Raw genomic sequence first — 967,549 nt, 5'->3', positions numbered from 1 at the left:
ACATCTGGAAATAAAATGATTCTCAGATCAATATTTTGGCCTCTTTCTCAGCTATATCATCTGGAAAAACAAACCTTGCTTCTGTCTAAGGAGCTATGCACTGAGTCACCACAGCTATGCACTGTCCAGTGCAAAATCTATCACTTGGTTTTACAGTCTGCAAAGTATCTAACAATTCCCACAGTGAAGGCTGGCAGCATCGGGATGCTTCTTATCTCAGGAGAAACAAAGGAAGGAAGAACCTTTTTCTCTGAAGACAGTTAATCAGTATTGATCACAGGGACTTTATGCAAAGATGGTCGGGCAGGGAGGGAGAACAAAGGTTAGGCAGCACTTTCACATCCTGCCTGAAAACAGACAGAAACGGGTAGATTTTTCCCCTCCATTTCTCTCCGGGCCAACTGGAGTTTGATATCACACTGTTCCACTTGGTGCCATTAGGAGGAATGGCAGGAGAGGGTCTGTCAGCAGGCAGCAGCTCTGTCTGCTGCTCTGTTTGGGCTTTGGGCATCAGCCCCAGTGTGCTTTAATGCTCAACACGTCCGCAGGACCAAGCTCACCATTCAAGCCGAGGGGGTAAACCCCAAATGCTGGGATGGTATTTAATTTCCACTGAAGCCTTCACAATGAAGTCTTAAATCCTCCAGCCAGGAAGACCCTGTCCTTAGGCAATACTTTAACAACACTGGCAGTCTTCATGCAGTTTAAATCCTATCCTCTCAGAGTATCTCACAGACAGTTTTGTTTAACAGTGCATCTAAGACCTAAAAAAATATCCCATATTCCTTTATTGCTGTGGCAACAAGCAAGAGCAAAAGGATAAATGCTTTGCTGAAGGCTGTACACCAAGTCCTCACCAGCAGAGAATCAATCATCACCTCTCACTCAGCTTTGTAACCAAATCTCCTGCCTCAACACAGCAAAGGTAGGAAGACCATCTCACTTCAGTGAGAGCGAAGTCGCCACCATGTCATCCCTTTTCCTCCTTTCCAAGCCAGCAGTGCTGGCTTGCTTGCTTGCTGGATCATGTGATAAGCCTGCTCTACATCATCTCAGGACATGAAAAAGATGATTAGTTCAGTGCTCAGTTACCTGAGGTTGCTATGCTGGCCATACAGACTGACAGCATCCCCATCTCCTGCTGTCAGTGGCACAGATCTCTTCATCATAGCCTCTATAAAATACACACAATAGCCTAATAAAACACAAGCATAGCTGTAAGTAGACACAAAGGACCATATCTGCAAAACTGAGCAATCTTGATTTGTACCAATAAAAACCACAGGACGCTGCATTTACAGGGAAAGGCACAGGCATATTTCACAGCACTGAATGGGAAGGGACGCCTGCAGATGTATGTAGCTGTCTGCATGTGACCTCCCCAATATGCTGGAGCAATCACCTGTCTGTAAGGCACATGCATCTTTTGATATGAGATTAAAAAATACCCCCTGTGTCTCTACCTACATTCTGTTTTTTCTCCCTGCTCTCACCATAATGCCTTATAAGAAGTCCTCATAAATCCCCACCTTTCTGCTGCCTTCTTTCCTCCCACCACTCTTTTTATAACCAGGCTTGCAGGTCTTTATTATCCTTTGTGGCATTTCCAACACCAGTTTCTGTACAGTGACCTCAGACTTTGCTATTTTTAAGTAAGTGTAGATGTGATTATCACTTAACCTGCTGATCCTGAGCCATATTTTGACCAACTTGTGCTATGCCACTGGGACAAACCTCCCCCACACTTGGTGCCTACAGCTCCTACACAGCCTTTAAGGTCTCAGACACCTTGACTTTTAACAACACAGTAACAGTGGCCTTAGGTCTGCAGGTGTGGTAATGTCACTTTTGTGATGCCTTCTTTCTACTCATCTCTGGCCAGAAATACAGATATGTTCTTTCATATATCTTTTAACATTAATCTGTGCTTGCTTTCAAATGAAAAAAGTGAAAATAAACATGTTTTTCAATCTCATTATTGAAAAAGTTTTGGTAAGGGTAATTATCTATATCTCCATAGAAATGCAGCCAACTACAGAATAGGAATCTATTTAGTATTTTCTCAGCTTGGCTTTGTATTTCATTTAGCAGGGCATTTTCAAACCTCAAACAGTTGTAAACAACACAAGCAGGCTGATAAAAGTGCCGCAGACCCACAGTACCCCAGGCAGTAAGTGGGAGTGGGCGTGTCAGTCACTGCTTCAGAGTATTCCCAAGGGGTGTAGGACTCAGTATGATGGCTATCACCTCTTTAATCTGCATATTGCAGACTCAGGGTAAACGTTGCCAGGGAGGCTGTGGATGCAATCCTGCTTTGCCAATAGCTGAGTGAAGGAAGGTATTAACCACCTCTGCCCTGCTCCAGGATTTCGATGGGGTCCCTGACCAGAGACATCTGTGCCCTGTGTTTGTGAAGCAGGTCGGGACATGGGTCCATCATGGTTCAGTCATTACCTCCCTGCACTGTCGGGTCACCTGGATGTATGGATTTTATTTGCCTCATATTTCTGTCACATTAGTCAGAGCACATTGTGTTTATGCTGGGTTTGGCTCTCCATCAGCTCCTGGAGGCAATGCACCATCCTGCAAAAAAAAAAGCCTGTCTGCCACCCTTGGAGAAAGCTTTTGAAGAAGGCTGAGCTGGCAGCACCGACAGGCAGCAGCTCAGGGCTCTGCACTATGGCACTGACGGTGTTTGGCCCAGCACCAGCTGTCCTAAAACCAGAAGAGCCACCTGATGAAGCTGCGGCAGGAGGACTCTGCTGCACCACCTTTAGAGAGAAACAGGCAGAGGGATGTCCAGAGTTGGCCAGCCTTGGCAAACTTCCCACCAGGCAGGGTCTGGGGCATGCAGCCTCACTATTTTAGATTTTATTCCCCCCTCTATGTGCACGTGTGTGCATGTGGGTAAAGGCAGAAGAGGCACAGCAACAGCAGGGAGGAAGGCAGGATGGTGTTCAGTCCTTACACGAATCCTCATCCACCAGTGTTTGGAAGTGGCATCCATTGACATAAAGTTTAAAGCAAGTTTTTACACAGCATACTGCATCTGCAGTGGTGGGTGGCTGAGATGCAGGCTGAGGGAATGAAGGCTGAGGAAAACAAGGATATCCTCTGGTCTCTAGTACAGATGCTGAGGAATGTGTGCCATAAACCAAATCCAGATGGGCTGAATGATGAGTAAATGCTATCTTTCCCTCTTATCTCTCCAGCTTTGTGTTTCACCATCACGCTAAGTGGCCCCTGTCCTTGCAAGTAGCCTAATCATTACTTTCTCCAAAGGGTTTAGGCGTTATTCAGAAACAGAAAGGTGACTCCTCACATGAGATTGAGTTACAGGTCTGTCTTTCTCTCTCACACACACACAGACACACACACACACAAACACACAGAGTCCCTGGCTGCCAGCACTGCTAGCACGGGGTGACCCCCTGGAACTGCCTAGGGCTGGGTGCACCCCAGAGTCACTCGGGCCACCAACACCCCACCAGAAACTGTGTGTGCCCACTTCCCCTGCAGGTAAAAAGCTGCCATTGACAAGCATGATAATGGCTTGAAATTGAATTGTTTTCCACTCAGAACTATGGCTTTGTGGATTTTACTTTTTTTATGTAAAAGTATGTGTCATTTTGAAATGCTATAAAAGTGTAATGCTTTCATGTAGAAATGTTAGACATCTCCACTACATGCATTCAAAAGCAGTTTCATGTCAAAGCCAAGCAGGCTGTGCAGAGAACCATTAAGTGCCACCATTTCATGTGCGGATGGTTTAGTCAAGAGCAAGAAATTGGAGCTGTCAGTAGGGATGAGCTGCTGGCACCCAGCAGAACCACGGCCACAGCTGTGGTGTGGTGGGGGGAGGAGAGGAGTCTTTGTCACCCGCTTATCTCTGCTAATTGAGTCCCCATGATGAATGCAGAATGAGAAAAAAAAGAGAGAAAAAAGAGAGATCTTTGAATCAGGACAGCACCTTGGCTCCCAGAGCATAGTAGGTAGAAATGTTTCAGTGTAGCTGATACCTGTGAAACCTTTCGAAGCTGTGAACAAGATGCTAAATAGATTTAATAGCACCACTCCCTCAGGATGCAATAATTTATCTGCTTACAGGTTTTATCACTCTCATATGGCACTGCTGAGAGGCCAGTCGCTCCTGTGACAGCACTGTTGCCCTGCCAAGGGCCCAACATGCCCCCAGGCAAAGGGGAGTCCCTTCCTCACACTTTCCTGCATGGACCCTCCACTAGCTGACCTTGTGTCTGCCCAGACAAGCCCACTAAGCCCCAGACGGTGCTCCTGCCGGTGTCTGGATTCAGGGCTTTGGCACTGGAAGTCCCCAGTGGCCACAACACCTGTGTATGTGGCCCTCTTGTCCTATGGGCAGAGGAATCTACAATCTTCCCATCAGCAACAGCTCCATAGCAGCTAGAGCATCCATGTATAGATGTATGGAGCTGCCAGAAATCCATGCCTCTGTAGTCATGCATGTAGTCATGCAGCCACAATTCTGCTTGGGTATATTTCACTCTATGGCGGGACAAGACAAATACATACCCAGTTAATTATCAGCAACATCTTCCAGCTGCTTTATTAACTTACCTACATCCTCTCTCTCACATGCATGCACACACACACACATGTGCATATATACTCCATGTTCTTTCCAGAAGAGGGGAGAAAATAGGCCAGGCAACATGAATAATGAAAATGATGGCACTCCCTGGGGCCATATTCTCATACAGCTGTGATCCTTGCGGCTCCATTATGAACATATCACCTTCTGAAATCAGACATTTTGAAACTCTTTGTAACTGAACTGCAGATTTACGTTTAAATCAAATGCCACTGCTCTCTCAGTTGTGAAACTAGTGTAGTGTCATTAGGCTGGACTTTCATTCCCCAACTGGGGAATCCCTGTGTCTCCTACTGGGCAGATTGCTGATTCTGCTGCACTCTCCTGACAGTCTCCTCTCGCTATCCTGTCGCCCAGAAATTCGCTCTGCTGAGAAAAGGACACCAAAGGGAACAGGAGGCAGACATGCCACATGGCCCCTACTCGAGATGAACAAAAGTTCAGCTGAAGAAATATTTTATAAAGCTTCTCCTTCTTTTTCTTATTTCCAGTTGGCTGGCGTGGCAGCAGGGTTGCTCTGAGGTCAAGATGGAGAGATCAAAGGCAGACACTCTGGTCTGCAGCGCCTGGGTCTTTGGGATGCTGCCAGGAACAGGGCAGGCCCTTGGGAAAGCTCCCGTGGGAGAACAAGGGTGTGCTGGCCTTCCCCCCTCCTCTTAGATGCTGTACCAAATGGGTTGTCCCTTTCCACCCCTTGGCTGCAGTGAGAAGGGAGGAGGTAAAGGGATGTCACATGGGAATTTCACGTTTTTCCCGTGGTAGAGAATTACCCTTGCTCATTTGCATGATAAAGAGTGAGATTTCATTTCTTTAATGCGGTAGGCAGTACTTGCAGCTGCTGGGAGGGACACTTCTCTGAGCTGGGCCACCTTCATCCTGGGCATTGCTGCAGTGAACACTGTGATGGCTGTGAAAGCTGCATGCCAAGAGCAGGAGCAGCAATGCATCACTGCATAAGCTAACAAACGTGGATGTGTCACTTTGGGAATGAACTGCATCCAGCCTGGAGAGACCAGACTCCTCATCATGCTGCCAGTGATGCTCTTAAGAGGGGAGTGATTATGGGTCTGATGTCTCAGCCGTGACACAGCTATGAGTGAGCTAAAATCACATGTTAAATCAATTTAAGTAGATCAATGTTAACTTGTGTGAGCACATGCACAGGACTCCTCCATATACTGACACATTTCCAATTGGAGTGCTTTGCCAGCACAGGAATGTTTTAAATCCTTGGCAGCATCACCACCAAAGCTGCTTAAGCTTTGAACGTTTTCTTAAATCATGCAGGACATCATGGGCAAAACAACCAGCCCTTCCCCAAGATGAAGAAACTACCCCAGTAAATATGATGATCTGGCAGTGTGGCTTGTCTGTGTGAGATGCTTCTGCTGACACAGGGATGTTGATGTGGGTTCACAGCTCCTCACACCCCTTGGGTGCCTCAGCCATCATCCCCCATGTCTGCAGGGCAGATGTAGCTTTCACAGGGCCAGATCTGACTGAAAGTGAATGCTGGGGATGAGGCTGCTCCTTTATCAGTTTTAGGAGCAAAGCACGTGGTAAGAGGGTTGGGGCAGTGGCAGCTCCCTTCACCTTCTCTTGCGCTAGTAAATCCCGATCTGGCCACTGTGTCTGCACTGTCAGAGGAGGTCAGTGCCAGGGACAGAGTCTGCAGGTGTGGAGGAGTGCTTGGTTAGCACAGCCACCGTCACCAGCACATCACTGTGGGCATGCTTACATCTGCAAGAAAGCTTGTATGAAAAGAGGTATCTTAGTAAAAGGGAAATCACACTCCAAGACTCACTAACCAAAGCAGTTATATTGGTAGGGAGCCCATGTGAAATCACATGAGAGTGACTTATTTCAGTTCAGCTTAAACCAACATCTACCTGAGTCTGTCCAAATCAAGCAGGTCTGGTTCAAAGGAGGGATCACAACAATTTTGCACTGGCTTAGTTAAGTAGTTTTGGGTCAAACTGACAATTGAATCAGTGCAAGATGTAAGGTAGGCATGAGAACATTATAACCATAAACATGTAAGAAACAGAACTAAATATTTTATCTTGTCAACATGGGTCATATAACAATTACCAGAGCTGAAAAGAAACATTTAACTGCAAACAGCATTTTAATTTAAAAAATCATGTAGGTCTGAAGAGGAGATTATACAATGAAAGTGCTTATTTTTCTCCGGTAACCTTTGTTAGTCTAATGAAATTGTACTTTGTCCCTTCAACCTACAGTTTCCTTAAACTCTTAAAACCATCATGGCTATAACATAACTACTACACAGCAAACAAGAGCATAACAATGTATGTGGAATAACAGTACAAGAGTTAATATTTATCTGAGCAAGCTAATAAAAGCAAATTGACTCATAGACAGATACTTATGATATGGAAAGACAGGGCTGAAAGATACCTGCAAAATCATGTGATAATCCTCCTCATATACCTCAGTGTTGCCTGGAACTAGCTGCAGAAACACTCATGTCCCCTTCTGCCCCTATAGTTGCCCCTCTGTTCACGTTTTCTGAAGATGGTGTTTTTTTAGTTTATTTTTTGTGAACCACAGGTGATTATATTCAAGTTTGTGCAAAAGGTAACTCTCTAAGACCAAGATGTAAGACCTAACATTTCCAGCTTCACAAGATGGTCATGTTTGCCTGGAATGCCAGTTTGATCTCACGTAATTCCTATTTCAGATATCTTCAAACACTTTCCTTGATTTGGTTAAACTATAGACACATGTAATGCTTTTCTGCATTTCTGGATTGCAGCAGAACATTCCTGAGTAGACAAGGTGCCAGATTAAAGACTCTTTTAAATAACTTTATATTATTGCACTATTAAAAGTGAATTAATCTGACAGTTTAATTGCTATTTCATAATACTCTGTGTTTACATTTTGTATTTTGCCTAGATTCTGTGAACAGACATCAGGTTAATTTTTAATTGTAGCTGAACTTTTTGCAGTCCCTGCCAATTCTGGCTCTCTTGCCCCTGTACAGTATTTCTCTGTGAGCATTTGCAAGCACAACAAAGCTTGTTGAAACCTAAACAAATAGAATTAAAAGTAAACAAAACAGAACAAAAAAAAAGGACAGAAATAAACTTTCAGGTTCTTTTTTAAATCATACTGACATTAAATTTTATTTGGTACTCCCTTACCACGTTTGTTTACACAAGACAGAAAAATTAGTAAAAAAGTCTGCAGAAACTAATGGCCACTCAAGAAAAATTACACAGAACCATACTTATTCTGTGCATTCATGGTTTAATTTTTCACTTTGGCTTCTGTAACAATTGGGTCAGAGCTTATGAAAGGTTTTTTCTCTGAAAAATGGATGGCATTATAAAATCAGAGCTCTTAGAGGCACTAACCAAATCCTTGCACTGAAGACTAACTGCATCTGTAGTAACCCCACATTATCTCATGTCTCTACTGTCTCCAGAGATCCTACCCCACAACACTGGAAATACTTTAAAAAAATTATGAAGTTTATAAAGGAAGAATAGATACGAAGCGCCTGAAAATTTCAGAGGATTAAGACTGCTTTTGCAGAGACCCTCCTGAACAATGTCTTTTATTCATATTACATATCTGTAGCAGAGCATTACCATTTGCTGGAATTCTTCTTGGCTGCATATTTTTATCTAATGAAATGCTCCAAAGTATTTCCTCCCTGGATAGATACCACAGAATGTTACACTGGGACATCACACTGTAACTGAGGATGTACCATGCAAAACAGGGTACTTAGCTGTTTGTTTTTTTACCATTTACTCATATCTTGCATCAGGTTTCAATAACCAACAACTAAATTATTAATCTGCTTCATATGATGCACTTCATTAAGTGCAGAGCCATGGATACTCCTACTGAGTCTAGACATGCTGGAAAAATAGTGCAAACTGAGAAAGTATTTGCTGAATCCACCCTGCTTTCTATCTCATACAACCCAGTGACTGAAGAGTTAAGGGATACAAACCTAAACATTCATGTTAACCCATTAGCTTCTCTCACCTGTGCAACTCCTCTAGCTATGCTGCAGTTGTTACTCAGAAGAGCAGGGACATGACTAATAGTAAAGCATCTTGGAAGATTTCCTTTCAAACAGAAAATTTTGTGGTAGAAAAAAAAAAACAACACCAACTTTATTTTTTGTTTTGAAAATCTCTGACTAAACCCATTTGTTTCTGGTCAGGGATAGACAAATGTCTCCCACCCAGGATACCTGGAAAACTAGCAAGAGAGACATTGTAGAACAATGTTGGGACCTGGAACATGATGGCATTGAAAGTAAAACCAGCAAAGAGAAAATAAGATTTGCTTCACAATTTGAGGTGACCTTGTGTACTGCATTAGCAACACCATGTTCTCTCAGTTTGGATAAGAAAATTATGTGTGATTCACGAAGAAACATTTTGAGCATAGTTGTGCTCGTTCATCTCTGTATTTATGGATCTGGCAGCTCTTCCACTGCAAACACCAATGCTGAGGATCAAATCTCTGCTGTGAAATGCTCCTGAAGAATGAAACATCACCAGAAAGCACCACAGGCAGGGCTTGAGGGTAGTACTTTTTCTCACTTTCCTAAAACTAAGTTAGCTCTGCTTTTTGTAAGGTTATGCAGAGTTCACTAGAAAAAGAAAAAATAGCAAATTAGGGTACTCAAAAATATCTCAATGATTTTTAGTTGCTATGATCAAAGTTAATTTAAGGTATTTTTAATAATGAGTTGCTTCATGACACAGACTAGCATCTCTTGTAAAAGGGATCTGAAGTGGTTTTATTGAGGCTGAGGCTCAGACTGGCCGTCATACATTTGCATGGGAAAGGAGTCCATGAAGCATAAATATACTGGATGAAGAGTAGCAATATCTCTGGAATATTCCAATTAAGACCAGCTGCCATTGGTTACCTAGTGAGAAATGTTAGAGTCCCCTTCCATGACCATTTGTCCTGGCAGCAAAATCAGTGAAACCACTCCAACCATCCTTCTCTGGACACCATTCCTCTCCCCTGCTCCAGTCCACAACCCCTCTTTGGTACTGGCCAGGGGAATTCCAGGCTTTTTCCTTATGCAGGTGGTCTCAGGGATCCAGTTCACATCACAGTCATGACAGGAAGCTGAGGGGAGCAATAAAACACCATGTGGGGTGCAAGAAGAGACTAGGGGAAGGAGGACAGTGGAAGTTGTGAACAAGAGTGATGGTGCTGCCTTGAAGTACAGCCCCAGAGCAGAAAACCTTTCTTCTCCCTTTCTCTAAAGCACTCTGCAGAGTCTGGGGCAGACCACTGGCCTCCCACAGAAGTGGATGGGGTGCTGTGCAACTTCCAGGCTCCACTGCAGAGTGTGGAGAGGTTATTTTAGGAAACTGAAATGTTTCCATCTCTGAAGGTCTTTGAGAAGCAGGCGGATGACCAGCAGTCGAGAATAGCTCACAGTTGATCCTCCCTTGGGCCAGAGAGGCAAAGTTGATGATTTTATATTAATTTTTCCACTCCTATGATTCCATGGTGGAAGCAGGGCCATGGTTCAAAGGGCACCATAGTTAACTCACATCTCATCACCAATGCTTTATGCAGTTAGCCATCGTATGCATTTTTGTGTCAGTGATTTGCATTTGCTCTTTCATGCAGTATCATCCTACACCTACAAAGTTATCAAATAACTAATCTTCTCTTTCATAATCAAAAAATCTGTTCTTTCAAAAGCTAGGAGCACTGGTTCCCCCCTATAAAAATACCCAGAACTAAAAAACTATGTTTCCAAGCCTTACAAAGACAGTGCAAGAGAATTAACACATTCATATGAGAATAATGTACTGAAAGTGCCATGGATGCTGTATGTACTTCTGTCCTGGAGAATGAGAGCATGAGAGAAGGGAATCCTTTTGCCAGCACTACCCTACCTGCAGGGAATTTCTGCCTCTGCACCACCATCCATCCCTGGAAAAAATATTATTTTTGCTCATGGATGGGAAGCCCACAGCATCTATATAAAGGCAATTAACTACTGCAGCATTTCTGACCCCCAGAGGGGAAGAGACCTCTTGCCTGTGCCTTTTGGGGAATCTGCAGAAATATGGCTCTGGTCAGCTTTACATTGCCTTTGAAACTGATGTACACACCCTGTTTGATTGAAGGGGATCAGATAATCACAGGGAAAACCCCTTGGGACAGAGGAGTAATCTATCTGTTTGATATTGCAGTGTGGATGTTCAGACAGAAAAGATATTACCAATCATCGAGCTTACACCCCTGTTTCACATTACTTTTGGAGTATGGCAGGTAGTCATTTGGGCCAATGATCAATGGACTTGAAATTAAACTCAATGTAGTTAATGTTCAATGTAGTTTAATCAGACATAGCGGTCACTGAAGTAGAGATTAAAATGAAAAAACATAGTGTTAAATGAAGAGTGGTTAAAACCTAGAAAATGTTATCAGTTTTTCCACTACTAGGTTTATTTCTTGACACCACAAAAACACAAAAACACAAATTGGGGTAGTTTCCAAATATATTTATTGTTTCTGGAAATCAGATTTAAAATATAAAGTAAGGGAGATAAAAAATAAAAGCAACACTTTATCCCTCAAGAAATGTGTCAGCCACTACACAACGGAAGCAGATCATACCCGATGAAGTAGAAAGCAATTTCATAAACCTTCATCAAGAGATCTTTTCCCCTGTAGTCATCTGGTATTGAACAGTATCAATGTCACACCATCGACCTGAAGAGCATTTAGTCTGATCCAGCCAGACAGTGCTTCTGCTCTCATCACTCCTGACCCCACAGCCACAAGCTGACAGAAGGGTTGGCTTTAACCTGTAATTTTCGTCACACTGGTTGATCCCTGTCTATAGCTCCTTGGGTAGCACACAGCCACACAGAGGCCCACAGGCATCATTTAAATGCAGGGCTCAGCCCCTGTAGCATGGTGAGGGGCCCAGCTTGACACTGAAAAATGTACAAAAAGAAAAAAAATATGAGAAGCACAGCTTATCGTCTCTGACTTTCTGGTGTGTCCAGCACTTCTGACTTGAAAAGAGTAATTATAAGTCTTAATAATAACGTGTTTCATTATAGGTTGGGCAACTTCAGCACTGAGAAGAGACTGCTAATGAATAGAGGTACTATATTCCCAGCCTCCAACTAGAGGGATGACTTGGACCTGTGCTGGTGTGGGTGGAGAGGGGACCATCCTGGGCAACATGGACAGCTCTGCCCAGACAGAGAATGGACTTGAGGAGAACCACTGCTCCACTGGTGGGCTTCCATGCCATGTGTGCACCCATTTGTGAAGAGCTTGTGCTGAGAAATTCCTGCCAGGCACAGACCATGTCTCTAATGCAGCTGAGAGTCCTCTGGGAATGCCCTAGTCTCACACTCAGCTTTTCTGGGAACAGATTCAGGTCACTACTGATTGCTTTTGAGAGTAAACTTTGGTAAGGTCCACTGGAGTTTTGGTATCATGTAGTCCATGTTAATTGCTCATACTCTTAATGTAGCAGTTTGCAGGTTGTTGGATAGAGTGGCCAAAGGCATTTACTAAGCTTCTGCATGATGCCACTTAAATCTGAGGACATGTCTGAAAATGAGGAGAATTATACCAAAGAACTGCTTTTAAGTTTTACCAGAGGGTTCATATTTTGCTGGACTTTTTTTTTAGTGCTACCATGATGCCACTATTTTTTAATGCTACGTTTGGTTTTTTTTAATAATACCAGGATGATACTCAAACCTGTACTGACAATTGCAGCAGTGATTTTACAACTTTTAATTCAATGAGAAACAAGCTACAGGGTACCACTCATGCTGGTGCCAGATCTGGCTTTCCTCAGAAGGTGCTGCCCCACCTGGACCACGCAGCACTTCTCTGCAGAAGAAGTATTTCTCTGAGACATCTCTGGTTCCCAAGTCATTGCCTCTGCAGCATCAGATCAAAGTTATTTATGAACCACTCAAAGGACAAAGCCCCCTTTTGCCTCCCAGTCTCAGCTTTCACCAGCACCCACTCCCCCATGGGGCCGGAGGAACACAGCTGATGCTCCTCTCCATGGCCTAACAGACATGTGCCTGTTTTTGAGTCTATGTGTTTTGAGAGACTTTGACTCCTTTTAGGAAAAACCAACCCTGTATGTTCCAAATTGTCTTGGTGGTTCCTGGAAGGACATCTTGAAGTTGTTAATTGTGTTTTTTGAAGACCTATCACCTTTAAGGAGTATTTTCAGCTTGTTTAGTCTTGCAGCCAGAGCCAGGCCAGATAAAGAGGGACTCATTTCCGTCAGCATTATCTCCATCCCTCCCCACCACCACACATGGGCAGGCACTGAGAGAGGGGTCAGCCCACCAACCCAGCAAAGGGCTACAGGCACCCTGATGAGGCAATAACTCCCGATTTTGTCCAAAAAGTGTTTATTGATATGATATCAGCTTAGGTTACAACACTTTGCATATATTTTTCAACGAAACACTATATTTTTGAAAAAAGTTGCTTCCTTTCCCCTCATTCCTTTATCCTCCTTGCTCTCTCTGGGTCTCACTGATTTTCATTGACTCCTCCTACCTGCCCCTTTCTTTGTCTGTCTTTAGACTCCATTACCATCATCCCTGTGTCTCTTTTGATTTCTGCCACTCCTGACATCTTTGCCTCTCTTTCCTTCTTGCTTAATCTTTATGTTCTCCTTAATTTCCCCTTCCTTCCCTCTTGTGAGATGCACAAAGATTGGTTTCCAGCTGAGCAAGGCATCCCACACAAGGAAAATAAACTGGGGAAATATTTCTCTTGAATTATTCTGAGTGGCTCATCTCACTGCTGTAAACTATCACTGAGGCAGAGAAAAAAAAGGGGTGCAAGTTCAGTCTGTGACATGTAAAATGACATATGGGAAGCCAAGTGGCCAAATGGAAAACTCTGGTTAACACTGATCTTCAGCAATTTGTGGTCACCTGCTGACTACTACAGTCTCCTTCCTTTTCTGGTACTGAAACATCTCCAAACGTTTTCCTCAGCAAACCCTCTTACTTGGCCAGTCTGCTCTAAAGACTTTATAAAATTGTCTCCCTTTTGTTTTCACATCACGTTTTCTCAGCCCTGTGTTCTTTAGTTCTGTACTGAAAAAAGTCTAGCATTCTGGCATCCAATTACTGTTTCTGGTGGAGCTAGACATTTTTGTAAACATGGCTGAACAATGAATGTTGTTCTTTGTTCAGGCTCCTTTATGACCTCTGGCAAGCTGCTCATTCAGTGTGCCTTGGTCTCATCACATCAGGACTTCCAGATTTTCTTACTTTTCATTTGAGGGAACTGAAGTTGTAAAAGACAGGGGGGCAATACAGTATTATTATTTTTATCCTTTGCCTGCCCCTGTGTTTTTCCCGCTGCCTAGCTTCGATGCAGCTGTTGAGCACTTAAGAAAAACATGTCTCCCACTGAGCAAGTTCCCTACAAATGTGAATTGAGCTTCAGGCAAGAGGAAATGTGAGTCCTGAGGTCATTCCTGAAAACAAGCTCTTGCCTAGCTGCACATAATTCTGCTGTTGTGTTTTAAGGTTGATTTAGAAAAAAGTAGTATGTATTTCCCACAAAGAGCATAAAAAGAAACAAATACTGGTGATCATGAGATGATCATAGGATACTTCAAATCTCACTGTTTTTCTGGTATTTTCAGTCATGCTTTTTGAGTCTGCAGCTCAGATCCAAGCAGAGAGGGGGAGGATGTGGATTACAGAGAGAAGACGACCCGCTGGTGCTGACCAGAGTTAATATTGGGAGGCCCCTGTGCACTCTACACTGATGACTGGAGAAGACTGAACTTTTCCTTCCACTTAAAGATGCTGGAGCTACACCCCCTTGTTCACCGGGGAGTAGTATTTCTGTCAGATATGAAAGCAGCTTCTAATCTGCTCTGACCTTGGCAAGAAATTCAAGTCCAAATGTAGTAACATAGAAGCTGACAGGTCAGCCTGAAGAATTTGAAGTGGGGGAGGCTTCCTTGCCTTCTTTCTTTCTGTCTTTCTCTCCTTCTTCCACTTGAAATCTTATCAAGGATCACTTCAAGTGCAATGGCAGCCTGACCAGCCCTAGAAATTACACCAGTTGGGTCATTGTCCCTCTCTGTTACAATGGAGGTGCAGAATGTGTTTACTGGCTGGACTGACTATGTGCAATTTTTATTATAAATTCATAAAGGCAGAGGCCCATCAAGAAAAGCATTTTACATTTTACTGTGTAAAAATTGAAAAAGTTGATCTAAATTTTACATCTGTTCGTGGTGCCTTATTGAAAAACTCCTGTCTCCACACCAGAGGCTCTCTACTTTTTGTTTTCCAAGACACAGACCCACACAGAGGATGGAGATAGTTCTCATTTGTTCTAACTGCTGCTGAAGGTTTCTGTCTATTAGGTGTTAGTGACTTCTTCTGCAATGATTAAGACAAAACCAGGACTATAGAAATGACCTATGCTTGCTCTATTTTTTGCATCCTTCCTGTATCTGTAATCTTTTTCTATGTGCCTTGACAACAAAGGGGCTAAAAATGCTTTGAGCTCGAGTCTCAGTTAGGGAATTATTTAAAAGTTTGAAAGATGATGGTTATCTTTCTGGCTATCTTCTGGTTATTTTTCTGGGAGTGAGCTTATTTTTGATCACACTGGAAGAAAATTAAAATCTCCTGGTTAAAATTATGGGTGCTGCTTTGTTCTTTGTCAGTCAAGTGATCAGACTAGAATTTCTATGGATTGCTCACAACAAAAATTATAAATTATGAATAACCAAGAGGTATTTACTGTTTGTGTCACTGAAGAAACTGGCCTTTTGAGCCCCAGCAGACCCCCACTATATTCCACGTATCAGCCAGAACAAAAGCACTTTCCCTGCATGTGAAAATTTACAATCCCATTACAAAGCAGTGGAAACAGCAGATCTTGTGGCTTCAGTTCAGGGGCTGCAGTCCAGAAAATGAAGGCGGCATTGCCCACCAGGAGACCACCCAATGGCTCTGCACCCCTGAGCATGGGGGGCTCACCAGTGAAACCTCTCTGCTAAGAGGGACACTGAACCACTCTACACCTGGATGCCCTGCCAGCCTGGCCTGACAGACACCATGAAGGTGAGAGGGTCAGAGAAGAGGTGAAACCTGATGGGACTGCAATACATAGGGACAGGCCCATGGAGGGAAATAAGGGAATAATGTTGCTGAGTAAGGAGTAATCATAGATTAGCCACACTGTGACCTACCTGCTGTACCATTTTCTGCAGATGACAAGTCAAAGGTATGATTTAATGAAGATTCTGAAGGACATTGCCTCCAGGCATCAGGAGCAACACAGGGCATAGCACAGATGCTCCTGTTTGAAAATCTCAAAAGCAAATGAAGGAGCTGGGTGGCCATGACCATTGTCAGTACTGTAAGATAGGTTATAAATATGATGGGGTTAGATGGGAAAGCCAAAGGAAATCATGGTTGATGGAGATCCAGAGGTAAGCTGCAAAGAGACAGGTCATGAGGTAATAGGCTAGGAAAATTGTTCTGGGTGGGCACTAGCAGTGCTTGCTCAGGCCAGAGGAAGAATGTGACTAAGTACTCAGATACAGTCTCGGTGGTCTGCATTTCTTTTTAAACATTTTGCCATTTCCTACCTGCAGCTACAAAGGTTTCCCAGGTTGACTGATCCTGCTTGGGGTGGAAGGAAGGAGGAAGGATTTCATGGCTTATGTAGTTTCCACACTACAAATGTCTCCTGACTCAGCCAGGAGCCACAAAACACAACGAGAAATAGCCAGAGGGGCAGGTAGTCTGGAGAGTGCACAGAACAGCTTCACATCCTGATTCCCATTGATGGGACAGGGCTCCTGAGGCAAATGGGTCTGTGAGGTGGGCGGAGCTGGGTGCCTTTTGGGGTGGCTGTGGGTGTCTCCCCTTGGGGAGGTACAGCCTGCTTGTGTCACCAAGCCTTTGGGAGAGGAGATGGGGATATGCAGGCTTAGCAGAGACTGAAGGGGCAACTGGCAAAGGGTGGGCATCTCAGGATGACAGCCAAGCTTGTGAAGGATGAGGATCCATCAGCAGCAGCGACTGGAAGCATATTGCTGCTGGTGACAGAGGGAAGGTGTTTTCTTTACCCACTGATTTGCACATAGGGAGCAGCCACTGGCAGCAGGCGAGTGGGAACAAGAACTCACTTGGACAAAGCCCTAAGAACCCTCATTAAAGGCTGAAGCTCACCCTATTTTGAGCAAAAGATTGGACTAGATGACCTCCGGAGGACCCCTCCAATCTAAATTATTCTGTAAGTCGACTCCAGATTCCAATTTAGTTTTCAGGGTGGTGTTTTAGCACCTGCTGCCTCTGAACCCTGCCATTCTTGATAACATCAGCAGTGCCAAGGCATTTCTAAACACTCACTGCACTCAGTCCCAAGCCACAGGGGTTTCCTTCTGAAGACAAAAGAGCCTCGCTCACCTGATGCTGGAACAATGGAGCAATGGCATGTAGGAGGACCTTCTGTGCCTCTTTATCTCTCTCCTCTGGGCATTCCTCTCTTGATGAGGAATTTCCTCAGAGCACTGCCTGAAAGGCTTCTTGGGTGAGATGCATTTATCTGTGCAGCAGATAAAACAGGCAGTGGAGGTCACATTCTTCCATTTTTGCCACTGTGATTAAGCTTGCCTGTAAACTGGTGTCCCCTTGCACCTGCACACCACATTATTTATTCTCCTATTACACTGCACGACTACCATACTGATAACATCAAACTAAAATACAGGCTGTATCTTTCCCCTCCTTAGATGGAAAGTGGACCACTTGGCATTATAGGGGAATGATGAAGTCCTTTGAGCTTATTCCTTCTCTGAAAACTCACATAGCAAACTTCCCCCACCCCTTCTTTATAAAGCCAAATTTTACTTTTTTCCCTCAATTCAGAAAAAAATTTCATCCACTGTCACCTTTAAGCTTGAACGCCAAAAAACTGCCTCCTGGAAACACCAATATTTTGATGCAGACAGATCAGAACCTGTTCAATAACCAGAGCTCTTGCAGATTTGAGGCAGCACCATTTGGGCTGTGCTCAGGCCATGCTGTGAATCTTTTCAGCCAAACTCCCAATGGGATGGACCTTTGCAGTCTCTCACCCCTGTGAAGAACTGCCCATGGGCAGGTGACAACAGTTAGACTCCTGAAGCTTAACGTTATCTGTCCAACACCTCCTGGGAAGAACAGGGCAAGTGAAGAACTGGTGAGGAGAGAAACCGCAGGGAAACTACAGAGAAATCACAGGCTGGGTAATAGAGAGAGTAGTAGAGAGGTAGTAGAGACAGGCTGGTACTAGAAAAACGACAGGCTGCGTCTCTCTCTCCTGAAATAGCTCCAGGATGTCCAACAATGGTCTCTGAGTGCTGCAGTAATGTGCAGTTACAGGCTGAATGACACACTTGCTATACAAATACATGGCTTTTACTGAAAGAACCATCAAATTCAAGGTTGAAAGTAAATTTCTGCTACTAACATTATTTTTAAATTGCACAGATGTATGTCTTTATCCATGAATAGGTATTTTCTGATACAGATCACATCTGTGATGTGAACACATTAGATGTTCTGCTCATTTTATCTATCAGTGTGACTCTTCCAGGATATGTGAGCTCCTGGGAAGAAAAGAAACAGTCTTCTACCAGCTAAATTTGCAAAATTTGTTCCCTTTTCATTATTTCTTATTATGGCATTATCAATGCTGCTTGCAAGAAAACTATTTTTACACAGCTATTTTTGTAATTTTCTTTCTTTTATACTCATCAGTATTTTGTTAGGCTGATACCTATTAGCTCCTTAGGAATATCCATGTATTTCTAACAGCATCCTAGAATTTCCTATCACAACTGGGAAGGGAGAGGGGGGAAAAGCAGACGATTGCAGTAAATACAGCTAAGGTGAAGTCAGAGCACTCTATTCTCTATGCAGATCTAAGGTATGTTCTTGAGAGCTTCCCATTTTGAGAACACTTACACGATATGTTTCCACTTAGTTTTATGCCAAAAATATCCCAACGTGGCTCCACTGCTGATAAAGGAAGTAAGAGCCTTCATGTAAACAGGGCTCCAGGCAGCTGCCAGTGCTCCCAGCCACTGTCTCACACAAACCTGTGAACAGCCAGCCTGGAACTGATATGGAGGAGCCCCTGGCACGCAGGCTGGGCAGGCAGCCCCGCTCCCCATCATGGATGCTGGGGACTAGCCCTCCTATCCCCACCTTGCCGCTGACTCCCCATCCATCCCACTGCTCCTCCAGAGCAGACAGAGCAGCCAACAGCAGCAAAGCTTGTGGCCACTTTGCAGGGGCCAACAGAGTCAGGGCTGCAAGGACTGGATGGGGAAAATCATGAATGGTGCAGAAGACAGCAGGAAAATATTTCATCAACACAGGCTCACAGGCTGAGACACGTGGTTCATCTCTTCTGCACAAAAGCATCACCAGCGGTTTCATCAATCACAAATGCTTTTTGGAAAAGGAGCAATTTTAAAACTAAGTAAATTAAGCCCTGTCCACAGATGCTGCATTATAAAGACCATTATGAAAGTTACCCAGGTTTCAGGGGAGTTTTAAAACAGTCATGTGCTAGCTGCAATGCTGAAAGATTGTCCTGCTATTTGGAAGGTCTGTGCTTGGACCTCTTAGTAGGAATTCCCTCAAAGATGTTTCACTGGAAATAGTTCTAGATAACATGCTACTAGAGCTTTAATTATTATCTTTCTTGATTCCTTGGTTTCATCCTAAGAAGTGTGCATGCATACTTTTACCAATAGCTTGAATATTCTTGCCTCAGCACCAACACTTGGTGACTTTGGAAGAGGACCAGCTGAAGCATATGTGGCTCCACTTCACTGGAAAGGCTGTCAAGAGAAACAGACTTAGTGCCTGAACAGCACTTCGATACAGCAAGAGGCAGTTGCAGCGTTCAAGGTAAAGGTCTGGGCAATAACCACCCCAGCACACAGGCACAAGATAGGGAAACACAGGCTGACAAATGTCAGAGTCAGACCTGTCATTCATCGTGATTCCTTCTGTACAGGCAGAGTACAAACCATCAAGAATGGGAAAATGGGAACTGACTGCCCTCTGGACAAGACTGGAGATGTTGAATAACTCTTTTAAAGTTTCTATGGTAGATGTACTGCAGGAAAGAAAACAAAAGCAAATAAATAAATGCAAGAGGAAAGGATACAGAAGCTGTGCCCATATCAGGGATTTTACTGGGATGGGACAACAGCACATAGCTGTCTGCATCATAAGTTTGCAGAAATGTGATGGTTCTGAGTGGGAAGAAGTTATGAGTGTACACACAAGCCATCCTGTGCTGCTCGACCTTATCACCAGAAAGCCATCCCCAGCACATTTTATTTCACTGAATAGATGCAGCCAAAGACTTCCTGCCAAACGAAAGTAATTTGTGTTCAGAAAATGGCTGGTGAATGTCTCTCTTAGCTGCAGTGCTTGCAGCATCTTTGCTCTGAACTGGTGCTGCCGGGCACAAGAAAAAGGACTGAAGAGCAACTTTAGATGGGAGGAAGGAGGCATTCCTCTAGCTGCTTGTAAAGAAAGCATTTTGTGGGCAGTGAAAAGACAAATGATGTGGCACAGACCTTGAATTATGTCACATTTCCCTTCTTGAGAAACTCCCTGGCAAAATCCTGATCTTCCTGTGGCACACATGGTTCCCAACGTCTCTGTGTGCCACTGAGCCTCACGGCTGGCCCTCCCCTCTCCAAAGCCCAGGAATCTTCTCTGTCTGTGCCCAGGGTCCACAACTGAAGGGGAACCCAAGACAGCCCTGCAGCAGTCAGGCTGGCCTCTGTTCTCAGCTGCGCCTGCAAAGGAGAAGCTGACGGCAGGGAGAAAGGCAGATTTGGTGGGGAATGGAGGTCCCCACCATTGGTCCTGGCCCCTTCTCCACCAGAGACATGGGTGTCAAAGGATGACAGCCAGCAAAGGCTGGGAACAGGCTCCTTGCTCCCCTGTTGTGGGTGCTGGCCGATGGGCAATCCAGAAGCACTGGGTGGCTTTGGGGTAGTCCTACTACAGGGACTCAGGCACTACTTAAAGTTCAGACCTGTGTCTCCTCTCTCATCTGAAAATGAGGAAGACTAAGCAGAAAGGGGGAGGTGTTGATCCCAACTGTGTGATCGACAACACCAGTTTTGTCCAGCTGATCACAAACAATTTCAGTAGGTTTTTGTGTTAGCTATGGGCCTTTTCATTCACTGACTTGATATGTGTTGGGTTTTAGGGAAAAAACTGACTAGCACGTGGAGATCAGGCCATTTGTAGAATGGAATTTTAAGAGAATGGGTTGGTTTGTTTTTTTTCTGAATGAAACAGTGCTTCGGTGGGGGAGGACTGGTTTAAATGTTCTAAAGGAAATTGTGTATATACTAAAAATTCTTCAGACCATTCCTGATTTTAAACTCCATAGAGGATAGGTACATGCATATGTTTAGGGAAAAAATTACACCTATGGTGAAGAACAGTTAATGGATCCATTTGCTATCCATTTGGCACATTCTGGTTAGCGTATTTTAATGTGTGTGCTATTTCACTGGTGATGCCTTTGAAAGCACCAGGTAACGACATGCCTACATACACGCTGGTCCTGCTTTTGTGGCATGGGGAAGATGCTTTGTTTATTCTGGGCTAGGAGAGAAACCATCCTGTTCTTGGCTTTGCTTGCTTATGCCACGATCTGGCATGAATTAATAACATTAACAACCTGTCCTGCATGACAATAAATAAAATAAAAAGCGGCTTGATTTTTTTTTTTTTCAAAGTTGCCTAAGACATGGGACCTTACATTTCTGCTGAAAGCTGGACGTCCTTCCCTGCGAGAGGCCCAGCACGGCGAGGTGCGGAGCGCGGCGCTGAGGGCTGATGGCCGCGGGCCGAGCGCCCGGGGCAGGAGGCGGCAGGAGCCCCGGGGGGCGAGGGGCAGCACTGCCGGGCGCGGTGCGCGGCCCCGGGGCAGCAGTCCCCCGAGGGTCCCGGCCCCGGGAGAGCGGGGAAGGCTCCGAAGCGCTGAGTCAGCGCCGATGCGGGCGGCGGGCCGGGGGCCGGGCGGCTCCCCCGCCTCGGCGGTGCCCGGGAGGGGCGGGGAGAGGCGGCGGCGGCGGGCAGGGCGCTGCCCCCCCTGGCCGCTCCTTATCAGCCCGGTTTGATGCTGCAAGGCGTGTCCGGGGATCTGCTCATGTGATGGAGCAAGAGGCAGGCGGGCGGGGGGACCAGGGGAGGAGGTGATTTTCCTCGCTGCTCTCGCTCGCGCTTTTTTTTTCCCCCCTCCCTCCCTTTTTTTTTTTTCTTTTTTTTTTCTTTTTTTTTTTTTTTTCTTATTTCCCCCCTCTCGCGCCCTAAAGGAGTTTGCGGAGAGCCGGGCTCCTTCATTCCCGGCCGTGCCGCCGCCGCCGCCCACCGCCAGCCCCCGCCCGCGGCTCCGTACGGCCGCGGGGCAGCGCCATGGGCGCCGGCAGCTCCGCCGAGCCGCCCGCCCCGCAGGACGGGGCCGGGGCCGCCGCCGAGCCCCCCAGCACGCCCCCGGAGCCGCTGCCGGCAGAAGACGCGGCGGAGCCCCAGCCACCGCCGGAGCCCGCCAAGGTAAGGCAAGGGCGGCGGGGAGGCGGGTGGACGCGGGGCGGCGGCTCCCGCCGCACCCCCGGCCCCGGGAAACTTTCCCGCCGCGGCTACGGGCACCTGCCGCAGCCTCGGGCACCCCCGGGCCGGGCGCGGAGCCGGGGCGCGGCGGGGCCGGGACTGCGCCACGGCCGGCGCCGCAGTCATAAAACTCCCGCCGGCGGCAGCAGCGGCGGGGCGGGGGGCGAGGGCGGCCGCGGGGGCGCCGCCGCTTTTGTGTGCGGCCGGGGCCGGGGCGAGAGGAGCCGCACCCAGCCGCGGCGAGGTCTGCGCCAAGGAACCTCCTGACTGCGGTCCTGAGGCCGGATCGCCGCGGCTCTCCGCAGCCCCCCCATCCATCCTCTCCCCTCCCGAGGGAGCAGGTGGGAGGCGCGGCGGGGCGCGGCCGGCTCGGCGGTGCCTTGGGCTGGGCGCCAGCCGCGCTGCTCCCCCTTCCCGGCAAGGCACCCCGGGCTCGGGCTCACCTGAGCCGTGCCGCGGGGAAGGGGCGGCGGTGTGGGCGGCCGGGGCCGGAGCCGTGGCTGTGGTGCGGCCCGCTGTGGTACCGCATAGGGGGCAAGGGGGAGGGACTCCCGAACTCCGGCCCGTGGGGAGCCAAGGAGCTCTAGGTATGTGTGATTTGAAATAAAGGCGCTGAAGAATTGAAAGACATTCTTTTAAAACGGTCTGGTGTTTAAAAATAGATTATGAATGAAGCCATTTATCCCTCTGGAATAGGCGCGTTTGGGGGATTTTGGGACTGAAAGGGAGGTTATGTGCATCTGTGTGTTTACATAGCGTGGCTTTGGGGTAGGCGTGAGTTTGCGAGGGAAGAAATAATGCCACGTTCTACCGAGATCCCCTTCTTTGGGCTCCTAAGAGTTTGGGTGCTCAGAGCAGGGAGACTCCGAAGTTTCTGTGACTGGTGCGTGGGTGTGTTAGAGCTTGAGAACTGGTTATGACTTTGTTTCTTTGACCTTGTGGTTCAGATTTAACTTTCAAGTTGAGTTTCCCATAGTTCCTGGCTGCCACTAGACCTCCTTGTGCGTGTTTTGACAGATTTGAAAACCACATTGCGAATGAACTTGAAATTAACTAAGATTTATTTTATTTTCTTTTTAACCAAATAAGCGTTGGGGATTGGTGTTGGTTAACAAAATATTTAGCAGTTGTATTGGGCAATTTTGGAATTCAAATGCTGACATTTAGAAATGAGGGAGTTTATATCGGCCAAGCATTTGGCGATTGTGGTTGTTTAAAAATTAAGATAATGGGACTTTGAAGAAGGGACGTAATATTCATAGCCATGTTTATCTAGTTGTGGGAACTAAGACCCTCTAAAAAAAGAGAATACCATTAATACTGTTCTCAAGGACAGATTATTATTATTAATGCTGTGGTTTATGTCTTCTAAGCTTTAGGAAAAATGTTTTCTAATAGATTTTTGCCTTGTTATTCAAGTAGAACTGTTTAAAGTTGGGAAGTTCTATTATGATCTTGCTGCTATAAGAAGTTGTATTATTGCTGTTCTTCTAAAGCAGCTGGTTTTGCCTTCCATTACATTATATTAAAAAAAGTGTTAATAAAGTTTAGTCATACCTGTTTTGTATCTAATTTAGTCTGTCTTACTAAAGTAAAACAACTTTATGCAGATTTGTGCCACGGTTTTTCATCATTATTCCTTCCAGCTCTTTGAATTTGAAAAATCCTGCAATGCCCCTGGAGAAATCTGTCAGATAGCTAATTTGTTTGTGGAAGATAAAATGGGAATGTTTTGGAGGGTGGTCTCCTTTCTTGCATTTTCCAAATTAAAATGCTTATTATAACCCTTTTAGAAGAAAAACTTTGGAAACTGACTAGTGGAATCCAGCTTGAGTGAGCCTTGGCAAGGCATTTACAAATAAACTGTCTAAGCAACTAGTCTTATACAGGCTATAAAGTCTCAGAGAAGTTGTGCTTTCTTTCGTGATGTGAAATCCTTGAAATACTTAATTTCTTTCATGACATAGTTGTATTTTTTACAAGATGAAAACCTCTTTGCCTTTTCTTCTAGAAAGGAGCAAATTTATGGTCTGTAAGCTGTCCCGTTACTTACATGTGACACTTTGGCCAGATACCAAGTTTTGAGTGTCCTGGTTACTGAAAGGGAGGGTGTATGTTTTGGTGTTGCTCACTTCTACGGTCTAGAGACCCTGGAAAGCACTTGTTCTACAGAGTAAGGGATATTCAGGGGCCTTTGGGAGCTGCCTTGCATACACTGCACGTTAAATGTGGGCTCATGGGGTGAGTACCTCAGCTTTGACCCCATCTTCTCAAAAGTTCGCGGTGAATTACACGTAAAGCAGCTCCAGAGTTTCCAGCCTACTACAACACTAGCACTCGGAATGGGTGGATTTCTTTACTGCAGCAGACAAGACTTAAACTCTGGTGGTGGAGGAGCTGCTCCTTATCTTGCATAGTCACCCCACGGTGGGAAGGCATCTCTGCAGGGGTGTGTGACAGATCCTGGTGGTACTAATCCATTCAGCTGCCTGAACTGAATAAATCAGATCTGGGAATTTGACACCCAAGGTCCTGTTGAAACCAAGGGAGAGGGTAAGGTTCCACAGAAGGCTGATTTTTGTGATGGAATTACCTCCTTGCTGTTTGAGCAGCAATGTTCTTCCCCACCTCATTTTCTTCCTCCCCTGTTCTTCTCCCTGTCTTGCCTCAGATGATGCAGTCTCACTTGGCTGTGTCATGTCCTAACCTTGCCTTTCTGTAAGCAGGTTAAACTCACTAACCCTTCAAGAAACAGTGGAATTTATTCTTGCTGGACCATTTTCCTGATCTGCTTGTGAGTTCATTTGACTCCTACGTTGTGAAGGTGAGGCCAAGGGCCAGGATGAGGCAAGTATCTGCAGCAGGGCAGGAGTGAAGTGAAGCAACTTTTCCTGTTGGTGGAAGTGAGTTGGTGAAAACTCACTGAAACCTCATGGGCAGACCATCCTGAGCAGCACAGAGGCCTAAGAAGGATTTGTCAGATCTCAGTAGTGCTAGAAGTGGAAATAAGATCTCTTTGGTCTTGAAGACCAGACAAACATTGGGTGTCCTGAACTGACAACAACCTTTGAGATATCCTATGAGGTGGTTCTTGTGCTGCTGCTATCTCCCCAGAGCACCACCTGCAGCTTCTCCTTTATTGCATCTGGCGCTGTGCAAGCTTGTTCAAGGAGCTAAGCCCCTGGAAAAGTGTTCCAGTTCTTTGGCAAGGTCATTCTCTGCTGACTGAGCAAGATGTGTTGGCTTCTGGGACTCAGCAGAAGCTGCAGGTACAGAGGAACAGGCAGGACCGTGCGACTGGAACTGGACAGGAAGCTGGATGACACTTCTGTTGGTGGCAGCATGTGGCTGGATTGGTGTGGGCATCTCCATCTTGTGAGCACCCTCTGTGTTTGTAGCAGTGATGTGGCTCTCGCCTGATTTCCAAATTTGTGCTAAACATTGGAGATCTGGAAAAAAATGCCAGCGAAGTGCCCTCCATGGGATGGAAGGTGACCTTTGAGCCATGTGGGCAACGCCAGGATAGCTGCATCATCCTACCAACATTGCAGCTAACGTCATGACAGTCTCACACGTGCTACTTGATTTAGAGGTTCAAGGTTTCATTTTGTGACCCTGCTGAAAGTGGCAAGCTGTGCTGGAACAGCAACTTGAAACAGTGTAGGGAAACTTCCAGAGAGAGAATTTGGAAAATACGGGCATGCTAATAAGCTATTCTTGCACCAAAATCTAGATTTGTCAGAGATAATATTTTAATGATGGCTTGAAAATGGTGTTGTAGTGAATTCCTGGCTTGCTGGCATGCAAGGGCCCCCACTTGAGCAGTGAGTCATGCAAACTCAGTGTTTTCAGGATAATTCCCATTTCTGAGTAGTAACTTGATTATGCTACCTGTGTTGTAATGAGAGCAAGTGTGTGCTAGACAGTAAATATTTGGGACTGGCTCTTCTAAAGAGGTTACCAGCTGAGATGTCAGAGTGTCTTATTGTCCGAGTGCCTGACAAATAACAGCTGGGGCAGACTTGCATCTGCTGTTTAAACAACTGCGTTCTGGTGAGGAAGCTGAGTCAGCCTGAAAATGCTAAGTTAGCGATGGTAAAACTAAGCTTATTCAAGGAAAGTCCCTAGACTGTCTCTAGGAGCCCCAGTTTGAGACATTTGGGCTGAGGCTGCAGGGTTCCCCAGTTCAACACGGTTAGACACTGCTCTTTCAACTGGGGAGGAAGAGACTGGTACAATTTAGTTGTAAGGTTTGGAGGGTTGACCATGCCTGTGGAGTGGCTGGGGTGAAACCATAAAAATGTGTATTTGGAAAAAATGCACAATGGAAATTGGTGTCATAGCGGCACCAAAAGCATGAAATAACCCCCTAATCATATAGGAGATAAGAGGGAGGTGGTAGAGGGAGTGGCAGGGCACTTTGAAAGCCGAGGCAATTAGCTTGTGTTTGATGTGGTGGAGGCTAAAGAGATGCAAAGAGGAGCGCCGGGTCTTTGAAAGTCCTCCAGGTTGGAAATGCAAGCCTGGATGTAATTACTGAGAGGAGAGGAACGTGCTTTGTGCTCAGCCCTTGTTCTGACTGGTCCTTAGAGCCTGGATGAGCTGTACCTGTGTGGTGCTTCCATGAGGTGGTGTCTGAAAGAGCTGAAAGGTGTGAGACCTGGAAGGAGCTCAGGTTGGATCAGCCTTCAGGTGGGACCAGAATAACAGACTGGGGGTAGTGCTTCTTTCACAGGTTGCAAAAAGAGATAAGAGATTATTTGTGTACAGAAACTGTTTTGTTTTATCCATTTGGAATTTGAGGGTAGTCATCCATAAGGAGGTGTCACTGCGAAGTCAGACTGAGATTTGCGAGGGAAGAGAGTTAGATGAGGAGATGAAAGGTGCCAAGAAAGTTCTTGGCTTTGTCTGCAGGAGACAGAAATAAGGCACTGAAATTAAATGCACTGTTATGTGCCTTACAGAGGAAGGGCATTGTGTTTTCTTCACCTGGCTCTTGCAGTGTCCCACAAACCTCTAACGTTTAGCTAATGCAAAACAAGACAGACTGCTGTGAACAAAGAGTTGGAATGAGCTAATATTTTTTCTTTTTCCAAATGTTGGTGTTTGAAGTTCTTTTTAATGAAGCAGCATGTGTTAAGAGCAGACCCTCCTGAGCATGCCAACAGTCTTTCCCAGAGTTTCAAAATCAGACTTAAGGAAAAATATTGGAGACCATTGTGTTAGTTTGCTCAGTTGTTCAGACAGCTGGATCTGGCTATTTTAGTAATCTAATGTAGAATCGGTGTAGCAGGATTAACAGAATGAGGCAAAATTAACTCTGGTACGTTTGGGCCTGGTGTGAGGAATCCCTGGAATGATTTGGGTCTGGTACAAGGAATGTTGGGAATGATGGTGATTGCTGGTGGGGGAAGAGGCTGGGTGGTGTGAACCCCTTAGGAACAGTGCCTGAAGGAAGCATCCACTAGTGTACAGTGAGATCAGAGACCTACTGTTCATCCACATCTCATGCAATTTGTCATGTTAATTTATCCATTTTCAGTTTTGTGTGGGTTTAATGGGGTCTAACAGTTGGACCCACTGCTGTATGCAAGATGGAGCAGAAGCTGCTCTTGGTTAGAGCGATGTGGGCAACAAGCCCTGTGCATTTTAGTCTCATTAGCTGTGTCTGCCCTTTGCTTCCATCTTTATGGTGAATGTGAGGCAAATACAAAACATGTACATCATGTATAGTAGTGGCGTGACAGAAACTGGAGTGTCGCTTTGCTAATGGCCCTTTGTTTTGGGAATGAAGAAACTAAAGGCTCAGTGAACTGGATAACCAGTTCTCCGTGGTTTCTCCCATGTTTATGAGACAACACATTCATAAATTAATAATGAAAGGAGTGTGATGAATATGTGCCACAAAAAACCTGATAAATGTTGATAAACCTGCCAACTGTAATGTCTCATTACTTGTAGATAAATGCATAAAGGTGAATAAAGAGATTCCTAATAGTGTTAATTTTTGTCTTTTTTAATTTTGTTTTCACCAATCTTTCTAAACACTGACGTTATTTGTCTAAGCTTTACAACTATTCCCAATGGAATTAAGAACAGTTCTCACCAAATTAGATATAATTGGACTAAACTGCAGTTTAGATCCCTTCAGAGAAATGAAGCAGTTAATGTGAAGGAAAACTGAAATTAGTTTCTTTTGAGGACTAATGCAGTGGGACAGACTGCACTGACCCTCATAAAAAGCCTGAGCAACTTTTTTTAGAACACAAAACTTTTTTTTCTTTTTTAAACTAATGATGCTATTATGTCTCCTTTCACATTACAACCTCCCCAAAGATTTCTTCTCCTTTGCACATTTTAATTTGGAAAAATGCTATTGTTTTATTCGTTTTGATTATTCAGTTATTTAAAGCAGAACACTTGATTTGAAAATAAAAATTTGCCTTCCCAAGGCCAAGAATCACATAAAACTCTTTCCCAAGAGACTGGGGTAAAAAGGTAGGATTATACTGCAGGTCTGATCAGATTTGAAAGTACTGAGATTTCCATGTATTTACATTTTTACTCAGTTGTGACTGATGGGTCCTGCTTCCAAAACTGAATTTATATACAGAGTGAACAGGGATTATAATTATATTAGCTGGTTGTAAAAACTGCTTATAGTCTAACATTTAGTAATGTTTTACATTTAATTCTGTTTTTCATACTGGAAGTTATCTCAGATTTAACAGATCTGAAGTGTTATCTGCTTGATACAGTGATTTCTGAATTTTAGTCTGAAATCACAAATCTTTTGGGTTATATAAAGTCCCTGTTTTCCTGAATGCATCACAACTGTAGAATAAATTCAGAGCGGGGGAAGTAGTAAGAGCTACCATTGTTAATATTTTATCATAACAGTCTGTGCTCATTTTAAAAAGGAGACAAACTGCACTGCATTGAGGTACCAAATACCTTTGTCCCCTGGTTCCTTGCAGAGTCCACTGGTGCTTGTTAGGCAAATGGTTGACGGTGTCTTTACATGTGTGTCTGTACATGGGACTAGCTTTAAAATGGTGTGCTGCCTGGGGGAGGTTTGGGAAGAAAGGCAAAGAAATTTTTGAATAACGTGAGGAGCGCTAAGTTATTCAGTGCTGTTGCCTTTCTTGTGACTTCAAAGATTTGTTGACGCTAATTCTGAGGGTGTCATCTTGAAATAAGTCATCCATGGCTTTTTTGGTTTTTTTCAGATAGCCAAGTGCCCTGAGAGCCAGTCAAGTTAAGGTTGTTCTTGTGCATGCAGGACTAGCAGTTGTGTTTCAAGAATGAATCAGTAAAATTTACTATTAAAAAATTTTGTACTGAAGAATCTTCAAGCCGTTGCAGGATTAGGTTGTTGCTTTCTGTGTTTGATTCACTTGCTTGTCTTTAATCAGTTACTGCTATACAGTTAATGCTGTGTGCAACTGCAGAGGAGCTTCCCAGGCTTTACGTGCCTTTGTTCGGTGGCGTGGTGTCTTTATCCCTCCTGAGTTCCTGTGTTTTAGATTTATGGCAAGGATGATGTGAGAAGCAGGAATGTAATCTGAGTGTTGAGCCATTCCGTATTTCTTCTATTTAATATCTGGTCTCAGCATGTGAAAACGCTGAAGCCAAATTATTCCATCTGTGGTATTGGCAGTGGAGCAGAATGGGATCCTTTTTCGTGGGGTGGATTATGTGGCTGTGAAAGGCAGCTTTGAGGAGTGCAACAACGCCGGGTGGAAACAATTTGGCTTAATTAAGGGCTTCTGAACTGAAAATTGGGAACCTGAATGCACACACTTCGTTGCCTGTGGAAGTGGGGTACGGCGCTTCTTCCAGATCTCACCCAGCGTGTGAAAAGGGTCGGATGATTAACAGGAAAGCCCTTTTCCTGGCACTCTGTCTGTTGATTTGATATTCTGTTGCAGAAGGCTAATTACTAACAAAAATAAATAAATGGATTTCCCCGTTCAGAAGGTTTACGTAGGGGGGTTTGGAAGAGAATAATCAGGAATGTGGCATCTTCCTGATCCCAGTTTGGTGCTCCAGGCATGTGGATGTTAGATCCCATCTTTCAGTGCAATGTATCTGTGGTACCTTTGCTTAATTAACAGGGCTTCAATGGCAGTATTTTGGGAGTACAGATGAGTCATAAGACAATGATACATAATTAAGGTTTGCTGTTCCACCAGAGGAACTTCAAACCTTTGCTTCAGGAATAATGGTTAATTAGTTGAAATGGCTTCTGTTAGAGGGTAATAGAAATGGTTGGAGAGCTAGTTCATTAAATAAAGGGTAATCAATAAACGAAAGGGTAATTAAGTATCTCTTAATGACCACAACACATTACATACTTTTAAAATAAAAATATGCTTGTGAAAGTATATTTCTTCTTATAGGGCAAGCCAGTAAAAATTCTGAAAAGAATTTAAATGTGTCAAATGTGGAAGCTGAAAAGCAGATTTTTCTCTTTGCACATATTAGCAAATCTTAAAAAAATATTCCAAATGCTATAGGGCAGAGTCCCAAAGAATTGCAAAGCCCTTTCCTCCTACAAGAAAAGACGAATAGTTTCCACCTAATAATGGAGGTCCAAAAATTCTAGTTTTAATTTCAGTTTCACTGCATTTCCTCATGGGAGATACATATGTATTCTGCTTTCTGTCCTGAATAGTTCAGTTTCTTTGTAGTTGTATTGTTGATAAGGTAAGCACATCAGTAGAGGAGCAACACCAAAGTCTGTATTGTAGAGAGGATTCATTCATATATCAGTGCAGTTGTGCCAGACATTTTGAATGAAGAATTCCTTTCCATCAGCTAGATTCACCTTATTCTGGGGTTTTCCTTCGTGGAAGAAACCAATTTCTACACAAGGTTATAGGTCATTGTCTATAATACCTGCTTCTTCCACATATTTCATACAGGAGAGCAGAAAGATGAATAGTCCCAGATTATTTGGTTTGGGTTTTTTTCCCCTCACAGAAGTACTTTGATTTAATAAAGTTAAAATTGCTTGCATGTATTTGTTCAAAATGAGAATGAGAGAGTAATATTCTATGGGGGCTGGGGGTGAATCTGGCCTGATTCTGATGTTTTCTTTTTCTTTCCTTCTCTCTTTGTCTTTCCCTATTACCATCCTTCAATCAATACTTGACCATGCAGGTTTTAAATGCAAGTTTACCAGTACCTGATGTTAGTGAAGACAATTTGAAGCATGATGCCTCACCACAAGAGCCACTGCAGCTGGGAGCTGTTACAGCATCTAGGGAGCTGGATGGGCAGCAGTCAGAGGTGGCTTCACCCCTCCAAGAACTGCCCAGAGAGCAAACAGAGTCTGCTGGAACAAGCAGTAAGTAAAAAATTGTGTTCAATGCACGTATCATAAAGGCCTGCATGTTGAAAGGGATGAGAAGTAGAAATGGGGCTCAACTAGCTGTCTGCTACTGAAGAGGTACTACTCAAGTGATCTGTTGCTGCTCAAGTGCTTCTAGGGCATTGTTTTGTGGGAGATGTTTTGTCTGTAGGAGAGTTCAGATGACAAATGGCTCGTGGGCTGAAGCTGCAGTGTCAGTGGTAGAGATGCCCACCTGCTCCCCCTTGGGGCAGTTCTCAGCCCTCAATGCCTCTGCTTGTCTGCTGCCCATCTCCTGACCCTCCATCCACCTGTAGGAACAGCTCAGTCTCCACTTCTCATGTTAGGAGTTCCTACTGCATAGGCCTGTCCCTTCCTTCATAAGGCAGAAATCCTTTTATGTTAATTCATTAGTGATGTTAATGACAAATGATTTTGAACTCATAGGAAGGGGCAGGCTGCTAATTTGTTAGTTTTACCTTGTTCCTTTTCCTACTGCTTTTAATGAGATGTGCATTTTGACCACAAAACCTCTCTCATCCTAGGCATCCCTGTCTGTTCTGTCTTGGGAATATCTCCCTTGCCTTGCTGCACGGTCAGGAACATGTTGTTCTTTCTTCTGTGTGATCTGGCAGCCCACCTTTCCTGCTCTCATCAGGCTCTTCTTGCTTCCCTCTGTTCCTGCTCACAGGTGTGCATTGAGAGATCTGCTTTGGCAATCCTGCTGCCTTCTGACTTTTTTGGCAGGATGGCAAGAGGGAGAGATTGTTCTCAGTCAAAGCAGGCATCTAATGCTGGTGTTGGAGAGCAGGGAAGGGACAGGGACACGGTAGATGAGGCACTGTCTTCTGTGTCAGCCTGTAGAGCAGCTTAAGGCATGTGTATAACCCTTGGTGTGCTCTAGGGTTTGAATCCTTGTAGAAGCAATTCTTTGTCACATCTCTAAATTAATTGCCATAATGCTGTCATCCCAAAAGAAGGCTCCCATATTTTATCCTGAGCTTTTGTGCCTTTTTTTTTTTCAATCATATCACTAGATCTTTTGACACTATAAAAATGGGATGCAACATGTTGTAGCTTTCATGAAACTCTGCTTCTCTAAAATTTTACTTAAGTGGACAGGGATGGGAGGAGGATACTCACTAAACAGAGTCATAAAGGAAGAGAAAAGACCCTGATATTTGGGAGTAGTGTCAGCATATTTTATGTTGGTATTCAGTTCTGGATCAAGTAACAGAAAAGGTGTTTAAAAGCACATGAGTTCCAAGTTAATAGTCAAAGATTATAATTATTTTTGAATAATCCTAGGTTGTAGTTTCAGTTATACAGGAGTCACATCCCTAGGATATGTAATGAAGAGGTGAGAAGCTCCCTCTGAGTCCAGGTAATTACATGTGACCAGTTGCATGGCATGATGTGAACTATACATAGCATTAGAAACTGGGATGTCAGTAGATGGTCTGAAAAGCCTTGGCTTTGTGTTGGGAATCATCTCTTGTGTGGTTGTGTGATGTTCCTACTGTAATCAGGACTTTTGTCACTGTTGTCAGTGGAGCCAAGTCTACATGGTAGCATTATTTAAGTGAAAGGGAAAACAGTTCTGTGTGTTTGCTCTTGAAGAAAACCATCCCTTTATGGAGGTGATGCATCATGTACTTGCTGGTAACAGTAGTTGAAAATGACATCATCTTTAGAGACAAATAAAACTTGCCCAGTCAAGCACTGAAAAGAGTTCTTCAGGTAAAGGCTACATTCACATGTTTGTAACTGTGCCCAGTCTTCTGCACTTTAGAGAGTCTGGTCCACCTCCTCAGTCTTTTGGCAGATAAATAAAGGTGGAGAAGAGGTATCTCTTAGACACTCCATGCAGAGAAATCTTTCCACATAGAAAAATGTTTCATTTTAGTGCTGTACTTGATGTTCTCCACTCATTCTTTATTTCACCCTGCTTACAAGCCTGTAAACTTAGAAGTAAAGCATTGTGACACCAAACACTGAAATAAGTGTTTGGCTGCAATAAAGGAGTGTTTGTGATTAAAGTTTTTTGGCGTTGGTTGGTTCTCATCATTATTTGAATATTGCATTTTGAAGACCATTTGAGAGATGACCTAGACTCATTTAAGTTGCCCCTATAAGATTAAATTAACCAGAAATCCTGGTAAATTGGCTGGGAAGTTGGTTCTGACAGTCAGAGAAGTGAAGGCTCAAGTATCATCGGAACTTCGGTGATATTTAACATAACCAATTCTAATCAAAATATAAGTATTGTTGCTATAATAAGAGGACACCTGTGTTAGATACTGAGCCTTTACATTTTATCATAGTGCATCCCTTTTTACTGTCAGTAGGAGCATTACATTAATATACAAGTATCCTGAGTAACGTTTATGAAACTCTTGACAGCAGAATTTGAGGTAATTTATAAGTAATTAGATTGTAGAGAATTCCAATTAAATAAAACCTCCAAACCAATGAAAGCAAAACAAAAAAGCCCAAACCAGCCCCACAATAACCGGCAAAGGAGCAAATTATTTCACCGTGGAGAAACAGAAGTGTTTTGTATGGTTTTGTTTATAAGGGGTAAAATCCTTGGGGCTTTCAACCAGCATTCATTGAGGTTGGCTCTGGATGCTTTGTGGGAAGCTGCATGGGGAAGGCATTACAACGGCGGGAACTGAAGCCTGCTTCGAAAGGCGCCTCTTCCCGTCGGGCAGGGGGAGATGAAGGCTGGAAGCGGCAGCTCCAGGGCGGACACTCGGCGGCACCGCGCTGGTGCCGGCCGGCGGTGGGGAGAGGCGGGCGGGGGCGGTCCCGGGCGGGGCCAGGGGCTGTCCGACAGTGGGGAGCGGCCGTGGGGCGCGGGGAGAGGCAGCCCTCCGGCAGGCACATTTCCATCCGGCAGCCTCTGCTCTCCTCTCCGTGCAGCCAGCCGGTGCCGGGGCGCTGGAAGCGCGGCTGCCGCCCGGCCGCCTCTCTCTCGCTGCCGCCGGCTGGGGCTGCCCCGCGCCTCTGGGAAGAGCCTCGGAGCGGGAGAGGGGTTCGTGGTGTCGGTGTGGCTTGAGCCATGCTGGGGACGGTGACGATGGCGGGTAAGGCGGTGTGGCATTGCCGGGCTGCCGGCACACGCGGGTTTCCTCTCTCAGCATCCCGGGGCTGGGGCGGTGCGCCTCTGCCGGAGAGCCTCCGGGGCCCGCAGCCCGCAGTGTTAGACTCTGGATTTCCTGGCGGGGCGTTAGGAATTAAAAGGTCTGGCTTAAGTATTTTTATCTCAGTGGGAACCGCTTCCAAGCGATGGTTGCTGAAACTTCAGGAAGTTTCATATCACCTCAATCGGACGTTCGGTGTGGTACCTGTGATGCGAGGCTTTATGAATGTGGAGGTGCTAACTGGGTGTTCTTCTGCAGGACGGGGCTATGACCTGGTGTCTGAAATTGAGGAACAGAAGGAAAAGCACTGATGATGCTATTTTACATTAATCAAGCAGTAAGGCAGTAAAATACCTTAAGAGCTAAACTTGGTGAAATTGGGAGAAATGTGGAAGTTAGCATCGTTTATATGTTGTAAAAATATTTGCACGAGAGAAATGAAGCTGTTACTCTATCACTGTTTTATCTGAACGCAGCAAAATTCAGAGGGGATTAGCACTGATTACATACGTGTATTGGGGATAGTGAGATCCCAGCCTGCGGTACCAAAAACTCGATGCTGTGTGCGCTGGCTGAACTCCGCACATCTTGCTTAAAGAATTAACGCACAAGTCACTGAAGCTGAGAGCTAATAGCGTAATCTGACTGGGCTTTCTGTAAAGATAGTAAGTTTTGGAGGAGCAAAGAATTGAAAGGAAAAAAACATTATCATGCACTGCTGAGTTTGCACAAACTTACGTCTTTCTTTTGGAGACGAAGTGGCATTATGAAGTTTAAATAAACAAACCCCCTTTTTTCCATAGAGATAGCTAATTTGCATCGGAATTTCTCTCAGATTGATGATGTACGTCTCTAGCTATCTAGGAAATCTGTATTTCATTGTACTAATGATTACTCTCTTGTATATTGTTTGCTAGAGCCAGTGAATGAATTCAACAAATAGGGGGAGCTTATTCATGCAAAATACTTTAACTTTACAATACGTATGGACAACAAAGCCTGTAGAAGCGCGGCTCCATTTGGAGCTGGCCCTGGGGAGGACTGTACGTGATTTGAATCAGTGAGTAGTGGAGGAGATATCCTACTGCTGTTTACAATAGGGTTTTCATTAAACTCGATGTTTAATGAGCTTATCACATGCTGAGTCTTTTTCCTCAAGGGTTCTCTATTTTTTTTATTTCCTTTTATTGTTAGCAATTAAAGGTTAAACTGTTTTTCAAAAGCCATCTCTTTATAGGGTTGCACAGTTTGATAGTTTGAGGTTTTCCTTATTTAATAATTCCTGTGGAAGAACCTTGGATTTTCACTGCAGCACAGCTGCTTCTATAGTTCATTTTGCAAGAAGTGCATTTAGCTTATAGTATGCGTTGCCGTTTCTTGGAAGGAACAGAGTACCTCTGCTTATTGGTATGCAGGAGTGTATTAAGCTGTCATGTGTCTAATTAGTGCAGATGCAGCTTCATTTTCTTTGTGGTGAGTTTGTGATGTTTACATTAGTCTTTATGTGGTTGTTTTGATAAAGAAAAATTTCAATCTGCTTTTCATTGTTCCTTTTGATTAATCATTAGGGGTTCTCAAAAATGTCCCAGCATTTACTGACCTGTATTGCTTGGTCTGCCCTTGTTGCTAATGGAGCAATGAATTTTATTCCCCTCAAATACCCAAATGCTAGGGTTGCATTTATCTTACGCTTGGTGAATACATTTTATTTTAAGGAGCAGAACTGAGTCACTGAATGCGAGATGTGGACAGCATGTCTAGCCATGAAATTTCATAAATATTTGTAGCATGCTGATTTGGTTCCCAAACAGAACAGCTGGGCTGGTCTGAGAGGAGTTTATTGTTGTGAGTGTATTTAAAGAAGAATTTTTAACTACAGCAACTATATCCAAGCCATAGCTAATGACCCCTCTGGTTTTAAAAGTCTTCTGTTTGTTTTAAAAGAAGAAATATACTATTATCTGATTTTTAGTGCTGTTTCTTGAAACATCAAAATGAAAAAAGAAATATCTTAATCTTGACTAAATGAAATATATAACTTTTCCTGCTGGAATTTGGGAAGCTGGGCTCAGAGTTGGAATTTGAGAAGCTCTGGGTTGGAGCAGACAAGTACAGCTAAATCAAACTCTTCTAAAAATAAAGATTTTTGAGGAATGTTACAGCATCACAGCGGAAATGATTGTGCATTTGGGTTGCTTTTTTCGTTTGTTTTTTTCAGTTACTTTTCTGTGATGTTTTCTGGGGATGCTGCTTTTGCTTTCTAAAGGAGTTCTAAGCCATGAAAAATAATAGGTATATCGCAGCATTTTCCTTTTTTCCATTTTTACAATGAACACAAAAGTGTGTGAGATTTTTAAACTTAACTCTTCAGTTGCCTCCCAAGTACCAGAGAACTGAAGACTAAATGGTACTTGTTTCAAAAGCTTTGAAATAATGACATGGTTGAAAAGCTCATGAATTGCATGGATGCACAGTGAAATTTAGCATGCAAAAATCTCCGTAAATCCTCCCTCATTATTTAATTTTTCTGAAAGAACTTGCTCCCTGCAATGAACATTGCAAGTTAGTCTGTAGAAATAATTGAGTGAATAGAAAGGAGAAGGAAGTAATATGTGCTTTCTGTGGAAGAGCTGTTTGTACATTGACATGGAAATAAATATGGTACATAGTAGGGAAAGGAAGGAAGAATTTGTGAAAAGATATTGTTACGAAGCAGGAATGTCACAGTTGTAGTTAAAAAATTTAAATTGTTAGAAGGATAACACATAATCATATTTCTGTGTTATTTTGTTATTGCAAAGTGAGTAGTGTGTTTGATTTGTTGAACCCAACCTTCTGAAATTTGTGATTAAAATAATCAGAATTAGTGGTATAATGCCCAGTTCATACACTCTGCAATGGAAACCTAGGAGCACAGATTGGTTGTTTTTTTTTTCCTTTTTTAAAACACTAAAGTGCTCAATTTGACCTATAATTCCAAACAGCTACTTTTTTCTAAATAAATCTGTGCAGGGTAGGTTTTTCATAGATACTGTAATTTCAAGCTGTGTTTTGGTTTTTAATTACTCACCTATATCAGTTTTTATTCTTTCTTTACATTGTAGTTAAATGTTTCTAATAATAATTAGAAGAATTTTGCAGCTAAAAGAAAACTACATTTGAAAAATCCAAGCTTGATTCAGATTTTTTTTTAAACTGCCTTCTGTTGGTGTCATATGAGTTTTAGCGTGGTAGCTGGTGGCTTGTTTGTTTGTTTAACAAGTTGTATTCATAGCAGCAAATCTGTACACAACAGAGGTAAATGATTGTAAAATAGTCCTTCAGCCTCATGGCTGCAGTGTTTGCTTTTGCTCATGCAGACCTAGTGAGAGCATTGTGTATGTGAGCAAAAGCACGGTTTGGCCCTAAACACTGAATAAATGAAAACAGCACAAAGTCCTCTGGAGCCTTTCAGTGGCCAGAGGAGTTTGCGAGGTGGGCGCTGGGTGTGTGTCACATCCATCTGAGAGATTGAGAATGTAGGGAATTCATGGAAAAAATCCAGCGCCGTGCTGCAAATCCTTAGGGGGAAAAGTCAACCAACTCCAGATGTTGACATGGTTGACTGCGAGCACATGAAGTGCTGTGGATTTAACTCTTGCAGTCAGAGTGCTTTTTTTTAACTCTTTGGCAGCTACCAGGGGAGAAACACATTCTCACTTCTGGAGAGAGATGAGATGTTGGGAGTGGTTAAGTTGTGCTGCCAGCAGTGTCTCTCAGTCTACTAAAAGAGAAGTGTTATTTATTCATTTTGTTTTTAATGGGATGAGACAGGAATCCAGCCATTCTGAAAATTCTAATTCTCCAACATCTGATCAGCATGCTTCTGATAAAATAGAAATAAATTCTAATAATGGACTAAGTACCCATTAAATTGTGAAATCAAGTACCTTTGAGTCTGTAAGACTCTCAGTTTAGAAAATTTCTTTCAGAATACAACAGAACACTTGAAGTTATTAAAACACAAGCAACACCTTGATTCAATTAAAAATGTTTGAAAGGTTAACTGGTATGTAAGCAGTTAAAATAGAATTTCAGTGTTGGTCCTTAGCCACAGTGGATTAAACCAGCAAACTGTATCAATTTTATGATATCACCCCGATCTTTATCGCCTCGTCTGGGTATATTTTTGTTGTATTCTATTCCTTGTCTAGGATATAGCTGGTAAAGTACAGCCCTGCTCAGGAGAGACCTAAGGAAATGTTACTCATATCAGTATTTTACTATATTTGATCTATTTTGTTTTGTTTTCTGGTAGTTGTTTTGGTGAGCCTGTCTGGTGTTTCTTAAAGGTGCTTTCAAAATCATTAATTCAGGAAGTTCTGGTTTTCTTGCCAGAATACCTGTGGTAGTGACATGCTGCAGAGCTCTGACCAGCAATGCCTTGTGTAAGTAACTTCAAAACCTGTCCAAGTGGAGCTACTTATCAGAATTGCACTGACAGTGTTTGGACACTGGAGTGTCATTAACAAAAACATCAATATGGAATCCAACTGCTAAAAACAAGGTTTGGATGTACAACTGACTTCTTGGCTCTTGTGTTTCTGTTGTCCCCAGTGAACATAAAGATGCTCTTTGGGGTATATGTTGTGAAAGTACAACTTGGATATACGTGGCACTGGAGCATTGTCACACAACAGTGGCAGCCTCCTGGCAACATGCAGGCAGATTTCCTGAGTGGCATCTCTCTCCTCAAATGCTGAGGAAGGGCATCAGAAATCCAGTTTTGAAGAATTTTCCAGTGTCTTAAAATGTTAAAGAAGGAGACAAAGTAGAGACTGGGTGCAACAGCAGCAGGTCACTTAACGGTGGGCACTGGAATGTTCCAACAGTGAGGATGAAATACCTTCTGGACAGGTTAACTCCTTTTATAGAATTGAGGAGGTAGCACTTGGACTAGGTGTGTAAGTACCCTAAGTGCACCATGAGGGAGTGATGGAAATGTGATGTGTGTAGCATAGTTGCAGCTTTTCAAACTGGTATTAATAAGTGCATGTTCAGTCAGTCAGTATTTCTTTTAGTTTTTCCTTCCACACTGTGTTTAGTGAAGTATTGCAAGGTAACGTGTTTGCTGGATGGACTCACAAGGAAGACCTAATTACTGTCAGTCTGATTCAACAATTTGGAAAGCTTATCACTGCCTCTAAACTCTGTGTTCTCTATTTTTCAGATTGCATTTGCTATCTTCATTCATACCCATACGTGCAGATTTTGTAATAGTCACAGCTCTTTTCACCTCAAGGCATTTTAGAGACATAGTCTTTATCTTTGGGTGTTACAAACACAACAGTTTATAAACAGAATAAGCAAAACCCCTTTGAATGCTTAAATACAAAGAGATGCCTTTATATACTAGTTTTACATCTTATCTCTCTTTGGAAATTGAATGCCTCGTTTATTCATATTCTATGTCATTCCTCTCTTACAGTAATCCCATTTATCTGTAATATATGAAACTCTTCTTAAACACTGGATTTACACTAAACACCACATTTAGGAATTTTTTTTAAAAGTCAGCTTTTTACAATTTTTTTGAAACCTCAGGATTTTCAAAAATGAAGGGGCATGCATTCCCAGGGAGTGTTTGCAAGAGGAAAGGTGAGCCCACAGCACTGCTCACCAGTCCCAGGTGCCTTCTGACTTCTCCTGTCTTCCTGCACTTCTGGTCCTTCCCATAGACCTATTCCCCACTGGCTCTCAGCCCCATGGTACAGTCTACCTTTATGTAAGTCATGTCAGATGGAGATTCTCACATGTCTGAGGGTAAGCACCTTGTAATGCAGGGCTGGGACAAACAGGAAGGCTCTACAGACCTTGTTTCCACCAGAAATGCTAAGAGGCTTGGCTCATGAGCAAATTTTTATTCAGTGTTAAATGATCAGCATTTAGCTTCATAGCTGGATAAGTCAGAAGAATCACTTTAGTGTAAACAAGCTGAAGAATATATCAAAGTACCTGTTACTAAATAATTGTAAAATATGTGATGTTTTGAAGATAGTCTTTGAAGAAGTGCCACTAACTTTGTGAATTCCTGTTAACCCTTTGACAGTTTGCTGTTAAATTACATAATTTTATGAAAATGACAAGGTTTTTATTTCCAGACCTAGGAATAAATGAACACAGATGCAAAAGTGGTTCCTTGACTTTAGTCTTGTATAGTCTCAACATACAACTAAATAAACAAAATGTAATGTTTGATTGATAAGAGTTTTTTTGCTTGTGGAGTGTTCTGGTGTTTGAAAGAGGTATATTCCCAACAGAGTAAGAATCCTGGCTTCTTCAGGAAAATGGCTATTTCTTCTTACCCTTCCCACTCACAAATGGGTCAGTTCAGACAACTCTGGCCTGAAATGTTCAGGGAGTTAGCAGAAGTCAGGCTTTTAATTGAATTAGGAGTTAACAATTGAAGTAAATAATATTAAACTGTTAGATAATGGAAAAACCAGACAGCTCTGCTTATGTTGACTGAGGAACAACAACCAGTAGGCTGCTGATAGTGAAACATAATTTGCCCTCTACATAGCAATTAGAAGCCAGTATCCTTGCAGATTTTGCTTTGTTTATGATGTAGCTAGTTCCAGCCTTCCCTAGACAGCACTGTCTGTGTGCTTCTGAGGAAGCAGGCCTTCCTAAAGGGGGACTCAGGCAAGAGGCTGTGAGGGACCCCTGGGGATCAGGTGTTCCAGCAAAGCAGGGCCAGCTTCAGAGACAACTAAAAGGTAGTTCAGATAAAAACCAAATCACTTCAGGGAATTTAATGATCACATACTTTTTAAATCTGTCTCCTTCTGCCCCTGGACATTGAAGTAGCACACATCCAGCTTAAAAGAAAAGGGACCATGCCTTCTCCTAGGGTGTTGCTGTTCAACACTGAATATTTTTAAAGAATTTTATTGTTACATCTTGGCACTCCAACAGTATTGGTCAGAGAGAAGAGTATGTTCCTTGACAGCCTTGCACTTTCACCTGTTGCACAAAATCAAGGGTCAAGAACAAACTGAAATCCTGGCAGCATCCAAGCCTAAGAATTTTTTGGTGTCTTAAATATGCCATAGATTTAATTTATAATGCCTGTCTGTAGCTCATGGCCAGAGGGAGCAGTAATACATAAATGGTCCCAACAAGACTTGAGAGGGTGCTTGCCAGTGACTTGAAGGAAAAACTCAAACAGTCCTCAAAAGAAGAGATAATGCAAACAGACACGTGAGCAGTAGAGGATTTTACTTTCTTGCATAGTAACAACCTCAGTTAATTTTAAGTAATGTGGAATTGCTGTAGATGGTGATATAATGTGTGGGAGAATTCCAAAGATTCTTGATCTTCAAAGTGATGTATTGTTATGTAACTGTTTTGTAGGGGTTACAGATTTTCAGAAAAACAGGTGATTTCCCATGGTGTTTCCACATCTTACTATTCTTTTGGGACAGAGCTGTAAGATAAACTTTCTTTTCTTGTCATCATTTTAGGTCAACAGGCTTTGAGTGGTTTTGTTCATTCTGTTTGCAGGTTTTTTTGTTCACTGGGTTTTTTGTTTGCTTTTCCTTTTTCCTCAGATGTGTCTGTCTGCATGGAAATGTTTATTGAGCTTTGCTTCAGGAATAATTGAGTATATTATTCTGTATAGTCTGTGATAGAAACATTTTTTTCTTACTTTACTTTTGCCTTAAAGTAAAAAAAAACCCAAACAAACAAATGACACAAAAAGAACTGCAAAATCAGGGAATAGAGTTAGAGAATATAAGCTTGAAAGGTGCATTTGCAAATAAACTTTGGAAGGAATTGTACAATGATACAAAGAAGGAAAATAATTATAGTAATGATAGAACAAAAACTAGTTTTTAAAAATGTCCTAGTAGCATATAGAAAGGACACACAGATATTAATAGAACAAGTATGTTTATGAAAATTGGTAAAAATGAAAAGATTACGTAAAGATATATTATAGCATTAAATGGAGAAGGAAATTAACTGGGGTTTCATTGTTGTTTAAACAGTTGGAGAAACAGAACATTCCAGTGTAACTTTGAAGGAAGACACTGAAACTGTGGAGACAAATCCATCTGACTCAAGCACCAAGGACGGTGTAGCTGCTGAGAAAGAGGATGCTCATTCAATTAAGCAGTTACCGGCTTTGGAAGAAGTTGCAGAAGACCAGGTGTCAGAGCCACAGTCTTATGATCTGGGTTTTAAAAAGGTTTTTAAATTTGTTGGGTTCAGATTCACAGTGAAGAAAGAAAAGACGGGAAAATCGGAACCAGTTCAGCTGCTCACTGTAAAAAAGGAAACGCAGGTCCCTGAAGGAGCTGATGATCAAAAAGAAGTTGTCTCAGAAGAAGCAACAGTGCCTGAGGATGTACTCTCTGCAGAAGACACCACCAAAGACACACCAAAAAATGAAAAAACAGAAGATGAATCTCCTAAAGTACCAGAAACAAATGAGATTTGTTCTCAGCCAGCTGCCTTAGCCACTGAAACTGCATCACCACTAAGAAAACTTTTTACTCAAGGATGGACTGGATTTAGAAAAAAGAAGAGTTTTAGGAAGCCTAAAGAAGATGAACAACAGTCTCCTGTGAAAGAAGAGGAGCAAGAAAAAGAGGGGACAGCATTAACAACTGAAACCAGTGAAAAGGAGGAGAAACCTGAATCTGAGAAGCAAGATGCAGAGAGGAATGTGACAGCAGTAACTATTGAAGCGCATGAGAAGGAGCAAACTGGAGGTGAAACACAGGAGTCAGAAAGGACTGTGGCAGCCATAGGAGTAGAAGGAAGTGAAAAGGAAGAGGTAGTCAAGCATGATGAACAGGGACAAAAAGAGGACCTGGCAGCAGCAGCTGTAAAGGAAAGTGCAGAGGGAAAAAAAGATGAAGATGATCAAGGAAGGAAACTGGTGGAAGTCTCAGAAGATACTGGTAAAGAGGAAGAAAAAACTGAAGGAGAGAAAGAAGGTGAGGTGACAGAGAAACCACTAGAAACAAAGTCAGTGATACCTCTTGTCACTGACAGTGTGAATGGAGAATTGAAAACATCCTCAGAAGTCCTACCTGTGGGAGAAAAACTGGAGTCAACGGAGAAGAGTGAAATAGATGACAGAACTAAAATAGCCTCTGAAGAGACATTTGAAACAGGATCTCTGGCAATGGAAGTTTCTAGTGAACAGCTTAAAAAATCTGAAGGAATAGAAGGAAATAAACCTGCTCCACTTGGGAAAGAGACATCAGATGAAAAAACAGAGGAAGCAGAATTGAAAATGTTGCCCACAGCTGAAGATGTTGCACAAGGAGAAGCTCTGGATAGAACCACAGAGGAGAAAGAAAGCAAACAACATGAAACAAAGTCAACTCTGAGTGCTCCTGGATCGAAGTCGTTTTCTACTTCTGAACATTCAGTTGACACAGAGGATCAACAGTCAGTCAAACCCACTGATGAAGTTCTACAGGGAAAACCTTGCACAGATATGACTGATACTGTCAAACCAGATGAAACAACCACAGAAATAACTTCTGAAGAGGCAGCTGGAAAGAGTCTTCCGGAAGGTATCACAAATGAAGCAGAACTCTTGTCTTCTCAAGAAAAGACTAAACTACAAGGCAGCCCTTTAAAGAAACTCTTTACAGGTAATGGATTGAAAAAACTGTCTGGAAAGAAGCAAAAAGGCAAAAGAGAAGAATCTAAGTTAGGGGAACAGGGTGAACCAATTCAGCACCTACCAGATTCCCCAGATAGCCCAGAGGAACAAAAGGGGGAGAGTTCTGCTTCTTCTCCTGAGGAGATGAATGAAATTCCCTCTTTAGAAAAATCTGCAGATGGAATGCAGGTCACTGAAAATGAAGATGCTACAGTTCCAGATGTGGAGCGAAAAAGAGAAACTGTTACACCTTGGGCATCGTTTAAAAAGATGGTGACTCCCAAGAAACGTGTCAGAAGGCCTTCTGAAAGTGATAAAGAAGAAGAAATTGATAAGACAAAGACTGTTGCAGTATCTGCAACTGAAAACGTTGTTGATGAAAATCAGGGAGAAATAAAAGAAAATGGGATCGACCAGAAACTAGAGAAAATTACAGAAGAGCCCAAAAGAAAGGTTGACACCTCTGTGTCATGGGAAACTTTTATATGTGTAGGTTCTTCAAAGAAAAGAGCCAGGAAGTCATCATCATCTGATGAAGAAAGCCAAAAAGTAGAAGAGTCTGGACAAAGCAAAGAAACAGCAACAGATGCAGTTCTTACTAGCTCTCAGGAGAGTGATCAAGGACAAGGGAATTCTTCCCCAGAACAAGCTGGAAGCCCATCCGAAAGTGAAGGTATTTCAACATGGGAATCATTTAAAAGGTTAGTTACTCCAAGAAGGAGATCCAAAACCAGAATGGAAGAGAAAAGTGAAGACTCTGTTGTGGGATCTAGCCTGGAGCATTCAACATCGGATGGTGAGCCTGGAAAAGATGAATCCTGGGTTCCATTTAGAAAACTGATGCCTGGGCGTAGGAAGAAAAAGTCAGATGGAAAGCCAGAACCAGCTCATCTTAAGCAAGCCAAAGATGACATGGCAGAAACAGCTGAAGAAGATTCTGATATTCCAGCTGTTGTTCCTTTATCTGAATATGAAGCTGCAGAACAGGAGAAATTGGAAGCCCAACGAGCAAAAGATGCTGAAGCGATGAGAGAACAAACCTCAGAGGAAGAGAGAGCAGAGAAGTTAGAGGAGACCCTAAGAATTGAGCAAGGATCCGAAGGACTGGTACATGCAGTTGCTGTTACTGTTGTTGAAGGGGAAAGGGCAGTGACCAGCATGGAGGAAAGGTCACCATCGTGGATATCTGCTGCTCTGACAGAGTGCATTGAGCAGGCAAGAGAAGAGGAAGAGCAAGAAACTCAGAAAAAGGCTGAGCCAGGTGTTACTGTGGAGGATGCAGTGGTAGCTGCTAAGACAGTGCCAGAGACTACAAAGGATGTAAGTGATGACACCGCAGCAAGTGAGCTGGAGCTAACCTCAGAGGCAGTGACTGCTCTGGAGACAGCAGAAGCTTCCTGTGCTGAAGAAACAATGGAAGTGTCTCTTGCCGAGGAGACAACTGAGATGGTTTCTGCTGTTTCACAGCTGTTAGAAACCCCAGATACAACAGAGGAAGCTACACCTGTTCAAGAAGTAGAGGCCACTGAACAAAATTTGAAAGAATTGGACAAACAGACGCAAAAAGTTCTTCACGAAGTTGCCGAAAGAGTAAAGTCAGATGTAGCACAGCTGGTTAGTGAAAGAGCTGTGACAGAAACTACAGTTACAACACTACAGGGTCTTGAGTCAGAAGTGAAGAGTGATGCTAAAGATGGGACTGCTGTAGGCCAGGAAACAGTTTTGCTTGAACAGTCCTTGGAAAAAGAACACAAAGAGGATGGCCTTCAGCCCCAGCAAAGTGCAGGGACTATTCAGGGCCAAAACAGAGTTGAAGAGAGTGTTTCACCTGAAGGTTCAAAGACAAGTGAAATACCTTCTGCAGTGGAAGAAAGCACGGAAGGACATGAAAATGTAGAGTTATTGAGAAGTGAAAGCCAGTGTCAGGCATGTGAAGAAGCAGTTGTAGAAGACCATAAAGAAAGAAATGAAGTGCAGAGGACAATAGAGGAACCTTTATCACATGACATAGAGGCTCACAGCATCAAAGCTGTCACTCCCAAGGAAGAGCTGTTTGTGAAGCAGGAGCCTTCAGAAAAAGAGAAACTGCCCGTGACAGAGATGACACTGGATGAGACAAGAGATGAATGTGCTTCAGAAATAAAACCTGCAGTAAGTATTGCATGTAACACAAAGGTTGATCGGTCAAAGGAAGAATCAAAAGTAATTGTTAGATACCATACCTAGTGTAGAACCAGGTTGTGGGTATATTGCTGTCAAGGACCTTCCTTGTGCAGCCCGAGACAACTGAAGTTCACTTCCAGTGAGAGACACACACGTCTAGAAGCAGCAGGCACTGAAGCTTGTGTGCAGGGTGGGGTGGATGCAATGCCTACGGAAATGAAGTGGGAGGTGGTGTGCATGGATCCAGAGATAGGGAAATGTCTGCCATTAGGGCTCCAGCACTGCACAAAAGTGATTGAAGATACTCTATGAATGCCTGAGATACAGATGTGATCCATGTGACACCATACACAGTGGACAGATCTTCAGTTGTAGGCAGAAGTAGAGATGTAGCTGAGGTACCTCTGCAAAGGGACTACATGAAAGAACACCACTATCTCCAGCTTTAAATGCTGCAGTTACTGTGGCTGGCACATTACTACCTCCTTCCCTACCTCCTCATCTTCCTGGCTTAGGTGTTGTTTCAAGTGCTGCCAGCTGTCCCTTCCTTTATTTAGTTTTTAGGTTGCTCTTTGTTTAATGAGCTACATGTCTTCTGAAATAACACAGGCTGGGATCTAGGTGAGCCACTAATGCTCATGTCATCATCTTGTGCTCTTCCCATAACTCTTGTCCTTTTGGATATTTTTCACCTAAAACATGGTTGGTCACTCCCTGCTTGTATCCTTTTTCACAGATCTGTTGCAATTCTCCACAGGTTCAGGACAAGACAGAGGATGAAACATCATCCTTGGGGCTTACAGCTGAAGAGCCTGTGCAGCTTGAAGGAGAGGGCAGAACCCCTGCTGTAGGACTAGAGTGTACAAAAGGTGGTGTCACTGAGGTCCCTGTTAAAACTGAAATACAAGATGGAATTCCTGACTCAGAAGAGGGAGTTTGTACTAAAGGAGTTCCTAGCAGGACACCTGCCCTGAGAGAGGAAGAGGAAGATGGTGCTGTGCTCAATGGAGTAAAAAGCACAGAAGTCACTGTTCCTGAGGTGCCACCACAGAGCAAGACGAAAACCTCTGCCCTTCCTTCCAAAACAGTTGGCTCAGAAGCAGCTGCGGATGCTGAGCAGAGTGTGAGTGATGAGTCTGACAGGGACATTGCAGCAAAAGATTCTGTGCCCATCCCAGAGCCACAATGCAGAGACAACACAACTGAAACCTCCTCCAAGACTGATGAAACCAAAGTGGAAGGTGCTGTGCTCAAATCTGAAACACGGCTGGAGAGCACTTCAACTGTTGCTGAGGCTCCCACGCGGATTGAAGCAGACGGGGCATCTAATTTAGCATCAGCATGCCCAGAGGTTGTTGAAAATGGAAGTGCTTTTATCACTGATGTAAGTCCTAAGAAATGTGAAGCGCCCAGCAGCTTGGCTGGAGAAGAGACTGTGGGAAAAGAGCAAGAACTTGCAGAAACCTTGAACTGTCAAGGCTTCCAGAAAGAAGATAACAAAAATGATCAATTGACGGAAGGAGCCAAAGAAGTATTTGAATATGGAGAACGGGAAGCTGTGAGACATGATGAATGTTCAACTGCTGTCCAGCAAGAGGAAGGCTCTGACTCAGCCTTCCCACAGGCTGAAAGCTTGGAGGCTCTGAAAACACCTGTGGCTCTAGCAGCTGCAGCAGTTGGAGAGCATGTCGTGGCAGAAACTGTGACACCCGCAGGCACGACAGCCAAAACTGGCCAGCTCTTGGCAACCACACCAGAGCAAATGGCTTCTGAAGGGGTCCCAGTTTCTCCTATTGACTGTTCAGGCTGTGGGACTGCAGAGCTTGGTAGCATGGAGGCACCCAAGCCTGGAGTATCTTGTGCTTCTGTGAATGGAATATCGGAGGAGCAAGAGATGGCCCAGAGCACAGGGCAAACCGAACACAATGGTATTCCATCCAGTCACAGTCTGTCACCCAGCCACCCGGAATTTCAGAACCATGTTGTTCAGTCTGTGGTTATAGAGTCGCAGAGTACAAAAATTGTATTGAATGCCATCCAGTCAGCTGTTCACAAACTTGCAGAAACAGAAGAGTCACCTGCCTTTGAGTCAGAGCAGAGCATTAAGTCCATAGGGAAAAGCCCATCCGATACAATTGTACCTGAACTTCTGGGAAGTATGCAGGTAGATCAACAGCTTATAGTAAAAGAGGAAGAGATACAAAGTAAAGAACAAGACCTCAAGCAACCAGGAATACTGAAAACTGCTATCTTAACTGAGTCTGTAGAAATTCATGCAGTTGTGGAAAAAACAAAGGACACGCCTTTAACTTCTCAGATGCTGAAAGATGGACAAAGTCAGAATTCTTTAACAGTTGTGACAAGCCCTGAAGACATTTCAAGGGGAAGTGTGAGACTTCAGGAATCAACACTAGAACAAAGTACTTCAGAAGATTCAACCAAAGACGCCCTAGACATACATGCACCAAAATTAAGGGAAAAAGAGGTTGGGTACATTATGGAAATCTCAGATCAACATACAGGACAACAAACGCGCAGAGAAAGTGGAGAACAACCATATCACCCACCAGTGGAAGATGGGAAAACGCAAATGTGGGAGGATGATAGTTGCCAAGAAGGAACATCTTGTGATAGACAAAGTCAGAACTCAGTAGCTCTGACGCCTTGAGTGTAAGTAGCATTTTTATCCAGTAATTTATTTGTTTTTCTAAGGTAGTTCTGAGGATTTCTCTAATATGTTCTCTCTAATATGGTGTGGTGGCTTGTTTTTAATTACTTTCCTGAAGGGCTGCCCTCACTTCAGTGGCCTTGGACTTGGCCTGTATTTTGGTGTGATACTCAGAGGTAGAAAATGTACTTTCCAGTTTTCCTAGGTAGGAACTCACATGACACATTTAATGTAAGGGATTTAATATGCAAACACACTGACAAAGCTCCTTCTAAAATCGTAAAGGATGTGAGTATTACCTTCCATGGTAAACCTGGAGTGCCTCACGTACAAAGCTCTTTGCACTTCAGAGGAATTTGAATCATAAATTATAAGTATAATCTCTCCCTAGGATAAATACTGCACTTGCTTCACTAAGTCATAAGACCTTTATCTCTGGGAACTGCTTGGGAAAATAAGATATTCTTGAGAAAGTAAGCTGTCATTACTGAAGCTTTTTTACCATCTTTCTTTCAGATGTGCTAAGCATCCATGTGGCATTTGGAGAGATGCCAGTCCTAGAGAACAACTGACAATCCTGCCACAGAACCAGGAGCTTTATTCACTACTCTTTATTCTTGGATGTTAACATCTGTTCTTTTGAAGACCTCGCCTTGCCATTTTGTTAAAAAAACAATGCCTTTAATATTGGCTGTATCCATGCCTGTGTTCCATTTGAAGGTCATTTGTCTCTGCCCAAAATAATCCATTAAGACTGGAGATGCACCACTGAGTGACTGGGCAGACCACTAGAATTTTTGCCACAGTTATTACTGTCCCCTCATTTAATGTGTGTCCTGTCTGCCCAATCCCCTTGAATCCCTTCACTTATCCCTGAATCCTCCTCCCTTCTTTCTGCAGTCTCCCTTACCCCTCACATCTTTCCTAGCTGCCTTGATCTCACCTGTGAGTGGCTGTAGATGCTGCTCAGCTTGTGTGTGAGGGGGAAGAGGAGGGCTGACTGATGAGAACACATGAGACTTCTGGATATGTCTGTCAAACAGCAGGAACTGGATCATGCACAAATCGTTGAGCGCAGTGCTCAAGTTTGCTGCCTTTCAGTCCCATTCAGGTATCTCTGTCCATCTTTCAGTTGTATTTGTGCAGGCCTGATTTAGTCAGAAATTATTCCTACAGTGTAGCTTGAAAGGAGATGGAAAATACCCTTCCTCTGTTGTTCCAGATTTCAGGTCTCAGGACTGGACTGTAATGTATTGAATATTTATATGTATGTCTTAAACCCAGTTCTGATTTTAATGTAGATCAATGATACTTCTGTACTGTTTAGGCATTCCCTTAAATGAATATTGTAGAGTAGCCTGGAGAGGAAATTGATACTATTGGAGCAGAAACATGTAGTTTCCTATTTATTGTTCCAGGCTTTTCCCACTATAAAATCTCTCAAAAAAATGGCTTTCTTGCTTTGAATATTTATATGTATATCCTAAACCCAGTTCTGATTTTAATGTAGAACTATGATATTTCTAAAGACAAAAGGAGAGCCCTGACCTGACCCACTATTCACTTCTACTTGCAGCCCTCCCTGGTTTCAGAGAACCCTCCAGACACCATTTCACTGTCACCTTGTTTTTGTACCACAACCTTTGTATCACACCTCTCTCATTCCAAGCTCTGCTAATTTCTGGTCATTGCTCCATCCAACCCAAAGCCTTTTCCTGCCCTATATTGTCTGACATCTTCCCTGCATACACCCTTCCTCCTTTCCTAACCCCTGCCTTAAATTTTTTTCCACCACACCATTTTCTGAAATTCTCCCCACTGCTGACAATTCTGTCTTTTCTGAGGCAGGAGTAGGAAAGAGGTTAAGGACTCGGTGATGAGTTCTGCCTTAAATTGCAAAAAGCTGATGAGATCTTTGGGGTACCGATGTCTTAAAAACCTTCATGTAAGGTGGATTGGACTGACAACAGCTGAGAGCAGAATGAGCAGGGTGATAAAAAGATGCTTATAAGCCCCAAGACTGAGAGTCCTGGGATGTCTGTCCCCAACAGGAATTGGTCCTCTCCTTTGTTGTTTACATTAAAATCAAACAAGGGGTACAAGTCAGTACTTTCAGCTCTGATTTCTAAAGTGAAGGTTACAGATCGCACATTGTGAAAACAATGCCCATCAAGTTGAACAATAACTCACTCTCATACCTGTATAGTAATTTATTTTAAAATCAACTTTAGCGTACAAATGCTCTTGTTACGGCAGGTGCTGGCCTCTCCTCGAGGCTGCACGTCCAGCAAGCAATGTGACTGATTGCACTGGTGTGATTGCACCATCTGGTGCTGCCCTGCGTGGAAGCATCAAAAGATTTTTCCTTACCTCAGAGCGAATTATATAAATATTTAAAGCCAAACAATGTGGTTTCGAACAATCCAGTCTATCTTTGTCCATCGTTAGCGGCAGCTTTCCCCCTTAGCTTTGGGCAATTCCAAAAACCTCTTGATTTCCACACGTTTAGATTGGCTTGCAAGGTAATGATGCTCTTAACACCTCACAAGTGCAAACTTGGCTGAATTTGTACAAATTGTATACCTATGTACCTTAAGCCATATTGCAATAACTGCAGCAGGTAAAATAACAAAAGCATGACCTGTGTAATCCTGATTCTTACGTTTGTAGCTCCAAAGCTGTTAATAATATGTAAAGTTACTTCTTGTCTGAACCTCATTTAAATAAAGCTAGCTTTACCACAATGTAAATTGTCTGTTGGTAGTAATTGGGCAGGCAAGGGCTTTTAACTTGCCTGTTTTCTCCATTTATCCAGGGCCTAGGTAAGCAATGCAACAAACCTAACTATAAAACAAATACAAAAGCTTCTTTTTATAACTGACAGCTAAAAAAACCTGCTGCACCCGAAACCACACTAATGGTGCAGGGAGCATGTCTCCACAAAAAGATACTGCTTTGTTCCAGTGTATTGCATTGGCCTCTGAAACTCTCCTTCGAGACTGTGACTTCTGGCTTGTGCTTAAAAGCTTGAAGCTTTCTCTAATCCAATGTATTGGGTTACCAAATTTGATTTTGTGTTTTTAAGGTAGATTTTCATTGATTAAATAAAATGCAACTACAAATTTGTTCTAATCTGTGTATGTGGTGGGTTTTTTTTCAGCTTGCTTAGTGTAAATTATTTTCTGATGGTTGCTTCATCTTCAGGGAGTTAGATTTGCTCCTGAGAATTCATTTGTTGTTGACTGACGTTCAGCTTTCTATGTGAATTAAAGAAGCTAGTTACAGAATTAAACTATGATTTGGCTCTGAGTTTCAGTAAAATATGCATATTTTGGAAGAAGTAATAATAAGGTACTTCAGAAGACTGAAATACCTATATTAAATTCAAGATAGATAACAGTATTCGGTGAGCCTGAATGAAAAAACAGTAAATCATATGCCTTGCTGGTGTGACTAAAGTATAGAAAATTCCAACAAAGCAGCATCAATGTCTACAAAACCTTTGGTACAGATTAGTAGATTAAGGGTCTTAGGCCCATAACTGATAATCTAGGCTCCCCTGCTTTTTTTTAGCAAGGGTCTACTCATGGCACCAAAAATCTGGGTGTGATAGTTATTTATGTTAGCAGACCCTGGCCTTGAGACACGAAATTTTTCCAGCTGTTTGTGAGGATGATTAGCAGCATTTGTATCTCAAGATAGATTCACTGAACTAGTTTTTAATACTTGGTACCTTCCTGTCCTCAGCTAAAATGCTAAAGCCAGTATCTGCAAATAGTTAGCTGTAGTGGTTGCAGCAAGTGCAGGGATAGTGGAACACTGCAGGATGCCTGTCCCTCTTGCTTTGGCATTATCAGGAGGCTCACACTGCAGGGGACTGTGCTTGCTCTTCACCTCTGGCATCTGGAGGTACAAAGGGAACAAGAATGTTGCCAGACATTGTGCTCAAGGTGTGCACAGCCTGTGCTGGCCCTTTTGCAAGGGTTATGCATTTGTATTGGTTAGTGAAATCCCTAAACAGCCATCTAACTAGGGATTGGAGTCCAAGCCTCTTGTGTCCCGAGGAGGTTTGTCTGCTGTTTTCTCTTGTAGGGCTGTTTTACTGGCAATAGCTCAAGTATCCTGCCTGTTAGCTCAAGCTATGGAAGTGGATCTGGCTTTCCCATGCAATCCAGAGCATATGGGAGGCAGCTGTGCTCATTGAGGAACCTGACAGCTTGGATACAGCAAGTGCTCTGGGCTGGGCAGGAGGCTTGCCAAAAGCAGAGAGGATTCCTGGGATGTTCATGTCTGGATGCTGAACACTGGATATTTGTCACTCACAGCTGCCACATGGGAAGGGAGCAGGCCTGAGGAGGCTGACAGCCTTGCAAGGAAGGAAGTGGCTTGGAATGAGGAGCAATGTGGGGCAGAAGGCCAGTGGAATTAGTAGCCTAGGCTTTGGAGTCCTAATTTGTGGGGGGGATGAATGATATGATAAAGGAGAGTGACAGCTCTGTGAACATTTTGAGATGCTCCTAACAAGATGGAAACTTCACCACAATTCTGACACCTGATGTAGAGCTGACATATCTAGTTGGGCACCACATTTAGTCTTCACAAAAGTAAGAATTAGAGATAGATGTCTAATAATGTCATGTGTCTGTTCTGCTTCAACATCCTCTTGAAAAAATACTCTCAACTCCTTAAAACAGGAAGAGCAATTTAGAGAGCATCTCCTATTCCCCCTTGAAAATTACATCCACTTTCAGAGCTTGAAAAGGCTATGTATAATCATAGAATGATTTGGGTTGGATGGGATCTAAAAGGCCTTCTGCTTCCAACAGCCCTGCCATGGGCAGGGCAGGGAGTGATGATACGTTGGAATGAGGGAAGCAGAAGTGTGATATGCCACTGGGCAGCTGTGCCCTGGGCATGGCCTCTGTGTCAGCTTGACCCTGTCCTCATCATCTGTTCTACAGATATGTCTCTGCCCCTCCTACACAGGCACCAGACTAGGAAGGGTAACCAACACAGTGCCTTTTTCCTAAGCAGCTAGACAAGAGGGAATTGTGGAAAACTGTAAAGCATTTGCAAGCCAGTTGCTGTCCTGGAAAGCAGACATCCCAGGAAGCCTTCATGAAGCAGCCTGGGAGCAATCCCTGCCTTCTCCCCAGTGCAACTGTTCCCCTGGGGGGACTTCTGTGCCCCCTCAGCCTTGCAGTAGCATGGCCTCCTCTCCCCTGCCTGAGCTGTCTCTGCTTTGTAGGCAGGTTCCTTGTGAACTTAGAAATTAATTTCTGTGAGATTTTCAGCAGACAGTCCCAGAGGCAGCATGACCGTCAGTGGTGCCTGTCATTTCCCGTAAAAGCAGCTGTGTGATGCAGAAATCCTGACACACAACTGCCTGTCTCCCTTTCACCATTCCAGGGTAGCCATGAGGGTAACAAAAACACAGAGAGAGGTAATGTTCAGCCAGTATTTGAGGGTAGTGCATGCCCAGGGCCAAAAAGGAGTAAAGTTTTCAAGACTGGCTCCCTAATGCAGAAGAGGCTGGGGAATTAATTACAGCTCCAAGGAAAGTCTGCTTGGTGAAGATGGTGCAAGGGGGAAACATTATTTATTCAGAGGAAGCCTTAGCCCAGTTACATTTGGCTTTTTAATCTCCCAGTGAAAAAATTATGTTTTCACTATCATTTCATGAGCATGATTAAGAATTACAAGGACAAATTTGACCTGTCCATTATTCTGGAGCTGACATGAACCCTTCTAAACTAGAATCTTTGCTGAATAATCTTGAAAATAGCATTATTTTCTTTGGTATAAGTCTCCCTGCTGGGAAAAAGCTTTTATTGGATTTTTGCATAATCTGTCTTGATCCTGCAATTGGATTCCAGCTCATAGATCCTCTCTCCTCCCCACAGCAGAGCCAGTTAATGCCTTGCAGATGCAGGGGAGGAACCTGCATCAGTATGAATGATGTGGCAAAGGCTGGGCATATTGCTTACAGTTCCTCATACAAAAGCATATTTAATTAAAAAAACCCAAACAGACAAACCCCTTGAGCCATTATTGGCATCAATCAGTAGAAGCAGGCTCATATTAATCATGGCACTATATTGACTTTGTTGAAATTACTATTTTGTTTTCTTTCACTCATATCCAACAGTCACTCATGAGGAGTACAGATACAATACTTTCTGTAAACATTCCTAGATGTGTCTCAAGGCTCTGGATGTTCCTGTTATTAGTTATTTATTTTCCCAATACAAGAGGCATCACATTTTGTTTGCACTTTCCCATTGAGAGCTTGGATCACTTGGGTAGCATCAAACCTCACAGTCTAAGCAGTAGAGATGATTTTGCTTAAAATTTCTCAAAATCCTATTTTTAGTTTTGATTAATGTACAGGAGCACAGTGTGGATATGCTATGGCAACGCAACCTGCTATACTTCTATATTATACCCTAGAAACCAGGAACCTTGGTGTATCACTGAAAAAATAATACTTGAATTATGAATTGTAAACTATGAAAGGTATTGATTAATTGTCCAATTGAGAGGCAAAGTAAAATTAGCAGGAATGTGGCCATGGGTGGCACTGACAACAAGCAGGAAAGTAGAGGAGCACAGCTGGAGGACTGCAGGAGCAGAGACTAAGACGCATCAAATTATGTAAGATTGCTGCTACTGGGAACAGAATGTTGGCATTAGGAAAAAGTCAGAGGCTCCACAAGCTGCAAAACCAGAAAAAAAGATTTAAGTGAGTTGAAAAACAATGAGTGCCTTTATTGAACATGAATTTGTGACCTCTTTGCAGGAATGCAAATAATATGGCCGCTGTGGCTTCTCAAGGATGAAGTCCCCTTTAAAGAATATGTTCATGCATACACATGAACATTTGAAGTAAGTGTCTTCACTTTAAAGATAGGCTCATAGCTTGAAAATAACACTTAGCAATGAACCAGTGTGAAGCTAGTGCTTTCCTTTCTGCAGGAGGAAAGATAGGTAAGAGTGTTTTTAAAAATTTGCTAAAACCAAGAAACATTAAAGTGTATGGTTGACTAATAATGATTATCTTTGAAGTGTAAAGCTCAATTTTCCTGCTCATTACCTATTTTCTTAAGTAAGAGAAAGGGAGACACCAAAACCCTCTACCTGGCTTCTACTCTAAATATAGCACACAGACCAAAGTTTAGAAGGTTACGTTTGAATTTTAAATGAGCTAGACTGAAATATTAATGATTCCTTGGCTTAGAAGAACCTAAAATAGACTGTCAAGTGAGCAGTGCTGAGATTAGACTGTTAATATTCCAGGGAAAAATCTACAGCTCTTTCTAACTCTGTTGTGATCTCAAAATGTAGCCAAACAATAAGAACATAGTGTCCCTAAAGTGTGAAGATACTCTGGTTTTTAAGCAGAGAGGAGGGAGACTACACAGGGGGAGTAGCACAGCTGATGCTCAGAGAATCAATATTTTTCAGCCCTTCCTAAGTCAGCACTCTGGGCTGGAGGAGCAGCTGGACATTTGTGCACTTGATGTGTACAGTGTGGGTGCATACGTGCAGCATTCCTCTGGCAGGACATGCTCAGGCTCTGTCCCCTCTCCGGACCTGGGGACAGGCAACTTCAGCAGCTGCACTGAAGCTCAAACAATTGTTTCTCCTTGGCCTTGCACTTCCCTGGCGCAGCTGGAACATGGTGTGCAGGGAAATGCCGGTGTTTCCGCCGCGCTGAAATTTCTCTGCCACCTGCTTATCAGCTCATGGCTCTCTCCTGGCAGTGTGGGGGACACAAAACATCCTCTCGAGGCGTAATTCCCCGTGTAGCTGCCCCTGCCAGCCTCGGGACTTGGTGCCTTTGAGTGCTCTGCAGCTCACCATGCAGAGGGCTCTGCTCTCTGGGACAAGCCTGCTGCGGGACAGGGCTGCAGAGTCCCTTCTGCCCCTTGCTCTGGCTCTCCAGGGTGTGGGGATGCTGCTAGGGGATGCTCTTTGGGATGAGCAGCGGCTGCCCCTGCGGCGGGCCCGGCTGGCTGCACTGGTGTGGCTGCACTGGTGTGACTGCATCATCTAGCGCTGTCCCTGCACAGCCGCTGCAGGCTCAGCCGGAAGGAGGCTCATCTGGGCTTTCTCACAAAAAGAAACCAAAAGGAAAAATCGACCCAGGCTGCAGCTTAAATGTGCGTAGAACCACGTCCTGCTTCATAACACCCCTCCATAAGCTGGAGAAATGTGGCAAAGGCAGTAATTTCTAGCTGTTGTCTTCCCAATTAGCTGAAATTCCATCCGGCTCCGGCACCTGTTAAAGAGGAAAATTAGCAGAGGTTAAGTGGTAGTGCCTTCCAGGAGGTCCTGCAGCCTGCGTTTGCAGATACACCCAGTACAGACCACAAATGGTAAAAACCAGCTGAGAACCTCAGCTAAAATAAAGGTAATGGCAAAGAGCCAGCCTGTCTCTGTGTGAAAAGGAGAAAAAAAAAGGGGAAATAGAGAAGCACCACTGAGCATAAGTGGTTATGGAAAATGTACTTAGACAAAGGCAAACTCTGAGTCAGTTAAATGTATGGACATCAGTTTTACATCAATTAGCTGAGTTTCTCTCTTCATGATAATTCTCTGGGATCCATACCCAGGGATGATGGTGACACAGTACAATATTAAAACAAGCAATGACTAAGGCAGAGGGATTTAGGGATGTGGTCTCTTAGGCACCCACATAGCAAGCAGCAACTAACAGCAGATTATGGAGGCCTGACAGCTGCTGCCAAACCACTCACTACATCTGCTCCCTTTATAGCTGATACAGTCAGTCCTCTTAATGATGGATGGCAACTATCGACATGAAAGAAATGTTTTTCATGACCCCAGCACCAGGGGCAGATCAGATGAGGTTTGCTTTCATCTGGCAGGCGCTTCACTGTACATTTACTTGTCTAGTCCAAAGCTTAAACCATAGTCCTACAATGCATGTAGCTCACGCTGCATTGCCTGAAGAGCTGGAAATGTCAGAATTTCCACAAGAGGTCACTGTGAGGCAGCGCATGAGTGATGGAGGAGGAGGCTGCTTTGCAAAACCTGTAAAGTCTGTGGACCCCTGTAACAGCACAGCCACAGTCAGCTGGGGTAGAGATACCAAGGGCTCAGTCACATGTTCATCTTTTGCAAAGTCAGATGCACAGGTGGGAGAAAAACAGGTGCTACAAGACATCCAAAGGTTATCTCTGTCCCAGAATAAGAAATTAGTTATGTGCTGTGTTAGGAACTTTAGGATCTTGGAGAGTACATATTCCAGAATGAAGTATAATAATCTGACTACTCCATAATTTACTACAGAAAAATGCAATCTGGGAATGGAATCCACAGGCCCTTAGAGATGTTAAAGAAAACCATAAATGTGTTTCAGTCACTGGAACTCATCTGCCGTATGTGGCCCCTCTCATTACACATCCAGGCAGGAGAGAAGGCATATTGCTGGGGACTAGAGCAATAGTGACTGCCTGGATCCATGCAATATCAAGCCACTTTGGGTTTCAAACAGAATGTAAGAATGCAGTCACATGTAACAATAAGACTACTATTAAATAATTATGAAAAGAAAAATGATATTGAATAGGAAACCAGAGAATATGACTTTACAGGAAGGTCATGAAGCTGGGCAGTGGAGTCATCATGAAGGCAAATGCACTTCCACTGTAACAAAGCTTTTTGAAAAGCAAAGAGCATGAGTGTTTATTTCCATGGTAAGTATGGAGTGCCTCACTCCCAAAGCTTTTTACACTTCAGTGAAATCTGCATCAGAAAAGATGGTAGGTGTAGCCTCTTCCTAGACCATTTTCTGCCCTTGCCTAATTGAGACCCTTTTATCTCCATCTCTAAGAAAATAATTGGGGATTGGGGAAATAAGATGATCTTGAGAGAGTAAGTGGACATTAATAAAACTTACGTAATTCTCTTCTTTCTGTCAGATATGCTGAGCATTCATGTACCATTTGGAGAGATGCCAGTCTTAGAGAACAACTGGCAAGGCTGTGGCAGAGCTAGGAGCTTTATCCATGAAGCTTAATTCAGGGGTACTAACAGTTGCTCTTTGAAGACCTTACCTTTTTGTCATGGTCATTAAAAAGCAATGCCTTTAATGCTCAGTGTAGCTACACGTGTGCTCCATGCAAAGGTCTGCACTGCAGAGCCAAGATCATGGAAGGTATTTCAACCCACTCTTCCCATGGAGAACAGCAAGGATTCCTCTGCCTCCTCCCATTTCCTATCATGAGACAGGGACAGAAACACAGGCATGTCCTGGACATGCTCTCAGGTGAAAGGGAAAACTGAAGCTGAAATTAGGAAAGACTGAGAGAGAAGGGGAGAAAACCACATTCTGTTTAGTGCTGCAGTGCTTGAAATACTTGTTTGGTATCATTCCAGCTGAACAGGCAGTGTCCTGTGCCTGCACTCTCCACCAGTTGTTACACCGACTTTCTACAGCCTCCCTCTTCCTTCAGCAGCTCTTTTGCAGCCCCATTCTGGTGAGAAAACCCACTCTGTTTCTGTCCCAAACCTAACCCTAATCCTTGTCCTGGTTTTGGCTGGGATAGAGTTAATTGCCTTCCTAGCAGCTGGTACAGTGCCATGTGTTCGTACTCAGTGTGAGAATAATGTTGATAACACACTGATGTTTTGGTTGCTGCTGCGTAGTGCTTACCCCAAGTCAAGGACATTTCAGTTTCCCTTGCTCTGCTGGGGAGGAAGGAGCATGAGAAGCAGTGGGGGAGCACAGCCAGGACATGACCTGGTCTGAGAGTGCTGGGGTTGTGGCCTTCTTGACAGGTCCAGCGTGGCTGCTGCAGTGTGTCACTTTGCCACCAAAGGCCCTGTCAGAGGCTGTGCCATTCCTGGACCTACCCACTGCTTCAGCAGATGCTTGACTTCCCTGGAGTCTCCTTTGGGTTTGTGAGAGTTGGAGCACCTTGCCTGGGTAATCTTAACACATTTCTTACTGCAGGATGATACCAAGAAATACACCTTCTTGGTCCCATCAGACACTGAAGAAGAGCTCTGCCACTCAGCTGGTAGGTTTTAAACACAGACTGAAGAACTGCTCTTCTCTATAGCACTTTGCAAGCTGGCACTTCTGCAAAACTGCCTGCTTTACTTCAGGCAGAGAAATTCAGCTCTGTCCAGCAGACCTCTTGAAGCCTGGAGTGTTACTACTTTGCAAACCCTGGTTATGCTCAGTGGTGGAGACATCAGTGCTAAGTGCCACTGTCATTGTATCTCTATTTCCCAGTTCTCAGAGCCATGTTTAATCGCATTCCTTGACAGCAACAGGAAATAGATGTGCTCATTTCTCATGTAAGAGTCACCACGGAGGTGTGGCACTGCAAGGGAGTACTGCTACTGGCAGCTACATGACAGAGCAAATAAATCCTCTTGGCAGCAGCAGCTGCACTTTTTTCCACTCACCATGCAAAACCTCAGCTCCTGTGAGCACTCTGGAGGAGCCCACCAGCACGGCCAGATGTAGAGTAAACCATCACCTCACACTCCCCTGCAGTAGTATCAGAAGCAGGGAAGTGTTTTGTATGATGTTGCAACACTAGATGTCTTTCTTGTGGGTCTACCAAGGATACAGGAATTGATGACTTAATTTCTGTAGGGTCAGCTTCTTTTTAGAGCACAAAGCAACTCCTTTAGAAGAAGGAGGATCTATCTATGATGGGGGAAGGGCAGAAAAAGCATCAATACAACCATCATTTCCAAATTCTTAGTATGCTCTTTTTTTTAAGACACAGATGTAAATCATGCTAGGGGATTTCTGACCCTCGAGCTAAGGAGAACTGAAGGTAGTCCTCCCATTACCTGGGGCAAGCGTACTGCATTTGGTAGCAGCTTCGCTTGCTGGCAGGGGCATGGGGAAAGCACCAGCCCTTAGAGGAGAACCCCTCAGAGTGCTGCTGCCCCTGTGCTGGCAGAGCAGAAGCCATGTGTTCTCAATTCCATCTGTGACAGACATTGAGAGGCAGAAGCTCCTGCTTCCACTCTTGCTCTAAGATAGGGACATGGTCTCACTGTGTAGATTCATAGAATTGTTCAGCTTGAAATTGTTGTCATTGCAAGCTGCCCAAGTGTCATACCCACTTTGCAAAGTTATTACAGAAACCTCTGCAACATCAACATCCTCTATAAATGTAAAAAGTCTGAGTGTTACTTCTGTGCCTTATATGTTTCTACTGTTCTAAGAGGAAACAGTAAATAGAATGTAAAAAAATCCCAAAGCAAAACAAAAAAACCCAAACCCCACCCCAAAACAGGAAAGGTGGTGTCCTTAATAGGCATGATCACAGCTTCACAGTTTAGGTGGCTGCTTCCTGAGTAAGTGCTCAGTTCTTTCAGACTCTCCCCATTTAGTTTGAGCTGCTGTTTCACCACATGCTAGCTTTCCACTCTGTATGGCACAGCTCTGCACACAGATGAAGGCTGATCCATATTTCAGCTGATTCCTTCTGCTGATTTGTGCTTTTGTTTCACTTGCAGTAGATAGAACTCAGAAAAAACTGGTGACATGGTGGCCCTTTGCTCTGAGACATTTCCTATATGACAGAAGAGTGATGCACAGCAACACAAACTCTTCAAGTCATGCCTGTGGTATGGGGTTTTTTTTAATGAATATCATACTATAGTTTTATTAAGAAGGGCATGAAAAATTTGAACTTTAATGAACTCAGTGAACAAGGATGAAATTTCTACAAAGGTTCTTTTTCAGTTCTTGTACACAAATCAGGACTTGTCCTGGGACTCTTTCTGTTACCAGTATTGCAACGATGCCTGAAAATTAGATTAAATTTTTAGAATTCTGCATAAGAATGCAATAATTTCAAAGAATAAGGTTATTATTATTGAACAATTATGACTCTATCTTCTGTGTATATGTCTGTCTGTGGAGAACTGTGTGCCAGCAACTGGAGTGGTGCTGATTGAGTTGTTGGAAGCAACCCATTAGGAAATTGAAAAATCAGACTAGCTTGTCAAAAGGGGATTGAACTCTGGTCTATTTTTTACGTAATAAACTCATTAAATAAAACTTGATTGATAGAGTACATTGCTCTGTGAATTTGAGAGACCCAAATAAACAATGGCAATACATACAATAATTCACTGCTGAAACTGGAATTGCACAATACAGTAGCAACAAAATAGGAAATGCTCTAACCGTGTGGCTGAGAGATTAAGGACAGAAGGACACAATGGATTGATCAGGAAGCTCCCTTAGAAAGTGTATGAGCTGCTTCAAAATAAGTCCTGAGGCAATCAGCAGGTTGGATACAGGCTGTGGATCTGTGCTGAGGCATGCTGGATTGCTGGGTACCTCCTCCATGCTCCACAGAGCAGTACAGTAAGTGAACATTTGTGTCAATTTTCATTTCGTGGCTCTGCTTCTCTGCTCCCTGAGCAGATTTCCAAAGGTTCCAGGAAGGCTTCAGTTTTGGCCAAGGCAATAGGCATGGACTGAATATGAGGAAGTCCTGCTGGCAGCTCCTTTGGCACAAGGGCTAAAACACTGGCATTGCAAGGCATGAGCAGAGTCACTGACAGCTGCTCCAAGGCCATGCTGAGCTCTTCATCTTGGCACACGTGACCTTTTCAAAAGCACGGATGCACCATCACAGCAGCAAGGCTGTACTGCAGAGGAAATGTGTTCCGTGGTTTTGGCTACACTTCATCCAAATATGGCAGGCTTGATGGAAGCCCATATTTAAGGACAGTGAATTATCTTATTTCTAGAGATGACCACAGATCATTTGGCAAATACACATTTACAAAGGGTGATGCAAAGGACTTCTTGCTTCTTTCTGTTTTGTTCTACGTTTCGTATGAGTGGGATATCCAGTGGCAACGGGCATTTTTACAAACAAAAACAAATGAACAAAACGAGCTGTAGAAATGGAAACACTCTGTCTCAGGTAGAGTAACAGCTGGGCTATTTAAACAGCCAGTCTCCATCACCACTGGTAGTCTGTCACCTAGATTTCATTAACCAAAGTGTGCTGCTGTAATTAACAGTGTAACATCTACAGTGTTGAAGTAGGAATGTTAATTGGTTTTAAATTTTTTTTCTTTAAGTAACCAGATTACTCCTAATCATTCATAGCTATAAAGTATCTTAAAACGTCTGTGACTTTTGGGAAGCAGTAAGTAAGAGACTCAGTGACAAATTCCAAAATGAACGTCCCTTATTTGTGTTTACTTTTTAAGATTAAAAGGTGGGGAAACACAATCAAGGAAAATTACTTTAACTTGGTTAAGAATGAATCAATTTGATCTTTAACTGCTTGAGCTGAAGATATCTAAAGAACTATATTACTCTCCAAAAAGACAAAATACCCAAAAGAAGGTAATCCTGACATTAAGTAGATTGGGTAAAAAACACTGAAAGAGATTGTGGTGCCACCAGGCACCATAGCACCTGCTTGTGTCTAACCAAGTCTCCTTTAATTAATGTAAATGATGTTGCAATGTCAAATAAGTTATTTAAAGTAAACAGAATGAATTTTTTTTTTTCTCTTGTAACTGGCAACTTTTTGTGATTGAAGCTGCTATTTTATGGGATTTGGATCTGAAGAGACAGACAGGTTTTCTAAACATCAAGACAGCAGCTGAAGGCCCTCCAGTGCAAACAGGAGCACAATTTTACATATTCAAAGTTTGTAACATGAGCATCTTCTGACAAATTCTCCTACAGCAGAAGCAGAATGATTATGAGACCAGTGATTAAGAAGATACTTGATACAAAAATATTGATTGCAATGGACTGCAAACTTCACTTTCACAAGTGATAATCCTCCGTTGGTGCAGACAGATATATAGGTATTTGGTACTTTTGAAGTCAAGGCAGAGATGTCAAGGAAATTAACTTTGAACATATTCCTTTGGAAAAACATGGGACTGAAGTCCCTGCCCACAGCCTTGAATGATGGCACATTTTCACCAATTTCTCAGCAGTTCCTGCCAAGCTGTCTGCTTTCATTTGGTAGAAAATTCGTAACTTCAGCAGGTGAGCAGACTGAATGATCAGTGAGCAACTCAGTCACAAATCTCCAAGTCAAACACTGAAAATTAAACCCTGAAGTTATCTCGAACTGTAATAATGATTCAGAGGGTTTAAATAAAAAAGGTTGAACAAAATTGCAATTGTGCTGTAATTTCCCAAATTCTTGATGCAGCTGTTAATAACCAGAATATTCTGTTTCTAATTTGTTGTAGAGGAACAAAACTGCTCAAACAGTTGAAAGGCAATGACTTAAACATCACTGTGGAGCATCAGACAATAAAGGGTACGTAAAACAAACCATTATGATAGCTCAACACATATTAAAAGTCTCTTTATTGTGATTTTTTTTTTCTCTTTACCCGACAGTGTTATTTCATAAGAATAAATATTAACAGGTGAAAAGTATCTCTGCTGAGCCTGCAATTTCACGCTCCTTGTAGCGGCAGTACTGTCATAACCAACTCCTTCCACAGCTGCTCGTTCCCTGCCCTACCCTGCTCCTTCTCGCTGGGCAGCAACCCAGTCTGCAAGGCCACACTGCCCTCCAGAGGAGCTACCTGCCCAAGTGGGAGTCACCACTTCCCATCTTCTACATCCTGGATGTTGCCAGCAGCAACACTGGCTTCAGTAAGCCTTTTCCCAGCTCATCTCCGTGCTTGCGCAATCTGTGAGTTGTTCAAAACCTTCTGCAGAGCTAAAATAAGGAACAGATTTGACAGAAAAATAGCATTTTTTAAGACTGGTTGTTTTTCACTTGAGTCCGTTCAACAGGTAACTGAGCAAACATCATGATGTCCTAACTGTGGAGAAGCAGAGGTGAGAGCAGGAATAATGTCACACAATAAATGGTGTAGCCACATCTCCCCTGACACAACCAGCTGAGCTGGGGAGTTGAGCTGAACTGTTGTACTTTGTCCTGCAGCAGAGCTGGAGCTCTGCAATTAAAGAAACCCCAACATCTAAATGAGCAATGGGCAACAGCTGAGGCAGTAGCACCTTCAGCACCTTCAGCCACTTTGGAGATGAACTTGTGACTATCCCCTAAACCACGGATACCTCAAAAGCCAACATTACCCTGAATTAGGAAAGATTTATTTTTTTGTTTTCCTACTCTGCGAGCATTTTGCACTATAAAAGATGAAATAAAAAACACATCTAAGGAAATTATAATGGTAGATGAAGATCCTAAAGAAGTTTTCAAATGGGCAACACTAAAATAATTCTGTAAGATGTTATTTTTTTACCTCAAAAGGTAAATAACAATAAATACTTCTATACTTTGAAGTGAGGTCAATTGATTTTAAATCTATTACTCTAATACAAGAGATAATAAAATCAATACCACTTAAAATAATTGTCACATTATAATAAACTGGAAAAAAAAATCTGGTATGTAGTGACTTTTTGTGCTAAATCCAACTTAAGTTTTAGTAATCTCATTGTTCACCTGTGTGACAGAGGTTTTAGTCTGATAAACAGAATATATCACTTGGCTTTTAAACTGATTCAGCAAGAGCTCGTTCAAGAGGACCGAACACCAACAACCTTTCACCTTCAACTCAATAAATCATATCCCATTTAATTCAGTTTTTATTCAATGAAATGATGTATAAAAACTTACAAATCTGAGAACTTAACTATACACAAAAAGATGATATTCAGTTTAAACGTATACACAGAGAAGAGCTGTGGTTTGTGACTTGCCCTCTCCCACCCCTCCCCCCAAACACACACTGTCTCCATTTATGATGGGGCACTTTTTCTGTCCACTTACGCCTTCTGTTGGCCCAGTAATTGCTCAGTGGGCTTCACTGCTGCTGTCAGTTTAGGTTTTTAGGCTACCAGCAAAAAATCTGGGCATCTATATAAAATAATAAAAATCAACAACTTGATTTTTAACACAAAGATGCAGTACTACCATCAGCAGTAACTAAAACTACAGAATTCACCCTTTCAGTTTTTGCAGGCTTTGTCTTGACTTTCAAAATAACACGACTCTCATAAAGCAGAATTTCCCAGCCAGCACTACAGATTCATTTTAAAACAACCATGATCCCCTGTGCTAGAACACCGCTTCTTCTCCCTCATGCCATTAGACCAAATGAAATCACGGACATTCCTTGCCTGAGTAAGGGAATAAAGCTTTTCTCTCTCCTTTCATCCAAAATGACTCAAACCTATATATAGCTAGCAACACACACATGTGCTGCACTAATGATGGTGCAGTGCTCACCAGTATGCCACTTCTCTAGTTTCCTTGGTAGCCTGGGTGACAGCACTTACCTATTGGCTTCTCTTCAACAGGTCAATAAAAATGCACACAGCTCAGGACGTTTCAAATTTGGTTAATAGTAACCTGTAAAATGACTAGTTTTGTCAACAACTAAAAGACATTCCAGGCTGAATCTGAGAGTAGACGGCCAGTTACTTAAAAAAGATGTGTGCATTTATTTACCTGTACCAAATATACACACAAACACTTTATATATATATAAATCTTTATACATATACAGTATTTATATATATATATATAAAGATTGCCATCACATTACTATTACAGCTACTTAAGTCAAAATTTGACTAAGTAACGACTTGGCTTGACTCTTAAACAGATACCCAAAGGCATACTTGAAGGAAAACATACAGCTAAAAGAAAACCAACACCCTCAGCTCTTTTTAACTCAATGAACAGAGACTTCTGCATTCCTTGAGGAAAGTTCTGAGGGCTTAGGTTATAATCTTAATTTACTTGCATGTGGACTTGTAAAGCGCACGGTGTTTGATTTGCCGGATCTCAAAATGCCTTCTACCAGGGAAACTAAAATACATATATCCTTTGCTTACCAAACTGATACTCTGTTTCTTGTTACACTCATCATTGTATCTAAATACACTTTTAAGCAATCTAAATTTTGTTTAAAATCTATTAAATTTGGAATAACTAATACTATCAACATAGTTAGCTGGATTGTTTTTTCACATGTTCCTTTGTATTAAAATCAATTTTGTTGTGGTTTGATGCAAGAGCTTTTTGTTTGTTTTGGTGGGAGAGGCAAAGTCCAATTTCCTAATGTGCCAGTACAGTTCTGGTTGCTGAAGACAAAGGGTGGGAAGGAGGTTGCTGGAAAACATGGCAGGGGTAAGTGAGGTAAGAGGTAGGGGGAGGAAAAAATTGATTTAATAAAAAATGAGTAAAGAAACTTTAAAAAATTGATATAGGTTTCACATTCAGTCTAACAACACTGCTTCCTGCTCCTTTTTGATGGAGGCTAATACTGCGTTATCAGTCTCTGTGGCTTCTGTGTCCCCACCACCTAACAGAATGGAGCGATCTTCTTCTAGTGTAAAGACAGAGTTTTGATTTTGGCACGAATGTTTGACTACTTCATTGGGAGTTGAAAAAGTTTTGTCACACAAGTTACATTTGTAGGGCTTGTTGGTCTGTACTAACATGTTGTCCATTTGACTGCCTTCCTCAAAAGTACAGAGCTCCAGAGTCTGTTTATCCACCATCGTGTATGTGTCCATGCTCTGGTTTAGGCACACGTGTCTGGCAGCCTGGTTAGCCCTACAAAAGCTTTTGTCACAAGTGCTGCACTTGAAGGGCTTGCCTGTGTGTATGTACATGTGCTCCCTCCAGTGGCTTTTCTGGATAAATTTGCGACCACAGATGGAACATTCGTATTTCCGTCTCTTTACCTCCCTCTCTTGATCTGCCTGCTCCAGGTTGTCAATGTCTGCGATATCGGAGGGGGGAGGTGTCTCTGACTGCTGCTGCCCATCAATTATTGGGGAGTCTGAGATCTGCTGCAGCTCGCTGTCACTAATCATCCCTGCTTCAGGCACTTCCATGGCATCTTTATCAGCTGTGTTGTTACAGAGAGACAAAGAAATATTACTTTCTCCTTGCTGGCTAGAAGTGAAAGGAACTCCCGTGTGGATCTGCAGGTGCTCCCTCAAACTGCTGCGCAAATTGAACCGGCGACCGCAGAGGTGACAGGCATAGTATTTTGGGAAGCTTCCGTTCCTTTTCATAATGCTTGGCTTGACATGTGCTATTGTGAGAGAGGCAGGCTGTTCATCTGAAGAAGATGCTTCCATGTTGGCCTCTTCTCCCGAAGGTGAATTATTACCGGCAGCAGATACCAGTTCTGGAGACAGGGAAGATGGCAATGGGTCAGAAGCAGACATATTTGTCCGGGTCACTTGCGGCAGATTTGCACCCAACTGCGAGAGCTGTGAGCCCTCAGAGCCCTGCTCCTGGTTCATCCGTGATGTCTGCGGCCGTGGGTCTCGCCCAAGTTTGTCAGGCGCTGACGGAACCTTAGTGGGATGTCTTATCTGGTGATCTGCAATCTGAATGCCATATAATGAAGATGCTAATGGAAAGACTTGATCCGGGTGAGAAAAAGTTCCCTGACTTGCAAGGCTGGCCTCTTGAATTAGTGGATATGCATGCAGAAACTTTATTCCCTGCTCTAGTCGAACTGGGTCAATGAGTTGTGGTGCCATCTTCCCAGTGTACATTAAATGCAAGAGATAACTGAAGATATCTGGCTGTATGTCGGTCGCTTTCAAACGGACACATTCACTGAAAGGTGAAAAAAAATTATGAATAAGACATAAAGAACATTATTTTTTTCCATGTCTAGGTTATTCAAGCCTTGATAAAAATAGGAATAAATTCAAAAGACAGAATCTGTAATAAATATTAAGAGAAATGCTTTACTGTAAAAGAGCTAATTTTAGGCGCCACTAGAAAGATAATTTTTTTCCTCAGTGAAGTAACTGGCTTGAAAGAAAAGTTGTCCCATTGCAAACTACACCATTCTACACTGCTGTTATATTGTAGATACATTGTCACATATTAATTTATTTTGTAAATTGCAAAGACATTTTCCCTCTTTTCTTGGTTGGATTCAAACCCATCTGTAGCTAAAGTAAAACCTGCTAGCATGGGACTCTAAATTCACAGTCCATTAAACTCTTCTCAGTATTTAGCCCTGAAATCACCTAAAATTCATCTGGCACTTGCCTGCTGGGCTTCTATGTCCTACTAGGGTTTACAGCTACAGTTCTGCAAATGTGTGGTATTGAATTGTCCCAAGTGCATTCCAATCCAGAAACCATGCAGGACAGGGTGTGAATCCCCCTGGGGATCTGATGCAACAGGTGTAATCAGTGGAGCCCAGGTTCCTCACACAGCAGAACAGCAGCTTCTTTCCTTGGGTAGGGAGGGAGAAACAGCAGCACCAGTGGACTGCCTGGTCAGCCTAGCAGTGCCTTGGCTAGAGCACTCAAAGGGAGATGCTTTGGCTGTGATGCCTCTTCAGCCTAACAGGACTGAAACCAACACCATCCTCAGTGTGCACCAGCCTTTACAATGCCCTGGACTGAGACAGCTACCACTGCTCTGTGCAGGCAAACTGTATCTCTGTATCTCTGTGCAGAAAGCAAGGCAAACTTCACAGAAGAAAGACAACAGGGAACATCTTGGTTAAGTCAGTTACCTAACAGCAGAGGAACTTCTAATTATTTCTCAGAAGTATCTGTAGCTCCTCTATTTTAAAAAAACCAACATAAATAAAACACAGAAATCCAGAAATGGACATGACAGCATGCTGTGGTCTGAATGCTCTAACTACAGTAGGCTACCAAGCTGAGGACGAAATTAGAGCCAGTTCTTCCATTTCTTGAGGTGCGCACTTCCCAAGCTCTCTGTGACTGCTTCTGAATTCAGATATATGACTCAAAAGTAAACTTTGCAATGCTGTCTTCCAAAGATGACTGTGTGCTCTCGATGGAGCATCAAAACTGCTACATCTGCCTGCAGTCCTGTTTCAGAAGTGCAAATGCACTTCTGTCCTAGCAGTTCAATTTTGGCTAAGAACTCTTGGCAAAAGAGTTAAGAGTGTGACTCACTTAACATAAACTTTTTGAGTTAGTTCAAGTATTTTGGAAAAAGACCAAAAACATCTTTAAAATGGTCCAACACTTTGGTTATCTTTTCAATGTCCTCAATGTAAGGCTGTGGTACAAAAAATAAAAACCAAACACCACAGAAAGAAAAGTAACACAAACCCCCTTATTTTCCACCATTATGTAGTATTTTATTATTTAATTAACCTTGATAAACTGCAAAGAAATGAAACACATACATCTCTTTTGTAAGTTTATTTCTCAAAAACTCCTAGCAAATACTTATTGAGTTGTATGCAACATTACACAAATGTCAAGAACAGTGTCAAGACAGAGTAGAAGATAGAGAGTGGGAGAAGAAAAGTGCAGGAGAGAAGACAGGATCCTTTAGGTATTCAATTGTAGAAATTCTATGGTTTTTGCCTTTTTAAGGATAAAGAACTTATGCTAAATTATAAAATTAGTGTAAATGAATCACAGTTCAACTTTAACACGTTTTAAAGTGAGGTTCTAGTTTGCAGATAAGACTGGATTCCATACTCCTTATGTCATAGCAAGAAGCAAAAAGAACATTTTTATGTTTCAAAATGTTGCTAGACTTCCTTAGCTTAGTTAACTGAACATTTAAACGGTGAACCTTTTTACAGTTACCTGGTTTGATGAACAAACAACATCTTGAAGTAGTTGGAGAAAGAAGCGAGGACAGATTTGTGTGCCTTGAAGTAGACATCCCCAATGGCAACTGTGCAGTCACACAGGAAACCGAACTCTCTCTGAGCATTTAGCTGCTGCAGCAGAATAAGTCCATGGTTGGCCAAATCCATTTTTTTACACTCTGAAAAGCAAATGACTTTCATGTAAAACTTAACAGTAGATGCACAGATGCAACAGTAGCTGTCTCTTAAACAGATATTTTCTCCAATACCCAGATGCCATACTTTAGTAACACGTCTTAATCCCAAGTTACTGTATAAAAGATACCTTACACACAGGCAAGGATCTCCCTTTCATGATAGGCAAGGCAATTCACAAAGGTGCCAGTGATTTGCCAAGGCTCAAAGAGCAAAGGAGAGCCAGGACTGAAAAGGCATGGTGTGGGTACTTCAATACAGAAATAGATATAGCTAAGAAAGAGGAAGAGATGTTAATAAGTAGTAAAAACACCTATAGCCAATGGGAAGAAGAAAGTATTTTGGTTGCCACTCGTCTGTTCAAGTAGGAAAACTGAATTTCCCTTCAGATGTCAGTCACCCTCACCTATGTTGGTGGGAGAGACAGAACCCAATAAAAGATGAGTTAGATACTTTAAACTTGGATTTTTCAGTGTCTCTTTATATCTTTTACCTAAAAGTTATGTGTCCATCCAGCTGAACCCAAGCAACATTAAAAAAACTGATGGTTATAACCATATAATTATTTCAGATGGTTATGCCCTCTCCTGGGAAATACCAGATACATACCTGAATATTCCCAGGGTCAAACAGTGAATTCATTCTAGATATTGGCAAGCCCTCTGGACTGTCAGTACAGGAGGGACCAATTTTTTCACCTAATAACTACTGATCGATTTATTGAGATCAGCCACAACAGCATTTTTTAAGAAGTCTGTGTGCCTCAGGCCTGCACAGCAAATCAAGAAACTCAAAGGGTGAGAGGTGCAGTTCCATCCATAGCTGCCCATCGGCACCAGGTAGGATAAGGAATGGTGAAATGTGGCACTGACCTGAGCCACTCCAGGCCAGGGCTTCCACACCCCCTCACCCTCCTAAGCACCTCTTTGTACCAGCTGCTGGAGGCTGCCCACAATGAACTACCTAAGACCTAGAAACTTTTCCTCAAGGATTCAAGAGCAGCTGTGGAAGCAAAAATTAATAACTTTGGGGGAAAAAACAGCAAGGAAAACACATTAGGATAGTTACTCATGGTTGGATGGATGAATATAGTGCTAGTAAGAATGAGTGGATACAAACTTAACCAAGGCAAACAGAGCTTTGGGCAAAAAAAGTGAAAGTATGAAGTAATGTAGATCTGTACATAAAAATGTAAAACAGCAGGAGAAGCCAACAAAATTCCTGGCCATGCTATGCCCAGAACAAAGCAGAAACAGAACAGAAAAGAAAGAGAGGGTGAAACTTGAAGTGGACCAAAAGGTTTATAAAAAGTTTTGGGTGTTTTCCCCTCCAAACTCATCAGGAAGTTATTGAAATTTTAAGTCAGGTTCAAGCAGCTTTTTTTCTTCTACACAGTAAGAGCACAGCTTTTTGGGAAAGAGAACAGAAGTGTATTCCACATACACCAGTATGTTTAGTCATTGAAGAAACAAGTATTTCTACTTTCCGGACAGTGAAAAATTCCCTGATATTTAAAGCAATAACCAGGCTGACCAAATGCATACCTTTGCATTCACATGAGATCAAAACTCATTGGAGACAGGGGTGTAAAGACAAAGAAAGAAATACAGTATAAGATACAGATGATTATTTTCCTACAGCTAATAAGTGAAAAAGAAGTCAGGTTTCAGCTCTCTTTAGGTGCATATTCTCCCCCCTAAACTAATGTTTGGATAACTAAGTTTGTACACACAATATGCTAAAATTCTCTCCCTCTCTCCACAAGAGGGAATACTCGCTGTCAGCAGGAACAAAAATCCTGCTTGGTGTTATTTAATCCTGCAAGATGCCCCATGCGAGCAATGTTACAGAAAACACACTAGGGTTTTTTTTTTTTTTTTACCTTTAATTTAGATTATTAATGTGTTCTACATTTTTTAATTCAGTCTGGTTTGCACTTGGACAATCAAACTTGCCAAGTAGAGCAGACCACCAATGTGAGGGCAATCCAAGCCAGACAGGCATTCTTTCTAGCTATTAGCATCCTAAGTTTGTTTAGTTTGGAGCTTCACTCTTACCCAAACAGCAGGCCCTTCGTCAGAGACCTGAACTGGTCTCTTTAACAAATGATACACGTGCACAACATTGTGTTTTGCATGTATCTGGATGATATTTAAATGGTCTAACTAAAAGCACTAGAGGAGTTACAGTCTGAGGAAATCACAGGGCATATCAAAAGAGCAAGGAAAGCACTTTGTACATTATAGGTATGCGTGTGCTCAGGAATTTTACCCGTAGCTAAATAAATTGGTGATTAGCACCGGCAAGGCCGTATTTCAGTGCTGACCGATTCAACAAGTGTGTGAAGTACTTGTTGAGCCCTGAAACCCCATGGGGACACTCCTTCCCAAGCCCGGCCCCGCTCTGCCACGGCTTTGGAAATTACCTAATCTGTTCAAGGCTGGGTGAGAAGCCACGCGGGGGCGAGCCCGTTCGGGAAGGGTGTTCACTTCGGAGACCTCGCGGGGAAAAGGGCTAGGCACAAGCCCGGGATAGCACCGGGGAAGCGCCGGTACCGCACCGCGGGAGCGCCCGAGCCACGGGCAGCCAACCGGGCTGGCAGGGAAGAGCTCGGGCACGGCGTTCCTCGCTCTGCCCTCGCACTCCGGGCACCGAGCCTCGAGAGCACCGAGCCCGCGGCGCTGCTCCCGCTCCGACGGCAGAGGGCACCGGCCCGGCCCCGGCCGCAGGCAGACGCGCCACACCTCCCGGAGCGGCGGCAGCCGCCCGCTCGGCCTTCGCCCTCACCCCGGGCGGCGGGCGGGGATCCACGATGAGACCAGGCCCGGCCCGGCCCGGCCCGGCCCGGCCCCGCCCGCCGCGACGGGACCGGACGGCGCGCGCCCCTTCCCGGCCTCCCGCCCCCCCGCGGGCGCGCGCCGCCGGGGCGCTCCCGCCTTGTCCGGCCGGGGGCGTGTCCGGCCGCGCGCCGTCTCCATGCCCGGAGCACGCTCGGCCCCAGTGCGGGAGCGGACGGCGCCCTCCCATTGGCCGCCGGGGCGGAAGGCCGGGCGGCCGCGCGCCGCTCTCACTGGCTGCGCCCCGCCCCTCCCTCCTCCCCTGGCCCCGCCCGCCGCCCCCCCTCGCGCACGCCACGCGCGCACGGACGGGACGGAGACGGCGCGCGAGACGCAGCGCGAGCGGAGCCGCCAGGGCGCGCGAGACGGGAAGAGCTGCCGCCGCCGCCGCCGCCAGGGCCGGCCCATCCCAACTCGCCGGGGGGAGGGACGGGGGACAGGCGGGGCCGCCCCGCCCCGCGCCGGATCCCGCTGCTGCTGCTGCCGCCGCCGCCACCGCCGCCGGAGGGGGCGGGAGGGAGGGAGCACGGGCCTCAACCGGCCGAGTCGAGCCCAGCGCCGGGCGGTACCGGCCCCCCCGCTCTCTCCCTCCCTCTCCGCGACCCACCCACTCCCCTCCGGACCGGCCCGGCCCGGCCCTCCCCTCGGCGCGCGCCCATTCCCCCCCCCCCCCGTACCGTGTCCCGGATGGAGCCGCCCGGCCCGGCCCGGCTCGGCCCGGCGGGATTCACCGGGCAATTCCACCTCCCGCACCGCGCCCCCTCGGCCCGCCCTGACCCGGCCCGGCCCGGGGCGCCCCTCGCACACAATGCAGAGGTAGGGCCGAACAGGCCCCGCCGCGCCCCCACCGCCGCCGCCGCCTCAGCCCGGGCCGCGGCCGGCGCGTCGGGGCCGGGCGCACGTGCGGGCGGCGGGGCCGTGCTGCCCCGCGGGCGGGCGCGGCGCGGCCGGTGCTCGCTCACCTGGGGGGCGTGGGGGCCGCCGGGTGGCGCCGCGCGGGGGCCGCCGCCGTCTCCGCGCCCGGCAGCAGCAACAACGGAGTCAGCGCGGCGGCGGCGGCGGCTTTTCCTGTCCGGTTACGTTCGGGTCACATGACCGGGAGCGGAGCACAGAGGCTGCGGCGAGGAGCCCCCGCCGTGGGGGAGGGGAGGCGGCGAGCGCTGTGGCGGCAGCGGCAGCGGGAGACACCCAGCCCCCGCCCCTCCCTGCGCGCCCGCCCCACCGCCGGCACCGGCAACGGGAGCGGCCTTCCCGCCCTCCGGGCACCCCCGGGCCAAAGCCGCTGCTCCCGTCCCAGCGAGGCGTGCTGCCCCTTTAAAACTCCCGGGCGGCGGGGGCCGCTGTGGCCCCCTGCACCCCCCTCCGCCTCCAGCGCTGCGGGATAACGGGGATCGTGGCGGCGTGCGGGGCCGGGATGGGATGGGATGGGATGGGATGGGATGGGATGGGATGGGATGGGATGGGATGGGATGGGATGGGATGGGGCGGTGCTGCTCCCGCCGCCGCCTTCCCGGCGCCCGTCCGGCCTCGCCGCGGCGGCAGAGGCTGCTCGGTGCCGCCGCCGGGGGGCACCGGGTGGCTCCCGCCGGGCGGTGCTTGGCGGCGGGCGTGGGATGGAGGGAGGGATGGCTGCCGCGGGCTGCTGCCCTCGCGCTCGCTGCCGGGGAGGAGTGGCGGGCGCAGGTGCGTCCCTGCGCTTCCCGCGGAGTCGCCGGGGATGTGGGGGACGGGGACGGGCCGGCGGCGGCGGGACGCGGTGTCCCGGGCCTGTCGGGCAGAGCTCTCAGAGCCGGTGCCTCCTCGGCGTCACCCTGGCTGCTCTCCAGGTGTCATTTATAGCAAGTCTCGGTTCGGTGCGCCGGGAAGGGGCGGCGCGGGACCGGTCTCCGAAGCTGCCCCGGGCACGCCGTGGCTGAGCTGTCAGATGGGAGGTTACAAGTTCAGTTGTCAATAAGAGTGATTCAGAGTAAAATGTGGAAAGATTGGGTCTGCTTGCGGTCTGTTCAGCTGGACGCAGGTTATTTGAAGTGGATATTCTTAACTTGCCTTTCTAAGGGATGATGTAGCTGTTGTGTGTAAAAATCACATCTGCGACTTCCCACAGTGGCAGATTTGGTTGTGGTGAAGTGCAGAGAGAAAGTAGCTGTAGCAAAGCCTCGTTTTTCCAAATCCGAGGCATGCTGTAGGATAATCCACGGATGCATGTAAAACTGCATAAAGAAATGCTCCAAGAGACACTGTGATACATGGAAAAATTATTGGTCTTGCAGAAGTTATTAAGTCAGAACTCTTAGTGTGGAGCAGGGATGCCATCTTGTACAAGAGGCTGGGAAGCCCTTGGATGTGATTTCTCCAAACGAGGAGTCAGTCCAGGGACAGACCAGATACGTCTGCTAAGTGGAGCACTGGCATTGACAGAATTGTTTTCAGAGAGAAACTTTGTTGTTGTTGGAGACCTTGTGGGAAGATGTTTGGCCAGCAAACAGTTAAAGGGGGTTCCTTTGCACATCCTGCCCTGGAGACCTGCTCCTACTGTCCTCCAGTGTGCTTTTTGTTCGTGGGGTACAGCATATGCTACAATGCCAACTGTCTCAGTTAAGTCCAGATGATTATTACCTTTTTTAAGGTACTTATTTAAGGAAGTATTTAGGGGGCTAGCTGTACCTGGGATGTTGTTTCCACAGTAATTAAATAAGATATACTAGGAAGAAAAAGGCTCAGACTTTGAATTTTGCATCTTGACAGCACGTGTGCTGATGGGGAGGAGGATCTTGTATCTTGTCTGGTTTGTAGATCCACAGATTATTACAGCCATCCCAGGCTATTGTTATTTTTACAGAATCTAAACTGATAAATGATTAGACCAGTTTTATGTGACTCTGACTAAGCCATGTCCCACTGAAATTAATGGATGTCTTGATAGGCACGGCTTGAGTCTGTTTGTATCAAATAGCTCATGAATATTCATTTATTTACCCAATATTTGCTCTTTACTTGGAAAGTGCAGTTTTTTAAGACCAGTGAAGTCTTAAAAAAAATCCCAACAAAGCAACCCCAAGCCCCAAGAACTTTTAATTTTAATGGCGCTGAAAGCTGACTGTCTGTCTGCTGCTGTTGCAGTGCTTTGAATAAAGCAGCTGAACAGAACTTCAAGACCCGCCTTGAATAGCTGAGATGTTAAAAACATGTCCCTTGTAGTTCAGCACAACTCTCTGAGTTCTGCTATGTGAGCATGTGGCAGAAAGTTTATAGAGTGTATTTAACCAGTCTACTTGGCAATTTTTTCCCCTGAATGGTTTCCCTTGCATTTCAGTTTTGCAAACTAAATACAAAGAAAAGAGAGTAGATGGGCATTTGAACTCAAGCTGCTTAGTGTTTGATGATTTGTCTTGTTCTCATGGAAGATATTGAAAAAGTGATAAAATTTTTAATTTAATTGACTGGGCTACTTAGGAAAACCAGTGTGTTTCTGGCAGATATCTGGCAGGATTTGTGGCCTCTTTTTCTTTTATGCTGCACTTGCTTACTTGCATGTTGGCATTCTTGTGGGATTCTCCTCTGTACTGTCTCTGAAACTGGAGAAAAAATAACTTAGCCATGGTTTATTTTTATTATTAATGGCTCATAATTCAGCTTTAAATTACCTTTACATGGACTACAACACTTGAATCCAGCAATTATGCAGTTTCTAATTCTGTTGGATTCAAGGCCTGTTGGAATCTGTAGAAAGATGGCTGTGTGGAGTGTAATGCCACCAAACTTCGCACCTTCAGTACTGACTGACACCTGAGACATGTCGCAGGGGGTGATAAGCAGTTCACCTAGTGCATTTGGGACAACCAACTTACGATGTGAATCTAAAATTTTACTTCTATCTCTTCTTTTGCATTTTGGGGTTGTTTGTTTTTAGGTTACAATCCATGCACCTGAAATTGTAATAAAAATTTATCCATATGTCATTTAGTGGAATTACTATGCTTTTAGTTTTTATGTGATAGTTTTTCATCCTGAGTTTCTAGAGGTACTTGATTAGGATTTCTTTCCCAGTTTTATGACTTTTTGAAAGGACTGTTCAGACTGATTCAGGTAGTGCTACATACCTGAGCACATTCTTAGTTAGGTGTGATGCTGTTGATGACAGGATCTGTCCCTAGGTTTTGGATTTTACTTTGGTCTGCATGTACTTGGATTAGAGGCAGCATTTTGTCTGATAAGATCATATTTTACATTGTAAATGAGCATACTGCTGATGATTTAAGTGTTAATAGGATGACAGAAGTGTCTGGTAATCTGATTAAAATATCACTTGAGCAGTGGAAGGAACTTGATTCCAGTCTCAGGTCCTGTAAGTGTGTCTTTTTGGATGAGTTCAGTTGAAATCTGGGCTGGAATAGCAGATTTTTTTTTACTGCTGTAGTCAAAACCTTAACAGTTCTAGTGTTTTAATCAGGCTCAAAATGCTAAGATTTTTAGTGAGTTTTCAAATTTCTCAGCGTATTTGAAAAATAAGAGAGCAGAGTCCCTGTTCTGAAGGGCTCTTTGCTCTGCTCCTGGCAACACTGCTGACCCACTCCCAGAGGACTTTCTGTGGAAGCCACGGAGATCTGGGAGTTGCATGTCCTAGGCAATGCATGGGAACTCTTCCCTGAAGGTGTGGGGCACTGCTTTCACATGTGTACAACTGTAGTAAAACATGAGTTTATGTCAATGCTGTAAATCTGTTTTATTAGCACAGCTGCCATTTCTAACACTCCTGCTTTTGATTCATACTGGCGAGAAGGCTTGGTGGCAAGTGTGACAGCTGCAGTAGCTTCTTGCTAGAACATTGTACCTCTGAGTCTCCAAGCTTTTCATCCAGGACTCTGTCCTCCCTCTGTTAGAATTGTTCGCACAGTCGGTCCAAGCCTTACCTGTCCTTCATACAGCATTGTAGGAATGTAAAAGTGATCCTGGGAAAGCTCCTGATGTGAGGGTCCAGCAGCAGTTGTGGAATGGCTCTTTTTCTTGCCTTGGCTTCTGTGCCTTTCCTTGCCTTGCTGGGAGTATGTTCATGATAGGTGAGTAGTCATCCCCAAGGAGATCTGAGCTTTCATATTTTTTTGCCAGTAGGTCTGGTGGTCCTGGAGGTGAAGGAGATCCATGGTGTGTGAGCCACCTTTTGTATAGGCCCTATGCGGTGAAAATATGAAGAAATGGATCTTTGCTGTTCTGTAGGTTGAGCTGTTTTTTCTGGTATCAGGATATTAGGAAGTGTTCTTACACCTAGTGAACAAAACTAGTTGAGTAACTGCAATATAGACCAGGGCAAGTAATAATTAAAACCATCCTTTTGTCAGTACAATGTAAGTCATTTAAGGAAATGGTTTAACTGTGTATATAGTTTTTATTGTTAGGAGACTCATCTCCATCAGGAATTTTTAGTGTAACTGAACTAACACAGCTCCTTCAGTTTAGATGAACCGTCTATTTTCTGCCTTTGGCTTAGTCTGAAATTAGCCTTTTACATGGGCCCTGCCCACTTTTAACCGGTAAAGTTCAAAAATGACGATGTCCTCTTGGCTGGAGTGACATTTTTAGTGGAGCTTGACTATAAAGTTACAGCAATATATGTACTTGTATGTGTTGTTTTCCTTAGAAAAAAAGGATTCAAACTGCAGCGGTTCCCAAGTACATTTTTAATGCCCATGCAGGTGAGGTATTCCATAGAGGAAGCAGCTCTGTGACAGAGCTCCAGGGAGGTGTGTGTATGCATCCAGCAAGCAGAGCTGATGCGAACAGCACAGCTGAGAGCAGAGATTGACTCTACCCACCAGTGCTGTCACCTCAGAAAAACGGGACTGGAATTGAGTCACAACTCACAGCATTCCTTGCTTGTTTTACAAATCGCTATTCTTGTGACAACTCCTCAGCAGATCTGCCAAGGAAAATAATGTGTAAGTTGTCCTTTACCTCATCTGACAGAAAAGGCACGGATAGAAGCAGTTTGCACAATTGGGATCCTTATAAAGAATGGTCTAACAAGACTCCATATGAACAGAATTTTGCCATTGTCTCTATTTTGCTAAAAAAGTTTAAAATTTCAGAGTTCTGGATATTTCAGGATTTCTCTCTGGTTTCCCTTGTTTATTTTGTATTTATTGCTGTTGCATTTTTTTTCCCCTCAAATGACCCTTACTGGTTAGACACATTTTGATGAAGACTCAAACTGTGCAAACTGTACTGAAAAGGGTTGTTTCCAGTTACACCATGAAGGCATGTGGTGGATGAGGCAGGCCAAAGACGGGTGTGTTCTCACAGCTAAGGCAGTTTTGTGTTGCTTCTGGAGCTCGAGTCTCATCCTGCCTCTGCAATAAAACTTCCTCCTGGTCAGGCCCTGTGTACATGTGCACAACCCCCAGGGGATCTCTGGCTTGAAGCAGAAACAGGGACTGCAGGCAGGGAGAGTTTCCCATGTGCTGTATGGTCACAGAGGGCCTCTGCTCCTTGGTATATTGCGCTGGGAAAGCTCAAGTCAGGTTCTCAACTGAGAACTGAACTTCCCAGCTTGGTTCTCTACATGTAATGCAGCAGGAGGATTCTCACAGAGATTATAGTTAGCTGCTAAAACAAAACCCCCTCGTGCTTGGATGCAGCTGCCAGTTGAGTACACGGTGAAAAAACAAGATACAAAGTTTTAAAGGTCTGTTAAGGCTTAACTGAAGCTTTTGGGTTTTTTAAACTGTGACTAGACACTCAGTGGAGTTAAGTGGGGTTGGGGGCTTGGCAGGAAGCAGAGTATGACTTTATGGCTGTGATTTTATGTGCCAAGATAGACTGACTTACAGTTTCAAAAGTAACTGCACTTCTCTTGTTTTGAGGTGGTGTTAACTCTTACAGTCCTAAGTCAGAATGCTTCAGATAATCAAGCCTAGACACTTAATGCTTATAAAGAGCATTTAGGAGTCCTCAAAGGACTTTGTTAAAACTTTTCCTAGTGATGCAGTTGGTCACCATATTTACATTTTAGCAATTTAGTCCAAATACTGAAACATTAAATGTGAGATGAATGGGAACTAATGTTCTTGAGCATAAGTATTACACTCAGAAGTAGGGAGGGAGAAGCCTGAAAAATATTTGCTGGAAAAATTAGAATTAAAATGTAACCTAATTCTCTGTTACTGGAATTAAGTGTTGCTTGGTAAGTTTTTCTGCTGCATAGAAGAGGTAATGTTCTGTTTCTTAACAACGCTACGTAAGTCAGGCTACTGATGCAGAGCAGTTCTCAGTGACAAGTCTTTGTCATCGAGCTGTTCTGACTGCATCACTTCCGTGAGCAGAGCCTGACCATTCAGACCGCAGCAGTTTGGAGAAGCAGTACTTGAGCTATTCCAGAACCAGGACCTCCAGCTATAATCTGATTCCAATGGAGAAAGCCTACTCTTAAGAGCAGCAGCTGCTTCTTCAGAGGCACCCATGGCACTGTATCATAATTTATGGCAAAAGGATGGGTTTGCAGGCAGATGTTTTTCCTAGCTGTGCCTGACTTTATTCTTTTCTCCATTATGTCTGTTTGATGTACTCAACAGGAGTTCAGTATTACACTCAGAAATAATGCTCTCAGGTGAAGAGAACAGTAAGCTTCTGCAAATGTAGTTGCAGTTTCAGCCAGAATGTAGTCATCATGGCTTGTTAATGATGCTCCAGGAGCTTGTAGTCATCATGGCTTGTTAATGATGCTCCAGGAGCTTTTAACAGAATCTTTTAAGTTATGTTCTTTATTCAGTACGCTGGACTAAAGTGACTTTCAAACAGATGATAAAATAGCAGCTGTTTAGCAACTTTTCAATGTATTCTGAAAATACATTTAGAAAAAGAAGTTGCTGGGGAAAAAATCAGTTCATCCTCCCATGAGTAACATTCTGTGGACCAGGAATAGATCAAAAACAAAAAAGAAGAACCTTTTACCTTAGAGGATAACTTACCCTATGTTAATTCACTCCTTGCAACTTGTACTGAAAAAAGTCAGAGAGCATGGTAAGGTGGACAGAGAAATTCTGTGCATCTTCAGTTTATCATTTGCTACAGGTCCCTGTGACCTCAGAGGTCATTCCCCTTTCATATGAATATTAAATGTAAAAAAATAACGTAAATAGTACTACATCTCAATAAATGTGTTCCCATACAAGTATGTAAACACCACTTTCTTATGGGGTGGAACATAACATTAAATATACCTGCCACTTATATTAAAATCGTGCCAAGAGAACAAATAGCAGTGCCATTTCCAAGCTTGGGACAGTGTTGCAGCTGTCCAAGAATGGGGTGGTGAAACTGAGGGAAAACATCATCAACCAGAAATAGACAAAGTAGCAAAATATTCAGCATCTTTTTAACTGTCAGGGGAGAAGGCAATAGAGTCCTTCAACAAGTACAGTCAGCATAGATAGGATTCATCCATAGGTTAAGACCTCTCTAACTTTACTAGTGCAGTGGTTGGGAATAATGTTCACAGACTGATTTTTCATTTTTTTTTATTTGAGTAGAAGATTTAGAGATTTGTCAAGGGACACAGTTTCATGATTCTCTAGACACAGTTGAAGAGAATCTCCCAGGCCTTGAGGTCTCTACTGTTTTGTGAGTTTTCTTCTTCCTGAGTTTCTTCTGTGATCAGAAAACTACCCTTGCAAGTTCAAACAGAACCTGTGGAACAGCAAACACATTGATATGAATTTTAATTTTATTTAAAAATCCTTAAACCAGTTTACACTATAGATCAGATAATCTGAAAAGTAACTGTAGCTGCAACTTGAAAGTTGCAAAGAATGAATACTAATCCCCATGTACACATTAATAAAATCTTAATTCTCAAAATATGAAGTATAGAAATTGCACTTCTTACAGTTCTTAATACTGGAAAGAAGCTCCACCAACCTCTATGGTGATAAGTATTACTATCATCCACTCAAGGCGCAGAGCGTGCTTTTCATTCAGATGATTTCGCATGAGGTCTGTCAGCTCCATGCAGTGCTGCAGCTTTTCATTCATTACCTGCAAACAATTACAAACATAGCAAATCTGGACTCCAGAAATAGAATCAGATCCCTATTGATCAGAATCAATAGTGAAATGCACTTCACAGAACCAGAAGGGGGTTAAGACCTCTGCAAAACAGAACAGGAAATTCTGTAAGGCAACATGCACAAGCAACAGAATCTTCAGTATAAATGAGCCTGTTATTTCAGTAAGTTCCCAAAAATAATACAGATTTAGATATGTGTTTACAGGTATTGAAGTGCTTCTGGGCGATACCTACTCATGAAAACAGGCACAAGCAAAAAAAAAAGATGCAGCTTTCTGGAATGCCTCAAAATTAAATATTTATGATTGCTGTACCACCAGGAGAGGTAGTTTTTGTGCTTCTTATTCTGGTTCAGCAGTAAACATGTCACCCTTCAAGAACTGATGTGAAAGATGAGGTCAGTAAGAAGAATCTCTCAGTTCTTCTGACTATTTAAAGCCTTTAGTGGCTCAGGAAATAAGCAATCCATTCATGTGAGGCAGGTTAACCTAACCCGGGTTAAAGGTGCGACTGGGCTAAGAACACATGGAAAAGGCGAGAGTTCATAAGATTTTGTTATTTATTCAGTTTCTGCAATTAAAGCACATTTACAGAGCAATCTGTGACCCTGCTGAACCAAGGGTAACTACTCTGAGTGTGGAAAATTCTCACAACAGTAAGACACTCACCTTAACTCTGCGATTAATGTTGAGAAACTGGCAAGTCTTGTCATAGAGCTCTTCCAGTTTTTCTCTATCCCAGTAGAAGTCAGGTGTTATCAGCAGGTCTGAGCTCAGATTTATACGGTGCCTAAAAAGAATGGGTACTACTGTAGTTCAGGCTTCCTCTTGGTGAATATAGGAGCAAATATAGACATGGCAGTTAAATAAGAAAATTTTCCTGTGATTCTACACTAAGTATGAAAAAAATCTCCTTTCACAGTAAAAATACCATTGGAGTGATTATTTAAAATTGGTCACATCTGAAACTTTTCTGGGAATACTCTGCTGTGGAACTGTTTTGAGCGTAAATGACTTTTGCCTTACGGCAACACTGCCTCCTCAACCTGTCGCCTTCCTTAATTTTCAACACCTGCAGAGAGGTCCCTGACTATTCTGGCAGCTCACTGAAGCAGTACACAAAATAACAATACAGAACTCGTAAATATGACTTATATTGCACACTGCATGTGTGAGCACAGCACACCCCTCAGAATCAGCCCATGGTCTAAACATTAAAAAGGTTCAAAGCCATAATCTGCCTTCAATGCATTGCTAACATAAACCTTTGGATACTTGGAACATCATTGTTGATTACTGACCAGTCCTTCAGGTAAGGATCTAAACCCCAACGTTTGAAATAGGAATTGACTTTTTAATTTTTCCTTGGGAGATTTTGTTGTTTCTTTTTTTCCCCCCCTTTTTTAGAGTGTGTAATGGTCTGTTATTGTCAATGGCCAAATTTCACTTGAGGGAGCTAAAAAAATGAAATCAAATAATTTAGCAGTAGTTTCTACATAAGTCAAGGGAAGAACAGAACTCACAGATTTTTACCAATTCTAGGCTGTAGTTAACAGTTCTACCTACCCATCTTTCCCCTGGTATCCTTCACATGCTGTAGTATCTACTGTAATTAGTTAAGATACATGTGTTGTTAGACTCGGGAAAAGGATGTGGAATTTGGTCATTTATGATACACTGCCTCCCTAATGCCTGTAGTTGAAATGCCAATGTGAATGGTGAGCCAGTGGGTCCCCTGACTACATTGATGTAAATAGCACACAGACTCCAGTCAAAAGAAGCCTGAAGGAATTCTGCCACCCCGTCTCACCCTGCTCTATTTAGTGTGTATTCTGCTCTTTTTATCATGCATGACATATTCATTAAGTTCTGTGTAATATAACGTCTTGGATGTAACCAAAAAAGATACCTTAGTGCGAAGAGTTCTCCGATTTTCTGCATCACATCTGCATGAGAGAGTTTTATCTTCCTTCGTGACTTAAGAATCTGAAAAGAAGTTCTTCACTACTTGATCAAGTAATATGTACTAGTAGTTAACAAGTCAAGAGTCTTAAAGCCTGAAGTAGTTAAAATCTAAATGCATTCTGTACTTACTAACAGTTTTGTTTGCTTGGTGCCTTGCTTCTTTTAGCTTTCTAAGAACATCATCATGCAACTGGTTCATCCAGTTTTTTTCAATAAATCAGTGAGTACGTCATTAGTATCTATAGAAAATACTGGGGCATCTTCTAAAAATAACTTCCCGGACAAGAGATAATTTCTTTTTCCTTCCTACTATTTTGATTTTAAAGTCAGGACAGCATTCTTTTACCTTGGCACTACTTAGCCTTTTTATAGACTTTCTCCTTACAACAATCAATGTATTACCATTTACTTCCTTCATATACAAGTAATAAACCCAATGTTTTCTCTTTTGAACCCTATGAATCTCATTTTTATACGTGACATCGTATGGGCTTAGTACTGTAATTAAGTCTCATGAAAAACTTTAAAATTCACTCAAACCCTTCATTATATTCAAGTCAAAGCACATTATTTTCAGCTCAAGTTACCACACACTGTGTTTAGCCAAGTTTTTAAATACTGCTTGTTCCACTGCACATACGTTTCACCAGTGGCAGGTGACATTACAATGTTACATTACAATGTACAACCCCACTGCCAACCCTCTAAAGGCTGATGATTTCTTGTCCGACCACTTTGCAGGTGTTCTGAGCTTCTCTACATTGACGGATTTACCATCAAATGTGTTGAACATTCAATTACTTTTTCCCTATCCTTAGCTGCATCTGGACAGATCTTTCACAAAACACAGGAGAAAAGGAGGGGAGAGTTACAAGCAAGACCTCACCTCAGGAATTGATTGGATGGATTCCACAAAGTTATCCAGTAATGATTCCCAAATAGCCAGCTTTACTGCAACACAGAAATGACATAGCAGAAACCTTGAGAGATACAAATGCTTTCAAGTAATTGTAACTTTAAATCTGCCAACAGGCTGCTTCAGGACATGTTGATGTTTACAGACATTATTTGCAGCAAGTTACAGTTCATATTATACAATCACTGTTCATGTATCAATGGACAAATCTGGGCTGGGCACGAACACAGCTCTGCACACAGAACCTTCACCTTGAGTGCAGCTTTTTTCTCCAAATGATCACTTCAGATCCGGGAGAGTTTTTGCTTCAGCTCAGAAGTTGTGTGTTCAAGTGCCCTATTGTACGTGTGAGCCCTCTGCAAATTACATTCCAAGGAGGCTGCAGATAATGAGCTATGATGGTGTCAGGCTGACTTCACATGGTACTTCAAGAGCCTCCACTGCATCTCTAGTGTCCTGCACAGCTCTCGTTCTCCATTTCTGCAGTATTGATGCTCCATGCTGCAACCATAGAGAGTTAGCTTGCATAGACACACCACCTGTTCCTATTGAAAGCTAAATTCAAACTTGAGCAATCTCCCATTTTGTTATTAGGTGAGCGTTCTGTTACTGAAGATAGTAACTTCTCTTCTATGGAAGCCAGAGTTCAGCACTGGCATTGGCAACACAAATTCCACTAGTCTTAGCTTGAACCTGGAAAGGGGTTTCTACAAGACAATAATGTAATTCAGGCCTTGTTCTTTAGTCCACAGATTCCCAGACAAGAGTGAAGTTGCAACAGATCAAAAATTCACCCTATTCAAACAGAAAAAATTAATCAGGGAAGATTTGATTGTTAAAATGAACTCTTTTGCGGTAGTAATCAATGCTATCATCTGGTCAGGACACTGACAGTAAACCAAATGCTGAGCATTTTGCACACTCATCTTTTGAATACAGAGGTCTAATTCAAGTCACTGACTTAAATTACTTTAAATTCAGCCCCTGAAAAAAAAAAGCCAGTAAGCATTTCATCTCTCACCCATTATTTGACAGAGGTTGGTTTCTGCTGGGTCATAAATCTGACTAAGGACTACACTTGCATCCTTTATATTTACTGAACATTATCTCCTGGGAATAAATCCCTTGCTCCCTCTTAGGTGACACTACTCTTCTATACAGTGGCTTTATGAATAGGAAAACTATAGAGAACAATATGCTTTTTTCTGAACAGCTCTTCCTTAAGCAGTCAGGAGCCATTTAGTTACACTGTACTCCTTGATCAAATAGTGTAGCACTTCAAAAACGTGCATTCTGTTTCTCTCCAGTGTAAAGGTGCACTTCCCCAAAATACTAATGGAATTCTGGAATTTACCCTAAAGGCAGTAGAGGTAGACAGACGAGACTTCCCTTAAAGGCCTTTTCAAGGACAGCCTTACTGCTGCTAGTTCCTAACTCCCACGTCCTACATCGTTCAAGGTCTGAAGCAGCAGACAGGTGTTATTTACTCAAGCAGCAGGATGACTGCTGAGCCTGACTTCTCAGTGCCTCCCACTGTCTGCTACCATGGCTAATAAGCCTGGAAAACATTATCAGTGACTCTGGTCCACAGATGTGCTACTGATACACCTCCCCAGCTGGGAATAGCTGCTCTATATCCCTTCTTTAGCTGGAATGTAGCTTTTTCTGTCAGAGGAAATGATGTCAGTATGAATTACCCAAGATTACTGAGAAGTTTCTAATACTAAACTCTACACTCATTGTTATCTTAGGATAATTCTCAAGGGTGGGGAACAGGATGCTCAGTAGAATGTGTATCTTTTGCAAAGCATATTTGTTAATGTGCTTTGTTCAGCTTTAAAATTATTTACATTGAATAAGGCAATTCCAATTTACAGAAAACATGGTAAATGCATTCAAAACAAATCCTCTCATTGAAGCACAATCACCCTTTACACAGTTTGTCTAAACCAGACACCAAGTCTTCCCCAGCCTGTCACAGTACAAGTCCCACTTATAATGACATTTCATAAAATCTGGAGCATAGACTGGCAGTACGAACAATATTAACTTACCAGAAAGACAAAGAGCATTTGAAAAGGCAAATTTCTGCAGAACAACTTCATCACTATCCAGCTCAGAATTTAACAAGATTTCTCCCTTATGGAGCTTTGACTGACCTCTGTTAAGACAAGATTAAAACATCTACATTGACTAAACCACCAGCATAGGAACATTTAAAGAATTATCAACAATGCAAGAAAGGCTGGTTGTTTATTTAGATAAGGCATGCCCTATCTGCACAGGTATCATTCCCATCCTTGCATTTTACTCATGTTCAACCTGACAATAATCACAACCAATCACTGAAAATTAGTTCCTCAGTCTAACACTAATATGACCAAATTTTCTAGGTGTAAATGCAAGTGCAGAAAACTGTGATGGTAACTACAGCATTACTGCATACACACAGATAATTCAGTGTAAGCAGGATACTGGCCTCTCTCCTGCTCTCTAGCTCCTCTGTTATCTTTCTGTTTTCATTTTCCACTGTCACTCTTATCAACCTTACTCCCCTCCCCACCACAATGATGTTACTTTCCCTAAAACCTCTACTGCACAAGGGGCAAGGAACAAAGAAAAGAGGACAAAAGACTCGTTCAATTTTTCACGTCAATCTCATTATGAAACATGCATAAGCACAATGGAGTATGTCAAGAATCACAAACTACACAACTGAATACTACCCACAGTTTTCAAATGCTCAGAAAAAACCAAACACCTGTCTCATAATCAGGTTACCTTAAATAAGCTCAACCTCATTAGTTCAGTATTAAGAGTGGCCTGTCTAGGGCTTGTTTTTTTGGTGCTGTCGGAAAATTACAGGTAATTTATACGACCATTTTCATTGTGAAATATTTCTGTAGAAATGATTTTCTTTCCATGATGAAAAAACATTATTTAACAATGAAAGGTAACTTGCCAGTTTTATCATTACACAATATTCAAGTTATAGCTTTCCTAGGAAATGAAGTATGTGCAGAATTACATCTTTGTATATGAACCTAAAGGACATACACAGAAAGCTTATAGAGAGCATCCTCTTTAAAATCAGACTTGTCTCAATGCTTAGCTTAGTTTTTCTGCTGTGAGGTACATACTTTCTGTTTGTGATTGCTGAAGAACACAGACAGTTGTGTGGGCAGGGAGCTTCTTATTTACAAGAGCTATTGTATAAGCAAATCACAAAGGCCACTACCTGCAAGTTTAGCAGGACAGTAACATTTGTCAACTTAGATTTACTGTTTTCTTTCTTTATTTTACTCATTTGGAAATAAAGTAAGGACAAGTATATTTTTACTAGCTGCTTTTGCTTGAATTTGGTTTAGATATCTATTAGCTTTTATATACAGAATGCCTGAAGATACTTACTCTCCTATCCTATAGTTCAGCTCTTCATTCTCCCAATGGACCAATGCAACTTCGTATGGTTGAATTTCGTGCTGCTCTAGGACTCGCATGATGTTCTTCATCTAAGAAGAAGACAATTGCAGCAACAGTTACCATGTAGTAAATTATCCCTTTGCAAAGAACTTGTATAGAGCAGGCTGATGAATGCAACCTTCATGCTGAAGTTATTTACATAACAATGAAGAGGTGTGCTAAATAATGAAGTTATTATTAACATGGTTTACTTCTGAAACTACTTGTGGCTTCAGAAGAATTTGTGGCTATGAACAACTACAAGGAATCTGGGAAGACTGAAATGTCACTTAATATCTGCACACATGAAACAGGGTAAGGATTAACCACAGCAGCAGTAAGGACAACGTGGATGTATTCAGTATTATAACAATGAGCTGTACATGATTTTGGCAGATGTCTGAGTGTGAGAAAGAATCTTTAGGATAAGTACATCAGGTGGTTGTTTCTGATAAAATTACTAGTTTGGTGCTAAATCAGTAGTTTTGTTTCTGATTGTTGCTGAAATCAGTAGTCTTGTTTCAGCTACCAGAGGTCAGTTATATTGGAAAAATCCTTTACCACTACAAAAATCTGGAAAAGTTGTTTCAGCTGCCACATTCATCCCTGTAAATAGTTAAATGTGCAGAAGTAATCTCACTGCTCTTTTATTCGCCAGCATGCTCAAATCTGATGCAGGAAGGAAGAGCCCTTTTCTCTCACAAAGCTTTCTCCTCTGACACCTGACTTAGGATCTCTTATCCTTGTTCCTTTATATGCATACAGCTACAAGGCTCCCCCATAAAAATCATCTGCAATTAGAACAAATTCTGTACCAAAAAAAGCACTCACCTACAAGTTTTTTAAAAGGCATTTAGCTACACAGCAGCCAATAAAAAAACAAACCACAAAACCACAACACACTTTTGATGCCTAAATTCTTTAAAGAGGTCAATCTTCTACTTAGTCATACTTAAAAAGCACTCTTTTTAAAATAAAAGATCATAGTTAATCTTTTAGCACAAAACTGTACACTATAAATTTTTCACAGAGCATATTCTCCAGGTTAAGTACTCCAAAAAAATCTGTTGGATCACCTTCAAGAGGGATTTTCTTTGTAGTGCTAGCTTTCTTAATTGCTTTCAAGAATTTTGGTGATACTGTATCTATGTAACAAAGTAACATTTTTCACTGAAAAAAACCCCTCAACTGTACAGCTGGAACTGCTCCTTTCATCATCCTGAATTCAATATTAGCATGACTAATATTGAATTCGTATAACTCAAGTCTTGTGATAAAAAAGGGCATGAAAACTTAGGAAGTGACTGCCCTAAGGCCAGTCACCTCAGCCAACCAGCATTGTCCAGCGACAGTTCAGCAATGCAAACCCCGCCCTGCTTCTAGGCCCAGCCTAATTTTATGGAAGGGATTGGTTGTGACACAGTAAAATTAATTAGAAGAGATGTTCTGGAGTCACTAGCTGCAAACTCGTGCTATTATGGGCACTTACGTCACACAATTTCCTTTTAAAAACCTCAAAGGTGGTTTTTCATTTTGCCATTGCTATTTTGGTAGGGAAGCTGCTGTACAACCTTCCTACTCAGGTATTTGAAACTGGTATTTTGTATTTTAAATTTGTTTTTGTGATCAGTCTGTATTTGTTACTTTTCCTATTAAGTGTCTGTTAATTTAAAATAGTTGTTTTTCTCCTACAGGTCACTCTCAAGTACTTTTGTCCATTCACAGTGGTACTCCACATTCTGTTTCACTGAATTACTTTCATTTTCTGTTCTAAAGACCAGTTTGGGGCTTTTCTCCTTTCATTTCAGTTCATTAAAGCATGTGCATAAAAATACTTCCTCTATCTGAGCAAGCCATTTGGCAGTTAAAGCTTTGACTATGATTTCCGTAAGCAGAGAGAGGCAGTTTTCCTCCTCCTTTATAAATAAAGCTAGCAAGGGACCAACTGTGGTTACTAGTATTGACCAGGAAAACAGGGTATCAAATTTTCAAAGGTGCTTTAGCGTGTACAACAAAAGGACAGTTTTCAGAGTACTCCAGTGGCTGACGTGTCCAACTCAAAGATCATCAAGAGTTAAGACAGCTGGTCTTCAGTAATACTTGTGAATCAGTAGTGCAGTTACAGCCATAGCATCCTAAGTGTGCTCCAGGCAAGGTTTGAAGCGAGAGCTAGTATGTTTTTGTAGGACACCTGTTACACTGACCCACCAAATCAGATAGGAAATCAGGAATGTTTCAGTTCTGAGACAGAAAAAGTGAACTTGAATCCAAAAAATGTTCATGTCTGGAAACAACTTGTGTTTTCATTTACCCTAATGAAAATCCTCCAGTGAACTTCTATGCATCTCAGTATCAAATATTTAATACACCATTTAATTTCCCATACTCTGCCTACAGAGAAGGTCAATACTTTTTGTATCTAGGATCCATTTAACACAGTAATAAAAACACATTAAAAATATCAAATAACTATAAATATATGCATTAAAATAGATATGCCTCTGAGATACCCTTGGTCAGCAAAGATCACCAAAATACTGCATGTCAGCAACACATTTAATAATTATACCAACCAATAAAAAACTTCAAGAAAATTGTTGGCTGGTAAAAACACATAACAGTATTAAAGAGTTACTTATAATTTTTTTTTCTCTTTCAAAGTTATACAAACATAACTCTTTAATAGTTTTGACTTTAAATGGAATAAAATGGAATGATCCTTTTCTTCTAACACATCTTCTGTTATATTAGTGCTTTTCAAACAACCACTCACAGCTTGATTTTTCTGATCTACTTTTTCAGGATGTAGAGCTGCAAGAATTTTCTTTTTGTCAGTCTCACTAGATTAAGATTTCAGATTTTTGTCTTAAGTAGATGAGTTTCAAAGGTGACATATCAACAGCCCACACACTTGAGGGCAGTAGCAGGCAAGAACCTGCACTCATTAGAAGAATCAATCAGGTTTTTTTCCTTCATGGAAAGATCAATCTCCCAAACAAACCTCTAACATGCTGAGCTTTGTGAGACTGACAAAAACACCTGCTTATGCAGTTTTAACTAACAGTTTTGCTTTACTTACACTTTTCTCTTCCACATTCCAAAATACAACAGCCCCTTCCCTGTGAATTCAAGGAAAAACTGAGGTGTAATCAGACTGTTTTAAATGTATTTTAATGGAATACTCAAATTGTACAGTGACAATTTTTGTCATTGTGATTCAAGAAACATAAAACTATCTTCACAGAAATTACATCCTAGTTGCTTTTTAACCACACTTCAATGAAAAACCATGAGAAGGTAGTTTTCAACCATTTACATAATTCAGATTTTTTTTTCTAAATCATTCTGACTGGACAGTTATTCCTTGAGTTTCATGAGATAATATGATAAAATAATCTAGCAAGCTGCACCACTTCCTCCACACCATTACTATTAATCACATAATGTTTTGAGCATGATTTATAACTTACCTGAAGAAAAAAATCATGCCAGGATCATCTTCTTTTGCAGATTTCTCAGTACTGACCACCAAAACATTTGCAGCATCTGGTTTGAAATAAATGACAAAAATGGAACAATTAGTCAAATTTCTAAACATGACAGCTGGATAGCTGTAACCATATAATTCAACCGTTGCATACAAACACATCAGCCAGGCCCACATTCTATTTTTCTGACAGAAATGCTTGCCAGGAATCAACTACAATATCAAACTACACTGCTTCTCTGAACTGTCACATGCTAGACAAACTAAGCCTCTACTGGGAACTTTACTGGAATCTTCAGTTAATGAAATGTAGCAGCTTTGAAGAACAAAAGACTTAAGAGAAAACTGATGCAGACATAGTAAATAACCAGGAACAGAATAGAGAAGTGGACATGCAGTGTGAGAGAACTATGGAAGTTGCAGAGAAATTATCATTCAAATCTGCCTGCCTGGAGAGCTTTCTCTTTTCTATACACTAAGGGACTAATCTGCACTCAAATTGTGCTGACTTTGCTTTGCCAGTCAGAAACTTGAAAGAGTGTACCCCCAAGACAGGAGAACCTACACCTGCATTTCCCTGCACATCAGAAGTGTGCTTTTTAAACAAATCCTCCACCCACCCTCCTTTACCACACTTCTGATGTGCCCTGCAAAACAGTACAGAACATGTGGGGGTTTTGCGTTAAATTAAACTTAAAAAGAAGCTCAGAAAATGCACCTGTGGTACTCCAACCACTAATGGGGCATTTGTTGCAAAGGATTAGACCACAGCTAGTCCAAGTAGCATGCCCCCAAACTTACAAAATGTGTCTGCTGCATTCTCAAAACAGGGGTTTGATTTTTCTTCTACAAGTCTGCTCCACTGTGCCACTCACTAATACTGATAAAATTTGAGAGGTCCTGATTGGTTTCAAACCAGCATGACTCATTTTGTTGCAGCACCAGTGGAAGCTAGACCAGAAAAGCCCCCTATTTATATTATATAGTGAGACTTCACAAAGATTTTGCAGGCCTAACAGCTAAGCCTTAAAAATTTCAATGCCTTTGCAGGAAAATCACAGGTCAAGTGACAGGGTATCAAATTCTGCCTGTGTACAAATTCTATCTTCTGCTTTACTGCTCAAGCCATAGAGGCCAGGTAGACTGAGGCAGCAGAGAGAGATTACCAAGTATCAGATACACTTTTGCTAATATCTGAACTGGGACCACACAGCTGGTCTGAATGAGCCCTTAGACTTCTTCCACTTGCTATTCCAGTTCAAAAACACATAATTGGATGAATAACAAGTTTTAGAGCAAGTTTTAGGTGTGAAGTTTGAGTTCATATGGAAGTAACATTTGTCTCCATTTTCTCATTTGCTTTTTCAAATACCAGCCGTATCTTTATTTATCCACTCCAACTGAAACATACACAACTGAAGAGAATTTGGTCTACTTTAAGTGGAAGTGCAGGATCTGCCTCTAAAATGTTTTTAAAGGGGTCAAAACCAAGAGTAATGCTTCAGAAAAACACTACAAAGTAACAAATCCACACAATAACTGCTGATTTAGATTTCTATGTGCTAGTATTTTTAAAAAATATTTTCCAAGATTCAGTGTTTGGCTTGGTAACTAACCACTGCTGCATGCACATGCCAACCATCACAACACTTCAGATCTGCTGGCACAATGCAGTGTCCTTTCATCATTACTTCCTTCAAACCTTTGATAAACAGTACTCATTATGAGTCAAAAACACCATGAAGAAATAAAAGGAACTGGCAAAACCGACACTCCCAGGGTAAAATACCATCAACAGCAACTTTTAATTCATGGTCATGATGGGGGTTGTATAAAGTTTCTATTCCAAAGCTGTGAAACCTGGGTTAGTTTTAACATAAAAAAATTACAAAGGAACATGAAGCCTATATTCTAATGGGTACTGTCTTTCAAGTTCCTCTTACTGAAAAAGACAACCATTAATACATCTTGTGTTTGCAAGAGACCCACTGGAGTATTATTGCACTTAGATTATTATTTGAGAGGCAGACAGGTTTTTGATAAGCCCTACTGAAATGCCCATGAACTGCCTGTCCTTCTCCTAGCTTCATGTAATCTGCTCTTTCAAAGAAAGAAGAAAAGGCACTCTACTACTGACATATGAAAATCACAGCTGTTCCAGGGCATAAGGTTCCTTAAGCTATAAAAAGATCCATTTGTTTTTCTTTTGTAGTATACTGCAGCTATTTCCAAGCCGTACTTTCCCAAGTCTTCAGAGATACTTTATATGGAAACCAGAATCAATTATTTTGCTGAAGCCTACCTAAGTGACGCATTTAACAATTGCTAGGATATACTTGGCCCAATAAAGAAGTACCAACAGCATTCTCTTTACTAGAACTAAGCATTTATATATGTATCTTTTTCATTTCACTTAGTCAACAAGATTCTCTCTTGCATGCCTTCCTCTCCAACCCTGTGATTTACATTAATAGAAATGCAGATACAGAAAGAAGATGCAACACTTCAAATTACAAAACTGTTCTGACAGCCAAAGTACTGCACTACCTCACTACTAAAAGATTATTAAAACATTCAGAATTTTCTCAGTTAGTGAATGTCTACAGAAATTCTCTGTATCAGTCAATTTCCAAAGTTATTTCTCACGCATGCACATAATTTTTCTATACTTCTAGTGTAATTGTAATGTTGGGAAAATTATCGGAGGGCAAGAGCAAGAGCTACTCATATTGCTATTCTGAAAGGTTTTGTTGTGGGGATTTTTAGGCAAATAGAATCTTTAAGCAAAGCAGTAATTTTACAGGCAGTATGATATATTGCAGGATATTATCAGAATAAGAACGCATAAAGTTATAAAAATTATATCCCTCACCCATACTTTATTTCCCAAGATATAACATTGCATTTAATATGTTTCAAAAATCTACCTCTAGGCAAACTTGTTATTTCAACATATCCATGTGAAGTCAGGTCATGACACAGATTACCAAGATGATATTCATCTGCTGTTGCAAAGGCTGTGCACTGCATCAGATTCTGTGCCAAAGGAATAAAGATTTGAGTTAGGGCAAGGCTGAAGCAAGATGCTAATAAGACAACTGTTTGCTTCAAATTTATTAAGATAGTGACAATTTTCATTTAGGCACTGTTCTGTGGTATCATTGCCATGCTGTCCACCTGGTGTACATATATTAACGAGATTACTTGCTCCTTGTTAAGTGGGAAAGCAAATCACATACTGAGAACAAACCGAGCTACATAAGTTAAGTCACACCAAAAAATTCTGTGATAGAGCCACAAAGAGAACCCTTTTTCCCCGAATGGCAATCAAATCCTTGAACGGTAGAGCTGCACTTGCTGCTGCTCTCCCATCCCACGGCTTATGACATACTCAGCTGACCACTGAAACCAGAGGCAAAACACCCTGACAGCAGTTTTAACATCCGTGTTTTAAAGAGAAATGGAGTTTGACTACCCCAGTCTGTTTATCAAGCAGAAGCTCCAACCACAAAATATCATGTACTCCCATGCCCCAAGCTACTCCTAGGGTTGAGCCACTGCAGCACAGAAAGTCCTTCTGGGTCAGCTGCAGGTGCTGCACATCTACAGCATCCCACCCCTGCCCTGAGCTGCATCCTGCACTAACAACGTGGTCTCCACTGACACCACACCAACAGCACATGACAGCCAGTTTGTCCCATTATCCCATAATCTTAAATAACTAAAATGCCATATTCAAAGAAATAACTGGAAAAATTATTTTACTTGGAAGGAGACTTGAGATTTTCTAATCAAACAAGTCACAACTAACTGATTTGCAAATTCTACCACTCATTTAAAGTGTATTTCTTTGTTCTGATACCATGTATGACCTACAGTAATGTTTTCCACTACAATGTAGTGGAAAATATCCAGAAAGTAATGTTTCACTGTGGATCAGTCACTTCCCAGATTTTTGTAACTAATACAAATGGGGATGTAACTAACAACAAATGAACAAATTAACTGTACTCATCTGCAGGCATTTAGACCCACAATACACTTCAACCTAAAATCCAAGTTACATTCTTGCAGCACTCATACGCTGTCAAACAAGGCTTAAGGAGGAGTTCTGCTCCCTGCGGGAGGGGCTGTCACCAGTCATCAGAATCACTACCTCACATTTGAACTTTTCTTTTTTTAATGTCAACATTCTCCTATCACATCCAAAGCTTTGCTTACACATCATATTAATTCAGCAACCCCTAGCAGAAAATAAGCTTTAGAAGTAATTATAATATTCAGAGAGCAATTTTGTAGGCATATTCCCACAACTGTGCTAGAAGGCTGAATTAACAGTACAACAGAACTGTGTTTTCAGTTCCCTTGAAGCATCAAGTTTCATTATCACCATTTCAACTACATAAATCCATTCTCAATCTCTTAAATTGCCAGTGCAAATTATACATCTGAATCTGAAGCTTGTTCCAAAAAGCTCTGTTTGTTGTAAGTACACATGCTCTGCCATCTCTTCTCTCAAGAGTTAAGGGAGCAAACTCTCATCTTCTAGGTAGTATATAATCTGAAAATCTCAATCCTGCTCTGAGCTTCCCACAGTTTATTACTTGGGCTATTCTTAATTTCAAGGCAAAAGGACAACAGGATGAACTTTCTGTCTTACAGCTGCAATTTTAGTTTCAATGGCTACATTCTCATTTAGTTACAACCAGAAGTGTTCCACTAAGCTATATGCTTGAAAAATAGCATTTTGGATATGAACTACTTTCAGGTTTTGGGGTTTTTTTGTTACAATGTATTGTTTCACTTACATATTTATGAAAATTTTGTTTGATAGAGAGCATTTGGCTTGGGTATAATTTGAGATTAAGAAACCTAAAACACATGTCCATAGGTGCTCTGAATGTCCTAAATTCCCATGACTGTTGGTGGAGATACAGCCAAAAAATCTACTCTTATCAATGACACTGCTAATCCTAAAACAGACGTGTTAAATGGCTGATCAACCTTAATGTCATGTTTTCTGCTACATCACTTTCACCTGCAAACTTCAAAACACCCAGAATACAGAACTGTACTGGTGCTAGAAAAGAACTCGAGCTACTCACCACCCTCCTCCTTTCTGCCTACAGCATTATTCAGATTCTATTCAGAGCACCACACAGGACGGCTGCTCCTAAGGACAGGTAAGTACCTTGACAACTCATTTTCTGTATTATTATGCCCCCAACATCTGTGCAGGCTCATGGAATCATAACTGTCCTTAGTCCTTCCCTTCCACTTTCAGCATACAAAAATTTTTAAGAAAGAAAACCTGTAGAATAAACTTTAGTCCTCATATCACCACAGGAATCAGTCTTTATCTAAAGTGTAGTAAATACTACATCTTTGCCTGAATTTCAAGCTATTTCTATGCTAGATGGCTACAGCACTAAAATTAGCTCAGAGGCTTTTCCTGCCAGCAGAGCATACAAGGTTAACTAAGTACTGGTACCACTCACTGATGGACTGACTAAACCACTTAACTGCTTTCAAATAACTCCTCCATCTACCCTGAAAAACTGGTTGTACAACAATTTATCACTGCTGGTGCTCAGCACTCTGTCTGTAAAAACACATGAAGACCAGTGCTGGGGAGGTTGGGAAAGACCTCATTCACCACGTGCTGTGTAAAAGAAAGATGTCAGCTGTCAGGCCCGCCCAGACAGAAAACACCACAGATCCTCACGGTTCTCTAACTGAGAGCTTCAGGGGTGGGTATAAAACTCCTGTCTCCAGAGGCAGAAGACGTCCCTAAGCAATGGCCCTGGCATTAGGGCCTGCAATACTAGAGGGTTTCTGGTTCCTTCAAATATGCAGAGAAGGCAAGATCAGCTTTTTTTGTGACACCAGGATACAGAAAAATGATGGCATGCTGATAAAAAACCCTTTCAAATGTTCTCCATTTATGCTGCTTCTAATAATCTCGTAGAAATCAGCTACATCTGTAAGTGACTTCTCCATACTACACAGATATAAGCACAGCTAAAAAAATGCTGACTCCACAATATTGTCAGCCTGCAGTCAAGGTGACATCTTGTCTGCACCTCTGCAGATTGGAATACATCTCTGAAAAAAACCACATGTGATTTACTAAAAAACAGCAAAGGTTTCTGTTAGGTCTGAGTTTATGTAATTTCTGGCCCAGCATTTTGCCCTGCAAAAGATTTCTCAGGAAGTATATTATTATTTCAGTGTATCAGGCAGTATTTTCTCCATTTCTTCACAATGGAAAAAAGTAAAAATAGCACTACGTATTACTTGCACATACATATGAAAATTCCAGACAAAGAAACTGTTTGCATTCTATGCTGTCATTTAAAAGCCTTGAGAATGTTGTCACTTCACTCAAAACCAAAAATAATCAACGTCTGAATGTAATGTCATAGCATGACTAAAAAACTGGAAACATTACATGGTGTTTCAGGACTAATATTCCTCACTTTTCCAAAGCAATGTGCAAGTATGAGTGGGAACTAAATTGTCTATAACTGACTCTTTAAGTCACTAAGGCATTTTATACACTAAGGCATACCCCTGCACATCACACAAAATACTAATCAGGAGCTTAGATATGAGAAGGCAAGCACTAAAACATTTCTCTGCTCACATCCAGTAGTTCATGTAACAGACACATTTTACAACATGGAAGCTATTTCTGAAGGCACAATGCTTGTTTTAGTCTCATCTATCATACTAGTTCATTGAAAACACCCCTGGACTCAGCTGTTTTAGCCTGATGAGAACAGTAACACATCTGACACCAGGATTCACCATGGAAACCCCATATTCAAGTATTCTTAAGGCCTGGCTTGGCTAAGAGCTATCTTAAGGAGATATGGCTACAGATATGCACTGCTCTTCCTCATCGTATCTCACAGTATCAAAAAATGTGTTATTGCATCTCCTCTGCAGACCTAGTAGTCTGACAATCAAGGTGCTATTTCTATACATAGAATGATTTTTCAAAGGTAACATAAGCTACACTTGCACACACATTTCCTATCTGAAACTTAATCTGAATATGAACTTTATACTATTTACTTTCACTTTTATTTCTGCTTGAATGAAGCATTAAAATCGGGTAGATTCGGAGGAGCAAGGAAACATAGTTAAATTATTCTGAAAGCTAGTGTTAGCTAGTGTTATTGTCTCTTGATAGTAAATGTGATTTGAGAGCACTGGTCAAAACTATTTTTAATGCATTTCACCTTTCCACTTTTTTAATAACCACTCATCTTCACTTTTGTTAACACATTGCAGGTAAACTTCTATTTTACCTTCAAAATATCAGACACGCTAATTTCCATCAGGCTTGCTTCTATTTGCAAAGCTCCAACACTAGTGTAAATAATGACGTCCTTCTCACCAAAGAAGTATGCTAATTTCATTAAAATGTTCATCTAAACGCAAATCTGACTGCAAATTAAATTTATGCACTCCCTTAATGTCACATAGGCTGTAAATGTTACACTTTACCTGCATGTCTGAGAGGGGCAAGTTTGTCCTGGACGGCTGCTTGGTCCTCGGTGCCTTTGGCGGCCTCTTAACCGGCTGGTTATTGGTTTTGGGGATAATTTTACCAGCTGAGACAACTGCATAAAATCTTGATGAAGTGTTCCTTAGCTTTCTGATCCACTCTGTATTGAGCCTGTAGTTTTCCATCACTGTTGCACCCAAACGTCTCCAGGATGAGAAAAAACCCTCTCCACTCTGATAATAAACATTTCTTCCCAAAGTGGATAAAAATCCTTGGAGAAATCGACAATTCTTCACTTGTGCACATTGACTTGTTAACCAAGGGAACGCAGTTATCAGAGAATACAAATTCCAAGACTTTGCTGTTCTGTGAGCTGTTCTTCCAACTGCATTATCCAGCTTTAATGGTAGACATCCAGTTTTGTTAAAGCTTTGGCATTGGCATATTGTTGTTAAAGTTTGGAAAGATCTCATCTGAAGGTGCAAAAGTTTCAGTCTCATTTCTTCCCTCTGAGCTGTATTTAAAACAAACAAAATCATACATCAACATTTTGGAAAGAAATAATACTATTTCTCTCTTATCTAAAAGGTGACCCATACTAGTTTTACATGTGTTAATACTACTAAGCACATGACATTGATAGGAATAAACAGATTATGGAGACACTCCAAAATCAACACGCATTATTGAGCTGTGTGCTTGCAACAATTGCTGAAAAAATATAACTGATGTGTCAATATGCAAACAGGCATCTTTTCCTTCCACTGCTCATTCTGTGCAGCAGCCTGCACTTTCAGTAACCCCACTGTTTGTGAGCAAGCAAGCACACACCTGAAAGAGGACATCAGACATTGTTAATCACTGTGATATACAACAAAAATAACAATTAGATTTCTAGGTGGTTGTATGGGAATGTCACCTACAGAACACACACACTGCTCAGCATCAGCTCCAACTGCTGTGCCATGAACAGCCAAACCCAGATCCAGCCCCAGCCATCTGTCCTGACTACAGTGGGAACGGAGCTGAGTTACAGCCTCGCTCCAGCCAGTACATCCTGGTGCAGCAGGGACCACCAGACCTGCCTGTAGACTCACCCGTGCAGCTGGAAACACAACAGTGTCCTACTCTGGTACTTCAGAGTAAGAGAAACCCTACTATATTTACATTATGTTGTGTGAACTAATCAAACAAACTCAAAAATATTCAGACAGTAGGCCCAATCCCTCAGTGGGTGTGTTTCAATTGCTTAAAAAACCCAGTAACAAGTCCCTGCCCTCATCTGTTTTTTTAAATCAAGAACATTTCCCTTATGACACAAAATCCATCCTTAGCAAGTTATAAACAAAAAGTCATTAAGCTGCATAGTTCAAAAGTCTGCCCATTTCAGAACATTTTTCAAAAACTAAAGGAGGATCTCCAATACCACAAATACATATAAGAGTTCAAATCAGCATTTCACTGAAAGAGCAAATCATGGTGTGTGCTGTGGAACAAGCCCTCTATCCTGACGAGCATACTTAGATGAACTGATATTGGACATTCCATATTTACATGCTCTTCACTCGTACATTTTTGCCCAATTTAAAGGCCTGTTATTGGCATACTTACTGGGATAAACTAACTACTATTTTAATTTTAAACCTGTTCTGTATTTAAAAACTGACCCTGTGCAGGATAAGGCATATTTACCTTTTTAAACGCCTGTTACCTCTGGATAAAAAAAGAGCTGACAGACACTCAGCAAATGCAGCCCAGGTGGTGGAGAGCCAGGGCAAGGTGAGAAGTCTCCAGCAGCATGGGGTAGGTGGTGGAAAGAGACTCAAAATGGTTTTGTTGGCTTTCCTAGCCAACAAAACCTCATCCTAAATCACTAATGCGAGGAATGATTCTTCAACTGTGCAGGCTTACAGCAAGTTAAAAGGAAAGAGAGATCATGTAGACCGAATTCCACCGAGAGGCCTGAGCGTCAGACCTGTGGCACCAGAGGCACCTAGCTAGAATGAGCGGAACACAGCAATCCAAGAAAAGAGGGGGCAGAAGGGCGAGCACAAAAGGGCAGGAGGCGCCACCTCCGAGCAGCAGGCACAGAACTGGGATTAATTTTCCAACGTCCCTTCAGCACACGGCACACTTTAGCCACGCCTGCTGCATTCCCGGCTGGGAGGCCCGGCTTGCTGCGGCACAGACATCGACACGTACGGATGGGGCGGACTCGCTCCGCCGGCGGGCGGACCGGACCGGCACAGACAGGCCCGTCGGCTCTGCCCGGCCCACGCCGTCCGGATGCCCCCAGCCTGCCCCCGGGGCTCGCCAGCAGCCGGTGCCGGAACACTCCGCCCCTTCCCTGCCCCCACACTGCCGTCCTTTGCTCCAAGGCAAACAGCGGCCGCACCGCCCACGGCAGCGCCCCTGCGGCAAGCGGGCCGGGGGAGCCAGGGGATCGCGGGCGCCGCTCCTATTGGCTGCGTGCCGGGGGGGCGGGCACAGCGGGGAGACAAGCGGCCAATCAGGAGGTGAAGCCGCCCCGCCCGCGCGGGCAGAGAAGCAGCCGGCACCGCCCCGCCCCGCGCGGCTCGCGGGCGCCCCCGGCGGGCGCGGACGGCAGTGCCGGCAGCTCGCGGGGGCACCCAGCCCCCCCACCCCCGGCCCGCAGCGCGGCCTCCACCGCCGCTGCGTCACCCCCGCGCAGCGGCACCTCAACGCGGGGATGGCGGGGGCCCCGCAACGAGCGGCCCCGCTCCGGCCGCCACAGCGGCATCAGGGGGCGGGGGGAGGCGCGGGGCTGCGGATCACCCCTCACACCCGCGGGCAGGGCTCGTGCTCGCCCCGGAACTGCGCCCTCCTCGCGAAGAATGTCGCGGGGCCCTGCCGCGAGCGGCACGCTCCGAGCTCGCGGGAAGGGCGGGCGAAGCCGCCTCGGCTCGCCCACACCCCTCCCGCGGGCGCTGCGGCAGGCCCCGCCGCCCCGGGATTGTCCCGGGAGGGGCTGCGCGCCCCTCCCCATCCCCAGCGCGGGCTCCGCCGCAGCTCCGGCCGGGGCGCGGGGCCGCCAAGGGCACCCGCAGCGCCGCCGGCCCGGCCCGGCCCTCCTTCCCCTCCCTTCCCCCGCCCCGCGCGCGCGCCCGTCGCCGCCGCCGCGGCGGGAGGGGCGAGGCGGTTCCCGCCGCCGCCGCGCGCCAGCACTGACCTGGGGGAGGGGGCGCGCCGCTCTCCGCCGCGCGAGCCGCGGCCCCGCCCACCGCCCGCCGGGCCCCGCCAGGGCGCGCGGGCCGACACGCCCCGCCCGTCCGTCGCCGCGCGGCGGGGCGCGGCCCGCGCGCCAATAACGTCCGGCTGCCGCTCGGCGCCGCTTCCGGGAGGGGGCAGGGGAGGGCGGAGCGCCGGCTCGCGGGGGGCGGAGCAAGATGGCGGCGGTCCCGGCGGTCCCGGTGTCCCTGTCGGGCAGGTTTAAGGGGTCCGTCACGGCCCGGCGCGCTCGTCACCGGCAGCGAAACGGGGGGCGGGAGGGAGCTGAGGGACCGTCCGGCGCCCCGCCGCCGGGGAGCGGCTGTCTTCGGGCGCCGGGCGGGGCCGGGGGCGGCTCTCGTCCCGGAGGGGCGGGCGGGGACAGCAGCGCCGGCGTCGCGCGGGCCGCGGCACCCCTAGGCGGCGCTGTGGGCGCGGCGCTGCCGCCGCCTCAGTCCCCGGTGCGAGCGGGCCTGGGGCATGCCGGCCCGGTGCCTCCTGCGCCTCCTGTGCTCGGCTCGGGGGCTCCCACCCACCGCGCAGTAATCTCACAATAAAGACCGTCCTCCAGGCCGGGTTTGCGCTCTCTGTGGTGCTGGTCGCGTTCTGCTTGCTGTCCTCGTACATAAACAGCGTGTGGAGAACATGTAAATCAAGTCCATAATGGAGAGTGTGTTTCTTGTTGATATGAGATACGCGATAAGCTTTAAGCAGATATCTTTGCTGTTTGTTTTACATTTCCCTGGTTTTGCATCTGTGTATCTGAGCAACAGAGGTCGCGTTTTAGCCTGGAATAAACTGCAATTTTTCCTGTTTTGCCAGGGCCAATCATTTAGCTTTTTCGTCCTTAAAAAGACTGCTGTTTATAATTTTCTTCGAAAGTAGTCACAAGAACCTGACCGGTTTGCAATTATTTTACTTTTATTTTGGTTTTGTTCTGGTTTTTTTTTGTTTTGTTTTTGTTTTTTTGTTGCAGTCCACTGGTTTAAAGGCACATAAAGCTACTTTTAATACTGTTGTGTTATAACCCCAGCTGGCAGTAAAGCACTACAGAGCTCAGCGGGGTGGGAAGAAGTGAATGGGAAGGGTAAAAGTGAGAAAAATTGTGGGTTGAGATAAAAGCAGTTTAATAATTGGAATGAGAATAAATTGTAATTAAAAGAACGACAGATAGAACCCATGAAAAACAAGTAAAGCAAGTGAAAACTACTGCTCACCACCAACTGACTGATGCCAGGACAGTGGCTTCCTGGCTGACTTTTCCTCTTGGTTTCCATTGCTGAGCATGACACCATATGGTCTGGAATAGCCTTTGGGTCATTTAGGGTCAGCTGTCCTGGCTGTGTCCCCTCCCAATGCCTTATGCACCCTCAGCCTCCTCGCTGGTGGGGTGGGGTGAGGCAGAAAAGACCTTGGCTCTGTGCAAGCCCTGCTTAGCAATAAGGAAAACATCCCTGTGTTATCAACACCATTTACAGCACAAATCCAAACCACCACCCCACACCAGCTACTGTGAAGAAAATTAACTCTACCCCAGCCCAAAATGGCACAAAGACCTTGCATTTGTTATTAAAAATTGAAGTTATTTCATAATTTGCTGACAATAATAAAATATTGATCCTCTCTCTTTAGATCCTTTGCATATTTTACAGTTAAGGACAGACTGCCCCAGATCCTCACAAAAGTTATTGATACTCTGCATCGACATAAAAATGAATTTTTTGAAGAACATGGTGAGGTAAGAGTAAGGGCTCTTTTCCCTGATGTTTATTCTCCCCTAGCCCTTGTGACCACTTCTCTGCCTTGTTTCTGCTGGTGTCTTATACAATCATTATTTGCTTGTCTCAATCCTTTGGTCTGATTTTTTTAAAAAATAATTTACTTCTAGTACCTATTTTCGATGAGTTCTGTAACGCACCTTTCTGTCTAACCTTTTCCTGATCTCTCACTTCTGCAACTGTATCACTTGGGTTTTTGTGTTGATGCAGTATTTGATGGTAACACCTGAACATGACTGTGTTTCAACACTCTCTTTGCCTCTAATAAGCAAAAAATCCAATATCTGAAAAGAAAGGCCATAAGAAATTCTTTTTAGGATGTTGCATCTAAATTCAGCTTTATTCACCAAAATGTACTTTGTTGAGTCAAGCTCTGATTTGTTGAGGGCTCTCATTTGGTGATTAAAATATCGCACATTTCCATGAACAGTTGATCTGTGTCTCTACAGGAATAAATGTTCAGAGGAACTTTTGTTCTCCACTTATTTCAGAAGGGCATTGAAGCAGAGAAGAGAGCTATATCTTTCCTCTCCAAACTGCGGAATGAACTGCAAACAGACAAGCCAGTGACGCCTTTGGAAGATGAGCTCCCTGATGCTGCGCTGTGGAACCAATACCTGGACTACCAACGAAATTTACCAGATGGAAATGGAGAACCAAGTTGGTTTCAGTCCCCTTGGCTGTATGTAGAGTGTTACATGTATCGAAGGATCCATGCAGCAATAGCACAGAAGTAAGTATTTACTAGCTTGGTATATATTACTTTGCAAAACATTGCTCTTTCTCATTTTTATTTCGGGAAAAAGAAAGATAGCTGAGGAGTAAGATAAAGGAAAATCTTAAGCTTTTACCATATTCCTTTTGCACCTTGGATTTAAAATTAATAGCTTTACTTCTTTTATTTAGCAGAATTTGAAGCTTATTAATTTTTTTATGCTTCAGTTTTGGTGAATTGGTCTACATGAAAACTCTTAAGCTTGACTGTATATTTGACCTTGCAGACTAATGTGGATTGAGATACGAAAATCATATAGCACTTATAGAAGGTTTGTTGGTCTACAATTTTCTCTTAAGCCTAAAACACAAAATATGAGAGCCACAAATCTGTTGGGAATGCTAACTGGTTTTGCTGCTTGAAATCTGAAGTTACCATTTGAGAACTGTCTCTTACAGCAGTAGACTCATCTTAAGCAGCCCCTGTTCATTCTGCACCAGCTTCTTAGTTACAGCAGTGCTTGCAGACCATGTGTTGCATTGAACTTTGGAGCTGATACTGATTAAAAATAACTGAGCAAGAAAAGCTTGTGCTGGTACTGTGGAAATGTGCCAGTACAACATCATGGGGTAGGAATGGACAGTTTAAGATCCTGTTGCTGCCAAAAACATTTGAAAGCTCCATGAGTACCAGATTTACCCTTGGTATTGCAGAGATGCAAACATGGTAACGGGACTCAATTTCTACTGGTATGTTGTGAAATTTGAACTCTCTTACCAAAAGCTTCAAACAGGATGTGAATCTGCTGGATTGCACTTTAAAAGCTGAACAGATACTTTTCATTAGTAAGCTTTAAGTTTCTTGATGTCCATTATTTAGTTGCTCTTAAGCATATGCTTAGATGGAAGTTCAAGCATTTGTCAAAAGGGCTTTGTGCAAATATATTTCATAACAGATTAGTCTATAATTTTTATCCATTACAGCATTCTCCTTTGTCATGGTAATTTTCCAAAATCCTAGTAAAGACTTTCATAGGAATAACTTCCTATCACTGTAAGAGAATTTGGTATGGGAAGTACACTCCAGCACACACAAACGTTTAAAATTGAGCCGGCAGTTCTTGACCTTACTTCACTTGTATGTTACAGTTTTAATTCTTTAGTCTGAAGATTGGAATTCAGAATGCTCACTATATGGACAATTCCCAGAACTGTTGTGACTGAACAATTGTTCACTTTGAGAATATATTGCTAGAAATACAAAGATGTCTTGCATAGTGTCTGTTTCAGCAAGATGTAATGTAAGGCTGTTACTGAGATGTGTGAAAGTCTAGTATCACAAATTAGAAGTGGAAAATCTAACTTGTGCCTACAGTCCGAAAAAGCTGACCTTTGAGCTTCATTTGCATGCGCTGTCATGAAGAATGTGGGAAGTATGTCAACCTATTTGTTCTCCTCCTCTTTTTAGCCCGCCTATTGACAACTTCGACGTATTTAAGGAAGGAAAGGCTCAAAATTTCTTTGAATCCCAAGAGGCTGTTATTACCTTATGCACTTACTTTCAGGAACTTCTTAAGAACATCAAGGATCTAGATGAAGAGCAACTACGGGATGAACTTTTTAAGCTATTGCAGGTAAACTGGTACTGCTTTACGCAAGAATTAAAAATATCTCTCCTATGAAACAAACAAAAATCTGAGGTTACAAAGACTCTGAATTTCATATGGCAATTAAAATGTAGATATTTTGTTTGTAAAAATGTGCTGGAATCCCAATAGCCATACTGTATTGCTGCTATTCTGAAAATAATTATGTTTTGGTTACTTGTATAAATGTGACATTTTCATTAACTGCTGCTCTTCATTGTGTATATGAAACCCCAGCAATTCTTCCTTCAAAACCAGTATCTCTCAAGCATTTTAAATCAAGTCCAGACCACCGTTTTTATATTTACCTATAATTTCTTAAAACAGTTAATTTTAATTGACACTTTTAATGTTTTTAGACTTCTTTGGAGAAAAAAGACTTCTTTGGAAGTCAGTCTGGGCCAGAAGTGGTTTAAAAAGCTTTATAACAGCATTATTCTTGGAATATAGTGGCTCTGGGTAGAAACCCCGAAGTATCATAGGATTATAAATAAGTCCATTAGCTGGCAACAGTGCGCACCAAGTATTTGATGAATTTTTACAAAGGGCTTATTAGCGAGTACTTAAAATACATATACTTAAAATACTTATTTGTCTACATGTAATAAAAAAATAAGCGTGCTTTTATTATTTCTTTTTCCGCGTTATCACTGATATATTTTGGAATTGCAGTATGGACAATATTTGTGTTTTGTGTTCAGTGTATTTATGTTGATCTAAGTTTTCCATCTTTGTCACTTCTGATGCCTGTGTAAATACAGAGCATTGTTTGGTTTCTTCCACAATATCTTTTCTATATTAAGATATCTGTACAAGAAGTTGGGTTCTGTTAAAGCATGGAAGAATATGTGGAGTTAGAACTTGATCACCTAAACCAAACCCAAGGAAACAAAATCTTTAGTGTATGTAAAGTTTATCATGCAACTACAGTGAGACTTAGCAAATGGTTTATTTTTCTTTTTAATTTTTATTTTTTCCTTCTAGGTGTCATTATGGGGCAATAAGTGTGACCTTTCCTTCTCAGCTGGTGAAGACAGCTCTCAGAAATCTAGTCCCTTGCAATCTCTGGAAAACCTGCTACCTTGCATCTTAGTGAATGATATGGAAAAGGTTTGGTCACTACTTGTAAATGGCAAAAAAAATAGAACAGAAAGAAGTAATATTAGAGTTGACATAATCCTAGATAATGCTGGATTTGAACTTGTAACTGATCTTGTGTTGGCTGATTTCTTGTTATCATCAAAGCTAGCTGATGAAGTCTATTTTCATGGAAAAAGTATTCCATGGTATGTATCAGATACCACAAAACATGACTTTAACTGGACTATTAAACAACTGGGGTCAGCTAATCATATGTGGATGTCTAGATGTGGGATAAACTGGGAGGGGTATTTGAAAAAGGGAATTTGGGTTTTCTGTGACCACATGTTTTGGACTTTACCACATGACTTTTCCAGTATGAGTGAAGTTGCTCCTGACTTGTATGCTGAGCTACAGAAGTCAAATTTGCTTCTTTTCAAAGGTGATCTAAACTATAGAAAATTGACAGGAGATAGAAAATGGGAATATAGTTTCCCATTTCATCAAGCCTTGAATAAGTTTCACCCTGCACCTCTCTGCAGTTTGAGAACACTGAAATCTGACACTCAGGTTGGCCTAAAACCTGGACAAGGTGAGCAACTTCAGGCTTCTGAACCTGCATGGATGATAAATGGAAAATATGGGATAGTTCAGTTTGATGCTGGTCTCTAGTTCAATGATCCCTAATTTTCTGGAAGGGAGATTTAGTCTGAGTTTAATTCCTTTCTCTGTTCCATGCTTGGCTTCAGTAAAGGTTCTTTTTTGTTTGCACTTTTTTGTCCTATGTGATTTGTTGTTTTTGACCATGGAAGACTTTAATGTTATGCAAAAATTTATAAGCTGTCTTTGTGTACATAAATCAATCTGCATTTCAATATATTTTGTTTTCCTAATGTCCAATGTCAGCAGATATTTAAAAAGAATATTTAGTTGTTCATAATATTTTTTCCTCATCAGTGGGTATGAGTTTAATGAGTCAAAGCTTAACAAGTGAAAAATTTGCTTCAGAAACAATTTCCCCAGCCCCACATTAGCATTAATTTACTTATTTCAGAATAATTTGTGCTCCACATGTCATTTCATGCATTGCCTGAAAGTTAGTATTTTAGAGAATTCAGAAATTAATTCCAGACAGATTCTTTTGATGTTTTGAGTGTAGTTTGCTTTACATTAAGTGGTAAGTTATTGGGTGACAGCTTGTAAACATTCATGTAGAATTGAAAATTGAATTTCAATTTTAAAGTACAAGTGAATGTTGGTAGCCAGTTTGCCTGTGAAAGAAGATGTCCCATCTGGTAGCAAGATTAGTTGCAGAAAGTACGATCTTATTTTAAGAATATTGAAGATATATAAGAACTTCTACCAAAAAGAAGCACACAAAAAAGCTTCCCCAAACAAAAAATTATTGAACCCAAATAGTTACATTAACTGGATTTTAGATTTAATGCAGACTTTGCAAGTGGCCTGTCAGCGGTGTATGTATGAGGTTCAAGCACTGCTGCCTCCTTCTGTTGTGGTAATTGTCTTTATTATTCAAATGTATTTGTTTGGGGGGTTTTGTTTGTTTGATTGTTTTTTAAGAAGGATGCCTTAATTTTCAGGAAGGAAATAGAACCCCAGGTGCACTGAGAAGTGCAGGCTAGAGAAGCATTTGCCATACAGGTTCCTGTTAACTGGAGTTGTTAGGTGCCCATTTCTGTTCTACCCTGGTCTCAAAAGCTGCTGCTCATTATGTTCATCCAATAAAGATCTATCCATTAGATAAATATGTTCTGAATGCTGTTGACTTTGATTATTTGTGTTTGTGATGTTCTACTTAAATGTGAAAGAGTGTTTTAAGTATTCAAAAACAAAGATGCAAGGAATTTCATGAGGCAATGGGGTATTGTTGGTAGGGTTCTAATTTTGAGACCTGGGTTTACTGCTCTCATCTCCTGTGTATCTTTGGCTTAGTACTCCTACAGGGTGAATTCATGCTCATCCTTAAGCACCTGATTGAACTGCAGAAATTAGAAATGCAGTCAAGAAAGTTGAAGGTCAAACTGCTGAAGGTTTCTCTGACTGGAGAGAGCTCAGCAGGACTCCAGCTTTAGCGCTTTGATCAAATACATAAACAACATGGTGAATCTGTGCTGGACCCTCAGTGCCTCATATTTGAAAATGCTGTTAACTTGTTTTAAATGCACTTTGAAGCAACAACTTTGGGTCAAGAACAGAGGGATGGAAGTTGAGGAATATGTGGAATGAAAATACCATACCTTTTTCAGAGAGACAAAATGAATAGGGGGAAAAATCTGCTTTGCCTGTGCTCAGATTGTTTATAAGATGCTGACTTAATTTGCTGGAGAGGTCAAAAAGTGTTTAATGGGCAAGAAGAGAAAGTCACTATTGAGGCCACCCTTGACAAATAGATTTACCTCTGACACAATCCTTACACATGCTGAGAAACTTGGTTTTGTTTTTCACTGGTTGCTGATGTGTCCCTGTGCCCAGGTTGCTTTCAAGCTGCTACTTCTGGGAACTCACAATGCAGATCAGTGAAAATTAGTATTATGAACTTATGATAAATAGAATCCTACAAAATACAAAATCACTTAGGAGCTGCAGCAGCATTTGCTCGGTGTTACTGAACTTCAAAGAGTACTGCACAACATTTAATTCTTAGCTTAGCATGTGAATGCTAATGTAAGACATGATGTCATGCTGAAAAAAATAGTTCTATTCTCCAACTGATTAAAAGTGCACTTTTCATCTTTTACCCCTCACAAAGAGATGTTTATGTGTCAATGCACAGTGTGACTGGCTGTGTAAGGAATGCACAGCTCTAACTTCCCAATACTTCTATGGTTGTAATTGCAAAGTGCTATCTCTAGGCAGAACTGCATGCGCAGCATTCTTTTATGTTTGTTGGTTGGCTATATCTTTGTAAAATTTTGATTGATTGTATGAAAAAAGAAAACACTAATGTTGCTGTAATGCCTGTGTCACAGTCTCCCATGAAACAAAAACGTTGTGAAGACAGATATTCCAATGAGGGGCTGTGCTCTGCTGATGGGTTTGCTACAGTTTACTTAAAAACACTTTTGTAGCTTTTCGTTGTTAATTACATTTGTCATACAGCTCTGTGAAATGGCACCATGAGCCTATTGCATTTAGGTGGAATTTATTGTTAAAACAACATGAAGCATGCATTAGAACAACAGCATGTGCTGTAATATAGCATTTTTTTCACTTGAGTATTCAAAAAAGTTCTGTCCATGCATCTAAGTTACAGCTGATTGCCCAAAATGCTTCTACAGTATAGCTCAGGAGCTACTGATTTGTACATCCAAATTTTTGAGATTTTCATTTCATATGCCATTTGAATATTTATGGCAAAAACCAAAGGCATTTTCAGTAATTCTGAGGACCACAACAAAACAAGTTTTTTACTTTTTATTTTTGTCATCTACCTTTTGAACAACTGTGTTTGTAAGTCAGTTTTTGATGGTGATGACTTTCATTATTGATGAAATAGGAGGAAAATGATGTCACAGGCACAGTGAAAGCCAGTACACACATCTGTCTGAATACTTGATAAGTTATGTAAGTAATCTACAATAATTTCTTGTGTATATAATGTTTCTTAGGATAAATTGGTAAATGTGGAAAATAAGTTGATTGTATGACTACAAACTTGTAAGAATATTGAAACAAATGATATAATTTTGTGCAAGACAGACATTGTTGTACTATTTCAGAGGTTGGGGAAGCCAACTTAAAATAATTCAGGTCTTAGTTACTGAAATTTTTTTCTCTGAAATGGATTTTATACATATGCTTGTAAAGGATATTTATTCAATGAGGTTTTGAAAGATACTGATGCAAGAGGTAGGTATCATAAAATGGTCTTCTATAACAAGACAGGGCAATAATAAGGAATTTTCTAACTTTTAGTGTACTTGTATTCCTGATAAAATTTCAAACCCTTAAAAATTATTGAGAATCTCTTAAAATGTATCTGGTAATTACTTAACTAAGGATGGTGCAGCTGATGGTGTCATTTTCAGGATCACTTCCAGAACTGTTAGGTGCTCCATGTGTTCTCAGCAAATTGGAAATATTTTGGCGTTACTTTTGCTGTAACTAAAATATTAACAAGACACTTTGGTTTACACACCTTGCTGATGATAAACCCTAACAGTTGTTGTTGAAATAGTTTCTTTAAAGTTCACAGTGTATTTGCATTCATAGTTAACTATTTAACAACTTGTTCCATGTGCTGTCAGACAGCACAGGAAAAAAGTTCCCTCTGTTGCATGAAAGTTACTCTATGAAATGGTTTTAATCTAAAAAGAAACCCTTAATTGTGTCTAAAATAAAAATTCTGAAATGGAGTCTTGTACAAAATTGTTGGTTTTTTTTTTTACTGAAGTTTGTTTACTTACCAGCTTTCTGTTTACCCAAAATTACAGAACAAAAGCTTGTAATTATTTTTATTTAAAGCAAAAATATAAGTTGAAATTCACCTAACACTTATCTCAGGATTTTAAAATAAAACTGTGAAAATGTGCTGGTTAAAATGGTAATTTTCTTTCTTTCCCACATGCCAGTGGCAGAACACATGTGAGGAAAAACAGGTCCTATACAATGGACTGTTTATGTTGTTTGGTTCTGGTTTGGGTTTGTTTTTTTTTTTCTCTAAAAAGGGTTTTGAAAACTTCTGTACATTTTTATTCTTGCTGATATACTTCTATTTCTAACAGCCCTGGAAATAAAAAGTCTACTTACATATATTTTTACATGAATTAAGAATTAATTTATAGATTAATCCACATTCTGGCTCAGCTTTGCAGTTGTGAATTCTGCAGATGTTTTGTGAGAATGGTTTGTGGAGGTTCGGCTCTTCTGGCCTTTTTTCTAAAATACTAGAAAAGAAATATTAAATGTCCTATTATGATAATTTGCAGTGAATAAACATATTCAGTACTTGTGTGCTGCTTTTGTTGTATCTATTTTCAGTAAGTTATATAATCATAGTCTTTCAAACTCCCTGTGAAGAAAAATTTTCATCCTCGTAGAAATTTATTTTTCCTGGGATTCCATTTCTTCCAAGTCTAATGAAGTAAAAGATTAAAAGCTGAGGTAAGATATATCAAGGTGTATATATTACGGGCTTTTTTGTTTGCTTTCTTAGTGTTAACTAATTGATTAGTCTCACACTACCATGGTAAGGCTGATGCTTTCCAAGCACTAATTGATGAAAGGCCTGATGATAGTTGCATTTGGAAGACCTTTCAGCTGTTATCTCCCACTCCCAAGAAAGTACCCTTAATTTTCTTGGATCAGGAAATGCACTGAGCTCTGGTCCTAGATGGTATATACACACATAGTTAGTTTTAGTCTAGGATCTGTGTAAAAGCCAGAACAATTCTGGAAAAAGGGTTAGGATCCAGGAGTGCTCCCTCAAGCTAGCTGAAGTGTCATCCCCCTACTTTCCCTCTGTCCAGTGACTCTTGTGTTATCTGTGCAGTGGTCCTATTTCTACTAAAGGAGTATGTGTACCCCTGGGCTAAGGTTAAGGAATTAGAAGACAGGTAAATTCCTACAGAGAATGGCCTACAACTTGTAGGGAAGGCTCCAATATCTTTATGTGAACAAGGAACATCCCCATTTTTCCATAGTCAGCCATATTCTTGTTTTCAGGTAATCCTGAATTAGAGCTACACTTGAATGCCTTTGTCATGTATTGGATATGCAGCCTTGACTACATCCATGGTGTTAGATTGGCCCTTAGGAGTTTTGCTGCTATTTTAGAGGATTGTGATGGAAGCATTAGCAGGAGCTAGTTGCCAAGTGCAAATCTGGGAGTTTTCATACGTATGTGGAAACCTAAGTTCCACATACAGAGAATTTGCAAAATAGCTGCATGAGTTGAGTTTAGACTTTCAAGGACTTTGTATCTGGTATCAAGTTCCTCAAATGGAAAATGACCTAATACATCATCATCAGATTTCACTTACACAGATTCCCACTTCTTTCCCAAGCCTGATTAGTTCCCCCATGTGTGTATTACATTTTCACCATCTGCTTTGTCCAGGGTGGAAGTCCAGGGCTGTAAGACCAGATTATCTCCTTCAGAAGATTGCTGACCCCATGACATGTGCATCATCACATGACTTTTGGCTTTGAAATTATTTTTACACATCCATTCTCATTTAGACACCTGCAGAATATCTACTGGTACAATTTTGAGTGTACTGGGTACTGGAATTTGGATTTCATAGCACAGATCAATTTTATTGTCTTTTCTTAATGCTGAGCACTTTCATGGAAGGGAAAGTTTGCAGTAATTTTTTTTTATTATTTTTTGTTTCAAAAATTAATGTGGCCTTATTTGGTACATACATTGAAGTGATTTACATCATTCTTTGCTCTGAAAGGCTGAGAACATCCTTTCCATGTATTTTATGAAACACAACATGAAGAATTTGATTAATGAAAATTAGAAATTATTTCTAATGAAAAATCCTAAATTAACTCTTCCTAAATTGTTATTTCCTGTCCCTGTTAAGGAAAAAGAAACATGAAATTCTTTGGAGAACTCTACTTTTAAATACTGGCAAACAAGGATAAAGCATTTTAAAATGTGAGTGCCCTGTAATAAGATAGTTTTTTCTCAGTCAAATGGCTTGAAAAGTGGGTATTTCACCCCCTCAAATTGCTCCTCAAAGTGAAAACTGTTCTTTTTCAGGGTGTGACATGACATTTATACTTTTCTGCATACTTTCTTTTTTCCTTGTCTCCTTTGTTGTTACTCTTGCTACAGTTCATCAGATTCAAGTGTGGTTTTAGGCAAATAACTTCACAGATCTGCGGATAGATACAGCTGTATAAGCCTTCTCTCCCCGTCACCAAGGGTGTAGAAGCAGCTGAAGTGCAAATCCTGAACCAGCCGTGGCACTGCAGGACTAGCGATGGGGAAGTGTGCTCGAGCACATGCTTAGGAAAGTCAGAACAAAGTTTCGCAATCATTTAATTATGCATCTGCACGCCGCTCCACTAGTAGATCAGATCAGGCTGTAGTCAAATGCTGGACAAATCCAGGATGATATTTTTGTTCAAATTTGCAGTGGATAGTAAAACGTGCCAGATTTACGCTGGGTTTATGTAAGACCACCAGTGCAGATGTAACCCGTCAAAAATACTTTACAGATTTAAGTTGCACAGCGAGGTCACCCTAGAGCAACATTTTGCCCCATGCAGTGGTAGGAGCTTTGTCCCTTCTCTGCACCCCCATCCGCTCTGTCAGGACTGCAGAATTTTGTTCCAGAAGTGACCTACCGGGTTTCACTCCTCTGCTGCAGCACCAGCATTTGCATGCAGTAAGAGCAATAGTTTTTGTGCCTCTGTGCCATCCTGTGTAGCTGTGAGCTCACCCTTTGTCGGTGAGGATGAACTGGAAGGATGCCACCAAGGAGCTGTGTGATTGTGTCTCTCCCCTGACACTCAAGGACACAGAGACCGGTGGCTCCTGCACTGCGGCTGCCTGTGTTGCATGGCCCCAGCCCTGTGCGGGGTCTCCAGTTCCCCTGACCTGTTCCCAGTGCTCCTTCCTCACATCCAGTGGTTTTTCCTCTTTTCCTTTCTGAGTTCAGTGGCAGATCCCAGCTGAGGGATGGCATTGTATACCTCTGTGCTTTTAGCGATGCAGCATTTTAACTGGGGTGATGATCCACGCTGGCAACACCTCTGCTGGTTGTCTTTTGTGCCCTCGGCAACAGCAGTGAAATGGCATCGGGCACACAGGGACAAAGACCAAAAAAAAAAAAAAAAAAAAAAAGTAACATAAGTCAGCATTCCTGAGAAAGGTGAGGTACATTTTGACTTGTGAGTACAGAAAAGGTGCACGATGGCACTGTCCCCAGAGGCTGATTAAACAGCTCACAGGGTATTCAGAGAAAATGATGTGCAGCCCAAATACATCCACAGGTCTAACCTTTTACTGCAGCCTTCAGTCCCTCTCTTCCCATGTTTATCCACTTTATCTGGATGAAAGGTGAGGAGGAAGAGGAGGAGGTGCTCTTTCAGCTGGAGGCAGCTTAGCAGTCACCAAGGAAGGGTTCTCTCTCCGGGCTGCGGGGTGCTCCTTTGGCAGGTTTGGGGGGGAAGAAAAGCCTGTCTGGGTAACAGAGCTCCTGCTCAAGTGCTATCTGCTCCGCTCGCCTCTTGATTTTTTTTTTTTTTTTTTTTTGGAGGAAAAATACGAGCAAATTTTCTCAGGCAATGTTTATTTGAAGTGAAAACAACCAAACCAACAACCCCCTGCGTCGCTTTTGATCATCCCCCTGCGAAGGCCGTTCGCTTGCAGCCACCGAGCACTGTCCCCTTCCCCGCCCAGGGCCCCTGCGCTGTCCCCGCTCGCCCTTGCCGGACGCGTTGCCAGGGGCGCGGCTGCGGCCAGAGCGGCTGCAGGGCTGGCGGGCAGCGGCGCGGCGGAACCGCGGTAACCGGGCACGGGGCAAGGCGGAAAGGGCCCAGGGGCTTGGTTTGGGTAGGGCTTGGGGTTTTTTGGCAGTTGCCCCATTAGGGGATAAACCCCTGACTTTGGAAAAAAATGCCCCTTCCTTCCCTCCCCTCGCTTTATCCATAGTTTCTGTCGGTGTTGCTCTAGAGGCTGACTCAGGCTGGCTGTAACCCCCTTGCAAGTCATCTTTGCAACACTCAACTTAATCTCGCCTTTAAACAGCCCCCCCCCGGAAAAAACCCAACCCAAAAAACAAAGCCTCCAAAACAACAAACAAAATAAAAACCAACCCAACAAAAAACTGAAAGAAACAGAAACTCCCAACCCCAAAGCAGAGCTCCTGCAGGTGCAGAGCTGCCCCCGGTGGTCCTGCGTGGTGCAGTTGAAGCCCCATGAACTTCAGCTGATTATTATAGCTTATCTGTACAAGTTCAAGGCCAAAAAGATTTTTCTTACTAAGTGCTGCAGAAGGGAGTAGCTTTTGCGGAGCAGGAATTTGTAGTTATCTAAGAAATTCTTCTTTGCATCTCTTCTTCCTTTGAAACTGGTTTGCTGGCTTTGATGTGAATTTAAGGGAGACACTTGAGGATATTGCTTAGAAGGATCAAACCGTTGTACTGAAGTTATATTAGGAAGCTTGTAGCAGTTATGTGTTCCAAAGGATAAACACTTTATTTGTGTGTGGACAATTAATTATGTCCTGAATAGCTGACAATCAATTTTGTAATGAAGCTTTATTGTTCCGAGACAAAAAAGCCCCAGAATTGTGGTAGTCTGCAGTGGTAAAAACAACAGCCATTATAATAAATACAACTGTCATGACCCAATTACAAAATTTTTGTTAGCACTGCTTAGTGACAGAGTTGACAGCAACCTGCTCCACATTCTAACCAACCTGCAGTCAACTACTTTGTGACTGTTGATTTTGGGGCTCAAAAACATGCTAGGAATTATATATTTATAAAATGTGAGTTACAACTGGTAAATCAAAGCACAGCACTGATCAGTCTTTAATTGTGTATGTACCAACACACTAGAGTGTTTCTGAAATATTTGCATTTTGTTGACTGCAGTAAAGTATAGTATGCATTGTAGGAAAATCGGCACTGCGTGAGGGTATGATTTTAAATCTACCATTTAAGTTGTTACAGAAGTTATTTATCTCTATTCAGCACTGATACAATAAAAGCAGTAGAACAAGTTTGTACAAATCCCTGCATAAGCACTGAATTTTTTCTTAGCAATTACCCTTTTTATTGTTTTGGAAATAAACAAAGCAGCTCCTTGTTAATCATTTTGGAAAAGCTGTGAGAGAAAGTGTCAGGGGAGCTCCAAATTCCTTAATTTGTCCATACAAACAAAAGATGAAGCAAACCAGAAAGCATATTAAGTAATATTTAGAGTAGGTGATGTGTCTCTCTAATTGCCTTGAGATGACTGCTGTCTTTCATCACATTAAATGCATTTATTACATTTAGATGTGAAGTCACCTCATCCTAACAGAAAAACAAAAGATGAAAATGCTTTAACTGCTGCTTGTAGTAGTTGCAGCGGGTAAGACTGAAATTTTGATTGTAATGAAGCTTTCATTTGGACTCATTAATCAAGCTTGAAATTGGCCTCTTCAGCAGATGAATACCAGGAGTGATTTTTATCTTTTCAGTAATACCTTTCAATGATAACTGCAAAGGGAGGAGGGTAGAACTGAGCAGTACCCTTCTAAAAGGAATTTAGAAAATCTCTTTCGTAATTTATTTGAGCTTCTGGGAACACTTAATTTAGTTCTACATGTTTCTGGAACATTTTTGATGCAGAAAACCTCCACAGGAATATAAAAATAACCAAAAACATACTGCAAGCAATGAGTTGGGCCTAGTTACAAGGAGGAATCAGCAAGGGCAAACAGGACTTTACTGAGTGGGAAGTAATCAAGAGTATTTGGGTATTTCTGGCACTTTTTAATGTTCATGAGCAAGTGACAGAACTGAAATGGTTGTGAAATATTACTTGCAAATTTTTATTTATGTTAATATATCATTATCAATATATTTTGGGATCCCTGACAGTCAAATGGAGTAAAGTATTATCTACAAAGAAGACCAAACTCTACAAACAAAATGGTTAATTTGTGAATCCTTTTTTCCCCTCCTCCCAGAGTGATTCCAGCTGGGGTGTTGGCCTCTTCCAAGTGACTAGTGACAGGGCAACAGGACACAGTCTTAAGTGGATCCAAGGGAAGTTTAGGTTGGACATTAGGAGGAATTTCTCTACAGAAAGGGTGGTTAGACATTGAAATGGGCTGCCCAGGGAGGTGGTGGAGTCACTGTCCCTGGAGGTGTTCAAGGAAAGACTGGACGTGGCACCCAGTGCCCTGGTCTAGGTGGTGTTCAGTCACAGGTTGGACTCAATGTTCTCAGAAATCTTTTCCAACATCATTGACTCTGTGATTAATTTTAGTCTGTTTTTGTATGTGTTAACAAAATCTGAGTAACTGTGGAATTGTGTCTGAACCTTCTCATGCTCATGGTTGTGTGTAGCTGTTGTGGCTTTTCTGAGGTGATGTGCATGCTGGCTGCCTGACTAACTGCTGCTACCAAGAAAAGTCTACAGTAGCCAAGTGTGGAAATTTTTCAACTACCCATTCTTTCCAGTATTTCATGTTGGATGTCATCTACTTTCTGGTTGCAGGAAATAATAATAATAATAAATAATAATAATAATAATAAAATAATAATGAACTCTGCTGCTGCATTGTGTCTTCAGAAGTTAGAACAACTTTATGCACATATGCACTCATGAATATTCATTTGTCTTAAGAAAAAACATTGCAGATTTGGGATATCTCATTTTGTCTGTTTTCAGCATGTGAACAGTTATGACACTGGAATTTATAGAACTCATTGAATAGCCCACCAAGTCCAACCAGTGTACAAAGTCCTGTATAAACATGCAGTTAAAAAGGGCCCACTGACTACCTTAACATGTGAGGGGGAAAAAAGGATGGATTTCATTTAAGATAGATCCTGTGTTACCACTTAGATCTTTTTTCCTTTTAAAATATATCAGTGTAGGAGAGATGCAGGACAAAAGGAGAGTTGAAATAAAAACCTTGAGCACCCAGAAAGCAGTGACAAAGGAAGCAATCACTGCATGAAGGCTGACTGTGTAGCTGAACTGGTGAATGTAACCTGGACAAGTCAATGTGAGGGTGTCTATTTTGGTTTGCTGTGTGTTTGAATACTGTGGAGGCCATTTGTAGGCTACCAGAGAAACTTTCCCATGGTGTTCTGCTTTTATTTCCAATTTTGCTGATGGTAACTGATGATGTAGTTTAGTACAGCACATCTGTGAAAAAATGATGTCATGCCATCACATTACAAATCTCTTTAATTTTCGACCTTTCTTCCCTCTTCCTCCCATTTGTTCTGTAGAAGCAAAGGAAGAATGAAGTCAGCAAAGGTTCGTGACTCATCATTTTTGGTATGTCAACCCCAATGTGTTTAGGTACTTTGGGAATGGGAAGAAGAAATCCCTGCTCTGAGTATGGTTTACAGCTTTGCATTGACAAATCACTCAGGGTAGTGATGGGTGCTTAAATGCTTACTGGGGGCTTTCTGTTTCAATAAAGATTTTTTAAAAATGTATGTTTTGGGAAAGGGGTCTTGGCTGTGTGCAGGCAATGGCAGTAGTAGCAGCATTTGCCAGCACTGAAATAAGAATCACAGCAGGAAATCTTTTTGGCAGAAAAAGCTGCCAAAAGCAAGATGGGAGTAAGTGACTGGAATGATTAGCTTATTTCAAAGTACATGGATAGGTGTAAAACTACTGAATGTTGTTGTAGTTTTGTCGTTTCTGAATCAAATGAAGTTTGCCAACTAAACACTGGATTCCAGGGAGATAAAGGTAGTTATTTGGTAAAAAAAATCAAAACAAAAATGGTCAACAATAACAACAATGACCATATATTGTTGATCTTCTAAAGAACATCTATTACTAATAAAACTGAAGTCCAAGTAGATATTGCTCTTAAGTATTGTAAGTATAGGCTTAGCTTTTGTTTAGCATGTGAAGTTAGATGAAAGCTCCATTTTCTTGCAGGTAAGTGGAAAGAGATAAAAAAAATAATAATGTGGATAGGAGTAACACCCAAAACCTAGGTTATTGGAGCTGATCGAATGTTAATATATTAAGACTTCTTCCATCTACTGTCTCTTATTCTTTTAACATGTCATTAGATCTATTTTCCTAAAAAAAATGCATATTAAATGGTATGGATTCCACATTACTCATGAAGCATTACAAATCTGAATTTTTCCAGAGATGGAAAAGTGCCACACCTGCATTACAAATTTTACCCCTATAATAGGGTCATGCTAAGGTGATTGTGTTGTCTGACTAAAGATCAGACTTGTGACTGACTGATGGCAAACCATAGAAGCATAGAAAACTCTTAATATTAAATCATGCACATTCCTTGCTAAAAGAATGATGATAATACCAACTTTCCTAGCGTGGTACTACCACATGTGATTAATTTTTTATTTACTAAGGCACTAGAGGATGCAGAGATCTGCCCCAGTAAATCTCACTAAGATTGTAGGTCAGTGAAACAGGAATTCCCTTTGACTTTTGCACCTGGCTTCATTTAAAATTATTTTAAATTCTTCTGGATGTATAGCTGCATCTTTGAAGAGATCATCATTTAAAAACCTAATTTGTGTGAAAAACACAGATTTTGGAAGTTTCAGCTGTAAAGATGTTACATTGGTTATTGCTGCTGAATGGGGGCTTCTTTCTTCACCTATGCTCTGAAATGTATTTATTTCATCCGTTTTGAGATGTATTCCTTCTTTCTCTAAAGTCATAACTCATGTTTGTTTAGGGAAGAAAAGGAAAAACCTATATTTATACAGTACTGCAAATATAATAACATACATAAACAACATACACAGTATTACTGTTTGCAATCTCCCTCCATCGTTTTTGAGCCCTGGTGTATTACAAAATGAGAAAAATGCCCTCTAGATTAAAGAATTTAATGTGGTTGTGCATGTAAAACAGGTGGAGGGAAGCAAAAGTAAGACAAAAGTAGTGAGGAGATGGCACATGCTTTCCCTTACTCCCTCAGAACAGTGATAAAGTGTTGAGAAAATTAACAGCCCTTTTATCTCCAAGATTATGTGCTGTGTTCTGTGTGGCCATGAGTTTTCTGCATGTGTCAGTCTGGCTTGATGAAAGTGGCAACTCCTTTGTGAAACAGCACAGCTGAGTGTCTTTGAAGGACATGAATGCAATTAAACTTGATGGGTTTAATCTAGTGTCAACTAGCACAGGGAAGGAAGATTAAAGTATAGAGCTGCCAATATTATAGCAACTAATCCAAGGTAATTTATCTTCTGCTACAGTCTAAACGAGTAGTTTTTCCTTATTCCTCAGGGATTTCTCTATGTGTTTCATGGTAAAGGCCTATTTTACTAGATGTTCACATATTTGGAAAGATCTTTGGGTTTTTTTTTTTTTTTTGCTATTTATGATAGGTAGAGGCTGAACTTGTAATTTATCTCAGCCTAGAAACTGATGCTGATGTAGAAAAGCATGAAGAGAAGATATCTCTGTCTCCATTGGAATACCTTTTTCCACTAGCATTCATTAGCTGGGGGTATTTTGCTTTTTGTAATGCATACCCAAATGTATGAGGACTGCAGTTTTGTTTCAGTCCTGTGTGAGAGCTGATGGAATACAAATCTCATGTCTGGTTCTTTGCCATATGGGCTAGTTATGCTGGGAGTTAGTTAAACTTAGTTCTGTTCTGGAGAGGTTACATCTCATCGTTTTATAGTTACTATTGATTGGGAAAAAAAAAAAGTTCTCTCCAATGAAACTCTGTCAAGACTTCAGGTCTGAATTTTCTTCTTGGAAGACTTAAGTAATAAATGCCAAGAAATCCAATGTATTCCTGCTCTACTGTAGAAGAGCAGAACAGCACAAAAAGGAGAAAGCCTACTGTAGAATCTAAAGGGCACAGCTAAAAGGGTTGTGTAAGTGGTGTGAAGGGGACTGTACTAGAAAGACAGAGGCAGTGCTTGCCATGGAATCAGGACTTGAAAAAGAATGAAAGGAAGTCAGTAAGGTGATTGCTGCGGATGAGAAAGCATCACTCAGAAAGCTGAAGTTTTGTCCGAGTGATGGAGCTCAAAAGGACCTTTAACATTAGGACAGGTTAGAAATAAAAGAGCAAATGGCAAGCCAAAAACCGACTTGGAGGACCAGGTACAAGTGTCTGAGTAGGCATGGGCACTTCAACCTGGTGGAGGTGAAATATGCTAGAAATCTGCAAAATCCTTTGTGTCACAGAGAAGATTGATAGCCATTGCTTTTTTTCTTCTGAAATAAAAATGAGCAGATGTGCAGCATAACCAAAGTCTAAAAACCAAAGTGATTCTTTGCATAAGAGACACATGAGGACTCCCTTTGATTAAAGTTTATATGGGCTGAAAGAGTGACTAGATAAGTTTGTAGAAAAGGGACCTTTTGAATGTTACTAAATACATAGAAACTGCTGGAAATAGCCAGAGCTGAAAACAGTGGGAAGTCATAGGATTTTTGAGGGGGAATATCTTACTTTAGCACTGGTGTTGGTGGCTGAACTTGCAGATAAAAGTGGTGACTTGTAGAAAAGTGACTGTTTAACCTAAATTTCAGTAAGTGTGTTTTACTCTGGGAATAACATACTTGGACTAATGCCCTTGAGCAGCTTAATCAAACAAAAAAAGCTCTGAAGCAAAAACGTTCAAGAAATGCAATGTCTAATGGTTTTGTTTTCATGCTGCCTTCACAGGAATCTCATGATCACGTTCTTTTGGATATTCCTGTCAGTAGAGAGCAGATGAATCACTATCGAGCTGCAGCTGAAACTGCTCAAAGTGAACTTGCAGCACTTTCAGTGAAGTATGACTGTGCCCAGTCAGAGGTACATTTAAAAATAATTTCAAATCCTTCTCCAAACCTGAGGATTCTTTGTGATCACTTTATGTAGAGAATAGAAAGCTTGCAGAAAGTCCAAAACTTGCTTTTGCTACAGAACTTTTGGGGTTTTGCTTTTTATAATATACCTGTTTTTAGAATTTCTGTGTGATTATTACTTTGCTTCCTTCTGTGATCAAGAACTGATTATAAGTTTATATTTGAAAGATTAGAAGCAGTCTAGCTGTTTATCCCCATCTAAGTGCAATCCTTTTATATTAAACCTGAAAATTAGTATTTCTAAATTGTGGTTGTGTAGAAGTTCTGATAGATATCCTCCTGTTGTTGCTGGTGAGTTAAGATCTAGCTGCCCCTCTTTACTAATTTCTACTCTTTATTCAAGTTACAGCTCCCCAAATTTGCTTTGCTTTCATCACCAGTGAAATTGTTTTTGTGCTAATGAGGTTGATTGTAGCCAGAGAGGCTGAAGAACACATATACATACTTTTCTACTTTTCCTGCTGTGTAGTTGGTGCTTCTCAGGAGAGGATTTATTACAGTATGGTTTTTAGAGCTTCAGTATATCCACAAGTAATTTTTTTTAACATATAACTGACTAAGTGTGATTTAATCAAAGTCAGCAATGTAGGCTGACTGAAAACATGGTCAGATTTAAAGTGGAGTAAAATTTGCCTTTGGAAGACATGAGATGCTTGCATTTACTTTCATACAGAACTACAGGCATGTCTATTGGCTAGAGTTTAATTTGATCAGTTGATCCCAAAATTACTGCAGGGTTCCCCCTACATTTAACGTTTATGCAGAATTAGTGCTTTAAATTTCAATTTTAAAAAGTCATAGAGAATTTCATGTTCTCATACAAAGAATTTATTACTGGAAATGTTGAATGGCTTTACTGCCAGAATGTCTGACTGATTTATAAGTTCTTAAGACTGTGCTTGCAAAAGCATAGTCAAGAAAGCAGCTGTTCATGCTCTTGTTAATAAAGACCTTCATGACCCAGCTGAGGTCAGAGCCTTGTTCTGCTGAGTGCTCTGTAAAACTCATGATATGGGATTATTCTTGCTTTTTCTGCTATTGGAACTGACCACAAAGACAATGGACAGAGGAAAAAATACCGGATGGGGAGTTGAACCACAGAGAAATTTTAAGGTTGTGAACACTCTAAGATACCATAGCTTGGTCCAGCTGCCAAGCAAAGCAATGCTATTGTTGTTTCAGCCACTCATTTCCTTCCCCACACTGCCCCACCCCTCGTGCCAGCCCAGATGTATGTGTAGTTTTTATGGTGCACTGTTGTGTCGATGCAACTGAAAAATAATTCCTTTTGAGCCGTTTTTTAGCCAGATCAGTTTCCCAGTCTTACTTCACATCCTAACCATATAAATGCTTCTTCTAGCACAAAGAGAAGGGTGGAGTATGGAAATGAAGCCCATGAACTCAGGCGAAAGCCAAGCTGCTTTTCTCAAAGTCAGTGCTGCTTTATGTCAGCTCCACAGTTTCTGATAAACCAGTGCTTGCACATGAAGCATAAGCTTACCAAAGGCTGTGCTGCTGCTGCAAGAGTGATCCTCCTACCTGCCTTCTCAGCGTTAGCCTTTGCTCTGGGATGTGGCCAGCTGCACTTCCTCTTTCTCCTCTGCAAGAGAAGAAGTGCACCCTTTTCTATCAGTTGTTGTTTCAGTTGTTTGTGGGGGAGTCAGACAAACACAGAGCTGGTGTGAGGGAGAGGACAGGTGTGTGTGGCTGGAAAGAGGAGAAGAAGGACCTCTTTTTCCCAAGACAATTGCTGTTCTGTTGGCTCTGAGTATTTCTCTGAGTATCTTTGGTTTGGTCATACTGAAGGGCTCCAACAGAGAAGTGAATTCCCTATTATCCTGGATTGCAGTTTAATGTCTTTAATATTTTTGCCTTAAAATATTTACCACAATTTAAAAGTTCTATCACTCATCATAAAGAGCAGTTAATTTGGTTTCATTATTTGCCTGTTAATTTTATGTAATAGGACAGAAATCCTTCAGGTTGCATCTTGCTGCTTTTGATTGGAATTGTCAGGAAAGCTGAAGCATGCCTTAACACTTCTTGTGACAAAAAAAAGTCCACTTTAAATTATTTGTTCCTAAAAACAAAAGAATCATATGAAAATTTCCTTTGCCTTGTGAGTCTCCCTCAAGTGCAGTCTCCTAGAGAAGCCACTAGCAGGAATAGTTCAATGGAAAATGGTACTTTAACAAAAAGAGAGAGGAAAAACTACTGAATTCCATGAACTCTTGGAAAGCTTTAGCATTATCCTTGTAAGAGGTCTTTAGCATTTGAGGGTGATTTTCTTCCTCCTACCCTTCCTTAAAAGGCTCTCTTGCTGTTTCTGTGCAAATCCAGCTACATTTAATTGGATTATCATACTCAAAAATAACTATTTGTGTAAGATGAGAAGAGGGTGCCTACCACACAATGAACCAAAATTTTATTTGCCTCTGAATATGCGTCAAAAAGTCAAAAGTCTCCACATTCCTACAATGGGATACCTTGCTGTTACAACTCCCTGCAGCTATATAGATTATCTGTGGAATTGTGCACCAGAACTGGAAGCAGGCAGGCAGCTGGCAAAAAAGAGGGAATGGTGATATTAATCCCTTTATGTAATGCAGATACATAAGAGATGTGAGTTAAGGCTGTGCAGCAGAACTTAAGTTAGACTTTTGCTAACTTCTGAATTAGTAAATAAACTTATCTTCCTGTAAGATATTATCTTGAAAAGTTGTATTGTGTTACCCTACAGTAGCTTTTGTTTTTGCAAACCTCTTGCTTTCTCCTAGTCATATGAAAGTAAAATTGTGTCCCTCTACTAAGTCTTGTAGTGATAGACGTGTATTTCTTATCACATTACTAATTTTGTAGTACAGTCATATTATTTCAGCCTGGGCAAACTATTCTTCATTAATTTTCTCCTTTTCTGTCTATAGCTTCTTAAACTCAAGTCCAGCATGATCTCTAAAGAAGCGTCTTTTCAAGAGCTGAAGGCTGAAGCTGAAAGCTATAAGGAAAACAATGCCAGACAAATGTCTCGCCTCCTGTCTTTGCAAACACAAATCCAGGAGATGGAGGAAGAGCTGTGTGTGCTTGCCATGTCCAAAAACCAGGCTGAGCTGACAGCTCAGGAGGCGGAGAAGGAAAATTGGGAGCTGAAGGAGGAGCTTAATGAGAAAAATGACAAACTTAAGTAAGACTCATGTGAGATAGGAAACAATATATGTTTGGGAGGACAGAATGGTGCAGTTGTCAATACAGAAAAATATGTGGGTGGATAGACTTTATTGCAGTTTTGAATTGTTACAGTGCCTTACAAAACTGTTGTGCCTGAGTGTGTGGAAGGTGCTGAAATTTGAATTTTGGTTTGAGTTGTTAGTTCATAAATGGAGGTTTGAGTGTTTTGGACTTTGAAGGTGAAATGCATTAAACTTACAAGATAGCATCCTTTAACTGCACTGTTCTTAGCATAGTGTATCAGAGCACTGATCTGTTAGTTCTACATAATTGCTCATGTTTCGGGTCTGTAGGATGGAGACTCATGGCAAAGTTGATTGGTATGAAAATATTCTGAACTCTAAAATTCCAAAATCAGTGTCAGTCAAATTAATGGACACCTTGTAGACTTTTATAATGGATTTTTCTGCCCATTATCAGGCTAATATTTGTGACTCTATCAATACTGTCAAGTTAAGAGCAAGGTGAGTGTTTACCAGATGCATGTATTTCCCAAATCAGAATTTCACACAGCTCTGCCAGACTTTGTGCATTAAAAGTGAATAATTAAGTCATTTTAAAACTTAGAGAAAACCATTGCAGTGCACTTATAACCATCTGATTTGCCAAAAGCCCTGCCTGGAGAGTGCAGTCTGACATGATGGCTATTAAGAGTCTTTAAAATGCTATTTCTGGTAGGGAAAAAAATAAAGCAAAAGAAAAAAAGGGAAGAAAAATTTCCTATCCTGTTTGCTTGCCTAACTCACTGGGAGAAAAATGCTGGAATATTGTGTTTCATACTCACCTGTCATTATAGTGACACAATAAATTTTATGGGCATAAAGCTCTGCTGTCACTCCCAGATCAGTCCTGTCTGCTCTCTTTGGCCCACAACACTTGTGTAATCAGTTCTGTTTGTGTTGATGCATGGTGATCAGCACCAGGGGTCTGCTCCAAGGCAGAAATGAGCAAAATAAAAAGCTTAATGTCCGCCTCTACCAATCCCAGATCTGTGCACGTGGAGTGTGCCATTGGACTTCTGGCAAAAGGGAAGGGATAAAGGGATAGTGAGTCTGCTCATTTGGAAGGAACAAACATGTTGTATTGGTCATATATGTGCAGTGTTTGCTTTCAAAGCTTGGTAATGCTAGTCCTAATTAGGTGTTAAAAAAACAGTTTTAACTGAAAACCACTAATGAGGGGGAAGAGCAAGCCAGCACACATGAAGTGCATATTTACATTCTATACCTTGGGGATATAGTAAGAAATGTTTGGTGAATTCGGTGATTGGCTTCCAGGATGTGCACCTCTGCTGTTGAAAATGGTGCTTTTCTACTCAACAGGTCTATTGCCATGGTATTTTTAGAGTGTGAACTGTCAAAAGCTTTTTCTTCTTTTTTTCCCTTCCCTTCTCTTTGCTCATTAGTTCTGAAGAGCTAGCAAAACTGTGAAAAAGCTGTATGCTACTTTTTTGTACCTGACTGCCTATTTTCTTGGTGCTCACACCTTTATGGCCTTCTGCAGGTAATTAGATTATTCGTAAAGTTATCAAGTGAGTGCTTTGTACTTCAGATTTTTTATTTTTAGAAGCAGACATGGTTTTGTGTATGGATACACCTCAATTTTTTAGAGCCACAGAAGAGTTGTGGGGTTGGTGGTCAACCTTATGCAATATTCTGACATATAGGCATGCATCTATGGCATGTCTGAGCTTAATACCTTTTCATGTCTGACATATCCCTCCTCAGAACAGCAGTATAGCAGCCATCTCATTTAGTTTTGCTGGGGCTACAGAGGAAAGGAAGGTGCCCAGAGGTGAGTAAGCTGTGAGGCACTAGTGTTCTGAGTAACAGTGTCTGCTGTAGCAGGCAGAGCTCTTTTGGCTCTTGGTGTGTGCTGTGCAGTGCTATGTGGAACTATCCCCTTAATGTCCAGAGCAGTAATGAACGTTTTCCATTCCTGTCTGTTATTCTGTCACTCTCCTTCACTTTGCAGCATTTACAGCAGCTGCACTGAACTCCCTCCTAAGGCTATGTAAAAAATCTTTTCATGGACTGTTTTGCTTACTGATTTATAACCATTCAATGTACTGTGTTTGCACTCACTGTGCATTTCCTATTGGAGTCTCGTGCTGCTCTTTAGTTATGGAATGATGGTCTGTTTGATTGCCAGCCTAGAGAGGAAGAAATCAGTAATGGAAACAAATGAGTCCAGAAATGACTACTGTGCCCATCTTGAAAACTGAGAATAGTGCTACCTTCTGATAAGCAAATGAGTTTCAATAAAATATTTTCTCTAGACAGCTGTTTGGTTACATCTCAGGTCTTGATTTGGTCTAGAGTAAAGAACTTGCTCTAGAAAGAACCTGTTTTTCAACTGGAAGCACAATAGTTTGTTTTGCAAATCTACCACTACCTATCTACCATGTCTCACGCTCCACCACTAAGGACCTCTCTCTTGGGTGTCCCTGAGAGATATTGGAGTTGATATTTGGATTGCACTAGTGGTCATTTTGAACTCTGGCTGGCTGCTTCTGCTAATTTGTTTCTTTGTAGTTTTTCATAAGTGACATGTGTTTCAGCATCCTGAGCAAGACTTTTTTCTGTGTTTGCTACTGAAGCAGACTGTGGTGGCTTTTGTTTGCTGGACTCATCTTTGTCCCTGGCAAAGAAAGGGGTGTAACCACATTTATACTAATGAGTTAAATTCACTGCTTCTTTATTTGGCTGGTTGTTCTTACTGAGCATTTACAAACTGACACCTGCTGTTAAGGCTGAGAACATGTTTCATGTGGGATATATATCCACATGACAGGCACCTGTTGAGATTGATGAAATTGCTGGCAAAAAGCTCCCTTTCCTTCACATCTCTGTGGTAGCCCCTAGATACTGTCTTTTTAAATCCACACCTATCATGGCTAGTGCCTCAGAGTACTGTCTAGCAAAGTAGTGTCTCCCATCTCTGCTTCTGTTGGTAAACTTCCCTTCACTGGTACTCTGCATGTTCATTACATTTATTTACATTTCCATTAGTCCAGAAAGGCTTCTCTTTCATTCGAGTTTGTTAATCCGCATTGTCAGCTTCTTTAGAGAGGGGATGTGAAGTGCTTCTAGCATGTTTTTGCTTAAAGTTGATCACTCTCTTCCCCCTGTACTTTTTCTAAGCTTTTGCTTGCACTTTGCACTTCTAGTATCTTGAGGGCACTATTTATTCATGTCATTTGGCTCTTGTGTGTTATTTAAATTTTGTGCTGAGAACGAGATTGGGATCAAAGAAGGTTTTTTTAAGTGTTAGTCAAAAGCAAAGATGAAGATGTGTTTACACGTAAGGCAACAGCAAAAATTGTATGTATTACACAACAGACGTAGAGAATTAAATGTAACTTTTAAAATTCATTTGGTGGTATGAAGAAGCTAGCAGTAGTCTTGGGGGATAATGTATTTTGCCTAGAATTCATTTTCAGGGAACATTCATCCTGATGTGTATATTTTTTTCTGCCTGATTAGTAAATACTTGAATGAGTGTGAAGAAAACAGGACTCAAGCTTCTAAAATCAGCAAGAAGTATGAAGAGCTCCTTACACAGCTTTCTGGATTCTTGGACGTAGACATCAGAGAAAAAGAGAAACCACAGGAACATTTAACATCAAAGGTGATTGTATAGGCAAATGTTTCTCTACAGCAATTTAACAGAAAAATATTTGGTTGTCACAGAAGTAAAGCAAGTGATGGAAATCTTTGTATTTAATAATGGTTTGCAGACAGTGCTATCATTAAAAGACAGATTTTTTTTCATATTGGGCTAATTTTCAAAGGTGCTGAACACGAATAGACCTCAGTGAACTCAGTCTGCTCTTATCTGCCTAAATATTTTATCAGCCTGTAGTTCCCACATACAGCCCTGATTAGACTCATGGTTGAAAGCTTTCCTCAAAACATTGACATGAGGGTCAACAGGTGATGTGTAAACTGTAGCACCAGATTTCAACCCTTATCTTAACACTTATCTTAACCCTTATCTTAACCCTTTATTAACTACAAACATCTGAAATGGCATGCCCCAAAACAACCCTAACAGTGTCCTGTAATGAAATGCTGTAAATAACTTTGTGGTGTCTCTGAGACTTAATAATAAAACTTGATTATTTCTCTTCAAAATACTTCTGAAGTTCCATAAACTAAGCTTCCATTTAGGAAAGGAAAATTATTTGTGTATTCTTTTAACCTCTATCAGTGCTGCTATAAGACATTTAATTCTAATTTTATGCATTTCACTCGTCTTTTGTCTACTCTTTTTTATCCCTGTTTTTCTTCACTTTGGGGCACAATAGCTATTTGGGGAAATTCTGTTTCATTATGTTCATGTCATTGTAAGAGTACAGTCTTAATAAATCAAGATTATCTAGGTACGTATCACAGTGTACTCCCTCGTGGTATTATATAATATTGCAATAGATGCTCTAACAAAATTTGGCTAGTTGTCAAGCAAAAGGCACTCTTGCATGCCTTAATAATTAATGAGTTAATAATTAGAGCTTTAAAAAACATATCTTGATGTCTTTTAACAATGTAGTAATAAATCTAGTTGGGAAATCTAATTTTTGCTGAAAACTGTGCCTTAGGAAAACTTAGCAACTAGTTTTTTTGGGGTCTTGGCACATCTATTTAGCTTCCTTTCCACATTATGGTTTTAATTAAGACAGAATTGATCTGGTTTAGTCTTAACAAATGTCTGGCCAGTAGGAATCAGGGTACATTTTTTGCTCACTCTTTGAAGTGCCCACTTTCATCTATTCCACTTACTGGAAACAGCATAATGTACCAAAACAGCCCTTGAATCCTCCTGGAAAGGACTCCTTTTTCCAAGGTGTTGGCTGCCCATAATGGCAGCACACCAGGTATTTGGCCCTGCCCTTGAATGTGCTTACGAAATATCTGTTACTAATTCAAATCTCCCGTGCTTAAAAAGTTTCAAGTATGAATTGCAGCTTTCTCATTGCAATGAAGGGCACACATCCTAAAAAGCCAGGCTGAAATGGTCTGCTTTTCATGTGGAGTAGCTGCATCTGTTTTCTGACCTGCTTCAAGTCAAGCATGGATGTGCAGCAGCAGTAGCTCTCCACCTGTTTAATACATCAAAAAGTCTGTGTGGGAGTAAATGTGAATCTCATTGTGCTAAAGGGGGGGTTTATAGTGAGAATATGATTCTATGATTTTAATTGTATTTCTGCTCTTCCTATAAAAAAATAGTACAGTGCAATTAGAAACACCATGTCTTCATTGCCATGGTTAGGAGCAGGTGTAACTGCGATGAATATATTTAATTGTTAAGAGCTTTTAAAAGGCTGCTAATATTTGAATTATTTCTCAAGGTCTCTGAAATATGTGAAGAAAATCTGACGCTAAAAGACCAGGTTGCTGCTCTTCAAGAAGCTGTGAATGTCCATGAGATGGAGGCTAAAGCTAATAGAGAAACTATCATGAGATTGGTTTCCGAAGTGAGCAAGGAGCAGAAAAAGGCAACAGGATATTATCAAGACATAGAAAAACTTAGTAAGGTACATAATTGCGTGGCTTGTCTTCTTGTCTAGTTTTAAAATGTTTTATTGAAATTTCAAATTAATTTTCAATAGGAATTGCATGAGAAAAAATGATTCTGAAAAAATTATGTTGATTAGGGTCTTCCCTAAAAATGACTTTTTCTAAGGTTATTTTCAACTTTTTGAAAGTGAGACATGGAGATTAAACAATAACTTTAAAAAATATATATATCTGAGGTATATTTGATGTTCTTTAGTGCTGTTTGCAAATTTCTATTTTTGCTTTCTTCTTAGTGTTGTAGCCTGCACAAACATGTCAGTAAATAAATGTGTATATTATTAATGAGTGTATCTGAGGCACAAGCATGCAGTGGTGAAAAATGTGTTTTTAAATAATATTTATTTGATACTGCAAGTTCTCTGACAATTTTTCTATTCAGTTTTTCAAAAATTCTAATGAGAAATTGGAAGGAATCAGTTGGACACTTGTTCTTTCTTTTTCTCTTAAGGAAGTGGAAGATAAAGTGTCTTGGCTTCCATACCCCCTAGATTATCTTTTCACTGCACTATAAATTAGTATTTCATAACCATTGGCTCATACCCAAAAAGTTGTAAGCAGTAGGATGGCTCCTGCAGGGAAGCACTGTTTCGCTGTTGGGAAGCTGTAGAGGAGAGCTGTGCAGGAAGGAAGGATGGTCAGATGAGAAATGTAAGTTAAGTTGTAAGTCAAGTATTCACGAAATGCACCTAGCTATGATTTGTGAAGGAAAAGGATGTGATTTAAGGACTGAATTGCTCCAGGAGAACTTTCCATTAAGAGCTCATATATTTCAAAGGATAGGTGAACAAAGTGCATTTCTGTAGCAATTTTCCTTATTGCTTTGCACTTTGACTGAAGTCTGTGGAAAGGAAGCAGTTTGGTAAAATCCCAATGAAGATTTCCTGCAGGTGAAACTGTGTAGTTAAAGCTGATGGCCAGAACCTGAGAAGATAAGAGGAGAAGCTTAGACTGTCAAATATGTAGCTGAGTTCTGTGTGATTCAGTTTGTAGGAATTTTAAACATAAAGGCAACCTTGTGCAAGTGAGTTTTCAAATGCAATACAGCATTTTCTCCACCCCTGGCATTCCTCCTTTCCTGAAGAAGAGACACCCACCATACACTTTAAAGGATATAGTGTTCTGATTTGGTTGTAAGCAAAATACTTAGGGGATGAGAAATAACTGGCAGTGTGCTCTGGAGAAGAAAGAATTTGTGGAGAAGATAAATGTAAGTACTACAAGGGTCATAAATTTCACTTACTGCTGAAAATAGTTCTTAGCAAGCTGTCTACAATTTTCTAAGACTCAATGGAACTGCGAGAGAACCTGCACCAAAAACTTAAACACGTCCTTTTTGAGAACATTTTGTTTTCATGCTTCACTTCAAATAGATGTGTGTGAGGAAGAGCAGAGTGTCATTTACTCACTAAGTAAGCCAGAATCAGGAGATGTTTTAAGCCAAGATCAAGGCTCCATTTGTGACTTGTTTTTCAAGTTTGCTCTGACTGCCTAAACATTTACCAAGTTGAGCTGGTTTTCTGAAAAATATTTTCCTACCATTATTGTACAGATGCCAAATACATAATTTATTTAATCAATTTCGCAGAAATGTCTGTCTAAATTATTAGCATTGCCTTTCAAGAGCATGGCCTTTGAAAATCCCCGTCTGCATAGAGGGTGCAGATTCCTCCAGTGGTGTTTCAGTTTAGCTACTTACATTTGCAGACACTGACTAAATCTGTTGAGAAGGTTTTGTGTCCACAACAGTGCATTAAGAAGTTCAGTATTGAAAAAGAAAGTAAAACCAAAGAAAATCTGTAAGTTCTCACACGTCAGGTGTGATGTATGGGATCCCCTGTTCCCTTGATGGGTATCTTCCTTGGTCACAGAAAGGGCACCAGTGGCATAAATTCAGTTTGGGTTTGTCATGTGCTTCATGCTGCACAGTTTAAGCACATGAACAGAGTTGCATGTGTTGTGACATGTTCCCCTGTCAAGGTGAGAAGCTGCAATCCATACTGTTCCTGTGCCAGAAGATTCATACTTGGCTGTGTGTTTCTGGGCTGTTTTCTGAACTTCATTAATGGAATTGCCTGTAGCTGAATTTACCCAGCAAAAGCTGAGTACAAGTGACTCTTGCCAGCATGTGCCTACAGCTCTCAGGGCCAAACATTTTGGCCATCCATCTTCAGTGTTGCAGACCGAGATGGCAGCCCTTTCCCCCCAAATTTGTCTTAAAATTCTTCCTATGTGTATAGAGACCATCACACTGTTCTGACACTCATCTCCAGCAAGATTTGGCCACAGCACTGTTCCCTGCCACCCCTCTGAGCAATTGCCTGTTTTAATTGCAGGTAATTCTCCACTCCTGCTCTTTAGGATTTCTGTGAACTCCTTCTCTTGACCAGGTGCTTTTTTTTATGTCCCAGGAGGAGGTAGCTGTCTGTATTCCAAAACTTTTAATGAATAAAATAGAAGCCATTTATTTATTTTTTTAAGTTTGATATATTCAACATATTCTTTAGCATGTTTGATAGTTGAGTATTTATTGCAGTTAGCTGGGCTTCATTCAAGGAGCATTAGAGAGTGAAACATAATTTTATCTGTTCCCCTCTCAGTCTCACTGTATAACAATATTGAGCAGCAAAGAATAAAACCTGATACATTCTTGAAACTAATATAAGTAAAAAAAGCAATTCAAGAAGCTGTTTTTTTGTAATCTATTAATTTTATTTATTTATTAATATATTGTATTTATTTCTTAATTTCTCATGTTTTTGAAAGAATATTGCAAGATTTTTCCTCTGGAGATCTGTAAATATTGTGCATACCTTTACTATGGCTGCATTGGATATCAAATTCGCATTTGATGAAAATTAGCTTTTAAATGCTGGCCAGATTTCTAGACTGAGAATCAGAATACCCATCATTTATTTCTTTCTGTATGTCTAGAGAGTGATTATTGATTATGATAATCATAATTAGAGAATTATAACATTCTTTGAGAGTGTCTGCAGGTCCTTTAAAATGGCTTATTTGCTCTAACCAAGTTTCTTTCTAGTATTTAATGAATTTCTCTATGATATTTATCTAAAGTGTAGAAGAGGGTGTATATATTTTTCCACATTAATTCAAATACAACGTTGCCATTGATGAACCACAAGAACTAGTAAACTGTCTTGTACTGTTTCACATTTTTGCTGATGATTTGCTGGAAATATTTGTGATTTCCCTCTGAAGTGGTATTTAAAACATTTGTTTTGCAAAGATGTGCACCATGAAAAATCTTTAGAGAACATACCTGAAATGTGGTCAAGCAATTTTAATTAACACAAATATATCTGCAAGTACTGCTGATGCAAAATTAACCAAGAAAATACTCTTCAGTATTCAACATTTACTTATATTGCTAAGTCAATGAATAAAATTGATCCAACTAGTTTCTAATCAATATAAATTTATTAAAATTAATCAATTGTATGAAAAAGAGTTAATTAAAATGTAAAAAAATTATTTAAGGAGATTGATTGAACTTGAGAAGCATGGCTACATTTTTAATATACCCAAATACTTAGACTGTAGGAGAGACAGCCAAATGATTTTAGGTTTTTCTTGTCCCAACAGATAAACATAGGAATGAATTTCTCAGAACCTGGATTTTTTTTTCTTTTTAGTTTATAAGATGTCGTTAAGAAAATAATTAGAGACAGTTTTCATCAGGCATCACAGATATTTCAGATTAAATCATTAGAGAGGACAGGAGAGAAGAGCAAACTAGTTTACAATCCTTATGGTATAACAGTATTAACTGGAGGTGCAGCTGGTGTAAGAATTTATCTAGAAGACACCTGCAGTCTCTTCAATACCTTCCTATTATTTTTAATGTAATGTGAGTTCTTTTTTGTGTATGTATGTGTAGTTGACTTTAGTGTATTGGGACCATGCTGCTGACTGGGGTGTCAGTATTAACAGAATCATGGAATTATTTAAGTTGGAAAAGATCTTTAAAATCATGGAGTCCAGCTGTTAACCCAGCACTGCCAAGTCCACCACTAAACCATGTCCCTAAGTACCATATCTACATGTCTTTCAGATACCTCTAGGAATGGCGACCCCACCACTTCCCTGGGCAGCCTGTTCTGGTGCTTTACACCCTTTTGATGAAGAATTTTTTCCTGATATCCAATGTAAACCTCCCCTGACACAATTCAAGGCCATTTCCTCTTGTCCTATTGTTTCTTAATTAGGAGAAGAAACAAACCCCACCTGTCTCCAACCTCCTTTCAGGCAGTTGTAGAGAGTGATAAGGTCTCCCTTGAGCCTCCACTTCTCCAGATTAAACAACCCCAGGCCTTTCAGATGCTCCTTATAAGACTTGTGCTCCAGACCTTTCCCAGCTGTGTTGCCCTTCTCTGAACATGCTCCAGCACCTCAATGTCCTTCCTGAACTGAGTGGCCCAGAACTGAGCACAGGACTCAAGGTGAGACCTCACCAGTGCTGAGTACAGGGGACAATCACTGCCCTGGTCCTGCTGGCCACTCTATTGCTGATCCAGGCCATTGGCCTTCTTGCCCACCTGGGCACAGCTGGCTCATGTTCAGCCGTGGTCAACCAGCACCCCCAGGTCCTTTTCTGCCAGGCAGCTTCTCAGCCACTGTTTGGTGGCTTGCACTTCCTTATTTTGTACCTTGATCTTTTGAATAAACTGTTTGTTTTCAGATGTTCACAATTTAACAAGATGGTGATTAAGTAAGCTCTCTGGTATTGGCAAACCATTTTAGCACTGCCTTTCTGAAAGGAAAAATATGCACTGCTGAAAACTGTAATTGAAATAAATGACTCTTTATTCTTTGCTGTAATTACTATAATGTAGTTCTGAGCACAGGTGGGAATTCTCTATTAATAGGCCTTGTCTAGAATAAAAAAGAGAAATTGGCAAGGAATCAGGCCAACTTTTGTTGCTAAAACAGTTCTAAAATTACTTCAGAAAGGTGTAATGACAAATAATTTCCTAAATGACAGGGGTTGTTTTGATTTGTGTTTTTTCGTCTTTGCCTTTTTGCAGCAATTAAAAATTTTAGTATTTTTAGTATCGAATTATTATATTTTATTTTCTAAAGGTGCCCTGCAAACTCAAAGGAGTTTTGTCCATCCTCCCTGCTGATCTACAGAAATGCTCCCAGATTTACTGCTTGATTGGCAGATATTCCATTAATACAAATGACATACTGTGCTCCACAGCAAGCACACATAGACCCTGAGAGACTCTTGAGTAATCACCATATTCATAACTGTTCCAGGAACAATTCTTTAACTCCAGTGTGCACAATCTTAACTCAGATCAGTCCACTTACTGAGCCTCTATTTACCACTGAGACCTCCAGAGGAATCCAATCCCTCTCTGTAAAATATTCCATCCTCTGTAATAACTTTGTGTCTTGGGTGAAGTATTATTCTTTCCTTTTGTGTCATGTGTGAATATCCTTTCCATTTGTTCTTAAAATTCAGAAAATGCCCTGAGAAATGAAGATTTAGTCTTTACTATACTTCTAGTTGCTTTTGCTACAAATATTTTTCTTGTATATGTACGTGTAAGCACTCTTAATGTTGGTATTTTGGGCAAAGGAAAGATACAAGCTTTTATTTATTTATGTTTATACCATTATATTTCTTTATTTTTTCTCTCATAATTTGTTTTGGTGTCATGGGTCAGGATACACAATTCTCTCTGCTCTACCCTGTTGGTTCAATACTTATATTCAACTGATATAGATAAATATGTGTTGGCTATATTTTATCCTGTTCCAGCCAAGCCTTGATTTGTTTGGTCCCTCACTTCCCATTTCTGTGAATAAATTATCATTCAGAGAGAGTGTGTCTATTGTTTTAGTAATCTCTGAATTGTCAGGCAGTTGGAGTTGGTAATCACTGCAGGTCCCTTCCAGCTGAAATATCCTATCCTATCCTATCCTATCCTATCCTATCCTATCCTATCCTATCCTATCCTATCCTATCCTATCCTATCCTATCCTTTCCCCTCTCAGTTATAGTACTTTGGCTTTATTTGTGTTACATCTTGTTCACTGCTTATTTTTCAGGTCATATTATCTGGATAGAAAAGTAATATTTCAATAGTTTTACAAAAAAACAATTTGGTGTGTTCACCTGCAAATTTTATTCACGCATTCTTTTTGTAAGACACTATAAGAGGTTAGTCTTTAGTGTGATTACAGCAGACTTCAGGTTTTCACCAATTTCAGTGGCAATTCTCCTATGAAACTCCGATGTTGAGCAAATATGAGGAATATAGGTCCTAGTTTCTCTGTCTGCAGTACCTGCTCCTGAGTTATTCCTTAATTTGTGTGTGGAGGAGAGGGTTTATAACTGATTAAAACAATCTGGTTTAATTTTTCATGCACTTTAGGATCTTGACAGTGCTGTAACAAAGAGACACAATTTAGAGATGGAGATCAGAAACCTCCAAGAGAAACTGACTGTTAACCAGAAAGCTTTGGACACCTCGAAGCAGGAACTGCACAATCTGAAGAAATCTTCCAGGGAGTTAGATGGAAGCTTGAAGAGCAGCAAAGAAGAGGCCAGGACTGCTCAGAGCTCTTTAGAGGCTTTTAAAGAAGAAATTGCTACCCTGCTCAGTTGTGGATCTGCAATAATTAAACCTTCTGAGAAGGCCATTTTGGAGAGGATCCGAGAAATACATTGCAAAGAGGAGAGTAAAGAAATAGTAAGTCAGCAACTACTGCAATTGTCCAATGTATGTATTTATTCTCTTTGGATCCTGTTTCATTTTATTCATCTGGTACAGTGTTGGTTCTTTCTGCTTAGGATTTAAAATTACAGAAACCTTTAATTTTGCTGTCTATTGATTTAAGGTAATAGCTGAAAAGCATCTATGTTTTACTAAATAGGAAGAGTTTAGAAATTAAATTAATAATAGATGCTGTAAAGAAGAAAAGACTGGGAATGGTCTTTCAGTTACAACATTGAAATTTGGTTTCTGTGCCAGGAGGCATCAAAGGTGGCTGTTTGGTTGCTATGATTTAGTGAAACATGAACAAGTATGGATTTGCTGCTGCAATGGTGACTTAAAGAACTGACTTCTTTCTCAAAGCAGATATAATTGATGAGTTGCCACTCTTGATGAGTTGCAACTTCTTTCCCTCCAAGCCTCAAAACCTGCACCTAAAAATAAAGATGTGTTTTTACACTTACAGCTAACCATTGTTCATCATCCAGGAGAAGGTAATAGGAAGGCTCTGGCTTGAGGCATTTGGGCTGGTAGTGTTTGCAAAAGTGTGTTTGAATGTATGGATAGAGAAGGGAGAGCTCAGAAGGAAGGTGAGTCAGAATGCAGTCTGACAAATGTCAGTATCCTCACACTGAAGTTTCTCGCTTGCTTACATGGGCATTTATTGATTTGGTTAGTGAGGACTATTATAAAATTAAAAGTCACACACTAAATCAAAAGCTGCTTTCAGTGAGACACTGAAAACTAGCGTTGGTGTCCTTGCCTGATTTTAAAATTCCAGCATCTCCTGCGGATGTGATAGTTTTTAATGATAGCAAGTCATTTTGTATTCTGTCCAAGGCTGGAAATAGTTCTTGAAAATATCCTATGCATTTTGATGGAGTAAGAAAAAACTAAAACAAAAAAGCCTGGGCACACTGTTGGCTCAGTTTCAGCCAGCTAATGACCAGCTCCCCCATGTCCTTTTCCATCGTGTAGCTTCCCAGCCACTCTGCCCAGCCTGTAGCAATGTTGTCACCCAAGGGGCAGGACCTGGCACTTTGCCTTGTTGAACTTCATGCCACTGGCATCAGCCCATTGATCCAGCCTGCCCAGCTCCCTCTGCAGAGCCTTCCTGCCCTCCAGCAGATCCATACTCTGACCCAACTTGGTGTCATATGTAAAATGGTCTTAGTTTGAAATTATCCAGTAGCTACATTAAAACAAAAAGCAGGAAGTGGGTTTTAATTTTGCAGGCTGCCTGATCAAGCTGCAAAAGTCATAGGAATGAGAAGTTGTGCAGGGCAGGAGTGCAGGACCAAAAATGCAGCCTTTGTAAGATGATGGATCTGGCACAGGTGGGTAACAAGGGTACAACCTTGTTTTAGGAAATGCCTTTGTTGTGTGTTGCTCCTAAGCCAAGGATGAAAGCTACACCAGGATGCCCTAGGATGATAAAATGCTAGCTTGGTGGTTTTGTGCTCTCAGCTTCTGTGGCATGGTCCTTCCCTTTCTTGTGCCCATGGGCCATTTGAAGTCCCTAAAACCCCCTTGCAGCCACTCTGCAGCCTGATAAAGGGGCTCTGGGTTCTCTTGTTCTGGAGGAGCAAGTTACTGAAGCTTTTTCCTGCTCAGTGATACAAGAAGCAGAAAAGCAGATAATGTGTGTGTAGGTTCTTGTAGATTTGTTATTGTTCAGTGTTGTCTATCATATGAGCAGCAGTAATTTCTCTGTGTTTTTTAGGCAAGCTGGGCGCAAACTGTTGCTTCTATTTAATTGCAGTTTGAGTTGGACACATTTCAGTGCCATTAAAATTAATGAGAGCTCTGTGTACTTACTGTTCATTTTAGTAACAGGAACCAACCAGGTGCTTAAAGTGAAGAGGCTGCTTGGAGATAAGTGTCTGAACACTGAGTTACAAATGCAATGTAATTAATTATGTAATCAAATAATTATATGACAGTAAGAGGAAGACAGAGGGAAACAAGCAACTTCATGTATAGATCTGCCTTTCAGTATTTAGCAATAGTGTAACCAGATACTTTCAAACATTTAATTTATAAATAGTTTACCACTTAAAATCCATTACATTATATGTAGGTACTGTAAAGTTAACAGTGAAGAACTATACATTTTTTCAAAGTTATTAAATTGCTTGTTCTGAGATTTTATCCTTTTATCCTTGGGCTGTGTCTTGATCACAGAAATTACTATTTTTTTTTGTAAACAAAATCTTTTAGTTGAACACTGCTTAATAGTTAACAATTGGAAACACTTCTCTGAGACTTAGTTATCTGTATTTACATTCTCCCCTACATGCTGCATATATTTTCTAAATAACTTATATGCTTTTTCTAATCAGCTCCTCAACAGAATAGTGATTTTACTGGCTTATTTTAAAGAATGATAGCTGACTGCCAGGTCTGGTTGTGCCCATATCTTTAGAAATTTTGTGTCTAAATTAATTTGTATTGATATTTTAAAAGATAGCAATACCTTTTAGTCATTTGACTTATCTTACATATGGTATCTTCTGTTCACTTTTAGGTGTCTCATGTCACCACTTCTGACATTTTTTCTTTGTGGTTACAGCAGGTTTTTCTTTTTGTCTTCTAAAAGCACGTATTTTAAAGATAAATATTTTACCCTATTTTTAATAATTTGTTGATACATATTTTATATTTTTCTAGCATCTCCACACCCACCTAATCCCATATATTTCATTGGTTTGCTTGTTCCCTAGGTGGTATCTCAGCTTGAAACCCAATTAGCTAAATTGACTGAAGCTTTGGAAAATCAGACCAGATTGTACCATGACGCTCTGGAGAGGAGCAGGAAAGCTGAAAAATGTTCTGAGAATTTCCACAATCAATTGAAGCAGTTGGAAGAGGAATTACTAACTGTGAACCTGATGCAAGATGGTTTGAAGCTTGAGAAACAAAAAGTAGTTACACACATTATTTACTTTTGAATAGAAGTCACTAAAGGCAGAGACACAGCTCATTGTATTGCTTTGGTTACCTGGAGCACTGCGAGTAATGCAAAATAGAAAAGTCAGACTTTGACCAGCAGTTGCAGCTGCAAAATGTAGCTAAGCTTTTGAGTTCCAAGTCCATTAATGTGAAACAAAACAAAACAAACAAACAAACAAAGGCAACCCCTCCAAAATTAACAACATTCCAAAACCAGCATAAAAGAAGTCCCTGTAAATACATCAGAAGTCCTTCAATGATTCTCTGATCTCAAAACTTTCTCTTGTCTCTACATCTTTCTCTAAAATATCATCTACTCTGCAATCTCTCAAGAGCTTGCAGTCTTTGATTCTTTTATATTCTTAGATAATCATGGCTACTAGGATTTTTTTGTTAATTTTATGAATGAACACACTGTTAGCCTATAACTCACTCACGTACCAAAGACTCTGAAAAATGACATAGTACCTGGAAAGCCAAACACTACAGCTAAGAAAAGCAAAGTTGTAGCATGTTGTGAGGCCAGGATTAATGCCTAGAAAATTTGATTAGCAAAGAATCAACAATTGTGTGCTATTATTTTATTATTTTTCTACATCTTAGTATCTGAAATTTCTGGAGCAACTTAATGAGAAGATGAAGCTGGATAGCCTAGCAGCAGAGGTTGGATTTGATATGACTATGGATGCAATTCTGGCCCGGGTGGAGCAGTTAGTGAAACTGGAAGGTGATGCGGTGGTGGAAAACAAGACGGTGGCATACAGCCTCAGAAGGAAGGTAAGCAAAAAAGGCTTGCCATTCAAAGATAAACATATGGCTATAACTGTGTAGTGGCTTGCTAGAGGCAGCAGACTGTGTATGTGCAAGGAATTTCAAAGATGTCCATTACATAAAAAGTAAATAGTGAATGTTTGCAAACTGTGCAAAAAGACTGCATATTGAAATAACTAAACCCACCAGTGAGTTGAACACAATACTGCTTTTCACAGCTTCTTAAGAACAAACTATGAAGTTATGGATGTTTGTATCTGTGTATGTGTCTACTTTTTAACACACATTTATAGTTCTGTAAACAACTGCCATTAAGATTTAAATCTGAAAGGATCTGCTGGGGAGGGAGGCACATTACACAAACTTTTCTAGAAACCAGTAGGGTGTTGGTTGTACTTCACCAAGAATTTGAGTGTTTCCAACATTCAGTGTTCCCACAGGAACAAGTCTGCTCAAATTTAGTCAAACAATATTCTGTCATCCTGTTACGACATAGGGAAATCTTTTGTGTTTAGGCTTGTCACAATGGTGTAGAGCTGGGAACTGGGTCTGTTTAAAGCTTAAAACAATAGAGAAGCACAATGAATTGGTAATACAAGGATTATCAAGTTAGGGTATATATGTTGAAAACTTCTTCACAGAGTTTTCAAGAGAGGAAAAGGAGTTCACATTATATATGTAATATGAGGATTAAATTTTCAATTATATAGTACCACTATATATCATATGTATTTTTTCAAATTTCCTTGTGCTTGGAAATCAAGTTGAAGGCTCAGAAAGAAAAACTTGAAAGTAAAGAGCTGCACATGAACCTTCTGCGGCAGAAAATAACCCAGCTGGAAGAAGAGAAGCAAGTAAGGACTGCCTTAGCTGTGGAAAGGGATGAGGCCAACAGTGCTGTCAGAAAGTTACATAAGATGATAGAGAGGCTACAGAAGCAGCTTGATCTGGCAAAGGAAACAAATACTGATCTCAAAGCCAAGCTATCTGAAACCAATGAACTTAAGGTGAGTTAAAAGATTACATTTGTGCTTCTATCTGTTTCTCTATTCCAGTTGGATACAGATGGACTTCATTTAAAATAAATGTGTTCATGGAGAACTACTCAAATCTAGGTGGAGAAAGCAAATATAATATTACACTGTTTTGTGTATTTTACAACTTGTCTTGGTATACTAATTAGCACCCGCAAAAAGCAATGTAAATTTTCAGGTCAGTGTAAGAAAAATACAATATATGCAACTCCTTCTTTCCTGTTGATATGGCTGTCATCTTGTATTTTCCCATGCATTGCTCACAGAAGGTCTATTCTGGTAGGTATAGGAGGGAATACAGCAGACAAGATGCTAAATTTTAATTGTTTCTATTTCATTACATTGCAGTAGTAATACTTTACCTGCTTTAACTCAGGTGAATACAAGTAATTTGGAGCCATTGATGGCTTGCCACCACTAGGAGGAAGGAAGATTGATTTTGTGTGACTTTGTGTCTTGTGGCTGATGGAGTGAAATAGACAAGTATGTGTGTGTTCCCACTGAACCATTTTTGCCAGTAAAACATTTGGCAACTCTTTTTCATACTATTTTTCCAAGGGCTGGGATAGAGTGAATGCACACTGTGGATTTTCTTTTTGGTCCAGAAACCTCTTTTTTCCAAAATCTGTAAAGAATTAACTGTCTTTGAAAGAAAAACCTTTTTTGTTAGTTGTGTTGAAATAGGCCAGACTCCTTTAACAACTTTTCAGTTCACATGTACATGTGATGATTTAATCAAGAACTCAAAAGAAGCCACACTAAAGTGCTTATTCATGATCACTCATGATATTTTTATTATTTGTTCAAGTTAGATGAAAAAGTATGAAAAATTTAACACTTCCTTATTTTATTGCAGATCAAAACTTTGGAGCAGAACAAAACAATAGAGGAACTCAGTAAGTCTCAAGGCAAATTGGAAAGAATGAAAGAAAAAGCTGAGAAACAACTTAGATCTGCCAAATCAGAACTTGTTTTAAAGGAGCGTAAAGCTACTGAGGATAAAGAAAAAACCAAAAATATGTTAGATGCAGTTACCAGTGAGATGAAGGTGCTTAAAACAACCCTTGCAGAACTAGCAAAAAGAGAGAGACAGGTAGGTGTATAGGTATTTGACAAGTGCTAGGTGCTCCTTAGAGTGTAGGAAAATGGTATAGGTGGAGCAGCTATCCAGCTGTGCTTAAAACTGTTCAAAACATTATCAAAGTAGGAAATTTTAGCTCACACTTATGAGCAAGAGTAACAACTGTGATTGCAAAGCTATTCTGCAAATTAAGTTTTGCAAGAGAATAATAAATTCAGGCATTATTTCCTTTGTTTATCACAAAGTATTGCATCACCTTTTAGAGAAGTACTAAAATGCTGTGAAATCTCAGTATCTCTTTTGAGGTATGTATTTTTCAAAATATCTTGGGTATATAACTTACCAAATTCTCATCTGTTTCCTTTTGTTTCTCACACATCCATCTCTTGCGGCTTTTCCTTGCCAGTTGTTAGAGATTCAACAAGACTAAGTGATAGGATGTAAGGAAGAAGCCTCAGGGTGTGCTGAGCCGGGGTTTAGATTGGATATTGGGCAAAATATATTCACTGAAAGGGTAGTAAAGCATTGGAAAAAGTTGTCCAAGGGAGTGGTTTAGTCACCAGTCCTAAAGGTATTTGAAAGACACCTAGACAGGGTTTAGTGATGGACTTGGCAATGCAGCTTAAGTGTTGGACTTGATAATCTTAAAGATCTTTTCCAACCTGAATGATTTAATGACTCTGTATTACTGTGTATAGGCCATAAATTCAAACAATCTTGGAAAGCACAAGAAAAAACCCAACCCCCCCCAAAAAACCCCAGCCCCAGAATTAATATTGAATGTAAGTATTTTGGATCAATATGTGACATAAAACTTAAACAAAGTTTGGATCAGAAAAAATTTTGTGGTAACTCGGAGGATATAAGTAGTTTGTGGGAGACATATTAGTGAATGTGTTTCATTCTAATTTCAAAACCTTGTGAAGGATATCTGTTACTGCCCTGAATGTTGTGTATTTTAGCAATGTGTTGAAATAATTGTTGAAAGCAAATGGGATGTTTCTTTAAAGTAAAAAAAATTGTAATTTAAAATTTATTTCAGCTGCTTAGAACTTTATTAGATTTTCCAGCTAAAAAATTTATGCTATGTGTTAGCATAACAATGACTCTGGATGAAATTTAAGAATTCTATTTCAGAAAATTAGTCTAGAAAAAGATTTTTTTTTTTTACATGGAGAGAAGGCCAACAACCTGGGGATCTTTTTTTCCCCTGGAAATCTTTAGCACTGTTTTGTTTTATTAAAAAGGTTAGAAATTTGGCAGGAAAATTTAATTTCTTCATACATCTCATGAGGAAACAAAGCATCCGGCACAGAGAAGAAGATATTAATTACATGCGAGAAATTATTCCATGGAGTCATACATTGAGTATTTTGCTAAAAGCACACAAATGTTGAATTTTTACTGTGTGAATCCAAGGCGTTTCAAACTACTTAAATATTGTTGCAATATTCTTTGGACTGTTTTTTTTTTTTTTTTTTTTTTGTTTTCTTTCTGTTGGAATAAGACCCCTTCTACTTTCTTGTAGTTACAGTGTGAAAATAAAATGTAGTGTCTACTTTTTACTTCTCCAAACCCCTGTCCCCAATATCTTGGGTTAATGCTCTAAATTGCATTAATTTCCTGGTTTTTTTCACTTCTGATAATTTTACTTACTGAATTGAAGGTGCAAAGAAAATTTAGCAGGAGTGCTGCTGTCTGTAGCATACATTTGTGTCTGAGTCTTTTTAGTGATATTTATCCTTTATTATTTCTCTCTTTCATCCAAAGACTGGATCTTTGCAGAGAGCTGCCTTGATCTTTTAAAGTAAAGTCTGTATGGAAACAAATTCCAGCTTTGCTGCCTCCTTATCCTGTCTGCAATCCAGATGTTGTAAAAAAATCTTTAGCTTCTGCTAAATAGCGCTTGCCTAGCACACTGCCTGAGCCCGACATCAGTGACTTGCTGAACTAGTGTGGAAGATAATATATGGAAACTTTGGGGTAACTTTTTGGCATAACATTGTTTCAGTGTTTGATCTGAGACATTACACTGCCTTGGTAATACAGATAGCTGGGATGGAATTCTCAAATCACAGAATCATGGAATGGGTTGGGTTGGAAGGGACCTTAAAAATGAAATAGTTCCAACACACCTGCCATGGGTAGGGACACCTTCCACTAGACCAGATTGATCAAAACCCCATTCAGCCTGGCCTTTCACACTTCCAGGGATGGGGCATTCACAACTTCCCTGGGCAAACCTGTTCCAGTGTCTCACCACCCTCCCATAAAGAATTTATTCCTAACATCTGATCTAAATCTCTCCTCTTTTAGTTTAAAACCCTTCCCCCTTTTTCTGTCACTATATGCCTGTGTAAAATGTCACCCTCCCCCCCCCCTTTTTTTTTTTTTTTTTTTTTTTAATAAGCCCCCTTTAATTTCTGAAAGGCTGTTCAAATATCTCCCTGGAGCCTTCTCTTCTCCAGGCTGAACAATCCCAACTCTCTCAGAAGAGACATTCTTCATCCTTCTGATCATCTTTGTAGCCCTCCTTGGGAGCTGTTCTAACAGGTCCATGTCTGTCTTGTGCTGAGGACTCCAGACCTCAGCCCTATTCTGTATTGTTTTTCATACTTGTGTTTCTGAACGGATGGCAGCTCCTCAGGGTTTGAAAGAAACTGTCTTTGGCAAAGTCTTGGAACTGAGACCTGGTTTTCAGGAAGCTTCAAACCCCTTTCCTCACAGATTCTAACTGCTTTAGAATTCTGTGCAGTGATCTTGGGGTTGGAGACATTTCAGGACTGTGTTTATCTCCTCCTTACCCTCAGCGCTTGGCATAATTAGTGGAGTGAGGATGCTGCCACACCAGAACATGAGTCCAGTTTCCTGATGGTTTTGATGATTTTGTGGCATTTTGAGTCTCTTTCATGCTTGGGAATGGGGATCTTGGCATTCAAATAGATAGCAAGAACAGCATGTTTCCTCAAATAGTAACATTTTTCTCTTTTGTGTGTTGATGATAAGGAGTATTAAGGCATTCATCATTTTGGTTGTGTAATTTATTGTCTGTGTAAGAGGCCTTGAAGTTTGACTGATAATGATCCATATTGTGAGTTGAGAAGAATGAATCAGCAGTGGTGACAACTAGTGGTGGATGTCTGTCCATTTGGAACTGCAGGGAGAAAGCCGGTGTCTTTAATTACTTAACCAAATACCATTCCTGTGACATTTTCAGCAGCTATGCACAGAAGAAAAACAAGCATTTTCCCTAAGCTGCATCTTGAATTTGGGCTATATCCTGATTGAAATCAAAGTCAGACCTCAGGATGTGCCAAACTTCCACCTTTCTTCTAACTTCCTCCTTTCAGTTGTGTTTTTCTCAAAAAAGTGCAGCGTGGAGGGGAGCAGTGGCAGACAGTGCTCAAGGATGAGCACCTTAGCCAGTGCTCTAGGATGTGCCCACCAGAGCTTCCAGTTGTTGTCATCTGGATCCAGTAAAACTGTGTTTTCCTCACTTTTTGCAGTTGAGTCAGCAGGGAAGACATGCCTGTGAAAGACACTAAAGAAATACTTGAAAACTGTTTTGTATTTGAGATACTTGACATCTCAGCTGTTTGTGTTTTGTGATTTGATGTGTGTTCCAAAGGGCTGTTTGTGTCCTCTTCTGCTCTCTGTATTGAGCAACAGCAGAAATGCCTGTATTTAGCACTGACAGTACAAGTGCTTGTGTTTGTGTGTATGCATATGTGTTTTCCCTGACACGTCCTTTGCTTCCTATCTAATTTAGTCCTTTCTGTTGGCTCCTGCAGCTGGCGGATTTCCGGGAGGTGGTCTCGCGGATGCTGGGCCTCGACATTGCCAGCCTGGCTCTTCCTGACTACGAAATCATCACCCGCCTGGACGGGCTGATCCACTCTCATCAGCACCATTTCTTCCCCTGTGTCTGCCTCAGAGATGTGGCAAGGACACCAGAGGAGCAGCAAAGAAACCATCCAGCTTCTTCACTGAAAGGAGATGGAACAAAGTAAAATTTTCTGTTTGCTTCCTTGCCTGCTAGACATCCACACAAAACAGATACTAATTTCTGTTCCCTGCTCTACAGACACCAACTAGGGCTGATTTTTAGAACTTCAATAGAGAGAGTGAATGGAACGGGTAGAGTAAAACCAGCAGCCTGGAGATGGCAAACAGAAAATCCCTGGGCAGCTTAATACTTCAGTTATGAAAATGATAGGCAACACATCAACAACACCCTCAAGTTTCACTGCAGAGGCATTGAAATCATGAGCCACCCAAGGCCAGTTCACAGTTTTGAGAAGTTACTCAATGTCCACTTCAGTGGCACTCCTTGTGCTTCACCTCTGGGTGACGGGTGAAATGGACTAGAGGTTGTCCTGCTGCTGTTCTTGCCACATGGGACCACTCTGCATTTTTACACATAAGGGCTTTAGATTCAAGACAGTTATCTGCAAGCTAGAGGATCATCTCAGTTTTGGAACAAGAGATTTTTATTTCTTTTGTTGGTGTCTTTGGTCTGCTTGAATGACAAAACAAAAAATTTCGGTTTTGCAGCAAAGGCTTTCTCACAGGGTCCTATTATGTGCCTCATGTAGATATATTTGGTAAATCTGGGGGTTGGCCTTGGTTGTGATGCCTTGAAAATTGTGCTTCTAGCTGCTGTATTACTTGGGCAGTTAATACACCGGCCAAACAAGTGGCAATTCTTCTGAATTAATGAAAAATTATTTTCAAATTCCTGTTCACTACAGAAAATAGTTGAACTACTACAGTGTTTATTTTCAGAGAGATGATGATGAGGTGTACAAAACTGCTTTCTGAGTGTTGTTAAACTTCGTGATTTTTTTAAAAAGAAATATGGACAGTAAGTCTGTTTTAATAGCACATTTGGAGTTGATTCTGTGGTTTTAGTTTTCTCTTCCCATTATATGTTTTGTATGGATATGTAGAACAGTAAAGAAGACTTACCTATTTATGTCTGACCATTTGTGGGCTTTCTACAGTATCTCAGCAAATGATGACCCACTCACTAAAACTGAACACACTATTTTAAGAAAAATGACACATTTTCAAGTAAGAGTGGTAATTTTGGTATCTGGTTAGGGACTAAAAGCATGCTTTTATTTCATTTGCTTGCGAAGAATCGTTTCTCAGTGACTTCCTGTAAAATAAAAAAATAAACACTCAAGCTTTTGCAAAACCAGTCATTTGAGAGATAGAGATAAATCTTGTGTAAATTCTTATGCTCTTGTGGCCACCTGGATTAAAATAAATTTAATTTCTTGTTTTATAATGTAATTTTGTTTTGGGGGGAATGACTTCAAACTGAAAGAGGGCAGGTTTAGATTAGATATTAGGAAAAAATTCTTTTTTGTGGGGGTAGTGAGGCGCAGGTTGCACCAAGAAGTTGTGGATGCTCCAATCCCTGCAAGTGCTCAAGGCCAGGCTGGATGAAATGTAGTTTTTAGGCATGATATGTTGATTGGGAATTTAGAGGGTGGAAGAGGATGCAATAATTTTCTAATTCTTTGTGAGATAATACAAGTAGTATAACTTTGTGTTTTGTTGGTTTTATAGGCACTTCTGCTTGATTTATTACTAAAGAACAATACCATTTTCTTCATCCACATTAATAAATATCATTCAAAACATGATTTACCTTATTTTGAAAGTAAATTGTATTACAAATTTAGGTCCACTCAGCCCAGATAATACATTTGTAACATTAAGACGTAGTCTCTGAGAGTGACAATTATAAAGTAAGTTTGCATTGTGAAATGATTTCCAGACTTGAAGTGTCCTGTCAGGCTTATTAGTCCTGTGCCCTGCCACCCTGTGACCAGCCCTGGCACCAGCAGTGAAGCTCCAGCCCCACAGAAGCCACCAGCAAAGTTCTCTAAATTATTTCCAAGGAGGCAGATTTTCACATGAAGGTCACAGCAATGCTTGATTACTGGCTTGCATGTTAAAACAGAAGAAAGAATAAAGGTTTTCTAATGACTTTTTTTTAGCACCGCAGATCTGTATTTTCTGAAGCATTGATGCTCACTATGTTCATAAAGGAATATGAACTATTATCTGACTATTAATATTCCCCATATTTGCTTTACTGGAAGAATACTGACATATTTCTTCATTTAGCCGAAGCAAATATATAAATAAAGAAGAAATTATTTGATGTGAACAAAGTTCAGGTGACTTTTGACCTATATAATTTAAGTAACCCCCGAACAAACTGACTTTCAATTTTTAAGGCTTGTTTCGTACAGCATTGAAGTTAGTCTTTTTTTTGGAAGAACAATTAGACGAGGCTTATGAATGTTTTCAATATTTGTTTCAAATATTTTCTTCTTTTTTAAACCAAGACACATTCAACACAAGACAGGTGTTGCAAGAGTGTATTAAGGTTGTGTCAGCAGACACTCCTCTTCCCGTAGATTATTTTTACTAGGTTTGTTTGTATGAATAAAAAGTGTGTGATTAAGAGTTTTCTTTCTGTTCGTAATTACTCTTTTGTAATGGTAAAGGATTCTTGATTTATCGGCAGAATGCATACTAAAATAGAAGTAATATATGTTAACTCACAAAGCAGTACAGCTACAGAACTAAATTTTTTTCTCCAAGTAACACCTGAACCAACTCCAATGGAGACAACTTTACTACGAAGTACTAAGGTAAAACTCAACAAATTAAAATGTTGCAATTGTAGACACTGAAGTGAAATAATTTACATGCTATAAACATTGTAATAATAAAATCACAGAAGAAATAATGAAATTAATGTTACAATGTTATGAGTGTAATAAAGCACATGAATTTGAATTTTTTCTATGCATCATATTATTGATAATACACTATTTGCAAAACAGCAGAACCATCCATCAGAATATTAATGTAGTAGAACCATGATTCCTCAAAGAAATCAAGTGCAAAAGTATTCAAATTCTTTGCTGAATTAGAATTAAGGCACATAAAGACAGATCCCATTAAATTACTCTCTGACTTCTGTTGCTCTCTGGTTTATTATTGCTGAATAAAGCAGTTTGATTGCTTTTTCACATTTTCTGTGGATGTGTGCATCATCCACATTTTCCTAGGGATTATTGGAGTTACTGGATTATTTTGCACACTATGATGGTGCAGGAGAGGGGAAACATGAATGACCCAAGTCATAATAGATTTTATTTTAAAAAAAGGCAGATGAGGAATCAGGTACATTTTGAGAGAAAAAGTAATGTCTTCTCCCAAATTTTTAATGTGAAATTGAAGTATTTTCTAAGACTACAATTGCTGACAGTTTCTCTTGACCATCTTAAAGAAAAAGGCCAAGGAATGAAGCAAAATGAAGTGGAATTCTCTGTGAAATTAGAGAAAAGGGGTTTCTGATGTCACTGAAGCATACAAAACAAAATTAGTTAACTATGTGGAAAATAAAAAAATGATAGCTTGCCAGAATAGGAATTGGAAAGAATGTTCAAAGTAATCCTTTTCAAATGGAAGGTTTCAATTTTTTTTTTTTGGTCAAAACAAGTAAGAATCCTCTATGGCTTTTATTTTTTTTTTTTTGGAAAGAGGATGAGTTTATTAAATTGCACTCATAATTAGTGAGGAATAACTGAGTCAGAAAAGAAAAATCTACAAAACATAACAATGTGATTGAACAAAATTGTTTACTTTTCTGTTAGTTTTTAAGTCAGCTAATGAGCCCTGAGATGATGAGTACTTATTTTCAGCAGGGAACAAATAAAACTGTTGAGATTTGTTATTTCGTTTTTTTCCCTGTGACAACTTACACTTTGGATGAGTAGGAGAAACAAGACAAAGAAGACTGTGGTGTGAGCAAGTGGGCTCCAAACAGGTCCCAGGCAGAGAAACCAAGTGCCAGATGGCTTCTGGTAATGCTGGAGATGGCACTGGAGGGCACGAAATCTCACCAGTCCAGAAGCTGGATAGGTTTTGGCCCCAGGTTTTGTGCACTTTTTATTATTTTTCTTATAAATTGGTGTTTATATTAAATTATTTGGATTTTTTTTTCAAGGAATGTTAGTATGTTGAGTGGGGAGGATGAATGCTTGGTTATAAACAAAACATTTAATTTTCTATTAACACTATTTTTAAATAGACCAATAAATGCAATTTAATTTGGGAAAAAAAAAAAAAAAAAGAGCCTTGCCCACAAAGCTCTGGGAGCTCTGATTACAAAACAAACATGGGCTGGTACCCATGGAATGCTGGAAGACCTTCCCCAGGGCTGCTCTGAAGGCAGCAACATGCCAGCAGAGCTGACTCAGCCCTTTCCCCTCCTGGTCATGTTTTCTTACTGTGAGGAAGTGCACAGCCACAGCAGCTCTGGGGGCTGTGGCAGAGCATTTGGGAGAGCCTTAAAAATGGGAACACAAATCTGGGCACAACAAAGAGGCACCTCTGGTCCCAACAGTGAGTGTCTGCAGCCTGCAAACTGCTTTGACTGATGGCTTGGGCTCAAGCTGGCATGAAGTAAGGAGCACTAAGAGTATTTCTAGCACTGAGACTATTTCACTGAGTATTTCAAAGCATTTCTTCTGTGTATCCTTCCTACTGCAGTGACAATGTAAAAATATGCAGTGTAAATTATGAAGTAGCAGTATGAATTGATATGGTCAGCCACTCTGGCTGACCTCTTGCACTTAGAGAAGGTCAGAGACTCATGGTTAAACCAACAGGCATCCCAAAGGACTAGTGGAAAAACACTACTGGTAACAACTTTCTGACCTTTATCTGAAGACTTTTTTTCTTAGTCTCTACATGCTGCATTAGATTTGTTGTCATTCACAATATCTTTCTCACCTTGACCTTTCACAGATCACTTGCCTGCAGCAAACTCTCTGTGGTCAGCCCTGTTCTTCATCCAGAAAGGTTTCACGTCCATGCCTTGCAAGGAGCCCCAGTGTCAGCTGAGTTGTGGAGGTTGGTGGAGAAGTCTGTCCACACTTGCTCTACTGCCACAGCCTCCTCCTGCCCTTTGCCTCTTGCTCGCACCTTTGCAGCTCTGTGTGGCACCAGCACGATACAGTGACCATCTGCAGTGACTTTTGGATGCTTCCTACCCCTTTTAGGTAGTTTTCTGGAGCCGCTGGGTTGGGGGCAGTCAGCGAGCACTTGCGTGGGAGGGAGAAAGAGCCGAAAGGCTTTGGTCAGCCTCAAGGATCCTACAAAGCAGCGAGGCTGTGTCAGGCGTATGGCCACAAGGGGACAGAGATGTACTGCGGGATCTGCAGGGGAGGCTCAGCTGCAAGAGGGAGAAACAGCACGGGGGTAAAATGATGGCAGCAGACAAACCAGGTCAGGTGCAGATTCTTGTGAAGCAGACTGCAACGATTTTTATAGCAGAAGTGCTATGCCCATCGGTGTAGATGGATGGAATCCTGCAGATTATGGAGTAAAAGTCCCTTAGAGCTTTCTTTAGAGATCAGTCTACATCAGGCTGTGCAGAAAAGTGCTAGGCTAATGCTGAGATTATCACAGTAATACTGATGTTTAATACTTTTTATAATGTTTGGTATTAGAGACATTTAGAATAATACTTCTGTGGTGTCACTCCAGCATGTGACACCACTACATAGTCCTGGCTGCCTTTGAGAATATGGATTGGGAACAGTGGAACAGAGGACAGCAAACAGGGCTGGGGCTTGTCCAGCAGAGTGGAGTACCGAGTGTGGCTCATATAACATGTGGTGATCTGAATCTCAATGTGTATTGATGACATTTAGCAGCCTGAGGGTTTGTGGAAGGAGGTGGGATCAGAGAGTTTCTGAGATACTTCTCACAAAGTCATGGAGCTAAAATGGATTGATTCAAGTCGCTAAAAATACGCCTGAAGACATTTTCCTGTATTTACTATTAGTAACTATTCATCTCAACAGTTCAAGGCAGGAGGCCATGGAGAGTGTAGGAATCAAAAAGAATAAATATTTGAAAAAGCAACCAGTAAACAGACAGGGATTTAGACTAATGACCTAAACAGAAAATAATGTCATGGGTTCAGAGCTGCACAGACTAATCCTCTGGTGATAAATCTTAGCTGCAAAGCTTTATAAAGTTCTCCAGACTTGTGGGTGAACTTCAGGATAGAAACAAGAGGAACTAGTTGCCCTTGGATATCTGCCTGTGATATAGAGGGAAAAAAGGAAGCTGTAACAGGAGGAAAGACTGGCTAAGTGCCTGAGGACTGCTGCCCAGCTGGTTTTCGAATCAAGGTAGGTAACCTTCTTTTCAGTCTCATGAAGCTCTGCAAATGACAATGTCTGCACCAGCAAGTGACAGAGATCCCAAATCCCCCCTATTAGGATAACAGTTTTTCACAACAGCTCTTTTATTCTTAAGTAGCGCATGTTCAAATACTTCATAGTTCTTTATGGTGACTTCCTGGCCCAGTCAAAGAAGAGGTTGTATTTCTCAAAAAATGTTCTTTCTGTGGTTTTCCTAAGAAATTCTTGACTGGACTGGTTTGGAAGTTCAGTTTTTACATGTGTCTGTAGCAGTAGTATCATTGCCTGTAATGCAATGTGATGCTTTGCTTTTATTTACAAGGGGAGTGAAGTCTTCCATGCCAGATGGCAGAATTTATTTATTTTAAAATTCAAGCCAAAATGATTCAGTCCTTCCTAAGAACAAGACTAATGGAAAACCTATAATTTGCCTATATCCATAAACAAAATGTGGCAATTTGGAGCAATTCAGGCCAGAGTGAAAACTTAGTTTCTTTGTAAGAAGCATTTCTGGCTTGCTCTGGACCAGAGCAAAGGTTGACACACCTTGCTGCTCGCAGTGCTCTTTTCATTAGAAACAAACAGGAGTGGAAGGAGTGGTCCATCCCCAAGCCACAAGGAAAAGGGACAGACTCAGGAGGGAGCTAGTTATGGCAGGTTTCACAGGGAAGGGAAGAGAAAGGAAGTTTAATGGGAGAGATACAGTAAAGGTGGGCTGTAAGATAAAAAAAGAAAAGGTAGAAGTGTGAGTAGCTGAGTAGGGATTTGGGAACAAGTGTTTGGGAGAGTTGAAGATTGGGAAGCGAGCAGCAAATAGTGGTGAGAATGGGAGCACTTCAGAAATTCCTGGTCACAGAGCAGGATGAAGGACAGGGGGAAGCCAAGGGCAAGAGACTGAGGTTGAGACTGCTGCATGCAGTAATGGGAAACCCAGGAGCAGTATGAGAGAGCAGCATTTGCATCTCCAGATGAAGCAGGAAGAGTGGGAGGAAGCAAAGTAACATAGGATGGAATCAACTGTACAAAATATTCCCCACATTTCACGCCAGCAGGAGGTGGGAAATGCAGTCTGTGAAATTCTTCTGCTGTGTTTTTGTCTATGCATTCTGCATATGGGAAGGGTTTTAATATCTGATTTTTGGAGGCACAGAGAACCCAGAATGACTCTTAAAAATAAGCTGGAGTTATGAAGGTGAATATTCTCTGACAGGTAGGGACAGAAGTTCGAAAGAGAGGTACAACCAAAATTAAACTAGCATGCTGCCTCTTCTGGGAGACTTCAGTAATACTGTCAAAATGCGGGGGAAAAGAAGTATGAAGAAACAGTTGGTTTGAAAATGGTCTAAAAGCAAGGGAGAAAAATAAGTTTTTGAACTGTAGGAATCCTAAGATTGAAATAATTCTATTTTTCTCACCTAGAACTTTTCATCTTCTTGATTACTGTAATGGCAAATGCTGCTTGATTTTGAGAAAGTGAGAAGTAAATGGGAAATCACTCCCATTTCTCACTACCACCATCAGGAGTCTCTCACCCATTAATCCTCAGAAGATGGATAAGCTAAAAGTTCACCTTAGGGTAGCAGCGTGCTGTGGTCTGGCTCTCCCCCAGCAAGGCTTCTGGTCCATGCCTGCCCTCCACTGCTTGGCCCTTGGAGGGGAGGAGCCTCCCCAGGAACTAAAACACTGGTGAATCTATTTGGGAAGCTGCAAAAAGTTCAGAAGGTGGCCTTTTCTATGGAAAACAGTACCAATGGATAAAAGTCCCTCTTCCCGCTGGTAGGAAAGTTCCTGACCCTTCCAAGTTCCAGAGGTAGGAGAAGGTGTGGAGAAGGAACAGTGCAAAGATGTCACTCTGGGCTTGTGGCTGGTGTCCTAGTTAATTTGCCTGGATAGATAAAATTAATTTGGCTAGATGAAACACTTCACCAAGGGGTCTCAATTTTTACATTGTGAGACCCACAAGACTGGAGGAACTGCAGGTTTGGACAGCAGCTGAGACTCCTGTGCCTCCTCCAAGTGGTAGAACAATTTGGTTTAGAGTTTCTAAATAAAAAGGGATTTAAAAAGTTAATTCTATGTTTTTTCAATGAAAGATAATTATAGTTATACCAGTACAAGGACTTTACTTAAAAAAACAAACTAGTAAATGCAGTAAATTAGTTTTATTAGTTTTATTTATTCCAGCTTCTTACTGGAAGAAAAGAAAAAGCTGATGATTACCACAAATCCTTAACAGCATCAAAGGTGTAGTTCTGCCAATATGCAATTACTGTTTGCACCACTGTTTTGAAAAGGAAAATTTTATGAATATCTAGTACTGTGTTGTTCCATTTTACAAATCCCAGTGCTGTAGCAACTAGACACATCTCCTTTGTCATCTCAAATCCTGCAAGATTGCTATGGTTTATGCTATGCTATGACTTACTAGCACTTGCATAAATCACATTCTGCAAAATCCTGTGAACATCAAAATAATTTTAAATTTTAGAATTTGTAAGAAATTTTTTAAAAATACATTAGCCTTTGTCTCTTTCATAGCTGAACACCCAAAATACATTTTCAGAAAAACATGTAATTTTTTATAATAGAAGAAGGTTCCTTTCTGTTCTATGGTCCAAAGCTTTAGTCCCAGAAAGGTTAAGCACTAATGTTTTTACTCTGATTAAAAGGAAGATAACTACAGTTGCTCATCCACCTTTAGAAAATCCTTTAAAATTCTCAGAGATGAAGCACAGGAGTGTAATGATTTTATATTTGGTTACATAAATGACTCCCTAAAATTTGTTGAATTTTTTCTTTGGAAAAAAATGGAAATATCATTCTACGTTATTTCCTTTTAGTTTTGCATAAAACGAACTGTAATGGTATTTATTTCTTAGATGGACTGTAAATTTCACATCCCCAAAATGACAATCTGTTAATGTTAAAGAATCCTTGAATAAGCTGTCTTGAGAAGTCTTATAGACAATTTTGGCCTCATTCTTTCAGTGGCAAATAGAGCAACCTTGCAGAATAAATTCCTCAACATATTACACTTTGAATAAATATTTCACAAATGAGACAATGCTCGCCTTAGTGTTGTAGTCAGGAGTTAACTCTCCTTTGGCTTTACCACTCTGCTGTTTCTTAGCTGAGCACAGGTTAGTGACCTTGTTATTCAGTGTTAAACAGAAAAAGCTTTCTCATGATAACATTCACATTCTTTAATGTGAGTGGAACACATGATAAACATGGGTTCATATTGTATCACATGAATGAAAAATTGCAGTTGTGGTGCAATTGCCCAAACTTCTGACATTCCTTCTTGTGTTTTCGGAAACTGGAATTTTCCCTCTGGAGAAGCATAAAGGTTTTCAGGAGACTCAGGTGTGACAATAATTTTTTTCATTTTTTGAGAGCCTGTTGTGAAGAGCAATTCTCTGACCAATGAATATCATGGTAATGCTGTCAAATTCTTAGTGCCTGTCCTGTAAATCTTAAATGCAGTTTTAGCACCCCTGCCCATATGCAAATTAAATTAGCTTTGTAAAGGAAAGTATCAGAATACAAAAATACTGTGGTGTGTTGAACAGAAAACACACAGTGTTGTCCACCTAATAATAGTAATTTTGATGATGATAACAAAATAATAATAATGCTGAATTATTTCTAATAAACACATTTCTTTGCAAATGTTTTACCAATAAATTATTAATAGCTAAAAATATAAATAGACTACATTAAATGCCACAAAATAAAAAAATTAGTAATTACATATTATTTATTAATTATTATTAATAAGCCCATACTCCATCATAGTACTTTCTGTGGTAAGATCTCAAAGTGCTTGACAAAGGGCTTCTGACCTCTTGCTACTAGCTTTGCGTACAGAGAAACTACAATGAAGTGAAGTAACTTGCTGAAAAATGCAACAAAGTGCAAGGCAGAAGGATCACTGTATCCTCTCATACTGTCCTGGCGCCAAGCAGCACATCTGTGCTGCAGCTGGACCTGATATGATACTTCCCTGCTTTTCCTGGGCTCATTTCTCAGCTGCATTTCCTAACAAAATAGGGATCTTCCTGTAGTACACTGAACCCTCCAATTTAACAGTTGCTGATGGAACTATGCTTCACTGAAACGAGATAAAAACACATGAAAAGCAGTTCAGCTCTGTTGCAGTTTGAATGCCATCACTTAAACTCCAGTCTGTTTGACAGACTATATAGAAAGGGGGTTGGAATCATGCAGGAATCCCATTTAGCAATTTTAAGACTGCTTTCACACTCCCTTGTGTGAGTGTCTGAGTATCATTGTCACAAATATTTCTAAATAATCACAAATATAGGGTGCTTTTTGACATCAGTAGGCTCAGAGAAATTAGAAGTAAAACCAGGAAGTGACAGCAAAGAGAAAACTCCCCTCTGTAGGATGGTCCTATCTGGAGCTACCTGTTATAACTCACATCAGAGGACTTCGAATTTATAGCTGAGTAGTCAAAATATTAAAATCCCAGATCTTCTAATTACCACAGAATATATTTGGTTTTGCCTCTCCTGGAAGCTCACCATGACTTTACAGATGGTCTTCTTGGTTTTAGTTCCACATGAAAAAACAACAGGAGCTCTAAAAGAAATTGCAAAACTGTCAGCTTCAATTTGAAGGACAGGATACCTCTTTCACACCAAAATATGCCTATAAAAAAGGGGAAGAGTTGTAAAAGCCCCAAAATATCAGCCATCAGAAGCCAAGTGGATAGTGATTCCTCTAATAAGTGCTGTGGAATGGTGGATGGCTGGTCTGAGGGATCAGATTGCTGGTGGCACAAAGCTGTGCAATGAAGGAATGGGACCAAACTGCAAACTGGTAAAGAGCTTCTTGTGTAGAATAAAGTGGTGCTGGTGGCAGAATAATCACCCAAATTACTGAGGTCTCCATGTGGGTATATGTAATGTACATTCCATGTAATGTATATTCCTTATACGCATGCAGACACATGATGGTCTTTGCTCTCTAGTATGTGGCAATTCCTAGTCATGAGTCTGTGGTGTGTGTTCATCAAATAAGGTAAGGTGATGTTTGCCATGTTGAACTCATTTATAGGCAGTTCACATGTAAGGTCAATTACATGGTGCTTTATTAGTCTTGAAATCCAGATAAAATGCTTGCTTGGAACAAATGATGTTTTTTCAGTGTATTGTGGTGCCTTGTAGTGCTTCATCTCCCCCACTGAGGGCAATTTATTTAGTAAGGATCAGCTCCTGTTTTTCTGCAGGTAGAGCAATGGTAACAGCTTGCAAAAAGATTGATAAAGAGCTCAGGGGTAGGTCAGTAACACACAGGCAGAAAAGGAGGGGCTTATTTGCTGAAATAAGGTAAATAAGGTTGTTAGGTTGGGAAAATCTGTCATAAACTCTTGGCAGTAGTTGTGATCAAGATTTGACAGGACAGTGGCACAATCACATGTGCACAGACCTGGATAGAATCTGATCACTCCTGTCACAAAAAAGGAACTGGGATCAATGGATTTCAGGGTTTTTTTTTTCATTCAGAAGTACATAATTACGTATCAGAGATCTGTCCAAGGTTGGTAATATTTTCAACTATATAAATAGCTACAGCAGTATTTTGCTACACGGTTTCTATCCTCAGCTTTGCAGTTAAAAACTATAACTTAGTATTTTATTTATAGTTGTTTTAAAGCCTTTTCCATAACAGACTAACACTGCAGCTTTTTAAAGAGCAACAAAAAAGGCTGACAGATTAAAAATTAAGGAAATTATATTCTATCAGTAAGTTAAATACTTTGGCTACTGTGGAATTTCTTATTAAACTGCTTCTAAGCATCCTTTCATCTGCTCAGAAGCCTAGGTAGTCCAAATTAAATGGAATTAAAAAATGCCTTAAATTTTCAAGAACAGTTTGTTTAACACATTACATTATATGTGTACTTGTATGTTTTAGTCTCTTACTAAATACTAGCAGGAAACTAATGTGTACTTTCTGGGAAGAGCTATTGTGAAGCAGGGAAAGATGTTACTAAAGTAAGAAATAATGAAGAAAGATGAATGCCAGTGCATAATACAATTTAGGAGCTGGCTTTGTAGGAAGAAGCCTGAGAACTCTTACTTGATATGTTTTCAGAGATGATGCACACATTTGTGGCAATTTGCAACTCAAAAGCCCCAGCTAACAGGTAAAAGTCAGCATGATGCTATTATTTGGGAATCAGGCAGAAACTGTCAGTGGCAGAATGCAAATTCAGAAAAACTGATGGGAAAATATTAACTGTATAAACATGGAACAGCCACAGAATCAGGAGGCAAAATGCCACCAGTGCTGTTGCAGTCACGCAGAGAGACTTGGAGGCTGTTGCTGAAACTCTCGTGTCAGTACTCCCAAGGATGCTCTGCCAGGGCTTGAGAAGGTTGACAAACTGATTCAATCAGTTGGTCACTATCACAGAAGTAAAGAATCAACATATTTCACATTACATATCAAGTAGCTGCCTCTTCCAATGTAATTTGGTTTAGGTCATCTGTCAGATGCAAAGAAGCAAGTCCAGCATCATTAGCCAGCAGCTTCTGCCCACTCAGTGCAAGTACCTCTGGAAAGCAGCATCCTGAAGAGGTGAACACATTCAATCCCAAGAGGATCAGAATTTGTCCTGTTAAGGCCAGGTGAGTTTAACCTGTTAAAAACATTATTTTGTGTTATGGATCAATATGGGCATCAAAAAGAGTCCCGTTGTGGAATCTTGTTCCTTATGCTAAGAAAACATGGCCATTTATAAGAATAGCCCAGTTGTTAGTGGGGTAGAAATTTTCTTTGTATACCCTGTAAGCTTTCGTCCCTGTTGGAAGCAACTCATAGAACTGGGTTCTATTTATAGCTTTAGTACCAATTTTCTGAACACAGCTATTGATTTAAATTTTCTTTCATTTCAATGCTAGTGATTTAGCTAAATAGCAAGATAAAGAGACTTGAGCCAAATAACAACAACACAACAACAAAAGAGTATAGAAGTGAAATAGGGCTTGATATTCTATTAACCAATAAACATTTTTATTCTGGGACCAAGAAATACACATTTGCCTTTAACAGAATGACCGACCAAATTGCTGTCAGTCAGCCAATCTGATAAAGGTCAACTACTGAAAACCCAGTCTGTCAGTACACAAACTAAGTGACCTGGGCAGTCAGAAGTTCATTTGTTTTTTTGAAAGAAAAGTACACTATTTTCATAGCTGCATCTGTTCTGCATCAATTACAAATCCTTTAATGAAATTTTATGGTGGAAATAATACTATCAACTTTCTTAATTATACTCCTTGTTCACTGGGGCTTCTTTGGGTATCTTGACAGCAGAAGCTTGGTTTAAATAAAGTCATATGTTTTAAGTCCTTTAAAATGTGGTTTACTTTTAGTTTAATCAAACAACCCTTCCCAACAGTTAAACTGGCTGAATAAAACTGGCACGGGTGGAAAAGAGGAACAGGAACACTGTTCCTAAGATAGACAATTATTTTGTGTAGAGAATTACATTTTAAATTGTAGAATAAAACTTTAACTGTTGTTTACCTATTTTCAAACTACCTAACTATGAAAAGACTTTTAGCAGGCTTAGCTCTCTAGAGAGTGCTGACCTGGCACACCTGGCTGTGGGACCTGGCAGTGGAGCAGACTGATGCTCTCTCTCTCATGGCTGATGCTTGCCAAAGGAAAGGGCCAGGGCTGGGCACCACAGGCAGGGAACACTTGTAGAGTAACTTTTTTACACAAAGAGGTTTGCACAGGAAAAGTTTATCAGTCACTACAAAGAAATTCCCTTATGTTCTTGGTTAGGAGTTGACTTATTTATTGCAGTCTTGCTTATATCCCTTCTAAGAAAAGAATAAAAAAGATGTCATCCTCTAAATGTGGTTGCCTGCGAGACCATCGGCTGTACACATGTTTAACTTTGGAGTCAGATTGAATACTTGCATCACCACACTGATTTAAATCTCTCCCTGCCATGTCTGCCGGCAGGGAGTATTTTGAGTGTTGCAGTATTCCTTATACCGGGGAACAAACAGCATTTCAAGGTGTAGGTAGCTTTTGGTCTTGTAGAATTTTCAGGAACTCACATCTCCCAGTAAAACTATAATGCAAATTAGATGTTCCACCTTAATAGGTAAATTATGTACTTATTTTTTAACATCCTTTTTTCTTTTCTAAAGTACCAGACATGTACAATTTTTATTTGAAAGAGGGAAGCTGCTCCCCCTGCTAAGCTGCAGGTGTCTCAGCCACTTAGCTCTTTTGTCCTCTCACTTGCTCAGTTCTGGCGTCTTTTATCTGCAGTCGCTTCTTTTATAAGAATGATGTTTTTTACATCTATGTTCTCCCTTTCAAACAAAAGGAATCTTAAAGGAATTAAGATTTACTCTGACTTGAATGTAGGATATAATAATTTCTTAATAGAGATGGGAATAGCCTGTTACAGAATAAATTACCTAAATGCTGTGTGAAGGCACTGCACAGAAATCCTCAGTAATCATGCCGAATATATCTGCTTGCGTGATTCCACTAAATAAAAGAATACTGAAAATGGCTTCTAATTCTTCTGTTGATCAAATGGTGCCAGTTTCAGAAGCTTGAAAATACAAATTTATTGTTTGTTAAATCCTGATTTTACCCTTGTGTTATTGTCTACTTCTGTTTCCTTATTAAACTGGAGATGAGCAGAAGCATTTCTGGTTTATGTGCTTGTTTGAGCAGAATCATCACTAATGTCAACATTACTGTAAAGAAGAAGCTGGCACCTGTGGGCAGCCATACAAGCAAGATGGTATTTTTCCCCAGTTTACACAGTGCCACTGTGCTGTGAGTGCACAGAGAAGTACATAAACACAAATGAGCAGTACCTGTGCGGTTTGCGTGGCACTGAGACGTGTGTGTGTGTGAAGCTACAGCCTTATCTAAGGAGATTCTGGGTTCTCTACAGTGGTTTGAAATGAATCAAGGTGGCCATATTATGGAGCCTGAAGCCTGGAGTTTTAGCTATCCCATCAATCTCTTTCTTTCAATGTCCCTGGAGGATGTTTGTCTGGCAGTTTGCCCTACCTGGCTTCCCACTGTCTGACAGACCTTTGGGGGTTTGTGCCATCACTCTTCCTTTCTCTCCCATCTTTGTCCTTAGTGTCACCAGAGGGATATGGGGACAGAAGCTGAAGGTTGGCACCCTGGCTCCTGTCCCATGAGGACTCACCCCAAGTGGCTGTGTGGGAGAGGCTTGTTCACCATGGTCCATCTAGAAGTTGGTTCCTGAGACTAATGAATCTTTCCAATTGCAAGTGTATCTCTCTCACCAATCACAGAGGTTCAGGAACACATGGCTTCTCCAAAAAATTCTGAAGTGAGAAAATTAAACCATCAACTGCGTAGAAACTCCTAATGATGCAATTTTTAGCCTGATTCCTGATTTTCTTCTGAGCAAGAATGCTAAGAGGGATGATGGCTGCTGCACTGAACTACAGATTTTCAATTATAATATTGGAGTCATGGGCTGAGTCTAAACAGTTTTCAAGAAAGGGTTAAAAAAGGAGGAAGGTACACTTTCCCTTTTCTTCCTCATCCCCTTTTGAACTCACTTTGCATTGGGCAAATATCAGATACTACCATTATGAGAAGGAATAGCTATTTCTTGCTCTTTGTTTTTCACAGAACTAAATCTAATTTTTTTTTTTTTTAATAAGGAGGAACAAATCAGAGTTAGGATTAAACATATGAATTTAAAAACTTTGTGAAAGGGTCATGAATTAGGTCATTTGGCCCAACAGTAATGTCTCAATAACAGAAAAGCTTATCGACATGTAAGTGCAATAGAAATGTTTGTATTAAATCTATAAAAATAGTAATTGTAAAGCTATTTTTGCTGCACATTAAAGCATACCTTCTCCATAGCAGTTTTTCATTGAAACTGTGGAAAATGTAATACATCCACTTTTATGAATTGATTTGATGGTTCTCATTTGTAAAATCTACATCTGTTGCTCAAGAGGAACAAAACGAAACTAGCAGACAACAGAGAAGCCAGAAGAAAATTAGATTTTAAAAGTCTATCTGAATCTCATTTACACTTTGTTATGCAGGTGTCAAAATCTATTTCTTAACCAGTATATTTTAAAATCAGACTGTGCACCTTTAAATTGCTTAAATAAGATTAGTGCTACTTTTCTGCTTCACAGACCTCATCTTTCTTAGAAGCAAACTTAAATTGCTTCAGGAAACAGGAGGCAGAAATGGGAACACCATGTGACAGTGGGGAAGGGCCCCGCTGGCCGAGCAGAGCTCATCCTTTCCAGGGTCACTTTGCAGAAACCCCATATTTCTTAGTGTTGGGATGAAAACGAGCGACAATAATATATGTGTTTCCAGGGGGGAAAGTAATTTTCCTAAACTGTCTCAGTGCACCTCTGAAGGCCACTTTATGTTCACTTCCAATATATGGTTATCTCTCAATTATATTTTTGTTTAACTCAAATTGCTAAAATAACCCCTTGTTTGAAACTGTTTCTACATATAAAGATTTATAGTGCTGGGAATAAAAATCATCATCTGGATTTCATTAAGATTTTCCTGGCAAGTAATTAATGCTGAAAGCATGTTTTGATCAAGCATCTCCAATAGCAGCAATAGTAAGTGAGTGAAAAGCAGCTAGCATTACTGAAATAGGTCTACAGGGTCTCTGAAAGTTTTTGCTAGTTTTTCCAGCCCTCAGCAAATGGTGGTGCTAGTACCTTATTTTTCATTCCCTGTGTTTCCTCATTTCATGGTCATATCAGCCTCTTGGTGACTGCCAATGAGCGGATCTCATCATAGCTGAAAATTCAGGAACATGTGCAAAGAAGCCACCCAAATGGACAAGAAATTTGAATATTCTCTCTCCTGACTCTTTGCTTTAGAATGAGAAGACTGCAGGTATGAATCTGTCAAAGTAGGTAATTAATTATTTTTTGTTTGTTTCTGTTTTGATTTATATCTGTTGTGACTTAATTGCATGTCTATATTTATATGTACAGGAAGTCAATGTAGGTTTTTCTGTGTTATACCTGTTGTGCATTTTTGTGTTCTAGACTATGAGAGCAGGACTCTGTCTCAGCCTGCTTTTGGGAGAATTGGCTTTTGGAGCAATAATCAGTAAGATGTGGGGTGCCCTTTTCCCAAAGCAGCAATGACAGCTTATCTACTGTACTCCAAGCAAAATACATAGTGTACAGCTCCCTGTGAAGTTCCATGTTGCAGAAATGCAGAAATACCCATTGGCACCAAAACAGTCTTTTACACTGTGCACTGGGCTGGGGAGGTACCTATGAAATAACCTTACCCGTAGTAATATATAATAACTGTTGTCTAGGTTCAGTGTGATAATTGATTATACCAGGAACTGTCAGCTACAGGTGTGCATTTGGAGAAATTTCCAGAAAGTACTGATGACTTAGAACAGATAGTATAGCAGCAAGTGTACAACTCCTGTTAATTTCACCCACTGAAAACTGCGAGCTGGAAAAGCCGTTATGAGTTGTTTTGAGAGGTCCGTGTTTTATCATCAGCTTGAAATTGTGCTTCTGGCTGTTAGTCACTGGGCTGCCAAAATTCAAGTGGCTTGAAGTGTGAGAGCTACTGGACCTGCAGGGCAATAACGGGAAGGAGGTTATTTTATGGCTGATCTCCCTGCATGTGTAGTGTGTTTCCCTATGATAAGGTGGCTGTATCAGCCCCACCTATTAAAGTTGTGTGACACTTCCCATTACAGACTTTGTTTTCAGATGATTATAATGTAGTCAAACTATAACTGTCTGAGTTGAAATCTGACTTCTCCTTGTGCTGGCGTGCTGAAGTGCTTCATGCAGGAATTAATCAAAATTAGTTCCCCAGGTTTGGGGCTTTTTTTAATAAGGCTAGAGAAATTGTTTTGCACAGTGAAGATAATTTCCTCTTTGTGGAACTCTAAATGTAGTTGTGTGATCTTTGATCTGCAGGTCATCATTTCAGGATCTCATTAGTGGGAGGAGAGTCAGTGTAGGCTCTGTATTAATGTAGAAATTGTGGACCCTAATGGATTTTTTTCCCATATACTGTGTGGGCTGCCAAAGGTATTTTCAAGTCCTGTTTGGCTCTCATCCCTTGCCTGAGTGCATCTGTGTTTTCTGAGTGGAGACTTGACACTTGGAAGAGAAGTGGCTATTGGCTAAAGGACAGCTTTTATCTCAGTGAAATCAGACCAAATCTGGCAAAGCTGTAAGCTGCTTAAAGAACACGTAATTCCAATATGCTCATGCTTGCTGGATGTTTTCAGCCTTATTCCCTATAGTTTATCTCTGTGTGCCCAGGCTGGGACAGTTCAGCCCGAGCAGATGTCTCCTGTAACTGAAGTTCTCAAACTGCTGCTGGCTGGCCCTGGACATCACTATGAACATCAGGGGCTCTTTCTCTTCATTGCCAATGCTTTATAAAATTATAACATAAAATTATAAAATTTAGAAGGATGACAGAGAAGACCTTGGTCCAGGGACCAAAGCAAGAGACTAGGATGAGGGATCTGGCTGTAAAACACAACAAAACACAGGGACTGGGGGCTTATGGGGCAGTGAAAACAGTGTTTGGTTTACTCTGCTGGGTAAAAACAACCAGGATTTGGTGGTCTGGATCAGTTTGACAAAGATATTAGGGTAATGCATGAGGAAGGGAGTTAAGGCATAGACAGCCAGAGGCTATTTTACCAGCCTTGAACAGAAGAAATGGGGCTGGTGGGCCATTTAGCCTAAACAGGTATTTCCTGCAGGAGGGACTGGAATAGTGAAAAAAATGTTTCACTGTGGTGTCTATGAGAAGATGAACTTCAATCAGAAAGGTAAGCAGCAAGCATTAAAATTGGCTCAGAAGGACAAACTGGGAAGACTTATGTGTGGGGAAGCACCAGCCTAAGAAAGGAGAGGATAAGAGAAGGGACAGAAGATGGTTTTGTATACAAAACCAAAAGAACTGTATACAACACCTATTCTTAGTGCACTTGCAATTCTGCAGTGCCAAAAACTCAGAATGAGTGGATTCCAGAGATAAAATATCCCATGCAATCTCAATTTTGGCCTTGCTTATTTGCATCCGGAAAATGTTTTTTTCTGCCTAACTTATGCTCATAATAGGGGGATTGAACAGTCTGTGAAAGTTCATGTCACAGTTATTTTAACAGCAAAGGATTTTAATAAATATATTACACTAGCTGGTACAAGGCCCCACTGAGCTAATTATGATGTCATATTTTAGAAAAATTATGAAAGAAATAATTTTTAAACCTGAGCTATTCTGTTGGAACCAAGAAGACAATGAAATTTATGTTAAAATGTATGCAGCAAAGTGGCAATGGAAATGTACAGGTGGAATCAGTAAGGTAATTAGGCCTAGCTTTGATATTCCTTTACTTCGAATGCCCAAGTTTGCAACTCTGTTCTAATGTTCTTCTAATTTTTGTTGGGGAGGAAATTACTCAGTTTTCTCCACAAGACAGTCCAACAATGTTATAATATTCATGCAGAGTGGATGATACTGGATCAGGACCCAAGAACGAAACCAGGGGTCACTTAACTGCCCCTGTAGACACTACCTGAAAGTGTGTAAAGGCTGTGCATAACTTCCACGTAAATTTGAATTACTGCCATGAAGTCTGATGAATATTTTTTCACCACAATATCAGTATTCAATTAAAATTGTGCACATTAAAATATAGTGCTTTCCCTCCCCATCACAATATTGGCAGGTGTGCATTCAGCTTTATTTTACTTCTTGAATCTGCTTGGAAGAATGAAGAGTTTTGTGTATCTAACCTTCTGTAAGTTTGCTTCTGTTTGAAGATTTTGCCTGCTTACTGAGCAGCAAATGGGCTCCCTGACAGAACAAACCTCTCACGTATTCCAGTATTCTTTACCAGATGCTGACAGCTTGTGCCCTGAGAACGTGAGCACCTGAATTAGATACCTGTTCAGAATGGTCTCTGGCTGTCTGCTCAATGGAAAGGATTTAATTTGTGGTTTAGGACCCACCTCTTTCACTAATTACATAGGAAACTAAAATGAGAGGTGCATATCTGGAATAAAGTTACATAGTCAAATTAAAGTTCAGCAGTGTGATGTCTTTTGGTTTTCTTCTGTTACTTCCCAGCAAGTCAGTCTTGTTCACGCTCACCATGGCAGAGCTGTCATGGGAAGCCCTTAATGATGAGCCTTCCTTTCATCAGATCCAACAGAGTGCTCATACTCTTCTGCTTGCAAAATCAGAGCAAAGTCTGTCACAAGCAGATGGAAGGTGTGTGATTTTATAAGTTACAAAGTGGATGGTTGTAATTTTGGAGAATAAGTTCAAGCCTGAGTTCCCATTAGGTCATGTCAATTGTAATGGTAAGTAAAGAGAGACAACAACCCAAAAATATGTTTTAATTGGAACAAGGTTGTGATTATGCATAATAACAAATTCTTTTTGCTCTGTGCTGATAGCCCCTTGGTGCACTTAGCAAGTTGGAAATTTTGAATTCAGAATAAGAGCTTCAATTCTGTTATTTCCCTACTTTGTATGCCTTAAACAGATTATCAGCAAGAAGTGAAAAGGCAAGATTTGACTTTTCCCGACAAAGTAACATACAAATGAAACCATATGACTACAAACAATAGCTCTTGTGTCCCATTCTGCTATTTGCAGGTCCATATATTGCTCCTTTGGCTAGCTACCAGAACTCATAAAATGCTTTTAGGCAGCTGTGTCCCATTAAAGCCACATGTTACATTACATCAATAAGGAACCATAGAAGTGCAGAGCTGACAGGGGTTTTAGAAGACCATTTTTTTATTCTCATAGACTGGGAAAGGATCAAGCATGCCACCCTGGAAGATATTAAAAGCCCTCAGAGGAGGAGATTCCAGATCTCTTTAGGCTATTTTGGCATTTCCCTTCTCTGACTGTTAGACAGGTCTTTGTAATGTCCAGCCTTAGTTTTTTCTCTTTTTTTTTTTGTGGTGGACATTATAAGCTGTTGATTACTGTCCTTTTATAGTACTTTATTACTTATTTTAAGCTCACTGTCATATCTGTTCCCAGCCTCCACTTCAGAGAAAAGAAACCCAATTAGCACAGCCTTTTTTTATCTTTTCATCACCTTTTATGTTTAAATCCTCTAATACTATTACAAGTCTTGGGGTTCTGATTTGTTTAAATTTTTCTTGGAAATGGGTGAATATTTCTTCATCTAAGGGTCCATCAGTGACCAATATAGCAATCTATGGCTTCTGTGGATACATGGGGTGCATTTGCTGCTTAGCCAAATTTTCTTTGACTGGTGTTTGTGCATTTGATTTGATTATATTCTATAATAACTCTATAATGTAAAATTAATATAAAACATAGAAATTAATATCTGCCCCTTATCTGTGGTCTAAAGAAAAGGACACATGGGTCTGAGTATTAAAAGAATCATCTTTTGTTTACAGTATTTTTGTTAAAAATGAATTAAGCAACTGCAAAAAGGACTTTTGCTAGCAGTGTCCCTTAAGTCACAAATTTCTGAGTTTTGTTCATATACTGAGATTAAATGGGGAACAATTAAAAAGGTTAAGGCACATCACTCTAAAAATAGATGAATTATGGGGTCTTTGATAGAAATCATTGAAGTTATGCATGATGTTGACTGTTTATCGTTTCTTTCAGTACATGAAAGCTGAGAGAAGCCAGGTTCAAAACAAACAGAAGATGGCTTTGGGTTTTTTTTAATGCAGCAGTCATGCAGCAAGTTAATGCTGAAGCATGTTATGGCCAATTTACATGTGTGATAGTTTACACATGTTCAAGGACACGTGGATAAACTTGTGGAAAATATTATGTACATGGTTAATAAATTGATAAACCAGGGTCAGTAAATGGACAAACCAGATCCATTTAGTGAAATACTCTGACGGTGAATAGCTGGAGCATAGTACAGTACTCAGAAATATCATATGTACTTGTTCCTTGAGCATCTGCTTCTGCTCAGCTCTGAAGATGTGACACTAGAAGAGCTGTCTAGTCTGTGCACCTGTCTGCACCACAGGACCAGTTCCAAGGCTGCCCTGCTACCAGAAAACAAGGCACTTTCCTAAGAGCATTGCTTCTTCACCAGAGTTTGAAAATAATTTTTTTTTTCACCTGAGAGGAAAAATACTACCTCTCCACCCCTACATATAATTTCATCAGGCTCTCTTTAACCCTTCTTTGAGGTATACACAGGTGAATGTATTTGGGCAAATTATAATGGCATAGAATAAAATCAGATATGTAAAATATCATTATGATTTAGCAGAACAGGAAAGAAAATGGACCCTCCTTCAGTGATTGTGCTTTAAGAAGTAACAGAAGGTATACACTAAAAATTAAGAGAAACTGATTTCTATTCTGTGCAAGCTTTCTTCAAACAAAGAACAGCATTTCAGAGCTAGGTGTATCTGTGATATACATATCATACAGGTAGGTTCTAATTTGTTCTTCCACATTTTTTGTGCAAAATATGGATACAATGACAAAGGAAGGGAAGGGGGGAAGAAGGGAAGGCAAATAAAAGAAGATACTGCTTGAATAAAAAAGTTTTGAAAGATTGAAAATGGAAAAGAGATATTAATAAATGTTTCCTTCTTCACCAGCTAAGATCCTTTATAATCTGACAAACGGCTATATCTTTGTGTATAAATCACTTGTTGAATAGTCAAACAATATTAAGGTAAACTTTAAATGAAGACTGGAAGTTGAAACAAGCTTCTAAAAAAATCTCACAGAAAACAAACCTTTTACCTAACAAATCATGTCTGGACGGTGCACCAATGGAAGACATCAAGTCTGCAGTAAGGTCAGTGGCACGCAGCATTACCAAAAAGAGACATCTGTGTTTCAGACCTTGGAAAACAGATAGCACTTAAAAGCATTTGTCTGCACTCCTTAAGCTCTTTCATGGGTATGGAGGAGTTGCATACAAACATTCTTTAAAAAAATACAGACAAAGTAATTTTTGTGTCAGTGAAAACTCAAAGAAGGCAGTAAATCATTCAGAAGAGCAGTCTTGTTTTTCTGTCTAGCATAAAGGACTTTGGGCCTGCCATGCAGCTCAAGTTAGAATGTTTGGACAGAATTTGTGGAAAAGAGTTTATTTTTAAATTCAGGACAAAAGGCAGATCTCAGGATGGCTATTCCCTGGCAATCAGATAAGAAGAAGATTGTTCATCATTATATGGAGGTTGTGGAAGCTTTCAAATTTAGAACTTGAGATACTAGAAATAGCAAAGTTGCTCTTCAGACTTCAGTTCAAGTTCTGTTTTAATCCTGCCTGTCCAGAATCCGTTGGCTAAGGAGTACTGTAGTGCTTTTCTGAACAAAACAAAAAGGAAACAGATGAAAATGTACTTCAGATGAAATATTTTCCATAAATTTGATTGTTTTAAAGTGTTTTGTTGGTGTTTTTTTTTTTTTTGTCTTCCACTGGAGAATTTTCCTTGTCAATGTCTTTATTACAAAAACGGTTCCCCCAAATTTGTGTAACATCTCCATGTCCCAAAGCCCTTAAGAGAATACTGCCCCATTGCAGAAGTCTGCAATGTAACACACCATTTTTTCAGTTTGTTGCTACGTGTTTCAAAAGATCAAATCCTTCCCCCAAAAACCTCACAGCTCATGTGTGGAGCAGTGCTTGAGCTGTAGAGACAGCAGCTCAGGCCATGCGGTGAAAGCATATCTTTACTATGTATCTCTTGGTTTAGCACTTCCTGGGCTAGCTAATTTCTGAAAAGTGTCCCAGTAGCGTGGATTTGCAGCTGATCCAAAGGATTTACTCTCCACAGGGTATTCCCCTTATACCTCAGTGGCAAGTCCCTCCCTCCTTCCATCCATCCATGTGCCAGGGCAAATTGTACCCTTTGCAGCATGCAGACAGTGCTGTCAGGCACATGCTGCCCCCTCTAGAGTTAGTATGGGATCCTGTCCTGGATTTTGCACCTTTTCCTTTTTTCTCTTCTTCTCCTATTGTCTTCTACTGGGAACATTGACAGAGTTCATGGTGAGTCAGTGGTAACCATGGACGAGCTGGGCTGAATCATGTCTAAATTAAAGGCAAATGGAAGGTGACTGGAGAATTAAAGATACTTTTTCCAGCAAGGGGTTAGTGTGTCAAGGGGTTAGAGCATGGCTCATGGGGTCCTAGGAGGAACATCACTATGCAGTGGGAAAACTGCAGGGTACAATTTGCTTATGTCCATTAACTCAGGGCATAAAGAGTTTTTTTTTAAAATAAGGTTGGAAGGGCATTAATGCAATAACTAAACAAGCATGCTGTCTTTTCTGTCTTGTGGATATTAAGCAAGACATGTGTTAAAATGTACCTTATTATATTAATATTGAATTCTCTGTTCTTTGCAAATGTTAAATGGTCATAGCAATGTAACTATAGATAACTTCACTGAATTTGGCAATGTTGCTATCCAGGCCAGCTGGAATTAATTTTTAAGTTATGATTTTTGTAAAAAATCTGGTGCTGTTCTTACTGTCTCATGGTAATTCACTTCTTTCACTAATTTGATAATTGTTTTTTTGGAAAGGGCCATGGATTTTTGGCGAGCTTTTTCTTCTATAATTTAATACTCTTTGATTCACATAAACATATTGCTAGCCAGTAAATAATTTTTACAGGAAGATTACCAGAAATACCCTCTTGCCTTTTTTCTTCTTTTTTTAGATTTTTTTTAAGAAGTAATTTATTTCTTTTTATCCTTTCTTCCAGTATCTCCCTAAATACTAATAAATTTTTAAAAAGATTGGCAGCTCTTCTCTACAAGATAATGCTCTGAATTTGCTGTGGCTTTCATTGTCTGCACTTATGTACAGATGTACAATTCCTCTTACCTCCTGCTTTCCAGCAGGCTTTTCTTTCTAATTGCACAACCAGAGAATGAAAGCATCTGTAGTGTTGTGGAGAAAAAGTGGTCGTGTGCTCTTGGGCAAGCCACGATCCAGTGCGAGCTTTAGGATGGATCAATGCACCCAATATCTGCAGTTTTAGCTGCCAAGCTGGTAGAGGGTCACTATCCCAGGGGCTGGAGCTAAAAGTCCAGAAGCACATGTAGTAAATTCATGCTGTTCAGATGGGTGAGCTGGAGAGCAAACTTGGCTGTGATAGCAGACTCTTCAATACCAGCTGCTCAAGTGTGGCTGGTGACAGAAGTTATGCAGGGTGGCTTGAATATTTGCAGTCACTATTTTATGGGAAAAAGCCCCGTCTTAATCCACAGCTGACCTACATTCCTAGGTACTTTGCACTGGCCTTCAGTAATAATATCTGAGAAGTGATCCAAATCAATGTTTAATGACCGATCTTTAAATCCTCTACAAATGTTGTCCTCTGACATTTTAGTTCCCCACCTCTGTTTAGTAGCTGTGATTAGGTCACTGCAAAGTGGCCAGATCACTGTGGAAATTTTATGAGAAGTGCCAAGAAGTACCAAGTGTCTTTTGGAACTGCTCTGCTACTAGATTAGCAAGCCAAGGATTGCTTTGGCTGCCTCAAATAGTGCCCTGGGGTATAATCTATCAAGCTTTTATCTCTCATAGGTGTTGTTTAATGATATCCTCAATGAATAATGGATTTGAAAATTCTTTGTTGTTACCAGTTATGCAAGCACAGCATTCTGCTTTTTCTCTAAGCTGTTCTTCTCTTCCTAATTATCAATTTTATCATCTCCAATTACGTTTGGAAAGCAAGCAAAAGTAAATGTTCTTAAACCTGGCAATAATCTGTAGAGTTTCCCCTGAGATCTTAACTTCTTTTTGTGCTTCTCTGCACTTTCCTGTTCATGCAATTAATTCTTTCCTAGTTGTTACTATTTTCTAGTTCTCCTGGGAAGAGTGGAAGGAAAAGGAGGAGCACAGAACAAGCACCAATTTTTTTTTTTCTATTTCAGCTCATTCCCCTTTCCGCTTAGTCTAAAATCCTGTTGCATTTCTCACAGATGTTCAGCCATTAGCTTAAGTAAACAAAATTCTTTTCATCGCTTTCATTCCTCTTCCTTTTCCTCTTCCTTGTCCCTGTGTCACTCTTACTATTTTTTTGACACAGCGGAGAAAACCCTTATCCCTCCTCTTGCTCAGGCCTGGGTTTCAGCTTTGCTTTGGACATATTTGCTGTGTGCAGTCCAGTGCTGAATCACTAATTAAAATTAAGCTCTTTAGCTAAAACCAAAATTAATAAAAAATAATTAAGTAAATTTAAGTTAATCTCTATGCTTATCCAAGCTCTTTGACTAGACAGTATTGCACACATACTAAATTTTCAAGCAGCTCCTGCAGGAGGAAATCTTTGTTCCTAGTGAAATCCAGAAAAGCTCTCTACTACAGTGCTTTGGGATCAATTTTGTAATGCCCTCTACTCTGGGATGTTAGCCCAAATGTGACAGCAAGCAAGTGCAGAATCACTGTCTGATTAGAAGACAAAACTTCTGGTTTTGGGCATCAGAGGTTCAAGAGGTCTGGACTGTCTGTCTTGCCATTGAGTCCAATCATTAACCCAGCATTGCCAAGTCCACCACTAAACCTCTTCCCTAAGGGACAGATTTAGGTGTTTTTAAAATACCTCCAGGGATGGTGACTCACTGCTTGCCTGGACAGCTTGTTCCAATGCTTCTTTAGTGAAGAAATTTTTCCTAATAGCCAGTCTAAACCTTCCCTGATGCAACTCGAGACAATTTCCTCTTGTCCTGTTGCTTGTTACTTGGGAGAGCAGACCGACCATGTACCTGGCTATCATCTCCTCTCAGGTAGGTGTGAGGTCTCACCTGAGACTCTTTTTCTCCAAGTTAAACAACCCCAGCTCTCTCAGCTGCTCCTCGTAAGACTTGAGTTCCACACCCTTCACCAGCTCCAATACCTTTCTCTGGACTCTCTCCAGCACCTCAATGTCTTCCTGGAAGTGAGATGCCCAGAAATGGACATGGTATTGAGGTGTGGATGTGAAGAGCAGGTGTGGAGGAACAGGAAGGAAGATAGGGCTTCTGGCAGTGTCAGACATGGAGAGTATGCCTTATGATCAGTTACCTCAGGCTTTTATTGCGATTTACACAGTATGGGAACTTCGTTAATTAAAAAGAAGGCAAAGTCATGATTACATTATGTTCCTCTTCTCTTAAAGATAAGGTTCCATTCTCCATAAATGCAGTGATCAGTTAGAAAATTTTGCCCAAAAGGTAAAAAGAAGATACCCTCCCCCTGCTAAAAATCCCCAAAACCAAACCCACCAGAAACTCTAGGCCATAACTTTTCTGAAACAAGACAGGAATTTTGGATATATATCATGTGGAATGACAATTCTGGGAGACAAACACCCAAAGATGGGGAACATGAAAGACTGAGGATTTTGTTTTAAGGTAAGAAATATTCTTGAAGGAAGTGAAAACAGGGCATAAGGGCAGAATTATATCACCTAGCAGTGCTTGCTGAGGTGCACACATCTTGCTCTTCATTTAGCTTTTTGGCCTGTCTGACATATGAAATATGGTAATACTGGAGAAAGAGCCCATTACTATTACACTAATTAAGATTCAAAAGACAGTATTTCTGAATTCTGTGTGAGTTAGGTCATACGACTGGGAAGCTTACTGATAGGTGGAGCAACATTTTGTCTAGATAAATGAGTCAGAACCTCTGAGATTATGTCCCAGTAACTGCAGCCTGCCTGAACTCTGACTTTAACATGTAAGGTCACAAAAGGGCTCACTTAACAGCTCCATTTTCTCTCTTTTTTTTTTTTCCCCCCTCAGATTTCTTGTGAGGTTAAGTTTTAGGCTTTTCCTATCTTTAAGTCAGAATTTAGCCATAGATTTCAGTGCAGACTTGCAAGTGAATCCCGCTGCTGGTTTTGCAAAGGCAGGGCAACCACTGCAGCTGCTACAGCCATTGACACAGGAGGGAATATCTGAATGGACCAAGGCTATTGCTGGAGGAAGATCTTGCAGTTTGTCAGGCACACCTGGCTCTTTTGAAAGCAAGGGTGGCTATTTAGGACTCTGCATCAGCCTCTCACTTTGCTTTGTCCTTTCTTTTCCTCTCTCTCACTGAATTTCTGCCTACACCCTGTCCCTTGCAGAGCTCACTTGCCCGTGTTTCTGAGAAGCCTTCAGGCAATTTTGTGCAGGGTTAATGGTGAAAAACAGGTAACTGAATCTCAGGAAGATTTATGTGAAAGGGCAGTTTTACGGTTGAAGTGAAGTGCCATCAAAGGATTCACTGCCTCTGAAAAATTCCTGTAGAAGTATGTCAGGGTTGCTGTTGATTGAGTAAATTTGCCTGAGTTGTATTTCATTGGATCAGTTTATCCCTCAGCAGCCTGCTGGGAATGGCTGCATGCATAGAAATGCATAACAAACTCAGAGCAAGGTGGCTATTATGTTCATATAGTGTGACTTAACTTGTAAGTATTTAATAATCTTAATAAACCTTTCCCCCCCTTCAATTCACCTTTATTTCAGACAGAGAAGTACAAACAAAGAACAAGGATTTTTTTATTTTCCATCAGCAGTGACTTCTTAGGGTACAGGATTCAAGGAATCTTCTTTGCTTGCATGTTAAAGAAGCATTAATTTCTTCATGCCATTTAAAGAGTGCCAGTCTCACAAATTTAGAAATCAGTTTGCATGTCCTTGTAAATTTGTCAGTATGATCCTTTTTATTTATTGGAAATCTCAAAATAATTGTTCTTTGATATTTTTAGGGAATCTGAAAACAAGAAAGTTGTAATATTTTTTGTCTTTTTTTTTTAAAGGAGTTACATTAAAATTTAAAAGTAGTTAATTTTCTTATATTCTCTTTTATAAATAGAGATGTGTCAGATTTTTTCCTCCATTTTGAATAAAAAAGGGGTTTAAATATGTATTTCAATATAGAGTGCTTTTAAGGATAAATTTGCTCATAGTTTCTGCCAAAGGAGGATTGAGAACAGGACAGAAAATCCTTGTTTTATTTATCTTTCTGTTTTCTCTGTTAGTTTTAGGCTTTTTGTAGATTTTTCTTGAGAGTGTGTTTACTGAAAATACAGCATGTTAAGCTAGAGCTAAGAGGGGAGTGCTAGTGTTCCCGAGCCTTGAATAACCTCTCCCAAAAACATACATATACTTTTTGTGGTTTATGGAAGCTGCATCTGGCCCAGGAAGCCTCTTCCATAGATGGAAATAGCTGGAGATGGCTAAGTGTGGGAGAATTGCCATGGACTCCTACCTGCTCCTCCAAGACATCTGTTTGTAGATGGTGCTGGAGAGTTGCTGCTGGGCAATTGTGTGACCCAGCATGGCCTGCCCTACCTCCTGCCTGATGGCCTGGATTGCCCTGGATTTGGAGCACAGGGTTTGCTCTCCAGCACTGCTTCCACAGGGGACTCGAGGGTGAGAGCTGCCACCATGGCACATCCCTGCTGCCTAGCTGGAAAGCTGCTTTTCTGGGAACTGTGCATTAAGGTGTGACTGTGCAAGGCTCAGTTGTTGGTAATTAATTTTGTCCAGTCTTCAAAGGGGAACTGAATCGCTACAGTAGCTTCAGTCTATCAGGAGGAAGGATGTGACAGAAGCATCTCATGGCACATTTGACTGCCCATACACTGTCCAAATCCAATCATTGCAAATAGGGTTTGACCCAAGCAACAAGAGCATAGCTTTAGGAGTTTGGTCTGCAGCCTTCAGCTGGCTATAGAGAAACTTGAACTCTTGTGTTTTACTTTTTCTCACCTGTATTCGTTTGCCTGTGCTGGCAAACAAACGTGATGCAGATTAAACTAGCATACTGTGTTGTATAAAGTTTCACAGATGTGAATATTTGCTGGTTCCTGGCTACCTATGTGCATTTGTTTCCTCATCCTACTTAGAAGTGCCGTCAGCTCTGTTTCTGGGTTATAGGGTGTATTTCCTATTTTTCCTCCCAGAAGTCACAGGAATCTCTGTATTCAGGGGTAGGGTGGAGTTTGGTTGTTTTGCTTGGCAAATCACAGATTAACCTGTGTGCTGCACACATGGATGCAAGGGTGCATCACAGCTCATCCCCTCTGTTGGAAGAGGACATCAGCAACAGGAGAGGTAACAGAAATTTGTCAGCTGGTAAAATTCCGATTCAGTGAATACGAACAAAATTTTGGAAGCAGAACAGTGAGCTGTCCTTTTTCACAGTTTTCCCAGTTCCTCCATTGAAAACTCAGGCACAACATTTTTTTTCCCATTAATTCTCTTACTGTTCCCTATCTACAGACCCTTTCTTCTCCTTTAACACCTGACTTCAGTACCATAAAAGTAATAGGTCTGAAAAGGATGTGGATCTGAAGTGGGAGAGGTAGTACATGCCTCATGCCAACGGAAGGAGGCAGAGGTTGCTATGGAACTCAGCCTCCCCAGGAGCAGAGAAAGTGCCCAGGAGTGTCGCTGTTGAGCAGCTAGCAGAGTAATGAATGCATCGGTTCTCAGTGGCAAGAAGGAATGACCTTTATTGTTTTGATTTTATCACATTTATAAAGTTCTCAAAAGTCACCCAGATTGGTCAGTCAGAAGCCTTCCCCCAGGCCTGATTGGCCAGGCCTGCACTGTCTAAGTTTTGGGACACTGTTCCAAAACATCCAAACTTTATCTTTATTTACAAAAACACAAGAAAACTTTCCATGGGAAAAACTGTGCTAACCACACAGGAGGGTGAGGTATGAGTCCTGCTGGTTTTCCTGGCTGCTGCACCCATCCTGCCCTGGGTCTAAGGACAGAAGTGCTGCCCCCACTACCAGTAATGCTGAGAGGAAATAAGAGTTTGGGAGCTCCACTACAACCCATAAGCAGGTAAATAAATGTTTAGAAGGGCTTGTACTTCTGTGAAAATCAAAGTAATTAGATCCATTTTTTTTTCTGCTATGTGCTTGAAGCTGTACTCTTTGTTGGTGTATTTATTTTCGTCAGATTATATTGGAACCTCGAGCTATTGTTCATTTTAAACAGATTCTGCCCTCTAAATATTGATCCTGTAGACACTAAGTTAAATAATGACAACAGTATTAGAAATTCCTTTTGACCTAACTGTTGACATTAATGACTAGTGTCAGTTTCCTTTCCCTATATATGCAATTTGAGTCAAATGAGTTTTCCTACCAATGTGCTACTGTATTTCTGGAGTAATTTGAGTTTATTTTCTAAATCTACAACATGAGCAGCTTCTGCAAGGATTCTCTTTCTGCGCATTGTTCCAGGTTAATGTTTTTGGAATAGTGTGCATATACTATTAAATGCCTGATTCACATTCACATTGCCCTTAGAGTTAGCTGGCTAGTACACTTAGAGGGGGCTGAAATTCATGTCAAAAAAGCCCACAGTCAATCTCAAAATATATTTATAAAATTCATCCCACCTCCATCAATTTTTTTTTTCAGTTAAAACGTTATAATGAAAAAAGCATTATGAAACGTCACTAACTTTCTGGGGTTGTTATATTAATTATTAATATTTTTGATATTTTGTTCAAAGATCAGCTTCCATTTTGAGATTTCTTGAATAGGCCCATAATAATTGGAGGTATTGAATCAGCTGAGACCTCAACTTATTATGAGTCTGTCACTTATAACAACAACTTATGTTTTTGGCAGGAGCTCAACAGTGCAGGTTTGAGTTTCATGACTTCAGACAGTTCCTAATATTAGAAAGATAGACACATACAAAGATAGCAGAGGAGTCAATGAAGGTGGATCATCTTGATCTACAATTTTAAACTGATCTCTTTTCCTGCAATCACATGCAGGTTTTTAATCAACACATTCTCTAACTTTTTAAATCCGTTTTAGAAAGGGAGGAATTCCCTGTTAAATCACAAATTCTGTGAATATTAACAAAACCCTAACTTTGTTCTCTAATATGTATTTCCAGAGTAACAATTTGCTTGCTCAGCTTTGTAGACTTTCTTTCCTGTGTCCCTTCCATGGATTGTATGTTTATACCTGCATGAAAACAAGATCTATTTAATCTGTTCCTAATAGTGTACTCAGATTCTGATGTATTAAAAAAATCACAAGTGTCTAGTGACTAACTGAGCAGGTCTCAGGGATTTGTCCATAGTGGTACCGTGATTTCTAGATTTGCTAAATCAAATAGGACTCTGTTTCCTGGGTCATCACTTTAGTTAGGAAAAGTTTTGAATTAAAACTGGTTTGAATTAAAGTTTTGGCGCTTTAAGGAAAAAGAAATACTCTCTCACTGGACACTTCAGCAGTAAAACCCAGGTGATGTGAATCATGCTGATTCATTGTCTTCAGATACCTCTACTCAAACAAACACATATTTCTGATTTTCTGTTGGGCACTAAGGATCTTGGTGTTGGGTGGCAGAAAATGCACTTGAAGAGTTCCTGGGTACTCTTGAGTACTGGGTACTCTTGAGGTTCTTACAAAGAGTGCTGGGAGGAAAAGGAAATCTCCCTGCTGACTTGAATGTGCTTTGTCTCTCTTAATGCTCAGCAGCTGTAACAAGGAAATTAATTTGTTTAACCTTTTGATTTAAACCATTTCTAATAATATGTTTCTAAGACTTAGTATGTGCATATAAATCCTGACCTTTCTTGAACAGATGGTGATAATGATGGCAATGAGAATGCTATTGAATGGCATATGGGAAATATGAAGCCTAAGTAATATATCTGATTGCTGGTGATCACGAAAGAACCTCAGTTTATCACAAGGATATCTTTTTGGAATAAATCTGTTTTAAATTTTCCACAAAAGTTTCAATGTTCTTGACCCTTACCAGACACACAGAAATGTAGTTGTTTCATGCATACTCTTTTGATATTTTTCTGAACATACATTTTTAGTCCTGCAATTCCAATCGTACAGGCTCTAAATTAATTAATGATATTAAGTGACAGAACAAAAGTAAGGGCCTTTCTTATTAAACAGATTGTATTTACCTAAGTTATTACAGCAAAATATTTGGTCAAATTGCATTGCATCAAAATAACCCAAAGTTAGTCTCAGTTACATTTAAAACATTTTATATACCTATTTTTACTTTGAACAGAAAAATAACCTGGTAGCATTCCTTAAAAAAAAAAAAAAAACCCAGTGAAAAAAGAAATTTATATCTCTAGTCTTTGCAACAATTTGGTAGAATAGATTGCAGTTGTGACATGCTGATGCCTGACACAGCAGGCAGTGGATAATAGTGTATAACCTGACATTTCCCTTTTTTTTTAATATTTCCCTCAGCAGAAATAGGGACTGCACAAAACTCTCTTGTCTACAGACAATGCTAACTGAAAGGTGGTAGCAGAGCTTCTGTTTTCTATGTGTGAAGTAACAGTATAGATGTAAACAGACTGAGAAACCTCTTATTTCCATTCTCTCCTTAAAGCACACTATTAGTCTATAAGTGTTTGCATTTCTATTAGGGATTGTTTTATCTGCTAAGGAGAAAAAGTCTTCAGTAGAAGCAGTAATTCCTAGGGTAGGAGGGTTATGTTTTATTATTACATTAGAACATACAGAATTTTTTTTCCCTGGTTGTAAGGGGATATGATCTTTTTGTTTTATATCCCTACTATATATAAGGTCACTAAAGGAGTTTAAATACCTTGCATGAGGATGGAGTTTTCCAGGAGAAGTTTTTGTGAGAAACATATGTATGCTAGTGTTTAGATGAAGTGTGCCACCACACACTAGTAAATTTTCAAGGATATGTGTGGTAAATTTAAATAAATTGAGGGGACCATCTGTGACAGAGGATTATCTTTAGGCTCTTAAGGGCCAATTCTAGCACTGGGATTACTACACTTTGTTCAAATGGCTGTGGATTACAGTTATACACAGGAGGAGTTAAGACAGTAATATTATTTTTTCCTGTTTGCATGTTAAGACTAAAATGTATAGTGAAGTTTTGCTCTAAACTGATGGCAGAAGGAGGGATGAACATATTATTAGTCCATTTCTGTTTATTTATACTAAAAATTCCCACTAACTTTATGGCAAACTGTCCCTTTAGAACATATGGAAACTCAGTGATAGCAGTTGGAATTAAATTTTGGGGGGGTGGTGAAGAAAATTATTTTAAGGTTGTATTAGTAGTGTGAATAAAAAGGGCTCCAAATACTGAGTTTATCCATGGATGTGGAATAACGTGCTGGCCCTGATATTTTTCTTGTTAAGTATTCTATTAATATATGAAGAGACTATCTCAGAAAATTGGTTCAATCTAGTCCTACTCTGAGATATAAGTGAGCCCACAGCTTGAAAATATTGACTTGGTTTCTTCTGGCTCGAGAATTAAGCTACCTACCAAGAAGGTAAAATAGAGATACATGTTTCTAACAATTTAAATTGATTAAACTGCTCTGCACACTACTTTTAATAGTGTTCTTTAACTATCTATGAATTGATTTTTTAGGATATTATTATATACTACCAGGGCAAGTCAACCTATGAGTGTTTGTCCCAAATATACTTTCAGTAGAAACTTTATAAACTAATACATATATTTTGGACAGTATTTGAAGAAATAAATGGAGTGTTGAAATGCAGTATTTGTCAATTGCTCATTTGATGAATACCTACAGAAGCAGTTCTCTACTGAGTGCAAAGTCCTGCCTCTGGGTCACAACAACCCCCTGCAATGCTACAGGCTGGGGACAGAGGGTCTGGGAAGCTGCCTGGCAGAAAAGGACCTGGGGCTGCTGGTCAACAGTTGCTGGACATGAGCCAGCTGTGCCCAGGTGGCCAAGAATGCCAACGGCATCCTGGCCTGGATCAGCAATAGAGTGGCCAGCAGGACCAGGGCAGTGATTGTCCCTCTGTACTCAGCACTGGTGAGGCCACACTTCATCAACTCCTGTGATGAGTTTTGGGCCCCTCACTACAAGAACGTGTGGTACACTGCAGCGTGTCCAGAGAAGGGCAACGGAGTTGGTAAAGGGTTTGGAGCACAAGTCTTGTGGCTGAGGAAGCTGGAGAGTTTCATCTGGAGAAAGAGAGGCTGAAGTGGAACATTAATGCTCTGCACAGTTACCTGAAAAGAGGTTGTAGCCAGGTGGCAGTCTGTCTGTTCTACCAAGTAACAAATGAAAAAATGAGAGGAAATGGCCTCCAGTTGTGCCAGGGGAGGTTCAAGTTGTATATTAGGATAATTTTTTTCACCAAAAGAGTTGCCATCTATTGGGACAGGCTGCTCAAGGAAGTGGCTGAGTCCCCATTCCTGGAGTATTCAAAAAACTTGCAGATGTAGTCCTTAGGGACATGGTTTTAGCGGTGGACTTGGCAGTGCTGGGTAACAGTTGGCCTTGATGACTGTAGAGGTATTTTCCCCTGTAAATGATTTGATGATTCCATATATATCAGTGTTAAGAACACTGGGGGAAGCAGACATGGAATAACAACGATGCCCTGGTTCCAGCTGTGTAAAGAGATATTTTACTCTTTTGCAAGTATTCTTCGCTCTGCATTAAGCTCCAGGATACATTTACACTCTTTCTGATTTTATCCAAGGCTTTGTACTCTGTCTGGTAGATGATGTACACCCTCCTTGCTATGCTTTCGTCCCACATGGATGCATAGCTTTCCCTAAATTGGCATTCCTCTAGACATTTATTTCACTGTCTTTGTCTTGAGTTTTTTCCCCTATATGATTACATTTCCAGCCCACTCACTAACCTGTGGTGGAATACTGTAGCATAGCCCCCTCTCTGTGTGTTATGCAGCTTTCATTGTTCCCGAATAATAAATAAAATAGGGGAAAGTATAACACAAAGCAAATGAAATAAGATATGTGTTTGACCAGAGAGGGGTTCCTGAGATGATCTGCAATATGTTTGGGATGTACAGTGAAAATACCCTGACAAAAATGCTAGTCATTTCTCGGAAATAGGGCAAAGCATGTCATTGTTACATTTAAAATTGATCCAAGGGATGATTTTTCATGCAGGTTTCTGAAATCAATGAACAAGAGGTAGCTGAAGCCAATTTTCTGTAGTAATTTTAAGAGCTATGACAGAATCTACTGTTTTGCGTATTTTGTGTACTTAGAGCAGTGCCCAGCTTTGTCTCTCACCATGATCAATGGCAGGCTTCCATCCACTTCAGCTCTGCCACATTACCTACAAAAGGGCACAATTTCAATGATGCAAAGCTTCTCCTAAAACCACTGTGATAGAAGTCATGTACCTGGTAGAATACTTGGAAGCATGTACATGGCAATATGTACTATGCTTTTCAAAAGCATTTCTTTTTCCAGAAAAATATCTTGCCAAATAGTTCAGAATTTGTTTTTGAAAGATTTTCTTTATATTTAAATAAACCCATGGCAACAGCTCTGGTGTATACTTCTATACTACTACTACTCCTTTGATTCAATGTTCATGTTTCCTTTCACACCTGTTAATAAGAACAGGGAAGATACAAGGAGACTTTTAATGCTACCATGTTTATGTGGACTTCTACCTCACTTTGTGAAAACTCAGTTTAAGTATTGGGATATCCTGCAGTATAAAACAGGTTTTTTTTTTTTTTTTGTATCAAGTTATCTGTCTTGATTGAAGATATTCTCTAATGATGTATATATTTTGATACATGTGTACATTTCTTTCTGGGAAATTTAATCTGAGATTTTATTATTAAGAAAAATTCTCTTTGTATGTTTGGGGTTTTTTTAATGAAAAGAGAATAATTTGGTTTCTTAACTTTTGTTCATATTATTTTCTTTCTTTTTCCATGCAGAGTAAGGAAAATGTAGGATTTTGAATTTCATTCTCTACTCCTCTGTTTATCCAGGAGGTCTTGTGAGCCATTTGCATTGAAAGGGTGGGATTTTCAATATTTTTGCCTTTTGACTGCAAGGTGAGGGTGATTGCATTTAAGGATTAGAACAAGAAATTGTTTCTTGTCCTTGTGCTGTTAAGATATGCAGCAGATTTCTCTTTTCTTTGATCACAGTTTCTCTACTGCTGTTTGCATTTTTCAGCAAACCCACTTTCTGCAATAACTGTCCTGAGAGTCACGAGAAACAAGGAAATGCTTGACATTTTATAGAATGTAAAATTGTAACAATCTAATTTCCAATGACTAGGAAACGGTGAAAAATGTGGCTGTTACAGAAGGTAACTTGTATTTTCTGTAATCCCAAGAACAATATTTTGCTGGAATTTATTTCCTACAAGCTTTACAAAACTGGAAGAGCTAATTTTCTAACAGGGATAACTGAACAGCAGCCTTAAAATCAGAGTATATTTTGTTGTTGGAGAGAACTTGCATTTGGTCACTGACTCATTTGTTCAGCTTTTGACTCAGACTCTTTGCGTCGTTGTTTATGTCTTTATGGTTAGATTATTAGATTTATAGATTCATGGCGATGTTTTACAAGCATATAGGTCTGCAACCGTATTTTTTCTTCGGGAAAGAACCGAAAGTAATCTTTGAAATATGTTTACAGCTCACCCAATTATCTTAAGAGCATGTGCTTTTAAAAAAATTGCTTCCTCTCTACAAAAAGAAACCTGCTAGAAACCTTAGCCTGAAGATGAAAATGGTTCCGACGGTGGGAGGCTTTTTTTAAACATCAATAGATTTATTTTAAAATTTGATAGATCTTATTTTCTTTTAAGGTCTGGTGATTTACTAGTACAGTTAACAGGTTTAGTTACGTGCAGACAGAGGCTGAGATTTATGAACATTTCCCATGTATTGAAAGCGTAGCCCATGCCGGATTGCTAAGTTCAAGGCATTACCCATTTTTCAGCACAGCCCAGGTTCCCATCTAAATTTACCACCTTCTGCTCCTCAGGGCTTGTTATCGTGCCCACGATACGTCTTCCCTCGTAAATGTGTTTCTGGTTCAGCTTCCTTGCTCCCGAGACTTTTCTATTTTGGTTCTCGCTGTCATGTGATATCCCTGGCCAGTGAGAGCCCTGCAGAGGGAATGGCAACAGCCTGCTGGGAGCAATGTAAGTCAGAAAAAACCCTTGGTTTTTGCAGTTTCTGTCCCTCACACTCAGTTTTAAATGCTGCTTTTACCCTGAGCCTTTGCTGGGCACACCATCTTATACCTATGGAAATGCTTAGAAGTTGGGTATTTTGGTTTGGATTTATTTTTTACTCTTTTAAATGTTACTTTTCTTACTATGTTTCTTTTTTCCTGTGTCCTGAAGTGTCATTTAGAAGCCTAAAAAAGCAACAGAAAGCAAGCCAAAGGCATTGCAAAAGTTGCCTAAAGTATGTTTTAAGGTAAATATGTCAGGAGCAACAGTACTTTGTTTAATCTGCGCTATAGATGGTGCCATAAATCCTGGGCTGCAGTTGACAAAGAACGATGTGACCCCCTTGTCCCATCCCCCAGCCCCTTAGTAAAAATCCTTCATTTGGGTAGCAGGACAGTAGTAAATAAAATTATCTGAAATCACATGCTGGTGCTTTTATCAATTGGCTGAGACATAATGGGGAAAGGACTTATTTGAATTAAAGGGAAGTCATGCACCCAAGGCAGTGTATCATTTTTCTGGTATGAATGAAGTGAAATACTGTATTTTGATCTCAGCTGATGCTGAGCAATACTTATAGCATATGATATTGAAATCATGTATTTAGCAGGATTTATCATCAGGGTGCTTCCTGGTACAAAATAAATGTCTAATCTTTTTTTTAACACAGGCTCTGAACTCGGTAAAATTTACCTGGTAATTACTGAGTAATGGTTTTGTCTAACTATGTTTTCTTTTTCTTGGATAAATATGATTTAAAAAAAAATAATTCTCCCCCATAGTTAGATATATACATATGTTTTACTTACTTTCTGTTTTTTGTGTTTTGGCTTTTGTTTTGATTTCATTTGTTTTTCTTTTTTTTTTTCTTTCTTCCAAATTACATGTGCTTTCTTTGGAGTTTACTTTTAAGTTTTGGAGTTAGTGCTTAAGTATTGCTAAGCTTATTTTAAACTTGGGTCCTTAAGTGATATGCCCTGATATCATATAAAAGTTTGTGAACAAGTGTTTGGAAAAATGTGTAATGAAGTAAGTGGGAATCTTTCTATTTCCCTTCATGGCCTATAGCTTGGACCTCATATCACACCACTTGGAGGTGCAGAGGCCATTACTGCACATTGCTTGATTTTCTCTGTGTTTCTTATATATACCCTAATGACCAGGTATTAAATGAAGCAGTGTTGGAAGTCTTTGTTCACTTTCTCTCTTCCCCAAATTAATTTTGAGCAGACAAATTTCGCTTAATGCTTGCCCTGAAGTAGAAAGAGCACATTATAGGTTTTCAGATCAGCTCTTCTCATCATCATAGGTGCTGGGAAAAAAAAAAATCAAATTCTGTGTTGGTTGAATTGTTGCAGTGTTGGGAGTGCAACAGCATCTATGTGTAAATATCTGACTCAGAAACTGAAAACTATTAGAAAAATAGTCATTGTGCAAACTAGATGAAATTTAGGAGCCAGTCTTACAGACCTTTTGTTTAAAGGTTTGTGTTGCTGGTTTTGATGATAAAGTGAAGCAAGTGCAGGACTAAAGATTGTTTATACTGCTTTAAAAACGTTTGTTCATTAGATTATAAACCAAGTTCTAACCCAGTGTTGCTTGTTTGCGTTCACTTCACGACTTTGCATGGCACCAATGTAAAAATAACGGGAATTTTGAGATTGCACTCAGAGCTGGATTCCCTGTTGCTTCCTACAACATAATGCTTGGGCCTGTGAACACAACTCTCCAGCCTAAGAATTGTGCCAGTCTTGAGGTAACCAGAGAAATTTCAATAGGTAAAATATAATTAGTTAAATTAGAAGATCTGTGCTATCATTTTTCTTTTTCTTTTTTCCCCCTCTACTGATTTATTTACTTAACTTCATTTGTGCTCATCGGTTGTCTTTGATCCTGAAAAGGAACATAAAAACATACTAAAAAAAAATAATAAAGGGTGGTGGTGGACAGTAAAAAGCTTGGCTATGAGGACAGTCAAACAGTTGCAAAGGTTTCCTAGAGAGGTTGTGGAACCTCCATTGTTGGAGATATTCCCAAATGGACCCCACCCTGACCTCGAGGAACCTGCTGAGGGTTGAGCAGGGGGTGAAGAGGATCCTGAGGTCCTTCCGAGCTACAGTGATCCCGTTAGTCTCCGAATCCCCTCTGCTCTTTGGAGCTGTAGACAGCACTGCTGCCTTGGAGAGACATCAGAAGTCACGTGTAGACTTTAATCTTAGACTGTCACTCATGTTTTAGACCTTGTCATGTTGCTGCCCCAGCTGAGTCATCAATCATTCATTTGGAGCAATGGCCATGTTTGTCTTGGTGGCATTGCCCAATACACCTCGCCTGAAATGTCACTGCCCAGCCAGGGATGGCACACTGAGGGCAGCTACTCTGAGTTACTTCTGGCAGCAGTCTCTAATCCCACATCTTTTGTCTGCTGTCTCCTTAGGCACACCACAGTGTGGCAGAGTGGTAGGAGGAGACACTGATGAAAAGAGACTGAAAAATTTAAAATTAATAGGAGTACTGTGGGAAAAGTGTAAGTAGAAAGTAAAGGGACAGAGCCAACATAGACTGAGTTCTTACACTCATCTTGCTACTCTACTTGAATCTCACTGTGGAATCTCCAGAAGCTGAGGGAGGGATGTGGGAGATTGCACAGGCTGTGCAAGGGTTTGTAGAAGGAGGGGAGGAACAAGCAGATCTCAGGGGAGTCTTTGGAGACAAAGAAAATCATTAAGCCCCAATCTCATATGCTGTCTGCAGAGTTGTGCTCTAGAGGCCTGATGAAGAATGGTGCAAGGGGACATGAGATCATTTGGTAGGAAATGAAAGTACAAAAGTAGAGAAAAGAGAAAACAAAAGTTTAATTTTTTAATGTACATAAAATGCACATGAAATATGTAGAGAGGTCAAGTAATACTTTTCAAATTAACATATAGGTATAATTTGAAATAAAAATGGCAAAAACTAATAGCTTGACTTGTGTTTCAGAAAGATTGTTTTAAATCTCTTTCTTCCGTAATGCTGTAGGTGATGATTTTGCTGAAAGACTATTTATCTTGATGAGATTTGGAACACTTGTCCTGAAAGCGATTGCCAGCATAAATCCAAACAGGTGTGACTGTGAATAAATTCAGTCTGGAGCTGGAAAATTAGATGGGCTCAGCCTTCTAGCAGAGGGGTAGGTTAGGACATGTCACTGTTTATAGCAGGCTCAGGGAGTTAGCTACAGGAGGGGAAGGTTGGGTACCAAGGATTGCACTCAATGACTCAGATGTCTATTTCCATTTCTGGCTAAATAGTGTAATTGGAATTTAGACACAGAAATTTTTTTCCTGAAGAAGAAACATTTAAAAAATCTGGCCATTTATTCTCGTAACAAATTATTTTATTTTTCTTCCTTTTTGGAGAGTAGTGCTATAGATGAATGTGAAATAAATTTGTGCAATGCTTCCTTGCAGATGGATATGAGCAAAGACTCCCCTTTCTTAATTTTAGGATAAACCCTCCCACATTCCAAGGAGATAGTAGCAGCTCAGTCTGACAGCATTCAGTGGATGCTTACAAATTAATAGGAAAAGATAAAACCGTAGGAAAAGATTTTCTAAAATTACTTGATATTGATCAATTTGCTAGATCTACAAGATATACTTCTTGGAGGGGCAGTATTTGTGTATTTTCAGATTTCTTTGATCTGTAAAAAGCCCTTTTCTATATTGGATGCTAAAAGTAATTTTATTTATAATTTCACTGACCTATAATTTGGGTTGTCTCTATTTGTTTTTTCTTTTTAAAAAATTTCTGTTGTTACATTTGCTTACTGCAGACAAAAGAATAGAATCTTGTCATTTAAGTATGTTCTAAAAACTAAATCATAAAACTTGGTTAGTTTTTTAAAGTAGAAATAACATTTGACTTTGAAAATATCTTTTTGGTGGCATTTTTTCTATATTTTTATTAAATGTGCAAAAAAATTGTTGTAGTACAAAGTCCTACAGGTACTAAAAATACCATTTGTCTTGTGTTTGATTATTTAGGAAAATGGTATAGTTAAAGGATAATAATCTGCAGTGAAACAAGGCTGGAATAATGTGCTTCTGTTTCAGACATTTTGTTTTTTAAAGAGTCCAATTGCAATTCTATATAGAGGTAATAATTCTGTATCTGTTCAGTTCCAAATAGCTTTCATTGACAATTGTTATGGCTTTCAATAGCACAGTAATTACAGGTTAGATCTGCCAAGATGCCTTGGGTATTATCATTACTGTTGATTCAATCTTTGTATCATCTGTGGCAGCTAAACGTAAACACCATAAAGCCAAAATTGGTCAGATATGAATTTTGGCAATTTTGTCAAGTCACTTTGTTTGAAATCCAAACCAACAGGAAACTAAAATCTTCTTTGCATTTTCATCTTTGCAACTTGTTGGGTAACTTCAGTGTAACTCACTGTACTTTTGCCTTCTACTTTCTTCAAGTGGAGATAAACTGGTTGTGTCTTCACAAATAAGGTCATTGAGATTTTGTTTAGCAGTTATACAGTAGGAAGAATTTCATTGCTCATTTTATGGGCTTCATCAGTTTTGAAGTAATTGACTTGAATGGTATTTGTGGGCTCACACTGCAATATGGCCCTAAATCAACAACCTGCTTATTCATTCCAAAATACCATTAATCTCAGACTGTGCTGAGGCCAGTCATCAAATACATCCACAACTGTTGCCAAGTTGTGTTTCCACTGTCCCAAGAAATCATTCAATTTCTGCTTGTATTATCTTCCTCTGGCTTTGTCTGAAGGGCATTTTCTGTACAGGCATTGATACCCTGCTTGGACACATTTGGATGTAAAAGCAACCCTGAACTCTTAATTGCATGTGCTCATTAGGAAGACAGGCACATTTCAAAAGAGAAAGAAATGACAATGTTTTTGTCCCAGCCAGACTGATTGTTGTGCTTTGTCAATCTGAACTTTCCCTAATTTAAACTGGGCATATTTCTTGCGGATTTGTTTCTTGTTGGATATGTTGCTATATCCAGCTAACGTCCTGCACCAAACAGGACAAGGTGTCTGCATCTGCTGGTGCACCAGTGCCATGACCACGATTGTAGCGGGCACAACGCTCGTTGTAACTTCTTGTCAGGCTGAACAAGACACTGGACCATGTGTCACACTTTATTTTGCAGTCGCCTTAACTCTGGCAACCAGATCCCTGCTTAGACTCACAAGATGTGGGCTAACAAGCCCTGAAATTCTAACAGTACGCCTTCTCAAAGATGATGGCTAAGAAACTCTTAGTTTTGTGCAGTTCAGTAAGTTCTCAATTCCCACAACAAATTCTTAAAGGTGGTGGCTGACAAGCCACAACACATAACCTAAGGTGCTGGTTAGCAAGTCACAACACCACTCCTCAAAGGTGTTGACTAACAAGCCACACCACCTTTGCAAAAGCTTCCTGCTCCCACAACAAACTTCAGCACTGAGTAGAATATTGCAGGCAAAGCAGGGGAGGAGAGGGATAAAGACAGAACAGGGAGAGAACAAAGAATATCAGCAGTCCTTAGCTCCTGCATTGATCCCCTGCGTGGATAGTCTGGATAAACAGTAAGTGAAAGAGAGAGAGAGAAAAAAGAATGAGGGGCCCTGATCCCCTTCCGTTTATAGTTAAACTGGTGCAAGCTGTTAGTGTAAAATAGATTTTTCGCAGTGTTTTGTTTGCTTGTGCACAGCCAGCCCCTTGAGCCCTCCGCCAGGAAGTGAGTAGAGGGGGCTGAGTGCCCCTGTCAAGGTGAGCAGGAAGCTGGCTCAGTGCTCTGCCAGATCCTCTCCTCTGATCACATCTTTCCTGTCTCAACAGTGTCATGTTTGAGACAAAACATGCTAACGCCTGGCCCTCCACTCCCAGACACACAAGAGCTTGCTCATGCATATGCATGCACAGGCTTTAAAGCAGGATGGCTTCAAAGGCACCTCTTGAATGAAATTTTGTCATTACATGCATCATGGAAGTTCATAATTATTTCCTTAATACCTCATTTTTTATTGGGTAGTCTTTCTCTTAACAAAGTGCTTGCTGTTGCTCCCTGGCACAGTTTTGTATGCAAAGTGCTCATTTCAAACAGTGGGAAAGAAAATTTAGAGAAAAAGGGAGGTTGACACAGGTAACAGAAGATTACTTTAATTATTCTTTCTGGACTTCTGACAAAAAATTGTCTTAAATATTGATTTGTTTTCTTCCTTTATTTCTTTTCTCTTGAAACCTAACAGCATAAAAGATGTACTTGTAGAAATGCCTCAAAAATAAAGCAGAGAATGTTAGAGAAGTTTAGACTCAAGAAACTTAATGAACTAGATGTCAAGTCAATTATGATATTTTTTCTTTTTAAAGAAATAACTAGACCCAAGCAACTAACCATTTTCCCCTCATGGATTAAACTGAGGCAAGTAAGACAAACTGTTCAGCAAATTTGATCCGTGGTAACTTAAAGGATTGAAAACTAGACAAAACATTGTACAACTCATTATGTTCAAGGTAAAATTTTTGTTCTTGGAAAATGTATATGTTTTTAATTGAACCCACATCAGCTACTTTGATGTTACCAACCCTTCAACCCAACCTGCTGCCACTGTAAAACCATGAGTTCCAGTAAAAACTCACTCAGGTTAGATCCTCCCACTTGGATATCTGTATTGGGGTGGGACTGTGCCTATTGAGTGCTGCTCTTCTGGCTTGGCCTTCCTGGTGTGTTTCCATCCATGTGAATGTGTGGCAAAGTTGTGATGAGACAGTGAGGTCTGGTGTCCTGGTTGGCATACAGGCCAGGCATATGGCCTGGGGCTGCCTGAAGAACCAGTTCTTGTGTCCTCGTGAAGAGTCAGTCTGTGTTTGGCACACTTTTGGAGCAGAGTTTTCAGTTGAGTTTACCCCAAATGTAATTTGGTTTCTGCACACCCCAGCTGCTCTATAATCTAAGCCAATGAAGGGAATCACTTTCAAACCTCACTACTTCTGTGAACAAAACCAGTAGCACAGACACAGATTATTTTTATTAATGAATTTCCTGCCCTGTTCTTTCTAAGTAAAACATCACTAATTTGTCTCAGCACTGGATCTCCGCTGACAAGACAAATAATGTCTTGCAAAAGACTGGACCTTCAGGCTTTAAAGCTATCTCTGCTCTTATAGAAACATAATCAAAGGCAAAACCAGATATTTTGGATATAAGTGGAACATCCTTTCTCTTAAGAAAACCCTTTCAAACTAAATCTGTGTCTAGTGATTGAAGTCTAGTGTGTGTGGCTCCAAGACTTCTTGCACACAGAGGAGCAGAAACATTCTGCACTTAAACAGAAACCTTTTTCTGCATAGGTAATACACTGTGACTCGCTTCTGCATGGACACAACTCATAGTGCATCTGATTTATGCTGGTAAGTTTTTGCTGTAGTCTCATTTGTTGAATCCAGCCTAAGTTGGATGGCTAACCCAGTACTGACTGAGCTGTCATAGCAACCAGATCGTGTAATTTGTTCACGGTGCTTATCCACATTTATCTTAAAGCCCAGTTAGGCTGTTTTCCCTCTCATGGACAGGCTGATCTAGAGCTTCACTGTTCTGTCAGCCGAGAAGCTTGTAATTTCCATAGTAAATTTATTTGCAGTGCCAGGTTTCTTTCTTTCTTTCTTTGTCCTAAATACCTTTTAAGTATTGATGTTTATGCCTAATGTATTTAAAGGGAGTAATCAGCTTTCCTATGATCTTTGGTGTTTTTTAGTCTAAATGAGTTGAATTTTTAGTCATCATTTGTTTAATACACTCCTTAACCTTCAGAACTTTATTGGATACCAGCTGCCATTCCATCCCATACTTTATATTGTGAAATCCTTTTCCAGCTCATTGCAGTTGGCCCTCTTACTACCCTAACATGAAAAAAAACTCTTGCAAGTTATTTGTCAAACCTTTTTGGCTTGGCTTATTGCATTTTTACATTCAGTCTGCCAGAGTTTTATTTTGTCATTTATTGTCCTCATTAAGACAGCAGCATCAGGGTTTTTTTTTTTTAAAGAGCTGCTTCAAATAATGTCTTACGTTGGTAGTTAGCTGGTTTTGTCTTCCTTATGTTTGATCTGCATTACTCAATATATTCTGTGTACTACCTACAAATATTTTGCCCTTTGATTTGTCTTCTTGGAAGTTCCTTTATTGCAACTTCTTAATTTCCTATTTTTCCAATCAAGCAGTGTTTTACTGGATTTTTATTCTTTGCTTTCTCCTGCAAAAATGCTTAATTTAAGGGCTTTATGACTGCTATTAAAAACTGGCTCTTTGGTAGCAAAATTCTGAATTATGAGGCCCTGTCAAATTAGCATTTGCTTATCTTGTGCGTTATGTGTTTATCTGCTCTCTGAAGCACTTAATAGTGTCTAAAGGTTTTGTTTTGCAATCATGCACAACTTTGATATTTACTTGATTGCATGGGACTGTTTTCTGTCTGCTGACATAGTTTGTCTCATCTCTGGCAAATACATATTTGCCAAATATATATTCTGTATTGGCAGTCACCAGCTATAGCATAGTTGGAGAAATCAGAAATAGTAAAAGTGTAGTGGATGTTCCCTTCCATGTTCTGCTCAGGGCAGATATGTCTGAATTCTCTAGCTTTTTAAGAGCACCATCAGTGAATCTTTCTTCTTTCCCTACCTCCCCCCTTACCCCCAACCCCCAAATAGTGTCATGCAGCTGAATATCTTCTACTAGTAAGGATGCTTTCTGACAGCTACATTTTGTTTCCTACTGTTCATTATAAATGTCTAAAGTTGTGCTGTATTGTGCATCTCCCGTGCTATTATCTTTTTAGTATGTTATTTTCTGAAATATGCCAGCTAAATATGTCCTAGTGACTTTATCAATTGCTGGCAGGTTACTAGACTAGCCAAGATGTTTTATTTTATGATACTTCTAATCTGACAATGTCTTTCTCACTGATGTGATGACCAAGTGACCAAATTTAATATGTTGAGGTGGGGATTCTGCACATCTGAAGAAAATGTAGTCAAAATAAACTCACCACCTTCTTGCACTTGCAAGAAGAAGAAGCTGGAAAAGTCTCAGCAGAGGTGGGAAGCTCTGAGTGGCAGTGCTGCTTAGGTTTCTCACATCATTGTGTCCTGCAACATTCATCATGTTATTCTCCTATTGTCTCTACTCTTGGCATCTGGATACTGTGAGGCTTCATGAGGCAGACAGTGGGAAACATCTCTTTGCTGCAGTTTGCATTACAGATAATTCCCACAGAAGAATCACAGTCCTGTTTTCAGAGCTTGAGTGACTGCAGAGACTGCTTTGACCATCCTTGCTGTCTTGTTTTGTAGCACAACCTATAGAAGCTCTCCAAATATTTTCGAAATATTGCTGGTTGGGCAAAGCAACTCTGCTTCATTACTTGAGACCAGTCTGATACCAGCACTGCATAGGATTCCAATGGGTAATTATTTTTGCTGGTAAAAAGTGCTGTTTATTTCTAGTCTTTATGTGTGCATTCCCAGTAGGTGGTGTGTCTGTGATAAAGAGACAAATGTGACTCTCCTTGCTATCCTGTTTCTCCCTACTGAGCTATATTACATGAGGATTTTCAAACTCTTTGGGCACAGGGTAACATTGACAGCTCCTGTTTGGCTGTCTGCTAGTACTGAAAATGTTAATGAGTCACTTCTCTTCAGGACAGAAGAGTATGTCTAGCAAATGGCTTGTTTCACATGCCTTCCCCTCCCCACCCCCCATGCACACTTTTATATTTAGCTGTAATGGAAATTCTGTTGTTTTCCTGAAGGAAGGTTATAAAACATTCCATGTTGTATCTCTTGATTAAAAGCAGTATTTTTGTATTTAAAATTCCAAGTACTGTATTTTTCTGCACATCTGGTTCGTAATGTTATTATTCTTGCATTTATGACTCTGAGAAAAATACAAACAAAACCTGTGAGTTTTAATAGAGAATGCTTGGTTGTTGATTTTTCTCCATCATTTTTCTTCATCATTGCATTTTTTTAAAGTCTAGGAAACAGTTTTCTTTCATTTTATTATAAGCCAATTTGTTTTGTTTCATACTTTTACCAAATTGTTGGAATGTTATATCACATGCCTTACAGTAAGCAAAGTATACACAATGCTATTGCCCTTATCAGCAAAAAATGTTGAATAAAGATTTATTTGGTGAATTTAAGTATACTTATATATAATATACTTATATAATACTATTGGTTGATATTATTGCATTAGTCTCTAATTCTAAATCAAAACCTTGATTTTCTGAACCAGAACAGACTTACTGAATGCTGCTGTGTTTTCTTTGCATTGCTGTTAGTGAGAATACCATTTTCATTTTAAGAATTGTCAAATGTCAATATTAGGATTTCTTTTGTTTCCTAAATATTTTAGAAAACAGCCTTCCTTGCCTGAACTGCTGCCTTATTTTTGTGTCCCATTGTTTTAGTTATTAATTATTATTTAAATTAGTTATTAATTTTCTAGAATCCCTGAAATGCTGCCTTTATATCTGATTTCACTCTATGAATATATTCTCTGCATGTATTAATCTTGCCATTGTCATTTGAGAATCTAAAATTTTTTTATCCTAAGCTATTACTAAATTAATGGTTTTCCTCTTGTTCATCTTTTAAACCAAAGGTGAACCAAATTTTAATTTTCCTTTCTGGTTTTTGAACAATTTATTTTAATCCTTGGTTTTTTCATACCTGTGAAACTATTCCCTTGAATGAATAGTTCAAATAGAAATGAGAAATGGCTTGTGTGTGTCTGTGTACATATACACACACACATATATATATATGTATATATATATATATGATTTGGTATTGATGCATTTACAACTTCTTTCAGTCTAATTGTTATCAGTTTCATCTCTGTGATTGTACAATTTTTGTTAAATCACTATCTCTTTTTCTTTTGTCAAATGATATGTAATTTCCCCAAGTTGGATTCAGCAATTTTTGATTTGAGAAATTACTGTGTAAGTTTTTTAGGGTATCCAAAGATTCTTTAACATTGAAAATTCAGAAAAAAAATGCCCTATGACAAGGATGGCTCACACTCTGTATTTAGTTTTGTTCTAGTCTTCTGTTGAACTCTTTTATTCTTTCTTTGGCTATTATTGTTCTTTGATCTGTTACTTTTCTCTCCTTGACTGTAAATTCCCATCTTTCAATATATATCACTAACTTTATTTGTAGCGTGCTTCATATATATAACATACTTGACATTAAGAACATAAGAGCTTTTCTGGATCTATGCCCTAGTTTCTGCTGCTTTCCTTTTTTTTATGACCACTTTTGTCTTGTGTTTTGCTTTCTTATCACTCGTTCTTTGTTTTATATTATTTCCTTACCTTGTCTACACATCCCACATCTCTCATGCAATTTTCTTTCTTGGCTTCTCTTTCTCCCAGTCCTCCTTTTTCAGTCTTTTACATCTCTACTCACAGTTTAAAGGCTCTAAAGAATGATTTACATTATCAAGGTTACTGTTCTTGACATTGTGTTCATTTATAGTGTCATATTAGACTTAAAACAGACTACCTTGAGAAAGTATCTGTCTACTGAACGTATATGTACCACAGGAATCATTAGGAATAAAGTTGTTAACACCCTTTTTTTGCCCCCTTGTTTTTATTTCTCCTAAAACTTCTGGATTATGGTACTGGAATTAAGGAAATTGTGGATAAAGTGATTAGTAATATTTTTGCTGCCTGTTTGCTTTACCTTCAAGGAACTGCTGGTACTGCTGTCTTAGAAAGAGCAGTCAGTGGGGACATGAAGAAATACTACGAATGAAATGAAGAGCTAATACAAACTGCTTTCACTGTTCTGCGTTGTTGGAGTTCACAGATGTTTGCAAAATCATTGACACTCATGAACTTTAAACTGTGAACCTTACCCTGTCTGGCAAATGAGAACACTGACATTACTTCCTACTTGATGAAAACTTACTTTGCTTTTATTCCTTCCATCTTTTCAATTTCTTCCTTCCTCCCACCCTCATAACAGAATTGTTCTGTTCATACTAAAATGACTGTTAAATTGAAATAGCAAAATAATTCACCCCTAAGTCTCCTTCTAACTTTGAAGCACATTAACCTGTTCTGGATGTACATGGTTGATGATTTCAGCAATTTTCTTCACTATTGCTTGGCAACCAGAATGGGAAAGTTGATTTTCCATTCTGTTGATGGGATGTCTTTGAATGAACAACTTTGTTGTCTTAGTTGATCGAGATGTGTCAGCCTGAGGTAAAGAAAGCTCCCGGTCTGTGTTGCTTTGGTTTTGATCGGTGGGCCAGTTCATAAGGGGATGTGAAGTCTAAAGAAGACACTCTCCATCTTGGTGAAGGATTTCTTGGTCTGCTGGCAAGCCTGTCCTTTCTGCAGAATGTTAACATAGCAAATGCTTACAAAGAATACTTGAAGTAATGTTGTTTGTCTGTGGAGCCTTCTTTGTCCTAGAAGCAGAGGGAAATGAAGGAAGAATTCACCACTGCCTGCGCTGTACTGCTCCCAGGACTGGCTTGGCTCAGGCTGGAGGGCAAACTGAGCTGTGCTGCTGCAAGATGTAATCCACAGGCTGAAACATCATTAGTTGTGTGTTTCCACACTTTCCCTTCAACATAAGGTTGCAGTTACCATTCAATGCCTAGTTCAGAAAGAAACTCTTTAGTCCCTTTGCTGATGGACTTTCTACTGGCTGACAGTTACCACTTTTTTTTCTCTTGCTTATTTCCTTTTTGTTGTTATCTGTTTTATTTTTTGCTATCTTCTTTTCTTCAGCCCTTACCTTCCTCACTGTCCCTCCATGTCCCCTGTACCTTCTCAGGTGGTGACAGTTCTGTCTGTCCTGTGTGGTAGCTCCCTGCATGTGTGCTGCTCCCTGATTCCTTCATGGATAGCCCTTGACCCTCTTGCTGACAGGGTCTGCTGAAGGCAGAGATATTTGGGAGCTCTCCCTAGATCCTGCAGCTACCAGCTCAGTCACATCCACAACTCTTGTGAGTGGCAGGAAGGTTTGCACATGTTGTCTTGAAGAGGGAGAAGCATAGCCAGAACAGTGACATCTTCAGATGTTGAACAAGTCTCTGACTATTTTCTCAGTGTTGAATGGTTTAGGAAACTTTGATTAATTTCATGATTCAAAGATGGTTTTCGTTGCAAAAGTGTTTTCAGAAAGTACAAAAGTCAAAAGCATAATTCAGATAAATTTGACAACTTTCAATTTCTGCAGCTTATTCTCACTTCAAAGTAAGTCAAACTGCCACAAAATCTGTGAGGAAGAAGTGAATCACACAGCTGCGGTTTTTGCAATTACCTTTGAAGGAACTTGATTTTTTTTTTCCCTTTGGAGAGCAGTTGCTTCTTTTGAGTCTGAAAAAATACCATGGAAAACTTAGGCTCCATTCTTTAGCGAATATACAAATTTGTGTGTGTATATACACTATATACGCACACATGCATATATCTGTGTGTGTACAAATACACACATATTTAAATATTCTCCTCTGTAATGACAATGCCATTAGCACAAACTAATGTCATAGATTAAGAAGTTAATTTTGGAGAGATGCTGCTTGGGTCTGTCATAGTTTGGGAATCATACTCCCCTGTTTAGTGTTCCTACTGAAACTCTCTAAATCACATGCTGCTTACTTGCTTCCCTCTCACCCTTCCCTGTGGCAGGCTGCAGATGAGAACTGGGGATACAAAAAGTAAAGATCATGGGCTGAGAGAAGAGCAATTTACTGGAAATAACAATGAGATAAGAAAATAAGCAGTTACAGGAGAAATACTAATGACAGAGGGTACAAGAAATGAATGATTCACGTGGAAACCCCTTGACAATTCACTGCTCCCTCTGCCGTGCTGTGTTGATCCAGGAAGGGAGCTCTTCCCCTGTCCCTGGGAAGTGATGTGAGGTGATATAGAATAACTCTGGGTCCTAGCCATGTCACCTCCTGGCTACCTCAAGAATTAACCATGTCCTGGCTGGAACCAGAACAGGCTTTTACGCTCCTGCTGTCTCCTAAAAAACTTTCCTTTCAGACCTAAAACTATATTTTGCTTTTGCTCTGAAAGTATTGCTATACTCAAATTACCTTGTTTCTCAAATTGGCATTAAGTGTAAATTTCTGTGTGTTTTATTTAGGTTATTAAAGAGTTGTCCTGTCACCTTTCAATAGATTTTTTCCTGTAAAAGCATATTAGTTAGGAAAACAATAAAGACACACTTAAGGGCACATGTAAGTCTTTTTAGATTATTCTTGTATTGGTAGGGAAGAGGGTGTCATTTTTACCTGGATGCATCAAAAAAATTTCCATAATAGCTTGTTTCTTGTAAAGATAGCTGGAGTCCAAATGTTGTTGAATATAAAGACCTGAAGTATTTATAAAATCTGTCAAAAGAGACACATGCTTTCTTTATATATTTGTTACTTCTAAGTGAGCCCGCCAAAACTGAAAAATTGTAAATAACAAGAATTAAACCAAGCCTTAAGTTGTAAGAGAGCTCCAGGAGAACATCTGGCTTAGTCTCAGCCAAAGACAATCTGTCTTATAAATGGTGGTGTTTTATTAATTTGTGTGTATGAATAATAATTTCATAATAAAAATATTCTTGAGATAGCAGGTGAAAACATATTAAGGTCAGAAGCTTGCAAAAAAGATGCAAATATTTAAGAAGGGGATAATTAGCCATTGGAAAAGATGTGATTCTCTAGGTAACTTTAAAGGAAGAGATTTCCTATTAGAAAATCCACTCAGACACACCAGTCATTGTGCTAGGTTATAGTTTATGAAAGTGAGCAGTGTTTAGGAAGAAGATAAATTGTCTGCCTGAAGGACAGGACTAGGATTCATTTTCTGGATCTTTTTCACATCCTCAGGTTGTGCATAGCTCTTGCTCTTTACTACTCTCAACCCATTGTCCCCTCACTCTAATTCTGACTCTGCTGATAATTGTGGGATTCCCAGGAGCCTTTCTCATAGTGATTTCTTACTTAGACAGGGGTAGTATCAGATGACAGTGATATGACATTAATTAATGTATATTGATGTATTTCTTGAAATTTTCATTCTGGTATTGCTATGTGAAGCCTTCTTGTAAGAGTATTACTGGGCACATCTGTTCTATTAATAGACACATCCTTGAATCTTTTAATATTATGTCTTCAGTTTATTGTCAGCTTTAAAAGACTATCTACCTTTTAAAAGGATTTCCAGTTCTTTGCAAAACAGCTTCTGTATCAATCTTCTCAGATGAAAGCACGTTGTGAATTTTTTTATCTCCAGATATTTTTGCTTGTTTTATTTTTCTTTTCTTTTCACTTCTCTTCTCCTGCGTGCTTGTTTGGGTACCCTTAGCAACATCGTTTGCTAATGGAAAAAAGCACAATGCTTTCTGTAGTGTCACTGTGATTGAATCAGAAACAGAATTTTCTTGCCAAAGCTTTTAGGTTTTTAGTTTCACTGTCCCTCTTATTACATTTAATAGTGTGCATCAGGGAGATTTACAGATTTCTAATCTTTTTTTTCCGATGCTGATATTTCAACCATACCTAGAATTAAGTGGAATAGTCAGCTATGTGTAGTAGGATCTCTGTCTCTGGATTGTATGAAGAAAGTATTCCCCTTTATATTTTGTATAATTGCATATTATGGACTGCAATCTTCAGAGAAATCCCTTTGCAGAGCTCCTGTGATAATTCATTGTGCTCTCAATATGCTGCTGAGGAATTCTCTGCAAGAGTTACAGTCTCAATTTTTGCACCAACTCCCTTAATTCTGGAGGCCAGGGGGTGCTATAGGTATGTGCATTATAATCTATGTAGGTTTAGTAGTCAATATGAAGCCTGTTGTATTTTTAAAAAAAATTCTTGCAGTTCTGAATTCTGAGTGTTCCATTCTTTAAAGAATTATTTCAGTGGCATCTGTACATGTGCCTGCCTAGATTTCTAGTATAATTTGTATGTATATGCACCTTGTCTGAGTGAGGATATGGAAAAACAGGCTCAGGTCTGGAAGTTTGGCCCGGGGAGATAATGTGCCTTATACTAATAATATGATTTGTTAGGAGAAAGAACTTTCAGCATGGAAGGAAATGGTGGAGAAATAGTTTATTTCCCAGATAAAGTCCACATTTAAAACTATGTGTAAATAATTTTTATATATACCCTTAAGTGTGTTTTGATGTTATTTTCACAGTTGGAAGATTTTGAAAGAACAGTTTTCTTAATCAAGTCTTTACTATTTGAATATTTAAATATTAGGCAAGGTGAAATTATTTGAACTATGTATTCTCAGAAGCAGTTTAGTTAGTAAAACACCTGTTAGTCCTTCCCTCCTGCCGTAACCATTCAGATGGATAAGCAGCTAGGAAGTGTGTCAGCCAAATAAGTTTTTCATAAACTAATAACATAGTGAACACAAATGTTCATGTAGCCGGAGTGAAAAGGACGCATCAGTAAGTTCACATAGAGCATGTCATATCTGGTTTTGTTGGTGTGCTAGATTCTCTGATGAACTAATTAATGATTAGCAAATGATTTGTTGGTGGTGAGACCTAAGCCAAGATTTTTTTTCCAAAACCCCATTTCCCCAGAAGTGGTTATTTGAGATTACAGAAATTAAATTCTGGTCTTCTAGGTTTTAAGCACCTTTTTATCATGATTTTCAGTTTCCTTTTCTAATATGCCACATTATTTTACCGACTGTTGAAATGCAATGCAACTGATTTGAAAAGGTGGCCATAAAATAGTAATTTCTTTATTTACTACTGCTAATAGTGCAGGATTAAATCTGTATATCATTGCTGTCTTCAAGGCAGCTTACAAATATGTTCTGCAGACATGTATAATGTGTGCTAGCTTTGTGTGTATACAGTTGTGCATGTCCATATGTATTTATACAGAAGTCTTGCAATTTTTTTTTTCTTCCCCAGGGCACCTTGTTAGACGTGTATGTGTTTTGTGTGCATTTGAAAATAATTTCAAACAATTTCAGGCAGGAAGGAGTTTGGAGCTGACTTTGTATTTAAAAAATAATAAAAATAAAAATTATTTGCTAATAAGAATATCCTTTCATATACTAAAATGAATTTACCTGTTTAAAAAAGAGTGGACTACAGCCAAAAAAGCTATGGGCATGGTTTATGAATGTTGACATTGCATGAAAATAAGTAAGGCAGTGATTTCACTTTATGAAGTGTCTATTAGCAATGTTGACTTTAGACATTCCTGCTATCCTGCTGGTGATTCTCAGAGTTACTGTCACTCCTTCTGTAGAGCACACTCACTGTCTGTTGAACTGTACTGTAATCTAGAGCAGGGAACAGAGCTCAAAAAAACCTTAACTGTGAGAGCTGTGTGTATGTGTGCATTTTAATCTTGGATCAGAAAACCATGGATCTTGCCAACAGGACTTCTGGTCCCGCTGAAGTAGTGGCTTAGGTTTAGGAGGAACTACCAGCAAATGGAAGGTCAAGAAGCCTGCAAGAAGAAAATGAGCATCATGAAAAGGAAATATATTTTCAAAATTCCTCCTTTTTTTCTCCCATTGAAGACCTTGTGCCTGAGAGTATTATCAAAATGCTTCCTGAACTCTGTCAGGTCTGTCAGGTTGGTTCTGTGACCACTTCCCTGGGGAGCTGTTCCAGTGCCCAGCCACCCTCTGGGTAAAAAACCTTTTCCTGATATCCAACCTAAACCTCCCCTGACACAACCTGAGGCCATTCCCTCTGGTCCTGTCACTGGGCACCACAGAGAAGAGATCAGTGCCTGCCCCTCCTCTTCCCCTCATGAGGAAGTTGTAACTGCAACTGCAACTGCCTGCCTCTTCCCTCAGTCTCCCCTAGACCGAACAGACCAAGTGACCTCAGCCAGCTTCTCCTCCAGGCCTTTCACCAGCCAGAGCAGCTTTCAGGGTTGACTGGGAGTTGATCAATCTCACAATCATGGTCCTCCAGCTCAGGGCACTGAGACCTGCCTTGGTCCATCATCAGTGTTGAAGACAGAGGCAGAGAATGCATGAAACACCTCTGCCTTGTCCGTGTCCCTGTTTGTGAGGTGACCATGCTCATCCTGTAACAGGCCATGCTATTTTTATACTGCCTGTTGCCATTAATACATTTGAAAACACTCTTTATATTGATCCTCACAGCTCTGTTCAGTTGAGCTTTGGCTGCATGAATTTCCTCCCTAAGGTGGAAAGCAGCATCTCTGCATTCTTCCCATGTCACCTGACCTTGCTTCCACTGGGCATACAATGGCTTCTATTTTTGCCTTATTTCCAGGAGAAGATTCCTGTTGAGCCAAGCTGATCTTCTGCCCTCACTTGGCTGCTGCTGTGCCCTTAGGAGGTAATATTTGAAAAGTGACCAGAACTGATGGACCCTACTACCCTCAAAAAACCTTTTCCCCAAGTCTTCACCCCACCAGGTTTCACTCACACCACTGATGTCAAATCTTTGGGACTGGACAAAGCCTCAGCTCCTCTTGTTTATTCCTCATGCTGCCTCCATCAGTGTAGAAACATTTCAGGTGTGGTGCATTGTAGCCAGCACCTTGTGAAGCACATTAAGGAATCACATCAGTGCTCATTTCCTCAAGTTTTGGCATGACTTAAAGGTGCAGTACTTCTGTAAGTAGAGTTCTAGACAGATGACTTTAGTAATGATAGAAAAAAATGTTTATTGAAGTATTTTGACTTGGAACCATTACCTAAGATTAGGGAGATTTTTCTCTGTTGATCTGTATAGAAATTATTTGTGTCTGACTTTGATGGTCATGTTGGTGTAAAAGAAGTTTCTACTGGCCAAACTCTGACTTGTGATGTTTGTGCCTGACCTTTTTCCCTGAAGGCAATCAGTATTAATGTAACTGTTTTTAGTCTGACAGACATTCAAAATGATATTTTTTTTGAAGGATCAGCTTCAAGTCACCATCAGCTTATCTGTTTTCTACTGTTATTTGTTACCATGTGTATCTGAACACAGTATATTATAGATGCAGTCTTTTCCTGGAGAACTGAATTTCATCACCTGGCTATGTCAGTGGTTTGAAGGCTTATTGTTTTTTTCTTAATTGTTTGATTCAGGAAGAGAAGTGGAAACTAGACAGAGCAGTTTGAAATGAGTTCTTGGTGACCATAAGCTTTTTCAACTGCAAGTCAAGAGGAAGTTCTGAAAACATTTTAAAAATAATTCTGTGTTTTTTGTGGTTATTCTATAAACTTTCCATGCCTTCCTTTTCCCTCTTTACATTTATTTTTAGAGTGCTGTTTTGTATGAGAATAAGGAAAGGTTTTTTTTGTTGTTTTTTGGTCATCCAGTTTGCTACTTAACGGCAGATATCACAACACTCCTTAGTGTGTCAATGTCTATTGGCACATGTTCAGCATGTTGCCAAGGAAACAATGTGTTTTCTCCAGTGACATTAAAGCATTACTTCGGCAGTGAGACTGTATTTTAGTAAAACAAAGGCAAAGTATGTATAGATATTTGATTCCTTGCTGCTAATGGGAAAAATGCTTTTAATTACTTTTTCAGTAATGGGTTAATCAGATAAACGCTGAACATCAAAGCAAAAATATGAAGACTGCAAAATTACAAGAACTGCTATTTGATTCTGAGTTCAGCTTTACTGTTAATGCAGAGTATAGGGTGAATTTATAATGATATTATTGCATGATATTTCTTATAAAATCTCATTTTCTAGCACAAAATGCAAGAGGCATAACTGATGAACACCTATTCCATATTTTGTCACCATTGCATAATGTATGGTAAAGTCTTTATTTTAAATACTGCTATTAAAAATAGCAGTATTTAAGTCTTTTTTTGTGGTTTAATATAAGACACCATTTCAAAATCACTGAGGATAAGAGAGTAATAGTATTTCTATTGTAGAGATCATGGATGGGATAAAAATTAGATTAGTAGACTTTAGAGCCTTTTGAGACCTTATTTTTCTCAGCACTTAGCATTATAAAGCACTTTAATTATTCATATAAATAACCCTGAGGTTTAAGCGTCAACTTCACCTCTGATTTACACAGGAAGTTAAAACTTAGAGTTGAGTGTATTTAAAGTAGGATGATGAAATAATTTGAGAGATACTACTCTTGAAATTCCAAGGCTGATATTTTTGTCATCTGTCAAGTTGTAAATATTTTGATTACATACTGGCAAAGACAGTATCTGTTATTTGTAAAGAAAAATGATGAGTGGTTAACTACAGTCTGTCTACAGTTATATGCTAAGCTTTAGACCACATTTTGAAGTAAGGAGGAATTAAAAACTAGATGATAAAAAAAAATAAGTTAAAATAAAACACTGTTCTACCAACGGTTGATTGTGCACAGAAATCTGTGCTAATAGATTTTCTAGACTAAGAAAACGCAATTGGTTTGATCAACATTGGCTGAAGCATTTGGAGGAAAATCACAGAAAAAGTATTAACCAAATTGAAGATTAAAATCCCTAAAGCATAAGGTCTGTAGTAACTGAACTGTACCGTTTGCTAAACTGTAAGACTGAATTGTAATCGCATAAACTGAAAGGCAATGAACTTAGGAAGAAGTATTGCCAATTGTCCCTATGAAATGAGATCTCCCTGCCTGAAGTAGTTGTTAATTGGATGGTTATGAATGGATACCATTAAGGCAATAAATAAATAAATAAATAAAGCTGTAATGGAGTCAATATGCTCAGGTGTTTCAGTGAATATTTCAGAGTACAAAATAGGTATGGATATACTGCAGTTGGTCCAGCAAAGGGCCACAGAGATGATTCAAGGACTGGGGCATCTAAGTGGCAGAAGGAACTGTGTTTGTTCAGCCTGGAGTGATGTCTGAGGAGTTCTCATCAATGTGAATCAGTACCCAACAGGAGGCAGCTGTATACACATACAGAGGTAAAGAAGGTGGAGACAGATCCTTCTCAGTGGTGCCCAAGGACAGGAGGTGATGGACACAAACTGAAACACAAGAAATTCTACATAAACATAGGAAAAACTTTTTTTTTCAGTAAGGGAGGGGGGGTCAAGCACTGGAACAGGCTGCCCACAGAGGTTGTGGAGTCTCCATCTATGGAGATATTAAAAATCTTGCTCAGCACAGTCCTAAGCAACATGCTCTGGCTGACCCTGCTTGAGCAGGGGGGGTTGGACTAATGAATCTTCCAAGGTCTCTTCCCCTGAGTGACTCTCGTATCCTGGGATGTAGAGAAATAGCTAATAAATTATATAAGGTTCTGCATTATATTTTATGTAATTTTTGCTCAGGTCACCCGTGTGCTAGAAGATTGGTTTGAACTAGAAGATGAGCAAAAAAATTTATAAACTGTAATTTGAAAGGAAGAAATCTGGAAGAGAGATATGACAGAATACTCTGAATCAAGGACTGTAATCTTCAGGTAATAGATAGTGCTATTTAAGCTAAAAGGCAGTGCGAGTAACCAAGCTGAAAGTTGATATGAATATAGAGGTTCTTAAAATACATGGAATGAGATTCAAGAATAATTTTCCTCTTAGATTGAAAGATTTTAGCTGGTGACAAATATCTAATTTGACCAAAATGAAGTAAAATTTCACAGAGAAGCTGAAGATCCTTCTGACATATAGCTCAAACTCCACTGTTTTGAATTCTGCTTGAGAATACAGAAGTATTCAAATTGGTCAGTAAAAGGGCAATAGATGTACTTTTCTCAGTGTTGTCCTTGGGAACATTACAGATTATCCATGGAAAAATTTATCCTGTGTACAGCACAGCAAATCACTGCAATAAATTTTAGCCCAAACTGTTGTAAGAAGCTGAAAATATGAAAAGAGCTGTTGCACAACCTTAATTACTGGCAGTGTTGCGAGACTTTCTATAATGCAGTTCTATAACATTTCTTAAATCAAATAATAACATTTTATTAGATCCACATGCCTAAATGTATGAAGTGGTAAGAATTGCAGTATGCAGCAGGATAGAACTATTTCATGTGTATTGCTACTGTTCAGGGCAGTTGAGGTTTATTAGAAGGACTTTTGGTTAGCAAAACATTTGTGCTTGACAGGATTTGCATAAACAGATATGAATTTAGAATGATTTTCTGCACATGATAATATTTGCCTGTTAACATTCCAAGACAATGTGCTGAATCTAGGGTCAGTTCTGGTGCACTCTAACCAAGAGCTGTTGAAAAGAAAAAGGCACTTTTATGCTCTTTCACCTTTCTTGTTTTGTACTGGGACTGTGCAGCCTTTGGACAGACCTTGGTGATTTGCACATTATGAACAGCACAGCCTAATTAGGGCACCCAGCAGTAATTGGGAGCCTGTGTGATAAGACACATTGAATATGTGAAAGATGTGTTGGGGCTTCTTCTTTCTACACGTGTGCTGGAACCTCTGCTCCTGAGAAAGCTCCAAGACAGATAAGAATGTACTTTCCCTTCCTTTTAGCCCAACTATGTTGCTAGCAGGGAGAAAGGTAAGAACCATGAGAGAAGGAAAAGCAAATGCATATGGTCCATCTAATACTCTCCCTGCCTTCAGTTAATTTAGGCATTTAAGGAGCCATGTGGGGCTTTTGAGTATTTAGTGAACTTTAGTGGATTGATCTTCTAAGTTTTCTCTGTGTCCCTTAGAATCCCAGTGAACTTAGAGCATCTGGAAAATACTTAAGCAATGAGCTCTCTGTCATATGAAAAATTATCTCTGGTTGTTTTGAACCTGGCTCTTAGTGCTTCATTTCATGCCCTGTGGTTCTTGTACTTGTAAGAAGTCAAAACCCACCCATTTTCTCCTTGTCATGCATGATGTGGCTGAGCTCTGTCATACTCCCTCAAATCTGCCTCTTTTTAAGAGTGCAGTCCCAGTTTACATTATTATTCATCCCTCATACAAAGGAGACATTCTGCATATTTTCCAGACCTTTGCCCATCCTTGGTTATCCTAAACCTTTTGTGTCCTTCCATATACTGCTTAGGAGGAAGGGGCCAAACCTGAAACTGGTTTTCCAGATATAGAAAAAACATGGACTTATGGCAGAATTCTTTGTTGGCCATTTGCCAATCATAATGTATGAAGTTAGATTTGAGAGTCTACCACTCATTATTAGAACTTAATTACTTCATTCTGGAGTTTTTTTAGCTATCCTGTGTAGAGATAATCTGATTCTGGCAATTTTTTTGTATCCACTTTGTCAAATCTTTCTACAGCCTGTTTTATACTCAGCTACATTTCAGACGGATGTTTTCCTGAGCTGCTTACAAAGCAGGTTCTTGTTTCCTTAAAAAGCTGTCTAGTTATTCCATGTACTTCTGTAAGGTACTGCTCTTCTTGCTCTACTTTCTGTTTTTTGTGCTCTGATCTTCAGATTGCCCTTGGCAGGATTCTGCTCTGGTTGTGTCTCAAGAACAATGTAGTGTTAGTTGTGCTTTAGTTGTTTATTAATGACTTTTTTCACCTGCCTTGTGGTGTGATTGCACCTAATCTCCCACAGCTCATCAGACTTTCTGTTTTCTTCCTTTACATGCAAATTCAGCCTTTGGAACCTTTTCTTCTTACATATAATCTACTCCCTTTCCTTCCTGGCTTCCCACTGTGCTTTCTGAAGCCTTTCCCTAAGTAGCTCTGTTCCTGTGACGATGTCCTCAAGAAGCCTCTTCTAAGGATTTAATTATCTCACCTCTTCCTGTGTTTTTTTTTTTTTTTTTTTTAACATGGTGCTTTGTTTTTATGTCCTCTTGGGTCTGAGGGCATTGTGGTGGTTATTTAGAGTTTCCAGCGTTTGCAGATGTTGTCTGTAGGCATGTAATGGTTGCTGTTCTACATGGGCTGTTTCACTATGCAAGATTTTTGAGCTAAGTCATGCACTGCGTCTTTTATTGAGGACTATTTAACTATTTGCTCCATGAAGCAATAATTAATAGTGTCATTTATTTGGTCATTGTATTATAGCCTGATACATTTTCTGTACCTACACAGAGAATGCCAAAAGCTGACATTATTGTCATATTTTCTGCATGTGTTGCCGCATGTCCCTAAACACAACAGAAACTATGTCAACCATTCCAACTAGTGGACTCCCATTCATCCTCTTTGCATAGGCTTGGTATTTCAAGCCCTTTAGAGTCTACACTATTTATTGAGGTACTTAGTTCATCTATTTGTTTTCATTCACTTCCCTTTAATCTACAAAAGTACTCTATCTGCTTCTGAAAGAAGTTGCTTGCTTTACTTTTTCCTGTGTATTTTGTATGCTAACATCAGGGGTGACTCACTCCTTTCTGATATGCTCAGGGTGTCTGTACCTTAATTTAGGGCTAGATATGGCAATGCTGTCATTTTAGTTCTTATGCCGTCCACTATTCATGTGGAAGCATGTGTATCAAATTTTTTGTTCTCTTGGCATTCTGTTTAAAGTCCCAGCTTGTTTTCTTGTTGCCTATTTGACAGCTCCCATCCTCTGATACCACTTGCACTGAATTTTCTCTTCATCATCTGTAACAGAGATGTAACCTCACATGGTGTGCTATCTTTCCCACATTGGTATTTTCTTACCTTTTTTTTTTGTTTGTTTTGTCTAAAAGCTTACTCATAATCTTCTTTCTTAGTTTTAAGCACCAGTTCATTGGTTCCTGCTTTCTTCAGCTGATGGTTCCTTTATTTTGATGAAGCAGTCTCAATTTCTAGTTATTCTGAACTTTGGTTCTTTCTTTCTGCCATATTCTGAAGTAGGTGTAAATCTTGGTACTCCACTTTTCATTCTGATTCATGGCAGAATACTGTGAGCATTCAGAGAATGTCACCATTGAAATCCTGGTCCTCTACTGGTTTCATGGAAACCTATATTTTTCTCTGTCTCAATTCAGCTATTCCTTAGGATCATGCATTACCTGCATAAAAATATACATGAGTGTTTCCTAACCACCTTCTATCTCAGAAATTCTGCTCTGAATTTCCATGGATCCCTGACTTAGGAGGGATGCTAGAATTAAAAAAACCACAACAAAACAGCCTCTTCTCTTCTCTTCTCTTCTCTTCTCTTCTCTTCTCTTCTCTTCTCTTCTCTTCTCTTCTCTTTCTTCTCTTCTCTTCTCTTCTCTTCTCTTCTCTTCTCTTCTCTTCTCCTCTCTTCTCTTCTCCTCTCCTCTCCTCTCCTCTCCTCTCCTCCTCCCTCCCTCCTCTCTCTTTCTCTCCTCTCCTCCCTCCTCTCCCTCTCCTCTCCTCTCCTCTCCTCTCCTCTCCTCTCCTCTCCCTCTCCCTCTCCTCTCCTCTCCTCTCCCTCTCCTCTCCTCTCCTCTCCTCTCCTCTCCTCTCCTCTCCTCTCTCCTCTCTCTCTCCCTCTCCTCTCCTCTCCTCTCCTCTCCTCTCTCCCCATGATTCTCTAATATGCACAGACAGCAACTGTCCAGTCACGTTTTAGTATCTTGCAGGAGAGTGATAGGAGGCTTTTCAGCATGGTTCTTGTCATTCTGGAGTGGTCTTTTTTTTTTTCCTGCACATATACTGCTAGAAACCTGTTGGTAGTAAAACCATCCTATTGCTGCATAAATATCTGAGATTTTACCACAGTTCACAGAGGATTATGACAATTTGGGAAAAAGAAGAAGCTGGCAAAGGGCCTGATGAATAAAATGAAAGTTTGCTACTTAGGCAGATGAGGTCAGAAAAACCTACAGAAGGAAAACAGAATTATATCACATAAACCTAACTTGATTCCTATTTAACTTTCCTCAGTTATTTGACAAATCTTAATCCAGTTAAAAGCTAGAAGTAAAAATACAACCATTTCTTTCTTTTAATAACCTTTAGTAACCAAATAGTGATAATAATCAGGTTTCTTCCCAGTATTACCAGTATCTTAATGCTTCAATACCTCCTGATACATAGCAACTGTCTTCTTTTTTTCATGACTCTTACGTGAAAATAATCTGCCCAAGCTTCTATCTGAATTCTAGGTAGTTGTACAACTAGATATTCTGCATTGACAGATGAAAAAATGGATATATTTTAAACTTCATTTCCACTGCTCTTACTCATGCAAATAACACGTGCATTCCTGATGTAATGGTAGTATGCAGGATTCCTTCATTAATGGAAGGAATCCATGTGGGTCCCTCTTGTAAGAATCTGTGGGATAATGGAGTTTGCTGTGTGCTGCTGAGTGCCCTGAAGAGTTATCTGTGGGAAGGGTATCTCTGGTCTGACATTTTTCTCAATCCATTTTCTCTTGTTTGTTTCCAGTTATGGGATGTAGATTTTCCAGGGACAAAGTATAACCCTTGTACTGACTCTTATCTCTTGCTTCCTTCCACCCTTTTTATTGTGGGTGAGGAACATACTGCTTGGGAAAAACTAAATAGGTAGTGTTATCAGACACAGGAAGAAAAATTTAGGACAGAAAGTATGTGAGAGAGGAGTAAAATATGGCTGGATCAGCACAAATGTCCAAAAATCATGGTAGTGAATATAACATAAAAACTTATTTAGATAACCACAAAAGGAGAAGTAGATGTGGATTTTGTAGGAGCTTTTTTTGGGGGCTAGATCAGCCCTTTCAGTTGTAAAGTGTTTGTGCTCCTGTCCCATGGCATGGCCATGGCTGAGCAGACCCCAGTTTGGATCTTTGTGTGTCCTGTTAAGCTGTACAAAGGGAACTCTTACAACAGGTTGCCATTTTGCTTTTCTGGGCTCGAGGGCTCATCTAGCTGTGCATTGTTATGCCCTGGTTTCATTTCTTTTAACACTTGCCCTTGTTTAATTTTAATCACAGTGTTCAGCACTGTTTGCAGACACGAAGCCGCTATGTCTTGTGTCCCCTTGAATGTGCGAATGTCATTCTGACCGTGGGTCGCTTTAGGCTGCATGTCACCTGTGGCTGTGGAAATGAGTTACTGCAAGCATGGCCAGGTCTAGCTGGGCCCTCAGAAGCTGTGTCTGTATTGCGCGATACTCTTGCTTTTGGGGCGTTGTTTCTGCCCCTTATGTTTGCCCACAAATTTCAAAAAGACTTTTCAGGTCCTGGTAATAACCACTTGAAACTAGTTTTCGGCTTTTAGAGGTTTCCAGAAGAATTACTTAGCACTTGCTTTAGAGATGATTCCCTTTGGAAATGTGAACATGTCAGGAGAGACTCTTCCTGTGCTCTGAGGAGAACAGTGTTCACAAGGGTATATCTGTAAGGCTGAATTCTATGGATGATGCAGAGACATTATGGCATGATTCCCTCCAGTCTGAGATTTTTTACTATATCAAAACCCAAAACCAGATGGTTTTGATATAGTAGTTAAAAATAAATCATATAGGCTTGCTCATTCTTGCTTGGGTACTTGGCTTTTTTAGAAAAAGCTTTCTTCCTACGTGTTTTCATCAATGGATGTGGAACATTTCTAAAAACCTATTCTCACATAGATGAGATGCAGTATGCTTATAACTTGCTGTCATCTAATGCATGAGATCAGAGTGATTTTATTTCATCTCTGAAACAGAAGTTAGGTAGTATATAAGGCTTAGCAGTTTGGTTAGAATGAACTTCAGGAACAAAAGAAAGGCCTTACTGGGTCAGATCACATGTGTATGCAGCACAAAGTCCTGTCTCCAGCAGTGGTAAAAGGGGATGCATATTTAAATATGTAAGAATATAATCAATTTATTATTATATTTCCAAAGAATACACCTTCTCTATCCAGCAGTTTGCAGCCTAGTTAGCATCAGTATCTCTTTTCCAATGTATTATTAACAGTGTGAATAAGGGGTGGCCTGAAAGACAAATAAGGAATGAAAAGCTGAATGCCAAGTTTTAGTGACTGGTAGTCAAGAAAGATGGCAGAACTGTCCAATTTTGTAATGAAGGAAAAAATTCAGTACATGGTGCTGGCCAAAATATAGTTCAGGGGAGACAAGGTGCACTGTCAGACTAGGCCTCTCTCTGTATAGGCTTCATAGGAGTGTTCTTTAAATAATCTGAAATGCAAGAGCTTTTCAAATAAGAATAATGGTATTGTTGTGGGAAGGGTGGTATATGCAGACATCTGTGAGTGGAGTTCATAGTTTGTATTTTTTCTTCTGCGTTAATGACTCTGCTCGTGAACTGCGAGAATGAAGGTGACATTTCAGAGGAGGGGAGTTCCAGGCTCTCCCATGGCTATTCCTACCTGAAAGACTTTGTAGGAGGCCAGTTAGGCTAGTACACTTGTGCCAGGTATCTTTTCTCTTAGGAGCTATGGATGTCTACCCTATGTTTCTCCAACCCATAAAGTTGACATTTCTGCTAACAGCTGTCAGCCACTACTGTGCTCCAGAATTCTGAGGTTTATTTCCATTAAAGAGGCAATTACAAAATTGTGTTCACTGGTAAAAGACACTCTGTAGGTGATATTATACATGAGGTTGATTCAGCATTGTCATTGGGCAGAAGTACCTTCCAAAACCCACTGAGAGTGTTGAATGAGAAAAAAGCTTGGGCATCAGCCATTTTCAGAACAATGGTCATGTAGTGCAGAAAAGGTAAAGCTTTTTAATTTCATTGCTCACTCAACAGTTCTAAATCTGTAAAAATTCATGCTCTTTATGCCTTTTTTATTCCAGATTCTTGGCACACATCCAAATACATTGGCTGACTACCCACCTCTAGGAAGTCTATGTTTCTATGCTTTCTCTGTATTTGTTTTCTCTTCTGTAAGCACTGGGAAAAGACATGTAGTATAATGTGTTCTCTAAAGTTTTTTTACTTCAAATCTGCTGTCACTTCAGACCAATATTCTTAAGAGGTAAAAATTTGTTTATTCTCTGTGTAGGAGGTTCCTTTTGGAAACCAGACTTGTGGTTAATAAGTGATTATCTTTCACTTAGTCCATCCCTGCCCTGTCCAAAAGAATGCTAACATCCATTGTTGTTTGAATATAGAGCTGGTAGAGCCACAGCACTTTGATAGCTAAGTCCTGAAATGATTTTTCAAATTTCGTAACATTTTTTGTCTTTATATTGATTTTAAAATACCTCTTTATGACACTCAAATTTCCTGCAATACACTGTGATAATATTCTAAAACTAAATAGTCTAAGACAGCTTTTCTGGTGGTGAAATCAAAGGTAAGTACAGGTAATTTACATTTACCTATTCCTGATTTGGACAGTTGCCCATTTTCCTATACGAAATAGCTCAGCATATTGCCCTTTGTAAAATTTATAACCCTACTCCTCCAGGGCATAGCACTTTCTGCTTCATTGCTTTCCTGCAGTGGATCACCCAGAGAACATTCTACTGCGTTGTATTTTCTACAAATTTGGATACACAAAGAATCTAACTGAAAGAGTTGTTGTCTTCAGTCATTTAGTTAAAAATTTGAATTGGTGATATTCCCCACTTAATTCCCCCTCACCGTAGAAAAATTACCTTTTTCTGATATGGCTGAAATAACGATAATAAATATGGGATTTTATCACAGAACAACTGTTACACAGTTATTGTGAATGCATAATTAAATGTGTCTGAGGGTTTTTTTAACAGTTTGGTTTTGGGGATTTGTTTTTTCCCCCACAGAATCTATCTGAATTATGATTTATATTCAGTGAGTTCCAGTTTTTATCTGCTATTATACAAATGCCTCCCCTTTACAATTTTTCTAAAGTGTTCCTTTTGTAATTCAAATGGATTTCTTTTCTAACCAATATTGCTAGCTCCAGACTTGTTTCCTAGTTTTCATTTTTAAGGTCTTCAAATGTTCTAATTTATGTTTGAAGCCAAACTACTAATGTCTTCAATGGGATTAAAATGAATCATCTTAAAGCAATGTGCTGTTTCACATATGCTTTCCATTGTCAGCACTGCATTTTTTTGCTAGTCATAATGCTCTGTCATAAATGCTAGTTGCATGGGCATTGTAGCAGTGATGCACTATTTTGTCTGCTGAAAACATTAATTCTGGGCAAATTTGTGCATATTTCAGTTAATTCTCTCCTAGTCATTGAGGTGTTGTTGTGACAAGACTACTTTAGGATTTTCTTTAAGGTAAAAACCAGCAAACTTATCAGAACTTTATTGAGTTAAGCCAGGAAAGTATGACAATGAATGTGCCTACTTACAGTGGCACATAAGCACGTAGAGGCAAACTTATTTGTAAAGAAGTTTTTTCAACCCAATCAGAAATGCTGGTTTTATCCCTTTTCCTGTAGAATTTAGTTTGCCTGCAAGAAACTTTTCATTCATCTAGGTGTTTTGGAGTAGCAGCAGTATTGCTCCTTGTAAATATGTTCTGGACTTTACAATGATACATCTGCTTCAAAGTAAATAAACCCTTAGGTTGCTCTTATATTATCTTTGTGAACCATACCTATGAACTAATCAAAAATTAGTCCTCACTAGAGTGGGTGTTTGCATCCATACCACAGTGCTGGGACTCATCCCCCATGTGGCACTGAGGCACAATTCTTAACATGTTTCACGTCCTGGATAGGGAGAGGGTTGTACCTCTGTATCTGAGTGATAAGATTTACATTTTAGTGCCTGGATGCAGCTGAACAAGATGCCAGTCCTTCTGGGTTCAGGGGAATAGAAGTACCCTGGAAGGGGAAAACTAAACTGAGTACAAATTCATACTATCTAAAGGGATCCCTACAGCAAATGAGGCTGACAGCTGTGCTTGTGTTTCCTGGGAAGCTCAGCTGAATTTGCAGTCCTTGCCCCAAGCTGGTTGGATCACTCCAGCAGTGATCCCAGCATTGATATTAGAAATTTAGCAAGACAGTGAGTCAGGAAAGAAGGACCTTGAATGTGAATCACAGAATGAGCCAAGCAAACATTTTATTTGCATGTGTATAATAATCTTATGCAATGTCTCAGAAAACAATGGTTCTGGAAAGAGCATTGAGGGAACCAAGCAATCTTCATCTGCCTGTGCAATATTGTGACAAGAAGGGCTAATGTAATCCTCAGATGTTGAAACAGGGAACAGTATGAAGGATTGAGAAGAACGCTTGAAGCATATGAGATCAGAAAATACTGTTTGGTTTGTCTACAATTTTAGAAGAATGTTGAAAAGTTGAAAAACAGAAACAAAAATTACTGGAAATCTGGGAAGTCTAAGAGAGTGCAGGATCTCTGTTTAATCAAAGTTTCAAACTGTGATAACAACTTTAAAGAATTTTCACATGCATAGAAATTTTGCTGAACTGTGTTTGTAGTTGTTGCACAACAGCACCACAACTTTGTTTTCCTGCATCTTCTCTTGTATTAGTCACATACCCATCTTTACAGGACATGATTTGCTCTTGTGGCTATGAATATTCCAACCAATCTCCCAACAGAGTAAGGGAGGAAGAGAGAACAGATGGGATTTAAATAGTACAGCCAGGTTTTAATTAGCACCTGAGTTACCACAATGCTACTAAATTCTAAAAAACTAGAAATGGATTTGATCTTGCAATAGGTATATTCTGATGATGAAATACTATGTTCAGGTTAAGTTTTTTAAACATTTGATTTAGTTTTCAAAATAGTATTCCTGCTGGAATCACTAGACCCACTAGGGAAGGCAAGCATTTAACACTTTGGATGCTGACTCACCTAATCCAACTAGCATTGTAGAAAATGTTATCTGAAATGGTTTCAGAGCCATTGAACTGCATGATGGCTGCCAATGTGGCTGAAAGCTGTGGTAACAGACTGATGTCAATGATTTGTGTATTTTTTAAATATATTTAGAAAAGTGAATTATGATTAAAAATCTAAAGTTGTACCTGGAATATAGGTAAAAGATATTTTGTAACAATTTTCAAACAATAAACTGTCATTTTGAACTAAGCCTTTTTTTCCTCTTGTGCATTCAGAAGAATGAATATTGAATATGGTAGTTTTCCCGGGGCTCTTTTAGTGTTCTCGGAGGATGCCTGTATGGAAAATGACTGCTGTTGCTAAATAGCTAGAAGAAGAACATAACACAATTGGAAAATATGTCTAAGGGTAAATATTTTTTTCATTTTTTTTATTAAACCACTTAGAGTGGCTCTCAGACTATTTTGCCTAACCCTACCCCCTCTCCGTGTATTTTCATAGGGTTCAGCTACAGATTCTCCAGTGAAATGATGGGACAGATGCTTAGACTATAGTGCAGAAGTACCTTTTTCCATGCTTTCATTTCTGTTCAACAGGAAGCTTTCCCATTGATATTGACACCCTCTGAGCAGCAAACGCATTGCACAGTTGGCTGGCAGGATTATCAGTTGAATAATTTCTAGTTTTCAGAGGTTGCCTTATGTCAGTTTCCAATTTCTTAGAGTTTTGACCTTGCAAAAGGATGTTCTGTGTAGTTGTAGCCTTTGAGTCATATGCTTGGTTGATGGCCGGTATTTATTGAGAAAACACACTTAGATCAGGAAACTGGAAAATGTTTTCTAGGTTTCATCCTGCTCTATTACTAAAATGGTATGTGTTGGACAAACCCTACATCATCCCTGTGTTGTATAAGAAAAAATATTAATGACATTTTATGTTTATAACTGTTCTGAGAGCACTGCCTTGTGCTAGTGTATAAATCGTACTGTGAGACTGAGAGGGTGAGGTGCTGTGCACTTACAGGATGTAAATGAGATTGGGACACAGGGGAGTGAAAAATGTTGGGTCTGTCAGTCAGAGAAGGGTCATGGATAAAAGTTTTTTTACTAATTGCTGCAGCCTTCTTTAGTGAGATAAGTAAACAAACTAGGGGCAATCTAGCCATTGTTTTTCATGGCATTACAGTACCAGAGTACTTTTGCAACTGCAGGTACATATATAAAACTAAGCTAGGCTGAGTGATGTGCAGATAAACTTGAGAATTCATTTGTTTTTATCACTCACCAAAATATTCAAGTTATCTTGGTAGTTTAGGCATAAAAATAACCATTATTGGAAAATTTGGCAGGAAGCTAATCATTAATGAGGATAAATATTTTGGTGAGAAATAGTTTCTCTTTTTCAGTTGGAAACCCATTGTTTATGTAAAAGTAACACTTTTACTCCACTACCCAGAAGGTAAGAGAACACTTCAAATGTTTCAGACTGTCTCTTTCACAGGCAGAAACTTTGCCTTAATGCTGGCAAGGGATGACTTGGTACATCGCCCCAGTAGGTTTCTGAGCCTGCTGCTCTCTCTTGGTGCTGTGGACCATCCTAGCATGTACACTTTGCATGAAGCTGTTTGGGCTTAAGTAGACCTCCAGAGAAATCATCAGTCTTCCTGTACTGTTTGGCTCACTGAAACCAAGATAGTTGTGCATTTCAGTCTTCATCTAAAACTTATTTTGTGAGTTTCATTTGAAAGCTTTGAATAAATCTCACATAGTTCTGAGAGCAGGACCAAAATTCAAGTTTTCATTTTCCCCAGTGACATTTCCCACCACCAGGCTGCAGTCTTGCTTATATACATACTTCAATCACCTAGAAATAAAGTAAGTAACTAACTTCTGTTAAGCTTTCTTTCAGTGTGTTCCTGTGTCTGATGTGTTTAGAGCTCTCCTTCCAAATTGTCCACAGAGAATTTTAATGCTGTTTTGCATCTTCTATGTATCCCAGCCTGCCTGAGTCAGGAAAGTGGGAACTCAGCTGCTAAAGGAGAATGGCTTCAGTGCAGTACCAAAGGAGAAAAAACAATAATTTTGCAGATAAAGCAGGGAGATATTCAGTGACTTCAGGCTCCTCTGGGGGTCTTCAGAGTTGGTTTGATGTGTCTTTTTGGATTCCAGTTTTGGATCTAATAAAGAGAATGGATGGGGACTGAATACTAAGTTGTTATTTCAAAAGGAGAATGACGCCTAGACCATGCAGTGAAACGTCAAGGAACAAAGTTCAGAACAAGGAAAAGGAAATAATTTCCTGCATAGTAGGCATCTGTGAGAGTCTGACGAAAGCTGTTATGGATAAAAACAGTTTGTACAGGTTGAAGGGAGAATGAAAACAACTTGGAAGATAGTTCCATTGAGGATTGTTGAATAGACAACTGGATTAGGCTCAACATATCCTGTGAGCAGAAAATAGAAGCTGGGAGAATATATAGGGGAAATATCACAGATACTTGTCCTGTTCTTCCATTCCCTGAACATCCATTTGTAGCTGTCATTGCTGAAGAAAGTGTTACAGGGCTGTGGGGATACTGGGTCTGCCCCAATGCGGCTATCAGATACTTCCCTTCTCCTCCAGTTCACTTCCAGTCTGTTCTGTTCCTATCTAGTTGTGCTCTAAGACCCATTAAGACAGCTTTATTGAGTAAAGGTTTCAAATATAGGCATCAGGTTTCAACCAGTGAGTGATTTGCTTTTCCACAAAGCACTAGCTTTGTGTATCAGCTATTCTCATGCCTTAATATAGTGCATTGAATCATGTAAAGTCAGTAGATCTGAGCCTCCTTGGTGTCTCCAAAGCTGTGCTTTTGTTCAAGTTGGAAAACTGGCAGAGTGATTAAATTTTCTTGTAGTTTGCTTTGGATATCATGTCTTTCAGTCAGTTATAGATGATCAGTAAGTCTCCAATTAAATATGACTTGGAGTGAGTAATTGAATGCAAATCATTGACAATAGCTTTGAAAAGGAAAATTATTGCTTTTATTCTGCCTTTGATTTATAAAATTAAAGTACCACAGAAAATAACTCCATGTCAAATTTCAGTTTTAACATTATCAGAATTTGCTATTTTTTAAAATAAAATGCATTGATATTGCAGGAAGAAAACAATTTCTGTTTGGAAAGCTAATAATAGATGCATCTATTTCAGAAGGAAAGCATTTTTTAAAATACTTTAGTGCTACTAAATGTATAACTCTTAAAAAGGTGGATAGGTGTTGCTATCACTTCATCTTTAGAAAATCTGTCTTTAATTTATATGAGGTAGAAGTGAAATGCAAATAATGGATTTGAAATTTATTTGGAATTCTGTACGGGAAATGGCAATAAAACATAAAAGGAAGACCTTAATGACAAATGAAAACACAGTCAACATTGCCTTTGTAGTTTCTGAACACAGCAGGCCATGCCTCACCTGTACAAGTATGAATATGAAAGATATGTAGTAAAAGATGAAGCGAAGCCTTTTATCCTGCTGGTAGAGAGATTCTCGTGGTGAATGAACTTCTGTAATAAGTAACACTCTTATCTCTGTTTATAGTTAAGCTATACTGGCAAATTATTTTGACTCATCTTTTGCTGTTTGTTTTATGAGTATAAAAACGGCACAAGTAGAAAAATGTAGAGCTTTTATCCCCTGAAACAAACCTTTCAGACTTATGCACACACATGTATGTATAGATATGCTGCTGATAACACACATGCAGACACACATGCAGTGTACCTATGCATACATGTATAAACACACATGTTATAGGCGTGTTATATCTGTGCTGATCAATGCAAGCACAATGGCCTGGGAGATGGAGCTGCAACTTGCTCATGCATGGCTGCTTCAAAGGTCACAGTGGTCATGTGTGCCACCCTTGTGTAGTGTCTTGGGTGTCCTAGAGTGACCTAAAAGAGGTGAAATGGCTACATTTAGGCTGCTGAGCTGAGTTCAAAAGGACTTTTGTTAAGTATTATGTATAACAGATTTGTAATGGTTTTAATTGTATGGCATTTGTGTGTGTGTGTCTGAAGGACTTTCTGTACTCCCAAAAGCAAGGACTGCTAACTTGACCTAGGTACAATTTGGAAGTTTTTGCAAGAATATCTGGAGGTAAATAAAACATAGTTTTTACAGATTGGCTTAACTGTTACTCTAAGACATGTTGATGATTGCATTTGTGCAGGCCGGCTCTCCTCACTTACTTGTTCAGACTTCTCATTGGTAAGAGACTGATGTAGCAAAGCCAAAAGATTCAGATGTCTCTCTGTGACAATTTAACCTGATCCAGAATTGAAGAAAATATAAATTTTGTTTGTAAATATTTAGATACGGAAAATTTAAGTCTATTGAACAATATTTTCATGTGTTCAAAGTACTCTAGATGTGTTACACATACAAAAATATTACGTTGTCTTGTGACTCTTTGTTCACATCTAATAATTCTGACCTCTGGTATTCCTTAAAATGCAGGTTATTCAATTGATTAATTTTTCTGTTGGCATAATATGTAGTAACCTAATGACAGGCTATAAATGGAGCAAGATCTGTGTATGTGGATAGAATTAGGAAAGGAATTCATGTTGAATTCAAAGATGCTGGAAAGCAAATGAGATGATGCAGTGACAGTCATTACCAGCCACTTTGCTGCAGATATGCATATTTCTGTTTATTTGGAGAGATGATGACCTTGGCAGGGTTTTCAAGCCTTCAGATTCTGGGAGACGGTCAGACCTCAGTTTTTGTGAAAATTGGTGTTCCATTTCTGTCTGGAAGGAAGTAACCTCTTCTTCTGAAGGGTGGTTTCTGTGATGTTAGAGGTGCTTCCGTCTCTTTGATATGAGATTATAGTATCTAAATTGTTACACTGGGGTTGTTCACAGTGATCTCCTTTGATTGCTTCTTTATGGGTTATGTTTTTAAACAATCTGAGCCTGTGAAACTTGACTTGAGAAAATGCTTCAAGTTTGTAGTGTTAGTTTCAGTCAGGAAGGATGTATTAATGGAGCTGCTTTGGCTTAGGAGAAAGGAAGATGGTGATATGAATCTATTAAGTAACTTCTCTAAAATATGAAGTAAATGGCTCTACTGCTTGTGTCTCAGGTCTTATGTAGGCCAGACAATTTTTCTTGTGAACAGTATTGCAAGATCAGCGTATCTGGGTTCTTTTAGAAAGGCTGAAAAAAATATTATGTTTGAAGGCTTTGTCCAAAATCAGTATTTTTATAGAGTGCTAACTGAGCTTCAGACCCTGGTTTATTTATTACAATGTTTGCAGCTGTAAATTTTTTTAAGCAATGAACTCCATGTTGATGTTTTTTAACTTATTTAGGTAGAAATAAATAAAATACTGCAAGATGAGGTAGTTCTTGCCTTTAAATATTTTCTTGAAATGTGATGGCTTTTGATAGAGAGCCTGGATATTGCCAAACATGACTGTGAATTTGCTGTATCTATTAAAGGAAGGGAGCATGAAGTGCAAGTGAATACATTTTGTTGCTGCTCTGTAAAATGAACAAACATATCTAGAATGTGTTTAAAATGCTAAGGTTATTCTGTTTTCCATCATGAACTTTCATCCATGAGAGTGAAAGGTGTTAGTCATAGATAGAAGTGTTATGGCATATCCCTCATGGTAACTGACAATGTCTGGGAGATTAAAATAAATGACAATTTAATCCTTCAAAGCGGAAGCCGTGCACCTGGCAAAATAAAAAAACATTCAAATTTGCTGGAGTTTGGGCATTGCTGCTACAGTGTCTTTTATGGTGGTTTGTTTTTTTGTCTTGAACTCATGGAATGTAAGTAATCAGTGAGAGATCCTTGTCAAAAATTGTCTGCTAATTCTGTCAGTGAGGCTGTGTAAGAACACTTGCTCCTGTGTTTCCTCAGAATCAATATTTCAGAGCAGAAATAGGGTAAAGTAATACTACCTTGCTGTGGATTTCCCCCCCACTTTTAACAAGAAGATCCATATTATTTTAGCATGGCATTGCGGAAAATTGATTTAAGGATAGTCCTATTCATTTTAGAGGGATTATTTATTCATTGATTTAAGTGAGGATATAGTCATGCTCATCATGCAAGTTTGCCAGTTACTTTTTAAGTATTGACAAATTCCACTCAGTTTTGTCAAGGGTGGTTTTATGCAGTTTGGATGCCCCAGCTAAAATAAGTAGCCATCTGCATTTATCATACATATGCGTTGTCACCTAGCAGGTGTAGATTTTTAATAGTGCTTTTATTTTTTGCATGAAAGTATGTTTTAAGTTATTTGATAATGAACAATGAACAGCAAGTTAAGAATACTTTATAGGGAAGAGTGGGTTGAAATGCCAGGGAAAATAGGCTGTGTCTGAAGCAATTAAACAAGAATTTCTACTGGTAAAACTATATGCTGAAAGTTTTTGGACCGTGGGTTCCACACAGTGAAGTTGGAGATATCTTTAAAAGTCATCAGAATTCAACATGTATTGTGGACTGATAAGCAGCCATTTTTATGCATTGCCCATAATGCAACCTCACAGCCAGTGCAGTCTTTAAACACACACAGCATTGACACTTGACTTGAAACTGCTGCCGTATTGTTAAGCACAGTCAAATTACACAATAGGAATTAATTTAACTCCTGTTTCAAATTTAAAACTGATAAAACTGAGAAGCCAAGTGACTTATATCTGTCAAGCTCAAGAGAAACACCTCTCCAATATTTGTCCTCACTTCCTTTTTTCAATAAATATATTTCACAACCCTACACAGACATTCAGTCTCTCAAAAATGAGTCACTGAAATATTTGTAAGACACAAAGTAAAATTTTATCCCAACTAGAACTGTGAATATTGAAGGATAAAATTTGGAATGAAAATAATAACTTTTACATCTGCTTCCAAATGTTTTATTGAGCTATAGTAAGTGTAATAAGAAAATATATCCCAATGCTTTTTAATATCTGCAAACTGAAATGTGGGGACTTTAGTGGGTAGTCATGGGTGCTAGGCATGTGCTTTCTGTGTGGTGCAGATTGTACAGGCTGAAGTTTGTATTACAGCAATGGAATTCTTCTGGTTAATGAGCAGCGCCCAGATGATGGTGAACAGCAAGGACAAGCATTTTTTTTCTTCAGTAGCAGATGCAGGCTTTCAGTGATAGTATGTATAATAATAGGTATTCTTATAATTTGATCTACTCATATTCCATCTTTCTCTGAAAAAAGAAATATAGGCATAGAGGGATTGCTGCTATATTAGGGCAAAGTGCTGAACTGTTAACCCTAGTATTTTGTCTCCAGTAGCCTTTTAAATCCTATGTGAAAATACCCTTAACTAAAGAAAAAGTCTTAATATTACGGATGAACAGTTTTTGTCACAGGTATTGAAATTAACTGTATATTTATTTCACTTAGAAAAAAAGAATATTATGTATTCTAGGTAAATATTTCCCTTCTAGTAAAAAAAAACCAGGACTCAGTGTTATTATGAAATTGAGTCACAATTTTAGTAGTATTTATTTATTGGCTAATTACAAACATACAGAAGTTCCTTCTAAGTAGTTCACCCTACACTAGCTTTTTTGCATAGAAATGTGGGAAGAAGTGAACTGAACCATCTCATAAAAACCTGTGAAAACTAAAATACTACTTGATCTTAAGCAGGGACTGTTTTTTCTTTTGCAAACCATGAATCTTTAGATAAAACAAAATTATTTTTTAAGGACAGTGTAGTATATTACAGAATATAGAAAATAAATAAACTGTGTAATAGTTATATGTAACCCATGGTTTATTTGATTCAGTTTCGTCATGGCCAGTGTGAATGTGTGTTGAACACACATCCCTTTGAGAGTTGGCATCCTTTCTGTTTTGGCTCATCAAGTGCCCTGTTAAATTAACCTAAGGGCTTGCTGCTGCTGAGCAAGGTGGTCTCCGTCTTCATTCTGCCCATGTGCTCCTGCAGTTTCTCCTAATCTGGCTCAAGAGTTGCACCAGCATGATACTTTCCTTTTAAAAACATCCCAAACTTTTTGCTAATGTCAGTCTCCAGACTGGAAGCATGAAAAAGGGAGAAATGTGAAGGCAGGAGGAAGGACATGACCACTTTTGTCAACAGTTTACTGCTACATCACTTGAGTTGAACTGCAAAACTATACTTTATAAAACCTTGAGATGCATGAAAGATTGACTTTACAGGCTGGCTTTCAGGAAGGTGAATTCCCTGAACACTGAAGCAGGCATGTGTTTCCTCTGTGCCTTCCAAATGCTCCCTTGACCATTTCAGGTCAGAAGTTCCCAAAAGCTCACTGTGTATACTCAAGTCATGCTGAAACTGCTGGAGTTAGGCAGCAGCTTCAGCAGTGTGCATTGCTCTTGAATTTTGTCATCCAACAAGCAGGTTACAAACCAGTCTTTTACATCAAACCTAAAGGCCAGAAGCTTTAACTATAAACATAAATCAAATACACCAAAGATTATTCCTGGGCAGCTGGACCAATTGTCCTGGAATAGCTTGCATCTGTGCTAATAGTTTCCACAAAGCAGTGGATGAATGCAAACTAAATAGTAGTGATGGTTCTGTACTTTTTTAATGCCCCAAGCTCAGGAATAGTTTGGAGTAGTGCTGTTTGGCACATGCCAAACTTACCTCGTGAAATATTACAACAGTTTGTAGTACAATTGCAGAGAGTCTGCAGGTATGTCCCTTTTCCACTAGATTAAAAACAACCTTGGGCTTTACTGACCTGTAGCTTACTAAAGGCAATACTTTCCTGAGGAAGATGCTTTCAGCATCTTCATTGTCACCTCTTCATTTCTCAGCCGCCTCTGATGAGGGTGGCTGACACTGGTCTCTGCATGCTCACCTCCTTGTAGGGGCTCCAGCCTTCCTGGTGCCATCCACGTTGATTCTGTAATGTGTCACCAGTCCCTATATCTCTAATGATGCCAGGACTTTTTGTACTCAAAGAAGAAGGATTAATAGAGTCTACACTACTGAACATTTCTATTTCTTATTGAGGGGCCTTTCTATGCATACCTATGCTATTTGAAGAAGTGTGGTAGAAAGAATTGCGCAGCATCACTGCCTGAATTAGTTCTTGGTAATTAGTAACTTGGTGTAGAACACAGTGTGACTGGATTGGCAATATGCTGCCTGTGAGACAAGGGTTGATCATCTGGAGCATGGGCACTGTACTAGCACCAGCATTTCTTCATATTTCAGTGCTGAGTCACATAAAGATGGCTTGGGAGTCTATGTATCAGCTGCCTCTGCATAGTGCAGATCTGCCCTCCCTCTCTGTCGTGTTGCATGAGTGGTGCACTGCTGAGGTTTGGATTGTGGCAAGAGCTCATTTAGGAATTATTAGGAATAATCCTATCTCTTAGTTGTGCAATGAGAAGTTTAATTTATTGTTATTTCTCCAGGGAAAAAAATAGTTAAAAAATTTGAATTAATTTACCAGAGGTGTAAGAAGTCTGTGGACAGCAGTGCTTGCAGCTTTTAAAGGTTTTGCAACTGTAACCTCAATTCCCTGGAAAAACAGCAACTAGTTAATATTAACTCTGATTTTCCTATAGTTTGACATCAAATCAAAAATCAATATTCCTGGATTTGACATTTCTAATGCCAGAGATTGCTGTTCATTCTTTCTGTTTTTTTAATTCATTAATAATAATAACTTCTGTGGCTTGCAGACCATTTTGCTAAATGAGTGTGTGGAGCTGTCTATTTCACTCACCCCTTATGGATAGGGAACCTGCTGACCTGATGGACTTCTGAACTTATAGAAGAGCCTGTATTGCAAAAGAGCTTTTTCATTAAATTACTGATGGCTTTGTTTCAGAAAACCTCCATCTTGTTGCACAAAACAATGAAAATGGTGGAAGAACAAATAAAGATAGGGGAATGCTGAAATAATAAATAACTTTGACCTTTTTTTTTCCGTCTGTTGGCATCCAGTTACTTTCTTTGATCTTCCCTGCCTTAAACAAGCTAGTATCTGCCAAGAGAGTGCAACTGTTACTGAATCACTAAGGTCCTATTTTTTCCGCTCGACAGATGACAACGCATTTTTTGTCTTTCTACAGAAGCATAGACTTTGAAAGCTTTCTCCAACAACAAGCCTAGGCTTATTACTATACTAGTTTTTTTTTGTTGTTGTTGTTTGGTTGGTTTGGGGTTTTTTTGGTTTGGATTTCTGTTTGTTTGTTTGGGGTTTTTTGGTTTTTTGTTTTTTTGTTTTTGTGTGTGGGTTTAATTTCCCATTACTTTGTGATGGTGCACTGCTGATGATTGTGTCACTGTTTTCTGTGAGGTGCTGGTTAGACGACACTGAAGTTGTGTGATTTTGCCTTTGCTCGTGATTGTTCTGGCAAGAACTGAATGCTTCAACAGCTGTAGCATATATTGATGCTTCAGTTACATTATGGTTGGCTTGTGAGTGTCCTTTGTGATTGCTCCCTTTGTAGCTCCCTGATTTTTTTGAACAATTGCTGTTAGTGCTAATTCATTAGTTCTGTATAGGATTCTTGTATTTGCAAATGTTGAATTGTTTGATAGCTTGATCAAAAGACTTTAGAGTTTAGAAAACCTCAGTTTTATTAAACAGTGCAACTTCAAAACAGAAGCAGGAGATACATTATCAGGTCTATTTGAATTTTGTGGAGAAATGGAGACACTTGTTCTTTAAGGGTGCTGCATTCAGTCACTGATGTATTTACATCTGGGCTATTAAGTAAACATTCTTTGTTCTAAGTATACCTTGTACTTAGCACAACGAGAACCTGATTTCTGATGGTGATCTTAGGTGCTCCTGAGTACAAATAACAATCATTATAGAACTGAATGTTTCGCATTGGTTTTTGGTTCAGATTCCATTGACCATGCTTGTAGGCTCGTTAAATCTGTTTTAAAAATTCTTCTCTGGAGTAAGGGGGATATATCACAGAACCAGAACTGTATAAAGCTTGCGAGTTATTCCCAAAGAATGAGATATAACCTCTACTAATTTTGAACTTCTGTGATGGCTGGAGATGATGTGTGTGTGAGGATCAGACTTAGGCCCTGATCCAGGAAAGCACTTAAACTCATAACTTAGCTCGTCATGATCGGTTCCCCTGAAGTCAACAACTGATTCAAATTATCATGGAAGATATACAGCGCAGCCTTATTTAGTCCTATATATTTAATAGAATCCCTATCAATTTTTCAAAAGAAAAAAGGTAAACCTATCAGAATATGACTTTTAAGGATTCATTTCAAGATCTTTCTGGTCCTGAAGGTCTTCACTATGACTATTATGGAGGAAGTAACTAATTAGCTCCAAAATGCATCTTTTAATATAGGTGGCACATTTCTGCTACTTAAATGGAATCATATCTTCTGAGGGAACCTCTTACTGAGATGTCTTTTGTAGAAGATCTAAATTTTTGTTAGAATTAAGGAATATTTTCTTAATTGATGATAGAAAATTTTGAGAAGTACACCAGAGCAAACAACACATCTCCAGGCTACAGAGCTTATTGAATTAACTCACAGCATTTTCCCCTACAACATCTACCATGCTTTTCTCTCTAGAATATTGAATTTGCTGTTTTGCTTGGGCTCTGCACAGGACAATAGCAGCCAGTACCTTCCCTGCTAGACATTGTCGCTGTTGAGCCGCTAGCAGAGAGAAGAATCCAGTTCTCAGTGGCAAGAAGGAAAAGACCTTTATTGTTTTGATTTCATCATATATATAGAGTTTTCAAAAGTCACCCAGATTGGTCAGTCAGAAACCTCCCCCTAGGCCTGATTGGCCAGGTCTGCACCGTCCAGATCTTGGGACACTGTTTTTAATAACATCCAAACCTTATCTTTATTTATAAAACACAAAAGGATTTCTCATGGGAAAGACCTGTGCTAGCCACAAGACATGATAATTTTTAATGGACACTTGCTGTCTGGCTGTGTTTTTCTAGCAAACGGTCAAGATGGATGACCAGTGGCAGCAATGAACCACTCAGATGTGGCTGTAGCTGTGTCTGGTCTGATGACAAACCAGCTCTTGACATCAAGGAGAGAATACTGATGTATAGCAACACCAATAAGTTCAACAACTGATACCTGTTATGGACTTTTCCTCTTGGACTTTAGATTTGTGAGAATAGGCCCAAAGGTAAACTGAGATGCCTTCCTTGTGTGGCACTGGCAGCAGTCCAGTGGGTCTGTGATAATCTCTAAGTAGATAGGGAGAACCTAAGGCATGCAGGAGGACTTGATATGCTGACTGCAGATTATCCACAGGTACATGTAGCCATGTGTGCAATAGCAGAGAAGATTGATTGGCAGCGATTAGGAGAGTTACTAAAGCAAATCCATTAATCTGAAGATGCCCAGAAAATTAGGGACTTTTGGTACCAGTATCTGGTAGATAAAAATGGGATGATGAAAGCAGAAATACTTTTCCAAGTAATTTGACTTTCCAAGTAATTCTTGACTTCAGGGTCACCATAAATGTAACTGCTTGAGGTGACAGGGTTAGCCTCATCACAAGGACCTTTCAGAGGATCAGCTTCTAGGGAGGAAATATGAATGTGTAAATTTTAAAACCAAATTTATAATATTTGAATACCATTACTGAAGAGAAACGAGTAAAGAAGCTAAGTCATGTCATAAGATTGATTTTACACCTTTTTCTGTATTTGGGGTTAGGCTCTGCCTTCTAAGTACTTGGACACTCTGGTTACTTTTCTGTACATGTACTTTCATCATATGTATCTATGAAAAAACTCTGACACAGGGAACTAAGCCCATGGAATGACACTTCAGAATGAGATAGCAATCTCCATCAAAAAAGGCAGCTGGCTTTGTTTTGTGGAAGCTACAAAAGATGGTCGATCATTTATTGCCACAGTCTTAGTCAATGTTCAAACATAGGTGTGCCATTGACTACTTAGAACAGGTGGGCCCATTATTGAGGCAATGGGCAGCAAAGATACTTTAAATAAGGACTGGAGTAGTTTAAAGAAATGCTGAGAAGGTACAGTGAGGCTCATAGAATTTTTTCTTCTTAACTCATGAAATGTATAAGACCTAGAAATTGGGCATCTGTGTAAAATGGGGAAATAGACTATCATTCACCAAAGTAATGAATCTCTTCTGAGTATTTTGTTGCAGATCTGTGTATTAGATGCATAAAATCATAGAATAATTTGGAAGGGGTATCAAGATGTCATCTTTTCCAAACCCCTGCTCAAAGAAAGCTTGAATCAGGCTACTCAGAGACTTGTCCAATTGAGTCTTGAAGTTGAGTCTCATCCTCAAAGGAATTCCAGCATCTCTGGACAGCCCATTCCAGCAGTTAATAATTTCTAACGTAAAAAATCATACCTAATATCAAACCAGAATTTCCCATAGTCCATCTTGTGTCCCATTGCCTCTTGGACTGTTGCTGTGCACCTCCAAGAATTGTTTGTCTCTGTGTCACCGAGATTTTTGTGCTTACAAGCTGAGAAGGCCCTGCTACCTGAGTCTGTCCTTATATATCCAGATCAGACTGGGGGACTGCAAGGATGTTATGAGGTTACGCGGGAAGAAAATTGGAAGGGCCAAAGCCCGAGTAGAATTTAATTTGTCTGCTGCCATAAATGACAGTAAAAGATGTTTCTATAAATATGTCAGCTGCATTCAGCTGGCAGCTGGTCACAAATGCTGTTCCTCAGGGCTCAGTGTTGGTGCCAATCCTGTTCAACATCTTTATTCATGATCTGCACAAGTTGAGTGCCCCCTCAGTCAGTTTGCAAATGACACCAGGCTGGTTGTAGGGTTGATCTGCTTCAGGACAGGAAAGCTCAGCAGGGGGATCTGTCCTGGCTTTCACTCCTTGAATCTCATAAACAAAACTTGAGAGCTTTGTTTATGAGATTCACCACATAAATGGATTAAGCAGGTGTCTCATTTCTGGCTGTGTTTAGGAGCCCCAGCATGGGAATATTTGATAATTTTGAAGATCCCTCCCCCTTAAGCCAATTGCAATACATACAAAAAGTCATTTTCTTGCTAGACTAACGCTAGTGATCATGGTGGTCAGCTACTCAATTAAATTTTTCTCTGATATAAAAAGAACAAATGGTTATAAACATGGGAGACCAAACTACCATTTTGCATTTTGGAGCTCATTCTAGTTTTTACACGAAGTTAGATCTATGAGAAATATTCTTTTAGGACGTTGTGTTTTTTATTAAACAGGGAATGTTACTTAATCTTAAATCAAGGTATCATTTCTTTTCTACCAGTGAATGTCTTTGTTTACAAGTGGTTAACATTTTGTGTAGGAAAGTAGAGAACCATTTTTCTGTCTTTCTGCATCCATGAAAACATCTACTCACTCTCTGAAACATCAGTATTTGCTAATATCTTCTGAGCTTGTCCAGAGTACTCAGGTATTTTGGCCCATTTTACATATGTAGTAAGTCATTTATTCTGTATGAGTCAGGAGGAATTATTTAGTTTTATCCTCTCCAATCTTTTAGGTACAAAAAAACCTCAAAAAATGCACAAGCTAGTTATATTACAGGATGTCTTCTACTCCTTTAGAAGAGGGTATGTTTTAGCATGTTGTTCTCTAATGCTGAATTGAAAAGGGAGATTGGTGTCCCATTTTGGTTACAGGAAATTCAGTCTGTACATCTGGAGACTGAAATTCAGTCTTATAACTGACACAATAAGCTGCACTTAATCCCAGACTATTACTCTGCCCCAGAAGAGTAATGAAAGGGGAAAACATTCTGTATCTATACTAGTTTAGGCTCTAGCATGTCATTCATTCTTCTGGGAAGTTTTGTGCCCAGTTGAGTCAGGATGAAGATCTGAAAGAGGGGAGAGCAGGCTCAGTCAGGAAAGAGCTTTTAGAAATCATAACTCTTAAAAACTTGCAATTTTTTCAATGGTAGAAAAATTGGCCAAATGTGGATGAAGTTTCAGAGGAATAGCAATAGGCAGTTCTGTGACACACAGTTTCAGCTCCCTGCCAGATTCAGAGCTCCTGCTCCAAACTCCTTATTTGCTGCAGAAAAAGGGTTTCTTGTTTCAAAAAAGGGTTCCTAGAAACCTCCAAGGAGGGAAAAGCAAATAATTTCCTTCCAATTGGCTCAGATACTTCCAAATTATTATCACTGAGCTCATCAATGACATGCAAAATGTCCAGCTGAATGGCTAAAATCTTATAGTGTCATAAATAGATATAAACAATTTCTTTGATATTTAAAGTGTCAGAATACTTTACCAAAAAGATGTGCTGGCATCCCAGCCCAATTTTTCTTGTGTTTACAAAGATAATTTCAAAGTATGTAATAGGTCCTTCATAAAAAGTACAGGTAAAATTGAAGGCATATTTAAATGTGATAAATTAATAACCATATATGTGGAATAATTATATTCCACGGTTCCCCATTTGTAATAAGAACTATTTTGACCAATTTTTTTCAAAGTTTCTACTTACATTTGACATGTGAAAGCAGAAGCTACCCTTTTAACAGGAAAACCAACCTAAACCAAAAATTTAGGGTTAGAAATCTTAGGTCTAGCTGTTGGTGCCATGGCTAGTTCTAGTGAGTTATTTGGGAGTATGGGGAAAAAGATGTATACATCTTCATATCAACTTATAAAACTTTAAGTGTTCAAAACTTCCAATAACAGCATGAAGCTCTTATCTCTCCTTAGAGCCTAAGGAGTTTTTAAGCATGCCTCATTTGCTTAGTGGTATCAAGAGCTTTAATTTTTTTGTATTTTTTTCCCCCCAGAGAAGATTTATAAAGCAGTGGGGTAGATGGTGCTGTTCTCCAGCTGTCTATCTTGAGGAGTTTCCTCGCTGGACTAAACACAACATAATTTCTCTGTAATGTTACTGTGGAATCTTGGAAAAACATAATGTTCCTCCTGTTATGTGCAATAGATTCTTCTTTAATTGCAGCAGCTAAAAAAAGCTTCTATCTTTATAGCTGTGGAACCAAAGCGACAAAGTTTATGGTCTTTCACTGTCAGCAGGTTTATGGAAAATTTATAGTGGGTGTTCTAAGTTCTGAGTTCACCATTTTTTGTTGCAATACTTACTAAAACTAGTGCTGAAAAATGCCTGTTTAGAATAGAGTTTTGCTGTCTTTAAATTTTCATATAATTTTACTAGCCTTTCTGCATATTTATATATTTATTTAATTTATACACATATATGCATGTATATACTTTGAGTATATACTTTTGTGTACTATACTTTGTAGAGTATTTTATAGTATTTTTTGTTTCATCTCCTTTTCCCTCAAACTTATGTTTTATCTTGTCCAAAATGCAAAATATGTTCAGGCTGTTCCCTCCTTTTTTTTTTTTTTTTTTTTTTTTTTTAATAAACCCTAAGAACTGAACTTATTTTGTTACTATTCTCTGACTGGCTTTCAGGATTTATAGTCAATAGAGAATTATTGATGTTAATGGCACTGAAAATCCCCAAACTTCCTTCGAGTTATTTAGATAAGTTTAAATAATATTTTCTATATTTTTAATTATTTAATTTCTTTTTTCTGTTTCTGAGATCACTTCACCCGGTTCCACAATATTTGCCATCAGTGGAAGAAGGCTACTTTTGGGGTTTTTTTAAACTGTGTTCTAGTTGTGAAATGTTGGACCCATGGTCCAGTTGAGCCAAACTGCAGTATGCAGAGTAGCTAACTTAACCTGATCACGGTGGTTGATTGCCAACAAATTAAAAAAAAAAAAATTAGAGGCAATCTGTTCATCAATTAATCAAAATAAGCAGAATTTGCCTTTAGAAACATACCAAAATGTTTTTCAGCCATAAATGATGTTCGTTTAACCACAGAGAAACAGAAATGTGATTTCATTTTAATGTTGCTACATTTGCTATTTTATTAGTGTAATTTAGAGTAAATTCCCCACTCTGGAAAATCTGAGTTGAGCACTGGAATTCTGGCCTAACTAGAAAAGGAAAACAGAAAGGCTGATATTTTAAAAAGGGGAACACAGGATTTAATCAGTTACTTTCATTTATCTAATCTGTTAATTTCTGATTTTCATGAGAAGTGCAGTGCCTGAGTATTCATTGTTTCATCCCAGCTAACTCTCACTAAAAATCCCTGTGTGTGAAGATGCAGCTTCTGCCTTGACTTTCCTTGCTTGCCTGTCTGTAGTGCTCCTCAGTCACAGTGGACCAGTACCTCCTACTTCAGTATTCATTAAATGCTGTTTTCTTTCCTTGCTGTGTATGTATGCATAAATCTGGATGGATCAAAGCCAAATTTTATTTGTATATTCCCAAACTTCAGAAATATAGCAAAACCCCCAATCTATACCTGATATCAAGCTAGCAAATGTTCAGATTTTGTAGAACCACTTTATTTTTATGTATCTATGATCAACATCTTTCTGCTGTAGTATGTGCTCAACAACTCCAAAACAATATTAGACCTTCATTAAGGTAAGAGAAATACATAGAGCAGCTTGACTGCAGCTGAATACACAATAGTTGAGGAATTACTAGATCTAAGAAGGTAGATTTCCCACTTTTGAACACATCTGTCTAGCACTGGAAATGTAGGTGCTGCAGCCAATTCATGTTTTTATTTACTCTCTCTTGTTACTACATGTGATGTAAAACAAAAACCCAGAGTGAATTAGGCAAGCCCTTCTGCATGAGATCTGCATAGTTTAAAAGGCATACATGACGTTGCATTTAGAATAACCAAATATTTGCATAAACTTTTTGTTAAAGAGCAGTAAATATTATTGCTATATCCTGTGCCCATTCCTATATTGTAGTATTTCCCAATTCCAGAGCGTGTATAATTTGACATATAATAGATCAGGTTAAACTGAGTGGTGAAGTAAGTCCTGACCTTTAGGCACAAATACCAGGTTTTAGGAACCTAGATCTCATTTTTCTGAGAGGCAAGCCCACAGGTGGATGCACCTAATGCCATCTCTAAAGCAGGGTGAGGTAGCAGTGTTAGCGCAGAGCAAGCAGCACAGTGTTTACTATGTAGGACTTGAAAGAAAAAAACCCTCTGGTAACTTTTTGCATTTCAAAGTTTCTTTATATCTAAAAATCCCATTTATAGTAAGCAGAATCAGAACCTGATTTTTTTTTTTTCTTTCAGTATATAAAAATAAAAAATTCAACTTCTTCATGGGATTTGGCTTGACATGCCCCCTGCCTCACCCTTGCCCTTTCTTGCTCTTTTGCTTTGCTTCCACAGGAAAAGCAAGTCAGACATTACAGGATGCTTCTGCAGAGGTTCTCAGCCAGTCCCTAGGATCTTGCTTGTGGCACTCACACTTTTTTCACTCAAGATGTGTACCAGGCTGTGTGCTGCATGGATACTGCAGCTGTCTGTTGCTGAGTCCTTTCAGTGGGAGGACTGTGGCTTGTGGAGAGCTGCTCATAAGGTTCCTAGTTTGAATAGTACAGAAGTGATTGTGGTTCAGGTTAACCCTACAGTGTGTTTAATGCTGTTTGCATATGATGGAAATTTTAAATATTTGACACCCTGGAAACACACCACCTCCCAAAAATAATTAATGAGGTTTTTAAAAATCGCATGTAAGGTGCAAAGGACACACTCAGAAGTCAACTCTCTGTTCACTCACTTTTGTTTTCCATCTTCTGCATAGCTATTACATTGGAGCATTTCATTTCATTTCATGTCAATATAGTATTTTTAACATAGCATACATGTTGGATAATGCTTTAGGTAAAGATCCAAAGTCCATTTTGTAGCACACTATAGAAGTGGACACATTTTATGGCAAGCAGATTCACATTAATCCTCAGATTATGCAGTTTAATAAGAGATAATGCTTTTTCTATGTATTTCAAAGCATAAAATGAAATGTGTAAGAGTGACTGCCATTCATTTCAGCCTGTGCAGCCCTGCAGCTGGGCTGCAGAGACCTGTGCTTGCTTGCTGCTCTGTGAGTCTCTGCAGATGCACAGTCGCCCACTCTAAGAGAGCATGCACACACTTTTTTTTCTTTCACACTGTCTGGCATACTTTCAGAATAACTCTTCGAAGACTTTCTGAACTGCTGGGTATGGTCGTCTGATTATTATTTTTTTAACTGGGAACATGTTTAGTCCGGTGTTATTTAAACAAGCTTATCTCTTTGATCAAAGTCTACAATCTGAAATTTGAACAGAGCAGGGAGGGTGGCTGGGTCGGTGAGGAAGTATATCAAGTACATAGTTATGTGTGTGCTGATGTCTCAGCTCTGTGCCTGTGGAGGTACAAACATGTATTTGCTGCACAATATTCTTGCAAAGATAAAAAACTTCAGCTATTTTAGTAGAAGTTCTGAAAGCACAGTATTATTTCTAAAATAAAACTGGTTTTAGTAAACTTTTCTTGACACTTCTAGTGACCTGCACATTCAGTTTTTCAGTTTCTTGGGTTTTTTGAAGGCTGAGCCAAATAACTGTGGAGTTGTTTAAGTACAGCATAGGCTTTGCTAGTATTCAAAGCACATGAACTGGAGCCCATATATTAATGCATTTAGGGTTGACATTAGCCTATTTCATTGACTGAACCACAGACCACAGCAATAAAGCTGGAGAGCTTGAAACAGTTTCTGGAGGTTTTCATTTAGCTTGTTAAGGAGAACTGGTTTGTGCGAAGTTGAAATTATATGGAACGAGATTGCAAGAAGCAGCATGCATGCCACACCTTTTCATTATGTTCTCTCTTTTCCTTTTTTTTTTCTTTCTAAATATAACTCTGAGAGGCATTTCAGTTTTTTTTAAAGCCGATCCCATTTGATTATTTTAGATTACGTGATTTTCTAGTCTGATTTCAAAATTCAAGTTTGCTAAGCTTTTGTTCGAAAGACTAGGAAAAAGAATTTCCTATATCCAATTTATGTATCATGCAATCAAATGGCCATCTCCTAACTGTGGTAAAATCTGAATTATGTTTATTTCATCATTTTACAGCATATAAGGAGGCAGGCATAATTTTCTAGGCTAGTCTAAAGCTTTTCCTTGCTTTTTAGTGTTATCATTGTGCTCTAATAACTGCAAGTTGCTGTTGCTGATGAAAATATGTTATAAATCTCCTCTTCTGCATAGGTATCATGCACCCATTAATTTTGTTAGCTGGCTTTATTGACTGAGGCTTGATCCACACACACAGAGACACACAGACACACACAGCCGCGCGCTTGCTCACACACATTCTGCTTTGCCCTATCTCAGTCACAGCACAGTCCTACCCAGGGTCAGTGCAATGTACACATTACATATTTCTAGCAAACACCAAAATGAATCAAACAGGAGGAGAGATAAGCACAGATAGATTGGAGCCTGCTGAGGAAATAAAAGGCAGTAATATGACTGACCACTGGACTAGTCTTCCTGGTTGGATTTAAGTGTTCTTTCCCGTTAGTTGCTGTAAAGCACTGTACCCTGAAGTGAAAAATTAAACGATTGGTAGGAATGAAGTAACATTTAGATGGCCAATTCTTTGGTATAACTCCAAAACTAATTGTTTCTGAAGTGATGTTTAAACCAACGTCGGCACAAGGCAAGGGTTCCTGGCTTGCAGCCAGCACCTTGTAATGCATATTAGTGCAGATGAGGAGTTCCTAAAAGTTAGAGAGAGGGAGAGGGAGGGAAGAAGAGAGAGAGAGAATGTGCATTTTCAGTGCTCACTCTGCGTTTGTTTGTATCCTCCTCCTTGCCGAGATTAGAGGAATACCTGTGTAGTGCTGCTTTATTATGATTTCTGCTGAGCCTCAGAATAGGTTCTGGTATTTTTTTTAGGTGGACTGCCAGCTGCCGATCTCGCTGTTGACAGTAAAAGCAGATATGTTCCTTGCTCACTGCCATTAGTGCTGACCATGACCCTTCACACCAAAACCTCTGGAGTTACCCTGCTACACCAGATTCAAGGCACTGAACTGGAGACACTGAGCAGACCTCAGCTGAAGATTCCCCTGGAAAGATCGCTCAGCGACATGTACGTGGAGACCAACAAGACAGGAGTTTTTAACTACCCAGAAGGAGCCACCTATGATTTTGGTACTGCGGCTCCAGTGTACAGCTCTACTACGCTCAGTTATGCCCCTACTTCTGAATCTTTTGGGTCCAGCAGCCTGGCAGGATTTCACTCGCTGAACAGTGTCCCACCAAGCCCGGTGGTGTTCTTGCAAACGGCACCCCAGCTCTCGCCCTTCATCCATCATCACAGCCAACAGGTACCCTATTACCTTGAAAATGATCAGGGAAGCTTTGGGATGAGGGAAGCTGCTCCTCCAGCCTTCTACAGGTAAATAATACAGAAATTTTTCTTTCTTATTTAAGCTGATGATCTGGGAAAATTAGAATGTGGAAATCTGTTATGCTTTAATATTTGCTTTTTGTGTAAAGGAGCATGTGATTTAATTAAATCATCGATGAATATCTAGACCGTAAGAAATAGCATAGAATAAAACAAAACTATAATTCACAGCCTACTGTGACTGTAAGCTGTAAATTTTGAAAACGGTACCTACATGAAAAACAAATCAGATAATAAGTATAAATATTTCCGGGGAAAATACTAGATCGTAATTGAGTAAAGAATGGCAAATGACCTCTGTGTTGTAATGTATTATAATACTGTCTGAAGTATATTAAAAAGACTTCCACCATCACACATTTTTCAGTGTGAGTGGTTGCTTGTTCAGCTCTTAGTTGGTAGTAAGATTATTTTTCTCCTCTGTCTTCTTTTGCAGTGTGAGAAGTGGCTTATATAGGAAGTTGTTCAGAAACACTATATCCTTCCTAATCAAAGTGTTAGCGTTGACTCAGTGACAGTATTTCAGTCAGTAACCACTTTCCTGAACTATCCAAAGAGCTGTGTACATATTAACATGCATTTTTCATTGGAGGGTGATATATATTAACTGTAAATCTGTTGCCCTGTTTTTCAAAAGATAACATCGTTCAGTGGGTTTTTTTGTATTTTTGTCCCTCAATAGGAGGTTGGGGTTTTTTTTTTGGTTTTTTGGGGTTTTTTTTTGGTTTTTTTTGTCTGGAATAGAAAGATAAAGGTGTCATTGAAAGATGGAAATAAATTTCCTTGGTTTTAATATTTATTGTCAATTGGGAAAAAAAATTATATATTTTCTTGAAATTGATAAGAATTATGGCTTCTGAAAAAATATCATCATACATACCTATGCCCACGCTGTTAATGTTTCGTGCAGTGTTTATAGCATAGTTTTGCATCAGCTTATTGCACTGGGCTTCAGTGAATCAAAGTGAACAGTTAGATGTAATTGTTTTTTTCTGAATGCTGTTGTTCTCTATTGATTTTAGAGGTATGTGTGAATTTGTTAGAAATGTAACAACTTGGAAAAAAATAAAAGCAAGTAAATTTTTCCATGTTGAGGGCCAGACTCTGCTAGATTTATTTGCACCATATAACATGTTGCTGTGAACACCAACATATGTTCTTAAGTCTAACTCAGCCCTACTAAGAATCTGGTAATAAAATCTAGTCCCAGAAAACCAAATAATTTGCACTTTTTTGCAAATGATTAGTCAGTTTAGGGGAGCAGATAGAATGAAGACTAGTGAAATGATAGGTAATGGTTATGTTAAACTGTCCAACACAGTGATCTGTAAACTGAATTGATTCAAACAAAATCCATTTTAGTGCAAACAAATACAATACCTCTTGGAAGAAAGAGTACATGCCAGAGCATAGGGATCTTGAATGATTACCAGTGATTTGAGAGTTAAACTGCACTTTGTGCTAGATTAAAAGGCTTTTTTTACATGAATGTCCAGTGCAAACCTATGATGAAAAGTGTGTAAGCAACCTTATGTATGTAAACAGTGGAGTAGTGAGTTCATGAAGTTGAAATACACAGGCAGAAAATGTTCCATAGTGAGGTATTGTACTGCAGGAGGATTCAAATCTAAGAATCACCTGGACATAGAAGTTGCTATGGAAATAGTGTTCTTTTAATTTTTAAGCAGTGAATTGAGGTGAGACCCTTCAAAGTAAGATCGAGGTACATTTTTAGTTTAACTACTGGAGCAAACGTGTAAACCAGTCCTGTATTCCCCTTTTCCTGACATTTCTGATCAAGGTTGAATGTCACACTTGGAGATGTGTATTAACCATATGCAATTGCTGAGGCTTAATGCAGCAGTAATTAGGTGAATTTATGACCTTGGATATGCCAGAAGGTTTATCTGCATACAGTGTTATACAAATGATTTAATGGCCCCTTCCAGCCATAACTCTGTGAAACGCATCTTACATGGTAACAAGAAATGTGTTTCAAAGTGCTTGCTGTGATAATTTTTTGTTCACAGGCATGGTATTGTTGGAATTAAACTGATAAAAACTTTGGTTTTTTGCTTTTCATTTTTGTGAGGTTGTATTTACAAAGTTATCACCCTCACAACATTAAATATTAGGTCTTTCTTCTTGTGTTTTGGCACGAGCCCAATTACCAGTAGTCTGTCAAAAATAATTTGAATAGGTGTTCACTGCCTGGGAAATATTTAACTGTCTATCCATTTGCTTTAGCAACAAGTTATTTTAAAAACTTACAATTTGCTTTCTTTATTTATTTGTCTAGTGTCATTGGTTTCAATTGGGTTATGGGAGAAAAGAGAGCACAGGGCAGTGGAATCTGGCAATGAATAAATTGATGCTGGAGATTGAAAGATGTCTAACTAGTGAGATGTCAAAATAGTGTGTTTCTGGAACAACCTACCAGTAGGAGTGGCAAAGGCAAAAAATCTTAAACCAGAAACCCTGAAAAAAGTTATAATGAATCATGATCACTTTATGACATGTCTGCCTGCTTCTATAAAAAGTTATGTAACCTAAGACCTGGTAAGATTCCTCTGCAATTCTCATTTACCTTTCTGTGGAACTGAATTGTGCTGTTTGGCTTTTAGGGCAGAAATATTTGCATTGTATTACCCTGTTCTATTCTGATTTTGACATACAAGTGCTGCATTCAGTATCTACAACAACAAATAAACATTATAGGTTGGAGCCGAAATGATAGTCCCTTTGATAGTTGATAAAATGTTAAAAATCTTCAATCACAAAACAAAAAAAAAAACTGTATGTGATAAGGAAAACTTTTAATGCCTTTTTGTTTCATTAATAAGTGTTCAAAATCATATTGCCTATGGACAGATATGTATTAATATGTGTATAACTACATGTGCACTAATTCTGAAGTTATATTTTCTCTTTCAAATAGCGACTCTTTTCCAAAAGACTTAGTGTCTTCTTGCGAGATAATGGCAGGCTTCTGTATATAGATGAAGAACATAAAGATACATGGAAAGAATTATTTTTTAAAGAGTGCAATAAATATATCAATCTCTCTTCTGGAGTCTCTAAATCATGAGGCATCAGAATTTGAGAAGCAGAAAAAAGGGGGTTAATTAACTCAAATTATGCTATCTATTCCTAGACCCCTTTTATGTATGACCTTGTGGCTGTTTTTATAGGTAGTCAAACTAAAATATCTTTTCCTTATCTGACAATGTCAATATCACTATTAAAAAAAAAAAAAGAGATAATTTTTAGTAGTGGTGTTTTTTATCATGAAATGCTGACTAGTGATTGATAATTATTACAGGAAATCAAGCATTTACTACTATCACAGTAAATTAACAAAAATATATATTTTGTTCTTAACTACTGAATTTGAGTTCTGGTAATTTCTGGTTATTTCTACTTGCTTTTTGGCAAGTTTTGATCCACTCTGAGAAAAATCAGGACTTTCAGTGACTAATTTACCTAAGTAAATTCCTACAAGCAACAGCAGAATATCCTTTTTGCTCTGCCAGTGTATGAAATTCCTGTGTCATCTTACTGAGTTTGCATACCTCAGATCTGAAGTAAAATCATGCATATATTTAAGGCTCTTTGTAGCCTGTCTTTAGTGCTGGTTCCAAATTCAGACAAAAAAAAAAAAAAAGGACTGCACCTTCCAGCTCCTTGGCTAGAAAGTTGTGTGTCAGTCTGTAGTGATTGACAGAGGCTGGGCAAATAAGTGTACAAAGAGAACAACAGATTAATTTGCACCCTCACTTTTAGTAGCTAGTTTGTATCTTCTAATGCTTCAAGCTCTCTGTTTAGATTAAAATAATAAAATATTTGTTTAGGACTAGCCATAAGTATGATACTGCAATTGACTCTGCTGTTCTAATCAATATGATCACAACTTTAATTTTAATGCTTGCTAAAATTGAGAAAGGTTACAAATGTAGATTGATCCCTCTTCTGTTGTAATTCATAAATCCATCAGTCCAAAAAATAGTTATGTAACCATATATATAAACTTTGTTAACCTTGTCTGATTCATTATGGATTTTTCAAACTGTTCATATTGAGTTCTAAACAAAGAAGATTTTCTCCAAATTTTAAAATTAAAAGTGCTCAAATGAATGCTAAGTTCAAAGGTAATTTTTCTTTTCTTATTTTTTTAATATGGCATGAAGTATTTCATAACATGGAGTATGATGTAATGTAATGTTTTACTTTGCTTTTTTTGTTTATTTTTCTCTAAAACGTCAATCTGCTCAGAGGTCCTCTCTTGAACAGTTCAAGTGTTCAGGCAATTTCTTGTACACTTGGAGTGTTCCTGTTTTCAGGGCTTGTGCTGATATCTCTGTCAATTTTACAGCAATAGATGCCTGTAGTAAAAGACACAGGAAAACATGGCATCATCTCGTGGATAGTTTCTTATCTCATGGAAATGTTGTACAGATAAGCCCATTAAGTGTTCTGAGATGTTCACACATGAAAATTATGAGGGACTTGTACAAACCAACTCTGGTGTTTCTACAGCCCTTCTTGGAGTATGTGCCGATATGTGGATGCTGCACCAAGTATGCTTGCACCATAAAGCTACTGTTGTTGAGAAGCACATGGAATCTGTGCCTCCTTGTGCCCCTGAATAAGGGCAGGCAGGGGTGGAAAGGAAGAGCTGCTGTGCTTCCCCATTACCCTCTTTCTGCCAAGGCAGGGAGATGGATCTCATTTAATCTCTCTTATTGAAGAAAAATTTCTTCACTTCTCCAGCAGTTACACTTTTTGCATGAGCCACAGATCTAGGAAGTCCTCCATATATTAAATCCTTCCCAAGCAGACTTGAAATTTGTGTCTAAACCCATGGTTGTTCAGACAGAACATGTGAATGGGGTTCATCTGATTAAATGTAGACACCTAGGTCTGTATTCATTTTTCCATTCCTTAGGCATCTGGTGCCATTTGAGAGGCCAGAAGGTCAGATGGGTCTAGCAGATGTGACACTGGATCTACTGTGTAGCTATACCTTTTTGGAGCAGGAGGTGTGTGCTACTGAGGGTCACCACCTGGAGCACCTCAAAAGGCATTGACAGCAGCATCAAACCTGCAAATGAACTCCCTTTTTACTGTGAGACACAAAGAGGCACTGTGAACACACATTGTCTTGTTCTAAGGTACCTGATTAAAATAGGCCAAGTGCATCAGGCTCAAAAAAAAGCAAGTTTATCTTCCTATATCGTAAAAGATGGCTACATTCTATTACAGATAGCTACTGAATGAGCATGGGTACACAGTGATATCCAAAGTTATGTGAAGTTAATCCCATCCATACATCTCCTGTAAAGAACCAAAACAGCCATACTCTGCGGTATCCCTTCACATAGACATTGCAGTATGTCCCTTGGGAGGGAGACAGGGAATTGACTCTGTGTGGCTGGCCTTGATCACTCTTGCTCTGAGACTATTGAAACAACAAACACTGCTGGCCATATCTGCTCTGATATGGAAAGCATTAGTTGCTGGCATCAGTTTCTTCAGCAATTGCAAAGTGAACATCAGATGCCAGCATGTTTTATTAAACCAGTAAGATAGGCTGGCCAGATCTAAGGCCTAGCTCCAAAAAAACACAGGAGAAGAGTCCTGCAAGTGAAGTGCATCCACATTTTCTAACAAATTGAGATTTTGGTAATTTTTATAATTTGATGTTATTGACAATGAAACACTGAAACTAGTCATGGGCTCCCTGGTTTATCTGCAGGGAGTTTTCTGTTATCTATTCAGGCATCAGAACAGAGATTAGAGCAGAGATGCTGTCCTTCAACATTCTCATTTGAAGTGCTCTTTTCACTGCATTCATTGCAAGCACTGTTGGTAAAATCTGCTGTACAGTCACATCTGAGGCTGAGTGGCCTTTCCGGTGACTTACAAAAGGTTATAATTTACCACAGCTCATTAGGAACCCTGATCAATGTGACACTGGGCAAGGCAAGGCATTTCTGCTTTTCTGCCAAGCTCAGATTCCAGTTGCTGGGAGGCTTCTTACTTCATCTCACTCAAGATATTCTTGTGCAAGACTATGAATGCGTGAGTGATACCTGTTAGAGACAAGATCATAAATCTGCAGGATAACCTTTTCCCTTGATAAGATATTGATAGCAACATTGGATTCAGGGTGAACTGGGTGTTGTATTTTAACCCCTTACTAGAGAAAGGGAATATGGTCCTCAGAAGACAGAGAGCTTAAATATGACTGTGCTAAACATAAATCCTATTTGATACATGTGCATAACAATTGCAGTGGTCTTCCAACCACTGCAGTCTTAACTAATAACACAACAGCCAGCACCTATATAAATAAGAAACGAGAAAAGGTGGCTCACTGCATGGAAACCATTGGTAAAAGTGAAAAATAGTAGTAAGGGTTGAAAGCTGGAAGCAACTAAGAGGACTTCTTAAAGGAGCAGTTGGTGACTAACAGTGAACAGCTGTGCATGTAACCACCTCACATGCAGTTTACAACTATTTAAAGGGGTAACTCCCCTCGAGTTAGACAACTGATTGCATAGGAAAAAGCTGTATGCTTCCATTGAAGATTTTTCCAGTTTCTCAGCAATCTGCAGTGCAAATGTCCAGTACAAATTCAATTGCTCCTTCCAGTCTTTTCTCCCTCTTTTATTACTTGTTATCATGCAGAAACACTGCTTTGATCACTGTACCCTAAATCAGTAGGATTTGGGCTGCTAAAATATGGTTATGCAAAACTTTCCAAGATACTACAATGGGGACATCAAAGCTAGGCAGAGGGAAGGGAAATTTACTGCAACACAGGAAAAGTCTCAGCACATGATAAATAAAAATCAGTAGGAAGATGCTGTGCAGAAAGCAGCAGCTGTAGAAGAAAATGTGACATAAAATTTAGGCCCCATATCTTAAATCTCAAGGCTGGGTAACTCATAATAGCTTTCCAAAGAGCCTTTGCTGTGCTTTTGCATATAATTCTGCTAAAATTGTAATATGTAATACTTACTGTTTTTTTTTTTTTTTTCTATTTGCCTTCTACTTTTATTGTCTTTTTTCCTTTTAAATGTAATTCAGGCTTGTGAGACAAGATCTATTAATTAAAAAATCAGTGAAAGATCATACAATCATAGAACAGTTTGGGTTGAAAGGGAACACTAGTTCCAACTCACCTGGCATGGGCAGGAACACCTTTCACTAGACCAGATTGCTCAGAGCTCCATCCAACCTGGCCTTGAACACTTCCAGGAATGGGGCATCCACAGCTTCTTTGGGCAACTGTTCCAGTGCCTCACCACCCTCATAGTGAAGAATTTCTAATATCCAATCAAAACCAGCCCACTTTCAGTTTAAGGTCACTCCCTCTTGTCCTATCACTACATGCCCTTGTACAAAGTCCCTTTCTGGCTTCCTTGTAGGTCCCCTTTATGTACAGGAAAGTGGCTGTAAGGTCTCTTCTCCAGCCCAAACTCTCTCAGCCTGTCTATAGGAGGGGTTCTCCATTCCTCTGATCATCCTTGTTGTCCTCCTCTGGACCTTCTTGACAAAGTGGCCTGGAGCAGACCTCCACTATAATGTCACCTGTCCCTGCCCTCCCTTTAATCCTGACCTATAAATTCTCAGTTGGCTCCACATCCATCCCCAGGCAGAGCTCCATGCTTTCCAGCTCTTTGTTGGCACATTCTGGTGTTTAGGAACTAATTCTTTTTCCTTCTTTAAGTTGATCTGTAAACAGATGGAAGTTTGGAAGGTGTTAACTCTAGAAATTGTAATTTAATTTTGCCATTGAGGACAAGTACTATAAAATCTGATCTATGGCAAAAATAAAATGTCACATAGTACCCTGTCATCTCTGTTTTCAGTTTATAAAGCCAGTAAACATTCTTAAAACATTCCTTTTGCTGAACCATCTTGATCAACATTATCTAGTTCTTAATAACTTGTATCAGTTGGTATCTTAGAGAAATTAATTCAAATAAATGTTCCCTGGTTTCGTCATTAGTTGCAACATTAACTTGACAGTGAGATCCCTTGTATCACAGAACCCTTGTCTTCAGAAAACTGTAGTGGTGGCAAAAAATACTCTGAGAGTGTACAGATAATCTAGTCACTTTTGGGGAACTTTTTGTCAAAGGACAGCTTTGTCTGTTTGCTTCCATTCTGCAGTAAAATGATACTTCACCTTCAGCCGTACTGATTAACATAAGCAAGGAAGAATATGTATGTTGCCAACACATGAGCCACTGCAGCAGATTTATTACCTTGCAATACCTTTTTGTGGTTTGGATTATTTAGAATTTATGGGTTGAAAAGTATGTTAGCTTTTCCATGCCATGCTATGAGAAATATAATCCTAATTTTAATCCACAGGGATATAAATTAGAGATAAAGCATGCAAATCCTGGAAGTGGTGAGAGTATTCTAATTATGTTCATGGAGAAAGGCATTGCGATAGAAACACATATAAAATAATGTAACTGAATGTTCAATGGCAACAATATCACAACCAGCTGAAATGTAAGAATATCCGCAAGGTGTATGGCATTTTAAGGAGTCAAATATTTCTAAAGCAGGTTGCATTTCAGTAAGTTGTTACTATTTTTCTTCTTGATTCAAGCCTTAAAAAAAGCCAAAGCGTAAAGAAATCCAGTTCTACAGAGAAATTTTTAAACATCCTGGAATAAAACTCAACTTTATTTATAGGCAGTTCTAGTAACACTGCTTATTATTGAGTCTGACTAGGTTCCTCTCCTTTTTGCTTACTTACATTGTCTAGCTTTGGCTTATATTTTTCATGTTAGATTATTGTCTCAGCTACCTGAGACAACATTTTTTTAAAGACATATTGACAAAAATGGCTCAACATTTTACATATCATGAAGGAAAAAGAAAATTTTGCAATACTCATGGAAAAAAACCCCTAACTTTTTCATTGGCCATCCTAGACATCATTGTATTATGGGTATACATACTTGGTAGCGGGGGAATGCTGTCAAATCAGCGTTATTCTTATTTAATTTTTCCCCAGAAGTGTTACTCAAATTTAAGCTACAAACCCTTCAAACACCTCACTATTCACAGCAGGACTTTGTTTGCATTTGATAGCTGAATTATATGAAATTTAACTACCATGCATGCTCTATCCTTTGTCAGTGATTTTATATTGACCTGATTGCAAGAGCATCCTTCTCCGACAAAATGTGTGAAGTGGCTTCATTGCACAGCTGCATGACATTTCAAAAGGATTTTCTCTGCAAATATTACTGTAGGCAGAGGCAATTTACTGAGAGATGAGAATCACAGAGTAATGTAAGTTTGAAAGGATGAGTAAGTTTGAAGATTATCTGGTCAACATCTTGCTCAAAGCAAGGCTCAATTCGAAGATAGATGAGGTTTCTCAGGCCCTTATCCAATTGTGTTTTGTGGATACCCAGGAATGGAGGCTCCACATCCACCCAGGGCAATTTATTACAGTGCTGAACCCCTCTTAGTGTGAAAAAGCTTTTCCAAATATATAATCAGAATATTCTTTACCCAAAGACGTGTCAGATGTCTCTCACCCTTTCATGGTGTGCTCCAAGAGGAGTCTGGCTCTGTTTCCTTTAAAGTCTTCCATTATATTGTTGAAGACAGCAATAAATCCTGCCTTAATCTTCTCTTTGGAAAACTGAACAAGTTCAGTTCTCTCAGCATCTCCTCATACCCATTTGTTCCCCCTGCATCTTAGTGGCTGTCCCTGGACTTGCTCCAGTTTGTCAAAGGCTGGCTTCAGCTTGGAAGCCCCAAACTGGAAGTAGTTTTGCAACTGCCAAGGAGAGGAGAACCATCTCTGCTCTCAGCCTCCTGTAGATGTTCATATTGGTACAGCCTAGCCCCTGCTGTATGTTTTACAGGGGGTTATTATATTCCAGGTGCATTGCTCTGCATCTTCCAGTGCCGAAGTTCATGAGATCCCTGCTGAGCCATTTCTTCAGCCTGCTTGGGTCCACCTTACTGGGAGCTTTGCTCTGCAGCATATCCACCACTCTGCATGCTCTCTGTGCCCCTGCTTGGTATCTGTCATTAACTTGCTGGGGTGCAGTTTCTCTCTTCATCTCTATTGTTAGTGAAATATTCACCACACTATTGATTGCCCATGAATACTACTGCAAGCTTGCCAAACTTCAACTGCTGATAAAAATCTGTTGAGACCAGCTGTCCAGTCATTTTCCATCCACCTTGTAGTTCATCTGTGCAGCCCATGTCATACTTCACTGGGATTGAGAAAAATGGTCTGTTGTGCCTTTAGTGCCTCTCTTCTTCTGTGTTTAGCAAAAGTCACATCAGCAAAAAGCAATAAAAAACTGAACTTGCAGTATGGGAAGATGGGCTGAAGAGAAAATAAAGGTGGTCTCAATGAAGAACAGAGTGGGGCCAGTGAAGAAATCTGATGGGTCTGGTGAGGTAGAAACTTTGAATCTCTGGTGAGATGCTGTAACAGGCTGTAGTGAGCTGTGAGACAGAACATGGAGGAAGAGGGAATGCTCTAGCAGTAGAAAATAGATGATGTATATTTTCCTGGAATAGTTTGGGATGAACTGCAAAAATAAGATGGAGAACCTCCAAAAGTCTGAACTGGAGATAAATAGTGGAATTTAAAAGTTCTCAGGCAATGTGACTTGGTCTGGGGATGGACTATAATCACAGCTGAAACAGAGCAAGTGCGTGTTAGCAAAGCATGGAGAAATAAAAAGGCTCACAGGGAGAAACAGGGAGTATGGAGCTGACCCCATGTAGAACAATCTTCCTCCCAATAGATATGTGCAATTCTTGCATTTTTTTTACTGTCTATTATAGATTTACCCAGAAAGCTATGGATTAGCCCTGTTTTTGGTTTGATCAAAAACCCAAGTGGCTGAAGTTGGTGCTGTAAACATAAGCATCCATCATTCCTGCAACAACTGCCACTCACAAAGCCCTATTGAATTTTGATTATTTAAATTCCTTAAAGCCTTGGTATTTCTCATGTGCATAGAGAAAATAAAATAAAGTTACCTCAGTAAGATCACAACAGTAGCCTTCCTCAAGCTGAAACATGCCAGAACCAAATTTGTGTGCAGAGATCTCTCCCTGCCTAACGTCCTAACATGTGAAATGAAGTCACTGCTGTTTTACCATACAGGACCCCTGTGATTAAACATTTACAAAAAGTGCCCATCTGTAATAATGAACTTAAAGTCACATGTGAAAAATCGACAGGACTGTTTCCAGAGCAGGCTTGAATAAGGAAGAAGACATGAGGCTACATTTGGGTAAGGATGAAAAGAACTAAAATATTGAGTAGGTGCTCAGTCAGTGAGTATGGGTTTGGAAACTAGCAGTGGTGTTACTAAATACAGTATCTGAAATGGAACAAAAATTGTTTACAGGCTTGCTAAACACACATACCCAGCATATTTCTCAGAAAGAATAGAACATCAATATATTTCCACTTCAGTCCTTATATGGAATTGTATGTTCAGCTACCTTGTATTTATTTATTCTATAGGTAGATAAGGGATGACTGCACAGAATCAAGGAGTTAATTTGCTTTTGACAAGAACTCTCGTGTAAGACCTTCAGTTCATGGTATTCTTTAAAGGGATACATTTTTGGTACAAAAACCAGTACATAAGCAAATATTAAATGCTGTCTGTACTGTCCCCTCCCCCCCTCCCTTTTTTTTTTTCAAAACCATTTAATAATATTACTTCGGCCAAAGACTGCCTTTTCAAGAAGAACTAAAATGTCATTGTATGGCCAGCACCAGCTTTTTAATAGTTTTTTAAATGGCAACTTTAGGTATTAATAGCTTCAATCTGTTTTCATGTATGACCCATTTTCTGACTCATAAATGCCTTGTTTCCTCTCTCTCTAATTCACTTTATTGTCAACAAATGTGGATCTGCCTGGAAATGACAAGCAATCTGAGAGCTGCATTGCCTAAGAGACTGGCCCCATTCTGCACAGTCCTTCCAGGTTGTTCCAGAACTAAAAACCAGAGGAGAAGAACAATATTATTAGTCTTGTTTATTACATGGGAGCTATGGTAAGAAATAAGTGAGAACAGGTCTCCAAGACCACAATTTTATGAATTCTGATGAGAGCCATGTTAATGTAATGTAGCAGCCTAAAATGGTTGAAGTCTGAAGGTGTTCTTTGATAGGGTCAATTTGCTACCAGATTACTTGGGGAAGTTCTTGTCCCAGAGAAATTCCTCGGTTATGTGTCTGCCAACTACTTGATCTTTTTCTGAAGACATCAGGGCACAAATTTTTTTTTAAAAGGACAAGATTTCTGGCCTGTGGACAGTCCTGAATCCCAGATTCTAAGCCAGAGTTTTCATTGCAACATTCTCTCTCTAAGTGTGAGAGATCCTAAAGGCTGTTTTTGTGAGAACTGAGACTCCTTGAAAAGTGTCCTGCCAGACATAAGTTAGTCCAACAAAAATAGGCTAAGTAGAAATAAAAAAAGAAACATGTATCTAATGGAAATGTAGTAAAGTATTTCAGTGCTTAATAACTCTGAAATCACTAGCTTTATTGTAAACCTCAGTCATCCTGGCATAGTCAGGGAATGGAATGGATGTTTCATTTACTGCATACAATGAATCATTACTTCAGAATCACTACAGAAATGGTTAGAACTGGTATTTCTGCAACTGGGAAATGATTGGTGCATGCTGTCCAGCTGTGTAGTTTAGTTTTGTTTTTTTGTCTGCGTTAGGCTCTACACTAAAATTGTCGTGATGAAAAATTAATTGAAAAGCTACTTTTGTTCTTTGGATTTGCATTTTGTCATTCAGAATTTTCAAGCTATTGTCGTTTTCTATTTAATCCTTGGATGTTCTGAAGATGTGAGGTGCTCTTTCTACCATTAGACATGTGCACAGCTGCTCTGTAAAAGGAACAATATATACAAGAGGTAGTAAAAAATTAATTTGTCCTTGCAATCAGAGGTCCTGAGATAGGTTTGAAATTCAGTACTGATTCAGATACTTAGATAATATTAATCCTCATCTTGTTATCTGAGTTCTAATACTGAATGGAATTATGACTCCACTAATTACTATTAAATATGATTTTGCATAGATATAATCTATAAGCCCATTTCAAGTGTATTTTTTACCAAATGAATTTGTGATGATGAGAGCATTCATAACAAAAAGGTTAAACTACTGTGATTCATTATTTTAGCAAGGCTACCTTGTCGTTACAGAGTATTTTTGAGGGGAATTGATGAATTTTAAAGCAGAAGTAAATACTGTGTTAGGAATCTTGCTGCTAAACTTGAAATTGCCATTTTAAATTTTTTGCTTTTTATTTCAAAATAATTACAATTGCTTAAGGTCTTAGGAAAAAGCTCGAGACAGTTCAATTTCTTGTCTCTGAATATGATCTTTTGCCTTTTGCATTTGCACACATATATCAAAGGCTTTAGGTGAACTCTGTCTAACAAGTTCAGAAAAATATCTGCTGCCTCTCTAGACAAAAAAGAATCCAAATAATTTATTAGAAGGTGCTTTGAATATGAATCCAATTTAATAAACCAAAACCTACTTGCATGTTTTGGTTAATTCATGCATTAAAAAAGTTCAACTAAGCAACCTTTCCCAGCCTGCTGCTGTGTGCACATTTGCACCGTCGTTCCATTCTTGTGGGATGTGTGCTCCAGAGTGTGCAGCTGGAAGGGACCTGAGCTCTTGGGTAGGAATGCAGAGGGTTCTCCAGCAAGGTTATCAGGGCTATCAGCAAGTGAAAACAGGAATCAAGAATATATCTCATTTGGCAATTCCCACTAGGATTTGTGGAGTGGTGCTGAGGCTGGAGAATGAAGAAACAGTTAAGACATCTTCATTCAGAATCTCTGCACTGTTGACTTATCTTTCCATTTTAGGTATTATACTTTTAACATGACCTGATTGAAGATGGTTTTGGATTCTGGATTTGGCAATAGACAGGTGTTGGTTAGAATTATTTAACTTTGTGATCTGTAAATCCACATAAATATGTATGTAAAATTAAATGACTACGGTGCTGGATGGAACTAATGAAGAATGACAGTACGATTTTCAAACTTACTGATGTTTCAAAATATTTTTATTAATTAGAACAAAATTAAAAGCAAACCAGAAGTAAATCAAAGAACAGAGGCTTATGGGCAATAATTGAAAGATCTTCCTGTTTGTCTTATAGAACACTCTTGATATCACAGAATCACAGAATGATCGAGGTTGGAAGAGACCTTCAAGATCATCTAGTCCATCCATCAACCCCCAGCACCATGATAATCACCCCAACACCATATCCCCAAGTGCCACATCCAGATGCTTCTTGATCACTTGAGACAGTGGCTCCACCACCTCCTTGAGCAACTTATTCCAATGCCTAACCACTTTTTCAGTTATATATATTTTTTTAATGTCTTATTGGAACCTCCCCTGAAACAATTTAAGGTCACTTCTGCTTATCCTTTCACTTGAGACATGCAGGAGAGACTGACCTCGACTTCAACCCCCTTTCAGGTAGCTGTAGAGAGGCTTCTTAGACTAAATAACCCCAGTTTCCTCAGCTGATCCTCATGAGACTTATGCCCTTCCCTGGACTTGCTCCAGCACCTCAGTGTCATTTTTGAAGTGAGTGGCACAGAACCAGACACAGGATTAGAGTTGCACCTAATCCTCACCAGTGCTGAGGACAGGGGAATGACCACTGCCCTGTTCCTGCTGGCCAGACTATCCCTGATACAGGCCAGGTTGCCATTGGCCTCCTTGGGCACACGCTGGCTCATTACAGTAGCTGTCAACCAGCACCCCCAAGTCCCTGCCTGCTGAGCAGCTCTCAGGCCTCTCTGCCCCAAGCCTGCAGCGATGCATGGGGCTATTGTGACCCAAGTGCAGGACCCAGCACTTCATCTTATACAGATGTATTTTTGACTATACATATACATATACATTGGCTATTTGAAAATCACGCATTAATTTTCGTCATATTTATACCGCAGTAAGCCTAGATGAGAGCCTGGTGTTTTCTTCCAGCTTGATGCTCATTCAAGTCATTTTCTGGAAGACTAAGGTCTGAAACATTGTGTTGGAAGCTCTTCAGACTATTTAGGTGTGAGGAAATGCAGAATTTGTTAAGTGGCTTTGGTCTTGGTTGTCACAGCTCCTGGCTCCATGTCTAGTGCCATGAGGGGCTGTGGGGCTGTGATCAGATCCTGTTGGTGTTCCCAGATCAGAGGTGAAGAGGGATGTGCTGCTGTTAGCTGTCAGCTTCAGCTCCACTGAGCTGCTGCTTTCCTGTCCAGGCCTGGAATGCACCATGGCAGGTTAATAGGTTTGCTCTATTAAGTCCAGTGCAACATCCACTTCCAACATTCAGCTGTGTGCAACAATGAATATTTTGACTAGAAATGAGTAAATAGATAGTTTTTCTGCAGTAGTTAGCCATTAAAGAGTATTATGCAAAAAACAGAAGTTCAAACCCGGGTGGATTTCTTCCCCTTCATTTATAAGAGGCATGCATAGCTCCAAAATGAATATTCAGCAGGAGTCCCTGCTGTCTGGTAGACTAGTGTTAAGTGTCTACCAAATGAACAGGTGATATATTTTTAAACACCATGATGGAAGTGTGGCTGTTGTGTCCATAATACTGTACATGTAATTCTGCATTAATTTGTCTGGCTAATAGTCTTTTTCCTTCCTTTGTAATTTAAAGGGCAGGGAGCAATTACTGTCTACCAACAATAAAAAGTGAGAAGAATAATGAGGTGTTATACTGTGTCACCTCTGAAGAACTGAAACTTATTCTCTATTGCTGTGAGGAATAAGAAATGCCACAAATAGATGATATGGATTTGCCAAAATGAAATACAACTCTTTAATGTATTGAAAAAAAAAAATCACCAACACAAGAGGCAAGTGCATGTATGTCTCACAGACCTAATTTCTCACACATTGTTGCATAAGTTACCCCAAAAATATAGCAACAAGCAGTGTTGCAAAGATATATTATGTGCAATTGGCTACATGAATGTAGCCAATTTCCTACCTTTCAGAAGCCACATTTTCTTTGCTTTCTCTTGATTGCATAGTCAGCATATGCAAATCAATTTGTGGAAATTATTTGAATAAATAACTACTTTGGGATAATTTAGAGAATTTGGGTATGTAAAACTTTCTGTTTACTACTTGGTTAGTATTGATGACTGGAATACCTGCACAGGAAGAAATATTTGCATTCTACAAACAGGAAAGAGAAGGTAGAGAGGAATGAGGAAAAGAACAGGGTCCAGTTTTTCAATCTGCTTTTTCAATACTTCATTCTGTTGTAATGTAACCATTAGTCTGATCACTTGAAAGCTGCCACTAAAGGAGGTTTTTTTCCCCTGTCACATTTCTGGTCACAATTCTTGAGCCTGGGTTAGTAAACCAGAGTGGCCACAGAGTTGGGATCCTTCCTACTTCACTCCACATTTTCCTGCCTCCTCCCCTTTCTCAAGTCTTGTGACTGCATGTTGAACAGCATTAATTTGCTATTCTGGGCTTAAACATCTATGTGCAGAAATGAAAGGAGAGCTAGACTGCCTGTCTGGCAGAAGTTTACAATTTCCACACTTTGAACATAAAGAAAAATTACAACCTTTGTAGCCTGTAACACTAAATTTTCAGAGGTGATGTTCAAGAGTTCCTTAGAGAGATGCTGAATGTTTATGGCTGTCCTTGTTTAAAAGAAGAGCTGTAGAGTCTAAGAAATTAAAATAATTTTGAAAATCAGTTAGGTGGGGTGTCTCGAATTGTAGCCTTTATATAACAAACTGTTCAGATTCTATTTCTTACATGGTTCTGAACTCCCCATCTCTGGAGATGGTGAAGACCAGGCTGGAAAGGGCTCTGAGCAGCTTTGCTAGTGGAAGGTGTCCCTTTCTATGGATGGAGGGTTGCAAATAGATGATTTTTGAGTTCCCTTCCAACCCAAACCATTCTATGATTGTATGATATTTCTAGCATATGTAATTTTCAGTTTCTGAAGAACCTTTATGACATATGTAATTGATAATTTTATGCCACTGTGTGTTGACAGGTTCTGGCCTTAAAAAGCTAGGACACACCTAAGAACTAGACTACATGGTATTGACAGACTCCACTACTGTGTGTCAAACTCTAGCTTGCTTGTCTTGTGGTTTCCTGCTCATTATTTTTCACAGAATTATTTGGTGTGCAAAGTTGAATTCATACTTTTCCAGTGGACAAGTATAAGTTAAATACCTCAGCTGGATCACTATTTCCTCACAAACTACCCTGCTTTGGTGAGGTATCTTATTTCTGTGCATCCATCTTGCCTCCACTTCGACTGAAAGGACAAACTAAAGCATGCTGCTGTAAGGTCTGCATTTCCCCTACTGGGGTCCAGGCTGTCCAAGACTGAAACTTTGCATAATGTCAATAATTTTTATTAACAGAGGAAGAGACATAAATATATACATACATACATACATACATACATACATCGTATATATATACATACATACATACATATATATAAATATATAAAAAGAAGCTGTGGAGCACAGGCATTCTCTTACCCTGACAGCCTTTAAGTACTGTGACCATTTTTGCAGCCCATCCCTGCAGGTAAAATGCAGTCCTTGTATGCAGTGACTGGAGAGCATGATGTATTTTCGGACTGACTGTTTCTTTGCTGTCTGTCATGCTGTTTTCACCTGTCCTTTGATTTGCCATGGGCTTTTTTCCCATCGGTTACCCTTGTTATACTGTCAGGCATATGACTATCAAGTAATATTCGAGTTTTTGGGAGGCATATTCCTTGTATGTGTACTAGTAGAATCATAGAATAATAGAGTATCCTGGGTTGGAAGTAGCCCACGAGGATCATTGAACTCCCAGCCCTGCACAAGACAACCCCAAGAGTCACACCATGTGCCTGAGAGCATTGTCCAAATCCTTCTTGAACTCTGTCAGGCTTGGTGATGTGACCACTGCCCTGGGGAGCCTGTTCCAGTGCTAAGCCATCCTCTGGGTCAAGAATCTTTTATTAAAAGAGTCTTTTCCCAAAATCCAGACTAAACCTCCCCTGACACAACTTGAGGCCATTGCCTCGGGTCCTGTCACTGGTCACTACAGAGAAGAGATCAGTGTCTGCCCCTCCTCTTCCCCTCACAAAGAAGCTGTAACTGCAGTGGGGTCTCCCCTCCATCTCCTCCAGGATGAGCAGACTAAATGACCTCAGCCACTCCTCATATGGCTTCCCCTCCAGGCCTTTCACCATCTTGGTCACCCTCCTTTGGACACTCTCTAAGAGCCTAATGTCTTTCTTACATTGTGGCACCCAAACTGCCCCCAGCACTGGAGGTGAGGCTGCCCCAGAGCAGAGCAGAGCAGAGCAGAGCAGAGCAGGACAATCTCCTCCCTTGCCCAGCTGGCCATGCTGTGCCTGATGCCCCCCAAGACACAGTTGGCTCTCCTGGCTGCCAGAGCACTGCTGACTCATGATCAACTTGCCATCCACCAGGACCCCCAGGTCCCTTTCCATGGCACTGCTCTCCAGCCTCTCATTCCCCAGACTGTACCTTCCGCCAGGGTTGCCCCATCCAGGTGCAGAATCTGGAATTTTCCCTTGTTGATATTCTTATGGTTGGCGATTGCCCAGCCCTCCATTTTTTTAGGGCTCTCTGAAGGAGCCCTGCAGCACCCTGCTGGTGACAGGTGACCAGTTTGATGGCTCCCCATTCACTGTAACCCTTTGTGCTTGACCCGTGAGTCAGTTGCTCACCCATCACATGATGTGTTTATCCAGCCATTAGCTGGACATTGTTTCTGGAAGGATCCTGTGAGAGGCAGTATCTAAAGCTTTACTAAAATCAAACTACTCAACTGGCTTCCCTTGATCAGCTAGGTGGTTTGCCTTATCATAAAAGGAGATTAAGTTTCACAAGTGGGACTCTGTCCTCTCATGAAGCCATGCTGTCTGTGGCTGATGACTGTGTTCTCCAGGGTTTTTTCAATAACTCCCAGAATAAACTTCCCCACAATTTTACGTATTTATTAGTTTAGTTTGATGAAATTGGCTTAATTTCAAATGGAGCTGTGTGTTTAGGAACTGCTTTTTCTTTCACTGGGCCCTAAACTGTGCACTGTTAGTCCAAGGGACTGCAGAGCTTCTATTCCTAGAGATTACTGTTTTGGGACAAAACCAAGGAGCTGCAGATAAACATTTTCTGGGGCAAGTACTCAGGCATTTTTACAAGCAGGTGTCAGATTTTCCCAAGTGCCTCATTCCTTCTCTGCTGCCCATTGTGTTTTTGAGTTTGGCACCTCTACCTAGTCTTTCCTTTGTGTATTCTTGCAAGCAGCTGGCACAGATTTGCTTGTAGATGGCCTGGTGGTAATCTGTTTGAGAAAATGTTTCTGTCTCTTCTCTAGCTGGTTCAAGAGGTCTGCATGCACTTTGATGAACTTCAAAGCACTACTTTAAGTAGTCTTTTATTTCACCAAGGTTTATTTTCCTGTGGCCTAGAGCCCTCAGATTTCTTTGTTGTGACCACACGGGGCTGTATCAGTGTTTTGTTTCAAAAGTTCATTTTGAAATGCAGCATTTTGAAATTCAATTACATTTGAATACTTCATTCTAAAGAAATGTAATTTGAAATGTTAGATTTGTTTAGGTTGGAATTTTTGAAACAATGGTATCTAAATTATAATGTTGCATTCTGCAATCAGTGTTCCTAATTAACTTTTTCTGGGGGGTGCAATGTAAATGAGGACATTTAAATATTTCAAGTATTTTTCATTAAAAATGTCTTGTTTAATGTTAGCCATTGAAAAATTTTCCAAGGAATTTAATGAACCTTTGGATAAGCGGTTAAACTTAATGTGTGCATCTGAAATATTTGGAAAGAGGCCTTGCACAAGAATAAAAGGATCACATGAGCACTTAGAAGTCCTATAAAGGCACAGTAAAGAAAGATTTATGACTGATTCGTGTGTTTTTGCTGGCATTTACCTTTGAAATAGTTTGGAGGTAAGTGTAAGAATCTGACAGCACTTCCTGAAAATCCTTTTTCCAATCTATTGAGTTCACTTACCCTTTTCCTTTCAGATGGTTGGATTGTGCTAGTTTATCTGAACATTAAAAAAAAAAAAAGGTAGTCTAGTGTCTGGGTAATTTTGAAAAAAGTTTACTAGGAATGGTGAAATCTGGAGAAAAGACTTCTTGTGGGTGTGTTATGAAAGGATAAACTTCAGCCTTTTCACAAAAGCCGTATTGTAATTCTAAGACTCATTAGAAATTCAGGGGTACAATTTTCAGCTGAATCTTTGAGGGTTAGAATAACTTTAATGTATGCAAGGCTGAATAGGAATTTCTAAAAGCGTGAAAGCTGCACAGGATGTTCATGAGATTGTTAGCTGAAGCTGCCCTCTTGGTTTATTCATGCTTCCAGCGTTTCAAGTATTTTATTCTTCAGATTGTTTACACTTAAGTGAGATATCCTAAGTCCACGGTTCCAGGGTGGTTGCCTGCTGAGCACTCCACTTTGGCACAGTTGTGGGCACAGCTGATTGCCACATTCAGGCTCCTGTTGCTCCTGTCCCCAGAGCCACAGAGCCACACATCAGTTTGGTATTGATGCCAGGAAATCATATATTATGTGGTGCCCAGGGACATTTTGTCAGCAGCTTTTTCATTGAATTTGGCATGCTTTTAGACAGCAGAATGAGGTTCCTCAGATTACATGACTCTTCATGCAGCAGAGTCTCTGGGACAGAGAGATGGTGTCAGGGACAGATAGTGCCCAGGCGAAACTGCACTTGGAAGGAGGTAGAAGTGGGCAGGGCAGAAAAACCCTAAACAATTTGTCTGGTCATTATTTCATATCCTGGGGGGTTGGATCAAAATATTTTTTCCACTGGTGTTTTTCCTTAAAGAGTAGAGAGATCCTCCAACAAGCAGGGATTCAAAAGATACGCAAACCCAATAATGTGCAGAGATTTTACTCCAAAGATGAGACACTACCATAAATTTGTAAATAAAATAAGAAGTTATCTGCCTGTTGTTATTGGCAGCTGAGATCTGCAAATGGGTCACTTGAAATGTGAGTATGTAAGAGAACATTTTTCTAGTGCTGCTTACCACAATAGAATCTGAAACATTAAATGTTTCTCAAATTCTAAGGATCAGTGCAGTATCCAGTCTTTGGGAAAGAGAAAACTAATGAACAAGTACAATAACTGGAGAATCACTAAATAGAGAAAATGACATCAGAAAAAAAATAGTCTAAGTGGAAGAGAAGATCATAAGTGAAATACAAGTCAACAGAATAATCTTTTGCAGAAAAGGCAAGTTTTATTTTGTGAACAGAAAAACACATAAACAGGCCAATATGCTATTTTAAGAGAGAGGCAAAGCCTCTTTCAGATTGCTATGCTTACAAAGGAACAAGGAAAGTCCTTATGAGAGCAGCAGAATTAGAAAGGAGACTGAAAGAAAGTATGGAGGCAGAGGGGAGCCATAGCAGGAAAGGGAAGGGAAAATGTATACCAAGAGAGCAGCATCTGAGTTGTTCTCCAGGCTAACTGGAAATGCTCAATTTCCTGCAGAGGACTTGGGCTGGCTGTGAGGTAGTGAAGCAGCAAATAATTCACACAGAGGTTTAATTATTGGAAATGTTGTAAGGGCAAGTTAAAACAAGTTCCTGTGGGGCAGGTGTAGATACAGAGTCTGCTGAGTGATGCTCTGCCTATGCCTTACTGAATGCTCCTATATAGGGGGTGCAGACCATAAGATTTCTGTGGGTCTGTTGATGTTACTTACATCACATTGAGACTGCAGGGCAGTTTGACTGCTGGTAGAGATCCCAGCAATTTCTTCTCCTGCTTAACATGGCAGAACAGTACCTATGGATGTGTTTTTTATTCTTTTTGCTAATTATATTTTTGTTGTATACATGCTTTTTTGTTTGTAAATGTATATTGCATGAAAAGAGAAGTTTTGGTGTTTGAATATATTTCTGTCCAATCTTTTAAAAATCAGTATTTCTGCAAAATGGAAATTTCACTGTAAATATTTTTCCTTCAAAATTGAAGGAGAGAAATTTTATCATCTGTATTTTTCTTTGCAGAAACTAGATTTCTGTGCTCATTTAAGTAGTCTTCAAAATATTAGTTGGAGAATAATATTTTCTCTCATTTCAGAAGTGAAATTCTGGCACAAATTAATATGGCATTTATTACATGGGCTTGCATGGCATTTCTCATTTGGTAGCCAGGCAGAGTCAAGCCAGGCACCAGAGGAAGGAAGGAAGTTTGTCCTTTCTAGACAAGCAGATGGGGTTGGAAGGAAAAGCCCAAAGGTGAAGGTGTAAGAATGGAACAAGTGGGGCTGGATGGGCCAAATGAGAGCAGTAGACAAAGAATATCTGCGGGAGGACAGAGCAGGGGCTTCCAGTGGCAGCAGCCTGTGTGTGTTTAAGAGCTTTTATGTCTCCTAAAATGGAGTAGAAAAAAAGACTTATAGAGTCACTACTTACAAGTTAGTGGGTGTTACTTATATCCTTCCTCTGCTGTTGAATGAGCGTGATCTTCATCCTGTGCTGCACTGGGATCCAGGCGAAGGGTCCATCAACACGGCCCAGCTCTGCTGGCTGTGACTCAGTGAGGCAGAAAGGTCACATTTTTGTTTCTTTAGATGTCCTCTCTAGAAGGTGAGAAGCTACATGCCAAAAAGCTATTATTTGAAAACTTGTAATTTTATTAAGACCAAGGTACGGTGACCTGTGCAAATCTTATTTGGTCCATTCGTGATTATTATTATTATTATAATTATTTCCATATTTCTAGGGTAATCATAAGTAGGGTGCTGTCCTAATATATGAAAAGGCTCATCCATGGAATGTGTCATACTAATATAGTGAATTACGTCACTATAAATTCTCTACTCATTTTCCAAAGGCTGGTAACTAAAAAAGGAAAGAGGTAAAAATTATTATGGGGAAACATAATTGATTTCTGGTCTGAAGAACTAAATTCTCTTTCTAATTCTGCCACAAATGCTTCTGTAAAGTTCAGAAATCATTTCAGTCAAACTCTTCGCAAGCATTCTTGTGCTGTATTGTAATTTTCTTTGTGCAGAATGGAAGTCCTACAGTCTGATTCATGTAAGTGTTGAACATTTGCTCTTGCAATTGCAGACAAGAAAAGTAGCACTCTGAACATTCAAAGTGCTATTTAATGGTGAGTACTTAAAAACTCAGGTTGCCCCTAAATCAGTATATAGTTTTGACCTTAATCTCTCTCAGTGTCATTTTTTGTCCTTTCAACTCAGAAGAGTATTGGAAAAATACATTCATTAAGGCCTGTCAGCTGCTAAATTGCTATAGTGGCATGGAAATACTGGGAGGAAATTAATTCTGAATTTGGACAATGTGCTGATAGTACGGCACCAGACACTGAACAGTCAGAGAGAAAAAAAAGCCCTCACAGACAGAGCAGCTGCTCATTTAATAAATTCTTTTTTGTTTGGTGCACTGATGAGCTGTTGCCCTCTGAAAAGTATGGTCATATAATTAAAGATAACATACCTATGCACAAGACATATTAATGAGGGTTTCAGTAGCATTTGCAAGATGCAGTTCAACCACGCTGTGTTTAAAACTTTAATCTTTTTTTAAGGTATAATTATGTAAAGAATATCTGTGGGTGTTTCTGCATTCACCTTATGTGCAGAAAGAAATTATTAAAATTATCTGCATAAGGAAAAAAACCCAAAAGCTGTTGCTTCGAAACTATTTCAAATTTGGGTTATTCCACGAAGTACAGCTACACCACCAGTCTTTACTTAAGAATAATGAAAATGACCCTGCAAGTCAGTTGTAGTTTAGATTCCAATAGAACTGAGAAACAGAATGAAAGAGAATAAATTTCTCAGTATTTATTAAAAAGATTTTTTGGTATAAATTTGAATTTCAGACCCGTAGAACTAATAAATAGATTGAGGTCTTTCCTCCATAGAGCCCACCCCTCACTCCCCTGCCATTCCCAAGAAAAACTTCTGCATTTTTCAGAAAGTTGGGCAAATTTCTATGTTGTCAAGGGAATCTGCTGCACAATTATCAGCTCACATATATAAACCATGGAAAAGTGATCCAAGGAGTAGAAATATGGGAGAGGGAAGTATTGAAATCATCTGGATTCAGATATTAGACATATACACAAGTCTGGGCTCCTTTCCCTTCCCATCCATAGAACCTCCAGGAAAAGTGGCTGGAGATGTTGTGGACCACTCAGTGACAGTGCATAAACACATCTCTCTAGACTTTAATGAAATCTGCAAATAATTGTGGCAGATCTGAGAATAAAATTGAATTTGTCAAAAATGAAGCTTTAATGGACTGAAAGAATGTGCAAATTTATACTGGCATTACTAGATAGTTTTAGAGGACATCCTTCTGCACGCATGGAGTGGTTTAATTTTGGCATATCCAAATGTGGCATTTCAATCACTCATTTTAAAATTAACCAGAGTTAAGAATGAAGGAAGATTATAAAACTAATGCCAAAGGAAATGTTTAATTTCATGTCAAATAAGAAGTTTTGATGACCTAAGAAGATAAGCTTTTGTTTTCATGTTGCCAGAGGTTGTCCTCAACACTACTGTTTCTTGGTCAACGAGATATTTTGCATAAGTTTTTAAATTTAACTTACCAGATTAAAATGTCTTTTATTTTAGTTCTAAAGAAAAAATTTCAGTGTCTTCTGACTAAAAGACTTCTGATACATTTTCTGATACATTGTGAAATCCTGTCAGCATTTAAAGACTATTTTATTATTCAACTTTCATATAACTTTATTTTCATTTATTTTCCTTTCTTTTCACTTCTGTCAGTTATATTTTTTTCTTTTTACTATGCTAAGGACAGTCAGTTTTCAGTTGGTTTCCTTGTCATTTTTCTTAGTTGGCCTTCATATATATCTTCTGTTATTTTCAAAGTAATTCTTCATATTGCCTCTCCTCCTTCTTTATGTCAATATTTCTTCTAAATCAGCTTGGGGTTTTTGGTGCAAGTAGTCCTGTTGAGGTGTCCCTGCTCTCACACTGAAGGAGAAGACAAGATATGAGCCAAAGCCATGAAATGAGAATAAATGACCAGAGGAGCATTTCTTCACCAGGATGGTCTCCTTCTGTCTTGTCTAGGTGTCAAAGGAGCTGCTGTGCAGCTCTGCTCTGGTAGCTTTCCTGCTTACACTCAGTATTTCCCTTGACAGGAAGACTTGTGAAGGCACAGGTAGCTGTCAGGGCTGTGGGAAAGGGAAGAGAAGGAGGTAGCCATGCATTCCATTTAGAGATATGAATTAGAGGCAGCTCTTTCTAATCCTATAGCTTCGTTTCACCCAGGAGTGTCAAACTTCCACTGCTATGTTTATCCCATACAGAAACTGTTGGTGAACTTAAATGTCAAGTTTAGTGAGGCAGGCACTAAGCTGGAAAGGACATCATCATTATCGAAGGGAAATGCTTATTACTCTTGGTTTTGATGCCACACCCAGAGACTTTAACTTTCTGATCATCATGGAATAAACAGGATAGAGTGGCAAGAAAGCCCTGCAAGTATATTAGTTACCTAAACAGGGCCAGAGCAAAGTTCAGCATGATGGCTCTCCCTGCTGAACATCTTCACCCTCCCAGACGCGGTTTGGCCAGGTTGAGTGGCATTTGCCCAGGGCGTGGGTCAGGCAGGAGCTATGCAAGGGTTCTGTGGGTACATAGACAAAACCATCCTGTTTTGGGGGGGAAGGGGATTTAGCCACTGTGTGAGTTGCATGGGCTCAGAGCCATGGATCAGGAATCACTGACAATCAGGTTGCAGGGTGAGCCTTAGCAGATCCTCATCACCAGCGGAGTATCAGCCAAGGAGTGACGCCATCTGCTGCTCCAGTTGCTGGAACCCACCCTCCTTGCTGTAGCCCATCTTGTGCCAACACTGACTTGGCATGTGGTCACCTCCCAAAGTTCCATCTAGCCTAAAATATCCTGTGATTCTGTCCATTTGAGATACAACTTCATGTAAGGCTTTCTCTCTGTCATCAAGTTGTACTTCACTTAATTACAACCCTAGACATTTTGGGATATTTTTTTAAGCCAACACTTTCATTTGGATGGCATATGTTTTTTTTTCAGATTCATTTGAGCTACTTTTTGAGAGTGTAGTTTTGAGGTCATTAATGTACTTGGTGATTTTCTGTTGATTTATATACTTGGTCAGTCCTATTGCAATACTTCTGCTTGAGATGTCTTGTGTTATCAAGCACTTAGTTCTGTTCAAATAATATTTCATAAATATTTTGCCCCACACAGAAGTTCACTTTCTAACAGCAGATTGATTTCATATTGAATGGTAGAATGGTGTTGTAATAAGTGCAATGTGTGGAAAAGCATTTGTGCTAGACCTTGACTACTTTTGAAATGACCATTAGTTTTGAAGCACCTTACACTGGGAACTTCCATCCATTCTGGCAAAAAAGATTCAACAGCTGCAGATTAAATTTTCTTGTGTGAAAATAAATTCAGAAAACTAGAATTTCTCAAGGTGCCTTCTTTAATTACTTAAATAACTTTTTCCTTAAGACCTCCTACCATGAAATCCCTTTATTTCAGGGAAAGCTGGGATTGTGAATAAATTGGGGCTTACCTCACTGTTATGTGGATTGTGTACTTTGGGCTATCCTAGATTCATCCTGTCTGCCAGTCAGATTATCTTGACCTAAAAAACTAAATTTACATTATAAAAGTGTAATCTCATGTACACATTCTTTTTACTTTGCAGTCACCATAGGGTTAATAATCTCTTTCTGATTCAGAGCTGCAGGTCATAAGTGAATGTCTTGTTTCCTTACACACATTGAAGTGTGAAACATGAAAGTGAGTGTGGGAGACAATCTGTTCTGCTCTGTAGGTTCCAAACAGTTTCCATTTTATATCTGTTATGTTATTGCACTTGGAAATGAGCAGTAAATTCTGGGGTTTTTTCAGCTTTCTAATCTGTTTTGTTTTGGTGCAGGCCTCAGAGAGTGGGCTTTATATGGGGTTTTCTTTTAGGTCTGTGGGGTTTTTTTGTAAACATAGTTGGCAAGATCTTTTGGTCTTTTAATTTTTTTTGTTGTTGTTATTGTTTGCATAGGTTGCAAAGGGAATTGTGGAAAAGGTTCTGCTCTTGTATTTTGGGAATGATGGTCTTGCTAAAGTTATTAAGCCGGGTTAGGCTGTTGTGCGATGTTCTCCAGAAGAGCAACCCTTGAAACCTCAGAGAAAACTGGATGACAAGTGTGCTGTTTTGTTTTTTTTGTCAGGACACAGCGTCAGTGGTCTGTGATGTGTGCTAACTAGCAGCTAGTTTCTGTGTGAAATCTGATATGTCATTTTGACTTAGCAATCTCTGTTATGGGGATCCTCTTTTCACAAAAAAAGTTTTTCTCCTCACCTCTTCTAATAATTACTTGGCTTAATTTACTGCCAGCTTTTATTTCCACTATATAAATGGAAGGATGTTATTTCTGGGGAATATGGAGCTAGGGGTATTTTAGTGTGCTTCCCACTGTGGTTCACCAAAGCATGAGCATGATGACTCTGCAGGGCCAGTTTGCAAAACTTTGCTCAAGTGGTGGTGGAGTGGCACTGATTGTGAGGGTGGGAAGCAGAAAGGTCATCCTTAGATTCCTTTTGCTTTGTGAAAGTCTGTGTTAACAGATTTGTAGCGCTCTCCCAATGTCACAAGTTTGTGCAGGAAGGCGATGGAGACCTGAGTCACATTTGACACACTGGGGACATTGCAGGCAGGTGTGAGCAGCAGCACTGCTTCCCTGTGATCCCTGTGAGCACAGAGCCCGGGAGTGCCTGCAGGGAACAGGTTCTGCCTGCAGCCTCCCGCAAGGACCCTCATTTTGTGACTGAGGATGGACAGAATCTGTGGGACTGACTCCAAAAAAGCATGGCAAAATATGTCTTTACTGTGTTTTCCTTCTTAGTGTTTTCACGCAGCTTATTTTCTCTGGAGTGTACATATTTACTGAAATTTTTAATCTATTCTACATTCAAAAAAGCTTTTTTTTTTTTCTATTTTTCAGGTAATTTTTCAGTAATTTTTTATTATTCTCAAATATAACTTTAATAAAAATATATTTGTGAACCTAGGCTAGATCTGAACAGAGATGCATATTCTGAAAAGATGAAAATTGAATTTATCTGACTGATAAATCAGTGGTGACTAATACTTTTTGGTTTTACTTATTAAAATATTTTCTTTCATATCTGATTGGGAAGCTAGGATTGCTTTAGTAAGTGTGCATGTTTCTGATGTTGGAAAACTGCTACACACCTGCAAAAACATATAACTGTTCTGAAACTGAAATTTTTTTCTTGTAGTGTTTTTAGAAGTGTTTTTAAAGAGCAATTACTTAATATTTAACTTCATAAAGTTGTAATTTCTTTGTACTTATTGACATGAAAATAATTCTGGGAACCTTATCTTGTATAACATGCATATTTGTATCAGTTTTGAAAAAAAAGGATCAAATATTGTGAATATCTATCAAGTCATCATGTATGCCTAACAAATTAGTCCCTTGCTGTTAAAATTATGTCTACAGGTATTAGATTGCCTGCTGGTTTACCTCAAATATTTAAAACATTATTGTAGTTATAGGTACCTAAGAGTATGTGTTTTAAAGAAGCCACATCGTGGTTTAAAGTTATACTGACAGAGGTGATAAAGCTGCCGACAGAGGAGAGTGGGGTGGAGAAGATAAAAAGCAACAGCTTTGATCAGTGCTCAGTAGAAAAGGTCAATTAAATGAGGCACTGGGATAAAGCAAATTCAAAGGAAGGTTCAGGACCTGGAAAAGAAATAAAAAAAAAAGTTAGCTAGGTTTGTTGGGCTGGAAAAGGTGTGTGTTGGATCCATAATGATTAATTAATGATATTGTATTAATTTTTGTACATTTTTTGTTTTCCATTTTTTACATTTTAGCATCTAGAATATGAAAGGATGCTTTTCCCTGCCTAGTTTTACAGAATTATGTTGTCAATTGTGACATTCTCCAATTTTCCTGTCTCACTGAAAAAACGGAGTTGTGTCATGTCAGCACTTCACATTACAATTCTTCACTTCTGCTCAAGTCCCAAGGGAAAAAAAATGTTATTTAAGTAAATGTTCAAAATTAGCTGATGTATAAGTTTCGGCAAAGAACACTGGGTTTAAAAATGCAGTTTTCCTGAATGATGCCATCTTTCTCTAATAACTGATATATTTTCATTGGAAAGCTTTTAATTAATATCATATTTGGGGACAGAAATTATATATATATAAAGCCTCGAGGGGATGGCCAAGAGCACATATGAGAGTGTCCAGGTGCCTTTGGCTGGTAGAAAGATTTTGGATGTTGAGAAGTACTGCAGCAGGAGATGTGAGGGAACTTTGACTAAACGAGATAGTTGAGCATACCTAAAGAAATCAGACAGCTGCTGGGGAGTACAGGTTTGGAGCAGGAAAGTGTGGTTGGTGCCAGATGTCTCAGTTCATCAAAACACAGCAAGTTTTTTGTGCTCAATAAGGGAATGAGGCAAAATTAGGTACGTAGGAAGAAATCTGAGAGAGAGTCTCCTAGGCTCAAAACCAGGATATGTTTGCTTGAGAAAATGTTGAGACTCTGGGGAGATAAAAGCCACCTGTTTACTAATCAGCAATTAAAGCATGCATGTAAGTTGATAATTACAATAAACAGTAGGATTCTTCATGCTTTAGCTTGTCTGGTGCTGTCACACCCGATGCTATTTGTCTCCTGGACGATTTTCAGTGCAGACTCTTGCTGGAAAGCATGTTTTGCAAGAACTGTTTGCCTTCCAGGGGCAATCCCAGAGTACACTGGAGGTTCCCTTGGCAATTTCACATCCTCTCAGCTTTTTTGAATATTGTATACCATGCCTGCAGCAGCTACCCACAATAACCTCTTACCAGGTCCACTGGATGTGAATTCTTTGCCATTTACAGATAGATCTGTTTGGTTTTCATTCAGCAGCATCCTGCACATGTGGGTCATGTGCATGTCTAGTATACGTACAGTAACATTTGTCCGTCACTGGAACAACAGTTATTCGGCAACAATTTTCAATACTCTTTCATTTTTTTTTGTTGCACTAAAACTGCTTCTTAATTTTTATGAAAATGCATTTAGGCACTGTTTTATGCAGTATTAGATCTTGACAAGTGAAGGGAAGCTTGCATCTGTAATTGGGCAATAACGCTTGAAAATAGCTTGGTTAATAATTTAGGTGTATATAACATAATAATTTAGTTAATAATTAAACTGATTCAGGTTCAATCATAGAGTGATATTTGACTCAGATTCTCAAGCTAGCTGCTGATAGTGCAGTTATGCTGAAACCTTTGGATGGGAACAGGTAAACAAAATAGTGCTGGTTTGCTTGGTATTCTTTTGTAATGTTGAAAAATTGACTAATTTATCAAACAACTTTTAATTTTTCAAGGTACAATGCCCAATAACTTCAAGTTTATTTATGAGAAATTCCCTTCTATCTTACTAATTCTGCAACTTTCCAACAGGAGAGAGGGCAGTAGGTAATTTTTTTCTTGTCTATTGGTTGTTTCCAAACAAACAAAACTTCTCACTTACAACCTGAAGCACTGGACGGAAGCTTAACCTCCCTGAAAGAACTATGCTTGTTTTTTTTGTTTTCTCTTTCGCTATGCACAGACCAAGCTCTGATAACAGGCGCCACAGCATGCGGGAGAGGATGTCCAGTACCAGCGAGAAGGGGAGCCTGTCCATGGAGTCCTCCAAGGAAACTCGGTACTGTGCTGTCTGCAACGACTACGCCTCCGGATACCACTATGGGGTCTGGTCCTGCGAGGGCTGCAAAGCCTTCTTCAAAAGGAGTATTCAAGGTAATGAACCGTTCAAGTGAGTCACCTTTGCTCTTTACTCTTGAGGAAATTGGAGATATGTCAGATTTCAGCCTGAGTCGGGGACAATGACATTTACTGCATTTTCATTAGCAGTTGTTGTGCTCTCCCATGTAGGTTTAGCTCTGTACTTGGTGAATGCTGCTGGCAGGTATATAGTATGTTGGTGTTTAGCCCAACATTAATGAGGGAAAGGAAAGCCTTTCTATGTTGTCCTTGCTTTAGGTCCATCTGACCATGGTGGCAGTGAGAAATCTAATTAAAAAATCAATATTGTATCAAGATGACCACTCTTCCAGGCTATTAATCTCTCTCCTGTTATCAAAGGCGTTTCTTTTGAGAATTCCCTGTGAGATGATTAATTCCTGCTGATTGATATATTAATCTTAATTTAGTGCTCCATTAGCCAGATGGTTCAGTCCAAATCTCAGCTTCTTAAAGATGTAAGATGTCCTTTGAGAGCCAATGTTGAAAAGGAATATTTCCTTGATAAACTATCGCTTGTGTCTGCCAGCAAAGCAAGGCTTTGAAATATACACAGAATGGTTTAGTTGTCAGTCTTGTCAGGGTTAAAAAGGCTAGTGGAGTAAAGGACACCTAACAAAAACACTGTAATTACTGTGACAGAGATAATTATTTAAATGCCTGTCACTTTGTGGAATGGATCTTTTTTTTTTTTTTTTTGCTTTGTTCAACATCTCTTAAACTGAGTAAGAAGTAATTATAATTCTACTGAAAATACAGGTACTGTTCAGTATGTAAATTTTAGTAAAGAAAATAAAACATTTCTTCCTTTTAAACGGAAAACTTGTAAAGTTCTGTGCTTTATTTAGTTGTCTATAGTTTTTAAAATCTCCTATAGTTTTTAAAATCTCCAGGTGATGTAGAGGCACAAAAATTTCTGCTGCTTCTTTTATGAAGTAAACCTAGTGTGGAACAGTTTTACCTCATATCACAAGGTGTGATTATTGCCTGTTTTGTTGCATGACTAGCACTGAGGTGAGTTAAATAAGACTTCCAGCATTCAGCTCAGAATTTTCCCTGCCTTGAAGAAAAAAAGTGAAAGACTGGCTGAAGGGTAGACATTGATGGAATTATTTGAATGTCAATGATTAGTAGATAGTTACTCATATTTCTCTTTGTCCAGACACACTAAAATGATTTCTAAAAGAGTGAATGATTAAAACCAGAGGTCAATAATAAGCAACACTAAAGGGAGAAAGGGTGAAATGCTTTTTTCTTCACATCAGAGTGATTTACTTTAACTTGCGATGTCAGGAGAACAGCTCCCTTATTGTGTTTTTTTGTTATTTTTCCTTTTCTGTTCCCCTGACCAAATCAGAATTGTTGTTAGACTTCTGAAATTATGTTTTTGTGCTTGAACTAAACTAAGTCACAACAAAGTGGAAATTGAAATAGCCTTAAACAAAAGTAAGAGTTACCAAGTAATTGTACAGCACAGATCTTCAGATTTTGGCCATTGTGGAAGAAGGAATGAATTTGTTTCATTGAGCTTGTGCTATCAGCACTTGGTGGTTTTGCCCTGCTCTCCACATGGACAAATGTTGTGGTCCACCACAATGGATCTGTTATCTATTTGTGCTACACTAAAGGCTAGTGAGTAAATTTGCTTCTTGCTACATTTATATACTTAAGAGAATTTTTAAGCAGGACAGCTCTTAAAGCTTAAGTTTCTAGGATCCCATCAAAAGTCTTTCATGATCTCTAAGTCGTGTTTGCTCTAATTTAAGCTCCTTGCTTCTTGCCCTATCCCTTGCGGGCACGAAGAACACTTATTACAACAACCTTTTACATAGTTGAAGACTGTTATCATATCTTTTCCTCAGTCTTCTCTTTTTTAGACTAAACAAACCAAGCTCTTTCAGTAGAACATGCTTTCTAGACTTCTGAACCCATTTGTTAACTGCTCTGTACTTTTTCCAGTTGATCCACCTCTTTTGTAAGTCATCACAAAAAATTATATCCACAAATATGAAGAAAATAATCAAGAATGTGAGTACCTGTGAGAGAATTGTGATCATTTGATCACAGAGGGTAAGAGAAGTCTTCTGAACTTTTAAGGTCATAGGTATCCAGTCATGATGAACTAAGATAATTTTTGAATTTTCTACTGGATTTGGAAGAGATCTCTATTTCAGCAATTACATGTTCTCAATTGAACATATGTCCAACTTATGAAAATGAAAGCAGTTTTTAGGTTGAGAAGAGATGCAAAAACATACATTTACCTTGCAGATGATAATAATTTAAAATATGTTGTGATGAGATAGCTAGGAATGAATGCTATTTATGTGCAGATGTATTTGTGGAGGAATATGTGGACTAAATATTATTGTATATATTTTTTATTTATTATGTGTACTACATGGTATATATGCTCTGACTTCCTAAAAAAAGGGGAAAAATTGCTGTGAACCATATGATTAAACACTGTTGAGGTTCATGGAACTTTTTTGTATGAACAAAAATACACTAAAATGCTTTCTGCCGAGATTTTTGTTGTTACAGCAAAGATAACTGTGCTAATTTGTTCTTCGCTAACCTGTATTTCTCAACATGCGAATAGATGCAGAGATGATCATATCTATACTTCTCATTAGAGATTTCATAGGAGAATTGCTGTAGTGAATCTTGATGTGCCTGTTACACTGCAGTCAAACATTCCGTATCGTTCCTAATAGAACCACAGGAAAAAGCGAGGACAGACATGAACAAGCTGTATGTGGTACTCAATTACCACTGTTATTCTCAGTGATATCTGATGTATCTGTATTTTACCTGCATAAGTATACACTGAAATTTTGTGAAAACTCATATCTGCATTGGAACTTACCCAAGGTGACAATAGATAACTTCATTTTTATCCAGGGGGCAGCTGGAATTTTTCTGGTAATATTTTGTGAATTTTAAATGCTAAGGTGTTTTTCTTTGTTGTCAAGTAATTAAAGCTTAAAAGGTCACCTTAATTAGCAACAGTCTCAATATGTGCAACTTTTCAGTTTCGTTTAAACAACAGATGGTTCGTGGAAAACCTCAACTGCCTCCTGAAACTGACTGTGTCAGTCTATTTATGTCCTAAAAGGGATTTGGGAGACTGTTTTGAGAAATCTCAGTGCAGACTGATATTAATGTACAATCTTTCATGAGAGAGAAAAGTAACATGTCAGCAAGAATACCATGCTGTTTGGTGATAGGAGAGTGCTTTACTCTTCACCCAGCATGTGTAGTCTTCAGGAGTGTACTTGGTCAAGTGTCTTGATTCCAGAAGCATAACAAACAGTCACATCACTCTGTACTTCTTTACTAAAATATTTACGGATTTTGAGAACAAGAAGGGCCATTAGATCAACAATTCTCTTCTTCTCTCAATGTAAACTTCATATACTATCCATCTACAAAGTCCAGTAACTTGATGGAGGTAAATATTTTTGAAGATGGCCAGACATGATTTATGGGCTCAAGAGTTTTCTTACAATGATGGCTTATTCTAATGGTTTTTCCTCCCATATGCTAAAAATTTATCTTTCTAATGTGTTACTTTGGCTTTTACATCACTTCCATGGATCAGTCTTAGTAACTACTGTCTTTCTCCTGTGGGAAGTCCTTATAAATTAAGTCATCAAGTCAATCAAATCAGCTTGATATCTTAAATGAACTAAAAGGTTTCAGTCTCCTGCTGTATATCTTTCTACCTTCTGAGTCCTTTATCTTTGCACCTCTTTGTCATTCCCCCACACCCATAACAGCCTCTCTAAAATTTGTATGTCAGAATTGGATGATGTATTTCAACATAAGCCTTACAAATGCCATTTACAAATTAAAAATTCCCTTGTGACTCACACATTCTTTCCCCCTTCTAATTCCCTTGTTTTTTGGATAGCCACCAAACCTTACGAGACAGGAAGGAATTACTCATACTGCCTCTGACAAGCACCCAGCAAATGCCTGCATATGGGTGTCTGCAAACCCCCAGAGGGTGCACAAGGGATTCTGAACAAACCAGGGTCAAATCCTTACATTGGAGGGTATTTGATCCCAGAATTGCTAGAATAGTTTAGAAACCCCCAATTCTATTTCCCCTTCTGATGTTTTTCAGGTGCATCTTCTGTGCTTTTGTTCACAGCCTTTGTTCATATCTGGGATATTTCACATATAGTCAGATAAAAATTACTCCATGATGGGAGGCACTACCAGAACAGGCTGGTTTCTGAAAGTGAATGAATAGCTGAGGAATTCCAGAGGCCTGCCTTTAATGTCTTGATGACAGAGATATAATGGTCTCCAAAGTGCAGGAGTTCTTGAAGCTGGGAAGTATTTTGCTTGTGTGGCTTGAATGTGGATTTTAATTACCAGTTATGCCTTCTGACCATCAAGTAGGAGAGTTTTGGCAGTAGACTTTGAGTGTTATCAATTGTTTTAACTTCACAGTGATAGAGCTGTACTTTGTTGAAAGTATGTAATGCTGAGAGGGGTGGTAATGTATACATATTTTTATCTTGGAGAGAATTTTACTGGTAAAACATGCTAGTGAGTGAGTGTTTAGGTAATGGTGTAGCAATTGCAATATTGTCACTTTGGGAGGTTACTGAGATCTTCCCTTTAATTTTCCACTCTTGTCTTTTGTTTTTATGGTATTTTTGTAATCTGTTTTATAACAGCTCAGATCCTGAAGCCAAGAAGGCAGAAACTCCCTAATGGGACTGCTTGTACACTGGTACTGTGAGCTGTCAGCCAAGCTACAGCACATGAACCTAAGTGAGAATAGCAGAGGTAATCACAGCCAATCAACAGGGAGCTGCAGATGGGCATCTGGTCTCAGGGTGCAAAACACATGGTTCCATTTGGAGACCTAGATGACTGTTGGAAGTTTGAAGGGTAGAAAATGTGGATTTGGAAAGTCCACCAGGGTTTAGCCACCATAAAACTGCTGTAACTGCTGGTGGTCAGCCAGGTTCTTCTGAAACTTCTTTTGATTTATTTTTGTGCATTTAGTAGTTTTTCTCCAGTGTCCCTTGAGAAATACATTCTCTGATAGCATTTTTTGCTCTGATTGCATGCTCTAACATGCATTTTTAATTTCAGCTGTCTAATTGATGGTGATCTTGTTTCAGAACTTTGAGTACTATTGAAAGTCAAGAGTCAATACCTCTTTTTTCCTAGCAAGGCAATTTCGAATGTGGTAATTTTCTGGCCAGTTTTAAGTGCTGCTTTCAGCATGGATGTGATAGTGGCTTAAGATGTTTGTATCCAGGATACTTCCTTATTTTTCACAGCCCAAGCAAATCACAGGTCTGTAGTGGACCTTGAGCTCTAGTCTATCTTTCTGTCCTGTGACAGGATCAACTGTTGCCAATTCATTGTATATGTTTATTGAACTGCTTTTTAAAGCCTGTAGCTTGATCCAGTATTTTATTCTTATCTTTGAAGGCTACTAGGAAATTTGAATCTTCCTGCCTGCAGGTTAAGCTTGTCACTTATTTTCCTGCCAATGATGCCACCAAAAAAAAAAAAAAAAAAAAAATTGTTCTCTTTTTTTTTTGCAACAACGTTTACAGCATGGAAGATTCCTATTGCACTTGAAAAAAATTCTTCTGTTTTACCTAACCTGAAGAAGCATGATTTATTCTACATTTTCTCATAGGGTTTGTTTTCTAGACTTCTCATGTTCCAGTTGCTCTGCTTTGGAGTTTCTCCACTTTTTACTGTTTTTTTCTTTTTCCTTGAATCATGATTTCCTACTATATGGTGTTTTACAAGTACTGAACAGAGCAATAGAATTACCTTAAAAGCCCATCCAGAGGTATTTGTCTACATCCATCACAGTGTAATATTTGCCTTATTTGCAAAAACATGATACTGTTTACTCATAATCAAGGCATGATGCAGAATAAACTCAATCACACTTTTCTGGACAAGAAACCATTTCTTTTCCTTATTGTTTTGTGCAAATGATTGCTCCTATTTTAATGCAGAGATTTCTACCTGCCCTTACTTTGGTGCATTTGTTTTCCAATGTACTAACTCCAGTTTGCCAGGGTAATTTGGAATTCTTATTCTGTATTCTCTTGCCATTTATTTCAGTCTGGCTAGCACAGTACTCTGCCCTTTCCTCTCATTTTCTAACACATATAAATGTCATCTACAAATGAATAACACTTAATAAAAGAAAAACTCCAGATTATTACCCATTAGTGAGGAAAACACTGCATAGAACTGGATTCAAGACAGACACTATGGAGCCTCATTCAATATCAGCTTCCATTGTAACAGTGAACTCTGACAGTTCTTCCTGAGACTGATTTTCTGAAATCATCTGAACGACATTTTCCTAGCTAACATGATATGTCACTCTAGGAAATATCAAACACCTTTCTGAAGCTGGGCAACACACATTACCAGAGATTAAAGAACACTGACTGTTATCTGATTTTATAAATGGTCACTTGTTCTTCCTCTGCCAAATCCAAAGCTCTTCCCACTTCCTAGACAGAATTCCTAGCTTTTAGAAGCTAGGAATGTAATCTCAATGTATCCTGTATTATCACCTTTAATGTTGTTTTATTTCCTCTGCAATATCTCTGTTGTGCCATATCAAGCAACAACAGCAAAAAATTAGAGTATTACGTGTTGCAAGTGTTTAATGAATATTTAATCTGAAAGCTCACATTATCCTTAGCTCAGAGCCTGTTATCCTTAGCCTGAGCCTGTCGGCAATTCAAAATACTCACATGGGGAAAAATAGCACTTTACATTTGAAAATTACAAGAGACTGTGTATTTTTTGTCCTGCAGGAAAGTGCTTAACTTGGTTTTAGGGAGTGTGACAGATAACACAGCTATTCCCACTCTAAAATGTGGCTGGAGATATTCAGGACAAGAGACTAAGATACCTTGGTTGATCCTTCTGATTAGAAAATGAATGACTTTTGTATAGAGCATGGATGATGTTAGGGTGTGAGGGAAAAAACCAAGGATCACAGATACATATAGGTAAATTAAAGAAGAATATAACTGGGTTTTACTATGCAGAAGAAAGCAGTACATAGGCAGAAAATAGGCCCTTTTTTTGGTCAAAATACTGGTGTCAAAGAGTAGTATAATAATTTAGTAAGCCAGCTGTTGCCTGTACTGGAGTTTCAGTTTCACAGACTTCAGTGCAGAAAATTCAGTGTGCTTAGAATGGCCATGTTCAGTGCATGCTCTGTGTGCTGAGAATCTTTATCTCTGCCCTCCTCCTGCCAGTAAAATAAAAATACCAACAATTCCCTTCCGAGGGCACAGCGAGGATAACTACATTTCAGGTCCTTGAAAAATGTATGATAGCAGGAACCATTCAGGTGCTGAAGATCCAAACCTGATGTCATACATGGAATAAAAATAGAAAGTTAAATTAATTTTTTGTTGATAACAATTGATAGTATTTTGAGTGCACAAGAGCAATTTGCAATATTTTTAGCTTCTTAGCCTCTTTATAATAGTTGTGGGAGTTTTCTTTAGTAGAATTCTTCCCCTCCGCATTTCAGTTCAAATAAACTGGGAAGCTAAAAATACAAGAGTTTCATTCAAAGTCTATGGGAATAAGATGGCCATGACTTGCTTATAGCACTCTCTGAAATGCTTTTTGTCTCTGGAGAGATCATATTGAGATGATTGTGAGTAATACATTGTGGGAGTTTTTCCCTTTAACACAGCTGTTGTTTTAATCTTGTGCCAAGGATTTAAAACAATTGTGATTTATCAGCTAGGGAAACAGAAACTTGATGTCATACTCCCTGCCAGATTTTGTGAGATTGGATCAGTATTTTTGTCTATTTTTATGTGTCATGAGGAAAAAATATACTTTCTATTTTGTTACCTTGTCTAAAATTAGAAAAATTGGATTGCGGTAGAAGTAGACTTTGCACATGGTATAATCCTGCAATAGTAGATGAAACACCAAATTAAATTTTAAGATAAGGCAAATAATAAAAACTTCAAAATTATTTGCTTGAATAGAACAGATAATTTTATATTCATAGATTTATAATGTTAAATAGTGGGTTTTTTTATGTATCACCCTTTCTTAATATATAAGTTCATGCATTATTATAATGGTGAGATGGCAGCAGATTTGGTGTCCTCATGCAATGCTCATTCTCCTTTCTGCATTTTTCCTGTTAGTATCTGGAAAGCTTTAAGAAAAGCTTGGTATCATAATCATTTGGCTGGAATTAACTGCTCTTGTGAAGAGTTACAGTTATGTGTAAGTGAAGACAAGCAGACTCCACTAGAAGGCAAACACAGTCTAGGAGCTCTGTGGCACAGCTGAAGGGCATAATAGTATATAAATTTTAGCCTTTCCTCCTTTCTCATTTTTCAGTGGTTCTTTGATTAATGTGTGTCAGTGCTCTCAGGCTCATGGGGTGATTCTTGGGACTGTCCTGAGCAGGGCCAGGAGTTGGACTTGATGACCTTTATTGGTCCCTTCTAACTCAAGATATCTCACAGTCTTTTCTTCTGAGGTATGCAGAAAAAGAGGACTTCCTCACTGAATACAAGTGAAGTATGTTTTACAGCCTTCAAGACTCTTTTCCTAACTATTGCAGGTACTAAAGTTTTGCTCGTTTAAAACCAGAAAGAAGATTTATCTTCTCAGCAGTGCTGGGTAGTTGCTAAGAGAAGCCAAATTCCAAATCCAAAGACCTTGTCTGAGGGTAATTAAGTTGTGAATTTGAGTATCTGTGCTTAGAAAGGATTTAAACGTAACCTTCTGTTCTTCTGTAAGCCTGTTAGGAAAAAGTGTGATTTTAAAACCAATCAGTGCAGTTTTGTTGGGGCACTTTAACTTAAAATTGGTGTTACTTTTTATTTTATACCCAAAATTTGTTTTTACTGGTTTAGCCTAAGTAACGTTGAAGTGCTTTTCTTTTTTTTTCTTTTACTCTTTCTTCTTCTTTTTTTTTTTTTTTTTATTTTTATTGTTTTTGCTTTTAATGTAAACTTTCAAATTGCTGTTGAGGCAATTCTTTCCAAGTTTTTGCTTTTTATCTCCAGTCTTGTTTGGCACCTTAAGGTATGGATAAATTCTACAGTTTAGCCTTCCTTTCCTCCTAGCTGACATGTATGAAAATTTTTCTGATTTCACTGTCACATCACAGAAGGATCTGGTGCTCCCAGAGGTAATGGCAAATCTGATAGCTGCCTTATTCATGTAGATAAAGAATAGTTAAAGAAATATGTGACATGAGGATTGAAAACAAAAGAATAATTACAGGAAAAGCACATAGTAGTAAAAGGATCATAAGTTTTACTTGCTCTGTTCAAAATGCATGATGAGTCAATTAAACTACATCAGTTTAGGCATCCTCATCCTCTTCCCCTCCACTCTTGGTCGTTATCATGCAGAGCATCACATCTACAGTTAGTGCCATGAGTAAAGGGTTGGATTTTTGCACCCCCTTCTGAAAAGACCTTAGCATATAATGAAGTGCTATAAAAATACTTAATTTTTTAAAAATACTTAATGTTTTAAAATGTACAATTCATGAGATGTCATGAGAAAAACAGACCACTCCTCCCCAAGCTCCTCCAATCGCTCCCTTAAACTCTTCCATGGGAACTCATGACAGTGCAAGTTATACATGTGGGGAATTAAAACTAGGGGATCCACCCTGTTAAATTCACTGCCCTTAATTTTGTGCAAGTTGTGATAATTTATTTTCAAAGAGCCTCAATAAGATCACAGAGCCCAAGTGACGTATGCTTCCCTCTACAAGTATCAATAACTACTGAAGATATTTCTTCCTCTTGGTATTGCTGTGAACCCAGCTCTCAAGTGGCCCAATAACCCTCTCTTCTAGCATGTGTTATGCTTTGTATAACATGAAAATAAAGGGCAGGGCAGCTGAGCACATGTTGATTTGTCCTATTTTCACCCTGATGATTCCCACCAGTGAGAAATCCCTTCAGGTACATTAGATTGATCATAATCAACTTTGCCAAGAGATGAGCTTTAAGCATTAGATAAAAGGTAGAATAGCTAAGACAATTCACCTACATCAGGGTTATTTAGTTCTGTGCTATTTCACTTTGAAGTAGAACTTGGTTTTGCATGTTACCTATTCCTTAATTGTGTTTTTCTGCCTTTTTCTCTTCTGTGCCCCCCCAAGCTAGACTGCCTTACTCTGTGTCTGTTCCTTGCAAAGGAAGCTTCTTTTTTCACTTCCAGCAGCTAAATACTTGAAATCAGATCTCACTGCGGAGAAGCAGGAAAGGTTCCTGCCTTCCTTCTTCCTTTTGTTTCTTTCTTCTTTCCTGATAATTTGATAACAGTTTTTACTGTATACTCAATTTATCAAGTATTTTCTTCTGGTTGCTTACATATTTTCCCATTTCTTGAAGCCATGTTTGTCAAACTCAACAAAAAATTATGAGAAATATTAAATGCATTATCTTCTTCCTAGATTGGCAGGAAATGTGAAAGGCTAATCAGTGATGTTACTATGACACTCATAAGATGAAAAAGTATGCCACTCACACACAGATCTTTCTTTTTTTTTTTAAGGTAGATTTTACAGTCTTTATTCTCTGAAGTCAATCAAGCACTATGAATGAATAGTGTACTGTCTAAGGTGCAGATCATGTGCATGAAAACAGACTAATTATGCTAACTTTTAAATGGTAAATTCATGATGAAATTCTTCAAATGGAAAAAATATTATAGTATGAATGTAGGAACTGTAGCTCTATTACAAATAGGATAATTTTATACTATTCTGCAAGCCAAATGTTTCTTTCCGAACACTTGTCGTTTGCATAAGGAAATGCAGATTCAGAGCTAAGGACAAGGTTATCACTCACATAAGCATAGGAAAAAAAGGATGGCTGCTCTGATGATACTGATTCCACTAAATTTTTGGTTTTTTGCTTGCAGTCACTTCTGTCACTTTTTTTTTCTTTTGAGCTTTGAACTTCATGAGCATCACCCAATTCAGCAAAGGTGGTAAGCATGTTTTCAGCTTTGACCGAAGTGGGAACATTTACCTGCTTATTTTAGAGAGATATAAATGGTGTCCTGAATTACTTGCTGATTTCAAAATCTGCACTCATTCACTACATGAATTTACCTTTTAACTTCCCCAGGAAGAAAATTAGCTATTCTTTCAAAGTCTTTGTTTGTTTTTATAAAGAGTAATTTAAGTTTTCCATCTTTATCTCATACTATTTCCAAGGTTGGCTAATGGAACAAGGCAGGTGATTGAGGTCAGGGGCTATAATCTTTTGCTGCTGTTTTGTGTGACCCAATAAAGTGCATTTTCTTAAAAACATGGATTTCTTTTTCTGCTCTCTTCCCCTGTAGATATTGCATATATAGTTGAGGCTGTTTTCTTTCTGACTTGATTTTTTCCCCTTACATGTGAAAGGTTTTGAATCAGATATAGAACAGTCTGTATCCTTCCAGAGGAACTGAAAATTAAAGCACTCTCTCATGCTGGGTTGAGGTGGTGTTTCTGTTGTACCTTTTTACCACAGTGCTGGAGCAAAGTATGTGGATAGCGATTTTTCCAGTATTATGTTTTTCTCTCTAGTAGACCTAAAAGATTATAATTCTGTCTATTTGAGACAGTGCATAGTCAGCTGTCCCTCTGTTACAAATTTAGAGTTTGGCTACTTATTTTGATGAGATCCCAGTTATGTGGCATTAGAGAGCAGATGTTCCTGGTGTAATCTGATAGTATTTTTTACTCTATTTTCTAATTTGTAGTCAAGGATAGATGATTTGATGAGACCAAGGCCTCTGTCAAACCTCCACCCTACTTTACCTCAAGCTGATCCCTTGACCTCAAAGAAAGAACAAACAGTTCTGCAACAATGTTTTTTTTTTTTTGCACGTGTGTGCTGTACCTTAGTTGTGTTCAGATGAATACAGAGCACCAACGAGATAATTTTGAAGATACTTTTTCATCCTTGCTAACCTTTGTCTATGGTTGCAAAATAATTTTATAGCAGATTAAAGCACACATATTTTAAGAGCAAATTGGAATAGAGGCTTTTTGGCAGTAACAAATTATGGTATGCTAAAAATACTTGTTATGAGAATTGAGATGTAGAGAGTAATAAATGAGGAAGAGAAGCTCTGAAGGAAAAGATACCAGTTAACAAGCTTTGTTTCAGCATGTGGTGATTTTAGAATTTGTCATGTCAAAAGGTTTTTACACTTATCAGTAGACATGCAGTTGGAATCAGCCACTGATTTATCTTTGAGGTACAATTAATCATTTGAGGATTGTTGCTTCTGTTTTATATTGTTTGTTTCTTAACTGCCCCAGACTGCGATAGATAGAATCTTTTGTGCATAGACATTTTTAATTTTGTAAACCTCATTTTGTGCAGTCTATTGGTTAAACATCAGCGCAAGCACGCAAAACCAGATGGCATTGTATTTCTCAGCCTAAGAGCAAGGAAGTCAAGGCACTTGTTCATATTAATCTATCCTCTTCTGTGGCTGCTTAATTGTTCACTATTTTAATTAGTCTGCAGAAGTTTTAATTCAAAGAACTTGTGAATAAATGTGTGGCACAGAGATGTTAGTTTCAAAATCTGCATCAACGCCTTTGTGAGAGGTTATGATGGTAACCCTACTTTTTTCCCCACATGTTAGATCACGTACTAAACAATGAAACACAAGGGACCATTGTAATAATTTTTGCTATGTCTGTGTATAACTGTGTCCCTTCTTTCTCTCTGGTTTTGCAGGGCACAATGACTACATGTGTCCTGCTACTAACCAGTGCACCATCGACAAGAACAGGAGGAAGAGTTGCCAGGCCTGCCGACTGAGAAAATGCTACGAAGTGGGAATGATGAAAGGTGGTATGTACACAGCCATCCACAAATCTTTAGCATTGTAGTCTGCCTTCCTGCCTTTTAACTTCATTGGGCAGCTGATGTGGTTTCTTAACTAAAGGAGGAAGCAACGAGTTTTATTGAGCTGAAGTGTATTAAATTAAAATTATTTTATTAAATAAAAAATGAAAGACTCCCCAGTATCATGTTATCTTGTCCAAACTTGCATCAAAAATAATAAGAACATTGACTTCAATAGAATTAGAATTCCTCTGTTATTGTTTTAAACTCAGTAATTTTTGGTCTCTCTTTGTAGGCTTCAGATGCTGATGAATGAAATTTAACCCAAGATTTTGCAGCATCTTGCAGCTCAGTGTGAAGAGCATTGGTAGTCTCAAATTAGTCCATATTTCTTAGATAAACTTGTGGATATGTAATTCTTGTTCTTTGAATCCTGGAAGAGAAAGTAAATTCCTGTGTTTCAGTACTGTATGTATATTTTAGATGTGAATTATTTTTTTAACTCAAAAATATTAAAGGCTCACTCATTTTATAATAATTGAGATAAATGCCTCTTTCCTGGAACATATGTAATAATGATGTCTTCTTGTAGCATGCTACAAATTTCAGATAGGTTTTATTAATGAAGAGTAATAAGTAGCTGTATTGAAATCTATATCCATAGGAAAATCTTAGTAAACTAGTAAGTGCTCAGAGGAGAAGGGATTAGAAGGTATTAAGTCTTTTGTGTGCAAACAGTTAGTTAAATTACAGACTGGTTCTCCCTTTCTTTGGCACACCTAAGACTTACTTATGCCACAAAAATTCTGGAACAAGAGCTAAGAGCAGCTCATCACATTTGTCCTTTCCACAACAAAAGATCATTTATAAGTCCAGCCAAGGTAGGCCAAGTCTGGTAATCTTAGGAGAAAAAGGGAAAGAGTAAGGGAAAACTGTTCAGTTGTTGCTGTGCTTTGAGGTTGGATCTGCACTTTTCTCAGCTCAAGGGCTGGGAAAGAGCTGAGACTGATTTTTTTAATCTCCATTTTCAGGTGCAAGCAGGAGGATGATGTAAAATCTCCTTTTACTTCTAGAACTTAAGACAATAGTTGATTTTTTTTAATGAGATTTTGTTTATTGATCCAGATTTTTTTTGTTGTTTCTGTCTGAACATCCTGGTTTATATGGCTAAAACTCTTCAAAGTGTATGTAATTAGTATCACAGCTATGATCCAGAAAAGTTAGAGCTTCAAGTAAGGCAACCTAAAATCTCATACATGAGTGTGTCATGCCGATTTAGTTTTGACTTTTGTACATGTGGCAGATCATAGCTAGAATTTATAATTATGTTTTATGTTGACAGCATTACATTTTTCATTCGACACATTTACATCCAATCACACTTACATATTTTTAATTAATAATCCACTATACCAGTTTTATGTTTTTCATATCTCTTCTTTAAGATGCAGGTTCTAATGGGGTTTTTTGACTAATCTCTATGTAACTGTTTTACACAAAAATTGTAAAGATTTCTCAACTAGCATTTCTTAGATTGAAGTAGTCCAAAAGAAATACTGCAATTCTGCCCAAATTTTCTTTCAAATATAGATGTTCTCTAATATTTATTTCATACAGTGTTTCTTACCTGAGAAAAGTCCTCTGGATTTCATCCTTTCCTTTTACAATGCTGTAAGACTTCTATAATCCCTGTAGGAACTGGCAGTTCAAAAACAGTGTTAGGTTGTTTTAGTTGTTGTATTTGAGTTTTTTAAGAAACTAAAATCACAGTTTATAAACAAAGAGACCAGAATCAGCATAAACTGTATCTGCTCTTGTAGTACCACTAATAATGCATGAAGTCCATCACTGGTTCATAGGCAAGATTTTTAAAATATTTATTTTATGAAGTACTGGAAAAAAATATTGAGATCCCTCATGTGCAAGTAATAAATCTATCATGCTGGCAGATGACTTCAGGGAAAGTAAAGTTAATGTAGATGAAGTAAAACAGTCAAAGTCCTTCTGGAGTCATTACTGGTCCCCTATTGTCCATATAGATGTGGGGGAAAGAAAGCCCTTTCTTCTAAAGCTAAACCTTTATAATTGTCACATTTCTCTCAGATGAAGATAAAGGTTAAGTGAATATTCTTCTTACGCCATCTGTTTAACTTTTAAGGGATAATTTTTAAATGTTTTAATTTTTTTTTCATTTTTTCTGAGGAAAGCCACAAAGATTTTCTCTTTCAATAGACAGAATAGAACCTTTCTTCAACACTCTTAAATTGTGGTTAGCTCAAGGTTCACATTGTTCTCTAATAATTCACAGTTCTTGTGATTGAATCTTTTAGCTTTAAAAATCTCGTCATGTTCATGTTGAAGGACTTGCCTTTTTGTAAGGTATTAATTCTGTCATACACTTGAATATTTCTTTGTGTCTTATCTCCCTTCTATCTCTAGCTCCACAATTTGGTTATCATGATATAACTTCCAGATATAGTGGAAAACACATTTAATCTTTCTTTTCCCTAAATGTAATCTCATTTTTCCTTCTGCATGAAATTAGCTGAGGCTTCTTAATAAATTGTAAACGTTTCCAACTAGTGACTTTTAGCTGCTTTTTAACTGATACAAGTAATAACTGATATTAATTATTGAGTTTCCGTAAATATTGGGGAAGGTAGATAAAGTATTGATTAAATGTCTCTGGTTAATTCTAAGCATAGGATATAGAATATGGTTGCTGAGGTTTTCCTCACAGAAGGTCACTTAATCCAGCATGAAAAAGCTCGTATATATTATTTTTAGTGGAGTGGACACAACTGAAACATATTTTCAGGGCCTCATGTAGAAAAAATTGCAAGCTACAAGTGGCCCTTGAAATGTGTGGTAGGAACATTTACTTATGAGTTCCTCTTGAGAGTTTCTGTGGAAATTTTATTGATTTTTTTTTTCTTCCCTCTTCTTGTGTCTTTTAAAAACTTCTTTCAGTACAGAATGGTTATTTTCTTTCTCTCCTCTTGTGTTTGCAAGTGTTTTCTTCTGCATCTGTTACTGTGCTGCTTCAAAAAAACAATTAGACTGCGAGAATCTCTGCTGATGCAGTTGGCATCTGAGACTTAATTTACAGCCTCAGTCATTTGACAGTTATATTTTGTCCAAATGCTTCATATTCTTTTCCTGAATAAACCCAAAGGACCTTAAAATTATATGTTATTATTTAGTCTGTGCTCCCCTGTTTGTCTGTGAGGATAAAGTGGGCACATCGAATCAGATCCTTTTCAGGTCCCTCTTACCTCTGTTCTGTAGCAGGGGAGAGTAGCCTTGTTTCTGTTTGTAATCTACTGATGGCTTCTTGAAGGTTGTTTCTGTTCTGGTTTGGAGAAGTATACTCCAAGTGACTTTCCATGATGGAGGGTCCCAGCTTCCAAATGGAGTTGTTACAGCAGTTGAACCCTGAAGCCCCAGCCACGTGTATGGTGCAGGTGATCTCTGCTCCAATACAGACCTAGCTTTCCATTTCTCCATTGTTTAAAAAGCTTTCTGGTGACTTGGCTCCAAAGAATCTAATTTTATGAAATCAAAAGCACCTTACTTTATTGTTTTGTTATTAATTAAGTATTTTTATATGTGGTAAATGAATGGGGGTTTCTAGTTTTTAGCATGCTACATTCTTCCCCTTCTTTCAATAAGACAGATTTATCATTAAGTGCTGTGTGGGATCAGAGAAACAGGGTTCTAGCGGAATTTGTGGCTATGGCAAAAAATTGCCAAAATGTTAAATGCCAGACACTTAATGAAAAATCCATTATTTGCCTGGTAGTACGTGTTTAACCACCCTGATACCCACATAACTCTTTCAATTGTTGAATGCTGATGGCTTCCTAACCTCAAGTCGTAGGAAATGTGGCCATCAAGGATTTGAGTGCTCATGTTCTAGATCCAGATGGTGACTGTGTATATGGCATGGGGTATTTACTGTCTTTGAACTGTCTGAAATCTCAGATTGTAGAGACAAGATTGAGTGTTGTTTCTTGTGATAATGAAATTACAGTGTTACAGAGCATTTGAAGCCTCCATCCTTTAGTGTTGCCCTCACAAAGTGTCTGAGAATGCTTCAGAGATTACTGCAGTGCAGCCCAGGGAGGGAAATTCTGTGCTGGCCATAACAGGGTGCTAAAAACACATCCCATTTGACTGTAGAAATTTTAATTAACTCCAAGAGACTGGAGTCTTTAGGCTTCAGTTTTTCTCTTGCATTCTCTTGAAATAATTATCCACCTGTAATCCAGTCTGGTTCAACGTGACAGTCTTGCTGAAGTTTAAGATAAATTTTTACAGGGAAGAGAAAAAATTATTTGGCAACTTTTCCATCCTCTCAAAGAAGGATGGAAATTTTTGTCTTTAAATGGAGAGAGTTAGGCATCCTTTCTGAATTCTATATTTATTCATGCAAAAAGGCTAGAGAGTTATTAAAATCATTCTCAAAAGTAGAAGTAAATTGATGTCTGATGCAACCACTGGAAGGGATCAAGGCCTTCTAGTTCTTCATGTGATTATCTTTTAATTAAATATTATATTAAAAAGAGAAATTACTGAATGAAGGAAAATGGATTGTGGATGTGAAATGATTCTAGTTTGTTCGAGGGGAATCTCAATGATACTTATTAGACATACTGTTCTGTACTCAGCCAAATAACTGTGTAAGTGGGGCCTGATAAATGTATGAGGAAATGTTCTTTTTGAAGTTGCAATGGATGGGCTGAAAGCATAGACTCATCCAACATTTGAAGCAAAGTTTTGTGAATTTACAGCAGCCTTCTGGGGAAAAAAGGTGGAAATGAAATCAGATTTTTTAGTGAGATGTTTCTTTCTCTTTGCACACATGCAAAGTGGATCACTGCCATTGAATTGTCTCAAAATATAATATTCCTGTGTTCTGCCCCCAAAGTTAGAGAGAGAGACCCTTGTTGTGAACACTTTTGCCAAAAATGCTTTTTCTTCCTATTCCACTTTGTAAAATTTTCTGTGCTAGAAGGAACTCCAGGAGGCCTTTTGTTGAGCCACATGCTCAAAGCAATTTCAACACTGAATTTATACATGTTTGTTTGAGACCTTTTACAGTCAGGTGAAAATGGAACAAATTGTCTTAAGCTTATTTATATGCTCTAACTGGATCTGTAAGAAAAAATTAATATAGCAGAATCTTTAATGTTTAACTCTTGAACACTTGTTTAAGATTGTAAAGCTGATTATAGTTGTATGTTTGTTTACATTTGCTTTTTGGCTTTTTCATACTTTTTCCATTACTCAAGTAATTCCTAGAGCTCAACAGGGACTTTTTACAAGGTAATTTAGTGGTAGGACAAGGGGTAATAGCTTCAAACTGGAAGAGGGTATGTTTAGATTAGATATTAGGAAGAAATTCTTTACTGTGAAGGTGTTGGTGAGACACTGGAACAGGTTGCTCAGAGATGTTTCTCCATCCCTGGGAGTGTTCAAGGCCAGCTTGGATGGGACTCTGAATAACCTGGTCTAATGGAAGGTGTCTTTGTCCTAGATGATCTTTAAGATCCTCTCCAACCCAAACCATTCAATGATTCTGTGATTGTATGATTCTGGTTCTTCTCTTGGTTAGATATTTACAGTTCAGTTGTAGCACTCAGTCCTGGTATCAGGCCAAACAAATTCAATACCCAACAAATTTAACTAATTTTTCTAATGTAGCAACTGAAATTTCTTGCTGTCTTTGAGATTTCTACCAATGGCCTGGTTGTCCTAAAACAAATGGCTTTCCCAAATCATGGTTCATGTAAAGGTAGAGAATGTTCCTGTAAAGGCTTTTTGTGATCCCTGGAATGTCTATAGACTCCTTGTTAAATATTGTCTAGAAATGGGGCAGTTGCCATACTTACTGTAAACAAAACTTGCTATGATGTTTCAGGAGCATCAGCACTGAAAGGGATTAATTTGAATGATGGATTAGTTGAACTTCTCTTGTTTCACTTCTACATGTCCTCAGATGCTCTTTAAAACATGTGCTATGACTGCCAAACACTGAATACAAAAATACAGATTAGAAGGAATCATGCCTTGCACCTTCATCTTTAATTAATAGATCTTTGGTTCTCAAACTGTGCATTATGAATAGTCATAAGAGATCCCAAATGACATTTGCCTGCTTGTTAACAGCTATTTTTTTGTCACCAGGTCTTTAAGATCAGTTTTATGATCTGCATTTTAGTTGGTAGGAGCTCTGGGGCACTGAGATATGTGGTGTGACTTGGTCACTGAGCAAACAGGTGGCACAGGCAGGACTTGAACCAGAATATCTGAATCTAAACCCCACTGTGACTTCTCTCTCCCTCTGTCCCCAGTAGAACGTAGCCCTCATTGTAGATGAGATTTTTCCAGTCTGGGAAAGGATAAGAGATATTTTTTGAAAAAAAACCACTCACATAAATAGACATACAGCTTTCATCCACTCAGGAATAGAAAATATTGTAACATCCAGGTGCACAGACTGAAGACAAAACTGTTATTTATTTATAGTACTGAGTGTCTAGATATCCTTGTCAGAAACCAGGCTATTAAGTACTGTCACTTGGGGCAGGTCTGTTTGAGATTAGACATTAAATTCTGATTAATCTTTTTAGGAGATTTCAGGCAATGTTTCTCATCTAAAGTAATTGTCAACCCACCTGGGTTTTCAGCACAATTTACACTTCTGTTTCATTTTCTGAAAGACAAATGGAAATGAAAATAAGGGGCTGATTGTCAGAATCATATTCAAAAGAAGTATTTATTAGGCTATAAAATTTGAATTTGGAAAGTGGTGTTACTTTTCTGTGACCGAATAATATATTTATGTAGAGAGAATCAAGCAGAAAAGTTCTCAAAATCTCAAAGGTTTTTAAAACCACCTTGGAAGGACCATCATGCTGAGATACATTACAGTATTAGAACCTACATTGCAGTCATAGCTTCAGCAATCTGCATCTGTTATAAACTTATCAAGAATGAAATTATTGGCTTCTACTTACATACAGCAGCTACAGTGACTTCATGTTTTACAGGGAGCTGTAGGATTCTGTTCTATTTCCAGTGAAGCATTATAAAGCTATTGAATTCAGCAGAGGTGTGCCTAATGAGACCTACTTGTAAAGTGAAGTTGCCATAAGAGGTCATTAGGAGACAGCTGCCTTGCTTGAATCCACCCTTTGCACTCCCAAGACAGTTGTGCTTAGACACTCAGGTTTGTGTCCATAAGGGAAATGTTGGTTTGTCTACACTGATTTACTTTTGCAGTCCCTTATTTTGCTAATGGCAGCAATGACACCAAAGTCAGCCTGGACTGAGCCCCAGAGGTTTTCTCTGACAGTTTAGTAAATCCTTCCCACATTTGAAGAAAAGCTTTTGAATTTCCGGCCTCTTTAACCCTGACTTCAATTTCAGAAAAGTGGGTTTCTGGATAGGAAAATTTGGCTTATTCTTTTGCAAGCACTGATGCAAAGGATTTGTGTGGCATTATCCCTTAAATACTCTGATCATCAACTGGGCAGATGACTCTTCTGCCTCTCTGACAGATAACTTCTTATTTATAATACCTTTTACTTACCACATACAATCAGTTTTTTATTGTCAAACAGGGTTTGTTTTACGAAACACTAGAGATTCTTTCTCTCTAAAACAGTAGAGAGTCTTTCTCTCTGGCAATTTTCAACAGAATTCTGATGAGGTGTGTTGGTCTTGAAGAGAAACAACATTGTTTGGAAGAGAAGGTGTTTCCAACAACATTTGAAACACTCTTTTGACAAACTGACAAAATTATAGGCTGTTAATGCGACAAGGCTGTGCATGTATATAGAAGTGTCAAATGTCTCTCATCTGGGGCTTGCTGACAAGGAGCAGAACTGTGGACAATGAGCCTCGGGTGCAAAGGTTGTTCCAGACTGGGAAGTTAGCTGGTAAACCATTTACCCATCACCGTTTCCAAACTCAGTCACAGATCCATCTTTTTGTTGTCCTCTTAAATTAAAAAACAAAAAAGAAAGAAACAAAAACCCAACAAACCAAAAGCCAAAAAACCCCAAAAACCAAACCAAACCCCACCCTCCCTAAAAAAAACCAAAAAAAGCCCAAAAAAAACCAAACCAAACAACCCAAAACCGACCAAACAACAAAAAAAAAGTCTTTTCTTCCTGTCATGATTTCCTCTCCCCTCAAGTGTAGCTACAAATTGTTGATTGAACAAATTTCTAATAAGAAAGAAATTGAAGAATGCTATATAAAGCAGCTCACAGGGAATATATTTAACAGGAATAGAATTTCAGACTACACACTTATCTTCAAATCTAAAATGCATTATTCTGTAGTTCACACACAGCCAAGCAAATTTGATTCTATTTGGACTCCTCTTTTTCTTCCTCTAAAGATTCTTGAATATTTTATATGATATATAAAGGTGAAGCTTTGTTAGTAGCAGTGGGTCGGAAAAACTGGCTATTGTATGGCTGAGATTCAATGCTCATTCAACGCATTCTTAAGTCAGGATTTTTTGTTTTAACAATCTGGAATTTATTTTTTGTTTTGTTTTAATGATGTGGACAAAGACTAGTGAAGTATTTAATATTGCTAACATTTGCCTCACAATCATAGACTCATAGAACCTTCAGCTGCAAAGGACCTTGAAGATCATCTGGTTCCAACTCCCCTGCCATGGGAGTGTCATATGAAATATTATTGTTCATATACAATTTTATTGCTGATCAGGTTCTAATGATTTGAATATATAACTACTTAGTAGTTTTGAAACCTGTTTCCATGTCTAAAAGCCTGACTAAATTTACATATGAAGCTTTATAAAACTACCTTTGAAAATCTTGGCTCTTGCAGCTTTAAAACTCAAGTGGAAATTGTTTCAGAGCACTTTCAAGATACGTAGTACTTCAATTTTTGGTAGAATATTGTTTTTCATAACGCATGACAATTCAGGTCCTTTTATTGGCTGAACTGTCAAATCAAAATTTATGCATTAATATATTTTAAAAACCCTTAGAGGATCATTGCACTTTTGGCAATGAAACTGTAGCTTGATAGAGTTGCCTGTTTTGGAATTAGTGGCTGTGCATCACCATTATCTCTTTTTAACAGAGATAAAATTTGATTAAGTTGAAGGAGATTTGGGCACACTTGCATATTTCAGAGAGATACTCACTCCTGTTTAGTCCAAGAAATGAATACGTATATTGCTTGTCTATCTAGGGGTTAGGTAAAGAGTTAATAGTAAGTTCTGTAAATCTCTGATGACTGTGATATTTATACAGATCAAAGACCTTTCTGTCTGTGATCATAAATGCTGCTGATGTGATGCAGAAGGAATGTATACTCCTACTGACTTTTTTCAGATTTAGTCTCTACAAAATCCAGTAGTAAAATTGCCGCAGTTGGTTGGTTGGCTGATTTTTTAAAAATCTCCTAATAAAAAGGCAAGAAAAAAATTTTGTGTGGGACATTTCCTCCACACTGGTTATGTTCAGTTTTGCTCAGTGCTCCCCTTTTTTGTTCTAAGGTGAAAAAAAGCCAGTGGTAAACTTTCAGATGAATTAAAAATGAAACTGTTTTTCTTACTTAACGCCTGGTTTATTTGTTAGCAACTAAATATGCTTACATTTGCCACCTTTCCTCTGTAATGTGAAATCCTCATCACACCTTTGTTTTACTTAACAAGGCAGGCCTACACTAAGTAAAAAGAAAAACCAAAGAAACTCTCATCTTTCAGTAGTCTGTGTGATGGAAGCTTAAAGATGCAGTTGCCCTACTTATATTTATTAACCTTTAATTGATTCTGTTCTCCATCTCATTTGGCCTACAGCTTTTTAGCTATACCACCTTCTAATTCATTCACTCTCAGCTTTTTTTCTGCATGGTGGGAAAGAGAGCCTCTTGTCTGTCCTGAACCTTGCATGGGGTATTTTCTTTCAAGACCTTTTTGTATTTAAAGAGAAGCTTTAGTATTTTGTACCTTATTCATCATCTTGCTGCTCCTGGTTTTGTAGTCTTGTATCTGGCTTGCAGGCCAAGCAGACATAGTCAATTTAGCTATTTCTTACACAAGTTGTTTCACATTTAAAGTAATCTGTTTTTCTCTTGTCCTTTTTTCATTTATTTTCTATTTCTTTTTAATTTGGGAAAAACAGAACTGCATACAGTGTTCACTGTAGTGTGCCTCATGATAATAAACTGTGATTTATGAAGTTGTTCTGTCCTCCCTTCCTTTCCTAGTAATTTCTAGCCTTCTATTTACTTTCTGAACTTATCTGATGTTTTTATAGTATTTTTCTAACCCCAAGTTCTTGTTTATGAATTATGTCAGCCCATCTATTTATGAGTATGTTGAACACCTTAGACCCCAAGGATACTTTCTCTTTGAAAGAAAATTGCTAGATGAGCAGCTGTAAAATTTGGAATATGAGAAAATTAACAAATGGTTTCGTTTCCTTGTGGTCCCGTTCACGTGATTATATCTACATGTTTCATGGGGCAATTCTAATTCAAAAACATTACATTGATACAAAGAATAAAACAAAAATATCTGTTACAGATAGAACTTGCCTGCTATTGAGAATTGCAAGGAAGAAAGTTACCAATGAGAATATCTCTATGATGACATTTTGCCAGAGTAAATATTGTGTTTTTTCTGAATAGGAAGACTCTCCCCCCATCTTCTTCATAGAAACTCTTTGGTAGTAGGAAAGATTGGTATTGCTGAATGAAAAATGGAAACAGCAAAGCACTTCAGAGTTTTGGCTTAGAAATAGTTTAGGGAATGGGAAAATGTAGATAGGTTAAGTAATAGGAGTGATGAAAGATTTATTGAACTCCCTTTATCTGAATAGATTAATGGAATAGAATCACAAAGCCTACTAGATTTTGAATGAATTAGGCATAAACTATTTAATCCTCAAATACTAATTCAGTTATAATCTAACTATAGTTGAAGAAAGAGGAAAAGAGATCTAAAGATTCTCCCTGTTTCTTTGAGGCTGGGAAAGGATACATGCTGATGTGATCCAATATTTAAGTGAAGGCATGTTGCATGTGAGGTGAAAAGGCTGCTAACAAAAATTGGGATTCTAAAGGTTTAAAATTTTGTGGTGTGAAGAGAGCTGAGCAAAGGTTGTGTTTCCCTTTCCCAACCTTTAGAAAGACCTGTACTGATTTATGTAAATGGTTTTGTTTTATTTTGTTTCAATTTTAAATGTTTTCTCTATCCCTTGAATGGTTTGCATCTTTCTTCTCTTTTGATGCTTTCTTTTGCTTTTCAAACTGGGACAAGTGCTGCTTTTTCAATATTGCATGAGAACCCCAGAATAAGCCACGTCACAAGCTGCCTTCTCCTCATATCTCAATTCCTTGTGTGCTTTACTTATTACTTGGTTGTCCTCCCTTGCCTCCACTTGATGATGGATTTAAGTTTTTGACTCAATCCCAAAATGCCTGTAACTCCTCCACTTAGAGCCAGACTTAACCTTCCCTTTATGGCTGGAGTCCACGTGGGCTTTATCATTATGTTTTTCTTGTAACCTTTCCACAAAGGGAGATTTTGTTCCACTGTAAAGGTCTTATGTTGTTTGAATTGGTATGGCTGACTTGATAATATCCCAAGGTTCAGGGTCATACAGTGCAAAGCACATTGCAGAAATGTGCAGTAATGACAATGAGGGTTTCTGTTGTGGCTATTTCAGTCTTTTGACAGTAGGTCTCCCACATCAGATTCTGAGGTTGCAATTATCTCTCCTTTTCTTACTTATGTTTATCTACTTACATGGCATTCTTTATTGCTGTATAAGCTCATCTTATAATGGGAAATTTCTTGAGTGGTTTTTATGTAATTATGAAGATCACAGGTTCAGCAATAGGGTGATGTTTAATTAAAATAATTGGTAACCTTAAGCAAAACTATCTAGATAGTTTTTGAGAGCTACTTCTCTGATCTATCTGACCCACCAACATCATTAATTTATAATTGATCATTTATAGAATAATGGTCTGCTAGAGGTTAGGACGTACTTAGAAGTTTTGGGCTGTAAAGAAATATTTATTTATTCCCAATAAGCAACTTCCTTTCATGGAGCTAGGGCAGCCTAGACAGTGTTCCTAGTCTAGAGTCCTGTGTGAGCCCAACTAATCTGAATTTTCGGAAGGTGTGCACTATCCCTGACACTACACTTTTAAAAAAATTTTTTCTCTCCAACTGCTGATGTAAGATTCCCTTTATGGGACGAAGTCTTCAGAAAATAAATCAAGAGTCAATGCTGCATGGGTCTATCAAAAGCATCTGCTGTTGACTGAAGCCAAGTGCACATAATACTTAAGTTCCAGGAAAGGAATTAATTATATTCCTGTGTGTCTCTAGGAATCCGGAAAGACCGCAGAGGTGGGCGAGTGATGAAACAGAAACGCCAGAGAGAGGAGCAGGATTCCAGGAACGGGGAGGCTTCTTCAACAGAGCTGCGAGCTCCCACCCTTTGGACAAGTCCACTGGTGGTTAAACACAACAAGAAGAACAGCCCAGCCCTGTCCCTGACGGCAGAACAGATGGTCAGTGCCTTGCTGGAAGCTGAGCCACCCCTAGTTTATTCTGAATATGACCCAAACAGACCTTTCAACGAAGCCTCTATGATGACCCTGTTGACCAACCTTGCAGACAGAGAATTAGTGCACATGATCAACTGGGCAAAGAGAGTTCCAGGTAAGGAAAAAAAGCCCTAGTCAGCTATAAAACCTGCAGATCACAAACAAACAAAAAAAACATGTATTGATTTTCTGACTACCTATTCTTATTTAATTCAAATTTTTCATTTAAGTATAAATACAATAACAAAATTTATAACATTAAACAAATTTTATGTTATATTGGTTGATAAAATACTATAGTGCCATGTAAGTGACTTTTGAAGAAAGATTTATTCAAGCAAAGGTGTTTTCCCCACACTGTCGAGTGTTGGACAGCTTTTGGTTGCAATTCCTTTTTATTTTTCCCAGACAAAACTCAGCTAAAAAGAGATTATTAAACTCAAATTTAGTCAATCTGATTTAATCAAATAATGTTAACTATTTTGATCCCTTTTGAAAAGGGTTACTCTCATATGTGCAATGTAAGCTGTAAATTCAGCATCACTAGCAACCCCATAAGTATTGATATGATTTATTTAATTGCCGGGGTTTTTTTGACAAATAATTACAAATTTTTCATGGATTTTGAGTCTAAAAAACAGTCCCATAACAGTGGGTTTTGACTGATTTTTTTTCATTCTAGAACTAGATGTTTTTGCCTTTATCATTTTGGTGCACCATGTTTTCCTCTTTTCCAAAAAAGGAATGACAGTATTGTGGGAAATATGTAACATTTTTGGTTGACTATATGTTACATATCCATTCATGTGGTTCAATTAATCAGTATTAATGAAATGAGAGACTAGTTTTGTACGAAAATTCATCACCTTTCAAAATTCCAGTCTACACAAATAGTCTTTGTAAGTTAAGATTTCAAAATTTAAAAGACATTTATTGCATGTGTTGTAGTTTTAGCTTGGTAAAAATACTGGCATACATGGTAATTTATACTTCATATTTCACTGGGATTCTGATCCTTTAAGATTCTACTGTAACCATTTAGTTAATTAAAATTATGTAGCTGCTTTAGGAAGGGATGCTAGAGACGACTGACATAGCTTACACTCACATAATGCATTACCTCAAAAGAATTACACCCAGGTTATGCCATTTGTCTGTTTTCTTTCATTTAAACTTGGCAAGACTCTTCCTGGTAAATCAATAACTGTGTCTTTTCCAGTCCTTAAGGGTTCCCTTTCAACCACTTTTCACATGTCACTTTGTGGGCTCCAGCTATGATCAATGAGAACCTGTGTGTGTTTCATTTCTCATTGTATCTCATAAGAAATCACAAGAGAATTTTATTCTTGACAAAGTCACAGTGGTTGAGGCCTGATCTACAGTCTGTTCAAGTCAAGGGCACGTTCTGCTGTTAATTTAGGTATGTTTTGTATCATCTGTGAGTTTGCTTAGTATCCTTTCCAGTCCTGTGTCTGAGTCATTTATGAAGATGTTGAAGAGCACAGGGCAGAGGACAGAGCCCTGCAGAATCCCACTAGTGACAGTCACCAGCCTGATGTCACCCCATTCACTACAACCCCCTGTGCCCAACCTGTAAGCCAGGTGCTCACACATTGCATGATGTTATGAAGTAATTTAAGGAATTCCTTTGTACAACCCCTGAACACACATATACACTTAAGCATATCCTCCAACCCCAAAACTTACTTGGTTAGTGAAACCTGAATATAGTTTTGGAAGAACACCTTCATATATTTATTTTTGCATGCTGATCAATGAAATGAACTTTTAGTGATAAAAGTAGTTACTCATCTTAGAACCAAAGTATGAAAACAGCTTTGTGCTGGATATTTTGTCCAGAAGGATACAGTGAGAGAGTATCAAAAGCTTTACTGAAAACCAAAAAGAACACGATTTTTGAGGAAGGAAGACATTGATATCAACAGAGCAGAAAAACAATGAGGATACATCATACAAAAAAAGTGTAAGGACTTTCAGGAACATTTTTTGAGTTTATTTTTCTGTGTGGGCTTTAAAGAATAGTTTTTGGTCAGCCAGTCTTTCTGATGAATTGTTGGGTATGGAAGAAGAAATGGCTAATTAGATGTACTGGATAAAAGTGAAACTATTCTACAAAATGGAGTAATAAAATGTAATTTGTGACGGACTGTGTAGAACAATTTAGGCAGAGATATGTTATAAAGACATGCTGAAGACAATCTTCAAAATTAGATTATTATCTTTGCAGATATGCCCTGACTGGGAAGGTGAGAACTGTCCTCAATCTTTATTGCAGCTAATTCAGCATTAGTTCACACTTGCTTGAGCTAGCTCTGCAAACTTGATGGTGATAAATTTCTGGGGAAAAGACAACTTGTGGCAGCTTCTTATGCATAACCTTAAAAAATATCTTTGACACTTAATTATAACATGATTTTTACCTGAGGTCAGAACCAAGTTCCCCTATGACAATGCGATTCATAATATGTCAAGAACATATTGTTTTAATTTTTCTTTGGAACCTTGGCCACTAGTACAAGAGGTTTAGCCAGATTAAATGAACAAAAATATTGTACAGTATCCTATGACATAAGCTAAAAATTCAGGATGCCTTAGTCTTTACATGGCCTAACAGGGATTTAGGCTGCAGCCCTCCCAGGTGGCCTCTGTAAGGCACTGATGGTACCTTTTGATTACTCCAGCCAGCTGCAATAGCTGGCAGCTGCACATGAGTGGGTGCAAACAGATTGTGGTGGGCTAGAGTTTACATGTAAATTGAGCCTTTTACCTTTTAACTGGGACAAATCACTAAAACTCACATGTAGGCAAGGCATCAGTGTAGATGAATGTTCCTTTCTGAATCACGTACACCCAATGGGTATGCCTTCCTATGTTCGAGACTTACATAACATCCTGGGGATGTAGTACCTCCTTCAGAATGAGGTTTTATAGTTTATTGAATCTTCATCGTGGTCTTTGATAAAATGAGCAAAATCATTACTTTGCTTTTCTACAGAAATGCTGTTATGTCAAAGGAATTAATGTATTTCATTATTCACTGACTGTGTGTATAGTTTGATGTCATATATGGAGTACTGTATTTTCTAAATGAAGCTGGCATTTTCAGTGTAATCATCAATCCATGTTTGGTGCAGGATCACTTGAGATGCTAAGAGACATTATGAGCTTATGGAGTGAGTTCATGGTAAAGAGTGTAGCTTTAAGAAAATTTTGTTTCAAGGGAGAAATCCTTGGCAGTGCTGCCACAATTTTGTATAACTATTTACTACAAGTACAGTAGCTGTACAACTTAATAGCCCTAAAATGGTACTCTGGGCATACAGGCTTTGAAGTTTTGAGATGATTCACAGTGCTGTACTTATTTTATGGCTTCATGAACCGAGGAGATAAACATTTTGGCACTGGGTTTTTTGTTTTTTCTTTCTTTATTTCAAAGCCACAGAGGCTGCTATTTTCTTAAGATATTGTTTTCCTATTTGACCTTCTAAACTGCTGTGTTTGCTAAATTAGGAACAGTGTGTAAAGAGGCCAACAGCCATAATTTTACTCTTCACTTTGGTGGCACCAAACCCTGAAAAAAAAATCAGTCAACTTGCAGTGGAAGGAAAGATGTCTTAGATGAGTGGTATGTGTTTATAACCCTTTAAGTGTAGGAAAGGCTACAGAGCTTCTAAGTGTAGTGATCCTCCTTCCAATAATTTAAACTTAAAAAAATAGGAATGGCTTCCAATTCCTGTAATAATTTTTGATAACCCTTTCAAAATACATGTTATATTCTCTTCTCCTTTGCCTAACAGGCTTGTTGTGGAGATTTCTAAAATGTTATTTAAAACCCCATCCCTTTGCTTATCTCTTTAATCTGTTGATGTGATACTTTCTGCTCCACTGCTTAGATGAAAAACAGAGGAAACAAATCTGTAAGCAAAAAGAAATGAAAATAGGCATCTGCATCTTACTTTATGGCTGCTTTTTGCTAATTTAATTTCTGAAGAGTTTCAATTAATTATCATGAATGTAAGAGATAAGTATCAAATCTTACAGCAGAATAAAGTAAACACACCATTTGAATTTAAACATCAAGACTGAGACACATCATTCAATAGAATGATTATGAAGGGCAGCAGAATTAAAGTCATTAAATATGAAATTAAAGCTTTCCATCCCTGTGTTTTCTTAGCCTGGGAAGCATCTTCAGTTTTTTGTGTTTATATTTGTAAAACCAAAAAAGCACCACTTTCCGTCTTCCTCCTCCTCCAGCTTCTGGGTGCTGTATGAGAAAACCCCTCTCTTACAAGTACCTTTTTTTATTTTTTCTAGAATTGTCTTGTAGTTCTTTTAGAAAAAGGATGAGGTATATTTCCTCCTGTACAGAACTTCGAATGAGAGAAAAGGATGAAACAAATTGACACAATGGTTTGCTGTTGAGAGACAGGGCAGAGGTGCTGCTCCATCAGCACAGGGAGATGTCATATGCACCAGGAGCTGGTGTCAGATGGGGAAAATCCAAAGCTGAGAAGGAGCAATTCAGCAAAAATTCTTGTAAAGGAACATAAACTTTAGTTACAGGTATCAATGCGAATAAAAATACAGGCAGTGGTTTCACTAGCTGAAGACTGGAAGAAAATTATAGCAGGAAAAAAAGGTATCAAGGTCTGAATTATAACTCAGATATTGGAAATGTAAGAGGTACCCTAATGGAATGGTTTTCAAGCTCTAGGGAGTCCCTAGAGTTAGGGATAGAGAAGGGGAGAGAAGTGCATCAGGACAAGTTGATCAGCAACAAGGAGACTCCAACTGTGAGAACAAGCAAAGAACACATGCAAGAGGACCAGAGAAAAAAGATGTTGTAAATCAGCCAGATGAGCCAACAGTAAATTCAACAGCTCAGTACTCAGCTTCTCACTTATTGCTAGAGCTCCTGCTGAAGACCAGTAATTTGTTCAGGGGCTCTTCCAAGTGGAAGGGTCTGGTTGGTGCCTACTCCCATTACCACAGGAAGAGCCTTGGGATGTGATTTACTCACTGTTATTTCCCATTTCATCTTCCAAGCCATAGTGTTTGAGCTTTATGTCCTACTCTTTCCCCAGGAGTTCCCTGGCAGTAGGAATGAAAAGAATGTGCTCAGACTGCATCATTGTATTTGCATAAAATTTCAATCAAGGGAAACAGAATTAGGAAAGGAAAATTAGTTAGAGAACCACTTAGAATAAGTCTTTAGAAAACCATTCAGAGTATTTCTTTAGAGAACCTTTGAGTGAGCTCAGAAAAATGTCCTTGAGAGTTTTCTAATACTTGTCTTGCAATATTTGATATTTTTTTGTTCGTTTTTACCAAGTTTTTTGCAAACTCCTAAAGCTAGTTCTGTAGCTTTCCAGATTTTATTTCATTGTCCAGGAGAAGAGAGATTCTGAAGAATATGTCAGCTGCTGATTCTGCTATGCAAATACATAGTACAAAAAAATCTATTAGGATTGCTACTCCACATATTATAGAATCATAGTTCCTTTTGTACACAGTGGTTTTAAAATCAAGACACACAGGGCTATTACAAGGCTGACCCTATTCAGGCCTTTTCAGAGTAAGAAATATTTGAATTTCAAAGTTTTGAATTATGGGGCTCCCCAAGAACCTGTCTCAAAAAATATCTTTAATAACCAAAATTTACATAACTATGAGTAATCTTGTTTACCTGTTTGACATACATTGACGGATGAAAAATGACACCAAACAGGTAAGAAGAAGCTAACATTCCTTTAACAAGAACTACTTATATATTGGAGTTAATTGGGCATTCAATAGCATACAAGTTTATTTGATAATAAGTGTTTAAAGATTAAATGCTATTTGTCTTGGCAAATGAAAGGGCAAAAACGAGCATCCACAATAATAATCTTTATCTTTTTTAGCCAAAACTTTAGGAAATTAAATATTTAAACTGCAATATTTTATTTCTAAAAGATATGATCCTTTTATAAAAAACATTTCCTGCTATTTTTCTTTAGCTGATAAATAATTTACACTCTTGGATGAACATATATGTCTTAGAGTCCTCAGCTATGCTGAACCCTGGAGCTTTCCAAGAAACGCTTGTTAATTTCTGCTCTAAGTAAACAGTAAGTAATGATCCCTCCTGATTTATTTATTTCTGAAAATAATTTACAAAGAGAATATGCGATTGTTGGAAAGCACTGATGCGATATGTATGTGCATGTGCACATATCCATTGTTTCTTGTTCACATAAGTCACACAAATTGGCCCTTTTAGCTTGATGTTTAATAACTTCAGCCTAATTCTTTTAGGTTCTCTCTAGTACTACATCTCTGAGCACAATCAGCTGTGATTCCAGTTTAGAGGTTATTTTAATATAATTTGTATTAGTTTTCTGTTCAAGTGAGTCACTCACTAAAATCTCATGTTAGATATATAGGAGTTTTTAAGTTGCATAGAAATAATTAGGAAAGATTTATTACAGGCAACTTCTGGATGGGCTCTTACCCTGTCTGTGTTGCTGCAGTGGTGCTTTATACGACACATCTGTTACACAGCTCATTTGTTTTCTGTGATTATCTCTCCGGGAAATGAACTATGTGTGTAAAGAGTATGTTGTTTTGTCTGTGCGCTAGTTATGGGCTGCTGTGAATTTAAACTAGTGAAAACAAGTTAAAGAATATCCCACAGGGGAATGGGAGATGGGAAATCTGCAATTGCCTTGCTCCTCCAAGAGTTTGTTCTCAGCTAAGAGTGTCCATAAGGAGCTATTGCCTGCTCTTTCTTATCTAAGATTCTATTCCTTGTAAGAAATGTCGCAGTTTGCCACAGTCCTGAGCAGGGAGTTAGAGATGAAGTATTTATCACTGTGCTTAGACTCTGGTCTAGACCTAAAGCTTCTTAAGCCTCTTGAGGAGTCCTGGAAACAGAAGGGAGGAATGAATATCTTGACTTTGATTCAGTGTCTGGCTCCCTTTGCCCAGCAGAGAGGGGCACTGCTCAGGCTGTCAGAGGTACTCAGTGATTCTCCTGGGTATCTGGTATTCCTTGTGAGAGATTGATCTCAGAAAAAGAAAACGCATATCATCAGAATTTTCAGTGATTTTTGTCTCTGCAGCTTGAGATTTTTGGCTTGGAACCAAATCCAGTGGGAAGTCTGAAGACCCAGACTCAAGGTTAATATACAGAGGAGAAGAAAAGTACTATTCAAAATCTTGCTTACAGGCTCAGTATGCTGCGTTCCCTGTGAAATTGCATTCTGGAGTGTTTAAGTTGATTTGGAAAACCAAAATTCAAGAAATCTAATTTTACTTTGATTCACAAAGATAGGGAAAGTGGTAGAGTAGGGCTAATTAAAATGTTCCTAGAGAATATTACCTCTTATCAATAGTCTAATGAAGCATCTTCTGCAACAGCTGCTGTCCCTCAGAAAACATGGCTGCAAATAGAGAAGTGGCTATACAGGCTGCTGTCATGAGAACCAGGTGTCTACTAAAACCCTGAACAGTCTCTGACTGGGTGTGTTCATTGTATTAAAAACAAGAATAGATCTAAAAGAGATGAATAGAGCTAAAATTGCAATATTGCCATATAATACAAACTATTATATTAGTATTGCGTGTCTGACCTATTTCAGAAATTTCCTTTGATTGCTACAAAGGTCGTATTTCTGATGAGTATCACACACATTTGTAGGATGTTCTCTGTGAGATTGTAATTTCACAAGTATTTATTCCAGTTCCAGTGCTGGCTAGAATGGTTCCTACCTACCTTTCTGCTTCTCCTTGTGTTGGGGTGGCTGTGCAAGTACAGGGATTTATCTGGGCTAAAAATGAATCTTTTGGGTGTGTTTTGGGTTGATAATAACTTGTGTGAGTTCCCCAATCCAGTTCATGGAAAAATAGTTGAGGCAACTGAAATGTGGGGTGACATTATACCAGGAATGAATAGGCAAATATTAATGTGACGGTGTTAGAAAGAAATATTCATGTATCTGGGCTGCCAATAGTAACATACAACTAAATCAAGCTTTTTTCTAATTTAATTTATCCTTATTTCTACTTCTGCAGAGAGGTCTTTTCCAGTCTCTCCTGTACACAGGGCAAGAATCTTGTTCCTGGCACCATTTATAGTCCTGTTTGCTTAAGTAGATGTTTAGGTCCTACTTTGCATGTTCCTGCTTAATCTGTAGCATATTATGTAATGTTCTGCCATAGTTGTGAGGGGTTGGAGACTCAAAGGTAGGAGGTAGCACCCCCTAACTCAAGATGCATCTTGTTCATAGAGGGTCTTTAGTTGGCTTCCATCCCTGGGGTACAAGATGCTTTACTTCCCAGGAGGCAAAGACTGTCTGATTGGTTGCCAATTCTAATGCATATTTTTTGAAAGTTCTTCTGTCTTTCTCTTCCAGGAAGGCAGTAAATTCTTCTGGAGGTTCTTTGGGCCAAGTTTGCATTGTACAGCTAGTAAATAGTGACCTGAAATGACAGAAGCATGTGGCAGCCTTTTGGCATCAGCAGTTGACTCTCAGTCTTCTGCAGGGTGGGATTTTGCAATGTCTGTGGAAGAGGAAAGCTCTAGTATACTTTATTTGGTGATGGTGGGATTAAACACTGGTATTAATTGGTTAACATCTGACACATTTTAAAACCAGTTACATAGAGATGTTCTCAGCTAACACAGAAGAGCTGCCTATGAAAATCCAGCACATTTATCAACTTGTGACTTCATTTTTTTCCCCACTTAGTATTCATATAAACACAGTTATGGAGGATCATTGACTCTAGCATGAATACCAAATGCACTTTTTCCCACCAGGTAAACATGTAGTGTTATGTTCCTTTATACTTTTGGGAAGAATGCTGCATTACCACAGGGAAGCTCTGACTGTGCCAATACCTCCTTATGTCAGTTATGTATAATAACTCTCTTAAAAAGTGCCACAGTGAATCCATTCCTAAAGTAGTGTCTCAGGATTTTATCTGCTGCATGGGAAAGATATGAAGCACACTAAATATCCCTGTTGTGAAACAGCCCCCCACCTCCCAGTTTGAAAATTCTTAGCCTACAGTATAAATATGAATTAAATCTGCTGTTTTTTTAAATGCTCATTGTGCTCCTGTTTTATGCCTTACCACTACGCCTCACTTAAAAAAGTGGCTTATATTTTTCAGAATTTTTACATGCTACTGTAAGTTTTTTAATTTTTTTTTGTTCTGTTTTTGGGGGGGGGTTATGTGTGGCTTTTTGTTGATTTTATGTTTTCTTTTGGTTTGGTTGGTTTTTTGGGCTGTTTCAGTTTGGTTTTGTTTTTCTTTAACAGGACACATCTAATCAAGTGTTCAAACAGACACATTTGAACATTGGAATGAGACAGTGCCAGGCAACACAAATACATTTCATTTACTGCCTTATTTCAGCAGACAGTGCAATCAGAGTGCTCTTTTCTTTAGACTCCAGATGAGGCTTTTTGTACCTTATTTGTCCGTAATAGAGCTTCTGAGAGGTTTTGGTAAAAATCCATCACTGCAGTCTGATGAATCCAGATCTGCTTTTCTTCAGCTGACAGGGAATAACTGTTACCAGCTTTCCATGAGTTATTTTATTTACAAATAATGTGGAGTAACTTGTAAGTGCTGATTTTATGTAGGTGGAAGACTGAAATTATTCACTAATGGGATGTCAGAAGAGTTCAGTACAATCTTGATGAGCTGTTTTCCCCCTTCTTAATAAGTTGCTAGCCTCATGGACCCTCAGAATCTCTTGGCTTCTGAGTCTCTGAGCAGCTTCCTAATACTTTATGTTTAATTGGGGTAGGACTATATTTAAATGTGTTTGTAGATGCTTTATTTTACACTCAGAATTACCTTTGTGTGTGTAAGACAATAGTATTAAGATTTTTTGCTCTTTTTTCTTGAATTTCCAAGTTCATCCCTCTTCCTCAGTTTAAGCATGAAAATGCTTAAACGTTATGTTGATTCCAGACTTAGCGCAAAGAGTTAGGAGGTGACTCACTTCTCTGAGTATGTCTGAAATTCCTGTTTTATTTGTTCTGATTAAGTTAAATTATTTTCTGTCATCTTCATATTTTGCTGCCTCATTGCTTTCTTGGCCTGTCAGATCATTATTAATAATATTTAGGATAATGAAAGTTAGAAAGTGCTGTGTCATGTTGAGAAGTTTTCACCACATTGTTGCTTCATATTTTCTGTCTTTTGTTCAATTCTTTATAAGTTTGTCTTTTACCATCAAAGTGCAGCATCAGTTCCCTGTGACCTATTTTGGTTGTGTCTATATGAAGCTACTGCATGATTTCATCTCATCCTGGTTACTCTCCTGGTGATAGCAGAGTAGCCATGGGAGAATATAAACATATGTGAGCTGAAGAGGTATATAACAAGAACCCATAACCTTCTGGATATCATCAAAAGTGGGCAACATAATTTGGGTCACAATCAGGTGATATTTGCTGTCTCAGGGCTCCTACAGCAAACACAGTTCTGCTTCTGAGGATGGGAGCTTCAGCCTGAAAAAGTCTTATGGATATGATCCAAACTGTGCTTTGAGAATCAGCATAGTGATGTTATTCATAAAATAATCTCCTATACTATGCCTGAACTGTGTGAAGTGGCTCTATTTCTTGATTCAAGCCAAAGTTTTATTCTCATCCATAATGAGTCTGTCAAATTTGCATTTTATATGCTGGTGAAAGAAAAAAGAAAAACAAAATAAACCAAAATGTCTCTGAAATAAGAAAGACAAAAATTACCACTTTTTTTACAAGTTGGAAAAAATATGAAATTATAATTCCAGGGAAATCTTTCTGAATTTAAAGTTACATCTTTTTCTTCTAATCTTTAATTTCTGCTGTTGTACTTTTTAGGAGATATTGTGGTGATTTTTATTTTTTTAATTTAGTGGGATTCCATGCAATTTTCCAGTCCTGTCAAAGGATGACAAATAGAGTTTATAGGTCTGGTCATTTTGGATGAGCTTGTACATTGTTCCAAAGCTTTACCAGATGTCTCTATCAGAGTTGTGTAAATAATTAGTTTCTTTGTTTTGTGGCAGATACAAACAGTAAAAAATAAACATTCTCGCTTAATACAAAATGAAATTTTTGAAACTTTCTGCTAGATATTAACCTTTTTGGATGAAAGGAAATTTTTTTCAATATGAAAGAATAGACTTCAATAAATATCAAGTATTTCAGGCACCTGTTTAAAATAAGAATAAAAGACAATTTGGGAAAAAACAGTCTTACATTTCCTAGAAGTTTAGGTACCTTTTTCAGTGCTGACCAGGAAAAAGTGCCTGGTAGAATGCTGAAAACTAAGATGAGGTGGCTGAGTTTCCAGATAGAAACCAGCCTCTCTTTATTTTCATTCTGTGAAATCTGACATGTTACCCAGAGTGTCTTAAGCTTCTCAGCCTGTCACTTTCTAATGTAAAATGCTCTGTCAGAGTGCTTCCAACCAGCTCTAGCCTCAGCATGTGTCTGAGCAGGCAGTACGGGAGCTTGAGTCAAGGTCACTCTCCTCCAAGTGCAACACCTGTGTGTTGTGTGCACACCTGAGCCTGCTCCATGAAATGTGTGACAGTTTCCTGAGGGTGCCTCGGGATTTTTACCCATTGAAGGAGAGTGCAAGAAAAGAGGCTTAAGACAGTGATGTGTTTTGTGTAAAAATGCTGCTTGGTAACTTACTAGGTCTCCCTGGACAACAAAACTAATACGAATTGCCAGCTGCATTCCAGTGTCTTGCTTTCCCTGTAAAGTATTCCTTTGCTCTGTCTTATGATGACACTCCCACACAGCTGCTAAAGTAGCCTTCTTGTTGTAGTGGTTGAAGGAAATTGCTGCAATTAATTTTGCTGTCTTTCTTCTCTTTGATGTATCTTTAAAATTTCTTGGATGATTTTTCAGAGATTGGGTTCTGCTCAAAACCAGTCATGTAGGGGTGAGAGGAATAGGAGGAAAAAGGAACATTTGAGCCTCATTTATATGTGCTTGTTTCTGTTTTGGTGTAGGCACCAGGCAGTGCAATGAATGCTAAAGTACATATATAAATATATATAGCTTCTGTTACTCACACACAAATGCAATAGACAGAAATAATACTTCTTCAAAAGTGAACAAGACGAACGAATAAAATGGATGCAGGTGCATTAGTCAGGCTAGTTTTACATCCTAGTGACTATAAAGAATGACCAGGCCATGAACTCTGAACTTATGCCTTATTTCTTGGGTACAGCACATTATGTTCTGAGCAATTTCTATTTGTAGTCTTGAAGCAGTATTAATCTTCTAGTTCACTAAAAACTTGACAGTTTTCCCCTCTTTTACTTGGGTTGCAAAATAATCCTCTTTTCTGCTAATTCCAGATGCTGCTGCAATGAATGCTAATTGGTTTAGTGGTGAGCACAGTAGTGGGAGAGACTGTGGAGGAAAAGCTTAGTGCCTTGTTCACTGGATTTTATGAATGAAGAAGCAGAGAGCATAGCCCTCCCAGTTTCATCATGTAAAAGTTTTTGCAGTCAAAGAAAGTGTTAAATTGAAATAGTGACTTCTAAAAAACTTCTAAAGCTTCCAGATATGGGTGGAGATATAGACTAAATTGGTGAAACTTTAATTCTCAAGTAATTAAACAGAATTATTTGAAATAAAAGTATAAATCCATTATTTGAAATAAACCCAGAATTATTTGAAATAAAAGTATAAATAAAAGTATAAAAGGATTTTAGGGACATCAGAAAGAAGAGGGTTAATCCTTAATTTCAACTTAAATAACTAATTTTAGTTTAGAAGAGAGGCTGAAGCTGGCCATTGATTGTGTTCTCTTGCAAATCTTACTCTATCTCTTTTTTAGAATGTTCTTGATTGTGTTATGATGACCTTTAAGTCTTTCATATAGTTCTTATAATTAAAGGAACAAAAAGGATAAAAAATGGAACAATGCAGATATATTTACACCCTAACATTTGTGGAGGAATTGAGGTGCAGAGCAGTAGAGATGAGCTCCCTGTGGTACAGTAGGTGTCCAGGCTCCCTTTAACCCAGTTTTGCTCACTTGCCATCCCTATCCTGTCCCTGCTACGACCATTAGAGACATATCTGGATTGCCTTCATCCACCCTGAGGTTTTCCAGAGCCTCTTCCTCGAGCAGGATCTGTCTGCTGGTGCTGCAGGGAAGGCCAGGCATGTGATGCTGCCCAAGCCAGCCCCAGGCAGAGCTCCATGTGAATGAACCAACCGCTCTGGCTTGCTGCTCTCACTGACACTGTGAGGGCATTGACCCATCCAAAGTGCCTTTGCCAGGTACAGGGCTCATAAAATTAGTAACAGGATGCAGTAAAAGCACATAGGTACACTCTGCAAAAGAGGAAAACAACTGGGAAGTCTTTGATCTTTGGTTTTAAAATTCTCCTCTACTAATTGTGTATTGAAACAACCACTTGAAACCTTGCAGGGGCATGCTGGGGTCATTTAAAAAGCTCTGAAAGAGTCTACCTCAGTCTGCCTCCTTTTGCCCCCTCCTGTGATTATATGTTTGCTTTAAAACTGTGATTGCTTAAAGAGATTGCTCAAAGAGTGATTGCTTAATGAGACCTTTTGCCTCGAATGATTTTTTTTGACAGCCACAAAACCATCACTTACATTTGGTTTAGGTTATGATTGGAGCAAAGCCTGGTGCTTTAGTAAGCAGGTCAAAAAAATGCTGAAAACCTCATACTGTCTTGGATGCAACTGAGCAGACAGAAAAAAATCCAAGTTGTTCTGGATGTGACCTCAAGTCTTAGGGCAGATTTACACAAAGTGTAAACTATCCGAGGTGGTTGGTGCTCCCAACTCCCTGACAGTTGCTTTCATGCTCTTCCTTCTTGACAGGTTATTTCATCAATTGTCTGAGCACTTAAACCAGCAGAAGAGACCAGCAGTGTGGCAGCCCTAGTTGGTGGGAAAGGGGAGGAGGGGAAAGAATGAAGTCAGGAGGACAGTTTGTATTTATGAGTCTGTCTTTTGAGTTCGTAAAAGTCAGTTAAGAATGCATAACCAGCCCCAGAAATTACTTTAGCTGCATCTGCTTTTGATGGAAAACATTTTGCATAGCTGTGACCTCTTAAAAAAATGACAAATCCCAAAAAAACCCTCCAAACTACTTGCAACTGGCCTGGGTACTGGTATAAGTTCAATATAATGTAATTAGCTGTTGCAGAGATAATAAATAAAAGATGTATTACTGCATACCATCTATTTTAGTCCGCAGCTAATAAATTTTGTGTAGTATCTTTCTTCACCTGTCCAGGGAAAAATTCAGATGAAAACCTTCAAAGAAAAGCTTTCACATGCAGCTGATGGGCTGTCCCTACACTCAAAATCACATGGACCAGCTGCTGTTGTTCCATTCTCAATAAGCAGACAGTGTTCTGTGGCTTTTATTCACAAGGCTGAACTTCCTGAGGAATGGCACAGCTCTCAGTGGTAAAAGAACCATAAAGTGGCATCTTACTGTTGTCAAAGTGTTCCTTCAGATATCTGGATTACAGTCCAGGAAGGAATTATCATTCACATGCTTTAAATAGCTGTTACATAGTGCTGTAAGAATTGTCCATGTAATAATGAACATCACTTTTTATTGATTAGTTGAAGAGCTAGTTTTCTATGCGGACAATATATGTACATCTCCCTTCTTGCTTTATGATACAAGTGTGATAAACTTTCACTTACCAACTTTTACTTACAATACTTCTACAAAAGTTGTTGTTATAATTACTATTAGCAAGATTTGTTCTTATTTTAATAATTTTTAAAACTGCTTGTTAAAAGGATGAGGAAAAATTGGACCTAAGATTTGTTTTGTACAGGTAGTTACCTTGCCTGGGTTAGTAAGACAAATTGCAGTTAATGCTTGTGTACTTCCCTGCATTCAGGTTTTCTGCTCACATTCTAAACTGTTTTCCACCCAAATCTAACTTCGTAAAGCTTTTTTTCCTTTTTCTCTATGAGAAAATTTCAGTTGCTTCTGTTTTTTTTACCTGTACTGATTTGCAAGAAACAGAACTTTCACTTGGGGTGAAGGAGTCTTCAGCTCAAAGATTTTTGTGGTTGAAAAGATGACAGAGTGTGCTGAGACACTTCTGTCCTAATCCTGCCTCCTCCTGGATGAGGCACTTAACCTCTCCGTGTTCTATCTATAAAATACATTTAATAATACTAATGGTTTTACTGCCCTTTGAAAATGTAAAGTGCTATGTGAGTGCCAATTACTTTTATTATGTTCCCTGATGGAAGGCCTCAGCGTATTTGTGTTAAATGGTACTGCTAATGCACTGTCTGGAATAATCTTTGGTTAACAAAGTAAAACCATTGCAAAAAAACCCCAAGTGTTTAAGTCAAGGCTGACACAGTGACTCGTGCAAGAAAGTCAGGGCTTGCAGCACAAGTCCTCACTGGGTAAGCTTGTGTCCTGGCACAGCCAAGGGCTGGAGCCACAGCACTACCAGCTTGTCCTCTCTCCAATCTGTGTCCATGCCTGGGAGAGCACAGTAAGGAGGAAGCTGAGCTTAGGGCACACAGCCTTACCATCCACCAGCACAGGACAGATCTTCAGGCAATCAATAAATCCTACAGAATAATTTGCTTGTGCTGCTGTTCAGAGAGAACTTGCTGTCCCTAAAATTCACAGGAGCACTTCACAGCTAAGGGCTGCCTCCCACACTGTGTTCCTGCAGACCCCAGGCAGTGCATGGTCCAACTCCCTAGCAGCATTGCCAGCCACAATGATGTTGTGCTCGAGAACCCTCATGTTTCTCTCAGGCAAGGCATCCATATTTCATAAAAATGTGGCAAGGGTTTGTCAGGAGAAGAGAATATACATCTGAGCAGTGGCAATTTTCTGCCACTACCTCTGAAGTGTTTCCGTGGCCCTAAATACAAATCATACCTTGTGCAAAGTATTGCTTTGAGTAGATAAACTTTTACTTGCCTAACTTATTTACAAGCTTGCTCTGACATAGGAAACTTGAAATAGCACCTTGTAATAGGACTGTATTTAATGTATGTGGTATAGTCAGGGTACATTTGGTCATAATTTAGCCTGGTTTGTACCTGAGGAGGGAAGGAGAGATTCCTGTACTGAACAAGCAATTGGCCACTTGGGCCATGAATGGACTCAGGAACTTTTTAAACTCCTCATCCTGAAAAGATACAGACTGGACAGGTCTGAAAAAGTATGTACTTTTTGTTCAGGCAGAAAACACTGAATGAATGAAGTCACAATAACTGCACATATTCCTGGAAAGGAGCTGATACAGTTCCCATTTGCCTGAGAAATGCATTTCAGCATCATCATGGTTCAGCTTTTAAGTGGAAGAAGAACAGACCAGCTCCTAGTAAAGGGATCTGAAGTACAAGAGACAAATGTGACATCCCTGCAGCATCCTGCTCTGGGGACAGTGTCAGGTAGCGAGTTTGGCTGGGATGGTCTGCCTGCCAGGTTTCCTAAGGCAGCTTTCCTAAGGCCAGCTCAGGGAAGATGGAAACCTCCACTAGAGGTGAAGAGCAAATGCTTGCTTGATCTTGACTTTCAGTATGAATACAGACTGTGAAAGCAGAACCTCATCATCCTTCTGACTTTTAGGGTTTTCCCCAAAACCCCAAACGTTCCTAACCCGTATCAAGTTTGTGTCTATAAATTACAATTGTTATTTTTCAGAAAGAAGTTTAAAACCATTAGAGCTGAAAATGGCAAAATGTGAAGTATAATTTTAAAAATGAATTAACAGTAATTAAGAGCAGATGCTGTTCTCTCTGATCTCAAAATTAATTTCTGACAGACTGTTTACCCTCAGACGAGACAGAGTGTAAGTTTGGATTGGTGCTGTGCTATATTATAATTATGCAGGCAGCAAAACCAGAGAATTGTGAAAGAGCAGACAAAGTAGTTAGAGTCTCTTACGACTGTGCCACTTGCTTTGTGTTTGCCTTTCAAATTTCCTCCCAGGAGCTCAGTAAATTGTAGTTAATTTTTTTTCTGACCGCACTTACAGAAACAAAAGCAATGCCATTTTAATGAAAAATGGAATAACAAGGCTACTCTTCTAGCAAAATATTTGGATTGAAAATGTTGAGGTTTAGAGGTCTTTGATCTTCAGTCTTCAAAATAAGTCTTGATTTAAAACACTGGTGTTGTGTAAACAATTAAACCAATATGTCCATGTCATACTGTAAATGCCCTTAGGAGGCAGAACTTAATAAAAGTGTCTTATAATTTTGGTCTGAAGATCTGTGGAAAGAATTAGAAATAAGCATTATAGAAGTAGCTGTGTGAATACTGAGGCTCAGGGAAAACAGTGTTTGAGGTTCCCTGATTCACTTGGCCTTGGAATCTGTTTTGCTCTGCTGTTGTTGTGTACTGACAAGGCTATAGTCAAGGTGTGGGTTTTAGCCACCTCTTAACTGAGAGGTTTCAGGGCTCAGCCTTAAAGGTTGAAGAGGCTGAGTGATCCCTGCTATTTCAGAACAGAATGTCATCTTATGTGCTAGCTAAATGCAAAGATGTGGTCTCACCACTCTGTTTAAAGTGGGGAGGTTGGGTACCAAGCTTGTGGCATTAAAACAGGCACTTGATCAAACAGAGGTGACTGAGGTATTGGTCCTTCAGTGTGCTTTAGGTTAGGAGGAACAGATGTTTTTCCTTTCTATTGCTGTTTTTTTGAGAACAGAACTTGCCATAGGAATTGTTTTGCTGTTTGCCTTTCATCTACTTAGATGTTTTTCTCTATACAAACCTCTCCTTACGTTGCTGTTTTATTGGATGGTTGCTAGCAATTAGGTTGCAGCACCCACCACTACTTTCCTGCTGTCTTTGCCAACCTAATTAGCATTCTGTTCTAAATGTGGTCTATTACATGACTGTTGCATGACTGAGATACTGTATTGAATTGTAAACAACAGCCTTTTTTTCTGGTTGTTGCCACTTCTCAAAACACTGTATTAAGATAGAAAAAACAGTGGTCTGCCTGTACAAATTTAAGACCCCAAAGATAAAAATGTCCTGATTTCCCACAACTTTTTGGTATAGTTTAACATCCACTTTTTTTGCTATAGAAGATATTATAAAAATTTCTGCTGCTATTAAGTTAAAGACATAGCAGACAAGCTGGAAGGACATTTAAGACTTTTTTTTTCAACAGAATCATAGTTTTGCTGGGAAAAAAGGGTGTGAATAAAAGCAATCAAAATTATGGATGTTATTAAGTTGAATAATGTGATGAAGATACAGGCTGACTGAAAAACTGAAGTCCTAGTCACACTGTGTCTAAAAGAATATAGTTTAACTGGAAAATGTTCCAAGAAGTACCACATTGTTGTACAAAGGTGAACAGGATAACTTTCATCTAAGGAGTGACTGAATATACTAAAAATGTTTGGAGAAGAGAAGTCAGATGATGACCTAGGGAATGACAGAATCTTCCAATAAAATAATTAGATGTATCAAGTGAAAGTCAGAGAGAAATGTGGTTTTTTTCGGAACAGCGGGAGATCGTTATTTTACCTAGTGTTACCCGAGAGTGTGAAACTTCTTACTGGAGAGTACTGCTTCAGAGTACATAAAATATATCTGAAGCACATTAAATGCCTAAGTTGGTTCAGAAAGCAGCTGGAAAAACTTGGAGTGAAAAATATTAAGGGACTTTAAGCACAAATAGAGTTTTCAACTCTGCAAGTCCGAGCTGCACACCTCTGGAGCATGAGGAAACTTCCTGTAGAAGAATATGTTCCTCCTGCTGTATGTTTTGCCATAAACATCTGATATCAATTGCTGTTGTAAATGAGATGCTTTGTTAGATGGACCTTTGCTATTGCTTATAAAACTGTTTATTGCTTTTACTTTACTTTCCTTCAAAGCATCTGGAGACAAAGTCATTCTTTATGACACAATGTTTATTTTCTTGCAAAAATTGGCTGACGTTCATATTTTAGGTACCCATCATGATAATTAAGAGATACAGTGTAAACATATAAACTGGATTAGAATTGGATCAAATGTAAAAAGAAAGGTTTCTCTATCATTTGTTTTCACCTTTACATAACTGACTTTGAGCAGTCTGGACACCCTGTAGTTGTGTCTTATGAGTATTAGTAGAAACTGCAGAATTATGATAATGATCTGCAAATGTTAGTAAGTACCCAGTGGAGGACTCACTGTTGAAGGATTGAATCTGCAATGACACTGCATATTGGGTCTCAGAGAATGGTAATTGCTGTAGAAATTTTCTTATAAAACAGGCAGCTGCTTACTTGGTCGAAAGTCACTAAGGCAAATAGTGAATTTATTAGTTTCAAAATGATTGGTAAAATTTGGCACACACACACACACACATGCATATATACATATATAAAAATATGTGTATATATATATATATATATATACACACACATGTGTTGGTAGTGGTTATTTAGAGAACTGGAGGCTTCACAATGTATGTTATAGTAGCAATAAAAGAAAATCATCTGAGCTTTATGTTGTTTGTTCCTTACTGCAATTAAACAACTTAGTGCATAAACCACTTTTCTCAAGGGTGGATGCTTTACCAAATACTATTTCCAGTAGTCCTTGTGTTGTCCAAAATCCCAGATTACAGAGAGATTTGCTCATTTGTTTTGAAAATAGTTACTGCCTTCATTTTTTTTTTTAGGATGGTGGGATCATACAGTTTTGGATTCCCAAATCTAATGTCTTGCTTGTCAACATAGGGCTTGTAACAACTTTTGCTCCATGGACCCACTCCTGCTTTGGGGTGTCTTATTGTCTGAGAGATTTGTGTCATATTGTCACTGATGCAGCACATACTGCTGCTTTATATTAGAAAGGAAAATCAGTTTAGTTTGAACATTACAGTTTTGTGTTCTACACATAAGTTTTTTTGCCACCTACTCCTAACTGAGTACTCTGAAGACCATTCTGGCTCTTCAGAAGTTCAGATTTCTGTATTCATACAAGAGTTTGTGGAACGATGTTTGTTGTTGGCAATCACTTGGAAATGCTGTTAATTTATCTGTACTCAAAAGAAAAAGGATCGTCTAGCCATGGCTTTTACTGTGTAAGTGTCTTTCTCCTGTCAAACATAATAGATTAATGGGCCAGTGGCAATCTAGGTTTTGTTGGCTTTGGCTACATAAGAATTTTGATATAAGATCATGAAATTGGTCAGTCTGGTCTGTGGAGTGAGTTGTAGATTACATCCAAACTGCAGTTAATTGATTTATCAGCAGTGAGGTGAATGTCTTTCTTCTTCCTTAAAGCACAGTAATCAAAAATTTAGAATTAAAAAACACTTTCTGAATAACTTTCGAAGCTGTCCAGCATTAAAAGAGCACTGAAATTTGAGAATTATGTGCACATCTACACATAATTTTGGCAAGACTAAAGTGCAGCATGCTCTAATGATGAAGTGACTAAAGATTTGTTCATAATTTAATTTAAACTTCTGTAATATTACTTTGAATTAACTTGCTTGAACAAGAGTATGTCTTTTAAAAATCATTAAATCTTGATTAATGTTTCAAATGAGAGCAAATTCAAGGAAATTTAATATTTTACTTAGATAATAACTATTTTTGTTGTTAACAATGGCTCCTCATTCGCAGCTGGATTTGGAGAAGGTTTAGCTTCCAGCAAGGGCTTCTCTGGGTTATGCCATTACATTTTGTAATGCCATTCTCTTTAGTTTTCTAACCATCACAGTCCTTTAACACCTCTATGTTATGAAGCTCCACAAAGAGTAACTAAATCCCTCACCAGAGGGTATATTTTTCAATGCTTTATTCATTTTGATCTTTTTCTACCATTCTGTCCAACCTCTCATCCCACTTGCAGGATGGTTATCAGATTCAGCTAAGACTGAGGTAATTCAGCTTTCTTACACTCTCAGAGTTCCCCTGGCTTTTTATAAAGTTCATTGTCTTCAGTAGCTGTAGCTCAAACTTGGCTGATTTTTCTCCATCATTTTCAAGTCCCCTTCACAACTGATACTGTATATTTATATCAGAGCTTAATTTTGTAAATATGCTGAATCTTCTTAGGTGTAAACTTATTCATGATGAAGCTAGTGAGTGATTTACATTGCTTACACTATCAACCTGCTTTTGTATTATTTCCCATGTGCCAGCAGGACATCTGAACTATGACTTCTGTTTTTTCTGTGTCATCATTAAAAACTGTCCATGGTAAAGAAGTAAACTGTATGTCCTTCTTTTAGAAATACTTCAGTTCATTATCCTTTTGCCATACTGAAATATGAAATGTAAAATATTTTCGTTCACTTAATGTATTGCATTCTTTTACAGTATAAAATATCTCATAGAACTTCGTTGTATCAAATCCATTATTTTATAGAATCATAGTTTGGGTTGGAAGGGACCTAAGAGTTAACCTAGTTCCAACCCCCCTGCAGGCACACCTTCCACTAGAGCAGGCTGTTCAAAATCCCACCCAGCCTGGCCTTGAACACTTCCAGGGATGGGGATCCATGGCTTTTCTCTAGGCAGGACATTTAGTTTGACCAACTAAAGTAGCTAGCTAGTTTTATCAACAGCAAGACAATAAATTTACAATTCTACCTAAAAAGCCATCAAGGCAATTATTATGTATTGTCATACTAAGGCAATACTTAATGGGAAACCTGTTGTTTATTATTTGTTTTCCATCTACAGATGTTTTCTTTCTTCAAATTTTGTTCTTGAGTGCTGTAACTGATGCTTTGTAGTTCAGAATGTTGCTCTTTTAAGTTTCAGCTGTGCTGACTCAGGTAAATGTCATTCCATCAGTCTTTGAAGTCAGAAAACAATTTTTTGTACTTGGTAAAAAAAAAAAAACAGGAAAAAGCAATTATTTCTTTCCTCTATTGTTACCACTTTCATAAAAATGCCAGGTACTGCATAACTGCCTAAATTCACTTCTAATGATTGATAGGTGGGTTTTATGTCGGGTGTGTCAAAGCCATCTCCTTTTTTGGGATGATTTCTTATGAATAGATTGATTAGCTCTCTCAGATATTTTCATTAAAAATAATTATATCAATAACTGTTTTACTAAACTTAACAATATTTTCTAAGTTATTGTGAACTGTATTTTGTTTCTTCTGTACCTCTTTATTATTTGAAAAATATATTTCCTAGCACAACATTTAATTTTTAAATTATGTGCCTTTTTTCTTCCTTTTTCCCAAGATAATGCTCAAGTACATGTCAGGTATATTTCTCAAAACTGACTTAGTATATACCTTTAGAGAAGACACAACACAGAAGGAAAATCCCTGCCATTTTAGGGCTGGTAAGATAGTAATAATAAGTAATACCACATAACCTGTATGCTGAAGACTAGTATACATCATTACAATTACCAAAAAAAATCATGGATGTGGCTAGCACAGGTTTTTCCCACGAGAATTCTTCTTGTGTTTTATAAATAAAGATAAAGTTTGGATGTTATTGGAACAGTGTCCCAGAATTTGGACAGTGCAGGCCTGGCCAATCAGGCCTGGGGGAAGGCTTCTGACTGACCAATCTGGGTGACTTTTGAGAACTCTATATATGTGATGAAATCAAAACAATAAAGGTCATTCCTTCTTGCCACTGAGAACTGGTGTTTTCATTACTCTGCTAGCTGCTCAACAGCGACACATGGAAATGTTCAATAATGTGTTTCACTTGTAACACTGAGTAAAAGATAAATAAATTCTGTTCTAAGGCAACTACTGCACATTTTAGTTTAGGAAGTTTGTTCTAATTTCAGGGAATAACTTACATAAGACCTAATAAATTGTATTATGCAAACTCCCCTTTGGTTATATTTTTGGATTGAAAATAACATTCATGAAAAGTGAGAATTCAAAACAGAGAATAATTCAATCTCTTGCATGAAATGAACACAGGGAGGACCACTGCGATTATGCTTTCATGTGCATCTTCATCATTATCCTTTCTTTTTTCATTTTTTGTGGTATTGCTTTGAGCCATCTCTTACTTTGCATTCATTGTTTGTAGCCTTTAAATACAAATTAGGAGACGTCACCTGCTTCCTCCAACTCCCATAGTCCAGTAGGAATATAAACAGGTGTTTCATCAGCAAATTCTGACTGTTCAATGATAAGCATTTGCTCCCTGTTTCATTTGAAGTGCTCTGTTAGTCCCTCTTCCACCCAGGTACTGCACGTGCAGTACAGTGAATTGTCCATGATTCTGTAAAACAGCATTCCACCAAGAGAACTGGTCTGGGGTTCGCTGATCAGAGCTGTCATGTCATTTTATAGGACACACTTTTCCATTTTGCCCCTGGAACAGACAGATGCCCCTTCCTGCAGCACACACCTGGCTTCCCAGGCCTCTGGCAGCAGGTGTGGGGATGGAGCTGCTGTCCAGGCTCTTGCCCTACTTTTTGGGAAGAGTACAGCCAGCACAAAAACAGGAGGCTAGAAAGTTCTGGCTGTTCTTTAGCATGGAACCCCAGAGGACAAATCTCAGCCCAAAATATAAAGAGAAATGTCTGTTTTGTTGCACTTCTTGGTTATCCAGCTCTAATGCACTTTTTAATCTAGTTCTCTGTCTAACGTTGTTCCACTTACAAAACTGGAGTGTTTTTACTCTCTCATATTTATTCTTTCAGGATTTGTGGATTTAACACTCCATGATCAGGTCCATCTACTGGAATGTGCCTGGTTAGAGATACTGATGATCGGCTTAGTCTGGCGCTCCATGGAACACCCAGGAAAGCTTTTGTTTGCACCTAACCTGTTACTGGACAGGTCAGTCTGCATGTTGCTGTGAATTATTTAAGTTAGTTTATTTCTGCTGTGATCAGATTAATTTTTGGTTCATGATGTCATCTCACTAATACTACAATTTGAGAGTACTTCATATGTCAGGCAGGCTTATAGTAGGTGAGACTGGAAAAGGGACACTAAAATCCTAGAAATGCTCTGGAATGTGATCTGGTCATTTATTAGACAAGTAACACATCTGAAATTCATCTGCTGCTTGAAGTACTGTTTTTCAAAGGCAGCAGGAAACTTGTCTTATAATCTGTACTGTTTGTTTCAGAACTAATTTAAATTAAAACCTGAACACTATTCATTTTAATTCAGATAGTTATTTTTGTTTACTTAAAATACACCTAGTTTTTCTTCGTTAGAATGAATTTATCCAAGCAGCCAACCAAAATTTTGGAAGAAAATCCTCAAAGAGTCTCAATTGCAATCTTATTTGTATATGGAGAATATATTAAGTTTGGGGTTTTTTTTCATTAAAACTGGAGACAAATATGTCAAACGCATACCTGCTTCCTTCCCTAAGACTTTTTTTTAGCCAGTCTTGCTAATATGCTGAGTATTTCTGAGAGAGATAAATAGGAGAGAGCTGCTGTGTGCTCACTGATCACTTCAGGGCAGAGTTTGGCACCTTGGTCTAAATTGGAAGTGGAAGCAGAGCTGAGCTGAGATGGAGAATACAGAGAGGCAGCTGAGAGCTGGGCAAGCCCCTGACCTTGTCTTGTGGTTGCAGGGGCACTGAGCTACAGCAGAGGGGTGGCAACAGAAAGTCAAGGACAGTGCCTCCAGCTACTGCAGCCACTGGCTCTGTAAATTAATCAAAATTCTAATTACCAGGAAAATGTCTTATGGTCAACTTGCACTGTTGGCTGTGGGTACTGAGTTTTCATGGTTATATTTCTGCAGTGTTAGTTCTTTGATTCCTTGCCTTCTATTTGCAAAACCCCACCCCAGGATTTACTTTTACCATTTTAGTAAAATAAACATGATAATAACTACCAGGATAAAATATAATATTACTATATTAAAATATTATATAGTAATATAATAATATATTACTATATTAAAAATTTCCCTATTACTCTACTATAATATACTACTATATAGTAATATATTACTATACCATAATACAGTAATAGAGAAATATTTATGGCCTTAGGAACAACCCTAGTTCACTTGTGTAAGCATGTGATCTGTGAGCTGTGGAACTAGATAAGTATAAAATAAATTCTCATTTCATCTACAGAAAATATCTGCGCCCCTAAATGTAAATATAGTCTTCAGAAAAAAACACAACAGTTTAAAAATAATTTTAAGTGAACAGAAGAACTAAAATTTACTATGCTAGGAAAGTAAGTACAGTGTTTTTGTGAAAGCTCCTACAAATTGCAATATAGCTTCCAAAGACCAAGACACCTGTTCCACATTATATAATTCAAGTTATGAGAAAAAATTGAAAACCGAAGAGCAGAGATAGCCAGATCATAATTTTTCCTGCTCTCAGCTAAAACAACCAGCTAGGGAAACACTTGAAATTTTGGTCTTTCTCAACTTAAAATCCCCATGATTTGAGTAAAATGGAGTTTGAGCAGTTCATTGACACAGTTTTGAGCCAACTGTTGGATTAAAGAAAACAATTTAATGTAACTGGAACCACATATTTCTTTAGGGCTCTTTGTTTCTGAGTTTCAATCAAGACTGTAAAACGGTAGCTCTATTACACTTTCTAATTTTCAAATAATAAGAAATGTGTTTCTAAGTCGTCATATACTTGCCTCACTCCACTTAGTAGAGATATTTGCAGAAAGTAAAATAATAAATTACTTGACTCTGGAAAGCAGTGATATGCTAATCAGTTAAATAACTCTTGATTAACTTGTTAATTGGTGCAAACAATATTTTGAGATGCAAATTTGATTTATGCAAGTTGCCCTTTGAGACTATTATAGGGAAAAAATATACTGTGGGTTTGAAAAGGTAGGACAGACACTGATTCAAAGCCTGTTTAACTCAACAAAGTTCTTCCACTGCATCAAGGATTTGGGTAAATTACACAATACTACCAAAGTTCATTGAATCACATAATGGTTTGGGTTGCAGGGGAGCTTAAAGACCATCTAGTTCCAACCCCTTTCCATGGGCAGGGACACCTTTCACCAGACCATGTTGCTCAGAGTTCCACCCAAAGCTTCTATATTTAGTGAAAATTCAATATTGTTAATACAGGCCTTTACCACATTTTGTGTATGCCTCGAGATCTCTCTGATCATCCTCTCTGATTTGAGCATCCCTTTCATTTTTAGCATGCAGGCTTATCCTCCTTCTAACAGATCCTTTCTGTCAAGGATCTTTGATATAAGTAGTCATTTGTATACATCTGTCCGTAAAGCTTGAGTCACACCACATTTTATTATACAACTTTTTCACCTTTTGGCTAGAAAAATACAGTCTTGTTACTGAATATCTGAAATTTCATAAAAATAGCACTTCAACTTTGCTGGTTTTTTTAAAAAAAATGTGATCTTTCTTCTCCCAACTCACTCCTCCTACTAGGGTCATGTTACACATATGCTTGTCTTGTCTCTGAAGATCTCTGAGAAACTGTCTTTTCTAATTCAATGAGAGTCAACCAGTTACATTTTCAAATAAATACTTCTTTAACTTTCCTTTGCAACAACTCATACTTGGAAGACTCCTTGAAAATATCTGTAAAGCAGCCCTTAGTTATTAATTCTATGTTCCTTTTTAAATTTTTTGCTTTGCCTATAAGAAAATACAGAACAATTAAGTTGCCAATATGTGTAGACTGCTGTCTTCTGTAAGGCTGAGTATCATCACATTATTTCTATTTGTTCTTATTCTGTTAATGCATTATCCAAACACTTGAGTTTTGGTTCAAAATCAAGAATTTTAACAGTCTGCCAGTTACATGTAACCAGTAGATTTTTACAGTGTACAACTGATGTTATTAAAAAAGCTGAAATGACAATAATTATAGATTAGAAAAACAGGCTCAATCAAGAAATACAATGGCCCACTCGCAGTGCTTGCAATGAATGTACAGTCCCTAATTAAATCAAAGAATAAATTCAAATTTTATATTCTGGTTTTGAAAATTACTATATTATATAAGGCAAATTTAGAAGTAAAGGCTTAGGTTTCTAGTGGGACAAACCAGATGTTTCCTGTCTGGAGGGTTCCCAAGAAACTAGGCTTTAAAAATGTCATTAGACCAGGGTTGAAATTTGTCAGGCCTGACAGTGGGCTGTTAATAATTTTGAAGAAAATGTAATGTTTCTTCAGGAATAAGAAAGCCATATTTCACTAGGTTTTTAAAGGATTTGTTGCGTTCACATATCATGCTGATCACAGGCTTGAAACATAATTGTAAAGGAACTCATGATAGAAATAGCTGGATTGCTGAATCTCACTGGAAACATTCTCAGTATCAGCAAAATGGGAAATGCAGTGCTGCATTTTAAAAAGTCTGGTGACCATAGTAAAGAAACTGATGGGATGCCATCAAAAGAAGAGAATTGGCTGAAACGTGAATTGATTTGACACAGTGATAAAGTCACCATGCATTTTGTAAGAGGAAGCCATGAATACATTGCAGTCCTTTCAGAAATTAAGAAGCAAGTAGATGAGGGACATTTTGATGGATTTCCAAAAAGTATTTTAAAAGTCACGAATTTTACGTAGACAAATGTGAAGTAATAGAATAATAATTCTGATCATCCTAAACTGCATTCTGAGTTGGTCTTTCCATCTCATTGTTACCAGCAATTAATTTTACAGAACCAGCAGTTCTTTGTTTGCAGCAGTCAAAAAGTAAAGAGACTGCAGCTTTCCTTCCCCGCAAGAATCTTTACAACAGGAAATAGAAATAATCCAGATAATTGTCATTCCTCTATTTAATTCTGTGCTTCATCTATGCTTGGAAAACTGTGCTTTGCTGATTTTCCTTGTCTTGACAGTAATATTGAAAGAATAGAAGAGGTATCCAGAGGTGTTGCATAGGCAATTAAATAGAGATATGAGCTTTGCTACAAAGAACAACTAAATGGACTGACTTTTCTGCCTGTGATGCTCATTAAAAGAAGGGGAACAAAGTCAAGATGATAGGAGTTGTATAAAGTCATGAGCATGTTGAAAAGACATATGATAATCCACAAGTTATTATGTCTTCCAGCCCAGCACTAGAGGTATTCACTTGAAACCTGCAGATACAAATGCCTGTGTGCTTAACCCACAGCTAAATATACCTTTGATATGAGACAGTGTGGCTGTCTTCATGTTATTTTCTACTGCTATTTTCTTATCATGATTGTAAAAAATCTCTCACAGCAAAAAATCTGTCTAGGGACTTATAAAATTTCGGTTCAATATATTACGCATTTCTGTGTTTCTATCAGGTTCTTTCCTTCTTTTTATGAAGAAAGCTAGTCTGTTTTTCAGAGTTGTTTTTAATTTGGAAACTTACTCATTTCCTCTTCCAGTGTTTGATGAAGATTTTTCATTCTCTCTACATAAACTGAAGAATTTTCATTTTGTTAACTTTTGTATTGAGCAATAGCAGGAGGCCGTGGATATCTCAAAACTGCAACTAACACAAATAGCAAAAAGACTTAGAGCATTCACTGTGGGACAGGGTAGCTGAATAATGTACTGCTTTCATGGATCCTTTTCTGAACTTGTCTCACTACATCTGAAAATAATCTTTTAAGTTATTTATGCAGGTATTTTGATAGACAGAAAATCAGATACAGTAGAAGAGCATCAAGATGAAATCTGAGTATGTTTTTCTAGTCCCTCAACTTGTAAAATGTACCAAATGTCTGAGGACATGACACTTGTCTGTTACTTGAGTAAACGCACAACATTTCATTTGGCACTGTGTAGTTGTGGATGAATTAATTACCATTGATTTGTTAGAAAAATTGAAGCAAAATGATCACAAGTGCTTGATTCAGAATGCTTCCTTAGTGACCTTCCTTAGTATTTATTTCAAAGGGCAGAAGTCCATAGGCAACAAGTATATCCAAATTTGCTCTTCAAAATGGATTTGAAAAGCAATTGTACATTTAATTTTCAAGGCTTTAATAGCAATAAATTCCATCCAGAAAATCGAGCTCAAAAAATCATCCTGTCATTAGGCTACTTACTTGATAGATATGAATGAATGAACTCGTTGAGAGATAAGGAATCTCTTGAAATAATTAAATTTCTCTTTCATCTTTCACTTTATGGTTGGATTTTGAGATGTATTATTATACTGTAGATCCCCATAGAATTAAAAAAAATTATGGCAAGAGACAGAATTATAAAAGTTAAAATAATGAAAAATTAATGTCTATTTATTGTGAATCAGTCTTTACTGTCTCTTTGAGCACAGTTCAAATACTAACCTATTCTGTAACTCAAAAGTAAAAACAGAAAGATCTTTCCAGTGTCTGGGGAAGTGCTGGGTAATGCTCAAAGTGATGAATTCTTAAAAAAAAACCCAAAAAAAATCCTCCTCTCATTATGATCTTCATAATTTTCAGCTGACAGATTCCCTGGGGGATTTGTAGGCACAGGAAAGAAGTTTCCAGAGAAAATGAAATAATGCCAGATTCAAGATAATCTCTACAGAAGTTATGAGATTACTTGCTAATTTAGTAATTTTGGCCTTGTATGGTCAGGCCCCATTTCTAGGTCACATTATTTTGATGCTGTATAATTCCAAAATCAAACTTTCTTTACATTTCTGATATGAAGAGAAATTTTGACATTCTTTTTGGCTTTTGGTGATTCATACTGAATATAAACTAAACTGAAAAAGGCTCTCTGGTAAATCAGAATAACTTTTCTCTCACCAATTCTTGTAGCGTAATTATTCCCAAATGGAGAGCCTTCATAATAATTTTCTAATCTAAATGTCTTAAATTTGACCAAAAAATTATCCATTTTCTTAGAACTATTATAACAGCATTTTAGAGATTTTTTTTCCTACCTGCCATATTTGTGGATCCACTGCACATTATATTTTATAAAGAGAAGAATCTTTTAAAGGTGCTAAGTAGCTAATGGTCTCTGTGTTTCAGACCTGACTGACCACAGTTGAAATGTACAGTTGTTGTATTTGCCCAGGTGGATGATCCTCTGTCATCCAGTCAGGAAAGACACATGGTTGTCTACCTGGCTCTGAGGACAAGTGCCAAGCATGTGGGAGCCCAGGTGGTCCAGTCCATGGGGCAGCTGAGGAGAAAGGGCTTGGGGCAGAATGGACAGATCCTGCAGGGTAACAGCTGGTGGCACAGCTGGTGTCAATGGCAGGGATTCAACTTTTTTTATCATGAAACCTGCTCTGAAGGTCAAGGGTGTCTAGGAAGAGATGAGATCAGGACCGTAAAGTGGGCACAAGTATGATTTCCACAGGCTGGGCAACCTGGTGAGGGAGCTTTAAACCAGGATGATGAGGCCAAGAAAGACATAATCAACAAAACTCATTAGTGGGGAACCTCCTTAATATGTGCATAATATATACATAAATACAGAATTGCCTCCAGGACACCATGGTGGGGGAAACTCCGTATGTTTTCTGGCAATTCAGCACAACTGGGTGCCCTCTGAGCCAGCGATTCTCCCCTCCCAGACTGCATAAGGAAAACTTTAGCAGCATCTAGAGGTAGGACATGCTTTCTCACAGCTCTGACAACCTGAGGCAAATCTGGAGTGCTGTGTCCAGTTCTGAGCTACCTGACAGGACAGACATGCACACACTGGGCTGAGGCCACTGAAGGGCACAAAGAATGGACTGGAATATCTCTTATACGAGGAGAGCCTGAGAAGACTCAGGTCTGATAAATATCTGATGGAGGGGGAAATAAAGAAGGCAGTGGAAGATTCTTCTCAGTGACAGGGTAAGAGGTTTTGGAGTCTCAGTCCTTGGAGATACTGAAAACCCAACAAGATATAGGCCTAAGCAGGGCCACTGAACTAGATGATTTCCAGACCATCTATGCAATATCAGTAACTCTGATATTCTGTGACTAACTCTAGGTGAAAATCACTTTAAAATAAATTTTTATTTCTTTTTTTATTGAAAAATGTGCTGCTTTATATTTATTGCAAATATTTTGCAATGATGACTTCTAAATCTTGAACTTATTTTGTAATTTTTAAATACATTTTAGCCAGTACCTGACCCAAATCTTTGTTCTTGAGCTTATATTGAATAAGAAAAAAAGGGCTCTTAACAGTACACTCCAGGAAGAGCAGGATGGAATACCAGCCATTGACAATAGTGTATAAAGTTCCCCAGGGTGTGTGAATTGAAAGCCAATATTCAGGGAGAAATGAGATGAACAAAAGACATTGCTACTTCTAAAGGCTTATGTACAAGTAAATTAAAAATTCCCAAGTCCTCAAACCAAAACCCACCAAAACCACACAGAATACAACACAACAAAGCTACAAAACAAGCCCTGCATAAAATTAATTTATCCCTGTCTGAAACTCTCACCTCCATGCCCACCTACCACTTACTGGTTGATTTGTGTGAAGGTACTAGCTTGATTGCTGTGATCAAAACATTGTTTCCAAAGCAAAACGCTATTTAACCTCCTGGATACTGACAGAACAATAGGCATTTCTCTTATCAGCAGGATTGCATCTGATACTGTGATTTACTTTAAACTCGGTAGTTTCTGCTCTGCTTTTTGACTCCTGTTCTTTGCAGATTGCTGTTTTGTTCTAGAGCTTTGGGGTTAATTTTTTTCAGATTTTGTTTCCTGCTTACTTTTCCCCTAACCTTTTCCACAATTTCTTGGTATTACTGGTTAAATGCAGGCTGGTCTGAAGTAAAATTTCTCTGCTGATAACAATTTCCTTGTTATGTGCTTTATCAGCCTTGTAATGAATCCTCTGTTATTTAAGTAGCCTTCTAATTCCAGGCAGTATTTAAGGCATCCCAATAGAGGTTCTGGATTTGGTCTTAAATCCTTGGAGATGGCAGATCCTGATATCCCACTTCCTATGCATTGCTTTACATCAGCATAGGAAGCTTTTATCAACGTCTGTTTATAGAACTAGTTTATATAGAATACATTAATGTATATGAAGGTCATCTATTGTTTGGAAGTCTGTGTGCAGACTTACTATTCTCCTCCTGGGTCAGAGCACAGGCAGTTGAGCTAAGGCTGTGAATGTCCTCTGTTCTAACTGGGGGTGTGAATGTTGTCCTTGCAGCTTTCTCTCCCCCATTTCCTAATCTACCTTTAGGCTCAGGAACACATCCTGTGCCAAGCCTTGTATAGAAGCTTTGTCACCAAGTTAGTAAGTTCATTTGTGAAGGTGATATTCCCTCTCCTAGCTTTGTGCATCCCATCTGTTCTTGGCAGTCCCTTTCCATCAAATGAAGTACCATGATATGAGAAGACAGAGAGATAACAGAGTCAGACTTTGTTTTGATGGGTGCATCTGTCTCACTGTAGTTTTTCCCTTTGAATGAAAAGTTTGATGAGAACATCCATTGAGTCCTCGAGTCCCTGTTCCCTTTGTCCAAGCACCCTTCCCTATTAGTTTTCACTTGGTCCTGTGCTTCTGTAGAAGGCATTCCTGGTATCTAGCCTTTCCCCAATATTTAAATCTAGGTTCTTATTCCTACATTCAGTGGAGTAGTCCTGGTACTGCTACCATTATCAGTGGTAGTGTAGGCATTAGAGGGAGGGCAGCCATTATCCTGCTTTTATTTGGTATTCATTGTCTGGAAAATCACATCCAGCATTGTGCTGCTTATTACAGGAAGTATATTAATAAACTTCAGTAAATATAGTGGAGAGCCATGAAGTCCAGACCCCACGCCTTGTGGCTGGGAGAAGTGGATTTGTTCTGCCTGGAGGAGAAAGGGCTTTCAAATCTACACAAACTACAATCTACAAGTAGGTTATCAAGGCTTTTTATTAAAATGCCTGATGGGAGACTGAGAAACAGGAGTAATAAATTGCAGCAGAGGAGGTTTTGACTGGATATAGGGGAGGGAAAAAGCATGATGATGAAAATAATTAAGCTGAGAGAGGTTGTGCAGTCTCCATCCTTGAAGATTTTCAAGACTAGCGTTTCATAAAGCCTTGAGTGATCTGACCCTGCTTTCAGTGGAAGGTTGGACTAAAGTCCTCCTGAAATTGCCTTCCAGCCTGGATGATGCTGTGATTCTATACACCTATGGAAGTTAATGCACATAGTACCTTTATGCAGTCACTTAAGGCCTTTAATTCAAATGATTTAACTTTCCTAAACCTTTCCCAATAGCCAAACTTAAAGGATTCTTCTGAGAATAAACTGTGGTGTTTTGCAGTAAACAAGCTTTTGTTGTCTTGTTTTCAGTAAGCTGAGAGTACACAAAGACAACACTAAGATGGTAGGATAAAGATAATTTTCAAATCTATTGCTTAATTTGTCCTTCTTAGATAGGTCTTCCTGTTAACTGAACATATAGCTGTGAAGATGTGTTGGTATTATCAGTTTATATTTTTGTTGGTTGCCAAAATAAATGTTGTAGAGTTAATAATAAAACTAATCTAATAGAATTCTGTATTTCAAAAATACTTAGCTCCTGTGGTTCCCACTGATGTCAGAAGAGCTGGGTCTGCTTCATACTTCTGAAAAGAAAGCAGAAATTTCTGGGTCATTCCTTGCACATATGAATACCTAGAGCTGGGTAACTTCACCTAAAGTACAGTACCTAAAGAGATACGCTTTTTATTTTTTATTCTTATGGAGTAGCCTGGTATTTCACACACAGCAGATAGCAAAGCAAATGAAATTAGAAACTATTAAGAATCTCTTAAATTTACATAATTTTTATTAATCGTCTAGCATATGAGTTCAGTTGATGGGAAGGAGGCACACGTTGATTTAAGCACACGGAGTATGTGTTGCAGGACTAGGATTTTTCATCCAGAGGTTGTACTTGTCAGCAAGGGAATCATGATTGGAATATTGATTTTGTAAACTACAGTCCATTAAACCATTTCTGTAGGAGGCTGGGAATACTTCTTACTCATTATCAAAATGTCTGTCTTAGGAAGCACCATAAGTTACATTTAATGGTCTAATTTTACAAATAACTTACTGTTTCTTTTTTTTTCTGTAGTCTTAGACATGCAAATTTTGCAGTTTGTTCAGACTGTGTAATGTTTTGAATGCTGGCTGCCGTAAATTTGTGGGTTCTAGGAACCAAACAAATACCTTAGTCAGACATTAAGATGTGGAGTTTTTTAATATGGGTCATTTGTCTTATGATTCATGGAAACTTTTCATTTCTGCAAAATCCAGAAATACTAAATTCTTAAACTAACCTTTATTGGTACATTATTTAAGTTAATGCAAAACCATTAAAGCATTCTAGTCCTCTGTGCTAAACTCTAGAGAGAGGAAATTATTCTTTCTCTAATTATAGGCAAATACATTCTATCAGAAGCATCGGAACTTGTCCCAATGTAAAAATTAATGTGTGTTTTATTTCCATTGGATTTAAATTTTAGCATACAACAAATACTTTGAGGTAATAGCAATTGTTCATATTCTCCTGTTTGAGTTTTTTATTTGACAGTGATGCTATTAAATACTACCTTAACTTCGTTAATTTTATTGATGACCAAACAGAGGAGGAATATACTTGAATACACCCAGTTCAGATTTTCAGATTTTACATCTTACACTGCACTTGTTACCATCATCTGTGGGAACCTAATATGTGAAGTTATCAAAGATGCTGATATTACACAAAATGCTGCAATAGTTTAAACAACGATTTCTTAATCTTTTTTTTTTAAAGAAGGAAAAGCCCATGAAAGTTGCATTTCCAAAAGTTACAGCTTGTGACCAGGTGCTTGCCACAGAATGGAAATCCAGCTCTGAGCTAAGTACTAGTGAAAGGAGTAGGGAAAATTAAGAACTTCTCAGGAGTCTCAGCATGAAACTGCCTGGTAGTCCATAGCGACCTTAAGCGAGAAGGAGCAACCCATCCTCCTTATTAAACATTGCTTTCTACTACTTCTATTCACAAGGCTGGATCATGTCTTCCTGACAGAAAAATCATCTAATGTGTGATGTTGTAACAGTTGCCAGAGAACTTGCTTGAGATCCCATGTTTTCAAATATTGCTGTAGTTTAACCTAGTGACTGTTTTAAGGGAGTATCTCTCACACTCTCAGTTTTCTTCATATTGTCCTGCTTTGAAAGCAGCTGAAATAACTTCTGTCATATTCCACAGTCACTGGCTTGTAGGCACTGCTCTGGATAAGGGAGATGTAGATTTTAGTTCAAGCTCCAAATTAAGCTTAATAAGGGTTTGCACTTGAAAGGAAATGGGTGCACAAGTGTTCACAGATATCCCCACTCCTTCTTTGACTCTGTTTTTGGTTGAGATATGATTGAGGAGTGCAAAGAAGTTTCTCAGTCTGCAGACAGAAAGAAAGATCTCTGCTTTGTTTGAGGGTCTGGTGTGGGTTCAGACAGCTACAGTTTCTCAACAGCACATCTGTATTGACTTGAGGCAGGTGTCTCTATGCTGGTAGGTTTCTTGTCACAATGAAATTAGGACATTAGTCTGTTTCAAGTTACAAATTATAGTTTGTTAAATTGAAATCTCTTTTTCATTTTCCTATAGCAATGATATTTATCGTTTTGTTCATGAAAGCCATATCTAAAAAATATTGTATTTCTAAACAGCGGATCTGGTCATTCATTAAGACTTATGTGTTAAAATTTCACTCATTAAGGCCTAATAAAAGTAAAAGGTTGCAATGCAAATATCCAAAAGATCCGTAAACTAAACTTTCACAAAAATAATTAAAATCTTCATTAATTCTTGAACTGCAGGTTGGGTGTGCAAGATGAAAACTAGTGAATGGGAATGCCTAGTATTGTGAGCAGAAGGAGGTGGTTAATTGCCATTACTAACTAACATTTTGAGATTTTCCAAACTTCATCTTTGATTAATGCTGCAATGTAAAAAAGTTCCTTGATTTGTGGAGTAAATTGATAGTTTTTTTCAGTCATACAGACAAGATTTTGGCCTCCTAAGTCCTTTTTGAGCTCATGAATAAACTTATTCTTTAAGGAGTCGTTATGTTGACATTAGAAATTGAAAGAAGTGTGTTGTAACATTAAAGGTTGCACGGCCAGCAGAAACAAATGCAAATGGTTAGGGAGGTAGAAATGTAAAGAATTGGGACTATTTCAGTTAAACAGAAAAAAAGAGGAAGCAAAGTACCAGAAGCAGAACACATACATACACACAAATAAATCAAACTGCAGTTTTAGGCAAATCTTTCCCTCAATATAAAGGTTTGGTTGAGTCAATTTCAAATGTTCCATCACAGTAATGCCTTGGTGTTGAGTTCCTGAAATTCATTTTTTGTTTTGGAAATATGGTACTTAATTGTTTCTTTATTTTATGTGGGATACTGAGAACAATGCTTTTGTAATCAAACATATATCAAATGAGCGTGGAGTAGAAAGTCATGTGCTTGCTCATGAGCTGATGAAATAAAATTGGAAGACAATAGTCCAAGGGGATGAACAACTTATGCTGCCACCAGGTTAAAACTGTGAATGTCTCCCCATTGATTGTATTCCCACAGGAATCAAGGGAAATGTGTCGAGGGCATGGTGGAAATCTTTGACATGCTCCTGGCTACTGCTGCTCGGTTTCGCATGATGAACCTTCAAGGGGAGGAATTTGTGTGCCTTAAGTCCATCATCCTGCTCAATTCTGGTAAGTCATGTGCTTTGCCATCCCTCAGGTAATTGTGGCTGATTCTGCATGTAGCTGAACACTGCGTGCTGTCCTTAGTGGCATTTTCATTTTGAAACAGCAGCAATGGAAATGGGTTTTCAACACAGACACAGGCAGGAGCACCAGGCAGGGCTGGAAGCAGCTGAACCTCCCCAGTGGTGTAGATGGAGCCAGCAAATGATGCAGTGATGATCTGGCTCACTGTGTACAGCTGATGTGATCAGAGCAGTGCTTGGAACCAGATCCTGGCAAGGCTTAAAACTGCTTACAAGACACTGAACAAGCTGGAACCACACACAGGGCACCTGAAGGCAATGCTTAACTGCAGTTCTTAGGTGATGGCAAAATAAAAGGAAATAAGGGCAAAAATGTGGTCTAGTTTATAATGGTTTAGTTTATATTAAATTATAAGCATCTGAAACTTATGTAATAACTTTCCAGTTCCTTTATAGTTTTTAGCTGTAAATTTCATCCTGAAGTACACATCAAAAATAGGTGACTAGATAACAAGTGTAAATATAGATACAGATATAAATATGTAAGGTTAGCTGATTTGAATTTTTAATTAGATGATGGAAACAAGCAAATTTAAGTTCAAGAGTATAACAGAAAATTTCTGTTGCTCACCAGAGGACTCTTTTCTCTTTTGAAATGAGGAAAAAATTCCTGGCAGTTTATTTTTTATATGCAGAAATGAGACCCATGGTGTCCTTATGGAAATTATAGATATCTAAAATAATAATGTAGGCAGCAAAGTAAAAATTTTAGATACAATTCTCTGCTAAGTTGTTACCTGGTGACTAAAGATGCCAGAGTTTCCCAATGCTGAGGATTTACACACTTGTTCTCCCCTTTTCCTGTTGCATTTGAGCTTGTAGATGGTACCACCCTCTAGACAAAACAGATGTGGAGGTCTCTATGTCCTTTTCATCCAGTTATCTTGCAGATCAAATTGCAGGAATAACAAATTTAGGATAGTCACATCAAAGGCTAACTGTAAACACAGCAAACCTGACTTTATTGATCAGACACTTTTCTTTATGGAAGCTTGGATGTCATCTCTTCAAAGTTCAAGCAAAATTATGTATTTATGCAATCTACTATAAAACACTTTATTTATGTTCTGTGAGATATGAATGTGGTTCAGGTGGTGTTGTGGTTGTCACCAATTGCCAAAAAATAACATTAGAGGCAAGCAAGTGGTATATTAGGAATTAAGAAGTATTGTTCTTATCTTGGTTGCCAGGATGTGACAGTTGTTATTACTGTTTGACATTTTATTTTCCTTTTATTACCCTAATAATTATAACAGTATTTCCTAGAGTTAAATATTCTTCCTGGAAAGTGATGCTCTTCCAGAATTTTAGCTGATATGTTCAAAGGTAATTAACTTCTTAAACAAATCTAGATTATGTAATTGATTTATAAAAATTTTGAATTTCAATTAGAAAAAATAGAATTGGAAGTTTGAATAAAACATATTAGATGTTCAAGTCTTAAACATGAAGAATTTAAGTCATGCTGCTGAGAACTTTGGTGCCACTGTTGTATTTAGTATTGATCCAGAAAACTAAATTTGTTATTTAGACAAAGCTTTGCCAGACATCGCCAGCTATACTTCATAAGCACATTTCACTGTGTTAATGGGATTTTTTTGTTTCAAGATTCCCCTAAGGAAAATTTGTAATAAATAAATATATATATATATATATATACACAGCAAGTGAAGTCAGTGATAATTAAAAACAAATTTCCTTCTGCACATAAGAGAGATGGGACCACTGAGTGCAACTAGGAGATATAAGATCTTCATTTCTTCAAGGTTCATATTCAGCAAGTTCAAATAGGTAGTGCTCTTCATGACAGAGGATCAGAGTTGATCTGATGAATGACCCGATTTTGGCTGTGGCTTTTTTTTACACTAAATGTAAGTTTATAGCTGCTCAGAAGTCTGGTATTTTTGCAAGTCTTGACAGTGATAGATCAGAGGATGTGGTTCAGCTGAGCTGTTACAAGATCATGATGAAAGCAGCCTATACCATTGTTACACAGATTATCATGTATTGCTCTGGTTTACAGACTGCCCTCATTGCAGTATTTCTGAGTACACTGTAAACTCTGTACATGGCCACAGAATGTTTGTCTGCATTGCCTGTCATTACCTTTATGCATAAAGGTACATTTCAGTATTTGTATTCCTATAACAAACTAGTTTTATAACTGGGTAGTGGGAGTGTAGATACAAGTTTCTGACTGCCAGACCCTCTAGATGCTCGAATTAGGAGGCATTAGACTGTAAAGCAGGGATAAGTAACATAATGTGGGGTATGTGTAAGAGTTGTGTAAGTGTTTGGGGTAGATGCTCTAAAATGTCTTCTGGAGATGCTTTACTTCACAGAATGTAGCCAACCTCCTTACATAAAGTGTTGGACAGATATGAAACATTCTGTGCTCTGAAGCACATGGCTGAGGGAGCTGAGTTGGTTCATCTTGCAAAAGAGAAGGCTAAAGGAGGGTCTGACTGCAGCCCTCAGACAGCTGATGGACAGGTTATGGAGAAGCCAGGGCCAGACCCTTCTCAGGTGCAAGAGGAAAGGACAATCTGCAATGGAGACAACTCACAGCAAGGAAGACCCTGACCAGATGAACAGAACAAATACTCTACCCAGTGAGAGGTTTAGCACTGGAACAGGTTGGCCAGAAAGATGGTAGGATCTCAATCCTTGGAAATACTCAGAACTCAGCTGGACAAAGCTCTGGGCAGCTTGACCTAACCCTGGAATTATCACTATTTGAGCAAGAGGATGAACTAGATGACCTCCAAGCCCACCTTAACCTGATTTCTTTCTGTGAGTGCACATGTAAATATTCACAAAACTTCTGCTAAAGAAACAGCAGATAAACACACAATGAATTTTTGGCTTATTATGCTGTCTGTATTATATATATATGTCATTAAACCAGCAGTTCTCAAAATTATTTAAACAAGTGGATTAATTAAACAAATAGGATTAATTATGCTACATGTAATGTTTAAAAGCAGACTGCATTTACATTCTAAAGCTTTGTGTGGATTTAATTCACTGAGTGTACACAAACATTTCTTTATTAAATCTTTGGACATCTGGTAGTCTCTTCACATGAAGCAGTGTTGTTTATTGCTTTTGTTGGACATTTCTGTTTTTGCAACATCTTTCAAGGCTGTTTAATATCTTTACACTCCTTTTCCATGCGGTTTTGGACAAAACACAATTTTTTTTAAGTTTTCCTCAGTTCATGTGCAAAGGATGGAAGGTTTTGTTTATAAACCAAGATAAATGCTCACACTACTTCCAGATTTTTCCTGAGATATCAAGGCGACAGCATGTCCGTAACAACAGGGACATTGTTGTGTCCAGCTAAATAACAAACCTGAAGGTGCCCCTCTAAAGCTTCAGCAATAAATCTTTTGACTAAAAAAGCAAAGTTGTATTTTTGAAAACCACATTCAGCTCAGTATTAAAGGGCTGTTTCTTAACATTGGAAAATAAGTATTAGAAACATGAAAAGGCAACATGATGCCAGATGTTTTATTTTTGAGTGTATCTGAGAAGAGGAGTGATGCTATGTGACAAAGCAACAGGCTTTCATTTTGGACATGAAGATGTAGGTCACATCTGCCTTAGCAGCTGATTTACCTAATTAGTTAGCTGGTTAGTCCATACAGATTGAAAAATTTGTCTGATTTGATGCCTACTTTAGACCCCCTGATACATTGATCCCCTGATACACTGACTGCTTCTTATTCTTTTCTCCTGATGTTTTTTGGTTTCTGTTAAATTGTGCTTCTTATTTACTTCTTCATTTTGGGGGCTAGATGATTCCAGGAGTGCATGGTACAGAGACGAATTTCCCCATAACTCAGCCTGTCTTGCTACAGCTTCAGAGCAATGGGGCATGGTGGAAGAAGAAGAAGAACCTGGGTATTGTTTTGTGAGCCTGGACTCCAAATGCAAAAATATTTTAAAGTGGGGTTTCTTGTGACAGCAGAGAGGTTGAGGGCATTCTCTTCTACAGTTACATGCAACAAATATGTAATGATATATGGTGGGAGATCTAAAATTATATCCATGTATGCCCAGGGCTGTCATGGTAGCACTGCAGTCCCTGAGGGCTCCTGTTCTGGTGTGTCTTATGGGCATGGACCAGCAGGCCTTGCAGGGTGGTGCTTTCTCTGACCTGGCTCCTGTTATGTTTTACAATACTGGCCTATTGTAGTATAGCTCTTTCCTATTTCAGAAAGAGCTGGAAAACAGCCTGGAAGCTATTCAATTTAGGTTTGGAAAGACCTTTGAGACTGTTAAATTTCACTTTGCTAAGGCAATTTTCTGCACTCTCATTTGAAAAGTGCATGTATGTGTGTGTGATAGCCAGCATTTCTTTTTGGGAAATCTCTGGTCAGTGGCCTGGGGCAGGAGCAATCACTGTGAGGGTGTAGAAAGGAAAACCAAACATAATTTTCCTTGGCAGTTATTGACTGGCCATTGCCTGAATTCTCTGCAGTTATTGGGGTGCACTTTTTTGATTTATAGTTTTTAATAGCTTCTAGACTAGACCTAGGTGAGAAACAATCCCTTCTAAAAGATTATTTTCTTTTACTAGTTTCAGCGATATGGAGCTATGGAGTATTGCTGGAAGAGGACAATAGGTTCCTGTGGCTGAAATAAACTGCTCTGGAGGCACTGTGCCTTTATGAGATTGATTGTTGCTTCTAGTGGATTGTGTTTTGTCAGTAATATTTAAGAATCTTGCCCCTACAGGTACCTGTTAAGCTATCAAGCCTTGTATTGTCAATCGGCACAGGTGAGGGTGGTTCACAGTCAGCTGAGAGAGGTTCAGCTGAGAAAAGCCCCAGGAACAATTTCTGTTTGGTGAATTAATTTCAGTAAAAATAATAATAGCTATGAAAAACTCTGTGAGAAAAGAGGCCACTGTACTATCTATTGATATCAAATTTGAAGCAATATTCATTACCAAAAGTAAGAACTCTGACTGACAATTTTCAGAAGTTGTGCTGTGTTTGAGTTATCCTTTTGCTTTTTAAAAGCAGTTTGTTACCTTCTCTTTCCCAGAGACACTCACAGTTACATTCACAAATACATTTACATTTTTTTTAATACAGCAGACCCAAAATCATAACAGCTACTTCCATGTTACAGTAGATCTGGTTATCAGGTCCTTGAAGTACCCAGATGATGTGAGGAGGTGAGGTGGGCCAAGGAGATGTTAAAAAATCTTCACTCCCTGACTGTTCAGATGCACAGCAAAGTATTCTTATCTTCAAATCCAGTAGTGGCCCCAAGGCTGCAAACAGGGCAAACAAGCTATAGCATATATGTCTATGTGTGCATGCTATTGTCTGTGTGTCTTTTATTCTTAATATCACTAACTCCATTCCATACTCTGCTGTATATGACACTTTAAAGAAAAGCAAAATGAAACAAAATTCCAGAAACCGGTTTTTTTTTTGAGGACAAAATACAGATTTCTTCTTGGCTCTGTGAGGTGATGCAAAAGAGCAAAAGCACAGGATTTGTCAAATCTATTATAGACACAGGATAATGAACAATCTGTGATGAAGACAGTTTGATTGCATTACCATATGGACATCTTAAACTTCTGGTGCCTCAGGACGGGATGATGGCAATACAACCTGTTTAGAGTTGTTGGTTCAGTCCAAAAGATTTAAAAACTGATGCTGAATGCAGCAGCTGTCTTCTGGCAGCACAGTGTTCTTGTGATCTGATTCACATTGCCTGTGTGTTGTTGTCCAGAAAAATATCAAGATAAAACAGCCCAAAATAGTTTAGACTTTCCCATTTTGAAAGCTGATGTGCTTCATGCTCCCAAGATTTACTACTGGCAACAGTTCTTATGCCTTGATTAGAGACTCTCATAGGAGATGTAGAGAGGGTATTGGAGGGGGAGTTTTAAGGTGTTTTATCTTCTGGAAAAATTTCTATCTGGTGCAAACCTTCAGGTTGCTCGCTTTCAGCAGCAAACAATTCAAGACAGCTACATTTGCACAGGTTGATTTGGACATGGTTTTTAAAGGAGAGTCAGGTTGATAGGTGAAGAAGCACACCTTTCAAGGCTCTGGCTTGGTTGAGAGGATTTTGTTGAGGCAGTCATCCACAAACAAACACTGATTTTGTTTACATGTCTTGTGGTAATGTTATTCAGTTCTAGATTGTCTAGAAAATCACCAAAAATCAAATATTGAACAGCAGAGAAAATTGCAAAAGCTCCCAAAGGCTTGGGTTGGTTGGTAAGTATTGCAGAGCTCTCAAGGGTAACAGCACCTGCTCAAGGTTTCAGAGCCAAGTGACCAAGAGAAGAGCACAGCCCATGGGTAGGTCTGGCAGCAGGTGTCACCCAGCACGTGGTACAGACCTTGCTCAGACCCAGGCAGGGAAGAGACACTGTCCTCCTCCTCCTGCTTTGCCCACAGTGACCAAATCCATATACCAGGGTCATTCAAAGCAGTTACCTGGCTGCCAAGCAGGAGAGCTGGCACACAGTCAGCTTCCATGGTTTAACACAGCTTCAGAGGCACCACAAGGCATACTTTGGGCAGCTCTGAGTCCATCAAAGTAATTTTTGTCTGTGGTTTGTTTGTTTTCTTTCTCCCTCCTCCTCTAGGTGTGTACACTTTTCTTTCCAGCACCTTGAAATCTCTGGAAGAGAAAGACTATATTCACCGTGTCCTGGACAAAATCACAGACACTCTGATACATTTAATGGCTAAGTCAGGTCTCTCTCTGCAGCAGCAGCACAGACGACTGGCTCAGCTCCTCCTCATCCTCTCTCACATCAGACACATGAGGTGAGAGCAAGCACACAGTCAGCACTTCTGTGCTGGTTCCATGCAAGGGAGGTGTCACAAATGCACATGAACACTTTTCCTTCACAGGTGGGAGTGCAAACTGTGTGAAGGGCTGTTACCAAAAAAAAAAAAAAAAACCAAACAAAACAAACAAAAAACCTTTCCATATGAAAATATTTACCCCATTAATTTCTTCTAGCTGTCTTCTGCTTTTTGTTTTGATAGTGCTGTAAGCAGTATCTGCTTTTAATTTTATGTGTCTTAGAAACATAGGATGGCCTGGGTCGGAAGGTACCTTAAAGATCATGTAGTGCCTACCCTCCTGATATCAGCAGGGATGCCTCCCACTTAGACTAGGTTGGTCAGAGCCCCATCCAACCTAGCCTTGAACACTTCCAGGGAAGGGGGTCCCACAATTTCTCTGGACAACCTCTTCTAGTGACTCACTACCTTCAGTAAAGAATTTCTTCCTAATATCTAATCTAAACCTACTCTCTATCAGTTTGAAGCCATTGTCCTGTCACTACATGCCCTTGTAAAAAGTCCATCTCCAGCTCTCTTTTAGGTCCCCTTCAGGTACTGAAAGGCTTTTATGAGTTCTGAGAGCCTTCTGTCCTTCAGGCTGAACAGCCCCAATCCTCTCAGCCTTTCCTCATAGGAGAGGTGCTCCAGACTTTTGATCATCTTCGTGGTCCTGCTCTGAACCTGTTTTAAAAGGTCTAAGATTTTCTCATGGTGAGGACCCCAGACCTGGGCACAGGTGTTTGAAAAATACTGAGTAGAATACTAATGTAGCAGTAGCCTGGCTCTGCAAACTTTAGTCTACTATAAGGTAAGATTTAATAAAACTATCACTTTAATGTAGCCACTTTTCACAAGTGTCATGATTGCAAATCAATTTAGAAAAGAGATTAGGATCATTATGTGTATTGTATGGATGAGGATAAACACAGAACTACTAAATTCCAGTGTAGAGGACCATGCCTTTTGCTAATCAGAGGTGAGCTGCCTGACACACTAATAGTAATTGCAACAAATGATTCTCCTAAATTACCTCTTAAGGTAGCTTCTCAGTGGATGAGGTGTTAACATGATAAATTTCTACAAAGATGGGCTATAGATTTTATTATTATGAAAAGCACAGGGAATGTTGTTACACAGATTTTAATTTTTGTTATTTCACCTAATAACATTTAAATTAGAGTAAACACTGTATCATAACTACTAAGCTGAAACATGCAGATTTTACCTCCTGGACTGATATGCAGATCTTTCGGAAAATGTCAAGGGTACATGTGTACATGTGGATTTTTTCACTTGTGTTATTTTATAGAGTTTCTTTGTTCTTGTGTTAATGATCCCTTCTGCCCCTCCCCCCCAGAAGAATTTTTACAATTAAGGAAATTGCACATGCACTGTAAAGTTAAGTGTTGCTTCATATTTTTGTGAATGGATACTATTACTAGTGAGCTTTTGCTAAGAAATTGGTTGTGCTTATTTTCTAGGAAGGAAAACTGATTTCTTTTTATTATGGGAAAGGCAAAATTCATCCCATCCACTTAGTCACAGTGGCTAAGTTAAGAATCTATGTGCTCTAGGCTACCTTTTAGGCAAAGAAGAGCAAAAGAGACACCTTTAGAAGGCAACTTGACCACAAGCACTCTGCAAGGTTCTTTGAAAGTGCCATCTTCTGCTTAACTGTAGCAGACATGTACAGCAAATGTACTGCTAAGTCAGTTGTTTTGTACATGACAGGATTTATAGGAATGCAAAAAATATTACTAGCTGGTAGCTTTTTCCCCCTGTAGCATATTTGGACAGTAACTGTTGTTTCATCACAACCCACAGCAACAAAGGCATGGAGCACCTGTACAACATGAAGTGTAAGAATGTGGTTCCCCTCTACGATCTCCTGCTGGAGATGCTGGACGCTCACCGCCTGCACGCCCCAGCAGCCAGGAGTGCTGCGCCCATGGAAGAGGAGAACCGAAGCCAGCTGACAACAGCATCAGCTTCATCTCATTCCTTGCAGTCTTTTTATGTTAACAGCAAAGAAGAGGAGAATGTGCAGAATACAATATAAACAGAAGCTAGCATATGTAATGGTATGAGAAACCCAGCAGTGTACTACCTAGCTCATGCTTCATTTCGTCTATAGTGCCACCTTTGAAAACACTCCAATGACAACAGACACCTGCATTTTCCATTTGAGTGTTTGTCAACCGCTTGCCTAACTGATTACTTATCCTAATGGAAGACATTTCATTGCTGTGGACAGCCAGCAAGGATTGTCAGGCTAACTTGATTTTAAAAATGCAGTGTTGTTATTTAATTTTGCATGTAATTTGGGTAACTAAGTCCTAATTTAAACCATACATTCATTTTACTATAAATTGATAAGCCATACCACCCATGCATATTGGTATCTTCATGAGTGGTAATGTTTGTTAATATCCACCCAAAATCCTGAGCTCACTTAATCCTTTACTTGCTTGAAACTTTGAAGCAGTTTGGTAGAGATTCTGGATGGCTTGTTGGGCAGTGTAAATAGAAAGTCGACAGGCATCTTAGTGTGCCAAAGTGAAACTGCACTGCGAGGTACTGTCTTGGTAGTTTATTTAGATTCCTGCCTCTTTTCTTCCTACAGTATAAAGGAACTGCTGTCTGAGAATAATACTGTTTTACCTTGCTGGCTTACATCACCAGACAACTCCCTCTCAAGCTCACTCTGACCAAACTTTTAGGTACCTTTACCATATCCTCTAGATGGATTGCTTTGCATGCATCCTATCTTGTCTGATCCTGGAAAGCTAAATTGTTCTGTTGCCCAACAGTGTAAATCCAGGGCAACATGGCAAACAGTGATAACATAGAGAATAACTCTTGAATCAGACCAGATGATTACAAAAATCATCAGGTCTTATAAAAAGGTCTTCACACACATACAGGATCCAGCACTATTTACAAAAAAACCTCCCCCTGTCCTGTGCTTTGTTGTTTTACAAAGCAAGGGGTGAGGATGCCAATGTGGGACTGGCACAGAAGTGTGGGGTGGTCCCATCACACTCAGCAGAGTGTAGTCTAGCTGTGTGTGGGAGAGCTGGCATCACAGTCAGAGCAGCAGGTTTTTCCTTGCCTTGGCTTTCTTTGGTTCTTCTTGTGGCATGTTTTAAAATCAATATTAAGAGCCAGCTCACCTGTGACACCAAAACTGGGCACTGAGCCTCAGACATGGTATAGACTCTGGGACTGCATGTTCAGAAAGATAAATCTGTATTTCTCCATGGATGTCTGTAACTCCTAAGGATATTCATAAGAATCAGTTCGATTCTTCAGACCAGCTGTAAATATACAAAAGGTCCACTGACATCAAAATTTTCAACAAGACATGAAAGAGACTGAAGAAATCCACATGATATGCTATCCAGACTAGGAGTTGGTGCTGCTGTTTGACTGCCTCTATGCTAGAAAATTAAAAATGTCAGGGAACTTTGCTGGGTACTGGAATGAGATTATTACATATGCCAGGGATATTTTACTAACCTAATGATAAACTTTGCCTGTTCTATCTGCACTTCTGGTTGACAGGTGCAGTTTGGGAGTTTGCATGGACCAGGGACTATTCCAATAGCTGGTTGGAAGCAACCACCCTGCCATTGAGGACGTTTCCTAGTATGTGTGAAGGCTGTTCCACAGCAGCTGGCCACAGTGCTAGAGAAAGGGCTCAGGGATGCTTCTTTTACTATAGTTGAAACCTTTATGTTGATTGGAATATCCTGTAGAAACTAAATATAGGAAAGAGTGCAAGTAATGCCATACAGGAGCGCCTATGTCTGATTACACTCCCTGTCACACAGGCAGAGTCTGTGTGCAGCGAGATCAAGTTTCACAGCAATTGTGAAGGCAGCAAGGCATAGGACAGGTTTGTGCTTCAAGTCAAGAATTCAGTTATTTAGTGAATGTACATAATGATGTCTATAATAGTTTCATGTACATATCTGAGGATATGAGCAGTTTGAAAGCCTAAAGCTAGATGCTACCTATGTTTGAGAAGATTCCTTGAAAACTGTGCAAGCCTAAACATGTGAAACAGTCACCGTAAGCTCATAGGCCTTTTCTTGATGGGTATTATAGTGTAATTCTTTTCTGAATGTGCTGAAGATTTTGTCTTTTTGTGTATTCAGTAAAAGCATGTGTGTGTGTGTGTGTGTGTGTGTGCACGCGCTAATTTGGTACCTGAGGGCTTTTTGAAGGCTCCTAAATACCATGAAAGAAAATGGACATTTTGGGGTTTTTTTAGTAGCTGGTTTTCAGATGTGCTAGAAAAACCATGAATTCCCTGAAATGAGTGCAGGCTAAGATCTGAATGGAGCACAGGAATCCCTTTGTTTAAATTCACATGCTTAGACCATCATCATTCACTTGTAGCCCAGTGTGCATTAGAGCTGCTCTTTAAATACTGTGCGTGCAACTTGGTGTTCTCTAGGACAGAACACACAGATCAAGCTCATAAGCTGGAAGGCAAATTGGTTTAAATGAATGTTTCCTACATCCCAGAAGAGATTATTATATCGAGTCAAATGTAAATTTGACCTGGAGGAAAAAAGGTAGTTCATGGAGAGCAATTCACAACAGAGGTTCAGATTCGGATGGTACCTACATAAGGCAAGTACCTTTACACTCTACAGGTTTTCCCAGTGAAGATGGAAAAGCATGATTTGAAGTGGTATGCAGCAGGCAGAAGGGTATTATAATGTGTCATGGAATATTCAGAATAATACCAGTCAGCTCACAACAATTATGAATTATTTCCTAGGCTCAGCCCTTGCATGGAAGCAATTTAGCTTCAACCAGTCCTCCCAAGTTTGTGGTGACAACAGTGAAGGGCAACCTAGAAAGAATGATTCCCAGTAATACACTCATTTACCTCGGGGCAGTTTCAGGATCCATGCCATTCACTTTTTAATGAGATTTTAGTTGAAGCAGCACCTTAATGAATATAGTAACCTCCCCAGAGTTATCTATAAAGATGGCCCCCATATCAGACAGCTGAATGTAGATATTCAATTGATTAAATGAAGTCTATGATACAAAAATGGCAACCTTTTCATATATAAATCTGAATTATGCTCTCATGTATGCAAACAATTGTGCCTAATATTTGGTAATTGTTATTTCACAAGATGCTATTTTATGTGTGTATATATATATATACATATATACTTTATATTTGCAGCTGACAAACCAGTACTACCTGAATACCTGGTGCTGGATATTAAATAAAAATATATAGCATGTAAAAAAAAATTGAAAGAAAACTTTTCAAGGCAGCTAATTATGCTTTTACCAAAACATTCGTAGTGATGTCTCTGGACAGCTAACAAAAGAATTATTTTGTAATGTTTATACAAGGATTTTTTAAAAAAACAAAAACATCAAAAAACATAGAAACCCTCTAGAAACATAGGCAATGTAATACCAGCACAAGGCAAACATAAATAGACGAGAAGAATTTGCTTTGCTTGAGAACATGGTTGTTACTGAATTATTGCAAAAAGCTTGGGAGGTAGAAGAGGAGATAGGGAGATGTGTAGCACTTAGTGGTGTCAGAGTTTTGAATATGTGAAAGCTACTCTGGTTTATAATGGTTTGAGCCATGTCTCAATGTTGCAGACTTTGTCTCAGGTAAAACTCCTAGTTGGGGTAGCAAGATTTGTACTGGGGTAAAATAGTTTAATGAAAGTTTCTTGGTGTGTGTTGTGGTACATTTACTATTATGTTTCAGTGACATCACTTGATGATTTTTCTCCTTCTCTACAATGAGGGGTTTAAAAATGTAATTAAAGAAATAATCCAAACTGAGCTCCCAAGGATATTGCAAGGACTGTCAGCAGAGCACTGGACATTGAGTTGAAAAAAGGAAAACAAAAAATCCCCAAAACAATCCCCTTCATACTAGCCAGGGCTTGTATTGGGGCCTCCATCCATTTCAATTGATGTCAACTTATTCCTCAAGAGCTGTGCCAAATGTTTAAAAATAAGCAAACTACCAACAAAGTAAAAATTCTGCCTCAGTAGGTCTTTAGTCTTATTACAGGCTTAGGTAAGAACATGGCAAGCCCCTCTTGTGTATATAATATCCTGCTTTAAAATTAGAGTACAACTCTACCTACAGATAATGGGATTTTTTATTTAAGACATTCTCAGCTGAATTTGCATGAAGTGCATTTCTTACTTTGAATAAAGAGATGGATGTTTTCAATGCTATCTTCAACTCTAATATGGCTTTAGAGATAGAAAGTCAACACACATAATAGAAGGGTGATATTAATGATGGCATTGTAATACAAACCAATCTTTGCTTTCACCTGCAACTGTAGCATAATCTCAAAATTGATCTCAGAGTTTAATGTTTTCCCAATATTAATGTCTTACCCTTTCATCCTTCAAATGTAGATAGCCTTATATCTTGAAAGTTGTTTTCAAAGTGATTGTTGCCCATAAAGGGTATTTGGTTTTGCACTGTGTTAAAAAGAAAAAATAAATTCTTTTGCATTCAAATGTGCCTAAAGAAATAAACAAACAAAAATTAAAAAAAAATATATATGCTGCCATCTTGCAAATTAGTCTGCTCTGTAATCCTGTGTGCCTATGATTAGAAGTCTGTTTCTTCAGAAAGTGCCCATTGAAAAATGAAGGGATAGACTGCTGGTCATGAGACTTGCATTATCAAGCCACTTTATGTATTACCTTATTGTATGTACTATGAAACAAATGCTTTTGTGTGCACTATGTAGTCTGTCAATGCAAAGTCCTTTCTTTGGTATAGGCTCAGCTGTGACAATGTATCTGTCGAAGTATTCTGTTCTTTCACTGATGCATATGAAATTGTTGACGTCTTTGGTTTTGGTGAGGTATTTTTTTTCTTTGTTTTGCACCTAAAAAAGTTCTAAAAAAGTCTAAATAAAAATCTGGTAGGCTACTTGATTGGTGCAAGATTTTTATCAATGTATTTGATGTTGAAAATAAAGAATTAATCAGAACACATTGTTTCATTAGTTATCTTTTACATAGTTTTAAATGTATGCTTCTCTGCTTGCTGTTTTCCAGTAGAGAGCAAAATGGTACACTGTTTTTGAAAGAATCAGAACGTTTCTGTGCATCTAAGTGAAAATAAAAACTGTTTCTTAATTAGTTTCTATACTTTTCCCAAAAAGCATCAGAGAGTCGCCAGAGTCAACAACATGCTAGCTCTAGTCTCTAGTAATCCTAATGGCACCAGGGAAGTTACCTAAGTACTTAGTACTTTATGTGCTTTAATATTCTTAATGTTTTGCTTTACTTTCCTTATTTTGGTTTACGAAAAGGATTATGGCAGAAGAGACAAATGGTGTGAATTTAGCCTTCTGTAGTTGGCTGCCACTTACCATGAGTTAGCTTATATCAAGGCAAAAGGCACTCCTTTCCCAAGAGAAACTTGTCAGGAAAACACACGTTGTCTGGACTAAGCCATCAGGAAGGGATGAAAATAAATGAAAGATACTTTTATTGGCAGAAGACCACTTTGAACTAAACCCTATCCTGTGGAACACTCTCAGAATCATATTTGGTGTTTGCAAAGAATCAAACAGTAATCTATAGCACTTGCATACATATGTAGGTATTTCAATACTTGTAGTATTGAAATTGGGGACTGGTGATTTTTAAGTGCTGAGTACAACTGAACAGTGGTTCCAAATCATATGGGTTTTTTTGCAACATGCTTGCATGACAGAGAAATTCACTGAGAATTCACTGAGCCACAAAGGGTGGGTCAGAGTAATAGGAACTAATTGCACATGTACATGTGCTCAAAATAATAAAGTAATTTTCAACGCTGACTCAAAATATGACACCATCCAATGGCTTTATACAATTTTTTAACCACAGGACCAAATGAGCACTTACAGTTCATGGAGACATGGCTTAAAAGACAGTTGCTACACAATATTGAACTCACAGACTTAATCCAAAAAAAAAGCACTAGGTAGAAAAATATTCCTGCAAAATCAAAAATGTGGTGCTCCTAAATTAAAAACTGAATACCTTTACCTCTGCAAAAATGGTAACAGTTTGACGGGGCAAAGGATTGCACACTAGCTGGGATTGCACTCTACCTGAGATTAGGCATTCTTTTGCCCATCTCATCCTGTAGCACAACATGACCACACAGCAACACAGTGCAGTGAGCTGGGAATGCATTGCTGGATGCTGTTTAGACCAACTACTGGCTCAGAGCTGGACAACCTAAAGATGATTGCTCAGGGCCATGCTCAGTTGAGTGTTGGTTGAATAGCCACAAAAGAAGACCCTGCTACCTCTGTGGGCACCCTTTTCCAGTGTTTGACAATTTTCACTTTATAAAATATTTTGCCTGTGCTCAGATGGAATTTCACGTGGTTTAACTTGTGCCCATTGCCTTCTGCCATGTCAGTGGGAACAACTGAAAAGAGTCTGTCTCCCTCATCTTCATTCCCTTCCATGATGTGTCTTCTGTGATGGGAGAAGGTGGATGAGATGTCACCTTGTTCAGACACCTGGAGAAGAAACCCACCAGGAAGAGGGCCTCTGCAGCCAGGCACTGGGCACATTTTAATAATCAGGAGCCATCTGGGAGTCCAGCTTCATTCCCAATTTCTTACGTCTGTTGAGTGAAGAAGTTTGAGAAATGATAGAGCAAGGAAATGCCTTTCTATTTCCCTGCAGAGATTTTGCAGCTAAAGCTCCTGGCTCACCATTCCTGGGCCCATCACCCTGCACACACAACACCTTACAGAGCAGCTTCCCCAGGGGATCCTATACATATGCACACAGCCAGATGCATTGGGATCCTTCACATGCCCCCCTTTCCTGACATGTAAGTGACGCCTGTCTTGTTCCAGCATATTTTATTCTATTTAACGAATTAAAAAGGTATGAAACAGTTAAGGCAAGATCAAAGAACATATTTGACTGCTTTTCTGTTAATTTAGGCAATCCTCATAATGCAATGGCAACAGCTTTTTCATGGGCTAAAGCCTTAGTGTTCTCAGTCAGTGGGGTACCCTCCTTCATTAAAAGCCTTTTAGCCATGCTTATTTATCAAAATTCAATAATGGATTTTTAAATTTTTTTCCCTATCCAGATACTGCAGCATTAAAAGCCCCATGAAGCAGCTGTTTCTTAGGCTGGAAGAGTCTTACGTCTCTTTCCTCTGCATTACATTGCTTGTCTCCACCACCCACACACTGAAGAGGAAAATCCAAATACGTAGAGTAGCACTCATCCATGTGCTCACACAGAAAGAGTGCCCATGCAAGGGCACTGCATACGTGTTTTTTCCTATGCCCAGCCAGGCTCCAATTACTACCATTCACCATGGCATCCTGCAGACACAGAGGCACAAGTGTAAAAATGGTCACGAAGTCTTCAGGAAAATTGACCATCAAAATAATAACATTTGGCACTTATCTCAGCAGGAGCAAGGCTAACTAGCTCTCATGTCTCTTTAAGATCTTTGTGCTGCAGTATTTAGGTGTCATTCTGCTAATGTCTTCATTTCTGCAGGCATACAGGTGATATAAAATTTATCTCCTGCTGTCTCCCATTCCTACACATTTGCTCGCAACTTCAGAATGTTATAATTTTAAACAGATGAAAAATGTGCATGTGGGGAAAGGATGTGTTGTCAGGCATTTTTTAGCCTGATTTTGCAACACGTTTGGGACTAAGATATTTAGCTCCTCTACAGATAAAGACTGAATGCTACTCTCTGTGACAGAAAGATTTGCTTCTTGTCAGACTCGTTTTTTATTATTCACTCACTTCTTCAGCACTTGTGACATCTGTGGAAAGGTGAACAAGTATGCTACACTCTTGAGACGAGAAAAAAAGTGCTGCCCATTTTGTGGTGAGAGTTAGGGCACATAAAAGCTTAAAAGATTAGGCATTCATATAAAAGCAGAAAAGATTGAATTCCAGGCTGCCCATGCAGGATTAAGTTTTGCTTACATTAAATCTGAAAATATGAAAAGAAACTGCAGTTCAAAAAATGTCTTCTATCTACATATCTATCTATCTATCTATCTATCTATCTATCTATCATCTATCTATCTATCTATCTATCATCTATCTATCCATCCCTATCTCAACCAAAATGCTACAGCATCATGCTTTCTTCCAGTACTGTTTTCTCCCCTTGCCCCCATGGTCTGCATACCTGCCTGCACAATGCCTAAAGTTTAGCAAAGAAGTCAAAACACAACCATGTGTTTTAACCTGCAGCTCTATGGTCAGGAGTGCTTCCCAGACAATTTTTGAGTTGTTTATGAAGAGAATACTACAGACATGAATGTCCCACTTCTTGGATAGCCTTGTGACCACTTACATAAAAAAGTAGACTCCAGTAGGTTTACTTCCAGCTGTTTTTTAAAACATCCTTTCTAAAAACAAAGGAATGGAAAAAAACACAATTACAACATCCATAATAGCAATCTCCCAGGAATTACAACATGCCAGAAAACAAAAAGAGCCTGACCTGAGTAACTTATGTGCAAACTACATCCACATCTCCATGATCCCTGACCAGAAGAGCTCTGTAGTACACCTCTCCCTCCCCCAACAAGGACACCTGTGATACAAGAAATAGACAATACTTTCCTAAAGCATTCTGTCTTTCCAAAAAGTTAAATGTGCCAGTGTTATTCAGACCTCACTGTGGTCAAATCCATTTGCTGTGTCTCAGGTCTTTAAACAGATTCTTACTTGAACAAAGCAGTTATTACCAGCTCATTTCTAGAATGACATATTAGGTGGCACCAAACCACAGATGTTACAGCTTTCAGTTCCTATCTGCTTTTAGGGCAAAATTCAGATTTCTATCACTTAACCAGGCCTTAGTCTATAAAAAATCTTCAGTGCTTCAGCTAGCAGTTATTAATTTCCTTTTGTTTCACAGATTTTTATCTACTGCTTTCTGGGAAGATAAATTATTTCTCTAAATAATTCTTATTTATTTATTTATTGAAGAATATTATTAGAACATTCTAATGTTGTTAATATTATTACCACAAGTACAACTTCTCCCAAATTCAGGTTTCATACCTATGTCCCTCTGGGTGTAATTAAGGCCACAGAGAGCAACAACAATAGAATTCAGCTGGCTGTAGTGCATTTCACAACATGCTGCCAAGTTAAAACCACTCAGCCAGTACCCAGAGTAGTTCCCTTCTGCAGGAAACTCTGTGCCTATAATATACACAACCCGAAAGACAAATGACCCCCTTCCTGCACTGCCCTTCCCCCCTCAATTTAGGCAAACACTATTTTAGATGAATTTTGCTGCCAAACCACCCAGCTTAAATCAAACCTCACTATTCTGCTTTTTTCCTTTCCATAATCTGTTGCTTTAAACACCAAATAAAATATGGGAAGTGTCAGAAAGTGCGCAGATCAATGGTCTCTTCTGTTGCTTTAGAATCTACATTTCTTCTCCTTGAGTTGCTCTTATTTCTCAGAATCCTCCTACAGTTCCAGAATCTTGATAGCATCTGTAATTTGATGGCTGTGAGCAACCAGTTTCTGTTTTGCCTTTGAACACACAGACACACATCCACTCAGATGCACATGATGATGATGAGCATGTTGAGAGATGCTATCAGTTGTAAACAGATCTCTCAACCACAAATAACACAAGACTGAGGGCCAGGGATGACTGCTCATAAGACAATCCCAGCATCTTTGCTCCCGCTCAATAACCAGATGCAGAAAAAAGTTCTAGGGAAGGAGAGAGCAATACTGCAGGTGTTCACAGCATTTGCAGCGAAGCTGGAAGGCTGGCAGGCCAGTGGTGAGGAACTATTGATCTGTTGCAGAAAGAAGCTGTTATCACTGCTGGAGCAGGGTGGGGAATAGGTAATGGGTATCATCATGCTCAGAGCTATGAGGAATAAGGGCACACTGCTTCTGTCAACTTGAGATCATTTGTACTCCTAACACTGTCAGATGTCTCTAAATAGCACTTTGCAGCCTGCCTTCAGATTTTGCAAAGCATGGTCCACAAACAGATGCTGTTAAGTTCAGGTCAAATAGTGCTTATTACCTTTCACTGTTATCAATACAAGCATAATGAGATAGTGCCTTGATATTACAGTCTGGAGTCACTGAGCAACGTTTCCTTTATGCCTTTAAACGCTCACTACCTCTGAGGTGACTACAGGCCAATAAGCAAGGTCTAGGGTTGCAAGGTATGTCAGGCTGTAGGGATGATTACACCTCTACAGAAGTTACTTCATTTGTCTGCAATAGAAAATGGGAATAAATACAATAAAATAATGACTGAGCTCCCCAAGAGGCAGAGTCTACTTTTCCTATGCTCGAACACACACCTTCAGTACAGACCCAGAGTTGGGCAGTGTGGCGGGCTATGCCTGCAACTTGTGCCAGCAGCGGGCCGGCCGCAGGGCCAGGGACAGCGTATGCAGCTCAAGCTACGGTGACCAGAAGATCAGACCATGAGCCTCTGCGGTAATGAATGCGCCAACGAAGAAGATCATTGGCCCAGAACCCTCCCCACCTTCTTATTCCTTATATGGATTTGTTCTAGAGACTTCTCCTTTGTTCCCCTCTTAAGTTGTATGTCACTGGTTAATTTGAAGTTTGTATACTCCCCTACAATGTAGCTATTGGTTCATGCTCCCATCCCTCTTCCCTACTGCTATCCCGGTTGGTCTGCGTATCAAACCACTCCCCTTCTCCTTCCCCATATAACCCTATGCCACTGGTTGTTTGGGGCCCTCGGCAGCTCACAGCCTCTGGACCTCCAGACTCCTCGTCCATCCCCGTCCATCCTCGTCCATTTCCGTCCCGCCGCTCCGTCCCCGGATCCGTACCCTATGGACTCTCAATAAATCGCTGGAGGACCGCAGACTGCTTGCTGTGAGTTCTTTTGCTGCCTGCGCTCCCTCATCTCCAGCCCTGCTCTATTGGGCCGCATGGGCAGCTCCTGCACTGCCTCTCCTCATGCCTTGCAGCCAAAGCTCAAGGTGCATTACCAGGAATCAGTCCCTTGTATTTGCAGAGTACAGGTAGGTGACATGTTTCAGGAAGAGGAGAGACTGTGGGCTGCATGTTTAGCACAGAGACAGGGCATCTCAGACTTGTGCACTTCTTGAAGAGTTTTGGCATCCCATTATCAGGGTGAGAAAGATGCCCAGGCTGCCAAGCTGTCTAGTGCCACTGGCTGCAGTGCTTGACAGATTTCTGGGTATGTTTTTTTCCCCCCTACAGTCACCCCATTTAACGAGGTTTATGCCATGATGATAAATGCATACCTTGATATCTCACGGGGATTTGCAACTCAAGCTAGACCTCCAAGTCACTGGTGCTCTTGGAATGGAACCTGAGAAGAGCCTGCCCACTTATTTGCATTTTGATTTCTTTGTGTCAGTTTTTAGGATCAAGACCCAGTTCAGCAAAATCACATTTGAAATTATAATGGCATTGGTTCATGGCCAGAAAATTCCTTTTTTTTTAGGGGAGGGTATTGCTCAAATCACTTTAACTGGTCTGATGTGGATTTTGAGTCAAGACTGAAAAGTATCAAAAGCAAGAACTCCAAAATGGCACTCAAGGGAACTTCTAACCTGGTAGCGCAAACTGTCTGAGATTCCCTTGAGACATCAACCTGCAGACTGCTATTCCTCCCCTTGAAAGTATAGGAAATTTAGGATTTGCAAACAGGCATTTTTCCTGTCATTTTTCTAATGGGTCTCTGTCACCATCTATGACTGTCTTATTTGCTCTTTACTGGGAGGACTGCTTTGTGTGAGCAGATCCCCTTGGGGTCAAAGAAAAGGTCTCTACATCAACAGTCAGTACATTGTGAGTCAGGTCTTCTGCTACAGATCAGAGCTTGAAGCTATGAACACAAGAAACTTCAGTTTGAAACACCTGTAAGGAAGCAAAGCATAGCAGGGACACTATCCACCAGTCCTTCAGCAAGGCAGAGGAGAGGCAGTGCATGTGTGTCCTGCAGGTAAGCATCACCCAAAAATGGGCGGAAATTGAAAGGGCTAATGACACTTGATGATGTGGTCTTCCACATTCTTTACTTCCTGCAAAATAGGAGACAGTCAGGGTGAGATACTTATTTCTCCCCAAATTAGTCTTCTTTTTCCTTTACAGTGTTTTTTTTAAAGAAAACAAAAGTATCTTTCAACAAAAAATTACCTGGCAGACAGAGACACTGGCTGATGAAAGGATGCCCAAAGCATGCACAGACCTAGACTAACAGATCCAGCAAACTACTGAATTATTCATGTAGGTGCCCTGATTACCATTGACTAAATTATGTCACCAAAGAGAAGAATATCAGAAAAGAGGGGTCAATTTTATGCAATATTTCAGGCCATTTGCAAATACTAGCTCTTCCTGGTAGCCCAAATGTGTGTTCTTTATCTTTGTCTACTAACAATCAGTGATTATGAATACTAATCCAGCCTAGCATAACTTCTGAATAGCAATGAAGGAAAGTCAGCCTTGAAAAGAACACATACTTGTGTCAGTCCTGACTTGTGTCACAGACATTGAAGATATTTTGTGAATGTAAAAAATCCTTTTCACAAAAGTGTTAATGTTATACTTATCTGAAAAGGAAGCTTTATTTTGGCTCTTCCAAATGCTGGAGTTCAGCTTGTGGTTCCCTACCTCTGACCACCCTCTCCTCATAACAGCTCAAAAGGTGACATGCTAGAAAAGTAATTCTACATAACAGCAACTATTTTCTTCTGTATTTTCTTCCGGCTTTTTTACTTGTGTACTTCAAGCAGACATATTCTAAGAAACAACATTTAACTCAAAAGAAAAATTCACATTGTGTGTGTCATGGCTGCAAAACCCCCAAACTTATTTAAGAGCAGTAACTTAGAGCCATGCTCTCTATTTTTTTCATAATTGAGAAGAATCCTGTTCTTTTGAAGTCAAGTTCTGACTGATAAGCTGGGCAAAGTGCCACTGAGCAGACTGCAAGTTTTTGCAATAGTTCTGGAAAGTTAATGTGTTTTCAATTTGTTCTGTTTTTCTGCTATTTATGCTTATGTTTTGGGCCTATTCCACTAAAATAATGATGGGTGAAACATAAATATCCATCTTGGTATTGAGCTGCTATGGAGAATATTAGGAAGTTTTCAGTATATCCACAAAATATAAAATCTGCCTCAGTGTGAAGTGGTAAAACTCCAATTGCCAAAGGTTGCACAAGAATGTATATGTAAAAACAGACAGAAAAACAACACACAGGTGAGAGGGAACTTCAAGAAACAGCTTGAAGAAAAACCTGACGTGATGAATCATTAATTCAAAGTATGTACTGCTTTCAATATTAACACAACTTCTAATGTGATACTTTCCCCATGTATTCTACTCGTTGTCATTTTCCAGATCTTCTCATTCAAACATATACCTAATACCATTAATTTGTTACACAATTTTTAATTCTTTTTTGAAGTGCAGCATATGGATGTCATCTATTTTTTATACCATACATATCTTGTTCTAAACTTAGAGGTTTCCATAGTTGTCATTAAAAAGCACGTAGACAAAATATTTTATGGTATCTATAATAAATGCAAAGAAATCAATACAAACAAAACTTGGCTTAGCAAACTGTACATACATAAATATGTTCTTTGTTTTTCAACTTGACATTCAACATTTTTTCCTCATAAAAACTTATGCAATCTTATTTATTACATCCATTTTTTTAAACCTTAAAAAAGTGCTTCTCAGATTTACACCTTGTGCATCCAAAGCAAAAGTTAGAACACCATGCCTGAAACAGAAACCACAGGGAATAATACATTGCCATACAAGATTCTTTAAAATTGTATGTTACAAATGCTCTAAAATTCCTTAAGCATTGATTATTTTGTATACTGTAGATACTGAGAGGGTATTAACAAAGACTGGCTAATGGGTCATTTAGAGCAGCACACAGGAAAGGATCTACAGTATCAAGTCCTTGGCTATGCATAGTACAGGGCAATGACCTGGATATAAAGTGGCTAAAAGATCCCAAAAGCTGTACAGAAGAGACTTCCCTCACATACATCGCATCCTCCTTAGTACCCAGGACACGAGTATAGAAATGATGCTACTCAGGTAATACGTTGTGCAGTTTGATTCTGATACACTGATGCGTTTTCAGCTGAGTGCCAGCAGAGAAAGAAATGGGCACAGTGGTGGCTACAGCAGACAGGTAGAGCTGCCACACTGAACCCCAACACCCTTTAAAACCATCTTGCTCCCAGCCAGCACTCCAGCAAGGTCTCCCGCTGTCTCACAGGTCTCCTTCATAAGGGAGGAGGACCATTCATGTATTTTAGCATGGGGTGGAAAGAGCGGGCAAAGTTGTTTGCCATAGCACAGCTGTAATCCTCCTCGGTCATTGGCACCAGGCAGGCCAACCCGATCAGGAGCAGCAGGAGGAGCTGAAGTGGCAGAGCAGCTCTGAGGACTCTGAGGAAGAAGGATGGGCACTGCCATGCTGGCCCAGCCTCAGAAGGGGAGGAACCTGAGCCACCTCTTTTGGACCTGAGAAAAGAAGATGGACAGTTGAATACACTAAAACATTACTGCAGCAGAGGTTGCCCTTGGGCACTCAACTTTCCCCAAAGGCCAGTTTACAATTTGCACAGACTTTGATTGAGAACTGCACAGGTATTTTTCACTGAACATGCTATTTCCCTAACACTCTTAAGAGACCCCGTATTTGTAGACTGGGTAGGGAAGCAAAAGATCACAATAGAAGGGGCTTTGTGACCCCACGTCGCTTTTATCATTTATGGGGAAAGACTCTCCACTTATAGCGTTGTGCTATAGAGACAGGGAAAATAAAAGGTTAGCCACACCTGTCATATTTGTTCAATGCATGCTGTCTAGAACAGAAGCCTTCTTGTTTAAAATGGCCAGTTGCATTTGATTTGCAGAAATTTCTACATTTGTTTATGTCTAAGGTATCCATGAGGGAACAATGGATTGAAATTCAGTTACATCATCTTCACCAATCAGTCAATCAATACAGGTAATGGGGACTCATTTTCTACAAAGCACATTGTATTTTGAATCTTGCACAGAATCAGCAGTTAAAATCTATCTGCTCAATGACTTGACACTGTGACCTTCCAAGTGATTTTCTCCCTTATGCTGACAGATCTGACTTGAAACAGCACATACCTATCACATGTCTATGAGGCAGGAGAGATCTAACACAGGTATTTCCCAAGGGACACTTCCAAAATCCATTCTATTACTTTAATGAAGGAAAAAGACATAAATTTCTCATTGTTCTTTTTGACTGAAAGTGTCAAGAGTTGAAAAGAGTGACTAGGAAAGATTAAATCTGATGGTCTCAGTGTGCTAATTAAATGGCATGGGAAAGGACTGTATCTTAGCACAAGCCAGAAATGGAAGAACCCAGATCCTTCAAGTAACTTGCTTCAAAAACTCTGCCATTAGGTCATGAATTTTGTCTTAGATGGGTTGCTATAATACATTTGGATGGTTGCTATGATTATGAGGTCTCAGAAAATCTATGGTTTCCTAGAGTTTAAGAGATAAAAATGTTGGCTTGTTGGCTGAGCTCAAATGCTTCCCAGTAAAGTAAGTACTGGGTGATGGTTCCTTAGTGTTTCTTTGATTTCCCCTTGCTCTTTTGATCCTGTCTCCTTGATAAATCCGAATCTGTGTGGGAAAGCATCCAAAAATGAAAATATTATCCTTAAAACAATGCCAGGCTTAGCAAGGGCTCCTTTCCAACATGTTCAAAAAGAATTATTTCTATGCTTGAGATTATTTTTATTTTCTTGTTCATATATGCATAGCACCCCTCTATGAAGACTTAAACCAAGCCAGACAGATTTGGTAAAGTTTAGATGAAAAACAGATACAATGCACTCAGGTATGCTAAATTATTAGCTTGAACTAAATATCCCAGGAAGCAGTGATGATCAAAACATCAGATCTTGTGCTGTCTGAATCCGCGCTATTGTAGCCCAGATGGAAAGTTCCTTATTGCATAATGCAGCATCATGTATTATAAAGAAAATATTGAAAGGATATGGCACATTTAACAGCATCAGAGCATTCCACATTAAAGTTCAATTAGCTCAGGACTTCTAATGTCTGAGAATACCACGACAGAAAGTTAATGGACTGAAGTAGGAACAAAGGGAACAAGGAGTGCTTAATTACCTTCCAAGCATTTGATTACACAGCCTACCTACTTACAAGGCTCTCATTGTATAAACATTGTTAATCCAAACCAAAAAAAGGCCACACTTCTGCAGTTGCTAACTCGTGTTTGAAAATGAGCAAAGTGCCATTTTCTTCATTGCTCCAGAGTTACTCTAGGGCAACACTGGGTGTCAGAAGGCGAATTTCCAAAAAGCTGAATCAAAAGGGAGCAAAGCTTTTCTTTTCTTTTTTCCTATGCCTTCAGTAGAACAATCAAGCATTTTCTGCTTTGTCTTTAAAAAAAAAAAAAAAAGAGATAAGAAAAAATGGTATATGGAAACTGCATGGATGATCTCAAAAAATAACATAAACTTCCTTTCAAAAATTAAAACAATTCGTGGCAAACCATTTTTTCTGCAGTCAAGTATGATATTGAAGAACACTACATGGAAACAATTATATAAGCAAATAATTAAATGTTTAAAAAACATCTTCAGAGGGGGAGTTATAAAAAGTTTGAGTGCTGTACTGATCTGTGTTTATGGCAGTTACGCCTCTGCAATCTACATAATTGGCTGAAAAATGGAATGGGTCATCTTAGAGTGTTTAATGGATTTGGTAAGGAGAGATGGTTAAAAATATATACTGTTAATAAAAAACCCTCACAATTCTTAAGGACAGAACTCCTATTTATTCTGGCAGGAAAAGGGAAAGCTGAAGTACCGTGTGCCACTTTGGAGAAAAGTATAATTTTCTTTCCTTGAGCTTGGCCTCTTTACCTGTCTCTCTTCTGACTGCTCCACTGTTTGTCACACTGTGAGAAGGGAAGGAGGTAAGGCCATCTGCTGCTCACTCCACTACACAATTCCTACTAAGCAGACGAAAGAGGGAAGCACAGCTGCAGACCTGGCCAACAGTAAGCTTCTTCATGTCAAGAAATCTTATATTTTAATCTAAGTGCAAGCAATAGTTACCCTCACTTGGAGAATCTGTAATGCCAGTGATATTGAAACACTGAGAATCTCAAGAGAGGAGAATCTAATTTACCAAGCTATAGATAGGATGGTCAAAATGAACTTTAATTTCAGCTCAGAGGGCAACCTTCTTGTCATGATGATTGCTATTTTTTTTTTCCAAGGAAAACATGGTTGATGTAACTTATGTGTATTGCAGTAAGCATCTGAAAGCTTTGAAAAAGGAATTTATCATTCAAGTGAAGCTGATAGGAATAAATAGAATTTAACAGTAAGTGACCAATGAAATGCAGACAACAAGCTTACACTAAAAGAGGCACTGCTGGCCTAGTAGAATGTTATTTACTGGAGTTAATCTAGAATGGACCTTAATTTAATATCTTTATGAAAAGACTATTCCACAAAATATAAGAATAGTAAATTTCATCTGTATGATGACAGATACTGAAGGTCTTTGCAAATACCAAATAGGATTGCCTTCTTGCACAAGAAAAAGTGGGTAAATCCATCAAGTTAAGGAAGTAGCTTAAGGAATTTAAGATTATAGTACGTAAGGTAGCAATAAAAACTTCTGCTATAAATTTTGAAGTTCCTACTCTGAGGGTAATGAAGAGAAGCTAGAGCTGTTTAACTTAGAATAGCCACAAATCAATAATGTGGCTTTTGAATAGCTGTGAAAAGGGACAAAAGACATTTTAAAGTATATTTAAGTTCAAGCTTTTCAGAAGACAAGAGGGGTTGTTTTAATGACATTCCCTAAGGCCCTAATTAGATCTCACCACAGCAGTTTGTATCATTTTGGTTAACATACTTCTGAATGAATTCAAATTTACACCAGCTTAAAGGTTAAAAAAAAAGAAAAAAAAAAGAAAAAAAAGAGTATTTATCATGTGAAGAGCTGAGCTTACCAATACATAACCTGAAAGATACTAGAACTACCCTTTACATAATAGGACAGAACAGACAGAAAGAAGGCTGGATCATTGTCAAAGTAAAGGAAGGGGTAATGCTAGCACAGACCCAATCTACTGTATCTACCCACAGATACAGTCCAGGGGGAAATTTCTACACTTCCAGATAATCAGAGAAATTAAATTGGTAGCAACTTTTTTTAATTTCAATTTTAAGATGGGAGTTTCCCAGAATTATGAAGGAGAAGGTGTGATACTCTGTCCACAAGAGCAGGCAACAACTCCTCCTAAAGGCCCCAGAGACTCTAGTAGCAGCCTTAGTTGGCTGCATTCGACTTCAAGTCTCTCCTAGTTCTCAGCATCACACCACCCCAACTTCAGATTTGGCTTACTTGTACAGAAGATATCCTTTTCAAAGACAGTTATATGTGATGTTTAAGCAACAAGCTCTAAGTGAGAGTGAGGGAGATAACTGGGAGAAGAACCATGGCAAGCCAAGCCCAAACCTTGTGTTTGAGCTTCTGTGTGGCAATGAATACCATTTTGTGGGCAAAGACACAGAGAGTGATGTGGTTTGGTCTGCTCCAGGAACAGCATGTGACCTTTAAAGATTCACTAGTCATTTTGGGAGGCTTGGGGAGAGCAGGAAATGGAGGTTGGCACTGTGGCACCAAGACTTGAATAGAGCTGCTCAAGAGAGACAATGTAAACACCCCTGAGCAAATTAAACCACTATTTTAATCTTTTAACATTTTCATCACTTCAAAAAAATTCACAGGCACAGATCCAGGTGTGCACTTATGACAGCTCTATTAAACTGATGGAGAAAGAGGAATTGCTTCTTGGATTTGCTTTCCCACCTAGCACATGTTTACTAGTATGACTTGGATGAGAGTCCAGTTACTCCACAGTGTAATGTCTAGCTTAAGTCTGTACCTTGCTTAGCATCACACTATATATGCCTGTCTTTTTGTCGTGATAATGGAGAAGGCAAAGTGATATGACACTTGTGGTAAACAAAGCATGGCTCCTCTAATTTTTTAGATAAACTTTCCTTCACAACTTCTTTTGTGATAAACCTTTTTAGGATTGACTTTATTTCTCCTTTTTACTAAACTCTAACAGGGTTTGCTGATCCAGTGCAAGATCAAACACAAAGTACTCTGATCAGAGGCATGTCAAAATATTAAAGAACATAGTGACAGCTTGTACCGCATTATCAGTTAAAACCACATTATACATCAACCACAACCTGTCTGGCTTGTGCATTTGATTAAGTTTCCTATTCAGCAGTGACTCATTCGTATTCCATGCTTGTCTGAATGACAAATTGAACATTGTGTTGTGCTGCTACAAGATGTGTTAATAAACAGTGCTGGAAAGCCTTGATCTGAAAGGTGCCGCACCAATGCCACTGCTGGAACAGGAGTTGATCTCAAAGCTGCAAAGCACTGCTAGCTGCTCTTTGAGCCAGTGGCTCGCACCTACAACCAGAAACCTCAAAAGGCTGGCAGAAGTGGTTTGACTACACAGGAGAGTGGAAAAGCGCACACAATGTGTTCCTTGAGTACAATGGTGCTGGTGCAAGCATGCTGATCTGTCACAGACATCATCCCCTCCTCCTCGCTGTTAGTGGCTGCAGAGTAAAGCCCCTCTCCTCCCTTTTTTTTCCTCCCTACAAGAAACAAAACGCCAAACTTCATAGCAGACTGGAGCTGAATAATCAGTTCTCTTTCTCCATCAGAAAGAAAGACGGAGTTTACATATGACCCCTTATTTTCTACGTGGTTTCTTTTTGTTTCAAAGGAAAAAAGAATCCTTAAAAACAGGCAGCTTCTTAGAGCGTGTGGAAGCAGTAAAAGAGACTTTACCTGTTCTATCTGTTACATGGTTTTACAACTATACCCCTTTACTCTCAGCCCCTAACTACACATGTAAAACCAACTTTTTTTAAAAAGTGTTTATGTAAATCTCTATGTTGTGAGTAGTTTTGCTCTTTACTTCATTTATAATGAGAATAATTTTGCTGAATAAAGTCTTGATTTTGTTCGTGAAAAAAAATAAGGCTCTCAAGGTTTTTTTTGGTCTATTTGTTTCTGGCTCAATTACTGTATTAAATCTACTGTTCACTTCTTTCTTTGACTCTAGCGGGAGTTATTTAAAAAAAAATCAGTTAATTTTTGATATGCAGAGAATAAATGAGATTCAGGTTAAATGAGATTTATGATTAGATTTAACAAGAACAAATATACCTTAATCATACTTTCTGATTATTTTAGCAATGTGTAAGTTGCCGAAATAGCAAAAGATGTCCTCTTTACACACGTTAGCTTGCTCATTTCCTTCTTCTTGTTTTTTTTTAGCGTGATAACTGTAGAGGCTAGCAAATTGATCAGTGAAAGAGCGAAGGTACACACATCACACTGACAACAAGAATGCAGAAGCACTGTTAGCTGCAGAGATGACAGGTTGCTGGAGACACTGTGGGAAGCAAGAAGCTGTAGCTGCAAGCCTGCTCTCTACTGGTCAGACAGAGATGGGGCAGTGCTGCTCCCGGAGCAATGCAGGGATGCGAGCACGGGGCAAGCCATGGTGATGTTAGCATGTTATATTGCAGGCGTCTGAGGAGGGGAGAGAAAGTGATCCCAAGTCTCAGTACTCTCAGATTCTCACTATTCGTTTTGAGTCTGAAGTATTGAAAACCCACAAACTGAACAAAACGTTTCAGGGAGAAAAAAAAAGGAATAAAAAAAGAAATAAATAAATAAAGAAAAGGATGTTAGTATGTCTCATCCAGATCTGTGGGTTTTGTGAATTCTAGAATATGGTATTGGCCTATTACCTGCCTTAATTTAATATCTAGAGGTAAAGAGGATGATAGAAAGTGTTTGCCATGAACCTACTAGCATTCCTCTTAAATCACACCAACATGAAGTTTCATGAGTGTAAACACACACCCTGATCAGGCATACAAAAAATAAATGTTGATTACATGGGATTTCTGTGAAGCTGCAGATGTGCAAGGATTAGCCTGTGTCTCTATTTAACAAATAATTTGAGGTAATGGAAAGTCCCTTTTGCCAAATGATTAACAAAAGGGAAGATAAAATTTGTGAAAATCCTGACCACCTGATGGAGTCAGTGCGGATGGAGAGGAACCACAGCCAATTTCTATCATCCTCTTGGCGTTCTAGAACAGAGTGCGGAAACCAGGAGAATAAGGTACCTGCTATGTGGACTGCTGACAGAGGGTCCAGGCTGTGAGAGACTACATTTGCCCCGTGGCTGTTTGCAATGAACAGGGGGTAAAGAAAGAAGAATGTTCAGTCCAGGCAAATAAAGACAAGCTACTGATGAAACTAAATTAAAAGTGCAGCAAAGGAAACATAAAACCAAAAATAAATCAAATGAGGTGACCAATACCCATGAACCAAGGAAACTGGCTTTTCTTTGCACCTAGCTGAGTATGAAAACTATTGGAACATACATTGTGAACTCAAAAATAACAGGTTAGACATTATGTTTACAAACAGTAGCTCTGGGTTTTAAAATAAGTCTCTATAAATTTAGTTGAAATAATTTGTAATATGAAATAGATAAAAATCTTATTAAATTGAATATGGAAAAATATATAGATTTCAAAATGCACATGCAGAAAAATTAATATTCTCAAGCAAGAAGGATCCAAGACCCTCCTTTGACAAGTTTTGCCTCTCCTCCACCCCACAATTTTGAAGGCCAAATAACTGTAGGTGCATTCTTGCACTCACAGCTATTTGCTGGAATATTTAATGCAGTTAGATGTTTATGATTCTTACTGTGGTGGTTTGTTTTTTTGTATTAGTATTTATTTATTTAGCATCAGCATATTTGACACTGAAATTCTAATAAATATCATTTCAGTCTTCAAAATTGTGTGGGTGAAGAACCCAGAAGTTTGAAAACTAGACCCAAGGAATCATACAACTTAGCTATGAATTATGGACAAAAAAAAAAAGGAGCCATGTACATGAACAGTAACAAATTAGAGATAAACAAATGCTTATTAAAATACTAAGATGAAACTGTTGTAATTCTACATGCTCTCTAGACAAAGGTTTTATGTAAAAATACTTCTCCATTTCCTGTAACAGTCAGGCAACCTTCAGTTACATCTGTAATATCAGAGTTATTATAAATTATTTAGGTTTAAATTTAAAAGACAAAAGCATTGACCTCTGAAATGAAATGTTAAGTTTTATATTCTTTCTCCTTTGGAAAAGCCAGTATTCCTTTACATTCTCATACTAGCATCTAAAAGGAAACTAGTGAATGTAAACAAAAATTTTAAAAAATGAATCAATTTCAAGAGCCATAAATTTATCAGACAGAACTCAGAGGCTTTACAAAAAAGTGCAAATGGAAAAACAAAACAAAACAAAACAGAACCAATCTGATTGCTTTAAGAACTAAGGAAAAAAGCAAATTAATCAACCAATAGCATTGCAGAAAAAGACAAAATAATTGCAGTTCCAATTTGGGCTCAGAGTATGGAAGTGTTTAGTACTAGGCATGTATTGCTATATTTCTTGAATTTTGTGCCAGCGATGTAAACAGGCAACTCCAGAGTTGCCATCATAGCCATAGATAAGGTCCTGCACAACTAGCTGGTTTGAATAATGTTTTGTGCCCTTCAGCTCTACTTAGCCATTCATCCAAAGTCTCAATAAGACCATCTGCAACCTGCATCAGAAAGGACAAAAAACTTATTGAGATTCTTGATGAAGCAGCTCTGAAGAGAAGGCCAAACAGAAATGGAGGACTGATTATACCAGACAAGACCAGACTTTGGGGTGCTGCCATCACTAGAGCAAAATACAAGAGACACGACATGCCATACCATGGTAAACCAACCACACTGACAGCCCTGGTTTCAGATAGTATTTACCACTTCTGATTTCATGCAGGATGGGGTATGCAGCAGGGTTGGGGAAAGCAGCTGTGTTTTGCTTTTGGTTTATGCCATTTCCTTTCCTAACAAGTGAGAAGGGGGGATTTCCAGCTGGCTAGAACTGCTGTAGACCTCTAGAGCTCCCACCCAAGAGGTGGAAGAAAATAAAGGACATGAAATTACCGTTCTCTGTCTGCTTGGAGTGCTTCTTCCAGATACAGGACTCACTGAGCCTGATGTGTCTAATTCATCAGAAGACCATGAGGACAACTCCTAAAGTTCAGAAGGAATGGGGCTCAGAAATACAGCAACTAGTTGTACAGGTAAGCAAACTAAAAAAATTACTCTGAGTGGAATTCCAGCAGTTATTTTCAAGGCAAATAAAACAAAGCAACTAAATTTTGTTACCAAATTTTAAAAGACTAAGGCATTACACGTTTTCTCTGTCAGCCCTGAAGGAAAAGAGAAGCAAACAGTAGTTAAAACTTCATTTTTTTAGGTGACACATTTTCCACCAAAGTCAATAGCGGGGGAAAAACCAGTTGTTCTTTATGGGCTGTGAATTACTAGAAGAGTTTAGTACTACCAAGGTTTTAATTAAATAGGCAGAAATCCACTAGAAGGAGGGAAAAGCTGAGTTCTCGTGCTTTTAGCACTCTGCTAGTCCGAGACTATAAAAAAAAAGTTAACCAAAAGAAGGACCTTGAAATCTTTATATCTGTCACTGCTGGCAAAGATGTATGTGTAACTCCCTCTCAAATACCTTGAGATACACAGCAACTTGAAAAGATTTGGACTATAGCTCAAAGCTTAAGAGGCCCATATCAGAGACTCCTTAGCCTAATACAGAATTTATTTTATGCTTTTTTTTCTCTCTTTGACAGAGAGCACATTAACTTCCTTTCCAGTGACAGCTGACATACTATAATTTTCAGTACTGCAACTGGCATAATTATCTTATATACTTTGCCAGTTGACTGATTAAGTAATAGCAGGGTAAACAAACCAAGAAGTTCAGTAATTATTGCTATACCAAATAGAAAAAAACTACTGTATTGAAAAACCCCACCATATCAGAAGAGATATTTACATTATGAAGTTTAAGATTAACTTTGTGATATTGAAGATTACATGTTCCATCTTATAAGCACTGCAAACCACAGAAACAGGGCAGCCAATAGCACTGATCAGAGAAAGGCAGTCAAAACAGTGGGAAACGTGCTCAATGAACAGAAAGGAATAAAAAGATGTGACTTACCAGCTGACTACTTGAAATGTCTAGAATTTTCTCTAGGTCTTTAATATGACGTGTGACCTCTTTCAAGAGGAGCTTCAGTCTGTTTCCAATGACATGTACCTTTTCTTTGGCTTCGAGACAATCCTTGCCTTCAGCATTGACTAGCAATTGGCAAGACATATCTTGCAGTGACGCCACCTTCAACTGAGACTCCAGCAGTTCACGTCTGATTTGCTGTTGCCAAGGCAAGCATCAAATTTTTTTAATAGCAATTAAAAAGATAAAAAAGCGAAAAAGCTAGAACTCACCAAACTCAACACTTCAAATTAAAGAAATGGAAAAAAAAGAGAGGCAATACAGATTTCTAATCTGACAGGAAGATATACAGCAGCCTAGTAGATGCCTCCGATTTAAAGCCACGTGTTGTGCTACTGATGAAAGTGAGTGGTAGTCCCTACCAAAGTAAAGTCAATCACTTACACTGGTCCCACAGCTCTGTGTTAACACACAATGTACAGTGCTAACCCCCTAAAGAGAAAGAGAAATCTGATTTGATGTTTTTCTGGTGATGTGTTTTGGGAGAGAAAAGGCTGATTACAGTCCTACCATCATATGTCTGTGATGATCCTGCAGTATTTCTGAGTCCAGGTTTGGATTGATGGGCACAATCTCGTTTTTCCTTCTGTCAATATTCTCCAGCCAAAGCAGCAAACTATGGCTCAGTTCATGGAAATCCTGCAAATGATGAATCATGATTTTAATAGGGTAGAAAAATATTCCAGTCAAATTCAGGTTTATAATTGATCCTCTGATACGTCCCACTAGCTAAATAAAATAACTTCCAAGAAGTGTACAATAAAATGTTAGAATACTATGCCAGAGGCAACAAATTTAGAAAACACTGGGCTGTAAATGCATGTTTTAGGTAGCTCAGGTGAATCCCATGAGAAAAACATGTGCCAAAGTTGCATTTTGGCTTTCACGGGCAAGTTTCAGACTGATCGTGAGCACACCAGGTAACTAAAGAGTTTATATGTTCAACATGAGGGATGCTGACAATGTGAAACAGGCACAGTACAGACCTGGCACTGTATCAGTGCATCCTGCAAGGAGCTGCGCCACTCTTCCATCATGCTGCACACGTGCTCCCAGCGCACGTTCATCTGAGACAGGCGCTCCTGCAGCTTCTTGCTCTCCTCGCTGTCAGACTGAGTGAACTCTGAGCTGCACAGATTGATGGACAAGATGATTGCTTTGCGGTTATCAATTGCTTTCTGCAGCTCCTTGATGATGAGACAAAGGGGAAAAAAGAATGAAAATTGGTAAAACGTGACTTTCAGAAGAAAAGTAGAGAAGGCACAACAAGACTGCAGTGATTTGCCACCAGCAGCTGCAGAAAGGTACCATATTGTAACAGTCCCTTTACTCTGGATATGACATCTCTGTGCTCACTCTGCGACTCTGCAAATGTTCACTCTTTAACATCTACTAAAATTTTACTGTGAACATAAACAAGAGCAAGCCAATTAAACTTGTAAAGTCTTAAAAGCCTGAAGTCATAGTTGAATTTTAAAGATCTGGCTCATGTTTCAGATATTTTAAAGACAGAGTAGGTCCAACAAAATTTAAAGATGTAGGACAACTGTATTTTAGCTCACAATAAAACTTTTGCCCTCACTTCTTAGTTTTGCTGATAAACATGAAAACCAACACATTTTCAAGTGGAAACTGCTGCCATCAGTATTTTAAAGTAAAAGCTTTTACTGAGAGAAAGGAAAGCATACAAAGAGTATAAAGAACTTCAATTTATAGAAGCACAACTTGTATAAAAACTCTGCTGTGTTTACGTTGGAAGTCATAAAAGAAACCCCACCTCTTTTGGTTTGGAGGGTACTAATGGGCTTTCAAGGAGAGGGTGAGATAAGAACAGAATTCTTATGAAATGCCCCTTTTTCCTCCTACTTTACAGCATTTATTTAAAAGCAAGATGTCACAGTAACCTTTGTAGTACTCATGGCAGCTATATTTGGATTACAGTGAAGATCAGCATTGACATGCTTCACATGGATCACTGCAGGAAACAGCCTTTACTATCTGTTCACCTCACCCCTGGCATAAAGCACAGTACATTTTGACATTGGGTCCACATTTTCCTGCCCACGCTTGTAAGATACTAGTGACTGAATGGGAAGCTGTGGACCACCACAACCATCTGCAGGTCTTTATAGCTGTGAAATACACAAGAGAGATGACAAAGGTAACATTCAGACCTTGATGCACATGAGATGACAGAAGAAGAAAAGGAATGTTGTAAAGTGGCATCAAATTTTTCGTGTTGCACTGGTGACACTGGGTAGGTTACAACACCTTTGGACATTTTCTCCTTCCTCTACACACAGTAGTATGTCTCAATGAGGGATTTCTTTTGAAGTAGCTATTTGTTACCAATTTGAGTAGCAGGGAATTCATCTAACTTGACACTTTTTTTTTCTTTCTTTTTTTTCTTTTTTTTTTTTTTTTTAATAATATCAGTTTGTGTGACATCAGGAGTTATCTGTACATTCTGGAATTACAGAACTTCCACAGAATTACAATTCCAAAACTTCATTTGGATTGCCAGTGGTACATTTTCCTGCCAAAAGGCAATTAAAAAAATCTCTCTCAGTTAGTTTATTTATCAGCAGCAGCCTGCTATGTGGAGCAAACCAGCTGCAATTATTGACAACCTCTTTGACATACCTGTTGCACTCAGTTTTACAAGGTAACTCATGGAAAAGAGAAATAAAACTCACTTTCAATTTTTTAATTCTGAGCTCAATAGTTTGTATGTCAGTGCTGAGATCAAGGCGGTGGAGCTTCTCCAGTTCCTCTTCAGTTTCTCCCAACCAAGCCCAGATGCTATTAAGGTCAGAGTTGAACTGCTGCCATTGCTGAAGGTTCTGCTTCATCCTCAGCTCCTTGCTTAGGGCTTGAGCCTGGATTAATTCCCATCTTTCAATTACACCTGGAATTACAAACACCAAATTCAACAAAAGCAAAAAACACCCACTAGCTACACACACACAGTTGCACAAGTTGAATACTGTTCAGGACAAAAAGATGCTCCATAAAAACCCTAAGCCACAAGCTAGATTAAAGAAAGTGATGTTGTAGAGAAAGAATGAAGAATCAGGGTGATTCCAGTCAGCAAGCAATTTTATTGCTTTCTAACATCAGACTTCTATGAACAGAAGTAAGTTGATACATGCAGGTCTCTAAAACAGGACATGCTGGCAAAAAAGGGGACATCTTAAATTCCCGTAAGTGCAAACCAGATAGGAAATTTGAATATATCTAACAAAGCACATATTTATTATTGTCATTGGTATTTGCACCTATCACAATTCAATGCTCACACTTCACTACATTTGCCTAAGCTACTGCTGATGCATTGGATAAACACCCGCAATAAACAGAAATAAATTAGGGGCTATTTCTTCTTCCTAGTTCTCTTGAAATGCTATGGCAGAAGGACAAGTTGCATCAACTTATAACTTAAAAATTAAAAATGCACACTAAAATAACAGAGACTATATGGCTAGAATATCTTGCCATGCTAAGAATGGAGATGATGCCTTTACAGTCTCTGGAATAAACCCATGTTTTTACAATGCAATACCTCTTGTTCTACAACTGATGTTTAAAATTAGTCAGCTCAATACTTCTATCAGGTGAAAATAAATTTCTTTACTGTAGGCAGATAATCTTAGAGGTTAAAGCTATTATTAGAAGAAATAAATGCTGACTTAGATGTTTTATACAAAATAAGCAACCATTTTCAGTAGAAATCTTACAACAAAACCCATTGCACTCACAACGACTTTCTGAAAGGCTTAGGGTTATATCTCATGATATGTAGAGGTTCTTAAAATGCACTTGTATGCCTAAACCCTTTACAGGGCATACAGAAGGAATACTTACAATTCCTTACCATTCCTATAAAAATATGCTAAACAGAACACGGTTAACAGTCATGTAAATATACATGTCAGCAAATAATACAAAGTGTTTATTCAGAAAAGCTTTGTATATTTGCTACTTTCCATAATTGCTTTTGATCAAATAAACTACGTTACTTACCAGCTGTTTGTGTTTCAGTACTGTTCATGTTAATGAGTCCTGAAAATTTTTCTTCTTCCTCCTTCAGTTTGTATCCAAGCCTTCTTACTGAGTCTATGCTTCCACTGCATTCACCTAGCAGTTTCATCTGTGTTAACAAACAAAATAACCCTTTTCAATATGCACTGTACAGAACTAATTGTATGGACAGTGCAAATTACAATGCAACTTCCAGAAATTTCCAAAAGTAAGTGTAAGTGTGAAGAAAAAAACTCTAACAGTCTGTGCTGATACTACAAGAAAAGTATATGGAGATGGTAACTTAAAGCATAAGTTAAGACTAAACAGAAATAAGTCAGTGGCACTACGCCAAATATTTCTAGATATCTTTAGAAGCCATCTTTTCAAAATGTTAAGACACTATGGTGAAGACACTAGAAGACGTAATAAAATCAACCTAAATGTGGAAATATTACTGTGCATCCAAATAGGTAATTTTTAAATTTTATCTGTAATAAAATTGAGTTACTTAGAGAGAGATTTATCTTCCAGAAAACCTGAGAAACCTTTTTAATCAGGGAATCCATATATGTAACCTTGCTTATATGATGCATTATAATTCATTTGCAAGATGAATACTGTGTCTGAAGCTATAAAACCTGCTTTTAAAAGCAGAGGAGTTTCAAACAAGGGTATCATCATTACATGGATAAAAGCATGTGTGAGAAAGTACTTCCAGAGATCTGCAAAAATGTAATAGGAAATAAATTCCCTAGAGTCACGTTCCGCTAGTCTTATGGTATTGTAAACACACTGATAACATAAACAACAATAGTATGTGCTTAAGGGTGGTAACCACACGAGTGAGCCTGAGAAGCAGTTACAGCTAATTGCTCTCTCAGAGCAGCTGTGTTTCCTTCAGCAGCAAAGCTAAGCTAAGCTTGGAGTGCATATTTGACTTGGGCTCCAAAACACACGCACATATCCTTTGTAAGTGGAATCCAGCTCTGGTCCTGTAGGTGTCTTGCTGCGGATGATGTTTTCTGTTTGCTGTATTTGGAAACGACTGGTGTCCAAGGCCTTGTCCAGCTGTCGGATATGTGCTTCCAGGGCACCTGGTTCACCTGCATCAGAGCCAAAAAAGAGTGACCGTCACCTCAACTTTTCCAAAGTTTTTTTTTCCTTGTCCAGGCAGAATAGGTATTAGGAATACTATTTAGATTAGACAGTAAAGGAGAAATGTGACAGCAGCAGTATGAGTGGTAAAATGTCAAAGCTAAGTGAACACTAGTTACATTAGAGGGTGTTAGCAATCTTCAGAAGATGATACCAATGAAAAAGCTTGCCACAAGCATACTATAGAAGAGTCCACAGTTTAAAGTAGGCTTGCAAATTATTCAGAAGCGACTTTTCCCCCACATTGAATGCCTTGCCTTTTTTTAAAGGGACAGTTCTCAGCAAAGTGTACTCTAACCTCACTAATTTTGGAAAACTTTGCTCCCTTTCACAAACATTGTAAAATAAAAACTTGTAACCCAAATCCTCATTTGTGTGATCCAAATCCATGTGAAAATTTGGTATCTTCATTTCTCTTTGTATTATTTCTGCCCACTAAAAAGCAGGAGAATTTGGATCTCCATGAAAGGATCCTATTTGTATACAATTTTGAAGTGGCATACAAATGCTAATTGATACTGTTCAATCACATTGTCAAAATCCACAGATGACAGTACATCTTGGAGGCCTGGAGCAAGTAGTCCATGACTGATTTGGGCAACCACACTAAGCAGCAAAATTTATAGTATTTTTCAAATTAGGTACTTGACAAAGACCACACTTAACATATCTGCAAGATGCTATTATTCATTCAAGCTATTTGGAACTCATACCAACGTTTTTGAAGCAGGACTAACTTGTATAGTCCTTATAGAGGTCAGCTGAATTCTGTGACATAAATTAGCTACACACAATTCTAATGTGAAGCATGCTGCAGCCTAGAGGACCACAGGAGATCCTTCTTATACATATTCTATCACTATGCCTGATTTCCATCTGTTTACAAAGACAGTTTGAATTTATTCATAAAGACACAATTAAAAACATGAACAGAGGAGAGCCTTCTGTCCAACTAATTACAGAAAATGAAGCCTCTTGGATGATTAATCTTTTTTCATATAAAACACAACGTCACCCCAAATGGACAGGACAAAGTGCTCAACATTGTTTTTCGCTCATTACTTTAAAAATTTGCATAGGTCAAAAAACTAAACACATTTTTTTCAAAAGTACTGCTATTACTTATACCCTTAATCAATACTATTATTTCACTAATTTGGGAAATAACTAAAAATGGGTGGTGAACCTGAGGCTTGTGTCACAGAAACAAAGATTTTAAACATGTGCTGTTTGCAATGAAGTCATTATTTAAAAGGAGGAAAACTGAAATAATGAGAGAAGTGTTTGCAAATGTATCTAATTCCTCCAAGAGAGTCATCTAACAAATGAAACAATAGGTTTAATCTTGTGCAATAAAGAAAAGTCCAATATATGAGACTATGATACAGACACTACCTCAACTTGACATTTTTATCACATGAAACAAGAACTAACCTGAAAGTTTATATCTGCATGATAATCCAAGATGTGGCTGTGTTACAAAAATAATAAATGCAACCCCAAAAAATTAGGTATTGCTCTATACCTTTTCCTTCTGCCTTAAGATGTAACACTGCATTAAGTCTGGCTGATGGACACCAGATAAAAAAAAACAACAATCAGAGCAGTGTAGTTTAGTTAGCCAAGGTGGGAGGGCTAATACTTCAAACATCATCATTTCATCCATGCCCCTAATGATACTTCTAAGCGCAGTAGTAAAGCAGGAGGATACTTCTAAGTTAAGATGCCAATGCTGCCATGTAAGAAATATTTATCTTGTAAGTTGTGAAAAGATAGCAGATGCTAAGAGAAGAGAAAGAAGTTATGCTTGTGCACCATGGTATTTGCATCTGGCTATGCTTAGTCTTTCATGATGCCTACCAGAGATATTTTTGAGGGCGTTTTCTGTGAGTGTTACATAGGCCTCAAGAGTTTCAGGGATCTCTACATCTGAAAAAATAAAAGCACAATCTGAATTGATGGCTCAGCAATGGCTGTCTCCTTACAGCTGGAGTCCTTTCCATGGGATGGATTATATAAATGGTTCTCATAGCAAATATTGTCTCTGAAGAAGGAAAAGGATGAAGACTGAAACACAGGGAGGCTGCTACAAAGGCTCTTAATATCCAGGCAAACCTGACTCTTTTCAGAGCAATGACCTGGAAAGCAAAAGACAGTCACAAGTTCAGAGCAAAATACAGTGGTATGCCTTATCCCACAGCTAGCTCCTTTGGGCACTTTCATGTTTTAAGATTTATTACACAAAGCACAAACACTTAGAAAGGATTTCCAACTTCACTGGAGAGCAAGACCCAAGATTGCACCTCAGACTAAACACTCAGTTGCTGGAGTCTTGCCTGGGTAAGAACTGAGTTAGGATTTACTTAAACACTTGATGATTTTCTCTGTGGGTCTCTCCCACAGCATTTCTTCATTGGTTTGTTCTGCACTTTTTGCCATATCCAGTATAGTTTCTTGTAGTCAGAATAACTTAGGATGCAGGGCTGTTAAGGATGACATATCTCATCTGGCAGGCCTCATGCACAGATAAACAGCCAACTCCCTGCCATATCTTGTATGCCTTTCCCATTTTCCAAGGCTGTCGTCATCCAGGAATCTCCATCACTGTGTCTAAGGCCAGAGGGCCACTGAGATCACTTAGGAACCACTATTTAAAGTCATCAGGGGCTGTTCAAAGCATTTTCCATGAGAATATTGGCCACACAATCACACATGTAACATTTCCCTTTTTTCACTCGGAGAAAACAGAGCACACAATCTGCCACCATACCTGCTATGCCAGCTGCTCCTCTCAGGTAGAAGTCTTTTTCTTGTCCTCCGTCTTCTTCGGAGTGCAGCGCCCGGGAAACAGCTGTCTCCAGGTCCCTGCTAAGGTCGTAGTCATGATCCCACTCCAGAGGGATGGAGTCCACGCTCGCAGGGGTATCTCGCCCCGATCGCTCGCTCCTCAGCGGCTGGGAAAGAGGCAGCGAAAGGTTGGAAGAGGGGTGCGGGGACAGAACGCTGTCCGCAGATTTGTCATGCCAGCGTATGTCAGAGAGATCTGCTGATTCATCCAGATCCACCTCTCTGTCAGAGAGGTCGTGCTCGTCATCTGTCAGCTAGAAGCATAATGCAAACAGAAGCGGTCAATGAAACGCGCAGAGGCACTGCATGGTCAGCCTGGGTCAGTGAAATAAAGCAGCATTAGGTGACAGTCACACTGGCAGGGTTTTCATTTTGCATCGTTTTGCACTTTCCCTTCACTATTTTTAAGGTGTACCAAAAGAACCCCAAAGCAACAAAGAGGATCCAAGTGCCAGCTCATTTTAATTACTTAAGGCACCATGAAGTCTCACAACAGGCAAATATTTCCAGACTTTTACTGTCTCTTCAATGCAAATATCAAGTTAGAAAAACCTCTGGAATCAACTAATAGAAAGCACAAGTCATCTTTATCATGAGCACTGCTCTCACTATGTTATTTAATATTTTGAAATCCCTGGATTTTGTTCCTTTCATTCAGTATGACTTGAACTACCAAAAACTGTTTTCCCTCCACTTTTTCAGCTTGTGTTCACTTCTGGAGACAAATTTCTCTCTTTTCTGATGGGGAGAATAATTTTATCAAATTTTTTTTGTAACAAAAACCTCACTAAGGTGCCAATCAAACTATCTGATAGTGCAGGGAAATGTTCTTATTACCAGTACCACGGTGCATGAATAAAGTTTTATAAATCTCCAATTTGCATGGATTTTCACGATGATTAACAGAAATTCCAGATCGTGTGAGTTTGTTCTATGAACAGGACACAAACAGAATATAATGAAGGGAGGCAGATGGTCAGGGCTGCAACAAAATTTAACCACAGGACTTTTGTAAAGTTACGTAAGTTTCACGTCAACATCTTTCTCTCTCCTCATTCTCACATTCGTAAAATGGCAACAAAGCAAACAAGTAAAAGCATATGTAAATATACACACAGGAAGGCGGATAAGTTTCTTGTGATAGCGTTCCACACGTCCAAAGACCTCTTGGCAGTAACGGCGCAGCTCATCTAGCTCTTCTTCAATGACAGCTGCATCCAGAGGTTCACTTTTCTCAATAAGCTGCTCACCTTGAACAATTATCTGCTCAATTTTGCTGTTGTTCAGTGAAATTTCTTGCTGGAAGGCCTATGTAGAACAAAAGCCCATGCTTTATTAATGAACATGACAACAACCTGGGTAATTAGGGGTGTTATGTCTCAAGAGTCTTACAGAAAGAATGGTGTGGGTAACAAACAGGGATTGTGCCAAATATTCTGTCATGAGAACAATGAGCAATTAAATTAAATTTAGCATTCCACAGTCCTTCAAGCCAAAACCAGTGATACTTCATGGTTTACCATTTCATTCCTCACTTGTTGAATTTGGAAAGAAAGTTCTTCTCTAAACAAGCCATACCAATGACCAAATGTCTAGAGTGAACACAGATGCTAAAGCTAGCACAATGGAATTTTGCACAATGCGACATTTGGTATTGGTCTCTCCAGATAAGGAATTTTCTGATGCAGAAACGGTTGAAAAATGTAGTACTTATTACATACTAATAATAATGGAGACTTGATATAAATAATTTTTATTAACATTTCCTCTTTTGATGAGGGAAAGTACACTATCACCCCTGGTCTTTCTTCTTAAGTTTTTCACAGCTCAAAGATCTTTTATACTGGCAGAAAAGTACATATTGGAAACTGACTTAACCCATAACTTTTAAGGTTGAAGTCTTGGCCTGCAAGTAGAGGAACCATATCAAGCTGCATTTCTGCGCAATATTTCTTAAAATTATTTTCCTGCCCTGCATGGGGTTTTTTTACCCCTTTTTTCATCCCTCCTTCTCTTAACTACTCAATCATTCTTTACCTTAAGTTGCTTTATCTTTGCTTGGACATCACACTCTGAGAAATGCTCGATGTTGGTCAGCTGCAGGTCCATCTCTGTGAGCCACACCAGGATGCTGTCGCGTGCTGTTTCAAACTCCTCCCGCTGGCCAATAAAATGCTGGAGGGTGGAAAATTGAGTAGCGTTAAATGACCAACAACATGAAAACTCCCAGCAATAGCGGGGAAACAGCTTTAGTCCACATCAAACCCAATTTAAACTCAGTACATATTCTTTCATTTCCTACATGCTTTCTAAGGCCCCCTTTTCAATAACACCATCTAGAGGTGCAATTAGCTGACCTGTGAAAGTTATCTTCTGTGAAGAAGGTGGTGTTTGATATCACCAAGCATTTGCCTACAGCCTATGCTTTCGTTACCTTGGACTAAGTGAACTGATAAACTTTCTTTCTCTTCCAAAGGTAGAAATCCCCTCAAGAACACTGCGCAAATGCATTAAACTGAAAGCTGCTGAAGTACCCGATTCATGACTAGAGTAGTGAAATGACAGTCTTAAAAATGGAAAATACTTTTAGCCTGCGCAGGATGGAGGTAACTCGCTTTTGCAAATTGTCCCATCTCTGGTTCCCCTCGTGAACCATCTGCTTGAGGCTGCCGTCAGAGTCAGTGCGGTTCTCCCGGGCCAGGCGCCGATACTGCTTATTGATCAGCTCCAGCTGAGTCAGGCTTTCATGCACTTGTCTCTGGAAGGCCTAAAGCAGTATGAACAAAAGACACCTTCAGATCTTCAATTACTGAAATCAGGATACATATATAGATATCTTGCCTTATTTTGACCCTACCTTTGCACTCTGACTTATGTAAGCATATAAATTACACTAGCTGGAGACATCTCCTGAGGGCTACCCTATAGAGATGCTGCCTTCTGATTGAAATAAACAAAATAAAAAAAAAAGCAAGCCCCCCTGCCCATAAAACCAGAAAAAAGGTTTATAAAACTGACATGGTTCACTGAATGAGAAATTGCAACATGAGTATCCATTACAAAGGCAAAATCAGTGCAAAAAAAAAAAAAGACTCTTCTTTCTACTAAATTATATGCTTTTGTATTTGAGAAGTACAAACAATGAACATGAAACTATCAAAAAAAAAAGAAACAGAAATCCAAGATTCCTGTGGCTTCACTGGATTTCTTTTCACATATTGATTTTGCTGAAATGCAAACATTGAAGGAATTGGAGCAATTGTTTACTCTGAAAAACAGTACTGAATGAGGCATCTCATTATATTTAGTATACTGATTTACAAGTAAGTTTTGTCTTAAAATATTAATGGAAAACAAAATTTCATGAATATCCATGCCAACTAATGTCTGGGCAAATGTTTGCACCATTTACTGTTGGTGCTTGCTCTACTGTTACGAGAGCCACAGAGATGCAGCTGAGGTGCACAGGTGACTTAGCTGATGGGTTTCATGTTGTGATTACCAATCATGAAGCTTGGAGAAAGTACATTGTAAGGAAATGACTGAATTAATACCTTTAACAATAATAATAACAACACAACAACAAAACAAACCAGTATTTTTTTCAAAAAGCTGCTTTTTTTAATGTTGTCTCATCACCAAAATAGAAAAGCAATCAAAGGAAGTCTTAAAAACCTAGATTACACCAGCTCTCTTTTGAATACAAGTAGGGTTTGGCTCCCACTGTAGTTCTACAAACTTGCTCTCTGATATTCCTCACAATGTAAATAAACAGTCAATCTCTTCCAAAACTAGACACCTCCCTTAATAAGGACTGTAGAAGTGAGATAGTTAATTTACTTCTGTACAGAAATTTTAATTAAACACAGTGTAACGTGTAAAAAGAAAACGTTAAGTTTTCTACATAAAAATATACACACTTCATATTGTACCATTCAAAGCTAAAAATGAAATAACCACATTTCTGCTGTAACACCAGAAAGGAAAGTAAAGAAACAGTTGGAAAAAAGATCAAAATCCATAGAGTCCTCCCAATATAATTATTTTCTTCTTTGAATGGCCATAAAGTTGGGTAGGGGACAACCAAAAAAGAGCAAATGGGCTTACAACTAGAGCAAAATGGTAAGTAGAACTGAATGAATTTAAGATTGCACATGGATTCCTATATTAGAGGCACAAATCTGACTATATTTACTAGGATCATGAAATCTGAAAGTGTGCAGTTGTTGTTCCACCTGTTCCCAAGCTTTCTCCAGCAGAACAGCTGATTATTTGCCTTCCATTTTTTCATCTCAGCTACACAAGAATTCATCTGCGGCATTCCTTCCTGTAACCTCTTTTCATTTCCCCATACGGAGAGGAAGGAATTTGGTTTTGTACAGTGAAGTCTGTGAGAGCCATCTCTGACCTCTGTACTCAGGAAATGAAAGGTTATTATGTGGTCTGATGAGCTCTTTTTGTTGTGTGCTTTTTTTAAATTGAAGTGCAAATACAGAGAAGTAAATAAAATTAGAAAAAAATGTCTAGTTAAAGCAGAAACCTGCTTCTGTCAGTATTTTTAAGTGGCTGAATTTATACTGACTTCACAGTAATGCTGCTGAATTCAGCTGAATTTGAATACCATAGTTCTATTACTTGCATTCCTGCTATTTGGTATGCAAAGAAATTAGGTGCTCAGGAGGGGAAAAAAAAAAGAAAAAAAGAGAAAGAAGTAAACTACAGGGAAAGAACCAAACTGCAGGGAAAGCAAGCTTTTGGAGAGGCTACACTGCTCTCTTTGCATCTTCTTCCTGCTCACATTCTATAGACAGTAAAAAATCCACAAGTCTGCTGCAGAGGAAAGGTCACCATAACAGCTGAGGTTCAATGAAAAAGACTTTGGGCAAAGTCAATTCAGCTGTAAAAATCAAAGAGTCAATACACTTTTGGTACTTCTTATATAGAGACTTGCTAAACAAGAGATTTAAATCCTGATCACTGAATAACGGGACAATGGGACAGAGGTCTGAGGCAGAGTGTTTGTGTCCAGGAAGCTTTTATACTATGGCAACTTACCTCGCCATAATGAAGCCTGGCATAATGAAGTGTGTTTAATGACAAACAGTACATTCAGAAATGTTAATGTCAATTACAGAGCTCAGTGCTTCACAGTTTATGTTTTTAATTTAACTGTTAAATAAAAAACTATTAACTGGTCTTAGACATTGCTTAAAATTTGCATTTCTTCACAGCAAATACTTTACAGCGTCTGACTGTTTACAGAATTGCCTAAATAATTTGTTCTCTTGCTTCTCTCTCATTTTGACATACTCTTTTCAAATAGGAATCCAGCAGAAGATTTCCCCGTGACTCACCAGACAACATGAGTATGTGCTTTACACACAGGTATACAATCCCTTGAAACTATGAGACAAGCTGTCACACCGCAGCACACACAACGGAGTTATGTAACAAGCTCCTAAGCACTGACCAAAGTGACAGCTTGCCAGTTCTGAAGCAAGTTTAACTTTTAAGTCACAGAGGACACCACGTGGACATATAACATTTGCATGAACATGAATTCCAGATCTAAAGGGGAGATATTGTGCATAATAAGGGAAGAGTCCAGAGGGCTGAACCCTCTGGATTCAGAGAGTTATAGCACGAAGAGGAGGGACAAAATCAAAGCAAAAGCTAAAGCATGCAGCATGCATTTGAAGTGGCACTTGGTGAACGGAGATTTAGGAAGGCTCTGGAACACCTACTGACTGGACATATTAAAAAGCTGCAGAAATAAAAAAGGTGAAGAATCAAGCTTTGGTGAACAAACAGTAAGGGGGATAAAAATTTATCAGCATTTCCAGTTGCCACCTTCCACTGTCTTTCTACCCTAGGAACCTGCCACTGAAGGCAGCTACAAAATCATCAAGTCCACTACATCAATACAGCATCTCTGCTGAGTGACTTGGTTATGGGAAGGAAGAACACGAGCTGGGTGCTGCAATGTGATCAGAAGGTATTAAATTTCAACCACTATAAATCACCTCAAATTTCTTCAGTTCTTCCTTAGCAACAGTGTAAAGCACACCAGAGGAGCTTGGGAAAGCAGCTGTCCTCTCAGAGACTTTTAGCCAATCTTCAAATCTAGAGTAGTCATCCAAAAACTTTTGCCACAGCCGCCAGGTCTCTTCAATTCTGCAATAGATAATGGAAAATAAGAGAATGCTTGGATTGATAGCCAGTTGACCTACAGAACTTTTACCAGTCATCTACAACATCAAACTAGCACTACACCAGACAATAACTGATTATTAATCTAACTCAGCCAGCCAGACTGATAACCAGACCACAGGGAAGGCTGCCTCATTCCAGACTGAGCTAGAATAAGATGACGGCAATTTTTTTTTTTAACATATCTAATTTTGGAATCAGTATAAAAAAAGTTTTAGGTTTGTAATAAGAGCTCTAAAAAGCTGAGCACACACTAAATTACTTCTGACATGCAGTGCCAATGTAGGTTACCCAAGCCACTGTTTTAAAGATCAAAAATTCCACACTACATTCAATTGCAGAACTTTTTCTTACAGAATTGTAAAGAAGTTGCAGCACATGTTTTAAAGTTCTTAATCATTATTCTGCATTGCAAAGGGACATAAACTTTTTTCCATTTACCAACAAGTATTTCTCTCAATATACACTGCAGACATATTTTTCTTTTAAAAACTCCAAAAGTTAATGTTTAAACAAAACCCAATTTGACTTCAACCGAATATGTAAAAATAGTGCCTTACACTTGACACTGAAATCAAGCTGGCTTAATACTGAGATTGTAATATCCAATGAAGTTCAGCATTACTTGATTTAAAGTAACAGTTTTTTTTGGGATAGTTGTTTTACAATGGAACTTTTGTTTGTTTTTACATACAGAATACATCTTTCCCGATCTTAGACATGCAGGACTAAAAAGGTCATGAACTAGGCAAAAATTTTTGCTTCATTGGTGACATGTTGTTTAAATGGAAAATTGACATCAGTAAAGTTGCTCTTTAATATGATTAAGTGTTTCTAGTACAATAAAGATTCTAGATACTGAAAATTCAGTTAACTTACCAGTACAAATCTACTAAAGCATAAGGTGTATATTCTAAGGAAGTAAAATAGAGTTCAATGCACTGTTCCACATTAACTTAAAATACTTCTGAATTGATCTGTTGGACACAAAGGTATGAAAGCCCATGTATGTTCAAGAGAGACTATACTGAAGATAGGACTTACAACTGTAGTTACAAGTTAGAACTTATAAGATAGAACTGCACTTATAGATATATACAATTAAAGAAAGAACTGCACTTATAGATATATACAATTAAAGAATTTCCATGGCAATAGTGTAAAATTACTGAAAGATATCCATCAATGGATATAGAACAGCAAAACCTAAAAACAATAAGTGTTTTGCATAAAATAAACAAAAAACTTTACAAAATATATTACGAATATCCCACAAAATGAAAGATCAGACCAGAAATTCAAATCAGCATTTTGACATGTCAAATTCTCCCTAGAGTTGTTTATACGACTACTACAAACATGACAGAAATAAGATTAATAACTTAAAAAATTAAAGAATGTATGTTCATAAAACCAGGAGTTTAAACCTGTAAACATGTCTCATTACTAGTCAGCACATAGCACTGCCTCAGTCTAACCTTTGTCATTATTGTTGCTGAAATCACCAAGCTATCCTGTGTGGGAATAGGAAATGAATCTTCTGGATATGATGGGCATGCAGTCTAAGCATGTGCAGTCGCCCAGACTACACCCAGGAATCCTGGGTGCTATGGCCTAATTTGCTCAGCACAGCTAAGGTGGGCAGGTGAAGAAATTCCATTTAAGTGCTCAGTCCTAGAATTCTTCCATATAAACAAAATCAGTCATTTGGAGAAACTGCTGAGGAACAATGGGTACATTTAAACCCTAATACCTGGAATAACATTCCACCCATTCAATAACTAGTTTCCCCATAAATCTCAGTACTTCCTGGGTAAATTTAAGAGTTACAACCTCCCTTTTATGTCATGTTTTCTAAATCTCTTGGAGTTGCTGCTATCATCTAAGCTTCCTCTAGTTTCTCTTTCATCACTGATTTGAAGCATGGGAAACAATATATTATTCTGTCAAAGGACTTTTGAGTGAAATTTGATGATTGTTATTTGTAATTTGTATAAAGCAACGCGCAACTCCAAATTGCATTTTTCTCGTAGAAGCACAGCAGCTATTGGCTTCTACTCAGTGTAGGATCTTTTCCTGACCCCTACACTCTTTTATTAGTAGTGCAACCATATAATACACATCAGATCCTGTATTTCTGCCTGTGGACAGAAATATGAATTTGTAGGCATTTTAAACTTACTTAAGTCGCCTTTCCATTGACATTGCACAAATATTCCTCCACCTTCTGTCCAGATTGCGTGTAGCCTGCTGGATAGAGTCACACTCTGCTTCTGTGGCACAAGCATCACAGTCATGAAGAAGCACCTCACACAGATTGAGAACAGATGCCACGCCAGTGCTGTGTTTCTCTATGTCTTTCTGAAGTTCCTGCAGGCAAAGAAGTAAGTTCTTAAGAGAAACTGTGAAACACGCATACATGCAAATGTATTTATCTCTACCTATTAAAAAAAAGAAAAAGGCTTGCAAACAGAAGAAAAACATCCAATAAAGTCCAATTAGGAGTGTGCATCTGCGCAGGTGGTGATACAATGTTATCAATGAGGCCAGGAGAACCTGGCAGCATGCACAGCTCTCCCAGGCACCAGGAACACCAAACCATTACCTGGGACAAACTGCCAGAGCTCTGCATGCTCAGCTGAGCATCTTCCACACACATTTAATCAACATCACCAACAAATGGTAGAATTATTCTCAGCCCTCTCCCATTATCACAGAGAATGTAAAGCAGAAGTTAGTAGAAGTGTGCCAAGAAAATATGTTTCCATCCACTGCAAGGGCTTGGTGGAGAGACCTTTTGTGAGCCTACTCTTCCCTGGGTGAGATAGCTGCAAAGAGGCATATTTGACATGGAAAGTGGCAGCAGCACATGTTGAACAGGCCACGTGCAGGAGATTTCTCTTCCTTAAAGTTTCTGCTTCTATAGCATTTTCATTGGAAATGGAAAATTCCAGACACTTAAAGAAAATGCACTCACATTGTTTTAGCACTTACTATATGTGATCAGTATTATTTTTCCTGTAGGTTTCTTGGTTCCAATGGCTTCTTCTACACTTATGATAACCGAAGGAATACTTCAGCTTCAGTTTTGAACTCCAGATTCAATTTAAGACAAACCACAAAAGTAATTGGCTGTTACTGTTGGATCAGTACAATGGAAAGAAACTCTGCTTGACTTTTGTCTGCATTTGCAATGAATCACCAGACTATTAAATGGAAAAATCAGTATGGACAATAACAAAGCCAAGAGAACCTAATAGCGGCAAAGAAATACTAATGTAACAGAAAGTGCTATGCTGCATCTAGAATACTAGGTTCAATTCTGATTCAGATGAAGAAAGGTACCAGGAGGACAATTAGAGGTGTTGAGGCTTGTTTAGGAGAACAAGAACGCGGCAGCTTCAGGATGAGTAGAGATAAACTGCTCTTTATAATTTTGCTATTGAAGTAAACTATGAAATGCAAAGGGAAATACAGTGCCAACATACTGTGTCTATACACATTTAAGGTCTAACAAGAGGAACTTTTATTACAGTTAGCAACATGATCTGAAAATGTCTTCCAGAAGGAAATGAGATCTAAACGTTGAATGTAAATATCTCAGGAATTTTGAAATAGAGTAAGTTTGACCTATATCAATCGTTTGTTTTGGTTTGTAATAACTGAAGTTTCATTTAGTGAAGTAAGCTATTTCATCTTCTCATCTATGAAACAGAAAATTATTTTGTAAACATCTACTTGAGAACATCAAGTGGAAAATCACAATATTTTTTTTCTCAGCAATGGCCCTTTCACTTCACTTGCCTGGAAAATACTTTAATCGTGATGTCAAAGTGCTTATTCTTCTTTCTATCTGCCCTGAAATATTAGAGAAGGGTGGATACTATAATAAGATGTAATAATTTATGAAACACACACTCCAGACAGCTATGAAACTTGAGGTTAAGTAAGTTCAGGTAACATAATCTCCTTTCTAGTATTTTGGAGTAAAGCAGTAGTAAGCACTGTGGGTCCTCAGCATTCCTACAAATTAAACTTTTTTTATTAACCTGCAGAACATTTACACAAGCAATGTCTAGATTATTTCTTCTCCATAGCCTGATATTTATTTCCCACATTTTAAAATTTTCTATGTTTATTAGAGAACATTAAGCCTTTGGGTTAGTTAACAAAAGAGCATCACTTTTATGCACTGCTGTCACCCATACACAACCTTTTTTTTTTAACTTTATTTGCCCAGAAGCAAACATCATTTTTTCACATTTCAAGTGGTAGCAGATTAAGAAAATAAACAAACAAGTAATCCTCTAAATGGAGTTCCTTACCCTAGGGAAATACTGCATTGAAGTTACCCTACCTTCCCCGGGATATCCAGATTCAATTGTATTTTTAATTTCACTAGAGATCAGCAATCTGCAAAGCTGATGCTTGGCTGAAGTAGATGCTGAGAAGTAGATAATGGAGTTTCATAAATGGAATTTGTCCCTCCTCTTTCACAACATAATGTTTTTATCCTAATTTAGCATATGAACAACTGGGAAGATAACATGACCTCAATGGAAGACCAAAGATGGAAAAGAACACAAGGTCACCAACAGAAGAGACAGGGAACAAAACACTTGAGAAGGTAGCCTTCTGAGGTATGGTAGGTATTGATACATCCTCCAAATAATAAAAATCCTGGTTGCCATACATTGAAGCTGGGTGCGTTTTTAAAAGTATTATTATAACCATGTCTTGTTATCACATCAAATCATCACCAAGTTTCCACACATGGCATCCTCCCATGGTAAGATTCACCTCTATTTCTCCCCTTTGGAGTTCAAATTAAAGCACTCTCACTTCTACAGAATGTCACCTCATGCTGTCACCACAAGGAAACAGTGGAAAGCAGAGATATATACAGTCTATGTGCCCAAAATAAGTCCCATAAGGAGTCCTTGCAACAAACTATGGCATGTCTGCATAGGATTTCAGGTAAGTAATCTCAACTATCTACTTTGTTGATTGCAATGTTTAGCCCTTCCCAGCATTTTATTGTCTCAGAAACATCATTCATTAGTGATGCTTGTGTGTTATAAATTATCCCTATGTAAATTCCACATAAAATATTAATAAGTAATTCTGAACAGCCATGTAGCCAATCAGTCAAGGAGCTGGTAAAAACTGTCTCAGAATTCTTGGCTCTCAGTTCCACACTCAGCTTGAAGGAGCAAAATGCCCATTTGTACTCTTCATAAATTACCCACAAAATACCCTGTCTTTCCTCTTCCCACGCATTTCTTTCTCCTCTGGAGAAAAGACACAGGAAAGCATCTAACTCATCCCCAGTGGGCACCAGAAAGGTATTTTTGCCAATAAATAACTAGCAGGAACACAAGGGACAACAGTTCTCTCCAGCCATGTGCTTCTAGGTAAAACTGCACTAGGCAGTGAAGTGGAACAGGAAGGAAAAAGTATCGTAAATCATCTTAGAAGTAACATTAGTTTCAATGCCAAAAAGTGGTTGACTTCACATTTCTCAACATATTTTAATCTAGCACTGCATAAAGGCTTCGCGTAGTATAAACCAACCAGTTTTAACTTCACATTTATAGCTCATGCATCTTTACGTGCAAAGTGACTCTCAAACAAGCTGCAAAATAAAACTGAGTTAGAAAGGTTGCTAAAAAGAGTAATTTTCAAGCATTTGCAAAATTTGCAAGGTCTAATAGATGTCAGTTTTGCCTCTGGGAGCAGACAATTCAAACAAACAAAAACCACAAGCCCCAAAGGAAAACAACTGCAATAACTCGTTCAGGTTACATCTCTTGGTGCCTTACCTTTCTTGGAAATGCCAATCAGCTCCTGGTGGATTCGATGTCAAGGCCAGCAGAAGGCTCTATAAGTGACACAGTAAGTACCACTAGCCTTGATATTTAAATGTTTTGCCTCATGCCCTCTCAGCTGAACTGGGTATGGGCAGCCCAAGGACACTCTAAGTTGGTTGTCCCCATGTCACTGTTACATGTATTGTATTTTACCTGCTGTTCATTTAGCTTCCTTTGTATCTCCTCAGAGTCACAAGTTTCATAGACAATAGGTTTGGACAGCTCTGACTCAATGTGGGCAAGCCAAGACCTCAGGCTGCTCATGTTTTTATCCAGCTGCTGCACTGCAACAAGGGTCTCCTTCAACTTCTTTACCCTGTGAAGGAAAAGAAATGGCAGTGTAAGCACACCCCGAAAAAAAATTTTCACAGCATGTGTTTCAGGAAGTTTTCAGAGAAACTTCACTTAGATGGCAAGTTCTGCTGTAAAGTCTTCCTTTATTATGAAACAGAAGTATATTATATGTGCATATAGTCCTGCTTTCATAGCTGCTGGTTAAGAAAAATCGAGTGCTTACTAACGACACACAACATTTTCAAAGCTTCTGTACCTTTATCAGTTGACTTTAACACTTGTTACGAAAAGTTTTCTGTTTTCTTTTTTTTTCTTTTTAAACAAACTCACACACATCAACCTCCCCAAACAATCTAAGTAACTTGGTTGTGTATTTGACTAATAGACGACAACTGCTCCTCTTAGAGGACAAATAACTTACCTGTGTACTGATGGGGGAGTGCACTGAGTGAACAGGCCTTTTTCACCCCCACGAAAACAATGAACTACATATCAGAGAAGATTTGGGTTGCAATGAGCAGGGACATCTTCAACTGCTTCAGGTTGTCGAGATCCCCATCCAGCCTGACCTTGAAGATTGCTAGGGATGGGGCACCATCTGGGCAGCCTGGTCCAGGGTAAAGACTTGTCCTTGAATAAGTAAGTTTTAGAGCAAGAAATCCAGCTGAGAACTTAATGAGAATTCCTGAATCCCAAGTGCTGCTTTAAATTGGTGTTACTGGACTACTTCCGGTTTAAACAGATGAAACCGGAATGGAACTGCGTGGTAATTTCTAACTAGTATTTTTCTTGGAATCCTGACCTTGGAAGACTAATGACCAGGAAAAACATTTAATAAGATTTTTGTTTGTGTTTGTTTATTTTTTAATCAAGAGACCATTAAGCTTAGAGAGTGAATAAATTCAACTAAACTTTCATCCTATCTCAGTAATTTTTCCTTCAGTCTGTTTGAACTGCAAAATTGTCTGCCAGTAATTCTCTCCTTCCTATCCCCATGCTACATAACATACATTATTAGTGGATTTTGAATTTTTTTATAAGCTCTTTTTCCCTGTTTGTGTAGTACCAAAAGTAATCTTGAGTTATGTTCCTTTTTATGCTCCTATTGCTCTTCTACTGAAGTGTTTCAGTATCAGAAAGTTTTAAAAGATGAATGCAGATGGGAATAGACTGACTAAATTGGGTTGAAATATACAAGATTGCCAGAACAGTTAAACAAACAAAATGCCACCTGAATATCCTGTAATTCAAAATAAGCAATTCAGATTTTATTCCACTATACTAACCAGCAAATTTATCAGATGTTTCCATATTGAAAGCAGCAGTTGCAGCTGACCATTAAGAGAATTGCAGAGATATTAATGTCATCTTAAAAAAAGAAAAGTTAAATCTTTCCAATTTTCGTCTCTTTATAGTCCTCCCTTTAGCTCACAGATGGTTAAACTGTGGTTCTTTATTGCTAAAAACCTTTGAACAGTTCAAAAGCAGCTTCCTTTGCCAGAGTCTCATGAAGAAAAGCTGTAGGGTTTTGATCTGAAAAATCCCCACCTGGTAACTGGAAAAAAATCTGAGTAACCTGAAAATCTGTCTATGATCAGACTGAAGTCAATGCAATTATGCTGAAAGCCTGCCTCAGTCCCCATCATCAGGCTGTCTCAAAACACAGCTATGTATTTAGGCTTAGGGAGACAGTGGGAGAACACTCATTGTCTGAGGGCACCATCTCCTTGTCACCAGTGGTTCTCCATACAGTGTTTTGTGGGTTTGAACCAACTGAAACTCGGTCACAGGGTGACCAAGAAGGTTGGTTATCACCCTTCACATCCAGCTTTTCAATCTCTGACGTTACTTAAAAGGAGTGAAATCCTGCCCATTTTCTGCTAATATTTTCAAGGCTCAATGCCACTGATCCTTTGCAGGCCTGCTGGAGTGGGAAAGGGAACAATGAGTCATGTCAGCCCTGTGGAGAAGCAATGTCACTTGATCATCTGCAAGACCAAACTGTGGACCAGGATTTTTTTTGTTTGCAATTATGTGGTTCACTAATCTTTGTGCTGGATTTCATTTACATTTTGCCTGCAACAACTGACAAAGGGTCCATTACTCAGAAAGTGCCCTCTGCCTCAGGAAAACTGCGCAGGAGTACATCCCAGCCAGAACATAAAAAAAGTCTGGGCCAACTACTACTATTTTCAGTCACATGATCTATGTCACTCCAGAGAGAAAAAGTAAAACAATGTGACACACTAAAAGAACACTCCAACCAAACACAAACCCTACAACTTCCTTCCTGTCCCCCCACTACATCTACTCTTAACTGGTTTTTTTGGGGGGTTTTTTGTACTGAGTTTAACATAACAGGTTCCTTACTCATGGTACAAATAGAAACAAATAAACAAGTGCTTATTTGAGTCTGCAGGGATTATGTTTTTTTTTGACTGAACTGCAGTACACTGTTGTGCCTCCAGCTACTCTGAGAACATATCCACAATCAAATAATAGATGCAACCCATCATGTTTAAAAGTCTTCCTTCTCAATTTCAGCAAGCAAGGTTACCTATGCTCTAAAAGCTTTGCTGAAGAGAAAAAGGCCAAATTCTAAATCAAGTATGTGGGATCCCTAGCCAAGTGTAATTCTGACTTTTTGAGATTTCACTGGTAAGATTATATTCAAAATGTTAATTATTCCAATAATAATTTCATGCTTTAGTTGCAGCACTAGGCAGCACAGTAACAGCACATGTTACTGTGAAAGACTTGAGGTAACTCCTCTCCTTGATAACAAAAATTCTGCACTGAAATCAAAGGGTCAGAACCATTACACAGTTGGTTTAAAGGTTCTTCTCCATAAAATGCACACCCCAGTCTTGTTACATTTTACAAATACTTAAGACCCTCACAAAGGAAAATACTGCAGAATTCAGTTGTTTTACTGATGAAAAATCATCTAAAAATTTGAATGGGCTTATGATAATTATGTTTGCATGTTCCAATAAATGTGCCTGAATTTCCCCAAGAAAGCAGTAACTTTAGACTGTCTATTACTAATGTCTATTATTCTACATTAAGCAAAGTCAGTGGGAGAACAACTTGGAGCTAAAATGAAGCACAGATACATTTAATTCAACTAGACCTAAAGTAGACAGCCTTAGATTCCACTTAAATCTAAATGGGAACAACCCTGTAAGTACAGAAAAATGCATCATATAGGAGTCATAGCTACCGCATTAGTCATTTAGACAGCTGCTTACTAATATTAAACTTAAAAAGCAACATGAAAACTCTCAGTAAAAGCATGTTAGCTAAGTCTGAACAGTAGGCAGAAGAAAGCAGTAAAGGTGATTTAAAAAAAATCTACTTGGAAAGAAAGACAAAGTTTTAATAAACACTTTGAAACAGCGAAAAATCTTGCACTATTAAAATCAGTTTTGAAAACATCCGTTTAAAAATAATCTTTTTATTACTAAAAAAGAAATTGTTTTCTAAAGTACAGTACTACTGTGTAGCAGGATACCAGTAAAGCAAGTTATATTTACTTCTCCAATCAGTTTGCTCTTTCAAAGACTGATTTTCTAGAATTCTGAACAACAGCCAGATTTCCAGAAAAGATAATGTGAACAGGGAAAAAGAGAAGCTGAATCAAAAGCCCAAGATGATGTAGCTAAGTTCAAGTATTACATGCAGTAACAAAACAGTTGTTAATATGAACAGGACAGACAGGCTTTGATAAGTCTGAAATACCTTCTTTACAGCTTCTTTCCTTCTCTGCCTTTTGTTTGTAGTCATGCTCCTTTGATGACACAAACAGCAAGCAGACAGATACAGTCTGTTTTTTCTCATGTGTGTACATGCTCTTGTATTTAAAAACAGCAGTAAAATCAGTCCACAGTTTCTCTCAGACAGCTAAGAGATTTTACTAGTTCTAAGTCTCCAGCATTATCAAAAAATTATTCTGGGATCCCAAAGCACTAGCTGTAAAACAAAGTATGCTGTTACCAATGTCAACTGTTTTTAAGCTGAGCAGAAAACAATAATTTCTAGCTATAGTAGTGATTTCTACATATCAATATTTCAGTTAGTTTCCCAGCAAGCCAAGACTTTGGAAAGAATAGTATCAATCAAAAGCAAACAAAAATAGATGCCTGCCTTGTGATATCACAGTTACAGTCTGGGAGGTCTGAATCCACACTGCTGTCGTCCGCCATCCTCACAGCACGCAAGTCTTCCGCCACAACCATGAAATTTTCCAGTATTAAAAAGAAGAACTTCAACTCCCAAAGCCTGCAAACACTGTTCTTTTGGTGGGGGGGAGGAAAAGGGAGACTCTTTGCTGGGGAGTACTGTACAGAAAATGTTTCACACCAAACAAATGTTACCAGCCGTAGCTTGATAACATGACACTGGATGGTGACAAGTGGTCATGTTTCTAAATAAAACCTGCATTCATCGACATGTGCCAGATTTGACCTCCAGGAATGTGGACTGTGAGTAGTAGGGGAAAGGATGAAAACACATACAAAGCCTTCTTTGCAAAGCCTGAGCAGTTGCAGCAATAGCACTGTTTCCTGGCTGTAAACAACAGCAACTTCTTTTTCATGAGGTTGACGTATCAGAAGAATTCATCTGGAAGGATGAAAAGGTTCTAGAAGGGAAGAAACGGAAGTGTCTGATGCAGAGACACCACTACCTCTGCAGCTGTCACTTCTGTAGCGACAGACCTCCTCTGAAGGGAGGGGCAATTTAAAGAAATGGGTAAGGGAACAGAATGTGACAAAGAAAGATGCTTTTACAAGTGACTGGAGAAGTTTCACCACACAGTAAAAAATCAACAGGTAAAGGTTCAGACTGGACATGTATTACCGTAATGTGTTACTAAAGCATTTTCACACAGCACTTTCTATTAGCTCACAGCTGCAGGAAACAAACCACTAAGAAAAATGCTTGAGGCAAGGGATTGCTGTAGCACTGTAGAAAAGTCTGCAGGCTCTAATTATTTATACTGTCAGGCATCCAGAACATGAAAAGATGTATTTTATTCTCAATACCAGGACAACTAATCTACATTTACTAGCTGTACACTGACAAAATCATGTTTTATGATACATTCCAAACTCCAAAATATCATACCAGGAACACATGCCAATATGTACGAACATATTCTAAAGGGCCTCTGGAGCCTTCTAAAAATTATCTTAGGGGATGCCAACCCTTTTGTCCACCGGTAATTAGACATCAATACAAGCATTTGGTACATACATTAATCAACAGCTTGGTTGATTTCCAGCCTTAATGATTTCCAGCCTAAAATAAGCTGAACTACCAAAATTTTCACAGCCTAGCATCAAACCTTTCCACAATTTATTTTCAAACTTCAGCGAACTTTGCAGAGCTTCTTTCAATTCAGTGAGAAATGGTATGGAAAGGGTTTAATTGTTAAAGGGAAATGTGTTTAATTGCACACAATAGTGTTGAGCATGCCAGCTGAGATGGATAAATTGAAATTATCTGGAAATAAATATATATTTTACATACATTAGTGTAGAACTAGGACTTGACATTTCATGATAACAGAATGAGAAGGTTTAAGTGTGTAATATTGTTCTTATGCCTCCCCACTCAAGAATGATGTAGAATCCTAAACCCTCATCTGTCCCTAGGGTGGAGACTAATCTCTAATACCAAATAGACAAGACAGGTATTTTACAGATGTGTTTCGCAGTTTCTGAATGTGATTCCTTTTTGCTAGAAACTTCAGGAAGGTATTATTTGAACATTTCCCTCAGTAAGCATTTCAAAAGAGGAAAATATAAATATATCAAATATACTTTAAGTTCAACAACTGGTGATGTATCACATCCTCTGAAACCAAGCAGGCTCCATGACTGTAATGCAACACTTCCTGACTTAATTGTTCTGTAAGAAATATATGGTGTTCATTACTTTAAAATGAACTACTATTAAAGGAGCTGGAGCCACTGGAATGCTTCTGCTTACAAAAAATTTACTGCTCCCATGCTAGCAGATTTCAGAGCAAGAATGCAGTAAAACCATATTAAAAAAGAACAGACAAAAAAGATGATGAAACTAAACAAACCCTTTTGCTGCTAACAGTACTAAAGTATTACCAATGCATATGTCCTTATATCAAAGAAAAGTGAATTATAAAGTATATGAGCTATTTATCCAATTTATGAAGTACAAAACTGTTAGAAAATTATTGTTGGTAATGGAAAAAAGGCTGTAGCACAGCTCATCAGGAAGTGTTGAAACAAATAAATCAGTTTCTTTACGTATCAGACAACAATCCTGTATTTCTTTAAGTTCTGAAAATTGCAATTATACTTTTGACCTTTAATAAAAAGAGTCTTTAAGTCCAGTGTGCTTACATCTACCACAGTTACTCTTCTCCATCAGTGAAAAAAATTATCTGGCAGAAAACTTAAGACTTAGTTTTGGACCCGCTCTTCTTGAAATCCAGAACTACAAAGGGATTGTTTTGATTCCTCTGACAAGAAATTTTTAGAAAAACTACATTTGCATCCAGTTTTAAGCACCATGTAAAGTAAGATGGTACTAGAGCAAGGCTCACTAAATCTGATAGCAACTGATCTTATATTCTAGAAACATGGAACTATTAAGGTTGGAAAAGAGCTTTAAGATCAAGTCCAAGTGTTAACCAACCACCATCACCATATTATTCTAGCACACAAAATTTTTAAATGATTTTTCTTGAAGAAATTATGTCCTGTACCATAAACAGGAAGGTGAATTTCACAGAAATGTGTTGATGGTTAAGAATAAAGTTATTTCAGAATTTATGATGAAAAGGCAGAAAATAAAGGATTTTAAATGCATGACATCCAGCTTAATAATTTAGAAAAACTTAGAAACAAAACAACTGTCTTACCTGGCTGCAATAAGATCTAGAAGATGCTGCCACCTGTCATTGATCTTGCCAAGTTTGTACTCAATCTCTGATGCCTTACTCTCATGGCTAGCTTTAGCAAGTCTCTCCCCCATTTGCTGAAGCTGGATTTTGTTCTTCTGGGCTACAGCAATTTCCTCTTGATAATCCTAGACAGTAAAGAGCAATCAGAAGACAGGATACTTATTCTAAATATACTCTGCTCTACACTGCTGAAGGAATGATGCAAAAATACAAGTAAATGTGGTTTTTTTAGTTGATTGGTATGGTGCAGTGATGACCTCTTACATATTTCATGGATAAACACAACTACCAGAAGAATGAAAAGAACACCCAATACAACCCAAAACACAATGAATGCCTTCTATAAATTGTCTGCTATAGTTTAACTCATCAAAGGCAATTATGATTGGACACTTAGTAAAGCATTCAGATGCCACTGACTTTGCATTCACTTAATTTTCTGGTATTCTGAGAGGTCATATCTCAAGAAAGAGAGGAAAATGCTGCACAATGAGAGAACACAAACACCAGAACACATCAGGATAAGGATAAGGTAAGGTAAGGTAAGGTAAGGTATCAGGATAAGGTAAGGTAAGGTAAAACCTGAATTTCTGCAAATTCACAAACAAGTAAATAGTTAAAGAACAGTATGTAAGTGTACACTATACCTTTTTAAGTTTCTCAATCATTTCTTCTATGAGGATGTCACCATTTTGAGACACCTTACTTTCCATTTGCGTCAGCCATTCACAGAGCTCCTTGTTCTTCTCGCTGAAGACAGCCCACTCATTCAGTCTCTCACTAACTTGTTGTCGACGCAAGGAGACCTTAAACCATTTGCAAAGAGTAAATGAAACAAACGTAGTAAATGCATTTAAGACATGCTTAACACACTTTGTGCCTCAATGTGCGTTCCCCTTGCCTTGAAACATTGTTGCTACCACTTACTTGCCATTAAAACAAACTGGAGTTGTACAGCAAAAATTTGTGTGACTGCCTGTAAGTTGAGGGGTAAGCGCTGATCTCAGATTTCCTGCTAGCCACATCCTATGCACAGAGAGAGGCACCCAAGCGTTAAGCCCAGTAGTCTCTCAATATCTTGTTTCATAATGTCTCTAACCTGAATTTTTCATTAGAAGATGAAAATTGTATTTTCTTACAATTCTTGCTCACTTACAAAATTTTATAAAATGTGTTAGTTTACTTTTTTAGTCTAGGTGATTAAATGAAAAAGAAAATTAACAATGCTTCACCAAAGCAAAAAGACCCAAACCAGATACAGACATAGTGTGGGCCAAACTCCAAAAGTCTGTGTTATTTATGCACGAGCACATGAGTACAAAGCTAAATCCAAGATACAGTGTATTTTGTAAAAGCAATTTTTGTGAAAGTAATTTTTTACCTGCGTCCAAATATACTCATTTCATAGATGACTATTCCCTGTGTATAGGCATGACACCTTGAGAGATTCAAAAGGACTGAAGTGTTGTGCCCTGACAGGAAAGAATAGGCAGGGCACATCAAACAAACAAGTGCTGAAGTTAACACAGAAGGAAGAAAAACATTGCTGTGTTTAAGAAATAGCTGTATCTGTGGTACCATCTCACTGCAAACAGTAACAGACCAAGATGGACATTGAAATCAAAATAGCAGCACAGGTTGAGCAGCAAAGTCATCTCTCCAGTTTCAGACATTGGTACAACTACTTACTTCCTCCCCATTGTGATCTGGGTTATTTCTGACTTTATATCACACTTTCTGCTGAAAAGATGAAGACTGCATCTGCTCTTTCACAAATGAAAGTATGAACTTTTTAAGCACTGTGTTAGGTTTAACAGGGGCATACACGTGATCTTGCATTTCCTTTTTGAGGTTCTAAACTTGATGAAAGCTTTCCGGAAATAAGCAGCAGATGAACAAAGGGTTGTACAAGGTTACATCCTGAAATACTCAGCATGCTCAAAACTAAGATAAAACTTCTTTATTTGGCTCCTTCTTTTACCATATACATGGAGTGACTATATTGTAATTTAGATGTGTCTGCATTGATTCATTCAAATGCAACTAACTCATGACAAGTTTTGTGCTGGTAACTGTGAAGCATTTTTTTCTACTTCAGGGGTGTTTTTGAAGCCTTCACAGTAGTTTACATGAGGTAACTATTTCAAGTTAGCACCAGCATATCTGGACTGCCATCTTTACTGAACAACATCAGGATACTCTGAAATCATCAGGAATCTCTAGTGAAATGACATCAGGATAATCTGAAAAGCTGGGTAAAGAAGACTCCACTACCTGGAGGGCAAAACAGAGGCCAGAAGGACACTAATAGTGTGATGCACCTGAAAAAATAAACCAGTACTCCCAGCTCATTTTGCAGTCAAGGAAATCTCCCTCAGACTAAAAGAAATGCAGATAACAATGTCTGAAGAAGGAGAAGCTATCAGCAGAACTGAAGGTACAATAGGGAAATTTTGAGTGGGGAGGAACATCCTTTCAAAACACAGGTGTTCCACCAAAGCAAAGTAAAACTGTATTATTTCTGTGTTTTTTCCCAGCCAGCAGCGCTAAGTCCCACAGCTCATACTGTGACTTTTTTGTTAATTTTTCAAGGCTGTTTAAATATGACCCTACAGACATTATAAAGTTCAAGAGATCTAGAAACTCTAGCAGTAACTAAAGGAGTATTTCAATTAATAATTCTCCTGACCCAGAAAGAATTCACTTTTGAATTTACGTGGGTCTACATGAATCTCTTCTAAAAGCTGCCAATTTGATTCAGTTTTTCTCCCAGCACTTTTGTACCCTGTGTACTGCTTCCATCAGTGCTCAGTACTACACTTGCCTGGTGGCACAGCTCCTCCCACTGCCTGTGCAGGAGCTCTATTCGCTCACTGAGGATTGAGGTATCATCTGCGCTGATAGACACAGACAGTGTCTTCTTCAGCAGCGAGAGGTGTGCAAGGTCATCTGTCCAGCCTTCAACAGCGTTCTCTAACTCCTTAAAAGAACACAAGGAAAAAGGACCAGCTTGAGAGCATGTTGATGAAACAGACAAGAAGTGTTACTCCACTGATTTGAAGTCATATCTGAGCAGACCCACCATGTCAAGCAGACTGTTTCAGACCCATTTCAAAGATAAAGAAAACATCAACCCCATATGTACCAATATTTTCAGAGTTATGATGGTATTAACTCCCCAGTACAGAATGATACATCAGCCTTGTAACAAGAATTAAATCTTAATTTAAGATACTATTCAACTCTCCAAAGTTCAAAGGTATCTGGGAAGTTCAAGAACTGGTTTGGACTTCTCTATAGTGAAAATATTTTCAAGTTGTAATCCACTTATAAAATGCAAATAATATAGCCTAAAAGTGCTGTCTGAAATCCCCCATGGTCACTTCACCTCAAATAAAAAGCACAAACCAGAAGTTTAGACACTGTGAGTTTAAATTTGAGGTTAGAATTTCCATAATAAAAACACACCAATATACAGCCTTTCTACAGCATTTTTCAGACTCTGTTCTGGTATCGCTTTGATCAGATCTATGTTAACTCTGCAGAATTTGCACTGGGGTGAGACCCCTCTCGTATTATGCTGTCTATATGTTACATGGATAGTTTCTTGTCATGGAGATTGCTGCCTGGTTTGCACAGTAATATGAAACCAATTAACAATGGAAGAGGTTACTGCACAAAGGCAGGCAAAGATGAGACAACAACAGAGAAGAAGTGCTTTACCTTGCAACGAATCTGCTCTGCATGCAACTCATCATGGTGATCTGGCAGTGGCTGAGAAAGCTTTTTTTTGAATGATCTTAGCTTCTCCAGGGAGTCTCCTATGCCCTTTTCACATTTTTCCCAGTCCTGAAAGCAGAATGTTTGTTAGACTTCAGTTCTGATCTGTGTTATACTTATGTCACTTGATTTGCCTAAAAATAACATGCCCTGAAATCTCCTTCTAGATAATACTCCAAGTCTCAGAGCTTGAGTCATGTGTAGAACTGTGTCAAATTTTTTGTGTGTAGGTCTCTGTTAGAAGAAATACACAAGGTCTTCTGTTATTAAAATGCTGTCTAGATCCAACTACATCCTTTCAGGAAAGTCTCTCCCTGACAAAATTAATTTTCCACTTCCTTTCCTGAATGCCTTTATTAAACACACCACTATTCTTTGACAAGGGCTTCATTCAGGTGCATTAATCTCTAGGAAAAAAAAAAAGTGGTTGGGAAAACTGCAAACTCAGGGCAGGTTGATGTACCTGTAGTATCTTCTTTAAATCAGGATTCTAGCAGATACATCCAGCTTTGGTGTTTGTATTCTTTCCAGAATTTTTAATGTTTCCAATGCAATCAAACCTTGACAAGTGACAGTATGGTTTTACCTGCCTCACCTGCTTGTTAAAGCCTTACGTTAAGAGAGAAAGATGTTTAATAAGCCAGTCAGCCTACAAAGAATGCCAGTTGTGTGATACCAGAAAATACAGGACTAGTACTGAAACTTGCATTGATTGAAAATTATTCTCTTTCAAGATATTCTCCTTCTACCACTGCCTTTGTATTTCTCTCCTTCCTTTTTTTCCCAGTCTATGCCAGTATTTCATGATCATCTTGATGAAGAATTACCCTGATTAAATAATATGACGTTGCGTGACAATAGTCTGTGATGTTTGTAACACTCTTCCCCTGGCTCTAGCATGTGGTCCCTCTCATAGGAGAGAATGCTCCATGAACTTCTCCATGAGTTCTTCACAGGCTGCAGTTCTTCACAAACTGCTCCAGAGAGGGTCCCTTCCATGGATTCCTCTCAAACCCTAAGGAACAGACTGCTCCAACAAGGGGCCGGCACAGGGTCAGAAGTCCTACCAGCAAAACTGCTCTAGTGTGGGCTTTCCATGGGGTCACAGCTTCCTCTGGGCATCCACCCACGATGTAGCTCGCTTGCTCTGGTCCTCCATGGGCTGCAGGTGGATCTCTGCTCCCCTACAGACCTCCACCCACAGGTGGATATCTGCTCCAGCACAGACCTCCATGTCACTACCCTGAGCTGCAGGGTAATCTCTGCTCGAGCTCCTGGAGCACCTCCTTCCCTCCTTCACTGACCTTGTTGTCTGCAAAGCGGCTGCTCACATTTTCTCACTCCTCTCTCTGGATGCAATTGCTCCTGCACAGTAATTTTAAAATTTTTTTCCTCTTCTTAACTGTGTTATCCCAGAGGCACTACCACCATCACTGCTGGGCTCAGCCTTGGCCAGCAGTGGGTCCATCATGCAGCCAGCTGGCACTGGCTCCATCAGACACAGGGGAAACTTCTGGCAGCTTCTCACAGAAGTCATCCCTGCAGCTTCCCCCTAGAAAAAACTTCACCACTCAAACCCAATAAAAATATGTATAAAAATTAACCAAAATTGTGCAATTTAAAATAAATTTTTGCTCTATTTTGAAAGTAAGAGTAGTATGGATATACTTTATCAGACCTATTCTGGAAGTATCAATTAAAATGTATCAACTGACATGCAAGCCTGTTGGCAAGTATTACCACTCCTAGTTTCAGACGTGGTGAAGGGAAATTGTTAGTTCATGTACTGTACATGTAGTTTCTGTATTTGTTTGTCCATTGAAAATGCTTTCCTTCACCAGGGTTCACAGTGAGAAACCACAAACTTACTGAAGAATTACAGAAGAAATTGCACTTACTTTTAGCAGCAAAGCAAGCTCTTTCCTTTGTTGCTCCAGCTGAGTGCTAACTAACTTCCAGCGCTCCTGGATTTCAGTAAGCTCTGCCTGCAGGAATGCCTCAGCTCCACTGTCAGCAAAGAGCAGCAGCTGCTTCCCAGCTTCCACAGTGAGGATGTAACTCCCTTGCTGCCTTAAGAGAACTTTTTCTTTAAGCTGAAAATATTAAGAGTTTTTTGTCAGCTTTGTCTTTTTAATTACAATTAGCTATTCAGTAATTCATTCTCAAGGCCATACTTTAATTGGCTGTATACCCTGTCTTAAGCATGAGCTATGGCCCAAATGCTTTACCCTAATGTTTTCACAATCATTTACTGCTGCAGACCTTTAGAAAATTTCTCCAAGGATATAAAGACATGAAAGACTTCTTTCTTCCCATTAGTGTCAGTATCTCAATAGTTTTTAAAGAGTTCCTCTAGAGCCTGTTATCCTTATAAGGATTATTGTTATTATATCCATCTTCCACATAAAAAGCTTGAAGACACCAAGCTGCTTGCTAGATACTGTTAACATCACATGAAAATGGACACTCATGGAATCCTTGTTATCTAGTATACATTCCTCAGACAGGTCACTACTATTTTTTCAAGACCATTTCAGTGTGAGACTGGCTGAAAGCAAAAACAGAAGCAAGCCAAGCTTGAGAGTGAGGGCCCAGTAAGTTCTCTATTACATGCTCTTCACGACCTCCAACTTTGCTTCCATCACGCTACTGCTTCCAGCATTATGCCAGTTCCAAAGAACTCACAGAGAAGATAGGCTAAATATAAGACATTTTAGAGAATGTTTTAAATGCTGAAGACTGTAAAAAAGGCAGGGATTTTATCCTTTTTTCTTCAAATGCACTGGACATACCTGCACTTCATCCAGCAGTGCTCTTGCTTGCTGCAATGGGATAGGAACTCTGCCCAGCTCAGTCACTGGCTGACAGGACATCTCCAGCAGCCACTTGCGCAGCTTATCTGCCATCTCCCTGTAGCGCTGCCACTGCTGAATCCGGCTGTCAATGATCCCCCTCATCTGCTGGGCCCGGCGAATCACTCCTTGCCACTGATTACTCAGGAGAGTCAGATTCAGATTGAATTCATCCCTTTTGGAAATAGATAAATAAGAAAGATGCAGAGTAACCTTCATACTTCGATATATTTGCTTAATGGAATAAGGGAAGGGAAAAGGAAGTTGTCTGTCTGTCGGTTACAAAACACAAAGAGAAAAGCACTGAAGTGTCAGGAAGGCTGACTGAGGGTAAGAACTTCACGCTTCACATACTGGGAGAATTAAAGGGATCCAATTATTGAGACCTTAAAAATCACAAACCCTTAATGCAGAAAACTCTACCTTCTTCCCAGAAATAAACAAAGAAAACCCACAGGTTTTGCTAGTTTGGATTAGTCAAATTCAGAGTAAATCATGGAGACTTCACAATTCACCCCCCAGATTTACTCCTGAGTTCAAAGCAAGCGTAAGATACACACAGCATTAACAAAACTTTCACATTCCAATAAACAGCTCATCTTAGAACCACGATAACCTTAAAAAAGTCAATACATATGCGCAAGTGTGAAGCCACTGGTGTTCCACATACTTTCATTCATTTGATCACAAGTGTTTAAAATAAAATCCCAGGCAACAATGAATTCTAATTCCATCCCATTAAGGCTGCAGGTGTTCTTAAAGGGCAGTAGGGAATCCTCTTGGCAGAGGCAAATCCCAGGTGGCATAAATCAAGTGTAACCCACTAAATGTGTCACTGCAGGCTCCTTTGGTGACAGTGACATTTTGAAAATACATTGAAATAGATATATATGTAACATGCTTCATAATCCAAGACAAACCTTTGTCAGGGAAGGAGCCTCGGAAGGTTGTTGTATTCCCAAATGCATTCACATACTCCATAGCATTCTAAAGAACATTGTCTTAAGATCTAGCTAATTAAATGCTTAACCAAAGCAACAGTAGCTTCCACTTCAGAAGCGCATGATCTGAACATTGCCATCTGCTACCTTCTCCGTTTGAAAGTCTCCCACTAGTCTAAGTATTACTTCACATAACCAGCAGCAGCAACAATACAGTAATGTCTACCTGTCATCCACCTGTCCTTGTTCTAGGAGGTGCTGCCCATCAGAGATAATTGAATGCAAAATCTGCTGGCGGCTGAACATCTCTGCCTGGAATAGCTGTTGTACAGGAGACAAGGATGTTAAAACAAGATATTACATTTTAATTCTGTCTGTATGCACTGACAAAAACGAATTTTCATGTATTTAAGTCAGATAATTTCAATTTTGTCATGACCTTAACAGAAACACATTGAAAACTCTCACTTTAGACTTACTTGCTGCTTCTAGTAATTATTATTAGTTTCTTGAGACCAATATTATAAAGCTAAATTATATCAACAGGAGCTAGGTTTTATGTTTCTGAGTACAGTTGTGTGATTGACATTATAATTTACAACAAAATCCAGATAGGGTGTTTTTTGCTTGGACAGAAATGGCAATTTTTATTTTTTGACACATTCAAGAATCTTATAATACTTTGCTTTGTTACACAGACCATGTGTGATAGCATTATATAAACTTTTAATATACTTTTACATTGCCAATAGAACTCTAAAAGAAATAGACAGCTATGTATAGCAGCTAGAAACAAATTTTCCACTTCCAAGTTTTCATATTTATTTTCCAATTTTCCCCACAGGCCTAATAAACTTCCGTAGTACTTTTAAAACTCCCTTATTACGTGTTCCTTAAGACAAAAAATTACCTGGGTACTACTTAAGGAAACATAACTCAAGTGTATATACTACTCAAATTTATTTTTAAAAACACCTTTTATTTTAATAATGGACCACATCTCTATATAAGATTCTTCAGGAATAATTTTATTTTCATGAAGGTACACTCAGGCATCACTGGACCCACTCTATGATGTTCAGAAGATTTACAGAGAGATTCAAAGAAAAAGTATACTGGTATGAAGCTTAAGATTTTTTTTCTTTAGTTAAAGATGGTATTTGCAGTTGATAGAAGTTTACCCTTGCCTGAACTAAGAGCCACTATTCTCCAAGTCTAGACCACTCCTGTTATATGGCTTCCCACCAGCTCAAATTGTGATTGTACCAATCCCTGCATCTGCAGCTGCCAGCAAAACATCCACTGGCATCTGCACATTTAAATCCCTCAAGCACATGGTGTGTAGTTTCTATGAGATGCAGTAATTTTTTCAAAATGAGATTTTGCCACTCTGAATGACTGAGTTAACTCCGAAAATACTACTCAGGCCATAAATTTTCCCATAGAAAGAAACAGTGTTGTCTGATTCCTTCACAGAAATATTTGATACTATTCTTTGAATACCGTGGCACTTATTAATGACTGAACTTGAATCAGAGGGAAACTGAATGCTATTATTGTCTCATGAATGAAGCCACGATAGTGTGGCACTGAGAATTTCAGACAGCTGAGCAAAAAGGCAGAATTTTTTACTTTCTGTCCCATCGATTTTTGTCAAGTTAGGGGGCATGAAGCACAGGCAGCAACAGCATCTACCAGCACTGTTGAAAGATCGAGACTAACAGAACACAACTGGCTGCAACTGGTTAAACAATTCCCCCCACCGCAAAAACCCAACCTTCCCAACACCCCCCCCAAAAAAAAACCTGAAAACAAAAAAACCCTAAAACCCAGCAAAGCAAATTCCTCCAAAAGGGACAACTTTAATACTTTTTTAGGAGGACAGGTGAAATAAAAACTTATCAAGCGTGAGGAACTCTGCGTAGAGTGATGTGCTCAAGCCCTACACAAAAGTAGAGATATTTCAGTCACCATCCACTTCTTTCCCTTACGTGCATTCTGTACATAAAACAGATACTCCATTACCTGGGACCACCTGTCACACAAATTTATTCTCATATATAGGTCCCCATGAATCACAGAAATAGGAATTCAAAGGAGGAGGAAAGGAAGGCAAGTGTTGAAAAACACAACACCAGCACGCTGGAAGAAAATGCAGTAATTGAGTTGGCAAGGAGCTTCCTCCCCCTTTTCCTGCCAGCACTTTCTCAAATGCTTGTCTCAGTGAATTCCCACTGCATGGGAATCCCAAGCACTGTCCCATGTACTGCAGAACTGTGCAAGAGTGATTACAAGATCATCCCGACAGACTGATGAAACGTCAGTGTTAGCACATGATGTCTGAAAAAGCTATCACCTACGCCTCGTAAACTTCACTGGGAATGTATTTCTAAATAAGGCCACTGAGGTGGTTGGGATCTTCTCTGGGTAAAAACCAGCAAAGTTATGAGTCACTGGAAAGCTGATAATAGAGCTGAAAGCATTTCAATATCCATTCTGGGAATTCAGGCGGAAACAGAGTATTTTCTCGTTATTTAAAAAAAAAAAACAAAGCAAAACTATGTGGAAATGCATCTCAAGAACTTGAGATTTGACCCTTCCAGTCAAAAGGAGTGGAAAGAAAATCCTTTGTCTATCAGGACAGTTCTTTGTCTATCAGGAAGCATTGCAAAGAACACTGTAATTAATACATTGTGATTATAAAAAAAGTCCAAAGTTGTAAGATTTAAAAAAAATGAAATCAGGTTACTTTTTTTTATGGTGAACTGTAGTATTAAGAAAACCAGGTATTAATTCTCTTAATTCTGAGATGACTTTACAGTTGCAAAAAAATGGGCTTAAACAGAGTGCCCAAGTAATGTTCATCTGCTCAGATCAAGGTTTCAGGAGAGAATTAAGCTAAGATCTTAAGACAAATGAATGCAAGAAGATTGTCCTCCCTTAAAAAAATTATAGCTATGACTAGACACAACAAGAGTAGGAAATTATCCATTTAGTAATGATTTCTGGACATTAAAATCTCAAAGACCTGAGATGTTTAAACTTGTCCAGTTTAACCTTGTCCAGTTAATGCTGGCAGCAATGAAAGGAAATGAAATGGATGACATTTGTGAAAGCAAAGGCAGTTTGATGCTGAAGAAAACGTATGCTAAAAATGGTTGTGAATTACTTTTTGCTATCAGACACTCATTCAAATGCTATGCTGTGAGATATAAGGCAAGAAAGGGGGAAGGACATAACTCTTCCTCTAATCTGGCCTGAGTCTAGGGGAAGGTCAGCTGAAAAGTTGTGGGAACTGAAACTACTGCGGCCACATGGGAGCTCTGGTATGAAAATTGACTTCTTTTACTTGATCTTTACCAGGATTCTTGGCAGTAACAATATGGGTGGAGAAAAAATGTGCACCACTTGACTTCACAGAAGAATCATAAACTCTGAATCTAGTAGTAGTAAAACCTCTGAATCAGTTTTTCCCTGAAGCAAAAGCTGTACTAGTTCTCGATTTGTTACAAACAGAGGAATGACTCCAGCATGCAGCAAAGACCAAATCAGTTTGTTCCCCAAGGAAACGTTACCAAATGGAGGCCCTATGGTAAATTATGTAACTCAGTATTTGACAGAAAACTTCTTTTAACATGCTCTTCAAATGCTAGATGCATTGATAAATTAGTAACAAATAAACAAAATCAGAATAGAGATTTTCTCCAGTTACGAGTGAAGACAAAGAGCCAAAGAGCATGAGAATTGTTAGGTTTTTATAGAAGTTTTGGTTTCCTTGGTACAAACCAACGTGAAGTAGACTAAACATAGGGCATACGCACAATGACCCATTACACACAAACACAGACACTCAAGTCCTCCTCCACGCTGGTTATTATTGACATAATTTCCTGCTTCTGTTTTTAAGTTATCCTCATATGGTGCACACAAATACAATTCAAGGCATGCTATTGTATAATTTAAAAATAAAGTGCATTCCTCCTATGTATAAATAGTATGTATTTTAGCTATGTATACATATACATGATTACTTGCCTCATGTTCCCTTTGTTGCTCTAAAAGCTCTTGATAGTTTCCTGAAACCTCTACTGCCAGCTTCTGCTCAGTCTGAACTAATAAATCCATCCAAGTCCCACATTTCTCCAAGAAGGTCTGCTGCTGCAGCAAGAAAGACTGCAGCTTACTGAAAGAAAGAGAGATGGATTTAGGTAATTCCAAATCAGATGGTAACATCTTTCCCAGTTAGCTGCCTCCTTCATTTTATTTAGTCAATACTTGGAAAAGTAGCAGTCCTACTCATTTCAAATTCTGTTAATTTGTGGCAAAACCAACATCTCAGCTCAAGGGCTTTGCTCTTTACTTATCAGTACATCAACAAAAAGGAACTCTGGTTAACAAAATATCTGAAACATTTTCTATATTCTGCAAAAGGTACACTTTCCAACTTGTAATCCAAGAAAACTGTAGAACAATCTTTATTTATCCCCACCTGAATCTCTCTGTAGTATGAGATGAGATCAGAGACCAATGTCTGTTCAGGTTCTGCATCCTTTTGATTTCTTTGTCATTCAGAGGAAGCCTGTAACCCAGCTCATTAAGACGGTCCAAATCTGGGGCCATGCTGCTGAACTTCAACATTTGACTCTGCAACAAACAATAAAAATGATAAGTGGGAAGTTCAGGAATTACATTATTATTGACTTTAAAATTATGAGCTAGCACTCAGTTAAATTTAGAACAGCTTTGGTTGCCACCAAGTGGTAAGCAATCTCTACACCAGGGCAAAACTGCCTTTCCAGTTTTCATCTTCTGGTCCCAGACAAGGAGAAAACTTGTGTTCATGTTTAAATGTGTGCAGAAAAGTATACTCAAATTGCACTGAAGTGTTTTGCTGAACTGGGGATTTACAGTGCAGAGCTGCAGAAGAAGGCTAGTGTTCGAAGCCATATCTTTATACTATCAAAATAAGTCAGACTTCTTCCTTGTTTCTTAGCCTGAATTCAATGGCAAATTCCCATTGAAATTATTTAACTTTTCATTTTTAGGTTTTTGTTTTGTAGTATAGAAAGACTCAATTCACTGCATAAGGAAAATGCTCTGCATTTAAGCATGTCCAAAGTGGAATTCTGTCTATAGTTAATCATGACAGAAAAATGATGGAAGATTAAAACAAGAAAAACAGCCTAGATGGCAAAGTTCAGCAACTTTCTGTATAGGCCTCTGAAATAAAGAGAGGGAAAAAAGTAGCCCCACAAAAGGAAAGTGTGCAAGACCTCAAATGGAGATCACACAGTACACAGTATGAATGTTTCTTCTGTAGATCAAGTTATGCAAAATGTATAAATTACTTCATACCTAAATGAGATACCACTGACACAGGAACTGAATAAATTCCAAAAAATTGTGAGAACAAAAGATGAAGGAAATCTCCAAAAACTGTTGACATTTCCATTCCCATTTTGATCTGTTGTTAATTTTATTCTCAACAGTTTTACTGTCCTTTTCATCTTTACTTAGGGACAAGGTAACAATCATTCCTTGACTGTCATCAAACTTCAAGTTCTCAGCCTTATTACACTTTTCCTGAGTGATGGTCCTTTACTACATATAGAAAGCATGTATGATATCTGTGCATACCCTGCACTACAAATAACCAGATTAACAGAAGAAAAATCCCAGCACTTCCTTCACTTCTAGTCACCTTAAGTTGCTCCATTCTGCTCTGTATTGTTGAGACATCAGATGAGTGACTGGGATCCTGTTCTTTCAATGTTTCTTCTGCTTCTGTTATCCATGTCTCAAGGACTTCCAGGTTCTTGGCAAAGGTTTGATAGTCCAGGACTCCAGCCTCGAATACAAAAGGATCCACAGGTTAGTAACTGCGGCTTCACACAGCCTCCTTATTGATATTACACTCCTGCTTATTCTCATTATAGACTTGCAAACAGTTGAACTGGCTAGGAGTAATTGTAACTGCTGCTTTGCCTGTGGAATTAGCCAGATTTTTTTTTAGGTTAGAAGAGGGTTTTTTATCATAGCAAAGGCAACATTTCAGCAAAGTGCATAAATATGTCCTTACCTTGAAACAGATAACCTTTTCTAACTTTCTCTCCTGAAAGTAACTCCTGTCTAATTTATTGCCAGCAGAGAGAACTAGTCACTCTTACTGCAATTTTAAATTAAAAACGTTTCTTTTGTTTTGTCTTCTCACAGTACAGTGATACTATAAGCATATCCCTGACACTGCTGGATTTCTTGGGTAAATCCTCTTTTCTCCCAAACAGAAGCTGCTACCTTTGTGGCTTTTTCAACTGAATTGTTTCCTATGGAATACACTCTTCCACTCCTTTTTTACTCTGTAGTCCTGGGTGACACAAGCAATTTGGCAACATCTACTAAACAGGCTTTCACACAAATGGTAGATGTCAGTCTGGTCACTGACATTAAGAGGAACTGCAAAAACCAATTCTACACAATATTCAGAATCTCTCATTTCTTTTACTGTTAAAGAAATAGGTGGAAGGAGTGGATGTCTTCAGGGGAGCAATACCTGTGGATCCAGTTGCTAGCACTATTGTTGTGTGCAGAAAGCATGACCACCTTGGCATTACAGACAGACGTTTTCCTGCATGAGGTTTGCTATCCTTTCCACAGAACTTGGACCTTCTTACAAAATCTCTATGCTGGACTTGAGCATATTTTTCTACTCTCAGCTTTAGCTTCCAGGGAATTCTAGGAAAGGCTGTTGAACAGACAACACTACCCTCTTTTCCTAGGCAGATTTAGCTAATTTATGCATTTTCATATACCACAGGATGATCACATTCAAGGACTGTAAACACTGTCTGCATACCTGAAGTGCAGCCTGTTGCTTGCGGAGAGCCTGTTCTAGGGCTGACAGACTCTGGTTCAGAGACAAATGCTCAGACTGTATGGCTGCTGCTGCTGAAGCCTCCACCTGGCTTTTTAGCTCCTCCCCCAGTTCCTCAAGAACAACCAGTGACTCCTGTGCTGTTTTCAAATCTGTGAGTACATCCTGTGGCAACACATTCAACATAGACATGAATAGTTAACCTGATGCTCTGGTGATGTCATCATCCCCTGATTTAAAGGAAGAGTGACATGACTGAACTTCACCACTCCATTAATTTATATTTACTACTGCATTTCAATATCAAAGTTTCCAGGTACATTCTGTACAACATGATGAACGCAAAAGATATGTCAAAGTACCTATGCAGAAGTAAACACAAAACAGACACTGCTCAGCTACTTTTGATTAAGGCTGAGTTACTGATGAGGCAATTGTTGAAAGAAACCTTTTGAATTTACTGACATGATGGTCCTAAGCAGTGGCAGCCCTTACTGCAAATTGATTCAGGTGTGGACCTCCCTTTTCTTCCTGCTATGATGTACCAGGAGAGCTGAAAAAATAACTTTTGCAAATGGCCTAATACAATGGTTAAAGAATGGGACATCAGGAAATAAATTATTTGAACTGAACAATTTGAATTGCCAGTCTACAGTACCTGACCATGGCAGCAAACGCTCCAAAATGTCACAAATGTGTTTATTTTTTTAAACACTAACTTGTTTATTTTTCTCATTGCAATTGGTTTTCTTACATTGAGACAATTAGTATTTTATTTTTTTGGTCAATGACATTTAAGCTCAAAATAACCAAAATGCAAGCACAGAGAGGAGATAAACTATTCTGCTGCCTCGAGGTACAATCTTGAAAAAGGAAGAATCTCAAGATTTCAGAGTGAATGGTGTCCTTCCATAAGGAAGGATAAAGACATCCTCATTATTCTGAAAATGTGAACAGTCTTGGTGGGAATACACTCAAAGGATTTTGTGTTGCCTTCTATTACAAGGAACTGAAAAGACTTGGTACAGATACTTTCTCAAGTGAGAATACCTTCATTAAGCAGGAACTTAAGGTTGAATCAAACAATATAATTTATTCACTTTCTCCAAAGAGAAGACTTTAGATACGAGCTTCTGAAACAACACCACAACAACTAATGGAGGGATCAAAATTTAGAGACACTCATGAGATTTGGGTAGCAGACATAAAGTTGTCTCTCCTGTACCTAAGCTGCATCAGTAAAATGAAATATGTTAGTATACAAGACTCCAAAACACCAACTATCGAGGTTAGTAATGGAGAGCCTCTTTGTGGCTAGCACAGGTTTTTCCCATGAGAAATTTTCTTGTGTTTTATAAATAAAGATAAAGTTTGGATGTTGTTGGAACAGTGTCCCAGAACTTGGACAGTGCAGGCCTGGCCAATCAGGCCTGGGGGAAGGCTTCTGACTGACCAATCTGGGTAACTTTTGAGAACTCTATATATGTGATGAAATCAAAACAATAAAGGTCATTCCTTCTTGCCACTGAGAACTGGTGCCTTCATTACTCTGCTAGCTGCTCAACAGCGACACCTCTTGAGGTATTTTTTAACCCACAGAGCTGAGAAAAACTGCAAAGCTTAATTGAACATACATTGCAGTTCTGAATCCAAGTAGTAACTTCATCATCAGCGATTTCTTTGCCGGTCGCAGTCTTCAGGAGTTCATTGGTCTGCTCTTCCCGCTGATGGACTGTGGAGGAACACTGCTGGTGACAGTCCTTGTACCTCTGCCACAGCTGGAGCAGAGCCCTGCTGGCACGCAGCCGCTCCGCGATCTCCTGCAGAAGGTTGTTCCACCTGGTGAAGGACACTGCATGAGTGATCGAAGCCTGGGACTCCACAGTAACTATATATGACCCACTTTCTCTCTGCTGCTTCCCATGGTCTCTTGGCTTTTAAAAAATTTGGTAATAATCAAGATCCAGACATTTGGTGGAAAGAAAAACAAACCAAGGAATAGGCTGGCAGGCTATTCTGATCTGTCACAGTGTGGTCTGATCTGTACTACATCTTTGATGCTGTTTATTAATGCTTCTGTCAGAGCTGCAGCAAAGTTTTTGAAGTGAACTTCCTGCTATTTCCACTGAGTACCCTCAGCATCACAGGGCATCCATGGCCAACCATGCACTGCCAAGAGCAAGTTCCTGTGAGGGCCTAAGTGTCCCAGAAGAGGTGTAAACAAAAAAACATTTATTCTCCTGCCATTTCCTCCCAAACTCTGACACAGTATTTAAAGTCATAAAACTCTGTGTAACTTGCTTGTAAAATACTACCGGACATATTAAAAATCTTTATATTTCTATTATCCAATTAAATACCTCAGCTCCCTTTGAATTCTTTCCTATAACAATTCCCCTTTGAATTTTTTGCTCTAATAGCAACCAGGAACACATAGTTTCTCAAATGTGCTGGAAGTTATCAAACTGTCTAATTGTTTCCTTACCAAAGAAAATCACAGCATTTCTCAATTATTATTATATGATGAAAAGGAAAGTTTTTGAATCAAAAATTCTGTCAGCCATCACTGAAACTGTTGAATTCTACAGTGTCCTTTTTGAAATGGGGTTAAATAATCCCTCCCCCCACTTCCAGTTCCTAGGACAGGACTGAACAGAGATTAAAATAAATTTGGCATGGTTACGTTTTCAAAAAAATACCCAGTTTTCCACTAAACTAGTTTTTCTCTTTTGGCACCTCCCTTCCTGTATCTGCTCTGAGTAAACCCTTATCCTGGTTCTTGCTTGAGTTCAAAGCTGGGGAAGCTGTTTGCCAAGGCACTGGTGAGCAGCTTAGACCTTCCTGCCTATGATGCCCTTCCTACAACTAGAAATAGCAGCCTAAAATTTGGGGAACCTGATGCAAACCATTGAACCACTGCAAAGAAAATTTTCAGATACAATTCTCAAATTTCAAGTGCAGTATTATTTTCCAGCATGGCATTTATGAATCTTGGTTGGCAGTCAAGCATTGGGCAAAACTACTGACATTAACGTCCAAATGTTCACTGGAGAATGTGTTTCACTTATTATGACCAGTAAATGAGAGTTCCACTCCAGTCCTCAGCAAAAGGAACAATACTGCCTGTTCCAACAAGCCCCTCATGACCCCAGCAAATTAAAATAACAAAATAAAACAAAATTAGGAATAATGGAAAATTGGATAATGGATAAATACAGATTTGCTACTGTAACACAGATTTCCTACCTCATATTCACTTCTTTCAAAGTGTTGGTAAGTGTTTCGGTCACTGGTGGATGACATTCTTTCAACAATTCATTGGTCACAGAACCAAATTTCTGTAAGCTAGTCTCTTGTTTTTCCAATTCTTCTTGTAGGCTCTAAAGTCGAATAATAACAAAACAAAACCATGAGGTATTAAAATTCCATGATGCAGAAACATTTCAAAGTAGTATGTATCAATTGATTATGGATGAAAACTTGATTTCATGCGTGTTTCATATAAACAGAAGGTTGTTTAATAAAAAGATTGTTCTTAGATTAATTTGACTTCATATCAAATTCAGCAAAAAGTAAATTCTAATATTGTATTTTTGCAAAACATAAAAATCTGTAAAAAGAATTATTCTAAACAAGTATTTTTGTACAGAATGAGTAAGCACATGGACTGATTCAGAAATAAAACTTAATGGATGGAAGAAAACTAATTAAATAACATTGTTCTATTTAGAACAAGATGAAAATGTAACAGCATAAAGAAAGACTTATTCTGAAAATAAGGTTCTCACTCTTTCAGTTATCATTCTGAAGTTGTCAGTGAAGTGTGCTTTGTCCAGTGGAGGGAAATGAGGCTAATGAAGAGACTGGAGAATCTCTCTTACAAGGAAAGGCTGAGGGAGCTGGGCCTGTTCAGCCTCAAAAGAGACAGCTGAGAGGGGACCTCATTATTGTATAAAAATATCTAAAGCTATGGAACCAGGCTCTTCTAGTGGTGCCAACCACTAGAAAAAGAGGCAATGGGCAGACACTGATGCACAGAAAATTCCAGCAGAACATGAGGAAGAACTTCTTTACTGTGTGGGTGACCAAGCACTGGAACAGATTGCCCAGAGAGGCTGTAGAGTCTCCCTCACGGGGGATATTCAGGAACCATCAGGACACAATCTTGTGCCATGTGCTCTGGGATGACCCTGCCTGAGCAGGGAGGTTGGACCAGAAGACTCACTGTGGTCTCTTCCAACCTTAGGCACTCTGCAACTCTGTGAAAAATTCTCCTTTTTTCTTTTCTTGAATTCTCTTTAAACCCTGGTTTTGAAAGTGCTGTCCATGCTTAGATAATTTGGCTTCATTTGGCCTGGACTTCAAATCACAGAAACATTTAAATTACAATGCAAATTTAAATTTGCTGCTAAATACCAACACAAGATCAGAACAAGAACAACGGAAGTTCTTCTACTATAGGTATCTGGAATATTTGCATAATTATTTTTGATTTCAAAGATGACAAATTTCTTTGAAATAAAAGGTTTTTCCATATAACAGAACAGTAATTTGAATATTTTATTTAATTAAATTAATTTATTGCAATTAATATTAATTTATACTTTTATAATACGAGTCTCATTGTATTTTGTGCTTTTCTTACAGTGGTAAATTATTTGAACATGTGAGTATCTCAGCTTCTGGATCATTATTTGTTTTGATCATCAATCAAAGCTGGAGGGGGGGATAAAAAGGTGATCTCAACATGTGCCTGTAGCTCCAAAGCCTGATGATGCAACATGAGAAACTTCAGTTTTAATGGCTGTTACCATGTCTTAAAAACTTGCAACAATTTGATGGTATGGCTAAGAATTATAAAGAATGACATCAAAAATCTAAAAAGAAAACAACTATAATGCAATGGCTGGTTTATAATGTGTTCTCCTAATGTCCTGTGATTTTAATGTGCCAGTATGTCTGCACTTCCACCTCTTGTGAATGAAAATGTACAGTTATCTGCATCCATGCAATTTCAGACAAAATTAACTCTTTTCACCTGAAGATTATCAACTTGGACTTTCACAGCTTCCAAAGATCCAGTAAGAAGGTAAAAATGGGACAAGGAGTATCTGGCTTCTGTCAGGTAGCTGTTCAGTTCTTCATAAGCCACTTTGTAAATGCTCCATTGATCCAGAACAGATTGCAACAATATCTTCAGCTGGCTAACCTGGGAGGAGGGAGAAATAAACACAAAAGTGAATTAAAAGCATTCAAGCTATTTGGGATTTGTTTGAATTATTTTCTTCCTTAGGATCTCGCATGCTTCTTGTCCTACATGCCTAATTTTAAACCTACTGGAGAATGAAGATTTTGTACAACCATCAGCTGGGCTTAAACTGGGAACAGCATAAAGTTCTGCTTGATTTTAGAAAGGTTGGATGGAAGGGACTGAAAAGATGCCAAAATTCATTTTACTTTGGTCCAAAGCAGGATCAAGAGAAATTGCTTGAGACTACATATATCCCTAAGGCAGGCAAATCAGCCTATGGCAGTCAGCAGAGAGGCTAGCACAAAAACACTGCATTCCTCCTGAGAAGGCAGACTCATGTTGATCAAACTTTGCATATTGAAAATTAATGCTGATCTCTTCCTTATTCCGTGAGACCTGTGGTCTTGGAAAGTTAGTTCCCTACAGATAATTTGGTACCTTTACACTAAATATCAGGAAGCATCTAAAAAGTTTGAACTACAATGACTAAAAGCATCCTTGAAACATGAAATACTACACCCATTTTACGTGGAGTCTACACACAAACTTGGAGACTGATGGATGGAGAGATGGAAAGAGGGACACGATTCAGAATCTCCTTCCCTACAACCCAGAAGAAATCCACTAGCTGCAAATGCTAATTCTCCCTCTCCTCCATGCCTTATTCCCAGAGCTGTAATTTGCCCCTTAATGATTCTTTTACCATGTGATCCAAATTGGCCCAGGAATGGTTAATTTCTTGCAGTGTATTCATAACAGCAGAAGAGACTTCTTCTTTCTTGTTCTGTACCAAAGCAAGACCACTTTTTTCTACATTTTCTACTTCTTTTTCCTTTGTTCTTATTGATTCTTCTAATTCCTGGGGAAAAGGAAAAAAAAGAAAAAAAAAAAAAAAGAAGATACCTGAGTATATTTTGCTTGTTTAACTGGCTAAATAATACCTTGATATAGAAAAGATGCCAATAAGCTCCTTAGTTTAAAAATTAGGAGAAATGCTGGCATATTTTGCCTTTTTCTTCTCAAGGGATTCATAACTTATCAGCAATTTCATTGAATATTTTATGTTCCTTTTAAAGTCTAGCAGTTTTCTAATCTAAATAGAAGAATGTCCTCTACATAAAACTTTTGTGTAATCTTCTGCTCTCTTGTAAGAGCACAAAACACATTAAAAATATGACATAAGAGCCCAGCTTTAGTACCTCTGGGCAAACACACACAGGATAGGGAATAAACAAGAGGAATTAGAGACGTGCATGCTTCAGGGTTGCAGTCACTGAAACATGGTGGGACAGCTCCTATGACTGCAGTGCTGGAATGAAGGAATACAAACTCTCTAGGAAGGACAGACAAGATAAGGAGTGAGTGTTTCCCTTTTATAGCAATGACCACCTGGAGAGCATGGAGCTCTGCCTTGGGATGGATGAGGGGCTGACTGAGAACTTATGGGTCAGGATTAAGGGAAGGACAGGGACAGGTGACATTCAAATGGGGTCTGCTACAGGCCACCTAACCAGGAAGACCAAGTAGATGAGACCCTCATTTAACAGAGAGAAGCAGCCCCACATTTACAAGCCCTGGTCCTCATGGGGGACTTCACCTCAATACCTGTTGGAGGGACAACACAGCAGGGCATAAGAATTCAGAATGGTCCTGGAATGCACTGATGACAACTTCCTGCTCCAAGTGGTAGAGAACTTAATGAGAACAGATGCTACGCTGGACCTTGATCTCACCAACAAGGAGGGGATGGCGGGGAATGTGAAGTTCAAGGGCAGCCTGGGCTGCAGTGACCATGAAATCGTGTTCAATATCCTCGGGGTGGCAAGGAAGGTGTACAGCAAGCTCAGTACTGTGGATTTCCAGAGAGCAGACTCTGGCCTCTTCAGGAATCTACTTGGTAGAGAGAAAAATGTTGTGTGTCTTAATTTGTCCTAGAACACTGAGAGGTCCAAAGGTGGCTCAAAAAATTTAAGGTGGCTCAAAGGTGGCTCTGGAAAAAATTAATTTTGTCACACAAGGAAAAGGACCAAATTACTTTCTAGGGAAAGATGTCAATTTGCCATGACTCCTCACATGAAGTGAAGTCTTTATTCCTTTGCCAGGCCCCAGCAAAGCCCCTTGCCTGAGGACATAAAGCCTTTCCCCTTTCTAGATGACAAGTTCATTGGAGTTCAGCCAACGACAAGCAGCAACAGACTGCAGGAATTTTCCTTATTGCCTCCTCAAAGCTGCTTGCTGTTGGGAAGGATTAATGAGCTTGATAGTCTTTTGCCCATGCCTCAATAGCATGAGAATGAAAATAGAAAATGAAGGACAAGAATACTTTTAAGAAACTGTGAGCCATACAGCATGCTCCCATAAGTTCATTCCTAGCCAAGAAACTACTTATACAATTTCACAGTATGGTGCAGGGAGATCCAAGGAAGTCCTGCAGTGCTCTGACTCATATGGAAGCTCTGGGGCTTCAGGACAGCACAAATCTGTGTTTACCTCTCAGTATGATACAGAAAGAAAACTGTGAGGTGAGAGCAACCTTGTGTTACCCCTGAATTAACTAGTACACCATGTGATCTCAGGTTATTTTTTGATTTTCCGCAAGCCTTTCCTTACTGAGAGAAACAGATCGACAGAGAAAGAAAATAATACAACAAAACTCTGGTCGACCTGAAAACCCATGTCTTTCAATAAATTTCAATCCCTGTGTATCCCAAAACACAACAAATGAACCACTGCCATAAGAGACTTTACATTTCAGATAGCTGGGAAAATATTTGGAGCAAAATTCTAACCAGCCTTGCAAACACCTGTTATTAACAGAATTTATCCCTGAACAAATACAACACACTTTTGTCCGTAAACATATTTGTGAGACCATTTTTGTTGCATTATTTATTCTCAGACTTTTTTTCTGTATTATTTCACATTTCTTCAAACATCTAGCCATGACCTCATTCCACAGCACAGCTAGAGTAATACATCATTTTTTAACCAGCTGACAACAATGCAAACACTTCAAAGTTGTTTCCAAAAAGTGGATTTTGCACTTAAAAAAGTCATTTAAATTTATACAAGGTTGCTCCAAAATTCAGAATGTAAGACAGGCAAAAGTTTCAAACACCAAGATCAGCAAATATTTCTGGTTCTCTTGGAAAAGGGCTTTTTTATTCATCATTGAAAACTCATAACTGAATTAAAGATGAATTATGGTTTCTAACCTGTGACAGAAAAAAATGGTTGACTTCCCTTATTAATATGACACAAAGCAGCAACTAACATTGGTTAATAAATAAACTCCAGCTTTTGTACTAGGTGAACCGGATATTTGGGAGCGTCCAACACAGCTATTTCTTGAACAATTTGTTTCTCTGCTGATCAAAGTCTTGCCATTCATAACTAACTCTCCAAGTGTATTTGCTAACTTCCCTGACCAAAAGGAACCAAAAAGGTGATAAATCAGATTCAGCTTTGAACTCCAGCCAAGCACAGACTACTGATTATGTCAGGCTATGCTAAATTACCTTTGCTTCAGTTGTGTGGGTTTATTGTGCTGAAACCATAAAGACACCTGAATTGAAACTAAGCAGTCCAGACAGTTAAAAAACTTAGGTCAAGAATCTCAGAAGAAAATTTGGCCTCTAACATATCTGGCCTATTTGCATTTACAGAAACAAAGACAGGTTTAATATACTGGTGAATATAGAGTAAATTATTTTATACATTTCATTTAAAAAAATTCCCAGCTGTTCAGTTTGTGAAGAGATGAATGCCAGATCATATTTTTCCCATTAATTAAATTAATGTAGGAAAGATTGCCACATCAAGATAAACACACTTCCTCACTCCCTTTTTTGGGGATGGGAACACCAAGATTTTGTGCATCCAGTTGGCCTGACAGAGTGTTAATTTGATTTGGTGTGAAATTTATTATATAGTACAGGACCAAATACTTTTGCACAAAAGTTATGAGATGCCTGATACTGTTTAGAGGCCTTGTCTACGAATTCAGAAGTATCTGTTCTGCCTATACACCTGTAAGTTTTAACTCTTTTAACTTCTGGACTGACAGCTCCAGAAGTAAGCTTCTTACTACTTAAATATGTGCTACTCTGAGTAAGATGTTCAGAGACAACTGTGATACTCTGACCACTGCTGCGTAGTCCTTGTATGAATTCCATGGGAAAAACTGTGGTGGTTATGAACATAGCTGCATTTTGCCTCATCTCATCTTTGCTCATCATAATCATGATTCTCTTTCCTTAAATATTTGAAAAAAAAAAAACCCTGAACAAAAAGCAATTCCCAACCTTCTGAATGAAAGCATAAAACCTCCTTGGATTCTAGCATTTTTCTCTGAATAGTCAGGTGGAACATATGAGGTGGAAAAGGAATGTGAAAAAGTGGGGGCTGGAGGAAAGATAGTGAAAAGAAGAAAAACCCCATAAGACTAGCTAAACAGATATGACAACATATTCCTTTGACAGTCTTCTAGTTCACTATGCCTGGCATGCTTTGAAACATCCAGTGTAAAAATAATGATGACTTTGGTTGGTTTTAAGCAACTTTGAGACATTATTGCTCCTTCCTCCTCTTTTATTGCTTGCACCTTAGGAATGAAATGTCTCCTTTGCTGAAGTAAAGAGGAGTTCATTCACTGACTTTGCCAATATGAAGATGTCACATGGATTTATCAAGTGTTGTTTCAAACTCTTAGAAAGCAAACATTATTATTTATAAGCAGACATTACCTGACAGTCTTTCAAAGCATTCTGCACTGAAGCCTGGTCTCCAATCTTTTGTTGCTGTTTCAGCTTCCTCTCTTGGGTTTCAAACCAAGTTTTTAGGCACTCTACATTATTTTCATATTCGGTCCAGGATTCTTGCAGACTTTCCAAGAGCTGAATCTATAAAGAAAAATGAGTATATACTTTCTCATAAAATTATCTTTGTTTTTGGGTCAATTAAATAAATCAGTGTAGACCAATGAAAAGAAGTGCCTCCTTGGAACTCAGTGTTTTCCGAATTTAAAAACAGTATATGCATTCAAATTTAAATATATCTAGTATTTTTAATAGAGTTAATAATAAAAACCCTGGCTTCATTCAGCTTGGGAAAAAGAGGGCAAAGGAATCATCTCACTGTGCTGTCCATTCCTTATAGGGAGGCATGAGGAAGATGGAGGCAGACTATTCTGGGAGATACACAATAAAAGGAGAAGAGATAACAGTCCCATCTTGAAACATGGGAAATTCTGATTGCAAACAAGACAAACACTTGTCCCTCACCAGAGTGGTTAAGCATGAATGAACCACCCAGAAGAGTTTGCGGAATTTTTCCTTGGAGATTTTCAAAACTCAGATAACCAATCCCTGTGCAATCTGACCTAAATGGAAGGTTAGCTCTGTTTGAGCAGGAGATTGACCCAGATGACCTGCAGAGGCTTCCAACCATTATAATCTTATTGTTCTACACATTTTGAAAGTTCAGAGCAGTTATGTTTTTTTTTCTTTACCTTTTCTGTTATCAGGCCTTGCAGGATCTGCCAACGTCTGTTCATTGCTCCGAGTTGCTCTGCAAAATCAGTTTTGTCGCTGCGTTTGCTTTCAACATCCTGGCTGCTGATTTGTAGCACTGATTGGTTCACAAAGTCGACAGTCAACTGTTTGCAATTTAAATCTATCTTGAAACCCTAGAAGAACAGAAGGGAATAAAAAAAACCAGCACATAAGTAATTTCTCATCTTCCTGTGCAACAGGAAAAATGCTCACAAGCTACAAATTTATCACAATTTAACTGAAAGGTTTTTTTAGCAATTGACCAGGAATTAGAAACCAAGACACTCTCACTGTAAGCGAAGAGCAGGTTTGGCACCACTTGGCAAAACTGAATAGGCACAAGTCTATGGGACCTGATGAAATGCATCCCAGGGTCCTGAGGGAGCTGACTGATGTTGTTGCCAAGCCACTTTCAAACAGATTTGAAAAGTCATGGTGGTCAGGCAAAATCTGCAATGACTGGAGAAGTGGCAATATTGCTCCTGTCTTTACAAAGGGAAGAAAGGAAGATCTGGGGAACTACAGACTGGTTAGCCTCACTTCTGTGTCAGGGATGGCCATGGAACAGATCCTCATGGAAGCAATGTTAAGGCACGCAGAAGACAAGGAGGGGATCCAAGACAGCCAGAACAGCTTCACTAAGGGCAGATTGTGCCTCACCTGTCTGGTGGCCTTCTATGGAATCACTGCACCAGTCAACAAAAGAAGACTGACTGATGCCGTCTACCTAGAGTTCTGTAAGGCTTTTGACACAGTCCCACATGACTTCCTTATCTCCAAATTAGAGAAGGCATGGGTTTGAAGGGTGGACTATTCTGTGGATAAGGATTTGGCTGGATAGGTGCAGCCAGAGGGCTGTGCTCAATGCCTCTGTGTCCAGGTGGAGACAAATGATGAGTGGTGTTCCTTAGGGCTCTATTTTGGGACCGGTGCTCTTTAATATCTTTATCAACGACACAGTGGGATCAAGGGTATCCTCAGCAGGTCTGCAGAAGACATGAAGCTGAGCAGCGCAGTTGACACAACAAAACAATGGGATGCCATCCAGGGGAATCTAGACAAACTAGGGAACTAGGCCCATGATAACATCATGAAGTTCAACAAGTCCAAGTGCAAGGTGCTGCACCTGGTCTGGGGAGATGAACTCATGGAGAGCAGCCCTGCAGAGAAGGATTTGGAGATTCTCATGGAGGAAAAGCTGTACATGAGCCAACAGGCCAACAGTGTGCACTCACAGCCCAGAAGGCCAACTGCATGGTGGGCTGCATCAAGAGGAGTGGCCAGAAGTTAGAGGGAAGTGATTCTGCCCCTTTGCTCTGCTCTTGAAAGACCCTGCCTGGAGTGTTGCATTCACTCTGACAGATCTAAAAAAGTTTTAATAATGTGCATATTGCTTTGGATTTTCCTGGAAATTAAGGTAAGCGTATAAAAAATTATATTCCTGCCATAAGTAAACAGCAGAGTAAAAGTAGTTTGGGCTTCTACTCCACAGTATCAAATATTGCCCAATTCTAACTCGCATACAATTCCAACCACTCCATAAAGTTGGCACATTTTTTCCCCTAAACCACTTATATTTTACATATGTCTCTATATTTAATTGCCATAATAATGGAGGTAATTCAGAAGAAAAATTAATAATATTGTCACTCAGTACCTTGTACTTCTGGACATAATCATGAATTGCTTTCTGTCCTACTACATTTTTTATTTTTTCTTCGTCCTGCTGAATTACATTTTCCATCAGCGAAATCCAGCTCATAACTTCAGTGATGGCATGGCGAGAAGGAATTTTGTCCATCTGGAGCTGTTGAGATAATAGAACTTATGCTGTGAAGGAAATGGGTAAGAATTCCTTGCTTTGCATTAACACGGTTTCAGTATTTGATAGAGCACTGCTTGCCTGCATTTAGTTACTCAAGAATGTGTTCCATGACATTTTTAGGCAGACATACATATTTTGCATTACAAGACAATTCAGAGAACTACTGAATGACATTGCTTTTATTGCTATCACAGTCTCAGTTAAGATTTGCGACCTTTCCTTTCTCCCCTTAAATCACAATGTTATGACTAACTCTGAGAGCATTCTAAGTTATAAACTGAAGCAACAGCTCACACTGATAACCTCGTGGCAACTAAGTATTAAGCCAACTTTTCAACCAGTATAATTCTCTAAGTTCAGTATTATAGCATTAAAACCCCAAAACTACACAACTAAAAGCCTACACATACTGACAAAAATCAAGGAAGTTTTTAGATCTATTTTGTCTTTCAGACTTGAACCTAACCTATTCAATTTGAACAAAACCATGATCCAAACCTGACAGGTCACAAGGATGTGAATTCCCTTTTTCCAGAAAGCATACCAACATGTTGAAAGAAACCCTCATCTGTTCTTTGGTTAAAATTTAACAAATGTAACAATGGAAGTCTGAAACTAACATTGACAGATATTAGACAGGAATTATTTGAAACTAAGTGTAAGCTTTCCCACAATAAAACAGAAACAACTCTTTTCCTACCTTTCCTCACATAGATAAATTGACAAAGCAAGCAACTAGGCAGTGCCAACTGTACAGTCTGAATTTTCTGGAATATCAAAGGCCATCACTGGCTATCTTACCTGGTGCAACTTCTCTTGTACTGCTGGGATTTGAGTGAGCAGCTCTGTCCACTGTGTTTCAATGTGGGACAATCCCGCACGCAGTGCAGCTGTATCTACTTTCTTAAGCCTGAGGAGCTGATTCCCAGTACTCAGGACAGAAGATTTCTGTGATGATTTAGCATCCACTTCTTTTGAAAACTCCTGTAAACAGAACCATTTTTTGAAGAAATAATGCAGTACTTTTTTATTTTACTCAGAGTTTTACCTCAGAAATACCCTCCTTTCCTAAGAATATCCTCCTTTCCCTTTAAAATATGCATTTTCTATTAGTATTCATCAGCTATACTTCAGGCTAAGTTAGAATAAAATTTGTGTTCTGTCATAAAACCATTTACTGTTTTCAGAATCTTCAAGATTTACAATCATTGCATATAGCAAAGAAGTGCTTAATGTGCACACACACCAGTATTTTGAAGGATAACTTACCCACATACTCATCAATCATGGGAAGAAGTATAACCATCTGTATAATCAACTGTTTATTTGTAATTGGAGAGAAATAGGTATCCCAGGTCCACGAGCGCCTTACCAAAAAGGAGTTCAGGTGGTCTCGGACTGTTTCCAGTTCCTGAGGAACTGTCAAAGACTGCTGGCTCCAAAACTCAAGTCGCTCCTTTGCAGATTGTAACCACTGTGTCAATTCACTTGATTCACTCTGATACCTGTGATGATGATTAAAGAAGACTAAAACAGTCATCAACACTTTTTGCCTCCAACTCAGCATTCTCTCCCCCATGTGTTAGAGGAAGATACTGAATGCCAGATTTGAAATAAAAATAGTATTTTTTTCTTTCCTTTAGTGAATTTCAAAAAAACAATTTAATTTTACAGACAGGCATGGTATCAGGAAGCTTCTATTTTAGGCATTACACTCAGAATTTTTAATAGTGCCTTCATTTTGCCTTTGGGAAAACCTAAGTTTAATGAAGAACAGTATATAGGTCAGAGACCTCTTTGGAAAATCTGTAACCCCACCCAACACACATAAACAAACTTTTCATTTCTATTAGAGGACTTAGTCTTCCCAAAGCTTTACCACAAATATCTCAGAGCAGAAACCTAATTTTTTTTTTTTTTTAGAAACCATCTCTGTACCGTTCCACATGCCAAGCAACTAGCTAGGTAACAGAATAAGAATGTTCTCACACAAGCCAGGAATTCATAGACAAAGCTCTTATACCAATCAGGTAATTAATTTCAAAAGCAGCATATGAGCTTTAGTAAGGTAGCAAAAGCTCCCTTCCATATTTGCAATGACACAACCCACAAGAGCCCAGAATTTGCAACGTGTCCACTAACATGCTGAGGCTACTCACATTACCCAGAAAAGCACACAACTTTTCTTATCAAGCTGTATGCACATAGGGCTTCTAAATTAGTCATTTAAAGAAGGTATTTTCTGACTTCCTCGCACCAGCTCCTACCTGCTATGTGTTTTACTACAAATGAGGGAGTACAACAGCACTTCTATGGAAGGGAAGAGCAGTCAAACTCTGACATACATCTCAAAGCACTTTCTTTCAAATATTGAATCAAATAGGTTCAGAATGGTTCTGACCTGAACAGCACAAGTGATGAACTTTATATTGCCCATTACTTCAGCATTACCTTGTCCAGTGCTTCAGTATTGTCTCCAGCCTGTGAAGCTCCTTGGTAACTTTGCTGGTGTTACTTAACCAGCGTTCTCCTAGTTGGTTCAGTTGACCTTCAAGTTCTGAGCAGCTAACAGAAAAAATGAGCCTCTTCCCATCATCTAGCACTTGGTATAATTTAGGTTGGTATTCAGTCAGGCTAGATCTCAGATGCTGTAATGACAGAGGAGATGGTTAGGTAACTGCAGGTCTCTGCTTCCACATTTTCTCAACATTTAGTTTCCTTTTATTGCATTTTGTAGCACATCCAATGTCACCATAGCACATCACATTTTTTTCTTCAGCTCCAGCTCTAGAATGCCCCAAGAACTATCATGAAGACAACCTGCTCAAAATCTGAACATGCTGCCACAAAACCAATCACGTCAATATATCTTTTGGTACCTCCTTATGATTAACTCCTCCTTCATGTACTATTCTGGGCTTGAAAATAATCTTTGTAGGGCAACACCATTTCTGATAGAAATTGATTAAAATACCAGAACTTACTTTACCATCTGCTGAAAACCTACCAGCTACAGCAATGCAAGCTAAAGATGTCCAGTATCAAATTATTAACACTGGCTCCCTCTTCAGCCCTTTCAATGCCTATCTTCATTCCTCTAGACATCTCACTCTTTTACTGATCTATCCTCCTGCTCTTCATGGCTACAGAACAGAAGATCTACCCCATCCATCCAAATCCCTGCACACAGAGATCAATTTTTATTGCACAAGAAAGCTAAAAAGGTAATGAAAAAGGAAAGACTGTTAATACTATTACCCAGAATGAACCTGGAACTGAGAGTGATGTAATTTAAATGGTGACTTGTGGACAGGTAAAGACATGTGGGCAAATATACCTGCCAAATTCCATTATCATTACACAAATTGTATGGATTTTAAAAACATCTGTACATTGGTCTTAGTGTAAAATGTACACGCATTCCCATTTTTCAGTTCTGATGAAAAGTAATCTGAATATAAAAAGTACAAAACTACCAGTCTCACAGTAAGTATATGGACTTTCTATTGCTCTTATTTCCTCTTTCAAAAAAAATAGAGCTCTGATTTAAAAAAAAATCATTATATGTGTGTTTCTGTTGTGTACTTACACACAACATATATACAAAAATATTCCTAGACAGTAGCTTAAAAAGATCCTAAGATGGTAATAAATTTATTATGATGAATTTTTAACCTAAATGGGCCCAATCAATAAAATCTACGATATAATGGAATACAAGAATCTGGATTTGAATGACCTAATTTATGTAATTGAAGAGAAAAACAAAAGAAGGAAACTAATTTACGGTCAGGACGAACACAAACAATGCCTAGCATTTAACAAAACCAAAATAACCCCCCCACACAATAGATTGCTTAAGTTTTCCCCATACTATTGGAAAAGCAGAAAGCTGTCTGGTAAAATAACAAAATAGATAACAACACAAAGTCAATTTTCAAGAAAAATTTGACAGACATTTTTCTGTAAAACAAAATGAGAACAAAAAAACCTCAACTAAAGTTTCTAGTGTAAGGAGACAAAGACAAAACACTAGACCAAAAAAACAGGATGTGGTAGAAAACCTGTATTTAAACCACTTGTTGAATCTGGGGAGGAAGGCAATTTGGGGAACCATAGGTTATTCAGCCTCACCTTGCTCTCTGCAAAGCTCATGGAGCACATTCCCCTGGATTCCATTTTCAAGGACATAAAGGACCAAGAGGTAATCAGGAATATTCAGCTTGAATTCACTAACAGCCTTTGATGACAAAACTACTGTTTTTATGGATCAGACTGACTTCAACATGGCCTTGGAGTTTGGGCTGGATAAATGGGCTGTTTTTTGAGTTAGTTGAAAATGAGCTACATTACCAGTCTCAACACTAATGATCAAAGGCCTGATGCTTGACTGGCAGATTGCAACAGGCAGATTACTCCAGAGATTGTTGGTATTTTATCCCAAATATTTTCATCATCTTAATGGCATGGATCACTGCAGACAGCATTCCCTCAGTAAATTTGTGGATGACACTAATGCAGGGACATTATTCCAGAGACACTTAACTAAATTTGAGGTTGGAGACAGCAGAAATCTTGGTAGGCTCAAGAAGTGCAACTTCTGCACCTTGAGCTGATTAGCTGTGTTTCTCATACAGGTTAGGAAGGAAATTTGTAATGTATTTAACCTGGCATCTCATAAGGCAAGCCACAGCACTGGCCTATATTCGGACTGTGAACAACCAAATGAAGTTATTTTATTATCCTCATCTAGATGGTGCTGATGAGACCACATCTACTCCATCTGATTGTGCTCTGACCTCATCTCTCACTGAGTTGAGGAAGCAGAAAGCCGTCAGGGTCTGGTATAGAACTGTTAAATTATTTAGGGACCTAGAGCACGTCCTTTACAAAGAGCCTCAAGAAAGTGTGTTTGCTTTAGACTGAAAAACAGGAGGCTAAGGGCCAGTCTAACACAGGCCTACGGTTGTTTGGGGTAGAATTAAAAAGATTATAGAGGTAATGCTCCTCAGTAGTGCCACACAATATAAAAAGTACAATGGTGACAAGCTGAAGTTACAGATTGAGCATTACAGAAAACTTCTAGTAGGTGGTGGTGCTGGACTGCAGTTCATCCCCTGATCAGCTGTGGGATTTCCATCTTTTGAGGTTTCTAAAGCTCTTGCTGATCCAGCCCATGACAACTGCAGTGCTTCAAGTGGGAGGCTGGACTAGATGACTGCCAGAGATCTCTTTTAGCCCTCTTTCCTGCAGAGAATGTCTATAAAGTACCAACCTGAAAAAGCGTAATCCGGTCTGTAAGCCTGTCCTCTGTCTCTTCCACCAAGCCAACAGTGGGAATGTTTCCTTCAACAGACTCCAGCTGTCTGGTGAGTTCCTGGTAATCTTCATCCAGATGCATCCAGGTCTGCAAGCAGAAATTATCCATGTATATGGTAAATCTGGGTATCTACAATTTTTATTACTTGCTTTTTTGATCTGAAATCCTAGAGCTGCATCATTCTGAAAGTACAGAACTAACAGAGACCATCTCTGTGCCAAGCCCAACTTTTGGTTAGAACAAATGGATGAAACTGTCATGGTCTCCTAACCAGGTAAAGCTAAGCAGCTCTTTAGACTGATGGGAACCCAACTTATGCCACCTGAAGGTCCCAAGAGTTAAACTGAAAAGACTGTATGCAGTCTATCAGTGCTTTGTGTATATGACAAAAGGGACTGATGCCCATCAATTATGTCTAAGCAGAGGAAATCAACATTATAGAATATCCTGGTGGTTGATCACAATGGAAGTAGAGAAAAGACCACAGAAATTCTCTCACCTCTAGAATGTATTCCAGCTCCACACCTCGTTTATGAGCCAGCTTTAATACAGCTGAAGCTTGTCTCATTATCTCTGAATGTGACTGAGTTTCCTTCAAGAGGGCAAAGGTCGTCATCTTTCTAAAAAGCGTTTCTGTCAGGATCATATGAGACTCCAATCCCTGAAAATATTCCTGAAAAATTTGGATGTGAGGGAGAGGGTAGAAGGAAAATAGAAAAGAGGAAGTGCAATTGTTACTCAATTCATTACCACTAAAACAACATTTTGAGACATAAGCAGTACAATCAAGTATCTACAGACATAGAATTAGGTAAACATTTCACTTCACAGTATTTCACAAAGTCCAACACACATTTTAAAGAGGACAATGGTCTCTTCAAAGAAAGAAATCAGTCATTCTTTCCACACAAATTCCATCCTGATCCTCATTCCATAAACAAAAATAGTTTAAATCAGATAAACACCTTCAAAAATTTCTGCCTAATGCAAATGTGGAAAATCCTTGTTATATTTGTGGGTGCTATTACCAAATGTAAATTTCTGTTGAAAGTGGAGTGGTAGATGACATTGCTATGCAGCATGACAGGACAATACTAGGAACTTTTTAAAAGGAAGAAAATGCAATCTACCTGGGTTCACCTTCAACAAAACATTTGAAACTCGGTCTTTCAGAACAGTTCATTGGCTCAAATTTAAAATAAAGTCTGGCCCACCATTCTGGAAAGCTCCTGGATCTCCAGGATCAGAAGGTTAGCAATTTGCTCTTCACAGGTGTCCTGGTTTCAGCTGGGATAGAGTTCGTTTCCTTCTTAGTAGCTGGTACAGCACTGTATTTTGGCTTTACTATGGGAAAAGTGTTGATGGAAAACTGATGTTTGGATTGTTGCTGAGTGCTTACCTCAAGTCAAGGACTTTTCTGTTCCCTTGCTCTGCCAGTGAGGAGGTGTGTGAGGAGCTGGGAGGGAGTGTGGCCAGGACAGCTGCCCTGAACTAGCTAAAGGGATATTCCATACAACTGAGCATCATGTTCAGTATATAAACTGGGGGGAAGTGTCTGGAAGCTGCTGATTTCTTCTTGAGGATAGGCAGGCTATTGGTCAGGAGATGGTGAACAACTGTATTGTACATCAGTTATTTATTTCTCTTGTATTTATTTCTCTCTCCTTTCCATTACAATTATATTTACTATTTCAGTTAGTAGTAGTAGTAGAAATATTAGTGCTACTAGTATTAATATTCATATCTCAACCCACAAGACTTACCTTTTCCTTCCAATTCTCTTTCTCCCTGAGGAAGGAGTGGTAAGTGAGGAAGCAACTGTATGGTACTTAGCTTCCCACTGGGGCTAAACCATGACAACAAGCTTACACTCATTGCTAGCCCTGAAATATGTCCCAGTTTCTTACCTTATGTTTTTCAAGCAGCAATTGAACCTCTTCCTTAGAAGAAACAATCATTTTCTGGTCACCAGCCATTTTTTCCTGGCCTGTTTCTACCAGGTCAGCCAGGTCCTGCAAAGCTCGCTCATACTGCCTCTTAAGAGCCATATTCTGATTCAGATCACTCCGCCTGGATCCAATGATCATTAGCAGCTCATCATACTTATCCTGGGGGGCAAGGGGCAGCAATGGTGATTCTTATTGCACACCTTACATGTCTTCCTAGAAACAACCCCACCGTCCCTGTACTCTCTGTCAACACTAGAAGAATAACATTTATTTCCAGCTCAAAAAATGTTTGCAGATATACTGACTTGATAAATTAACAACTCACCATTTAAAGACAGAAAAAATAACCAAGACCTTTAAAGTACACGCATTTGGGGAAAAAAAATAGCAGAATTCCAAAGGCTTAATGTAAGTAGCAAAGAGGTTGGGTGATTAGGCTCAATGCATCAAAAAACAGGGACTACTATGCAACGCAAATGCTGTTTACATTTTACATTTTATAATGCAGAGGACTGGAAGGACTCTAGCACAGATGCAGACTATAGGCATCTCAAAGTCAGGCTTGTTTCCTCCTCCTGCCTCAGTATCTTACTGGCAGCAAGCAAGATACATACAATTTACTGTAACAACCAAACCAAGTCCTTCCTTTTGATCTAGACAAGACATTCCAACAACCAAAATAATCTCTATGAACATCCAGTGCTACAACAAAGTGCCCACCCTCAGACTGCAGCTGGCTCTCCTAGCCTTAAACAGAAAATTGTAAGAAGCACATCTGTCAGCAAAAAGCAAAAGGGAGGCTTTTGTAAAAACTGAAATGGGGGGGTGGGTCACATAATGTGAGCGCCAAAATAAACTCCAAAACAAACCAGCAGGAGGTGCTATGACAAAAAAGGATAAAGAACTGGGCAAAAAACATTTCTTAGTCATTCATTTTTAATTGATATAACTGTCTTGTTGGCTTAATAAGTTTATGGTCCAGTTTCAACTGTTTTATTTGCTTCCAATTTATTATTTTGTCATTATAAATGGTAAAATTCACTCATAAACCTTCCCTTTGGTATTTCCTCCAGTGTTCCCCTGTATCAGCACCCAACTGCCCATGAAATGGGCAGATTTTCAACAGATTTATAGGAGTTGTGGATCAATTGCCTCCATGTATGGACATGAGAGGTGTTCTAACAAAAGCAGAACATTTCCAGTTTCAGGTCTCACTTCACTCTCCATCCTCCTTTACCCTCTTCCTTTTTTTTACTAAGCCACAGATCATGAGACACTGGTGAGAACAGGGATAAACCTTCAGCAGACAAATTTATCCTTAACTTCATCTGTTTGAAAAGGGAGTAGATGAGAGCTGACAGAAAACATGGTTTTGTAGATTTTTACAATTAATACTGCTAATAACAGATGTTAGAAAATCTGAAGAGGCAAAAATAGAAAAACTAGGTCAGTCAGGGAGAACATAATCTTTCATACATGCTGAAATGCTTTTAAATCCCTCTTCCTAAACTTCCTCATGAAAAATAAACAGAAGCATTCCTTTGATAACACAGGTGAGACAGGTGATAGGATGGACAGGTCTCGGATGGAACCAATGAACCATACCTGGATCTTAGACAATTCTTGTACAGAAGGTTGGTCAATTTGTAGCTTGTCTACACGCTTCTTTAATTCATTGATTCCAGCATCTAATTCCTTTAAACCCTCTTCTGCCTGCAGTATGACCTGTATATGAAAATTACTTTGCTTAGTTTGAAATTTTAATAACAGTAGTGTAGCTGGCCTATGATCATATAATCAGACCTTCAGTGTGATGCTATAAAGGAAATGTATTAATCAAATTTGGGGGACCTCCATTTTTTTCTTTAAGTTTAGTAAGTGTATAATTTTTTTTTAATAACAAGCTGTTTTAGTATCACATAAAGCACTATATAAAGTATTTTTATACCAAAAATAGCTGTAAATTTCCATGTTTTTGATTATATAGTAGAGGCCCCAAAGAAAATTTTTTTGATATAATGATGTCTTTTAAAGAATTCTTTTTATTAACAGTCGTTCCTGTCATCTTTGAGCACGAAGCAAACAACCATCATAGCAGAACCCAAGTATGAAAGCAAAGAGCTGTGCACAGTTCCTATTGAGGACTGGGATGGGGCCAAATTTACTGTCAAAGAAAAACACTTGTAGTTCCCCTTCCACATTTGGAAAACTACAGCTTAAGAACACAGATTGGTATCTGCAAGTGTACGCAGGTGGTGAGTTTTTTCAATGGAAGCTCCAAACTTTCCTAGGTCTCTGCTGAAGTAACACATGCAGATTATAACAAAGCTAAAAGTATGAGGTAGATTCCTGTAATTAAAGTCCTTTTTAAGGCCCTTTCTTTGAAGCTGCCTATCCAAATATTCTTCAACTCTGTATGTGAAGTAGAACTCCTTCCTTCCACTAGCATGGAGTTTGCACAAAATAGTCACGAATCTTCCACCTCATGCAACTCAAGTCACATGGCTGATTGAGGGCCTTATTTCTACTTTCCTAATCACATATTGAACAAACAGCAGTGCTTTAGTGCTTTTAAATTTGAATGTTTTATCAGCCAAAGGAGATTTCTGGAAACAAATAATTTCACTTGCTTTTGTGACCACATTTGTTTTCTCAGTCAGCAGATAAATTAATCATACAGGAAATAAATTTTTGCCAATGTTTAGCATCACAAAAGGTAGAAAAGAAAGACACAGTGTGACCTCTCTTTTCCATACAGGAGACATAAGCTCCTTTAAAATTTGAATGTCAGGTACATGAAGTTCAGTATTTCTGTTTAGCTGAAGAGCAAATTTCCTCCATTCAGTCACCTGCTGGCACCAGGCATCAGTAACATGTTTAAAAAGTAGCCCTTAGCATACTTAATTCATTTTTCTCACTGGCAAAACAGAAACAAGAAAAGAGGATATACCCTTTTCATATAAATAATCAATTATTCATCAGGCCACTCCTGATAAAGAAAAACCTAATCACTGCCTTAAATTAAAATGAGTAACATTCAAGATATTACTATAAACCAGTGAGCAAGAAAGTGACTTTTGCTCTTAATAAAGCTTAACAATTCAACAATTTAGCAAAACTCCGGAATTTTTTGTTTGATTAAGTTTTCCATTTTTCAAATACTGCCCAGTATAAGCATAGCTAGGCACTAGGACAGCTGGGGAGATAAGAAAGACACTTTTGATAGGGTTTTTTTGTTGTTGTGTCTTTGTATTTTACTTATAAACATGTGTAGTACTCTCCTGGACATACTCGTTTTCCTGTACTTCATGTGAATATGTATGTTCCCCCATTAAAAGCAACTGTTCTCTAGAATGCATTTATACTTTGGATAGAAACTTTACCTCTTCCCCTCTCCCCAAGTGACAGATAAGTGGTAATACCTGCATTTGTTCTGTTTCTGGTCTTTCAGCTGCCTCTGCTAATTTCTGTAGAAGTGAGTATTTATTATCAGCCACCGAAGTAAACATGAGCTTCAGATCATTCTACAGGAGACAAAACCAACAAATTATAGCCAGTCGCAGCACAAAACAACTGAAAATTTTTCCATATTTCAAAAAGCATCAAATGTTACATGGTCAGCACTACAGCATAAAACCTAATCAAAAAGTACCATAATTAGCCAATGCAAAACATTTAATATTGCTGAAAATTCATAGCTGCATATTTATGAGCTAAGAGCTAAAGAAACTCTTATTCACAATATATCCTGTGAACGCACTTCTGCTTCTGCCTTCCAATTAGACATTTAATTAACAAGGGTCATTACCTTCATTTAACAAAACCATGTTATTCCTGAGCAGTTTATTCAACTTTATATGACTGCAAACAAGCTTGGTTTTACTTTTTACGGTGAGCTGTTTTAATTACAAACTTGAGGAAATATAACACATAAGTAAACAAGGCTTCCACACATTACAGGGCTAACCACAAGCTCAAACTTTTAGAATATTTTTATCAGACCAGACACATAAATATTACTTCCTGAAATCCAATCATCTTTTTCTTGCATTCATCCCAACAGAAAATTATCAGCACATTTTTCTGAGACTTCCAGCATTACTTAAGAGATGCATTACTGATTATTTATTTTTACATTCAGTAATTATTTTAAATACCAAAAATCACTCAAAATAATGTAATGAATTCTATTCAACTTTGCTGTTATCAGCAACTGAAGATCTTTCATGGAAAAATGGTGACTGCAGAGGAAAGATTATGCATTTGAAAGGAAATGCAATAGTAACAATCTATGAAAAGATGACCTGAATCTAAAGACATAAGCAATCTTGTTTTGTTTTAATTTATGGGTTTTTTAAATTAAAAATAAATCATACTGAAGGGCTTTATATATTAATGATAATGATAACAACAACGATGATAATAGGAGATAAGGTAGAGACCAAGTAAGATCTGAAAGCATTTCTGAACTCTGTTTGAAAAGTTTTCTGAAAGTGCATATTTCTCAGCTTATCATCATGTTTCCATATTTGCACAATACAGACTTCCTTTTATGTAATGCCAGCAGGGTGAGACAGCATGAGCTTATTATCACTTTACAGTAATTGCATGATTTTTAGAAGCCTCCTAGAAGAGAGTTTAAAATTTGAGTTATTATCGGGGTGTCAAATTTTGCATGGCCTGAGAAGTTTAATTTTTCAAATTTTGCATGGCCTGAGAAGTTTGACTGTTCTTTTGATTTTGTACCAAACATTCACAGCATTTATATTCCCATTTGACATATACCCCTGTTAATTCCATCACATGGGCCTCATACCTTGAATGTGACAATTTGCTGGAGCCGTCCTTTCATCTGATGGCATCTCTGATTTACCACGGACTCCAGTAAGGCCAGTCTTCTCAGGAGACAATCCAAAGTGTCTTCTATAATGACCCTATTATCACTCTTGTCAGGAAAGATCTGAGCAAACAAACTCTTGTTCTTATCCACTTCTTCTGTTATGTCTTTGATTTCTTTGGCAAGAGACTAATTTTGTAGAAAAACAAAAGTGGCAATCAGACATTTCGGAAAGAATGCAAAAAGTGCCATAAACTTTGTCAGTCTTGCAGTGATGTAGTGACTTTTTTACATTGTTAGCATACACACACACTACAAAAAGATAGCAGCTTCAGTAATCTCTGACAGTAAACAGATTCCAGACTGCTCCAAGGAAAACAAGTGCTGGAACAACATGATGCAGAACCATAGAAACATTTGGGTTGGATTAGAGGTCATGCTGTCCAACCCCCCTGAAGTAAATAATGACCTCTTCAACTAAATCAGGATGCTCAGAGACCTCTCTAGCCTGACTTTGAATGCTTCCAGGGGTGGGACATCCATTGCCTCTCTGGTCAACCTGCTCTAGCACTTCCACACTATGTGCAAAATTTCTTCCTTATATCTAGTCTGAATCTGTCCTCTTTTAGTTTGAAACAATTATTCCCTTGTCCTACTGCCTCTTTTTCTCTCCCCCATCACTCCATTCTTTACCTCTCCCTCACCCCTAACTAATGTTGATGAACTTGTACTGCTCTATATCCTAGAGAATTCCTCCCTCTTATTCACTTGATTTCAATTTCAACCATGTGGTGTTTGGTAATACTTGGAAAAGAAGTTAAACAGAAGAAAGAGTCTATGATTTCTGCAACATTCTCTACACGGTCAGTAAAGTTATCTCTACCAGTAGCAGAATACTGCAGTTACACAGCGATTATGTCAGTGACATGTCACTTATTCAGGATTCTAACACTTTTTTTCTAAACACTACATAAAATGCACACTTACCGGCAATCAAAAGGAAGTCCTACGCATGAATGCCTTACCTCTTGCTTGCAGAGGTATGTTTCTGTTTCCTCCTCTGGCAACAGAGCTGTAGAAACAAAGACGTGCTCTTCCACATCATCCAGCCACACGGATGCAGCTGTGACACCATCATACAGCTTCTGTTCAAGATACAGGGTCTCCTCCACCCGGCCAGCCTGCACAAAAGGAACCAGAGAAATCTGGAAGACAGTCTTTCTAACTTCTAATATTTGACAAAGGCCTGGATTTCCACGTCATAACTGGAGTAGTTTTCACCGTAAATGTGGTTTTGCTGGAGGACACGTGTAAAGACAATTGGAAATTACCTCAGATGAGACATCTTCAAAGGCCTGATTCAATTCAACCAATACTGGTGACACTAAGGATTTATCTTCATCCTGTCTCTCCTCCGAATACAAAGACATTCCAGGTATCAGTCTGTTTGGTCTGCTATAAAGCTGCTGAGAGAGAAGTACTAATGAGGATGCATCTACCATACGTAGGGCACAAAATTCAGCTCTACAGGTTCCCTAGTGACTGAGGCTATCAACAGCTAATGCTCATGGTCCTTCCACAAATGCTCCATGTCATGAATACCTTGAATAAATAATGCTCAACGGGAGGTTCACTAGAAATGCAGGATAAATACTTGTAGCCAGAATTAAAAATTACTAGTTTTTACCAAAAATATAATTAATTACTGTTTAATCAATACAAGGTATTTAGAACTTTGGAAGCTGATTAATGGAGTGTTATACAAAGAAGAGTGGGTCTGGGTCTATTAGCAATAAAATGGAAGATATCTGTTAATATAGCTTTTGGATTGCCCCCAGTTTGATTCATCCCTGTTTCTTTCAGTAAAAATTCTGTGCCTGAAATTCCTAACTCAAGATCAAGAATTGAATGTAACCAATAAATTCAAACTGAAAATAACAGTTTTCCTCTAAGCTGTTGCCAGAGTACCAATCAATTCCAAGAGGGATGATTTGTTACAGAATTCTCCTTAGGTAGATAAGTAGATAAACATTTTTCTAGCTCTTTCTTCCTTTCTAGTTCATCAACCTGCTGGTAGTGCAATTCAAATCACTCTGAACATGAGCAGTGCTAGTGCCAGTACTTAACAGTTTTTAAAGGTGTCACAAAAATAAATTGTTCCATATCCCATGCATTAACCACAGCACCTTAACGTATATACACATTGTACCTCTTGTTTGTACCTCTTGTTGTAACAGCTGCTTTCAAAGAGAAAATTGAAAGAAAAATTAAAAATACTACCGGCTGCTCTTTTTCCAAAGCTTTCTGGAGCAATTTCTGCTTGGTACCGAATTCCTGGTTTAAGCTTTCCCATTTCCTCTTCATCTGTTCTTCAGATGATGGCTTCTCACCTTCTAACACTAAATCCTCAGAGTGTACATCAGGCTTCTCACTGAATTGGACAATGCATTAAGGTTTAACTAATGCCAAAAGTTACAAGCATTCAAGGTTAGAATTTTCCATTAGGAAATTCTACAATTAAATTAAGTGCTACTTTATAAAGCTTTGACTTGCTGGTTTTGTTTTGATTTCTTTTTTTTTCAGATAGTAAGACAAAGGCTAGTTTGAACAGCAAGAAGTTCTTGTCTGATGGAATAAAATGTACTTTCTAAAAAACTGGTTAGAGTTGCAAGTATCCATAAGTTACAAAAAAACCCCCCAAACCAGACTGAATATATAGTACATTGAAATGTAACCTATGAAGAGCTTTTACTTCAAAGCATGAATTTAAATCAGTATTTTATCTGACTCCTTCCTCACCTCCTTCCTCAAAATCTCAGACATACCTTGATATTTTAATACAGGACAAGCATATGTGTTTAGCTCTGGTAAACAGTGAATCACATTCAGAATTTTCTGTGGGATTTTTAAAAATTGATTTTTTTATTTATATAATATACCATCGTGTGACAGAAGGAAAAGAAAAGGAGACTGGCTAAGTACTTTGTGTCATTAGAATTAAGGCTTCAAAAAGAAAAATATTTGCTAATTGCAGGAAAACTAAAATTAAGCAATGAGTATCTCATCTGGGACGATCTGGTTACAATGGGAGACACTACTGTTTGATTAGTGTACTGCACTGTACATGTGCACATATTGTAGATGTGATTCACACAGCAGTGCTGGTCTATGAAGTTATAGTTACTGATCCACTGCTTGTCTAATGAGTCTCACTTGTCTCTTGCTTGTCTAATTAGCCTTTAAATTTATGTGTGATGCTTAATAATAAGAATAAAGGGCATTTCCAAATGCTGAAGGAAATTAATAAAAACAAGTTAGTGTAACTGTATTATCAGACCCCTAAATTATAACCCAGGCCTCCAATATCCTAGCTGCTGTATAAAAATTATAAAACAAAATTAAAGGACTCTATGCAGAAGAGGGGTGTAAACATAAGGAATGGCAGGGATTACAAAGCACAGCCATAGAAATTTACATTTCAGAACAACACATGAAAGCACACCTTATAGACAGGCCTTCAGTAGAGCTTTGCTGTGTTAGGATCTCTCCTCCACGGCATGCTACTGATCGAAGCAGATTCTTCTGCTCTTCTAGCTCTTGTTCCAGCTCCTACACAGCAAATTATGAAAAACAGAACAAATCTCAAACAAACTGGTTTTGACTTGGAAGGCTATGTCTACCTTGCTTAACTGTCATGCAAAGTTAGCTGGGGTACTTCTGAAATGGTTTGCTTGAGCACCAGAAGAAGTCCAAAATCTCCAGCCAGGGACACAGAAAAACTGAGTACATAAATTGGATTACTGAACTAATTAACTAATGCAATGCATTTCTGGAACCTACCCTAGTGAGAATATCTGCCAATCATGCAACACAATATATCATGTTAAATGTGTGTCTTTGCTTCTGTGAAGACAAAGTTACTATTTTGAATTTTATCATCTCTCCTTAGAGTAACTTGAAGGGTTGATTGAATTTTATTCTACTGATAGACAAAATAAGAATAAAGTGATTAAGTGAATTGACCATGGTCACCCAGGAAGTCTAGTCTGCCTGACTCTTACAGATGTAAGATAGTGAAATCAGATGCATCATTACAAAAGCAGTGAGTAAGAAACAGTGTAAAAATTAATATTTCAGTGGAAATATTAACAAGAGTGGCTCAGCTGTATTATCAAGCACAATCTAAAGATGGGATTGAAAGAAATGCAAAACACCAACTTTCTGTTGCTGCAGGGTACTCTGCTGCTGCTGTGAGCGAGTAGTTCTTGCTTGTGCCAGCCATTCTTGAAAACTGGGGCTTTGTGAGGAAACAAAGTCCAGATCACTCTCCTCCTTCTCTTGTAAAGATCCCTGCTTTAAGAAAGAGAAATTAAGGTTTAAAAAAATCTGTTACATCGCTAGAGAGCTGGCAGGTCCAGCTCACCTACTCAAATTACCTCCCAATTCTCAGGCTGCTGTCTCACAAAGTGAGCAATGACTTTGGATTTCTGACTTTTACTGGTTTTGGTTACTAGCAAAAAGAGCATCCCTAAAACTGCAAAAATAAATGTGCATTACTGCACTTAGCAGAATCAGAGACCAGAGGTCAGAGACCATGGACTGACGTGTTTCTAAAGGCTGTTCTAAAAAATCAGCCTTGATCTGTAAAGGAGGGTGCAGCTTTAGCTGGCAATGCAGGGATTCAGTGGTTTGTTTCTGCCACGTTTTTAATCTGATTATATCAGTTTTTTGTCCAACTGAAAAAGAGAAAATTCCAGTTGTCATTCTGGTCAGTAATTTATCAGTATCAGTAAGCTTATCAGTATTTATTTATCAGTAAGCACAGAACTCTATCCACACTCAGGGCAGAAACACACTCAGTTAACAGCAGATTATATGATATGGACAGCAGAGAAAGTAAGAGAGATCAAACCAAAGAACGTTAGAACAGCACAGCAAAAGCAACAGTTCCTTTAATTTATACTTCTACAATTTTTTCCAACATGAGTGATTAGACAGACCTTCTGTGCAAGCAATGCAAAAAAGAAAAAATGCCTTAATAGCCAAAAAAAAAAGTTTTGTCAACTTCTTTACTTCCGAAGTCCATGTTGGTTGTAAGTTTAAATAATTTTAGCAGCCGACAAATTCAAATGTAAGTATTTTAACATGCTTGGCCTTATTTTAAAGACAGACTTGGAGGTCTGACTACTTAGACGTACACATCTCTCTGTATTTATTTAGTATTATCTGCACTCATTTGATGACTTTAGAGCTTGCACCTTTGTGGTTTTTTTGAAAGCTTCAAGATCTAAAGCTGGGGCTTAACACCTCTCCCATTTTACCTATATGTTTCATTTTTGTAGGATTCATATTATGCCTATGATTCCACTTTTATTCTAAATAGATTAAGAGTGCCAAATAGTTCAACAACAGGCTCTCCAAAACAAAGACTCTCTGCCTTCCAGAGGACATTCTCAAATCAGACAGGGACCAGCAGGGCAGAAGTTGGAAAGAACCATTAGCCCTTGCTTTATGAAAAAGTTTTGTTTTACTAAGGATTCCATTTGCAGTTAAACTGTGATACTTTACTTTGCAGGAATGAGTTTCTAGAAAAGCTGACACAGTTGGAGTGTGAACAATGTTATTATAGATGTCAGATTGGACAAAGAAAATAACATGTGAGTGGTAAAGAGGGTCTGAAATTTTAGCTTTTCTGTTACAAGTTAGAAAACAGACAATCTTTCTTTAAACTGGGGGGAAAAATCTGCTTCATTTTATATACCCTAGGCACCACAACTATTCAACTTGTAAATTTCTTTAGAGAACAGTATGTAGTTCTTCTTTGCATTTGGGTGGGCTGATTGATTTCAGCTATATTTTGAGTCTCTTTTACTCTGGGAAGAGGACTGAGAAGCTACAATTTTGGAATTATATGAGGACAAATAAATAATAGTCTCACAGTTCCTGCAATAGCAAAGAGTGTAAAAGGGATTGTGGCATTTGTGGATGCAATGAGGCTTTGCAAATATGCTATTGTACATACTTTTCACATCAAAAATATTTGTAAACCACATACATCATTGTAAAATCACAGAATGTAAGTTTGAAAAAAAACAGAGTTGCATTTTCATTTGAATTCTGTCTGAAGGAACTGTACTACATTTGCTTTAAACAGCCAGGGAAATACAAGCTTGAACCAGTTATTCCTGGGTACTGTCCAGTCTAGTACAGAAATAAATGGAAAATCCCTGAAGAAAATGGCGATGAAATTGATCTTTCAAAGCATTTCAGAACTATAGGCATACTTTTTCTTGTGAAACTGGAGTGATTTCTCCCCCACACATCCTTTGCAATAAAAAGTAAAGAAACATGATCCATTTTGTTGGTTTTTTCTTTTTTTACTGCAGAATCCATTCCACATCTTCATTTTTCAAGGAGTCTATTCAGTTTCCTTGCCCCTAAACCAGAGAATAAACAGTACCAGACACAGTGTCTTGTGTGTGTTTCAAAGTGCTACCTTTGTAGATAGTATAGTCTGGAATGCTCCTGTTCCAGTATGTTTCTGATTAGTTTCACTACTTTATTTTCTGAATAAGGAAGTTGTTCTTCAAATCATGTTTTCCATATAATTAGTGACATTCATTAATTAAAATTGGAAGAAAATCTGAAATTGCTGCAAGAAAGTCAGAGAGTCTCACACTGACTCCTAAAAAGCCTTGTGCCACAGGAATAACAGATAGGCTGAAATACGCTTTAAGGAAAATACAGCTCAGTCTTCATAATGGTCGTAGTCTTCCAGTGCAACTTGGGAGGTTCCTTTCCTTGGGAGCAGGCTGGTCTATGCCTCTGAGCAATTCCAAGGTTATCAGAACATCTGGAGACATGTGAAAGTCTGAGTTTTCTACATGCATGAATAACAGTGCTGTTAGCTTGTAATGTTTCTTAGGGTTAATACTGGCAGCAGAGAGAGTTTAGGCATTTTGGGGCATCTGATGCTCTTGGCCTCAGTTCATTGTTTGAAAAATGACATTACAGAACTTCTCATTTGAAATAATTGCTCAGTGAAGATTAGAAGCTGTTATACTGTCTATCTCTATTTTCTTCCATGATCTGTGACGTCAAAGAAAAGCTTGAAATTCATAAAGAAACTTGAGTCTTGCGTTCATGCACCATCTTAAATGATTCATATTCTACATCTGGAAATTATTTTGTTGTTATTTTTGACATTAGAAAACCATCCAAAAATCTGTTTTAAGAGCTTAAGTAAACTAAATCAAACCACTGCATTTTAAAATTTTTAAAATATTTTAAAGTATAGTAAAGAAGTCTGTGATGCCTTTTCACTTCACAGGTAATATATGAGCACAAAGTATCATGTGCCTACATGCTGTTGATAACTTTGTATTTGCCTAGCCATGAGGTTCAATATGCAAGAATAACATTCAAGTTATATTTCATCTTAGAGGCAATAGAAACAAATACCTGGGGGTTTCCTTTCTTTTTATTTCTTTATTTTTCTGAAACTATGTTAAGTTTTAAAGCTATGCAGTTGCTACGGACTAAAAATAGTTCTTAGAACATCAAGTGACTTTTCAAGCTAACCTCTCTGTAGACTTTAATCTGCATTACAAGCCCGAAATCTTTGAAGCTTATCATGTTTAATTTGCACAGCAAAGCCAAGAAAAGAAGTAAAAGAAAAGGGGGGGGAGGGAGTCACAGCAGGGCAAGCAAATTCAAAACCAGTCAGTCACATTACATGGTTGTGTTTCTTGTATGTATTCGGCTCTCCACATGCTAGTTTAACCTAAAGAATGACCAAAACAACTGTTGAATACAATGAATTAGTGGCAATGAGCAGACCAAAGCTGCTAGGATTAGAAACCTAGGGCAAGACTGAGGTTAAACGAATTTTTGTTTACATCGTATTTTAATTGGTACAATGATGCCAGTCAGTATTAACCATAATTAAAAATGTTCCCCTATGTTATCTGTTCACTGTGCTGTGTACACTGTACAAAACCACGTATTTAGGATCATTCTTTTGTTGGGGGGAGCAATCCTGCCCCAGACCATACAATATCTACAGGGACTGAAAACAGGAATAGAGTATATCCACAACAAGCTAATCATCTATCTATTTTGTATTGTCCTTTTAGTGAAGATAGCGAGGTTAGGATAGTTTTACCATAAAGCAGTGCTGTTAACTTGAGGATGATCAACTAAAACTTTCTACATAGTTCTTTATTTTGGAGTTATAATTCACTAACTAAAGATTAATATCTCAAACTGAATCAGTGCAATACTTTCACTCTTTTCCCCAGTTACATAAAACTGCTATCCCCAAACTCCTGCCCACCATGAAAACTGCTGGAAAGAGCCACTCACCCGAATGTTGATCTGTTTGTCGTGGAGCACTCTCTGCAGCTCCAGAAGGCTGCCCTTCAGCGTCCTGAGCTTCACAGCCAGCTGCTCTGCCTCGTCCTTGGTGTGAGCCTTCCCTTCCATGAGCAAGTTCTCGTTGTGCACAGACAACTCTGACAAGGCTACCACCTTCTGTTCTATTTCAACCAACATGTTCTGCAGCAGCAAAAACAAAGACCCAAATTCATACATTTTCCAGCACCTGTCAGGCTTTCTGGAGGTGACCTGTGGCCTACCTCACCCGTTGCCAAACTAATAGCAAGTCAGATTATCATTGCTTTGCCTTCCGGTCCCATTCAGAGTCCTTTAGAATATGCTTGCATATGTTTGTATTTGCCATTTCAGTTTGCAACCTTTTTCAAAATAGGAAATTAAAAAGTTACTTGAAACAAATAATTTGTCGTAGACGAGATGCTCTTTATTTGCATATTAAAGGTAAGGGTGGCTAAGAAGCTAGACTGACATCCATTAATGACAAGAGGTGAAGCACGCAGCTGGAGTTACTTCTTTCCTCTTCTTTCATTTACATGTAGTCAAGTGCTTCCTACCTCCTCCTATGTGTTGCTCTGGCTGTTTTGATAAGCTTCTCTTCTCACTGTTTGCTCTTTCTGATTGGTGCATGATGGACTTAAGGATTTCTGTATAATCCTCTTTAGTCTAAAGAGAGACTTAAAGTGACAAATCTCTGGCATGTTTATTCTCAAAATCTACTTCCCTGACATGCCATTAACCATTCCTTTATTAGAGACATAGTGCATATTTTGATCTTTTGAACTCAACACTCAAACAAGTCTTGCTTAAAAACCCAGCCTGACATCAAATGCTTTTGCTTTCATAGCAACTGTCAAGTATGAACTTACAAATTTTTCTCCTGAAGGAATGTGTGCACAGTAAGATTACCAGAATCTCTAAAAAGTGGAAAAAATATGTAAAACTTACTGCATTAAGATTTTACAAAGCAGCAAAAGAATAGCAGTAGTAACTTTTCCACAAAATTAACTTTTCTTTTTGAGTTTCCTACAGACTGTATTAAAAAAAATACTGCTTTGTAAAGTTCACAGGGTTTATCTACATACAACTAAGAGCTCTCAAGGACAGGTGATGAAAGAATGCTTGACAGTGAAAATTCATCAGACTTATATGAAACTTAACTCCCATTTATCATAAAATAGTTGAGATCCTCATTCTTTAATAAGAAAAGGCATCTTCCGTCTGTCTCTTGTCTCTCTTGTAATTTTAATTATAATGATCATACAATTCTAAACTATCATGTAAAAATGGAAAACTCCCTCTAATTTGAGAACCTGGATGTTAGGGCTCATCCAAGTCTTGTTAATAAAAGTACTTGCAATAACTCTTATTGGAGCAACCTGTCTTTCCTTGGTTGTTTTGGTATTCTGAGTTGATAATCTGAAAGCCATAAAAGCAGTAAATACTGTTGATTATCCTTTACTTTTGCATGTATATAAGGATTATTCCTGAAGAAAACACAATGCTATCCCAGTCATCACTGCCAGTGCCAGTACGTTCTTCAGCTGGAAAAGGATGGGTAGGAAAGTACATCGCAGGTGTGTTCATACCTATCAGGTGAGCTGTTCAACAACTCCAGTTTGAGGGGAGCAAAAAGAGTGATGCAAATGCAACACCTTTAAAGCTAAACAAAACTACTTCTGAGAGGTGTAGAACTTCAAATCTTCCTGCAGTCAGGATATTTTGTTTTCCTACTGCTATGCTCACGTGTGCTTTCTAAAGCTCTGTTTGCAATATCTAATGAGAAATTAAGAACGGGCCATATTTTATTTCACAAATCTTTGGGGAAGCTAACTGAGCATATAGAAGATGCTAAGGATCTCAGAAACTTGTCCACAAATATGCTGCTTCATTCAACTCAATAATGGTCTTAATATTTTACCTGACAGTCTACCAGCTGTGCTTCCATGTCCATAGGTTCCTCAGCAGGAAGCAGAGTGGTGTCCAGTGTTGCTCGGGTACTGAGTAGCCAGTGGTCAAGCTCATCAGCTTCACAACGGTACCTTTGAAGAGCTTGCTCTTGCCGCTGTTCTTCGAGCTGCTCATTCAGTTTTTCCTAGAGGTACAAATATATTTGACTTTTTAGGAGAAATAAACAATAACTCACTTTAAAAAAGCTTTTCCTCTGTTTTGCACAAATCCTACACAGTGTTTTGAAGCCATAGTGAGACCTTTTTTTTACTAAATATTTTTTTTTAAATTCATGAATATGTTTTTCTGATGACTGGAATTCTGTTTCAGTTCAGTCACTGCGTTTCCAATTTCTCCAGTAGAACTCTGCTATTATAGCCTTCTAAAGGTGAGGTCTTTTCTGCCTCCTCTTGCTGCTCTCCTGTGGGTTTCCCCTGACATTGATACAGTTCTCTCAGTTAATACAGCACTGTTTGCTTAGGGAGAAAGATGTGCATGAATAAAGGGAATGCACAGAGTTGGGAATGGGCTGCAGGGAAAGCAGAGCAGCCTTGCCTTTTTTGGCAGCAGGCTCTTAGACTGCCTTACTCTCAAGAGAGGCACAAGAGGGGTACTTCAAGGACCAAACAAAGTATAGGTGGGCCTTTGATATAGTCACATGGGTAAAGAAAAGCCTGAAGAGCTGTCTACCTTCTCTGGCCTCTCAGAGGATCCCCGAGCCATGGGGAAGGACATTAAGCTTCAATGGCTGCTGCAGCACCAGCATTGCAGCAAAACAGATGCCCCGGATCCATCCATCAGTTGCTCCATCCATTGCAAAGACAGGCAGTGATCAGGAAGTCTTGCTCACCCTTTAATTGTCCCCTATGAATTTGAAAACTGGCTGAACAGTTGCAGCCAGGGGATGGTGACCAGTGGCACAAAGTCTAGTGAGTGGCCTCACTAGAGCATCAACAAAGATGCTGATGACACAAAATGGGAGGAGTGGGTGATAGGCAGAGGGTTATTCTGCCATCTAGACAGACCCTGAAAGGCTGTAAGAATGAGCTGACAGGAAGAAAGTAAATGAAGCCCTGTACCTGCAGAGGAGCAACCCCAGGCACCAGTACAGGCTGGAGGCTAAGCAGATGGGAAGCAGCTTGGCAGACAAAGCCTGAGGGTCCTGGTGGACACCAGGTTGAACACGACCCAGCAATGGACCCTTGAGGAAAAGGACAGCGGTGACTAAGGCTGCCTTAGGAGTGTTTCAACCAGGAGGAGGGAGGTGATCCTGCCCTCTGTTTAACACTGGTGAGTCCACTGGAGTACTGTGTCCAGTTCTGAGCTCCCTACTACAAGAGAGATACTGAGTTCTGGAGAGAGTAGGGGGGATTTTGGTAATAAGAAAACAAATAGGATGGTCAGAGGGTACTTAGTTGTATCAGATAATACGAAACCTAAGAATGCGGCAAATATCATGGAACAAAGAAAAGACTATTGGATCTGTCTGGGATGGAGTTAACTTCACTGCAGTCTGCACAGTGCTTTGCAGCTGTGGTTAAATCTGTGCTGATAACGCAGCAATGTTATGGCTGCTGCTGAACACAGAATAAAGACTTTCTTTCTGTCTGCCCTCACAATGGCCAGTAGGCTGGGGGTGGGCAAAAGGCTGGGAGAGGAAAGAGCCAGTACAGCAAATCTGAACTGACCAAAGGGGTATTTCATACCAGATGAGATCATGCTCAGCAGTAAAAGCCTAGGGAAAGGGAGGGAGGGGCATTTGTGGCTATGGTGTTTGTCTTCCCAAGAAACACATGTTGAGCTTTCCAGGAAAGTAGCTAAACATCTGCCTGCTGATTGGGTAGTAGTGAATAAGTTCCTCATTCCTTGCTTGCATGCACAGCTTTTCCTTACCCTGTTTAAGCTGTCATTATCTTGATCCATTAGTCTTTTTGTCTGTCTTCTATTTTTAACCCATGTCACAGGAGAGAGGAGTGAGGGTGGGTGTTTGGCTGCTGCCTGGGTCGACCTACACCACTTCGTAAAGAATTTCAGACTCAAATGTGCAGGGCAACTTCCTCACACAGGGAAGTATTTGCACCACTTTTCTGCATGCTCAGTTTCAACAGAAAAATTGTAAATTGCTGTTAGAATAATTTAAATACTAATGATAGTTGTCAGATGTCTAAAATAATCCAGACCTGAAGAGTTCTCAAATTACTTAAATTAGGTCCACATAAAGAACAGTATTACCAGTCTACACCCTCAACGGCAAAATTTTTTCATTACTTGTTCTACCTTTATTTCTACATTTACTTCCCTGGGGTATTCTGGAAGATTTTATCTGTGAAATCAGAGCTATGAAGTACACAGGTTAAATTACTGATTGTTGTCTGCATCCCATATATATTTCCTAGTTACAATTATTAGGGACTACATGTGGTATTGTACCAAAGCAACTGTCAGAATCCTAACCATCGTTAAGAGTAATATACTTGACTCATGCTTTATCTTGAAATTATTAGTGTCTCCTAAGTACTACCAAGATGTTTGTTAGATCCTGTATAGGGTGCAAGCTATAGACAGCTTGATCCCCTATTCTACTTTTAAACCCTCATTTTTACATAAAAGCTGTTTTTCTTCTGAGAAGGAAAAACAGTGCAATTTTGTTATTTTAAGAGGAACAAAGGTATCTTCTTATGACCTGTTCACTATCCCAGGTGACTGGACAGAACTAAAACAGCTGAAGCACCCCGAGACTCTCCTGTAATCCAGTGTCTTGGTTTAACCCCACCTGGCAACTAAGCACCACACCTCACATCCATCCATACAACTAATTCTCACTCTGTTCCTCTGAATCAATTGATGCTGGAAAATATGAAGGCAGTAGTTGCTGGGTTTGTAAATTCACTGCTGCAGTTCTTAGCAGTGCAGCAATAAAGCTGCTCTGCAGTGTTCAAAGTAGTTAAACTGTAACCAGCTTTAGCATGACTACATTTTCTTACCTGTATAACATAAGCAGCAACATTCCTATTTGTAAAGGGCTTTTAAAAATCCCCTCAGTATTAAAGGATTTTTGGTAAAGTTGGTAGACAAAGAAACAAAGGGGTGCATCTTCCATGAAAGAAAGTTTGCATGCAAGTTACTGGGAAAATAAGTGTAGACAACAATGCAATGATTTGGAAGAGGAGCTATTTCTTATTTTAAGCTTTCCCTCTTCTCTGCCCTCCTAGCTTGGAGAGAAGACTCCTCACAAGTTTACTGCAGATAACATGAATTTTAATATCTGCACTTCATTACTTCATTCACACACACACCCACGCCCACATACACACCCATATATATATATATATATATATATATATATATATCTATATATATATATATATATATATATATATATATATGGCTATATATATATATATATATATATATAGCCATACAGCTATATATAGCCAGGAGAAACTTGGAACATATATAATAAATGTGTGTTTCTAAGTTCTTTCTGGCTACTTGTCACTTAGCATTAAGATGAGGGGCTCACAAAAATAAGAATCTTAATTTATTACTGAACAGAATCGTGAGAAATAAGCAGAACTGGAATTACTTTTTTTTAAAAAATTGTGACTAAGAATATTGGTGATGTTTTTTCTTGTACCTCTAATAGCTGTCGTTTCCCTGATGCCTTCATTCGAATTGTGGCCATTCGTTCTGCCAAGACTGTGAGGGTGGACTGCAATGCCATCTGATCAGCACCTTCTGCATCCAGTGGCTCTGAAACAAGCTCCTGGGCTAATGATGTCTGAAGCTCACTGATTTCTTCTTGCAGCATTAAAATCTCATCCATCAAAGCCTATTTAGAAATGAGAGCAGAGAATGCATTTGCCTCATTTAGCAGTGAGAAGAAAGTATTTCAGGAAGTATCAACTAAATATAAAATGTGAGACAACTATTGTGGGGGAGTATGAGGAACACAGAGTAGTGCAGAGTATCACTGCTGGTATGGTAGAGACAGAATTCTGAAGTACTGAGTCCTGCTTTTAGAGGCTTAAGCTCAGATTGTGTATCTGGTTACTTAAATACGGATTTAACTATATATCTCGAATTTCAAGCATATCACAAGAAGGAATTATTTTGGAAATACTATACATACAGATTCAATCTTCCAGTAAATTATCTGCAGGGTATTCTAGTATTCATAGTAAAGATAAAGTACAAATAAGTGAGTGTGTGTTTGTGAGAGAAAAATAGGGGCATGAGTTAGCTTCCAGCCTAAAACTCTAACTGGACAAAGAACATCCAGCAACAGAAGATAATATTCAGAGATTTACTCCATGGTGCAAAATAAATTCCTACTCTTATCCTATGAATCAGTTTTCAAGATACCTACAAAAGGATGCTACACTACCAATACCTTTGAGCGGATACTTTACTTTTATATCTGACAGAATATATGCACTAGATGCATAGGATGCCACACAATGCTACAAAAGCTAAATGTTAACCTTTTCAAGCAATGGAGTTCCTATTGAAATGAGAACTGGCCCCACCAGACAGATTCAAGCTATCACATAGGTGATTACAACTTAGACATATGTCAGATGGGTTATTTAATGAAGTATTCTCTTATTATTCAGAGTGTTATTTCTTGAGACTTTCCTCATGAGGGAATTTTTGTGTGCTTTGATTTGTTTATTTTGTTTAGCAGGGTGAAAATTATCTTTTGGTCAATATACAATGCATCAGTATTAGTTATGATCTTAGTATATATTGGCAACATTATAAATATTCTTCAGCAATGATGCTGAGAAACAGTACATGTAACTGTTGTTGGAAACAATCTTGAACAAAATCTTTTGCTGAAAATTTCAAGTGGATAAACTCTTATGTTATATTCTATTTCTTTTAAAAAGGCTCCTTATTTAAAGAATCTCCATTACACCACCTTTAGAAGAGCAGGAAGCCCAGAAAGGCAAGACATACAGTTAACAAAGAAGTTTCACGCAACAAATGCATAAGTTTAAGGTATCCAGCCATGAAAAACCTTGTTATCTAAAGAACAGAATGAAAGATATGCAGACAATGCACACTCTCCCTCTCCTCCTCTCATGTAAGTTTTTACCTGATGTTCAGCCATCTGGCTCTCTGGGCTTTTGGCTGGTTCCAAACTCTCATTTAGTTTGATCTCAGTGGTCTCCATTTTTGTGGATATAGACTGGAGTGTGTCCTGATACTTCTGTTGACGTTCAAGAGCTTCATAGAGCGTACGCTGCTTTTCACTGATCTGAAGAAGAATGGAAGGCATAAATTCTGACCTCTGACACAGGATTTGTTATTTAGTCTGCTTTGTATGTCCCCAGGTTTAGGAGAATAAAGCAGAAAAACTTGCAGCAAGTTTTCAAGAGTATAAATTATAAAGCAAAACATACATATTGAAAACATTTATTTGCTTAAATTTCATCAGTCAAATTCTAGGATCTGCTGCTTTAAAAAATGGAAATTTATAAAATAGCAAAAATCTATGCTCATTCTCATGCCTTATTTTAGATTTCATTCATTCAGATATGGATGTGCCCTTTTTGCTAGACCCATAGCTCTTAATACACCGTAAGAGCTACTGTGCCTCTGAAAGGAACTAAAATTTATTTAAAAATTTAATATTAAAATATAAATTTATTAAAATTTATTAAAAATTTTAATATTAAAAACTCTGACCATTTTCATACATCAATGAATGATTATGCTGCAAAAATATACAGAAATATGTTGATTCAGTTTTCAGAGAAATTGGATTCTTGGGCCTTTTTTGCCAACTCGTCCAGCATGACTGGATATCCCTATTAGATTATGGAATATAGTCTGTCAATAGCCAGCATTTCTGAAGACAACTATCAGCTTTAATGACTCTTATTTTATTTGGTTGATGTCCATTCTGTACAGGCTTTCAAACAAAGAACAAAACTAATGTATCACTAGTAATGACTCTAGCTCACATCTGAAAACCAAAAATTGCAGAGAAGAGTATTAGGCAAGCCAGTTGTTTGAATTTTACTCCTTACAAGCTAGCTAATTATTTTGAAGCCTCCAGAGGAAAACTTACCACATTTTTCAGTGTTTCCCAAGAACGCTGCAAATCATCCAATTTGGCACTAGCAGATGATTCTAAGCCTGGTTCATAGAACTCCTGGGTGGCTGAGGTGCTGGGCTGAATTTTAGAAGCTTCTGTCTGCAACTGTTCAGCAGATAAGGCTTGGTAATAAGCAATGTCCTACAAGCACGAAGTACATTATTGCACTTTCAAAAAATCAAGATACTGCATACTACCCCCCCCATCCTGCCCCACTGCATATGTCCACAAAAATAAAGCCCACAAAGCCAAAACCACAGGGAAACCTCTGAATAACACTGTAAATCAGTATTTAATAGTAGTGGACTGAGCATGTTTTGGACCTTCATTACAATGAGCATTTTGGATTAATTTTATTCATGTTCATATTAGCTAGGAGGTCCAGAAGGCAACTGTTGACAATCATGGAAAGGCTGGGAGGGGAAGAATTATAAATGGGAGTGTTGTTCCAGGATCATGACAACTACACATGGGGGAAAACCCATCACAAAAGACAGCGGGTTATGGTACTGTAGGTGGCAAATACCACCCTAATGAACACTATTACAGAGACAACAGCGGAAGAACCTAAAAGAAATATGCTGAAGGACTGGTAAATGAGGCAAGAAAGAGTATGAAGCATCAGCTTACTGTAAGCTTTCAAACAAACAGGGAGTCCAAATTAACTTATAAACGATATTGAAAAAAGAGACCAAAAGTGCTAAGGAAATGGGCAAATGCTCAAACCACCAATGAAAATTCAGAGTGGAATTATTTCTCACCAGAACTTCTATACTTAGTGTATGGAGATTTCTTCAACTGTTGCAGATGACAACTGAAAACATCTACAGAAAATGTAGAATTAAGGAAACATGTACAGTATCTATACTTAGGTCAGGAAAGCAGACTTGATGACAAGGATTATTTAAAACTGAAACTATGTATGACAGTTAGGGCCACATTGTTTGGGAGGTGAAAAATGCTGCCTCAAGGGAGGGTGCAAAGCAGACAGAACCAGGCTCTTTCCAGTGGTGCCCAGTGACAAGAGAAGAGGCAGTTGGCACAAACTGAAGCACAGGAGATCATCTCTGAACAATAGGAAATGCTTTGTTACTGTTAGGGTGACTGAGCACTGTGACAGGTTGCCCAGGGAAGTTGCAGGTTCTCCATCCTTAGAGACACTGAAAATCAACCTGCATATAGTCCTGGACAACCTGCTGTACATGGACCAACTTGAGGAATGATGTTGGCCAGATGATCTCTGGAGGTCCCTTCAACCCCAACCATTCTGTGATTCTATCTAAATGTATAAAAGTTAGGTACTAAACAAGACTAATTCTGAGGTACTGGAGCACAGAGTATAATAAGGATCCTAATTTGGAACAGAATGCAAATATGTTATCTAATACCATATGTGAACAAAACCAGACATGCTCTGGAAGAGCACAGAAACCAGATCACTCCCATCAAATGCTCCAAAAGTGTCAGATGAGGTACTTCTTCAAAGACAATAATCGGGAAACTTGAAAAATTTAATGATGAAATGTTACGATATCCAGGAGCCAACAAGAAACAGGTAACAGCACAGCATTCAGTACTGCAATTTCAGAAATTTCCACTTTGACCACAAGTGATGTTTCCAAGTAATGGTGGTAAGTTGCACCAGTGTGGACAACTTCTCATTTTGCCTTGCCTGCAGCTACTCTCCAGCCCTTTGCTAGTCCTCTCCCAAGGTCAATGCTTCTGTGATGTCTTAATATGGTTTTCAGAATAAAGGGTTTGTTTTCACTGAGAGGGAAAAGCAACTCCTTTCCCCATCTTTTCACCTTCTTTCTGGAGTACACAACATGGTAGCTTCTCTTCAGCAGAGCTTTCACATGATGACAGTAGGAATCCTGATGTTCTTGCGAGTTGAAGATTTTGTTGCTCCTATAAAGGCCCTAACAGCTCATGACTCTTTTAATGAATATTACCCAATGAACAGTAGTCAAGTTTTGTTGTTAGATGTAGGAGCTAAGGGTGTGTTTATATTTCATAAGGCCTCTGCACCCTAGATGAGTATCATAAGGGAAAGACAGAGAATCCCTAAGTAGGCTGTGTACAAGGAGATAGAAAAGCATTTAACAGTGACCCAGTGCATAAGACTTGAATCACAGGATCAGCTGTGGCCTACAGGGCATTGTGCCAACACTTCTGCTTTTTCAGTTCAATTGCTCTGCACTGTGTATCAGGAAAACAAGTTTTAAAAAGTGTGTCAAATTTTAATCAACTACATCCTTGAAACGATGGTAAGGAAGGTAACTGCAAGAAGATTTAGTCCCAAAGGATTCTCATTCAGTACTGCAGCACAGATAAAGTGTGTAATTTTGCTAAACATCAAAATGAATTGCATTGCAGGACCGTTAGCTATTGCTAATAATTTATATATTATGAAATTCCTCAGTGTTTCCAACGTTAACACCTCTATAGTTTTTCCCTACCCTGTTTCTAGAGGAGTTTCAGAAAAAGCCCAGGCATATTTTGACTTATGATAGTGCTAGAATTGTCACTTTATTGTATTTCTGGTCTTGTTTTAATCTATTTTAATACATAACCTCAGTACTTCACTAATAAGAAGTTGGCACTTGTATTATATTTTTATTACTTGCTAGAAATGTAAAAACAGTGCATAGATATCTTAATTCAGACTAGCTATGTTTCACCATTAAGAGATGCTATGAAACTGATGAAAGACTATAGAGAGTTATTCAGGACGAATTAAAAATCCATCTTAACACCCAAACTTTCCCCTCCGATTTGCCTCTTTGGAAGAGTTTTGCATTTGTTTTCCAAAGACTAAATTAATGTTATTCTTCTAGAGTTGCTGTTCACATTTTTTTCTGGCAGTTTGCAGGTGATCTTCCTGTGAGAAATTAGTTCTTAACACTAGCTAGTTTTCAAAGCCAAGTATTTCCAAATTATTTTTTTGATTTCCTGTAAAAATACAAAATGTTTGTAACTCACATTTGATGTCCTAGTTCACTAATGCCAAGGGTATCTTTTTTTTAACCAACCTTCTTTCCTGAAGTCTCCCTGCACATTCAACATGACCAGCACTGGCAGTTTCATAGCTTCTTTAGTTTTAATCACAAGTGAGTGTGAACCTAAAAATTTTGTAACTGAACCACTGCATTTTGGAAAGTTCTTCCGCTTGTTGTTTAATACATGCAGTTCATTTCAACATTAACCACACTGAAGAAAACTTCAGCTCGAAGTTTTTTAGATTATTATAACAGCATCAACTTTATCTCTCCCAAAAATCTTGTGCTAAATGAAAGACATAATCTTTTTGTTGAATTCTGCCCTAGGAAATTGCCTGTTCTAAAACTTGTATTTTGGTGTCAGCTCATGGTGCAACAGCACCTTCATTGCATTTTCTTTATTGTCTGAGTGAATGGAGCTGTTTGACTTGTTTTACATTTTTAGAGAGGGTAATGAACTGATACTGACTTTGTTGATTAGGAAGCAAGCTGCATTTAGTCCTTTAACTCCTTCACTGATTAATGGTGGCATAAGACTTCTATGTTGAAATATGTATCTGCTTTTCTACAGCAAGTGAACTTCACAGGGAACTTTTCAATTATCTAAAATGACAGAACACTAGAAAAATCCTTCTTATGCATCACACAATTTTTTCAGTATGCCATTGATGATTTTGTTACCACTCTTACTATCTCACATTCTTATGTCCTATATTTAGCAACTTCTATAGCACCATATGCATTTCTGAAATTAGCAGAAGGAATCAATCAGCATCTTGCTCAGACCTGTCTAATTTTACTCAGCAATGCAATACAACACATTCTAACCCTCAAGTCTGCAGAGGTTAATTTTGGAGTAATAAATGCAAAACCAACCAATCAACCACAAAATCCAGAATTCAGTGAGGTGTGATGGCTTCTAAGGCTGATTTCTACACTTCTAAAGCATAACATTTTATGTGTGACTTTATGTGTAGGATGCTCAATGTGCTGGCTCAACCTTTACATTTTAATCAATGCTGATGTACACTTGTTCCTGTTAGAACTGCAAGAGCCCTCAGTTTTGATTTAAAATCTAAGTTGGTTATTTCACTGATCTGCCTCATTGGCACATTTCATTGGCCATGGAAATGAACAATGTTGGAATGAATGACACATGAAAAAAACCACATGAAAGTTAATAACTCAAATGGTATTAAGTAGAAGATATCAGACTGTGACTTCAGTGCCACAATGGCACTGAATATATGTATTATATAATGTAAGATAGATGGATATGGACATAATGCAATGTTTCATTATGGGGAGTACAAAAAAGCATTTTTTCTCAGGATGCAAGATTCCATTGAGTACTACTGAGAAAGTAAAAATTAGGTAATAAGTGGAAAATGCTAGGGATATTGAAATTGCCACTTGAAATTTATTTTTAAAAATAATGAATAGCTGTAACACTGGATTTATACCATTTCAACTCAGAAGTCAGTATCTGTATCCATTTTGAACCAGAACCTGAAGGTTCAGTTTGGTAAGAGGTTAAGCCTCAGTTTCTCAGAGCTATAGCTACATATTATCTCAGAGGATTAAATAAACCACCTGTGGAATGGAACCATGAATGTCTGAGATAAAAGCTGAATGAATGCCAAGAGAGAGGTACCTGGTTAACAGAAGCATCTGTATTAGCCACAGGTGAGGGAGAGCGACAGGCAGGTGGAGAAGAAATCTCACTGTTGGTTCCCTCCTCCCCAGACTCCTCAGTGACAGGGGAGAGCAGCGTGTGACAGCGACCAGCAGTCATCTGCCACAGGAAAAGCAATCCCAGAGCACAGGAAGAAAATCAGTTACCTCAGCTGAGGCTTGACTTAGACTGAGATCAAAACAACACATGGCCAGAATTACCACGACATTAATTAGTCATGCTTCATGCTCCTACATTTACCAGTTTAGAAATCTGTTGAATAAACAGTCTCATTTACTTGTCATACTTCAGTATGAAAATGCTCTCCTGTACCCTAATGAATTTTAAAAGACAGTGCAAAGCAAGCAACTCAATAATAACAAATTCAGGTTTGCCTAAATGTCTTCTAATACAATCACTGTTGCATACAGAAATACTATGGAGAGCTACAGAATACTGCACTACTTGTCTCAGTATCCAGGTCTGGTTAGAACCACAAGGAACAGACTTGAAATACAAAATACACACAATCCAGTATTCAAACGTATCCTTCTTCCTTCCCCAATGTTGCTATAGAGGGATAAATCCTGATATCTGACACTCAGCATCAGCAGTATGTTTGTAATGAGACCCAGTTAGAAACAAAAAAAGCGACTTAAGCCAAACATTAGACCTATGGCAGTACTTAGACAGCTTTCATTTCCAATGCACTCATCTGAGAATATAGCAGCATACTGTCAATTATCACATCAACATTTTAATGTGTGAAAAGCCCATACACTGCAACATCTTATGAAACAGTATTTATTCTGGTTTTATCTTATTCCTGCAACTCATCAATTTCTTAGCATTTGTTCTTGCATGCTGACAGCTACAAAAAAAAAGCACAATATTTGCGTAATACTGCAGACAACTTTTATGTATTTGTTAATTAAATAACTTCATCCTTTATCAAGAAGTCTTCAGAACCAATATAAAGCAAAATACAGTAAAGGGAAGCTGCAACTTGGTTGGTTTGCCACACTACAGCCATTTCAAAAGCTAAATGTCGATGTGAGCTGTGGCAATATGGTACACAGGGGTGTTGCAATGTTGCAAAAGGAAGAAGCTCAGATAATGAGTACAGTGACCAATGCATTGCTTACCATAACCACCGAGGGATGAGTGGGGTGTGCTGGGAGCAGGTCTGAATCCAGTTCCTCCATTCCCTCGGACAGCCCCTCCACTTCTGTCACCGTCAGCAGCATGGTGGCATGTTTTGCTTTCATGGTCAGCATCTTGCACTTGGAATTCAAAGCAGCAATCTGCTCCTGGTATCCTTTGATCTTCTGAGCCAGCTCCTGAGGAAACATTTTCCCCCCGCTAATGCTGAGGCAGCCGGCAAAGGCCACAGGACCGGCAGCATTTCAGCTTCCGCGGCGAAGCGAAGCTGTGCCCTGCAAGCGCAGCCAATCCCATGGTAGCGCCGCAGCTCTGCTGACGAGCAGGAGGATGTGGCAGCGCAGCAGCGAGCCGGGCGCGCCGGCTGCTGCTCCAGAGCGCTCCGGGCGCGCCGCACCGCACAGCGCTGCGAGCCAGGGAGCGAGGGATGCCTCACCTTCGCATCCAGCCTGAACCTGAGCCCATGCCTGTGAGCTTCATGCTGCATCAAAGGGGAACGTCTTTCCCTCTTCTTGCCCTAGTTTTTCCCTCTCCCGATCTACTTCCATTTATCTGAGGAAGATGAAGCTTCCCCGCACAGTGCATGCCAGGGAAATGAGGTCATGTGGTAACCACAACTAAAAAATGCCCCAGTCAGCTCTCACCAGAAAGAATAAATTGTCCAAACAGTAACTCACAGGGTCTAACAGAATCAAATGTGATAGTTACAATCAGTCACACAATAAGATTAAAGACCGGATAGCTTTTTGCCATTGTTTGGATAAGCTGCATTTTAATCTTGGTTTGGTTTTGTGTAAGTCTACTGAGTTAAAAACTGAGCTGCCCACAGGACCAACCTTTCTTTAAAAGGAGATGTGGAATCTGGCTTAAAGCAGAGTATATTTAAAAATACTGGGGGTTTTATGCTTACGAAATTGTCTGATTGTGTGGCCAAACACTATCATAAAGTTTAAGTTTTTTTAGACAAGAAAGATGAAAATCAATAGCCTTATGACTATTCATAAGTGTCTTGTCTTCTCTCCTACCCTATACTGTTGCTCCGTTCAGTGTCCAGTTTCAAAGCTTTCAATTAATATACTTCAAATAAAAAATGGTGGAAGCATTTAATATTTCTGCTGAAGCTATTGTCCCTGTCTTCTCAGATGCTCAGTAACAAGTTAGAGTTTTGATCTATAAAGTGAAAACATTCATACAAGCTTGCCTGCTAAACTGGTGAGTATTTGTTAAAATATATACTTCTGCTTTATTTTTATATCTGCTTTTACTTCTTCAAAACCCACAAGTTTTCAAGGAAAAATAGCAGTAGGAGTTGCAAGATCTAGCAGGCAAATAATATATTATTACAGTATCTTTTCAAAAGTAGGACTACTGCCTCAGGCTGATATATGAGAAGATTTTTTTGGTTATACGACATTTTCAGTAAGAAAATTCCTCAAAATTACAGTGCAGAACACTCATTGCAAGAAATACTGAGTTAGGAATTGAAACAGCTCAAAAACTGAGGATGACACTTCACAACTTGAGTTTCAATGGCACCTTGTCACAATCTGTCACATTAGCAACAAAAGGACCTCTCTTGGTGCTCCAAAGCTTTCCTTGGAGACGAAGAAAAGTCTTGATTATAAATCATCACGCAGAATAGGAAAAAAAACAAAGCTACAATCAAATCAAGCCACAAATTTAATCTAGCAGCTTGAATAGTTATCTGCTGTTGGGCAAATACCAGTCATTCACTAATGCTCAATGAATGACATATCTGAGCCTCAGTAGAAAATTAATTGACAGTCAGTATACTTTATTGAAGTGCAGTGACATTTGTGGCATTAATGTCCAATGCACTGAGTATCTAAAATACCTCTTTCAACTTAAAACAAGGAAAACTAGGCAAAAATGTGATTGCAAAAAAAAAAACAAAAACAGTAAAGCGTCTTATAAAAGCAATGTCTTTTCACATATTGTATTATCTATTAAAATAATTCGCAAGTATGGAGATACTTGTCCACATTCTTATCTGAAATTCTACAGAAAAATGGGTCAGTAAACATAGTATCTACTTCCATACCTGCATATTAATACAAGCTTCCTAAAAATCAGGATGTAATTTCCTTCTACTTTTTTCCCTCCGCTTATTTTAATTCTCAATATTGCTACTACAGATGTCCCTTTAAGTTTTTTTACATAAAGACTTCAACAGGGGAACTGGTAACTGGTATTTTCTTAAATCAGTAACACAATTAATGAACGGGGACAATCTTGACAGACTTGACTTTTGAAGTGGTATAATAATATACAATTCAGAATATCCACTTCATGTTATGCTTTTTCACAGGTATTTAGCAGAGAAAACATGAGCCAAAAGTATCCTTTTTTCAGTCTTCCAAAACTCCTTACCCCTATATGTGGAAAGCTCTGTCCCTTCTGGCTCATCCCAACATGTGCTTTAGCATAAAGCTGCTGTCTTCCTGCAGATGTTTAGGACAACTCCAAGCTACTAAACTTGCTCAAATGCACATGAAACTTCAAGCTGCCACATTTTCAATTTCTTCCTGCCCACAGGACCATTCCTTCCTCCAGCAGTATTACCCTGTATTGCTGAAGTCACTCTCCTGCCTTTGCTGTTCCAGAACATTTGAATAGAGAATAGTAGCATTATGAATTCAGTACTAAAAAACCAGAAGTGTTTGTTTATGCAAACTGCTTTTGAATTTAACTGCTGTAACAACTGGACAGAAAATGAGCAACATGTATAACATTAGGTCATAGTACACAGCAGGACAGATAGGTTTAACTCAAACGTAAAGAAATGGTGCCATCTGGTGCCAAAAGTAGCACACAGAGATCAGTGGTACATCTTCTATCCCAAGAATGACACAACAGACAGGTGAAGGGGAAAGGGGCTCAGGAGGAGCTCTCAAGCCAGCACAGCAAGAAGGCTGCACAGAGACTACCCTGACTTAATAAAGGGCTGATGATCAATGAGTTTGTGGGCAGGGCTCACAAATCCAGAGCAAAAATATCTTCCCAATAAAGACTTTAAAGAAACCTTTGGAATGAATAGTGCAAATCTATTGTGGTTTCCTGTGATTCAAGTCTCTTGGTATTTGTTACAGAATGCCACTGGGATGAAAATGAGCAAGTACTTTAGGATATACATGCATACATACATACATGTGGATCACTGAAATAGTTGTGGTTACCTAACTGCTGAACTTTGACTTCTGAGACACTCCTCAGTCAAATTCTGTTGTTAACTGTCCCTTAATTATAAAAAACAAAACCAGTGCTTTTGTTTATCATAATGTTGTCCAAAGGCTAGGATATACCTAATGGAATAAAAAATTAATTCTCCCCATTGTACCAGTATCAGAAATTTCCTATCTTTTATTAAGCCTATCTGCTCAACTAGCCTTGAGGAAGTTTGAAAAGTGACCCACCTAACTTAAGACCAATGCTCATGAAAAGTTGTTTGGGTCAGTGAGCTGCCATTGAGCCCAATGGATTGATGCATTTTGGCTCTCATACCTCATTACGTGAAATCTGGACCTGGAGCTCCTGGATGTTGCTGGTTGCTATCGGCTTGTCTTGGATCTCGCGATGGGCACTCTCTATCATCTGCTGCAAATGTTTCATTTCTTGCTCATATTGCTCATACTGAACCACTGCTTCCTAGAGAGGGAAAAAAAGATTGAGTATCTACATTGAAATTAATTTTTACTTAGTCTAAGCATGACAGATCTCCCTCCTGAGGTGGAACAAATTTACATCTCTCTGGCACTCACATCTTGATAAGCAAAGCAGGAGTACAGACAGGAAAAGGTCTATTCATAAATATTGTGAACTGCAATGATTTGAATGGTTTCATTTAGATAATGTTTCCCAAACCCACAGTCCACGTAACATGATATTTTAGATTTCTGGTGTAAGGTGCTGTAACTTTTGATTCCAACAAGTACCTGAACGAAACATACCCATAAGAAGATAGTCTTGCTTAGTCTCATGGTTTTACTATAAAGCATTTACATCTGCTTTTTCACTTCAGGTGTTCACTTAGGACTATTAAAAAAGCTTATATTTTACAGAAAATACAACTGGGACAGCATTATGAAGATTGATTCAGATAATTCTCCTACCAGTGTAGTATCAGTTTTTTCTATCATAGCTGCATGAACAGTTTGTCTAACCCTTTTTTTTTTAATTTTCAGTGCGACATTGTAACCTTTCTCATATTTAAGTATTATTAATTTTCCTTAATCATCGAAAGTCTCTTCTGATATCTAACTTGAAACTTTTTAGTTGCACCCTGGCCTATGGAATATGCTATGTATATTCCTACCACTAAATAGCAGAGAAGGAAAGCTTGTTCTCTTCTTTGGAAATACCTTTTACACATTTAATTATAAATCCAAACAATCAAACAAAATCTAGTTTACTTATATTTAGCAAAACTTCAAAATACAAATTTAGTAGATGTTGAATGATTCCAAAATCAGAAAACAAATATATATAAATTATAAAGAAGATAAAATAACTGTTTTTATACCGGAAAGCTATTTCATTAACTCAATAGTTTTTATGCAATCTTCAGAAGCAGCTGATGTTAAAATGTTTTATTAATTTTATTAACTGATTATATATCTTATAAAATTAACCTTATACAATCATATATTAGCTGGTTGTCTAGTTAATCCTAACAGCATTACAAAAATAATAGCAATATTAGGGAGAGAACTGAGGTGAGAGTCTGATGAGTAAATGAAGAGTTAACATGGTCATGAGTATCAAAATCAGGAATATCTGAGACTTAGTGGGGACATTCCTCATGTTACTAAGGAACAGAAGAATGCACAGAGATATGAAATTCCATGTTTTCATCAGAATTTGTTCAAGCTCCTGTGAGTAACTGAGGGCAGGAGTTGCACTTGCCTGCATGATGTTGCACTGCTGGATGGCAGTGTGCTGCAGGCGGCTGGCCTCCTCCTGCAGCCGCAGGGCACTGTGGCACATGGGCAGGCTGGTCACCACCTCCTCAGGAATCCTCAGGGCACTCTGGCAGGCTTGTACTGCCTGCACCTTTGGCTTCAGCGACTCCATTTCGGACAACAGATGCTAGAAACAAAGTCAGAGCCACAATAAGCCAATTTTTCAGAACTCCCAGAGCATTTCATGCAGCCAAAGGCAAATAATGGTAAGTTCAAGCAATAAAAGAAAAAAATTATTGTCTGTTTCCTAAATTGAATATAATTAGACACACTTTCTCTGAAGTTGCTAATTCTGAAATGTGAATTCTTTTAAAGATCAGTTAAGCAAAAAGTCCACATACTAGGCATAAAAATAATTAATGAAAAAGCATTGTAGTACCTATTTGTAGGTGTAATTAAAAATATTTCTATTAACTGATTTGAGAAAAAAAGATTTACAAAATCCACAAATAGAAGCAGCACAAGAGTAATTAATCTATATGCCTATTAGTGTTAAAATCTGAGTGGAACTCCCTGCTGAGACACAGAAGCACATTTTCACTACAGCAAATGAAACCCATTGTATTCACGGCCCTTCCTTTGGAAATACAAACCATGGCTGAAAATGTTGCTTAAAATTCAAAAGGCAATCAAAGAGAAAGGAATACAGCTTACACAGAAACCTTTTTCTTTGAATAATCACAATCTGGATGCCTTTGTTAATAGTGCCTATTCCATACACAATGTCCATTTAAGCTGTCTGTTCATATGCATAAGAGTCTAAGTGCAATTATTGGAGAATAGATTTGATCACCATTCTTATAATCTACACTGAGGAGTTTAATGTATGTACAGATATGAGAAGAAAAACAACAGGAAAAAAAGGAAAAGGCAAAGTCCATAAAAAGGGCCTTAGCACATTAGAAAAACACTTTGGATTCAATAGATATAAATCAGCTGGACAATGAGGCAAACAGGGAGAGAGGGAGTGGTTATTTCCCTTTCCCTATACCACATGCCTAAGGATAGCTAATTGGGTCTGAAGTGCATACTGATGAGAGGATTGTGGTTTGCTTTTTATTTCTGTGGTTTCATGACATATGGTGGATAATCTAAGCAGAGTTTCAGTATAATGACCTATTCCTCAGACAGCACTGGTGGGGCCTCTCCTCTGTGAGGCCCCGTACTGCTGCCAAAGGGTGTCTATTGTGCAATCAGCACCCAGAGGGGTGCTTGCCAGCCAGACACTCTCCAAGACCCCCTCTCTGGTCTGGTGAAACAGGTGGACAGGGGCTACAGCCGCTTTCTGTACAAAAGAGTATCATACTGTGAGATCTGCTAGAGCCAGGACAAAGAACACACATAAAACCCAGTGTAAACTCCATATTCCTTTAGTCTTATGGTGGGTGATGTGTTTCACTTACACTCTTCAAGGCCACATTCTGAAATCTGTTCGCAAGTCCCCAGAACAAAGTCTGTATATTTTAATGAAAAGGAAAAGCTGTGCAAATTTACCTTTCTTCCATATGTTTTTCTGTAGATTTTAAACCTACAGTGAACCTGCTGACATCCAGTTTTTACTGGCAGACTGAGACAGTTAAATCTCCATATTAGCTTGCAGAAAGAAATATGTCTTAAGAAATTCAGAAAGCTATAACTTGCCTTATTTTTCCTGTTGAGAGACTGAGACCAAAACTAACAAGCTGACACATCTCCATAGCAGATGAAATACAACAGAGAAAGCCACAATATCTTATGTCAGTAAGTCAACTAAACGTTAAAGAATGCAATTGGATTAAGGAAACCTGAATTTTCTCTTAGCTCTCCAGTTTACTACTGGGGAAGCTAGCAACAAACTGTATAATCTCATCTCTATCTGTAAAATTATCATAACAATACAGACTTTCTTTTGAAGTCCTTCGAGAACCTCTTGACCAAGAGCACTAGGTAAGAATTGGGCTTTATTACAGTTATTAATACAGATTAAATAGATTGGATACACACTTCTCAGAATTGCACCAACCCTAAGAATAGGCTCATGAAGAATTATACTTCAACCATTCCCTCTGAGGGAATGATTCTGCTTGCTCCATCCCTTATTTCCTTGGCAGTAATTTGGGGCTACACTCTGAAACAGTGACTCACCTAAGAAACACAACCATCAGTCTCACCAACACTCATTATTCTTTGTGTAAGCTCACACTACTCAAATGCTAACTTTGAGGTGCTGGTCTTTTACCTGTCTGTGGGAAAGCTGCTCTTTCAAGCTCAAATGCCCAAGCTCTGGAGAGGTCAGTGTGGCCTGGGCTTGCTCCAAAGCAGCCTGGAGGGCTCTCAGCTCAATTTCAAATTTCTTCATATCCTGTGAAACAACACATTTCATTCTGGGATCAATAATAAGAAAAAAAATCTCCATAAACATATGTCTGGATTTTGTAGTACAGTCCCCTTATATACAGTGCAAAAACTAATTTAATAGTTTTCACAGCTAATTTTAAATGTTTAAAATCTCTCTGCTACATTGTTACAGCTGCTGCAGCTGCAGAATTTCTGTTACGTCCCATAAATATTGTGAAGTAAGAGTTAAATGTGACGCAAGACCATTTTTAACCTTAGCTGCAATTTTCCTAACAAATGACAGCCTATTCTCTTAGTTGCCTTTAGGTATTTTTGTATTTAGTCCTATGTAACTGTAGCAGGTGACAAAAAACCCCCTGTAAATGTAATTATTATACCATTAAAATTCTCAATATTTTCTTGGATTGACATATCAATTACAAGTGAAATTTCTTGCTCTGGAGGCAAAACCATGTAGAAAACACTTCTGTTCTTTTTCCTGTGTCTTGCACCAGTTTACTGTGCCTTCAGACACTGCATAAGCGTAACACAAATTTATATTTACAGCAATCCCATACAGAAGAGCTGCAAAGAAATGTCATGGGAAAAAAGCATGTTCATTCTTTTCACTGCACTGCCTTGTAGAGGTAGGCATTACATTTTGGAATTCTGGTCTGGGCCAGTTCTGATCTGAGTAAATAGAAAACAGGATTTAGATACCGTTTAGGAGAAAAATAAAAGAAATGGCAGAACATAAGCGTCAACAAAGACACTTTTCAAGTATCTAAACATAGGTGCTCAGTGCTATTTGAGACAAACCATGATCTCAAATATATCCATCCAGAAAGGGCACTTATTACAGGACCTGCAGAAAACTTGTGCCCATCAGAGTTGGCACCTGCAGGCAGGATCTCAAACAGTGCAAGATACCTGACTTTAGACAACACAATCATGCCCTTTTCAGACCACAGATTACCTTCACTGCCGATAGTATCAGTAGCAGGATTCATACACCACCCTAGCTGCCAGCTAGCAGTAGGAAAACTGCTTTTGTTTACCTTGGCAGCATCTTGGAGGTTGGGTAGCTGCACTTTGATAACCTGCTGCAATTCCTCTGTCCGCCGCCCCAGCTCCAGCACTTGCTGTGACATTCCTTCAGTACAGTACACACTTGCCAGGTAATCAATCCTCTCACTCATGGCCTCAAGATCACCGTGAATCTCTCCAGACTCATCAAGAATGCTCTAGATGGAGATATAAGCAAACTGAATGTCAGGTTGGAGATTCAATGACATGTATTTTTTAAGTATATTCCTGTTCTGCAAACTCTTCAATCTGTACCCATTTGTAAGCCTATGATTAAGTTCTGGTGATTTCCTGTAAGGCTTAGGCAATATGCTTAGTTCTGAATGTATGCTGAAGTGCTTCATCTTATAGAGACTGGGAAACAAAAGATTTAATCATGAAGCTCCAGCGTACTTACCAACATGTTAATTTTATTGTTTTACTATACACATTTGTGTGTAAAAATTGTGTGTAAAAATAATATACACAATCCATGGAGAAGATTTATTCTCCAAATCTCACATACCTAATAGAAAGTAGCAGAAAGCACTTGGATGCAGTGTTACAGCAGGGTAGGAGTCATTAATGCTGCCTAAAATTTCACTGCAAAAGTATTGTGTGGGATGGCATTGGTTAAGCCTGTATCATCAGATTTAGAAGCAGGAAAAAAAGCCATAGCAAAACCAAACCAGAAATTCTACCTCCAGCTTTGCTCAGGATAAATTTCCTGGAGATTTCTATTCAGAATACGAAGTGTGACATACTACACTGCACTAACATATGAGAATGCAGCTGACAATTAAATAATGTATATATAAAAACCATAATTTATGTAGTCTTATTTTGGTATTAGTGATACATGATTACCCCATGATGATTTGACTTGTTTCACACAGTCATGTCACACCAGGCAAGCTTGAACCTCATCAAAATGTCCCACTGATCTTACACGCATGTTCCACACACAGACACACACACAGAGAACAAATTGCACAATTACAGGGACAGCAGATCACTCTGATGTAAAATGTTCTGGAAGCAATTGGAAGAAACTCTTCCATTATGTATCAGTTTGAGAATACTTGCTATGAAACTCATCAGATGAGAACAAAGGGTATTCCAATTCAGCTTAAAGGAGAAAAAAAAAAACCCAAACTGAAAATTGTGTTTGATTAACTAAAGCTTTAGAGTATGAGCTGCAATAAGGTGCTCAGTGTCATACAATCAGTGTACACATGCACTGTTCAGCCAAAAGCTACTGTGAAAACAAACTACATGAGTAAACACGGAGATCAACTTTGAATCACAAAGTTTTATCCACAGTGTATATTTATTTCAGTATTCAAAACAATTGTCCAAAACCAATTAATGATTTTTCAGGCTTGGGGGAACAGTCAAAGAAATTTAGCACTTTAGGACTTTTTTTCCTCAAGGAAAAGATGCAAATAGAAGTATAGGAAGTAAAAATCCACTGCTTCAAAAATAGCTTTTTTTATACACTGCCTTTTAAATTTCGTAGCTCACATAATCACCTGGTAGGCTTTAAACTGATCACGAAGCTGAGAGGAAGAATTCCATGTTATACTACCATGTACTAGTATATTTGCTTTCTCAATCCATTTCAATATGAACTCCAGCATCTCATCGTATTCTTCCAAGTGTGAAGCAGCCTGGATAAAAGAAAAATGTGCTTAAGCCTAAGATGTAATTTGGTACAATTCTTAGAGAATGAGAAAACTAATTTTATTTCCTTCACTGTTTTAACCTGGGGGGTCATCTTAACTTTTCCTTGCTGTTTTATATAATTTATATACTTAGGTATTTATGGAGTTAAAATAGGTCTGGTGTCAGTATTAAGATTATCTGTTTTGTGGAAAAAAGGCACTGTAAGAATGTAGGTCACACTGGGAGAGTCCATTGATGCTCAAATATATCCCTAGAGGGTACACTCCCTGTGCATTTTCATCCTCACATGTAAGTTTCAAAATACCTCCTCTTACAATCTGTGGCTCAATTTCTTATTTTGATTTGTCTCTTTCCATTACATCCTACAAAACATTTTATTTTCACAATCTGCTTTGTCCACTCAGTCTGCTGTATTACCAAAAAATGAAATGTTGAAACATTTCAAAATACAGGACTAAAGTTCTGCTTTCTGATTAATCCAATTTCTATTTAGCAAAGTACTCATAAGTTCCAATTTTCTTTTCAGCAGAAATAATTTCACGATGTTCATGAATTTCCTCTTTATAAAGGATGAATCAAATCCCAGGTGACCAAACTGTATTTGTAAGCGGTATTCAATACCTATCATTTTTTATGATAAGTGGATTTCTTAATGCTGAACAAAAATATCCTAATGTTAAATCCCCTTACCAAGTACATTTGACTGAATTCTTACTTTGACAATAATTTTCTATCTCTTCTTAAAAACAATTTTTCAGAGGAAATGGAAAATAATATCTTGAGGTTATCTTTTTCAAGCCTTACAGAAACATCTTTATGCATGCAGACAGGAGAACTCATAATTTATCAGCGTATTGATGGCAGAATCAGAGAAAATCCATTTATTTGCTTTTACCTGGAGTTTTTTGAGCATAAGAACAATTATGGAGAAAAAAGGAGAAAGGATTTCAGGGACTTTGAACCACAGGGGATGCGTCATTATGAATGCCAAAATATTATGCATTATCAGAGCCATTGTATATAGGCTTTTCTATTGAATCTACAAGCTGTATTCACCCTTTGTGCACTGAGACTAGGGCAAAACAATTTTCTTAAATTTTTGGTTTTATATAGGTAATATAGGCAAATATAGGTAATAGTGACAAAACACAGACCCTGAAAAGCACCAAGAGATACTATTTCATGGCATGCTACTGTTTGTGATATCTATAATCTTTTTAGGGCACCAGAGGAACCAACCAGAGGATGATTCATGCAAGAGGGTGTTAAAGCAGCATCACAGAAGTATTTTGCCCTCTGATTTGACCTGTCCATGTATCTTTGGAATGTGATGCAAGCCCTGACTAATAATAAGCAGAAGCGCAAAGGAATGCCCCTTCTGGTATAACTACAGGAAAAGAAATGAGATATTTGCATGCTCCTTCTGCTTCTGAAAGGACACAGCAGAAAGGATTTGAGATCATACCTGACTGAGCTTGGCTGCTCTGTACTCAGCCTGCCGTATGGTCTGCTGATGCAGTGCAGTGAGTTTCCCTATCCTGTTAGCCAGCTGCTTAGCCAGGGGTGCGTTCTGCTCTGCAAAGTCCTGGACTGATGCATCTAATTCCAACAGCTTTATATTGCAGCTGTCCAACTCTTCACCAAGGATCTAGATAGAAAAACAATAAAATCAGTGATCCAGGAAGTGTTAGCTTTTTGGTTGATTATTTCTAGTCCAACTTGCAACTTTTATACCCTGTTCAAAGTCTCCATACTTTGTTCCATTTTTAAGCAGGAAAGCAAAACAGCAGGATGTTTGGTCACCTCTTAAATATGTGCCATTACTCTTTCTTCTCTGACTTCCTGGCTGAAATGGATAACTGTTTTCCCTGCTGTAAGGCAAAGACTGAGTCACTTCAGTGTGACATTAACTGTTCTCAGGCATATTCCTGTGTTTGTTTCTGAAATCAATAGTCAGCACAGACTGCCATGACAAGGATTTTTATTTATTAGAAAAGGGGCTTGTTTTATGCTGTCTTAAAATACAACTTTATAAACTCATAAAAATGTCGTTACTCATCAATGGATTATGAAAACTTTAATTTTAATTTGAAACTTGCATTTTCATAGCATGGTCTTGATGCAGGAGCAGTCTGATTATCTAGACTGTTTCAACAGAAACAGTTTAAAATCAATTTTTCTTACCATAGTCACAAATATTTTGAAAAGGAAGCCTAGAAAGTTTTCCATGTTTCTCATAGATATACAGCATACTTATGGGCTACAGTCTCTTGAGGAGAGGTTAATGGTTATTTTTGTATTTGTTTTTTATATCTCAGGTGTTAAAATATCATTGCTTCTGTAAGATAAATAAGTCATAAAACCACCAGAATCAAAGAACATGTTAGGTTGGAAGGGACCACAGTGGGTCATATGGTCCAGCTTCCCTGCTCAAGCAGGGTCATCCTAGAGCACATGGCACAGGATTGTGCCCAGATGGTTCTTGGATATTTCCAGTGAGGGAGACTCCAGAGCCTTCCTTGGCAATCTGTTCCAGTGCTCAGTCACTGCACAGTAAAGAAGCTTTTCCTCATGCTCAGGTGGAACTTCCTGTGCCTCAGTTTCTGCCATTGCCTCTTGTTCCACTGCTTGGACAAACACACTAGGCTCTCTCCAATTATTTTTACAAATTTAAATTGCCACCATTCAGAACACTGCTCTAGCTACAGGTGCTTCAAGAAGTTACTTCAAGTTCTTCAGGCTAGGGCTGTCCAGGCAGACACACCTCAGAGTGCAAGTTATGATCAATCATTATGACAAATCCATGTTATTCACAAACTTGGCCACATAACTGTCTACATGTAGACACAAAGACAGATGTTGAACTGCCCATCTAAATACAAAGACACACATATTTCAGCAGCCATAAATAAATGTATTTACTACAGATATTATGCAGAATTTATATGCTGTTTGTGAGACAAGGATCCATTTGACTTGGGTCACATGGATTTAAAACAGATTTTATTTTAGCTATTCACAATCAGTTTAAATGTTAATATAAAATATTTACTGCTGTAACCAAAGCCAACCCAGTCTCAGGAGTATCAGCTAAATGCTGACATAAAAGCAGCTGGAACATTACTACATTACTACCTCTCCAGCGACAGAGAGTTTTCATTTATGCAACATGGGAAAGCAGATTTCATCAGCTTTCTGCTTTCTTACTGGAATCAAGGAGATACACCAGGGATAGAGTTAAGTGACACTTCCTGCAAAGCAAACAGTATTTCAAAACATCTTGAGCATCTCATGAAAATAAACAGGTAATTTATGGCATACCAGTCATGCTAAATCTTCTCCTACTTTGTATGCTTTCCATGCAGTAAGTCAGTCAAGCTTATTTTTGCCTAGTTAAAATAACAAACCAACAAAAAATGCCCCAAACCCCCAGCCAACCCTTCTCCCTTCTCTCCTCTCCCAAAAATCCCTTGCTCTCATATGATAATCCTAATTTGCCCATTACAACTTCAGTACTGACAATCTTTTCTGAGTGTGGTGCATACCTAAGAGTAAGAAAATCTACAAAAAGAGCCAAGACTTCTTTGCACTACACTTTGACCCAGTAGTACTTAATCTCATTATTGAACTAAATAATGTGAGATGGACTACAAGTTAAGTACAATTCCATTGATCTACTGATCATAACTAAAGAATGATCTTTTCAGCACAGACAAGGACAAGGAGCACTCTGGAGGTACCAAAGACTTTCCCAGATTGGAGCCTATCTACTTTTTAAAAGGAACCGTGAGACTTTGTCCATCTGACTTTAAAGCTCAGCTGCCTCCTCCAAATTCTGTTACTCACTCAAGACCCTGTGGGCCAGTTTGCAAAGAATATAGCTTAAAAAAAATCTCATCAGTCAACCCTTATTTCTGTACAATTCTTCTACTGAACTACATTAAAAAAATATGCCCTGCAAATCTTCACAAACACCACTTTGGTATGAAGTGAGTGTCCCAGCTCCGAAAAATTTGTGGCATAACCACATAAGGAAAGCCTTGTCTTACCTTTTGTTCAAGTTTAGCTTGCGCTATATCATTTGTTTTCTTTTTCAGTTTGGAAAGAATGGTGTTGAGTTCATTTGCTATCCCCTGGATTTTCTGATCAAACTCTTGATTCAATGTTTTGATTTGCTGAGTTTCTCTTTCTTTGGTTTGAATCTGTCAACAATATGAATTCAATTCAGTAAACAGAAATCACTCCTCTTTAAAGGAAATTAACTTTCCTTTAACTTCAAGTCCAAGGATGAAGTTAGTAAAACTATTCTGTGTTGCCATAGTTTGGCCACACTAGGATACCAAGTAATAAAGCCTAATGAAGAGCTATAGATCTGTTAAGCACTTATCTAATGTGCTTTACCTGATCCTGTACAGTTACGAGGGCCAGTCCAACTTCTGCTAAATGAAGAGAGAGTTCAGAAGGCAAAATGGTATAAAGACCCAAATATTTATTCTGTTGTTGTTCAGCCAGTTTTTCAACAGCCTGGCGATGAGTAGCAACTTCACCAAAGAGAGACTAATGACAGAAGAAACAGCATTGTTAAGAACAGTGAGAATATATCTTAAATATCTTTAAAATAAAATATCACAGTCCATTACTTCATGCTTCATGAATTTTTCTGGTGGGTTACTCAAAAACTCATGAATATTGTCTAGTTTGAATCTGTGGTGGTTTGGAAACTATTATCATTCCCTAGCAGATTAAAATGAAGGTAAATATTGCAATTTAGAAAATTACAAATTTGATATACCTGCAATTCCTGAAGTTGAATGTCCACTTCTGCATCAGGGCTTAATAAATATTCTTTTGTTTCCTGGATCCAGGACTTCACAATATTAATCTCTGCTTCAACCTCTTCACGCTCCTTCAGCTCCTGTTTGACCACCTTCATGCCTTTTTTAACTTTCTGTTGCATACTTCAGAAAGAAAGAAACAGTAACTATTTGTGAAGAATTAAGCAATGTCTAAAAACATTGCTTTTTCAAAAAATACTGAATAATAAAGATAATGATTAATAGCAACACATCCAGAGAAATAAATTTAAATAAATTTTTTCATGTCCATCCTTTGGTTTTATGTGTTTGGACATCAAGCAGGCAATTCTTTTGAAAAAAATGCAAATGTTTACCATAGAGATCCCTACATCTGAACTCATCATCATAGACTGCCCTGATTGTCAGTGGAGGAAACAGGCAATTGAGAGCATGAATTAGGATTATTCATTGTCATTCTAAAAGACACTTCTAAAGTAAGTCAGAAAAACTGCATCTTACACTTATTTCTCTACACTAATTAGAGAGCGAGACTTAACCTGTTCTGATGTTGATACCTATAATGTAAAATAACATGAGATATATTCCACTCCTATTGATGGGATTTGTACTCAGGATGAATTATGAATCAAGCATCTGAACATGGTCTATCTCCACACTTCCACTAAGAATTTCTGTACTTTCCTCAAGAACTTGGATCTCCTGTAAAAAATGACAGCTCTGTGAAGGTTCTACTGGACTACTTGTAGCTCTTATATATGTGACAGGGATCTGTGATATTCCCATATTTGATTTATGTTTGCATAACCTTTCATAGCTGAATCATGCCTTATTTACACAAGAAGGAGGTCATCACAGACCCTGTATCTTAGAAACCAATCCTAAGTGAAAAATGGAATTGCAAAAGTACTTACATCTACACATTTTCTACAGGGATTGCTATTCTAATCTAATCATTTATAATGCACACATTAACTTTGCACAGGTTTGGTGCAGAGTTTACAGTTTTTTCATTCTTTATCCCTTTCCCCACTGTGGAGATCTACTTTATGGTATCTTAGTGTAGTTATGAGGTGGATATGTGCCTTGAAACTTAACATAAACTTCCTGTTTTCTACATGGCAGGGAGTATTTTGGATTTAGATAAGCATTTGCACAGCCACAAGGGGAAATATTAAGGGATAAACTTTGCTTGCACATGCTCAAAATTCCTCTGTAAATGTCATACAGTACCTGCTTTTGGTACCTAAGTGCTTCAAACAAGGGAAATAAAGTGATAAACTAACCAAAAGAGGATACAAAACCATAAATGGACACTGTTAATGATGAGAGGCAAAGGAAGTGTTTAAAATCAGTTATAACTTTACTGCTTTAAATTTTATGAACCTTTTTCGTAAGTTAGTATTATGCAAAGCAAGAAGTACATATTCTAAAATCCATGCTCCTAATGAAAACAAAAAATAATGGCAGAGAAAGGTAATTTTTAATGATATAAAAATGACCGATAAACTCTTACTAATGAATTTTAAGATAGCATTTTTCTAGTGAATCTTTTAAAATACTGCCTTACTTGTGGCATCGATCTTGCATTGCTTTGATTTCTTGCATGACAGGTAGTTCCTTCTGAGATGGAGGCTTTACTTCCACATCCTGAAGCATGCTGACAGCATGCTGCTTTAGCAGGCCCAAAGATGACAGCTGATGGTCCACCTCCAGCAGGAAACTGCTGTGGTAATCCAGGAGGTCCAGGAGCTCTGTCTTGGATGCTTTTTCCACTGAGCTTTCTGGAAAGCGACCTTGTAGCTGATCTATTGCTATGGTAGCTTTCTGAATCTATGGAAAGAGATGCAGTCTTGTCAATAATAAAATTACAAAAGAAGCTAGTGCAACTGACACCAAAAGGTGCTAGATCTAGTGCTGTACATTTAGATTCTGTAAAACTGTTGTAGTATAGGGCTTGTGCTCTACTGTGCCAGATCCCTTGCTCTTCACAGGGGATTAGGACTTACCAAGGGATTTTTTTGTCCAATTATGGGTGGCTTCTTATAATTTTTAGCATTTTTTATATTTACTGCCGTAGGACCTAGAGCTCTACCCCAGGGCACACCCATATTTAGCACAAGTCCTGCATTTAACAAAATTATTATCCTCATTCCTAGAGAACCTGCCATCTGGGCATAAATAATGGACAATGTCAGATAAAAAGAGTCAAGTAGGATATAAGGGGAAAAAAGAGACATATGATCAATGAGTGGTCACAGGCACTATTATCACTGCTTACACTTAAAAAGAGCAACTTCATCCTCTCCAGGAGGAAAAAAAAAAGGAAGAAAAAAGAAAGAGAGAAGAAAGAGAATAGAGAACAGAGGTTGGCAAAACCTAGAATAGAACATCTGAGGAAAGGAAACAGAGGAGAAGATTCTGAAGAGCCACCAGAAACCAAAACAACTCTGTATGTACTATACAAGTACACATACAAAAGAACAGTCCAAACTTTGGAGGTAATGATTCTAAACTAGATCATCCATAGCAGTGTTTTTCTGACCTGAGGAAAAAAATCAGTAATTCCTGCTGTAAGTTTTCTCTACCACAAGTCAATTAATAAGGCAGCATAATGAATGAAAACCTATGTTCAAGGGAGGAGTTACCAAGACTAGAATTTACCTTATCATTAAAACCCTTCCATTCCTGCACTGCATCTTCCAAAATTTTTTCCTGTTCTTGGGCTACATTCCGGAGCCGTGTCCAGCGCTGCCAAACTGTTGTCATGGATCTACTTATAGATGCCTTACTGGCATCATTGCTGATTTTTTCCAGCTCCAAAGCCTTTTCTTCTAGGGCTGTTATCTTCTCATGGAAAGAATTTACTACGGACACGAGAGTCTGAAAAAGCAGAATGAAGTACTGTTTTCCTTTTCTACAAGATAACTCATTACTATTCAGCATGCAGGTAGAGTCACCACCACTCATTGCAGACGACGAGGAAGTGATGTATGCTGGGTGAAGTAGCTAGGTCTCACTTTATTTTTCATAGGCAATATTTTAGCTACAGCTACTTGGTTCAAAATGCAGGTCTCTGGAAGCAGCAGAAATCTTATATAATCAGCTTTTCCCTTCCTTGATAACCCCTCAAAAGGGATGAAAATGAGCATTCAGGGTCCTTCTCATGGCAAAGACTAACTTTCAATATAGTCGAAAAATGAAAGAAGCAGTCCAGGTGTTTAAGTGTACAGTTATGTCAAGTTTATCTTTAACGACATTTTAGATGCCCAAGGTTATGAGGATATTCTCACACAGCTGGCAGACATGACATTATTCTTAGGGGAGATTCTTGATTTCCCAGAGACACAGCTGGCAGCATATCTGAAGTGCCACTGACTATCTATAGTAAGGCAACTGATGAGTACCCTAAACACAAGAAGAGAAAGTGATTTTTTTAAGCTGCACTTCTTGCTTTTAGACTAAACAAGAGTTAATATTAAACTGCAGCTCTTCCTGTCTTAGTAAAACTGTTCCATGTGATCCAAAGTCGATGGATGTTCTATTGATCTGGGTCTCTTGTAGGGTATGTAATTTTGGGGCTTACAGACCCAAGGCTTTTAGGAACCTCCTGACTTTGCAATTCTCTACAGTCATAGGCACATAGGCAGAAAACAAGCTGAAAAATGATTAAAAATATCTGTCTCAGTCACCCCACAAATAAAATGTGTGTTTTGCACAACACTAAACATCTCTTGGTGTGTTATGACACAGTAAAGTGCTACAGGTAAAGATCTAAAAACTCAAATTCCTGTTAACACAGGTAGGGAACTATATAATATACATTCATTTTCACTTGAAAGATTTCATGCAATTAGCAGTACCTTACCTTATGTGTTAACAATTTCTCTTCTGCTTCATGAGAAGAAGCAGCTTTAGCTACTGAGAATTCAGATAATTTTTTCTCAGCCTCATTCATCACTTCAATAACCTTCTGCCTTGCTGTTTGGTACTCCTGCCACTCAGAAGCACACCTTAAACAAATACAGTTCCAGAAAGAACAACTTAATGCAATATAAAAACGTTTGAAAGTCAGAAATATTATTGCACCTAGTTTTCAATGTAACTGCTTAGTTTTGCTGCTACACAGTATTTTCCAAGAAAAAGAAAGATTATTAAGAAACAGCATACATAGAAACATATGCTCCTGATTTTCAGCTGTGCTTTACAGAAGCCACAGCCAGGCATTTAATAGCTCTTATCTGACTTTTCCTCAGAGACTGCACATGTTGTGTTTTTAACATACACCAACTTACAGAATTCAGAATATTCAGGAATAATAAGTAATGCAGTTATGCTTGTTAAAAAGGTATTTTCTTTTATTTCAAAATGTCTGCTTCAATTTAATTCATTTCTGCATAGGCCTTGCGTCAGGTGAAATATGGAACAATCATTCCCTACTCTTCTTCTCCATGCTGTTCCAAGCTTAATATATTTCTATCATAGCTTTTTCAAGATCACACAACAAGTCAGTCAGGGGCAGAAAAGAAAACAGAATCCAAGAGCTCTTAATTCCCAATATCTACTTCTCCCATAAAAAGGCCCAATAATTAAAAAAACTTCAATTAATGTTCTGACTTTTTCTTTCATTACTAACAAGGTAATCTTAAAATGAAGGAAAGCAAAAAAAAAACCAAAAAAGAAAGAATATACCTTTGTAGCTGATCTTGCTGGGTTTTGGCTTCTTGCTCTGTCCCTTTGGCCTTTTCCTCCAATGCAGCTACATTCTGCACCAGCTGTTCGCTTGCTGTGGCTTGTATAAAGGGCTCTATCTCGGACACAAGGCCTTGTAACTCTTTCAAATGACCATTGAACTGACTTTCTGTGCTGAAAAATTCAACGTGGTTCCTTAGATTCTCCTCAGAATTCTCAACATCTAGACCATTTCTTGCTAAATGTAGAAATTCCTGAGCATCTTCCAGCCAGTCATTTGCTATCTGCATCACTTGGTAGTATCTTTGGCAGAGGCTATATACTTTATTCAAGTTAGCCTGAAATAAAAGGGAGAATCATAAAATCACAGTAGCCTATGTCATTTAAAAACCCAGGAAATAGGATTACTAAAATCAATCTTTTTGTGATGATGGCAAAGATCAAGCCACAGAGCCATCATTTTCAGCTTTGTGACAAGAAGCTAATGACAGTTAGGGTGAACTAACCTGTCTCATGTGTATGGCTTCTTGAACTTCACCATCTAGTTCTGCCAGCTCAGCAAGAGTGTTTTCCAGGTCAGCAGGTATCAGCTCCTTTGCTTTCATGTAGCGCTCTTTCTCTTTATTGCTCAGTGCATTCATTATTCTGAGGCTCGACTGCACTTCTTCCTGATGTATCTGAACCTTTCGGATTTCTTCTTGGATGTTTTGCAGTTTGAGGTCCAAACTTATCGTTCCATTAAGTTCTGTTTTCACCCACCTCAACCAGTCCAGTGAGCGGCAGATTTCTGTCTTGAAGTCTATGCTCTGCACAAGTCTATTCTCACACTCCATCACCGTGTCAACAATGGCAGAATGCAGAGACTTCAGTTTCTCTTGCCAAGCCTGAACTTGGTGATTTGTTGTCTCATATGCAGATGAGTCGAGCTGAGGAGAAAGGGCTTCTAGATGCTCAGTTATTCGCTTCAGAAGACTTCCTGAGTCTTGCAAGCTGCCCATCAGAGAGTGGTATATTTTCAACTTTTCTTCTATTGGGAGTGTTTCTTCATTCACCTTAATCTGCTCCTTTTTCACTGTCTCTAACTGTGCCTCGAATTGCATACACATCTTCTCATGCTCCTGGCATGCTTCTATTGTGTCTTCCAACAGGTTGATTTTCTGTTCTATTTGCCTCTTCAACTTGTGATATAGTGTGGCAAGTTTTAACATCTCCTCTGGCTGCCAGGGCTGGCCAGTGCTTCGAAAGGCCTCCTTCTTCTGGTTCAGTTCATCCACTGCTGCACCGAGACTCATTGCTTCACCTAAGAGATCTCTGTAAGCCTGCTGGAGTGACACAGCTTCTTTGGCTGAAACAGCAGCTGGAGCTTTGTCCATGTTAATAAACTGGTCTTCTAGCTCAGTCAGAGCTTTACTTGTCAACTCAATCAAAGAGGCATACTCTTTTCTGGCATAAATTGCTTCCTGAACCTTATATAACTTTTCTTTTGCCAGAGCAGTGACAATATTGAATTGCTGAGGGAGACTGTTAAGTTTTTCATCGAGGTAAGAATGATCCACTTCATTAAGTGATGGCAGGACTTCCTGGCCATCTCTTTGCAGTGCAAGTAGCAGATTTTCATATTCTGGAGATTGCTCAAGAATCTGTTGATATTTTGCCATCTGGCTGTATAGATCGGTGTCAGAATTCATTACATTGACTTCTGGGAATGTGACAATATCAGCCTGTTTTAGCCAGTGGCAAGCTTTATCCAAATCTTCTTTAAAATATCTCCTGGAAACAATATTTTTCTCCAGTTCTAACAATCTCTGGTTACACTTTTGTAAAACAGTATCATACACATTCTGTAGTTCTTGCAGCTTACCTAACACTTCACTCTTCTCTTGATTTGTTGCTTCTTTCATTAAATCCCTTCCTTGAGCCCATAACCCTGTGACCTCGTTTTGATAGGCCTTCAGATTAGCCTGGGTATTCTTACAAGTCCTGATCTGTTTATTCACATCTTCTGGCAAAAGACATATATGTTCTGGAAACATCACCTTCTTCTCATGCTGGTGAATTTGGTTTGTAGCCTGAAAGACAGCCATAAGAAACTGGGTCTTTTCAGACAATGCCTTATTCAGGTGTTTCCTCCTCTGGCCAACCAGATCACTGAGACAAGCCACATGGTGCTGTGCATCAGAAACTGTTTTCTGCAGTTCTTGCCTTTCGTTGAGCCCTAGGTTGGTCATCACCCTGTCAGCATCCTTCACAAGCATCTTCAAAACAAGCTGTTTGGCTTCAAGCTCACTGCAAATGGTAAGATGATCCATGAGAAGACTCTGAGCCATATCTGGAGGAGGGCTCTGTTTAAGAGCCTCTGAGATACTGGGCTGCTGTTCCTCTGCCCATTCCATTAGTTCCTGAAATCTGGCATGCACCAAGTTGAGCTCTTCTAAGGTTGAAACAGAAACTTGAATTTTCCTTTTGACAAGGTCTTCCAGCTGAGTCCAGCGTTGTTCAAAATGACTGAATTGCTCCTTCACTAATTCTCTGTCATCAAGATTCAGATGTTCTACCATCTTCTGTTTCTGATCTTTCAAATCTTCTAGAGCAAATCTCCTTTCCTGCAGTGCAATTGCCAGTTTTTGCAAAGCTTCAAGGTGCACATTTGTACTTTCAGCATCAGATCTGTTATCAAAATGGACAAGACAAAAATGAGTTATTAGATCCTATTTCAGCACAGGCTTTTAAGAGAGGTCAGGATTAATTATAAGCCCACTACATACTGAAATCAATATGATATAAAGACCTACAGTTTTCAGATTCACTTGAAGGTAGCAGCTTTAAATACTAATTAAAAAGCTTAACAATTTTATTCCTTTCCCTTTCATCTGCACTATAGTCATCAGGCTGACCACAGACATTTACATGAATATTACAGAGCATACTGATTATATCGCGTCTATGAACAACAAAAAGTATTGAGGTTGAAGTTAATCTTATTCTGTGAGTTATGGCAGGAGCAATACACTCAAAATTTTACTCACCGCTGGTGCATTTATCCTATGCAAAGCAGCTGCAAATATTTAGCAGTAGTTACTAAGCTTTAATATACTAGTCTAATAGATGTAACAAAATATCACAATGAAATGAACCAGTGAATTAACCATGAACTCATGAACCACCACAAAAGAAAGAGGTCAAACAAAATAGTCAGCGTTCTTGAAATACCAAGAAATGCTACAACCTGAGAGAGGATCAATCAGTACTTGCCTTAAAGACAAACACTGAAGATCTGGCATCTCAAACTCTCTTTATCTCAACAGAAATTAATGATTGCCTGATAATGAACAAGGCACGTGTGCTTTTAACTAAGCATGCAAAAAGGGATTTTTAGTGGCTCTCACTTAGAGACTACTCTGTAAACAGCTCTTTCAGCATATACGCACAGTTTGCTTTGTGCATGCTACTCCTTTTTTACCTAGCCAGGTTGTCCCACTCTTTTGTGAGCTTTTCCAGGAAAACTTCAACCACATTCATGCGATCATGGTAATCCCTTGTCCTCTGCAGATCCTCCTCCCTCTGCATGAGCAAGCTATGTGCCTGAAGGCAGAGGTCCAGCCACTGGTTGCTCAGTTCTCCTATTTCCTTGTGTTCAGGTGATTCCTGTCCTTGGGTTAGTTTGTTCATCTTCTCAGTCACTGAGTTAAGAGCTGACTGCTTAGACTGCAACTTCTGACTGAATTCCTGAAAGAGATACAAGTAAAAACCAATGTAATAACATGCACTCAAAATTATAAAATGGAATTTAAGTAAAAACTCTGAAATAAATATATTGTATATGGACTAATTATCTGCCCAGGCAAATGTTCCGCAGATGTAAATTGGAAGAAGTGTTGTCACTCTTCTCCAAACCCTTCTCCCAATCTTAGGTGAAGACAAGTTGCTACTAAATGCTAACGCAAACCAGAGGAGTTTCCAAGTTCCAGTGATAAACAGAATTCGTGATCAAGTCACACATCTTGTTGTCCAGCCTTCTGGACTAGCACAGCTCCCACTGTACACTTAAAACATGCAAGATAGTCTGAGTCTCACAAGAATAATTCATTTTACCAGTACTGTTATTAGCTTATTTTTTTCCTTTTTCATTAGAGCCTAAAAATAGGAAGCAGAGTCCATGAGTCAGTGAGCCTCCATATCTGTACTCTGTATTGTTCCTACTTCTGATAACAGCAACCATTACCACTGTCATTATTGAAACAAAACCATGGATTACCTAGGTATGATTGCTATCTGAGCTAATAACTAGTAACTAAAAAAGTTCATCAGCATACAAATTTCTTACCAAATAAGAAGTCAGAGAGATCCCAAAAAGAAGAATACATAATATACTGACAACTAAAACTAACCAAATACTTTTCAGCCTTTACACACTCTCTAAGGTCAATATAATCTTCTCCTAAATTCTAGTTCTAGTAACTATAACTAAACATGCCCAGCTCCAGCTCTGCCTCATTCCTCTTCATGACTGCTTCAAAAGGAGCTAGGCATCTTCCTTTACCAGGGCAAATTATTGGAAAAAACACACCTTGTGCCACATCTAAGAGTACAGCAGGTGTCTCCCTTTCATTATAATCCTAAATTCCTGACTCAAATAGTGAAGAAATAGAGACTCCTTCTTCCTGGACTCTAATGATAGCTGGTACAACAGCTTTCAGTCCAGATTGTGCTGAGGCATTTTCAAAAGCTTTGACTTTGTTCCAAAGTGTGAGTAGAACAGACATGGACAGGAAGTGCTGTTTACTTTTCACCTAATTCTTGGCATATCAGAAAAAGAATACAAGCAAAGTATAGACCATAAATGCAAACCCCAAGTATTTAATTATTTAATAAAGAAATTATCTTTTCGTTAAGTTACTGGTTATGATATGTACAGAATGGTCATAAAAATTCTCTCTTCTGGAATGAATGAGAGAAGATCTGAAGGTATTTGTCTCATTATTTAAATTGGTTTTCTGTCATACTTGTTCTTAGAGATCAGCAACATCAAATAGTTTCCTTGACTAATTTTGAAATACTTCTAAACTATTTAGAAGTATAGCAATCAAAGAATTCAGCAAGCACATTTTGCAAATCTTATCTTCAGGTGCACTGTGATCAGCATTTAGTCTACTTTAAAAGCAAAGGCAAATCAGTAGCCGGAAAAGTGTCTATTATTAAAAAAAACAAAGCCAGAAAAATACTAAAGTACAGTTTTCTGCTCTCTGAATCACCCTTAGCATCAATAAGGAAACACACTTTCCTCTTTCTTCTCTGCTCTTGCTTTGAACATATTAGCAATTGTATGCACATAATAAGAATTCTAAAATAATAGCAGCCACAGGATGAACCCCTTCCTTACCTTCTGTTCTTAACCCAAAGTCTCCTTACCTTAACCTGGAGTACCATATTCTGGGCAATATTTAGCTCCAACTCTGCTCGTCTCCTTTTTAAATTCTGTAGTTGTTGATCTGCATCCTGGAAATATATCCAGAGCTCAGCCTTCAGTTGTTTGATCTCTTCCCAACCTTGAGACAAATACTGTGAGTGCATTATCTGTTGCTCAATCTAGAAGAAAAGCAATGAAAAGGAGTTGGAATGCTTTAATGCATCTATTTTTGGAGAATGGAGGATGAATACCACTCTTCCTCTGAGCACAATACTGTACTAAAGCAATTTCTGCACTGGATTCTGAAGGGGCTACTATTATCCACAAAAAGGGTCTTAACCTTTAAAAGTAACAAAAATTGTACCTATCAAAGAAAATCTGTGTGGAAACAACAACAACAAGTAAATTAATCATCATTCACCCTTGACAGAAGCAAGTGTATTTATGAGTGTGTATATTTCAGTGTTCTCAGTCCCCTGTTAAAGCTTATATTAATTGTATAATTTGATCTACTGCATGCTAAGAATATCGTTAGACTGTACCTTACAAAAAACTTTCAGCTATAGACTTCCATTTAATTTGCTTAGCCCAGTTATTTTGCCTATATGCCTCTTCTAAAATACCAATAAAAAGAATCCTTACCAGATCTGAGCCCATCAATCCTCTTACCCCAATAGTGACACAGCTGCTTTTGCTCTAAATACAGCAGTCGGGTGCCTTTAAGATTTAGACACTCAACCAGCTTAGTATATCTCAGCACTACACCATCTGTGATTTCTTAGAAATGTTTCACTGCATTGTATGTCAAAGGAGAATCTTATTCTGATGTTTGGGATGTTTTTCAGCTATTCGGTACTTGGACTCCCATATTTTTATGGGTTACTTGGACTTGTACAATTTGCTTCTCTGGTACGGAATACTATTACTGTATGTATTAGATTTTTACTCTTGTTAGAAGCAGTTTCAAAACTCTGTTTGTGTGTCTGCGTAAGAGGAGCTAAATTTTTCATGCTTGCAACAAGAAGAATGCCTATAATGTTTCTTTTCCAATAAATTATGTTTATAGTTCTATTCTAAACCTAAGCATTAAGCTACTTTAAAACTTAAAATTGAGGTACACTTCTATAAATAAGTATGCTGAAATAGATGTACGTTAAATAATGAATTGAACCATCACAATTTTTGATTATGCTTTTGATTAATAATATAAGATAGGTGAACATGAACAGTAGTCTATTGTTGAATAAATAATAACAATAAAATATGTCTAAGATTTCATAAAATACAGGGAAGATTAGACTAAATTGTGTGTTTTGAAAACAGGTAACTTGGATCAGGTTTTCTTCCATAGAATATTATTTCTGTGGCTTTAGAACAACATCTTGTAACATTTCCTAAGTACCTTTAGCAACCATTGTTGTGTGTCTTTGTATTAGTACCAAGATGGCAATGTATGGATTTAATAATTAAAAAAAAAATCAGAAAGACAAAACTATTTAACTATTTCTAAAGAAATACCTAAGATGAAAGTAAGATGACATTTCTTTAAACCATTACCCAATATGACCTTTTTAAAAGGGAACAGATCAAGGCAGTTAAAGCTCTAAATAGGATTAAAAGTGGGTTGTTGTGGTTATCTTGTACCATTTGTTTTGTTTGTTGAATATCTGCTGCTGTACTCTTCACTGTGGCATCTGAAAGATCACACATGGAGCACAAAAGATCCAAGTATGTATTGGCCTGCTCCTGCAGAGCCCGGAAATGTTTAACCTGAGGGAAGAAAACCCACAAATAAACTCTGAAACTGTGGAAATAATACCTTGTTTTATTACAATCATGTATTTTAGAATTTTTACTTTACCTTATTATTTCTATAAAATTAAATATGGAAATACATTATCTTATTAGGTAAGGCTGCTATGTTCTAGTTGTGGAAAGCAGTAACGCCTTAAAACTTTATTATTTCCAAAGCATTTAGAGACATATGAATTAGCTAGCTTATTTCTTGGACAGAAACACACAGTCTCAACAAGGTGACTGACTTTCCCAATGTGAATGGGAAGCAGGGCTTTATGTGATTGTCACAGTGCCCTGTTCCTACAACTATAAAATTTTCCAGTGTCTGACAGATCATGAGAAATTCAGCCTAGCGGCACAATACACTTTTCCACACCGTCTGAAAACTTTCCAGTGTCCCCCATATTTGTGATTGGCAAGATCAGACAACAAGACATTGTTATGGGTTCTTGCTCTTAACATTGCCTGTAGGAGCTCACCTCTCCCTATGAAGATTCTCCTTATCCTAAAAAGAATAATATTATCTGAGTACTAACAAGCTGGGCAACAACATATCTTCTAGAGTCCCAGGGAGGAATGTGAGTGACCACCTAGTGCACAGGGCCAGTGGTGAGTCCTTGGAGGCAAATGTTGAACAAAACAACAAAACAAAATGATTTTTGGCAATCCCAAATGATTGTATTAACAAGAATGCAGAGCATAGGCTGTGGGAAGTGACTGTACTTATTTTCCTGTACTTACACTTGTCTAGCTGCCCCTGATGGATCTGGACCAGTTTCCCTCTTTCCCATTTAAAGAAATATGGGCAAACTGACACAGCAAAGGGTTGTGGGCAAAGTCCAGCAAAGGGTTGTGGGCATATGGAGCAGCACTCAGCGGCAGTTTGGCAGGTCTGAATGAATTCTTCCTAAATTAGGGAAACTGTTTTTCTCACTAAGAACAGTCAAGTGCAGGAGCAAGTCCCTAATCCTCAGGGATGGTTAGAGCCCTCAGCACACCAAAGAGCTCTGCAGACTCAATCCCCCTTCTCTGCAACCTCTATCTACCCCTCCTCCTCCTCAGGGTTTGGTTACCTCTGCTTAGGGCCAGCCCTGGCTCAGCCCAGCTGGGACCTGACCACTAGAAAGGCAGAGAGAAGCCCAAGAGCCACGTGTAAGCTCAGTCCCTCATCAACCTATGGACCTCACCTGAGCTACACTAGAGGTGCATGCGTGCCTGGCTGATCCTCCTGGCCTTGCCTTGCTGCCCTGACCTGCTCCTTCACCTGGGAATGGCCTCATCCCTACAGACTCACCTGGTCACCACCAGATGGGGGAATAACACCAGGGGGACTCTGCTCACCTAACCTTTGTGCTGCAGCTCTGCACATCATCGGGAAGGTGCTGCCCTGCTGGTCCCACTGTGCCATGCCCTGCTTCCCCTGTGGGTCTGCCATCTCTAGTATTTCAAAGCCTCTATTAAGCCAGATGATGGATGAGACAGCCATGAATTGCAGCATTTTTAGCACCATACCCATTTAATTCAAAAACAAGATACGAATCCAATCCAAATCCAATCTTGATTAAGAATAATCAAGAAGAAAATAAATCATTCTTAATGGTCACTATGGGCTACAGGTAGTTTTATGCTCTTGGACTGAAAAATTGTTTTAATTGCCTGGTAATTGACTCTGTCCATGGTACTGTGAAACAAGGTTTCATAAGGAACATACTAGCCAGGTCAGCAACTGGACAAGCAGAAAGACACAACCCCTCTGCTAAACACATCTATGGAGTATCTGAGCAGATTTATCTAAGTAGCCAACATTTGTCAGGTACTGTGTTTCTAAGCATTAAGCAGAGCTAGCAAGAGCCCTCTTTGGTTTTTCACCTACAGTTATTTTCTCTTAATAAAAAGAAAATACCTTTTGGAATTGGGAATGAACAATGAGGTTACCCAGCTTTCTGAGAAGGCTAGAAAATATCTAATTTCTAGAAATTTAGATCTCTCATCTGAACTTACCTTGTTAAGAATAACTGAGCTTTTTCAAGTGCTAAACTTTTACCTGTTTTACTGCATCTGCCAGGCTGAAAGGTGTCCAAGTAGTTGGCTTTAGCTCTGACTGCACTGTAGACAGCCAAGTCTGGCACTGTTGTAGAGTATCCTGATGATTAACATGCTTCTGGAGCTCGTGTTCCAAAGTCTGGTACACCTAAACCAAACATTTTGTAAGTTTATCACATTTTCAAATACCACCATTGTCTTTCTTCTCCTACCTTGAAAACTGCAGATAAAACAGAATTATTATGACTGTTATTTTAGCCCTTGTATGTAAAAGTACCAAAGGCTGAAAGCTCCTCAAGCTCTCACTACACCCTTCTAAGATGTGAAGAAGATGGACAATATTTAATGCACAGCTTCTGAAAAGAAAAAATAAAGATGTAAATGAAAAAATAAAGATGTAAATGAAGGGCATGCTCTCTTATTTCTGTATTCTTATCCAACATTTTTCCATTGACTTTGTAGAAGAGGTTTTTAAGTTTCTTTTTGGGGTTGTTTTGTTTGGTTTTTTTGGGTTTGGTTTTGGGTTTTTGTTTGTTTTTTGACTGCTGGCTTGATCTCCTAATTGGTTTAACAGAATGACCCTGCTAGCCCTTCTTAACTGTATATTCTGGTTTTAATAAGAGAGACAGTATTTCCTAGCACATACTTGAAACCTGTTAAAGTATCTATGCAAACTATCAACACTAAGACTGCAATTTGCGCCATAGTTTTTGAACTAGGAGTAATTATTCTTTTGCTGCAGCTGCTCAGAAGCGAGTTTAACATGAAGGTAGTGAAGACATGGAGAGATTAAGGTAAGAACTCAGAAGCCAGTAGTTTTGCTGGCTGCAAGGCAACATTTGGATCACAAGGAATTCAACTGTAGCACAGGAATGATTACATGCTGTATCAGCAACCTGAAGCCTCAACTGAAATGAAAACAGTAGGAAGATTAAAGAAAGAACATTTAAAGAAAGAACTCATAGAAATAACAATGCACATTATTCTTAAACAGCACAAAAATAATCTCTGAAACAAGTCTTACTCTTTGGGCTGTGCTACATATGGCAGAATAGCTGTCCCTTGTCCCCTGAAGATGGGTTTGTATGTTTTGCTTAAATTTTGCTTGAAGATGTTCTGAGCATTGATTGATCAAGTAATCACCTTTACTCTTAAGGTTGTTCAAACGATCTTCAAAGCCTGCAATTTCTTCCATGATAGCCTAAGAAACAGATAAAATACTTTTGAAGAAATATGCAGTGGTACAGAATGTTTTTTCTCCCTCCTTTAAACACTCTTCATCGTCAGATTTGGAAAAAAGCTTTCAGACAACATGCATTGTCATAGTCAAGCTATTGGATTGCATGCTCATTGTAAAGTCATTATCAAAAGCCTTTACAAGGATATCCCACAGAAACATCAGTAGCACTGTCATAATGTGTAAACACTCTGCTCAGATGCCAAGACTACTCTGAATCTTCAGTTCTTTCATGCTCTTCAGGCCTCTTCCAGCTTCTCTTGTGTCTAGTAATGCAAATTAAATCTTGTGCCAAATCATCTCTCATTCCATAAGCTCTTTCCCTGCGAACAGTTCTTTCCATTGACTCTGGTGAAGCCAATCTTTTTTCTAAGGAAGTTACTTAAAGAATAACACACCAATCACAAAGAATTAAAATACTTCAATATTTGCCATTGGAATCTCAGTTTCAGTTAGTGGTGAGGAGGGTTTGATTTTGCTCTCTTTCATCTTCTAGAAAGCATTGGTTATCATTGTATTGAATGATTCTCACTAATAGAAACCATAAAAGCAATGGAGGAAATGCTACAACCTAATAGAACCTACAACTAGAACAACCCAACAGAAGTACTTCTAGTTTCTGCATTTTTTCTCCATTGCTGTTTTACCAACCACATCCAATTTGGTGATCACATTTCTGAAGTTCTTGTTAGCAGGTCCATACCAAGAAAGTTTTCAATTTAATTTTTTCTTATAACCTTAAAAGTGCCAGAGCACAAAATACCTCACGAGTAAAATCACCCCAATCTGATTTTTGTGGTTCATTTCCTGGGAAGCCTCAGGAAAAATCTGACACAGAATTTAGATCAGAGTACAACAAAGCTCTTTGTGTAAATGCAGTTTCATCCAAGAAACGATGCTAAAAACAAGCTAGATTTGTTAACTGCATTAATGGCACCAATGCTTATTTACACAATTATCAGTAAGAGAAATAAAATGGTTGAATGATAAATAATTAGAGCTCTGGAGTGGATGCAGAGAAGCAAAGAAGAAAATTTCTGTTTTACAAAGGAAGATTACCAAGAGCAAACTCACCTTGTGGTTAGCTAGTTGCTGAGTGATTATTTCAAGATTGGTACTTTCCACGAGGTCAGGGCTAACCAATCTGCTGGACATATGTAATAACCATTTCTCCCCTTCTTGCAAATCACTGTTGTAATCCTCATGTTCTTTTACTCTCACTTCTAAGGTTTCAACATATGCCTGCAGGTCCACGATAACCAAAATTAAATTTTCAGGTAATTACAAGAGCTCAAAAAAAACCCCAACAAGCCACAAACCACCAAGAAATTGAAATCATAATAAGAATTATAATTTAAATTTATATTCCAGTGAGGGACTCTCATTTGAATAGACTGTAAAAGAAGACATCAAAGGGCTTACTTCTGTGAATAAATTCCTGTGAATAATAACTTCTGTGGTACTGAGCAGTGTTTTCACTCCAGATGAAACACCATACTTTGAAGACTGAGGAAAACACTGAGAAATGAACACTATCAACTTGACTTTAAGTTCACTTACAGTTATTAAACACTGCTTGAGAGACTGCACTTGACCCACCAAACACTATGGTTGGGTCCCTGCTACTTACAGCCTTTGCATGTATGTATTGCAATGTCTGTGGTAGGCAAATTCAGAATGTACACATGGAGTTAAAATATATCTATTCTTTTTAGGAAGCTTCTCTTAATTTAAGCCATCAACATTATATCTAATACAATGAACATCACTTTTGTAGTACAGGTCAGAGTCATGTCTTTAAATTAAAAATCCACCTTGAAAAAAAATCATCTCCTATTGGTGGATGCATGGGCAATTAAAGGTGCCTAGGTCAAACGTAAGTACTAACATGGTTTGCAGAGCTTATCCTTGTTAGGAGTATAACCTATTAAAAGCTTTAGGAATAATCATACTTTAGGATGTATTTAGAAGCATTAGACCTTTCAAAGTACTACATACATACGGACTAATGAATCAATGTTAATTAATAATGCCCTTGCTGAATTAAATTTTATCTGTCTTGCAGTTTATTTTCCCCAGAGCCTTTTATTCAACAACTAAACAAAACAGTGTTTGTGGAAGATCAAGCAGAAACGAGTATAATCTAAGTGCATCCATCCTGTCAAGAAATAATGTATTTAGAATTTTATTAAACACAATTAAAAATAATACAGAGTAGTTACTGATACCTATCCCCCTTAGTGCTACGAAGTACAAAGACTTCACCTGCGACAATCAAAATTAATTTCAGGTACCCTCATTAGATTTATTTAGGTAGCTTTTTCCATATTCAAAATGTGCCTGTCACTTCTGCCCCCCTCCAGAGGAAACAAAAAACCCCCAAAAAAACACTGGAAGTAACAAAAGGCAGCTGGTTCTTTGTACAGACATGACAGTATGAAATAAACAGTTAAATTTTTATAGCGGGGTAAAAATATAGTAAGTTGGAGGAACCCTGAGATTTCATCCTTTTTACCTTTGTTTTGCTGCAGAGCTCCTGGTAACTGCTTTGAAGGTCTTGAATGTTGTTCTTTAGTGTCGCATCATTCACCAGATCACAAAGTGCCTCTCCCTTTTCAATCACTGACTTTATTGAAGGCTCATGAGACAGAACAGTCTGTTGTATGGACTACAATGCAAGCAAGAATTAAAATATATCTACTGTTCACTGGAGATGTACTTCACTAACTTCCCTTTGATCTGATGCACAGCTTTTCACCATGGTATGTATCATCCTTTCCAGATAGGAAGAGCTTTGCTTACCAGTGCAGGACTATGTTTCTCAGCCCTGCACAGAGACACCAAATTTTGCTCACATCTAAAAACAACTGCTCCTTTAGTGAGTGACTAGTAGCATGGCTGACAGTCTGGAGCTGGTGAAGCAAAGAGAGTTCATATGTACAAAGGGGCTATTGCTAGGGATAAAACTTGTTCAGAGCAACAAATTACGAAAATAAGTGGGAAAGTATCACCAAAGCCATCCCCTTAGTGAGACAGTGCGTGATGAGTGCCTCGCACAGTACTCTCAAGAGTGCAACTCCCCAAACATGTAGAAAGCAAGCATACAGCTGTGACATACAACTTTGAGTAGAGAAGCTGGCAAGGGGCAATGGGCAGTTTTAGAGAGAAAGCCTTGATGCAGTATAGGTACTGCTCAGCAATAACCAAAACACCGGTTTGTTAGCAACATGTTTTTGAGCCACAAATGTAAAGCACAGCACTGTACAGGCTGCCGCGAGGAGAATTAACTCCACCTCAGCCAGACTAAGTACACATGTCATGAAATATCTGTAATCTGGAGTATATTACAAAAATAAAATTAGAAGAAGAAATGGAGTTCGTTGGTAAATTTTCTACTCATTTTTGTGACTGGAAAATAAACCCAAACACTTCATTAAAATCCTGACTAAAAACATAGGAGGTCAGAGCAGCTGACTGTCTTGGGTATCAGTTGAGCTGACATCCAACACAGTAAGTAATAAATAAATGTCCCAATAAAGCTGGGACATCCAGCTTTAACCAGAAAGCTGATTAAGTCAATGTAAACAGTGACAATGTCTGAAGTGAAGAAAGACCAACTGATTTCTGTCTTTGTTTTAACAGCAATCAACTCTGTTGAGATCAATGTGATTACTCATATGTGTACTTATGAAAGAAATTTGCTCCATTGCAGATATTGCATATTTTCAGATATAGAAGCCTTTTTAGGATGTTCACATTTCAAATCCAGGGGCTCAGTCTGGTTTGTAGAGACAGGTGTCATGCATGTTTTCACTGATGCTGATTGGGACATCCAGATCAGAAACATTTCATGTACCTATTGAAGAAACTTGGATACCTAATCAGAGAATTTCTTGAGAATCACTAGATTAAAATCAATTCAATAATACAATGAGATATAACCCTTTTTTACCTTGTACTTGGACAACTGTGCCTTCTTCTCATAGAGCTCACTCTTTGGCTCCACTGGAGCATGTAAGATGGCTTGGTACTCCATGACCCACAGAGTTTGTGCCTTATACTTGTCTGAAAACTCCTTCACCAGCTGAAGACACTTCTCTGAATTCATGTGCTCCTTTCTGATGGAGCCAGCCAACTCTTCAAGCTGTTCAACATGATCTCCAATTTCTTTTCTTAACTGGTCAACTTCATTTTCTTCCATGTATTTTATAGCTCGCTCCCCCTTCTCACGGGCTGATTTCAGTAAACTGTGGCCTATGTCCATATCACTCAACAGCAGCTGTGAAGGAAGTGTTGGTTAACAGAAAATGTATGGAAACTCTTGCCTTTATTTATATTTATATTTATATATATATATATATATATATAAATTCTTTATAGTTTCTTTATCTAGAGGCTAATAATATTCTGTTTTAACTTTGCTACAAACACAGAAGGGATGTCTAGGGAAAATGACTGGACTCTTCAGTACAAAACTGCCTGGAGTTTAGGTGTGTAAAGCTAGAAGGAAGCAGATAAAGCAAATATTTCTGCTCTGCACTGGGCTTGTGAATTTAAACAGAGAAACTGAAGGCTCCCAGAAGAGGATTTCTACTCCAAATTCTGGAACAGATGAAAGCTTTCCCTTAGCGTATTACGTTTAAGCTGCTTAAGCTGCAGGATATGAGAAGCTCATCTACAACTTTGAGATGAAACATGAGTTTTACCAATGTTTTAATGAAGAGAAATAGTAAGCACTTGCCACAGTGCATAGAAAACACACAGTGCAAAAGAAAATATACTCTTATTAGGACTATTATTTAGGACTATATTATTGAGGACTACTTACTATATTATTTAGGACTATTTATAACTCCAACAGCCAAACTGTGATCTAACGAGACATGAGAACAGAAAGTTCCATACTGTGTGGTCTTATCCCATTATCTTCTCTGGGCAAGGTAAGGCAGAATTTTGAGCTGTTAAGATGTATGTTAAAATACAGCCTCTTTTTTGTGAGCAGAAAGAAAAATTGCATTTAAGAAAGCTGTACCTCTAGTTTCTGCACTTTTTTCTCCATTGCCGTTTTATCAACCACATCAAATTTGGTGATCATATTTTTGAAATTCTTGTTTGTAGCTCCATACCAATTTGTGTAAGCACTAAAAGACAATTCTGACTCCTCCATACAGCGTATTTCTTCTTCCAGAAACTTTACTTGCTCCTTCAAACAAATATGGAGGGTGGGGGGAAGAAACAAGGACCATCCAGATGTTTATCACTGCTATTGGTTTAAGATAACAATAAATGGCTATTTATTAATAAAATCTGTTATACAAAGATAAAACATTTAGGCTTGGAGTTCTTTTATACAGAGTGGAGAATTCTTACAGGGCTCTTCTCAGGGTGTACATGTGGCAATCACCAATGTTAAAACTGAGCTAATACTAAACACTGAAAACATACTCACATTTTGAACTTTGAATTTTGACTTGTGATTACAGTACTGTGAGGTAAGTACAACTTAAAGTAACCCAAAGACTGCACCTTACCAAATTAAATTTTCCCTGTACTAATGTGTATCAGTGGCAACCTGTAAACATTTCTCTAGAGGTCAATTAGCATTCAAGCACACTTTATTCTGAATTTCTCTCCTAAAACTATCAAAGAAGATAGTAACAGGGCATTCTACTTCATTATCCTGATCATGTTTCTGAGATTCATGTAATCCAATGAAATCTACATGTGCGTGTGTGTATGAATACACATGACCATTATACTATTGAGTCAACAGGAATGAACAAACTCTGATAATGTCTAATTATAAAAGCCTGTTTGTATTTGTTTCTTAACTGACAATTTACAATGTTACAATGAACTAATTTTCATTACTTACCAGGACATGAAGAAGAAGAGTTTGGTAGCGAGATGTAAGCTGTGTTGCCTGACTTCCCATTCCACTTGCAGTGAGATTTTCCTCTAGTATTTGCTGAGCCAATACCCCAACTTCCTCTACATCATCTTTGTAGACTGTAATGTCTTCATGCCACTTCTATGCCAAAGAAATTACCAAACTCATATGACTGATTCAAACATCTTAAACTATCAGTAATATATCTGCAACTAAGTCAGGAAATCGTTGAAAAGGGAAACAAATACATGGTTGTAAACATTCATATACAACTGGAAAATAAACCAGAATCTGATTAAGGTTAATGTACTGAATGTGCTGGAAAGATTTTCATCCCCTATGGATTGCATTTTATTACAACAGATTCAACACTTTTTGTACTTTTTCCGCCTTCAAAATGAATAGAAATGCAAGCCATACTTCACACAGATTTTGCCTTAAGTTTTAAATGTGACTGTAAAGTGTAACCTGGAACTCCTTCAAATCCACTTCCTGTGTTTATTCAGAACCATGTCTTCTCCTTCCAGTGACTAAAGGAGAATTATTACATCGACACAGTGGAGATTTTAGAACAGAACTGGTCATATCTTACTCTTGTTACCATATTAATTAAGCCACCATTTAAGAATAAACTGCAAAGCTTGCTCTCATTTTCACAGTGCAACCAGAAATTGACATGGAAAGCTCACATATTACTTTGTTTAAGGAATACCTTAACTAAATTCTTTACCTTCATTTGTTGAAGCTGCATTTCCTTTGTTGCTCTACCAGACCTCCTCCCAGTCCTGATAGCAACTTTCTCCTCCAGGTTTGTTAACCAGTCATTAACCTTCTGGAATTTTTTCTCCATTAACCTCAGTCTGCTCACAGTGGCATTTAACTGGCTTCTTGCTTCAGAAAGCCTGTGCTGGTAAACTTGCCAGTCCTGCCGTAAGGATTCCAGGGCTCTGTCTTCTATTTGGGGAATGCCCCAGGGAATCACCTCCTCTCTGGCATGGACAGCAGCATTCAATAATGCTTGTCCCTCTGCACAATTGACCTGAAGCTCCTGTGAAGGCAGTTACAGTTACATGCCCAACATTAACAGCGTTCATTCACACATGGCAAAAACCCTTTGGTTCCTCTTAAGACAGCTTAGCATTCCCTTTGATTATCTGTGGTTAAGAATATATTAGAGAGAGTCTTTCGTCTAATAACACCAGTGACAGCCTGCTCACTTACAAAGCACATCAAGTATCACTATTACTGACAGTTGAACTGCAGAAAATTATTGACAATGTATGCATTAAATTCTTTGCTCTCCTGTCAAGTTTATCAGTTCTGAAACATTAACTGCCTGAGCCAGCATGGGATGGATGCAATCCATTCACCACAGCCTGTAATTCAAAACTTTCCAGATGTGACAAGCAGACTGTCAGACTGATTCTACAAGTGAATCTCTTTAAAAACAGAGGCTTCAATAGTCTAAAATAAACTTTTTTATTTTTACACATTTTGGAGACAACACTCCAGACTAATTTTTTATACTCTCTTCTGGACATGTACAGCATTTTCATGCTTATTAGAACTTAATTAGAAAGTACAAAGTGATTCAATCTGACTAGAAAACAAACAGGAAATTACCTTAACAAAAGACAGCTGTGTTTCATCTCAGATTTAAGATATATATCCAGATTTTCAAAATGGGTTTTGTAACATAAACTATAATAAGCAAAACATATGCAGAATCCCTGATCATAGAAAAACCTTCTCAGTATCCTTAATAAGATAATAAACATTTCATATCTCAAGTACAGACTTTGTGCTCCTTCAACAACAGGTATTTGAAGCATTTTAAGTCAGCTTAAGATAATAACTGGGAAATTACTGAAGTAGTACAGGCTCACTCTTCACTGTCACTGAAGTGATTCAGTGGTAGTCTTCCCACCTCACTCTGAGAGCCAGCCTACATGACTGCAACTGCCTGAAATTAGGTGCATCTGCTCTATATGCAGTAAAAGATGAAATGCCAATAGAAATACTTTTGACATTTTATGAAACACAGGGAAAAGAAAAGGTAGACCAACATGTAACACAAATTCGATACTTGCAAGAAAGGATTAGTATGCCTAGAGATTTCACTCAAGGCTTGGCACTTCTTTCCAGAAATGAGCAACAATATTTCCACTACCTTTACTGGAATCACTTTTGAGCAATGAAGTCTTCATATATAATGCAATTGAAAGTTGTTCTCAAGACAATTTCTGTCTGGCAATAAATGTTATTCTGCTATTTTACAATGAGGACTTTTTTTTTTTTTTTTTACTTAGAGTGTCACACATTTTGTACCTGTAAATCTCGGAGTGTTGTCTCCTGTTCCTGGGCATCACCATCAAGATGTGATAAACAGTCAAGTTTCTCCTGTTCCTTTTCCAGCCATACTTCAAAGGCCTTCAGATTTCTTTGGTACTCTTGATGTAAGGTGAGCAGTCCTTCAGCTTTTGTTACAGCCTCCTGCATGTGAAAATATTTACAAATATGTGTCTTAGTGTATTGTCAAACCAAGAAAACATAAACCCCAGCAATCCATCAAGGGGAGAAGTTTGTATCTGATGCTGAACTTTCCAAGAATTCAGGAGCACTTGGATTCTGAAGATGGCTTAATCAATTATAGAGAAAGAGGAGGCACAAGTAGGGGTAGAGACACTTATCCTGAAAGATTCTTCTCATAAGTTTGTGACTTCTAAGATTTAAAGTTTTAATCTGGGATTACTTCTAATAACATCTTAGTGTCTAATAAAAAAAGACTTGATTTTTATAGCAATTTAAATTAACTTTGCTGAAGTTATTAATAAGCATATGACCTTAGAAACAGCATTTTTTCTTTGCATGATTCCCCTTTTTTTTTTTTTTTTTTTTGCAAATGGAATTGGAATCTTCTATTAGGAGTATCTACTATATTAGGTTTGAAGACTACCCAAGGTATTTGCAGGCTGTTCCTACAGAGCACAGTAAGAAACAGACTACAAGTTTTCTCTGTATGTGGGTGAGGAAGTCACAGTAATTTCACAACCCAACACTAAAATATTACTATACCTGAAGTACAGAAGGAAAGGTGTCATGTATTATCACAAGACTAGTCTTACTAAGTGCAAGAAAAATATACTACATGTAATTCACATCCTCTAAGAAATGATGGGAATGGGGAATAAAGTTCTGATGGAGACAAGACAGGCTGTATCTGAGAGCAGCAGGCTCCTTAAAAGACAAACACTTTAATAAACCTATGAACTTACTGTCTGCTTTACCTTTTACTTCTAATACGTCTGTCTAGTGGGAGAAAGGAAGAAAACAGGAGCACCATCAGATCTTTTACAAGGCCTGTCCATGCCCAGAAGTGGGAAGGAGGAAAGAGAGACCAGTTTTCTTGCCTCTCAACAGGGGCTTAGGGAATTACAAGTCTTGTTCTGTTCAGAGGTGGGCCATAAACCCTTGGGGAATCCTGTCAGTTTTCCTGCCTGGCGAAAGGATTAGTAAAAGATTTTAACATTCCTTACTTTCCAGCTATTTGCTTTGAACTTTGAATTTCTTTCTGAGGGTTGATTGCATCCTTGACATTTAACATCACCACCACAGCTGGAAATGGGGAAGACCCGTCGTGGGATATTAGGTGGAAGAGAAAGACGGAATGCTTCTTGCTACATCGGGAAAGAGGTACAGAGCTCTTGCCTCTGTGAACCACCATCCTTTTCTTATTGTCCCCATGCTGTTGCTCAAGCTAAGCAATATAGGCAGCCTGTATAGCTTTGTGCAGAAGAAAAAGGGAAAGGCTAGAGCATCCCCATGCTAACAGGAATTGCAGGTATTTACCAGCACTTCTGAAAAGATCTGAAGATCAGTACAGGAAGACAGATTTATTAATCACCCTAGCAGCTTTCTGTCACATCAAGTTACAACTGTCCCCAAACTCTTAATCCTCATTTAATGGTAAAATAAATGACCAGTGAAAAGATTTTTTTACTTGTTGCCAACTAAACAAGGAGTGCTACGAAGGAAAACTGTACCTTTGTTCTCTCTTTGAGGAACTTATATCTCTCCTGAAGCTCTTGGAGCTCAAGCTGAGCAATGTAGTGCTCAGCCATCCCTTTTCCTTTCACTTCAATTGTCTCCAACAGGCTGTTATGACTCAACACCTCTTCATTGAGTAGCTGCAAAATAGAAAGAGAAGAACACACAAAGGGCACCATTAAAACAAGACCATAGACTAATCTTGCAGTTACATGGTTTATCTTCTTGCCTGTAAGGTGTTATGTAAATCAAACACACCTTTGCTTTGCTGAGGGCAGCTGTTTTTTCCCTCAGTTCAGCATATTGCCTTTCAGAAGCATTCATACTTGCTTCTACTTTTTCCATCCATCTGGAAAACTGATTAACATCTTCCTGGTAACTTGTCCATTTGGAGAGAGCTCCTTCCAGGTGACTGTAATTTTACAAAAATAGAAGTTTTGTGATAGCAGAAGTTCCTATGCTCTTTAAAGAGTGAGATAGAGTCATATAGAGATATTTTACACTGCATTTATGAGAGAGATATATCACAAGCTAAGCAGTCTGTGAAAATCCTACAGGTTTTAACTAGGAGCACTGTTTGAATAATAAAGAGAAATTAAGTTTTCCAAACCTGGAATATTAAGTAGATCTGTAAACTATGTAGCTAGCTGACATCTTCTAAATTTAATAAGTAAATTGAAACTAAAAGCATAAGACCCAAAATCAGAAATTTTCTGTCCCTTTGCATACAATCAGAAGTTGCTACATTCTAATGTGTAATAACCTTTGTTTCTTTAACTTGAAATATTTGCAACTATTGATGCTCCACCAAATAAGTCTCTGTTTTTTCCTTTATATTTCTTTATTCTATCACTAGGAGCAGCACTATTGGACAGTGTAATTAGAGTATGTTCTTTAGAATGCTAGGAAGTGGAAAACCAGAGGAGTCACCATGAATGTCCATGACAAGATCTTCTCATTTCTGAGAAGGTTTCAAAGCATCAAGCGCAACAGAAAGTAAAATACTCAAGATTATGAACATGGGATCCAGTTTTCAGAGTAAATTGACAATAAGTGTTAATAAAGCTTAGATTCCTCACACTTTCCTCCCCTCCTTCTACCTCAATTGAACATATCACTTACAACCTCCAGACCTGCAGTGTTTGGCTCATGTAAGCATTTTACAGTAATTTGACTCTTGTAGTAATAAAATTCAGAGAATTACTTTTCAGAAGTTTAGACAGAGCTTTGTTACTAAGCACCATTCTGCACCTCATGCCCTTTTTACCTCTTGCACTGGATACAAGCAGACAGAAGAGAAGCCCAGCTGTCCTTCAGATTTTGCAATTGCCCTTCAATCACTGGCATTCCCTCCAGAGAAGTATTTTGCAGAACAGATTCTCCTCTAGTCAGAACAATTTTCATTTGGACTTCTTTTTCTTGCTTCACTGCTAGTAGGCCCTAAGAAGTGAGTGGATATATTTTATCATTAATTGGGCATGAATATTCTAACTGGCTTTAGTGGAACATGACCTGATCATATTTAGCTGCTTGTAGTCAACTGAACGATGGACAGTGGGGTTCGCAGCTGGGCTTCACAAACAAAAGTGACTTTCAATGGGTAGGTTCAGGCTATTAAAAAAAACCCTTAGTTTACAGGGAAGTTTTCATGAAATCTGTGCAGGTACTTTAGAATGTATCTACTTTTCAGTAGAAAGGCTAACATTATGAAGGAAATGTCATTTAGATGGAAAACAGGAGGATTCATTCATAGAGACAACAAGATGCAACTGACAAAGCTCTTCTACAGGGCTGAAATACAGTTCTACCACTCCAGGATATATTTGCAACACCAAGGTACCCGCAAATAAAGTCAGTAATCTGTCATCAACGTCAGCCTAGGGACTCCAGCTCCTGGAGCTGTGCAGCTGCAAACTCACAGTTTCTAACACTTTGTAGTCGTGAAAAGCCTGAAAGCATGAACCCAAAAGACTCAATGAACAAAAGCCAAAACACAATTTTAATATTATGCTACAATCTTTTGCTTTTGGACATATCCTTATAATTTTGAGGGTTTTTTACTCAAAATCTAAGACATCAATAAAATGAAAAGTATTCCTACGGTAAAAGCATCCAGAGATGATGTTTTCTTAACTGCAGACACCATTTTAAAAGTAAAAATTATAGGAATAGATTTTCTGAATCAACTCTATAATCTGTAAGACCTAGGAATATATATTAAAATAAACTAAACTAGCAGACATGAATATTCTACTTCTTCCATTTAACCTTCATCAGCCATACAAGATCTTTTGGGTACTTTAAGAATTTTCATATATGCCATTCCCCATGTCATTAAGGTCACCATTTACTTCTTAGAGAAAAGTATGAAGACTACAAAAAGTAGTTTCTGCTACAAAGTTATTTTTTAATAAACTGAAAATCAGTGTCTGAACAACAGTTATTAGACTACTCTGCAACAACTAAGTATCCTATATTTGATTTCTTCATAGAGATCTAAACAGGGCAGGTTTTGGACTCTTGTTCCCGTACCTCTAGTTTTAACATCCGGCTGTCCAGAACACTCTTGTCTGCAGTGGGATGACAGTAGGAATCCAGCATATGAACTGCATCAGCAACCCAGTCCTGGAGGTCCTTCACACTCTGTGAGAACTGCTGGTGCTCTGCTACAATCCTATCCATTCTGGAAACCTTCTCCTGCAATTCATACAGCAATTAGCACCAACAGCTATTTAAAGGATTGCCTACTCCCCATACCAACTTATGGAATGGACTTTGGAATGAGTCTCAAGTACACTCACAAGTTTGCTTCATACACTGATAATTACAAACACATTTGAGCATGGAATGAATTCTGCATACACACACAAATGAATTGTCCAAACATAAAATACAGATGAAGATATCAGAAATGTAATTTTTTTTTATTTTCTAAATGTAAAGCTTCAGTCTTCTGGTTTCACTTTTTCTTACACATCTGGTAAATTACATGTAAGCTCCATGTCAGAGATGCCATAGAAGCTAACTTGTGAAACTGGCCAGTGCAAAGATACATTTAAGCCTGAGAAGTTATCCTACTGCAGCAATATTACTTTGTTGATATTCGGAAAAGACCTGTTTCCCTCAATGACTCTCATTGGTACAACCATTCTTCTGAAAAATCACTGACACTCATACAAATCAAAAACAAATGCTGAAGTTACATTGCCAAAAGGCTTGAGGTGAACAGGAACACAGGGCAGAGTGTATTTGCCACTGCAACAAGTCAAGTCAGTGAAACAGGCTTTGGAAGCTACTGAGAGGAATCTTTCCCATGATCCATGGCTATCCAACGAGTTTCAAGATGTCTCTACTAGGCTGGGTCATATGTATCCTGCACCTTAGATAACTCCTTCTCATCCTGACATCTACTGCAAGTTCTGCTCACATAAGCCTGTGGTCTTCCATGCATCTTACTCTTTACTCATGCATCATTCTCATTTTGCAGACATGAAAATTTATTATGGCCACACATCCAATCATTTCCAGCAAGTCACAGATAGGCTTTATAATTGTTACTTCCACAGAAAGAGTAGCAATTGCCAAAGTGGCAGCCCTCTAAACACAAATACTTTCTGAACTGAATTATTATTCCAAAATGTATTTCCTATATCCTTATTCATTCCAGTTACTATAGCATCTGTAACCCTATATCAACTCTCCTTCATGACACAAACTTTGAGGAAAATAAGAATCTTCATATGAAGGCTTATCTGTCTACACAACAGACAAAGTAGAACCATTAAGTGGTGAAGTGTGTGAAGTACCACTCAAAAAAACATAATTAGGTTAAACTCTCAGCTCTTGGTCTGATGGTTTAGAATTTGGCCTATGCCTCCCCCGAACCTTCAAAAGCAGCTTAAGAGGTAGATTTTTTTTTTAGAAGACCAATCTATTACTTCAGGTGAAGATACTTACAATGCAAATAATCATCATTATAGGATGAGATGAAGTAACAACTTTTCTGCATCCTGTATTTTCTAAAAAAACCCCACCTCTGCTAATTTTTGAAAAATACCTCTTTCAGATGCCACTTATTACAAAACTAATATGTCTTCAGTGCATTAAAGAATCAAAATCAAGTCTGATTATTGTATAATCAGGTGGGGTTTATTTTTAATCAGAACATTTTTAAATTAAAAAAAATTATAGTTACATTTTATTGATAGTCCTTACTCTCCACTTCTTAAAGTCAATGTGAAAGACAGAATAACTCAGACATACCACAGAGCAGGCAAGCAAGGCAACTGCAGTGTTTCACATTTCAGTCTTTATTTTCCCCCACAGACATCAAAGGAGTTGCTTAAAAGCACATACATTGGGTGCATTACCTTAGTCAGATTGCTTAGAGCAAGATACTGAGAAGACAACTGAGACACTCTGCGCATAAAGCTTTTGCTGACAGCTTGTTCTTCCCACAGCTGCTGAGCTTTCTCTTTTAGCCTGTTGAGCTGATGCTCGTGGCAGCTTATTTCCTCAAGGACAGACTGTAAAGCACAAGCACAGTAATAATAAGGGTGGGTGCAAGGAAGCAGGAGATAGAGAAGCACGAAGGTGCCATGAAAAATAGAAGTGACATATGGCAAGCTTGCTGAGAAAGGCACACCATACGGCTACAGCAATGGAGCAGCATGTCATAAGGAATGTGGAGATGCAAAACTTGATGGAACAGGATCATCAACAGCAAACCTTGAAAAGAGTTCTCGTCTTATTTAGAAGTCAGGATGCTGGAATGTTCAAGCTTTTGTAAGTAATCAGTGAGGCCAGAAAGATGGGACAGGGAAGTCTGGCTTTGTTAAGAACACTTATAAGTCACCTGCAGCTTTTGTTGCTCTCTCCTCTTGGAAGAAAGATCATGGAGTCGACTGCTACTTCCTTGCACTAGCTTCTCAGTTGTGGTCAGCCATTCCTGCAGAGGCTCAGCAGTTGCTTCAAAGTCCTTCATCTGGATCTTTAAGTTCTAGGAACACATGCCAAACTCTGTCAACAGTCCCAGTGCACTGGACATAAGTAATTCACAGGACACAGATCAAGCACACAAAAAGGATATATATTTGTAGGCAAATTATACACAACTCTTCATATAAATTTTATCAGCTCTGCCTCTTCCTATTCCACAAACACTGAAATAAAAGTTTGATAGGGCACACTTTTAAAAAGCAAAATAGAAGCAACAATGTAATACACAGTTGAGGGGAGGCTGAAGCAAATGTCTATTGAATGGAAAGCTTTACAGATCTTACGAGATTTCACTCAATCTAATCCTAATTCATGTAACCAAGGCAGTCTGAATAAAGGCTAATTTGGGATTTGAGTTATCTGACTTCAGTCATTCACACTGACCCCTCCTTAAATGGGCTGCCACTATTTCTAGGTGATGTCTAAATTCAACCCAGTTCTGGGGAACACTTTTTGGTTATATTCTTTTTTTGTAAAAAATTTTGGTCATAAGAATGTGCGCATTAAAGGCCTACATAGGCATTCCTTAAATGATGGCAAACTTTTCTTGTAGGCTTATTCTGCATTATTTAATAAAAGACCATCTGAAATAATTCATATGGAATATAAACCTGAACGGCAAAGCTCCTGTGCCCTAGTTATTTTAACTTTTTTTTCTGAGACATATTTAATTTTCTTTTCAGCTATACCCTTATCACTTAAACATCAGAATGAAAAACTATGCCTATGAGACTGAAAAATGCTTGACTCAAAAAGACTAACCTCTGAGAACATCCTCTTTCCATGTCAGCCTTGAGATGAAGGAAGGTAAGTCCTTGCTACCTGAGAATTTTCTTTGAAATGCTTTCCTACATAATGCATCAAGTGTATTTAAAATTTTCTCAGCTGTCTAGGCAGCATTGGTTTGAAGCAAGAATGCCTAGAAACTCTAATTTTCCTATGTTATGCAGGGAATTCCAGATTAGACCTTTTGACCTTAAAACCTTTGACCTTAAAAAGTTTATGATTTTAAGATATTCATCTCCTACTGGTTGAATTGTGAGTTCTGAATACAGAAAGGCACTGGCATTTACTTAAAAAGTTGCTCAAATAGGTAAGTACATTTCACCTTTTTGCAATAAGATACAACATTGACACACTGTACTAGCACTATTCAATCAGCAGCAGTGTCAGAAACCTCCCCTAAAAGTTTTTCAAAAAGAAAATGTGTTTTAGTAACCCAGCACATTTGATGCGACTAATGAATTTCAGCAACTGCTGTCTTTGATTCTGAACAACACCCTTCTGCATGAAACCCCACTTAAAGTGAAATCAGGTCTTAAAGATAGCAGAAGTACCCAAAAGTAAAATGCAAGCAGAAGAATAAGACTTATTGAAAACAGCTATTTTTTAGTTCTGTCACTTAATAAACACTCACAGCTATACACAAAGTTTAAGCTGTGCTGTTTGAAACAGAAGCAAAGAGCAAATTTAGATCCAGTCTTTCCTCACTGTGACTGGTTCAATACCTCCAATGCAGATTTCTTCTGGTGGAGTGTAGTTATAAAATTTTTCCAATCTTCTTTAGCGGTAGCAGATTTGTCCTGGATAACTTTAGCCTTTTCCTCTGGTAAAACAGAGCACAACAGCTCTCCTTTGGATGCTACCAGGTTTAACTTTTGTTGCCCATTCTCACTTTCTGATAAAAATTCCTGAAAATAATAATAAAAGAAGTTAATTGGTGAACTTTGGCTCCCAATAAAGTTAAGCTGATAGAAAATTTATCAGTGGTAAGAGTTTACTGTTTGTGCTTGTTAACATGCTAATGTATCTTTCAGTACATTCATTTCAATTTTTTTTGTATTGATGGGATTTACAGGTAACAGCTACTTAATCAGGAAACGCAGTGTCTGAATAATGTATATATTAAGACTCTAGGATTACCTGTACATGCTGTATTTCATGAGACAATTACCGGTCATTTAGTTAGGTATTATGCTCCCTTAAATACCTCTAGTACAGAACGTGATAAAAGTTTCATTTCAGGGTACCATTACCCTGACAGAGATAACACAGGAGCCCCTTCAGAGGCACACACAGGACTGAAGCTTTGGCCATGGGCAAACTCCAGCTATGCTGGACTTCCCATGAGCATGTGGGGGTGTGGGCTGATGCTCAGAACCCAACCAATGTCCAATCTATGTGATTTTGCCTCTTTATCCTTAATTTACCTTCCCTCTTTGAAATTATTTTTCTTCACAAAAATCTTGCACAATGCTGGCGTGCAAGAAGTGTGTGGAAAAATGCATGTACAAGAATTAAACAGAAATGTAAGGAAACAGATTTTTTAAAATTCCAGTTTACTGCAATAATCTCTTTATAATTTGTAATTACTAAAAAACTTTGCGAGCATTAAGGACTCAAAGAAATTTAGCACTCTTATACGGCAAGATTTTAAACTGTTACTACCATGATTATGTAATACACATAATCATTAGGTTACACCCATGCTCAGGAGTAACAGGCTTGACACCAAAATTATATCAGAGTCAGATTCTGATTCTGTGTTATACTGGAGATCTTAGTAGAGAGTGCAAAGGGCCTGTTAACTTTGAGATACTTGGACTATAGGTTCTGGCTATGTTAAAATCAAAGATATTGGTGACTTAATGACGTCTAATGTGCTAACAGACAGAATATTAAATTTTAAGAAAAATAAAATTTTAAGTTTATACAGGTTACCAAGACACCTCTAGAAGTCCTAAGGCAGCCCAAAAAAAGTTTATTTCACCTAAGGAAGCTTTCACAGAGAAGGAGAATAAGCTATGGTCTTACACTGTAAGGAGGCTGCAGTGATAAAAAACAGTAACAATTACCACAGTTGGAAAAAAGCCCAGCCTTGCTAAAACATTTATATTTAATGTAAAAAGATTACTAGGACTTTTCCACCTTCTATAGATACTCTCAATATGGTGCAAATATTTGACATATTAATACAGCATTGTTTGTCCTTTTAAGTAAACCACTTAAGCAACATAAAGTGAATTTACCAAAATGAGGAGGAAGTGATTTGGCTTTTGGTGTTTTCTGAGAAACAGATACGAATTTCTTCTTTTATATTACCTAAATAAAGGTTATTAAATATATTACCTGACTAAAGGTATAACAGCCTCATTAAATAATTCTCATTTTGTTACTTTTGGTTAAAATGATAGATATATTCTATTAATAAAAGTATTTCTTTCAATTGATTTCATAAAGCATACTTTCACTTTGCATTCCTTTCCACAGAACTGTTTGGGCTTATTTTAGTTTTATGAGAAAAATATACATTTTAAATGCCTGCTCTCACTGCACACAATTTAACTCTGGTCTTGCACCATAAGGGCTCCACTTTCATACATGATGAAAAATATTCACGTAACTGTGAAATAATTCCAGGTACTAAGACTTGATTCTGCTATCATTATGATTTTACAACACTCTCCCACCTAAAGCACATTTTTTTCCCATCGTAAGAAAGAAACAGACAAGGAAAACTACTGTGAGACGTAACTACTTACAAACTGTAGCCCAACAATTAAATTAAACAAAACAGATTGACGAAGAAAAAAAATAACTGCTTACTTCTTTGCAATGAGTCACCTTTAGTGTTAATAATAACAATAATAACGAAAAATAGTAATTAATCAAAGAAATAAATCTGAGCTGAACATGAAATTGATTTGGTCTCCCTTAGACTAGTATTTTACTGCTATAGTTACCTGTATTTTCTGCAGACTTGCTGAAGCTTCACTGATATTTTGAGGCACATCAAAGCATTTGGCAGTGGTGACTCTTGCATTGACCAGCCACTGCTGAAAATCCCTGAAAGCCGTCCGAAATCTTTGCTGCAAGATCTGCTCTTTGCTCTGACATCCTTTTGAAGCTTGCAGGCAGAGGCTGGGTTTATCACATCAGGGAAGAAGAAGAAAGCGAGGGAGGGAGGGAGGAAAGGCAGGACTCTGTTAGGTGACAATGCTATTATTTTGTTCTCTGCAACACAATGCTAAGGGTAGGTTAAACTGGATTCCTCCTACCAAATTTATGCACTTAACTGAGGCACCAGGAAATCCATTAGAAGCTTTCAGTTCTCGAAAGTGAAGCATGTAAATTGGGACATAGCTGTCACAGATGTGACAGGTACAAGTGTTTCCAGAGAGTGACTCAGTGCACCTAAGCATGAACGTTTTCGGCAAGCCCCTTTCTCTCTCTAGCGAGAGGGCACAGGACTACAGAGATTAAAATTCTAACTTCTGTGTCTCTGTTAAATCCACAAGGTTATAAAGGATCAATCTGAGTCATCACATCCTTCTGCAGCTACAGAAGCCAGAAGCTATAATCCCCTGCAAGAAACAACAGAACCTTGTGTCTGAACTGCAGGTGTCACACTCCAAAGTAAATCAGAGAGAGTGACTTGAGAGAAAGCAAGAAAGCAAGCCAATGCTACCTTCCCTAGCTAGCTCCTGTTTCAAGAAACCAAATAATCAAATAAGAATAATCTGAAGGACAAAATGAAGAAAAATATCTCAACTAGGTGGTATAGCTTGTTCTTCAGACAAACAGGACATACTGCTACCTCACATTTTCACAAGGACTCCCGTACTAAGCCAGGTATAGAAGTACATTTAGTTTCAGTGGAGTTTAGTGGCATAGCCTGACTTTAAAAAAAAAAAAAACCTCAAAAAATCAAATTACTACTTTGTATAGCTTCTGTTGACACCAAAATCAAAATAATGATTCCAACTATTGCATACCTCCGTCTCTAGATCTAAAGTTCTAATTAATGGTTCCCTAAAAGACAGCTCACCCCCACACACACATGAAATTAACTACAAACAAAATGAATGTGTACCTGTTATACTCCTTAATCAACCCTGAAACTTTTGAAGAATGAGTACTTAAATCCTTGGAAAATCTACAAAGATCATTCAATTGAGTTTTGATCTCATCTGTCATTTGTTCAGACTTTACTAGAGCATCCAATGTTTCCTGTTAAAACAAAATAAAGGAAAAATATTGGTGAGTAAATATTTAAAAAAAATACAATTTCTGAATCAAAGTTTACCAGAGTTAAAATTCATTCATTTATAATCTATATACGTTTACTTTCAAGAGTACTTTAGCAGTCAAGTCTACAGAGCCTTATTTGAAATTATGAGCTTCTAGAGACCAAATTCCTGGGTGCCTCAACTTCCTTACCTCAATATGTTCTTGAAGCCCACTTTAAGACACAACTTCCATTTTAATAAATGAGCTACAGTATTATCAATTAGCTATACACCTATTAAAGTACATATTATTAGGGAATAGCAAATGATGTATGTTTATATAAATATAACTATCCCGTTGACTTGAGTTTAACATGTTCAATAAAAACCATTTTGAGCCGTATCCAAAAAGTTAATTTACACACAAAGCTTTTTATAAGCTTCAACTCTTTCACAGATGACTTCATGAGGTACAAGTAGAGCTGCTCACAATCCTGTGAGACTAACTGGGTTACTGCCTGTCCCTGATGCACTGGAAAGGTTCTTGCTTTGGAGACAGCTAAACCAACAACAACAAAAAAAGACATTTTGTTGGCTTGGCTTGCGTCACAGGGAGAGGTGTGATAAGTACTCCAACAAAAACAGTGCTTGATGATGTCCACAGCATCTCCACTGCAGAATCCTGCCAGCTACTCCAGCATAATGAGCAGTGCAGACTTGGCTTCTCGCCTCACTAGGAACTAAATTCCTCAGACATTCCTCTCACACTAACAGCAGAGGTTCTGCAGTGCAGGCAGACCAGAGCATTTGGCATTAGAGAATAGTTTGGCTAAAGTGCCAGTCTGGAAGAAACTTTCAAGTTAAATTTCAGAGACAGATCATATGAAGGTGAAGACAGACTAGAACAAGGACCTGGGAGATAGGTATGTCCCCAAACCACGTTTCTGAAGATACGTATACAGTTCAGCCCAAAAGTGAATGTTCAGGAAAAGTACAAATTATATTTTGCTGTAGCAGATTTTCAGGACTCCCCTGATTTACATTATTCATTATCATGTTATGGACTATCTTCTTTGGGCCACTCATACACCAGAAATCTCTTCAATCATGATTAACAGATACTTGAAATAGTCACTTGTTTCAATGCCATGTAAAGTAGCATTTGAAGAAAGTAATTATGTAAGAGCAATAATGCTTAGGAAAAAACCTTAAACTACTTTTTGCTTATGTTACTTGATCTTAAACCACTGAAACCATTTTTTGGGAATGCATTAGAAATAACACAACAGACATTACTTAAACCCAGGACGTCACAAATTGCCAAGGGCAGGAGTCACCATAATGAAATGCTAACAGTCCTTTATGTAAAGGAAGCACATCTCAAGACTAGCATAAGGTTAGAACTGCCTGTTTTCAACACAAATTTTCAGTTGCATATAATCTACCTCAATAACTACTAAAAGGTTATTCTGATTACATATAGCCTTAGGAACAGCCTATTAACAAACAGGAGCAATAACTTGCAAAACAGGGTAAATTTAACTATGACATTTTTCCATACAGTGAAATCACTGTTGCAGCCACATGGATTTAATATTGAATCCGATAACTAGCAAAATAATTTGCTGAATTCCAAGTGCAAAATCTGTTGCTCTAATGTTGCACATACCTAGGAGAAGAGCTTGAATATAACAGAGTAAGAGAATGATCTTGCAAATTCTGAGAATTACGAAATCCGTTTTCAATTTGTGGCCTTGGCTAACATGGCAACAGCATCACTGGGAGACAATAGAAATGGAAACTGCAGTGCTATTTGACATTCACAATAGGGCCTTTCCCTGGGGTCCAAAAATGGAAGGATTACTGTCACATTTCCTCAAACTATAAATAAAATTACATAGTAGGGCTGTGCATAGCTACATCTTGAGATGCCTCTGCATCTTCCTCATTAGTCAAAGTTTACAGCTGTCTAATCTAAATAAAGTGTTGTTACACAGAGCCACAGTATATACATATTATATATACTACTAATAAAAGCAATAACCTTTGAATTTAATACTTCTCCATTTATGAAATATAAAATGCCTGGTGTGTTGATAACAATCCCATGTCTCCCTTTCCTTTTTAAAAACATATATACATGGAACACTTTGCATATTTGTACCATTATTTGCTTCATCTTAATGTCATCTTTGTTACTTCTGCAGAAACATAATGGCACTCAAGCAAGCAGATCTCATAAATTCATGACAGGAATTCTGTGAAAGAGGAAGCCACAGAAATAACTTGGCACAGAGCCTACAGAAGGAGATTAATAATCTCAGTTCAAAGAAAAAGTGTTCTGGGGTTTTCTTGAACATGACTTCAGTCAAGGGGTCAGAAAGCAGGCAATACACACCTCTCCCCCTTTACTGAAAGTGCTTTATTACAACACTACACTGAAAGAGAAATACTCTGTATCTTTCATCAACATCTGTGATTCTTTGTGGTTGAAATACTTACAAACACGTATCTTGATTGTTTCAAATATGTGTACATATTTACATGAGGGGTGTGTGATATATATATGGGGAATTTTTTGCTAGGAGACTATCAGAAACAGAAACAGCCTCTATTTCTCTAAACTCCACTGCATTCCAAAGCGAAGCAATTAGCAATTATACCAGTTTCCAGATTAACTTCTTTAAATATTGGACAAGATCTCAACGTGCATAATGTAAAGGGTATTTCAAGAAAAGGAGAGTATCAGCCAAATACATTCCTACAGATTGTAAGTCACAAATGGCTCCAGTGGCTTTTAGGAAACGCTTCACATCTCCTCCACCAAGTGCTGCCCTGGCTCGGAGCACGGAGCAACTTGGCAGCGCAGCCCTGGCCGCTGTGCCAGCTCCTTGGCTCACCCCCGAGGCAAGCCCTGGCTTTAACACCGAAAATCCAGGCAGCATTCGCTAAGCCTGGTGCAGCGGAGGCCAAGGGGAGGGACATCTTCTGCCAACACCGCTCGCCGCGATCACAGTGACACTAAGAGTTTGGAAAGTTGGGGTTTCACAGAAATACCTTCCGCAAGCACTGATTTGATGACGTACGCGATAGTCCCGCTTGGCGGAAGTTTCCCGCCCGCGCTGACCGCACATCTGCCGCGGAAAAGCTGCTAGGGGGAAAGAGACATGCCCTTACTTTCTCCTTGCGCCAGCTCTCCACCACCTCGGCGTCCGTGCTGCGGCTGTCGGCGGGGGCCAGCCCCTGCGCCCAGGCGGCCAGCTGCGCTCCGAGCCGCTGCACAGCCTCCTCCAGCCGCCCGGCCTGCGCCGCGAACTCCCGCTCCGACAGGGCCATCTGGCTGAGCAGCTCCCGCAGGCCGCCCTGGCTGCGCCGGGCGCTCTCCTCCCACTGCCGCCAGTCGGCCTGCAGCGCCTGCATCTCGGCCGCCAGCAGCTGGCAGCCGCCCGCCGTCGTGCCGCGCTTGGCGGCCGGAGCCAGCGCCTCCACTCGGCTCAGCCGGCCCGCGCCGCTCTGCCGGGACTCCACCAGCTCCTGCAGGGCGACATTGCCATGGTAACCCGGGGCCCGCCACATCGCCGCTGCCGCCAATGGCGGGGCCTGCCCGGGGCCCGCGTCCCGTCCCGTACCGTCCGGTCCAGCCCGTCCCGTCCATCCCATCCCGTCCATCCCGTCCCGTCCCGTCCCGTCCCCGCCGCCCCTCGCCGCGGCTCCCCGCCAGCAGCGGTCTGGGAACCGGGGGAGTAAAGCGCAGTGAACAGAGCGCGGGCCTTGCAGTGTGGGCATTAAACAGAGGTTCTGAAACCTTCTTAAGCTCTGGAGATAGCGAAAGACCAAAGAAAGAATGAATGAACGTATTTTAGATGTGGAAAATGCCATTTAAGTTGAGATGCGGAACATAACGACTTTGTTGTGATCTTTTGCATAGGAAACGCTGGTGTACAACTCCTTGCAGCAGTCTCAAAAACACAGCTGAAGTTTACAGCCTGTCCATGACCTATGATGTGCCAGAATTGGTTGATCATGAGTTTTTCTGTATTTGGTTTTGTTTATTGGTTGGTTTTTTGGTTTTGTTTTTTTTTTTTTTTTTCCGGAGTATTTGGTTTTGATTTTGTTTCCAGAGCTAAACTCTTTCTACAGTGTCCTATTTCAATCTCACACAACTCATACAAGGAAATCTTGGGAGCTTTCAGCTTAAGAAACTGGAGAATATATAAATACCATCCCAAACACAGTCATGTTATTTCTTCTCTCATTTGTCTTATGAACTAGGTGCTGCTATCTCCTCTCCCATTTTACAGATCAGGAGTTTGAACAGAAAGGAGACTGAAAATTACCCAAGAGTGAACAAAAAATCTTCAATTTGGTCTTGGGGATCCTAAATCTTCATCTAGCATTCAAGTTCACTGTCCCACTCTCTCATGTTTAAGAGCAGAGTAAAATGTTGCTGCCATGACTATCTGAATGTAAACATCAGGCACGGGCAAAATATGTAGCTTGCTCTAATGTTGCATTCAGGACTATGCAAATTTCTTAAGCTGTTAGATGGCTAAGAATAGGTGCCAGGCTAAGGAGAGTATACACAGGGAGGCAACTCATACATTTCTACCATGTTTGAGGAGACCAGTCCTTGTGCTGCTTTACACATCTCCATTTCATGCAAAGCAGGAAAGGTTGTCTCTGATTTAGTTAACTGTGGCTCATGGAGAAAGCATATTTGGGGATATGAACAGAGAAGTATTCATTAATCAGCTAAGGCACATTCTTCTGTGATGCCACTGGGCTTCCGCTCTTGCAAATTGTTTCCATGTGTGCTGTGGTTAACTTAGGTCTGATTATACTTTTACTCCATCTGTTAATATGAGAAGGGAGTCGAAAACAAAGCACAGTTTAGGAAGCTTGTTTTCAGCTCACTGAAATGTAATCACCATTTCAAAGAAACAAAGAGCAAGATCCTACAACTGTGTGACTGGTTTTCTTGAAGCACAGGGTCTGAATTGCAGAAGAAATCATGCAAATTCACACTTACATTGATTTTGGCCAGCTTTTTCTGTATAGTAGGTGTATCTCCAGATGCATCTGACCAGCGGTGAAGCTCTTCCTTTGCAGAATGAAGCCAGTCTGTGAATTCATGCACAGCATCCAGATAGAGCAAATGATCCTTCACGATATCTTCCACTTTCCTCATTTTCTCCTATCATTCAGATGAAGAAAAAAAACCAAAAAACCCCAAACCGTTAAAGTACTTAAATACTGTACTGGCTTTAAGCATGCAGTGCTGGTTTGACTCTAGAGCATGCATTTGATTAGTGAATAGACTATAGCTTGTGGCACCAAAACACTGCAAAAGGTTTGCTTCTGGTTGGTCTGGACAAGCATTTTCTCTGGAGCAGAAGCCTTCTGAAAATGCATGCAAAAACACCTTAACACAATCTAATGTAAGGTTTAGTAGATACCAATACTACAGCTGTGTCACTCTGGCATGCTTTTGCCCATATACCCTGGAGAGAGTCTTGCAGATCACCCATGAGCACTCCCAAGGAGCAGCATTGCTGCCAGAAACACAGCTCTTACTTAGAAGCACCAAGTCTCTACAAACGCTAAGCAGTGTAATGGAGATGTCCCGTAGGAAGATCACAAACAAGAATTTTGTCTTTTCCAAAGTGCAAAAGGCTCTTATGGCACTGAGTCCCATTTTGACCATCACATCAGAAGTGGTGGCTGTCCCCAGCCGCCTGCCCTGCAGTCCTGGAGAAAACTTTGCCTGACATAGATATGTTCTTCCTGCTTCCTGGCTCCATCTTAGCTTTTTAATGTAAGCTTAAAGTGGGATCAGTTAATCTTACTGTGAAAGAATCTAGTGGCTGAGATTTGCCTTTGGTCTGACTGAGTGGAATTGTTATATTCTTTTGAGGTAACACTAATGAATGTTTATCAAAACTAATCAAAAGTGAAATGAGCTAATCGAATAGCTTTTTACCCATGTGTGGATACTCTAATCTAGATTTAAATGTGTTGAAACCAGCTTCAAACTAAACCACTTACAAACTAAACTCAGTTATTTTAAAGTTTGAGTGACTCAAAATTCAACAAATGCTATTAAAAATTAAGTTACATTAATAAGATCTGCTATTCCCTCTGAAAATAATCATGATAATCTCTCAGAATGCATTAGACCAACTAGACAATGGATGGGAATGAGCTAAACCAAGATGACCTAAAGTAAATACTCGAAGTTTTAAATTTAATAGATTTTATGCAGCAACAGAGTAAGAAAATGTCCACATGCACCTGACTAACCAAAACAGCCTCCTAGGGAAGCTAAAGAGCCCCAGGAAAGGAAACCATGCATCTCTGTTTACATCACTCACACCAATCATAGCACCAGTACAAGGGGAGAGTGGAGGCAAAGTGTTTCACTCTCATGATCTGGTTGGCAGAAGGTCTCAGCGAGCTCACATACTTTCCTTAGAAACCAAACAGAATACCTGTATAGCATGTGCAGTGCTTAGTGGCTTGAAACACCACAAAATATGACATATATCTTTTTGACAATAGGATTTCTCTCTCTGACAATATGTTTCCTGCTCAGGAAGGCATTTTATTCTTCCCTTTCTAGGTAAAGAAAAAAATAAAAAATGCTAGGAATGAATGAAAAAGAATTAGGTGAAATTAAATGTGTCAGAATATGAGGAATACGGTTGTATACAAGAAACTAGGAACAAAATATATGGCCTTCACTTTTCAAAAATCATAATCATACCAATTTCAACTCCCAGTACCATTTTTTCATTCCATTAAATTTTAGTAAACTATATTCCATTTCTTTGTTAGACTCAACTATATCAGAGGCAAGATTATTCACAGTCAATCCTTTAGTTATTTAAACATTACAAAAATGAAATTTTTTAGCTATATATACAATGTCTGAACATTTCGCTTACTTGACATGGAGATACTTATCTTACCTTGGCTACAGTTGTGATGTCATTAAACTGTGTTTTTAGTTCTTCTTGAGCTGCATCTCCAAAGGACTCATCTCCTGTTTTTTCATACAGTTCCACAGCTTTTTCAATGAGTTGCTGTAAGTCACCCGAGTGATCCTCTATCTCAGAAACTATAGCCTGGAAATGGTCCAGTTGAGCAAACTTCTCCTTCAGACCAATCTGTGGTTCTAAAGGCTGTTCCACTTTGTGATCCAAATTCTCTAACCACTGTTCCAGCTGGTTTTTCCTTTCCAGATAGTCATTCCACTGGCTAATGACAGAATCTAGACAGCTTGCATTGAAAGAAACAAAGTGCAAATGAGAACTTTTGACCAGTTAAAAAAAAAAAAAAATAAATAAAAGGCTGCTTATACCTTAATTGTGACATTGTCTATAGCCATTCATGAGAGGTTCAGAATATACTTTTTTCTTCATCTTGCTTTTGTTTTCTGTATCAACTTGCATCCTAGTTATCTGAGAATTCCTATGGCTTTTGGGCCACTTTGTACAACCAACATAGCTGCTTCCCTATTACAGCTTACATGAGCAATCTATCTGTCTCAGACTAACGAAAAGCAAATTTCAGTGTCTGTTCAGCAAAGTAAAATATGGAATATTACTGGAGTTCTTCATGATCAGAGTAATAAAATATGCAGCAGCCTATGAAATTACTGTCAATTAAGAGATATTCTGGCAAGTTTTGAAAGAACAAATCCATTATCTATAGTCTCATTTACAATTTATATGAAATATTCTGTTATATATTGCTCCTCCTAGTAGATCACCATACTTCTCTGGGATTCATGTTGAGGAATGTAATTCTCATCCCACTGGACTTAAATATAGACAAGAGTGTGGTAAGGATTTCACTCAAAATGCAATAGTCTAACCAAATCTAAATAATTTTTTGATAAAAATTGGGTGACATTTGAGCAACATCTTAAAGACAGCCCACTATCATTTTCTACATACAACTCCATTATAATTTTGGTGCAACTAGGAAAGTGGCATCACTTTCAGTTATAAAATTTTAAGAAAAATGTAGACAAACTAGTGATAATCTTCAATCTATTGAATAAGAAACAAGTATGATAGAGGCCCAGAAAGTATTACTGCAGAGAAACTGAGAAACATCAGTCTGTCTAGAACAGAGATGATGGAGGCCTTCAGATATATAAAATTGTTTCACACAGGCAATAAGAAACACTTTCCATTTCCATCCAGTTTAAGACAAGATGAAATCAGCTTATATGCAAGAAAGATTATTTGGATTGATATTAGGACTGTATTTTATTAATTAAGAAACATAATCACAACTGAAATTGAGAAGCCTTCCCTGAGTTATGTATGGAAAAAGTACGTAAATATCTGTCATGTTCTTGGTCTTGCCCAAGTACAAACTCAATAACTCAGAAAGCACTTTCTACATTTTTCTCTGTATGAATTTGTATGATTTCTATTCATTTTAAAATTACTGTGAAGTACCATCTCATAAGAAATTTGATTGATCTCATAGGGTCAACTCATCTTTTTTAGTAGAAGGCTGTATTTTTTCCAGACAATTTTGATTCTCTCTGATGATTCAAATTTCCCCTCACATACCAGTAATGAATGAATGTACTTCTACATGCCGTAAGGTACCGCTCTCTGTAAGCAGAGCTGGCAGGGTCTGACCTGTGTTTTCCAGGGCTTCTTACCTCTGCCAGTTCACTGAGGTACTGATGATGTCATTCCATACATCCTTCAGTGTCTGCAGCTCTGTTTGTATCACTTTTTGTCCTTCCTCATTGCTGCTTTTAAGTGCTTGCTCTCCTTTACCAATGGCCATGTTCAGTTTAACCTCACCGTCACCTTTGAGTAAGAGGATCTCCTGTGAGGCAAAACAGGTCAAATTATCAAATGTAACCTGATGAGAAATGGGAGCTCTTCTTAGTCTTTCAACAGTGAACACCATCTTCTCTGAGCTCATCCATCCTTAGTAGTCATATCCAGCATGAATTCCTAGGCATCTTTTCTTCTAAGGGCCTGTACCTTGCTATGTGCTAGTGATCCAGCAGTTTTCCCCACAGCTATACAGGTTTTTTCACTGCATTGGTCAACCTAAAATATTGCTCACATTGCAGTAGATAATGAGTAAGTCTAGCACTGCGCAGTAAGACAGCACTTCACAGCTAGAAGAAACCTCAAGGAAGCCCATGGCAGATCTCCTAATGACCTTCCTAGGAGATGTTTATCTAATCTTCTCCTGAAGACCTGTGAAAGACACACCACAGCCTCTCTCCATTAATTATTCCACGGTTTCCCCTCTACTGGAAAGCTTTATGGGACCATAATACTAATTTTTCGTAGTTGATTACTCCTTATGAAATGTAATACCTGACACCTGTTTTCATTAAACTCCATCCTGTTTTTTCTACTTCCCACCCCAATCTGTCAAGGTCACCTTAATCTCTGATTCTCTTCTTCATAGCCATGGAAAGAATAAAATATAAAACCACACTGATGTGAACCACACCCAATATTAGATGTGTAATATCTAGTTGTAGCCTTCTTTACCTGAATTTGCGTCAGTCGTCTTTCCAGGGTGGCTTTGCTTCCAAGAGTGCTCTGTGATGATGCCAGTTTATCTTGAACCTCTTTCACCCATGACCACATACTCTGCAATGCCTCCTCAAAAGTGAGATGCTCTTGGAGTGCAAGCTGACATGTCCTCAGCTTCTCCCTGACACTTTTGACCAGAGTTTGATAATTGGTGAGATGTTGAGAAGCCAGACGCACTTCCCTCCCTGCACCATGGCCTTCATCATTTAAAGTCTGTGCCATTTGGGACAGCTGATCGAAAGATTCCCTGAAAGAAAATGATGAGATTGAAAACCAGTTTCAGAAAGCATATATTATTATAGCCAGAAGTTATGAAAGTTGCTGACATAATCACTTGCTTTACAAGTGACAAGCATGCACAGTTAACACAAAAAATTATTTGGGAAAGACTGAAATAATATAAGCAATACAATATATTGATTAATATATTTTCTTGTGTGCAGTGCCATTTCTTGCAGATTTTGGTGCTCAGAATGATCACACTGAAATCTTTGTGTTGCACATTTAAATGAAAAGCTACCTTAATTTTCTTTTCAGCAGTCAAACTTTCAATTTCTATGTGAACTGCTACCGTTTTGTACCTGCCAAGGCTTCTAAGAAGTTTGTAGTCTTTGATAGGTAGGAAGGCATGATGGAAAGGTCATCCAGGATCAGACAAGGGTCAGTAAAAGGGATTAAAACTGCGTTTATACAGCCTCAGTTAATCCCAATCTACTTGATCACCCTTCCTGATACTGATACCTGGTGACGACAGGGAATTTACATCAGAGCAAAATGTCTTGCATCAGTCTCAAGGCGATAGGGAGTGACTGGGTGTTTCTTTTTAACATGCTGTGAGACTTGGACAAATGACTACTATTTCTGTTCTATTTTTACCTACCTAATAATAAAGAGAGAATTTGAAAAAAACACTGGGTACTCAAGATGGCAATTACTTCGTCATCTATTGGCTAAGTGTGAATTTTAGGAAGATTTCACAGCTAATGCAGGTATTTTGGAGCTCTTTTGTAAAGCAAGCTGTATGGGAAAGAGGATTCTGCTAATCTGGTTGGATATGAGTGTTACAGGACAGAAAGAAAATTTTAAAATTGATATAATGATAAATGTGATTTTCACTATTGCTTTTAAAAGCAAGATTTTTAACATTTCTTTTTTAAAATTATATTTTCAGTTTACATTTATTAATGAAGTATGATAAGCTTTTATTAATACAAATTTTATCAATACCAAATATTGGAGTTGGTTGAAATTCGATAGAACTGGAAGTACCTGCATTCAACCTCGTTTCACAGAATATTTCCAACACTTTCCTCTAGCTTTCAAAAACACACTTCACCCCAACAGTTAAATTTTACTTCTGCGCTAGTAGAGGAAAAAGTGAGAGTATTTTAGAAAATGTATTTTCAATATACCTTGAATTCAGCAACTCTTCCAGGAACTTCTCTACTTTTTGCACCTCCTTTTTCTTCTCAGAAATAAGCTGTTTGTTCTCTCCTAATGCTTCTGTGCTTATTCTTTCTTCCATGTCATGCATCCACAGGGCAAGCTTCTTGTATTGATCTTCAAAGCTACAGAGCAGATAAATATTCCCTTAAAAATATTTCTAATGTGGAGTAAAGTTGGAAAAAATTAATATCCACAAGTCCGGGTATCAATTTCATGCTTCAAGAATAAGAGCTGTACACAAAACATAATTCCACAGTGACTACTAGTCTAAAAATATTCAGCAACTCGCTAAAAATGTTCAGCAAAATCATGGGAACTACAGGGAGACCAGAAGCCTCCAAAATTTAAAGTGACAGTACTTTTATTTATTACTAGATTCTAGAAGAGCAAAACAAAACTCTTTTCAAATTGTTATAATGACTTAGTCTAAGAATGAAAAATTGGTAAAAGTGGGCTTTTTGTCAGCATTTACATGTAGAACACCTGAAGTGTTGTGTTTTCAATTTCTCCTACAAAAGAAAACTGGAATCTTGAGTGTTCAAAACTCAGCAAAACAAGTTCTGGCCCTAAGTTTGAAAATCTTTTCCTTACGTGCAGGCACACCATCTCGACTTGCAGTTTTACCCATTACTGCCACAGTACCTTTGCTTTCAGTTTGCAACAGTTTTGAATCTAGTTAGATCTGAAAATATTTTTACTCCCAGAATTACAGCCCTAAGCAGTAATTTAAGAGTGTTTTCTTCTTGGCTCCTTAGGAAATATGCCCATTTGGAATGGGACGGAACAAGCACTTGCTGTGTAAAAAGCACACTTATCTTCAAACTCCAGGGCAGAAATGAACACTCATCACACATTTTCCATCCAGAAAATGGCATTTAAATTACTGGAATCTCAGCTACTGACTTGGGGTTTTGTAAGATACACAGAACTCCTGACCTTCCATTCTTTAACCAAATCAATACCCTTAGAGCAAGACCTGTTGCTTTGTTTTTATCAGAGAGATTCAATTTCTCTCATATATTTCCAAAGAAAAAAAGCAAACAGGACTAGAGCAACGGGAAATAAATTCTTATTTTGCCCTGCACTTTGGAAGTCTGACAACTTCATGCAGTCTGTGACTGCTGGTATTGCTCACCTTCCCAGGTGTGAGGCACAAGCTTCCAGGGCCTTCTTGTCATTCAGACAACGGTTGAAGAATTCCTGGAAGTTCTGATTTGACTTTGCTATTTGCTCCTGAATATGGCTTACAACTGGTTTGGGTAAACAACCATATAAACTTTCTCCTTCCTTGCAGGCAGCATCTAATTTGTTCTGTCCTTCACTAATAGAATCCAGCACCCCCTGTGTAATGAAAGAATATAATTTAAACACACAAGATTTGATAACTAAAGATAAACAGTATTTCTATGGGACATGGTCAGACTTCCCCAACAAGATTGAGAGCCATGTCTAGCTATGGAAAAATTTCTATGCAGATAGTTCAAATAAAATCTTATGAAGTGGTGCTACAATTCACAGCACTCAGTTTTCTTATTTGATCCCAAGGTAGTCATGGCTTTCTCTGGATACTTTAATAGTCTCTTGAAGATGTTACACATTGCAGGAATTAGGGCTGTTTACAATAGGTGTCTGCTATTTATGTTCTGTCTCATCAAAAGTATGTACATACAAACTTTGACATATCAGTACTCATCTGAAATGTTGAATAAGTGTTATAAAATATCGAAAAAGTAAAACAAAGAAAGCAAAAAGGAAAAGAACAGTATAGTTACAAATAAACCTTCCAGAAATTAAATTCTGATCTCTCAGAAGAGTGACCACAGTTTTCACTGTGTTCCCTCTAAAGCACATACTGCTGCCTTGAACCATTCTTATACTACCTTTTTAAAAACAAACACAACAAGGGTGTTAGCATCTACAAATTATTTTAGAGATGTAATTGGTTACCTATACAAAATTGCTAATTACTGATTTTTTTTTCAATTGTCCACTATACCTGCAAGTCATGTAGCTTTGCTTCTATGGCTTTGCTGTCCCCAGACATGTCAGATGATTCTTTTACTGCAGCCTTCACACCAGAAAACCAATCCTGGAATTCTTGCATAGAGTCTTATTTAATAAAAAAGTATAGAGAAGAGAATATTTTTTAAGATACAGCATTACCCACAATATTATACAGCTGTTTTAAGCAATTATTTTATCCTTCAGGAACAGTGTGCAAAAGTTAATAGAATAAGTCTCATTGTCTTCAATGACCTTGGGAGTGGGATTAATTTCACAAGAAATTAGATGTTTCCACTGTAAACATCCAAATTCAAACAGCCTCACTAGGCTACCCTTGACAGTCAATTTTCAGTCTATGATATGTTCCAATTTTATGTTGGATAAAATCTAGATTATGATCTTAATAAATAAAATTAAAAGTTTCTTACTGTTCTCCAGTGACTATCCAGGGAGCCCAAGAAATACATCAGATTGGTACTTCTACATGATAAACACCTCCATTTGGTTATAAACATATCTTTATTGAAAATTTACAGAGTGTATTTATGCGATAGAGGTGAATACTAATAGTGAGGAAAAATGCACTTTCATGCATTTCATTTACATGTTTATGTAAAATTATTTTAGCAGTTCATAGCAGTTATCAAATAAGCATTTGGTAAGAGGACTTTTGGGGAGGCTCCATACGAAAATAAAGTTGTAATTGCAAGTGACATCACTGGAAACTCTGGCAGACTCTCCAGAATGACTCATGGCTGTGGGCTAACGGCTAACCAGCCTGAAGACTCACAAAGGAAATGTTTTTCCAAGGACTCTTGCATCCTGGCCTGTGTTCTGGAAGACAGCAGATTCACAGCTTCATACTTCTTTATTAATGAAGTGACAGTGCCACCAAGAGCTTCCAGCTCTACCAAATGGTATTTGCGGCAGAGGCTGTTGAGGGTCTCACGGGTTGAGTCAATACTGCTTTGCTGAAGCTGAAGGTCCTTTTGTGTTTCCTGGAAATAAAGTTACAACTTTTATTTATAAAGGTATTTATAAAGAAACAAAAGAACTCTCTTTTTCTCCAGCATTCCCATATGTTCTTTCCTCCTGTGCTCTATAAGTCATCCCAAACACAATGAAGAGAAGAGGCACTGGATCATGTTTCCTGAATTTTCCAAGTGGGATGAATCCTTGAAACTAAAGACCCACCACAGAAATGTGAAAACTGCTGTTTCTCATTATTTATTACTCTATTAGAAATAAATAAATTTCAAGGCACATTGGATAGAAATAGTATTTCCAGCAAAGTGTGAAGGTACGTGTGAGACGCAATATGACACCAGTATTTGGCAGGAATTCTGAATGAGAGGGACTTTACATCCAACTTGAGAGGAATATTTTCTGAAAATTAAATGTGAATTGGCCAATATATCAATAGTAACTATGCTCACAGTTAAGTATCTCCATTTATGTGCATAAATGCATGCAGTCAAGAGAGCACTTGGATGTAGAAAGAAGAATTGCTATATATGATGACTCAGGAGGACTTCTGAGGTAGATGTTTGTGTTAAAATTGAGTTTTGACCAGACCCTTTTACTGTGATGAATTATGAGTTCATAATATTCCAAGGGATTCAATGCACTTGCAAACATGCTGGAGTAATGACCAAGGAGTTCAATGTAACAAAACCTGTTCTTGCCACAACAAAGACCATATCATTCATAAAAATCCTCTAAAATGGTTGTATAAAGATCAATAAATCAAGATTTTTTTCATTGGTGGAACTTCCTAAAAACTATCACTTTATTATTTGATAATATTCTAGCAGCTGTGCAGGAGATATGTATTTTTTATCAAATAAAAATTAAGTATGAAGCTTAGCAAAAACTCTGATTAAAAATCCCAAAGATCATTACATGAGGAAAAGTATATTAATCTTCTTCAGCACCAACCTTTACTTTATTTAGAGCTTCAGGATCCAGGTTACGAGCACAGCTTAACAGTGTCTCTTCCACTTGAGTTAACCAGTCTGTTAGCTGACCAATCAACTTCTGTAATTGCATCTTCTGAGTATTGAAATCTTTCAGTGTCTCTTTTGCAGTCTCAGACATTTCTTTGGCATGTTCCAACTTCTGCCTCAAATCTGACTCTATAAACTAAAACCAAAATGTTACATATTAAGGCATTTAATGGTAAAAATGTTTATTATGGTAAATGCTTATTGGCAAAATGGGAGTAGAAAAGTGACACACAATGATAATTTTGCTCTCTTTACAGCTTTAACTAGAGATAGTCACATACATAAAAAATGTCAACCATTCAGCATTCAGTGTTAGATATACAGTGATCCAAAAAAGAGATACTAACTAATAAAAAGCCAGACTGCAAACCACTGAAGTTATTATCCATTTCTGAAAAAATAAACACTTAATCTTTTTCCTTTACTAATTTGCCATATATACAGAGCATGACCTACACTCAAATAGCACCATAAAAAGTATCAGCTGGTGAGCCTTAAGTGCACTGAGGCTTTAAGTATCTCAGTATAAGACAGGTGAAAATTGAAGACAGTACAAAAAAGATAAGTTAGAATCTTGCCTATTAACCTTTTCAAAGACAGCAATATGCAAATCTATAGTAATGTTAGCTGAGCACATATCACTAAAAAAAGCAAATCAAATCAGTCATAGTACAATACCATATATAAGATTCACAGAATCTTTAGGGTTGGAAGGGACAACTGGAGATTACTGAGTGCAACGTCCCTGCCAAGTCAGGGTCACCTTCAGCAGGTGACATAGGAATGCATCCAGGTGGATTTTTTCCTTTTCCACAACCTCCCTGGAGAGCCTGTTCCAAAATGTGGACAAGGCTTGAGTGTTATATTAACTTCCATTAAAACCTGATACTCATCAAGATATTTCCCAGCCCATGGAAATTGCAGATCGGCTTAATTTTCAAAAATTCTGACACTAAAAGTTAATAATCTCAAATACTAATTTCTGTTTAAAACTGCCAAAATAGTCATACTTTGGTTTTGTGACTACCCTAGAACACAGAAATAAGTATCTAGCCAAAAGCTTAACAGCTCACCTTTGTGTTCATTATTTTGCGCTTCTCTTGTAAGAGCTAATTCAGGGCCCTTATTCTAGTCCACCCAAGAATACTTTTTGGTTAACAAAGCAAATGAACATATTTTATATGCATTATAATCCTTTCAAGGAGGCAAAACTCTCCATGCACTCACACATGATGTAGTTTAATGTTGTGCAGTAGAGAGAATATCTGCAGTCTCATATCTGATTATCTATGTTATAAACTATTTCTCCTATTTTAATTTATTAAAAATACTTCTACAAACTTAATGTTCAATTACTTTGTGACATACTGTTTATACAAAAAAAAAAAAAAAATCAAGGTTACCTAGAGAAATATGAACAAAGAATACCCATGCTACATATAAATAATGCTGTATCTGTCACCATGAAAGAAAAAGGCAGTGCAGGAGAAACAGCAATTTCAGGAGGAATGTCATCTTAGTTATTTGAGCACAATCTATGAATTACCAATATCATTATTTTACCTGGAGATCTGCAGGAGGCTCTTGACTATGGGTCAGTTCTTTGAGTTCTGAAATTTTGGAACTAAGTTGCTCCAGCTTCAGTTCTTTATCCTTGACTTCAGACTGTAAAAGAGATGTGGTCAGATTTTCATACCAAACTACAAGAAGCTTTTAGACTTTCAGAAGGATGCTCCATGAATTTCAAAAATGAAAGGAAATGTAAACAAGGTTTAGAAACCAAAGGGAAAAGATTGTCATTCAACTAGTTTTCTGCTCTGAAATCCTCACATCTCTTTTCCATTATTAGACTCTGTTCAGAGAAATTTTCCCCTTTAAAATAACCATACACATTATTAGCAAGTAAAATGCCCTAAAAGCTTTAATTTGTTAAAACTGGAAAAATAAAGATGAAAATGTTGTTTACTTGACTTGAAATATGCACTGGGGGTGTTAGGTTCAACTTAAAGGCAAACTGAGTATATTACGTGTGGTCTCTGATTTTTATTACAAGCAGATGAGGTCTTGATAAAAAATTAGACGCAGAAATAGATTTTAACCTTAAAAGGGATTTAAAAATGCACTGACATATCTGGAACTTGTATTTATAGATCCAAGTTATAAAAAAATATTCTACTTATTAAAAACATCATATCAAAGTGAAAGAGAAAAATCATAATTTGGAGTTCTGAAGTATCAGTATCCTATTGCCCAAATTTTCTAAAAAAATCAAGCAGATCATTCCAATTAAAAGATTGAACAGTGGATTTCAGGATTAAATTGCCAAACTTAACACCTGTCCTGAATGCCCAGAAGAATACCTAGGGGGTATTTTGTGCCAGGGAGGATATAATATTAGGTGGTCAGTCAAGAAAGTGACCACTGATTTGGGCCACAGAAGAGGTACACTGATGGTTTCTCTCCATGCTCATCTACTTCTGGTCGCTGAAAGGGCAGGACCCTGCTGTCACTGAACTGCCCTTCCTCTTGTCATTGCAAAACAAAGTGACAAAAAAAGTGTTTTATGGACAATACATTCTGTGACTGTAAATGTACACACAGTGCTCACATCTGCTATTTTGGCCCTTCTGCATTTCAAATACCTCACTGGTTTGGGTACTGGCTGCTTTAACTCCAAATCAGTTTTAACAGCAATGAATTTAGGTGATCTGATTGCTACATAAGACATTTGATAAAGCTTAACCTTGAGCAAAATACGGATTTATCAACATTTTCTATTCTATCATACCACTATAATATGTTCTCTGTGAATCTTCCTAAGGACATAATTTATTTCAAATGAAGTAGAATATGGCTCATTTTATGATTGATCAGATGTATATTTTAAGCCAATAGAGGCAAAATGCGTCCTGAACACTGGCTAGATTTCTAAAAGAGTTTTTAACACTATCCAGAAAACAAAGACATCATCTAACTGAAATTGTCAGAACCTGACACCAAAATTTGCCATCCAGTCTACCATATCTTTTTTATTGTCTGGAGAATCTACTTTCTTGCATGAGGTTTTGGAAACAACTAATTTTTTTGCTTAACTTCATCTGAAGTTGTCTGAAATTTCTATTAGTTTCTACTGGAACAGAGTTCAGCCTAGAACCAAATGTAACTGCTAGAGCCAAAATACCTATGGAGCTTAGACTTAGTAAGATGTGCCATTCTTGTTTTTGTCAGAAGCAAACACCTTCAAATAAAAAGGACAGAAATACTAGCTACCGGGTTAGGGTACCACCACTAGAGGACACAAAGGTCTAAAACAGCCTTATTTATGTGCTAGACATAACTTGACATTTTGGTACAGAACATTTTTATCACTGATTTATGGGTAAGAACCTGGAAGTCTTTCACAAGAACCTCCATTGTCTGACTGTTACTGAAGTTGTTGATGCCTTCATTCAGTTGAGAAATGCACTTATTACACCATCCATCTAATTCATCTCCAGTTTTCAGGATGTCATCCCACAGAGACACGCTTACACTCAGTCGGTCAATGTTATCATCAAGTCTTTCAGACACCTTTTAGGAAAGAAAAATGTATCAATACCATTCACAAATTAATTTTAGACTTCTCTGTTTTGCAGACAGTTATAAGACAAGTGCATCAAAAAGAATTAGTACGCCTGGGTGAAATGATTTTCTTGGATTTAGTTCTAAGTTCTGAATTCTGAATTCTTATTTCAATTTAGTTACTCAGATCATAAAATGAACACAAATCTAATGTGTCTTCAAATATTTGTAATTTTTTTTCAATAGGGAAGAGTTTTATGTTCAAATAAACATTATCTTTCAAAAAACCTACATTCATCTTTCTTATGTAGTGTAGGAATTTGCTACTAAAGCAGTATAAATGTGAAAATGTAAAACACTAGGCAGAAATTCTTTACTGTAAGGCTGGTGAGACGCTGGAACTGATTGTCCAGAGCCATTGTAGATGCCCCATCTGTGAAAATGTTTAAGGCCAGGCTGGATGGGGCTTTGAGCAGCCTGGTTTAATGAAAGGTTTCCCTGCCTGTAACAGGAAGGTTGGGACTGGATGATATTTAAGGACCCTTCCAACCCAAACCAATCTGTGATTCTGTAACTAGCTTTTATGTTATGTTTCTCTCCCATGGTGTTGTCTTTCTCAACAAATTCATATCTTTTGTGGTTTAGCTTAATGTAATTTACTGCCTAACTTATTTGTCCAATTTAATGCTGGTACTCATTAGCTGTGAATTCAGCCCAAATTTATGCCCAGAACCGTGCACTGAGCAAATTTATGGTAGTAGCATTCATACATTGCTGAAAGACATGATTTAAAATCTATCAAATTGATGTCACAACTTCGTGCATAAGGTGGATGCCAAGTCCCTCTGACTGAGCCTTTGAGTTATACTTCAAAGTAAATTTTACTAAACAATTGTTCTATAAAATCCTAAGAAAATAGGAATATTGCAAGCTTAACCAAACTTAAAAACTGTATTTGGCATATAAACACCAGATTCTTACATCTAGCCATTTGTCCACGATGGAGTTCATATCTGCTTTCAGTGCAGTAGAGTCGCAGTTCTGCACTCTTTTCAGTTCTGCTAACAAATGTTTTCCTTTACTAGTGAAAGTATCCAGGTCTTTTTGTTTATCACTCAGATCATTCTTGGCAGCTTCGTGCTGTGGACATAAATATTTGGCTGTTTAATGAAGCCTTAAAGAAAGAAAGAAAAATCCAGTTCTCCAGATACCCATCCCTAGCCCTGTGTTATGCATTTGTTAATTCTCATATGTAACATTTAACTATTCCACAAAATATGAAGCAACTGATATGGCTGCCTCATGAACATAATCATATAGGATGACTCTTCTTATAAATAAAGCACACAAGTGGCAGAAACAAATTCTGAATTTCTTCCACTTGGTAACCGCATATTTTCCGGACTTAAGGAAACTTTTTTTTTTTTTTTTAATTTGCCTTTCCATTCTTCATCAGAATTTAGTATTTTTGAAATACAATCCAGTGAAATGAATAGAATGTAGGAATCCAAATACCTTATCTCTGCTCAATAGCCAGAATCAACATTATAAACCACGTAAGAAGTCCTCTTATGGACTGAGACAGATATGTCTCTTATGCACGTCTGAAATGTGTGCACTTTCTGTTCTTTCATGGCCTTTTATCTATTCCAAAGTTTACCCAATATGGAAAAAAATTAGAGTATGTTGACTAGAACTATCTCATCATACTATGATAGGAATATATTCACAAAGTATTTTATATAAAGATTTTCCACTCACGCTTTCCATAGAAATTAACATTTTGCATTTCCATTAAAATTAAAAATAGCGACAACAGATTAATAGATCTCACCAAAATGCAAAAAGGACTATATTTTTTCCTTATCAGGATCAGTACAACTTAAACCCTGAATGTCAGTGTGACAAGATTTGACAGCAAATTCAAGGAACTTTAACAGCTCAAGGACACCTTTCAAACAAAAAAAAAATTCCATCTAATTAAAAAAAATATTTAAATTCCTCAAAGGAAAATATATGTAATTACCTTTGATAACGTTCTCCTGACATCTTCATGGTCCTTCCAAATGGATTTGATCACAGAAGCACTGTTAGCACTGTCTATGACTTTCAATACAGTTGACTTCAAGCTCTGGTATTCCTTCATCAGATCAATAAGAACACAGGACTGCTCCTTTCTGTAATTTGAAAAGGCTGTGTTAGTACCACTTGCTGTCATGTTTCTGAAGAATAGAGAAAGTGACAGCAATTCCCCATGGGAAAACCAGGATGCAGTGCTAAACATAAACTGAGCAGCCAAGGAAATATGAGTATTTTGGTTTTTTCCAATCATTGTGGATCCATCACAAAACATCTCACTCAAGAGACAGTATGTGAATTGCCATCTCATATGTATCAGATATCAAAGTAACTGACTTCAGCAAACAAAACACAGAAACTGAAATTCAGACTTGTCAAAAGTTTAGCATCTTTTGACTGGAAAGCACATTATAATGATGCTGCCACTCATACTTTATTAAAAAAAAACAACTACTTGCTTCTTTAACATGGAGTATTTTCTGGCTAAAAAGAAGCAGAAGTAAAGACTAAAGCATGCTGAGGTCTGTCTATTTTGCCCTCCAACTGTCAGATACCTGCTTTTGGGACTACAGCTTTATATGTATCTTACCTGCCCTTCTACTGAGAGTACATTAACCTTCTGCTAGAAACAAGACTAATTTTTTTCCCAACCTCTCTCCAGGAAAGCCTATTTATGCTCAGGCAATGAAAAGAGGGAAAAAAACTTATTAAATCCATTCCTGGTGTTTATACTGAAGAGAGAGAAGCAAAACTAATACTTTGGATATGTTTAGTTGTAAAACAGTGTTTTTCAATGAATGGATTTTGGGAAACATGTCATTGTCAAGAAAGAGGAGTAACTGTTTTAGGAGCTGGCTCTTCTCTGAATGCTCCAAAGAGCTCTCCAAAATAAGCAGGTCCAGGAAGGTCTAAAACTGTGTCTATATGAGAGAGAAAACACCACTTTTTTTCTTTAAATATGATCATGAGGTAATTCGTACAAAGAAAAGGGTACGATAAAACTTTCTCTAATTTCTTTATCTTCTTTGTTTATCAGCTTTCATTGATAAAACTGATCATCTAACCATGTATCATATACCATCAGTGTAACTGATAATACAGTAATGATTATTATGAGCCTGTTCCCTTGGGCAGACAGAAATACATTTAAAAACTATTTAGGACCACTGAATATAGAATTGTCAGAAAAACATATATGATAGAGAATGAAAATATATGCTAGAAAGAGAATATGTGCCATCTAGAGTGCTGGTGAAAATTCAGCGGCGATTCCTTACCTTTCAGAAGAGTAAACAACGACATGCAATATAGCATGTATGTAATAAAATGTGTATCTGCCAGGACTGTACTGAGAATTTATCTGTGGCTTTATTAATAGTATAAGTACAACTGGTACAAATATCCTTGTTAACACTATGTTTTTATCTTCTACTGAGTATTTAACCCACGTCTTTTTTTCATTGTAACTAATATAGCAAGAAGATATTACATGTAATAACTATGTCTCTTTCCCCATCTTCTCCTTTCTTATCTTAAGCTAAATATCTACTTACTTTTCATGTATAGCTTTCTCGGTATCCTTCCAGAGGGATTCTAAGCAATTTATTGCTTTGTCAGTCTCAGGAGCAAGTGTGATATCTTTTTGGGCTATTTGTTTTGCTTTGTCCATGAGCCACTGGAGTTCATGCTGGTGAGAATTCAATTCCTCATCTAATTGGTTAAAGATCCTCAATCTGCAAGGTAAAAGGCAGCTTTCAAATTTACTCATATTCACCTTTTTTTTCCCCAAGAGAGAGGAGAAAGAAATTATGAAACAGTTATTAGTGTTACTCTGCATAAAATTCCATTTTTCTAATATTTCCTACAATATAGTATTATTTGGGTTTTTTTTTCTGCTAGAACTGGGCTCAGAATGTGATTTTTCTGATATATGTAGTGCTATACAATCATATAGATATACATGTACCTCCTCCTCACACAGTCACCTGGAAATGCACTCAGATATTTAGATTAATACTTTAATAAAATAAATGCTTTTAATTCCATCATCACATGTAAAATCTTCAGTTCTTCAAGAGCAGAGGGAGTTATGTTATATGGGATTTCTAATAGTTGCTTGGATCTTAGATTAATTCAGACAAAATATATTTTTGAGACACAGACTTTCATAACTATTGTTTAAATATAAAATATTAGCAGGACTAACTTAGTGTTTTGTGCATCCAAATAGTTCACTTACATACAGAATTTTACTAAGTGGATACATATGCTTAGCAAGAAATAAAGTACCCAGGAAGAAAACACACACATGCCTCCAATGAATCATAAAACGTCTAGAGATTGCAATCAAGTGTGAAAGTGCCAACGTTTTTACCTTTGCTGGAAGGCTTGCAGTGTTGTCTCCTTCAGGCCCTCCTTGTCAGCCTTTTCCTCAGTGTCTTCAATACTCTTCAGTAGCTGTTCTTTACGCTCCATGAAAGATCTCTGCAAGGCTCCAAGAGCTTCTGCCTCACTTTGTTTGGTTCCCAGCAAGTTTTGAACTGCCTCCAGTTCCACACCCAGATTATCCACCATAGCCCTGCAGGAGGTCCTCTGCCCAGAAATGCTATGTTTCAGATGATATTGAGCCTTAGTGAGGGAACCATCCAAACTGACGGCAAGAGATTCCAACTTGTTAAGATCTTTAATAACACTGTTGAGTTCCTTCTCCAGTAATTCAGATTTAGCTTTATCCATATTTCCTGTTTTCTCCACTGTCTGCTTCAGCTGGTGGAGCATTCCTGATGCAGCACTATGGAGCTCCAGGAATACTTGCAACTGATCCAAGGCGTCCTGTCTTTGGCTAGTTATTTGACTTGCCTCCTGGAAAATCTGAAAGCAATCTTCTGTCTTTCCCTGCAATGCCTGCTGGTCCTCTGGGCTGCTGAAAGAACCCAATTTCTCTAGATGCTCCTTCAGACTTTGCAACTCCTGTTTCTTACTTTCAACTTCCATTGAGTGGTTCTATAGGAAAGAAAGATAATAGGGCTGAGTTTCTTCTTCCAATCAAGAGCTCAAGAAAATTTTAGTGCTAAACTTATGAGTGAAGTACTATTCAGAGGCTTTCAGTAGGAATAGCTCAGTGTTACAATTTTGCTTTAAACTTGTCAAATAACAGAAGTCTGTATGTGACTGCAACAGCATATTGGTTTTCAAACAAATAAATTGCTTGCTAGTTCTACATGAGTATTTAGCCAAATGCACTGTACAATTTCTCTGTCTTTAATATTTACATCCAAAAGTTTACCTTATTGTGAGATGCAGCTAGTTGTTGATCAGCTGTGTTTATCTCTGAAGTGGCTTGTAGTTCAGCAAGAAATTGCTTAATCCAGTCTGAAAACCTGAGCAGGAGCTCATCAAACTGCCCATGCTCAGCAACAAGTGATTGAAGGAAGTTGATCCTATAGAATGTCAGATGTAAATATGAAAGCACTTGATGTAATTTAATCACTTCCATAATCAAACCCACAGCTGACAGGTCAGCATTAAAATCAATGCCAGATGCAAGGAAAGTAGGAAATATTACTTTATTTTGCCATATAGATTTCTTAATTCTAGGGAATAACGTAACATTTGAAATCACCTTTGGATCTTTCCTGTTTCCACTCTTATTTATATCAACTGTCAGAGGTGCCCAAAACAACCAAGGTATGTCTTTCAAATTTTCTTTATGGGTGTAGTCCCAGAAATAGAATGTTACTGATGGAAGCCAAACTTTAATTTTCAGTCATCGCAATTCTGTTTGCCCTATCATCTGAAACACTGGATTAAGGTGAGAATCTCATTAATTTAGGCAGGGGGTGAGGAATTGCATGCTCAACTTCCACTGAAGTAAGCAAGTGCCAAGTCTGCTCAGAGGAACACAGTTCAAAGGAAGAATGTGTCCAGAGGAGTACTCAGCAGAACTGAGTACCTAAGTACCAAGTCTAAACCTTGACTTTGAAAAAGACCTTGTCATTTACCTTCCCATTTCCCTGGGAAATTTCTTTACCTTATTTTCAGCATGTAAGAAGATCATTAGATTGTAAAACAATCATACTGATAAAGCACCTAGAAGATTTTGTAATTGATCAGGATCTATTATTTAAGCTACATGACAAATAGTAAAATATGTATGTTCATCATGGAAATAATCAAAATCTGAATATATGGCAACACACAGTTTGAAATAAAGGAGACAGTTTTTCTGAGCTTAACATGAGCCAGCAGCCTAACAACTGAGCATTTATAATATTTATGGCAAATTAAAATTTCAAAGTGAGTTTAAAAATAATAGTGTGGCTTTGTACAAGATAAAGCATATAACTCAAAAAATCAAGAGTAGATTATTAGAGATTTTGGAATTGACTTGGGAAACTGTAACAGAAGAAATGCAACACTGCCTTCATTTCCTTCCCTACACTCTTTCAAGCATACTCTTCTAACCAAAAAAATAGGGAGAGTGTATGAGAAAAAAAAGGCAGCATCATAAATGTGTGGGATTCTCCACCTCCCACTCCTGGGAGTTCAGGGATTGGTATCGATCTTAAACCTTTGTTTTCCTAATGGTAATACTGTAAAAAATATGTTTTGGGATTGGGCTTCCTCATCGGGATATTGGTTACTTTAACATGTGAAAAACACTCTGAAGCACAAACCTTTTATCAACAATTTGTGGTAAAGCTTTCCACCTCTCATCCAGATCTTCAAATTTTTCTTTAATTGTTTTCACACACTGCTTTGATGCTGTTGGAAATAGCGACTCATTTAACTGCAAAAGGCTCTTATAGACTGAAGCATGGGACTCAATATCTGCTCGCAAATCCTGGAGTAACAATGGAATGCAAAACCTTTAGATTAAGTATGGCACAATATTACGCAAGTTAAAAAGCAAACTAATAAAAGAACAACTATGGATTTCCAGTACAGCACTTTGAAACAAGCGTGTGAACAGAGTCAAATCCTTGGAGGAATTGAGGCCTTTTTGGACAAGCAGATACTCAACACCTCTCAGACAGCTAAATCTGCAACAGCAATTCCGAAGGGATTCATCAAAGTTGGTATTTTTTTCTCCTTCAGGACAAAGTGTGACCTTTCCATACAGCTCTACTGTATGATGGCAGGGGCTAAAATCAAGACCATGTTTTGCAAAATATTTTGTGTGCAAGAGATTTGTGAGGACGTTGCAAATTGGCTCAAACAAAGCAAAACAAGCAAACACACCCCAATAATAACCAACCAATCAAATCCCCAAACAAAAAACCATTCAACAGCAAAAACAAAAAAACACCCCCCCAAGTAATTTTTCTTTTCTTCAGTAATATTTAAAACTGAAATTATGGACTACTTGGGTTCAAGGAAGGTATAAAAGATGCTCCATTTAGCCAACTGCTTCATATTAATCAAAAAAATCCAAGGAAAGGCATAATTTAGAATAGGATGAAAGTCTCATGTTTGAAAAAAATTGTAAAGCAAAATCCATTGTGATTTCAAGACCTTTGAGTATTTTTTTATCTGAGAACCTTTTCTCACATGCAAAAAAAAATAAAATTAGTGTTGCCTAATAAAAGAATTTCTCTAGAGAAAGGATCTTCTAACAAGCGGACCCATGCCCTTCCTTGACAGATAATAGGATATACCAAGGTAAATTTCTTTTTCTTGAGCTGGCATATTATAGTTAAAAGTAATAGTAAATTCACTGAGAAATAGCCAGTGATAATGTAATACTTCCAGGAGATTTCTAAAGCCCAGAATCAATTGACTTGTTGTACTATAATTGAGCAATTCTTTCCTTTAAAAGACACACAAATACATGAGGAAATGTAGGGGGACAATATTTCAGTTGAAACATACCTGCAGTGCCTGCAGTTCAGCTTCCAGCTTAAGTCTATCAGCAGAAACATACTGCTCTGAAGGCCTGGCTGTAGCTTCACACCCCTCCAGCCAGGCCAGGAAGGCAGACAGCTCCTTCTCCTGCCTAATAAAATCACAACCTAGAGTTACCAGCTCATCCTCTCAGTCTCACACACTGAGCACAAAAAGGTCTCTGTGTCCATCACAACAGATGTGAGAGTTTACTCACTTCTGCCACTGAGCCAGAAGAGTCTCTAGTAAGCTCTGTTTCTCCTTAGCACTTTCCAGCACTTTTTCGTATTTCTGCTGTAATGCTGTCAGCTCCTGAGCAGCTTTTTCTTTATTGGCCACTTTTCGGACACTGGCTGAGAGAGAGGCCAAAGGGTTGCTCAGTTTTTCCACAGTATGACAAAGGTCCTAATGAATATGTAAAAGAAACAGAAATCACATACATAAACCACAGAGATATGGTAACAATGGTGGGAAAAATTCTGTAGTTCTACTTGTAAGCTTGAAGCAATGCTACATCCATCAGCTCATGCAGCCACTTCACAGCTTAGATATTGCTCAGGTCCACCCTAGATACACGAGTTCCAAGCATATCAATGAACTGGCTTGTAGTGGCAAAAGACTTTCCTAGGAATAGTCCTGAAGAAAAAAACTCAGCAACAAGAGTCTGATCTTCTGAACAGGCATATGACACAGCATCATCCATGTAGAACCAAGCTCCAAATTCAGAAAAAAGCTTTAGGTTCCCAAACTTCTAAGAGTTGCTCTAATTTATACAGAGCAAACTCAAAATCTCACTCCAACATGTGAGGACTGCCAGACTTGCAGCCAATGTCATGACATGGGAGAAGAAGGGAAGAGCTAGTCAGAACTTCTGTCAGCATTAGCTAAAGGTCCTTTTATAGAAATGACAGCTAATGTTAACTACATTTTCCAGAGCTGTTGTTTCTACAAAGCAGTAAACTTGTTCATATGAAAACAGTGAAATGTAGTACAGTGAGTTAGAAAAGCCCCAAATGAAATGGCTTTAAGACCACTAAAGTTCGAACTCACAGGTGTGCAGTAATAACAATAGTAATGGCTATAATTGCAAGAAATCATATATAGGAGGAAATGTGAATTATACAGGAACAAGCTTACAAAAATTTCCCATTAAGGTATTTAATCATCATGATCCCCTAAAGAGAACAAGAGCTTTTAACAGCATACTAAGCATATTCATTACGTTTAAAAGCCAATAACAATGGTGATTACAAGTGCTGTCTGAATAAATTCTCTATATGCAAAATATTTTTCCTCAACTAGTATCAAGCTTTCTTGAAGCAGACAGGCCAGGTCTCCCTTGAAAACAGCCTTTGCAAGCACTTATCACTAAGTTCAGAAGATATTATATGCATTTTTGTGAAAGAACAATATGAATAATTTTTTAAAATATTTTCTTCAAAAGAAAGGCAATGATTATTGTTGGAAAAACACATCCAAACTTAAAAGCAAAAATACTACAGCAAATTCCCTGAGATAGGATTATTTGTAATTTGAATACCAATCCAATATTTGTTTTCCTTTTGTAATGGACTGAAACAAATATCCAAACACCCACAGATGTCTAGTATCACAGAGAGAAGTTCCTAAATTGAAACTCCGTCCAGTCTCTGTGTTGCCCAAGAAAAACTACTTCTAAGGATATATTTTCTTTAATCACAGAGTAAGCTATACTAAAATCCAAGTTTTATGAAAACTGTAGAGAAAAAACATCTAATAGGCCTGTTTCTTATCTTCGGTTTTTAGTAATGTTTTAGATGCATAAAGTTAAAACCAATAATCAGAAGGATTAAGTGGTACTTTCAGGCTCTCTTTCGCCCTAAATTGGGAAAGAAACTCTTCAAGCTTGTCTGAAATGGTGACAACAAATAGCTGAGGAAGTACTTAAGCCTTCTCTGGGGCTGCCCACCCAGACAGGCAGCCCTTGCCTCCTTCTGCCTTTGCCCTGAGCTGTGGGGCAGCAGGCAGCCCCTGGTCTGGGGTCGCTGGTGTTTCTGTAAGGAGGTCAGTGTGGCACAGTGTCCCTGGACTCAGTGCCAGGAATAGCTGGCCACATGCTCACCGTGCAATCCTGAAGGGCTGCGTATGTTGCTGCTGCTGAAGAGCACGATGTGAGAGGCTCAGCTAGCTTAGCTTCAAATTCAGACACTGACTGCTGCACCTATGAAAAAAAAGGCAAATCAGAAGCTAAACCCAGCAGGAATTACATAAATGATTCTTTAAATAACATCTTTTAAATGTTTGTTGCTAAGAGAATTTTATATCCTAAGCCTTTGTAGTGCTGAGTGCCTTTTGAAGTTAAAAGATGCTAACAGTGCTCAGTTCCTCCTGGCTGGGGCAATAATAATATTTAAATTATTTTCCTTACAACCTTATATCAACCAAAGATGGAAATTAAAGTGTTTAAAACAAGTACGGATGTGGTTCAATAGTTCAATATCCAGGATAATCACTTAGGTTTTCCAGAAGACAGCATAATTTTTTGAATAAATATATTTTACCGTCTTTCTGAAGCTGTCTTTTCGGTAATTCAAAGCACACATTTATGTATCTAGGTCTTGCAATTACTTTAGAAATCTCCTTATTTATTTTAGTCCATCCCATTATAATATGCATTTTTTAATTCAATTGTGGAAAATATAGAGTAATTCTATAAATTGCTGCAAACAATCCATTAGATTTTGCATAGTCTACCTGTTTAAGACTTTCTTCATATTTCTGCTGTGCTGATGCATTCCCTGTGATTGTTCCTTCCAGTCTCTGTGCGTGATCTCTTAGCTCTTCCCAATACCTTTTGACCTGAGTCAGTTTGGCTTTAATACGTGCACGTTCTCCAGAGGTAACAAACTGGGAAAAAGACTTGGCTTCCTCTTCTAGATTTGAGATTCCAGTTATTTTACAATCTATCTCTTTATTAATAACCTAAAATGTAAAGTAATAGTAAAAAGATTCACAGTAAGTTTTTCATTATCAGAGCAATATTTTCTAAATCCTTTTTTAAACCAACATAAGGGGAGAGTTCATTGACCACTTGAAATAACTAGTTACCAAAGTCCTTAATATGACCCTTTTTCAACTTGAAACTAACACTGGCAAAGGTTTAAAATACAGACTGCCCTAGAACCAGTGTGTATGAAGAGCAATTAAAATTGGCTGAGGTGCATATTTTCATAAGCAGACATGATGGTTGATAGTTTAGAATCTCTTACTTCACAGGGAAGTAGTACACAATTCTCTTTAAGATTCAAAATAAACAGAAGATAAAAAAAAGGTGACTATGTCACTGAAAAAGTATTGTTAAGAAGCTGAACCCTAACAGCTGGTTACTTATGTTTTGCAGGTTTTCAAGCACTTACAAAATAAAACATGCCATGATTTGAAAAACAGTATTGTTTTCATTTTCTAATTGAAAATACTATGGTACAATAAAGGATAAATCTGATTAGATCATAAGGTAGGGTGAGTATGCCCTCAGGCAGAAGATTAAATAAAGAACCACATTACAGTATAGATAGGAAACCATGAAACAAGGGTGATAATGGTTTTTGGCACTTTTCATCTGTCTTGTACCTCAATTAGTAAATGCATAAAGACAAACAGCACTGGCTTTACATTTTAGCAGCTGCATGATAGCAATTGTCTCCTGTTATTTTGCACTTGCCTTATTGCAGATTAGAGGCAAACCTGGCAGCTACATCATCCCAAAAAGAAACTTACAGTGTTTCTCATTCAGTGTCTATTTATCCAGCTGGCACCAAGGAACTTGGAAAGAAGCTTTTATTCACAACAGTTTTTTTTCTTTTTTTTAAATTACTGCTGATGTATCATGTCCATGGAGTTCTCAAAAGCAATGGAAAACACGCACTGGGCGAGATTTGAAAGACCCAAGTAATTTCTTTGAAACTGAAATGGCAATAGCAATCTCAGATCTAAAAATGTTATGATATGTATGTATATGAAAGCAACCAAAAACTTTCTTGAAAATGCACTCTCAAAGCATAGGTAGTGCTCAACTCCTGCGATAATTGTGATAAAAATATGGTCTCTTTCTTGCCATTACAAAGCTCAGGAGTGGCTTACTGCAACATTCAGTCAAAAATTAGCAGGGTGACTGTCAGAAAAAAAAAGTGGTGCTATAAGAATTTATAGTGTCACTTTATGCAATATATTCTGAATTAATTTGGATTATAAAGTATCTTTTTTTGCACGAGAACATGTTGCTGAGGAAAAATACTGGATTTGCAGCCCTGAAGCTGAAATTACCTAACAATGCAGCAGATACAAATGAGGCAGTGCTTTCTCACTCCTACGCTATTCTGTTAAATTCACTCAGTTACATAAAAGAAGGTGGATAATTGAGGCTTTCAAACTCTCACTGAGTCTGCCACCAATGGTAACTACTTGTGATAACTGTCATTTTGTTCCACCAGGAATTACTGAGAAAATGTGTAGGTGAAAATCTGGCTCTGCTGAAGTCACTGGGGCTTTGCAATCAGCATCACCAAAAGTAGAATACTACCACTGCCATGTAGGATAATTACATTCAGCTGACCCCAGGCCTTTTATCTGATCAGCCAAAGGTATCAAAAAGCACAATATTTTTTATTCAGTTGCCCGGTGTTGAAATTTTCCTTACTAATACGGTGTACTGAAAATTACTAAGTGTGCTGATTAGTGTTGTGACACAGACTGGTTCATCAGGAAACTTACAACAAACAACAAATTCTTCAAAATCAGGCACAAAGCAATGCTGCTGAAGTAGCAGCTACGCCCATGCACTGGAGGTGAGATGACTTGTTTCACATATCACAGCTCATAAAGCTCACTAGTTCACCTGAGGTACAACGATGTACCCTATGCCTCATGTGGAGCATTTTCTCTGCTTTATGTCTGTTCACTCAGGTGTTTATAAGCATCCTCTGCTGGCTGGGGTGTTTAAAGTGTAAGAATTGTGATGGAATTTTCAGAAACTTTCAATGCAGTGTAAAAACCACTGCTTATCTGCATCTGTAGTAAGGAACAACCTTTCTGGGAACTCGGTTGGAATAGGCTAGTAGGGCTTAAGTAGGCATCATTCAAACAGACAAGAACTGGCACACTGGAATGCAATATTAGTATCATTTGATGCACTTATTTTCTGTCTCAAACACTGGAATCCTGTCCATTACTTACTGAAAAGCGAGACAACATTATATATACGTATATTCCAGTGGAATAAGTGCATACATATTATTTCATAAGGAAGCTCTTTTTAAATTTCTGTGGTGATGAAGCAAGAATTCAAGCATTGTTTTGTTCTTCAATGATGAAGTCAAGAAATTTTATTTATTTAGTCTATGTAAAGTTTTGAACAAATTAAGAACAGGGAAATCTGTTGATAAACTGTTTCTGTCGCATGAAACAAGTGCCTTATGGGATCCTTTGGAAATAATGGCAAGCTGGTCTGCAAGCAGCTGCACACCTGTGCACCTTCTGAAGAGCAAGTAGGTCACAGAAAAGAGGAAATGGCTATGTGTACCCCCTATTGAAAAACCCTGCACCCTTAGAAACATGCAGTTCCAGAGAAGGTACATTTTCACATTTTCATTTGTGGAAAGATACAAAGTCAGCCCTTGAAATGCAATGCTTGCAGACAATATGCACCTCAGTCAGCAATTCAAAACTAAACCACTGTGTATCTACAGGAACGTACACAGAATTTAAGACAGTGCAAATATAATAACAGTAAATGTTATGTAGGTTTTCAAGCTACGAAGAGCAATAGTTTCTTTATTAATTCAGCATAAAAGGTACATAAATCAAGTTGTAACTTTAGCTTGCAAGATTAAAATCAAGTTCTATAGCCACTAGCTGATGAATATTTTAAAAAAACCCAAACTTGTATTTCTGTAGCTATTTTGTACACCAGTTCAGATTACTCAAAAAATAAAGAGGGTATAAATTATATTTTTAACCATACACATGAAGACTTCATATATGTAAACCAAACACTAAAAGAGAAGGCAGCCTGTAAGAATTTTCCTTTAGTTCATGTAAGACCTTACTGCTTGGTATTCATGTATACAATGTGCCATGATTTCATCCTGGTAGTTTTGAAATATGTAAAATGTTTCTTCTGCCATTGGGCCTCTAGCAAAATAACAGATAAATGGGCTTTTAATACTGAACACAACAAGAACTAATCACCTTGATTTGGCTGATCTGTATGTCCAAAGGAGATGATGATCTTTCCAAAGTTTCCAGTTCTTTTTCTTGATCAGCTATCCAGATGGACAGAGCTTCAAAATTATTGCCAAAATGATCCCACTTGTTTTTCACCATTTCCATGCTTTTAATACTAAAATTAACCAAATCAATTAGAGAGAATAAACAGTTTAATATAATGAAGCCGCCCATATTCTTGCTAAAACAAAAATGGAACCTCTTCAATGTACAGGAGGGTCATTTGAAAAACTCCCTATTTTAGAGGACCGAGTTGTGCATCTAAATTCAAACATGGTTCTCTCTTAGACTATGCACCAAAAGTCAAACAATTGCATTAGCCATAGTGGGGACATTGAGAGGTAAAAGAAAGTACAGCTTTATTCATCAGCTGTACAAGAATGTCATCATAGCAGGAAGAGAAAGGAAAAGGAACATCAACAGGATGCAATTTCTGTGAAATAACATGGAATGATTATTTCAGAAATCTAAATATTAAGATAACTGAGTGCATAGATGTTCATAATTTAGTCCCTAGACCAGAATGACTGAAACCAGTGCAATGTGGTCATACACGTAGTCACCAATGCTTGACTGCTTTATTGATCTTGCTTTTTTATAGCAGCAATCTCCCCATCTGATAGGAAGTTTGTGTTTGCTGTGGCAATGATTTGATATCAAGCCAAAGAATCAACAGCAAATGTGACTCAACTCCCTCAAAATGAATAGTTTTATATTCTTTGGAACATACGTTATAGGTATGTTAAACAGAGGCAGATTATGACTGATTCCTCTATGTCTAGGATTGCAAGCAAAGCACCTTTTTTTTGTCACAAGTAAGAAGTCTAAGGCCATTATACAAGGCCTAACAGCATTAACTTCCAGTATACAAGTTTCTGCTCCTTTCAAGTAACTGAAACCACTGCTAATGCAGGCCCTGCACACAGCTTGCAAAACACGCATTTTCTATTTCACTGTATATATTAGAGTTTCATCATAAAAGTTTGAATATTACAAAATTTCAAAATACATTTTCTTTCTAAATATAGCCTAAAAACCATTCCATGGTAAAAAGTTTTTAACTTTTCCCCCTCATTAAAGATAGAGGAAGCTTTAAGAAAAGATGTAGTGTAAAAATGTAAAAATTGGCCTTTTTATTTTTTCTTATTTATTTTCAAAATGAAAAATAAATAGGAATGTCAACAGCCATTTACTGATAAGAGTGTATGCAAATTCAAGTTATTTGTAGGAAAACAATGTGCAAAAATATGTCACTCAAGTTCAGCCCATGAAAATACAGCTGAAAATCAGAATCAAGGGACCAAATCACAACTGCTGTTTTATGCCTTTGTTGTAGTTTTAAGAAAGCCACAGACTGTAAAGAATATCATCCCAAACACACTGTACAGCTATGCATGATCTCCTTGGAAAACAGATGGGACAAGTCCTTGCTGTAGCTGACTGTGGAGAGCTGCTCAAACTTTTCTCTCCTTTTCCTGTTCATCAGCATGCTTTGTACTGTATGTATTTGGAATACATTCACATTAAAATTAGTTGGGATAAGATTTTATTGACGATGCAAGTTAAAATTTAACCCTTACACACTTACTATATGTTCTGTAGATCTACTACAGACAGTTGTATATACTTGCATGTTTTTCAAAAGGTATTTAGCTTCTTATTATCTGTTACATTAGCACAGACATTCTGTATAATCCATACATTCAACTAAAACCTATTCCATATCTACATTGAAAGGGTATATCAATGATGACTTTAATTTAAAAATAAATTATTTTATTTAAAAAGTGAATACTCATTGGAAAAGGTAAATTTCTTGGACTGAAAAATTGCACTAGTTTTCTCTCTAACATCAGAGAAAATTATGTGTAAAGTATTTTGTAAAAGATGGTAGAATTTGACTGCAAATCACTCTAACACTTCATATTGGAGAAAGCATTATATAAAAGGTCAGATCACCATTTGCTGTTCAGGCTAATTATTCTGGTTTATAGCTGTTCTTCCACATGAGGAAGAAAATGGCACTAAATTAAAATCAGATTAGCATGACAGTGGTTATTATGGGGGAAAAAAACCCAATTATTTGGGCATTGCCCTTCAGTCATATTCTCTATGACTCATGTATCAGATCTGGTGTATGCAAAAATACTGATTTCATACATACATACAAAGGTATGTGTATAGGGGTAAAATGAGAATAACAACATTCTGAATTTGAGTTACAGGTTCAATAACTGAATTACTCATTTGAGAGAAGGGATGAAACTTTTAAAAATACAAAAAGCTCCAAATATTTATAAAGCTTTCCTTGGAGTTTGGCCCTTTACTTTTTAATCAAAATCTGGAAAATGATGCCTTTGTTTTATTTGCAGCAGGAGCAACTTCTGATATTGCCCGTGAAATGTAATCTGGGTGTTCAGCTAAAATGAAGGCACTTCTTGACACTGCTATAGAGAAAGTGGAATATTGAAAACAGAGGTGAATGTGGTAAATGTGCTGCTCTAATACTTGAACTGAGATTTTTCTTTCCAAAAGAGTCCAGTACCTCAAGAATGAGCTCAATCATCCCTTCTTCACAAGACTGGGGCTTAAAGGTAAGTGACAGGTTAAATGTAACTAACTTTTATGAACTACATATTATTAAAAGAAAATATTTTGTTTGCACACACTCTTTTGACATATTTGGTACCATAACTGGGTTACTATGCCAGAGCAAGCAGTAAATGACAGAGCTGATGAGACAACACAAAATGCTGACAAGGTATTCTAGAAATCTGATACAATTTTATAGTGAAGAATAAATATTAGGACTTGTTTAGAACATACTCTTCTTCAAGAGTAACTTCCACTTTTTTCACTTGTTCTTGGATTGATTTTGCCTGATGCTGAAGGGACTGCTTGTTCTTTGAACCAAGCTGTATCTCAGAGGAATTCTTCACCAAATTCTCAGCCTGTACTGCCATTGCTTCAGTTTGTTTAGAAAGTTCCTGTAAGGATGCAAGATGTATTAATACAGTGATAAAGAGTTTCATATAGTTACACAAAAAATATTTTTCCTCAATTTTTGTGGTTAGAAAATAGCACCTGTGTCCTACATGTATATTTTGAATGTGTAAATACATTAAAAAAAAACTCTGAAGAAAGTTAATTTTGTGTTGCATTTAAGAAAAGTTCATTTGAAAAAACTAGATTGAATTAAATTTATCAAGAGAAGCTATATGTGCAAAAGTTTTTAACTCAAAAAATCAACGTTTCTTCTATAGCTCTTAAAAAAATTTACTTTTGCACTGCAGAAGATTACATGCATCTTTACTTAGATTTAGATCCTACCATTTACACAGTGAATTTTGCAATATCTAATATTTCGTATTTTCACTTTGTCTAACAACTCTTTTCTGTCACAAACAGTAAAGCCACACACCAGAACAATCGATGCTAAGCATAATCAAGATAGGTATAATTTATTATTGCCTTCATCAAAGATTAACAGCAGTTTGTAAACCATGGTACTGACGAAAAAATAAGTCCTGTTATTACTTCTGTAGCAGTAAATAAAATGAGCTGATAATTCTGTGTTTCTAAGGGCAAATGGCATGTTATGGCTTGTTTCCATGGGGTAGAAGACTCTCCTTTTTCTTCTCAGGGCTAGGGCTGCTATTTGTCACATTCCACACAACCTTGCCAAAGTGCACCCTATTAATGTCGATATTCAAGTGCTCAGCACTGGATTACCAGCACAGATGATTATTGAGCCTGAAATGGGAAGTCCCCAAAACCATTTTAACTTTCATACGTACGGTTCAGATGCAGATTTTAAGAAATCCTTCACTTTCCATAAAATGACTTTTTACCTCTAAACAGTTCATGCAGTCTCTCCTCTGTGTAATATATGCAATATGCAATTTGCACTTGCATTGATGTGAAACCATGCGAAGATTGAAGGCAATGCACTCAGCACATGTCCACAGGCAAGGCAGAAAGATACTGCAGTTCCTGCATTTCACACAGTCAATACCTTTGTCTGATCCAGTTCTGAGGAGAGGCTCTCTAAACTGCTGAAGTTTAAAATACGTTCCAGTACAGAGCTTGCTTGATTGAGGTATTTTACTACTGTTTCTTTGTCTCTTTCAAACTGCTCCCATTTATTTATTGTGACCTAAAAGACAGAAAAACAAAACCAAAACAGGAACAGAAGGAGATGAAAGGGGAGAAAACAAGATTTTCACTGTACGTTACTGGAAAAGGAAAAAAGAGAAAGTCTTGACATAAAATAATATTTCCTGAAAAGCCATTTACTTGACAGTGAGTAGATGAAACTCTTCTAAATGAAATAATTTTTTTTCCTTGCATTTTCACTGATTCATACTGTGCTGTGCTTCAAAAGCGCTGCTCTCTAAGTTGCCAGTAATATTTAAATCATATATTTGAATGTCCTGTAAGAAGTCTGAAGTAATAAATTCCAGAGACTTATAGTGACAAGTAGTCAAAAATACCTAGAAGGATTTTCAAGTTCTTTAATTAAATAAATTACAGTTAAATGGTAAAATAAAATCCCTACTCCATATGTGCAAAATCACACATATGGACCTATTTGCTCTTTTCTGATAATGTAGGGTTTTGATTAGCATATAGCATTTAATTACCAGTCACAAGAATATGACTGCCTAAAAAATTATCTTCTTGATTCTGAAGCAGAGCTTAAGACTTTATATATGGGAATTCTTAGAGAAAAAATGGGTTTTAATAATAAAGGTTTACTTTAAGAAGTTATTTGAGGTTTACTGATCATGTTTCTCATCTTGTGTTTTCTCATGAGAAATAGTTTGGGTGACTTCAAACATTTGCATGGAACAGTGCTCATTTGGATTAATATTCTGCTGAGAAAAATGTAAAGGGCAAATCACATATGGGTGCAAGAAACTATAAATTCTAATCCCAGTTCAGTCGGTGATTAGTTTTACAAGCTGAAGTAGTCCATTTGATTTCCCTGTGACTTTCTCCTTGCTTCTTCAAATTTAGAATCACAGCATTTCACACAGTAGTGGTAAGGATTATATTTGCACATCAGATGTTATTAACCTAATATCCAGCCTAAGGACACTCAAAGAGCAATGCCATCTTTAGTAACCAGGAGAGACACATAATCTAAAAATTAATTCACAGATATATTATTTCAAACTCTTAACTATTATGACTGAATAGCTGGAACTTTTAAACACTGCCAGACAGAATGCTATTTCTTTATTATTTAAGAGATATACAGTAGCTTCAAGAAGTTTTTATAGAGGTACTGATCATGAAAACCCCAACGACCAAGAGTCAGAGGAGAGAAAATGAGCTCAGTTTTTTGATACTAAAAAAGATTGGATTTTCCTAAGTTAAAAAAAAAAAAAGAAAAGAGGAAATAAAAAGCATGAGGTCTTATTTCCATGTGCAAAGGACCCACCTGCAGTTGCTCCTCCCGTTTCTCCATAGTTTGCTGCATGTTCTCCAGTGTTCCCTCTAACTTCTGTAAATCCTCTCGCACTGTGCTGGGCAGGCCACCTTCGATCTGCAATCGCTTGGCTTGGGAAATCTGCTTTTGCACATCTTGCCTTTTTGCACGGAGTCTCCTTGTCCTTTGCTAAAAGGGTTCATCCAACAGGAATGATTAGACTATTCAGACCCTTTGGCAAATTGGCAAGATGCAGCCCTTTTCTGCTTTTGCAGGGGTGTGCGATGAGAGTGGCAGACAAAGGGATAAACTGGGGAAGTATTCTTGAGGGTCTCACAGACTCATCAAGTATATGCCTTGGCTTCCAAAATTTCAAATGCTATATTTGTGGCATATGAATGTGAGAAAAAGAGTGAAAATGTGGCCATTTATCCAAAGCATATTTGAGGAAGCAGAAGCTGCAGCAGTTGAACAACCACAGCAGGAGTCACAGGTGCTTGTATTCCTCATCACTGCAACCAGGTCTGTCTGCTCTGCACTCCTGAGGCACAGGTTGGAGCCTCAGATTGAACAAAGCAATATATCAACCTTATTAGAGAGCAGGAGGAGATAGGCAAAGCTGTGTAACTCTGTCCCAGACGTGTTTTGGTTTGTAGCACTATCAGGAACTCCTAAGAATACATCCTCTCTCCTAACATGCCTGAGCCATGCCAGCCTTGCTAGGTAAACTCACAGCTAGCTCAATTCTGTTCTGGGTACTTTCAGGTCTGTGCCAAAATATGTTTCTACCTTGAGAGACTCCATACCATAAGAAAAAGAACTCAAGGAGAAGTTAACTATTTCTACTACCTCTCCTAAAATGGATAAGGAATGAAGAGTATTTAAAGAATGAATACAAACCTTTACACATACAATAGTGCTTATAAAAACCAAAAAGTTTATATAAGAATCAGGTAAGACTTGGAAGTACTCAGTCAGACAGGAAGCTGTCTGACTCCACAGAAATTGATGTTAATATAAAACAAATTATGCCCAAACATTGGCAGTAAATTATTCCTATTCTCATTATCTTTGAGCAGCTCACAAAGTTAATTTCCCATATTTGGCCTTAAAAGCCATATCATTGATTATTACTGTAGCCTGTAGATGTTTTGATTTGTTAACAGTGCATAAAAAACCTCCTGTTCTACTGCTACAGAATGGAGGTCCATCTGCCACAACAGCTATTCAGAGAAGGAAGTAAGGCTAGAGGAACACCTTCCCTCCAACATTTAGAACTGGGGCCACATCAAACAGCTAAAACAGAGAAATTTCTAAAGCCAGAATTGTAAATTGACAATTTACCATAATTAAATCTGCAACTCAAGCTTTAAAAAGGTAAAAAGAGTCTACAAATTTGCAGAGTACACTTACCCAAAATTTAAAGTGAATGAAACTTGTTTTTCAGGTGTATTGTGCCCAAAAATCCATATGAAATAGAAGTTGACATTTAACATTTAAAAAATACTGAAAATATTTTTCATTAAAATAAATCAACACTAGGCAATAAGGGACTGTTTCCTTCATAACTCTTCCAAGTTTAAATATAAAGGCTTATGTTAATGGACATAACAAAATTTTGTCAGAACACAAATTCTTCTTTTAAAAAAAAATTGGATATGGACATGAGTAATTGCCCTACCTGATGATGAAGCAGTAGTTGCTGAGCTTGTATTAAACTTTCTGTATCCAGGATCTTTTCAGCCTCTGCTTGGACTTCTTTAGAGTTGTTGATTAACTCTTCTATTGCACTTTTAACTTCTTCCTTATACTGGACACAGTCTCCAACAGCGCCTAAAGTATTTTCAATCTACAATTACAGATAACTTTAAGTATTTCATGTTGAAAGACACATCTGTATTTTAAGGGTACACTTACATTTGGAATATTTTTTCAAACATGCAGTAGATTTTCAAAATTAAAACCATTTTTATCTCCAGTATTCCTGACACCTTTAAGTTTACACTGAAAAAGTGTCTTTAGACTTAAAATATGCCTGAGGAGACCTTTTTCTTGTTCAAACATACCCCCTATTACGTTGCTGTATGACAAATAGCCATCTGTGACAGCTGCTTATTGGTGATCACTTAGAAAAAACATACTTATCCTTGTAAACTCACCCAGATTCAGCTAAGTATTTGTAGCTGATTCTCAGTACAGGCTCTGTTCTTCGTATGGCTCCCTGTGTTTTAAAGTTTTAATCACAAAGTATTCTAGATCCTTTTCCTTCCTTTGTTTTTTTTTTCCTTTTCCTTTCCTTCCCTTTTTTACTTTGGAGAGTCATTCAAATTCAAGCCATTCACTTTCCTGTTTAGTTTTTACACTCCAAAAACACTGCTGAACTCTGGAAATACCCAGTATCAGTCCTTGACTAAACAGTCTCATCCATCTGATTAACAAGCTTTATAAATAGTATTCAGACTTCTGAGAATCAGTAGTCATTTAACTATAGTGTATATAGTACCATTTAGATTATGCTTTTAGATTCAAATGAAGTATAATTCGACCTCCTATTTCCTTTTATTATCCTCATTAACTTACCCTCATTAACTTACCCTTAGTTCTGACTTTTAGAGGAAACAAAAAGCAAAAATAATTTAACTCCAAAAAACACCCCCCAAGAAACTAAAAAAATAAAATAGTATCTTAAGCTTTTTACACTCAGTTGGAAATCACATTTCTTGCTCAAACTTTCCACAGTTTTCACACCACAGAAGCTTAGAGAAATTTCAATAAATACACAGAACTTTCATGCATTTGAAACCCGTCCACAAGAACTGACAGTAACAATGAAATTAGAAGTCTGAACTCTTTCTCTCTCCTGAACTCCTTTTTTTTTTTTTTTTAAGTGGGTCTAATCTACCTTTTAAGTGCAAGATGCTGTAAGTTTCACCTAATTTTTCTTTTAACTGTATAAACTGTGAAGCAGTAAGTTCCCTGAGAGCCGACAGAACTCAAGGGTTCAGTGGCTCTGAGAGATTTCACTTGTTATGAGTTATAAATGTCCCACGATTTCCACAGTTACAGTATGTCATTTTCATTCAGGCCTCAGAGAACTGCAGCCTTTTCCTGCAAATTCAGCGTGTGATCCATGTCCTTAATGACTAGACGTGACCTCAAAGTAGTGCTTTATTTCAGCATAAAAGATAAATAAATCAAGATTAAAGTAAAATTCTGTATCCATTAGCTGATGTACATCATGGTTTTGGCAATGTTCATTCTGAACTGATTTAAAAAACCCCAGAAATATGGACATTTTGATTCCAGAGACATTTACTATGATACTTTCCAATTCTGCAAAGGGAAAGATCCACTGTAATAATGTCAGTATTTTTTGCCTACTACTCTCAATACTTTGCTACCCATGGAGTACAAATTAATTTTTCCTTGCTGAAGGCTTGTGGCTTAATTAAAAAAACACAGCAGGGAACTTGTGAAGCTATGACTGATGTCATTTCATGTGACACTGTAAATGCAGAGTTCTTGTGTCTCTCATACTGTACCTCAGCCAGCAAATCTAGAAGTCTCTTGAAGTCATTGGAAAGTCTACAGAGCTCATCCTCTGTCTCTTTGGCCTCCAAATCAGGACATAGTGTGGACAAAACAGTGAGTCTAGATTTCAGCCAGCTGTGATTTTCTCCATGCTTGTGAATATGCTTCCTAATTTCCTACAGAAAATAATCAAAACATACTTTCTTCAAATAAACAAGATACATCAATAACTGACATTCATGGCATCATTTCAAAGATCAGTAGTGTAAGCATAGTACTTTTATCTTGAAGCAGGAGAAATGTAGTATTCTTCTATTTGCATACCCTATCAGATTCTGTTCCAGTCAATGGCTGGAATTTTGCACATCTTCCACACACTTTACTCCACTACTAATTACACTGTTCTTTAGTAAGCAGCAGTGGAATACCTTTCCCTCACATTTTTACTTACAGATAGATAGACAGAAGGAAGGTAGCACATGTATGTTTCCATATATTGACCATATTTCTTAGTTGCAATTTAAATCTCAATTGTTGACTTTCCCAAATATATGTCATGCAATATAAAGTTTTGTGTAATTTTTTTCCTGGTTAAATAGCTTCCCCCTCCCCCCGCTTTTCACCCAGTAGTTCATTTATATCTTTGTGGCAGTGCTGATGAGGTATTGGCAGCAATGAAACTACATGAGTAAATCAAGACTTTTGGAGCAGAAGCACCCATTAGGCTAAAGATTTTCAGTTTTATCAAGGTCATCCTAATAACATTTCTCTGTATAGTTAGACTCATAACCTGCTCATTTCACATAAACACCTAGAGTATGTAGGTGCTCCTAGTATGTGAAATTAAAAAAATAAAATAAAAAAATAAAGGGCCAAGCTGGGTCCTAAGTGCCACAATAAATTATTGCCTAAAACTAATTTAACAAACCAAATCAATCTTCAGGTATTCTACCACTCTGTTACAAATCACCAGTGGAAAAGCGAATGGTAGAATATTTTCTCCTCTCCAGTTAGACTATTGCAGAACAGAATTTTTATTATGGAAGATTTCCTTAAATATAAGTAACTAAATGTAAGATCATTCAAAAACCTGCCCTCCAGAAATTTTTGCTTTTCTTTGAGCAGCACTTTGAACTCTGCATGCAATAAGATGAGAAGCAAATACTTATTCTATCTGCCCCTATATTTTTAATGTTCTAAATATAGAGGGAAAGGGACCTGTAACTCTCTAAATTCTTAAAAGTAGGGACTTCTGCCACACTTTGCTGTATGTGTAACTTTCTCCTGGTAATGTTTTTGAGAATACCAGGAACCAGCAGAGCTGCTATGGTTTCCATAGTAAAACAGTTGCACTATTTTAGACTACAATTTTATCCAGAGTCCCAGCAGCAATGACCATAGCTTTGTTAGAATATAAGCCAAGGGCTTACCCCTACAGATGCTTTACACTGCTTGTATTTGGCAGTATCATTAACATTTTCCTTTATCTTCTTTAGCTCTCTTTCCGTTGATGAAATCCAATTTGCCAATTCAGAAAATCTGAAATAAGACATCACATGATGCAAAAAAAAAAAAGAAAAAGGTTAGACAAAAAATTGCCACCACCAAACAATAACCTCATAAATGTTAGCAAAAAATTATGAAATCCACTCGAAGCCCCACTATAATTTGTGGAATTACTACATAAAGTCTAGTTTTCTACTTGAAGCTAATATCACAGTACCATTCTGTACATGGTACTGATCTATGATGACATGTAGAGGAGTGACCACACAAAAGGCTGCGTGAGACCCATGTAGGAAGGGAGCTGACACCTGCTCTTATAGCCCTTCCAGCTGTCCGAGTGCTCTGTTAGCTTTATGTATGTGCTGTCTATCTGGGATTTCAGATCCTTCAGGATTCGCTGGCTGCTTTCCAATGTTCCCCTCACTGGATCAGAAACTGGCAGTTTTTGGCAAAGTTCTTCAATTCGCTGTAGCCTTTTCTCACACAGGTGGTAAGATCCTTTATCACCAAAGAACAACTGAAGGGAGACAAAGCAGAAAATTCAGTAAAAATACAAACTGGAAGAAATCACGAAGCAAATCTATATATTGCTCATAAATTACTAAATTAAAATAATTTTTTTTGTTAAAGACTTCAAGAATTGATCTGACGTAAGTTGGACACAAAGCATTTGGTGGCTTAAGAGTTAGTCAGAACTTCTGTTTATTATTGACATTGAAATGTATTTCTGTAAATTCCCCCATGGAGGCATATAATTCATACCATGTGTTCCTTGATCATTCTTTCATTGCCTTCTCTTGATAACACCTTGTTCTGTCGAGCTAGTTCAGCTTTGCACTCCTCCACTGTCACCAGGAACTTGCTTTTCTGTACTTCAATTTTCAAGTGGATCAAATGATATGGGGCTTCTGTTTGAAGGTCCTACGTACCCACAGGGGCAATAAAGAAGCACAGAGATAAAACACTACTCCCACTACCTCAGTGCAAAGTTGTTACAAATAAATGATCTAAAACCTGATAATAAAATATGTATGTTCATGAACAGATAGGAGTTTGCCCTTATTCATTTGGTACCAATGTCTTAGATTTATCATAAGGTCATAAGTTGTGACCAAAATGCGTATGTAAAAAGAACATTACAGAGATATCTTCATTTTTGGCAAGATAGAGCAAATATTTCCTGTATAAAATAGTATTCACAGCTGCTTCCAGAGGCTTCTGCCTGCCTACTTGTGAGACCACTCATCCATTCATCCAGCTTTGACCAGCAACATGCTGTAGCAGGCAAAAAATTCCATAGCTGGTGAGCAAAGTTAGTTCAGTTGTTAGAGTCTTTGGCAGAAGACACAATTTAAGCTGATAGCCTGATATTTTACAAATTTCTTTAGTTTGGTTGGGCAAGTAATTGTTATCATCCAACAGCAGCATAAAGGAAAGAAAGCTAGCACCTATTCTCAAGAAATGCTCTTAACACAAATATCATTATGGCTGTATGTAGTTGGGGAAAATAAGGTTTTATAACTAATTTCTCACATTTCTTGACTTAACATGGTTTTTGCAAGAGGCTATTTGTAGGTCTAGTGGTGTCTAATATTGTAAAATACTATTTTTTTCCTTTTTTCCAATTGTATGGGAAGCCAATTAATAGAAATTATTTGTTTTATTTTATTTTAGGTTTTTTTTTTTTAAATATATAGGTCATACAGAAACTTTCCAAAACTAAGATTTACAATATCCAGAGACATCATTCACTAACCTTCCACTGCCTATGGAGTTTCCTCACAGCTTCCTGCAGGCTGTGTTGCTCTTGTTCTGGGAGGATGTCAGTAAGCTCATCACATGCTTTCAGAAAGGCATTTAGGACTCTCTGATCCAACTGGTTGAAAAATTCCTGAAGTGGAGGCAGAAAGCAAGAATGTGAGAAGATGAAGCTGGTTATTGATATGGTAGCCTGCCAACATGAAGTTCCCTAAAACACTCTCTAAGTTTCAGTGTTACTTCTGTTGCATTGAAGAACTGATGTTTGAACTAAGGAAATAACTATTTCTAGCCAATTGAGGTCCAGCAAATTAATTTACTCTCAGCCAGTACACTGAGATGGTATTTTAACAAGAATGCATTTCAAAACTACATGCATAAGTTATGGTTATAATACAGATACAGATAATAATCTAAAGAAAGGAGCAGTGGATGTGTGAGAATTGCCAAAATATAGTGTTCTAACTCCCAGTAGTTCTACTGAAAACCCCACCCTAATTTCTACAGGGCTTTTTCACCTTCTGGTTGCTTACATCCAATCTTAAGTAAGAGAGCTGACAATTTTCCTTTCTGTTTTTCAATCTTAATATTAGTTTGACCTGATCTGTATAACTTCTACACGTGCAAGAAATCCACATCAATGTTAGAATTAAGTAGGCTTTTCACTTGTATGTCATGCACTCAAAGATTTCCATGAGGAAGGTCAGAGAATTTACTCACGCTATGTTTCCTGAGAAGTTCTTCAGGATTTCCTTTTTCTTTTAAGCAACAATTGGCAATCTGTATTACTTTCTCCAGTTCTGCTCTAGACTCCTCAAATTTCTTCATCAAACGGCTATTTGCTTCTATGTTTTTTCTCCACTCACCAGCTTTCCTGACCATATTCTGAGTTACAAGCAAAGAAAATGAGCTGGCACTTTCAAACTGGTTTTTATTTGCTCTCTTTTACCATGATCTTACAAAACATGCATTTAATTTGTGTCACTCTTTTAAATATATGCTTTTCACCATGCTTCTCCCTCTCATGCTCCCATTTCCCCAATTTCTAATCCTGAGGCTTGTGCTAATGTCGTCATTCAAATGAAAATTAGTAGATTAGATGTCTCTGGTATTTTCAGAATGCCTCTACCATTTCATTAGTGAGTTTCTGTCCTAAAGCCTGCTTTCAAATGTAAAGCACCAGGTATGACCAGAAACTTGCCATTTCATTCTTCCCAGCATCAAACTACCTTCCCCCTGATATGACTGAAGTGAGGGTGGCTTGACCCATGGATCCAACCAGTTCCACACTACAGTTCTTCTTGCCTGGAAGAGGTTTGTATGATTATCACACTAGTATGTCAGAGAAGTAACCAGGCACAAAGCTGCATAGAAGAAAGCAAATTTTGTGGTTTAGTTGCTGAAATCCTCATTTTGCAACCTTAGTCACAGCTCTTCCATTAGTCTGCTTTTCAGTCCATCCTGTGCACTGCAATATTCAGGGATTAGAATTTCGTGAGCAAGTAAGAAAACTTACCAGGATTAATGAACAGTTCAGCACTTTAACTGCTGCAAAGCACTTGCAACACTGCTCACTTCACCATCCTCATTGATTACAAACCTCAGCGTAAGGAATTGTAGTGAGTTTACCCAGAGAGCTAATCAAATCTGTAGTTCTCAACATAAACAACTTGCTAAATCTTTTTAAAGCCTTCTGATAAAAATATCTGCATAATAATAGAATCTTATAGGCATGTATTCTTTACATGAAAAACTGCGAGTTTCCAATATTTTAACTCTAGGTATGTCACACTTTGTATGATTAGGCCTTATTTCATGGGTTTATTTTCTAACACAAAAACAGATAAACCACCCTCCAAATTTACAGAAACAGAATAATTAATGTTGAACATGGTAAATTTAGCAAGTTACAAGTACATCTGCTTTTGTTACAATAAGCTAAACTTAAATAATTATTTCTACATTATAAATCAGCCACCATTAATCTTAAGGAACACCCCACAAAATACAATACAAATTTTGAAATTCACCTCTCAGAGAGAGCTTTTTATGAATAGGTGATTTTCTGTAGTTTAAAACTCAGTTTAGAAAGCATTATCCTGAACAATAATTGCCTGAAAATAAATGTAATGAACCCACTTTTTGGAGATACGACTCTAAGACGGTCACAGAATCACTGAGTATCCTCAGTTTGAGATAAAGATCATTGAGTTCATCTCTGGTTTTGCAAAAGACCCAAAACCCAAAAAAATCACATCATGTGTAATGGCTAATTTCATGTAAGTGTGGGGTGAGACTTGGGCTGAACAGCCCAGAAAATATCAGTAGTAACTGATAATAACAACAGGTGAGGGTGAATATAGCCTGAACACCACACCTTTGCATTAACAAATGCAACATATTTGCAACTTTCTAATTCCCTGCATTTTCTGAGAAATACAAAGCCTGGCAACAGTAATATGTGCAAAAGTTTCCATCTTCCATGCTTTGTGTGAAAGGGGATGTGTGGGAATATAGAAACAAATAACTAGCCAAGATAATAAAGTCAGGATAAACAGAAACTAGTGCAGCCCTGACAGTAGGATTTCAGGTTCCTCAGTCCAAAGGAGTCTGAGGCATGTGAAAGTTCTCTTAAATCCTAGGTTCCTCTGTGGCAGGCTCAGCTCTGAATAAGTGCATGGAGAACATGACTGTCAGTGCCCTGACCACTTATTACCTAAGAAAGACAAATCTTTCATTAATAACTTGACATCAGGGAGGAGAGTTACCCAGGACAGCAGCTACAGAGTGATGAAATGCAGCTACAGTAGGATGGATGAGCTGCACATGAACAAATGTTCACAAACATGCACCAAGGTATGGCATTTTTACCTGAAAAGTAAGCTGAACTTGTGTAGCTTTCTTCTGAAATATTGAGTGCTGTAAATGCTTTAACACTTCAGTTGAAGTCACACACTGAAGGATACTCTGACTATTTCTCTCAATCAGGGACACATCCTTCTTGCAGTTTTCTTGGTAAGCTACCAAATCCTGAAAGAAAAAAACATATATGCACCCTGGCCAGGAACAAAGAGGAGAAAAGTTTGGCAAAATAACAGGAATATGCTTTTTAACAGTGGGAACAAAAGGGATGAGGTCAAAGGACCATGGTAAACAGACTGCACAAAATATTGTATGAAATAACACAGACGACACAACTTTCTCCTTGAATGCAAGGTCTTGTACCCAAACAGATGTCCAGCTATTCATAAAAGAATACACAGATGTGTACCCAAGCCCTCTGGGTAGTTGTAGAGAATGTAGATCAATACATTGTTCTGGGATTTAATTTTGCTGCTTTTCTGTACTTTTTGTGCAATTGTAAGTAAGCAACAGGGAAATCAATAGACACAGGGATGACAGTTCTCAGTTGCAGGTTGAGATCTCAACCTTCCTTGCCTTTCAACAAATTAATCCTTCATGCCAGCTTTTGGAATGCAGATTTCATTATAAATCACATTAAGTAATGAGAATTATACTTAAAAAAATAAAGCGAGAAAAAGAAAACATGCATGAAGTAGTACAGGGTGAAAAAAATTTCAAAAATCCTATTTTCATTTAACTTTCCAAGAGAGTTCTGACTAGCTCTGAATTCCTCCAGAGAGAAATGCTTATTGGCCATGTAGAAAAGTTAATGTTATACTGCAATTCACTTCAAAGAAACCACTTTTCCAAGCCTCTAAAAAACTTACATAATTGTCTAAGGAAACCTACAGAAGTTTCTGATCACAATTTTTCATGTGCTCAATAAAAATCCTATGTAGTTCTTATACTTCAGTCCAATTTCCATTATATTAAAAAAAAAGAAGTCTTATGTTTACTTCTTGCATTAAAACCAAGGACATTAGATAGGAACACAGATTTCAATCTTTTTATATTTATGCCAAGCTGACTTTATGGTAAGGCTATGTCTTTTGCCTGAATATGAAGAAATATCTGCTCAGCTTACAGCGTTGGAATCCAAATTCCTAGAAAGATAATTGTAGATACTCAGAGGCAGCAGACCTTTGTAGGATATTTTTGAAACTTACTTGGGCTTTTTGTTTAAGAACAGTTGTGGGCTGTGCTTCAGGATCCAGGATCGAAATTATTTCATTGACTTTTTCAAGAGATTCATAAAAATGTGTGATTTGTTTCTCCAGTTCTTCCAGTGGAGACAGCAGACGTTGGCATTCATATACCAGGGCACAGGAATACTCCTTAACCTTTTGGTCAAAAAAATAGTTATTGAAAAAGTTGTAAAATTCAATAAGTAGCAATTTTTTCTGCATGTAGATTTATACAGTTGCTACCTACTGTTTTTAAGATAGAGCAGTCCTGATCCTCTATTACTTCTTAAAAAAAAAGTATTAAATGTAAGGATCATAGTCTTAACATTTAAGTAACATCTTCTCCACCCTGAATCAATCTATTTTTACAACTATATATTTGTTCAAATGCATGTATGTGAGAATTTATATACAGAAACATACTATTTATTAGTTCAATAGTCAAAAACATATAGTTAAAAAAAAAGTATTCTGCAACCTTGTTCAGCTGCTCTTTGAGCCGTGTCAAAGTTCCCAGCATTTCATTTGCTTCCTCTTGAGAAACTTCTTTAGTAATAAGTTGCACTGTTCTTGAAACTGCTTTGTACTGAGCTTCCATTGCAGGCAATTTCTGCTTAATATTCTGAAATGAGTGTTTAAAAAAAAATATTCAACAACAGTATTTATATATTCATGGGAAATAAAAGACTGATAAATTACATATATTCTAATTATCAATAATTTTCATCACTGATTTTAGGGAACACTGGATCATATTTCAAATGGATGAAAACTGAGCCAGAGTATCATTCAACTCACCTGAAAGTGATTTGAAACTACAAAGAAAGAAATATCTAGTGAGACAGTGTTTTGGAAATCTACTCTAAAAATGTCACTAATAGAATACATTGATATATATTTTAGCTACAGATGAAATCATACAAAAAGAAAGCACCACTGGTAAAGAACCCCAGTTAATAATGGGAATATATACTAAACTAATTTTATGCTATCAGAACTAAAACGTTGCAAATTTCTTTCTTTTGAAGGAGGAAGAAAGAAACAAAAGGAAGACACTTACTTCTAAATCTTGTACAAACATTTTGACATCATGAAAGGACACTTCTACAGAGGCTGAAAATTTCTTATTGCTTCCCTCAATAAAAGCAGTCAAATGGGCAATGCCATCCACATATTCCTTCCTAATTTTGTCCAGTTCATCTGCTCGAGCATACTAAAAAAAGGAAAGTAAAAAAAACAAATAAAAGACCCCCACCCCAAATTAGATATCTAGCAATTAAGTAACCATTAGGAGAATTAGCATGTTTTCAGTGCAATTTTTTGCTGGAAAAATTATATTCAATAAAATACAATATAATGGAAACTAATCTTCTAATCATCTGCATTAGTTCCAATAGTAATGATGCTACAATGAACAGCATGCATACAGGAGGGCAGCAGCTCTTAAGGTACGGGGAATGCCAGACTCATTTGTTTCTACCCTAGAATCAACAACTCAAATAATTTCTCACTACCTACAATATCAATTTTGAAAATTTGGCAAAGAGAACAGAACATGGAAAGCCTAGAAAAGCAAAAGGATAAGGGAAATCTTAATAAAGGAATGCTGGCCAGAGGAAATAGAAACACATGTCTTAGAAAGAGCTGTATGACAGAAATGGTGAAAAAGCCAGTGATAAAAAAGCCCACACAGCCAGCATATGAAAGAAGCTGCATAAGTAGGGGAAGAGAAATTAACATCAGTGAATCACTCTAAATAGCATCAGCAAGGAAAGCTTCAGAACATTCTTGTCAACAGTCTGGAAAAGTTACAATAAAGGAGAGCCAATAATTATTTTCTTTTCCTTTTAACTTGACTGCATAGGATATAATAATGCCAGAAAAGAAAACAGATTCAGTACCTTCAAACAGGCAACTGCTATTTAAAATCACTGAAAAGGGACAATATCAATACATGTATAGTGACTGTAACAAAAGTATTTTGTAATGTGTTTATGAGGTGTGAAATACTTCTGTGTAATTAAGATCACATCTCTTTGATTTTTAAAGAGCAAATATAGAAACAACAATTCCTTTCCTGTCAGTTGAGTCTCTTGTATGAGAGAAAGGGTATGTTTATTTCTTTGCTATCAGAGCCTGCTTGTAGGCAAGATAGAAGCCTGACCAAAATGGGGAAAACATTTAGTTAATTAGTTAACTATTGGCCCTGCTTATGGTCACAGCACAATAATTGGAAGAAGCTTCCATCAAAGAGTAGTAAATATTATAATTTTCACTATTTTTACTGTTTAGCTTTACAGAGCTTTTACAATTACAATAGGTACTGAAAACCAGTCATTTTCTTTGTAGAATGGTAGAGGTTTTGTATAAATAACATTCACTGTTTCAAGACAGGTGACCATAATGAAAAGCTACAGCTTATACAAATTGAAATTGTTCACCACCGCCCCAGGCCCCAAAAAACAGCTGTATAACCGAAAAGGTAAATAAAGGAAGAGCCTCAATAAAATAAATTACTGTTAGGGAGTAATTTCTAATTTAAATACAGATTAACTGCTAGGCGCTTCAGTAAGTTGTCTTGTATTCCTGCTAACAGGGTAATCTGTCTTGCTTGCATGGAAATGACAAAGTAAATACTAAAAAGTAAAAAGGATAAAATTACCTGCTTAACTTGCATGAACAACTCTCTCCATCTTCCATTTAGCAACAGAAGCTGCTGTTTAAGATCTCTGGAAATGGTCTCATCACATGTTTCAATCAGAAAATTGCCAGCATCATTCATGGCTGTGTGCTGTTGGATCCAATGAGGTAAGTGCCGGAAAAACTCCTCAAGAAGAAAATGAAAATACAATTCCAAAACCTCTTCAATTAGCCTTTACCTTAAATCACAAAACTAAAATTTATTCACCAGCTCATGACTTGATAAAAACTCACTAAACAATTATCCCCTGAAGAGCTTCACATCAAATATGCCATAATAGAATTTTAATGTCTGTGAACATAACCTGTGGAATTAAAAATTCCGGCTGGTTTATTTACAGCTCATTTTACTCCAGTGAGTGGCTTCAGTTAAACTAAAGAAAATCCTCCTTAAGGGAAAACTCCATAACTGAAAACACTCTTAGGGCTCATCGATTTTCTGTCTCATCCTTAAACAGTATGGGCTGACAGTAACACACTCCACATCCAGCCTGTGGAGAGGTCCTTCCCCTGCTGTGATCCACATGCAGCTTTCCAGGCTCTGGCAACCCAGAAGACCTGTGAAGACTGATTCTTTATCACTGCTTCCTCCTGTCTCAGAGCAGCTTTGTGCCAAGGGGAAACGGATTGTTGTCACTGATTTTGTCCCCCTCTCTGTCCCAGAGCCTCTTGTAGGCAGGTACATGTACATAAATTGGTAGAGAAGACAAAGAACACCTCTTTCTCCTCCTTTCCTCTCTTCAAGATGAGGGGCAATCATTCCTAAGGCAGGTGTCTCTGGGCTCCATGACTCCAGCTACACCAGTAAATAAAACAGGGCTCAATTACTGTCTCATGATTGTCCACATCTTCTCTGACATGACTCTGGCTTGTCCCTGCCACCCTTCTCCCAAACAATGCACAATTCAATAAACGGCTTAGTCTGTTACAAACAGACTGAATCATGAGAGCACCTTCTTTCAGGGGAGAAGGAGTAATCAGAAGGATTCAAGCTGAACCATCCTCAGGATTTAGGAAGGGGCAATGATCCATTTTGTTTGTGATTATTGATCTACCCTATAATTCCAAAGCCATTCACCTTCCAGTGACTGTCCCATACAATCCTTTGCTCAATGTTACATATGAAAAACTCCTATTCAACCACACTGTCAGTCATGCCAAGTTCCAGAGCTACAGTTTTGAACCTTTATTCTTGTCAGAACTCATCCACACGTAAAAAAAGTTCAGCTGCAACTAAAAAGAGGAAGTCAAATGGTTGTATACTGGTCAAATATCTTGAAGAGAGAGCTGAACAACACACAGTGTTTCAATTCAGTAGTGTACAGGTGGTCTGTACTGATGTATCAGTGAATAAATTTAATCCCCTCAGTAAATTGCAACTGCAGTTTGAATCTTCTTATACTCGCAGTGGAACAAACCCCATGCTTTGTGCAAAGGCTAACCTTTATAAGCACATCCAAAAGAAATTAAGTCAACTGAACCTGGAACTGGTGAGCTTTCCAATGGTCAGGCTCACTAGAGGTCAAGCAGAAATAGCATGTGGGGTAAACTGCTCACATCCTTGTTTCCACACATTTATTCCCACAAACTGTTACCTTCTGCAGACCCTGCTGGGGAGTCTCTCAATTTCAAAAGCATTTTAACCTAAGCATGTTTAAAATTTAAACAAGTTCGGAAGGTACTGGGAAGCACACCTCTTTCTCCATTAAAACAATGCAGTTCTTTGTAAGTAAGTCACCACATGAGATCTAGAAGCTGTCTAACACCTTCTGGATACAGATGTGTGAGAAAAGTGTGGGAGGGTGCAGTTAGAAGGAAATTATTATGGAAAGTGCTTAAGAGGTACTGGAAGTAAACAAAGGAGTAGTAGAAGGAACAGTCTGAAAAATCCAAGCGCTACTGGATAGCTACAATACTGCTATTTTTTTTTTTTTTTTTTTGCAAGAACTTCCATGCTACAGGTTCACAACAAGGTTTCAGAAAACAGAAGCCAACAGATCAATTTCTTTTCCAAAAAGGACAGTGGAATGTGATGGTCTGGAAATGATACAGAGAAAAAGGAAAGAAGAAAAAGCCATGACACCATGATGAAAGGCTACTATGGTCTTTGCCTAGGATGGAATACAGTGGTTTTAAATAATACAGGTAATGTTTGCAAACAAGAAACTTTCTATCATATTACTGATATCTTTGTGGGTTTACAGAAAAAATATTTTGAAATGCTTAAAAATGTTTTATGCCATATTCCCAACAATAGTTATGTTCCACCTGTATTCCAGATGTTTTTTCTTCATGGCTGTAAGACTATCATTTTTACAAACCACAGTAAGAATTGATTTTGGTTTTAAATCACACCTATCCTTGGAACTACCGAAGTAAAAACTTCATTGCTGTGGAGTGCTAAATTCAACATTAAAATCAGAATTAACTTTTAAAATATGTATCTCAGTCAACAGGCAGATTATGTTACCACTCAGTAACCTTGAACAGGTTTGAGCCAATATATTTTAAGAAGAAATTTGCATTTTGGGAAGAATAAAGCCTTAAGTCTTTCAAACAGGGTTTTTTGAAACTTGTCATATATCAAAATGACAAGAACTATTTGTTGGATTTATGTTAGAAATCAGAAGCAAGTATAAAATGTATGGATATGTTCAAATTTCTGCCTTGCAAATCTTTAACGATAAAGTTATACATCTGATCAGAAAAGTAAACATTTTGATTTTATTCATATATATGGAAATATTTTAGAATATTTCATTTTAATCATTGTCCAGTTACTTACATTAAACATACACCAGTATCTAAGATCCCCCTTATCAGCTGAAGTCATCCTTCCCACCAAATAATTTTTTGTATCTGTATTATGCCAAACTATTTTTTTCACAGGTTTATTTTTATTTTAAAAGTGTATTTCATCATTTTACATCTGTTTAAACTAACAAACTTTAACAAAATTATACTGTTCTTTCATGTAACATGAAATGCTTATTTCTGACCTGATGGCATTGTACCATCTTACAACCTATGAGAACCCTACTTTTGTGTTAAGAGCTAGATAGCTGCTACATTGGGATCAGGTACAAATTCAGCAACTATTAAATGCAGGACTATTCAAGTTAATCCAGGTTATTACTGAAGGTTTCCAAACTTAAGTCTTAGTGCTTCAGTACTCTGACATTATAACAGAAAAAAAAAAAAAATAGAAAAACTATCTTTATAACTGCAGGTTCCCAAAATCAATTGTGGAAAAGATTTCTGAAATGCCTGGGAAATGGATTAATTAATCACCCATCAAATATTACAACACATATTAATAGTACTTCTCTTTGAAGGTAATGAGTACTGAAATGTGTCATCCAGAAAAATCAGCTAAAGTGTCTTTATAGGTAGTTCATGATTACTCACTTTGGTGCTAAGAGCTGTATTTGCCTTTGAGTGAATCATGTAACATGCCTATCTCTGAGCAATACTGCTGCCCTCTATTCGTGCCAAAGATGCTTCTAGCCATGGTACCACAGATGAGGCTTTCCTTCATTGTGTATGTAAGTATTTGCCTCCAGATGCCAAATGGGCATCTGAATACTGAAATACTGAAACAGCTACATGAACAAAGACAGGATGTCAAAGTCTAGGCAAATGCAAAACAAAATCCCACGTTTCACAGTTTACTATATAGCCAGATGCATATGCTAGTAGTGCATACCTTTTTGGAATGTTCAGGCTGATTCAGCATTTTTTCAGCATCTTCAAGCCAAGCTTGTAGACCTGCCACAGTGCTGCTGTATCTGTCCCAATTAGCAATTACTTCTTCCAGCATGCTCCTTACACTTCTCACCTCTACTGAGAGGTTCCTCCACTGAGCTGTGGTATCACTCATGAATTTCATCACATTCTCAACTTCTTCCACTGAGATACAGGAAAGATATTGATTATTCTGTTTCATTACTATTTCTGTAAAGATTAACTTTATCTTATGCTTATTCATTTTAATCAGGGAATTAGATTTTACTGTAACTTCTATTTCAGTAGGCTTTTATATACGAATGTTCAGTTCACCACCCAATTTTAGCACAAGATCATGACTGAAAAATTAAACGTGTGAATTAAAGACTTGGGAAAGTACAAAAAAGGCATGCTAAGTTAAAACAGTCACACTGCATATTGTGTATGGTGTTCATTTCAAATCTGCAATAAAAGAAACCAAGACATAAGCTTGCCTAAAGAAAGCAGAAAATGAGAAATGTATAATATAAAAACATATATTATGTCTGCATTGAAAAGTACAGAATGCAATTCTGATCTTCCTTCCATTGACTTTGAAACCAAACTGCTGCTAATTTTTGCCATTTAACTTTTAGTATTTTCCACATGCCAAGAAAGGAACAAGTGTGTCCTCATTCCAGAAGAAAAAAAAAAAAAAAAAGACAGAAGAAAAAAGGCCAAACAAATGCTGAGGCTTCATAAAATATGCAGAATACAGTTGTTTTAAAGAATTTTTAGCTAATTTGAACTGCTATTGCTGAAGTCATATATGTGAGTACTTGTTCTTTAGAAAAAAAATTGTTATTGCATTATATTAATAGCATTGAACTAATCTGTGACTTTTGTTTTTTACAAGAATACCTTGCAAAAATGTTTACTTTTGTAAAATTTGAGTATCACTATCAATTTAAATTTCACAAGAAACAGAGGTATCCATTTTCTCCCCCCTTTAGCAGCAGCTGCAACAATCCTCCACAGACATCACTATGTTACAGATTAAAGTGATCTCCTGTCTGTAATTATCTAGGTCAAATATTGCCCTGGAATTCTCAGTGAACTCAGCAGTATTCAAGAATGACAGGAGCCTGCTGTTGAATCAGCTACACATTTTTTCTCATGTATATCCATATTGCAACTACCACTTGAGTTCCTCTTGCAGGTTTTCAAAGCTACTGAAGAATCTCCAATCAACCAAGGGATAATTTGGCAACTAAGATACTGGGACCAACTCCCTGTTTGTGTTTTTCTTTTGAATTAAGCCACGCCAGGGAGCATTTCCAGGCACTAGAACATGATTTTCCCTCCTCCTAATTTGGTTTCTGTCACACTTTTAGCCCAAATTAACAACACAGAAATAATCCAATGGTTAGCATGGACAATGGGCTTTTCCCATGAGGAAGTCTTAATGTGACAACCTCCTCTGGAGATTTGGAAACAGCAGCAGGACAGGATGCTCTGGACCAGTGGCTACATGCTAAAGGATATCTGAAATTGCTAACAGAGGCTGTTGTCTCTGGTGAACTGCAGCTGCTGGTGATGAACAGCTTTGCTGCATAGGAAGAAACAAATATTAGAAATTTTTTAGAGGATATTTATGTCTAAAGAGATTAAAATGCTGTTCCAGTGATGAAAGAAATATAGACATTTACCTGAGCCATTTGCTTTGGCATACATTTCAGCTGCTCGTTTCAAGATCTGGTAAGTAACTTCATACTGCTCGAAGAACTTACTATTTTCAATAACAGACTGAAAACACAAAAAAAATTGTAACAGATAAAGATGGGTATTAAGAATGGGAATAATTTCTATGAAATTTAATCAGGATACTGGTGACAACATTTAACCTCATTATTTCTCCATTCATCTTTTCATCATTATAAAATCATATTTTAATTATTATAATTATAAAATAGCATACATATTTTAACTTTTCAAATTAATGGTACAGCAGACTATACAGATTTATTTACTTTCCACATGGAAATTTTTTTTAACATTTTCTTAGTTGCTCTGTTGGTCGAATTCACTAGCATAGGATACTTAGAATATGCAGAAACTGAGTAATTAACTTACAAGCTATTTAATGAAAACTGTTTTACACTGAAATCTAGGTGGAATAGTTTTATTAAAAGAGAAAATTGCCTTCATATATGTCACCATAAGAATCAGATCTAGTTGTTCCTGTATTAGGCCTTTGCAAAAACACAGGTTACACTTTTAAGAGATGAAAAACATTTGCCTTGTTCTTCAATTTTATTTTACCTCCTTTGCAATTGGCAAAAGTAAGATTATGGAAACTCTGCACAAAGAGATGTTGTTTTTCCAAAGTGTGACACAGTGCTGTTCCTTTGAGAGTGATGGTTTAGCTCTGTAATGTGTTATAGTGCGATGAATAAATTATCTGGAAATATTTTTGTAAAAATGTTATGCCTCTGACATTTATTTCTCTTTATCTTCTACAGCAAATGACACTGACCTTTTTTTTACACATCTTTCAGAAATGCTATTTCCTTTTATTGAAATACATAATTATAGCTCTATATTATGCAAGCACATTGTATCTTGCATTGCCACTGTTAAAACAGGGAGAGAAAGGTAGAGTTTGGAATGGTTTTGTAATTTATTGCTACATCTCATCCCTCCTCAGCTACAGAATACAAAATTAAGGAATATGCACCCCACATATGTCTATACAAGCTTCTGAATTCCAGAACAGACAAAATTAGACTAGTATTGTTTTGATAAAACCAGGTTTCAAATGCAGTCAAAGTTCAATGTATTTTGAACAGGAGAATCAGATCTTGTGTGTTCATCAACTCATGTTATATAACATGAAAAAACCATTTAAAAAATTAATCTGCCAGCCAGTATATATCTAAAACCCTTCTATTTAAAAAACTTTGACAGTTGCTATGTCAAGTTACCACAGTTATCTAGAACATAATTTAGAATCATTTTTATAACCAAGGAAACTAGAAGTCAAGAAAAAAATCAGAATTTTTCTCTGTTCTCCCGTTGAAACAAAGTCTGCCATGTATGAAGACCTACATGTTTTACCATCAATTATGTGACAGACTTAAGACTTTTGGTTTCACCAAACCCATACAGACATTTTAACCTCAACCAAAACCTTCAAGACTTCATATGAAAAAGTAAAAAATATTGACATAGCACTGATCTCTAGAGCTATTTGAAATATTTTCAAAAATTAAATATAGACATTTTACTAATTAATATTGTTTCCCATCTGACAAGACTCCTTGAAGGAAATAAGCAGCTTTCCCAAATCAATATACCACATGATGCTAAAAAAGTGCTAACACAGCAATGCTAAAACACAGCTCCATGGGTTAAAATCCATTGATAACTGCACCTAGTATCTCCATTACAGATGAGAATTTAGTATAGTATATTATCCATGCTGATGGTGTACAATCTGTGCTGACCTTTACTTCTGGTGTATGACAGATGGATGAAAAGATGATAAGATTAAGTAACAACCACCACTTTTATTTTTAAGCTTCAGTACATAAATATTTTCCAGGCATATGCTCTATCCAGATCCTAATTACGCATGTTCCTAGAATGCTGACATTCCCCAGTCTGTTTTGGCAGACAAACAGATTTACATTTTTATCTCCCACTAATATAATCACTGACTATAAGGTACTGACTACAGCTTTCCTACGTAAAACTCCTAATATACTGGAAGAGTAACACTTGTCCTTCGGTCCCAGAAAACTGGTCCCAGGTAAGCCAAAGCAAATAAATCTTTCCGTCACACCTTGAAGAAGCCAGAATTCAAGGCCATCAAGAACGGAAGTGAAATTTATTTATCTTCCTGTCCCTATTTCCTCATTTTCATGTTACGCAGTTTCAAAAGTTATGCAAGGAAACATTTTCCTTCCCTAATGATCACCCCAGCATTTGTGATCTGAATCACAAGAACAACTGAGGCACTTGCAAATTAATATACAAATTAAAAACTTGATGTTCATGTTAAAGCAAAAAATAAGGAAGTGACACAAAAAAATAAATGAAAATTCAAGCTAAATCTACTTTTTCATTATTTCCCTTTTCATCTTTTAATAGTTTCTTTTGACAGTCTTAGAGAGTAAAGAAATGGACTAAAACTCCTAGGTAATGCACATCACTCCAGCAAACAAAGTTATTTCAAGTAATTATCTGAATTTTGTAAAGTTTGTCTAAAAAACAGTGTTAACCAACTCCTGAATTTTTATGTGTCCCTAGCTGTTAAAGTTTAAACACAGGAATTCTCACTTTATAGAGGAACTTCACAGAGTTTGAATTTTCTTTCCAAAGAAATGGGGACATCAATAATTTTCTCTACACATTGACCTGCCCTGAATGGTTCTGCAACTGTATGAGTTCTTTCCAGACTTAATTTTCCCGTGCAACTTTTCCCATATGGATTCGATAGAAGGGAAAAAAATATTTAGACCAGCCCTGCTTTTGAAAGAATCCTTCATGCCCTAATGTAGAAGTACAGCAGTAGTATCATTCTACCTACACTTGGCACTGCACGTGTGAATTTAAAAAGATGCAGCAGCATAATGCAGAAAGGGAACTTATCAATGAACACTTGTACGTCAATAGTTTCCGTTTCTTAACATGGTATTTGGCTGATGCAGAGCTGGAGCAAACTCTTTCCAGAACAGAAATAAAGCAGTGGGTATAATTTACTGATGTTAAATGGAATAGAAAAATCATTCTTTAAAAGAAGAAAATTACTTCCCTGTAGGTATAGTATATTGAACATCTACACAGAGGTAGAATAACATCCTTTTTTTTAATTCTCTTGGGAGACTGTGAAAAATGCTGTGTGGGAATGCATGCCAAAAACCTCCTCTGTCTTTAACTCTTAACCTGCATATAGTCACTATAAAGTGCATCTATGCAGGTGTAAAAGAAGATGAAAATAAGTTCTTTGGAATTGCTACACAAAGTAAGCAAAAATCCAGGATTTGGAACCTCTAAATGTGCTTGCTAAATTAATTATCAGACAGCAGCTGGAACATCATTTCTCTTTTTTAAGAAATGGTGCAAAAAGAATAATTTTTATTATCAGCCTTTTGACTAATGCTCCTCCATGGGGAAGACAGATTCACCTCTGAAGATATATTCCATAAGAATTCAATCATAAACTTGATGACTGACAAATCTGATGTCTGTTTCTGTTCTTTTATACAATTGTAGCAAACTTAAATATGAATATTTCAAAAATAATTATAAAAATAAGAGAACCCCAACTTACAATATAATTTTGAAGAAGCAGTTCCACAGACTCTCGCCTTCCATATTTGATAATCCATGATTTTAACTTTGATTCTGCAAAGACTAAGAGTGACAGTAGACGGTACTTCAGTTCCAGAAACTCCATCTTCAACAGATGGAGCTCAGATGAAGAGACAACAAAATTAAACCTATAAAATGAATCACAGTATAGTAAAATACAGCAATATTCACTTTTGTAGGAGAGACTGAAAGCTTTAATTACAGTTCTGATATTTTTCTAATCTTTCACCTCATTCAGAGTCCACATTTAATTATGTATGATGATAGTCTGCTGACAGCTCTTGAACAACAAATTAATTACATTTCTGTTTTTATTCATAAAAATAATCAGTTTGCTTCTGCTACTAAGTTTTGCAAAGTCATTTGTCATTTTTTTCACAAGCATCCTGGCTGTTGTTATATAACATTTCTTCCAGGGACAAGTAATAACAGGATCAATACAGAAAAAGTATTTCCATCCAAAATCCATAGCTTTTTTTGATTCTTATCAATCTTAAAAGCATCAGGTTTTTCAGTATATTTTAATGTATATTCTAGGAGGTTTTCCCATCTATCTCAGTTTGCCACTGTGAAATATAGCTAGACAGTGATTTCTACATGAACAGATTAAGCAGCAAACAGGCTCCCCTTCATGCACAGAAGCTTTTTATTTCAGATTGAAAGCCTTACCTGTCTGCCATATCCTCTAACTGGTCATGTGGAACGGGCACACCGTTAACAGACCTGGTCCTGTGGATCTCATGGAATGCCTTTTTGTGACCATCTATGTTTTTCAGCAGATCCTGATTGGATTTTAAGAAAGAGAGGGATATTGAGAGAGTGGGGGGAGGGAGGGGAGGGAGAGAAAAGGCTCTCGGTAGGCTATCTAACTAATAAGCACAATTTTAAGCTGTCTCTGATGACTCAATGTAGGTAACTGTTTGATCATGCTCTCACATTTCCATGCAAGGCAAAGAATACCACAAAAGCATTTACATCAACTCAAACATTTACACAGGAAACCCCCTTATGAGAAGCTCTGTTACAGCTATGTTGAACAATTAGGGAAGATTTTAAAACAGGATACACTGCAAAGGTTTAACAAAACAAGAACTCTTAGCTGTATTAAATAATCTCTGAAATGCAGTCTGCCAATATGCTAACATCACAAAAGCATAACCCTCCTAAATTTACTCTTTAAATCTTTATAACAGAAACTAACCTTTGCTAAGTATAGACTGAAATTTTCAGCAACTAATCTACTCCACTATATATAGGCAGAAGATCTATAGCTCCTTCCCTAAGTACATATTCCATATTTAGTAAACTTTTCACTCTCTCACCATCAAAAAGACTTTGGGATCGCTGTCTCAGTGCCGCACGAACGACTGCGGAATGTGGCACCCGACCTGTATTGCTGCGATACGAACTGAGCCAGAGAAACCCTTACAGCAGAGCACACTTCAACTGTAACTAAGCAACACTGCTTCAAACGGCTTCCTGGAGATTACATATTGAAATGAATGACTGGCAGCACTCTTTGAAGAGATACTGTTAGCAGTAACACGTCAAGTCCCCAGAGAGCGGCTGAGAGGGCACAGAATGATGGTTTTTTTTACTGCAGACAGACAGCTGCCAGCACAAGGTGCTCAGAAGCCTGCTGAGCAAAGATGGTACAAATGTTCCCCCTTTCTTACCTGAGGGAACAAAATGCAGACTTCTGTATTGATCATGCATATGGATTTACTCCTGTGTGCCAAGGAAGGGTTTCTCCCCAGCCAACACCCACTGTTTGCACAGGAGGAATCAGTGGTAATTCTCTGGCTCAGCTCACCAAATGGCCCCACTGTCCCCATCAACCTGCCTGTGTTTTCATTGTTTTCCACTTCAGCTAACACCTTGCTGTGAAGAGAAATGAGCTAGGCTTTCTCAGATGCAAGTGATGTGCTGATTTTACCATGATGAAAACTCCTGTGACTGACATAGTCCACATAAAGGAAAGACTTGGAACAAATACCTCAGCTGCATTTGAGACCTTGCCACACAAAAAGAGGTGCCCCCTACATACATTAGTGAGTCAAAATAAACCCCAGTAGCTTCATCCAACATCAACAGGAAGCTCAAAAACTTATATAGAGTGATGTCATGAAATGAAATACTGCTTTGGGAAATGACCCTCAACAAGCATAGACATTGCCCTTAATTCCTGCATCTTGGTAGCAATATCAACTAAAATAAATGTAAGCGCTTGCCTGATTGCAGGAGGTTTGTCCAAACAAGCTGGTATATTTTGTACTAAATTCCAAATGGCCATAAGCTGTAAAGTTCACTAAAATAACCCATTGTCAGATGAGACAAAGACAAAAAGAAAGCAATGATGTAATCTGAACAAAACCATAACAAACAAACAAACCAGAAGCAAACAAGGAAACAAGGACTGGAAAAAATACACTAATGCATTTCTGGTGCTATCCAGTAGCACATTAGGATTCATCAATTCAAATGCAAGCAACAAAACAAACTCCAGGAACAGATATGATTACATATGTTTGTCTTGAAGCTTTTTTCATCCCACTCCCATGGGAAAACTCCCCTGGAACAGATTAACATAAATCAAAGTTTATTTGTTGGCATAGAAATCCCTCACCACAGCATTTCTGATGCAAATAAAAAACAGTTTAGGGCACACACTTTTGTACTTGTTATGAATGTATCAAAAGGAGGTCTATAGTGTTCACATTCTAAGAACAAAAGAGTGTTTGATTTGTGGGCTTTTTTTTAAACCAATGTCAAATCCTATGAATCCTGAATCATTTGATGTTGCACCAAGAAAGTTAATGAAATTCAGCATTATAAGAGACAAGACCCTGAAAAAATCTGTATCGTCCTCACAGATTTTAAGATTGTTTTTGTTAAATTTTGTAAGTTACTACTAAAGTAGGTCTTCTAACGACAATTGTTCTAATAAAAAGTAATCAGCTGACCATGAAACTTTTCAGCTTTTATTACGACATTACTTTTGGATGCAAAAAACCCACCAAAATCCTAAACACAAAAAATAACAAATTTACAAACAGGTTTTAAAATAACAGTGATACAGGAGAAAAGAGCAATATAAAACAACACAGCCTCAAGTACTGCCTTTTTCTAGACCGTCTTTTCCCTTTCATTTACTGATTCAGTTTCTTTTATCATCTCACCAGCATATTTTTTTCACCAACACATTTTTCTCATACATATTATGTAAATCCACAGGGAAAAAACCTCACAGTTTTGACTTTAAATGAGAACTTGGACTCAGCAGAGAATAAGGGTACAATTATTTAAATTCATCTGGAGAAGTTTCCTGTTTACCACAGCGCGCTATCTGCCATCACAGATGGCTATCATGTTATCTGTCATCACAACACTATGAAAATTCACTTCATTCTCATTTTCTCCCCCCCATGCATATCGCCTGCACTGGCTGTCAGCACAGTTAGAACATTTATTCCCTCTTCCCTGTTTCACACAATTAGTTCATACAGGTTGAACAATGAACACAACATTATGAGCTCCCTACAGAATTTTACTATAGAAATTAAAATGTTAATACCTGGTATCTTTCAGATATAAGAAGTAAGAACATTCAAAAGTAATTTTGAATATTGTTGTAAGATACAAACACCACAGTTCAAGTCACCATGACAAGACACCAAGCTTTAGCCATGAACAAGACAAACACAATGCACAGAAACTAGAAATAATATTCTTTGTAGGATATGGATCATTCAAAGCTGTGGAAACAATGGAGGATAATGCACTGCAGGAATGCATGTACATCTACCTTATGTTGTTCAAGCTTCCTGTGTATCGTGTTGGCTGTTTCCTCATGAGCTTGCTGAACAGTCACTTCCTCCCTCAGAGCAGCCTCTGCCCTGTAGAGCCAAGCACCTATGGTGCCCAAAGGTGCAGGAAGAGACTTATCAAGGTGTATGTGCCAATCAAGCATCTAGGAAATAAAAGTAAAGGGACTGAAATCCTCCCTTGCTGAATAATACAAATAAGTCCATTGATAAAAACCAGAGTTTACACTGTAAGATCAGACCCCACTTGAAAGAGTATATTTAAGACATAAATCTAGGTATATTACTCCATATGTGTTTGGAAATTACAGCATTCTCACAGGCAACAAAAGCTCTATAAGAATTTGTTGATTTATGTATTACCCTTTCTAAATGGTAATTGAGTTACAGAATGACCACAAATAAACTGGAACAACTGCAAGCTAAATATCTGGAATTTCATCAGTTAATAGGCACAGTAAAGGATGCAAGACCTTCTTCTGCCAATGTTATTTAATTCATGCTCCTGCATAAAACCTTCGTATCTCTATTTTGAACACAATTTTTGTGTGTAAATAGAGTCTCAAATCGTGTGTGTAAATAGAGATTTCAACTGAGTCTCAAAGGACTGTGGAGGGGAGAATATAGCAGTAAAACACTGTGTCTTATTGGCAATGCCAGTTTTTGGAGTGAAAACATATGGAAAATCATGTGAAAAGTCCAGAAGAGTTTTAAACATATCCTCTGTTAAATATATTACATAAATATATATATATGCAGTATGGATATACACTATTAATAATGCTTTAGTAACTTTTTATACAGGAAAAACAACCTAACTTGCTTGGGATTTTTCATTCAGTTGTACAAAGTTTCAATTATAAATACTAACATCAATTTATTACTATTGCAAAAAGGTCAAATATAGAATTAAAACCTCATTTATTGAGCTCAGTATTACACAGAAAGTTTTTTTAGTGGTGTTAAAAAACATTATATTAGAATGTATCAAAAAACTAGCAATTTACATTAGAACATTGGGTTCGGAAGGGGCATTGTGCATATTTTTCTTTCAAACATCAACAATGTTTTGGACTTGGCTGAGCACTGCTAACACTTTCAAATGAAGGGAAATCTCAAAATATAGTCCTTTTTTAAAGTTTATAGTCTATCTTTGAGCAATATTAAAGATGATACTGCAGTAAATAGTCTCAAAATAAATGTAAAATAATTCAGCAGTGCCAGAAATTCAGTCCACTTTTAGGTTCCTAATGCCTAATAAAATCAATAGCAAACAGATGTTTAAATTATTTTTAATTCCACCCTTCATTTAATAAAAAAATACATAGCACAGTGATTTTCAACTTACCCTGGAAGTAACTCTCTCCCATGCTTGCTTCACCACAGCTTGATCAAGTGATAATTTACCATCTTTCCTTACTGACTGGGTTGCAAGTTCAAACTGTTTCCTTTTTACCTCATATTGTACTCTGAAATGCTTATATGACTGCAAAAAGAGAAAATCAAATCAATTGTAGTACAGAGTCAAGGAGTTAAATTATTGATATTTATGGAGAACCATAACCTATGAAAATTTTGTACTCATAGGAGTCCCTATCCCTCCCAAAGAGGAATAGCACTTAACTTCTATATTTACTCATGTATTTATCATTTATAAATTGGTAGGACTTTTTAATTTCCCTTCAGTTATCAGATGCCTGAACAATATATGAAGTGAGATAATAATTGATCAGATAAAATAACATATGGATTTAATGCTACTTGGGAGACAGTGGCTGCATTTAGAGAACAGCCAAGCTTCAGGAGAATAATTTAGTCCGAGTTTTGTATTTCTGATTTAGACATTAACCTTTGAGAGAGCAGATGAAAATGAAACTCTAATCCTTGTCCTTTCCACCTGTCACCTCACCCAGCCTTCAGTCACACCTCCTATCTGAGCTAAATCGTGCAGGATCTGGAAGGGTGGCACAGACACCTGCTCTCTTCTAACTAGGACAGTCCTTCTTCACACTGCTGGGAAAAGCTCTGTGTTAGGCAAACCATCTGTGCACTGTCCTACGTACCAAAGCTGGAGCTGACATTATAATTCCCCCACCAATAACAGGCAAGACATTTTGTGTCCTTATTTCTTTAAACAACACTCTACTGACTCACACACATGTACAGACTGCGTAAAATACTGCAGTACCTGTTACACATAATGATGACAGTAATTTGTTATCATACATAAATTCCCCTGCTGCTTACCTGATATTTCTCTTGTAAGCTTGTTTCTGCCACCTGTGCTCGGGCTATGTCTCTTTCAAATTGTTCTGCCCACACTTTTAGGTCTCTTAGCACCAGTCTGTCTTCCTTCTATGATGTAGTACAACCACACATTTAAAAAAAAAAGCCCGTTAGAGACTTTTAGTAGAGCTCTCAGATGTAGTCCAGAAAGTAACATCATCTCTATAGCAAATCAAGGTCATTAGTTGTAGTGAAAGCAAATGTGCCAAATTCTCTCATCATTTACCTTCTTACAGTCTAACTGAAAAGCATTTTCTCAGTATGAGAGAAGTCAGCAGCTAGACATGAGTGCTACAGTTGTGAAATCATGACAAACTGGGACATTGCAGTGTCAGAGATATTTGCTGCTTTCATCTGATGGTAAATTAACACAAAGTTCTCTAAAGATATCTTAACAACTAATTCTGGTTTTCAACAAATTCACAAAGTCAATTTTCAGTAAAAGTTAATTGAGCTGAGACAGGAGAGGATTTCTCAATCTTTTACCACTATTTCATTAGCTGGTCTGCTATTGCTGAAAAGTTATTGTCAGATTAACTTCAGGGTAATCCTTGACATCAAGCTCCAAGTTCAGAAGTTAGCGAAATATTTTGAATATTTTAACATGGAAAATGAAAAGAAAGAAAGAAACCCCAATTATATTCAGTTTCTTTTCCTTCAATGCCAATTTATGGCTTTGAAGAAAAGAGTTTTTGTTTTATAGGCTTCCTTTAACACTTCAGTCTGTTATGGCACTGTGCCTTAGTAAGGCTGCAAAGTTCTTCACAGAATTCAGTGACCTGGAACTGGACAGAAAAATACTAACAGGAAGTCTCAGGTGTGTGAGCATGTTACATGCAAAGGTTATCAGAAAACAGAAAGTACTCTGTGCACTGTGTATGCAGGCTGTCAAGTTGGATACAAGTGTCCTTTTCAGATTTCCAGATAGTGAGCCACATGTGTTGGCTGTTAACCAGAAGCTACTTTTTGAAACTAGAACTTGTTACTGTTAAATTTATCAGATACATATAGTCAACAAATCTGCCTATTACAGCGAACAAATGCAACATCTCATCATATAAGGTAATTACCTAAAATGAGTGATTACACTTCAAGCATTACATAAAAGAAAAACTAGACTGGGATGAAAAAAGAGTAGTTCCTGCCTGCATTTAAGAAACAAAGTACTATCTTTTAAGAAATGATGCTAACATGGAAAAGAAGCCAATTTATGGTTCCTTTCTTTGAAAGCTGCCTAAAATATGCAAAATATAACTACCCTTAATAATTTTAAAAACGTAGAGCTATTGCTTCATTTCAGCCAAGGAAAGGACAGCTTCCTGATGTATTTATACTAATTCATTTACTGAGCCTCTACTCAAAACAGTGGTAGTTGGTTGGACACAATTTGCACAACAGGTTTACAATTATCACAGTTATCTTGATAGCCAGGTAGCTGCAGTGAGGTTAACATGACGTTAGAGCAGCTGGGCTGGAACAAAGCTCTCTGTAGCTCATGCTGCTGTCTTCTGACACACCAAGGCGGATACCTGAGCAACAGCACAGGACAGAGATGACACTTCCCTGCTCCAGCTGCCTGTAATACTGGACTTTCCTTGAATACACATGGTTTCCCAAGAAGCCAAAGCTCCTAGCGCTCCCAAATTATCAAATCATTAAAATACAGAGAAGGCAAAGAAAATTTTGTTCTTCTGGTCTGTGTGTCGGAAAATAACATCATGATCCTTTGAGAAAAACAGCAAATTCATGAGCACTTCTCTATGAGAAGAATCATTTAGGCTGGAAAAGACCTCTAAGATCACTGAATCCAACCAGGCAGAATACAAAAGGAGAGAATCTTAACTCATTCAGACAACAAAAAAAGAACTTTGGTATTAAATTCACTCCATTCTTAAGAAGCTATAACTTTAGTGAGACTATTGAGATGTCTATTAATATTTAGCTGCCAGGTCCATAAAAGCAATATAAAACCATGCATCTTAATGTATTGAAAATCCTGTAACAATCTTGCAGACTGAAACTTCCAGTAAGATATTCTTGCAGTCATGAAGAGAAAAAGTGTGTCCCAATGCTCTGTATATTACTTTTAATTCACACTATGAAATTCAGTTTCGTAAAATGCTGTCTTATATTCCCCTATAGGTCATATTTGTATTACTCCTTAAGGTAAGACTTTAACAGAGCATCAATGTGTCTGCAAATGTTCATGTAGGAATCTGAGAAAGCAGGTATTTTGCAAGGGTCCCATCATCACAGTTTAAAAATTTAAGAATGACTAAAACCCAGTCTGACCAAATATTTTTGAAACAGAGTATCTACCTCTGGGATTAAGAATACCTCTATGCAACCTGAAGATAAAGAACACAGGAACAGCCTCACCTCTCTTAAACCACATACTGTTTCTCTGATAATAAGTGAAAAGACTAAGCTAACAGGTGGCATTAAGTCTTCTGTATTTTTAAAAACTACTTATTTAGACAATTTTTTATAACTCTGTTTAATTGCAGAAGATGGAGGTGTTTCACTAACCACCTAACTGGATGCTATAGAAGACACTGTGCAACAATGCTCGATAAAACTTTTATTTATTTATTCATACGTTTTCACGGGTTTCCAGTTCAGTACATCACTTATCACCTGCAAATTAGATTCTCTGGTCCTTGGTTGACACTAAAGCACTTTAAAGTCTCAATGTGGGTAATCAACAGAAGAGATTCACTTTCTTAGACACCAAGGCACCTTTCATCAACACCCACCAGATTTAATGAGCTATCATTCTTAAAACAGGACTTTCATTGGTGCCTAGTTGTTCTTACTCTTTATAAAAAAAAAAAATCAAAAGGACATTCTCACAGATATGTAAACTATGTTCTAAAGCCTGCACATCTGAAGCAGCATATAGTTTAGAAGATAAACCACCAAACAAAAGTTATCTAGAATAAATATAACTATCTGTGCTTTCCCCAGCATGAGGATCATTGATCTCTGATCCATTTCTTTGAGTTTATCTAAAATCCTGTGACTCACTTGGTATGCTACTTCCAAGCAGCATTTTAAATATTAATTTATGTTTACACAATTCCATGAATATTCACTCATTTGTAGAGACGAACAGAACTGGAGCACTCAACTGACAAGGAACATCAAAGAAGGTATTTAGAGAAAAGTGTTTATGAGTTCCAATATGATAACGGGGTACATCTTAAATTTGTATAGGGAGTTTTCAGCCCAGACTCAAAATCAAAACATTATTTTATTAACTGATATGCCAGAATTAATTTGAAAATTAAAGAATAATACAGAACAGTCTAGCATTTGAAGAGCTGAAAATACGATGAGAACCTTAATTATGGACTGGAAAAGGAGTATTTTGTTTAGTTCTGTAATACGTAGTTATAAACTAGGTGACCTGTTCAAATTCTCAGGCACAGACACAACAGAGTTTTCAAATACTAAACTTTAAATCAAAAAAGTTTAGTCACCTGTTTTTCAGGGACATTGAACAGTTGTATTGCGTATGTACTGAAAAAATGCAGTCCTTTCAAAAAAGTTCATGCAGAAATTCAATTAATTATGCTGTTCCCTTTGAAAACTCTGGCTTATATTTATATAAGTGTTAGTGGATGTATATGTGTTACTGAAACTCACTCCCTGGCAGCAATATCACAGACATAGGGTGAGTGCTGAGCCAGGCATCACCTTCAGGGATGAGCTATTAATGACTCTCTGCAGAAGCAGACTAAATCCCTGGAAAAGCTCAGAAAGCTATTTTTGCAGCTGCTGCTCAGGAAATTCCTCTTACAGTGGGGAACTCTGCTGGCATAAAAATGTCAGGGATGACAGGATTATCTTCTGAATTACTTGCTCATCAGAGCACAAGAGAGACTTTACATCAGAAATACTTTGAGGGGGTGAGCTTTAAGCATAGTTAAATTTATACCATGATAAGGAAATCAGCAGAGCTTTTAGCACTTCAAATCTCCTCTGGCTTAAGAAGCAATGCACTGAGGCTGTGTAAGGCTAAGGATGTATGAAGTCCCATTAAAGGTGACCAAATTTACTTGAATGGATTAAGAATATAGGAATAATTCTGCTATCAGTATAAACCCCGGCTTTAATACATCACTAGTTGGAAACACATAATGTGAGATGAAGATGAACCCTTGATCATAGCCACTTTAAAATATCTTTTGCATATTTATTTGGAAAAAAAATATCCCAACCAGAAAAAGCCCTTGAGCATGGACTGCAGTGAACCTCTTATTTATTTCATAATATATTCACTTCCGCAGTCTTCAAGTTTCACCTCTGAATACTCCTTTCATATACTCTGCATTAGATTTCTGAACTTCTCTCAGTTAATACTAGAAAAGTAGAAGTATCTTAAATCTAGGATGGTTAAAAAGGAATATTTTTAAAAGGACCATAATTCTGATGAAAAAAGGAGCAACACATGTCAAGCAATTACACATAACCATGCTCTCCTTCCAACCCACAGTCCACATACATCACAACCATACACTCTACTATCTACTCTATAAACCTAAAGTCATACAAAATTATCCATCTAAAATGAGTTTAGATGTGTGGAAACATTGAGCTATAATCTATTTATTTAATGTTTATATCTATACTTAAGAAAACTTAAAGCATAGTCTGAGATTTATTATAGGAAAGTTGACTTGTTTTTCTATAGTATTTCTGTTAAGTTACTTGCAAAATTAAGCATTAGGCTGTTAGGATCAGCTCATGTAAGAGAAAGGACCTAGATTCATCATGTTAATCTATTTGCTTTTCTGGAAAGATTAATTTAAGGTTAGCAAATCAATGTATATTAAAACCCCCCAAATCTAAAGTCAAATATGTGCAGCATGTAAAAAGATAACAATCATGAAAGGTCCAATCCAAGTAATTATTCTGAGCATATACCCTTACCTTAAATTTCATAAAAGAAATGACAAAAGTTGGGATTGCTTGAAGTTCCTAGCAATATGAAACAAATGGGAAAACGAGAAGCAGGGAAAAAAAAAAAGAAGCAAAATAAAATAAAGCAAAGCAGACAGAAAGTCCAGAGAGAACAGTAAGAGCCACACATGTAGGAATACAAGATGTACTTAGAACTACTATCAAGATCACGTGTCTGTATCACATCTAGTGAAGCAGTTTTCATATTAGATCTGATTTCCAGATTGCTAGTCAATACGTGATTTATTTTATGTGGCAATATAGTTACTTACCGTAGAGCAACTGTGATTCTTTGAGATGTGTTGACTACACAAGTTCACATATGTTCATAGCTGGTCCATGCATGAGATATTAGACCCTTTTTAATTCTGGAAATGCATGTGGAAATAGCTGCTCCCTCTGACCACAAATAGGGGGTAAGCTTCAATCATTACTCCACTTCTTCCAATGCAAATTCTTTATGAACTGAGCATTGAATCAACAGGGAATATGAAGAGGAATTTGTGCAGACAACACATCTTGAGGAAACACAGTGGCAGCTGAGTTGTCTGGAGGGTGGGGGAAGAGGTTAAGAAATCTCCTCTTGCCCTCCCTCTCCCTGCCAAAATTCACCCAGACACAGTCCAGTCTGAAGAAGGATTCTTCTAACTAAATGTAGCATCTGCAACTTAGAGATTTGCTTTTCAGTTCTTTTGGCAAGATAGATAAAACCAGTTGTATCTAGCATCTACTGTCCAATTTATTCTACAGCAGACACTTGACACATGTCAGGTAAACTATATCCTTTAAAAAGAAATTAGGATTACTCCAAGAGTTCAGGGGACAAGAGTTTTGTAAGGTTACTTCTCCCAGGTACCTGGATTCTACTATTGTATGATAAATATTTCTTTAGACTATACTTCAGGAGGAAGACAGAAAGGCTAAAAATAGGGAGAATATGCTAGTCACTAAAACAAAAATCTTTTTAATCAACTACCAACTAAATTTTGCCTATCTTTATGTAAGGGATGGATTAATCTGACTCTGTTTTATCTCTATTGAAATAGTCTGCAACATGGGCTGCCAGAAGATAGTTTGCTTAGGACACCATCTTAAGAAAGATGCCATCTGGGAAAGTGTCTATCTCTTGCTGACTACAGGTGGAGTGTTTTAAGTACATAACTTTCTGATTTTAAAGGTCAATCCTGTCCTGAGTATCTAAACTAACCAAATAATGTAAAGATGGACATGGATACTTCAGGAGAGTAAAGAACAATATAGTTTTTCCTCCAGGAAATAAAGAATGATGACATTAGTAATTTAGTGCAATGTCAAACTCTTACTTTCTTCTCAGAGTCTGTGAGTTCTGGTTTCTAAAACGGGACATGCAAGGGGTCAGCAGTTCTACAGAAGTTTATGTGGATTGCTGGTGGAATATCTTAGTGATATGTAAGAAAAGAAAGTGGTTGTGAGATCAGAATGTTAGCATGTCAAATTGATTTGTGTTGTTCTGCTTCCTAGTAATTCACTTGGAATTCTGAATGCAACTCATTAATTGCCCTTTCATAACTTGTGTGCCAGCACCTCTGTGGGTACAGAGACAGGCAGAGCACAGGATGGCTGAATCCTGCATTCTCCTGCACCATCTCTGCATAAAGCTTGGGGGAAGGTGCTGAGGTTGTTTCTCAAAACCCAGCCCCAGCACAGGCAGAAGGCCTGGTCAGGGCTGCTGGCAGCAGAAACATCCCTGTGTGCCATGGTATGGAGATGGCAGGACTGCCTTAGCCTGAACAGGCCACAGCACGAGGCCCCAGTGCTCACTCAGTCCTCTCCAGCAGCCCCATCACTCAGTGGGATGCTGAGACACTGGTACAAGTATGTCCTCAGATTAATCTTGCAGCAAGTAATACTGTAAATTCCACTGCTCAGGCACTGGAAGCAAACAGCAAAGCTACAGCTACCTTATCCTCACACAGCCATAAGGAAGGAGACTCACTCCTTTACTCCTTTCAAAGCTCTTTTCTACCTCTGTAGTGAATGCAGAGAAACACAGATAAAAATTGCTTCTTCTTTCTCTCTTGCTGCGGCTGAGCAGATTGTCTCAGCAGTGTTTCCAGTGTTTGCCATGAAGAAAGCAAATCAGGACTAGGAAGTGAGTCATAATAACTTGGCATCGCTGAGTATCACCATTCCAGTGCATAGCCAATGCACCAGAGCACACACAAATCAAATTCCAAGGAAAAAACATGATTGAAAACAATTCCCTAGAGCAAAGAGTTAAACATCAGTGTGACATAGAAAAGAATCTATGTCAAAATTGTAAATATGCCTCTCAGGCATAAAAGCCCAAAGACTCTACCAAAACAGTTTCTTGGACCATTCTTGTTCTTATCCAGAAACTCAGTGTGGTAGAAATGTAAATGACACATTGCTTCAGGTAACAAATTATTACAACCTCATTGGTGTTATGCTTAAAAAGTGCTAAGGAACTTTAGGATACATTGGTTTGCTACTATCTACAATAACTATTTGTGTTATTTTTTGCTCCTACAACTCCTGAAAAGAGGAAAGTATCTGCAGGATCATCATTTTATTTTCCCCACCTACTAAACATCTGTAACACTTGTTCCTTTATTCTCAGCTAATCTTTCCAGTTTTCTTATTGTGCTTGCTTGTCACTTGAACTGCTCCTCAAAAGGAAATATAATGAACTATAAGAAAGTTATAAAATGTATTTATAAAGCCCCCCTTTGTTACAAACTGTATCTTATAGTTATGCAAGAGATACTTACATCATTCTCCGGCACGTCAGTCACTGTATGATGAGGATCGGGATAGTACTTCAAAAACTGGGCTACATAGGTCATGACAGACTTTTCATCTGGCTTTTCAACATCCACATCTAGAGAAGTGTTGAACACAGAAAATTAATTTTAGCTTAATGGCATAAAATGCTGCTTAAATGTCTAAACAGTATGAATTAGTACATCTGGCTTAACCCATGCAAGCAGTTCAAACCTTTTTAAACTATGCATTAGGTACCTTCTGGATCAAGGAGCCTTGGAATTCCTAGTTCTGCTTCTGCAATTGTGAAGGCTTCTTCCAGGTTTTCTCTATTTGACCTTCCCCTCACTTTCTCCATGTCCACTAAGTCTGGGCGGATAGCATGAATAACAGAATGAAATGCAACGCCACTCCTCCAACTTTGTCCAAAATCTTTGATTTCAATTCCAACTTGCCTAAAGAATATGAAAAGAATAGAAGTTACTAATAACATCAGGACCACATGAAACAACGGGGGAGACGTGAATGCTCCACCCAGTGGTTACCCATCAATAAACCTAAACCACTTATTCCTGCAATGCTAAGTCAGGTCAACTACAGCTCCATCCATCCACTGCATAAATTCATTTCTGCCTATAAAGATACAAATGTTTTCTTAAGACATGTTCATGATGTATTTGTCTCCACTGGACTTGCTAGTGGCAATAAGCCTTGAAGCAATGAGCAATGAAGTGCACCAAAGTTCTCAAAGTTCTTATATGAGTCTGTGGATGTACACAGCTCCGTTCACTATTCTCTCCCTCCCTATAAATCTTGCTCCATTAAGACTGCTGCTGTTCAATTAGGTACATCAGTCTCATACAAATAAAATACCAAAAACTCTGCGCTCATCTGTTATTTTTTAAAATGAAAGTATGAACAGTGACATCACTGCTGTCTAGGGGAAACTGTAACACACAAATTTCTTTATGTTTTAGCAAAAGCATGAATGATACTATAATTTCATACACCCTGAACACTTAGTATATCCACTAAAAATAAACACAAATTAACCAGAAATAGGAATATACAACAAGAAAGTAATCAGAACTGAATTACACTTCTGACTGCCTCTTTTACCAGTAATCCTGAAAGGTATGGTGGTCCACAGACAGCAAGAGTGTTTTTAACTTTGTCTGCACAAGCAAGCATCCTTTCAGGACAGGCTTAGACACCAAGGTAGCCTTGGCATTGGGAGGCTCAAGCAACAGTAACTGAGTGAAGCTTCATTCCAAGCTCACTGTGATCAATGAAACACTTCCACTGACTTTAAGGAAGTAGCCCCTGCAAACCACAAGGTGAAGCAGAGCTAGGTAAAGTGTAGCACTAGGTATCACTAGGCTTCTTTCCACACACTTTATCTACTCTTCCCAATAAAACTGAAAGTTTAATATATGAATCTTTTTGCATTTTGTTTGTTTACATGTCTGGAAACAGCAACCAATCACTTTCCATTGCTGGTATCTTACTAACAGTACAAAGGAAGAAAGCTAAATTAGACTGTACTACACTATAGATTACTGTATTCTACGGATAAAGTCTTTACAATTACATTTTTTTTCTCTGAGCCACCATTCCATAACTGACCATTTCCCCTCTATATTTTGCACTACTGATGTCTTCACTTACCAGTGATTCTTAAATTTGAGCAAATAAATTCATGTCATTTTACACCTCTGATTTGTATTTTCTTACTGTGTAAGCTACCTGATGACTATAGTATCTTTGTTCTAATTATTGGGGGGGAGGGGTGTTAATGCCTTTTTCGAAGCTGAAACAGCATGGGATAATCTTACAGAACAAAGAAGAAAATTCTTAAGTTAACTAACCATAGCAAGAGCTAACTCCAAAATAACTTGGATTAAGAAGAATGAAGATTCAGGGCAATTTTTGTAATAATATTTCCATTGTATCAAAAAACTGCAGAAGGATATAGATAACTTTTCATCACTTGCCTTTCAACAGCAAGTGCCAGAATTTAGTGTTCCTACAAGCTCTCACTAAGGAATTCTTAATCAGTTTGGTACTGGCAGTGTCACATGGAGTGTTTTGGCAGTGGGACTAATGCATTGTCATTCAGACATCTAATTCCCCTTTCAGCTCCTCATTCTGTCAGAGATAATCCCATTCATTAGTCAGAAACTATAAAATATGACAGCATGCAAAATTAATGTAAATCATTACTTATTACTTGATTGTTGTATGGTGGCAACATTTAGCAGCCTCAGTTGTCAAAAAGAATACAGTGTGAGGCTATATAATTATATATATAGGAAGGTACTATATAAATACAGAACAAAAGGATGATCCTTGACTGAGAGAGCTTGGAACCTGAGCAAAAAGTTAAAATATAAAATCAGTTAATTTGTAGGTTACTTACTTTGCTACCGTGTACTGCAACCATTTTAACAAAGCCTTCCTTGCACTTCCTTGGACCTTGGTTACCACCTTCCGTTTGCTTGGGGGACTTGCAGTTTCTGAACTGACAACACTTTCCACAGAAGAAGCACTGCTAGACAAGGGCTGCAGCTGTGGGAGGTTGCTGGTAAGTTCTTCAATCTGCCGGGAAAAAAATTGTTAATGGACTCTTTGTAGATAATCTTCTTAATTCACACCAGTTTCTTTAATAATTTCCCAGTACAGCTGTCAAAATAAAGTTGGGCAGAAGCCATGATTAACTGTATTTCATTTAAATATATATTACAGGAGCTTTAAAAACGCCAATGTATGTGCCCAGGTGATGGTCCGAAATTTAGGACTACAAGGCATCTGATACCCTACAGCTAGAACAATATGCAAGTGTGTCATGTAATGACGAATTATCTTCAAAATAGGAGACAATGCCTTAGATGTAGCTTGAGTTCAGATTATAAAACAATCCAACAATCCACTAATTTCAGAGAAGGCTCATTCAATTAAAGAATGGCACTGACCTCAGTGATGTCATCTGGATTTTTTAGTTCCTATTGTACTCTTCTGGCATAAATTCAATTGTGCTTTTGTTTAGAGGTACCTTTGAAGAAACAGTGAATGTACTGCAGGTAAAGTGCATTGATAGTGCTTGTTGAGGGTCTAGGACAGTTACTTGCATTATGCCTTTCATCAAATGAAAATCTTTAACTTCATTCTAAGAACATTCATTTGACTAAAAATTTGGTGGTTTAACATGACAAAACTATATCCAGAGGATGTTGCAAGATTTTCTGTACTGTCCTCTTAAAATCCAAAGTTTTGTTACATCGCAGAATGAGTCTGCCAGCATGAGAAACACAGCTCTCATGCATTTTTGCTTTCAGTCATTTTGATATTATGTATCTGCCTGTGACAAGTAAAAGAAAGGTCAAAAAATGACAAAATAAAAATTATGAAGAGAACTAGAGTTTCAGTTTGAAAAGCATAATTTTCTCTGATCGTTTCAATGAGCTATAAATTAAAACATTCATATCATTCTGACTAACTTTCATTCTGACAAATTCTGACCTACTGAGGCATCACAGTGGTTGGTGCTGAGGAGAACAGCATCCCTGAGACATGAAAGATACATCACAAGGGAGCCAAAGAGCTCCATAAAGAAGAGCAATAAAATTAGTTGTTATTTTAAGTGTTGAGCAGTGACTCACTTTGTTAACTCATATGGACAGAATTTAGAAGCCATTTTTTCCTCCCACCTATCTTCAACAGAATGCAAGTGATTTCTCCTGTACAAATTCAACCCTTTGTCAATCTACATCATTCACAGCTAAATTTTATCCTTGCAAATATCTGCATCTGCCAGTGAAATCACCATATTTACTTGTATGGTTTGAGAATAATTACTGACTGACACCCAGCACATTGGAATTAGACATACAGCACAGTCACCACTGTGGCTGCTAAAGATCCTTGTAACAAGAATCCACAATTCTATTATTTTCCTCTTTTGCTGTGCTGTATTCCTTAGACAAAGCATAAGAATATGTTTCAGCTACGAAAGAACTCCATTCTAGGCAAAGACCAGTTGACTCCACAGACAAGTATCTAATTTTACTCAACGTGAAGCACCTCTACCATCAACTGTTGCTTTATTCAGGATCAGATCCTCAGCTAATTACAAAGTGACATTGTTATGGTGAAAGACTGAACTACACTAGTTCATGCAAAATTATGATCTCTGAACAATTATTTGTGCAAGCAACTCTGATGTATAAAAAGTTGTCATACCTGAAAATATAAAATTATGGTCCACACCAAGCCAAGCACAATAGAAGGCCTGCCATCAGCAATATCAGTTGAGTTTATGTTGACAAGCTTAATCTATACAAAAAACAAAACACGTATTAGTATCCCACACAAAAACCAGCAATTATGAAATGCATTTCAAATAGCTTTCATATTGGAAATGCATTTCTGCAATCAAACAAGTTTCTCAATTAAAAAAACCCCACACATTAAATAGTGCAATTTCACATTTAGACAAGTTTTCCAAGTAACGGAAAACTTTTAAGCACACTTCATGCTATTATTTGTAGGAAAAAATATTTCAAGCAGAAAGAAAAATAAAAATTAGATAGAAACACTGTACAAACCGGAGATCCTCTGTATACGGACTAGCATGAAAAGCAAAAGGAAAAATATGATACAAAAATAAATTTTCAATGATTAATTACTAGGTAAATGCATTAACCTAATTTTATAATGGAAGGAAAGCACATTTTTGGCACACCTTACAAAAAAATTTAATCAGGAGAGCAAATTAAATACTCTGCAACAGATTTTAAATTATGCAGGGATTTCTTGATATAGTTCTAAATCATGTGGAATGAATAGAGAAAAGTGAGTTTAAGAACAAAAATATAAAAAGGAAAAGGGTGGAAAAAGCATAAAACAAAGAAAATGGAAAAAATAATGCCACAGTTCTCCTGCAAAGAGTATTTCATTGTAAAGGATATCAAAACCACAGATTAAGGCTCCTTTGTAAGACAAGCCTAACGATAGCTCTTTTAAAAATAGAGTGTGAAAAAAATTAGATGTCCAAGGTCAAATTAAGTTTTTCAACAGAAATGAGAACAGAATTCATTACTATTAACTCTCAAATGCTAATCTATAGTCTGAATAAAATATTGCCCCAAAACAAGCTCATAAGATAGAAGGAAATAAAGAGGGGATACAGAATACACAACAAACAAACTAACATGTAGATAATGATCAGGGAAATGAAATAAAAAAGTAGTACTGGAAAATCAGCAAATATATTAGTACTTATTTCCTCAGCAAAACTAAGAGTCAGGCATCAATCATGACAAAAACATGAATGACTGCTAAAGTGCTCATGCACTACAAGCTTGTTCAAGGACAAAAGTTATGGAAAAACCTTGACAGTCTAAAGAAAAGCCAGAGAATGACTTCAAGTGACCTCTCTCTGAAACAGCTGAAAGACTGAATTTCTCTGAATCAGCAACTGGAAACCCACTCGATAATGCCAAGAGCAAACAAATATTGTAGTCTGGAGCTCTGATTTTTTTCCCCCAATTAAATCTGCATAGGCTGCTTTGCAAGAGGCAGAAGAAGTCCCCATAGGTTGCATTTTCAATCCCCTCCATCAAGAAATCGACAAATCTCTAGGAAACTTGACATAATTTGTTTTTCCACCAATTAATAAGGAAATTCTTCTATTACCTACCTAAAGAAAAATATACTTTATTCTCTCAGCTGGACCAATTACAACAAAAGCTTTTCCTTTTCTAGAAAGCAAGGTTACTTTAATATCTATCACAAACCAAAAGATTTACAGGCATTCAGCTAAAGCTTCTGATTATGCTACTGTTCTCAGAAGCACACATTATCTAGTCTAGTTACAGAGTTACCTTTATCTTATACACCAATAAAATGGATCTAAAAATAAAAAGAAACTTTACAGAACCATGAGAAAACCAATTTTGTCTGGAATAGTATCTGTTAATTGCAAGCTGCAGTTTGTAGTGCAACAGGAGTATTAGCAGAAGTCTCTTTGGACAGGGAAAACAGTAAGTTGATTAAATGTGTAATAAAGTTCATTTATGGGAGAACCCATGGAGGAAGGAGGTCCTGTCTGCATTTGTTCCCCTTTGAGTACAGCCCGGGGATGACATTCAGCTGCCGAACAGGCATTTGCTGCCTGAACAGCATCCCCACCTCCTCGGGGAAGAGAAGGGTGACTGACTGGGAAGACGCATCTTTTAGGTTGGGTTCAGCTTATGGAACACTGCTATCAATCACCCTGATACACCTGACACCCTGCAGATTTCCAACTCCCTCCAGAAGAAAATCTGGGATATTAATACAATTACAACAGGTCCAGAGGAAAATACTGAGCTATCAGAAGGAAAAAGACAGTGCTCTGGCAATCTCCCTTGATCCTTGGCAGGGTCCATTTCCCAGCTGCAATGCTACAGTATTTCTGGGATCTAAGCTGGGCCACCCATCATGTTGTGACAACATAAACTAAGGAAGTGTGGTAGTTCTGCTCTTCACCCAGCCCTGTCTGAGGTTACAGAGGTCTCACCAGGAACAGCTCTGTCTGTACCTGAGCTTCCTCCCTCAGGCTGTGTATGGTATGGTTTGTGCTAACAAACTGTACTTCCCCAAACAGTGAAATTGGGAGCTAAAGCTGAATTTTGCTTCAGGAACACAATTTTTTTTTGTTTTGGCTATGCATTTGCAATTTTAAAATGTTCTCTTTTAGATTTCTTTTTATGGGCATTTACTAAGATTTTTTTCCATGTAACATAAATGTAATTAGGTCAAGATGTCAAAGAGTCAAAGTGAATGAAAGAATGCCAAAATCCAACAACTCCCAGCACACAGCATTGTGGAGACAAAATTCATCAGGTACAACATATGCACTGAGAAGAATTGAACTAAAATGCAGAAATTAGAGGAATGAAATACCTATAATCCAATGAAAAAAATCCACTGCAGAGAGAAGTCAGGAAAAAGGGTAGAAGTACATTGCTTTTATATGTTATTCATACCTAAATAAAAATGAGATTTTTTTGGATTTTCTTCTTTTGTTAAATTTATAAACTATTTTTTTTCTTTTCTAAAATGGCCACAGCACTGACCAGAATAAATCGAGGAATTACTCTGAAATACTGGCAAGCTAATAAGGGGTCACATTGCCCTAAATTTTTGTATCTATAATTTCATGGAGTAGATTTTTGTATGTAAAAGCTAGTGAAGACCAGAAATCTATTTTTGGTATTATACATGAATGTGTCTCCTGAAACAAAGTTTATTCTTTGCTGAGAAGAGCAACATGGAAGTAGAGATCATAAGGAACCAAAGAGCACATTAAAAAAAAAAAAAAAAGGAAATAATCCAAGGTGATTCATTATAAATTAAAACAAAACCAAAAAAAGACACAGTACACCCTACGCATTGCCTCGTATTAGTGTTGGACCTTATAATTTTCATTTTGCAGCAGCTTTTAGGCCCTGTGAAAAAAACAAAGACTGCATACATAGCTCAAATTTTGGAGAATAAAAACAGGTGGGTAGATACATATCATAGCCTTATGGAAACGAAGAAAAACAAAAAAGGAAATCAGGGCTAAGTGCTATCATACCTACCCGTCTACCTTCTAGAAACTTGAGAGCTGTGCCAATGTTGGCAACCCAGTGAATCCTCTTCAGCTGACGTCCCTGCTCACAAGGCTTAAAGAGAAACAGATTAAACTTCAATCAAATTTATGCCAATTTGCTTTAAAAATCAAAGTTTTAGATTATTGCCAGTGCCTGTGTGAAAATACTCCTTGGAACAGTGAAACTGTTGAATTGTATCTCTGCATGGACATCACACGGAGGACTGACAGACACAGGGGACACAAGTGTTATAATTCCATTATAAAAAAGCTAGAAATGCCTTAACAATCTCAGGATGCAAGCTGTTGACTTCAGTCCATAAACATCATTAAATCAGAGAACTGTTGTTCTTATGTAAAATAACTACCACTATTTTTGCACATATATATTTGTGTGTATATAAATATATACATATATATATATATATATACACACATTTTAGAGAAGACAACATTCTCTCAGTGAATTATTTTTGCCTGCAGTGTATAAGTCAGACTGGTTGTTATTTTTAAAATTCAGTGCAGTGAAGACATTTCACCTAAGAATTTTCATCTCATCTCTCTAATACCTCAATGGCAATTAAAACCCCAGCTGAATTCCCACTGAACAATGAATTTTGCTGAACCTTAGACATGTAGGCTAAAAAAAATACAGAATTCTTTGAATTTAATCAAGAACATATGCTAGGTTTCTAATACTCTACAGTGGAATTGAATTCCCTACAGAATCTTGTATTGTAATGCAAATGTGAAACTATTATAATTTAAATTGCCGTTCACAATGTTACAAATGGATTCAACAAAGGTCTACTATGAATTCTGAAATTCCTCTGGCATTTACTACAGAATATCACATACTGGTACACATAACCTTTAAGTTCACCAGACACAATTGTAGTTTTGAAATATCTCTTGTCTTTCCCTAATTAATATAGGCAGGATACAATCCAGTGCATTTCACTGTAACAGGTGCCATCATTAAAATTCTTTTCCTGCTTTACTACTTCTGGTTTGCCACAAGAGGGAGGCTTTCTGTCTCAGACTAACAAACTACATGGATATACTTCAATGGAGCAGAAACACACTGGAAAGTACAGCTTTATCCCATTTCACAGTAAAATCTCTTTTACAGTTTTATTTACTACCGAATTTTGGGGTTCAACTGCCATCACAACAGAGGTGAAATATGAAAAGGAGAGCACTGAAAACTGCCTGCATGTGATGGAGCCTGTAACACCTGAGCCCTGGAGCAAGCTGAATGACAGACTGTTTCACTTCTCCTTCGGATGCTGCCACCTGATCTGTGAGCTGGTTTGGGAAAAGTCAGAAAAAGTCAGGTTTTTTGGCCTAAAATCCTTTCATTTTTCTCCTAGATCACATGCACAAAACTAGCCTGCCTCCCAAGAGACAGCCTATTTGCTGTGAGCACATTGTCCCCTCTGCACATAACTTGGATGTGAAAAAGCCATTTGGCATCATTTAAGGTTCTTTACAGTAGCAGAGCAGCTGTTAAGGGCAATGGATATAAGCCTCCATTAAATCTGAGGAGCTTGTATGGGTTTTTTTGAGACAAAGCCGTAATTTTAACAAGAAAAGTCTATTTTTTTGGAAGATGTTTAGAAATAACTTGCAGTTTAGACTTTGTATCACACTAGCAAAACCCAGATGAACTAATACAGAACAAAACCCAGAAGACTAAGACAAATAAGCAATTTTCATGAACTACTATGGCAAAATTAATAAAAAAATGCATAGAATCAAGCACACCTGTAATAATATTTTGTAATCAGATAATCCACTCTGTGAAAACCTTACTTTCCTACATAGGAGTAAGTTTTTTTACAGTATTGAAATATAGAAACCTGTTAGAAAATTATATCCCACAGAAGTTATACAACTATCTTGTATATTTAGAAGGAAGAAAGCTCTTACCAGCTTCTGTCCTGAAAGAACCTCCAGAAGGGCAATTAGCATTACCCCATCTTTGATATCTTCAAAGAGGTCATTCACCAGCATGGGAGGATTGCGCTGAAAAGGGAGAAGGTTTCAGCTATTATAAAGAGTCACCAGTATTACATCTTAACTCCCTTCCTTTTGAACAGAAACCCAAAGAGAGTCGCTGGTCCCCTTCTTTGTGTTTTATAATGTTTAATATCAATACATCCTTTAACCACTGCTTTGCCACCACAGTGTTTAATTATTTAACATTTCTGGCACAGGACTGTCGATTTCTGCCACTGATGATACAAAAGAGAAATCTCCTGGTGCCTGAAACAAGCAGAAAAACAGCAGGAAAACACACCAACAACTGCCTGTGGTTCTATAAAATATGCACAATTTATGGATGTACTATTATCGTCACATTTCCATCAGATCCATCAGATTATTTTCCCTAGCGTTGAGTATTTCCCAGAAATTTCACTCTCTCACTCTGAGCACTAGGAGGAGCTGTCTGAAGGGAAGATTCCTAGAGCGGTGCAGCTGGTTGAGAGACGCTGCAACTTTCCCACAGCTGACAGTTGTTACACTGAGTTGCTGTATTTTCTCTCCTCTCCTCCAGCCTTGCAGGCTTCCGGTGCTGTCAGCACCGTGCCAGCTCCTACTTAAGACAAACTGCTTACTAAATGTCTTCACATTCACGAAAACAACAATAATAATACTCAAAAATATGTAAACAGATGATCTTTTAGAAATTTTAAATAATAGGGTCACATAATAAAACTCTGTATTCTTAAATGCACACGAGCTTGTGGAACGACCACTCTCAGCTGGTCAGTAGTTTAATGATCACAAAATGTCTCTCAGAAATAAAATGTTTAAACTTGGTCCAGCTGATAAATAGAATAAGCATCCTCCAGCTTCCATCAGCTTGTGGAATTCATATACCTTATGGTGATGATAATGATGATGACGATGATGATGATAGTAATCATAATAATAATACCTGCTAATTCACTAAAATTACGATGAGACTACAAAATTCTTGAAACTACTGTAGGTCTAATAATTTACTTTTGGGGTACTTGTTAAAAAAAGTGCTTGCACAACAACTTATCTGCTATTATTTTTGTGTAGAAATAGAGATTTGAAAAGGTGAACCTAACAAATGAAACACTGCTCTTGTAAAGGTAAAAATGCAATAACAAATCAGGAGAAAGCAAAAGATCCTGGCTCCCCAAATAAAAAAAATTGTTCAGCTTGGATAAACTAGTATTTCAATAAAACATAATTTTGGCATAAAGTGAAAAAATAACTCCTCTGCTGGAAGCAGACTTCATCTGAAATTTGACATGCTCTAATAGTCACACTAATAGAAGAGCCTATCGTCTCATGTATATAAAATAAAGCAGCACTACAATTCATTATGAGAGTATATTTAGTCATAGCTCTTTTTTATTTCCTAGCAATGCAATAGATAATGTTCTACCTTGGATCATGTTCTTCTTCACTAATATAACACCAAAGAAATCAATGGAACAAGCAGGTCACTGGAGATTAATTTGTCCCAGTCTTGCATCACAGGCAGTTGACCTAAATGCAATTAATTTTCCTCACCTTCTATGTTATCATTTCCTGTTTGAAGCTTGGAGCAGCTTTGGTTTTATCAGTATTACCATATGACAAAACACTGAAGAATTATGTGTTAAAATAATTGTGCCATAAAGACAAGAGGATTATAGCAGCTGCCATCCTAATCCAAAGGGAGGTGAAGGCCTAAAGAAATCTCACTACCTATCCAAATTGCCCCAGTAGTGAGGTTTGTCTCTTGAAATTGACTCTACAGCAATGAAGAGAGATGAGTTTCTTATAGTGCGCAATTCAGGATACAATTAGATTGAAGGGTGACATTTACAGTACTCCATAATTCTGGTGCCCGTAATGTGCTTTTCAGACAACCTGTTTGAGCACAACACAGCTCCCTTCCAACTTGTGTGCTGTGGCATCCTTACTCACAAATTGAGGTGGAGGTCAGAATTTGTCTCATCCCAAGACTAAGCCAAAAGTCATCTGGAATTCATCAGCAAATCAAGTCTGGGAAGCACTTCTGGTTTTCCCAGTGCATAGCTTCACATTGTAGTTAAAACCTCTGATCATCCAAGCCAAACTCTTGCTCTGAACCACCTTCCAGTGGTATTGACAGAAGCTACAAAAACTAGATTTACACCCCAGCTGAGGCTTGGTACTATTGTAAGGCAGTGAAAGTACCCCTGCATGTCATCCAAGCAAATTAACACCAACAGTATTTTCTACTTGAATCGAACATTGCTTTGGGGAGGAGCAGGTGTAGAGAAAGCACTGAAATAACATGAGAAGCAGCAAAGAAACCATCAAGCACCAAAGTTGGTAAGAGCTGCTGCTCTGAAGTGTGAGAATCACAATTGTCCTTAACTCAGCAAGCCTAAATGTACATTTAGTTGCTGGAAGGTTGAATAATTACAAACATTGCCAGTGTTTAGCAGCACACACCATGGATCTCACAACCAATAAAACAGGAACAGAAGGGAGATCCAACACCTGTGTCACAACATCTCTTGTACGAGAACCCTCTAATATGGAAAATTAGTTAATTATATAGACTGACAAAAATTTTCTTAGTAATACACTTCCTAATATAATGTTTTTTACTCCCCTGAAGATGTTAACACCTAATTACAAGGAGGTTACACTCTCTTAATTTTTCATAAACTTTCAGTAAGTATCTGTTGTTCATTCTATTAGTGAGTTTACAACATACTGCGTGAGTACAAACACTAAAATTATCCCTACACCTGGGAACAAAAATGTTATTTGATTGGGTTAAACCAATTCACAGTCTGTGTTTCAAAGCTTTGAAACTACTATTCCCCCAACCTTTCATGAAATATAAAGAAAGCAATAAAAAGCACATGCCTCTCCTACTTAAGAAGGTGATATATTTTCCATCTTTACTCATCTAATCCACTATCTCAAAAATTTGCATAAGTAATAGAATGAAAAATATTTAAGCAATGGCTGTTCTGAATGCAAGCAATGTCTCCTTTTTGGAAACTGGTGCAAATTTGTTCTGTATTTTAAACTTAGACTTTGAAAAGATGCCTCAAAAAATAATCAAGAGGTTTCATGCAGTACTTTTTTCAAAAACCCTCAAACTCATTTATGATGAAACATTTCTTTAGATAGCCATGGTGTCAAGAGTTACAGATATCTTAATTATAGTTTTCTGTTTTCTCTTACTTCTTCCTATTACTTATTCCATTAATAATTGTACAAGATTATACAAAATGGCAATGAAAGGGAAGAAACACAAAGTTTTCCAAGAGTAGCCAGGAGACAGACAATTTGAAGTGAAATTACTGTTAATTTTGAATGTATACACTGAGTCAAATTCAGCACCGTTATTCTGGATCCGTGGTGAGAAACAAAGACAGAAATTCAAATCTCCTTCCCCGCAGGTATCCCCCATTTCCCCCAGCTCAGCTTCATTCCTTCACTCCCAGCTCCTTCACCCCACAGTGGTGCAGCATGTGTTGCTGCTTCTCTGCTGTAGGTCTGAGGCCAGCACTTCACACTGCTCCTTGCTAGGTACCAGACTAGTAGATGCTCCACTTTTTATTGGGTCAAAGATGAGAGCAGAATGCAGACAATGCTGCCCAAAAGTGGATCTCCTTCCCAGGTTTTTCCCTATCATATTTCAAGGGCTTCCAGCCAATGGAGATTTAACAGATTGCCACTTTCTTTTGAAACAAACAAACCCACTACAACCTTTTACAAAAACCAAATAGCCTAAATATTGAACGTTTGGGTTACAAGTCATAACATGAGTGGAAGAATAGTCCTGGGCACTTCAAAGACCCATCTGTATGTCCTATAGCTGTGATTAACTCATAAAACACATTTCCACACTTCCCAAAAATATAACTAACAAAGATTTAAAAGCTGAAGCTTAAAAACTTAAGAATTTGAATGGCCTGGGTCACTCTTGTTGAGTCTAATTTCTAAAAACAGTGCTTCTCCTTTGGCAGCATAATGATGAGAATGGGAAGCAAAGCCAGATGATTTACACATCTAACACAGGCAGTGAGGCAAATGTGCTGACAGCCATCAATAAAAGTATCACAGAAACAACCTTCCTGCTAACGTGTGAATTAACACAACCCACTTACTACAAGTAACTAAAAGGTCCCTCAGGCAGCTGAAGGTCAGGGCTGTGGCTGCATAACTACCTGGTTTGAATGTGTTTGATCAGTCTTTATCAGACCCATTAAAGAATACACACCTAGATCATGCAAGTCAAAAGGTTCACCAGAGGCCTCACGGCCCAAAGGGACTAGCACAGCAGGGAACATTCATAAATCCCAATCCACGGCAAGATCTCTTAATGAAGCTGCCACCACGACTTTGTCTCTTCCCAACGATTAGTCTGTAGACTAGGAAATTATCCTGGCATGCCCACACACACTCATAATACCTAACATGATATGTATGATATCGATAACCTATCTAATAATTCTGCTTGTCCATAATTATCAGATTATTATTAATGACACAACACAATTAAGAAATAGATGAACATGAAATGAGTTATTTTTCCCCTCGGACACTCGTTCACAGCCCACTTAGGTAATGCTTTAGCAAATACTGAACACCTTTCAGTTTCAGTTGAAGTAAACAGGATATAGAATGCTTAAGTTCTCTCCTGCATGAGGAGCTTTTCCAAATTATTTCAAACACAATGGGGGGACAGATGTCATTTCCAGTGAGAATCCACTGTCAAGAAGTACCAAAGATAACTTTGTTCTTGCAGTTGAATTTTACAATGCCACTGTAGTTAATTTGATAGTAAGTTCTTCAATTACACTCCTCGGGAATGTAAATAAATGCTGTTGCTCAACCATACTGCCTCATTAGATCAAATCACATGATATGGCATTATAGGGGCTTCCTGCTTTGCTTGGCTCATTTTTGAGGGTATTATTAGCCAATTCCTTACACAAAAGCTAAAACAGTGCTGTTACAGATATCCTTTACTCAATTTTAATGATTACTAATCTTCAGGCTTAAAAATATGCATTTCAAAAAGCTCCTCTGGAGTTTAAAATTTTAGTTTATTGGATTAATTGATAACTATGGTTAGAGCTGTGTTGTGTAAAAACTTCAGGAAATGCCAAATTAAATCTCACTGATTATATGTTCAGACAAAGTTGGCAGCAATTTTAACTTAATACTTTTAAAACTGTGTGTAAATAACAGTCTTTACTATTTTAAAGGAAAAACGAGGAGTTTTAAGTTGTGTTAAGAAGAGGTAACAATCGTTTCATGACAAATCCCACAATGCATCAGATAATTAATTCAGCACTGGATTAATGAAGCACTATTTATGTCTGCAACCAGTTCAGTACACCTCTATCAAACTACACAAGACATGACTTAAGTTTCATTCAAATATATTGTGTGCAATAAGGTTAATATTTCTGTTTCACAGAAAGCAGTTTCAGATGTTTCCTCTGGCTGAAATAGCAGCTACTGTGCTCCCTTTCAGTTCTGGCCAAAGAAGCTGGGTGGTTGCCTCTGGACATCACTTGCACTTTTGCAGCTGACCACTTCCATGATGAGATTCATCCTCAATGGTGTGCAGATGATGAGGATCCTTTTTTAGCTTTATGAAATACTGCTCAGAGAAATCTGACATAGTCTATACTCCAGGGCTGCATAAGGAATGATTAAAAGGTTTGCTTTAAAAAAAATAAATTTCAAAGCCATGTGTTACCTTAGCCAGATGAGTATTGATCCATTTTGTGAAAGTCCGTTTCTGCACTGCCTCTTGTTCATCTGAGAATAAAAGAAAATCATTTTGATTAGACATCACTGGACACTTTCAGATTTACATTATGGAAAAGTAAAATTTGCTATTGACAACAAATGCATTCCGCATTTACCAGAAACAGCTCTGTATTTTATTGAGACATTCAATATTGCCTCTAAATACTTGTAACAAATACTTCATATTATTACAATAATGTTCTGATACTTAACTATTTGAAGAGTTTAATGACAAAGTTCAAGTCTTAACAAGCCAATGACCAGAAATACACCATTTAAAATCTGAATGTCAAGCTAAATTTGAGTTCTAAATTCATACTATACTTACGCAAGGTCTGAGCACCTAGAACTTCTCTATACTTTTTAACTAGAATCCACATCTCTGACAGTCAAACTGCTTTTATGTAGAAAGTCAGCTAGGGACTTGGAAAAAATACTCTTAGTGTGTGTATTTGAAAATATTTAGAATGTTAAAAAAATAAGATTTGAAACTGCATTATCAAACTTATTTGTCCTCTGGGAGATCCTGCCAGGAAGGAGCCATTAGCTAGTTCAGGCAGTTTCTACACCACTACTTACTACCTCCCTTAGTCCTGTCTCGAAGCACTTGTCTGATTTACAGTGAATTTCCCTGACTGTCAGATTGTCCCTGTGGGACAGCTGCCAGATGCACAGATAAAAATAGCTCCCGAATGAGCTCCTCCAACTGCAGCAGCAAGGGTCACAGCAGTGGAGGGAAGAGAATCACAGCACTATAACCAGTCCACAAAGTCCTGCCCCTTCCTTATAGGTAACCAGTTTTGACACATAGAATAGTATCACAACAAAGGTATTCAAGTATTCACGAGGGAGATTTTTATTTCAAAAATAGGAGGAAATATCTATTTCATGGAAAAACAAATAATGTTATTACCATCATCAGCTCTGAATAAGCGCCTTCATTTCCCAGCAGAAAATTCAAATAAATAAAATTGCTGTTAAATATTTACTTTTCATAAGAATATATGCATATCCCAAAGCCTACAGATGGAGTATCTAATTTTAGCTACTGCATTTGATAGTGACTTGTGCAGCACTGAATAGCATTTTCCCTATTCCACATCTGTAAAATTAAAATGAATATACCTTAATACCTGTTAAAATTCTGGCATAGATAACTACTAAGCCTGTTGCATTACTAACTAACAAGCATTCATAACATAGCATCATGAGCTTAGCTCCCTGATTTATACTCATGCAATGCTGCTTCACAATGAGGGTACATAAAGACAGAAATCACCACACAAAATTCACAGGTAAAAATGTTATCTTCAGTGGGACAGTGACAGCTCCCTGACCATATACAAAAGTGTCTGTGTATTATAATTCAGGAATATTTTCTTTACATGTAATTACTATCTCACATATGAGAAATACCAGAGGGAAAAAAAGATACCTACACTCTCCATAATACATTGCTAGACACTTTATGCCTAAGAAAATAATTTTGTATTCTTTATTTTCCTTTGATATCATTGGCAGGTGGTCTTACATAAGTTGTTTAAGATTTATTACATTCTCAGAATCTACTTGTTGCACTTATGGGCAAATTATGAAAAATATCACTAAGATACTGCATCATGCTTCATTCCACACTGACTATTTTTGGCAGGGAGTTGTCTTGACTTTTTATGTGAAAATTGTTTCTACATTCTGAAAAACAGACTTCTCACTGCATGGTTCCTAAACATGAACAAGGTGCTTTCCATTTGACATACCACAAATGTCAGCTGTGCTCTGCAAGTCCATATATAGGTAGCCAAATTAACTTCCATGGAAGTACTTGTACACTTCTGTTGGGTTTTGTGTAAGTGTAGGGATAGAGATCAAGCACACACAGAATCAGTGCAGTTCTGCCTTCATTCACACCTCTGAAGCTTAAAAAAACAACCCTGATACAACAAAGGCACACCAAAAGAAATAAACCAGGCCTTCAGAAGTCAAACTTCTCATCAAAGAAATGAGAGAAAATGATTCCATAATTTGTAGTTCCACTGCATCTTGGTGATTTAAGAAACAACCTGCTGACAAAAACTGGAAATCAGAAAACCAGCTTCCAGCTTCCAAAGAGACACTTTACCAGCAGAAGACATACACAGTTTCAATCATACCACAAACAGCAGAAATAGCCTTTCTAAATAACCTGTTTCAAGGGAATTTATGTGAGCAATATATTCTTTATGAGCCCAGCTGGAACTACTAACAATAAAGTTTCCTTGGTTTTAGCATTTATGTGGCAAAGGCTTAAAAAGAACTGATTTTTCTGATACACTGTAAAATCTATGTCTGAACATAACAAAAGTAGCACTTTGATTTTAAAAATTCCATTGTAAATATGCTTTTTACAAATTTACCTGGAAGCAACTCTGTTATTTTCATTGATTAAATTCTCTGCAGAGGTACTGTTTACCTCTACCCACAAGACATGTGTGTCACACAGCTCCTTATGCTCTCCCCACCTGCAAGGACTGTCAGCTCCGTATTCGCACCACTTACCCTGCTGGCGCTGAAAGAACTCGGGAAGCACATTCCATGACAGAGCACTTCTGCCACCAGCACCGTTATAGTGAGCCATAGACACTGCTGCTGCTGCTGCTGCTGCTGCTGCTGCTGCTGTGGATGCTGCTGTGGATGCTGCTGCAGCTTCTACCCCTCTCTCATGTGCAGCATTTCTTTAAAATACAGCCAGAAGTAATTTTGCAGCAATGATCCGATTTTTTCCCTCACTGGAAATGCAGGCCTCTTTCAAAAATCCCTCCACCATCTCTTATCAGGGAATTCACATAAAGCCAAACCTTAAAAACATCCTTGTATGTTCTCGCTGAGATGCAGCAGCCAGACAAAGCCAGCTGTATTGGAAGCAGCAGTTCTGCTGGTCTCACTGCCATCATCCTTCTCCACTGTTTTTCTGTGGAAAGATTTTATTATCCCAGCACCAACCAATCCGCAAGCAGAAATCTCTGATGTCAAGAGCTTGAATAATTCATCCAGGGACCGCAACAACCCAACTACACTGCTGATATCCTGAAGCAAAAAGATGTGTGGCTGCAAAAACTGATGCAGCTTTCTCACCAGTGCTTTTGTAACAATATAGTGCTCAGTAGGTAAAAATGGTTGAATGGCACAAACCACCTTCTCTGGGTTGTCACACATATAACGGAAAACAGCTTTCAAAAACAACCACTTGGGTTCACTGCATACTCTAGAGAGGCAAGGATGTCCTTCAGCTTTGCAACTGGAAGTGGAAGAAATAGCAAGCAATGAATCTGAACAGACATGTAGGCCACATAGCTTTGAATAATGTATTTGATTTGCTCTACAAGGGGCATGAAACACATGTAAGGACACAGAGAATTTTTGGAGTACACCCAGATGAGCCTGAAACATACTCAAATTTCTGATATTGTGCAGCACTTTTGATTCTGTTAAATCAGAGCACCAGAGCATTTGAACAGATTTCTTTTCCTCTGGTAAAATCAAGGCAGATATGAAACATTCTCTGTGGAGAATCATGTTATTCCCCTACAGGGGCCAACAAAGTAGTACACACTACTGAAATGAGAATAAGAAAGCCCTCTTTCAGTATGCCATTATTGTAAATATATCATTATAGAGGTCAAATTCAAATTTCTGTTTCTGTAAAACACCATGACTCTGACAATATCATTCTGCATCTGAAAGAAACATTGCAAAAAGATATGTTTAATCAAATACCTTCCTTTAATTGGCTGGAAATAGCTTCATATTACTACAAACCTTTCCTCTACTAAAGCATCACCAACAGACTGCTTTTATACAGGAATTTTTGATTAGGAAAAAAAAGACAAAAGTAATTTGCTATATTTACTTTAAAACATTTAGAATAAATTATTTTCAATGAGCACAACCAGCTATGCATCTTCAGACAGTTATGAATATGTTGATGGACTATTCATCATGCATACTTTTTATAATGTCTGGTATTATGCTGACAGGTGTGTGCTGTGCAGCAGCAGATGGCACATCAAGCACCTCTAGCCTCAGGTGCTTGGGGACAGGATGGTGGGAAGGCAGATGCAGTGCAGAGTAGCAAATATTGGGTTCTGCTTCAAGGCAACACAAGAAGGAGGCTCATGCACAGAGAGTCAAGACAGAGTCAAGTTCACACATGCCTAATAAAAGCATCCTGATTGATTTTCACAGACTGAATAATGTGAAGATTTATTTTGTTTCTTGCTTTAGTGAAATTCAAGTTCCTCACAGCTCCAGTATCCTTTTTTTTTTTGTTTTCTTTGGTTTCAATAGTTCTGCACTAAAAACACCAAAGAACTTTTTGTTTTATTTTCTTTTCCAAGTTTTTGTCATACTGCTAAATCAACCAGGGAATACAGAAAAGTGTGCCAGAACAGCTGCAATGTTTCAATGTCACTTGAGAACAGAACACAGCACAGAAAGCAGTGGACAGCACCTCAATGGAAAAATTTGTTTGATGAGCAATATGGCATACATTCTCTAAAGCTTTCAAAAAGTTATGTTATATAACAATTTCTGTCTTCATTAATGACATTTTTAACTTCAAGCAGCTGTAGAAAAGCTTGCAGAGTGAAAGCAATAATATGGAGACACTGCTCATGAAAAGGGGCAATATTTTAAACTGCATATTTAATTAATACTTTCATAACAGGTGAATTACCCCAATTAGGAATACTGCACAGAGGCCATGCAGATTTATTTCTTGTCCTTTAAACCTCCAATTAATGTTTTTTTTTTTTTTAAATTCCAGGAAAGCTTTGGTTTAAAAAAAAAAAAACTGCCAAGTTTAATAGTAACTCTGTAGGTTTTAGGATGAAAGAAAGGATGCTGTGGGCAGTGTGAGCAAAGAGGGAAAAGTTGTTTTTGGCAGCCATTGGAACTCAGTTGACAACAAGACTTAGCAGTACTGATACAAAGAATGGGAATAGATTTTTAAATGCCTCATGCATTTATATTTTTTTTTTTTATATTTTAAAGAGAAAGACAGGTTTTGCCAAAGTGCAGCTTTCAGATACACTTCTACTGAATGTGCTTTATCAGAGACAGTGAGATGGTCACAGTAACAGTATTTATCTGAATTTCCAAGATTTGGGATCTAGGTCGACACATCACTCATAGCCTGCTCCACCACTGAGCACCAGTCTGCTCCCCACCAGTTTCTGCTGAAAGAAAATCCATGCACAAGGGCTAGAAGGCAACCTTGGCCAAACCCCTGCTAGAGAAAGTGATGGGGAACAGCTCTCTGGGGTTTGCACCAGCATATAGCATTGCTCAATCCACAGGTAACCTTAGCACAGCCCTTTGGGAGCCAAAGGTTTCATGTCATTTGGAAGAGTAGAAATAGAGAAAACCCACACACATACTGGTGGAAAAACTACCAGAAGCTGAAGTGTGGAGAAGCAGGCTCACATCGGCAGCAGCACTGCCTGCTGAGCCACATGCTACTGCACAGCAACTGGCACACAGTTGAGGACTTTCTGCTCTTACTGTCTGAATTGTATTTACACAATATGCATTTTGATTTTATATTTCTTATTGATCTCCTTCACTTCTAAGACAGAAGGTGTCTACATAGTCACTATTTAGAAAGATGTAAATAATAATTCAATTTATCATCCAAAGAAAGTTGCATTTCAAAAAAATATCTGGCTAGAATAATGTACAAACTGAAAAAATCAATGTGTCTTCTTTTGTTTCAGTCAATTTATTGCAAGCACAATCAGCAATCAGTCTCTCTGGAAGCACTTGTGGATTGTGCAAGCAGGTTAAATTTTTGAAATCTGGGAAACCAAAATTTTAGATAGCACTAGAGAGTGTGTTTAACTCAGGCTGTTGGCTCCACCTCACAGCAGTGCTTAGACTGTCACAGCATATGCTCATGCTGTGGAACTTGGGAGAATTCCAGTCCTTAGATCCAAGGTAAGGCCCTGTTGTGCCCATATTCTCATGAGCACATGTCAAAGGTTCCTGTGCCACCCAGACTCACATTATCCCCCATTTTCCTGTGCTCTGGTTTTCACAGGAAGGGACAGAGCATGAACAGAGCACAGTGCAGTGATTTAATCTTCATTGTTAGAAGCCAGGACATGGTCTGGACACAACTGCACTGCCCAAAACTGCTTCACTTTGATAAGAAGGACTTCCCTTGGTGTTTGGAGAAACAAACGAGGACAACATGATTTCTGCAGTGGGTTGGAAGATATGCCCAAAATGTCTGGCTCGTGCATCTTTCCCCTTTCCAGTCCTTGCAGCACACATGCTCCTATTTTATGTTTTGAGTGACTAAAAATAAAACAAACTGAGATTAAATTGCTATGCACCATATTTTGCCTGTATGGGTTGCATTTTTTTCTTCTCCACATGTAGAAGCAGAATACATTTGTAACTAATCAATGAATGTAGTTGCATTTTATGTTTATTGTGTATCTGCCTGTGCTGCAGCACTACTATTTTCATCTCCACTGACTGCTGCCTTAATCTCCATTTCATGTAGACACATTACTCATATATGATTCACTTTCATAGTATCCCCACTCAACTGAATACAGTCAGAAATTAAAGCACCACCATTTAGAAAACCATTATAGGCATACTTAATTCATTTTTAAAAGCAGCACCCTTGAAGATATTAACTAAAATCAGGATACACAACATTTGAATTAATCATGTGCAATGGCTTCAGCTCTGTCTGAAAGATTCAGGATTTGCTGCTCTGCAGGTGTCTATTTACTCATCATTTTGGCACAGCTGCCAGTGAACTTAAGTGTTCACACACACTTCTTTTCCTGCACCAATAGATAAGGTGAAAACAGCCTGATGTAACTGATCAGACTCAACTTGACATTTTTTCTTATAATTATTTTTTTCTCTAATTATGTACTTAAAGAGATGGTTTGGATGGTGACAAAACAGACAGAAATCTATAAAATCCAGTGAATTTCATTAAAAAGAATAACTATCCTACATAGCACTAATGTTTCAATACATTCATTCTAATAAGTAGCCACACCAGGTCAAAAACTAATTTTTCCTAAAGACATTAGATTTAAAGGCACTGATGAAAAATCAGTGATGATAATTCTTCTGTCTATAAACTACCTACTACAGTAACATTTGCAATGACTACAATAAAAAAACCCCAAAAAACCAAACTACTAATATTTTTTGAGTTTTTTTACAGCTCATTGCAGTTCTGCAATTGGCATCATGCTGCCATTTATACATTTTGCAGCTGTTCTTTCTACTGACATGAAAACCTTGTGTATAATTACCTTTGTGTGTTGTTGGTCTATTCCCTTAGAGCTTTTAAACTCAGATTTAAAAAAAAAGCCTCAATGAAACAAACTCTAACTTTTAACAGAAGTCTTAAAGACAGGCACATCAAATAATTTAAAGAAAATAATTTAAATAATATCTTTTAAAATGTTGGTTATAGATCTATAGGTAATCTAGATCAGTACCAGTATGTCTTCAAGTATCTTTATTAGTCAGAGCTTTAAGCAGTCATTCTGCAGTCAAGAAAGGTACTCAAAAAGCAGTTATACAAAAATGCCTATGAGATCAAACTGAAGGTAGCAGATCTCTGAAAATTAAAAGCACAGGCTGTGATTTCATCTTTCACACACTGTGTGGCACTTACATGAACTCCTGAAACAATGGAGAGTCTTGCTTTCCTGAAGCCAACCTTGTCAGGCAGGCAAACTACTGTAACAGTCATCACTGATTTGCAGTGGATTTGCTAATATTGTTTGACATTAATAGGACTGCTCAAAACATGATGCACTACAACCTTTGAGACAGACTTTGTGCAAAAATGTCAGAACTGAATTGGAATTCGAATCTTTAGTGTTTCTCTGTTATGAGAAACAGAAATGTAAATACATTGCAGCAAATGCACTGCTTGGAGCAGATTTCTACTACCAGCAGTAAAATTATCATTTTTCTATTCCTACAGTGAATTCAATAGCCTAAAAACAGTGGGAAGAGACTTGATTTGGATATGGAAAGCTCAGAATCCACTGAAATAAATCAAAACTTATGGAGACATACTAGGCACATGCTGTCCAATGGATTAAATCAGGATATAAGCGTCCTTTTTACTGTAGTGGTATTTTTAGTATGTTGCTAATGAATTAAGAATATTCACCAATAATTATACAAAACGTTTCTATTTGTTTATAGTAAAAAATGTAGTAATAATTCTAATATGAATAAAAGAGACTAGAACAAAACATCAGAACAGCTCAAAATCAGTAAAAACATAGACATGGTAGTAAGGGTTAAAGCAACACTAAATTTTGTGGTACCAAATAATACATCCTGCTATGTTGTAAGATGAAAAACAGCAAACCACATAGAAAGGAAGCAAGCTGGCCAACAAACTCCAGGCAGCACTTTGAGATCTATCTATCTATCTAACTATCTAACTATCCAAAAACTATCCAAACTATCCAAAAGTGAGGGATTTTCAAGGAAATCAAATTGGGCAATGTCTTGAACAGAAATAGATTTCCCTGCAAATGACAATTACTTGTGTGATCCTCATTCCTGCAGTCGCTGTACTGTCTGTGCCATATGATGCACGAACATCTTGGAAAAATGCACTACTTTGACCACCATTTCTGATACAGTCCATTAAAAACCAGTGAATTCTTTTCATGAAGGCTGCATAGGATCAACCATTTTGAACTTCAACTACTTTTATTCTCAAGCTACATAATCAAAAAGCCCATTGAGAGCATCAAATGGCCTAAACATTCAATGAGCCCTCAAAGTGATAAGAATCATAGATCTGTCTGTGGTATTCAGTTCAGCCAGACAAAGATAAAAGAGGCTGCTAAAACTTCAAGGCAGACTAGTGAGCTACAAAATGCAGTTCTATTAGGATTTGTATCAGTAATAACTTTATTCCTACAGACAATTCTATTATGGTAACTAAGTGCTATCTAGATCTGGAAGACTGTAATTGTTCAAGCATGGAAAGAGAAAAGAAACTAGTAAAGAAACTAGTAAAGAAACTACCTGATAAAGTGCTAGAGACAGTGAAGAACTACAAACAGGCTTATGATTTATGGCAAACAATGCTTTAACAAGTCAGTGGAATTTTTTTTTTGTCAATCCATCTACAAGTTATTTGTGATGCAGAGTCTTAATTTTAGATTGGCTGCTCCTTCATTTTTTTCTCAAAACATAAATGAATAAGTAGAACCTTCAGAGTTACACATTTGGCAAGAAGCAGAGCTCTGGATAACCTGAAAAAGTCTATCCTAATTTGTCCAAATTGCAAGCCTTTTCAAATTCTCACAAACACTTGAATTTTAGCACTTAAGACTCTCCAACAACCCACGTTCAAAGCCTTGATGAAACACTAAGCAGACTGCACACAAACTGTTCCCACAAAGAGTGGTGGAACGTGCTTCAGCTTGGGGAATACAGGGAAAAAATCAATTTTTACTGCCCATAACTGCTTCCGCTTCAAGTAATCTTATGAGGAAGCTGCATGCTCAAGATCTATCCCCACCTTCTCTCTCATCCCCATGATGGTGCTTGGATGTAGCTCTCTGTTTCAGGCACAGAGGGGACAAAAACTAGGTTAAAGGGATGAATCTGAGGAGGGAAGAAGAAAGGTGTGAATTATCTAGACAGTATGTACCCAGAAGGTGGGAAAAACCTCTGACTGGCATCTGGAAGAGTGAAAGAAACAGGCAGAATCTGCCTGTACTGTCCTGGAGTGCATGACACTATTGTCATTGCCAAGACAACTCAGAAGTTAAGTATTCCAGGTGTAATCATGTCTGTACAAACTTTATTTTCTCCTCTTCTACACATGTGATAGGATCAGTCTTTAATTACATAACCACACAGGTTCTAACTACATGCTTCCCACCATTTTTTTTGTGCATGAAGGGAAAATTGTCAATTAATAAAATGTGGGGTTTTATTTTTTATTGTTTACAATAATGTTGCTCTTCCTGTAAGACCTAATGATTAAGCATGTGACTTTGCAACTCTTGCCCTATTTCTGTAACTACTTCTTCTCTTTGATATGAAAATACTATGAAAAATATTTGGGAAAGTGTAATTAAATTCACTACAAAGAAACCAAAAAACCCTTAAAAATATACTTGAAGCCAAATGATTTGAAGATAAAAATATATTAAAAAAAAAGGCTACAATGTCAATGAAGACAATTCAATCTCTGAAACCAAGTGTTAGGAATGATGGACTTCATCATACATCAGAGTCTTTTCTCTGAACATCATTCCACCCCAAAATCATAGGATATAGCCCATAATCAAAAACCAAGTATGTTCACTTACAAGTTTCAGCTATTTGTATACTACACCAGTTCGCTCAGTGGAATTGCATTGATCTGAACAGAATGACTCTGGCAAAAAAATTGACATTATTCAAACTAAAGTGCACATGTCTAGGCACTGATTAGTATTTTTAAAGCTGATTTGACATTCTTCTGTGAAACACCACAGCAAGCAAGTAAGTGTATTACAAAACAGTATCATCCTGACTGTTTGTCTTCAACAGTCTCTTCCATAGCAGCAAATCACAGACACCACTAGGCAAGTAAAAGAATTTTTGTAGTGATTATATTACTTAAAAGGACAAAAAGGAAATCTGGGCCACTGTGCTGGAATAATGAAATCCTGTTGAGGAACAGCTAGAGTAGAGCCCATGCCCTGGGAGAGGGAAAGCAGCGTTCTGCCAACCTCTGTCCTTGCCCACGCAATAGAAATTGAGCTGAAAAGTTCAGTAGGAAAGTTGGAAAGCAGGGGGCTGCCATGAAGGGAAAGGCAGTGATGGTCTGCAAGCAAGTAATTGTTCTCATCCCTAACAACCAGGGGCAAGTGAGGCTTAACTTCAAGCATTTATGATACATTTTGCCCGCCCTTTAGATTGAAGTGAGATGGTAACTTTGCTCTTGGACAATTACTTTTTAAAAGCTCTACTAGGCTCTCATACTCTTATATCTGTTTATTGTTTTTTCCCTTGGAAGCAAAAATTTATTTTCTTTATATATATTTAAACATAACCATGATCTTATTCATAATTTCTGCCCTAACACTGCAACATGCAAAGTAATGAGAATTTTGCCAGTGAAAGAAACAAGCATTTGTCATTGAGCTTCTACTTCAGATTGGTCATCATTTCTCATCTGAAATACAAAGGGTTTTTTTTCATTCATTTTATAGCATACATATTTATAAAGAGGACCTATTTCCCTAGCACACAGAAAGTTTTCATCTTACTGGCCCTGCTGAATAAACTCCTGCACATGAACAGATAAAACTGCTAAGTGCATTCCAGAGTTCATGACATTTCACTGCTAGTAGTTAAGGAAGTAATGAGAATATTGGCCTCAAGCAGCACCTGTAAGGTGCATGCATTTTGATTTGCCACAAATCGATAGGGAAAAAACCTTGTCTTAATCCAATTCATACTCAATGAGAAAAATACAGTATGAATACATTTTCAAATACCAAAAATCCCTCCTCCTTCAGCTCATTCATACCTTACACCAGAGAGTGAGCTTCAGGAGAAGCTCTGCAAGCTGAATATGCATTTCATCTGTATTGATTTTGTCTGTATTTATTCCAGTTGCCCTGACACAAGTCTTCTGCAGAATGGGAAGGCATGGAATATACTGCACTAAATAGAAAGAAACCCCCTAACACAACTTCTAGACTCTAAATCCATTTTATTCTTTTAAAACAGTATAAAAGTAGGTTCCCTTAAACCAAGGATCTAATCCAAAGATGAAGTCAACCCAATGCTGACATAGTTTGTGCTTGTTTGGGTCTTGGGTTTTTTTCCAAGCATCTTTCTAATATTCATGCTGTGCAAGTATATGCTGATTGCTATCAATGGCAATGATGAGGCAGCTAATTACAAGTGCAGCAGACACTAGCAATAGGTATGGTAACATACTCCAGTAGGCACAACATGCTGTTTGTGTCCACAGGCACAGAAACAGTAACCTCATGAACTCAGAGAATAAGGTAGGCAGGAAGTCTACATGCTGCAGGATTTCAATGTGTATGAGGTACAAGAAAACAGTGGAACACATGAATGTTCATTATGGAGGTAAAATTTCTTCCCTAATTTCCTGTGGGCCTCTTAAGTGTGAGCTGAATTACAAACTCAGACTTTTTCACTTTTGTCATAATTGCTCTCCTTCACAGGAAAAGTGTTAGTGAAACTCATAGTATTTATTTAATCTAGTGGACCTGGCAGTCCTCAAATACAACAGATAGAAGCACATATCCCAACTCATAAGGATATGACAACTCGGCTGCAATAACTCTCTACTTTTCTAAGCAGGATTCAGTAGGAAAGGGTAAGGATTGGAGAAAATACAAGATACCCCTCCGTTGACTTCTTTTCCGGGTGATCAAGTCCCCAGGAGTCTGGGACACAAATCACAGAATCATAGGATCAGTCAAAGAATGGTTTGGCATGGACCTTAAAGATCATCTTGTTCCAACTGCCCTGGCACAGGCAGGGATATCTTCCACTAGACCCGATTTCTCAGAGCTCCATCCTACCAGGCCTTGAACATTTCCAGGGATGGGGAGTCCACAACTTCTCTGGGCAACCTGTTCCAGTGCCTCACCAACCTTACAGTAAATAATTTCTTCCTAATATCTAATCTAAATCTACTCTCCTTCATCTTAAAGTAATTCCCCTTCGTCCTGTCACTACATGCCTTTGTAAAAAGTCCCTCTCTGCCCTCTTGTAACCTCTCTTTATGTACTGGAAGGTGCTAAAAGGTCTCCCTGGAGCCTTCACCTCTCCAAGCTGAACAGCTCCAACTCTCTCAGCCTGTCTTGATTGCAGCAGTGCCCTCTGATCAACGTGGTGGCCTCCTCTGGACAAGCTCCAACAGGTCCACGCTTTGCTTGTTTTGGGGACCCTAGACCTGGATACCAGGCAGGGTCTCACACGGGCACATTTCTTTTGATGCAGCCCAGAATACAGTTTCAGGATACATTCAACTTAGTTACAAACATTACTGCAGACAAGACTGCAAAGACTTGTCCTCTTTACAAGCTTTACTTCACTCTCAGTAGAAGCAATAGAAACCATTTATTACTGTGTAATATCATACTTAATTACCCTCACACAGCATGAAAAATATTATTACTGAATCATAAAAAATTAAGTGTTTTGTGAGAAGCATGTATCTTCTACAAAAATAACCAGAAACATTCAATAAAGTAAAATAAAAGTGAATATAAATTCACTGAAATTAACTTCTGTATTTCCTTTATAAAAAATGTCATAATTTACTTTTAAACGAAAAGATAAAAGAGTAGCCTACAGTTAGCAGCATAAAATATTCCCTAATTTTTATACATATTACAGGAATATAGGGTAAAAACAACTAAGTAAAACTTTGTTGAAGCAATTATTGAGAAAACAACATCCTGGTTCATTATTAGTAGGTTCTTTATCACTGTATCTAGGTATGTTTCTTCCTTTTGTTTTGTTTTTAGCTACCATAATATGAAAAAGAGAAAAAAAAATCAAATTGTAAATCCAACCTATATAATGTGCTTGTTATACTGTTAACTGTTAACACTGAGCACTGTTATACTAAGCACTGTTAACAGTGCTTATACTGTTTTATTCAGTACATTTAGCATATATCTCTTCCTTTTCTGTGTCCTTGTTTCGTGACATACCTGAGGCTACCTTCCAGAAAGCTTAAAAGCTCATGGTCTGATTGTGATTTCACACTGAGCCATTCCACTGACATCATTAGGGCTGCATGAGAATAAATTTCAGCATGATGAGAACCACAGTGAGATGAGCTTACTGGGGTCTACATTCAGCTGTAAAGTCAGTCTAAATGAAAGGAAAAATAGACCACACAGATTTAAACTTCACCATTCTTAATCAGTCTTTTCATTTCGATCCTCCCTAGGATGCTTCTATTGTATTCTCAAAATAGCAAAAAAAAAATTATCACGAGAACCCACATAGGCATGAAGTATCTAAACAGCAGAGTCAGTAAACAAAACCCTTGAGGACTCCTAAGAGCACTTATCAGTTTTCTCTGAAGGTAACCAAATACCAAACAGCAAAACACAAGGACTGTGCTGTAGATCGGAATATGACAATGATGATGATGAACCTAGTGAAAGGTTTTAACTGCAGTTCATCAAAAATCACCACCCTCAAATATTTACTTATTATAAGCTTTAAATTCACTTTTTGAATCACACCAAGATCTATGGGTTTAGGCAAAGCATCTTAACAGTCAAGATACATTATAGTAAAGCTGCTTCCCCAACCTGAAATACAGACCCTGTACAAAGCCAGAGCAGCAACTGTGGCTTCCAAAGGTTCACGTCCCTTCTGTTCCCACAGCAGTAGCCACTATTCTGACTCCACAGGGGAAGTAGCAGCTCCAGCTTGGGTTTTCAGGGCTCTGGCACAGGCAAAGGCAGCAGCACAGTGGTGACCTTGTTCCTGTACAGCAACGTGCTGCCTTTATTTTATGTATGCCAACTGCACTCCTATTAAATGCATGACTTTCTCAAGAGGTGTTAAAAAAGCGCTGTTTGTATCGGCTGGTGCAGGAGGATGCAATGGAAACAGAAAGGATAGTACAAGAGCTAAAATTCATTTCCTGTTACAAACAGAGCTGCAGGACCATATGCTGTAACTGAGAAGCAACTGTGGTGTTGGCTCACGAGCACAACAAGTGACCCTAATTACAACACCAAGAGGTATTTCCTACAAGGCTGCAGCAACTGATGAAACTCATTCTAAACACAGTACAGGAACCTCACAGTACAGGAACAACATTTGCCTCTTATTGTCCTTATGACAAGAAAATGAGAAATAGCTGGCATTTCTCTGTTAACATTTATAAAAGAAAAAGAAAAAGTAATTTGCCCAGCTCCTCTGCTGGTTGGGGTAAGAATATGTACCTGGCCTATCAATCATCTCTACTGAAGATAACAAACTGCTTTCTTTCAGGTAAAAAAAGCAAAGTCTGTGCAGCCGTAAGAAGCCAGATGCCCATTCTGCTTCGTGTATGTCCACTGAAGATGAAGAGGCCTCAGGCCACTTAGAACTAATAAATAAATATATATCTAAATAAGGTCAGAAAAATAATTTATTTGCTTGTGCTTATTCGTACTATGTAATATTATCAGCAGTTCAGTTATTAAGTTTTGCTTATTTCCATGTAACTATTACTTTTGCTAAGACAAACAATTACAGAATTTAGATATAACTGACCAGCATGAAACCATATGCCAGGAAAAAACCCCATTAACAGGGAAATGTATTAGTGAGTGAATTTCTACCACCTCTAAACTTTTCTACTTGCTTTTTATTATTGTTGTGTTTTCTAGCTGGTGAAACAGACCCTTCACTCCTGAAGGGAAGCCATGCTCCATACAAAGCACGTAAGTGAAGAAATTACTTTTGAGTGACCTCTAGTAAATCCTCCTAGAAGCAACAAATTTGTAGCAGTACCCTGAGCATGGGATCCAGGGATAACATCATGGAGAGAGCAACAAGGTGGGATGGTGAGAGTGGCTGGACTTGGTAGCAGAGCTGGAAAAAGGACCAGGTATTGGGGGAAGGTGGGAGCTGTCCCCAAGCAGGATCAAACATTGTCAGTCTCCTCCAGGGAGGTCTTAACAGCAAGACCTGGATTCTTTCCCACCAGTTCAGTGCTGTGTTTCACACCATGGTTACACAAACTCTTCCTGTATCAATTTGTGCATGATTTTCTCATTATGACAATGTTTGCATTTAAAAACTGCACCTCCTAACTTGGAATTATTTCTCTAGTCTGGAAAGCAATACTTCGTATCTGTGACAGAGTAGAAAATATTAAATGCTGTCTGGTCAACAAACAAGCCCAAACAAGTCGGCCACAGCATACAGAGCTCAAATACTTCACTCAGCTGCTTAATGGGACATAACGTTCACTGCATTACAACAAACTGTTTAATGTTGTTCAGCTCACTTTGCCTTTATAGCCTTGGCAATCCTGTTTGACTACTGATATTATTTCATACCAGGAAACTAGAGAAACAGTAACGGAAATTATTACGTGCTGCAACCTAGTATCTTGATCTATGCCTCAAAAACTGATAGCTGCATACCACAGTATTTTCTAATTGTTTTGACAAAGGAGTTCTACTTCCTGAAAGACACTTAAGATTTGAAGTCCTTGATTGAAGTCCAAGAAGCCTTTATAAACTTCAGTGGGTACAGCTTGTGTCCTATCTGGAGAGAATAACAGTGAAGTGCAGTGAAAAACTCAGTTTCCCATTGCTATTCTAGGGCAGTCCAAACTTCCTGGTCAGCTTTTCACACTGAGGAGAAGAGTATCAAAGAATGATTCTGAAAGCAAGTATCTGCAGGCACTCTGAAGATGACATCTCACTAGGGTTAAGAGAAAAAAGTACACTGTTTATGGTCTTAGCAGATGGAGGACAACTCTGTCACCTTCACAGTGTAAAATAAAACTACCACATTAGTAATTCCGTAGGTAACTGCCATTGAAGTATTAATGCAATCAGTACAATAGTAATTAGTGTTATTATTCAAGAAGTTTCACTAAAGGGATCACCTGAGTGACCCATTTCAGAAAACACATTCCATGGTTTTCAGATCAGCCCCTTTTACTCAGTGGAGGCCAGATGAGTATAACCACAAGGAGTCCCAAGCCAAAAGCGTGATGGAACTTGTCTGTCTGATAATCACCTCAAATGATAGCTTCTGCAGAAAAGTTCACATTTGAGGCAAAGTGAATGAGAGAACTATCTTAAATTCTCCCCTGCAGGGTCCACACCAGAACCTGTTACATTCTCACAAATAACTGAGGTATCAGGATATGATACAAGCAAAAACTCCCCCAATGGTGATTTTTAATTTTTCTTTAATGAAATTAGCATCTAATTTTTAAGTCTTCCTCTTCCACCAGATATTATGAGCTGTCCATTCTGTAATCAAAGGCTGACAATGGCTGTTTAAGTACATGCTGATGGTAGAGATCTGGTTTCATGTCAGTCAAATTCTGGATTTTGGACAAGTTATCTCCCCTTGGTTTAGGAAATGTAAGCAATCAAGCCACAGTGAAATAACCAAACTGGGACTTTGGACTACTTTCACACCTCAGAAAAAGGGGCATCTACCAAAAATACTTACCATAGATTTAGTCTTCTAGGCCTAGAGAACTAGGAGTAAATTCAAGTGTTTTTTAATACCTCACATATTAGAAAGTAAATACATGGAAGTACAGTAATGTCTATGGATTTACATGCTTGCGTGAAGTGTGCATGCCAGTTTTTACTTGAACATGTATAACAAGGATTGTGATGAGGCCATGAGATTCATGCTTCAGGGAATATAAACCTTGCAGAATCATTAAATTAGGCTTTCTATACCAACAGATCTGCAAGGAAGTGCTCTGCATGGAATGCAGAATCAGAAGTTTATCAGGTAACATCACTTTATTCTTTCCTCTCCCCAGATGCAGCACCATAGAGTGAGGGATATGGACAGAGACAGGGGAAGGGTAGGGACAGGGAGAGCAGTGTGGATAAGGAGATCAGTGAGGAAGCGTTTAGTTCTGTAACTTCCCCTGAGTGCTTTGCTGAGAATACAGGCCCAGCCAGGCATCATTACTGATGGATGCAAGCTGCAAGATAATCCTGTGTGCAAAAGCCCCAGTCATTTCTAGGACACCAACCTACTGTAATATGCTCTTTAGTGGCCTTAATACAGTATGTTTAGCTTAGTGGAGTGTCTAGGGAAAACCCCCCTTTCCAATTCATATTTATCATTTCAGGATGCTTGTGAGCATTATGCCCTAGCAACACAGAAATTTGGTTGGTGCCATATGGACTCAGAAAAACCACACAGTGGCTGCTCAAAGGGTCTGCCTCGATCTTTGACACAGGAGCTGAAATCATTAACTGCATGTGCATAAGGATACAGAGCAGCCCCTCAGTGCTCTGCTCAAGTGAAATGGAGCAATGCCGATTTACCCTGACTGAGGTTATTTCCATCCTTATGTAAGTCCTTGCATTAGGTAAAGCATAATGCAATCAAACATTGGGAAAACAGACAGAAAATGAGGAGGGTAGAGAGCAAGAACAGAAATGGATTAACACTTGTTTACCAGGAATTGCATAAATTACATCCTGTTTTTTTTTTTTTTTAAATGACACAAAACCCTAGGAAATAAATATTTAATCCAGCATTTGAAATAACCCACAATGTCTACATCATTACAAATACAGCCTTCAAAGTAAATTTTAACAAGAGGTTTTGCTAATGTTTGAAAACACTCAGAGTTCTTCCTAGATGGAACAGACTTGGGCAAGGGCAAAGTTACTACGTTTAGCTTTGTTATTATTTTTTTACTTTTTTTGAATCTAATTCAAAACTTCTGGATCCCCAGGCCGGAAAATAGCAGAGCTTCACAACTTAAAAATGTTTTAAAAATTAGTTCTGAACAGATTGAGTAACATTAACAACAGAATATGAAAAACTATCTATCTGGTGCTAAGTCTCAGCCAAGTTGGATGATATCCACAGATTTTGGGTGTGTGTACTCTGACAAAAACCAGCAAAACAATAAACAAAAAGATGATAGACTATTGTTGGGGCAATTAAAAGTACTTCAGCTTTCACACAGAAACAGGGAATGCAAAATGATGGGTTTTGCTCTAGTTTTGAAAGTAAAAGCAAGCAGAGTCCTAACATGCTGTCACATTCAATCAAGGTCAAAACTGGGCTGCTTTCCTGATGAATCAATATAAAACTGCATGAAGACAATCTGAGAGGCAGAGGATATTAAAAAACTTCAGTATTTTAATACTAATGTGAAATATATGATGGCACATGGGACATAACTTTATTGTTTACTATTAGAGAAGCAAAAGAATCTCAGTGATCTCAAATAGGGCTGAAGGTGCTCTTAATTTCTGAAAATGAGGCCACTTTTATTTAAGTACAAAAAAATGGATATCGCTCTAGGGATCCAAGTTAAAAACGTAACCTTTAAAAAATAAATATTGAGGCAAATACAAGTCAAAAGTATTGTATCTGGGCTAAGTAACCTTGAAATTATCCCCCATTTAAATATATGATTACCAGAGTTGCATGTGTGCCTACAAAATGAGCTGTTTGATTACAGCTCCTCTTCACTCGCAACAGGAAATAGCATTTTAGAGAAGAATAATAAAATATGACAGTGTCTCTGCCAGTGCTCCTGGGTAATGCCCTTCAGGTCACACGCACATGTTCGTGCATGTATAGATGAATGCACAATCAATGGAAGTGTGCACTTGCACACATTAATTTGTGGAATATATAACTGTTTAAGTGACCATTTCAGTGCTAATAACGCTTAATAGTCAAAATTTCAGTACTGGGGAAAAAAAAAAAAAGTATATTTTTAAAAAGAGCACCCAAAATCTCCATTTGAAAATGTAGTTTCCTGCACAAAGAATAAAACCAGAACAGATAAATGTGTGTCAGCCCTTGTCAGACTTTACCTCAGCAGTCAGATTCTACCACCAAATGAGAACTGAGAGCCAGGATAAGCCTTGTAAGTCAATGCCTGGCTATGAGCCTGAATAGAGGGTTTCCCCAAACGCCATCTGAGTCATCCCACCAGCTGTTCCTAGATGTTCAATTTGCCACTTGGCTGAAATGACACTCCTTTCCCTCACTGATTGCTCTTACCAACTGAGTCCCTGCACCAACTTACCCTACCTGAGGTTTCTCCAGATTGACTTGAATTTTCTTTAGGGCCATGCCCTTTTGTGCATACTTCTTTTCTTATTCCCTGTATGGCTCAGAAATTTGTTAGCATCTCCTCAGTGACAGGGTACCTCCACATGTCCTTAATTCCTGACCACAGTTCTGGGGTCACACTTTTGAATCCTTCACATTGGAACCAAGGGCATAGATCTTAACTGTATTTCTTGACTATCTGCTCTGCCACTGCTTTTTCATACAGTAGGAATCTCTCCACCAATCTTGTTACAGGGCCTCCCTGAGACAGACTTTCAATTATCATTACTGTGATACAGTAATATTTGTATATGGTTTGCTTGGTGGAGCTTGTGTCACTGAATCTACAAGTCATAAGCATCTTTCATCTATAACTTAATGTAGACAAAGATCAAAAAAGATTTTCTACTGAAACATCCTCTTTTGTCCTGACACAAGCAATACTTTGAAATCACTTCTTGACTAATACAAATACTTTCTTGCATTGGTTTCTGGATATGGACATAGAAGGATGTGCCGCCAACAGTGCTGAAGAAACATATGAGGAAATTACAAACTTAAATATTGCTTTGCATGAAAGAATCTTTCCCTTCAAAATCTACTGAAAAGAATTTTAAAAAATTATATGATAACTTACAAATGAAACCTTGATTTGATAATTTTAATTAAAGATTTGGATTAATTAATAACAGTCTGCTTCCTAGAGGAAATGAACCAGTTTTCAAATTCTCCAGAACAAACCACACACTGTGTTGACAGTATTATAAAGAAAATCTGGAGAAACACAAATGACTTGGTAATGAGTCAAAAAAAACAGAATATTAGAAAAGAACAGCACTGTACAAGTAGCAATGCACAGATTAGGGACTATAAATTACTGACCTTAGCTTTTCCTGATCTTTTGCATGAAAGTTTGTTGATAGTTACATTTTTTAAGAAAATGTAAACATGCAGAAACACTACCATTCATGGCTAATTCACTGTAAAGAACACTGCTTACCAGAGTGAGATTCCCACCTCTTATTATTGTGTTATTACTAAAAATTAACCTACTTGGGATATCATGTAGGGTCAGATTTAATACTTTCAAAGCTTAAATGACTGTTAAATAATCTAGGTGGAAGGACACTCCTGTAGGACGTCCCACCTCCAGAACTTGGTAGCAGTTGTCAAACCACTCATACATCCCATCCCCCAGAAAAATTTTAGAGACCTCAGAAGTGCTGTCCAAGAGCATTTCCTAAGTTCTCACCTGGGCCAGGACTAATAGGTTTCAAAGATTTGTAAAACAGCATCACCAGTTTTCCCTCAGAGAGGCCCCTACAGAGGGGCATCCAGACACATGGACATGTGTGGCTAGCACAGGTCTTTCCCATGAGAATTCCTTCTGTGTTTTATAAATAAAGATAAAGTTTGGATGTTATTAAAAACAGTGTCCCAAGATCTGGACGGTGCAGGCCTGGCCAATCAGGCCTAGGGGGAGGTTTCTGACTGACCAATCTGGGTGACCTTTGAAAACTCTATATATATGATGAAATCAAAACAATAAAGGTCTTTCCTTCTTGCCACTGAGAACTGGGTTCTTTACTCTGCTAGCGGCTCAACAGCGACAGACATGGGGCCAGAGCGTTGGTGGAAGTGCTGCCAGACCCCAGGCACTATTTTCTATTAATGTATACCTTACCCAAAAAAAGCAAAGCAAGCACACAAACAACAAACTGTTTATGTTTTTTCACATAAACAGTTACATTTATATTTTCACTTTTCTGGGTAAACAGTGGGCTGGATTTTGCTGGATAAACAGGGTGCATTGCTCTTCTCACCAGAAGACAATGACAGACACATGCACTGTGCAGGTAAAGGTAATGGGAGCATCCTGAAGACTAAGCCAGTCTTTCTATTTTGGGGCAGATCAGAACTCTGCCAGGCTGATTTGGCAGGGCTGTGCAGGTCAAGCGGTCACTCTTATAAATAACTGCTGATTAAGCAGAGACTGCTTCAAGCAGTCTGACGAACTATGGCAAGGAAACTACTGCACCAAAATAAGCTATACTGAAGCACAAATTAGGTCAGAGGTGGAGAAGGTGACTATCATTCAATATTGTGAAGGAAGTGTACATTCTGCACTTTCAGTACATCCAAACCTTTCAAGGTGGAAGAAGAAAAGTTCTTTGAAGGAAGTTCTACAATGTTCTAGTTGCAGTAAAAGGAAGAGAGTGTATTTGTTCCTCATAGCTACCGCTAAGCTTCTCAGAAGAAACATTTAACTCCAGCCATTTGGCTGTAGTATGGCACTTTTTTTAAACCCATTCTGCACAATCATACTTATCTTCACACCATCCTAAAATACCAAAGATATTATTTCTTCCCCTGCAGAAAATCCATATTTGGTCTATCTGTACACTTATACAAACCCACCTTCCTTTTTCATTTTGTTGCTGCAGTTCATTGTGTTCTCTAATGGATGTGGAATGCAGGTGATAAAACAATTTTCTTCAGCAACCTCTTCAAGAATATAATTTCCTTAACTGATACCTTTTTGGTATTTTGCTAGTTTCAAATAAAAATATTTTAAAAACCCAAATAAACAAGGCTCCCCATAAATCTTTTGAATTGTCAATGGTTACTACACTGACTTTTATGACAATCTCATCTTTCATGTAGTTTATTTCACTTACTTTGCTTTCAGACTGCTCTCCTTATCTCAAATGGCTGACCTATCACACAGTATCAAGCAGTTGAGACTCTCAGTTTTGAAAACCCTTTTAAAATTACCTTTTCCTAAAGCTCACAAATATCAGGAATCAACTCATTCATTGGTTCAATAAAATTCTTGAAAGACTGTGTCTTCTAGTATATCTTCAAAGTCACCTGGTAATTACGTACAGTTTGCAAATTCACACTAGATTATTTCAGAGAAAACTTTTTTTCATCTACAGATTCTAACTGATAGCACAAATAATTTGATGAAGATGTTTGCAGATCACCTGTGTTAAAAATCACAAAACCACGAGCCTGCATTTGCAGTTTAGTTAGGGTTCTGAGTACCCTTTGAAGGAAAATACTGTCCACAGAAATTTTATCAGTCACTAAACCCAGCAGGAAACTGATTTTGGAGCAGGTTGCCACAACACACCTAATTCCATTGTGTAGGAATTTTTTACTTTTTGGCCAGTTTCCACTGATCTGAGGAACATAACATTACCATCAGAGGTGGCAAAGTTATTGTAATGCTCTAATAATGTTTTCTGCATTCTACGAGTTTCAGAGGAAAGTTTTAATACTGAGAACTTTACAGATGCTATCAAGTCTAAATAGTATCAGGCTAGTATAAAAAAATAAACAATTTTAAACTGTGTAGCATGCCATAAAATATTTTTAAAACACTGTAAGAACTCAGTAGCCCTATTAAATTATATTGAGGCTTAATTTTTTCCATCCATATAGAAAATAGGGTTCTTTAACAGGACAGAATTTGACATTTTTAAATAGAGGTACAGAGGTACAGTTACTCTTGCATTAGGTCACAGAAAACAGTAATGTATTGTAGATAGATCTATTGTAGAAAGACCACACACCCACACCATAATCTCCCAACAACAGAACATTTTTGTTTTAAAAGAAGCCAATGTCCAGAATAGGTGGTGCTTAGGACAAAGGCAACTAAGTTATTCCGGTCTGCAAGTTTTCAGCAATACTACATTTGCTCACAGCTTTCCTGGCTCCATCCTGCATTTGCTGTCTTTCGGTTTCATAGGCACTAAAAATAACTAGCATCTGAAGAACAACCTCCTTCCAAGAAAACAAACAACAATCCAAACATAAATTCAACACAAATGTTATTTCCTTCTGATGTTTTTGACGTGATTTCAAGTTCTTCATGAAAACAACGTATGGGTGGAGTACCATGGGGGCTGGAAAGGCCAGCTATGACCTCACTTACAACACTTGTTAAAGCAGGAGAAGGGTCAGTGCCTTTTCCACAGTTAAGTGTTTATGATCTGTAAGGCTATTAGGCTCTTTATGGTGTGTTATTTCCCAGTGTTTTTGTTTGGTTGGAGTTTTTTTTAATGTTATGCCACTACATGTTACTGTGTGACAGATGCAGGGTGAATACAGAAATGTTTTCACCCTGTTTATTTATTAGTCATAATTATTACATAATAATTATAGAAAGCCATGGAAATCTGCAGTTACAGGTACTTAGCTTCTGCCTGCATCTCTTGTATTTTATATGGTTGTAAGCAGGTCTAGAGCATCTTTACTGCACAAGTGTGGGAAAAAGAAGTTTGCCTTCCAAGCAGGGATGCTGTAAAGACAAATACCTTAAAAATTTAGAGAAACTGAAATAACATGGTAATGGGGATCATACAATTGCAATAAACTGGTATGAATATGTTTCTGTTTCTTGTCAGCAGCACTCTACTTCTTCAAATGGAATAAAAGGATTTTTTCAATTGATTTTAATACTTACTTTAATACTTACTTTAATCATATCACAGCACTTCCACATTTGCTGTGCTTAGGCTTTGCTAATTAAATAATGACCTATGTACTCCATTAAGGACTTTTCTTTTATGTTTGGGATGCAGCAAACATTTTTGGTTTACATGATAATTTGATCAATTTGATTTGAAATATATGTGTCTATTGCTTTACTATGTTTGTATTTGTGTTTATACACATAGATTTACACATGATTTGTTAGACCAAATCTCCAATTTTGCACTGCTAAAGAGTTCAAATCCAGAATATCTGAAAGTGGCCACCAGGAGCCCAACACTTGTTGAAATAAATGCCCAAGGGCACAGTATTCATATTAACAAGTCATATCATATGCAAATTTCAATATTCAAGATGCTCTGAGACCTGATGAGCAGAGGGTTACCAAGCAAAGATATCTCTTCCTGTTTCCCATCCATACAAACTCCTGCCAACAAGCAAGAGTGTATGCAGCCCCTAAAGCATGAAGTCATAGTTTCAAATCCTTTCTCCTCCAGTATGGTTTCACTGCATGTGGAGTCCTGTAAGTCTTATGTTGAGAGGTGCTGCCTTTGAACAGAGAAGCTACAGTTATTTCTGTAAGTTTACTATCTTAGGCAATCTTGACTTGCAAACTGCTTATCCAAGGAGGTAAGAGGAACTTATTCATTCAGACAACTTCCTCTTTTGTGTCCTTATGTGTTCCCTTTTTCACCTACACACACACAGAGTTCCACGCAAAATTAATCAATGTAATAATATTTGCAAATGGAGAAGAGATTCTCTGTGCCCTTTTCTACTCCACTTCTCACTGTTTTGGGGTCACATGAGACACACCATCACTCAGGACTGGATTCTTAAATAATGTAGGTGATCAGGACAGAGTCTCCTGGCTTCACAGTTACGGTTTCTTTCAGTTTAGCTCACAGTCTTATCTGGTGCATCTTATGCTAGGTTCTCCAAAAGTGTCTGTCTCAGTCTGCCTAGCTCTTCCTCAAGGGCGACACACTGGCCTCAAGGCCTGCATGTTTCCTTTAAAGCAAGAAAGAGGCTTATGCTAGCATAAGGACTGTATTTTCAATCTGTATTTGAGTCTCAGCTACAGAAAAAAGTTCAGATGTATACATTCTCTTAATTTGGATGCTAAAATGGGTGAAAAAGGGAAACTAGAGAAATTAGATTATTAGATTATACTTTATATCACTACCCAACAGCTTAATCTGATTTTGCCTTTATTGGTTACAGTCAGTCCTCACTGTGACTACAGAGACCTAGCGAACTTAAAAACATTAAGGTTAGTATTCATTTGCCACAGTGAGTTTTTAGCACTAGATTTATCTCTTATTTTGATGGGTTTTTCTTATCCTTTAGTTTTGCTTTTTCTTGTATGTGGGAAATGAGACAATTTTCCCTGCAAATAAAGCACAGTTTTAAAAGGGTAAAGCTGCCAAAGCAGCTTATGTCCAGCACTGCTGGCAATCAGCCACCAATTCTGTCCAGTCACAGGCAAAAAAAAAAAAAAATCTGGAGAACAGATGATCAGCATCCTGTAGCACTGATTTGAGACAGAGTGAAAGAGGTCATCTAAATGCAGCATATGTTTTCAGTGACAAGCTATTGAGTTGTATCTTTATTTCTCAGCATTTCAAGTTAAATATTTCTATGCCAGAATATAAATCTAGATGACAATGGCTATAAATGTAGAGGATAATGCCCATCAATAAATCTGAACCAATAACCCCTGCACATTCTTAATTATATGCAAATCAGCTATTAACAATCTTTTAATTCATTCTGGTTCTGCAGCAAAAATGGAAAAAATGTTGAAATACAGATAATGCTAAAACAAACTGCTTTCATCTAAGGCAATTATTAGTAAAAGATGTAATTAAATTGGAAGTTCTTAGAGCGTAAAGGAATGCAAACAACAGATTTTAGTAACAGAGGCCAGAGAAAACCAGAGGGTAAAAATTGACTAGTAAGAAACTACTCTAATTACATGAGCTCAGGGCTTTAAATTATTTCGAAACTGTAGTGATAACTAAAGTTATCACCTACAAAACAAGGTCAACTTTTCAGGAAGAGAGAAGAAACAGAAGTAGTTCTTTATAACAGACCAATAAACAGCTCTTGCTGTTGCCAGGGCAAGTGCAGGAGAATGCTGCAGGATCGGGGAAGCATAGCTCAGTATCCACCTGTCACCTAGTAATTAGCAAACAGCCAAATCCTGATAGGGAGCAAGCAGGCAATGGTAGTATTGACATTTTGATTGTATTCTAAACTAAAATTATTAATTCAGATGAAAGACATCTCTTTCTTTGGATGTAAGGATTTTGAAACATGCTGAGACTGAGACAGTTCACAAACAATAATACAGTGGAAACTCTTGCCATGGTAGTTTTTATGCTCAGAGATGTAAAACAGCTTCTCTCCCATTTTGTTTCTCAAGGCAATGTTATTGCTCTTCTCAACATCCAATCTCACTTCCTCAGTAATTTCTTTTTAACATTTCTACCTATCAGAAGCCTATATGGGTTCCTTTCACTTTCATTTCCCTTTTCCTTTCACTTCTATGTGTATTCCTATGTACTAGCTTGTTCTGTTTCCTTGAAAATAGATTATTCAAAGCTTTCTATCTAGCTTTTAATTACAAGTTTATCTTGCTCATATATGTAAGGAAAGCATTACAAGATTTGTGTATGTGAAATGGACTTTTTCACTTTAAGGCTGTTTAATCTTCCACTCAGATCTTATTTCTGTGCTTAACACTCTCCTTTGGCAACAAGAAGTAGCCAAATGTTGAGAATTTTGATCAATCAACTCCAATCTTTTCCTTCCCTACAAAGAAAATTCAATCCACATTGTCATGTAAGACTATTTTTTTTTTTACATTTCCTGTGACATTACTATAATTCAGCTTGATACTCTTAAACTTCATCATAAACCTGTGAGAATAATCTGAACACCTTAATCACTATCACTAGTGTTACGTTAATAATCTATGTCACTGAACATAGATTCCAGGTTTGGCATCATTCAAAATACGTACCTGCAGGCAATTAGCATTTCAGCTGGAGAACATTCATTGTATTGTCACACCTGTTGTCTGAAATAGTTGCACATTTGCTGCTTTGAGGTTTGGCATTTTAACTATGGCAAGAGCAATTTTTTTTTAAGTACTGCAACCTGTAAAATTTTCAAGTTTGGTTACTAACATATAATAGTGTACAAAACATAAAGAAAACATACTGGTGAAACTTACAGTGAGACTTTTCAAACATGCTGCTGAATGTATAAGTCATAGCTCTTAAGCCAAATTTTTAGGTACTTCTTACTCCCGATAAGACAGTTCCCACTATTCAGCCCTTCAATAGGAACAACCAGCTATTAGTAATAAACAGAAATAACTACTTGTAACTACCAGTAGGTACATGTGGAGCTGATTTCTTTCTGTATATAGATGTGCACCTGGTTTGTAGAACCATGCTGGTACTTAACCAGCTCAGTAGTTTTAGGAACTGATTTATTCTTCCTGACTGCAGTAAAGGCTGTGTTGCATCCTACATCTTCAGAGCAGTTTGTGAGAATGAGACCTTTCTCTGCCTCACTTCCAACCCAGAGAGTGATACTATCTTTACCTACCTCACAGGTCAAAAGGTGCTACTTCACCACAAATTTGCTAGACCTGTTTCTAAAGCCAACCAAAGAACAAACCAAACCAAACCAAACAAACAACCCAAAAAAACAAACAAAAAACCACCTTGACTAGTTAACAATTAGCACGATGGCATGCCATTATTTAATCTCATTCATAAATTGATGTAATTTCCTATTCAAAACTGATGACTTCTTACTGATAAATACAAAGTGTAATTTTTTTGTGCAGACACAAGTGTCCCCAGGGAACAAAGGATTTAAATGTGCCCAAGATCTCAAATACAAACACACAGAAACAGTAAGCCTGAACTATTAGTCTCTTAGAAACCAGATGTAAACACAACAATTAACTGTTCATGATTCCGTGCATTTATTCAAATCACTTCTGGCAGCTGATCACACCTCCAGCTCTCTTACTAACCACACAAATGAAAATGCAGGCTCAGGATTATGAAAGAAGAAGAATTATGCAACAAGGCTTTGTACAAGTTCACCGAAGTGACCAAACAAAAAGCCATTCTGGAAAGCAAGACCAAGAAAGGAGATTATACAACTAAACTCCTTTCCACAATACATTGCAATGCAGAAGCAGCAGATTTTCTGCTCCTGAAAGAGTGAGTCAGCCAGGAAAAAAAAAAAAAATTATCTCAAGTCCCATTGGAAGTAGAAAGCAAAATATTCACAGCAAGATTTAAGGCTTTTTATTCAAGAAAGATTTCATTTGAATGAAAAAGCAGCAATCAATACAAAGCTTTCAATATGGCTATAGTTTTTTGGTAGGATGAAAATGTATTTTAGAAATGCAAACAAGGTGGTTAAATGGCTTCACTTTTATTTAATGGACATGACACTAAAAAACAAATTATTAGTTCCAGGATAGCCCACTGACTTTAGCTCACAATTGCTGATAAGTAAGAATTTAGGTTTAGAAATATTAACTATGTTTAGGGCACTAAATACATTTGCAATTAATAAATTTATAATTTCATAAGGTTGACTAGAATCTTGATGCAATCTCATTGAAGATTTTTAATCCACTTTATTTGTTTATTCATGGATTGCATTATAAAGTACTCAAGTCTTTGAAGTAGAATAAGGCATCTAAGGAGGCATTAAAAAAATGCACATCATGCCTCTTTATGGCAATATTTATCTCCAGGTGCCCAAATGCCTTTTCCAATCTTATTCTTCCTGCAATGCACAACTTCAGTAATGCAAAGCAGACAGAAATCCAGGTTAATTAGACTTATGTCCTGTCTAATGAGTCTCAAACCAGAGTGCTTTATTACCACAACTCACATCTGCTAACAAACCTTTATGCCTGGAGACCTCTGATAATAAAGTAACTTGATCACTTTTTTTTTTTTCCCCACTGATTTGTGATTGATCATTGGATAATCCCACCTCTGTCTCTCCTGTCCACAAACTTGACTTTTGGCTGATTTAAGAACTGCCTTATCACCACAGTCTGAGCTTCTGTGACAATGTACTGCAATGGGGGGAAAATGCCAGCTGGGCTACAAATTTGAGTGAAGAGTCCATTCCCAGCACTTCTCATTTGGATGGGAGCTCAAGCTTTGTGACTTCCATTGAAAGATACTTCTTGTCCTCACTGTAACAAGGCACATCATGTTCACCTGTGTGGGAATGGAATAGGAATGCAAAACAGCACTCAGCTCCCAGCAGAGAATGGCTGGGCTGGTACAACTGGCTCATAAGTGTTGTAACTGGTGATGCTGATTCTTGATTCTCTCCTGAAAAACCACATGATGTTTCTGGATTACCCAATGGACCTAAAAAGGCTTTTTTTTTCATTTCTTTTTCCCATGAGTCAAGTAAAAGAGAAAATTAGTCTGTATTATTTGTCTTATACTCTGCCAGTACCAGTTTGCACCCTCAGAACTGGGAATGGCTGCACCACATGGATTTAGAAAAGCCTAGGGATGCCTTGGCAAATGAGACAATACAATAGAAACCCTGGCCAAAACAAACAGAATAGGTCATTACATAGGCTCAACTGTAATAATAATTTACTTTAATTTCCTTGGGAGAATGAAAGCACAGTCCAAAAGTGAGTTTACTACAAATAACCATAATTTCTTACAAAAGACAAGTCTGATGACTATAAACTCCAAAGTAGGATTTTTTTCTTTTCTTTTTTTTTTTTTTGTTTTTTTTTGTTTTTTAACATATGTCACTGTAAGCAAGTAAATATTCTGCTTTCCTATGCTAGTTTGACCTCAAATCACCTTAAATACTGTGCTCTTGCATGTGAAGATTTTTTCCCCCTGAAGACCGGAAAGCTAACAGTAATACTCTTCATGTACAATTGCTGCTATAGCTCATTCCGTTCACCTTATGGAAAGAAGATTTTTCCTTTGTTTTAATGAGCTTAAGATAAAGTCTTTACAGAACAGCTGCTGCATTGACAAGGTCTGAGGCTTTCTCGCAATAGCACCTTAAGTAAAGACTTACAGAAAGTCCACCCTGTACAGTGAGGAATCTGTGCCTATCCAGGGACACGGATGGTGACTCCCAAGCAAGCTGGCAGAGGCAGGACAGGCTGTGCAGTTATGACAAGATACACAAGCTGGCCTCTAACAGTCAGCTGCAGAAAGCAAGGGAACTGTCTACTACACTCGTACAGGCCTTTGGCAGCTCCTTTAGGGGGTGATGAGCTTCCTGGAATTACACTGGCATAGCTAAAGAAGTTCAGTGATTTGGACAAACTAAATCACAACTCTGGCTCTGCAGCAATGGCTATGTGGATACAAGATGCTATTAAATGTTCTAGATGTATCTCTTATCTGGGTGAATACAAGAGTCTTTAGCGTGGAGATTTACGGGTTTTGCAGGGTTGTGTCACAAGCCTAACAGTGTTACAAAGAGATTACATACATTCTCCATAGTCACTTAAACCAATGTACATCAGCGAGGGCATAATCCTCTTAAAAGTATAAAAGACTATGTAACAAATACTGAAAAGTAGTTAAATAAAATCTAGTGAAATTACAGTAAAAGAATCTTCACAAATGGCATCTCTTAATATGTCAATGTTTATGTTCCAAGTAATGAAGCTTCAAAAAGTATTTCACAATGCTCTCTGTTAACAACGACTCCTCTGCAAGGAAAACATGAAAGGCAGATAAACCAGGGAGAGAGGGGAGAGCAGGTTAAGGTATGAGCTCTTGGCCCCCAGGCAAGCTGTGCTGGGGATGAGCTGGAGTCCAAGAACTGTCTTCACTGTGTAGTAACTCAGCATTATTCCTCCTTACACACGTACTTGGAGGCTGCTTATCCTGAAATATCAAGCTGCTTTTCTGCTAGTTCTGATATTGAATTAAAATAATCACTGAGAACTTAAAATAATCAGGATCTCTTTCAATGTGCAGGATGCAGCCTACTTTTTAAATGTTAGCCCCAGTTTCTTTACACCCCTTCTGCAAAGAATGTTATACACACAGTGGCCCCAATTTAAAGTCTACTAACAAATGAGAATAATGAAACTTACGCCCCCAAATAGTAGCAATCAGAATCTGAATATAAAAAATAGCTGTGCAATTAGGTAGTCAGTTATAGCTTCTTGTAAAATGTAATAATATATTTCAAACATCTCTTTTAATTTGCCATGGAGACACAAATCCCAAAGAGATAGAGAGGGGGGTTTGGTGGGTTGTCTTTCTTTCTCTATTTTTTTCTCTTTCTTTCTTAATAGACTATTGGATTCTTAATAAGTGACTGACACTCCCCTCATAAAGCTCCTTCTCATCTTGGATGAAAGACAGAACAAGTAGCCTGTTTTCTTGCACTCAGTAACAGACAATTCATTTGGATACATACAACTGCCAACTAAAGAACCTCAGTGTGACTCTAAAATTAGAACTCAGTGATATGACTCACAAGGAGAAGCTTTGTGACAGAAACAGAGGATATTTTTAAGCAAATGAAGTCTAAAGTGCAAAATAAAAATGGCATTCTATAAAAAAGTCTGTGGAATAAATTGCTAATAATTGCTAGGTGTTATTTTTCATCTATATGTTTTCTTCTACCTGCAAGTATATTCTCTTAAGTATATTAGCATCCTGATAAATAAAGACAATGAAGCTTCTGAGTTCTACAAATTGGCAAAACATGATTACAGCAAAACTGTAAAAAAATGAGAACTTTATCATTGAAATATTTTGCTTTCATATTACAAAAGTCTCTACATCAGCATAGAAGCAAGATCAGCAGTAGTTCTACAAAACTATTTTAATCCCTGTTAATTAGTAATAAGGGACAAGAGACATGTCCTCCTGCATTTTTCAGTTCTTCCAATACTGAAACCAACAGATGTGGCACTCCAAAAAGGAGGGTTATTTATGGTGATGACAATAAGCTATATTCAAATTTAATAACACACCAAAACATACTGTAGGAAGATACTACAGCACAGCTTTGAGGAGATAAAGTTTAATTTTTCAAGCCTGCAGTACACATAATAGTAATAGGAAATCAGAAGACAGACAATTGACAAATTGTCTAACCTGCATAAAAAACACGTCAGCAAAAATATTTTGAAGATGTTCTGCTTTCTGATACCCCCAACCCAAAGCTGTCACTAAAATAACTGTCTAGCAGCCTGTCAGAATAGAGCGGGCACTCTCAAAAATCATCACTGCAGTATTTTCCTTCTCAAAATCTTTATCTTCACTATAACATCAAAATTGACACATAATTGTCCCTATTTAGACTTCTTGAAATATCTCTCTTTTCACACCAGTAACAAACATGGCAGATGTTATTTTAAGACAAAATCTTAACTGAAAATGGTTTTTGAGCCTCAGATAACCCTTTATCACAACCAGAATTAAACAGCTGCAGTGTGGATGCCTACATACAAACTTGTCAAATCATAGTGAGCAGCATGGAGCTGCTGAAGACAGGTTCATGTAAAACACAACTTGCCTGACATGTTCTGGATATCCACTATATTTAAGATACAGCATTTTTAACCACTGTCTATAAAAACGCCCAAGGAATATCTTCCCCTTGCATTTTGCCTCCTACATTTAGTGTAACGAATCCTGTCAGTGTTTTAAGAGTACCATATGAGAAGAATTTCAATTTTTGAACTGTTTCTTCACATCCAAATGAAAGCAATCTCAGTGTGAGACACTACCATGTCAGCCATTTTCTGCCCTAAATATATACTTTATCCTGGATGAAAATTGGAAAAATATGTTGGTTTTTTTTCCTAAAAAGCAACTCAAATGCAAATATGTATTTGCAATTTATATCAGCTGTGTGATTTTTAGTGCTTTGTATCCTGGTTGACTTACCAAGTTAAATGAGCAGCACAGATCAGTTCACCAACCTGTGGTAACTGTGATCTGTGATCACCAAAAGTAAAAGCAAGAAAAAAAAAAAAAAAGTAGGAAGACATTGATTTACATTGTTCATTTTGTGGTCAAAAGCAGTAGAAAAAGTGTAAGCAATGAGACAGCAATATTAACTTTAATTTTTTTTTTAATGCATTTTAAATCACTAACTTGGAATTTGTTAATGACGAAAAACTATCTAAAAATAAAAACATAGGACTATGCCTTACTAAAATACATTCTGCACTTGACATACTGCCCCAGGACTGTGTTCTCATTGAAGAGAACACAAAATGAAAGCTAAATGCAGTTATAAAAAAAAAAAAAAAGACAGCATATGGTTTTTTCCACTGAGATACTTACTGCACCATATGTCAAAACAGTCTAACTATATGACAAAACAGTCTAATAAAACATGATACCTAAATTCAGTTCATACTTTAGTCACTTGTGCTATTAGTGAAATGTTTTAATCATATCCTTTCCCCCATGTTTTTGCAATACCTACAGGTAGTTCAGAACCTCTCTTTACCAGCAATATATCACATTATTATCATCACATACTTGGGTAATAAAAAACATGATGTGGATTGGCACTGGACTTGTTTGCATATGCATAAACCAAAATTAAACACTTCTAAAAAGAATGATTTTACAGCATGCCTTAGTAACTTTCCTTATAAAATATTAACTAATATTTAGCTTCAATATCCCCAGGTACAGACTATCCTTTCACACATTTTTGCTGTAGTACGTGAAAACATTTGATCGTTTTCATCTTTGTTTTTACTCTTTAATGATCTTTTTTTCAACTATGATGGCATTTTTTTCCCAGCTGTCTTAACCTTAACACATAAATCTTATATTTCAGCATTTTGTCATGAAATAGTATTAACTTAAATTTTCTCATGCTTGAAAAATAATCAAAAAAAGAGATTGAAATCCTGGTTGACTTCCTCTTGTTAAGTAACATGTGGGCTGTAATGTTATTCAGATTCCCCACTCATCATTTAGATTTACTTGACCATCAGATCATACAGTCTATACTGGTCAATAGAGTCAAAAGTGTTTATTTTCCCTTAACACACTGCCAGTGAGTAATGAATTGCCTTAGACACAAGATTTTCTCACCTGATAGACTCATAACTTACACTGGCATCTTCTGTAATTCAAGAAAAATCCAAGAAAGATGAAGAAATCAAAGAGGGACATTTTAGAGAGGGAAAGCAAAGAAAAGGCGTCAGCAGGACTACATGGAACCAGTATACACAAACAAACTGGATAGGAGGAACCCATGACCAGAGCAGTTTGCAGTATGGGAATAAAACTCAACTGTGCAAGGATGTGCAGCATTCCCTTCCTGATCAAGCAACCTTTTCAATTTTGCTGACATTTACAAACGCGATCCTGCACATTGGTTTTGCCGACAATAAAATGGTAAATGGTACTGAAAGGGGAGACATTGCCTTTGTCCCAGGAAAAAGCCTCTGTCTCACTCAGCCTCTACAAACCAATTCTCAGCTGGTTCAGGTCTAAGGTAAGAAGAGGAAGAGTACTGATAAAAACAAAGTTTGGAATGTACATGCAGCGAAGCAAGGTATTTTCAGTAGCAGCTATCTGTTAAATCACCTTGGCTTAATATTAAACTGTGACTCTTGGCACTGTTGACTTACAAAAACAAAGGAAAACACCCAACGAAAATACACATTAACAAAGTGACAAGTAGCAAAAGAGAAAAAAATGCACTGTTTAGTTAATGGCTATTGGTATGGAAAAGAAATGTTAGGATGTAAAAGGAAGGAAAAGAAGAGCCAAAACTTAAGGGGAAGAGGACGGGGAAGGAAGGAAAGACAATCCAGAAGAAAAACCAACTCACAACATTCTGTGAATAATGCTAATGGGAGGAAGGCATAAAACTACACGATATTCAGTTGTAAGTAATTTCACATAAAATAAGGACTGGGCTTATAAGCTAATTTGACCTGCCTGTACTGAAGCTTTACAGGAGTGTATGAGTGTTACTAAAACAATGTCTCATTTCCAGCACTGGGGGTCTTCATGCATGACCAGTTGACTGCTTTCCCACCTTAGCTTTTCCTACACAATTAGGTGTCTCTACAGTGAGTTTACAAAACCCCAAAATACCCACAATCTAAAGTGAGTTGAAGAGCCTAATAAAAACAGGGTGCAATCTAGAACAAATGGAAGACTGAACAGAATTTTTACGCTTCCATATCATTTGTAGAGGTTTTTTATAAGACGATGAAGTTACTGTCTTGCAACATTATGTTGTTTAAATTGTTGTATTTTGTACACTCTAGAACTGGTTTTATTGTATGGGGGTAAAATAGATAACAGTCTCAAATACCAGTTATACCACAGCAACCTAATTTGGGTGGCATGGATGTTTAGTCTGTAGTGCAGACCAAATTTTTGGTGATTCACTACAGAAAAGGAAAAAAATGTCCTGTTTGACTAAATGGACCACCCAATAATGAACACAATGACACTCAGAAAAGTCTTCATTCAGCACAGGCTACTAAAGGAGAAACTGAAAGGAAAAAACATGGAGGGACGGAAAAGTGGGAATGCAAAAAGCCTGCAGTAATAATATGCTACAGTGACTGTTCAACATCACCTTACAAGCTAGTAAGAGCAAGTCAGCATACAGGAACAATGAGGTCGTGAGGTATGGGAAAAATGGGACATTTCTTTTTTTTCCAGTTTTTTATTTTCTTCAGAATACCACAAGCATGACTGCAGTTTGTCTGTAACAGTGCATACCAACAGAAAAGATTGGATTTCATGATGGCAGAGATTGCAATTTCCAAGAGATCTACTAACTTGCCTTCTAACACTCTGTACTTTGATATTTGTAGCTATCAAAAATGTTTTAAGAGTCTTTAGTGTACAGTTATATTGCGAGTGAAACTTGCACTTCCCGTAGGCTAAGGAGCAGTGCTTTTGTGCCAACTGGCTTTAATTACCAGAGTAATCCAAAAGACAATCCCAGGAATTCAACCCTTATTGATGGTGTACACCAGTTCTGCTCAGGTTTTATGGGTGCTTTTATAATATGAACAACTAGGAAGCATAAGGTACTGTACAAAACCTAGAAATAGCAAGGAATAAAGTGTGCAAAGGCAATTATATGAAAGGATGTCATCAGTTCATTCTACAGTAGCGTAAGATTGGGTTCCTCATGCTTAAATTCAGCAATGAAAAAATCAGGTGTTGCCTCTGTATTCTCTTGTCTCTCTCTGCAGCAATGAGGAGAGAGAGGCACTTTATCAAAATTAATTACACCCTTCTGAAACATCTGCCTTAGGCTACATTAACGCCTTGGCAGTCATGACATCCTTCCAGTCCCTGAAAGCCCAACTTGCCTGACCCAGGCAGGACAGACCTGGCAGCCCATGAGCACCAAGCAGGGTAAATACCCTCTGAGGAAGCACTGAGGGAAGGATAAGCAGCAAGCAGTAACCAGTGGAAAGGTGCTACCTGCAGCTAAGGCCATGTGTGTAGCAAAAGAGTGAGATAGAGTGCACCTATGACTTCTGAGGATTTATACCCTACTTACCAATTATGATTAACCTTTCCTTGGAGCCAACTCCCTCCTCTCCATCTAAAGTGGTAAGGCCACTCTTTTCTGCAACTTTTGCCTATTACATATGTTATAAAATTCAGAATTCAGGACTAAAATATAGAAGTAAGGTTTTTTCTTTGCTTAAAAGACATACCCTTATTAATTAAAATTCAAGTGGCAGTGGATCATAATCCTTCTGGAGAGGCATCTCTCTCCCTTGAGTGCAGACTGAGTTAAAATGAATAGCCCTATGTCTCAATTTTTATTACAGGGATGATCAAGTTAGAGATGGTAAATCTTGTCCTCGGTGCTCACCTCCCTCCTGTGCCCTTCCTGGCCTAGACTAAAGGAGCAGAGACTCCGTTCTTCTGAGCAGAGAGGGCCATACTGCAACACAGCTTTGCCTGGGCCCCATAGGATATCTCAGGTTTTATGTATACTTGCATGCAAACCCAGAGCCCAGCACACTGCTCATCTTTATGGCTCTATGTCCCAAGTGGATTTCTGGGCCAGTGATTCGCAATGTTACTCAAAAACTGTGTACACGCGCAGAGTGTATTGCAAGTGTCATAATTACCAAATGTATTTTTATTTTAAAACCCAAACAAACAAACAAACAAACAACACAGAACCAACTTTGTTGGTCTCTGGCAGATTTGAGGAGAGCATATATAATTGCATTCACTAAAAGTATGTACAGCAGATATTTCAGAACTGGTGTTGAGAATCCCAGTGAAGAGTGGTATTTTTCTGGTATTTCCTACACTCTCCCACCACAAATACTCACTGGAAACCCGTGAGGCAAATATGAGATCATTGAGGAGGAGGGAGCACAGCTTGCTTTACCTCTCCCTCAATGCTGATGAATTTCCACACTGACATCTTGCAGCACTGTCTAAACGATATCACACATGAACTCTCCTGCCTCAGCTTACAGCCAGGTACAAAACCATGTGTTGTAAAGCACAGCTGCTGCTCAGCACTGACTGAGGATCCCCCAAAACCATTGCCATTCCCGCTACACCTTGAATGCTGTCAATTGCACTCTCACCTTGAACAGTGCACCCGGCTCTGCACTGATTCTGGTCTGCCACACAAATACACCAAGAAGTATCTCTGTGCTCCTATGCCCATCTACTCCTATTTCAGCTGACTATAATTTCTGAAAGGTAGAGCAACCTTAATACACAAGGGCTTAGGTAGTCGCAGTGCAGATTGCCTGCGCATCCATAATGCAGAACTACAGACTAAAAAAAGATTTAGGCTCCAAGCACTCTAGCTTTGGCACAGGTGATTTATTGAAATAGTGCATCTGCAGCAAAACTCAGATCCCATCAATACCAAGCCGAGCTGATTACATCTGAGAAGCAAAGAATCCAGTTACAGGTATGACTTCTTCAAATTAACATGCAATGCCAAATTTCCATTTAGTTCATACATTTTATTTTAAAATGTCTTCAGAATTAATGTAATTATTTCTGCCTAATTTCCAAAAATAAAACAATATAAAAACATTATAGCAGACTGAACTATGTGTCAGATTTCAGCAAAGCCAAATACATAAAAATGAAGAAAAAGTGTAAAAAAACCCACAGTGCAAATAAACAGAATAGCCATTTTGTGAGCAACAGCTTTACAGATGCTTAGAAAGTTAGCACATAATAGTCTGATAATCAACAGTCCCCACACTCTGTAAACACCTCCTGTAGCATCTTCCTTATACACTGCTTCTGAGTACCAGCCTGGATACTCCTCCCTGTATACAGCTCAGCTCCCTGATGTTTTCCTTTGCAATATATCTCTAACCTTTGAGTACCTCTGCCATTTCTCACAGTTCTTCACATTCCTGAGAAGGTCTCACAGTTTTATAATTATTTCATTTCTTGCTTCAAATGTCTCAATATTTTTTTTCTGGAATACCTAGTAAGAACAAATATGTAGTATCCTGTGATATACAAACACAGCATCCTAAGACCCCTGCCTGTTCTGTGGGCAAGGCTGACTCACTGTGCCCTTGCACAGACTCATTTAAATCTGCCTGGAGTGTCTTAGTCTAATGTCTAAACCAAAAATCCTCTGAGCATGAGGATGTTTGTGGGCACTTTGAACAGCCACTGTCCAAGACTGTGGCCTAAGAATTGGAAAATTTAAAAACAGCATGGGAACATAAAGTAAATGTATAAAAGGTTGAGGAAAATCAAGCAGAATCATTTTGGAATGGAAGAAGTGCTGTAGCAGGTCTAAATAGGACAGACCCTGCATCTTTATTTACTCTTCCATTTATCTGCTGAGGCTACATTGAAACTATTAGCGCTAGTTGTAGCTGGTGGCTTGGAAGTTAAGTTCAGATATCCCGAACTGAAAAACAATAAATGGAAGGAAAAGCCACATACAGATTAGGCTTCCAGATTTAGAGGATGCAGAGAGGGGTATCAAGGGTTCTGTGCAAGTAAGGTTTTGTGGAAGTCAGTGGAAACTGGTCTGTAGAGGAAAGTAGAAGGCCAGGGATTTATGATCAAGTTCAAAAGTTAATGCGAGTGAAATCTACAGCAGCATTGTTAATTTGTTTCTAGTCAATATCATCATTTGAACAAAAATCATTCTGAATCCAAGCTTTTAGCAGCAGCAGTTAGGTAACAAACTTCTAAAAAAACATAATAAATTTATTTCATAATGCTATATTGTAAGAACATAAAACCATAATAAATTGTTGATGAATCACAAAGATATCCTGTGATGTGTTATCTAAAAGGTCATCAATTTGAGGACTAATAATAAGCTCACTGAGCTATGAATTCTTCAATGCTTAACCATATAATAAAGTACTGCTCTCATTGCTAAACTAATAAATGCTAGTTTAGCCATATACTAGATCTAGCAGTTGACTTTGTAGTTGAGAAAATGATGGACATAATCTCCATTCTCTTTTCTATGAGGAAGCTGATGCACTTGGGAGAAACAGAACCAAAGACTCATAATATTCAATTCAATGTACTGTCCCATGGAGCCAAATTCATGTCAAGTGCTTTTAAACACCATTGTTAATGCGACACCAAAAGACTCATAATCACAGCCCTTTAGATATAGGAGAAGTACTTTCCAATAGGTAAGTTTAGAAAAGTTACCAAACCTCAGAAATATTTTTCTGACTTTCCAGTATAATAAAGAATAGGAATCTCCATTTATAAGGGCATGGCAGAGAGAGCCAGCCCGTCAGTCACTTACCTTGAAGCCGCTGCATGACATTGGCAATGTCTCTAGATCTTGCCACCATTCGGGATGAAGCCATGATCTCTTTGCAGCAAGCCCACTTCCCCTGACAGAATTCTCCCTCCAAGCCGTGGAGCTCAGTGAGATGAGGATCTTGGATGGCTTCCTTTTAGCGTTCAACCCTCAGCCGCGGCAGAGCATCCCCGGGGCAGTCAGACACCTCCAGGCCAACGCTGGCCCCCATGGGGCCTGGGCAAAGCACTGGCAAACAACCTCACTGCCTGAGAAAGAAAGCAACAAAGTTTAGAGGAAACTTCTACTGGCTCTGCAAAACTAAGTCTGAGTCTTAATAGCTATCCTAACAGGTAAAGGGTTTATGTTTTGCCCATAGTGTACACCCCAGTCAGAGACATAATTAATGCTGAAAGCTTGCTTGGCAATCATCAAGCAAAATGAAGCTGCAAAACCAAATCATTAAACACAATTGGCAATGCACCAGACACTGATGCTTTCCTGAGGATGCTTGTGGATGTTGTTTTAGAAATAACAATAATGTTATTAAAAGTAATACTGTAGAGTACTTTTTAACATAGAGAATATTAAGTGTAAAAGAAAAACAAAACCACTTGTAAAAATCCAAAAACTGTACAACTCTCATTCTATTTCACCATGGTAGGAAGGAGCCTGTAACAGAAACCCATTGGTCAGGATAATTCCTAACTCCACTAGACAATGTAATCTACCCTGAATTATTGAGATTCATATGCTTCATTATTAAATAAAGTTGCATTTATATTGTTTTTTCACTGTGTAATGATGCTATATTCTGGGTCATTTAACATCAAAAGCTGTGAACTAAAACTGCTACATGAATGTAACACTTTTGCATCTATAATAAGGTCTATGGGACTATAAATCTGGTCTAAAAAACCATCTAATTAGATTCTTTAATAATGCTCTCAATTACAGCTTATCTTCTGAGGAACAAGTACATGTTGTCTATGTATGCAGTGATTTCCCTGATAAGAAATAACCAAGAATGATTGGATTCATACCATACACACTGGGTGCATCCCTAAATCAAGATAATATGCAGCTGATCAATATCACAAATGTGAGTGGGTTTACAGGTGTTGTGCACATTCCTCTTTTCCTGGCCCCAAGTTCTGTCAGGGAATAGAGTTCTCCATTACCAGGCAGACAAGCCTTTAGGCTGCAGAGCTTCAGGTGCGATGAACTGTCCCAAAGGAGCTGTGTCAACATGTCAGGGCGGCCAGAGGAAATTACACTTCAACATTTCCTTTTCTAACCCTTCAAACCCTGACTGACTCAGGGTATGTCCTTGCTGGCCCCTCTTACTGATGTTTTTATTGTATGTTTACCTTGTATTTTGGATACCTAAATGCTGCTCAGGTCAGCAGCTCCAAGCTGATACCTGGATGCTCGTATCCCTACCCTCTTCCCTCTGCTCCCTCCTTCAAGGGCCTCCTTCCCTCCCTAGCCCTTCCCACATTCCAGGCTTTTCCCCACATGCTTCTTGGAGTGCACAGAGACTCTGCATATCAGTCACCATTTCCCAAGTATGGAAAGGCACCCTGGCAGGAAGGAACCTCATGCTTGTGTCAACTAGGCATGAGAAGGTGCCACCATCACACCTCTCAGCCACAACACTGGCTGGGGCTGATGGTTCCCTGGTTGCTAAATCCCTGCAAAGAGCATCAGCAACAGCACACCAAATAGCACCTGACTGGGTGGATGGGGAGCAGGAGGAAGTTTTCCCTTGCTTGTGCTCACATATGACAGCTTGGTGAACTTTGCTTCCTCTGCAATATTTAAATGAAACATCAGCTTGCCTAACCTCATCCAAACCAGAAATATTTGTAACAGAGTGGGTTAAATGTAGCCTTTTTTCTGCAGCAGTGGCACTGTTAACATTTTGAGCAGTACTGTAAGCTGGGAACAACCACTTTTAGTAGCAAGCTGCTAGACTAATTTATGGGCAGGGATAAGCAGTATTAAAAATGCTTCATCTGATTGGGTTTTTGGCCAACAACAGTAACAGTATCAGAACACCAGTTCACTCACACTGTGACAGAGCTGGTGTAAATCAGCTGTGCATGAGCAGATTTAGAGGAGCTGTGGAACATGCTGATCCAAGTCCAAGTTAAAAGTGTCTGGGAAAGTGTTATGAAGATGTATGTTCAATATACTCATACAGCAGGCTGAGTCACTGTGCAGCGATAAATGGCAGACTTGCAATTAATAATTTATTTAGCTGATATTCAATTCTATTCTGCACAAGAAGAATGTGCATTTCTAAATATGGCTCCTCATTCAAAAGCTCCTTTGCAAGCAGTGAGAATTAACTCATTTAAAGATGACACTAAGTTAGTACAGGTAGGAAGGAAAGATTCTCCTGTGCAGAGTCACCTCCACAGGCAGAAAACCACAGCTCAGAGCACAGCAAAACATCAGCAGAATAGATGAAACGAAGCTCCATGCACCCTTCTCACCTGCCTTCAGCCAACACCTGAAGTTCCACAGAAAAAATCCTATGTGGATAGTCAGGTAGTCAATGTAAGGAAGAATGGGAATTTTTCGTAACTTTTACAAATACTTAAAGCCGTCAATAAAATATTTATTTCCTGATGAAAGACTACATTTTTCAGATAAATACGCATTAAAATATTAAATATTTTTATAGCTGCTATACGAAATAATTTTTCATAAATGGACTTACTTTTTAATTTCAGTGTCAGACACAAATATGTGTCTTCAGATGGATATGTTTTCAAAATGAACAGGTTTTAAAAAAGTGCATGGCTTAAATCTTAACTCTTAGCCTGAAATAAACCTAAGGCTAAACATGAATATGAGCTATTCCCTTTTTTAGCATTCAACAAGTGATTATTCAATACCATAAATTATTTTTTTTTTTTTTTTTTTGGTCTGAACATACATGGAATCGACACACAAGAGTGAAACAGAATGGTTTTACATTTAAATTACGTGAATCTTTTATTACATTTGCCATGTATCAGGATTTAATGGATAAAGTTACACTGACACCATTTTCTTATATTAATATCCTGGTACTCCAGTTTTAGATAAAAAGAGGAATCGTGAACTTCTTCTCTCATGTAAGAGCCATTAGGCTATATTAAACTGAAGTTTACAATTCTCTGGATTATTTTGTTTCTCTCTTCAAATACCAGAAAAATGAGATCTCTGTTCTATGGAAGAGATAAGAAAAACACTACATCTATTGTGGGTTAACTTTTCTGGGTCCCCCATCTAATCCTCTTTTTCTCACTGTGCTCGGGAGCACTTTGAATTAAAAAAGATGATATATTTTACTTTTATTGGTAAAACTAGAATACCATTGGCAAGACCAGGCTGTAATTTATCTTTTAGTTCTAAAGTTTACAAAACTTATTAAAGGAAAACAGACCTGCGAGTCAGCACTGTGGTTCCAGAAAAACAAAGAGACATCTACTAGGTGCCAATGACGTATACAGTGTGCAACAATGGCTGAAGATAAATCTGACCAAAAAGGAGTAAACAATTCTTTGACTGCACTTCACATTGCCACAATTTGCAGATTCCAGATGACCCCACCAGTGGTTCCTTCCAACCTTTACCATTCTGTGATTCTGTGATTCCCAGACAGAAGAAGCTACTGTTGTGAAAGCATGGTTGTACCTGAAAATACCATTTTAGACTTCTCTAACTTCCCACTGTAGCACCAAAGCAGATGAAGAAAATCCAGAAAAACAAGGATAAACACAAATAATAAACCAAGATATTGAGGAGAGCAAGAAATAGACAGGGGCAGGCAGTGAAAGGACTGTTTCTAATCTGGCACTTTTCAAAAAGGGGTATTTGAGAGGACAATAAACAGAGTAATAAATTCAAGGAACTCCTGCAGCTAGAAGACATTTACAAATCAAATATAACCCAGATACAAGAAATACAGTGGAATAACTAAACTATAGCATTATGAACTGAACAGAATCTCAGAAACAACAGAAGTAGGGTGAAGTGCTGAGGCTCCATTATGTATTAACAAAGAGGCAGACTTCCCTGGTAACCAAGAGTTGCACAGAACTGATAAAGGAAAAAAAATCCAGGAAAAGAATTTTCAAGCACAGTTTACTGCTGTAGTGCTAGAAGTCTACTTTGATCCACAGATTCTGTTTCTGAAACAAGAGGTCTTGGAAATGCTGCACGCTTGATAGACACTACTGGAACAGATGCAATTCTATGAGACAGCAGTGAGCCTCCTGCCAGTCAGGAATAAATGACTCACATAAAGATGGGAACCAGAATTTTCTGGAGGTCATAACTGCATTTTTAAATAGCAAATAATAATAAATTAGTCAGAAAACCAGCTGTTTTAGGTTGGGTGTTAGTTTTTAGAGGGAAGAAAATACTAATCAACAGAAATTAACTCTGACCAAGGAAGTGATTGATGTTGTCCAAAATATTACAAGAATAATCCAAGGCATGTAAGCAGGTCAGGGGATGATCTAAGAACACAGTGCTTAAAAAAAAATAAATAAAAGGGAAATCAGCAGAGAAGTCAACTAGACTGAAAAGCACAGTGTCTCCCCTGTGAAGCAGGCTGGGGTTTTCTTTAAGTCGAAAGTCTAGTAGCTGTGCACCTGTTCAGGGCAGAATAAAATTGGTCCAGATGTAATTGGAAAAGCCATCAGACGGAAATAAGTGGGCAGAGCATGAGAAGGGAAGAGGACTGCCATAGTGTGTGCTGTCTACAGGGACAAAGAGAGATCAGCTGGGAAGACCATCCCAGAAATAGACAGCAAGCAAACAGTTTTTAGGCAGATAAGTAAAAAGAAAATAGAAAATAAGATCAAGAGAAGCTTAATTTGCCTCAATAGTATTATACTGATTTTTCCACTGAAGACATTTCTGATAGACAAAGGCATGACAAGGAATGGAAGCAGCACCCTCTTAAATAAACTCAAAGTTAAAAGTGGAAAAACTCAATAAAAATCATCCCAGGATATTGATAACTGGTAGATTTACGAATTGAGAAACCATTTGAATAAGAATCCATTACTTGAATAAATCTGTCAAGTTGCACCTAATGCCTACTGGCTATATAAATCTAGGAGCTAGGATGAAGCAGTGCAGTGGAGAGATCAAGTATGGTTCTTATACTATCCTCAGAGAAAATGTAGTATCTCCTCACTTTTCTTCCAAAATCCAGGCCAAGAGAGGAGTCCCTTTGGTAATTGTTTCTGACGGTTGAACTGCAACTCTGCAGTTGTTTGCTTAAACCCAGTGCAGCAGAAGTCAGTGGATACTGGAACTTGCCCAAAGGCAATGGGACATAGCTGTGCACCACATAAGATCACGGAAAGTGCAATTTTGGCTCTGAAAGGTGTTTTTGATGGTTGAATCCCAACATTGTCACTCTGTACTTCCTTTCTCTGCTGAGAAAAAATGCATTGAAACAGGAACACTGAAACACAATGTTCTTTCTCGCTGACCATCCAACCTCACACTAACTTATTGTGCAGTGACTACCTGGAGGTATTGAAATTTGTTTCTCTTGGGGAGTGTGGGGAAGCAGAAAGAGACATTTCGATACTTTGTGGAACTCAAGATTATTTTGATTCATCTAGGTATCCTTAAGCATATTTTGGAGTTGAAGAAAAGTTTTCTATTCTGCAGAACTTTGAAGGTCTTGCAACAGCAATAATTTGAAAGTTCAAGGTTATCTGCACATCTGACATTTAAATCTGTGGCATATATGGCACACAATCTCTTTGTTTTACCTACCACTGTACTCCAGTATTTAAAAAGTATTTGTAGGATCCTAGTCATGCACTTGCCTGTGTATGTATTTACATTGCAGCAAGTGAGCATTTTATTGTCTACTTTTTATTAGTTTTTTGGTAAGATGGGCAAAAATCCAGCAGTGTGGTTCTTGTCCTGAAAGCTGTAATTCCATTTGAACAGAAAATGCAAACTGTTCTAGGAGAAAATAAAGGACAGAGACTTGCTATTTTTTAGAAGAACTGGCAGAACATACATTTTTAGATACATTCAAAGAAAGGTTGTTCAGACACACTGATACAAAAAGTTAAAGACAATGTAAACTACAGTTTAATAATCCTGTTAATGAAATTGTGCAGGAATATATTACAGTTATACTGTTGCTGGTAATAGCAGGAGACTGGGATCAGTAGCTCATTACCTTCTACAAACACAGGATATAATCCTTGCCTAAAAGAGCTTACTATCTGCGCAGACAAAGACAGGCCAAGATTAAGATCAGAGGTCACAATACACAAGCAAATAGGACAGAGGGAAGTTCACATCTGATGTTTAAGCTGGCTAATGGTAGGAGAATCATTCTGATTTTTCTGGCTTAATGCTGATATCATATCTAGGAGTTCTGTGGCATAATATGACCTACAGCAGAAGACTAGCACAGAGGTACATCCGTGGGAGAAAAAAAAAAAAAGGAAGACCACTAAAATAGAAAACACTGAAGCATCTCAGGAAAGGGTGGGTCAAACCAAGTTTGAGATAAGCAAGTAAGCGTCAGTTCTTTGGTATTCCTGCACATCTCCCAAGAAAGAAACTTAGGTTAAAGTATAACTTACAAGCAAGTGGCAGACAACTGCCATATGAATGCAAAAGCAGAAACCCCTCTGTTTTCCCTATTAAGTTGTGCCTTTGGGTGAAACAAAGGCAAAAGTTCATTCACTTCAGATGCACACCACTGCTGCTAGTTTTGTGACCTCTAGGAAAACACAAGAACTCCAGAGTTTTGTCACTAGCTATGGTAACAAGTACAGAAACAATTGTTTGACGCATATACTTTCTCAATAATTACTTCCACTACTTGATAAGAAAAAATTGAGCCACAACTGACTTCCTCTAACAAAGCATAACCAGGGTTGGTTAATGTGGTGTCTGTCTAAAGGGTGAATGTACAAATATTCCTCTTGGGACTGAAGCTCTGCAGACCCCCAGCAACCACTCTCACTGTGCTGACCTTGGAAGATTCATGCCTTGTTCAATGCCTCACCCAGCAAGATCCTCCTCATTGCAAGGAAATCTTACTCTCTCCCCAAATTTAAATAATAACAGAGTGCTGTTCCCCCTTCCCTGTGTGCCTCTGTTCCCCCTGACCCAGTATCAAAGTGTTAGTTTCTTTGAGCAGTGTGCTCGCCGTCAGGCGGTGTAACTCTGCATGGCTCCAGTGAAGTTCACAGGAAGATGCCCTTAAGGTCCCCACAAAAGAAATACATCCTTGAGAATTCTTGTATTTAATAAAGAGAAAGTAATGCTGCGTGAAGTTATAGAGCCATTAAGTGATTCTTGTGTCTGTATTAATTACAGCAGTACAAATCACTGCTGAAACTTATCACAACAGCTTAAAGTAAAAATAGAATAATTTTTTTTTAAATCTCAAATTAATTTGGATTCACCTGTTAAATAATTAAGCACTGGTATTTTATACACAGCTACACAGAATTGCCATTGACATATATTATTTCTGAAGGTAATACTAAACAAACAAGCAAACAAACAAACCAGAGCAGACACTATGAACAGGAATTAAAAGAACAAGTGGGAAGTGTAGGGATTATTCCTTCTACGTTCACATCTAGCAGGGTTTGCAAAGAGAAGAATTTGATCATTCCAACACGCAGCACCATGCTCATTCTGGAGAGCTCCTTTCTCAGGAGAAAACATCGGTGCTTTAAGGAATATGTGAAACATGCCAAATGACAATGCCTGACTCCCACAAGAAATTAAGTAACTACAAAATTTTAACACTGTACCTCATAAATCAGGGTTTTTTTCATGTTATTCAGCACACAACAAACATTTAGCAGAACAAACAAAAAAGACTTTCTGTTTACCAATTAAAATGACAGAGCACCCTGATTTTTTTTCTCTCCAGCAGCAACATATTAACACGATCCATCAGCATTTACAGCTTGGGATCTGTTTCACGTTGAAGTCCACAAGAGAATCACAAAAACAATTATCTGGGATCACACAGAGCAGCGAGTCCATCACTAGTACTACTACAGGAAAGCGCGTGCCTGTGAGGAGTCGTTCAACAGGCTCCGCGCTAGAAGAGCTCTGGCAGGCAGCCAGAAACACCACATACTATTTCCCTACAAGCTACATAGGTATAAATCCCTCACAGCGAGAAGCACTGGAGTTTCCCTCAGCATCACACAGATGATTTACATAAGTATTTCCTCATCAAATTCCAGGACCTGGTCTTTTGCAGCAAGTTACTAATACTCCTTACAAGCACTTTTCCTCAGCATAAATACGGTTGTCAAAATTCTAGTAACAACCTCGTCTGTGAGTATTTCAGCCAGTCTTACCTCCGGGGAGTTACCACACAGCCCGGGGAACATATGAGCTCCATGCAGCTCTGTCGCTGTGCACTTGTCCTTTCTGCACCATCACTGCGTGCAGCCCAGGCTAAAACTGGCTTCCCGGGAGCGCACATCAATAATCACATTTCCTTTGGTTAACTACGTTTTGGCCTGCAGTGTGTGACTGAGCATAAAACCGGGTATCTCTGCAACACACACGTACGTGCACTCCAGGGGGAGAACCCCCACAGCCCTCAGCCGGGTTTGCTGCTCCGAAAGGGCAAAACCTCAAACCCACGGCGGAAAACGGCCGAACTCCGCAAGCACAGCACCGACTTTCGGATTCACCTCCAGACAGTTCTGCGTAGGGGAGCAGGAGGAGGCTGCTGGGCAGCCGGCAGAGGCTGCCCCGGGGGACTCCCTCCTTGCCGGCCGCGCTGCAGCTCACCCTGGGCTCACCGAGGCGGTGCCCCCCATAACACCCTCAGCCCCGGGGAGCCCCCCGCCCCAGCCCCGCGCCGCCGCGCCCTACCTCCGCCCGCCGCGCCGCACCGCGCTGCTCCGCGCCTGGGCGCAGCTCCCTGGATACCGAGCACAACACGCCGCGCCGCCCCGCCCCGCCGGCCCGCGCCGAGGAAGCAGGTGCGGGGGTGGGGAGAGGGCGGGAGCGCGGTGCGTGTGCGGGGTGCGTGTGCCGGGTGCGTTTGCGGGGTGCGTGTGCCGGGTGCGTGTGCCAGATGCGTGTGTGGGGTGCGTGTGCCAGATGCGTGTGCCAGATGCGTGTGCGGAGTGCGTGTGCCGGGTGCGTGTGCGGGATGCGTGTGCCAGATGCGTGTGCCAGATGCGTGTGCGGAGTGCGTGTGCGGGGTACGTGTGCCAGATTCGTGTGCCGGGTGCGTGTGTCAGATGCGTGTGTAGGGTGCGTGTGCGGGGTGCGAGTGCCGTACCCTTGCGGCGCTTCCCGGTGCCCGACTACGGCGGCCGCCTGCGGGCTGCAGCCCGTGCCCGGAGCGCGCTGTCCTTGCGCGCATCGCGGGGGGGCCGCACCGCACCGCACCGCACCGCACCTCGCCCCGCCCCGCCGCGGCTGCAGCAGCACCAAAGCCGGGGCAGCTTGTCCGGGGGCGGCTGCGTTGACCGCTGTGCCCGTGAATTGGGGGATGAGACGCCAGCCTCGGCCCTGAGACTCGGCACCCCCGAAGTGCGTTCTGGCGAGTAGCCGAAATAGTTCTGAGAACGGCTGTATCGAGCTGTCTCTGCTAATTACTATTACTAGTCGTATTACTATTATTATTACTGCTGCAATATAGAGCGTGCTGTAGGGCATTACCTTTGGCGTAGGCTCCAGAGCATCATCACGCATAAGGCAGAGAGCTGCACAAGCAAACTGGGACAGCAGCTCTTACATAACAGCAGCAGGACAGAAATATTCAAAGGAGCTGGCAAGACGGTCTGCCACTTTTGAGCTCAAACCACGCTAACCGTGCAACAGTGTTTGTGCCCCCAGTGTAAAACGTGATTCTGCCTCTTCCAAAGACATTATGCAACCACTATGACTTAATTTTGCTTTTTCCCTCCTTCATTTTAATTGATACCATTAAGGCTAGCTTCATGCGGGAGACAGAAGGATATTTTTCTGTTTAAGAGATGGATCATCTCTGGTCTGTGTCATTGGGAAAAAAACCCACTCATTTGGAGCTGAAATGGAGAAGTTGGGAGAAGCAGTGCCAATGAACCTCTTAGTTTCCATCATTTTTGGCAGTGCTGCAGTGATCCTACAACATTAGCATGCAGGGTGTTTACTGAGTGGATGGATAAAATCTGAGTTAGGCAGCAGAGATTACTCAGCATCACCCTGTCCTTTAGCACTAGTCACCATTGGTGCTACCCTCGTGATATGAACACTTATGCCTATGGCACCTATCCCAACACTATGCAGTCACTCATTGCACACTTGGAGTCAGGGTCCTGTGGGGAAGAAACAGACATACCAGGAGCTACAGCAAGAAACTGGGATATACGTATCTAGGTCACCTCCAGCCATCCACAAAAATTGTCTCTTTCTGACAATGAGTGTAACCAGGCATGTTTGGCCTGAGATTTTCCTCCTTTTGAAGGGTTGTGGGATTTTTTGTTTGGTTGGTTGGGGGGAGGTGGTTTTGGGGGGTGAGGTTTGTGCAGGAGAGGAACTGAAAAGCTTTTCTCATCCCATTTCTCCTACCTCTTTGTCCTGCTTCTCTGCCTTACCCCATGCCACTTGCAGCACCAAAGATGTCAAAGGAAGTGGATGCTTACATGTTTCTGTAGAAAGGGAAACATGTTTCTTACATGTTTCCCTTTCTACATTTATCTTATTGCTGAATAAATTCCTCACTTTGCTGTCTCTTACAGAAAATACTATCTTATGTTTCCAGGTTAAGAGTATGAGTATTAACCTGAGCAAGGGCACCTTCACTGCAAAAGCTGAGACTTCATATAGTAATACTACTATTGTTTGAAGCAGTTCAACAAAGTACTTGCTAGTGTAAGTTTCAATTTCAGCACTAAATGCTGCACTGTATGTTTTAAAAGCTCAGCTAAAAAAATTGTCTGTGTTCTCCTAGGGACAATGCATTATAATTTGTCATTATTACTTTTTATATTTTGCTTTTAGTTATTAAAAGATCATGATCAGAAACTGTTGCCTCTTGCGTATTTGTAAATATCACTTCTGGAAGGAAAGGGGATTAGATTTGATAATATATAGCAAGCTTTTCCTGAAAAGGAAAAGCAAGAAACTTATTAAGATTTTTTTTTATTAATTTAAATTATTTTTTATTAATTTAAAACTAATGAGTTCCTACACAGGGGAATTAAGTGTATACTTAATTCCCCTGTGATTTTAAACATGCTTAATGTTAAATGGTTATTTTAAATGAGGATTCTTTACTAGATGTTGGCACTGGTTAACATGAGACACAAATATTGCTTCTACTGTAGAGACAAGAAAGGAAAGAAGTATAGTAACATAACTCCATAAAGGGCTCTCATTGTGCCCAAAGCAAATTATTAAAATCTAAAACACTCCTGAGAGCACTCTGGTAAAATGGCCTCAGCTCAGGACAGGTGACACCCAGACAAACTGCCCTGGAGGACAAGTCTAGCCAGGCACTGAAGGATGGTTTCCCTCTTCCAAGAAACCCATCTTCTGAGTACTCAGGTAGAGCATTGCAAACCAGAAGGAAATGCAGTCAATATCACTGACAATGACTCTGGGTGGCACCCCTGAAGGCTGCTGCTTGTAGCAGAGACATGAGGAGGTCTTTGGCATTGAAGAATTCAGGGTACTCTTCTTCAAAAGAGGAATACTGCCTCTAGAAGAGGTACAGTAATGTTTCAGTTTGCCTCAGTATTGTATAACTCTGTTCTTGGTCCAGTTTTGGTTGCCAAACTTCAAGAAATATCTGAATCAGGTAGAGAAAATCCAGAGGTCAGCCATGGTAATGGTGGAAGGTCTAAAATGCTCAATCCAAAAGAAAAGTCTGAAATAGCAATTCAACCTGGAGATTAAAAAATTTGCATGAGGTATAAAAGATATCTAGAGGAGCACTAAAAGGTGGGGAATAATCACTTCTCTGTGTCCACAGTACATAGGCCAAAGAGTAATCTGCTTACCTTGCAGATGGTATTGTCATACCAGAACCAAAACTTTTTGGAGGAAATAAAGCTTTGCACCACATACCATAAGAAAGAAGTGGAATTGTCAATGTGGAAGATACTTAAGCACAGACTAGACAAGTGGCTTCCTGAAGGACATTTTTAATATTTTGATAGTTTGTCAGGGTGCAGAACAGGATATCCCTATAAGTATCTTGATATCTTTTGAGTCCATTTGCTGCAACTGTGAATGCTGAGACTGGTTTGAGCAAGAGAGCATACCCTTCTTCCTGCAAATTTTGCAGCAAGCAGTAGTTGCCACTTCCTTCCTGTCCTAAACTGCCACACAGTATCTATGTACAACCTGGCAACATTGCCACACAGCTCCTGAGAGATGTGTGCAGTTCTGCATCTGCTTTTCATGTACTGTAATAAAAATGTATAAACATATAATCAAAGAATCATTTCATTTGAACAAATACTTGTAAAGTCATCAGGCTCACCTATTAACCCAGTCCAAGTCCACCCCTACACCCTGTCCCTAAGCATCACATCTACAGGGCTTTTAAATACCTCCAGGGACAGGGAATCAATGACTTGGCAGGGCAGCCTATTCCAGGGCATGACAACCCTTCCCATGAAGAAATTTTCCTAATATGCAATCTAAACCTCCCCTGATGCAACTTGGGGCTGTTTGTTCCTGTGCCATCACTTAATACTAGGGAGAAGAGACTGACACCCATCTTGCTATAACCTCCTTTTGGGCATCCGTAGAGAACAAAAAGGTCTCCCCGAACCTCCTTTTCTCCAGGGTAAACAACCCCAGCTCCCTCAGCTGCTTCTCACAAGACCTGTGCTCCAGACCCTTCACCAGCTCTGTTGCCCTTCTCTGGACTCACTGCAGCACCTCAACATCCTTCCTGTAGTGAGGGGCTCAAAACTGGATTCAGGTTGTGGCCTCAGCAATGCTGAGTACAAGGGGACAATCACTGCCCTGGTCCTGCTGGATGCATTTTTTTCTGTTTGCCATTGGCCTTCTTGGCCACCTGGGCACAGCTGGCTCATGTTCAGCTGCTGTTGACCAGCACTCACAGGTCTTTTTCCCCTGGGCCACTTTCCAGCCACCCTTGCCCAGTCTGTAGCACTGCCTGGTGTTGTTGTGACCCAGGAGCAGGACAGTTGGCCTCAGCCCATTGATTCAGCCTGTCCAGATCCCTCTGCAGAGCCTTCCTGCCCTCCAGCAGACCCACACTCCCTCCCAAGCTGGTGTTTTACCTGCAAACTCTCTGAGGTTGCACTTGATCCCCTCACCCAGATCATTGATGAAATTATTAATTAAAGGAATGGAACCAACCCCAGTACTGAGACCCGGGGAACACCACTTGTGGAATAACACTTTTTTTCTCTGAGTTCCAGCTGAAGCTCTCTGTTCAGCCAGGCCAGTCTTTCCTGGTGGCTCATCTTTCAGCACACTGGGACAGTCTGCTCCTGCACATTTAAGATTTCCTTCCTGAACAATGACCAGCCTTCCTGGACTCCCTTGCCTTTCAGGACTGCCTCCCAAGGGACTGTGTCAACCAGTCTCCTAAACAGGCTGAAGTCTGTCCTCCAGAAGTCCAAGGAAGCCAAAAGCACTCCTTACTTCTCCAAGAATATAAGCTGTAAAACTGCATTTTTTTTTCTACATAATGGTTTTGTATATTGTACTTCAGTGTATGTGTTTTATATTTTAATGTAACAAAACTTGGGTGAACAAACTTTGCAAATAAAATAAAGATACAACTAGAAGCCAGAGAATATATTCCCTCTAACATGAATTGTACTGAATTACATGAAATGTAGCAACACACCATTTAATTTCCCTTGCATTGTGCTGAAATAAATAAATATAGTGGGATGAGATTACACAAAATAATGTGGGAGTGGAAAAAAATCAGGAAAAAAATCATCTGCTAAACCAGTCTATTACACCATGGTATGTTATATGTTCTTGTAAGTCAAGTTATCAAAATTATAACAGCTTGGAGATAATTAGGATTCATATATACTGAATGAGCTCAGTCTAGCATATGGCAAGAGTCGAGCTAAAACAAATGGCCTTTATTTCTAGTGTTAGTCACTCAATTTTTGTCAAGAAAATCATTATATCCTTTCAAAATGTATTGTTTTGACAATTTTCTCTTGTTTATGCTTCACAAGTTACACAAAATTAGAAAAAAATACTAAAATCTCAAACTTCTATACAGGAATGAAAAGCGGATACACCAATATTGTCTAAAATAGGATTAAAAGGTTATTATTTGAAGATCATAATCAAGCAGAAGTACTGCCAACCTGAAAAATCCATTAGAAGCTGCCCAATCCAGTAGTTAAATAGCAGCAAGGCTGCCACAGGTTCCTATCCCCACATCCAGCCATTAGCAAAGCTGGTGTGCACCCCAAAAGGAGGTGTGTGTGCTCATCATATAAATGTGCACACACAGGAATGTGTGGCTGCACGCACAGTTCCACAGGGACCAAAACCACAGCACTCATGCTGACACTTGGCACAGGACCAGCCTGATCCTGCCTTATCAGGGTGAAAGCCTGTTAGCAGAAAATATATACAAATACATATATAGCTATAAAGGGTAAATTCCTCCAGTAGTTGAGGTTAAACACTTGATTGTGCCAGCGCTTGGCTCCTGGATCCCAGTCTGCCCAGCTCCTGAGGCCACTGGCACCCAACAAACACTGCTCCACAGACAGATACCTGGACAGACTGTGCTCTCCTCAAAGGGCTGGCTGTAGCCATTTGGTCTCTCCAGCAGCTGACCCCTGGCTCCTCTCTTCTCCTGCTTGCCCCTCACACAGACACTCTCCTGCAGCTGGTCAGGACCTGTGGCCTCACTGAATCCCAGGTTCCCTGCAGTAGCTGACCTGGATGTCCTGGTCCCTCCGGTAGCCAAGTGTCAGAGCCCTGGTGCCTCCAGTGTTACAGACACACATCGACTGCCTTTGCCCCTTTCCTGTGAGTGAGTTTGATGTTTGCTAGGGTCACACACACTGACATTCACATCCACTCACCCTGTGCATGTTCTCTGCTCTCTCCATGTGCTGGCAGCAGGGATGCAATGGCCATGCAGAGCTCCCCCTCCAGCTGCTGTCCACACCTGTGCACACAGGATAGGGATTCCCTCACCCTAGGAAAATAGCTAGGAATGGAGTTTAATGAGGAGCCAAGGCAGACTGCACTGATCAGGGAATGGCCAGACAAGCATAACAACCAGCAGCCTCTTTACAGGACACGTTTTATCCCCTTAGCCTTTTATTTTCCCACACTCCTCTGCCCGCCCTTGTGCTTCCAGACCCTTGTGTGTTGTGGAAATGAGTCTTTAAACTCATAACCTAACGTTTTTTAACAATGCTTTAGCATAGAAAACATTTCAAAAATCAGAATAAAATCAGTTGAAAAATTCAGATGAACATGATAGGAGTAAATTTTTTGTCATGAACTGGTAGTACAAAGCAATCATAATCAGATTGTGCCACCCTGTGGACTGTATCAAAAAAATCTTTCCTTTAGTGCTGGGTTAAAAAGATGCTGCAGGAACAGGCCAAGAAATTCTCAGCCACCAAAGCAAATCTCAGCCACCAAAGCAAAAGTTATTTTGAATTTCCTTACATTCTAATAGAGACAAGATATCTTTTTGAACTGTGCCTTTGAACCGAACTGGGCAGATTTTCAGCTGGCACCAATCTCAAACAAACATGGTCAAATATCTTATCAGGAAAAGACATAAAACCTTGGTGAATTATCTTCCTGTTATGTAACACTAGCCAGAATAATTGCATTTCTTTACTTGGAGTTACATGTGCGAACAGAAAAAAAAACTATCATAAATTATAAAGAAATCAAAATAATTAGTTCTCTGAAATACAATATTGCAGTCAAATAACAAATCCCTTTGGTAAAAACAATAGACAAGATGGAAACCCCAGAATATGTCAGTAGCCACAGTAAAACGATGATTTGGAGACTAAAATAAAATACTAACCTGGTAGAAAGAGAGGCCTCACAGGAAAGCTGGGGTCATTAGACAATGCGGAGTTGTCTTTTAAGGTCTAATCTGGAAGGAGATCTAAAGAGAAATTGAAAATGGGGTATTTAATAAGAGGTGAGAAGCTTGGTGTACCACATGAGACAGCTACAGCATCTGAGAGGAACAAACTGATGTTGGCAAAGCATGAGAAGGCAGATTAAATCAGTCAGTACCCCTAGGGAAAGCCTTATTTTTCTAAGAAGAAATGGATTTTGAACCTCTTTGCTTTACTTCAATTGTTATAAGCAGTATATGGGTGTAGTGTGATGCTAATCTCCCTGATAATACAATATCTACCTGGAGGAAACCCTGGTCCCATGATTTTTCATAATCTGTAATCAACATATTTAGGATTCTCATGATCACTATCATTACTCAGTTATTGGCTGACTGACACTCAGTGGCTATTTTCTGTCACTGTCATTATGCTTGAAGTTTCAAAGCTGTATTTTATGGCTTCTGTAGTGGTCTGGTTACAAAACATATGAAAAAAACCTATTAAAATTTAATATCTAAAATATGTTTGGTAAATATTTTAAATACAAGGCATGTATCTGAGCCATTGTACACTATGTGTTAGTGAAAGAATGTATCCAAAATCTTTCCTGACCTCATTTTGAATACACCTTAAACTCATTAGGTAAAAGAAACATCTTGGTATTCATGTGAACTTCCAAGGGCAGAAGTCTGGCATCTCTGTGAAATTAATGTTATATTGTTTTCTATCTTTTGATGTTGACAGGCAGCACCAGAAGTTCTTTTGAACAATGTCAAGATTCTTTTGTGAGACATCCATCCTTTTTATCATATTCGTTTTCATTCAGGAGCTTGAAGTTCTATATCTTGTCTAATAGCACATAATGAGTAGGAAGCATGTTGTTTTCTATGAAAACAGATGGTATTGTTTCAAACAGGATTGCAATTTCTAGAAAAAAATGCTTATTTAGAATAAGAGTTTTAAGAACAGTGTAACATCATAAAGAGACAATGAAAAATAATGGTACAAAAATCTCTCATGCACAGAAAGAGAGAGGAATTTTGTTAACAAACACTTTTTGAATTGGTAGAGCAAACCTAAGAATGAAATTATAGGATTTCTAATTGGCCAGTAGAAAGGCCAAGAAATGTTGAAAGAATAAGTTATCATGCCTAGAAAATGTCTTTATTTTTTTCCAAAATTATATTCTACCCATCTCTTGGCTTTAACTATGTCTACTGTTACAATGCTATGCTTTATGCTGAAGGTGGCTGCATTTCATAAGAGTCATTCATTCCTACAATGTCTGAATATTTTTCCACTGGATATTTCCCATATTCAGCTGTGACTATGAGTAAATTAGGTAGTTTCAAGGCTACACCACAACATTTATTCCAGGAAAATACTGTGCCACAATACAAAAATACAAAATGTATTTTAAATTCATCACAATAATTGTTTGGTAAACATGCTCTTCCACAGGGCCAAAAAGTCCCCAAGGGAACCCTTTCTTGCTACCTTAATGCTTTGGGTGAAAATCTTTTCCTGTCTAGACCAAATCATTGCTAAATGGTGTTCTTGTGAAGACAAACAAGCTTTTGGAAGAGTTTTTCCTTTGTAAAAAATCTCTCATAACTGTGTCTCTTCGACCTCCAAAAATTAACATTTATAGCTGAAAGAGAAGCTCAAACAGCCCACTGCTGATTTACATCCTTAGACAGTTTTCCATTAAATTGCCAGTATCACCTTTTCTGAAAGTGCTCCATGTTATGGAGCATTATACACTCTGATATTGGTACTGCTGTTTGCAGATGCCTGTCAGAGTTAAACTTATGGTAGTAAGGCCCAGATGATTCTAGCTCCTCCGTGCTTATTTCTGGAGATTTCATAAATCCTTTGTTCTCCAGAGACAGTTTTTGTTGTTGTTTACACAGATTTTATAAAATGCTGGCAGAGCAGAACAGCCTGATTTTGTATTCATGTTGCATTGGTGGGGATGACTATACCAGCCACTGTTCTGACTAGCACCTCTGACTCTGAAGTGCAGCATCCTAAAAATAAAAGGACAACCTGCCACAGAATTACCCTGAACCACCAACACTGCAGCTCAGGCTTGCAACAGACCCACATCCTCTGTACACAGAGGCAAACAATAGAGTCAATAGCGGCTTACACAGTTGAGAGCATAAGCACTGTATAGAGTTGACCATATCTGCCTTTTTCATTGAATTCTTTCTGGTCATTTTGTTTCTGCCCAAGCTTTGGCAACTCCAGGCCACTATGTGATTTTTCATTCCTCAGTGTTGCAATTAATATAAGCTGCAGGGTTCCAGATATAATGTTGAAGAACTAAATGACATAGTTGTTTTTAATTAATTTTTAGGTCCATATTTTAGTTAAGGAATTTGCCCTGCCTAGCTCCAAAGTGGAAGTTTTGGGGGATTTTTTGGACAATTTCTGGCAGGGCAGTTAAGTACAAGATTCTGCAGCTACGTAACGCTTTTAAGTCCGAGTCAGATAATGTGCCCAGTGGTCCAAAAATCTTGGAACCTCTGTATGATCAAGCTGACTCTGAACTCTCAGTCCTGAGTGTGAGGCAAGGCAGAGCCTACCAGATTCTCCTCTCCTCCAATCTGCACCTTAAATGGCAGCTTTAGAGATGAGCCACCTAATAATTTTCTGAGTGAAATAGGGAGGACCCAACATTGGCACCTCTAGATCCTTGGGATTTCTTTTGCTTTCTGTTCTCTTCTGAGGAAAACTGTATAAGATGCTTCCCATTCTGTTTCTCTTCCCATTCTGTTTCTCTTTTCTCATCTCAAAATTCCCTGCCCAACCCCAGTCAGCTCAACCCATCCCAAGAAAAATCCAAACAGATTTCATTCTATTGCTGAGGAGTATGCAGGTAAGGTCAGCCTGCTCATTTTATTGAGTGTGCTTCAAAATAAGGAAGCTGCAAGTGATTAATCAGCCAGTCAGAGGGCATTTTCTCTGATTTTATCTGAAGATCAGATTTAGGTTGTCAACACCATACAAGAGTCTTTCATAATATATTCCTGAGAATTGGCAACACCCATTGTTTCAAAAGACATGTGACTTATCTTTGTCTTCAAAATTGGAAAGTGGAAGCATTATTGCTGACATTAATTCCCTTACTCCTGCTTCCCTTTACCATTTCTGATGGTTGTCTAGTTAATGAAATCTCCACTTGTTTCTTTTTTGTTTTTTAGATCTCAATCCGTGCACTGTCCTGACAGTCTTATTTATGTCTTAGGACTGTTCCCTGATCACTGCAGAGATATTTGGTTAAGATCAGGTGATCTTAACTGAAAGGGTTAGCAGTCATTTCTGGTGTATGTCCTTTAATTTTACATTTTAGTCTTATTGTGCTTTCTTTCTTAAGTTTGATGGGCCCATGTCAAGCAGTCATGTTGTTGAATGATTTGCTTTTCTCTTAACAGTTTCATTTCCCTAGCATTTTCATCATCTCTCATAATTTTATTTCCTGATCTTTTTAATAATTCAGATGATGATTGTAAGTACACGTGATTCAATTTACTGATGCAGATTTCTCTATGCTAAATATCTATTTCAGAATTCCTACATCTTAGATGTGCTTGTCTCCCATCTGATTTATTTATGGAATAAATCAGGAGCTGTTCTACTGAAAATTTCATCACTGTAAAACTGAAAGGATGCATGAAAGTGCACATGCATTCTTTAAAGGAATACCAAGCATTCTTTCAAGGAATACCAAGCTCTTTGTACTTACTGGTAAATGATTTTCTACATCTGGAGTTTCTGCAGTCACTCCATGCTGGGATGCCTGTGTCCACAACCTCTTGCCCTTACAGCACAAGATTTATTAAGCTTACCCTCCTTAAAAGAGAGCAGTAAAAATTAATGACCTGCAATACAAAATGGTTAAATTAATTATTCACCAGTTTCCAAAGGATCATAATTGCATTTCCATTCTCTGTGGAGCTCTCCAATTAGCTTGCTGAGGGACTGGGGTGTTCAGCAGTGTGGAGGTTACAAGTGCAGAAGTTTGTTGGATGCTCAGGAGAGAGGGAGTGGGGGGATTGGCAGAGGTGGCTGGGATGGTTATATGAGTGAGGGTAAGGGCAAAGGTTTGGATGTTTTATGACTCTGGAGAGTTGTGGGATTACTAGATTTACTGCAATAAGAAGGAAAGGATGTGTGGAAGGAATGGATACTGCAGTATTTCATCAGAGCAAAATTCTGGAATTAGTTTGGGATATAACTTCTCTGGGACTCGTAGGTATGCTGCGGGAAGAAGAGCTTTCATGACATGACTTTTATCTTTTTCCCACTTAAGCCTGCACAAGTAGCTGCTTTTGCTTTTGACTACTTCTCTATTTATGGTGAAGTCAGACAAACTGGTTGCTGCCAGCATCTTCTAGTTACAGCAGTAAGTAATGAGTCTGCTCTAATGAACTGCAGCTCAACAAGCATAACAGGCCAGCCAAATAAGCACCCTGTGAAATGTCTTTAACCCTTGAATGCTGCTCTCAGGGGAAGGGCAAAAGAAATAAACAACACAAAAATTGATTAATGGAACCTTGGACTTTTGCTTTTCATTGAGATATTTTCCTGCAGAGTAGAGGAAAAAATAATTTGCACAGAAAAGAAGAAATGCAAATTATTTAGTCTCATTGTAATTTGCCTGTACAGTACTTAAGTACAAAAGAGTTGGTATTGACTTGGGGAAACCAGAAGAAGAATAATTAATTACAAATTAATTACAAAGCAAGCTGAGACGGCATACAAAGAATTTTCCACAGACTTTATAGTCCTCATAACTTTCACATACAGTGTTATGAGGGACTGTTGCACTCTTTGCACTTTTCTGAATGGTTGGCTGAATGAATCTTGGCTTCATATACTTTAGAACATTTTGACAATATGTAAATTTGAATTGTCCTTTTGTAAACCAAAAGTAACGTAACAGAGGAATACAAGTCCAGCTAATTTCATACACAGCATTTCCAGCTTGTTGGATTTGTAGGAATAAATGGATATACCATGGCTATAGTGTGACCCTGTCAATCAGAGGACGGGTATATTAAACATTCATGACCACTGAAAGGCAATTTCCTTCAATTGTTCATCATGCCTCCATTCTTAACCTTCCCCATAGGATTTCCTCTTGCTCTAAACTTAAGAAAAGGGTATTTTTTACTGGGGTTTTTTTTATGGTACTAGTAAACTGATGAAGGGGGCTATTATTGTCAAACATTTGTTGTTGTTTTTCTTCACATTACTCATTTACCTACGGTGTGACTCAGAAAGCAGATTTTAACTGTAACAAGCCATTTGCCTAGAAAAATGAAAGAAGAATTTTCAATCTGTTCATCTATCAAACAAATGGAGTCATGAAAATCAAGCAGTGTGCCCACAGTAAACCTAACTAAATCAAACCAAAATGGTATCTGTGGTGGCGTATGGTTCCTCAAAGACTGGTTTTTGTGACTAGCCTGGTAGACCAGATATAGGTCTGGAAAGAAATAATTAAGTAATCCAGATTTAATACATTAGACCAGGAAAATCATATTATAAAATGAATCTAATTTTTTTCCAGCATTGAAATCTATAGAAGAATTAACTTTGTAAATTGCCTCAATAAAAACATATGGACAGCAAAGATTTTGTTCTTACTATCATTCTAATCTCATTTTTGGAAAATATTTCAGATATTCATGAGCTATAAATACCCTCTAAAGGCTTATTTGCCCATTCCACACCTACTCTGATATCTCATGTTTAGGGATATTTTCATTAGCAACAATGTGTTTGGATTAGGCTCTTATCTAACACATGTAATGAAATAACTGCAGGGAACCATTTCCACTAAAATGCCTGTAAAAAAGGGTCCCAGCAACATACCTTGAATCCAGTATGCTGTTTCTTGGTTTGACTGACTGCGTGATAAAATGAAGACTGTGTCAATCCTAAATCCTGGTTTACATCTCAGCAAAAGGATTGCAGATAACAGCCTCTGCCCACCCATGGGCAGCAGCACTGAGAGGTACTGAGCATGCACTCAGATTCACTGATGCACAATTCCAAACACAGTGGTAATACACAGGAATTTTTTTTTTTCTTGTAAGAAGGGAATGCTGCATGATAAGTCCATTAAATTCCATGTGGCCACTAGGGACAAATACAATTCTGCTTCTAAACTGTTCATGCATTGTAAAGGTAAATGAGACACATGCTGCTCCTCACACCAGAAAACTGATGTATGTGAAAGAGGAGTATCTCTCAATGTGAATAGATACAGCTACCTCTGTGAGCATTATTTTTCAATGGCATTATAAATTTCAGACTGTCCTAGGGAATGGAGAAATTGATTCCATTTCACTCCATCTTTTTAACAGCAGATAGGACAGAATACAACAGCCAGAGATGATTTTGTTATTTAATATTGGTAGGTGGAGGTAAAATTTTCAGTTCAACTGCAGAATTCTATCAGTTACCACCAAAGTGTTAAAATAAAATGTTGTTGTCATACTGAATTGCTTTTGGGTGTTGTTGCTCTCTGTCCCTTTACTTGGTTCCCCTCTTAGAGGGCAGTAGAAAGAGCAGCAGGGTAATCTGAATTAAGGTAATGACTTTACTAAATGCCATCCTTCAGCACTGCAGGTCTCAGGACTTTCAGGGGAGCAGAAGTGAATAGAAAGACTCTGACATTTATTGTTCTGCCCTTTGCCCTCTAGGATCATAGCTGAAGAGAAGGAAATATTATACTCTGAGAGCATAACGGCAAATCTCTTTCCTAGATTGTTAATTTGTGCAAAACTGGAGTATTTGTCTGTTAGGTAAACATTTTCTACACTTTGGAAAGCATATTGGTGAATTTCATTTTCATCTGCTGAGTGGGAAGTGGTTCACAGGATGCATTTGTAGAACTAACAACAAAGAGGGATTTTTGGCTTGTTGACTCCAGTTTTCTGCCCTTATTAGGAATCATACAATATAATCTTCTTTAGTTATTTACTGAACTTCAGCTTGAAGGTGGAAACTAGATGAGTTTATGCCTCCATTTTAATTCCCTGTGAGTAAAGAAATCTTAGATAATGGCAGTAGTTTGTTCTCTTCTGGGATGGTTACTTACAATTTAGTTTCCTGATAAAATAAAAATTTGATTTTGGATCTGTCAGCTTTCCAAATTGCTAGTGTCATGTAGGCCACAAAAAATATCAAGCAATCTGCTATATAGGAAACAATGAGAGAGGAAGTCCCTGACTTTCTGTCAGCCTCAAATAGCTCATCTTTGCCCTCTCCCTCTTTCTCCTCCCTGTGTCCCCAAGGATGACACCCATTACTGAGGTGTGCAGGTGGACTCCCACAAGCCCCATAATGCCAACTCTCAGCACCATACTCCCTAGCTGTCACTTGGCTGAGGAAATACAGGGCCAAGATGCTAAAACTGTCTTTTGCTTACATGACTCACCACTATTGCTTCCAGCAGGATCTGCTGCCCTGGGGTGATTTTGAAATACATATTATTTGAAATATTTAAACCTGAATCAAAAATACTTTTTTTTCTTTTTTTTTCCTCTCTGACATGAAGTTTAACCAGTGATGAGATGCACTGAGATGATTTTTCTGTGTATCCTCTTTTAATTCACTCCTCTTTCCTTTCCCACCCACACATAAATACACACAGTCTTCAATATCACAAATACCATTAAAAAATCAGGAATCTGAAAGTGCCCAGTTGGCAGAAGGAGAGTGCTCTCCTCAGCCTCTTTTTATGTCTCTGTCATCTTTCACTGAATAATATGACTTCCACATTAATGAAAAAGTATGATTTCAGAGTTTTGATTTGAATATTGTATCTATAAATGTTGCACATGTTCCAGTAAACACAGAGTAATCATATCCTGCACAGTGACACTGTCTTCTAAATCATGTAATGGTACATAATCAGCAACGAGGGATTTTGTTATGTCCTTATTATGTTATGTCCTTATTATGTTATGTCCTTAGGATTTTACAGCTCCCAAAATCATTGAATGTCTGAAATTCTCATGAAATCCCTACCCACAATTCCTTCTCTGAAAAATCTGGAGAAAAATTAGTAAGAACTAACACACTCCTGGAAACCAATATGTTTTCTAAGATGGTGATACTGCAGCCACATTTCTTTACATTCATAGCAGGTACATCATATTGAAAGGTTTGTTCTGACAGAGCCAGCATGAGGCAGTAGGACATTTAACCTGTAAACTGAAGAACTTTGCTGTCTGAACCTGAAGTGAGTCATTAAAGGCAGTAAATTCAAGATGTAGTTTTTCAGCCTTTTGTCACATTATGAGCAGCATTTAACTTTGATAGTTTGATGGTAGACAGGAACATTTTTCATCACTTGTCAAATAAAAAAAATTCCTGACCTTTTTCTTCATGCATCCGGAGAGCTGTAAAACTAACCAAGGACAAATATGAGACTGCTGAAATATGAAACAATTAAAGGAAATCCCAGTTTAAATCATAATCTCCAGATGGAAAGTGTAAAAAAAAAAAAAAAAAAAGGAAAAGCTTCACTGGATGTTCATTCTATTATTTTAATTTTTTTCAGTGAACTCTGCTTTGATTTGCAATAAAAAGATTAAAAGATTTTGTGGGTTCAAGAAGGAGAATTCAACACATATACCTGTCTTTCCTCAGGAATTGCATTAACTAAGCAACTGAAAAACTGAGGAGTAGTTTTCAGCAAGTTGTTTTCAAATTCTGACATGGTATTTCTTTTTTTTCCTGATGACAATGGTATTTTCTTCTGTCTGACAGTGATTGACAACTGTTAAGATCTGGGTTCAATTTGTAGGACTTAGTAATCATACTCAAACATCATCCCTTTGAGCCTGGGCCAGCTGCAAAAAATACTTTAAACTGAATTAATCTCCATGCACTCAGTAAATTAGCTCTGTGGATCTCTCCACCATGTTAAACAGAAAATATTTATCCAATCAGGGCTCTACTGGGAGGGCAGAGAAAAATAGAAGAATCATAATATATCATTGGGGAGAGCATAAATTCCTTGGAGCGAGCAGCTGCCATCCTCAGAGCAGGCTGGCAATGGTGCTAGTTCCTCCTGCCACAGCTGCACACTTCCAAGGAAGCAGATGACTATTTCCCTGCCAGCAATGCTTAGTTTGGTTGCCCATGGTTTTTCTAATGTATGACGGTACCCATCGCATTTATTTTCCCCTAAAGTTCTTCCCTTTCTTCAGGATTAGGGCTAGTGTTGCTGTGAATTCAAAGCACCTCCCCTGAGTTAATCAGTGCATTCAAACCTTTTAAGGACAGAATTAAGTTAGTTATTTCAAAGAGTAAAAAACTGCTGATTTTGTTGGAATTGAAGTCACATCAGTAATGTATTTGACAACTCATTGTCTACATACCCCCATCTCTCATCAGTCAGAAGTGACAGTGGGTTATACTTGCCAGTACAATGAAAGATGATGAGCATTTTTACCCATGAGGATACCTCGAGCTATGATGATTACTTTCAGGAAAAGATACTTCTCAATAAAGAAAAATGAAAGAATTAGTGGGGTTACCAAGCGAATATATTCTTGCAATACTCAGAAATAAAATGAACAGAAATAAAATTAGTCTAACACTTAAAATAATAAATTAAGAAAGGTTTATAGTTTATCAATCTGCTTTAGCTTTTTGGTGAAGAAGGTTCCACACGTTACCCGGAGAAGCTGTGGGTGTCTCATTCCCAGAAGTGTTCCAGGCCAGGTTGGATGCAACTTTGACCAACATGGTCTAGTGGAAGGTTCCAACCCTGCCAAGGCAGAAGGGTTGGAACTAGATAATATTTAAGCTCTCTTCCAGCCCAAGCCATTCTATGACTCTGTTTAAGGATTTGATATGCTGTACCCATTTTAGATAAGTTCTGTTGCACAAACTAGCAGTTTTTCCTTTTTCTTGAAAGAGTAAATAGTGAAAAGACAATTTGAAACTGATCAGAGATAGCCTCCTGCTAAGAAAGCCAGTTTAAACTCACATCACCTTGATTAATTTAAAACTTTGTTTGCTGCAAGTTGCTGATAAGCATTATGGGTGTATGGCACAGGTAAGACTCTAAGTTGTCCAGCTTCTCTGATCTGCTGCTGATAATTGCCCATATCAGCTGTTTGGTTCTGAGGAGAGCAATAAAACTCCCATCTTGGAATACTCTGTCAAGGCAGAAACGATTCTATTTCTCGGTGCTGTTGACTTTCTCACAAAGAATTAAGGTTCATAATTCATAAAGTTGATTATATGTAGCATGCAGTTATCTGTACACATGTTCCTGCCTGGACTCAGATGCTTTTCAACTAGATTAAGGTCAGTGTTCAACTCTTTTTTGTAATTATCATCTCAATAGATGCAATCCGTAAACTAAAATAATTTAATTTCCTCATTTTATAATTTACAATAATTCAGTTTTTTATATTTCCATATGCTCTTAGAGCACAGATCTAACCCAAGCAACATAACAATTTATTTTGTATATTTCTAGCATCTGCTGTGGTATCAGTGTCCCAGCCAAACTAAATAATCACAGAATTTCTTATGAAGTTTTATCTTGTTCACAGTTTTAAACACCAGCATTGAAAACTATCAGTCTTCCATTAACCACAAGGGTGTCTTTACTCAGTATTTTCTAAAACCTTTAAAACTTTCATGAAAACCAAAACCAAACCAAACCAAACCAAAACAGAAACTATTCAACTTTAAAATTATGCCACATCCAAATCTTAATATTGGAATATTCCTAAATTTAGGGGATTCTAGATATTCATTGTGAAATATAAATATAGCTAATTCTGAGTTTGGGTTTGTTTGGGTTTTTTTAATAATATAAAGATAGGAAAACCTTCATACAACTCTTCAGAGAACAGAGGTTTCCATTCACAGCAGAATGCGTATGGACATCCATTATCTGAAATACATTTAAGATTAAAATAGTTAAAACTTGGTTCTACAGAAATTATCACATAAGTACAAAATCATATATTTTATTAATGTCCACTCATTCTCTATTAATTCTAGGTCTATGTCATTAACTATCTTGTCTATTTTCTTTTGTAGGGATGTTGGTATTGCTGTGTGATATATATAGCAGCAGTACCTACAGTTCCATTGGGGAATTAACACTGCATTGTATTAAACGTGTCCAAGCAATTAGCTCAGAGCCTGTTTGTGTTCCAGGGAACTCGTATTTCAGAATGGGGTGTGGAAAGGAAAAGATTTACAGTTACACTGTCAGGCCCAACTCAAACCAGCCAAGGAACAATGGTGAATACTTAACTATCCTCATACCCTAAATTAATATCCTAATGAATTGGTGTCCATAAAAAACCTCTCAATGCATTTCTTTCTTATTGAAAATTCCTACTGAATACAAGTGATTTTGGATATTTAAGGTAGGTCTTCAACATAGAAAATCCTTAGAGGAAAGAGAAAGGAATTTTCGTCTCTATCTCTGGACTTCTGGGGTTCAAAAGTTTCAGAGAGGGGGTGATTTGGTATTGTTCTGAGTCAATTTGCTCTGGCTGAGGAAATGACGAGAAGGAAACTACTTCCCTGTCTCGGGAACCATGTGGTGTTCCAAGATAAGGCAAGCACTTACTAATTCGAGTCCACAAGCAGGAAATGTGATACATCCATTTCCTTTCAGGCAAACAACACAGTTCCGTGGCAGCACAAAAGCTTTGCTTCTAGTGCAAAATCTCAAACCTTCAGAGAACTATTGCTCCTCTGTGGACGTACCATTCTATATTTGCTGTTTGGATGTTATGGATAGGAACAGTACTTATCCTCCAATCACATGGCCTCCAAAGTTTTGGGGTAAGGATATTGTGGTTTTTTCTAAAACATTGCTAAAATAGATGTAGATAGTTGTTGTTGATTGCCTTAAAATTACTTCTATATATTTTCAAGCCTCATGTTGGATGCAAAGAGTAATGAATAGGTTTTGTATTTCCTGCAGTGAAGAGACTGTTTTCCAGATGTTTCTTCAACAAAGTTTTATCATGTTTTTAAATTAATCAAGGCAGCAGGAGCTGCTGGGGCAAAATTGATTGTTTCAAGAAGTTCATTACTGAAGTCAGTTGAAAAGGTGTCTATTGACTTCAGTCAACAGACAGATCAGGTAGACATTCTCAACTGCTTAATGTGTGCACCCACATGGCAGACATGATCTGCTTCATCTGTTGATGAAAATGGGATAGCAAAGGCTAAATATGTTTCAACATTTGGAATAAATTCTTATTCCTCCAGAACAGAAAGTTATTTGTAATTTTTGTGGTGTCTCATGGTCTGATTTTCTTTATTTTTTCCTCAAATAATCAAAATGTATATTTTGATTATTATCTATTATGGCTGTTTTCTTTCACCCAAATCTGGGAATAGTTCATTAACTGAAATGTATAGTGTGAGGTGGAAGTCTATGTCATACTGAAATTCATTCAGGATAATTAGATTCATTGATCTGATCTTAAAGGATTCTGTGCAAATGCTGTGGAAAAGCTTTCCCTTCCAAAACCTCTATTGCTTGCTCTGTTTAACATTAGCATTTATTAGCAATTACCTTAGAATGAATCACGTCTGGTTTTGTCTATTATATTATTGCTATTGAGCAATGATCCCTCTAAGAATCTGAACATTATTTAAAACTAAAAAATAATATACATTAGCAAAATAGGACTTCGGTTGCAAAAAAGTGCCCCAGGAAATAGTGGAAAAAACCATACAAGAGGATGGAAAGAAGTTCCTTTTTTTCTTGTCATAAGAAAAGAATCTGTTGAATGCCATCTAAGCTTCCTGCAGTGACACATATATTTTCCTACTGAGAGACCATGAGCAACTCACTTAATTTTTGTGTCTTGGGCTAAAGAGTCGGGTAATGATACTTGAAATTTTTGATAAACATTTACAGATTAACTGAGGAAAAATTACAGTTATTCCTGCTTCAGAGTCTCTTGTCTGGAGGTTGTCTGGACTCTGAAGAACAATGATCATTTTTTTACAGTGGAGATGGATGTAATTTTAATATGGCTCTTCTGGAATAAAAACTTGCTGCGTTTGACAAAACAGAGCAGGAGACACCTTAGCTGTCTTATTACTGAAAGGGCCAGCACCTCCTTTCATCCTCATTGCTCACCTGGCTTTTCAGGGACCAACACTGTACCCAGCCCTGATCACATCCCTTTTGCTTAGGCTCTGGCAGCAGAGGTACCTCAGAGCTTGGATTTTGTGAGGAGCTTGCATGGTCCGTGAAAGGGAAGATGCCTCTAAGATTTTTCTTATTTTTTGACAGATTTTAGAAGAGTGAATATGATTTTCTCTTCCTTTCCTGTAGTGTCATATATGGTAGACTAGGAAGGGTCACTATATAATTTCTGTTAGGAGACAATGACTGACACAAGCCCACCATGTGGGAACATCACTTAAAATGTTAGAAATGTATTTTAAGGCATCCTGGAGATGCATGGCTTGATGTAAAAATAAATATACACATAATAGATATTAAAAAAAAATAGTTCTTTATTAAATAAGAATTCAGTACTTGGAACTGATTTCTCAGGACATGGCTTACAGGCTGTTTTCTAAGCCACCCACATGTAGCACCGTGAACATTACTGCATTACCATGATGCATTCCTTCTCCATGCATGTGTGATTTCTCAGCATCTTCCATGGACTCAGCCGAAGTGTAAACTTCAACATATGTGCAAAGGTTTGCTGAGAGGGACTAAGTTTGTGAGAAAAAAATCAATGCTGTACAAAGAGTCAAAGCATCTGTTCATAATGATATTTAATCTCTTACAGTTTTATAAACCATCTATTGTCTAACAAGTGGTTCCCTATGCTGGAAAATATACAGGCATCCTGTTTTCTAGAGTTGTCCAGTTTCCAGTGATAACTTCACACAATAGCTTCTTAAAAAGTGACTCTAAGAATTTTAGAACAATGAACAAACTAAACTGTCCTTCGCTTATTTATGTGAGCACATATAAATCTTTTTACAGTTGCTCCAGGCCAGTGGAAGTGTGCCTTAATCAAGCTGTGTAGAGAAAAACAAGATATAAACACCTCAATATAAGTCATTCTGTGTGAGTTGTCTAAGTATTCTAAACCCTCTCTGTCATGACAAGATCTTAATAAATTATAACATTTAAGAAAAATAAAATTAGTGCACCTTTTTCTTTTCAAACTCTGTGTACAATCAGTGACAGACTGGAGAGTCAATAACTGTGATGCTTAGCTGTAGACCTTGCAGAACTTCTTTGAATTCAGATGTCACCATCATCAATCTGCAGTATTTTTGGAATGTTAAATTATGCAGAAGAGGAAAACAAAGGAGGCAAAATTTGTTTTGCTGTCCTAAAATCAATTCTGCTAGGAAAAAAAAAATTAGCTCCTCTTCTGGTTTAAATTAATTACTTTTATGATAAAACTCTTGGCCCTATCAGTAAATGTCATTGGTGTAATGTGTTATAAGCACAAAATTAGGATCCTTACTCTCATTTTGCCAGAGCTTTTTCCTACTACAGATATTTCACAAAGTCTTTGTAGATATACATGTCTGTTTCAGATAAGTTGTCTGAGCTAGTGCTAGGATGCAGGAGCTCATTTCTATCAAGCGCCAGCTTCTGTAAAGCTGTGTAGCTGCTGCTCACCCTGCTTTGCAGTGGGAATCCATAGCATGGTACTTTGGAAGAGGTAAGGAGAGAAGCATTTAAAGCCAGCCCCTGCTGAACTTCAGCACTGCTGATATCACATTGGAGCTGTAGACAGAGAGTCTGGATTTTATTTTTTATTACTCATTTCAAAAGGAGGCTTAATAGCAGCTGAGTGAGAAATTCAAGGTTTGACACCCATTCCTGAACTAATAATCTCACTTTTTACTGTTTTAATATAGGCTTTATTGAGTTCATTTTGATTTATAACAGTGGGAGCAAAGATGTTTCCACTTAAACCAGGAGTGCATTTCTTGTAATTCCTAAAAGCATTTTCAGTTGCACACAAGTAAATACAATAAATGTCTTCAAGACAATCCTATTTCTTCAGCATAGAGAGCAATATAATTTCAGATCAGGAAATTTAATTTAAATAGTACATTTGATCAATGTGACAGCAGCAGAGAGAAAAAGTGCAAGCAGATTTTAATCAACATTAACTTAGATCCCTAAACTACCCTTCAGTCTAGTTTTACTCAAGTGTCTATTTAAAAATGCAGCCTTAAAATTTAGTACCTTAAAAACATTAAGGACAATTTTTCTTTTATTAAACCAGAATCCCGGGTGTTATTTGTTCGGTGTGTGGAAATAATGCCATGTATCAGCTGGCTTCCAGGATTTTGAGTTTGCAAACAGCTTGGCACATACTATAAGCATTACTGCTTGGCTTCAAAAGCTACAAATGCACCCATGCTTTAAAATATATCAAATTTTGCCTTGTCTATCCCTCAACCCACTTGTGTTCTCTTCATTAAAATGCTGTTTGTTTGAAAGAAGTCAGACCATGTACTCTGCTGGAAAAGACAGCATTAGCAATGGGCATATTCTAACACCTGATGGTGAGTTTATCATGTCACTGGTGTAGCAATAATCATGGTTAAGGACTGTGTGTCATTCTCTTGATGAACTGGAGCCACACTTGCAAAGGACAGCACTGACACAATCAGTAACACAGCTGCTGATCACTGCAAAGTGCAACCCAGGCAGCCATGGAACATGACTCCCCTTCTGAGATCCTTCATGGGTGGCAGTCATGGCAGAGCAGAGGCACAGGCAACAGATCCAGCCCCATTCTTTGCAAGCAGGAAAAGAAGCACTTGTGGTGCCTTTGTGGTGAGCAGGTTAAGCCTGTTGGCTTGCACTCTGATGTCTGTGTCAGCACATTTCCACCATACCCACTGCGTGCTCTCCCCTCATTCCCTTTACTCCTCTTCATACACTTTGCAAAATTTCCGTTCAAACTTTATCAGCAGCAAATAAAGACTCCAGAAGTTGCCACTGCTGTCCTGCTGGAGGTGTGGACACAGAAAGACTACAGTTTGGAGCCAGCTGTGGAGCACTTGACAGCAGATGTGGCAGTGGTATCTTCTTACAGGTCACTACTCTTCCCAGTCTGATGACTGGAAAAGATCAATGTCTTTGAACAAGAGTTCCCCAGAACTCCCTTATCCTGGTAGACCTGGCATTGCTAATAGGGCAGAGGACTTCAATAAGCTTACGATGCAATTCCTTTCCTGGCAGAAAGAGGAAGTAAACTTGTGACACAGAAACACTTACAGATGATTTACACCACTGAAGATTTTTTCTTAGTGGAGAAAACCTTCAGGGTTGAAATTTAAAAAAAAAGAGGGAGTAAAGCACAACAAAATTAGAGCTTTGGATTCAGGTGATCTATCAACCTCAAGGCTGTATTTCCTGAATTATTATTCTTCTCTTGCACTGTCTTTTCTCCCTTTTCAAAATTTCACTCTGATGTGTGTATTCTTCCTGGTATTTTAATTCATGACAATGAGCCAAAATAGAGCAAGGTAATTGCAGACACTGCATCACCCAGAGCTCTTCCTTGCAGTTTGTCTCTTTTGTTTTGTCAATTCTCTGTGATTTGGAAAACACCAGTAATTTTAAAGTGCAATATTTGGGAGCATATCATAAGTCATAAGGAACCCATAGCACAGGGAATAAATGTCTTCACAGGACATACAATCTCTTTCTGCAGAGTCTTTGGATTAGATAACAGACACCTGCAAAAGTTTGGAAATGGGATGTGAACAAATGAGCTTCTTCCTTTTGGAATCATTGTGCTGGAGTCAGATGACTTCAGACTTTACAGGCTCCTGTTGTTGGAGGCAGCCCCAGTGGGAGAACAGAGAGGGGAAAGGCAAAATGCTTTCTTCCAACCTTACCATGCAGTCTTGTTCTAGTGTTTTAGGGAATAATTCCTTACAGTGCTTATCCAAAATAATAGCACTCTCCAAGATAAGAGGTACTCTTCAGAAAACAGAGACCTAAAATAAGCATAGAGCCTTTTAGTGATCAAATGTGCATTTTTCCATGACCCAGAACACTACACTGTACTTTTTAAGTCTAGGTAAGCAGTTCTTCATTCATAGTACTACTGGGGACAATAAATGAAAATTGCATTCCAGTGATAACTGACATTGTCAATTTTTAATTTCTTTAACCTCATTGCCTTTTAGTTAAAACATTGTACAAAAAATAGATACAATTACCCAATAAGAATAAAAATTAAAAGCAAATCAAGTTCATGAATACAGAATAAAAATTGTCCTCGCAGGTGAATGGGATAGAAAGGAGCAGAATGGTCTAAGCAAATATTACCAGAGTACAGAATTAACCATACTGATTTGATGAAGTAAGACATATCTGAAAGAATATATCTGAGTTCTTTGGTCAGGAGCCTGTACTAAAACCTTTCCTGTGTCTCAGTCAGTATATGTTTTATATACATACATAAAATGCAGTCAGCACACTGAATCTGCAGCTCCCCATCTGGCATACACTGACAATATCTACAGCAACAACTTGCCTGCTCAGATTTCCCAGAGTGCTTTATCAAGTACTACTTTAACAAATCTGCTTAACACTTGAGTCTCAGAGTCTGGCTTCTGCCTGATCAAAGATACTGATCCACAGCTCAGAACTTAGTTGCAATTCAGGGCTTTACCTCATGGTCTCTGATGTTAAGGGGCTCAAATCATTGAACAGATATTGCACAATGCCCATAATGATGAAGTTGATACAAGAGCCAATTGTGTGTGAATAAATCTTTCTTCTGACTCCCCACCTATCTTTTCCAATCTAATTAATGGCTCATACTTCCAGATTTGCTATTACAAATAATCTAGAGTCACTGTAGCTCTTTATTGATTGCCTAACCTTTCATCTTCTAACTAATATTTTCTCCTTTACTCATTCAAGATGGAGTCTTTAAAAAAAGGCAAAAGTTGTACATGACTAAAATCACCTTTCCACACTCTTATGTCTTCTAATAGCAAAACACAGCTTGTCTTTCATTCTTATTTCACAGCCAAGTGTATCTACTGATGCATAAAAAAGAGCTTGTTTTGAAGAGTGTATAATCAAAATGCCCTCCTCCTTGGTTTGTCCTCATACCAGTCAGTGGCATAGGAATTTAGGCAACCCCATGTAAAAGTAGTCTAACATAAAATAGTAAATAATAAAGAGGGATTAATTTCCTAGTTTAGTCAGAAATCTCTCAGAATTGACTACATGAAATGGCCAAGAACACTGGCTGAAAAATACAGCCTTGTTTCTTAGCCCAGAAGATATTGATCAGATGGACTAATTAGAGCACCATTTTCCTAAAATATGTGCAAACTGTGTGGATGCTGTGAGTGCATAATACAAGGTACAGTGCAGGAAGAAGTAGACAATGCCTGTGCACCTCTGTGTCAATCTGGTATGGACAAACCATGTCCTTGGGGCTGCAGATTTCCAGTTCTGTCAAATAACACACCTGCAAGCATGCCTGGCTTAGTGGATATGTAGCTGTGTCGAGTAAAGGCAATGGTGACATAAAGCCTTTCCACATTCCTCCAGCAAGAAACCTGCCAACAATGCAAAAATTTGTATCAATTTCAAAATGTGTTCAGAGGCAGGGCTCCTAACATGGAGCAAAATATCTCGATTCTTCCCAGATTCACTGAGAAACTAGAATTGAATTATTTTTCCTTTGGGCAACTTGAATTTAGAACACACTAGATTCTGTTAAAGATGTTTTTGGAAATAGGCATACTGGAAGGCAGATTTTTAGTTGGGTTTCTAGGAGAGAAGATAGATGGTACCACCATGTTTCAGGTCCCTATTTAAAAAAACTGAGAGAATTTCCCTGTGCTGCTGTATAAGAATGTTCTCAAGAGAAAGGTGATGAAGTAAAATCTGACACATGATCAGATAACAAGACAGCTCTGGCTTTGCAAATGCTTCCTGTAAACACACAGAGTATTTCAAGTGCGTTTATCTGAGAAACAGATGTACAACTCAGATAGAAAATATGATGCATTTAAACAACACTATGAAAGACAGTGAGACCTTTATGTTAATGTTACATCCTTTAAATGTTTCCCTTCTTATTACCATCTTTAAATCTACATTACCTACATGCTCTCCTTCCTGCTCCTTGGTGAAATACTACATGATGCCACAAAGTTAATAGTGAAGCCATATTACCAGATTACTAACCAAATATTTAACTTGAATGAGTAACCTTGTTCATATGGATGAAGAACAATTGCAATGTCTTTTCATAGTGAATTTGCAGAAATCAGGACTGGGTAATCCTATACATCTCAACAGAGTTTTTAGGATAGGGGCCAGTTTTGCTTTTGTTACAAATGCCACACACTTGGATGTCAGACAGACCCTGAGAACACAGGCAAAACCAAATAATGTCAACATCAGTAAAATTCCGCTTCATGTATGTAAGAACTGAGACAGACTTTTTTTCCCCTCTTGGAGAGGGCTGTAGGATTGTGCATCCTCACAGGCCCAGCAGCATCAGAGTAACTTTTGCTGCATGGCTTCCAGAGCTACAGATATTTCAGTTGCTTTATTTTCTACTTCAGATGAGCTACTAATCTGCATGAAAATCCTGTGATAGAGATATAGAAAATGTCATACAATTAAATCACTTCTCAACTGATCAAGTAGTCAGAAGCTGATTGAAGTATGCCACATAATTTGGACAAGAAACATGGGAGCCAGAGGACATCTAGGGCAAGTGAGACCCACACAGACCAGCTTTCCTCTGCTTGAACCTGTTAAGAACTCCAGGAGGAAGATTTTATTGTCCTATCTGTCAGGTCAAGATCACCACATCTTCCCCTTTCCACTTCCCCTGAGCTGACTTGGAATGTGTCACAAGGCAGCAGCAGAGCAGCCTGGGCCAGTGACTCAAAGAGGACACAGCTGTCATATAAATAGTAGTAACACTGAGAGCAATGGCAACAAGGGTGTGGGTTTAACTAAAGGAGGATAAAAGACAGTATGTGATGGTGAAGCATTAGCAATGGCAGCAACTGCATTTGAACTTCAGCTCTTCAGTGGCAGCATGACAGAAGTGAATAGTATTCTTTTGTAACACTCAGGGTCCCTGACTCCTCATGTGGAGTCCTCCAGAAATATTCTTATGTCAAAGAAGAAATAAATCCATGACCTGTTATGTAATTTAAAAGGAAGTAATTTCTCATCTTCCCCTTCTCAGCTTCAAGATATACCATGTTTCTGTTTTCCCCCCAGCTGTGTTTGGGAAGAGCTGCTTTGTATGCAGATTTTCAGTTGGATTTTTATGCACATGGCAGTACTATTTGCTGGACTGGCTGTGTCCCTGTGCTTCATTGCCTTCTGGTGTTGCTACAGGCAAGAGATACTCACTGCACCTTCCAGTGCTACTTGTGCTGGTGCCAAACTACTGCAGGAAGGCAGCATTTCCTCGGTAGGCATCAAGGACAGGAGTCAAGGTCATATGTCAGATCCAGACATACTCTGCCCATGCTAATTTCTACAGGAGACAGAGCTGTGCCTTAGCCTTACACTGCATTTTATTTCTCAGCTAGCCTTTCGAAGTACCATTTTGTATCAACTGCTAGACTACTATTGTTTAGTATAAACCCTATCTAAAACTTTATCAGATAAATCATATACTGCCTTCTGAAGGGGAAGAATTATCAAAATATCCCAGATTTAATATGGTTATGCTTATTTTTCTATCAGTTATGTAAAAGATTTGATGATCACATGAAAGTTTTTGCTTCCATTACTGAAACAAAAGGTACCGTAACAATAGTCAGATGGGAAAGTCTGACTGAGAGAGTATTAGATTGGAAAAGTTAATATGTAAATGCATTCTAAGATCTTATGTGCAAGCCTGTCAGAGAGATAAAAGTAGATATTAATGAGGAACCTATTTTTTTCTTTGCCCTTATTCTGGCAAGCCCAAAGAAAAAAGTATTATTACTGTAGTTGGATGAAAGCAACAATCTATGTCACAAAGAGAAGAGACCAGGCTTATTCTTGCATTCTGTCTATTTGGAGCATGATTTCTTCCTTGTATATAAATTATTCTTTTAAAGTTAGTCTGTCATCCTCAGGCTTTTTGTGGCATCCTGATTATTGATCTTCTGCTTTCTCTACCCCACTATACAGCCATTGATTTATCAAATGCTTCACCATCTTTATCAGGAAGGACATAAATCTGAGGTAGTACAAAGAAAAGGCAAAGTTTCCTCAGAGTATAATTTAAATATTAATCAAGCACACAACATACATGCATTTTAACAATTACACCTACCCTGTTGCCTAATTATTTGGTGCTGCTCATTGTTACATGAGCTGCCAGAAGCGTTATTCTTTATCCACCAAATACAGAAATCTGGTCCTTAGGAAATAAAGTATATTTGTTCTCTCAAGCACTACACCAGTGAATGTGTTGGCATGGGAAGTGTCACATAACCAAAGCAGGTTAGGGCTATGCTTTTTCCCCAGGAATAATGTCCTGTGGCTGCATGCTCCCCTGCTAGAGCCCAGCAGTTTTCATATTCACATGAGCTGGGCTCAGCACACTGTGGGTGCCATGGTTCTGCCTCAGTTCTTCTTGGAGACCTTATTGAAGGAAAATGCTCTGTATTTATACAGAGCTTCCAATTTTAGCATTGTAATTTATTTAGGCAGGAGTTAAATGAATTTATAATATTTGTTAAAATCTTTGTGAGCTAAATGAGTGGCTGAGTGGTGCCACAGCCCTTAAACAGATTTATCTGAAGCATGGAGATGGAATGAAATGTCCGAAATCAAAAAATAGGAGCAGAAAGTATGATCAAGACTCAATACTGAATCCTTTTTATTTTCATTTCATAACCCTATCATTTTGTCTGGAAAAAATAAAAGAAATTTAAAAAATCAGAAAAACTATCAACACATATTACAAACAATGTCATTTTCTCCTGCTTTTCAAGGCAGAAGCTTCACTTCCTATATAAGCATTAGAAAGGTACTTATTTAGATTTTGAAACTTATTATATTGTACTGAACTTTGCACCAAACAATCCTAAATTATTCTTCTAACATAATTTATTCCCTTCTACTTGAAGAGACAGAAGAGAGACTAATGTGAATTTGATTTTCATGTATTGAAAACGATACAATCCTAATTTAAAATTTATCTGTTAAATGACCTCAACCAAAACTCCATCAACAAAACAAATATATACAGCATTGTTATGAAATGACATCTGGGAAATTTTCAGCAAAATAAATGGGGGAAGAAAAGATATTGTCAGTTCAATATAATTCATAAAGTTCTTCAGGCTCAGACAAATGCTTGCTGAGGACAAGCTCCGCCTGAAGCTGTGTCTGGGTCAGGCACTGACAACAGAATTACTGTGGTGGGACTGAGGATGTTTTCTATATATTCCTCACCCCACATTCTTCCCAACCACCCAAAATCCTTGTGCTTTGCTCTACTTCTGGATGTCTATTTTCTTAAATGTAGGCTATGTACTTCAGTATTTCATCCATAATGTTAAGAATTTTAGAAAATTCTGCTTACTTTTAAGATTTTGCTCTAGTCATTCATGCTCTGTTCTTATATGAGATTACTTTTTCTCAGGTGTAAATTATTTTAATCAATTAAGTAATAGCTATAATGTCACATTGCACTGTGTCAGATTGTGATTTTTTGTTTGATTTAGGTTCATGCAGAGGCCATATAGCTTAGTTCTGGTTTTGTGAGGTGGGTAAGAATGTCTGGACAGATGATTGTTTGCCATGCATGCAGAAAAGATCAAATTCTATTACTGCTTTTGTAATGCATTAGGAATCACAGTGAAAACACATGCTATCAAAGTTTCTTTCTCTGTCTGCCTGAAGGAATCTTTGCTTTGTTTTACATAGTTGTGCCAAAGGCATTAAATTAACATGCTGACATCTCTATCTTAGATGTTTCCTTCTGATTTTACAATTACTCTTTATTTTTCATTTCAGTAAAAATCAGCTGCCAGTAATATCAAGGGAATATAATTAACTCTAAGCTGGTTTTTGGGATATTGAGATGGCATATTCCACTCCTCTGGCCTTTTATCACAATGAATTATGGTATTGGTAATAAAAGCAAATGTGCTCTGGTGCATGGAGATCATTCTGGACATCACTGTGGATGTCAAGAAACATGAATTTAAGAACAGTCTTGGCCTTATGCTCTTCCATGATCACAGATATTTGCATAAAAGTACAAAACTGAAAGTTTTATGTCTTAAAGCTTCTGAAAACTTCTGCTGTGCCTCACTCCACTTCACTTTCAAAGCCTCTGCAAAATGCTAGTCCTAAGTGCTTATGGCAGTGCAATTCAGAATTTTTCTGGTTTTTTGAGGTACTATGAATGTCTCTGTGATCTCCCACTGGAATGTTTCTCGCTAGCTTTTTCTGACACCCTGTTTTATTGGAATGAAGGTGGTTTCTGTATAGTTTCGATTTCCTGAGTTTCCAGCAGAGGGCAATCTTGTTCTTAGATAGGTTTCTTATTTCTGACGTTAACCCTCTGATGAGCGGCCAGCCCCTCTGCATCTCAAAGTAAGTATTAAACCAAAAGCAGGGACTGCCTTTTGGTTTTTTCCAGCTTGTCATTTAATCAGTACTTTTTTCAGATGCCTCTGGAGCCCATTTGCTTACCTGATCGAAGAAAATCTTAGAAACTGCACAAAATGATGTCAGCATGGACCTTGAGCTTTCATTTGTTCTACTTTCTTTTTTCAAAACAGGATTAACAATAACACAACTCTTGACTTATTTTGCTTTTAAAAATCTTTACTGGCAGTAGATGTATTACATGCCTGGACTATCTATTCTAGTTCTTACCTGTCCTCATAAATAGAAACACATTTTTAATTTCCTTTGCTTTATTTTAAACCCATTACTTTTTATTTTATTGTCTGCTGACATAAAAGCAAATAAACAAATAACAAAAAAAAAAAAACAAAAACCAAACAAAACCCCCACTGTAATTAGGTGAAGTGGGAGAATTACTCTCTGTTGCTGCAGAAAATTATCTCGTAGTAGCACAGGCTGAATAAAACATCCCTGTAGCATGTTGTGTCAGAATGCAGAGCTCTGATATTTCTGGTAGCATAACTATCTCACTTATTTTATTAGTTCTTACGTCCTTCACAGTCTGCTTTTCTTTCCGCTTTTTTCCCCCTACAGATTCTGTTTTCTAGATATCCTTACCCTTGCCTCTGCATTTTCTGGACATCACAACTAGCTGAACTACCTTGTGCCATAGCCTGTCACTCTCAGTCATCTCACAAGAGTCATGTGTGAAGTTTCCCGAAGTTTTGCCATGACTAAGATCACAGCTGGTTGATATTACGCAGCGGCTGATTCACCCACCCAACTGAATCATGGGCTGCCTACAAATGATTAATGAGAGGCTGTTTTGCTAACACAATTAGTGGCAATTGGGAAGATAGTAATATCAACACTCTTCAGATATAGAGAAATTGCTTTTTTGAGCTCAGCATGACAACAGCTGCACAGGAGTTGACTACTGATGCTAGCCCCAGCTTTAAAACTGTTTTCCTGGAGCTGGTAGAACCAGCATAACATTTCAAGTAGTTCTGTGGTGGGAAGGAGTGGTGGCTCTTTGGGTGTCGGGTACACTTGGTTTCCAAACTCGCTGCCTGGGATGCATGAGGAGGAGTAGCTGTAGCCTGTCCAGCTTGGAGATGCACATTTGCCATTGCTGAGGAATCCATGCAGTGCAGGTAGCTCGGGGTGCAGGTGCAGTTTCAGCTGCAGGCTGAGTTCTGGGGGGCAGGAGCCTGAGCCCAGGCAAGAGCCTGTGACCTGCTGACCCTCTGCAGAACAAAGGGCCCTGGGCACCTCTGGCCCTGCCAGGGGATCAGACACTCAGAGACAGCAGGAGCTGTCTCCTGGATTTCCCAGCCTTTAGACTGAGAGGGGATAAAAGCCATGGGGTTCATTTTTTCAGGGTCCCTTTGTTTGGGGTCCCTTCATAGAGGCACCAGCTTGAGCTGTTATTTTGTTATTTAGTTACTGCACCATGATTAAATTATTTCATGAATGTGGATATCTGAGACTTCTATGAGAAACCTGGGGTTAAGCCAGTAAGGAAACCTGGTGTGACTGTGTGGATGTAGAGGGTGTAGCTGAGAAAGGGCTTCTGTTCCAGCTCAGGTTGTGCAAGTATGACTGCCAGAGTGGCTCCTGGATGGTCAGACAGGGAGGTTTCCTTAACACTACAGCTATTAGGAAGTTGCTATGACTTTGAACAAATTCTGATGGACCCTGGCTGCTCCTGTCTGGTTTTGCACAGAAGAGACTATGTTATGATCATCTGCTAATGACTTAGCTGAACCTCACTTGAAACCTGAGACCCTGAGACTCCTCTAAAATAGTGTCTGAACAATTATTACTATCAGGTTAATAGATTTGTAATTTGTAGAATGCAGTTCATGCTTTAGTACACTAGCTGGTGCTCTATACTAAGCTGTGCAATGTATGTGTAAGATGAATTCCCGTACTGGTTTGTATGTGTTTTATGCCTGTTTTGGCACCAAGCTTTCATTTTGGGAAAAGATCACCTCAATAAAAAAAAAGCTGAGCTGATTTTCAAGTTTTTGAGATCAAACCCTCTACTAGTTAGCAAGGCTTTTCAGCTTTAGGTCAAGGCAAGCTGAAGTTATTTAGGCAAATGTGTGTGTGTGTGTAGGGAGAGGAATGCTTACTAACTTAAACAAGTTTTGAGTAACTGGCATATGACATCACATAAAGGAGAGAGAGCTACAAAAAATGTGAGAAGGAAAGAAATAAAATGTAAATAAATTTAGAAATCTAAAATCTCGTTTGAAAATATAAAAATAACTCTTGTCCTCTATATGTCACAGTGGTATGTTCTGATACTTCTCATTGCTATTACAGCTGAAATCAATGAACTTGTATGCTTTACATCCAAGCTTGCTGGAGTCCCCATAGAATAAAATTTGCATGTCAGATGCACAATGTCTTATGCTAATTTGGAGCAGGTGGAAAAAAAGAAAAATAGGAAAATTATTCTCAGATGTTTAAGTAAATGAACAGAATCTTGCTCTAATGTAGTATGAGTATAATGTCTCTATAGAAAACTGAATTTAAATGCTGAACAGTGCCATCCTTGGGTGAAAAGCTACCCTACCACTTCCAATAACTATTCAAAATAAAACTTCTGTTGTGGTCTAGGAATGGCACTCTTCACTTCAGTGCCCCCACCCCAAGATTCTCCCAAACCAGGCTACATTTTCTCACCCTCCAGTGCCTTCCCCTTCCAGTTCCCTCTCCAGGGGTGGAGTTGAGAACTGGATGCACAAAATGGTGAAAATTACGGGTTGAGAGAAGAACAATTTACTGGAGACAGCAATGAGATAAGAAAATAAACAGTAACACCAACAATAGTAATAACAAAAGTATACAAAAAGTGGGTGATTTACACGTAAAAAACCAAAAAAGCTCACTGACCAACCTGACATGGCATGACCCAGAGACAATGAACCAACAGGTTCTCTACCCTGCCACCCTCTTTTTTCCACCTGAAACCACACCCTTTGTCCTAGAAGTGAGAGTCCCTTACTTCTGCCCTATAAAGTGGCATGGAATAACAACCTAGACATGCCCACACAGCTTTGCCCCCAAAACTATAGCAGAAAAATTAACTCTGTGCTGGCCAAAACAAAGACAACTGCTTAATCATTACTCTTTGAATAAAGCAAGAACAATACAATAACACCACAAAAAAATTAACAGCTCCAAAACATAAAGATTGTAATATTTGAAAGTCACCCACTAGAAATCATATCAGATGTATAGGTATCATCTCAACCTGTGGGCATTTTCTGACCTCTTGTGCTTAGCAACAAAATGAGCAGAACAGATGTTTTGAAAGCTGGCTGGTTCTTTATTAGCTTATTAGCTAATATTGGCAAAGATGCAGTTCAAATGCATCATGTATGCACAGCTGGACTAAAAGAGGCTTTTTTATTTCTCTTTCCCAAGCATTCAGTACTTTCTCCTGTCTTCCTCCACCCAGCCCTGGTTCTTGTTCTGAGATGCTCTCATTGAAGGTGCTGCTTACATGATTTTGAAAGGTACTACTATCCTGTCATGTAAAGTTTCCAATGTACATATTTCTGAGCATGGGGGAAGGAAGGCCCTGTGCCCACCTTAATTTCACACCTTGGGGAACTTACCATAAAAATATAGGAAGTACACAAGTCCCAAGGATTTCCTGAGGTCAAGGAACAAAATCCCATTGCAGGTCACTGCAGCCAGAGCTGAGGGTAAGAGAGAGAGATGTTCAGATCTGGGTGTACCATTCAGAAGTTATGGGTGTTACTGTGGATTCTAAAATGCCAACCTTTTTTGCATGGTCATGTTGGAAATCCCACAGATCGAAAGGTCAAGTGGCTAAGATATCCAGTGGCTTTTTTACCCTAACCTTTCATTTCTGGCTTTGTACCTCAAAGTCTTTCCTGCATTGTTGATAAAAACCTTCATGCTTTACCTTAGCTGATGTTAGAGTGAAGAACTGACTGAGTTGATGTACCAAATCTTGTTGGTTATGGCATAATCAAATAAAGCAGGCAGCAAAATAAAGCAGCCTGAGAAACATACAGATCAAAAAAAATATAGGGGCCTGGCACCTGGGTAGTTGTTGTTATTAGCAGCATCCTTAACTTACCCCCAGATCTTTCTTTTTACTCTTTTCCTTAAAAGCAGAGGACAGAATGACATGCCAGCTCTCAGGAAAGCATAAGATATTACAGTGGCCCCTTGGGAGACACTTTGTGTCAGTATCACTCTGACTCCCCGGAAGGCTAGTTCTGCTCTGGCACTGCCCAGATTAAGGAAGAGAAAAACAATTCGGTGAAGGCCAGCTGTTTCCCTCAAAATCCCAGGTGCAGCAAGTCCCACTCTGCCTTTGATCTTTTTCTCTGTTTGATAATATTTTCTCCAATGTACCTCAGGGCAGTGATTGTTGGACATTCTAAAAAGGAAATCAATGGGCATAGATTTACAATTCTACAATGTAAGTTTTTAGAACTGAATTACGTCTCTGTGAAGTTTATCCTCTGCAGGGAGTAAGCGAAGTGCAAGTTTGGCCCATTAGTGTGTCCCACACTTCCAGCTAAAGTCACTGAGATTTTGGGAAGAGAAAAAATGAAATGTCTGTAAGCAGTGGGTCTAGTGACATTTCTGTAAGAAGAACTAAGGGGATTAAATGTACGTCCAAATGGAAAAGAGAGCATTTTGAGTCCTATGTGGGAACCGAAATAGTCAGTGTAAACCCAGCTGAGCTTCATCAGGGAACAATCTGACCCTCTATATTTGCATCATATATGGAGATAGAAAAATGAAAGAACTAAACAAGTTAAAGAAAATGACGCCATTACCCAAAGGGATAATTGTCTGTGCTGTACCTCCAGCACAGGGGAACACCATGTGGGAAGGACTGAAGAGCTGCACTCAATACTTTTGTCAATTCCCTCATCTGCTTTTAACAGCGTGAAACTGGTTAGATTGTGCAGGTAGTGAAGATTATGGCTCAAGGGATGCAGGGAGAAATCCTCACCATGGTGCATGGCAACCTCAGAGCCAGGTCCACTTGGGCTGCTTGCTGTGCTTCTGCTTACGCTGGAGGCTGCTGAGCCCTGTGGAGATCCCCTGTGCCAGCTGAGAGCCCAAAGAGCTGCAGGGATATCGGGTGGCAGCACAGAGCCCTGTGCCTGGGGGATTCCTTGGCCGACTCAAATATAATAACCTAACTAGAATTCGAGCTGAAATGCAGAAGAAATGAGCACAAGAAAGGATTAGTTCTTGCTCCACTTTCCCATCGCCACACAGGGACAGCAGTAGGGGCACTCAGAGTGCAGCTCTGGTGTGTGGGAGGTGCTGTCTTCAGGACTCCCCCTGGGATTTATTCAACTGGAGGTCACCAAGTCCTGGCTCTCCCTTCCCACCTTTGGGAGTATGAGTAGGAACTTGCAGTAACAGAATGTATTAAATCTATTAAAATGACATAATAAGCTATTCCTGACCAAAAAGGGCACAATAAGTCCTGCTGTGTCTCTAGATGTTTTATAAAGGGCAGAATCACACTGAGTTTGTGAGAAGAAGGCTGCTTATAGTGATCTGATCTGAAGCCAGGGGTTGCAGTGCAGGATGCTGCCTGTGGGTTCTTGCAGAGAGCAGACTGGGCAGTCACCCTTTGTCTTTAGTGTGCCCAGTCAAAAGCTTTTGAGTTGTAGAAATGAGGGCTTAAAGCAAAATTGTCTTTTAGGGTCAAGTTTGATCCATCTTGGAATAAAAGGGCAACAAAGTGTTCCTGAGAGGGAGCAGTCCCCTGCAACAATATCAGATGCATTATCCTCGCCAGTCTTTATTTGAAAAGGATAATGTTATAAGCCTACCTGAAAGCAGAGGTTACAAGCCAGGAACAGTAGGATTTTGTAGCCTTCCGAGTATGAATCACATCACTAGCATTTTCCCTGAAGGGTGAAGGAAAGTAGATAAGGAAGATGATAATGACTACTTCTTAAAGTGCAATTAGCCAATAATAATTTACATTTCTCCTGTTAGAAGCAAAGCTAATGTTCCTTTCCCCCCTCCTGCAGTGACCTGTCCTAAGTTTAAGGCTGACTTAAAGAAAAGAATCTGTGCCAGGGTGCCAATACTGGGGTGCCTCTGTCTGCAAGTCAGTCCTGCTGGCCCTGCCTGGCACCTCTCCTCTCCCTTCATGATGTGCTGGCTCTCCATAGCCATTGCTGGGGCCACTCACTCTCCTTGCATCTTAAGCATCTGCTTTAGCCAAATCCCACAATTCAGATTCACTGTCATTATTCTGGGATTTGGGAACGACTGTTTGTACAGCACCATAAATTCAGGGAAACCGTTTAATGGCTGCTAAAAAATTCTGAGCCTAGTCTCATCTTGCCTTTTTTGGGCTCTAATGTCTCCATCCTGGTCCTGGATTTACTACCTTCTGTCATGGTGATCAGCCAGGCACAGCTATCTGGCCTGCTCTTCAGTATGCTCTAGGAGTTACCTTTCTCTGTGTAATGAATACACTTTCCTTTTTCACAAAAATGCTTCACAAATATAATAGAACAGCACAGACAGAACAAACATGTTTCAAGGTGTCAATAATTTCAAGATATTTTTTGTTTATTGCCTCTTTTCTCCACCAGTTGTCAACATAGTGTTCCTTCTTGTTTTAGATCCAAGCCCTTCTTGAATTTTGAGAAGATCTATAAAGGTTTTGCACTCATTTCAGGCCTTATCCAGGATTACAAATATACGTCTGAACTTTTTACAACAGCAATAATACTGGTGCTTGGTTGCAAACTGAGTGACGTTTTCTGAAGTAACTGTCTTCTTCTTAGAAATATATAAGGAAAAAATCGCATCTCTCCATCCTGTGAAACCATGTGGGGAGAAAACAATCCTAGCAATGGATTTTGTTTTTCTGTTTGTTTCTTTTCAAATCTTGTAATCCTTGAAAACATCTCTGAAAGAGCTAGAAATTTACTTTTCTTAATGGCAGATTAATGCATCTTTAAACTGGGCATTGGGGATAGGAAATGTACAAGAGACTTAATATCACAAATGGTTATCTCTGACCATAAGAATTTAGCATGTGGTCATTTACATTAATTACTATGAGGATTTAAACTATCTGTTACTCAGCAGTAAAAGGCAGGGAAGTGGTATCATGTTGTAATAAATACAGGGCTTACTCCACTAAGAACATGGCAGAAGGTGTATTACAGTTTTAATAGGTGAGTTTGCAAACACATACACACAGAACATAAAGGTCTATAACCAGAAGTACAAGCCTGCATAAATCCACACCTCCTATTGCCAACAAAGGAAATACTTGGCAGTTTTATAACGCTTGGAGCTGGTGGGTGGATGATTCTGGGAAAGGCTAAAGACTTTCCTTGAATTAGTACAGAAACTGATATTAAATATGTTATTTTCTGGACATTGTTGAATTATGGAAATTAAGCAAGCATTAATAAAAAAACAAAACCAAAAAACCACACAAACAAAACTCCACAAAACACCAAAACGCTGTAAAGTAAGAGCACTCTGAACTGCCGTGTTTGTGTTGTGAAGGTCATGTGCCACAAACAAAGATCTAAGGGCTGGTTCATCTTTTAAGGAGGCTGGTATTTAAAATTAACTTCCTTGCAGGAATATCTTTCAGTCAATGAAGTAGCTTTGACATTAATTTTTTCTGTGTTTCAGAGCAGATAACGATAGCCTTCACAGTGTCCATGGTGATTGGACTGGTGATTGGAGGCATCATCTGGGCATTTTTCACCTGCTTGTCCCGCCGCAGAGCTAGTGCCCACATTTCCCAGGGGAGCCCCTCCACCTTCAGCCGCCGCTCCAGACCTTCCTCCCATGGCCACGCTGCCGGCAGGACTGGATTTTACCGCAACAGCAGCTGCGAACGTCGGAGCAACCTCAGCCTGGCCAGCCTCACCTTCCAGCGGCAAGCCTCCTTGGAGCAGGCCAACTCTTTCCCCAGGAAGTCGAGCTTCCGAGCATCCACCTTCCACCCTTTCCTGCAGTGTCCTCCCCTGCCGGTGGAGACGAACAGTCAGCTGATCACCCTCACTCCCACCAGCACCACCACAACCCTTGTGGGGAGCACCACCAACAGCTTGAGCCGGCCTGAATTCCACTGGTCCAACAACAACCTCCGCATCTGCCACTCCACGCAAACCCCACCCCCTGCCTATGAAACCATCATCAAAGCTTTCCCAGAGTCCTGAGCTATGTCCTTGCTGCAAACACACACGTGCATTTTAAGAGGAACCTCAACTCCCTCAACAATTTTCTGTGCATGATGAAGATCTCTGAGAAGTCTCCAGCTGCAGTTGCAGAGGGGACATGCTTTGCCAGGAGGCTGGTAGCAGTGATTTCATGGAGCACAACATCCCACTGTCTGAGAGATCACTTGTCTTTGCACTGCTGGCTTTTATTTACTGCTCTGCTGTATGCTTGCCTATTTATAGTGTTGTATCTTTAATTGCAGCCATTGTCTCTTTATTTTAGAGGGAAAAATGCTGCCACAAAAAACCTAAATAATTTCTTGAAGAAACAGATAATGCTAGGGATAACCGATATACACAGCACATCAATGCAAATCTTACTATTCTTTTTTTTTTTTTCCAAGAAGTTCTGATTTTACATGTTTTCCCAAGGATGTTACATTTTAAGAGAGCACCTCCCTTTACCCACCTTCTTGCTATAACCCCAGAACAGCTTCTGTCTGAGGAACCTTAGATGCAGACCTCATAGAGGATGCAGTCCTGGCTGCTGTAGATATCTTGTTCTGTTGATTGCAAATGATCTGAAAAGAGTCCATATTAGGGATGTTTGTTTAAAATTCCCCACAGTGTGGGAAAAAATTGTGAAGTATATGAAGCTTCATGCAGAAAGAAGTTTTGAACAACGTACTAAATGCATGATTACAATTATAAAGAATTTTCTCTCTGCAGACAGCAGAACAGGTAGTCACATTTTAATACCCAGTGAGGCTGTATGGGCAGAACTCCTCATGTTTCATTTTTCTAGTTCTGGTTATCCAGATAAGCAGTATGAATGACAACTATTTTTTAATTAAGTTTCCTGATTTCCTATGGGATTACTCATTTCCTTATTTCAAATTGTTTTTTTCTGAAGTTGTACCAATGTTTAATTCTCTCTGGCAAATTATTCACTGAAATCTTGTCTTTCACGAAAACAAGATTTCAGACATCTATGGCTGAATACTGGGATTATATAACAAGCTGAGATATGAAGATAAAGATGAAGTATTTAGTTGAAGCTTACATATATTCTTGATTTTATATGTGTATCATGTCAAGCTAACCTCTGGCTTAGTAGAGACTAATTGCACTGATGTGACAGAATGCTCAGGATTTGGAAATAACAAAGACAAACAGGACCCGAATTAAGTCTTATTGCATCACTTTCCTGTTAAACATTTCATGTTTGAATTAAGGGTAAAGAATTTCCACAAGCAGAGGAGCTGTCCTACTCCACACTTGCAAACAAGCCTGTTGTTTCTAAAAGGCCTGAGCAATACCTGCCTCAGGACTCGATTCTGAGGGAGCTTCTGCAGGGAGAAGAAATTCTTGTCTGTCTTCTGGGAGGGACAAAGATTCAGCAGCTTCAGAGAATGGGCAAAATGCTTAACATCTTCCAGGCTTTCCAGGCTTTTGGAGATTGGCAGCATGCATCCATTTGCTGAGCTCAACATCCCCCAGGAAGAACTGGCATTGATCTCAGAACCTCAGTATTTCAGCCCAATATCCACCCATTTGCAAATAATGCTACAAACTTAGAGCTTACAAGAAATACTCACTGTAAACAACAAGTATTCCTTATTGTAAAGGCAAATTACTTTGCATGTATTTACAGACTGGCTTTCATTGTTTTATTTTTAGTGTGAAACACATCTGGAGAGATGTATGCCATTGCTAGGAAAACAACCATTTACAGAGTTTACAGAGCATTTTACTGCAGACACTGCTAGACACTGCAAGTTCTAGCAGACCCAGAACTTGCTGATAAGACTGTAACACTGCATTTGGCTGATCACAGGTTACAGACTTAAAATAATAGTCCTCTGAAGACAGAATGAAAGAAAGTTGTGTTATTTCATTGATTTTTTTTAAATTTTGAATCTTCTGAGTCTAGTGAATTTCATTGCATGCAAAAGTATGTTCAAAGTGTCGTAACTATAGAAGAGGTGATGCAGCCTATTCTAACTGCCTATGAAAAGTAGAATTCAAGCCTGCTCCCTTTGTTTAGTGGGTTTGATGGACTGTGGAAGAGACAACTTAGCCTACCAGCCTACCCAGCTGGCGAAAACTGCTTGTTCCTTGAGAGTGAAATCATCTTAGATGAGTAAATTTTTACTTCTGGATTGTAAGTGCACATTACATCACAGTAGAACTTTCCACAGCGTAATTATTACACAATTATTATTTGTATTACACTGAATTTAGTAAACAATGTAAAGAGGGAAGCTTAAATGTACTGTATTTTTTTTTCCTCCTGAAGTCTGTATTGGATATCAAAACATTTCTCATGTACCCTGGATTAAGGTGACTAAAACCCCAGATGTTTGATGCATAACCAATATGACTGTCAGATGCCTAAAACTTGTTTTCACAACATCTGAAATAAATGTTTTGCAAGCATTCAGAAAGCTTCAGAATGTGGAATAAAGTTAGATGCTGTAACCTCAAGCTCATGTTTTTTCTTAACCATAAATATGTTGACTTGCATAAAAGATCCTTTTAAGGGAAGAGTATTATCTTTAATTATGCAAGCTGATACAGTTAGAAGAGTGAACAAGGACTTCTTCCTTCCTTTGCTCCTGTGGGGAAACACCCCAAAAGCGAAGGTGTTATTTAGTCAGATTTGGAATTTGCCATATGAGAACACCTTCAAAGGATTATAAGTGGGAAGGTCTCTCACAAATAACAGTGCTTACAGGTATTTAGTCCATGGTTTATAAGTACTTCGGCTTCAATTCACATTGTGTTTGAGCAAATGCTTGCTTTAAGCAAAAGGGCAATCACTATTAGGTTCATGCTTAAATGGACTCATGCACATTTTATTGCATTAGGACCAAAGCACACTGCACAGGATCAACCCCCAAACCAAACGCCAGGATTCAGGGATCATCGTGTGTTCAATATGCAAAAAAATTACACTTGCTTAATGAAATCATCTTTTATTTCAATTTAGAATACTAGAAAGAAAAGCTGCATTAATATCTGTGTTACTGCAAATTGCAAGATTTTGGAGCATTCACAAGCATGATTTAAACTTGACAATTATTTTGCATGCAATACAATTAAAATGGTGCTCCCAGAATCACATAGGGACCAATAGGCAGAACTGTGATCAACATCCAGATATCCTGACACCCTGTTCTGAGTAAACAGAGCTACTTCTCCTTTTATAAAAAGAAACACTGTCCTATTGTTGTCCATGCCCACAAAAAGAGTCATTCCAGTTGTGGGTTCATATAGAAGACAAAACTTGGCAGCTCTTTGTCTAAGAGTATTTATGTTCCATTTTATTTAGAAAAGTAGCTCTTGCTATATTCCTTGACCTTTCTCTACTGAAGAGCTGCTGATCACCTCTTCAGACAGCTACTGATTACAATTCACTGTAACACACTGAAAATGTAGAATTTTTGCCAAATCACATTTTTAAAGATCACTTGTAATTTATCATGAAGTTTTTGAATCATCTCAACATCTATTCCTAAGTATAAACTGAAACCTATGCTTACTGGAAATATCCTCTCAGAGGTGAAATGACACATGCCAGATCCCTGACCTATAAGCATTTGATAAAATTAGGTGATGTTTATGATGCAGTACAGCTTCTGGAACAAAAAACCAAACCAAAACCAAAACAAAAACCAAAAGAAAACAAAGCAAAACTAATTGGAAATTTACCTCTGGCAAGTCCAGAGCAGCCTAAAGAAAATGGCACTGATATAACTTCAAAACACTGAGAACAGTATTTTAGAAACTAAACTTACGAAATCTTAGAACTCAGGAAAAATACCTGTATCTTCATTTGGGTCTCTTAATAAAAATGAGTTTTCAAAGGGGTACCGCATTTGGGGTTCCTCTATGAGTCTGTGTGGATATCTACCTTTCTGAATGCTGAAAAGGATGACAAGATCCTAATCCCCTTTTCAATATAATATTAATATTGACTACAACTGATTTGATATTTTTCATCTAGCTGGACTAGAGAGTTCTGAGAAAACTACTGCAGCACTCAATAGGTGAACTACTGCTGGCAGCAGCTCTATTTGAAGCACAAAAAGCAGCAAACTGCTTCACACTGTAGCAGGAGCAGCACCAGTGACTCCACTAAGGATCTCTGGCCTCACGGTGCCAGGTGGGGTCTGTGCATTATTCCGTGGTTTTGCCCTCAAACACTTTGCAGGTTAAGGAAGCAACTTAGGAGGGCTCTGATTTACATGTCTTGTTTCTGCTTTTGACTTCTGTGGAAGCTTTTGGCTTCCATCAGATTTCTGACGACACTAATGCATGACTGTGGCAACGCCTGATGGGCATGGACTGCATTGAGGAGCTATTTCAGTGAACATGTTTCCTGTCTGCTTTCCCAGAGACATTCTGCATCAGAGACATGTTTTCATCTATTTAGCAGCAGAATCAAGTGATTGTGTGCTGAGGGCTGTGAAGGGGCAGTTGCCCTATTTTAGAGCAAGGACTTCTTTTAAACAAGAGTAGCTTAATCATGAGAGGGATTACGCATAGTGATGGGACTGAGATAGCAGGAAATTGGATTTGCTGATTTAGGACACAACTGTCTGATGTGCCTATGACTAGGAACAGTATGGAAAGGCACTGGAATGCAAAATTATTCCTGTCTAGTTCATGTCGGACCTGCATCCATATCAATCCACTTTATTTTATGTTGATGAGTACAAAGAAAGGATGCTGCTGCTCTCTTGTTCCAATTTAAGAAGAGCACAAACCACAGCTGGCAGTGATATGCATTTCTTTGACATGTCTGGAGAAGTTGCTGATGATTAATTGCACACTGAAATGGGATGAATCTCCTAGACCGACCAGTCTAGGGCTTGAGCACATGGAGAGGCAAGGAAGAGTCCCAGTTTCTGTTCATGCTCTATTCCTGTAGTGTATACCCTGGTGATTTTTTGAAGTTATTTTTTTTAAACAGGAGGGAAGAATTCCCCTTAAACCTTTTCTAGACAGACTGCAGATTTTTTTGTTTCCTTTAGTGCTTCTCCATTTAGTTACATAGTAAGCTCTCTCTGTGGATAAGTATGATGATAAAAATACACAAATCTTCACTCTATTCCATTCTTTTGTTGTTCTGCCAGAGCTTTCTTATACAGAAAATCACTTTGAGGAATTGATTGGTTTGTGTGCGATAAGCTCTCTAGCACTAGTTTGCCAGCATCAAAGCACTGATCTTTTTTTTCCTTTTTTTCTTTTCTCTAATCCCATGGGCAAATGTCACGGAAAGATACAGACACCTTTTTGTCAGTACTCAATGGCAGACATCATTTTGCAAAATTTTGAATCACCTTGCAAAATTCTCATAATTCCACAATGCACTAATTCATGATGCAGATATTTTGCATCATTTTGGATAATATAAAACTCACGTCTATAAAAATTCCTGCATGCACAAGAACATATTTTTTGGGCACTTGTATATACACCAAATTAAATCTTTCAAAGCTTCTAAATGCTTCCAGGCATTGAATCACTTCTGACAAGGAAACTGAACATTAAATATGTTCCCACGTCATGTAATCATGTTTGAAATGTATTAGCTTTAAAAAAAAAAATTTAAACTGTCTCTGAGACACCAAAGTCAAGAATTTACAAATTTTTCTCTTTTGCCAATACAGGGAACCTGCTCTAGGCCAGAGATATTCCCAATAAAACCAAAAATATATAGGAGAGAAATAAGAACTGTGAAACTCAGTGTAGGTTGACAGGATTCAACTAATCCAAATGCATTGGAGAATGGCAGATTTACCATGACTTTGCAAAGTAAGTGAAATGTTAGTGTGTTTAATACCCTTTCAGTATTCCTGAAAGATGCCTGAAATGGTCTTTCCTGATCATTCCCTAATCCATAAGAAAGCATATGCATCTGCATGGCTTCTCACAGACGTTTTATAGCTACTGAAGGCTAGATGCCATCACATACCTTTAAGTGCATTTTCTCAGTTCACAGAGGTATAAATAGATGTTCCTACTCCATTCAAAGAACCTGTAAGCCATTAAAGGGCTAGGTGATTTAAAAGCTGCTTCCAGTGCTGGGCATTACAAGGATTTAAAAATAAACCAAGAATGTTTCAGACAGTCTTGTTGGGCTCAACAAATCTGAGTCATTAGTGATCAACAAGTTTCAAGGCTAAGTGTTTACTTAACAGTACAACAGAACAGTTGTGCTGGTTTTGGCTGGGCTACCCAGTTAATTGTCTTCACAGTATTAGCACAGGGCTATTTTTTGGACTTGTGTTAACACAGGGTTAATAATAGAGAAATGTTTTTGTTATTGCTGAGCAGGGCTTACACAGAGCCAAGGCCTTTTCTGCTTTTGTACTGCCACACTGGTGAAGAAATTGGGGGTGCACAGAAGGTTGGGAGGAGACACAGCTGGGACAGGAGACCCCAACTGACCAAAAGAGGAGCTGGAACAAGAGACCCCAACTGAGCATATTACATCATGCTCAGTATATAAAACAGGAGGAAGAAGGAGGAAAGGAGGATGTTTGGAGTGATGGTGCTTGTCTTCCCAAGTAACTGATATCTATGATGGGGCCCTGCTCTCCAGGGTATGGCTGAACACCTGCCTGCCCATTGGAAGTAGTGGATTAATTAATTCTCTGTTTTGCTTTGCTTGTGTGTGCTTTCTGCTTTCCCTATTAAAGTGTTTTTAGCTCAACTCATTAGTTTTCTACCTTTTGCCCTTTGGATTTTCTCCCTGATCCAGCTGCTGGGGGAGTGAGTGAGGGGCTGAGTGGGACTTGGTTGCTGGCTGGGTTAAACCACATCAGCGAATCAAAAGAAAATAAGAAATATACTGAATTATATTTTACTGTACTCAAGGGGTAGATTTGCAAATGGAGTAGGCTAGACACAACTGAGGGCCTTGCTACACAAGCCCAATCCAGCAAAAAACTTGTTCACAAGCCACCCTTAACATTCCAAATGCTCTGGCTGGCTGCTGGTAGTTTAAACTGTATTGCTCTATTATTGACTGCAGTGAGATTACTCATATATTTAATAACCCCATTGAATCAGAATATAATTTAATAAAGCACATAATTGCAGTTTAAGAACCAGTTTAATACTAATTTTTGTCTGTCAAATGATTTCTGTTTCTTGGAAGTTTCTTCCCTGTGAAAACACATGACTACTCTGCTCATCTCACCTGCCCAGTTGATCTTTGAACATGTAAAAAGTTCTGTAGGGATAGAAGGATGATCCTTACAACTCATGCAGACATGTGAGGGGCTGACAATGAAGGTCATGGTGAATCAGTGCTTTCCTTTCTATTATTTCATGTGAGAGCAGGGTTAAAAATTTCTGAATTACAGCTTTGTTTCAGTCTTGGCGGTTCTGTTGTTTGACAGGGGTGGCTTTTGCATTATCCCAGCTGTCTGGATGATGTGCCTATGAAATAGAATGACAGCAATGAAGACTAAAGAGGTTTTTCCAGAGTATCATTCTGGTAAAGGTCACTTCTGGAGCGGAATTTTAAAGGTGGGTTTGGAAAGCAAAGCAGAGCAAAAACATCTAGCATCAGACAGCCAGTCTCTCCTCTGACTGTTGAGGCAAACATTACAACGATCCTGCTTGTAATCAAGATTGTCTGAAGACAAACTGTCCCCAGCAGGACAGTCTCTTAGAGGCTTGTGAAAAGATAGCTTGTAATCTTTACTGCCTCTAGACAGCATAAGGAATTGAAAAAATGCATTATTCGGATAGATCCTGAGAGATGTCACTTTAGATTCAGCTTTCTCTGGAGTTTTCTGGAGGATAAGGCAGGAAGGGGTCAGGAATATTTTTTAATGACTCCAGTTTCTGTCTTACTTTCCTGCTCTTAAATTTGTACATGACATGTATTTCTAAGTAACCCTCTAACCTTTCAAATATTAGGACAATTTTATTTGGGTATCTTTTGCATAAATTCTGCATGAAGAATTGTATGTAACCTTATTAGTACACACAGTTATTTACTGGGCAGTGTACAGAGTAGGTAGCTAAAATATGACTGCCCTGCACATTAATACACTCTTTAGCTTCTGAGCTGACAATCAGTTTTTGCTAGCCAGCCAGTGGTATTCAAGTTGGGAGATGCAGCCCTTGTTTCTGCTTGGGAGAAGCTGGTCCTTGTCCTTGTGCAGTCACAGACACCTGAACCACAAGTTGTGCTAAGGATGAGCTTTATGAGCCATAAAACTCTGGATGGAGCAATGTGCATAAGGGAATAGAAGCCAAGAGAGGACTGTGGACTCAGCTTCAGTTTATACCACCTTTTGTCTTATAAGGCAAGCGATAATATTCAATATATTTGCTTCAAGATCTGAGAGAAGGGTAAACCTCCTCGAGCCAATTCTTCTGTTACCGCTTTGAAGGTCTTTGAACCCAGTGCTCAAAATTACAACAGTTATTGAGTAATGCCAATAGACAAAGAAGTCCTCTTTGGATAGTCTTCTAACCATTCTGAAAGATCCTCCCTGCTCTTTCCAGGCTGAAGCTACTAGAAGCACCACGACAGCATCTCTTAAAATAAACCAGGAAGAATACCTGCAACAGATGACCTTTCATGTCCTTTTCACACCTAGTGTTGTGTGTGTATGATTTAATTTTCTATGGTGACATTGTGTGATTTCACATCCACAGGAAATTTTTCTATGAAACCAGCTAATATCTCAGGTCACACAAAAAATTAACTGTGACTTGGACTGCTGGAAGTGTACAGAATAATTTTCTGAAATAATATGATCATGAAATATTTGAAAATCCTGTCATTACATGCTGGAAAAGTTATACAGTAATTTTTACTGTGTAGCTATGGATGTAACCACATGATTTTCACAGAGTCACCAGGAGCAAGATTCAAATCTATATTAATAATTCTTGAATTCATGCTTTGGTACAATTTGAGCAGAAAGTTTAGCAAATTTCAAGGTGCTAAAGTCCATGTCTTAAGTCCAACAATTAGCAACATTTTAATATTGATATTCAATAGTGCTGATTCTGATGCTGAATGTTTCACTTATTACTGCAGAAATCACTTTAATTCATTTGTCAGGTTTAAAAATCCAAACAAACTGCAGAATATAATTATACACATACACAATGGCACCACACATGATGGCTATCAAAGGTGTTGCTGTGCCTATTAAACATTTTTATCTTTGTGGTAATCTTCATTTTCCAATATCTCTTAGAAATTTTCTAGTATTGGATCTATTCATGTGTACTTAATAAAGGGGAATATATTGACTGTGGTGCTATGCTCACTGGAACACCCTTAATGCTTCATGTAAGATGGAAAGGGTAATGAGCCATTGATGTATTGGCCAAGAAGCCAATTAAACAAGATGTAGGAGTTATTGTTTGTTCTGGTGACCTGTGGAGTTGAGCTAAATGATAAACTAAGTTGGAACTGTATCTCTTTTGTCCATGAACACTACAGACATTCTTTCATGACTAATATTGAAAACAGTCAAGTTCAAATTCTATTATTTATTAAGGATGATAAACTAGGTTGATAATTTCTTCTATATGGCTCCTTCACAGCAACTTAATGTGAATATAGATTTTCACAGCCACAATAATGTACATTAGGCTTAGAGTAGTGCTAAGAGACAGCACGTTACACTATGCCCTTTATACACATGGACAGTTTTAGAAAACCTCTCTCAGCTCTTTTTCCATGAAGACAATAGTGGTAATTGCTAGAGACTGAAGCATTTTTAGCTTGTTTCTGCTCTAGCTTTTAGATGGTTTCTTTTTTCAGCTTAGTAAATAAAGAACTTGTGATGATTAGGTCAGTTCAAGGGATAAAGTTATCCTGGCATAATTAGCATCTTAAGATGAGCCTTCCAGCCCGACTGACGTGGGTTTTTTTATATCCTGAGCTGGTATGTCTGCTCTCACAAGCTTCCAGACAGTGCAATAGTAGCAGTATTCACTGGGGAAGACAAAAAGAATTTGGCCACACAGTCTAGAACCAGCATCTTATATTATACAAAGGGAAAAGGATCTATGCAAAAATGGGGAAGTATACCAGGCTTTTCAGCATGGATGTTACAATTACAACCCATGAACGATTCCTATTATATGGCTACAAAAGTGTAAATGGACTCAATTCTGTCATACTTCATGGGGGGTTTTTTGCAGTGTAGGAATTAGGTAAGGAGGCAAAGAGAGCTTGCTTGCATCTGCAGATGTGTTCCTGGTCACTAGTATCATTAGTTTCCCAAGGAAGCTTGGATTCCCTAAATTCCTGACAAACCTGCAAACTCCGTAAGGTGTCAACAGCGAATCATGGTGAGAGAAGGCACTCCAGGCAGGTTTGCTCTCAGACTTCTAAGTTTTGAACTCCACTTTGCCACTGTTTATGGGTTTTACTTTTAATGGATAATCCAAATGGATTTTGGAGGTTATTTGTATTCTGCATTCCTTTTGTGCAGGTAGAAGCAAAAGGACTTGCATAAGGTACCATATAGTTTAGGTGACAGGCCTGAGAACATGGGGAAAATGTAGGGACATGGGTTTGAGAGATTGTTCTTAGTATCTGTTTCGATATTAGCTTAGAGATATTTACACATGTACGAACATCGTGAAAAAGAAAGTTATTTTTTCAAATGCTCACCATAGGAAATCTGGTTTTGAATATAAAAAACCATGAAGCAAAGAGCTGGGTGAACATGAATGGGAAGTTCAGTCTGAATGTTATGACATCTAAAAGGCATTCTTGACATATACGGAGGTTATTTTTGATTTGCAGAGCAGAGAATTGGGTTGGAGGAGTTTCAGGAGGAGGGAAAAAATCCTGGTAATGAAAGAAGGTATCATCTGATCCCTTGCTAAATTTTGAAAATTATAACTGTGCTGGTAGAAATAGGACATATTTCAGAGAGCTTGTTCAAAACAAATACAACATGACCAAATCAGAAACTACTCTGCTTCCTGACAAACTCTGGATTACCATGTGGTTTTCTGGGCTTTAAGGTAAATGGAATTCTTCAAACAAGTCAGGTGAAACATTAGAAGGAAATTGCTTTGAAAGAAAACCAGATATATTAAAGCTTCTGTTAAAGCTTGTGTAGTCATGGATCCTTCTGAGGTATGAGTACAGAATACATGTGTCTGATACTGAGAGGGGGATGGCAAAAACATCAAATTCATGCTAAAGTATGAGAAGGAATTTGGACTGATGATTCTAGAACAGCTGCATACCACAGGCCAGATGGACATGAAGCAGTAGTTCACACACATACCAGACAACATAAGCATATGGATGTCACTGTTGAGCAGCTAGCAGAGTAAAGAACTCAGTTCTCAGTGGCAAGAAGGAAAGACCTTTATTGTTTTGATTTCATCATATATATAGAGTTTTCAAAGGTCACCCAGATTGGTCAGTCAGAAACCTCCCCCTAGGCCTGATTGGCCAGGCCTGCACTGTCCAGATCTTGGGACACTGTTTTTAATAACATCCAAACTTTATCTTTATTTATAAAACACAAAAAGAATTCTCATGGGAAAGACCTGTGCTAGCCACATATGGAGAACAAAATGTCTATCCCAAACTGCTTTGGAGACTGTAAGAGGAGTTGAGATTGCATTTTGGGGTGAAGCAGCAAAGGTACGAAAACACAGAACTATACCAGAAGGAAGCATTATGAGTTTTCTCAGATACCATCCCAGCCAAGGAGAAAAGATCCTTGGAAGTATCACAGGAGTCAGCAGCTCTCCTGCATGCCTTTTTCTCATTATTGCATCTACTTGGAAGTTCTAATCAAGCAGGTCTGTGACATGCATGTTGGTGACATGCCCTGGCATACGAATGCAAGCAGTGGAAGCTTGTTTGGGAATCATGGGCATAATCCAAATGTTCCAGGTATTTTGAAAACTGGTTTTGAAATTTGTTAACCCACACAGAGTCATAATGCAAAGGTACTACCTGGAACAGGAGAAACTTGTTCAAGTGGTGTAGATAGTATCATGTATGTTTATATAATTTACATGTTGCAGGAGTTTGCTTCAGTTAATGGCTCTGTTCTGGGGATCCAAAGCCTGAAAGCAGGACTCAAAAAGGGTGAGAGAGGAAATGAAGGCTCCTTTGTTCCACCTGTCTGACCCTCCCACAGCTTGGGAACCGAGGAGAAAAACATCCTTCTCCTGAATGTTTCTTTGCAAAAAGCAATTCATGAGTTTTTAATTGAAAAATATTTTTCTGTGTCTTATTCTGCTTGCCATCACTTTTTGTAGGCTTCAGAACTCACTCAGGCTAAAGGTATAGAATGTGGATTGTGCTTTTGAAATATAACTTACCTAAAAGAACAAACTGCTGGTTTATTCTCCTTATTTCTTCTGTGAAGCATTCAGAGATAGCTGCAAAGAAAGTGAAGCTGGAACAAGTTTCAGCATTTTCATTTCAACATTTCATCCATATTTTCAAACCAGGTGATATTGAGGAATATGGATATTTATGGGAGAGTAGGATCCAGCAGTGCAACATAATGCTGAGGGCAGATATTGGAGAATATTCTAATCATGCCATTAAAGGATTAGAGAAGGGCAGGTTAGTTTATCAATTTTTAGTTGTATTTGTTATTCTTCATATCCAGTTTCTTGAATTTTCATCTGTTATCTACTTTGTGAAAGTTGAAAAAGCTGTTCTGATAGCTGCTGAAGAGTTGTGCACCATCAATCTGCTCTATAAGCTCTAAAAACTCATGGATCAATGTGATATGGCTGTGGGATCAAAGGCAGAGTTTCTGAACTCATCTACAGGAACATGAGCTGTAATGCACAGGGGACATTCTGCTAACGCGATGATTCGTAAGAGAGCTCATGAGTCAGTAGAAGTTTCCTTTACTGATAGAATATGAAAGTCCTCAAACAAGTATTTTAGTATTTTTTTTCTTTTTTTGCCAAACAAAACGCTAATTCTATTTCTGGTGTAATTTTCTTTTTAAAATACAATTACATGATAAATTGGGTAAATGCTAAGCAGGTTCTTCATGGAACTAAGCAGACTTCTCTCATCTCAGGATTTAGCTTTAAGAGATTTTTAGCACATCAATTTCAGAACAGTTTTACATCCTAAAAATAGTAATTAAATCTAACTAACAAACCTAAGAACTCCCAAATTTCTTACCCCAGATGATTTAGCTATTTTAGGTAATACTCGATTTATACATACATCACACAAGTTTGTATAAAAATGATAAGATAAACTTTCAGACAACTTCTGCTCTTTGCTTCATCTTGTCTAATTGGTTTTCCATCATTCTTAAATATTGCAATTTTAGAATTGTAACTTTTTTGATGTCTTCTTTTATTAAGTGGAACACTAAAGAAGAAATTGAAGCAAAAATGGAGAGTAACCAACAGATATTTGCTAACACACAGAATGAACATAAAAGGTTCAGTAACTGTGAAGGTGCTATGCAGCAGGATTCCTTTAAAAACCACTGAAAAATACTTGATTTCCCAGGAGTTGCCTGTGTTTAATTATTATCGTGGAGAAACTCCCAAGCACTATGTTCTCCCAAGTGACAGTTTCCTGAAAGGGCAGAGATTTTGCCAGTAGAAAACAGTGGGAGCTATCATCCAAAAAGGGTTCATCTGCCTAGATCTTAGAGGACTTACTTAGGATGTCAATGGAAAAGGGTCTTTTCTCCATCTGTCTCTTTTATGAAGAATTATTTTTTTTTTATTGACTTACTCGTATCAAAACTTATCAAATGTGGAAAGAGCAGGGTATGTAAGCTCCAGGAGGGGAGAAAATTGGAAAAGATGAAATTTGGATTGTTATCCCAAACCCCTGTCAGTCATCCCAAACCAAGATCTTTCAATGAAAATCCTCTCGAGAAATGTGAGGAAGGACTGAGGAGAAAGGGGCATGTGGCATTTCTTCAGTTTATGCTCAAGAGGAGGAGAGAGTGGGTTGCAACAGGGTGCTGAAGGGAAATGCAGACAATTGTTAGTGTAACTGAAGAGTGCTGGGGACATTTGGGGTCAATTCAAAGCTCCACTGGAGATTTCCTGTGAAAACAAGAGGAACCACTTGATCTCCCTATGACTCAGTTTCTTGTCTATAGAATAGGGAAAATAGATGGTGTTGTAAAACTAGATGCAGTCCAGATTTCTCAGACCATTAAGGGGGTTCTAGGGAGGTTTCTTTATCCATAGTGTCACCTCTGGAAAGGTTCTGAGGCCATTTTAGCTACCCGGGCAGCATGTTGTCCAACCGAGTGTACTACCTGCAAAGGAGGGGAACAAAGTTACAGCAAACCAGATTTACTAGGAAGGGCATGGAAGGGTGCAGCACGGTACATCACAGCACCGTATGGTACAGTATGGTAAGAAAGCACTGATTTGTCAGTTATCCTCCAATTTTTAAGCGATGAAGTTTATATACATCTCTTCAGAGCACGCAGCCACCCATACTGCACATACATAGTAACTGGCAGCAGACTTGTTTTTCACGTATCTATTAAACCGAATTGGCTGCTCCCCTCCTCCCTCCCAGGGACCGCAGTCCGCAGGACTCCTGCGAGACCCCCTCTACAGGCTGCCCTAACTCGGGCGTGCTAGCGCTAGAAGGAAACTTCTTTCTTCTCCGCTTCCAGCCGCCAGCAGCGTTTGGCTTTTCCCGCAGCGGCGCCCTCGGCGGGAGCGGGGCTGAGGAGGAGGAGAGGGGCTGAGGAGCGGGGCTGAGAAGGAGGAGAGGGGCTGAGGAGCGGGGCTGAGGAGGAGGAGAGGGGCTGAGGAGCGGGGCTGAGGAGCGGGGAGCGGGCAGCCGCCCCCCTCGGACCCGCCCTGGCCGCGGGGTGCCCAGAGCCACCTCCCCTCGCCACTCCAGGCCAGGAGACTGGGCAACCTCAGGCTTCGCAGTACCCCAGCCATGCGTCCCTACGCCGCCCAGGAGATGGGTTTCTCCTTCCTGTCTCCTCTTTCAAGTAGTTGAGTGAAGCGCACTGCACTTCCCCAGGTCGTGCCCATACGCCTATGCGCCCTAGCTGGGATATTTCTGAGGCGAGGGGAATACGGTGCCATTGATGCTCATCCCGCCGTTCCAGAGCAGAATAGCTCCTTCGACCCGTAGTTATGTAGTAACAAGGGGAAAATTTCCTGAAATTAGACTACTGCAGGAACTCTGGTTTTAGTCACAGCTGTCATCCGAGAAACAAATTTCCAGGCATTTTTAATCTAATTCACTTATTCTTTATGTAACTGAATTAGAAAATGTGATTAAGCATCGCAGAATCTTCGGCATTGAGCCTGCCTAACCTTTAGTGAAACATGAAACAGAAAAACTTATTAGAAGTAGGAAGAAATGGTGAAATTGTCTGTATGGATTTGGTACAATCGTTACTGACTGAGTGGGAGGATTAGAGGCACAAAAGCTCAAGAAAAAAAAGGAGAAAAAATAAAAGAGGATAATGACCTTTACAGCTGAAATTCTTCTGCGATTGTTTGCCAAATATTTCAGGGCAGGCACCGAGAAGACACGGTGCGACACTGAAGAGGTGCTTGCTGGAGCAGCCCTGTCCTGCCGGCCCGCCCGCGGGCCCCACGCCCACTTTCCCTGTTTCTTTCCCTGCTGCCCACAGATCTCTCTGAGGCAGGAAAAATTCGAAGGAGAAAATCAAAGGCTTGAAACTGATTCTCCCTTGCTATGGCGTCCCCGAGGTTTGGGTTTAAGACACCCTAGAAGGTAGAGCTGGTCCCGCTCCCGCTCAGGGGGGTTTAACACACGCTCCAGCCGCGCTCCCTGCGCGCCCGCGCAGCGCGTGCCCGCGCTGGGATGCGCGGACAGTCACAAGCACCCGCCGTGCTTGGCTGCACCGAGCGGCGCTTGCATCTCGGGGTTAATCCGTTTTCCCTGAACACGCACGCAGTTTAAACAAAACAGCGAAGAGTAGAAAACACCCCGACACCTGCTGAAATCAAACTAAAACCCGTAGGAAAATTTTGTTTTATCAGACCAGCTCCCTGCGCACCTCGGGCGGGAACTTCCACCAGGGACTTTCATGTGCCAGGGACGGAGAGGGACCAGCTTAGCGTGAAAACACGGCCGAAGAGCTAGGGAAAGGAGCGACCCCGGGGCGGGGAAGGGGTCTCCTCGGGGCAGCACGGGGTTTGGGGTAGTGTGGCGGGGAGCGGAAGGCCCCGGGGAGTGCAGCCACCTTCCCTCCGGCTCTCCCGGGTGCGGCAGGGATGCGCGGAGTGCTGTGCCCCTGCAGACCCCGACGGGCGCCTGCTCTCCCGCCTGGCGAGGCGGAATCCCCTCCGACGGGGCTCCGGTCCCCGCAAAACTATGCCATTAACATAAATCAAATAATGGCCGCGGGGGATGAGGGGAAGGGGGAAGAGGTAGGGTACGCGACTGCTCATGAGTTAAATATAAGTCTCTGACTGTCCTGAACAAAGCGACCGTCCCCTTGGGAAGGGTGACGTCTCTCCAGTAACGTGATTGCTTCTTCGGAAGCAGAAACGTGTAAACGCTATAAAACGCGGCGGCGCGGCGGGCAGCTCAGAGCGTGCGGCGAGACAGAGCTCTCCTCTTCATCTTCCTCCTCCTCCTCACCCTCTGCCGCCGCCCCGGCAGCCGCGCAGCGGAGCAGGGCGCACTCCCCCGGCACCGCTCCGCGCCCGCCCAGCCAGACCCTCCGACGGACTCGCGGCTCCGTGAGTAACTTTCTCCTCGCCACCGCGGCAACTTCCCAGCGGATGAGGAAGGATGTCCCCGTCCTGTACCCCCGCTCCTCCTCTCCCCTCCCGGACCTGCAGGGAAGGCGTCCCGGCCGTCGGGGAGCGGGGAGAGGTTCTGAAAGTCCGGGGCACCCGGGTCGGGACCCTCCCTTGTCACCGCTCTAGTGGCTGAGCCCCGGGCACGCTGTCCCTCGCACCGGGCCGGGGTAGCCTCGGGGGTGCAGCCCTCCCTGACCGCCGGCAGCTCCCCCGCCGTCGCGACTCTGCTGGCCGGCAGCGTGTCTCGGGACAGGGACCGGGGTTGGGAGCGGGGCCGGGGCAGACGCTCGGCAAGCCGCGGTGGCGGGCCGGCGGTGCGGGCGGGCCGGGTCGGTGGGTGACGGCTGCGCTCTTCCCTCCGCAGGTGGCGGCCATGGAGCACCGCGGCGCCTCCCCGCTCCTCCTCGCCCTCGCCCTCCTCAGCGCCCTCTGCTGGCGGGCGCGGGCGCTGCCCCCGCGGGGTGCCGCCTTTCCTGCCGTGCCGCGGTAAGGGCCGCGCTGCGCTCCGCTGCGCGCTCACAGCCCCGCTGCGCGCTCACAGCCCCGCTCCGCGCCCACAGCCCCGTTCCGCTCCGCGCTCCGCTCCGCGCTCACAGCCCCGCTCCGCGCTCACAGCCCCGCTCCGCTCCGCGCTCACAGCCCCGCTCCGCTCCGCGCTCACAGCCCCGCTCCGCGCTCACAGCCCCGCTCCGCTCCCCTCCGCCCCGCAGGGCCTGCCCGGCCCCCGCCGGTGGCTGAAGGGGCTGCGAGAAGCGCCAGTCCTTCGCTGCTCACTCCCGACGGGCGCTCAGTGCGGCGCTTCCCGTCGGTGGTTTGCCCAGCGCCGGGCGGGTGCGAGGGATCCCCGCGGCGGGGCTGCGGTCAGGCGTGTCCCGCTCCGTGCCCGCCGAACCCACCCGGCGACAGCCCCGGGGACACACACGCATCTCCCGGGGCGGCTGCAGCAGCGCTGCCCCACGGGCTGGGTGGCGGTGAGCGCGGGATGTGTGATGCGGGATGTGGGATGCAGGATGTGGGATGTGGGTGAGCCCGGGAACGTGAGCGGGTCCATGGGAACGGAGCGGAGTGTAGGCTTTGTGCCCTGCGTGCTTAACTGGTTGAAGTTGCTATCGGTGATCCAGCTATATTAAATCAGACGGCAGAATGGTACGGTTTACATTTGGGTAAGAGGAACATAAAGTGTAAAAGGACCAATGAAAACCAGTGCAGCAAAACAGCACTGTGACTGACTTCCAAAAGGTGTGACTTGAGCCGGTTCATTTTACGCAGCAATTTTGGACATTTCTTGTACCAGGCAGAAGATTTACGTGGGTCAGATACCTAAGTGGTGCTGATAGTGACTGTAAAATTACAAGGGCAGTAGTGTGTCTTTGTTTTAGTATGTGATTTTTGCATATCATCGCACACAGGGTTTGTCTACAGTGGTGGGAGCCTGTTTTCTGCCACAGAACATAAGAGCAGCCAGAAGGAATATCTGATTCCAAGCTACTGCTATGCAGTTAGACTGCCCTTGGTAAAATATGACACATCATAAGAAACCACAGTTTACTAAAATGTGAGCTAACTGTATATCCGTTTATACAGAGCAATTGCCATGATATATTTTAAGAGATTAAATGTGCACATTTCTAAGCTTCTAACACGAGAGAGTAAAAACATGTAGATATACATGACTGTACTTTGCACTTAGTTTGAAGTTCTTTGTGTATTTGCTTTCTTTGGAGAAGGCCTAAGAACTGCATCATTCTGCATTTCAGTGCTGATCATAAATCTTAACTGGGAGGTAAGTACACCACAGGAACAGTTTTCAGTTTGCTTGGGTAGAGGCTGTTAATTCTATCCGTCATTTTTACAAAATATATTCTTTGGGAAAAGCTTCATGGTTGTCACTTGTGCTGTGATTGTCATACATACACTGAAATAAATTGCATTCGATGACAACATTTATCTAGAAAATGTGCACTTGAGAGAAGGATCTGTTTTGTCAATTAATCTACAATTAAGCATGGATTCTACCTGGAAGTGAGTTCTGTTTTAGCCAGACTTTTTTGAAATGCCTCACAGACTGAAGTAAGTAGATGTGCATTTTGACACAAACCAGAATGTAAGCTGCAGTAAAGTGTTGCATGTCCTCAGCTAGCTGCACTTTACATGGTCTCTTTCTCCAACAGATTGGGCAACAGAATGCCATTTGATGGAGCCAGTGAACCTGACCATGCCCGTGGGTCATTAAAATCAGAATCAGATATTTTGCAGAACACACTACCTGAAAATGAGAAATTCTATTTTGATCTGTCCAGAATTATTGATAGGTGAGTTTCTTTATTATCATAAATACAAAAAATGATGGGCTACTTGATTTCTGCCAAAAAACCATTCATGTTTTCAAACTGAGAAAGAGGAAAGGAAGACTCAGTTACAGAAGAAGATCCCACAGCCGCTGCTTGAGTACTGGTAGCAGTAGGGATGTTGGTGGAAATGTTGATTGTATTGCCATTCGGGCATGATGAATGCAGTCACTTGCCAGGAAGGGCAAAAAAGTATGTTGTGAAAATCTGGAAGTTGTTTTATGAAATTAGTTTCATTTAATATGTACAATAGATAAATTAAGAAAAGCAGTATGTTTACAAAATTAACGTTATCAACATTACATGAACCTAGGCTGTATTGTAGAGTTTATTTATTGTCCATTTCAGAAATGCAAGGCAAGCTGATGGAATTTTCACCAGTGACTACAGCCATCTTTTGGCTAAACTTGCTGTGAAGAGATATCTGCATTCGCTTATTAGAAAACGAGTTAGGTGAGGTGACACTTACATTAGGCAGATTTTTTTTTTTCCTAGCTGGCTTCATTGGCAATTTTTTTACCCTTCTGTATCCAAGTTCTCCTTTTTGTGATTTAGAGATAATGAAAGGGAAGCTTATATAATTATGGGGGAGCTGAAAATCCTACCTAAGTATTTAGTGATTTTACTAAATGAGTATGTTATGATTTATTCCTGGCACAGCTGTGAGAGGGAGAGCAACAGACACTGCACAAAGCATGGATAACATATACTGGAAATATTATCATCATTATCATGCCGATTTGCTAATTCTTTATTTCTGGTAATGTTTTTGCTAGCTGGTGGATGAGTGGAAAAAGCAAATACAAAATGATTCATTACTCAGTACTTAACAACAGGGAAATGCACAATGAAATCAAGAAACTATTGGTTTATAGTGAAAATATATAGTAAAATATATAAAATATAAAGAAAATATAGTAAAGGAATAATTTTATTCTGCTGTAGAACACATTGCCAGGTGTTTGTGAGGTCTGTATTGCAGCAGGATTCAAGAAAGAATGAGGCAAATGCATAGATAAGGGGTCTGGATGCAACTTCCAGACCAGTACATTAATAGACTAATGGGCGCAGGGTGCTGGGTAGGATCACTGTATACTTTTCTTGTTTTCAAACTCATAAGCAGCAACTTCTGAGCCACTATGACAATGCCACTGAATGCCTACTTCACATGCTCAAAAGCTGAGTAAAAATCAGTTCCTCCATTTATGCCAGTGCTGCCTTTGTTCCAGAACATACAGTTCCAGTTTCCCATATGCTATAAACTAACACAGACCATCTAGAACAGAACACCCTGACATTTCCCAAGATTGTGCATGAAAGAAAGGCCTCCAGCTTTGGTTTTCACAAGGTGTGTTTTGTCTTCTGAAACCTTCTTAGAACAAGCATTTATAGCTACTTAGGTGGTGCTGCACTCTGACTTTCCTCAGTGGCAGACTCCACCTTCACTGAGTTCAATGATGATGAGGTCCTATAAGAATTTATTGCAACTTAAGCCAGGCTGTACCCTGGAATTTTACTGCAATATATTCACAGGAATGCTAGAAATCAGAATAAAATTGTTTATTAAAAGGAGCAACCTGGGGTGTGAGAACAGGCTGGAGAGAGTCATGAAATACACACTTAACCACTTGATCTGGAAGAGCTCCTAGGACAAGGACTCTATAAATTGTTGTCTATCTTTATTGCATAGGCCATGGCAAAATTGAGAAATCCACCAGTGGAAAGTGTGCCCCAAAAGACTGAATACCAACCTTTGAATTTATTCCTTGTTATTAAAATGCTTGGTAAGCAATGGAAGAAGTGGCTTCTTTTCAACAGAAGAAAGATCCAAAATCATAGTTGGAAATGAAAGCTGAAATGAAAACTTTATTTTATTAGGCTAATCAGCATCATAAAGCTTAGTTCACTGATTTAATGGTATCTTCTTTTAAAAATATATAATCTCTTAATTCTTCCTTTGTAATTGCTGTATTGCCAGCTCCCAGGACAGTCCTGTCAAGCGCCACTCTGATGCTCTCTTCACCGACAACTACAGCCGCTTTCGAAAGCAGATGGCTGTGAAGAAATACTTAAATTCAGTTTTAACCGGAAAAAGAAGGTACTACAAGAAAGCAAATATGTATTTTTTCCATACTTTTATGTTATTAAGACAGAAAATGTTTACATCCATGGATGTATACATGGAGGGCAAGCGAAAGGCACTGAACATTAATGACTTGATAGCGTAGTTTATAGCATGGTTGTCAAATACAGACAACATTTTCTTCCTGACTGGAGCAGACGCCACAATCAGATTAGCATAAAAGAATAAATAGGAGATGGCACCTGGCAATTTTAAAAAGCTTCCGACATGTTCTTACATTGTTTTTATTTCAAAACCAAGCTTCTTAAGGGTGAAATCCACAGAGCTATGGAACATGAACAGCAATTTTATAATGAAATTTGTTGAAAATTTGCCTCTATGTAAACACGTGAAATGAAAATATAGATGTCCCTGAAGGACCATATGTCCTAATCAGTGTAGGTGAGAAGTGCTAGCATATGTTTTTTGTGGACCTCGTATTCCATTTGTATATTCACTCACTTAGACAACTTTTAAAAGTGTGTCTCTTTATTCATTAAACATGCTATTTCATATGTTTTATAGCACTTTGCTATAGGTGTAAGAAAATGTGCAGAATCTACAGTTAGAAGAAGGCTTTGCTTTCTTTGCTTTTTCTTCTGAGAGCAGTAAAACTTGTTTCTGATCCACAACAGCCAGGAAGAGCTAAACCCTGCTAAACTTCGAGATGAAGCAGAACTTCTTGAACCATCCTTTTCAGAAAACTATGATTCTGTAGATGAGCTGCTGAGCCACCTCCCACTGGTATGCAAAGATTTTCTTTCCTCTTGCTATCTGTTACTTGACTTGACCCATAAAATGGGATTAATTATGTGAAGAGTGTACATGAAGTGTGGCCTATCAGAAAATCGGAATCATCTAGGAAAGGGAGTCATGTTCCATGAAAAGCTTTATGTTTCTACAGAGATTGTGTCTGAATAAAATAATAATTTTAATAATAAGCTTTAAGTTATCCCATGATTGCTGCTGTTGAAAACCCCTAATTAAATGGCACTGTTAATAATGCACCTAACTCACCTGGGTGTTTCAGCCTGTGTGCACTGCAGCATAAAACCAGAACTGACTAATTTTAAATCACAGAGATCATTATTTCTTCAGAGAACAAACTTGAGGATATTTCTTTTAATTAAAAAAATGCTGCAGATTTTGTTTAACATCTTTTTCATTAGAAAGGAGTTACTTGCCCCTAGAATTACGAGCATCAGCAACATGAACCTTATGCATTAAGAAAGCACTTGACATGCAAATCTTGCACATGCTGTTTTCCATTTAGCTACTACTATTTTATGTAAAATCATCACCATTATTTCTCTTTGGTTTACTGAAACATAAACCCTTCTACATCAACACTTGCAGGAACATAGCGTTGAAAGGGTGACATAGCAGTGAATTTGGCTTGGTACTCTTGAAAGTGTATTATCAAATTGCTGCGTCTCAAACACAAGTAAGAAAAAAGATTAAAAGGCTATTCTTGAAGATAAACTCTTTTTTTTTTCTTTTTCGGGGTGTGGGGAGTGGTGGTTGGAGATGATAAAAGAAAAGACATTTCTCCAAATTTTGTTTACTTTCAAGACAGAAACAAAATGAGAAAATGTTCTTTTCCTTTCCACAAACGTTGCACTTCCTCCAAAGTTCCGTAAAGTTAGAAACTACGTAAATTGCTTGTGCCTTGAGGAATTAAAAAAATTTTAAGCAACGGGATTCTGGAAAGAAATGTTCTTTCTGGATAAGATTAATGCAAAAAAAAAACCTGCTCTTGGGTTTGCACCTTCCAAAGTTCTGGCGTTGACTAAGGGAGAAAGAGTAGCGGTGCAGCAGGTTGCAGATGTCTTCCTGAAAACATTTTCTGTCCTTTCCTTTTTTATTGACTTTACTGATGAGGCAGATCTGCCTGTAGGTGAATCAATATTGACTGCTGCTTGGCATTTTACTGTGGTGCCCAGTGGCTAATGTAGTGTGGCACGAGCAACCTGAACTTGTGTATCTGTTTCAATTTTTTTTCAAAGTGAGCAGTTCTGCACTGTGGGCTAATCTGCAGCAACGCTTTTCTCTACAGTCTTGTCTGACTGTAATGCCCACCAAACTCCTGTGAACAGCCACATCTCAGCTTGTCAGTCCCAAGTGCAGCAATTGTTTCATATCAAGTGTTACTTACTGTCTGCTGTGTGCCCTTATACACCTCATGATGCCACTGCTTACAAAAGTGACTTCTAAAGCACATTTCTCCTTTGCTTTTCAGGACCTCTGAAGGACACCTGGTAAAGTCTATGACAAGAACAAGCTATTTTTGCGTTCCACATAGTATTTCAAAGAGATGACTTTAGTCATCAAACCAGAACAAATATGTTGTGAAGTGAAAGTTGTGATATATTTGTTTCTTATGTAATAAAAGTTGATATTTACATTGTAAATATTACTCTAGAGTTCTCTACTGAAAGCTGTACATATGGATGCCAGTTTAACTCATGAGAAGTCTGTGAGTCCATATGCTGTAAATCCTTTACTTCAATAAATTCATTTGAAAATGAGTGTGCAGCTGCAAATAGCCCATCTTGACTAATTAATTGGCTTATTTTAGGTGTGACAAACATGTATGATAATAAGGATACATTTCCAGATAGCCTCATAAACAACATGTAAAAACATGAGGAAGAAGAATGTGCAAAGTGTGTAAAACTGCTCTACAAAGATCTCTGAAGGTGATTGCCAAGCAAAAGGGAATGCTTTTCTAGCAGTTTACTAAGCAACTAAAAAAAATGAGTAAGAATTAAATATTTTTTTGACCTCTAGCAGCGTCTTTCCTTCCTGTTCACATTTTTATATTTCACAACATACAAATTATATTAAGACCAGAAATGTTTCCTTTATTTTCAGTTGTGTTTCGTGTGCTCTGGAGCCGACAAAATGCTGGAAGAATGCAATCCCCTTGACTTGTTTGATGCCTAAAGTCATCAGTTATTCTATATTTAATTGTCTGTAGCTTTGATGATGAAACTATTGCTTATATATAAAATAGATCTGAAGACAGTTTACTATTTTTTCAGAATGAATGTAATTTACAGAATATGCAGACAATAAATCATTTTATTATCATGGCAAGCTATTACTGGTTTGAATCAGTGCTACAGCTACCTGGAACAGTAGAGGTCCCAGTAAGTGCTGTCTCTACTACAGTCATAGGGGAAGGTAATATTTTTAACTGACTTTTGCTATATTATTTTAGAAAGACAAGAAAATAAACCTCCAATCCCCTTTTCTGTAGCTTTCTGTTATCATAGATGACTATGGAGCTGGAAATTTGCAGCTGTTTGATTTGCAGCACTGATGTAGAAAGTAGAAAAACTTATCAGACCTACTTACAAGCTCAATTTGGAATTTCAAGTATATTTATAAATCCTACATAGGCACACATAGACAGTGATAAAACTGATTTGCAAGTTTAACTTGCAAGTTTACTGTTCTCATTTAGAAAGAAAGTTCTAACTTGATAAAATCTGAGATTTATGAAGACTAGTTCTCATAAATATGTAGCCCTCTGATTTGCAGTTTTTTTGAATATTGGCAACTGCATGTCAACAGAAAACCAGCTTTCACAGATCAGATGCTAATATTGCTATTTCTATCTAGCCTTGACAGAATCTATTTTAGCCTAAGCCAATGAATGGTTCACAAAAGTTATATTTTCACAAAAGACATAATTTTGAAGTCATCTTTTGAAAAGTGGTTTTCCACCCCCAATTCCTATCATATTAAGAACATCTGAAAGCAAAAACCTCTTTTTAAATACTTGAAGGAGAGACTAATGCTATAGTATTTAATCAGAAATTTTCTTCAGTGTACTTTGAACTCTGTTAGTATTTCTGTGATATGTAATCATTAAAAAAATAAGTGAAAAAACCAACCAGAAGCAAAGCTGGATATGGTCTTTATATACATATTTTTTTTAAATGTGTTGTCATTCACTCGAAGTAACAAAAATTGGAATGATGAAACTTCTGAATATACAGTTCCAGAAACACTTTTTTCCTAATTTTTTTTCTTTTTTTTTTTTTTTTAATTTCCAGCTTACCAATAAGACATCTGATGGAAGAACTTTTCTTCCATGTCTAATGTATTATATTCCTGATATTCCTGATACTTTGTTCTCCATAGAAAACTGCAGAATTTGGAACATGTATTTTCTCTGTTACAGGAAGATAGAGAAAAAAACTAGTGATACTATTAAGAAATAATATCTATATATTTATATATATTTTTATATATGATAATATATATTAATATATATTAATTTATATATATTATATGTATATATATACACACACATTGTAATAACTCAAATAATACTGTGGTAACTTCCTCATAGGGTTAGCAAATAGACACAGTCTAAAATGCTTGCTAAATTTTGTGTACATTGTAGCAAAACCTAGCACTGACAAGAGAGACACCAACGTCCAGAATAATACGTTCGACTTGGTATTTGTGTTAAAGGATGGCTTTTAACTTGTCATAGCAACCTTTGATTTTCTGTAGGAGATTTAAAGCCCAATTAATACACTGAGAGGAGTTAATTGTGGAAGAGGTAACACTGTTCACCTCAACTCCACAGGCAAGTGGTCATGGTAAGGTTAAATGATAAAACTGAAGAGAAATTGTAAAATTCCACTGAATGAGACAAGTTTTCATCCTGTTAATGATTTGATGCCTCCAACCTTACAGCCCATCTGCAAAATGTCAAAAGAGTGGAATCAAAACATTGCATTATTGGGATAATGAACAGGCCAGCTCCAAAGGGAGTGTCAGGAGAACTGCTAGGAGGGAAACAAATGCCCTGGAGATTTAGAAGAGCACCACTGAGAGGGAGACTGCAACCACTGGGCAGGAAGGAATAAAACTCTGATGGGTCATTGAGGTATATAAAGAAAGATCTTACCATGTTTCTCTGGGATTTCACTTCTAACACGGGGTAGGAATACCTGTGGTCTCACAGGATAGGACTAATTTGTTTTTGATTTATTGAATGGGATTTGGTTTTTAAAGCTTGCCCTCAGAGCTCTTAGAGAAAGGTACTGAATCACCTTTAAGTGCATCTTCACCAGCACGAGAAGAGGATCTTTTCTGGTCCTAAATCTATAGAGAGGATTTGCATGCTTCTGTGCTTCTGTACATTTATCATCCGTTCAAGAACAACAGTCAGAATTTGTGTGTAACACCATGAGGATTACAAACGTTGACAAAACTTTAAAATTACAGCCAGTAAAAGTACATTAAAAACCAATAAAACCCTAACAGCTCCTCTGATATTTTAAATGGATTTAAGGGGCTGTGAGTGTTTGTTCCACCTGAAAGTCAGAAAAAAAATCTGTTTAAAAATAAGGAAATGGGTAACTGGATCCAAAGCGTACTTATATTCATGGTAGGCATATTGAATTGTCCCCAAAGATGGACCTTTTGGAAAGAGATGTATGTATACAGGAATAATTTATTTGCTTGCAAGATACTTGGGGCAGGGAGATGGAAAAGGCTGCCAACTGCGTTTTGGGATATTACCTATGTTTCCGCTACCTCTTTTATTTTTCCTTATTTTCTCTCTCCCTCCTCCACTTACCACAGGCTTTCCCATTCTTTAATAACCTCATTGTTGCCTTGCAAAACTGGTATATGAATGTATGCCTGTGCTTTTGAGAAGAGTAATTACAGCAGGATTTAAATTTATGGTGCAGCAATGTAAAAACTGCCAGCCTTGTTGATGGAGAGGAGTGTCGCAGAGAACCTGGCACAACCAGATTTGCAGGAGCTCAGAAACAGCCCCTGACTTCCCACTGGAGATTTCCCATTTGCTGTGTGACTGGCAGAGAAGGCTGACCTCTCCTTGGATACATTAAACAGACCGTGGGTCCTCCCGGGGCTTGTGCTGGCTCAGGCAACTACAATACTTTCAGCTTTTTTCTTTTCTGATCTGGAGCAGACAGAGCTAATTTGCTTGCCAGGTTGCCAAACTGGTTTAAAACTGGAGGTAGGAAACTAGACACACGTCTTTTACCTCAGTCTTTAAAAAAGTGCAAAGAATAATTTGATGCATATTCTCCTTCTGAAGTAAACAAACAGGAAAATTTTTATTTCAGTTTTGCACACAGATGCATGCAGGCCACTTAGGGAGGGGAAAAAAAAGTTTTTCCTTGTGAGGATAGATATTTTAAATAACTTAATTAATCAACATTTGTAAATAAAAACATGCACTAATATTCAAAGATTGTTACTGAAAGTGCCATAAATCATACTGATGCAGTAAAAGAGATAAATATCTAAATATCAACATTATCATGGTAAAAACAATATTTACATGTTTACATGTAGAACATGTTTTTGGGAAGCAATGGGGGTTGTTTCCATAATGAGATGACAAAGGGAGGAAAATTATCTTGTTCTTCCCTATTGAGCAAATTATTTAGTATTAGATAGACTTTTGCATGGGATAATATGCTTAGAAGAGTGTACATGAGGAGGGTGCATAAGATCCATTTTCTGGATCCTTTTCTGAATCTGCTCTGGCCATTTAGGAGCCCTATTTCACATTTCAATGAGATTGCAGCATCTAATAGTCTAAGTTATTTCTAAACATGGGATATAAATGCTTTCATAATGTAGATGCAATAATTTAATAGTTTCTAGTCAGAATTTGTTCTTATCCAACACATACTCTGTTTTTGGAATGGGGGGAAAGCAGAAGAGAGCTAAAAACAGTCACTGTCTCCTGTTAGATGAGATGTATCAGTGAAGACCTTTCTACTTGGGAAATGTATTCAGAGCAGCAACTTTTGTGAGTAGCTTATGAAATAGCAGAGCTGTTGACTGGGAGGTGTCAAGTTGTTGCACAGCAGCTTTTTGATAGAGAAGAGTTTATTTATATGAAGGCTGGCAAGCTCCTAGTTTGCTTATTTTATATACTATTGAACTGCTTTTCACAGAAAGTGGTCACAAATATGTTTGATAGATGTCTTATCACCACTTGTTTCTATTCTATCACAGTTCTTCATCTTTGTTTTTCACACAGTCCCTCTTCCCATAATCACAGCCAGAGCATCTGCACACTGTTTTAAGCAAGCAATTTTGTCTTTTGTTAGGGAGTATAGAAAGCAAATTGTTGCATTCTAGGAAGACTCTTCATGAAAATGCTAAGGATATACAATTTATGCAGAAAGACCGAGTCTTGGTTGAAAAGTAAGAAGAGTTTGAAAAATTCCAGATTTGGTGTAAATAGTTTCAGTCCCATATGGTGATTCCTTCAGAGCAGTGCATTGTACTTGGAATTCCAAAACTGGTGTCAGAGCTCAGGTCTTGAGCAGTGAAGCATGTAGTAAGATAGAAGCTGGTAAATGTTGAGGTGGTGCAGGTGAAGGCTATGTCTTCACAAAAGTACTTGATGTTAAACTTAGTTTATATAAGGCTGTTTGTTCCCAGTAAGTTTAAGACTCTTGCTTTGAGAAGAAATAATCAGGTCTTGCTGTCAGAGGACCTCACATTATGCAAATTCATTCATTAACTCTGCAAGCTCCCTCAGGAATACAACTGGGTTGTTTGTCCCCTAATTCTGCTGCTGCACAGATCTAGCAGCTGTACTTGCTGGGAACCTTCTCTTTACAGGCAGCCTGAACTGAAAGACACCTTTTCAACCAATTCTTACTGTCCCAACCTTCCCATTGTAAGAGTACTGTTACTCTTCTCAAGGACCTGTATTCCTAGATGTATTTATAGACTGCTTTTCCCTCTAAGCCATGTTTTGTTGGGCTGAAGAAAGTCTGTCTTGTCTCATCTGGTAAAAGAAACCATATTTCCAAGACTCTGCTGGAGCTCCATTCCCAGTGGGCTCATGTTCCATAATGAGTTTAACACTCCTAAATTACTGTTTGCTAAATAAATCTAAAGTCTCTTCTTTATTATAGACCTTTAGGAGAAGTGACTAGGATTTTGGGAGCTTCTGTCTTGAAGGTCTTGGAAGAGCTGATTTTTCAGTTTGGTTAATTTATTTGTTGTTGCTTCTCAAACCTTTGTGAGTTCTCAAAAGCTGAGGAAACAAAATCACCAAGCACTTGATATAGGATACCTTTTTTGGAGTGGGTGGAGTGGGAGGCACTCAATTCAATCTAAAATGCATGTAAAGCAAAACTCCGTTCTTAAACAGGCAACTTTCCAGATTATTGGTGGGTTTCACCTAGATTTCTGCATCCTTTTTACGTGTCTATAGCCCGCCTTTCTTAACCTAACTTCCTTAAGCTGCAGCCAGGGAAATGACAAATGCAGCCCCCGTGTTGCCCTTCCATCCTCTGGACACACAGGTGGCAGCAGCAGCAGCAGCTCTGGTTCTTTGCTGACTTTTGGCAGCCAAAGGAAGGGAAAATGGAGATCAGTTCACAGCAAAGCCCTAGCACATTATAAGGGAGATTAGGGTAGAAACAGCTATATGTCCTCTGACTTGCCCTGTGAGTAATGAGTGGTATGGTTTACACACTGGCCAGTCATCCACATTAATTCTTCAAAAGGAAGATGGAAGAGAGCCAGGCAAGCACTCACTAGTGTATGTATGTGATGTATATTAAAATATCATGCTAAAGTGTAGTGCCAGTGATGCTAAGGGTCTGAGGGTCTCCTTTCATCCATAGCTAAAGGATTACAACAGGGATTACCTTCTGGATCATTAGTCAACTGCTGTGCAGGAATAAAGAAATCCAGCTGGGTGGACTGCCTGGGTCATTGTTCTTTGATTTATGATTCATACTCTGTTCAGTACAGGTGAGAATACAAGTGCTCAATGTACCCTACTTTCATAGAGAAGGGGTTTGATTCTGTAAAGATCAAATTTAATTGGGTATTGCACATTCTGTAACTTCCAGGCTCTATTTAAATGTATTTTCCCGAATAATGGCTAATTCAAAATTTCATTTCCCTGGCCTTAGCCCTGTTGAATAGCTTTTTCACATTTACAACATTCTGAAGGGTTCTGGATCACATATGAGATAATTAGATTGCTTTTCAGTGTTGGAACAAACAGAACTTCACCTGGTAAAGTCAGAATGACATTTCAATGGGACTTTTCCTTGGCTATGCTTTATAAATAGGTTTGCAGGATCTGATTAATAAGAGAGTGCATGGCCACTAGACAATTTATCTCTGTAAAAAGGACTAATCCATATAAATGTTCTATGTTATATTTCTAATTACATTACCTCTTAACAATCCCCTGAGAGAAATCTATCAGAAATTCTGCATCAAAGACATATTAGGTTTTGTACTGATTTTATGTTTGTTGAATGATACTCTTCAGTGTAAAAACAGCATGCTACATAATTATACTGCATACACACTATTAAATTATTTTCTGTTAAACAGTGAAGAAATCAATGAAGGAGAACCTCTCTTGCCTCAGCTTTACTCTGTAGCTGCAATGGCAGTCCACAGTGGAAAATGTTATTGTTTCAAGGACTTTTAAACTTGCTTTGGTAAATTTTAAAGCCGATTTTAATCTGGGGGGTTTGATTACACTTTGCAAGAGCTGTGCATCAATAAAAGAGTTCTGGCAGACTCAGGAACTACAGTCTTTCAAATTCAACCCAAGATATAGATACAGAATAAAGAGCATTCTTTTTGGCTGTCTCTGACTGGTCAAGGATTTTTTTTCTAGTGTGCATTTCCCTGACTACCCACTATTATTTTAAGCTTCTTTGTATAACTGGACATAAACAAAGGAATTTGAAAGAACATCTCATTGTAACTTATTTACATCACAAAATACATCACAGAGTGACACTAGAGGAAAGAGACAACTTCATGGAGTATTATCCATTGTTGGAGCATCTGCTACTGAAAAAAATAAGAGCAACCCAAGTCCTGAGTAATTTTTAAAATAACATTTGATAATTAATTGAAGAATTAAACACGTATTTTTTCTAGTTTCTGCATTGTGATCTTCAGAAACAGAGACTTGGTTTGGTCTAATTTTCTGAGATTTTCAGCTCAAATGTTGGAAAAAACTTCTGGTTTTCAATCCTTAGATGCACTAGATATACCCTATAAACCTGTTAGAGTAATTGCCCATATTCAATATAATTAATAGGAAAAATTACTTGATAATTTTATTTTTGCTTTTTCACCTGTTTCTTCTGTGACAGCTTTTCAGATATATGTTGATTAAAGACTTTCATTCAAACAATAATTTAAAGTAAAATGTACAAATAACAAGTAACCAATGACATCTTGTCTAGCTGTAATTTTCCCTTTTCATTCTGCAGCTACGTATAAGCTTAAATTGGTACATATTGCTAATGTTTTGCACAAGGAAACAGAATAAAACCAAATAAAAGTAAATTGAAAAAGAACTTATGTTCTATCTGTACTTGGTAGTGGTAGAAAATTTTAGGCTGAACTATTCAAACACACATACCAAAATTTATTTAGACTTCTTAAAGCCAGTTGCATGTAACCCAGGCAAATGAATGTTTTCAATCTTGTTTTCCTTTTGCTAGTATTGACTGCCAGCAAACAAGAATTCCAAGAGACTGGATTTGGAACAGTGTCTCAAATAACTTGATTTAGTTAGGAGGCAATTTATTTAATTAATGAACCACTCATCTCTGGACTAGAAAATATTTGGAGACTGTTTGAAAGCAAAGTGCTCTTCAGATACACCATTATCTTTCTATTTTGATGAAGGAGCCAGCATGTCTGTGAGTTCTCTGAATTACTGTGGCATACAGGAATGTGACCCTTTTTCCAGACATACAACTGCTGTAGGCACATCTTGGATGGAGCTCATTCTTATTACTTACGTCAAAAATAATTCTGTGGAGTTACATTTAATTACTATGAAAATTGGGATTTCATGTCTTTCCTGATGCTTCATATTCCTGGTTAAATTTCTTTCAGTTATGAAGATCTTAAAAATATTTCCTTAACACTGTAGGAAATATAATTAATACCACCACTTTTGTATTTGTTCATTGAGTCTTATATTAAGTATATAATGTATTAGTACAAAAGAAAAGTAGCTTGGTGACCTGGATTTTTATTTTTTTTATTTTTATTTTTCATTTTTATTTTTATTTTTATTTTTATTTTTATTTTTATTTTTATCTTTATTTTTATTTTTATTTTTATTTATTTTTATTTTTATTTTTATTTTATTTTTATTTTTATTTTTATTTTTATTTTTATTTTTATTTTTATTTATTTTTATTTTTAATATAACTTCAAATTAAAACATCACCCTAAAGTTGATATAATTTCCTTCCATAATTTCATAATTTTTTTTTTTTATTCCATCACGAATAAATACATGAAAGAAGGAAAACATAAACAAAAAGGATAATGCTTGTGGAAGACAAGTTTGTGTAAATTAGCAGGGAACAGATTTAGGTGAAAAATGGGATGAAGTTCCTAGCTGTCATAGATCTGAAATTATGGAAGCATATTCCAATCTGAATTTTAAGCTTCTACTTCATAAATTTAGTGCATTTATGAAATTGGTAATTTGATATGGTTCTCCTGTGATAGCAAGGACTAGATCTCGAATATGCAAGGGATCTGAGTGCTGTATTCCAAATCAACATATAAGAGAGCCACAAATCAGCAAACAGTAAAGTTTTTCACTATGGATGTCTGTTATTTGTCAAACTACCTGAGTTTCACATTGGCTGGTTTGTTGTATGATTTACAGATAGAAAGAAATTTAGATGATTGACAATATTGCAGGTGCATTGATTTTATTATTTAAATCTATCAGTAAATGCAGAGATGTAGAGAATAATCAATACTTTAGGTCACAAAATACTTCCAGAGACAGAGAAATCTCATACATGTAAAACTATCATTTAAAACTAAGACAGTAACATTTTTCGGTAGAAAAATATAACGTTACAATTTTTAATGTTGCATGATAAATAAAATGCAGTTGGGAAAATATGCTTTGCTGCATGTTTATTAAATCACTCAATGTACATTAAAAAAAATACAGATATATTCCCATGCATGCTTACATCCATAGCTGTCTTTCTAATCCCTGGCCAGTCTTGGGTTTCCCAGGGAAAATGACAATCTGAGGAAAACCCTGCAGCATAAAGCATAAACGTGGTTAATCTAAGTATTGTTTCCCATTACCTTCAGGTTCATTATATCATCAGAACAAGCCATTGGAATCCGACTTTCACTGCTCTTCAGAAAATTTGTTATTAAAAAATGTGCTTTTGAAATTTGGTTTTGTGTTCCACAAGAAGGAACGCAGTACTTGAGGTCTAGATTCTCTGTAGACTTCACAAGTGCTTGCAAAGTCACTGTTACTTGCTGTAAACAGAGAATAAATGGCTGGCTCTACAGATACATGAAAATGAAAGATATATCATAATATTGTTCTCGTGCACCCAAAAAAATGCTGACACTTAGGAACTGGGGATAGATATGAAGATGGACTATATCACTGTTGCTATAAGTAAGCCAAAAGAAGACCCATATAAGGACAAAAACTGAACTGAATCCCATTCAAGACAATAAAAAATACTGTGGATTAGGATGGAAATGCAAAATTTTGATATTTAGACTTTCTTCAGTATAGTGCTACTAAGAAATAATTTGCTAAACTGTTGTATTGTATTAGTTTATTGGAGAAAACAGATACCTGTTTTAGCCACACCTTCTGCTTCTAATTGCTTTTCTATTTGCATATCACAACTCCATTGCAATCATATAAATAATGCATTGTGCCAAGTAACATCTTTAAACTTGAAACTTATGTCATAATACAACATGGCACAAGGAAAATACTCACTGTATTTAATCACAGGAGTCAGGGTGTTAGGTTAATTTAAGTCCATTTTGTAGAGCTCTCAGAGATTTTAAATATATTTAATAGGAAAGGAAAGAATGATCAGGTGAGTCAGTCATCTCAAATTATTTCTCATTTACAGGAGTTTAAGATTTAGGGCATGTTAATTAGTTTAGAATGAAAATTCCTGCCTAAGAGCCAATTGTTAACACAGCCTCTGGATGAACTGAAGTTCACGGTAAGTCCCTATCACAAGATGAGAAATTATTCTGTATCTAAAATAGCCTCTTGACCTAGAGAAAGATCCCAGCCACGTGTTTCTGGGATGATTCACATACATAATTCAGAGGTGATTAGTTGTACTGGTTTCCATACTCCTCAAGGAATAGGAAAGAAATAGAGAAATTAAGAGAGGAAATGTAATTAATGAGCAATGAGAACTGTTAAAAAGGTAGGTCTGATTGCAGCAAGCAACTGGGAAATCTATTAAGACCACAATTAAGTTGTTATTTCATCCAATCTTGAAGAGTTCAACTTGTTATAATGGCACTCCTGGACAAGACATGATTTCACAGATGGTTTTATTACTTTAAATGTCAAGGCAAGCCCCCAAACTAAAGGGAAAAAAAAAAATAGTCAAATGCCCTTTCCTCAGGTGCTTTTTTCAAATTCATTTCCTACTGAATCTGAATCTTTTCAGAGCTCTTGAATATCTGCTAGCATAAAAGTTTTGCTCAACCACGCATACAGATGCTTCCTCTCCTGCTTGGCAGGGATTTTCTTAGTAGGCGAGCAAGGATAAATATCACCATGGCATTCCCTTAGGAACACTGCTTTAGTCTACATTACAAGTCTTTAATGGAGACTGACTTGAATCAGAAGGGCTGCTTGCCTCCTCCAAGATCATAAAGTACAAGAGTTTTACCCTTTCTAGGTACAGAAGAAATTACAACAGCTCATTTTGCACATACAACATTACCTGCTCCATGATAATTCTTTGCAGATGCAGCTTTTATTGGGCAAACTCATCTACTAAAATTGCAGTTCAGAAGGAAAAATCTTAACAATAATTTGAAATGTGGAACAGGAAGAAATAAAATAATGGAGCATCATGTAGTAGATTCAGCTTTTACATTTTACCTGATCTATCTTTCTTGTATACAAGATTGTGTTCAGAAAAAAAAAATGGAAGGTTGACTTCCATTACCTCTATTTAAGCCCTAAGCTCTAACCAAGATCTTCCCATTAATCTCAAAATAGAGGTCAATGATTTCTGCATTGCAAAGATAGAGTGAGGAACACATTTCAGTTCTACAGAAAATATATCTACCTTTTTTTCATCCAGCCTTATAGCAAGGGAATTGACAAAACAAAGAAGATACACTCATTTTCCCTTTCAATTTATAGTATATATTTTGAAGGCACATTATAATATTTTCAATGAAAGTCTTGTTTAAAGGGTTAAAATATTTGATGATACTAAAATACACTGATGATATTTCCTTTGATAATGGAATGCATCAACCCTTCTTCCTAACTGTAGTCACTTATTCAGATTTCACTGGTATTTTGCATGTAATGCAAATGTGTTCTTACCTGCATCAGCACAGCAGAAAGACAGAAAATGTTTAAATCAATCTAACTACAGAAAAAAATAATTCCAACCCTTCCACTTGACATCTGGCTCAGCACTGCAAGGGAGATAAGCATGTATTACAGACATTTGGCTAAATAAAGCCTCACTACGGTTGTTATAAAAACTCTGTGGAAGTGATATCTTTGAAAACTGTCAAATCTCTGTGGCCAGGATCCAGGAATTCTGTATTTGTACAAAATGAGATTACAAGATCCCAGAAATTTCTTAGCTATTTATGGTTCTTACTTTAAGAAAAGCTTGAGTCTGAATGCTTTTCCATGTGCAGTGTAACAGCTGATCTATTAAATGGTATTGTTTCTCCTCACAGACCTGGCTTATTTTACTTCCTCTGTCTGTTGTGGCTGCATCAGCCCTGATGCCAAGACTCTGCAGATGAGTTAACCAATGTGGCATGAGAAGTCAAGATTTGAAGTTGAACATTTTGAAATATGCCTGTGGGTGGAACCTGAGATATTTACTTGGTTGAACATCCATAAGGTAGGACCAAGAATACACAGAGTGAAGTACAATATTTAATGTTTGTTAATCTGGAAAGCTATGGTAAATCTACAGATTAACATTTCCCTTTCAGGTATCACAAAGCTGTAATTCAAAATGTATTTTATAATACTGACTTCCCTTGGATATGTTCCTAGAAGGAGTATGACACTTCCAAATACTGTTCTACTATCTGAATACGTTTTTAGCTCAGCAGCTGCTACAAATGCAGGTTGTTGATGCACAGTGTTAATTGGTAAGTACTGGTGAAGAATACAGAATAAAAAATAAGCTTGCATGAGCTAATAAAGCTGTGTTTGCTTCTTGATGTGAGGGGCATTAAATAAGTAATTGCAGTAATGAAGGTGTCAGATGACTTAGAGAGAAATCATGACTTTTACTGTTTACAGTCTATCAAAGCCAACTGTTTCCAACTGTGTCTGATTAGTTTTCTTTCCAACCGTTGCTTTGCCGCAGGAGGTTTTCTAGCACTCATTCTACCTTTTTTCCCTCCTTGTCTCAATACATCATTGCGATTAAAACTTTGGTACTGCAGTTTTGTGTGTGTTTAACACCAATGGTTTTACGGAAATTATACCTGTGTAAAACTGTGGTTGTGCTTCATCAGCAGCAATACCATAGGCAAATTTTGAATTTATTCTATGTGCACATCATGACCAGGAATAATGGGTTAGATCCATGGCATATCTTCCCCAGCTTCAAGATTTTTGATTGAATCAATCTCTTCTAAAGCTTGAAATAAGTTTTAACTAGTATTAATTCAAGAGTTATAGGTATCAAGGAACTGATAGAAAATGTCAGTCTTATACTGTTTGTTTGTGTGTTTGTTTTCTGTTGGTTTGGGTTTGTTTCTTTTTTTTCCAGGGCAAGACAACATAACACAGTAAAAAGAGTCCAATTTGAAAGGATACAACCCTTATATATATCTGAAATAATGATCATGATTTATGTCTTTCTGGTATCACAAATATAAAATGGAATTGTATACATAAAATGGGATTCAGCTTTTTAATACACAGTCAGCTGGGGAAGGAACCATGACACTTTTTAGCTTTCCAATGCCTGTCCCATAATTTGGAATAATGATGGTAAAAAGCATGATTGTGTAATTCATAGCTAAATGCTTTTGTACATTCAGCATGTGGGTGGTGTTTAGACTGTAAGTGGAAGGTATATTAAAAAGTCAAAGAAAAAAGAGTAACACTATTGATAGTTGAACTCTGATATTTAGTTTGATATGGGAAATCTGTGTCAGTTTCAGCTGGGAAAAGAAAATGTACTTCTTCTCTCTCACTTTCATTAGAATTGAGATAAAGTTAAGTGTATATATCCCTCCTGGAATTCATATTTTATATAGGTTTTTTGTGTGTATTTTTTGCATGGGTGGAGTATTTGTGTTTTAATACAAAAATGTTTATTACCTTAGTACAAAAATAATCTTCCATTCATAGAATCACAGAATTATAGAATGGTTTGTTTTGGAAGAGACCTTTAAAGATCATCTCATTCATCTCCCCTACCTATTTTATCCTGGAAGAAAAAGTATCACAAGGTCATTCTTTTACTTATTTGCAAAATGATGAATTGTTTGAATATGGTTGATGCATATACCACAGCAGAAACTTGACAACGTGTTACTGTGCCATCTTACATTAATTGCAAGATATGCAAAAATATTTTGGTCTGTGTCATGGGGAGTTGTAACGAAACAGAAAACCCTCAGCCTACTGAAATCCTATTTCACACCATTAGACGCCCATTTTGCAATGGTACATCCTTTAATATCTTCTCTGTCATGATACTTGCACAGAAAAGCTAGAAAAATTATTTGCATGGAAATAAGAATTCCTTCTAAACAAGTGTTACCTGCTAGTCAGTAACAGTATGGAAATGAATCTTATTATTAAACTTTACGCAAGAGGTATTGTTAATTCCAGTCACCAGAAAACAATGTAAGGAGACATGATCTCAAAGCATGAGAGATTTTTCTTGAAAGAAATCTATTTATCACAATGTTGGCTGAGCACATCATACATATATAGGCATACAAACAAGGAAACCAATGATGATATATAATATATCTTAATCACAAACCAGTGAGCCTTATTTCATGGAAGACAAAAGTGCAATTTGATTCCTTCAAAAGAGAAGAAGTCTCAATCAAACCCTATTGTTTGTGGTGACTGGTGACACTACAAAAGATTAGGGAGCTTGATACAAGCTGATTTTTGGACTGATCACACGTTTCAAGGAGACGTGCTCCTTGCCAAGGCAGTGGCAGCGATGGGGACAAGGCAGCTTCTATGGACCCTGCCAGGGCACAATGTCTACAGCATTTCTAATGAAATTAGCGAATTTCACCCAGCACAGGATCTCAATAACCTAACAATCCCAGTGAGTGTGTTGGGCAGGGTGTAATTTTACTGTTTTCTACAGATATGTGTATATGTTCCAGAAAACAGAGGTGTGGTTGAGTCACAAAATCAGACACAAAGGCAGCCTGGGTAAGCCATGCAATAAATCCTTTTTCCTTCTCTTGCACCTTCATTACAGATACACCTCACTGTTAACTGTACAACCTGAGAAAATGACATGTCATAACAGTAATAATAATCACTGCGTTGAGTTTACAATGTTCAGTTGCTTCAGATAACAATGATAGATAATACTGCTAGATTCTCAGTAAAAATAATTTTGTATTAAAAACACTGACATCAGTTTAAAGAGAGGCCGAAGTATATCTCATAACTCATCTGCAGATTCTGAACAATGAGAATCTGAGTCCTGCACTCTGGTTTATTCCAGGAATGCAGCAGTGTAGCAATACTGCTGTCCCCACAAGCGTGTTGGACATACTTTCTTTTTAGCTCCCTGAGGTCAGTGCCATAAGCCCTGTGACTCTGAAGTGGTTTCCACAGTCAGGACAGGTGATCATCATGCTCCCTTTTCCCAGGAAAGCATTCCTTTTGCTGAACACCACCAACTGCTCTCTGCCATTTTATTGAGGCACATAAAGTGCCAATTGGATTTTTTTCTGCCAGAGTTTTAACATTTACTTTGAGTGTCATATGCTGAATGACATATAATATTAATTAAAAACAAGCAATGAAATTATCAATAGGCACTGGAAGTCTGATGTGAAATGAATGCTTTGGCTGAAAACAAGCTAAAATAAATGGTGTTTTATGTTTTTCGTCGTAAGAAGGAAAAATAAGTAAGAGATATAGTGAGGGTAAAATATTGTAAGTTTAAAATGGTCAACAGCAGGAATAATTACATACATATATAATGTATAAAAATTATGTATTACACACAATTATTTATACAATATAGGAAGCAAAAGTAAAATTAATAAATAATACATCAAATTGTATTTAAATATCAAAAGACTATTTGTAAGACAGTTAACAGTGAATGAAACTGAAACAATGCTGGCACATAGTGAATTCACTGTATTATTCAGTAGATTTAAATCTCAAAACTTCATTGGTATCTGAGCAAAAAAGTATACATAAGGAGGCAGTCATTAAAAAAAAATGGAGAGAGAAAAGAGCCATTTTCAGTCTTGCCTGACCCTGAAGAAACCCAATGACACCCAAAGTAATTCAAATTATTACATTTCCTCATGTCTAAAATTCTGATACTGGAAGAATCCAGAAGCCCCTCAATTTGCAGATTTGATGCTCACATCTCATACATATCCACAGAGGGGATGTGCTGCTGCTTGTTCCATCCAGGTGTGTTGAACTGGGGTCTCTGAACTCACCTACACATCAGCATCCCAGTTTTTATCCTACATCCCCAAGGAATGGCAACATTCCCCCTTTGGCACCACTCCTCAAGTGCCAGCTACTGCCAGAGCAGATTCAAGGTCAGCTTTCTAGTAAATTTCTGGTGCTAACCGAAGGGATGTATGCATTCAGGCAATGGCCAGAAAGGAATGCTCTCAAGTTCTTCTGTTAAAAATACCTAGGCTTATTTATTTATAAAAAAAAAAATGGGCTAAAAAAACCCCCCTCATGATGCCAGAAAAACAGCAAACATGAATGAGGCTGGGGTAAGCATAGTACCATTACAAGAACTTTGTATTTATTTCAGGGGTTTTGAATTAAGGTATGGAATTTTTTAAGAAAGGGAATTGTACTGGTGTCTATATCCTGGAATTAAAAAAAAAAAAAAGGAAGCAAATAAATCCTGATAGTGCTCAGAAACCTAGCCCTTGAGATATCCTGCTGAATCAGGATGGCCTAGATTATGAACTGCCTTGGTCAGCAGGGTTTGCAGATGATCTGTTGAGTGTCCTACTGTGTACAGGGAGCACTGGCACTCACTGCCAGCAATTTTTGGACATCCAATTCCATGTAATGTTGCTAAAAGCCTTGTTTTTCCAATCAAAGAGCAACAGGGGAGGCAGAAGGCTTTCACCACCCATCCAGCAGTGTTCCTCCCTTCCTTCAAAGCATGGCAAGATTGCTTTGCTTTCTGTGGCCACTTGTAACTGTAGCACATCTGAGAGGGTACTAAGAGAGACGATTTAACACAAGTGTGACAAGTATTTCTCTGAAACCACAAGTCCAAGACTGTGGCAATCGAAACACCTTCAGCACTGCGCTGGATGGCTGTAAGATGACAAAGATTTTTTGCCAGACTGGAGGTGAATTAGTCTCACACTGAGAATTCAAGGGAAGCTGAACAATTCCATTTTAAATCTGGAAATGGTGAGAGCTGTACTGAGTAAACTTGCCTGAATAAGTAGTAAGAAGGCCTTAACTGACATGAGGTTTTGTGAGGAGCATGAAATTCATTTTTCCTGTGTGGGAGTGGAAGATTTTTTGGCCACTAACTCAGTGATGCTATTAAAAAGAAAACCTCTGATGACTATTGCAACCTTTGAAAGGAACAGAAACTTTTTATCAGAACTGGTTTAGACATAAAAATACATAAAAATAGAAAGGGAGAAATATTCAGTCAAAACCCCTTTTCCTCTAGGCAAGTACATGTATAAACCATAATATCTGATGTTTAAGCTGCTAACAGATTACATAAAATTCACACACCTTGTTATTATTAACATTTGGGATAGTCATTGTTTCTGAAATCTAATCATATTTCATATTGATATTACAGTGCATAGATAAGGAGCTCAGAACACTTTAAAGATATTAATTATGGCTCATCAAGAACACTCCTGGGAAGCAGAGCTAGAATCATTAAAATCACCTGACAGAGAAGGAGATACTATGCTGTTGAGAATATAAGCAACATATTTGATACCCCTACAAAGCCAGAAATTAAATCCAACATCCTCAGTTGTCAATTCATTCTTGTATTTGCTAGGTACCAGCCTTTTGGATACAAAATATATTAAAAGATAAAAAATGTCCTCCAAAAGATCTTTACTGCTTAAACTAGAGTTACAGGTGGACAGGAGGTCCTGCTGAGCAATGCTTGCTGTCAGCACACTGGAGACATATCCTGTGACCCAGCCCCACTCCTCCAGCTGGAAGGAAAGATAAAATAGTCCATAAAATGCCCATTCCTCAGAGCTGACGGCTGCAGCAGGACTTGAGATGCAAGGCACTTACTAAAATACTAAATTGCTGACTAAAATACTTAATTTAGCAACTAATCCATAAGGATAATTCACTTAGTGTTCATATGCTCAGTGTACATTAAGGGAACATGGATCACTTTCCATGTCTAAAGATGCCTTGCAACTGCTACAGAAAAACCCTGAAATTGTTAAACTCTCTGAATGGAAAGGGCTGTAAAGTTACCTAATCAAAACCTAATGGATTAATATAGATACTGTATTTGATACTCAGAATTAAAAATTAAATTCCTCAACACTAGGTTTTGTAAATTTCAGTTTCCTTGTAAAATCTGTATTTATTGTTGCTTATGTTTTCTGTTCAAAATGACACTTTTATTAAACTAAGTTCAAATGCCTGCAACTAGAAGTGATTAAAAGGCTAATAAAACTCTTCGGAAAACTATAAGACAGATTTACACAATTTCAGAATGGTATAAAATCTTTACTTTTGCTTAAATATTGCATTTGAAATGAGAATGTTATTCCAATAAACACAAAGAGTGTTTTTCAGTATTTTAAAGCTAATTTCAACATGCGTTTATCATAATCACATAGATCATATTTATACAATGCTTTTAAAAAATACTTCTGTAAACTTTAAATATACTTGATATTTTATCTCCTGAAAATAGAATTTTTCAAAAGTAGTTTTTTCTCCATTAGGAATTTTTACTAGCACTTCTGAAAACACAAGGACTGCCTGAATCCAGTCAGTTCTAACCAGAACCATCTTTACAAGTGCAAGGATTGTCTGAAGCAATTTGTGACAGAGGTATTAAAGTTTTCCTTGGCTTTTATCTTTCCCTTTGCCATTTTCACTGGAAACTGCTTTTTGGTGTACTGTAACAGCTTTGTGGAAAAGGGATCTCCTGTGCAGATTTTTTCAGCTTGCTGTCTACTACTTCTGTTACTAAACTTAAACTAAGTGCTTATGCATTATAAGGCAGACTTTTCACTGAGATGCCAATGTTTGGGGTTTTTTGTTTTGGTTTTTTTTTAGCATATTCAGAAGACCAGTTAGTAATAGTTAGTTAATAATAGTTAATGACTATTTTTATGCTATTATTTTGTAGTCAAACTGGACCTAAACATCTGGATTTATACTGGATCTAATATTTACATATAACTGGATGCAAACATCTGATGAATCTTGGCTTTTTATTAATCAAAGAAAAACACTTTACAATTTTCTTATGCAAAGTTGTTTCAGCAGGTTGTAGGGTGCCATAGAGGAGGAAGCAGAAAGACTAAAAGGGTATGAATAATACTGAAAATAGAATACACATTTGTGAGCTATACAGTACTCAAAGAGAAGGGCACAACACATAGCATAAAGACATCAGTAGATGCTTTAGGTTTCCCAGAGTTTCTTTCTCTAAATCAGTGTAGTCCCCTCTACTGAATGCATTTGGCAGTACACTAACTCATGTTATCTGGGAAACAGCACACTTCTTCTTAACTCTCTCCTCTTACCTGTTTTCCCTGGTTTTGGTTTATAAAGAGCACAGTAATATTCTGTATAGGATGGTCCAACAGGGCAAAGCTCAAGCAGGCTGAAGAAGACAGCAAATGTTACCCGCTCACTCAGGACAGCTAAAATGATATGAACAAATTATATTTGAGGGCATCATAATAGAATATCCATGAATTAGCTTCTGTCATAATTCTATAGCAAATAACTCAGATATGTTTGATTGGAGTACAAGATACTAAGAAAACAACTTCAATAGTAGCAAACACCTGAGAATGTGCAGAGTGCAAATTACTTTGAAAACAGCAGTGATGATTTCAAACCAATGCTTACTGCTATCTCATTCCTTTGTCAATGTATAACTCAATTCACCGAGTCTCATTATAGAGTCTTTCCCATATGTCTCACTCAGACAATAAATAAACAAAAATATAAATAATTAAAAAAAGGAACTTCACGGTCATAGTTGCCCAGATCTGGCTCTTGAATCTCTTTTCTCTGGAATCCTATATATATATATATATATGATGCTTTCTTAGAGCTTATGAGCTGGAAACCTCTACATCTTTCTACAATTTGCTAGGTTAAAAAAAATCTGGGATGCAATTTATCTCTATCTGCTTCTATGTGAACTTTTATCAGCTCTAATTGCCTCTCTGCTTTGATGTACTCATAAAGTCTTTCAACGCTTCCATTCCCTTCCCTCCCACTTGGGAAAATATCCCAATCCTCAGAATCTGACCTTTGGCTTATTTCATGAAGACGAAAGCAGAGAATTTATTCAGGCTCAGAGCAATACTAACGTCATTAACTTACTTCCCACTTTCTGTATATCCCTCAGTGGCTTCACAGAATACTTGATTGGCTTTTTGCTTGTGTGTTTAAATGACATAAGACCATATTTTTGCTACAGAAATATCTATTTACTTTGATTATTTTACTACATTTGTAGATTTACCACTTGATGACATATTTTAAAATATACAGTTTTAAATGATCTTTTTGATTATCTGGCACTCTGCTTTCCTGACCAGCATTGGCCATTTCCAACCCCCTTTTACTCCTCCTTCCTCTCCAGTCCTCCCCTCTCTTCAGCAGCCAAATGGCAAACTTGTGTCCCTCTGATGTTTTTTATGGATTGGACTATTTATTTTTGGAATAAATTACTTTATTCCAAAACTCCAGGGAGTTGCTACACCATAGGATGGCAGGGGAAGGGTCCTGAGACATCAGCCATTATTCTGACTGAATAAGGAGTCAATTTCATCAGTATTTCCCTGACTGACATTTGACAAACCAATGTCCTAAAAATTCCAGTGATGGGAATTTCAGAACTCCTCTGCAAAGCACTTGCTGTTACTCCACTATCCTAATGAATTGTTTTCTTAATAGCCAACCTCACCACTGTTTGCTGAAATTGAGGTATTCTTTCTCATACCCTCTCCAGCAGGGGTGGGGAAGATCTTATTACACTTGAATTTTTCAAAATTAATGTTTAAAACTTATAGATTGTGTTTCATCGATAGTTAGTAAGTCACCCTTCAGTTTTCTCCATACCAAGTCTCCCTGTTTTTCGGTATCAATTGTATTTTCAATATTTCTGACCATTCTTTTTGCTCTGGAATTTTTTGTAGAGATTACACCTCTGATGTATCTTTCTTGAAGAAAAAATAACCCAAGTGAATTTTGGTAGATTTAAGAGGCTACTTCATGGATTTTTCATACTGTATATTTTTACAGTTAGAATTTACTCCCTTACACATCTCAGTATCATGTGCTTTTTAAATTAAATCATTATAATATCCAGAGCTCATTCCTCCTAATTTATGTGCTCTTGATTTCAAGCCTTTCCTCCAATCTGCCAGGTTCATTTTTCATTCTTTTTTTTCTTTCCAAAGTATATGCAGCCCCTTTGCCTCTAATCCTATTTGCAATTAATAAGATTTTCTATTCTCTCCTTTCATTCATTAAGGAAAATACTCCACACTATAGCTTTGCAGTTAATGAGGGCATACTGGTGATTCTACATCAGATACTGTCTTCCTCATGTGCATGGATCTTTCCTGATCCCAGTGGCTTTGTCCAAATTTCTATTTCCATAGTTTGTTTACAAGACTGTTGGGGGGGGACAACATCAAAGTCTTAATAAAGTCAAGAGGCAGTTCTTTCCATATATGTCTTTCCAGCCCTGTCTATCATCAAGAACTTTCTGTCCCTCAGAGCAGATGAATGTATTTGTAGGCAAAATTTCCTCTTTCCATGACCCCCTTCATAGCTCCTTCTCAGTCATGTTATTTATGTAATAAAGGATTATATGAAAATATTCCTGTATTTAGTCACAATGTTCTCTGTTACATCCTTAAATGTATATCTCTTATTTTGATCTAAAACATGAGGTTCCTTCTTTCATTCTACCATGGGTTTCTCTCTCTAGTCTTGTTTGATCCTAGAAGGAATAACTATGTCCCCTCCTCAATTTTAGCACATCTTTCTTTATGTCCATATTTCTTATACCCATCCTGGTGTTTCTATTTTGAATAAAAGGATTTCAAAGCTGATATTCAGATGCCTATATCACTTTCAGAATTCAAGAATATCTTCTCAATAGGCTTCCCAACCCAGCTGCCCTGTGCACGTTATGTCACAGGGCAGTAGAACATATTTCCAACATGAAAACAACATGGAAATAAATAATAATAATTTCCAACATGGAAATTCTCAGTATGGCTTGAGAATGTAAAAAGTAATCTAATCCACGGAAAAAGAAATATTTGAGACAATATATTCTAGAGACAAGGCTTAGCCATCTGACACAATAGTTTTCAGACTCTGCTCACATATTTAGAGTATCTAGTAAACACAGAAGATTGCATTTCCCACAGGTGTTTTTTCTACATTAGCTTTTAATGACTCTGTAATGATTGTATGAAATTACTGTCCTGCAGGTGGTTTAAAGGCAATTTCTTTATATCATTTTAATGGTTCAGAACAGATGTGCTTGCTAATCTTCTTGCCAGCTAGGTGCTGCTGTGATGTCTATACACTGCAGTACTTTTGACCATGGTCTACTCTCCATTTCCAATTAACTCTGTGGGAACTTTTTTACTTAAATATGAACAGTATCAGGCTCTTTGCTGTTGAAGATGCTCTAGAGAAGCATGAATATCTTTTTACTGACAAAATTCCAAAGAGGGATGAATAAGTGTCCATTCTGTCCATGGAATCTCTAGGAGATTTACTTAATTTGGCAAGATAATAGCTTCTAACTTTAAGTGAGGGACAGTGTTGCTATTCCAAGGCAGATATAACATATGGTTACTCTTTAATAGTTTGGAGCCATAGAAGGAAAACCAAGAGTGGCAGAAATGTGGTATAATCAGAGCAGTTACATGTCAGGGATTTACATGGTTTACATGTTACTCGGTTCAAACAGAAAAAGGCATTTTCAACGAATTTCAATGCTATCTGTGTTTTCCCACATGTTGGGGTTCAACAACTCCCTAATAATGCCTAAGGGCAGCTGTGACAATCCCCAGACCACTACAACTTGGGAAGAGGTACGGAGATTCATTTATTGCAGTGAGAAAAATAGTGAGCTGAACACCACATAGGATTTTCTGATATAGAAAACAGGAAAATCAGTTTTAAAGACTAGACTTCCAAAATTTATTGGTTAGAATTTTAATTATTTGGTATAAATGTTAAAGGTCTTTTTTTCTAGAAAAGCAGAGTTCTGAGATTGGAGCTTTTGTGGATATAAAAGCTGCTATAGTGCTGCTATAGTGATGTGTGTGTCAGAGACAGCAGATCAGAGGCTGAAGCCTGTTCTTTACAGCAGCAGTTCAGTCCAGCCCAGGTCTCCCTCAGAGCCCAGTTTTGGGGAAGAACAGTTCTGGAGGTGGTGGCTCTCCTTCTATATTCTGCTACTGTCAAAACTGTGGGGTTCAAATGTTTGACCTTCATAAAAACAAACAAAAAAGCGACAATGATTTATACAGGATTTATATAATATTTAAAGTTGGAAGTTCAAAGAAAATTTTTAAATATTTTCAGAATTTTGATTAATTCATTAAGTTCATTAATTTGAATTAATGGTAATTTTTGTGCTAGGCTCCTAGATAAATGATATATCATTAATTCAGGTCTAAATGCTACAGTGTTTCAGATTACAATGTTGATTCAGGTACTGAAGCCAATACTGGAAATACATCAACCATATTCCAGTACTTTTTAATTAACAGTCATTTCCAAACAATTAAATAAATGACAAACACTCTCTAATTTCTGTGATTCCATTCAAAAGGAAGTGAGTGGACAGCTATGGTCAAGTCTTCGTCACTTCCTAATACCATAATAACACTGTTTTTAACTCAAACCAGCCACAGATATTCCAGAAGACAAATTAGATTTGAAAGACTGAAAAATTCATTTGAATGTGGCATTAAAATCAAGTGTCTGCTCTGTGGACAGATTACATTGAGTTACTGCTACTCTTACTACTGCTACTGAGAAGATGCTCAGTCCACGATAGCACATAGAATAAAACAGTGGTCTCCAAAGTGTGGTGAGGTGCATAAAAACCAGGAGGTGTGCTATGTAGTCCTTTAGGTTGCAAGAAGAAAATATTTTTTGTGTCATCGTTAATAAGAAAGATAGAATATTTTTTAAGTTAAAAATAGCTTTTATTTTGTCTTTCATCCTTTTTAAAATTTCTATTCTTTAATACAATTTAGAGTGTGAATTGTATATAGAACACTGTGCATGCACATAATTTATAAATAAATAAACATAGGTACATGGTGAAAGTGTACTCAGAAGTTTTTACCTTGACCAAAAATGTTTGGAAATCACTGTACTATAGGGACTACTATGAATTCCAGCCATAGGAATATAAAGAATATTCAGTGCAACATTCCTTCTACAAAAGAGTTACAGTGAATCCATGCCAGACTTGCCCCATGCAGCAGGACATTTCCTTTCATTTTATTTTGAACATTTATTCAACTTCAAACCCACCACTTAGACATAAAAAGCCTGGCCCAGCCCTTCACTTTCAATGTGGGAGACTTCAAAACTGGAAATACAGTTTGCCAGTAAATATTAAGTCTTGAAGAGCTGTTTCAGCCTAATACAATGACATGGGAGTCCTCTTCCTTCCCTCAGCTGCTGTGGGCCCTCCTGGGAACAGCCTTGCTCAGAGTGAGGGGTTGAGCTCTCTAGAAGACATTTGTCTGAACATGGGCTATCAGAAGCATAATTTAATTGTAACTTCCCCTCATTGTACTGTGTGGTTTATAATAAAACACAGTGTAGTAAGAGGGAATAAGATAAGAGAAAATCTTTATCTAACATAAGTAGGCATAAACCAATGCAGGGCAAAGAGTTAAGAAATGTTGATAAAAGGAAAAAAAAGCTTCAATTTGTTACTCAGTACTTGGATGAGGTTTCAACTCTGTTTTCCAAGCGCAAAAATCATAGATTATCTGAAGATTTGCGTTCCCTTGTCTGCAAGACTCAGATTTCTCTCTCCATTGCCCAGCCTGCACTGCCCATCCATTTGCAACTTCCTTCACTGCTGTATTAAGTACAAGAACTACAGCTGTAGGTTCTGACCTTGATGGCTACACCAAGATATGCAGGAAAAGAATTGTTAAGATTAGGAGCCTTGTTTGATCTCAGGCTTCGATGATTTAAAGATGACAGCTAATCTCACTCCTGTCAGATGAAGACTTTGAGGGTTTCTGAAAGGACACAGACACCCAGATTTGTCATTCACATGAGCTTAGGTTGTATTATGCAGCTTTTTTGACCACCATCTATTTGCTAAGTCCTTTAGAGATCCCACTAAAACTACAGAAATGCAATGTCCTCTTTAAATCATTGACATCAGAAAACTGAAGACCAGTATTAAACTTTGACATCTACCTGACTGTTGCTAGTGTTTTGTTTTCTTTCAAGTGAAAGGAAAATGTATTTGTTGGAAAATTATCATTTTAGATATTTCTTTTGGTAAAGGGCCTTCAAAAGTGAATAACTTTTCAACAAACGTAATGAACTCTTTAGGTTTCTGGTTTGTTTGATTCTAATTGAGAGATTGTGCAACTACCATATGATGCAAGACAATATCCTTCTTCAATTAGCCTGAAAAAAAATATATTGCTCACAAACTAAACAACTCTTCAGGAGCAGGAAAAGAATCCCAAAAGCAATAGTTCTAGATGCAGGATTGTGAAGTTCAGGGACAATACTATTGTGGTGACCTAATAGCAAAGGAAAGGTGTTTAATGGGATGTACGAGTGGGAGGGGATTAATTGTAAATTCAGCATTTGCCTTTAAAGAAGTTGGATTTGAAGACTGGGTTTCTTCAGGGTTTCATACAAAAGGCTTCCTATCACAGATTTATATTCATAGTAGACTAATTAGTTTTATTTAAATTCTCAGCTTGGAAATGTCACTGAAAAATAGATTAATCCAACACCGCCATGTAGTGCTAAAAATCTGATCAAGAAGAAAGACATGAGGAATTATTAATCATAGAATCACTTAGGTTGAAAAAGACCACTAAGGTCATCGAGTCCAACCATTAACCCAACACTGTCAAGTCTGAACTATGTCCCTAGTCCCTAAACCATGTCCCTAAACACAATATCTACACATTTTTTTAAAAACCCTCAGGGATACAGACTCAAAAACTTCACTGGGAAGCCTGTTCCAAGAGTTTACAACTCTTTCAGTGAAGAAATATTTCCCTAATATCCAATGCAAACCTCCCTGTATGCAACTTGAGGCCACTTCATCTTCTGATATCACTTTTTACTTGGGAGTAGAGAGTGATAAGGTCACCCTTGAGTCTCTTTTTCTCCAGGAGAAATGAGAGAAATGAAAAGAAGCAGGAAAAAGAAGGGAACAAATAGAATTGTGAGAATGCAGACATAGGAACAGGAAAAGAGGAGAATGGAAACATAAAAAATGATGGGGGGAGTGTGAACATTAACTAAAAATTAGAAGAAAAAAAATCACATTTAATATCAGGGAGAAAGAGAAAAGACCAAAGGAAATTGTCTATGCCACGAAAGGATACAGTCTGATAAAAAGTAGAAGGCATCAAATAATAAGAGCAGCCATATGAGGTGGAAAAAACATATACTTAACCAAATATTTGTATGAGAATGTCAGTAGAGGTACTCTGGTTTAAAAAAGGTGAATGTGGCTGCCAGATAGACTAGGCACTGGTGGTCTGCACAGCCTGGTACAATGCGAATGTCCCTGAAGTGTGCCTTGCTGAAAGGAGGAGCTGCCTGGCATGGTCCTGGTGAGCTGAACCTCCTGAGACATCTGCTCAGTCCCCAGGGCTTGCAGCAACCAGCTGGCACAAGTCATTGGGAATAGCAATTTTTTTAAAATTTCAGAGTTAAGACTATGACTCTCCTTAGCTAGCAGTGAAACTTGTGACTGCACCATCTCCAGGTTTGGTTATCACAGTTTCTGATGAGGCACACCTTAGCCATCTCCTGCTGCTGCAGAGCACTGCTGCCCACAACAGAACTACATTTCCAGATTGACAGGTTTTTGGGGTTTTTTTATTATTAAATAGGCTTCACTTGGTCTTTTGACTCTCCTGATAGTAAAAATCACCCAAGGAGATGGAAAACAACAGTGCTTTATGTTGCAAACACAGCTTAAAACGCAAGGGTTTCTGAGGATAAAACTGACATTTTATGCAACAAATATGTCCTTTCTAATTTCTTTTCATGCTCTCTGTGCAGCCTACATGTATCTCGTGTCATGACTAGAGAACAGAATGAGTCTCATTTTGAGTTGGAGCAGCTGAGCTCACTGTACCCCACCTGAGGTTGTCAATTGACTTCTTGCATGAGGCTGAAAAAGGTGAAGCACAGCGGGTTTTTTGGGGTCCTAAATGGGAAAAGACACCCTGAAATGTTTGCATTAGACTTACCATGCTATTTCACTGACATATAATGGACAAACAGAAATAGAGCTGGTGCTACAACTCCTGCAGCTCTATCCAGATGAGAATGTCACATTTAATGTGACAAATTACATAACAGTCATGTCTCTTTTCAGCAGAGAATTAAACTGACCCATTGTATTCTGTCATTTCCTTGGGAGCTATTCTAGAACTTAACCTCAATCTCAGTGCTCAATTGCTGGTACATTTTATATAGTCTGCACTTCTTACTTCTGTTTTAGTATCATATCAAAAATATTTTATACTATTTAATGTCTACACTCTGCTTTATGATAATACCACTTCAAACATTCTGGGAAAACCTGATTTTACGATTATAAAGGATTGAAGGGTAAACAAAAGTTTGCTCCAGGAAATTTTTTTGGGGACCAATTTTAATCCCAAAAATACTTTTATTTCTACCTTATGACTCACCTCATGAAACAAAAGGTAAAGCAGTTAGAAAATGTGACATATGTTCCAAAGATATTGATGAAAATAGATGCAATATTAGTAAAAAGTCAACCGAAAACAGCAAGGTCTTTAAAATCCCAACCACACTTGACTGAACAGTTACAAGTATCCTTTTAGTCACCCTAAAGCTTCTTATTTCAAAGCTACAAAATAGATGTATTGACAGTTGCACAGGAATGAACTTTAAAGATACATAAAGGCAGCAGAGGTCAACCAAACTCTGAATAAATGTCAAGATGCCAGAGGCTCATGAGGAAGTGCAAGAAATTCAGACGCTGCTGCTTTCCCTGAGACCAGGGAAAAGAATTAACAGTACTTCTCATGCAGTGCCCTGGAGTCAAAGCAAAGGGATTCCAAGCATTTTCTTGTCCCAGGAAAGGAAGAAAAGAGGTCAGCGCTACCCAGCTTCTCCACTAGTGCCCCAAGGGCAGCCCCTGCCAAATCTTAGCTAGAAAGGAAAAGTCTACACAACTTTTTTGCCTTTGACTACAGTCTTTTTCCAACAAAAGAGCAAAGGACTGTTTTCACCCTTGTTTCCTCATTTGTCTTTGCAATTATTTGTACATTTATACAAATTTAATAAGTGCATGTAAACAAAAACACACGTGAATCTGGAGCAGTGCTTTTGCCTTTCAAGCTTTCTGAGAGATGAGAACCAAGCTGAATGTTTCATGCTGTACTTCTGCTGACATCTCTTACTGAGATTTTCAGAAACAGAGCTCAGAACTGTGCCAATTGTTTCTCTATTGCCAAAAAACTTAACTTTCCCCACAGAGTTTAATAACAGATAGGCTTCAGGGAATAAATCTGGATAATGTTTTTGCATCAGTTCAGAAGGGTCTATGAGGGAGACGAGTTGTAATAGTAAAGCACCGTTTTCCCTGCCCATCACATTTCCTGACATCCACAGACACGCTCAGTGCCTGGCACCTTGGGCTGCATGGGACACCATTTGACTAGACAGCTACACTCCTGAATGACATTCACTTGTGGAAGGGATCTGCCAAGTAAGCATGGCAGATTGTTTCCACAGCCTGTTGCACATAATGTTTTATTTTCACTCATTCTGAAGTTGCCCATATGTTCATCAGATAAAGCTACAAAGCCAGATGGTACAAATAAAATACATTAACAAGAGTGTCTGCCCTTGTGAGAAGATATCATATCCTCCCATTAGCAGTTGCTAACTGTAAGTAGACACACGAAGCTGCAGAAAAAGAGGAGGTATCATTTTCAGTGCTACACCTGAGGCAATGAGTTTCTACACAGCCTCTTGGCATGTGAGACAGTCTCACTGAGAGTGCTGAATGGCAGCATTAAGGTGTGTCTGTCATGAAATTGTGATGTTTGATTGCAAGAGTGAATAAGTCTTATCATAAGAGCATATCTTCACTGCAACTGCAGGCATGACTAACAAGAAGACAACAGCCATGTTAACTGTACAGGTAACCACGGTGAAAAAGCAGTGACATCACTTTCAGGATGGGTTTGGAGAACTTACATTTGCATACTTCTTGCTATCTTGCACTGCCTTACACTGCTGTATTTCACACATACACTAACTAGACTGTAAATGGCTGATATGCCTTCCTATGCTGCACTCACACATCCCATTTGCACAATGCTCATATCTTAATGTAGCCATTAATTGTCCTTGTTTGTATGTCTTTCCTGCAGTTTTGGCTGTTCACTCCAACACTTGCTTACTTGTGATAAAGTATTAGCTCAGCACTTTTTGTCTAATATGATTTAAAAACTGTAACTATTCCATTGCTTTAGGCATCATTGCTTACAAAGCTCAGCTTAGCACAGACTAGTTTGATAGGGCAAGAAGGAGGACCTAGGAAACTACCAGCCAGTCAGCCTCCCCTCCATCACTGAAAAGGTGATGGCACTGGTCATTCTGGAGGTCATCACCAAACATGTAGAAGAAAAGGTCATCAGGAATGATCAGCATAGATGCTTGACCAGTCTGATAGCCTTCTATGATGGTACGGCAGGATGGGTCAACAAGGAGAGGCAGTGGATGTTCTCTACCTCAACTTCAGCAAGGCTTTTGACACTGTCTCCCATAATATCCTTGTAGGTAAGCTCAGGAATTATGGGTTAGATGAAAGGACAATGAGGTAGATCAAGAGCTGGCTGAATTGCAGAGCTCAGAGAGTCGTGATCAGAGGAATGGAATCCAGATGGAGGCCTGTAGTCAGTGGTGTTCCCCAGGGAGCAAGGTTGAGTGCAGTGTCATTCAATTTGTTTATCAAAGAGCTGGATGAAAGGATAGAATGGATCTTCAGCAGGTTTGCTGATGATACAAAGCTGGGGGAGTAGCCAATACACCTGAAGGCTGTGCTGCCATTCAATGCAACCTTGATAAGCTGCAGAGTTGGACAGGGAGAAACTTAATGAAGTTCAACAAGGGGAAATGCAGAGTCCTGTGCCCAGGGAGGAATAACCTCAAGTACCAGCACAGGTTGGGAACTGACCTACTGGAGAACAGTACTGAGAAAAAGGACCAGGGAGCCTTGGTGGATGACAAATTGACTGTGAGTGGCAGTGGTATCCTGGGGTACATTGGGAAGAGTGTGGCCAGCAGGTCGAAGAAGATAATCCTCCCCCTTCACTTGGCCCCAGTGAGGCCATGCCTGGAGTGCTGTGTCTATTTTCAGACTCCTCAGTACAAGAAAGACAATGACCCACTGGTGAGGATCCAGTGGCGTGCTACAAAAAAGATTTGGGGTCTGAAACATCCCTCTTATGAGGAGAGTCAGCAAAAGCTGAGCCTGTTTTGTCTTGATTAAAAAATGGGAGTGCCAAGACAAATGCAGCAGACACTTTTCAGTGGTGCCTAGAGACAGGATGAGGCAAAATGGCCATAAATTAAATCACAAGAAGTTTCACCTCATCGTGAAGAAGAACTTTTTTACATTGAGGGTGGCAGAGAACTGGAACAGGCTGCCCAGGAAGGTTGTGGATTCTCCCTCTCTGGAGACAATCAAAACCCACCTAGATTCCTGTGTCACCTGCTCTAGGTGACCCTGCCTCTCCAGAGTTCCCTTCCAACTTTAAGAAGTCTGTAATTCTGCGATATGTGAGGTTTCAAATCCTAAGAATGGGTGCTAATATTAATAATCTCTATTACAAATTATTTGTTCTTTTTCTTTACCCTCTATGTTACTCATCAGACTTGTGATAAAGTCACCTGTGAGGACAATTTTAAATTATATATTGCAAAATCTTGGGCTTAAAGACAGATTTATGTGTTACAGGTATATAAATATGTAGTTAAAAAAAGGAAGTCCTCTGCTAACCGCTCGACCTTGTAATGTGCAGCCTGCAAGAAGTTAGGTTATATCACAGGGATTTCTCGTTGGCAAAATGCTGTCATACAACAATAGCTTCTACATTTTATTTCACTGTGTGTTCCCAGCTGTGCTAATGAAATCCTTCAGCCTGTGTTTCTGTGTTAAACTCAATTTCTATTAAGTCCTTGCAGTTCATCTTACAGTCCTACAGCACTCTAGAATTTTGTGGAAGTTTTCATTTAGATACGAACATGCCAAAATTTGCCAGGCAGTGCATTTTTAAGAAGGAACAGTCTTTTTTATTTCTCAAATAAGAGCAAGTTAAGTTAGGTGTCCATTATTTGATTTCAGATGTCTTGCAATTACCAACATCTGGACAAGAGAAGATAAGTATTTCTTCAGGTGTTGTTAGTGCAAGCACAGTGGATGATGCATGGCTATGTAGTTTCCCTTTGTATTCATCCTTCAATACCACTGAAAATAATTCTCATCTCGCTGATCTGTGGGATGCTAAGAGTTTGATGTAGACACAAATTTAGGAAACTTCTTAATTTAAGCATGCCCTGAATAGTTGTTAAATCATAACAATGTGAAGAGCCTGCTCTGAGACATACAAGCATTGTTGTCTTCAGAACAAACATTGCACATGATTTTTATGCTGTTGTATTAGTTTGAAAACAAACCAGTGGGAGATCTCAAGTCAGGATTAAAATTTAACAGGAAAATTGAAAATAAGTGTAATAATACAAGGAAAAGCACTGACAGAGTCAGATACAACCTGACACCCTGTTAGGGTGGTAGTAGCAGTCCAAATGAAGTAGTTCAGTTCAAGCAGTGACCCTGTGGAAGGTCTGGTCTCCAGCTGAAGGTCCAGTGGTAGCTCTTGTCCTCTGGGAACCCAGTAGACAGGGCTAACTAGGCAGTTCCAAAGCCAGGTTATATCCAGGTGGGAATGCTTGGCTCCTCCCTCCTGGGTGGAGCATCTCACAATAGATGAGATAAGTCCATGAGTCATGGGGTGGGTTCTTGATTGCCCATTGTCTGTTATTGGGGTGAGTCATAGCAGGAGATAACAGCTAATGCCCCACAGCTGGTGGTAATAGAATATTGAATCCATTTATATTCTAACCTAGGAGAGCTGTGCAGTCTGAAAAAGAAAGAGACTCCTACAACCACTGGGACAGGCAGACCTCAGTCATGTGTAGGAATGATATTTTGGGTCATCACCTCCCTGATCATCCAGGCTATGTCACATGAGGATGTGAATTCTTTAGTATGTAGGAAGGTCCACTTCTGTAATGTTAAATCAAATTTTGCTTAAATTATTTTTGTAAGTAAGATATTTGAGCAGAACAATCCAGTATAGCTTTTCAGATCGAAAAGTTAAGGAGAGTTGCACAAATGTCAGCAATGGCAAAAGAAATTTAGTACAACCATTGGCAACTAACTAGATATTAAGAGAGATGGAAAGACCTTTTCTGTTAAAAACATGTCTGGGAATAATGGTATATTCTAATAAAAAGTGATTTGGAATGATAAAATTAACAAAATTTTTTTCTACTTCTACTCATAAACATGTCCAAGGTTTGTAGATCTTCTTCATCCTTCAGTGCCTGCATGAGATACTCCTAAAGGGTATCTTAATGAAAGACAGAGTTTCAACCTCTGTTATCCATGCTGTTTGCATTTCTTGCATTTTCCATTCTAATGATACATCTTTCCCTCAAATCACAGAATCCAGCTCTGTATTCTTGAACCATGAGATGTTATAAGCTAGTGTTAGGAGATGCTGATTTTACAGAGTGAATAACTATTTGAGTTACACATTCAGAGTTTCTACCCTTGTTTTAAGAAGGTTGTTACTGCTCCTTTAGTGGGACAGATACCAAGTTTAGTAGCATTCCTGCTTTGACCAACACTTGAGAGATATTTCCCCAGTGTTCACCTCTCGTTTATGCAGACTGAGGAAGTGAAAGCAGATTGTGAAGGATTCACACTGAAAAAGGACAGACCATTGGCTTAACCAAAATATCTTTATTAAAATACAAGCATCTCAGTTATAGTTTTTTTCCTAGTGAATAAAAATATTAAAGGTCAGTTTATTTATACAATAATTTATACCACTAATAAACAGAAATATTTGCCAGCTATCTAGTGCCTAAGACAACACTCTTTTTAGTATTTCAGTGGATCACAAGAGAAATATTCTCATGCAACCGGTGCTCTGGTGACACATTAATAAGAATGTTATAAACCTCTACAGAGAGCTCACAGAAAAAAGAGGTGGCCTTGAAGATATATAGAAACACAAGAGCTGCAAAACTAAACTTTACTTGGAATATTAAGACATTTTTTTCACAGTTAATATAAGGTTGTAAATATTTCCTGATGTCTCTGGCAAGTTAAATGAATTTGATAAATTTGTAAATAGATAAATTTTGAGACCACCAAGCTATTTCATTAACCTGAGGGGAAAGGTCACCAGCATGCATCTGGCAATCTGTTAGAAAGATCACCAAAAAGTGGCATTGCAATATAAACGTTTATAGAGAATTATAAAGATAGGTAAACCAACCTCAGAATGTAAAGGGCAATTCCATGGGGCTATAGCTGGGTTGTCTTGGTACCAGTGGTGTTGTAGGCTAAATTCTGTTAAAGGTTTTCAGTGTTTTTATGAGTTAATGTAAACTTTTATCCTCTGCAACACCTGGTATTAGAAAAATAAATTGTAGCATTATGTACTCAAAATTAATGTATTTAATGTAAAATAACATTAGAAATTATTTCCCCTCTGCACAGCATTTAAAGTTACAAAATCCTGTAAAATGGGAAAAGCAACTGATATTAATCTATAAATTATGGTATAGTATTTCTCCTGAAATGTGTTTTCCCAACATATATTTTAGGTATATCAGGTAACCAGGAAAACAACCTTATTCAGCCTTAAACTGGATAATCTCAACAGTTGAATGAAAACAGAATTGACATTCAAGAGTGACAAAAAGAAGTGCGATTGTGCTGTCAGTATGCAAATGTTAATTATTTTATTTCCATTCTATCTTTGAAAAGCACTTAATTGATTCTACAAAATTGTAATAGTAATAATATATTGTGATTACCATGCTGACTAAATTTAAGAACTTATTTTTTATAAATTTTATTTGAAATGCTTAAATTTCTTTTCCTGTGTCCTCTGCACACTACAAGCACTCTTTTTTACAGGGTTTCCTCCTGTTATGGCTTAATGCCAGACAGCAGCTAAGTAAGTACCACACAGCCACTTGCTCACTGCCCTCCACATCCCATGCCAGCAGTATGAGGAGGAGAACTGGAAAAGGTAAAACATATGGGTTGAGACAAGAACAGTTTAATAATTGAAATAAAGTGAGATATATCTGTAATAATGATCAAGGAGACAACAAGAAGAATGAGAAGGACAAAACCCAAGAAAAATAAGAGATGCTAAATACAATTGCTCACCCCCTGCTGACTGATGCCCAGCCTGTCACTGAGCAGGAATTGGCCCCTCCCTGTCAATAACCTGCAGTTCACATACTGAACATGATGCTTGCTGGTATGGAATATCCCTCTGAACGGTTTGAATCAGCTGTCCTGACCATTCCCCCTCCTGGCTTTTAGTGCACCTCCTCACTGCCAGAGCATGGGAAATTGAAATGTGCTTGACTTAAGGTATGCACTACTCAGCAACCACTAAAACATCAATGTATTAGCAATATTATTCTCATAATCTAAACACACCACATTGTATCAGCTACTAGGAAGAAAAATAACTCTCTCCCAGTCAAAACCAGGACAGTATCTACTTGCTATTCTATAGCATTGAAGTTGTGCCCAGGTCCCACAGTTTCTTATACATCCCGGTTAACCACCATCACCTTTCCTGTCTTGTGATACATATATGCACAGACAGCATTCCCTTAGTCTACAGATAAATGCCTATAAAATATGTATTGAGTTTTTAGTCCATGATTTTGGACACCATTGGTCATAACAGTCTTTTGGAGCAGGAAAGATGGTGTGTGGTGTTGGACTGTTGTGTGCTGAAGACAAATCTGAGTCCACCACCTCTTAAATTGTGTGGTTTCATCAAAATTCGTTTTTCATTAATCTGGGTGATTTTTACTGCAATACCCTTCACAGTGCAATTGAAGGGGAGTTGGATTGAGGTCCCTGAATCCAAAGTGGCAGAGGCAGGCACCATGGCTAGGCATGTTTGTGGGAGTGTGACAGAGTCAATCTTCCAGGCCTCCCCATATTTATATTTTAGCCATTGTCCTTCATATCACATGGGCCTTAACAGCACGTGTAAAGTCCACCCCTCAATCATGAGCCTGTCTATACATTACATCTCCTCCTTGAGCTCAGTATACAGATGAAGTGTTGGCCATTTTTCTCCTTCAGAAATGTCTAAAGCCAGGTGGGTATCTTTCACCTCTGCAAACTGACTTGATTTCCCTTCTTCTTCAGCAGTTTCTGAGACTTGGCATAGAGCACTCCATACAGATGTCTTCCACCTCTGAGGCTTTCCTACAACATGGCAGTAGAAAACCATCATTAAACAAGGCATATTGCTTCTCACTTTCTGGTCATTTATTATACACTGAGGCCTCTTCAGCAGGGATTCACCTGAACTGAACTATCTCCTGTCTGATTTGTTCAAAGGCTTGTCATTGCTCAGGGCCCTTTTTGAAATCATTCTTCTTCCAGGTCACTTGATAGAGAAGGCTGGCAATCAGACTGTCATTTGGAACCTGCATTCTCTAAAAATGATGCTTAAGAAAGCTTTTATTGGTTCGTGGACACATAGCTGTTATTTTGTTGTTCACATCCATTGGGATCTGATGTTCATCTTGGCATTTTATTCCTGAAAACTAGATATCTTGTTTGCCTTTTTTATTATTATTTTTGTATATAAAAATCAGCTTTCACATGGATTTTGACTATTTGCTTCCCTTTTTCAAAAACTGCTTCTTCTGAATTGCCCCATATAATGATAGCAGCAATCACAGGTGTTCTGGAGCTTCACCCTGATCCAGTGCAGTCTGAATCAGTCCATGGTATAGGGGAGAGCTGTATTTCTATCCTTGGGGCAGTGATCTCCAGGCTTCTTGGGTGGCCCTTCAGGGGGAAAGTAAACAGTAGTCTGCACTCTGCTGGCAGCCAGGCAAGGGAGGGGATTGTCCTGCTCTGCTCTGCTCTGCTCTGGGGCAGCCTCACCTCGAGTGCTGGGGGCAGTTTGGGGTGACACAGTGTAAGAAAGACATTAAGCTCTTAAAAAGTGTCCAAAGGAGGCCACAAGGGTGATGAAGCCTTATGAGCAATGACTGAGGTCACTTGGTTTGCTCAACCTGGAGAAAACTGAGGGGAAACCTTGTTGCAATCTACCACTTCCTTGTGACAGGAAGCTGAAAGCTGAACTAATGTCTTCACTCTAGTGACCAGTGACAGGACCTGAGGGAATGGCCTGAAGCTGAGTCAGGAGCGGTTTAGGTTGGATATTAGGAAAAGGTTTTTCACCCAGAGGGTGGTTGAGCACTGGAACAGACTCCCCAGGGGAGTGGTCACAGCACCAAGCCTGTCTGAGTTCAAGAGCATTTGGCCAATGCTCTCAGGCACATAGTGTGACTCATGGGGTATCCTGTGCAGGGCCAGGAGTTGGACTCAATAATCCTGAGGGGTCCCTTCTGACTCAGCATATTCTATGACTCTATGATTCCATGACTCTATGATTCTAAGATTCTATGATTCTAAAGATGCACAGAACCTCTGAGCCAGTCTCCACAGGCCTTTTTGCCACTCATTCCTAGTCAGGCAGATTTCTGTCTCCAAAACAGTCAGCTGTTGGGGTCCCCTTTTCACTCCAGAAATACAAGTGGGCTCTCCCCCTGTATGACTAATGGCATTAGGCTACACTGGGCACCTCTGTCTCCTAGAGCTTTATACTCATGTGGGTCCAATGTGCCAACGTGCTTCTCCAATCCACACAGTGCAGTAAAACTTGCTCTCCCGCTCTTCCACCTGGATGGAAGTAGGCCACCCCTTGTGCTTCTCATACGTTTCTCTGCTTACTTATTTAAAAAATGAATTGAAACTAAAATCTCTCTCCACAAAACATTTCTGCTAGAAATCCAAACTAGATAATAATCTTTCACATTTTCTCACAAATTGTTTGAAAATTTATCACAAATACTAATGTGAAAATTCCACAAGTTTTCCTGGGACTAAAATCAGATTTTTGTATGGCCGTATGGCGAAGGACAGAGAGTAACACTGAAAAAATCACAAATATTCCACAGAATAATAAATAGAACATAGTTTGTTAATAAGTTGGCTGCCTCTAAAAGTTCAGGAATTTGTTTACTTAGGAATTATATCTAAGCATAGCTGTTGAAAGCAAAGCTCTAGATTAGTCCACTCAAGCTTTTTAACACATATATTTCCCCTGCCATTTCAATACTATTGCATACTAAAATATAACATGGACATAAAATTAGAGCAGTAGTGTAAGAATGCTAAATTTTAAAACAACTACATAAATTCAAAGTCAGTCCTGATAGGGAAAGGAACGCTTTCTAGAAGAAATGATATGTTCTGTCTCACTAAACCCCGTAAAAATCTGATCCAGGCTCTAATACTCTTCTTGGTTACAACTGTGTGTGATGAATTAGGCCAGTTGGGCTACATATAAAGGATCTATCCACACAAATCTAATTTTGGGATCAGGTCTTGTAATAGAGATCATGAAAAGACAGAGCTCATAGTACTTGTGTTAGTTGTCTGCTCAGCCAAAGTGTCTAGATACAGGCACTGTATTTCAAGGGAGAAGAGAAAAAGCTGAGGCCAAAAAATTAATTTATGAGGAAATACTGAGCACATTAGAGTTCAGATTTGAGCTGAAGGGCCACTCCCTTTGTCTTCAGATGAGAAGACTCTAACTTTTTAGGCAGAGGTATTAATTTCTTCCTAGCCCACTACGGATAAAATCAGTTAAATTTTGCTTTTGCAGTGGTCCATAAAATTCTATTACATCATGCTGTCATAATTACATCATATCACATCTTTCCACAGGCATAGCTTAGTCATAGGCCATTCAAGTAAGAGGTGGAATTATGGTTCTTGTGGGTCCCTTTCAACTCAGAATATTCTGTGAACTACTCTCCACTGCATTTTAACAAAGCTGTCCTGGGGTCTTTCATTTACAATCTGTATAAAGACATCATAATGCTATGGACACAGAGTGAAAACAACAACAATTCAGATAATAAATTTTTTCTAAATAGCAAGTAAATTCGTTTTTTAAAGCTCAAATTAAATAAAAGAATCAGTATAAGTGTTCTTTATCCTTGAGAAAAGAGTATGAGAAGTAAGAGTTAAGGAAAAAGAGCAAACACAAGTGATGAGATTTTCCCTTCCACCCTTTCAACATCAATGAATATTTTATTGAATTCTGGGAGGCATAAGGGGACTTTTTTTTTTATTCTAAGGAAGAGAATTTTCACTGGGATTTGATATATTTATTCAAGGAGAAGTATTTATTACAACTGCTTTATATTCTAGTAAAATTTGTTAAAGGCTACAAAATCAGGTCCTTTTCACATTACAAAATGAAAGTTACTATTCAGAGACTATTTTGTTCACTGTCTCACTGTTGAGGTACTTGGTCTTTGCCAGTTTAACCATCTTCTGCTAGATTCAGTTCCAGTGAAATCAAAAGAAGGCAATGGGTAACTTTAGCTGATGATTGGATGAAGAGTTATGTAGATTCTTTGAAACTGCACAGCTCATGAAGGTACAGCACAGTCCAGGCCCTGACACTACCATCCTCTAAACTGTCATGCTATGATTTTAAAGAAACAAAAAATAATAACAACCATATTGAGAGCATTTGATTTTTCTTTTTAATGATTTAAAGCTTGTACTTTCAATTGTGCTGTTTATTTCCTTGAAACGACTGTTTGTTCTTGCACTAAATTCAACAAAGGCTCATGAGTCACTAAGTCTGAAATTGATTTGGCTTTCTGGAGCGAGCCCCCTATGTATTTCTCCATTTGCTGAAAGGACACAGGCTCACAAGATTTTCAGTGCTTCTGGTAGCCCAGGGGAGAGCTCCTTAATTGGTGAGTGTACAAAAAAAATAATAATTCCCTTGTAAGAAACTTCTCCCCTACAGATGCTATGCTTTTTTCTTTTATCTGGGTTGAGCCTGTAAGCAGCTGAGTACCTTTAATTCCCTATTGAAATCTGTGGGGGCTGGTAGAAGTTCTTTACCACCAGCTCATTTTAAAAGGAATTTGAGTAGCTTGGATCTTCAGAAGGCTGAGCTCCTCTTGATCTGGTCAGCTATGGTCCAAAGCAGAAGGTCCTCAGCTGTCACAGCTGATCCTAACCTGAGAATACTGAATTCAAGACCCCCGAGATCCCTCCCATATTGTGTTTTCCTGTGGTCCTAAAACTCCTCTTGATTTTAGAGAATGACATCAGAGTTCACCGGCTGCTCAGTAGAATTCTCTCTATATCTAAAATTCTGGAATGGGTGAAACAAAAAGGGTTTAATAGCCTTAGCTAAATATTGGAGCCCTAAGTCATATTATTCTTTTGGGTTTTGGTTTAAATTTGTCCTCAGAATAATTTTTATTTCAGGAGGGAAAAGAAGAAAGAGCACACTAATGACCTTTATGTTTTGAAAGAGGTGAGTAAAAATTTATTAAACTGCAGTCAGGTAAAGCTCTTTGCACAGACAGGCAGGGAAATATTTGCAGAGACTTCAAGGTGGGCTTTGGGCAGGAAATGGTTTGGATTCATAAAAGTGGAAAAGCGTTTAGCTAAATGTTTACCTTGTATGTAGCTTGAAGTGGTCAAGTAAAAGCAGAAGGTCATATATGACATTTGCAGATATCTCCAGATAATACTAAATATAGGCAGGAGTTTGTCTTTGGGGGAAATGGGCCTTTACACTGACATAATGTTAGTTTTAGAATTTACTTCTGACTCCCACAACATACCTAATACAAGTGCTTTACATTAACAGAATATAGTTATGAGACTCAGCTATGCAAATACTGTAATTTATATTTTGAAATGGCACCATGACAGTTAGTAAGAATTTCTGAAATTACCAGGAAATATATTAACTCTTTAACTGGTGGATGACACTAAAATGAGCAAGAAACAGTTTTGCTGCAATAATAATATTAGACTAGTGGAATTGTAGTGTTCCTTTCTTGTCTTTTTTTTCCCATTTGAGCTATATGAAGATTGAAAGTGTACTCTGATAATATGAGTTTCTAAAGCAAATGCATTTGCATTCAGTCAATAATTATGATAAGTATAAAATATACAATGTGGCTAACTTCACAACCTTTAATGCATTCATCCACAAAGAACACCCTGTAATGAAATATGTACACTTTTGTCCTACCACAGGAGTTGAAGACTTCATTTTGAATGCTATAAAGTAAAATTTTAAAGTGATTTTGTGGTATTAAAATGAAACAAAATCCACTCAAGTATTTTGGGCCACTAAGTACCTTTATAAAATTGTCCAAACACTGAATACCTATGGCAATGCATAGGTAATGTTGACCTGCTAAGGTAAACCTTTTAACTTAGCATTGCAACCTAAGCTTTTAATTCCTACTGGAATTACATTCCAGCACAGGAACTGCTCTGACTGCTCAAAATTTAGAATGAAAGAAATGTCCTCCCACAGTGCCTGACAGGCTGAGTAGGCAACAGCTGACTGTTGCTGACTAGACAATGGCTCAGGGCAGCCTCTCAGAGGAGGGTGCAAAATATCAAAAGATTTTACTTCATCACACTCTTTCTGCTCTTCAGAGCTGAGATCGCTTATCAGCTGGGGAAGCACCTTGTCTGTGGGGCCCAAGCCCCATGAGCTTTGCACCCATAGATTTCCATGAGTTTGCACCTTTACCAGACTCAGCAACTGCTTACATACATAATTTCACACAGGTTCTAGCAGTGGCATCCAGTTCAAAGCAGCTGATCTGACTACATATGTATGTGAAAAGGCCAGCTAATGTCCAGCTTAGCTGTGCATGTATAGACTTGCTCGCTATCATTTGAAATGTCTGTGGCATTATATAAAGCTTTATACAACTGCACAAGATTGACAAATAAATGCAGCAGGACCTGGGTGAGGTACACGCCTCTTGGAGCAGCAGATGGAGGCCAGGACTGACCCCTCAGAGTGCCTGTCATGGCACAAGGAGCTGGCATACTGGCAGCTAAGCCAAAGCCCAGTGATTGGAAAGTATCAGTGGGCATCTGATACTCACCCACACTCCTGACTCTAGATGCAAAATTTAAGTCCCACCTTAACTTCAAACTGGATTCCAGCTTGTATTTTTAGAAACTTGAAGTGACATGAGAGATTTGATTCAATTGCCTAAAGAAAGGATTTGGTGCCATTTTAGGCACTATGAGTTTTCTTATATAGTTTCTACCTGCCACTGATGATCCAACTCCGATGGCACCAGGGCATCTTAAATGGCAACAAGATCCCTTTGTTTATTGAATCTCATCTCAGATGTCATTCAAGTTCTACGTCTAGCAGCATTCAGTGTTTCAAAAGCAGTAGGGGTAGAACCAGGATGTGTAGCAATGTGATTTTCAGATCTCCATGTGGCTCTCCTTCATTTCCCTGCTCTGTATGTTATTGGCTCATTTTGAAATACGCATCCTGCTGTATTCGAAACCTATTGGTGTGTATCCCTTGCCAGTCTCCCCTTCAGACCTTCTGGGACTGGCTCCAGGGGAGACAGTCCCGCCCCTTCCTTTCCCTTATAAGCCACTGTCTGCATCAGTTTGAGGTCCCATCTCTGAGCTGCTAGCCCCTATCCCCATTCCTCGCTTTCCTTTCCCCCTTCTTTTCCCTGCAACCCTCTTCCCTTACCCTAGATAAACCTCCCTGGCAGAAAGGAGATGGGTCCAGTTCGTTCCTTCGTCTTACTTTGTTTCCTGCTGAATTTCTGTGACTCGAGACTCACGCCACACTAAGCACACCCCGGGAGCTGCCCGGCCTCCGACTCGGTGGAGATATGCACCCCAGGGACCTTGTTCTGGGGGGCTGCCGGCTCCTGCAGCCCCCCAGCAGCCCGTTACATCAAGGATGTTTGATGGCTTTGTTTGTAAAATCTGAGAAGAATGAGGGTGGAGAAGGGAAAGGGTTGAAAGGAAGGAGTCTCTAACAATTTTTGTAATCTGTGAGTTTGCCTTCAAGACATTCAATGTTTATTTGCAGCAAACGTCCAAAGATACTTATCCATGTCTTGAAATTCCTGTTGTTGGCAATCCTTATTTTCCATGTTGACCTTCACAATGACTGTTAACTACTGGATAAATTGAATGGTATCAACAGAATACAGTACAGAAGTTACCAATGGTTAAGGTACTTACTCATATACTTACTTTTTACTTACTTATCTACTGATTATTATTGATAATAATAAAGCAATACTGATAGCAATCAAAAGAAAGAATGAAATCAATCCTATTGTAAAAATATTTAACAAATTATACTTTGAGATCAGTCTTTTTACTCCTCCTCCTGATATTCCTTTGTGGATGTGCTGTATCTACGGCAGTTCATTAATTGTCAGTAAATCTAATTATGTTATATTTACAATGCTAATTTACCTTTACTCTCAGCTAATTGTCCTATTCACTTGATTAGGGGAATAATCAGTTTGAAGTGCTTAGCACACAAATGGAATGGGAGGACAAAAGAACTGAGTAAATGGTATCATACAGATTTATTCCTAACCATTTTTCTGAAGAAATGTAATGGCAACCCCCCCGCAATTTCCCTATCCTTGTACTACCTAAATGATGAAAAACTGCTATAGGTCAAGTTAAATCCAGAAATTATGCCAAGCTTATATCATGTTTTCATCCTTGGAACAGTCTGAAGTAATGCAGAGTTTGCCTACTATTTTTACACTGCAAACCAAACATGTAGAATATCAGAAAACATATGAATCTTCAGTCGTTACAATCACTACAAGACCATTAAGAGAAAGTGATTACCCAATTTATTTGATTGCACACTATACATACTCAGAGTTCCTACAAAAGGGTGCTATTAGACAGGTTCTTATTAAGACCATCAGCAAGAACTCAATATCCTGCCTTTTGAAAAATTTAGCTTGGTATAAATCCAGAACAACTGAATATTTTTCCTCTCTCTGTGATGCAATTTTCCTCTCCCTCACCCCTTGCAGAGTGAGGAACTGAGATTGGTTCAGGAATATACTCTTGCATGTTGCTGAAAACCTCCCATTGTCTGAAAAAGTTTAATTAATGAGTAGTTTTATGATTTATTGTACTGGCTAGTAACATTATTATAAGTAATAATTTATCAAATAAATAATTTCACCACTGACTGCAGTTTTTGCACAAAAAGGTGTTTTTCATTATCTAGCTGCTGGGTAATAATTTCATAGAACTGAAATTCTGTCTTAAATGTTTGACATGATCCTGACATTAATGCTGTGGACCTTCAAGCAAGTTTCTGGCGCTATTTTAAGCTGATGACTGCTTTCAGGAAATAGATCAAATAACTCACTTTTCCTCTCTGAAAAGGAATTCATGCAATCCAGAATTATTTGTGCAATTTGGACCAGAAGCACAACCAAGCAGTGGAAGGAGCCTGTCTTCCCCTAATCATATATATGTCATCATTAGTGGCTGGGTAGATAAACTGCTCTGTTTGGGCAGCTCCAGAGTTCCTACAGCCTGGCTGGCTAGAGGTAAGTAGTCTGTGTTGTGTTAGAAGTCCATAGTATTTTAGAGACAATGTTTGGACAGAGAAGTGGCAGAAGTGTTTAGTTAATGTTCTGTTTCAACCATATCAGTAATATGAGATAATTATATGATGGGCTGTGTTTCATCAGTTGTGTAATCTGCTGCAGTTAAATGTGATTTGAAAATTGCCCTCAGATTACCAGCCTTTGCTGCAGGTTTTCTGCTGTTTATCTAACTGCAGCCTTTTTTTTTTTTTTTTTTAATTTAGGAATGGTTTGAAAATTTCATTCTAATAGCAAACCACTTGAACTTCAAAAGCCTGCCTCCCTAATGGCTTGAGTGAATGTTTTTTAAGTAAGTGGGAGTCTTTCTGTTGAAATTGGATTGGATCATATGTTAGGGTAAATTTTTTGTTTCTCTCTTGTTAACATGTTATTTTTTTTAAAGAATTCTATATGTCCAGTATTAACTTACCTGAATTCATCGGTAAAAAGTAAATGTAAAGTAAAAAGTAATTTTTGTACAAGTCATTTCATGTAGAATAAAGGACAATGTTCTCCTTATTCCTGAAGAGCTACTACTGTTCTCCCATGAAGGACCCTTTTGTTTGCCATAGTAACGGCAAGTTTTTCATTCCATAAAAGATGAAAAAGAAGACTGTTTCCTTTAACAGCCTCTTCAATGCAAACATAATTCCTATGACGTTTTTTATTTGTACAGATAATCAAGACATAACTGTAGATACTCTTTGTGTCTAATCAAAATTCCTATACTTTTCTTACAGATGATCACAATATTGCTGTTCTCTAGGTATATAGATATTATATATATAATTATATATTATTAGTCTTTACATTTTTATAGGTCTTTTCTGCTAGGTGCTGAACATCAGTTGTTCAGAAATATGTAGGATAAAGAGACGGTCCCCAGTCCCAGATGACAATTTGAAAAGTTGATCATCAAGACTTCTAGTGATGTTAGTGCATGTAATTCTTGCCTGCTGAGGATTTGGGGCACTTTAGGATGATAGGGTGTCCTAAAAGGCGTATTTTCTTAACTTTTCTTAAAAAATAAACTGATGCGGTAGGAAAAAAAAAATCTAAATAAGACGTAGGAAAAGTGATTACAAAAAGTCAATAAAAACCAGAATAGTGAAAAAAGTTGAGAATCCACAGCTAAAATGGGTTTATAATCTAAACAAAGTCTTCTGCTTTTCCATCTCTGTACTTACTAAAATATCATCAAGACCTGCATTTTTACAGAATAAGTGGAATCCTCAAAAATTAGACAAATGAAATGAAAACTGTATCACCTGACTGAATGAGTCTCATGCAAGCTATAAGAAAGCATTTCAGGTTTCCTGTCTCCAGCATGGCTGCACATTCATGCAAATATTTTTATCTACAGTAAGAATTAGACAACCCTGCTGCAAAGCTACTGACAGAAAAGGCATTCTGCATTCTCCACTCATTCGTCAGCAGTGCAGTGCATCTGAAGTATGGCCACTATCCAAAGAGGCAAGAAAAATGGATTAAAGAGTCTGGGTTTTATAAAACTGTACTGTGTCATCAGTACATCATCACTGTAATAAATACTGGACAGAACAATCTTGAAATTATTAGAGCCATATTTTTAGTGAACATATACAGATGTTCCAGTTTGAAATCTGCTACCACAGCTTTGACTCATGGCTATTATTGCTGCTTTCCTTTCCTGCTCTGTGTGTTGCAAATCCACAGAAATTTGGCCATTCAGTGCCTTAAACTACAAAGTAAGATTTCCTGTATTAAAAGGTGTATCATTTTAACTTATATTACTTGAAAAATATCTTAAGTATGCATATACACAGCCTGTATGGATACATGTGTTTAAATCTCAGACTTGTTTACATTGATTAGCTCTATATAAAGGACTGAGCTAATGTGCCTTCATATCTGTCCTGTTGTGACTACATTAAAAACATGTCTAAAAGCACTATTGTTTTTGAATTAATGGCATAAACTTTATGTAGATTGTCAGAACTCTGACTAGAGATGAAGAATTAAGTTATGTTTTAATAGCTTTTCTATATCTCTGCCACACTTTCCTACTTCTTGTATACCTAACATTAACTGCCTATACTGAAGAACTACCAGATTTTGTTTAGCAGTGTTAAATGGAAATTATCTTTTTTCCACTAGGTTAAAAATAATGGATCAGGCTGTTAGAACTGAATGGAAACTTGATGCCTAGCTCTTCCCAGAAACCACACTGTACCCAGCATGCATAGAGGATAAAGAAAAAGATGGGCCATGCTTAGAAGACCACAAAGCAAATTTGCAACTTCCTTGCACATGGTCACATTCTTTTCACATAGTTCCAGGCTTTTGTCAGAGAGCTGGGGACTCCTACCAGACTTTCTTTACCCTGAAGTTGTCCTATTCTACAATTGTTCATTTCCTTACACCAAATGCTAAAGCTGGCCTCTTGTCTGGAAGAGTGCTTCCTTTTTTATGAGTCCCTCTGTGAGTGCTGGGAATTGCTAGAAAGGAGTATTCAGAGTCTGGCTATTTCAAGGAAGGAAAGGTATGCACATTTTCCATTTCTTCAGAAGTATTTGCAGAAAATTCGGTAAGAGCTGTTTGTTTTCTGTGTTCCAGAGATATTGCTGGTAAGAAGATAATGATTTGAATTATTGTAGATGTATATCCAGATCAGAGTTTGAGAAATCCACCTTTGAGTTGAAAACTCAAGTCACTCATTAGCTAATTTGCTGTAAGCCGATTGGTTGCAGTCAAAATAAGTTTTCCATTACTTTTTCATCCAACACCATTTGCAGAGCTACTTGCTAATCTAATTGACAGCAATATAATGACTACAATGATCACCACATTTCAACAGTTCAATTTGTAGCTCGTGGTTCCCTTTCCTTTTTCCCCTTGGGCTTATCTATTTTTTGACATGGGAAGATCTGCAGTTTTCAATTTTTCTTTAAGAGACAATCTTCAGTATTCATCAAAGTAAAACAATATGTCATATCTTTCGATCTGGAAACATCATTCTTTTTTCTGTCTGCTGAAAATAAACTCTGTAATGAATCAGTTCTTACCGGCTCACAATATGTAGTCAGTCACTTCAGCAGAGCAATAATCTTTTCACCAGGCTTTAAGTAGCCTGGCACAGACACCCTTTAGTGCTTATACTCTAAGATGCCATGAAAAAAAATACTCAGGTCTGCACTTTTCAGCTGGAATTGTTAGCTGTCTAAAATGTAACAGGTAAGTTTAAAATGCATTGGACATAATTCTTCAGGGATCTCAGACCTTAAAGCATAAGGCTAGATGCTGATGCTAGATGCTGGCTTATTTTTGTTGTTCAATACTGTCATTAGGTAAAAGTATGAAAACAAAAATGGAGGTAACATTAAGAGAAGAAGTAACAAGATCTTGATTGTGCCTCTTACAGATTAGTTAGCTCTTCTGTTTTTATTCCAGCTGAGAAGCCTGATAAAGAAAGAAAATATTGCAAGTCTTTTTTAACTGTAATTAACATGATCAGCTAATAAGCTACAAGTGTAAAGGCAAAATTCTTATTAAAACTCAATTTTTTTCTCCTGAATTTCCATGAGTTTTTCGAGCAAAGTCTCCGAAGTCTGGTGTAGTAGCATTATATTTTGAGCTTAGCTTTCTTCTTTTCATGTAAAACATCAGACTACAAGGAAAATAAAAGATCATTGAAATTTTTCATACAAGGATGTCAGTTGTGTGCATTGCTTCCATCTTCCTCACTATCTGGTATTGAAAATGTGTCTGTCATATCAGGTTTCATTTCAGATAATAGGGGAAGTTAAAAATTAACTGGTGCTCCTGCATTCACAGAATCCAACCTTTGTCAAGCAGCAGTTTCCTGTATATTAATAGATTTAAAATTATTCAGGAAATTGGTTGAAAATGACAGAGTCACTGAACATTATTTTAATGTCAAATGACTCGAACAATTCTGTTGGAGTCATCCAGAACACAGAGGTCAATGCTGCACTGCAGCATGGCAGCTGGTGTGCCTCAGGAGCTACAGTCAACTCCAGTTTGAAATAACTTATAACTGGCAAAGATAAAACGGAGCACAGGAAGAAAATCTTCTTCAAAAAAAGCTGTGGTAATATCATGCTAACATATCCTACATGGTCTTTCAAATTTGAAGTGTGGTAGAGCAGTGATCTGACTTCAGGGTTTAAATCTATACTTAAATGTGGTAGTGAAAAGGATTCCTCTCTTTCATACACAGACAGGCTTTCTGTTTGAGGACACACGAGTCTTCATGTCCTACGATAGAGTAAAAAAAAAAAAGACACATTAAAAAATAGATGACAAGCCCCCAAAATAAATTATTGATTGATGTTAATAATATAAAAAGTTCTCTGGACAATGCCTACTCCCACAGCATATATATAAAATGCAGCTTATATTTCAAATTTACCGACAGTAGCTGAGGCACCAGATTTTCAGCTTCACTATTTGTTTTAATTCTGTCATGTGAATTGACCAGTAATTAACTCTGAAGATGTAGGAAATGTAACAGCCTAATTTACCAACATGTGGATTTCATCTTCTGAAAAACTTAATCCACTCTGACTGTTTTGCAATGAAAAATAACATAAATAGGAACTGAAATAATGAATTCATAGATGGACTCATGATTACATAAGTAGTATCACCCATATTTCAAATCAATTTTCCTAAACTGGAAGAGAACTAAGAGGCTTGTGTGAAATAAGAACCATATGCTTGTTGAGTTATATTTCATGTGATAAAAGCTATTGTACTTTCATTCTTACATTAACATATGTGTCTTTCACATTGTTTTACTTTACATAGATGATATCAGAGAAATCTTTTTATACAGAATATATTTTCTGATTTAACTGGCCATATTATTTAGGATGTGTGCAGAGTTCAGCCTGCATCTTTTAAATATAATGGCCATATTGCTGAAATCTTGAAATTTTTTATCACTTCAGCTGACCACTTTCAATAGTACAGTTGCTGCTGGATGATCATTACAAAGACATTACTGTGAGTCTGAAACACAAATGCATATAATCCCATAGGTTTCTGGGACAGCTAATAATTTATTTATGATACTGGGCACTTTTCCTAAAACTGAGAAATAGATACTAAATCCTGGGTATGCAGAGGAAATTATGTGATTTTTGTCCAGGCTCATTGCTTCGTTCACCAGTGGAAAAGTTTTGTTACTCTAATACCCTTTATTAACCATAAGTTTGCCTTCACAACAGGAAGTGAGGATGCAGTTGCCCCCTTTATGAAACATTAAAGCATTATTTAGCTTTTTCTAGAATTCTGCCTGGTTTTAGAGGCTCGTTTTCCATGGTCTGGAATTAAATAAAAAGTTTTTGTGGCAATGTATTATATACCATGGTACATTTACATACCATTATTTTACATTTTATGTATAAAATACTCTGGTAGAATCCATTGTTTTCCTCTGTTCTCCTCCCAGTACTTTTGCATGTTTAAAAATAAGCAGCGTGTATACATCTCTAGACTAAGTTCCAAGTTGCTACACTTGGAAACACCAGGGCTAGTACAATTGCCACATATTTTATTCCAAGCAGATTCTGTATGCAGAGTGAAAGGAAAACAGAGTAGGTTACTGGAAGACATGAAAAATATCTACTATACTCAGCACCTCTACCAGTATAAAAAAAGAATATCCTCACTTAGATTTACTTTTGGTAAAAACTGGTAAAAATTATGAGAAATCCTCTCTCTTGAACAATTTCTTTGTCACATGATTTTAGATATCTGATTTGCTTGATTTGAAACATCTGTTTTAAATATTAAGTATTTGGGTTTTTTTATAATACCATTTGCAGCTCACAGACCTGGGTGATCCCAACAGGACTGAAGCCAAGTTCCTAAGACCCGAAGGGATCCTGGGCAGGGAGAACTGTGCCAGTGACTCACCACAGGATACCTTGGTAAAGTTTCTTGTGTTCAAGTTTACCCAGGTGGAAGACTGAGCAGAACAAGAAAAGGAAGAGGACCTCCATTAGCTTCTGCATTGGAACAGAGCATTCAGCTTGCATAACATAAATACTTGATTTTTTAAAAATTTATTTTGACTCTGAATAGAACTAAATACAATCTATTTGAGTTGTTTCATTTGTGAATGGGCTTTAAGTTTTCCATAATATCTTTTTCCCCCTTCCCCCATCACCTTTATGTCAGTCAGAAGAATTTGGAAGAAAACTGCGTATACATGGCAATCACAGGAAAAATACTGCTGCTTCAATTTCTTGGGAGCTGAGATGTTCCCTTAAGTCACTGAAGCATTCACAAGGCAGAATTTACATGACAAACAGGATCTGATCTTTCAAAGTCAAGATAAAAATATACATTATATAAAAACAGTATCCTAAAATAGGTCTTGTATAAAAGACTGTAATTACTGGCCTAGGACAATATACTTGAAGATGCAATGTGGGCTAGGCTAAGACTCTTATTAAAATTTGATATTGGCAACTCATGCTCAGAATTCACATGTCCATGCCACATTTCAGATATGTAAACTATGTTTTTTGTATCAGTGGGAAATATCAATCAAAGCAGAAAGTGATAGAACCCCCCAGAAATATGATAGTCCATCTGCATATGCTATATTCTTATATCTTAAGTAGTATTTGAGAAATATATGATTTCTGTATAATTTCTACTTAGCATTTATGCTCTAACACTGCCTAGAAGGCCTAACCCAGATTAGAGACTGATGTAAAACATTGATAACTATGTGTTGCCAAAAAAAAAAAAAGGTGAAAAAACCCAAAGCTAAACAGTTTTATTTTATAAGGTAAATGAATGCAAAAAAAAGAGCAACTTAATTAGCAGTCTGCTCCAAAATGCTCCATGTTCACTACATTTTACTAAAGCTATATCAGATCAAGGTTTTTCTCTAGTTATTCCCAAAAAAACATTCCTCCTGTTCAGTGTTCAAGTTCTCACAAAAAGACAAGTCCCTCTCCTAATACCTCAAGTCTAGCACTTCTTGTATAGAAACAAATCTTAGAACCACAGGGACTCTGGAAGAATTTTGAACAGAGCTCATTCACTAGGAGATTGCATTGAAGATCTGAGAGTCTCTGATTTTCCTTCCCTAGGAGAACTTCCCCTCTTTCTCACTTATAATATTTACTCATAAATTTCTAGAATTTTCCCCATAATATGATCTTTGAATTCTTTCTACTAAGGTCATGCACTAACATTGAAAAGCCAAATAAAGTACAATGAACATATAAAGGTTCCGTAACACAAATCTGTCCTAGAGCTTTCTTTTACACAAGGTTTTCTTTAATTTTAAATTCCCTCTTGATCTGATAGGGATGCACTGATACTGTAGAAACAACAATTTTATAGAAACATTAAAGCTGCCACAGTTGCAGTTCAGAGCATGTGATTTCTGCTTACTTTGTTACAGATCAAGTCAAACACGGTTTATATGAAAGACAATCTATGCTCTCAGTTTCCAGCACATCAAGAACTCTGTAACCTTACACAGCTGAATGTCATGTAGTAATGTGGCTACACTCAGCTTGCTGTTCAAACATTCTTTAAACATCTGCTTCTCTGTGTAGGAGTTAAAAATTATTGTAAGATTACGGAAAACAGGTATAATATATATAATCAGCCAAGATACACAGCCTGAGTTCAATAGACCTTAGAAAAATCCACATGAAAGATAAAAATCCCAACTTTTCTGTTTTGGAAGCAACTGACTACATTATTTCATTATTTACATCTTCAAATGCTTACAGATATTCTTACTGAGTGGTGCCACTGGTAACAGCTAATAGAGACAAAGGCCTGAATAGCCAGTAACAACTTGGATTACATAGTTCACTGTACTTTTTTTTTCATCAGAAGTTATATATATAACAGAATCAATACAACAGATAATATAACAGAATCAATACAGAATAATACAGAATCAATTTGCAACACTGGACAGCTAACCTCCTGTGATTGTCAGTATCTCAGCAACCAAAATCTCATTTTTGTCCTTCTACATACAAGAAAGATGAAAGATTGTAAGACAAAAAAGGGGGGAAAAATCAGAATCAAAAACTCAGGAGAATGTACTCAGTGCCTCTTTCCACAAGTTAGTTGACTTTTCTCTGCCAAAACACAGTGATTCTTTGAAGCCACTTAGGTCCTCCAGGAAACACAGGTTGTGTCTGTATATTGCTAAGTGAAATAGAGTCAGAGGAAGCATTTAAGCATCAGACCTCTGTTTTTCCATATGGCTGGCTTCTTTACATTATTTTTGCAGTGTTTATCTGTGTACTTGTGTGCAAAAGAATTAAAAGACTGTGAATATGCATGGTGAAGACGGGCTGAACAAAACTATACAGCCAATACTCTTGGCCTGAAAATATTTTTTAAACGTCTCAGTTTTGCCAGTGCAAACTTCCAAATGCTAGACCCAGTAAAAACCACATGAGCTTCCTGGTGTCAAAACAGTGTTACAACCTCATGGGCTTCTATGTACTCGAGACCTCATAGGGATATATACAGTACTGTGTGCTAGCAGATTAAAAGCAGCAGATAAAAATTTGGGGGATTGCAAGGAACAACTGAAGAATCAAGTAAATTTATAAGGAAAGGTAATACATTTCAGAAGATGCATTTCTGTATACTTGTTCACCTTTTGCATTGTTGCATCAGCTTGACCTCAGTGTAGGTATGAAAGGATATATAAATTCTGAATCATAATCTTGGCTGCTGGTAAGAACCTTGAAATCCAAGGCATGCTTTTCCTCAGTGATTGCATTGATATATTAAACTAAAAGAAATTTTATCATTGCCAGGCATTTGAAGAATATTAAATATTAAAACACTTCCCATATATGAATAAATTTTAATGTCAAGCCACGAGACAAAAAGAACACCCAGATATAAAAAAAAATTTTGAAGTACTTAGTACTTTAATATTTGAAACTTTTCATACCAGTATTACTGTCTTGTGGTACTTGTCTCTGGTGTAGCTTTCTTGCATAGGAATGAGAATCTAAGAGAATTTTGTGTCTCCATTTCTAGTTCACTTTCTATTCCAGTCCCAAATATTGTCTGAATGCTTTAAAGATTGGAGAAAAAGTAGAAAGCATCTCAACATCTGAACTTGTGTTTTGTTTTCCTCCATTGTAACAGTAAATATTTTGAGCTTTGGGTATTGGAATGAGCATCAAACTGAGACAAAATTCAGAGACAGTCTGGCAGTAGTCCTTGTGGAAGTACATTTCATCACGGATCATGTATTTGGCTGCTCTGGCTGCTGCAGATGTGCGTCTTGGGATATCCCCAAACTAGCATCCAGGCTGCCGCTAGCATGTTACAGAGGGGATACTCAGTGGTTATGTTCAGTTTAGCAATTCCCAAAGGGCACTCACCAGACCCATGTTTTGGAGAGCTTTGTTGCAGAGAAGACTGAGAAGTCTTCATGAATTAGAAGATGAAGTGACTGCCTTGACAGGTTGTGGATAACAAGAAAAGACTTCTTGCCCCTGCTCCTCCCCAGAACCTTAGAGAGCAAAATCCAAGACTTTTACCTTAGACTGAAAAAGGGAAGATGGGAAGATTTTCACATGACTGCCCAAGCTGAGATCTCTTTTCCGGTATGGGCAGTCACAGAGGGAATGAGGGGGCCCTTTATTTGTTCTTTTGTACAGAGCTTTTCATGATACAATCCCATCTTTGAAGGAGATAAGAAAATGTAGAGATATAATAAAACCAATTAAAGAGAAAAATGCATATATGGCTTTAACATATATTATTGTTCTCAACTCAGCAACTTTTCATGCAGAAAATATTATCGGTTTTAAAGAAAAAGATTGAGTGGAAAGGATCACAAATTGATTTTAAATGGTTGCAAGAACAAAAGCTGCTGGGTGGCTGGCTTTTTTTTAAGCTTACTGTGAATCAGGCAAGATCTAAAAATAAGAAAGACCTAGCTAAATGCAAAACACATACTGTGTTCATGAGCTGAATCTCAAAATGCAATACAATAAAATTATCAGCTAGTAATGAAATAAAGAAAAGAAATATAGGTCTGTGCCTGCTGTTCAGTATGTGAGAAATTGAATCATGACTGGTCTAAGTGAAAAAATATATTGAATTCCTCCAGAGGACACTGTGTATAAACAGTTAAAGGAATGACATGTGCCGTGTTCTACTATACATTTTTCCAGATAAAAGTAGCATAGCATATATTTACTGTGATTCTATAACAGTGAGTGCAATTCGTGAACTAGCTCAGTTTTTCTGATTTTGGATATGGTTACAACAAAGTTTTGGCTTGCAAGGGAAAGATTAGCACAATTAACCTTCAAGTGGTTTGAAATTCACTTAAACAGTCCTATCAATGCTGAGAGTTCACCTTTGATATGAAAGGACCAAGTGTAGAACATATTCATGATAATAGCACATTATTATTAATATATTGGCTAATTAAAAAAAAAAAAAAAACAAAACCAAAAAACCACCCTTTAGGAACCAAGGTTCACCTGGGTTTTTGTGGAACTGCAGCATTTTCTTTCAGCAAAGGCCTGATGAGGTGCCAAACATCCATAACTGGGACCAAGTGAAGGTATTTTTTTTCACCTGAGAAAACCTGGGACTGGAATGGCACCACTTCTCCTCTGAAGGATTATATGGGGAAGTGTCACAGTTGCAGTTATTTTGGGAGTTTACATCTTCTGTTTATATCAAAAGCTCAACCAGATAGGTGCAACTTCAGGTAACACTGCTTGATGAGAGCAGGAAAGGAACTGCATGCAGACAGCTCTGTTTCCTGCACAGTGCAGCAAAAACCTGTGGTGATGACAAATACGTTCAATAAACCAAGTAACATTTGACTTCAGAGTCTCAAAACCAGTTTCTCTAAGGCAAAAATGTTGCTGTTTGTTATGTCCCTCTATGTCTGAAGTGCATAAAGCAAAATGATTAAAACTGCAATATTGATGACTAAAACTGCACCCAAATATTTCCTGGCCAGCATCTCCAAGCTTTGTCCACATAGTTGCTTGCTTCCCTGCCTTTGTGAGTCTGGCTGCAAACTGCTGCAGGCTTTCCCTTGCTCCCAGTGTCTGTCAGCATGTTTAAAACCTACTCACTCTCACTTCTGCTTATCTCAGCATCTGTAAGATTTTAAATTTTGTTTTGATTCTAAATTCAGGGATGATGAGGCTGCAGGCCATTAGGTTGTTTGGACACAGGTTATTCTGCTTCTGTCTCCACTGTTCTCCAGTGCCACTTGAGGACAAATAGCAGCTCGTTTTTGTTCTTGAACGACCCAGTATTTGCAGTGGTTTTGTCTCCTGTTGTTTTTCACTAACAGCTTCCTCTGATTTAGCTCTATGCATTCAGGTTGGATAATAGCAAGGCAGTCTGAAGTCTGCACATTTGTAGTAAATAAAGTAGATATCATCTTTATTCTGCAGAATATATAACAAAGCAAAAAACTACTAGATGCCTAATTGCTTGTTGTATTTCTAACCTTTGGCATGGCTTACTCAGAATTTTAACCCAATAGCAGAAAAACACTAAGTGGAGTTTCATTTTGAAAAAAGCATTCATTCAGTTTGTATAGATCTTTGTTTTTCTGGTGTGTTCATGTTCTTTAGAAAGCACATTTTCTATATCATTCACTAAGCACATAAAATAAAGACCCTTGACTCCACAATGTTCTGCAGATGCAAGAAGGAAATAAAATCACACCTCCTCGGTTTCTTTGTAATTCAATTCTTCCCCTGAGAAAGGACCTAGGTACTCAGCTATTAATGTTACACATAAATGAAAGAAGGTTTTCATTACCATCCACTCCAGCATTTGTGGAATTGCATATCTTCTTTTATTTTTAGAAATGTTGTTAGTATTTTTTTTTAGTGATTAAACATCACATTTTCTCAACAATCTACAGGGGGAAACTGAGGAATCTGAGGAGGAGCAAGGAAGTAAAATAAAATAAAGTAAAACAAACAAAAAAACCATTTACTGGTTACTACTGACAAGCAAAGAGGGGATCATGGCTCTGATTACTGCAATTATTCTTATGGGTAAGCAAGCAATAGAATTATCAATAAAAAGATCAGATAAAAATTTGCTAAAAGCTTAGCTGAGAAAGAGCATCTGTGTCAGAAAGAGTCTTGGCATTAACTGTAACAGAAAAAAGCTGCAAAATTCCTGTTGTGCCTTTCTTACAGGCTTCATCTGCAACTGCCTTCAGGACTCATATAACACGGCACAATGACGAAATGATAGGAACTTTAAAGCAAAGGCCAAACCTTAGAATACTGCCATGATTTTCTCTTCTAGTTTTCAAATCTTGGATACTGCGAGAGACTGTAGAAAAATTACATGTATGCATAAACATCTACATGCTACTTTTGTCTGTTAGAATGCAAAATAAGATATTGAAGGATGTGTTTTCTTGGGTTGTAGGGTTTGTAATAAGATTACATAGAAATGATGTAACGAATCATAACAACTAGATAATCGCCAAATAGGGGGCTGAACAAGGCAAGCATTCAGAGTGCTGCAAAGATTAAAAATAACCAACTACAAACCAAGATTTTTGAAGTTGACTAAATTGCAGCAACAAGGCACCATGTGATGTTTGATCACCCAAAGATGGACTGGATATCCACCCCAGGGAACTGCTGGTCAGGACTTTTCCATATTTGTATTTCTCGTCTACATCCTAGACCTGTTATTTTACCTTAAACTTTGCCTTAACAGATGGACTCTGTTCTTTTTTCAGGTTAATATTATGCCTAAACTCCTAGCAGATAATAAAGAAGTCAGTTGCCACAGAAACAGGAAATAAAACTGAAGACCAATCTTGACACCCCTAGCTATACATTGGTTCAACTTGACTGATTTTTGGGGTGTTCCTTTTAATTTCTTTGAGACCAAATATGGATTCAAACTAATCAAGTTCCTTCATCAATATAATTCAGCATATCTGAAGTCAGTGAAGGTATATGACTCAATTTCAGATCAATATCTGACTTACTTTTTGTCTATGGAAAACCATAGAGACTCCTGTCCCCATCACCTCTCTTTCCCAGCATGGCAATGCCCATCTGGTAAGATGACAAGGAAGGTAGCAAGAAAGACAAAACTTGACATAAAAGTTTTCAAGAAGATCTTATGAAATTCAGAACTAGTTGTGAAAGGAAACACTAAATTTTGGATAGATAGATTTATGCTTGCTCTTGTGATGCTTTCGTGATTAGGTGAGTGGTGTCTTCTGTCCCAGAGTGGACGTTTGGCCTTCCATCTCCTAAAAATAAAAAGAAAAAAACCAAAAGGTAGCTTATATGGGAAGTCCTTCTTAAAGAAAGAAAAAAATGTAAGAAGAAGAAGAAGAAGAGAGAAATAACTTTGAAAACTTTGGTATTTTTTATTTGGGAAAACAAAACCTAAAATCCCCAAAATTGACCCCTAGTTTTTGAAGGTGCTTGATTTCCTATTACATTATTCTACTCACTCTATTGATTAATTTGTCATCCTTGATGAGCACTGAGGATATGAACTCAGAAAAGATGCTGAAAAGTAATTGCTTGCAAATATATTGTCTGTATTGAAGAGGACAGATATAACAGCTGCTTCCCTCACTCTCAGTTTGTGCAGTCTCACAATGGGCTGACTACAGGACATGAGGTAAATGTAGGATACACACTGCAACTCATTTTGGTGAAATATGGGGACTACAATCTAGTCTGAGATATCAGCTGGTAAGGCAGATCAGCTGCAGGTGCAGAATCATCCCCTAACTACCATTGACCTCACTTAGTGACTCAACAGCTACAAATAGTCGATCTAGTATAGTAAAATCTTTTAATAGTAGGATCTATATCTAAAAATAAAGTATCAGTTTCTTAACTTTTCTAAAGTATGTTTTACTATCCATCCAATTTTATACAGGAAGAATTAAGTTGTTTGAAATAAGAACAGTATCTTCAAATATACATGCTGAAACTCTTCTAGCATCCATCCAGTTGATAGCAGCCACTAATAGGCACTGTCCTCATTTTCTACTCTCTGCAGTTAGATGGAAAGGGTCTGTTATGAGACAGGAAAACTGGAAGACTGGGGCCCAAGGCTAACAAGATCCACAGATCCATTGAACTTGCAATTTTATTTGTCATGAATGCTGTGAATTGACACTTCCAAAATACATTTTGCCCATGTGACTTAGAGAGAAAGGGGACAGTAGCAGCCTCTCTGAGCTCTGTGCTCAGCTGCCTGCTTGAGCAGAAGGAGATGTGGCTCCTGGCTGCTCTTATCACAAGCTTTATTTTGCATAACTCTCTAGGACACCTTTTGTTATATCAGGCTCTTCGTTCTTTCTTCTCAATATCTTGATTCCTCTTGAATCCTCGGGACATATTATTGTCTCCACTTACCAGTGTTTCCAGTTCAATATCTTTTAATTTCCTATGACACTTAAGAGTCAGTTTTTTCTTTTTTCAGATAATTAACGATAATTTATCACCAGGATAAGCTGATGCATTGTAAGTGACTGGATTTCCAGGTAAAGATGGCTGTAAATAAGACTTTGCACCCTTTAGCAAGTCAGAGGTACCATGACTATGAATGTTTATTGTAAAAATGAAATTAACAAATATATGTAATTATTTCAATGTCTGCAAACTGTGACTACAACAGTTGTTATTTTATTTCCGGAGGTCGTCCAAATAGAAAATTAAAAGATTGTCCCCCAAATCTTGGTGAACTTCTCAGCATTCATTTTTCATTTTGTAAATATATATGGATTTTGAGAAAAACTTTCCTGAAAGATATAAAAATGTATTTCAGCTCTAAAAGCATGCTTGACTGTTCAGCTTATCTCTAGAGAAAATTTAAGATCTTCATGGTGAATTCTTCATAAATACAACAGAACATTTTTGCATTAATTTTCCCTTACCCATTCTCCCTGCTCTCTGACTGGCTTAACACCATTAAATCTTAATAAAAAATTAAGTTTAAGTTTCCAAAGCTAAAAGTGATAAAGATATCAAGCTCAATCATAAAAATTTAATTTATCTATTTATTTTTTACCTTACATTAACATTTGTAGAATGCAGCAACTATACAGTATTATTGCTACAGTAGTTTTCAAATTAATTCTCTAATAGAAGATGTCAGGTATGAGTGTAACACCAGTTTGACACATGGAAAGGATTATAAGAACCCTTTGATTAAAAACCCAGTTCGGAAAGGGGTGATTTTTGCCAGGGTTTATTTTCATTTTATTTTGATGCTGGCAGGTAGAGATTGGCAATTTGAGCACATATTGGTCAAAAAAATCTTTGCCAACTAGTCTTTCTGCTGATCTTAATATGTACACATAACCTTTCTGCAACATGTCATCAGCAGCAAAAGCCACAATTAATTAATGAGAGTTCACTCCTAAGGACAGAGATATGCTGTCAGCTTTCTTGCATGATTCAGTAAAAATCTCTTCTCACCTGCCAATATGGAGATGCTGTATTACAACTTTTTAAGGGTCAGGTGAACAAAATCTGTACAGACACAAACAACATATTTGATAAGCGAAATTTAGATCTCGGGAGATCTACTCCAGACCTGTGCACTGAAACAGCACCATATCTCCACAGAGGCTGTAACTAATATTGCTTTGGCAGAACTTTGGCAGAAGTCATCAATTCAGTTTGTGTAGCCAGCAAGTGTCCAGACATGCTTTGCTCTTCATGGCAGGACTTCCATTAAATCCTTAGAAGACATGGGCTGGAAGGACCTTTTGTGTCTTGCCAGAGACTTGACTCTTTTAGTCCACAGGGGTTTTAGGTTTCCAGTTAAATTAATTCAGCTTTGCCACCATGCTCCCTGTTTTCAGCAAGTGGCTGTTTGAGGAACTGCCTGACAGCACAGAGTGCTTCAGGAAATGGGGTCAGCCATCAGCAAGACCCTTGAGCAGAAACTCAGAGTTGGAAAAATTTCAAATACTTTTATTTTTTGCATGTGCAATGAAAAATTATTTTATCCACTTCCTTCTTCTGTAATCACCCCTCTGCTTTCTAACCCAGTCCACAAGTTTCATTTGATCAGTTATTTCTTTGCAGTCAGTTTCCAAGAATGTAGTAATTATTTGCATGACAGATGTAATAGTCGAACAATGAACTGTGTGAGGTGGGTTGTCAGCAAGGTACTGCTCTGAAACCCTAGAGACAAAAGCGTCAAGGAACTGTACATACTCAGTAAATATATTTAGACATTAAATTATTACAATTATCAACTAAAATAAATAATAAAAATCAATATTCCAACCAATTTCTTTTTTTTTTTTTTTGTTCAAAGGTTTAAGCTTTTATTTTCAAACTGAATATTAAAAAAGTCACAGATTCCTAACTTCAAATATTTATAGGATTTAAATTACAGTGTTTCTGCAGGTATGTCTCTCCAAATATTTTAGAAAACAACAGTGGAGAAAAAGAGAGAAAAAAGAAAGTATTTTAATTTTTAAAAAGAAAAAAAAAAAGCTTGTGATTCTAGGAGATTCAAGAACATGTTATAAGGAAAGAGGACACAGCCAGCACAAGTGTGCTTGTGCAGCATGTGTCCTCCATGACCCCCCATGGAGCACAGAGAATTTGCAGACATGGATGCTGATAGAGAGGATGCCTCTGTTTGCATGAGGCTGCACTTGATCTGGATGTTATACAAGTTCTGCAACTGCCCACCACCTCCTACCCTGACCAGCCCACTGCCTCCAGGATCCAGCTCACTTTCCTTTGTGCAGCTCTGCCATATCAGATCCAGTGTCCTACTGGGGAATTAAAGTATAAAATTTGATGTCTGTGACAGTTCAGATTACATTGGATATGTAACCCTGACTGCAAACCATATACAGCAATGAAGGCAAAAGAGGAGAAAAAGTAAAAAAGCTTCTTACATTTAAGAAAAATCCAACTCTGGCCAGCTTTGACAAGCATCTATTTATGTTTCTATTGCAAAATCTATTTTAATTTGCTGCTCCAAATAAAAAACACTATATATTGAAAATTGTCATACACCCAATGCACACAAAGTTCTCTTTTCCAACTTCATTGCAGTATTTTTCCTCACACATCTCTTTCACCAAAGATATTCCCTTTTCTAAATATCTGAGTTCACTGACTGTAATTTAAATATCTCCAATCCTCATTAATTTGCAGATAGGAAATTAGGCCAGATCTGTATTCCTACTAATGTAAAAAAATTGCCTTCAGGAAAATCAAAAGAATTTTAATGACATGTCTTTACGTAAATAAAACAGTCATACAGTTCTTTTTTCCTGTTCTATTTTCATTGTGCTGGTGAAGGAGTGGGAATATACCCTTATAATCAAGCATGATTTATATAATATGCTAATTCATAAGCGGTGGCTCATCATCCGCAATGTGAACTTTGAGAACTCTGCAAAGAGTGCAATGAGGACAGGTTTTTCTCGTGGGTTTCCAGCACACTCCACAAAGAAGAGGATTTCTCAAGTGTTTGCAGAGATGATGTGCTGCCTCAGACACACAGGGCTGGCTTTCTTGCCTGTGCAGACAGGAATAGGTCTAATAATCTTATGGAACTACTTTTAAAGGACTTTTTATATTTATATTTCCAAGACCTATGGATATTGGGTTATAATGTCTTCACAGTACGTATTTCCTGGTACATATGGAGAATAAAATACAAATTTTCTTTTTTTGAGGAAAAAGAATAGTTTAACCCCAAACTAGACATAGTAGGTAAGGATAGTTTTGTGTTGAGGACTCAACAATTGAAGCTCAGTACTCAGCAGGCTACAGAATTACTGAGTAGCCTGATGCCTCAACTCTTCATTTGTCAAAATTGTAGAGGTGTCATTGCAAGGGAGTATAAAATGGTAAACAACATTTAGGCAAATACATTCTGTTCCTGGTCATGCAACTCAAAGGAACATGCAGAGCAGTGCATCCCACGCTAAGCAGTACAGCTGGGAGCCAGCTGGATGGCTTTCCATGCTCCACCAGTCATAAACTGGTTATGCATTGACTGTAAGGGGAGCTTGGGCACTCACAGATACTTTCTTTTAGAAACTTGGACTGATGTGACATAATTCCCAGAATTTGCAGGTCTTTTCGTTGTGCTAAAGTGAGAGGCAACCTGGCCCCTCCTGCTTCATTTTCCTTATCTATTAATGAAGACAGCAAGGACTTTGGAAGTGTTGTTGTCTAGCTCAATTATTATTTAAAATTCTCTCTACACTAAATAATGTGGATAAAACTCATGTTCTCCTCTGCAAAGCTATTCTTCATTGGAGAAAATCTCTGTTTTCCTGTAATTTAATGCCTCAGTTGATGAAGAAAAGATGAGTTTCTGAGGATGAGGTACACTTCCTTTCTCATGCTGTACACAGCTCTTTACATACAGCTCTTTACAAACTTCACCAAATATTTTTTGTGTCCATCTTTTGAATATCTCTACTACTGTAATGAGAATTATTGTTTCTATGATGAAATACAATAATACTTCACAATTCAACTTCCATTCTTATTTTTGATTTAAAATGCTTTTGAATTCTTTCCTTTTTAACTGCAGCTATAATAATGAGAATATTCTCATCTTCACATAAGCCTTCTGTCATTACTTATCAGTAGAGAGAAAAGTTTTATAGTTGTATGCAATATCCTGGAAAGAATTATGACCAAGGACTTTTGATCGAGACAGTAAAACATCATAGTGCTATGTTGCCTGTGCCAGTATCTTGCCAGAAAATTAATATACCACAGTTGAAGTAATTACAGAATCTGTGTGTGACCTATCAAGACACAGTGATTATAAAGAGCTGCTGACTGGAAAATTCCCATCTTCTCATTGCTCCTTCAATTTGATTCCTAGTAGAAAGTTTAATAATTTACACAACTCAAAATTATGGACTTTTTTAGCTTTCTTTTCAATAAGTACCATGTCAAGCAAGATGATTGCTACTCATCCCTCCCTATTAATCAAATATCAGTGATCTCCAAGACGCTAAGATTTCATTTTCTTTGAATGGTGGATTACAACTATCAAGAGATTCATCACTGCAAAATATGCCTGTGCAAGCAAAACAAAACTGGATGAAAACTATTAATGATTAAAGATATCTGTTCACAAACAGATGTTTGAAATACCATCAGCTTCATTCCCTGCCCCTTGTAATTCTGTCCACAACTTTTTAGCCAGTGTCTGACATGTTGCCTCCCTGTAACATACTTGTCTAGCATATACTTGTTCTGGACAAAGCACAAGAGTTTGGCTCTGCTGGGATAAAATAAACAGGTAACCAAACAAAATGCTTTAGCAGACTCTAAAAACATTTGCTGTCCACACAAATCTGTCTTGTCCTGCTAAAAGCAGGCCATTGTGTCAGACAGAGTTCAACATCATGGTGTTAAAATGATGGGATAATCTCTACATTTGGCAAGTATTATTAAGTGGGTCTAAATGTTGTTGGAATCATACAATTCAAATTTTGGGAGCATGTTTTTTTCCCTTTCTTGCTTCTGTTTACTCTCTGCTCTGAAGCTAAGATCTTAGAAGTTAAAATGTTTCTCAGAGCAACCAAAACTTATAGTCAGTTTAAAATGAGCAGAAAAACGCTGAAATTCTCCTGTGTCAGTGAGCACTATATTCTCATTCCCAAGTGTGATGAGAAAAATCCTGCTCTATATGCATACATTTTAAATATTCTGTCATCTTAAATTTGTCCCTCATGCTCAACTTTAGATTCCAAGCTGATACTATGAAGATACCAGTTTATCAAAATTTAGTTCAGATATTACATTACAGTTTCTGACTGATGATAAAAGGACAAAACATCTTCCTTCACGTGGCTAATCCACGTAAGACATATACAGACAACTGTGTGACATTAAACTTATAAAACTATTTCCCTCCTAAGCTTACATAAAATGTGGAAAATTTCTGTCCCTAAGGAATATGGCACAGTTAGAAGGAAATGGGAGGAAAAGTTGCATTGCCACAGCAGAAAGAGGCATCTAACTTTAACCTGCAACACTCCTTACGCTTGTCACTTCAGAGATCTCAGATGGAGTAAAGCAAAAGGCAATTATATCTTAATTTAGTAATTGCAAACATGTAAGGATTATAAAGTTCTGCTTACCATATTATGAAAAGCATCCTTTCCCCTCTAGATCTATACTGCATTCAATGCTCTTGGGGAGTGTCAGGCAATTTGTAATTCCCAAAAGTGTTAGACATGGAGGAGGTGCTGCAGTGCTCAACTTCATCAAGATGGCAATGCTTCTAGGCAGAAAGAACAGCAAAATTTTCAGCATTTACGCATATTGATAAATTAAAACTTAGGCACTACAGCATACACAAGTGTGATAAGCAGAAACTGGAAATTCTATTAATTCTGTTAACATGGACTATTGTTCTTAACAGCCCTATGTACCTCAATATTTGCTTAAACCACTATGAATTATGTCTTTAAAACTGACATGTTAGGCAATATGTTCATATTTCAGGAAGAGTTTGGTAGCACAAAATTGCATTTGGTGCTTAAGGCAAAAATCTGACAACGACAGAAGTGTGAAAATGCCCTCTTATATGCTCTACCCCTTTAAATAAAATTAATACATTGAAGTCCATTATCCTCAAAGAAGTCACATATGCATCCTCCCTACAGCTTTTCAGAGTATGTGTCTGACCTGATGAGGCAGTGATCAGAGAGCATCAAAGGAACACAAAGCAGTGTCTGTAAAAGGAATTAGAGACAAAGCAGACTCAATGGGATGGTGTCTGCACATTCTAAATAGCACAATGCTGCTTGTGCTTCATGTACATATGTGTATGTTGACAGGCATTATCAGGCAGGCTTTGCCAAGAGCTGAAGAGCTTTTTCACTGCAATTGATGAAGTTCTTTTATTTTCCGTTTAGACTGATCAAATTAGAAGTCTATTCTTCCCCTGGAATGGAGATTCCAAATAAAACCAAGACCCATTAAACTACTAAAGTAGTTTTGTGAAATGCAGGAAGACAGATGATATTACAAGCTACATGATCTACCTGAGAGGCCAAGAAGGGGTTTCTACCTTGATTACAGCTTAGAATCATAGAATCATTAAGTTTGGAAAATACCTTTAAGATCATCAAGTCCAACTGTCAACGTAGCACCACCAACCATGTTCACCATCAAACCATTTTCACTTACATACAAGACCTAAAACCAGAGGAAAAAGGCTCAGAGAAAAAGAAATCCTTTCCTGTCTCCAAATGTGTAATTCAAGACAAAAACTTTTAAAAAATCAGAGGGCTTCTTCAATGATTGGACATCCAAATCAAACTCAGTAAATGGAAAAAGGTGGAATTTTTCTGAGAAAACTCAAGGTGCCATTATGAACAATTCCCTTTATGTCATCTCACTGGAAAATATCATGTGAGCAAAGTTACTTACTGAATGATAAAATGATATGTGCACTCAATGTTACTATTCACTGCAGAAAATTCTGTGTTAGTTCACCTAATAACATTTGTGATCCAGTTGAAAACCTCTGAAATGCTTCTGCAAATGTTGGCCAGCTGCCTCTTTTATCAATGAATACAAAATTAAGGAGTACATTTCTTAGAGACAAGTTTTATAGATATTTGAAGACAGAGTGTGGAACCTACAATTTGCATGAGGTGCAAACCCAAGTATTTTATGATAAAACTTGATGTGAATGAAAGAAATAGCCACATGATGGCAGCAGAATACACAACAAAAGGAAGAGACTGGTGCCCCTTTTCATGACTAAATAAGAGAATTTGAGGGAAAGGCAGGGTGTTACCTTCAACTGGTTCTTAAGGACTGTTCTTTGGTTGCCTAGTTTGAAGTAGGAGCTGCACCAAGAGGAAAGCTGTAACCATGAAATTAAGATACTACATTGTTTGATGTAACAGTACACCAAGGATGCAGTTGTAGTTCATCAAGGAGCGATACATACGAAAACTGGAATGTTTGCAAGCAAGGAATAGCGTCTCCTGAACACTTGGTACACATCTGATTGTAAAGGAGTACTTTAATTAACCAAATGTTGTGAAATGTTGTATTGTCCAGTTGTGAAAGACATTATGAACTTCAACTCAATATTCCCAAATCTTTATTGATACATAAAACAAGAAATTCATCTTTATGTGCTTTTGCATTACTAGGGTTACATGGGTTACTAGTGCATACACAGACTGCTTAAAAAATTACACTGAAAAAGATGATGGATTTATCAATTAAGGGACAGAGGAGACCCTCAGATTTCTGGTCTCTTCTGGATAGATGTGTAGGAGGAAATATTTCAAATGCCATCATAAATGGATACACTGTATTACATCATTATTCTTATATCTTTTTCTTCTTTTTTCTTTCTATGTTCAGCCTATGCTTTCTTTATGCCTTAATTTTATTCCCTTAATTTTATGTCCAGCTCCTACAGTCTTGTTTCCTCTGGACCATTAGTCAATATGTTTAATTGCTTCAGTCTTTCACTTCTGCAGGCCTATCCTCCTAAGTGACAAGGAACTTCAATAGCATGATTCAAATATTTTATCCTCATAACAAGAAGTATTGAGGATACTTCTTGTTATGAGGATAGAAGAAGCAGATATTCGTGCATTACCAAACTGCAGGATTGTCACAGGTTCATGTCATAGTGACATGTGAAGTATCTGAAGTGCTTTCACACTCTCTCTCCTTGTCAGTTTTCTCACCTTGTGCCCTCTGCACCCATCTCACCTCAAGCTCATCTGATCTTTCTGATGAGCCAGAAGCTTTTTCCCAGTGACTTCAGCCATTGGAGGAGGCTCCCACACAAAGTGGCACTAGGGCTCTCTTTTCTTCCCTCTTCATATTGCTAGGATCTGAGCAACTCCTCCATTTAACAATTTTATCTGGTATCACCTGCCACTGAAAATCGAAGCATTCATTTGCAGCTGCCCTCAGGTTCAGCACAAATGTTACATTGCCAATTATCATGTATTTGCCAGACAGCCTTGTGAACAAAAATTCCAAACAGTCAGAAAGAGAGAATTTTTTACACACTGTGCAAGCAATGTGTCAAACTCTTTCTCGTGGGATGCTTTGAGGCTAAAATCTTGCATGGGTTAAATATGCAATTGGCCAAATTCATGGAACAAATCTATCAAGGCTACGAAATGCAAAAGATTACCAGAAATACAAGTCTCTGGAGAAAAGGAGACAGTCTGGAGAATGATCACTAAAGGTAACCCAGGTCTCAAAATTTACAAAGTTCTTAATAGCCAGTGTCAGAGAAAGGTGGACCTTTGCTCTAACTCTGTATGGGCATGCTCTTTTATTTTCTTCCAATTATATGAAATATTTGGGTTTTTTCTTCCTTGGAAACCCAACTTTTGAAAGTTAAAAGAGAAGTTAATTTAGTGGGGTTTGTCTCCCAGTTTTTTGCTAAGGCTTACAACTGATGTTGACGTTTTGTAATGATAATCATTGGTGTGGGAAAATGGCTCAAGTAAGCAAGCAAGAAGAAAGAATTAAATTTTTTTTATTTAACTAAAAATAATTTTCTGTGCCTAACAATGTGTGAATCAACACACCCACTTAAATCTCTCTTATTTGCAAAAATAGTATGCACCCCTAATTTTCTCTCATACACAACTTACCTGGGGGCTTGAGCAGACTCACATGATTTAAAGGTATCGCCTAGTTCACTGGCTTTGTACCTCTTCTTCCATATCAAAGTATATTTTTATTATCTTTGAAGAAGACATTTCAGAAAAAGAGAGTTGTTTGTGTTCAGGGAGCAGTGGTTAAAGAATCAGATATGACAATCTAAAAAGCAATTGTTGACCTAATACTTTCTGTACTGAATATATACTGCAGCATTTCCTAAGGTGCTGTTCCCAAGAGAGTTGTGTGTTGAGCCAGGTCAGTCCCACCCAACTGCACACTCGTTCTCCTCCAGTGGGACCTGGGAGAGAACTGGAAGGGTGAAAGTGAGATAACTCTTGAGTTCAGATAAAGGCAGTTTAGTAGGCAAAGCAAGAGCCACACACACTAACAAAGCAAAACAAGCCAAATTCGCTGTTTCCCATTGGCAGACAGGTGTTCAGCCACATCCAGAAAAGCAGGGCCCCATGAATAATGGTGACTTGGGAAGACAGGCAGCATAACTTCAAAATTCCACGTTCCCTTCCAACTTCTTCCCTCACCTTCTGTTGCTGAGTGCAGTGTCATGTAATATGGGATATTCCTTGTGTCAAGCTGAGGCAGCTGTCCCACTCATGTTCCCTCCCAGTCTTGTGCAGTCCAGCCTGCTCACTGATGGAACAGAGTGAGAAACAGAAAAGACCTTGGCACTGTGCAAGCACTGCATGGCAACAGCTCAAACAGCCCCACAATATCAACATTGGTTTGGTCACAAATCTAAAACAACATCTCATGAGCTCCTATGCAGAAATTTAATCCCTATTTAACAGCGAAACCGAGTACAAAGGGACACTACTCCTATTGTGAAGGGTGGTGGGTTTTTTCTCATTTTTGTTGTATGGAGACAATTTTCAGTAATATGATTTTCTTTTTACTGGGCTGGAGCCATAGCAGAGATTGTTTTCTCTCTTTCCATCCCTCCTTTCCCCCCCAGTAAATACTGGGGCATTTCAGTAGTTTTATTGATTATCTTCATCTATTTCAATGAAGTGAAAGCACCATGAATTCAAGTGATTATTGAGCCTGTTAAATTGTGCTACAAGTCTCCCAAAATATTCTACAAAGTCTGCATGTTGTAGAGATGATTTATTGATGTAGCATATCTAATCCAGTGTCCAAGAATGCACCTAAGGTGAAAAAAACCCAGGTTGAAGTCTAATTTGCTATATATATAAAATGTTATATATATGATAGAAATTTTGCTGCTAGTTAGAGCAGTCAATTAATTTCTCCATGAAAGACAAGTTTGCAACATCAATATATGCAAGCAACACACACGTAGATTTCCATTAGAAAAATCAGTTCATGATTAAGTTCAACTATAGGCTTATGAATACAGCGGATATTGTCTCAATACCTAAATATTTTCCTTTAATGAGGGACATTTTAGTTAAGAGGAAAATTTTGAGTATATCCAATACAGAAGAGTTCAGCTTGCTAATGCTTATAGTTTTCAAATGGTCTGTTCATATGTCTAAGTAGATGATTAATAAAAGATGAATAGCACAATATCAAAAGACATCTGTTTTAGCTGCAGAAATATAATGAAAGCAATTTAGTAAGTTTCAGAACAAACCCCACAAATATTTTTTCAGTTCAAAAGACCCAACTGAATCTTCAATAAGAATCTTAACTCACTGCAGTGGGTTGCACATATGGTACTTTCTACCCACAAACTTCTTAAAATGCTCCTTAGGGACATAGATTGTACTACAGGTGTATTTTTAAATGTCGTCATAAAAAATAGGATAAACAACTCATCATTCAGCCAGAACAGGGAACAAAAGGGTCTTTAGTTCACAAAATGATCTAATCTCTAAGTGCTCTAGTTGGCAAGGGCATGCAGGACTCTTATCTTTGGTTGTGAAAAATGTGAATCCTTTAGAAAGTCAAGAAAAAATAAGTAGTAACAGGGTTTGCCTGTGATCATGCTGCTGCAAATTAGTAATGGGCAACTTTGGCAGGGGACCTGTTCCGGTCTCTGCAAAACTTTGTGAAATAAAAATGCTTTGTTTACTCTTATAATGGTCTGGATCAAGCCTAGTGTTTGACTAGAGATCCACTGATTTGGGATTTTTTATTAAAAGAGTCTCTGAATTTTATCTGGCTTTCCAGCACTTGAAAATCTTGCAGCAACATGTCTGTACAGAATAAACCTACCAGTTATTTTGTAACTTTTGTCTCCAACTCAGTTCAGTCAACTGAAAACGAGAGGGAAAGGTTCAAACAATTTTAATTTAAGTAGTACTTGAGGACTATATTAATTAGCTTAAAATATTTGTGTAAAAGTATAAGATACTGTATGCTATAAAAAGTTTCTCTTGGGAATTACTGCTCATCCTGAACCATAACAAAAACACCCCCTGATAATTACACCATGAAATTAACAGGTAGCATATTCAAAACCAGTAACAGTGAATACTTTCTCAAGATACCAGTAATTGGTCTGCATGACTTATTGCCCAAGGAAGCACTGAAGGAAAAAAAATAACAGTGAGAGGTAAAAAGAAATCGTACATTTACACAGAGAGCAAAAATTCCAGAGTTAAAAATGTTATTGCTAAAAATATATTCTGGAAGAGATATTAAAACATGCTTCAGGGCTCAAACCAATATCTCACTAATAATAAATAACATGATGAAACTTAATATATGGGGGCTGATTATTCTTGTAAAACATCTAGAATATCTCTCTGTTAAAAAATGTTGATTAAGAGGGCCATAAGTTTTACTTAGCATGACAGTTGTCAAATAACTAAATGTAGGAACTGTTTGGAACCCAGCTCAAGGTTTCATAGTGACAGTTTTCCATGGGTGACATTTTGATATAGATTTCTCCTAGCTGCAAAGAAAGGAAAGATGAGGGAAACATAACAATCTCTGGGAAGTAGTCCAAGGTTAATCCAGCTCTAGTTTTACTTATTTATACAACCTGGGGTGTGGGTATTAGGACTGGATGAATGCCCTTCATAGACATAGTCAGAGCTGCTGATTCACATTGCTGTTATGAGTCACAATAATGCAGGAAAGAATTAGTAATGAGTTAACTGTATAATTTTATACAGAAGCAATAAAAATATGATAAAGTAAATTCATGGAAATAGTATAATCATACAAATAGCACTTTAATGCAAATGTGCTACCCTATATAATCAAATAGCATAAGCTGATTTTAAAAGACTGGGCTCAGGCTGCTAGCAGTGAACACAATCTGCTTGTTGAATCCTGATTTGGAGCTATTTAAGTTGGCAAATTTCCTTCTGGATGTAAGAGGTCATGTTGTGCAAACACTTTTTTCAATAAAAATGGCTTATTTTGAACCTTTTGGTTATTTTGAAGTATCTTTTTGTGGTTTTGTTGTTTGGGTCTTTATTTTCATTTAAAAATTAACCTAAAAATATTACTATTTTCCCTTATTTTTTAATAACTCAGAGAACTAGGTACAGCAGAGAGTCCAGTGTAAGTTTTATAAGATGTAACACAATGAATGTATTTTCATTAACTGAAGGTGAATTTAGAAACTGCTTAAGAAAATATGGTTACTAAAGAGAAAGAAGTATCTGCAGTACCAGCAAATCATCTCTGCATAATCAGAGAAAGTTGAAATGGTACTCAACCCACCTACTCTCAGTCTCCAGGACTGCTAAAATGACACCAAAATTCCCAGCTCTCTAATCTTATAATTTACTTTCTTGCAAGTTTTTAGCTCCATAGTCTTTAAAACTGTGGCTAGAACCTTATATTTAAACAAGGTTTATTATATGAATACAAATATATATTATAGAAAGAAAACTGGAACAATCTTAGGTTAGGATTCACATTTTACTGAGTATTAAAGAGAAAATAACATTAATTTAGTCTTATTTCATATTAACTATTTGAAAGCTTCATGAAAGTGCTATTAAAATCAGATTTGGATTTTAGTAGTCAGTAGAACATCAAAATTTTCAACAAAAAAGATCAATATTTATTGTGCAGCTAGTGCTTGAAAAGTGATTGGAGATAATCTTAGAATAGTGATTGAGGCACTTCTGAGTAAATGAGAAAATAACAAAGGTAATAAATTTAATTTATTTTTCAATCTAACTATGAAAGAAAGGATTGCCAAACAGAATTTCTTAATCAGACTCATATTTTGGCCTCCAGGCCAAAATGCTTGAACCTGAAGGTAAGCTGAAAAGATGTCTGACCAGACAGCCTCTGTGACCTCAGGTCAAAATGTTTAGCTTTAATTTACTTATTTATTTAAAACAAAAAGTTAGCCTTTACCCACATGAGAAGAATCAGAAAAGAAAAGTAACATGATAAAAATGTTTTAAGCATTTCTTTCTTTCACAATGCAAACCCTTCTATCATCATCTACGCAATTAAGTGTTCAAAAATTGCTTTCTTAACTCCATTTCTGCAGTTTTGAGTCTTCTGAGATTCCCCGTGTTTCATATGACTGCAGGGACATAAAAATATAATTGACAAAAGAGGTCTTTTCTGGTTCAAAACTTCATGTTAGTCCTTTGGGTGATCCCAGCAGGTAGCTCTCATGGCTGTTCCATCCTTTAGACTTCATTAGAACTTGTGATGAAGCTGCATGCTGTGCACACATCACAAGGATCTGCCAGCAGATAGACAAAATCAACTTCCTGGAGAAAGGAAGGGATGGAAAGGCAAGGGAGGGCAAAGGAAAGCAACTGAAATTGGTTCATTTGAAACAGAAGTGTAAAAATTTTTAAATGGTTGCAGAATATGGAGAGTACTTCAACTTGTTTAGACCAATTAATAAGATTACAGTATTATAATGTGTTTATTTGAATTAGAAACGTGCAAACCCAGAACTCTGTCATGACTACATCATTTGTAACATTACTCTATTATGAATATCAGTATTATCACTTGAGTTGCGGAAGCTCAGACAGAAAGTTTCTTGCACAAGACTGTTCTCTGACATTTTCATGTGAAAACACATGCAAGTAAAGTGTTCCTTCAGCTTTTTTTTCCTTGATATTTTCAGTCATGAAATGAGGAAGTAGAAATCATATCCTATCCCGAGGTTAATTAACCAGGGAAGAAGAAACTATAAATGAAATAAAATTAATATCTGTAGAGATAATGAACTGTGTATGAAAATACAGTCATAACATTGTTTTTCTGCATTTTAGACAAGAAAGAGAAGTCAGTGAATGTCGTAACTGGTTCATAGAAAGAGTTTTCAGGACAATAACTTCAGCAAATTACTGACAATAACTGAAAACTGATGACCTGAAAAACCTGGAGAAGGCAACTTTGTTATTGTTTGTGCAGCATATTAAGTGCATAATACAACCATTTGCTGTAAGGGAGGTGACTGGTGTGAAGAAAAACCATCACTATGTCACAAGAAAAAGAAGTTTACAGTAGAGGTTACACAAGACAAGCATTTGCTTAGCTAAAGCCCTGACCCAACTCCCAGTAAGTGCTGGTCAGATCAAATAAATAATTAAGCTGCTTTGTAATCTTGTGGCAGTTTCTGTCACAAAGAGATTGACCTCAGTACTGACAGGGCTGTGTTGGTGGAGGTGGCATTGAAAGCTGCTCACTGTGACTTTAGCCAGGCCTCACCCACAGTGTTCCTATATCCAGACTGGTGATACATGGGCTGAAGACATGGGCAGCAAAGTGGGTGGAAAGTTAGCTGGTCTCCAGGGTGCTGATCAGCAGCACAGAAACAGCTGACAGCTGGTTACTGAAAGAATCCCTCAGGAGCAAACACCCACCAATGTTTTTAATTAATGGCCTTGCTGATGAGACAAACAGTACTCTCAGCAAATTTCAAGATTCCAGCCTAGCAGAAAGCTGTCAGGTCTCCAAGCCTGCCTCTGGCCTGCTTCCTGGATGGGCCTTGGCCTCACAGCCCAGGGAACAGATCTCCTGGAGGAACCCCTTGGACAAGTGCTGTGCTCTTCTCCTGCCATCCTCTGGCACCATTCCCAGGGATGGAGACCCTGGCTGGCACAGACTGCGTTTCACCTCCTTTCTCGTCCCCTCCTCGGGGATCTCAAAGGACCCCTTTTCCCAACTTTTCTCCTTGTTTTTGGGGTCTTCAGGACAGTGGCCACGGGTGAGGCCACTGCTTGCCCAAGCTGTGGCTCACCTGCCCACAGAGAGCAGCTAGGCCTCAAACATGGACACAGACAAGGGCAACAACTAGAAACCAAATTTAAGAAGGTTGCAGCAATTTACACAAAGACTGAGCCTAAAGAATAAATTATATGGGTTTTTTTACCCCTTTTTTATTTTCTTTTTGGACTCTAAGAACAATGGCTCCTCAGTGATGCCCTGGGTCTTTGCACAGCCCTGGAAGAGGATCAGGGTAAATTTTGGATTTCCCAATCTTGTACTTCCTACTGCTGGATTCAAATTGATTTCTCACAGCACAGAAAGCTTTCTTGTAGAGGTAACCTGGATAACATTATGTCACTAAATTACAGCCATTGGTAGCAAGCAGGAAAATGGAAGACAACTTAGAATAACTTGGAAAATCAGCTTGTGAAGAACAATTATTTTTATATCTTCTTGTAAGTCATGAACTTTGCAGCATATGTGACAATGTCCTAAACTGTTGTATTTGTGTTCTTCCATTTATAAGAGGACAAAGGATAGACTAACATTATCTCTGAATACAATTTAATTTAATTTGAATTGTGATGATTTTTCTTAATGCAGTCTATGCATCTGGAAAAATAAAAATTATTTGAAAATCCTGGGTTGAAATTAGGGAAGAGTTTGGATTAAGGGAAAGTAATAATGTTTTTTCATAAATATTGATACAGTAAATAAATACACTAAATAAAACTGCAGAAACCAGGGAAATTAAAAGGAACATAACAAGTAGTAAAAGGAAAATAATAGCTTGGCACTTCAATTTATTATGTCACTTGTGTTTTCAAATGACCAGAGAATTTTTAAATTTGGTATATTGGAATGGGTATTTCACAGGTCAGAGCCTAATGAGTGCTTTATTTTCAGTCTGAAAGGTAAATATGCCAACAGAAGTGAAGAAAAGCAACATGAGTGCAGATTAATTTAGGAGCGATATGCTCAGATAGCTGCAGAAGCTAAATTTGTTACTTTTTCTGACAGAATACAGAAAACAATCCAGCCTTCACTTCTAGGCTGATACAAGAGCAAAAGAAAATACATTTGATTTTTCAGCTTAGGAAACATTCTGATCTCTAAAAAAAAGTGACACAAATTTCCATAGCTGAAGATAAAAATCACTTTTACTGGATTTTGCAAAGTACCTTCCTGGAGTTGTTTCAGATCTTTTACACTGCAGTAAACAAAAGCAGGTGTTCATATTTTTGTCAGCTGCAGGACCAATAAAGCAATTAACCTAGGGGTGAGGTACCTCCTCTGGTCCATGTTTTCTTCCTCCAACATATAGATGTGTTCCATGTCTTCCATTGGAGTGTGTTAGCCTTAAGTCTCTACAGTGTTGGAATTTCTCTGCCTGTTCAAGCTCTAGCCTTGTTTTTTCACAAGGACATTCAATTTTCTCTATGACCCAACATTTTTAAGCTGCAGCCTTCTCTGGAACTTTTCCCCTTCTAGCCATGGCTCTCTCAAACCACCCTCACCCTCCTGAGTTTTCTGTCCATAGGTGAGCTGCCAGAAGGGCATGAGCAAAGCTTTCTGTGGTGGGGTTTGACTGGTTGTCTTATATGAGTTACTGTCTGGCTTTAGGGCCTCTCCTTCTCTGCACCTAGGAAGTCAGACAGAAGGGATAAAATTGAGTTACAGCCATCCCCTTTCACAAAAGTTAAAGGAATTGAATGGCTTTGAGTTAGCTAGGCATTGTCAGGTATAGCTGAAAATGCCCAAAAATGTATTTAATAGTTGCTGGGGAAAGAGGGGGGCTGAATGCCAGTAAAACAATATTTTCACATATACCTGATTTCCTTAAGGGCAGGCTAAAAACACTGAGAAAATGAGTATCTGGCCATCTGAATTTAGTATGTTCAACCACTGGTTGATTTCAGAGCTGTGGAAAGAGTGTTGAAGTGTTACTGATCCCAGAGGTACAGATTTGCTGCATTTAGCAGGGCAATTAGAACAGCTACCAGGAAGAGTAAAACCTGCATGCTCAGACATGAAACAGAGATTTACTGGAAATTGATTAATGTCATATCCTTGCAGTATTAAAGATAGATGACAAGCTTCTGGCTGCACTGCTTAAAATCTTGCCGAAGAAAATGCTTGCTGTCTACAGAGCCGCTATGTTGTGTGCGGAATAAAACAAAGAAAAAGTCACTTCACATCTGACCCTCTGGCTAATAGGAAAGAGGCCTGCAAAATCATTCATATGACCTGTTCATGGTTTTTGGAGACTATATGTTGTTTTTTCTGTCTTGGGGTACGGCAGCGTTGTCACGCAGAGCTTCTTTTGCCCTTCTCAGTTGGAGCCAGGAGCACCATTCCCTCAGAGAGCTCTGCCCAGGATCTCAGTGAGCAACAACGTGGTGTCTGACGTAATTCATAGTGGAAAGAGACAAGGGTACAAAGGCTGCTAACTGAATGAGGTAGGAAAAAAATAGGACAAAGACAAAAGACAAAATGACAAGCTAAGAGAAAACTCAGTTTATTATTTCCTGTAACAACATTTAATCCTATGCAAAATGTTGGTATATCTCAGACCTCTTTTTGTTTCAAAGTCCACCTTGAGCAAAGAAAGCACAATATGGAAATGTGGCTATTTGAAGTTTATAAGCTGGATTTTTCAGTAAAATAGCTAACCCATGTCTAAAGACTACATCTTTATATTGAAAAATGTGTCCATGTTACAACTGAACCCAGATAGAGACAGCTCTCAACAAGTACGTCAAAAAGAATGGGCGCCTCAGGGATGGAGGGTGGGTTACCAAGGCTGCTGCTGCAGCTCCTCAGTCCCAACTCACAAAGGTGGAGAAATTTGTCAGTGCATACCAGAATACACCACACATTGCTATGTAAAATTAATGTACTGAGAAATCAGAACTTGAAGTTCGAATAAGCATTTTGTATGCTGAATTATTGCTTATGATAGCAGCTGATTTTATGTAATCTCAGTATAAAATTATTGCCAGTCAGTTGCCACATGTCTCAAGGAAGGGGACGCATTTTAGGAAAAATATAGCACATTTTCTATAAATTAAACTATGTTATGATATAAATAGCTGTAATAAAATAGTAGCTTTCGTTATGTCTCTTACAAAAGATGCAAATATATCTCAATATCTCTTTTTTACAATGTGAGAAGAATATGTTTTTTCATATTTAGACTGAAAATATAAAAAAATCTACCAACCACCATACTGGTAACATGAACACTGTAAATACATTATGGTCATGCAGTATAACAGGGTTTATATATTTAAGGTCATTCTGAAAACTGGTGATAAAAAATTAGGCTTAAAGTAATAGTTTAACAGTTAAATTAACAAAGATAAGTGGTTCATGTCTCATCTACAGCTTGTGACTTGGAAAGCAAATTTTGAAAATTTTGTCGTATTTTATGAAAGAATATGTCATGGAAGAACCCCTCCAGGTGTATAAGAAGCAGGGCAGTTAAACAACATCCATTAAGGCTCCTAAATTTTGGAATAAATATTTGTTCTTTTGTCAAAGAGCAATATTTTACGACCCTTGAAAAACTATATTTTGATGCTGAGGATGATTTTCAAAGTCTGGAGCATGTGTTTAAGTGTTGGACACTAAAAATTGTCTCATGTTATTATGTATCCAAATTCCAACAAAAGCAGGATGTTTGTATGCACTAACCAGCAAGATACTTGTTCCCCCAGAGAAAAAGACTTAATTTTAACTTAGCTTTTGGTTTGCCCAAGTTAATATTCTTATTTAAATAAGGTTCTTTCCACGGAAAACCTTGCTTCATGTATATGCCTCTGTTTCATGATAGGAAATACACTGTGTATTCAGCTAACAAAATGAAGTATTATGCAAATTAACATCAAGAAAGTCCTCAAGTAAATTAGAGGGTGGACTGCATAATGAGGATCTGAGATCAAGGGCCTGAGCTGTAATGGTTTTCTTCTGTGGGCATATTTATGCTGCATCTGTGTAAAACAGTAGAGAATATTATGCTAGAATAAATGGTTGTGGTGCAGCAGAAGATCCTCACTGAGGAATCAGAGTACCTTTTACTGATAATACTGAGACCTAAGGTTGCATGAAATAATGTTCCACAGAGAGATGGAGGAGATAGTTCCACATAGATAGAGGAATAAGCCTGGAGATGCATGAGAAAATAATGGTTGCACATAGAAACTGGGCAGTTAGACTTCTCAGGATGGACGTCATTGGATAATAGTTGGATATAAAAGAAGTTTTAAAACATGTTTTTCAGTGCAAAGAACAGCTACAAAAGAACTCTGCACACTATTCTTCATACATACATGCAAATACTTCCAAAGAGGAAAGTACACAGCAAAGCAGACTGGTGTTGATTTTATATCCTTTCAGTCTGTCAGGATATAACCTGGGGAGATTAAGAACCTACTTATGACCAATTCTGAGATTCTTCCACAAGAATAATAATTTCCATAGTCTAGACAGCTTTCCTCAGACAACAATGCAGTAAATTACCATTTTCAGGTGGGGACAATGAAGATTTATTCACCTCTATAAGTATTTGACATGCTCTTCTAGTGGTGTTGTGTTTTCTTTAGATTTTGTGACCTCAAATTTAAGCACGAAATTAGCTGCCCAGATGTTCATGCCAATCCAGTTTTTGGCATTGAACTCTTATGTAAAATGCTTTCCCTATTCCTTCTGTAAAAGCAATTCTGATTTTTATTTGGGCTTGTGGGCATAAAAACTTAGAATAGAACAGCTTGATGCTATCAAAACGAAAAATTTTCTTTGAGTTGAAAAGACATCTGTCAAAATGCATTCCACTGGCAGTTTACGTACATATTTTCAAAGGGTTTTTATAATTTACAAAGATCATTTGCCAAAACTCTTGCAGCATTCCCTACTGAGGTCAGCAAAATCCATGCTTCCACAACGTTATCATGCTTGGAAGCTTTAACGAGCTATTTCCAAGAAACGATGAAAGAGTGAGAGTTTGCAGGTGAAAAGTTACTCTAAGAGAGGAAAACAAGTTCATCAAGAAAAGTCTGAGCAGAAGGGCAAGAGCAATACTTGGCCGTGGTCTGAGGGGGCACAACAGGCTGAGACCTGCTTTGGCTATGACAGGGCACAAGGTGTTTGCCTCTACTTATTGCTGGTCATGTCACATCCCTGAGATGTATTTTTACCCACATCTATGTCTATCGGTTTATGGACAGCCTTGTGCTCTCTACCTCATAACAAAAGTGTCACAGAACATTTATGAAATAGTGACTGTCATTGTTTACAGACCTTGAGCACAGAGCTCCTTGCATGCATAAACCTATTTGTTCCTATCCCCTTCCTCAACAAGAAACAGGCTCTGAATCATTCTCATCCAAATGTCACTGAACTTCTCCTGGTTTAGGCTGCTGGCTGTTCAGCTCTCAGAGCCAGTGTCCAGGGACACACAAGTCTAATAAATTTGATGGAAATAACACTGTCACTTGATTGACGCAGACAGTGACAGCAGGTATCAGACTTGACTTATATGGTCCATATGACTGCTTAGTGCAAGCTCAAATCCTCACAAGCGAAATACTAACAGATTAAAGAAAGAAATCCTGCGATTTTGCTGCTTTTACTGTTCATTTTGGTTAAGTCTGCATTTTCTTTTTAAAAACAATTTATTGCTGGGGCTAAATAGTATATGCAATCTCCTGCTGACAGATTCTATCTGTCTAACTCCTTTGATATTGTGGAAAGATGTGGGCATTTCAGTTGTAGCTGTAACACATTCCCAGTTTTATTCTGGATGAAACAGTCGAGACTTAAACTTTTGTGAGAAACAAACAAGGAAACTGGGACTTCTGGGTACTACACAATACTGTGAGTCCTAGGACTCTATACAGAGAATTCTCTAAGTTGCAAAAAAATTCTTTTGACATTTTGTTAAAAAAAAATAACTGCCTGTTGGGAGCCAGAAGTGGCTGTCACATTCTTCCTACAAAGCTCAGCAGAAAAAGACTGAAGCATTTTTAGTCAACCAAAATCAGCCTAGTTGCTTGTAATGTGTAGCTAGAGACTTTCAGTGCTTTATCAGCAATTCCCATGTGTTACACTTCTAGGTTTGTCAGTTTACAAATCCATGGTCCACAAGCCAAGGCAAGTGGCCCCAAAATCCCAGCACTAGCCAGGAAGGTCATCACTATCTTTCAGTAGACTGTTGAACACCTGGTTAATATTTGAGAATAATATGAATTAAGTGTTTAGCATGCAGCTATCACTAGCTGTTGCTCATTATGATAATCCATCAGGTCTTGGGTGAGGGTAATTGTGATAGTTCCATGTATCAGAACCCAAACTGAACACATTTTGAATAAAATATGGGCTGCAGCTGTTCAAGCAGCTGGACTCTTCCTTCTTATGACAGTGTTTGGACAGGCCTTTCAAGGAAGTTTGTCAAAGCAAGTAACCAGGATGGACACTTGCATGACTCCAAGGACGTGAGCAATCACAGTGATTCCTAGCAGCCAGCCATAAGATCTAGACTGAGAAGTATAAAGTGCTTTGGTAATTTGGGACAGACTTCAGATGTGTAGTACCAGCAGCACATTGTTTGACTTGTTGTGTTGACCTATGATGTTTTGAACATCTGTTCTTCAAATAATTTTTTCCTGAATAGTAAGATTTTGGTGGTATGATTTTGGTGGGGACTAGGCAATGAAGAGCAGCTAATGAATTGTAGTAACCAGTGGTGCTCCCTCCTTATGTCTGGTGAATCTGCATATAGGACTTCCTATTCTGTGAATGACTTTGAATTCTTTATAATTGATTCAGATAAAGAGGATTCTTCTCATTTGCTTTAAGAGAAAATTATCTCTCTCTAACACTGATCATGTTTTTGTCTTTCTACAGCATGGACCATCTACATCTGAACTTCTGTCTTGGGCTTCTTTGATAATCATTGGAGACATATATATATTTCTAAGGTATCTTACGCAGATTTTTAGAACAAGTAAGGTTCCATGAAAACTTATTTCTTCCCAATGTCTACAAAGTGATAATAAAATAAATATGTCAGACATGGATGTCTGGGACGTTTTGGATATCTAATGTTAAGGAAAAAGTCCACTCAGTCTGCCTCAGATTCTAATCTGCAAAATTACTGTTTCATGTATTATGACTTATCTTGAAATTTTTGATCATTTAAACTTAGTGCTCTGCATTTCGTGCTACTGAATTGCATCCAATTTATTTCAATGATTTTCCTAATTTGTCAAGATCTTTTAAAGTCTGTCCTCATATATGTTTACAGACCCTCACAGCTTGATGTCATTGGAAATTTAATAAGCACACTACACTATTTAATCATTGACTAGCTACTCAATGACTCAAGTCCCTAATGAGAACATTGATAAGAACCGGGCACAAGACAGATCTCTGCAGAGCACTGCTCAATACATAATGCTGGACAACAAAGAACGATTAATAACTACTAAGCATGGTTTCCTAACCATGTATCTGCCTCATAGCAATTTCATGAAGATCTTCTCCATTTTGTTTATGAAAATGTCACACAAAACAAGACTGTGGTGAGGTGAAGATATGCAGTATTGACTATTCTGCATACTCAGAACTTCCTGTCAACAGAGAAGGAAATTCAGAGGGTATGATATGTTCTTGACAAATTTATATTAGTTGTTACTCATTCCCTCTCTATTTTTGGGGTGTTTACAAAAATATATCCTTTCATTTTTCTATTATTGCATGAATTCATGACAACTGGTCTGTAATTTTCAATCTCTTTCCTGCCTCTCAAAAAGATAAACTTAATATTTGCCCTCTTTCCCTCAGAAATTTGCTCTAGATTAAGCAGCACTGTCTGTCTGAGTAGAATTTATGTGCCTTTTTTTGAGGAAAAAGACACTGAGGAGAAAACTAGAAAGAAATTTTTTTGTCTCCAAATATTGCCTTGATTTGGAGGTATACAGCATCACTAATGACTGGAAGATAATTTTTATATCTCCAGAAAGTTTTCAGAAGTTTAATTTAATTCAGTAGTCCCTACCCAATTCTTTTATTCCACTCTCTGAGTTCTTGTTTCTTTCTGAAAGGTCTCAGTTTTGCTTCACAAAATCATATATGGGTTATGCAAAGAAAGATTTTCCCTTTTATAATGCCTAATAGGGTCCTGGTCATTGGTAATTTTACAGAAATATGTTTATGTATACAATGGGATTGATTTTAATTAATCCTGGGAGGGCAGCATAAACTCATTGAAAATTCACACCAGAGTGATTTTATATTAAGATCCATAAAGTTCAAGTTCATGATGACTCTTTACTCAAATAGGTTTAGCTCAGTCCATTCTTTTCGGAAACATGCTTTCTCATTTAGGATACTTGTAACACAATTATCTCTTTGCTATTCATGACATGGTGGTATCTTAAAAATTGCAATGAACAAAATTTCCACTCTGATCTCTGAAAATTCCTCTATAGCACTGGATATGGTTCATAATGATTCTGTATGTAATAAACGCTTCCAAAGTAATCTGAAATAGCTGTTAATAAAATATTTTCAAAAAGTTTTGAAGAGGTCTGAGACACCATGAGGCTATCCACAGTGAGGCTGTAGGTTCTCTGTCCTTGGATAAGCTCACAATTGGCTTGAAGATGTTCGGACCAGACTCAGCCGAACAGAACACAGAGCAACTTACTTTAACTGGACCTGCTTTGAGCTTATCAGAGTCAGAGGAGAAATAAAGAGCATAGATTTTTTCCCATCTCTTGATGTCTGAACACTATTGCAAAGGTAAAATTATTGTCAACAAATTAATGATCTCAACAAAAAAAAATTGAATCAAATTCTAGGGTTTGTGCTGTGCTTAACATCAATATGAGCTCTTGGTTTCTTTCACAGAAAATTATTTTTCATTATTCCCAATGTTCAGTTGAAGCAATCATAGCACTGCACTCTGAAATACTTTTGGTTTCGTATTTTGTCTAATCAGCTGAAAGTATTTTCCATTTACATTTTTGTTTACTTTTCCAAGTGAAATGCTATCTACAGGGATTAATATTGAACATTATAATTTCTAGAAGTATAGTTACTTTCATTTACAAGAACATTGCAGAAATGTTGACTCATATTTCCTGAACATAATGAAAAAACAAGCTATCATTTAACTAATATTACATTTGAAGAAGAGAGGAAATAATACATAAATAACAGGAAATTCTGCACTGCCGTTTTTAAACCACCAAATAACTTCCCGCCCCACTTGGAATCTACCTTTTAATAAATGAAGTCACTTTTTATTATTCATTGCTAAAAATTCTGGAGGGCTGCATCTTTTGGGTTTTGGGGTTTTTTTTTATTCTTTTCCTTTGGTGTCACTGTTTGTACCCCTGGGAAAAATAATTTGAATTTTTTCTCAAAAGCTGAATATGGAACAATTTGACAGATTTCTTTAGGAAGAGCAGAGAAGCTTCATTATATGAAGAAAACAGAGAAAAGACAAAAAGTGGAATTACTGAGTGAAGGAAGGAAAATACAGGTGCTAATTACTCTGCAATTTCTTATACTACCTGTCATTTTGTTACTGAAAGGTAAAGCTATGTACTGATCCACATAATTTGTTAAGTCAAGTGTTTTTTGAGATCTGATTACTCTAATGAGTATTTAATTTCAATCACAGCTCCATCCACCTAATAAAGGGCAAGAGGATGATTAATTATCTCCTGTCTAGAGGAGGAATCATGTTAAGTGACAAAATTTTGTGACTTTTTTACTTTTCATGTAGGAGACACATGCGAAAATTGATTTGCCAGTTCAGGTCAGCTCATAGGATTCTCCTTAGCTAATTGCTGTTTCAATCTTGTTGGTTGGCTAATTTCCTCCTTTTTTGTGTGCCTGTGCCCATTACATTTTGAAAGCAGCTATTGCCTTACCTTGTACAAGTGGTATCTTGGTCACGGAATATTGTTTCAAAAAGTTTGGGGAAATCAGTTAATTTCTCCAGTTAATCACAAAGCTGTACAGGAAGCAAGTGATTTCTTGTGTCAATTTACTTACATTGTGGAGTTTATTGTGGTTTATGACATCCCATTCAGCCATGGGGATATAGTAAAGACACTAACCTTAAGACCTTATATATTATAAGGATAGCTTATAATATATAAGGATAACTGGAAACCATAAAAAATAAGTGGCACAATAGGTGCTGCAAATATTCAGTAGCTGGAAAACCTGGTTGAAATGAACTGTTCAAAAAGGCCATTTTGTTCCTGGGTTTTGAAATGCAGGCAGATCCCATGCAGGAGAGTTTCCAAGAGAACAGCCTAGAGGTACGTGCACAGCAGATGTGACTCAACGTGCCTGTTGCCAGAGAGGTGCCATTTAGCTCTGATTATGAAATCAATTCCTTCTGTTAGCAGCCTTACCAGAAAGCTGGCTGCCTTCTCTTGCAGATAAATGCTCTCATCAGGTCAAGCAGTCCCTGTAAGTAGCATGAAAAGGCCATGTACATGGGGATTTCAAAGAAAACACAAGCAACATTGTACTGTCCAGTTTCAGTGTGAGCAGCGCCAAATAAACACAGGGAAAGAGACAGCTGGATGTAACAGAGTACCTGCCTGTCTTGACAGAGATGGCTCCCAAAGTCACATTTGCAAGCAAAGATTTATGTAACTTTTACCAGCTTTTTCCAAAGCACTTCTTACCAAGGTGGGTCTGCGTAATAGGGAAAATACTTACTGTTTTTCAGTCTTTCCTCTTTCTCCATCTATAGCTTTTTAGAATTTCTTTACCTTAGTGAAAGTTAGAAAGGAAAAAGGATCTTTACCATCATTCCTAATTTTCATCAAATCTCACTCTAAAGACATTTTGCATGTTTATGAAAGAAATAAAGCAAAATAAAGAATTCATAATTAAAAAAAAAACCAAACAGAAAATAATATATAAGGTGAATGACTTAACCACATATAGCTAAGAGTAGAATTAGGTAGCTAAAATAGACCAGTGTTATTCATCACAGCATAATAAAATCAGTCACTCTCAAATGAAGCATTACTCATATGATACAGTATATGATAAATTTTAATATACATAATTCCTTTACCTCATTATAACTAAATGTTCTTTTTTAGCAACTAAAGGAATCAACAGATAACTTACTTCATAACTATCAGTGTGAGCAAAACATGCCCTCTGAAGCAAGTTTATTTGAAACCATCAACCAGGTTATGCTAGTGAACATTTTCTGGAGAAACATTTTAGAGCTTTCAATTACAAAAATAAGGCAAACTTATATTTTGAGAAATAAACTATTATTTGAGATGTTATTGGATTTGTTTAATGGTTAATAACAAAAGCTTGCAGTCTTGTCCTTCAGTTGCATGAAAAATAACAGAGAGACTAAGAAGATGGAGCCCTACAAAGCAGGGAAAATTGTACCAAAATTGAGAGAGAGGGGGAAGAATTTAAATTGTAAAATAGTCAGGGATATCATCCAAGATCCCAGATGATGGGCAGAATCTTAGAGTGGGTTTCTTTTTCCTAATTTTAGCCACATAAAAGTTAAGTACTAAGGTAAGCCATTCAGACTACTTCTATTTTTGATGAAGAGACACATGCATATTGAAAAGATTTGACTTTTATTCCATTACAGTATGAATTTGGTCCTTAAGCAATCTAACTTTCTTTTTAGTTAGGCTAGATGTACAGCTTAAGCTTTAACTAAATGAAGAACTCAGATTAGCTACCTAACTTTTAAATAAAGTCAGTTGGAAGATGCTCTACTTACAGGTGAAAAAACAGAACAAGGTAAAGTGAGATGGTTTTCCTAAACAAATAGTAAAAAAATCAAAAATTCAAATAATCAATAAACATCCCTTTTCCTGATCGGTACATCTGTGTTTACAAGCAAATATTCCCTTTAAAGTATAAAAATAAAAAAGGAATGTAAATGTCTTTCTCTGGTCTTTGTAAATTTAATGCCATCTTTCAAAATTGGTCACTAATGGAAGTATTAACTGAATAACCAAGCTCATTAACATGTTTAGATTTCTTTTTCATATGCATCCCTTTGTAGTAAAAAGACTAAAAATATAATGAAATTAATACAACTAAATTAAATTTGAAGATTTGTCTCAAAGAATGAGTGCTGTAAATATAGAACAGGCATCTACTACTTAGTTACCTCAGACAGACCATGTTTATATACAGAGATGATAGTATTTCTATCATACTGGATTTCACTGCTTGCTGAATATTCAGTCTCCATTTAAAATTGACCCAGAGCAGACATTTGATACAGCTGGCTGATTTCTGCAGTCAAATTAAGTGTTGCAGATTCATGACAGGGGCCACTAGGGATCTGTGGAAATAAAAATCAATTCAACAAATCTGCACAAGGGTGAAGCTCTAGTTTATTCCCTTTTGCAACTGAAAATGTTATAGAGTCCTGTGATGCTGAGCAATGAATATTTTATGCAGATTTATAGTCTGGACTTGGAATCATATAGTCATGGGCTATGCTGAGTTGGAAGGGACCCATCAGGATCATCGAGTCCAACTCCTGGGTCCATGCAGGACACAACATGGATTACACCATGTACCTGAGAATATTGTTCAAACTTCTTGTACTCCATCAGGCTTGGTGCTCTGGCCATTTTCCTTGGAGGTCTGTAGAGGCACACTAGCAGATTATTGACTATGGAAAACTGAGTGGGAATGACTGTTGAGAGATTTCCATGTATTTCCCATTTTCTCAATTTCAGAGACTGGTGCTGATCACGAATCCTAAATTCTTTAAAATTTCATGTTTAGTATATGTATTCATATTTGATTTCTTTAACACTGAAAAGCTTGAAAGACTGTTTAAAAATACAGAGACAATGTTAAAACATAAACCAGAAATAGATCATCATAACTGGGCATTGCAGTCAACCTTAACCAGAGTGAATTACTGAGAACATTCAGGACATATCAGTTCTAAACACAGCTCCTTGAAAACTTCTGTAGTTTGCGATTTGAATCTTCTCTCAACATCAATATTGAATCTTTAAAAAGTGGGAAGGCAAAAGCATCAAATCTAGTCAATTAACTTTTAAAACCTCCAACAAACTATAACAAGGCAACAGAAACATTTCTGAGAAACACCTAGCTGAAGAAATAAAAATTAAGATTACACTTGCTCAGGAGCATGAGAAGCAGTGTGCTAATCAGAGGCAGTAATCAATAGGCACAGGAAGAGCTCAAGAGGGATAACAGCAGGAAAGCTACACAGATCTTTGCAAAGATGCTCCTAATAGTGAGAAGAAATGAATTCTACACCATAGATGTTCCATGCAGAATTTTCCCTATTTTTGTGCAAATACAGCAGCTTTCAGAACAGAGTCATTTCAAAATGTTTCTATGACCAGGGAAAATTTGTTTCTTCAGAGTTTGAAACATTTCCCTAAAGAGTATTCTGTAAGTGTTTTGAGTGGAGTCAGAAACAAAGATAAGTAATTACAATTATGTAAAGAAAAATAACCATAAGAGCTAGTCATAGCTCATTTGTTATAACCAGTGCCTTGATAGGAGGAAGTGTATTTGTTTTAATGGTTAATGGAATAAGTATTCACTTCATGGAAAAATTAGAATATAGAGAAGTGACTCAAAGCCTAGTAAAAATTAGAAAGCAAATAATTTTAGAGCCTCAGGGCTTGTAATCTCCTAATCTAATTCCCAGTCACTCTTCCATTGAGAGTTGCTGCACTAATTTCAGAGAGATTTAGGTAAGTGTTTGTCTGTCCCCAGAACTGGAAAAAAATTACGAGTTTCAAGAATCTCATATGCACAATGGAAGTAATTTGAAGACGAAAAAGAAGATTGTACAATTCTAGGGTTCAGTCCAGAACCGAAACAAAACCAAACCAAAAATTAAACCAAAAAGTATCATTAATGGTCTACTCAGAGTAATATCTGCTGTCCTTGAAATCATTGTACAGAGAACTTAGAGGGAATTCAAAAGAAGTGATTGACTGGTAATGTCTACACACTGAGTGAACACAAGTGTTTTCCTTTCATGCACGAGCTATAAACCCCTGTGTGCTGCAATTCCTTTTTCCTAAGGTTGCTATTGGCATATCAAAAAATATACCAACCTAATCCCATATCTATGGCTATAGAAAACATTCTCATCATGTTTACTTTCTAAGCAAGAAAGTTTTTATACTCCAAACCACCCTCAACCCTGAAAAATGCATTCTCTGTTTCTTCAATGGACAACTTATGAACTGAAGCTTTCCTAGTCCCCTTCATGGCCCATTGCTTTGTTACCTAATGCTCTAGCAAATTCCTTGCAAGAAATCTGTGAAATTCAGACTACAACTGGGTTTTTAAGTCCCTGGCAGATGTGATCACAGAATTATGTTGTTATTATTTTAGGATGTCATGGTACTTTGAATAGGTGTACTGGGAAAAGAGTACATGAAAATACACATATATATCAGATTGCGTAATTAATCAGAAGTAGCCAAAATTCAGTCTCTGATTAAATCCATTGTTAAGCATATTCATTTTTTTTTTACTTAGTAATTAAGCTTCCCAAAAGCCTGATGAAAAGCATACTATGTTAAGAAAAAAATAAATCAGAACACTTGTAACCTTTTTTCATTAGAGATCTTTCCTTTAATCTGTTTACATTTTAATCAGTATTTCTTCACTATTTGACCAGCCACAATAGTTGCAAAAAATTATCTTTTCAAGTAAATAAAAATCAAGCATCTTTTTGTCTTACTGAATCTCTAATAGACCACAAACACATTGCTTTATTTGTTTAAACTTTTCTAGGAAAACCTGTCCTAGTGCCATATATAAATGAGACCTTTTCACCCATTGCCCATAAAGGTACTATGAGCACCTATTAAATATTCTTGAACAAGGACTTTGAAGATATTTGAACGCTGATTGTATACAACCCTGGGCAATCTGGTGTAGATGACCCTGTTTGAGTGGGAGCTTGCAATGGACAATCAACACAGGCCCCTTCCCATGTCAGCCATTCAATCACAGAATTCTGTGATTCTTTGTGAAAGACATTTGATAAGAATAGCTCATTGGCCAGAAAATTATTATGGAAATTTACTCTGATGAGACAACAGGAATGCTTTGTGAAATTGTCAGAGAAAAGATGAAAGGTTTGTGTGTAGAAGTCACAAGGATCAATTTATAACTAAAATCCTTGGCTGCAGTGAGGCTGTAACATCCTAGAGGAAAAATTCATACATATACAAAAATATAAAACTACAAACCATATCCAAAGTTTAACACTTAGATGGAGCAAAATCCAGCCTACCAGTCTGTTCAGAGACAGGGAGAAAGTAAAAATAAGAGTTATTTATCTTATGTCCACTACAGAGTAACATAAAAAGTCATTTACATACGGTCAACCTGAATGTGAAGGACTAAGCTTTTTTATTAACTCGTATTTAAAAATCCCTTTTATAGAAGATATTAACCAATAATTCTGACATCTTGTGCTCAAAAATCAAGTTCAAACAGTGGGCTGCGTCTTCATGTCAGTATTTTATTAAGATTTGATCGCTTTCTTTTGCCTCTGGCATATGGTGATGACTTGTTGGCATTTTCTTTCAGCAAAGGCAACACCACCAAAAAGTAGGACCCAGAATTAAAAAAAAAATCCATTAAGAAGCAATCTCTGCAGCAACACCAGGCACCATTGTTACTCCTTCCTCATGTGTGGTAATTTGCAAAGACTCTCTTTTGAGACATTTAAAGTATTTAGAAGTTGAAGACCAGTGATTATCTGATAACAATCCAGTCCCAGTAGAAATTCAATTCCACACTCACCAAATACACCATATTCTCCATTTTAGAAACCCAGACATTCTAATCTGTTCCTTGTCTGAAAAACTACCATTTGCTGATGGCAGCAACTGATGTACCTGTGCAGGCTGGGGAAACTTCTTCCTGTCAAGAAGTTAGTAATACGTGGAAGAAAAAAGTAAAAACAAACTACATCCATTTGCAATTCACAACACAGGGATTTCCAAAAGATGTTTCTATACTTGCCAAATTATTCTTTTAAGTATTATTTTAATTTTAGTAAAAAAACATACCTGCTTTGTATATATACTTTGTTACCATATGCTTACATCTATGTAGTCCAGGAGTAGCATTTACACTGGTTGTGTTGTATGATGGATATACCTGTTACTTATTTTCTGCACTTGGATTGATAAACTTTCATTTAATTAGAATTAATTCATTTAGAATTCAAATAAAACACAGGCTGGAGCTTACTTCTGTGCATGTTAGGTTGGATGTGCTGCCTCTGAAGAAGATATGGGTGTGAAAAGCAGTTAAACTGATTCCATTTGCTGAGGATGGATAGTTATGACAGACTTATGTTAGCAAGATGATGGCTGAAAAAATAGTTGTAGAACAGCACTTAGTTCTCATGCAGCTGTTCTTCCCAGCAGATCTCAAGCAGTTTGAAATGGCTGATTTCTGAGATGACTGTCCCCCATGGCAGGGGTTTGGAACTAGATGATCTTTAAGATTCCTTCCAAATCAAACCATTCTATGATTCCATTATTTCATTTCTACGGAGCCTGAAACAAAGCTTGTTGAAAGATCAAGGGTAGCAGGGCATCAGAATCTGGCTTTTAAGCATCACAGACTGCTGTTGTCTCCAAAAATAAGCTTTTTTTAAAGATCATAGATGCAAATACAACCCTACAAATCCAACAGAATAAAGTAAGAGAGCTATTTCTTGTTAGACACACCTTCAGCTTGATAAAAAGTATGCTTTTCCACAATGAATTTGCTGATTAGCAAATCCTGTGTATTCTTAGTATAATGTTCTGTCTTTCTGTGTCTTTAATAGAACTTTTTAACAGAAGAGAAGCTGATAAAAGACTTTGTACATACAACATAAGCAATACAGAGTAAATCATTCTAATGTTGAATGCTATTGGATGGATTGATTTCATATGGGATGACAGAAAAACTATGAAATGTAGAAAGCAGTATTTGATTGTTATATTTCCAATAGAATTGGGGGTCACAGGCCAAACAGAAAAGAACACTCTTTTCTGGATAGTAATGTGGGATTTGAGGAGGCTCACGTAGTAATTTGCAAGCCACTAGTTGTACATAAGAGAGGCTGACTGAGAAAAAGAAAAAAAATTGGAAGAAGGACAGTATTTCCAAGAATTTCAGCAACGTAGACAATGGAAATAAATGTTGAAAGGTGATGTTCTTGGGGGAGGATTCATGGGATAGAAATGGACACCAAGCCAGTAAAAGGGGCTGTGCACAATGAGAATAAATGGGTGTCTAACAACATGGCTGAGAACAGCTATGTAAAGGTTATTTTGGAGGGGTTTCATACAACCCCCATTGCCTTTCCAGCAGCTACACTGTCATCTGGCACAGACCCAAGGGTAGCATGCTATCAATGGGCACATCCTACAGAAACTTCAAGGTTTCTGACAGGAAGCCTGGGTTTAATGGGTTCTGGTATCATAAAGAAAGAAAAGTACAGAGGATGGATACTAGACAAGGTTATACATGGAATATGCAGTGCAGTGAGTGGTGAAAAAGTTTGTATGGTTTAAGCTTCTCAGCTCTTTGGAGCTGGAGCCTTAGAGCCAAGAGGAAACAGAGAGAATGGGACAATACTAAGTGCATATGAATCACTTTAACATAAATGGAAGATTAAAAGAGAAGAAGAAATAAATGATTGAGAACCCCCCCCATCATTTTAATATAACTAATTCTTTATATGAAACAGGAGGTAAAATATAATTTATTCATAGAGAGCCATGTGCATTAGCTTATATTTAAAAAAACATTAATGAATATGACTTTTACACATTTGAAATGTTTATTTAATGAAAATGAAGCATGTGATGCATTAAGGGATGATTATTTAAAAATAGCAACACGTAATGATGCATTAAAAAGGCGGAATCTTAATAGCTGCTTTCATTTATATTTTATGTGCAAGAAACCCAGCATTAAAACATAAGAATCGGACTGTAACTAAATCAAAGTTATTCAAAGTAATGATGCTTTCTTGTCTTTAAAAATTTACTCCCTTATGCTAAGAAAATAATATCTACAGGTGAGATCACTAGACTGCAAATTTAAACACAGTTGCTCTATCATTATTGCAGATTCACTTTTTGGCATAGGGAGAGATTTTATGGCAACATCACCTCAGCTCCTGGTGACTACTAGCAGGATCATGTGAAATGATGTGCTGTGAAAACTCAAACTCTTAAGAAGGTATTTGTCTAAATGCAGAACTTCTGCTGCCACTGTGACTCACAGATGGACACAGTCCCAGTGTTTACAGTCCCAAGGTTTACAGTCCAGCCTTTCTCAGGAAAGCAATCAAGTGAGTCAAAGTATGGCCATGCTGCACCTTGCCTTAGCAAGGAACTCTAAAAAAAAAAAAAATAATAAAACAACTGTGAAGAAGGTTTGGCTGTAAACTACCAGATCTGGCACCTTACTGAAACTCTTTCCACTCTTACTGCACTATCTCAGAGAAGACTGCTTGGCCCTATGAAAATGTGCCTACTCTGACCCCAAATTAAATAGTAATTATAACAGAAGGTCAGTAAATGAGCCCTCTTCTCTAATTTTTTCCATCTCAAATGCCATTAATTGTTCTGTACATATATTTTTATATAATACATATGTTGGTAGTTAAATGAGCATGAAACAGATGTACAAGGAAAGGCCAATATACTATGCCTGCTCATGAATTTAGACTGCAATGGCCAGGTGATGTATGGATTATGTTCTTTGTATGGCACACTGGAAGATACAGTGGATGTTTACAGGGTTTAGAACAGACTAATGAACTGCATTACTTTCATTATTAGGTGACGATATTTTTCCAAATTAATACTCACAAAAATATTTTCTCCCTCTTTTGTGTGAAGTGTGTGTAAATGAAGAGATATAGCACACAATCGTGATCAGACATATACCCTGCAATTGAAGAATGACAAGTGTCCCTTCCCCCTACACCATATATAACACAACAGCAGTTGCAAGCTTTTCTGTTTGTTGGTGCTTATGACAAAGAAGCAGATCTGAACCTGTTTCCTGTGTGTTCACTGGGCTACATCATCTATGGATAATAATTTTGAGCAACTGTCATAATGGTGTGTGTGTCAAATTCAGTGACATACACCCGGGATGTGTTTTGCAAGAAGCATTAAAGACACCACTAGTTCATGTTTCAAAAATAGCTGGTTTTAGACCTTCAATGACTAAAAAACCTGATGTCACTGAGTGAAATAGAAACAAGGTAAGAAAGTGGCTACTTTTAGAACTAACATTTATGCTTGACTAGAGGCAGTGGGGACATAATCTAACTGGTTAGCTGACGAAAGACCCTACAGGAGTTTTTATGAAAACAGGAAAACAGCATTAAACTGACATTTACTCAGCAAGCCACCAACCAGAAGTGCTTGGGGGACCCCCTACACTGAAGCAAAATGCCAGAGCTGTATAATGATCAGACTTTGATGGATCCCACTGACATCCCAAAGGCTGCTCTGTTTCTATTTTTTATTTCTTTCATCTGATCTTCATCCATAATTTGACAAATTATTTTTAAGTGTCTATTTTCCTGGTGATTTATATATTCCAGGCTCACCAAATTAATTCAATACTTCATCCGATCACTAACTACACTTTAGCTGTTAAAGTGACGCTGGATTCCTAAACCCATCATGTTTAGTCGTGATGAAATCTGATCACTTAAAAAGCAGTGACAAACATACCCCTGCAGCCAAGATCCCCTCAATTTGTCCTGTAGTCACATTCTACTGTTCTTGTCTTCTATTCTCTATAATAGGCTCTAGTGACTGAAAAAGCAAGAAACAATGGGGAAAAAATAGTAACTTTGAAAAGTTTGTGTAGACTTCTTCAAAATGATTTCCTTGGGTTTGTGCATGGAACAGCAGGCAGTGGCTGGTTTGAATAGTATCCATCCCCTCAGCCAGGGAAGCTCATTCCATTACAGAGAGTCTGACCCAGCCCCTGTCCAGATGCCAAAGCTCCTGTGCCTGCCACCAGGGAAGCACAAGGAGAAGAATTTTCTGCAGGACCTGATAAAATGCATTAGCATTTTTCTTCCAAGCTCCCTTACTGCCTTGCATTTCTGTAGATGGTGCACTGGTAGTTCTTTGTTTAATTGGAAAGGTATTTTTATTGAATTCCTAATTTATTTTTTGTCCAACAGCAGTATAGGCAAGTCAACAAGAGTATGGGCAAGTTTAGTTAACTTTTATGTTCGCTGATGTGAGTAAGGCTAAACCCAGTAAATTGTTGGTGACCTACTTAGGATTTAGAAAGGTCTTGTGCTTCAGTCTGCTGCTCCCTCACTGCACTACAAACCTGGAGCACCTTCACAACTAACATTTTCAAACAAAAAACCATCCAGTCCTAGTTAAATCACAGGCAAGGCATAAACTTGAAAACTTAGACGGCATCATTATTACCTGAGGAAAAAGATGGCCTCTCAGACAACCCAGGCCCAACTCACTAGAAATTATTGCTGTGGAAAGTTTGAAGGTCTCAGAATTTAAACTCAGTGAATGTTCCTCAAAAACGAAGGCAGAAAAAGAGCATATTCCTCAAATGTAGATGATCTCAGATTCAGTGCTCACTATCACCATCACAAAAGGTCCTTCTTTAGTGAGACGGGGTAGCAGGGCAGAAAAGCTTTTGTTCAGTGTATGTTTTGCTTCATTGAAGGGTGTGACCAGATGAAGAAAACGAAACATCTGGAAGATGACATTTATTAGGAAAGATTTTCATATAATCAGACTATTATTTCAAAGAAGAAATGAAAAAATGTTCTGGTTTTTTTGTTTGTTTTGGTTTGGGTTTTTTTTGGTTGGTTGGTTGGCTGGTTTTTGGTTTTTTCTTATTTGCTCTGAATAGCATAGATAGTGTTTTAAATTGTAGCAGGAGAGATTTAGCATTTTAATAGAATAGATAGCCTGTGGCATTTCTGTCATTTAAAGGTTTAGAACAAATGTCCATCAGGAACAGTTTAGGTACAGGTGTGTCTGCTTAGGGGACATGGAAATAAACCAGATTAATTTCTGTTGCTGTTAATTTTTAATTCCATACAGCATAAAGTCATTGTCAAAAATCCTCTGAATTCTCAGAAACAAAATTAGTTTATGGGAATCCTAAGTTAACACGGAAGTATAATCAATGAGAATACACAGTTTTCTCTCCATTAAAGAAAAGTTTGCATTAATGAGTAGGTTTTATCTGTCTGCATGTGCAGTTGAGGCAGGATCCAGCTGTTCAGATGTGGTAATTTAGTGTCTTTTCAGCTACTCCACGATACTTCACTTGCTGCCTAACTGCTGCTACAGAATGACACTTATTTCCCATGGATCTGTCAGCTCCATGCTCATCTGGAATATCAGTGATATCTTAGAGAGAACACCTGGCAGGGAATAGGCTGAGAGCCAGCACAGGTTGTACCCCAGAGTGGCAGGTGGTGCCATTGGGATGGCATTGTACATCCTCACATCCCTGCAGCTGCTGCAATAGAAGGACACAGGTCTCCTCAAGACCCTGAGTGAGACATCCTAGAATCTCATAAGGGAGACTAACACTTGTGTCCAGGCAAATTAATTGAGCTCCTTGTGTTTAATGCATGTCTGGATCTATAAAATGCTGCCTAATTCCTCTTGCCATGTATATAACATATGTTGAAATCATGTTATTACAACCTCCTCCAAAACCATGCAATATGTTATACTTCAGTGACCAGCTCTGTTTGATGACAATTTGGATATGATTCTCCCAATTTCTGTACCACTGTTGTCATAGGTTTTAGTGACTTTAATTTCCTTTCTGATAGACTTTTGTTGGCTCAATAGACCATTAGGAAATACTTGGTTGTTAGATAAGTTTTAAAATTATAAAATCAATGGTAAATTTTTAAAGCTTAATAGGAATATGTTGGTGAAAACATATAATATGAGAAGAAAATAAAAAAAAAAATTAGGAAATTTTTGTAGGAAAACATATACCTGATATGCTGCTATACCTATCAGTATTCAGAATTGTATTCGGTCTGCTAGGTGGGGGAGACATGAGAAAAGATGAGAGGAGCATACTCCAGGACAAATAATGAAAAAATTCTTTCCTTTTGTTGTAATAGCATTTGAACTTACAGGTCACTCCCTTCTAAGGTTAGCTGAGATTTAACCCACTAACATTAAATATTAATGTTTTATCTTTCTCTTGCATTTTAAATAAAAATTTAAAAATCTATTTGTTCCCAGAAGTTAGCCACAGAGACTAGAGACTTTTTTTTTTTTAATAAGACCATTTTTATTAACAGGAAAATCTTGAACATAATAGCATTTTGGATTTCTGTAACTTACAGAATAAGAGTAGCAGTAGTTTTCACTTAAATGCTTAGCTTTTGGAACTGTTAATGATGATATTGCTGATTAACAACAGGACAAAAGAAACCATGTCAGTCTGTAGAGTTTTTTCTAATCATCTGATCCTGGCTGAAAAAAAACCCCACATAAAACAAATGAAAAGCTAAATATCCCACACATGAAAAAATCTAAAGCTTTGTATCCCTACATATTGATGCTTTTTTAGCTGTCAGAAGAAACAACTTCTGAATCTGAAGCAAGAGTTTAGAAATATTAGGACAAAAAAGAAATTGCAGCTCCTAGAATTAATTTTTCATACCTCCCTTTTCAAATGTTTTCCTGTATTTTCTGAAAGTCTCTTGAAGACTTCAGAAATTTAAAATTTAACAATAAACTGATACGGAGATTTTTCCTGTACTATAACAAAAGATTTATTGAAGTTGAAAATACAGTTATATCTCATACAGGAAGGGTGTGCAGACTAGCCACAGAATCATGTAGGTTAAAAGGGAACTCAATTTTTCCAATTTCTTACTCAAAGGAGGTCAGTGAAAGCAGGTTTAATCCAACATGTCTGTATAAAAGGCAGAAATTTAAAAAATGTTCAAGCCTTGCAGTCATTCTAAAAAAATATACCTCTTTAAAATAAGGTGTTTATGAATAGCAAAGCAAGAACATATTTTAACTAGAAAGTAAAAAAAAAATATTTATCTTCTTCAAAAGATTAATTTCATGCTGGAATGATCCAATGTACTCTTCAGAAGAAACAAGAAGGCAACAAGCACAGGAAGTAATAACTGAAGATTAAAGCTTTTGTTACCTTGGGCAGGTTAGAATGCATTTGTGCAGGTTCCAGTAATATAATTATAATTACACTGCACAAAGGTGTGAGAGCTGAAGTACCATTATTTAGTACTTGTATTGCTTGAGATGATGGGCAATAGGCAGTTAGCTTGTTTTAGCATCTTGTTTGAAGATTAAAGCTTGGATAATAAGAAATATCTTGTTGTCTCCCTATCATACAGGAAGACTGCTGTGGGGTCTTCAGGCAATGTTCTGTCCTAGAGAGTCTATGATGACTCCTACACAGAAGCAGAGATGCTCATGTGGGTTTGTCCTGCTTTTTTTGCAAGATCTGATTTCTTAGATGTGATTGCAGACAATCCTCAAATTTGGGGTGTGCATATTCCAATGTAGTAGCCTGTTACCCAGAATGCATTAGCATAATGTTTTTTAAGTAAATCAAAGAAAAAAAATATTATCTCAATCGAAAACTGTCCTGCGCAGGTCCCTTCCAACTCAGCATATGATTCTATGTTTCTAATAATAATTTATTTTTCTTTGAATATATTGACTGCCCCATAGATTTTGTTCTGAGAAAGTTAACAGAAAAAATTTGCTTTTCTTACAGAAAGATACATGCCCAGCTCACTGAAGATGTTTTTCTCTTTTTCCAAACACTGTAATAGGCTTTTGTTCCTTACAGAGTATTACTACCCAGACTCTGCAGTCCGAGTGACGATTTCTTTCTGAGTCATGCAGATGTGTTTTATAAACACTCTGGAATTTAACAGCAACAAAAGGCTTATTGAGGTAACAGGACAAGTGCAAGGTCCTTCACCTGGGAAGGAAGAGCTCCTTGCAGTGATGCCAGCTGGGCTTGACTGAGGAGAGCAGCATTGCTGGCAAGATGTAAGGTGTGTTGGCAGACATGGAGTGAGCATGAGCCAGCAATGTGCCTTGGCAGCAAAGAGGAACAGCAATATCCTAGTCTGTGTGACTAGAAGAGATAGGGCAAAGTAATCATCTCCCTTTGCACAGCATTCCTTAGACTGCTTCTACAGTTTTGCATTCAATTTTGTGCTTCCCAATACGGGAAAGACGTAAATGAACTAGGGTGGACTTAGTGGAAGGCCACCAAGATGGTAAGGGACAAGAGTGCTCACCCTGTGAGAATAAACTGAGAAAGCAAGGCTGGTTCAGCCTGTAGCAGAGGTGGTTTTTGGTGTAACTTTCTGTAGCTGCCCTTCACTTCTGGAAAAATAAGTGAGAAGATGGACTCAGCCTCTTGCATCAGCAGGATGAGATATAATGGCCAGAGATAAGAGTGAGCAACCTGGTTTGAACACACAGCTGAGCCTGCCTTGAGCAGGAGAGTGAATTAACACCCACATCTCAATCACCCCACCTGACAGATTTATCTTGTAATTCTATACACTCTCAGAAAAGAAGCTAAAGAGTAGAAAAGGTAACAGCTAACATGAGTTACCAATGTTTTGCTATTGCCAAAGGAGCAAAATCATCCTGAGGTCAATAAAGCGGAGCAGACTTGCAAGACCCTTGCAAAAAGGTAGGGAACAGTGGGCCCTTTACTTCAATCATGAGCAGGAAGAACCTTAAATTGTAGCGATGGATTCAACTACCATGTGTTCTTCCTTTCAAATGATATATCTTAACCATTCACTCTTCTGGAGTATACATGAAGCCTTGTTTATAGATTTCTGTCCTGCCTGTATTTTCTGCCCTGCTTGTTCCTCTAAAGACTTGAGAAAATAATAATGATAATAATAATAATAATAATAATAATAATAATAATAATAATAATAATAATACTTTTTATTTTACTCTAAAGCATTGGAGATGTTATAAAGGATAGGTAAAGAAAAAAGGGGAGTCTGAAAGGCAGAATTCAAGCTTTGGTTTTAATTGGCAAGAAAAATTGTGGTGCTATTGTACCTTGGTACTGAGAGAATATGCTTTAAATCATTTCAAAATTGTCTATAAAATTAGTTACATCAAGATAGACATTTTAGTTATATTTAACATAATAACAAAAAAATGAGGAGGAAGAAAATTAGCTATGGATCATCAGAAGAGCTGTTCTCTCTTGCAAAATCAAGCATAAGCATTGCAGTTCCTAGGTTCAGGATCACAGTCACTGAATAAAGTCATGCACTTCAAGAGGTTTAATCTAAGAAATGTGGATTTTATCACTTACATCTGATATGAAGTCAATCTTTACTGAATTCTACCAGACCAGAGACATTTAATAGGTGCTACTACTATTCTAGTCAGCCTTTAGGATCATTCTCAGGCCAGATTTGTATTTCTAGAAAACAGAAGAACTAGCCATAATGCCAGTAGAGAAAAACTTACTCTTGCTAAATGAGCACTCTATAGAAATGAGGGAGATTTGTACTTATGGACTAGTCTTACTTATCCTTTACTTCATGTAAAAACTGGGTGAACACCACTTTTAGGCATACTTGTTCTTGACAAGGTTCTTAAAGGGTTTTTCAACTGCTTTGCAACTGTTAGTTAAAAGCAGACAGTGCACAAAGGTCAAAATTACAATTGGCTAATGTCTTTTTTCAGTCACCTGGAACAAAAAAAGCAAAGAGTTAAGCGTTCTTCCAGTAAAACAATTTTCCTGAAGACATATCAGGAAATATCTCTATAGAGACCTCTACAAATCAAGCAGCAGTATTTCTTACAACCTCAATCGAAAACAATGGGAAGCAGCATAGATAATCCTTGGAATTTCTGATTTTTCTAAGGTTATATTCCAGAAAAGTTCAGGTCAGAATTCAGCAAAAATAGGCAAAGAACCTTAGGCATCTAGCACAGTCTGCAGAACTAATGCAATCTGAAGTGTCTACAGCCTTACAAAAATAAAGAAAGAAAAGAAAAAAACAACCCAACAACCCACCCACTCAAACAAAAAATCAAACCAAAACCAAATGAACAAAAGCCCCAAACCAGACCAAAGCAAAACAAACAAAAGACACCTATGGGAGTATTCACACAGTTGCATAGGAAAACAGTCTGGAGATTTTTCTCTCTCCATCCAGATCAGTCAATTCCCACCACACTGTCTACACCAGGAAGGGGATGTGGCTCTGTTCAGGATTGATGAAAGGTGCTCCCAGTGCCTGACTCTTAAATTTCCTGAGCTTTACCAGTCAATACCACAGCCCATTAGAACAGTTTTCCTGAAAGCCAGACCACCTGCTCTTCTAAAGAAAATGTGAGGGCACAGCTGGTGGGCAGAAGAAAGGCGTCTCTGAGGTCCCAGGTAGATGTACTACTGGCAAGTCAGAGCTGGAAAAAGAAACCTCTGTTCCACCACGGAGATCCTGGAGAAAAGGAGCTTCCTCCTGCAGAGAGGCAGATGCCATGTTGCAGGGGAAGCTCTCCCCCTCTCTTCATTGTTCTTCTGTATTTTCTGCTAGATAGTTAAGCAACAGGTAATCATCATCTGGCAAATGCTCACACAGGCAGCTTTAACAGTTAATTTCTGACTTTTAGAACTTGCTTTGCAATCACTTCTACATGTAAAATGTCACTGTTTGTATATTTGCTGCGTGCAACATGAAGAAAGCAAAGATCCTTGCCAGCTTTATGCGTACTAGCGTAGATCAATTTAAAACTGCAATAAAGGTTGGTTTTTGCTCCTTAACAGTGGCCTCTTGCTGAGTTTCTGTCTAATATTCTGCCAGACAAATCAAAGCGGGTGTAATTTAAAAGGGTTAAAGAAGAATGTCACCTTATATACACCATGAACTGTTATTTCTAAAATAACAGTTATGATGAAAACAGAACAACCCCCCATGATCATGCTCTATGATACAAGTCCTAAATTCCCATTGACTTCTTCATAAAGAATGAGAGAAAAATAGGATTTCTGATTTTTTTCCTAATTGCTCTAAGTTGTGGTATATAAAAATTGCACAACTGCATCTGAATGTTTTCTTTAATTCTAATTTGTAATGAATCCCTTTATGCTTCCTACATTGTCATCTGTCTCAACAACATTAAATTCCAATTTGTTGACATCTGGTGCAGTCCAAATCAAATCAAAGACATTTGACATTGCAGAGCTGTATTCAGCAAGCTTTCAGACAAACAGCAGAGGTTGCACAGTATTTTTTAAACACCACAACAGATATGCTTCATCCTCAGTATACACTGAAAAACAGTGTGAGCATCAAGTATTAGAAAGAATGAAGAATTTAAAAGGGATGTCTTGTTCTTTCCACTTTTAGGTAACTGTAAACTAGAATAATTCCACTGAAGTCTGCAGAATTCTACTGTGGAAAAAAATAGAGAAATTACATTTTCTCACCTTGAAAAAAAGCTGTTTGATTTTAAATAATTGGATGAGTATTCTGTATAATTCACAAATGCAGCATTCTAGTTCCCTTGTAATAAAGATATAAACAAACTTTCTCTAAACTTCATTTCCCTCCACACAAACTATCTACTTGAAATTTTGGCTTATGTAATGAAAAAAACTTTTCTTAGGAAAAGTGAAGCAGAGGTCAGTAAAGCAAGTCAAATAAATGTAGTAAGAAAGATAATTGTTCATGCAAGGCCTAAGAAGTGAAGGATCTGGATGAAATGAATTATTTCATTCCTTCCAGTGTGGAGCTCATCAGGTAAAATGTCTGTTATGACTTCAGTAATGTAACTGTGTCTTCTTGAGTCTACAGCCCCTCTTAGGCTATCCATGTCCACATCAACCAGAGCACCATCTGGAACAATGCTGATCAATTCTGGTTCCTAGGTACCAGCAGTTCTGCTGTGTCCCCTAGGTTAGGCTTTGCAAGGGAACCAAGCACCGTAAGCTTTCCCAAGACAGTTACAGAGGTTTAATAGGCAGCATCCAAGGGCTGAAGTAAGAGACTTTTTCTCAGATTATCACTATACAATTCATATGTAGTTTGAGCTCATTTGTCATCATACCCTAACTTATGACTTCAGCACTTCCCTCTGAATGATCCTTTTTGGTATTTGAGGTTTCATTTGTCCACAACACAGAAAACATTTGCTTTGGGATTTGCTTGGGATTTTATTCATTGAAGACTTCTATGTTCAATAATTAGCTTAGTAAATGTAAAGACTTCCTTGAGATGATATGAAGATAATGAAAACTTCAGCCTAGTGCTAAATGCAGTCAACAGAAAAACTTGTGTCCTCACAAAGGCCAAAACCATTTATCAACATGCTGTTACAAAATGTGAGCACAACATCCTCAATCCAACATGGCTTGGTGACTGAAACCCAACCATCTCTGCTTTAAACAATGCATAAACAGTTTTACCATCAAAAGCAATTCACAGGAGGACGTTAATGTTCTACCCCAGCACCTGCAGCAGCAGCAGCAGCAAAGCCTGGGATCAGACTGGGGAGGGAGGATGAACACAGAAATGAGTTGATGGGCACCTACAACAGCTACTTAGCAAAGCTAGGTATAATGTTTTGTTGGTTTTTAATTATTTCTACAAAAACTAAAAATTAAGGGTAGAAAATGTCCGAATCAGATCACAAAGGTTTGGGGAGAAGAGTAGGAAGGAGCACTGCTCTAGAGACTCTGCGATACGGAGATGTCATGCACCGAAGCTGTAAACAGCCCTGTGTGCCCTAGGCCTATTAAAGTGCAGCTGCTCTTCACTGGCCTCAATTTCTAAACCTGAAATAAGTAAAAAAAACGTAACACAGACATACCTAGCAAGACGCACTTCACAAGAGGCTCCTAGCAGCAGCAAGTTGTGTGGGATGATTTCATGGCCTCTGAACATCCACAGGTACCCGCTGGCTGAAGGCCTGTGTCAGGAGCACAGCCTCTCCTCAGTCTATTTTTCACTACAAAAAATGTAGATATGATTCAGTGTCATGCACCTCCCCACTCCCTCTCTCTTGTTGAAGAAAGCAGCTCATCCTGTACTCCTCCACCTTCCTCTCCACCTCCAGCTGTTTTGAAAGAGCTGCCTGTCATGTTTTAAAGCAGACCCCACTTATGGTGAATAACAGCATCTAATAAAATTCTGGGGCACTAAACCTTACTCCTTTCCCTGAACCCCTGAGGCTACTGAGACCTCCTCATCTTGCCTGGGGTGGAAGGGAGAGTGACCTAGCAAAGCCACCAGCTTCTGGGTCACAGGTAAGGGAAGGGTGATCACTTCACTTCCTACAGGTGCTCCAGGCAAGACTCATACACCAAAAGGTGGACTCCTGTAGAAATGTCACAGCTGCCTTTGCTCCTCCAGTCACTGGAGGGAGTTACTGCCATCAGAGTAGAGGGGGAATACAAAAAGCAGGCAGTAGTGACAGCCTCTCAGCTTTTCCTCCCCAGCCTCCAGGCTTCTACTTTGTGCAGAATGGGCAAAGCCACTACTTCTTTCTTTGCACAGTTCCCCATAGCAGGGGAGGACAGCTGGAAGCACAGCAGCTGCTGCAGCCTTCTGGAGTCAGCTCTGAGTCACCACACCATCACCAAGGGCATCCTTATCACCACTTAGCATGCATGATGACCAGCAACACTTTCCACAAATGACAAATAAATGATTATTACTTCTATTTTAGCCTTTCCTTCTTATTTTATTGGGTCCAATTTCTCATGCCAGCACTTCACAAGCATCTTGGAAAGCAGCATTCAGAGTGTCTTCTTCCAGACTTTCAGTTATACATATTAAAGATAATTACATTTCAGACAGTGGCCTGAAATCAGTCAGCACCAGGGCTGTATCCCAGATGAGGGATGTGTCTCTGGGCTGGCTTGTTCCAGAGCAATTCTAAATGAGGAGCACATGGAGGTACAGGACAACACCTGCCCCCCTTTCCACCTGCTCTCCCACAGTGGCAGAGACTTGCCCTCTTGCCTTGCTCTGCTGGGGGACTTCTGGATATATCTCTAGGACTACCCACATTACATGAATAACCACTGCTTTGAGGAGAGGCTGAAGTCAGGCAGGAGTATCCTGGAGTCTAAATCAATTTTTCATTAATTTAGCTGTAAATATTCAGCTGGACTGTGCCACTCTAGAAAATTTTTCTCCTTGTGGAGACAGAAACAATAGCTGTTAGCAGTACAACAGTTAAAAAAGATACTCTGCAGGGCAACACCAGTTCTTAACAGTGTTATTAAGGAAATGTCTCATAAAAATCTTTTACAGATCTGATGACAACTCTTCACTGGATTGTTCAATATTATAACCTCTCAGCACATATTCAAGAGTATTACATCTATTTGCTTGCTTGCTTCTCTTTCCTCTTGGAAAAAGCTTGGTTCTTTTAATATTCTCAATACTTTAGCAGCATCAATTGAATTGAGTAATCAGTGGTTTTTCTCTGGAAGAATACTAAAAAGAAAGAATCAACTAAATTTATTGTGATTTAACCACAAATTTATTGTATATTTAAGAGGATGATGTGCTCAATTTAACACGGTTATCAATGGACCTAAATATATGCCTGCTGGGGTTTAAACTTGACAATGACAGCAAACAACACGACGTGATCTATCATTTATATCTTAGCAATACACATATTGCAGCTGATTCACTTCTCATTCAATGAATAAACATTTTTACATTCACTGCAGTTACTCCAAAATTATGCTCATGGAATTTGTAAGAAAAACATGCCCCATAATCCTTATGGCATAACAGAAATTATCTGTACAGAATTTGGACTAGAACCTCATATGCTGTGAATTATGTAGGTGTTTTGATTTACAACAGCTGAAAGATCTGTCTCGCCAAACATAAATTACAGTCTTCATCTGAGAGGTAAATCCCTGGGAAGCTTGGGCTGACATGGAATCTACGTGTTGTTTTCACATGCAGAGTCTGTGTATTATCAGTCAAAGTCTTAACTTGCTGAATACTGCAAGTTATACTCAGGTACAGCTAATGCAAAAGGTCAGGAAGCTGAGCCATACTTTCAGCTCTCAGGCGTCTCTTCTTCTTCCTAACCTGCAGCAGGAATTCAGAAAAGAAGCTTTCTTTCCAGTTCCTTGACATTGCTCAGGATTGGAAGCTTTTTGCCCCTGCCCTCCTATCATCAATCATCCACAACCCTCTTTACCTCTCTGTTTACTCCTTCTAGGACAGGACAAAACCCTTCCTTTCCATGTGCCTGGGACAAAGCAGAACAGAGTCCCTTCAATTCAGCTCAGTTATCCAAGGATGTGTATCATTCCTTCACTTTTCTTCCATGGCATTGTTAGGGACCTGCATATTTTCTGAGAGGGGGTCAGATCTATACATGCATGGTAATTTATTCAGTATAATCAGTTTTTAAATTCCAACAGTTCATTTATATCTATCTATCTATCTATCGATCAGATATACTATCATTTGGGAAACAACAGAAATTGCACACATTGCTTAAAACATCAGGAATGTGTATAGTGCATTTTTACTTGTCTCTTATACAGGATTCAGTCACTGGAAACAAGAATAAGATGAGCCACTTTACCACAGACTGCCAGGAGATGTCTTAACACCCCAACCTGGTATTCTCTCCATTGACCTGCTTAGGTTCCAGAGATTTCCCTAAATTTTACCCCTTTGGTAAAAGATCTGAATGTGAACCGATTGTTACCCAACAAATTCTCTCTCTGCCATAAAGGTAATTAAGAATGTGAGCCAAATTCCAATCACTTTTAAAATGATGTAGTTAATTCTGTACTGTAAAACCTCAACTGTTGGTGTCACAGAAGCTTAGCTGGTCCACTGTAGCTGTCTCTATGCAAGCTGGACACTTTTACTTGGCCAGCTTATAGCTGTGTATATGCTCTAAACCCACCCGTACTGCAAAACAGAAAAAATTATTCTGAACACCACTGGGTGGCCTTTAAACTAAAGTACTTCTTGAAAACCAGGACTAAGATGAGAGTCCTGGAACTGTTACCATGCTCAGCATATACCAAATATTTTCTTAAATCTCTGTAGCATACTTGTCATACATTTAATGCCTAAAATACAGCCATATTGCCTTGTAGTGCAATATATGCTGCTCTTATGTTTACTAGTATGCCACGACAAATTAAGAACATACTCTAGTTAAAAAGCCTAAGCTGGGACAATTAGATGCTGAGCATGGCTCTGTTACATAAAGATTGAATCTCTTGAAAGATTGAAAAGTATCTCTTCTTGAAGTACGGGATGAGTATGCACATGTAGTCTGTGTCTGCAATTAATAATATAGCAGTGCTGTCATGGACAGTGGGATCAATAGATTAAACCACCCCCAACCTCATTATAATTCAGCAACGTAGGAGGAGAAGGTCATGGCTATACTCAGGGGTTAAAATTAAGAGGAAGATTCATTAACTTTGAATCCAGCTCGTCATGCCTGCAAGTCTGTATACAGAGAGATGGCTTTACATTCTTAATAAGATAGGAATCATTAGGAGCTGAAAGAGTTAGAAATAATTTTGGTGAAGAAATATGTAAAACTAAACAGCATTAACTAAAAAGCAACGTAGTAATTTAAGATGTGTGTTCTAAACAGCACTCACGAATGCATGAATAAACAGTTAAATTCAATTATATTATGTTGAACTATGATATTTTTCTGACACTACTTTTGGAAATTAATGATAATCAACAATGGAGCACTGTGCTGTAATTTGTGGCAAAATAGCAATCAAAAACATTATGCATGACAAATATCTAATGAAAGGAAGAAATCTTTGGTACTCATTTTATACTGTGACCTATTCTTTGCCTTCCTCCTCTTTACTAGAGGACCTTTACTTTAGAGGAATGTGTGGGTACTGGTATGGTACCACATGAATGTTCATTCCCGGTTTTGGATAGAACCTGTCATGCTTCCTGCTGGTTCAGAGCATGGGCAGAGAAATCACAAATCTGGTAAAATAAAAGAGAAAGGCTCTACAGGCTCACCCTCATTACAAACTCATACTGAAGGAAAAAGAGATATCTCAGGACTAGTTTTATATGCCAGAAGAATCTCTTGGACAAGTATTTAGTAGTTAAGGATGGATCAGGCTTCGACTCAGGCTTCCTTCAAGCCGTACTGTGTTTAATGTCACATGGGCTCATGATGTGGACAGTACACCGATAGATTCCAAGTAATGAATGCCAAATGCCCAGATGGCAACTTTTGTTTCATTTCATCATTTTTGAATTCTCTGGGATGCAGAAAGGTTTACTAAAACTTTTCTCTGCTGTTGGAAACAAGTTTTTGTTTTTTGGAGTTATTCTTCAGTGGTCATTGTGTAAGATGACCTTGTGAGAGGTTGAGTCTGCTGATTCGGAAAGTCTTACCTTGAAACAGTAAAATTTTCTCAAAAGTGTTGAAATTTGTCATCTGCATGGCAGGAATAAGATGATGAAAATCAAGAAATATTAAGCAGAAGACTATATTAAAATTGCACAATGTTTTAAATCAACAAATTTAAAATTACACGGTGCATATAAAGAAGAAAATAAAGTCTCATTAAGCCATGTCCTCGACTCCCTGGACTAAATTCTACAATCTCTCAGATCTCCCAAATTATATATTCTAGGTTTCTTTCATGTTGTTTCAATTTAACACACATAAAAAACCTACATACTAATACTACTCTTAAATTTAAAATTAAGTGATGCCAACTGAGATTTAATACAAAAATGATCACAATTTTTTTCATCCTCCTCAGGGTTAAGATTTTTCACCTACAAAACACATTGAGACTAGAATGACATTGAAAATACATTCTGTAGGGTTTTTGTGGCAATTTTGCAGCAGCTTCTAATACAACACAGCAGCATCTCTAAACCAAGCTCATACAGAGGATATACAGTGCCTGAGTGTTCTGAGTTCACCAGAAGATAAAATCCATTTTTCAGTAACACAAATACTGGCTTAATTTACAAAGATTTATGGATCAATTTCTTGCCCACAGGCTGTGTATCATAATCCTGTATTGAGCCCCTTTCATGCCCTTAAGGGCAAGCTTAAGAAGAAGCCTTTTGGATCATGTTTCCTGCCATGTTAATTTTTAAAATTATGCGCTTCCTTGCTGGCTTTGAACAAACTGGTAACCAAAATATTTGCTGCCTTATTTTAATTTCTAATCCCTCAAACTTGTTCTACCAGGTATATAGCTCGCTACCAGCAAATTGTGATACTTGTGGTGGCCTAAAAGGGAACACTCAGCTTTTTTTTTTTTTTTTTTTTTTAATCATACTGGATTAAACATTTCCCCAACTATTCTAAGCTGCATCATGAATAATAACTATGTATTTCCCCTATAACCCTAGGAGGCTGGATTATCAACTGAATGCCAAATCACATTATTTCTATTCTGTATGTTTTTCATTAGAAACAAAGGCGTAGTACACATATTTTATTTTTCATACTTTCACCATTTGCTGTTCACAAGTGTATGTCTTTTCAGCATAGTTCTCACAGAAATTTCTGTTAAAAGCTGATAAAAGTGAAAGACTAAAAGAAGAGCTGGCATATTGTTTCTCCCATTCTCTAAAAGGGTTGGAGGTAGTAAAAAAGAAAAAAAAGACGCTAAAACCCCATTTAAAAATACAACTTATTATATAAAAATATATACCTGCAGTTATCCTTCATGTTCTTTATATATTTTAGTAAGGTTATAAATTTTTCAAAAAGCTTTAATAAAATACACTTTACATTTTGAAAAAGGGGAAAAACATAAGTTTATAATTCTGCAAATTAAAACTAAACTCAGTACTTAAAAAAAAATTATATAATCTCTCTTCTTGCAACTAGGTCCTAGCACAATAGTTTACAGACAGTTTTTAGTTTCTATGTATAATGTATTTTGTTTTGAAATTGACTAAATTTCCTGTGAACAACTACTGGAGTTAGGTATACAGATCACCCTGGAATAGGACAACCCTATTCCCTGAATAAAAATTTAGTTGGTTCATAAGAATTTCTGTTCATATAGCAATGAAAACATTCAGAAATAGTTTTGAACTTTAAAATTTTATTTAATGATTTCTCTGAAAAAATCTACTAATTTAAGATCAAAGGAACAGAAATAAATAGTAATATAGCTGATGGCTTTTTCTTTTTAGCTTACAGTCCTTGTAAGCCCATATTAAATCATATACTTAATTTATTCAGGAATGAAAGAACAGGAAAAGCAATATTTACCCTCTACCATCCTCTCCATAATTAACATCTGTTAATCTTTGGAAGCCTAATCCATTGGTCAAGTCACAGGTATTTCCACTTGGAATGACAACTATTTCAGATCAGTTAGCAGTGATAAATGTTTGTTGTGGTTCTATACAGGAGCAAAAACTTCTGGTTTTATCAGTTGCATAAGCAGTGAATATGTGATGTAGACTTAGGAGGGCTGTACAAGTGTACATCACTTATTTGCAGTAAGGATTTGCTGCAAAAGATGAATTTCATATCAGAAAGAAAAATAAAGATATTTGTTGCCTCTGATCTTTGCTTGCTCTTAAAGGTGTTTGAGGCATGAGCTGAGCCTGGTTTTACCATTTCATACAACCTCTTTTGTATATCTATATCTGTATCTATATATATATTATTCCATCAATATAATTAACTCAGTCTCAAACATCAATGAATGAAACCAGTAATCTTTCTAATGTAGACAACCCTTCACATTCCCAGAAGTTTCATAGCTTGTTTGAGCACCAGGTAACATAATATACAAATCTTCCAAACAGACACAACTAGTACCTTTGATTTTGGTCACCAGAATTTAAGAAATTGATATGCAGTAAAATAAGTACAAAAAAGGTATTTAACTTGCTTCAGTGTCAATGTGCATGGATAGGAAATCTGAAAGAATTTTAATCATATTTGAGATTGGCATGTAAACATAAAGCAATATACTGAATTATCATCTACACCAGAAATTTTGTGTAAACCTTGCTATAGTGAGGATAAACGTGTTTTGTATGAACAGTGAAAACCTTGCTCTTGACTGTAACTCCAAGGAAGGAATATGTCTTCTGTTCTGCTATGTAAAACAGTAAAAGAGTTGTCTTGATCTTTTTGAGAAAGTTAGCCTTCAGGATATAAACTATTTACAAGAGTGATGAGAAGAGTGAAGATTATCAGTACTGACAAGAGAATAACTACACAAGTATTAGCACACTGAGAGTATATATAAAAGTACTAAAAAGTGTACTCATCATCTACTACAGGGTTAATTCATGGCAGAATGGTGGGGCTGTGGTTGTGGTGTAGGACACTGAGACATCTTATTTTATATATTTTACATTTATATATCAAGTACAAATACTAAGAATTTACTGCTGTTTAACAGAGGTGAAGGGGTCAGAACAAATGTGAACTGCTTACTTTGTCAAAACTGTTGCTAAAATGTATACAGTGAGATTTGACATCCTGTGGTATTCCTACTGATTTACTTACCTTTAGCACATGACAGCTGACGTTTTTTTGTCCTGCTTCAGGGGGCTCTTCCTACTACAGTTTAGCATCACAATTCTTTACACAGCCATGATGTGCCATAAAGAAAGAAAGAGACATGAAGCAACTCAGACTTTCTGGACTTCCTACTAGCACACAGATTTTTTATCTATGGGTACATAAGTAAACGTTGCAGAGAGTAAATGTATTATTATGCTGCCTGTTGCAAGCATTTTTAAGGCAACACAGAGCTTTTTAATTTAAAAACATCATATGCATTTTTACAAGCAGCTGGTGTTTAAAGTATGTTTGTAAGCAAATTGCAGTTGATGTTTTCTCTGCTAATTTGGCACCCAGGGACAATCTTGAAAATTAGATCTACATATGACTAACAAAAATCTGTTGTACAATGTAATTAACTGAGCCAAGGTAGACCCTCAGAAAATGACACTAAACACAAGAGGTAAGTCTCAGAGCTCCTGTGTCATCATGTTTGCATTATGATTCATGCATCAGGCAGCTCCAGTGGAGCCTCTTTGAGCAGCGCGCATCCCTGCTGAGCAGGGGCACTGCGCTCTCTGGTGGGCACGGAGCTGGCACGGGCAGAGAGCAGCTCTGGGGGATGGTGGCCAACAGAGCTGTTCCCATCCCACGTCTCCCGTGCGAAGCTGTAGCTGTCATGCCTTAGCCCTGGAATGGCCATACGTCCTCCTGAACCACGCGGGAGTGTCTCCTGAGCCCAGTCCTGCCCAGCAACTGGGGCTGCCTGACCTTTATATGCCCACAGCAAAGACTTTAAGTTAGACACACCCCCGATCCTCTCAGTGAGAGCCTGACACGTGGTTAAAAAGCCAGAGAGGCTTTTTAACCACAAACCAGCATGCACCATTACTGCCTTGGTCTGGCTAGAAGGAAACATCAAATGCCCAGAGGCCTTTGTTTTTCAGCGCTGACCTGGCGCAGTTTTACCAGCCAAGGGCAGCAGTATTACTGGCACCTCCCAAAAGCTAACCCAGCACTTAGGCGGTGAGAAATAGGGCACTGGAGAGGCAGGGTTCCCTCCTTCTTCCCGACCATGCAACTGCATGGCCAGAGGACATCCTCAGGGCTGTTCTTCAGCCATGGGCTAGCCCTGACACTGCAACTGGCTGAGGGCTGCAGATGGCTTGTTTTATCCCCCCAGAATTGAACCAAAACCCAGAGTAGTCAACAAACACAGGGAACTACTTTTTTTTTGGCTTCTTAATTTCTCAATATATCTCCCAGACCCTTGGCTTGTTTAAGTGCTGTACTGAGATACTGTGAGGGCAGCTCTGAATGCAAAAAGCAGGAGATTAAACCTTAAGGGACAAAACCTCAGGTTCTGCTGAACCATCTCACAGGCCAATACGAGAATGTCTCTTCCTTCATTTGAATCTTGCAACTATTTCTGCATGTGCCAGTAGGCTCATAGAGCCTAGTTGCTTCTATTTTGTGCTGGGAATATTAGCACTAAGTTTTGACCTGTATCCTTATGTTCCCCTGGACTACTTCAGAGAAACCATTCTGACAAGGTTATATTAAAATTGAGTGGACACAACAATTTGTACAACCTTAGGTAAAGACTCAAAATCCATGAGTTGTCTATCTCTGTAACTCCTCATCCTCTACTGCAAATTTCAAATATATTAGAAGAGAGATCTTTTTCATCGTGGCAAGTGGCTTCCAAAATCAAAACATCTATCACAGTAATGGCCTGGTCCATCCTTGCATTCAGGTAATGGCATTTCAGATCACAGTGCCAGCCCCTCCAAAGCACAGTGGAGGCACTCTGCAAGAAGTGGCATACACATGCTAGGCTTGTTAGATATTTTGCCAGTCAGCACCATTAGCTCTTGCCAGAAGATATGACAAGGTGGCACCACAGCTGTCGTGCAGCTGAGCTGTTCACCAAACCTCCATCAGTCAGGAACACGATGTCCAATCCCAGGCAAATCTCTGTTTGCTGCTTGCTCCCTACTCGCTCTGATGGCTTTATGGGACAGCTTGCACCCTCTGCTTAGGAGTGGTGACTTTTCTCTCCAGTTGTCAGTACAGGGACACAAGGTGGGCAAAGTAAATGCCGTGTTTAGGGCAGCCAATCACTCTTTGAGGAAGGCACATATACTTAGCAGCATGACAAAGCTTTTATCACAGGCACCTGTATATTTTAAAGTTTAGCAAATGTGTACATATTGTACACAAATATGCTTGAAACAAATGTTAAAATCAGTAATTGAGTTCAAGGTTTGTGTTTCATTCTTTAGTTGCAGATTTAATCTGATTCCCCATGACTGTAGTAACTAGATCTACAGCTACAGTCAGCAGAGGTGGAGGGAATACACTCTCAGTTAACAGAGCAAAAAGAACTCAATGAAGCCGACTTCACGCAGTGAATGAGTCAAGAGCACCATCTTGTGGTTTTCCTTTTCCAGAACAGATTTCATTTTTAAACACCTCCATACTACGGCATGATTTCCTCAAAAGTGCTCCCAGTCCTTGGCTTTGGGAGGTAGGAAGGAAATTCTCGTTAAGAATCTTAATCTATATTCCTCTTTTTAAACTCTCTGAGTCAGGGCAGACTTTATCTTTTAGAGCTAAATATACAGAACTATGACTTTTACACTTTTTTTTTTAACTAAAAAAAAACCACTCAACATGCTAAAATTTTGCACCCTTGCAGTGAAACTTTTTACTAGTGACAGCATATCTGGCACATGCTGCAGTTTTGCCACACATTAGAAATCATGCTCCAAGATGACCAGCTGGGCTAAGGTGCCAGCAGTTGCAGAATTTAAGTAAAAGAGTTGTTCTTTTCTTTTTTTGGTTCTTATATGTCCCTCCATCCTCAGAGCACAAAGGCTTCTGCTGGAGGATGTACTAAACTGATAAGTGCATCCAAGCTTTTCCTTGTTTTCACAAGTGCTTATATCACTATCTGGCATTTCTCTTCAGCTTCTCTACTTGCTGTGGTGAGAGCTGAAACTGCCTTTAATAATTTGCAGAAAGGTGCAAGAACCTCGAGCATCTCTTTGGGTTTTTCAGGACAGAATCATGAGAGCACGAAAGAAGAGCTGCAAAATGCAGATACTCAATACTGATTTCAGAAAGTCCTAAATGCCAACCTCTGTCTCTCTCCCAGCTAGGGTTAGAATGAAGTTAAGGAATAATCTGTCTTCACAGCTGCTCAGACTGGGGGGAACAGCTGCTAGACACAGCAATTTACAGAGCAGCGAAACGTCCCACCCTTCCTCGTGGTGCAGAGCCATTTCTAGAGATAAGTAAGTAACTGGAAGAAATCTGTACTTGCACCAGCCAGGCAGGAGACTCTGGGAGCCTGCAGGTATTTATCACCCTCTGTAGATCTGAAAGCCGTATGCAGTGTGGGTAAGAAGCTTATCACATTCCTACAAAGGCACTGGGGCTGCCAACTGCTGAGTTTGAAAGTGGTTTTTGACAACAGCTGCAGTACCTGAGGAGAACTGATCTCCTTCTGGCAAGTGCTGTGCTCTTGCCCTAGGTATGACTCACACCATTACATATCAAAGGCAGGTCCAAGATAGGCTCAGCAGAGACTTTAGCAGCAATCTACACCTAGGACTTTCACACCTTTGGCTCGTAAATCACTCTCTTCAGCGCTGGCTGGGGCACCCACTTGTAGTAACACCCAACATCCTCATTCTGAGGACCAGCTTTCTTCCTCAGCAGTAGATGCTAGCATGTGTGGGTGGGGACTGATTGTCCATCCTTTTTTTTTTCTGCAGCACACCATTCACTGAAACTATTTATGAGGAGGCAAGCCATCCTGTGACTTTCAGTGTGATGTGTGGTTTTATTCAGGTTCAGTGCTCAGCATTATTGGGCAAGGTTTCAACAGCTGGGCAGGATTGCCATAAAGGAAGAAAGAGCTGTGTGACCCCAACAGATCCCTATGCTTTAGAAATCTTGCATAAGAAAATTTTAAGTGTTGATAAAAGATCAAGGTCCTTAAGAAGCTGCCACCCACCTGTTGAAGGCTGCAGTCTTGAATGTCTGTTCTGATTAAAACTAAAGCTGGTAGGCAAGGATCTGAGGATCATATAAAGCAAAAATGATTGGGCAAGTAGAAACAGGCACAATGGTTTGCAGCAGATCCATTACATCTTGGCCAAAGCTTCCTTAAGCCAAATAGTTTGACATTGGCAACAAGGTTTCAGGTAGAAGGTAGTTGTTCCTTATCACTCAGAAGTTGGTGAAAAATTACCATTTCTTCAGATTGTTCATCTCCAGTTGGGACTAATGAAGCCATGTAGTCCAACTCTTCCTGTTACCTGGAGGTAACAAGGAATTTTTCTCAAAATTTTTCATGAACAGATAAATTTCTACAGCTAACAATGAAAAGAAAAAAAAAAGAAAAAGAACAGCTGTTCTTTACTCTGTACAAATTCTTAGGCCTATTAGGAAATGCATTATTTCCTTAGTAAGCTCAAAAAATTTGAAAAGGTAAACTTGTTTTACCATATTCAGCTTGAAAACAGAAACACAAGTTTTAATTCAAGATGTATCCTACAGCACAACACTGGTCTAAGAGTGAATGCCTGTGCCATATTTCTCCAATCATTGTAGGATATAGCTGTTCTGTTCAGATCACATTATCTGTGCTGTTCAGGACATGGGAATTTCAGGAGACACAGACAAAAAAATTATAACAAACTTTTGCTTAAAAGATTCCTTATCTCTGTGTGCTCAGCCTAACACTCACTGTGGTTTTATGTGTATCAAGATGGTACTAATTACCAGAATAAAGTATAATAGGATCAGATTCATAGAATGGCATGGATTGGAAGGGACCTTAAAGATCATCCAGTTCCAGCTCCCCTGCTGCAGACAGGGACACACCTTTCATTAGACCATGTTGCTCAGAGCTCCATAAACACTTCTGGAGCTGAGCATCCACAATTTCCCTAGGAAATCTGTTTCAGTGTCAAACCACCCTCACAGCAAAGGATTTTTTTTCTAATACCTAATCTAAATTTACTTTCTTCTAACTTTGAAGTCATTCCAGTTTGTCCTGTCCCCAGACGCACTATAGTTCAAGCAAGGCCAACAGTGAGGTCCTCCCAGGTTTTTTTTTTTACTTACCAAAGGATGAAAAAACCACCCCAGATAAGTCCACAAAATTACTAGTCTATTTCTTGAAAGCTTGCCTTTCTTTACTGTGGGATCAAGAATATTTTACCGACAGTGAGCTAGTTCTGCAAAAGCAGTGTAAATTCAGCCGATAGAAAAATTTCCATTGAAATGAAAAGGAAGTATTGGCAATTACTGCTAAGAGCCTTTAGGTAAACTGCAGGAATACAGCATGACAATGGATTCAGTACGTTTTACACAAACCCAAGAGACTTGCACTTTGTTAAATGAACAATTTTAAGAAGCACATACTCTTAGAAAACCTGTGAAAAGAGCATGAGAAGCAATATTTTTAGGATAAATAGGAAGGCCAAATTTGCCAACCAAGTTGTTGAGAATAGTAATTTATTTTCACATTTACAAGACAAATATGAGTATTTACAAATATATACAAATATTAAAATTAGCTTGCAATTTCAAAAAAAAAAGTCAATGTATTTTTTAGCAGTATAGCCAACATACAGTACTTTTTTTTTAAGCTTAGAAAAGGTTCAAGGAAAACCTGCACTTTCTGAAGGAAGAAATGAAGGAAGAGAAATTTAAGATTCACATAAGAGAAACCATGAGAGAAAATGGTATTATGTCCATATTTTAAAATCAAAGGCAAAGCTTTGAAAAATCATAAAATCTAGTCTCCCTTGTATTTTCACATTAAAAGGGGCTTCACTCACCTCACTTGACAGCACTAGAAACGCTTTTAAAACCCTTCTGAACAAGATGATTAAATAGTACAGAACAATAGCATTAACCATTTTTATGAATATGGAATAGCAGAAAGCATTCTCTTTGTGGATGACTGAAAAAAACTCTTATGGGACATTTGCCAATTTGTATTGGGAGGGATGGATCACAACCTCTTCAGATTCTGTTTGCTTTTCTTAGTCCCAGGAAGCGGCCCTGGCATAGAGTTGTGTTTCAGTGGCTTGCTGCTCACGCAGTCACTGGAGCTGTGGTAGCTGCACATGCACTTTGTGCAAAAGTCAAAGCCACAACTTTCACGATTGCACGTTGCTCTTTGGAGGTAGGAGTCATACTTAGCAGGTGAGCCACAGCGATGGCAGGCTTTAAGGCTTTCAGTGTTTTTCAAGTTCCTGGCAGCCTGTTGGAAAAAGGACACACAGAAAAACATGAGCAGAGGGTAAATACACTCTCCAAACACTGCCTGATATTATCTAGGTGTCAAAAAACATATAACTTCTCCTAATGTACAGAGATAAATTAAAAATTGATCCTAATTCCTGTTGCATCATTCTGATGGAGACTGAACAGGAATAATCAGTCTATAATTACAGTTATTTTGTACTGGAATAGAGGTAGCCAATTTTAATTGCTTAATATTTAAAAGTTAAAGGACAGGCTAAATCAAAAGCAGTAAGGAAAACAGCTTTCCTGAATTTCCAAACCTCCTTCAAGGATGATGTAGTTGAAATTGGACATACTACTTTTAAAAATCTGCTTTACAAAATGATTGTTTGCCAGAAAACATGTGAGAAAGAAAAGATTAATATAAATCACCAGTTACCTCAGAAAACTCCATGAGCCTGCTGTGATTCTTAGATGCTTTGGATCTGGTGCTTTTTTTGTTCAAGTTTTTTGGTGGGGTTGCTTTCTGAATGGAGGCTAAGGATACTCTGTAGAGAACGTACTCTCTTGTTGCAGCATGCTCTGGCACCTTAGTGACATTCTGATGAAAAGAAAAACAAAGACTTAAATTTGAGAACTTACTTGATACTGTTTTTTGTGTTTAATGGAAGTAAACAAGCAATTTTTGATCCTTCCTCCTGGTTTCCTTTCCTCCTGGTTTATTAAAGCATCACACCAAGGAGCATTACTGACTTTACCATAACCTTTAGTCACTTCTATTATAAATGCATGGAACAGCTCCCTAGTTCCTGGATAAAAAAAATTGTCTTCTATTATGTAATCCTACTTTCATATTAACACATAATTATTGAGGCAGAGTATGTAACCCATTCATCAATTTTTTAATAGGAAAAATTACTATTTCCAGTTCTTTACAGTGAACAGGAATGCTTGAAGCTTTCTTTGTGAAAAATAAACTCCACTCATCAATTTTCCAAGCTTCCATGTAAAGTTAAAAAGCATACAGTAGCATGGAAGAAATCAAAGTATATGGGATGAATATTCATACATTATGGTGTACAAATGTTTCACCCTGACAGCACTGTAAAATACTACATAAAACTCAAACTGGTTGACAGCCTTATTCGGTGGCAGATCCTAAGCCTTTGTTTGTTGTCTGTCTCTCCATCTCTCAAGAAGGAAAAACACTCCTAGTGTTTTAAGAGTCCTGACTTGATAAAACACATATCTAGTGTGGGCGGATCTAGTATTTTTTATTTCATAAGATAAAGAGGCATTAGGAATAGCTCATAGTGCAAAAAGCTTTTCAGTTTTCTGTAGCAGGCATGGTGGACTTAAGACACTACTGCTACAGAAACCCTGATTCACAGATCCAGCTGAGTGATTTATCTCAGTCTCCTTCCCTTCCTAGTGGGATCAGTGGGGATGCTGAAGCAAGCAAGCCTCTGCTGGGGGTCTCTAGGGCTTGCCCAGTGGGCTGTGCTGGCAATGACCCTCTCCTTCCTGCCTTTCTCTGGAGCATAGAAAATGTGGAAGCTTTTAAGAACATCTGCATTTCTCCTTGGGTCATATTCTCAGCCAACCTGCCTTGGGGTCCCCAAAGTCACTGGCATCACTAGCAACACATGAGACAGGGCATCCTAACAGGACAAACTCAGACACTCCAGTGACAGTTTTCAATCTAAGAAACTCTTCTGCCATCTCTTAAGGGTAGAAGTAGACCTGAAATAGCAGAAAAACATTAATGGTTCAGTGCAGAAACTTACAGAAAGGTTTTTCACAGCTCTGCTATACATTTGGAAAATCCATTTATCTTCTTGTAGAATCTTCTGCCACGTTGTGCTGACTTTGGCAAAACTGCAACGACAATACAAACTTATCAGTTGCCTCCTAGGAAAGGGATTTATTTAATAGCAAGAATAACTGTAATCTTTTTCTTTCATGTAAAGATAGAATATATTCATGGTTGTAGTCTTTAATCTGCCTTCTAGAGAAAAGACACATTCTCGATATGTATCATGCCTTACATTGTCAGTTTATGTTTAAATATATTGATACATAATACTAAACATTGAGTAAATGTCACAAACTCCATATCTAAAACACTAGGGCATCTGATTAGGTTCTCTCCTTTCCCAGTGAAATACAATGACATCAATATACTTACTTCACTAAATCGATCTCGCTGAGATGCCTTAAAATGTTTGCTAATACATGCTTCAGGTTCTTTTGGAAGAGTTCAGCAAGAATGTCTATTCTATCCAGCCCCATTTTCTTTCCAATTAAGTTACAAAGTTCAACTTTTCCCCTAGAAACAATTCTGTCTACAGCAGCCCAAGACTTAAGATTTCTTTTACCACTTTTTTTCAAAGTTGAGCAAATCACTTCTTCATAATGGATTACTGGCAACAGTGTCTTCTTTGAAAATTGTTCTTGGTTTTGATTCTTCATGAGACAATGTTTTGGTGTGCCAAAGAGATTCCCAGCCAAAGGTAAACTATCCTCATGTTCTATTGCATCAGCATACTGAGTACTTAACATGGAGGAATAACCACTGTCCTCATTAAGTTTACTGCTTTCTGTTGCCTCCATTTCACAGATACCTTCTTCAAGTCTCTGGGTTAATTGGTTGTTTTCTTTGTTATGTATGGGTCTTTCTCCATCTTCAAGATCTAGATGTCCTGTGGCTGCATGGTATGAGTCACTAAGGAGTATTTTCTGATGTTCCTCTGCACAGGTTTTACAAAAGCCTTCCTCATAATTCAAGGGGCAGGATTTTTCCAGTCTTGTTTTCTCCACAGCACATTTCAGTGGTGTAAACCCAGCACGAAGGGACGTACAATCAAAGTCACGCTTCATTTTGCAAGAGCGGTTAAGGTTCGATTTCATTGGTTTGTATCCTGCAAGAAACAGCAAGGGCAGTATTAAAACACAGCATAAACTAGACCACAAATTCTTTTTCTTTTAAAGACTCTACCATGCTTCCCCTCTGAATAATGAATTTTATGCTTTTCTCTAACTTACCCTTTAGTGTCTAAAATGCAACTAGTGAATTTGAACAGCCACTGATTAAATCTATGTAAGATCTCCTCAAAAACTAGAGTTTTACACTGCATATAACTAGGGCAAGAAAACTGACTGGGTGGTTCAGTTGGTCACCATTCCAACACCACAGATGAGACACACTAGTGCTTCCACTTCCTACCCTGAAGGTAGTCAGGACACTTGAGGTCCCTGCAAGGGACACTAGTGGCAGAAGGTCCTTGAGTGACCACAGGTCTGTGCAGGCCAGAGAAGCCTGAGGTTTGCATCCAAGACCAGAGGCAATGCTGCTGCTGTAGCCAGATATCTGGCCTTTTTGAGAAGAGAGGAGGCTGGATGGCACAGGAAAAGCTTGAGTGCTTACATGTGGTGTATGTAAATTACAAAGAAAAGTGGCCATCCTTAAACAATGGTAGGACTGAAATAAAGGTTACTTACAAGCATGATTTTAAAAGGATGGAAGGTTGATACATATAATAGGGAAATTGAGCTTTTCTCGCCCTGTTTCATTCCCCTCCCCCTCGAAATGTGGTGCTATCTATATTAACAAATGCGGGGGGATGGGCGAGGGCTGAAGGGGGGAAGGAGGCCATCTCTCCCCTATTAAATCTAAAGGGAAAATAACTTTTAACATGCTATGCAATCCGTAGGAAATAGAATATCCCCCATTTCAGCAAGAATTTTAAAGGACTTAAGCACTTCCATCAGTCTTGGAAAGAAGCATGAGAAAAATGTGTTACATGAAAGATTTAGAGAAGCAGTTCCTTCTTTGTACCTACGTTTGGTGGGAGAAAGGAACAAATACGCTTATGGCTTTGTATAGTATGACCTGGGGAAAGAGAAGCAAACCCTTCCCAAGCCTGTTCCTCCCCTTCCCCCTTTCTTTGCGAGCGAGCAGAGAAGCTTTTGGGCTGAAATGCTGATGCATTGGAATATGTCCCCTCATCACGATTCGGTGCCCCAGGGCCTGCCCCGAGCCCCGGAGGAGCGGGCTCAGCCGCGGGGCCCCGCGGCGCTGTCAGGCTGCTCCCGCCCAGAGCTCAAGATGGCCCGGGTGGCTGCAGGTAGACTGGGTCCCGGCTCCGCCGTGCCCCACTGCCCCGGGAACTTCACCCCGCGCTTTCGGGGCTCTCCCCTTTCCCCTGAGCTGGAGGATTCCCCCTAAAATGGTGGTGGCAGGGCGGGCAGGAGCGCGCCGGGGGGATGCCCCTCCACGGCGTGGCCCGGCGGGCGGGAGAAGCGGGGCGCGGCGCCTCCCCGCCCGCCGCTGCCCGCCGGCGGGAGCCGAGCTGTGATCCCCACCGCAGCCCGAACCCGGCCCCGCCAGTGTGGCGAGCAGCCGGGAGCACCCCACACGCAGCTCCTTGGCGGGATCGGGGCGCTCCCTGGCCATCCATGCGCCGCCGTCCCGTCCCATCCCATCCCATCCCATCATCCCATCCCGTCTCGTCCCGCCGGCGGGATAGCTACGGGGCTAGGATGCGGATGGCTGTGGGATCGGGCGGAAGCCGGGATCCCCATCCCCAGTTCCCCTGGTTCCGCCGCAGCGCCGCTGGTACCCCCAAACTCCCGCCACCACGTACGCCAGCAGCCCCCGCCACCCCAGCCACGGCGCCTGAATCGCGCAGCCTTGACCGCGGAGCCCCGCTGCCCCTGAGCCGTCCCCAGCGCGGAGCCCTGACCGTGGAGCCCGCAGAGCCGGAGCGGATCCCAGCGGAGCTCGCCGCCCGCGCCGCGCTCACCTGCAGAGCCGCGCCGGCGCCGCCGCGGGCAGTGAGTGCGCGGCCGCTCTCGCCCGGCGCGTTTTAAAAACTTTAAATTTGGTATCCAAAACCGCGCCGGCCAATGGCGAGGCGGCGGCGCGCGGGACGCGGCCAATGGGCGGCGGGCAGGAGGCGGCGGCCAATCCGGGGCGCGGTGGGCGGGGCCAGCCCGGCCCCACGGTTTCCCTCCTGGCCGCAGGGAGGGACGGCAGTGGCGCGGCTGTGGCTCCCGCGCGCCGGCCGCTCCCGCCCGCCCCTTCCTGCCGCCCTCCGGCCCCGCACCGCTCGCCGGCCCCAGGGAGCCGCCGCCTCCCGGCACTCACACCAGCCTCAGCGCGGCCTGGCGCCCGTCTGCGTCTGCTTGTTTAAATGGACGCGCCCGGCATCTTCCCATCACCCTGGCACGCTCCGAATGTGCTAAATTCCTCTACCGGGGAAGGATTCTCTCCTGCACTGGAGATATTCGACAGCCGCCCGGATGCAATCCTGTGCCATGTGCTCTAGAATGACCAGGCTTAAGCAGGGAGCTGGATGATCCACTGAGGTTCCGTCCAGCCTGACCCATTCTGTGATTCAAGTCTGGCGGTGGATCTGGGCTCCTCCCCATGAAATAACTATTTATTTTATGTGACCAAGGCTATTAGTAGTTGCAGAGTGAGCAGGAGCACTACTGGGAGACAGGCTGACTGCACACTAGTGCACGGATCCCTGCCACTTCTGGAAAGGCAGTCTCACAGTTAAGGGAGCTTTTGTTTGCAGAGACAACATCCCTTGCATTAAATTAATATAGAACAAGCAGGGGACTTCAAGTCTACACAGTAAAGCTTGCCATGATAGGCCAAGGAGAACAGTGAAGTCCCCCTTTGTGCAGCACTGTGAGATACCAGGTTTGGAATACTTCTGTCAGGCTCCTGCCAGAAGCACATGATGTCTGGTTTCTCTCACACTGATCAGAGCCTGGTCGCTCGCAAGGCAACAACACAGCCAGTGTCTGTTCAAGAACAGGGAGGCTGTGAGCCAGGCAGGCTCTGGCCAGACAGGCTACATGCTGGAGTATCAGGGAAGGTCTAGGGTGACAAAGACCTATCTAAGTTTCATGCAGTAGTGCAGTGCGTAGACCTGGTTAAGGACCCTTATTTGTTTGGAGGAATATGAAACTGAAGTGAGAAAGAGCAGCAAACTCCATCTGTCACTTGGCATAAGAGAGCATGGCTTTTACTCAGGTCAGCAGGACTGTCACAAGCACTCTCTAGTCTTCCATTTACAATACTGATCTGCTAAGAACTAAGAATTCAGTCCTAGTTTCTCCTCCAATTGGTATCTTATTATTTTACACCAAAAATGGGTCAATGTTTCTTTTTAGTTTTTTATGTGCCAGTTGAGAGTTGTCAAACTGCTAGTAAATGTAGACCTAGGTCTCATGCTTACCAACAGGAAATATGTAAGCCCCATGTTATGCACGCAGACATTCCTATATCTGAAGTTAATGTATGCATTTTCAATTAAAAGATTTGGAACTTAATAATAGTTACCATGCAGTGCTTACTAGAAAACAAAGCCGATAAAGATATCAAATGTTTTAAGAGGCTGCTAAACAAATAGACAAAACCAATAAGATGTTGGTCATAGCATGTAACCTTTAGAAAACGAGTAACTTGGAGAGTCAATTAAATACATAAAGGAGAAACTGAACTGAAGTCATGTGAATACTAAAATATCAGCCAAACAATATTTTAACAATTGTTTTAATTTTTGATTCAATAACAGAAACATTCATTCCAAAAACAATTCATATGATTCATCACTTCTATGGGTTTTTTTTCTGGAACAAGGGATATTCCTAGATTTGTTTTGTGTTTATAAATAAAGGTCAGAAGGCCATGAAAACATGACAGAGATACACTTTGACTCCCTCTCCCATGACACATATAAGTGATTAATAAATATGCAGACAGGGTAGAGTGGGGTCATTTATTTATCACTTTTTTCCAATCACTCAAACAAAACAGGATATTTTTTGTTCTCTCAAGTAACCTATGTCAGTCATGTGTGTCAGTAAGCTATGTCAGCTACAGCTGACACTGTACTGATGCTTAAGCTACAGTTTAAATGGAAACTGGAACTAGAAATGACTCCTTTTTTAAGGCATGCATACCTTTTGGGAGTGGTGTAGCAGTACCTTCTCAGTGGAAGAAATTAAAAACTGCTGTTACTTCTGGCGATGTCAAATTTACTTTTCCAAAGCAATAATGTCTCGCTGCAGCAACAATGTCTCACTTGAAGATAATGAAGTCTTTTACTTAGCAAGTAAGAAAATTGTTTAATAGTCAGGAAGAAACAAGTTGTGATATTTTTCATGATCTGAAAAGAAGTTCTATTTTCTAGGTGGTGCTCCAAGAAGCTTCTCTACAGACCAAAGTTTACATCTGTTGTAATGGCCTGAGAAAGAACAATGTTCAGGAGGAATTCTTTTTTTCATTTTCTGAAATAATTTCCATGAGAGATTCATAATCAGCATATTCTTTAAGAGTTTGTATCATTTCATCTAGCATTTTTTCCCCTAGCATGAATGATTCAACATGATGCACTGATCTGCTTATTCTGTGGTCTGTAATCCGGTCCTGTGGAAAGTTGTATGTTCTGATCTTCTCTGATCTTCCTTTCGTCCCAATCTATTGAACAAGAACAATCAGTTTATCATCATCATCTTACAATAATGATGAAATATTGATTAAGTCTATAAAGCAAAAGGTTTCCCTTCCTCCTGTGACTATACAAAATTTGTTACAGTTACATAATACTCAGATCATTTCAACAGTTGCAGTAATTGCTCTCAAACATTTAAAATAACAATTTTACTGCATGTTTTTCTAATACTATTCTGGTTCTTCATGCTGCAATCTAGTTTGTTTCATTGGGTCTCTAGCATTTACACACTACTGGATTTTTAAATCTGGCTAATATATGACCCTTATTGCTGAAGTAAAATGTAATTTTGCTGTTTAAACTGCCTGTGGACTCCACAAATTTTGTTCTTCAGAGTGGCCTGGTGGAAGGCATCTCTTTCTCCACGGCCCGAGGGCTAGAGCTAGATTATCTTTAAGGTCCCTGCCAATCCAAAGCATTCTATGATTCTGTGATTTTTTTTTTTGCCTCATGTAAGTCCTTCCTGGGCTCCTGTTGCTCTGTATTTCCATTTACTACTTGTAGTTCAACAAAGGGGTTACCCTAAATACTTATCCTTGTACAGAATTATATCACAGCTAAATGAAACTTACTTGAATCTTTCGAGCACTGTTTCTCTTTTTGGTTTCTTCTTCTAGTTTGGCGTTGTATAGTTTAGCACATAGCATTTGCATAGCCTTCTCTTTGTTTCTAATTTGAGATCTTTCTTGCTGACATTCAGACACAATCCCTGTCAAAAATATCATGACATTTAGCAGTTAAGATTAACACATACTAAAAGAGTTCTGCAATTTCTTGAAGATTTTTATTATGTTACATTAGGCTGTTTCTTTCTTCCACATGTATTTTGGACTGGGAATGTAAGACTCCAGGTTTATTAGTGAGTAATAATACATTTTGGGAGAGAAGTGTAGGCTGAGTTTTACAGGTGTTTTAAGCTATAAGACAAGAAATTTAATTCAGTGGACATATAATTCACCTGGACAACAAATGGATAATGAAATAAAAGATATGTGATGTGATCTGACTCACAAAAGACACCAAGAACACTCACAAATTTTGGCCACAGTTCCAGGAAAAGTAGGATTTAAGGAACAGTAAAATACGTGAGATAGGGAGTGTATACAACATGATCAGATTATAAAAAAGTGGGCACTGTTTTATTAAAAAAAATAAAAGGGTGTGCTCTCTCCCAAAACACACAACTAAAGATAAGAAATGAGCAGCCCAAAAAAGGAGCACAAGCTAAGTTGTTATTTGGGTTTATTAAGTAGCTCTGCTAATATTAGAGGATGATTTTATAAGATTACATGGTACTACTTTCTGAAAGACTTACTTATAAACATTTTGGATCGTGGTGGAGGTTTATAAAAGATTTAGGATGACAGAAACAGAAGAAATTACAGGACAATTTTAAGGGAAGAGAGATCTGAGAAATGAAGGGAAAGGTGGAACACGAAAAAGTCAGGAGATAAGGAGAGGTATGAACTCCCCTATTAACCATGGATAACTGCAAAAAAATTGCAATACACTTTAAGATTTCTGTAAGACACCCTAATAACTGCCTTCAGCAAAAACTAAGATCCATTGCTGGGTTCACTTTGTTGTGTTTTTATCCAAACATGCAGACAATTCAAAATATTTTTAATCTGGAGTATCTTTTTGTCATCATCTAGTGAACAGAATTTGATCCTCTCCACTGCTTACCTTCTGCTTTACTAAGGTGATGCAACAAGGGTAGAATGGATTAATGTTTTAAACAAATGAAATAGATGGCAAAAATCTAGATACATTAAGATAAATAGCACTTGAGATTATCCTGAGGCTGTAAAGCCTGAGTAATGTTTGTGGTAGAGAAGAGGAAAAGTTAAAATGCAATGAAAGTCAAGAAGGCTGTTGTGGATTGCTCAAAGGGAAGTAAAAGGCTTAGAAATGGCAATAAAAAGCCCACATATGACAGCTAAAATCAGGTAGTGTTTGAGGGTGTATCTTATCCCTGCCTATGTTTCCTAACCTGAGCCAAAGGGATGGGCCTCCTAATTATGTGTGTCATCTACGGGAAAGGAGCCAGCAGACAAATGGGAGCTGGCATCCTGAGTAGACTCTGCAATTAAAAGTAACATTTTAATGTGGAAATAGAGCAATCTCTCTTTTCGAGACTAGTCAAGAAAATACAAACCATCAGATTTCACCTTACTCCACTTTTCAATGTCATTTTCATTATTTAAAAGCTTAAATGTAACTTTTTGATAGAAACTGATCTGGATGCTTTTAGAGTGTCATGTTTAATGGCAAAATGGATAGCTTAACTACTGAAGCCAGCAGTCTTCACTGTAAAAAACTGGAGTGGGCACAAGATGGTGCATTTAGAGTAGTATGAATAGATGTGAAAACTACATAAAACCTCTGCTCTACTGTTGCCCAGGTTTGAAAATAAAACCATTGTTTCAAAAGAAATTCTGACAGCAATTTTGGAATGCAGAACTTGTACTAAGGAAAAAATGAAGCACCTGTTGGAATGTGAACTATCCGTACAGCACTATCTGTGGTATTGACATGTTGGCCTCCAGCTCCACTAGCTCGCTTTGTTTCTATCCGCAGATCTTTTGGATTAATTTGCAGCCTCATCTGCCATGGGAGACAGAAAAAAAGGAAAAAGTATTTTATGTTGCTTCTTCCTAGACAGATATCAAATATGCACAGTCAGTTTATTTTAGAAGGCATATTCATACAAGATCAAACTTCTGAACATTTATGAGCAGCAGTTCACAAACTCTTACAAACATATTAACAAGTCTTGGTAATCAGGTTGGAATGCATCATGATGGATCCCCAGAAATCTGCCAAACGGTAACTTAATGCATAACCATCCCTTAGCACTTAATTTCCCCTCTTCTGAGAGCTCGGCATCCTTTTCCAGCAGAGTTAAGCAATATTTGAACTTGATCAGATGGTTTTTAAATAAAATGAAAGATATTCCCTTTTCTGGCTCTGGAGTGGAGAAATAGTCACTGTGAGGAAGAAGCAAGATAATTTTAAGATAGTACAGGAAGGAGTAACATTGACAATCTGCTAGGTCACCATGAAACAAAGATCAAAACAAAGCTTTAATTCTTAGCCCATTGTTTCTAACCAAGCAAATACAGTAGGACTGAATTATCACCCATACACTTTAGAACAGGCAAGTGAGTACACTACAAAGTGTAATAAGTATCTATGGGGCTGGTAAAATGATTCAGCCTTTTGTTATATTGCAAAAAATGTAGTTTTCCACAAAACACACAAGACACAGTCACAATGAATTTTCAAGTTATACTCAAGTAAACTGTCAGTGACTTTCTTGAGATTAGGATTATGAAAAAAGACAGAAATTCTTTATTTCATCCCTGTGATTAAAAAAGAAGTAAAATAAAAAATACAACTTAGCTCAAAATTAAGATTAAAAAAGTCTTTGAGAATAACAAGAGAGGCAGAACACACTTGGGTATCAAACATTGCTCCTGGTAATGTCTGTTATACTGAAAGACAAATATTACCTCAGTGGGTTGGGGTAATATTGCAACAGTCATTGTGCTGGTGTGAATGCGTCCTTGTTTTTCTGTCTTTGGTACCCGTTGAACACGATGCACTCCTCCTTCAAACTTCATGCATTTGTAAGCCTCAGGACCTGCTATACTGGCTACTGCATGTCTTAGGCCACCTTAAATACAGAACAAAAACAGGTGTTAACCTTTAAGAAGAAACATTGATACTATGCTGTTATATTTCAGTGTATTTACACATCACTGGCATTTGTTTCTTAAAATGATGAATTTACCATTTAAACACTTGGGCAAAATTACACCAAAAAATGCAAGAAAAATCTTAAAGGCATTCATATCTATGCACACACTACCTCAAAAAGGAAAGGACTGTCAAATGCTTTTTTAGAGAGTCCAATTTAATTTTTTATATAATTAAAAATTTTATCTATGAACAGCGTAGCTAAATGTACATGTAAAATCATAAAACACAGTCGAATTCTAACACCAGCAGTTAATCCACATAAAGATCAAATTTTGAAAGGCACATTCAGAAACCTCAGGGCTTTTTTTATTGTTAGTTCAGAACCTTATCATTCAATGAGAAAAAACCCCAGCTCTTTATAACTAGAGGAGTATTTTTCATACTCTTACTATCCATTTTCCTCTATGCACCTACTCATGTGTCACCTTCACCTTTTAATTTAATTTTAACCTTTTCCTTTTCTGGAGTGAACAGAACACCAGCTCCTGCACCTCCTATGAATACCTCCAACAAAACACTTGACAGAAACATCCTACAAGCACTGAACAGCTTGGAACTTGGAAGTAAAGCCAATTCAATCATGGCTTCATGACGAAAAGAGTTGGCTGCTCTACTAGTTTATGACATTCTTGCTATTCCTTGTTTGGTGGTGTGCAGCATACGTGAAGGATCAGAAAGGTGATGGCATTATAAATTAATATAATTTTTCACCCACTTCTTTTTTAATGCAGCTCAATTCCCAAATCCCATTCTCAGCACAGTGGATGGTGTGCCAAGGGAATAACTGAAGAAGGCACAACTAGCCTTGAAAGAGTACTGCTTTTCAAGTCTTGCAATATGAAACCACAGCTGAAGAAAAGAAGATGCACATAGTTCTCAAAAATATTGGTTTAGGCTATCTCTCAGACTAAGGAACTCAACCATAGGACTTAATAGCAGCTTTTTAAAAAAGGAAAGTGAAAACAATATGGAATCTGAAAATGCCCTGCAGGAGGAAAAAAATCATCAGCCAGAACACATGCCAGGTTTTTCACCTCCATGGAGAAGGTTTGCAAATGTTTTTATTCAACAGAAATTTAATGTCTGCTCATAACTTTACTAAAATATATTTTGTTTTACAGTCATATTTGCAAAAGATAGGAAGAGGCAATTTAGGCTTTCTATTTCATATTATTTTTGTCCTTCTGCTTTTAAAATATGTAGTGATATGTGGGCCTGCAGTGCTTAGAATAAGATGACCAAAAAACTGTTTCAAAGGACAGGTATTCAGATCATACCCTTTCAAATCAACTATTACCAACACAGGTTTATTACGAACTGCAGCCAAATCTAATGGAATGTCAACAAACCCTCTACCCTGGCAGATATGTTGTAGGCCTGTCAAATATAGTTGGCTCTTGATAACTACCTGCTTGTCCCTTCCCTATACAATGCCCCACTCTATCCTGAAATCTGATTTACTCAGAATACGGGCATGAGTTTGCACTCATTTTTTATGTGGCATCTTATACCCAGACTGGGGGAAAGTCCCACATCTGTGTCTCAGCCTGCCACTGCAGGGTGAGAAGAAGGATAAATAATGACATGTGAGTTTGTGCTTTAACATGTGTGCTGAGCCTTCATCATGCTATTTTTGCACAGTGGCATTCCTTGGGGTAGGTTAATAAAGTCCTGTAAGAGTGGGCTGTAACCAAGTTTTTACTGCAGCTTTATTTAACATCCACCTTGTTCACCCATGCTCACTTTCATGTTTCAGTCAAATTCAGGAGTTCAACATTTAAAGATAGGACCTTGCTTTTGTTCATGCAATCAATAAAATTGGAATGTGGGTAGGATGTAACAGCTTAGTGTCACCAGTATCCTTATCCCCACTCTTACTCAGCACAGCACAGATAGTTTGTACCTGAGGGTTCAAACATCCATTTTGTTGGCTGTGCCATGTATAGTGCCCCTACCTCCCAATTTATTTCCAGCATCTGTTTTGATTATATGTTGTCATGCAAAATCAAAAAATACACTGTAAGAGACTGACAAAAGCTAGGGCTGCCTTTGTTTTTCCCAAGATTCACATCCTACCTTTCTAAACATTAACTTCAGTGCACAGATGAGTCCTCAGCAAAACAGATTTTACAATAAACATCTAGCCATTAAAAAAACTAACCCTTTCAAAGAGAAAATATGTATAGATATATACTAGGTTAATATATTACTTCAATTTCCTATTTAAAGCATTAATGAGAATGTCTCTGAGGGTGTGGGCTCCTTGTCCAAGGAGTGAGCTTTCACCAAAAGAGCAGCCAAACCCAACTCGCTTTTTCTTCTAATCATAGGACTGCAAAGTGAGTCAGACCTGACTTACACCTATCCCATAACAGGGCTTTTAAGCCAAATCAGTGAATTGACCCAATTAGTGCTGTGGCCTCAAAATTGCTAGAGATGAGAAAGAAGAAACAGCTGGCTGGAAGGTGGGACAGTCCTTGCTTAAGCTGACTGTGAAATTTTGCTCTGAAAGTGAAGTGTATGTGACTGCTGGGGTTTATCTGATCCAAATCTTGCCTCAACAGAAAGGGCAGCTCCCCCCCCAGTATGTGAAAAAAAGAAGATCCAGACCCCTCCCCTTTTCTGTTTACAACTATCTAACCTGTAAAATGTTTATTTCATTTACTTTAAAAACCAGAAAGTAAACAGACTTCTGTTGGCTTTGAAGGCTGAACTGGCTCAGCTCCTGGCAAAGCATTTGCTTGGTCATGAACAGGGATGGACATGACTTGCTCTTTCAGCAACAAGAGGCACTGTAATATGCAGCTTCTCATTCCTACCTCTACTCAAACTGTAAAAACAGTTTATTTGGCAAACGACCTCTTGACAATACAAAAAGTTTATTAATATTAACAAATCTAGATAATAGAAAATAAAGAATTCAAGTGTCATAAAATTTTTTAAAAATCTATTAATTGAACCATTAGCAGCCACTCTACAGGGGAGTGATCCACTCTAAAGGGAGCCTGAGTTCATGTTCATTAACTTGAAATAGGATACTTGCTAAGAACTAAAGAAAATTCAAACATTTTACAATTATAACACTTTTTAAAATCAAATTCTAACAAAGATTTTAAGAGCTGTTACAGATGAGGTATATCCAAATATCCCATTTCCTTAGATTATGGATGAGATATTATTACAAAAAAATTAGGATGTTTTAGATTAAACTTCAATAATTGCTTTAATAAAACTGATTCCTCTATGCCAATAGATCCATAATAATAGACAGATTTTCAATCTTCCATCAAACTAATCTATAAACACTATAACATTAGGTAACTAAGGAGAACAGTGTAGCCAAATAAAGTTTACATAATCTTTATTTCTAATTTTAAAAAATGCTAAACCAACATATCTGTATCACTTTCTAAATTTACTTCTGCCAAACACTTATCTTTCAATAGTCTTAAAATGTAGAAATGAAATTACTAAAAGAGAAGTTTTCTCTGTAGCACCTTAGTAGTTTAGTAGTACTTCTGAAATGGAGTTTCATTCTCAAATACAGAAGCTGAGGAAAACAATCTTCCACTTTTAAAATTAAGATAGTGCAAATTAGCTTCCTTTACTTAGGCAATGAAAATGTCACACGAATGAGTGTTTCAATTTGAATGAAGAAGTTACAGTACTTTCATTACTGACCTATTTCACTGGGAAAGTATTCTAATACTTCAAATTTCCACTTTTTATAAGCAGCATATCGTTGGTACATATCAAATATCTCCGAGGTGAACAGCATGGCTTCCTGCCCTCCAACTCCAGCAGTTACTTCCATGACAAGATCACTCTCATCTGTTTCTTCTGAAGGAATCAAAAGCAACACTATCTGTGAATACAAAAGCACCCAGCTAAGACTCCTCTCTGGCACTGCTATCCCCAACTGAGACAGTGTAAAACGAGTCTGTAACTGATCTAGGCTGTGTTCTCCTGCCCTGAGGACAGGCTTCAGCCAGGCAGAGGCGTGCAGGGGTGATGCTGCATTGCAGGAACACTCCACAGTCACAGGACCTACACAGGCCTCTCTGGAGAGCCATGGAACTTCACAGAACTTTTTAATCCAACAGGAGCACTGTGAGGATAAACCGCAGGATACACACCTACTCTTGCAAGACAACTGAATATCTCCCTTCTAATCAGATTTCCCTTTAATCCCATCTCAGGTGCAGAGCTAAGCAGGTATGGCTGTTCAGGAGCACAGTCCTTCAATGACAACTCAAATGCATTATTCATTTACATATTTTAAAAAGAAGAGCCTGATTTGCAGAACAAAGATACATCAAACCCCAAAAAAACTGTATCGAAATTTTGCATGCTTGGATCAAAACTCTGGATGATTTGCAAATGCTTTTCAATCCTCTTCCTTTACTAGCATTTAGTGATGTTACTTTCCACAGATAATGATTTCTTTTAGCAGAATCATAAATATTTATGAAAAATATTTATAAAGTGACTGTTGTATTGTTGTCAGAGGAATAAAGAATGTGACCATACCAGCTTCTACTTCAATAGTCTGTTTACCGAAACATCATTATCTTTTGTTAAACAAAAGATACTCTGTAAAATTTACATAAAGTAGCAACCTGAAGTAGTTATATAGTATTACATGTTTTTCAAATCTTTAATGAGAGATACTATGTAAGTTTGATGTTTCCACGGCATAAAGCATTGGACATCCATAAAGGTGCACCTGGACAAGACAAACTATAGCACCTACTTAAAAGGATACTTTGATAGAAACATGGCACTTGCTTACAGAATATCTTTGTAGCACCTGATTTTTCCATTTTCCTTAGCTAACAGACACTATTTGAGGAGTATAACTAGCACAGAGCAGAGGAGAAGAAGAATTTATCACATACATCTTGACGACAATCATTTAATTGTTTGGGTTGGAAGGGGCCTTAAATATCACCTAGTTCCAACGCCCCCAAGAAAACAAATTGGCTTTGTTAATTTAAGAATGGCAAGGAAACAGAGGGTCTATAAGGGGATCTAACCTGTTGTTTCAGTTCAGCTATCTCTTCTTCACAGGAAGCAATTTCTGTTTCCGCAAGCTTCCGGAAATCTTCGTTCTCATCTGGAATATTTGAGTGTGATTAATCCCCAGACCTATACCAGTGTCATTCTTAGAAAACCTTCTGAAAAAACAGCCACATGAAGAACTTGCTCTACCAAAAAGACCCCAAAACCAAACTACCACACAACCTCCCCTCCCCCAACACATTAAACCTGTCAGAAAATTGAATTACTAATGTGATCTGTAAAGAAGATACTAAGTACATATTAAGTATTTTCTAATCCCATGCAGGTATAAGGCATGAGAAAAATCTGAAATAAAAGAAGTTACACTTAAACATCAAAAACTAAAACCCAAACCAACTGAAAAAAACCCCAATTACACTGCCAGTGGTCAAACAGTGGCAAAGGTTGCCCAGATTGGTTGTGAATTTCCAGCCCTGGAGATACTCAACACCCAAAGGGCGAAACCTTGAGCAACGTGTGGGTGACTCTGCTTGAGCAGGGCATGGACTGGGCGATCTCCAAAGGTCCTTCCCACTCCAGCCATTCTGTGGCTCTACAAAACTACTTTCTGTATTTCAGTGTGGCAAGAACATCAACGGTTTAAAGAGCACAGCAGCTTTGCAACTAGTACTCTTTATTAAAACGATTAATACTCCTATCATTGTATGCAAAAATCTGAATACTACAGTTCCAGGAATATTTAATGATCTAACAAATGTTTACTGATCCTAAAGTAGTCTTTTTTGCATTTTTGTTTTCTAACTGCTGTCAAAATTAAGTTTGTTTCTGGGTAAAAAAATATTCCGTTATTTGGCAGCACTAAACATGTGCAGCTACTGACACAATACAAAGTCAAATTACAGTGTGGAGACAGCACATTCACATGCTATGACTGACAAAACATACACAGGCAGCTGGGCTGGGCTGTCTTGGCAGCAGGGGAAAGATGAATTAAAAAAATAAAAAACCCACAACAAAACTTAAAAAAACTTTTCTATCCCCGATTAGTTAGCTTTGTTTTATATGAAGTAGGTGCTCTTCCAGTATCAGCAGTTCCCACGGCGGCGGAAGGACCTTCTCTGCTCGGGCGGTTTCTTTGCCGCCGGAAGAGACCGTCCCGGGCTCCCCCAGGTGGCACGTGTGTCCCCTGTCACCCTGTCACCCTGTCACCCGCCACCCGGTGCCACCCGCGCCGCTCTCCCGCCGCCGCGGCGCGTCCCCCGCGCGCGCAGCCACCGCCCCGGCAGGTGCGCGCCGCCACGCGCCGGCCTGTGCCCGCCCCCCGGGCCGCTCCCCCAATCGCGTAGCGTATGCAAATGAACCGGCCTGCGCCCGCCCCCCGGGCCGCTCCCCCAATCGCGTAGTGTATGCAAATGAACCGGCCTGTGCCCGCCCCCCGGGCCGCTCCCCCAATCGCGTGGTGTATGCAAATGAACCGGCCTGTGCCCGCCCCCGGGGCCGCTCCCCGGTGACGTCACCTACGTAAAGCCGTGCCCGCCGCGCGCCCCTTGCCGCACCTTGCGCCAGCTCCCGCGTGTCGCGCAGCTCCCGCTCCTTGTCGCGCAGCCGCCGCACGCGCGCCGCCAGCTGCGGCGCCGCCCCGCCCTCGCCCCGCGCGCGCGCCTCCAGCAGCCGGCGCAGGGAGGGCGCGGCGAACAGCTCCTCCAGGCCGGGCCGAGCGCTCAGCCCGCGCCGCGGCGGGAGCGGCCATCCGGCCGGCGCTGCCCGGAGGCTCCGAGGGGGCAGCACGGCGGCTCGGCAGCCTTGCGCCGCGCGGAGGGCTCGCGAGAGCAGCCGCATGTCCGGCCGGCGTGGGAGCGCGGCCGCCCTCTAGTCACCCGGGCGTCACTGCTGTGCCGGAGACGCCCGAACGCGCTCGGCGGCCTTCCTTCCGGGGTTCCGGAAGTTGCCGAAGAGGCACGACGCCGTGTTTGGGCGCAGTCGGAAATTATGGGGACTCCGCTGGCGGAAATGGCCGAAGGGGTTCGGCTTCCCTCGGCTGGCGCTGCGCCGCGGCGGGGCGCGCGGGTTCTGATTGGCCAGCGCTGACGGGGCAGGCAGCGGGCGGGGCTTCGCCTCATGCGCCCGGCCGAGCGCCCCTGAGTGCCCCCTGCAGGCCCGGCAGGGGGGAGTGAACAAAAAATACCGAAAACAAAAAACCCTCAAACCCCACCAAATCCTCCATGTGCCAGTCTTCTAGCAGAACTTCTGAGCAAGGGCCTCGAGGGTAGTGAGGTTTTTACTTCAGGCTGCATAGGCGAAAGTGAGGTTGGGGGGAAGTGTGAGCTGGGGCTTTGGGTATCAGGGTTAGTCTTATAGACCTTCTCCTCTCCCTCCAGAAGAAATCTTCAGAATAAAATACCCTGAGAAGGCACATGCAAATACTTGTGGAAGGATGCCCCCAACAATGAAAGCAGGAGCAAAATTAATCTGTTAGAGGGAAAGAAATGAGTTCCCAGAGAAACAAGAAAGGGCAATTGAAAGTGCCTTCACATCAGAGATTAGTGATGAGACTAAAAGACAACCCATTTACAAAATACAGATCTGAGTACAGTGTTTTACAGCAAAGTTTTAAGTGGGAAGGCAGCGAGGATGCAGTCCTTTGGTAACTGTGATGTGGCGGGTGTTGTGGGATGATCTGGACCAACCCTCCTGATATGCACCGAGTGCATATTAGCCTTGTTTTAGATAGCATCATTAATGAGGTTCTTGGCTAAACTCAAAACAGTTTGAAGAATATACTTTATTATAAAAATGTTCAACAATCCATAAAAATTTATTAGGCAGTATTTTGTATTATGATCATTGGAGTCAGAGTTGTATCCTTGCCTTTCTTCTGTCCTTGTTCATGTCGTACCAGAAGTAGGCAATCATACCTTACAACCAAATTACACAGTTGGAATAACAGTAACTTCCTTATGATACATTAGTAAATTGTTATTTTCACTAATGTAATATCAAAAGCAAGAGTAATTCTTGAAAGCCTAAGTAGTTTGTGTAGTCAGAAAAGAAAATTTGGAAATTTTTGTTCCATGATGAAAATCCAAAGGCCAATGTAAAAATTTGCTATTCAGAATATTAAACATTAATGGTTAGATAAAAACACCTTCCCATGATTTAAATGCGCTATTTTGGATAAGGTGTATTGGCAAAATACAGTGTACCAAGAATTTATAAGTAAAAATCACTTGAAGACACTTGAAGACCTTTGTGAAAAATGTACAGTCTGCGTGAGTTGTCTGGCACTGATTGCTGTCCAGGTCATTGCTTATGAAATCTCACCTACAAAAAGCTTCCCTTGCACCTACTACTGCCTGCCCTTGAAGCTCCTTGAAGGCTTCTTCCAGAAGGATAAAGGAAAAATGACCAAATTTATGCTTTAATAGACAAAATATTTTGGTGTTCTGTAACAGTGAAAGAGAGTCTAACTGCTCTGTGAACCCAGCTTGTGAAGAGACCTATGGAACACTCAGGAAATTTAGAGTAAAAAAGTACTTTTGAGAAAAAAAAATGTTTGTCTGAGTCAATGACTGATGGTCAGCCATTGAATCACCTGAATCATATCCCTGTTTTAAACAGAAGGGTGAATTTCCAGAGAGTGAGTTCACAGATAAAAGAAGGGACAAAATCTGACTTTTGATGTAATGTTAAAGTAATATGCAAACACTGTTTCTGTCAAATTTTTGTCCAGCTGATTTTGGCACCATTACTGTTTTGTTCTTTCATCCCACCAATATCACCTGTACTGCTGGCAGAAGTACTCTGGACATGTTCGCACAGGGCTGATGCTTTGTCACTGCAAAGGTACTCAGGGTATTGGTGAACAGGACTGGACCTTTGTCACTGTGTCCAAATCTCAGGATGTGCTACAGTTCTACTCTTGGGTCTCTTAAAACCAAGCATTATGGGCCGAGAAAAAACCTATTTGGAAGTTGGTAGTTAGACATGGTCCAAATCAGCTTGGAGGAGACATTGCAGCTGTCTGTGTGCAACATTAATTTCTTGCTTTATTGGATTTGATAAGGACTCAGGCTCTGTTAGCTGGATCGACAATGCCCGAAGCAGGCTCACAGGCATCGTGGAAGTGTGGGCTTTACTCCTTGTGGTGTAATGAATTGCTGGAGTTAGAGATTTTCTTGTATCAGCTTTGATTGCTTTTGAATTGGTGTTGTGGAATGCTTCTGCTAAATGGCTTTTGCAAGCACTTACTGCTTATGGAAGTTGTGGGTTCCTGAGCAGATTCACAGCGTGGTCAAATCCAGCAAGCTGCTCTTACTGAAAAAGCTTTCCACCTGATTTTAGATATTGGTTCCACAGACATATGCTCCTTGTAATTGAATTTGATGCCTAGGGAATCAAGTTTGGCATGAGGTGACACCTTAACCCTCGCTGTTGAGGTAGAGCGTAGGTCTCCTCTATTTGCTTGGTTTAGACCACAGCCTAGCAGCACTTTAGCATGTTTTTAATTTAAAGAATAACTGTTGCTAGCTGGAACCTGGTTTGCGTCCACTTTCTGTTGTCCTGCAAATGGACTATGTGGACTCCACAGGTACTCAAGTGAGTTATGAACTGGCTGTGGACCTGGAAGTGCTATGGCCACATTTCCGTAGTACTGTGCTGCAGCTGGTTAACCTGCAGCCCAGCCACCTGTGTCATTGACCTGTCTTTTCTCCATCAAACCTCTTGTCTCCTTCATACCACATGTGCTTTCAGGCTAATTTGAATGCTCATGATACTGTCTGTGGGTTTTGCTTCATCCTAGGAATCCCAAACTACTTTAAACTCATTTATATGAAAGCTGACTGTAAACAGCTAAGTTGAACACATGTGTAGCACGATATAGATTCAGTTTCTTTGCAGCCTAAAGGCCAGGAGGTTACAGAAGTGTTCTGCTTATTTGTGGCTGTTTGGCATTAGGCTCTATTTGACAGAATTATTAAATCAGGCAAAAGTGATAAAAACATAATTCACTTTCTGTAGTGCGCTTGCTATACACATTCTCATGAAAAACTGAAATACAAGTTAAATACATACTTATTTTATTCCAAGCTATAGAATAAGTGTATTTAGGCAGTTTTTCAAAGTGTATTGTACACTGCATGCACAATAAATCAGTTTAATAGTTTGACTGTTTTACAATTTGTGTTCAAAGAACTGTATGATAGGCAATGAGATCATGTTATGCCATGACTTATTGTCCATTTGGACCACATCCATTTCTGTCATGAAAAAATTTGGGAAACCCAAACCAATAAATGAAATGTATATTAAACATTTTAATATGAGCATTTGCTCCAAGAAAGAAATTTTACATGCTATGTTCAATTTTTAAATCCCTCCCAATAGAGGATTTTAGACAATAAATTTTGAACGTGATTTCATTGCAGTATTACACTGTAGATTGGTGTAATATTTTTCAAAATGATGTCACAGTTTCCAAATACAGATTTTGGAATCTTATGCTAGAAATCAAGGTAATATTTAGGGCCTGCACATCTACCTTTAAAACTGTCTTGAAAGGATGACTTGTCTATGTTGAACTTCTACCTGTGTGAAGTATCTTATAAAGATAGCTTATGACTAGCAGGTCACCATCAAATAGTAACATTAGGAATATTCAAGTCTACATTGTCAAGACTTATGCATGCAGTTTTGTTTCTTACACGTTACTTAGATGTGTGCACTAAATGTGTTGTGCCTCAAACACCAACAACTTGAAATTACACTATGTAAATATATACAATATATGATGCTGTATATGTTTAGTATCAAGTAAATATAACTGGTCAAATGATACTAGACATATATAAGACCATAGTCAAATTCCAATTAAGAAAAAAGCAAGAAAAATTATTTTATTCTAGCATATTTCACAGTAGAAGGAGGCAGTCCTTTATCACTGAATTTTCCCCCCTCAGGATTTGTAAACATCATAGCTCATATTCTACCAGTATAATAATTGAATATTTTATTCATAATGGTAAGTAGCTAACCAACATGAATAAAGTTGTCATAACACGGTAGCACTTTCAGACAAAACAGGTATTTATTAAAAGAAACATTTATAAATATTTTGTCTTGCATTTTAAACTACATTTTCATAAATAACAATATTTAAAAGTGCTGAATATGGTAGGATAGTCAGCAATGCCACTGTAAACAGATTTGTTTTCCACTTTGCAGATTTTCGTTTTAGATCCCATTTTGTCAAACACTACAACAGTTAAAATCTTTGCATAGGGAATAGAGAATAGCCCTTTTAATAATCTCCTGAATTCTATATAAATTACAAAACCAAATGAGTTTAAGAAACAGTTTGTTAAATTGTTCATATATATATATCCAAAAAAAGCACACAGGTTTCAAGTAAAAAGAATGACTAAAAAATTCCCCAAACCTGCTATCTGAAGCATGTTCAATAAATTAAGAAAATGAGAGGTAGTAAAACAAAGGGAAAAAAATAAGCCCCAGAAGATAAACTAAGACCTGCATCCTCCCAGTTACTGTGCCACAGCAGACCTGCCTCAGCAGCAGCAGCTCCCGCCAAAGCCGGCACCGGAGGCTGCCTGCAGGAAGTAACTGAGTGGTTGGAGCCAACTGTGTTTGGGCCAGATTCCACTCAAGGACACAACTGCCAGACCTTCCAGTCCAAGCGAAAGCGATGGGCTTATGCCACGTTTAGTCCTATGTAAGTGAGAAGAACCTTGCCTCTTAAGTCTTAGTGTGGTTGTCAGTATTAAATATATATATATACAAACACACAAATATATATATATATTTAACAAGTATTCAGAGCCGTTTCTTGGTATATCTTTAGCAGTTTATGAGGGATGCTAACACTCATTTTGCTTGTATATGGTAGGTATGAAGATGGGTTTTTTTAAGTTCCAAGTCACTGTCTCTTTAAACATCAAAATGTGTCCTGAAACTGGACATTATTTGATAAAAAGGCCAAGCAAACACCTATTAAAAATACCATGGCAGCCAAATGATGGGAGTACTGTGCTGCCTTAGCTCTGATTAAGGGCTCAATACAGGATTCTTTACCCAGGAAAGACACCCATTGTGTTTCCATAGGCATTTTGCTTGGGTAAGATCTGTGGGTTTAGAAGCCCTTGAAGTTTGGTTTAACATTACTGTCCAAACTCCTTGTTTTCAAGGAGTTGTTCAAAATCAATGAGGCTAGAAGCTCAGATAAGTCTTCTTTAACCCGCCACCTCGTCAAACATTACTTCATTTAAAAACATTTTTTACCGGATTTAGCTTTCAAAAACAAAATATTTTACAGAACAGATGCAATTCATCAAAGTGTTCTAAAATGTTCTAAAATGCTACATGTAGGCAATCTTTTATTAAATTTCTTTATTCAAAAAACTAAATTATCAAGCTTTTTGTGTTGTTTCTTGTTTCTTTTTTTTTTCCTTTTTTTTTTTTTCTGAAGTACATAACATTATACAACAGTGTTAGAACTGGATAGCCAGTCTTTAATAAATCAATTACAGTATCTGACATCTGAAATGTACATTGAAAATCTTTATTCTTTTAACAATTAAACAATATCAGCGCATAGATTGTGTCACCCAGAAACGGATCCCTTTAAGTGATTTGTGCTTTTTTTTTCTTCTTTTATTTTTCTTTTTCTTTGACATTGCAAACTCTGTAATGAAAATGCCACAGTTTTGGCAGTGAAAACCAGAGGAATCCTCCACTTGATTTATTTTAAATAAACAGTGATAAATAGCTCTTTTTCTCTGTACAGAAATATTGGCTTCAAAAAGTCAGTGTATTGTACTCAGTAGAGCATGTAGAGTAATGCTACACCTTAAAAATTGGCTTTTTAGTTAGTGATGTTAAAAAATGCAAGCCTCTTTCTGGTTTGCTGCAATTGTTTCTATGTACCATAGGACTGTATTGCACAAAAAATGTTTTTAAATACAGATATAATTTATGTTATTGGATTAAATATTGCAACAACTAAGTGGTAAGTGAAGCAGTTTTACCTTGCACATGCAGTGTGAGGATACACAAGGAGACTGTTCATAAAACTACAAATACATCATTGCAATCTTGACTGCAGTAGGGTGAAAGGGGTGTGAAACAAATGTATTTTGGCAAATCCATTGTTCCCCTCCCACGCCATCTTGAGCAAGGAGGACCTTGGTAAAAATGTAGACAGAGACCATAATATGTATTTGTTTTCTTCACAGTAGCCTGAGTAGTGCTAAACTGTAGTTCTCCAGGAACCCAGCTCCAGATGTTATTAAACTACTTTTCTTCCATCCCACCCACCCCCCCAAAAAAAAGAAAATCAAGTTATTTTGATTGAAAATTAAAACTAAGTTTCAGAAGTAGAGCCTGTAATACTTTCAACAAGAGACTTATAAATCTGAGAGTTCAAAAACCTTGGAAAAGAGTCTCTGTGCATCAAGGTGTATATCTGGAGCTGGGCATCTTCATACATGTGAGGGCTGGGATCCAACAAGTTTCTGTTGATAACTTCTCTCACCCGCGAATCAAGACTAACCTGAATAAGATGAGAACAGAATAATATAACAGTAACAGTGAAAAAGCTGTAATGTGTATCTTCATTTCTCAGGGCTCGATTGAACATGCTGAGTTTATCAGTTATTCAAGTAACGTTCTGTGCTTCTTTCAGAACCACCACACAATTACTGTGTAATGCACTGAGCCCATCAACTCTATTTCAGTTTTGTCTTGGTCTTTGCATCCATCTTAAGATCTGTACTATGAAATGCAGCTGTATAGCAGATTAAATGCAGGGCAACTGCAGCTTTCCAAAATAATTTTTTTTTACCTTAAAAAATAATTTGTATGCATATAAAATTATTTCTCTGAAATGAATGTTGAATTACCCTCATTGAGAGAGCTGCAGGGTTTTTTTTCTGAACATTTGTGGTTAAACCATTAGAAGATTTTTATTCATCATTCTTATCTGGCTGCCCTACACATTTTTTTCTGTTTTTTTTCAGGCACTACACTTGTTCTTCACAATTTACCCAGAGTTTTTTATCATTTTTATTGTGTTAATCTCCCTATTAACTATTTCAGATTTGTTCTTCTTTTCAGGACTCTTTAACATCTGGTAATTTGTACTTTCGGGATATCATATATCCATATTGAAGTTGTTAGCAAGTTTGAATTTTAGCTTCTCATTTACTTACCATTTGTGATGAACTCCTGTGCCTAGGCAGAAAAGGGCATATTATGCTTGGGATGAATGCACAGATGATTTTAGAATATCCTTTGGAAATTTCAGTGAATGTACAGTTTATCCATAAAATGCTCTAAAACGTAGTAAATGGATGCCTTCATAAATTAAATGGCAGTAGCAGCAAAACCCACTGGGACCAGCAAGGGTTTGCTGAGCCAAGAAGAAAAGGGCTAAAATCCTGAGTAGGATACTGTGATTTACACCAAGTTGCAATCTGATCCCACTACTCTGCAACCATGCAAAAATATTCATGCTGTCCTAAGGATTGAGTTCACCCCTGGAAAGCTCCATGTATTAAGTCACCTTGAAGGATGTAATGATATATGAAGGATGGTAACCAAGATGAAAACTCAGCATATGTTTGAACGTGTGAGTCTGTACTTTTATACATGGTGAAGGAAAGTCTTTGAAATACACTGGTGTGGTGTGGTACTGTACAGTATGGTACTGAGAAGTAAATACACATTTTCAGTACATCTTCAGTACCAGCTGTACAATCTGGCATTGTTGGTTTGTTGGCATAATGGAGCATACTACTCACAGAGCAGACAAGCTCTTTCTTCAATATTTGCTGTCACTTGGTCATCAGTCACAAGGCACAGCTATGAGGGACCAGTGGCTGTGGGCAGGAGTACAGTGCTATGGCAGTTTTGAGTGGCAAGTGTTGAAGCCATGTGTCTCCAGAAAGTGTTTGAATTGATTTCAAGCCCAGACCAATGCATTTCTGCAGCACAGAAAGGACACACTAAGATTTAAGCAATTCTCCCCCTGACACACAGGCACACACATTTATATAAATAAAAACAGTTTGTGCAGCTAATTGGTTCTTTAATATCAAACATAATAGCTGGGATAAAAACCCCCTCAAATTTGGCAGGATAGTGGGGTTTTGAGACACTGAGCATAGTAAAAGTTAATTGCACTTAGAGAATGAAAAAAAACCCCAAAATTAATTATGGAACTGTTAATTTGCATTGTATTTTTTCAGTGACTCACTAAAGCCAGATGGCAAAACTAGTTGGAATTACTGAAGGTATTTTCTTGCTAAACATATGAATACAAAGTATCTGTTTAGAACACTAAGACCTTCTGTCTCAATGACTTCTTCACTGAACAAGTCATGCTAAATATTTCAGCTCTTATGCCAAAAGGTAGCATCTGGAATGGCATGCCTGGATGAACAAGAATTTTCCATTTTCCATGCTGTTCTAATGCATTGCAAACACTTTTTTGCCTTCTAAGATTTTTCTGTATGGGCAGAAGCAACTGGATTGATGAGATCTGTATGCATCCAACATGCCAAGTTTGTGAGTAATTTTGTTAAACCCTAAGTCAAACAATGCTTCATTAGTGTTTGAATTTTAAACGCTGGTTGGTCTTAGTTTAAAAAGACAACTGAGCATTCATCACATACCTATCTGGTAAAGATATGGTATTGGAAGAAAAAATTATACTTAGCCTGCTCTATTGCCAATTGTATTTCACTCCAAAGCAAAAGTAGATACTATGGCACAAGAGAAGATAATGGAGCTATAAATCACTGTTGGCTTCATTCATATGAATGAAGTTGCAAATTATTACTGAATGCAGCGCAGAAGTAAAATGTAGGAAGCAAGGTCCACAGTGAGCATAAATTAGCATAACACCATTGAGCAGGAATTCAAATGCAATGCACAGAGACAAAGCAAAGAATATAAAGGTACATTATGTGGCCTAAGAACTCTTCTATCATGATTATATATTTATATATCTCTTTGTATATAATAGATGGTATATAATGGTTTCATAGATGATGTTTTTTCTTTACTACAGGTAAAGATAAGTTCAAAATTTGTCTAGTTCAGTTAAAGGGTTGAAGAAAATCTTATATAATTTCCTAGATATTATATGTTTCATTAGATAAAATATGTCATCCTCATGCTTGCACTCTCACATAGGAATAAGCAGCGGAAATTTGGATTTTCTCCCAGACAGCTGTAGCAGCAGATAAATATATAATGATTCTGATTTAAATGCCTTAATTTTGGTACTTTTTCTCCAGAAATCCATTTGCATTACTTACTTCCTCTCTCTGGCAGACATGCAGCATTACTAAAGAAGCAAACTTATTTCTCAGCCTTCTCCTACTGAAGTTTCTTGAGCCTTGCAGAGAACTTGGATCTGTTATGGGCGGTGATGCCAAATAGCCAGTGCCTGGATCTCTACTGTTTCTGTCCCTTCCTTTCCTGATTTAATGTCCATACTAAGACTTTAATCTGACAGACTTTCAGCCCCTCAACCTGGCAATCCAGGGTATAACATTTCTGCTCTGGAAAAACAGAAAATGCAAATGTAACATTTACAGCTTTACCTCTTTTGGTGATAGTATAGAAATGTAATCTTCATATATAAGTCTTGCTTTTTCTTCAATAACTTTCTTGTTTTGTTCCTTCTTTAGATCTTCACATGCAAGCCAGAAAAGCAGGTTCTCCTCACTATACTCCGTTCTAAGAAACTCTCTGAAAAGGTTCCTCCCAGCTGGTGTTTTCATCATCTTGTCAAAATTCTGAGCCCAAGACAAAATTTCATCTGCAGTAGGGTTTTGGCTGCAAAAGCAAATATCATTACAAATATGCTTCTATTTTTGTAACAGTGTTTTCATACATTCATCCAAAAATTCTCCTTTCAACTGCACTTTAGTCCAAAGTGAAAACTGGAAGCAACAAGGCTTCAGCAGTGACAGGGGCACTTGTTTGCTCTTCACTTGTGCACTATTCATTATCCCAATTGCCCACTAAATGTGCTTCATGTTATGAGACATGTGCTTGACTTTCTACAAGTTTTCTGCTAATGTTCTTAGCCATGTGACTCAAAGACAAAATCTTACAACAGCACTGAATTCCTGCCTCTGCAGTTAAAGGAGATGTGATACTAGAAAGCTGGAAATAGACTCTTTTTCATGAGGAGTTTGAGTGACACCTGATGTCCCTGATTGCTTCTGATGGTGACTGTACATGATTTGGTTTAGGAAGAACAAGAAAAACAAAAGGCTCTTGGCAGCCAAAAGCATACTAATGAGGCCCAACAAAGTAGTAATTCAGAGAGATTTTAAATTAGCATATTTCTCTGTGCTTGTACCTAAGGGTTGCTAAGCTTCCCTCTGTTTTGTGCTATTGACCTGAATGATGATCTTTTGGCATGAGATGTGATGGATTTTGCAGGCAAAACTGGAAAGAGAAGAAATGGGAAAAAGTCCTTACTCCCATTTCCTGAAGGAAACTATTTGTGGCTTTTACCAGTGGATGCACTGGGTAAGTGATCAGAAGACTTGCGTGCGTCACTAATCCATTAATGTACTGATGAATAGCTTAAGAAAGTAATTCTCCAAATTACTTAACAACAATTAAATATAATTTCAAACTTAATTTTGAGCACTCACCCTCCCCTTCCTGATCCAACACAAGAGCTTTACTAGCTGTTGTCATTAGCTTCTGTGTAAACATGATGCACAATTGGTGACATTTGTCTATATAATTTCTATTTAAATCTATTTATCAACTCCTACTGTGCATGTAAGGCAAACTGGATGATACGAAGCTATTTGAGGTAAATGATAAATTGGAAAATGTTTAATATGTTTAAACGATCCTGCAAAGTAATTGTAATCTGAATGAAGAAGTTTAAACACAAATTATAAACACCTGCTGAAGTGGATGGGGCTGACAAACAACCTGGGCTTCCTTATTGTCTGTTGGGAAGCTCTCTTCACTGTAGTATTTTGTGGAAATTTATTGCATTGTCTTCTCATAAAAGAACATGATGAGCAATGAAGGCCATGAATTGTTTGAGTTGTTTTTACTATCAGATATGTCCTTTAAATCTTTAATTTGCTTTATATAGGATTGGAGAACTCAGGGTCCCTGACAAGTTAGCATTTTTCCCCACACAATAAACATGGGCACAAGCTCTAGACAGAAATGGAAGCTCAGATTTCAGTTTGTTTAACCTAGTTTTCAAGGTATATGTTTTCTGGTTAATTCCAGTGAAAGCATAGTCCAAGCTGTTTTATGAAAGGTAGCCATGTTAAACATCTGATCATGAAGTATGCTTGTACCCATTAGTTTTTCTTGTCTGATTATACAGAAGAAAATGGTCTCACATGTAGCAGAGGCTTCTTACAGAGACCCACATATAGAACCATCCATGCACCTTCCATTCCTCCCCACAGTTCCTCCCCACAGCTCTTCCCCACAAATAAGAAAAATAAGCCTGACTTATGAATGTCTCTGCTGTCATTTCACTTTCAGGTCAGACTTCACTTCCTTTTGTACAGAATTTTCTGGAGGAAAAGCAAATAAAAGGACATTCCCAAAGAATTAAACCCAAGACAATTCTTGATATTGCTTAAAGACAAAACACTTACTAGCCAACACTTTGACCAACTTACCATTCTTCTATGACTTGAATACTCTCCAGTTTGGTCGTATGTGTTGGCCTTCCTGCATTGTCTCCTCTATCTTCATTCCTAACAGTGAGGCTGCAATGTAGTACAACACTTTATTTTGTCTAGAGAAAGTTAATTTAAAACAATGACTATAGTAACGCAAACTTTTAAAATATATAGACCTATATAGGGTGTCATTTTGCACTCTTGACTCTAAAATTTTTGAGAAAATTTTTTATAATGACTTTTCCCCTGAACTCTGATGAATATTAATTTACATTTGCTATTAGCACATGCAGTTTTTTAGAAGCTCACAGTTTATCCACTGAAAGATGGGCAAATACAGGTCACTTTTGGAGTGATTTCACTTAGGTAACTGAGAATACTATAAACAATATAAGTAGGGGACATATGAATATCTGAAATGGACATTGATGGGGTTTTGATGTCCCACCGGTTCTGGATAGTTTTTCAGTCTTTATGAATGTTCCCTTTTCTCTCTCCAAGATACAGTGACAGTAGATGGCTCAGATACAGAACTTAACATGTGGCAGCTCCTTATGATTTCCTCTCCTGACCTAAATTTGTTTTCCATTCCAAAAAGTAAAACATACTGGCCTCTGAACAGAAAGGCAGCCATTACTCTCATATTACCACAAGCAAGGAAAAGAAAGACTTCCTTTATGCAAGGATGTTTTTAAATTTTTTTTCCTTTTTTGAGCTGCTAACTAGAATCACTTTCTTTTCTGTAAATATCTTTTAAATTAGATTTGCTGTAGTGGTAAAGACTTCCTCTGTGTGTGTTCCCTGTGAATGTTCTGGAACATGGTATTGCCAGCAAAACCACAATTCCTGAAAACTACTGAAATAAAGTAGGTTTTGAGTGACATAGATATTCATATGGAAAACCTGGTTCCAATAATTAAGTTTAAGAAGTGCAATGTAAGGAGATGGAAATTTCCCATTATCAGGTGTGACCTATGTGTCCAGTTGAGAGAAAACAAGCAACCAAGCAAAAAATCCCCCTCCCAATTCCAAGAGCTCATATTTTGAATATTAAGTATTCACCATACAATGATGCTCTCAGTCACTCTAAATGTTGCTACAAAAATATGTTGGTAGCATAAAGCTTCTCCCTCTCCCACTAATCTGAATAACTCCTGCTTAACTCTAAGAAGAAATCCCAGGTCTGACACATCTTTAGCACAAATAATCTTTCTTTATATGTTTCCTACATTTATCAGTTTCTTCAACATTTTTTTAATCATTTGGTAGAGATAATAGGTGTTCTCAAATAGTCTTCTGTAAACTGGAAGTTTAAGCTCCCAGGTAAAGCAGAGCACATATTAAGACTTAAACATTACAAAGACGTACACTTGCAAATGAAGCTCTTTGATACTGGTTGCTCCTTCACTTACCTGCCAAGACCTTAGTTCAGGCCCTTGGTCCTGCTTCCCCTGTTACAGCGTAGGAATGCAGCTCCAGTGCTGCTAAGGTTGTTAGGGTGTCATCAACTGCTGCAGGAGAAACAACACATCCTGAACTCTGGGGTTGGCAGGTAAAAAGCCTTTCCATCTCCTCTGACCTGTTGTTCGTCAGTCTACAGAGGGAGCACCCAGGAAAGACAACAGGAGTTCCATATACAGGAGGAGAAAAAAAAAGGGACCATCCACTTTCTTTCTGTCTTGTAATCTTTAAGTCCACACATGTAACTGCTTAGGGTCGCCTTGCATCTGGCCAGAGCACAAAGTTGGAGTGAGGGAGAAGCAGGGAAGGCACAAAGCTCTCTCTCTCTCCCTCCCTCCTTCCCTCCTTTGCAGTCCATTGGTAGAGCAGCATTTGTCTTCTATGCTGAGTGCAGAGAACAGAATGTCCTTTGGTTCCATGGAAGAATAACACCATGGAAGGAGGAAACAGCTTGTGTAGGCTGCAAATGCAATAGGGTGTTCATTTGAGTCTGTCTAAAAGAGAATGAAGCTGCCTGTTTTCCTTCCTCCATCACATGAGCAACTGCTAAACTGTACTGAGATAATTTACTTGTCGGGCAGTAGACATTCAAGGTTTGGATGCAGAGTCTTACTGGAAGTAGAAAGTGACTCATCTGAGAGCAGTCAGTGTACACTGCTAATTTAATTTGTTGTCTAGGATCAAGTACTGTTTGTTTGGCTCATGCAAAATCTCTGCTAGACTTGGGAAGCTCATCACGGGTTGATGAAGGGGAAATAGTGAATAGTGAAGTAGTGAGTGGTGAATATGAGAAATAGGAAAAGGAACAAGAAGGCCATGTTGACTTCGTTGCAATTTTTTTTTTCAAAGGAATAGCTGATAGACAGTATGCACTTTGATTTTGTTTAAAAAAAAATCTCAGTAAAAAGTTCAGATTGTGGGCCCAGAATGTAGCATACCAATTTTCTGGTATCTACATCGGAGTAACAATGCAAGGTACCCATTTGGCCCTGATTCCTTCATCTCACCTTTCACAGCTGGAGTTTAATGGCTGAGGTTAGTCAAGGCTCAAAAATAGAGAACACTCCAAAGACAGAAGTGTTATACCAGATTGGAACACTTCCTCAGGTTTGCATTTTGCATTTAAAACTGTGCTACATTTATAATGCATCTTGGCCAAAATTCTCCATTAAGTTTCCAGTGACAAAACTAGCACTACATTTCAACTTTTATTTATCTACATCGGTCAAGTCTAGAGTTCCATCAGATATATTACTTTTGGTATGTTTTTCCTGTGAATGAAACCATCATTTTTATACTGAAGTACATTCAATTCAGGCATGTTCTGTTTTCACTCAAGGAACTGGTTCATGATCTCTTCAAAAAAGAATTAAATATTTATGCATTTGTGACTCCAAAGCTAACTTGAAAGCAGATTTTAAGTAATTGATCGCCATAACAGATTGCTACCTTTTAACCTGAAATGACAACACTGCACTGGTCTTTCCTGTGTTGTTACCTTCAGCTGGAAACACCCTATCTGTTCACATTTCTCTGTGGAATTCAAGCAGTTCACAGCAGCAAAACCATCTTGCATACCTGGAGCTGATGTCCTTGATACCTTAATCCATCATTCAAGCTAGCTGGTGGTGTCAGAATAATTATGCTGTATAGTGCAATACTGAACAGACTAAAAGAAACAGGCTAAAGATTAACAAGATGATCTTACTTATGTAAGGCCTTAAGAAGAGAAAATTGCTGATACACCTTATCAAAAAGCAGTTAAATGAAAGGGAGGTGCTCTAGGGAGACATCTGATGCAAACTAACATCTATGGTGTTATTATTCAATTCATGCAATTATAAAATTCTTTAGTTGGAATACACCCAGCAAGTATCTTTAAAATTTAGAGATGCAAGTTACCCATGATAAGAGCACAACAAAACTAATGCCTTAAAAAAAGAGAGTTTGGGATGTCTAAAGGCGGAGTTTAAATGGAAAGCACAAGCATGAGTTCATTCTCTATTCAAAAGGAAGGTGTTTGTTCTGCCCACCTTTATGCTGATTTTATCGCTCTGGGAAGTACAGTAAAAAATACTTCAGTGGCCTGAGCTCAATGTACTTTTCAAATATATTTTGAGTTCCCGAGTGCTACAAAACCATTAAGTTTCTTGAACTACTGCAACAGTATTATTATGAGTCACTTCTGCTTGGAGTGAATGCATTTGTGTTTTGCAACTTCACACACTCTATAAGCAAAAAAGTTAATGATCAGGTACTACCTGAAGAAGCATACACATTGAACAAATGAACACAAGTAAGAGTAAGTTGGTCCAGGTTCCTAGCTGATTTATTTTTGGGCCAACTGTTGGGATTGAGAAAACCAATCTTTATTTATTTAGCAGCTATAATTTGGCTGTTAATATTCAAGTTCAGCAATTAAGTAAATGTTCTGCTGAGTAATTACTTAGCTAAATCAGTACTGAAGCACCCTGTTGCATGAGAAGGTAAAAAAGCCAAGATAATTGGATAAAATCATCAAGAGAGTTGAACTAATTTAAGACCAAATATCTCACTGACTCTTCCTCCAGGTGTTTCCAGCTGATGGTTTTAGTCTTTTTGTAAGTTGCATTCCTACTGCTGCACTTACTGCCATTAAAAAACTGACGGTAATTTAGAGCTTAGACCTGATCTTTCATTCTCTGTATATCCAGTAAACAAATGGTATTTAATTGCTTCCCAAGAGTCAGGTTCTCATGTACCAGTAGCCTAAATTTGGTGAATCAGTGAAATGACTGTTATCACTATGGCAAGAAAACCATGCCATTGCGACAGGTGCCGGAATTAATATTCTGCCCATGCATGGCTGAGACCAGTTAATATTCATTCAGGTATTTTCTCTGTTATGTGCATCATATGCAGTATATCATCACAGTATTTTGCAATTATGTCTGGCACTGAAGATGATGTGACTATTAAAACCTCTTGCCTCAGTGGTGTTTTTTTGTGCTGTCATGCAGACAAGGAGTAGAAATCAAACTGGGACACTGTGAACTAGTTTGGTAGGCTATTAGGTTGGCCATTTGGGAGATCTGTGCTCAGTTTCCACTTCTTGGCTGAAGTCTGTAGTCTTTGCTGGGCAGTGATTGCATTTTAGGCTGGACCTGTGTACAGCACAGAGTACAGCCATGAGCCCTCAAGCCACCACTGTAACACAAAAATCTTTCTTATTTGAGGCCAAAGATCACATTAAGTTAATTGTTCATACATAATCTAAAGGCATAATTTTGTGTTCAGATGAAAATCAATATTCAGATAAAGTTCTCTGGATAACAGATGTTCTGACACGTTTTCTTCACTGATTGATCCTTTGAAAGAATATATCTCACTGGCACTGCTCTTCACCCTGTCCTACTGCTGGAAATTTTTATTAGCATCAGATCAAAAATAGATAATATTTTTAGCTTTCTTAAAAAACCCACCATAACTCTCTCCCCACAAAAGACCTGAAGAGATCAAGATTTAATTATGATTTTAAAATTCCAGTGGTAGATGATGTAAAATGACCATTCCCCAAAAGTCTTGAAAAACACAAGTTGAATTTACCAGCTAGATTTAGATAAGAAATATATTTCTCTTCTGTTTGAAATAGGAAAAGCCTTTAAATAAACAAATTACTACACATGAAAACAAGAACATGATTAGTGCATTTTCCTGAAATGAGGTTTTGAAAACTCTGAGACAAAGATGGCACTGACACGAAGTCTTTTGTCAGCTCAATAAGTACCTTCACTCTCCAATTCAAAATGGGTGTGCTCCTGCTGATCTCTGATTCCTCTACTTTTATTGCAAGTGTCTGGCTTAAAACATGTTATATGAACAGAAATGTATTTCTTCTGGTTTTAATTCAGATGGAAAAAATCTGCATACTATTATCTTTTTCTTTTTTTTTTGTTGTAGCTCAATCTGATCAGACTGTCTTCAATACTGTGGTTCAACAGTCATTGAAAAATCAATTGTTTGTGCAATTCTTTTCAGAAGCTCACTCCTAAATGCTGAGGTATGCTCTGTTAGATGTCAGAGATAGATGTGATCCCCATATCCCATATGTTGTATTATAATGGAAAAGACAGCTATACTGGTATTCTTTAATTTCTTTTATGAAACCTGATTTGACTTATGACTCAAAATCACTTTGTCATCTTGTTTTTTTCTGACAGCTGGAATATTTAAGATTGATAACACTGAATACTAGTCAAGACTGTGTTTGTTGATGCCCAGAGGAGAATGATGATTTTGCTACACTGTTCAAAGTAATAATAATGAAAAATATAATATTATCGTGATCCATTCATAAAGAACAATACAGCTATGTTAATCTCAAATCACTGTCTTCTATCTCCCTTTAAATGTCAAAAAAATAGGCATCAATGAGAATGAAATGTTACAAGAAAAATATAATCCAAGGATAATTTATTTTTTGCATAAGGTGAGTAAAGGGCAAAAAAACTGCTTCTATTAAAGTTAGGAAAATAATTCACTTTTTTGTTACAGTAAGTGAATAATATCCAGAATAATTATTCTGAGAAAAACTAGACCTAAAATAAATTTTAGTAAGAGGTGATGCCTTGTACTAGATATTTTCATAAGCTCAGATAAACTTGCAGTATGTCCTTGAGGCTCTATTAGAGAGAAAGGGGATCTATCTCTTATCTGACCTCTGAGTTTCTGTCCTTGTAAGAACAGTAAGACAGACTAAAGCTCTACAACTCTTCTAATAATACCAGGGTATTCAAAACTTTAGTCAACTCTGTGGTATTAAATAAATTCTAGAGTGGACACTTGCATGGATGCCTGGAGGTCTGCAAGGCAAACGTAAGTGATGTGTAGTAAACTTGTTATTCACATATGTCTGCATCAGTAGTCTGTGAGAGACTTTGAAGGGGAATGGTGGTCAAAAGCCTATGGAATCATTTGCTTAAACTGATCAGAATCTGATCTTAACTCGGCCACCAGAACATAATAATTTTTTTGCAAATAAGAAGCAGATCAAAAAAAAAGTGAAGGATTGTTTTTTTTGTCATTAGTGTCAGTCCTAGTTCTTTAACAAGATGATTTACAGCTCCTCACTGAATTCAATACAGAAATGTAGGATGTAAAGTTTATAGTGAAAACAATTTAGAAGTTTAATGAAAAAGAGCTACGTCCTACTCTGAGTAAAAAAATTAATTGTCTTGTGCTTAAAACTAAATGATGAGATTGTGTTTAGCAGACTGACATAGAAAAGCAGTCTGTTGGGGGAAAGCCAACAGTTACCATAAGGCTATAATCAGCCTACTTGGCAGTGTCCACTGAAACTATAAACTCCTTTCAAAAAGTCCAGGTACCTGTGGTGCTAAGTTTTCTCAGTGCCAGAGTTACATTTGCCTTAGGTGATAAGATGGTGCAAGAAGCATGTATGATCCAAATTGTTTTTAAAAGAAGAAAGCAAACTAGCATAGCCTCCAACTTGGACTCAGCTGATTTAGAGTGGAGAAAAATATGTTTGCAAGGAGAACTTACAAACTTGATATCTAATTCTGTGAGTCTTACATCGTGTAACTAAAAACACCAATTTTTTTTTTTCATAATGCAAGTATTTGCAAGTTTACCATCCTGGAGATTTTGTATTACAGCTAAAACTCCTCCAATATTTCAAAGCTTCAGGTGAGAGATGGAATGTGAAGTCACAAAACTTCCAGCTCTTTGTTCAGTTTACAGTGTATAGTTTTGGCCTGAAACTATAAAAGCTGCAGTAATAACTGGCCTGTGTTTTTGTGGGGGCTTTTTTTTGTTTGTTTGTTTGTTTTTAATAGGTTATGAAAAGTAAGATAAAAGGAAATAACTTATAAAAACAAATGCTTTGTCTTTTTCAATGGCTAGAAAACATTTAATTTTTTGTTTCAGATTTTTCTTGATGGTATTTTCCCTCTTGATTCAGTTACGTTGTAGTGCATGTAATGTTGTAGTTCATATTTTCCCCCTTTTTTCGTCTCTGTTTGAAGAGCATACAGCTGAGAAACAGTCTGTAACAGATGTTTGGGCACTTCTGTGTGCCATGAATGTGCTTTCAATGGAAAAGCTTAGGATTCTCTGCTCAGGATCCAGTAATATTAAATGCAGGCAGACTTCTGGCTCCCATATGCCCATTTCTGCATACCATAAATCCTGTGGCCAAGGGGGAGCTCAAGGTGTAAATTTTCTGATCTTATTTTTGCTGCCCAGGATGTATGAAGAAGCTGTTTCACAGGGCCTTCCACCAGGGTTTTATGGAGAATGCAGCTGACTGGAACTGAGTTTGTGTTTTGCACAGATTTGACAGTTATTATTAATTTACTTCTGAATTAGATTTCTAACAAAATAGTGTTGTGGAAAAGTTTAATGACATTTCATAATTGCTTTTGATAGTTTTAAAAATAATTATCATTACAATTTAAAATGAAATAATCAGTTGTCTTGGTTTTATTCATTGTTAGTTACCATTATTCTAATGACTCTTTTGTGAGTAATTCTAGTTAATGTAATAAAATAATAGATTTAAATGAAATATTGTGCTTCATTTTAAGAAGCTCTTTAGAAAAATTACATTCTGTCATAGCAGATTTCTTTTCCAGTAGGCTTTCTGATTACAAGAAAAGAGATTTTCTATTACAAAAACAGCTCATCAGGAAATCCAGCAGCTCTTAACTTCATGATACATGGAGTATTTAATAGAGCCTCATCTCTCAGAGCCCTGCAAACAGAATCTCCATTTTTCACTCAGAATCACTTTTATACCAAGAACTGTGGAGAGAAGTGTGAAGAACAGTGCCTTACAGTATCAAAATCCCAAAGCACAGCAAAACCTGCATTTGTCTTTTGTATTTGAAGTATTCTCGCTTCCCTAAAACAGTCTTGAGACTTCTAGAAGAGCAGTATTGGCAGTATGGCTGTGGAGTGTGTGGACACAAGAATACAGATGTAGTCAAAACCCCCTGTGCCTACCCATGGGTATCTTGGCCCCTTCCCTGCCATATTTCTGACACCAATGCTGAAGCAGCAATCCAGGGGTGACTGAAACAATCACTGCCCATTCTTCTGTATTTGTTCTGTAGTGCTGCTCCTCCAGTGCTATTTAGACTTTTCTGTGTGAAGGAATAGCTTTTAGCCCTGTGAAATATTTAAGAGCTCAGAAGGAAATACACTTTTAAATACTACAGATGAATGGGGTCCTACCTTTCTTCCTTGTGAAAATCTGGAATAAGTTCTGTGAGTTCTTTTGTTCAAAGGCTTATGGTAAGGCCAGATCATCTGTGTTCAGAGTTGTGAAGTTTCTCATGAAAAATAAGACACTTCTCAGTTCATCTGAGATTGTGTCTTTCTGTCATACTTTGAATGTGGGGGAGAGTGGATTCAATTTCTTACTGCTTTTCAATTGCTGTGCTTTCTTAATACTGTGCTGCATTCAGCCTAATTGGTCAAAAGTCATTCTAGATTCAGCTATAAACCATAAAAGAAAAAGGAGATTGGTGGAAATCACAGTTTAAGATATCTGGAGCACCTTATGCTATTAAGATCTAGTCAGTTAAGATGTTTAGATCTGTCCTGGTAGTCTTATGTTGTGCTATTCCTCAGCTTGAGCAGAACCAGAATTGAACCCAAATGATCTATTATTTAAGAGTATAATAATCTCTTTGTTAATGGGAAGTCTTGGCCAAGATTTTGGAGTTTATGTAAGATCATTATATAAGGTTATTAAATTGCATCCCACATGCCACCTTGAAGGTAGATCATCCTTACTGAAATATGAGTGCTGAAGTAAAGTAAGTCATAGAGCGATGTGCTCTGTAAAGCAAGTATTTTAAAAGGTTTTAACAAATCTGCAGTGTTTCACTGTCTTCCCTTTCCTGTATATTCAATGTTTTGAAATGGAATAGATCTAAAATCTGGTAACCTTTACTCTTCAGAAGAGACAGTCAGATTAACAGTCTCTTTCTGAAGCCACGAGTCATATTTTCCTGTTGTATTTTCCATCAAAGTTGAAATCAGTATACATTTGGCAGACAAATTGTCAAATTTGTCCAAACTACATTTTACTTTTGGACCCCATGAAAAATTTGAAAGCAAAGCCTTGTAGAATTAAAAATCCATGTGTCAATATATCTTCCACTAGAGATTCATATTTGCAATGTGATCTTTGATGTAATTTTTATACTGATTCTTTCTTCTTTTAGCAAATGTTCAGAGGTGTGTTGGTAGTGGAAAAATTAACCTGCTGGAAAGCCCTTTAGAAAAGGAACATTCTCCTAAATGGAGAATAGAAACCCCCAGAAACATTTTGCAAATATTTAAGATCTGAGTTTCAGTCTTGCACTGTGTTCAGTATTTCCTCATGTTGAGAGAGAAACTACTGTGTTACGGCTTTTCCCTTGCCTCTGGTCCTGTCACTGGGCTCCACTGAAAAGAACTTGGCTCCATCTTTGCTCACTCACTTCAGGTGCTTATACAGATTAATAAAATCCTTTTGAGCCTTCTCTTCTCCAGGTGTCAGCTCTCTCAGCCTTTCCTCACAGGAGAGGTGCTCAGTCCCTTAAACATTTTAGGAGTCCTTTGCTGTACTCTCCAGTGTATCCAGGGATCTAGCAATGGAAAGCCCAGAACTGGATATAGTGTTCCAGGTGCTGCCAATAGTGCCACAAGCAACACTTAAAAAAAGAGAGTGCAATTGAGGAATATTTTGGCGGGCTACTTAAAAAAATGTAATTATATTTACATTTCAGGATGACTTCAGAGTGACGGAGTGAACTTGTCTCAAGGTCAATGCAGGTTGAATGTTATGTGAAAGAAGACTGGCCCTTTTAATGAACAACCTTGCTGAATGTGTTGTTTTCTTCCTCTATTCTTGTGTGACTGATTTAATCTACCTACCTATTGCAGCTCAGCAGGAGCTCAAAGGCAGATGGAAACTACCAGTGTGCTCAGTACTTCAGCTTCTGAAATAAAGGACAATATCTCCCTCAAACTTAGACTAGCACTGAGCAAAATTTGTAGCTGTGCAAGAGAGGAAAGAACTAGTGATTTAAAGCAATCTGACTTTCCTAAACTCTTTTTTTCTCACAGTATTTTGTTCTTCTGAAAATCTGTAAGAAAATATACTTTCTGCTGGATTTTACCTTAAAGAGATTATATTACTTTACATAATGATAGCCACAACAGAAGAAATTACAACTTTTGGGAACTTTTAGTCCTTTCTAGGATATTTTTTTGAGATTCTTGTTCTCATATGTGGAAAGTAATTTTTGTACAGGTAAGAAACCTAAGGCTTGTCAAAGTTTGCTTACTAATGATGTTTTGTGGAGTAACTCTAGCTTTCTTCTGTTACGTTAGAGCTGATTTCTGCTTTAGGCAATGTTCAACTCAAGGATGTATTTCTCTTGTCAGGTCACCGAACAGATTGCTAGTCTGGCTGTCAGCTTCATTCCTTCCTTCAGAATAATATTACCATTCATATTCCATCTTGTATGATGGATACATTTAATTACTAGACAATCTGCAGTGTCCTTACTCCTGGCTACAACTATTTTGCAAGCAATTCCTTCATATATTTGAGACAATTAAAAGTGACAGTTCTGTAGTGTTCAAAGAAATGGAAATTGTATCCCTTGAAAGGATAGCTGGATGAATAAAAGCCCTCCAAATCACAAGCAAGCAAGCCTAATGGTCTCAATTAATTCTGATAAATGAGCCTAGTCTCAGTTTCTGTAGTGGCTTTTTCTTTATTATTCTTGGTTTTCAGATATTAAAGTAGCAGCAACAGTAAAGAATTGAGTTTGAAGAGAGTCACTACCTCAGTAAGGTAGATAGATTCCATAGATTTACATGTAGTTTCCAAATGCAAAGAGATGCCTGGAAACATTCATACTAATTTCACATTTTTCCTTTCATAAGGTGTTGTAATCCAGTTATAGAGAACTTTAGGAAATTTCAAAGGATAGTTCCTACTATGATGTTTATGAACATTATATTTTGTGAAATTAGCCTGGACTAAACTAGTTTATGCTTATCCACATCACAGTCAAGTAAGATGGGGGATATTCCACTTAACGTTCTTCCAGATAGCAAACAGGATTGAGGTCATCCGTGCCAGGCTGTGTGTATTACAGACATCTGTTTTGTTGGTGCTGGTTTCCAAATTTTGCTAGAAAAGGCCCTCAGCTGGGAAGCATTTTCAGCATGGATGTCCACAAGAACTGAAATTATCCATTTCTCCATAATGGGTGCTCAACATCTGCCAGTATCAGGCCCTCAACCAGGTACTTCAGCAGAACCAGAGCTGCCATCTAGACAAATATATGTGCAATGGAATTATTAAGGGTGACTAGACAAGACTCGTATTGCCTTTGCCTTTCTGACTCACGTAATGAAGATCTGACCCACTTTTCTAGTGAGAGGATCTCCGTCTTATAAGTGCTACCTACTAGGGGTCCAGACTAATTTCCATTAAATATTTTGAAATATTTTCATTTTTTTTTCTCTTAAAAGCACTAGATATTTATTCCTGTTTTAACCGACAATTTAAACTGATTTGGAATTATACATGGTTAAAAAATAAACCTATGCAAGATGGAAATTCTGCTGCTGACAGATTTTAGCAGCCTGATTTTTTTTCATTTTTGTTTGGAGCTACAGGCTGCATTTATCCTTGCACATAAAATGGTCTGGGAGAGTCCTGAGGTTGACTGGCACCACATAACCCTGGTCCATTAAAGCCCATACCCCAAACCAGGTTTCTGCACCTGCCACAGGCCATTGCCTGACTGTGCACTTTGGCACTGGCCAAATCTCTGCGAGGGAGTTAACACTTGCTAACAACTTACTGTAAAGGCTGACTTGTAGCCCATATTAGACCCTGGCCCTGCTTAGTTTACTGGCATAGACTGTCAGTGTGTTTAATTTGGACAAGGGTGTTTTGTTATTGTTTTTGCATAATGTTTAATTGAATATTAAAGTTTTTATTATTCCACAGTGAATAAAGTTCAGAAGGTTTGCAAGGCCACTTTGGCACCTTTAGAATGCCACCATCTATCAACATGCCTTACTTCAATTTACATTTTGATTTCAGACCTATTGTGACCTTTCATGTACTTCTCCATTTATGTGGTTTTCCATGGACTTCTGAGTTAATGCATCTTTGTGTGAGTATCTAATTGCAAATTTGCCGTAAGAAAACCAAGAAACAGCCCAGATGCTATCAGGGGAGATTTCAAAGGCTCCAAACTCCTAATATCTGAAAATCACAGCATTAGCTGGACTCAGGCACTCTCAGCACTACTGACTTCTCTTTTTTTTTCTCTTTTCTCCACAGCAACAGTCAAGCTGTTCTCTGGTGACAGAAAATCTGTCATGACATTACAAATCTTCCTTCAGCCACTGTTCCAGAGACACCAAGCTGAATAGCATTTTGGCACAGGCAGGTGGGAAACGGGTATGAGGGGTGAGGGAGAGCCAAGATGCTGATGCTCTGAAGCAATCCATCTCTTAAACAGCCTCAGAGGAGACATCAAGCTGCTTTTCACCAGTGAAAGTGATTCTGTCACTGCTTTCTCTCCCTCTACTCTCCTCAAGAGCAGCTGTCCCTGAATATACTCTTGTGTGCTGTGCCAGGACAGAATCAAGATCATTTTCTAAAGTTAACTAGATTTAGTCTTCTATCTCCTTCTAAGGAGCTACTGTTGGTATCTTTTGCACCACTGAGTTAGAATGAGCCTTGTGTAATCCCAAATCCCCACTGAGCAAGTATTTATTCTTCAATTTAGAAGTTCTGATTTTTTTCACTGTAATTTTCTTTACAGAACTGGTTGCTAGAAATAGGACTATTTTCTGCAGTTAGACTGATCAGGGTTTTGTATCTTAGTACTATTACACACAAATGAATCTGCATTCCATTTGTGAATCTTCAGAAACATTTATTTAAAATTTGCTAATCTATTATGTTTACAATCTACTCATTCTCTAACCTGCTTTTGTTATCACAGATGGGGAAAAATGTCAGTAAACACATGAGCCTCCATCTGTTCCTCAAAATGAAATGAACTTTCAAAGTTTAAATTATTAAGAATAAAATTCTAATACTAGGAAAGCTTGGCACAGAGAGCCTAGGGCTGATTTTGATGTTAATGAGGATTCTACCACTGGCTTGTGATGAAAGTTAACAGACCAGCTGCATAAGATGCTGTTGCTCCACTATTCACATTAGCCTTCTGTTTTTATTATTTCATTATTTAAATTTAAATTATATTTATTATTTTAAATCATTTATATATGCTGAACTTCTGTGTAGTGTCTTGTATCTTTGTGCTTCCACCATGATTTCATGGTAGACCTGCAGTGCCATAGTGATTACCCCTTTCCACCACTTGCCAAAATAAATGCAGTGTGTAGTTTACAGCTTTCTTCTAGAGAAGGACATGATTTTGATTTACATTGCATGTCCCACAAAGCAATGGCCTGCATCAAAGCCACTTTTGCTTGGCAAATTACCTGTGGAAACCCCTTTCTGCTGTGGGAGCTGGTGGCTCACTGTCCCTGCCCCTACCCCAAGGCTGTGCAAGAGCTTGTGCTTCCACAGGAGTTTGGAGGTAGGTGGCAGGAGGCTGAGAAGAAGAAAGGAAGAAGATAAAAGGCAGTGCATGAGTTTGGATTAAGGGATTTCTCAGCTGCTTTTTGATGAGGGGAGTTGATATATACTTGATTGATTTAGAAGAGGGCTCCACAGTGACCAAGGCAGGTTCTCATGAGATTCAATAAGTTAACTTTAGGCTCCTTTTAGTTGTTTTTACATTAAATTTTTGTTTTATGTAAATTTTATTTCTAAAGTCCTTTTGTTTTGCCAGTAACATCTTGTTTTCCTGCACTCACATCTCATTCTTTTGAAGCAGATGCAGGAAAAATTATGGACTAGTAGTTAGGAGCAGTTAGCATATCTGTGAGCTCACCTACCTTTACACCTTGTAGCAAAGAAATGTGTTTCCCTCTTTTGAAAAGGTAGCATTTCACATCTGCTTCACAGGGAGGTGCAAGAAGTGGTCAAAGCTACCTCTACTAGCCAGCTCTGGAGCTTTGGGATAAGCTGTGTATTGAATCCCATATGAGGTAGATTTGTGGTCTGGCTCAAGGAGAGAGCAGACTTTCAGGAATTATTGGGCTAACACTGACAACCTGGCCCAGTGTCACAGAAGGGCACAAGCCCAGAGGTTGGCAAGTCAGGCTGTGTTGCCCTAGGAGAGTTGTGTAAACAAGCATGCACAGAGCCACCTGTCCCCAGCCTGCCCTGAGGACCTAAACTTATAAATTTCCAGCAAAATCACTTCCCCTGTCTTAATTGTAAAGCAGAATGAGCATATGAAATTTCATACCTATTAGGAAGACAAGCTTCCCTGCTCTGGGTTTTTTTTTTCAGTTTAGAGACCATCTTTTTCTTTAGCTCTAAAGGGAAAAGAAATGCTTTACTTGGGTTTTATTTAATAAGTTCTGTTAACTTACAAAAGTATGAAAATAAAAATACTTGACAAGCTATTTATTTTTAGTGTGTCTTCTGCTTATTTTTCCAAATGCTGGGAATTTGTTTTTTTTTTATAAGTAGCTCAGAGAGGTCCATTTCTGAGGACTAGGTATTTAAATTCTCAGTCCACACTTGCCCCATGGTGCATTCCAGTGACAGAAGGAATGTCTGCCAGCTTTCTCTCATGGCCTCAGCACTGAGGATGTGTGGATTTAAAGTCAAGGTGGTTTAACACTGATTTTCATAAATATCATGTTTCGTAGCTTGTGTGATGTCAGATAATGGATTTTATCCAGCTTTTAGTACTACCCATCAAAGAACTTGTGCTACTTTCGTAAGAAAGCACCAGTGCTACCCATTGCACTCCGATGGTGCAGATGAAACTGTCCCACAGCTGCACAAAGCACGAGTTCCTGTGCTAGCTAAGCCTACTCTCCCTCAGAATAAATTATTCTTCAGGAAAGAGACAGAATGTTTTCATCTTTGACCTCTGCAATAGCAAATGGTAAAAATGTAAGGGTGTTCTGTGATATTTTAAAGTATAAAAGGGCTCAGATTGGAACACCTTTTCCCACTAAATATTTTTTAAAATATCACCTAATATTTCAGTACAATAGAGTACAGTAGCCTGAACTTCTGTATTCTGCAGTAGAGTACAATAAATCCTGATGTACATCTCCATATTTGCTTTTTCAGAGGTGTGATGTTTTGAAAAGGTAAAACACAGAGAATTAAGTACATCTATTTCAGATGTGTTCTCCTATGTGTTCAGGGACGAAAAGAAGAATTAAAAATGAAATTAAAACCCAAAATATATTTTTCAAAATCAGTGCTTTTGTTTTAAAGATAATTTTTTTCTTTTCTTGCCAAAATCTGTAACAAAATCATGGAGTCTGGGTGAATTTTGCATCAGCCCACCTCTAGTCTGCTCCTAGTCTAAAAGTTCTGCTGCAGACAGGCATAGGAAGGATATGGGTTTTGTTTTCTACATACTTATGAACATGTGGCTGTGATTTATTGCTTTAAATTGGTTTTTTTTTGTTTCCTTTCTTTGTTTCTCTCTCCTTCAAACTTTCTACCATAGTTCAGTAAAATAAAGCAGCCATGACTGTGGCCACTGGAGATTATCTTGTGTAGACTCATGCAAAGTCTTGACAAAATTTTTCGATAGCAAACTAACATTGAATATGCCAGGAAAATGTTATTCTTCCCTAAGTACTAGATAGGTAGGAAGTAAAAAAAAAAAAAAAAAAAGAAAAGGCTTTTTTTTGTTTTTTTTCATTTGAGCACACTGTTTTTCAGGAGGAGGATAACATTGGAGCCCATAGAAAACAAATATTAATGTAATTTAAATTTGTCCTTAGAACTGTGCCTGCCACTTCACATTCATGGCACAAGGTACAGAAATATTTTCTTATAGGCCCAAGTAAACTGCTAAACCCTTGCAAGGAAAATGTTCCCTTTAATAAAGAAAAATATTTGTGTAGCAAGGTCATCAGGAAGAAGTTTCAGAGTAACTCACAGCAGTCATGGACAAGTTGTAAGTACTGAGGACAGAGATTCCTTGCCAAGAGCAACTTTTGTTTACTGCCAAGATGGCAAATACCCTATCTTCCCTGGCATCTCTTGTGTGTGGGAAACTCTCTTCCACGAGCCTTCAGCAGTTTTAATGGTTACCTTTTTGGGTAAAGGCCTTTCAGCTCATTCACTTCAATCGAACTACAAGTGAAGTTAAGTGATCATCTTCACTTATCCCCTGGAAGCCTTTTCATGTCCCCCAGTCTGCCATACTGCTAAGGTCTCTTGCAGGGTAGATGTTAGATGCCTTCTGAGCCTTCTGTGTACAGTAAAAGGAGAAAGATTATCAGGCATCAGAGTGTCCCACAGTTTTCAAGTTCCCTGAGCACCTTAAGAAAGGAAGAGTGGATAAAAAGACATGACTCCTGCTCTGGGTAGGAGACAAAGGAGGAAGCAAAATAAAACTGGCAGAAAAGCCAACCTCCCTGTGCTAGCACCTGAAGAGCTTTTTTGGAAGAATGTAATTTACAAGTGTTTGCAAGAGAACAACTGGTTTCATGTCTGCTCAGGAAGCTGGAGTAATGGATTGCTAAATAAGGTTGGGGAGGTGAAATAGCAGGCTTGTTTCTCTTACCTCACCAAGCTGAGCTCAAAACTTTAAAGTCACAGTTCTAAGTACTAAATGGGCAACTCTCTGGAGAAAGTGCAATTGAGGAAATTATGGACTGTCATGATAGGAGACTTGCTGCAAATTTTGCAAGTCTCAGGCTACCCAAATAATTGAAATTACACCTAGTAAGGAAGCACATTCTTCTGTCCTCTACTGGAATGGAGCTTTGAAGCAGCTCAAGACATGGGGTGATTCAGTCCAGGCCCATTAGGTATGTGACTGGTACTTATCTGTTAGCAGATTTAATTAATCAGTCTTCCTGCAATGAGTGGCTGAGGTCTATGTCTGGTCAGTGAGGAGAGGAAGGTCTACAGAAGATCAGAGATGTATCATCCGCTTGTGCTGCAAGGGGACAAACTTTTCCTGTTGGGAACTTCAAAACCACTTCATTTTTTTTTCACTGAGGAGGACTGTTTCCTTCACTACTGATACTCAGAAACAAGTTCAGACCTTAAACTCTGGGCAGCATCGTGAACATACCTATCAAAATAAAATAGCCATTTTAATAATTCTGAGCAAACACTGGTAATAAGTCCTGCTTTGTCCTTTTAAACTGAGCAATTTACTATCCCTGACAATTAACGGTGCCAATAAATGTACTGATCTGGCTGGGATGGAGCTAATTTTTTTCATAGCAATCCATACGGTGCTATGTTTTGGATTTTTGATCAAAACAGTGTTGATAACATATTGATGTTTTAGCTGCTGCTGAATTGCGCTTGCACAGCATCACGGATTTCTCCGTTTTTCACATTGCCTTGTCAGTGAGCAGGCTGGGGGTGCACAAGAAGTTGTGAGGGGACAGAGCTGGGACAGCTGACCACAACTGACCAAAGGGATATTCCACATCATATGACATTGCGATCAGCAATAAAAGCTGCAGAAGTAAAAGGAAGGATGGAGGTTCAAAGTTGAAACATCTGTTTTTCCAAGTCACTGTAACATGTGATGGAGCCTGGCTTTCCTGGACATGGCTGAACTGATGGGAAGCTGTGAATGAATTGTTTGTTTTGCTTTACTGGTGCACACAGCTTTGCTTTATCAATTAAACTCTTTATCTCAATGAGAGAGTTTTTTTGCTTTCACCTTTCTGATTCTCTTCTCCATCCTGCCGGTGAGGAGTGAGCAAGCATCTGCTTGGGGCTGAGCTACCTACAAAGATTATCCCACAACAATAGAGAAGTGCTCCCAATAGTTGTCACCTTTAAGAAAGAATTGCTAGAGAAAAACAAAAAAAAAAAAGGTTTGTAATAAGATGTACTGAATAATTTTTCAATCTAATTTTTTGCTGTTAGCAAGTCTCTATTAGGCAAGATATTATTTCTCTGAACAAAGATGTGAATTTTGCCTATGCTATTGTGCAAACAGAAGACTTCATGCCTATTATGATTTTAACACAGGGCAGAACAGAAGAAAACAAATATCACATGATTCAAAACAGATATTTTCAGAATTAGAATAATTTGTTTGGATATATGAACTATTGAACTAACTGCTTGAACAGGAAAAAGGGAAATCTTGTTACTAAAATCTGCACATACTCTCCCTATTTCTATGAATGGTGAGGAAGTTGAGGCAATAAGAGGTTATTGATGTAAGAGGTATCATCAGTCACATATAGGTGGAAACACAGAAGAAAATTCTTCTAATCTTAATAAGACACTGCCTTCCCCATTAATGAATCCAGCAGCATTTCCAGATAGGTATCTCTTGAGGAATTCATGTTACTCAAATATAAAGACCTGTGGAACTAGGGAAAGTATGTAATTACATTAGGTCCAGAGAACCTGTTACAACTGTTGATTAGGATTTTCTATTACAGAGAACTACCCTGGAGAATTAATTAACTATGATCCCCTATGTATGAGAGAATGATAAAGTTAGTTACTTTTTTTTATCATTATTATTTTTGTAGTTTTTTAGTGTAGACAACTGAGGCAAGAACAGTAATCTGTACTCTTCCTGGACAGTTCTGATTTACAAAACAAATTTGGCACCACAATCAGTTACTACACTTTAACCAAGATTATGAAACATTTCATATTGCTTTTTTCCAAAGTTTTGTCCCATCTCTCCTCAAATGGATTTTCCACACCAGAATCATAGAAGATAGAGCTGGAAAATACTTATTGCATCACCTTTTCTGTCTTTTTGATTTGAGCAAACACAAGTGATGTAACTATTCCTTTGATCACTTATTTGACTTAATCTTGAAAACTAGCTAACAGGATTTCTCCATGCTCAGTCTAATGTACTTTACCAAAAAAACCCCAAACCTTAAGCCCTGAAAAACCCTGAGGGATGGTAAAAACAATTAGTAGAGCAGCTGAAGATACATCCTATGTTTTAAATCAATAATTACTCTAACCTAGATTTAATAAACAGAAGCTGTTTACATATAATGGTATTGCCTTCTGAGGACTGAAGGCACTCCAAGGGTCACAAGAGCTTCAAAATAGAGTATTGTCAAATAAGATTTCTTGAGCTACAGCATGATTAAAAAATACAATCAGTTGTCTTTAATTTTTAGAAATTTGATATTTTATGGGTATTCATATTCTCATATGCAAGGCAAAAGCCAACTCTAGCAGTACATGCACAATGATGGGCTTTATTTCCATTCAGGAAAATGATATATTCAGGGTGATAATTCTATGAAAACATCATCTCTGGGGTTGCTAAAATATAAGTAAAGTGCAAGGAATTAGTAGCAAAACTCAAAAGCAAACACAAAACATGGTGAACCCATGTCTTGACCACTAAAGCAGATCTAGTCACACATCTCAGACAGGAAATGGTAAAATAGGAAAGGAACATAGAGAGACACACAATAGGTGAGTAGATAGGACAGATAAGGATAAATCATAGTCTTGGTCAGTTTCTGTATCACAGAGATTAAAATAGAGAAGACTGTGGAAGAAAAAATAGCAGAAGGGAGATATGAGAGCTCTGTAAAATCTTGACCATCCTGGGAACAATTAGTCACTGTTTTTCACAGTCATAAGAACAAGGAAGCATCAAATGAAATTAATTTCTAGTAGGTTAACACAAATAAAAGGGAGTAATACTTCATGGAGTGCACAAGCCCATGGTAGAATTATTACTACAGGAAACCCTGGATGCCAAAAGCTTAGATGAGTTCAGGAAGTTGTTTCAGAAAATGGTTTGACAAATTAAGGAAAGAAAATTCCATCAAGGTCTATAAACCACACAGAAATGAACTTTGGGTCAGGAAATCCCTAAGTTGCAGATTGACAGTAGTTGTGAGGTGTTTTACCTTGGGTAGGTTGAGGAGGTGCATGTCTACTTGTGTTATCCTTTCCTTTTGGTAGCGGATAAAGATCCCTTCCTGAGGGATCTTTATGAGGTAAAGGAGGTAAATGAATCTCTGGCCTGTCACAGTATACTTTAAATTGTGCCCTTGTCCCAGAGCAGAGAGAAAAGACTCTTTACTTGCTATTCAATACACTTCCACCTATTTTGCAATATGGATTGAACATATTGCAAAGTAACTTGGTCAAAGCATGAGCTCTGGCTGATCCTTGCTCCAAATATACTCTGCCTCCAGGTGAAACTGAAAGTAACAGCCAAGGCAGGTCCATCCTGCTAATACCTCCAGGATTTGGCAGTATCTTGGAAAACAACCTGTCCCTTTTGGTACCTAGTGTATGCATGCTGGTATGTATTTTTAAATATACTGAGGCAAATAGCCTCAGATTTTAGACTGGGGCCAGATGGCTGATTGAAGTGAAAATAACACAGATACACAGAGGAATGGTCACTCCAAAAAAACTGAACTGTCTAGGTAATATGATGCACAGGCTCTGAACAGTACTGCATGTCATTTACCTTATATTTCAATACTTTATTCATAAAAATAAGAAATAAAAACTTGATCTGTATCAAGACACTGAGAATTTAAAACTATTTCTGAAACTGACTTTAAATCTTTGACTTTACAAGTGAACTCTTTGTTGAGGAAGGGACAAGCATCCACTAAAATTATGCCACACCATTTAAAAGATAAAGTGGAATTTAAGTCTTGTGTTTTCAGATTTACTGAATATATATGAGTAATATAACAGGACACCACATATCCACATTTATGACCATCTTCCTTTTATCCTCCTGAATGCAAAGAACTGCACTATCAAAAGTACAAGCAGAAAAAAACTATTTTGAATGCAAGCTATATAATGTTCATTATTGAGTCTCTCACTCACAAGTACAAGTTTTACAACTGAAATTTCCTCATTTAGTTATGACTTAAGTCAGGTAAATATAGCTTGAATTTACTATTCTTTCCTCTTCCCCCTCACAACATGTCCAACCAAATCAGGGAATTTTAAAACCAATTTTTTAAGTGAAAAATTAAATTGTGCCTCCTCTCCCAGAAGGTTGCATGTTCCCAGTGCTTTCCATTCTCATTGTTTACCTGTGGTGAATATGGAAACAAACATACTACAGGACATACCATGAACAGCTGCAGCAACAGCACCAACAAAAGCAACATGTGTTGTTGGGCCTTTGGTTTCCAGGTGCTTGAGACACAGCTGATGTTCCTTCATTTTGTGACTGCTGCCTCTTTCTCATTTCAGCTACTTCAGTGCCCAAGTGGCTATAAGAACACAGACATAAGAGATGTACAGAATTACTACAGACCATCATCAATTGCATTCACATTTCTACAGCAATCTCTGATTCAACTGCTTCTCACAGCTCACAGCAACAAAAGCACGTGACCATCAAGTGAGCCAGCCAAGAAATAGATCCATTGTGTTAAAAGCAGTGTCCAGAAGACCACATTGCAGTGACACGCTTACACTCCTGTGCCATTGAATTGTGCCCATTCTTGCTGCTTTGGCTGGACTCAAAGTGCTGTTTATTATCAGTGTTTTGAACAAGCCGTGCAGCTTGTGTAGCACTTGGTAAAGTCTGAGCTGTTCCTTACCATGGGGCTATCACAGCACTTTCCATTCTGCTAAAAATACTGAGGGATAGTGATTCACTTTAAACATGAGTTGGAAACGGATGTTTTTTACTTTTTGACTTCTTAAGTCTATGCTGGACTAATGAAATTGATGTAAGTGATATATATAATGGGAACTAAGAGCTGTCAGGTAAGAGCCAAGATTGTTGCTCTTCATAAATTAGAGGCTTACTACTTAAGAGTTATTCTCTGTAAATGAAATGAATAATAAATATGTATTTATAAAATACTTTTCCCCCTTTGAGACTATCTTATGGTCACAGACCTTCCCTTGCTCATTGCCAGCTTTTCCTAGGTTTTATTAAGCCAAGGTTTTTTTCCTCCCAATCACTTAAATTGCATCTAGAAGTAGTATACTATGCATTATCTAATTTTAAAAAGAAGTTAAACATTTATTGCTAAGTTCCATTATTTAGGAAGGTTTAGATGTCAGGGTCCTTCTAATGTCTCACACCTTTGTACAACAACTGTAAGTTTCCCAGAGTAATGGCTAGTACAAACATATAAATTAGCATAAATTTAGTACTTTTGCCTTTGAAAAAGTACTAACAGATTAGAGTGGGGAAGAGCCTGGTTTAAAACAGAAGTGGGTAGAGATAGCCTGTTGTGAGCAGCATGCACTGTGCTCTACACTCCCAGGGCATCCTGCTACAGGCAGGAGTGCTGGGGAAAGGCAAACTCTGATTTGCCACCTGGGTACACCATGCACAGACAAACAAGAGATGTGCCACTTCTACATGCATTCAAGCAGCAGCAGCTGTGAGAGTTTGATTTATACGGTCGCTAAAACTCCCAAGGTTTTTATTCCGTAATGGTGTCCTTCTAGACAGCTTACACATAACCACACATAGCAAGGATACTGAGCTCCAGAATTCAAACTCATGCTCCAAAGCTAAAGGTTGGTGGTTATTTCAGCTTCTTGCATAGCTATCTTTTCCATGTATACTGCCACTGAGTAGAACCAAATAATTTCTGAAGTGTTTGATCAAATCAAACAATGAAGAACCATTTAACTATCCGTGGTAGGTGCACCTGCTTTTGCTATTGATATTACTTATGGTTTATAGCTGCTCTTGAAAATTAAAATGACATACAAACAAAACCCACATCTTTTTTTTCATGTCAACTGCAAACCTCTGGTATTAGCAAGAGATGGTCTGGCATAACTGGATAACTGCCCATGTTTTTACAACAGATAGGAGGGAAGGAAGGAAGGAAAATTGTTGAAGCATAATATGTAGCTCAGAGAGTAAGTGACAGTATGAAGCCTCTTTCTCCAAATTACAGTGCAGAACTTCTGCTGACTGAGCATGATGCAGTTAAATTATTCCATAGATAGCTGTGTCATGCTGTGAATTGATATTTTCTTCAGCAAGTGCAATGACTGTGGTTAAAGGAATTAAAGCCAGATATTTTCACTTGGAATGTTTGCTTCTTTTAAGTAAGAGAGAGTTTCTAGAAATATTTGTACAACAAAAAAACCAACCAAAATTTATTAGTTTCAGAAACCAGTCAAATTACCCATATTTAGGCATTTGTTGGGCAGTAATCCCATTCATTCCACCTGTGCACCTGAACTCAAGCTTATTTTCACAATTTTAGCTGTATATAAAAAAATGTACTATGGCTGGAATATGTCACACTATAAATAAAGGGTGCAGGATGAAGGTTATCCTTTCAGACATGATGATGGCAGTTGGTGACTTTGCTGTAGTTTCACAATAACTTTAGCACACCACAAGATGCTGCTGCCACAGAAATTAACATCCCTCTCCCTTTTCTCCTGCACAGCTCAGTCCCTCATTCCCTCACCTGAGCTGTCCCCCTTCTCTGTGCTGACAGCAGCATTTGTACAGGTATCTGGTGAATTGGATAAAACAGTAGGCATGATTTAAATTTAATCTAGAGGGGAAAGGAAAAAAAGTTTAACTTGTTTTAAGTCCCTTTCTTATGTACCTCAGGGAGATGTGAGCACTTAGTCCAGAGCAAGGGAGAAAACAGAACATCAGGCAGGCAAGGAGAGTGTGGGGATCACTTTCTTCTATTCCTGCTCACACTGTCAGCAAGTGATGGTGAAATGGGTGGGAATTGTGCAGCTGCAGAAAAGTAAAATCTGCAACTGCAGTTCCCAACAAAAAACATGGCTGAGAGGGACAGTCAGAAGTGGGCTTCAGAGGATTGGTTCACACCTTTAATCCTGCCCAGCAACCTCAACCACTGAAAATTCTCCAGCACTCATTTTTTGTTATGGACTGCCATGGCCAACTGTTTCAGAGGTTTGCAAGTCTGGCAGGTCTTGAGGAAACATGGCTCTCCACTGTAGAGCATTTCAGGAGAAATGGCTTCCTCCAAGGCTGCTCAGAGCCAGACCAGCCAGTCTTTAGAGCAGAGCTGCTTGCTTTGCCATGCTCTGACCTGGAGTATGGAGAGGCACACAACCCACCCCCTTTTTGGCCATGCATTATTTGGAGAAGGAAGAAGGCAGTCCTTGATTGCAGGTATAGTTATACTTATCTATTTAGGCTGTATTTGAAAAAAAAAAAAAAAAAGGAAACAAATAAAAGAAAGAATCATAGAGTCATAGAATCATAGAATGGCCTGGGTTGGAATGGACTTTAAAGATCATCTAGTTACAATCTCCCTGCCATGGCCAGGGACACATTTCACTCAACCAGGCTGCTCAATGGTCCATCCAACCTGGCCTTGAACACTGCCAGGGATGGAGCATCCACAATTTCTCTAGGTAACCTTTTCCAGTGCCTCACCACTCTCACAGTAAAGAAATTTTTTCCTAAGGAAGGAAGGAAGGAAGAAAGATTGAGAAACTTCCCAAAATCCTGTATGTACATGCAAGGGGAGTTTGCATTCTGGCCCTAAAGTATTAATTGCAATGCCAGTGAAGTGCTGCAATGGAATATATTTTGAAATGGGTTGTACACATGGATACTGTGTAGTGGGACTATCCTTAGCTTCCTAATATAATGGGGAAAGATCTTACTGGCACAGTGGGAAGAAGTTGTATTTAGTCCATTTCAGATTCTGTCCTTTCCACAGATGGCATTGGTGTTCACCCTGAAGCTTGCTGGGTCTCACAGTACAAAGTGATTTTGCTTGGCATGAGTGGTGCACTGACCAATAAAAGTATGAGGCTGAAAACTCAAGCAACTGAACAATGTTCTCAGTGAATACATGAAGTGCTCACTCCACCAGCTCAACCACTGGCCGAAGCCAAAATCATCAGCCCTGTTCTTCTGTTTGTGTTACATTTTCTTGGAAAGCTTCTAAGCTGAAGTTTATAACAAATATGAAAAACCCACCCTGTGATGCAAAACTATAATTGTTTACTGAGGATGTTGTAGGATGGGTGGAAACTTTAGTTTCATGCTTATTTTGGTTGGATTGCATGTTTCATGTTTTATTTGCAAATACCAGATGTCATCTACGCAAAACAGTAATTGATTTCATTAGATTATTTAGGATGCAGAAGCAGGAATATCTTAATTCTTGGCTATATTTAGAGACTGAGTAGACAGAGGGTTTATATTTGGTGCCTTGGTCCAAGGCATGAGAAAGAAATTTAGAATCTTTGATTCAGCAAGTCACTTTGATGAGATTAACAGTTTTTCTGAAGTGTGAAAGTTAGTACAGAATTGTGAAGGACTAGAATGTAGTGAACTGATTCTGAGTAGACCTTCTAGAATAGTAGAACAAATAGTACGCACTGTCTCCAAGATCTCAGTTTGCCTTTTAGCTTTTTCAACATTTTCATTCTTTCTGAGACCCTCTAGCTTGGCAAAAATACTGGATGGTGAAGACAGGCCTTTTGTCTTATGGAACAATTTTTCTCCTCGGTACTCTACATATGATCTCTCAGACCATCAGGTCACAAGTGTCAATATCTTCTGCCAGTTTTGCATCTGGTTCTTTGCCTCCATTTGGTGGCATGGCTTACTAACAGTGTTATGATTTCCATTTTTACTGATGGAAAATTGGAATAGTATTCCAGCTTGACTGACTCATTCTCTTGAGGGTGGGTAGGTATTATGGCCCTTTGAGCAATCCCATAATCACAGAGGACTTCATTTTGCAGAACATCTGCTGTCCTTACTCTGTAGCTGAGGAAAAGTACCCAAGGGTACATCAACTGTTTATTATACCAGTTATGAGACAGGTGGCTCTCATAGCTGCAGAACAAGAAAGCCTGTGCAACCCTGTGTGTACCTTCAATCTTGCACTGCTGGAAGATTATGAAAGCTAAAAAAACAAAAAACAAAACCAAAAAGAAAAAAAACAAACAAAAAAACTACCAGAAAAATTTGGAGTAAGGTTTCCTAAGAGTTTTGGAACCAATGGTACAAGGATCTATTTCTGTGTTTAGATAGTGTAATTACCACTTATTCCACTTATTCCACTGGGTTCCCAGGACTAATTATTACAGAAATCCCCTATGCACAGTGCACAGAGCACTGTCTTGGGAAGGCCGCTCAAAAGAAATAACTGATGGAAAAATCATTTGGTTTATTACATTTATACCTGGGAAGCCCTGTTGAATATAGGCTACAGTCCTTTCAAATTCCTCAGAGTACCTCTAGAAAATGAAAATAAGGCAATTTCTGAATTGTTGCACCTCCCTGACTCTCCACCTCCTGTAGGATTTGTGCTAAGTTTTAGCTAGGTTTTAAAGTGTTTTCCCCAGAGAATCACAGGGTGTTGGACATGGCAAAAAACACAGGCTGCATTTCATTTGATGCCTCACTCCTGATGAAGAGATTTTTTTTTTCTTTTCTTTTTTTTTCCCTGGCCTCAAAAGGCTGTCATTACAGTACTCCAAGATATCTGAACTTTTGGCATTGTCCCATCTGGCCACCTTTGCTTGTTTGGAGCCTGCCTTGCACATGACACTCCTGTAACAATTTCTGTCCCTCTCTTAGCATTAGGAAGGCATTCCCTGGAGAATCTCATGCACTATGAAATCAGAGAAAAATCTTGAAACTCCACAGGGGATTGAGAAGTTTCTCTTATATCTTCTGGAGCCATTATCTAATGGTTGTTTTGAAAGAGAGAGATCATATAAGGGTGAGGATGAACACACAGTTTTCTACAGCAAGGAAGCGGCATTTTGTCTTTTTTTGCAGGTAGGACACATAATGGCTTAGATTTCAGGACAGAATTGGTGCAGAATCAGCTAGAGCAATATGTCTTTTTTCAAACTTTGCGACAGGCAAGAAAGATCACCTTGCAAAAGAAAGGTGCAGTCAATGACTTAAGGATATAGAGGGTGATTTACTCTGCAGGCAAGAAACTTTTGCCCTTAAAATATCTTCTTTTTTTGTGATCTGTCACATCAGTTGTTCCACATTGCTTTACTTCTTTTGACTTTGACAATAGTGAACCAAAACTTCAACTGTGTAGGTTATATAAATTCATACCTTATACCAGCTTATTTCAGACCCAGATGCGACTTTATCAATCGCTTAACCATACTTAATGTTTTCACTCTCTTTACTGGCATTCGCTTGATTCCTAACAAGGACTGTTTTTAAGTTTTGGGATTTTGAAAGCCTTAAAACCCCAAGTATCAAGGTAGACACTTTCCATTTAGTACCCCATCGAGGCTTCACTGTAAGAACCAAAATGTATGTTGAGGAAAACTTCATATCTAGTGGATTCAAAACTTCAAACTACCATTTTAGATTTCCCATAACTGTGGGAAATCTCAGTATTTATAAGAATAGAATTACATTAACACATCTTTGATTTTTTTTAATGAGTTGTTGGGAATAATTGGATGATCTTTACCAGATTTTGGTTGACTGCTTGGGTTTTAGTTTCCTAAAATAATCAGTAATAGACTGAAAGAGATAACCCTGAAATACTGTTGCTTTTTTTCAAATAGTCAGGGTTTCTTCAGAAGTCAGTCAATTTGTAATGTATAAACCACTTTTTAACTTGAAACACTAAGCAAAACCCCTCAGAGAATTCCACAATGTGATACATCTAATGATCTGTGATATGCTATTTGTTTTAATATATATGTGATATGCCATCTGTTTTAAATACATAAGGTTTTTAAAGAAAGACATTCTAGAGTAACAGAATCATGCAACACAGTCTGGATACAGCTGCCAATTAAATAATATCAGAGATGCATGTGCTGCACTTGCAATGCAAAGGCAGCCCTAACACAACATTGATTTTTTATTTGTGCTGTCTTTATTCATCTAGAGGAGTGTTTTAAAGGCACCACAAGCTAAATTAAGACAGACCACAAGATTTTAGCAGATGTCTCTGAGCTATAAAGATCTTCATACACGTCTTGCAATGCTGAGTGAGTAGCAAAATCAAGACAGCAGAGCCATGAGCACCCTTTTGAGTGCTGCTGACCACTTAACAGCCATCATACAGCAATGGCATTCATACTACTCACTCTGCACAGGAGAAACCTTGACATGGGTACATTCCTTTTTGCTACTAAGTCCTGAAAGCATTCACAAAAAAATTAATACAAAGTAATGGAGAAGAAGTCTACTAGAAGATATAGAACTGAGTTATCTTGGGCTTCATTAACTTATTTCAATGTATCTGTAGTCTTTTATAGAACAATTAGAAGCTATTTGCAACAACTAAACCCTAACTGCACTTTAATTTATATTGCAGCAGTCTGGGAAGTTTTAAATATTTGCGTTTTTAAGAACTTGTATTTTGGAAGACAAGATCAATGCACAAGGCGATTTCTAAAAACTATTCTGGTTAACAGTAGTTATGTCAGAATGTGAATTATGACTCCAAATATTAAGAGATTTGCTTTTCTGGGTTCTTCAAAAACTTTGTTTTCCACCATGTCTGAGTTCAAAGAAATTGTGAAGAGTAAGAAGGTCTGAATCAAGACAGAAGCTGACCCATGAATTTGTAACTAGAATTTCGTATTGAATACATACCCCATGTTGATGTGCCATACAGGCCAGTGCACAGATTTAGTGTTCTACATGATGAGTTCAGCCAAGAAAGGGCATGCATATATTATAGCTTTTAATTTTAGAATTGTGGCTACCTACGTCAAGCTGTATCAACTATTGATTTTAATTCTGATGGTCCCATAGTGATTACCAAAGTAGCAGAACTATGAAGGGAATTTCTTTTTCTTTAGCAGCTTGCAGCACCCAAGACACTGCACAGCCCCTGTGATGTCATTCTTCCTGTATAAATGGAAGGCCACCTTTTGGTAGCAGCTTTTGAAATCACAGGTTTTGAATACTTTTTGGCTCAGACAAAACGTTATTGCACCTACTGACCTTTGCTTTTGGAGAAAGGAAAACTTGAGTGTCTGGAACTAAGCATCTTGCTCTTCTACTAGTTACTGCAATCCAGCAAAAAAAAAAAAAAAAAAATCAGATATGTAGTTTACTACTGCCATACAGACATCTTTCTCCTGTCAGGCCTTTCAATCTGGAGATGAAAGACTCTGTCCAAAGTCTTTCAAAGCAAGCACTGAGAAGGTCATAAAGTGGCCACTCTATCCATTATAGGATAGGATAAAAAGAGAAAGAAATCTAGTGAAAAACTGGCAGAAAGTATTCAGACATTAGGTGCTTTATTTAGGGTAGAACACTGCTATGCAAATATTCATTTAAATTGAAACTGCATTTTGGCTGAACACTATGAAATCCTTGGTTTTATACAGTAATATTCTTTTTATGACTTTACCAGACATCTTCTGGACTCATAAAGGATGTCTGAGATTTCTTTTTATTATTTTATGGTGAACTTGGTATCCTGAAGAATCCTTGCTTAAATCTTCGCATCATCAAGTAGATATGCATTTGTACTCCTGAATTAGACATTACTGCTCAGTAACAAAACATTAAACCTGACTGTAATGCATTATTGAAAAGTTTGAGATGGCTGCATGTGGTTTTGAAGGAGCTGCACTAGAATTATGATTAAGAGCACTTTACAGTCTTCAGGAACATTTTACAAAAAGCAAAATGTAAAACTCATCAGGAAACCTTTTATTTCTTTTTAAGTGTATTGTTTTCATTAGTATGTGTTTGAAAAACATCTAAGAATCCTATTTTACACTACATCTGTATACCTATTTATTATGGCTAGTATGGCTCCCACTGAATTACACACATGAAGCCAGCACACTTTAGAAAGCTGAGAAGATAATTTCCTTACAGTGGGGAAATGCAGACTTTGACATATTGCTGAATAGAAGTGTTTTGTTAAAATCTCTGACATTCCTCATAAGGAAAACACTAAGAAGACACTTGAGAACCCAGAGAGCTTTTCTGCATGTATTAGCATTGTAATTTCTAAATAAGTTTTCCTGTGCTCAAAGCCATTTCTCTGTGTAAAAAGCCAGCTGTCGTTTGGGAGTTATGTGAACTGCAAAGATTCTGTACAAATTTCAGTAGAAATTTAAGAAAAAAGTCATAGGCATAGGCAAGAATTTGTAGCCAACATAGGCTAAATAGATTTGCAGGTGCAATCCAAATATCAAATGAGCATTAATGTTGGTGAACTACTTTTTCTGCAGATAAAACCATTCAGGAAAATTTTCATCTGCAGAAATGGCAGCATTTAATCAAATAAGTGCATATAATTTTTGTTTATGGTGCACGTGCTACTAAAGGCTGAAAGACAAAGGAAAGGATTAAGATAATTGTTTCAGTGTGAGAAGAGCTTTTCTGAAACCACATTGGACATGGTTCTAGTCTCTGAAATGACAGAATCTACATTTTCACTGTAAGATGAAGACTTGTACCCTTTGCTTCAAAGGCCCTTTATTTTTTCAATTTTCTTCTTAAAATGAAAGTCTCAAATTTGAACAGAAGGAGCTTCAAAAAGACTTCCTGACTACAGGCTTTTTGAAATAGCTGGGTATTTGGTGTTAATGCTGATTTTCGTTACACTGACTGACTTCTGAGGTATCTTCTGACATGATCTCTGTGTGTTCCAGCCCTCCTTTTCTCAGTCACCCTCAAAAGGAAAAAAAAAAAAATAAACAAAATTAAGAGATTAATATGGTGTAGAGACAGTATTTGGTTAACATGGTATAATTGAGAGGGAGAGGAGCAGAAGGTGGCATTAAGTGGAAACTGCCTGAAGGTCTTTCTGGTGGCTTGGAACAGTGGGAGATGGTGAATGCAAGCACTGCATTCCAATAGGCTGTTCCCAGTATAAAAGGCAGGGACAGGGATTGTCCAGGTGCCACGTTCTGCTCAATTACAGTTTCTATGAAATTCATGACCATAGAACTACCACAGACCATAGAACTACACTGATCACAGCCACCAGCACAGGACAGTCATTGCAAGGAGCTATCAGGGCTCTTTTATCTCTTTTTGCTACTCTGGAATTACCAGGAAAAACTGGCATGAAATAAAAAGGGCAGCTGACTAGAGCAGGAAAACGGGAAGATAACAAACAAATAAGAATGGAAGAAAAAAAAAAATTACCTGACTAAATCTTGGGTTGGAACCATTTTGAAGCAAGAAATTAGAGTGGATGTCTGAGACAGGACAAGCTATGTAGCTTGAAAGCCAAACTTTTAATGGGAAGTTTTTTTTGTTATATAGAAGAAAAGGCATACAGCTTTCAACTACTGTGTGCCTTGAACTATATTTGTATGTTAACAAAATGAACATTTCAGCAACAACATTTTTATGGTCAAACATACAAAATGTTTGTAAAAGATGAGGCATGCCCCATGCCTAACACATCTCTGTGCAGTGGAAGCCACCAGTCTAGGCCCTGAAGCTGTTTGCTTCAGAGGTTCTCTGACAGCATAAAGAAAACACCACAGGGCTTTTAAAAATTATGACACTTTGAGCTTTGATTTGTACTCACCTGCAACAACCCAGGGCAGTGGTACAGGGTGCACTCAGCCAATAGCAGAGTGACAGACTTTCATGGGACCATCTGCCTCCTCCTGATTTGCACCAGTGTCCTGGCTCAGTTCCTTTTCCAAGGCTTCCTTCCCTCTTCTGAGGCCACTGCGTTTACCTGGCTAAGGTGTCTGTCAGTTCTGCTGTGAAACTGATAATCTGCAGAGCAATATAGCAGGCAGATGTGAATCTAACACTGCTGCGGCAAGAATCACTACGACTCACTAGGCAGCACAAGAAATAAAAACAGGTTTGTGAAGAAAAAGAAAACCAGACTTCCAGGTTAAATCCCCTGCCATTTTAAGAGCATTCCATAATTTACTGTCTTTTCACTGAGAGAAAGCAAGTTTCCTTTGTCTTGTCCTTGTTTTATCCTTTCTCTTGCTGGAATGAGTCATAGAAAGCTGCAGCCTCCTTTGTGTACCTCAGTACCTGAGCATCTACATCAACTGCCTGAATCCTCACCCATGTCTTGCTAGTTAGCTGCCTGGAAGAAGGAGTTTCTTCAGAGCTACTCACAGGCGAACACTTGTAGCACAGTCTGCCTCCCCTAAACACAGAGGGATGATGAAAGTGTGAAGCAAAAAGCCATAAAGTCTAAATTATACACAAAATACCTAAGAGTTTAAGTGGTATCTCTCAATTAATACAAATTCCCAAAACACCACACTGAGGCGGGCTTGAGATGTTCTGAAACTACTGGGGAAAGTCTCTAAAACTATTTAGTATGTTTTGCGCTGGATGTATGAAGATGGGATGTTTTCTTTCAGAGCAAGTAAACAAGATAAATTGTTTCTTATCCTCTCTTTTCTACTCCCATGGTCATTTTTTAATGTGCCAGTTTGAAAATACAAAATGCCAACCATCCCAGTAAACAAATTTTTCATAGCAAGCTGTGCATGTATTTTCATATTCACCAACAGTAAGGAATAAATTATGTCTTCCTGCAGAATCCCTTATTGCAGTATGGAGAACTTACATATTAAACAACAATATCGGAGGTTTTTTTATGTGGCTAGCACAGTTTTTCCCATGGGAAGTTTTCTTGTGTTTTGTAAATAAAGATAAAGTTTGGATGTTTTTGGAACAGTGTCCCAGAACTTGGACAGTGCAGGCCTGGCCAATCAGGCCTGGGGGAAGGCTTCTGACTGACCAATCTGGGTGACTTTTGAGAACTCTATAAATGTGATGAAATCAAAACAATAAAGGTCATTCCTTCTTGCCACTGAGACCCGATGCATTCATTACTCTGCTAGCTGCTCAACAGCGACATTTTTATTTTTTTCTCTTTTATACTATCAAACGTGAGTAATTTTTTCTATAATTTCTACAAATGCTAAATAAAAATTTCATGGAACTAATCCATCATTTTACCTTCTCAGAAAGGAAATTTTATGTTGGAGGATAAACAATAGTAAGTGAAATTCTGGAATTTAATTTTTTCCCCCTTCTCTTTGTATGATGTTTACTTGAAACAATATGTGCTTAGGGAAGGCTGCAATGCTACTGCATTTTTTCAAAGCTTAAGAAGAGAAAAAGAATTGCAAATTATTTGATGACCAGAAAAGAGCAAAACACATCCAAACACAGAAAACCTTTTGAATACTACTTATAAGTGAATTACAGAACAGTCTTACATAAAAGGTCTACTTTTCACCCTTTGTTTTCATAAAGTTTAAAGGATGGAACTTAAAACTACTCTCCCATAGTATGAAGTTCATGATTTTTCATAATCTGAGTCTATTTCTTATAACAGGGTGAAAAAAAAATAAAATATGCAAAACCACAAGGGACTGAAACATGCTGTGAAAACTTAAAACCATAGAAATCTCTGGAAACATGCAGATTTTATATGAAAGTGTCATGTCAAGTCCGATCCAAAAATTTCCAATCTCTCTACTCTTACACTGAGCATTAGCACAGATCTGTCACCACCTCTTGTTACTGCATTGCAAGGCATTAAAGTAGTTTTTCGACCAGAGCATGCAATGGGATAAAGTGAATCAACTTAATTAAGAGAAATAGATCTTTGAAGATCAGCAGAGGAGACCTCTCGAAACACTGCTGTCCCATGACTGAGTGAAGCCTGATGTGAATGTCTGGTCTAGCACCCCTCTTCCCCTGAAAGCTCTGCTCACTGGCAGTACAGCCTGATGTCCTTGTTTACTGCTACACAGATGACAGATTCCAAGAGGGAACTTCAGAGGCATGCTTTTGTCCAATATTTCATAATGTGAAAAAAAAAAAAAAAATTACTGAGCTTTGCAGAAAGAGATATATATCCTCTAGCCAGTGAAATATACTTAGGTAGGGGGATTTTGCTGAATATTAGAAAAACTCTGTCATAATGATAAGAGGACAAGGTAACGTTTTAATTTAAAATAACTGTGTGAGAGCTCTGGGAAGCCTGTTGAATCTATGTTTAAGCACAGCATTAAATGGATTAAAAAGGGCTATGGGCATGGCACTTCTGGCCCATCCAGCTATCTGCACCTCCACCTTCCCCACAATTTGCCCTCTCCCAGATATTCAGCTGTGATTCTCTCCACCAAAGCTTTAGTACTACCTCTCTCCATTACTTGGCTGTTAGGTTTTTTCCAGGCACTTGGCTTAATTTTCTGCCTTTGAGATTGTCTTTGAAAGTGTGAGCTGTCATTTGGTTGAAATGGAATGACATAAAAGAAATTAGTGGAGACAGAAAGAGAGAGAGGCAGAAACAGCAAGGTCTCACAAGGATCATCTGCTTGGGAAACTGACACAAAAAGGCAGAAACAAGATGAATGTGAAGAGCTTTGAGCAGTACAGCCTGCTGGCTAGCCCACCACTGAATTATTTATTTCTGTTTTTTCAGCCATACCCATGATCCAGGAGCTACCTTCAGTCATTGAGGCAAAGGGAGAAGGCTGTTTCTGGAAAAGGATGTGGAAGCAGAGTAGTGCTCAATTCTAGCCCAGCTATATTGAGTTTAGCAGAGCTAAACCCCTCTGTGATTTTATTTCCCTATGTCAGGAGTATTTAGCCTAGATTCAGTCCTGTCAATTGTGCAGTTTCATCATGTGCTTTGGGGAGGAGGAACAAGCTATGCAATAAAACTAGAAAATTTGTTTGAAGCTACCAAGCTCTGCAGCATGCTAAGGAGGAAGTTTGATATTAAAAACTACTTAAGTTTCTCTTTAAAAAGTCAAAAATTGGAAAAAATGTTTCTTTAGACTTTTTCTTTAGTCCCATAAAACATAAAAATTCAAAGTATTCCACCTGAAGGGCCTTATCTAGCCTCATTCCAGGTCAAAATTCTTATGTCGTGTTTCAGTTTGCCTCAGCTGATTCTTTTGAGTCAAAAGGTAGAGCATGTTATTCTATAATATTTTTATGTAATATGGAATCAGTTGCTTTAAAATCTTTACCATAGAAATTTCTAGTATCTTTTCCTCCCAACCCTTCACAATAAAAGAATAATGAAGCTTTTGTTGAGTGAGCAAACTGGAAATTAGGGCAGTGTAGCAAGCAGAGCTTGTTATGGACCAAGACATATCTTTCCTCTTATGAAAAATACAACATGATCTGTATGACAGGACTTTCAAAAATATCCATATTACTGTAGTACCTTTTTTTACTGAATCAACTGTTAAATAATTCTCTAATTGGAAGTAACATGAAGATGAGGTTCTCACTCTGAAGAAGGTGAACATCTCTAGAGATATTCTAAAAACCTTAGGTATAAAAGATTTTAGCAACATAATCCATAAAAAATGCATAAATCACAGAAAACTGCATTAAATGAATTGTACTTACTACAAAGCTATCTGTGTATTAAGTATTAGACATAAGGTGGTTTCATAGTAGTGATTTCTAAGGTTTCATGGTGTAGATAAGAGATTCCTCTGACATTCTCGTTCTTTCATGAAGAAAAAAACATTAAATTTGCTACAGCTAAATAAATCCTTATTCTGTGAGACAAAAGATGAATATTTAACACAACTGTGCAGCCTCAGAGTACTACTTTATGTCTTTCCTTGCTGATATCTGAATGGTGTGCAAATAACTGCAGTGACAAGTAAGAACAGAAGCTGCAGAGAGGGACATTAAACACAACATTTCTCAATAAAGAGACCACTGCTTTGTTTCAAGAGCTCTCAAACGAAATTATTCCTTCCTGTTATGTATTATATTTGACTCATGCCTCTTGCGAAGTTTTGGTGCATTCAGAACACACAACTGAAACAGCAAAACTCAGCATTTCTTCCCAGCAACCTTGGCACAAGTCAGAATGCCTAATGCCACTCTGCCAGTCCCTGCTAGTTCTAACACACATCGCTTGGAGTGGCTTCATTCCACATTACAGACAAGGAGAAAAGAAAAATCCCAGTGGAACTACTCAGTTCTGCTTGGAGACAACTGATGGAGAAGAATTGCCCTGTGCTGTACAGAGGAGCTCAGAGATGTGGAACAAATGAGATTAATACGGCAGGCACATGTGGCACCCACAGAGCACGTGGGGCAGAGATCTCTGGACTACCTGAATTCCATATAGTTGCAGTTAATAATTCATTCACCTTACACGTCATTTTACAGGGCTGTCTTTGACTCTGAATGCCTTTCTACTTCAGGCCTATTTCTAAGTGTATTTTATGTATGTCCTCATTTTCCACAATGTCCAAGTCCTGTTTATCATTCAAAACTTCAGGCAGAGTAATTTCCTTTACCTATGAAAAAATATGTTGATAAGAAACAATTAGGGATCTTTCAGTAGGCCAAGGGATTTGTCTCAAATTGCAGTGCTAGAGTGGTTTTGTATCTAAACTTACCTTCCCCAAATTACCTTTTAAATCTAGACCAGTCCCTAACTCCATTTTTTCTTCCATGTAATATCTCATTATAAAATTTGTTGTTTCTGGGGCTAATTTTTGTGCATTATTCCTAGTTTGAGCAGAGCATAGGTCACTAAACACCTCTACTCCAGTTGTCAAAAAAAACCAAAACCCAACAAATTCCTTGGTACCATCTACTTTTGGAAATATAATGCTCCTGCCCACCTTACTTTTCAAATAGCACTGACTCCTGTCAAAATAAAGGAATATCTGAAACTGCTCTATTAGCCTTTCCAGTTTCCAGACTTTCAGCTCTCAGTGGAGGATGACCTGCTCCTTTCTCCCCTAAGGCTGGGGTGAAAGTTTCCATTACCACTTTGTCATCTCTGGACTGGTGCCCAGCTGTGGTTGACATCGCTTTTGAGGTCCTTGCATATCCTTCCTCCTCCAAACCCAATGTGAGGCTCCATCCCTGCTTCCATGCCATTCCATAGAGGAATGTCATTCCACAGATCGATGGATGTCATTCCATAGAGGGAACTGCAGGAATAAGGTCCCCCAAAATATACTGAGACAACTCCACAAGCAATTCTTACTACAGGAGGCAGGAACATGACAACATGAGGAAGATTTTTTCCTGTTTTCATGTAAATGCATCTGCCACCCTTCCCTCTTGTGTCAAGACAGTGCTTTGAATCACAAGCAGGAAGTGGTTAAAGATGTTGCCAGGCAATTCTTTTCAAGTTGATTAATCATTACAGATAATCTGAATCTCTAATCATTAATGAAAATGATGAGAACCTGGAAATTGTGTACTCCATTGGTAACATGTGCTATGACAGGAAAGCTAATGTAGTTGAACCAAAAAATGGCTTAGGAAAAAATTATTCAGATGGTGCCACTGGACATTCTTGCTCAGGTTCTTGTGAACTCACCAGATATCTTATGATTTATTTATCCATAAACAAAACTTCCAAATAACCTTCTCTATTCTGAAACACTTGTGAATTCCTCAATAATATGCACATTTTTCCCAGAGAAATAGACTCAGATTAAATGTTGCTCTTCACAGCAAATATCAGACAACCTTTCGAGAAAGAGTTAAAAAAATACAAAAGATTCAGCAGAAGCCAACAGTTGTGTCTTGCTGCAAATTACTGAAAAACCTTTAACGTTGTTCTGCCAAAGATGAATCAAAATTTCCCTGTGACTGCTGGAACACAGCATTTTTGCAACACTACAGATTCCCAGGTGTGTGGTAGTGGTGGAAAGATTTTGCTTGTTATGTTCTAAGTTTTTGGTTGGGGGAATTTTCCCCTTTTCCTGCCTCCTTTCAGATTTGTTCAGTTACACATTAGACTGCTTCTGCCACTGATGCCATGATTCATCAATTTCCTGAATGCTGGGAGCATTTGCTAGATTTATCTCTTCTGATGCACTGCTTTTCCCTCACTGCCTAAACCCCACAATGTATCACTGAAGTCCCATTACTGGAAGTGCCTCATAGGAAACAGCAGGTGGAGAAGATCTTGGCACAATGGAAAGGCACTCTTCTGCAAGTAATACCTGAAATACTTTGACTGGAGTTGTTATAATCAAAGGTCAGAAGCTTTGCAAAGTTATTTCGATCATCCAAAATAAACACAAAGATTTAAGTAAGGCAGATTACCATTGGATTGAAATTCTAACTTTTGTCCAAGTTAATTTTTGTTTTAGAGCCAGAAGACATGCTCAAAAAGTCCATTGCCACTTCCATCAGCTTTGCGGTCTTTTCAAATTCAAACTAATCCCAAAGAAAAAAATTTACTGGAATGGGTCCTTTCCTATTCTCATCCCTCATTATTTTAATTGCCTGTGTTGAAACTATCATTTGTATTAATGAGTTGACACTTTAGTGACAAAAGGCTAAATTCTGATCTTCTTGTTTAGTGGTAAATGCAACTACTCTGTTGAGTCTAATTGTAGGTGTTCTTCCTTTGCAGAGGTGTGGGGAGCCTGGGTGTTCTTGCACTAATCAGGAATGCCAGCCACTTTGGCACTCCTAATGATACTTTCTCTGTCTCCACCTACTTCTCATTCAGCAGTTCAAGACTGCAGACTTTGTTTCATTTCCTATTAAGGCTGAGAAAGTGATCTGTTATTCTCTTGGTACATCCAGGGCTTTAATGTCAGCAAGGCCTAGGCAAATGAGACTACTTTTTCTGTTATGGTTGAAAGAACAACCTCTGGCATTACACTAAAACCCTGAGTATGTTCTATCTTTTTGTTTTATTGTTCCCTAAAATTGACACTGAAGAGTAGCTGCTGTAGTGAACTAGGTATCCAGGGATCTCTGTCATTTTGTCAGTTCTGCTCTGGAATTACACATGATGCACACCTTCTCAAGGAGAATTTGTTTTCTTCTAAATAAAGGATTATTCACCAGAGATTCCCAACATAATTTATTCAAACTCTCTTGAAATATATTGATTAGGATGTTCAATGTGAGTGATTTGTGGCTGTGAATAAATTCCCCCCTGGGGAACAAAGGTGCCTGCTGAAGATGAGACTTGGAGTGTATCCCAAGGCATTCTCAAGTGCACAAGAAAAAGATTAATTATATCTGCCCCCAAAATGGCTGTGGCTAGAAAGATGGAATTGCACAGGGAAGCTGTAATCACTATTCTCCTGCTGTACTCTAAAAGAAAAAAGAAGGGAAGAAAAAAAAAAGAAAAAGAGGATTTGATTTGGAGGAATGAAAAGGTTTGAAATCTCTCCAGCATCTCATTTCCTCTCCCTAGGAATGCAGGATGTCCAATTCATCCTACATGTACCCAACTCTTTTGATAGTGTTCTTATGATTCCACTTTTTCCACCTCCACAGGTACAGCTCCTGCTGCAATACCACTGCTGTCTGTGGCAGTGCACCTTACTCTGCTTGAGGCAGCAGTAATAAATCTGATGGGAGATGCAACAGCAGCAAAGAACAACCCCATTTCTTTCTTGAAAATTCAGCCTAAAAATGGGGAGATGCTTTATAAGCACAGCTAATTTGTAATTGGCAAGCTCATTATACTATTAAGGTAGTTCAAGAGGAACAGGAAGCTCTGAAACTGTGTTCATGCACAGAGTTTTCTGTAGCCCTGCAATTAGCAGAACATTAGCTTTTTGTTTGGCATCACCATCACAAAGGCTATTCCATGGAGTAAAGGAAAATCTATATTTTAATCTTTTTTTTCATCAGAAAGAGATGCTGATGACACCCATCTCCTGTGAAATTTCAGCTTTTAACTACTGGCACTGTGCATGTGGATATGCTACTGCTACACCCTGCAGAGGTGGGCAGATGTTTTCCAGGGCAGGGAAATAGCCAGGGCCAGTTTGGCCATGCTAGTTCCCTTGCAGTCACAGCAAACAAAATCAGTAATGCTTTCTGCTCACTACTAGATTTTCTAGGAAAGAAGTTGCCTGAGATAACATCACCTGAATTTTTATGCCCTCACTCCCCAGTTTTCTTTTCTTCCTTGGCTTACACAAATATATTTGTTTTGCACAGTGTCCAACCTCTAGCCAGCTCCCACATCAATGTAGTAGAGGTATGGTAATGAATTTTTCAATTAAATATTTATTAGAAAAAACTACAATTGTTGAAATCAAAACTAACTGCTGAAACAATTGCTTTTTACAGAAGTTGCCTTTAAAAAAATTTCTTTTATAGCAAGTTTGAAAGATGCCATGAAAGATGAAGTGGCTTAGTAAGTTTTGTTTTGCTCTGTTTTGGTTTGGATCAATGAAGACCAGTTTTTTGTTTAAAGCAATCTTTGGTTCAAAAGTAATCAATTTGGGAATTGAAATAAAGGAATAACAAAACTGTGTTTTAATCAGTCCAACCAAATAGTAACATTTCCCCATGGATGAAGGGTGGTTTTGTTTAAGAGACTTTTTTTCACTGTTTGGGGTAGGAACAGTTTTGAAAATGTTAAAGATGCTCATGGGACAGGCCAAATCTTTCTGGCTGTAGACTGGAATTGTTCACAACTCTGTGCCAACTCATTCCTAGAGATGCCAGCAAGTGAAAAGTAGAATACAATATGTTTATGATAATATTGATTATCTGCTTGCCTATAAACTACTATTTTTCTAGATTTAAAAGTATAATTCCTCTGGAATCCAGTTTATCTTGTTTTCAAGCAGTTGTGGTGGAAACACCCTGAGTGTTTCCACATGAGTAGTGAAAATGGCTGTAGTATGACTAAAAATGGGAAAACAATTGAGAGGAGAAAGCAGAGTGCAAACTATAGAATTCATAAATACTTGGTTAAGAAAAAAACCAAACCAATACTTGGAGAAAATATTGAGAATTCTTCTTGTGCCCAAACCATACTTGCTTGCTTCTTATGATGTCAACAAATACTTTATTTTGTCTCTAATTGACTGATTGCTACTGATTCAGTTAGGTATACTGGGTTATTATTTTACAGGAGAAAAGTGTTCCCCCATATCAAGCTTAGTATTTAACTTAGAATGAATACTAATGAAAGCTTTTTAGGTTACAAAAACTCTTCCACTTAATAAAGCAATTATACTTGAATGACACTAGTATGTACAAAGGCAAATACCTGACATTTAAAAGTAAATTGGTTATTCTGAGTATCTCCCAATAAGGCAAAACCCCATAATATTTAGAACTTTTAGACAATGTAATCTCTTCTGTTACAGACATCTAGGCTACCTCTGCTAATTAGCTCAATTCCTTTTGAGTACACCAGCAGACAAGAAGATGATTGAACCGAAGGACTAGGACACTTTGGGCATAATGGAGAGCAAAAGCTCCAGCTTCACACAGTCAAGTTGTCTCAAATAGTCAAGAAGTATGCAAAGAAATATAATATCATAATAATATAATACCTGATATAATAATTATAATATTCAATGTTTATGGTAAACCTGTGCAAAAAAAATCTTATCTGTGACAATAAAAATGATTCCTATTTATGCATAAAGCAATTGAGTGACCACAATCACATTTACTGCATGTTATGACAAGATATTTAGTCCTGATTGCACTCCAGCACTTGAACTGTGTGAAAGGTTCCCTGCTGGGACAAGTGAATGCAAAATTGAGTGATAACACAGTGACTGTTGTCTGGAAAGCTCTGGTTCAAAGATTACGAAATCTCCCTGGTACTTCTTTCACAAGACAGGTGTCTATTATTTGCATAGCTGCTTTCTAGTGTTGCTGAATCATAAATACATCTAAGAATTATTGAGCACCATTTACCATCCCTTTACTTATAAACTGGAAAAGCTATATAAACTGGAAAAGCTATATAAACTGGTATTTTAAAATGAGAAAGTGAACAGTGAGCAAAAGCTTTACATGAGCTGTTGAAGAGGCATAATTTGAAGAGCAGCTGCAGTGCTAGATCAAAGAGTAATCATTTCAACCAGTGACCCAAAAAGGCTGCCCAGATGTATTTCTGGTTTAACTCCATCTTAGCCATTACAAGGACACAGTTTGGTAAGAAAACAGCTTTATGCACTTGCATAGAATTTCCATCAGATTCCAAACACATGAGATACGCATCAGGTTCCCAAATAACCCCAGAACGAAACAGAGTTTTGGTTTCCTGTAACTGTCCGTCTAAACATAAAAGCAAGTGCATAAGGTTTTGGTGGGATATTTCCCAGAGTTATACAGAAAATCACCAAGTAAGTATTCAGAACAAAAGGTTTTCTTGAATACCCCAAATGTCCCCAGATAGAATTGAATATATTTCATATTTCATACAATTAAAGTTTTGGTGGTTCCCTCCCACTCTTTTCTTCTCTTTTTATGGTCAGGGGATTGAGGGAAAAAGTTCTTAACACAGAACAAATAACCCTTGCATTTTTTACTCCTACAAAGAATGAGGGAATGGTATGGGACTCAGATTTTTGGCTTATTTGCTTGACAGCCAAGAAGGTTGATAATGAGATGTCAAATTGCTACAGAACAAGCAGAAGCAAAGTGATTACTTCTGCCAAAAGCCAAGTAATAGTTTGAACGCACTGTGCCTCCTAAATGAGTCAGGTAAGCACATAGGTGAGTTTACTCCCCACTCTTGCTCAAGAGGATGACATGTGCCGTGATGCAGGGGTTTGCAGGTGCTCCCCCTGTTTTCCTTTACAAAATCAGTTCTGGCAGCTGTCTCAGCTTTTTCAGGTCCTTTCCCTGTTCACTGTCCTCCCTTGTTATCCAGCCAGTGTTTATTGTTCAGTCATGGAAATATCTACTGTGAGGTTCTCATGGCAGCTCATAGCCATTTGGCAAAAAGAAAGATGGTTGATGCTTTGTCATCTCAGCAAACTGATTTGAGTCAGTGAAGTTCATGTAGTTACAATAGACTGACCTCAGATTTCAGGAATAATCTCAGCCTGGTGTCCTGCTGTAGCTATGCCTTTCTGGTAGTTTAGCTCTCAAAGTCCATTAGCTCAAGTGAGTTTATGACGGATAAGCTGCAGAGAACAATACTCAATTCAAGAGGATAATTCTTTGTTCTTCGGCACCATGTCATATTTGGTCTCCAAAATTATATGAAAGAGATTCAGATTTTTCCATCCCATGCTAAATGATCTACACCATTGCACACTTGAACATTTTCTTCAGTGACAGCTGACATTAGTTACCCTGTGGGCATGAGTTTACATCGTTTACTTCAGTATGCTTGCTTTGGGAAAGGTTGAAGAATGGTGTTTAAAATAAACCATAACACCAAAACCCCAACCCCAAGTCCAGCCACATACCTCACATACCACAGTTTCTTGAAAAGACGGATTTCTTTAAATTTGGAGTCACTAATCCATAATGTCACAACTATTTTATACTAACCCAGGTGCAAGCTAAACACTAGCCTCCTTCAGATGCAGAGGTTTTTTTATTTTATCAGATGGGGAAAACGATTTACTCTTTTATTTTGATGTTCAGGTCATAAATGAAAGGAAATCAGAAACTGCAATAGATGGAGAAATTGAAGTAATATATACACAGTTAATTATTCTTTAGATATGCCTGGCAAATTTTCCTGGTAAGAATGCTATCACTTTGGAAGATAATTTAATAGGCAGAGAGGACAGGAAAACCAGTTTGCTTCTAATGGCATTGCTATGGTGTAATGGGGCTGAGATGGCTATATTCAAGACAGATGCTATTATTTGTTCTAGTTTTACCATAAGTGACACTATGATACTTCCAAAATCAAGTCTGAAAGCCCATTAAAAACATTTTGCTGGTCTGACTCATAACGAAATGTAGGAACTGCCTTTTTGAGTCCTGATGAATGGAGAAGCTTTCAGAACACTCAGACTGATGATCACTAGCTTTCACAACGAAGTGCAAGGCAAACTTAGCGGTCCAGTGATATGCTTTTATCACTCTTTCTCTTTTAATGGTGTGTCCTTTTCCATCTAAGTTATTGTAGCAATGGATAGAAATGTTGCTTCCCCATTTATTAATTTATTCCCATTTCTGTGCATTTGTGTCACTTTCATGAAAGCCTTTAAAAAATTGATCAGTCTGTCTGTTAGACTCACACAAAGACGCTTGCATGCTTTTCAACTGAAGAAATAAGAACTGACCTTCTGGTGCATCCTTGTAATTAAAGTTTAATTTAGCATAAAAAACCCTCTCAGTTATTGCACTTTGGTTTTAACAGTATTCTCTGCTGTTGTGTTCCCCTAACAGACCACACAGATTTTTTATTTGATTAGTCTTTCAGTGCTCATCTTCACCGCTCTCTCATATACTAAACTTTGTCAGTGTATAAGCAAGACATTACTTTCAGGAAAAAAAATATACAACAGCACAGAGATAATGCTTATGTTAACTAAATAGAAAATCTGGTTTTGAAGATGCGAGCACTTTCTCAGTTTTTCTAACCCTACACAGAAGGCAGCAGGAAAATCTGCTTTGATTCACATCTGGCAGTGTCTCAGTAGATAAGCCAGAGGCATTTTAAGAGCAAGTGTTCAGATTCCACTACAGAACATAACCACAAAACTTTCTAGAACAGCTGGCCATTCACAACTTTAATAAACAGCTAACACAGGAAGTTCCACTTGTGCCCAGGTCAGGCACAGTACCACATTGATCAGAGATTGTCAACAAACTGGAAAGATGATCCAGTAGTTGAGTACTATCCTAGAATTTAAAAAACCTGATTAAATTGTTGTTTATTGTCTTTTAGTAAGCTACTTCTTTCAATAGGAGTTGGAGACTAGAGGCTGGGAAAGGTACTTCAAGTATTCTCAGAAAACATAATTTTTCCATTTCATGAAACAAATATATGATTTTAAAATCTTTCCAGGTTTGAATTGACTCCAGACTTCTCACTTGTGTGTATGTCACATCAAAGGGTGTGTAGGTGTTAGCAGATACAGAGCTAACAAAGGATGCAAGAGATGTAGGTGTTAAATAACTTTTCTGCTCATCATAAACTTAAACCTTGCTTTCTAAAACCTGGTGGAAGAATCATGACTGATGATGAGGAGAAAGGAGCTTTTCTGTTTGACTAGATAGTCAAAAAGTTGACCTTGGACTTGAGACAAAGATCTTCAAGATCCTGAGGCACTTGGACAAGACGATAATGACACATACAAAAGAAATGTAAATGACGAGAAAAACTTGAACTTGTAAAAATGTACTATTAGCATTTCTCTAAGCTGCTGTGTGAGAGGCACAAGTGTACCTGTCTGCATTAAGGAAATCCTGTCTGGAATTACCAAAACCAGTGTACATTATTTGTTTCAGTCCTACTATCACTTTAAACAACAGCTTTCTTCTCCCACATATGGCTCCTATCATACTGATAATTTCATGGACTAGGGGAACATTCTCCTTTCTCTTCCATGGGTCTCTGGAACCAGGGACTGAGAGCTAATTCAGAAATATTAAGTGGAGTTTCCTACATATATCCAGATTCTGCTTCCATCAGCATGGGTCTTAACCCCAGGAAGTTATTTCCTAACAGTTTTGTTTGATGTTCCCATGGCACTTGAAAGATTAAAAACAAATGGTATTTTTTATACAGAAAGCAACAATTTCAAAATTGGGTGACACAACTCCCAGAAGAGTTCATCTTTGCCCTGACCAAAAGCTGTGTTAAACAAAATGCTTAGAAAATGTCTGCCTTCAGTGCACTCTGCATCCAGGTTAGGTGAGTATTTTCACCCAGGTGAAGTTTAAGGACACTTGATTACAGTATAACTGGGGAAGAGAAAACAGAAAGAAGCTGTGGGATAATGGGTTTAGGATAATCACAGGGATGCAGAGAGAAACACCATTTAAGATGTCCAGTTCTTTGAAGAGAACTTGGCAGGATGTCTGTTCTAAGCAACATTTACTGTAGGTGTGGTCTTTGTCTCATGTAGGCACCTCGACTGTGCTGGTTTGAACGTGCTCCCTAATTACATTTTTTCATTTATTTGAACAATATTTGGTAAGTTGACCACTTTTCTAATTTTTGATTCAAATATTTATTATGTTAGTCCTATTGAATAGGATCATATTTTTTGTAAGATAAAAAATATTAAAGCATGACCCTGAAAGCTATGACTGGAGCCCAATAACTAGAACAGCAGAAAAAAAAAGAAATTAGTTTACATGCATGTTTTTACCAAAATGAGGAAATAAGAAAGCCAATGTGATGCTCTTTCTGCTTCTAATGTGCACTGTGGGGAATGCTGGATTCCCCAAAGCTGTTCCCACACAGCTCGGGGTGCAAAAAGACTATGAGTGTTTTTATAGTGTTTTATGTGGCTTTTAGAGTGCTTTTTGTTGGGTTTGGGGGTGTGTGTGTGTGGGTGTGGGGGTGTGTGTGTGTGTGCATGCATGCATTTTTGTGGGTTTTCTGTTGGGTTTGTATTTGTTTTCCCCTCTCATCGAAGAGAACTGCCTTGTGTGAAGTACCAGGGCATCTGCAGTACCTTGAGAACATGAGACACCTCAGAATCAATTCCCAAAAGCAGCATCCCAAGCATGAGGCTCCTTGGCAACTTTGGTCAAATTAAGTTCAAGCCATCAGTCCTTCAACTCCTGCTTTCTGGTTAGTGTGTTTCTACCACATGGTAACACAAATCAAGCAGGTTTTTCAAGTGGCAGAAAAGTAACTCTGTAGAAGCAAATGGTTATCTGTCAGATGGATTAAATCTCCGAATTGATTCACTGCGGTCACTTACATGTGGCAAAGAGAGAGGGGCAGCAGCTCTGGTTTAGACTGGCATAAAATGCTGTACAACTAGGAGAGAAAGATTGGTGGCCAAGAGAATGCTTTGCCCTTGTCCCTTCCTGGGATTGAGAAACCTGGCCTGGACTGCAGAATGACTGAGATTTGCAGCCACAGCCCTCATCTAGATTTAGGACCCTGAGTCATCCCTTAAGAAAACACATTATGAACTAGAATATGCTTTGTAAAATGAGATGGTGGATGTGCTTTCTTGCTTTTATTCAATATTGAAAAGATTAAATAACATGGCTCCCACACTTTTTAGTGCTTAGAACAGGGTAGAAATCAAGGTGTCCCATGGTGAATATTGCAATGGTGGGTGCTTTGCTGTCTCCCTGGCTAATTTCTCTTTTATTGTTTGATGGGGTTTTGTGTAGGTTTTTTGCAAAACAGCATAGTGTCAATGGTAACAGTGGAGACTCTTTCTCCCTTTGAATATCTTCAGGACAGAAAACTGGTGATTAGGGAAGACTTTTTATGATGGGGAGGGGAAGCTCTGAATTCCCTCAGCTTCACATCAGATGAATCCAGGTGTACCACATCCTGGCTGAAGCTGACCCTCCTGCTTTATTTAATGAAAGAAAAATTGAGAAAATGACAAGAGTTTTGGTGCAGGAGGACAGAAGGGATGAAATAACCACAAAACTTAATGTCTGACCAGCCTCCTTCTCTGGCTGTGTTTTGGAATGACAGCTCACTTGTGTCTAGTGTTTAGTGATGAGCTCAGCTCTTTTAGAAAATGAGAGGCACACTCTCAGTGTGCCTTCTGGACCAAGCTCCTCTGAGATCTCTGGCAGACAACATGTCCTGCTGAGAGCTGGTTGTGACCTAGTTAGCAGGAAGCAGTTTCAAGCATGAGTAGCAGGCACTAAATGCACTTGACTGGGGAAATTTGGGTACCTAAAGGTGAGAGGGGAATGGAATATTGTGTGTTCTTAAAAACTCAGAGTCCTCTTAGAGGACTGAAAGCCAACTAAGTATAGTTTGGATGCCTAATATCTGTGGCAGTTTGGGGTCCAAGTGGATACAGCAGCTACAGTCATCTCAGCTTGAGTGAAGAATATAAATTCCTCCCAGTCCATCTCTGTGCTAAGCCAACTCCACCTATGCACAAATACCTCACCCTGGAAGGCTGCATGGAAAAAGGAGCTATATTAATTTTTTTAATTAAGTGAAATATTTTAATTGCATTTTCTAATTCTCATCTAAACCCAGTGCTTTCCTCAAGAAGATGACTATTAGAAATGCCTCTATCCCCTGAATTACAGAGTTCTTAGATTTGATCCCCGAATGTATATTTATGGCAATACTGAAACTGCTGCTTTCTGTTTACCGCAAGGTTCACATGCAGGACACCAGTGGTGCCAATAAGTATGCTAATCTAATATTTTTGCATCTTCCATAAACAGAATTGCTGAAAATAATATTAGGGAAATTTTGGAGAGTAGAATTTTTTATTTATTTTTTAAAAAGAGACAGAAACAATGAAACAAAATTAGTTTTTAAATGGTAAGGGTACTGATCAGGACACAATGAAATTTCAAATTATCTCTAACAGCAATAAAATCTTTTGGAGACTTCCAGTTGACTCAACAGTACCTTCTTTAGGAGCATAGTCTTGTATTAGAAATTGTGCTGTGGATAAGAAAGGCCTCCAGTAGATTTGCCATGTAAAACAAATAGTATGACCTTTCATTGCTATCAAAAGTTTTCTGCCTTCTTTCTCTCCACATGCAGATCTCCAGATCCAATGAATGCACAGTGCTGAGAAAGCTGATCTCCTTTCTTTTCAAGATCATCTGCTCTTGCTTAGCCAGAGGTGTTTCATTTATTTTGACCATGGAGTAGGACCAGAAAGGAAGAGCAGGAATAGAAACATTCTCTAATTGTTGGTTCTTATCTCCTGTTATCTCCAGATCAAGGAAATTTAGTTGAATGGTACTTTTTTTTTTTTTGTTTTGAGTGTTTCAGGAGGAAATTCCAGTTGCAGATGGGAAAAGAAATTACCCTTGGTTTAGTGTGGGTTTTTTGTTGTTGTTGTCCATATGCCATTATTAATTGCACATAAATGAATTATTTTAATTTTAAACACTTTTTTAAAAGCAGGACTTCTGTAATATCTTACTTAATAATCAGGCTGAACAAACTTCTTTGAAGACTGACTTCCTCAAATGCTACAAACATCCTATAATAATTAAAAGCTATTAGAAATCAGCTTATATTTTTAAAAAGTGACTATAATACATTTATTTTTTTCAGTGTCCTTTTCTCCTACTCCATACTTCCAAGGTTTTATCACTGTAGCCTTTTAATTCACCTGTTCTTTATTAATTTCCTTTTTTGTTCACTAGTTAGCATCCAGACTCATGTTAACACTCAGTACCCTTCACTGCTACCTATTGAGATTTCAGTCTCACTGTCTATTTTGCCTTTTTCTTGCCCTTTCAGACTTTAAAGGTCCTTTTCAAGTTCTCTGTGTTCTCTCAGTCTGTGCTGGTTATTACTTCTCTTGAGATTTGTCCCTTCACCTGGGACATCTGGATAGCCAAATCTGAGGTGTACACACTCTAAAATTGTCTGTCCCTGTCAATAATTCAGTCTTTCTGCTCCCCAAGTTCAGCAGTTCTTGCCTCAGGATGTAAGCAAGGAAACAGCTGGAGAGCCGGGGCAAAAATCTCACAATGAATATAAATGTGGCATAAAAAGTTCTTTGGATCTTATGGAAAGGCTGTATGGAAGGCAATGAAACAACACTTAGCATCTCAATAGAAGATTCATCCGACTTAGTGAATAGGATAAACTTCTGTTCTCTCTGGAGCTGACTCAAGCACTTCTTCCTTCAGGGAATTTTTTTCAGCGTTGTGGAAAGAACAACTGAGAATTAAATTGAACCACCTGCATGTCTGGCCACAAAGTAAGATTTTGCAGATTTTTCTGCTAGGGTAAATTCCTGTGTTCATGTTTATAATTTCATTGGGGTGAAAAGTAGGAAGGGGTTTTGCCTTGCAATTACTAATTTGGACTATCATGTGTCCCCAGTGGGGCAGACCTGTGGGCAAGTATTGTGATACTTTCGTGGAGAATATTTTTAAATGTGTCTCAAAGACAATCTAAATGTCTCAAAACTCCTAGAATTTTCTTTCTCTGGCTTCACTTGAACTTACAGCCTAATTGCTATAACTGTGCTATGACCCATGACTTCTGGAGAAAGACTGACAAAAGTTAGATATTCTTGCAAACAGTATTCTGTCTAAATCCACACCTGAAATATTCTTTTTGGGGAGCTTCAGATCAGAGTCCCAGCAAGAATAAGCATGTGTGGAGGAATCCTATTGTTTGCCTTTGAGAAGCTTTGCTTAAAAGTGGAAAAAATCCAGAGTTCCCTGCAAGGTTTAAGCATGGCAAGTTCCCACGGTCCATCCCCATTGCTGTCCTGTGAACAAGATGACCAGATTAGCTGTGCCTGGCATCAAACAGCAGCAGGGCCAGGGAGGCTCAGGCACTCAGGTGGGATGTGCAGGTCCTGATGGAGGACCATCCACTGGACACTCAAAAGATAAGTGCAGCCAGGCCATCTCAGTGTTGTCCCCACATGCTTGTTGGGAGTCTCTGAGCTCCATACTGGCCTTTAACAAATGCTGTGTGCATACCTACAGCCTCGGGGTGGCTGCTCCTTCTGATCAGGGGACAGCTTTCTGACACACGTGGATCATACATATGACACATGTTGCCTGCTGGCATTTCATCCATGCAATATCCTTGGCAGGAGATGTGGATGGAAATGTTTTCAATGTTCTAATAGCACTGACCTTTCTACTTCCATGATACATCACTCAGAAGCAGTGACCCGGCATTCAAAATCTGAGTCTGAAAGCCAAATTTAGACATTTTCTGAATGGGTTTATTTTTGTTTGAACAATATAATTACTTTTAAATAGAAAAAGTAAACTGAACATTATAATTGCGGGAGAGCGTGGGAGGCAGAGCTGCCTGCTGATCACATTAGACGTTTGATCTTTATTCAGCCACCAAAGGCTTGGGTGTAGCCAGATTTTTTTTCCTAGTGAAGTGCCTGTCCTGAGATAGTGCTATTTTTCACAGTGCATAGTAACAGGTAGGATGGTAACAAGTGGAATAAAGGTTATGGCATGGTTATTGTCAGTTCAAACCTCTTCTTGGCTCTAAAGACAACTTTTTGGGTGTGACTCTGAAACCCTCATAAAGAAGAATGATCAGTCTGCAAGTGGGTCAGCATAACAGAACTGAAGTCTGACAACAATCATCAACAATCACCAATTCATCTTAGTGGACCAGATTCTTCATTTCCTTGACAAATGTTTCATTTTCTCCTGTGATCTGACTTTTCTTCAGAAGGTGAGTCATGCAACAACAAATCAAAATGATGACATTTTTGTTTGTCCTGTGCAATCTCATGTAGGTGACCCAAAGCCTTTGCAACCCACATGCTATTGTTGGAATCCTTCTCTTCTAGACCAGTACATGCACTAGTCTACACTAATATTTTACATCTTTACCTAGTCCCATGAGATAACAAGATTGAGAAGCACTTTTAAATAACATACAGAAGAGTTTCCTGAGAGAGTCATTTTGTCTGAGAAGAAAAATTGTGCTAAAATTGAAGCTATCTTGTATCCAAATCAACACGGAAATGTATTTTGATGATGGATGAAAAAAATAAGACCCTTTAGGCTGCCCCAAAATTTATGTAGGTGAAACTTCTTACACACACGACCTCATGTGAGATTGTACTGTGTCACAGCATTGAAATCCAAGCAGCACACTTCTAAGATTTCTTCAGGAGTTAGCTGGACCTTGAATACTCCTTATCCAGGGCTCCCCTTTATGTAACCAAGAGTGAGAGAATGCTTATGGAACAGTCACACAACCTTTACTGCATTTCTACTCCAGGGAGCTCCACAGATGAGTTATGAAGGGAAAAGGCTAGAGGAGGAATTTTACGACTGGGAGGAGAGCTGCTGTCATCTGAGCCCCCTTGTTTCTCAAGATATGGATTCTGTATTCTGAGTGTTCTCTTCATTTTTTTGATGTCTGTTTGATCTAAAGAGCATTTCTGGGACAAATGTTTAAAGGGGAGGGGTATGAATGTGTCAGGTGAACAAATGGAAGGGAGGAAGAACAATTCAATATGGATGATTGCACAAGCGCAAATGAAGAATAAGAGGTCTTTGAGTGAATGTGGCTGGAAATGAGAAAAAGGTTTTCAACAGATCTGGGACAGCCTCTGGGCAAGAATACATGTTAAAAAAACAAAAAACCCAAACCAAAAAAACTCAACAAAAAACCAACCAAACCAAACCAAATAACCCCAAACAATGCACTTCCCCCCCGCAAGCAAAACCCCAAACCAATAACAAAACAAAACAAAAGAACTTCCTGCTTTTAAAATCAGCTTGATCAAGAGAAGGAAAGAAAAGGTATGTACTGGTTGATAGAAACAGAGCTTGGGATTCAATTAGCCAGGGATTTTCCCTCAGCATACGCTCCTATTTTCCAATGTTCCTAAAGCTGCTGCTGTGGCACCTGCTGGAATTGGCCATACAACTGCCCAGCAGCCTAACCCAGAGTGCTGCTGAGCACACACTGTCTGCCTGGTGCAATAGCAGCTGATTTCCTTGGTACTCTGCTGGATACACTCTCTGCCTTACAGGACAGCACTGTAGCACAATTTAAAACAGTATCTCACTTAAATAGCTCAAGGTTTAATGTAGAAATGAACCAACAAAAAAAGTCAGTCTGCTGTATGAATAGTAGCCACCTTAGTTTTAAAGTATAAAATATAAAATATAAAATATAAAATATTATAAAATATTATAAAATATTATAAAATATAAAATATAAAATAATATAAAATACTGTCTTTAGATTATTCCAGATAGTACCTCACTGAATATTATACAGTCAAAATCTGGGTGTCTCCAGCATTCAGTCCCCTTGTTGTGTGTGATCTCACTGTCCAGAAGAACAATTTCTGCTTAACAGAGCCTAAAAAGAGCCTTACAATCATATGTTTGAAATGTGAATGATGACTAGCATTGTGTGTAAGAATAGTTTCTACCATAGAATTCCATTAAATTTAATGGAAAAATGTCTTGAACATTAATAGCAATTCAATTATTTGGGGTCTTAAAACCCCTGTGAACTGTCTCCCATCTGTAGCTAGATCTGCAATAAATTACACTTTCAGATAAATTTAGTCTTCTTACATTAAAGCTCTTTTAGACCATATTTTCTTGAATTTTCTTGAATAGAGACCTTTACCCCATCTTTCAAGGGACATACAGTAACTTATTATTTTCTTTACGAAATAAACCAAATTACATTTACTTGGGCCATCAGCATACTTCGCAGTTAATTTACTGGAGGAGCTGATTGGTGGTAATTCATGCCACAGCCCATGGGTGTGCTCTCTCACTGCAATAACCAGAAGGCAGTTAATTCAAAGTATCTGAGGCTAAACTAAAAAGAAATATATTTATGCATATATAAATATATGCTGATATGGACTGATTTAAGCACCTCCCCTAATTCTGATTGTGTACAAGAATGAAGAGTTGTTAAAATTCAGAGTAATTTAGGGTTAGAAAAGGTATGCTGCCTTCATTATTAGAATTAGGCATGCATTGACTAGTTAGTTCACTCCCTTTTATTACCTGTAAAAACATTTAATTGTTTTATAATTGTGATATTACAGGAACTTATGTCATGAAAACAAACAAGCTAAAAGAAATGTGCATAGATTTTTGTTTATGCATAATTTTTTAAAGCTCGGACAGGTGTTATTCTATTATGAACAGGACTGAGTTCACTATACTGGAGTTACCTCATTTTATGAGCATAACAGATCTAAAGGCAGTGGTTTAATGGATCCCCAAATCCCCATTTCTTTTTAAAAAACTGATGAGCTGAAAGTCATGGGATACATATATGCAGAAGGTATCATGCTACTTGCCATATGCTTCCACTCTCTCTTTTTCATTTTATAAATGCAGGGCTACATTGCTCAACCATCCTAAGTCTTCATGTTTTTGCAGTGTTTTGCATACTGAGCAATTTTTTTCCTAACAGTCCCCTAATTAATATTTTTCATATTGATATTCAGAAAGGAGCGGTGTAATTATATTGGAGAGGTTTTACTCTGGTCATCTTCAAATGAGTAAGAATATTTGATCAGAAAGACTAACTTTTGACTCAAATGCAAATTCTCAGTTTTGTCTTGGAGATTGTCTGGATCTGGAGATTTTCTGGATCTTAAGCTGTCTCCAATATTTATATTTAAGCATTACTTTGGTAATAGGGAAGCTGGAGTAGGAGACAAAATTCTTAATGTTAAATTTTAACCCTTGAAATGAACTAGAATTTTGCCCTGTATGTTTCATTTCTGCATCTGCCAGTACTTTACTGTATGATCTTCTAATCAGTTAATTCATATGTATCTGCATTTCTTTTCTGCGAAACAGAAGTGCTGCTGTCTCAGCACGCAAAAGTAATGTGGTTGTTTGAAAAGTGAGCTTGTAGAAAAGACAGCACGATGGAATGATAATCTCAGAGCACCCACTAGATCTAAATTCCAAAAACCTGGAAGGACAGGAATGGCCTTTGCATAATATGTTCTTTATTTATTCTCAGTGCTTGCTAAATTGCTAGATTCTCAGGATAATAATAATATGATGAGCAGTCCCCTTCTCTTTTACTATTTTAAATTTTCTGTATTCTCTATTTTCTTAAAAGTTCCTGAATGTTACATTGTATGAAACCAGGACACGGTGTTTGCCACCACATTATATTCCTGGCCAAGAAAAATGCTCAGCAGAAGTAAGGTCATACAAGATGTATACTTTTCCTATTACATCATGCATATACAGATATGAGCCACTCACCTTTACTAAACTTTACACTTTCTTTAAGAATATGTTCAAACCATTCTCTCTCCTGTTATGTATGAAAGAAATTAATATTGAACATAAATCATAACCACCTTGTCCCACAGATTTGATAGAATATTAATAGTAATAAACACATGAAGGACTTGAGTGAACTCAGTATAGTTAAAGCCATTCCATATGATTTATATTAAATGCAATTTTAAAAACCATACATATTTGAGATGTGTATGAGATGGTTATATTAATATTTTATACAAGATTTCCAAGTTGATGGTATTGTCAATACAAATATGCTGACTTCTGTTAGGGAACACAACATTGTGATTGTAGAATAAACATGATAAAAGTCAGTATGATAAACATTATGTGTATTAAAAGATGATAAATTTTGGTCTGAAATTAAACATGGGGAATAATTATCAAGCAGGTGTGTTACTAACTGGATCCTTCAGGAATATGTTCATTTATACAACTTGATAACCTACTCCTCTTTGTAAACAAAACAGAAGGAGCCATAAAAATCAGCAGCGTTCTTGTTTGTGGTAGGTGAATATCAAGGGAACAATATAATGTTGTTATTGACTTGAGATGATCTGGATCCATTGTTAAGTACATTGCAGCAAACTCGGTTTCCTTTGGATAATATCATATGCCTAAGAAGAAAGAATGCAGGCCAAAGGCAGAAACCTTCCTGAAGAGATGTGATGTGCCTGTACTGGAAAGCTAAACAGTTCCATGCTTGCTCTCTGGCTCGGAGGCTAAATGGACAATTTAGATTCATTCATACAATTAGGGTGACCTGCTCTGCATAACAGGAGAGTCTAATATTAGCATTTTATTGGGAATGATCCCTGGAACATGGTAACTTTCCAGTCAGGTCTGGGACCATTCTAACAACCCAGTACATAGACACTTGAGTTCTGGTGCAAAAGCTCAGGCTTCTGTTAGTTTGCAGAGACAAAACCCAGGACCCTTAACAAAAACTGAGTCATGGCAACTCAAAGAAGTTCTCAGTGCAATTCTGCACCCACAAGAGTTGTGCCACCTTGGCTACATAAAGCCAAAATCTTAGACATCCACATGAAAGCCATGCTTCTGTATTTTTCACTGACTGTTACTGAAACAACAGTTGTGATTTCCTTAGATGAAGATGGTTACTGATCAATTGAAGCAGGTTAAGAAGAGCTAAGACAATAGTTGAAGGATTATGGAACATATTTGATGGTAAATGTCCTCAGGAGCAATTTAGGTTAAAAACAGAAAAATTTCAGGAGCGTAGTTCTCAGTTTCTGAGTAGTTTATACTGGATGAAAAACGACATTACAAATATTAGAGGTAAAATAAGGTAACTTTTTTGCTAGTGCTGCTTTAACTAGATTTTTCAAGTGTCAGACCTTTGTCAGCTCTCTCTACCCTAGACTGCAATTAGCAGTGCAGGCATAGGCTTTGAGACAGATACTGGATATGGGACGGTCCTTCTGCAAAGAGGAGAATAAACAGTCCAATAAAAATCCAATAAACAGTCAGATTCCTTTATTCTCAATCCCTGATCAATGCCCAGTCCTACATGAGCTATCAGCTCAAAGCTGCTGCCTCTATAAATTCATATTTTATGAAGTAGCTTCATTCACTGGGTATAGGTATTCCCTCTATCAAGATACTCACCACACCAGTACTTAATTTTTTTGTGGTTGCTCTGTGACTTAATTTTACATATCAAGTAATCAAAGAATTTGAAAATTCTTTGTCTTGTCTGGTCAGCACAATGCTTACCATACAGATGAGACTCTGTATATTAACAGAGCTTAATAAACAGAGGTTTTTACATTGTGAGGGGTTTTTACATTGTGAGGGAGAGTGTTTATAAAAATATTTGGACAAATGTAATACATATAATAGTGAAAAAATGCTACACATTAGATTCCAGTTACCAGGTTATCAGATATATCAAGTTGTACCAGTTAGTTTATCAGTTAGATTATCAGAAAACCAAATCATTATTTTTAAACCGTTCTATATGAATTATAAAAAAAATAACTTGTACATCTCTCTTCCCAAACCCATCTTGAAAACTATGAAGCATCTGATTAATATTTTAGGACTTTGTAATTTCTGAAGATAATAAGACTTGGAAATAAAAGTATCTTTTGGACACTGAGTAATTAGGATGACACTTCCCACCTACATTCATTAAATCAAGGCTACTTGTGAAGCTCTTGTACAGGAAGTTATTATTCACTGTTCTGAATTTTCATATGATGCAAATCATTGAGAGCAGCATCTACACCACCCAAAGGTCTGGTGCAATGTGAATATCAGAGAGCATGTGCTGTCTGCAGTACTGCCAGAATAAAGCAGATTGGATAACAAATTCCTTAGTTCAGAATGTTGTTGCCATTCAGCAAACCATACACAGAAAAATGGTATTAAAAATTTACTATACATTTCTTCACTATGTGGCTAGTGAACAGGTTGCCCAGAGAAGCTGTGGATGCCCCATCCCTGGAAGTGTTCAAGGTCAGGTTGGACAGGCATTTGAGCAGCTCAGTCTAGTGGACAGTGTCCTGGCCCATGGCAAGGGGAATTGCAACTAAAACATATGTAGAGGCCCTTCCAGCCCAGACATTCTATAACTTCCCTCTAATTTAAGCTTCTGTGAGAGCAGCATATATATGGTGATACTAATCAGCCAGGGAGCTGTGAGAAATGTCAGCACTTCCCTCAGCTCCTTGCCACAGCTGCGACGTGCCTAGGACACACTGCCTCTCAGGGTGCTCAGTGTTCTGAGATCTCTCTCTCGAAAGCTGTCTGAACTACTTCTTCTGATCAGAGAATCACAGAATGATGGAATGGTTTAGGTTGGAATGGACCTTAAATATCATCCTGTTCCATCCCCCCTGCCAGGTTGCTCAAAGCCACATCCAACCTGGCCCTGGAAGCAGGTGTCACAGTGCTGTGCTAAGGATACTACAGCCTTCACCCATGCTTCGTGGGGTTTAATTTCTTTCTCTTAGGGTTATTTTACTTTGACATGAGTTGCTGATAAATGAAGACGTTGTTACAGCATACCACAACACAGCAAAACATAATACAGCAAAACTGCCCATATTCAGCCTTCAAAAAAAAAAAAAAAAGTAAGACTATGTCTTGCTTGGACTTAGCAAGGTGGCATAATCAATCAGGGACCTGAGACAGAGTGGCTGTGTCCTTTAAAGGCAGTGTTAGTGTGATATTCTCACTGCTAGTCTGTATGTACAGGGTTGGGCTGAATACAGTGGTTCAGCTTGTGATCTCTCATATTTCAGCAAGCACAGAGCTCGCATCACTGGAGAGAGCAACCAAACTGCTTTAAATGAAGCTGCTTTGGTAGCAGAAGCCATATAGCTGTGCTAATGCATCATTGTCCAATTTACCCCTTTCTCACTGAAGAACTTAGGCTAGACATACACTATTTTTATATGGAGAAAGATTATGCAGCACAGATGTAGTGTTTAAGATGTGTGCATGTTTTTAAGGCTTGGCTGCAGGATTTAATATTTTATTAAATTTTCTTTCTATCTCCCTATTTGTAATTTTGCATATACACTCTAGATATTTACTGATTTCTAAGAACTTACTGCCATTTGCTTACAAAGTAAATAATGTATGAAAATTTCTATTGTATGAAAGGTAAGATGCATTTCATTTATATTTTATAAACAAAGAACTTAAAGACAAAGCTATGATTCAAAAATTTTAGGCTGATATGATAGAATCAATATTAAATTGATTAAAATACTTTTATTTAAGTCCAGATTCATTAATACACTAGAACAACACAAATTATTCAAAGCACACAAGTCACTTAAATTGAGTTTACATCTATTTTGCTTCACTGGAGCAATGCAAATCAGATAAAGCACACTAGGGAATCAAGCCCTTAGTTGGTTTGGTCGATGCACAGGTTATATGGTGGCTGGGCAGGAGGAGCAGTGCAGACCCCAAGTTCATCTGTTTGTGTGCTTTAAGCATTCCCCAAGGTCCCTGCCACAGTCACACTGCTTGGCTGCTTCCTCTGGGCACGCCAGAGACAGCAGCAACGCCAAGGGAAACCTCCTGAGAGCAAACACCCCACTTCTAGTAGAGACACAAAATCTCTGTAGGAAAGACCTCTCTGAAATGGTTAACTTTCCAGAGAACCAGAGTGAGACATGCATGCAGCTCCCTGCCTCAGACCCTCTGCAGCCAAGACCTGCAGAGGTGCCAAGCTGAAGGGCTGGGCTTCTTTTGAGGGTTCAGTGGACCCCCAGGAGTCAGCAGCAAAGCTATTCCCACAGCTTTACTTACAGCCTGTATAGCCATAGCCATTAGCTATAAGCACAAATATAAAAACTTAATTACAACTTAATCTATTCATTTGTTTTTATATCCTATGCACAAGCTCTTAATTAATTAATGGTATGGAAAGTTTGATTGCATTATTTCATTATAAAAACTACTTAGAATAAAGGGTATGTCAACAGAAATGCTAAATTTTGTGAAGCATTGGTTTTTAACTAATTTTAGCTCAAGCCAATTAGCACACAAATTTTATGTTCTTAGAAAACTCTTTCTGTATTCACAGAATAAGCACTAAAAGTATGGTGGGGATATATTTTTCACTAAAAAGCTGAAACCTTGGTACGAGTGCAAAATAAAACCCTGACATCATGAAGACATGATCAGGAGGGAGCTAATGGGACTGTAATGAACACCTCTGTAAGGGTTAATACCATTTCACTTAGCACACTTCTGGCATATTCATAAAAATCTCCATATGTTCGTACTTAAAGGCATGCATGCAAAGCATACAAGTAAGTAAGTGCTATTTAAAGGTACTAGGAATGTAAAATTTATTTAAGATAATGCATTTTTAGTGAACAAAAATGTATATACCATACATAACTATGTATATATATGTTTTGCCACATATACACACACACACATATATACACCACTTGCAAGTGGAAAATCATCTCACATGTAGTTTGAGACTGGCTTAAGTCTGAGAATGACTGACATTCCTCTTATCCTGTCCCCATAACAATACCGCTGAGCCTCTCCTTCTTTTAGTCTTTTGGGAGATGGGGTTTAATGCATTTGAGATTTCCAGCATTTTATTTTTTGTGAAGAATTTCACAATTCATGGGTTTCTACCCTTCTCTACTTCATCACGTTCTGCTGTGGATTGTGTTGCTCCAAGTTGTGCCTGCTGCTGATTTCAAACTGTAAGAACTTCTGTGTCTTTGGGTCCAGGATGTGCTTTTGTAGTTCTCTGATCTCTAATTTCTTTATTATTCTTATGACAAAAAAAAAGTGGGGCAACCACTGAGATCAGGGAAGTTTTCTGCAATGTTGGTCTGCTCAATACCTCCTCAAGCAGGATTGAACTCAGGAGTACTCTTGTGAAGAAGAACTTGTGTCACAGCTCCTTATAAACCAGCTATATTTTATGGGGCATATAAGCTTACTTTTGAAACTATGCATGTTGTTCAATATGCACATCCTTGAACATGACATAGAACAATTAGAAAATGATGCTACTTCAAATGTACAGAGTTCATATATATATATATGTGTATATGTATGTGTGTATATATATGTCCCTTGAGATATACCTTGCATTTTTTGTTTAATATACTTGTTAAAAATTAGGAATTGCAGTTAAGAATAAAACATTTCATCTTCTTTTCAGGGTAAGCAAAAAACCACATTGGAATAGGGAATTTTTCACCAAGTTGTCAGTCAGATTTCAATTCAAATCAATAGTGGAGGGAATTTTTTTTCAACAGACAGCTTTTCAGCAGCCTTCTTGAAATGAGTTCATGGGTTCAGGACAATTCTTTGTGCATAAGAGTCCACGTTGCATAACAAGAAAAAGAATATTCTTATCTGTAGATTTCAACATAAAGACTAAGGGCTGAATACAGCTTAGTACTCCTAGGCAGGCCCCTCAACTTGGTGATAGATAAAATGAAGGGACCTTTTCAGCCAGTGTTGTACCTGCTCTGGTGTGAGAGGACACTCCTAGCACCTTACATAGACACAAATATATACTCCTTGTCACATATGAAAGCTAAGGAGCACTGAATGAAATTATCAAGCAGCAGGTTCATAGCAAACAAAAGGAAGTACTTTTCTACATAAATCATAATTAAATTGTGGTGCTTATTGCCACAGAACAGGGTTGAGACCAGAGCATAAATTTATGCCCAGATATTTAGAAAGGGAGTAGACAAACTCCTGTTTTATTAAATATGATGGTCTGGGAGCAAACTCCAGTTTAAGAAATCCATGTTCTACATGTTGCTGAAACTTGAAAGAATATACCAGGAAAAGATCACTGCTAGTCCTGTTTCTTACATTTTTCTCCCTTCAGCATCTCCTAATGACTGTAGTCAGGGCCAGGATATTGGACTAGATGTCCAGCTCACTATAGCAATTTATTTGATCGTATTCTTTTAATTAAATTATGTTCTTATTTTGGCTACCTAAAAGGATCTAAGGCCCTGATGGAGAAAGGCATTTAAATGCTTTAATGCTCACGTTATTTCAGGGAGGCAAGTACTTGTGTGTATCATAGCATTTGCGTCTCAGGCCATAAACTTACTGGGGTGGGGCTCATGTATCTTTTATTAGGACTTTGCTTTTACTGGATATGAGCTCAAATAAAAATATGTATTTGATAACAGTGGTAAGAGTGTGCAACACTGTTTCTCTATGAAGGTTAAATAGTTTGCCTAAATGGCTTGTGCCACAGGAAAATTCCCGGGTGATTTATGTAAGGATGATGACACTAGCATCCACTGATGTGAAAAAGAATCAACTTCCTTTATAGAACTCCCCACATTTGTAATGGATGAATACAACATTTGCAGGAAGCTATTTTTCACCTGTTACCCATAACAGTATTGCCAGACAATATGTAACTCACTTTTATTTACCTAGCAGGGTATTTCAGATTTCATCCATTTTGCAAAAGCATCTGGCTGCAAACCTGTGACACACGTTGGTGAAAATCCCGATACAGAAATGAAGAAACCGAATACCAAAACCCATAAATTTTACCCCTGCCGTTTCTAAGCCTGACAGCACCAATAAGGTTTCCTTCTAAATCGACAAGAGGTAGAGATGAATGTTAAGTTGGCAGCCGAGCAAGCGAGGCAACCCGGCGCTCTGAATTGCGTGCGGTTTCATCGCGGCGCAGACCCGCAGGAGCAGCACAGGCGGGTGTCGGGCAGCAGCACCGCATCCCCGCCGCACCGACGCCGCGGCAGCGGGTGTTTCCCCAGCGGCGCAGGGAAGCCCCGCTCCGCCCGGGGCCGCGCCGCCGCACCGCTGTCCCGCGCCGCCGAGAGCCGGGCACGGCGCACCGGGAGCATCCCTGCCCGCCGGCCGCGCCCGGCCACCTGCTCCTCCCGCGGCCCCAGCCCGCCTCCCGCCGACATTTCCAGGGGAGGGGCGGGACGGAGGCCGGGGCACAGGGATGGCGGTGCCGCAGGGTACGGCGGGCGGGGGAGCCTGGGTGCCGCCCGGGGCTCCGCGGGCGCTGCCTGCGGGAGCTCCCCGGCCCCGCTCCGGCCCGCTGGGGCAGCACAGACAGGGGGCAGAGGGAGGGAGGGAGGGATGGGAAAGCAACTCCTGATCTTAGAGCAATGACTCGCTTGCTCACGCTCACCTTCCGCCGGCTCCTCGGATTGAAATAACAACAACAACAACAATAATAATAATAATAATAATAATAATAATAAAATAAACCACCTCTCCTCGCGCGAAGCAGACCCACGTTACAGGCAGGGGAAGGTCAAGAGGAAAGGCAGGAGAAGCGCTGCCTCGCTTCCGAGCTGGCGGCTGTCACACTGCCAGCCCGTGCCCCCGGCTTCCCCGGGGGCAGCCCAATCCCTCCCCTGCCCGGGCTGGGCAGGATCGCCCGGCGCGGCGGATGCTCCGCGGCACCCCCAGCGCAAACCGGGGGGCGGCAGAGATGGGGGGCGCGCGTAGAGCCCAGCGGCACCTCTCCCCACCCCTTTGTGCATCGCGGGCAGGATACACACATACACACACACGCACACACACACACACGCACACACACACTCCACCTTGCAGCCTCGGCGCTGAACCCGCCCGTTGTTACACACGCACACACAGGCACGCTTACACACAGCCTGTCCACCTGGTGAATGCATTTTTTGTCGCACTCTACCGCCCGCCATCCATCCATCCATCCATCCATCCATCCATCCATCCATCCATCCACCCTCCCTCTCGCCTCCCTTCTTCCTCTTCCTCTTCCCCTCACCCCCATCCCCTCCCTTTGGTCGGTGTGGTTTTCCCCACATACACACACCCTTTGCATCACTATATAGCAGACATTTTGGTGCCGTTTATCACGGTTCAGGCTGAAATAAGCGCGGAGCGCCTTACCCACCCCCGCCCGGCTGCGTGCAGTTGGCGCTGAGCGATCCCGGGAAGGGCTGGTGCGGCTCGTCCCTAGCGCAGCTGGTTCGCTGCCATCCGCCCAACTTCAGCACCCAGCCGGCGGGGAGAGGGAGGGAGGCGGCGGCAGGCAGGCGGGCAGGCAGCGGGCAGGGAGGGAGGGAGGGAGGGAGGGGGCCAGAGAGAGAGAGAGGGAGAGAGAGAGAGAGAGAGGGAGGGAGGGCGGCGGAGAGGAAGGGAGGGCGGGAGGGTGCGAGGAGCGGCGCGGAGCAGGGAGCCCCCGCACATGCGCTCTGCCAGCGGCGGCGGAGCCCGGCGGCAGCGGGAGTTCCCCGCTTGGCCCCGGCGGGTGAGTCACGGCCCGCCCCGGCACGGCACCGCCGCTCCCCGCCCCGGGCTGCTCGGCCCGGCGCACCGCGGGCCGCAGGGACGCTGTCCCGGCAGGCAGGGGCGGGGGGCTCCGCGGGCAGGGGCCGGGGCAGCGTGTGCCCGCGCCGGGCGGCGGAGCCGCAGCATCCCCGCTCGTGGGCTGCCAATGTGTGACGGCGGGAGCAGCACGCCGCACTGGTGAAGAGGGAAACGCTAGCGCTGCTGGGCTGCGGTTTTGTTTTTATCCTGGTCCCCACATCGGTATGTCCAGACAGATTTAAAAAAGAAATAAAAAGTGTATAAGCCACTATCCAGCTCTTCATTCTCCTCTGAAGCCAAGGGAGAGGCAGGGATTTAGTGGCCAAGTAACTTTTTAGATGTTGGGCACCTGAAGCACAATTTCTGAATAAAGAACCAGTGTGGATCTGCGTGGATCTGTCGGTATCAACCGAGAGAATCCAGACTAGGATGCTCTGAAAATCTGATTCTGAATCTTGAATCCTGCCAGGTATGCCAGTTAGTATGTCTCATCTTTTCAAACTGCAGATTCTAAATTTTGGCTCAGTAGAGAATATTATTTAGCTTTCCTTCTGCACCTTAGAAATCTGGAGCCTGATACGCCTCCAGGCAACAGCACTGGAAAAATACATATTTGGCATCTGGATCCTGTCAAATCATGCCATGAATCCAGAAATGTTAATATCTCAGGAGAGAATGCATTACTGCTTTTATCACTCCACTAAAACAGTCTGGCAAGATGGTACAAAAAGGCACAAGGCTGCATTAAGGTGGTTCTGTGGCTTGCCAACATGTATCAATTCCCTTCACAAAATCAGTCAACACACCTGTGTATCCCATCTAGAGCCTAAAGTGGAGTGCTACAAAAACTGAAGCCAAAACCACATGTATGTTAGTAGGGCTGAAATTAAAAGGGTTGAAAGCAGTCAGAAGGGCTAGCTTGCATGAGAGCTATGAGAACATAGGCACAACAGAACCAGCTCAGCTCTCGGGAATCTGTATTCAAAACACAACTGATTTAAAAATGACAGTAGCAGCAATAGTTGTGTGGATTACTTTTTGTCTTCTGGGATAGAAGCTTCAAATTCTGAATCCCTCAAACACTAAAGCCAGTGTTAATCTCCCTGAAAGTCTCTCCTCATAAAACCATGATTTCTCTTTTCTACTGATCTTGATCCTCGTGGAGGAGAAGTCCTTGAACTGGAAGCCACAGCTCTGCTTGATTACCGGAGGTTATTGGCCTGGCAATTTGGAAGTCTTTATGGAAAGCTAAGTTATATTCCCTATCTTTAGAAACATTGCTCAAAGAGTATTATGAAGGATAAAATGTATCTATGAAGCATTAGCTGTGTTTTTATTAGTTAATTGCACAGCTTAAAATATTTCTTGAGTATCTTTCCACAGCTTTAAAGAGCACTAGTGCTGTTCTAAGGCTCAATTAGGAATAACCTCCATATTTAGGAAATAATCTTAAGACTTGTTTAAACTCATATGTTGAAGTTTAATGACTTCATAGTGAAGACTGTGAGCCTTCATAGCTGCTTGATATTAGGAAGACAGTTGCACTCTGACTAAAACTATGAAACCAATCAAAGCAAGTCTCTTCTCCTACAGATTTAGTAGCTACATAGAAATGTTCAGTTTAAAAGGGAAACTGAGTAATGGGAGACTGAGTAATGGGTAGGATTGAAAGAAAATAATTTTATCCATATATCAGAAAAATACCAAATTCTACAAGTTTGAAAATGCCATGCTTAAAATGTTTAAATGAATAAGACTTCTGCTCTTTATTACTCTCTTAGTTTTTCCCACAGCTCTGAACAAGCCTAGCCTATTTACCATAGTTTCCTGCACTGAAGCCATTCCCTGTTGTTGCTTGAAGTCCTGTTTATAAATCCACTTCCTTTCAATAGCTGTTCTGCTGCTCTATTCTGGCCACTGCCTAATCCTTATGCCTATTTTAGAGCCCTGCAATTGCTCTCAATGACTTTTTCTTCCAGGTCTTTCTATCCTCTCTCCCTGGTATATGTGGGTTTTTTTCCATGCTTCTTTGCATTTCTTACCCCAAACGATTTCCTTAATAGCATGCATTCTTTTTTTATTTTTTTTAATTAAGACCTGTTTGCATTATTTATCCAAAAGATTGTCACTGTCTTTTGAAGAAAGAGAAATGAATAGAGAAATGTATGTTAAAAGAACTTGTGAAAATCTATAACAACATGTACTTGAGAAAGCCTTCTGGAACAAAGAGTCCAAACAAATCTAATAAAATCATTTTACTTCAACATTGTGAGCTTAAATGTCTCTAGAATTCCTTTTGAATGTAATGGGCATGAAGCAAGGTTCCTTATTTTCTAGTATTAAGTCAGCACAATTGTTATTTGACCATATAATTTCAGTCAACTTCATATTCTACCTGCAGAAATCCAGGCATTTTAAACTTGTCATGATCATGAACTCTTCGAGATTGCAGTCAGTTAATAGTATTCCCTGCACACCTTCAACATAAAATAAATCAAAGGCTACCATTAAAACAACTCAATAATTGAAGACTTAATATTGATCATAAAGTCATGATCTTCTTTTGTGGCCCCAGCATGACTTCGATGTGATACAAAATGAAACATTTGAAATGTGTTTAAAACATAGATTATATACATACTTTTTCTCTGTAAGTGGCAGTACTGTAACAGCTTAAAGACATTTATATTTTAGTGTCAGCTGGGAAATGGGTCAGCAAAATATCCTGTAGTTACCGAGATGTATTTAGGTGTATTTATGATCTGCTTCATGCAAAAAAAATGAATCTTGAATATTTCTTCGATATGTCTGTGCAATACCGTGGTTCTTTTTCAGCCATGCTTTTTTTTTATAATTATCAGGCTGTCTAATCCTATTTGACATTATTAAGAAGTCTTTAAAGAATTAAATAGACCTTTCTATGCTGCTATACACAAACCAATGAAAATTTTGAAAACCAAACAACCACCAACCACCGACCCCCACATCTAACTCTTCTTTGTCCAAAAGCAAATGAAATGAAGAAGTGATCATCTTCAGTTGGCTCTTTGCATGGAAAGCTTTCTTGTAAAATATGATTAGAGCTACAGCATCCCAGTGGTAGGGACATTTTTTTTTGCAGTAGCAGCAAATTAAACGAACATAGAGTGTGTCTCTGAGAGTCCACTTTCAGATTTCCCCAAGTGATATTTATAATTTGGCTTGTTTTTATGCAGAAACAAAGGCTTCAGAAGTCCTCTTATTAAAGAACTGCTCTTTACAGACGGCAGTGCTCTTGTAGCTTACTCAGCAAGACCCAGAGGTAATGCCATCTTGTTTTGCAGCTGGTTCTGTTAACTTTGGCTGAGCAATCAGTGTTTCAAAGGCTGGTTTTATGTGCCAACAGCCACCAAAAACTGAAAGGCTGTTGACTCAGAAGAAAAATGTCACTGCCACTAAACCAAACTGAGCTATGGCTCTAGTGCCTGAGAGTGCTTCATATGGGCGTGAGTTGCCCTGGTGTTCTCTTGATCACAGCTCAGTAGTAAAGTAGTATTATCATTTTACCATTTCACCAAATATATTCTTTCATCGCAAGACAGCTAAAGATTCCTAGCACCATTCCTAGGGCTAAATATATTTCATTCTCCTTCTCTACCAGCTAGAGTGAATAGATTTTAAAATGTTTCATTGTGCAGAAGCAGGAGATGGAGATTTGCTTCTGTGACCAGGTTATCTTTGCACTCGGCAGCAAAACATTTCTGGTCTTTAAGTGGCACTGAACAGAAAGGACCAATAGTAGGATTTTAAGACTAGTATTCAGAAACCCCACTTGTATCCCTCAAGAAATGATATTTGGCATGAATTATTTGGAACATATCTATTTCTAGTGATTGATAATCCCAAGGTTATGAATCTTGACAAATTCACAATAAATTATCAAGGTTAAGGTTAAACAATGAAATACAAGCTTTTGCTTAACTTGCTGATCTGCAGACTCTTTGATGTTTTTTTAATGTTGACATCCCCGATATCATCCCTACCCTTAAAAGTCATGGGATTATCGTGATGTGATATCGTGATGTCCCTAAAATTTTTTTTTTCTCAGTAAATAATTACTTTTAAAAATTGATCCTGAGTCAAAAAAGCCATTAAATACATGCTTGTTCTCAGTAAATAAGACATATGTAGGTTTAGTGGTAATTCCGTTCTTAAGAAGTTTTATAAGAATAGCACATTGATTGATTTCTCAAGTAGAAGTTTGTAATTTTCATTGTGTTTTACTTAGTTAATGTCATATTTTTTCTGAAGGTAAAATGAAAGTGCAAAGACTTGTGCTTTGTATATTGTTCCTACTTAGTTGGTCTACTTCATGTTTCCAGAAAAACCTTAGTTAAGCTAAAGATAAAGGTCAGAGTGCAAATAATAGTAGTCAAAAAGCCCCAAACCCCCTCCACCTCACAGTACAAGAGTGTCTATAGGAGCATATACTGTTGAAATCCAAAATGGTATGGTTTGACTTAAAACCTCTGAGTATTTGAAACCACAGAATACAGGTGAGTACAAGCCCAGGTCTTAAAATATGGTAATATTTCAGGTAGAGAACTGAAACTAAATATAGAACAAGGTAGATGTGTTGCAATAAAATTGGTTATCTTTGTGAGTTTGGGTTGTATCTGTTCTCTATCATAAGTACAGGCAATGTTTTCAGTATAATGTGAAGAAATTAATTTTATGTCTAGTAATTAAATGAGCCTATTCCTTTCAATTGTTATTTTTGAAATATATTTATATCCTCTTCCAAAGTTGGTAGCAGCAGCAAGACTTGGAATTGGGAGCACATATAAGTGACCGCCTGGAGTTTCTGAGAGAATCAAAAACTTTTTTCAATGAGAAAAACCAAGAAATACCATAGCAACGATTTATGTTCTGGAAATAAAGGGTCATTTAAAAAAGTTGTTTAACATGTAGCTTTTGAAATTCATGTGGCTTTAATCCTACCAGTGCTATGCAGCTGGCAGCAAGGTTGTGAGGATCTGATCTGTGGCAGAGACTTTCCCTTTCCTCAGTACCCTGCAAGGCAGGTTTTACACCTCTCAGCCTCAGAAGTTTTGTCATACAGCTAAGGGAGCAGGGTGAGCAGCTTCCTGTGCTCTGGGTGGTATATCACCCTTTCAATCATCCCCACTATGTTTGGCAGGAGTTTATTAACTCAGCCCAGAGCCAACCAGCATCAGAGAGGCAATTTTCCTACCTGGCTCTGGTGCCAGTCACAGCCTGGTGCCAGGGGTTTGTAGGTTCCCACCATCTCCAGACACATGGCACAGCCTCGCCTCCAGGCAGCTGGGAAGTCTCCTGTGCTTATCTGCAGCTGCATCCCTTAGCACTGCAACAAGGATTCAGCTCTGGTCCTTCTGCTGCCAAGCTTGTTGGCTTCAGTAGTAAATGACATATCCCATTGCAACGGAATTCCTCTGTTCTTGATTCCCTCTTTGTCAAAGTATTTTGAAGAATCCTGCCAAACTCATATGGATTTTAGTGGCTGGGAATCAGCATCTGATAGTAATTTTAAAAAATTCCTTACTGCAAGCTAGACACCTTCTTCCTCTCTTCTTGGATCAGCCCCACAACCTCTAGTTGCAGTTATGGTGGGTCCCACAGCAGTGGTGGGAAGACCCTGGAAGACAAGCTTATGTGAATGAATCCCTACTCGTGCTTCCCTGTGTGTCACAGCACAGCTGTCCTCCCCCTTCAAGCATCTGTTCATCTGGCTTTCTGATCAATGAAAAATCTAGATGAAGTCTCCTCTGGCTGCCCTTCCTCTGGATCACCAAGAGATGGAGGCAGAGCTCTCCCTCTCCAGGCCCTGGCCACTGAGTTCTACCTGAGCACTTAGAGCCCTTCGTGTGGGGGCAAATAATTTAATTATATCATTCAACACAGTAGATTACTTCCAACACAATCCTCTTTAGAGGATGTCAGGTCTTTCTAATGGTATTTTTATTTGCAGATAAACAACCATGTAGATACTGTTCTCTGGTTAGTGCTTGCTTTGTCCTCTTTATGATGTATAAACTGAAACTTTTTTGAAATAAAGAGGTACACAGCCACAGAGAGTCCACACAAGGTGACTTAGGTAAGTAACATTAGCAGATGTAGCCAAGAGAATAGGCAAATACCATTAAATTGTCCTTGTGGTGGATGCCTCATGTATTCTAGGGGTATCCCCTCTTCAAGACAATAATAAAGGGAAATATGAATTTAATTCTCGGTCTTGTAAGCAATTATACAAATACTTTCAGATCATTTAGGGTATTCAAAGGACTTGTTAATAAAGACTGACAACAGTTATTGGAGCAATTTTATAAAATCAAAACATATGGCCTCAAAATATACTGCAAGGGCTTATTCAGTCTGACCCCCACAAGAAAATTTGAAGCTCTTCTTGTGTCATTTTCTAATTGTTTTTGGCTGTCTCTGATCACTTGTCTGATAATTTGAAAAATGGTGTCGCATCAAGATTTGTATATTATGCAAGAACACTGACCTGGCTACTGCCCTACTCAGAAAACTTTGAATTTGCATAATAAAGTAATGCTTTCTATTTGAAAATAGCCTTCTAATAAAAGTTATGAAAGCAAACTCCATCAGTCTTACAAATCAATGACTTCATTGACCCTAAGATACAACTCACAGGTTAGCTAGCTAACAACAGACTTTGTAGATGGGCACAGATTTGACCTGGTGAGCGGTCACACGGAGAACAGAAACATGTTTTCCACCTACTATTTGAATACTTTCAGTAAGTTTAATCCCTCTCACAGAAGGGATATGCCATGTGCATATCCCTGGCATATCTGTGGCTTTCATTGCAGTTTTTAGCCAAAAAATTTAGACCTGTATTTTTTAGGTTTTGCTTCTCCCCACCTACTTTTTTCTTATTTTTGCTTCGACTGAGGATAAATGGTAGTAAAGTGAATAAAAAGCAGCTTTTATCAAATCTCCACCAAAACAGTTCTTTTCCCCCCCCAGTTTAAGTCTTCTGCATGATACTGCATGAAACCTAGTGGCAATTTACTGACTTCTGAAATACTCTCCTTAAAGTCAAGAGACAGTCACCCTGATGGATTTTTTTGCATGATAAATTTACTGTTTAGTCTGAAAACAAATGGCTTTATCCAAATGCTGAAAGATCAGGACATTTTTTACCTTGACATCCTTCTTACAGAACAACAGAATAGTGTTGACCTGCATGTGACATAGGCAGCTGATCAGAGAATGGTGCTTCTCAAACTTTCCTCTTAAAGACCATCTAAAATTTTTTAAAAACCTTGCAGTGCCTGTACAGTTTTGCTATGCTCAGCCCAAAATTAGCATAAATTCTGAATTGTCTTACATAGCTTGCTTTTCCCAATTTAGTTTCTTCTATCAAATGTGGATGTTAGGTTATGTAGGATGTGTTCCCTTTTCTCTTTTCCCACAGCACCTTTGTGTGACAGTCCCAGGCTAATAAGTAGTGACTTACAACAAGCTTACCTTGCCCAACATCACTGTTATAAACTGTATCAGGTTTGGATCAACAGCATCCCTGATGCTTTAGGAAATTTGTAGCAGGTGAAAAATAGAGAATGGGTGTAAATGCAGTGATTTGTAAAGTGCTAATTTGAAAATATGCTGGTTTGTGCAAAATGGCCTTTTTATGGCTCCATTTGGACTTCTTTAGCTTTTTGTTTCTGTTTTTACTCTTGCCGTCTTATGGACCTCTGGCTTTATGACCCTGGAAGAGTAGAAACTGCACTCTCGCTAACAAAAGAAGGCAGTGGTCCTTTATTTCAGCTATGTATAATTTTTAATAATACAAAGTCCTGAAGACTTAATTATTCATTTTTTTAGTAATATTTTATGTCCTAAACCTATGATTTATTTAGAGGCTAAAGGAGAAAGGTGTTTACTTTACTTGCAGAACCAAAAGGATTTACATTTGAGTATATCATAATTAAAACATCAACCCAAATTATAAGAAGACCTGTAAATTTGTCACCCAAATTTGTCACTGTGTTTCAATGAACTGAGCACCTGCCTGGAAGCCAACAACCTTCATGTAGTTACTCTCATGTATGCTTATTTCTCGTATGTGGTTATTCTGTGTCTGTCAAAACTCACTTCCCTAAGTAGACTCCTGGAATAGTTTTTATTTATTTAAAGACTTTTAGACTGGTCTTTATTTAATTAAAAATGATTAAGCAATTCTGAAGTTAAAACTGGATAGCCACATCAGCTCATTATCTTTTCTTTTAACCTCCCTCCATCAAAAATTTCCTGGTTTTATTTTCTTCTTCTGTCATGCTTGTTTTGAATTCATGTTCTCTTACACAACACCCTGCCTTTATTTTCTAACACATATGCCTACAGCACTTTGAAAAAAGGGGAAGAGCTTGCTATTGTGTCAGTTGTTTAATATTGTGCAGTTTGATGAACCTAATTCATAAACATGACCCAATAACATTGTACAGAGAAATGTGCACTCACACTCTTTTTTTTCTGGAAAAATCACTCTGAGGTCCAAAAATGAAATCAGCCAAGAGCTTCTCTCCCTGATGAAATTTTTGGCTACACCCTAATCTAGGGCATATTACTGTAAATCTTGAGAAACTTTGTTTAATTTAACACAATCCAGAATGAAAGTGTGGTAAATTAGGTTTCATTATACCTTCTATAATAAAAGGTAATTGATAAACTCTGGGAAATTTATATGAAGTCAAAATCTGCTCACCAAGTTTCTTCTTCTTCTTCACCTCAATGAAACTCAACATCTTTTTGTCTCTAGTTTGTCTCAAAACTAAGAAGACAGAACTATAAACATGCTGTGGATAGCATCACTGTTTGCAACTGTTTGTAAAAATCAAGCTTTTTAAGATTTATCCTTTGTTTGGTAAATCTGTCTGAAGTATAACAATTAAAAAAATGTCATGTGGCTGATATGGCCCAATAAAATATTTTAGACAAAAGAAACAGGAGGAAAGAGAGTATTTTTGAGATTTCTGTTTTTGAGAGCAATTCTTGTCACAGCCAAGAAGGCAACAGACCAGAACCTGAACAGCAAACTAATCCTGAATAATGGATGCTTAAAACTGGCACCCTCTAAAAAAAAAAAAAACTGTTCCCAAGATATAATCAGAGCTACAGTTGAGGGAAAGCATCTGGAAATATAGTTGTGCTAAGGAACACTACAAAGAATTCGTAACCACCACTTTATGAATCAAATCAAAGGATGTAAAATGAAGTAACATCAAAGCACCTTAAACTGTAGGCTCTCTTTTATACTAACCAGCTGTTATTTATGAGATCCAGGTATTTCTCTTGGCTGATGTGGTGTCGGAGGCAGGTGGATAAAGTTGCCAAAATTAAAAAGAATAATATTCCAGAAATTATTCATTATTTTGACTCAACAACCTGAGACACCCCAAAGCCTCTCATTTTTAGAGAGAAGACAGGGAAGAGGCATGGTTTGCTCATGCTGGTATTCTAGAAACATCTTAAATTGGTTCCTTAATTCATTTACTATTTTATAAAAATTATTGTCATAATTTAATATAAATTAACAGTCTATAAATTTTAAAAAAACCTCCACCAAATTTAATAGAATTCATTGAACAGTAGTGTTATTTTAATTTAGATCAAGATGAAGTTCACAGGATATTTAGGTTCCATAGGCAGTAATATGAAAATGTTTCTTTTTTGTTTAAATCCCTAATGGATAAAAGCATAATCCAAGAAAGGGCCTTTGATATACAACCTTAAAAAATGAAACAAAACAAACCAACAAAACCCCACCAAACCAACAATGAATAATATTTTTTTTCTTTTAGTAGAGGACTGATATTGCCAATAAGAGGCCATAAGAGTAAGAAAAGAGGAGTACAAACAGTGCCTGTGTATTTTAAAAATGATTTCTGCTCTGTTTGTCACAGTGTTACATGCAGTAGCAGCCTCTGAGAGACATACATAATCACTGGCTGTGGGAGAAAATAATACAAATGGTATTGCACATGCATGCACAGACACACAATGCCTTTGGTGCTGTGGGCTTTCTGTGAAAATATTTTGATGAAAAAATTACTCAAGTAACTATCCAGGTCAATTCTTTTAATAGCCCTTTATAAATTCAGACCTTGGAGAAAGTTGTCCTTTCAGTTATAAAAGCTCAGTCTGGGAGTCAATGACCAAATTCAATTCTGCTTCACAACTGAGTAGATGTAGTTCTGTTACATGGGATTGAGCAAACCACTTTATAAATCTGTTTTTGTGCCTGAGATTTGCTCACGTGGGCCTTCCAGACCTCATCTGATTTATGCTAAACCCCACCTCCCCAGCTCTGACCAGGCTTGGGAATGATTTCTTCAACAGCATCTTTTAGAGGTTTTTGGTTCCCATCCTATTATGAAACTTAATACAAGGAAAGGTGTCTGACTTTTCTGGTGAGGCTGACAGCTAGACTATCATTTGTAAGAATCTCCACATGACCAGGTAATCTGTTTGTGCATATAGAAAATGGCAGGGAAGTTAATTTAATTACCAAACTCTTAAGCCCTGGCCCGTCTATCAAGTTGCTGTGAGTCAAATCACAGAATCATGAGCTGGACGGGAGCTTAAAGATCATCTAGTTCCAACTGGCTTGCCATGGGCAGAGACACCTCTCCCTAGATCAGATTGTTTAGAGCCCATCAAACCTGGCCTTGAACAGCTCCAGGGATGGAGCAAGTCTAAATGTAGGAGAACATAAAAAAATCCTGGCAGTGATACCAAAGGCTATTGGATGTGATTGCTTTGTAAAATATGTGTCTAAAATGAATCTGGTATTTTATTGCTTAATCAGTCAGAGCTCCCCTGGGTTTTGCTGTAGAACTATTTTGTTGGACTTGGAAACAAAGTTTGTGTTTCAAGTAAATAAAAAGGCATCCAATTTAAAACAATATCATTATCAACACACAAGAGATGCAATTGCAGGAGTGGGATAATTTTGCTGATGAGATGGGAAAAAAGAAGAGGAAAAAATCAGAGGACCCAGCTTTGCTGATGGCAGAGAGCTTAACATTTCTGTGTCAAAAACTGTCATGATTTAACCCCAGCCAGGAGGCAAACCCCAGGCAGCCTCTCACTCACTCCCTCACCAGCAGTATCAGGGAGAGAATCAGGGGGGTAAAAGCTAGAGAGCTCATAGTTTGAAATAAAGAGAGTTTAATAGGGAAAGCAAAAGCCACACACACAAGCAGAGCAAAAGAAGACATTAATTCCCAGCTTCCCATGGGCAGGCAGGTGCTCAGCCATCCCCAGCAAAGCACAGCCCCATCACACCACATGCAACAGTGACTTGGAAAGACAAATGTTAACACTCCAAAGATCCCACCCTTCCTCCTTCCCTCTACTTTATATTCTGAGGATGATGTCATATGGTCATATGGATATCCTTCTGGTCAGTTGGGGTCTCCTGTCCCAGCTGTGTCTCCTCCCAGCCTTCTGTGCACCCCCGACTTCCTCACCAGTGTGGCAGCATGAAAAGCAGAAAAGGCCTTGGCTCTGTGTAAGCCCTGCTCATCAATAACAAAAACATCTCTATATTATCAACAGTCTGTATTCAGCAAAAACACAAATCATAGCCCCATACTATGAAGAAAATTAATTCTACCCCAGCTGAAACCAGTATAAGGAGCTACCAGCATGGACCATCAGGACTGGCAGTTGTGCATATCAGTGCTCGGCTTATGGAGAAAGAGCTGTAATTCTGAAATCAGGATACCCAACACTTATGAGTTCAGTGGTGTGGTCAGAGAAACCAGGCAGAGTGCAGAGTTTATACCTAGGCAATGGGCTGCTTTAATTCTCTCTAGGAACTTTGTAGCATCCCTGCTTTCTGCCTAGCTAAGACAGTGCTATTTCAGCATGATTAGATGTTAGTCTAGATTATATTTAAATGTTCCAACATTTTCCATGTTTAGTGTAGCATTAAGATTGATTGGTAATGTGCATTGGCCTGAAGTATGTCCTGGTCTCTGCACTGTCTTCTCCTTATTGTGGGATGTTGTCCCTTAAACCCTCAAAATTTCTGCAAGCCTGCAAACCAAACTCTCTATGCAGGCACCATATCAATCAGTGGATTGATTCGCAGGGACATTGAAACCATGGGATTAATTAACACAGGGTTAATTGGCATAAGCAGAAGATTTGGACCTAAGGTTGTATGACTCTAAGCATTGGGATGGATGGCTTGAAATATGACTGACAAGATTTTCATCTGCATTGATATTGGTGGCTCCCAAAATGAACTGATGCTGCAGAGCTTGCCTGGCCTATGCATCAATGATTATATTTTGTTATTTACTGAATAAATATAAACATTATCACTGTACCTTTTAGTGAATAATTCAAATTATTAGATGTCCTTTACATTTATGTTTTTCTCTTCAGTGTATAATGATACTTTCCACTGTTAAGTCCACATTGTTAGACTTCCCATCTTGACCCCAGTGTTCACTACTGAAAGATTACAGTGAATGAAAACTGGGTCTGGGATTTGAAAACTTGTTCCAAAGAACTGTATGTCAACAAAGTAGAAGCCTTTCTGGTTCAAATATAAAGCTCATTTATGTACGCTTTTTTCCCCAACAGGCAGTAAATAAGCATGCCTTCTGTTTTTCTCCTTTTTAAAAATAATATACATTTACCTTTTTTTTTATGTGATTATCACAACATCCCTCCTACACAGCGTTCACATAACTTTTCTCTGTGAGGGAGGAACAGAAAGGAAATTTCACATGACAGACATTAGTCTTTGTTTAGTTTTAATTTGGCAAAGTGTTCAGCTGCTGTGATGATTGGCACAGTATGAAAAGGAAAGGACAACAGAGTAATTCTGCTTCTTATGCCACCTTCTTACTCCCACAGAAGTCCATAGGGTCTGAGTGAGGGCAAAATTTTTCTGACACTTCCTAAAATTAACTTGGCTCCTCCTCCTACTAGACTTCATTGGAGTAGGACTGTGACCTTGATCCTATGAAGGTAGGATGTATTGAAAGGAAACGAGTGTTGTTTCAATTTTAAAAACATTAGAGTAAGTTTCATAACTAAGAATGAAGATAGAACACTGCTCACAGAAAGAACAATAAGTGTGCTGAGTCCATTAACAACATTTACAGTTTCTTTCAATCCCACTGTTAATTTACAGTAGATCAGTAGATTTGTTTGTGAAATCCTGAGCTCTCCCATGTTGTGTTTGTAAAAAAAAACCAAAACCAAAACATGTTGGTTTAAATGAGTTGTGTAAAGGAAAATAAATCACTCCAGGTGTACCAGGTATACTTGGAGCATATATTTTGCTAGATTTTAGCCACACTAACATTAAGGAAAAAATACTAGATTCAATGCCTTCTGCTTCATTCTCCTTCTGTATATGGCGAGAAAAATGCCAGCTGTCCTCTAACATCCATGTGCTGAGCTATAAGACCTCTGCCAATTTTATGATAAAAAATTGTAAAAACAAGGTTTATAATTACATAAAACACATTGGACAGTCTAAATCAAAATGTTTTACAACCCATTTAGATTTAGTGTTGATGTCAGATTTGCCATCTGCACCTTGGTTTTCTTGGACTATGAAAGTGAATACAAGAGTCCATTCAGTTTTTCTAATGGTGATGTTCTTGTACTTTTTGCTGCAAGGCAATTGACATCTAATAGTTTTGTCCTACAAGGCACCAATTCCCTATTCGAGAGCCCTAAAGTATTTAAACCCCTGCAGTAATTTGAGGGAGTAAGGAGAGAAACTGGGAAATAAACAGGGTTCATTTTCTTGGTTATTAGAGCTGACTTCTCCTAAGCATTATGTAGTGGATGCTGTATTTGATGTAGTCCTTGCAGTGCTCTGCAGTCCTTGCAGAGGTTGCTGAAGCTATTAAATAGCTCAAGCTTTAACACTATGAATTAACAAAACAGTGAGGTGGGAGAAACATGTGCTCCCTATAAAAGCTTTGTCCCTGAAAGAGCCCCAGTACCTTCAGAAATTAAGCCAAAAATCAGACTGAAAAAAATGAGTGAAAGCAGCAGGAATTTAAAAAGCAAATGCTACATCAAAGGGACAGGAAGGAACTGCTATAACACTGCTGTGATTGCAACTGGGCACAGTCCCAGGAGGTTGGGGAACAAGCACCTCCAATAAACAGAGCTGTTTCTGTACCAAGTACTTACAAAGCCTTGGTCAAATTATGGAAATATGCTCAGTAAAAGGTGATGAGGATGCTGATATCTCACCTTCACAAGCATTTACTCAATCATCATCAAATACAAAGCCCAATAAGGACACATCTTGCTACCAGCATATGAAGTCTCTGTGAACCCCAGTTAAAAGGATGTCCCTAATGAAATCACTCTCTGAGAGCTAACCAAAGGCATTCAGATGTGCCAAAAGGCCCAGTGTAAGAGCTCAAGGCTTTGAAATGGATTAGAGAAGAAAAAAACCGAGAAAAACCACGAGTCTTTTTTGCACATTATTTTAGCTTAATTCCTCCCAGCTGAATGAAACGACAAATCCAAGGATAGTCACACTGACCGTACAACGCCACGGCAAATTACTAATTAGCTATTCATTCTTTGCTGAGTACTCCAAGAAAAGGAGAGTATTTAATTCTGAGAATCACCATCCAGTCCTGCCTTGCACCCTGGTGATCACAATGCAAATAACCACTGTGACTTGGCATAAGTTACTTGTCCCACTGTAAGTGTTCCCAAACCTCAATCTGAGAAACAGAAGCACAGGAAGAAGTGCCTGTGTTTCTCTTTTACTGAATAGGCATGTGCCTTGGGATGTAGACTGCTCCTAAAAAGCAAGGAAAGGGAAGGGTCTGATGGCTCCTTATTTGCCAGCCGTTTGTATAACTGTCCAGCTGGATCCACAGGCAGTCCTCGCTGGATTTTATGATGTGCACCCTGGAGCCATGATTCTGCAGTTATGCATGTGCTTACTTTTAGGCAAATAGTCTATTTCATATGGTATAGCTTACATATATGAGTGGGTGATCTGTGCCAGTATAGTTTAAAAATGTACAAAAGAGGAAGAGAGCACAGGATTTCTGAGAAATAAATCACAGCAGATCCCAGAGGGTCACAATCAGTGGCACAGGGTCTAGTTGGAGGCCTGTCACTAGTGGTGTTCCCCAAGGTTCAAACCTGGCACATAATTGCTTAACTTATTCATCAGTGACTTGGACAAAGGGACAGATGCCTCCTTGGAGGGCTTACTGATGACACAAAGCTGGGAGGAGTGGCTGATAGCCCAGAGGGCTGTGCAGCCCTTCAGAAGGGCCTCGGCAGGCTGGAGAGAGGGGCAGAGAAGAGCTGCCTGAAGTTCAGCAAACACTAGTGCAGGGTCCTGCCTCTGGGGAAGAATAACCCAGGCACCAGCACAGGCTGGGGATTGACCTGCTGGGAAGCAACTCTGCAGAAAAGGACCTGCAAGTCCTAGTGGACAACAAACTGTCCATGAGCCAGCAGTGTGTCCTGGTGGCCAAGAAGGCCAACGGTGTCCTGGGTGCTTTAGGAAGAACATTGCCAGCAGGTCAAGGGGGGAAACCTCCCCCTTTACTCAGCCCCAGTGAGGCACATCTGGAGTGCTGTGTCCAGTTGTGGGCTCCTCAGTACATGGAGCTCCTGCAGCAGGTCCAGTGGAAGGCAATGAAGATGACTAAGGGACTGGAGCACATAATTTACAAGGAAAGGCTAAGGGAACTCTGCCTGGAGAAGAGACAGCTGAGAGAAGAATTCATCAGTCTCTATAAAAATGTAAAATAATGGTATCAAGCAGATGTTTCCAGAATCTTCTTGGTGCTGCTGAGCAATAGGACAAAGGGCAACAGACAGAAACTGATGCACAGGAAATTCCACCTGAATATGAGGAAGAACTTCTTTACTGTGTGGGTGACCAAGCACTGGAACAGATTGCCCATAGAGGTTGTGGTGTCTTCCCCACTGGAGATATTCAAGAGCCATCTGGACACAATCCTGTGCCGTATGTTCTAGGATAACCCTGCCTGAGCAGGAAGGTTGGACGAGATGATCCACTGTGGTCCCTTTAAATCTTACCCATTCTTTGATTTTGTGTTTATTAAGGAAAAACAAACAAACAATAATGCTTAAATCATCCCCACCACAATAATAATAATAATAATCATAATCATAATCATAACAGTAATAATAAATAAAACAAAACCAACCCAAGAAAGCTTAATACTCACATGCATAAATGAAGACTTCAAGTGTTTTGGAAGGAACTGAACTGAAGAGTAGTAGGGCCATACTATTAATTGTCAGAGAGATAAAAAAGGACTAATTGCTGACTGATAACCATGCGATAGGAAGAGATTTGCTGATGTGTGTGTTCAGAATGCAGAATGGGAGCTGAGATGGGGCTCTAGCAGGGCATAGGATATCTTGTAGAGAGAATGGGGCAAAAGAAGCTCAGTGTTGATCTCAAGCTTTAGATACTCAGTTCTCCCATCTGTGAAGGGGATAGCAGAACTTTCATGTCTCGCCAGAGAGAGCATGATAATGGAAGCCATATATAAGCACCATGATAATGGAAACGATGTATAAGCACTTAATGGACTGAAAAATTATGTTCTGTGACACAAAGCACAGTGAAGGTTTTAGATATTCTTTGTGTGGATACATATTTTCATGCCTCTGCAGCTATTTTGTGATCAAATTAGAAAACAGAGTCAATAAAAGGTTGGCATGATAGCTCTCTGAACAGCCAATAGAAAGTGAGTTTCCCCCAGCAGCTCATTGAGCCAGCCTGTTTTCAGAACCCTTGTTAACAAAGACATGAGTAAAACAGTACAACACAACTGACAAGCCCAAACACAACATTCTCCTCTTTGATCTGTGCTCCAGATCTTTTATGTGCCATTTGAATATCAATCTACAGCACACCCTTCTCTTACTTACTGCAGAATATGCAATGTAATGCGATTTGTGATATTGATCAAAGGAATTACTAGATTGGAATGATTAAAGTAGGAGAGCAGACCCATGTGTTTCTCTTTTTCACAAGTGCACACGAGGGACAGAAATTAATCAGAACTATGTTAGGAGCTGAGGAAGCATCATAGCACCTACCCCCTTTGGTTTGCAGGACTGTGAGCACAAAAAGGGCTCTGGAAAGAGCATGCACATCTTAAAGCATTGAATTCTATTTCAAATGCAGAAAAAGATTTGCCACAGGGGTCATAAGGAAGGCAGAAGGACTGGGCTAGTACATCCTGGAAGAAATCTTGTTTTGGGTTCCTTTGGACGAGGAATTGTAGGACAAATCATAGCATATACCAGGAAGATAGAATTACTGCAGAGAGATTTAGCTTTACACATCTCCTAATGTAGGATTCTTCTATAGTTCTTGGAAGGAGATTATTTTTTGTTGGTTTTGTTTGTTTGTTCATTTGCTTGGTTGGTTGGTTTGCTGGGTTTGCATTTTTTTAATGTTTCTCCACATTGCTGCATACCATTCGTTGTGTGGTACCTTCTTGAGAGATTTGATCTTCAGGACATAGGAAATATTCAGCAAATTTTCCTTGATCTTCTACATCTCAGGGATCTTCTTGACATTTTATTCTGTATTATTTTTCACAGCAGCTAGTGAGGTTTTTAGAAGCTAAAAGTGACCTTCCCCATCACTGAGCTTACCTCTGAAAGGGCAAAATCTATTGAAAGAACTCTATGTAGGCATCTCACGTCCTAGCTTCTCACAGTCATTTCTTCCAATCAATTTTAGCACTTTTTGCTGGGTTTTTTGTGTGGTTTTGTTTTTTTGTTTGTTTGTTTTTTTTGTTTGGTGTTGTTTGTTTTCGTGGGTTTTTTTAAAGGAAAATGTGAAGCTAATTCAATTCAGTGGTGGTTGCATCAGTCATAGTGACAAATACCAGTACTCAGCTTTGTGTTTGCATTTGGGGAATACAACTTAGGCATTCTGGGCTTGTGCTTGGGTGATTCCCACAGGATTAAGCCAGCCTGACAGACACTTGAGTAACTTTAAAGATGGTCCTTGAAATTCAGATGTCCTATTAGGGGCAGAAAGAAAGAAATACTTCTGGTCAGAGCAACTACCATTGAAAATGGAGCAAGCATATTGGAGCTTTTAGCCAGAGTATTATTAACATAATCCTGTAACTTCTCACTTGTCAACACAGAGGAAAAAAAACAACCTCTCCATGGATGGGCATATAGGCTTGTGTTTAGATGTAATTTTCAAGATGTTCTGCAGTGGCTCCTCTCCCCTAGCATGTACTCACATTTTCTTTGCATGAAAATGAAGGCATGTGAGTATGGGTGGGACTTAATGAAGCAGTTCACAGTTCCATACCTCTTATTTAGATGTAACATAGAAAGCATAGACATAAATTAATTGTTTTATAGTCTAGATTAAAGTAGTTCAATTTTTTTCTAATATAGTATAGATAACATTTCCCCTTATTAAAGCATAGATTAACAGCTTCCAAGAACTTTAGGAAAAAAATTCTAAAATTGTATTTTAATTGAGATTTTTCCAGTTAAGTACTATGTTATTAGTAGATTATAAATTTAACAAACCCAAATGTATAAATCAGACTTTGCTAGTACATTAGATAAAAACTACATGAGAATAAACAGGTCATAATTTTTAGGTTCTGCTTAACAGCATGACTAACAGAATAACAGATACATTTTTTAGAGTGCTGTGTACAAAATTAACTGACACAGAAAACACAGCTAATTTGTTTATTTAATGGCATGTATTAACCAAAAAGAATTTTCAGCTGCTTTTAGATCTTGTGAACAAGTTGGAATTTTTCCCAAAACTTATGGGATACTTTTTCAATGAAATGTGAATATTTTAATAAATGTTAAGAAGAACATGGCATTCAGAGACTGTTGAACCTCTTAAATCATAAGCAAAACAAAATAGCCCTCTCAATTCAACAAAACATTCTGAAAGGTTAATTCTCACTGTAACATAACTGTAGTTTACTTACTAATTATATGCTTGCTATCATAATGAAAATCTGGCTTTTGGAATGGAATGAAAAATTCACAAGTACAACTGGACTCTTTTCTACCAGACTCTACTTTTCTTTTTTCTTTTTTTTTTTTTTTTTTTTTTTAAAGCAGCATCCATTTCCTTTGACCAGCTAGCAGAGTTTCATTTCAGGCTAATATATTCTGATTCCAGTTTTCTGATTCCAGACCCATTATTTAATGGAACAGTCTTGGAAATTCAGCAGAGACAATATTCCACAGCATGAGGCACCCACTTTTAAAATCAGATGGCTTGGAAAACTCACTCATCCAAGCATGCTAATTGGTTGAACGCTCTTGAGTGCTTTATCACATTATTTTCAAGGACTGCCCTAAATACTAGGAAGCAAGCCATGGTTCCGGCGATTAGTGCCAGAAAGCTGAATGTTAATTATTGCTGGTCTACAGTAGTATAGTGGCTGATTATCTGTAACAAATTTCAGAAATAGACTATTGAAAGAACTAATTAAAATCCAATTATTTATATTATGAATTTCTGATCAATTCAGTCCAAAGGTTGATCACACATTCTTTTATAGTTGTTCAGAATAGCATGGGAAATTATCAGTTTACTAGAAAGATTTTATCAATGCAGTAGAAAAGATTGTGGTAATGACATTACATAGGAGGAGAAAAAGAAATAATAGGCATTAATTTTATTTCTGTGAGAGCAGAAATTTCACAACAAATTTTCTTCTATCTGAAAGATTAAACTTTTCTGATGGTTGACTTCTTCAGACAAAAGCAACCTAAATATATTTTCAAATGTCTTCCTTTAAAATTGGATTTCACCTGTTTACCAAATTATTACTGCAAATTACTATACATATTTTGCCACGTATTTTCAACAATCTGAGACTATAAATGTTAGTTCTGAATATGTATTTGACCTAAGCTTGATTACCCACTCATATTATAATTACTATAATTCTTATATTTTATTTCAGTTCTTAAACTGCTCTTATCTCAGGCCATGAGTTTTACCTTTTTTTTTTTTTCCCAGTTGTCCTCCCCATGCCACCTGGGGGGAGTGTGAGTAAGCAACTACATGGTTTTTAGTTGCTGTCTGATGTTAAATTGTGAAAAACACAAACCCAGTTCAATAGCATTTGTCAGTCACTTCCAACCAAAGCAGGCTATTTTAAGGAAGCAGATGAGGAAAAATAAACACATGGCAAATCTAATGGCTCTTAACGAAGTATTTTCAGGTGAATAAGGGTACCTCCAAACAGAGTTGGGGGATCCTATTTGAGGTTTTTACCACTGAGCATTTAAAAAATGAATTGCAAGACAGACAGACTTGAATGCTGTTGGGAGTCCTAAAAGAGAGATGTATTTGATATTGTTTTACCTATGAAGTCATTACAGACATAATCTTGCAGCAAAATTCCACATATATTTTTATGTTTTAGCTAATTAGAGTCACGGCATTTCTAGAGCTCTATGCTATCCAAGTACCTTAGACTATTGCCTAATTCATCAAGTGAACATGCAAAACACCTTCAGAAAATGTTAGTTTTTTATCATTAAACATGGGTCTACTGAAAACAACATGTCTTTAGAGACACTGGTTTTGGTAACATATTCAAGGGAAACCTTTATAGTTCAGCATATAGCTTCCAGTCTGTTCCCAGGGGAGAAAAGAAAACTTGCATGAAAAAAGAGCCTTTTGATCATAAGTAGAGTCATCACTATGATTCTTTCTTTTTTTTTTTTTTTTTTTTAAGTCATCTGAAGGCTTTACTTTCATGCTGATGTAATATGAACAAATCTTCTGAAGCCTCAAAAATTTGTGGGAAGGGAGCTCTCAGTGTCAGGTCCCCATTATCATTAATCCCATCAGGCCAAAACAGCAGTACTGAACTGAATGCCTCCCTACAAACTCTGACTCCAAAGACCTCAATGGAAGTTCATGGAATAAAAGGCAGAAGTGCTGACAGGTTACCAGAGCATGCTGAGTTTCTCCTTTCAGTGGAACTCTGCACAATTTTACATGAACAACAATTTACTCTCTCTGTTCTCTGGAAGATTGCTTCATCAGAGAAGCACTCTGGAGAAGGGCTGTGGGTGACTCACATATCCTCTATAAGGTGATGGTGACAGCATGTACCCACAGATGTAAAAGCAGCAGTGAAACTGCTTCTCTTAAGGCAATGCTATTCTGTCTCTGCAAGTATTTCTCTTTATGATAGCAATTCAATTGACAGTACCAGAACCTTCTTCATTTGTTTCTTTATTTTTCTAGAAATTAATCAATGTGTCATTTAATGCTAGATCTAATGAGTTTATCAATGACAAGGACTCTCCTATAGTCCTCAGGCACTTTCTCTGCTGTGCTATGAAGTATACTTAAAATCCAAATCTAATGATAGGGACATCAGAGTATGGCCTTTGCTATTTCTTATTGAGAAGCAGGACTGAGGAGGACAGCAAGCTGCTTAGAAGTGGCTATAATTCCTGTGTGGAAGAAATGAGAATATTGCACTGCACATCTGTCCAACTGGGGATTCGATAATTATAAACACTGGTTTCTTACAGATATGTAAAAACCATGGTTCTTTGTGAGATCACACAGAAATTTCTTTGTTGCAATGATTTGAATCAGATCCTTAAGTTTTAGTAAATAAAGTTTGTAAACTTTATAGAATTCAAAACTTTTCTACATTTTGATGAATAGGTTAAAGACAAGTTACTGTTACTGGAGAATCAGGAAATTCATATGTAAACATTAACTATTATGTTGAAAACACAATATTTAGTATCATGGTTTCTCTATATTTGATGTTGCTTGAGTGATTCGGTTGTTGTATTTTCAATAGTGATGTGGGACATTTAATTTACTAACTAGTGATAATTGCTGCATGATATCTCTGTCATATTAATGACCCCTAGAGACTTAAATTTCTTTCCAGATGAGAGTGTAAAGGACTTTTGGAAATAGAATTTAACCTTATAAATCGGAGTCATCTGCAATGATTAGAATAACACACAAATAAATTTATAATAAAGATCTATTCATTTGTGCATTTATAAAAGATATAAACTGTTGAATTGCCCTATATGGCTTCAGCATAATGACGGCCATTGTGCAAGGGGATGGTTTATCAATATTATCAATATTTTGTCACCTACTACATTCAGGGGAGGGTTTAGGGGGTCTCAATAGAATAAACATTAGTGCTTTCATGTCAAGTACCATGTAAACACAAAGTATTATCATACAGCTGGAAGACAGAAGTTAGGATAAAAATGTATACTATATAAATGAAAAAGTGAAATACCTTTTGTTTAGTTCTATCCTTCAGTTTACTTCCTGAGAAGATCCTAACCAACACTAGTTGAGATACTTTGGAACTCTTGTTGGCTTAGTTGATAAAGCCACAGTATCGTGTTGCATTTCATAAGATGAAATTCAATGTATAAACTGTAATTAATTCATTTTCAACTAGAACACATATTTTTAGGGATAAATTACCTTGATTTGAACAATTTCAGTAATGAATAAAGAAATACAACTGCTCAGAGGTTTTTTGATACCTTCATTTTTGCACATCTGTGAAATTCTCTAGATTCCTCTTCACCCAGTCATCAAGCTTTACTATATCTCATTCTGATGTTACAATTATTTATTGTCAAAGTTGTTTTAAGACATTATTATAAATGTCTGTAGGTAATTTTACTCTGTGATAGTACTGCATGCCCTGACTCCATCTTTTCTTAATCGTTGTTGAAAATGTTTCACAGTCCTTTAACTGTCTTTGTGGATCTTTTATACGTTTCCCCCAATGCAGCAATATTCTTTCCTTGCAGTGCAACTGCCAAAAAATGAGGACAGCAACTGTATTCCAACCATATCACTGCTAAATACAGAGATAAGATTTCTAGTTCTAACCCCTTTTCTTTGGAAATTAACTGGTATAATAAAAACATGTGATTTTACTTTTTTAATGAACCACATTGATTAACCTGCTGACCTTTATTAACTGAGTCCAGATTGAACTGTTCCATTTTATATTCATGAACAAAAGCAGAATGAAAGATCCATCACTAGGCAGAGAATTTCTGTTTATGCTTCCCAGTTATTGGAACAACATTGTTTTTCTTCCAAATCTTTGGAATTTGCTTTTTTCCTAAGACCTACTTGAAAAATCAGCATTTATAATTATCAGAGTTGTGGGCCAGATCTTTAAAAAAACTTAAGCCTACTCTTCCAAAACTATTATAAATACAAGTCCATGCTAAGTGGGAGAATCTTTCTCTCCAGAGTTTCAGGCCATTATCCTTGAGAATTGTAAACTGTTTTTTTTTCCTGCATGTGACTCATATTGACTTAATTGCTATCATCAGACAAGCAGAGAAATTCTCGCAGTAAGTTTATTTCTAAATTCTAGAAAAATAATTGTTTAGTAGTAAGTAATCTCTTTCAAGCTGTTTTCTGAAATTTATTATCACAATAAGCAATTTTAATGCCACCAGAATTATGAAAATGACTGCATATTTCAGTACATGGAGCACTTAGTCATAGAAATAAGTGGAAATTTATCTGTTGAAAAACAAAACAAATCTCAAATATACATTTTATGTAGAAAAGAAAATCAATAATGAGATATTAACTCAAGTATTTAACAAAACTCATACACAATTTAACACTAGACTGTGTTACACAATATATTCACTGACATCAACAATTGCCACAGAAACATAAGACTTCCTAGTTTATGACCATCTAAAAAGAAAATATTTCAGGCTAAAACTGCAGTTTCTTAGCCAAAGTTGAGGCAGATAGGATCGGCTGTACATCACATTTTTAACAAAACTGAAAAGAGTAGACCAGTCAGAAAATATCATCTCTTAGAAATTACAATACAATCATTTCTAACTGAGTATGTTTAAGTAAAGGAATGTGTCAATTAAAACTATTTCATAGAGTGTTTATCATGCTATAAAAACATATCATAGAGTCTTTACAATGCTCTGATGATCTCAGCAAGTCCTTAGCTATAAACACAATGAAGATGCACTTGAAATCCAGCCCAGGTTACCCTACAGTGGTGCATCAAGATTGCTAAGTGCTCTTGATGTGCTCTGCTTCTGATACTCTTAAATGTTGGGAAAGTTTTTTTTAAAGGGTCACAGAGGAAAACTTCTTAGATAATAACACCATGAAAATCAGTTTTCGTCACCAAGTACAAGATGCCTGTTTGGCTCCTGAATCAGTAGTTGCAATGACCAGAACTTAAAAGGTCTTTTTGTTCTGCCAGATGAAAAATTGTTACAGGGACTTACAAATTACCTGTGTATAACTCTCATTTATAGATATATGAACATGTAGCACCAAAACTTTCCTGGTATTCTAGAATGAAATCTTCTAAGGATCATGGCTATTGTACAAGCCTGATTTTTTCTAAATCAGCAATAATTGCTTAACAGTTTTTAAATATTAAGTCAGAAGGCATAAAAGAATGGGAGGATCTGGACAAGACAGCAAATAAAACAATCATTCAAGGTGAGCACTTGATACTCACTGTCTGTCCTTTTCAAAAAAAGTCGCTTCAGCTTAGGAAAATTCAGTTATGATGCAAGTTCACACAAGTATCTGGGTATGAAAATATGCAGATATGTACCCACTGGGATCTTCAGGAGGAGTTAAGTGCACAGAGGTTCTTGCAAGTAACAACAGCAGCATTTCTCCAAGGAAGGTAAGCATATTTTTATAAAATGTATCTCTAATTGCTTAAGTGCCTTACAAAACTGAGCAAAGCTACAACTGAAGTTGAGTAAAAATTACCTCAAAAAGCTTTACAACCTTTTTTTTTTGAGTGGATCAGTAAGTAGATTCAGCTGAAACCACTTTAGATCTTATTCTGTTCATACTTTAACCCCTTTCCTGACTGTGTAACGCACTGTTATATGTTGCTGATCTCACCGTGCTTTGTTGACTTTCATAAAAAATGAACAAAATCAAATTCCTAAAAGATTTCAAAGGACTTTTTTTTTGTTTGTTTCTGGCCCTCAGTGGACTTTGTTGAATTAAGTAAAAATCAGTAAAAGTTTCATGTTGGTTTTATCCTTGGGAAAGAGTCAAATATTTCAGACAATGTGACATTTCTCATTCCCCTGAGAGAAAAAGAGGTATGGTTACAATGTTTATTCTGCTTAATAAGGTTTTTTATTTTTTTAAAACTTTTTTTTTTAACTTTTTAAAATAAATGACCAGTTTTAATCCAGGGACAGATCTACATTCAAATTGTTAAGGAACAAAATTTCAAATCTTTCTCTCTCTCCTTTTTCTACATACCCTCTTCCTTTTATGATTAAATAATCCTATTGGATGCTGTGCTCAAAAGTGAGTGGAATAGGGGTCATTTAAAGTCCGTAGAATAGCAGGAGCTTTTCAGAAGCATTAGCTGACTATATCTTCTGCCACCTTTTTAAGCACTTTGACAAGTGGGACTAGGCACTCTGGAAAGGGCAGTAGGGCTGATTATCATTATCATTACCATTATCATTAGAAATTTGTGCTCACAGATGCAAAAAACGTTGAATGGTCACATTTAGGAGCTCAGAATCAGGTAGAAGCAGGATCAATGTCTGAAAGTACCATATTCACTGAATGCCTCTGCTGCTAACTGCATTAGGATGTAGCACCACGGAGAAGTCTTCCCTTTTTTTTGTCGGTTGTCATTACATGAATTGTAGATGAGGCAATGTTTCTTTCTCCGTATTAATTTGGATTACCATGCTGTTAGAATCATGGTGAAAATCAAGAAACAGCCATATTCAACTAAGTATCCTTGCAAAGAAAGCAATTCAAGGATACCTTGCTTCTTGCATAGAATTCGAGCGGATGTTGGTGCACACATGCACAGCCACATGAAGCAGCTTCTTCAGTCTCAAAACCTGAATTTCCCTGATTTTTATACATTAGATGAAATGTCACAGTGCTAGAATTGGAGGCCTCTCTTAATGGAGCTGCCGTGTGGTATGTATACAGTATAGCTGTATGTATAATATTTTATATATTATGTATAGATACATAGCATTATATATTAAAATAAACATCTTGAATTGAATTCAGTGACTGAGGAGGATGTGACCCTAAAGGAGTGATTAATCTCCATTTAATTGGAGAACAAATTCAATTTAATTTAATTTAATTTAATTTTTCTTGGAAGAATCCCATGGGAACTGGTGCTGCATGGAAGAGGGGTCCAAGAGAGTATGTTGATAGCCAGGAGTCACTTCCTTTAGGCTCAAGATTGCATCCTGATGCAAAAAATGCATCCTGATGAGCAAGAAATCAGGCAAAGGGAACAAGAGGAACAAAGAGCTCCTGTTATTACCCAGGCATAAGCAAAAAACAAACATGAGATGGAAGCAGGGTCAGGCCACTTGGAATGAATGTAGAGAGGCTGTCAGAGTAAGTAGAAATGAGACAATGAAGGCCAAGGCTCCTCTGGATTTAAATAGAGCCAAGGATGTCAAGGACGACAAGAAGGGCTTTTTCAAATACATCAATAACAAGAGGAAAACAAAGGATTACATGGACCCATTACTAAACGGAGGTAACGGAGGATGCCGGGAAGGCAGCGTTATTGAACGCCTTCTTTTCATTGTTCTTTATTGGCAATACCAGCTCTCAGGAATCTCTTGGCCCAGGAGAGCAGGGTAAAGGAATTTTGGAAGACTCCCTTGGTCTGGGAGAATTGGGTTAGAGAGCACCTAGCCAAATGTGACATGCTCAGGTCCATGGGCCCTGATGGGATGCATCCGCAAGAGTTGAGGATGTTGATAGATACTATACCGAGGCTGCTCACGATCATCTTTGAAAGGCTGTGGCAGCCAGGAGAGGTGCCTGAGGAATGGAAGAAACCAAATGTCATTCTGGTCTTCAAAAGAGGGCAAGAGGGAGGACCCAGAAAGCTACTGTCCAGTCAGTCTCATCTCAATCCCTGCAAAGATGATGGAGTGCCTCCTTCTGGAGGCTGTCTCTATCCACATAAAGGACAAGAAGGTCATCAGCAGTAGTCACCATGTATTCACGAAATGTAAATCATGCTTGAGGAACACAGTTGCCTTCTAAAATGAACCAAGTACCTTACCTCACTGGAAAGAACTCTCATCATCTACTTGGGTGCCTCAGGGGAAAACCCGGGACCCTGAGCCACTCCCCCTCTGAGGGAGACTCTTCTGGTTCAGCAGTTGGGCTGCCGCTGCTCAGCCTCGCCATTTTTCTGCCACTGCTCCAGGTTTTTGATACGCTGTAACCCCACACCCCTCACCTGCCAGGACACATTGTGACTCATGCCACCGCTGCGAAATTTCTGCCAGCTCTTGCTCGCTACCGTGGGCAAGCCAGCCTCTGCCATCCTGGCTGCTGCTCCGAGGTTCCTGCTTCAGCCCATTTGCCATCCATCCTGCCCACCATTACCACGTGAGGGAGATGCGGCTGAATCTGCGCCACAGCGCCTCCTGCAGCCACGGAGGAATCATCACACCTGCCCTGCCCAGCCGGGAGCCAACAGCACCCATGCCAGATGTGACCATGACTGCACCAAAGGGGAGGACATGTGATAGTCCAGAGAAGGCTGTTCCTGGGTTTCTGGTTTGTTTGCTCTTACTGCCATTGTTGTTGCTTGTTTGCCTTGTTATAAATACTGGTAAAGAACTGGTATTTCTTTTCCCATATCTTTGCCTGAAAGCCCCTTAATTTCAAAGTTATAAGAATTTGGAGGAAAGGAGATCATATTCTCCATTCCAAGGGAGGTTCCCACCTTTCTTGGCAGATGCTTGTCTTTCAAACCAAGACACTGGCCCAGGTTTCTCCGAGCCTGGTATTGTCTCCCCTTGGCAGAGGAATGTTCCAGAAACACAAATATTTTATGCATAATTGTGTCACATGATGTGAAAGAATAATTTTCTTCTGATTTTTAGCTGATAATAGTTGATAATTACTATATACTTCACATTATGAAGACAAACACAAGTAACTATCACAGTGTTGTCTATACCAGACTAAGCTGCAAAGCTGATATTTTTTATAGAACTGTTTTCTTCCATGCACAATTTCCCAGTAGAATAGCCTGCAGCACTAATTTCCATGTGTGAATTGTATTCCATGGAGATGTTTCTGTAAACCACCTTTTCCTTCCTTTTCAAGAAAAATCAATTTCTCTTCCAAGGCGAGATTAATAAGCTATACCTGTTATAATGAATCCCTTTTACTGTTTCCCTCAGGGGCTTGAACACCTTTTAGAATGCTGTAAATTAAAGTGAGCCCAGATACTTTCCTGCACTTTCCATCTCCTGCTGTTTTCTTTGTTTTCACTTTGCTTTCTCCTATCCACTTATTCAGTTTCTCTTACTCTGAACCTCAGGTCTCCTCCTGTTTTGCCACTGTGCCTGCATCTGTGGCTCTCTGACTATCAATAAGCAAAAAACCTCCACAAAATAGAAGAATGGACTTTACCAAGGTGTAAATACAAAATATATTTTTCCTCTATTCTTTGTAATTCTGCTGTAGGCGTGTAGACTTGTTAAATGATTAAAATATACCATGTACAATTTTAAATCTCTTTTGATTACCATTCCACCTTGCTAAGTTTTGGCTTTGGATGTTTGATTGTGATGCTTCCAGAAGATTCTTTAATATAATTCTGCATAGAATAACTTTTTTTTTTTCAGATGTGCAATGTCTTAGGCCTGGGTTGGGGCAATGCCATGGACAAGTACAGGTTGAAAGAAAGAATACTAATAAGAGATTATTTTTTGTGTCTCGTTTTGAAAATTTTTATGTCAGATATCTTTCGAACTTTACAGAAAAAGTATTACACAAGAAAACCTTTAATAAAAGCATTTAAAAAAAAATTCCTAGCTGTGCACTTTTCTGTTTTCCTTAAACATCTTTTCTTGATTGCCACATGTAGCCATAAACTTAATCTGAGCCTATTGACGTAGGTGTACACCTAGATCAAATGCCATTTCTGAAACAGGTACTACTCTTCACCTATATAGGGATGTCTCTATAATATAATATAATATTCATTCAGTTATTAAGTAACAGCATTCCTCTTCCAAAACTCGGAGTAGAGGTTATTTTGGGCTTTTGTACCCTAATTTTGAGAGCCTGTTTAAGAAATACATATGGTTTGTCTGAGAAAACACTTGGTACCAGAACCAGTCATAGGAAACATGTCTGTAAGGCATCTCAAGAGATGGCTTATTCCATCCGGTTCCCAAGGGAGTCCCTAACCCATTCCTTACAGACATCTGTCTAGTTAGTTTTTAGACCTCCAGCGATAAAGATCCAACATTCAGGTAGTCTACTCTGATGCTGAACTGTCCCTGCATTTAGAAGACATTTTATTGTGTTAAGAATGGTTTACTTTGCCCTACTTAGCACCCACTGCTCATTGTTCTAACTACAACACACAGGGAGAACAGTGCATGCCTGTTTCTGTCATAGAAGGAAGACAATTACTTGTTCTTTTTAAGTAATTAGCAGTTCAAATGATGATGTAGGAAATCTCTAGCTTTGCATAATACACTTGCTTTTGAGCATATACTTACAATGCCCTCTACTGGGTTGGAATGTGAGATTTAACAGAGCGCTCATACTAGCCATACATAATTAGTCCTAAATAATATAAATAAATATAAATATAAATATAAATATAAATATAAATGTAAATATAATAATATAAATATAAATAATATATATATAAATGCACAAGCCACTGCAGACTTTTCTAAGAATAATCTTGGTCTATACTAAACAAGAGAAGACGTTATTTCTCTTCTGAATTATTTTATAATCTTGTATAAAGATGCATCTGAAATGGTAAGTGTTTAATTTATCTTTGTTACCCTCAAAGTAGTCTAAACATGTGTTGAGAATCAAAATTACAAAGGAACTTCTTCCATTGAATCTTGTTAAAAATGTGATTGATTGAGGCCAGTTTTTGAAACCACTTGTTATCATGGTGGAAAACAGAACTGAAGAAAGTGCTAAGAATATTTTTGGTGAAATGCATTGCCAGGAGCTAGGCCTTTATTTGGAGCAAGAAGAGAAACATTCTGTTAAGAGGTCTGGCATCTCCTCTTTCCATTTTACAGCAAAATAAAATAACTTGCTCCAAACTGACATCAGCTGATGTCTTGACCTGCAGAAATCTGGCTCCAGGCTGAAGCATATTTCTGCATTCGGACAAAGGCACTCCCAGAGTAATGACATTTTTATTTCACACAGTGACCCAAATGGATTGGGACTTTTTGTTGTTGTTCCAAAGAGGAACAACAATTAATTGATTAGCTTGCTGGAGGCCTGATGGAAAACTAGTGACAGAATACTCTCAATGAAATAAGTGCAGCCTTTAAAAACAGGGGTTTTTATAAACATCTTCTGACATACATCTTAAACTGGTAGAGAACTTAACAGTAATTAGATTTGAAAATGTGCATTAAGTCCTTTATATCTATCTTCTGTGAAAAAATTTCTATTTTTTGTGCAGGAAAATTTAAGGATATTTAATTTAGAGTAATTTTTGGTGGCTCTGTAAAAATAGTTTCATTTTACTACACAGAAATGCAGTTCATCCCCTTTACTGTTTTTAATGAAAAGATCAATGTTTTCTTGGCTAACTGAAATAATTTAAAAAACCAAATCCCCTGGCCCTGTGTTCCTGGTTTTTTTGGGGGTTTTTTTGGGGGTTTTTTTGGGTTTTTTTGTTTGGTTTTGTTTTTTTCTTTCTCTTGTGGTCCTGGAAGGCTGTATGGAGGGAGGTTGAGCTGTAGAACCCATTCAGTCTCATGGCTCAGCAGAAGAAACATTTCCAATGCCTCCATCAACTGCACCTGTGCAAAGCCACAGAGGTGACATAGGTATCTCTGGAGACATAATTCACATGGGACAATCTTTATTACTGGTGACAATGTGCAAATTGGAAATAATCAAGCCTGTACCTTAGCTCTCAGGCTGAGTGTTCAGGGCTGACAGCTGTCGAAGACATCTTGAGAATACAGGCCTGTGAAGTAATTGAGTTGCAGCAATCTTCAACACATCAATGTTACCAAGCTGCTTTTTGAAATGCCATTACATTTAAAATGATTCAAGAGCTAGAATTTCCTTTGGGATTTTCTTTGAGCAAGTTCCAGAGATTAACAGACCATGAATTTGATCTATGTTTTCAGATTTGGTGAGTATTTTCTTTTCTATAATTCAGTTCTTTATATTTTATGCAGTGCGTAGCAGCCTTATACCTCAGAAAGATATGTTATCTTAACACCACTGTTTCTCCCTGCAACATATTTCAGGAAAAAATGGAAAAATCCATAATAAGAAAGGCAGAAAAGTACTTTTGCAGACTGTAAACAATTCTCAGTGACACCATTGACATTGCTGATATGTAGTCTGAAAATTTCAAAAGAAATTACAAAGAGAATGAATTTAGTAATCTTACTTGCCTTCTGTTTCTTAAGGTTTTTGACTATACCCTTGAGTGAAACCTGCCTGGATATTGAGCCCAGAAGGCAGGGATTTGAGAAAAGGAGCAATTTGTTCTCACATGCAGAGAAAGCACAAGTCTACAAAACTCTAACTTCTCTGCATTTCCCAGTTATCTGAACAGGTAAAAAGAAGATTAAGCTAGAGGAACTTTGACCTTGTTTGTGTTCTTGCTCTGGAAGCAGGGAGCTAGGCTGGGAGTTGTCATGGTTATGCCCAGAGGAGAGGGTGAAGTGCTGCATCCTGAGCCCACTGAGAGAAATGGTGCTGCCTTTTGCTTTTTTAGGAACAATGTGATGGCATTGTGCATCCAGTTCAGCTTCCCTTTGCTTAGTCCTTCTAACTCCCTTCCAGCTCTATCCCCTCACATGATTATGTGGGTATGAAGTTTGCCTAAATTCTGTTCATGGACATCACTGACATGAATATCCAGCTCACAACTAAGGGAGGCTTTTCCATGTGACTGACTTCGTACAGCTCTGAGCAAGACACTTGTGGGGTCTGAAGGACTAACAGTAATTCCTGCAGCATCACACTTTCCAGGCAACAACTTTTTCCAGCACCAGCATTTTTAATATGAAAGTGGTTTGTTTGGGTTTTTTTGAGCCAGGTATTACAGTGGGTCCTGACTGAGTTAAAACGCTTTTCTATCACTGAAGAAAAAAAATCTATTTATCTGTGAAATTTTAGGTTGTTACTGGGTATTATCAGCAAAGAGCTGAAAAATGCAGCAGGAGTTCATTCCTTTATTATGTCTGAGCAGAATGAAATTCATCTTAGTGTTTCACTTACCTGCACTTCTAGGCATCATCACAAGAAGGCACTAAAACACTACAGTTCTTCATCCATCAGTCTAACAGGCGTTTGCTACTGATGTTCCTCTAGACAGATACGCTGCACAAGTTAACAGCAAACAATAAACTGGTGTTTAAGCTATTATTTGGTGCATCATGCCATTAGTTCTCATTTACATTTTTGCAAGCATCTCTCATTGTGCTGCTGTGTTTGGAAGTGCAGGTTTTCTGTGCAGATTGATGAGAAAAGCCTAGCTGCAGGCAGCTGGTCCTGGACCTCCTTCCCTGGTGACATAGACAAGTAGTTGGATTATCTGTTCAAAAAGGAAAAACATCTACTGCCGTGAAAATCGAAGCAATGGTATGGAACCTGAAAAGGAGCACAATGGAGTGATTCTTTTATTGTACTTTACAAAGAAGTTTTAGAATTATATACACTGAAAAAGGCAAAAAGAAGCAGTGTATTTCAATCTCGCTTACATTCATAGGATAATTTTTTATTTCTATTTACATAAATGGTATGAGAATATAGAATAGGCCTTGAGGTACTAATCTATCCAGCAAGCACATCTTTAGTCAAAGTTTTATGCTATTGTGCTCCCCATAAACCGAGAAGAGTCATAGCAAGATGAAGCAAAGCAATCTCTCTGCATGAGCTTAAGGGGATGAAACCAGTCAGTGCATATGAAATACAATTTCATATTGCACTTACTTTACTCTGATGCATAAGGAGTGCAGAACAGTGGAGAAAGAGTGGTTCTGTATTGTTTTGATGGCCATAATTTCTAAGTGCTGACACTTCAAAGGGCAGCAGGTGCTAATGAGATTCTCATCAAAGCAAACTAATTTACATTGACAAGCTTGCAGAGAGTACCTTGGATATTTAGGCATAGGACATGCATGGGCTGATTTGCTCAGAAGGAAAAGGAGATATATCAATAGAAGCCTGACTTAGCCTTGCTACCAAGGTGGTGCTCAAGGCATGTGGGGTGAAATCAATACCATCCTCTATCTAGTGCACTCAGTCCAAATGGCAAAAGACTGTGAAGGAAATTTGCTAACAGAGCTCTGAGTTTGGAGACACAAGATATTCTCTGAACACATTAGAAGTGTTTCAGACTAATGTTCTTTCTGCATTGTCTCTTCAAGAGAAGGTGGTGTACCACATGAACTTGACAGGGAAAATTGTTCAAAGAGATAGGAGCTCTCAGTAGCACTAAGCCAAACATCTCTCCACACTGTGTAGCAGCATATTCTGCCAGAATAATTTATGGGTAGGGAATTGGACAAGACAAAATCCATATGTGCCTACAAACATAAACTATTCTATAAATTTGAAAAGTTACATGGGATTCAGAAATTAATTTTGTCCAGTCCCGTATAAAATCAGATAAATATTGGATGCTTTGTGAATGTCCTGCAAAACCAATTGTTCAGCACAGGGTGTTGAATGGGAGTAAGGACATGACATCAAAGACTGGGAGAAGGAGGGGAGGGAAAGGACCTTCTTAAGTTGCCAAAGACAATTTATTCTGTAGATTGCACTATCAGAGATCAAGCTGCAATTCCGATGCTGGTTCAGACACTATGATATTGGATCAGCCTTGTCCACCCAGTCTTTTAAATTTTTCTGAAGGTTTCCAGTCCGTGGTGCTCCAGGAGACAATACGTTCCTCTGTTTCACTATGGAGAAATTTGTTCACTGAGAATTTTTATCCTTATTGCTGACAAAGACAGATTGATGGCAATTATCAATTCCGAGTCTTTGATATTGGCATAAGATACCAGAGCTTTCTTTCTCAAAATATTTTCTGTGTTTTTTTTTTTTTGTTTTCTTTTGTTTTAATATGCACCATTTCAAACTTCCTACAAACTTCCCTCTCTTTCAAGGACTATTTTAAAAGCTTTTAGTATTTGGGTTTTTTTTAATGAGTTGCCTTTAGGTTTTAGCAAATTCAGGCTTGCAACTCCTTAGCTACTGAACACTGAATTCCTCAAGCAAATTGCTCAATCCACTGTGTCTTTTAGATACCTCTCAGTTAGTACATGTTTTCTGGACGATGTGTCCCTTTCCTAAATGCTCTTCCTTCTGCTGAGTTAGAGAATGATGTTCATAAAGAACGCAGTAACAATATCTACAAAAATAGACTCATGACAGCTTCATTTCTCTGACTAAAAAGAAGACTTTAAGAATGTCCAGAGATGTACAAGATTATCATAATCAGTCACGAAAAATATCAAGGATATTTGCATACATTAATCTATATAATCAATATATATCATTTCAATTCAGAGATTCTTTGAAAATCAATGGTGCCATCAGAATAGTGATATAATGCAAGTGGTAGACTTTATTGAGCAATGTTGTATACCAAGCCCAAATACTAAATTATATGGTAGAAGAGGTACAAAACATAAGGTATATAGAATTCTTGAAGGAGTATATGTTTCACACTTAAAACAAATGTTCACTGATATCCAGAAAATTCTTTGATGCTTAGGTATATGTTAAGTACTGCAGTTCACATATTGGGGATTTTGAAAAAACCTGTCTCTGTAAAAGCAATTATTATGTTTGTTTGTTTTTTTATTTGTTTCTAAAGTAACTCGAGACCTGAAAAGATGACACAAAGCTGTGTAAACTGTGTAAATCAGAAGTGTAGAACAATTATTAACAGAGGATCACAAAAAATGCACCTTCATTAGGAAGAAAATATGTGACTCTAGTACTTTGCATGTGTTGTGCCTACCATACTTGACCCACATAAATTTATAAAAGCTGCTGCATCAGGGGACTTAATTCTGATGAGAATCTGTGGTCTTGTACTGAACCATTAAATCTGATGGGAAAATTACTGCTCAAATCAATAGGAATAGAAATGAGAGTTCTGTAATTAGAATGGGTAAATGTATTAATGGATCTATTAAAAAGAAAAAGACTGCATCCATGAAATATATTTAAATTGACAAGGACACATTTTGTACTTGAAAACTTAAATGCCTGATGAAGCTCCTGTTGGCGTTCAACAAATGCCAGCTTTTTTTTAGTCAGTCCAGCAACTGAGCAGTACCCACAACTTTTCCTCTGCAAAGGCTATAAAGATCAAAAGGCTCGTAACAAAAATGCTATAAAGAAAAAAGACCACATTTCATTGTATTCTACAAATCTTTACCAGGCAATAAATTTTTTTTGTGTGTGTTTGTTTGTTTGTTTAATTCTGGTTTTGTTACCCACACAGGGCTATGGAGAAAAATATGTACAAAACAGAAGTTGTTCATGCTGTCCAACTCTACACCTTCTCTGCCAAACTGAAAGTGTCAATTGGTTATGACTGGAGAGTTAATAAACTCCATCTTTTACATAGATATTTCTTCACTGAATGACTGAGAAATTAAAACCATGTTGTAATTTTTAGAGACCTCCACCTTTAAGGGAAAAGTCAAGTTTAAATTTGTAGAATATCTTTATTGTTTTACTAGGTGCCTATTTTTGGGTTTTTATTCCTTTTATTTTTATAAAGGTCATTGGTGCTTGGATTGTCTTTGAGTTCTATTTTCAGGTTCCTATTCTTGCCTTTTATCTGTGCAACAAAAATCAGTATTTAAGCTGTGTCGCAGCAGCAGACTTCTGAAAGAAACAAGGCTTATGATTTCATTGAATGACTACTGGGGAGCTTGCAAGCTCTTTGTTTTAAAACCACAGCTGAGAAACAGAAATGAAGAAGCAGAAGATTAAATGAAAATATGAAATTACATTTACAGAAAAATTTGTTCTCAGCCTGAACTCAGTGTGAATTGCCTCCCTGTAATAAGTCAAGCAAATAAAGTAATTGTGTGGAGCTTGGAGAGGTGATAATCTAGAAACTTGAAACAAAACAGTCTAACAAAACCAGGATCTGTCCAGACTGAAAGTACTGAGAAGTATTTCAATTTCAGATATTAATCTTCAGAGACATGATTGCTCTACTAGATTGACAAACAGCTAAAGAGAAAATAATACCTCTAAGTGTCTGGTGTGTTAGAGTTTCTATAACATCCAAAAAGGCACTGGATTCTTCACAGAGAAAAGGAAGGTGAAATGATTCTTGTAGTAAGAATCTTTGTCTCATTAAATAGGGTAAACAGAGAGAATAGTGGAGATTTGGGACTTTCATACCTCTTCACAAACTGATAAAACAATCAGATAAAGCAGTATGACTACCCAAAGCCCAGCCCTTTGATTCAGCTCTCTGACAGAAGTCCCAGGTGTGTCTATGTGGAGGTGATAGAGACTTTACAGACAGCTGCAGTATGTCAGAGCAGCCTTGCCAAGGCACACCACTACTTAAGAGTGTTGTTGTGTTATATTTCTTACCTTTCTCTTCTGGTTGATAAAAAAACCCTAGAAAACATATTTTTCTTCCAACAGTCATGGGATATTTCTTGTCCTGTGGTAGATGGAAATGAGGGTTTGGTGTGATCTTTCCCAAAATAGCTGAAAAGATGATACATACACAATAAAGGCATCCCAACAACTTCTGTATGTAGATCATAAACATCAGTCCTCTGGCTCCCACAGACAGGAAATCCTTTAACATTTTTTGATAGACTTTAGTAAAACCTTTGTCACTGCCTCCCACAGCATTCTCCTGCACAAACTGACAGCCCATGGCATGGCCTAGTGAACTGTTCACTGGGTAAAAATTTGGGTGGATGGCTGGGCCCAGGGAGTGGTGGTGAATGGAGTTGTATCCAGCTGGTGTCCAGATATAGGTGGTGTTTCCCAACGCTCAGAGTGTTGACCAGTCCTGTTTAACAGCTTTATCAATGAGGGGATCTTTAGAACATCTTTGTTCTGTGATTTTTAAGTGCTGCTGGGGGAAAATATCTACCTTGGGAAGAGCTGAGCACTTAACTTTCTGATACAAGAAAATGAGGGAAAATGCCAAATGCAATCTTGGCCTAAATAAAAGGGGTTTTTTTCTTCTCAGTATAGAATAGTCCAAGTAGCTTATCTTTGTCTAGCAATGGGAGAAAATATATACATGGAGAAAAACAGAGATAAATAAGAAGAGATGGATAAAACGAACCCTATTTGACTTTAGAACAGCAGATAATTTTCTGAATTACAGACACAGAATATCATATATATGAACAAAGCCTAAATGTCACTAATACATCAAAGAATTAGGTTTGAAAACCAATGTCTCGTAGTAAAGACTACTTTGAATGTATACAGTGACTTTAAAAATGATCCTCCAGTGTATTTACGGGAAAAAAAAGATTCATATATCAATCAAATGTTCATTTTTGGCAAATCTTTCTTTCACAGAGTTGGTGCTTAATTTTTTTTTTCCCGAAAGAAGCTCAGATTTTAAAAGGAAAGAAAATACCTGAATTCCTTCAAAATTAACTATCTCTGTCTCAAGTTTTAGAGCACAGAATGGGGTCTAGATTATTTTTTTAACTCTGTAAAGGTGTGAATAAGCCCACAAGCCATAAACAGAAAGAAAAGCTGAAGGAAGCTAAAGAGCATAGGTTTCTAAGTAACAGCTTTGAGAATTTGCAACTTCGTGATTGCTCATAAAGGAAAATAGAGGTTTAGAAACAGTTTAATGAGGTGTGGAAAAATAATGCAGAAACATCTTAGGGAAAATTATCAAAAGGGGAATAACAAGCACAGAAATACAGAGAAAGATTTTTTTGTCATGTCCTCTTTTAAACCTGGCTGTTTGAACATCTTGCTGGGAGTAGAAAAGGAAAACACCTCGAAGTTTCAGGGTAACCCTACCCAATCTTCAGAAATATCTCACTAGATCTGTTCCAGTGCCACTAGCTGGATAACCTGTAGTAATTTCAAGACTGATAATACAAAACATAGGAACACTACATTTCCTTAATTCTGAATAAAGAAGAATAAATGTACTGGTTTAAGCAGAAAAGTAAAATAAGCAGTAAATAGCAAGAAGAAAGATTTAGTGCAACTCAGATCCCTCCTTCTCATCCAGCTTCTGTATTTCTGTGAATTTGGGTGTGATAACCAAGTTTCTCAATGAAAAATTTGGAAGGGTTGTGTGCAGAAAACAACTTTGACTGACGAGCTAGGCAGTGCCTGAGTTGATGACCATTTTCAGGAACAGGGGAAGAGGCTCACAAGGAGAACCTTTGAGTCCCTTCAGACACAGATAAAATCTCCTCCAAAAATACCATTGGTCTTCAAAATTCAAGTCTATCTATATAACAGTTACTACCATCACTGACCATTTGGCAGGGTGAAAAAGGGTGGGTGGGGTTAAATAAGGCTGTTGGACAGCAGTGATAACAATAATCACAGGGTAACAACTATCCACAAGAAACTTTGCTCAGCTTCTAATAAGTGTGTAGTTAATTTTTACCTGTATTATGTGCAACATTCCCCTTCACTTTCATCACGGTTATGATCATGCAGATTTGCAATACATTTTGGGATGTATTTTTTTAAGATGTGACATTTTATTTTGTAAAAATTAGAAGCTATAAAACTTGGAGTTTTGAATGGGAAATGATCCATTTGCACTGAGAAGGTGGAAATACAAAAATTTTTTTTGCCCTGCCTTAATTACTTCAAAGCTTATTTACTTATTTGCTTTTGAGTACATTACAAAAATATTTTTTCATAGCTTGCAATTGAAATGCAATGTTAAAATTCAAATGAAAGGCTTAAGCAAATGTGAAACATTTAAATAATATTTAGTCTAACACTATAGTTAATTTGTACTTGGTCTCCACTTCATCCTTTCCTCATATCAGGTTCTGTGGTACAGATCTGTGTTTGCTGATGGAACTGTGCAATGGTAAAATGTATTAAAAATCCTCTTCACCAGCAGGCAACAATGACCTATGTTTGTTGTAAAAGTACAAAAGTGAAAACTGTACTAAAGCAACCTGGGAAACTCAGTCAAGGGTTAAGCCCTGCCTGTGCTAACAGGAGAAGAAAGGCAAGATCAGAAGGAGAGGGGACAACTCATGTCAGATATCATGCCAAGAGCCAAAATGAGAGAGAGTCAGCAGGGAGACAGGCTACACAAGAAAATGAGGAGTGGTGAGAATCCAGCACATCACTCTGCAGCAGCAAACATCCCGCTGACAGCCATCATTTGCCAGTCTGCCCTGAACTGCAAGCCTTGCTCTGGGACATGCCACACTGGCTGCTGAACCTGCTGCCCACACTGCTGCTCCAGCTGGCCAAGGCCCTGCTCCAGGGCAGTGCTCAGCTCTGGGGGCTGTAGCTGCTGCTGGCCCTCCTCACAGAGAGCCAGCTCTGACATCCACCCAAGCTGCCTGAAGATCTCTTCTGCCAGGAACTGCTGAAATGGACCTTGAAATCTGCAGGATTGATGCCTGGCTTCTGATTCTGCCTGAACACTGGCATGACCATCATACAGGATTTGTTCCAGTGTTTCCTGCTTAGCCATGCTATTGTCATAATCCTTCCTGCAGACTTTGGTGCAGTATTGCCATTGTGAGACAGCAATGGCTGTGTTACCCAGAGCTGGTAGGGCTATGACTCGGCAAAGTGGTTATCCCAGTGATACAAATACTTTCCACCTTAGTGGATGTACACACACATGCTTTGCAAACAGAGACAGTGTTATTTCCCCTATTTTAAAATGGGAGAAACAGGAGCAAAAATAAGGATTTAGTTCAAAGTCATGCAGAAGTCCATGTATATTTTTGCTACATTCAAAAAGCCCCAGAAATCTTTGCAAAAGTCTTAGGAGAAAATATATTTGTATATCTCTATAGCTTTATCTGTATATTTACAAACATATCTTAGGAAGAGAGAAACAAAATTCCTCTTAATGATATAACAGTGTTTTTTCTTTCTGTCTTACATGGAGTGCATACATACAGACAGACAGACAGACATACACACAAATCTATTATATCTATCTATCTACCCATCTGCTTACCTACCTAGATATGGATATACCTCTGAAAGTTTAAGTTTGAACCCTGTGGACCCTGTCAGTACTAGAAGATGGTTAATCTTATGCCCTAAAAGAAATCTGAGAGTTTGTAATTTTTAGTCATGCTGAGTTATAAATTATCTGATTTTAAGCCAAAATTGATCCAAGTCTAAAATTTAATCTTTGTTGTCCTCCTTTATTGGTAAGCTGAGTTTTATTATCCTGTCCACCACCTGAATTACACCTCAATATAACAGCTGAAGCAAAAATATATATAAACTATAAATCTTTACTGCCATCACAGTCACCATAGATTGAGAAAAGAGCCAACAGCCCTGTAACTAATATGAGAGGTCACACTTAGCCAGAGACTCCTAGTAGAGGAGCTCCAGCTGCTATTTTCTGTTTGAGATTTTACTGATTTTCCATGTGTCTGAGTGACCAGAAAAATAAATTGTATCTGACTGCTATGTGAAAAATTATAAGGTCCTGCTGAAATCTTGATATTTGGAAAAGAGTTTCAATCAAATGTTCAAGGAATGCTGTTCAACACGCTCATTTTATCCTTTGCTATTTGGCAGATGCAGCAACTCCTGACCTTGAGTTGCAGGGCTTGCTGCCTGGCTATGCCTTGAGTACATATGGCATTATGATTCAAGTGGAGAGTTAGCAGTGGATGGTAGCTGTGTCTGCATCCAGACAGCAAGAGAACAAATTACCCTTATGATTCTGCCTTGCTTCTGACTGCAGGTATTTAGCTTTGCTGGCAGGCAAGCAGCACATTCATGGTTTCTATGCGTATGTTACTGTATGCTGTGATTAAGTAATAATTTTGCTTCAGTGGTGACTGAGGGACAAATTCATCACTTAATTTTGAAAATAGCATTAACTCAATTTACTCAGATGACAGAGCAGTGAACTCAGGAGTGCTGATTTCATTTCTTGGCTTTGTTATTTATCTAAAGGCACATCATTTCACTTCTCTTGTCACTATTACCATGGATAAACAGGGATGATACTAATCTCTGTAATAAAACACCCTGAGATATACTGATAGAAAGTCATGGAGGAAATTACTAGTTTTAACCTATATATCTGTAGTTCAAATTACTCCCTTAATGAAGGTAAGCCATTTCACTTTGCCATCTGTGATCTTTGACTTTTACCAGTTATCATCTGAAAGACACAAATAAATACTTAACTGTTGAAAAACAATGTGTGGCACCCATCAAACAAGCAAAGTAACCCCTTTTCAAAATCAAATACTTTCTGGTTTTACATTTAGTTCCATGACACTGGAGTGCATGCCAGATGCTTGATTGATTGCCAGAGAGGGCAAACACAATCTCTTCATTATGCTAATAATGAAGTAATAGAATTTCAATGACTTTTTTGACAAATGTCAGTGATTAATTAATTCTCTAGTCAGTATAATCACGTTGATAATCCTTTTGGAACCAATGTCACCATGGGTTTCACACAGTTCACAGAAACAGTCATAGATGAAATAAGATGTCAAACTGCATGTTCAGTCATCCTGCATGTTGTGTCCTGAGGCCACTCTCTCCCAGGGTCCTGCTTTTTTTTGTGGGTGGGCAAATGCTGGATGTCTGTGTTTAAGCCTCTAAAAACCAAAGCCGGGTCCCCCTCATTTCAGAAGCCACAAGTGGCCTTCCTGCCACTGGGGATGTGATGCTGGACAGCTTTCATTTAGTTTACATCAGCAACATGGTGAAAATGCTGCCTCCCCATCACATGGCTGGAGGAGGCCTGGGCTCCCTCAGTGAAATGCAATGCCACCACCCTCTCCCTGCCAAGGCAATCCAGAGACAAAATCCTGCCAGGAATCCAGAAAGCCTCGAGAGGGGGATGCTAAATCAAGCAGCAGCTACCTTGGGGAGAAGGGGTGGATATCAGTCCTATCCAGCCTCAGGTGCACTCAGACTCCTCAGACTACCCAGACCACCCACAAGCCTGATCCTCTTCATTCAGGAAAAACCCCACCTGATCCCAAGAGCCCAAATTCAGTACACATAAAAGATAGAGACAGTCCTTACATTTCCAAACACAGGGGAGTCTGGGGTTCCATTTCCTCAGCTACCCTTGCAGTTTGACTGAGGCTTATCTCCCACGAAAATTCCACAAGGACTGGTTTATTGTTTACTCCAAACTGGAGCAAATGCCAGTCACTCACCTCAGACCTGTGTGATTTGAAACTCCTCAGGACTGCAAAGGTTGAGTATTTTATTCAGTGATGGTCTGATGGCATACACTTGGAAATATTTGGAAGGAAGAATTTCCCACCCCACAAACACTCCAATAAATGCACCATTAAGTTATGTCCTTGGCAGTGAGAGTCACCTTGGAGCTGAAAACCAAGCTGAATGTCAATCTTCCTTATGGCTCTTCTGTCAGACCATGTAGTGCTGCAGTGAAAGAAAGGTGCTACTGTGTATTGTACTTGACTCACGAGATGTTCCCCAACAGTGCTGTCTTCAACCTGAGTCCTGTGGAAATATGTGAAGAACACCTCGGTTCTTGGTGGGACATTGGGGTTTAAAACGAGCCAAGATATCTTCATTTTAGAAGCAAAAATGTACAGATTGTAAGGTGCCTGGGAATTTTAGCACTGGCATTATTATGGTGTCACAGGGTAGAGATACCAGATACATGAGAGATTTGAGTACTGCAAATGCAAATCTATTTTAAAGATTCCATCTAAACTCAATGTACATATACAAATATTCATTTGGAACTGGAACTTTGTCACCTCCTGCAGAGGCAGGAGCTGAACTTCTGACCTACAAATACAGTCTTCTCTTTCAGTTCTGGTTTTGATAAATGCTTGACAGATACAGAAAAGTATTTCTTGAAAGTCATTCAAAAGTTAACAGTGATGTTTTTCATTTTAGAAAGATATATACTTTGTATGGAATGACACCAAGAAACTTTGTACTCACTGACTCACTGTAATGGAGAGTTGTTTAAGCTTCTTTCACATTCCACTTTTCATTGTGTAACAAGGTGGGTGGAAAAAATTCATTTGAAAAATCCAGTATATTGAACAAAGGCAGCACACCCCCTTTTAGGACATAGCTCTCTATACTTCATGAAAAGTACTACAAGAAAGATAAGGAGATGTCAAGTGATACTAGGGCCAAGCAGAAAGCATGAGTCATTGTAATCTTGATATGAGAACAAAATGAAGGAATAGCAATGGTGGTTTGCGCAAAGCTGTTAACATATCTAGCCTTTCTTTATTTCCTCCCTTTCCTGCTGTAGTGTGCTTATAAGATTTTTTGCATATTGATGCTGTTCCAGAGACTTCTCCCTAGCAGAAACCTGTACTATCCCATGCTGTAACCTTACTGGTTTACACCTCTCCCCTCCCTGGCTCCTCCCCTCTGGCTTCCCCTAGTGGGCTCTTCTGAGTAACCACGCCTCTGTTCCCTCTCCTGATAAGCCGCTGCGAAAGCCTCTCTCGGGGTTCACCATCTTGGCTTTCTAGCACCCCGAATCCTCCCGTGCCTCTCCGCCCCCTCCAGCTTCCTCTGACCCTCGACTGTGGACCTTAATAAATCCCTGGAAACCTCAGATGGTGATCCTGCATTTCTTCCATCGCCACGCCTCCACGGAGTCTCGCGTCCCCCGCAGCTCCACTGCCTGCCACAGCCACGTGTCTGCCTGGCGTGTTCTGGCCACGGGCAGCTCCCTCCACATTGCGGCGTGGGGTGGCTGCTTGTGAATCGTGACACCGCGCTGCCGCACTTTCCTTCAGAAAACCAAACTGTAAGGCCATTTAAAGAGAGAGTGCAGATTCAGTGGCAATTACTTTCCTGCCCATACAGAGAGAATGAGAAGAACAAGGCAAATCAGTGCTCTCTCTTCCCAGTCACAATCAGAGTATAAGATGCATCTTTCAGATGGCTCACCTTCAGCTTATTTTGCACTGTTATTATGATTAATTGTATAGTCTCAATATATTTCAGTTTTAAAATTATTTGATGCAAAGTTACTCTGAAAAATGGAGTTATCAAGCACTTTCTGTAAGACATCCTTAAAAGTTTACAAGCTTTAGAGGACAAGTTTGGAATCAAATCAACTGGCTACAATTCTAGTTCTGTTCTTTACAGAAAGCATTTTTTATTTTATCAGGCAAGGGGTATGGCTTTCATGCTGTATCAGAGGCTTTAGATAAATGGAAAGGTTTTGGAGAAAACCTTTCTCGTATTCTTGGAGTTCAAGTTTATCTGGTGTGTGTGCTTAAATATATTACATACAAAGGACCTCGCTTAGGATCTGACAGTGGTTACACCCATATACAACCAATGTCCAAAGCAAGTTCATGCAACTAAGGTTGAGGAAAGTCCAGCTTCAGGAAGCACATCACAAACTCTTATTTAGCTTCTGTTTTGAAACTGCTGCTCTGTCTAAAAGGGTGTGCATCCTCTTTTTATTCTCTGTAGCGTGACAGCATCTCACTTGTCTCTGCAAAGGAAATTGTCCCCATGGAGGGAGAACCAAGTCTATTACAAAGATGTTTATTATCAACTACAGCACCCAAAATATGAAATGAAAAGAAATGCATTATTTATCAGTGTGTGAAGATTTTAAGCCTGAAGAAGTACAAAATCATTAGGCACAAACTACTATGAATTAAAAAGGCACAAAGGCTGCAACTGCTGATGTTTAGGGTAATCTGAAAGGATATGAAGCAATGCTAATCTAACTCCTGACAGAGTGTGAGTAACTGTGGAAAATTGAAAGCTGGTACCTTTAATGAAGCTTTAAAAATGTGAATGAAGATAAAAATATTTTTCTGTGAGAGGTTTATTTCTAAATTACTTTATGCTTTGTTTTGTTTTGTTATTCTTGTTTGTTAGTTTAACAAAACAAAATAAAACCATGGTTTAGATATTCCACAGATGACTGTGCTGAACTAAAATTGGAATTCATAAGAGGTGAATAACAAAATAGTTATTAATTAATGGAAATAAATCAGACTCTTGTAAAATATGGGCTCAAGCACTGCTCAGCAATGATAAAAAAAAAAAAAAATTCCTGTGTTATCCACACTATTTTCAGCATAAATCCAAAACATAGTCCCATGTTAGCTACTATTAAAAAAAACTAACTCTCTTGCAGCCAAAACCAATGCAGCATCTTTGGATACTCAAGATATCAGCACAGAGCTGCCAGATAAGAACAAATAATTAGGCTTTTATGGAGCCACACAGCAGGCCACACATGGTATCTCAGGGGCTCTGAAAGGCACTAAAAGTCAGTAGATAGAAAATGGATATACATACTTTGTGTTCATGTTTAGACATTGGTATTGCAAACATTTATACACATGGATGTGTATAAATATTAACAGAATTATTTCTAAGAAATCTTAGAAAAGATTACTCTAAAAAATCTCATTGATGTTAAGAAGGAAAAAGACTGAGATCTGGAATCTGGTTTTCAAAACTGCTAAACTTCACATCAGCAAGAAACATCAAAACAAAATACAAGTCAACACCAATCTCAATAGATTAAGAAAATTTTACATAAAGGAAAAACACCACATATTACATTAGACATATTACATTACACAAATTGCACATATTTACATAAATGAAAACACCACATATTTATCAAGCTAGACACAAGCCCTTGGTGAGTTTGTGAATCTCTTAGCCATGGTGGTTGCCAGCTCAGTGCATTGTTATGTGCATCAGAACAGGGATAGATAAGCATAAAAAGTGAATCTGGGGACTTACCTGCTTTTGTCACAATTTGCCATCCATTTCCTTGCTCCTGACTTCATGAAGGCTGTCATTTAGTGTCACATGTTCCTCAAGAAGACACCATTGCTCTTGGGCAACATTTTGTCTCTCTTTATCCACTCCTCCTTCCTTTTTTTTTTGTGGAAATAGAACTGGGAAAAATAGTCTGTTCTCTCCTGCCCATCATTAATATCCAGTTCCCATTTTTTGAATATTGATATATGAACTCTTTTATGCCTAGGAAAACACAGCAACACTCTTGTATTGCCCCAGTGCAAAGTTCCTTCTTTTCCTTATATCCCACAAATGTCCATGTAGAGACCTCGAATTTCAAATCTCTTCACTAGTTTTGTTTTTTCCTTGCATTCTTATGCTAGTCCAGTCATTTGATTATACTAGGAATGTGCCTTACTTTGCCCATTTTCATTGACACTTTATACCCTATTGAAGAGGCTGAAGAAAAGTTGAGAATAAAGAATAAAACTGAAAATGGTTTTTTTTCAGTTCTGATTAATTACTCCTGAAAATGGAATCTTTCCACCTTCCTTTTCTCTAACCTGGTTTTGGATTGCTCAAAGACTCTGAAGACTCCAAGAGGGCACAACGTAGTTCCAGAGAAAGGCAGTGTCAGTGTACAATGACAGTGGGGTTTGTTCAGCCTCTGAGAGTTATTGGAGATGCTTTGGTAGATTAAAAGTTGGGACAATCATTGCCAAGATAATTTATTAAAGTTTGCTTTTTTCAAGTTAGATTTTAGCAACAGCTGAATAAATCATAATTGACTCTGAAATATTTTTCTTCATGGTCTTCTCTGGACAGGATAAATGCTACCAAGCTGGTGTGGTACCAGCTGTCAAAGTGTTTTATGAGATTTAACACCATTGGACATAAAGCCTGGTGGATTTCTTTACATTTTTCACCTTCAATTTCTTTTCATTTTCATGCAACTGCAGCCAAGCCTGGACAGCTGTTCAAGACAGACCACGTGATGAGTAAAAAAATAGCCAAAGAGGTTTAAATGCCATGATGTATAAAGAGCAACCATCACATATGTGAAACCTGTCAAAAAATACCTAGGTATTCAGCACTGAAAGGATTTTTCTGTGGAGTTATGTATGTGACAAAAAGCATTTGAATCAGAATATGGCACAGAGTCTCAAAGACCTGTGTTAATTTTACAAGATTGTAAAAATGCAGAAAAATGTGAAAAGTCTGCTCTTTTAGTAAAAAAAAACAAACAAAAAAGCAATAACAAAATAAGTGAAAACAATGCAGAAACCATAAAGACTTGACATTAAAAATTGACACAGAAAGCCAATGAGCAATACAGTAATTTTTTGAATGGACCCCTGTACAGTTATTAAACCTGAAAAACAACAATTTAAGATAGATATTATGAAAAATGCTAAATATCTGTAATAAAGGACAACATAACTTTTAAAAATGGCTTTCATATTAAAGATAAAGAAATTTTAGATTTGATATTAAGAATTCATTATATTTTTTAACATTCTCATCTCTGAAGCATAGACGAAATAGTCTCCAAATGGTCTGCAATTATGACTCAAGAGTAGATAAAAATGGCTGCATTCAGAAGAAATGCATTCTATATAAAGAAACACAAAACTATACACAATGCTAGCTGATCAAATTTTGTGGTGGCTACTGACTTAGAACTGCTCTCACACCTGTGAAATATCATTTAAATGTCTGTGATAAGCTACTGCTGGCTTACACCAGGCAACATACAGACTGGTGTTCAGAAATGTCTGGAGTTAAATCCTTGGAAAAGCTGGTATTTATTTGCAGTGTCATGACAACACATTGAACACCCAAACCTTTTATCTCTCAGACTGATCCTTTAATACCAGGAGATTCTTGATACTCAAGAGAAGAAGCTATGATTAGTACCTGCATCTTTGTCTGATTCTCCTTTACTATTAAGCTTGAATTTAGAATGAGAGAAGAAAGCTGATGTTAAATTGTTTTTCAATTCCTTGTATTCTGTAGAAGGGAGGCTGCTAAGCCTTGGAAGTGTATAAGGGTAAGGGCATTGCAATGAATGTTCCAGTGTTTTCTCTTTGTGTTTTCCATGAAGGAGGAAATCACCAGAGTGTACTGAACATCTGTCATGATACTGAACTCTCTTGTGCTCTGGGTTTGGCTGATGGCTCTTATAATTCCTTTCTGTGGCCAAGGCATAGGAAACTAAATGTTGAGAACAGTTTCTAATCATTTTGCTAGCAGTGCTGCACACCTTGCTGCAAGAGAAGGCAAACCTGTTGCACTTTTGTGTTTCCACACAATGCCTTCTTCTTGGAATGCAGAATTAATCATGGAAGGAAGGTGCAACTAATATTATCAAATTATTTGAAATTTTCTTTTCAACTCACTCTCCTCCCCTTACTGTGCTCTTTTATTTTGCAAAGATGAAATACCTGGATGCATTCATTTTGAATTGACAATGTTCTAGAACTGAGAGATCTGACTTGCATTGCTTGTGTCAGGACATACGGCACTTTTGGGTAAGAAATAT

The 967,549-nt window shown here is 38.5% G+C and overlaps 12 protein-coding genes and 2 long non-coding RNA genes across 25 annotated transcripts; 8 read left to right on the top strand and 6 right to left on the bottom strand.

Moving 5' to 3' along the window:
- The first annotated feature begins 21,848 nt into the window (after nucleotides 1–21,848).
- Nucleotides 21,849–52,469, top strand: AKAP12 (A-kinase anchoring protein 12). Of its 2 annotated transcripts, XM_085055841.1 has the most exons (5): nucleotides 21,849–22,281; nucleotides 31,504–31,690; nucleotides 42,873–46,657; nucleotides 47,427–49,339; nucleotides 49,854–52,469. In XM_085055841.1, exons 1-4 carry the CDS (start codon nucleotides 22,144–22,146, stop codon nucleotides 49,335–49,337), a joined length of 6,021 nt encoding a protein of 2,006 aa, XP_084911967.1. In that variant the 5' UTR covers nucleotides 21,849–22,143; the 3' UTR covers nucleotides 49,338–49,339; nucleotides 49,854–52,469. The 2 variants fall into 2 exon arrangements, with proteins under 2 accessions (XP_084911967.1, XP_084911968.1); XM_085055842.1 differs by lacking the exons at nucleotides 21,849–22,281; nucleotides 31,504–31,690 and adding an exon at nucleotides 34,559–34,782.
- A 12,202-nt stretch (nucleotides 52,470–64,671) lies between these two features.
- Nucleotides 64,672–75,359, bottom strand: ZBTB2 (zinc finger and BTB domain containing 2). 3 transcript variants are annotated; one of them, XM_085055832.1, is made up of 3 exons: nucleotides 74,935–75,359; nucleotides 70,936–71,119; nucleotides 64,672–68,956 (listed from the first exon to the last, which is right to left on the bottom strand). In XM_085055832.1, exons 2-3 carry the CDS (start codon nucleotides 71,106–71,108, stop codon nucleotides 67,594–67,596), a joined length of 1,536 nt encoding a protein of 511 aa, XP_084911958.1. In that variant the 5' UTR covers nucleotides 71,109–71,119; nucleotides 74,935–75,359; the 3' UTR covers nucleotides 64,672–67,593. The 3 variants fall into 3 exon arrangements, with proteins under 3 accessions (XP_084911958.1, XP_084911960.1, XP_084911959.1); XM_085055834.1 differs by lacking the exon at nucleotides 74,935–75,359 and adding an exon at nucleotides 74,650–74,829; XM_085055833.1 differs by lacking the exon at nucleotides 74,935–75,359 and adding an exon at nucleotides 73,561–73,724.
- A 7,106-nt stretch (nucleotides 75,360–82,465) lies between these two features.
- On the bottom strand, nucleotides 82,466–103,664 carry RMND1 (required for meiotic nuclear division 1 homolog). 3 transcript variants are annotated; one of them, XM_085055836.1, is made up of 12 exons: nucleotides 103,566–103,664; nucleotides 100,375–100,889; nucleotides 95,787–95,895; nucleotides 92,843–92,918; nucleotides 92,452–92,491; nucleotides 89,322–89,422; nucleotides 87,965–88,071; nucleotides 85,881–85,945; nucleotides 84,939–85,015; nucleotides 83,699–83,819; nucleotides 82,883–82,999; nucleotides 82,466–82,651 (listed from the first exon to the last, which is right to left on the bottom strand). In XM_085055836.1, exons 2-12 carry the CDS (start codon nucleotides 100,873–100,875, stop codon nucleotides 82,619–82,621), a joined length of 1,347 nt encoding a protein of 448 aa, XP_084911962.1. In that variant the 5' UTR covers nucleotides 100,876–100,889; nucleotides 103,566–103,664; the 3' UTR covers nucleotides 82,466–82,618. The 3 variants fall into 3 exon arrangements, with proteins under 3 accessions (XP_084911962.1, XP_084911964.1, XP_084911963.1); XM_085055838.1 differs by having other exon boundaries at nucleotides 100,375–100,884; nucleotides 103,566–103,642; XM_085055837.1 differs by lacking the exon at nucleotides 103,566–103,664 and adding an exon at nucleotides 102,068–102,859.
- Nucleotides 103,665–103,685: 21 nt separating this feature from the next.
- DCPH1 (damage control phosphatase 1) lies at nucleotides 103,686–112,540 on the top strand. Of its 2 annotated transcripts, XM_085055840.1 has the most exons (6): nucleotides 103,686–103,832; nucleotides 105,236–105,341; nucleotides 105,873–106,114; nucleotides 107,564–107,729; nucleotides 108,726–108,851; nucleotides 110,423–112,540. In XM_085055840.1, the coding sequence occupies exons 1-6, from the start codon at nucleotides 103,783–103,785 to the stop codon at nucleotides 110,462–110,464; spliced, it is 732 nt and encodes a 243-aa protein (XP_084911966.1). In that variant the 5' UTR covers nucleotides 103,686–103,782; the 3' UTR covers nucleotides 110,465–112,540. The 2 variants fall into 2 exon arrangements, with proteins under 2 accessions (XP_084911966.1, XP_084911965.1); XM_085055839.1 differs by having other exon boundaries at nucleotides 108,726–112,540.
- Nucleotides 112,541–117,085: 4,545 nt separating this feature from the next.
- On the top strand, nucleotides 117,086–152,560 carry CCDC170 (coiled-coil domain containing 170). The gene is given in 13 exon segments (XM_085055831.1): nucleotides 117,086–117,306; nucleotides 120,759–120,807; nucleotides 124,166–124,297; nucleotides 127,275–127,531; nucleotides 131,061–131,205; nucleotides 132,926–133,111; nucleotides 139,559–139,876; nucleotides 142,624–142,824; nucleotides 143,456–143,629; nucleotides 144,388–144,630; nucleotides 145,514–145,750; nucleotides 149,530–149,709; nucleotides 149,711–152,560. Coding segments are annotated over 12 exon segments (2,127 nt in total). The 5' UTR covers nucleotides 117,086–117,306; nucleotides 120,759–120,771; the 3' UTR covers nucleotides 149,729–152,560.
- A 35,395-nt stretch (nucleotides 152,561–187,955) lies between these two features.
- Nucleotides 187,956–347,982, top strand: ESR1 (estrogen receptor 1). The gene is made up of 9 exons (XM_085055828.1): nucleotides 187,956–187,983; nucleotides 240,428–240,932; nucleotides 271,759–271,949; nucleotides 284,723–284,839; nucleotides 297,231–297,566; nucleotides 321,128–321,266; nucleotides 333,920–334,053; nucleotides 340,756–340,939; nucleotides 342,788–347,982. Exons 1-9 carry the CDS (start codon nucleotides 187,959–187,961, stop codon nucleotides 343,020–343,022), a joined length of 1,866 nt encoding a protein of 621 aa, XP_084911954.1. The 5' UTR covers nucleotides 187,956–187,958; the 3' UTR covers nucleotides 343,023–347,982.
- Nucleotides 347,983–356,558: 8,576 nt separating this feature from the next.
- Nucleotides 356,559–645,462, bottom strand: SYNE1 (spectrin repeat containing nuclear envelope protein 1). 2 transcript variants are annotated; one of them, XM_085055829.1, is made up of 146 exons: nucleotides 645,374–645,462; nucleotides 636,476–636,741; nucleotides 596,271–596,332; nucleotides 590,456–590,551; nucleotides 588,513–588,596; nucleotides 585,492–585,512; nucleotides 585,127–585,219; nucleotides 583,307–583,485; nucleotides 581,146–581,342; nucleotides 580,896–581,005; nucleotides 573,121–573,228; nucleotides 572,222–572,359; nucleotides 570,855–571,019; nucleotides 567,719–567,831; nucleotides 567,009–567,177; nucleotides 563,383–563,479; nucleotides 561,675–561,877; nucleotides 557,931–558,095; nucleotides 556,329–556,481; nucleotides 555,747–555,890; nucleotides 555,251–555,424; nucleotides 554,052–554,210; nucleotides 551,901–552,065; nucleotides 551,179–551,313; nucleotides 550,185–550,343; nucleotides 549,731–549,939; nucleotides 549,347–549,455; nucleotides 547,928–548,092; nucleotides 546,067–546,234; nucleotides 544,398–544,574; nucleotides 542,967–543,107; nucleotides 541,778–541,938; nucleotides 538,916–539,066; nucleotides 535,424–535,651; nucleotides 534,792–534,890; nucleotides 532,908–533,095; nucleotides 532,679–532,802; nucleotides 531,484–531,650; nucleotides 530,094–530,247; nucleotides 529,182–529,810; nucleotides 528,361–528,540; nucleotides 526,755–526,905; nucleotides 525,710–525,868; nucleotides 524,555–524,737; nucleotides 522,731–522,832; nucleotides 521,100–521,303; nucleotides 519,952–520,159; nucleotides 519,154–519,266; nucleotides 518,293–518,498; nucleotides 517,124–517,279; nucleotides 515,667–515,958; nucleotides 514,808–514,980; nucleotides 513,093–513,402; nucleotides 511,154–511,318; nucleotides 509,302–509,658; nucleotides 505,989–506,125; nucleotides 504,859–505,036; nucleotides 502,624–502,806; nucleotides 500,973–501,116; nucleotides 500,488–500,643; nucleotides 498,650–498,814; nucleotides 497,385–497,557; nucleotides 496,376–496,529; nucleotides 496,114–496,257; nucleotides 494,399–494,563; nucleotides 492,801–493,118; nucleotides 492,056–492,211; nucleotides 491,213–491,383; nucleotides 490,133–490,459; nucleotides 488,696–488,848; nucleotides 487,255–487,422; nucleotides 485,968–486,144; nucleotides 484,945–485,091; nucleotides 482,748–482,873; nucleotides 481,106–481,282; nucleotides 479,157–479,422; nucleotides 476,203–478,363; nucleotides 475,697–476,034; nucleotides 474,873–475,017; nucleotides 473,669–473,887; nucleotides 472,575–472,837; nucleotides 470,983–471,148; nucleotides 470,592–470,747; nucleotides 470,240–470,392; nucleotides 467,656–467,838; nucleotides 466,037–466,174; nucleotides 464,498–464,683; nucleotides 463,342–463,464; nucleotides 461,064–461,250; nucleotides 459,667–459,806; nucleotides 456,129–456,323; nucleotides 454,963–455,103; nucleotides 450,283–450,450; nucleotides 449,305–449,466; nucleotides 447,841–448,035; nucleotides 444,175–444,348; nucleotides 442,227–442,418; nucleotides 438,081–438,215; nucleotides 437,365–437,471; nucleotides 436,143–436,293; nucleotides 435,194–435,328; nucleotides 434,888–435,043; nucleotides 433,842–434,051; nucleotides 432,448–432,549; nucleotides 430,631–430,750; nucleotides 428,984–429,184; nucleotides 427,576–427,749; nucleotides 427,032–427,163; nucleotides 424,208–424,404; nucleotides 423,129–423,261; nucleotides 422,558–422,740; nucleotides 421,589–421,738; nucleotides 419,889–420,065; nucleotides 419,125–419,280; nucleotides 415,083–415,238; nucleotides 414,167–414,337; nucleotides 412,375–412,508; nucleotides 410,763–410,967; nucleotides 409,111–409,293; nucleotides 407,959–408,105; nucleotides 406,747–406,901; nucleotides 406,293–406,440; nucleotides 402,484–402,578; nucleotides 401,257–401,491; nucleotides 400,363–400,557; nucleotides 398,408–398,533; nucleotides 397,509–397,664; nucleotides 395,332–395,490; nucleotides 394,643–394,809; nucleotides 387,595–387,757; nucleotides 383,754–383,941; nucleotides 381,385–381,535; nucleotides 377,946–378,128; nucleotides 377,399–377,536; nucleotides 376,478–376,669; nucleotides 375,285–375,615; nucleotides 374,375–374,443; nucleotides 372,320–372,462; nucleotides 371,360–371,486; nucleotides 370,033–370,244; nucleotides 368,323–368,523; nucleotides 367,847–367,975; nucleotides 367,262–367,474; nucleotides 366,187–366,276; nucleotides 364,300–364,358; nucleotides 356,559–357,547 (listed from the first exon to the last, which is right to left on the bottom strand). In XM_085055829.1, exons 2-146 carry the CDS (start codon nucleotides 636,537–636,539, stop codon nucleotides 357,307–357,309), a joined length of 26,433 nt encoding a protein of 8,810 aa, XP_084911955.1. In that variant the 5' UTR covers nucleotides 636,540–636,741; nucleotides 645,374–645,462; the 3' UTR covers nucleotides 356,559–357,306. The 2 variants fall into 2 exon arrangements, with proteins under 2 accessions (XP_084911955.1, XP_084911956.1); XM_085055830.1 differs by lacking the exons at nucleotides 394,643–394,809; nucleotides 395,332–395,490; nucleotides 397,509–397,664; ... (124 more) ...; nucleotides 636,476–636,741; nucleotides 645,374–645,462 and adding an exon at nucleotides 391,882–392,035.
- Nucleotides 645,463–647,182: 1,720 nt separating this feature from the next.
- LOC146439734 (uncharacterized) lies at nucleotides 647,183–650,265 on the top strand. The gene is made up of 2 exons (XR_014850888.1): nucleotides 647,183–647,365; nucleotides 649,888–650,265. It is a non-coding gene; the product is annotated as an uncharacterized LOC146439734 (long non-coding RNA).
- Nucleotides 650,266–664,157: 13,892 nt separating this feature from the next.
- On the top strand, nucleotides 664,158–686,934 carry MYCT1 (MYC target 1). Its single transcript, XM_085055826.1, has 2 exons — nucleotides 664,158–664,407; nucleotides 683,915–686,934. Exons 1-2 carry the CDS (start codon nucleotides 664,158–664,160, stop codon nucleotides 684,445–684,447), a joined length of 783 nt encoding a protein of 260 aa, XP_084911952.1. The 3' UTR covers nucleotides 684,448–686,934.
- Nucleotides 686,935–700,957: 14,023 nt separating this feature from the next.
- On the top strand, nucleotides 700,958–708,242 carry VIP (vasoactive intestinal peptide). 2 transcript variants are annotated; one of them, XM_085055824.1, is made up of 7 exons: nucleotides 700,958–701,166; nucleotides 701,594–701,715; nucleotides 703,401–703,541; nucleotides 703,926–704,030; nucleotides 705,556–705,675; nucleotides 706,335–706,443; nucleotides 707,939–708,242. In XM_085055824.1, the coding sequence occupies exons 2-7, from the start codon at nucleotides 701,603–701,605 to the stop codon at nucleotides 707,945–707,947; spliced, it is 597 nt and encodes a 198-aa protein (XP_084911950.1). In that variant the 5' UTR covers nucleotides 700,958–701,166; nucleotides 701,594–701,602; the 3' UTR covers nucleotides 707,948–708,242. The 2 variants fall into 2 exon arrangements, with proteins under 2 accessions (XP_084911950.1, XP_084911951.1); XM_085055825.1 differs by lacking the exon at nucleotides 703,926–704,030 and having other exon boundaries at nucleotides 700,972–701,166.
- A 37,043-nt stretch (nucleotides 708,243–745,285) lies between these two features.
- LOC146439731 (uncharacterized) lies at nucleotides 745,286–748,446 on the top strand. The gene is made up of 3 exons (XR_014851302.1): nucleotides 745,286–745,365; nucleotides 747,475–747,610; nucleotides 748,134–748,446. It is a non-coding gene; the product is annotated as an uncharacterized LOC146439731 (long non-coding RNA).
- Nucleotides 748,447–824,244: 75,798 nt separating this feature from the next.
- FBXO5 (F-box protein 5) lies at nucleotides 824,245–829,871 on the bottom strand. The gene is made up of 5 exons (XM_085055823.1): nucleotides 829,805–829,871; nucleotides 827,188–827,920; nucleotides 826,787–826,877; nucleotides 825,439–825,600; nucleotides 824,245–825,015 (listed from the first exon to the last, which is right to left on the bottom strand). The coding sequence occupies exons 2-5, from the start codon at nucleotides 827,907–827,909 to the stop codon at nucleotides 824,764–824,766; spliced, it is 1,227 nt and encodes a 408-aa protein (XP_084911949.1). The 5' UTR covers nucleotides 827,910–827,920; nucleotides 829,805–829,871; the 3' UTR covers nucleotides 824,245–824,763.
- Nucleotides 829,872–831,782: 1,911 nt separating this feature from the next.
- On the bottom strand, nucleotides 831,783–843,350 carry MTRF1L (mitochondrial translation release factor 1 like). Its single transcript, XM_085055822.1, has 7 exons — nucleotides 842,875–843,350; nucleotides 841,333–841,412; nucleotides 839,978–840,161; nucleotides 836,047–836,210; nucleotides 835,021–835,138; nucleotides 833,104–833,240; nucleotides 831,783–832,497 (listed from the first exon to the last, which is right to left on the bottom strand). The coding sequence occupies exons 1-7, from the start codon at nucleotides 843,155–843,157 to the stop codon at nucleotides 832,282–832,284; spliced, it is 1,182 nt and encodes a 393-aa protein (XP_084911948.1). The 5' UTR covers nucleotides 843,158–843,350; the 3' UTR covers nucleotides 831,783–832,281.
- A 730-nt stretch (nucleotides 843,351–844,080) lies between these two features.
- RGS17 (regulator of G protein signaling 17) lies at nucleotides 844,081–918,667 on the bottom strand. Of its 4 annotated transcripts, none has more exons than XM_085055818.1 (5): nucleotides 918,526–918,667; nucleotides 876,700–876,843; nucleotides 855,016–855,105; nucleotides 852,940–853,174; nucleotides 844,081–849,881 (listed from the first exon to the last, which is right to left on the bottom strand). In XM_085055818.1, the coding sequence occupies exons 2-5, from the start codon at nucleotides 876,816–876,818 to the stop codon at nucleotides 849,693–849,695; spliced, it is 633 nt and encodes a 210-aa protein (XP_084911944.1). In that variant the 5' UTR covers nucleotides 876,819–876,843; nucleotides 918,526–918,667; the 3' UTR covers nucleotides 844,081–849,692. The 4 variants fall into 4 exon arrangements, with proteins under 4 accessions (XP_084911944.1, XP_084911947.1, XP_084911946.1 ...); XM_085055821.1 differs by having other exon boundaries at nucleotides 855,016–855,093; XM_085055820.1 differs by having other exon boundaries at nucleotides 918,522–918,620.
- Between the last annotated feature and the right edge of the window lie 48,882 nt (nucleotides 918,668–967,549).

This window comes from Lichenostomus cassidix, chromosome 3 (assembly GCF_008360975.1).
Source record: "Lichenostomus cassidix isolate B80296 chromosome 3, HeHo_3.0, whole genome shotgun sequence".
Taxonomy (NCBI): Eukaryota; Metazoa; Chordata; class Aves; order Passeriformes; family Meliphagidae; genus Lichenostomus; species Lichenostomus cassidix.
This window is presented reverse-complemented; position numbering and strand designations above follow the sequence as displayed.

Bases quoted from the DNA above. Each gene is read 5' to 3' on its own strand.
- RGS17 (XM_085055818.1), bottom strand. From the start codon at position 876,818: ATGAGAAAGAGGCAGCAGTCACAAAATGAAGGAACATCAGCTGTGTCT. The intron at 855,106-876,699 runs GTATGTCCTGTA...ACTACATTGCAG, and splicing joins TGTTGCTGCAGCTGTTCATG to CCTCACTGTTAGGAATGAAG. The intron at 853,175-855,015 runs GTAAGTTGGTCA...TTGCTTTTGCAG, and splicing joins ATTCAAGTCATAGAAGAATG to CCAAAACCCTACTGCAGATG.
- MYCT1 (XM_085055826.1), top strand. From the start codon at position 664,158: ATGTGGTGTTCCAAGATAAGGCAAGCACTTACTAATTCGAGTCCACAA. The intron at 664,408-683,914 runs GTAAGGATATTG...TCTGTGTTTCAG, and splicing joins ATGGCCTCCAAAGTTTTGGG to AGCAGATAACGATAGCCTTC.
- DCPH1 (XM_085055839.1), top strand. From the start codon at position 103,783: ATGGCGGCGGTCCCGGCGGTCCCGGTGTCCCTGTCGGGCAGGTTTAAG. The intron at 103,833-105,235 runs GTCCGTCACGGC...CTCTCTCTTTAG, and splicing joins CTGTCGGGCAGGTTTAAGGG to ATCCTTTGCATATTTTACAG. The intron at 107,730-108,725 runs GTAAACTGGTAC...TTTTCCTTCTAG, and splicing joins AACTTTTTAAGCTATTGCAG to GTGTCATTATGGGGCAATAA.
- FBXO5 (XM_085055823.1), bottom strand. From the start codon at position 827,909: ATGAAATCGAACCTTAACCGCTCTTGCAAAATGAAGCGTGACTTTGAT. The intron at 826,878-827,187 runs GTAAGTATATTG...TTGTCGTTGCAG, and splicing joins AGCGAGATCGATTTAGTGAA to TTTTGCCAAAGTCAGCACAA. The intron at 825,601-826,786 runs GTAAGTTTCTGC...TCTTTTCATCAG, and splicing joins GAGCTGTGAAAAACCTTTCT to AATGTCACTAAGGTGCCAGA.
- MTRF1L (XM_085055822.1), bottom strand. From the start codon at position 843,157: ATGCGGCTGCTCTCGCGAGCCCTCCGCGCGGCGCAAGGCTGCCGAGCC. The intron at 841,413-842,874 runs GTGCGGCAAGGG...CAAATATTCCAG, and splicing joins CACGCGGGAGCTGGCGCAAG to ATGAGAACGAAGATTTCCGG. The intron at 833,241-835,020 runs GTGCTTCATTTT...TATTTTTGACAG, and splicing joins GATAGTTCACATTCCAACAG to GGATTGTGTCTGAATGTCAG.
- VIP (XM_085055824.1), top strand. From the start codon at position 701,603: ATGGAGCACCGCGGCGCCTCCCCGCTCCTCCTCGCCCTCGCCCTCCTC. The intron at 701,716-703,400 runs GTAAGGGCCGCG...TTTCTCCAACAG, and splicing joins GCCTTTCCTGCCGTGCCGCG to ATTGGGCAACAGAATGCCAT. The intron at 705,676-706,334 runs GTACTACAAGAA...GATCCACAACAG, and splicing joins GTTTTAACCGGAAAAAGAAG to CCAGGAAGAGCTAAACCCTG.
- RMND1 (XM_085055836.1), bottom strand. From the start codon at position 100,875: ATGAGACTGAAACTTTTGCACCTTCAGATGAGATCTTTCCAAACTTTA. The intron at 92,919-95,786 runs GTAGATTTTTGA...ATTTCAAACCAG, and splicing joins AATAACAAGTTTGCCTAGAG to ATGCTGCAAATGTTTTGGTG. The intron at 89,423-92,451 runs GTAAGTAAAGCA...TCTTCTTCTTAG, and splicing joins GGAATGTGGAAGAGAAAAGT to ATGAAGAACATCATGCGAGT.
- ESR1 (XM_085055828.1), top strand. From the start codon at position 187,959: ATGGCAACAGCCTGCTGGGAGCAAT. The intron at 240,933-271,758 runs GTAAATAATACA...CGCTATGCACAG, and splicing joins GCTCCTCCAGCCTTCTACAG to ACCAAGCTCTGATAACAGGC. The intron at 340,940-342,787 runs GTGAGAGCAAGC...CACAACCCACAG, and splicing joins TCTCACATCAGACACATGAG to CAACAAAGGCATGGAGCACC.
- ZBTB2 (XM_085055832.1), bottom strand. From the start codon at position 71,108: ATGGATTTGGCCAACCATGGACTTATTCTGCTGCAGCAGCTAAATGCT. The intron at 68,957-70,935 runs GTAACTGTAAAA...TTCACCTTTCAG, and splicing joins TTGTTTGTTCATCAAACCAG to TGAATGTGTCCGTTTGAAAG.
- SYNE1 (XM_085055829.1), bottom strand. From the start codon at position 636,539: ATGGCTTCATCCCGAATGGTGGCAAGATCTAGAGACATTGCCAATGTC. The intron at 514,981-515,666 runs GTAAAGAAGGCT...TTTGCCTCACAG, and splicing joins GACGACTGACGCAAATTCAG to GAGATCCTCTTACTCAAAGG. The intron at 478,364-479,156 runs GTAAAAAAGGAG...TTTTGATAACAG, and splicing joins GAGTGGGACAACCTGGCTAG to ATCTGATGCTGAAAGTACAA.
- AKAP12 (XM_085055841.1), top strand. From the start codon at position 22,144: ATGGGCGCCGGCAGCTCCGCCGAGCCGCCCGCCCCGCAGGACGGGGCC. The intron at 31,691-42,872 runs GTAAGTAAAAAA...TTGTTTAAACAG, and splicing joins AGAGTCTGCTGGAACAAGCA to TTGGAGAAACAGAACATTCC. The intron at 46,658-47,426 runs GTAAGTATTGCA...AATTCTCCACAG, and splicing joins CTTCAGAAATAAAACCTGCA to GTTCAGGACAAGACAGAGGA.